The sequence below is a fragment of the Emys orbicularis genome, chromosome 7 (assembly GCF_028017835.1).
Source record: "Emys orbicularis isolate rEmyOrb1 chromosome 7, rEmyOrb1.hap1, whole genome shotgun sequence".
NCBI classification, from domain to species: domain Eukaryota; kingdom Metazoa; phylum Chordata; order Testudines; family Emydidae; genus Emys; species Emys orbicularis.
In genome coordinates, this window is record NC_088689.1 from 81,908,615 (window position 1) to 83,062,047 (window position 1,153,433).

Genomic DNA, 1,153,433 nt, shown 5'->3' on the forward strand with positions numbered 1-1,153,433 from the left:
TCAGCATGGATTCACCAAGGGCAAGTCATGCCTGACTAACCTAATTGCCTTCTATGAGGAGATAACTGGGTCTGTGGATGAGGGGAAAGCAGTGGATGTGTTATTCCTTGACTTTAGCAAAGCTTTTGTTACAGTCTCCCACAGTATTCTTGCTGGCAAGTTAAAGAAGTATGGGCTGGATCAGGGCCGGCTCCAGGCACCAGCGTAGCAAGCAGGTGCTTGGGGCGGCCAATGAAGAGGAGGGCGGCACGTCCGGCCGTTCGGCGGCGGGGCCGTCACTCCCTCTGGAAGCGAAGGACCTGCCGCCGAATTGCCGCCGATCACAATTGCGGCATTTTTGTGTGTGTGTGTGTGTGTGTGTGTGCTTGGGGCGGCAAAAACGCTAGGGCCGGCCCTGGGCTGGATGAATGGACTATAAGATGGATAGAAAGCTGGCTAGATCGTCAGGCTCAACGGGTAGTGATCAATGGCTCCATGTCTAGTTGGCAGCCGGTACCAAGCAGAGTGCCCCAAGGGTCGGTCCTGGGGCCGGTTTTGTTCAATATCTTCATTAATGATCTAGAGGATGGTGTGGACTGCACCCTCAGCAAGTTTGCAGATGACACTAAACTGGGAGGAGTGATAGATACGCTGGAGGGTAGGGATAGGACACAGGGGGACCTAGACAAATTAGAGGATTGGGCCAAAAGAAATCTGATCAGGTTCAGCAAGGACAAGTGCAGAGTCCTGCACTTAGGACGGAAGAATCCCATGCACTGCTACAGACTAGGGACCAAATGGCTAGGCAGCAGTTCTGCAGAAAAGGACCTAGGGGTTACCGTGGACGAGAAGCTGGATATGAGTCAACAATGTGCCCTTGTTGCCAAGAAGGCTAATGGCATTTTGGGCTGTATAAATAGGAGCATTGCCAGCAGATCGAGGGACGTGATCATTCCCCTCTATTCGGCATTGGTGAGGGCTCATCTGGAGTACTGTGTCATTTTGGCTGAGGCCTACAAGAAGGATGTGAAAAAATTGGAGAGAGTCCAGCGGAGGGCAACAAAAATGATTAGGGGGCTGGAGCACATAACTTATGAGGAGAGGCTGAGGGAACTGGAATTATTTTAGTCTGCAGGAGAGAAGAATGAGGGGGGATTTGATAGCTGCTTCCAACTACCTGAAAGGGGGTTCCAAAGAGGATGGATCTAGACTGTTCTCAGTGGTACCAGATGACAGACCAAGGAGTAACGGTCTCAAGTTGCAGTGGGGGAGGTTTAGGTTGGATATTAGGAAAAACTTTTTCACTAGAAGAGTGGTGAAGCACTGGAATGGGTTACCTAGGGAGGTGGTGGAATCTCCTTCCTTAGAGGTTTTTAAGGTCAGGCTTGACAAAGCCCTGGCTGGGATGATTTAGTTGGGGATTGGTCCTGCTTTGAGCAGGGCGTTGAACTAAATGACCTCCTGAGGTCCCTTCCAACCCTGATATTCTATGATTCTATGATTCCCCTTTAAACGGGCTATCCCAGCATAAATTCATTATTGTTTTATTTGGGGGAGGGAAGGATGGATTCTTATGGCTGGACTGGGCAGTCCCGGTTGATCCCCTAGGAACAGTTGATCATCCTCTGGCAGATCCAGCCGTCTAGCCAGGAATAAAGGGCGCATCAGTGCAGGAATTTCCACCACCACCACAGGCTCCCTTCTCCCCGAGTTCCATATCTATGAGCCTGCTGAGGTCACAGGAGCCACTCCTTGATCCAGGCGGTCACCTGAGCTCCGTCTTCCCCTCATAGGCAGACTTAGGGCAGATCTGGGAGCCCACAGTGTTTCTGTCCCGCACTGCGACGCAGATGTCAGGATGATGGGCCCGCGCAATGCAGTCCGGACCCCTGATGGGCTCAGTCCACCCCGGCTTCTCACAGTTGACTCCCGTCCACCCGTGGTAGCAGCGGCAGCAGAACTGCCCCCATGCCCTCTGGCCCGGCTCGTCCAGGCCCACATAGTTGTTCAGCATGGGGTCCGCTCCCCACTGCTGCGGGCTGAGGTGCAGGAAGGCTCCCAGCTCGTCGGGGCGCTGCCTCACACACCGTCCATGCCCATGACACAGCTGGCGGCTGCACAGCTGGGCCGCTGACGTCACGTTCACCACGTAGGGCCCCAAGGTGTTGGTGATGTAACGGCGGAGGCTCCTGCAGCTCTCCTGGGGGGCGGAAAGCCACATTTACACCCAGTTCCGCTGCAGAGGCTGGCATGACCGGGGAGCAAATGCTGCCTCCCATCTGCCCCACCAACGACCCCAGCCCTGCCCTGGAGGGACCCCACCTCCAAATTGAGCTAGGTCTCAGGGGCCCATTGGCTCGTGGGCCTCCCTGCCGAGAAAGAGGAGCAGCCAGTGCCAGCCATGCAGGGCCCCAGGGAAGGGATCTGAGAACCCACACACTCATCTCACACCCCTAAGAGTGAGTCCCTCTTCCCAGACATCTCCTGCACAGCTGCTTGCATTACGACTAACACATAGGTGAGTAAATGCAGGCATCGGGCCACGTGGCTGGGCACCGTTCATGCCACGTGGACAAAGGGCAGGGCCGCCAGAAATGAACGTACAGACTATTGCAGCTCTTAGTATCTAGGTGACGACCCCCTGGGTCTGCTGAGGGCCTGACTGGGGCAAACTGGGGTACTTACAGCTGAACGGGAGTAGGAGTTGTCCCCCCACAGTGCCAGGCCGGTGGCACCGAGCGCCGCGCTCTCCCCGATCGTATGGACCAGGTCAGCCTGACCGAGGAAAGAAGGGAACGAGAAAGGGACATTTAGACAAGTAAAATTTGGGCACCAACTCTGGCACCAGTCGGTGGGGGCATGTTACCGTACAGGGCTGTTTTCTTTGCTGGTCTCATGGCACTGGCACCGCATCATCTGTGCATGTGTGAGAGGCAGTGCCCGTGGGATCGGTACCCGCCTGGTTCCGGACAGGTGCAGCGTGGTCCTGAGGGCGCCCACGAGGCGTGAACATAATGTTTATGTTGGCCTGCAGGTGATATTGGCATCCCCCATGACACTGCATGTGCCCCCAGTACAGCACAGCCCCATGGTACTGTCGGGGCAGCATATGAGCCCCTGGCCCCACCTGCACTGAGAAATGCCCCTCATTCAGCGGTCGGTGTCACTGATGTGCAATGAGCCCTAAGCAGAGATCAAAACAAGCCGGGGTTTGCACTGACTGAGGCCGTGTCTACACTACAAAGATAAATCGACCTATGTAAGGTCGACTTACAGCCACCACATCTATTACTGCGGTGGCTGATGTTCACACTGCCCTCCTTCTGTTGGTGGTGCGCATCCTCACCAGCAGCGCTTCCACTGACTGAAGAGGGGCAGTGTGGGGGACTGAGATCCAGGGAGTGGAAACTGTGTGGCTGAGGAGCCAAGAGCCGACTTTCTTGTCAATTTCACAGCTGCAGTAGAGGCCTGAAATTGACAGGATGGCCAACAGCAGATGTTACTACAGGAAATTCTGTGCCAAAAAAATTAAAAATTATGCACATAAAATTTTAAAATTTTGCTAATTGTATTTGTCAATAAATAAATGTGGCTCCAGCATGGGGGTGGGGAGCACAGGCAACTGGCTGCACTGAGGTGGGCGATCACCCTGAAGCCCCCACCTCCCCCTGTACAATGCCTGGCAGTGAGGCTGCACCTGACCCTGACACAATGCAAGGGCTGGGCCTGCCCCAGAAATGCTCCGTGGGCCCTGCCCCTCTGCGCCAGGTACACCAGGTGTGGGCAGGCTCAGTGCATCAGGATCCAAGTGTGGAGGGGCTTAGTGTGGGGGGATCCAGGTGTGGGGTGAGAGGGTTCTGTGTGGGGCAATCTGTGTGCAGGTGGCTCAGTGGGAGATCTGGATGCACAGTGGCTCATTGGAGGGTTCCGGGTGCAGGGGCAATGGGACTCTGCAGGGGATCCAGGTGAAGGTGGTTGCGGCTCAGTGGGGGGGTCTGGGTGAGGGGAGATGTGGCTCAGCGGGGGGGTCTGGGTGTGGATGGCTTAGTGGAGGGGGTCCGGGTGCTGGGGGAGTGGGGCTTGATGAGGTGGGGGTTCAGGTGCAGCTGGTTGGAGCTCAGTGGGGTGGGAGCCTGGGGGAGGGGCTTGTCGGAGGGGTCCAGGTGGAGGGGGGGGGGCTTGTCAGGATGAGGGTTCGATGGGCCTGCTTAACAGGGGAGCCCCAGCTGCTGCCGAGGGGATGCTGCATGCCGGGTTCCCGCTCGCTCCCCCCCCCCCAGCAATTCCTCTATCCCCTTTTCTTCTCCATTCCCGTCCCCTCACTCCCACATTCCCCTCCCCATGCCCTATTCCACACCCCTTTTCCTTCCCCACTGTCTCTTCTCCCCACCCCATCACTTTCCTCACTCCCCCTTACCCAGCCCCACTGCGGGCACTCACTGTTGCACAGAAAACAGGAAGGCTCCCAGCACACAGAAGGAGAGCCCGACTGGCAGTAGGACCCAGGAGGCGGCATACAGCTGCAGTCAGCAGAGCCCAGATGCAGCCTCCTTCAGCTGGGCAGCTCTGTACTTGCAGAAATGGGGGGGGGGGCAATGGCATGTAACCCCATGTACCCCCCATGCCTCGCCTTTTTGGGGGGGGGGGCAATAATATCCCAAAAACTACACCCATGATCACCCCCCCACACACACACACAATGTGTAGCTTCCCTTTGCTTCCCTGACATTTTCTGCAGGGAAGCACAGGAATTCTGGGGGGGGGCATTTTCTGTGGGAGCACAGTCACGCAGAATCCCCCCAGGAGTAATCAGATATAAGGAAGGCAGTGTCTACACAGACACTACCTTGTCCTAACTACACCGACATAAGCCTCTCATTGAAATAGTTTTATTATGTCAGCATAGCAGGGGAGTTACATCGGCAGGAGGAGTATTTCAGTGTGTACACCTACACTGTTTTGTCTGCAAAAGCTGACTTTCCTTGACAAAACTGTGTAGTGTAGACAAGGCCTGAGTCAACTGGGTGTATCCTGATTAAAACAGCCCTCATCCTTGCTAGCCCCGGCTGTCCTAGAGGTGCAGCTTCACCACCTAGTGGCCATCAGCGGCTGATCCAGGGCTATTCCCAACCACCAAGAAGGCTGGAGTCTACTGATGAGCAGGATACCAGGCACATGGATCTCCAGCTCTGGTTCTCTCCTTTGTGTCCCAATCCCTGGCTCTTACCTCGGACAGGTACCTGGCGGAGTGCCGATAGGAGACTCGGGAGTATGCTATCACCGGCAGGGGGTGCTCCAGGCCAAACCGTGCCACGCGGAAGGCCTCTTGCAGGCGGTGGTGAACGTAGCTCTGGCGCTTGGCCGGCGGAAGCTTGGGTGGGAGGTAGATGCTCGGGTAGAGGGCGGTGGAGGCCTCCCAGAGCCACATGAGCCGATTGTTCCGCAGCACCTCCATGGCATGGCACTCCCCCGTGTAATTCCCCCCCTTCGTCCAGTTATCGTTGAAACAGTCAGGGAACCTGTAGAAGCCCCACAAACCCCAGGGCCTCAGCTCTTTCCCCAGCGCCAGCGTCCTCTCCATGAGCTCCTGGGCTGCTCCCTCGAACTCTAACTCGGCCAAATAGACTCGCTTCTTGGCACGCATCTCTGGGAACCTCTCCCGGACCCACTGCTCAGAGGCCTCCTTGTACACTGCCTTGGGGCCCCAGTTCCGTCTCCACAGCGGCCTCCACTCCTCCCAGTCGACCACGGCCAGCCCGTGGAAGTCTGGCTGCAGGAGCTGGGTGATCGCCGCCGCAGCCCTCTCTAGGTGCTGCTTGAGGCGGACTTTCTGGGGGATCCCCCCATTGTGGTGCTTGCCCTCCAGGGAGATGTAGGGGTAGAGTCCAAACTTGTTCTTGTAGAAGATGGTCATGTTCTGGCCCTGGAATGCATTGCCTTGGTTCTCCACGATGGCGTAGTCCTCGAGAGGCAGGGCAACCCCAAAGCGCTGGTGGCACCGGGCTGTGGGCATGTTCCACACCACCACAAACGGCTCGTGCTGGAGAAGGGGGCCGGCGGATGCACTCTCCCAACTGCGCCCTCTCAAGGGCAGGATGGCTCCGAGGCAGAACAGGACCCAGGGCCAGACAGTTAGGCCCAGAGTCATGGTAGACGTTCTGCAACTATGTCCGGTCCAGACCCCCTCCTGCTTCCTTCCTGAATGAACACCCTACAAGGGGAGAGCAAATCAGAGGCGGGGTGAGACCAGGGAGCCATGCCTGATCTAACACTAAGGGGAACAGCTTGTCCACGGCTTCCTCTCTCAGCCCCACATCCTCTCCCTTGAGCTCCAACCATGGCAATGGGAGCAACCAACACAACCTGTGCCCCAGGACAGACTGTGGCAGGTCACCCTGGAATCCTGGGGAAAGGCCCCAGCCCATATCACCCACGTCAGGCTAAGGAGGACCTGATGCCAGCTGAGAACTGGTCTTTTCTTGCTACATCCTGAGATTGCCCAAGGTCGGCTTGTGGTTGAGCCCATTGGGGCACCAAAGGGCTACTGGAGAGGATAGCTGTGCAAATTATGCCCCAGGATTGAGAAGCATAAAACCCCATGGCTTAGTTTGCTGTGGGTCCCTCCTCGTCCTTTGTTTTCCCTTCCAAATTACAGGTGTAATGGGTGTTGAAACCTATAGGTGGTGTTTCTCTGATTGCATTAGTGCATCCCAGCCAGCCCTCAGCCTGGGCTTTGTCTGCCCCCATGATGTTGTCTCCACTGTTTCCTGCCCCTTGGACTGGACCTCACCTCTGACCCGGCCTTCCCACCAGATCACACTTGGACCAGGGACTCGCTCTCCACAGGGAAAGAGCCAGAACTCCCAGTTGACACCAGCAAGCAGCATCACCCCCGGATCGGTGCCCCGGGAAAGGAGCCCCTGCTTGGCCCGTCTGGGTGCAGCTCCCAGGCTGGGATGCGTGAGAGGATCTAAGGCTCCTAATTCCCAATGGAAGCTGGGAACCTTTGTGGATCTGGGCCTTAGGTTCTTTGGGGCAGGGAGTGTCTCTTATTATGCATGACGGGCAGAGCTGTCCCTAGGGTACGGCGAATCGGGGTGACCGCTCCGGACCCTGTGCTTTGGGGGCCCCACGGGCTGACACAATTGGCCAGCATGGCTGGTCTCGGAAGTGACGGGTCAGTCCCGGAAGTGACAAATTCATCACTTCCGCCCCGGGCCCCGCAACCCCTAGGGACGGCCCTGATGACGGGGTCCTGATCTTGGAAAACCTCCTACAATGAAACAGCCACATTCTCGTCTCCCGCCGTCGCTCTGATCTGCGGTCAGGGCCTCAATAGCACGTGGCTAAGGGCAACGCTAGGTTCTCTCTGCTGGTGCCCCTCCACACCAGGGTACACAGATGGTCCTGAGTGGGCACCAAGAAGCTCGGGCTGGGGGAACCACCTAGGGGGAGATTTGCAGGCAGGGGTGCAAGTAGGGCAGTACCCTCCAGTACGCAGTATCAGCAAGAGATTTTTAGTGGGTACGGGGTATCAGAAAGACTTGGGGCTAGCTCCCGACTCCGGAGGGCGGGGTGGGGCTGCGCTCTGCTCCTTAAAGGAGCAGAACGGGGCTAGGGAGAACATTCATTCTTTAAATGGCTTTAATAGCACAATACATATGCTAACAAATGTAAACAAAGGCTTTGTTTAAGTTTTTTAGCATATATATTGTGCTGTTACATTGGTCAGGGGTCCTTAGGGGGGGTGGGGGGGATGGACAGAAGGTGTTTAAACAGTGTTTTTGATTCTGTTTCTCCCCATTGGTCTGAATTATCCATGACATTCATACTGCATCACATCAAGTCCAAATCATTAGAGGAATGCCTCTGCTTGCACCAACCAGAGGATGTTTGGATTCTGATGTCAGCCCAGTTCTGCAGCCTTATGGGAATCAGGTGTTGTCCCCAGTGTACACAGAATTCTTCTTTGCAGCCAAACTAGTCTAACATGCATTTTGTTAACTGGAACTGGAGCAGCAAAACAGAAAACAAATGCCTCATTTTCCAGCTTTGTAGGTGAGAGAACTATAAGTGAAGATTATAATGCCGAACACTGATGGCCATAAACCAGCTGCCTCAGGAATCTGCCAAGAACTTTGCTGAAAATATGTTCCTCATCTTAGCAACGGAGCTACAACTTATCAGACATCTGCCCACCTTTATTCGAATGAAGCTCCTTCTGATCTGACAGCTCAGGCATTGTCAGTTTCATCCAGAACAATTTACAAATTTGGAACCTAATCCTGTAAACTCTTAATCATTTGATCAGTCCCATTGAAGACAATGGGACTATTTGCATGACTATGGACCACTTTTGTGGACTAGTAAGAGTTTCAGAAGTCTGTTCCTATAAAAACAACGAGGAGTCCTTGTGGCACCTTAGAGACTAACGAATTTATTGTGGGTTCTAGCCCACGAAAGCTTATGCCCAAATAAATCTGTTAGTCTCTAAGGTGCCACAAGGACTCCTTGTTGTTTTACTGATACAGACTAACATGGCTACCACTCTGAAACCTGTTCCTATAAAGGAAGTTGAATGCCCCATTGAAATGCAATGTTTGGGAACAATACCATAAAGCAGTTAAGGATACAGTTCTACTTAAAATTTGTCTTTTAATAAGTCAGACCTATGCTGAAATGGCTCCTCACCAAACTCCCATATTCCATATAAACAGACTGAATACTATATATGTGGGGGGAAAGTGAGTAGTTAAGCATGTTGATGTTTGTATATACAAAGGGGAGTGTCAGAGGGGACAGGGAGAGCGTGGGGTCCCCGGGCTGGGGGCAGGGCAGGGAGGAGTCACATGGAGGGTCACGTGGGGAGGTCACATCCCCCCCCCTTGTGTCCCTCCCATGAGTGCTGTACCGGGAAGAAATGATTTCTACTTGCACCACTGTTTGCAGGGGGGCAGTTAGGCACCACTGGGAGTTGGGCGCATAATGCTCAGGCTGCCTGTAAGCCGCAGCACCAGTGGGGAGCATAAAATATCACGTTGCTGCTCATGCACAAGCCATGCCACTGCACCCCTCCCCACTGGCTCAGATGCACCCTCCCTGCGGTCACTCCAATGGCCAGCGAGGCGCATGCAAGGTGGGGGAAGGGGCCCAGAACAGTTCTGACTCTCCCCACTTAACACCTGATCCAACCGTTGGACCAGGCCCGGCTGCATGCGGCCAGGGCAGCCAATGCCAGCTCGCCACTCCCCAGCTGCGACAGAGATATCTTCGGAGAGAGAAGATTAGGAACCAGATCGGTCTCGGGTGCCGCGTGACAGCCCAGAGCCACGCTCTAATCCCCCCAGAATGCACTGCCTGGGCTCTCACTGCCTCCTGGCACCCCGGAGACAGGCTCTAATCCCCCCCCAATCTGCTGCTCAGAGCTCAGTTACAACTGACCTTGTTGCTTGAATGTCATCTACCTTTTCCCCCATCTATTTTCACAGCCCTGGTAATTCTAGGTCTGTGTTTTCCCAGCACAAACACTCCAACACTTATCTATACACTGCACTTGCACCAGCAGCCCAGCCCTCCTGGGAGACCCTGCAATAACAAACCCAAGTGCAACACTCAGCACTTGCAAGCAACCCTACGATAACAAACCTATGTGTGTATAGCCCAGCACTTGCAAGCAACGCTACAATAACAAACCCACATGTGTATAGCCCAGCACTTCCAAGCAACCCTACAATAACAAACTCACGTGCAACATCCAGCCCTTGAGAAACTCTATAACACCCTAGTGTGTGAATTCCAGTGCTAACAAATGACCCTGCAATAGCAAACCAATGTGTGCAGCCCCTGTGCCCCCAACAACCCTACAGTACCAGCGTGCATGTAACTAGCTCCGCTTGAGCCCTTAGCGGGGTTTGATCGATGGCACTAGAAGCACAAGCACTATTTGAGCTAAAGAAATACCTCTTAGCAGGCAGCTGTAGTAGACTTTTAGCCTCTTACATGAACCACTAGAGGGAGACAGAGACACACTCTCCCCAGTGTGGGTTACATGTGCTCTTGAGCAACTCTGCAATGACCAGTCCCTGAATATAAAGCACATCATCAGAAGCAAGCTCCCCACAGAGCAGGACACTCCACCTCACACCTGCCAGAACAACAGATGCAAAACCTGCAGCCATATCTCCACTGCTACAATGATCAACACCCCCCCTCCCCCAGCACACCTTTCAAGATCCACAGGTCCTACACATGCCAATCACAACATGTGCTGTACCCCATCCAGTGCACTAAATGCCCCAATAGCAACTATGTTGGTGAAACTAGGCAATCCCCATGCTCTGGAATGAACCCTCACAGGAAAATGATAAAAGACAAAAGCACCCTATCACCCATGGCCGAACACGTCTCACAAGGCGATCACTCTTTGTCCTTTGACCACTCAGTCCTCAGCCCCAAAGGAAACCTGCAGAACACTTACAAGAGATGAGCCTGGGAGCTTAAATTCATAACTTTGCTAGACACTGAAAATCCCGGACGGAACAGAGACAGACAATAGATTTATGGCTTATCACAACAATCTATAACCCACTAACAACCCCTCTCAGCTCCTTTCCTCCTCTAACTGCAAGGGTGCTAATGGGCCACCCCACCTTGAGTGGTCCCTTGAAACGTGTGTTAAATACTTATGCTAAACAATTGTTCAAATCTGGGATTTATTTGTGGCACTTTGAGGAAGAGCTCTGTATAGCTCCAAAGTTTCTCTCTTTCACCAACAGAAGTTGGGCCAATAAAAAATATTACCTCACCCGCCTCTAATATCTCCTGTCTAATGTCTCTCTAATATCCCCTAGAGTCAGAGAGCACATGGGCATGTGATGGGGAGGGGGCATTTTTGCTAAGGAAGCTTCCGAAAGGAGCTCAGCAACATTTTTAGATGGGGGGATAGAACGGGTGCCTGACAGCTTCAGCAGAGATGCTGTGCTAGCCGAAACATTGCCAGGTCAGTACAACTGGCCCCACGGAGCTCACAGTGTGCAGTGTTCCAGGGATGCACAGACAGCTGTTCCGTACTCGGAGCTCTTCAGGGGGCTGGGGTATTGACAGGCCAGCATTCAGGGTGGCTGACGTCCCACCTGGACTCATTCTCATTTCCCCCACCCCAGCTGAGGGTCCTTTCCCAGCAAGCTCCACAGCAAATGAAGATCCCGGCAGCAGGGAGTACGGTGTGAATGATCACATGACTAACAATGACTACATAGAACCAGCTGATGGCTCTTGAGGATGATGGGGTAGGGCGGGATGCAGCAGATTGATCTCAGCCACTCTCTTCCCCAGTTCTCCCGGTGTTGTCACTGGGGTTCAGAAGAGCTACAGCCACGGCAAACCCCATTGCCACCTTGCATGTCAACCGTGCTTCCCCACTAGAGCTGCTCCCCTCCCAGGTGCAGGGGGACAAGTGTGCAGGAGGCTCCTGGGGGTTCCCCTCATCACACATGGGTCTCTGCAGAGAGTGCTGCCTCCTACAAAGGAGCCTTGATCCTGGTGACTCCAATCTACTGGACAGGAGTGGATCCAGTGGGCCCACAACAGAGGTAGGGGTTACCACCACAGAAGTGGCTGCATTTCACCAGTGGGGGAAGTGACTCCTGTATAGTAACCATAGGCCAAGGAGGCCAGGTTTGATTTTTCTTGAGAAAAAATAGGGGTGGTTCCGATGCTGGTTCCATTTTATCCAAAGCCCCGATCTCCAGATAACAGCCAGCGTGGGCCCATCTCCCTTGTGAATACTTAGAGCCACATTCTACTTTCAGATCCATACAGCGCATCTCCACTTACAAGAACCCAGTTAAACTCATAAGAACGGCTATAGTGGGTCAGACCAATGGTCCATCTAGCCCAGTATCCTGTCTTTGGCAGTGTCCATGCCAGGTGCTTCAGAGGGCACAAACAGAACAGGGCAATTAACGAGTGAGCCATCCACTGTCGTCCAATCCCAGTATCTGCGGGTTTAGAGACAGCTGGAACATGGCATTGTGTCCCTGGCCATCTCAGTTAACAGCCACTTATGGACCTTGCCTCCATGAACAGATCTAATTTTTTTCTGTGTATAGAGCAGGGGTTGGCAACCTTTGGGAAGTGGTGTGCCAAGTCTTCATTAATTTAAGGTTTTGTGTGCCAGTAAAAGGTTCCGCGTGCCAGCCTGGCTGCACAAGCAGCAGACGGAACCTCAGACCGGCAGCGGGCTGAGCGGCTCAGCCCGCTGCCGGTCTGGGGTTCCGTCCGCCGGCTCCTGCCAGCCAGGGTCCCAGCCTCTGGTCCCGCTCAGCCCACTGCCGGCCCAGGTTCCGTCCATCCAGGCTGACAGCGGGCTGAGCGGGGCTGGCAGCCAGGACCCCGGCTGGCAAGGGGCTGGCGGCCGGGACCCCAGACTCGCAGCGGGCTGAGCGGCTCATCCCGCTGCCGGTCTGGGGTTCCATCCACTGGCCCCTGCCAGCCAGGGTCCCAGCCGCCGGCCCCGCTCAGCTCGCTGCCGGCCCAGGTTCCATCCATCCAGGCCGGCAGCAGGCTGAATGGGTCTGGTGGCTGGGACCCTGGCTGGCAAGGGGCCGGCGGCCGGGACCCCAGACCGGCAGCAGGCTAAGCGGCTCATCCCGCTGCTGGTCTGGGGTTCCGTAATCCAGGCCGGCAGAGGGCTGAACGGGGACGGCGGTCGGGACCCCAGCTGGCAGCAGCATGCCACTAAAAATCAGCCCGCGTGCCGCAGGTTGCCGACCCCTGGTATAGAGCAATCCCTCACTAAGCCCACCCCCCTACACACACACAAAACCAGCTGCTTCTCCCCACCTCTCAGCACAGTTAAGAGCAGACAGAGCTGTGGCAAGAATTCACATTACCAAGACTTCCCTCTAGTTACGAAACAAGTTGCCAAATGGTTCCCAGCATAACACAAAGCAGCCTTGTGGGTCAGAACCCACCACGATTGCCCCAACAGACAAACCAAAGGCCTTTTGGAGAGGCACTCGCCTGGTTTGCTGGAAGTTGCATTTATTCCCTTCCTTGCAAGATACGCTTTTGCAATGGGGTTTCCCAGCCATTAGCCTGGGGAAATTCACATCTTAGTGGAGCCTGCTATGAGTCAATTGTCCCATTGTGCTATCTAGCACATGCCCAGTACAGGATCGTTTGCAATTAACCCCTAGAACAACTGACCAAGGGTCCTGGGCCTTCTCCATCACGAACAATTCTTAAATCCAGATTGGTTCTAGGAATTATCATGGGGCAGTTCTCTGGCCTGTGTCATGCAGGAGGTCAGCAGATGATCACAAGGGACCACCCTGGCCTTGAAATCCATAAGTCACATCACACAGTTTGCGTGACATAGGGGAGTTGGCGAATGGGTCTGGAACTAACCCTTACTGCTCTCCCACCTGTATATATAGGACTTTAGCTCCACCCCTAATTCAATTAACCTGGTCCCTGGGAGGGCCTTATTTTAAAATGACCCATTCTCCAGTTTGGGTTCCCCCCTCCAAAGAGAGAGAGTCAGACTAGAAGCTGGCAACCAAAGAGACGAGGGAAGAAGTGACAGAAAAGCGATGGGTCAGAGGACACCCCCTCCAGCCAGCCTGTCCTCTCTTGAACAAGAAGGGTGGCACCTCCTTGATGCCAGCTGGATGCCCTTCTGACACCCACCCACCATCCCTCTACATAGAGTGCCCCAAGAACTTCTTCCGGTCCGTCCGGTGCCTAGTTATAAATGCCTCCCAAAGGATCTATTTGCAGCAAGACAGTGGCCACCGCTGTCTTCTCCCCGTGTACCTCACACATTGCAGATATTCTTGTCTGTCCTGTATGGGCGCCTGCATGTGACTGTCGCCCTGGGGGTCTGGCTGTGAGACTGATGGCCTGGCAGTGTGCCAGGCCCTCCCTGTGTCTCAGCTGGAATGTGCCTGTTATTAGCTGCAGTAGCTCAGGGTGATGGTTGATCCCAGCCCGGGGAGCAGGTTGTGGGGGGCCCTGGGAGAGAGGCACCTTCCCCTCTGCGCTTGCCATAAACTCCTGCAGCGTAGCCTAGTGGGTCAAGCACTGAAGTGGGTTCTATTCCTAGCTTGGCCGGCTGGGTGACCTTGGGCAAGTCATTGTGCTATCTGTGCCTCAGTTTCCTCATCTGTGAAAGGGGGCTAATGATCCTGACCTCCTCTATAAAGCACTTTGGGCTAGATTCACAATAGGACTTTAGACACAACTGCTACTTTAGACACCTGAATCAGGGATTCACAAAACCACTGCCCCTACCCCCAATCTCTGTAGGTGCCCAAACTTGTTCGGCACCTAAAACTTTCAGGGTAAAAGTTCCCTGGGCACATCTGTTTCTGCCTCTGAGCATGCACACTGCAGCCCCAGGCCACACATCTGGGCACCTACACCCCAAAGAGCGATCCACAAACCACAGGTCTCGCAGGCGGTGAGATCAGCGCCCTGCTGCTTAGCCAGCCATGCCAGTCTCCTGCCCTCGCTGAATCCTTGCCTGCTGGAACTGGGCACATGACCAGCCAGGCTTGGCACAGGTGTAACCCACCAGAGCTTCGTCATCAATGCACAAGGACCAGCCCCACGCAGATTTGTTAGCAGGGCTCTTAGCTGATCGGCCTTGGACACACAAGGAGCAGGCCTGGGGAGTCCTTTTGCTACCATGCTTTCAGCTCCAAGCCCCATGTCCCATATCTGGGCCTCAAAGGCCTTCCCCTCTGGCAATGGGAATAGAGTAGGAGGCCACTTGCTGATTTCCCCACCCCGGCAGCTTGGGGGGCCCCCCATCATAAGGCCGGCCCTGCTGCTGCTAGAGATTTCTCCAGCTGCTTCCCCAATGATCCAAGGAGGCAGCTCTCGTGAGTATCTCTACATCATAGATTTGCAGAGTCTCTCTGTAGAAATCCCCTTCTGGCTGGACCAGGAGAGATACAGGCTCTCTGATTTACCCAGGTGAACATGGCAGATGGCCCAAAAGAGAATGCCTGGGATTTGGACTCCCACCCCACCACCCACGGGAGTTTGTGGTAGCCCAATCAAAACTAAAACAACCAAGCAGTGGGTAAGGTGGAGGGGGAGAGTTCTCCCCACCCCCAACTTTTAATCAGCATCTCATTGGCACACTGTGCGAGAGTCAAATGTCCTTCTTCATCCAGAAGATGGGGAGCCCTCTGAGGTCACGGTACGGTGTCTCCAGGAGGGTGTGACCATAGGGATCCTTCCCTGGTGGACTGGAGGCGATGGGACCAGGAGAACCTGGTTGGCCTGGCAGAGGGAGGAGGCGTGGTGGAGGACCAGGGGGAGGGGGCAGAAAGTGTGCAGAGCTTACATGGGCAGCTGGTGCAGGTAAAGGGGGTGGTGGAGGCAGCTCAGCAGCAGCAGTCCTGGAATGGAAAGGGGAAGCATGGGGTGGTGAAGGTGGCAAGGGGAGTGGAGGGGGAATGGCAGATTGTGAGGAGTTTAAAGAGCGGGTCGGTGGAGACAGAGATGGTGGCAATGGTGGCGGAGGTGGTGGTGGGCACACAGTGGTGGAGCAGTGGGCAGGGAGCGTGGAGGACGGTAGTGGAGGCAGGTTGGCTCCTGAAGTTCTGCTGTTAAGATGGGAGGTGATGGGGCTGGGCTTTTCCACTCCCCAAGCAGGTGCTCTAGCATGAGGAGGGGGGCTGGAGAACATCTGCAGGAACTCCATGGGGACCAGGGAGCTCATGAACCCCATGCTCTGCACCGGCTCAGATGCGGTGTAGCCCAGGTGGGCATAGAAGTGCTGCTTGTCATGTGTAGTCAGATGCAGGTGCCTGAAGCCACGGGACTTGGCGTAGCACTCGGTGGCTTCCATCAGCTTCCGGCCATACCCCTGGCCCCGCAGCACCCTGGAAACCACTACTGTTTCCACAAACAAGCTCTGGGGCTGGCTGACTACGCGGGACAACCTGGCGTGCCCAAGGAGCTGGGTCTTCGCCATCTTCCCTTCCTCGGCAGCCTCTGTGGCCCTCTGGGTTTTAATCAGCACCAGGCACAGGGGGAAGTTGTCCGTGGACTTCTGGAGTGAGTACATGCGAGAGGTCTTGCTTTTCTTCCACTCTTCGTTGATGAGCTCGGAGCAGACCTCCACCAGATCCGGCCTCTGGTGAAGGGGAACTGCTGTGAGCAGCTCCGAAACTGAGCCCATTCTTCCCACAGACGGGAGACCAAGCGGGCAAAGCTTTGCAAGTCACAGAGAGCTAGCACCGCTCCCCAAAGCCACGATACACCTGGGCGGGTGCACACAGCCAGACGCAACCTTGCTGCTGGAATTCCAACGATCACTGCAACGGGCCATTCCCACTGGCCTTGGGCAGATTTGCGGCAGGGTAGGGAGACACCAGGCCCCCGGGGCGGGGGGGGAAGAAACTCCCCCAGGCGAATCCAACCAGGCGCACACCCAGTCTTGCAAGGGTTCAGTAAGTGCTATGGGTCGTCTTGCACCAACAGCTGATGGAAACAAAGCAATCGGCAGAGCTGTCACCATCTCACTCCATCTGGCACCTGGAGAGTTTATTCCTTTTAATTTTTTCCATTTCTGGATGAGCATTTGAAAATCCACCCACAAAACTAGCCCTATAAATACCACATCTATTAGAGGAAGGGATAATAAATGGGGCAGGAATGTCCCGGAGGAATACTGGCTGGGTCACAGAGCTGCCAGAGCCGAGCTGCGCTGGTCCCCTTCCCTGTCCCAGCAAAGGGGTATGGGCCAAAGAGTGCTGGGCTCCGACTGGTCACACCTGGCAGATGGCCCCTGGGGGCCAGGGACACAGAGTGTAAATCCGAGCATGCTCTAGCTTACATCCAGGGGTGGGTGACAGCTGGTCCAAGAGTACATGGAGGGCAAAGGTGGCCTAAAGCCATCTCAGGCCAGGCGCCCTGCTCCTGCATAGACAAAGAGGAGTGGGGACTCCGCAGTCTGCACAGTAGATCAGTCTCTGGGGCCGGTCGAGGTCCTCACTGCTGAGACCAATGGGGCTGATCAGTGCCAACTGCGATGCCAGGTTCTGTGATCAGGACACCCGTCCGAGAAGGACAAGGCTGAGAACCACCAACTCATTGCACGCATGCCCTTGCTGCCCACTTGAGAGAAGGCCTCGGCCCAACCATCAGGACAAAGAGGGAGAGGGCTGTGTTAGGCTGGGCTGGGCGAAGTGGGAAGGGGCCATGCCACAATCACAGTCCGTTCCAGATGGGCACCGTCTGTACCAGGCCGAGGAGGTCCCTGCCCCATCTCAGCTTTGGCTTGTGCCGAGCTTTAAACCCAGGAGACACATGCACGCGCTGAGGCTTGGTGACTACTTTAATGGAGGCTGCCTGTGCCCCCCAGGAGATGGCAGCAAGTCATGGCATATGGGGTACCCCTCCTGTGTGCCAGCTCATCTCAGAGGCTGCTGTCGGGCAGCTGGATCAGACCCTCACAAACCACCCGTGCACCCAAGCTAGGGGAGACAGAGCACAGTAAAGGCTGCACCTTGCCAGTGGACAGTTTAGGTAGAGCGTCCCTGCCTCCCACAGTCACCCCACCCACTGGCACTGAGCCAGCAGGTCACAGCCCAGCAGATAGGCCTGGGGATGCAGTGAAATCCTCACCCTGCCCCCGCTCCCCCGACTTCCGCTCTGGCTGGGTCATGAACCTTGTGAAATTGCAACATGCACAGTCACCACCACGACTTCCTCTGAGCCATCCACTCGCTGGATTTAGAGGCGCCTTGAAAAGACCCCAGCCTCTCCCAGCAGGGGGCGCTGTAGGGATGGGGCAGGAACGCTGGCTGGTGAGGGGGGGGTCCTAGCTACTCCAGCCCCAGCCTCTCTCAGCAGGGGGCGCTGTGGGGAGCAGGGCAGGGGGTGCTGGCTGATGAGGGAGGATCCCAGCTACTCCAGCCCAGCCTCTCCCATTATCAGAGCACGGGTCTGCAGGTTGCTCAGGCCAGCACCTTTCATCAGCACTAAAGTCACTTAAAAAGACCCTGAGAGACAGAGCAAACACTTGCTGTCCTCTGTCCAGGGCTTACAGGGACCAGCCCACCCTGGCACTGCGCCCTGGCACCACTCTGGAGACGCTGACCTCACGCCCATCAACGGGGCCTGAATTTCCTGGCACTGGCGGGTGCCTTTCCCCGAGGCTAGTTCCCCTTGCTAGGAGCCGGCGGGCTCTGGGAAGCCACAGGCAGTTTGCAAGAGGAACCACCAGCTAAGCAGTTTTCTCAATACAGTCCGATAGCAATGACTGTGCTTCCCCGCCAGGGTCTGGAGACAGAGAAGGGTCTGGCCTCGGCAGGCGGACGGGCTCCCAGCCCTGCTGCAGCTCGACCCTGAGACACGCTAACATCTCCTGACCTGGGACAGCCCAGATCTGACTGTCCTGTACCCCATAGTACCTGCACAATCCACCCTGGTGCAGCCAACCCCAGCTCAGATCCCCCCACCCTGAGCCACAGCCTCATCTCCGGGGCTTCGTCCAGTCTCGTATTAAAAGGCCCAAACGAGGGGGCGCCCTGTTCTGGGGAGGAACAATCACAGCCTCGGACATCTCTGCAAACGGGCCCCATTCTCCAGCCTGCCTTTGCCATTGCTCCATTTCAACCTCGTAGTGAGAATCAAAATACCCATTCAGGCCCAGGGGAATGGCATTAAAGCCAATGGCATCCCCCTTTATGCCAGGCCCCCTCTCGGGCCTGCCCGGAGCAAAGCCAGCCTCCCAATCCCCTCTGCAGGCTCGGTATCATCACCCCCACTGGGGAAACTGAGGCATGAGGCATGTCCAGAGCCAGTAGTGGAGTTGGGAAGAGATTCCAGGAATTCCTGGCTCCCAAGCACTATGGAGACCGAGTCAGCTCTGTTAGCCGGGGAGCATGTTTTTGCTGGGTGTCCACTCACCCTGCCCAGCATCAATGCCCGTCGAGCTCCTGTGCTCTGCGTCTCCTCCCTGCCTGGGGATCGGCTCAGAGCCTCTGCTCTGACTAAGGCCCCAGAGACGCTGTCCAGCCTCTTTCACAAGCACCTCACAGGAAGCTGCACGTTCCCCAGCCAACCACAGACACTGACACCCAGTTCTGCTTCCCACATGAATGACGTGTCTGTTTAAACACAGGATGAGCCCTTGACCCACGGACCTGAAATGGAAATTGGTGTGGGGCAGCCCCTCCCCAGCGCTGGCACACAGCCCCGAAAAGCTCTGCTCGCTGGGGGCTCCTAAAAACCAGGTAGGGCACGGCAGGATTTCAGTTCAAAGGTGGCCGAGTTGGTGGGTTCTCAGCCTGATCTCCCCATGGAGCCATCGTGTGGGCACAAACCAGCCCCTTACGGGCAACTTCAGCACAAAGGCCAAGGAGGAGGATGGCGATAGAGACGGAGTTCCCTCCACAGCTGTCAGTGAGGGGAACATCCAGGGGGGCACAGTGAGGAGACAGCTTGCCCTGGCGCTGGCTGAGCTAGACCTGGTCTCTGGGGTTTCAGCCTGGCACCTTCAAATAAAAACAAGACCCCAGCACAAAGGCCCGGGGCATACAAAGGGTTAATCCAGGGAGTATTCACTATGGTACCCGGCGCACTCCCATAACAGCTATGCCGATACACAAGCCCCTGGGGGATCAAGCTTCAGGGCAGCAGAGTAGGGAGGAAGGAGGACCAATCTCCAGATAGGCCTGCCTGTCTAGTGAACCTACCCAGCCAGGGTCCTAGCAGGCACCCACAGGGCACAGTCAGGGGGAAGCTCACCCTGCCAGGGTCCCAGCGGGCACCCACAGGGGGTGTGTTTACATGGCTCAGAGCACAGAAGTGGGCTGCATCTGTGCAGCCTGGGGAAGTGTGGACATATGCCTGGGCAAACGGATAAACCCCTGCAGTGTACCTGGTGAGAAGGGGGCCCAGCTGCACCCTGAAAACATTCCCTGGCACTGGAACAGAAATTAGAGGCAGACGAGGGGGTTGCCCCCAGGGTCAGACAGAGCCGTGGGGCTCCCACCCACATTCCTGGGGGGGAGTGGGTCAGCCACCAGGGCTCCACCTTGCTCCCCTAGGGGTGGGGAGACCCCTCTGCAGCAAGTACAGCTCCACTTCCAGGGCATCGTACCTGCCATTCAGCTCTCCTGCTCCGGAGGTTCGTCCTAATTCTCCCTCTTGGGACCAGATCCCTCCCTGCACCTGGCCCAAGAGGCGGCAGCCTCCCCTACTCAGGGTAAGAGGGAGGTAGGGGGACCCCAGAGCAGCCCCAAGAGTGGCCCAACATTGTGCCTCTACCTCAATGAGCCCTATGGGGTTTGCAGGGGTGCAGAATCACCAGGGTGCAGATCCGGCCCCACCTCCTCCCATCCCCATCTGCTCCCTTTCTCTACCCCTTCCCCCCAGGATGGCCCCTGGGCCCAGAGCTGCTGCAGAGGTGGTGTAAAGGCCAGGGCTATTCCCCAGGGGCTGACACCTGCCTGGCACAGCCCCTTGGCATCAGCCTTGCTGGCACAAAGGGCACCTGATTCCCCATTGCTCTGTGCAGCCATTTAAGCCAGGGCAAAGTGTGGGTGAAACTCCCTCATGGTGACTGAGTGGCACTCAGCACCCTCTGTGCACTGGCATAAATAACCACCCGGGGCATAACGGAGAACCAGGCTCCAGAGCACGACTGGCGCAGCCCAAGGCGTTCACACCCTTCGGGTGCTCCCACCACTGTGTCCCTCTTGTGGCTTCCACAGACATGGGCTGGCCAAGCTTCCTGCCTTTACCACCAGGGACGGCTCAGGTGCAGGGCAGGGCCCTACCCACTGGCGCTGTTGGCAAAGCACTAGCAAGAGCTGTGGGTAAATATGGGGTTTCCCTCCCCAGTGCGGACAGGGGTTCTTTTGTCTGAGATCCAATGTGTCACTAGACCCACCGTCTAGACGGTGCAGGGACACAGAAACGCCCCTGATCACGCCTGTGGGTTTAGTCCCCAGCTGCCAGGCCGGGTCACAGCCCGAGAGGGACGCTGTGGGGCAGGGGCAGTGCCAGGGGGCCCCCAAATTGCCAGGCCGGGTCACAGCCCGAGAGGGGCGCTGTGGGGCAGGGCCAAGGGGCCCCCCAAATTGCCAGGCCGGGTCACAGCCCAAGTAGGACGCTATGGGGCAAGGGTTCCTCCCCCGCTGCCAGGCAGGGTAAAACCCCGAGCGGGATGCTATGGGGCAGGGGCAGGAGCGCCCCCCCGCTCAGAGCCCGAGCGGGGCTCCCCCCCCCGCAGCCAGGTCGGGTCACAGCCCGAGCGGGGCTCCCCCCCGCAGCCAGGTCGGGTCACAGCTCGAGCAGGGCGCTATGGGGCAGGGTCCCGTTTCCCCGCCGTTCCACCCCCTCGCAGGGCCCCGGTACTGACATGGCGGCACCGTGAGCTGTGGCTCGCGCGTCCCGTCCCGTCCTGTCCCGCTGCTCTCCCCCGGCGGCAGACACAGCGCCGCCTGCTGGCCGGAGGCTGCCGATCGCTGAACCCGCTCCTCGGCTGTGTGAACCGGGCAGTTCCCCGCGTTCGGTCAGGCCCGGCCCATTGACACCCAGCCCGGCCCAGCCCCGCTCATAGACACCCGGCACGACCCATTGACGCCCGGCCCAGTCGATTGATACCCAGCCCGGCCCATTGACATCTGGCACATTGACACCCAGCCCATTGACACATGGCCTGGCCCAGCCCATTGACACGGGGCCCAGCCCATTGATACCCGGCCTGGCCCATTGACTCCCGGCAGATTGGATAAAAATCAATGATTTTTTTTAAATCAAAAACATCGGATTTTTTTTACTTACATCGGATTTTTTTTTATAAAATGCCTTTTAAGGAAAAAACCTATCTAAAATAGTTCTAATTAAGATACATTATAGCTCAAAAATATCTCATCATGGAATAGGGATTATAAATTCTAATTCTATAGTATGAGACAATATATTCATGTAATGTTTAAAACAAGTTTTGTAAATGAGTTCCAATAGTTCATGGATTAGGGACCCGATTTTATGGGATTCCAGGGGCTTCTGTATAGATTATTTAGGTTAATCTTTCTATCTACCAAATGGGACTCAGTGCTCAGTCTAGAACAGAGGTGGGCAAACTACAGCCTGCGGGACCCTCCTGCCCGGCCCCTGAGCTCCTGGCCGGGGAGGCTAGCCCCTGGCCCCTCCCCCACTATTCCCCCTCCCCCACAGCCTCAGCTCACTGCGCTGCTGGTGCAATGCTCTGGGCGGCGGGGCGGTGAGCTCCGGGGGCAGCGCAGCTGCAGAGCCCGGACTGACCCGGTGCTCTGTGCTGCGCAGTGCGTGGCTGGCTCCAGCTGGGCGGCGCGGCTGCAGCGCCACCAGCCACCGGTGCTCCAAGCAGCGCGGTAGGGGGGCAGGGAGTGGGTTAGATAGAGGGCAGGGGAGTTTGGGGTGGTGGTCAGGGGGCGGGGGTGTGGATGGGGGCGGGGCGGTCAGAGGGCGGGGAACGGGTTGAATGGGGGCAGGGGTCCCAGGTGGGGCAGTCAGGAAGGAGGAGGGGTTGGATGGGGCAGCGGGGGGCAGTCAGGGGCAGGGGTTCCAGGGGCGGTCAGGGAGCAGGGGTGGTTGGATGGGGCAGGGGTTCCAGGGGGGCAGTCAGGAATGAGAGGAGGTGTTGGATGGAGTGGCGGGGGGCAGTCAGGGGTGGGGGTTCCGGGGGGGGGTCAGGGGACAGGGACCAGGGGAGGTGGATGGGGCAGGGGTCTCAGGGGGGCAGTCAGGAATGAGAGGAGGGGTAGGATGAAGTGCCGGGGGGCAGTCAGGGGCGGGGGTTCCTGGGGTAGTCAGGAAGGAGAGAAGGGGTTGGATGGGGCGGCACAGGGCAGTCAGGGGTGGGGGTTCTGGGGGGTGTCAAGGGACAGGGAGCAGGGGGGGTGGATGGGGCAGGGGTCCCAGGGGCGCCGTCAGGGAACAGGGTGGTTTGGATGGGCCAGGAGTCTGGGGGGGCCGTCAGGGGGCCAGAAGCGGGGTGGGTGGGTGGATAGGGGGTGGGGGCTGGCCCACGCTGGCCCACGTCCCCCTCCCCTAATTGTCCCGCCATACAATTTCCAAAACCCTCAGGCCAAAAAGTTTGCCCGCCCCTGATCTAGAAGATACCATCAGAGATGCTTAGTTTTGCAGTTCTCAAACTGTGGATTTGTGTCTCCAGAGATAACATGCTTGTTAATAGCAAAAATGTTTTAAAATAAGTAAATAAATAATATTTAGAGGTGAGAAATAACAGACCTCAACCCTATTGTCCCTCTGCAAATTTGTGTACACAGAGTCAATCCCTTACCTCTCTCTAAAAGTGCAAAGTTTCAAAAAGTTCAATGAATAGAAGATTGTTGGGGTCAGAATAGAGCTTGACAGGGAGAAGAAGTCTGGAGATAAATGTGAGAAGGGAGGGACAGGCAGTAGAAACTAAAGTGAAACTAAGCAGCATATTCCAGAAGTCTTGAGGTCTTTCTGAGTGTAGCTTTCATTGATTTGAGATCTACCATACCATTCTCTCACTATGTAAGGGGGACTGTTGTCCCCTTACTAACATTCAGTGGGGGTGTTTTGGTTGCTAACTCCCAGTGCTAAAAGAAAGGGGAAGGGTCGCTGGGAAATCAGGGTCCTGAGACTGACAGTCCCCAGGGGCAATGGAGAGAGGCCAATGCTCTAGGTCAGCCTGATTGACAGGGCGGGCAGGCTAATCAGGGAGTCAGGACGCCAGGGTGGGGTCCGGTCCTCCATGTAAGCTGGAATTGCCTGGGTCAGACAGAGTGGGGCTGAGCTAAGGAGAAAGCAGAGGCCCAAGCTGAGCTGGGGAGCAGAGCCGCGCCAGCCAGAGGGGCCAGAAAAGCAGCCCAGGAAGCAGGTCAGAGCTGGGAGCAGAGTCACAGAAGCAGCCCACAGAGCCGACCTCCTCGGGGGAAGAGCTGCAGCCACAGAACCAGAGACACAGCCCAGAGAGAGCAGCTCCTGAGCTTTGAGCAGAGCTGCAGCCACAGAGCCAGGTGCGGTGAGCAACTGGGGCCAGCCAAGGGGGGAGTCTGGGCAAAGGGCACAGCGCAGAAAGACACCCCCAGCCTTGTAGGCCAGACTGGGAGGGGGATCTTAACCCGATGGGGGGCTGATGCTGGGAAGAAGGGTCCCACCACCCAAAGCCCAGAGCTGTGTGGCCACCATCAGAGCAAGTGTCCAACCCGCAGCATCCCTGCAGCACAGCCAGGGCCTGAGAAGGAGGCCTGGGACCTACAAGGAACAGACAGTGAACTGCCCAGATGTTCCAGAGACACTGTTTGTAATGTTCCCTGCTACAGAGCGGGGTGATGTGTTTTCCTTTAACCTTTCCCATTTTTTTTTTTAATTAATCATTGATTAAACAACTTGTATTTGCTTTAAATTGTATGCAATGATCAGTGGGTCAGGGAAGTGCCCAGTGCAGAGAGAGTTCCCTGGAGTGGGGACACCCTAGCCCCTTTCCTAGGTGACCAGCAGGGTTGGGGGTCAAGCCCCCCAGGAATCCTGGGCCCAGCCTTGTTGGGGTTACGAGGGCTCTGCCAGACAGGAGAGTGGAAGGGGAGTCCTCAAGGGCAGGGAAGCCTCTGGGTAAAGGAAGTGGGAGCGAGGACTCAGATCCTTTCGCTGGCCCACTTCACCGGGGAAGTGCAGAAGCCAGGAAAGTTCCCCACAATAGCGGGACCATTCCCCTGCTTACATAATTAGAAGGGAAAACCTATAATGGCAGCAGGTCGTAAAAGAGACCCAGTTTGGGAATATTTTAATGAAGTTCCTCTACCTGTGGGTAAGACAGGCATGCGTGCAAAATGCAAACAGTGCAACAAAGAAATGTAAGGCCTGGTTGCCCTCATGAAACAACATCATGAGAAGTGTTCCTTCTCAGAAGGAAGCTGTGTTGAAGATGATGGAACATCTCTTCAGGTTGGTAAACTTTTTTTATTTCATACTTCTTTCTTAAGGTCTGCCTGACTTCCTTCTGGACTATTCTTGAATTCTCATGTTTGAGCAAAAAATATAGTTGTTACTCTATGGTACTATCATTTTAGATGCAGTTGTGATGAAAAATAAATAGCTGAAATAGGCAGATCTTCCTTTTACAATTTCACCTTTAAAGTAGTACTGAATGTCAGTGAATGCAATGAGTAATACTAAACGAGCAGTGTGGTAATAATAATTAAATAACTGCATTGACTTATTTTGTTTAGGAGAATCCATCTTCAACATATAGGATTCTGAAGACTATCCACCTTCAAGATCACCATAATTTTCTACAGTTTCAGAGTTATCTGCCAATGATAGTGTTTCAGTCACATCATGTATGTCACATAGTATATCACCTGTAGCAAAAAGGGGGAAAAAATCTCCATCATCCAGAAACAACCATATATAAGTTTGTGATAAGAACCAGCAGATTACAAAAAGAGGTAATTGATTAAACAATTGCCCGGTTTGTTTATGCAACAAACTCTCCTTTCCGTATGATTGAGAACCCACACTTCATTAACATGGTTCAGTCATTAAGAGCAGGATACAGTCCACCCAACAGAGCAGATGTCACAGGCAAATTGCTGGATAAAATGTATGAAAGAGAAATTGAGCAGTGTGCAAAAGGTCTAGAGGGTGAAATTATTAACCTGAGTCTTGATGGGTGGAGCAGTGTCCACAATAATCCTGTTATGTGCTTGTGTGACAACAGAAGAAGGGAATGTCTTCCTTACAGAAACAACTGATACAGCTGGAAATGCACTCACAGCAGAATACTTACAGGAAGTAGCAATAAAAGCTATAACAAACTGGAAAAAAATCCAAATGTCTAGTATGCAGCTTGGTCACAGACAATGCTGCAAATATATCCAAGATGAGAAGAAATTTAGAATAGCTTCCCAAGCTAATAACATATGGTTGCAGTGCTTATTTGATGCACCGCCTAGCCAAAGACTTCATTGTTCCAGAAATAAAGGCTAATGTTGTTGAAATTGCAAAATACTTCCGTAACAACCACTTTGCAGCAGCTGCTCTGAAAAAAGTGGGAAAAGCCAAGCTAACTCTCCCACAAGACATGTGATGGAACTCAGTAGTGGACTGTTTTGAGCACTATATCAAGAACTGGCCTAATCTGATGACAGTTAGGGAACAAAATAGTGAAAAAATAAATGGCACTGTCACAGCCAAAGTTCTCAACATTGGGCTTAAGAGAAGTGTTGAACACATGCTGAGTACCCTGAAGCCTATTTCTGTAGCCTTGAACAAAATGCAGGGAAATAGCTGTTTTATTGCTGATGTTGTTGAAATTTGGAAGGAACTGAGTGAGATCGTAAAAAGAGAAATATGCAATGACAGAGTTAAATTACAAGCATTAAAAAACGAATGGGACAAGCACTATCTCCAGTTCATTTTTTTGCAAATATTCTCAATACTCGGTACCAGGGTCAAACCTTAACTGCTGAAGAAGAGGAGTTGGCTATGACATGGACATCCAGCAATCATCCCTTCATAACGCCAACTATAATAAACTTCAGAGCGAAGGGTGAACCATTCAAGAAATATATGTTTGCTGATGATGTTTTAAAGAAAGTCACACCAGTGAACTAGTGGAAGTCACTTAAGCTCTTGGATTCAGAGACTGTTGAAGTGATAATCTCACTTTTAACAGCAGTAGCTTCTTCTGACGGTGTAGAAAGAATATTTTCTTCCTTTGGACTAATTCTTTCCAAATTGAGAAATCGTTTGGGACCTGAAAAAGCAGGAAAGTTTGTTTTTCTTTTCTAGATTATGAACAAACAGGAAAATGAAGGTGAAGACGACTGAGTTAGCTGCAGAAGCCAATATTTTAAGTTTCTCATGTTGACCTGGCTGACACAGTCGATTTAATTTTTGTTGTTGTTTTTAAATATTTCATTTAACTATTTTAGTTAAAAACAATTTTAACAAAAACAAACCTGAGTCTGGAAGTCAGATATTACCCACAAATCACGCTGTTGCCAGTCCTTTAGAATCTAAAATCTAAAGGTTTATTCATAAAAAGAAAGAAATATAGATGAGAGCTAAAATTGGTCAAAGTAATCAATTACATACAGTAATGGCAAAGTTCTTGGTTCAGGCTTGTAGCAGTGATGGAATAAACGGCAGGCTCAAATCAAGTCTCTGAAGTACATCCACAGCTGGAATGGGTCATTGAGTCCCTTCTTCAGAGCTTCAGTTTGTAGCAAAGTTCCTCCAGAGGTAAGAAGCAGGACTGAAGACAAAATGGAGGGGTTTCCAGGGCCTTTTATATCCTCTGCCATGTGGAAGGAAACCCCTTTGTTCTTACTGTGGAAAATCACAGCAGCATGGTGGAGTTTGGAGTCACATGGGCAAGTCATATGTCCATGCATGACTCAGTTTTTTACAGGTAGAGCAGCCATTGCTCACATGTTTCTTGATTGGGCACTTAATCTGAAGAGTCTCTTCACAATAAGCTGGCCAAATGCTTCACTGGTGCTACTTAGAATCAAACACATTGAGATACAAGTACATAGCCAATATTCATAACTTCAAATACAAAAAAGTTACACACATACAGACAACATAATCATAACCAGCAAATTACCACCTTTTCATAGACACCTTCTTGACCTCCTTTGTACAAGATTTGGTGCAACTATAGGACCTTGGTTGCAACAATGATCTGTACGGTCACAGTTCATGTCAGTAACGTCACACCTACCCACAAGCGTATCTACCTCTCCTCCCAACTTAGTGTCCCCACCGTGTCCCCTTCCAACACTCTCATGTAGCTCCCTGCCCTCTCTCTGCTACACCTTCAGCTCGGAATTTCCTTCCAAAATCCATTCAGCCAGCCCCCCCTCGCCTCGGTCACTCCTAAATACCAGATGGTGCACCATCAACTGAAAAATGCCAGTGTGTTTGTGATCCACCAGTGGGTGGGGATGTTATAGGTCTGATCCACACAGGATGAGAGCCTTGTATAGGCCCTGCTAAGACGCCTTGACTCTTCAGCTCAAGCTTGCAGTCGTTCATGTGGTTAACTCTGGAGGTCTCCTGTTCAGTCCCCATGGTATCAGCCAAGATGGAGGCCATCACACGCTTACACTTGTGCAAACAAAAAGCCATTTGATTGGGTGGCAGTGCCGGGTGCTCTGCATGTGTGAATCGGCTCTTGAGGTTGGCATGTGAATTCTTTGCATGGCTCTAGCTTGTGATTTCTTTTTATTTTGGAATGATCACTTCAGCCAGGTGCTGTGCGTCATTGTGAATTGCACTTTGCTACCCTGCATGGTGCTGTGTATATGTATGGTGTGTTCCAGGGGTGGGGTGTATGGGCCACATAGGGTGCACGGGCCCATGGGGGGGGGGTTGTTTAACAGCCCCACACTGAATGGTTCAGTGTAGGAGGCTTACACCGCAGTAGCCCTTGCATGCTGCTATTTACAGCGCACATTTCGGGCTATGAGATATGAAGCTCTCTCTGTTGTGGACATGACAGAGATCTCTATACGTGGTACGCACCTCCCGGTGAGGTGGTTTTAGCATAGGATGGATCTGACACTTACATGTCAGTTTATGATGGGGTTACGCATATCATGCATGTTTCCTGTTACAAAGTACAGAGTTACACTATGTGAGGGGTACATGACAGAAAGGAATGAACTGCATCCCAGACTGTGTCCATATTGGTGTTCGGGTGTGTTTCAGGGTGAGGGGGCCATGTGGATGCAATGGGGCCACGTGGGGGGTGTTTCAAGGGTTGGATGTATGGGGCTACATAAGGTGTGTGGGCCCACGTGGGGGTGTATATGTGGGGTGTGGGTGTGTCAGGGGTGGGGTGTATGGAGCCATGTGCGATGCATGGGGCCATGTGGGGGATGTATATTAGGGGTGTATATGTGGGCTGTGGGTGTGTCAGGGGTGGGGTATATGGGGGAATGTAGGGTGCATGGGGCCATGTGGGGAGTATATGTGAGGTGTGAGTATGTCAGGGGTGGGGTGTATGGGGCCACGTGGGAGGCATGGGGCCATGTGGGGTGCATATAGGGATGTCACTCTGGGTTGCCCTCACGTTCACACCGGGTCCCTGCCCAGCCAGTGTAGCACTGGCAGCTGAATTCTTCCACCAGCTTGGCTTGCTCCTGCTTTGCCAGTTGTCCCTGCAGGTGGAGGCGGGGCCAGCTGCCGTGCCTCCGGACAGTGAAGCTGGAGGGGCTGAGGTGCAGGAACGCGACGGGGTGCCCGGCCCGCCGCACACAGCGCCCGTGGCTGGAGCACACCGTGCGACTGCACAGTGTGGCACTGCTGGTCACGTTCATGATGTAGTGGCCCAGGCTCCTGTCCACGTACTCCTTCAGTGCCAGGCAGGACTCCTGTAGGGGGGGCACAGTACAGGCCCAGGCAGGGCTCTCTCAGGGGAGAGGAGGGGCCCATTTTCCTGTTGTGCTTCCCTTCCACACAGTCCCCCCAGGACCCACCCTCCCAGCTCCTGAGTGCTGGGGGAGCCAGACCCCAGGGCTCCCACTCTCTCAGCATCACACACACCTGGGAACTGCCAGTTACATACCACATGAGACCCCCCCACACACCTTCCCATCCTCTGAGCGCAGGAGCATCCACACCCCAGCCAGGATTCTATTCCCAACCCGTAAGCGGCCGTAGCCCCCCATGTAACGCACCCGTGAGTGAGTGTAATCCTCGTTGCCCCACAGCACAACCCCCGAGGCACCTTGAGAAGCACTTTCCCCAATGGTGTGGACCAAGTCCTCCTGCAAGAAGCAGAGAATCACCATGAAGATAACAGCTTCGGCTACTAACACCTGGGAGGGGTGGAAGGCTGTTCCGGTAGGAGCTCCGCATGCATCCTTCCCGCACAGATCGCCCCCTTCTGGCACAACAGGAGACAACCACCAGTACCTGCTGCCTCAAGCCAGACTGAGGAACCTCTGTGGTTCTGTTCCAGGTGAGAAGGGTGGGTCCAAGACAGTGCCATGGACTCGCTGCCCACATGCAAAGCCATGTTATGCTGACAGGTGTTAATGACTGCCAGCAAGCGGGATCTACAAACAATCACACACCTGGTTAAAGCAACCTTCTTGCAGGCTAAAGGGAAGGAGCAATTAAGCCCCTTTATGTAGTGACAGCTGGAAACAACAGAAGTCACCATACAATGCAATGGCAAGCCCTGATCAGAAGGTAAGCTGTGCAGGCTGTGGGGTTCCCTAATGGCAAATGCAGGGGCTAGGAGCTGGTTTGGCAAGCTGTGAGGGGGTGCTAGAGCAGGCAGGGAGACGTCATGGCCCTGAGAGAGCAGAGGGACAGAGCTCGGTGGGCCCAGCACAGACTGAAGAGGCAGGCCTGGGGATTTCTCAGTAAGGAAACTGCCGGCTGTTTGTTTCTTTCTGTTCAGGGAAGCTGGACTTTGTGCCCATTCTTTGCAAATAAACAATCTGACTCAGAACCGACCCAGCAAGGCCCTAGCTGCTGGCTAACCACTCGGGGCCACTGGGACCACAGCAGTGTAAAACAAAGACAGGTCTCTGCTAAGCTGGGGTGGGAGGGGGGCGGAGAGTTGGCTGAGTTGGGAGTATTTTCTTTCCCGGAGGTACAAGGAAAAAGTAGGGGAATAGCCTGAAACAGGCCAAATGTAGAGAAACCCTCCAGGAGCCCAGACCTTTGTCTTGTGTAAAAGCATTGCTCTCTTCCGGACCCATGGCCCAGGATATGGCCCTTGTCCCTCACACGTCTCCCGCTGGGATCCCTATGGATCCCGCTTCTACCCTCCAGGGCTTCTCCACCCCACTGCCCCGAGCTGACTTCATCCTACCAGACTTCCTCCCTCTGCCCCTTCCCCGCCAACGGCTGCTCCTTGGCCCCAGGTGACAATGGTAAGCAATGGCCGAGAGGACCTGGGCTAGAAGATGGGAAACACCCCCGCCCCTAAAGCTGGCCTCTGCCTCATGCTGCCCCTCTATTCGGCTGGCTGGGGGCATCACCTGCGAGAGGAAGTCCTCCGTGAAGTCGTACTGGATACGGGCGTAAGGTAGGACTGAAAGGCTGCTGGTCCCCGTCTGCCCCTGCACCCGGAACGCCTCGGCCACACGGTGCCGGACGAACTTGCCAACCTGGTCTGTCAGCCGGAGCTCCTTGGGCAGGTAGATGCTGGGGTAGAGCGCCCGGCTTTGGTTCCAGAGCCACCAGAGCTGCTCGTTCCGCCGCTGCTCTATGGCGGGACACTCCCCTGTGTAGTTGGCCGCTTTGAAATCATAGTTATAGCAGCTGGGGAAGCCATAGAAACCCCAGAAGCCCTCAGGCCGCAGGCTCTTGCCAAGCACCAGGGTCTGCTCCATGAAGGCCCGAGCGCTTTGCTCAAATTCCTCCTGAGCTTCCTCGGCCACCCTGTCTGGGGGCCAGTCGGGGTGCCGCTCCTGGACCAGCTCTTGGGACTTCTCCTTATAGAGCTCCATGGCATCCCAGTTCCGAGCCCACACGGGGCGCCAGCTCTCCCAGTCGATCACTGCCAGGCCCCGGAAGCCTGGCTCCAAGATGGTGGCCTGGATGTCGTGCCGCACCTTGCTGAGGTGGGCCTGGAGGCTACCATTCTGGGGGACACCCCCGTGGGCCTCCGTCCCCTCCGGGGTGTAGTGTGGATAGAGGCCCAGTGTGTTGCTGTAGAAGAGGGCGATCTCCTGGCCCAGGAAGGACTCGTTGCGGTTCAGCACCACGTCAAAGACCCCCAGGTCAAGGGGCACATGATATTTCGTGCTGCACTCCTGGCTCGGGGCGTTCCACACTGTGACAAAGGGGCGGTCCCCGAGAACTGGGCCCCCGTCTGCCGTGCTTCGAGCCACCAGGGCCAGGCTCAGCAAGCATGCCCAGGGCAGTAAGAACACGGTGGCCATGTTGAGCCTGCGTGCCAATGGCTGGCGTCTAGTCCTTGAGGCCTCGGGAGAGCTCCTGGGGGCCCGGCTCCTCAAATCGGGAGAGCAAAATCTCAGTGGACGCTCCGGCTGCCCGGTTTCCCCACTCAGCCCCCCAGGGATGGGGAAGCTGGGAGAGACGGGGGGTGGGGTGGATTCCTGCTGCCCCCCAGGGGAGCCGAGTGCTGTCAACTTTCCAAAGCTAATTCCTACTGGTTTGTCCCAACCTCGTCCCTCCTAATAACTCCCAGACTCTCCCCTCAGAGGAGCGAGGGCTGGGATCAAACCGCTGGCTTTCGCAAGGATTTGCGGTGGGAGGCCTGGCACCTGCTCCAGAGCTTTGCCCTCCCCATGACCTTGGCTGACGTGTCAGTGGGTCCTATTCCCCGCCCCCATCTCTTCCCCTAGGAGATACTGAACCGGACCCGGCATGGCCCCTCCCTCTTTTCCTTGCGCTCCTGTCCTCAGAGGGGGTGGGGTGTGTTTTCCCCATGTGAAGGGACTGCTGGGCCATGATCCAGGGCCGCTGCTCCAAAGGGGAAGCAGTGTTTGCAGATGGGGTGGAAGAGCCCTGGGTTGGCTGCTCTGTGCCCAGGTTAAAGATTTACCTGCGGGGGGAAAGAAGGAGCAGGGAGAACGGGTCAAAGAGATGGCGTGGGGTCAACGGAACATGGGTTAGAGCTGCAGTGCTAAACTGCAAGGCCAGAATCCAAGCCATGGCAACAAAGCCACAGCTCCAAGGAAGCTCTCAGCGCTAGGGATTAGCTGGCATGGGCAGGGCACTGCTCCAAGGAAGCTTTCAGTGCTAGGGATTAGCTGGCATGGGCAGGGCACTGCTCCAAGGAAGTGCACAGCACTGGGGATTAGCTGGCATGGGCAGGGCACTGCTCTGAGGAAGCTGGCAGTGCTGGGGGCCAGCTGGCGTGGATAGGGCACTGCTCTGAGGAAGCTCACAGCACTGGGGGCCAGCTGGCATGGGCAGGGCACTGCTCTGAGGAAGCTCATAGCAATGGGAGCCAGCTGGCGTGGGTAGGGTGCTGCTCCGAGGAAGCTTGCAGCGCTGGGGGCTAGCTAGCATGGGCTGGGAAGGCAAATCATATCCTGGGGCTGGATGTGGATCATGCCCATATCCTTGTGGCTGTGCTTAGTAGCAGAAGCAGTGGCCCACGCTGACTAGCCTTGCCAGGATCCAGTGGAGCCAGCCAAAATTAGCCAGGCTACTTCTCAGGCCACAGGAGTCAGTCCTCCCAGCCCATATGGGGCGGGCCCCTTCCCTTCCTGCCCCGCTAGGAGCTAGGCCTGCAGCATCAGTGGGGAAGCTGAAGAAAGTGGAGACCTGTCTATAAATCTCTGGGCTGGTGTCGGGATGCAAACTGATGTGGGGGAAGGGGGATAAGCAGGGGGCAAGGGCAGAGAGGCTCATGGGAGATGCAGTCCTGGGGTGGTTCAGCTCCATCCCCAAGGAATCCTTGCGTCCCCATGCTCTGCATAGCCACGTGGTGCTGAGACGTCACCTGTACTGCCCCAGCTGGGCCGAGGGTGTCACACCTCACTACTGCGAAGCCCTCCTGCCGCCCAGGGCTTCTGAAGCAGCAGATTTGGGAAGCCAGAAATATGGCCCTGGCATTGGGCCGCCCCTGGGAGGGAGAGCATTTTAAAAGGGGGCAGCCAGGGTAAAACACCAGGCCCAGGGCTGGGCCCACTCCCTGAAGGACCTCTGATCACAGCCCTGCTCTGCCTGTGGCAGCATGTCCCTGTGGGCCCAACATGACCATGCAGGCCCGAGGGCGGCTTAGGACCCAGATGGAGCCCACTGCCAGACCCTACACCCTGGGATTGGTGGGGCTGGAGAGGAGGGGCTGGAGGAAGCTCAGCTAGAACAATGCCTCCCTCTGAGCCAGGAGCTTAATTTGCTATAAGAAAGTTCCAATCTCCCACCAGCTCTGGAATCCTTCCTCCCAGTTTGCCTCCCTCCCCAGCCAACGTCAGGCTGGGGGAGTGGGATGGAGCAGACCCTTCCAACCAGGGATTAAGGGGATGAGTGAAGCTTTCCAGCCTATGAGAGCCTTAAGGGGGTGGCATAATGGGGGAGGGGCTGTTTCCACCCCAGTAACCACAGCCAGTGTCCCGGGGGAATCTCGGGGGCTGGGGTCTACTCCGGAACATTTCCAGGTGGTCCGTCGAACAGGATGGGGGAGGTGCACATGTGCAAGCCAGATGGTCCACATCCCGCACAGCCCTGGCGCTAGCCAACCCCAAAACCAGAGCTCTGATCCAAACCAGGATCCGGATCCAAAGCAGGCCCTGATTTCTATAAAGGGCCAAACCAAAACCCAGAACCGGACCAGCCCCTCAGGCTGCCTCAGTGTTTGTGATGGGGGCAGCGTTGGGGGCTCCAGCCCTGGCCTCCAGAGTATCCTCTTGTGGCATGGGGTGGTCCTGCAACATCCATGCCTCAGTTTCCCTCTCTTCCGGGCTCCTCATTAATTTCACAGACTGGTTTGGCTGTTGCAGTGACTTGACCCTTGGCCTAAGTCCCTAACAAATGGTCCACCCCATCCCGGGTATACGAGGCCAAAACCAAACACAGTTTTCACACTGGGCCTGTCTAAGAGTCTGGTTGGTCTACACTAGCCCAGACACGCCTCTATCTGCCTGCCCTCGGGGCTCAGCTTTTCCCCCTTCCCAGGCTCCTCTCCATCCCCCTCCCCCCCCCAGCTCCTTTGTGCTGGCCCCTGCTCCTTCCTCAGCAGCCACCCCCAGGCCTTCCTGCCTGGAGTCCCTGCTCCCCTGGCACATCATGATACCCTGCCAGAGCCTTGCCAAACTCTGCAGCCCTCAGTAGCCTTCTCCAGGCCTCTACCTTCTCTAGCCCAATGGGGGTGACATGATTCACCAGTCACATGTCTGTCAGCATTCACCCCACCTAGGGAGGTGAGCTGGCTGGGTCACAAGTCTGCTGAGCCCCATCGCCTCTGAATAGGCCCAGCCAGCCTAGAAGAATGTGCGATAACGGTGCAGTGCTGTGAGGTGCAGTGCTGCGGGGTGCCCTGCAGGGGGCGGTGTGTAATAACAGTGCAGTGCTGGTTGGTGCCCTGCAGGGGGCGGAGTGTGATAACGGTGCAGTGCTGCAGGGTGCTGTGCTGCGGGGTGCCCTGAAGGGGGCAGTGTGTGATAATGGTGCAGTGCTGGGGGGTGCCCTGCAGGGGGCGGTGTGTGATAACGGTGCAGTGCTGGGAGGTGGGGGAGCTGTAGCCCAGTCCCCTGTTGTGATTAGGGGAGCAGTTCCAGGCATCGATCAGCAGGTGGCAGCACACGCACGCACACATTTCTCAGAAAAGCAGCCGGCCAAGCACTGGGGAGGAGGAGGAGGAGGGGAATGGGGCAGAGCTCAGCCCCCCTGAGTGCCGAGTCTGGTTCCTATTACACTGCGGTGGGGGGGCCGCCAGGGAGACTGGGAAAGGAAACAATCCAGCCTTCAGCTTCTGGAGACCTGGGGCCTTGACTCGTGCAGCTCAGGCTATTAACTCTTCGCTGGGCAGCGGGCAGCAGGCGTTTCAGGCCCTGCCCAGGGTGCCCTGGGTTGCGCCCGCACTACGCCAGGGGAGGCTGCCCCGTTGCAGTGCAGGTGGGGTCGTGGCTGGAGTAAACTGGCTGGCTGCAGCCTTTAGTCAACAAACGGCCCAAATAAAAGTCACCTATTTTGGACGGGCCGGGGAGGAGGGGGTAATGTTGGGGGGAGCAATTGGGCAGCCCTGTAATGGGAGTCGTAATCTCTTCTAACTGACCCCCTGCTTGGCACATTGGCAGAGGGGGGCCAAGGACGGACTGGGTCAGTGGAGACCAAATGCCCCTCTCCGGTTACAGCACAGAGGGAGAGGCCAGCGACGGTACTGCCTGTGCTGTGGCTGATTTCTGGGGCCGTCTGTGGCTGTCACTGCCCAGGAATACCAGCCTGGCCTGGGCACAGCACCATACCCGCTTTTGCAGTGGGGAGAGGAGATGCCCCTATGCCTGGGGAATGCCACGCTGCTCCCACCATACTGACAAAAAGGGTAGGACGTGCTAATGACCCTTCTGGATGCCATTTCTCCTGCCAGGGCAGAGGAGCTGAGATTTCAGCAGGTTTCTGAAAAGCCACAAAGAGTTAAAGCACCTCTGAAACATGGAAATGACAGGTCTCCTCCACCCACACACCTCTCACTGTCATAGGACAAAGGGCTTGAAGTGATCTGGGCCAGACTGCATGGGGGCGGGTAGGTGAGGAGAAAACACGCCCCCATCAGCCCGGATCGGAGTGGGGTGGTGGGGGGAAGAGGAGGAGAGTGATTCAGACTCTTGGCTCACAGGGGGAAGTGGAAAGCAAAGGCTCAGGTCTAACCCCTGCATTGCCCCTCGCCCAGGAGAGCAAATTCAGGGCCAAGAAAAGCACTAGCGAGCTGTGAAGCCTCCCAGAGCAGGTCATAACCCAGCATCTCCTCCAGAGCCTGCATTCTACTGGCCGTTGCAAATGAATGGGGTTTTACAGCTGGTCAAAGGGGACAGATGGGGCTGTGGAGTGCGGGGAGAACAAGACACAAAGGTGGCAGGCACCTGGCAAGGTTTTCCCCATACAGCTCTGCCAATGCACTGAAGTCCCGTCCCACAGCCCCCCACTAGCCCAGCCCAGGGCTCCCCGCACTCCACAGCTCCTCTGGTGCCCCTCAGCCTGGCCTCACGGTGCCCTGTCTATCCCAGCCACAGGCCTGTTCTGAACAGACAGCAAAATTGTTGCACACTGTACAGTAGTTTTGGGGAGCAGATGCATCTCTGCTTGGCTGCAACCAGTGGATCTGATTTCCCTGGGGTGGCCAGCGAAGAGGCTGCTCGGAGGCTCCAGCTGGCAGTACCCATTGTGTGATGAGTGGGGAGGGGGCTCCGGCTCCACATCACACAAACCACCTAATTGGTCACCTCAGCTGGGTGGCCACAGACTGGGTGGGTCATTGAAACGGCACCTGTGGGCCCTGCAGGGCAGTATGTGTGGTGCTTGCCCTGCTCCCATCTATGCTGCACCCACTCCGGGTATGTGCCAAGGTGCTTGTGCCCCTCTCTGGCTTTAACCCCTCACCCCATGCATTGTAGGGCAGGGGCCCCCCCACCTCAGGCCAGCACAGGCTCCCATCACGGCCAAAACTGGGGACTTGTGAAGGCCCTCCGGTGCAGGCACTGGAGAAGCCAGTGGAAGTCTGGCCCAGCCAGACAGCAGCTGCCTCCTCCTTGCAGCCAGGGCAGGGCGCTAGCCCTGCTCCAGGCCCTGCGGAGGTTTCTCCACGCTGGCCTGGGCTGTGTTTGCTTTGGCTGCCCAAGCTCAGCTCCTGCCAAAGCTGGCAACAGGAGCCTTAGGGCTGGGCAGCGGGGTGGCGGTGCCAGCAGGGAACACAGTGCAAGGGGCAAGGTTGGGGCAAAGGCACATGGCTGGGCAGCGGGGAGGCCAGCATTGCCAAGGGGAACTGGGCTGAGAAACCTCCAGGGAGGGAGAGCACATGGGCTGCTGGGCCTGCCCCATGGACACCCAGCAAAAGGAGCCCGTGGCCTTCCCCATCCCCTTCCCCACTCCTTCCAGCCCCCCCATTCCCTCCCTTCAGCCCCCACCCAACTGGCTGCACAAACCCCTCCTTCCCCAGTACTAGGTTTACAATGGCTCCAGTGGCTCCATGGAACCAGGCCTATGCTCAGAAGAGGCCCCGGCCTGCTCTGCATGCACTGCGCCCTGAGACCCCGCTGGCTTCCCCCACCCACCACTTGCTCCTCTCGTCCTACCTGCAGGCTGGCTGAGGGCTCCCCTCCACCCCTTGGCCCCACCCCCTGCTCCTCTCAGCCCCCTGGCCAGACCCCAGTGCACCTCCAGCCTTGGGCAGTCTCTGCTTCCTACCACCTTTGGGGCCCCACCTGTCTCCCCGAAGCTGAGCCGCTTGGGACTGGTGCAGAAGCCTGGCCAGTCTCAGTCAGGTGTGGGGAGGAGACAGTGCGGGGAGCTTGGCTGGGCCCCTCCAGGCAAGTGCGTCTTGAGGGCCCCCGGCCGAGGCAGGTCCTGGCCTGGCTGATTGCACCACTCCTGAGGGGATGGAGCGATTCCCAGCCCTGGGACCAACCCTGCCTGCGCTGCCGGCTCAGCCCAGCAGACACACTCGCCTCCAAGCAGGGCCCGTGAGTGTGGCTGGGAGGCAGGGCTTGGGGGAGTGGGTCTGTGGGGAGTAGGGGTGGGTGCTGGGCTGTGAAGGGGCAGGGAGGATCTGTGTGTGTTGGGGCACTAAGGAGTGGAGATTCTATGGGGGGTGCTGGGCAGTTGTGGTTGGGTCTGGGGGGGCGCTGGGCATAGTGGGTCCATGGGAGGCTCTGGCCATAGGGAGTTGGGGGGTCTTGGGTGGGGGCTGTGTGGCATCCTATGGCCCTGCCCCCAAGGGGACATGCTGGCAGCACAGGGCCAGGCGGGCCACTGTGCATCTGGCAACTGCCGGTTTGTAAATAGTGCCCTCGCACTGGGCGGAGCGGGGCTTCCCTTGCTATGCCATGCCCCGCCCCATTGCCTCCGGCTGGCCTTTCGCTCTGGGGACTGACCTCCCCGCGCCATGCTCCACTGCCTCCATGGGGTCCCACAACTATGTTTGGCGCCGGACCCACAAAAGGTTAATCCGGCCCTGTCCTTCCCCTTTCCCACTGAACACTTGCCTCAACCCCCATATAACCCCTTCCCCTCACTGTCCCATGGTACTTTGGGGCATGTTGCCTAGCGGGAGTGGGAGTCAGGCTGGAGCCCTCTGTCCCCTCATCTCTCCCATCCCCCTCTTCTTCCTTCCCCTTCCTCCCCTCCTCTGTCCTGGAACAAGGGGGTCCATTCTTGCAAACTGCACTGGAAGGCCAGCAGCCGCATGAAAGTCAAGCCTGGCCTCATCTTTGAAATTATTAGTAGGTAACGAGAGAAAGTGCCAGCCACTCAGCCGCCCTCCCCCTACTGACCCCAGCTCCATCCCGTCCAGCCACGTGCCCAAGCCTGGCAAGCTGCCGGGGCCCTTCCCCATGAGGCCACCATGCCTGCAGCTCCAGGACTTTTTCTAACGAGACTCCCAAAAAGCCCTGTTGGGCTGTTGCCCCCTGAAAATGTACCCTCAAAGCATCATGGGGGAGACATGCCCTGCAAAAACACACAAAAACCAAAGACACCAAGCTGACCCTGGCAGAGAGGAGCCAACTATGTGATACTGCAGCTACCTTGCCTGTGCACCTGGCTGGCTGGCACACACTAAGCAGGGTTGGGCTAGCCAAGCCTCGGGTGAGTGACCACCCCACAACCCCCAGCTGCTACAGAAAGTGGGGTGGGGTACTCTCAGCTGGTGCTGTGTTGCAGGGAGTATAAGTGGGTGCAGGGCTGGTTCTAGAGTCTCATTACTGGATCTACTTTGGGGGCCCTGGATGTCACTGAAAAATAAAACAACCCCCTGGCCAGGTGTGTGTGTTAGACCACAGGGAAATCTTGGATTTTAAGCATTTACCAAAGTAAAATTTAGCACCTGGCTCTTGCTCTGTGATTTCTATTATAGAAAGGATGAAGACTGGCATGTTTTGGCTTTTCTGACAATAATTTGGGGGCCCTAGAGAGTTGCTGGGGGTCAAACACCCCCATACCCTTCCAGTAGCACCAGGCCTGAGTAAGGGGCTCAGTTGGGGGCACGCTCCCCTCAGTCACTGCTGACCCCAATGGGACGCTCAGGATGCCGTGGTTCAGGGAGCAGAGGGGGTTACTCAGTAGGGGGCGCTCTCCCATCAATCATGGCCACTCCCCGGGTGCTGCTGTATTTCAGGCCAGCTGTAAAAGCAAGGCCCCTCCCCTAGTGCTGGTACCAACACAGGGTGATCATGCCCGGGGCATGGGGCAGTGCTGGTATGGGGGGGTAGCACCCAACGCATGTGCACTGTTTAAGGAGAACACAAAGACGAGTGGGCAAAGACAGCCCCCCTCCCTACTGGCTTCACACCATACTGAGGGGCATGAGACCAAGGGGAAGGGAAACATCCCAGAGCAGCAGGCACCCCACTGAGCCAAGTTTCCAGCACTCAGATCTGGCAGCAGGGGGTGAGCTATGTAGCTCAGTGCAGCACCCTGCAGTGCATGAGCAGGGCCAGCTGTCAGAGATGGGTCTCACCTCCTGTAATTAACCCTGAGCCCCCAGCCGCATGGCTTCCAGGGAAACCACCCCAGAGAGGGTCAGTCACCCACTGTGGTTTCAGCAGCCCCAGCTTTCCTCCTCGCTGCTGGCCTTGAACGAGCATGCAGCATTACTGTACGCAATAAAAACACCCCTGCGTATCTCCCCAGCACTGGCTGCATTTCAGCCCCCAGCAGCAGAGAATCCATGCAGAAACCACACTGCTGGCGCACAGGGCCACCAGTAGTTTTATGGACAGATGTTGGAGGGCAGGCCTCCCATGAGGTACCAGCCTCTGTACATGGAACAAGTCACAGGCTGAACGATAAATGACCTGGCTGGGCTGTGGAGACATGGGGCTGCCTGCTGCCCCCCCTTGCCCTGGAGCTGCAGGCATGACTCACACCAGCTCCCAGCCTTAGTGCCCCCTCCACAAGCTAGCCTTCCCCACAGCAGTCTTCTGCTGCCATCCCAGGGGGAAAGGGAATCCAGCCCAGCGGGAAGCCACTGCCCAGCCAGGGAGAGTGCACACCCTACAGGAGCAGGAGACCTCACAGGCAGATGTCTCCTTGCCGTGTGCCAGGAGCTAACAGAGGGCAGCTCAGTGAGCTGGGGAGGGAGGGGTGCTTGGTACCGTGCACGCTGGCTGTTGAGTCATACACCAGGGACCAGGAGAAACGGGGAATTGTCAGCATTGGGGGATGGGGGGGAAAATGGTCTGGACTTGACGCAGATATAGTTGCCTCCCTATCCCAGGCACTGTGCCAGCCAAGAGGGGCCCAACCAAAAGCCCCTGGAACGCCTGCCCCAGCCTCCCCTGCAGCAGGGGTGGGGAAATGGGGCTGCCCCCTGCTCCCAGGGCAAAGGGGAGCCGCGCCGTAAGCAAACAGCAGCCGCCTGCTCTCTCGTTCCGCCTTTAATGGTGAGGTAAAGCACTTTGGTTTCTCGGTGACAGAGGCAGGGCGCTGGTTCCTGGGAGGCACCTGGCCCAGCCCCTGCCTCACTCAGGCACTGAAGGGTATATCCTCCTACAGCCCATAAACTCTGCCCCCAGGGGGGTTTCCAGACACATACAGTAGTATTTGTCACATCAGGCCTTGCCTCCCCGACACTCCTCCGCTCACTGCCTATCCACCCCCCTCCTTACAACAGAAGAAGGGCCCTGCCATCCCCTTGCTCCTCCACACCCCACAAAGCCTAGGGTAGAGCTAGGGGGCACCCCACACCCCCTGTGCAGCTTGGCTCATGCTGAGAGGCCCCTGTCCCTCTGCTGAGCCGGGGAGGGGATAAGCATCCCCCCCCACCCACACACCATGGGGCCAGGATCCGCATTGGGGCACACCCAGCAGCAGGGAAGGAGGGGCTACCTGGCCCTGGGGGATGAAGCCAGTCCAGGGCACAGCCCTTGTATTTCCACACCAGGGCAGATCTTCCCCACCCCGCAGCTGCAGGCTGCCCCCTACCCCTACATCACTGCCCAAGAACATTCCCCACCCCCCAGCTACAGGCACTGTGCTGGCCAGCAGGGAGCGCTGGAGGGACCTCTCGCCCCCTCGGCTGTGGCACAGGTAGGGGGCCACCTCCAATAGATCCACTACATCGGCACTAAATGAAATACAAAAGGCTCCTGGGTTCTAAGTCTGTCTGCCCCACGGAAGGGCACACCAGGCTCTGGCTACAAGTGCCATCTATTGCACCCATGCCCCTGCCATGCTAAGCACCAGAAGACTGCCTACTGCCACGAGGACCCGAGTAAGGGGCCGAGCTAGTCCAAGCAGGCCAGGAGCCCCAGCACCAGGAGTCCCAGAGTGGCACAGGTCGGGCAGGCTCCACTGTTGTGGGTGCTCAGCTGCCGCTCGCACGCGTCCCCACGCCAGCCCTGGTAACACTGGCACCGGAAGTGGGTCCGTAGGTATGCGGTGTCGGCGGCAGATAGCTCCCCCTCCACCCGCAGCATTGGCTGCTGCCCGTCGGCCTCACCCCGGTGCCGGATCTGGAAGCTGAGCGGGTTGAGGTGGAGGAAGACGTTGGCGGTGCTGTCCCGGCGCAGACAGCGCCCCCAGCCCTGGCACAGTGCCTGGCTGCAGCGCTGAGCCGCTGTGGTGACGTTGACGATGTAGTGACCCAGCTCCTCCTCCAGGTAGGCCTTGATAGTCCGGCAGGTGCTCTGGGAAGGGAATGAGGGGTGAGCGAGAGCCAGAGGAGAGCTGTGGCCTGACTACCATGGCAAGCCCTGCTAGGAATCCAGGGGCAGTTCAAGCCCACCAATAGCACTGCCAGGCGCTAGCATTGTTCTTTCACCTACCTTCAGATCCCCAGGGGCTGGCAGCACTATTGCTGCATGCAGGGGGTGGCACTACCCTATGCCCAGGCCAAGCCAGGAGGCAGAAATGCTGAGCAGGCCAGGATCGGCAGGGCCCCAAGGAGACTGGCAGCTTCCTCTGACCCACTGATTGCAGTGGGTCAGACACCATGGGATGCTCAGACCTAGTGGGCACAGACCAGAGCGTCCAGCAAGGCCACAACACGCACTGTGCGCAGCCCCGGCTCACTCACAGCACAAGCTGCGGTAGGCAGATGCAAGCAGGGCACCGGGCCCAATTTCATTTTAGTCTTTGACTCCACAGGGGGCAGGAGCAGGCCTGTTGAGAGGCGCTCCCCATGCTCGATACCAGAGCTCAGATGGCAGGTGGATGCTTCCCTACTGCGGGCGGAGGGGGAGCTGTCCTCCCCCGGTACCTACTTGGCTCTTGGTGTAGTCTGCATCGCCCCAGAAGATGGCACCAGCTGCCCCCAGGGCTGCGCTCTCGCCGATGGTGGAGACCAGGTCCATCTGCCAGGGAGGAATCCAGACAAAGCCAATGGTTAGGGTGGAAACTTGCAGCAGGAGGTAGGCAGGTGCAGCTCCCTGAACCAACCTGCATACTCTAATCTATTGCTTCCACCTGAATACTCCAGAGGCAGGAGGCTCGGGCCATTGGCTCATGTGGGAGGGCAGTGCTGCAGCAGTCAACCCCTGGTTGGGGGGGTGGGGTGGGGTGCTCAGACTCCAGTTAGGCTGCGTCAGAGACTTGAGCTCTCTGCTAGTCTCTGAGTAGGGCTAGGCCTGGCCAGGACCGTGCCAGGAGGCCTCCTGGGTGGCACTAGTGCCCTGCTGTGGTGTTAGAGGCAGGTGCTTTTGGGCATGCTAACTTGCCATTAAAGATCTCAGTGTACTTTTCCTACTTACTCACCCCCCCCCCCCCAATTCTGCTGCCCAAATCCCAGCTCCCTACACTGCACCTCCCTGATTGCTCCCCCATCTCTTCCCCAGTCCAGCTGCCTGGGGGATTCTCCATAACGTGCCCCACACTGTTGCTGGGTGCTGTTAGAACAGCTGCTGAACTCTACCCCAGAGATGGCTGCCTTTCTGGCACCAGGGAGAGCAGTCCCACCCTCCCCCCTTACAGTCCATGAAGCAGCTGGGGGTGAAAGGTTGCCAGTTACCCAAGATATGAGATATCCCAGGGCTGCACCCAGCCTAGTTGCACGTGGGGGTGGAGCATCCCCACCCCATGCTCCTCACATTCCTGCCTCTCCCTTCCTTGCCCCAGGCCAGCATGCATGTTCCTGGGCTAGGCCTAGCCACCAGGGCTGCTGAGACAGCAGGTGGCCTAATGGAACAAGCCCTGAAAGTCAGGCAGGAGGGAGGCGTCTGGGCCTCACAGCACTGGGAGCCACCAGCAGCCAGGAAGCTGCCCTGAGAGCGCCAGAGGTGGGAGGCAGGGCATCCTTGCAGCTCAGCTCCTGCCTGGGATAGGGGTGGGCGGCTGCAGGATTAACTTGTCTAGCAAGTGGGACTGGTGGAGCAACTGAGAACCAGGCTCTGAGCAGCCTCCCCACACATACCTGGCTGCTGCAGCCCCCCGAGATCCCAGGCCTGGGCTCCCTGCATACAGCTCTGCCAGTGCCCCTCAATCCCAACCCACAGCCCCCTGCTATCCCTGCCCCAGGCTCTCCCCACACAGCCCTGCCAATGCCCCTCAATCCTGACCCACAGCAGCCCCCTGCTATCCTAGTCTCACAAAGGGGTTGTAGCCTATTAAAGTCCCTTCACGTCACATTAATCCAAACAGAGCCAGCTCTTCAGCACAGAAGTTAGTGCAGGGGTTCTCAACAAAAATGTTGGTGGCTTCGGAGTGTGACCAACTCTTGCTAGTGCCACACTGACACTTTTTCCTAAAATACTTAACTTTAGGAAAAACAAAAATATCCACATCTACACATCCAAATCATTGTCATTTATTTATGTAGGGTGGTTTTTTTTGGGGTACAGACTCAAAAATAGTGCTGTGAAAAGTGATATTTGTATGTTGGCTAATATCACTTTTCACAGCACACTTGGTAGCTAGCTGGGCGGCTGTGATAAGTCTGCTGGGGAAAGTGATACTTGCTGAGAATAGTGATATTAACAAACATGCAAGCCCCAGGACAAATTAAGGCGGGGGGGGGGGGGTCAGAGCAGGAGCGGCACCAGGGTTTTTGCCGCCCTAGGCGGCAGCGCTCCTCCTCTGAGCATTCGGCAGCGGGGGTCCTTCCGCTCCGCATCTTCGGGGCACTTCGGCGGCGGGTCCCGGAGCGAGTGAATTTCCGCCGAAGACCCAGAGCGGAATGACCCCCCGCTGCCAAATTTTCGCCGAGGGCGGCAAAATGCCACCCCCCAAATCCTGCCACCCTAGGCGACCGCCTAGGGTCGCCTAATGGAAGCGCCGGCCCTGGGTCAGAGGAGGAAGTAGTGGGGGCCTGGGGCCATGGATGCAGGGCCAGGGGAGACAGCAGGGGCCCAAAGCAAATGGGGGAAGGAGTTGGTGTGCCTGCATGGCTGGAGCCGGGGGTCAGTGCCCATGGTTGCGTGGTCAGAGCCAGGGGCCATGCAGCTGAAGCTGGGGGTCGGAGCCTGCTGCCTCACAGCAGGGGCTAGAGGTCAGCACCAAGGGTCGGCTCTGCAGCTGGAACCGGGGACCAGAGCCTGAAGCTGGGGCCACACGGCCAGAGCAGAGGGTTGGCACCTGCAGTCCCATGGCCAGGTTCCTGAAGGCCCACCACTGGATCCTGCTGCCCAACCACCCCAGGGCTGAGCCCTACCACCCCCTATCAAGGTGGGTTGAGAACTCGCCTTGCTCCTGCAGTGTTGTACCCCACCTGTCTCCAGAGGCAGTGCAGGGCACTGCATCCAGGAGCAACATGCAGGGAGGGGGGAAGAGGTTGATTTTCCCTCCCCCCCTCTTCACTGCACAGGAGGCTCTTGTGGCCATGCGAAAAACCCCTGGTGGCTGCATGTGGCCACAGTGCCACATTTGAGAAATGCTGGACTCGTGGATTTCAGAGCAACGCTGGGCAGGAAGGGACCTCGAGAAGCCGTCAAGTCCAGCCTCCTGTGCTGAGGCAGGACCAAGTAACCCTAGACCAGCCCTGACAGAGGTTTGTCTAATTTGTTCTTAAAAACCTCCAGTGACAGGGATTCCACAACCTCCCTTGGAGGCGATTAGTCTTTGTCCTACTGTCAGTGGCTATGGAGAACAATCAATCACCATCCTCTTCGTAACAGCCCTTAACATATTTGAAGACTGGGATCAGGTTTCTCTCCCCCCCCCGTCTTCTTTTCTCAAGACTAAACATGCCCCAATTTTTTAACCTGTCCTCACAGATCAGGTTTTCTAAGCCCTTGATCATTTTTGCTGCTCTTCTCTGGACTCTCTCCAGTTTGTCCACATCTTTCTAAAGTGTGATGCCCAGAACTGGACCCAACACTCCAGATGAGGCCTCATCCATGCTGAGCAGGACAATGTCCTCCCATACGACACTCCCGTAAAAAATATCCCAGAATGAAATTAGCCTCTTTGGGGGAGGTGGGCAACTCTACTACATCAGTTTGATCCACTCTAAACCCCAGGCCCTTTTCAGCTGCACCACCACCTAGCCAGTTAGTCCCCATTTTGTAGCTGTGCATTTGATTTTTCCTTCCTAAGTGTAGTACATTGCACTTGTCTTTACTGAAGTTCATTTTGTTGATTTCAGACCAATTCTCAATTTGTCAAGGTTGTTTTGAATTCTAATCCTGCCCTCCAAAGGGCTCACAACACCTCCCATCTTGGTGTCCCCTACATATTTTTATAGGCAAACTCCCCACTCCATCGTCCAAGTCATTAATGAAAATATTGACTAGCACTAGACCCAGGACTGATCCCTACAAGACCTCACTAGATGCACTCTCCCAGTCTGCCAGCTAACTATGAAGTACCATCTTTCAGCCAATTGCACATCCACTTTATCGTAATGCTATCTAAACCCCATTTCCCTCCTTTCGTTATGAGAATGACCAGCAGCCGGCTGCCCTGCTCCTTGCCAGTGCTATGCCTAAGCTATCACTAGGGCACTTGCCGAACACCAGCATCCAGTGTCTCATAATTAACCCTCTCATTGCCTCCATGAGGACTAGTGTGCCTATGTTACAGAAATGGAAACTGAGGGACAGGAGAGGATTTATTCAAGGTCAGAAAATTTAAGTGCCAGCATTGAGAATAGAACCCAGGAGTCCTGGCTCGCAGTCTCTTCTTCTAGCCACTAGACCCCACTCCGCAGCCAGAGCCAGGAATAGAACGCAGGAGTCCTGGCACCCAGTTCCCACTCTAACCATTAGAACACCTGGTCCTTCCTCCCCTGCACACAAGATCAGGCCTGTCCACTAAGAGGGGAGCTGCACTCTAGCAACAATATGTACTACAGAGAGAAGCAGCCTGCCACCCACAGAGACCCCACTCCCATCCCTCCCCCCCAGAACCCCTCTGCCCCCCAGAGCGCTTCCTGTGGGAAGCAGCCCCAGCCAGGAGCTGCACTCAGGTCACATGAGGAAGCATTTAGGCATATACTGCCCTGGCAGGCAGCAGAAAAGGAGGACACAAACACCAAGAGCGGGGGGGGGGGGGGGGGGGGCGAGGGAGGAATCTGCCCAGCTGGGGTCTCTCGTGTCCTCCCACTCATCTCCACCCCCTCAACATGCCCAGAAGGCCAGGGTGGAGAGGCCCCCTCCCATGCAGCTAGGAGCCACCCAACTGGGCAGGACAGCATGGGGACCCAGAGAACCTCTGACTCCCAGTCCGCCCCAGAGAGATGGCTTTGCAGCCCCAGCCATGCTAGCAGCTGGCTGTGTGCAGGGCCCCCTGGACTTCTACTCAGTCACTGACAGGGGGCGCTGTGCCCAGAGTTGGCATGCTGGGCACTATAGATGGGCTGATGGGTGCAGCTGCTAGGGCCTCAGTGGCACCTTCACCCCCATCTCAGCAGCCAAACATCCCGCAGAGCCTCTGTGCGGACAGGTGTCCCACGGGGCTTGGCTCAGCTTCCTCCCCCCATGCCTGCAGGGTGGGAGCGCAGAGTGGAGCAGGGCTCAGACCTGAGCCCATTCACATGGGCTCTGTTACAAGGGGGCCCTTTATACTAAACGGCTGGGAGACCCTACATCCCCTGTTTCAGTGAGGCACCCCATGTTACATCCTCAACAGTTAGAGAATGAGATTCTGTTGCCTCCTACCCCTGCCCCATTGCTGCCAGGGAGCTGGGTGCCTGCCTTGCCCACCCACCGCCTGCTAGCACCCAAGGCTCCTCCATGCTCTGCTGAAGAAGCCCACCCAGGGCACAGCCCTGCCCCATCAGCAGGGAGGTTGATGGAGCTGCTGTCCTGGCCCACGGAGCCCACACTCAATCTCCATATCGGGCTGGCAACATGAGTTACCCAAATCTACCACTCCCGCCCGTCACCCCAACAGCATGACTTGGAGCCCCACACAGGACAATGGGGAACCCCCCTGTGGCAGACACTGGCCTCTGCCTGCCTGCTCACAGCTGGGACGCGCTCCTGCCCCACAGGGAGAGACTGCAATGGCTTCTTACCCGAGAACGGCTTAATGTATCTGCAGGTCCTGCCACTAAGTGCCAGACATGGATTGAGTGCCAGGCATGGATGGGCCAGAACAATGGTACCAGTACCACCCTCCCACTCCTGCCTTTTCTCCCCCACCACAGCCACCTCCCCGCCCATCATGCTCCCCCCCCCCCAGGCCCTTGTGGGGACAGTTACACCATGGGGCACCAGGAAACTGACTTCCCAATGGAGATCCATGGCACTGCAGAGGGCGTCCTGTGGCAGCATAGACCTTCTACGCTGGGCAGGGGGGCTGGCTAACAGGGGCATAGTACAGGATGTGATCATTCCAGACTCTGCACCCCACCACAGCTCCATATGGCTCCCCCAACATGGGACCTTTCCCCCATGCCACACCTGGGTCCCAGAGAGCTCAGGCACCAGATTTTCAGCTGAGCTCTTAAGAAAATCTGGCTCTAGGTGATTTGCCTATGCTCAGGCAGGAGGGCCGGGAATGGAACCCAGGAGTCCTGCCTCTTGAGGCCATGCTCTTCTTCTGGCTGCCTCCTGAAGCTGGGCCCTGCAGGGTGGGATCCAGAAAGGGGAAGTCATGGCTGTCAATGTGCAGTTAGCCTGCACAGCGGCAGGGCCACAGCTCCCATTTCAACAGCTGCATTCCCCCCGCCAGGAGGGGCATGGTAAGGTCAGGCCTTCCTCAGCCATGGCAACACTGGGCAGGACCAGGGAGCTGGAGTGCAATCTCAGACCCACCTGGCTAACATGGGAAGATTCTCCCCCACCCCCCTCCACTACTCATCCTTCTCTCCTCCACCCCAGCCTGCCAGCTGCCCTGTCTCAGCTCCCTTGGCTACCACCATGCAAGAGCCCTATGCCCAGGCAGCACAAGCAACAGGGCCGCTGGCAAGTCAGCTCAGATGCAGAGGGGCAAGTGGGACTGGGACCCTGCTCTACCCCATAAAAGCGCCACCAGCCCACAACAACGCAGGAAGGGCACAGCTGGGGTTGAATTTGAGGAGCCTTTGTTTAAAGCCTTGGATGGTGGGAAAAATCAATTCCTCCCACCCTCCCTGGCATAGATCACATGGGGCCTGGAAAAGACTGTGTAAAGTCCAGGGCCAGCTCCAGGCACCAGCTTACTAAGCAGGTGCTTGGGGCGGCCACTTCGGAGAGGGGCGGCACGTCCAGCTGTTCGGCGGCAATTCGGCGGACGGTCCCTCACTCCTGCTCGGAGCGAAGGACCTCCCGCCGAATTGCCACCGCAGACCGCGATCGCGGCTTTTTTTTTTTTTTTTTTTTTTTATTATTTGTTTGGCTGCTTGGGGCGGCCAAAACCCTGGAGCCGGCCCTGGTAAAGTCCGTCCCCTTGGTATGTTCTGGTGCCTTTGCTGTAATATGCTGGGAGGGTGTGTGATCACACTGCCCCCTAGTGGTGAGCCCACCCACTACCCTCTCCCAGAACCAGAGAGCTAGAGGCCCAGGTTTGGGCCAGGAAGAAGCAGGGTTCTAGCTCCAACATTTCTGGCAGAAATGGGTCTGCCCCTGGGGCGTGGGCGCCGCCTTACCCTGCTCAGCACGTCCAGCTTACGGCTGTAGGTGGGCCTGGCGTAGACGAAGACAGGCAGCGAGTAGTTATCGTGGTGCTGGTGGGAGATCCGCAGAGCCTCCATGACCCGCGAGCGCACGAACTTGCGGCCGTTCTCAGAGGAGGCCAGGACCTGGTCTAGGTAGATGGAAGGGTAGAGGGCTGTGCTCTCCTTCCAGAGCCAGGACAGCCGGTCATTGCGTGTCTTCTCCACGTCAGGGCAGCGCCCCGTGTAGCTGTCTGGGTTCTTGCTGTAGTCGTGGTTGTAGCAGTCCGGGAAGAGGTAGTAACCCCACAGCTGCTTGGGCCGGTAGCTCTTGGCATACTGTAGGGTGCGGAGCATGAATTTCCGGGCCGAGCTCTCAAACTCGTACTGGGCCTCCTTGTTCACCACGTCCTCCTGCCAGTCGGGGTGCCGCGACAGCACCAGCTGCCGGGAGTTCTTGCGGTAGATGTCTTTGTTCTGCCAGTTGCGGATCCAGATGGGCCGCCATTCCTCCCAGTCAATGACAGCCAGCCCTTCCTTGGCCTCTGAGCGGATGTACTTGCGGATGCCCTCCTCGAGCCGGTCCAGGTGCTCCCGGAGGCTGCTGTTCTGGGGGACACCCCCATTCACAGCCACCTGCTGCTCATCATAGTAGGGGTAGAGGCCCAGGCGCTCCTTGTAGAAGATGGTGAGGTTCTGGTCTACAAAGCCCTCGTTGGGCGAGGCCTGCAGGTCAAAGAGGCTGAAGTCCAGCTGGACCTTGAAGCGGGGCCTGCAGTCCTGGGTGGGTGCGTTCCAGGCCACAATGAAGGGCTTCCGGGTGAAAAGGGGGGCAAAGGTTGGCTTCTCATCCTGCCCACGGCCGCCAGTGACAGCAAGGACCAGGAGCCATGGCACTGCCAGCGCAGAGCCTCCCCGCATTCTCTCTCACTGGGCTGCTCAGTCACAGGATGGCTTCAGGTCACAGCCTGCAGAGGGACAAGGCTGTAAGAGGGTAGGGCAAAAGGCACTCCCCCACCCCGCTAGCAATAGAGCTTTGCAAGCTTCCCCCAGTTCTGCCAATGCCCCGAAGCCCCCCTACTATCCCAACCCCACAAACCCAGCTTTGCCAATGCCCCTCCAATCCATTGAGATACTCAAATGGTCTGCCACTGGCCCCCATGTGAGCACCTCACAAATGTCACTGCATCTCTGCTCTGAACTGGGGAGAACACTTTTCCACTTTGCTGAAGGGAAACTGAGGCACAACGCTCAAGTGACTGGCCTGCGGCCATACAGGACGACTGCAGTGGAGCTGGGAACTGAACCTAGATCTCCTACATTGCAGACTAGCATCTCAGACCCGCCTTCCTGCCCTACTCTGCCAAGGCACTTTGGTCCTGACCTGCCGCAACCCACCTGAGCCCAGTACGACTTGATGGGCAGCAGAGACTCATCCTTAGGAGGGGAAGCTTCCAGCCACAAAATCTTCCAGCACCAACACAGGTACAGGGCTGGGAGCAGTCCCAGACCCAGGTCTGTCAGCACAGCAGGCTGAACAGCCTCCCTAACCCCAGCAAAGGGCCGGCTCCAGAGCTCAGGTGCAACAGTACAATTCCAGCATAGCTTTCTTGACAGCCCCACCAGCAAGAGCCAGGCCCCATCATACAGCAGGCACGTAACCTCCCTGGAAGGGAGCTTGCAATTTAGGGCCTGGTTCCATCTCTCCCACACGTGGCGCCGACTACTCCGGTCGAATCACTCCGGATTGAGGCTGGCGGTAAACCGGTAGGATCGGGCCCCACGCCGAAGGTTTGAAGTCCTAAAACATCCCAGGAATGTACGGGCCTTCGCTTATCAGCGCAGTCGGTGGGTCGGACACGCTTTGTTCCAGACCGATCCCTCCCTCTCCCCCAGCTGCGCCCTCGTGCGACCCCCAGACCCCCGCCGCAGCTCCGCCCGGGTGTGCCAGCGAGGCCACCTTTTGTTCGGCAGCTCCGCGCACGGAGCAACAGGCTTCGCACGAGCTGCGGGGCAGTGCGAACTTTTTTCCATTGCAATAGCCTGCGAGGCCAAGCGATCGGCGAGAAGCAAGAGCCGGAGATCAAATAGCAAAGGGGGAGCGGGGGGAAGGGAAAAATGTGGGTGTCAGCAAAGCAAGCGCTCGCACAAAGCCGCACAGAGCAGCCCCAAGGAGCGGTGTTGCAGCGAGAACAGATCTGCTCTCAGCCCGGCCGGCAGGCTAGCGGCACAAATCACAGCACAGAGCCGGGAGAGGGAATCCGTGCAGCGGCGCGTCCGGGAGAGAGCCGGGGCTCCCCAGTTACCAGCTCCCCAGGTTTAGGGGGGGCTGCCCGTTGGGCCCCCCTCGCCGGACCCCCAGCCAAGCCGCACGCCGGAATCCAGACCGCAAGCTGCTGGAGCGGGGCAGGGCAAGGCAAGGCAAGGCAGGGAAACAGAGAACCTTCCCCGGCCACCCAGGGCTCCGCTCCAGAGCGGGACGCTCGCCGGGCAGCGGGAGAGGTCGGCAGCCCCCGCGTTAGAACCGGAGCCGGTGGGAGCGCCCCACGCCCCCCAGCGCTGCTGCCTCACGCCCCGCTCCCGGCAGCTGGGAAAGTTCCCGGCCGGCCGGGCCCCAACAACTCCCCTGCGCTCCAGGCGCGCACTCACCTGAAACTCAGCTCCCCATTGCCCCCCCAGCGAGCCCCTTTTAAAGGGCCACGAGCCCAGCACCGCCCCGCTCGCCGCTGCCGGCCTCGGCAGCCCCTTTAAAAGCCCAGAGGCTGGAGCGGCCCAACGTGAGCTGAAGGGGAGGGGAGATCCCCAAGGAGTCCCCCCGCCTCCAGGGAGGCACTGGCTCAGCGCGCGGCCGACTGGCCGGAAGCGGGAGGGAAGTCTTGCGGCCCCTGGCTCGGTCTGCAACGTTTTTAACGCTCCGTGGCAACGGGGACTGTTCTTTTTGTGTGCCCTAGTCCTCACCCCCTTCCCCAGCCGACAGGAGCCACTTGGTACAGCCCGGCTGTCTTGGCATGCCAGGCGCCGCTTGCTACTGAACTACAGGGGGCGGCGCGCGCCGGGGCAGGGCGGGGCTGGGGGAGCGGCCGGGCCAACAGAGCCCGCCCAGGGCGGCAGTTAGGGGAGCGGCGAACTGCTGCAGCGCCGGCCTCTGCCCGCAGGGGGCGCTGTGGGGAGGGTCACTGGCTGTGTGGGAGCTCCCAGTTACTCCAGCCCCAGCCTCTCCCAGCAGGGGGCGCTGTGGGGAGTGGGGCAGGAGCACTGGCTGCGGGGGTCCCGGTTACTCCAGTTTCAGCGTCTCCCAGCATGGGGTGCTGTGGGTAGCGAGGCAGAGGGTGCTGGCTGTGTGTGTGTGGGTCCGGGCTGTCCCAGCCCCAGAGTCCCCTGCGATTCCAGTGTTCGGAGCCCGTTTTCTCCGGGCGCCGCAGACAATGGGGCAGGCATGTCTGCTGCCTTGCCCTCGCCCAGCAGGAGTTGGTATAAGGATTGACTTGGGAGCACTGGCTCTCTGATCAAGTCACAAAGCGGTTGTTATGTCAACGTCTGGGAATCCCTAGGAACGTTTGTTTCGTTATGGACTCTACATAAACATCTGCTGGGGGAACAATGTCATCTGCAGTGAATGGCCTTTGTCTCGGGAGGGCCATTTTCCTTCCCAGGAATGCGCCCGCCAGTCTGCTGGGTTCAATGGCTCCCCCAGAGCCCTGGCAACTGGCTGCCGGGGCAGGGCTTGGCATGCCAAATGGCTGGCACGTTCCAGCCAGACGGCGTTCTGGAACCCCTCCAAAGTGCCACTAGAGCTCAATCAAAACCAACTCTTCAGAGCCAGAAGGCCAAGCGGCTGGATCTTCTCCCATCACAAGGTTATTTGCATGTTCTTGTGATAGCAGAAGCCGACGGCGCTCAGGGGTTCAATGGGGCTTGTCTGAGTTTGGCGGCTGGCTGGTGTATGGTGCCAGCTTGGGAACCTGCAGACACAGGATGCTGAGCGATGAGCCCTGGTTGAGTTCAGCTGCAGTCGAGGGTTTTCCTCATCTCTGGAAATCAGGCTTCTGTCTAACTATATAACAGAGCCACTGCTTTCCCCATACCACCTGGCCAGCGGGCCTCAACCCTGTCGCAGAAGGGCCTTGAGACCCATGGTGTCCCAGGCCTCTCTGCTGAGAGTGCCACCACCAGGAGCAGAAATGGTGCTTGTCAGCTCAGGATGTCTCCAAGGCTTTACGCTTTGCTTGAACCCTCCTCTCTGGGAGCCCTGGGCCGTGACAAGGAACATGGGGGTTAAAGAGACAGTGCTGCACACTGGATTCCTTATTGATTAAAGCCTCCAAAAAGTGCCTTCAATCACCTACGGTACTGGGGATGGAGATGGAGTCTCTCACCTCTAGGTCCCTAGTTCCATAACCCAGCCAGGTCAAAGGAGACCAAAGAGCCTTGCCTTGGGGTGGCTGATCAGTGGCCTGTTGGCCATGAATTAGATGGGGAGGGATGTCCCAGTCCATTTCCAAATGGGCCAGAGTATCTACGTGACACCCACTGCCACCAAACCTGCCGGCACTCCCAGCAGCGAGACCAAGAGCTGAGTCGGCCACAGGGTCCCTCTGCAGTAGGGAAACGGCCCACAGGCTGACCTAGGTGGCCCACTGCAGATCTCTCTTGATCCACCCAGGATTGCTGCTGCAAATGGGGATAGTAGGACGAGATCATTGGGGACACCGTTACAGGGTGCAGGACCGGGCCCCAGTTCTCAAATGGTTTGGACCCATCTACAGTAGCGCTTCCCTCAATGGTGAGGGTGGGTCCAAGGGGAATGTATTGATTGCTTTTGCTGGTCTCCAGCGGACTCCCCTGTTTCACACACAGACGTTGGTCTCTGCGGGGTGGAGCTGAGGCATGCGGGTGATATGGAGGCCGTTTGCCCTGCCGCTGCCCATGCTGTATCTTGGCTGCAAACAACCAGAAGCCTTTGAGCTCCAGGGCTGTCACCACAGCCCCAATCTCATCCCCCCCCCCCCCCCCCCCCCCACACACACACACACAATCCAATGCAGTTTTATGTTTGCACTGCCAGCTGGCTTGGGCACCTTCCCTTCCTTCTTCCGCTGGGCTCGCAGGGCATCAGGGAAATAACCTTGGGGCTTGCTTCTAGCTGGGCCCTGCTTTTCCAGCCACATGTGAGCCACTTACAAGCCACTGTGGGTGTAAAGTAATTAAGGGCTTGTCTACATGGGGAGTTTGATCACATACACTTAGTCCAGAAGTGCCTGCTTCTGGTTTAGCTTAGCTCCCTTTGGCTGTCCACATGTAGGCTTACAGTGGTTTAAATTTACTCCCTTAGCTTCTACTGGTAGAACTTCCCGGGTGCATGAGTCTGAACAAGCAAACAGGATGAGGCCAACTAGTGACAGCTGGGGTAAAAACACTCCCTCCCCCCCGCCCCCCAAACACACACACCCAGGGTAAGGAGCCATCGGCACCGTGGCAAGCCCAGTACAGAAGATCCACTCCCACCCCAGGCATTACTCGCTGGTTACACAAATGGAGGGACAAACAACAGGGCATCACATTAGGGCTGTTCTTAACAAGCAGCCACCCCACAGACAAGCACTGCTACCGCCCCACTCTACTGCTTCTGCTGGGAGAGGCGGGCCTGGTAACTGGGGGCTCCCCCCACACCCAGCGCTCCTGCCTCCTCCCCACAGTGTCCCCTGCTGGGAGAGGCTGGGGCTGGAGTAGCTGGGCACTCCCCCCACAGCCAGTGCTCCTGCCCCCTCCTCACAGCGTCCCCTGCTGGGAGAGGCTGGTGCTGCAGTAGCATGGAGCTCCCCCCACAGCCAGCACTCCTTCCCCATGCCCCTGCTGGAAGAGGCCGGGGCTGGTGTAGCCGGGAGCTCCCCCCACAGCCAGCGCTCCTTCCCCCACTTCCCACAGAACCCCCTGCTGGGAGAGGCTGGACTGGAATAGCTGGGAGCTCCCCCCACAGCCAGTGCTCCTGCCCCACTCCCTACAGCAGGTGCCAGAATCATCAGGGCAGAGTGGTACCAGCAATGCCCCTGAGCAGCAGTGGGTGGGTTCTGGCAGTGCATGTCCACCGTGTGAGGCCTAAGGCCAGGGAATAACAACACGGAGGAGAGCTACTGGATTAGCTGGTGCCTTTGTCCCAGCTGAGATGGATCTCCAGCAGCAGAGGAAATGAAGGGCTGCTGATCTGTAATCCGATCACAGCCCCCCACACCCCTGCACTGGGGAGGGGCAAGGGGGTGAGGCTGGACTCTGCAGTTCGGGGTGGAGGGGGTGAGCTCCCAGCGGGAGGAGGGGGAAGGGAAAGGCACCGGGGCTAGGCTGAGGAAGGGGGCCAGGCCAGCCAAACAATGGGGGCTCCCAGAGGAACTGGCTGTGGAGCTCGGGGCTTTGTTCCACACAAAAGGCTCAGGAGGCAGCAGTGGGGCAGCTCCCAGCACCAAGGCTAGCCAGCCCACATTCTGGGAGCTGGGGGCTTTGTCAGCCCAACCCCAAGCCCCGCACATGAGCATAGGCAGCCAATTCAGGATGGATACGCACCTCCAGCCATGCCAACCGCGCCTGCACTTCCCCTCCCCCCTGCTCAGAGCTACACCCCCTCATTACAGGCCCCAATTCCCACACTCCCCCCAATAAAGACTCCAATTCCCCCACCCACCCCCATTACAGACTCCAATTCCCTCTGCCCACCCACCCCTATTACAGATCCCAATTCCCCCTTTCCACCCCCCCACCCACCCCCATTACAGACCCTAATTCCCCCTTCCCACCACTCCGCCCACCCCATTACAGATCCCAATGTCCCCTGCCCACCCCCCATTACAGACCCCAATTCCCTCCACCCCATGTTACGCCAGGTCTCTACAGGGGCCAAGGCTGACTGTCACTAGGGGATGCCGTTCTGCCTGGGGGGCTGCCCCGTGGGTGTAACACCGCGCAATGGCTGCAGCGTAGGATTATCGTTCCATGCCTCCTTGCTGGGAACAAAGCAAAGCAACCCAAGCTGGGGCTGACGGAGGAGATAATACACGCAGCCTGCCCATCCGGCTTCTTGACAGGCCAGGAAATCCATGTGCCTGGGATGAGGGAACAGCCAGGAAGAAACGCAGGAAGCCAGATGTGTTCCAGGCTGGAAGCATGAGACACTCACCGACAGCCCAGAGGGAGAGGCAGGGGCTGGCATAACTAGGAGCTCCCACCATCAGCCAACACTCCTGCCCCCTCCCCACAGTGCCCCCTGCTGGGAGAGGCTGGGACAGGAACTGCTCTGTGTCTAGCACTCTAACTTTTCTGGACAGTGCCTCCTCTGTTTTAATCCTGGAAACACTGTAAATAAGCCACTTGTCCCCAATACAGAGAACTGAGATAGCAAGTCCCTGCTGAGTACTCTGGTCTGGATACAGAACCAGAGCACCCCCCCCCCACACACACACTTACTTTCCACACACACACAAACCACAGCCTGAGACCCACAGCCCTGTATCCTTCCAGTTACCGAGTCTCATGTTGTCACACTAACAATATAGCTCACAAAGCCCTTTGCAAAGCTGGGGGTCATTATCACCATTGCACAGATGGGGAAACTGAGGCACTAAGAGTTACCCAAAGACACATTGCAAATGGGTGACAGAACCGGGTCCTGAGCAGGTGCCCATGCTCAGCTAGATGAGAGTAATGGACATTGCAAGTCACTGGATGTTCTACTCCCCTCTGGGACAGCTGGCCGGGGTGGTTCTAGCACAAGGCACTGGGCACTCACAAGGCACTCACGCTCCAGTTAGTGCATTAAGTCTTGTCTCCTACCCCTGGCCTGGGATTGGGTCAGGATCAGATTCTTTGCTAGCCTCCTGCAGCCCCTCTATAGGTTAACACTGGATGTGTCCTTAGCACCACCCATTGGAGGGTGTCATAGCACTTTGTGGACATTCATTTACCCACAGAACCCCTCTGGGAGCCCGGTCAGTATCATTAGCCCCATTTTATAGATGGGGAAACTGAGGCACGGAGTGAGGAAGCAACTTGACATGATCATGCAGCAGGCCAGCAGCAGAGCTGGGCCTAGAATCCAGCTCTTCCAAGGCCTAGCCCAGTGCATCAGCCACTAGGTAACACTATCAGAATGGACATGTGATGGAGCTGGGAATAGACCCCAGGAGTCCTGACACACATTGCCCCCCATTCTCACTGTTAGATTCCCCCGCCCCCCACTTCCCTTCCAGAACTGGGAATAGGACCCAGGAGTCCTGATTTCCACCCCCCACTCCCCTTCCAGAGCTGGGAAGAGAACCGAGGCATCCCAACTCCCTGCTCTTATCACTCCCTTCCTGACCTCGTTTCTATTGCTAGGTCCATCCCAGCCCATTATTCTCTCCAGGTAAAACAGGTCCCTTCGCCCTCCCCAAGTATAAAAAACGACTCACCCACCTGGCTTGGCTTTCTGTGGCTCTGGGTGGCAGCAGCAATGTTGGCGCAGGGAAGGGTGTGGTAGGGAGATCAGTCCACACGGGGGGAAACCCCTCACGGATGGCTGCACCAGTGAAGGAAGGGAGAAAGAAATGAACGAAGGAGCCGTCGAGGAGGAGAGTTTTGACCCCCGCAGGGGATCTCCGAACAGTCCAAAGGGTCCGGATTGGACAGAGACGCTTCCTGGGCTGTGCCGTCCCGGGGCTAGGATTCCAGGGCCAGCGGGGCTGGACAGTGGCTCTGTCTCCCAGTGTCTCTCTCTCCTTCTCAGCTCTCCTATGCTCGGTCCCCCTCTCCAGAGGTGCACACTCTCACTCTCTGCAGCCCAGGGAGCTGTGCGCTTCCCAGTTCTCACCCGCCCCCGTGGAGCTGCCCTATGTGCCTTAGCCAGTGCCCAACCCCTTGTCCCCCTAGACTCCCCCCTAGCTTGGAAGGCCTTTCTCCCGGAACCGAGCCTCATTTCCTGCTGGCAAATGGAAAGGGAAGCTGTGCAGTCCCTGCTCAGCAACCACAAGGCCTCCGCAAGCTGAGAGGTGGGAGGGAGGGTGGCTCAGAGGTCAGCGAGGGCTCAGGGGATCTCCCCTGCGTTCGCCTCCACTTGCAACCCATAGCGATTGCTGCTGTTCCATCATGCGCCAGCCCAGCTTCCCCCACCCCTGCCGACGGGGCAAGATTGGGGCTTAGCATGGGCTGGATTGAGTGCCACTTCCCATCCTGTTCCTGCTGTTCTGAGGTCGTCACCTGCCCCACCCCAAAAGAAAATACTGTAACAAGAGTCACCCGAAAGCTCTCCGGACTCTTGGCTCCAACGTGCATCTCTCCCAACCCGGTGGCACTGCAGAGCAGCCGGGCCTGGCATAGTGCCCCCAAACTGTGCTCTGAGTGTGTCCGGTACCACCACAATGTGTCAGAAGGTTCTGCTCCCCTTGAATGGTTCTTCCTCCACTTCTGGGTCTGCCTGACTCCAGCAGGACTGGAGAGCACTGTCTGCGGGCGAGGGGACCGGAGCCTGCACTGTTAGAGGATGCCAGAGAGGCTATAGCCCCCATTGCTCCCTAAGCTGAACTGCACATGGGTGCAGGGCCAATACAGGAGCCACATTCTGGGGCTGGCGCAGAGGTCCCTGGCCAGTTGTTCGTGGAACATTGGCAGGTGTGCCATGGAGATCTGGCAGGGCACAATGGCACAGGTGCCCCATCTTCTTTACAGGTGCTAAACCCCATAAAAGACATTAGAAATGCACAAAGACTTTCCCACAGAAGCACATGCCGGAGCTGCCCCAGAGATGTTCTGCAGTCACCAGGGAAGTGGGGGGTGGGGAGATGTTCCCATGACACTCTCCTGGGCCCAGACTGAGGCTGTAAAGGGAATTTGCAGGACCCTGGGATGTGTCCTGAGTTGGTGTCAGGGAGGTTGATCCTTGTCTGGGCTGGCCTAGAATTTGTGGGACTTGGTATGTGGCAGGCGGGGGGTGGGGGTGTCTTCTCAGGCCTTGTTGCCTTAGAAGGGAAAATTGCTGGAACTCTGCAATTGTAGCTTTAGTTCCAGCTTGTTCCCAAGCATGGTGCAGTTACAGTTCAGCGCTAAGGAGCAGTTTCCCGAGGGGCTGTTTGCTATTCCTAGCCCAGGGTACATGGGTGCTGCCAGAATCCCTCGGCTAGCAGGAGGGTGCAAGGGGCAGGTGAAGGAGCAGCAGGATAGAACCAGCATAGTTCTCTCAGGGAGCATCATGGCTGTGTGGTCCCAGGAAACGCCGGCATTTCGGGGGGGGGGGGGAGGGATTTCCTCTGCCCATCACTGCACCGCTGAGTGCGCGGGTTGTTCATGGAGCTGCTGGGTCAGCCCTCCAGTGCCTCCCCTTTCTGACCTCACCATGGTGACTCAGCAGCTTTCTAGAACCAGGAGCAATACAGGAAGTGTTTCCTGCCCCAAGCTCTGCTGGGCTGGGGCCAGGAAAAGAAACTGTAGAGATCTGTCCTGGCCTCAGGATGGAATGGACCTGGCAGGACCTAGCAGAGGTCAAGCTCCCATGACACTCAAGGGTTAGCCATGCTGTTCCATGAAGAAAGAACTCACCTTCCTCAGCAGCCTGGGGTGGGGTGGCTGTCGTCATGTTCCTTCAGACAGAGGGTCTTCCCCCCACCACCCAGCATGGGACCCCAGAATCTAATGGCTGACGCCTAAAGCCTCATTTAATCCAAGCGCCCCTCCGCCTGAGCCACATGAGTGATGGCTGCCAAGGCACCCGAAGAGACCCTGCCTCCTTTCTGAATGACCCCCAACCAAGTCTCTGTCGCTATCCCCATCCATCCATCTATGCAGGGTCTCCATCAGCATGATACCCATGCATCTTCTATGTATCTGTAAGTGTCCTGCTCCCTGCAGCTCTCCTACACCCTCGCCATCCCCTGGCCCCTCCTCTGGCGCATGTTGCTTCTCCAGTACCTCATCACTGAGCCCACCTGCTTCCTTGGGATGGGTGTTGGGATGGCAGCCAGCAAGCCGCATGGGGTGGGACTCAGGGGCAAGTTCTCTGATGCCAGCAGCCCCAGCTGTGATCCCAAGGCAGCCCCCTGTGTCACCACTACCCAAGTCCTGTTCACTATCGCTCTGTGTGCAAGGGCCTGGCTGGCTCACAGATTCGAGCTACACGGCCTTCCTAGCTCAGCAGTGACTGATGTCTGCCCAGAGGTCTCTGGGAAATGGGTTGCACGGTCCTACTCCAGTTCCTAGTGGACAGGAGCCCACGCCGGCACTAACTGGACCCCTTGCCAGCAGTCTCAGCTGATGGGTCAAGGACTGAATGGGCCACGGAGACCAATCTCCCTTCTCTGCCTACTGAGGTCCTTCCAAGCAGGACAGAGGCACAACAGTGTGTGATATGGGGAAGCCAGCCCTGCCACAGCCCATGCTGTACTTGCTCTGTGGATAGAGGAGTCCAGGTTCCAGGAACATTTCCCCAGCACAGGAGCCATTTAAATCAAAGCACCTTCTCCAGGATCCACCACTGGCCATGGGGCAGCACCATGGAGCAGCTGAAGGTGACACTTGTCTCCAGGCAGACAGAGATCAGGCAGGGAGGCTAGCCTGGCTGGCAGGGGCTAGGTGGGTGGGCAGGGCATCAGCCCTTTGGCTGGCTAGCTGGCAAGTGCTGCAATGACAGACCAGGCTTCAGCCAGCGGCGCTGGAGTCAGCCTGAGCAGAACTGCAGGCTAGCAGCCCAGCCTGGCACTCTGGAGCTGCCCTGGCCGTCCTTGTGCAGAAGAAAGGCCCGTCTGTCTATGGGGCTGATTTGGTGGGTTTTTTGGCCATGCTTTTTCCAGGAGGCAGAGTCAGTTTTTTTCCACTGAGAAGGTCCTGCTGAAGGCTCCTTTATGTGTGTGTTTGTGCAGGTCCCTCCGGGTGCCTGTCCAAGGGGAGTGTGTGTGTGTGTGTGTGTTAATATGTCCAGGGTGTGCATGTGTGATTCCTGGCACACGCCCACACATGGAGCTGGCCAGGAGGCTGCCAGGGGCTGCTAATCTGAGGAATCTCACAGCCCCCAGTTGGACAGACTGTCCCTGATCTACCCTGTCTCTGCCAGGGCCGCTGCTCTGACTCCCCCACAGTGCAATGGAGTTGATGTGCCCAGGACAGGACAGGACAAACTTCACCCACCCTGCCAATGAGCATGAGAGCTGAGGGGGGAGAGCCGTCCCCATGTGCCAGCCTCTGCTCAGAGTGAAAGTGCTGCCTGGCTTCAGAGTTCTGCACCCGGCGAATGTTGCTGCAGGGACTAAATCACCGTTTCTCAAATGCGGCCACCAGGGGGTTTCCCTGAGGCCACAGCAGTTTCCTGGGCGAGGGGAGGCAGGGCTGGCCTTACCATGAGGGGAACTGAGGCAGCCGTGGGGTGACCAGACAGCAAGTGTGAAAAATCGGGACAGGGTGGGGGGTAATAGGAGGCTATATAAGAAAAAGACCCAAAAATCGGGACTGTCCCTATAAAATCGGGACATCTGGTCACCCTAGGCGGCCCCCTCAGGTGCCAGACTGGGGGGGGGGGGCGCCTCTAGGACCCAGAGTGTAGAAAATTGTGTCTGCTGCTGGTGCATATGTAATCTCTCTGCTCTAGATGCACAGAGATGGTGGAGTGTTGTGCTGGAGGAAGGAGGGCACAAGAGACATAACAGGCAGGCAGGAGAAAAGGTGAGAGGGAATAACAGAAATCAGCAGGAGCTGTAGGGAGAGAGAGGAGGAGGAGCCTCTTATGTACCTCTCTAGCACCCACAGGAGCCTGGACTGATTAACACCTGCTTCTCATGGAGCTTCCTGTTTCCTGCTGCTTCCCTGAACCCACTTGAGGAGAACAGGCAGTCAACTGAAGTAGTAGGAGCCAGTTAGGCCCTTAAGACACTGATATCTTCCCTCCCTCAGGCCCTGCTACCAGCCTGCTTATTTGTCCCCTTCTATTGAGTATTGAGAGCCACTATAGCTGGCACAGAACAGCAGTCATGAGTGAAAGAAGAAAACGCCCCTCTGGGGCAGCATTCAGAAAAAGAAAGAAAGCAAAGGAAGCTTTTCTATCTAAGCAGGAAGGAGCTCTCCTGAGATACATAGAAACAAATGTTCACGGTGAGCCTTCCGGCCCCAGTGAGGATGTGAGTGGTGAGGAGATGCCTGATCTTCCAGTTAGTCAGAGTGCAGGTGACCTGGCAGCTACTGCAGCATCCATATCTCCATCTCAAATGGATGTAACCATGCACATTCCTGAAGAAAAGTGTAGATCAGAGAAGAGTGTGGTGGAGGCGCAAGAAATAGCTGCTGCTGAGTTTAGTTCCTTAAGTCTAGATGATCCAGGACTGTGGACCCACTTGAGCAGTAGCCTGAGGGACTTCCTTGTACTGCATGGGCCACAGCAAGTGAAAAACTTCATGTTCCCCAAAGACAATTAAAATAGAAGTTTCCATCCAATACATTACTGGCGTGAAATCCCCAATGGTGACAAAGTGGAGAGGCCATGACTTATGTACTCAAAAATCCAGAATGCTGCAAACTGTTTTGTTGTAAACTCTTCCAGTCTAATGTTCCAGCCACACTGGGATCTACAGGAACAAAGGACTGGAAAAATCTGGCTAGAAATCTGGGATGCCATGAAAAGGCAGCAAGTCACCAGAGAGCATTCCATAGGTGGAAAGAGCTTGAGATGAGACTAAGGTTAAAGGCCACCATAGATGATCAGCATCAAGAGAAGATTGCAAAATGTTCTGAAAAGGCTCATTGCCATTGTGAGAATGCTTGCTACCCAAAACCTAGCACTGCATGGCACTTCAGATCAGCTGTATGTGCCAAACAATGGAAACTTCCTTAAAATTGTGAAGTTGATGGCTGAGTTTGATGCTGTACTCCAGGAGCATCTAAGAAGAGTCACCACCCAAGAAATGTACACACACCACTACCTTGGAAAAACAATTCAAAATGAGATCATACAGTTACTGGCAACAAAATTCAAATAGAAGATTGTGGCAGATCTGAAGTCAGCAAGATATTACTCTGTTATTCTGGACTGCACACCTGACATCAGCCATATGAAACAAATGACTTTAATGGTGCGTTTTGTAACAACAACAGAACCTAGTGAAAATGTCCCTGCAATGGTGACTGTCAGAGAGCATTTTCTAGAATTTATTGACATTGATATACTACAGGAGCTGGTATGACAAATGTGCTTCTTAAAAAGCTGGAAGATACAGGAATTGCAATAGCTGACATGAGGTCAGGGCTACGATAATGGTGCCAACATGAGAGGAAAGAACAGAGGAGTGCAGACACGGATCTGAGAGTTAAACCCTCGAGCTTTTTTTGTCCCATGCAGTTCTCATTCATTGAACTTGGTGGTCAGTGATGCAGCATCAGCTTCTAGTGAGGCTGCTGAATTTTTTAATGTAATTCAAAGTATCTATGTATTTTTCTCTGCATCAACTCATCAATGGCAAATTTTGAAGCAACATCTGGGAACATCCTCTCTGACACTGAAACCACTGAGTGCCACACGATGGGAAAGTTGAGTGGAGGCGATAAAGCCTATCAAACCCCAAATTGGGAAGATAGATGATGCCATAGTTGCCATTATGGAGGAGAATGCTATGACAGGAACTGTTCGTGGGAGAACAGTGGCAGAGGGAAATGGAATCAGCAGAAACATACATAACTTCAAATTTCTGTGTGGCTTAGTGTTGTGGCATGACATACTGTTTGAAATAAAAGTTGTAAGCAAGAGACTCCAAGGTGTTGACCTTGATATATCTGGAGCAATGGAACAACTGGACAAAGCAAAATCATACCTACAGTCTTACTGGTCAGATGAGGGATTTCAAAACGTTCTGAAGAGTGCACAGAAGTTGGCAGAGGAACTTCACACTGAAGCTATTTTCCCACCCATTCAAGAATCACCGAAGAAGACATTTTGATTACGAGGCACAGGATAATCCCATAAGAGACCCCAAACAACAATTCAAAGCTGAATTCTTTAACCAGGTGCTAGATTGTGCAGTCAGTTGAAGAACGTTTCATGCAGCTCAAGGAACACAGCAGTATATTTGGGATGTTGTATGATATTCCAAAACTCCTCACTATATGTGAAGAAGACCTACACCAGTAATGCATGGCACTAGAGACAGTGTTGACACATGATGACATGCGCGATATTGATGCAAGTGATTTACGTGATGAACTGAAAGCCCTTTCAAGATACATTTCAGCAGGATCAACTCCAAAGGCTGTTCTGGAATATATGTGCACAAATAAGATGACCACCCTTTCCAAATGCTTTTGTTGCTCTGTGCATACTTCTAACACTTCCTGTAACAGTTGCCAGTGGAGAACGCAGCTTCTCCAAGCTGAAGTTAATAAAAACACATCTACGCTCCACAATGACACAGGAGAGGCTGGTCGGCCTTGCAACCATCTCAATAGAGCATGAGCTGGCCCAGACTGTGGACCTTCAACAGGAAGCAGTTCAAATCTTTGCAACCAAGAAGGCACGGAAAGCACCACTTTGATTATTCAAACAGATAAAAATGCCAGTGTTTACTATGCAGACAAGAAAAGTTACATTTGCTGTTCAGGTGTTTGAAAGTTAAGTGTTACTTAAAATTTTTGAACAAGGCATTTTAAGTTGTTAATTCTCCTTTATTGGGGTAGGTAGCAGAGCAGTACCATGAGAGGAGTAGAACAGGAAGAAGGCAGAATTGAGACCTTTCAGAGTTTTGGCCCCAGCGAGGCGGTATGGGGGCGTCATTTGAGCTCCCCACCTCAGGTGCCAAAATGTTGTGGGCCGGCCCTTGGGGAAGGGGAAGTATCATAGAATATCAGGGTTGGAAGGGACCTCAGGAGGTCATCTAGTCCAACTCCCTGCTCAAAGCAGGACCAATCCCCAACTAAATCATTCCAGCCAGGGCTTGCTCAAGCCTGACCAGCCCCTCCAATTTCCCTGTAAGCTGCGCAGTTGTGCAGCAACTTCTTTAGCACCATGCAGGCGCTCAGGGAACCCGCCTGAGGGAGGGGCGCCCCTATACCGGCCCCCAACCTGCCATGGCCGGGGCACCCTCCACCAGCCCCAACTCTGCTGCGGCCTGCCCCTGCCACGGCCGGGGCAGCACGGCCCCAGATGCGGCTGGAGCAACCCGGCCCCAGCCCAGTCCGGGCGGTGTGGGCCGGCTCCAGGTGCGACCAGAGTTGCCTGGCCCAAACCCAGCCCTGGCCTGGGTGCTCCTTCCCCAAACCCAGCCCCGGCGCCCCTCCCCTGGCCCAAACCCAGCCCCAGCCCAGACCTGCTGGGGCAAAGGGGCGCCTATCCTGCAGCCCCAGCCCCAGAGTTGCCGTGGCAGGGAAAGGCACCTTTCCCCCCCCAGCCCAGGTGCTGCTGCGGGGAGAGAGAGCTGGGGGAGTCCTCTCTCCCTGTCATAGCCCCAGAGCATTCTCCTGCACCCCGAGCCCCTCATCCCCAGCCCCACCCCAGAGCCTGCACCCCCAGCTGGAGCCCTCACACCCCTGCCCCCCAACCCTCTGCCCCAGCCCTGAGCCCCCTGCCACACTCCGAACCCCTCGGCCCCACCGCAACCACATGAATTTTGTTATGTGCGCCAATATGAAGGTGATGTGTCACAAATCACCTCCATATTGGTGCACATAACAAAATTCATTCCGCACATTCTGTGATTCTATGATTCATTCCGCACATGGGTGGGAAAAATTAGAGGGAACATTGCCCTTTCTCTCTGTTGCTGCATGCGCCGCCTCTAAGAGACACAGGTGGGACACACAATGCTTAAGGAGCAAGGTGGGGAGGGGAGGGGAGGGGGAGCCTGGCGGGGGAGTAAGGAGGCGGGCGGTGAGCCCGCAGCAGAGTGAGGAGGCAGGGCGGGTTCTGGCTGCAGTGGGGGAGTGAGGAGGGACGCAGGAGGTGGGCGGGGTGTGGGTCAAGAGGTGAGCGGCGGGCGCATGGGTAGCGGGTGGAGCCCCCCTTTGGGGAGGCTAGCCCCCGACTCAACCCCTACCGCCCCTGCCCCAGCAGCCAGAGCCCCGAGACCCCTCTGCCCCCCCTCGGCTGGAGCCACAAGCCCCCCGCCCGGAGAACCCCAAGCACCCCCCCCCATCTCGGCTGGAGGAGCCCCAGCTTGCTGAAGCCCCGAGTGGCCCCCACACACACCCTCAGCTAGAGGAGCTCAGGGCCAGCCGAAGCTCCAAGCCCCACCACCTGCCCAGAGAAGCCCCTGGGTCAGCTGCAGCCACAGCCATGCCTCCCCTCCTTTCCCCTCCCCAGACCCAAGCCGCCCAGATGTTTTTCATTATTATTTGGACTTCTATTATGTCAAAGCATTTTTAAATTTACTTCAGAGTTGTTGTACAACCACTTTTACCAAAAAAGCAAAAGAAACAATAATAACAAAAGATAAGAACATGCAAAGCACCTTATTTGTGTTTCTATTCTGTTAGGTCCGGTAAAGAATAGAGCTAACTGTCCATTATTTTTATTATTGAGTCTGCAAAAAAAAAAACCAAAAAACCCAAAACCTTACATAAATAAATTACAATGATTTGGATGTATATATGTGTATATTACATTATTAATTTAGGAAAAATAAATTATCTTAGGAAAAAGTGTCTGTGCAGCCACCAGCAAACATTGGTGGCCGCACTCTGAGGTCACCAAAAAATTTGTTGCAGGAACCCCTGGACAAAGCCGACTCGCTGTCTGGCCTCATGCAAGTCCCTGCCCCTCCTGTGCCTCAGTTTTCCCATTTACAGACTAGGGGACGATGACACCAGGCTGATGGGAGGGACTGGAGAAGGACAAAGTGTCAGGTGCGATCCTGGGAGGAGGGTATCGTTGTGAGGGCTCAGCCCATGGGAGCACCGTTCCACTGTTCCACGCAGCTTCTCCTCATTAGTCTGCTGCCCCGAAGCAGGCAGGAGAGGCTGCCCTCCTCTGCCTTGCAACCTAGCTGAGGCTGTCATTGCCAGCTTCCTGGGGCATGGGTGGAAGTTCTCCAGAACAAGTCCACAAAGCTGGGGGTTTAGCCCAGAGCCTGCCCCTTTGGAATTAACGCACCACCAGCAGTTTTGGCCACATGTTCCTGCTGCAGGGGAAGTGCAGGGTGGATGATCCATGCAGAGCATCGCTTGCATGGACGTAGATGAGATCTGACCTCATCGTGAGTGTGTGTTCCACAGGAAATGGAGTGTGACTTTCCTGCCGGTGAAAGGCCCAGAGAAATGAAGTGACTTGCCCCAGGTCACGCAGGAAGAGTGTAGCAGACACAGGAACTGAACCCAGAATAAATCACTCGGGCGATGTCTATGTAACCCACACACCTCCTGGGTGTGGTGTTCTGTCCCATCGAGTGGCATCAAGACCACTTAGAGAGAGATTAATGAGTTTGCTCTACAGCCATAGCTAATAGCTATATGGCTTTAGCTCATGCAGTAGAGACTCATGCATTTAGCTCCAGAGATCCCACATTCGATGCCACCTGCCGATGACCGGGGTCTGGTGGTGTTACAAGTGGGGGCTTGTCTGGGATTTCAACTGGGAAGTTTCTGAAGCTCAGGATATGCTTCCTCAGCTAGAGGAAGCCACACACCTCCTGGGCGTGGCACTCTGTCCCATAAAGTGGCACTGTAGCGGGGTGGTCACCCTGCTCCTGCCCAGAGGCGTTAAAAGCAGTCCTGGAGGGGGCTGCAACTGGGTAAAAGGGATTAAGAACAGCTGGGGAAGCTGAGTGAGTAGCTGACCACAGCTGTGGCCAGCTCAATTAAGGCCCAGCTGGCCCTTATAAGAGGGTTGTGGGCTAGAGGCTAAAAAAGAGACGCCCTCTCTGGGCTGCCTGGGAAGCTGAGAAGGGTCTCTAGGGTGGAGCAGTGCTGGGGAAGGGCAGAGAGAGCTGGGGAGCTCCAGCCTAGCAAAGCTGCAGGCCAAGTTAAGGGCCCACAAAAGGTACTGGGGCAGCCCAGAGATAGGCAGAGGCAGCTGGTCTAACCCCCCTTGCTGATGATGAATGGTTTATAGACTGCTATCTGCCCCAGGGAGTGGGGGCTAGATGATGACTGGCAGTAGCCACTGAGGCAAGGTGGTGATAGGGGGTTGGGGGTTCCCCTGGGAGATCCAGACAGAGGGGGTACTGCAGTGGGCAGAGCCCCTGGGCAAAGGGCACCAGGGTCCAGGAGGGACATGAGGGGCCAGCGTCAGGCGAGACACCGGCCTGCAGAGGGCACTCCGGAGCTGGAGAAGAGCTAATTCCCAGGACGACCAGCAGGAGGCGCCGTGCCGGTGAGTCACTGCCCCGCCACAGGCAGCAAGACCACTTAGAGAGAGATTAATGAATTTTCTAACAGCCATATGACATTTAGCTCCAGAAGTCCCAGGTTCGATCCCACCCGCTGACGACCAGGGGTCTGGGAGAGAAATGAGAAGAGGCAGCAGCCCAGACCTCCTGCTCCCTGCCCGTTCCCAGGCACTGAGTGCCGGAATGTGACCCATGCTCAGGAAGAGATGGCCTCCTGTTCCCCATCGGATGGCACAGGACGTAAAGGGGACAAGGAAACCCCCGGCCCACAAAGCTGTCAACAGGAAACTGCCACAGAGTCACTTACTGAAAGCTTTTTGACTTGGTGCACACTGAGCCTTGTCTGTGCAGTGATGACTTTGCAACAGCAGTCCCCAGGCCGGGCGGGCAGGCAGGCAGCTGGGTCACTGCTCCCTCCGGGCAGTATTTCTCCCCCGCCAGCAGCTCACTCACCTTCCAGCACCTGGGGCTCAGGGCCTTGAACAACCCTGCCTGTGTAGAAACCCACCCCACTGGGTTTTGGCGCCGCAGACCCTGGCTGCATTAAAGACTGCTGGCTTCCTGATCCCTTCTGTGTTTCAGGGATTGCCCTGGGGGTTCTCAGGGCAGCTGGTGAGCCGGTCATGGGGAGGCCCAACACATCATCTCAGTCTTTTCCTCCGCACAGTTCACCATCGTTAAATCGAGGAGCGCAGTCCATGGAGTTCTACTGTGCAGCCTCTGGCCATCCTCGCCTTCCTGCGGAGGTTCGGCCCACAAAGACTACATGTCCCAGCATGCAAAGCTCCAGCCAGATCCTCTGGCCTACCAAGGAGCCTAACCTGGTGCCAAAGGCCATATTCACTACAGAGACTGTGACACTCTATACCTCAGGGGAGCGCCCTGTAACCCCCATATTAATCATTTATATATAATTTGGATATTTCATATAAAGCATGCCATGTAAGGTATCATGGGAAAGGTTATGAATTGCTGAAAGCCATTGTTCTATCTAAGTATGTATATCATTGGTGTATATGAAGTTATGAGATTTTTATGGTTGTCACTAAAATATGCTGTGAGCTGGGGAATCGCCCAGATATTAGCTTCCCAGAGATGACAAGGGAGCTAAGCAACACCCGGGTGGGTGTTGAAAAAGCATCAACAGCCATTGTCCAGCAAGGGAGTTACAATTCAATGACTCACTTGCACAAGATCACACCAGGGGAATTAGGACGGAAGACTCCCATCCCCTGCTACAGACTAGGGACCGAATGGCTAGGCAGCAGTTCTGCAGAAAAGGACCTAGAGGTTACAGTGGACGAGAAGCTGGATATGAGTCAACATTGTGCCCTTCTTGCCAAGAAGGCTAACGGCATTCTGGGCTGTATAAGTAGGGGCATTGCCAGCAGATAGAGGGACGTGATCATTCCTCTCTATTAGGCATTGGTGAGGCCTCATCTGGAGTACTGTGTCCAGTTTTGGGCCCCACACTACAAGAAGGATGTGGAAAAATTGGAAAGAGTCCAGAGGAGGGCAACAAAAATGATTAGGGGGCTGGAGCACATGACTTATGAGAAGAGGCTGAGGGAACTGGGATTGTTTAGTCTGCAGAAGAGAAGAATGAGGGGGGATTTAATAGCTGCTTTCAACTACCCGAAAGGGGGTTCCAAAGAGGATGGATCTAGACTGTTCTCAGTGGTACCAGATGACAGAACAAGGAGCAAGGGTCTCAAGTTGCAGTGGGGGAGGTTTAGGTTGGATATTAGGAAACACTATTTCACTAGGAGGGTGGTGAAGCACTGGAATGGGTTACCTAGGGAGGTGGTGGAATCTCCTTCCTTAGAGGTTTTTAAGGTCAGGCTTGACAAAGCCCTGGCTGGGATGGTTTAGTTGGGGATTGGTCCTGCTTTGAGCTGGGGGTTGGACTAGATGACCTCCTGAGGTCCCTTCCAACCCTGATATTCTATGAATTGCTCAACCTTGCCTGGGGACTCAGAAATGCCCACCAGACATGCCAGGACTTGTGTTCTCCAAGCACATGGAGTGAGGATATAAAATAGGGGACAGAGGCTGCATGGTTGGTCCTTTCTCCTACCCCACCCATGCTGAAGGCAACAAGAATGCTGCAGCTGAGGAGACTGGTCCCCAGGCTAACAAGGAGAGCCTGTGTATGAAGGACTGCAACCACCCTGAAGTATCCAGTGGGCTGAAAAAATCTGCTTAGTCCAGATATTGCCTAGTCTAATATAGTTGAGAATTGAGACTGCACACTTAACTTTTTTCTTTTGATAACTACTCTGACTTTTTGCCTATCACTTATAATCACTTAAAATCCATCTCTTGTAATCAATACACTTATTCTAATGTTTATCTTTACCAGTGGGTTTGACTGAAGTGTTTGGTAAATCTGCTCACATTACAAAGGTTGGTGTATGTCCACTTTCCATTGATGAAGTGGTGAACCCATTAATAAACTTTCATTGTTCAAGAAAGGTTCTTGAGCAGTGCAATATGGCATATTCCTGAGGTACAAGGCTGGGAGTTGGGGGGGATTTGGCTGGTGCCTTTCTCTGTGTGATTCATGAGTGGCTCTGGGAGCATTCATGCAATCTGGCTGGGTGTGGAGCTCCACATGCAGTTGTGCTGAATGATAACAGTGCTTGGAGGGGTTTACTGCTTGTCACCAGGCATTGTGCGAGATGATCCAGATTAGTGATTTAAGGAGGCACAGGGGTCCCCCAGTCCCAGGTTACACCCCGGAGATCCCATCACAGAGGCACAACCACAGGTCCCAGCATGCAATGCTCCTCACTGCCAGAGATGGGGATCGGCACCTGCCATCTTTATGGGTACTATTTGGAGCACTGCATGCTAAGATCCGTAGTCCCTCACGGTCACATGGCCGCAATGTGCCCTGTGTTAGGTGAACGCAGCTGTTGGTCAGGGGAAGGTTGGGTGCCTTGAAATAAGTGAGTGAGCCATGCCTGGGGCTGGGGGAGAGTGCATGCAGCAGGTACTCAAAGGCTGAGGAATAGGGTTTGCCAGGCAATGCACAGCTTACACGGAGTCTCACTGCCTCCGGCAACACAGAGACTATTAAACAACTCAGGAAAGAGCAGGTCAGCACCGTGAGCTTGCTGGGGCCCATTGCCCAAGGCATGACATCACAGGCAGCCAATGGGAAAGGCCCCCCAGTGAGCAGAGCTCTGAAGCCCTTTGGCAGCACAAGCCCCAGGGAGCAGGCAGCAGGGGTGAGCCGGCTAAGGAAGGAAGTGACCTCAAGGCAGATGAGATATGGAGGGGGCCAGAGAATCAAAGGGAGCAGGAGCGCTGCCAGGGGACGTGGTCACCAGCAGCAGGGGAGCCCAGCACTGACTTTTATTGTTCAAAGTTCAGCACAAATGGAATAATCCCGAAGCAGGGGAAGAAAACACAGCTTGGGCCATTTCTCCAGCTGCTGTGGAAACAGCCCACAGCCCCCTCCCTGCCAGCATGGCTCCTGGCCCCCATGCCCTCCTGAGCACCCCCAATGTGGGAAGACCCCTGCAGTGGGCTGGAGAACCGGGGCTGGTGGAGGGAGCCTTCCTGAAGCTCCTCACACCCTGAACTTGGAGGGTGGATGGCTCCCACTCCCCGTGCAAGGGAAGGATCTTCCCATTAGCAAACAGGAGCATTCACTGAGGTGGAGTTTCCTTCTCCTACTGCAGAGCCTGCTTGGCTGGTGTGAGAGCATGTTGCAGCTGACTACTGTGTATTTAACCCTTCAGCGTACACAGTGCAGGATTTCACAGATAGGGTTGCTGTTCAATTTTACATCCACCAGCAGGCACAGATATTGGGGCTTAGTCTCTGCAGTTGTTTGGCTAGATGGGTTAGTTTCTAAGCAGTATTTCTATGCAGGAGGCACCAGATGGTGCTGTTAGGCACGCTGTTAGGCAGAGCCTTACAAGCCCTTTTCTTAGCATGCGAGCACAGGCCAGTCTTTAACAACACGCCATATTTGTGATGCACATTCTTTGCTTGGGAGCTGGTGCAAACAGCAAGTGTTTGCTCTCTACCTTGGGCTCTCGAGCCAGAGTTGGTGCAGAGTTGCTCCCTGGGAGCCAGGCATCTGGAATCCCTTTGAAACTGCAGGGGGAATTCAGGGAGGCAGAGTATAATTGGAATCAGGCCTGGATAGCAGGGCTAATGAACGTACTCTTGCAGGACCTACCCTGGGAATTTTAATAACCTTAAGTGATCAGCAACTTAGTTTTAAGTCTGCCAAAAGATGGCACCTGCAACGCCACAGCACTGCAGTCCTGGTTTAGAAAGCAGAGGGCCCCCTAGTGAGTCACTGGAACTGCTCCCTGCTCATCCCTTGCCCTGCCAGTCCTGACCTGGCCTGCCTGTGCCATCTGAGAGTGGCACAGTATGGTGTGGTGTGGCTTGGCCGGAGCCCCTGTCGTTTGGTACGGAGTCTCTGTGACGCTCAGGAACAAGCTGTTCTCTAGCCTGTGCCAGTTTAAATCTTGCAAATGAAGAGAAGAAAATTTTGTCCCTCCCATCAGGAAACAATTCTGGGCAGACAAGGCCATTGTACTTAAACAGAACCTCCTGTCCCAGTGTTTCCTACAGCACAGTTAGAAGGGAGCTGCCAACTGCCTTCCACTGCCTCTGCCCAGCCCTCACACTAGGACAGGGGTGAAAGGAGCAACGAGGAGGAGGTCCCTAGGGAGTGTTGGTTAAGCAGTTTGCTTGTGAAGGCGGTAGTTGGCAAGTGACTGACCCCTATTCCCGACCCTGCCAGCGACTCCTTGTGGGACTGGGCTGAGTCACTTCACCATTCTGGGCCTCAGTCTCCAAGGACAGTAATACTGGCCCAGTACTGGAAAGGGCTCTGAGCTCTATCACCATGAAGTGCTCAGCTCTGGGTGAGCCATGGGGGTAGTAGGCCCTTTCCAGTGGGGCTTCCTATGCTGAAGGCAACAGATTCCTCTGACCTTAGGCACCTTTATCAGCCACTCCTTGGGTATAGAGGCCAGGCACCAGTGCAGTAGGTGCTAGAGATTAGGGACCGTTTAAGGATGTGTGTTGTTTGGAGACAGGCTCCTCCCTCATGATCCCGGCAGCAGAACTGTTTCTGCTGTAGCAGTTTGGGGAACTTAGCACTGCATCTCTCCAAAGGCTCTCAAATCCCAACATGCAGCAATGCCTCCAGCTGGACTAGCCTATGCATTCCTGGACATTGATTATGCCATTCTCGGTACCTACGTAGTCCTGAAAGAACAAGAGCAGGCTCCGAGCTCAGCAGCACAGGCTGCCCAGATCACATCACGACAGCACACCGCAATCAGCATTGGCTCCTGGCTGTACACTAGCACCACTTCAGTCCTCGTCTTCACTGGACTCTAGGGGATGGGCCCATGACACCAGCATGACACCATCACCGTGCATGATCACACCTCTGCTCCAGCACAGTAATGGACCAGGCAGCCGCAAGAGCAAGACACGTGCAGGAGACAGAGCATTCTCGGGGACTGGCCACCAATCTAGAACTCATGGCCAGAAGAAACCAGGGGAAACAGAAACATCATATGAAGGAACCAGCCAGGCCCAGTTGGGTCCAAATAGCTTTGCTTATTGAACATCCCCAGCATCTAGGCCTGGTTACATAGAGCTTGCTGCTGTGGCTGAGTTCTGCTTCTGGCAGCTTCTTAAACAAAACACAGTGAGCGCCACTAGAAGGTGGCGGGATAGCTCAGTGGTTTGAGCATTGGCCTACTAAACCCAGGGTTGTGAGTTCAAGCCTTGAGGGGGCCACTTAGGGATCTGGGGCAAAAACCAGTACTTGGTCCTGCTAGTGAAGGCAGGGGGCTGGACTCGATGACCCTCAGGGTCCCTTCCAGCTCTATGAGATATAGGATATCTCCAAGGTTACAAATGATTTAAAGGGATATTGCCCTATTCCTATACACTACAGGCTCCTCCACCTTTAATGTAATTGTAAAGTGCCAAAAAGTTACAATGCATCACTCACTCAACACACTACAAATTCAGTCTGAGAACTGGTTTGTAACTTCTCCGTGGATCACATCTCACTGGCATCCCACCCATTTCGGAACAGCGTCTGCACTTTCTCAGGTCACTGGATCAGCAACAGCTTTCTACCCTATAGCATTCTGGTCTCTTGTAGTAGAAACAGGGCCCTGAGGCTCACTGGAGCTATCACAAGTCGCTCTGGCTGTATTGCAAGTTCAGTGTTTTCAACAGGCGTTGCTGTGGGACAGAACATTCCACAGGACTTGTGCTCCAAAGCAGGTCTCTCTGTCTTCTCCATGACATGTCTGGTGCCTCTTCTATCTGATAAGGCAGAAGACCAGTCTGTGACACGATTTCCATGACTTATCGCAGGGGTCTCTTATGAAGACTTTCTCCCATGTGAAAGCTATGCAGTTGGGTGGGATTATTTTGCGGCCAGTTGATCATACTGTTTCTTATGAATGTCTCTCTGTAGATCGGGCCTTAAGTCCAGGAGAGGCCTTAAATTACATCCCATAAACAACATTGCTGGCTCCTGATTTGTAGCAGCATGGACTACGTTCCTATAGGCCAACATAAAATTCGCAATCTTGTACTGTAAACTGCCTTTATCCAGGGCCGTAGTGCAAACTGTTTGTTTGAATGTCTGAATAAACTTTTCCGCTACTTCGTTTGTGGCAAGAAGGGAACGTGCTGATGTGATGTGGTTGATCCCATTTCTTTTGACACACAAATTAAACTCTTTGGATGGGAATTGAGTTCCATTGTCACTTACAATCTGGTCAGGAACTCCTGTCTGTGCAAACAAGTCTTAACACTTCCACCATCTGCGTGGAATTAGCTGAGTTCACACAGAATACTTCAGGCCATTTAGAATGGGCATCTTCTGCAATCAAAGACATATGTTCCATTAACAGCCCCTGGGGGCTACATGGATCTGCTGTCATGGGGCAGATGGCCACCCCCAAGAATGCAAAGGAGCATATCTAGGTCTGCGTTGTTTGTTAACAACCATGCCATTCCTCTGCTTGTTTGTCAATCCCTGTCCACCACGCACAACTCCCAGCCAGGGTTTTCATTCCCAAAGGGTCTCGTGTAATTCTTGGCAGAGGTGTGACCTGAGCTACATTGGAACAACGACCCTAAGGCCACACATTAGGCATAGGTGGTGGGTGGGCAGGGCTAGAGAGGGCTCATCCCCCTTCCCAAACCTCTCTCTGCTTTGCCACCCCGCTGCCCACGTGCACGCCCAGCTCGGTAAGTGAAGCCCTCTAGCCAGTGGCACTCTGCCTGCATATGGATGCACATATCACACGATGCTGGGGCAGTCTCGTCCGAATCAGTGAATGCCCGAGCGGGGAGCTGGGCCCAGCCCCACGGAACTGGAGCTGCTGATTTCCCCTCTCCCTCCGAGTAGGTCCCTTCCAAACACCCACAGGGGTGGGACTCAGGCCCCCTCCTCCCCAAGAATATTTTCACTAGCCACCTGTGACATTCGGCAGCCTGGATATCCACGTAACTGGTCATTTCAAGCAAAGAAAGCTGGCCACAGTTGTCCATGCACATTAGGCCATCCATTCATCAGCCAGCATGGACCGTTTTCAGTGGCACATCGTACCATGGCGTTTGTCACTGGCAAGGGTTCAAGATGGGCCATGGAGAACATACAGACTGTCTCTGACTCCACTTGAGGAGCCGTCCGTGCCGTGGCTAGCGTGACAAGCAGAAGCTTTGAAGTTAATCTTGTAACAGCAAGCAGCCAAAAATACAGCCCCTCTCTGCCACCATTGCAGGGGCTCCTTTTCTTTGGGTTTCAGATTGCAGGTGGAGGTTGATGATCTACACCCAGAATAAGCCAGTTCCCCTACAGAGATTGGTGAAACTTTGTAACTCCCCAGCCTAAGCTCAGAGCTGCTCTGTCAATGGCATGTAGCCCATCTACGACTGCTGCCAACAAATATCTCCAATAGCTGGAGATGGGACACTAGATGAGGAGGGCTCTTGGTTACTACAGAGAATTCTTTCCCAGGTGTCTGGCTGCTGGGTCTTGCCCACTGTCATGGAGTCACCGGGGCAATGCTCTGGAACTACTCCATACAAAGCCAGTCAGGACTCTGGGGGAGCATGCCTCCTCTCTCTGAGCATACTGTCTCCAGGGCAAGAAGCTTACACAGCTTCCACCTTCCTGGGTCTGACCTCAGAGCTTTCAGCATCCCCCTTCCACACCTGTTAGTTTTTATTATTTATTTCAGGACCCTACTTCCAGAAGACTGCGGGAATCCAACAGAAGTCTCCCAAGATTCCCTCAGTATAGCCCATCTATCAGAGCTTATCTAAAATAATCAGAGACCACAACTTAAACAACCGATTCTTTATTAACTAGGGAATTAGGAATAGGATAGGCAAGAAGGGAATGGGGAGGCAGGATTAATACTGAACAGATTTTATAACCAGGCACGCTTTCACACAGGAATTACAAAAGGGTAAATGATGGCTGCTCTCTATACCATGTCCAGATGCTGCTGTTGCTGCTGAGACCAGGATTCGATGAATGACTCACTGGACCACGATCACCACGAACAGTGACCGCACTGGAGAATGACTATGAGGAATCAGGTAAGAGGCCTAACTAACTTCCCACCCTGACCCCTTTGCGACATCCTGTCTGTGAGTAAGAGCCCTAACCACACGAGGTAGAAACCCTGTGGATGGAGGTATGCTGCTTCCCTTAAAACAATAAACCCCAACAATAAATCAGATCTTTTCCCATTCAATTAGAGTTAAGCTATTACCTAGACGAATAACTGGTGTCTGATCTCTTCCCTTCTCTCCGAGGTAAGAGCAGAGGAAGAAGAACCGCTTCCCGCTCTTTCCCAACCTATATAATCCCTCCCGTTGCCTAACAACAAGCCACTAGATTTCCCGCCTTTTCTCTCCTAAGGGAACAAGAAAGCTGTCTAACATGGCAGACTACTTGTCCTTTACAAACCAAAATGGCGGACAATAAACAAAACCATATTAAACACCATTACCAAGTATCAGGTCATAATTTGATTTGGGTGGAACTCCCACACCATGCACTTCCCGCAGCGAGTGCACCCGGGCGGGGCTCCTGGGGAAGCCAGAGGGCCCTGCACCCCAACTCCGCAGTCAGACGTGACTCTCAGCCAGCCAGTAAAACAGAAGGTTTATTAGTCGACAGGAACTCAGCATAGAACAGGGCTTGTTAGCACAGAAATCAGTGACTTTCAGCCAAGTCCATCTTGGGGGGAGGGGAGCCCAGAGCCAGGGCTCTAACCCTCCCCCAGGGCCCCAAGCCAGATGAGACTGACTCGCTTCCAGCTGCCTGGCCCCTGCCCTGCCCATTGCTCCCCCTCCGGCCTTTGTCTCGCTTCCCGGGCCAAGAGTCACCTGGTCACATCCCCCTCCTGGGTCTCAGGTTACAAAGGGGTGGTCACAGCATCTGTGCAGGCAGCTGGAGCAACCCCCACAAAAGTCAAACACCCTTATTCCCACCACCTAGACATTGGTGCAATACAAGGGGAAACCGAGGCATACACAGCATTAATGCAAAACAATAAGTCTCACATAGAACATAACAAGGGAAATCCCCACTTCATCACACCCACATGTTCAGGTCTAACTGATCGCCACATTGGGGGTCAGAAAGGAATTTTCCCTTGGGTCAGTTTGGCAGAGACCCTGGGGGAGTTTTGCCTTCCTCTGCAGCATGGGGCACGGGTCACTTACAGGTTTAAACTAGTGTAAATGGTGGATTCTCTGTAACTTGAAGTCTTTAAACCATGATTTGAGGACTTCTGTAACTCAGCAAGAGGATGGGGTCTATTACAGGAGTGGGCGGGTGAGGTTCTGTGGCCTGCAATGTGCAGGAGGTCAGACTAGATGATCATGATGAGCCCTTCTGACAAAGTCTATGAGCATAGTTCTGTTCTGCCAAATGAAGAGATCTAGATGCAACAGGCATGATCTTCCGCCACACACAACCTCACTGCTCCTATTGCATATGGGGAAGTAACACACGCTGACTTTACAGGGAAAAATACACCTTAGTGCGGAAGAGCCCTCTCAGACGATATGAGCTTCTTGGCCTCATCAGAAGGCCTTGGTGCAGCATATGGGCCAACACCAATTCTGGGTAACAGTTCGTTTAGGGATGTCACACTGTCCCTCTGTTTGGCAAGAACCTGTGGTCATAACTGACTGTCCCCAGAAAGGAACATAATTGTGACACTTTTGTGGTTGGGGAGCCGTAAGGCTTGTCTTGTGATTGAATCAAACAAGCTTTGTCAATGGTTTAGCCACAGAACGCAACAGGGTCCTGGAACAAGCTCCATTTCCCCTCTTTGCTCCCTGAGCGCATTCAGGCAGACTCACAAGTACCTCTAGGGTATTCTCCGGGTGCTCTTGATCATAGAATCATAGGACTGGAAGGGACCTCGAGAGGTCATCTAGTCCATTCCCCTCAGGGCCGGCTCCAGGGTTTTTGCCGCCTCAAGCAGCCAAAAAACAAAAAACAAAACGCCGCGATCGCGATCTGCGGCACTTCCGCTGCGACTCTACCGCCGCTGCTTCATTCTTCAGTGGCAATTCAGCAGCAGGTCCTTCCCACTGAGAGGGACTGAGGGACCCGCCGCCGAATTGCTGCCGAAGAGCCGGACGTGCCGCCCCCTTCCATGTGCCACCCCAACCACCAGCTTGCTACGCTGGTGCCTGGAGCCGGCCCTGATTCCCCTGCACTCATGGCAGGACTAAGTATTATCTAGACCATCCCTGACAGGTGTTTGTCTAACCTGCTCTTAAAAATCTCCAATGATGGAGATTCCACAACCTCCCTGGGCAATTTATTCCAGTGCTTAACCACCCTGACAGTTAGGAAGTTTTTCCTAATTTTCAACGTAAACCTCCCTTGCTTCAATTTAAGCCCATTGCTTCTTGTCCTATCCTCAGAGGTTAACGAGAACAATTCTCCTCCCTCCTTCTTGTAACAACCTTTTATGTACTTGATCCTGGCTCCCGTGACCAATATGTTGCACCTAGGAACACTGAGTACCACGAAGGCCCTGTAATACCTGGTTCATGACTTGCGGCCAAATAGCAGGTGCTATTCCAAACACAAGCTTCTTATATGGAACTAAGCCCTGGTGTGTGTTAATCACGAGCTACGACTTGTCAGTCTTTGTTTCCAAATAGGCTTGGGCAAGGCTGGTCTTGGAGAAATGCTTCCCATCAGCTGATGAGGCAAATACAGCCTCTGTTATAGGCAAAGGATACTAAGCCACATGCAATACTGGGTTAATGGTAATCTTAACATCACCATCGATGTGAACAGCCCCTTCCTTTTCATTGCTGTCACTGTAGGGGTGTGCCATTTAACCTTGGATATAATTCCGGAGTCCTGCCAATGCTGCAGGTCTGCCTCTACCTTTGGCTGTTTTGCAAAATAATCTGCTACAGTGGAAGCTTATAATGGCTGCCATCAATTGGGTCTTCGATCTACAGCCAATGATAGATCTGGTTAAAGCCAACAGGGGGGCCAAGCAGTCTTCTTTCAGGTTGAAGTGGAAGGAGCAATTAAGCCCTCTTGTATAGTGAGATAGCTTAAAAACAATATAAGCCACCATCCAAGGCAATGGTCTGCATGGCAAGAACTGATTAGAAGCTAAGCCATGTGGGCTGAAGGGTTCCCTAAGTGCAAATACAAAGGCTAGGGGGATTGGCAAGCTGTGGGTATGTGCTAGAGCTGAGAAAGCTAGCAGGCAGGGAGAGAAACAGTCACAAGTCTGGCCCTGAGAGGCAGCAGAGAGACAGAGCTCTTTGGGCACAGGAAACACTGGAGATACAGGCGTGGGGATTTCTGCATAAGGAAACTGCCTGATGCTGTTTGTTCTTACTGTGTTCAGGGAAACAGGACTAGCTGTCCGGTCTTTGTAAACAAACAGGATTGCACCAAAGAAATACCTGACTCGTATCACTGGTTCCTCCTCCTAAGGGAAAGAACCCTGCTTGACCCCAAATACTGGCTGACCGCGCAGGCTGAAGGGGAAGTAGTGATGGAGGAGCGATGTGACTTTTAGGAGTTGCTGTCTCCTCAAGAGCAACTGTGACTTCCCAAAGGTTGTGATTCCACCCTGAAGCCAGCAGCTGCCTCCTCCAAAAGTTCAGCTTCATTTTTGCTGGGGGATGGAATTTGGGTGTGTGTTTGTTTGTTTTGTTTTGTTTTTAAACCTGCAGACATTTTATGCTTTGCCAGGATGGCTGAATTTCTCTCGGCTATTCTCTAACCCCATTGTAATTTTGGGAGGCATTGAGGCAGCATGCTGATGCGGACCTGGATAGATACAGCACAAGACAAGCATATGTCCTTCTCTATGGGGCTCATCTGTGCACTGGGGTAGGCTCTCCCATTTAAGTAAGCAGGGGAGCAGCTGCTCATATTTCCCCAGGAACATGATGGTCTCCCATGGTTACAGCTGGGGAGATCTTGCTGGGTCATTGACCTGCTAGCAGCTTGGAGAATTTTGCCTGAAAACAGGCCAGCAGGTGATATAGGACTTGGTTGCCGGTGGAAGGGAAGGGGTAAGAGCTACATTGCTTGGGGCATTTAAAATTGGCCGGGACAAAGGCTTCACAGTGATATAAAATTATTCTGCTTAACTGCCAGGGGGCAAATTTGTCACGTACACATGGGAGAAAGAAGAAGGGAAAACATCAGCTATAGGTTGTCTTAACTCAGGAAGTTCCTTCGAGAGGAAATGTAGCCAAACTCCAAACCTGCAGACAATGGAACTTTCTGTGCCTGTGTCCTGCAGATAGCTAACTGCTTGGTTTGCAAAATAAGCAAGGAGGAGGGGGCAAGTAGATGGACAATAAGGGGCCATAAGAGGGGTAGATACATGTAGCTTGCTAATTATGTATGGTAATGATGGCAAATTTTGGCCAATCATAAAACAATAGATTATCATAAGCAACTGCATATAATGCTTTGGTGTAAGTGTTTTCTTTGTTCTTGCTGACTTATGAGCTCGAACCCAATTGCAATTGAAATAAACGGATCGCCCCTCCCGGGGCTCCTTGCTTGGCTAGCTGTGTCCGTCTCTCCTTATTCCTCAGCTGGAACGGACAAAAATTTCTGACAATAGAAACAAGCCTGCCTTGGCCAAGGAGAACGGCACCTCATGATGGGGAGAACTCCTCCAGAATCACACCTTTGGGTCAGGGGGTCTCAGGCCCAGGCAAATGTAGCCAGGCGGGCTGGCCAGAATGCAGAGAGGAAGGTTAGAGATGATCAGGGGTTGGAAGGGCTGATTTAAAAGGTAGGAGGAAAGGAAGGGAATTGGCAGGGGTTTGTCTGAAAAATGGCAGAAAAGGAAGGCGATGCCATCTGCAAATGTCCGAAGGGTGGACGCGGCCGGGAGCAGAGGAAGTGCTCTAGCAGGAGCACCAGGGCGTTAACTAGCAGGGAGTTAAGGAAAGGAAACCTTAGGCTGAATCTCAGGAAAAGCTCGCTGGCAGTGAGATTGCTGAGGCTGCAGAATCCTCTTCCCAGAGAACAGGGGGAGCCCTGGAGACTGGGACAGTTACTGTTTATACCACGGTAGCACTCAGAGACAGAGATCAGGGCCAATGCAGTGCTTGGTGCTGTATGTGTGCAGAGTGACCAACAGAGCCTGCTCCAAAGAACTTACATTCTAGATGGACAAGACAGAGGTGCAGGGAGGGGAAGTAATTGCCCAAGATCATCCAGGTGGTCAGGGGTGGAGCCAGCAACAGAACCCACATCTCCTGAGTCTCAGGACAGCGCTCTGCCTGCTGGACCCCCACCCCGTATCACTTGAGAGGACTGGACATACTTACCTCACATGCTGCCTTCCCAGCTTCGTCTTCCCTCTCCCTTTTAATTGCTATTGCCTGCTCCATTGACAGATCGGCACAGCTGTGTCATTCTCGGTGCTGACTGGTTTGATTTTCAGCATCTCTGCGATGGAGCAGCGATGAACCACCCTGCTTGAGGGCCATGCTGGAACCCTTTGAACCTTCTCTTGTGGTGCAGGAGGCTTTTTTTGAATTAAAGAAAATTGGGGAGGAGCCACAAAGCTCTGGACAATACCCAGTAAGGGCCGATCCTGTCCTGGCCCTTGGGGAGCTGTGGATGGACCGGATGGGATTTAACAGCTTTCCCATCATTAGCAACCAGGGTTATTCTGTAAAGACCAATTCTGCTATCTTGTCCATTTTCCCATCCCCATGTGATCTATTGTCCAATCCTTCACCCAGACTGCGTTTAACTGCCACCAGCCCTGAGCCTCACACCCTTTCCCCTGGGGAGATTAAGCTTATTAGATTTCTCTTAGATAACAGCTATGCAGCCTGGATGTTCCCTGGCTCAGTCTCCCTTCAAGCCAGTGGCCCAAATCAAAGCCTTCCTGTCCCCCAGTTTATCAGCTGTCCCTGAGCCTGTGATTCTCTACACACCGCATCCTCTCCCAAGCTGGGCAGCACTGATAAAGTGCAGGAGTCGCCTCCAAGCTCCGTCCTTCTGCATGGAGGCTGGTGGCAGACGGAGCAGTCGCATTGTCAGGGAAGGGCCTTGTGCCAAATTCATCCAGTTTCTCTCTGAATGACACCTGGGTCTCTGGCTGTTGCTAGCTTGAAAAGGTCTGAGGTAAATAGCAGCCAGGTGCTTCACTGATAAGGGAACTCAGGAGTAGAAAGGGAGTAGGGGCCATCCGGTAAGCACTTCTCAGAGTCAGGAGACTTCTGGTGCAGCCCGGGCTCTGTCCCTGCCTGGCTGGGTGACCTTGGGCAAGTCCCTTCCTGCTTTGTGCCTCAGTTTCCCCATCAGCATAATGAAGATAATGATTCCGCACACACCTCTGGAGGGGTGTCTCCATTCATGTGTGCCGAGATCCTCCCATAGGAGGAGCCACAGAAGGGCAAAGTATAACAGTGAGACAGGGCTCCTGCCCCTCTGCTCCACACGCCTTGCCTAACTCTTGACCGTGTGCATGGCGCTTGGTTTGTGATGGAGACAGAGCACCACGTTTACACGCTATTACAGCACGAGCATCCAACATTTCTACTGGGCCCATGCTCCTGAGAGATCCCAGAGTATATCGCAGGCTAGCTGCAGGGATTGTTCACTGACCTGGGACACCTCTGGGGAGGAACATGGCAGCCACCTTGCAGCAGGGAACGGAGCCAGGAAAGATGCTGGGGAGCATTCGTGATCACTAGGCTGACCATACATGGTCAGGGGCCCTTGCTTCTGCATGGCAGCTGAAGACAGCATCCCCAGCAGCACAGCGCCCCCTAGCGCTCCATGGTGTAGCACCCATTCAGAGTGGCACACCACATACTGAATCATCGACACCGCTATGGCAAGAGCCAGCTCCTCCAGTCTTGAGCTGGCATGGCCCTGTATAGTCTGATCGTCTCAGTACTGGAGGTGGCCTGACCGCAGATGGTCTTGTAGGCCAGTAAGGTGACTGATCTAATCACATGAGCATTCACACACTCTGGGAAATGTAAGACACTGAACTGGCTTAAAACCAGGGGTGTGTTACTGAGATTTTTCTTTTCCCAACATGCAGGCTGTTTGGGGGAAGTTCCCAAACAGGTCACAAAAGCACGGGGTGTCTGATGCGGAGCCCAAGGCTCAGCAATGGGGTTAACTAGGCTCTTCATTACTGTGTCAAGACTTGACCACTTCTTCCTGCAATCACCGCATCCTCCCACTTGGCTCAGTCGGCAGGGTGAGCATCTTCCTCTGAGCCCAGAGCTTGGGATGAGTAACCTCTCCTCATTGCTAAACTGGGAAAGTCAGCAGGTCTCCCGCAGAGTACACTGCCAAAGCTCCAGCCTTCCAGAGGCAGCTGCGACTGCCCGGAATGGAGGTGGTGGTGGTGGTGTGGGGGGTTAGAATAGCTGACTAATCATACTTCCTTTTCAGCCCTAGCGAGCACATACAGCCCCCTTGGACCTCCCCTGTGTACAGTGGTCTCATGGAGAACACGAGTTGCAGTTTTATATGGTGCTAAAGCCAACAGAAGCTGCAGAAGCCCAATGCACCCTGAGACAGGAATTGGTATTATAGAGGTTGCAGGAGTGTCTGAGAGCCCCAGGCATGGGCCAGGACCTCACTGTGCTAGGCGCTGCACAAACAGAATAAGAAGAGCTGATGAGCTCACGCCTGAAGTTCTGATCCAGCTGTCAGTCCAACACTGCTGAACATGCTAATTGCTGATCTAAATATCCCCAACCACCTCTGTGGCTGGGCCTTGACACTGGCTCAGAGGAATGGGATGCAACAATCCAGTCACTGACAATCAAAGCTCAGGAAACCAGCTTATCCCAGTACAGGTAGGGGACAGCTATTTCCTTAGGAATTTGGGAAAGCCACTAAGGGAAGCTCAGTCAAGGCTGTGGAAAGGCATCTGGCCAAACAAAGCCAAGGGACTCTAAGGGTACATCTACATTGAAAGACCCACAGCCCCACCCGGTCTGGCCTGGGTCAGCTGACTCTGGCTTGGGGGCTATAAAATTGCAATGTAGACAGTCGGACTCACGCTGGAGCCTGGGCTCCAAGGGGGGGCTGGGTCGCAGAGACATCACGAGGTCTGAACATCTACACTGCAATTTGCAGGCCCAAAGCCTGAGCCCTGCGAGCCTGGATCAGTGGATCCAAGCTCTAGGTCTCGGTGCCCTGGGGTTTTTATTGCAGTGTAGATCTACCCTCTGGTAGCTAAGGTCCTGCCCAGCCTCCTCCCTTGCAGGTCTCCTCCCATCTACCCAGCAGGGGCTGTTGGGACACTAGAGGGGCGCACATATCTTGGGTCACACACAGGTTTCTGGAAGCCTGACATTAATACAGCAAGATTCAGGGAAAGAGGAGCCTAGCTGCAGAGATGCTTCCGGTTTTGGGTGCTCGGCGTCCGAAGCCTGCAGACGGATTCATCTCCCGCCCCAGAGGCGCTCACAACTCCCAAGTGTCGTGAGTGAGAGGTCAGTACCTCTGGAGCAGGGGAGAAATCAGTCTACACCCAAAAATGGAAACATCCAAGATTCATGCCCACTTCCCTGCAAACTGTAGGGCAGCCGTAAGGGGCAGCTACTCTTTATGAGGGGCATTGCATGGGTTCACAGTGGCCGATGAGGTTTGTTCCATTCACACCTAAAGAGATAATTTTTCTCACCAGCACCACTGCTCACTCTCAGATCTTAGTTTGAATTGCACCTCTGTTCTTAGACTTCAGCCTCCTAGCTCATCTCCTGTTAAAGATTGTGCAATCGGGGCTCAGCTGACTTTTGGACAAGGCAGAAGGGAATCCGTCTCGCTCTGCAGCCTGAAGAAAAGCTAGCACTCGCGGCGTCACCAAAGAAGCGTCATTTGACCAGATACACTTTTCAGACCATAACCGCATTCTGCTCAACCGCTTGAAGAGAAGAGCTCTGCTGGCCCCAGCAGGCAAACACGGACGGGTCTTGTCAAATTTCACCAGTCAAAGCAAAGCTCTCACCAGCGGGTGAAATACCACTGAAGACAGTAAAAGTGGAACAAATGGCTCATTGTCTGGGATGGCCGCAAACCCCAGAGCATGCTCCTCCACATGGTCTAGAAACACGAATGAAAATGTGAATTGCAGCCTGGATGGCTTAAATCTCTGAGCTAGATCAGGACACAGCCATATAAGGACGCACAGCCGCATGCTCCTAAAGCAACTGGATGCTGCCCTCGTCTGGGCAGCAGCCGGAATGACAGTTATTCGTAGTGCCTGGGTGACCCTAACATCCAGCGCTCTTGGGACGCAGCATGTTGAGGGGTGGGGAATCAGTCATTTCGCTGGGTGATGTAGGTTTTGAAAGGAGAAGGTCGCTGAGCTCTGGAAGATTAGTTTCCAAGTGGGTAGGGCCCTTTCTAGGTCACTGGTCCAAATGCACGGAAGGTGAGCGTTAGCATCCGAAGGCCTTTCTGAATTTAGCTTGGGGGGTCCACATCTGAATGTTAGAGTCAGAATCACAAAGGACATGCCTGGCCCTGACCAACCTGGGCTCATCTGAAAAGCCAAAGCCCAAACAAAGCTGAACTCCGTGCTCTTCACCTTGTCTATTTACATTCCAGGCTCTTTGGGGCAGGGACTGTCTCTTGCAGCACCAGTACCTAGCACAGTGGGCCCCCATTTCTCAGCCAGGGCAAGACTGACAGGGGAGAGGGGGTTAACCACCCTGCTGCCAGAGAAACAAGAGGACTAGTCTCCTGGGCCATGAGTCCAGCTGCCTCCATGATCAGGGTGCCCCCCATAAGGCTTTATAGAAATATGCTTAGGAATGTATATATATGACATAACTGGAATATGTTTTATGCTACATATGCCATGTGAAATACCTATGTAAAGGTTATGATCTACTGAATCTATTCATCCTATTTGTATGCATGCATCATTTTTGCATTCAAAGTTATGAATATTGGCTGGGCACTGGCTTGATTTTTATGTAGCCTTTGTAAAGCATTTGCTCAGCTTTTTGAGAAAGGAATGTGCAAATTAAGTGCCCAGTCAAGAAGCACTTAAGGGACAATGGATCTTGGGAGGCTCCAATCCACATAAGACGTATACAGGAGGATGTTCAAGGTAGCAGGTAAGCAATGGCTGCTGCCTATAAAAACGGAGTCATGTACAGACATATGACTCCAAAACTCCATCTTGGAGCTGGACTTTGCATAGGAGGGGGTCTCCACCCACAAGAGAAACTCTACTTAAACCCCTGGGAGACCCCTCCATTTTGTCTTCAGCTGGCTAAAGAGATAGCCTCTCCACCCCAAAAGATACCTGAAAGAAACTGGAACAAAGAACAGTAACGACCGGGGGTGTGTGATTGCTAGACCCAGACTAGAAGGAGACTAGTCAGTAAAAGGAAGCTTACTGGGTGAAGTTTTTATCTGTATTCAGTTTTCTTAGACATAGACTTGCATGTTTATTTTATTTTGCTTGGTAATTCACTTTGTTCTGTCTGCTATTACTTGGAACCACTTCAATCCTACTTTCTGTATTTAATAAAATCACTTTTTACTTATTAATTAACCCAGAGTATGTATTAATACCAGGGGGGAGGGAGAAACAGCTGTGCATATCTATCAGTGTTATAGAGGGTGAAAATTTTATGAGTTTACCCTCTATAAGCTTTATACAGGGTAAAATGGATTTATTTGGGGTTTAGACCCCACTGGGAGTTGTGCATCTGAGTGTTAAAGACAGGAACACTTCTGTAAGTTTAAGCTTTCAGTTAAGTCTGCAGCTTTGGGGCACATGGTTCAGACCCTGGGTCTGTGTTAGAGCAGACTGGCATGTCTGGATCAACAAGACAGGGTGCTGGAGTCCCAAGGTGGCAGGGGCAGTAGTAGTCTTGGCACATTGGTTGGCAGTTCAAGGGGATTTCTGTGATCCAACCCGTCACAAGCACTGTTCGCTCTAACCCAGGAGAGACGGCCGAGGCCGAGCAGATCGTCCACTCACGTCTGTCTGCAGTTCACAGCCATAGGCATGGAGCCTAACCCAACTCTCACTGAAAGCCCATGGAGTCTTTCCAGTTGCTTCAGCAGCAGCCACATCAAAACCCTACTAAGCATTATTTATCTGGACAGTTGCTAGGAAGTTCAACGCTGATCTGATGTGTTTCTCTCCCCAACATTAAGTGCTCCTGTATGAGCTTTCCTTTGGAGAGCTGCACACCATTATCCTATTATGCCCTTGTGGCAGCTCCTCTCCTGTAAGTTACTCCTCCAGTTTTGCAGGTGACTTTTTCACATCCTTCCCCCAAGCTACACATGTATGCTAGATCACAGCTCTTGTCAATTCTCCTAAGGCTGTTGGCCAAGGACCAGTGGTCTGCCATTCTTGACAGACATCTCAGCCTGAAGACATGTCAGCATAGCCTTTTAGTCTGAATCTGTGGTTGTGGGTTCAGCCCTGGTGCTGATACTGTTAGCAGGTCCTGTGCTTCAGTTTGGCTGTTAAATGGGGTTGTCTCTGCAGCCAGGCTCTGCTGGGAGCCAGAACTCTCATGAGTCTGAAGAGCCAAAGAATTTCAGCATCCTGGCCAACATTTTCCTCCCCCACTTCAGAATGCCCAACATCCAGGACTTTAAATGGCTGCTTGGTTTGCCTACAGAAGATGTGTAATTTTTCCATGATCAAGAGCCACATACATTCAAATTGGAGCCTGTAGCTGCCTTCTCTTTAATGCAAGGGTGGGGATGACAGATCGCCACAGAGGTCACTTGGGTCAAGAAAGAGCGCTATGGGCTGGAAGTCACGGCATTAAACAGAGCAGTAAAGGCTACACGGTTCCATGCTAGACAGTAGAGCAACCTTGGGCTACACTATAGAACTTCCTGGAATGTAACTTGGCATGCCCCAGGCATACCAGGGCACTGCTCTGATAGGAAGCCAACTTTCTGAAAGTTACACAGAGCTTGGGACACCAAATTCACAAAGGGTCATGCCCAATCTAGTCTTCCCTGTTTTTGTTGGTTTCAGAGGCAGAGTTCTCAGTTTTCAATTGCAGGGTCACGTCTTTAACAAATAACTTCTCTCCCAACCTTACAAGGCATCTGAGTTAAACAGGTGTTAAGAAAAGGAAAACTTGGGTAGTCTAAACAGAACCACATCACCTTTTAATTACGTTTTACAATCATGGCACCCTAATCTTACCCAGTTCTCCAGTCATCTGGGAAAAACAGGATAGGAAGAACCTGAATTGCTAATGTAAGAAAAGTCACAGGAGTTCCCATTCCAATTAGCAGCTTCTAAGCCATTTCAATTTTCCCCTCCCAAGCCACATCCCAACAAGAAATGCTGGCAGGACAAGCTGCTTCCAGCAACTGCTGCTTCCCAGATGCTTGCACATCATCCAGCCAAGACTGCCGACAAGATTTTCGCTGCATCAGTCACTCTCATTAGAACTTTCGTCAATGGCTCATTTTCTCCCAGGGACCAGGCCTGTGCTAAGGAAATGATGAGTGCTGTGGTACAGCAGGAAACCATTTACAAGCCATTTGGCTGTTCAGGGGAGGGGAGAGAGAAAGCAGGATGCAGCGCAGAAAGCAAGACAATGTTTATTTCAACATACGCTGTAATTGGGATCAAAGGCCACCCACATGAGGCAAGCTCCTGGAACAGCTCCACACTCAGTGTTGAGACACTTCTTGGACCACTACCTCCATTGATCAACTGACCTGTCACTCTCTTGAGTGACTGCTGAAGATGTGGTTCTAGATTTATTTTCTAACCCGCAGTGGTGCTCTGTCAGACCAACGAGTATATTTAGTGTAAGTTAATTTTTTAGGGCTTGTCTAACACTAGAAAATTCTTCCATTTTAACTCTAATCAATATAGCTAAACCTGCCAACCCAGGCTACACCTACACTAGGAGCGCTTTCCTAGTATAGGAACACACCGCAGTGTACTACACCAGCAAAGCCCTCCTAGTGTGACTGCAGCTAATACCAGCAAAGCTGTACTTTGTACCAGTAAAGTAAAATCACCCCCAAGAATGAAATACATCAGTTAGAGGGCAGCTGTGTTGGTATAACCGCATCTACACTAGGGGCTTTTGCTGGCATAGCGATGTTGGTCAGGGAACACACCTCTTCACAGCCTTGACATGGGGGGCCAACAGAAATCTGTAGAACAAACCTGGTCCTAGTGTGGATGCATTCATAATGGTATAAGAGTACTTATACTGGCATAACTTATTCTAGGCCGAGAAGCAGAACTAACTATACTGGTATAAGGCACCTTTATACTGAGAGCCATGCACAGATACAAAATTTGTATCTGCATCCGATCCGCAAAAATGGTCCATGGACTTCAATCACCCTGACATCTGCTGGGAGAGCAATACACAGACAATCCAGGAAGTTTTTGGAGAGTGCTGGGAACAACTTCCTGGTGCAACTACTGGAGGAACCAACCCGGGGCCGTTCTCCTCTTGACCTGTTGCTTACAAACAGGGAAGAATTGGTAGAAGTAGAAGTGGGTGGCAACCTGGGCAGCAGTGACTATGAGGATGGTTGAGTTCAGGATCCTTACAAAAGGAAGAAAGGAGAGTAGCAAAATATGGACCCTGGACTTCAGAAAAGCAGACTTTGACTCCCTTAGGGAACTGATGGAGAGGATCCCCTGGGAAGCTAATATGAGGGGGCAAGGAGTCCAGGAGAGCTGGCTGTATTTTAAAGAAGCCTTATTGAGGGCGCAGGAACAAACCATCCCGATGTGCAGAAAGAATAGCAAATATGGCAGGTGACCAACTTGGCTTAACAGTGAAATCTTCGGTGAGCTTAAACTCAAAAAGGAAACTTACAAGAAGTGAAAACTTGGACAGATGACTAGGGAGGAGTATAAAAATATTGCTCGAGCATGCTGGGGTGTAATCAGGAAGGCCAAAACACAACTGGAGTTGCAGCTAGCAAGGGATGTGAAGAGTAACAAGAAGGGTTTCTACAGGTATGTTAGCAATAAGAAAAAGGTCAGGGAAAGTGTGTGACCCTTAATGAATGGGGGAGGCAACCTAGTGACAGATGATGTGGAAAAAGCTGAAGTACTCAATGCTTTTTTTCCCCCTCAGTCTTCACAGACAAGGTCAGCTCCCACACTGCTGTCCTGGGCAACACAGTATGGGAAGGTGAGCAGCCCTGAGTGGTGAAAGAACAGGTTAAAGACTATTTAGAAAAGCTGGACATGCACAAGTCCAGATCTAATGCATCTGAGGGTGCTGAGGGAATTGGCTGATGTGATTGCAGAGCCATTGGCCATTATCTTTGAAAACTCGTGGCGATCGGGGGAGGTCCCGGACGATTGGAAAAAGGCAAATATAGTGCCCATATTTAAAAAAGGGAAGAAAGAGAACCTGGGGAACTACAGACCGGTGAGCCTCACTTCAGTCCCTGGCAAAATCATGGAGCAGGTCCTCAAGGAATCCATTTTGAAGCACTTGGAAGAGAGGAAGGTGATCAGGAACAGTCAACATGGATTCACCAAGGGTAAGTCATGCCTAACCAATCTGATTGCCTTCTATGATGAGATAACTGGCTCTGTGGATATGAGGAAAGCGGTGGACGTGATATATCTTGACTTTACCAAAGCTTTTGATACGGTCTCCCACAGTATTATTGCCAGCAAGTTAAAAAAGTATGGATTGGATGAATGGACTATAAGGTGGATAGAAAGCTGGCTAGATTGTTGGACTCAGTGAGTAGTGATCAACAGCTCGATGTCTAGTTGGCAGCCGGTATCAAGCGGACAGCCCCAGGGGTCAGTATCTATTAATGATCTGGATGATGGGATAGATTGCACCCTCAGCAAGTTCGCAGATGACACTAAGGTGGGGGGAGAGGTAGATAAGCTGGAGGGTAGGGATAGGGTCCAGAGTGACCTAAACAAATTGGAGGATTGGGCCAAAAGAAATCTGATGAGGTTCAACAAGGACAAGTGCAGAGTCATGCACTTAGGACGGAAGAATCCCATGCACCGCTACAGGCTGGGGACCGACTGGCTCGGTAGCAATTCTGTAGAAAAGGACCTGGGGATTACAGTGGACGAGAAGCTGGATATGAGTCAGCAGTGTGCCCTTGTTGCCAAGAAGGCTAACGGCATATTGGGCTGCATTAGTAGGAGCATTGCCAGCAGATCGAGGGAAGTGATTATTGCCCTCAATTCGGCACTGGTGAGGCCACATCTGGAGTATCATGTCCAGTTTTGCTCCCCCCAAAAGGATGTGGACAAATTGGAGAGAGTCCAACAGAGGAGAACGAAAATGATCAGGGGGCTGGGGCACATGACTTCTGAGGAGAGGCTGAGGGAACTGGGCTTGTTTAGTCTGCAGAAGAGAAGAGTGAGGGGAGATTTGATAGCAGCCTTCAAATACCTGAAGAGGGGTTCCAAAGAGGACGGAGCTCGGCTGTTCTCAGTGGTGGCAGATGACAGTACAAGGAGCAATGGTCTCAAGTTGCAGTGGGGGAGATCTAGGTTGGATATTAGAAAACACTATTTCACAGGGAGGGTCATGCAGCACTGGAATAGGTTACATAGGGAGGTGGTGGAATCTCCATCCTTAGAGGTTTTTAAGGCCCAGCTTGACAAAGCCCTGGCTGGGGTGATTTAGTTGGGGTTGGTCCTGCTTTGAGCAGGGGGTTGGACTAGATGACCTCCTGAGGTCTCTTCCGACCCTAATCGTCTATGATTCTATCCACGGATATAAAGTGGATATCTGTGGATTTGCAGGACTCTATTTATACCAGCCTCTATACTAAGGCTTTTACTAGCACGATGATGTTGGGGGGGGGGGAAAAAAAAAACACACCACAAACAACACCACACACTGATAAGACATAAGTTTTACCAGTAAAACCCAGTGGAGACCAATCCTAAGGGAAAGTTAACTTTAGTTAAGGTTGCTGAGTGTATTTTGAAACAAGACATTCCATTATACACCAAAACCCAAACGTTACAAACCTGAAATCACAGAATCACAAATAATTCAGATGCTACTCTTAACCCCCCATTCATTCCCTCAAACAAAAATTCTGCACTTTAAACAACCTTAACTTTGCCCTTGTAACAGGCGAATTGACAGTCTAAGCCTTCCCTTTCCATCCATCACAATTTTCTCACAGCAGTGCATAAAAGCTTTAATACCTTCCTCAGATTCGTACAAGTCTGGTCTTTCATAGAGAAAGAATGCATAAAACAAAGACACTAACTTCTGAACGCACAAATCGCACTCAGAAATCTTCCCCCCAAAAAACAACTCCACCTACTCCTAATTAGACAAATATCAGGGAGTGTAGGAACATAACTTGACATTAAGTTTTACATTAGATCATAAAATTATGTCCCTTACATTATAACAGCCTTTACTGAAAAGCAAAAGTTAAGTACAGTATAACTTAAAGCTTAAATTTGAAGCACAAACTGTATGGAAATTTACACATAGCAGCTTAGCTGCTATAGTTTGGATCACTGTCAGCAACTACTTCAGATTATTACTTTGTTCCAACACCAATTTTGTCCTCAGCATGAGTGCATGCGGACAGACCTGCCCAAGACTTTGTGGTTTTGCAGTGCCTATGCGTGAGAGGTCACAGAAAAGTCATGAGACGCCATCCTTGAGTTTGACAATTTGAGTGGTTGGCATCTAAAAATCTCTTTAACCAGAGCTTTTGAAACTCTGGGGACAATTTTTTTTCCAATCCCAAATCTATAATTTAAAAGAAAGTTATACTTAGAGGTTGTTCCAATCATAAGTCAAAAGTGGGAATCAAACCAAGGCTCCTGTCTGAACCCACCCAAAAAAATCATGGACCACCACCACCTTTGCCAACACCACATTGTTTACTCGACTGGTGTGTTCTACCCTTTTCCCTCCACTCTGTGGGTCTGTCTCATCTAGATTACAAGCTCTTCGGGGAAGGAACTGCCTCCTGTTATGTGTTTTTACAGCTCCCGGCACAGTTCTTGATTGGTCCTTAGGCACTACTATAAATAAACATGATTGATGATCATCTGAATTCCAGTTGCAACTACAACTGTGGTGTCAGGGTCAACAAATTTGCAATTCTTGCTACATTAATCCTTGCAAACTAACTCTACCAAATCCATAAAGGACTTGCCCATTTGCTTCTCCAGTACCTGCAAGGGGATCACTCACATCTTAGGGTATGTCTTCACTACCGGCCAGCGAGTGATCCAGCGGGGATCGATCTATCTCGTCTGACGTGATAAATTGATCCCCGAGCGCTCTCCCGTCAACTCCTGTACTCCAGCTTGGCAAGAGGTGCAGGCAGAGTCGATGGGGAAGCGGCAGCAGTCGACTCACCGTGGTGAAGGCACCGCAGTAAGTAGCTCTAAGTACGTCGACTTCAGCTACGTTATTTATGTAGCTGAAGTTGCGTAACTTAGATCGATCTCTCCCCACCCCCCAGTGTAGACCAGGCCTTAGGACCTCAAGATCACAACCAAGACCATCATGATGTAAATAAACTTCAACACCACATAATCCAAGCTTCAGCACTCCCCAAGGCTAACCGTTCATGTGTTCAATACCACAAACTGCATCCACACACATGGCACTTGAACGGCCTATGTAGTAATAATGTGAGGTGTAAGCATGTCGAGGTACCACATGCCTGTGATCTCAAGTGGGGTGGGGTGATTAGAAGCATTCACTGGGCTGCAGGAGTCTAAAGAGCAACTGTGCTTAGCTTTGCCTCTTCCCCCCCCCCCCCCCCCCATCAGTTGAAAACAGTTGTGAGATTATAGGGGATAAGCTCGATCAGCTGGAGATAAGCTCTGTTAATTTTGTAAAGACTTCACAGATAGATTCCAAAGCCACTACAGCTGTTCTATTTATGAATCTGTTAATGAACAACCCAACTTGGTGGTTTTTACTTACTACCACAAAACAGATGGCACAAAACACCATGCTTTAGAGACATCGATTGAGATCCTGAGGTGGATGTAAGCAGACAGATGTGTGTCCCTCAGGCGAGCCCTATGTCTGAGCACAATTCAGAAGAGTCTTTCCTTGTGTCAGTACAACTGAAGGGGAGAGAGAATCAGGTAAGGCCCCTGAGTAGAACTTGGGGGGGGGGGGGGGGGGGGAAGGGGTTTGCTACAGGGGCTGTGACATCTGTATGGGTAAAGCCTGCATGGTAAGTTCACACCATGTTAGCTCTAATATGTCCTGTCTGTCCATTACATACAGAGGCAGTGAGACCAGTTACTAAATCACACTCCAAAAATAAGACAGCTCTTGAACTTTTGGGATCTACAAATAGTTTTATTGAAATTTAACAAAATTTGACAGATGCACTCAAAGGCAGAGGAAGGAGGTCCATAAATATTGTACATGTTTGAATTGGAAACTCCTATCCATTCGCTAGAGGAGCTGTAAGTGTAGTGTTGGTGGGTACAATTCTACACATCCACACTTGAAAGCACAAAGTCACACAGAAAGAAGTTGTAAAAAAATGGAAAAGAAACCAAGTGGGGTTTTTTTTTGCTTGCTTCAACAATATAGTGGACATAGATACTATTTACAATCACCTTCACATTTTAAATATCCCTTCAGCAGTTCCCAAGGGTGGTCCTCATCCCGTCTGCGTAGGCTCAAGGGGACCGGAGCTACTAGGAAATAGGGTTGGGGGAGAGAAAGGCTGGGATTCTAGAATCCATGCAGACTGACTGCACAGCTTCAACCCCAGTGTGCTAACCAGCCTAGAAAGAAGTGGGTCAGGAAGAGGGGTAGGAAGCCTGCTGACTTAGAAGTAGGGTGGAATGAGCCCTTCCTTGGGGGAAGGCTCTGATTGGATTGCTCGGGGTATGTGAAGAGAGGGAGTTTCCCCAACAGGTTGTCTCAGAGCATTTAAAGGACAGTGAAAGTGGCTATAGGTTACCCATGGTGCTTTGCTGAGCGAAGGGTGCTCTGACCACCTCTCCCTGTTCAGAAGCAAGGCGGCCAGTAAAAGAACATGAGAGGGCTAAGCTACTATGTTATGGCCAGACGTGAGAAACAGACACTGTACTCTGCACACAGTAGTATGTCTGCACTGTAATTCGATACCACAGCTGGCCTGTGCCAGCTGACTCAGGCTCAGGGGCTCTTTAATTGTGGTGTAGACTTTCAGGCTCGGACCCTCAGCCCTCACAGGGTCCTTGAGCCTGGACCTGAAAGTCAACACTGCACTTAAACAGCCCCATAGCCCTGTGAGCCCAAGTCACCTGGTGCAGGCCAGCCACAGGTTTTTAATTGCAGTGTAGACATACCTAGTGCCTTTTAGTCTTGGCTGGGCACCTCAAGAGTGTTACTCACTGTGCAGTGGGCAACCCCTTCCCGCTCCCAAGCCCAGCAAGGGTTTGCCAAGGTGAAGATGTGCTACACAAACCCCCATGCAAAGGGGAGGGCATGGCTTCCTCTGTGAAAGCCATTTGACAAGCTCTGCCCACCCTGCTTGCTGCTATGAAACACACCATCTCCTTCCAGAGTCAAGCCCTTCATCCCGCTGCTTGTGGTGTGCAGATGGTTTCTGTGAATCACAGAAGGGGGAGCTCAGCCTGCTCAGGACTCTAACCCCCCTCCCTGCTCTCTCTCTTTTATACTAGTGGGAAGCATCTTGCCTTTCCCTCCATACAATCTTCCCCAAAAGAGCTAGCTCACCATTCAGCTCACTCATTTCTGACCAACTCTTGGCACGGAGCTTGTTTAACAACGGCCGGCTCCACCTGGCATAGCCCATGACACTGCCCTAGGCCAGTTTGGCATTCAGAACACAGATCTAACCCTGCTGCTCCAAACCTGCCCAGCACAAGGACGAGGAGCCTATTCCTGCATTTGCAAACACAGGTACCACACCCCACACCAAAGCACATGGGAGGTGATGCCCTACCAACCTCTGCTCCAGGGGACATGCGGGGGGAATAAGATACTGGCCAACAGTTCTCATTTCTCTCTCCCCATGCACTCTCCTCCATACCAAACACCTCATTTCTCCAGTGCTAGATTCCACCCACCACTCAGTACCTAACCAATACTGCTCTTCACTCAGGAGGAGGCCAGTGGCCTCCTGCAGTCTCTCGCCTCCATCAAGAGAAGCCAGGAAGGCTCTCAGCCCAAGTTGTCTCCTGCACACACCGCACAAGCAGCAGCAAGAGGGTAGTTTTCACTGCTAAGTCTCCCCATATCAGAGCAGGGGTCCAGGGTTGAGTCAGCCTCACATAGCTTGATCCCTTCCTTTGTTGGAGATGGTGTCCTCCAGCCCGGCTCTGCCACCAGAGATGTGCCTCTTTCAAGGAGATCTGTGAGCCTTGGTCTGAGATGAACCCAAGTCACCTGCTAGAGAATGGCTGGTGCAAACAAGAGACACTTTAATAGGATATTTTTTTAAGAGCGACTTTTCCAAGTAGGTGGAAGAACACTGATCTAGAAGGAAATGCTCAGCGTCACAGTGTAAAAGTGCTCTCTTCTGGAGCTGTAACAAGCATTCTATCTGTGAAAACCAACTTCCATGCCAGCTGGGGAGGGGAAGTGGGGAGCAGAACCTTTGGTCCCTCAGTGCTGTGGTTTCACTCCAACCACTACAGAGAGCGATCAGGGAACAAGGCCGAGTCTGAGGTTATGGGGAGACAGTGACAGAGCCAGCATTGCTATTGCTAACTACAAGACCCCCTATTAGAATGGCATACAGACCCTAGAACTGTTCTCAGGGGTGTGGAGAGGGATACATCCAATACAGACACACCGATACTGCTAGCAACTTTGCACCAGCAGCTTAAATTAAAAATCGAGGTAGCAAATGTCTGAAGTGCTCAGAACGTAAATGACATGCTCTTGAAGGGGAAACGAGATGTCTCTAATAAGCTGACCGCTGCAGGAGCCACATCTTGATCCAGTTTTAAAGCTTCACAAGAGTTCTTGGAGGGGTAGATAGCGGTAAGGATCCCTGACATCCTGCTTGTGCACAGCGACTCTGCCCATTCTCATGTAAGCTGGAGCCGAGAGATCACGATTTCTAGTGTCTGGGATGGGGTACTCTCACCCTGGCTCAGCAGCAGCCAGCTAGCGCTCAATCCTTCAAACGAGGAAGCAGGCATGCAGTGGCAGACGCACCAATGCACAGTTTCAGTGCTGCCACCATGAGTCTAGCTGGCAGAGGGGGCCGCCCCAATAGCTACGTGTTTCTTTATCAAGTTGGGTGGGGAAGAGAGAACCTTCCATTAAAGTGCATTGCATTCCCTCTTGTCCCCACAGGGAGAAAGAGAGGAATGGGTGCAGTGGAAGAACCCAGGCTTCATACCTCAGGGAGGTTTCCAAGACAGGAAGGGGCTGACGCCAACTGCTTTAGAGGGTAAAAGCTAACTCTTCATTCCTGCCCTAGCTCTATCACAGTTACACACAGCCAGGGCATGCTGTCGGCACTGGGGCACAACTGATAAACATGTGACAGTTACCCAGAACCGCATTCTGAGAGGGACTGAGCCCCAAAATAAACGCTATGGCTAATACAAGAGGTCATACCTTGTACCCTGCACTTCAACACACCAGATTCAGGAGGGGGAAGAACGCCACTCAACAGGAGCGCAGCCTGCTCCCGCCAAGGCAGACGCATGCTAATGGGTGGCAAGCTAAGCCCTGCTGTGCGAATCCCAACTGCAAAGCTGTGTGGGTTAACATGGGCTGCCAGCCCAGTCACTCAGCTCTAAGCACTGCTGCTGCTTCCAGCAGTGTCCATTGATCTTGCTGCAAAGATCGGACTGTTTGCTCTGCTGGCTCTGCACAGCGCCACCAGTGGCCAATGGATTTTCGGAGAGGTCTGAACACCAACAACTGAGCCGGGGTATCTAGAGCCATTGGAAAGGCTTCTGGGGACCAGACGAGCCATATCGCTAGGAAGTACAAAATAACGCTGAGCACGGGAGGGGGCCATATAAAAGAGGAGACTGAGGTCTGATGCAATGAAATCTGGTCTCCTACCTTCCCGAGAAGCGCTACTCTGTTTCAGTGGGGTTCTCGAGATTAGCTTCACCTCAGACCGCCCCATTTACACTCCATTCCCAGACCAACTTGGGGGCAGTACTGCATAACCAACCCCCCACAAAGAATAAACTACACCACTACCCTTTTATTCATCGCCACTTCGTAGGGAAGGGGCATTAGGGGTCTGCCCCTAGCCCCACAGAGGTGAATTAATTGACCTCAACTCTACCTGGGGCAGGTACCTGCGAAGCAGGGATTTTGTTCGGCGAGAGATGCAGGATGGCTCTCCCTTTAAAACCTCAAACACGAGTGTCACAGGCAGTTCAGTGATCCATCCAAACATCTGACGGCAGCCACGAGAAGGATTTCAATCTTCTGACTCAGTCGAGGGTATTGTTAAGCATGTTGCTAAACAAGTTCACATGTCTTGTCTGACTTGTGAACAGATCCCTAGCCAATTCTATTCCAGGTAACTAGCCGATTCTGCACCACCCCATCTCATTCTCCTCCTCCAGGCAAGAGGAGCTCTAAAGTCAAGAGTATGTGCATCTGTGCTTGCAGTCCATTGTGGTTCAGGGACACAAGGCAGCCTTGTGTGGTTACATTAGGTGCAGTAAGGCTGGGCAGGTCGGGTGCACTGACAGCACACAGCAGCAACTCACGCTCCCCCCGCAGCTCAGACCTCACAGATGATAACGGGGAAGTCCACGTGAATGCGAGGGTGCTCCAGTTTCACTATACCCTGAAAAGAGAGCAAGGAAGGTAGTGAGGCGGGGAGACACTGCCCAGAGCAGAGTCCTAAGAAAAGGCCTGCAAACAAAGGACCCATGCTCTGCAAGTCACTGCAGATGGAGACAGACAATAGAGCTTATGTCCCAGTCCAGTTCTTAATGGACAAGAGTCCATTAAACCATCACAACTGAACGGTTGGTTCACACTCTGAGCACCAGGCAGGCAAAACAGACTGGATGCGCTGCTAGAACTAGCCCCTAAAAGTGAGACTAAGGTGCTCAGATCCTAGGATGCTGAGCACGACGGGTCTGAACGACAATGGCAGGAGAGTGGGGGGAAGCAGCTCGGCCTGTCACTGCCCATGTTCCACCTGATCCATGACTAGAAGGTCACCAGCTTCCAGGGCTGTTAGTCTGGCACCTTTCCTTTAAAAGACTGGAAAAGAAAGGCCTCTAAGTGACTGAAAAGAAGAAAAGATCTAAGACCCTTGTGCATAAGCAAGCTTTCTGGCCAAGGAGTGATACTGTGAACGTAACAAGCATCTGTATCAACTAAAGCAGAACTCTAAGCCTTAGGCATTTAATGTGCTCTGGTGTGAATATTCTTCCATTACAAACACATCAGAAAGCAAAGTAGCTTCAGGGTCTAGGCAAAGGATGTGTGCGCTTAGTGGGCTTTATGCTCTGGTTTCACAGGGGGATCAGAACTAGACTGAACCAGGGCAATCCTCACTAGACTTACGAGAGGCTGGGAATGTGGTCTAGGGTTTAGAATATGGGAAGAGAAGACATTTCTCCACCTGCAGTATGGTGACAATGCTTCTTGGAATTGAACTGGTTAGTTTGTGTTTGCAAGGCTTCTGGAGGGCCAGAACTATAAGGCGCTAGCGAAGGACAAAGGCCTAGTGCAAGGATGACAAAAAAAGAGGAAAACAGTTTTATTACATTTAATAAAAGATCTGTATTTTTTGGAGAACAGCCACAGTTTTTGCAGGAGTGTAACATGAAAAAAAGCAGCTAGGGAATGGCTTGACCTGTGGCCTCCCAATTAATGGGCCTTGCTTGGTTCATGACAATGCGGACTGGTTGTCACATGGCAGCTACTGCTAGAAAGTGGCACCAGCTCATATGGGTGCCTGGGTATAGCATGAATGCAACAAATGTATTTTGCAAAATAAACAAGACCTTCATAACTACATACAAAAGCCTTGGAACAGATGAGAATTCCCATGGCCCCTGCTAGCAGGGGCCATAGAAATCAGGGATTCATCCATACTCATTGTTATATCAGTCCCGTCAAAAAGCCACAGCTAGGCGGAGTTTATTTTTAGTGCTCATGAAAGGTGCCAGCCCAACAGTCCTGGAGAATGAGGTCCCCTATCCATAAAACAAATACAGCACAGGTAGTGGTGGTAGAAACTGCATCCTGTCTATGTGCCTCACTCCACCGTCCAAATGGATCCCCTCAAGGAGTGAAAGGGGAATTTGCGTCCCACAGTCCATTCAGCCTCTCTCCTGAGAATGCCAACAATGGCGCCAATTAGTGGCAACTGTGCAATATGGACAGCTGCCCACTAGAAGCTGGATTGAGACAAACTCATGTCATAGTAGCCACTGAACTGCTGTCAGATGGCGACAACACACCCATTTTCACTGACCTAGAGGCAGTACTGCTGTGTTGGCATGAAGTCTGCTCTACCCTAACATCTGCTTCAGCATTTCTGAATTTTAACCCCCTGAAAACTAGTCAAATCATAACCAATACCCCACATTTAGAATCTCTGGTCCCCCGGTCCCTTCCTATATCTGACTCTCCCGCCCCATTTATTCTTTTGCCTGATTTTAGGACAGTTTGTTATATTGTTCCTTTTACAGTTCATAATAAAAGATAAATCCAAGGACCTGAGCGAAAGGTTTAAAAATGAAGACGTTTTATATCAATGCTGAGTGTTAATACTGTAAATCACAGAACAGGGAGTCAATGTTCATTTTTAAGGTCAGATTGTTGGCTTCAGAAAGCAGGGACTTCCTGACACAAGTGTATCATGCTAATTGGTTTCCCTGACCTCACTGTGCCAGTTCACTAAGTCACAGTTTGGATTTTGTTCCAGACTGGCGCCATCAAGTGGCTCCATGGGGTATACCAATGCCAGAGCTTCCCTGGCGTTTGCTGTCTGGAAACTAGTGTTTAAAACTGTCAAGTTATTTAATAGTCGTTTCTCTCACCCCTGTCAGTGAGAGGTAGGGAGGTTGAGCCAAACACCCCCATACATAGGTGCTCTCTACTCAATCTTATCATTTCTGCTTCAGAACAAGGAGGCCTGGCCACGAGGGTGGAGGTGGAATACTCACCCTTCCCTTCAGGAGCTTTGAGCAGAAAGAGAAATCTGGGCAAAAGATTTCCATGTACTGTTGAAAGCCACTGTCCCATAGGCATATCTAGTCAGGATTGCAGTCAGCTACCACTAGACTTCTAGGGGATGAGACTTGGCACAAATCCTAGGTGCCCCATGGGTAAGAGATCACAAAGGAACCCAGGCGACCTGCATAGCACGCTAATATATTACCAGTTGAGTCCCCACAAGGGTCGCTTTTGTTTCTGAGCACATTACCTGAGGTATCAGGTTCTTGTGGATCCTTTTCAGTGTGGCACGCTGTGATGTTTCACTCCATATTCTTTATGAAAATATGCTTATATGAATATGACATAATTGAGATGGACTTTATGCAAGATGGGTCTTGTAAGATATCATTGGAAAGGTTATAATTTACTGAATGTGATTATCCAATTTGTATGCCTGCATCATTTCTATATCTGAAGTTAGGAATATTGACTATGTATCTGTATTTCAGCTATGCTACTTTGGGTGACACCCACTGCTAACACTTCCGGTACTACAATGGAAAAGCCAGACAGGCTGATGATCCATCAGCGAGGACAATGGACTGTGAAAAGGCTTGGCCTTCCTGAGGATGCTCCATACTGCCACTGACTCATGGACGCTGTGATACTACAGAGTCAGGTGGTCTTATCACCTGATACTAAACATTACCTGGGACTTCTTGTAACTTTCCACTGGAAGGGAAGGGGTCAAGTTTGGGAAACAAAGGATTCACGCCTTATGTAAATCCTATTTAAGGGTGGGAAGGAAGGAGAACGGGACGCCTGTCCGCCCAAGAAGAAAGACTACTAAAGCCACCTGAAGGGAAGACAGGGGAGGAGTCCAGACTGAGACAGGGGTCCAGTCTGAAAAAAAATATAACTGGAACTCTGAACCACATAAACTTTGCAACCTGCCTAAAATAACATTTAGGGTAAGAAACTACATTTTGTAACCTGTTTCTTAAGTATATTGAGCCCAGCTTGCATATTTTGTTTTATTTGGTCAGTAATCTGCTTTGTTCTGTCTGTTACCTCTTATGTTCACTTAAAATTCACCTTTTGTAGTTGTTAAACTTATTTCTTCTTTATAATATAACCCAGTTTATGTAATTTCTAATGGGGGTGGGGGAGGGCAAGAAGTTGTGCATATCTCCCTCCATTTTAAGGGAGGTGGCAAATTTCATAAAACCTTTGGGTTTGTAGCCTTTAAAGGGAGTGGGCACCAGAGTGTTGGGGTAAGCCTAAGGCTAAATCTTTCCAGAGTGGATCTCTGTCTCTCTGTGCAGCTGGGTGTGGCCCTGCCTGTGTGCTTGATTGGAAGAGGCTTGTGAGCCTAGCCCAGCAAGACCAGGTGAAGGAACCCAGGCTGGCAGAATAGGCTGACTCAGTGGCATCCCAGCACATCAGGTGACACTTCAAAGGGCCAAAATCTCTCACAGTGGGGTCACTTTTATTTCTGAGCACGTTACCTGAGGTATCAGGTTCTTGTGGATCCTTTTCAGTTTGGCGCGCTTTCTCCCATTCTTGGTGACAATTGTCTCCTCATAGAATTCATGGGCGAGATCCCCATCCTCATCATAATACATGGAGCTGCAAAGGAATGAGGAGAGTAGCACATAAGAGACTGGGAGGACTGGACATCAATGATCCCTACCCAAACTTTTTGGGAAGAGGGCATGAGTGGGCTAGCAGAGATCAGCGGTCTTGGACATTACACACTAGAGAGGGCTGGGCATCATGGGACTGGGAAATGGGATATGGAGCCTGTCAGCTTGGGTCAGCAGCCAAGAGTCATATCCATCTGACAGCTGTGAAACAAGAAGTTGGCCTCAGTGCAGTACCTAGCAGGACAGAAATCCGCATCATAAAGCCACTCAGACAACTGGCATTAAATACATACAGTGCTCAGATTTCAGTGGAAGTGCCAGCAGCTGCTGTGTAGGCAGATCAGCCCACCCCAAGGTTGCACAGTCAGGCTTGGTGGAGAGGTAAGGGACTAAATGGACCATGGAGATTGCAGTCCCTCCATCACAGGGGCCTGGCCAAACCAGGGGTGAGATGGGAGAAAGAAGAAGCTGGAGCTACTGCTCCCATTCTGCATACAGAGATAAGGTTTGCTATCAACTCACACAGCTGGAGGGTTGGTTTTGTACAAAAGCAATTATAAGCAGTTAAATACAGACCAATGGAGCCATGGTAAATCAGCACCAAGCATGCTTCCCAGCTCTGATTCCATGCACACACTGGCAGATCTGTAGCACTCAAGGGTACAACGGCCACCAGAAGAGTTTCACTCTTGGACAAGCAAGCTCAAGCTAGAAAGCTATTCAGCACAAAGAGTACAAGGCCATTTTTAACTACAAGATCAAGTCTTACGTTCACTGCTCAAACACACCTAGTTTTAAGTTAAGAGAGAGCACACTTGGATCAGGCATGAAATAAGAACCACAAACTAAGCTCACTAAATGGGGACCCTGCAGTTCAATAGCACTCTCTCCTACCCCAAGAGAGACTGCTGCAGTTAAAGGGGAAAATAAGTCACTAGATGACTTGGGGATTTCTTGTGGCAAGAGGGGAATTCAGTCTGATCTATTCAGTGCCTGGCTTATCTGCTAGCAATGGAGCTAATCAAGGCACACAGATGGTGGGTTTTGTGATGTAAACACCTCTTTACTAGGCTCCAAAGTGAGATGGCTAGTTTATTCACAGGAATCTAAATCATCAGGTGATAACCAACTTGGGTCACTACTAATGGATCTATATCAGAACCCGTGACCTGGTGGTAAAAGGCCCCAGAATCAACTCAGCTATCAACTTCCCACTTGTCCCAGTTTATGATATGTTTGAACATCCTTCCCTTTCTCTATGGGACTGAACCAATGTTACCATATAGCACTAAGATTGCATATATGAACTAACGTAAACACCACAGCTCCATGCACACACAGATACTGAATGTGCCAAGATTTGTACAGCTGACCCACATGTATCTGAAGTCCTCCAATGACACAAACGACAGCTACAGCACTGACATCTCCCACGCTACACCATCCAATGCTACCCTATCCACGAAATGAACATAAGATACAAAAGCAATATACTGGTACCTCTAAAGAAGCCACACATGGGATGAGAGAGTAGCACAGCCTCCTTTCTACACAGAAGCCACATATAAACAAAAAATAAAGGCCCAACTGCAGACTTTTGGATTGCTGTTGAATCGCCCTGTTTCCACACATTGCAAATCCTGAACTTCCCGACTGGCTTGTGGGCATAAAGACAGACAAGCTACTGATTTGGGCTAGACAAAAGAGGGGTATTGAGATGATGCCAATTCCCTGATAAACATCAGTTACTACACCTTCCTTTATATCCAAGGAAGAGTGGTAGAATTTCAGCTAACCACAGGCAACAAATTGCCAGCTATGCCATTTGATTCAGATGCACCTGGCCACTCTCCTGTCAAGAGAGGAGGGACACCAGTATGCCAACAGCTAATTAGGAGGAAATGAACCCAAAGCAAAAGTCAAGGATTTTGGCACAATATTAATCACAATTTAAGAACTGGCAAAAAAACAACTTTGTGGTGCAAACAGGTCTGACGGAGGCAATCCATTTCAACCTAGTCACTAAGATAAAGGCATTAGCTGCAGTTCTACATTTACTTCCCTCTCTGCTAACAGTCCGCTAGCTCCCCGATAGGACTATATGGCTGCCCCTGCCAGATTTGCTCCACAGAACAGCACAAAGATCAGACAGAATTTTGTTGGCAGGTACAGTCTGCTTCCAAGTTCTTGGCAAAAGGCTTGAGGCTTTTCCAGAGGTGAAAAGTCTCAAACAGCTACTGATGGGAAATAACTCCAGACACAGTGATCAGCAAAAAGCACAACAGGAGCCTCAATCTAAACTGGTGATAGGACTTGCCCTGCCCCAATGCATGAAGCTTGGATGGCAGGCAACCAGCAGGATCCCATGTCTTTGCCTCAGTAAGTACAGTCTGTGCTTCTCACTGAAGGAGTAGCTGCTACTGAACACCACTGACTTTGCACATCTAAGTGACTGGTACCTCTATAATTGAGGGGCTATTCCTCACCCCACTGTGACACCACATAAGGCAGGGAGCACAGCTCTTCTTGGGCCCCTCTTTGAGACCTTGACACAGCTGGGTCGCTGGACTCAGTCGTTCACTCTTCCTCCCCAAAGGTAAAGTCCCATCTCCTTGGCCCGACAGTCAGTTCTATCTCCTTAAAATCAGATCTGATTAAGAGCTGCAATTAGATGCACTATTTATTTTTAAATAAAAAGGAGACAAATCAAAAGAAATGATATACTCTTATCTGTGCACAGACGCCACCGAGGGGAGCTATATTCCAAAGGTTAGTGGTGACAAACTCCACTCAGAGCCTTTTGTTTTGCCCCTCCCCCATTCTTGCCAAGAGCACTGGGAAGTGTAACATTTCTGTCTTCCCAGACCTCAGCACCCTCTCCCTTTATAAAAAAAAAATGCGGAGTCCTTGTGGCACCTTAGAGACTAACAAATTTATTTGGGCATAAGCTTTTGTGGGCTAGAACCCACTTCATCAGATGTATCAAATAAATTTGTTAGTCTCCAAGGTGCCACAAGGAATCCTCGTTTTTTTTTGCTTAACACGGCTACCACTGAAACCTCTCCCCTTTATAGGGAATGCCCCTTATAGGCAAATCCATCCTCCTCCCAGCCTGCTACATAGGGCATCAGGGTGCAAATCCTGTATCCAAACTGTACCTTCTAATCACTAAAAAAGTGCATAACTTTAATGGAGACTCTGCAGTCCCCCCTAGAGGGGCACCACAGGGAATACTCCATGGACACAAACATATAGACCAGAGGTACTTGCACGTGCTGTGTATCACTGGGTGCTATAAGGCTCCAGATAAGGTTGCTTGGGGCATAATGGTGCCCACCTGAGCCTCAGATTTGCCAGGATGTGACAGTTTACTCAGATGTTACAGCTGTCTGGTGCAGACCCCTGGACCCCACATGCCCACCAGGACACCCCAAGGGCCACTTCACAGCAGAAGATGCTCATCTGAATGTGGCCTGTAAGGAAGAAAGGCATCACGCAGGGGGGTAGAGAATTGTATAGCGAATTATAGAACATCAGGGTTGGAAGGGACCTCAGGAGGTCATCTAGTCCAACCCCCTGCTCAAAGCAGGACCAATTCCCAGACAGATTTTTGCCCCAGATCCCTAAATGGCCCCCTCAAGGATTAAACTCACAACCCTGGGTTTAGCAGGCCAATGCTCAAACCACTGAGCTATCCCTCCCAACATGATGTGCAGCCCCCAGCCACCGCTTCCCTCCAGCTCTGACACCTTCCTGCCGCATGGAAAGCTGCAGACTGCCACCTGCCCCACAGGAGCCCAAACCCCAACACCCCCCATTCCCACAGCAACACAACCCATGGAAACCAGCCCCCCGATCCCATAGGACCCCACCCCATAGCAACCCACTCCCTGCCCCATGAAAACGAGGTCCCCTGCCCCATGGGAGCCCATTGCCAAGCAACCCACCCCCTGCAAACCAGCCCCCCATCCCATGGCAGCCCGCCGCATGGCAGCCCGCCGCATAGCAACCCACCCCCTGCCCTACGGAAACCAGCCGCCCGCCCTTACCCGCGGCGGGTGAAGACGAATGGGGTAGCGCTGCGGCAGCCGCGCGCCCGAGCCAGGGCCTGCTCCCCGCCGGGGCCCGCGGCACCGCCCGGCCCGGGGGAGGCGAAGGGCCAGAGGCCGCGGGCCTTGGAGCCGCTGGCGCCCATGCTCAGGGCGGGAGCATGGCCCGGGAAGGCGAGAGCCGCCCGGCGCCTCCGCGGAGCCCAGCAACGGAGACCGCCCTACGCCACTTCCCGTCCCGCCCTACGCCACTTCCGGCCGCGAGGGGCGCCCCCCTCACGTGCCGCAGAGGAGGGGTGGTGATTCCGCCTCACGTGATCAGGGACCGAGGGGGGGCGGGGGTGGGGCTACACTGTGAGACTACGCCCCCTCACGTGATGCCGTGAGTTTGCGGTCGGAGGTTAGGGGCTGTAGACCCAGTTCCCGGCTCCGCCTCCACCTGGCATACACGGTTCCCATTCCCTTTCCGCTGTCTTCGTCCTGATCCCGGTCACACAGCCCCTGCACACACATGCAGGGCCGGCTCTAGGCACCACCAAAACAAGCTGGTGCTTGGGGCGGCACATTTTTAGGGGCGGCATGGCCGGCGCCAGAATGCTGCCCCTAAAAATGTGCCCCGGCCGCCCTAGCTCACCTCCGCTGCTGCTGCCGCTCGCGCGCCGCTACTCGCCCTCCCTCCCAGGCTCTCAAACCTGGGAGGGAGGGGGAGATCCCGAGCGGCTGCGGCGCGGGCGCCGCTTCTCCCCTTCCCTCCTAGGCTTGAGAGCCTGGGGGGAGGAGGCAGGGCTGGGGATTTGGGGAAGGGGCGGAGTTGAGGCGGGGCCGGGGGTGGGGTAATTAAAAAACGGGGGGCGGGGGGGGCGGCCAAAATTGTTTTTGCTTTGGGCGGCAAAAATCCTAGAGCCGGCCCTGCACACATGCCCCATCCACCTCCCGCTGCCTCCGCTCCTCCATCACCACCACCCATCACACAAAGCCCCCATGCCCCTGCTGCCTCCACACACAGCCCACATCCCGCGCTCTCCGCCCTGACTCCAGTCACACATAGCCCCCAGTCCACCTGCTGCCTCCACCCCTCCAGCACACATAGCCCCCATCCCTCTCACACACACACGGCGCACACAGCCCCCATCCACCTCCTGCTGCTTCTGCTCCTCCACCCCCCCATCACACACAGCCTGCCTCCTGTTGCCTCTGCCCCTCCACCCGCCTCCCTGGCACACACAGCCCCCTTCCCCCTCCCGCTGCCTCTGCCTCTCCACACCCCCTGGTACACACAGCTCCCAGTCCCACTGCTGCTTCTGCCCTTCCACCCCACAGCACACACAGCCCCCATCCCCCTCCCGCTGCCTCCTCTGCCCCCTGGTCACGCACAGCCCCCAGTGCCCCTGCTGCCTCTGCCCCTCCAACCCCCCGGCACAAAGAGCCCCCCTCCCGCCCGCCCCCCATCACACACAGCCTCCAGTGTGACAATGGGGATTTCCCCTTGTTATGTTCTAAGTGAGTCTTACTGTTTTGCATGAATGCTGTGTGTGCCTCAGTTTCCCTAGGTATTGCACCAATGCCTAGGTGGTGGGAATAAGGGTGTGTGACTTTTGTGGGGGTTGCACCAGCTGCCAGCATGGATGCTATGACCACCCCTACATAACCTGAGATCCAGGAGGGGGATGCTACTAGGTGCCTCTTGGCCCGGGAAGGAGACAAAGGCCAGAGGAGGAGCAATGGGCAGGGCAGGGGCCAGGCAGCTGGAAGCAAGTCAGTCTCGGCTGGCTTGGGGCGCAGGGTGAGAACCAGAACCCTGGCTCTGGGCTCCCCTCCCCCTATGGACTTAGCTAAAAGTCACTGATTTCTGTGCTAACAAGTTCTGTCCTACGCTGTGTTCCTGTCGACTAATAAACCTTCTGTTTTATCAGCTGGCTGAGAGTCACATCTGACAATGGAGTTGGGGTGCAGGGCCCTCTGACTTCCCCAGGAGCCCCGCCTGGGCGGACTCGCTGCGGGAAACACACGGTGTGGCAAGGGATGCTGAATGCTCCAAGGTCAGACCCAGGAAGGTCAAAGCTATGTAAGCTTCTTGACCTGGAGACAGTATGCTCAGAGAGAGGAGGCTCCCCCAGAGTCCTGACTGTTTTCATAGGGAGTAGTTCCAGAGCATCGCTCCAGTGACTCTGTGATAACTGGTGGCAGAGGCGGGATAAACTGCACCCCATGGACAGAGCATCCTGCAGTAAGTGACTGGAGAGCAGTAAAACGAAGCGGGATTAGTGAGAGATGGGCGCTGAAGGCTCCGAGAGGTGCAGTTCCAGGAGGCGGAGGAGCCTACAGCTTAACCCTGAGAGAGATTGGATCCCCGAGAAGGGCTGTCGCACTGAAGGGGTTCCTCTCAGGGATCATGGGGAGCTGAGAGAGCACAGGCCTGTGAGTCAGTCACCACTTGGGAACAGTGTGGAGATGGCCAATAAGCATCTCCTTAAGAAGGACATTGTAGAGCTGTGCAGAGAGAGAGAGCTGCGCATTGAAAAGCTCACTAAGGCACAGCTGATTTCTCAGTTGGAAGAGGAGGATCGCTCTAAGGAGCCAGTTCCTGACCCAGCTGGGGCCGCAAGAGGGGTTGGGAGCAGCCGGATGTCCTGGAGACCTGTGTCCCTGACCAGCAGGTCTCCACCAGGTTCCCCTGTTGGTGGATCTGAGATGGATGGAATTGGAGCTGAGATCAAAGGAATCTGAGGACCATGAGAGACAGGGAAGGTATGAAGCAGAACAGCAGGAGAGACAGAGGCATCATGAACTGGCAATAGCCGAGCTGAGAGGCAGAAAGACCTGTCCAGGGGTGAGTGGGGATGGACCCCGGGATGCCAATTCCACAGAGAACCTCCACACAAAATTGCTGTCCCAGGTTAAGGATGGGGAAGATATAGATGCCAGTCTTGTGGCCTTTGGGTAGGCTGGCAATTGGAACCAGGCTGGCCCTGCGGAAAGGCTCTGGTGACTAGCCCCATTCCTGGGTCCCAAGGCCATAGAGCTGTTTAGCCAGATGGGCGGGGTGGCAGACTGGCCCTCACTCCTGGCCCCAGAATATATGTCTGCATGGACTCTCCTGGGCTCAGGTCCCTCGGACCCCCAGTGGGAGCAGAAGGTGGTGGTCAATGGGGAGACATTCCTGGGGTGGTGAGACCTTGGGACAGAGAGAACTGTTGTCAGGCAGCCTCACCAGATGCTAAGGGGCAGTGTGACCTGGGTGAAGGTTCCAGGGATGAAGCCCCTAGCCCTGCCTATGGGTCAGATCCCTGTGCAGACACAGGAGGGGTCCGGCTGGTAGTTGGGATTTTCCAAGATATCGGCTGTGACCTCCTGTTGGGGGATGACTGTGTCTCTTTAGGACAGGATCCATGCCCTGCTCCTAGAACAGCGGAGGATTTGAATTTGAATCCAGGGAATCAATCGGCTGAGACTAAAGCGGTCAGTGAAAATGCAAATGATCTGGCTGGCAGGGGGCAGGAGCTGCTAAGCTCGGGATACCTGCCTGTCTGTAACCAAAGCCCTGGAGCTGAGTGGGACAGAGAGATGCTCCCCGCCCAGGGCCGGTGTAACCACTAGGCGAACTAGGAGGCTGCCTAGGGCGCCAAGATTTGGGGGCGCCAAAAAGTGGTGCCCAAAATTTTTTCTTACACTATTGCTGGAAAATGAATGAATAAAGAAAAGAGAAACGTCGTTCAACTTGCATTTTAACTTGTCATTCTTCTCTCGTACATTACAGCTATAGCCTACGCCAGCTCTGCGTTGCGGGCACAAGCGTACTGCTTCACTACGGTACAAAGTGGCAATGACGTCATTTTTCTTGTTGTGCGCAGCCGTTACGTGTTCTGACAGGCTGTTTATAATGCTAAGTTTACTAGTTTTTGGAGGTTGTCGAGTGAGGCTAACTATTTTTGTTGAAAGCAACAGAGGGTCCTGTGGCACCTTTAAGACTAACAGAAGTATTGGAGCATAAGCTTTCGTGGGTGAATGCCCACTTCATCAGACGCAAGGCCTTTGTATATGTTTATCATGTGCGAATATGCGTGTATAGGTTGTTGAAATTTGTCATATTGATATTGTCAGTTGTTGTTGTATGACGGAGTAGTTATTTTAAGATCCATGCTATGTTGTGCAAAGTGAAAACAATAACAATGTCAACACTGTCATGTTATTCATTTATTTTCATTAAATATGTAGACTAAATAATGAAATTAATAAATTTTCAAGCTGAACGTGTATTAATTCTAATAAACAATGCCACATTATGCAGCATTCATTTTTGAAAGTTTATAATAAGCGATGCTCCAGGGGGAGGGTGTGTGTGCAAGGTGGAAGTTTCGCCTAGGGCGCAAAATATCCTTGCACCGGCCCTGTCCCCACCCCCACCCCCCTGCACACGGGGGAGGTGGCTCAGGCTGGCTCTGATGCTGTGAGCAAAGCAGCGGGCTCGCTGCCTGCCCTCACTGGGACAGCAGGGGCAAAGCTGAGCCCAGGGGGATCGGAAACCCCAGCTGAGTGTGGGGAACCACAGCCAGGGCGGGACAGCTGCCAACCAGGGCTGCCTTGTCCAGAGGTGCAAAAGGCCCAGGACAAGGGTAAAGCAGCCTTGGGACACCTGCCTGTCATAGAGGAGCCTTTTCAGAAGGTGGCCCTGGATTTGGTGAGGGACAAGTGGGAGGGGAAAGCCTCCCCCGATAGAGAATCAGTGGTGGAGTATGTACTAACTTTCCAGGAATAGCTTGCTGAGCTCATGGGTCCGGCCAGGGAGAACCTAGCTAGGGCCCAAGGGAGGCAGAAGGTCTGGTACGACCACTCAGCCTATGGCACCAGGGACCAGGTGAGGGTTCTCATCCCGGTGAGGAAGAATAAGCTTCAAGCTGCCTGGGACAGGCCCTTCAAGGTCATCAAGCAGCTGAATGGGGAGAATGTGTGGCCAGTGGGAAAAAGGGGAAGATTCCCTGGTGGATCTCTTCACTGAGACAGGAGCCAGCCCCTTGCAGGAATCAATTCCCCTCTCTGACCAGCTAACCCCTGCCCAGCAGGCAGATCAGAGAGATGCTGCATTCATACCAACAGCTGTTTTCCAACCCGCTTGGGCTCACTAATGGAGCTGTCCACTAGGTGGAGACAGGAGCCGGCCCTCTCATCAGGTGTTCCCCATTCAGAGTAACTGGGAACACAGCCCAGTCCCTGGAGGGAGAGGTCAGAGACATGCTGGCTTTAGGGGTGACCCAGCCATCCACCAGTCCCGGGGGCCCATCCCGTGGTGCTGGTCCCCAGGAAAGATGGGTCGATCCGATTCTGTGTGGCCTATCAGAAGCTCAATGCCATCACCATGTCTGGTGCCTGCCCATACATAGGCCTGATGAAATCCTAGACAAGTTGGGGGAGACTCGGTACTCCATGACCAGGGATCTCACCAAAGGCTACTGGCAGGTGACTTTGGATCCAGATGGCAGGTTGAAACCTGCTTTTGTCACCCCTTTGGGGCTGTACAAGTCCCTGGTCCTATCTTTTGGGCTCCAGGAGGTGCCGGTCACCTACAAGCGCCAGGTGGATCAGTTACTGAGGAGGATGGAGAATTTTACCCTAGCGTACATTGATGATATTTGTGCCATTAGCCAGACCTGGGAGGGCCATGTGTCCCAGGTGAAGAGAGGGCTGAGTCGCCTCCAGGCTGCAGGGCTGACTGTAAAAGCTGGGATGTTCAAGGTGGGGATGGCAGATAGGTCGTACCTGGGCCACAAGGTGGGGAGTGGCTGCCTAAAGCCAGATCCAGCCAAGGTGGGGGCAATCAGAGACTGGCCTGCTCCCCAGACTAAGAAACTGGCCCAGGTCTTTATTGGGATGGCGAGGCGCTACCGGAGGTTTGTGCCCCACTTTAGCTCTGTGTCAGCTCCCATCACTGAGCTATGCAAGAAGGGTGAGCCAGACAAGCTGGTCTGGACTGGGCAGTGCCAGAGGGCTCTCTGCACACTGAAGGAGGATCTGGTCAAGGGCCCGGTGCTGGGAAACCCAGACTTTGACAAGCCCTTTATGGTGTTCACCGATGACCCAGACACAGGGCTGGGCACAGTGCAGAGGCAGGTGTGACAAAGTGGGGTTTTATTCATCTTGTTATGTTGCATGTGAGTCTTACTGTCCTATACTAATACTGTGTGTACATTAGTTTCCCACTGTACTGCACCAATACTTCTGTGGTGGGAATTGGGTGTGTGATTTTTGCTGAGGCCCTCAGGGCAGGTGAGGCTGCCCAGCTATTTGCACCTATGTAACCTGTGACCCAGGAGGAGGATGCGACCAGGTGGCACCTTTTGCCCCGGAAGTGAGACAAAGAGAAGGAGGAGGAGCAACAGGGGGTGTCAAAGGTCAGGTCAGTGAAAGCTGGCAGTGTGCATGGGGTGACTGGAAAAAGGGGATGACTTCCGCCCTCCACCCCCCCAGCACACAAAGCCCCCATCCCTCTCCCGCTGACCCGCCCCTCCACACACAGAACCCATCCCCCTCCCACTGCCTCCACCCCCCCATCACACACAGCCCACAATCCAACTGCTCCCCCCTACATACACAGCCTCCATCCCCCTCCTTCTGCCGCTGCCACACCACCCCCCCATCACACACAGCTCCCCTCCCCCTCCCTGCTGCCTCTTCCCCTCCACCCCCCCCCCGACATGGCACACACAGCCTCCATCTACCTCCCACGTCACAGACAGACACCATCCCCCCTATAGCTCCCACCCTCCCAGCACAAACAGCCCCCATCCTCCTCTTGCTCCCCCCCGGCACACACCGCCCCAATCCCCCTCCCACTGCCTCTGCCCCTCCACACACAGCCCCCATCTTCTTCCCACCTACTCCCAGTCACACACAGCCCCCAGTCCCCCTGCTGCCTCTGCCACACCACCCCCGCCACCGGCGCACACAGCCCCCATCCCCCTCCTGCCCCCCAGCCGCACACATAGCCCCTATCCTCCTCCTGCCCCCCGTTACACACAACCCCTTGCCCCTTCCCTGCTGCCTCTGCCCCTCCACCCCCCCGGCACACACAGCCCCCATCCACCTTCCGCCCCCCATGTCACACACAGACACCATCCCCCTTACTGCCCCCACCCCCCCGGCACAAACAGCCCCCTTCCTTCTTCTGCCCCCCCGGCACACACCGCCCCCGTCCCACTACCTCTGCCCCTCCGCCCCCGGTCACACACAGCCCCCATCCCCTCTCGCTGCCTCCACCCCTCCACACACACCCCTATCACACACAGCCCCCCTCCCCCTCCCACCCCCCCATCACACAAAGCCCCCATCCCCCTCCTGCTGCCTCCGCCCCTCCACCCCCGTCACATACAGCCCCCCCCATCCCCCTACTGCCTCCCTCTCCCTCCCCTGGCACACACAGCCCCCATCCTCCTCCCACCCCCCATGCCACACACAGCCCCCATCCCCCTACCGCTACCCCCCATCACACACATCCCCCAATCCACCTGCTGCCTCTGCGCCTCCCCCCTCGACCCCAGTCATATACAGTCCCTGCCCCCCAACTGCCCCACACTACCCCAGGGCATAGCCTGGCTGGGGGTGGAGGTGGTAGAGAAGGGTTGGGCTCTGTGGAGGCAGAGTGTAGAGTAGTCATAGCATGATCCATTGGCACCTGCCACCAGGCTGGCACCTGGGCATCCCAGTCCAGTGGGGCATTGTCCCTGGCGGGTGAGCTTTCCCAGCTGTGATGAGTGCTGGGGGAGTGGGAGGGCATCTCCCCTGCTCTGGTACCTGTACCCCTTATGGTGCCGCCCACAGAGCCAGGGGGCCTGCTGGAAGCCCTCACCCCCAGACCTCATGTGTAGTCTCTCATTCTCCCAGGATCAGAAGCTTGGATGGGGCGGGCAGAGGAGGAGTCATGCCGGGGAAGCAGCTCTGTGGCAATGGCACATTGGTGCCAGGACTTCTCCTTCATTCTGCTCCAGCAGCAAATCTAGCTGGCTGGTAGCATGTGTCTGAAAGATTCCTCCACCCACTGGCACTACCTGTCGTGTGGCCAACAGTGCTGAGGCCTTCCATGCTGTGCTCAGGAATCCAGCCTGGGCTGGCAGTGGGATGGAACCCACCCAGCCCTCCAAAGCTACATGGGCTCTGCACAGGGCCGGGTTTAGGCCGATTCCCCCGATTTCCCGGAATCGGGCCCCGCGCCTTAGGCGCCTTTTTAATTTTTTTTACTCACCCGGCGGCAGTCTGGGTCTTCGGCGGCACTTCGGCGGCGGGGGGTCCTTCAGTGCCACAGAAGACCCGGAGCGAGTGAAGGACCCCCCACTGCCAAAGTGCCGCCGAAGACCCGGACCGCTGCCGGGTATTCGAATCAGGCTGTGCAGTCCTAAAGCCGGCCCTGGCTCTGCAGGCCCGACAGGGACAGGGCAGGGGGCTTGTTCCCAGGCTGAGCAGCCTGTGCAGGGAGTAGAAAGGGTTTAGGGTAAGGGTAGAAGTAGGGAACTCCCTCCCAGGAGGCAGCCCTGACTATGGCTAATGTCAATCCACAGCACACTGTCTATTGCTGTCATCAAACCGCTGGGGACAGTTCATCCCATTGACCCGCCTGCCCCAGTAGGGCTGAGGAATCACAGCTGCAGGCCTCAGCATGGGGATCCTGAACTCCAGCCCCCAATTTTGTTCCCATTCTGTCTCCCATCTCCCATGGCCTTGCTCGGCCAATTGCAATGAGTCCTCCTCAGACATCCTGTAGATCAGTGCCCCAAATACTGCTATACCGGTGTGGGATGTACAGTACAGGGTGGGAGGCTTGCGGGGGGGAGGAGGGTACTGAAGGTGGAGTCATGGGGGGAAAAGGCTGCATGGGGCAATGTTCTGGCAAATTCCCAGCAGCGAGAATTCAATTCCACCTCAATTCATCCTTGTGGATACTGGCATCAGCTTCACTTCCTGGTCTACACTGGTGCATATCACTGCCGTGGGTAGTTGGAAACAGCTGCCATGCTTCACCCCAGAGGTGGCTGCATTTTAGGGACACGGGAAATGAACCTTGTGTTTCTAAGGGGGTCTGGGCTTATGCAGGGTGAGTGGCACCATATCACTGTAACTTGTTATATGCTCGCCCGTTCTTCCTGAGGGTGGGTCCCTGGGAGATTGGTTCACCTCTGAGCAGGGGGGTGGGGGGGACTGCACAATTCATAGTGTGAGACAACAGCCTGAATCCTTGCAGGTTGCCCCATTGCTTACCAACACAATTTGGGCTATCGTAGTGGGCCAGCCAACTCATGACTCAGCAAATCTCAGTGACTGTGAATCCGGAGTTGCCAAACCAAACAGGCACCCCTCAGAGAAGGGCAGCCTTCTGCAATGGCCATTAGCTTGCAAGGGAGGGTGCAGTGCACTATACTATGGAGTCTACCCCTCTCCCCCCACCCCACCCCCCGACCACCATTCCCCTCCCGAGAGAGGAGAGCATTGCCTGGACTGGGACACAGAATAACAGACCAACAGGCAGCAGGTCCTCAGGTCACCTCAGGGCTGATCACAGGTCCATGTGGAAGATGTGGGCACAGCTATGCATGGCAGCAAGTGGAAGTTGCGTGGACATGGTGAGGGGCAGGGTCAGTTTGCCCCCATGGTTGAATGGTCCCTCCCCCTTTGCCTCCCTATTCAGTGTGGCCCAGGCATCCCAACTGTTGCACCTTTAGGCTTTCCCTGTTCCTCTGGCTGTGGCTGGCAAAGCATGGTGGGAGGCCACTGGGGTGGGGGTGGGGAATAGGCTCAGGAGCTGATGCTGGGCAGAGACAGGACACAAATGCAGCTGATTTTTTTTCCCGGTGGGTGGAGTGAGGGAAGCCATGCCCACACAACCCCTTGTGACATGCCCCCAGCCAGCCGGATTCCACTTTGAAACACAGAGGACAATCAGCACAGATGGGAGGAAGGGGACAGCCCCTCATCGCTCAGCTCAGTGCTAGGAACAAAGCCCAGGCAGGTGGTGACAAAGTTGCTACCACGAGCAGGCCCCATAGGTGAGTGAGCTAGACTGTGCCCGGGTCGGACGCACTGGCCCTCCCCCTGGTCGCGCCAAGGACTGGATGGGGCATGGGGACTAAACTCCCCTCATCCCGAGGGCTGGCTGCTTCTGGGCAGTGCTGGCTTATGCAGATAGGAGCTTGCCCTACTGCTAGTCATGCAGACACCATCTGCCTGGAGGGTTGTCGTTCTGGGGCCAAAACTGGCTCCAAAGAAACAAAACAGCAAAACAGCCTTGCCCCGAATCATTTATTGATCCACACAGAGCCAGCACCACGCACAGGCCGAGCCTCCAGGAAGCGCGGCCCCCCTGGGAAGCTCGGGACATTCAACAGAGTCAAGTTCAAAAACATTCACTGAAAAACTCAAATTCCCAAGCGAGGCCCCCCTGCAAAGCAGGCAGCCTCTTGGATGCATTCGCACGGCCTCAAGTCCCACATGCTCATGGGGAGTGGCTCAGTTGCTTCACTCCAGCCTGGCAGCCCTGCACCAGTGCCCCAGCTCCCTGGGCACCAAGGGTCTGCTGCTCCTCCAGGGAAGGGTTAGGGTTAGGGACTGTCCAAGGCTAGGGCTACCATCCCTCTCCCTCCAATGCTATCTACTTGCCATTGCTATTGGCCCATGCTCCCGCCAGGATGCACCGAGCTTGCTGGGGGCAGGTTGTAGGGTGTCATCCCTCCATTCATGTGATGGACCTAGTCATGCAACAGCGCCCAGGGCCTCTTCTCCAGGATACCCATGGGGGTAGACCCATCCCTGGCACCAGCTCCATTGAGGATACACTTGGGGATGGGGTTGCCCCACGTGGTCCCCTGAGCTCCTCCTGGCCTTCCTTTGGATGCTGCCCTCTACCGAGGCCACCTTTGGTAACGGGGATCCTGGAAAGACCGATGCAGGGTCTTGAGGGCTGCATTGGTCCCTGGAGCAATTCCCCTGGGCTTGCCCCACAGACAGCCCCAAGCGCAGCTGGATCAAGAGAGTCCTCAGGCCTGCCAGCACAGCGCCCTGTGGCTGCACCTGTCCAGGGAACTAGGGTCTGGCTATATCAGGCAGTCTTGGCTGTCCTGCTTAACAAGCCACAGGGCAGGGCTGAACGGATCCAGGGCCCTCCCACTCTCTGAGTCCATTGCTACCCCCCAGGAATGGGAAACAGGGTTCAGGGGCTACCATTAAAGTCCACATTGAGCCACCATCTATCCCTGGACACGGCTAGGCCCAACTGAGCCAGAGGCCCTGGCAGGAGGATGAACCCGGACCGGCTGTACCGCCCCACCTCTCCCCAAGGCGCAGCCAGAAGCGGCCATCCCAGCAGTGACCCAGCAGCCCCACATATATGCACACATGATGGGGGGGGGGGGGGGGGGGGGGAGTTCACCCCGCCCCCCCAGGGAAATGTCCCACACAGCCCCTCCATCGCTCACACTTGTGCCTCACACGGCACCGGGGCCCCCCACGGGGGAGCCACCCACCTCCCATTCCTCCGCCACCCCCTCCCACACTCCCCCCCACCTCCCTGCACCCACGCAGGGGAGCTCCCGACCCACAAGCATAGTCCCGGAGCGGATCCGTCCATGTCCGCCTGGCTTCGCCGCCTCTTCTCCTAGCCACCTGGTGTCAGTTGGAGTGTCAGGTCCGGGACGGGGTGGCTCAGCCCGGGGTGCGGGTAGTCAGTGCCTCCTGCATCTTCTGGCGGCAGCGGGCGTACTTGTGCAGGATCTGCCGGACGTGCTCCTCCTCCTCGCGCTGCAGGATGCGCAGGAAGTTGTGCAGCTCAGGCATGCTGAAGGCGTCCCACTGCAGGGCGAGAGGGAAGAGAACCTGTCACCCTGGGAGCCTGTGCCACGGTGTGCAGCGTCACCTAGGTAGTGGGTCTGGGCTGCGGGGCATTAGCAGAGCTCTCGGGAGATTACGGGGTTGGAACCCAAGGCTGGACTAGCGTGCGGGGGGGTGGGGGAAAGCTGTGTGTCAGGATGGAGGGGCATCAACAGAGCTGAGTGGGGTCCATAACAGAAATAGCAGGATGGCTGCAGGTTAGGACTGGTGGGCATTGGCAGGGGGAGAAAAAGAGGGAGCCCGGGGCTGCAAGTCAGTTGAGGGGCACTGGTAGTACTGCGTGGGGTTCACGATTGGAACAGCAGGGGGCTCCGGTCCAGTATCCTTCAACTACACTGCCCCATGCCGACCTAACCTTACAGGAATCAGTAGTGATCTCGGATTCCCTCCTAATGGCAAGGGGGGTTTGAGGTTCTCATGCTGGAGCAGTGCCCCGCACCTCACTGTCCCCATCTCATGCTCTCAGGCGTAGCCTTCTGTTTCTACCCCTGCCATGCCCACGTCCCAAATGGGACCTTGCTGAGCTCCCCTATTTGATCCCATTGTTCCCCTTATCCTCTGGAATGGATGATTTTATGAAATTGTAGCATGAACTGACTGTGTCAGGGAACACCTGTCTGTATGTGGATCCCTCAAGATTTAGCAGGGTCGTGTCTCTCTCTGCCAGGTCAGAGATAATGGGGACTAATCAGCATACAACACTCAATCCTCTACTCAAAGTAAAATGCTTTGGGACAAGGGGATTGCTTCAGCTGGGAAAAGACACTTCCTGCCCCTGTCTGAAGGGAGGGGGGTTTGGAAAGTTACCAGGAGGAGAATAAAGGAAGCAGGTGCGCCCCCAGAGTCTATAAAGGAGCTCACAGAGGGGAAAGGTCCAGGAGTGAGCCATTTTTTGCAGCAAATGAAGAAGAGGAAGGCTGCGGCAGGGACAGGCTAGGCAACGGGGTGCCCACCTGCCGGAACACAGATGTTCCCCAAGGGAAGGGTGAGCTAGTGAGGGACATCGCGTTTAGGGTGTTTGATTGTTTTGTACGGTCTATAATCTCCTGCCCATCACATCAACAAATATAAAAAGCATCAAATTGAAAGACTGTACAAAGCGAGTGTGCGCGTGTGCATGGCTTCCCAACTATTGTGCACCCCTGAAAGAGTTAAATTGAAACCGGCATCACCCCTTTCGGGAGGAGTTCTGGGAGCGGGGTGTGCTCACGCACTGGGGAGTGTGAAGGGTCAGCGCTGTGCCCCAAAGGGCAGGTGACTGTACAGCGGGTTCCAGCACTTGGAGCGGGGTGGCCAGATGCGAGGTCTGTGCCATGAGTGTGCCTAGGGATCCTGAGACTGGGGCAGTGGCTGGACTCCGTTCAGGCTCCAGGCAGGGCCGGCTCCAAGTTTTTTGCCGCCCCAAGCAAAAAAAATTTCCCGTGCCCCCCGCCCCAACTCCGCCCCATTCCAATCCCTTCCCCAAATCCCTGGCCCCGCCTCCTCCCCTGGGCGCGCCACACTTCCCCTCCTACCTCTCCCTCCCAGGCAAGCCCGGGGGGGAGAAGCGGAGCGGCGGCGCGCTCAGGGGAGCAGGCAGCAGTGGAGTGGAGGTGAGCTGGGGGGGAGCGGTTCCTCTGCCCCCCCGCCCCCCGGGTTACTTCCTGCGGCCCTCCCCACGCCCCCCACCGCCGCAACTCACCTCCACTCAGGGCCGGCTCCCGGCTTTTTGCGCCCCAAGCAAAAAAAAAAGAAAAAAAGGAGCCGGAGTGCTGCCCCTTGGAAAAAGTGCCGCCCCAAGCACATGCTTGGAGTGCTGGTGCCTAGAGCCGGCCCTGGCTCCAGGAGCTTGAAGCATCCTGGGGATACTGAGGACAGAGGGTCGGATTCCCCTTGCAGCAAGCCTGGTGGGTGGCCAGGAAGGGGCGCTTACAAGAATCTGTGACACCCCTCTGCACTCACTCAATTCCCCCTTTCCAGCCATCTGGCCCTGCCATCAGGGCCAGTCAGCGAGGCAGCCAGCAGGGGGCAGTGCTGTAACACCCTTCCCACAACCCATAGGCTTCCAGAGGGACTCAGGCTCCCACTCGAGACACATCAGGGCATTCCCAGACTCACATTGACCTCTCCGGTTTCGTTCTCTTTCAGAACGAAGCTGAGGACCTTCTCGTTGGGGCCAGCCAGCAGCCGGAGATGCAGGGGCTGCTCCTCGTCTGAGAGCTTCCGCAGGTACACTGCAATGACAGACGGGCCACGCAGCTCAGTACAGTGGAGCAGATGGCTCCAGCTACTCCAGCCCCAGCCTCTCCCAGCAGGGGGCGCTGTGGGGAGGGGGCAGGAGTACTGGCTGTGGGGGGTCCGGCTACTCCAGCCCCAACCTCTCCCAGCAGGGGACACAGGGGGAGTGGGGCAGCCACTGTGGCAGGGTAAGACTTAAGCCCTGGCTGGTCAGTGTAATCTAGGGTGACCAGACAGCAAGTGTGAAAAAATCGGGACGGGGATGGGGGGGTAATAGGAGCCTATATAAGAAAAAGACCCAAAAATCGGGACTGTCCCTATAAAATCGGGACAACTGGTCACCCTAGTATAATCTACACACCGGGAATAGCTCTGGCTGGTTTTAAAGCTGGTTGAGATAGGGACTGAGCCCAAGGGAGGAGAGGAGGCCAGGTACCTTGGTCGTCCTTCTCAGCTCGCTCGAAGAGAGCGAACTTGCGGGGGTTGTCAACCACCATAAACTTCTTGAGCAGGGCCTCGATGACCTCGCTGGCGCGGGTGCGGGAGATGATGTGCAGGTGCTTGACCGTGTCCTTGGGCAGGTAGAAGGACGTGCGGCGCGTCACCACCTGGGAGCGCGGTGCCTTATTCACGTCCTGAATGGAGGGCGCCTTCTTGCTGGCTGGCACCGAGACCGGCCGAATCAGCTTCAGCTGCACCTTGATGAAGCCAGTGTAGGAGCCATCTTTGTTCTGGGAGGAGGCAGAGCCAGAGAGAGAATGAGCTGGGCAGAGCTGGGGAGTGGGGCAGGAAAATGGGGCGGCGAACATGAAATGGGCTCTGGGTGCAGCCCCTGGGGGCAGGGAACACCCAGAGTTGGATCCCTGTGCCCCCTGGAATGGGCTCCGGATGCAGCCCCTGGAAGCAGGGAAGACCTGGACATGGAGCCATGATCCCCCTGGAATGGATTCAGGGCACAGCCCCTTTTTGAGAGTTTGAATCTGAAGCTCTAAGCTCCTTGCCATGCCCCATTGCCCGGGCGCAGACCCGCCGCGCTCCTGGCCTCACCAAGCTCATGAAGAGGTTGCTGTTGATCTGGCTGTTGTATTCCTTTATCTTCTGCTCGATCTCGGCTTGGGTCAGAACCGGCTTCTCCCAGTCAATCTGCTCATCCTGCAGGAGAGAGAAGCATAGGGTCAGCCCACCACCCTGGATAGCAGGGGCTCCCACGTGGCTCCAATCCCCACTGCTACCCCCTGCAACTCTGCCCGGCCACAGCCCAGGCCCACTCGGTGACGTGGCGATTGGCACAGCACCCACAATGCCCTTCTGCAGGAGTTAGGACTGCTATGCTCCCCCCCCCAGCTCCAAGAACTTCCTGCTGCCTGGTCTCCGATAGCCCTGGGCATGGGTGCTCTGGATCCTGTGCGCTGGGCGCGCTTCCCCCGCACGGCCCCCTCCACCCTGCCCTGGCGAGTTCACCTCTAGGAAGAAGACACTCCCTGACCTGGTCCGGCTCAGGAACCCAGCAGCACCAGCACCAAGAAGCACCATGACAGAGACCGTGCCCCACTTCCTGGTGAGGCCCTCAGGGCAGGTGAGGCTGCCCGGGAGTGACTCTGATGTAGCCAGTGGGTCACAGTGCAGCAAGAGAGGGGGCCAGGCGCTGTGTGTGACACGGACGGCTCGATTTCAGTCCGGTGGGATGTCCTGCTGCTTTGGCCTGGGTGAGCCAGATTGGGGGGGAGGGAGGCAGATGAGTTCCCTGCCCCCACGGGAGAGGTAGATACGAAGTCTGCTTTAATCACACCTGCTCTGCAGGGCAGACCAGAAACCCCCATGGGCAGATACCTCATGCGAGGGGTGCATCTGGAGAGAGATAAAACCCTGCTGAGCCTTTCTGTAGGGTTCCCCCAGCCCTGGCTGGGGGCAGCTCCCTGGACCCACAGGCAGGATCAAAGTGGGGAGTCAGGAATCATCCCCCCTGCTTGTTATCCCAGAGGCTTCTAAGAGGCTGCGAGCCAGAGAGAGGTTTATATCATGCAGCAGCCAACCCCACAGAAGCCACAGGCCGGGCCCAGCAGGTGGGCACTAGGGGAGGCTCAGGGCAGAGGAAGGCTGTGCCCATGTTGAGAACAGGGGGGACTATGCCAGCCAGCAAGGCAGACTGTCATTACCACTGGAGAAACCACTTCAAAGCCAAGAGCTACAGCAGCTGCTGGCCTGATCCAGGGGCGAGGAGGCACTCACTGCCAAGCAGCACCCATTGGCGGGTGTATAGCTCACACCCCCATGCTGACACAGGGAACTCACACAGACGGGGCTGGGGTGCAAGTCAGCGACCAGCCTCCAGAAGAAAAACACAGGAGGCTCCAGCAGGAGATCCCATCTCCAGGGTGCCTCAGGCAATTGCATCCCCGACCCTGCCAGCAGGCCAGGTGCCTCTGTGCCACCCTCGGCCAGAGGGTAATCAGTAGATGCCCAGCATTTGAGCTAGAACAGACTACTCGGATCACCTGCTCTGAGCCCCTGCAAACACAGGCCAGAGAATTCCCAGGATTACTTTCAAGGGGCTAAGTGGCCCAGGCCCTGTGGTACTAAATGGGGAGCGGGCACAGCATGGGGGTTCCAGGCTAAACACCTGTCCCCCCTGACCAATGCAAGGCAAAGAATAGCTGCTTGGTCTGGGGTATTTGCTTCAATGCACATGTCGCTCTTCAGGGGCTAACTCGGCACTGCCCGAGTGTGGTTTTGGTTTAACCCCATGGCCATGCGCCTGCAGTTTGAGCTACACCATAGCAAGGGTTGGGGTGGGGGTGGGGGCGTGGAGAGAGAGGAATTTATCAACCCCATGCTGCTCAGGGTTGGCACAGGAGATCTAGACACAACTCTCCACTAGAGCATGTGCCCAGCCAGGAACCTGGTTAGGAGCCCCGACACCACAATGATGGGCTATCTTATAGCACCTCAGTAGGACAATGCAGTCAGCTCATGTATTACCAGCTCTTACTTCCCACAGATCACACACAAACACGCCCAGGACACACATGCCGCCAGAGCAGGAAAGCCAACCCTCTCTCTTTCCGCTGCCACAGAACTTCATTGCACCCTCTTGCATCAGCCTGGCTTCCTGCTGACATCAACCCTCTGCACGCCCCCCCCCCCCGCAAGGGGAATTACAGATGAGCTCACCACAGACCAATCAGAGCTCTCCTGGGATTTCTGGGAACCACTTCCTTTCCTTTCCCACCGCAAGGCAGCTGCCTGCGCAGGATGGCAGTGGGGGAGAAGAGAGAAGCGAATGGCACGTGGCACACACACCCCTCCACTGCATGGCACACATCAGACATGCGTGGACACACCCCTGGATGCTCACACCCATGTACACACAAATAGATACTACATAGCGTATGGGTAGTAACCCACACCTGGCATTAGCACCTGCGGCAGCTGCCCAGCATGCTGTCCGGGGAGAGGGATGGCCAATGAGAGGGCAGATTGTGCTGGGGAGGGGGTTCCGAAGCCACCCAAAGGGGCAACTGGCAGAAGTGTTAGAGAAGGAGAATGGAGATGCTGAGCTAGTGGGCGAACCGGAGCTGGGCTGAGCAAATAAAAGAAGAACAGGAGAATACAAGCAGAGGACTGGGAAGCGAAAAAGAGGAAAGAAGGAAAAATAGGAAAAGGTTTCAGGTCAGGAGAAGCAGGAAAAAAAAAAAAAAAAACCAGACCTGGGTACGTGCACAGACACTGTTAGAGAAGGGAGGGAAATCAAATCTACAGATTTACCGGATAGAGAGAATCAAGGGGGAAAAAAATCTGAAATATAATTGGGGAAAAAGGGAATTGATCAAAGCTGCGTGAGATGCAGACAGATCCTGAAAATGGTAAACGAGAACACCCCCTCCCCAAAAAAACACCTACAGTACTTGAAAACAGAGAGAAACTCTTTGAACATCTTGACAGAACACAGCTCAAAAGATGCCCAATGGCCAGGTGAGGGCCCACTAGGTGTGGATAAACTCGGCGCAAACAGGTACAGCCACAGAATCTAAGGAGCACTTTGAGCCGAAGAGGAGCAAAAAAAAAAAGGGGGGGGGGGGCGGGGACGACAGCAAGAGTGGAACTGGACTTACAGCCAAAGAGAGGAAACATTGATTCTTCTCTGAAGTGACACAGGATATTGTTGAGTGAGCTCTTGGGTTCTTGTTAACAGCGATGCATTTGGTACCAACCGCACAGCATGGACAAGTACACAAAGGTTAATGAGTTCGTCACCTATATAGCTTATTATTATAAGTAGTAAGTCTTTGGTAATGTTCGATATTATTTGTGCTCCTGGTAGAATTTGGGGGTTTTCCCTATAAAATGTAAAGTTATCCCTTTTGCCTTGGTTTGCCTCTGGCTCTCCTCACAGCTAGCATAGCCTCACCTAGCCAGGTCACCACATGTGCAACACATACACACAGTTCAAAGACAGACTGTGCGCGCACACACACACACACACACACACACTGCTAGTGCTGCACGCCAGAGACCATCTCATCTCAAACAGAAGCTACAGCAGCTTCTAATTTACAATTGCTAGACCCGTTTTCTCCTCTTAACCCATGTCCACCTGCCTTCCTGTATCCAACCCTAGACAGAGCCATCAGCCCCTTACTACCACGCACACCACATTTACCCCATCAGGTCTAGCAAGCATTCACGGAGGGTGGCAGGACTGCTTCCCCATCCCCAGGCTGCCTGCTAGTTAATATCTATCAGGTGTTTGAAACTAGAGTGCTCTGTGGCTTAGCTGAGCCTGCTTTATCACCCACCAAGCTATGGTTGCTACTCTGGTCCTTCCCCCAGCTCCCATATCTCTGACCCCACAGATCAGTCAGCTGATGATCCTCTAGGGCAGTGATTTTCAAACTGCGGGTTGCGACCCAGTACTGGGTCGCGGAATGTAAAGCACTGGGTCGCGGCGGCTCTGGTCAGCGCCGCCGACTGGGCTGTTAAAAGTCCCGTTGGCGGTGCTGCCCGGCAAAGGCAGTCTAGTCCCTACCTGTTCTGACACCGCGCTGCGCCCCAGAAGCAGCCATCAGCAGGTCCAGCTTCTAGGCGTGGGGGAGCCACGGGGCTCTGCGCACTGCCCCCGCCTCGAATACTGGCCAGCCAATGGGAACTGGGGGCGGTGCCTGTGGGGGCCAATGGGCAACCAGCCAATGGGAGCTGGGGGGAGGGGGGTAGGCGGTGCCTGCAGGCGAGAGCCATGCAGAGCTGCTTGCATACCTCCACCTAGGAGCCGGACCTGCTGCTCACCGCTTCCAGGGCACAGCACGGTCTGCGGTGCCAGGACAGGCAGGAAGCCTGCCTCTGTACCACTGCTGCACCGCTGACCGGGAGCCACCTGAGGTAATCAATCCCCTGGCCCAGCCCTGACCCCCCACCAAACCCGGAGCCCCTTCCTGCACCCCAAGCCCCTCATCCCCTACCCCAGATCCTGCACCCCCAGCCCAGAGCCCTGAACCCCTCCCACACCCCAACCCCCTGTCCCAGCCCAGAGCCCCCTCCCACACCCTGAACCACTCATTCCTGGCCCCATCCCAACCCTCTGCCCCTCCCACACCCCACACCCCAAACCCCTCATCCCCAGCTCCGTTGGGTCATAGGCATCAACAATTTTCTTCAACTGGGCCACCAGAAAAAAAGTTTGAAAACCACTGTTCTAGGGAATGGTTCTCCAGTGTGATCATTCAGCCTGCACTGCCCTAGCTCTGGGCACGTGCTTGTCCCCTGGTTGTGGGGGAGGGAGCAGGTACCCAGGTTCTGCTCTACAAACAAGAGACCAGGGAATAACTCAGAGTGGCAGGCAGGGGGCCCTTCAGGCAGAGCCACAGACTCCGGGGCCTGAAGCACATTAATAGCAGGACACACCACTAATCACGAGGAATTATCCAACACATTTGGAGCTGTGGAATCCCACAAAGCCTCCATCTAAAGCCGGGGACGGGTCTGCAGTGTCCAGACGTCCATCTCATAAGAACATAAGAACATAATGCCATTAGATCAATGGCTTGTCCCACCAACACAGCATGGCTGGGCATTACAATTACCCTGATTTTCCCGGAAGACTTGACAGACAACTGGAAAACTGCTGGGTTACATCAGCACACACCCGAGGGATGAACGATGATTAATGAAAGGGAAGGAGAGAGCAAACGCTCAGAGCGATCTGTCTTTGTTAACACCCATTTAACTCAAACGCTCAACAAACAGGCAGGAGGAAAACTCTCCCTGTTAAAGTTTCAATACCCTTCAATTAAAGACTGAGAAAGCTCTTGCCCCATGTTACCAGATGCTCTGGAACTACTCCATACGAAGCCAGTCAGGACTCTGGGGGAGCCTTCTCTCTCTGAGCATGCTGTCTCCAGGGCAAGAAGCTTACACAGCTTCAACCTTCCTGGGTCTGACCTCGGAGCATTCAGCATCTCCTTCCACACCGTGGGCTCCCCACAGCGAGTCCGCCCAGGCGGGGCTCCTGGGGAAGCCAGAGGGCCCTGCACCCCAACTCTGGAGTCAGATGGGACTCTCAGCCAGCCGGTAAAACAGAAGGTTTATTAGTCGACAGGAACACAGCGGCGTAGAACAGAACTTGTTAGCACAGAAATCAGTGACTTTCAGCCAAGCCCATCTTGGGGGAAGGGGAGCCCAGAGTCAGGGCTCTTGTCCTCCCCCTGCGCCCCAAGCCAGCCGAGGCCAACTCACTTCCAGCTGCCTGGCCCCTGCCCTGCCCGTTGCTCCTCCTCCAGCCTTTGTCTCACTTCCTGGGCCAAGAGTCACCTGGTCGCATCCCCCTCCTGGGTCTCAGGTTAAGAAGGGGTGGCCATGGCATCCGTGCAGGCAGCTGGAGCAGCCTCCGCAAAAGTCACACACGCTTATTCCCACCACCTAGACATTGGTGCAATACACAGGGAAACTGAGGCACACACAGCATTCATGGAAAACAGTAAGACTCACATAGGCTCACATACAATATAACAAGGGAAAATCCCCACTTAGTCACACCCCAGTTCTCTAGTCCTCCAGGGACATCTCCAGCAAAAGCAGGGGAGACACAACTGCACATTCCTGCTCTTCCTACAGAAGTAGTCAAAAAAAAAAAAATTATGGAGCCAATGCCTAGTTTTCTGGTTGCCTTCCCAAGTCACATTTAAGACAGGAAGTGCAAAGCTGCTTTAAACTCCTGCATGCTATGGTTGTAATGTGCTCTGTTAAACAAGGACTGCTGCCCAAGGCCCAGCATCTGGCTGCCCCTGAGTCTGGGAAGGAGGTTGGGTCGTGTGGATTTTGCCTCGTCCATGTAGCCTTTGGGAATCAATACATTAAGTGCAAGTTACTAGCACTGTTCTCTGTCCACAACTGTAATTCCATGGGTGGGAAGCTCTGCTCTGCAAGCAGGCCTAGAGCAGCTTAGGCAGAGGCTTACAAAACCCAGCCCAGCTACCCATCGACAGGATGTGGGAACATGGGTGTGTGTCGGGGTGGAGCGTGTTTCCCATGTGCAGAGATCAGATCCAAGGAACTAAAGGGGGAAATCTCTGTATCCTGAGGACCAGGGCAGGCGGAAGCCTGCGAGGGTGGGGTGCACAGCTCGCGGCTGAAGGATGAAAAGTCACAGGGAGGGACACTGGCATCCTGTTTACAGAACAAAGGGAATTTTCTCCAAGGCCCATTTTCTGGGACATTACATAACGCATCACTCCCTGCTCCAATGCCGCAGCGCCTCCTACAGGCACCCCTGGCTCCAGACATTCCCTGCCAGCTAATGCTAGGGCAGCGATAGCGTTCCCCACACACAATGGGGCATGCCCTGCCAGGGTATCTCACACACCTCCCCCACGCCAGTACCCTCAGCTGCTCCAAGCCCAGCTAGGGGAGTAGCTGCCGCTTTGCTCAGATCAGCCTTGTTTTGCTTAGAACAGCTTTGAGGTTGGCTCTGCTGCTCCGCAACGGAAATATCACAGGGCTGGTTAGTTACCGGGTAATGGCAACACAGACGCACAGGGCGAGGGTGTGTTACAGGCCCCCTCACCCGTGCCAAGCCACACAGGAGGAGTCCACCACAGCCCAAGCTAGGCAGCCTCAGCTCTGTCGCTCAGCTGCTTGTGCATTTAGCCCTGGAGGTCCCCGGGGAGTCAGCCCCACATATGCAGGAAGAGGCCCCTAAGCGGCGCCTAAAGGGGTGGTGAGATGCCCAGCCCACCTGCACAAGCCGCATGTCACGATCAGCACAGGTCAAAGAGGGGCAGCCTGGAGCACTGGCACAGAACATTGCGCCAGGGCGTAGCGGATACCGGGCACCCATGGGTACTCAGTGTATGCTGGACACAGGGAAAAGGGGGTGTGCCCCCTTGGAAAGGGAGAGGGAGGCCCTGGCAGCAGCGCCCCCTCCCAATGGCATTAAGTCATCACGGCCGCACCCCACCCACAACATGGCACACGCATGGGAAACAGCTGCTATGCCAGGGTGAAGACAGCAAGGTGCCTAGCAGTATGGGGTGCCCTGCCAGCTGGGAGGGAGCACCCCCCAGTGCCGCATGCCCAGCTGCCTGCCACCAGCACCAGCAGGCATGAGACACGGCCATGAGCCAGGAGGGAAGTTCAGCAATCAGGGTGCAGGAGGCCGGGCATGCAGGTCAGCACGGTGCCACTGCAAAGCCCGTCAGCCGATCCATGCTGCCTACACACCCGGTGCAACACAGCCAGCTGATCTTCCCTGGATGTCTCCTCTCCTGGCCCCAGGCTGCCCTTATCACTCCCCTGGCCTGTGATAAGGCCCTGCTCACTCCCTATCCCAGAGCCAGCAGCACCTTGGGTTATCACACAGCAAGCAACCATATACAGGCATAACGCCCTCTCTCACCACTAGAACTATGTTCTTGGGGATGGGCCAGGCCCTGCTTTCTATGGCATTGGCATTACACACACACACACACACACACACACGCTGCAGCCTCCAGCATGCAGTCAGACAGTTTGTCCAGGGTCCATGTCCCCTCCCCAAGTCCCCACAGGAGCACCCCACGTTCCAAGAGCCCATCAAGCAGGAGCAGGGCCTGGGCTGCAGAATGGACGAGATCTGCGTTTGGTCCCTCTCCTGACCCCAGGCAGCCCGGGGACCATAGCAGATTTTTACCCTGGCTCCAGCAGGGCTGGAGAAGAGCTGTTTACATGTTTGAGAGGCCTAGGATTTTTGGATCCTAAAAAATATTTAACCCCCGGTGACACCCGCTGCCTCGGCTGAGATCCCACAACCTCCTGCCTCTGCTCAGTAGGGGGAAGACGGGGGTGGGGGAGGGAATTTCCTCCCAGCCCACTCCCCTCACGCTTTCTGGCTGCATTTCTCCCTCTTCTTTCTCCAGTGTGGGGGCATCCTGCCCCTCCAGTCACTGCAGCTGGGTTCTCAACTGCCCCTTTGTTGGGCAGGGCACCAAAGCTACAGCCAGTCCAGGCCCGGGGGGGGGGGGGGGGGGAGGGGGCATTGTTCCCAACTGCCTGCAACCTCCCCATCCCTCTGACTGCCCCTACTGGGGGGACGGCTGCTCAGGGACATGGTGAAATGGTTAACAGACGGTGTGGCTGCTTCCGCTCTCCGACTGAGTCAGATGGATTGTATTACAACCCTGCTCCATCACCCTTAGTCACGGGTGACTAGCACTCCCACTGGGCACAGCACCGTGTGTGTGTGTGGGATACTGCTCCTCCAGTGCGCAGACACCACACAGCTGGGGTGCAGGTGGCCCTTTGCACGGAGCCCAGAGCGGGAGGACAGCAGCCCCGATTCCCCTTAAACCTCCCGGGCCAGGGACAAAGAGCCAGAGTCACCTGGAAGGAAGCGGACAGGGTTTACCCTGGGAGCAAAGTGCAGCCTAGCCCCATCCTCAGGAGAAGGCCCTGTGCTCTCCTGGCCTGTGCCTGGGAGTCAGCCTCAGGCAGGCTCTGCCCCTCCGCATCCAACACTCCCATGAAGAACCATCCTGCTTTGTGCTTTGCCAGCCCTCAGGGAAGCAGCAGCTGGTGATGCCAGGCAAGGCCATGGTGACGCTAACCCAACAAGGGCAGCACTCGGAACGTCTCCTGGTATCCAGGACGTCCAGTCGGCCACAACCTTGGAGTCCATTCGGACTCATTGGTGTCAGGAGAGGCCCCCAGAGCCAGGAGGCCAGAGATGTTCCCTTCTTATTTGCCACTGGCCAGAAGGTTGCCCCCCCTACCCTCCCCATCACAGCCAGAGGCAGGTCCCAGTGTCTCACACAGTTGTCACCTCCAGACACGAAGCTCCCCACACTGAAAAGCCTGGCAACACAGATCACTGCCAGCTGCCCCCGGCCCCTCCACAGTGCCCTGCCCTCTGCACCAGCTCCCCATTGAACAGAGAGCCCAGGGAAAGGTCCCAAAGCCCGCCATGGCCCTGATTATCCAAGAGACACCTCTCCTGCTGCGCCACAATCTCCAGTGGACCAATGGGGAAGAAGAGGAAGAGGGGCCAGTGGCTACAGCGCGGGACTGGGGCTCAGCAGACCCGGGCTCAACTCCTGGCTCTAGCACTGGCCTGCCAGGTGAAGTGGGATGAGCCCCAGATTTTCTTAAGAGCTCAGCTCCCCCGTAGGCACCTAAATGAAGTGGGCTGATGAGAATAGCTCTGCTTTGCGGTGGTAGTCTCAGCACAGCCACTGACTCACACACAAACGCTACTTCTCCTGCAGGCCCGGCGGAGGGCGGTTTCCATCATTAAGTGCTTGGGAGTGCTCAGATGGGGGCCAAACCCAGACAGAGCCAAGGATCTGAATGTACATTACACCTGGGAGTGAACCAAGCTTCACAATCCATCACGCCCAGGATCATTGTACAGAATGGGGAAACTGAGGCACGGAGCTTTGACGTGACTCGCCCAAGGTCACCTGGTGAGTCAGTGGCAGGGCTGGCAACAGAACCCATAAGAACATAAGAAAGGCCGTACTGGGTCAGACCAAAGGTCCATCTAGCCCAGTATCTGTCTACCGACAGTGGCCAATGCCAGGAGTCCTGGCTCCCAGCACCTCTGCTCTAACCACTAGAAAACACTTAATCACACAAACAGAGGAGACTAACAGGGCTCTGTCACTCACATAAGGACACTTCGCAGGGGTGTCCCCAGGGGGTTTCCTGAGCCAGCTGCGGGATTTACCCTTCTGTTGGGGTCTTAATGTATCACAGCTGGGAGGCTACAGCCTTTGCCAGCAGCAGATTTGGCACTCGGGGAACAATTCCTTTCCACCAAGCTCTGCAGAGTGGCAGGCACTGGCACAGCTGCAGGGGGCAGCAGGGCCCCCTCTCCCGCCGCTGACAAACAGGCACCACACAAAGGCCAGACACTGCTCAGCAGCAGCCCAAGACTGGCACAGCAGAGGGTGTTGCAGAATAGGATCGAGGGGCATCAGTCAATCTGGGGGTCAGGATAGGACCAGCAAGAGAGGCTGTGGCCAGGAACATAGTGCACTAGCAGAGGGCAGGGGGTTGAAGTTTGCACAACACCCATTCCCACTTTGCTTAGTTTTTGCCAGCTAAATCAGCAATTCCCTTTGGGGAATTAAAAACTCCCCCAATTCATCCACGCCTCCCCGTATGTACGTATACACACAATCTGTTCCAGTCACCAGTTGAGTGGAACCAACTCATCCTCACCCCAGAGGCTGAGATCATCCCACGTCTCACACCCTTGTGTCTCCTGACCTCAGATCATCTGCCAAAGCCATGAGCTGAGCCAAAGGTCAGCCAGATTCCCGGTCCTTTGGTGAATAGCACCAAGGGGCAACATGTCCCACAATGCTGGCCCAGTTCAGCTCCTGTAGGGCCACAGGCTGAGTGGCCCCAGAGCACTCTGTAGGGCTCCAAGGGGACACCATGCGCAAGGACCTCCCTAGCCACTGTTACCCACTAACAATGCAACCTCCTTTGGCTGGTGGCAGCTGGAGGTTTGTCATCGCAACGCTGGGCACTGGTCCATGGAGCCCTTTGGCCAGTGGGTGGCACAGACGCTACCCACCCTGCAGCTTTTAAGACAAGTCCAGTCATCTCTTTGTTGGGTTCTGAGGGCCCAGCTCCAACCCCTCGGGTCCCACAGCTTCTTAGGACAGATGGAGACAGAGGCAGGGCACAAGAGTGGCTAAAACAGCAGTGGGCAAACTACGGCCTGCCAGCCATTTTAATCCAGCCCTCGAGTTCCCGCTAGGGAGCGGGGTCTGGGGCTTGCCCTGCTCCAGCCCGGGGGAGCAGGGTTGGGGGCTGCTCCACGTGGCTCCTGGAAGCAGGGCATGGCCCCCACTCTGGCTCCTATGCGTAGGGGCAGCCAGGGGCCTCTGCTCTGCACGGTGCCCGCGCCCCAAATGCCACCCCTGCAGCTCCTGCTCCCTGGGAACCGCAGCCAATGGGAGCTGTAGGGGCGGTGCCTGCAGACGGGACAGCGTGCAGAGCCGCCTGGCCGCGCCTCCGCATAGGAGGCGGAGAAGGGACATGCCACTGCTTCCGGGACCCGCTTGAGGTAAGCACTGCCCGGAGCCTGCACCCCTGAGCCTTTCCCTGGTCCCCAACCCCTTGCCCAGTCCTGATCCTCCTCCCGTCCTCTGGACCCCTCGATCTCAGCCCAGAGCATCCTCCTGCACCCCAAACCCATCATCCCCACCCCAGAGCCCTCCCGCCAAACCGAAGCCCTCACCCCCCCACCGCACCCCACTCCCCTGCCACAGCCTGGCACCCCGTCCCTCACCCTGAACTCCTCATTTCTGGCTCCACCCCAGAGCCCGCACCCCCAACCAGAGCCCTCACCCCCTCCCACACCCTAACCCCAATTTTGTGAGCATTCATGCCCGCCATACAATTTCTATTCCCAGATTTGGCCCTCAGGCCAAAAGGTTTGCCCACCCCTGGGCTAAGAGGTGGCCAGGATCCCAGTGCTGGAACAGCCCTGGGCCCTTCAGTACAGCAGCACCCTTCAGGCTGGGTCTCCATCTCCACACCAGCTTGCCAAGTTCAGACACTATGTCCTTCTCCCCACAAGCCTGCCCTCGGGTAGCACAGAGCCGGGTGGGTTGGGCCTCCTCAGGCAGAGAAGGAGCCTGGCAGATGCCCCATCACAGGGCAATGGTGCCATGTGGCAATTCGAGCCTGTCCCTCAATGACCATTCACCGTTCTGGGTGCCAGACATAGCTCAAGCTGGTGCCCTGCCACAGGGTCCTCCGGGGCAGATCTCCCTAACTCAGCCTCCATCTGCCACCTCCCCATTCCTCCCTCCCCCATCTGCCAGGATGACCTGGGAGTGTTAGATTGATGCATAAAACCAGAGAGCTCCTCCTGCCCTTACCACCACCTCAGTGCCCAGCACTCTGGGGACGGACACCACAGGAACTGGAAGCCCGAAGACAGATGGAAAAGGTGAAGAATTCGGAGAGCCGGATAACAGTGCAGCTGCACCCAGTCTCAACCCACAGCCCCCGACCGCTGTTCCAGTCCTGGGTCCCTCCCAGTTCAGCCAATGCCCCTCAATCCTGACCCGCACCCTCCCAAAAGCCAAGTCTTCCAGTGGTGCCAAACTAAGTGAGGGTTTTACACTAAATGCCCATTAAGGGGTTGGCAGGAGACCCACCAAACTCACGCCACGTGTGATGTTGCCACAGCTGAAGGGCAATACCCCACCTCTCTTTACCCCACAGACCTCAGCGAGCCATGCGCCAGCCAGGCCAGGGAGACAGGAAACCCCCCCTCCCGACTGGCCCCCCATGGCATTTGGCCAAAGTACTTCAGCCCCCGTGACAGCAGCGAAAAGGTTAGTTTCACATATACACACACACCTCAAAAAAAAAAAAAAAAAAAAAAGGTTCCCGGAAAACACGCCTACCCAACCAAGCGCATTTGATACACCCATGGGAAGGCTCAATGGAGGCGTATGGACTACCAGTCCCCCGCCCCGGTACCCTGGGATGAGCCCAATCAGCCTGCTTGCTAAGTGCCCAGAGCCTGGGCTAGTCAGCCCCCCTCCACCAAACTTCGCTCACCTCGGAGACACACAGGGCAGCCCCCCATCCGCGGCCCGTTCAGCCCGTGTGGCTCCCCAAGGCACATAGGGGACCAGCCAGTGGAGAAGCAGGACCCAGGAGTAACAGGATCGGGTCCGAAGAAATCGGATCAGGCGGCAATGAGGTCTTTTGGGCAGGGGTCTTGTTCATCCCACAGTGTGTCTGCGCAGCGCCAAGCAGACCGGGGCTCTGGGCACAAGGGCAATCGAAATAACAGTCATCTGGTTCAAAGGAAGGGGGGCAAACTCCAGCTCGAGGATCTGGATCTCCCCATCCACGTACGGGGAAATCCGGATTCTTCTCCCCTCCCCCGGCACGCTCCAAGTCGGGGCTCCCCTACCGGGCACTGGGGGGATCCGGATCCCCCCCACTCCGAATCGGGACTCCCCTTTCGGGCACTGAGGGGGATCCGGATCCCCCCCCCACTCCGAATCGGGGCTCCACCTCACCTTGTCCTTGTGGGGTTTGCGGATGAAGGAGGTGCGCGCCGTGAAGTACTGCTCCAGCTCCGAGTCCGAGTCCTCCTGGCTGCAGTAGCCGCTGCTAGTGGTGCTGCTCCAGGTCATTTCGAAGGACGGGGTCCCCGGCTCGCACTCGCTCATCCCCTCCCCGGTCGCTGCTCGCCCTCCGCCCCTGGAAACCAGCCTCGCCCTTCTCCGGCCCGGGCTGGGAGCTCTCAGATCACCGGGCCCGCTCGGAACAAGCCCGGATCTACCGGCAGCCCCCGAGGCTGGGTCCGAACCGGGCTCGGACGATGAAGCAGGTCGGGGCGCAGCGTGCGCCCTCTCCCCGAAGCACTGACCGCCCGTCTGCACGCCTGTGGTCCCGGCTCCTCCTCGCCGTCGCCTGGCTGCAGCCGAGCCGTTGAGATTGAAACGTACACACTGCACCAGGGGCCGGCCCGCATTGGGGGAGGCTGCGCAGCCAGCTGGGGCGGGGCGAACGCGCTCCGGACCCTCCCCTTTCCGGCCGTGATTTCATCCCCAAAGCAGCTCGCCCTGCCTGCGGCGGCCGCGCTTCGTCGGCGCTTCACAAACATTAGCCAGCCTGGGGCCAGCATCTCCCATTATGCAGGGACGCCACTACTACCTCCGCCTCGCTCAGCGTGTCTACATGAGCCTGGCAGGGCGCCCATCATGGCGGTATCTGGGCGCTTCACAGGCCTTATGTATTTATCCTCCCAGTATGGTGACCAGACAGCAAGTGTGAAAAATTGGGACGGGGTGGGGGGGGTAGAGCCTATATAAGAGAAAGACACAAAAATCGGGACTGTCCCAATAAAATCTGGACATCTGGTCACCCTACCTCCCAGCCCTCCCGCCAGGCAGGGAAGGGCCAGGACCCCCATATCACACATGGGGAACTAAAGCACAGAGACTGGGGCCAGCTTCTTCAAGGTCTTTACGGCCTAACGACCTTGCAGGAGCTGGGCCTAAAGTGACTCGCCCAATGTCACACAGGACACGTGGTGGAGCTGGGAATTGAGGTCAGGTCTCCCCGTCACACATTAGTGCCCTAAGCCAGCCTGGGAATAGCCCCGATTCTCAGGCCTGTGCTCTAACCACCCAGCAATGCTCTCAGGTAGGTAGGTAGGTAGGTGTGTGCGGAGTTAATCAGCCCTTTCACCCAGGAGTCAGAGGTGGGTGCAGCTTAGGCCAGAAGGACCAAAGGAGAGAGACAGACACACTAACTCAGCAGGACATGAGGATCATTTCCATTAAGACGAAATTGCCTTTCTTCTGCATGAGGGAGGTGGTGACAGCCCCAGCAGCAACAGTTCAGTGTGGGGCAGTGCAGAGTGGGGATGAAACCTGGCTGCCCTTTGTCCCCTCCCAGATCTGCCTCGGTGATTGTCCCCCAGCAGCACCTTGGAGACACAGGCAGGGTGCTGGGGCTGTTGACCCTGCTTTCAGGTTCTCATTTGCATGGAGAATTCCAGGCAGTCTCACTTCCTTGCATTTGTGATCAGGGAGGGGCAGCCCAATTTGGAAAGAGTGAGACCCAGTCCTCCCACCTGGTGGGAACTTCCCCCCCCAAATGCACTGACCCCCCCCCCAATCTTAGCCCCAAAATGCAAACCTCCCTCCCAAACTCAAGCTAGCCCCCCAAGCGTTTAGCCAAACCAAAGCACAATCTAGCCCCCCCCCCAAAGCTTTCCCCAAACACAAACTGAACTTCCTTTGCCTAAAGCACAGGGCCCCCGATCCCCCGCAGAGATGGCAAGGTTTGGTTCGCTCCACTCCCCTCTGTGTTCCCTGGAGAGATGCAGCTATCGATGAATTTCTGATTGCACCAGGAAGAACCAGTAATACCATGACAAACCCTGGCCTTTTATGAATTCCGGTCCGGATTCGCAGGCTGGGGCATTCAGACAGCTCTGAAAAGCACCCAGCTGTCTGGGAGTGGGTCAGACCCACCGTCGGAGGCAAAGTGTTACTACAACAGCCCAACAGGGCCACAAGGAGCCTGCTCTACCCACCATCAGTGAACCCCTCAGCCAAGGCAACAAGAGACACGTGATGACCCACAACCCAGCCAGGAGCCACTCTGCCTTTAGGGTTCTCCTGAGCAGGCTACACAGGGATGGAGACCTTCACCAGCTCCAATCCAGCCAACTGGCTGTGATGATTCATTGTTGCTATGGCCCCTGGAGGGCCCAGTCAGCATCACTGTATTAGGCCACATTGTGCTGGGGTGTACAGACAGAGGAAAACATGGGCCCTGCCCCACAGGGTTCCCATTGTCACCACCTAATGGCTGCATGGCACCCCGGGCATGTGCCCCAGAGCCAGAGGTACTTATATAGTGCTCATCAGGATTGTTGGAGCACCCCACAAGGGATTTTACACTCACACCCCAAGGAGGTAGGGAAAGATTCCCATTTTACAGATGGGAAAACTGAGGCACGGGGAGTCTGTGGTTGAGCCAGGAACTGAGCCCAGGCCTCCCAAGTCCCAGTCCAGTGCCCTAAGCACTAGATCACCCTCCCTGCTGCTCTACAGATGGATCAACAGCCCCTCAGACACTATTCACCAGCACAACACTCACTGCTGTTTAGAAGGTTGTCCCCTCAGGGTGGGGCTCAGACAGGATTTCCTTTGCATTGGATTTCATCCCGAGAACTTTTCCACATGCTCAGAGAGGGACAATGGTGGGTCTGTGGGGGAAGGGAATTGGGGTCTGTAATGGGGGTGGGTGGGCGTGATGGGCAAAGGGCAATGGTGGGTCTGTGGGGGGGGAGAATTGGGGTCTGTAATGGGGGTGGGTGGGTGAGATGGGCAAAGGGACAATGGTGGGTCTGAGGGGGAGGGGAATTGGGGTCTGTAATGGGGGTGGGTGGGTGAGATGGGCAAAGGGACAATGGTGGGTCTGAGGGGGAGGGGATTTGGGGTCTGTAATGGGGGTAGGTGGTCATGATGGGCAGAGGGACAATGGTGGGTCTGTGGGGGAGGGGAATTGGGATCTGTAATGGGGATAGGTGGGGAGTGATGAGCAAAGGGACAACAGTGGGTCTGTGGGGGAGGGGAATTGGGGTTGATAATGAGGGTGGGGTGACAGGGAAGATTCTGACTGACTCAGCACCTGGGGCAGGGTGTGTGGGCAGTAGGGGATCCAGACCCACTGGGCATCCAGACAGAGGGGCCAGGTGCTTGTCTACAGTGTTGGTAGGTGTCAGAACAGCCACCCCGGCACATGGCATGGAGTTAATTGGCAATGCGCCCACCCAGCTGTGCAAATGAGCCTCACCACCCTTCCCCCACTGTCCCTGCCCCTGGGAAGGCCTTAGTCGGGAGGCCCCAGCTGCTGGGAGCGGAGCCACAATCTCAGGATGAAATTGGAGCTGGCTCCTCCACCAGGGCCACAACAAGATTTATGAAGCTCTCCCTGGACGCCAGCTGAGCCCACGTGCACACTGATGTGCACGGGAGGGGAAGGAACGTCCCAGCAGCTGAGCAGCACCCATGCCCTGGGCTGGGGACAGATAGAAAGGGGAGGAGCTTGATGAACTCCAGCCCCAGCCTCTCCCAGCAGGGGGCACTGTGGGGAGGGGGGCAGGGGGCACTGACTGTGGGGGAGCTCCCAGCTGCTTCTGCCCTGTTCCCCCCAACATGGGTGCATTTTGCAGCCTGCAGACCTAGGTCAGAATCCCAACTGCTCTCCTACCACGTTGGTGTCTTTCTCCACTGTCTGTTCGTTGGCCTCGGCCGGGTCGCTGTCCTGGTACCGGGGGCCGCTGCAGTCCAGCCGGATCAGGGCACGGCACCGATAGTGGCAGGTGAACTTGCAGTCTGGGGGAGGGGAGAGGAAAGAGGAGACAGCGTTAGGTGGACGGGAGCCAGCGTGGGGGAGAATCCAGCAGCCTGCTGGAAGGAGCAGCAGCCCCCGGGGTCCAGCGCTTGCCAGAACCCCAGGGCTAGGACGGGGCAGTCTGACGCCATTGAATATCCCGATCAGCTGCGTGATGGGTCAGTATTTCCTATCCTAGCTCCCTGTCTCCCCGCTTACATCCCCAGGTCCCAGGGAGAGTCCTGCCGCATGGGAACTCGGAGCGGGGCTGTATGACAAACCTAACTTTGGATCACCCCCACCCCCTGTCAGACCAGGAGGGAGTCATTGGCTCCCCATCTCAGCCAGAGCTGGTGGCCAGTGTGGGGTCCTCAGAAGCAGAGAGGCCCCACTCTGGGCTGAATCCCGACTATCCGGGCCTGCGCTTTGGGATTTCAGGAGAGAATGGAATAAAGGAGCCGGGGTCCCATGAGAGCCCCACCAGAAATCGATCAGCAAGTGCACGGGCCTCCTTCAGCCACTTGGAGGGGACCCCACCTTTCCAGTCATCCCAGCTCTGCTGCCTGCCCCCAAGATCCACCAGGGAAGGGAGGGAGGGATGGTGGGACCGGGCTCTGGGGACACTCACTCATACGGGTTGTCTGGCCCGTACCACGCCACGCACACCTCTGCGGAGCTGGGGTCTGCCAAGGAAGTGGCATAGGGGGATGAGGAGACACGAGCCAGGTGCTCAGCCTGGGAAGCAGCTGTGCAGGTGGAGGGGAAAGGACCAGGCGTTACAGGTGGACGCCAATCCCAGGTGGAGCCAGGCACAGCCTCAGCAGCCAGGGAGAGGGACAGAGGGGGATGGCACCCTTGATGGGTTCCTGTTCTGCCCTCTTCACTGTGATGGTGGTGGAGCACCTTCAGTGGCACACCCAGCATCTGCCAGCGGCCAGGGAAACAGACCCCAGGGGATGCTCTGGCCCCGGCTTAAGGGAAGGCTGGGCTGGACAGGAGCTAATGGGGCTGCTGCCCCTCCAATTTCTCTGTCCCTGTGATTAATGCACTGTGCAGCTCTGTGGCACCCGGATGCTACCCTGCCAGCCCCAGGACCTCTGATGGACCCAGCAAAGCCCCCTGTACCCAGCCACGAGGCCTCCACTCAGACACCCTCCATGGGGCGAAGGAAAGAGCAATCCCCCCCAACATGCACACACTTCAAAGGGACCGAGACAAAGAGCCTCTGTCCCAGCAGCATCACCTTTCCCCAGAGCCACACTGCCACCCACCAGCACAAAGAGCCTATTAACGGGCACCCGGCTGCCTCCGGAACCATTCGCCTGGATGATCTGCAGCCGGACGTGGCTCCTGCAGTGCAGATGGGCTTGTGCAGGAGGAATGCTCCAACGGCAGTCACATGGTGCCACGACGCAGCCTAAGAGATTCCCCCCTCACTTGCCCTGTGTGCCCCCCCCCAATCTTTGTAGGGATGCCCTCTTCCCCACACCCTATCTCACAGGGGTCTCCTCTCCCCCATAGGAAAGACCTTTCCCTGTTAGAACAAATTCTCCATTTCTTTCCCCTTGTTCTGTGTTACTGGCCTCGGTCCCACCACCTTTGAAGTCTGCTTGTGACATTACAATCCTCTCTGTTGCAACCTGTGATATCACAAAACAGAGGATTCAGCTTGGTAGCAGGAATCGGTCAAATGCTCTGGAAAGAAAAATAGTTTGGGGTTTCCCTCCCCTCCCCCAGATCTCCTGAGCAACAAAGACTGAGGCAAAGATTATGGAATCTTGGTATAAACATAATTTAAAAAAAACGGAGAAACAACATGGTCCTCATTTCATTCCAGGCCATTTTGTGGCCCAAACACATCACTTTTCTGGCCTTTCCACATCAGAAGATGAATTTCAAAATGTTCCCTATCTTAAACCAAAAGAATAACTGGTTGAATGAGAATATGGTTTCACAGGCCAAATATATGGCTTGAAAAACAGAGCTGAATTCACTCCTAGGTAGTCCTGTGTTCTTGCCAGCACCCCAAGCCTCCATGCACCCAGGTGGGGAGTGGGGAAAATGGGAGCAGTTGGGCACTATAGAAAGAAAACGAGAGCACCTCCGATTTTGGAGATGTTAGCGTTCAGTTGTGGCTATTTTTCAGGGCCACCAACAGCGACAGAGGGAGAGAAAAGCATGGCACTTCTGTTCTCTTTGCAGTATCTGCAATGCCAGGAGTTCCCCCCCCCCCCCCAAATAAAAAAATAAAATCACATCAGGCCTCTGAAAAAGTCACAAGACTGGCTTTGTCATGAGATCATGACAAACTAACACATTTTGGGTGCTTATTTGCCTTCTGGCTTCTGAGCCTTTGCCATGCTTTCAAGCGGTTCTCTTTGCGAGCACATGGGCTAGACAGTGACTTCAGAAGAAAATGAACTTGGAGATTTTCATGTAACCCATAGAGACAAAAGCCACCACATATTACAAGAGTCAGGATATAATCATGATAGGTGTTGACAGTGGGTTCAGGCAACTCAAGGGCCTCTAGGGTGACCAAATGTCCTGATTTTATAGGGACAGTCACGATATTTGGGGCTGTGTCTTATATAGGTGCCTATTACCCCCCACCCCCGTCCTGATTTTTCACACTTCCTGTCTGGTCACCCAAAGGGCCTTCCCCCGCAATTGGGACATCAGAACAATCCCAGTGTCTATATCCAACACATGAGCTTCCTTCCACTGAGAGAGAAGCCAAACTTCCATTTTGCTGAGACACTTGAATGCCTAGTCAGCTTGTAACTAGCCCACTGAGTCCCAGGCTGCCCTGTTCCCTGCCTGCAGCCAGACGGCTCTTTAGGAAGCAAATCCATGGTGATTTCCAACCCAGACTTTCCAATCACTGGCCCTGCGAGCCGCAGGAGAAAGAGGCCCCATGCCCCAGCTTTGGGGAGCAGGATTTAGCTGCAGAAGCAGAACCATCACACTTAATTCTCCATGGAAAGTTCCTCCCAAGTTTTCCATGGATTCTCAGCTGTTCTTTTAGAGGGGAACTATGACTTTTAATAGGGCTCTGGCGCCCTCTAGTGGTTATCGCTGCAGCACAGCGATTCTTTGACACCAGTGTCACTCCACTGGAGTTACTCCAGTCACACCAGTAAGGAAGCAGAGGCTCAGATCCATAGATTTTACAGTGCCGCAGTCCACTTATCTTAGACACCCGCTGCTAATAAAGGCCATGTTCGGAGGCAGGGATGGCTGGGATGGTAGTCGCTTATAACTAGGCCTGGCAGAATTAAATTGTTACTTTTTTATCATTTTGATGGAGAATCTCGAGATTTATTTTTAACTATTTTTTAGATTTTTATCCATTTCAATTTTCACAGTTGCTGGAAATGAGGGGGGAGGGGGGAGACAATTGTGTACTGAGAACAGACGCTGAGATTCCAAAAGGTAATGCTTTATAACCGCTAAACACAACACTGACAACATCACCTGTCAAAATGCACAAAGTAACTGCCCTTCAATCAAACTAACGAGTTCTCAAGCAGCGTTTTCCTTACATCGTGGATTGGTACATTTGGATTATTACCGACTGAAATATTTGGGTTTGTAATGAAATTGACATTTATCAACATTGACAATAAAAATCAGATCCTGCCAAGCCTGCTCACAACTGGGCACCATGTCTAACCGGCTCTGCAGTTGCCCCTCATTTAACTGTGGTCTCATTAGATCTCACATATAAGCATGGTGAGTGCTTGCATGGAACTGACTCAGGGGATGCAGAAAGTGGGATTGGTAACTCAGTAGGGGGCGCTCTCCCCTGGCAGTCAATGCCCCAGGGTGCTAGGGGGTGCTGTGCTGCAGGAAGTATGGTGGGTGCTCAGTAGGGGACCCTCTCCCCCTGAATCATTGCCAACCCCAATGTCCCAGCGTGATGGTAGGGCACAGTGTGCTTCGGGAAGTGGTGTTGGTGGGTCAGTAGGGGGCGTCCACCTCTCTGATTTAGTATTGACCTCGGTGCAGTACTGACCCCTTGTGGCCAGTCACAGTCCCTTGGCATTTATAGAAGTGCTAAGTATTATTATTATTCTTTTCACACGAATCGTTGCATGTTAATACCAAGTTTGGGCCAAAGTGCAACATTGGTCATTAAATTCTGCTGACCTGGCCTCCCCCTGCAGTTTCAGTTGGACACAGTTTTGCTTCCTGTCCCAGGGTTGCTGTGTGCTGTTAAACAGCTGCTGTGTTCCACCCCAGAGGCAGCTGCATTCAGCGGGGTGGGAGTCAAAGAGTTTATCTGTAACTGATGCAACACTTTGGCATGACAGATGCTCTCAGTGATAGATTAATTACAATCAGAAGAGCTTTGCCACACTGGCCTTCGTGCTGTTCAGTTAGAGCCTTGTCTGCCTGTCCCTCTGGGGAAGCAGCTCTCCTGACACTAGAGCAGCCGCGGATGGGACAGGAAGAAGCAGACTGCCTCAGGGGAGATGCTGAAAGTGTTCCCATGTCCCATCCTCTGGGGGGGGTCAGAGGCGCAGAGCACAGGGCTCAGCGTGGGGTGACAGCTGCAAGCAAAGCGGATTGTGGGAGCGGGGTCGCTGGCCCAAAGCGACCCAGAAAAGCAAGAAGGGAAAGGAAGACTCAGCTCACCTGTCTCTGGCCCAGCATCAGGGCCAGGCAGATCTCCCCATCCCCTCAGGCAGGGTCACACAAGCAAAGGTTTCAGCTTCCTCCTTCTTCCCAGGAAAATTCCACCCCCTGCACTTTTTCCAGGGTTAAAAACAAACCAAAGGCTCTGGCTTCTCCTTTGGTCCAGAAAGGATCATGGCAAATCTCAGGGCTGATCTACACATGGAAAAATCGACCACAATAGCCACTGAAGAATAGCCTCTTCCACTGCGGAGTTGGGCACCACAGGGAGCCAGCTGGCCTGGGATCCTGCAAGCCCGGGATGCCCAGCCCTGGGGCAACCCACATGGCAGGGCTGCTGTAGAGCCACAGAGCCTGGAGGCCTGTCTCAGGACTTCCATGCTTTCTGTGGTAGAGCCAGGTGTCAAGTCCTGGCTAGAGCTGAGGCTCCCAGTGCTTTCAAGCTCCCAGCTCTAGGGTAGGGAGCCTGGAAACTTGTCACGTCAGGGCTGCCCCAGAGCCCCGGCCCTCAGAAACCTTGGGGGCTCCAGCTCGAGGGCTGCCAGGGACCCCAGCAGCCCACTGGCCACCTGCCTGGGATTTGCTGGCAGCAAAGGGAGACCCAGATGCCCCTGGGGAAGTGGAGGCAGAGGTGGAAGAGAAATCACACTAAATTGCAGGCAAAGCAGGTTGGCAGCTGGGGCATGTCAATCTGTCGGGGTGGGTGGGGCCTCCATGTCCTTCGGCATGGGACACTTCTGCCTCCATTTATTTCCATCTCTAAAATATTCTGTTCTGCCCTATGCATTTCTCCCTGCTCAACAGGGGCAGGATGGGCGTTCCTGAGCACGGGCCCAAATCAGTTGACTGGTACTGTCTCTAAGGGCGCCAGTTACCACCACTCCATTGCCCCACATTAGGGCCCTCACAGGGATCTGTGCACTGACCACTGGGCTGTCAGGTCCGTGCCCCATTCCCTGACCCCTCAGGAGCCCCGCCCACCTCCATGCCTATCATCTCCAGCAATAACATCACAGAGCCTGCCAGCATGGCTCCCCACTTGTCACTCTCAGTGCCCATTGCCAGGCCCAGCCTCAGTGCCCAGCCACTCCAGAGACACTCCTTGCCTCTGCCAACTCTCCCAACCCATACAAACACCCCGGTGCCATTCTGCACCCCTCCAGCCAGCCTGAGCCAGGCCTGTTGCCTCCCCTGCTTCCCAGGAATGGGCCCCACCAGCCCCTGCCTCTTCTAGCAGAAGGAGGAATTTGGGAGCTAGCAAATGGTTCCATTCCCTCCCTGTCCCAGGCTGGGCGAGTCGGCCCTGCCTCAGTGTTACCGTCCCCCCAGAGAGATCTCCCTACTCCACAGCCACACATCACTGAAATGCAGCTGCCTCTGAGGCAGAACGCAGCAGCTATTCGACACCACACAGCGATGCCACCCAAGCCTTTGGATGGAAACGGAGGAGACTGAAGAGGGATCCGGGGGAGGCAGATCGTAACATCGCCCAAGGAGGGACCTGGCCAAGCCCTTAAGGTTAATACCCCCAGTCTTGCAGACAGTGCCCCACCATCTTTAATGCCTGCAAACAGGCAGGGCATCAGGTTCTGGCAGCAGAGCTCTACCCCCTGGCCTAGAGGGAAGGGCGCCCCCTTCCTGCAGCACCTTGGGTTTCCCCAAGAGTACCTCTCATCCAGCCCAGCTCTGCCTGGCTTTCAGGATCAGAAGAGATCCCAGCTTGACATACTATGGCTGGAGGAGAGCCTTGATCTATCTGTGCCACTGGGGCCTTGCACCCACGCCTGCCTAGTGCCAGCACAGCATGGCAAACAGATCGAGGTAGAGAGTCCGTTAACCCCAGGGCTTCCTCCCGCATGCACGCTTCCTGTGATTGGCAGGCGAACGAGCCCTCTGATTCTTACTGACAGCTGCACCTGGCTGGCAAGGGATGCAGCCAGGGCCAGCTCCAGGCACCAGCTTAACAAGCAGGTGCTTGGGGCGGCCAAGGGAGAGGGGCAGCACCTGCGGCAATTCAGGGGTGGCAGGTCCCTCACTCCCTCTAGGAGCAAAGGACCTGCCGCTGAACTGCCGCCGCCGATCGCGGCTTTTTTTTTTTTTTTTTTTTTGCTTGGGGCAGCAGAAATGCTGGAGCCGGCCCTGGATGCAGCGTAGGGGTTCCTGACCTGCTGTGCATCTGCTGGGAGCTCCAGACCCCACAGTGCCAGGGGCTGGGGTTTAAACACCTTCAAAAGGAGCTTTCACTCTCTCTTCATCCACACCAGTGCTGCATCCTGGGGCCCTCTAGCTACAGGGGCTGGCTGTGGTTCTCTCCCCACTGTGCTGAGTGCTGGTCAGAAGAAGGCGACTGGAGATCAGCATAGGGAACCATCTCCTCTTCCCCACAGTGCCCCCACACACACACACATTCACAGGGCTCCCCAGGGGCCCAGGGGAAGACTGGGAGCTCCTGGGGGTTGGGTAAGGCACCACTGTGAGATGGTGTCCCAAGGCAGCTTTCGCACCATGTAGGCAGACCCCAATGCTATGTGTGTGGGGGCATTCCACATACCCACGGCATCACCATTCTCACAGGCCCTGGGCTGGCTCTGAGTCCTGGGGGCTCTGAAGTCTTCACATGGCTAATTTCCTCTGTGCACCATTGTGAAATCACCAGCAGGGGGAGCCCGTTGGGTTGATAGGGTGACTTGGCCAGGCCTGGGTGCGATAACACTACAGAATGACCCATAGCAGAAAGCATTGCTCGGCAGAACCGAGAGTTCGTTGTGCATGACAATCCCAAATTTCATCAGCCTGGAAATGATCCTACTATGGGGCCAGGACCTGCAGCAGGACCTGGCCCCAGCTCCAGGCATGAGCTAACACTGGTCCCACTGTGGAGTCTGCACATTGTGCTTAGCCCAGAGCAGGCCAGGAGCTGGTGAGCTGGATTGGGGGAGGCAGCAAAGTGCTGGCCTCTGGGGGGACTGGACTGAGTCAATAATCACCCTGTTCTGTTCATTCCCTCTGAAGCACTTGGAACTGGCCACTGCCAGAGGCAGGATACTGGGCTAGATGAACCATTGGGCTGACCCAGTATGGCCGTTCTTATAGGTTTGAAGAGCTGAGCCCTGAGTTCATCCCAGGCTGAGGGCACGTCTTCACTACCCGCCGGATCGGCGGGTAGCAATCGGTCTATTGGGGATCGACTTATCGCGTCTAGTGAAGACGCGATAAAATCGATCCCTGATCGCTCTGCCGTCGACTCCGGAAATCCACCGCGGCAAGAGGCGGCAGCGGAGTCGACGGCGGCGCGGCAGTGGTCGACTTGCCGCCGTCCTCACAGCCAGGTAAGTCGACCTAAAATACGCCACTTCAGCTACGCTAGTCACGTAGCTGAAGTTGCGTATCTTAGGTCGACCCCCCACTGTAGTGTAGAGGTCTGGAGAGGGGCGAGTACCCCAGAACTGGGCTGCTCACACCAGCTCACAGGCCCTCCACATGGCCCGCCCCATGCGGCATGTGGCCTGGCAGCAACACGGATACGAGATGATGCATGGCCTGGCACTGATTCTTTGTGTAGCGAAGCCATGCGCTGGGCACTATGCTGTCCCTGGCTGGAGAACGGGAGACGAAGGGTCCCACCATCCTGGCAACCAGAGAGGAGAGCCAGGGAGAGAACAGAGGAGGAAAGGGAGTCTCCTGCCCTCTCTCAGACCACAAAGGGACCCCTGGGTGGGTTGGGGCAGGAGGCCTGTGCCCTGAGCCACTGCCTGAACTCTGGGAAGGAGGAAGCTGTAGACCCCTAGTTCCTGCCCCTCACTTCCTCTCCTGGCTCCTGCTCTGCAGGCTTTGGCAGGGGAACTGGAGGGCAGCCTGAGTAGCTGAGGGACCATGGCTGCACGCAATCTCCATCAGAAGGGGCAGGGCTCTCCGCCCCCAGATGCCTCTGGCCTGTCTGCAGGGAAAGGTGCCAGGCTGAGAGTTTATAGCCTGGGCAGGGCAAATGCCCCCGCCGAAAGCCCACCCCGCATCAATGGGCCTCAGAGAGCAGTACGGGGCCAGGGTTCCCTCTGCTGGGTTACCAAGAAGGGGCCAACAACCCAGCCTCGGCCAGTCCCGCTGCCTGCGCCCCCCTGCAGGAGAGCCCCGCTGCCCCGAGCGAGCCCCCCACCCCGGTACTCACGGGCGCACTGCAGGCTCTTCCGGGGGCCTCCCCAGACGAAATCTCCACACAAGTCGCACCAGGTCTGCTGGCCGCGGGTGCAGGGCCGGAAGGCGTGGCCCTCGCCCAGCTGGCCCGTCAGCCGGGGGTCGCTCTGCCCGCCCAGCAGGCGGATCTGCCGCACGCGGCTCAGGAGCTCGGGCACCTTGCCGGGCGTGATGCGTAGGGCGTTGGTGCGCTCCAGGCGCACGGGGCGTTCCGGGGTGCCCCGGGGCTCGCGGGTCAGGTCGATCCGCTTCTCCAGCTCTAGGTTCTTCAGCTCGATCATCTCCTGGGCTGTGGCCATGGCCCTGGCGGGGGAGCCCAGGGCAGAGCCCCTCCGGCGATGGCACTGGGGTGGGGGAAGCCTCAGCGCGAAGCCCGGCCTCCGGCCCTCCCTTCCTCGCTCTGTCTGCCTCGCTCCCCTTTTCAGCCCGCCCGGCTCTTTCCTCCCCGCCCCCTGGGTTTGAACGAGGCGCAAACTCCGCGCAGACACTGGCTGGGATCAAAGCGAAGGTCCCGCCGGCTCCTGGCTCTCCTCGGCCGGGGCACGTTGCCCCAGCATTGCTCAGCGGGGCCGCTTTGTGCTGGGGGGGTGTCCCGGATTCTCCTCCTCGTTCATCTCGCTCCGTCATACAGGCGGAAACACCCGCGCCCCCACCCCACAGCGGCTGGGTCTGCGAGCGCAGCAGCCCCGGCTGTGCGCCTGGGCTCCTGGAATTGCTGCCAGCGCCTCGGAGCGCCCGAGGAAGGAAGGACCGGGCGGGAGCGCGGGGCAGATTCACGCTGAAACCTTGTGGGCCGTGGGGAAAACTCTCCAGGCAAAGTGTGTGTGGGCGGGGGGGAGAGACTTGCTGAGCGGAGAGCGCAGAAAATAACGCCGCGGGCAGCAGGAAAAGCGGTGTCCGGCTGCCCTGGTATCCCAGCGCGCCCCCGAGGCTGCAGTGGCAGGATCGGGCCCCCCGGCCCGGCTGGAGGTTCATTTCCTGCAGTTCCTAGAGCGATGCCCGCAGGCCTGCGCCCGGCGTCCGCACTGGGGAAGGGGTGAGAGCGGGCGGGGGCCCCTGAGAGAGAAACCCCGGGCTGCTTGGGGCCCTTCGGAAAGCTGGCTGAGGGGAGTGGGCTGGGCGCTGACTCTTAACCCTTTGTGGGGCAGGGTCCCTGCCGCCGGCCTGGGTCAGCCCCATAGAGGTGGTGTCCATGGGTACAGCAGAGGGGTCGGGGGCAGGACTGGTAGGTCTGGTGATTCCTGGTTGGGGGTGAGGGAGACTGTGGGTCCGTGGTTAGAGCAGGGCAGTAGGCGTCAGGGCTGGTGGGGTCTGTTACCATCTCTGGGCAGGAAAGGCTAGTGGTTAGCGCGGGGGTGGAGACTGGAAATCAGAACTCCTGTGCTGTTCCCAGGTGTGTGTGATCTAGAGGTTAGAGAAGGGGACTGGAAGTGTGGAGTCCTGGGTTCTGCTCCCAGCTCTGAGGGAGTGGGATCTAGTGGATCGAGCAGGGAGCTGGAGACTCCTGGGTTCTGCTCCCGGCTCTGACACTAACCTAATGGGCAATCTGGTGCAAGTCATTTAACCGCTCTGTGACTCATTTTCCTCCCCTGTACTAGCCTTTGCCTCCTATGGATGGGGTCTAATAACTAATGAATACAACCCTACAAAATGCCATGCTGAGCAGGGATGAAGGGGGGAGGTATTTCAGCGCCATTTGGGGCTAGGGGCTCTATTCCATGGTCCGTGAAACTGACCAGACTTCTCTGAAAAGCATCAAGCATGGACAAAGCCAAGTGACATGGCAGCACCAGAGCCTCGCTGAAGATTCGGCTCAAAGGCATAACCGGGTCCCAGAGGTGGCTCCAGGGGAAGTTATAATGTATAAACGACAAAGTAACAAGGTTGGGTTGATTGTCTATGGGGGCAGTCGGTTCTGAAGTGAATAGTGTCTACCCCTCAGTGCGGCCTAATGATGAGCACCCTGGACTGGGACACAGTATTCCCAACTCTGCCACTCTGTGCCTTAGTTTCCCCATCTGTAAAATGGGGATAAGGATATTGCCCTCCCTCGGACAGGGGAGAGCGATGGCTGACAAGTTCTGTGTATTGTTCTTCCCTTCCTCTAGTGGCTCTTCTCCTTGATCCCTGCTGCTGCTTGGTCTCAGCTGCTGGGGGGTTGGTACATCTTCTCACTTTGATGTGTCACACAACCACTCCAATAAAGATCAACCTTATTCAAGAAGGAGTCTCTTTGTTACAAGGGCTGGGTGAGGCTCTGGCAGGTGGTAAGGCAGGAGGGCCACAAATAAAGAAATCTACCCCAGTGCCCTCTTCATAGGGCAAGGGGTGGTGCAGAAATCCACAGAGGGCAGCCAGTGAAAGCAGGGCATCCCATGTGGAGATTCACCTGGTCTCTGTGCCCAGACAGGGACAGAGATGCCAGTTAGTGCAGACATCTCCCCCTCCCCACCCGGTGCTTGTGCCCAGTGAGGGACAGAGATGCCACTCAGTGGAGACTTCCCCTGGTAGGTGAAGGCACTGCTGCTTCCAGTTTCCAGCACTGCAGGGTGAAGGCAGAGGCAGCCCTGGCTAATGGTGCCAGCATTGCCCTGGCATGCCGCTGAGGGGCAGAGCAGCTCGGCAGCCCCCAGGGCAGGGAGCAGAGTTAGAACCAGACAAAAGTTATGTACAGATGCTTTAGCCTATTCCCAGTAAAGCCTCCAAGCAAGGCAGAGGGCAGCATCCCTCCTGGCTGGGGGAGAGGGGGCAGGGCAAGGGGAAAGAGCAGGATGCCCTCACCCTGCTCTGACCCACTGCCATCTTCCAGAGGAAAATGCCCCTGGCTGGCACAGGAAGCCCATAGCCTGAGCTAGGGAGCCCCTGGCTTTACCAAGTTCAATCCCAGCTTGTGGCAGCAGGACCCCCCTTCTTCTCCTCACCTGTACTGCAGAGCTAGGGAGTGGCCCTGGCCCTTTACTAGCTACCGTCTCCTGCCCCCTGCACTCCCCAATAGGATGCACTGCTGCAGCCTCCCTCCTCCGTACACTCGTGCTGGAAGTTCGAACTGTCCACTCCAAGCCAAGAAGCTCCTTGGGAATTCAGCAGCTGGGCTCTCTGTGCCATCCCTCCCAGGCCACCTGAGGAAGACAGCTGGCCCCAGCCCAAGCAGGGAGCGTGCCTCAAAGGGTGGATGATATCCCAGTTTGGACAGGGTACTTCATGCCTGAGAAAAGCTGGAATGAAGCAGGCCACAAAGAGGAATAGGACCACAGAGGTGACCTATCATCACTGAGGCCCAGCAAAGAGAGGAAACAGCCAAGCTGCATGTGGATAGAGGGAGCTGCCTTGGGAGGGGGCCCACCCTGTAAGGGGAGCTGGGCTTAGCCCCACTTTTAGCATGAAGATCAGCAGATTCTCCTGGGAGCCAGCAAGTAGCTCAGCTGTGAGTTAGAGCTGTAGGAGGTTCCAGTCCCCATGTGACCCCGCGCAGGCAGCCTGTGGTGTGTCATCCCACAGAAGGGAACAGAGATGCCCACCTCAACTCCCAAGAAGACAGCCTCTGGAGTGAGTCCTGCAGGGAGTAGACCGGCCCTTGCAGAAGATCCAAGCTCAGGGGGGAAGGGGCATGTTTGACATACTGAACTTGGGTCCTTTTGAGGAAATAAAACAGGACTGGGCTCTGTGGCTGGCACATTCTTTGGTGCACGGGCTGGTGCAAGAGCCCATCAGCTTACACACAGCCCCTGGCATGATGGGTGGGATGTGGAGGATGTTTCCAGCTGCCCCTTCCTCTTGCCACTGGCCCAGTTAAGACAAACAACTTCCAGTGTCAGTGAGCTAGCCTGGAGTCCAGCACGGGCAGCTGCATCTCCTTGCCCTGCAGGCACTCCCAGAACTGACTGGGTGGGGGGCGGGTGATTCATTCAGTCCAGGGCCCTGCTATAGACCAGTTTTTGGGGACAAGGACACTGATCCACTAGGACAGTGCTTCCCCACCTTCCTCACTCTGGCTGATGAGAGGGGGAAGAAGAGGACAGAGAGAAGCAGAGGAGGGAGAATTTGGCCCATAAAGTCACTCACTGAACATAAGTAGCTCCAGCTGATCTGGGTGCTGGAATCTTATCCCCATCCCCAAACCCTGGTGCTGCTCCAGCTGCTGAGAGGTCAGGCTAGCTGCATCTCAAGTCCAGAACTTCTTGTTGCCGGTGGTCACCATGACATCGCAGTACAAAAACAACAGTCAGCTGTAAAGACTGTCTGGTTTCAATGGAAAAAAATCAAGCCAGAGAGATGGGTGGACCCAGGCAAACCAGAGGAGAGTGTCCCAGGGGCACTGGTTGTGGGTTCTTGCTGGCACTAAAATAGAAATGAAGAGATCCAAAAATATCCCAGCGAGAGTCTAAAATCGCTCCCAGGAAGAGCCATTTCTGGGGCGAGAGTCCCAGGGAAAGGTTAACGTTTAGGAGGAGTTTAAAAGTCAGCACCAGTTCAGGAAGAACAAGAATAAAAGGCAATTTCCCTCTCTCTCCATGTATTCTTGGCCTGATACATCCAGGCCTCAGAAAGATTAGTTCCCTATGACCAGACTTCAAGCTTTACAGTATTAACCCGAGGTATTAAAAACCCCCATGCAGGGCTGACACAGAGGATAAAAGAGTGTTAGCTGCAACACTAAACATTTAAACACATTACTCCAGATTCTAGCTCTAGTGTAAATACAGTCAGTCCCTGGGAATCAGTGGTATTCTTTGTTCAGTGTAAATCTGGAGTCACTCCGCTATTACAGTAGGCTGACTCTAGATTTATACTTGTGTAAATGGGATCAGAATTGGCTTGAGTGTCTTCTAGACTTGCTCCCTACCTATGACATGGGTTTCAGGCTGTTCTGGCCAGCTTGCATCCCACAGGCAAATCACACCAGCAAAGCCCGTATTTTAGCCATGTTGGTCCCTGGTTCTCTCAATTGGTTCTCTCAATAGAGTTTTATGCTCTGTGTAAATAGGGCCTAATCCTGTAATTCATAGCACTGGAAAAGGGGGAAGCAGTTCCTGCCTTACCCCTCCGCTCAGATCAGCTTGTGTCCTGAAGCATGAGGACTGATAGCCCCAATCATTTATCCTTCTAGCCCAAGGCAGCCATTTAAATACATCACAGGAAACCAGCTCCCTCACCTACCAGTGCAATTCACCAGCTGCTTTCTCATCCTCCTATAGAGGATGCAGCAAGGCCAGCCAAGATGCTATCTGTTTTCTATGGGGCAAACCAGCCCCACTGAGTTCTGCTCACAGCTAGGAGGGTGATGCAAAGCATGAATGGCAGCTGGGGCCTGATCCTGAGAGGTATTGAACATCCACCATTCCCAGCCAAGCTGACTTCAAAACACCAGACTTATGGCAGAAAAGGCCAGTGCTCTAACTGGGCACAGTGGGTCCTGTGCTGTTCTTCCACAGCTGGGCTCAGGGGAGAAGTGGGCCTCAGTAGCATCCAGCTACTGTAGGAGAGGCAGGGATAGGTCCCAACTGTGGATCTCTAAGTCATCAGTGAGGAGACAGCTTTTTAGCAGAGGCCACAGCGATACTGACAGAAGCTACCATGCAATGTCCAGCAGAACCAGCTGTGTGCGTTAATCCAAAGCACTGGACTGTCACATGGCAGTGCACAGCTTTCCATTCCAGTGATGGTCAAGGCAGCCCAGTCCACCCCACTCAAAAGGATCGAGATGATACTGCAGGAACATCCTTCTCCTGTGGCCTGTAGCTCACAGCTGCCCCTTCTTTCCTTCCTTGGCGACTTGTTTACAAGAGGATAAACTCTGGTTTGCTGATGTCTGGCTTCCTTAGCAGGAAAGGGTGTGTGAATGCAAAGAAGAGGCTGATAAGGGGAAGGAATTTATTATACAGCAGCATGTACAAGCCAGGTCCTCAGTTCCCTGCCAGAGAACAACACTCAGCGCTTTGGTGGATGACAAAACACAGGGGGATATCACTATGCATATTTTACCGAAGGGGCAACTGAAGCACAGATAAGATGTGACTTGCCCAAGGCCACCCATTAAGTCAGTGGCAGATCTGGGATTAGAACCCAGGACTCTCAACTTCTAGTTTAATGCCTTATCACTTGAACCTCTCTCAGAAGAAATCAGGGGCACTTCCCCCTAAGTGTCAGCCAGAAAGCGACAGCAGCAGCTCTTCCAGAATCATTGACCACTTTGCCCTGTGAGCTGTAATACCCTCAGCCTCCCCCCCCCACCACGCACTGATTCTGTGCCCTCTGATCTACAAAGGCAGGGAGGGGACCTAAGCATCCTGACTGAAAATATGCCCTAGACCCACAAGTTCAAAGCCCAGCTTGATCAGTTCAGCCCTTCATCTTCCGGAGCCACATACACTTAATTTCATGTTTTGTCCATTCACCATGTGATCTTCTGGCCAAACCTTTCAAAACTAAAGCTCTCAGAGGGCCTCAAAGATCACACATGGCAAAAGTTCTGAGTGAAACAGGTAATGTTACAGCTGTGGTTTGCCTAAAGGTTTCCTGTTCCCTTACAGTGCAGAGCTCCACCCCAGCATGGAAAAGGTTCCTCTGTGTGCACTTTTGAAAAGTCAGAAGCATTTCAAACCAGCCTGTTACCTGATTATTTCCTGCTCCACTAACATTCAGTGCCCAGATTGTAAAATCACATCATGGATGAGTCAACAACTTCTGACAGAGAAAGTTTGGCAGCAGCAGTTTTAATCTGCAAGTGCCCTCTTTGTTCGGTGCCCGAACGTCGTCATATTTCTGTGCTCTTCCAGTTCAGTCTCTATCACATGTATGGCTAAAAGCAGGAATTTCTAAACCAGATCAATCTCAACTGGTACTTTCTAATTCCCAGTCACACCCTCCACACAGAAACGGGGAGATCTGTCTATAGCCCTCGTTAGTGTGGTCTCTGAGCACCTCACCATTTTCAGTGTAGTTCTGCTGATCCTTCCTCCAGGATAGCACTGGGGCAAACCCAGGGCCAGTTGAGATGCCAGAAGGGGCCTGAGAGAGGGTTGAAGGAAGAGGAAGATCTGAAGTTTGGGAAACTGGGAGAGCCTGTGATAAGAGAGCCCTGTCCCTCCAGGCTGGCCTGGCCCAGCCTGCTCGTGTTTACATTTATGCTTATCTACAAGGAAAGAGTAAAGAAAATGCTGAATCTAACGTTCACAAAGGAAAAATCGCTCTCTGAAGTCGCAGGCTGGATCCTTCTGTCCGGCTCTTCAGACCAACAAACATCTCTGTCTAAACTAGCGTCTGCCCAAGAGCCAGACACAGGTGACATGGGCCTCAAACGCCCCCACAGAACATTTCCAGGAGTTTGACTTTCTAGCCCCACTTCCATTACCTAGTTTTTGCACATACTTGTGGTATTTTCCATTCACTTCCCTTGTTCCATGATTGCTGACACTTGGGATTTTATCGTGAGTCTCAAGACACTCGGTGATTTTCTTAAAGCCCCAGCTCCCGGAGTCACACGATTAACGGAGCATCTCGGCTCACACTTAAACAAGAAGTACGTTTCTAGCCCTTGTGGTTGTGGAGAAAACCTTGATAATATGGCCACTAAAGGGTGAAAAACCAGAAGACCAGCACTGGTTATTTTTTAAAATCTTGTTTTTTAAGACAATCTCCTGATTTTGGGGGCCTAACTCACAGTTTTTGAACACTGGGGATTGGTTAGTCTCACTTTTTCTAATGCATCAGATACAGAGGAGACTGAGCTGAAAGTTCAGGTGAGAACGGCATAGCCTTCAGAAGAGTTCAGAGCCAGATCCAAACTTCACTGCTCTACTTATCATGGGTGGAAGCAAACCCCAGCATCTAACATTTTGAGTGTTCGGATAAGGCTGGCTCCTGATTCGACTAGCTCAGACCCATCTCTAACATCAAACTAATCTAGCAGAAGCAGCCCTCTCCTCTTTTCTGGAGGCATATTTATACAAGCCCGTGGCTTCTGGGCAGGATGACCTGGGGGTCAGCAAAAGTTAGAGAGACAGCCAGAGAGGCCACTTTTGTGGATACACGATACCATAGGACAGCTCTTGCAGGACCATTTGTTGTAACTGTCCATATGGTCATTAGAGAGACAAGGTGTATGAGCATAAGATTGTTTAGCGTAAGTAATTAGCACATATTGTAAGGGACCATTCAAGGTGAAGTGGTCTGTTAACACCTCGGCAGCCATAGGACTAAAAGAGGGGGTTAGTGGGTTACAGATTGTTGTAACAAACCATACATCCAGTCTCTGTTCAGTCCATGATTTTTAGTGTCTAGCAGAGTAATGAATTTAAGTTCTGCTAGACACTAAAAATCTGGTCCACTTTGCATTTTGCTGTGAGGCTGGGAGTACCTTTCCCAGACCTGAAGAAGAGCGCTGTGTAACTCAAAAGCTTGTCTCTCTCACCAACAGAAGTGGGTTCAATAAAAGATATTACCTCATCCACCTTGTCTCTCTCATACCCTGGGACTAACACAGCTACAACTACGCCTCACATACATGGTCATTAACAGGATTGAGCTGGCAGGATTCAGGCTCACTGGAGGCTAAGGCCTGGTCCACACTACCCCCCCACTTCGGACTAAGGTACGCAAATTCAGCTACGTTAATAACGTAGCTGAATTCGAAGTACCTTACCGCGGTTCCAGACGCGGCAGGCAGGCTCCCCCGTCGATGCCGCGTACTCCTCTCGCTGAGCTGGAGTACCGGCGTCGACGGCGAGCACTTCCGGGGTCGATCCGGGATCGATTTATCGCGTCTAGACAAGACGCGATAAATCGATCCCAGAACATCGATTGCCTGCCGTGGGACCCGGAGGTAAGTGTAGACGTACCCTAACACTGGGGGAGCCAGCACACCTCATAGCATGACCCAAACAACTGGAGAAGTTACTGATGAGCTTAGCTGCAGGGTGTTCAGCATGGTGCGGGGGGTGGGGGGAGATCAATATCAAACGTGACTGAAGATGGGCTGCATGGGGACTGATCCTTGGCATTCTGACCAGAACACGACTTTGGATGACCAGGGCTGAGACAAGGAGCATGACTTGTCCTGCTTTCTGGATGGAGCTGATTGTTAATTTCATTTCTCACTATAATGCAGAGAAAAGAGAAAACCCCAGAGTGGGAGGCAAGTCCCTCGGTAGCCACCAAGACACCACATTATGCTCTCAACCGTGAAACAATGAGCCTCCGAAAATTGAAGTATTTGTCCTAACCACATCCTTTTCCCTGCCCCTCCCCCAGCCTACACTGCAAGGCCCGTGCAAGGATGTTATAGAACTGAGCACCTAGATAAGGAAGGCACAGAAGATGTCACCTTCTGGGCAATTCCCTCCCTGCCTGTATGGCCCTGACTAGCATCTGAGCATCAACAGAGACCTTGTAAAGTCATTACCGGCAGCGATGGGGTGTATAAAATCCTCCCCAGTAGGACGATGCAGGAAATAAGTGAGGAAGTGGTTTTGTCATCTCTAGGGTGGCTGCTGCAGACTGTTGCAGAACAGAGATGAATGAGAACAAGATGGTTAGTGGTTCAACCCATTTACTTGAGAACAAATTATAGGGCGGGAAGGTGGGAGTCACAGCAGAAGAGGGTCTGAGCCCAGTGCGGCGATTGCTGGCCTCTGAGCCCTGGGAGCAGAAAATGTATTTTCCTTAAGGCCCATGGTGCATTCCCAGCAGCAGGTAGTGAGAGCAGCAGTCAGTGGTTGGTTCCAAACTTGCCAGCTGCCATTGTGCTGCTGCCGCAGAGTGGTGAGATCTGCGCTCATTGCCATGCTGCATGACGGCAGGTGGTGCCAGCTTTGGGCAGGATGCCCGGTGACACAAGCTGCTTCTGAGTCATGGGTGGCAGCACGGAGAAAGCTGCTTAGCATAAATGAGTCCCCGAGGTCAGGAGCAGCCTGTTCTCAAGCAAGGAAGGGTTCAGAAACTAGGAGACAGAATGGGGTATGAGAGAACCAAGGCTCCCAATCTCAGCAGTTGTGCTGGCCAGTGGCTGCTGCCTCCTGCTGAGCTGAGCATGATCCCATAGTAGCGGATCTGGGCCTACTGTCCTTGGCTGCAAGGCTGGGATCTGGAGCAGCCCATGCACTACCGCAGCATGCACAGTTACACAGGAGGCAGGCAGCAGTGGTGCACTGGGCCCAGGTTAGATGAACAAGGGGTTGTCTGTCTCCAGTTCTAACCGGCGACCCTTTGGATTCTGGATGGAGCTGATTGTTAATTTCATTTCTCACTATAATGCAGAGAAAAGAGAAAACCCCAGAGTGGGAGGCAAGTCCCTCGGTAGCCACCAAGACACCACATTATGTATTTGTGGTGTCTTGGTGGCTACCGATTGCTGGAATGCCTGGGAGGAGAAGTCCCTCTTTGGAAGGCTCTGGCTCTGCATTATGGCTGCACTTTCAGGTCCTCTTTTATTTTCTTCAGGGCATCAGCCATCAGGTTGCAAGCTTTCTTGTGCTTCTGCCAGTGCTGCACCTGGCACTCCCTGCAAAGGGAAAGGGGACAGAGAGGCAATGGTAGAAAGGAACACATTGGAAACTGGGTCAGGGGGTTGGGATGCGCTATGGAGCCCTTCAGCTCTACGTGTCTGCTTTAAATAAGGGCCAGCCAGTGACAAAACCTGTTACCATCTACCCGTGGCTCAGTGGTCAGTGTGAAACAGAGTAGGGGTATCTGTTGTAGTGGTCAATTGCCCATAGCCACTGTCACTGACTGGCCCCCTCTGCTAGTCTCAGCAATAAGGCTAAGGAGTCCCAAAGAGGCCAAGGCCACTGAATTCCCACCCAGGGTGGTTCCCTCTAGGTATAAGGTGAAGCACATTCACTGGGGAGAGGGTAAGGTGGGGAAGCTCACATTGCTGCTTTTGTTGTGGATAAACAGGGGACTCTGGGGTATCAGCCCAGCACCTTCCAGCATCAGCACAAAATTCACTGGGCTTTTCATAAAAGGGAACATGGAAAGGCTGCTTCTGCTCTGGCTTGTGACATAACTGACCCCAGTGGAGATTCACTGTGGTGCAAGGACAGTTGACCTCACAGTTCCAGTGACGCTGATCAGAGGGTTAACGGCTGTGAATTCATGCACTGATTGGAAACTCCATGACAGTTATGAAGCCCAGGTGCATGGGGTATAACACCCCTCATCATGACAGGTGCAGAGACCAGCCAGGGCTGCTAGACCCAGCATCATTCAGGTAACAGTGAGCACCACTTGCTCCAGACAAAGGACCAAGTCCGAGCATTGGCAGGGCCAGGTCTCACAGCAGGATTCTAGTACCAGCTGCGTGCCCAAGGGAGAGGTGAGATCCCAGCTGAGCCCTGAGGGCAGCTGGGAGCTTTGACAGATCAGACAATGCTAAGAATCATTACCGTTTGCAGTACCACTCGTTCTGGCAGCGAGAGCAGCGCTTTGTTGCCTCAGAGCCGCACAGCCCACACTTGGGTTTCTCTGGGACGAGAGCCTCCATCACATCCAGGTTGTATGTCCGCGCCCACCTGGTTGGGGATAGAAAGCAGGCATCAGCACCTGGAGCAGGAGACTCATGATGTGAAAGGTGGTGCCTGTCCTGATTCATCTTCCTTACCCTCCAGCACTGGATGGAGCCTTTAGGTCTGACCCTGCTATCCTTCTCATTCCACTCTCCAAAGGGACCTCCTGCCGCAGGCTAGGATTACTGCATCGCTCAATATCTCAGTCCTCCCCAGGGCAGTGAAACTTACGCTGGTTATTTTCCCTTGTCAAGAAGCCCCTGCTCATTGGGGTGATGGTTGTGCTGAGCCTCCTGTAGCTAGCAGCCTCATGGCACAAGAGGAAAATGGGGACTGGCTTTGTAAATGGGCTCTCCTGCAAGAGGGAGCTCAGGGTTGCTCATCATACAGGGGCTGGGGTCTTACCGGCACGCCAGGTGTTTCAACTCGTCCTCTGAGGGGCTGAACATGTGCTTCACCTGGTGCTTGGCGATCGCCTGCCACTTCCCAGAATTCTCTCTGACAATGCGGTCCCTGATGACAGGAACCTGTCGGGACAGCGAAAAGGGTGAGAGGAGAGTCGTGTCCCAGCATTATAAGCCTGCCAATATGGGGGTCAGGGCCGGCTTTAGCAAGAGCGGGGCCCGATTCCTGGGGGCGGGGCTTGCCAAGCCCCGCCCCCAGGAATCGGGCTGCGCTCCAGCCGGGGTCACGGGGCTTGGGTCTGGGCTGGAGCCGCTGGGGCCAGGGCCGGGGGTGCTCGGCCGGCGCGCTCGGCCAGGGCCAGGTCCGGCACCCCGGGGCCCGAGCCGAGCCGGGCCGGAGCTGCTTGGGCCGGGGGTGCTCGGCCGGTGCCGGGGCCAGAGCCGCGGGGCCAGGCTGGTGCGCTCGTCCGGAACCGGGGCCAGCGCCGAGCTGGGCCGGAGCCGCTCGGGCCGGGGCCGGGGGTGCTCGGCTGGCGCCGGGGCCAGGCCGGAGCCGCGGGGCTGGGGCGATGTGCTCGGCCGGAACTGGGGCCGGCGCCCCGTGGCCCGAGCCGACCCAGCCCGGAGCCGCTCGGGCCGGGGCCGGGCCGGCACGCTCGGCTGGAACTGGGGCTGGCGCCCCAGGGCCTGAGCCGAGCCGGAGCCAGAGCCGCCGGGGTCGGGGGTGCTCGGCCGGAGCCGGACTGGGCCGCGCCTCCCCGGATCCCTCCTCGCGCCCCCCCGCCCCAGTTTACCTGCTGCCGCCTGCCCCTGCTTGTTTTCAGACTTCCCGCGAACATCTGATTCACGGGAAGCAGGGGAGGGGGAGGAGCAGGGGGCGGAGTGTTCAGGGGAGGGGAGGAGGGGGAAGTGAGCTGGGGACGGGGTGGACAGCTGCAGGGCCCTCTTAGGCGCGGGGCCCGATTCAGCGGAATCGGCTGAATTGGCCTAAAGCTGGCCCTGATGGGGGTGATTGGGGCAGGACATGCAGGGGCAGCAACAATGCCTGGGGTCAGTGTAGCTCAGGCAGGTGATGAGCACGGACTTGTATGAGAGCCAGAAGCAGGGATGAAGGATGTGTGTGGGATGAAGGAAGATGTGACAAATCTATGTGTGTACATGTGCATGTAGGGAGCTAAAGGAAGATGTGACAGAGCTGTGTGTGTACACACATTTGTGTGCAGGGGCATGGGCAGCGGGTATCATAGGCTGGGGGAGGCTGTGCCTCCCCAAACAGCCTGGTGTGGCCCTGCCCGCACTCCACCCCCAGACCTCCTCCTGCCTGCTTCCAGTTCCCCTTCCCGCTCTTTTGTGGCCGAGAGTCTGGGGCAGGCAAACTGGGGCTGGTGCTCGCAAGGCCCGTGGCTGGGGTGCTGGGGCTGCGGCCATGCGGTGCCGCCCGGCCAGTGCTGGGGGTGGGGGCGCTGGGACCACGCCGCCTGCCTGCCCAGCGCTCCAGGGCTGGGGGCACTGAGGCCAAGCCGCTCACCTGGGGCTGGGGGGCACTCTGGCCGTGCCACCCACCCGGCATTCTGGGGTGGGGGGCGCTCCGGCTGTGCCTCCCGTCCAGCGTTCTGGGGCTGGGGATGCTGGGGCCAAGCCACTTGCTCGGGGCTGGGGTGCTCCAGCCTCGCCGAACTCCAGGGCTGGGGCTGGGGGTGCTGGGGCCAAGCTGCTTGCCCAGGGCTGGGGGCGCGCGTGGGGGCTGGCAGCTGCGGGGGCAGAGGGTGCTCTGGGCTCTGGCAGGGAAGAGGGGGCAGAAGGGGAGCGGGAGGTGCGGGGCCTCGGACAGAGGGGCTCAGGGCTAGCCTCCCCCAACAGCTCGTTCACCCGCCATCCATGCGCAGGGGTGAAGGAAGATGACAGATCTCTGTGTATACACACAAGTACGTGTAGGAGTTGAAGGAAGATGTGACCTATCTGTGTGTGTACAGGTTGAAGGGAGATGTACACATATAGACCTGCCAATTGTGCATGTAGGGGGTGAAGGAAGATATGGTAGATCTGCAGAAGCCACAGCAGTCTGCTATGAGAAGAACCCCTTCTCAGCGTTTATTGAGAAGAGGCCATAGCACGTGCCTCCTAGTTGCATGACACTGAAGGGAAAGCTCAGTTGTTAACAGCATTTATTCTGGGAGGTGCTTTGATCCCCCGGACCTGCTTCATCTTCCCAGTACATTTGCCTCCTTAAATTCTCCTAATTTCCTCCCTTACACCAACACACTCCTTGAATTCCCATGTCAGCCCCAGCCTCCCTTCTCTCCAGGAGGATGGAGGTGATGAGACTTCTTTCAGATTCCTTCACTGACAGAGGCGATAAGGGCTAAGTGAAATAAGGCTATGCCTCCCTCTAATCCTTGGGAGTGAGAGATCAGCAGCAAGGCTTGAATTCCAGTACCATGAAGCACTCTCACCAAGCTGGGGGGGATGACCCAGCTCCCAGAATCTCTTGCCTGATTTGATCTTTCTCCCAGAACTGAGAACTTTTTCCACTCATCATTTCTCTGAACAGAAACACCCTCATGAGAGCCTTTCAGTGCAAAAGAGCAAATGCCACCCAAGAACAGAGCACGGAGCTCAGGCTCCAGAAGAAAAGCTGCTGCTTCAAAGGAGCTGTCGTCCCTGCAGAGTAAAACAGCCAAACAGAGATGGCGAGAGAAGGACTGCTCTCTGAGAAGCAACCAGTGGAAAAAGCCTTTTTCATCATCGCTTGGCACAGTGACAGTGGGTGAGTTCATTGGGCAGGATGCGTGATCAGCATGTGTGACTGCAGCTGGCTTCCCCCAACCCACTCAAGATGCTGAATTCCAATTACATGCATGAGGCTAGCGATGCAAGCTGAAAAGGAGATTGACAAGGCTAGAATGGCAGCACATTGAAGGGCCACACAAAACCCTCCAGAGCGATAGCTGCCAGCCCCTGCATTGCTAACTCTTAACTTTAGCAAAGCTTTTGATACGGTCTCCCACAGCATTCTTGCCAGCAAGTTAAAGAAGTATGGATTGGATGAATGGACTATAAGGTGGATAGAAAGCTGGCTAGATTGTTGGGCTCAACGGGTAGTGATCAACGGCTCGATGTCTAGTTGGCAGCCGGTATCAAGTGGACTGCCCCAAGGGTCGGTCCTGGGGCCAGTTTTGTTCAACATCTTTATTAATGATCTGGATGATGGGATGAATTGCATGCTCAGTAAGTTTGCGGATGACACTAAGCTGGGAGGAGAGGTAGATATGCTGGAGGGTAGGGATAGGGTCCAGAGGATTAGGCCAAAAGAAATCTGATGAGGTTCAACAAGGACAAGTGCAGAGTCCTGCACTTAGGAAGGAAGAATCCCATGCACCGCTACAGACTGGGGACCAACTGGCTAAGCACCAGTTCTGCAGAAAAGGACCAGGGGATTACAGTGGACGAGAAGCTGGATATGAGTCAGCAGTGTGCCCTTGTTGCCAAGAAGGCCAACGGCATATTGGGCTGTATTAGTAAGAGCATTCCCAGCAGATCGAGGGAAGTGATTATTCCCCTCTATTTGGCACTGGTGAGGCCACACCTGGAGTATTGCATCCAGTTTTGGTCCCCCCACTACAGAAGGGATGTGGACAAATTGGAGAGTCCAGCGGAGGGCAACGAAAATGATTAGGGGGCTGGGGCACATGACTTACGAGGAAAGGCTGAAGTAACTGGGCTTATTTAGTCTGCAGAAGAGAAGAGTTGGGGGGATTTGATAGCAGCCTTCAACTACCTGAAGGGGGGTTCTAAAGAGGATGGAGCTCAGGTGTTCTCAGTGGTGGCAGATGACAGAACAAGAAGCAATGGTCTCAAGTTGCAGTGGGGGAGGTCTAGGTTGGATATTAGGAAACACTATTTTACTAGGAGGGTAGTGAAGAACTGGAATGGATTGGTTACCTAGGGAAGTGGTGGAATCTCCATCCTTGGAGGTTTTTAAGGCCCCACTTGACAAAGCCCTGGCTGGGATGATTTAGTTGGTGTTGGTCCTGCTTTGAGCAGGGGATTGGACTAGATGACCTCCTGAGGTCTCTTCCAATCCTAAACTTCTATGATTCTAACTTGCTCTGAGCTGGCCAGATGTGGGAGTGGAGAGTGACTCCTTAGCTACCTCCACTCCATCCTTACCAAAATCATCATCATCCCTTGGTCCTTGGCTTACTGCACACCTTCATCCTCTACAGCCTCCCAGCTCTCTGGACTCCAGCCTGTTCAGAATGATGGTGGCCCACATAAAGAGGTGTAGCTACAGCACCCGTCCTCAGTCTAATCAAGGTCCAGGTCAAAACTGCCCTCTGTTATTAAACCCCTTGAGCCAACTTTAAGTACAATGTCTCTCTCCCTCCTTCCTGTCTCATTCTTCTACTCAACACTAGCCTCCTCTGACCCTCCACAAAGTTGCCACTCTGGGTATAAGAGCCTTCTCCTCTGGAGCTCCTGCCATCTGGAAGAGTCTCCACTTTCCCATCTCTTTGCAAATCCCATCTGAAGGCATCTGTCTTCTCCCCAGCACATGCCTCTCGGTTTCCTTCTCTCCCTGCTAGTATTTAAGTGTTCCATAAAAGCATTTGAGGATATGCTTCTGTGAAGGATGCAATACAAATTACACATGCACATGCTACAAAATCAAGGACCCCATCCCTCACCCCTTACTCAACTCTCAACTCCTCAGAATTCAAGGGGATTTCAATGTTAACACCAAGGCACTTGCAATCAAGTTGCTTGAGTGGCACAACTTTTCTGGCCTTCTCTCTTGGAGTAGAGGGCCAACTGTTCCAGGGCAGAGTGCATAATAAGGAACTCTTCCACTGGTCCTACCATACATGGAGAGGAAATTAAGAGTTATGGTAAACAAAGAGTTAATTGTCACAGCGAGGCAGCTGGTGTCTCCCCCTCCACTCAGACACCTTGCTAAAGAGTCAGTGTGATCATGAGGTTTATAACCCAGTGTCATTAATTGTTGGCTGCTGCCTTGCTCCCCACTCAGCCCTGCTGCAGCATGAAGCAAAGGCTGTCCACAAAGACGCTACTGGAGCAGGGTGTGGAGAGAGCAGTGCTAGTGAGAGCTGGAGTCTGTGCAAGGCTCCCATCCAGGTACTGTGTAGAAGAAAAAGCAGGCACAACTTGACCCATGGTACCGATATGGCCTCCATTACCATGGTAGCTGCACACCTCACAATCTACAGTGCGTGTATCCGGACCTCATACACCCCAGTTGCGGACAGCGCTATTATCTCCATTGTTCAGATGGGGAACTGGGGCAGATAGAGAGACTGAGTGACTCACCCAAGGAGTCTGTGGCAAAGCAGGGATTGAACTCAGTTCTCCCAAGTCCTAGGGTAATGCCCTAACCACTGAGCCATCCTTCCTCTCCATAATATAGAATTCCATCTCAGGGCTCCAGTGACTCTGGCTTTGCTCTCATATCACCTCCCCACTTCTCAGCTGCCTGTCTGGCCTGTGTGGAAGCAAGCCCCTCAGGGGATGACAGCTGATAGAGCAGAGGCCCATTACTAACGTGAGGAAGACCTGGATGCCGTTGTAGGGCCAGTAAAAAAAAGAGTGCAAAGCACAGGTTCAGTGCCAGGGCACGTGCGCTCTCTCATCACAGCACCACATTCTCCAAGGAGTGGGAATATACTCAGCCTTTGGAAACGGGAGGTGGGATTACAGAATGCTATCCAATATGAAATGCAGCAGCCTTGTGCAGCTGAAATGGAGGAGACAGACTGGCCTTGGGAGAGGGATGGTGCTGGAGGTACCTGCTCCAGGATGAGGTCCTTTTTGGGTGGAACAGGCTCTGTCACTATAAGGTGGCTCAGAAATCTCTGCATCTCCACCAGATTTGGCAACTGGTCAATGAGGACATCAGTCAGGAATGCACGGAGCTAAACCCAGAGAGGGAGAGAGGAGGGTGAAAGGAGAGAGATCAGAACAAGGCAAAGAAATAATCCACTGGTTAAAAAACAAGCTGATGGAAAAGTGGCCAGGTGGCCACATGCCAGCTCAGCAATGCCCCACTGAGCAGAGCACTAACTGCAAGAGAAAGAGTGTACAGAAGGGTTAACATAATCAAGGGCTAAATTCATCGGGGCTCCATTGCTCAACATCTACAGCACAGCTAGGTATTAAGCAGTGTCAAAAGCCTGCAGTACCTGGAACTGCAGGAAGTGCTGTGGGTGAGGACTGAGGGGCATTTTCTGGATTGTGTCGGGAGCTCAGGGCTGGAATAGCAGGTGGGGGGGCTGTGGGTTGGGACTGAGCTGCATTGGCAGAGCTATTTATGGGAAGTTTGTATAGCACCTGCCAGCATGGTGTGTGGCTCTAGTGCTCTCAGACTCATCCTTCTACAGGCACTAAATCCATACATGGCATAACCCTTATTAAAGCAATAAAACAAACCTTTCCACCTCAGCAAGCCACTTGTGAAATTCTCACTAAGGTGGTGGATTGGCAGCCCTATATCTCCACAGAAACGGCAGCAGCAGTGTTAGTTTCCCAACACATCCTATCAATGGGTCTCAAACCTGGCCTGGAGAGACCATTCTAGGATGAGTCTAGTCCCATGGCCCTCTCTGTCCTTGGACTCTGCTGATCAACAAAGAGCTAATTCATGCCAGTTGGTGGGGTATTTGCCTCTAAACTTGACTGGCATGAACAAAGAAGCCATCTTGGAACTGACGACATGGTATTTCCCAGCTTGTGATACAGGTTTCAACCAGGAAATCTCACCTGGCACATTTTTAAAGTGAAGACAAGAGGGTATCTATACCTGTGGGAAGGTCCTAGTCCTCCCTGTGCCTAGGCACCATGCTGGGTATATGTACAGGCTATGCACCTTTGTACCTTTAGGAGCTGGCTCTTGTTGAAACCGTCCAAGTTGTATTTCCGCTGGCATTCTGGGCTCAGGAGGAGATTATAGAGGGCAATCCACACCTGCCCATCCAGCTTGGTCATCCTCACGTGGTCTTCAGGAGGCACCACATGCCACACTCCATTCTCAAACTTCTTTAGCTTGCCTGAGAGACACAGCCAGTAAGACAGAGGGTGAGACTGAGACACCAGAGAAAAGAGGACCCAATGGTTAGGGTGCCAGGCGGGACTCAGACCTAGGTTCAATTCTCTGCTCCAACACAGACTGCCTGTGTGACCCTGGGCGAGTCAATTAGTCTCTCTTCACCTCAGTTTCCCTCTGTAAAGTGGGGCCAATAGCACTTCCCTACCTCACAGGGGTGTGTGAGGATAAACATATTAAAAGATTGTAAGATGCTCAGAGAAAGGTGATGGGGGCTAGATAAGGATCTAAGAGAGATGAACAGAGCCCATGGTTTTATCATCTGTGCGTTCACTCAGGAATAGCAGACAATGCTTAGGGCCAGGGTCACTGTGGGAAGAGAAGAAATGGAAGAACTGATCGTGGGTCTGAGGCAAGAGCGAAGAAAGATGATGTGTAGCTTCTGGGAGCAGCTTGGATTCCTGGAGGAGATCATGGCTGTGTTTCCCACACTTACCTGCCTTTACTTGCCATTCCAGGGATGTGTTGTGTAGCCAGTGGTCCTGCCTACATAGGCCTTACTACTAAATTAACCACCATGCTTATACTTGGTTGTGGCTGAACCCCTGTAATGCTAGTGTGGACTAGCCAGCCTGGTTCTGAACCAGGTTAACTCTGCCAACACTGATCTGATTCACTGTATGAGAACCCAGTTTAAGGTGGCCTGGAAGCGTGCTTGTTAAACCAGTTTGGAACTCCAGTTTGGATAGGGCCTCAGTGCAGACAGCAGGGGTGGGAAGAGGGCATAGTTGCCAGGGAGAAGTAGGCTGATAATCAGGTCTTTTTAAGCAGATCCTGTTGCTGCTTGCAGAGCATGAGGATTCCCTGCAGGGCAGGATGGGATAGGGGAAGGGGGCTGGCAGATACATTAGGGATGTATTGTGCTCTTTTACTGTATTGGGGACATCAGCTTGGGAGCTGCCAGATTTGGATGAGAGACAGCCACAAGCAGGGTCCATTTTTGGAAGCGCAGCTCCTCAATCCCAGCTGAGCGGTGTCTGCTCAAGAGCTGAGCCAATGGGCGCATACAGTCCCATGCAGGAAGTGATCCCATGTACCTGGATGGGAGGGGAGGGAGATGGGAAGGCCAGATGGAAATCCATGTGAAAGATGGAGAGTGAGAACTGAATCTAGGGAGGAGCTTTCAGCTATTTCTCCCTATATGGGAACCACCTACCAGATGGAGCTCCAGGTAAAAAATGCTATAGCCCCATGGATGCACTAAGGTATGAGCGCATGATTCATACCTGCTTCGCGGCGGCTCCATGGACAATGCTCCAGGAGCTCTACCAGGAGGCAGGGCACGTTATGAGTGTTCAGCATCCGTGTCAGGGCACTCAGTGGCAAACTGGAGAAAAACAGGAGAGGAACTAGTGAAAACACCTATTGTGAGCAGTACAAAATCAGCTACAAATGGTCCCCAAGGCTCTGGGGAAGAAGCAAAAGTGACCAAATAAAATAAATTACAGTCAGACCGGGGCAAAATCCACACAAGCAGCCATTGAGAACAGCCTGATCCCACACCAGGATCCACACAACCAGTCACCAAGCATGGCAGGATCTACACACCAGGACACTAGTACCAGGATCCACACAGCCAGCCATCGGTCAAAGCCAGATCCAGACCCTGGTGCTAGGTTTGATACTTTCAGCTGCTACGATGGATCTGCAAACCAAATGCCCAGCAAGATTCACTCTGAGAGCCAATCAGCATACTGAGTTCTCAGTGCCAGCTACTGAGAACAGGAGGAAGCACACACCGAAACTGTAGTGCCATGATCTGCACATCCAGCTACTACACACAGCGGGATCCAGACACCAGGGTACTAGCGCCAGAACTGATGCTCCCAGGCTCTGAGCACAGGAGGACTGACACCCGCAGACCAGTGCAATGACTTAAACAACCCCACCCCAGTTCCTAGGCTCATCTCTAGATTCTCCTGTGAGCCAGCTGCTTACCTGTCTACCTGATCAGTGATGAAACGGAGCACAGAAAGAGCCCTCAGGGAGATCTTAAACTCCATCATCTCTGCCTGCTTCTGTAGTTCCTATGGGGGTGAAAGCACAGACTCTCACAAGCACACCAGATATAGGGCTAGATTTTTTTCTGCAGAGTAACAAAGGAGGCAGCATATGAGCTGGCTCTCAGTAGCCAAGGACTCGTTAAGAAGCCCAAGCCACATAATGCTGATTCCTGCCCCAAGATCAATGTAAACTACAGTCACACAAACGCCTTTCTTACAAGACAGTGACGGAGAGCTGAATGGTGTAAGCACCGCTGAAGATAGCAGCTAGTCCATGACATGAATGCACCAGGCTCCCCATATGAAGTATGCAATAGGCTACTGCTGGCAGTGTCACATACAGCCAGGTCGCAGCAGGGCAGACCATTTACCCAGTCCTGATGCTGAGGGCTCAAGTCCAGCCCAAGGAAGGAGTAACTGCCCTGATCCACCATTTGAGAGATCCGAACATTAGCATGACCCCACCTCCAGATATCCCCCCCGAATCCCTTCTGTAAACTCGAATGTCATGATCCCGCGTCTGGAGCCTCCCCAGGTTGAGTGGATGGATATAAACTGGCCATCAAGAAGTTTAGGCTTGAAATTAGGCGAAGGCTTCTAACCATCAGAGGAGTAAAGTTCTGAAACAGCCTCCCAAGGGGAGCAGTGGGGCAAAAACCCTAACTGGCTTCAAGACTGAGCTTGATAAATTTATGGAGGGGATGGTATGATGAGGCTTCCTAAAATGGCATGTAGACGATCTGTGACTGCTAGCAGCAAATGTCTCCAATGGCCAGTGATGGGACACTAAATGGGGAGGGCTCTGAGTTACTACAGAGAATTCTTTCCTGATGTCTGGCTGCTGGATCTTGCCCACATAACTGATCGTCATATCTGGGGTTGGGAAGGAATTTCCCCCCAGGTCAAATTGGCAGCGACCCTAGGGGGGGTTTGCCTTCCTCTGTAGCATGAGGCACAGGTCACTTGCAAGTTTAAACTAGTGTAAATGGTGGATTCTCTGCAACTTAAAGTCTTTAAATCATGATTTGAGGACTTCAGTAACTCAGGCAGAGGTTAGAGGTCTATTAGAGGAGTGGGGAGGGGGCGAGGTTCTGTGGCCTGCAATGTGCAGGAGGTCAGACTAGATTATCATGATGGTTCCTTCGGGCATTCAAGTCTATGAGTGTCTGATTCCATTGCATTAGGGGAATAGGGAGCTGAGCGATCAGGGCAGACAGCTAGGTAGGATGACAGAGAATGCTGTGCTCTAAAGCAACTGCAGTCCTAGGCAATGGATATGACTTCACCTACCATCTCTATGCCAATGACTCACAGATCTACCTCGCCATTCAGAACTTGTCTCCTTATGTCCAAACTAAACTCTCCACTAGTCTCTCTGACATCTCCATGTTGGTGTCCAACCATCAGCTTAAGCTCAACATGACCAAAACAGAGCTCCTAATCTTCCCCCCCCAAAAGCCTCCCTCCCTCCGTTCTTTCTCTGTGGACACTGCCACCATCCTCCCTCAGGCTTAAATGCTGGTTGTCATCTTTGACTCACCCCTCTCTCGGTCCTCACATCCAGGCTATGTCTAAATCTTGCTGATTCTTCCTTCCTAATACCTCTAAGATACGACCTTCCCTATCCACCCACACAGCTAAAACTTTTGCCCAGACTCTCATCACCTTGCGTCTCAACTACAGCAACATCCTCTTCTGGCCTTGACAAATGCAATCTTGCCCTGCTATGCAGAAGCATTCTGACTGAAAAGATCATTTTCCTAGACCTCACTTTGACCACATCTCCTCTCTTTGAGTTCCTCCACTGGCTCCTCTTTCTCCATTGCAAATAGGAGCTATTTGTCTTCACCTTCAAGGCCCTTCACGGCCTATCCCCACCTTACCTACCATCTCCTATGTCAGTGGTTCCCAAACTTATTCCGCCACTTGTGCAGGGAAAGCCCCTGGCAGGCCAGGCTGGTTTGTGTACCTGCCGCATCCACAGATTCGGCCGATCACGGCTCCCAGTGGCCGCAGTTCACTGCTCCGGCCAATGTGAGCTGCTGGAAGCGGCAGCCAGTACGTCCCTCGGCCCGCTCCACTTCCAGCAGCTCCCATTGGCCTGGAGCAGCAAACCGCGGCCACTGGGAGCCACGATCGGCCGAACCTGCGGACGCGTCAGGTACACAAACCAGCCCGGCCCGTCAGGGGCTTTCCCTGCACAAGCGGCGGAACAAGTTTGGGAACCATTGTCCTATATGCTATTGACATATATCAACTCTTGCCTCTGATCAGCCGGTGGAGCCAGGCTTCATTGCCCACTTGTTAAATTTCCAAACAAGCATTTTTGTGCTTTCTCCCTTGCTGGCCTTCACATATGGGAGGAGTTCCCCGTAAGCATCTGCAAAGCCACCTGATTATCCACCTTCAAAAACCTCCTTAAAACTCTCCTTTGATGTGACACCTACAAAAAACTTGACAATGGTTCAAGGGTTCCTAGGCCAGAAGGGACCATTGTGATCATCTAGTCTGACCTTCTGTAATAATACAGCTATAGAACACCCAAAAACAATTCCTAGAGCAGACCTTTTACAAAACCAATCTTGATTTAAAAATTGTCAGTGACAGAGAATCAGTCACAAGCCTGGGTAAACTGTTCCAATGGTTAATTACCCTCACTGGTTAGACAGCTGGTGTGCTGAGACTATGGCCATCATGCAGACCAAAACAGTCTCATTGATCCCTTGTACTCCCCGCTGTGTCTGTATCCATCAGTTGTTTGCAGGTCCTGAAGAAGAGCTGTGTAGCTCGAAAGCATGTCTCTTTCACCAACAGAAGCTGGTCCAATAAAAGATACTACCTCACTCACCTTGTATCCATCTGTTGTTTCTTGAATTATATTGAGATTGTAAGCTCTTTGGGGAAAGAACTGTCTTTTTGTTCTGTGTACAGTACCTAACACAATAGGGTTCTGGTCCATGACTAGGGTGCCTAGGTCCTATGTTAATACAAATAATAAATACTGTAATAATCGGCTCCATCATGGAAAAGAAAGCAAGTTTGTTGTTGGTTTAACTGTCACACGGAAGGATGACTGTGGATAAAGTTAGCAGAGACTGGACTGGGCCTGAGCAAACTGGACAGATGTTTTTCTAAAAGATATGCTAATTCAAACAGGAATTATTTTGGGGAAGTTCTCTGGCCTGTGTTATACAGGAGATCAGACTAGATGATCACAATAGTCCATTCTGGTCTTAGAATCCTCACAGAATAAGTAGTTTTCAATACTGCAATAGCTAAGACTGTCATTCTCCCTTGGGCCAACTCCAAGGGTTAACAAAAATGCCCAGTGGGGAAACACTTCCCTACTGTTCTCAGGAGTCCCGTGACTTCCTCTCCAGCTTTAAAAGATGAGCATAAGTTTGGGCAGGAGGCCAAAGGGTGAATGCAATTCTGGAGACTACTGCTGAGGTTGCTGTGTCTCACTTTAAATCCATTTTAAAAGAAGATTCTGATGTCCTGTTTACAGAGAAGAATTTTAAGAGCTGAGAAAAAATAATCCCAGATGCACAATACTGTCTCACACCAAAATGCAACTGAAAAAGCAACAAGCGATGGAGCAACAACAATGACACACCCAGAACTGGGAATGGTTCAGGAGGTTGGGTATGACCTTTTTCTTCTTAGGTCATTGGTTCAAAACTGGCCTAGGACTGCAGAGACTGAGTTGTTACCATCTCGTAGGCGTTGGGTGGCCAGTGTGAAATGAGTCTTAGGCCAATTCCAAGTGGAAACCTATAGAGATCTCAAAAAAATACCATTGCAATTAACCCTGACTGGTTCCCTCACTCCTAGTCTTAGCAGACAGGTCAAAAACACAATGGTTCATAGAAACTGAACTGCCCTCTTGCCCCTAGAGAGAATCTCATAAAGTCATGGTTGAAGCACACTTGTAGGACAGAGTGGGAAAACTCACACTGTCTCAGCTCATGATGAGCCACCAGTGAGAACAAATCACCAATCAAGAGACCTCCACCAACACCAAATTCATGTAGAGGAATGCTGAAGTAGAGTGGATTTATTCATCAGGTTCTGGATACGAGGGCCTTCATGGCTATAACTATGGTCTTTCCCAGTCATGGAAATTTAACTTCCCTCCAAGATACAAGGTCAGATAGACCTGCTGGAAGTTGGAAACTTGCACTTTTAACCCACCTGCATTGATGATGCATTGGTCAGATCCTCAGGCAGAAGCTTTTCATGGGTTGGAAATTCCCCGTTGGTGCTCCAAGCTGCTAGCAGGGTCAGTTTCCGGTAGCTATAATCAATCAAGTCCAGAATGGTGTCCTCAGCTGATTCGCAGATCTCCTACACAACAAGAGGGCGGCAGAGTGCTGTTTGAGAGGAGAAGGTATTCCCTTTTTCAGATGGCCTTCTGATTAGAAAACACCAGTCCAACTGCATCAATACCTGCAGACCTCAGTGTCACAGGGGGTTGATTGAGATCTACCTTATGGCTTCAGGCTGAACATAGAGATATGGGTTGTTTGAGTTGCCTTCTGAATTTCCATACTCTCAATTGTCTGGGGTTTTATGCTTTATCTTTAAACTGGCAGAAGTGGGACTAGAACTCAGGGGGGCCTTGTCACAGGGTCTGGTCTATGCCCCAGTTTGTCACTAGTCTCCTGGGAGTGACAGCTTTAGCATGCCAGGCTCCAAGGGCCCATACAATCCCACAGGGGAAGGTCTGTGACCTCCAAGCCTGGGCCTTTGGCACCAGCGTCCCCTGTCTCTCTCTGTGGCTCCCTGCAGTGAATCTAGCCAAGCCAGAGACCTGCGGGAGGCTGTACTTAAGCCCTTCAGGGTGCAATGCTCTCAGTATTTACAGTGACACAGGCAGCCTTTTAAAAACACGGTAACCATTTATTGGTCACCAGGCACATAGAATCTGGAAGTCCTTAGGTTAGCACAGAGAAATGAAGGTTAAAGTATAGTCCATTCTGGTCAGTCCGGAGCCCCAGTCAAATTGTAGTGAATCCCATGCTCAGGTTCTGTCTCTCCCCCACAGTCTGACCTCCTTGGTCAGTTTCCAGATGAGAGTCCTGACTCCTTCCAGAAGTCAACACTTTATCCCCCCACCTCACACCTTCCAGTCCTTTGTTCCAGAGTTGGGGTCTGTGCCCAACTTCCCTGCTGTGAGGTGGGGGAATCCATCTCCCTGTAGGTTGCTGGTTGCTAGCTGTCAATGTCCTGGTGCCTGGGCTTTCCACTGTCATCTCAGATTTTCTGTAGATATGAGGTCGGCCTCAGTCAGTCCTTTTTTTAATGACCCATTCAGGCTCAGACAGCTAGGTTACACACATCCACCTAGCTCTCTTAACTGGCCCTGACAGCAGACTTAGTTCTTCCCCCCTCCCCAGGTAGCCAGGCAAAATATAGGGGAAACTGAGGCACAGATAAGATTCACAAAAATACTACAGAAAATTACCACTTCATCACAGGTCTGGAATCTACTCCCATGATCGGCCACTACACCACACTGCCTCTCTAATTTCAACTTTTGGGAAAGGTTTGCCATGTTTCATACGCATGACCTGAAATCACATCTGGGATTTCCCCATTCTGGGGCCCTTGATTTAACACAGCTGAACTCATCTCTTACCTTGTGAAAAAACACTGTCTCCAGGAGGTTGACAATAGAAGCTTCATGGTGCAGCTGAGGGAATGTGGGGAGAGAAAGCAAAGGTCAGAGGAACATCATCTACAGTGCCCATGGTAATATGCATCCAGCCTGTAACTGAGGTAGCCCCCAATACAGGTGCAGCCAAAAGCCCAGCCAATGAGGCAAATGCAACCCATGGAGTCCTTAGCCAGCCTCATTTTTAATACAGATATGTGGCCTGTGGAAACTACAGGTCCTGACTCCCAGCAAGCAATGCTCCATCATCATCTGAGAGCAGGCTGGAGCACTGCAAACTGGGAGCCAGAGTCTGAACCCCTGTATCACTGCAGTCTGCAAGTTTATCATGCAAATGATACCCTCTGGTTCCTGGCAGGTGGCCAGTATGGCCCCTCTACTGGAGTAGTTTTCCTGGCTTCACTAGAAGAATACTAGTGCACTGAGAAACAGGTGTGACTTTTGCTACAGAGATCAGTCCCACTACCAAAAGGGCCAATGAAGACCTCTCAATGAAATTCTTAAAGCAGCAAAGGGCCACCACTTTCCAGTCACCTTGGGGGTCTTACAAGAAATTTTTTGGTGACCACAGAGTGCGGACACCAACTCTTGCTGATGGCCACTCTGACAATTTTTCCTAAAATACTTAATTAACTTTAGGAAAAACAAATAAATATGCACATATACATGTCCAAATCATTGTAATTTATTTATGTAAATTTTTATTGCAGACTCAATAATAAAAATAATGTAGTTGTCTCTATTCTTTACTAGACCTAAACAGAATAGAAACAAATAATGTGCTTTGCACGTTCCTGTTTTTGTTGTTGTTGTTTCTTTTGCATTTTTGGTTGCTTTTTTTAAAACTTGCTAACTAGTAAGTCTGTGTCTGTGAAAAGTGATATTTGTATGTTTAGGGGGGCAAAGCAGTGTTAACAATCACTTCCCAGGAGGCTGTGGCTGCACGAAAAGCCCCTGGTGGCCGCATGCGGCCACGATGGCCGCATTTGAGAAACGCTAACCCAAGAGATCCCACCAGATGGCAGGAGATGTTGCTGTGAAGATGCCTGGAATCCCAAGAGCACATTGGTGGCATTACAGGTAGTGTGGGAGGAAGTTCTACACCTTCCTCTAAAACAGTGGTGGCCATAGGGTGACCAGACACCAAGTGTGAAAAATCGGGATGGGGGTGGGGGGTAATAGGAGCCTATATAAGAAAAAGACCCAAAAATCGGGACTGTCCCTATAAAATCGGGACATCTGGTCAACCTAGGTGGCCAACCTGAGGCCCGTCAGGGGAATCCACTGGCGGGACCCCAGACAGTTTGTTTACATTTGCATGGCCGCCCGCAGCTCCCAGCAGCTGCAGTTCGCCGTTCCCGGCCAATGAGAGCTGTGGGAAGCAGTGGCCAGCAGGTCCCTGCAGCTCGCACAGCTTCCCGTAGCTCCCATTGGCCGGGAATGGTGAACCACAGCCACTGGGAGCTGCGGGCGGCCGTGCAAATGTAAACAAACTGTCTGGGGGCCCACCAGCGAATTACCCTGTGTGACCCGCAGGCCACAGGTTGCCCACCACTGCTCTAAAATATCCATCTTTGGCTGCTATCAGAGCCAGAGTACTGGACTAGATAGACTCTTAGTGTCTATTGCTATCACAATTCCTACGAGAGTGCCCCCGATCCAGCATTAGCTAGTGGCCCTATTTGAAGTGTCCAGGGCAGACAGGACTGTGGAAGGATTTCTTAGAATCCCAAAGAATTTACTGGACTGTCCTTCCTCCACATATGTGCTGGGTGCAAACAGTGTGGAGTCCTGTCAATCAACAGCATGAACACCTGTGAGCTGTGCTAACTAAAAGGCAATGAAACTAAGCAGAAAAGACGGTCTCTCTGTTTTTAGAAGCAAGAGATTTTTAGTGCCATGTTAAATGGCCAGAATACCATACATGTTCAGTGCTTAAATTAAATGTAAATGATCAGCCCTGAGAACTTTCGGTCATTCAAGATTCTATGGCTGTTTTTAAAGGAGCAGCAGCTACCCCAGTGTCCTGGCCAAAGTCTAGGATAGGTGATTACATTCTGCTGTCTGTCAAAATTTCCACTGTAGTTTCAACTGGATAGGAGATCCTTCCTCATTTCCTGTCCTAAACTTAGGTAGTGCTGCTGTGTGTGCTGTTAAACAGCTGCAATGCTCCACCACAGGGGTGGCAGCATTTCAAAGGTGGGGGAAGTGATCCTTGTGAAAAGAAGTTCTTTGGGATCCTTGAGAAGAAAGGCCCTATGTAAATAAGGATAAGTTATTTTATAATTAAGCCATTCCCTAAAACCTCTTCTCTCCCCTCCAGCCCTTGTGAACAGTGACCGTCCGACAGAATTTGTGTTTCGTAAGAGTTTTGCCTGTGAAAATGACTCACATGCAGCTACCATATGAAAAGCCTTATTGGAATATGGACAAGGTGTCTTGTGAAGCATGCCTGTTGAAGCAGAAGTACCATGCAGTGCTACCACCCTGCAGGACATTCCAGATCATGGCAATGCACTTGAATACTGTGTGTTTGTTCTCCAAGACCTCTCTGTACTTACCACCAAGTAGATGGGAAAGGTGCTTTTTGGCTTGAAATCCTTCAGCTGGCACAGCACAGGGAACACCTTGTGCTTCCAGATCTCCACAGAGATCAATTCCTCGATGAGAGTAGGGATCTGGACAGAAGAATAGACCGTGGAAAATGAAACCTTTCAGGCAAGAGAAAATGTACAGAGAAGCCAAGTGCCATACAAGTATTTTAGTCCTAGAGGAGAAGATGCTGGGACAAGATGCAGCTCTCCTAGTTGGCAGTTTTGTTACACTGTTCATCTAGGTACTTTCATGTGCCTCATCATCGTATTATCTGCTTCATCCCATTGACAGTCATTTCTGAAATCAGTATCTGTCCCCACCTTTCCATTGGGTAAGATGGGACAGTGCATCTGGTGCAGGTAAAGGAGAGAGGCAGAGTTCTGCTAGTCTATTTCCTAATACAGCAGCAACATTTCCAGCTGATCAAATTTATCTCTGAGATAAGCTCCAATGACTTCAGTGTTACATCAGCGATAAGCGTAGCCCATGATCTCATGGACAGAGAGACTCACTTTGTTTAGCAACAGTCCCTCTCTGGTACAACCAAACTTGCATTCAGTGTTCAGTTCTGGGGTCCTTTGTACTCAGAATGTAGACAAACTAGAAGGAGTACAGAGGACAGCAACAACTATGATTTGAGGACTGAGAAGGGTTACTGGGAGGAGAGAACAAGAGCCAAAGATGTAACAAATTTAGGCTAGAAAATAAGGCACACATTTTTAACAATGGGCAGAACAATTTATCTAGGAATGTGGTAGATTCTCTGTCACTTGAAGTCTTTAACTCAAGCTTGGCTGTCTCATTCTAAAAAAGTATGCGCTAGCTCAACCATGAGATATGGGTTTGATGCAGGAATCACTGTGTGAAACTCTATGGCCTACATTATTCAGAAGGTCAGACTAGATGATGAGAATGGTCCCTTCTGGCCTTAAAATCTATGAATCTATAATGTGGCTAAATGACTGAGGTCCAGAGTGCAGTGTCACGGACAGGGCTGACTACATAGTATTGGAGGGGTGCAGATGCCAAGCAGGGAGAGAATTTGATTACCACAGAGTGTATTTGAACAAAAGAAAATTTGGGCTCCATATCAGGACACATTCCCTGACAGTAAGGTGAATTAGTGCATGCATCTCCCCAAAGAAAGAGGCAGGAGCCCACTTGGACTAGGCACTGTAGGGGGCAAGGTTGCCTAGGCTTGGTTGGCAGAGAAGGGTGAATGGGGCCCTGCAGAGCTTTCCCTCTCTGTCTCGTCCACTGGATGCTGTCCCCATGGGGGAGGGTGCTCTTATCCCCCAGCTCCCTGTGGCTTGCACAGTGCTCACCTTGGCATAGTTCACCAGCAGCTCGATGAGGAGCTGTTCCTGGCCGGCAGAGGCGCTCAGAATGGCCTGCATGTTCAGCTTCTCGATGGCCTCGTGCTGCCGGAGCCATCTAGGGAGCAGGGGCAGGGGAGTCAGTGTCCACATCCCATGGCACACCTGATACCCCAGCCCCCCTCCATGCCACCTTCCCCACTCAGAGACAACCTCCCAACCCAGGGGGATGCTTGCCCCCCTCTGAGGGACTCATCACATCCCCAAAGAGGCGCCTCCCCTGGAACGGGAAGGCTTCTTCCCCCAATCAAAGGCCCACCCCCCAGATATGGTGGGGCTCACCTTTGCCTGAGGAGCAACCCCTCAAACCTACTGGGGACTCACATCTGCCCCAGCCCCCACAACCCCCCACTCAACTCAACCCCCGCTGACACCCCATGCCCCTCCCTTCGAGGGACTCACCCCATGCCCCCCGTTATCCCCCCAGGGACTCCACACACATTGCCCCCTCCCCTCAAGTCCCCATGGACGCCCCCGCCCCCCCAACTCAACTGGGGACCCCGCTCCACATCAGACCCCCCTCCTTACATCCCACCCCCCACCCCGAGCACGCCACCCCGCCCAAGTCTCCTGGGCACCCCCCTCCACATCTCGCCCCCTTAACTTCCGGGGGACTCTCCCACACCCCGCCCCCAACTCTGCCAGGAACGCGCCCCACGGCCCTTCTCCTTAACCCCCCTCCCTCCAGCCCGACTTCGTGGGGGACCCCCCGTCTCGGACCCGTGGTCTCCGGTGTTCAGCAGCGGGCCGCTCCGCAGCGCCTGCACCAGGGCCTCGGCCTCCCCCGGCAGCAGCAGCGCGGCCGCCTCTGCCATGGCCCCACGCCGTCACCATGGAGACCGACGAGGGGCCGGCGGTTGGAAAGCGGCCGCGAGAGCTGGGGCCTGCGCGCGCCCGGCAACCCCCCCATCCGTCCCATTAGGAGCGCCGGGCTCGGCCCTGCCCCTCCCTCGGACCCGGCTGCGAGCCCATGGATATTGCCCCCTGCCCTAGTCCCAAGGGCGTCCCACACACCGGTCCGCCCCCGATGCTCCCTGCAACGTCTGTCTCCCCCGCCCGCAGGCACGGGGCAGTGCGAGGGGAGCAGAGAGCCAAGTGCCCTCTGCACCTGGGGGCACAGGTGTGCTCGGAGGGAGAGGCCCTGCCCCCATACTCCGGCCCCGCTCCTACATCAATGGGCACCTGTCCCCCTGGTGCACCAGAGACCCCTGCCCAGTACCACATCCCTGCTCCCCCACCAATGGGCACCAGTCCCCTCACTGCACCGGAGAGCCCCTGCCCTGTACCCTGGCCCTGCACCGATACCAATGGTCACCAGTCCCCCTGCTGCACTGGAGAGGCCCTGTATCCCTGCACTGCTCCCCCCTCATCCACTACCTGTCCCATTGCTCCTGAGAGGTCCTGTCATGTATCCCTGCACTGCTCCTCCACCAACAGGCACCAGAGAGGCCCTGTCCCCATCCCCTGGCACTGCTCCCTCACCAACGGATCCCAGTCCTCTCACTGCACTGGAGAGGCCCTGCCCCTGTACTGCTCCCACGCCAATGGGCGCCTGACAATACCAGGGGGGCACAGGGTGCCCTTGAGGGAGAGATGAACAGCAGGCACCACCTCTTGGTACAGACCCAAGCAGTATTTTTAAAGTTCTGTCCCTGTTAATTTGCAATTTACTGTACTCCCAGTCCTTCCCCTCCCCCCCAACACACACACGCGCACACACACTTCATGCTGGGTTGTTACATTCCATTGTGCCTGTCCAGTGAGGGACTAGCCTGGTCCATTTCCCTCTCTGGTTCCCCTGTCCCAGCCCAGGGCTCCTGCATTCGAGGCCCCCACACTGCACACGAAGGTTAGGAACCATTAAAGTCCTTGTGTGTTAATTATGGTCAAATTCTTTAATCAACAACTGAATCGTGAGTCACCCCCCCTCCCCAATTTTTTGGCTCCCTCCCCAACACACACAGGCTGGGTGGCTCACTGAGATGAGTTAAGGGGGTGGAGGTGGCGCTCCCTCCCCGAGTCCCCTGGTGTCACCAGCCTGAGCCACCCCTGCAGCTTTTTGGCCCGGGCAGCTGCCCCCACTCACCCCACCCCAGTTACAGCCCTGCCCTATAGTGGTTTCAGTCAGCTTCTGCCCCCTTGGGGGATTGGGTCCTGCTCAGCACTCCCCACAGTGGCAGCTCCTTAGCTGTGGTGCTGTCTGGGCCTGGCTCTCCGCTCCGGGTGCTGCAACCACCGGTTTTGCCGTGCCCCCTGACTGGACCAAATTTGTGTGAGTGGAGTTGTGGAGTGGGGGTATGGTGCCAATCACTCAAATTTGGCCTACCTGGGCTCCTGTCATCATGACGGCTGGGCCAAACCTATCCTATCCTATCTCCTAGAACTGGAAGGGACCTTGAAGGTCATCAAGTCCAGCCCCCTGCCTTCACTAGCAGGACCAAGTACTGATTTTGCCCCAGATCCCTAACTGGCCCCCTCAAGGATTGAACTCACAACCCTGGGTTTAGTAGGCCAATGCTCAAACCACTGAACTATCCCTCCCCCCCCCGTGGCTCTAGATGCTGCAGTGCCTGGAGCAGGGAGGTGAGCCCAGCCCGCCCCATGGGACAGGAGTTGCCATGCTACCCTTTGAAGCATTCTGGCAACCCAGTTTTGGGGCCCGACCCACAGGTTGGGAAACTCTGCATTGGACAATGGAGGGTTAACCATTTTCCCTCCCACATACCGCCCCCATAACCAAAGCCAGACTAGTTCTAAGCAATGACCTTTTAGTCCCATTAGAACACCAGCTCACACCCCCCGTTTCCATCCTCCACGAAACTGGAAATTCACCAAAACTTCAAAATGCAATTTGAACAGTTTTATTACGATTCACTCACTCAGCCCCCACCTCCCGTTACCTAACCTGGCTACTCCACTCCTACAGCACCCTCTGCTGCTAGATCCACAGAACAGCAAGCATAGGTGTTTCGTTCCCAGCTGCAATGGGAGATGCTGGGAGGCTGGAGAAGAAATAGTTGGGGCAAAACTATCAGTGCTTCTGAGAGTGGAAAGGAAACCAGCCCCCTTCCCTTTTAACACAAGGACTCAGGTGTTCCACATGTAGATTGTATGTGCAGCAAGGGGACACCCTTCAACAATCCCCAATACAGCAATGACAATGTTTCTATGTGACCTAGCTGGGCAGCAAGAAGGCCGGCACAGACACCATGGAACCGATGATTTCAGTGGCACATGGCAAAAAGCAGCTGGCCAGCACACACTGTTCGCTTTGCACTGAGATGTGGGACCTGTGCTTTGCCATTGTGGAGGAACGCAAAGACATCTGACGTGAGTTCTCTCTCTTTCTCCAAGCAGCATTAGCCTGAAATACACAACATACTCTCCACTAGAGGAACCAAGTCACTTGAAAGAGCCGCAGTCGGGGGTCTCAGTTCCTCTCTGAGATGTGGACAGCTCAGCCATCCTTTTCCAGCGTTCTTTTCTCTGTGGGGCAGGGTGCTGCTGGTACTTCCCCAAGAGAGATTCACTTCCAGCAAACAATGATGTTGGGATCATTCTCCAGTCTCTCATCCAGCTCTCGGTAGCTCATGCCTCAGGAAGAAGCAGAGAACAACAGTGTTAGAACCAGCACATCTATGGAACTAATGTGAGTCCACCCTGCCAACCAAAGTCCCTGTTATCGCTGATGGGGGGAAAGGCAGGCAGAGGGGTGACAACTCAAGACTAGAACGCCTGATTATGTGGAGTTGAGTCCTCAACTCTCATGCTCCAGCCATTGGGTCTTGGTTTGAGCTGAAGAATGGCACAAAATCCAGAATCTGTGGATTCACTGTTGGGTCTCCCAGCTTGGTCACTGGAAAAGTGGGGCTAAAACACAGACCTAGACCAGCCAGATATCACAGTTTGATCCTGGCTATCTCGGCAATTACCATTTCAGTGCTGATGGCCATGTCTGATAAAAGGAAGACTCAATATAGACTGGCACTGTGCCAGCTTTCCCCGTTCTGCTTTGCCAACCTATCTCAACCCTCACCTCTGACACCCGCACTGATTGCAATCTTGCCCACAAAACTCCTCACCTCTGATGCCCATTTCAGTTTTAGCCCTTTCCAGAGAACATCCTCCCTCCCTGGTACGGCCAGTGATCTCAGTGGCTCATGCATCGCTCCCCCTCACCTGTAACTTCCCTATGCCAACCCTTCTCTTAGGCTGTTCCTGAGCAGACACTCCAGCGCCCCAAGCAGTCGAGATGTGGACAGCTATTAATATATGGAGATATACCTATCTCATAGAACTGGAAGGGACCCTGAAAGGTCATCGAGTCCAGCCCCCTGCCTTCACTAGCAGGACCAAGTACTGATTTTGCCCCAGATCCCTAAGTGGCCCCCTCAGGGATTGAATTCACAATCCTGGGTTTAGCAGGCCAATGCTCAAACCACTGAGCTATCCCTCCCATTCGTGCCGGGTGTGGGGCGTATCCACTTTTAAATCCAAATCTCCAGAGGAAAAAAGGTTCATCTAATACCCTTCTGAGGCGCTCAGCTCTCAAATCCCCTCCTACAGCCAGCTCCCTCTCCAAAACACACCTTTCCATTGAGCCTTTCAGCGATCCCCACGAGATTCCTTCTGCATCTCTCTCTAGCATACGGCTGAACTGTTTGTTCTGCATCTGTTCTAGACTTTAAGCTTCTATGAGCTGCATGCAGCACTGCCTTATACAAGCAGCGACCCTACTGTGAACACTCCAATATTTTGCTGTCTAAACAGGATTCAAGAAAGGGCCAGGAAAAAAAAAAAATCAAATGGGTTCTGCTGAAAGGGTCTCCTGAGCCGGAATCTCTTCTGGGGCCCTGAGTTCCCACTGTTAGGTCCCAGCACGGATGGAAAACGGCTCTCAGCTAGGTTTGTTACAAGGTGAAGTTGGGCAACGTCTGCAAGTTATTTCATTTGATCAAGTGGGTTTGTCTGGTGCCTTGCAACTCCTGCAATATTGCTGCAACTCATCCAAATTGCAAGAACAAAATCCCTCCCACAGCAGTACAGAGCCTAATGCAATGACTGCAGCTCATAGATGCTACTGCAATGCAAATTCTAGAGTACCAAATGTTACGGACCTTGAATTAACACCCGCTCCTACTGCTGAGCCATGCTTGGTCTCTCCTCTCTCTCTCACACACACAACGCTAGGTTCCTGTACCTGTTTTACAGCAGATCTCATCGTAGCTGTGGCAGCCTGTGTACAGCCGGGCTGGGTGACTTTTCTCATCCCGCACTATCTTCACGGGATACTTCTGGAGCCGTCGGATGAGGCCCTTCATCAAACCAAACTGGACGAGCTTCCTGCAAGAAGAAGGAATTGCTCTCAGAAGGGCTGCCATCCCAGGAAATCTAGAGTTGGAAGGGTCCGTTCACCAGCCACATGGTCTCAAATGCCTGGGGGGCTCAGCTCCAACCCAGCCTCTCCTCCCACTCGAGCCAAGTCAGAATGCTGAGCAGGTGACCTGCCAGCAGGTTTGGAGGTTACACACCAATCAGGAGGACTTCACCACACGACCCAACAGTTAGGGTTGCTGGGCTGGCAGAAAGTGAACCATAATCTCAGTATGACTCTGAAAAAAGAAGGTGCTAGAGCAAGAAACAGAGTCAGGAGACCTGGGCTCTGCTCCTGCCTCTGCTGCAGCTTCACTGTGTGACCCTGGGTAAGTCACTTTGCTGCTGTGCCTCAGTTTCCCCATCTGTAAAGTTGGGTGAATGATACTGAGGGGGACACCCTAAGCTAGCTCTGCTAATTAGCCATGGGCTTCCCGCATCACTGAGCCATTGGCATACATCTGCGCTTCCACTGGCATGCAGCAATGTCATGGCCTCATCCTCAGAGCTTCCTTCGGAAAGGGGATGCAGCCTCAGACCTTTCATCCACTCTCTGAAGCTGCAGGGTGTAGCGGCAGATGAGGTCTCGCACCGTCGTGCCAGGGCTCAGCCCGCAGTAGAGCTGGAAGACGTCTCTCAGACTGGCTCGCTTGTGACCTGTGGGGAAGAGAGACACCACTGAACAGGGGATAGAGCTAAGGAAGAGATTGTCCTGGAGATTAACAGGGCCTGGCCAATCCCAGTGTGTGTGTGTCTCACTACCATCCCCAAGTTAAATGGTGGTGGAACGGTATTGTGGAAGCAGAGAAAGAACTGACAGGAAGGGGATTGCAATGCATGACAGTTTGTTAGCAAGAGTCGGGCTAACTGTAACCCTAATAAAGCGAGATTTGTAGAAGCGAGGATTGTGTGAGGCGAGTGGGAAAGAACTGTGTGAGAAGTTGTTGCGACCTTGTGTAGATAATATTGTATGTAGACTAGAGTCTAAACAAGCGAGGAAAACAAGATATCAGAATGACCTATGTATAAACAAAATGCAACTGTTGCTCATTATTGTCTGTAACAAAAGGTATAAATGCTTGCTGGAGTTGTTTACCTGTTGAGAGACCTGTTTAGCTCTCTCCCTCTATGCAATTGATAGAGAGAAAATAAAGTATCTGACTTGCTGTACCCAAACAAAAAGTGAGAACTCTGTTATCCTCCGACAATTTGGGGGCTCGTCCGGGATGGCAACGCCTGCAGAGGCACTGGCAGCTGCTACGGATCGTTCCCCTTCGAACCCCATGGCGCCACAATAGAGGTAGGAGACCTTTTGAAATCTCTATTGGGGTGTTGGAGGACTGTCCGTGGGGCCATCAGTCCCTGTTGAGCTCACGCCATCCGAACTTATTGACTGTACAGCAAGATCAGATGCAGAGCGGTTCTGGGGAATTGTTTTGCCGCCCCCAATAAGGTAGTTGTATGTGGCTCTGGGGAACTGTTAGTTTGGCCACCCCCATATGCATAAGAGAGATGCATAGGTATGCACCGGTGCTGAGGGGTTTTTACCGCCTCAAGAGGGGTTGTTACCGCCTCATAGTGTATTGAGTCCGGACATAAGGTATAGATGCATCGTGGTATTTAGAAATAGAGGCCTTGGGGGGGGGGGGGGGGTGCGTATGCACGCGCACACCAGTGTGAACTGAGAGTTACCGGAAGACGCCCAGAGTACTCTGCGAAGTCTTTTGGCTCGTGACCAGAACTACTCTAATGCAAGCCCGGTAACTAGAGGATCTTTTAGGAGATCTGACCCACGGTGGGCTAACTCGGCCTGGCATCGTCCGGCAAGGAAGCTACCTGGGTCTAGGAGTGTGTGAACCCATCTTCCCTCCCCTTTCCTCTCTGTGTGAGCCACTGACAGTCTGATCATCTCGCTGGATGCAAAGAGAGTGAGCGGTGCCGTCTCTCAGAGACTAGCCGACGCTCTTTGCTGAAGGGAGGTGTAGGAGGGTCGTGGCCATCCTCGTTAGTCTCTCCTGTGTGAGTACCCTGTAGGGAGAGATCCTTAGTTTATGTGCCGCTAGCGCGGACAGGGCATCCTCCCTCCCTGTGTGTGTGATTGGAAAATGGGTGGGGGACAGTCTAAGCATTCCCTCTCACCCCCTAAGGGTACGCCATCTTATTTCATGTACATACATTGTGGTCCGACAACCTGCAGGTTTTTAGAGAATTGGAATCATTACACGCATGCAAATCCATCTAAACAATGCCCACTAGAAGGTACCTTCAATCTAGATAAGATCATACATCTCAGAGGAGCTTTTAATCACCAAAAAGCCTCTGACACACAATGGGAGCAATTTGTCTATTGAGGAAAGGAACAGGTTAATTTGAAATTCAGCTAAAGAGAAAGTTGATCTGCGTTCAAGGTCAAGAATCAACGCAGACCAGGCTAAGTACAAAGAAAAACTGCTTTCGGCCCCAGCTGGCTGTGAAAAAAAATATATATATATATATATAGACATAGTCAAACCAAAGGCAATACAAGTTACAGTGCTGAGATTACATTTGCAAAGCTTAACTGTCCAGTGAGATCCAACAGTCTGCCTTTGCGACCCTGGAGCCGGCGTGGTTTGGGGACGCTGAAGAAGCCACAGGCAGCCGGCCTGGACTGGAATCTCTGAAAAGACGCCCCAGGAGACCCCAGGGCGTAAAAGAACTGCCCTCCGAAGAGAGGAAGCAAGTTGGAGATTGCACAGCGCCTTCTCTGAACGTTATTCACAGACGTGGCCAGTCTGGACGTACGTGTGAGAGTATGAAAGTGCGCCTACTCTCAGCCGCAGCAAGTCTGAGAACCGGAGAGGGGTTTAGCATTCCTCTCTCCACCCCGGTTGACCGGGAAGGGTGTCAAGTGGATCTACCCCCAGTCATAGCAGGACTAGGCAATAGAGAAGTTGGAGAAAAGGGAAGAGTTGTGTACTTGATAACTAGAATTGAGCAATTAAGAGCACAGATCATGAACCAGGCAGCAACTCAAACCTACGCCCAGGGCAAGTTGCAAGCCTTGAGACAGGACTTCCAGGCAGAAAAGGAAGCACTGGCTAAGCAAGTACCGGTCCTTCAGGGATTTGTCAGAATTTAACCATTTGTGTTTGCATATGCTGTAACAGCAGTGTGTTTGCCACAAGAGAAAATTGAATAGTTAAACGCCAATGGGCCATGTGTTTTGCCCAGGTGGCAAGCCTCACGAGGGAGGATTCGGGTAGCCTTGTGAGTAAGAATGTTTAAGGGAAGAGACCAGGAAGGGTGGGGGCTAGTTGAGAAGTCCACCCTCCTACCTAAATTGGTAGTGGAACAAGCCGGTGCCCATGGAAGGGACGGTTCAGCGAGAAAAGCACGATCGGGTCCAAGCGGGCAGGCAACAGATAGAGAGATTGGAAAACAGGTTGGAAACTTTGAGGGCATAGTGGAAGGAAAGGAGTAAGTAATTATAAGCATGGGGATTTCAAATCCCCAGGACAATAATTGGAATGGTAAAATCTGAGTTGATTGGGTGTCGTTTTGGAGACAAGCAAGTGATTTAAGGAAAGAGAGTGAGAAGTTAACTCTGTAGTTGCTAGAGAGAATCAAGCAGTGAAATTTGGTAGGAATGTCTGTAAGTAATCCAGGCAAGAGGTTATTTAAGTGGAATTATTCGACTATGAATACGTTAGTCTAATTTGCTGAAGAACACTCCTGCTGTGTACAATCTGTTTTATATAAGTTTGAGATGAATTGGTATTGTTTTAAAATTGCAAAACTGAGAATACTTTTGCCAGACACAGGAAACTAGTGTTGTTTAAGGCATTTAGCATTTAATCCTTAAGGTGACTTAATGCTTTACAAGATTTAAAATGTTTTAATTAAAGACCAAAGGTTGTGGCTGCAGCAGGGTAGTCAAAGCCAGAAGAATAAAAGATTTAAATTTGTTTTTGGGTAACAAAATAGCAGATGAAAGATCTGGTAGAGAGAAAGAAGGACAGTGCCCCTGACTCTGTGTGGTCGAACTGTCTTACTAGGGGTGCATGGAGATTTTGTAAGCACAAAAGAAACAGTTACACTTTGTGTAGAAATTGCTGCTGCTAGTGTTGGGGAAATTGAATTGTGGAGAGGATGTGCATTTTCCCCAGAACATGTGCAGTGTATATTGTAGCAGAGGTAAAAGAAATGCAAACCTACCAAAATAGGTTGTGTTGTCTTTTTCAGTTCACTGTGTGTTTGAAAACAGGAGTTAAAAGTTAATTGTGTCCTTTTTTTTTTTTTAAGTAAGAGTCTTTAAGCTGTGGATAGCTTTGGATCCAGAAGCAAGCCAGAAAGCATCTGTACTAATGCAAATTATCTAACTGATAAGATAGAAGCCACTGAAACCTGGGCTGCCTATGAAACAAATACAAGGAAATATGGGGTAATTCCTCTGTTTTGCCTGAAAAGAAAAAGAATATTTGTATATAAAGGAAATATTTTAAGCAATGACTGACTGCCCAGAAGGGGTAGACCTCTGTTCTTTTGTCTTTCAGATCATCAGAGAAAATGGATGCCAGCTGAACAGCATTCAACGTACCATGCATTTACTGGTACAATAGGAATTATTTTTGTGTTCTTTGTCCTGTCTTGTGGTGTTTGTCTTGTGGCCAGAATTGTTGTGTTTAATATTTTCATAAGACAGTCTAGTTCAAAATTAAATAGAAGGGTTAAATCAAAAAGCAGATACTTGTTTTACTCAACTTGGAATACAAAGTGTTTGGATAAATCAGGAAAATGTGATATACTAAAGTCTAATACATTTGCTTAAGTAAGAAAAAGAAACTTCATTGGCCAGATTTTTTAATTGAAAAATTGTTGTTAAAATTTGCATACCAACAGTCTTTGGAAGCGAGGACATGGAAGGTTAACCCACTCCCCATACTGCACATGGGATCCTTCTGGCTACCTCAGATTTCTAGCCAGAGGGCTGGGGAGGGAGGAAAGCTATTGGACACCAGAGGTTGTACCGAGTGAACTCCTCAAAAGCGGGTGTGCTTGTCCTGGTTTGTTGCTTCAAAGCTCTGTATATAAGTTATTTTACTGGAAGGGTGTATATGGCATACATTGAATAATAAGACTAATGTACTGTATAATGGCAATGTGTGTGTGTTCATTGTTGGGAAAAGGTGTATGAGTGAAGAGTGGAAGTTTCCTTTGTAGGTTAAAAGAAGCCAAGGGGAGAAGGAGAAGGAAAAAGAACAGAACGAGTTAACTGAGAGAAAAAAATACCTAGCAAGCTCAGTCCAAAGATAAGATGCTGACCCCATCCAAGGACACTGCCCACAGCTAAGACTTGGCTGACAGCCAAGAAAAGGGGGGCCTGAATGTGCCCAAGCAACTATGAGATCTGCAAAACACTGCCAGGCATTAATGAAATGTGTTAGGTTTCTTTTCTCACAGATAAAAGAAGTGCTACCCAAAGACCCTAGCAGCCCTGCCATTCATTGAAACAAGGAGACTGAGTCTACGTAAAGTCCATCAATGAAAGACTGCTTTGGCTCCATGCTGGAAAGGCCCTTTCCAAGTCCTGTTAACCACCAACACCGCTGTGAAGTGCCAAGGACTGCCTACCTGGACCCATGCTTCGCACTGGAAAAAGACCCCTCCACCTCGGGAGGACTCTCCGACTGATGATCAGCCTATTTCTCCTTCTAGCTCTGCTGTGCCTTCTGGACAGCAGGGAAAAAAAGACAAGGTGAAGCGCTAGTAACCTCTCCCTTGTCCACTGACAGACCTAATGTGCCTTTGGATTTTTCTGGAAGAAGCAAAACCATTACAGGGTGATGTGCTAGTAACCTCTCACCTGTATGGTGCTGAACCACACTGTTTCAGGAAAAGAGAAGAAGGAACACTTGCTTAATTGAAACCACAAAAAAGTCCAGGGATTCCTGACTACAAAAGACATTAAGAACTGACCCTGGTGAAGAAATAAAGAATTATACACTGGCAGGAAGAAACTTGTGGGACCCATGCTTGGGAATGTGGTATTGACTGGATTTGGGGGTTTATTCTACAGGCTGCGCCCTGTGTTTTGGATAAGTCCTTCAGCATGTATTGCCCTCCCTAACTGGATTTTAAATAAGTACCAAAGGCACCTTGTTGCCATTGCCCCTGCCATCTCCTCCATTACACTATTACCCCTGTAACACATCCAAATACAGACAATGCCATATATTTGATAAAACCAATGGCCAAGGCCTTCACACTTTAGTGATTTATTTAAATATTGTTTGAAAAAAAATATTTTTAAGGTTCAGGATATCCCATATAAGCAAACAATTGAATGGAAAACAAATGGATCAGTGGAGATAGAAATACATGATATCACTACCAGTGAACCCCAAGAATCTGTAATTGCAATTGATGGGTTCTATAGCGAAATAGATATGATGGCTGTTCCTGGAATTTGCACTGTGTTAAATGAGAGGCCCTTATTGTTATTTGGTCACCCAATTAGTGAACAATTAAACGAATACCCAAAGAGTTTGTTTTGCCACTGGAAATTTTACATGCATAGAAATTATTCCAATGACTAATAATGTTACCTGTACCTTATTGCAATACACCCCCTCTTATGCCATTAATATCATGCCTCACGGAAATACATAAAGGTGTTCAACCAACAGATGTGGTATAGTACTACACCAAAGAGAGATGTATTAGGATATCAATGGACTGTGATTAACACTATACTAGGGACTGTTAAATTTTCATTACCCTTATCCAGTTTCCAGATCTCCTCTACATACCCAAATTGTTCAAAGGGGGCTGCCATTAGATTAACACAACAGAGGGCTTGGGTTATTTCCTCTAGAAAGAAGGGAGACTTGACCGGATCCCTTTGGGATGGGGCCAATAGTGCAGCAGCAGTTTGGAATGTTTTTACGAACCAAGAACATGATGAGAAATTGGGGCAACTAGAGAAGGCCACTAGCCTTATTTCTGGAGCACAGCTAACCCAGGTACAGGCTGTAGTTGGTGAGTTACATGTTATTTACACCCTTAGTTCAATGACCCAGAAGTTGCTGACGGAGATGGTATTGAATATCACTGAGGCTGGGAAGGCATTGCAGTGGGATCTAGCATGTTCAGAAATTCAGGATTTCCTGAATCACCAGCTAATGGTCATTCGGAATGATCTAGAGCATCAGGCTTGGCCCACTGCCCTTACAGACACATCAGGAGTACCATCTGATCTGTGGCCATGGAGACATACTTGGAGACTTTCTGGGTGGAAGTGCGGACATTCACAGTGCTCCTTCCAAGCATATGGACCGGTTGGGGGGGCGGGGGCTCCCACATACCGAATCCTGCCGGGTCCATGGGGAGGATGCATGTGGGATTGGGTAATTCACCGAGACATCTGGGAAATTAGACTACCTGGTATGCCCAATCGATTTTTAGTCAGTGCTCCTGGGATTACACCTGACATTTGAATGGGGATAGGGAGTCAATGGACATTTTGGCCGTTAGAACCCCCACAGCTTCAGTGTATCCGTAAACTGAAGCCAGGAGAAGTTGTTACTCTTCATGTCTACGTTTGCTGGGAGGGTAGGGGACAAGGAACTACCCTGACAGGACACTTACTTTTTTAAGCTAATAATAGCTGTGTGTATGTTAAAACCACCACATTGCAAGACATACATTTTAATCTCATTACCACTGCAGGCAATCATATTATTTACTGGCCTGCAGATAGAATTTTGCAAGTAGCCCTTAGGTTCCAGATACCCTTTAATTGAACTAGTTTAGTGCCTGATCAATTTCAGAATTTGCTTTCACTGTTACCAGAGGTTCAGAGAATCTCTGAAATACAAGGGCAAATTTACATGCTTCAAAATATATATTATGTTGAAAAGTATGCCTTTCATACAGCTTATAAAGTGTCTACTTTATGTACTAAGTATGATGTATTGTGCTTTATGACTAAAATTGTACAATAACCCCATCATATTATTGCTATGGGAATGTTATTGCTTGTGTTGCTATTAGTTAGCTTAGGATTATGTTATTGTTGTTGTAAAGGATGTAATAATAGTAATACCTTTCATGTCCATGCTGATCATGCATTGTCATTACATCCAATCAAAACCCCTAAGGTTGAAGCATCCGATACAGAATCGGAATTCCAAGACTTAATGCAAATAGAGTTTTGAAAATGTTTGTTGTACTAGTAGTACAAAAGGGGGGGTTGTGGAAGCAGAGAAAGAACTGACAGGAAGGGGATTGCAATGCATGACAGTTTGTTAGCAAGAGTCAGGCTAACTGTAACCCTAATAACGCGAGATTTGTAGAAGCGAGGATTGTGTGAGGTGAGTGGGAAAGAATTGTGTGAGAAGTTGTTGCGACCTTGTGTAGATAATATTGTATGTAGACTAGAGTCTAAACAAGCGAGGAAAACAAGATATCAGAATGACCTATGTATAAACAAAATGCAACTGTTGCTCATTATTGTCTGTAACAAAAGGTATAAATGCTTGCTGTAATTGTTTACCTGTTGAGAGACCTGTTTAGCTCTCTCCCTCTATGCAACTGATAGAGAGAAAATAAAGTATCTGACTTGCTGTACCCAAACAAAAAGTGAGAACTCTGTTATTCTCCGACAGTATCAACACAGAAATATGGAGCTGCAGCTGGGATATTGCACCAATCAGAAGGAGGGAACGTTGGTCAGGACACACGGCTTATCCCAGACTCTGAGATCGTGACATTCTACCGGAACACGTGGGACTTTACAAGACCCGGTTTAGCATCTCAGCTGAAAGATGGTGTCACCTCGGGTCTGAGTATCAGGACCAAGTCCTGCAATGGGACACATCATTCTCGCCTGGAGAAGTGCTCCCAATGCGGCTTCGCTGTTACCAAGCTCATAGGAAATGGCCACACTGGATCAGAGCCAAGGTCCATCCAGCCCAGCCACCTGTCTCTGACAGCAGCCAGCACCAGCTGAGTCAGAGAGAGATGTAAGAACTCTGCAGTAGTTGATTTGGGATAACGTGGGGGACAGATTAAATATCATCCTGGTCTCTAATAGTTAGAAATTGTCTTAATACCTGAAGCACAGGTTTAATATCCCTTCTAATTGTGTTATCATTAATTATGGTAACTGGCTATTCTTGCCATCCATATCATTTATTCAATCCCTTTTTAAATTCTGTTAAATTCTTGGCCTCTGCAACATCCCGTGGCAATGAATTCCACCATCTAATTACACACGGTGGGAAAATGTATTTTCTTTTTTGAATTTGCTACCTTTTAATTTTATTTGATGTCCCCTTGTTCTTGCGTTACGTCACAAGGAGAATAAAAACTCCTCACCTCCCTTCTCTAGACCATTCATTATTTTATAGACTTCTATCGCGTCCCCTCTTCGTTGTCTCCTTTCTAAGATGATGACCCCAGTTTTTCTATTCTCACTCTTCTCTGAACCCCTCTGATTCTGCAATATCCTTTTGGAGCTGGGTGGCCAGAACTACATACAGCATTTCAGATGAGGCTGCACCACTGCTTTATATAAAAACATTAGAAGAGTCTATTATTCTCCACCCCATTCCTTATGCCTCCAACAATCTGGTTTGCTTTTTTAACTGCAGCTGCCCACTGAGTAGAAGTCTCCATTGATCTGTGTACAATGATGCCCAGGTCCCTTCCTTGAACTGATACAGTTGACTTAGAACCCTGGCAGGCGTGGAAGTAGTTAAAGTTTTCCTTTCCACTGTGCATTACTTTGCATTTATCAACACTCAGTTTCATTTACCATTGTGGTGCCCACTCACCTCGCTTGGTTAGGTCTCTCTGAAGTTCCTCCCAGCCATCCCTGATCTGGACTAACCTAAATAACTTTGTGGCATCTACAACTTTTGCTGCCTCAATACTCAACCCCTTTGTCAGATCATTAACATATTAACACAGGACCTAGTACACAAACTTGAAGGCCCCACTACCAGCCTTTTGTCATGAGCAAACTCGAGGGAGAAAGAGCCAATGCTGAACTTTTGGTTTCCAAGTCCCTAGCAGCTCTCTGGAGGAATCAGATTCTATGACAGCATATCCTGGGCCAGCACAATCTTATCATATCTAGCTCAGTTCAGGCCTTCTATACCTTGCTTGGTGACATAAGAGAGACATTCTTCTTGGAGGCATTTATCATCCACCAGATCCTGGACTTTAGGTGTAGTACAGTATACATTTGAGTACTGGGAAAGAGAGAGAGAGAGAGAGAGAGAGATGAAATTACTATTAACCAGAGGCTGAAGAGTTTTAGCTCTGGGCCTAGGATTTAAGCCAAACAACCCTAGAGACTCCAAGACAAACAATTTGGTGGAGCCAGCCAAGGAGAACCACCTGCAGCACATAACCACTACAGAGCAGAGTAACTGGCATGTGAAAGCACTGTGCTGTCCTAGAAGAATTACCCTCTATAGAGCATAGGGTGCAACTGCACATCAGACGCACAAGATTCTTCCCCTTTCTAAATCTGGCATCGTTAGCCAGTGATTCTGCTCGACCAAATTCTACAGCCACTGCTTCCCCAGGCCTACAGTTCTGCTTATACCCACGTGACTGTTAGTGCAGATGTGTCCTGTATCCAGTCCTCTCCCCAACAGTACCAGAAACCAGGCACTATTAAAAGAATATGGGGAAAAACATAGCAGGTCCCATGTATTCAGATGTCCCAGCTCCAGTCTTACTTCCAAGGACAACAGCAGAGCTGCAGGTCAGTACTAAAGCTTTACAACCCTATTGTGGTTCTTAGTACCAGCCTAGCACTCCCATACTGGTTTTATCCTAGGTCTTCTCCCAAGCAGGGGCTGTCTGTCCACTAGCGAAGTAGTTTTGTGCTGTGCCTAACATGAGGCCAGCAGACTCCTTCCAAGAGAGACCAGATCTCCAGAGGCGAAAGGTCACACGTGTCAGGCTAATAATGGGCTGGAATCTTTTGCTCCTAGCCATACCCACCTGAAGTATAGAGACCAGAGTCACCACCCCATAGTATCTGCAAGACAGACAATGAAACATTAGAAATCACTGATTATAGATTCAAACGCCAGCCTCTTCCCTAGTGAATGCATAGGTTTTATTACTCTCCACTAGCTGCAGGCCGGGTTTTCTGTAGTGGTTCCTCTACAGGGAACTCTGCAGGGAATTTCTTCTAAATTCGGAGTTCCATGTGTCAAGGGGATCGGGACGCAGGGCTAAAGTGAGAACTGGGGACGAGAAGGGTGGGTATATGTATCTGTGTGAGTATTCTGATCAGGGACCCTTCTCCTTCCCGATGCCCTAGTTCTTAGCACTTACAGCAGGTTCTGGATGGCAATTCGCACCAAATTGAGCTCCACATCGGCTTCAGCAGAGATTTTCTGGATGTGTCGAAATCCATCAATGTACGGCAGGATCTAGGGAGACAGCATGAGAGAGCAATCAGACCAAAGAGAGGAAAATCTGCATGCGAGACTCCCTATAGTGACATCAAGGGGAGCGTGCATGTGAGGGAAATCTAGTGTGTCTTCAGATTGATAATGTAATCTATGACCACAAACAATTAAATGCCTCAATCATCATTTGCATGGTTATTGCACGGTGTCACTATGGGGCAGAGTTATCGTGTTTAGGTACCTTAACTGTGCATTGATATGTTTGGATTTCTCTTCAATTAACTTTAGCTCTACGTTTCCTGTGTTTATAATGTTTTGTTTGGGGAAAGTCACAACATCCCTGGAATGTTTTTTACCCTTAAGTGACCGATACATACTCTCAATGATATCTCTGTCTTAAGGTAGCTTTTTTTCCATGAGACAGTGATATGGTTCTATGCACCAGACACATGCACTTCTAACATCCAAGAACTCTTGTATCCAACTGCAAAATCATTTGCACTGGGAGAAGAAAATTATATCATTATAGAACTGAACAAAAAAGGCACAGGCCATCTTGGACCAGATTTTCCAGTAAACATGGTCCATGCACAAAGGGTCAATGAGACCATCAGAAGAGATTTAACATGGACACTAGATACTGTGCTGAATGAGAATACAGTGCAACCTCACTATAAACACATGCACCTCTGTATTCCATCCCTGTTTGGAAGTGTCTGCAACTGGAGCGCAGAGTTCCACACTATTTAACACTTTGTTAACCATCCCTAGTCACTGGATGGACACTTCCCCCTAAAGGACATCTTTGCTTGATTTGGATAGTGTTGGCAACAGCTGCTGCCGTTTATCACATGTTCACTGGGAATGGTTCAGCAGAGGCATACCACTGCAATCAGCAAAGTCTTCTCCACAAAAGGGATCAAGCTCCCCAGTCCTAAGACCCTGGGAAGGCTGGGCTGCTACCCAATAGCATTCTCCTTCCTCTTGTCTCCCAAGTAGAGGATTTATAGGCCCCAGGCAAGGGCTACGGGTTGCTGAGCTGTGGTTAACCCCTTGTTCACTGGACACCAGGTAGCGCAACCGACCCGTCACATCTCCATTCAGCTAACTGAGTTGCTGGGATGGAAGATGACCCCATTAGAATGTCCCCCCTGCTTAGCCCCACCCGGATGAAGCAGACAGACCTGCTGAGTGGTGAGATCCCACTGGGCATTGAAGAAGTCGTCCTTGTCCAGAGTGAAGACGGGCACATCGTACTCCTGCACAATGGGAGGGTCTGGCCGCTGCTCGATCACTTTCAGGTGAATGGTGTTCGACTCATCTAGGAGGAGGAGACGAAAGCACTCAGTTCTGCTAGCAAACACCTTCTGTCTCTCTCAACTTTCCCAACCAAAATCTGCCCTGATATAACAGTGTGAGTACCACCCACCCCATGAACAATGGGAATTGCACCCGCTGCTGAAACCAGGGCAGGATTTGACCCTCAGACGCCAACCTCCCCTTCCATCCTCTGTTACAGCAATCTGGTCAGTATAGAGCAGCTTCCCTTTTGTTCCCAGCAGTAGCCAACTCCGCTGTAATCACAGCCCATTGGCACTCCAGGGATGGCAGAGGCAATAAGGGAGCAGTGCACTCCCCAGCACATCTAACTCCCTTCTCTCCCATGTGCTGCTCCCCCACGAATGTCCCCCGAGCAACACTTCAAATACCACAAAACAAAGCAGCACAAGGGTGAGGTACAGGTGGAGCTGCAAGTCCGACCCCTCACCCCCAAGCTACAAACTTTATATCAGGAGGCTCCTCTGCCTCAGACAGGATCCACTAGTGGGGTGATGCTAAGGGACTCATTGTGAGACTGGGAAGGGACAAAGAAAAAGATTACATTACAGCTGGATGTCCAGCGACCCTACCTATTGGCAAAGTACATTTCCCAGTGGCGTTGAGCTCCTCCAGGAGGATGGTCATTATTGGCACCAGCTTTTGTTTACTCTCTTCATTGGAGATGAAGCCACTTTCCAGCTAGGAGAGAACAGGGTCAGTGTCATTGCCTCTCAGTAGCAGCAAGCCACCTCGCATCTCTCTATAAAGCTGCTGTGGAGCTGTTATGCAGGCGATACAGTAAGGAAACCCCACTGGTATTTTTTCCTTTGTTCTTTTCTTACTTTTAGTCTGATCCTGAAAACCTGTCACTCACCTAATTAATGACAAATCTCTCCTTTACACCATGCTGTGTTATGCAGGATCAAGGGGTGAAATCCTGGCTCCAGTGAAGTCTCAAACTCCCATCGACCTCAATGGATTTCACCTAAGGAATTATTGTTTAGGGCCGTTGTAGAACTGATGAATAAAATTGTTTTTAATTGTTCACTTTATTATTGTAACTTCATAAGTAAAGTTTTATGAATGAAACAACATTCATTCATAAAACTGGTTATCCCAATAACTGGCTAATTGACAAATAAGATGCTTGTTAAGAGCCATAGGGTTCAGCCAGCTGCCCTTGTAAGTTTCACTTTCAATCCAGTTGCTGCTTAAATCACTGAAACTTGCACTGTTTCAACATTGTAACTTCTGCTCACAGTTCGCCATTCATTATACTTGTCTACATTGTAGCTTCTGTTCACTCTTTGCCACTCCTTACACTTGTCCATATTGTAACTCAAACTCCATTTTAAAACGCTCACTCCATTTTGTAAAAGCCTGCTGCAACCTTCATTTTGCAAAACCCTAACGTAATCTTATTAGTTTAGTTTAAATGTGTGAATGAGGTATGGATGGATGATGGAATCAACCTCCAGCGCCAGCCTATCCTAATGAAATAAAGTTCAAACCCCAACGGCTGAAGATGCAAACAACAGCCCTAACAAAGAAAGAAAAGTCCACCCTAAAAAGAAAAGAACAAAGGTACAATAGAAGGAAAATCAAAGCCAGGTCCAAGGCTAAAAGTCACGTCTGCAACTGACAGGTGATCAATCACACCGAACCCAGAGGCAGCGTGACACAGCAAGACCTATAGACTCTGGATTCAAACTAAAAGCCTATAAGAAAGATGAGTGAGATGGAAGACTTTGAGGGGGGTAACGTTCTGCTGCCAACATGGGAGGGCAGACCCAGCCCTTCCTTGTGCCCCGCTTTCCTGGCCAGTTAGCCGCCACAAGGTACGAACCGAAGCTGCAAAAATCAAGCCACGGACTCAAGCTACATTCAGGACTGGTAACTATACAGCAGCTGCAGAACATCTGATGTGTGTGTGTGTGTGTGTATATATAGGTATTAGTTATTGGTCATAAATCAAATTGTGTTATCATAATAAACGTGGCATCTTTGTCTTGTCCCCTGAAACGATCCTGTGTAGTTTTGTCTGCATAACACTGTAAGCAAGCACAGAGGCCTGAAAGGATGTTTTAAAAAAAATTTCTTGCTGTTTTTAACTTGAGAAATATTAAGAGTGTCAAGTCTGGTTTTCCATGGCTTTGTTGGCAGATCTGCGGGAATGATCAGGGATGTTTACCATGGGCTGTTAATACCTTACTTGAAAGTTTAAGCTTCTATTCAAAGTGTTGCTCAGGAAGAAACACAACTGGGTCTCTTGATCCTAAACAACACACATCATCACCCGAACTACAAGCTTCCCTATACAGTCATTATGGTCACCTGCATGATTCTGAAAGTACATAGTTTATACCATTTACTGTTAAAAAGGAAATTTGAAGTCAATGAACTCACACTTAATAGTAACAAACCATCCCCATATTATTTATTACCAATCATTAAAACTGGCTGACTTAAAATAGCCTTATTTTTAACAAAAAGTGGCTGGAATTTCTCCATTATGAGAACTCACTTTCCCAGGAAATGGACCACAGAAAATAGTGAGAAAGAGACACTATCTGACATTTCATTTTGTTTAAATAAACAAACAAAAAGTGAATGGGTATGGCATTATGTGCTTTTTAATTAACCATTGGAACAATTTACCAAGGGTGGTGGTGGATTCTCCCCAACAATTTGTAAATCAATGTTGTCTGTTTTTCTAAAAGCTCTGATTTAGGAATGATTGTGGGAAGTTGTCCGGCCTGTGTTATACAGGAGGTCAGACTAGATGATCATAGCAATCCATTCTGGCCTTGGAATCTATGAATGACAATAAGGCCTTGTCTACACTGCCACTTTACAGCGCTGCAACTTTCTCGCTCAGGGGTGTGAAAAAAACACACCCCTGAGCGCTGCAAGTTACAATGCTGTAAAGTGGCAGTGTAGACAGTGCACCAGCGCTAGGAGTCGCACTCCCAGTGCTGGTAGCTATTCCCCTCATGGGGGTGGGTTTTTTTACAGCGCTGGGAGAGCTGTTTGCTTTCAGGGCAGGCTCGGAGACATAGGTATGAATGTGGCCCTGTCTGAGCATGAATGGGTCATTGGAAAAGGACTGGCTGAGGCCAGCCCCATATCAATGGGAAATCTGAGATGATAATGGAAAACCTAGTCACCAGGATACCGACACCTAGCAACCAACTACCCTGAGGGAGATGGATTTCCCCACCTCACAGAAGGGAAGCTGAGCAGAGACCCCAGCTTGATAGCAAAGGAGTGGAAAGGTTCAATCTAAAAAGATGATCAGACCACATGGCCTACCCTGTGTAGGAAGGGCGAGACCTCTCGGAGGTCTGGCACATCAAAGGCGTTTCTCCTAGAGACTGTTCTAAAGCTGCGGGGTGTAGCACCAATCCTGTGGATCCGTGACAAACAGCATTAGATATTGAATGGGTGCATCAGTGCCAAATCTGACCTCTAAGGTGGTGAGATAGCCAGCCAATTTCTTCACGATGGGTTCCAATGCACAAGTCTTGGCTCTAGCATCACAAACAAAGCCCAGATTGAAGAGCAGAGCGTTCCGGCTGTATTTTTTGTGCTCAATACAAACTGGGCAGCCAATCAGCTTCTTCTCCATAGCGGTCCTATCAAAGAGAAACAGGCACAAGCCGTCAACTGCGATTGTTCTGGAAGCACTGGTCGGAACTCCATAGTGAAAGATTTTGCTTTTAAAATAGACACTCCTTTGTTTTGTATGAAAAATACAATGGATCCTCCCCAAACTTACTGCCCTTACTCCAAGCCCAGAATGAATTTTCTGAGAATTTACAAGTAAACGCATTCATCAGTTTATGAGAGTGAGTCATTTACAAAATTTAGCATCTGTGCCAGGCTTTGTCCTGAATTCTCTTAACAGAAAAACGCAGACTCTTCAAAGTTTCCATGTAGTTAAAAATCATTGACACCTTGTGCACAGACTGTAATTAAATTATTAAAAATGGTGGCTGCTCATTGCTATGATTATACAGTGCAGTTCTAGGTGGTACTCACACTGTGATGAGTTTGTTCTGCAGCTCGGGTTTGGTGATGATGTACACCTGGACTGTGTCAAAGAGCTCTCGGGATATGAAATCCTCCGGGACCTGCATGGCCAAGGAAACAATAATGTATCACTGAAGAGCCAACAGACATAACCCTACAGTCTCATAAGAAACCCGAGCAACAGGCTACAGGCATGACAAGGAGAGTGAGCACCTGTGAAAAGTCACTTTTGTAGAGAGACATAAGATGTCTTGCATCTGAAGAAGTGAGGTTCTTACCCACGAAAGCTTATGCTCCCAATACTTCTGTTAGTCTTAAAGGTGCCACAGGACCCTCTGTTGCTTTTTTACAGATTCAGACTAACACGGCTACCCCTCTGATACAGTATAAAATGTCACAGTTCAGCTGAAGAGACACACAGGGCCTAGCTGCAGGCCCTTGACTGATGGGGCCAGCATTGGCTGGGTGCTGGAGACAGCAGACTGAATTCCCTCAGTTCACTGCCTGTTTGAATACCCAATAGACCCCTGCCCCAAATACTCTGGCATCACTGACCTGGTAGGTTATTTTAGGCCCCAGCGTTGGGTGGAATTCACTGAAGAAGATGCACTCAATTCTGCTGCTGCTGTCCATGGTTACTGCTGCAAGAGATACAACACAGAACTGATGCTTACCAAAAGAGCAATCAAGTGGATTCTCTTTGGATTTCTCTTCCCTTGGTCTTTTCCTCCCTCTCTCACGGAGAACACTAGTGCAATAAAAATAATACAAACCTTACATTAATGCAAATTTTCAAAGCACAAGAGTCATGTGTTCCAAAGTTAAGTTTCAGCAGCTGTAAATCTGGCCTGCGTGACATATACAGACTCTGAAGTTAATGCCGTGTGTGATAATACATATGCATTGGAGGGACAGGTAGTGTACAAAATATCTCAGTCTTTGACACAGCACCAGTGTGGCTTTATGCACTGAATTCCAGTGCAATCACCATACTAGTGGCTGGGCCCTGCCTCATTAACAAAGTCACTGCACATCAAAACAGGCCTTTGCCTCTCCTTCCAATCCAGCAGTTACTTATGTGAAGCAACACTTTAACACACCATACTGCTCACTGGAAGTTAACTGTACATGCAAAATATAAGTTATTCCCTGACTTCTATATGATTAAAACATTAACTTGAAAGGTGACCTGCAAAGGTACACAAAAATGGAACAGAATTACGATATCATAAAAGGCAAGAGTTAAAGATCAGTAACTGCAAGAGAAAGGAGTCTTAGTCAGAATATTTAATTTTTTTTATTCCTCAGGAGCAGGGGCATGGGGTGAATGTTAGGCATGAATATTAAAAAAATCAAAGTTTGCTTCTGTTGGGTATTAAAGTTTAATATGAGCTTTTTGCAAAGATTCACGTTGCAAAGCTCAAACTCGCAAGTTTTATGGACCATGAACACAAAGGTCGAACTGAACTTCATGTTCAAATGCAAATTAATATTCGCAGGACATTTCCCTCCCCCATAGCCACACTTCCTTTGCTCAGTGCTACAGCTGCTAATACCTAAAGCTTCTATAGCACTGATCATCCCAGGATGTCAGTGCATCATCACCCCACTGTACAGAGACAGAAAGCCTGTACAAGAGCATACAGCAAGCTGGTGAAGGTGACTCTGGAGTCCCAGCCCTGTGAACTAGCCACTGAACTCCCTTCCCCACGATGGGGATAGAACCCAGGCGTTCTGGTTCCCAACCCCCTCAGCCCACTAGACCCCTCTCTCATCCCAGAGCTGGGACAGAACCCAGGAGTCCCAGTTTCCAACCCCCTCAACCTCTCTCCCCTCCCAGAGTTGGGACAGAACCCAGGAGTCCTGGCTTCCAGCTCCCCTCCCGCCCAGGCTGAGTGCACACCTGGGGTTCTCAGCTCTGGGTGGCGCAGGGGTGCCCGTGCTCTAGGCATAGGTGAAGGGAGCTGTCCACGTGACGTGCGCTAGACGGGGGCGTAGCAAACAGCCGCTCCCAGGCGACCCTACAATAACACCGGGCACCGGCACCCTTGCTACTCAGCCGCAGACACGAAACCAAGCAAGAACTTACCCCACTTCGCACATGCGCTTACAGCCGCCGCCTGAGCCGGCGCAGGAGCACACTTACCTGAGTTTTTCGAAAGGCGCGTGCGCACGGTAGCAAGGGGTCGCTACCAGCCGGCCGATCCACGCATGCGCACTGAAGGCTCGCCCGGATAGGACTAGAACGCCCCACCTTTTGTCACGTGTTCCTGGAGCATGAAGGCCAAGCCGCCGTGACAGGAGGAGGGGTGGGGGGGTCTTACTGATGATAGACAGCAAATTTCAGCCACTCAGAGGCCCTAGGAGGAGGGTTAATATAATGAAGGACGGCAGACCCCACCCAATCAGGAGGCGGGGTTGTTTTTCCTGCCTGTCTCCGAGTTCTAGGAGATGCTGGTGATCCAGGATCAGGTGAGGCTACCCCCGCGGCAGCCCGCACCCAGAGCCGAGGGAGCCGCGGGACTCCCCCGCTGCGCTGAGCCCCTCCACCCGCGGTACCCTCCCCCGCTGCGCTGAGCCCCTCCACCCCGTGGGGGAACCGGGGACCCCCCCCGCTGCGCTGAGCCCCTCCACTCCCCTGAGAGAGCTGGGCTCCACGGGCCCCATGGTGGGTGGGGTTAGGGGGCATGCAGACCTCCCAGTAGTAGTGGCTGCCAGCAATGCCCTGAGGCCCGTGGGGGGCTGGTGAGGAGCAGGGTGACCTGGTGAGTGTTGAAATGCCCGGACTCTTTGCTGCTTCCCGCCACGCAGGTGCTGGGTGTCCTGCGATCATGCCCCGTAAAGTGACATTGACATGGCCGCTCTCCCGGTACAGAGCAGGTCCCTGAACCGGCTCTCTGGTCCCATTGCCAGGTCCCCTCCGGGGCAGGTGGCTTGAGGAAAGGTTTGGTCAGTGAGAGGCCTCTGCTTTCCTTCCACTCAGCTCTACAGCGTTCTCCCTGTTCCACTCAACGTGTGGCTAAGCCCTAGGGATGGGTTTACAGAGGAGGCGGAGGCTGTGTGCCTGTGTCATCTTAACCCTAGCGCTCCTTGGCACATATCGCGTGGGCCTGAACATGCCTCATGCCCTCGCAGTTATTTGAGATCTGTTCATCTAGTGTCACAAAAATAATGGCCCCTTCTTGTCCCAGCTGGGTCTGATCCTACTCTCACTTCAGGATCTGCTCCATGTGCATTTTGGAGTCACACTGCTGACTTGACAGCCCCGTCTTCAGGACTTCAGGAAAAGGAGCCTTCTGCAGCATTAGCTGAAATTGGCTGCAGAATCTGTTTCACTGGAAGGATGTAAGAGGCAGGAAGGAGAAACCCAGCCGGTTTTCAGATTCCAGATAGAAATTGTAGCACTGACAGTTAGAAAAGTCATCTTTTGGCTTGTAAACACAGCTCCCTCCATCTGGTGTCTTGGGTGAGAACTGAATATGGAACGTCATGATGATACTCATTTTTCAGAGTCTAAATGATCTTTGAAGCCAAGCTTTCTTTCTTTGATGATCTGGTGGGAGGAGCACCAAGCCCGCATGGCAGTGGGTGAGATGACCTGTGTATTATAAACTCCTCTCTGGAATGATTTACACTTTGCATATTCTAAATACACACTGCCACTGTTCTATCTGTGTTCAATAGACAGAAATATGATAGTACCATAATTGGCTTGCAGTGGTATAATATATCGGCTTGTAACTTCGTCTCCATTATTCTTCCTCTGTTGGATGAAATAGATCCGATCTGCTCCAGCTAGGTGTATCAATATCTTCTACTTGTCGAGCTCCTCTTGATCTCATCTGAATTTTTGGAACAAAGGGCCATGTGTTCCGAGTGATGCTCCATGTTCAATTAGCTGATTCCCACAGAATTGTTATAACATCCCCCTAAATCAAGCCGTTCTCTCTTGTCTATCAACAGTGACAAAGTTTGACTCTTTTAAAGTTGGTCCCGTGAGCTCCTTCCAGGCTGAGCTGTTCAGCACGTGTCCTCCTGAATGGCATTCAGATTGTCTTGTTGTTGATGCATATTTCTTTCAGCAGCACACCTGACATTTTTCCAATAATGTGGAAAGACCTGCCCCACCCTGCTAGGGGGGCTGAACACTTGCCATTGCCTATGAGTGAGTGAACAAGCAACCAGTATCTGCAGTTTATAAACTGCCTTGGCAAACTTCAGGAGTCTCATCCTTCAGATTCACTGGTGGGATCTTGTATGAGCCTTCTGATGTATAATGATAATTTTCACCCCTTGTTGTTCTTTGGGACTTAACTTTATTTTTCTCATTTTCCTGCTTTCTAGATAATCCATGGATGTCTAGGAAGGACAGCAGAGAATTTCTTGCTTTAAGCCAGGAACGGTCTATGGTGCTTCCTTGTTGAATCTCTCCCTTGCCTGGATGTCTTGGGGAAGCTGATACCTGCTAGACAGCCCGTGTAGCCAGTGGGAGTTGAATGGTGTAAGCGCTGCTGCCGTGGGGCAGAAGACCGGCTCATATCGCAATGGCTCTGACCATCGAGACAGAGTCACGGATCTACCGCTCCTTGCGAGCCGTTTCCGGCATCACTGCCCACCTTGTCTCACTTGGTTTCACCATCTTTGTGGCCATACTGGCCAGACCTGGGTCAAGTAAGTAGAAGCCAGTGGGGGGCAGAGCTACTGGACAGCATCCATGATTAAACAAATGTGTGGGATCGATTTTAGTGCTTCTGAAAGTGATGGGTTGGCTAGTGCCAGAGGATGCATGCAGGCCTTATGTAAACTCCCCAGGGACCTCTGCCACCCCTATGGCTATTTGAGTCCTGCCCCTCTCTGCCAATGCACATTAATCCTGACCTGCAACGTCCTACCTAATGCTCCTGCTATTCTAGTCCTGGGGCTCCCGCTCTGCCAATGCACCTCACTTGTGGTCTGCTGCATTCCCAGCTACCCATTGCTAGGCCTTTTGCAATCACAGACTCCTATTCCTTCTCTTGGTGTTTTTTATAATGTGGAGGATGAGATCCCCAGCCCCACTTTCAGTGATGACTGAAGAGGTACATTGCACACAAGTGGATCACCCCGCTGGCTTCCCTCAACTGTAACGGTTTTGCTGACAACCATTGCGCTGTCAACTTGAAATAAAGAGTTTAAAATAATCCCCATCTGCCCCTGGGTCCCCCACTGCCTGTTTTTGCAGGTCTGGTCACATTTCACAGTATGGTTCCCTGGGTGGAAAAAAATACCCAAATGGGTGAAAGTGACGAGACACAAAGTGCTGTCAAAGGAAGTAAACAAACTGAAAACACAGTGTGTTTCTTTCCAATCACTTTCAGTTATAATCTATCTAGCTAAGGAACTTGTATGGGCTCCACTGCTGTAGTACCTGAGTGCCTCGCAATCTTTAATGTGTTTATTCCCACAACACCCCACCAGCCAGATGAGGCACAGAGCGAAAGTGACTTGCCCTGGGTCATGCAGGAAATCTGTGGCAGAGCAGGGGATTTTAAAGCCAGGTTTCCCAAATGCCAAGCTAGCGCCCTGACCCCTGGACTATCCGATCTTAGGTGGTTGCATGTGATAATGGTAGGTTAAAACACGGAGTGATTTTTGAGGTGATACCTCTAGCGGTTTTTCAGCTATACATTAGTTTTTGGCACACCGGATGGCTAGTCTGAAAGGGCTCATTCCTCTTTCTTGTTTCATTCCAGGCTTGTTCTCCTGGCATCCTTTCTTAATGTCACTTGCGGTAAGTCGGACAAAAGAGCTCCATGTTACCTGCCTCCTTCCCTGTAATCTATGCTTCAGTAGCCAGTGGTAACCCCACCCTCTCAGGGCTGGGGGTTGCTCACAATGGGCTCAGTGCAGCGTTGCCCTGCATCTCGTCACGTCATCGTAGTGCGTAGCAGGTGTAAAATGTTGCTGAGTCAGAATGACAGAGTTGTCTACCTGCTTTGCACTGGCTTGAATGATGACACAAGGCACCGGTGGTGCTTGGAATCCCACTTAGCTGATTCCCCACCCCTTGTCCTTGCTCTCCCAGCTGGGTATCCTCTCTCCTGGGTTATAACCAAATCTGTTTAGCTCTTCAAGTATCTCTCTTCCTCTTTCAGCACCACTGCCAGGCTCCTGAGGAGTTCAGGGCTACTGGGCTAAGTCTGGTCCAGGCATCTGGCCAGGTGCAGTAGACTGATGGCCGCAAGCAAGTTCTAAACCACAAGTTCTTTGCCAGCATGGAGAGAAAAATTGTAACCAATGGGAGCAGTGTTCCCTCTAATTTTTCCCACCCATGTGCGGAATGAATTTTGTTATGTGCACCAATACACATCACCTTCATATTGGTACACATAACAAAATTCATGTGGCGGGGGTGGAGCCAAGGGGTTCGGAGTGTGGGAGGGGGCTCAGGGCTGGGGCAGAGGGTTGGGGCTCTGGGGTGGGGCCAGGGATGAAGGGTTTGGGGTGCAGGCTGCCCCAGGGCTACGGTGGGGTGAGAGGACTCCCCCCAGCTCTCTCTCCCCACAGAAGCACCTGGGCTGCTGGGGAGAGGTGCTTCTCCCTTCCATGGCAGGTCCAGAGCTGGGTTGGAGCCGGGGGAGGGGTGCCTTTTCCCTGTCCACAGCAGGTCCTGGGCTGGGGCCAGCAGGGAGAGACGCCTCTCCCTGCTGTAGCCCTGAGCGCCTGCGTGGCGCTTAATAGGCTGCTGTGCGGCTGCACAGCTTAGCGGGAACTTAGATTGGAGGCTTAGGACTCTGAACACCCATGAAACTTCTGCCCTAAATATTCTAGCGTTACAACCTCTAGTTACCGTTTCTGCAGCCAGGATCTGTGGGGGGCCTCGTAAAACCAACAGAACTAACCTGCATGTCTCAGACAGCTCTTCTTTCTTATGCAGCCCTTTCCTGGGCACGCTTTGCATCACTCAACAGCCACCTGCTGCAGGGGGGAGTTGGAAAGGCTGGTGGTAATAGCATATGTGAGTTGTAGGGGTGGCAGGAGCAGTGGGTTACATCCCATGTTAGTGGGAGATGCCTAGTTCAGAGCCATGACACTGAGGAATGTAACAGAGCCTATGGAGACCAGCTGTACTGAATCTATGTATCTTAGGCACTTATCACCTTATTGTCTGGACCCCAGATGGCCATGAATGTATTTCCCCTCCCAGCTCCCCTGTGAGATAGGGAGGTGGTGGTATTCCCCCTTGACAGATGGGGAACTGAGTCCTAGAGAGACTAAGGACCATGTTCTTAAAGTTATTTAGGCACCTGACTCCCATTTAAATCAATAGGAGTTAGGTTACTTTAAAAATATGGCCCTAAATGACTTGCCCAAGGTCACACAGGAAGTGCCTGGTGGAGCAGGGAATTGAACCGGGGTCTCCAAGCCCCAGTCTAGCCCCCTAACCACTGGACCATCTTTCTCTGGTTGCTCACACAGCACTGGCTACTCTCCCAAAGCCCTGTCTCTTGGTGCTGTAGGGCTCAGTGTAAAACCTGAACTGGCCTCTCAGGAGGGAGGCAACCATTCCTTTGGTTGTTCCAAAGTCTTGGTTGGCTATTTGGAGGGGCCGTCTCCAGGATGTGATGCTAAGGGTGGGGACAGTTCTCTGGCTTCTGTGGGGCTGGGGAGAGAAAGTGGCTGCTGCCAGCACTAGCCTGCCTGCTGCCGTGTAGTGTCCATGACGAACCTTCTTCCTTTGTACCCCTCAGTTCTCCTTCTTGATGACTGAAGCCCTGCTGGTTTTCTCCCCGGAGAGCTCGCTGCTCCGCTCCTTCTCTCGCAAAGCCAAGGTCCGCTTCCACTGGGCCCTGCAGCTGCTGGCCCTCCTCTGTGCCCTGCTGGGCCTGGCTATCATCAGCTACAACAAGTACCTTAACAGCAAGGCCCACTTTGTCACCTGGCATGGCCTGACAGGCCTGCTGACCGTGCTCTATGCCAGCATGCAGTGCGTAGGCGGCGTTGCTCTCCTCTACCCCAAGCTGATGAAGAACTGGACGCTGGCCAAGCTGAAGGTCTACCATGCCACATCGGGGCTGGTGGGTTACCTCTTGGGCTGTGCCAGTTTGATGCTGGCCATGTGCTCCTTGTGGTTTACCACCACAGTGACAGGTCTTTCCTGGTACCTGTCAGTGCTGTGCCCCATTCTCACCAGCCTAGTTATCATGAACCAGGTGAGCAATGCTTATCTCTACCGCAAAAGGATCCAGCCCTGAGGTACCACGCTGAAACCAAGTTTCCCTGGGAATGTTCAAGGTGCCACGCACAGTTCCTGGGGCATTGGACCAGGGAAGTCACCTGCTTAGGGTGTCTCTGGAGCTAGCTTTCTAACTAACTCTCTATTTTTAATACTGGAAATGTCTATAGCATTGTGCCCACTCCATGAAATTGCTCTTCCCAGAATGCCTAGCAGCCCTGGGCATGGTGGTATAGTTGCCATCAGACACTGTGTGTGACAGACAGAAGCCATTTAGCCCATATGTGCTTTGGTGCTGAATGGTTTCCCAGCCATACGCAGGTCTAGTAGCTGGAACAGCTGGGTGCTTATCATCGGAGCCCCGTATGAACTACTCCACACTCAGACTTCATACAACCAGAGGCGAAAGGATTAAAGCTGGAATTCAGAACTGCTTCCCCTGGTTGGGCTCAACACTAGTGCAGAATGTTCTCATTGATAAAGCACCAGGGCTGTATTGCAGTGGGGGGGACTTGTTATATCCCTTTGTAATTAGGCATGTCTGGAATTTTCCCTTCCCCGTCCTTTTATAGGAGTAAAGATCAGTATTTCCTAGCAACAAGCAAACCTGCAGGGAGGGCTACCCCGGGCCCCCACAGCCCTAATCCAGAAGGAGGCGCTGCAGTGCAGAGAAGAGGGGATCATGGTAGTAGAGATGGAACAGGCACCATCTGCCCTTGAGTAATGTTGCCCCTCTGCCATGGGCTGGGAAGTCTGCCTTGGAGAAGGTGTAGGGGTGCAGGCTGGGGAACAGGAGGTGGGAGAGAAGGGCCACGGCTACCTTCTCCCATGGGCAGAGGAGCCTTTCAGGCACCCCGTGGAGATTCTCTAAATTAAAGCTAATTGATGGTTGTTTCAGCCCACCTGGGTGAAGGGTTTGAGGCTGAGGGAATGAAGGCTGGGTGGTGACTAAGGAGCAGCCCTGGAGCAGAGGGGCCTGGGATCTCCATGAGCAAGACTAGAGACAGGTGAAGCTAAGGAGAACATCATGCCTGAGCTAGGGCTCGGCTGGGTGGGCGAGGCTCACCCTGGGCAACCTTAGTGTGGCTCTCCTGGAAATCCAAGCTCCAGGAGTGGCAGAGCCATTCAGCACCTCCCTGTGCACTTCAACTGGGGTTGCTCCTTAAAGCCACTCTGAGTGGAGCCAGCCAAGGGCCTTAGTCTGCATATTCTCTGTAGAGCAGGGCTCCAGCCTTGTAGCAGCTGGGACCAGCTGCTGAGAGGGCTCTCCCCAGGGTGCCATTTGAGCAGCTCAGATCTGCAGGGCTGGAACTATTGCCCAGATGGCTTGGAGGGGATGGGAAGCTGGGACCTTCTCCATGGAAGGTCAGAGAGCTGAGGGCATGCTCTCTTGCTTCCTGGAGCACCTTCCATCCAGGGATCTCACAGCACTTTCGCAGCTGCTAATCAGTCCTTCCCACACCCCTCATGGAGTAGCCAGTATTGTTCACCCCATTGTACAGCTGGGGAAACTGAGGAACAGAGAGGGAAGTGACTTGTCCAAGGTCTCACAAGGAGCTGGTGGGCAGATCTGGGAATCAAACCCAGTTCCTGAGGTTTATGCACCATCCTCTCCCCACTGTTCCTCTGACAGCCTTCTGGGCAAAGCTCAGGCCCACTGTCCCCTTCCTTGTGGTATGTGGGTGTGAGAGCAGCAGGCTTATCCCCATTGTGTGTGTTGCTGGGACACAGTCCTGTTGTATGTAGTGTAGTGTCTTTCGCTATATCATGTGGGAAAGTGCCCACAGCCTCCTGGGCACTGAGAGATTGGGAGGGGGGGACATATTGCACACATGGTGCTATGTCCCACAGGCAGAGCCTGTCTTCTGGGGAAGGGGAGGAACGAGTTGGACTGAACCTTCTGCACCTGGTGGGAAGGAAAGGACTTTGGCTCCAAGAACGAGGAGATTGGAAGCAAGTCCTGGTTTTATACCTCTTGGGTAAAAGAGCAAATGGTGGGTTAGGCTCTCCGGGTCCAGCCCTTCTCTGGGAGAAGTCTGGGGCACATGGGCCAGACTAGGGTTTGATTCCATCACAGCACACAGGGGCCCTTCCTCACACCTGGAATAGCCCTGGTGAGGATTCCCAAAGGTGCACAATGGTGCTCTGCTGTGTTAGCTGCTGTGCAGTATTCCCCTTGGCTGTTGTGTGAGCATGGAATGATCCTGGCAGCCCATTCACCTTAATGTTGCACTGACACCTCCCTTCTGTTACAGGGAGAGGAAGGAAGTGCCCCTCCTCTCTGTTAGCGAGGTACGAGCAGCCTTGGTTCAGATGGCAGCCCCAGGGACTCACTCTGCTGCGTGTGCAGCTCTCCTCCCTGGTTAAACGAACGCCCCTGCTAGCAGGGAGGTCCCACCGCTCCTGCTCCGCAGGCCTCGGGGCTGTAAAAGGTGCAGAAAGGGTTTGACTCCCGCTGGATCCCAAGGAAGCTGCAGCCAGCAACAGCTGCCATTTCAATCCTCTAACTGAGGTGCAGCACGTTCCCTCTGGGGGGCAGGGGGAGTGGGAGCAGAGCCTGCTCAAAGAACATTAAGCTGGAGTCAGAGGATTTTTAATTAAAGATTTCAAGCAGCTGCAGCCTTGTTAGCTTTGTGCCACTTTGTTTTGGTTTTAATTGCCTCGTTATCCACTAAGTTCCTGCTGAGAGAACAGAGGAATCCTCTTTGATGGGTGCTTTCATCCCTCCATTAACATGCAGGAGGGAGCATTTATCACCACCGAGTATGAACAGCTCCCTTTGCCTAGGGATCCTACCCCTAAGCAGCTGATGGGAAGGAAGCAGGCAGAGGAGAGACATGGACTAACCTCCTGGATACCCTACCAGTGAAGATGCTAGCACAGGCGGGACAATGATGCAGCAGGCTGTATCTCACTCAGCGTCTTAGCATAGTTTCTTCCTGCCATTCTCAGGCTACAAGTCAATTTCACTAGCTTTTTTTGGCAGCTGCGGAAAAGGAAAAAAACAGCTCAGGCCACCTGCCAACCGTAAGTCCGGGTGCTGCTGGGAGAAGTCATTGTGTCATGCTTAGTCACATTGGCTGAGCCTGCATCTGCTGTACGGAGCACCTTCCACAGGAACTCAGTGGAATTCACCCTTCCCACAGTAACTAAAACTGCTGGGCTAGGTGCCCCCCTTCTCAGACACTGCTCTCTCAGATTAAATGAATCCAGCTCGGAAACAGGGCAGCTGCTGCTTTAAGGATAAAAAAGGAGAAGCAGATTTTGCATCTAAATTAGCTTCATTTAATCAAGTAGATTAAGTGACTAGGGGGTTTATGGGAGGGTGGTAGGAGCTATGGCAGCTAATTCTATGCAGCTGGGATCAAGTGCAGCATTTTAACCCTCTGGGCACCAGGATTTTCCAACACACGTTCATGTCAAGTACATTAATTCACACAAGCCAGTAGCCTCGAAATCTGTGAAGTTAGGCGCCTAAATCAGCACCTAAATAAGTGGCCGGATTTTCTAGAGTGCCCATCCAGCCCGCAGCTCCCATTGACTTTGATGGATAAGGGTCTCTGCCATAGCATGCGTCCCTTGGAGCAGAATCACGTTACAGCCAGAGTTCATTCTGGAGAGCATCTAACCCTCAGAGCTGCAAAAACAAACAAAAACAAAACCCCACTTCCTTGTGCCTGTAGCTGCAGGGAGACAGCCTGAAACCACAGCTCTGAGTGACCAACTCCCCCATTCAAAGCAGACACCCAAACCTGAAAGGGGGGAGGGATAGCTCAGTGGTTTGAGCATTGGCCTGCTAAACCCAGGGTTATGAGTTTAATCCTTGAGGGGGCCACTTAGGGATCTAGGGCAAAAATCAGTACTTGGTCCTGCTAGTGAAGGCAGGGGGCTGGACTCGATGACCTTTCAAGGTCCCTTCCAGTTCTAGGAGATAGGATATCTCCACTAATTTAAAAAAAAATTTAATTTTAAAAATTTAAGGGCCAACGTTAACTATTTCACTGTTCATTTCAGCAGGAACATCCAGTCCCAAACTGGTTCTCAGATACCAAAGACTCCAACTGTCTGTCATGCCCCGTCCCGCCTTCCCCCGTACTATGACCACAATGAAATCATTCATCCCAACTCTGGTGTACAGGAAGCTTTAGGGCAGAGTAAAATAATTGGAATTTAACAAAGTGAGGCAGGGCTTCTGGATTCACATCTGATTGAGTAAAAACCTCATGTTTTAACTCACCCAAAGCCAACACACAATCCCCCGTTAGCTGCACCTCAGTGCTGCACATGCTGGAGACTCCTGCTGTTGGGTTTAGATCCCGCCAGCCACAGGTCACACAGAGCCTTGCTCACAAGCAGACAATGAGTATTAAGTGGTGCTGGAAGCAGGGTACAAATATTCTGCAGAGCCTAATGCTGACCCATAGCAATCCCTGCTGGTCCAGGCCTGCTCCTTCCTTCCCCTCCACTAAATCTCATTCCTACGTTGTCACGGACTCACAGGACGTACTAACTCTTGGCCTGTACAGTCCCTGGGGGAACCCCCTTCAGTGTGACAGTCCTTCTCAGGGGTCCACCACCTCCTGGAACCACATCTCTCTGAGCCTTTAGCACACCTCTCTCTTGCCATGGGCCCCCTCAGGGAGTCCACTCACTCTGGACCCCTGGGACCTCCACAACCAGAGGGAATAATGCAACCCTGTTCTTTAGCCCGGAGCGACTCAGCCAGCGTAAAACAGGAGGGTTTTTTGAGCATCTGAACACAGGAAACCCTCAGGGTCCTCAGGCCTGGCCTCCCTCAGCACAGTACATCTAAGTCTCCACTGCATCCAGGTGGGCTCTGCCTGCTCTCTCCAATCTAGAGACCCCGTGCTTTCCAGCTGGGCATCCGATATCACCTGCCCCCAAGCCCCACCCCTGTCCTTTGTCTTCTATCCAGGTAAACAGGGTCGCCTGGGCCTCCTCTCCTCTCATCTGTCCCTTGTTCTCCACTGGCTGGTCATCGGGGTCCTCTCTCCACAGCCCATTGTCCTCCCATTGGCCAGCACTGGCTGTGGCGTCCGAGCTGGGCCTCCTGGTCAGCAGTCGCTGGGGTATCCATTCTCCAGACCATTGGCTGGGGTCCTAAGTTCTGTCGCTGGCCCTATGGAACAATAAATTCCCTCTCCCATCACCTCGTTAAACCAGTAACACCCAGGGAAACTGCATCCCACCTCCTTGGCATGCAAACCATTGGGGAAAAAACAAGAAAATCCCCCACTTTGTCACCTCTCTCCCCCCTTTGAGTCTGAACTGAGCGGGGTCACTTAGCCAGTGACCTGGGGAAGTTCAGGGAACCCACCCCGTGATAAAGCATCGGCTATAACACTGGCACTCCCCCTCACATGAATCACCTCCATGTCATAACCCTGGAGGAGCAGGCTTCATCTCAGGAGCTTGGCATTAGCCCCTTTCATTTGGTGTAGCCACATTAGGGCGAATGGTCAGTGTACACAGTGAAGCGCTGACCAACTAGATATGGCTGCAGCTTTTTAAGGGCCCACACCAGGGCCAGGCATTCCTTCTCTATGGCCGCATAGTGCTGCTCCCTGGGCAGCAGCTTCTTGCTCAGGTACACAATGGCGTGTCTCTCCTCCTTAGTCTCAGTTTGCATCAGCACCGTCGGTGAACACCAGGAAGGGTTTGTTAAAATCCGGGTTTACCAGCACCAGGCTTTGGCTGAGTGCCTCCTTCAGTGCAGAAAGAGCCCTCTGGCCCTGCTCAGTCCACACCACCCTGTCTGGCTTGCCCTTCCCACAAAGCTCCATCAGGGGAGCTGCTAGGGAGCTAAAGTGTGGCACAAACCCCCGGTAGTACCCCACCATCCCAATGAAAGCTTGGACCTGCTTCTTAGTCTGGGGAGCGGGCCAATCCTTGATTGCCTCCACTTTGGCCGGCTCTGGCTTCAGGTGGTCGCTCCCCACCTTGTGGCCCAGGTATGACACCTCTGCCATCCGCACCTTGCACTTTCCAGCTTTTATAGTCAGTCCTGCATCTTGGAGACCACCCAGCACCCTCTTCACCTGGGACACATGGTCCTCCCAGGTTTGGCTAAATACACAGATATCGTCCATATACGCTAGAACAAAGTCCTCCTGATTCACCAAGTGCTGGACAGTTGCAGGTACCCCCTTGAGGCCAAAAGGCAGGACCAGGAACTCGAAGAGCCCTATTGAGGTGGTGAAGGCAGACTTTGCCCTGGCCTCTGGAGCCAAAGGCACTTGCCCATAGTCTTTGGTGAGATCCATGGTAGTGAGGTACCAGGCAGCCCCCAACTTATCTAGGATCTCATCGGTCCTAGGCATGGGGTAAGCATCAGACACGGGTGATGGCATTGAGCTTCTGATAGTCCACACACAACTGGATCGACCTATCCTTCTTGGGGACCAACACCATGGGGAGAGGCCCAGGGGCTGGAGGATGGCTGGATCACCCCTGAAGCCAGCATGTCTCTGATCTCTCTCTCCAGATCCTGGGCTGCTTTCCCAGTGACCCTGAATTGGGAACATCAGATGGGCGGGCTGGCTCCCCTCTCCACCCAGTGACCAGCCAGGTTCATGAGCCCTGGTCAGTTGGAAAACAGCTACCAGTACAAATGCAGCACCCCTCTGATCTCAGCCTGCTGGGCAGGGGTTAGCTGGTCTGAGGGGAACTGATTCCAGTGAGGGGTCAGCCCCAGCCTCAGGGAGGAGACCCACCAGGGGATCCTCTCCCACTGCCCACACACAGCCAGCACCAACTTCTCCCTGTCCCAGTATGGCTTCTTCATGTTGACATGGTACACCTGGTGGCTGGGTGCCGGTTGGATAGTTCCACTACATAGTTCACCTCATTTACCTGTTTGATGACCTTGAAGGGGCCATCCCAGGCAGCTTGCAGCTTGTTCTTCCTCACGGGGATGAGAAGCATCATCTGATCCCCAGTAGCATAGGAGTGGGCACGTGCTGAGCGGTCGTACCAGACCTTCTGCTTCCCTTGGGCCCTGACTAGGTGTCCCCTGGCCAAGCCAATGAGCTCAGCGAGCTTTTCCCAGAAGGTCAGTACATACTCCACCACTGATTCTCCATCGGGAGAGATCTTCCCCTCCCACTCATCAAGTCTAGGGGTCCTCTCACTCTCCTCCCATACAGCAACTCAAATGGGGAAAATCCTGTGGATTCCTGGGGCACTTCCCTGTATACAAACAGCAGGTGGGGTAAATACTTGTCCCAGTCCTGCAGGTGCTGGTCCATAAAAGTTTTTCAGCATCATCTTTAAAGTCCCATTGAATCTCTCCACCAACCCATTGGACTGAGGGTGATACGCCGAGGCCCAGGTGTGTTGGACCCCACACTTCTCCCACAAGCACTGGAGCAGGGTTGACATGAAGTTGGACCCCTGGTCTGTAAGGACCTCCTTGAGGAATCCCACTCTGTTGAAAATGGTCAGCAGTGCGTCTGCCACGGTGCCTGCCTCGATCGACGACAAGGCCGCTGCCTCGGGATAGCGCATAGTGAAATCCACCACCAGCAGAATGTATTTCTTCCCTGATCAGGTCGCCCTGCTGAGGGGCCCCACCATGTCCATAGCCACCTCCTGGAAAGGCTCCTCTATGATGGGCAAAGGTCTCAGAGCTGCTTTACACTTATCCTGGGCCGTCCCCACCCTCTGGCAAGAGTCACAGGACCTGCAATACTGTTGGACAGTGTCAAAGACCCCAGGCCAGTAAAAGTTCTGCAGCAGCCTCTGCCTGGTGCACTGGATGCCCCAAAAGGGGAATATCGTAAGCCAAGTACAACAGTCTGCGGTGGTACCTCTGGGGGACCACCAACTGCCTCCTGGCTTTCAAAGGTTCAGTTTGCCCCGAACCAGCCCATTCTCGGTACAGAAATCCCTTCTCCCATAGGAATCTCTCCCGGTGATCCTCCCCCTGGGATCCTGCACCACTGTGGCCAGCAAGGGCCCTCAGCTTCTCTAAGGATCCTCCTGCAGCTCTGTCTGGAATTCAGCTGCTGGGTTTGAGGGTACAGCCTGGTTGGGGGTGCCTCAGTTTCCCCATCTTGGGACAGAAGCTCTGGCCCAGCCCTGTCAAGCCCTACCCTTGGTGCTTCAGTCCCCTCCTTCGGGAGGTCCCACATCCCTCGCTGGCTCTGGCTCCAGGTAAGGACCAGGGTGCTCCGAGTGCCATCCGGCCAGTCCTCCAAATAATTACCCATTAGCACCTCGGTAGGCAGGTGATCGAGCACCCCAACCTCTTTGGGTCCCTCCTTAGCCCCCTCATTTCAGGTGTATCCTTGCTACAGGCACCTTGACAGGGGGCCCAAACACTCCCCTCAGGGTCACGTATGCATTGGGCACTAGCTGGTCTGGGTCCACCACCTCAGACCACGCCAGTGTCACCTCTGCGCCCGTGTCCCAGAACCACTGGATGCTCCTTGTACCGATTGTCTCCTGGGGCCTGTCCCACACTCACCCAGCGGATTGAGTACAGGCGCTCTGGAACTGGAGCCCTGCCTTTGAGTGGTCTCTGGGTGACTCCCCTTCTGAGTCCCCGATGTGGGTCTCCCTCCTCCCCCTGATCTGCTGTCCACAAACTCATCCGCCAGTGCCCCCGCACTGCGCAGATCTTTAGGCTTCCGGTCCACTAACCATAGGGTTACCATATTTCCACAATCAAAAAAGAGGACACGGGGGGGGGGAAGCCCCACCCTAGCCACGCCCCTGCCCCGCCCCCATCCACTTCCCACCCCCTGACTGCCCCCCTCAGAACCCCCAACCCCCCCTGCTTCTTGTCCCCTGACTGCCCCCGCTGAGAACCCCCCACCCTAACTGCCCCCCTAGGACCCTACCTGTCCCCTGACTGCCCCGACCCTTATCCACTCACATGGGTGGCAGGGTTGTAGAAATTTTGGTGGAGCCCAGAACCCCCCCCCCACCTGCCTAAGGCTCTGGGAGGGGGGTTGGGTGGGGGGGAGGAGGTCTGGGGTGCAGGTCCTGAGCTGGGGATTAGGGTGCAGGCTCTGGGATAGAGTTTGGGTGCTGGGTGCAGGCTCCGGGCTGGGGCAGGGGGTGGGTGTGCAGGAGGGGGTGAGGGGTGCAGACTCTGGGATGGAGTTTGGGGGTGGGAGGCGGTGCAAAGGGAGGGGATGTAGGCTTTGGGAGGGAGTTTGAGGGCAGGAGGGGGTGTGTGGGAAGGGGAGGGGGTTTGGGAGGGAGTTTGGGGATAGGAGAGGGTGCAAGGGTGAGGGCTGTGGGGCTGAGGATGAGGGGTTCATGATGCAGGAGGGGGCTCAGGGCTGGGGCAGAGGATTAGGGTGCAGGGGGATGAGGGTTGGGGCTGAGGGGTTCATGATACAGGAGGGGGCTCAGGGCTGGGGCAGAGGATTAGGGTGCGTGGGGATGAGGGCTCAGGGCTGGGGCAGAGGATTAGGGTGTGGGGGGATGAGGGCTAGGGATGAGGGGTTCATGATGCAGGAGGGGGCTCAGGGCTGGGGCAGAGGATTAGGGTGCGGGGGGATGAGGGCTGGGGCTGACGGGTTTGGGGCATTGGAGAGGCTCGGGGCTAGGGTGGGAGGGCAGGGTAAGGGCAGCCTGTCTTGCCATTAGTGGATGGGGGGCACTAGGACCCGGGGGCAGCAGACAGCAGTTGCTGCTGGCTCTGGCAGTACAAGCGGGCAAGGGAGAGGCAGGCAGGGAGGAGGGGGACCCACGGGGGGTGGTGGTTCTAGGTGGAGGCCGGGGACCCATCCAACCCTCCCCCTGCTCCCTGACTGCCCCCCAGGACTCCCCTTGCCATGCCCATGTCCACGTCTAGGCAAAACACGCTGCAGGCAGCAGGGGGAGAGCAGGGGAGGGGCTCTGGCTGCTGGAGGCCAATGGGAGCGGCTCAATCAGGCCCAGCCGCCCAATTAGCAGCCGCACTCTGCTTGGGAGGGAGGGGAGGGGAGGGGAAAAATCCCGGACCTTTTAACCTTGTTACCAATTCCTCCCAGACAGCTATTTAGAGACGCAAAAGCCGGACATGTCCGGGGAAATACGGACAGATGGTAACCCTAACTAACCATATCTTAAGGTCTGGAGGGCAGATGTCATACAGCTGCTCCAACCCCACCAGGTTATACACAGCCTCCGCGGTAGTGGTCCCCGTGCCCTTCCCCCACTTGCAGAGATATTCCCACAGCAGGCTGGCAACCTCCTTGTAGGTGACGCCCGAGGTCTTGCATACACTCTGGAATAGTTTCCTGTACGCCTCAAGGGTCAGTTGAAGCTGCAGCAGCAAAGCCTGTTTGAATAGGTCATAGTGCCCCGTCTCAATACCATCCATTTGGCTGAATGCCTCTACGGCCTTCGGACCCAGCCAGGGGGGTTAGACAGCAGAGCCTGTCTGCGGGGTCAATCTGGTGCAGATCACAGGCCTTCTCAAAGGCTGTGAGGTAGGCTTCAATATCCCCCCCCCCCCTTTAAACTGGGGCAGTAGTTTGGTGTCCAGATTCCCCACAGAACTGGCATCTTGGGGCCCTTCCCCATTTACCAGCCCTCTTGGCCTGTCTCTCCTCTAACTCCAACTCGTGCTTTTGCTGTTCTGCACGGTCCGCCAGCCTCCGCTCCTTCAGCTCCAGCTCCTTCGCTTTCAGCTCCAGCCTCCGCAGCTCCTCCAGGGAGAAACCTGACTGGGGAGTTGGACTCCCAGCCGCTACAGTGACTGCCCCCACGGCTACTCCCCAGCTCTCCGAGCATCCCAGGAGCCCCCCTGGGATCTGGAGCCTGTTCCTCAGACTGGTCATTCTCTACAAGCTAAGCCATCAGCTGCTCCTTAGTGAGCCTCCCCACGCTCAGCCCTCTCTCCCTGCACAGATGTGCCAGGTCCCTCTTATGGAGCTTGTTATAGGCCATTTCCACACTGGTTCCTTCAATTCCTTTGTTTTATCGCTGGCAGCCACTCACTGCAAAGGGCTGCACTCGCAGCCAACTGTCTACAGGGTGCATCCACAAACCGTCCTCTGCTGCCATGTTGTCATGGACTCTCAGGACGTGCCCACTCTTGGCTCATACAGTCCCTGGGGGGAACCCCCTTCAGTGTGACAGCCCTTCTCAGGGGTTCACTCTCAGGGGTCAAGCCCCTCTGCCTCCTGGAACCGCACCTCTCTGAGCCTTAGCATGCCTGTCTCTCGCCGTTAGCCCTCTCAGGGAGTCCACTCGCTCTGGACCCCCGGGGCCTCCACAACCAGAGGGAATAATGCAACCCTGTTCTCTAGACCAGAGTGACTCTCAGCCAGCGTAAAACAGGAGGGTTTTTTGAGCGTCTGAACACAGCATAGGAAACTCTCAGGCCTGGCCTCCCTCAGCACAGTACATCTAAGTCTCCCCTGCATCCAGGTGGGCTCTGCCTGCTCTCCCCAGTCCCAAGCCCCCCCTGCTTTCCACTTGGGCATCCGATATCACCTGCCCTTAAGCCCTGCCTCTGTCCTTTGTCTTCTATCCAGGTAAACAGGGTTACCTGGGCCTCCTCTTCTCTCATGCATCCTTTGTTCCCCACTGGCTGGAACCGGCTGGTCAGGTCACCAGGGTCCACTCTCTCCGTGGCCCATTGTCCTCCCACCGGCCAGAACCGGCTGAGACTCCTGAGCTGGGCCTCCCGGTCACCATTGGTGGGGTATCCATTCTCCCGGGCTTTGGCTGGGGTCCCAAGTTCCGTTGCTGGCCCTCTGTAACAACAAACTCCCTCTGCCATCACCTCGTTAAACCAGTAACACCCAGAGAAACTGCATCCCACCCCCTCAGCATGCAAACCATTGAAAAAAAATATATATCAAGAAAATCCCCCACTTCGTCACACCTAATCCACAGGATTTCCAGTTATTCCAACCTGAACCCCCACCTGTCATCGCACTCTCACCTGGTGCACCCCCATCACTCTAGCCCTGGTGCTCTCAGAGACTGAAAACCATGTGACTAAATGGGGGACTAAGATGAGACCCACTGAATTAGTTTCTCAAGGGACTGAGCGAGGATCTGAGCATGGCTTGCTAGAGATAAGAGCCCAGCCCCCAAATTCTTCTGCTACCAATGCCAACCAAGCCCCAGGAGCCCTCGCCCCCAGCTCTGGTCTTGGCAGAGCCAGTCTCGAGCCCTGTGCTCTAGCACCCATCTAGACTAAAGAGACAGCTGCTCTTAAACAGAAGGATCATCAATGGCTCAGAAAAACATACAGCTTGAAAGCTTCTGCCACACATTAGGATGGGACTCGGACTTACTGGTGATGTAGGGATCAGAGCAGATAAGGGAAATAAAATGAAATGGAAGGGTGACCCTCCAAACAGGACCTGGGCTTTGGGTGATCTACAAACTAAAGTGAGAGGCACTCTTTGAAATAATTGTTTATTGATACTGAAATTCCCGTATGTTTATTTCTCGGTTGACAAAACCTTCTTGTGTGGTCCTTTAAAAAAAAAAATCACACATGCACACTCCTCAATTTGGTAGCTGCCTCCCAGGGAAGTATACAAGCTGGAGTGGTATGGTCTTGGGGGGGGCTGGTTCTCAAAGAAAGCTTTTCCAGATAAGCCCCCCCAACCCCTCTCCAAAAAATCCCATCAGCACAGAGGAGGGGAAAAGGAGAGGGGAAACCAATATTTTAATCAAAGGGAGGGGAAAAAGCAGGTGTTGGAAGAATTGTCAAGAGCCCCACTATAAAACAGATTTGCCATCTGACAAAGAATCAATGCACAGATGATTCATCCAAGCAGCAGTGAACGCACAGGTCCCACCCAGTTCAGAGGCTGTGTTACAATTTAAATCACCGCGAAAGAAATTGGAGAAAAACCAAAGTAGCAATAACACAAATAAAATTAAACCCCTCTAGGACACCCACAGAAAGACTAGGGTTGATGTATGTCCATGGACTAGTCTCAAAGCTCTGTGGTCCCAGGCTTTCCAGTCAATAATTCAAGGTAGGCAGCTGCAGCAAGGGGGTGGTATTAAGCAATTACTTTGTAGCTAAACAGGCTTATCTAATGATCATGGCAAATTCTCAACTCAGGAATTTATTGTAGTCAGTTCTTGCCAGATAATGGGGCCAGAGGGGAAAGGGTTAATACAGCAAAGGGATTAAGAAAAACTTCCCACTCCTCAGATCAGTAACAAAACTAACTTTGAAAGGGAAAAAGGAAGCTGCAGGGTACTTTTTAACAACCACCACCACAAAAGTAAGAGAGAGAAAGTGCTGTATCACTTGCTGAGTTTGCCCTCTGGGATGCTGTGAGGGTCATCTAGTGGTCTAGCACACAGGCTTCAAAATTGGGACCTGACCAACCATGCACAGGGCAAATCCTGAGGCCGGATGAGTCCAGTGCCTCCGCCCAGACAGTGCCATGGCCACCACTGAGGCGTATACAGTCAGTTAGCCCCAGTGGTGGCTACTGGCAGAGGCGGCCAGCGTAAGGCCTCTCTGGACAGACCAGTCCATGTCCTGTGCTGAAGAGACACACGTGAGTCCACCCCCCTTGGTGGTTGGTGCCCAGCCCTGCTTAGTGTCTTTGAGGAACCTCACATCACCACTGAAGAAAGCGAATGAGAACCAGAGCCCCAGCAGGAGAGAGAGCCCTTCCAAGGAGCCAGCACTGGCTAACGGTTACCACCCAGAGACAGTCTAGAAACACGGCATCAGCCAACTGTGGCTATTAAATGCTGGAATGAGGTAGCCCTCTCCCCTTGAGGTTGCTGGAGGTGTCCCCTTGCTCCCTGCAGACAGCATTACTGGGGAGCAGACAGGACTGTGAGAAGATAGGAGGGATCACTCTGACAGGGGAGGCAGTATGTTCACAGGTCACAGCTGAGGGGGAGCATCCTCAAAGGTGATGAGGCTGGACTCCTGGCTGGCTCCTTTCCCTGCAGCATTGGCATCCCGGCTGCTTTGGCTCTTCTCAGGGAGCAGCGGGCTGTCCGCCTTGGGACCTCCCTCATCCTCATCGTCCTCCATGCTGGGCCATGCTGACTGGTCCTCCACGCGTTTCAACCGCTCATTCAGCGCCTTCAGGGCGAGTTGTCTATAGGACAAGGACGGACATGCAGGGTTAGTGCAGGATCAGCTTCAGGCACTCCCAGGGAGAAGGGAAAAGGCACATGTTACAGCGTGCTGGGCACTTCATGGGTATTTGGGGGGGGGAGGGGGGACGGACGGACGGACATCTCCCAATGCTTCTATCGACCATCTGTCCAGCCCAAATAACCACTAGGGTGGGAGCAAAAGAACTCTAAGGGTAGGTCTACACTTACCCAGTAGTTCGGCGGCTGGCGATCGAACTTCTGGGTTCGACTTGTCTGGACGCGATAAGTCGAACCCGGAAGTGCTCGCCGTCGACTGCGGTACTCCTGCTTGGCGAGAGGAGTACCGCGGAGTCGACGGGGGAGCCTGCCTGCCGCGTGTGGACTGAGGTAAGTTCGAACTAAGGTACTTCGAACTTCAGCTACGTTATTCACGTAGCTGAAGTTGCGTACCTTAGTTTGAATTGGGGGGTTAGTGTAGACCTGGCCTAATACAATAGCCCTGCTCAGATTCCCACCCACTTTCCTTTTGCTGCACTTCTGCCCCACTTCCTCTTGTTCAGTCTCTTTTGAGTGGCTACTGTTCCCCATACATCAGTTACCATCCTTGGTGCTCCTAACTCCTGCTGGCTCGTAACTCTCTCCACCAAACCTGCATGCAGCTCTCCATCCCTCTCGACTCAGGTGTATCTCCCATTTATTCTGGCTGCTGCTTCTCCCAGTCTGCGATGGCTTTATGGTTTAGTCTAGTCCCCTCTGCTCATCTCCCCATGGTAGAGCACCCTCAGCAGCAGCAAAGAGTTAAAGACGTGTCTCTGCACTTCCTGCACACTCCCTATCTCCAGCAGAGGCAGTAGGGTTTTTGTGTCAGTTTCACTTGGCTGCTCTTGCCTGGGAGATGTTATGGGCAGTAGCGAATGCACCAACACTGTCCTCCTTAGTGGGCATTCCTTGCAGGGGAATTTCACAGTGCAGAGGCCTAAGTGCCAGGGAAATGCAGAGCTCCTGCAGTTACTCCCCAGATCTAGCCACCAATAAGCACAGACCCTCCTGTGGCAATGGCTTGGATAACCTTGCTAAGATCTGAACAGATCAGGGTCTCCTGAAAAGCAGCAACCCACCAGGTTAGGCCATCAACACCAAGAACCACATTTGGTGAAAACACCGATGAATGGGACTTGGGAGGGTCTCCCAAGGGAAAGAATCTTTCAGGATCTTGGCTTCAGTCGGGACAGCATATGAACCAAGACCCTCTTCCTGCTGCCCTCCCCAAGTACAGTCATTTGCACTTAAGGGCATATCCCTTCCAAATGCAGCACTGATAGGAGACCCATGAGATTGTAAGATCTCTGGGGCAGAGACCTTCTTTTACTATGTGTCTGAATAGCACCTACAGGGCCCTGATCCTGACTGAGACTTGTGGGCACTACTGCAGTAGTAATAAATACTAATAGGGACTGGGCAGCGATTCTGTGATCCAGTTTAGGCAATGAAGGATTTCAGCCAGTCTGGACACAGAAGAGGGAACATTTTCCTCCCACACACTACACTGAAATCTTCAGAGACAAAGGACACAGATTTCAAACACTGGCCTCTGAATTAGGGCCTCTAGGTCCTCACTGGGAGCTCAAAGTGGCTCCTAAGATGTGTATTTGGACAATCTGACTTATTGGAGAGTCAATCGCTTCCTCCCTGGTCCTTCCACCTAACTCCTGCCCCCAAACAGACACTGCTGGAGTCCTAGAAGGCAGCAGGACCAAACTGCAGTTTCCTTTCCTTGTGGGTATCATGTCATTTGAAATATGGTGCTGGCAGAGAAGCAGACAAGGTGCTAACCACAGAAGCAGCTTATTGAATGCCTCAGCCTGGCTGTAGTGTTAGATCACCCAGGAGCACTGTTCAGTGCCTCTGTTACTCTTCTGCTGATAACATTATCCCTTGAATAAATCCCCCCCTTTTCTGGGATTAATGTCTGCTCATCAGTTGAGGTCAAGCCCCCACTCTTCTGAAGGGAAATTCTGAAGAGTGTGGGAGTGTTTGTGGAATATATGCATGCCAGAATGCCAGATTACATTTGGTGCAGGCCTGGAGGCATCCTGTGCCCCAATCTGCCCTGTGTTAACCAATGTCCATCCTCTCCTGGGAGAATCTCCCCTGGGCTGTTCCTACACAAACTGCTTCCCCCTAAGCATGCTGGCAGGAAATGCAACTGTGGAGTGAAACTGGCACCATCCTTGATAGTTTTACTCCTGCTGCCACTGGGGAACCACTAGAGTAAGAGGGACAAAGGCTTCATTGTTGGGCAGATGGGGGTAGGAGACTGAAGTGGAAGGGAGAAAGAAAGGAGGTGGAGGAGACTGACAGGTCAGAGGGTACAGCACACATTGGCCAGTGGATTTCTTGTTCTTTGGGCCAGAAGAGGCTGGGAGAGCTACTGACACAGGGCAATCATTGCCTAGGGGTGGGGAAGTGCCATGTCAGGCAACGCTCCCATCTAGCTGCCCCCAGTTGGGAGAAAGGGTCTTTGAAGGGGAAGGAGTAAAGGTAGCCTAGGAGATACCACTGCTGGATAAATATAAAAATGCAAATTAGAGTTAGTTTAAATTTGATTAACGAAATATATTTGTGTTGTAAAGAGACCCTGACTTGCAAGTAGAAGGAATACCTTGAAATAATGAGTCATAAGGCCAGAGGGAATGAAGTCGGGAGGACATCTGGTTCAAAGACTAACTGATGAGATAAGGAGAAGTTTCTAAAAAGGCAGCCTCTGACTCATACGGGTGACTGCGGATGATTTTAAATAAAACAAAGAGAATCTGTCTTAAAAGGAGCCAACATGGCCCTTCCCACCCTCCACACCAGTGTTAAAGCTTATGTGAGCCCCGGTGCATTGAAAAACTGTTAGTCAGCAAGAGGGAGGGGAGGAAAGGCCTTGAGGATTATAAATATTATCTGAATTAAGATTGGAAATAAGGGTGAACTGTCTCCAACTGGTTTTTAGCTGAGGTCAGTAACTGGCAGTGACATCACTTGTTTATTGAAGGGCAGAAAAAGTAAACACTTAAAGGGTTCATTGCTAACATCTGCATGACTATGTTGCAGCAGACCAATATGGGTCTAAGCACTCCTGGGTTTAGCCCGTTGAGTGTAAGTATCTTGATCGAATGCTTATGTGTTGTTACTATATTGGGTGTAATAAATTGCTTATTATTTAGGCTTTTTAGGCATGTTCAAAGCAATTGTATAAACACTATTTGGCCTTTGGATTTAATAAAGGAATGTATGGTTAAATTAGTGTCGTAGTAATACCGTGTGCAAAAATTAATAATTCCAACACCACCCACAAAAACAAGAAGGGAGTGGTGAGACAGTAGCAGAGAAGCAAGAAGAGAGGGAAAGGCAGGAACAAGGACACAAGACAAAGGCCTGTTAAACAGAGAAACCCATCTTTAGAACTGTCCTGTCCCACCCCATGTCTCAGAAGTAATTTAACCCTCACTGCAACAGGAAGCCAGACTAGAGAGGTTAAGATATATGGAGCAAAAGAAGGTGCTTTATCTATTCTACATAAAAACAAGGACATTTGTTTTCCAAGTCAGTAATGGATTACAATGCAACCCTCACTGCAAGCCCCTTGCAGAGTCTCTACTCTGAATCTGCACTGGCCATTGACTCACATTTGCCATGCCACATTATATAGGAGCGCTCATAGTCTACTGGGAAATTATGCTGTGTGGTGCAAGATGCAGCCGGAGGAATGAGACATTCCAGCTCTGAGTCATTTCTGTTCACTGCCCAGCCATAGTCCAAGAGCCTGCCAAATTTATTCACTGGATAGACAGGGGGGAGGAAACAATTGTCTCATCTCTAGAGGTGCGTTCCCTCTGAGACAGGGCTGAGGCATACTGACAAGGTAATTGGGGCTGGGGAGTTTGCACTGCTGCTCATCAGATCCCCATTTCTGTGGGTCAAGTCTCCTAGGCTCTCAAGCTGGCTGGTTTCACTATCACTAAAGTTGCTTTAAAACATACCCTGGTGTGTGTATCCAAAGGGAACAACTCCACTTGAGTTCCTGGGACTAGACGGAACTTAGCAGGTCTGTGATAACTGCATGAGACTCAGTGCAACACCAACATGAGCCAAGGGCCTACGCCTGTTCTAGATCCCACTTCACCTCACCATCTCAACAGGACTCACCTGAAATTTCCTCCTCAGCTCATACGCAAAGACGCCAGCGAATGAGAGAGAGCACTTGGAACTTGGGTTGGCTGGAGGAAGAGGAAGCGCTTGAACCAGCAACATGCGCCATTGTTATTGCTCTCCCAGAGCTGGTTTAGTGGAAAGCAAACTGTCCCACCTTCTCTGAGACAGAGCAGGGGCCAGGTGGATCTAGGCCCACCCATAACTAAAGGCCTGCCCCCTCAATTACAGGAGAGGAAGCACTAGGTCCAGGCTATAATCAATTGCTGGGGACAACCAAAGAGAAAACAGGAATGGGCTTGAGATTAAAGGCTGGAAATCAGGGAACCAGAAGAGACACGGAGTAGAGCACCCCAGATAGCACCCACCACCCCTCAAAGGCATCCCAGGAATCAGTGGACTCTGCCCAGAGATATGAGCGGACAAGAAATAGGCCCCTTGGGTGCAGAGGACCCCTCCTCTCCGCCCCCCGCACCAGCCAGCTTTCTTCTCCTGGTATGATGGATGGTCATCTTAGCTAGCACCAGGAAGAAGCTGATGAGCAGGTCCCATGACTTTGTGGGGGCATGGATGGGGTGTGCAAGAATCAGGAGGTGAAGGGAAAAGTGCAACCAGAACCTCAGTAAGAGGTTTTGGAGGAGCCAGAAGAGGGGCTGCAACCTGACACATTCTACATACATGTGCGCCAGGGTCTCCCTCTCCCCACAAATGGGACAGGTGTGTGTGTGTGTGTGGGGGGGGGAGTTTGTGAATCATGCCAGGTACACGCCAGTGCTCATGGCACTGTGAAGGGGTCACATCCCCAGTGGGCTGTGGGACCAAAGTGGAGCACAGACTGGCCCACCGGGGTTCCTCACCCTCAGCAGGTGGCAGTAGGCCCCACCACTTGGTGTCAGGGTGGAACCCAAGGGTGAGTAAGTGGATGGTATGAAGCACGAGCATGTACAGATGTTCCCTGGGCCTGGTTCAGAGGTGGACCGACTGGCTGGATGTCGTTCAGCCCACTCAGCGTGTCGGGGACGGCTGAGGAGGCTCATGGGGCAGGGTTCTGATGAGTTCTGGAGGGCTGGAGTGAGTGGGGAGGACCCTCCCACAGGACCCGCTCGAAGAAAGTAAGAGAAGCAGGAGGCTAGGCTGCCCTCACCTCATGGAGCACGACAGGGGACAGGGTTGGCAGCCCCATGCGCTGGCCACGGGGTCCACCCAGTCCCTCTGATCGTAGTCCAGGAGGTCTCTGATTCTGGTGGTGCCAGCCAGGACCATCCTCCGGCACACGAGAGAGGACTCCACCACCTGCACACAGCAATGGCAGGTTGCATAGCAGTGGTTCTGTGAGGAGGTCCTCCCGCTCAGTGGCAGCTACAGACCTGGTCCCCAAGACTGACTTGCAGGTCCTGAGGAGGTCCTGGGAAAAGACTGGCAGCTCAGAGAAGCCTCAGGGGAGACCTCTTGGGTAGAGGCGGAGCACAGGGGCTGCAGCTGGCACCTCTCTGAACAAATCAATTCACTCCTAGGAAGCTTTAGTGAATCATGCTGAGACCCAGATGCTCTCTGATGTGACTAGAATATTGGTGTCAAGACACCAGCAGGGCAGGAATGCCTATTTCCACCCTCACTACAGGCACTCAGCTTCCACTGATGTCAATGGCAGCTTTGTACCTGGCACAGCTGCAAATCCGTGGCCTGGCCTGGCCGAGAATTCTGCCCAGTTTTTAAAGCCATCCCCATGCCCTTTTCCCCTGTCTGCTTAAACCCATCACAGGCTTAGGACAGAGAGCTGCCTCTGCAGAGGGACTCTTCACATCAGTCTCTTCACTGCTTTGCATAGTGCCCATGCCTCCAGCCATCTGCAGTCCTCACTGCCATTGTCTGTACACCCCATGTCAGTCAGAAAGACCAAAGCAAGTTCTTCACATTGAAACTAGGCTCTGTGGGAGTCAACCTGGGTGGGTCCAGGAAGGGACTGAAGGATTTCAGATACAACTACTGCGCAGGCACTTAGGGCTCCCAATGGCTCACCCTAACAGAAGGGCTGGTCACATGCACTCTCCCCTCCCACAAGGCATATGCGCCTCTTCTTGTTTAAGCAAATGATGTGTCACCAGGGAGGTAGACTCCTGAGAAAAAACACCCACATCAAGGAAACTGCCCCTCTGGGTAAAACACTCAGTGTGGAGCTCAGAACAAGCCACAGGGGGAGGAGGCTGCAGCATCCACATGGTCCGCACCTGCTCCAGAGTAAGCCATTCTAAAAGGCCAGAGAGCAGGTGTACCCTTATCTGTACCTCATCACATGAGCACGATCAACCCTCTACTCTGAAATGCGAAGCTTTCATTTAAAACTCAGCCAGCAGTTATTGTGAGGCAATAGCATCAGCACTTCTGGATGGGCTACAAGAAGCCGGCTTGACAGCCAGCTCTGAGGAGGAGGAAAAGAAGATCTGGCTAGCAGGACATTTCAGAAGCCCAATCCAGGCCAACATTGCAGGCAGCTAGGAAGGTGATATGAAGCTGGGAAGAGCTTTCTTCCACAGCAGAAGGGCTGGATTTCCAACCCTGAAGAAAGCTCAGATCTAGGGCATCAGCAAATACATACAGATGGTTTTTATTATAAGTTCGGCAACTGCACTGGAGCCAAACCCTCCTTTTCCCCTCCAAGCTTCTTAGCAGGGGCTCCTCCCTCAGTCCTCCAAATCTAGGCGAAACAAAGCATCAACCTACCCAGAATACACCTGGACTACAGTGCATCCTATAGTGCTCTGGATACCTGGCATTGGCAGCTGTTGTGGAAACAGGGAGTGCAATGTGGGGATTCATAGAAGAGGGCACATAGCAACCCCCTGAACTGTCAGTGCATGTTGTACTCTAGTTATTTGCTTTCCCACACTAACCACATTCTCCCCCAGACATGCAATCTCATTTCAGCGCCTTCCCTCCCCTCTAGCAGAATTCTCCACATCTCCAGTACTCCTAGCAGGATTCCTCCACTTTAATCCCTCCCGGCCCGTGATGCCACCTTCTGACAGGGGCTACCTATGAACATTCCTACTTAACCTGCCAGTGGAGGGACAGAGGGGTTCTCTCTCCACTGCACTTTTGTCCTCAATCCCAACAGCCCATTTGCAACCAAGAAACCATGCATTTGGGCAGGGATTTAACCCTTCGCCAGCTCCCTTTTCTCCTCAACTGATATAACAAAAGTCTGTTCCACTGCACGAAGCAATACATGATGACTTCTGCTTTAAGGAATGGCCATCCAGTTGAATGCCAGGTGGAATGCACCTGAAGCTGGGCAGCTACCTAGAGGGCCTGATCTGGCAGAGAGCCAAATGTTCTCAACTAAGTTCGGCAGAAGGCACCTAGCAGAAGCCAGGCCCAGAAACGCCCATTACATTGAGCCATCATTAACAAGAACATGATTAGCTGGCAACTTTTTTCAGCAGGTTCTTAGCTCCATTTCACTCTGAATGCTCCAAGCTTGAGACTTATTTAAGCCAATCTTTCCTGAACGGCCTATGGGAAATTACTAACTGGGCAGCCGTGCAGATGTGGCAGCTGCTCAGGTTACTGCCACCTGGCTAGCTCTAGCAGAAGCTTGAATCAGTTACCATTATTCCAAGCCCTATCTCCCCCAAACAGGACTAACCTGAATACAGGGAAATGTTTACACTGAAGACAATAAAATGCGAAGGTTTCTTGCCTCACTTGCTTTCGAAACTCATGAAACACATGATCAGATTGCACAGGAGGTACAGTCAACTGAGAAGTTAAAGGGAATGTGTGCAAAATCTGACTATGAATAAAATGGTTCATGAAATCAAATTTACAACAGTGTTTGCAATTTTTCTTTTTAAATATTTTGCCATTGAGTTCAAACCCAACCAGCTGCCTGGATTCAACAGATCAAGGAAGTGAAAGTGACTAGAAACGGTGAAACTGACTCAGCTCATTTTCTTCCCCATACTGGAAAAGGGAGGAAGAGTAAGCTAGCATGACTGGCAAAGAGCAAATTAAGGCCCCAGTCACATGGAGACTCATGAACCTTCGGCCCACTGATTTCAACAGGAATACTCTTGCACTTAAAGTTAAGCATGTGCACAGGGACTAGATTATTAAAATGGCAAGGATCTAAGCCACGTATTAGGAACAAAGATAATATTTTTTAAAAAGGAAGGTTCAACAGCTTCCCTTGAATTCTTAAATGGGAATGATGAGATGGCTCCCACTTCTGAAGTGGGCTCCACTACGGATGGAATGTTCTGGTTTGATGCACGGAAAGTCCCTTTCCTTGGTAGTTTTATTTTTCTCTGCACTGGAATTTTTTTTTTGGGGGTGGGGGGGGGGAGAATAGGTAGTAAGAGGTGAACTAAACGGACTGCCACCTGCTGACCTCAGGGTTTCATTCCCCTTAAGAGACCTTGTCTGTACAAGGATCCCCCTCAGAACTTCTTGTGATTATCATCGCTGAAGTTTCACTAGCAATAGCAATGATTGGAGTGCTACTGTGCACAAGGCATGAGTGTTTTTAACAGTGTGTGGGGTAGATCGGCTCTCAGTAGAACCAGATGACATAGGCCCTAACATGCAGCTGTCCCACCACCAGGGCCTCCACTGCTGCTGTCACCAGGGAAAAAATTCTAGTGCAGATAATAGTTGATGGCTCCCCTATGTCAGATGCAGGGGGTAAACACAGAGCCCTGAATTCAGCTGGTGAGAGGCAAGTAAAGCAGGGGCAGATTTTCAAATATTCCCTTTTTAAAAATAATCCTTATAACATTTAAACCCAGACACAATAATTTGAAACCAAGCAGTTTTGTGGTCTTATTAAAACTCATCTCAATTCACCTTTAGTAGGTATCTAGCACTGGGTATACTGCATGAACTCATGATCTCTAACCACACAATATATTTCAAGGGAACATACAATACCTTCTCCTCTCAGCATCCTGCGGGTCTGTTCCAGGCAGGCTGATGGTGATGGACGAAGGAGCACCCACATCGTAACGCTTCACTGTTTTCCGGCAAACTTTTACCTTCACCAAGATGCCATGCACCAAGTTGGCCACCAAACCAATCACGGGCTGCAGGATCTCGGGGAAGAACGTGGCAAAGGCAAAGTGGTCTGACATGTCTCCACGTCCCCTACTGTGCCGCTGGTAGAAACGAAGATAGATCCAGCTGGAGAGGACCCCAAAGCCATAAGAGGCCAATAGGTTGCTTTCAATTAGGGTGGTCAGCCTCAGAACAGCCAGGATAAGGAGTAAGAGCATAGGGACCACTTTCATCCGCACCTGGGGCACCTTCAGGACAGTGCTGTCGCCCATGGTCTGCTTGAGGGCCACCAAGACCCCACCGAGGAAGCCCAGCATGCCGTGAATGCGAACGGTAAACAGGTACAAGAGATTGAATGACCCCACATAGGTGAGAAAGTAGGCAAAGGCTCCCAGAAGCCCAACTGAGATATTCACCACTGCAAAGAAGATCAGGAGCTCCAGTGCTCCCCACAGGGGCTCCAGCAGCCTGCCAGCCAGCACTACTGTGGCCAGGCTCACGCCAACGTCCCAGACATGCTTCTCCACCACACTGTGTGTGGCCAACGTCCAGATCCAAAAGTTGGGTGGAAAGAGGTAACCAGGAGTCACGCCAAGCCCGAACACCGTGTCCACAGCAAAGGATAGAAGGTAGAGCAGGATGACAGTGGCACAGATGGACTTCACCACCACACTGGTGCTGGCCAGCACAGCCAGAAAATGCTGCCGGGCTACTGGGAGGTACCGGTTCATGTTGAATCTCTGCCCACACACACCTTCACTAAACCAGTCAGGGGCCTTGATTTGATACTTTTGGGGGAGTCATGCATCCAGCAGCCCCCTCTCCACCTCTTCCTCAGTATGATAGAGCGGACTTCAGTCCTGACACCAGCCACCACAGGCACTGAGAGGGGGGACGACAGAGCCTCTCCGCCCTGCTGATCAGACTCCCCCCAGACAGCACAGCAGGGGACTGTTACCCTGCCTGCCGCAGAATCCAAAAGGGACGAGCCCAGATCCCCTTGGCCCTGTTACCCAAAATGCTCAGATACTCCAGAGCCCCAGGCCCCACTGGAGTGCCTCTGCCACACCCTGTGCCCCCTGCACCCCGTTACCCCACCCCCGCTCGTCCGTCCCAGCCCGGGACCCCTGCACCCGTTACCCCACCGCCCGCTCCGTTACCCCAGCGGGCGGGGCAGAGCCCGGCTCCCCTTGGCCGTGTGCGCACGCGGGGGCCCCAGGTCCCGAGCCTAGGGGCGTGTCCCTGAGCCTGCCACTCACGCCCCCCTTCACCTCAGGGGCCTGCCCCAGGCCAGGCCCCGCGGGCCTCACTCAACCTCGGCCCTTCCCGACCACTCAGCCCGACCCCACCTCCCGCGTCCGGCTGCGGCCCCGCTCGGCACCCCACGCCGCTGACTGCTCCCCCTGGGCCGCGCCGCGGCCACTCGGTGCCTCACTCACTCACTACCCCGCCGAGAGGCGACGCGGACAACACGGCACTACGCCTGCGCAACGCCCTCGGGGCCCGCCTGGTGCACCCCGGGAATTTGAGTCTCGAGGCCGGGCACTGCCACGGGACGCAAGGGGGAGAAGAACGACAAGTCCCAGCATGCACCGGGCTGGTCGGAACCAGGGGCGCCGTTGGCGAAAGGGATGCTGGGGGATGTAGTTTTGGGTGGGGATGAAGTTCTCCAGGGCAGGGGGAAGCTGGCCCGTGCGCTCGCTCAGACCGTGTGTCCACGAGCCGCCGTGGGGGGAAGCGCAGCGCGGGATGTGGCTGTCCCAGGGCACCCCGATCCACACTGGCCAGGGACTCCCTGTGTGCCCAGGCTCGGGGCAAGGCCTCAAAGCAGAATCCCAGCCCTGACCTAGGGAGCTGGGGGCCGGGAGGGGCCCGGGGTGGGGAAATGAGACCTGCCTCACCCCTTCCTGCAGCCGCACCGCTGGGCAGCCTCTGCAGCAGGGAACGGGTATAGTGATGGAGGTAAACTAGGGACACCAGATCGCAAGTGTGAAAAATTAGGACACCTTTTTGGGGAGGGGTCTGTAGTAGTTGTGTATATAAGACAAAGCCCCCAATATCAGGATGTCTGGTCACCCTAAGCTAAACCCAGGCAGTGAAGTGTGATGGAACTGCAAACCTGGACACCCCATGGTCCCCAGACATTGGGGCACCTGCCTCCTGGGCGAGGGGACAGACTGGGAATAGGGGGAAGCCCTGGTGGGGGTTAATCATGAGGGGTCCTACCCTCAGCTTGCCCATCCTCACTCTGCCGGGGGCTCCTTCATGCAGCTAGGCCACAGGGGTTACAAAAGCCAGGGCTACCCCCTGATGTTTTTGGCAAGACCAACAGGGGACACTAGGGGGAATTTCCAGCTTTCCAGGGGTGGGAGCAACCACTTGCTGGTCAGGGTACACCAGGCTCTGAGGATTTCAGCAGCATGACAAGAAAGTCACCTAGGAACCCCTCATGGCAGGGTGACTCGATGGTTACTCTGTATTCGTTTATGGACAGGGGCTTCTCAGCATGGGAGCAATGTAACAGACTCTCAGGCTTGTTACAAAGCATTTGGAGTCCATCTCGATGCCACCCATAACAAAGGGCACCCTAACATTTCACCAAACACAATAAAGGGGTCCCAAACTTCTCACCAGTCACTGCCAAGGTCACCCTAGTGTCCCACTAATCACAGCATAGGGAACCCAAGCATCCCACCAATTAGTCGAGGACAGCTCAATGCTCTAAGCACTTCCTCCACCTTGAGACTGCGGTATCCTCAGATGCATGTGATGTTCTCCTACTCGCATGTTCTCAAGCCCTTCAAACGAAGACACCAACATTTCCCAGTATTGATACTGTTCTTATGCTTTATTTCCATAGCATCATGGGCTCCATGGCCCCATATAGCCAAACACAAAAGGTCCCTGCCTCTGTGGGCTTACAGTCTGAATTAGACACCACAGTGCAAACAAAGATGGGTTAAGGGATGTGTGATGGAGAAGATAGGGGCTAGGACAGTAACTAGACTGACACAGCCTCCGATCCCTTTGCTATCCATGTTGTTTAAATGTCTGTCAAACCGACACAAACAAGCCTGCAGTAAACATAGCCCCAAACATTCCAAAACCAGTAGTCAGCCCCCCGCCCCCCAGTCATGAAATTGACTTAGCAGTCATGAGATTTTCACACTAATCAGTGCTGGGTTCTTTTTATTTGCCTCCTGGATTTTGGAGCTTTATGTGCCACATTTTCCAGCTTTTCTCTGCCATCACAAGGGCTAGCAATTTACTATTTTTTAAAATGAAAGCTGAGTCTCAGGTAACCACTTGACTCCTGGCACTGGAAATAAAAGAAAAAAACCTTGCTACTGTGAGACCCATGTCAAATCACAAGAGTTGGCAATAGCAAGTCTGATAAGGACAGGGAGGAATGAGAGCTCACTAGAAAATGATGGTGTTGGAATCAAGGATTAGAAAACATGCCTTATAGTGATAGATTCAAGGAGCTCAATCTACTTGGCTTTAACTCCCTTGGGACTGTCACCTGGTGTGCTGAGACTACCTCCGAGCCCGTTTTCTCTGCCAGTTTGGGCCTCCAGAACCCTGCCTTGTCGAGCCAGACACACCAGTCTGCTCCAACACAGACCCAGGATCTGCACCACGTGCCCCAAAGCTGCAGACTTAACTGAAAACAGCTTAAGAAGTGCTCATGTCTGTAGCACCCAGACACCCAACTCCCAATGGGATCCAAACCCCAAATAAATCTGTTTTACTCTGTATAAAGCTTATACAGGGTAAACTCATAAATTGTCCGCCCTCTATAACACTGATAGAGAGATATGCACAGCTGTTTGCTCCCCCAGGTACTAATTACTTACTCTGGGTTCAATAATAAACAAAAGTGATTTTATTAAGTATAAAAAGTAGGATTTAAGTGGTTCCAAGTAATAACTGACAGAACAAACTAATTTACCAAGCAAAATAAAACAAAACTTGCAAGTCTAAGTCTAATACATTAAGAAACTGATTACAGATGAAATCTCACCCTCAGAGATGTTCCAATAAGCTTCTTTCACAGACTGGACTCCTTCCTAGTCTGGGTCCAGCAATCACTCACACCCCTGTAGTTACTGTCCTTTGTTCCAGTTTCTTTCAGGCATCTCTTTGGGGTGGAGAGGCCATCTCAAGCCAGCTAAAGACCAAATGAAGGGGTTTCCAGAGCCTTTTATATTCTTTCTCTTGTGGGCGGAAACCCCTTCATTCTTCTGTGCAAAATCACAGCCACAAGATGGAGTTTGTAGCCACCTGGGCAAGTCACATGTCATTGAATGATTCAGCTTTTTGCAGGCCGACGCCATTGTTTACATGTTAGTTTGAACGTTCCCAGGAAAGCTCAGATGTGGATTGGCGACTCCCAAAGTCCATTGTCAGTTAAATGTTTCTTGACTGGGCACTTACTGAGAATAGTTCTTTCTCAAGAAGCTGACCAAATGCTTCACTGAGGCTACTTAGAATCAGACACATTGAGATACAAGTACATAGCCAATATTCATAACTTCAAATACAAAAATGATACAAACAGACCACATAATCATAACCAGCAAACTACAACCTTTCCACAGACACCCCACTTGACCTCCTCTGTACAAGACCTGGTGCAACCATAGGACCCTGATTGCAACAATGATCTATACAGTCACAGTTCATGTCAATAACGTCACAAAGGGGTGATTTGATCACAGTCTATAAATACCTACATGGGGAACAGATATTTAATAATGGGCTCTTCTGTCTAGCAGAGAAATGTCTAACACAATCCAATGGTGGGAAGTTGAGGGTAGATATATTCACACTGGAAATAAGGCGTAATTTTTTAATTAACCATCAGAACAGCTTGTCAAAAGTTGGGGTGGATTCTCTGTCACTCACAATTTTTATATCAAGATTGGATGTTGCTTTAGGAATTATTGTGGGACAGTTCTCTGGCCTGTGTTACACGGGAGGTTAGACTAGATGATCACAATGGTCCCTGGTGGTCTTGGAATCTAGGAATCTATGACTCAAAGGGTTACAAACAATGCACCAAAGCAAAGGGAATACAGAAGCAATTTCCCTTCAGTCTCATGGGCATTTTACTTCCAAGAGCTGTCACTCCCCCAGTGTCTCATTCATCAGGACATCATGATGACTGTCCTTTATGGGCTTCTAATGGGTTTCCATGCTGGGGTGCCTTTGGAAATGCTTGGTTAGGAAAGCGATTGAGCTGCGTGTGAAGCCTCCAATGCTCCCACAGCTCCAAGAGAATTACTCTCGCTTTGCTCATGTTCCCTTAGCTTGATTTCCTGTTCCAGACATAAAGGAGAAGACCGTGCTCATCCGGCTGAGTCATTCCACCAGCTGACATCACGGGGTCACAGCGAGAAATGGGGCTGTTAAAATGGCCCCTTCCTTACTGCCCAGACCTGCTCTAATAAAATCCTCACATCTCACAGCCCGTTACTGCTGCTGGATGTGCCCCAGATTTTACAAATGTTTTCCTTTTCATTGGGACTATTTTTTGTAGACCTCTGCCTGTGACACCAGGCTTCCTTGGTTGCCACCTGCCCAATTCTCCTCTCTCAGCACGTCACTCAGGAGTAACTCCAACGGAGCTACGCTGGCATAAAACCCTGGTGAGAAGAGAATCCGGCCTCAGGAGTCCCACTATAAATGGCTTAGCGTGCGTCCACACGAGGAAAAAGGGTGTTAGTGAACACATGATGATAAAATCCTAGATACCATTAGAGGGAGCCTCAGGCTGCTAACTCCGGGGAAAGCAACAAACCGCCGTGTCTTTCAGGATTTTACCTGGTGGGAAGAACACACTTTTCTTCCTAGTGACGACAAGGCCCTAAGAGGGGAGAGAAATTCTAACAGCTACATCTCAGACCCCTCTAGGGAGGCTTTTAAATAGCTCATCACTGGATCACGAGAAAAGCTGAAAGCACAGCTGCTCCTTCTAGTCTATTTCAGTAGTGCCTAGAGGCCCTGGTTGAGATCAGGATGCCAGGGTGCTAGGCGCTGTACATACACACAGTAATAGGTGGTCTCGGCTGGGAAGAGTTTACAGACAAGACATTAACAGATGGGGAAACAGAAGAAGAGAGAAGACAAATTGGTTGTCCAAAGTGGCAGTGGCAGACCCAGAAAGAGAACCGAGATGTCCTGAGTAAGCCCAACTTTCCAGTCTTCCTTTTCTAGCCGCTTTGTGGGTGCTCTGCTCCCCACAGCTGCAGGGGACATGAATAGTTAGCGCGGGAGGGGTAAAGTATTGGAGGAACAGCTACATCTTCTACCCTGAGCAGTAATAGCTCCCCATCTGTGACTCTGTCAAGCGACAGTGGAAGTCTGGACATCCACCTGCGGGAAAGTCGGCCAGGGAGAACATGGCGGCTTTGTGAGCCATCCATGCTGCCGCTGCTGAGGTGGAGGAGATTCCTGGAGGTCTCATGAGTGCATTCTAGGGGGTTGTGGGAGGGCACCTCACACTCACCTTGCTGCTCAGAACAGCAGTACTGCCGGACACTGGCAGCTTTCCCCTCAGCTGTAGGAGGGGAGGAAATGGGCCTTTGTCTTTTGTTCATGGGGTTGGGGACACGGTAATTTTTAATTGCAAAACAGATACACAGCTTGGAAAGGTCCAGGCGCAAGTTGGGCTGGGAGCAGATTCTGCAGGAGAATTTTAAAAGCACAGCATCAACACAAGAGGACAATATGTTTGGGTAGAGGACCTCCAGCACAAAGCACCACAGGATCCTAGGGCAACGCTCACCACTAAGTTCCCTGTTGTTGACCATCCAGAGTCCACAGCTACAGCTCTGCATTTCAAAGCCAACATGTTGATGCATCCCTAAAGGAATGCCGAGTTCTCAAGGGCACAGTGTCATTCCCCAAGCCTGATCTCTCTGGGGGCGAGATTGCACCTAAACTAGTTATATAGGTAGTATGATGAGTGGAACTGAAGAGAGAGGATAAGGTTTCAGGCGGGACTCAGATTGGTGAAGGACCTGAGGTGCAGCTATAAAAGCAAAGTACCTGGCTGCTACTGGCGTTAATAGCAGAACCTCAGCAGATACTGCTGGCCTCACAGCATATTAAACACTATAACTCTGCCTGCTTAATGCATCACTTATTGCTAGTGAAACCACACAGCCAATTGGATTAGATTTTTATCCATAAACATTGGTAAACATTGATTTCACCAGACACACACAAAATGACAAAAAAATATTTTCACCTATAATAATCAAATTTAGAGAGCAGCAAAGTTAGAAAAATGCTGCTTGAGAAATGATTAGAGTTTGATTTAAAATTTACATTGTATATTTTGACAGCTGATGTTGACAATTTGTGATTTAATAATTATAAATCTTTAACTTTTTGAATCTCAGCATCTATTGTTACTAATTATTGTCTGACACTCCCCGATAATTTCCAACAACTGTGAAAGTTGAAATAGCTGACAAAAAAATTAAAAATGCTTAAAATCCATAAGCTTGCGCAGCTGTGAAAAATTAAATTGATAAAAATAAAAAAATGTTTAAAAATAAACATTGATATTATCCATTGAAATGAAAAAAAAAAAATCGAATTCTGCCAAGCCTGGTTATCTGCTCAAGGATAAAGAAGCAGTTTATGCCCACATTTGAGAGGCTCTTCCTGCCAAATTTCAGTAACGGGGGGACTTTTCCTTGCTTCAGGAAGACTCCTTGCCATTGGACACTCCCTCCTGGCCACAGGCCCCTGCCCCAGCAATACACTGTAGTACCATTAGATTCACTCACCTCTTCCTCTGCGTGTTGGCCATCATGGAAGGACTGATAGTTATGGCTGCTGGTGTCTCAGCCAGGCTGTCTGGATATTGGTGCTTGATTGTTTTTCCCTTCTCTGTTCTCTGTATAGGCTGCTTCCCAACAGGTCCCGTGCACGTCGAAAGCGCAGTCCTTTCTCTAACAGCAGATGACACAAACATGGATGGGGGTCTGTGTGTATATAAGTATGTGCATGTGTGGGCACACACGCGGGCACGCGTATGTTCATGCATGCACAGGGTTTTCTGCTGTTCTTAAGCTCTCTGATGGAATAACCTGTGACAGTGAACCCCATAAGGCTTTATGGAAATATGCTTATGAATGTATATATGACATAACTGGAATATGTTTTATGCTACATATGCCATGTAACATATCTCTGTAAAGGTTATGATCTACTGAATCTATTCATCCTATTTGTATGCATGTATCATTTTTGTATTTGAAGTTATGAATATTGGCTGTATACTTGTTTGATTTTAAATAGCCTTAGTAAGGTATTTGGTCAGCTTCTTTAAAAAGGAATTTGTAAGTTAAGTGCCCAGTCAAGAAGCACTTAATGGACAGGGACGGTTCCAGGTTTTCTGCTGCCCCAAGCGGCGGGGGAAAAAAAAAGGGCGATCGGCGCACTTCGGCAGCAGCTCAATCGCGCTGCTTCATTCTTCGGCGGCAGTTCAGTGGCGGGACTGAGGGACCTGCCGCCGAATTGTCGCCGAAGACCCGGACGTGCCGCCCCTTTGTATTGGCCGCCCCAAGCACCTGCTTCCTTAGCTGGTACCTGGAGCAGGCCCTGTTAATGGACAATGGCTTTTGGAAGGCTCCAATCCACATAAGAAGTCTACATGAGGACGTTCAAGGTAGCATGTGAACCATGGCTGCTACCTTTAAGTTCTGAGTCATGCATGGACATGTGACTTGCGCATGTGACGCCAAAACTCCATCTTGTAGCTGGAATTCTACACGGGAGAGGGAGGGGTATCCACCCACAAGAGAAAGTCTATTTAAACCCCTGGAAGACCCCTCCATTTTGCCTTCAGCTGGCTCAAGATATTGCTGAATATTTCATTACCTTTGAGAGACTGTGCACCCGCCATGCAATCCCTGAAGATCAAAAGATGACCACATTGATAGCAAAATTGACTGGCAGAGCTCTGGACATATGCAATAAGATGCCTATTGATGATGCTTCAAACTATGGTAAATTTAAGGAGCTGGTTTTGAAACAGTTTCAGGTTACACCTGAAACCTACAGGGTTAAATTCAGGAGTCTTAAGAGGGAACCTGGATTGAGTAATGTGGCTTATGTAAATGATATGAGAAATTTGGTAGATGAGTGGGTGAGGGGGAAAGGCATTACAAGCTAGGGTGACGAGATGTCCCGATTTTATAGGGACAGTCCCGATTTTTGGGTCTTTTTCTTATATAGGCTCCTATTACCCCCCACCCCCGTCCCGATTTTTCACACTTGCTGTCTGGTCACCCTATTACAAGCTTTGAAGGAATGTGTGATTTGGTTACTCAGGAACAATTCCTGAATATGTGCAGTGATGATGTAAAACAGTATTTGTGGGACAAAAAAAAGGTAAACGCAGTGGGTGAATTAGCTGGGTATGCAGACTCTTATGAGCAAGCACAAGCTGCAATTAAACATAAACCACTGGCAAAGGGGTACAGGGCTGGGGGAAAGCAGAATCACCATTTTACCCCTGGGAAAAGGAGGCTGGGCATTCACCTCCCCACACCCCAAATCTCCTGTACAAGTAGAGGAGCCCAAGAGGTGCTATAATGTAAGTCCACTGGGAACCTGAGGAATAAGTGTCCCTTGCTGAGTGGAAACAGGCAGCAAGTAACACATGAAGCTGCTTCTTCTCAGAGCCCCGCTGCTGCCTCTTTCCACACAGGATTTGTAAAGCTTGCTTCTACACAACCAAGCAGGGAGCATATGCATGCTGTTAAACTTAATGGTAGATTACTTGTTGGATTGAGAGATACGGGGGCTGAGATTTCTGTGGTCAGGAGGGACCTGATCCAGGAGAAGGATTTGTTGCCAGAGAAAATGGCAGAATTAGAACTGGTGGGAGGTTACAAATTCCTTGCACCTTTAGCTAAACTACACATGCAAACTAGGGGTTTGCAGGCTGAACTGACTGTTGCAACAGTGGCACACAATTTTGCACCATTTCTACTAGGGAATGATTTCTTTAATGTGGCAGAATATGTCCCAGGGTTGGTTAGCAGTGAGAAGGAATCTTGTGCTGAAAGCCCCGGGGAGAGGGGAGGGGAGGGGGGGTAAAGTCACATGGACTGCTGGGGGAATAGGAGGGTGTCTCTTTGGGCTTGTCTATACTTACGCGCTGGTTCGGCGGCAGGCAATCGAACTTCTGGGTTCGATTTATCGCGTCTTGTCTGGACGCGATAAATCGAACCCAGAAGTGCTCGCCGTCGACTCCGGTAATCCTGCTCGGCGAGAGGAGTACGCGGAGTCGACGGGGGAGCCTGCCTGCCGCGTCTGGACCGCGGTAAGTTCGAACTAAGGTACGTTGACTTCAGCTACGTTATTCACGTAGCTGAAGTTGCGTACCTTAGTTCGAATTGGGGGGTTAGTGTAGACCAGGCCTTTGATTCCTCTGTAGTAGTAAAGAATGCAGCTCTGGGGGCAGGGATGGTTGTAGCCAGTTCCTGTAGCTCCGGGGCTCAAGGCAAGTTCCAGAGGGAGGGGCTGGACGAAGCCAGCTCCTGTCCCGTAATCATCTCCCCGGGGGAGGGGAATGTTCCACCTTGTAGCAGGGGGGCCACCCCAGCTGCTGATTGCCAGGAAGTTGCAGGTCAGCAGGGAACAAGGCTTGCCCTGGGGTGCACAGAGACATGTATCCTGAAGGTGGAAGTTGGGGTCCTGGTGACCGCTGCGGTGGGAACAGACCCCAAGGACTCTGTAACTGGAAGCAAGCTCAACCTGAGGGAATTTTGCTGGCCAGTGAAGGGTCTGTCATAGCTGGTAGCTGTGAGCCCACAGCTGGACCAGGGTCACTTTCCCTTTTGGGGGACACAGGGGTGTCTGACCCAGAGGAGAGCCCAGAGAGGGAAGTCCAGACAGAAGATGAGGGGGGACCAGAGAGTCCGCCCACCTTTTGTAGGGAGGATCTTTCCCAGGAGGAGGGTGAAAAATCTGCATTTAAAATGCCAGACCCCTCTTCTGTAGATCAGGGCTTAAGGGAAAGCTGGGGTCAGATCTCCTGGAGGGGAACACCCCCCCAGCTAACCTTTTGGGAACAGAGAGTGGGGTATCCAAGGGGATCTTACCAATACAAAGCACCCCATTGACAAGGGACTAGAAATCAAAAACAGAGGCACTTCTTCCCTACTGATCTTCAACCATGGTCCCACCACGGCCTTACTAAACATAAGGAGATGTAAATCTGGCCCCGCCCTTGAGCTCTCCTTCTGCAAACTCTCACCCCCTCCACTTGGTCTCTGCAGGCGTCTCCCCTGCTCTATGGCTGAGTGCCACCAGCCAGGGATTTCTCACTGGAGGCCCCTTTTCCCCCAGCAGGTTCTCACTTCTTCCCCTCCCACGTGGCTCCCTGCTACTCCTGCTTCTCCTTCTTAATGACAGCCTTGCTCCTTACTGGGAATACCCATCCCCTCCTCAGCTGCAGCCCCCAACCCTCCTACAGGCTTATGTACCATTCTGGGTGGGTGCTATGAAAGTCATCCTCATTGCCCAGCTGGAGCGGTGGGGTAAGCAAGCGGCTTAGCAGAGCCCTGAGCTGATGGGATTTCCCTTCCTGTTGGGGTTTCGGGCCCTGAGCAGAAGATGACAGCACCCAAGTGACTCAGGAGCGTTGTATATGCTGGGCACTGGAAGGAAGGGAGAGCCTGATGCCTTACACAAATTTTGACAGATTCTTGTATGTTTACAGGGCACAGCAGAAACCATAGGGGCTTGATTCGCTTCTCATTTAGGGCCGATTCTTCTGCTATAAAGCAGTGATACGCAAACCTCCGTGGTTCAGGAGCCAAATTAGCACTCAGCATTACCCAAAAGACCTTCATTGTTTCATTTACTATAGTACTACATAGTCCTATTTAAACAGTATGACAGGGGAATGATAGGTCCATCAATGGCTATTAGCCAGGATGGGCAGGGACAGTGTTCCTAGCCGCTGTTTGCCAGAAGCTGGGAATGAGCGACATGGAAAGAATCACTTGATGATTACCTGTTCAGTTCATTCCCTGTGGGGCACCTGGCATTGGCCCCTGTTGGAAGACAGGATACTGGGCTAGATGGACCTTTGGTCTGACCCAGTATGGCTGTTCTTATGTTGACTGATCAAGTATTATTATCAACTACAGTTGGTTAATAATACAGTGAAAGCATCCTAATTAGTTAATAACTTAAGATTGGTTAATAATGAAGTCACACAGTGTTTTAACATCATGTGCCGCAAAAGCCACATTGTGGCGCGCGAACCACAGTCTAAGTATCGCTGCTATAAAGGATCCTACCATTGAGTTTGGTGGCCTTAAGTTGGCACCTTACCCTGGTGTAGATCAGTGTCTGTGGCGCTACGTCTGAGTTTCATTGCCAGTGCCATCTCTTTGCTAGTTGCAGCCAGAGAAGTGTTACTTGGCTAGTCAGCTCTTTGGGGCAGGGATACGTGGTTTTGGTTTGTGTTTGTACAGCGCCTAGCGCAATGCAGGCTTCTAGGCGCAATCACAATGCACATACCTAACAAATAATAATAAGAGAGGGAGGGCTGAGAATGCAGCATAGTTCCCTCTAAAGACAATGTTAAGAGAACATTCTGATTGTCAACAAACCCTAATTGCTAGCAACTCAGGCAAGTCAATGGTCCAACAGCAACCTTAACTCTGCCCTCCTGTGTCCTCTGCCCACCTTCTCCCTAGCTTCATAGGTGGGCAGATGGCATTTTAAACTGCCCATGTGGGGTTATGAATCGCGGTAATGCAGCCAGTAGTTGTTGGCTGATTTCAGCCACACTCCCATTTCTGGCTTCTGCCAGGTGGTGGCAGGGTAGAACTTTGAGGCCCAGCCTGGTTCTGGAAGGGCCCCAATTTGGTCAATGTCTAGCTGACATTTACTGAACTCATCTTCCCGTAACCCCTGGGGGGTAATGCAGGGCGGCCCCATTGCCCAGGTGGGGAAACTGACACACACACAGTGGGGAGATAACTTTACAACACGGCCAGGATTAGAACTCATGCCCTTACCAGCCTAATGTTGACCTGTTCCGTCCCCCTACCCCTACCCCTTGGTGCAGCTGTCCACCAGCCTGTCTCCCACCATTGCCAACAGGCCAGCCAGCAAGTAGCCGGCGGCCGTGTCTTTGTGGGGCTGCATTTTGTGGCATAGGAAGGTGTATGTGTTTGTGACTAAACAGCAGCTGAGAGACAGATCCAGGGACTGGGATGCTTGGGTTGCATTTGTGAGACCTCTATCATGTCTCCCCTCAGCCAGCCCTCTGGCTCTCCTAAGGAGCTTGCTGATGCCATAATGAGCATCAACCAACCAGGTGTGCTGGAGAACACTGATGGGTGCTCCCTTCACCAGCGCCTTCCTGGGGGAGCAACCTGCTTCCTCCAGCCTTGGGGCGCTTGGTCCTGAGTCCTGATATGGCACCAGCCCCACTCAGCTGCCCCGACAAGTCTCATGGCCAGGATATGTTGGGACGACCCGTCCTCCTGTAGGAAACCGCCCATACCTGAATGAAGGGCTTGTCCACTTGCATCCTCCGTGTTGGGCCCACGTGGTTAGTAAGGGGGCAGTTGGCTTTGGCCATTGCAACCCCCTGCCAGCTGAGTACAGGAGCACAGCCTGCCTTGTATATCTATAAGAACATAACAATATTCTGCACTGACATGTCAACCTCCCAGAGTCAAGCAGGAGCAACCAATCCATTAAAAAATATATTCTGCTTGCTAGATATATTCTGCTTACTGTATTTTTCACTTCATGCATCTGATAAAGTGGGTTTTAGCCCACAAAAGCTTATGCCCAAATAAATGTGTTAGTCTCTAAGGTGCCACAAGGACTCCTCGTTGTTTTTGCTGATACAGACTAACACGGCTACCGCTCTGAAACCAATCCATTAAAGCAGCTACAAATTCCCCAGCATATATGGCATCCCAGCCATCCTCCCCAATCCCATTCAAAACCAGTTAAAAAAAGCCACCACGTGTGAAGTGAAAATATGAACATTATTTAATAACTGATCCTCTGTAATAAACAATTTGAAAATATTTTACAAGGAATCACACACACAATATTTTACAAAGTTTTTTGTCTTTTTTTTTTAAGTTTTCTGACTCTTCTGTACAAAAAAAGATAACAAAATAAAATCAAATTAAAAAAAACCAACCCTTTCGAATGAGCAGAAGAAAGCGTTCAGATGAGGAATGATCAGGATTTGATCCCAGCAGAACAACTATCTAGTGGTTCGCTTTGTTCTTTTAGTTTTTTAGTTTTTTAAACGTAAAATAGAATATATATATATTTATATTTATGTATAGGCTTTTTTTGTTATTCTCAAATGAGCACCTAACTAGACTATAGAATTACACAGACTCCCAGTAACACAGAGCCAGCCATCTGTTCAAAACACATTTCCCAGAGACATTTAACCAAACACACACTGAAAAAGCTACAAGCAAAATGACCATTAATTAACCCAGTCATTAATTAATGAATCACTTCCCTTACCCCCCCGCCCCCTCCGGCTCAAGGGTCAAACCGGCAAGGTCCGTGGCTTCCCCCTGTCCACCCCCCTCCCATCCCACCCCCCCCCCCAAGTTGGTTTAGTTGAATTAATTTTATAAAAGCATTATGAAGGTCCGGAGACATCAGTTCCAGCCAGCCCTGGGCGCCCCCTGCTGGCAGCTGTGTGTGGGGTACAGGGGTACGTGGACACGCTAAAATGATAATGGTCAATAGACCAATGCAGCCCCCAGTGCTGCACTGGAAACGGAGCAGCGCAGGGTGAGATGAGACATGCTCCAGCCCCCGTTACCTTCCAAAATGGGGATGGGGTAGGTCTCTGGTTCCCCATTTCCTGCCCTGCGCCCACCCCCAAACCCTGGCTCCTCTCCTCCACCCAGTCCCCAGCACCCTGCACATGCATCAAATTCCTTCACGGGCTCCCTCGCTAGCCTCAGTGTACTCTGCACAGCTCTGCCTCGGCCATCCCCTCTACCTCCACCCCCATCTCATCCCCTGAACTCTGCCCCGGCCATTCCTCACCCCCACCTCATCCCCTGCACTCTGCCCCCACCATCCTCTACCCCACCCCCACTTTATCCTCTGCATTCTACCCCTGCCATACCCCAGCTCATCCCCTACACTCTGCCCCAGCCACACCCTGCTTCACCCCCACCTCATCCCCTGCATTCTGCTCCAGCCATCCCTTCCCCCCACCCCACCTCGTGCACTGCACTCTGTCCCTGCCATCCCCTGTCCCCTCCCCATCCCCTGCACTCTGCCCGGCTCTTCCCTGCCCCACCCCCACTTTGTAAGCACGCTCTGCCCCAGCCATCTCCTCCCCCACCCCCACCCCCACCTCAACCCCTGCACTCTGCACTGCTGGCGCTTCACTGGGAGACCTCTGAAATTCCTTCAGGCTGGGAGTGCCAGCCTCCTGCAGGGCACACAGCTGGGGGGTAAAGGGGCTGGGGTGCTTATGGTAATGGTGGGATCTGGTAAGATTTTCTCCAGGGAAAACTAATACAGTGCCAGGGGAATTCAAGGGGAAAAGCCATCTCTAGCGCTGGGTGTTCTGACAGGTCTCCTGTCTGGCCCTGTGGCTGCTGGGTGAAGTTTGTGTCAGGATCAGAGGAGGGATACAGGGGGAATGGCGCTACCAGGCTCCTGGTGAGGGGTGATGGCAGTAGCCTAGCACAAAATGGCCCCCTGAACCAAAGATTGTGTTAGGGTGTGTGCAGGAGTGTGTGTATGTACGTGTGGGTGGGTGTTCACAGGAGGGGTAGCCACGTGGGCCAGGTGTGTGCACGGTTTGGTGTATGCGTCTGTGAACGCACAAGTGTGTGTTCCCTTGTGCGTACGAGGGGATGTGTCTGCACGTGGCTGTGTGCACACATGGGGCGAGTGTATATGTGTGGTGGGGGGTGTATCTGGCAAGGGCTGTGTGCTGTTGCTGGACCGCAGGAAGCGCTCTGCTCAGCAGGCACAGAGTTGTAGTGCCAGGGTGGAAGCAGACACAGCAAGGGCGCTAGCCTAGTAATGCCCCAGGGGGCTAATGTCTTGTTTCAGGGCCTGGCAGGTGTGTGGGAAGGAGCCTGGCTTTGCTCTGGGAGCCCAGGCTGGGGCTGCAGGATGCCCTGATCGGGAGACGCTGTTCTCACAGAGCAGAGACGATGCAGCCTGGCTGGCCAGTGCTGATGGGGCTGTGCTGTCCGTGTTCCAGGTGCAACTGGCTCTGCCACATGCTAGCAGCCAGGGGGAGGGAAATACAACCTCTGCATGAGCCCCTGCTCTGTGAGCTAACAGAGAGCAGCTCTCCTAGCTGAAAGGAGCAGCCTGCTACAGTCACAGGGGCCATCTGTTGGAGGGAGACGAGATCAAACAAAGGGCTCATCCGAGCTCAGTGGACACTCTGCTGGGCCTTAAGCCAGTTGGTTATACAAGCAGCTCACAAAGTGGCTCCTGTATATTGGCTCCGCACTGTGGTGTCACACAGCAGAGCAATGCCCCCGTTCCTAGCTCTTCCTGCCCAGGTGGCAACACACCAAAAATCAAGGAGATTCTATAGGAGCGTATGTCTGGTTTTCTCTCACTTGGCCTTCGGTTTCTATTTGCTGCTGACTGGGGACATACATTCCCTGGCTCTGTGGCTTCAGGCAAACCCAGAGATGGGGGCAAGGTGGCAACAGGCTGGTTTGTACCCTAGGGGTTCAGTCTGGCTTTGATGAGAAGTGAAAGGAAATGGGGGTGGGGCGGGATCTCAGTTAGTACCTCACAGACGTTTGCCCATGTCACAAAGCAGTCGCACGGTCTGGCACGGCTAGGCCATCTTGGCTCAGGAGAGACCGAGAGCTAGGGGTACAGGATGAGGTGGGGGGCACAGGTCAGCAGCTGTGGGTCAGCCATGGCTGGGCTCATCTTTGCTACAGGAGCACTAAACTGAATGAGCCGTGGACAGAAAGGGAAGCATTGAGGTCTGGAAGGAGAGACCTTTTCAGACATTCCGCTGCTGGTTCTGAAGACGGTGATGGCAGCTGTGACAGCACACGAACCCCTTGCTAATGACGTAGCAGTTGAGGCAGGATTGGGTGTGGAGATAGCAAGAAAGACTAAATAGCCCACCCTGCTCCCAGTACAAAGAGTGATTAAAAGGGAAGCTAAGAAGACCCAGCAGATGTGCCAGAGGCCTATTGGCAGATGGATCATGGTGCACGGTGTGGTATCGCTTGCATGGGACTGCACTCTATTCTGCTGAGCTGCACTAACGTGGCCTGGCATGGCACTGAGCTGTGCCACTCCGCTCCAGTGCATCGCGTTGCACTGAGCTATGCCACTCCGCTCCCGTGCATCGCGTTGCACTGAGCTGTGCCACTCCGCTCCCGTGCATCGCGTTGCACTGAGCTGTGCCACTCCGCTCCAGTGCATCGCGTTGCACTGAGCTGTGCCACTCCGCTCCCGTGCATCGCGTTGCACTGAGCTGTGCCATTCCGCTCCCGTGCATCGCGTTGCACTGAGCTGTGCCACTCCGCTCCCGTGCATCGCGTTGCACTGAGCTGTGCCACTCCGCTCCAGTGCATCGCGTTGCACTGAGCTGTGCCACTCAGTTCTGGTGCATTGCATGGCCCTGAGCTGCATCCCACTGCTCAGAGCTGCATCACGCTATATGAAGTCGCGTCACATTTCCCACCACTGTGTTCCAATGCTTGGAGGTGTGTCGCATTGCATGGAGCTGCTTTCACACCGCGCGGAGACACAATCGCATTGCCCTGCTGCCTGCACTGCACTGAGCTGCCCCTCATGATGTTGCTCTATGCGCCCACCCATGAAGCAGCAATGAGCGAGGGTCCTTTCACCTTTCCTGGCCATCCAATGCAAAGAGGCAGAGGGGATATTTGGCTGAAGAGAAGTGGGCTTTGGGGTACTCAAGTGCAGCTGAACCTGTGTAGAATGGCAACCCTGCCTGTGCACCAGGAACAGGCCCAGTGGCTGGGGACAGGCACAGAGCTAGCCCTGCCACTTTGACATCCCATCTAGACACCACTCGCTATGGGGGGAGGGATTCTGACTTTGATTTCAAAAGCCCGCCCCACACATAAAACATGCCGCTATGAAAACAACTGGAGGGGCTCTTGGTGCGGGATGGGGGCTTGAGTTGAGTGGCAGGTGTTCATAGAACCCTCTCCCCTAAAACCAAATCTGAAAGGTCCAAGTGGGGGGCATATGATGCCATCTGGATACATACATGATATCAGGGACAGAAAGCGCTGGCTGCTGCTTGAAAGATGGGTCAGTCTCAAGTCTCCCAGTTAGCGAGACCCTAGGATCCAGATGTTCTGCCCTCTCCCAGACATCTGGGTGCTTCACAGGCCCAGGGTAACATGCGTCATGCAACGAGGCATTCCGAGTGTGAAAACCAGGGCCGTGGGCACCCAGGGAATAATGTGTCAAATGCACCACGGCATCCCCCTGCTGGTGGTGCACCTGGCACGTTACTGCTGCCTGTGTAGCATCTTCCTCCTTCTCTTGCCCTGCATGCTGTTTCGGGAGACTGAACCTACACCTCTGGGGGCCAGACCTCCTGCACTGTGGCCAAACCCCCTCACTAGCGCATGTCCCTTCCCAAGCGTCCACCAGGCTCACATGGGGCAACCGATGGCCAAAGGTGCGTAAGGTTAAACTCTCCCTTCAGAGGCGGAGTCAATGGGAGTGACATGCAGGCACCACCTAGTCATTTTGGAGGGTTCAGTTCAGGGACCCTCCTCCTCTAGCAGAGCTGCCCTGGATGCCAGTCCCTCTGGGGTGGTATTTGGGGTGTGAGGGCCAAATGCACCCTGGTGTATCTCTGCTGACTTAACAGTTACACCCAGGGGCGAGCTTGGGCTGGGTTTTTTGGAGGTGTTGAACCCCACTGAGGTCAATGGGAGCTGTGGGGGCTCAGCACCCTCCTTATACCCTGGGTGTTTTAAAAGGCCCTGTTGGATCCTCTCCAGTTCTGCGTGCCTGGTGGAGAATGAATCAGCACACAGGATCAGGGCATGCTACTCAAAGGAGTGGGTAGTGCCTGCCCCAATGATGGTAGTCTGGTCCAGAGAGAGACCCATGAACCCTTAGCTAAGCGTCCTGCCAATGTATCCTTGGGTCAACTGTCCAGGGGCATCTGTTATCCGGCCTGGGTTGTAGTGGGAGGATATCTCTGGGGAACGAGGAGACAACATGGACCAGAAAGTTCTTCTTAGCCACGGTTAGTCCCACCCCCTGTATGCCAGGGCTAGAATGATGCATATGAATGGCTGCTGAAGGTCTTGGATCCCCTCTCCCACTTCCCCACTACAGAGTTATCGATTTAAATAAATAATACTGATCATGACATTCAATTCAAGTTTCTTTTTTTGTGTGTGTGTCCTTGTTGCTGACAATAAATATTTGTACTTCTTCAGGCTAAAACGTTGGAAAGTAGATGTAGAAAGATATGGTTTAAAATCCTCAGGCTACAAAATAATAATTGAAGATTGGAATAAAATGGATGTAAATAAGGTGAGACTTGGACGGGATGGCGTTGGAAAGCACCTAGGGATTGGGCAGCATGGATAAGCAAATGAGGACATTATAAAACTATAACATCGGTTGTTTTTTGAGTTCAAGAAGCCACAGTGATTGGCTGAGAAGTTAACAAGACTCGTCTCGATTTGGCAAGAAAACACCATTTTTTTTCTCTTCTATTTTGTTTTGCGTTTTTGTCTGGATGGGCAGGGCGGGAGGGCGGATTATCTCAAACAGAAGAGTAATCCAGCATCGGTGTTGGTTAAATACTTTAAGACAGCAAAATGGTAAGACATCTCTCAATGGAAACTACAAAATCTCCCAGAATTCCACAGGTTCCATGAGGGAAAAGAGAAAAAAAAAAAAGAAAACCGAACCAAAAAAACAGGTCACTGTTCTTCGTATTTGGCCAACAGCTCAATGGAAGGGAGAGGACGGGGTCAAGGAGTCAAGAGCTCAAGGACGCTCGCTGTCTGAAGAACAGAAGCCTCAAATGGGTTGTGATTCCCCAAGTCTTGCTCAAGCTCAGTTCTTGCCAACCTGCTGCACAGAGACACTAGAAAGGCAAGGCCAGATTGGAGAGATTGGGAAACAAAGCAAAAGGAAAAAGAAAAAGAAATTCCAGGCTCCTCAGTGGAGCGAGAGGAGGTCCTCATGAGCCACAGCCAAGGTGTAACCAGAGCGGATGGGACGAGAAGAAGTTGCCCTTTTCCAGTACGCCTGGAGAGGATGGAGATGGAGTTTTAAACAAAAGAAATATGGATGGGTTGGACCAGATGGATGTTTTAAAGGCAAGATGCCGAGGACAGAGGCTGGCGGCTGGCAGTCAAGTAGAGGAGCAGCAGCTGCAGGGCTAACAAGACGCTGAGGGAGGGTTTGAAGGAGGCCCCTCTGCCACAGTCTGAGGTATCTTCCTGCGGAGACAAAAGGCGAGATGGGTTTCTGCAGGGATCGGGTGGGCGGGTGAGATCATCACACACGTGCCAGTGGGACCGGGACAAAGGCAGTCCCCATGCAGTGACCGGCTTCCGCTGACTGACACCCAGAACAGACGCACTCACTCTAGGAGAGCTTCGGAACCAGAGGGAGGTTATTGCCTGTGACCCGGCGCATCCTTAGAAAAGCAGGAGCTGCTGGCAACCTTGCTTTCCATCCCCAGCAGATTCCATGCACAGCTTGCCCTGCCTCCCTTCTCCCAGGACCCCTGCTTCCCCTGCCCCTGGAGCCAGTTCCCCCGCTTACCGCTGCATCGTAGTCAAAGCAGATGTGGGGACCTTTCCGGTACCGGGGCTTGTCTACCAGCTCACACTGATTTGGATCTCTCGGCGGAGCTTCACGTGTCAAGGAAACAACGTTGTGCAGGCATGATTCTGGGGGTGAGGGCAGAGGGATGAAGTGGGGCTGGGGTGGCTTAGAGAAGTTAAGCAATGGGACAGGAGGCCCCCCAGAATGCAGGGGACTTCATGAGGTCTGCGATTAGGGAAGGACCGAGTCCTCCCAAGATATTCTCCCCGGTTCTCTTCTTTCCTCACTTGGAGGCTAGTGCACAGCATTGCCCCTTGGCTTTTAACCCTTTCTACCGGGAGCCGTGTATCTCAACCCATCGTCATCGATCCCCTTCCTGTCTTTGAAGCCCTCTGGCAGGTTGCTTTGGTCTCCTCTCTTCCCATTGAGAACAATCCCAGCTCCCTTAACCTTCCCTCACTGGTCACCGGGCCTGGAGAACGTAAGTGATCACCTGGGCATCTGAACACTCTTGGGTGGTGCGGGCCCAGAAGAGAAACAGCTCAGTGCTGAACTCACGTGAGGCAGAGAAACAACCAGCTCCAAGGGGAGTTGATCTGTGGACTATGTTTTTTATTTCTAAGGCGTTGGGCTGCTGGAAGGGTCCTGCACTAGCATGGGCTGCACTTAGGGCTCTCCTGAAACCTATGGGCTTGAAGAGGCGCTTATACTGTACTGGCCCTCAGTGCGGGGTGAATTCCACCCTCTGTGATCATCCAGGAGAAAAGCTCCTCTTCTCTCCAATGTCTGTTGGCCGTGTCCTGGGGCTGAGGTGGGAGCTGTGAAGCCGAATGCAGCAACAATCAAAGGATACCTCGTATCTCCGCCTGAGGGAGCTTGGTGGACTCACACTGGCTGCACATCGGCTTATCCGCTACAACGAACAGCAGGTTGGTGTTCGCGAGCCTCTGTGCGTGGAACAGTCTGTGGGAGGGGAGCAATGTGGTTATCCAAGGCCACATCTCCTGCGCTGCATCCTCCATCTCTGCTGTGCCGCTCCCGAGGAGCAGAGAGCAAACCCAGCTAGTGCTACCTGGGAAACCCTAGCCACCATGAGTGCAGTTCTTCCTTGGCGTGGCTGACCTGTGACCCTGAGCCCCACACGCCAGTACAGGCCGCCACATCCCCTGCCATCGGTGACCTCCCAAGTACCATCAGGGAGGGATGTGATGGAAGATTAAGGTACCAAAGAGGCGTCCAAAGCTTTCACCCCATCTGGTGGCCCTGTTCAGCCAGGTGAAATTCCTTCCTTCCCAGGCTGCGAGGGCTCGGGTGTCAGAGCCACTGTGTTGACGTTAGAGGGGAAAGGTTCCACTTGATGAAACCCCAGTAGTCTGCACAATTAGGAGCTCACCTCGAGTCCAGCTCACTCAGCCCATGGGGCTGTCGGTACCAGCAATTGCTGGTGTCATGGGACAATGCTATTGCGAGTGTTTATTTATATAAAGGGCCACGGCCGTGAGTGGTGCTTTACAGAGAGAGACACATAATTCACACCCCCAATCTAAAATTAGATCAGGGCCACAACAGCCATCACATCATGGAGGGAACAGTAGCTCCGGCACCACCAACCCCAGCACCGCTGCATCCTCCTTCCCCTTCTCAGCAGGTGTGGGAACGATCCGGGGACTTGAGGGGGGGGGGGGAGAAATCGCTGCTGCCACCTGGGCATCTCAGCAATCAGTAACTGACCATCGGCTGAATTAAGGTCATTATTAATTCATGCACCCACAAGACTCTTCTGGTCTTGCAGTTCTTATTGAGTCAGCAAGGTGCCCAAGCTTTGCCCAACAGAGGGTGAGGTGTCAGTTGGGCAGGAGATGAAGGGCCCCATCCAAATTGTGTAACATGGAGCAGGATGCAGCTGCCCACTGAGAGACTACAGATCCCAGCATGCAAGGCACTGCTCGGAATTGAGTAGCCTGGCCTCGGTGCATGCTGGTGGGCCTCTGGCTAATGTGGCTTAATTAGGATCGGCTAAAATGATCATGTAACAAATTCTGTGGTCCCTTACACAGATTTGTATTTGGCCCAGTATAAAATACACCACCATTTTAAACTCCAAGGCCTCCTGAGTTAAAAAAGAACCTGAAGTGGAAGAGAAAGTTCCTCTCCCAGGCATCAATGTTCTCTAGCTCTTCATCAGGAAGGCTTTCTGGGCAGAGGAGTCTGATCAGCTAACAATGGCTCAGAGAGTGCAGATCTCTCGTACAACCCTGCGGATCAGGGACTCCGCAGCCAAATGCAACAAAAACAAATCACACAAGCGCAAGCAGTGACGTTCTAGCAGCTGCCTGTGATTCTGCATGGAGCTGATGGCACAAAGAGTTTGGCTTCAAACCTGCAAATGCACTCAAGATGCAGTACCACTGCATGCTTGTTGGCTGCTACTGCTGATGGCACTGCCAGCGCTGCTGTGTTTGTTCCAGTCCTTGGCGCTACTGCAAAGCAACTGTGCCACTCTCAAGGAGAAGCAGTTGAAGTGAAAAGAAGAGATGGAGCTTCCTTTGCATGGACCTGATTCAGTTCCCACTGAATGGAGTATTTGCTTTGATTTTAACAGGAGTTGGATGGGGCCCAAGGAGCCATCTTCATTGTTCTGCTCTTCTTCAGCAGCCTGGCTCCTTCCTCTCCAAGCGGTTGGATTGACGAGCCTGCTGCACAGAACTGACACTAGAGCACTCCAGCGTCCTCAGCCTCAGGACCCCTTGGCAGGAGAAAGACCCTCTGATGCCCCCAGCCCTCCTTGCAACAGAGTGCATGTTGTCTAGCTGTGAAATGCACTCTGGACACATTGTTCTGGTTACCAGTTGCTCTGAACCCCGCCGCTGTGGGCATCCGATCGCACTGACCTGGAGCAGTTTCCACAGTCAATTATAGAGTTATAGGTGGCGTTGACGGTGCTGAAGTAGTACTGCGTCTGCTTCATGATGCAGCTGGTCTCTCTGGACTCCATGCTGTCCGCTGTGACATCCTCTGTCACCAGGGACAAGAGACACAGTGGGACATAGCAGGAGGAAAACCCTTGGCTGCTCATTCCCACCCCACTGGAATGTGCCCTGCTTCTCTAAGCCCCTCTGAAGCAGCAGCCAGAACTAAGGTGGACTTTGCTGGCCAAAAATACACTCCACGATATTCTGGAAAGCAATACAATGTACCCCAGAAATCTGCGTGCTGGGGCTGGGTGGTTACTGCAGTGACTCCAATGCTGGTCAGTGGAAGATCAGCTGGTGACACCATCTATCTATCTCAGTAGCTTAGTACGCTCCATCCCCCGGTCAGACATTTACTTCCCCTCTCTCCAGTGCTTCCTCCTCCCCACTCATCCCTCCTGCTGCTGCACGGCATTAACCCGGGCAGGACTTACCTGTTTGAAACCAGCTGCTGTAGGTGAGGCTGTACAAGAGCTGCTGGAACAAAGACCTTTGGGAAGGAAAACACAGAGCCGTTAGCTGACATGAGAGGCCAATCAGAACACACTGCTAGGGCCAGGCTACGCACTGAATATAAGGCTGTGGGCTGCTCCCTGGGAGCACTAGTATAGACAGTTTTACACTGTGTCAGCTAAGCCCCCTTCACTCCAGCCTGACATGCAGCTCACAAGATCAGAAGCCAGAAGCAGATGTTTCTTCTCCCATTTCTCTCTCTGTGCAGGAGGTTGCTTTGCCTGGCTTTGAGCTACTCTGACATCACGAAGGCAAGTACAGCCATCGCATGGAAAGGAACCCACCCCATCCCACCGTGAATCTGATCAAAGCCAAAGAGACCCAGCCACTCTAAGCCTTCCGTTCCTTGAAGAGCACTCACTTTCCTCAGGCTAGTTCTCCTTCGCGTGCGGAACTCAAATTCTGTCACTTGGCAGCAGGGCCGCCCCGCCGTAACACCCCCCCCCCCAGCGCCGCGCCGGCCAACCCCCCCCCCCCCGAGCACCTCGCCGGGCCGGCCAAACCCCCCCCCCCCCCCCCGGGCGTCTCGCCGGGCCGGCCAAACCCCCGGAGTGCCACGCCGGCCAAACCCACCCCCCCCCCCCCGAGCGCCTCGCCGGGCCGCCCAAACCCCCGGAGCACCGTGCCAGCCAAACCCCCGTCCCCCGAGTGCCTTGCTGGGCCACCCAAACCCTCGGAGCGCCACGCTGGCCAAACCCCCGCCCCCCCGGAGCGCGACGCCGGGCCGCCCAAACCCCCGAGCGCCGGCTGCCCAACCCCCCGCCCCTTCCGGAGCGCTGCGCCGGGCCGCCCAAACCCCCAAGCGCCAGCCGGGCAAACCTCTGCCCCCCCCTCAAGCGCCGCACCGCCCAAACCCCCGGAGCGCCCCGCCGCGCCACCGAAACACCCCCCGCGCTGCCCGGCCGAAACAAACAAACAAAAAAAACCCCTCGAGTGCCGCCCCGCCGAACAAAAAAAAACAAAAACAAAAACACCGCGAGCGCCCCTGCCACCCCAACATTGGCCGCCCCTTTTAAGGTGCCGCCCCAAGCATGTGCTTGGTTGGCTGGTGCCTGGAGCCGGCCCTGCTTGGCAGGTGACATCACTGACGCAGATACGAGCAATTAACACAAACGCGGCAAAAACTGGGTGAGAGACGACGTTCCATTTGCTAATAAAGTACGATTTTCAAACCAAACCCACACAGCATTCAGGAGCTCTTCTATTGGCCCCAAGGCTATCCCCTTCCATCTCTCTCAATCCAGATAGATAGATCCATCCATCCAGATAGAACTATCTTCTAATAGCGTGTCAACCACCGCTGCATCTCAGCACCAACCTAATGATCCATATAACACACCCGTAAAAAGCACAAAAGCCAAAAATGTTCAAATTTGGGTGGCAAAAGTTAAATATCTATATCCACATTTAGACCCCTAAATAAAAATGGCCTGATTTTCAGACATGAGTTGCTGAGCACCAGCAGCTCCTGATAAAGTCAGGGAAGCCACTTATTTAGGTACCTAATTTTAGACATCCATGTTTGAAACTTTCTGCTTAACTGTACAGAGAAATGTCTAACTGATGCCTAGGGGTGTGTGGGTGTCTGTGTGTGTGTGAGACAGAGAGAGAGATGCTGACTAAAGGGAGTATCTCACATTGTATCTGAAAGGTGTAAACACCAAGGGAGCAGAGCAGGGAAATAATCAGGAGATCTGGATTGAAATGGATTAGTGCAGACATAGGCTGAATTGCAGGGAACATTTTCTGATGCTGAGACGTGTTAGGCGGAAATGGAGGCTCCCTAAGGAAGTGAGGTGGAAACCCCACAGATTTAGAAGAAGCGTGGACAAGCCCCAGGATCATGGAGTGTAGGGAATTCTCCGGCCCGGGGGATGGGATGGACCAGATGGGAGCTTTTAAGGCATTTCCACCTGACTTCTATCACTAGCACTCTCTCACTCTGCCTCGCTGTGGCACATCCTTACTCTCCAGTCTCACTCTAAAATCTGGGCCGCATACAGCTTCCTTGGCTGCTCGGGGCTCAGCAGCAGCGCCGAGAGAGATGGAGACTTACCATGCGGCGGCTGATGTCCACCAAGCCAGGTTCAAGAAATCTGCCATGGTGGGCTGGAAAGAAAGAGGAGAAGGAAACAACGTGTCAACGGAGCAGGGCTGCAGAGAGACCCTACAATAATAAACCAGTGGGCAGCATCCAGGGATTGATGCTGCAGAAGAACAGGTGTGAAGCGCTCCCCGTAGATGCGTGTGCTAGAGCCACACGGATAGAGGGCTCCATTTGCTCTTGTCTCCCCCACTTTATAACCTATTAGTGGCTCTAAACATGGCTGGTGTCCATACCTCCCCAGGTTAACGCTTGGTTAGTGACTGTGGCCACTAGTGGTCTTTCTCCCAGCCAGAGGTCTGTGCCGGCACACTGCTGTTACCGGCTAACCTGTCTGGCTCACTGCTCTTTTGCAGAGTAGTGTTAACTCTTAACCAGGCCTGCGTAACTGGTGTGGCTGGTCTCCCTTCCTCCCCGCTCTCTGTGCGGTAGGACACCCCAGAGTGCATTGCAGTACGTGATGCTGGGGCTGCTCCATGTCGCGTCCACTGGGCGCTCGAGCCCCCGCTGCAGCACTCTGGGAGAGCTGCCCGTGTTTTCCCAGAACGCACTCAGACCGATGCAGTAGGCAGCTCGGTAAAGGTGGATGCACGGCCACAGCTGGCACACGACTGTGCTGCGAGGAAAGCTGCTGCATGGACACAACTCAGTCATGCTGCTGGGTACCATATCGGAGGAGACCGCAGCCTGGCCACAAAGCCTAAGCGCGTGTGTAAGACAAGAGGCTATTTCAGACTCTGCGCCCTACAGGGAAGCTGAACCTTGATGAGCTACTCTCCACAGTCCCCCACTCCACAAGGCATAAGGAAGAGGAGGGATAAAGCAACCCTCTCCCACTCCAGTGCAATGTTGAATCCCCTGGGGACACAGCACTTGGGGCTCTGTGAGAGCACACTGTCAGAGTATCACTCAAGGCTTGGTACCAACAGGCAGATTAAGAGGACTGGCCAGCTTTCTCCTGTTGCATTCTGGGAGGACATTTGTTGCTCTGATTGGCTGCATTACCCAGCTGCTACGCCCTATGGGAAAGCCAAAGGAATTCCCCCCACTGATTTCCTTGGGCCAATCAATGGCTCTTTAATTGCCTGGCTGTTAGGGATACAGCCCCTGGACCAGCAAGTGAACTTAGCCCTCGCCTGGTCTGTGCGAGCACTGCCCATAGCCCTGCACTCACCACAAACACCCCTCTGGGGGCAGCTCCTGTGTTGCTCTGAGCTTCCGGGGTGCACACCGACTGGAAGTTGTAGGACTCCTTCCGCGCAAAGAAGGAGTTGTTGTAGAGGGCAGACATCAAATTAGCATCCACCTCGCTGAAAAACTTCCCCACCTGGAACGGACGACACCAGAGCAGAGGGGGCGAGTCTGTGCTGAGCATGGGAAATGAGACATGCTCTCTGCACAGCAGGGCTCTGCGTTGAGTCATCCAGCCAGAGCTCACGGGTGGAGTACAGGAGCCAGGCTTATGGTCACAAATGAAATGAGTTTGGAGGTCTCTGCTGAGTCCCCTGTGGGTGCTTCTTAACCCAATACACAGTTCAGTACCAGCAGGAATGACCCAGGAATGGAATAACGGTGGTGGGGCCGCAGCGCAGGACTGAAGGTCACTGGGAGAGCTGGGGGGGGGGGAGAGCAAGAAGTGGAATAGCAGGGGGTGCTGTGGGGCAGGACGCAGGGGCATTGGCAGATCCGTAGAGGGGCTCAGGCCTGGAGGAGCAAGGAGGCTGCAGGTGAGGACTGAGGTGCATCGGCAGAGCTGTGTATGTGGGGAGGCTAGGGCTGGAATAGCAGGGGGGCTGCAGGCCATCAGCCATGCACTGTGCTTAGGGGCAGCGCTATCAGTCCTTCACTTTCAGACACAACTGAAATTTACCCAAATTTGCCATGAGGGGGCAAATCACCAGGTTTCTCTGCACTCTGACTGGGATTTCCCTTCCTTCGGCTCCCAGCATCTCAGAGCCAAGACCCTCCTCCCCAGCCTTTGGCAGAAGAACTGCTGCTCACCTGGTACCAATGATCTTCCTGGTTGGAGAGCACCAGAAAGCCTCCATCGTCAATGAGAACGCAAATGAGGTCCTGCAAAAGGAGGAGAGCGTTGGTCTGATGTAGGCAGCTCAGAGCTACGGGCAGCCCTGCTGGGCTCAGCTGTGTCCAGGCAGCCGTGCCCATGGGGGCAGAGCCCAGGCACTGCCTATTGGCCAAAGTCAAGCGAGTTTCAAGAGAAATGCAAGCAGCACATGAAGTCCCTGGACAGGTGACAAGGTCAGTCAGCCCTACCCTGAGCACATGGTTCCCTGGGGCCCTCCTTCAGGATATGTCCTGAAAGCACATGGGTCTTCATGTGTTAAAGGGCTGCTGTACTGTGTGAAAGGCAGCACTGAGATACAGCTGCCAAATTAGGAGGTACGGGCCATACAGGGGATGGAACAAACCTTTGTAAAGAAAGTCTGTATCAAAATCTACCTCCCAGGGCAACGTCTGATGACAAGGGACAGGGACAGAGTTAAAGGTGTCTGCATGACTCTACGTGTGTTTTAGTCCTTTTTCAATTTGATGTGTTCAGGGGCAACCTTAACTAAGAATTTCCTGCTTTTCTGATGAGTTTTAAATCACATCAGGGTTTTTCTACTGCGATTTCCTCTGGAGTTACAGATGGGTATTTTCAACCTTAACCAAAGTCTTTTGTCTTGGAATTTCCTTTGGGTTTTGAAAAAATTTGTCACAAAGTACTCTGAGTTGGGAGGCTTTGCAGGCTCTCCCATCCCTGTGGTGTGTAATAATTATCCCTAGCTCTTAGCATTTCTCAGCAGTAGAGCTCAAAGTGCTTTACAAAGGATCATGATCTCCATTTTACAGGTGAAAGAGGGGAAGTGACTTTCCCCAGATCACCCAGCAGGTGGAGACGGGAATAGAACTCATGTTCCCTGAGAGTCACAGAGGGGGCTAGTTGTGTGACTGCAGGAGTCCTGCAAGGTGATGATGTAGATCAGAGGTTCTCAAACTGGTGGTTTGCGAGCTCCATTCAGGTGATCTGCGGATAGTTCCCTCTAAGGTGTGCACCTGGGCGGCCGCACACAAGAGAATGAAGGGCCACTCACCTAATTAGTGGAGCCGCTTAGGCATGGCTCCGCTAATTAGGTGCCTGGACCCTGGAGAAGACGCACATGTAAGGTGAGGTGGTGGCTTTGGGGGGAATAGAAGGTAGGTGGGAGGGGTCAGTGGGGTGAGAAGAGGGTGGGGGGAACTTGGGACGTGCAGGGCTGCGGCGACCAGAGAAAGAGGCGACTTTCCCCAGCTCCAAGGCTGTGGCTGCCGGGGAGAGAGGGCACATCCATTACAATAGAAAGGTAAGACTAGTGATATTAAAATATGAGTTGTGTGCTTTTATGTGTAGAACAAAAACCCGTTAATTATTATAAAGTTTTTTTTATATAGCGCTTCTTTCCAAAGCGCTTTATAATAGTTAGCTAATGGTACAAACAACATTTGGAAAGATCGTTAAGTGGTCCACCGAGACCCTCAGCAATTTTCAAGTGGTCCGCAAAAAAAAAAGTTTGAGAACCACTGATGTAGATTGTAAATGTCAAGGGGCAGGGATCACGCAGGCATCATGAACGCCTGGGGCGCTATACACATGCTTAATAATAATGGTAAGTGCATGCGGGGGGGGGGGGGGGTGGCGGCACTGAATTTGGCTGCCATGCTCTGGACTCATGGCCCAGGGTAAGGGGACAGCTGTCCTCTTGAGCCTCCCCCGTCCCACTGCTCACCTTGTTGTTGGCCTCACAGTCCATCTCGCAGCTCGTGGCGGGGTCGCACTGTCAATTCGAGCAAACACAAAGAAGCGGGGACAATTGTAAGCAGGGCAGCAAGCGGGGTGTCCGCAAGTGATCTGGCTCATTTGGAATCGCATCCATTTCTCCACTGACCACGTCCCAGCTCCTCCTGGCTGTACCTCCCCGGGGAGATCAGAAACCAACCGGGAGAGGAGGAACATGGACGTGGGAGGAAAGGGGAGGGGGGTGTAATGGGATGATGGGTGGAAGGGACGGGCAAAGGGGGAACCAGGTCTGTGTGGGATGGAGGGGATTGGGATAGCTAGGGGGCTGGCTGGTAGGAGATACTGTCAGGGCTGTGCAGATCTGGGCTGAGCTGGGATCGCTCCTGGAGCAGAGTGGGACAGGTCTGAGCAATCCCACTGGAGTGCCCCTCTCTGTGCTAACTAAGTTCCCGCCCGTAGAGGCAAAGCCCAGCAGCCCTGCCCAGGAGGGCGACAGCTCAGATCTTTCCCCTTCCCTCTCCCCACTCACCCTGCGCGTTCCCAGCTGATCCCGGTCTGTCCGATTACTTGCCAGGACTTTAAACTTTTCAGCCCAAGCCTCCAGGTCGAGCTTCACTCCAACCACTGGGGAGAGGAAAGGAGGGTGTGGGAAGGTCACAGAGCGGCTCCCCTTCATTCCCACAGCCATGCCCCGTGCAATGGAGAGGTGCGTTGACTGTGGCCAGCGAGTGTTGCCCCGTATGTTAAATCACAAGGAGCCAGACTCAGTACAGAGTAGCAGCCGTGTTAGTCTGTATCCGCAAAAATAACAGGAGTACTTGTGGCACCTTAGAGACTAACAAATTTATTAGAGCATAAGCTTTCGTGGGCTACAACCCACTTCTTCGGATGCTCTAATAAATTTGTTAGTCTCTAAGGTGCCACAAGTACTCCTGTTATTTTTGCAGACTCAGTACAGTAACTCCTCACTTAAAGTCGTCCCGGTTAACATTGTTTCGTTATTAGGTTGCTGATCTATTAGAGAACATGCTCGTTTAAAGTCGTGCAACGTTCCATTATAAAGTTGTTTGGTTCGCCCCGCTCCACCCGCCCGCCCGGCGCTCCTGCCAGGGAGCGGGGTCAGGGAGCGGGAGCTTGCCCTGTTCTGCCTACCTGGCGTTCCAGCTGGGGAGCAGGGTCGGGGCGCGGGGGCTTATCCCACTCCACCCGCCCAGCATTCCAGCCGGGGAGCGTTCAAGACCCGACCCTGCTCCCCGGCAGGAGCGCCGGACAGGCAGAGTGGTCTAGCCCCCGCGCCCTGACCCCACTATGCCCCACCTCAACCAAGCTTCACAATCATCATTGGTGAGTACAGTATTAAATAATGACAGGTTTCAGAGTAGCAGCTGTGTTAGTCTGTATTCACAAAAAGAACAGGAGTACTTGTGGCACCTTAAATTTGTTAGTCTCTAAGGTGCCACAAGTACTCCTGTTCTTTTTGCAGTATTAAATAGTTTGTTTAAAATTATTTAAAACTTATACTGTATATGTATATAATGTCTTTTGTCTGGCGAAATTTTTTTCCCTGGAACCTAACCCCCCCATTTACATTAATTCTTATGGGGAAATTGGATTCGCTTAACATGGTTTCGCTTGAAGTCGCATTTTTCAGGAACAGAACTACAATGTTAAGTGAGGAGTTACTGTATAGTCGAGGGCTCAGGATCATCCTCCTAGTTCCCACATGGGCCAGAGGGAGGTGGCTGCTCCCCATCAGTGGAACCACACAGGGGAAGCCCAGGATTGACTGGACACAGAGAGCTCAGCCTAGAACCAGGGGCACAGGTTCCAACTTTTCCTTTTCACTGGGGGTGCTCAACCCCCGCTTCACCCCAAGGCCCTGCCCCCACTCCGCCCCTTCCAGTAAGGCCCCGCCTTCACTCTGCCTCTTTCTGCCCCCTCCCCCAAGGCCCTGCCCTCGCTCTGCCTCTTCCTGCCCCCACTCCACCCCCTCCCCGAGGCTCCTGCCCACCCGCTGCTCTTCACCCTCCCCCAAACCTCTCTCCGAGCCACCAAACAGCTGTTTGGCAGTGCCCCCCCCATCAGCTGTTTGGCGGCAGCAGGGAACAGCTGTGGCCGGTGGGTGCTGCCACTGTTTTTTTTCCAAGTGGAACAAAAGGGGGAGACCCCCTGAGCCAGGTTAGCATCCTGAGTGGCAGAGCCCACAGCTAGACAGAGCGTATCACCCTGCAGGCTGGGCCCAGACAATCCAGGAGATGCCCATAGAGGGGCTTTCGCCTAGGTCTGCCATGCAGACATCTCCCTGGGCACCCTGACCTGCTGGCTTCAGGGTCCTCCCGCCAATGCTGAGCTCCACGGCTGTGCTGACCAGGATCCCAATGGTGTTGTTTTCGAGCTCCAGCCCTCTGTAGCTGGCTGTGGGGAGAAGAGAGAGACTGGAGACCACATAAGATGCGGGCAGGGCCACCAAGCAGGTCCCTCTGGAAGGGGAGGCCCTGGATCCATCCCTGCTGCCATGGCACTTTCTTAGATTCACAGAATCCAAGGCCGGGGGGACCATTGTGACCATCTAGTCTGACCTCCTGGATAACACAGGCCAGAGACCTGCCCCACAATCCCCCTAGAGCAGATCCTTTAGGGAAACCTCCAATCTGGAGTTAAAAGTTGTCAGTGATGGAGAATCCACCACGCCGCTTGGTAAATGATTCCACCACGCCTTATTTCCAGCCTGAATTTGTTCAAAGGACCTCCCTGCCAGGTGGGGCTTAGGGTATTGCATCTGCTGGGTCGAGAGCTGGGCAAACCACACAGCAATAACTGTTCACACCTCCAGCTGAACCCTCCCGCTCCCACTCAATGGAAAGGCTCTTGGGCTTCTTCTCCCTTCTAGCCTGATTCCACCTATGGCTGCTGGCCCACCGATGCTCCCGCCCAGGGGCAGGGCTCTCTGAGAGAGCCTCTGACCGCTCCAGGCCATGGATCAGCTGGGGCACTGCAGAAGCATGGACAAACCATGTGCACCTTGCTCTTTACACGACTGTCTTCCTGGCAGCCTAGACGGCAGGAATGCCTTCTGGTTCACCAGCACCAGCGCATATGGCCTGGCAGAGTAACGCTGCAGGCTCAGCTAGTGCCGGGCACCTTGCTCGCCATTACAACGCAATTCCCACCTCCAGGAAAGGATTCTCCTACCCACCAGTGGGCAATGGACCAGGATATCTGAACCAGCAGAGCCCAAGAGATGAAGCTGCCCAGGGCCAGATCTCAGGCATGTTTCCCCAGGAGCCCTCGGCAGGGCCTGCTCTGTACCTCCGGAGGCATAGGCGCCAACTTCTGCTCCCGCCGGTGGGTGCTCGATCCCCCTCTGCTCCATCCCCACTCCACCCCCTTCCCCAAGTCTCCGCCCCTGCCCCGCCTCCTCCCTTGAGCGTGCGGTGTCCCTGCTCCTCCAGCTCCCTCCTGGAGCAGAAGTGCTGGGAGGGAGGGGGAGGAGCATGAATGCGGTATGCTCAAAGGAGGAGGTGGGGAAGAGGCGGGGGGAGCTTGGCTGCTGGTGGGTGTGGAGCACCCGCTAATTCTTCCCCGTGGGTGCTCCAGCTCCAGCCACCTACTGTTCTAGGAGTGCAAGCTTTCGTGTAGCAATGCGGCCAATGCCAGCAACGTGGGCTCCTTCCGAGGGCTGAGTCTCTGGGGCTGTGAGCTTCCCCAGCACAGTGCCCTAGATGCACTCGGGGAGTCACACATTAACACCACAGCTTTTACTTTGAAACCTATCTGGGCTCAGAGCGCCTGCCAGGGGTGGCTGTAGTCTCCACTTAGTGCCAGCCCTGGAGCACCCACGCAGTCAGCACCTATTGTGACAAAGTTCCTCCTCTATCTTGGTGGGTCCTGCGCTTATTGGCGGATTTTCTTGCCTCAGAGATTCACCATGTGGTTGGGGAACAGCCCAGAGACCTTCCCCTCTGGAAGAACCCACAGTCCAGGTCAATTGGGAGGTTTGGGGGGAACCTGGGCTCGCCCTCTACTCCGGGTTCCAGCCCAGGGCCCTGTGGACTGCAGCTGTCTATAGTGCCTCCTGTAACAGCTGCATGACAGCTACAACTCCCTGGGCTACTTCCCCATGGCCTCCTCCAAACACCTTCCTTATTCTCACCACAGGACCTTCCTCCTGGTGTCTGATAATGCTTGTGTTCCTCAGTCCTCCAGCAGCACACCCTCTCACTCTCAGCTCCTTGCACCTCTTGCTCCCAGCTCCTCACACTCTTGCCACAAACTGAAGTGAGCTCCTTTTTAAAACCCAGGTGCCCTGATTAGCCTGCCTTAATTGATTCTAGCAGCTTCTTCTTAATTGGCTCCAGGTTTCCTAATTAGCCTGCCTGCCTTAACTGGTTCTAGCAGGTTCCTGATTACTCTAGTGCAGCCCCTGCTCTGGTCACTCAGGGAACAGAAAACTACTCATCCAGTGACCAGTATATTTGCCCTCCACCAGACTCCTGTACCCCACTGGTCTGGGTCTGTCACATATCCCTCCCCCCTGCTCAACGCCAAGGGGTTGGGCAGCTTGGGACGCCAGACAGTGCACACGTGACAAGCCATTGGCATTGCCATGACGACTCCCTGCTCTGTGTTGCACACGGAACTGGAAAGGTTGGAGGGATAAGAACCATCTGGTCACCCTTGTGTTCTTCTCCTTGTTCCGCTGAATCCATTGAAGAGGGGCATGGTCGGTCACGAGGACAAATCTGCGCCCGAGCAGGTAGTAGCGCAATGTTTCCATGGCCCATTTTACAGCGAGGCATTCTCTCTCCACCACTGCATATTTTTGTTCCCTTGGAAGGAGTTTTCGACTGAGGTATAGAATTGGGTGGTCCTCCTCCCCGACCATCTGTAATAGAACGGCCCCCAACCCTACTTCCGATGCATCCGTCTGCAGGATAAACTCCTTGGTGAAATCAGGGGCTATCAGTACGGGGTTATTGCAGAGGGCAGTCCGTAGGTCTGTGAATGCTTCCTCTGCTACGTCAGACCATCTCACCAGATCAGGTCCACGGGCTTTCACTAGGTCTGTCAGGGGGCTTGCCCTTGTGGCAAAGTGGGGGATAAATCGTCGGTAATACCCCACCACACCTAGGAACGCCCGGACTTGTTTCTTGCGACTTGTCCGGGGCCAATTTTGGATGGCCTCTAACTTGTTCACTTGGGGTTTTACCAGACCTTTTCCCACAATGTAGCCAAGATATTTGGCCTCTGTAAACCCTACAGCGCACTTGGCAGGGTTTGCTGTCAGGCCAGCTCACCTGAAGGTATCAAGGACTGCTTCCACCTTCTCCAGGTGGGTTTCCCAGGCTGGGGTATGAAAGACCACATCGTCCAAGTAGGCCGCAGCATAACTGTTATGCGGGCGTAATAGCTTGTCCATGAGGCGCTGGAAGGTAGCTGGGGCCCCATGTAGTCCAAAAGGGAGGACAGTATATTGAAAAAGACCCTCTGGTGTAGAGAACGCAGTCTTTTCCTTTGCGTCTTCTGCAAGGGGAATCTGCCAGTACCCCTTTGTCAAGTCTAGGGTAGTCAAGTACCGGGCATTACCCAGACGGTCCACTAGCTCATCTATGCGAGGTATGGGGTACGCATCGAACTGGGATACTTCGTTTAGTCGCCGGAAGTCGTTGCAAAACCATCAGGTTTGGGCACCAGCACGATTGGGCTGGACCACTGACTGTGGGATTCTTCGATGATCCCCAACTCCAGCATTTTTTTTACTTCTGCTTTTATTTCCTCCCTTTTCGCCGCTGGCACCCGATAGGGCCTCATTGTTACTCTGGCCCCAGGGTTCGCGACGATGTGGTGATATGTCTCGGTTGTTCGACCCGGTTTTGTCGAGAACACATCTTGGTTCCGGAAGATCATCTCAGACACCTCATTCTTCTGGTCTGGTGTTAAATCGGGAGACACTCTCACCTGTTTGGAAGGCTTGTTTTCCTGGGTTAGGTCTTTTTGGACCGTTGTGCAAGCCTCTTGTGCATGCCAGGGTTTCAGAAGGTTAACGTGATAAATCTGTTCTTGTTTTCTGCGTCCTGGCTGCTGCACCTTGTAGGTTACTTCCCCCACGGGTTCAACCACCTCATAGGGCCCCTGCCATTGGTCCAGAAGCTTGCTTTCTGCCGTGGGTACTAACACCATAACCCGATCCCCTGGTTGGAACTGTCGCACTTTTGCCTGGTGATTGTAATGGGTTCGCTGGGCCTTCTCCAAATGTTCCCGTACAATAGGGGTAACCCGGGCTATCCGGTCTCGCATCTGCATTACATGCTCTATTATATTTCTCCCCTCATTGGGTTCCTCTTCCCAGATCTATTTGGCGATATCTAGTATGCCACGGGAGTGACGCCCGTATAATAACTCGAAGGGGGAAAACCAGTTGAGGCCTGAGGTACCTCCCGGATAGCGAACATAAGGTAGGGTAGTAGGGTGTCCCAATCCTTCCCGTCCCGACTTACCACCTTCCTTATCATAGCCTTGAGGGTTCGGTTAAACCTTTCTACCAACCCATCAGTCTACGGATGGTAGACCGAAGTTCTCAGGGTATGTATATGGAGCAGCGTGCAGAGGTCCTTCATTAGCTTCGACATAAATGGGGTTCCTTGGTTGGTTAATATCTCCTTCGGTAGCCCCATTCGGGCAAAGATCCCTACCAACTCTTTGGCTATAGTTTTAGAGGCCGTGTTCCGCAGGGGGACAGCTTCTGGGTAGCGAGTAGCATAGGCCAAAACAACAAGTATATATTGGTGGCCCCGAGCCGTCTTCTCCAGGGGTCCCACTAGGTCCATGGCTATTCGCTCGAAGGGGACCTCTATGATGGGAAGGGGTACTAAAGGTGCCCTCAAGTGGGGACGGGGACTGTGCAGCCGACACTCCGGGCAGGAGGCACAGTACCTCCGCACTTCTTCATGTACTCCGGGCCAGAAGAACCGTCGTAGGACTCGTGCCAGGGTCTTCTCTACCCCCAAATGCCCCCCAAAAAGATGACTATGAGCAACACTTAATACAGCGTTCTGGTGTTTTTGAGGTACTAGGATCTGCTGTACCTTCTGCCCCTGTACTGGTGCAACCCGGTATAAGAGATCCTTCTTCATTATGAAATAGGGTCCTGGTCCCTGGGTTTTCCCTTCCACGGGGACCCCATCTATTTCAGTCACCTCCTTCCTAATGTTGTCGTACCTTGGGTCTTCTGCCTGGTCCCGTCCAAAATTTCCACTCCCGGGGCTAATCTGCCCAAGATCTAGGGGCCCAGTCTCTGTTGCCTCTACTGGTTCAGAAGCATTAGGTTGGGGGGCAGTCTCAGGTGCTTCTCCCTCCTGCGTGGCCTCCTTTTCAGCTGCGCGGGTCCGCCTACCTACAAGAGCGACCCTCTGGCTTTGGGTCAGTATTCGGGTTCCCAAGGCCTTAGCTGCTCTTCTTTCCCTTTTTGTCTTTCTACCCTGTCTGGGAGTGGAGAACAAATCTGGGGATATTTCAGAGAAGATTGGGGGTTGACAGTCTGCTGTGGATGCCTCAACAATTTTAGGGTCCCCATCTTTCTCCAATCCCCCTACTGGGAGTAAGTTTCCAAACCCTGGGAAGTCCCTCCCTATGAGCACCGGGTATGGGAGTTTAGGGACTACACCTGCTGCTACCTCAGTAGTGTTCCCTTGGATCTCGATTTTTACTGGGATGATGGGGTAGTAACTAACTGTCCCATGGACACGTTATCCCCGTACGTTTAGCCTGCAGCAGTTGACTACGCTTCACGAGCTTCCCTGAGATAAGCGTGATAGCACTCCCCGAATCAACCAGTGCCGTGGTCCCTACCCCATTTAGTTTCACTGGTCTGGTATACATATGTGGGGTTAGTGAGACCCCCACAAGGTGGATTAGGGAGCATGGATCTGTCCAGTTCCCCAGGTTACACTGCATAGGCTCCTCAGCATTGGGACACTGTGCAGCTATGTGTCCCCACTCCCCGCAGGCATAACATCTGTATGGTGCCCTAGGCGTTCCCCGGTCTCTTGGTTTGGGCAGTCTAACATCACGATCCTCTTCTCCCTCAGTGCTCCGACTCTTTGTGGCCTCTGATGGGCCTTCAGCCTCTCTCTTTTTCCACCTGGGCCCTCCTGGTGGCCCAGTCACCCGAACTTTAGGGCTTGGTGCTGCTAGTTTAACCCGGGGTGCCTCTTCCTTAACTGGTCGGGTCAGCTCCCTCGCTGTCCTTCGCCTCTCTACCAGGGCGACAACCTCGTCATAGGTGGAGGGTTTGTTCTGGCTTACCCAGGCACGAAGGTCTGGTGGTAGTCCCCTCATGTATCGGTTGATGACCAGAACCGCTAGTATCTCTTCCGGACTCCGGGACTCTGTTTGCAACCACTTTCGTGCGAGATGGATGAGGTCATACAATTGGGACCGCGGGGTTTTGTCTTCCTGGTACCTCCAACCGTGATACTGCTGGGCCCGCACTGCTGTCGTTACCCCAGATCTGGCCAGGATCTCTGCTTTCAGCTGGGGGTAGTCTGTCGCAGCCTCTTCAGGCAGATCATGGTAGGCCTTCTGGGCCTCCCCACATAGGAATGGGGCAAGGATGCCAGACCACTGATCTCGAGGCCAGGCCTCCCGTAGGGCTGTCCTCTCAAAGGCCAGAAGGTATGCCTCTACATCATCCTCCCATGTCATTTTCTGCAGCCAATGGCTGGCCCGTATGAGCCGCGTCCCATCATGGCCGCGATTCAGCTCTGTAAGGGATTTTACCTGGTTTACCAGTTCCCGCAACATAGCTCGGTCTTGAGCAGCCTGGTCCATCAGCAGGCGATTAGTCTCTTGCTGCAGCCGTACTGCCTCCTGTTGGGCGGCTGCCTGGACACGGGTAGCCTCCTGCTGGGCCGCCGTAGCTTGTATCAGTGCCCGCACTACGTCATCCATTGTGGTGAAAAAAATAAACCCTCTCCCTTTTTGTTTTGTTTTTTGTTTTTTTAAATCACCCTCCTTCTTCCGCCGCGCTGTGCGCCCCAAGATCCCACTGCTGACACCAGTGTGACAAAGTTCCTCCTCTATCTTGGTGGGTCCTGCGCTTATTGGCGGATTTTCTTGCCTCAGAGATTCACCATGTGGGTTGGGGAACAGCCCAGAGACCTTCCCCTCTGGAAGAACCCACAGTCCAGGTCAATTGGGAGGTTTGGGGGGAACCCAGGCCCGCCCTCTACTCCGGGTTCCAGCCCAGGGCCCTGTGGACTGCAGCTGTCTATAGTGCCTCCTGTAACAGCTGCATGACAGCTACAACTCCCTGGGCTACTTCCCCATGGCCTCCTCCAAACACCTTCCTTATTCTCACCACAGGACCTTCCTCCTGGTGTCTGATAACGCTTGTGCTCCTCAGTCCTCCAGCAGCACACCCTCTCACTCTCAGCTCCTTGCGCCTCTTGCTCCCAGCTCCTCACACTCTTGCCACAAACTGAAGTGAGCTCCTTTTTAAAACCCAGGTGCCCTGATTAGCCTGCCTTAATTGATTCTAGCAGTTTCTTCTTAATTGGCTCCAGGTGTCCTAATTAGCCTGCCTGCCTTAACTGCTTCTAGCAGGTTCCTGATTACTCTAGTGCAGCCCCTGCTCTGGTCACTCAGGGAACAGAAAACTACTCATCCAGTGACCAGTATATTTGCCCTCCACCAGACTCCTGTACCCCACTGGTCTGGGTCTGTCACACTATGTCCGGAGGTAGCAGAGATGCTTCCAGCCCCCAGACACAGCTCCAGGCCCTGAGAGCCATTGCTGTCTCCTCTCTCGGTACTGCTGCAAAGCAGCTGAGCCCGGGGAATCCTGTCTCATTCCAGAGGGCCATGAAGCACTGGGCTAGTCCCTGCCATGCACACCAAGCTGCTGTCTGGTTGGGGTGCCGGTGCAGGGCGGTACTTACGGTCCCGGTAGGGTGGTTTGAAGATATACCCCTTGTTGTCTAGGCTGCGCCGATAGAAGCTGGCGTTGAAGGGCTCCGGGTCCTCTTCCCAGTCGTCGGCAGCTCTGGAGGGAGGGAGGAGAAGAGGCCCCAAATCAGTGAGGCCATCAGTGGTGATAGCTCGTGTATGCCAGCCGGCCCGCATGTTGAGGCTGCACCCTCACACAGACAGGGCTGAGACGCGAAGGGTAATCAAGGCCACTTACTTGTTAGGGAAAACTCGGGTGATGCCACCATCCGTGGCCGCAAACACGGCCAGGAGACTGTACCTGCAATGAGACAGGACAGGAGCACAGAGCGTTACAGCTGGCCACAGGGCACTCCAGCTCCTTTTCCCACCTCAGCGCTGCCCTCACTTCCATCTAGCTATGGGTTTTTTTTCCTACTGCCCATCACTGTAGTATCCGGGCCCCTTCCTTGCCAAATCAATAGCAACAATGAAATCCCCCATGGACTTTGTGGAGTCCATGGCACTTCTGCCTTGTCAGGGTTGAAACCCTGCTTGGGCTGGGGATGTTTTGGGGGCAGAGTTGGGTATTAAATGGGTGTTTGAATGAGTGCGATCAGTTGCAGCTGGGCCCCCAGGGGGTTCAATGCTTCCTACAGCAGTGCGTCACTGATGGCGGAAAAGCTCTCCCTAAAAGGAAGGCCTTGTGCAACGGTTCCTAAAGATGGTCTGACTCTGGATTCGCCTGATCTGGATCAACTATTGAATGCACTGGAACTGTCACCTTGAGCGCCATCCGTGCCAGCAGGGAGAGCTTCCCACAGCCGTGCCCTGCCCCTGCCACCTACTGTTCTAGGAGTGCAAGCTTTCGTGTAGCAATGCGGCCAATGCCAGCAACGTGGGCTCCTTCCGAGGGCTGAGTCTCTGGGGCTGTGAGCTTCCCTAGCACAGTGCCCTAGATGCACTCGGGGAGTCACACATTAACACCACAGCTTTTACTTTGAAACCTATCTGGGTTCAGAGCGCCTGCCAGGGGTGGCTGTAGTCTCCACTCAGTGCAGAAGCTGGCTACTGCATGAGCCTTGCTCAGCGAATGAACATCAAGGTCCAGGCAGAAAGTCTGGCCTCAGGTAGGGGTTTCACGGCTGCTAATGCTGGTATTATCTAGCCTACACGGGCCCCTCCAGAGCCCATTCCAGGAGGGCCCTGCCTTCCAGCTGGGGTTTTCCAGGTGTGTCATTGACTAAGGGACTCAGTCTCTCTGCTCCCAGCTAGAATTGCCCCCGGCCGGGCTGCTGCTGGTGGGACTGGGTCTGGAATGGGGCTGTGCCTACGTGTTGAGGTCCTGGTCCTTCCACACCCTCTCCACCAGCTGCTGGGTGATTCCTGTGTCCAGGATCAGGTTGTGAAGGAGGAAGTTGTCACCTTGAAAGCAAGAGGGAGACAAGAGAACAATGAGGTTTGTTCCCCACCCGGAGCCTCCCCTGCGACCTGCCAAGCAGCAGTCTCCCCCCACCCAGGATTCCTGCCCCAGGGACTCTTGCCCCCTGAGTGATGGGTGAAGGAAGGTGGGTTCCCCTCGCCCTTTGGTCTTGGCTGCCTTTCCTCTCCGTCCACCAGAGACCCTTCTCCATGCTGCCTGAGCCGCTGTGCCATGGCACAAGTCCTAGACACAGGAAGTGGGCTCTTCCGTGGCTACCGTGCTGTTCGGCACCAGCCACGAGGAAGCTGGGGCTGGAGAACTGCAGAGACAATCCCAGGGTAGGGCAGGTGGGAGGTGGATTTGAGGCTCCCACATTGCAGCCAGCTGTGCAGGTCTCTGAGCTACCGAGCCAAGTGCCTCCTTTGACCTTCTCTGGGACATACTTACCATTAAGCAATACAGATATAACCACTGGGGAGAACACAGGGCTTGCAGGCAGGCATCTCTGCCAAGGTACTCTAGTCCTAATCTACACCATCCTCTGCTAGCCCAGCCCAGCTCTCCATACACAGCTCTGCTGATGTCGCTCACTGCCAACCTGCAACCCCCCTGCTATCCCAGCACTGCTCTGTAAATGCCCCTCCATCCTGCTTCGAAGCCCCCCTGCTATTACAGTCCTTCATCCCCCCAGCTCTGCTGACGCTCCTCAATCCCAACCTGCAGCCCCCTCTGCTATTCCAATCCTGGACCCCCACCCCAGCTCGGCCGACGCCCCACATTCCTGCCCTTCCGCACCTCTTCCTGCTGCCCCAGCCCGGCTGGCCCTCTCTTAGGAACAGACTATCACACAGTGTGCTGCTTTTGGGGCTAGGACCAACGCCCGCTTGGCATCAGAGCCCACCAGCCTCCTTTGGCTCACGAGCCGATCCCAACCTGGAGCTCAGCCCTGCCAGGCGTGTGCCCCAGCCTGCTGAGTCAGCTGCTGATCTGGACAGGTGTCGTTAACCGTTTATCCCCCTATTCATCCCCTCAGCCTGCTGTGACCCTTCCCGACCCAAAACCCTCCCTTTCTTCCCCAAGAGAAGCCCGGGACCACTCTGCCCACGCTGGCCCCGGTGGTACTTACACTGTTTGGAGTCTGGGGTCACCTTTTCCATGAGGGCGATAAAGTTTTCCAGGAATTCTGTGTTGTTATCCGACAGGTCAAGGTCTTTGCAATATTCTCTGGGATTAGGGTGAAAAGATTTGGCATTTGGAAGGAGGAAAAAGTTACTGTCACTTTTCTCCCGCTCAGGACTGGTGCAATCCTGTCTGTGTGCGGGTGTGCGTGCGCATAGGGCTGGCTGTATACGGGTGAGCGTGCATGGGCTACATGTGGGCTGATGCCTTTGTGCTTCTATGTTCGTGAGGCTGCATGTGCAGAGCGAGTGTGCGTGTATTTGAGGAGGTGTCTGGGAGGGGTATATGTATGCAGCACCCTATATGTGTGTGCACACATGGATTTGTGCGTGTGTGTAGGCCTCTGTGCTCAGACGTGTCTATGAGGAAGAACCTACACAAGTGTGTGAGGCGGTGCTGGTGAATATGTGCAAGGGGCAGATGCTGGGTGACATTTGGGTGTGTGAGTGGGCCTGCACTATTGGGTGTGTGAGTGGGCCTCCGAGTGGGCCTGCACTATTTGCAAGGGCTGCGTGGAAGCATGTACATTCACCAGAAAACTGCACATTCAGGCTTCCCACAGTGGCACTGCATCATCACCCAAGAACCACTGGAAGTTTATGAAAGAGTAAGTGGCTAATTTCAGTGGAGACTGCTGTCACACTGGAATTTATCAGCCATATCAACCCTGGATCAGGCACCGCTGCTGGCTATCTTGATACCTAGTCAGCCATGCCATCAAACACCATGGGGGAAGGCTGCTAACGCTGCGACGGCACAGCACCACCGCCAACTGGGCTTGCTAATGTCACTGAGTGGAAGTACCCTATGAGCAGTCACTGCACCCTCAGATTGCTCCGCGTCTGCTCAGATAAGCTAGGGATCGCTGGTTGCTTTTAGACTTCCCTTTCGGTTCTTGGATTCAATGAGTAGAAATAAGATGGTAGCACATTCTTCAGCCCCAGTGGGTCTTTGGTCAATTGCCCACGGCTCCTTCCCTTACAATGACTCTTGTCATGACAAATCCCGGGGCTTTGTTGTCAATGTACCAGGGCTCAGTTGGCCACACATGTGAGTACTAGATAGTGTGATGGTACTAGATGCCATTGCAACTTCTCTTAGCATGCAGACCAGACTTGCCAGGAATATCCACAGCGCTCTGCAGCCTGAAAAGGACCCACAAGTGTCCTCTGGGTGAAACTTCACAAAAGGAAACACCTGCCTCTGGGGTCTGAGACGCGGGGGAAGCAATCAGATGACATGCAACTACTTACTTTCACTAGCAGGAGGGGTGACTATCACTGCTGCACGGACAGTAGGAAGTAGCCAGAAGCAGCGTCCTGTCACTGGAATGCCAACTAGAACCAATGGATGGGCAGCATCACCTGGAGTGACAAAGCTGGTGCCAGCTGCTATGACTCCCCAGGAAGATGGTGCCACCTGGCAAAACAGTATGATCCTTCTGACATTACTGCCCAGAATGGTGGCAAGAGCTCCTCAAAAGACAGTGCCCTCTGGCACAGAAGGATGAGGCTTTTCAAGGATGACAGTTTGAAGGGCCATAAAAGACCTTTGAAGGGAACACCAAGTAAGGTGAGATCTTCAAACCTACCTCTCTTTCTATGGGTGATGACTGGCACCTATCACGGTGGTATCAGAACACCTGAAGGCACTTACGCAGCATCTATCAGAAGTACTATTTGCTGGGCTGCCTAAAACGGGATCTTATAAAGGGTGAAGGCGAGGCAGTTACAGAATTTATAATCCGGCTGCTGATCCCAGGTCTAACTTTGAGGTGACTTAATGGGATGGAGACCTTGGAAAAGTCACCAAACACTCATCATTGGCTGACACAACACCCAGTGGTAGTTTTTCTCTCAGCCCTTCCATGGAGGTGAAGGCCCCATTGCACTCACCCTGTGCATGCAGCTTCAAAATCCAGCTAATGTGTAATTGCTGCAAGTGTCGTCGCAGGTGAATTAGCCAAGACTTGGGGCTGTCTTCCTGTCACAAGCGAACCCTAACACTGGGGAGGAAAACTGTGGAATGTGGCAGGCCCTCAGGTGAGATGGGAACAAGGCTGGAGGAGATGGACATGGTTTGGTGTTTGAAGGCCTCTCGCGCTGGAGTGCCTTCTCCAAAAAACATCTGATCTATATAATGTCAGATGCTGCTGCAATAGAAAACAAGATGCTTCCAGATGCCATGGCACGGCCTAAAAGAGGCCCAGGGTTTAATAAGCAAAGACTCTACTGACCACATTAAGTCTGGGAGGAATTTCCCTTGACTTCCATACCACAGGTACCTATTTCCAGGTCTGGGTTGCACCTGATTAGACCAGGACCGAATGTGACTCTAGTTTCTTTCTCATGTCATTTTAGTAAGGGTGGGCCTCACAGTTCAAGACAGGAATTCAGTGGACCTGGAGAAGCCTAGGAGTCAATGACCATGTGCATGAATTCCTCTGTCACCTTAAGAAGCAGTTGGTCTCTCTTTGGTAGGCCCACTCCATTGAGAATGCCATTCTAAAACATGGAAGGATGCCTATACTGAGCTTGCAATACTGGTTAATGATGTTTGATGGCATTCAGACTGCAATGTCTTACGTTACAGACTGTTACATACGGGTGCCTTTATGTGCCATGATGTAGGTATTTTTTATGCTATGGCATTGTGGCCATTGAGGACTGATTGTGATGGCCTCAGAAGTATCCCCGCCTACCAAATTGCCAGCAGCTATTTAGGTGTTTGCAAAAGAACCGCCACATCCCCAAACACATGAATTCTTACTGCATACGGAGGATAAGCCATGGCTGTCTATGGGCCCAGGATGAACAATTCAGTAGATTGAGAGACTCCTGAATATGAACAGCATTAGTATCGCGAATGCTGCAGATGGCATCCTGTGATTTGACCATGTGGCCAGGAGTGCTGGTGACGTGAGCAGGTAGAGTGGTGGAGCACAAAGTAGGTTAAGCACTTGATGACTGGAGACTGAGGGAGTATAGTTTAGTGGTTAGAGCAACAGATATAGGAGACGAGACTCCAGCATTCCTTCCCTGGCTCTGTCACTGACTCACTGTGTGACCTTGGGCAAGCCACCTCGCTGCTCCATGCCTCAGTTTCCCCATCGGTACAATGGGGATAACTATACCTACCTGCCTCACGCAGACGGTTGTGAGGATTTGTTTATAAAGAGTGTGGGGACTGCTAGATACAGGGAGCAGTGGAAGCGTATCAAATCGATTCTGGTTCGTGCTCCATTCACCAAGTGCTCAGCTTACCGCGTGCTCTGACAAATACGCTCCCATTGCTGGGGCTGCTGCTTGTATGCTCCAGTCACAGCAAGCCACATGCCCATCAAGTTAGCCTCACCAGCAAGAAAGCAACCTCTGGAAGCAAAATCTCTGGCGAGTCAGTTGTTTGTATTTTTCATTCAGTTAGTGCTTTTGTAGACTCCGCTCTTGGAAGGAACGGAGGGAAGGGGCAGAGAGGGAGGAAGCAGAGAGACAGCTCTGGGGTCTATCTCATTGGTGGCACAGTTTCTACTGCACACAGCTGCTCTCATCTTAGCAACATGAAAATAAGATGGCCAGCCATGCTTTACCCAGGTTACTGTATTGGAAATACCGGTACACACACACACACACACACACAGAGACACACTCTCGTTATACATATCTGTACCTTTTATATAGATAGATAGGTGCTGGATTAGCTGTGTAGAAGAACATGTACATCTGGCATAGATGTGTTTGTGTTCTGCAAAGAACCCCCCAGTAGCCGCTGGGGGTCCACTGTTGTCCCAGCCCCCACAATGTGTTGATATCGGACCGCAGGCACGCACTTGGCCTGGAGTCCTGTCCTAGGGTGCATTAGAAAATGAAGGTAATTGATAGTTTAAAAGAATAAACTGGATGGTGTGTGTGTGTGAGAGGTGTGACTGCATGTGTGTGTCTGGGTGTGAGGTGTATGAAATTATATAGGGCCAGATTCTCAGCGGGGGTAAATGAGTGTTGTGCCATATGCTGATTGACACCCGCTGAGGATGTAGCTTGGAGCTTACGATATTCAGGCCTGGAGTAACTTCGCTGAAGTCAAGGGGATGAGTTTGGCTCAGTCTAGGTTTGCCCTGAGCGAGCTCCTTTTGGGTTCCATGTCAGCCCCAGCTGGGAGTCCCTGTCTCCCAAATACCCACGGCTGCAACATGTCGCTCAGGAAAGAGAAACCAACTGCTTTTAAACCTGCTTCCAGCCATGCTGGTGCTACTTCCCCGACGGCTGCTGCCTCCAGCTGCTGGGCTCCCATTGCTTCCAGCCGCCAAGTCCCCAGGCATCAGGCTGCCTCAATCACGCCAGGTTCCTCGTGCCCGTGAGTTCTGGTGTGAGGGCTGCCATCTTGGCCACTGCACCAGGGACTGAACTGGGGACCTCCAGAGCTAACAGCACAGGTTGTCCAGACTCCCACGCTGGCATCTGTAACAGCCTCATCTCTGCAGATTGGGCACCGTGGGGAGGCCTGTACAGGGCCGTAGCAACAAAGAACGTGGCCCCCTCCGAACGGTGGCCCCCTCCGAACATATGTCCGGGCGGGGCCCCTTACAATGCAGAAACTGGAATGCGGTATTTATTTTGCCACTTTTAGGGGCCCCCTTCCTTGCGGGGCCCCCTCCGGTCGGAGGGTACGGAGGGCGCTCGCTACGCCTCTGGGCCTGTATCACACTAAGCATGAGGGTTACACTGGCATGATATTGCCCCTCGCTGCCAGACTGCCATCACTTCCAGGGATAGGGTGCAAGTCCCAGCTGCTGTTGCCTGCCAGGTGCAAAGTGCACGGGAAGGGGTCAATTTAAGGACTGTCGTTACAAACTCTTGGCTCTGTGGCATTGGTCTCCCTGGCTGGGACAGCGGCTGAGTCCCCCTTGCATGGGGCAGAGCGGGTCCTGCAGCCTGCAGGGCTTTCTAGCCTTGTTTCATCAGTTCAGTTATTACTGCTTTATTTTAATTATGCTGAAGTATCAAACATACTAGGAAGGAAGGCAGATCCATGTCCACAGGATAGCAGATGGCAGGGTATATGGGTGCCCATGGGGAACGCTTGGGGGTCTGAGACCCCTGTGGAGTGGGAGCATCTCACAACACCTGGCTAATGAGGGCAACTGTTGCTCACCACTGCGTGACCCTGATATCAGCCTAGAGCATTGCCTGACACACAGCAGGCCCAGCTCTGGGGCTCAGATCAGCTGGCCTGCCCTTCGTGGGCTTGGCTCCGGTGTATACTGAAGTGACTCCTGGGGAGAAACAAAGTGGTGGGGAGGGAACCCCTGGGCATCCCATCCTTAAACAGCTCTGCAACTTGTGACCACATGCAGCAGGTGTGACTCCTCTTCTCACCAGGTCAAACGACCCCAGGAGAGGTGATCGGCGTGCATTGTCTCTCTAAAGAGCTGAGGAGTGGACTCATGACTGGCCCTGAAATAACTCAAGTACTATGGGACCTTCACTGTAAAATATGGTAGCATTTTAAAAGCATATTACTGAAAGGGTTGCCAGTTCTCATGATTTCATTGCAAGGCTCTACATTTGGTGTTTTTTCTTAAATCTCCAGCTCCTGGAGGCCTGGGATTTGGGAGAATCTTGGCTCTCAAATTTAAGAAAAGTAAGTTTCTGGCCTTTGTGGTTGTGGAGAAAAGCTTGAAAACCAACCAGGAGGCAAATAAAAAGAACCCCCAGGTGGATTATTTTGGAAAGTCTCCTGATTTCTGAGGGGCCTGATGCACAATTTGTGAATGCCTGGCATCTGAAATAAGGGGAGGGAGAGAAAAGTTACTGGATCCCAATGTTCTGACTGAGGCAATTCTGTGACAGTCCAGGTAAAGTCTCTGTATTTCTTGCAAAGCCACAAACTCGATGCTCTCCCACTTTCCTGCTGGTTTTTACATGTTTGAGGCAGGGAGTCAATTTCACGTGTACCCACCATTTTGGCGTTGCTAGGTCACTGCGCACACAGCGATCTGACCAGGACTCTTTTGTGCAAAACTATCCAGATGATGCAGTGCCGCTTGGACGGATTGGACTTGAAAAGAGCAGCAGTGGAGATGCATCTGTATGTGGCAGGCATGCTTAAAGTGTAACAGCACTAACAACAGGGGTGTGTATATGTGAAGGTGGGGTTCATCTGGAGGGGCATAAAGTCCCGTCTTTGTGTGAGCAGCTGAGCGGGGAAGCCATATGGTTTTAATTTCCTGCTGCACTGTGCAAGGTCCGAGTCTCCTCTTTCCACTCCACCAACATGATGGAAGTTGTCATTCCCCTCCCATCTTCTAAGCTTTTCACATGATGGCTAGAACGCATTGTAGATTCCCACACCCCTCTGTGGCTCAAAGATCTATAGGCGTCCCAAGGTCATCTTTAACTATAGCCACCTATATATCTACACAAATGCGTACAGATATATGTGCTTACACACGCACAGAGATATTAATATGTGATATATGGTTTCTGAAAATTGCCAGGGGACATATTAGAATTGATGGGATATCATACAGTCTTATTGACACTCATGTAATCTCATATGGTCCTCCTGGGACAACTTACAGTCCTTTTGGTCCCCAGGGCTATCATAGGCCTTGTAGGTTAGGGAAGCAATAACACAAGATCCTTTTTTTTTTCTGATGTGTCACAGTATTGATACCAATTTGGAGCAAGAAACATTCACAGAACAGATTTCAAACTGGAAGATTCTTACCTATTATTAGAAAAATGGTTAATATGCAATAAATCACTACAAGGCAATTCCAAGTTTCTCTTCTCCTTTATGAACTACATCATTTGGATCTGAATTTCAAACAGTCTGAATTTCAAACTGTTGGATCGGGCCCTTCTCTAACATACATGAACAATACATTGATAACACAATGGATTTCTAATAAAAAGCTAGAAATTCATAAAGAGCTTCTGGTAATGTTCTATGCTGGGAGCTGAAGTTGGAGTCACCTGACCGCTATAATGTACAGTAGATTCTCATAAGATGTGGGTTGGTTTTTTTTAATAACATATGCTTTGAAATTTTATGTCTCTAGTTGTCACCATCTCTGTTTAAATTCCACACTCCTTAAGTGTCTCATTAATATTGACTCTATGCCTCATAACGAACATTACCCTTCTGGAAAAGACCTATAGCATTTAAAAGAAAATAATCCCATTTGAGTTCCATGTTATATTAAGGGTACATTTATAAATGGCTTATTAAGGGTCAATGAATGATTAATGGATGTTATAAGCATGTTACAGACATGAGTAGTATGTGTTATAGATAGTTATAAGCACATCAATAGGTGTTATGGATGATTCTAAGATGTGGTTATAAGCAATCTATTGAGCTGTTGGACTCTATAACAACTGTATTAACCATTTATTAACCCTTTATAAATATACCCTTAGTAAAAAGTGTGACCAATATTTCTATAGATTTTTTCCTATAGATTTTAATAGAAATTTCTGTCCCTGCTAGAGAATTCTACAAAATAAAAACATCTTGTATAAAGGAGTTCCTTATCTACTAAGCCCTATCAGTTTTTAAGAGTTATTTCTATAGGACCCTCTGAGTCCAATCCCTATTACCTCCTATTAGACTTTTCAATATGAGTGGAGCTGGGTGAACAAATTGATTGGTAAAATTTTCACTAATTAAAGTGCATCATTCAATTGGCTCTGATTCAAGAGTGTTCATACTACCACCCGGCATTTGTGAAAGCATTCGCAACTCTTCAGACATCCACAAATTTTAGTCAAACTATTATTTCTTCAAAAATTCACGCCAAAAGTGTGTTAAGTGCTACCTGTTATTCTGCTGTTTAAAATCAAACGTGTTTGGTCAACCAATCAGTGACCAGAAACACCATGTGTCTGACGCAGCCAATCACGTGAGCTGAATAATGAATAATTGACGCAAGCGACCCCAGCTCTGAAAATGATTGTTTGAAACTATCTGATGGACACTTAGGAATAAAGGACCTGTTTGCAGAAACTCAGGCCTGGCTCCTGAACAAATCTGCCATTCTCTCTTCTCGAAAAAGGACCTTAACTTGAACCAAATATTATCCATAATTGAACCGTCTGACCCGCACAGCCAACATGACTGTATGATGCCACAGCAATCCCACTATGACTTCTGGGGTTGTCTGCTGCTCTACGAGACTTTTCAGAAACTATACCTATATATGTACATGTATATACGCCTCATATACCGCTATACATATATACTGTGCTCGTGTATATAACTGAACAGAAGATAGACATGGGCTGCCAACTGTGGTGGAGTCTCAACAGAGTGCAGGTAGCAGCTACCGTCTCAGAGAGGCACACAACACACACAAGAGACAAAAAGTAAGACAGGCACAATGAAGTGGCATCAGTTCTGGAGAAGAAGGGTGATGAGAGGGGATATTTGTAGGGGTGGAGGTGGAAATGGGAAGAGGGGAGTTGAACTAGACCCGGGGTTAGCGTGGGGAGCGTGTTTAAATGGACACCTCAGCAAGCGCACACGCAAAGCTACCTGGGAGCAATGAATACATGTCCCTCGGACTCAAAGCTGTTTGGCAGCAGGAATTCAAAATCTGCAACAGAAAGGCAACGTTATCCGGCGGGGGTTTCAAACAAAAGAAGGGGCTTTGGTCTCAGAATATGAGAGAGAGAGAGAGAGAGAGAGAGGAATAAACGAAAGAGATCAAACAATTGACTGATTTTTAACGAGAGAAAGAAGGGGAATTCTGTTGGTAACTGTAGCATCGCACAAGAAGGAGAGTTATAGCCAATATGTTGCCAACATTAGAAAGATTTGGTGATTGGATTGGATTTCTTTTTTTTTGGTTTGTGCTCTGAAATGCAATATATTTCCTCTGTTGTATATGTAAGAATACAGGCCGTATAGTTACATATACACACATACATATATATATGTGCACACATTTATATATATATATATATATATACACGCATGTTCAGTAGGTCATATGGGCATCTCTCTCTTATGAGGATTGTTAACAACGAAAAGAAACCACATGCTATGCTTGTATATGAAGAGAATTACTACAACAATTTTTTTTTGTAATAAAAATCATTGTTCAGGCATCAACATGGCCAAACCAGGGTCCTTTATGAAGACAGTCCAACCAAAGACTTACCCACCAAATTAAAGTCAAATGCAATGCATTGTGGGGGTGTTGCTGCCTTCTGGCTGCCAATGGTCTACAGCTCAGCAATAACCATCCCCCTTGGTCAGGTTGCAATGGATCCTCCTAAATCTGGATTAAGATGGGGCGGGGGGGGGGGGGGGGGGAGGATCTGAAGGGGCTGTCGGAGCAACTTAGGCTAATCTTCCTGCTCTTCCAATGGAGGTTTTCCGCTCTGGCTCTTGCAGATTCAAGGACCAAAGCTGAGGACCACAATGTTATCTCTCTGCATTTCCCTCATTCTGTGCTAGTGGTTTTCACTGCCATTGCCATTATCTCCTGGTTATGTGGCCACTGCATATTCTCGGTACAAAACCTGGGGCTGGCTGCTTAGAAGAATGGGCGATATTTGCCCCAGGGGGCAATGTGTTGCTGAGGCCTGGCACAGTGGGCCCAGGAGAGGACCTGATGGGGTGGAAAACGAAGGAGTCAGCCAGGATCCGTGCAGCTGTTTGGAAAGGCAGAGGCTACACCCATGACTAGAAAATCCTTGGGTTGCTGAAAGCGACTCTCCAAAGCAGAAAGTTTCATTTTCAGTTCCAACAAAGGCTAAGGTGTCCCCAGACCATTGGGCAGGGAGTGGGTGAGGAATGAAGGCGAGGAGTTATCAGTCGTATTAAACATGGTTTCTCTTTCCTTAGTGGTGGGTATGGCACCAGGCGTTTGGAGACACCCTGGCTTTCCGGCCCAATCATGGATGTTACTTGCAGCCTTGGAGGATGGATTCTGGCTTAGACAAAGGCTAGAGCAGCATATATGGGGATGGAGGAACCTCTCCCAGATGACCCAAGTGGTTTGGAAGGCAAGCAGGGAAAATGGGTGGGGGAAACCCCTGCCGTGCATTTGGCACATGCCCAATCCTATTGGGATTTGATGGCCTAGGTGGCTAGTCCAGCAGGGCAGGGTCCTTTGCCTTGCTCCCCCAAGGGGATGGCTGTTGCCAGCTCTCCATTGCAGGCCATTTTCTGACAACACAGGCTTGACTAGTACAGCCTGTCTGCATTTTTCACAAGGACCTACATACTCATAAATATTCAGAGGTTAGCCCTACGAGCAGCCAAGCCCCTCGCCCTTCCCGCCATGTCTTCCCACAGTGCATTGCAAGACACACAAGGCCCTTTGCCAGGCAGCACAGCCATAGGTTGGACTGTTGTTTTCTGTAAGGCGGGGTCTGGATACAAGCCAATGAGAGGAGGAAGAGGAAAGGAATACAAAAACACTAGTAATTATTCCATCAGCATTGCCATTACAGGGTCACTGGGAGGAGGCAACTCAAGGCTGATAGAACAGGGCTGAGGGCAACGCTCCCCTTACCTTTCTCTTTCCTTCCCCTTCCTCTTTGTCTGTCTCTCTATGGCATCTGTGCCCCTCTCTGTGTCTGTCCATCCCTCCCAAGCCTCTGAGCCTCTCCTCTCCGCCTGGCTGGGGGAACTGATAGAGGAGTGGGTAGCTTCCAGTGGTTCTGCTCAACGCAGTGTGGAGTGGGGTTGTAGGTCTCCTTGGTGGATGTGGGGTGGGAGTGGGGGAAGGAGGGCAATGAGAGGCACATTCTCCCCATTCCCCCAGCCATCTGCATGCCTCAGAAGGTGCAGAGAATGCGACTGGGAAGCTAAGTCAATTTTCCACACATTCTCTCATTACTTTAAACCCATTGGCTGTGCTTTTCACTTGATCATGGCCCTGATTCAAAGCCTATCCATCGACTCTGACAGATTTTGGGTCAGGCCCTCTATGAGGCACAGAGTCAAGCCAACATTTTCACCAGTTGGACTTTAATGAATCCCACAGGATCTGGAAAAGCAGACTGAGGAGGAACCTGGTATTTTTCAAACGAAATAAGGGCTGTTGTAACAAGGATGGGGATCAATTGTTCTCCATGTCCGGTGAAGGTAGGACAAGGAGTAATGGGCTGAATCTGCAGCAAGGGAGAGTTAGGTTTGATATTAGGAAAAACTGTCTAACTATCACAGTAGTTCAGCTCTGGAACAGGCATCCAAGGGAGGTTGTGGAATCCCTGTTGCTGGAGGGTTTAGGAACAAGTTGGACAACCCCCTGTCAGGGCTGGTCTAGGGTTACTTGGTCCTGTCTCAGCGCAGGGAACTGGACTTGACGGCTTCTTGAGGTCCCTTCCAGCCCAATGTTTCTATGGTTTTATGATCTCTCAAAGTATTTCAATGCCTCTTTCCCAGGGAGGCATTGGGCAGACTTATTTATGGAGTCACTGAACCAAATTCTGCCCTCAGTCCCATCCATGCCCTCCCACTGTATTACACCGATGTTCCTGAGAGTAAATGTGCCCCTGAACCAGACCCTGACATGTCTCCTTTTGGTTTGGAGAGCAGGAGAGGCAGAGTTGGTCCTTGGCTGCCTGACATCTCTGGATTTACGTGACAGGGTTTTCAGACTCAGTTCTCCCCAAAAGGCAAGACCATGTCTTGCTAGTGCCTGGGCAGGACCAGCCATTTCCTCTCTGTGTTTATATCACAGATAGAGAAGCAGTGAAGGCAGATGCTGAAGGGTAAACATTGTCCCACTGCACAGGGTTCAGGGATGGAGCACCATTAATGCCACTGGAAGACTAGCGGGGCAGATTGCTGGGTCAAATTCAGAAGTTCTTATTCAGCCCCTACTCCTGCTGAAATCCGTGGGAGTTCTGCCTGAGTAAAGACTGTAGGAGTTGGTCCAATCTCTGGAAAGCTGTGCTTATGCGAGGCCACATCCTGAGAGGTGACCAGCACCACCCATTCCCACGGAATGGGAGTTGCTAGTTGCTCTGCATTTCTCGGTGTCTGGCCCTTTATCTTGAGCTACACAAAGGATGGAGAAAAAGGAAACCATGGAAGGACAGCTCCATCCAAACTCATCCCCCTTTATTTTTCCACTGAGGACACTCCTAGATCCCGATCCAATGGCCACTGAAGTCAATGGAAAGACTCCCATTGACTTCAAGGGTCATCGACTCAAGGCTCCACTGCATTGTGAGAAATTCATGTCCAAGCAGCATCACACCAGATTGTACTGTATACACCTAGACCCATTTACTTGAATACACTGTGCCAGCCAACTCCACCTTTGGTGCCACCAGACCCAGGATATCTCAGGCGGCTGCAGCTAGCTCGGAACCCCGAGGCTTTCTCTACACACACACATTTGCAGCACATGGACACACGTATTTAGGTTTAAGAGCTGTTCATTTGGGGATAAACCCTTCCCCAATCGACTTAAACTAAACCATAATAACTTGGATTTAAACAACAATAAGAAAGTCCTCACTCCTCCATTAAACTAAATAGGCCTAACATCACACCTGGAGTTAAACCAGTGCAACTCAGCATGTGGACCAGCATGACATAGCCACGGCTGGGACTGAAATGATGCACCGACACACAGTCTGGGGCCTTCCTAATATGATAACTGAGACTTGATCCTGGAAGAAAAGCTTCGATTCACATGTGCCATGGACCTTTCTGAGATTTCAGCCCCTTTCTCCTGCTCAGCCAACATCTTCCCACTCAGGAGGTCTAACGCTTATTATGATTAGTTTTTAAGCGATCACTGGATCTAGTTCCAAGTACCGCTGAGTCTGGAGGTCTCTGCACAGCCCTATCCCATTCAGTTTGAGTTGTCTTGAAGAGGAGGGACGCACAGGAGCAAGGATGGGAGGAGGAGAGATTTGTAGGGAAGGAGTGAGAGAGGGAAAGAAGAACAAGAAAGGGGGCTGGGGGAGGCGGAAGAGCAGGATATTAAACTAGCTACGAAAACCTTGCTGAATCAAAACATAACAATTCCATAGGAGATGGACTCTTTAACGATATCAAATCGAATTTCTGAGCAATGCACAGGGAAGGAGTGCAGAGATAAATAGGGACAAAGCTCTCATGAACATAACAAGACATGTTGCTTTCAAATAAAGGGGAAAGAACTGGAGGGAGGGAGTGGAGGAAGGAACAGTTTGGCGGAGGTTTGCAAGGTTAGGCGTGGCAAACGGGCACAGGAAATGGGCAAGCAGGCTGGGTGGGGGAGGTGGGGGAGAGTCGGTGAAGGGTGGGAGTGAGGGGTGGGGGGTACTGGACACGGGGGGTGGTGGTGGTGAAGGGTTAGTGGTCTAAGACTGAAAATACTTGCCCTTCATTTTGATGTTTGGTACTGTGTGAATCCACCAGAGAGAGAAAGCAAGAAAAAAACAAACGAAAAAAACAACAAACAAAAAAAAAGGGGGGGAGGGTTGGGTGGAAAGGAGGAAGGAGGGAGGGCACAAACAATATTTTATTCAATTTTTGTTTGAATAAAAATATTGTGTATCATAATCAGACCGAAAGGAAACCTCTTGCAAAAAAACGACATAAAAAAAAAGAAAAGAAAAAAGGCCACAGTAAAATAATAATAAAAAGTATAGATATAACTAGAGAACTATAATCGATCTATATTTATATAATCAAAATAAAAATGAAAGTCAGTAGCAAACAGTTGCAACAGTCTTGATATAGAAATGTTCTTACTGAGTTAGCAGACCATGCAAAAAGACAAGGTTACAAGAGACCAGAGGGGAGACACGAGAGTGCCCAGAGGCACAGAGACAGAGAAGGAAGGAAGGCGAGAGAAGGAAAAAGGTATACAGAGATAGGCAGGGGGATAGAGAGCTCAAGCCAGGGAAAGGGAGGATGTTGAAGGCTGTTATCCCACTCTGACATAAGTGGCTGCTGAGAGAGCAAGGACCTAGGGCAGATGTGGGCAAACTACGGCTCATGGGCCACATCCGGACCACGGGACCGTCCTGCCTGGCCCCTGAGCTCCCGGCCGGGGAGCCTAGTCCCCGGCCCCTCCCCCGCTGTCCCTCCTCCCCTGCAGCCATGGTGCCGCGTGGGCCGCGCTCTGGCCTGCCCCTCCCGCTTGGCAGCACGGGGAGAGCAACTGGCTCTGCCCTGATGTTGGGGCTGCGAGCTCCTGCTGCTGGTAAGGGGGTGGAGAGCGGGGGGGTTGGATAATGGAGAGGGGGGTCCTGGGAGGCAGTCAGGGAGGAGGGGGTGGTTGGATGGGGTGGAGGTTCTGGGGGGGCGGTCAGGGGGCAGGGATGCGGATGGGGTTGGGAGGGCAGTCAGGGGACAGGGAGCAGGGGGTGTTGGATAAGGGGGTGGGATCCCGGGGGGCAGTTAGGGGTGGAGGGTCCCGGGAGCGGGTGGTCAGGGGATGAGGAGCAGAGGGCGGTTGGATAGGGGGTGGGAGTCCTGGGGGGTCTGTCAGGGGGCGGGGGTGTGGATAGGGGGCGGGGCAGTCAGGGGACAGGGAACAGGGGGGTTGGATAGGGGGCAGGGGTCCCGGGAGGGGGCGGTCAGGGGACAAGGAGCAGGGGTGAGTTGGACGGGTTGCGAGTTCTGAGGGGGGCAGTCAGGGGGCAGGAAGTGGGAGGGGGCGGATAGGGGTCAGGGGCCAGGCTGTTTGGGGAGGCACAGCCTTCCCTACCCGGCCCTCCATACAGTTGTGCAACCCCGATGTGGCCCTCGGCCAAAAAGTTTGCCCACCCCTGACCTAGGGTGTGGGCTGAGCAGTCCTTCAGGAGGAATCCCAGGAGCCGCCATGTCTGGGGAGAAGTCTTGGCCTGGACATGGTGTGGGTCAATGCAAGCTCCCTTTGTGTGTAAACCCAACCCCTAGGAAGGGCGTATGGTTTGACCCACAGCACCTTGTGCGAGGTGTTTATGGAGCAAGGTGGGGAAGTCACATGTGCTGTGGGGGGAGGTCATAAAATTCTTTTGAGCCCCCTTCTGCAGGTGATCCTGAGTGGAGAGTAGGCTCAAGCTGCAGCCCAGAGACAGCAGCAGCATGTCTCGCTTCCATCTCTAGAACAGCAGCTGCTCTTCCTGGAGCAGATGTTGCAGCTGCTCCGGGGGGCACTGGGGCCAGTGAGTGCCAGCCCTTCGCTGCCCAACACGGGGCTGGATGAGGCCCCTGAAGCCTACCTGCTCATCTTCGAGTGGTGGCTGCCGAGGAATTCTGGGCCCTTCATTTATCCCATTTTTTAACAAGTCAGGCTTAAGCTGCAAATCAGGCCCTGGGTGAGTACAGCTACAAGGCCCTCCTAGGTGCCACCCTGGGCTGGCTCCGTTTGGAGGAGCTGTGCTCCAGGGCTGAGCCCAGCCGTGAGCCTGTGAACCACAACTGATCCACTGGGCAGCTCGAGCCTGCATCATGAACCATAAAACTGACGGCCATAGTCACTCCAGAGCAGTTTTTAGGACGCAAGCTTGGCTTGATGGCCCCAGCCATCTATGCTGGCATAGCCTGGGCAACACACAACGACTTCTACATGGAGGCTGAGCTGCCAGAGCAACCACCTAGCGGACTCAGGGTGCACCCAGACATTGGTGCAGAGGGCTTGGAACAGCTCCAACTCTTTCAAGTGACAGATCCCATGGGCATCTCCTTGAGGGGCATTGCCCTGGTTCCCATCACCTATTGGGACGAGACCAGACACACCACTGGTCTCTCCTGGATTCCATGAGATGTCCATGGAGTCATGGGATTGACTCCCAGCCACAGGGCCAAGACGCAGGCTACCACAGGGCTTTGCAGGAGTTGGATCCCAATGGGGATTTCAATGGAGAGGATACCAAACTGGACATGTTGGCATGATTGTAGTAGGGAGGTAGGTAACAGGATGGCAGTATTTGCAGGCTAGCAAGTGCTGTTCCTGCTGGGAAAGGGTTACATGGGTTCTGCTGACTGATGCAGATGGCTCATTGCCCCATCTAGATATATCTAATGAGTGAGGACCTAAGGTGTGGGCTGAGCAACTCCTTGAAGAGGAACCCTGGGAGCAACCAAACCTGGGGAGACAACTCCAGCTGGATTTTGTGTTGGTTCATTCCAAATTCCTATTGTGAATAAAATCAAACCTAGACCTATGTTCTGACCTGCTATATTAGGGAATATGAATGCAGCAGGGTGCTCAGAAAGAGAAAGGGACAGTGGGCAGCAGAGAGAGACAGACAAAGACAGAAGGAGAGAGAAAGGAGGGAGAGAAAGATGGAGGAGGAAGCCTGATTCACCCCCTTCAGGAGTGACTCGTATCCCGAGGTGGGAGAATAGGTTCTGGCGTAGAACGAGAGAGAGAGAGAGAGGTGCGCAGGTTAACACATAAGTACATAGATTAATTATAAATTAATTAAAAAGAAAATCAACCAACCAAAACTTAAATCATATAAACAAAAATGGTTTAAAACAAAACCCAAAAGAATCTTAACAAAAATAAAACATGCAAATTTTCACAGGCTTTCAAAGTAACTGGCTGCTACAGAATTATCACCTAGTACATCGAAAGCATAAACAGCAGCACGTCAACCTCATCTCCTCTAGAGGGGTCTTTATTTTTTTTTTTAGGAAACATTTTGTTTTAGGGGTTTTTTTTAATGCAAAATCTAAGTCCGAAACCCTCGCATTCCCAGGCAGACAATTAACCTTCCATTTTAAATGTCATTGTTCGTCTCTATTTTGAAATGATTATTTTTCATTTTAGTAGCACACATTTTGTTTATTTCCCCCCCCATTGGTCATTCTCTGTACCAGCTGGTAGGTTCAGGGTCAAAGGGCATGTGAAAGGGCAAAAGGAAAAGGAAAGTGTCTACTTACACTTCACTTGGAGAATCTGGTCGCTGAGGTTTGCCCGGATGTAGTACGTGCTATAAGGTGGCAAGGCTAGCCCCAGGCTGTGGAAGAGAAGGAAGGAATCAGCATGTTTCTAGCCTGCTGTCAAACTATTTCCCAGGGGTAGGGTGCTGGGGATCCAGGGGTAGGATCCTGGGGTAGGATCCTGGCCCTGGGACTCCAGTGGGGCCAGGATTTCACCCAACATGTTGTTCTAAACTGGCGTTTGACAATGTAATGGGGACATCTGGGGCCTGATCCCTCAGGAGTCACTGGGCAGTCTGTTTTTGGAGCAGGAAGCTCTGTCCTTTCGGAGCTCTGTCCTTGCATTTGTGAGCTACCCCAGCACCCACATGGAACCCCACTGAGAACAGGGGCAGTTCTCAGGATTGAAGCCAGAACATGCTAACCCCACCGACGATTGTTAGACTGAAGGAATGTTTGGAACATACTCTCTCCCACCCCACTCCCCCATTAGATATAGGGACGGACGGCTTCAAAGTGTCTTTAACTAGTACGTTCCCTTTAGCTGACGGGATACAGAGATCCAAATCCAGTTCTTCCCTCCCAGGGGCTGCACCCAAAGTCCGGCCCAGGGGGTTCAGGAATTCAGGCAGGTGGATGTCTTAGAGCCCCCCAGAACACGCTCTTCCATTCCTGGTAACCACAGGGAGATCCAGGAGGGTATTTCTGCTATCGGGGACCCAGAACCCCACCTGCCTGGGGCTGTGCTCTCTAGGATCCATGAGAGCTGGGTCTGTCCTAGCCACCAGGTTCTGTCCAGCTCCATGCGGGACGTTATTTGAAGGTGAGACCCCACCACTGATTTCCCATGCAGGGTCCCCCCAAGCTGCTAGAGCCTGTTCCCTGAAAAGCCCAGAAATGCGATGGGCTGATGGGGAAGTCAGTGGTGACCAGGGGGCTGGAGGCTGCTGGGAGAGGGGGGCTGGCATGGGAGTGAGGACAAGGGGTGCGAAGTGGTGCGGGGGGGTGGGAAGAGCCAGGATGGCCATTCAGAGTTAGAGCCCGAAACAGGTCGGGAGCCTGAGAAGGGGGCAGTTCTGGCCTTGAGGAGGGGGGTTGTGGTTTTGGGGCAGCCTCCCTAATCTACCCCCCATTTTGTCCATTGCCAGCACTGTCATCTTCACTCTGCTCCTGTCCCTCTCCCACAAGGTGGTGCTTCCTTCACTTCCCTATCAGCTGTCTGCCTCCTCTCCCTTCCTCAGGGGCTCTGCATGGGCAGGTGAAACAGAGAGTGCCCAGTCTGTCCCCTCCCCACATAGGGACAGCCCTCTCTGTCTGAACTGGTTTGGTGGTGTCTGGGAAGCCCACAGCTCCCAACAGGCCAGCAAGCAGCTGGAGTCCTCTGATCCCTTTCCATTGCCCTGTAGGGATTTGAACGCCATATTTTTTTTATCAGGCCATAAGCACAGGGACTGTCCCCCTGCCCCTGCCTGGGTGTCCAGCCTCTGAGACAAGGCTGCATTGTCCTCTTATGACTGCCCCCCTTTTGTGCTTCCTTCTCCTCCCCTCCCCCTCTGTTTTGTGGCTGTATCATGCATGGGATCAGATGGCCAGCTCTCCAGAGCAGGGACCCTGTGCAGTTTCTCTAGTCTTCTTCATAGCAATCCCTAGGGCAGTGTTTCCCAAACTTGGGACGCCGCTTGTGTAGGGAAAGCCCCTGGCGGGCTGGGACGGTTTGTTTACCTGCCGCATCCGCAGGTCTGGCAGATCGCAGCTCCCACTGCCTGCGGTTCGCTGCTCCAGGCCAATGGGAGCTGCTGGAAGCAGCGTGGGCTGAGGGATGTACTGGCCGCTGCTTCCAGCAGCTCCCATTGGCCTGGAGCAGCGAACTGCAGGCAGTGGGAGCCACGATCGACCGGACCTGAGGACGTGGCAACAAACCGGCCCGGCCCGCCAGGGGCTTTCCCTACACAAGCGGCATCCCAAGTTTGGGAAACACTGCCCTAGGGAATAGATATACTCACAATGAACCTGTCTACCCACTAGATGGCAGCCTTCCCCAAGGCAGATTATGCTCTAGTCTAGAAGCCATAGCAAGCAAGCAAGCAAGATCTATTTTTCTATGGCTAGCACCTGCAGCTCCCACTGATTTGAGAGGTAACGGGGAAGCTTAGGACCTTTGAAAACTGGGCCATGGTTTTATTTCCAACCATGGCTTCTGCCCTCTCTCCCTGGTCATGGCAGCTAGCATGCGTAGCCTTCATGAGCAATGCACGGGCATGATTTCACACGAGTCCCAGCTCGCGGTTTGCTCCTCATTCTACTTTAACATTTATTATCAGGTGACTGGGAGACTCTGGTTGGCTGGTGACTATTTCGGGCCGTGGCCGATGACAGATGGGAACGTCATAGCAACTCGCCACCAAATTCTGAGATAGACGTCAGATAACTTGACTTATTTCTCCAGTAAAACTCAAGTGCCAAAGATGCCAGGTTTGCAATAATAAGCTACACTACAGTATAACGTAGTGGATGGAAAAGGCTGCGGGTGCAGCAGCACTCCCTGGCCAAAGTCAGAAAATGCCAGTTAAAGGAGGCCCACACAACTTTCACTCTGCTCCGATGTTAGTAAGTATTAATTCTCCTAAAATCCCTACTTACTAGAAGTGGGCGGGAAATGGTTTTCCCATCCCAAGAGAATGTTGGGGATTTCAAACTTTTTTCCTGTCCTGACTTGGGATCAAATGTCAAAATCTCAAAAATTTTCACAAGCTATCTGGTAAATAAATTTGTTATTGGGTTAATCAAAATGTTTCATTTTGAAAATTTCAAAATGTTTCATTTTTTACTTTTAATTCCCCCGCCCCCCGCTTTTTAACCATCCATTAACTAAATTTTTTAAACAAAAAGTTGTTTCCAGTAGAAAAAACTAAACTTTTTTGGTTTGAAAATGTTGAAACGGGGCATTTTGACAAATTCCGAACACATTCCCCCCCCCCCCCCCCCCAGTGTTTTTTGGAATTGGGAGATTTGTTGAAACTGACCCTTTCCCACCAACAGTTTTGGTCTTGATGAATTGCCATTTTCTAATGGAAAACGTTTTGTTGGAGAATTCCCAACTAGCTCTATTAATTACTTCATCACATACTAGTTCTCCAATAATATATCCAACCACTTTTCCCTGCGGTTTAAATACCCTTGTTGGGCCCTGCGGAGTCTCTTTTATTCCTTGCACATTTTACAAGGCTTTAGCAAAAATTCCATGATACCATCTTGTATCTGAAAAATAGACTGTGACCATGTCATTACTGTGTATTGTAATGTCTATGCATAAGAAGGTAGAATTAAGGTTGTACGTGCAATCTTAACTTGGGCATTTTCTGAATTTCGAATTCTTAACTGTGCAACCCTAATGGTTTATTAAAATAGGTTTTTTTAAATGGAATTTCCTAGGTTTTACAAATTTTTTTAAAGAAGAGAAAAATCCATTGTCTGGCTCAGTCTGCCCAGGCTCCATGTGTTCAAACCTTTAGGCAGTGTGAGTTACATGTTAATAAAGAGCGTCTACTGGACACCTCTTCTTGCAGTCAGGATTATGTAACACCCCTGAGAAGTTGCTGACATGGGGACGTGACATTAGGAATGTTTGTCATGAAATTCGGTGTCTTTCAGTGCAGTGTAAGATGCAAGATGAAATTCAATAGAAGACAAGTGCAACGTACTACACTTAGGAAGGAAAAATCAAATGCACAACTACAAAATGAGGACTAACTGGCTAGGTAGTCGTGCTGCTGAAAAGGATCTGGGGTTACAGTGGATTAAACTGAATATGAGTGAACAATGTGTTGCAGTTGCAAAGAAGGCTACTATTATTCTGGGGCGTATTAACAGGATTGTCATACGTAAGACACGGAAGGTCATTGTCCTGCTCTGCTCAGTACTGGTGAGGCCACAGCTGGAGTGCTGGGTTCAGTTCTGGGCACCGCACTTTAGGAAAAAATGTGGACAAATTGGAGAGGGTCCAGAGGAGAGCAACAAAAATGATCAAAGGTTTAGAAAACCTGACCTGTGAGGACAGGTTAAAAAACCTGGGCATGTTTAGTCTTGAGAAAAGAAGGCTGAGGAAGGACAGAGCTGGGGACCACACCCATGTCTCCTGATTCCCAGCCCGGTGCTTAAACCACCGTTCCATTTATCTCGGACCCCACCAAGAGTCTCTTGTCACCCATTTCTCCCTCTCCAGCTGGTGGCTGGCATCCATCTGATTCTGTGCCTTCAGAGGGGCTAACACAGGGGATGGAGCAGAGCCCTCCCACCTCCTGCCGGCCACACCCTGCTTACCTGTAATTGGTGCTTTTGATAGGGGCCCAGGTGTAGGTCCTGATGACTTCATCGATGTATCGCTGGAATTGCAAAGGGGACAAGCCACGGTCAGGGCTCAGAAGGAGACACTGAAATGGCAGCCCGGGTGCTACAGCCCACGGACAGGACAGTGCAAGGAGTCACACTTCAGGCTCTGAGTGCAACAGGCCTCATGAGCACCAGGACTGTTACATTGTCTCACTTTCCCATTGCGTTCCATCTTTATCCCCAAGAATATAAGAATTTCCCTCCCCATCTTCGCATGGGCCCTGCCAAGTCCTTACCTCATCCAGGGATTTGATCAGGGTCTTGATGACTCTCTGCCCTTCGCTGCCATCGATCATACTTCTCCGGATCTAGGGAACAGGCAGGAAGGGAACTGAGCCCTGACACACACCGTGGCTCTGCGCCCCGAGAGGCTGAGCCCTGGGCAGTCTGCTGGCCATGTGGGCTCTCTGCGATCCTGTCCGTGCCCAGCGCTCCAGACACACGGGGGGAGGGGGGAAACGGGGAGGGGGAGAATGTGGCCAGCCAAGAGCCCAACGGATCACCAGAAGGGAGAACAGGGCACCGTGCCGGCCCCAGGGATGTTGAGATCAAAGGAGAGGGATGACAACCTCTCTGATGGCCCTGTGAGCGGGTGGGATGGGAGCAGAGGATGTTTATGGAGCGAGGGCTGGGTACAAGCATGTTCACGCGCGCCAGCCCCCAGAACTCCTGTGCAGGACTGCTTTCCCTGCGGGAGTCAGGATCGATGCAAGTGGGCTGGCGCTCAAATCCCCAAACCCCACCACCCCTGCCTACACTAAGGACCAAATGGGGCAAGATGTCTGCCCTCCCTTCCCATCCTTAGGCTGTTCCCTGCAGGGCAGGGCAGGGTAGGGCAGAAGCAGCATGGAGAAAGCCTGCTGCCCGGGCTGTGCTTGTCCTGTGCACAGAATGCAGCAGGTTCCAGGGCCCCTTTGCCAGCAGGGCCCCCTAGCTGCTGTTTTTAACTCAGCCTTTGCCTAAGTCTCTAGTCTTGGTCGAGGGGTGGAGGGAGAGCCCAGCTCACCTCCTCCTTGTTCTCATCCTCCAGCTCAGCATCCAGAAAGTCCAGGGTCACGGGCTCTCGGAAATTGATGATCTGAAAGGAGGAAGAGGCTGGTGAGAATCAAGGGTTCATGGTCAGCAGAGCCGGGCCCAAGCAGCTTGGAGCCAAGTCAACTTCCCCTCATCCAAACCGCCCGACAGCCTGGGCTCAGCCGCTCAGCGCACTAGTAAAGCACTTGATTGGTCAGCCAACGCCCTGAGGCATTGTGGGTGCTGGAAGACATGGCAACAGCTTGGAAGAGTGAGACCCAACAGGCTGTACTAACAGAGCTGTCTAGCTGTTTGCCTTCCCTGGCACCCCTCACCCCATCTGCTCACTGGGGATCCCAAAGTGCTCTGCAGACACTGATGAATTAACACTCTCCAGTGTCTTGGAGCGGGGGAGGGTTATGATCCAACTTTTACATAAGGGGAAACTGAGGAACAGAGTTGTTGGGCTTTTTTCTACAGCCTTGTACTCCTGTCAGCCCCACAGAGCCAGCACAACTCCAGGAGATGGTGCTCTAGGCTATGGTGTGCCGACGAACTCAGGCTGCACAGGTAGAGGCTGGAGGCAGTGAGGGGTGAGTCCAGAGGCAGTGGGGGTCGCACAGCGGTTACGGAGGATAGATTTGCCTGCAGAACCCTTATTCCTGGCGATGCATAAGTCCAGACTGACTCTCAGCTCCCTGGGGGCGCGTGCTGGGCCGGCAGATGATATAAAGCATCCCTTTGTCTGCCAACAGGGCACATTAGATACAAGGATCCCGGGGAGACCAGAAGCCACCAGTGCTGTTTGTCCAGTCGCTTTTCCAAGAGAACCACTCGCCCTTTAACCCTCAGTGGGCTGATCCTGAGGCAGTATGGGCAGGTCCCCACTGCCCAGCCCTGCACCCTGGCACGTTGTGTTTAGCCCCGGTTCTGGTGGCTGCCCAGTCACTTTCCAACCAGCACTGAGCTCTTCTCAGGTTTCCCTGGTTTTCTTTGCCGATCAGCCCTGGGGCTCTCTGGGCAGAGCTTGCACCCCAGGCACAGAGCCACCTGTAGGTGATTGAATGAAACTGATGAACAGTGACCTGGAGGGGTCAGGGCACTGAGACCCTGCCTGCCCCAGCATCCAACCTAGTGAGCGTTCTGGAGCTGGGGGATGTCCAAGGAGGCATGACGTGGCTGCTCCTGGAATAGGAGACTGTTTTCAATCAGATCGGCAGGTCTGCAAGGCTTCCTACCCTGGTGATCCCAAGTCAGTTCTCACAGCACGCTCTGGGCACAGAAAGGAGCTTACTATAGGAGCCCCTCACCCACAGGGATGCTGGACTATTTCTGCTGCCACGAAAATAGTTTAGTTGTTAGGGGCTGAGCGGGGACTGGGGTGTGTGTGTTTATAACTCAGGTATGTCTACATGGGCCACAATCACATACCATCAGCGGGGGAGAGTCCAGGGCCAAGGTGTGGCCCATGAGGGGACAGCCATTGTAGGGACTGAATGCTGGGTGGGACAGATTTTCCCACTCATCAGGAGCTTATCCAGGGATCTATGTGGCTGCTGCAGTGCACAGGACTCCCTCCCCCCAGCAAGGGGGCTGGCTCCTGGCCCAGATCTCTGCGGGGTGGAGTGATAAAGCTGGGCTGGAGCCTGCGGGTCTGACTGGGCACTCGGGGGGCAGTCTGGGAGCTCTAGAAGAGCCGCATGCTGGCATGCGGAGGGGTGAGGAATCCGTGAATGGGGGGTGCTCCCTGCCCAGTTACTAGAGGGCTGGGCTTGAGCCTGGGTGGGGGCTTTTCCCATACCGCCTCCCAGGGAAGCCTCTTGTCAAAAGGCTGTTTTGAGCCGTGGGGTCTGCGTCCCCACTTGCCAACCTTCCAGAGTGGCAGGCTGAGGTACTGCTGCAGTGCTAGAGTCACCCCAGCCTACAGGCAGGATGGGCACACACGCGAACACACCCACCTACCCCCCACCTCCCAATCGCAGTACGGGGAGTGCTGGGCCATTCTCTGCCCCCGGTGCAGCTATCCACCCAGCAGGTGTGCTGGGCCGACGGGGCCGGGAGCGAGCGCAGGCACCATAGTTCTCTGCGTGCATGCGGGCAAAGGGGGCTACACAGCAGAAAGGAAACATCTGGGACAGAGCCCCACACTCCTGTGTTCTCAGCAGCCCTGACACCCAGATCCCATTCAGAACAAAGGGGTGTTCACACCTGGGGGGATTGGGCCGTCCTGTCTAGAGACAGAGGCTGCAGAGTCCAGATCTGATCCTCCCCAGAGTTTGGTGCCGTTTCGATCTGGTGTTCAGGCCTGTCTCTAAGAATGGGGGAATGTCACAGCTTGCCAGGCCCGAGTTGAAGGTCCTGCTCAGACTGATGCGCCCTCCCTGGCCTCTCTCACTGCTGGGCCACGGCAGGTAAACACAACACACACCTGGGAAGCCATGGGGAGAGGAATGGGCCAAGTGCGCTTTCAGCCCCATCGAGTGGAAGGGGATGGAGGCGAGCGAATAAATCCCACCGTGTCCCTGTCCGTCTCTGCCACTTATCCGCCGCCCATTAATAACGCTGATGAGCCCCGTGGGACATCTGTGCCAATGAAACATATTTCACCCTGATTGCTGCCATTTCTCAGTGACTAATTCCCAGCTCGCCTCTGAATGATGAATCTCTCCGATTAGCTCTGAAGCAGGGAGCCGATTTCCCCCGCCCTGCACTGACGGACGTGGCAGCCCCACAAGATAAATGATCCCACTTGCTGCTTCATGTCCCCAGGAAGGCATATTTCATAAAGGGCTGGGCTAATCCCGCCGCGTCCTGTCTGGAGGGGAGCAGGGGCCCATACATCATGGCCCAGAGAGGGAGCGATTAATGCCCATGGAGCAACAAGGCTTCCTACTCAGCTGTGAGCACTAGAGAGGGTTTTGGGGGCATAGGAGTGAGGGGTAATTAGCTGGGGATTGAATCCACCCAGACCCACCTGGAGCCCATGTGCCTGGGATTGGGTGCCCTGCTTGGCGTGGCACAAGCACACGGGTACACCCGCTTGCAGACGCTCAAACACATACAAGCATGTCCATGCACAGCACAAGATTGCAATGCAGCAGCCTTCGCCCTGAGGCGGGGGATCAGAAGGGCGCCCTCTGCAAGTCACAGGAAGCTGATGCCACCTCTCCTGCCAGTCAGTGCAATATAATGGCCACAGTGGGCAGGATCAAACTCCTGGGTCCTACTCCTGGCTCCCTCCAACACTGACCTGCCATCACCACGAGCAAGTCGCTTCCCTGCTCTGTGACTAAGTTTCCCCTCTCTGTGCTGGGGGATAAGGATCCTGATCTGCCTGCCAAGGGGTGGGGTGGGGTGGGGTGGGGGGCTCATAAAGTTGTTCTGTGGCACACGGTGCAGACAGAGCTGGCATCTCAGCAGTGAAGGGGGGCAGGGAGGTCTGTCTGAGTCTGTCTCTTCCTGGCAGAGGGGGCTGTGGCCTAGTAAAATCCAAGAGATCCCGGAGAGGCTCCTTCCGTGAGAAGCCAGTGTTTGCTGTCTGGCTGAGCCTGAATTTCACGTGGTCCCGCAGACGTGCTTTTCTGGGGGAGTCAATCGTGTGTGTGAATCCCTCTGATCACACCGGGATTCAGCTGGGTGGGCACTGAGGCTGGCGGAGTGCGATTAGTGGGACTGGGATGTTTGTCCCAGCTGTGACTGGCTCCAGGGGCTTTCCATGGGGGTATCCCTGGCTATGCTCCAGCTGTGCGTGTGGAGGGGGGGGCGGAGATGTTCCATGCATTCTTTCCCAGCCTCCTCGCCCACATACCCTGGGCTGTGCCTACCTCTCTAACTGAAAGCAGTGACCAGAACCTCAGCTGGCATAAATCTGTGTCGATCCAGTGACTTCACTACAGCTATGCCAAATCCAGGGTGTTCAAGTCTCTGTCATTCCCCCCTGCCATGGCACGGAGGCGCTCTCTCTCTCTCAGGGCTGGCCTAGACCAAACTACATCAGCACTGGCCTGCTTCTTCAAAGCCCTAACTGGGGGGAGAGCCCAGCTCACCCGGCACCCTTCTCCAGCAGCTGTATCACCAGGAATGGAACAGGTGACGTCAGCTTTTCACAGAGAGGTCAGGCTCACAACCCTCCATTTTAACAAATTAGAAAACTGAGGCACAGAGCCCTGACGCCAGCTGCCCAAGGCTGTGCAGCACCAGGAAAAGCCCGGAGCTTTGCTCTTCTTCCTCGAGGGAGCAGTATCCTTCGATATGTATGGAATGGCCACGACTACTGCCGTCCTACCCCCCACTGTCTGCTGACACTTGGCTCCGGAGCTGTGAGTCAGACCCTCTGCGAGTCGCAGACTGCACAGGGTCAGGGCAGACTGTAGTGGGTGCGGCAGGACAAAGGACCTGGGACTGTGAGGGCTCCAGGCTCCCCTGCATTGGGACCCCGGAGAGTAGATGTGTTCCAGGCCCGGCTAGTGATGGTGGGGGTCAAAGCTAGGGAGCAAGGCCCCTGCCCTTACCTGGGGTTGCAGGTTTGGATGCAGCAGGACGTATCCATTGAGATCGATGGCGAAGATGTAGCCGTTAGCCCCTAGCTGTGGGAGGCGAAGAGAAGAGACTGTGGGTTAGGGCTCTGATAGAGAAGCAGCTTGGAGCTTGCCAAAGGGAGGCCTGGAGCTCGGTGTCTGCCCAGAACAATCGAAGCCTCGGTGTGCGGGGCCCACCTCAGCTGATCCCAATTCAGAGGCCCCTGCATCTTTCAGGGCCCACCCCACACTCCCCTGCCTCCTCCAGGGTCCAGAGAAGCCTGGTTCTGAGTCTCATCCTCCCAGGGATGGAACCCATCACCTCTCCTTGATGGACAAGGAAATGCAGCCCAGATTCTCACTCTGCAGAGGGCTGGAGTCTATTCTGGGGGGCCCAGAACCCCAAACGAGACCCTCCCGCCCTGGGCTGAGGGAACCTTCTCTTTCCCTGGCACTAGGCTTTGTCCGCTGAGACGTCTCTGCCTGCAGAGTCGCAGTGAAATGCCAGGTTGAATCGAAGTGCCTCAGCAACCACGCACGGTGCGGTCCGATACCCCCTTCCTCTGCCATCTCCAACATCTCGCCGAGCCGACGATCCCATTTGTCTGAGCCCTCCCCGCCTGAACGTTTGATACGCTCCTTGCCCAGGGGCTCCTTGCTGCCCGGCTCGCTAGAAAAACCCTGCCCCGGCAGTGGTGACGGGATCCCTGGATCCCAGCGGACGATGGTTATTCAGAGGTTGAATCGTACCGTCCCACACACACACACATAGGAGCGACAGGGTGAAGTGTTCTCAATCCAGCCAGGCAGGAGATCTGACAGAGCAGGGACATGCCTCTAGTTCTGACCCTCAAAAGCCAGGCTGCTGCTTCCTGGCCAGGCAGTAGGGTCTGTGTAACCCAGCTGTGCTCTTTCCCAGCAGGGTGTGGCATGTGGGGTCAGATCCTCTGCTGGATGAAGTCACATCCCTGCAGCTCCTCTAGCATACACCAGCTGGAGAGGTGGCCGGCACCCTTTAGTGGGGTACCTACTTCCTAGCAACAGAGGCTGTCCGAGACTGTATCCTGTAGTGTCCCTCCTGCAGGGGTCGCTACAGGGGATGGTGCAGTGAGATTTGGTGCAGGGAAGCGATGCAGAAAGGACTGAGGGAGACTGGTGCTGCTCGGCACCCAGCTCATTCTATGCCTCGCGTTCCCCTCCCCTCATGGCCAAGGGCAGAGCAAAGAAGCCCCTGTTTCCCTCCCACCCGCCATGGCCCCGGGGATAGCCTGCAAGGTGGTGTGCGAGGGACCCCTCTGAGTGGGGCCGGCTTCCCCACGCACGTTGTAGCGCGGCGTCAGCTTCTTGATGTCATTGAGAGCCACATCGATTCCCATCACGCCCAGGATGAGCTGGTTCTGCAAGAAGCAGACAAAGCGGCATCAGCCCCAGGATCGAGGGCAGAGCTGTGGGCATCCCGTGGGGGCAGGAGCACGGGTGCCATTCTACTCCCTTAGTGGGTGCAAAACACACACACACAAACACACACGCTTGGATTTGGAGGGCCTGCTGCAGGTCAATGCAGAAACTTCACACCGGCAGCCCACTCAGCTTCCACAGAAGCGCTCTGAGCAGCTGCCCTTCCTTCCCTGAGCCCAGACGCAAAGACTCATCACCCAGCAGTCCCGTCTGCACTGGGACTGGAGACGGTGCTAGCTCCTTAGGAAAACCACACAGCACAGCTTCAAATCTCAGTGCCAAGGAGAGAGCCGTGGGAGAGGCTGGTTCTCATGGGCCCGTTCCCCCTACAGCTTTCTGCTTAACTCCTCCATGTACATCTGGGGCATCTCTGATACCAGGGCTCTGTCAAGGGAGCAGTGAATGACTAATACAAAAGTTATTATCCACTCACCCTGGAGATGTGGCTTGTTTCTCTCTTTCTCACAGCTTTCCGTCTCTAGGCATCTTCATCCCAAAGTACTTTACAGACTCAATATATTATGCACTCCCCCCTCCACCCCAATACTGAAATGCAGCCAGCTCTGGGGTGGAATTTAGTAACTATTATATAGTGTAATGGATCTGCAAAGCAGGGGACTACAGTTCTCACCAGCCCTCTTCCCCTGGCCGGGTAAGGGAAAGATCCTGAATGAGGAAGTGCCCAGGGCTTTGTTTGGGAGTGGGGGCCGTATGGCAGCAGGGAGCTGCAGAGACGCCCCAGAACTATGGCCAAAGCTGCAGGTGGAACAGGCTGTGACTGCCGGACGTCACAGCTGGGTACAGCTCTGGGTGGGATTTATGGGGGGAGCAGCAGCGGCTGGGCTGGGAGTCAGTGCAAAGGGGCCCCAGTGAGAGAGACTAACTGAGTCTGGCTTGGAAACCCACAAATGCTTATTTGCTTGAACAGAAACTGGACTGGAGAGAACACCCCAGGCATCAGGACTGCCCCAGGGACCCAAACAGGAAGGCTATGGCTCATCAGGGCTAGCACCTACAAGGCCTAGCTGCTGTGCTTGCCTCCAAGATGCGGTACACTGGGCACGCTACTGGCACCCTTGGGCTTGGGGTACGGAGTAACCCCAATAAGTACAAAGGCAATGCAGCAACACTACAAGCAGGAAGAGAAGATGACCACAGTTCAACATTAGGGGGCTTGTGAAGCAGGCCTAATGTACTCACTAAAATGAAGACAGAACAGCTCAACTCCTCAAAGACACTTAGGCGTCAAATTCCCCTCAGGAGTTAGGCACCTAAATGTACCTTGGAGGATTCAGGACAATAACCCCAGCCTTATGGAAAATGCCACAGCGTCTTAACCGAGAGACCAGCAAACAGTGACGCTCTCTGGGACTTGGAGCCACCAAACTAACCATAAAGCCAGGACAGGACGCACAGGGAAAAATCACAGCAATGGGACTATCCTATGAATGTGAGTTCAGTGCCAGGGGACAGCTGCCGAGAGGGAGGGGCTTAGTAAGGAGACCATTAGAAGAAGCCAGAATTGGGTTGTAAGCCTGCCTACTAACCGCAGAGCTGCCCTGGGTAAAGTTAAGACAGGTCACTTAATTAAGAGCAAAGTGCTCAGGTTTTCAAGGGTTGTCTTAGCATTTAGCATCTAGCTCTTTAGCATTGGTTCTGTGCATTCCCCCTGCCCAAGCTCTCACCAGAACAGTAACGGAGTTTTGCAAGCCCTGACTGCTGCTCTCTGCACTGTTCTCTCCTTATTACCTGTGAGACCTGAACGGCAAACTATAACCTCCTCAGGCAACGATCACAGCTATAAAAAGCAACTTGACCTGAGGGTGGATTTTCTCCCCCGGGTCCTAATTGTTCCCCAAATGACCATGGGTGTGGGGGGTTGGTGGGTGATGGTCTCAGCCATTTTGCTACACAAGGACCTGCTTGACAAAGGCGAAGACTCGATTCGATCTATCGAAGGCATTTACTGATGTAGTGTCTCAGCATCTCACCATCTTCAATGCAGTTCTCCTCACAAGATCCTGTGCGGCAGGGCTGTTATCCCCACTGTACAGCTGGGAAACCGAGGCACAGAAAGGCTAAGGGACGTGCCCAAGGTCACACAGGCAGTCTGTGGCAGAACATGGACTTAACCCAGGTTTTCCAAGTCCTAGGCTAGTGCCCTGACCGCCGGACCATGCTTCCTCCATTGCGTATCAGGATTAGAGATGACTCTGGGTCCCACAATCCAGCCCCAGGCCTCTGTTTCAGCTCAGTATGGAGATGGGTCTGAGCCAAAAAGTCTGGCTCCAGATCCAAACTTCCCCCAGCTCTGGGGATGTGAGCAGAACCACGGTTTTAATCTGCCCCATTCTTGGAAAAGGAGCCAGCTGTCAAGGTCTGGATCCAGATCTGAAGTTTCTAATAGTTTAGCTCCAGATTTTGGTGCAGGGCCCACCTCTGCGCAGGACACGCCCACTCCCTTCTCCACCCTCATACATCCTGCCCTGCTGCTGCTCCCCTTGAAGAGACACCAATGCCCACAGCTGCCATCCTGCTTGATGTGGGACAGGACAGGCTGCTTCAGCAGGCAATAGACCAGCTCCCCATCCTTGTTGCTTACCCAGTTGGGAAACAGATCGCTGGCTGCTTCGAAACACAAAATGCAGCGGCAGTGATCAATCCAGAGCAGTACAAAGAGGGGAGCGCGACACTGTGGGAGAGGAGGCTGAGCCAGTGCGGAGCAGTGAGTTGAGGGGGGTGGTGGAATTAGGGCATCGTTGCTGGGGGTCTGGTTAGCAAGGGCTACGTGTCGCATTTGCTCGTTGCTTTGTGTTTCACCTGCCTGCCCCTGGGAGCTGCCCAGAATTCACCCCCACCACCTCCCTTGTCAGGCAGCACCCGACTCCCCTTCAGCTGGCGGCCTGCTCTTTGTTATACTGGAGCAAATCTGTGGGCACCTGGGGCTTTCCTTGCATCCCTGTGGTCTAGGCCACGACCGCTTGAGAGCGCACAGCAGCAGAGGCAGGCCCAGGCTCTGGCTCTGCTAGTCCACGGGGTGGGTGCAGGTGGGAGGGGATGATGCTAGAGCAGCCGGCCTAGAGATGCCAGCCACCTGAGTACAAGAGTTGTGCCGCCAGCCCCAGTGGGAGTGGTGGATCCCTGTTAGGGGAGAGGCGGGGGGTGTGCTCCAGCTCTGCTCTCCCTTCCCACCCTTCCTTCACCACTGCTGTGGCTGAGCCCCTCCTAGCGGTGCTCCTGCCCTCGCCAGCGCCTACCGTTGGCTACATCCAGTGACACAGCGTCCCTGGAAAGGGTCGTGAGCATCTCCCAAATGAGCGCGGGCTGCTGGCCCAGCAACGGATCCCTATGCAGCACCCCAGGATCTCGTCACATGCTGCAGCTGGAACTCCAGCCTTTGCTTTGGTTCCCGGCACAAACAGCCACCACGGCACACGTGGCTCCCTCAACCCCCTGCGGGTTGGCACAAGCTGGGTCTAGCTGCACAACTTTTGTACTTTAATATCGTATCAGGAAACTACAATAGATGGCAAGAAAGCCCAGTGGGAAGGGGGCTGGGGGAAGAGCTCCATTCGGCATATGGAGCCATAAATTGGTTCACTAACCCCCATCACTGCTTTCCTCACCTGCCCTGTCTCCCTGATCTGCAAACAGGCTCCACCGAGTAACAGGAGCCACTGCTCCATCTCTCTACACCCCACCCTCCCCCTGCTGGGGTGAATGCAGCATCTCAGCTGACCCAGCCCTGCCCTTTTGGGTGGGTTGATCCAGCTCATGTTATCAGCATCCTCATGGCTCTGGTTCCATTCCCAGGGAATTACAATGAAAATTAAACCAGCCCCAACCTCCCTGGTCACATGGTGCTGGCTCCGCCTCCTTGGCACCAGCTGCCACCTTGCATGCAAAGAAGCTACAAACACATGAAGTTCTTTTCTGCTCCATGCCTCTCCCCCGGGATGTGATTGCAAGGGGAGGGCAGGGGTCCCGAGGCACCTCCCTGCAAGGCAGCAGCCTGTGCAGCCCTCTGATACAGTCTGGGCATGTAGTGGCACGTTGAGTATGGATGCAGGCAGCCGGATGGAAAGCTCCCTGGAGCTCTGGTCAAACTCTAGCGTTAGCAACCAGCAGGGCCTAGTGACTGCAGAGGACCGGCTAACCCAGCACCACTCTACAGCCACAAGCAAAAATCATCCTTTATTTAACCCAGCAGGCAGGGAAAGGCCAAATAACCAGAATTTAGACCCAGATCCACAAAGGTATTTAGGCTCCTAACTTCCACTGATTTCCTGACATCCAGGCTGCACCGATACCCTCCAGCTTTGGGGGGGGGGGTGACCCCATGGCTCAGCTGTGCTTCTTCTAGAGCTTCGCCATCACCAGAAACATCTGAGCGATACCCCCTCGCCCCTCCCTGCCTCTCGTATACACACGTCCTTGCGCCGACACACACTGAGCAGTGGGGAGATCGTGGAATTGGAGGCATCCCATCTCCCATGATGATGCTATCCACTGACACAGACGCTTTGGTCCCAGGATCACAAAGTGTTTTACCAACGGTAATTAGTGGAGCCTTTTGCACTTGCCCCTTTCACGGAAGGGATAAAAAGGGACCCAGCTCTAGACACAGCCCCTGCTGGGGTGGAAAGCAAAAGCTGTTCAGCAGCACACAGCAGTGCTATACAACAGTTCATGGTGGGAAGGGAAGAATATCGTATCCAGTGGGAGCTGGTAAAACAGGGAGGCAGGCTAGGAATTTGGCCAAAGACCAGGGCAAACAGCCCTTCCATTTCACAAAGCAGCAAGGCATTTTTAAATCTCAAGACCTTGATTTTCCATCTCATGCAAAAGGGGGAGGGGGATCTTTGCAAGCAGGTTCAAGGCTGGGACAAGGAGACCACCACCATCACTAAGGCTAAGATTATGCCACGAATGTCGCAGAAGTCACGGAATCCATGACTTCCAGCGACCTTTGTGACATTGGGGGCCCCGCAGCTGACCAGCTGCTGTCGGCAGCAGGGGATCCCGCAACAGCCCAGCCTCCGCGGGTGACAGGGGACCCTCTGGCGGGACCCCCCGCAACTTACTGGCCACTGCCGTTGGTGGCAACCCCTGAGCTGTCCAGCCGCTGCCACTGGCAGGGGTCCCCCCACAGCTCCCAGCCACCGGTGGCAGAGGGACCCTAGAGCTGATTAGTGGCTGCTGGCAGGGGTCCCCACGCAGCTCCCAGCCACCGTGGGTGGTGGGGGACCCCTCCCAGCCACTGGGCAATGGGGTCCCTGCAGCTCCCAGCTGCTGCGGGGGGTGGGGGTCAGGATGTTGGACCCTTCTCTCTCCCCATTTTGTCAGGGATATTTTTAGTAAAAGTCAGTGATAGGTCACAGCTGCCATGATTTTTTGTTTATTGCCCATGACCTGTCACTGACTTTTACTAAAAATATCCATGACAAAATCGTAGCCTTACTCTTCACCACCCTCCTGCAGCACCGAGTGTTGTTATGCGATGTCTCCCATCCCAATACTGACCCACCCCAAGTCTGCTTAGCTTGGGAGAAAGGCTGAGCTTGCAGCAAAAGGTAGCATGCCTGAGAGAATCCATGCATAGATCGTCCCTCCCTGCCCAGCCAATGACTCCAGCGATTGTCTGCAGCACGAGAAGATGGGCAGGGAACAGAAAACAGCCAGAGCAAACGAGATACCAAGTCCAACATGTGTCCATCTCTCCCGCTAGTTTTCTGGCCAGATTCATTTGTGATCGAGTTCTGAGCTGTCCTCTTCCTCTTTAAAACCCAGGAGGGACTCGCCCCAGCTGGCCCCAAACACCCCAATCTCCCGCTCCTCTTGTCCCTATGCTCTCCGCCTCTCTCCATGCCATCTCTCACCCACGGGCACAAGGGCCACGGCCTCTGCAGCTGCTGCTGGCTGAGCCAGCCTCCCTATATCCCTCCACTTTCTAGTCTCATTGGAAGATGAACCCTTCCTCCTCTCCCACTGACTCCTGGTCCCCCCGTCCCTGTTTGGGATGCAGTTTGAATTGACACACACTGTGCACAGTAACGCTGGGTTGTGTTTTGTCTCTCTCCCCACCACACATACACACACGCACGACTCAATTCTCCACTCCCACTGGATTGGCCCCAGTGTGACCCCACTGACACCCCTGCAGTTTCTCTTAGTTTACAGAGGTGCACGAGCCCCCGGAGCGGGAGAGAGGACGGTAACATTTCATACCTTCCTGTTGCTGCTGCCATCCTCCGTGAGGTTAAACACTGGCAGGGTGCCGGTCACCATCAAGCCCAGGCCCTGGACAGAGAAAGGAAAGGCAACCAGTCAAGCAAGATCTCGGACACGTGTGCTCTGGTCTGACAGTTCCTTCGCAGGCTCCGCGCCACTGCTGGCCTGGGCCCATTGCATGGCTGGGGAAATCTGGGCGTTTATCCCAGGCTGGGACAGACGCCACAGAACAGAGCTGGTGAGCTGCAGTACTGAGCCCTGGGGGTCCGCTGTGCTGATGTGGATCTGCTACCTGAGTCTGGCTTGACACACCTCCCACCGTGAAGTTCTGAAGGGGGGTTGCCATGTGGTTTCCTTTTGGCACCAGCAGAGCGACTGTAAATCTACCCTGACAGTTCTGCGTCCTGTGGGGGTTAATTCCCAGGACTGTTCACATGTCACAGGGCTACCAGGTCCCTGCCAGGGGCTAGCAGCTCCCAGCTCTCTGACTGAGGAGCCTAAAGCATTATCATAACCCCTGCTTATTGGAAACCAAAGCTAAACGTCCATGGAGCAGCACCGAGCAAGCAGCGGTTCCAGCAGCTGGGGGAGGGAAAGGACAGGTGGGTGCGATGGGGAAAGGGCTCGCTTCTGTCTTGCTTACCAGAGCATCCTGATAGACATTGGTCCATTGAACCTGTTTTGCTTTGTTCCCTGCCAGGACCATGGGTCTCCCCAGCACGTCCAGGTACTCCTGCAGACACAAGGAGAGAGGCCAGCTGTGAGACAGAGACAGGCACCCCCTCCCCACCCCCCGTCAGAGATGGGCACACACAGTCCCAGCCCTGCTGGGAGCAGTGAGAGGAGAAACGCTGGCTCATATGCAGGGTATGTGACAGAGCCCAGTCCAGGGGGATCCCTCCACCTTTGCTCCCCCACATCCCTGGCTACTCCTAGCACTAGCAGAGACGTGGGCCTTCCTGCTTTCAGTTTCTTAGCCCTGGTCCCATCCTCAGTGGGCTGTGGGCTCCGCTCCATTGCTGCCAGCCCGGCCTCTCAGCTGCCCCTCAATCCCACAGTGCCTGCTTCCATTCTGGCTCTCCTGTTGGAAATGGCTGACATCAGCCAGAGGGACTCTTAGCCGGGGGCTCCACGCAATCCCATAGCATGCAACGGTGCCTGCCTGGCTGATCTGGGTGAGGCTAGGTCTTTGTCTCGCCTGGGGCTGGGCAGGATGAGAACAGCCACACCAGTACTTCCCCTTTAAAGGCAGGTATAGCAACCCTGCAACATGGTTGGCTGCCTCCCAAGCTCTCTCTTGCTGCCAGGGGTGGCTCCTGCAGTACCCTGCCTCAGTTTCCCCATCACTCAGTAACTCCATAGAGATTTGTGTCCAGTAACAATGCCCCTCCTTGGGGGCTGGTTTACTGCCATAAAATAAACTCAAACATAAAGTCTCCTCTGCCCCACTCTCCCACAGGGCCTAGCCCCCCTCCTTCCAAGACCTGTTTGCCTTTTTAGAGTCCCAAGCTGGGCACAGCCCCTGTCCTGGGAGCCTCCTTCCTCCCTGCCGCATCTGCAGGCATCTGCCAACCTCCTGCAGCGCCTTCTCGCTCCAGGCCTCCCCAAGGCCGGATCAGGTCACCGGACCCACTAGCCACATGTCAAGGCTAATTCCCCACTCTGGCACTTCAAGTGCAGAAGGTGGAGGCCCGTAAGGATTCTAAAAATTAATACTTGCCACTTCAGGCTTGTATTAAACTCCCAAGGTTACAGCTTTTCTCTGACCTTGGCTTGGTAAATGCTGCCGCCACCCTAGTGAAAACTGCCTCTTGCAAATCCTGGAAAAACTCACTTGGGAAGTTTTCCCTGAGGCCCCTCGGTTTTTCCACCCCTCCCTTGGGGAAGCCGAGAAAGAAAACAAACAAAAGGGAAACCCAGCTGTTGCCACCAGCTAATTGAAAAACATATGCACAGACTTTTTAAGACACAAAACCAATCAGGTTTTTAAAAAAGGTAAATTTTATTAAAAAAAGAAAGGAAACACATCTAGAAAATCAGCTATTGCTAAATGTTATAGAGCAACTGAAAAGGGGTTAAAAACTAGGAATGGCTCCCTGGGGTCCAGCTTAACATTACAAAAGAAAACAAAAATACCTGAGCTTAGCATAGAGGAAATCCACATGCCAAAATAAAGAAATAAACCTGATCGCGTCTATCTAAACATTCCCTGTCCCAGTGAATCCTTAAAAGTATGGAAGATAATTTTTCACACCTAGTTCAAACTTTACACAGCATTCCTGCTGCCCCTGTCTCTTCAGACAAAAGAGAACAACCAGAGACAAAGGGAAAGTTTTTTCCCATTTTTAAAAAATTCTAGCCTTCCCATTGGCTCTTTTGGTCAGGTGCCCACTCCCTTTCCTTTACCGGGGGACTTTGTTAACCCTTTATAGGTAAAGCAAGCAGAGAACAGCCACTAAGAGGGACTTTATAGCTAACTGGCTGGCTGGGTGTCCATAAAAGAGAGCTCCCCCCCACTTCATTTACACACCACATGACTGTTATTCTCTCCACCTGGGAAGGAGAGTTAATCTTGGGGCCCATCTCCCCTCAGACGCCCTGTGACAGACCCGAACACTAGGTGCTCCATAAGGGCTTTCCCACCCAAGGTTACGCTCATCAGTGAAGCCTTGCGACTGCTCCCACCATACAGATGGGGAAAGAGAGAGAGGCGACGACATGCCCAAGGCACACAGAGTCAAGGGCAGAGCCAGGAATGGGACCTCGGAGTCCTGCTGTTTTGCTCTAACCACTAGATGACACTGCCTTCAAGTGATGCCGCTGAGCTGAAGGCCAAGAAATCCCCTTGGAGCTGGACTGCACACGTGGGGGCGGACGGGGGAGAGACTGGCACTGGACAATTCTTTCTCTGTCTCCTCTACTGCCACCATGACACCCGCCTTTCTCTGGGCATGTACAGGCTCTGTGTCATTGCAGGGTCCTTCCTTCTGCCCCCTGCCGGCAGAGAACCTCCCCCACCAATGCATCCCCCCACCAGTGCAACGCCGGACACTGACAGCAGCATTGACAAGCATTCAGCATTGACTCAGGCACACAGGTTAAGGCCAGTTTTGGGGCCCAACTTGAGACTCCTTAAAGGGGCAGGATTTCCAGTCGACGGGTGCTCCCCACTCTCTGACACCCATGCCCCTTTGAGGAGTCTCAAGTTGAGCCCCCCAAATCACTAGCCCCAGTGTGGCCTAGTGGATAGAGCACTGGGTTGGCATTTAGGAGACCTGCATGCTGTTCCTAGCTCTGCCGTGCTGGGTGACCTTGGGCAACTCACAGCCTCACTCTGTGCCTCAGTTTCCCCATCTGTAAAATGAGGATCATGGCACTGCCCTCCCTTTGTAAAGCACTTTGAAATGTGCTAATGGAAAGAGTGATGTAGCAGTGCCCATCTCCCCTCTCACTCACTCACCCTTTACTACCCCCGTGGCAGCACTCCTGCTCTATACTGCTGGGACACAGAGCACAACCAGGCCCGAGGTGGCTCCCATGGGGAAGTAGCTTTTCATCCTACAGGCTCGGGAAGGATTTAAGCAGCTGAGCCCCACCAGCACTGCAGACCACAGCGGAAGGAGGGTGGTGAGGGGAGCACCAGGAGTGATGCGAACCACACCCAATCCTTTCTAAATCCTTTCTAAACCAGCATCTCCCTGGGTGCCAGAGTAGGGGGAAGGACTGGGGACAGACTGGAGGCTCAGTGCTTTCGGCCACCTGCCCAAGTGCATTAGGGGGCAGCGCTTGCCAATCAGCCCTCCCTTCTCCCCAAATCGATTAACCCCCTCCCACCCCCCCGCATGGAGGTTGCCATGGAGAGAGCAGCAGGCTGCAGCCTGGGCCCTGAGGGGGCTGTATTCTTTCTGGATGACAAGAGAGAGAAGCAAGGAGAAGGCATGGAGCAGGAGGGAGCCATGCAGCCAGAAAGAGAAAGCATAGCTCCTAGGAGTACACCAGGGATGGTATTAAAGCTTTATCCACACTCACCGTTTACCCCCGTGGGAGAACTATCTATCTAAGCTGCTTACATGGCCCCCGTCGTATCTGGGCGCCTGACACTCTTTCATGTATTTTTATCCCACTCCTATTCAGCAGGGCAGGGCTGGTATCTCCAACCTGGGGCTCAGTGTTGCATGGGACAGAGCAAGGAACCGAACCCTGGTCTCCTGCCAGCGCTCTGACCACTGGGCCATCCTTTCTCTCCACTCAGCTGCAGCACCGGGTCATTGAGCCCTGCTCTGAGCAGGCCTGAGCCCCCACAGGACAGCAATGGCACAGTTGTCCGGCTGCAACCTTGCGGAGTTGTTTAAAATTAAAGCATTGGAGGTGAATGCTGAAAGAAACCGACCTCCGGGCCCTTACCGCTGTGGGTACACCCCACTCTCCATGAGCATGCGGATCCGCACCCGTGACAACCAGCTGGAAACAAGAGCACTAAGGGCACATCTTCCCTGCAGCCGCGGGGCCTGGCTGCAGCTCATGTAGATGTACCAAGCGAGCTGGGGTGCAGAAGCCTGAGTGATTCCACAAGGTTCCAGGCGGGCTCGTGCAGCCTGCGATGGCGCCTGCGTTGCCATGGTTTCAGTGCTCCGGAACCCAAGCAAAGCAAGATTCAGACTAGCTCAGGTCCGTCAATATGAGCGGCAATCCCAGCCTGTGCTTGCAGTGTAGATACACAGCGAGAAAGGTTCTCAGCTCTGCCGCAGATACCCTGTGAGACACTTCGCCCTGTGCCTTTCCCCACTGGCACAGCCATGGGGGACTGAGAGGAGAGATCTGTCTGGACAGGCAGCCGTGAGTACCCTGCGGAAATGGGATTGAAGGGTGGAGACGATCGCTGGCTGGCGAAGGAGGTGGCGGGAGGAAGTGGAGGCAAAGAATGGAGAAGAGGGAAGCAAGGGCTGTCAGCCACACGGAAAGAATTCAAAGCAAATGGCAAATTCCAGCGCAAAGCGCGGCCACGCAAGAGATGCCCCCTCCGCTGTGGTGCCCAGGCCGTACTGGGCCTTGGATCAGGCCCACAAACCGCTGGCTGGCAGCGAGTTTCCGCTGGCCAGCTGCTCTGGGTGCACCATGCACTGGGTCACACTCCTGGAGGGCTGGCGGGGCTGGGAGGGATATTCCCATGTTCCAGTCTGAGTCGGAAACGTTCACTGTAGGCCAAACGCTCTGAGGAGTGCTGGGGGGCTGTGCCAGAGAAAGGGAGGGTCCCAGGCAGCACTGAGGGCTCAGGGGTCTCTCTCTGCCCCCTCAGGCTGCCTCCCTTTTGTGTTTGTTGGCACACCTTCGCACCGCGACTCTGCATCACGGGATGCGTCCTCGCCCTGGGAGGCAGCATTAAGAAGTGGCATTACATCACCACGGGCCCCTGATGCGATGCGGCACCGTGGAAGCGTACGGTTCAATAGCCAGCTCTACTGCAGGACTTGGGCCCATCACACCCTCTCCTTACTACGCGCCCAGCCACATCTGGGACTCCCTCATTTTCCTCAAGGCCAGGCTGGGGGATATGGGACAAACCACCAAACCCTTCTGTGAGCGGCACTACAGGTAAGAGGTAGGGACAAGGAGCCACTTCTTCCAGAACATCCACTCCTTGCCTCCCACCCTGCTCACACTGCCCTATGGGCCCCCTAAGAAAACCTACAGCTGCACCACGTATGGGGGGCCCTCTGGCAAACTGCAGGGCTGCAAGATGCAGCCCCATCCCCAATCCTGAGTGACCACTGGGTCAAGAACATGGCAGTGACCCCATCAGAGCCCAGTGGGAACGTCAGCAGGGGAAATAAATGTGATGGGTAAGCCCAGCCGTTCACCATATGCAGGGACCCAGCATGGCGAGGTGCTGGCCAAGCCCTTCCAAGTGATTGTGGAGGAGTCTCTGCCGTGTGGTAGGCTGAATGCCTCTGGATGGCCAGGAGCACCATGGGTCGGCCGGGATGGGGCTGAGAATGGCTCAGGCACCAGCTCAGCAATTCTCCAAACGGTGCTGTCAGAGCCCTGAGAAATGTCTTTGCCGCATGAACGCCAGTTGCATATGATGTTCATGTTACTCTGCAGCCCTGGGTGGAGAGCAGGAACTGAACCAACGACCTCTGGATCTTAAAAGCAGGAGCCTCAATGGCTGGAGCTCAAAGATCCGACCCAGACCGTGTTGGGCTCAGCAGCCTCTCTCTGGCTCAGCCACCACTGTAGTGGGTGCAGTTCCACTGCATGATGGGCCACGGAGGTGTAGTGAGGGAGACGATAATCGCAGACGATGCTGGAGGACAGGACTGGTTGCCCAGCAAAATGGTGCCTGGCTCATCACATCCTCAGCAAAACTCTCAGTTCCAATGGGAAGGTTTGCCCGAGGGAGGACTGCAGGATCAGGCCCATAGTTGGATCAGACAAACAGTAGTCTGGAGCACGTCCAGACGAACACGCTGGCGATTTAGCTTTTTGAATATGGGGAGCAGCAGACGCCAATGAGCTCAGTAACGTGACATCTGTCACTAGCACAGCAGCTTCACTTTACTACCCTCTGTTCCAACCAATCTACTCTGCCTCACCCCAAGCACTAAGAACGGGGGACACAAATGGCTACATTATCCTGCCCGAGCAACCCCTCTCAGAGCCATTACGTGGATGGAGTTTGACTTTTCAGGAGAAATGCGACAGACTCCGGGGCCATCTGAGCTCAGATTCAAGACAGCAGTGTGCTTTGTGTTAGTGTGGTTCTGATCTTGTTTTACACTTAATTTCAAAGGGATACAATTACTGCTCTGCAGCCGAGACGTTAAATGCCGAGAACGGATGCCTCTGAGAAACGAGTGCATTGTAGCTCTGCATTGCTGGTTGGGGTCTTTTTAGTTGTTTTCTTGTTTCTGAGCTATTAGGGGCCGTGTTTTCAAGCTGAGATTCTCATAAAATCACCTGACTCCAAGAGCTAGGAGGTGAAGGAAATCATCAAATCTGCAAGACTTGTAATCCACAGATTCCAAGGCCAGAAGGGAGCACTGTGATCATCTAGACTGGCCTCCTGTATAGCACAGGCCAGAGACCTGCCCCACAATAATTCCTTTCAAACTAGTGCAGACCTTTAAAAAAAAAATCCGAATCTTGATTTAAAAGTTGCTGGTGATGGAGAATCCACCATGATGTGTGGAAAATCATTCCAATGGTCAATTACTCTCACTTAACAATTTACGCCTTATTGCCAGTCTGAATTTGGCTAGCTTCATCTTCCAGCCATTGGACTGCATAAGACCTTTGTGTGCTAGCCTGAAGAGCCCATTAGCAAATATTTGTTCCTCAGGAAGGTACTTACAGACTGTGATCAAGTTGCTCCTTAATCTTCAATTTGTTAAGCTAAATAGGTTGAGCTCTTTGGGTATGTAGACACTGCAGCCTTCCTCCATGTAGACAGACCCGCTTTAGTGGGGCTCATGGTAGTGTGCTAAAGATAGCAGTGTGGGTGTGTTGGCTTGGGCTGCACCTGGGGCTCTCAAGGCTAGAATCATAGACTCTCAGGGTTGGAAGGGACCTCAGGAGGTCATCTAGTCCAACCCCCTGCTCAAAGCAGGACCAATCCCCAGACATATTTTTGCCCCAGATCCCTAAATGGCCCCCTTAAGGATTGAACTCACAATGCTGGGTTTAGCAGGCCAATGCTCAAACCACCCAGCTATCCTCCCCCTAGAGGGTCAGGTGGGCTGGAGCCCCAAGCTGTAACATCCACACTGCTATTTTTAGTAATGCATGCTAGCAGGGCTGGAGTCTGTCTACCCGGGCTGGGAAGCTCATGCCAGTGGCAGGGCAGACGTACCCTATGAGTCTATCGCTATAAGGCAGATTCTCTAGCCCTTTACTCATTCCTATGGCTCTTCTCTGACCCCACTCCACTGTATCAACATCCTTCTTGGATGGTGGGCCCCAGAACGGGACACCGGATTCCAGAAGCAGCCGCACCAGTGCCAAACACAGAAACAGAGAGTTGGCAACGCTGCCAGAGAGAAAGATTTTGTCGCTTGCACCTTTACTCTCAGGCCAGGTCCTCAGCAGCACCAGCTCAGGATATGGCCCATGATTTTCAAACTGACCACGTGTCACTTGGGACCACGCCTATGCCATGCAACATTCCCTGATCGTAACCCTCTGCTCTGAGCTCTGCTCTGCATACAGCACCCGTCCCCCATTGGACTGCTCCGTACCCATACAGGGCTCCCCATCTGTCCCATTCTCCATCTCTATAGGATGGGCCATACCTACACCCTACTCCAGAGTCATGAAACCAGGGTGTGGGGAGCACATGGCACCTGAACCCTACCCCAGGATGGGACTGGGGGGCACATGACACCCGGACCCTACCCCAGGATGGGATGGCGGGGGGGACAACACGACACTCGGACCCTACCCCAGGATGGGATGGCAGGGGGGGACAACACGACACTCGGACCCTACCCCAGGATGGGATGGCAGGGGGGGACAACACGACACTCGGACCCTACCCCAGGATGGGATGGCGGGGGGGACAACACGACACTTGGACCCTACCCCAGGATGGGATGGCAGGGGGGACAACACGACACCCGGACCCTACCCCAGGATTGGGGCAAGGGGTGGGGACACCAGGACTTTATTTGCTCCCCATCCTTGCTGGTTTCCCTTTGAGTATCCAACACTTCAGCTGCAGAGAAACCAAGGAAAGGCAAAGGGAGCAGAGAACTGCCCCCACAGATGAGGAGGAGAACCAGGGGAAGAGCAGAACATCCCCAGCCATTCAGCGAGGCAAGGGGACAGGCCAGCCCCCAGTGTCCCATGGATAACCTTGTGCAACCAGCTAAAACTCACTCACTCTCCCATTCCTTTCCCCCCTCCCTCTTTTGCCATGTTGTTTTGCAATTGTCTGGCTGGAATGCCTGGCTGGGCTGTGAACAGAAGGCCACTAGCCCAGCCTGGCAGCCCCATTTGCCTGGTGCTAGTAACTTGTCCCCAGCTCTCACTTGACGCCTGTCACCTTGAACAGCCTGACAGATCAGCTGGCGCCGCTCGCTCTGCTCCATGTGGATTAAAGTACGAAGTTTAATAACTAGCCACTTAAGGAGGGAAGGGAAAAAAAGGTCCAAGAAGTGGGCCATTCGTTTCAATAATGCGGCTCATCAGGCTCTGTGACGGGTACCTAGTCTCTGCTCTCCTTTCCCAACGTGGACTCAGGTCACGCTGAAATGGGTCTGGGGGCCCCAGCTGGGCACCCCATAGATATCTGCCTGCATTGTGTACTCAGCAATTCAGGGTGCTTGGGGGTTTGGCCTTGGGAAAGATTCAAGGCTGGGACAGAAGGGCGAGTGGGCTGCAGGTGGGGACTGAGAAGCATCTGCAGAGCAGGGTGGAATGGCCAGGCAGGGTTTGCAGCTTGCAGATTTCATAGATCCCAAGGCCAGAAGGGGGCACTGTGGTCACACAGGAGATCAGACTAGATAACCCCGGCCAGCAAACTTCCCCAGAATAATTCCTGTTGTACCAGTGCAGAGTCCAAGGGGTAGGCGAGAGGTTCTACAAAACACAGCCAGTCTGGATTTAAAAATCGCCAGTGATGGATGCGCTGTTCTTGGGGTTGGGGGTGAGAGAGGAGACATTTCTCCCAGTGAAGTCTGCTTGGATCAGAGCCAGCTCTGGCCCTTTGATCTGACTCAATTTGGCCCCAGTCCTAGGCAGAGGGAAGTTCCTGGGCCCCTGCCAGCACCGGCACATCTGTCCCCACACTTCTGAGGTGGTGCTGCCTGTGTGCCAGAGATGTGTTCGAGCCCCGCTTCAGGAACAGGGGTAAAACCTTCAGCGGTGAAGGCTGCGTCCGCTCTAGCATTCCTCACTTGATCTACCACCACTGCAGCTCCCGTGGCATGCTGGCAGCTCTGGGGTAGAGGAGGCACCAGCAGCATTCTACCCCTGTGCTCGGTGTCATGCTAGCCAGCAGGGCGGCAACAATGCTGGCAGCCAGCGTGAGCCAGGGCCCTTACTCTGGGGCAGCACTGGTTCTGGGGCAGCAGTGGGGGATTCAAGGGGAGAAAATCTAGCACAGGCCCAGCCAGCCCTGTCCAGGGGCGACATTACCGGGCTCGCTGGCAGACAATCCAGCGGCTGGGAGATGAAGCCAGCTAAGGACAACCTGGAAAGAGGTGCCTGTGTGTAAGAGTGAGGGCGATTAACTCCCCTTTGGATTGGCTTCTCCTCCATTAGCTGGAGTCCTACCCCAGCACTGGGTGTCTCTCTCAGAGCCCAAGCCACTGGGTCCGATGCAAGAACCTCAGGAACCGGTTCTCTAGCTTGTGTCATGCGGGAGGTCAGACTAGAGGGATCATTTGAGTTTCCCTCTGGTGGATCTCTGGGTGTATGTGTGCTGGGGGCCGGCGCGGCTCCTTACCTGTGTGTTGATTCGGATGGCCCCAATGGAGGGAATTTCGAAGTAGTAACCTATGCAGAGAAACAAAGCAGGGAGCTGTAGAAACACGCCCATTGCGCACAGCCTGGTACCTCCCCATTCGCCCTTGGCCAATGCCCTCCCTCCTCACAGCCTCAGAGCCACTGAGGATGTGATCCCAAAGTCCTATGGGTACCACCTGCAGGGATCCCTGAGCTAGAGCCCCGGGCCCTGGAGACAATGGGTCCTGGGTGGGGGGAAGGAGCCAGCAATGGAGCGGGGAGCAGGATCCCCAGTCGCTCTCTTTGGATTGAAACCAGGGCGGGATACTGCAGGCAAACAAACAGATGGGGCTGTGGAGAAACGAGACTGAAAGGAGTTGTAAGGACCAGAACAAGGATTGAATCCTACAGGGCAGGAGCAAAGGGCATGCACAAAGCTGGGGTGGGTGGAGCCCAGGGCTGGCAGAGCAGGGGGCTGTCGGTAGGGTGACCAGATGTCCCGATTTTATAGGGACAGTCCCAATTTTTGGGTCTTTTTCTTATATAGGTTCCTATTACCCTCCCCCCCCTCCCAATTTTTCACATTTGCTGTCTGGTCACCCTAGCTGTAGGTCAGGTGTGATGGGCATGGGCAGAACTTATGGGTGGGAGCCCAGGTCTGGGACAGTGGGGGCGGAGGAGCTGTGGATTGGGATTGAGAGGCACCGGCAGGGCTGTGGGCATGGGGGAGCCCAGGGCAGGGATAGCAGAGGGCTGTGGGTTGGGATTGAAGGGCATGGGCAGAGCTGGAGGGGAGGGAGAGGGCAGGGCTGGAATAGCATGGGGGATGCAGGTCCACAATGAGCTGTAGGATCAGGCCCATGCGGAGGAACCTGAGCCGTGCTGCTCTCCCAGGCTCTGCTGTAGCTAGTGCCAATGCTGTCAATCTACAGAGCATTCACACTATGCCACCCAAAGCCCTGGGAATTCAGGAGGCAGTTTGTAAATTGCCCCTCCCCCACATTAGATGATAATGAGGCATCAATCAGCTTCAAAACAGACCAGTGATTTGGGGAGCCTGTCAGTGGTCACTTTTGATCTTTGAAAACCAAGTGACACAGCAATTCTGCCTCAGTTTCCCCTCCATTGCTGGAGCGATCATTATCTAGCCTTCCTGTTGATTTTTTGCTACAGCCTCGGCCCTCTCGCCAGGTCTCTAGTGGTCCTATTCCCTTGCAGAGCGTTCAAGTCCCATGGATCAGGAGGCCAGTCACCCTAGGTAAGGGGTGTACAGTGCGGGTTTCTTCAAAGCATGGCTTGCCGCTTCAAGGCCTTAGTAAAACCCTTTGCTGGGTTTCACACGGGAACCCAGAGACTCTGTCTGAACCCATCAGAGTCACCCTGGGGTCTGCTCTTTGAGAGGATCCGGTTTCTTGGGTAGCATCTCACCAGTCTCTGGCTGAAGGCTCCTGCTCCTCAGCCTCCCTGGCAGCCACCCCTCCCATCCACTCCACAGCTCTTTTATCTCCACTGCCCAGCTGTCAGGCCAACCATCAGCCCAGCTAAGCAGGCAGACAGCTTTCCCTAGTAACCCTCCAGCAGCCGAGACAGCGTGTGCACCCCATGGCGCCGGGGCCCAGCGTGAATCCCCTGAAAGAGGCCAATTTGCAGAGAGCGGGTTCTCTGCCTCCACTGAAAATCAGGGGGTCTCAGGCTCCCAAAATCACGGGTCACTTTCCAAAACCTTAGCACCCGCATGCTGAGTGAGATGCAGAACCCCAAGAGTCCATTGCTGTAACTGCTGGGCGCCCCATGTTCCCACGAGCGAGGCGCGGATGGGAGCTGATAAGCCATAATGAGCATTACCTGTTGCGGGGCTGCAGCGTGGTAATTGAGACTCAAGTGGGGCTAAGAGGGGTGAGGAACAGATGCTGTTGGCGCGTGGTGCATGAATTCCCAGACGTGCTGGGAGGGGAGAGGGCACCGAGAGGATAGCTGAATTAACGCTAGCCCGGGGGTTGATGGGTGTCCGGGACTGATACAGCCAGGTAAGGGGGAGATCCCTGGTCAGGACAAAGGAGAGACAAAAGCAGTGTGGGCTAGTGAAGAGGCACAGACGGGAGGCAGCAGGTAGAGAGGAGAGAGAGAGACTTGCAGGAATGGAGAGGTGGGGAGGGAGAGTCCTTGGCAGAGGCCGGAGCCAGGAGGCTGCTGAAGAAGCCTGGGGAAGGGACATGCAGCAGGCTCAGGGAGCAGAGGTGTGAGTGCAGGGGGCAGAGCGAAGGCTCCTCACGGCTCCCCCACAGAGCAGGCCCTAGGAGAGGGCTTGGCACTGGCAGACACGTTCGTCAGGCAGGGAAAGAGGTATTGGGCTGATGGCAGGAGGGGAGAGCAGCGGGCCAGGCTGAGTGGGCGGAGCCCTGTGCCAGGCCTCTCCAGGCAGTGTGGGGGGAGTGGGGGGACTAACTGCCCAGCCTATCCCTGGTCCTGAGTCAGCTCCCGGGGAGAGGCTCACTGCTCCTTGGGGCCCAGTTGGCTCCTTTGCTCATGGAACCCCGCCCCCCCAACCCCGCTCCTGGGTAGCTCTGCTACAGGGTGAGGCCCTCCCCATAATCTGCTCCATGCCCCCATTCTGCACTCATGGCAGTGACCCCCACAAGCGGCTCCCCCTCCCCTATGTGTGGAGGTCCTGCACATGCCACCCGGCTCCCCTGGCAGACGATGTCCCCAGTGGGCACAGAACCGACACAGGGATGGCTACCTCTCCCTTTACAAGCAACTACGTGCCAGCGAACGGTGCCAGCGTGGAGCCCTCTATCCAGACAGCAAAGGCAGAGCAAACTTCCCATGCACCTCCTCTGCCACTCAGTGCGACAGAACTGTCGGAGGGCGAGGGCACCTCAGCCCGGTCCTTGGCCCCTCTGCTTTACGGGCCAGCAGGGTGGGTGAGCCTGGCTCGGTGCTGGGGTTCATGTGAATGGAGCTAAGGTAGGGGGACCCTGTTTTCTGTGCAGTCCAGCTTTGAAGAAGAGGCATCTCCCAGCTGGGGCAGTGAGCAGCACACAGTACTGGCTCCCAGGGAGATTTTGTATCCTCTCTCCACCTCGGCCACCGGGGAAGGTCAGACCAGGAGGAGGTGCTTTGCTTGTGCGGACGGAAAGCATAGATGCCTTCCGTCTGTGAAGGGCGACTCTCCTGCACTTTCCCTGCAGGCTCCCAATCAGCCAGCAGATGGAACTCTTGGGTTAGGTTTGTTATGTTGCCTCTGAGAAGCTCCGGAAAGCAGGGAGAGACTATTTGGAGCGTCTTGTGAATTGCACTGAGTGAGTCACAGAGTGCCGGGCCTGGCACCCCGGCTCCTCGCTGGGCCCCGTACCCCAAAATGCCAGAGCACAAGGGGCAAGACATCAGCTGGACCCTCCAGTTAAACAATGTAGTAGCAAAACCACAGCCCTGTTGTACCACAGAGGTTAGATCTGTTTGCGGTGGGCAATGCCACACAACCATTGAGCGGGGTGAGCTTCCCCACAGCAGTGCCCTGCCCACAGCACTCAGAGCCCAGCCGGGGTGAGCTTCCCCAGAGCAGTGCCCTACCCACAGCATTCAGATCCTGGCCGGGGTCAGCTATTCCCCCCCCAGCGCCATCCTACTTACCTTTGTTGGCACAAGCCATCCACTGCAGGGGGGTCACGTCGTAGTTGTGCTGTCCCACCGAGAAGGTGAACACTCGCACCTGGCGGAACGGGGGGCAGGTTAGTAATGGGGGACAGAGACAGGGATCTGCTAACTGCACCACGCCCCGGAATGTCTCAGCACCAGAGCGCAACACCACGAGAGCTGGACCATGTACCAGCTCAGGCTGAAGGCCCTCACTGAGCTAGCTGGCCTGGCTGGGCTTGGGGCACTGCAGTGCAGGAGCCCAGGGCTGCAAGCTGAAGCCAGACAATCTGAAACTAGAAACAAGGCACAAATGTTTCACAGCAAGGGCGACTAAGCACTGGAACAAGGTCCAAGGGAAGCGGTGGAGCCTTCATCCATTGGTGTCTTCAAATCCAGGCTTGGCTGCCTTGACATTAGCCAAACCCAGGTTAGCGGGCTTGGCACAGGGGCAACTGGGTGCGGTTCTCTGGCCTGCAGGAGGCCAGACTGGACGATCCGATGGCCCCTTCTGCCCTCAAACTCTAGGAATCGATGAGCACAGCAGTGTGGTCTAGCGGACAGAGCATGGGACTGGGAGACAGAAGCTCCCAAATTCTTCTTCTTCTCCTAAGGCCCCCACTTGAGATCAGGGCCTCCCTGTACAAACACAGCAAGAGACAGTCGCATACAACTGAAAAAGGCGAGACAGGGACAATGAGCCAGAGAGGTGAAGTGACTTGCCCAATAGCACAGCCAGGCAGTGATTGAGCTGGGAAGAGCGCCCAGATCTCCCGTGTCTCAGTCTTGTGCCCCTCTCCACTAGACCATGCTGCCTCTGATGCCCGCCCACCATTCTACTGATGGGTCTCCCGCTGATCCTGTCTGTGGCCTGGTTCACTCCCTGTGTGCAGCTTGGACTTAGGGCCAGCCTGGGAAAGGCATTTAGGCACTGTTCTGCTCTGCGTTGCTATGCCTAACTGATTTAGGAGCCTGAGTCCCATTGACTTTCAATCAGTCAGTTAAGCGTTGCTTTGCTCAGCCAGGTTGTGAGGCTTTGAAAATGTTATTACAATCTAAAGTGAAGAAAATCTCACTCCCCATAGACTCTTAGTCTTTAAGGTCCAGTATTTTCTGTCAATCCCTCAAAGCACCCCGTTCGAATCAGCTTAGCATTGTTAGTATCGAGACACTTATTACTCTTGCTTTTGCAGTAAACGCACGGGTGGGGGGAGGAAAATGTTTGACTTCCACCTGATCTAGACAGCTCTTTGAGCCAAGCAGCAGCTGTAGACTACAGCACCCATCATGCAACACTCTCTCTTGGTCTAGATTAAATTACTATGAAGTGAGTGCAAAACTGGCTGAAAGACCGTACTCAAAGTGTAGTTATCAATGATTTGCTGTCAGACTGTGAGGATGAATTTAGTGGGGTCCTGCAGGGGCTGGTCTCGGATCCATTACAATTCAATATTTTCATTAATGACTTGGATGATGGAGTGGAAGAGTGTGCTTTCAAAATATGCAGGGGACACCAAACTGGGATTGGTTGGCAGCATTTTGGAGGACAGGATTAGAATTCAAAACAACCTTGACAAATTGAAGAATTGGTCTAAAATCAACAAGACGAAATTCAGTAAAGACAAGCGCAACATACGGCACTTAGGAAGAAAAAAATCAAAAATCAAAACTACAAAATGGGGACTAACTGGCTAGGTGGCCGTGCTGCTGAAAAGGATCTGGGGGTTAGAGTGGATCAAATGGAATATGAGTCAACAATGTGACGCAGTTGCAAAAAAGGTAATATCATTCTGGGGTGTATTAACAGGAGTGTCGCATGTAAGACACAGGAGGTCATTGTTCTGCTCTGCTTGGCACTGTTGAGACCCCAGCTGAAGTGCTGGGTCCAGTTCTGGGTGCCACACTTTGGGAAAGATGAGGACAAACTGGAGAGACTCTAGCGAAGATCAGCAAAAATGATCAAAGGTTTAGAAAACCTGACCTGTGAGGAAAGACTAAAAAAATGGGGTGTTTAATCTTGAGATAAGAAGACTTGGGGGGGAGGCGGACCTGATAACAGTCTTCAAATATGTTAAGTGTTGTTACAAAGAAGATGGTGATTAATTGTTGCCCACACACCCACTGACAGTAGGACAAGAAGCAATGGGCTTAATCTGCAGCAAGGGCGATTTAGGTTCGATATTAGGAAAAACTGTCTAACTCTCAGGATAGTTCAGCTCTGGAACAGGCCTCCAAGGGGGTTGTGGAAAAATCCCCGTTACTGGAGAGTTTTAAGACTAGGTTGGACAAACACTGTCAGAGCTAGTCTAGGCTGACCTGGTCCTGCCACAGCCCAGGGGGCTGGATTCGAGACTTCCTCCAGCCCTACATTTCTGTGCTTCTCTCCCATTCACCCCGTGTGGCCCAGCTCTGAGAGGACAGGGCCGACAAGGGGCTGGGTCGGGCTGGAGGGCTTGCTGCTTGGATGACCCTCCAGTCCTCCCCAGCAATTGAAGGGATGCTTGGCCCGTGGAGGCTGGACTAATGAATGTGGAGCAGTTCCACTCCTGCTGCACGGTCTGGGCTGGAAAGGACTCTCCGCTCCCCTTTGCCGAGTTACTGGGGGGATGGATGGGGGTCACAGTGCAGTGACCTGCTGCCAATAGACTGGCAGGAAAAGGAGCCATCTAGGCACAACCCTCCTGCCTCCTGGGGACTCCTCTCCCACAGTCCTGCAGCCCCTTGAGAGCACTCCCCGCTGATGGGACTGGGAGACACCAAGGTGTTCCCATTCCCCTCCCTCCCAGCCCGGCTCTCCTGTGACACCTCCCTCTGTGTGCCAACAGCCCGGGCAAGGGAGCTCTGCCCATTTCCTTCCCTGGCATTTCAGCACAGGTAATAAAACAGCCCTGGCACGTGAGCCGCCCCATTACAAGGGCAGTGGCTCAGTGTGGGAGCAGGCGGGCAGGAAGGGCAGACGTTGTAATAGCTCCCATCAAATGAGGTGGAATCAGGTGATAAAGCTGGTGATTGTTTCCCCTTTCCTTGTGATGAGCTGGTGCAGGGCCAGGCAGCTCCAGAGACTCACTCCCAGCCCCCTTGCAGAGCTTCTCACCCACCTTTCCCGACTCATGCTCAATCCCCTACTCGTGATACCACCTCTGCCCAACTCGCTGGCTCATTCACAGCATGTCGTTTCCAGGGAGAAACCCCATTGCATTTCCCGGGTATTTCTTTGCCTGCTCTTCTGTCCCTAGCATGCGGCTCTGTGCACTAGATCTCTGTTTCGTGCTACACAGGCACGACCCATTCACTGGCAGGCCCATCCCTTGCATCCCCAACCCTTTGTCCATCCCCTTTCCTCTGAAGAGGATGGAAAGGCCAGATCTCTCCGTAACTCACAAGACTCCCCTGAGGTCAGAGCTGGGCTGCAGCAGCTCCACATTTGGCTCAGAGCCCTCGGGGACTCAGCCCTTGTGTCTATGCACAAGGGACAGCACAAGGCAGTGCCTGTGCAAGCTTCCCCTCCGTTGTGCCTCTGGAGGGCTCCAGCTCGAAGGAGAGTTCAGGCCTTGGCTACCCTGCAGGCTTGCCCTGGTCCCACCACCTGTGCAGCTGCAGCGAGATGGGGTTCACTGCAATTTGCATCAGTGGATCACACCTTGTTTTCAGAACCCAGTGCAAATCACGGCTTCCCCTGCACATACTAGGGGTCTGCTCTGGTGGCTGGAATCCGGGCAAATTTCGAGTCCAGACCGGCCCTCCGTCGCCATGGCCCTTAGCCTCTCACTTGAGACTGGTTTCAGAGTAGCAGCCGTGTTAGTCTGTATCCGCAAAAAGAACAGGAGTACTTGTGGCACCTTAGGGCTGGTCTACACTAACCCCCCCACTTCGGACTAAGGTACGCAAATTCAGCTACGTTAATAACGTAGCTGAATTCGAAGTACCTTAGTCCGACGTTACCGCGGTCCAGACGCGGCAGGAAGGCTCCCCCGTCGATGCTGCGTACTCCGCTCGCCGAGCTGGAGTACCAGCGTCGAAGGCGAGCACTCCCGGGATCGATCCGGGGCACTTCCGGGATCGATCCGGGATCGATTTATCGCGTCTTAACCAGACGCGATAAATCGAACTCAGAAAATCGATTGCTTACATCCGGACCCGGATGTAAGTGAAGACGTACCCTTAGAGACTAACAAATTTATTAGAGCATAAGCTTTCGTGGGCTACAGCCCACTTCTTCGGATGCATATAGAGTGAAACATATATTGAGGAGATATATATACACACATACAGAGAGCATGAACAGGTGGGAGTTGTCTTACCAACTCTGAGAGGCCAATTAAGTAAGAGAAAAAAAACTTTTGAAGTGATAATCAAGATAGCTCAGTACAGACAGTTTGATAAGAAGTGTGAGAATACTTACAAGGGGAGATAGATTCAATGTTTGTAATGGCTCAGCCATTCCCAGTCCTTATTCAATCCTGAGTTGATTGTGTCTAGTTTGCATATCAATTCCAGCTCAGCAGTCTCTCATTGGAGTCTGTTTTTGAAGTTTTTCTGTTGTAAGATAGCCACCCGCAGGTCTGTCATTGAATGGCCAGACAGGTTAAAGTGTTCTCCCACTAGTTTTTGAGTATTATGATTCCTGATGTCAGATTTGTGTCCATTAATTCTTTTGCGTAGAGACTGTCCGGTTTGGCCAATGTACATGGCAGAGGGGCATTGCTGGCACATGATGGCATATATCACATTGGTAGATGTGCAGGTGAACGAGCCCCTGATGGTATGGCTGATGTGATTAGGCCCTATGATGATGTCACTTGAATAGATATGTGGACAGAGTTGGCATCGGGCTTTGTTACAAGGATAGGTTCCTGGGTCAGTGTTTTTGTTCAGTGATGTGTGGTTGCTGGTGAGTATTTGCTTTAGGTTGGGGGGCTGTCTGTAAGCGAGGACAGGTCTGTCTCCCAAGATCTGTGAGAGTAAAGGATCATCTTTCAGGATCTTGGGAGACAGACCTGTCCTCGCTTACAGACAACCCCCCAACCTAAAGCAAATACTCACCAGCAACCACACATCACTGAACAAAAACACTGACCCAGGAACCTATCCTTGTAACAAAGCCCGATGCCAACTCTGTCCACATATCTATTCAAGTGACATCATCATAGGGCCTAATCACATCAGCCATACCATCAGGGGCTCGTTCACCTGCACATCTACCAATGTGATATATGCCATCATGTGCCAGCAATGCCCCTCTGCCATGTACATTGGCCAAACCGGACAGTCTCTACGCAAAAGAATTAATGGACACAAATCTGACATCAGGAATCATAATACTCAAAAACTAGTGGGAGAACACTTTAACCTGTCTGGCCATTCAATGACAGACCTGCGGGTGGCTATCTTACAACAGAAAAACTTCAAAAACAGACTCCAACGAGAGACTGCTGAGCTGGAATTGATATGCAAACTAGACACAATCAACTCAGGATTGAATAAGGACTGGGAATGGCTGAGCCATTACAAACATTGAATCTATCTCCCCTTGTAAGTATTCTCACACTTCTTATCAAACTGTCTGTACTGAGCTATCTTGATTATCACTTCAAAAGTTTTTTTTCTCTTACTTAATTGGCCTCTCAGAGTTGGTAAGACAACTCCCACCTGTTCATGCTCTCTGTATGTCTGTATATATATCTCCTCAATATATGTTTCACTCTATATGCATCCGAAGAAGTGGGCTGTAGCCCACGAAAGCTTATGCTCTAATAAATTTGTTAGTCTCTAAGGTGCCACAAGTACTCCTGTTCTTTTCACTTGAGACTGTAACCTGACTAATGCTGGGGTGGCAGTGGCTTTTGTGCTATGGATACTCGCAGCAGGCTGAGAATAGAGCACTCATTTCACACAGGCCACCAAACTTCCCTTGCACGGGGCTGACTTTTGGTCTCCAGCGAGCTTGAATCCAAAGGCTGCTTTTCCCACTCCCACCTCAGTGGGATTACTGCTCAGCAGGGACCTGCTGGGACCATGACAGTCCCCACCTGCCAGACCAGCACCCTTTAACCCGGGCTTTCCTTACACACGCGTAACGTAGCAATAGGTGCACACAGCATCAAATCCTGCCTTCACCTATCCCCTGTGCAACCCACTGCAATCAGCCGAGCTGCATGGGATGGCCACCTGGGCAGGGCTCTGGGCTACACTGTTTGGAGTGCCCTCTAGTGGTAGCTCTAAATACAACACTTCTTAGTACAAGAAAGGCCTGATAGACTACCAAGTATCAGAGGGGTAGCTGTGTTAGTCTGTATCCACAAAAACAATGAGGAGTCTGGTGGCACCTTAAAGACTAACAGATTTATTTGGGCATAAGCTTTCGTAGCTGGTTTTTCACCCACGAAAGCTTATGCCTAAATAAATCTGTTAGTCTTTAAGGTGCCACCAGACTCCTTGTTGTTTCTAATAGATTACATTACCCAGAATGCTTAACAGGAAGCAGCGTGTACCTGTCGCAGTAGAGTGGCTCAGTACAGCTCGGTGGATCCTTAGCTGCAAACCTTAGGTTATTCCTTACAAAAATGGATCCAAGGCCACATGTGTCCAGTACCCCATGATGGGACCCTTTTCTCCAGGCAGTGGAACAGCAGCTTGTTAGCCACTGTGCTCCTCAGTGAGCGTTGGAGAGAGAGAGAGAGTGTGTGTAAGTCTGAATTGCGGGATCTGCTCTTAAAAGCCAGGAGGAGGTTTCCCTGCCCCCAGCCCTGCTAATGCAATTCACACACATCTTGCCTCCACCCAAGGGGAAGCTTTTGCCTTATCAGCCTGCCTGTTATCTCACCGGACCCTTCATTGCAGACCCGAAGAGAGTGAAAGTCTGTAGCTATGTAAATGTTAACTAGGGCAGGATATAGGCCCTCAGTCAGCCGCTCTGATCAACCCTCTCGGGGTCCAGAGGGAGACAGAAATGACTCGCACTCACCTGGAAACTGCAGAATACACTGAAAATGGACATTTAATATCAGCTTTTAAATCAGACATGGGCAAACTACAGCCGGCGGGCCACATCCGGCCCGCGGGACCGTCCTGCCCAGCCCCTGAGCTCCCGGCCGGGGAGCCTAGTCCCTGGTCCCTCCCCTGCTGTCGTCCCTCCCCCCCCAGCCATGCCGCGCGCTGGCCGTGCTCTGGCCTGCCCCTCCCGCTGAGCAGCATGGGGAGTGCAGCTGGCTCTGGCTGGGTGTCACGGCTGCGAGCTCCTGCTGCTGGTAAGGGGGTGGGGAGTCGGGGGGTTGGATAAGGGAGAGGGAGGCCCTGGGGGGCAGTCAGGGAGGAGGGGGCGGTTGGATGGAGTGGAGGTTCTGGGGGGGTCGGTCAGGGGATGGGGAACAGGGAGGGTTGGGAGTGGGAGTCCCAGGGGACCTGTCAGGGGGCGGGGATGTGGATAGGGGTCGGGAGGGCAGTCAGGGGACAGGGAGCAGGGGGGGTTGGATAAGGGGGTGGGATCCTGGGGGGCAGTTAGGGGCGGGGGGTCCCGGGAGGGCGTGGTCAGGGGATGAGGAGCAGAGGGCGGTTGGATAGGGGGTAGGAGTCCTGGGGGGGCTGTCGCAGGGTTGTGGATAGGGGTAGGGGCAGTCAGGGGACAGGGAGCAGGGGGGTTGGATAGGGGGTGGGGGTCCCGGGAGGGGGCGGTCAGGGGACAAGGAGCAGGGGGGGTTGGATGGGTTGGGAGTTTTGAGGTGTGCAGTCAGGGAGTGGGAAGTGGGAGGGGGTGGATGGGGGGGCGGGGGCCAGGCTGTTTGGAGGCACAGCCTTCCCTACCCGGCCCTCCATACAGTTACGCAACCCTGATGTGGACCTTGGGCCAAAAAGTTTGCCCACCCTTGTTTTAAATGCAGCACCATAAAGGGCTGTGATGTAAACCTCGGACCTGCATCCCTGCCTAGCTACAGTGGCTGCTGCTCTTGTAGCATTCCCTACAGCACCCCCTGTTGGGAGAGGCTGGGCTGGCGTAGCTGGGAGCTCCCCTACAGCCAGCTTTCCTGCCCTCTCCCCACAGCACCCCCTGCTGGGAGAGGCTGGGGCTGGAGTAGCTGGGAGCTCCTCCCACAGCTCCCCCACAGCCAGTGCTCCTGCCCCGCTCCCCACAGCACCTCCAGCTGGGAAAGGCTGAAAAGTGGAATAGCTGGGCATCTTCCAAGAGCCAACACTCCTACCCAATTCCTCACAGTGCCTCCGGCAGGGAGAGGCTAGGAGTAGAGCCCAAGAAACAAATGCACCGCACACAGCAGTCTGGTCATTCTGGGGTAAGAAGCGAACGCATATACCGCCTGTTGGAGCATGGGCAGTGCTCATGGGCTGCACTAGAACCAGGACCACGTCAGCAGGGGATTGGTGTGTCTAATACCAGAGCACTCACCGTTTTATTGGGCCAGTTGTACTTCTCAAACACATCCTGGACCCGGTCTTCCCCGCCATCTGTGAACATCATGATCATCTTATTGCAGTTGGCTCGCGTGATGTTGGACTGCAACCAAGAGGGAAAAACAGAGTGAGGGCAGGCCCTGGAAGGGACAGAGCACATAGATTGCCTCTGTCATGCTCCTGGGTTAAACCAATGCACGGGCTTTTGCTAAGAAAGGTTGTATACAGTGTGTGTGTGTCTATTATACACAGCAAGAAACTGGCTGGGGTATTGTGCCCCACTGTCTGCTGCTGGATGGGATCAGAACTACTCCATCATGTGTCATGTGCCCTATACTGCTGACATCTATGGGGGATTCTCCTTTGGCTCAGATAGTGTGTTTGGAGCACAGAGGGTGAGAGTTTTATCCCAACGATCACTCTGACGTTCTGGGAGGCCACTATGCCTGGAATAGTAACCACTGTGTCCTCCGAGGTGCCTACAAAATTGTTTTTGTATTGTATGTGTGGGTGCCTATACATGTCTAAGAGTGAGAACAACACATCCATATAACATGCCCCCATTCTCAGGGCAGGAGGGATGAAGAGCTCAGAAGCTCCTGTCAAGAAGCAGCCCTGGTGATGAGTAGCATCAGTCGCAGTATCATCCCACTCAGGCCATTACACCTGCTGCAACTTCCTTCCTATTCACTGAAGCCAAGAAGGACTTGGCTTCAGTGTTATCTGGTTATCTGGCTGATTCCCCTTGGCCAGCAAAGTCGGGCTCCCCGTTCTCCAGCCTGGTCTGAAATGAGCCAAGCCATGGGGCGCCCACTGCTCTCCTGGGGAGAGAAGGCCCCCAGAAGTCTCCTCTGAGGCTATGGCTACACTGGCACTTTACAGCGCTGCAACTTTCTCGCTCAGGGGTGTGAAAAAACACCGCCCTGAGCGCAGCAAGTTACAGAGCTGTAAAGCGTCAGTGTAAACAGTGCCCCAGCGCTGGAAGCCCCGCTCCCAGCACTGGGAGCTAATCCCCTCGTGGAGGTGGAGTACCTGCAGCGCTGGGAGAGCTCTCTCCCAGCGCTGGCACCGCGACCACACTCGCACTTCAAAGTGCTGCTGCAGGAGCGCTCCCGCAGCAGCGCTTTGAAGTTTTGAGTGTAGCCACGGCCTGAGATTCAGACCGAATTTCCCCTCCCAGACCTAGCCCGGGCACTTTGGGCTCTGGAAGGGAAGGGAATGGGAAGCAGAAGGGGCCACAGCCAGCTCTGCTCTGAGGATGCCATGACCCGGCAACGAGAACCATTGAGGACCCCCCAGTGCTTGCTGCTGGGCAGCCCAGGGTAATTCTGCCTCTGCCTGGAATGAGCGAAAGGAAGCTGTCAGGAAACTAGAGAGGCCAGCAGGAGACAGAGAGCCATGCCTGCACCACAGGACCTGCCCAGACAGGGAGAAAAGAGCAACATGCAACTGGAAGAACTCTCAGCTGGGCACACAATGGACAGTGGGAGAGGTTGGGGCTGGAGTAGCTGGTCCTGTCCCCTCCCCACAGCACCACCTGCTGGGAGAGGCTTGGGCTGGAGTAGCTGGGAGCTCCCGCAATGGCCCGGGCTCCTGCCCCCACTCCCCACAGTGCCCTCTGCTGGGAGAGGCTGGGGCAGCAGGGAGCACTAGGGCAGCCATTGGTAATTCCTCTCCTATACACCTGTCTCTCCTGCTGCTCAGATGGTGACAAACCCCAAATCTACCTAACTCCCTTGTCAGGTTTGGCTGCATCTCACTGTCTCTCCAGGGTGGGTTTGGAATCCATGTGGGTGCCCAGAGCTGCAAGCCAGCCTGTGCGTTTCCACTTGCAAACAGAGATATGTGTGCGTGTGTGTTTGCGTCCACAACAGTGTGCATGCGTGTGTGTACTGCAGTGTGTGTGTGCATGTGTACCACAGTGTGTGCGTGCATGTGTACCACAGTGTGTGCACGTGAGCACAGCAGGGTGTGCGTGTGTGTGTGTACAGCAGTGTGTGTGCGTGCGTGCATGTGCACAGCAATGTCTGCATGTGTGTGTGAGTACAGCAGGTTGTGTGTGTGTACAGCAGTGAGTGTGTACATGTGTGTGTGAGTACAGCAGGGTGTGCGTGTGTGTGTACAGCAGTGAGTGTGTACATACGTGTGTGAGTACAGCAGGGTGTGTGTGTGTGTGTACAGCAGTGTGTACATGCATGTGTGAGTGCAGCAGGGTGTGCGTGTGTGTGTGTACAGCAGTGAGTGTGTACATGCGTGTGTGAGTGCAGCAGGGTGTGTGTGTACAGCAGTGAGTGTGTACATGTGTGTGAGTGCAGCAGGGTGTGCGTATGTGTGTGTACAGCAGTGAGGGTGTACATGCGTGTGTGAGTACAGCAGGGTGTGTGTATACAGATTTCTCTGTCTCTATGCAGGACTCAGCCCTGGCTCACCATGTTGGCCATGACAAATCTGTTTTCCCTGCCTGATTCTCCAGGGGTGAAGGTGGTGGAGGTGAACTGGGGGTGGGGGCTGTCTGGACAGAAATTATGTTGTGACTATTACTGCTCAGTGATTAATAGGGCCATTCATCTTTATCTGGCCCACCGCCTTGGTGGCCTGTCTGAGCCGAGCTCTCTCACGCTGGCCCTGCGAACTTTTTAATGAAATGTAAGAGGCAGCAGTTCCTATGAAAACTGAAATTCCAGTCCCTGAGACTCTCCATTGATCTGGCCAGGGCTGCAGCAATAACACAGGCAGGTCCTGCCAGCAGAGCCCTGCCCCGGGACAGGCTGAGCTGTGCTTTTCCAGCCTGGGCGCTGCTGATGGCCTCACACAGCGCTTAGCAGCTGCATGTGATGCTGGGTGAGAGCCCTGAGGTGGGCATCTGTGAAGGGAACACCATGCAATTCAAGGCACACCCTGTGGGGGACACTGAAGGGAATGGTGAAAAGGACTGCCTGTTAGTGACTGAAAAGCTGATCGCTGGCGGCCGGGGTGTGAGGGGCCTGAGGGACTGAAGAGCTCTGTACCGAGGAAGGATCAGCCATGTTACAGAGCAAAGGTCCATGCTGGGACCCACACGGATGTCCCCATGGCTTGGCAGCTGCTTGGACCTATGGGCTCCAGCCCATTGCTAATGGATTTTGGAAGAGGATCCGATCGAAGACACGGAGGCTTGGAAAGGAAGGGCTGACCTGAGACTCCGAGAGGGAAATTGGAGGCTTCCCTACAAGGCTAGAGCGTATCCAGCTGCCAGGCAGAGGCCATGGGAGAATCTCCTGTTTCCAAAAGGTCTGTTTTGACAGCATTGTCTCCTGATTTCCTTGTGCTTCCTCATGTGTCGTATCCAGCTGGTGTCTCTTGTCTTATACTTAGAGTATGCCGACATAGCACTTCTTTCGGTGGCGTGTAGTGTATATACCTAGCACGAGTATGAATAGCAGTGTAGATGGTGAAGCACCTCGTAGGTGAGTAAAGACACGCCTGCAGGGTGTGAGGATACTCGCCCAAGCAGTGCCTCCCATCTACACTGCTGTTTTTAGCAGCGTTGTGTCCTGCTGTCTCCCCACCACTTGACCCTTACCCCACTGCCTGGGAAAGACTCCAGCAATGGGGAAAGGCATTGGCAGAGGGGAGGCAGCGACCAAAAGCTCAGGCTTTCCCCACTGTCTCCCCCCGCCAAAGCCTTTCACTGACGTGTGTAGCTACACACCACAGTGTAGACACAGCCTGTTTTTTTCACTGTGGTGCGTAGCTATGCATATCCTACACGCTGGTGTGCAGTGTAGCCATAGCATTAGAATGGAAGCTCTTTGGGGCAGGGACTGGGTCTTTCTGTTCTGTGTTTGTATAGTGCCTAGCACAACGGAGTCCTGGTGATGATGGGGGCTCCCACGGGTTATGATAATAAAAATAATACATGATAACAGCAAGGACCTTCCCCACTAGGCTGAGATCCCCAGGTGAAGAGGAGAGACGTTCACAGAGTCACAGGATGGGGGTAGCCTCTTGCAAACGGCTGATTGAACACAGTCCCCAGGCTCATGAGCTGGAGAGTCATCGGGCAGTGAATAGTCCTGGTCTCCTGCTCAGAGGCCCAGCATTTCACCTGGAAGCCTGCAGTCAGGATCCTGGAGCCCCCACCCCAAAAACCCGAGAGTCTGAGTCCTGGAACTACCTGGGATTTTGTCCTTTGGAAGCCCCTGTGTTTGAGTACTAAAGCCCCCCTCCCACAAGGCCCCGGGTCTGAGTCCCAAGCTTACGTTTTGCAGCTGGTCAAAGGCGTACTCAAAGCCGGCTTTGTAGTCAGTCGTCCCCTTGGCCACCATCTCCTGCACGTCTTCCTTGAAGACTTTCTTGTTGCGGATGTTGGCCTGGACCAGGTGCTTGAAGCAGGACACAGGTTTTGCCTTCTCGTTAAACTAGGAAGAAAGAGAGAAAGGGACCGAGTGTCACAGCATGTTGGAGGAGTGGAGGGGGAACTGCAGCAGCGACGCTGTAATCCCCAACTGAAAGGCAACCGGCTTGGGAGAGGAGGCAGGAGGAGAACCAAAGACTCGCCTTCCCCATGGCAAATGCTTAGTGGGTTACAAATCACAGCTCCCGGCACTGCTCAGCACTCATAACTTATGGGGCTTCTCCATGGGACACCTAGCAGCTCACAGTCCCTGTTGTGCTAAAAATAATTTCGCCTGCCGTTGTACCTGGCGTGGCTGGGATGGATCTGTATCAGCGTAAGTGCCAATACGCTGCCTGTAATCACAAAAATCTAGCCCAATAGAAGGAACACGTGCCAGAGAGTCAAAAATCCATCCCGGATAGAAACAGGGGGCATCTCGTACTGCAGGACCCAGGAGAATGTTTCCACAACAACTTCAAGAGCTGGGCTTAAAATCTGCATCTTCCCCTGCAGGCCTGGGCAGAGCTGGGAGCTAGGGAGTAACAGCTTGTGGCTGGCAGGGATGGGGAGATGAGAGGAGCCTTGCCTAGTCAAGCAGCAGGTGGCAGAGAAGCCGGGTCAAGCAATGCTGTGGTGCCCTGCAGATCTGGCCCATGGCTATAGAATACAGTCGTGTAATAAAGGAACACTGGGACCTTCCCAAGGAAGCTGGTCTGTGAACTTCTGCTGGAGAATGTCTGCCGGGCAGTAATCCCCTCTAGACAGCTCAGTCTTTGGGCAAATTTGCATCTTATCCCCTTTGTGAGATTGTCAACCAGGGATGTGGGGCAATTAGTGCTAGTTACGATAGGGGGGTTGTGTGTTTTGTGGATACCTAGTCACTGGGGGGCGGATGAGTGTCTAATCCAAAGCCCAATGGGAGTCCTTCCACTGACTTCCGTGGGCCTTGGATCCAGCCCTGAGAGCTGCACTGAGATCACAAACTCATTTCACACAGGCCACCAAGCGGCCGTCAGCTGGCAGTGACTTGAGGCACCTGGATTTAGGACAAAGTAAAACCTGTGACCTAGAGGTGAAAACACTGGGCAACACTTTCAAACCCAGGTGCCTGAAGTTAGACTCTTAAATCAATATTTAGGCTCCTAAATAGTCTGATTTCCGAGGTGCTGGACACAGCAGTTCTGAATGATTTCAACAACAGCTGCAGTTACTTGGTACTTCTGAAAACAAGGTCACTTTTATGTAGGAGCCTAGATATGGAAAATTCTGGCCAGTATCATAACAAACCAACCCAGCAATCCACCCCACTGCATCTCCACTGCAAAATTCCCATTGTCAATCTGACAGACGTGCTCATTCTGCTTCTGTTTTGATAAATGTGATAGAAAATGAGCAGGAGAATAAAAGGGCAATAAATAAAACACTATAATCACCTGCCTAGAAACCAGTAATTTCCAAAGAGCCTGGAATCACATCTTGCTTATCATACTGCTTTCAGCCCATAACACTCTTATTTAATGGGCCACTGGCAGGAACATTTTAGACCCTAAAATTTAGGTTTAGTAAAAACAAGACTTATCAGCTAAGACGACTAGAAATGTTCCCATTTTAAACAAACAGTCCAGTAAAAAACAGCTTCCTTAAAACTGAACATGGCCCTTGTGACTGAGGCTAGGTCTACACTACCCGCCTGAATCGGCGGGTAGAAATCGATCTCTTGGGGATCGACTTATCGCGTCTCGTCAGGACGCGACAATCGATCCCCGAATCGACGCGCTTACTCCACCAGCGGAGGTGGGAGTAAGCGCCGTCGATTGGGAGCCGCGGCAGTCGATTTTGCCGCCGTCCTCACAACAGGGTAAGTCGGATCTGATACGTCGAATTCAGCTACGCTATTCGCGTAGCTGAATTTGCGTATCTTAAATCGACCCCCCCCGTAGTGTAGATGTAGCCCCAGACAGGGCAGTACTGGGCTAATGCAGGAGAACCAGGAAGTGAACCTGACTAGCCTATTTTCATTGCTCCAAGCTGAGTGAAAAGCACACAGAAAACATGATGCAAACGCAGCAGCACTCGTGTGGGGAGCTGAAGACAGCCCAGATGTGACTCAGAGTCTGAAAAAGCTTTCAGATTTAGTCTGATGGGTTATTAGCAACCTGGGTTACACAGGCAGGATGGCCCAGTGGCTAGGCCTGTGTTCAGTTCCCTGCTCAGCCACAGACACACTGTATGATGTTGGGAAAGTCTCTCTGTGCCTCAGTTTCCCATCTGTACAATGGGGACAATTACCCTATCCTGCCTCCCGGGGATGTGAGAGGATACACTGGAGATTGTGATGTGCTCAGACGGGGTGTGAGGTGCTGGTGACAGGGGCTGTATAACTACCTGAGACAGATAGAAAATGGGTCTCTTAACAATCTATTGGGCCAGACCCTCAGATGTGCTGGAGGAGGGAGGAGTCGGCGTACTGTCCTCTGCTGGCACAGGGTTTTCAGAGTGCAGTGTGCTCTTGCCCCTGGAGTACGCTTTATGCTGTAGGGCGGCCAGATGTGCGCCCACCCCTGGAGAATCCCCAGCTGCGCTGTCAGGGCAGCTCCCCATCCCCCCTGTGCTGCCGGAAGGGTCATAAAAGGGACAGCGAGTGGGCCAGGATCAGCCTGGTGATTCCTAACCTGATGCTGTCTAGTTACCCTACCAGCCATTCATACACGCCAAACAGAGCTGTGAGCTCATGCTCAAGGCCTCAAAAAAGCATTTCCTGCCCATTTCCTCCACACCCCCTGACTTCTTCTGGGACCGGAAAATCATCTCAGCTCCTGACCGGGACAGGGGGAGGAGGAAGAAAAGGAGTGAGAACCGGTAGGAACTATCCCCCCGAGTGAGAAATGGATGTCTAGAAAGAAGTGGGATTCATTCCCCATTTGCTGAAAGTCAGGGCCCAATTAATCACACAGCCAAATTTGGCTCTCAGTTATGATGGTGTAAATTCTGGAAGAACTGCATGGATTTGGGTGGAGTTAGATGACATTTACTCCAGTGTAACCAAGAGCAGAATGTATCTGTCCATGGAGAAAGCTGTGATTTCCCTGAGCATCTCTGGGTAGGATTTCTGCAGGACATTCAAGTGCCTTATCACAAGGTGGCAGACCCACTTAAGCAAATGTCCTGCATTGTGCTCCAGCATGGAGAGGCCTGACCTCCCATCAGGGAGCAGGGGTGAGCGGATGGACAGAGCAGGGGCTCACAGATTGCTGGAAATACAGAACGTTCAATAGGGAGGCAGGGATCCAGCAAAAATAGCCAGGTTACACTCATTACTTTCCTGCCAGAGAGAGGGCATGTGGGACAAAGAGCAATAACAGCTCCTGACTCCTGCTAGGCTAGGCCAATGGGCCGAGAAAGCAGCCGGCTGTCTCGCTGGGTGTGATCAGGGCAGGGTACAGACCTATGCAACGTCAGTTGTGATGACTTCACAATGTTGCTACAAGACATCGTTCATTGGAGGTGGCTGCACAGGTCAGCTTGTAGAATCCTGGAAACATCGGGCCGGAAGGGACCTTGAGAAGTCATCGGGTCCAGCCCCTGCGCTGAGGCAGGACCACGTAAACTGGCATGCTCTCGGTGCTATATAAATCAATCAGTAATAATGGATGCTGTCCAAGGAGAGATCATCGCTTGTCCTGGGAGCAGATCATGCTGAGAACGGAAGTAGCTGGGGTCAGCAGCTGCAGCTAATCCTCCATAAAGATATTAAGGCCGGGACAGGAGGCACATTTCACAGTCTAGACACCTGAGGATCTGAGCTGTGCTTGGGGCCTGGGGATAGACCATCTCTGACAGGTGCCTGTCTCACCTGTTTTTACAAGCTTGCTAAGACAGGGATTCCACAACCTCCCTAGGAAGCCTGTTGTAGAGCTTAGCTATCCTTAGAGTTAGATAGTTTTTCCTAATATTGAACCTAACTCTCCCTTGCTGTAGACTGAGCAGATTTTGTTGCTCTCCTTTGGAAAAACAAGTCCAACAACTGCCAGTTTGTTTCCCCTACCCTAAGAGAAAAGCTTGTGCAGAGCACATCCTCTTCAAGCTGGCCTGGCTTGTCTCTGCTCTGCCCCAGCCCTTTGGTCCCATGCTTCGCAAGCTGCTCCAGCCCTGCCTTCCGCCAACGCCAAAGGCTTTCAGTGGCTTGCGGCAGCCTCAGGAAGAGGCCGAGTGGGATGGCACGTGAGACGATAAGGGATGCATTTGCAAAGGTGGCTTCTAATTTTGGGAGCCACGTGTTTTTGGGCAACCTACTGGCGTCTCCCTGGACTTAATTCTCAGAGGTGCTGAGCACCCCTCGACTCCAACGGACGTCAATGAAAAGCAGGTCCCTAAGGTCACGCAGGCTGACTTCCCAACATCAGAGACTGTTTCTGACCTCTCCCTGGGAGTCTGATGGGCCATTCCTCCCCTCGTTCAGGTCCCTCCTAACCAGCCTCTTTCCCAAGGCTTGTACATACACCCTTGTCCTCCCTGCAGGCACATACTGACTCATTTAGAAGGGAAAACATGGTGGCTCTTATGGGAAACCTGCCCGCCTCACCACTCAGTCATTTTGTTTCCGCTGCTGTACCCTCTCCCTCATTTACATGCGGCATAGCAGGCTTCACGCTTGCCTGTTAAGCGTCTGGCAGGCTCCTGGTGCTATATGAATCAATCAGTAACAATAATGCATGCTGTCCAGGGAGAGATCATCGCTTTTCCTGGGAGCAGATCGTGCCGAGGAGGGAAGTAGCTGGGGTCAGCAACTGCTGCCAATCCTCCATAAAGATATTAAGGCTGGGACAGGAGGCACATTTCTCAGGCTACATCTACACTACGGGGGGGGGGGGTCGATTTAAGATACGCAAATTCAGCTACGCGAATAGCATAGCTGAATTCGACGTATCAGATCCGACTTACCCTGTTGTGAGGACAGCGGCAAAATCGACTGCCGCGGCTCCCAGTCGACGGCGCTTACTCCCACCTCCGCTGGTGGAGTAAGCGCGTCGATTCGGGGATCGATTGTCGCGTCCTGACGAGACGCGATAAGTCGATCCCCAAGAGATCGATTTCTACCCGCCGATTCAGGCGGGTAGTGTAGACCTAGCCTCAGTCTAGACACCTGAGGATCTGAGCTGTGCTGGGGGCCTGTGGGGAGCACTGAGGACCGATCAGTTTGCAAAACCTTCCAGGGCATGCTGGCACCATTCGTCTTGTATTCCAAACAGCCCCCTGGGGATGCTCCTGGAGCTGAGTCTTCATGACTGCTTTGCAGCATACAGCAGGGTCTAGAATCGGGGACAATGTCTGCAAAACTGTTTGAGAAGCGCTAATTATGTTTTTTTATTATTATAAACCCCTGGAGAGGAAAGGACTGGGAACAAATCCAGTAGCCAACCCCAAGAGGTTAAAAATCAGGGGTCAAGCCTCCAACCCCCCCCCCCAAAATTGGCTTAAAAATCATGAGATTGTAAGGAATAATAATACTGAACACTGATTTCGTTCTTTGCCTTCTGGTGGGTGAGTCTTTAGAGGGCATCCCGGTACTTTTCAGTGCAATGGGGCTAACAGCCTTGCCCTGCCTCACAGAGCTGTTGTGAGGACTAATATGTTAAAGAGTGTGAGGTGCTTAGATATGAATGTGATGGCGGGCACCTAGGATGGCTGCTTTGCTGGAGCAGCGCCAGAGTGCTCAGCACCTTGCAGGATCACACTCTATGGACGCCATCCGATGCCTACTGAGGGCTCACTGTGGGGAGCCTTTCCCTGGGCTACAGTGGATCATGCCTTATTCATGTACTGCCCCTCCTGGACCTAAGGGGGGTGATGGGAAGCGGAAGCCGTCGATCTGCCAAGCTGGACTAGTTTTAATGATCCCCAGGCCTGCAGCCACGTTGGCTGGTGATACTGACAACCGGATGATAGACCTTCGGCTCTGGGGGCAATCGAGTCTCGGCTCCAGACATGCTGCTTCTTCAGTCATCCCAGAGAATGGGCTTCCCCAGAATGGGAGAGAGGCCTTGATCACCTGGGAGCACAGCTGGTCTAGAGAACCACCCAGCCTGCCCTGCCTGCCATCAGACATCTGGCTGCCTGGTTAGCTCAGAGCTCCAGTGGTGATGGCTGGAGAGGTGTCCTCAGGAAGGTCACTATTACATCCTGGTCACCTTTTGGCTGACAGGAACATCATATATCTTGGCTGCTGGGGCAAACTGGCCCCTAGTAGCTTCACAGCCACAGAGTTTGCTGCAATTGCCAACATGCAAGAAGTCGCAGTTTCCTCTGTGACTTTTGTCAAGGCCTCTGCTCTGCTCTCCGGCCTGAGCTGAGCTTCCCAGGTGAATCTGAACATCTAGGACCCTTGTGTTATCCCCCATAGCCTCTAAGAGATGTGATGCCACCGAACACATCCCAGTGCGACAGCCTGGGATGGGACAGGGCCCCAGGGGCAGCGAGTTGTATGGCCCATAGTGCCTGGGCTTCAGCAAATTCAGGGCCCGGGGGCCTGGCTCACTAATGTTCAGGGCCGGGTCTCTTCTTCGGCCCCACTTGCTGCCCCCGCGTGCCCCTCCCCTGAGCATCCCTGCCTGCCCTGGGCAGTGGGTGGCTGCCCCCTGCAGTTCTGCGCTGCGCTCCCTTGCCAGCCACGGCGCTGCCAGCTACAAGGGAGTGACGCTGGGGGAAGGCTGAGGAGGCTGCTGCACCTGTGGAAGGAGGAGGTGCATGGCAGTCCCTACCCCCTGCAGGCAACTCCAGGTGGGGGCGTATCCTGGCTGGACCTCCTGAGCAGCAGCCTGGGGGGCTTGCGTGAGTGTTGTGCCAGGGGGGCCGTGCCGGGGCCCTCCCCTCACCCCGAGTTCGCTGTTGCCGACGGGGAGAGGGCTGAGGGGAGTCCTCCTCTCTGGCCCCCCGTCCCAGGGCAGCTTGACTGCTGCACCCCAAACTCCTCATCCCCATCCTAGCCCCACACCCCCTCCCGCACCCAGCACCTCAAACCCCCTCCCGCACCCGCCTCTCTCCTGCAAGTCGTCCTTCACCAGCCTCTGTCCCTTCCCAAGGGGAGACTTGCGTTTCCATGGGGCGCTCTCCCTGCCTGCAGCCATCCGAGGTCCGAAGCACTAGCCCGCGGTGCCTGCCCTAATGCCAGGTCTGTGGAGGAGTCTCCAAAGTCTGCTCTTTCCCCGCAATGGGGAGAACCTGAACGAGATGTTTTTTTGAGGCATCTACATGCCTGAAAAACGAGGGGACTCTGGACCGACCCCTAATGCCCCCTGGGAGGGCGTGGAGACTAGGAGACAATTTCCTCTGACTCATGGCAGATAAAATGTCCCCGTTGCTCCAAACTGTTCTGTGTCCCATCTGGTGGGAGGGATAAGCCAGACTGTGAGCCCCTTACGCCCTATGGCTAGTACCTTACTCCAGTCGGCAGAACGACTACCTGAAGCCACATGTATCCTATTAACTAGATCCTGCTCTGCCCTCGGGAAGCCAGAGCTCTTCCTGCCTGGAAGCCAGTCTGATCCCAGAGCACCCGCTGCAGAGCCACAAAACCTCCTGAGCTAGTTAGGATGATGCAGCTGTACGTCTCCCTCAGCCAGCCCCAAGTCCCAGCCTCCCCTTTGCCTCTCACGCCAACACCCCGTTGTCACCACAATGAACATCTCCCACAAAGAAAACCGTCCGTCAAAGCCGGCGTGGGGGAAATGGCAAGGGAAGCATGTAATTTATTTCTCACAGGTGTGTTTTGTCGGTTGCAATTCATCAAAGGCAGGGAGACATCGGGAGAGGGGAGGGAAGGGAAAGGTGACAGAAACGGTAAATGGGGCTGCGGGAGCTATGCAAGGCAGAGGGCAGCACCTCTGAGGGACTAGCTATTCTCCCCCACCCCCTTTCCCATTATAGAAAGAAAGAAAATGCTTGTCTCCTCCAGACGCCGTGGCATTTTGTGAGCGGCTAAGCTGCTTCCCAGATCTCAGTCACTACAGAACCAATTGTTGCTTTAACTCCTGGGTGCTGGAGGCTGGTGACACCATGAGCCACTATCGCCTCACTGGAAACCATCAGCTGGCTTTACTGATTGTGTGGCAACACCAGGGAGGTCTTGCCATGCTGGATCTCAGGACCCTCCTGCTGCACCAATATGTCTCCGGCCCCACATGCCTCGGGGCCTGCTTTGCCAAGGTGGTGAGAAATTCCATTGATCTCCATAGGAATGGCGGGGGCTCAGTGTTTCTGAAGGTTTTCCAGGGTACTTGTTCTTCCACCAGCCCTGCTAAGGTGTCAGCAAAGCTGCCAGGTTCCAAGATGTCATCCAGGCTCCCTGGGAGTTGACGCTGGACTTGGGTTTGACACCCTCTTTGATGGGTGTTGGGGGATTCGCGGTTTTAGGGCGGTTGAAAAGGCCTGTCAGGTGCTGGGTGAATTGGCTCAGGGATGGGATGGAGAGGGAGGAAGGAAAAGAGCCTGTGGCAACCCTCATTAAAAACAACCCTATCCCAAGAACCACGGTCATTTCCTTGGCGCTGTAGCTCTGATGGCACCCAGGAGGTCGATGAGCACTCGAGCTGACGCTGGAACCCTCCCCACAAGGCCTCAGACACACGGACCGGTGACAAGACCCTCCAAGCAGGAGGGGAGGAGGAGGACAGAGATGAAATGATGCCCAGGCTAGTCATAAATGTCCCGACTCTTTGATGCAAGCGTGCATGGTGACACAGTAATTGGAGTGTACGTCGTGACGGCGCGGTGTCAGGGTCAGGGTCCATATCCAAGTGACCACATTCAGTGACACAGTCTCTCTATCGCTCTACCTCTGCAAGACTGAGCACCATAGATGCTGCACCTTTTTGCAGCCAAGAAGCAGAGTGCAATTAGCTGGTATTTAACTACTCTACAGAGAAATTACTGGATAACAATTCCTTAGCTCCTCGCTGTACACAGCTCCAGTCACAACGACATAGTTATTTAGCGGCTAAGTGATCCACTGTCATAGCCCAGAGTAGCACTGAGGTTACTTGTCTATAGAGAGTATCTACATAACAATTACAGTTTGTTGGTTAGCAATAAAAAAGGTTACAGTATAATTAGTGCCACTCAATTTACCCTGTTGCCAAACAATCATGGATACTGTATAGTACGAGGAGTGGGGTGGGGGTGTGTGCCATGTGTGACAGTTTTATTAATATGTAGGATTGGTGCCCTGGGGGCAAACTTCTGCCCTTACCGGGATGAACCAAACTGGGAAGGTGGCAGGGAGTGGTGCCGGCTTTGCCTTGGTGATGAGAGTCAGCCTGCAGGCACAGGGTGGACGCACGATGCAGTGGGTGCGATATGCATCCCAGGTGAGTGCATGGTGTGGAAGGTAACATATGCGCTAGCTGACTGAGGGCTTGACCACACCCCGTGAGAGTCTGACCACACCCTACTGGGGCCAGGTGTGCCACGTGTATGGTTCGTGGCTAATCTCCTTCCCTAGCGACTCTTGGACAGCTTGCAATCCTGGACTGCTGTTACAGGCAGGGAAGAGACTTCTACACCCTCTCCCTGCACTAGCGCAGCCAGGATGTCGCCTTGTCAATAGTTTGCTAGTGACGGGAGAAGCCCAGAGGGCTAGGGCATTCAGAGGGGCACCCATAGGGTAAGAAGGACCTTTCAGGTCCAGCTGAACTGTCCAAATCTCATGCTGAAGTGACCTGAACAAGGGCCTGGGGCTAGGGAGGTCCTGAGTTCTAATTCCAGTCTGGCCACTAGCTCCCAGCGGGGCTTTAGCTCTCTGTGCCTCAGTTTTCTCATCGGTACAAAGGGGGTGACAACAGGCATCTCACTCTGGATGCGTGTTCAGCGCTTTGGACAAGTGAAATTGCTCTGCGCTGGCATCAGGGCCCTGCCATGCCAGGACAGACCCTCTGATGGTGCGTCAGAGCCCCTGCTCCTGGGAAAGGAAATGAGCAGGAGAAAGTGAGCTGAACTCCAGCATGGCTCAGGATCAGCTGAGGCTTTTGCTGCACCCCTCCTGGTTTGCCCATCCCCTGTGCAGGCAGTGGGGCCGGGGCCATTTTCCAGAGAGCTGCATCAGACTCTGGCTGCAGAGGGTCCCCCTTTGCCTTTCCCTGAAGATGCTCAGCCGGGGTGGAGAGGTGTCCTCAGCCGGGGTTGTACATGGTGAGAGCAGCTTGAAGGGGTCTGGGGTACTGTAGTGGGGTGGTCACCCACTCCGGCTCAGAAAGGGTTAAAGCCAGCCCTGGGAGAGGGCTGGGGCTGCGAGCTAAAGGATTGCTGATTGGGGAAGCAGCCGCAGCTGGGCCATGCCCCAATCAGGCCACAGCTGGCCCTATAAAAGGCCAGTGAGCCAGGAGCTGACAGACTCTCTCTAGCTATATGGAGAGAGAAGGACCTGACTGCCTGGGAAGCTGAGGAAGGTACTAGTAGGAGGCGCCACAAGGGTGAGTCCCGCGCGGTTACAAGTGGTGGAGAATGCGGGCATGAGTGGTCCACCCCTGATACAAGGGGCCAGGGCAAGGCCAGTGGGACTATTGCCCAGAGACAGTGGAGTGACCCAGGGGATGATGGATCCCGGGTACACCGGGGTTTTCTATGGGGAGACCCCAGGTGTTGTCCCTGGGTGGACCCCGGTGTCAGCCCCCCGGTGGAAGGGGGCTGATGACCTGCAGGGGGGCCGGGAGACCCAGAGTGGACCGTGGAAGGTGCAATGGGCCCTCCATGGACAGATGGCCCAGCTGGCGAGGGAGCAGCGGGCCTTGGTGAAACTCCTCCAGAGAGAGTGTTGGAGGAGCCACCGACAGCAGGACGGGAAGCGGAGCGCCAAGGCCAGGAGGCCAGTGGAAGGGCGCAGGGCTTGCCACACCTGCGGACAGACGGGGCATTTAAGGTGGGATTGTCCCTACTGGGGTGGGGGCGGGGTGCCACTGCCCAAGACGGTCCGCCAGGTGAGGAAACCTCGGCGGTTGCTGACCTATTGGGCCTGTGGGTGATGGGGCCACGTGCAGTGGACATGCCCAGGCCCAACGCGGACAGTACACGTCAGTCCCGGCAAGGGGACGGGACCCGGACTGTACCACGAGAATCATAGAATCATAGAATATCAGGTTGGAAGGGACCTCAGGAGGTCATCTAGTCCAACCCCCTGCTCAAAGCAGGACCAATTCCCAACTAAATCATCCCAGCCAGGGATTTGTCAAGCCTGACCTTAAAAACCTCTAAGGAAGGAGATTCCACCACCTCCCTAGGTAACCCATTCCAGTGCTTCACCACCCTCCTAGTGAAAAAGTTTTTCCTAATATCCAACCTAAACCTCCCCCACTGCAATTTGAGACCATTACTCTTGTTCTGTCATCTGGTACCACTGACAACAGTCTAGATCCATCCTCTAGACCCCCCCTTTCAGGTAGTTGAAAGCAGCTATCAAATCCCCCCTCATTCTTCTCTTCTACAGACTAAACAATTCCAGTTCCTTCAGCCTCTCCTCATAAGTCATGTGCTCCAGCCCCCTAATCATTTTTGTTGCCCTCCGCTGGACTCTTTCCAATTTTTCCATATCCTTCTTGTAGTGTGGGGCCCAAAACTCCAGATGAGGCCTCACCAATGTCGAATAGAGGGGAATGATCACGTCCCTCGATCTGCTGGCAATGCCCCTTATAAAGCCCAAAATGCCGTTAGCCTTCTTGGCAACAAGGGCACACTGTTGACTCATATCCAGCTTCTTGTCCACTGTAACCCCTAGGTCCTTTTCTGCAGAACTGCTTCCTAACCATTTGGTCCCTAATCTGTAACAGTGAATGGGATTCTTCCGTCCTAAGTGCAGGACTCTGCACTTGTCCTTGTTGAACCTCATCACGTTTCTTTTGGCCCAATCCTCTAATTTGTCTAGGTCCCTCTGTATCCTATCCCTACCCTCCAGCATATCTACCACTCCTCCCAGTTTAGTGTCATCTGCAAACTTGCTGAGAGTGCAGTCCATGCCATCCTCCAGATCATTAATGAAGTCCCGGGCAGCACAGAGGCAGGGAGCCTGCTGAAACTGCCGGATACCCGGACACATTAGGAGGCACTGCCCCCTCAGGGAAACTGAGGGGCGACAGGACGAGGTGCTTGTGGGCCCGGAGGGGCCGGAACTGGAGGTGGAGTCGGTTGCCGGGATGGAGGGGATCCCGAAGGAGGTCGGGACCCAGACCGTCACTGGGCCAATCTCCAATAAGGAAACCCAGACTGAGTGGGCCCAGCAAGAGGCTGGGGCCCAGGTGGGCTACGTCCAAGAGACTAAATGGACCCAGACCCTGAAGGAAGAGGGCCTGGATGACCCTGACCTCCAGGCACGGCTAGAGGCCGCGGAGCTGGCCCGTCGGAAGGCGGAGGTACAGGTCCGGGAGATGGCCCGAGGCTGGGAGGCCTCCGAAAGGAAGCGGATGGCCCTGGAGGGCCAACTTTGGGGAGCCCAGGCCATGAGCCCCCCCTAACCCCAGGAGTGGGGATTTTGAAGGGGGGATGTAGCGCGGTGGTCACCCGCTCCGGCTCGGAAAGGGTTAAAGTCAGCCCTGGGAGAGGGCTGGGGCTGCGAGCTAAAGGCTCACTGATTGGGGAAGCAGCCACAGCTGGGCCATGCCCCAATCAGGCCACAGCTGGCCCTATAAAAGGCCAGTGAAGCAAGAGCTGACAGACTCTCTCTCTCTAGCCTTTGGAGAGGGAGGGACCAGGCTGCCTGGGGAGCTGAGGAAGGTACCGAGGGTGGAGCAGTGCTGGGGAGCTCCAGCCTAGCAGAGCCCCAGGCTGCAGGCCGAAGGAAGGGCCCACTAGAGAGTACTAGGGCTGCAGAAGGGCAGCTTCGCTATAGGTAGAGGCAGCAGGTCCAAACCCCCTTGCCTGGGATGAGTGGCTTATACTGCAGTCTACCCCAGTGAATGGGGCTAGATGGAGACTGGGCAGTAGCCAAAGACTGAGGCGAGGTGGGGATAGTGGGTGGGGGTTCCCCTGGAAGGGGGTAGACCCTGAGACTGAGGGGTGCACTGCCAGGGAGCAGCACTCCAGTGTGCAAGGGCCACTGGGTCCGGGAGGGACACGGGGCCAGGAAAAGTGGGACACCGGCCTGCAGGAGGCACTCTGACGGCTGGAGAGCTAATTCCCAGGGAAGACCAGCAGGAGGTGCTGCAGGGGTGAGTCTCGCACAGTTACAGGTACTTTCCTGAATTTCTTGCACAAGGCCACAAAAGAAAGAGCATCTCCACGTCCAGCTCATCTGGGAACAATCCCAGCACCCACCATGGTCCAGGAAACGCTCTCTCCGTAAGAACTATCCACTGCCTCCCCGATCACTAGCTATGCAGCTCCCTAGATGTTAAGGCAGAAGGGACTGTTCGGATTGTCTCATGCACGGCACAGGCCAGAGAACTCCACCGAGCGATTCCAGCCCAGAACTTCTCTCTTTTAGAAAGAACAATGCAGTCTGAATTGACCGGGAGTTACATGGGTTTGCTATTTAGCCAAAGGAAATGTAGTCTGGAAATTTTCTCCCAGTGAGCCGTGTCAGTGTGGGAGGGCTGCAAGTCCCGGTATTTGGGTGCACTACGCCCAATTGAGACCAAACGGTGGTGCACAGGCTGGTGGGCCATGGACATAAAGGGTGTTCTCCATCTCTTGTTCCTAGGGTTCCCCACCCCTCTGCCCTCCTCAGAGCGGTACTCACCGAAGCCACATTGACGTAGTCGTCATCCGAAAGGGTGTCCAGCATCTCGCAGACTGACGTCTTCATCAGCTTCAGGGTGAGGCCACTGACGCTGCCGCTCCTGAGGAGGCAGAGAGGACATGGCTTGTGATGTGGCTCAAGGCGATACATAGCTCTGGGGTGTGGAATACAGGACGCTGCTGCTTGCAGGAACAGGGCAGGGGAGGGGAGAATGGCATGACCAGTGACCCCACTGCTCCTCAGCAGCCCCCCAGAGCCTTCCCTTGGGGGATGTGGGGGGGCAGAGTTACATGCTCACTCTGGCTCCACCCATTTGCAGCCTGTTGATTGGCTAGGTGAGAATTTCACAAGAAGGCCCTGGCCATAAAAGGAATCCAGGGTTCCTACAGATTCCTCCCGGGCAACACTCACACGTCCACGATGATCACCATGTCCTTTGGAGAGGAGGCCCCTTGGATATACCTGCAATGAGCAAAGACAGAGCGTGAAGCATGCCCCGGCCTCCCAACCCACCTGGGGAAGGGACTGGCATCGCATCACAGCCTGGGGCCACCTGGGGAGGACGAGGTTGGGATGGGAGAACTACAGCAGTGGCTGGCAAGAGAGCATGTATGTGTATGTCTATTGTGCTAGGCTGGATAAAACTGCTCAAGAGCCAATGATTAAATTATTCTCTGATAACTGGAGGACAGTCCACTCCACAGAAAGCTCAGGGCTCTATGTAGCAATTATGAATACACACATGGTTTTTTAAATGCCTTCTACTGGCCGTTCTAATAACTATAGCCTGCTGGACTACACTACCCAGAATCCTCAGCAGGAAGTTTGGCGGGTCTGGATTCAGAGAGTGCAAAATGAAGCATGATGGACTGGCAGCATCAAACTTCAAATTCTCTGTGCACAATGCACAGCTCATCAGCTGGAGCCTGTGTTTTGAGCACCACATGCTGTGAGAGCTGTTCCCTGTGGCGTGCAGAGCGGCTGTCATTATCATTGAAAGCTAGGGATGGTCGGCTGCGGAGATCTAAGGTCCATAGGTGTAGTTTGACTTCTACATTTGGTGTGTGTGTGTGTGTGTGTCAGCTCCAGTCAGGCCAACAGAGCCGCATGTGCGGGAGGGAGGGGGGCGGCGGCGGACACAAATTCCGTGCCTGCCCACAGGGGCACCATTTGAGATGGGGGGAGCGCAAATTTCACCATGATTCCAGGGGCTGCTTAGGCAACTGAAAACTCCAGTGTTTTTGCAGATAACAACTTAGAAATATCTGACAGGAGCATTGTATCTAATTCCTATATCAAGAAAGAAAATTAAATAAATATTAGACCCACTCAGCTCTAATACGAACATGTTCTGACATCTTGTGCCAAGTTACTTATGGGACACTGTTTAGATTTAAAATTGTAATGTACACTCTTATTCAGATATGCTTACTGAAGTCAGAAGGGACCATTGTAATCAACTAGTCTGACCTAGGCCCAGTAGCGTAGCTAGGGGGGTTCAGGGGAAGCAGCCGCTTCCCCTCAGTTCATTTTTCAAAAGCGGCGCCTGCCGGGCCGCCGCTGGGGTCCTGCAGGCAAGTGGGGGGGGGGGGGGCAGCACGGCCGGACTCCGGAGGAGCCATTGGGGGGGGCGGCGGGCGCGGCCAGAGGAGCGAAGGGGCCAGGCTCCTCGGCCATCGCGCCCCACGCGGCCCCAACATCGCCGCCGCGGCCGCCTCCTGCGGCGGCTTAGGGCTCGGCGGCTGAGTGCTCCGCAGCTGGCGGGCAGATCCCCTCTCCCCGGCAGCTTCCTGCTTCCGCAGCGCTGAGTGTGGGGCGCGATGGCCGAGGAGCCCGGCCGCTTCGCTCCTCCGGCCGCGCCCGCTGCCCCCCCAAATGGCTCCTCCGGAGTCCGGCCGTGCTGCCCCTCCCCCCCCCTTGCCTACAGGAGCCCAGCAGCGGCCCGGCAGGCGCCGTTTTTGAAAGAAATACTGGGCTGCCCAGGGAAGCAGGAAGCTGCCGGGGAGAGGGGATCTCGCCAGCTGCTGCCCGCCCCACTGCTCCGCTCCCCCTAGCCCCTGGGAGAAGCAAGCAGCGCCCGCCCGCCCCTCCGAGGGGGGGCGCAGTGTGGCCGGAGGAGGAGCCAAGGGGGGGCGTGGCCAGAGGAGGAGCCGGGGGGGCGCCTTTTTTATGGTTGCTCCCCCTGCACTCAGAAGCTGGCTACGCCACTGCCTAGGCCACAGAACCTCACCTACTCACTCGTGTAATAGACCCCTAACCTCTGGCTGAGTTACTGAAGTCCTCAAATCATGGTTTAAAGACTTCAAGTTACAGAGGATTCACCATTTACACTAGTTTAAACCTGCAAGTGACCCCATGTGAAGGTGACCCCCCCCCCCCACGGTCTCTGCCAATCTGACCGGGGGGGAAATTCCTTCCTGACCCCAAATATGATGATCACTTAGACCCTGAGCATGTGGGCAAGACCCACCAGGCAGATACCTTGGAAAGAATTCTCTGTAGTAACTCAGAACCCTCCCCATCTAGTGTCCCGTCTCCAGCCGTTGGGGATTTTTGCTACAGGCAGTCACCAATGGGCCACACGCCATTGTAGGCAGTCCTGTCATACCATCCCCTCCATACACTTACCAAGCTCAGTCTTGAAGCCAGTTAGGCAGGGCCATCCTTACCCATACGCAAAGTACGCAGCTGTGTGCTGCTCCAGCTCTTCCCCAGGGCCCCCGCCCCTGCTCCGCCCCAGCCCTGCCCCCACTCCTCTGAGGAGTGCAGCATGGCCGGGCCTGCACTTGCTGGCGGTGGGAAGTGCAGACCCGGCCCCAGCTGCGCTGCCGGTGAGTGCTGCGGGGTGGTTCCCCCCTGCTCCTCAAGCCAGCCCCGCCCCCTCCACGGAGGCCTGGGGACAGCCGCCCCCCCTGCTCTCCTCCCTGCAGAGGCCTGCCCCCCCCCCGCAGGGGGGGCTGCGTAGGGCCCCAGAATAGCTAGGGACGGCTCTGCAGTTAGGTTTTTCTCCCCCACTTCTCCCCCTGGGAGGCTGCTCCAGAACTTCACTCCTCTGATGGTTAGAAACTTTTGTCTAATTTCAAGCCTAAACTCGTTAATGGCCAGTTTACATCCATTCGTTCTGGGGTACACATTGGTGCTTAACTTGAATAATTCCTCTTCCTCCCTGGTATTTATCCCTCTGATGTATTTACAGAGAGCAATCATATCTCCCCTTAGCCTTCTTTTGGTTAGACTAAACAAGCCAAGCTCTTTGAGTCTCCTCTCATAAGAGAGGTTTTCCATTCCTAGGATCATCCTAGTAGTCCTTCTCTGCTTCTGTTCCAGTTTGAATTCATCTTTCTTAAACATGGGAAAGCACAAAGCAGAATTGCACACAATACTCCAGATGAAGTCTCACCAGTGTAATGGTACTAACACTTCACTGTCTCTACTGGAAATACCTCGCCTGATACATCCTAGGATTGCATTAGACTTTTCACATGACTATGAGCCATCACATCAGTGGCTCATAGTCATCCTGTGACCAACTAATACACCCAACTCTTTCTCCTCCACTGTCACATCCAACTGATATGTCCCCAGCTTATAGCAAAAATTCTTGTTGCTAGTCCCTAAATGCGTGACCTTGCACTTTACACTATTAAATATCATTCCATTTTTGACAGGTTTCAGAGTAGCAGCTGTGTTAGTCTGTATCCGCAAAAAGAACAGGAGTACTTGTGGCACCTTAGAGACTAACACATTTTTATTACTCCAGTTTACAAGGTCATCTAAGATCTTCTTGTATGATATTCGGGTCCTCCTCGGTACTGGCAAAACCTCCCAACTTTGTGTCATCTGCAAATTTTATTAGCCTACTCCCACTTTTTGTGCCAAGGTCAGCAATAAAAATGTTACATAAGATCGGTCCCAAGACTGATGCCTGAGGAACTCTACTAGTAACCTCCCTCCATTCAGCCTGACAGTTCACCTTTCAGTATGACCTGTTGTAGTCACCCCTTTAACCAGTTCCTTATCCACCTTTCAGTTCTCATATTAATCCCCATTTTCTCCAATTTAACTAATAATTTCCCATGTGGAACTGTATCAAATGCCTTACTGACATCCAGGTAGATTAGATCTACTGCATTTCCTGTCTAAAAATCAGTTATCTTCCTAAAGAAAGAAATTAGTAACTTTGTTACCACCTCTTGAATACAACAATTGGAACAATTGTAGAAAAATCATTTGTCTACCTACTTTTTGCAGTTCACAAAGCTTGGAACAGATCCTTTAACTTTAGGAAACACCCTAACAGCCCTTTTTTATCTTAATCACCTGCTAATCACTTTGTTTATAAACAATATTCTGACTCCCTGCCTCAGGGGTGCAAGCTGGGAGCAGTCTCCTCCGCAGAACTTGTTACAACGCCTTCCCATGCCCCCCAAACTCTGCCTATGTTAAGGTCATCTTCCTCTTTGGAAGACGGGGTGCTGGGTGGGAGGGGCAGACGGCACTGGCTCCAGCAGATGGCAGGTCCCATTGCTGTGTTACGTAAGGTTTAAATGGAAATAATACATGATATGACAACAGCTTAGCTGATGAGCATGGCGACTACTGATCTGGTTATCCCCCAAAAATTCATGATGGCAGAACTCTCCTCCTGGCTTTGTACAGGCACTGGGGACACTGCAACGCAAATCAGTCAAAAATGGGGCGTGGGGAAAAACCTGCCCTATCCAAAGTATAGGGAGAGTGAATGGTCAGACTGCTCAGTTGGGCCTGTAGGCGTTCCAGAAGCTTGGGAATAGCCTCTCTTCCTCTACCAAATACCCAGCTCTGCAGGTAATGGTGTCTTTTGAAATCAGTGTTACCAGGATGCACAGTTTGCGGCTGTCCCTAAAAGTGGGGTGTACGCACTGCCTGGGAAGGCAGGGGCTGTGTGCCTGTGTGCTTATTCACTCATCCAGATGGACAGGGCTTTGTCGCTCTCCCTGGGGCTCTGACTCAGTGACTGGGAGTGGACAGGAGCAGGCTCATGGGAGATTCTGCCAGGCGCTCTCCTCTCTGCACAAGTCCTTGTAGCAGAGCAAGGCTTGCACTCGGTACCACTCAGTAACTGATAGGCTGCACTCGTGCACTGCAAGCTCCCCTGTCCTTCAGTGCCACGTTTCCCCAAGTGCTGCTCCTCAGCCCCCCTCTGACCCCTGCAGCCAGATCCACAGCTAGTGCGCCCAGCACACTGCGGCCTGCTGAGCCACTGTGCTGGCTGCTATGGATTGTGATGGAAGTTGGGACACCAAGGCAAATGGCATTACTTGTATGCCATGGAGACTGGAGCGCGTCAGGTGTTACAGCAGAGCTCTGCAGCACCGTAGCACAAATTGGCATAAAAAATCCTCAGCTATGGGGGGCATGGATCAGCGTTCACATACCACTCCCTGTCAGTACCTGGCCCAGGCCGGGGAAGCTAATGATCCAACCAGTGGACCAAATTGGGTGAGGAATCCGGGTCACGGCCCCCCTGCCATACGTTGTACATACGCTAAGAAGACCCTCAACTGTAGCAGCCCCACTTGCCCAGGAAAGCGTGCCAAGGAGAAGGGGAGAGAAGATGATGCTAGCTCTCCTGGAAAGCCAAGGGAAGGCTGCAGAAAGGCCTTGCAAATGGAGAGCGACCCGCCATTCAGTATCATATCAGCTTAATGAGCTCGAAATGCTAAACTCTTCCATCAGCACAGTCTCCTTTTTTTTTTCTTAGCAGTGATTATGTTGCTGACACACACATTCATATTAAGATGCTGTTTGCCCCCCCTGGTGGTTTCAAAGGCCAGACCTGATTAGGTTACTTTTAGCTGCTTGGAGGAAAAAACCTCACCCCAAACCCACCGGCTAAGAACAATTAGGAACGCCTTTATCGCCTGTTTAAAGAGCACACACAAAACCGGGCTGTCTGCTTCCCACCAAGTGCTCCTCACAGCAACAGGGTGAAAGCTCTGCACCATGGGGTGAGGTTCATACCTGGAGGCAGGGGGACACAAAACAGGACACAATACTGGCGGCAAAGACCTCATGCAAAATCCTAACTCCAAAACAACTGCAAAAGGACCTCCCTGTCCTCCTCCAGAATGCTGCCCTCTGCTCGGATGCCTGCAAACCAGTGGACACTGGTGTGTTGTGCCCACTGCCCAGCCTACTGATCAGTATGGCCTCATTGTTTCCTTGCGCTCCCCCGTCTGTCTGTTATAGCCACCTGTCTTCTACAGCCTTAAAACACTGAGCCTGTAAACTCTTCAGGGCAGGGGCTGTCTCTCACCATGAATGAGACCTGCTGCCAGCTTCTGAGGGTCAGTGACTGCTGTGGAAATGCCACCCACCCTCTGTCATATCCTCTTTCTGTACCCCGCTGCGGCATGCAGGAGCAGCTCCTCCAACAGGGCTGGATCCATGACTTAGCCCTGGCAGGAATAGACTCATGCATGGAGCATGTGGAGCCTTAGCTAAAATGTGTTGGCACTGGCCAACATCGCTTCCGCAGAGGGAAGCGTAGACACGTTCTACCACAATATGCTGCGAACCAATTCCTACAATGGCTCCAGTTAGTGAGGCGCTGGGAACCCTGGGCTATGCCCCCAGAAACCCTAGTGCCAAACCCAGGTCACTGCAGCCCTGTGTGGACGTGGCCCGTGTATGGCTCTGCAGCGTGGATGCTTAGAGGAGGGGTTGACAAGCATGGGTCTGCATGCAGGGGAGACGGTAGCGCAGGCATGCCCTATGTGTCTGTACAGCACCCAGCACAGTGGGGCCCAGACTGGTGCTTTCACACTGCAAATTATTAATATTTACTGCCAGATCTTTGCACTTTGATTGGAATGTTAAATGACCCATTTCTGTGTGTGCATAAAAAACAGTGGAAATCTGCAGTTTTCCAATGCAAGCTGGATCTATTTTTACCCTCCCCAGTTCTACCTTCAAAGGGGTGGGGTGTGTGTGTGGAGAATTAAAGGCTATGCTGGGAGATTTGAAAACCCTCCTCGTTCCTGACAAACAGCCGGCTTGCAGCCCCACAGCGCGAAATGCCACGCTGCACGTGATGGGGTGTGGGGCAGGAACAAGTCAGCTGGCAACAGTTTTGTGAAAAGCATGTCCAGGGCACGAAGCAGTTTGGAACAAAGCCACAGAAACGTTTGTGTGACACTGGGCACCATGTTTCGTTCCTTGCGTACAGCTCTGTTTATAAGGATCTTTGGCCCAAACTTGAGGTTATTTGTTTTCTGGAGGCCTCTGCTGAGATCATGACCCCATCGCACTGGGTGCGGGACAGACGCACGGTGAGAAACAGCCCCCCAACGGGCCTGTGATGGAAACAGACAAGACAGACAAAGGGTGGGAGGGGAAGTGACTTACCTGAGCTCACAAGCAGAGCCGGGACTAGAATTCAGCTCTCCAGAGTCCCAGTTCAGGGCCCTGTCCACTAGCCCCCTCTACCTCCCAAACACAATCCCTCCCCCATGGTTTCCTATGTCCCTGAGGCTGAAGGGGGGGAGCCTGGTTACATCTCCACATATCTCACCTGCACTGAATGTGCACCCTTCCTCCTTGCGCTTGCTGCCCTGTACCCCTGCCTCCTGAGCTGACACCTCCTGGCCTGCACAGCCAGGGCCTCTGGTGGCGGCTTCCTTCTGTAACCCCAGCAGCCCAGGAGGGGTAGGGCTCCTAGCTGGCCAGCTGCAATCTGTTGAGCCCCCACTGCTGGGGAATGCGGAGTGGGAATGCCCTAGAGGTGAGGGGAATGGGGCTAACGAAGGTGGTGCTTGGAGCTCATGCCAGGCCTGAAGGGCCTACCAAGGGGTTGGGAGGACTGATGGAAGCCAGGCAGGAGCGGGGAGAGGCACAGTCTGCTGCAGCGGCTGTTACCAAGTGGGTACTCCACCCGCCCTGCCAGCGGCGTGCTCAGACTCGCTCTGCATGGGGTCGTGGCTCTCCAGAGCCTTCTCAGAGATGCCCCGGTTTCCACGCACCTCTCGTTTCTCTGCTGCACTCGCCTTCGCTGAGTTGCATGGCAGTCTCCCCCTGGCTTCCCCACCTGGCCCCCTGGGACAGAGTGAGAGTACATGGGGTGGGAGGCAAGCAGGTGCTGTGGCCTTAGGGAACATGTTTTCCCTTGTGGTTCTGTACAGTGAGCAAATGCCTGACAGGCAGAGAACAAGTGTACATGGATTTGACGCTCCCTGCGTCACCCCAAACCTCAGCCTACGGCGTCCCCACATTGCTGTGCTAGCACATGCCCTCTGGAAAACAGCTGGTGGGCTTGGACGCACGCGGCGGCAGCTCTCCGGGCTGTTCAGCTAAGGGACCCACAATCCAGGCCTTTCAGTTACAGGCCAAACGGCACCGCGAGGCAGCGAGAGAGATTCACGGAGCACTACTCAATCACTACCGCAGACACACCATCCATAATGCCACCCCCCCCCACACACTGCCACACCCACCCTACACTGCCACACACACGCCCCTGCTGCAGACACACACTCCACCGCCACACCCGCACGCACCACCCTGCCACAGACACACGCACTGCACTTCTGTAGACACAAACACCACAGTGCCGTAGAAACACCCACAACACTACCAGAAACACACACCCCTCTGTAACAGCCACACACCACACTGCCATACATACACCATACCGCCATGCACAAACACAAGACGCTGCCACAGATACACACACATCACACTACTAAAGCCACATCATATTGCTGCAGCCGTAGACACACATCACACTGCCATACATACACATCCCACTGCTGCAGACACACAACACACACATTGAGACTCGACATCCCCCCAACAATGGAGAAACACAATACACCCCCCAACATTCCCAGCCACACATTCCACCCCACACATCACACACATCCAGGCAGAGATGTGCAAACACACACTGTGCATTGCAGAGGCAGGCACACCAGTCCAGCTGCGGACACAGACACACACAGTTTCAGGCAGACTGATACACTCAGGGCTTGTCTACAACACCCGCTGGATCGGCGGGCAGCAATCAATCCAGTGGGGGTCGATTTATCGCGTCTATGATCAATCGACTGCTGAGCGCTCTCCTGTCGACTCTGGTACTTCACCAGAACAAGAAGCATAAGCAGAGTCGACGGGAAAACATCAACTGTTGACTTACCGCAGCAAAGACACCGCGGTAAGTAGATCTAAGTACATCAACTTCAGCTACGCTATTCACGTAGCTGAAGTTGCGTATCTTAGATCGACCCCACGCGGTAGTGTAGACAAGCCCTCAGGGCCGAAATTCTACAGGTGCCGAGCCCCCTGCAGTACCCAATTACCGATACACCAGTCGGAGCTGGGAGCTCAGCCCATCACTTGCACACCCCTAAATGTTCACTCACAGACACACTTCAGCTGTTGCTCAGCTGGAATTTGGCTTCTCCTTGGGACCTGCCTTCAGGCCTAAGCCTCCTTTCTCACAGCCCCTCAATGACAGAGGATCCATCCGCCAGCTAATCAGCCAGCAGTGTGGCGTCCCTCTCTCATACAGCTGGCTGTCGAGCCAGCTCCCATCAACATCGCTTACTGGGTGTCCCATCTCCTGGGTGGGTGGGAACACCCCACAGACCTGGCAGCAAAGGGGAAGGTGCCCTCAATCCACCGAAGAGGCGCACAGAGCGCTCCCTGTCCATGGTGGAGTGTGTGTATGTGTGTGTGGGGGGTAGGGCTTAAATCACCCCCGGTTTTACAATGCTGGTGCCAAGTGCCAGCTGAATGAAGCCATCTCACCACAGATCCACTCAGCGTAAGAGGGTCCATCTCTCTGGGGTAGAGGGGGCTGTGCAATCCCTCTGCTGAGATGCCAGCAAGGGCGTGAACACCTGCCCAACTCATTTTATGGAGGCCACCAAACAGCTGTCCGAAGGTTACAGCTTTTGGCCAGTGGGATGGATTCGAACCAGCAGCTCAGAGGTAAATAGCTCCACAGTCTGGTTCCAATCGGTCCCCACAGCTTTAAGTTCCATTCCAGTCCCTGTGTGGTGTCTGAGCATGTTCCATCGGTGAGTCAGCCCTGCCCTCCCAGTAGAGTCAGGGTGAGGCATATCCAGAAGTAGCTCTGGGCTTGGCCGGGGAGCTCCCGACTTTCAATCCCAGTTTGATACCTGCTCCCAGCCTGGCCCTGGGCCAAACTTCCCAAAAATGCCCCCGGTGCCTCCATTTTCAGAGAGCTAGTTGTGGCGGCAAAATCCACCGCCTGCACTGGTGTGTATGCATGCAGAGGGGTCTGGGCCAACAGGAGCCCCCCGTGAGGCTCATTGTTTGTGTTAGGATGTGGGGCCAGAGTCCCCAGTGGGAGATCCTGGGTCCCACTGGGCTAGGCGCTGCACACGGATGAGCCTTCGCAATGTGTGGACCTAGGAAACCCAGCCTCATCGGGCCTGTAAGAGGGGAAGGCTGTGTTGGCTCCTAAGGCGAGGGTGAGATCTCAGCAGGTGCCAGGGTACTGAGAGAAATAAACATGGGCATTATTCTTATTGACTCCTATGGAGACAAAACACTGCTGGGTATTTACTCCCAGGGATTTAGTCACAATCCAAAACCCTTGGCAAATGCTGATGCCTGAAGAAGAGCCCTGAGAATGGTATTCTTATTTATTACTTATTTGTATTGTGGTCATATGTAGGAGCAACAGCCAGCGCCTGGGACTCTGCTGTGCCAGGTGCTGCACAGACCAGACCATAGAGACAGCCCCTGTGTGGCATGACACAGCCTACTCCACCTCCCAGTCTTTAAACACCTAATTATGATGTCTTTGCCAGAGGATGTTGTGAAGGCCAAGACTATAACAGGGTTCAAAAAAGAACTAGATAAATTCACAGAGGATAGTTCCATCAATGGCTATTAGCCAGGATGGGCAGGGATGGTGTCCCTAGCCTCTGTTTGTGAGGCCCTGTGTACACTGGCAAGTTTCTGCGCAGTAAAGCAGCTTTCCACGCTGTAACTCCCGAGGTGTACACACTGCCAAGCCACTTAGTGCGCAGAAACTGCACAGTTGTAGCGCTATAAAAAAAAACACCCCAACAAGAGGGGTAGAGCTTTCTGTGCTGGGGCCACAGCGCTGCGGTGCCAGTGTAGACACCGTGGTCGATTACAGCGCTGCGATTGGCCTCCAGGAGGTGTCCCACAATGCCTGTTCTCACCTGTCTGGTCATCGGTTTGAACTCTACCGCCCTGCCCTCAGGTGACCAACAGTCATTCCCACCCCGTAAATGCCTTTGGAAATTTGAAAGTCCCCTTTGCTCGGTGATGCGTGCAGTGGTCTCAGCGCATCTTTCCAGGTGGCCATGCTTGCTCCACACACCAGGCGATCCCCCGCTTGGAGCAATGCCAAGCTGCTGGACCTCATCAGCTTTTGGGGAGAGGAGGCTGTCCAGTCCCCACTGCACTCCAGGCGTAGGAATTATGATACCTACGGACAGATTTCACGATGCATGACAGAAAGGGGCCATGACCGGGACACACTGCAGTGCAAGGTCAAAGTGAAGGAGCTGCAGAACGCCTACCACACGGCACGGGAGGCAAACCGCCGCTCCGGTGCTGTGCCCACGAGCTGCCAGTTCTACAAAGAGCTGGACGCGATATTCAGCGGCGACCCCACCTCCACTGAGAAGACCACTGTGGATACTTCGGTGGCTTGCATGCCAGTCGAAAGTGGACCAAGCCAGTAGGAGGAAATCTTGGATGTGGAGGATGTGGAGGGGGACCCAAAGGCAGAGGATGAATCGGAGGCCAGAGATGCATGCAGCCAGGAGCTCTTTTCTACCCCAGAGGAGGCTAGCCAGTCACAGCTGTTGGATGTTGGCAAAGTGCAAACAGGAGAGGAGGCCCCTGGTACGTGGATCTGATTTTGGGAATCGCTGAAGCAAGTTGTTGGGGGCAGGAAAGTTGCAGAAAGCAGGCTTGTCTCCCACCACATGCCTAGCCTGAGTGGCGGAACAGGCTGTTGACAGACTCCCTCACTTCACAGGAATCTCCCTCAGAGATCTCCAGGAAATTCTCATGGAGATACTGGGCAATCTGCTGCCACAGGTTCTTTGGCAGAGCTGCTTTGTTTCTTGCCCCATTAACGGTAACTTTCCTGCACCACTGTGCCATCACGGGGGGTGGGGTGGGGGACCATTGCTGTACACAGGTGAACCGCATAGGGGCCAGGGTGGAAGCCGCAGTCTTGGAGAAGACCCTCCCTTGATTCCCTGCTCACCCGCACCAGCGAGATATCTTCAATAATGATCACATCCTGTGGAAAGTGTGGGGACAGGAATGATTATCAGGCCCCCCCCTACAGTGCTGGCTCTCCCCAGGAGCCATGTGCCCAGTGTACAGCAGGGTCCGGGAAGAGTGATTTACCCTGCCCCTGCGGCTACTCACCATTTTGGAGATCTTGTGGCTCATGTGTGCTTGCCTGGGGTCAGCCAGTTAGTGACAGGTGTGAGAGTACTGGCTGTGTTTTAAATCACTGAATCAGTGTTCTGTGTGTTGCAAACAATACTGCTTCTGTAAAATGTTGTGTTTAAACTTCACAGAGATGACCTTGGAAACCCAGCCTCCCTCTTCGTTATCAGCGGTTGAACGGCAGCGCAGAATTAGAAAGCGGCCAAGAAGAACTAAGGAGGACTTTCTGCGTGATGTTATGATGCACTCCGCCGCCGAGAAATAGGAATTGAAGGAGTGGCGGGACAGTGAGAAGAGGGACCAAAAGGAGAATGCGGCACGCCAGAATGAAGCCACGGAGCGGCTCCTAAAGTTATGGCGTCCCAAGCAGACATGCTCCAGGCGATACTAGCTCTTCAAATTGAGCAGCTCCGCGCCTGCCCTCCCCTGCAGCTGCTGTCGCAAAACTCTTTCCCATGCTCCCCCAGACACTGCCAACACACTCTTATCAACCTCCTGGCTCCAGTCTATATCCGCAGTATTCCACTCCTCCCCCCTCACAGTCCAGCATTGTGGTCTCCCACTACCCACTGCATTCAACACCCATCCCTCTGCAGTTTGGCCCTGCTGAAGTACAGTACCCGCTGCATTGTACTCCAAAGGAAAAGGTTGGATATGATCCCTGGACATACATAAATCTTTAGCCGTCCCGGGACCCCTACTCCTCCTGGGACCTTCCCTTCCCCTGTCCCCCTCACTGTTGATGTTTTTTTTGGTTTGAGTCTCTCCTCCAGTTGTTGTTTTTTAATAAAAGAATTGTGTTGGTTTGAAACCAATCTTTATTCTATTAACTGAAAGCAAAAAGAGCCCTGCAAAGCAACATACAATTATGTTAAACCCACATATTGCATCGTCTCCTAGCATTAATCACCTCCTAGCATTACAGGCACTGCACTCCCGAGCATAGCAACACATATTAGTGGCTTTCAGCTTCAAATTTCTACCTCAAGGCAGCTCTGATCCTTATAGCCCCGCGCTGCGCCCCTCTAATAGCCCTGGTCCCTGGCTGTTCAAACTCAGCTTCCAGGCGCTGAGCCTCTGCGGTCCAGCCCTGAGTGAAGCTTTCACCCTTCCCTTCACAAATATTATGGAGCATACAGCACGCGGCTATAAGCATAGGAATATTGTCATCGGCCAGGTCCAGCTTCCCATAGCGGCAGCGCCAGCAGGCTTTTAAATGGCCAAAAGCACACTCAACAGTCATTCTGCACTTGCTCAGCCTCCTTGCTGCTGTCAAGTTGCCCCATGTATGGCTTCATAAGCCATGGCATTAAGAGGTAGGTGGGTCTTCTAGAATCACAATGGGCATTTCGACTTCCCTACAGTGATCTTGTGGTCTGGGAAGAAAGTCCCTGCTTGCAGCTTCCTGAACAGGCCAGTATTTCGAAAGATGCGTGCGTCATGCACCTTTCTGGAGCAGCCTGCGTTAATGTCTGTGAAACGCCCACGGTGATCAACAAGCGCCTGGAGAACCATTGAGAAATACCCCTTCCAATTAATGTACTCGGTGGCTAGGTGCTCTGGTGCCAGAATTGGAATATGCGTGCCATCTATCACCCCTCCGCAGTTAGGGAAGCCCATTTGTGCAAAGCCATCTACAATGGCATGCACGTTGCCCAGAGTCACGATCTTTCGGAGCAGGATGATATTAATGGCCATGCACACTTCCATCAACACGAGTCCAATGGTAGACTTTCCCACTCCGAACTGGTTAGCGACCGATTGGTAGCAGTCTGGAGTAGCCAGCTTCCACAGTGCAATGGTCATGCGCTTCTCCAATGACAGGGCAGCTCTCATTCTCGTGTCCTTGCATCGCAGGGCTGGGGCGCGCTCATCACACAGTCCCATGAATGTGGCTTTCCTCATGAGAAAGTTCTGCAGCCACTGCTCGTCATCCTAGACGTGCATGATGATGTGATCCCACCACTCAGTGCTTGTTTCCTGAGCCCAAAAGTGGCGTTCACCTGTGGTCAGCACCTCTGTGAATGCCACAAGCAATCTCGTGTCGTAGCTACTACACGTGGCGAGATCAATGTCGCACTCCTCTTGCCTTTGTAGTTTAAGGAATAACTCCACTGCCACCCATGACGTGTTGGTCAGAGTGAGCAGCATACTGATCAGCAGTTCGGGATCCATTCCTGCAGCCCGAAGAGGCAAGGTGTGCAGTACAGAAACCGTTGAAAGATGGCACCAAATGCGGATGGAAGCACAGGGATTGCTGAGACGCAAAGCAATGCATCACGGGGCATTGGGATAGGACCCAGGATGCTCCGTGACCTGCTCCGCCTTCCTACAACTCTTAGCAGCAGAAGAGAAAGAGGTGCTCTGTGGGATAGCTGCCCAGAGTGCACCACTCCGAATACCGCTGCAAGTGCCACAAGTGTGAACACGCTATTGTGCAGGCAGCTGACAGTGTGAACACACAACAGCGGTTTCCCTTCAGCGCTCTCTGAGTGGCGCTGTAACTCCCGGCGCTGTAACTCCGCCAGTGTAGACATGCCCCCAGAAGCTGGGAATGGACGACTGGGGATGGATCACTTGATGATTACCTGTTCTGTTCATTCCTGGCACTGGCCACTGTCAGAAGACAGGATACTGGGCTAGATGGACCATTGGTCTGACCCACTGTGGCCGTTCTTATGTTACCAGCGCATCTCCAGATGGCCTGATCCTTCCTGCCATGTCTACACGCTGCTTGGCAAGGACCTGATCCTGCCCTGGTCGACGTCAAAGGCAGCTTCGTCATTGATTCAAACAGGATCTGGCCTGATGTGAATTAGTGCTTAATTACTGTCAATTACTCACCATTACTGGGAATTACTTGTAAATGGACAGGCCTTGATTACTAAAGCGAGTGAGGGATGTTCACTAATTGGAAATTATTATATTTTCTTTGGGGGTGAGGCTGAGCTCTCCGCCTCACAAGCAGACATGGGACCAACCAGCCCCTTTGCTTTTGGCACTGTCCAGGGAACAGGAGATGTTTTCCAGCTAGTAAAAGAGCCCCATCCTCTCTCCTGCTTTGCCTCGGAGCCCCTGGCTCCACATCCCAGACTGCATGTGTGCTGGCCAGGGGAGCGCAAGGGTGAGCACTTTGTTCTGGGTCCTGAGTCCTGCATTTGGGGGCAAGGCATGGGAGGGGGAGTTTAGGGGTTTCTTTTCCTGAACCAAGCCAGGGGGGAGCTATGACGGGTCAGCCACAGCTGGGGGACAGCAGGTAACCCCTCCCCGTCCCCATAACCCCGAGGAGCAACAAAGAATGTTGTACTGAGTCCCGGAGGGAGGGAGGAAAAGGGACAGGACACTGATTTTTAGGGCTGTCCCCTCCATCCTCTGCTATGAATCCTGGTGCCACAAAGGCAGCACTAGCCCTAATTGGCACGGCAAGAACAAGTGCTGTTGCCCCCTGTGGTACAGCGAGTCTGTGTGGATTGTGTACGTGATTCCTGCCACTGACATCCAACCCAAGGGAAGACCGAAGCTCTCGGGATCCCTGCATGTCGATATTCCCCATCACTTGTAAACAGTGAAGATCAGACTTAGGAGAAAAGAGAAGGAAGCCCAGCACTGCAGCGACATCCCCATTCATTGCAGAGATTCGAGCTGGCAGCAAGTCTCATCTTGCCCTGTGCCACTGATGCTCACAAAGGACCCATCCTCGCACTTACTCATGCTGCTGGGGAACAGTCAATACAAGAAGATGCACACGCACCAGGGCCTTCACTTGGGCCGGCAGAGGACTTGACCGAGGCTGGGTTGAAATGCCCCCCCATGCTAGCTCTGAACAAATCAACGCTGCAGCAAATACTCAGTTCTTCGGATTCACTTGAAATCCAGAGCCGCATACAGAGGGCCAGGGGGAAATACCCTGACGCCATCCCCACTCATAAACTTCAGAGTAGAGCATGTGCCATGGACGGAGCCTTGGACAAAAGGGGGCCTGTTGGGGGCCTCTCCTGCTCCAGTGATTCTGAGCTGCTCCAGGCTGCGTAGCAACCCGTAGGCTGCCATAAATCAGAGCCCCGCTCAGGCTGCTCTAATTTATACCAAGGGCCTGTTTCAGCCCCTGAAGCAGCCCTGAATATGTATGGTATAAGGTGGCTTGGGTTCACCTTTGCTTCCTAGAACTCTGTGCTTCCTAGAGCTGAACCAACCCTCTGAGCCTTGGGGAAGCTGGGAGCTGGATCCCAGCTCTGCAACTCAGACCCATTTTAAACTGGGGCAGGGTTGCTCAAAACCCTAACTCCAAGGACCCTGGTTTATGACTGGGACAAACAACCCACCCTGCTGATTCTGACCTCCACCAACGACCAGGAGCAGAGGGTGACAAAGGATCTGTCTGCTGTACCAGGCCCTGGTGTGCCTCTGAAATGAGCTCTAAAACCGTGGGATTGATACAGAGTTTTATGGGCAGCCAGTGGAGAGACTGTAAAACAGGGAGCGAGGGGACTGGATAGCCCCGTGCCCCTGGTGACATTACAGATGCGCAAACAGGAACGTATGCAAGGGTGCAGGTGAAATAAACCACATTAGACTTCGGTGAGTTTCATGGCTCTTCGGGGGAGCGCAGGGCATATTCTGGGCACCCGTGTGAATGGGTCTACCTGCCTCAGCCTTTAAAGCTGGACCTATTTCTCCATCTAGAGCCCTATGCTCTGGTCTGTTAAGCCATGCTCCAGTCTCCCACACTGGACGGCATAAGGAGGCTGAACTAAGATGCTGCTCCTAATGGATGGTGGCAGCACATTTATCTCTGGGCACTGCGCTCGGCATAATACTCAGGGCACTGCAGGAAAAGGGTTTATTTAATAAGGCCATTTATCAAGGCAGGGAGCAAGGGAGAGCTGCCCACTGACTGTGCTGCTGGGCAATCCAAATGGCTCTTGGCAGGAGCTGTGTGCTGGGCCCCTGACCCTGAGAAAGAAAGGGGGAGCTAAGGAGCTTGGCAAGCTGGAATTTCAGACCCTGAGCTACCATCACATGACCCTGCTGGAAGCACATTGTTGTTATGTGTATTACAGTAGGACCTATGGATCAGGCCCCCTTGTGCCAGGTGCTGTACACTCTAAACAGACCGAAGGGCTTACACTGTAAATAGACCGGCAGAACTCAGCTCTCCTGACTCCTCACCGTTGCCCCGCTCACTGGCAATGAGGGATTAGCTCTTGGAATTAACTCCAGGGCCTGTCCCAGCACTCCCCATTCTCCCGTCCCAGGAGGGCTCTCCCTGTGTGTCTGCCCACCCTGAGCAGAGCTATCTCTCTGCAGGGGCAAGGGAGAACTTGGTCTTCGGCCCAGCTGCAACCTCCGTTTCTCTGCCTCCTTCACCCCACACTTCCCCCTACAATTTCCCACTGCTGCTCACATAGTCCCAGCAAGGGGGGCTAGCGATTGTGGGTGTGCTCTCATATGGAAGGCGCTGGCGGCCACTGGTCTTTTGGCCACCAGGCTGTGCACACCTGCTCTGAGCAAGGCCAGGCAGGGCTGTGGTTACGGGAACCCCAACCACTGGGCAATGCAAGGGGAAAAGGGCTAGTGTAGACATAGCCAAAGGTCAGGGTATGTCTACACAGCAAAGAAAACCCGCGGTACCGAGTCGCAGAGCCTGGGTCAGCTGACTTGGGCTTGCACCCCTTGGGCCGCGGGGCTAAAAACAGCAGCATAAATGCTCCTAAACCTGGCAGGGGGTGGATGGTGGGTCTTGGAGCCCAGGCTCCGGCCTGAGCCCCAGGGTCTACACTGCTATCAGCCCGAGCCCAAGTCAATTGACCCAGGCCCTGACGCTTGGTGCTGCAGGTCATTTATTGCAGTGTAGACATACTCTCGGGGTCTGTCTTCAGTGCTGATTGAGCCCTGGCTCTTATGGGTGTTGCTCTAATACTCTCTCCTCCTCCCCCCCTTCCGCACACAAACCCTCTCAGCCCAGTTTGGTGGTGTTTTGAACCCAGGCTAGCTGTCCTGCCTCAGGGTGGGGGGTGAGGAAAGGGAGGGGGGTTAGAGCCCAGCTGCTACTTCCACTCTGCAGTGAGGATGCAGGCTAAACCATGCACTGACAGTCCACTGGTGCCTTCCCACAATTCCCCACTGTGTGCCCAGGAGGACAGACCCGTGCTCCCACAGTTCACTGGGAAAGAAACACGGAGACCCATGAGATGTGCCCCCAGAAGTCCTAGTGACACACACGGGGCAGAGCAGCACCAGTGTGGGACACAGCAACTGGGGTCTGGTTTGCAGGGCAGCTGCTCACACCTGGGCAAGGCTAAGCCAGGGGCCGATCACCAGGGCTACCTCTGCAGTGAGGATGTCCCCCCAGGCTGCAGAACCTGCCCCTGCTGTAGGTGAAGTGGGGATTCTCTCTCCATGCGTAACAGCCTCCCTGTTCGTTCCTCTAGAACTGCCCATGTGGGGCGTACAGTTCTCCCAGGCCCCTCCCTGAAGGGCTCACTGCCGGCTCTTCCCACAACAGTTTGACTTTGGTTAGCGTTAGAAACAGAGAAATTCTGAGGAGCAGGCACTTTCCATTCTCAAGTGCACAGGCCTGGGAGGTCAGTCCCAGCTCTGCAAAACACTTCAGTCCTTGTTTAGCTCTGAGCATGCGCTTAAAATCCCACTGACTTAAGCCCACGCTTAAGTGCTTTGCTGCTGCTGAGGAGAGAGAGGATTCATGCTGGTGCTAATGAGGATTATTCTCCAACAAGCTCCAGGAGAAAGCGCATCAGTGAGGGCCTTAGCACAGTAACCGAACACAAGCCAGCCAGACTCGGCTCCTTCCCTAATAACCCTGCACAGCCGCCGCAACTGAGGAAAGTTAATAATTAATGTGCAGCAATCAAAGACAATTAACCATAATGGTGGGGCCATTAATTTCCTGTCAAAGAGAGAGCCTGATTGGCGCTGGGGTGCGCACTCCCACCGCTCCGTCCTATTTGTCAGTCTGGTGACAAGGCAAGGCTGGGCAGGGCAGAATGCCTCTTGAAATCCTACGCATGCCTGTGCAATGTAGTGCCCTCCCTTAGAGGAAAGCATGCAAAACCCCTGTCCCTGCAGTCAGGAGCTGCTGGGGCCTGATCCTGTATGCTTGCCACATGCAGAACTCCCATTGACTTCAATGGGAGCTAGGCACCTGCTTTGGGCCCAACCCTGCATGTCCTCAGTGTGCAGAGCTCCTGCTAACTCCAACCTCTCTCTGACTCTCATGAAGCGTTTGCCGGATGAGGCCCTGGTAAGACAAAGCTGCCCTGCAGCAATGCTGTTTCTGCTACAAGCCTGTTTTCAGCTGGGTTTGCGGCCAGTCTCCCCAGGCAGCGTCTTTTGCACACAGTCTTAAGGGGAAAATTATGATACAAACATGTTGTTTTTGTAAAAGCAAAGCGGGTTGTGTGGAAATCACAGAAATGATACACAAAGCCCATGGAAAACAACCTCCCCTCCTCTGTGATTTCAATAGACAAAAAACTAAGGCATTCAAGATCTGAGTGTCATTTCAGCTGTCCGGTGATTGGCACCTGAGTCAGCCTAGCCTGGGTGGCAGCCTCCCCACAGCAAAGCCCTGCCCCTGTGACTGTGTGTCCTCGCTGTTCCTGCACTCGTCTGCACCCGTCCCATAGTTCTTGGTGCTCAGATGCCCTAGGATTCTTCCCCAGTCAGAGGTGTCAATTGAGAGAGAACTTGTCTGTCCTTCAGGGGGAATTGTGGGAAGGCCCTGGAGGGCTGTCAGCACTCAAGTGATCTTGCCTGCGTCCTCACTGCAAAGTGGGCAGGTTCCAGCAGTGCAGGCAAACATGGCTTCAGAGTGCAAATAAGCGTGCGCTTGAGGGGTTTGCTGTGGATGGCAGGAAGATTTGGGCAACAACACATGTAGGTGTATGGGCCAAGGCTACAGTGTGGACATATCCATAGTGATAGTCCCAGCTCCTAAGAGCTTAGTATCCATAGACCAGCCAGTGAAAAGACGGATTTATTAAGCCCAGTTTTAAAGATGGGGAATGGAGGCCCAGAGAGAGTAATTGTCATACATCAGTCCATGGCAGAGGGAGGAGATGAACTCAGATTAATGTGGCACCTTTCTCAAGAATGAAATTTGTTCAGATTAAAGAAGCAAAGATGACTAAAGCAACAGGAAGAAGGTATTCCCCAGAGAAACCAACCGGCTCTTTCCTTCTGCGCAACAAATACAATCAGAAGGAAAGAAAGAAAAGTCTCAACAGTGTCTATTCGTGGCTTCTGGGCAGCAACTTCTCCAAGGGATTTCCAGTGTCTGCTACGCACTGGATGCATAATGTGTATTTACATGAGAGAAGAAAAGGATTCTGAAATGTGACAGCTTCCAGCACTCCTTGTTCATGTCTAAACACGGATTTAGAGCAAATGCTGCATTCATGTTGCCACCCACAGGTTTCCAGGAGAGGGTAGTTTTTAATGTGACGAACTAAACAAAGAGAACCCACCTGTTAAAAATATCCCCAGGAAAAACCTTGTTGTATGTAATTTCCCACCCCCAGGCTCCTTGTCCCCCACACACCCGCCGCAAGTCTGGCTTTTGTCTTCTCTGCATTAGTGTCAGGCAGCTTCCTCCTGTCAGGCTGCTTGGGCCCAGCAGGGGTGTCACTGAGAGGGGTCAATATCAGAGGGGAGCCGTGTTAGTCTGGATCTGTAAAAAGTGACAAAGAGTCCTGCTTATGCTCCAATACGTCTGTTAGTCTATAAGGTGCCACAAGACTCTTTGTCACTTTTTACTGAGGGGGTGTCACTCTCAGCTCTCAGTTCAGGTGCCCAAACTTGACATGGGCTTTAGCTGATCTGACCTCTCAGTCTTCGTCTTCAAAGGAAACCTGCACAACACCTTCAAAAGACAAGCTGGGAGCTTAAATTCATAACTTTGGTAGATGCTAAAAATCATGGATCCAAAGACATTGGATTTATGGCTTATTACAACAAACTGATGGATAGACAGACAGATGATGGAAACACTTTGCTCCCCTCATTCACCCCAATGAGGTATGAACTTGCAGAGCCAATGGAACCATTTAAATACTAAAGCCACTATTCAGGAAAGCATGTAAACACATATTTAACTTTAAGGGCTTTCTTGAATCAGGGCCTATCATCGTTAAGCACAGGGTTTTTTTCCCTCCTTTAAAATCCCCATGGAAATTCAATGGAAAAAGAAGAGTAAAACAATGTTTCGTTTAAAAACCTGGGTCTGACCCTGCAATCCCATCCCTTTGCCTGTGCAGAGTGCCACTGACTCCAGCACACAGCAGGTGGATGAAAGGACCTGCACGGATCGGGCCTTAGACCCAGACACGTCAGACAATGGAAGAGTTACAGTTCTCAGACCATTAACATGCCTACATTGCACCTAGTGTGGCAGATCCTCAGCCCTGGTGCAGCCCTGCTTTACACAAAGGGATTTAGGCACCTTACTCCTAACTTTAGGCTCCTAAATTCCCTCGAGGATCTGCACCTTAGTGCTTTCATTTCCTGACTTAGGTGCTTTTAACTCCACCACCTTTGCATTGCATCACCGCTCGTGCCTGTGTCTCTCCTTCTGGCGGCTGAGAGAACCTTATCTGTTCTGCAGCCAGCCCTGTTGGGATGGGGCTTTGTCTGGCTCCAGATAAGCAGGGACCCGGAGTTTAAAGGACAGACTTTAAACAAGCTGCTACTGTTTATGCAAATGCTGGCTATTAAACATGAAAACCTTCCCCACCTCTGATATTTTTTCTCTTTGTTGCCCTTCCAGGGCTTATGCTTAGGATGCCCTCCTGCTGTGTCCTTCCAGGAGGTAAATACCTGTTTGGACAAGCAAGGGGCTAAAGACGACATGGGTAAAAACCGATAACAGCAGTTGTCAGGCAAACAAAAGAAAAGAGCTGTCACCTAAGCAGAGGCAGGCTCAGTGCAGGAAGAAGGCTGTTTAGCTAGGGATCAAAGCAGAATGTAGGGATGCAAAAGCACCCTTATATTTTCTATTACCCCCTGCATCACAGGCAGCCAGTGCCATTTGGATAGTTAAAAGGAGCCCCGAATAAACAGGAAATCCCAAGCACCCTGCATTTGTGGTGGAATAATTAGCCCTATAGAGCTAGCTCCTCTACCAGGGCTAATCGTAACTGATTCAATCATGCTTAACTTGATGTGTGGCTAAATTGATGCTTGCAGCTATCACTTCAACACAGTCTGTCATTGTGCCTCGTATTTCTCTCACTGTCTTTTTGGCTCCAGCTTTTGAGAGTCGTTCGTTTTTCTTTTTAAACCGGATCCTATGTGAGTGCTGCCTATGAACGAGCCCCACACTTACCATCTCCACTGGGGGGAAAAGGAAGGAAGATGATCAACCCGCTTGGTCTGTATCTAAGAATCTATCTGCCTAACCCTCTGTCTTCCCCAGAGGCAGGAAGGAAGGGGAGGGGAGGAAAGAAGGAGCCAAAAGCTGCAGCTCCGATGCCCCTGCCTGTGTTATTGTATCCATTTTCCAACACCAATGATGTGTGAAATGAAAATTGGACAGAGCTGGCTGCTCCCAGACCTGGAGTTTCATACAGCCTAGCTGCCTCCCTACAAGAGTGAGCGAGGGATGGAGGGAGAGGGGGAAGAGAAGATGCAGGCAAGAGGGGAGAGAGAAAGGGGAAGGGAGGAGACTCCTGAACAGCTATACACCTGGCCTCGGTAAACCCATCTCCATTTTAATAGCTGCTTGTTGGGGCAGTCCTGGGAGTGGGAGGGGCCTGCTGTGTTCATTTACATGCAATTGCCCAGAATGCTCTGACAATGCATGGCAGTGCTGGCAATTTACAGTAGCTGAAAGACTGGGGACATTGACCATTGGTGTTCCTGGCTCTTTTCAATGTCCTTTGTGACCAGGTCAGCTTTGCTATCACAGCCCCATGTCTATGAGCTGTTGGGGGCCTTGATGCCGCACACAGCTCCATGAAAACAAATAGCTGGCTACCTCAATGGGAGCTTCTAAGTATGGGTGCAGCCTGCAGGGTGTGGGCCTAGCCCTCGGTGCCCAGGAATTCGCTGGGCTGTATGGAAGGCAGGTGCCCAGGTTGTAGAAGTGGTTCAGGGTGCACCACCTCCCATCCCAGTATGTCATCCACATGCAGCCCTCTAGCCCCCCTCCCCCCGGGGCACTGTCCCCCTCCCCTCTCACCAAGGCCTCCTGCGGACGTCGTACAGGTCGATCTTATTGGGCGCTCTCCAGGGGGTGGCTGCAATGAAAACACAGGAGATGTGAAACACCGCTGGGGAGGCAGATGTCAGCACACGGGGATAGAGGCTGGGGGAGGGGAGTTGATGAGCTAGCTCATTGGTTCTCAATCTATTGACCATCATGGGCTACAGATGCAGCTCTCTGTGTTATGTGGGCCGCATCCACACAGTATATATTCTACCTGTATGGCCCTGAGGATGTCACATGGGCCGCAGCTGTGTGCTGACTGGGCTGCCCGTGGGCTGAGAACCACCGAGCTACATGCTCCCTGCAGAGGCAAAGCTGCTGTGGATGTCAGCAGGAGCTTGGCCAGTACTAGGGGCATGTGATCAGCCCAGCACAGTGCCAGAGGAGGGGCTGAATGCTCCCAAGGAGTTAGGTATCAGATCGCAATGCCTTATAGGCACCTGTAAAAGGACTGTGAATCTCAAAGCCTGAGTTCAGCACCTAAGCTCCCAGCATGGCACTAGGAAGCGCTGTGCTGCTGCCCCCTAACCTGGGCATGCCCCACCTCCTAGCAGGGGTGTTTGAGGCTGCTGCAGTTACTCGGGGGCCTTGCTGCCATGTTTTCCTTCCCCCCAGAAAGTCACGATGCCGGTGCAACAGACCTGGGTAGTAGCGGGTCACGCCAGTAGCGCTGCCGAAGACCTGCCACAGCAGAGACGGGTCTTCCTTCCGGTTCTCGATAAACACGTCCTCCAGGGCTTCAGTCCAGTTCAGCTCATTGAGGATCACGGTGGCTGGAAGGGAGAGAGCCCAGACGGGCTGAGTGGGGGCATATGGGACCTAGGGAGAGGACCTCGTTCATTTCCCATCCTCGGCCTGAAAGGGGCTGGCCAGGGAACACATGGACACAGCGGGCCACATCCTCCGCTGGTGCTGATTGGTGTAGATCTAGACCGCGGTGTGGCTGGCCCAGGAGAGCAACAATACCTAGCAGGTACTGCTCTGCTGTGAATCTCAGCTGTGTGCCGCCACGTGGCTGGTGCTAACCCCTCAGCACATCCTAGCGCTCACTCAGCAGCCCCTGTGCCTCTCCTGATACGGGGAAGGAGGGGTGGGAGACCCCCACTCCTGCAGCAGGGCACAGGAGGCAAGGCTGGGGCCAAGGGGATGCTGGGGGTGGGAGGGCAGGGGGCTCAGAAATGACAGCTGTGATGCTGGGTCCCCAAGAGCAGAGCACCATGGAAGGGAGAGTCTGGGCTCCATGAGGCACTGGAAGCCGCCCCCCAGGCCCAGACGTGGGAACGTGGAAGCCAGCACCAGGCAGAGATGAGCCCTGGTTTGTCACGGATCAGCATGGAGCTACCCAGCTCTGTCTGGGCTGCGTCCCAGCAGATCAGCCATGGGAGAAGCCCAGCCAGACATCACCCGCAAGCCCTCCGTGATTCTTCAGTGCCACGGGCTTTGCAGCCATTGCCTGCAGCACACTCCTCCTTCCGCACCGGCTCCGTCTTTCCCCACATCGGAATCACACTCAGCACAGTGCTGTCCCTTGGCCCCGTGTGCCCTCCTTCCCTGCCCACCCAGTGCACTGTGCCAGTGTCTCACCCACTGCCAGCCCCTGGGCCTGGGCTCCATCTCCTTCCTCCTCCATGTCTCCGCTACTCACTCACCATCCACCAGCACATGCCTGCTCTTGCCCTGGTGCCCCTACACCCAGCATGGGCAGTGTAAGCAGGCTGTCAATGTTTGCAAAAACAGATCCTCAGGGCACGTCCTGGCAGCAGTTCTGGGGCGTGGCTTCAGCTGGCCATGCCGGGGCTAGTTTTAACCTAGGTATCCCTTGTCCCAGAGCAGTGGAGCTGCAGCAGCACACACTTCTGCAGGGTCTCTATGAGCCCTCCTGACCCCTGCATGATTATTGGACAGCTCACCTGCACTAGGACCCGAGTGAGCTACAGCCAAGCCCTGTCACTGCCATATAGACCTACCCTCTGTCTGTGAGCTAGGGGCCTTCTCCTGCGTCTGCGTAACCCAGGGTTGCTGTGTTCTCTGCCCGATCAGGGCTGGCTTTAGGACCTGCGGGGCCCGATTCCACGGTCCGGGTCTTCGGCGGCACTTTGGCAGCGGGGGCGGGGGGGCGCTCCGTGTCTTCCGTGGCACTGAAGGACCCCCCGCCGCCAAAGACCCTGGAGCCCCCGGCCGCCGAAGACCCCCGGAGCGGACACCCCCCCCCCCCCCCGCCGCCAAAGACCCCGGAGCGGACTCCCCCCCCACTGCCAAAATGCCGCCGGAGCGGACCACCGCCGGGTGAGCCTAAGGCGTGGGGCCCGATTCTGGGGAATTGGGTGAATCGGCCTAAAGCCGGCCCTGTGCCCGATCCTCAGGGGAGGGGAGTCTGTGACTGCAGCTGCCGAGGTCCCTAGTTCAATGGCCAGGGTGGGCCAAGATGGGGGTCCTCACAGATCTAATCTCCATGGCTTGGGGTACTGGGAACCAGTGTCTTTCAGCCTGGGGAGGGGGAGATGGACAAATCCGAGCTTCCCAGACTGAGGTTTCTTTCTCGATCAGCAGCTGGCAGGGACTCTGGGCCTCTTCTCCACACACTATTGCACAGATCCAGAAAGTCACCCCAGGCAGGTGCCAGGCTCCCAGTCTGAGTGGCTGGTGGGCAAAGGACCCCCCTCCCCAAAACGACGGAGCTGCAGGAGGCACATTCAAGCCTGTGGTACGTGCTTGCCACCAGATACCCGCAGCAGATGGGAAATAAATTGGGTCTGTCCCCCATGGGGGCCGCGTTCGAGTCCCTCCTCCATCAGCCAGTCCCCAAGAGACAACGGGTGAGAGGAGCGGCCCTCCGGGAGCTCGCCCCACTCTGCATTCACGACGGCCCTCGTGCTCGACGCTAAAGCAATTAAGACACCGACAAAGAGCGATTTGAAATGATTCCGCTATTGAGGCAACCGATGAGCTCAGAGCAGCCTGACTGTGATTATCAGATAGGGCCGGGACTGCCGAAGTGCGTGGGACAGGCATGCGGTTAGTTGCTCTTTACAAGGGGTTGCTTCTTTCAGAAGCCTCTAAGGATGGTACTTGAGTGGGGCAGCTCCTACAGGGCTGAGCCGGGGGCAAGGGGTAGCTGGGGACATAGGGGGGTTTCTGCAGTGGTTCAGGGCTGAGCTGCGGAGCTGAGCATGGGGGAAGATGGATGAGGAGGTCTGAACCCCGTAGAGTACTCAGGCTGGTGAGTCTCTCAAACTCCTCCTGCTGAAGATCTCGGCTCTCTGCAAGGAGGAAAGCATGGAGCCCTCTGCAGCACACAAGTGGGCTGAACTCTCCCCACTTTACCACACAGCAACTGCGCCTGGACTACAACCCAGGAGTCCTGACTCCTGTCATGTTATCGGCCCAGTCCATCTCTCTCTCCTCCCTTCCTCTTCTGCAGCCTCCTCATTCAGTGGGAATAAGAACTTCCCCCGCCCCATCTCCTCCCCAGACCCTTCCTGAAACCCTGGAACTCTGCACCTGAGTGGGGAGTGCCCACCTGAGCCCAGTGCAAGCTCCAGCCTGCTCTCCTGGCTCTGCCTCCCTGCGGCTCCGCTCTCAGCAACTGCACCACACATCGGGGAGACGCTGCTCCATATGCAAATGTAGACAATAGCACAGAGATGGGAAGGGGCCTGACCCTCTCCAGCTCAGAACAGATTTCGCATGGTTCACAACCCTGCCAGACCCAGCAATGGCGCAAAGCGTGTCTCGGGGGGCGGAGGGGTATTTGGAGCAGGGCAGGCTGGCGACATCTGAGACGGGGTAGACAAGTCTAATGCCCTGCAAGCCACCCAGCCCATTTGGGGTTTGAAGTGCACACTGGTGAAGGAGCGGGGAGCACTGAATGGTGGTATCCATCCACGGGCAGGACAAGGGAGGGAAGAGACAGGGAATAGATAGGAAAGGAATCCCTTCTCTTCCATCCAAAGAGTACGTGAGCATTCCCCCTCCAACAGGGCCCCAGCACCACAGCGATATGGCAGGTGCAGCACAAACAAACGCTTAGGCAAAACAGATCGATGGCCAGAACAATGTCTGCATAGAGCGAGGGATCTCAGATTTCAGGCGACAGCATTAACTGCTCCCATGGCACCTGTGCAACACCACTGCTGTGCCGGGCAGAATTTGGCACTGGGGGAGCTTGTTCCCAGAGCAGGGGCTTCTGAGGGGCCTGGCAGGCTCTGAAGATGCCCCAAACTTGCTGGGAGCTCAGCCCCATGAGCTGAGGGCTTTGCAGGGACACTTTAAAAGCCAACATTCAAGGAAAGCATTTGTGGCTCTGAACGCCACTCTTGAAAGCAGAGCCGTATCTTGCCTAAAATTAAACAGAGTAAAAAAACAACCACCACAAACTGGGCAGCCCCTTCAGCCCTGCTGCTTCCCACTGCTAAGAGGGGGTGCCAGCCTGCACTGTGGAATGGCACGATGCTGACTGCAGTGTCATGGCCTCAAACCTCAACTAGGCTGGCACACACCTCCAGAGCAGCTCCATGTCCTCGAAGGGCTGCAGCGAGAGCCCATCTCAGTCCGGGTGGGGTGAGGGGACTGGGCAATCCAGCCCCATCAGGGATCGGGGCAGTTGCAAACAGGGACAGTTTTGCATCCAATCTCTCTGTTGCTCCCCTTTGCTGACACCATCTGCTGCACTGTTTGCACATCCCAGTGGGGGCTACTGGGCCACTGTCCAGTGAGGCAAGGACACAACCTGTGCACTGAGCAAGCCAGCAAGGCTGCTGCCTTAGAGCTGCTCTTGGTCTCCAGCTTTCTGGCCATTGCACTGGTTTTGGTTTCTTGCATTCTCAGTGACCTTGTGAGAGGGAGATTAATCTTTCTTAAGCAGCAGTTTTTGTACCTGAAATATAAACATCATAGGCTGCTCTCAGGAGACAGCTACCCAGAGAAAATCATGCCGGCCGGATCCCCTCCACTTGGGTGCGGCACCCAGGGCCCCAGAGCTCAGGAATCCAGGTCCAGTTCTTCTCCCAGGGTCCGTGCCATGCAGGCCCAGAAATCCAGATCCAGGTTCTCTCATGACTCCAATATTCTGTAACAGCCAACTTTTTTCCATTGCCGACTCCCTAGCGCTGGTGATGGCTACAGACTGCCTCATTATCCTTCCTTCCTACCTACCTAGCTGTATCCAAGTTACTCTACCTTGCCTATTACTGAGCAGTCACCATCTGCTAGCTACACTCCTGTAGATCCCATAGCACAGGGGTTCTCAAACTTTAGCAACCCAAGGACCTCCATTTTGATTTAATTTTTTTCACAGACCCCCCAATCCCCAGATCAGCCCCAGGCCCTGCCCCCCCTACCTCTTCCCTCAAGGCCCCACCTCCGCTCCTCCTCTTCCCTGCCTCTTTCCGCCCCCTCTCCCAGCACCTCCTGCACACCCCTAAACAGCTGTTCCCTGGCGTGCAGGAGGCACTGGGAGGAGTTGAGGAAGGGAGGAGGAGGAGTTGATCAGCGGGGCTGGCGGACCCCCTGGAGTACCCTCGCAGACCCCAGTTTGAGAAATGCTGCCATAAGATACAGAATTTGCCTCCATTCTCTGCAGCCAGAACAGGCTCCTGGTAACATCCAGCCTGGTAACCTGCCTCTGCCAGTGGCCAAGGTCATGGTGGCCCGCCGGTGGCTGTTGCTGAGAGGCTGGACTTAGGTTCCAGGCTCAGTTTTATCCTGGGAGTTCCAACTATTCCTCCCCAAAGCCCCCTGGGCAATTCCTCCGCATCCTTAATGTGGCCGATGCCCTTACAACCCCCTATGGAGAGGCAGCTATCGGAGCTCTGCTCAGTCAGTCATCACCACGTGGTACTGCAGCATCCCTGACCACTGAAGCAGTGTGGTCCAGTGGGTAGAGCACTGGACTGGGATGCAGGAGACCACTTAGCTCTGCCCTGACCCTGCTGGGTGTCCTTGAGCAAGTCACTTCCCTCTCTGCACCTCTGTTTCCCTGCTTGCCCTTTGCCTGTCCTGTCTATTTAGGCTGTAAGAAGCTATCTTTGAAGAGCTGGGCCCAAGCTCTTTGGGGGTGTGGGGGGGAGGGGCTGTCTCTAAGTAAGTTCATGTGCAGTGCCCAGCACAAAGGGGGCACTGATCTCAGCTGGGGATGCCATGTGCTACTGTACACAAAAATGGGGAGGAGGGGGAAGGGCTCCGCGAGGTTCCGAAGGCACTAAGGAGTTATACGAGGGCCCAGCAGTCAGCTGCAGGGCTGCTAAGGCGCTCACAAGAGGGGCTTTCTCATATGCCCTGGAACAGCTCCACCAAGGTTATGCTGGGGATGGCTGACTGAGGGGGTGCGCACGCGTAAGGGGTGCCTGCACCAAACTCTCTCACATCCCAGTCTTGCCTCAACCCCTGGCAAAGATCCAGGGAAGCCTGGGTGTGCAGGGGAGAGCCCGAACCTGAAACACCTTTGGGTCTCCAGGCTGCAGCAGCACACATCGGAAGGTGTACGGGTGCTAGAATGTACCAACATTTGTCCTGCCAGCTGGGGAGTTTCACAGAACTGAAGACTGAAGCTTCGCTTCCTTTATTTTGTAAAATTGCTTCTCCTTATCCATTGTATTTTTTTGTAACCCCACCCCCAAAACCCCACAACAACCCTAGGAAACTCCAGTGGAAAAAACTGTGAACAGAACATTAAGGTGACACTGCTAAGCACTGAGAAACCAGGGAAGGCCAAAGGTTAGGTCACACATGTAACCTTAACTCTGCCCCATCATGGGCCTAAATTATGACACAGTCTCTTCCTACATGATCCCATATCATTTCTCTAATACTGCAAAACAACATGCAGGTTTTTAGATAGCCCTGTATAGCAGCTTCTTGTGCTATGCACCGCTCCAGGTATCTTAAGGTTGCAGGAAAAAAATGGCACGATCAGTTGTATTATATGAGAACTAGCATGTGACCCGAGGAATATATTTAGTTCTCTTAGAGGTTCCTCCTACATCAGTCCCTCCTCTAAACTCCTTAGTCATCCTTATTACCCTTCCCTCGAAGCCTCAAGGCACATTGGAGCCAGCTCGCCAGGCCAGGCAACAGATGAATCATGCTGCAAAGAGCTGGGGGTGTAATAAGCGGGAACACACAACAAAAGGACTATCCACTGCCCACACTATCCTCTCCCAACTTTGGGCCTACATCTATCCAATAAAGGGGCCATCTATTGACTCTTGAGAAGGAGCATCTGCTGGGGCCATAAAGAAAAACGCCTCCCCATCAATTTAATTATTTGTTACTATTATGCGAATTGCCCCAGCACTTTGGGGGGATCTTATCGGTCTGGGGTCAGGGTGCAGCTGAGAACAGAATGGGTTCATAGACTGTAATATACGACCCCTTTCTCTCAGATCTCTACAATGCTTTTTACGGAGGAAACCCTATGTCATAATGGGAGTCACTTGGTGCAAAGCTCTTAAAATTTGGCTCTGACCTGTCATGAAAACATGATCTTAAGGGCCCTTAACTCCAGCTGGAGTCAACAGAAGCTCAGCGCCGCTGCAAATCAAGGCTTAGTTTCTGTCAAATCAGCAATTAAACATTAGTGTTGTGCCTCAGTTTCCCCCATCTGTAAAATGGGGATAATAATAGAGTGCAGTGAGGATAACACCACGAATGCCTGTGAGGTGCTCAGACACTAAGGTGATGGACACCATAAATAATCAATCAACCAATCAATTAAATAAAATATAGAAAAGCTTTTCATTTTTAAGTAACTCCACTTTCATTTTTAATTTCCTCCATCTGAGAAAATAAACCTTTCCATAATAGTATTTAATTCCAGTTAATTCAGGCACATGGTAAAACCCACAGACACGTGGTCTCATTCACTCCTTCTCACACACGCCTTCTCAAAAACCAAACCTGTACACACAAAAACCATGCGCCTCCCAAACCGTGCCAGGGTTGTGCTGCAAAAGCACAGGTGCTGGCAGATGGCTCCAACTCACTCTGTGGCCCGGGTACCCTTCCCAAGGAACTGACAGCCAGATACGATGGGAACGTGGAGCCGGAAATAAGGACTGATTCATCCGAGCCCAAGAACTGACTAATGAGAGGAAAATCAGAGACTCCCAACTTCGTCCATTAGAGAGAGGAATAAGCAGGTGCCCACAGCACCATGGTGGCAGACAGTCCTCTATGTTCCCCTTTGTCTCTAAAGGCCTCCTTTTCTGTTTCTTTCCTCCTGGTAGCCAATCAATGGCACAGCACACGCTCCGCGATGCCGCATTAGCAGGGGTGAGGAATGTGCTTTACGTATTGATCTCCTTCAATGTATACAATAGAGAATGGAAAAGAGAAAACGAAAATTAATCTCTCTGGAGTCTCCTGCAGCCTCTATCCTGATGCCCTGCTGGGGCGGGCACCGTGCCCTGCAAATCTTTTCTGAACGGCACAGCAGCAACTTAAAAACCAACGTCTTCTTTCATTAATGAAAATAAACATGTCTCATCCAATTCTGTACTGGAGATTCTGGGGCTGGTGTAGATGGGAGCTCCCCCACAGCCAGTGTGCCTGCCCCACTCCCTACAGCACCCCCGGCTGGGAGAGGCTGGTGTAGCTGGGAGCATAGCCACAGTCAGTGCTCCTGCCCCGCTCCTTACAGTGCCCCCTGCTGGGAAAGGCTGGGACTGGAGTAGCTGGGAGCTCCCCCATAGCCAGCCTGCCCTGCTCCCTACAGTGTCACCTACTGGGAGAGGCTGGGACTGAAGCAGCTGGGAGCATCCTTTGCTAATATACCCTTATTCCATAGAAAAAAATCTCTGTAGTAGAATGTTAGAGTTATACGGTTATGCCTTCGATAGTCAGAAAATGCGTAGGTCACAGTTGCATGCCTAGCCTTTCCTCTGCCCCCTTGTGTGTATGGGAAGGGGGGAATGCCGGGGGGAGAACAAGGGCAGTGGAAGCATGTGACCGTGAGAAGCAGGCCAAGGAAAAGGAGGGCCAGTGAAGGAGAAATAGAGCTCAGGAACAGGTTTGGGTGTTTGGAAAACGAGGAAGGGGTGCAGCAGGTGGTAACTGAAGGTGGGAGGGTGAGGAAGAAGAGAAGAGCGGCTAGTCCCATAGAAAGAGGGGAGGAGTTGATGGAGACAGCACCAAATCTGGGCCCCGGGAGGATACAGGATGGCATAAGGGGAATTATAAGGGAAAATAGGAATGGACAGGGGTTGCAACTAGAGGGAACAGGGGATAGATTAGTAGATCGCACTGTCACCAGGCAAAGGCAGGTTTACGTGATTGGGGACTCCTTACTGAGGAGGTTAGACAGGCCTGTGACCAGGGCAGACCAAGAGAACAGAAGGGTGTGCTGTCTACCGGGCGCTAAGATACGGGATGTGGACCTGCGGTTGAAAAAGATCCTAAAAGGAGCAGGTAAGAACCCCTTGATCATCCTTCACGTAGGAACGAATGACACGGCTAGGTTCTCGCTGGAGAGAATCAAGGGAGATTATGCCAGGCTGGGGAAGACGCTTAAGGAAATCGAGGCTCAGATCATCTTCAGTGGGATTCTGCCTGTTCCTAGAGAAGGGCAGCAAAGGGGTGACAGGATTGTGATGATAAATAGTTGGCTAAGGGAGTGGTGCTATAAAGAGGGCTTTGGGATGTATGGCCACTGGGAGGCTTTTGGGGACAGAAAACTGTTCTCACGGGACGGACTTCACCTAAGTAGGGAAGGAAATAGACTTCTGGGAGGGAGGCTGGCTCATCTCATCAAAAGAGCTTTAAACTAGGAATTTGGGGGAGACGGTTGGGAGATGTCCAGTTAATCTCCACACCAGATTATAACATTGAGAGGGAGGTCGTTGAGATAAGAACGGATATAGCCAGGGGGAAGAGATTGGACATAAGGGGGGGGGGGATGGATACTAGACTAATAGGTCATACTGGCGGTACGGTGTCCGTACCAAATTGGATAACGAATGTGAGAGAGGCCAAACGGCATAAATTAAGATGTTTATACACCAATGCGAGAAGCCTAGGTAACAAAATGGAGGAATTGGAGCTCCTGGTCCGAGAAATGAAACCGGATATCGTAGGAATAACCCAAACGTGGTGGAACGGTAGTCATGACTGGAGTACAGGTATGGAAGGGTATGTGCTGTTTAGGAAAGACCGGAACAAAGGTAAAGGTGGGGGAGTAGCATTGTATGTCAATAATGAGGTAAACTGTAAAGAAATAATAAGTGATGGAATGGATAAGACGGAGTCTGTCTGGGCAATACTCACACTGGGTAAAAGAACTACTAGAGCCTCCCCTGGGATAGTGCTTGGGGTGTGCTATAGACCGCCAAGATCTACCCTGGATATGGACAGAGAACTCTTTAATGTTTTTAGGGAAGTAAATACTAATAGGAACTGTGTAATCATGGGAGACTTTAACTTCCCAGATATAGATTGGGGAACAAATGCTAGTAACAATAATAGGGCTCAGATTTTCCTAGACGTGATAGCTGATGAATTCCTTCATCAAGTAGTTGCTGAACCGACGAGGGGGGATGCCATTTTAGATTTGGTTTTGGTGAGTAGTGAGGACCTCGTTGAGGAAATGGTTGTAGGGGACAACCTTGGCTCGAGTGATCATGAGCTAATTCGGTTTAAACTAAATGGAAGGATTAACAAAATTAAATCTGAGACTAAGGTTTACGATTTCAAAAGGGCTAACTTTAATAAATTAAGGCGACTAGTTAGGGAAGTAGATTGGACTAACATATTTATGGATCTAAAGGCGGAAGGCGCCTGGGATTATTTCAAATTGAAGTTGCAGGAGCTGTCGGAGGCCTGTATCCCGAGAAAGGGAAAACGGTTCGTAGGCAGGAGTTTTAGACCGAGCTGGATGAGCGAGCGTCTCAGAGGGGTGATTAAGAAAAAACAGAAAGCGTACAAGGAGTGGAAGATGGGAGGGATCAGCAAAGAAACCTACCTTATTGAGGTCAGAGCATGTAGAGATGGAGTGAGAAAGGCCAAAAGCCGTGTAGAGTTGGACCTTGCGAGGGGAATTAAAACCAATAGTAAGAGGTTTTATAGCCATATAAATAGGAAGAAAACAAAGAAAGAAGAAGTGGGACCGCTGAAGACTGTAGATGGAGTGGAGATTAAGGATAATCTAGGCATGGCACAATATCTAAACGAATATTTTGCATCGGTCTTTAATGAGGCTAATGAAGGATTTAGGAATAGTGGCAGCGTGACGGATGGGAATAAAGGAGGGGGTGTTGACATTACCGTATCCGAGGTAGAAGCCAAACTCGAACAGCTTAACGGGACTAAATCGGGCGGTCCGGATGATCTTCGTCCGAGAATATTAAAGGAACTGGCGCGAGAAATTGCAAGCCCATTAGCGATATTTTTTAATGAATCTGTAAACTCGGGGGTGGTACCGTTTGACTGGAGAATAGCTAATGTGGTTCCTATTTTCAAGAAGGGGGAAAAAAGTGACCCGGGTAACTACAGGCCTGTTAGTTTAACATCTGTAATATGCAAGGTCTTGGAAAAAATTTTGAAGGAGAAAGTAGTTAAGGACCTTGAGGTCAATGGCAATTGGGACAAATTACAACACGGTTTTACGAAAGGTAGATCGTGCCAAACCAACCTGATCTCCTTCTTTGAGATAGTAACAGATTTTTTAGATAAAGGAAATGCGGTGGATCTAATATACCTTGATTTCAGTAAAGCGTTTGATACGGTACCGCATGAGGAATTATTGGTTAAATTGGAAAAGATGGGGATCGATATGAAAATCCAGAGGTGGATAAAGAACTGGTTAAAGGGGAGACTGCAGCGGGTCGTACTGAAAGGTGAACTGTCAGGTTGGAGGGAGGTTACCAGTGGAGTTCCTCAAGGTTCGGTTTTGGGTCCGATTTTATTTAATCTATTTATTACTGACCTCGGAACCGAATGTAGGAGTGGGCTGATAAAGTTTGCGGATGATACAAAGTTGGGACGTATTGCCAATTCGGAGAAGGATCGGGATATCCTGCAGAGAGATTTGGATGACCTTGTAAACTGGAGTAATAGTAATAGGATGAAATTTAATAGTGAGAAGTGTAAGGTTATGCATTTAGGGATGACTAACAAGAATTTTAGTTATAAGCTGGGGACGCATCGGTTGGAAGTAACAGAAGAGGAGAAGGACCTCGGAGTCCTGGTTGATCGCAGGATGACTATGAGTCGGCAATGTGACGTGGCCGTGAAAAAAGCTAATCCGGTCTTGGGATGCATTAGGCGAGGTATTTCTAGTAGGGATAAGGAGGTGCTGGTTCCATTATACAAGGCACTGGTGAGACCTCATTTGGAGTACTGTGTGCAGTTCTGGTCTCCCATGTTTAAAAAGGATGAATTCAAACTGGAACGGATACAGAGAAGGGCCACTAGGATGATCCGAGGAATGGAAAACCTGTCGTATGAAAGGAGACTCGAGGAGCTCGGTTTGTTTACCTTAACCAAAAGAAGGCTGAGGGGGGATATGATTGCTCTCTTTAAATATATCAGAGGGATAAATACCAGGGAGGGAGAGGAATTATTTCAGCTCAGTACTAACGTGGACACGAGAACAAATGGATATAAACTGGCCGTCGGGAAGTTTAGGCTTGAAATTAGACGAAGGTTTCTAACCATCAGAGGGGTGAAGTTCTGGAACAGCCTTCCGAGGGAAACAGTGGGTGCGAAAGACCTCTCTGGCTTTAAGATTAAGCTTGATAAGTTTATGGAAGGGATGGTTTGATGGGATAACGTGATTTTAGTCAATAGGTCAATAACGTGCCATCGCTGGTAATTAGTAACAATGGTCAATGATGGGATATTAAAAGTTACTAAAGAGAACTTTTTCCGGAGGGTCTGGCTGGAGAATCTTGCCCGCATGCTCGGGGTTCAGCTGATCGCCATATTTGGGGTCGGGAAGGAATTTTCCTCCAGGGTAGATTGGCAGAGGCCCTGGAGGTTTTTCGCCTTCCTCCGCAGCATGGGGCAGGGGTCGCTTGCTGGAGGATTCTCTGCGACTTGAAGTCTTTAAATCATGATTTGGGGACTTCAACAGCTGAGTCAAGGGAGAGAATTATTCCAGTAGTGGGTGGGTCAGCTTTTGTGGCCTGCATCATGCGGGAGGTCAGACTAGATGATCATAATGGTCCCTTCTGACCTTAAAGTCTATGAGTCTATGAGTATGCCAAACAGACTTTAATGACAGGAACACACACTATTTGTCAAACCATATCCTATATCAGACAGTTTTTTCTACATCTTAGATACACACATGCAGCATGGGGGAAGGTATTTTTATTAATGTCATTGACCTAATGGCCTGAGAATATTTATACTGATTTAGGGCTGAATCCCACACTGGCCCTTAGCCTGCTATATATGACGTGTTGTCTTCTCTCTAAAGGCTGGATCTGAATATATTTCTCTGTATCATGCCCTATACAGTGAAGAGGACTTTTTTTTCCTTCTGCAGACAGATATGTCTCCAGCCAGTAATTTATGATCTCAATATCTCAGATGCTGTTTCTCAGAAAGCTGCACATACTGAGTTGTGTTATCAGTGTATTTCGCATGATTTCTTGTTTCACTGTGCCAACAGCTGTATTTTTTCCATGAGGAAAAAAAAACTGGTGGTGGGGAAATGACAGATTTCATGGGAAACGGTTACATTTCATAACCACCTCATTTAATTGTGGGCATCAACCAACACAGCTTGATATGGTACCCAAGATAGATCAGTACACACAAGACCTCAAGAGAAAAACAAGGAATCGCCATTCACTTTTAGCTTCTTCTTGTTATAGTATTGTTAATAAACATCCGTAATGTGGTTGGTGCTGCATTGTGCTAAACACTGCACAAACACGTAGCAATAGTGCACTGAGCCGGACCAAAAGATGCAACACGTGGGTATCTACGCTTGTAGAAAAAACTGCATGATATATTGTCATGCTGAAGGGTATTTGCTAATGGCTGCCGTGAGGTGGGTCTAAGATAATCAACAGAAGGAGAAAGCAAGCCCCTTTCTGTAGTCAAAACAGCTGAAGATAATGGAGCTGACCAGACAAAGCACTATGATGGATGGCAGGTCAGAGCTATGCCAGGCAGGTACTCAGAAGACCCGGGTTGTAGTCCTGGCTGTGCCAGTGATCTGCTGGGTGACTTTGGGCAAATCAACTCACCTCCCTGTGCCTCACTTTCCCCATCTGTTATGATCCTGACCTCCCTCTGTAAAGCGCTTTGAGGTCTGCTGATGAAAAGTGCTAGATAAAAGCTAGAGACCATGATTATTATGGGTAGATTAACAGAACTCCCGAGATCTGCCTCTCCAGCGAGCGCTGAGTCTGCTTCCTCTCAGGGTCCCCCTCACAACAACTTCCCCTGGCTGCCTGCCTCCAACACCCACAGCTTGCAACCAGCATCACCCTGTTAATCTACCCATAATAATCATGGTCTCTAGCTGCTGCTGAGGTCAGGGAACAGGACTGTGACCATTCTTTGTAAACATATGAGATTGCTCCAGGAATGTCTCTGACTTGTACCACTGATTGTTCATCCTAATGGAACCAGCCCTGCAAGGTTCGGAACTTTGGGTAACTGCTGGGTTCAAGGGGCAATGGTATTATTTGGGAAACAGGCTGTGACTATGTAATTAAAGGCTGCATCCTAATTTGGTTAAACCAGTTTCCTGGGGCATGTCCTGGTAACGCAGATATCCCAACAGAGTTTGTTGGTACAAGCAGCATGTACCATGATATTTTACATTTGAATAATGATTTTTATTCCTGCAAAGTGATGTCTGCATTATATACGCAGGGCACTGTGGAAATGCAGCAGACTCTGGGGAGGAGAGCAGCAGTCAACCAACACACAGGATTGCTGAACAAAATGGCAGGGGGGAATTTTATACAACGTCTCCTGAGCAAATCTTTTCTCTCGTGCACTGCACTATGGGCTCGTCATCACCCACCCACACAACCAACAGGGATTCACTGTATAAAGCCCGCTCTGAACAACATACACAATGCACTGCACGGGGCCTTGAGGATAAACGTCTGAGACAGTCCTGCTGAGAAGGGAACCAACAGCTCCAGGGAGAGGAAATATTTCAAGCCTGATACTGAACCCACAATGCCAGCTCCTCTGCACGCTTTCTCTCTTGCTTTCTTCTTAAAGCAACTTGTCTCTTGACAGAAATGGCTGTTCTCAAGCCCTCTCCCACTCTGACCCCTTACTGATCTCTCCTGGACATCTGTCCTGCCCACCCATGGCTGGGGGAAGGCATCAGAGCCAGGACAGAGGTTCTGTCTACAAAGAAAAACCTGGGGGGCCGAGTCTGAGAGCCCAGGTCTTACAGGGCTCAGGCTGCGGGGCAACAAAGAGCAGCATAGACATTCCTGCTTGGGCTGGAGCCTGGGCTTTGTAACCCGGCGAGCAGGGAAGGTTGACACTGCTGTTTTCAACCCATCAGTCTGAGCCCCACAAGCCTGAGTCAATTGACCTGGGCTCTGAGGCTCGGTGCTGTGGATTTTTCTTTGCAGTGTAGACACACCCAGGCCCAGTCTCCACTACAGGGTTAGGTCGATGTAAGCTGCCTCGTGTCGACCTAGCTGTGAAAGTGTCTTCACTTAAATCTGGCTCCCACTACACCAATTTAGTAACACCACCTTCCCACGCGGCGCAGAGTGTGAGTGTAGATGCTGCATTGCTTATGTCAGCTGATACTGGCCTCCAGGAGCCATCCCATAATGCCCCACGTTGACAATGCAGTTGATACAAGCACTCCTGGTGAGGATGCACAGCACCGACACAAGGAGCCAAGTGCGCACACAAGCAATGTAATTACTGTGGTGGCTGCATGCTGATGTAATTTTATAGTGTAGACATGGCCCGAGAGGGAGGGAAGTTTGCTTTCTGTGCAGTGCTCAACCTCTCCGGGCCTTTCTGACCCCATCTCACAGACAGTGGCAATGGTACTGGCCTAATCTCTTGGAGGAGCGGCATGAGGCTTTGCTAAATAAGAGCTGTGAAGTGCAGAGTTATTTAGGCCACTCAGCAGAGGGAAAGGGGCACTGGCATTGCCAGACTGGCCCAGACCCATGGTCCATCCAGCCCACGTTCCGTCTCTGACAGTGGCCAGCGCCCGATGCTTCAGAGGGAAGCGACAGAGCCCCCCAGTGGCAGATGTGGGATAAACTGCCCCCCGGCCTCATCCTGGTCTCTAATAGTTAGAGATTGGCTTAAACCTTGAAGCCTGAGGTTTAATCTCCCTTCCATCATTTTTGTTCTCATTAACTATGATAGATGTGGATAGCCTTGATCTCCATATAAGTATCCAACCCCCTTTGGAATCTTGCTAAGTTCTTGGCCATGGTGACTTCTTGTGGCAATGAGTTCTGCAGTCTAACTGCATGTTGTGTGAAAGAGTACTTCCTTTCATCAGGAACACCGGCCCTCCTGAGTCCCAGCTCAGTGCATGGCTCCCTCAGCTGCTTGGAGGCATTTGTGGGCGGGGAAAGCAGCAGCTGTCCCTGTTTTTCACTGATGCATTTGGAAAGGGGGTCCAGTGTGCCTGCAGTAATTTAGGAGATTAAGCAGTAGCGTATGTAGCTGAGAGGGCCACACCAGATGTACAATGGAACCTTAGCTATACAGTTATGTGCTTATAAAGAAAACACCAAACAAAATGTTCCACGCATGCACGAGGCCTGATTTTCCGTGGGTGAACACAAAACTAAGTTTCTTCAGAACATTTTAAAGCACTTCCAAGAGAGGGCTACTTCTCTCCCAAATTTCAACTTTGCACCCCCCTGCTAATTCTGCTGCAGAGCAGTTCAAAAAGAGAATGCAAAGGGTTTTTCTTTTGGTTTTGAAATGGCGAATGTGCGTATTTTTCTTCTTTCTACCTTTTCAAAAATGGATGAATGGGTTTTGCTCAAACTTTAAACAAAGATCACTTTTGGGCAGGGACCACGGTTGGAAAATTCCAGATTTCAGAAAATTGTAAGTCACCAAAACCAGAGGCTTAGAATAAAAACTGTCCTGTAGCCTTAACACCCATGAGTCATTCCAAGGCTTTCCAGCAGATACAAATATTCCCCAGAGCGACTTCATGGCCAAAGCTCCATGCAGGTGGGGTGTTGGGGAGAGACACAGATGTGTCCCTTGGAAAATCTTCTCTTGTGCCAAGTGCCAAATACTTTTGCCAAAGCCTCAGGCAACTCCCCAAGCCAGGCTGATGGGCGCAGGAAACTTCCCTTGCTATGCTGAACCTGACCACCAGGGTGAGCGTGTCATCCGGGCGCTGGGCTTTGCATGTAAAGGCTGCTGGCCTCTCGATGGTGACGCGGTTTGGATCCTAGCTGGATCCTGCTCATTCCCCCACTCTGCTTTGCCTGAATGGCCCCTTCGCACTTCAGAGGGAGATTGGGGCAGGCCGCTTTGGGTTGTGTGTAAACGGACAGTATGCAGGTCTCCTTCACTACAGCCAAGCTGCTCCATTATTATCCCCTGTCGGAATTAGGGGAGTGGGCGAGCAGAGGGCCTGATCCTGCCAGCTGAGGGGACTTCCCCGTGTGAGGGGCTCAGAGACGCCCGTTTCTCTCTGCTGTCCCACTCCTGGGATTCTCTGCTGGAGCTTCTTGTCTCTTATTAGTGGAACTGAATCAGGGGACTAGGTCCATCCGGGACTCCTTCCCCGCTCAAACACGCTCCAAATCCCCATTTCTCTCTCTCCTTCCCCAGCACTACCCCTGGTGATTCCACCACCCCCTGATACGTGAGGCTGGATCGGACCTCCCCACCTCCAGACAGGCAGGACCAGGCCACGCCCTCTAGCAAGCGATTAGGGATTTAATTAAAAGTGACACAGTAAATAAAAAACATGTAAAATGTAATTTGTGTGTGTAGTGACGGGTGACTGTGGAGGGTGTTTCATTCCATGTATTAATTAACATGCCCGCCGGCGATAGTGCCCCTCCGGTGCTTCTGTGCCAGACTGGCACGGGGCAGGGCTGGGGTGCTGGCAAGCCAAGGGGCACTGCTTGTGCCTCTCAATCCCACTCGCTGCTCCCCGACAGCCAGCCACACCTCCAACATCCCCGGGGAGAGCTGCTGCCGCCACATCCGAACCCCCTAAATGCTGGGAATCAATGCTTCCCCGCCCACTGCCTCCTCCTAGTCCTTCCTTGAAACTGGCGGCTTCCACGTGGACTTCATGGGGCTGGCTAGAGACAGACGAGGTCCCCCTGCCACCCAGGATCACAGGCCTAATCTAATGCCTGAGATGCCCCTTTCATGGGATCAGACCCTAACAATACCCCCCTTTTACAAAGGGGAAGTGAGAGGCTGGGACTCTCCGTGGAGCATTGACCTGTTCGAGCCTCAGCCAAGGGCCCCTTTCCCCTCCGTTCCCAGCCTTCTCTCTGCAGGGCTCCCTGGCCAGGGCTGGGCCTCACCCCTGGAGGGTGCCGGTCCTTGGGAGATGCTGCCACTGGCTGCTCCCCGTAAATTGTGTTGTGCACATGGGGTGGGGGGCTCCACTGTATTGTGCTGAAAGCTACCCAGGGGAAACGATGCCAGCGATGGGGCCAGGCAGAGGGTTCCCTAAGCAGGCTGGACTGGGGGGACGTCCCACCCACTGGATGCCCCATGTCCAGTCTCTATCCAGGGCCTGGCGCCCTCCTTCCCCGGCGGGGGGCGGCCGGTGTTGCGCAGGGGTTCGGTTCCCCACACGGCAAACCCCATCAGCCAACAGCTACATGTGGGTACCCAAAGCACGACTGCCCGGGGCTGTGACTGCGTCTGGCTGCCCCCCGATTGCTGCTGGCTGGGCAGCCCGGCTGGGAGAGCCACGCTTCCCTGGTGAGTTACAGGTGAGCCGGTTGTCAAGCACATTCCCTGGACATACAACCCTGGCTCTCTTTTTTTAAAATTAACACTAAATAAAGAGCAGGAAGAAACTTCTCCTGGCTCTGACCCTTTTCCTGGGAACTCACTTTCCATCATGGAGAAACGCCAGGCATCAGGGCTCGTAAATGGGCTTTGGAAAAATGAAATTTACAACGAATGAGGCAGCGCTGATAATTTCTAATTACCGCAGTTCCCTGGCACAGCTGCTCCTCCCGTTTTAATATCCTTATGGAGGCACTGATCAGGGGTCTGCAGGGTCAGCCCCGAAGACTTCTTTTGACTCTGCCCCACCCTTTTAACTCTTTGGTTGCTGGAGCAACTGTTCTGAGTTTGTGAGCAGCAGGACTGGGCAGGTGGAGTGCTCAGGAAATCTTTCTCCAAATTGAAAGCAAACTTGTTTCTTGTGGTTCTTCGGCCTATTCTATCCAAAACCCCAATTTACTATCCCGGTGGGAATCTGTGCAGCTTGATACAGGGTAATGTATCTGTGCATCACGATTTCAGAGCTCATTCGTGCCTTCCAATATTCTCCCAAGGTCTATGGTGCTGTGGTGGGGCAGCTGCTCCACACAGGGAGGAAGGGTTAAAACAGGCCAGAGGGAGCATGCGCAGAACCCTCCAATTAGAGGGCTCACTAAGCAAGCCAATTGGGAAGTGGCTTGTTGCAGTGGCCAATCAGGGCCAGCAGGGGCCATATATAAAGGGCTGCTCAACAGAGCAGAGTGGGGTCTCTCCTTGGCCTGTTAAGGGGAAGGATGGCTGCCTGGAAGCACCATGGCTAGAACAGTGCTGGGCAGGGTAGCAGAGCAGAAGGAGCTTCTGGCTGACCGCTGCCAGACTGAGGCCCTGGAGGAAGGGCAGATAAGATGCTAGGGCTGCCCCCACTTGCCCTGAGGGAAGTGGCTAACACAGACTGCAGTTTGCCTCTGGAGCAAGGGACTAGACTGGTGACTGCAATGGGCCACTGAGGCGAGTGGCTGGACTACAGATTGCCAGTTCCCCCCAAAGTGGGGGAGACAACAGAGAGGGGCACAGCCAGAGGGCTGTGCCCAGAAGAGGACACCATGGTCCGGGGAGCGACATGGGTCACAGAGTGGTGGAGACAGCAAAGCGGGAGTAATGGCAAGTGAGACACCACCCGAGGAGGGCGCCCTGTAGAAGGACTTGCGCTAATTCCAGAACGGCCAGCAGGCAGCGCCATGGTGATGAGTCTTGCTACAGGTGTCCATCGCAAAACTGTCCTTTAATTTGATGGCTAGAGCTTCACAGCAGAGAAGTTGCAGTGACCCCCCGGCTGTGGATCTCCGCAGGAGAACGGTCTGCCCACTGCTTCCCTCTGCAGTCCTCCAAGGAGCTCCGGCGACAGCGTGCTCCTCCCACCATGGAAAGTTTTGGAGCTCCATTGTCATGAGGGCTGGGCCCTGGCTGCAAAACCCAGAGTGAGGTCCGGAGCTGAATTTCCCCCAGGCTGGGACCATTCGCACCAGGCTGGGAACTACCTCTGGACCCAGGCAGTTATTTCTCATTCAATACGTAATGGTACTTACACGCAACCTTGTTTCTAAGCAGATGGAAGCACCAGTTGCTCATGAAGAGTCCAAGGGCAGCTTTCTCAAGACAGGTCTGTCTAGGGTGTCCCATTGCACAAAGAACATGCCAGCGCACTTAAAACTCGCTATTGCCTTAACCAGACAGCTCATCTTTTTTCCTCAAGCCCCATCCGTCCAGGGCCGGTGCAAGGAAGTTTTGCACCCTAGGCGAAACTTCTACCTTGCGCCCCCCCAGCCCTGCGGCAGCTCCCCGCCCCCCCCCCGCCCTGAGGCGCCCCCCCCGCGGCAGTGCCCCCCCCCCCGGTCCGGGGAGCCGTGCAGCAGCTCCCCACCCCAGCTCACCTCTGCTCCGCCTCCTCCCCGCGCACGCCGCCCCTGCCGCCCTCGCTCTAATTCTCCCCGCTGCCCCTGCCGCCCCCGCTCTAATTTTCCTCCCCTCCCAGGCTTGCGGCGCCAAACAGCTTTTCTGCCCCTGCTGCTCTGGCCGGATCAACGCCCAATCCCGGTCTCTTTCTTCCACAACAACATCCCTCTTCCTGAAGGGGTCTGCATGGCCCTCTCGGCAGTCACTAGTGAGGATGCTGCACTGGACAGCCACCAGAGGGCTCTCTAAGACCCTCACTTTTCCTCTCTCCCCAGAACACACAGGTTGCTTCTCCAATGCACCTGAAAGCTGCTCTCACGGCGGAGCAGGGCGGGTGCGTGGATTGTTCCAGAAGCCAGGCTGCCAAGCTCATACAAATCATAGGTGCCCTGTCAGGTCCCGTCTTGTTCTTCCCCTGCAGCAGCAAGCACAGGAGTCGTCCCCCCAGTCTAGTGTGCGTTGTTCAGTCCATATTTAAAAGGCTGTTTCCACAGCCCAGTCCCTTGGGGAGATGATTCCACAGCCTTGTAGCTCTTGCCAGCAGAAAGATCTCCTGAGTCCAACTAAATTCTTCTCTCCTGCTTTGGTACCCAGGCCTCACCCTCGCTGGCGTTTACACCCATTCCACACATCTAGACTGCTCTGCTCACACATCATCCTTCAGCTGGGCTCTGCCCTCTCCTGAGAGTCCCAGCCGTTAACTGGCGTTACCTTTGGTTCTGCACTGCCCAGACCAAGTGGCCTTAATCTGCCCCCACAGCACCGTGCTTACTGCGCATGCTCAGCTTTGCTCCCTCAGCTCTGGCTAGTTCTGAGCACGTTCGAGGCTCTAGTAGCACCTGCTGCCCAGATGGTCTCCACCAAAGCCTGCAGGTGATGAGAGTCCATGCCACCCCTCCCCAGAGAGTGTCTGCAAGTGTCCCAGGTGGGTGTGGGGGTATCACTGCAGAAGTTCATATCTCAGGACCTTTGTGTTGCAACATGATGGCCTCATGCCAGATGTTTTGGGCCCTTTCCAGCTCCTGGCATGACAGGGGAACCTGCCACCAAAGGCAGCGTGGATGCTAACCACCCCCCTACACTGGGCAGAACTCTGTTAATCCTCCACAGCCACAGCATAGGAAAAAGAGCATCCAGCTCTTCCCCAAGCAAAGCCCATCTCTAGCTGAGGGCTGTGGGGGACGGACGGTTGTTTCACGCCATTCACTGACCTAGGAGCGGAGTCTATTCCAGATGGGTGTGTAGAGCCACTGCCAGTTCTGCCACCACATCCTGTACCTGAGTCTATTTCCAATGGGACATCAGGCCGGCCCAGGATCTTCTCGCTGCAAATCAATGCACTGTCCCGTGGCGCATGCAACCTGTTGACTTCAAACACTGGGCTCCATCAGGCCTTCTTGACCCTGGTGGGCACCTGGAGCAGTGCAGACACACTGCCCCAGGGGGCTCCAGGAGGAATCCTGCCTTGGGAAGGCACAGCCCCTCCCAGCACAGGGGGAAGGCACCTGCTGCTCCACCCTTCCAAGGGCCCAAACACAACCGCCTTGACTCTCTGGAGATGCGGCTGCTACTGACTCTGGCCAGACAGGAGAGGACAGATCCCCTAATCATTCTCTTCGCAGACACATACTGTCCGGGGAGCCAGGCAAGGAGTGGGAGCCGAACAGCCTCCTGCCCAGCAGCAGAGAAGCTGGGATGGAGCTGGTGCCAGTGTTTAATAAAAGGTATAAAAAATGATCTAGTGGGGAGATGTGGTGGAAAGTCCGCCCCTGCAGCAAGGATTCTCGCAGAGCGGCCTCAGGCTGCGTGCCCAGGGGGGCAGAGAATTGCCAGGGCAGCATGCTGCAGATGGACCGGGTCTGCCCTAGATGCTCAGTATGAGCAGACTCTCTGCCTCCCGGAGCATGTGCTGGGGATTCCTTGCAAGGCTGGGGAGAAGGAGAGCTGAGCATCTGCCTGCCCACCATCGCTTGGGCACACACGGACTCCTTCCAAAGCCGGGGATGCAGGCTCCGGGACTGACACTGTAATATATTCTGGCAGGCCCTCCAAACTGCCAGGTCTATCCATGGCTCTTCCCATTCTCAAGGATCCCCAGTGCTTTCCAAACCTCTGTGACTGGGCAGAGGCAGGCACGCTGCAGAGCGTGTGTGTGTATGCACCGCAGAGTACGTGTGCATGTGGGGAGTGCACAGCAGCTAAAGCCTGCAGCAGGGCCTGGCGTCTGTTCCCTCCAGCCCATTTCCTCGTACTGAAAGAGGTGCACCCATCACCTGCCCTGCTCCTTTGATGAGCCAAGCACCGCTGCTGCCCCAAACAATCCCTAGCCTTATAGCCAGGGAGCATCCTGGCATCCCATCCACACAGGGCGAACTAGAACATGGCTCTATCTGTGGCCCTTGGCACTGGTGCTTAGATACTAAGATGTCTGCTGCCTTGGAACTGTCACATAGTGCCTAGTGCTTTTGCTCCAAGCCCTCTTCCCTCCCGCCATGTTGCATGCCAGGACTCCACCCTGACTCCACCACACTTGGCAGCTATTTCCACGCACCAGAACGCTGCTTCAGCTCATTTTTGCAATGGCTGTTTCCAAAGAAGCAACATTCTTCCAGACAGAGCTACTCAATTCTGCCCCCACTCCCCTGCCCCCGCTGTCCCCTCCCGGCCATTATTTCTCCAAATAGGCCCCAACTCCCCGGAGTGAGTTAATCTCCAGCCTGATTTTCTTCCATAGCTGAGCGTGGTGATTTATGTGGCTTTGGCAGGACATTAGCAATTGTGCCAGCTGAAGAGCGGGGGGTTGGAAATCATGAATATTTCATCCTGCTCACCCGCCCCATGCTTCCCCCCCCTTCCCCGATCTCATGATTTGCTTCATTAGCTGCTTGGCCCATGCTAGCTGGGTAATAAAACTAATTGCAATTTCTAATCCACTGATGCCGATGCAGTGAAATTGTTCCACGGATGTGTGCCTGTGTATGTACATGCCGCTAACGAGTTTGTATATCAGCACATGATGGAAAGTGCAGTTAAATAAGGTGATGTGAGCTAGGCTCCAATCACAGGCGAGACGGCGATTTGGAAGCGGAGGGGAGCCTCGTGGGGGAGTTGGTGGGGGAGTGTGTGAGATCTAGGAAGCTGTGTCTGGGCTCCCTACTTCCGTACTCCTAGCTGGGAGGAGGAGCATGAGTTTTCCTAGCGAATGTGTAAACAGTGACCTTGCTTGGGCCAACAGTGGGGTTTGAACCCGGGACCTTCACATCTAAAAGCATCAGCCTCAACCCCTTGTGCTAAAGGATAAAGGCCCTCTGTGGCTGGCTGTCGCGGACTTATCAATGTCTACGGTGGACCGACCAGTGGTTCTCAAACTTTTGTACTGGTGACCCCTTTCACATAGCAAGCCTCTGAGTGCTACCCCCCGTATAAATTAAAAACACATTTTATATATTTAACACCATTATAAATGCTGGAGGCAAAGTGGTATTTGGGGTGGAGGCTAACAGCTCGCGACCCCCCATGTAATAACTTCGCGACCCCCTGAGGGGTCCCGACCCCCAGTTTGAGAACCCCTGCACTAGACAAAGGTTCCTGGTGTATCCAAAGTAGGGAGTTTGGCCAGCTCCCTCACACAGGCTCAGTGGATGTGCGAGCTCCCTGGGGCACATTGGAGGGGAACTCTTGGCAGCTCCCTGGTGGGTATGTACTGCACAAATGTATATATGTGCTTGGCTCCATCCAGCACCTTCAGGTGCCTTCATGTTCACAAGCACAAAGTTCCCCATAACAGTGCAGCACAAAGTGTATGTGCTGTGGTTAGCAATGAGGAGCCAGAGAACCCCTGAGCCTTCGATGCAGGACTCCAGCTGGGCGCAGGTGATTTGCACTGCCAGTGTGTAGGATGTAGTGAGCAAGAGTCACAGCTTGCGGGCCCTGCTCTGCTTTGCAGGTTCCTGGGGAGAGGGCAGGAGCATGGGGCATGGGCGCATTCTGGTGTAACGGACAGCTTTAGAACTCAGCACGCTCTGGCTTTGTCCTCGTTATGGTTCAAGGCCCAAAGACAAGTGATGGTTGATGAGTTTTGCTCATAGAATCATAGAAGATTAGGGTTGGAAGAGACCTCAGGAGGTCATCTAGTCCAACCCCCTGCTCAAAGCAGTACCAACCCCAACTAAATCATCCCAGACAGGGCTTTGTCAAGCTGGACCTTAAAAACCTCTAAGGATGGAGATTCCACCACCTCCCTAGGTAACCCATTCCAGTGCTTCACCACCCTCCTAGTGAAATAGTGTTTCCTAATATCCAACCTAGACCTCCCACACTGCAACTTGAAACCATTGCTCCTTGTTCTGTCATCTGCCACCACTGAGAACAGTCTAGATCCATCCTCTTTGGAACCCCCTTTCAGGTATTGAAAGCAGCTATCAAATCCCCCCTCATTCTTCTCTTCTGCAGACCAAATAATCCCAGTTTCCTCAGCCTCTCCTCATAAGTCATGTGCTCCAGCCCACTAATCATTTTTGTTGTCCTCCGCTGGACTCTTTCCAATTTTTCCACATCCTTCTTGTAGTGCAGGGCCCAAAACTGTACATAGTACTCCAGGTGAGGCCTCACCTATGCCGAATAGAGGGGAATGATCACGTCTCTCGATCTGCTGGCAATGCCCCCACTTATACAGCCCAAAATGCTGTTAGCCTTCTTGGCAACAAGGGCACACTGTTGACTCATATCCAGCTTCTCGTCCACTGTAACCCCTAGGTCTTTTTCTGCAGAACTGCTGCCTAGCCACTCAGTCCCTAGTCTGTAGCAGTGCATGGGATTCTTCTGTCCTAAGTGCAGGGCTCTGCACTTGTCCTTGTTAACCTCATCAGATTTCTTTTGGCCCAATCCTCTAATTTGTCTAGGTCCCTCTGTATCCTATCCCTACCCTCCAGCGTATCTACCACTCCTCCCAGTTTAGCGTCATCTGCAAACTTGCTGAGGGTGCAGTCCACGCCATCCTCCAGACCATTAATGAAGATATTGAACAAAACCGGCCCCAGGACTGACCCTTGGGGCGCTCCACTTGATACCGGCTGCCAACTAGACATGGAGCCATTGATCACTACCCGCTGAGCCCAACGATATAGCCAGCTTTCTATCCACCTTATAGTCCATTCATCCAGCCCATACTTCTTTAACTTGCCGGCAAGAATACTGTGGGAGAGTGTATCAAAAGCTTTGCTAAAGTCAAGGAATAACACATCCACTGCTTTCCCCTCATCCACAGACCCAGTTATCTCCTCATAGAAGGCAATTAGGTTAGTCAGGCATGACTTGCCCTTGGTGAATCCATGCTGACTGATCGTGATCACTTTCCTCTCCTCTAAGTGCTTCAGAATTGATTCCTTGAGGACCTGCTCCATGATTTTTCCAGGGACTGAGGTGAGGCTGACTGCCCTGTAGTTCCCCGGATCCTCCTCCTTCTCTTTTTTAATGATGGGCACTACATTAGCCTTTTTCCAGTCATCCGGGACCTCCCCCGATCGCCATGAGTTTTCAAAGATAATGGCCAATGGCTCTGCAATCACATCCGCCAACTCCTTTAGCACCCTCGGATGCAGTGCATCCGGCCCCATGGACTTGTGCTCATCGAGTTTTTCTAAATGGTCCTGAACCACTTCTTTCTCCACAAAGGGCTGGTCACCTCCTCCCCATACTGTACTGCCCAGTGCAGTAGTCTGGGAGCTGACCTTGTTTGTGAAGACAGAGGCAAAAAAAGCATTGAGTACATTAGCTTTTTCCACATCCTCTGTCACTAGGTTGCCTCCCTCATTCAGTAAGGGGCCCACACTTTCCTTGACTTTCTTCTTGTTGCTAACATACCTGAACTTGTTACTCTTAACATCTCTTGCTAGCTGCAACTTCAAGTGTCATTTCTGGGGAAAGCCCAGGGCTGCTCCCAACAACCAGCCAAAGGGGGGAGACAACACAGAAATGAAAGACCTCATCCTCTGGGTGGGAAGGGACCTCAGCGAGACAGTCCTCCCTGCACCAACTCAGCACGACTTTCATTTTCTGCAAGCCAGTGCAGGTAGCAAGTAGCCGACCCCAATCTCCTTCTCACTCACAATACAGAAGGCTCTCCTACCAGGCCCTCAAGCCCCAAGTCCTGCAGTGGGACAGTCTATGGGAATTCATACTCATCTCTTTGCTATTTGACAGCTCCCTGACTCTACCCCGGGGCTAGTTAACTTGGTGCCAACTCCTCCAGGGCCCCTGGTGAATCTAACCACCCCGGGTGCTGCTCGAATCTGCTGACTGAGGTTGGCTGTGCTGCAAGAAGCATCCTTCTAGCTGGTTCAGAGCAATGCCTCTCTGGATCATGTCAACATTAGGAGCCAGCACCAAACCACGCTGTTCCTCCAACGCAGCTTAGCCACTGTGCGGAATGCCAACCTGGCTCCTGGATGAAAACGCCACCCTCACCGCACGTCCCGGGCAGCGACATCAAATCCGGCCTCAAACATCTCAGGTGATGGGGACACCACAACCTCCTCTGCAACACATCCCATCACACGGGGGGCCTTTGAATTAATGCATTCCTCTCCATTAGCTCACACGGACGTGTCTCTGTCACAGGAGATCACCGTACTGGCTCAGACCAACGAGCCATCTAAGGCTGGTACCTTGACTTGACGCTTCGGAGGAAAGCGCAAGAGACCCACAATGGACAGCGTCAGAATGCTCTGCCCAGTGGGGAGGGTTCGTCCCAGCTGCTGTCAGGAGGAGGTGGTGTGACTGGACCATCCTCTGGGAGTTACAGAGGGGCAAGGGACTCTTCTGGTAAATGTCATGAGGGGCTCTGGCTTATCAACGGCCCAGTAGGCTAAGGACTGGGGAGGTGCTATCTGTAGCACCTACCTCCACTCCAATGGGACTAGTTACGGGACAGGGAGCTGGCCTTAAAAGCAGGGCTCTCCTCCCCTCCCACCCTCCCCTTCTGGGGACACAGAGACGATGCCTGGCGGGTGAAATACAGCTAAGCTCTCCCAAGGAAGCTGCAGGGCTGGCTGCTCCTATTAACAGTGTTGGCCTGGGAAGCTCATGAGAAAGAAGGAGGGTTGCTCTGCAGCCATGCAGGGACCAAGCACTAACTGGGCTCCAGATAGGCAGCTGTACTGAGAGGTTTGGAAAACTCCCGGTGCCTATTCCCACCCCCGGTATGGTGAGATCGCTGGCAGTGTTTTAGACAGCCCCAGCCGTAGGGGTTAGAGGGCGAGGACTTTGCCTCACTGACAGAGGCTGAAGGTAGGTGCACGTACCTCCCTCGTGAGAGCCAGCCAGTGATGGTGCTGGGTAACTAGCAGACCCCGTGGCCCCAGTGCAATACAACTGGGGCTTCTACGCACGCGTTCCCCAGGCTCCTTTCCCATCTGACAACAGGGTTCACCAGGAGACAGTGATGCCCAGGCAGACCATGTGTGAGAGCTCTCCAACTCTAATCACTCATGACAAGGCCGAGGCCAGTCTGCAACAATGGACGCACCGCTGGCCCAGCCACTCCATGGCCTTGCTTCTCACAGAGGCCAGTCCCTAATGCTGCAGAGGGAGATGGTCCCCTCTCACCCACCAAGCACCTGACTGCGCAGTAGCACTGGGTGAGGAGGACAGAGAGCTGGAGGACCAAGTGGCAGGAAAGGTGGGCTGGGTTCCAGGGCAGTGGGGTGACACATTCCCTTTCCCGGTATGTGAAGCCAGCCGGGTCAGTCCCATGGCAAAGAATGGACCATGGCTCCCTTCGTTGCCTCCTTCCCTCTCTTTGCAATTCAGCATCCAGCAATGCTGAGACTGGAAAGACGGGGTCTGCTTGGCCGTCCCATCCCACCCTTGGCCTTGGCTATAGTCCTGTCCTATTCCCCTGCCCCCTTAGGAACCGAGTCAGTGTGTCTCAGCTGCAGCAAGTTCTGCAAGATACAGACACGTCCATCGCATGTCTGGCAGAAGAAGCTCCTGGTGGTTTGCCCCGCTCTTACTTGATCAAGTTGTTCTTTGGCACCAAGCTCACAAACCCGACACAGGCCAGGGCTTTTGTTTGACAAAAGACCAGGGGAGAGCAGCCTCAGACCAGGGGAGAGCAGCCTCAGACCAGCAGCAGTGACACTACGGCCAGCACACACAATCCCACGGCTTCATCTGAGTCATTAGGCTGAGCTGCAGACATTCTCAGCATGGTCTGGGAGAAACTGGCTGTGCCATTGTGAGAGGAGATTGGGGATCTATTTACCAACTGTTCTGCAGGTAAGGGAACTGCCCACCCAGCATCAGCATGGGGTAAACTTTCCATGCAGGAGTGCGGCTTACAGAGGGAGGCAAAGAGATACCAAGGGGCCTCGCAAGGGCCAACTCTCCCATTACAGAGTGGTGGAGGTGACAGAACCACAGGGCAAAGCGACAGGGTGGTTTTGGTGCAGTGCTGCTAATCATCCAAGGCTTCGCCTGGGCGCTGCGATGGCCGGAGGCAGATGGGACCTCCCCTAGGTTGGGGAGTCTTTGGGGTCAGACCCATCTCTGCTATAATCCCTGCTCCCTTGAAGAGGGGAGGGAGGGATTCACTCACTGTAGCACGCACACCCCTCCTCCCAACAGCAGCTATGCCAGGGGAAGGTGCATGCTCCGTCTTCCACAGGCCATGCCATGGAACTGCATTGAGGGATGTTCGTGCAGTGGCTCAACAGCTCTACATTTACGGCAGCCTGTTGAGTCCCCAGACTCTGGTAGTTACAGGCTGTGCGTTATTTTTCATAAACCATGAGTTGCACAAAGACAGTAATAGAGAGAGGAGAGCTAACACATGAGCGCGGCCCTCCGCCCCTCCCTCAAGAGCTTTACATCCAGGTCAGGGGGCTCTCTCTAAAAGACACACTCTAGCTCAGTCAGAGTTATTGACTTGATAGAGAATTACAGGGTGGAGCTTTCTGACCTATGTTATACAGGGGGTCAGCCTAGGTGATCAGAATTGTCCCTAGAAATTTAGGAGAAAGCAGCACTCACAGCCCTTGTAGATGTCTGTAGGGATCTGCACGGCGGCATACGAATAGTTAACCTTGGTTTTGAAGTTCACATCTTCGGTAAACTCCAGCTTCAAGGAGTTGGACTTCTCCCTTTCAATCTCTTCTCCCTCTGGATCGTCCTGGGAAGAGAACAGAACACAGCTTGTCAACACACCGCCCAACCTGGGACAGGCAGAGCAAGCGGAGGGAGGGCCGAGCGTGGGTAGCGCTTAGCCCAGGGCAGCCCAAGCGCAGTGAGATCCCACGGCTGTCCAGCGGCAGACCCACGCCACGCATCAGCACAGTGCGGGGCAGATGAAGGCACCCGTGCATGTCAGAATGCTCGGGTTGGCATGGGACTGTGCAGCTGTAACCCATGGGCTGGCTGGCTCGCCAGCCCTACCACCACCAGGACCAGCGCACGGTGTGGATACCAGCCAGGCAAAGTGATCACATGCACAGGGGAGCTAGGCAATCCTAGCTCACTGCCCACCTCCTAATCACATCTGGAGGCACAGACCCAAAAAGCCTTGGCAAGAGCATTCGAGGCAGGGGGCTTAGAAAGAAACCCTGTGTTCTCCAGAGAAAAGGCTGGTCGAAGCCCCGGAGGCCCAGGTTCAGCTCTGAGCAGGGTGTTACCCTGCAGGGTTGGTTCCAGGCAGTTTGTGCCAAGAGCACGTCTCTCTTTTGGTGGGTCCTTAGAGACCACAGGGGCCGGTTTTCCAGGTGCAGAGCCCACACAGTGGCTAGTGCTGTAGCCACTCAGCTCTGCTGACACAATCAGACCCACCGCATCTTTCTGCTCTGCGTGGACGTTACGGCTCCCGTAGCACTTTTTGTAAGAGGAGGGGATTTGCCTTACTGTCTTGGAGGATAGTTCCCTTCCCCTCCTCCCAGCCATTGCGCTCTGCGATGTTCGTTTCCCTCTCACCCCGGAAGTGGCTGCATTTCAGTCAGGCTGCATGCACCGAGTTTGAAAAGAGCCTTGGGCTCCTCTGAGATGGAAGGCGCTATCAACATCACAACACTTCATGTTACCATGGTTGCTGGCATCTGAGGAACGCCAGGAACGAGTACCCCAGACACAGTCAACCAGCATAATTTTCTGCCGTGACTCAGCCCTCATCCCATTCCTTACAGTGCCCCCTGCTGGGAGAGGCTGGGAGAACATTATTCCCCACAATGCCTCCTATTGGGAATGGAATGGCTGGCAGTTCCTCTCCCATTCCTACAGCGCCTCCTACTGGGAGAAGTCAGGGCTGGCATAGCTGGGCGCTCCCCCCACAGCCTGCGCTCCTGTGCTATTCCCAAATACCCTGCTGGGAGAGGCTGGGACTGGAGTAACTATGAGCTCCCTAAAGCCAATTCCCCTCCATCCCTGCAGCAGCTGATGGAGCAGCTATCAGATCCCTCCAGCCTCTCCTGTTACCCAGAGACGAGCTTGGAGCTTTGTGTATCAACTCGTGTAGGTGGAGATGAAGAGGGAAGCTGGCTGTGTGCGAGGACAAGCCGGTTCTTGGCTCGCTCCTCGGCTCTGTGTCACCTTGCCTCTCTGTTTTCAGTGGCACCGCAGGTATTAAATCAGACAAAAAATAAAAAATAAAAACCACCCTGAAAATCAATTAGCAGAAAAAGGCGACTATCAAAGAACAAATTAAAACGGAGTGCGGCTTAGCGCTCGTCAATAAGCAATGCAAACAATATTTAATTATGGTGGAGAGACGGCAAATTCCCCACTGCTGGAGCTGGAACACGCTGGCTCTCTTTCACACTCCACTTCCCTCTCCCTCGCCGAAGCAGACTGCCGTATCCTTGGCAAGGAAACTGAACGAAGGGACCTGTTGCTGTTTAGAAGGAGATTTAACCTGGTGAAGAGGCAAAAAATCGCTCAAAGCAGCAGCATGGGGCTGCTGGGCTCTGATGACTTGCTGGCCCCATGCAGGCCAGTGCGGGGGTCTCCAGAGAGCTCCATGCATGAAGGGGCAATGGCAGATCACAGCTGAGATGCAGGCCTGAGAGCTGAGTAACACCCTGTGGCACTTAGGGATGCAGATTTCAGCACAATGGCCAGCAACGGGCAAGGAGGCTGCTCCAGGTGCAGCCGGTACAAGACGGGGAGTGAAGGGAACTCCAGGGAACATGCCACCCCAGAGCCAGGCTCATCTGCCACAGCCTAGCAGACCATACCAGCCCACCTAGCCTAGGGCCATCCACACAGGAGCTTGGAGAAGGACATTGGCAGTGGCAGGTGCTGCCACTGGGGACAGGAGGAACCTGCTCCTCTCTCCTCTGCAGGACACTTCTCTCTGTGGAGCCAGCACCGTCCCCCCAGAGGGAGACTGGCAACAAATCCCCTTCCAGCAGGCCTCCTAAAACTCCCCCCAGCTGAGGGATGGGGACACCAGTGAGTGGTCCTTTCTCCCCCCGGCTAGTCACTGCAGTGATGGGCACATGACAAATACAGCAGATTGGAGAAACAGAGACATACACATGCTCAGTGGAGCAGCCCGGGCTACTTGCCATCAGGGCCGCTCTCCTGGCTGTCCCAGCCACTGAGAGCCCAGGGGAAGGGTGTGTGTGGCCCGAAAGGCCCCCAGGACTCTCTAGGGCAGGGCCTCTCAGTTTTCCCCTAGCACGGACCACCTCCGCAAGGAAGAGATTATCTGGCTGGTCACCTCCCTCCCTTTGTGATCGCTGAGACCCCTCCTGCCTTCCGCCTGGCATCTACAGCCATGGGTTACATGGAAAAGCAGTGTTAGCAAACTACTGCATGGGGCTGGCATGCAAGGGAGCAGCTTGGGCTGGGGTATTTGGTGGGGGAGAGATTAGCCCGGAGTCGGTTTCCTGGGGGCTAGTGTCTCAGAGATCTTAGCAGGAGGGCCCAGCTCTCTCTGGGCCTGGTATATCACTACGGAGCACCTGGGGGATTCTGTGGGGCAGACAGGTCAGGAATGTTATGGCCCAGGGCTTTCCCTACCTCTGGTTCTCAAGGGCTGTACTTCCTCTCTGCATCCCCCTCCCCAAATCTTTAAGGCATGAGTGAGCAGGAATCATAGAATCATAGAAGATTAGGGTTGGAAGAGATCTCAGGAGGTCATCTAGTCCACCCCCTGCTCAAAGCAGGACCAACCCCAACTAAATCATCCCAGCCAGGGCTTTGTCAAGCTGGGCCTTAAAAACCTCTAAGAATGGAGATTCCACCACCTCCCTAGGTAATCCATTCCCATGCTTCACCATCCTCCTAGTGAAATAGTGTTTCCTAATATCCAACCTAGACCTCCCGCACTGCAACTTGAAACCATTGCTCCTTGTTCTGTCTTCTGCCACCACTGAGAACAGTCTAGATCCATCCTCTTTGGAACCCCCTTTCCGGTAGTTGAAAGCAGCTACCTCATTCTTCTCTTCTGCAGACTAAATAATCCCAGTTCCCTCAGCCTCTCCTCATAAGTCATGTGCTCCAGCCCACTAATCATTTTTGTTATCCTCCGCTGGACTCTTTCCAATTTTTCCACATCCTTCTTGTAGTGTAGGGCCCAAAACTGGACACAGTACTCCAGATGAGGCCTCACCAATGCCGAATAGAGGGGAATGATCACGTCCCTCGATCTGCTGGCAATGCCCCTACTTATACAGCCCAAAATGCTGTTAGCCTTCTTGGCAACAAGGGCACACTGTTGACTCATATCCAGCTTCTCGTCCACCGTAACCCCTAGGTCCTTTTCTGCAGAACTGCTGCCTAGCCACTCAGTCCCTAGTCTGTAGTGGTGCATGGGATTCTTCCGTCCTAAGTGCAGGGCTCTGCACTTGTCCTTGTTAACCTCATCAGATTTCTTTTGGCCCAATCCTCTAATTTGTCTAGGTCCCTCTGTATCCTATCCCTACCCTCCAGCGTATCTACCACTCCTCCCAGTTTAGCGTCATCTGCAAACTTGCTGAGGGTGCAGTCCACGCCATCCTCCAGACCATTAATGAAGATATTGAACAAAACCGGCCCCAGGACTGACCCTTGGGCCCCTCTGCTTGATACCGGCTGCCAACTAGACATGGAGCCATTGATCACTACCCATTGAGCCCAACGATCTAGCCTGCTTTCTATCCACCTTATAGTCCATTCATCCAATCCATACTTTTTTAACTTGCTGGCAAGATACTGTGGGAGACAGTATCAAAATCTTTGCTAAAGTCAAGATATATCATGTCCACCACTTTCCCCATATCCACAGAGCCAGTTATCTCATCATAGAAGGCAATCAGGTTGGTCAGGCATGACTTGCCCTTGGTGAATCCATGTTGACTGTTCCTGATCACCTTCCTCTCCTCCAACTGCTTCAAAATGGTTTCCTTGAGGACCTGCTCCATGATTTTTCCAGGGACTGAGGTGAGGAGCTGGTGCGTAGAAGGGGCTGGGCCCACCTCTTCATCAGATTCTGCCCACCGAAACCAACACACCCACATTTAAATACCAGCTAAAGGAAAGAGAGCCCAGATGGGCTCCTGAGCTGTCTGGAGAGGAGTGAATTCTCCTCGGAAAGCAGCTTGATGCCTGTCCCGTTGTGCCTGTTCCCAGACTGAAGTACGGATCTTTGAGCCCGTATGAGACGGGCTGATTGCAGTAGCAGAGATCATCTCAGGGAAAACGATAAGAGACGTGACTGGAAGAGAGAACAGCCCCAGATGCTACTAGCTGCTACAGCAGGGCTGCCAGTTTGATCCCTTGCATGGCTTGGAAAGGGCATGTTAGAATGTGGAAGGAAGATCTACCCCAGGGGACACGGGTGAAAGAGATGCAAGCTCCTGGCTGACACGCAGAACTAGTAAAAAAAACCTATCTATTTCCCACAACAAATCTGCAACTAAAGGAACATTCTTCACTTTGTTCGATATATATGGCTTTTTCAGCAAAATGAAAATTGAATATTTCCCAGTTTTCTTTTTTTCTCCTTTTTCTCTTTTTTCTATTAAGGTGGTGGGAGAGGAAGGAAGAGGGGGGAAATCCCCCCAAAAGGGAACATTTTTGTTGTTGAAAATACCTGAAAATTTCAATGGAAACTAAAAGCTAAAAACATTTAGATTTTGCTCAAAAAAATATATATTTTTTTCACTAACAAGGCCTTTTTGGCTAGATATTCAGAAGGGTCCCATAGCTCCCCCGGGGGTTCTCTACTGTGCCCATCAGCGGGGTATCCTATCCTTTGCTATGTTCCTGATGAACAGTGATGCTTGAGGTATTCCTGTGAGCTCTTGGGTGGCCTTGATTTCTTCCCTTCCTTGCTGAGATGAACGGTCTTGGTTCTGGTCCCTTTGCTAGCTGGGGCTTTTGCTTTCAGCAGAGAGATATTTCACGTCAGTATCAATTTTTCTCCTCCTTTCAAACACAACAGCTTTAACAAATGGAACAGCCCTGGCAGCCCTATGTGCCAGCCTCCCTGCCTCACTACAATTCGTTGTCTCAAGTGCACGCAGCCTAGTTTACCATTGTCAGAGCTTCCCTCTTGACACTGTTTTTCAGAGCGTTGATTGGATCCTTCATGGCAGAACCCAAACCACTGCTCAACTGGGGACACTGGCAACCTGACGTTCCCCATACTGTCTCCCGCCATTGTCAGCAGTGTGAGCTTCCTCCCAGCTAGTGTCAATGACAATCCCAGCCCAGCCAGCAGTGCCCTGTCGATACCAGGTAGCAGGAAAGCAGCATGTGTGTCATCACAGCAGTTCTCTCCCCAGCGCCAGACAGCAGCAGTCACTGCTTTGGGCTCTACATGTCGATTCTCCACATGCTAGTGGAATTCCCTCCTTGCCCGAATGCAGCAGCCCTCATCAGGAAGATGCTGCAATCTTGGGGCAGGTTTTCAAAGGCCCAACGAGCAGTTTGGCATCTGGGTACCATTGAGAATTGGGTGCCTAACTCCCCTTTGTGTCTCTGAAATTCTCCCCTTGACCATGGCTTTACCTGCAGACTGGACGACTAGGGCTAGGTCATGCATCATCATCAGAGACGAGGGCAGAACCAGGGGTAGGGCGTAAGCCAGTCTCTGCCTAGTGGGGGGCACGGAGACTCAGCGGGGTGAGGGGGAGATTCCGAGGCCCCACACAGGATCCTTGTCCCCATATGCATAGGGGGTGCACTCCCAAAACTCAGCCGTACATGCCCAAGAGGTCCCTGGATGGATCCCGCAGGCATAGGATGGAGAGGAGGAACCCAGGAGTAACAGCTTGGCACAGGAGGCTGCTCCAGCTCTATTCCAGGGCTTTCCTCTCTGCCCAGGCAGCCCCAGACCTTGGCGTTCAAGCGGGAAGATGCAGGCCGGGGAAGAGTCCAGGCTGCATAGGAAATGTCCATGGGCAGCGTACCAGGGTGGCGGCTTACTGAGCACCAACTTGTGGCCAGGGGTCACTCTGCAGCCACCCTACCCCCGTAAGTCCCCTCCTGCTGGCCCCGTAAATACTCCCCACACTCTTGGGACTAGTGGCACCCCCACCCGGGGCAAGTTTAACAACAGAAAAGGTTCAAACAATCCCCAGTGAGTCCCCGGAATAAAGTCCATAAGATAAAAGTTCATCCACAGCCCTGGTTCTTCTGCCCCACACCCAGCTCCTCCTCTGTCACAGTCTGCCGCACGCATAGCTGCCAGTCCCAGCCCTTTCTGGCTGCAGCTCAGCCCTGGTTTTCTTCTCCTTCAGCCCCGTGGAGACAGGCAGTCTATATAGCACCTTCCTCCAGAGAGCTCCTGCTGATTGGCTGTGAGAGAGGAGAGCCCCGCTCACTCTACACCGGGGTAGGCAACCTATGGCACGCGTGCCGAAGGCGGCACGTGAGCTGATTTTCAGTGGCGCTCACACTGCCTGGGTCCTGGCCACTGGTCTGGGGGGCTCTGCATTTTAATTTAATTTTTAATGAAGCTTCTTAAACATTTTTAAAACCTTATTTACTTTACATACAACAACAGTTTAGTTATATATTATAGACATATAGAAAGAGACCTTCTAAAAACGTTAAAATGTATTACTGGCACGCGAAACCTTACATTACAGTGAATAAATGAAGACTCGGCACACCACTTCTGAAAAGTTGCCAACCCCTGCTCTACACTGATCCCGGGCCCTTAAAGGAACAGTGTCCTGTGGTTCTCCCCATCCAACTCCTAATTCCCCAGGACCGCTTCCCCTCTTCTGCTACGAGGCCATTTCCTGGGCCTCTGTTCACTCCAATGCCCTGGAATAGGATCTTCTGGCCCCCTCTACTCTTAAAGGGCCAATATGCCCAGTTAGAGACAAGTACTTCCTCCAGCTTCCAATCCAGCCTAGCACACGGGCAGCCCCTTCCTTGCCTTCCAGAACTACTGCCCTTCCAGAGTCCAGTCTGACTCCAATTCCACCGGGCTCAGTCCTGCCAGCAGGCAGCCGGCTCCAAGTGCCACCATCTGGCACTGTGACAGTCATCAGACAAAGCTGGCAGCCGCACCAGGTAGAAGCAGCCCTCTGCCTTCCCTAACCTCTCTGGCTGGGATTCCTGGCAGGCCCCTTAGACCAGTACCTCCAGGACACGAGGCTCCTTCTCTAGGGAATGGAGAGAGACTGCTGTCTTCTGGCAGCGGGGCCCTACGCTCCCTGTGCTCATCAAGGTCCCAAAGCTGGCCAGTGCGCCTGGGGTCTTCCTCCTCATCAGACAGGGGCTGGCCATCTGCTCTGTCAGGCACAAGGTCAGCACACTGCTCTTGCTCCTAGGGCTGTCTGTGCCTTCTCCCCCAAACAAACAATCATCCCCCACTGGGGATCAGCTCAGGTCCGAACTGTGCCCTGCTCCCTGGCTGGGCAGGATCTAGCCCGGATGCTCTGCATTAAGAGCAGGGAAGGGACTTTCACTCTTGCATACGCCAGCAGGGTACGACGTTGATTTCCCCTTGCAGTGGGCACACATGCAGAACACAGTGATTCCTACACAGGACAGCTCGCTTTCTTACCAGATCAGCGGTTGTGGGTCACCAGTGTCGTTAGATGCTGATAGATGTTTGCTGCGTGTGTGTGTTCCCTCTGTGTGCCGCCCCAGCCCTGTGCAGACAGCTGGCATGGCAGACCTCGAGCGAATGACCCAATGACTACAAGATCCATTAAGGGACGAAGACACCCAGCCAGGTTTATTGTTGACAAAGCATGGTACTAGTATCCCACAGGCTCTACCGGACCACTAATCGTTGTATGCCCGTTACAATGGACCAGCTCAGTGAATGGCAGGACTTTCCTCCCTAAGGCCAGACAAAGATACTCCCTCTGAGATACATCTTTATACCCCAATACAAACAAGTTAGTACTGCTCCTTTGACATAACTAGCAACTTCAGGGGGTAGTAACTAACTATCACCCATCACCTTGTACATGTTGGTTCAATCAAAACAGCTCTATTACATACCGTCATCCTGACCGTATCTTTTAGGAGGGGTCAGTGTGTTCCTGTTATCTTTGGGGAATGTTTTTGTACCATCCTTGATATCAGGATGTGTTTGCATGAGTTCTCTGTGACTAGCACTTCTCAGGATTGTATATTTTTGCAATATCAGCCCTGTTCTTGCCAAATTCTGTGAGCAGGTCCTGCCTCATACCAGGCCTTTGATACAAGGGCTTATGTCTCAGGCTCTCTTCCTACTACAGCCCCACTCCTGATTCCCTCCCACATTACAACCAGCGCAGAAGGCTATTCCAGCTGAAAACCGCTTTGATCTCTCATTTTCTTTTCACCATGCCTGCCGATTGGTTGCTCTGGGCATTTCACGGAGCTTGGGACAAGGAATAGGCTGGTCAATTTCATGAGTGTCACTAGTCAGTTTCCACGCCTTGCTCCTATCTGGTGGTGCAATGGCTGGGGATGCTTACATCTCAAAAAAATAAAAAGCCATTTTAACTGAATCTTGTTTTTTGCAAGACCTCAGGTTTGGGCCTAGAGTACTTGAGTGTGTCCCTGTAAGCTTGAACTTTGCACCCATAGCAGCACCTGCAGCTCCCGGGGGAACCGCTCCTCTCTTCAGCACCCATGGCTCTAATTACCCCAGCCAGTGCCTGAGGTCATGTCTACACGAGGAGCGCTTTTGCCAGCATAATTCAGGCAAGCGCTGCCCCCAGCGAAATAAGCTAGTCTGGTAAAAGCACAGCATTGCCAATATAGCTGCATCTGCACTTAAGGTTCCTGCTGACAAGGCTCTGTCAGTCAGGGTGACACCTCATCATGCTCCTGACTGACATGTCTGCAGTGTAGCCCTGGCCTGAGTTATCCAGCTTGGAGCTTCTCTGTCTGAAAAAAACAACCAAAAGAGCCATGCAAGTGCCAGAAGAACTCAATCTTCTCCTTGCCGGCACGACCATGATGTCCTAGGATTTGTGAGACCAAAGCTCTCATTCCATCCAGAGAGAGAACCAGCCGCGCTGACCTTTGATGCTGAGTTCCTGGCATGGCCCATTGACATCGCTGGATGCATCAGACAAATAGATTGCTGACTGAGATGAAATCACACCAGAATGAATCCGGCCCACAGATGTATTAAAGAGAAGCTCCCAGTGGACCCCTAACCTTGCAGAGAGCATGCCCGAGCCACGTTCCTCGTGTGCACCTTGCTCAGTGGCAGAGGGAAGCAGAGAGAAGGACATGGCAGGGGAGTGAGGCAGGCTGCAGCTATGGTGGCACAGCACCGAGCAGTTCGGTAGCAGACCCTTGTGAAGCTTTCCAGCTGCCCCTTCATGGACTGGAACAGGGAGCACTGCTTTCCCCACCACTCTTGCTGTGCACACCATTTGCTGCTTGGCAATCTGCAGTGCGACACGGAGAATGGCTTCCAAGGCAATTTGGCTGGTGTTTGAAGCCTCTCTCCTCATCATTCCTCCCCTGCTCCAACATGCCTCTTGAAAAACTGGAGTGCCTGCTTTGCAAATGCCAAGTGGTTGAGAGTTAGCCTTCCGCCAGGCCTGGCTGGCACCGCAGACCCATCTGACAGCGCGGCAAAGCACAAGGACACCTCTGGCTGGGGCTCAGGCCTGATGATTATCACGAGCCCAGGGGATAAGATGCTCATCTGATTTCCAAAGGCTTTGTCCTTGCTCCTAACCATGACACTCTGGCATCCAGGAAAGCTGCCAGGAGGGGAGTTATAAACAGAACTCCAGATAACGCAGGCTCGGCTGCTGTTCCCCTCCATGCACAGATCTCACCTGAAGGCTCCCTTTGATTGCAGTTGCAATCACTCATGCACTTGAGACACTTGAAGCAGGCCTGATATCTGGTTCTCGGCTGCTCATCCCAGACAAGCCCTGAAAGGGGGACCAGAAAGCTAGAGCAGTGCTGTCTCCAGAAAGGAAGTAGCACCATTTGTCTCACTGGTGGCAGCACCCTGCATTACAAAGCCAGTGTCCTGGGCCAATGACTGCATGGCCATCTTTCTTGATCCCTTAATCCCACGGCCAATGAAGCACTGGGTTTGGTGTATGGCTACAAAGAATTCAGCAAGGAAGGGGATTAAAAAGCTCCTTTTCTGAGCATCTGAAACAAGGGAAGCCAGCCCAGAGGTGGGGCTAAGAACAAGGTCCAGGATATGCTGGGAGCACTCTGCCTTTTCAAAGGAATAGATGTGGGAACAGAAGCCAGAGACTGCTAGGAAAATACAAGTGGAAGCCACTCCCAGCCCAACTCAAGAAGGACATGTTAATTCCCCAGCCCTCTGTTACAACCAGCCAATCAAGGCTCTTTCCTGGCTGCCTTGAAATCATGCCACACGTCCAGTGAAGAGAAAATTAATAAGCTAATGAAACTGATGGCCCATTTCAGTTCATTTGAAGGGGAAGCACACCTATCAGGAGCTGAAGGAGGAGGCCAGGGCTGTGACTAACAAACAGCGATCGTGAGGCAGAGGATGGGATAGGAGCACAGCGGCAGAAACGCAGAAATCACCCCCAGCCCATGGCAATATCTGGACACGGCTTAGGGTGCGCTGAGAGCACAGCGCACACAGGATTAGCTGGGTGGACTGCAGGCCAAGCCTGAGGTACACTGGCAAAGCAGTGGGGGGCAGGGGCTGGCAGGACTGGAAGTCAGGATTGAGGGGCACGGGCAGAGCTGGGTGGCGAGGGAGAGCCAAAGGCTGGACTAGCAGGAGCTGCAGGTCAGGACATGGGCACTGGCAGAGATGAAGCTCGCCCAGTGCTGGCCTCTGCCATCTTGGCTCTAGCTAGTAACGTGAGTCTCTGACTTTCACGTACGCTGAACATCACCCCTGACCCCTCAAAGGAAACCTAAATCCAGCCCTAGGAACAGGTTGGCACTCACGAGCAGCTTGAAGATGGCACCTGCCTCGCTCCCAGGCTGGAGCATCCCCTGGTGATGAAGGCTCATTAAGCATGCAGCTTATTTATAGCTGCAGATGCTCCCTTGGGCAGGAGTATGCAGCCCGCACAGAAGGCAGCGAGCAGTTCAGCTCTAAAGATAACCCCTGCTCTTCCCATGGCATCGTGCCAATTATGGCCTCTCACCAGCACAGGCAAGAGATCAAACCACCCACCCTCCAGCCGGCCTCAGCTGACGGACCCTCGCGACATAACTGGGGTAGGGTGGAAAGAGAAAAGGCAGCGATTGACCCCTGCAAGTGTGTGAAAGGCACGTGGGGGAGTTGAGGGGGACGTAGGGTGACCAGGCAGCAAATGTGAAAAATTGGGACGGGGTTGAGGCTAATAGGAACCTATATAAGAAAAAGACCCAAAAATCAGGACTGTCCCTATAAAATCGGGACATCTGGTCACTGTAGGGGGACGACAGCTCTCCTGTGCATTGGTTCCCCTTCTTACACTACTCACTGAGGCACAAACGCCCAACACCTCCCCTCCCCACCCTCAGGCATCTCGGGGACAAATTGTGACATAGCAAGGACAAGCAGAGGGCAATCACCCTGCCCCACCTGCTGGAAAATATCATCTCCTTGCTAAGGCAGGCAGGTCGACAGCGGCAGAATAGTCCCGTCGCTCTCTGCACAGCACCGGCTCGTAAGCACCAACGGCCGTCCTCGCTCTGCTCCCCAGGGCAGTGACCCTGGACGAGCCCTCACGCTGACTCTCCTCCCGAGAAGGAGCAGGGCTCTGGAGGCTGCCGAGACACCTCCAGACCAGCAAGGAGACGCTGCCTGCCAGCTGGAGATGTCTCCTCCTCTCAGGTGCTGACTCCTTAGGAGCCCTATTGGGTCCCTCTGGCTCTCAGCCGGCTGAAGGGTCAGTGCTAGGGCAGTGTGATCAGCCATCACAAAGAGAACACGCCTCCCAGACTCGACTGCAGGTCAGTTAGCTTGGAGGGAGGGTCTGGTCCCTTCACATCGGAGGGGAGCAAAAGGCAGTGTCCTGGGAATCTGCAGGCCGGTCCCCCCCAAATGTTACTGGCGTTGCAGAAAGGGAATAGGCTCGAAGCGTGTTTGCCCCACGGAAGGTTACCTTACTGTGACTCTGATCCCACTTCCCGGGGTCCTCTCCTTGTTCTTTCGGAAGAAGGCCTGGGGCTACGTCCAAGAGTCTACAGGGCCGGGAGGGGGGGAGGTGGAAGAGGCTAATCTGCCCTCTCCGAGAGGTTAAACCCACTTCCTGCCATTTCCAGCTCTCACAATGAACCAGCAGATCTCCTGCTCTTGCTGGCTCTACAAATAGCAGGTGCCTGCTGGAAAGATGGGGCACAAATGAATGAAAGAGGCTGGGGAAAGCCAGGGGGCCTGGCCTATCGACAGAGAGGAGCAGCTGTGTTCCCAAGCTATGGTCCTTCGGTAGCACTGACCGGCAGGCTGTTCCTGGGTGTTCCTCCTCGCCTACGAGAATGGTGCCTTCTTTCATGATCCACCCGCTGCCCAAGGCAGATTGCCTGTGCTGGAGGTTGGCTCATCAGCGTAATCTACCCCACAAGTACTTGTCCGTGGTGTCATCCAGGCTGTGCATTCCACGGGCTCTCCCAGGAGCAATCAGATTTACTCTCAGTTTCCTTCTGAGATAAGCGACTTTTATAGCTTAGCTTAAGTCACCCTTAAGCCAGATCCTGCCACCCTCACTTGCATCCCGGGAAGAGTTCCATTGGTTTCATTTGGGGCCAGATTCTGGGGCGATATCACAGTGTGAGATTGGGAGGGCAGGATCTAGCCCAGAATGAATAAAGCTGTTTGCACGTGTAATGGCGCCTCCTAATTGGATCAGCTGCTGGGACTGAACGCACGAACCTAAATGCACGAGCCCGGCAGCTTGAGCTGAAGAAGCAGCTGCATTAGCACAGAGGAAGCAGCAGACTCACCAGCCTCTGTTAGCCATTAGAGGGGGACAAACAGCCGCACCATGCTAGCCGGGGTTGCACGCACGCACGCCCGCACGCACACACAGCAAAGTTCATTCCTCTGCAATCAGACTAAACAGCAGGCTCCCTTGCTGTCCCTTCAGCCATTCGCTCACAGGTCCTCCTCCTCGTCAGACTGCAGTGCTGCCCCAGGGAAAAAGGCTGCTGGTTGGGGATGGCAGCCCTACATGGTGCCAGGACAAATGATGCCAATGAAAAAGCATCTTGACGTCTTAGCATATGTGTAACCCACTGCCCAGGGAGTGTTCCTTCAGGGCCACCTCTGTGCCCAAGCCACAGCTGCAGCTGCTCCCGTGCTTAGCTCTGGAGGTTCCTGGCCCAGTCTCTGACACAGCAGCAGGTTATTTGTCAGCTGCAGAGAGTTGTGTCCTCTGTCTCATCCTACAAAAGCCATAGACAAAGCCCTGGAAACTCCCTCCATGCAGCCAGCTCGCCTCAAACCTGGCCTGGGGACACCCCCGTGAGGGGTGAACACTTCCAGCGTCCAGACAGCCTGTGACTCTTCTGCTAAGGGGGAAGATTGTGCTGGGGGGAGGTGGGAGGTAATATGGCCACTTGTCCATCAGGAGCCAGGCTGAGCCACACCGATCCATCTCACTTAAGCTCTGATGCAGCTGTGTGCTGCCAACAGCTTCCCTTTGTAGCCGATCCTGGCCGGACTGAAGCCCCTGGGACTTCAGCAGGTGCTTAAGGTTAAGCATGTGCTTAAGTGCTTTGCCGAGCTGGGCCCTAAGCCTGGAGTCAGGACCGGCTGTAGGCACCAGCAAACCAAGCACATGCTTGGGGTGGCACAATTCTAGGGGCGGCATTCCGGGAGGCTTTTTTTTTTTTTCTTCACTTCGGCAGTTGCGCTCTCGGAGGTTTTTTTTTTTGCTTGGGGCAGCAAAAAACCTAGAGCCGGCCCTGCCTGGAGTTGCTCCAGCTATTATGTCAGGAAGCCTGGGACCCACGGAGGATTTACACATACTGGATCAGCAACCTGGCTGTCCTAGGAGAGGCATGATCCAGCATGGCTCAGCTTCCTTCTATGGGCTCTCATGCCCGAGAACCCCTAGGAGGATGCTATGAAAGAGCAGGTTGGAGACACATGATTGCAGCTACATATGTACAAGGTGGTCAGGGAAAATCGTAGGTACTTCCATGGCACCCATTGCTGAGCACCTCATGGACTTTAATGCATTAATCCTCACACCCACCTGGGAGGCGGAGCAAGGCTGTTATCTCCATTGTACAGATGGGAACTGAGACCCAGAGAGACTGGCACAAGGTTACACCAGAAATCTGTGGCAGAGCAGGGACATGAACCTATGTCCTGGGACAGTGCACTAATCAGGGGACCAGGCTTTCTCTGAGCTGCCGCCTTCTTTCTTGTTATGTAGTTCTGAGACTGCAGAAACACCCACAGTCTGCCAAGTGCTTTCCAAACACGGCTGAAGACAGCTCCCTCCCCTCCCTTCTACTGGGAACAGCAGGCACAGCTTCCCTCACCAGCAGGGACTCTCTCTTGCTGGGGTTTAATCTCTAACGGGGACTAATCACTCTGGCTGCTTTGAAAAACGCTGGGCCCTTCAGAATCAGCGCTCTGCAGAGTAAAGAACTGCGGAGCAGATGCTGGGGCAGCAGATGAGCCCCCCCCGAACCCTCTCCAGAGCATAGATTCACAAGCTCAGCAAACCCACACTGCTAGGGACTCAGTTCCCTAGGTGCACTGACCCTTCTGCAATGCCACGGCTGCAAGTGCTGGTGCATGGAGTCACTTGTGGCGCCCAAGAGAGCTCAGAGGAGGCTGTCCCTGCCCACCGAACTAAGGAGGCAGTCTCCAAGGAGGGCTTGACACAACAGACTGCAAGGGATTTCAAGGAGCCCTTTCCCCTCCACTGGCTCAAGAAACATGGAGCTGTTTAGAAGTGTCCTCGTCGCACCGTTCTCTGTTCCGGCGCTGGGGTGTGTGCGCATTGGAAATAAGTTACAGTAACGCCTCGCTTAACGTTGTAGTTATGTTCCTGAAAAATGCTACTTTAAACGAAACCATGTTAAGTGAATCCAATTTCCCCATAAGAATTAATGTAAATAGGGGGGGTTAGGTTCCAGGGAAATTTTTTTCAACAGACAAAAGACATTATATATATATATATACACACACACACACACGGTATAAGTTTTAAACAAATAATTTAATTTACAAAGATGATTGTAAAGCTTGGTTGAGGTGGTGAAGTCAGAGGCTGGGATATTTCCCAGGGAATGCCTTACTGTTAAATGATGAACTAGCAATCGGCTGAGCCCTCAAGGGTTAACACATTGTTGCTAATGTAGCCTCACACTCTACAAGGCAGCACGAATGGTGGGAGGGGAGACAGCATGGCAGACAGAGACAGAGACTCACACCGTGTGTGAGAGAGAGAGAGATGCGCATTTCCCCTTTAAGTACGCTGACCCCACTCTAAGTACACTGCCTTTTTAAATAGATCAGCAAGTTGAGACAGCAGCTCCTGCCAGCAAGCTCCCTCCATCCTGAGCCCTGTCATGTCCCCCCACTGCTTTATGGATGGGGTAAGCAGGGTGCAGGAGCGGGGGGAGGGAGATACCCAGACATTATCCCCCCACCCCCTGCACAGCAAGCAGGAGTCTCTGGGAGCAGCTCCAAGCCAGAGGGCAGGAGCAGCACATGGCAGTGGGGAAAGGGACAGCTGAACTGCCGACAATTGATAGCCTGCTGGGCGGCTGCTACACAGAGAATTTAGGGGAGCGGGGAGCTGATAGGGGGGCTGCCAGTCCACCCTGGTTCCAAGCCCCCACCAGCTAGCTCCAATGGGCTGCTCTTCCTGCAAGCAGTGGACAAAGCAGGCGGCTGCCAAATGACGTTATAAGGGAGCATCGTGCAACTTTAAACGAGCATGTTCTCTAATTGATAAGCAACTTAACAACGAAACAACGTTAACCGGGACAACTTTAAGTGAGGAGTTACTGTATTTAATGAGAAATCAAAGACAAAAACCAATCCCCAATGAATGTGACCTCAGAAGCGGAGCGGAAAAGGTAAAATGGGAAGTCAACGCTGAAAGGCGAAGGCTGCCACAGCTGACTCTACTCACCACGGCCAGGATCAGCTGACATCTGCTGAGCTGCCTTCGCTCAGAATTCCCAGCCAGCTTGTAAGTCAGACTTGCAACGCGCCTGCAAGGTGATTTGATGAAAGGGGAACATTGGGCTGGTGCCCTTGAGATGCCCTGGAGGCATTTGTTATTTGTTTCTCCTTTTATTCCTGCTTGCTTGTCACCTTAGAAATACCAAGTCTGTCAAATGTGGGTCTCCCTTGGTTTTGCTGGAGGACTCAATGCATGTATCGGGGATGCGGGCTCTGAACTTTCTCAGCCTTGAATTAACTGGTCAGGGTGCTGAACGTATTAGAATGCACTCTCTGAGCATTAGAGAGGCATTAACCAAAAATACCCGGGAAGAAAATAAAGAGTTTTAAACAGTCCTGACTAAAAATATCTTCATCCTTCTGAGTGATCAGGTTTCGCTTATTACTATTGTTTATTATTTTCTGAACTGCGATTCCATTGTGCTAGGCACTGCTCAAACACACTTCCTTGGTATCTCTGACATCACAATCCCCCCAGTTCTCCCGTCACCCATAGAGTCTTCCAGGAAAAACAGGAGAGAGAAAAGCTGAATTTCTAATGATAATATTAAGATAAACAAACTGAAAGGAAAACAATTAGGCCTTTAAAAATAATAAAGAGGCAATAAAAATCCCCAAACACCCCAGACCTACTGACAAGTCCATTTTTCCTTTGCAAGTCACTTTGCTGTCACAAGCCGTCCCTCTCTGCCCATTCCACAGACAGTGGAGGAGGGGAACAAAGATGAAATCTTGCTTTGGTAGAATAATACTCCCCTGACACTGCAGCTGTGGCAATAATGTTCTCCACGGCTCGGAAGAGTAATAGGATTGCTATGCAAGGCTTGCTTTTTAATTCCAGCCAGTGTACTGTGTGTGTGTAAATACACTATCTATGGGATCCTAATACAGTAGACCTAGTAGCCTGGAAAGATGCTGAACTCAATTATGTGTGCAGTCTCCAAGCACAGGGCGTGTATAGACCGTAAGAAATGACTGGAGCTCCCATGGAGGTGCTCTAAATCCAGATTCAGCCCTCAGTTACACCAGTGTAAATCCAATGACATCAACAGCCTGACCCAGTGTAAACCAATGGAGTTTATGGTAGATTTTGCACTGATTTAACTGAGTTCAGAATCTGGTCAACTTCCCATAGCATGTACTAGATGCAAAATCGAGCAATGGCTTAGGCGTGTGCAAACGAAAAGCAGCCTGTTTTTCAGCAGAAGTCAGGGACCAGGCCCCACTGCAGGAAAACACCTCAGTACACCAGATCTTAACCCAATATGCCTCTTTGAGCTTGGGCCTTCCCCCTTAAAGACTGGCCCCTGCCTAAAATACACACAGAGAAAAGAAGGATTGATGCCCAAGCTGGAAATGTTAAACTCCAGTTCTATCCTTTGAAATCACTATTATGGAGAGAGTCACAAGACGGCATTGGCATGCACCTCTTTGCCGTTTGCAACCACCTCTGTTCAAGGACTGGTGTATGTAGTGTAAAAAACCAAGTTACACTAATGATGCATTCAGACTCCACGTCACTGGTTTCTCTTCCAATAGGAAGCTGCTCTGCAGGGCCCCCACTGGGTGGAAGGGCAACATCATTCAAAACCCGACCCTTCTAGGAAGGTATTATTTTCTGCTAGAGAAAAGTATTATTTTCACCCACTTATACTCACGGGAGGGTCTTAACGTGCTCTACAAACATTCCTTTATGAAGCTCCACAATTTCCCTATTAAGTAGGTGCCATATTATACCTAGTTTGCAGATGAGTAAGTTAAGGTACAGCGAGGTTAACCCTTAGCGTTTCTGCACCATCACTATAGAATATTGCAGTATTTCTTTATAATGAGGACAGTGCTTTGCCCAAGGTTACACAGTGAGTCAGTGGCAGAGCCTGTAGAACCCAGGAGTCCTGCTTGCTAATCCCCCACTAGACCACACTGATGCCTCAACTGAGCTTTCCAACTTCAGTCCCAGGACTCCTCCGTTTGTGTGTGTGTGTGTGTGTGTGTGTGTGTGTGTGTGTGTGTGTGTGTGTGAGGGGGGAGCTGTTCTCTCTCTGTTCAGCGTGAGGTTTCTCTCTCTCACTCACACCCATTCCGTGGCAAAACACACTGCCTTTTTGCCCTCCACCATGGCTGGAGCCCTGCTTTCAGACGTAAAAAATCAAGGCTCATTCCCACCACACACCATTGTCATGTTCATCCACTACTTCCAAGAAGTTTTAAACTACACCAGATAGTTACAGACGCTCTGTCTGTCATTATGTTGTTATATCATCCACTTTTCAGTGGCTAATTAGTATTCTCCAAGTTTCAGAGCTGTCTGGCTGCTTTCATTCATCTATTCATATAGCCACATACACACAGATCCTGCAGAACAATCCTGCATGCAGCTGTCTGTATGTAGGATACTTCATGTGTCACTGAGACCTACAAGGCAACGTAACCACAACAAGATCTGATGGTTGCCAAAGAGTGGATACATTGGGCCAAATATTTATCTGGGTGATCAATCTACTGACTTCAGTGTGAGCTGTGTCTGATTAAACCAGGCATGAATCTGGCCCATAGTATGGAGTCACTGCAGCGCACATAAAATGAATTATTATTATTTGGATTACAGTAGCACATAAGGGCTCTGTCAAGGATCAAAGCTCCAAGATGCTAGGTGCTGTGCAAATACATAGTGAAGACACAGTCCCTGCCCCAGAAAGCTTACAGTTCAACCCTGATGCAACTGCATTGGCTGCAGCCGCGTTACCTCAGGGCTCAAGTATGCCCACAGTGTAGACAAACAGCACAGCATTCTCAGACCACAATGCCTATGAGAGGAAGCAAGGCCCAGTGTTTGGACAACTAGTGTAGGACTTAGCAGACGTGGCTTCAATTCCTTGTACTACCACGGCCTTCCTGGGTGACCATGCATAAGTCACTCAGCCTCAGTTTCTGCATCTGTGCAATGGGGATAATGGCCCGGCCCTGCCTCCCAGGGGTGTTATAAAAATAAATACATTAAGTATTGGGAAGCGATTTGAGAGCTACTGATGAAAAGTGCAGTGTAAGAGGTAGGTATTATTATCTACCTCTTCTGCTAGATCAGTGGTTTTCAACCTGTGGGCTGCAGACCCACTATGTTTAATATTTCCAAAGGGGTCTGCACCTCCATTTGAAATTTGTTAGGGATCTGCTAATGAAGGTTGAAAACCATGTGCCAAATCCATGCCCACTTCAGATCTGGAGTAGTTAGGTGCTACTCTGCTGGAACTACCCCTTCACACACCAGGGACAAATCTAGCCCAATGGAGCAAAAATAGGGGGTGTCATGGCAACCCAAGAGCAGCTTCCTCTGCTTTGCTTTGGCAGATCTGTACCATTTATTAGCTGCATTGCAGTAGCACGGTCCCTGCACCAAAGAGCTCACAATCAACGTATGATCATCTCCTTCAAATGTGTGTGAAACTTTCCCATAGTTCGTTTGTTCTTTCGGGACCTGAGATGGACCCAAACCACAATTCAAAATACAAACTCCCTCTGCCTTGATATTTTGGGGAGGTTTGGAACCAAAAAGAGGCCTAGGTTTTCAGACTGAGTTCAGATGTAACCCGAAATGGCGGAAAACGTGCATGAATAGCCAAGCTCCATGGATTTCCATCATTTAAGTCAGAATAGCTGTACAAGTATCTTCTTTAAAAAGTGCCAGTGGACCAAATTCCAGTTCATGTTATGCTAGTGTAGCCCCAGAAGAACGTGATTCGAATGAAGAGAGTTACTCTAGACTTACATCAGTCTAACTCAGGGCCAAATAAGGCCTGGTCTCTAGCCACACTCAGAGCATTTTATTAAGCAATAATAAAATAAATAATAAATAATAATAATAATAATAATAATAATAATAGACGTTCTGATCTGCTGGCTCCTAAAGGCTCAAAATCCAAAGGCAAATACAAAGAACTCAGCACTTATTATTTTTAAAATTCCATGATCTTTGAAGCCTGACTCCTGATTTTTGATTGCTGGAGGTTGGGTTATACTGACTGCTTCAGTTATTATTACTTACTTGTATCATGCTAGTGCCTGGAGGTGCCAATAAGTGTCCCGCTGTGCGAGGTACTAAGTACATGTGTAATGAACACATGGTCTCTACTCCAAAGGGCTAGTCTGTGTATTGAGCGTGTGTGGGCAATGCCCCTGCAGTGCCGCCCCAAGCATCTTCTATTTCCCTGTGGAAGTGTCGATATTTTAGTGAAACTCGGGGCTTACAGGTATGCTGTCAGGTCAAATCAGTCCCAAAATGTAGGTGTTATAAAACAAGCTAATCCAAAACCTAAAGCCAGTGGAAATGATCCCGTGGAGTTTTTGCTTAAAGTCCAACCAGGACCTTCCCCTCCCAAAACCCAAGTCAATATCCCCCTGTGATGTTTGCAACTCATACATTGCAACATTTGGCCAGTGCATGAGAACCAGAAAGTAAAACTGACTAGAAACAAAAGTGAAACTAATTTATTTTAATCACCCCAATTCAGATCTGAACATAAGAATGGCCATACTGGGTCAGACCAAAGGTCTGACAGTTATTAGGGACATGGGATTTAGATGGATAGAGGAGACAGCCATCTGAAAGCTAGGAAATTTGCGGGAAGAAAAATGCTAGATACAGCAAAAAGTCAATGAGAGGTTTAAGATGATTTCACTTTGAATAATCAGGGGTGGTTGTCAGAGCTTGTCTACACAAAAAGGTGGTACCATTTTAACTTTCTCTGTGGAGTTAAAGCCCTACAGCCCCCCAAGGATGGATACAGTTATATCGTTATAAAGGTGCTTAGCCGACTTTGGTAGGGTGACCAGATGTCCCGATTTTATAGGGACAGTCCCGATATTTGGGGCTTTTTCTTATATAGGCTCCTATTACCCCCGTCCTGATTTTTCACACTTGCTGGTATGGGAAAGGGCACCAGCTATACCAGTATAAAGCACCTTTCAACCAAAATCCGCATTAGAGGTTCTGCTGAAACAGCTATTTTGATAAGAAACCACACCCCTCAGCGGTGTAGTTACACTGGTACAAAACCTGTGTGTAGAGCAGGACTTATATATGTAAGGACATTTGTTAAAAATATTTGGGGCCCAATCCTCTTCTGACATCAGTTTTACCCTGGTGTAACTCCACTGACTTCCATGGAGTTACTCCAGATTTACACCAGGGTGACAGGAGAATCAGACCCTTGATTTTTGTCCTGACACTTGTATGTCTACACTGGAATCAGCCAGGTGAGTACATCTCATGTTGCTAGCCCATGCCAGGGTCTGTGCCATCATGTGTATTTTAGCAGTGCTAGCTACAGCAGAGCTAGCAGGGGTATGCCTCTCTGCACTGCAGTCCCACCTCCGATTGCAGCACGGACATGTCACAGAACCAGAGGGCTAGAAGGGGCTGCCAGGGTGATCTAGTCTAAGCCCAAATATCCGCTGTCTCTTTACACAAATGGTGCCTCGTTACGCTGCTGGCACGAGGTGAGTGTCAGCAGTGTCACCTGAAAGTTTTCGTGGAGGCTCTGATGCTCTTTGAAACCACCTGTCTTTATCATGTGTAGATTTCTGTTGGCGGAGGAGCTAATAAATTAACACTGATCCTAAAATCAGCATAATTTGCCTTGACGCTGCTTTGATTTTGACAGCATAGCGGGGTTTTCCTGAGCCGTTTACTGAAATCACCTATCTCCTGCCCATCTTAATTGCATTGTCATGATGGTCTCCATGGACCAGCACTGACATCACCGCAAGAATTAATTGGAGTCAGCACCGAGGATCTGTATTTAGTAAGAAAAGCCATAGGTATAAATCTGCAGTCACTCTCTACTGGGCTGGGCTGTTTCTAGGCATAGGGGGCTTGATCCAGCTCTACTGAGATTAGCTGGAGTCTTTCCGCTGACTTCACTGGGGGCAGCATGGAGCCCAGGGTTCCAAAGGTGACTGTGTCAATGTGCCCAGATGTGATGCTGAGCTCCTGGGTTTGAAATGACAGCTCCGGGAGCAGCGAACTCCCTCCGTTCAGCTCCACGGGGTGCTAGTCAGGAGAGTTAATGAGGACTATTTAAATGTCAGCACCGAGAACAAATGCGCTGCTGATCATGCTAACAGAGACAGCCAGACCCCTTAGGCTCGTGGGGGGAGGTTAAGGATGGTGGGTTGAGCTTGGTACCACCAGTCTTTCCTCCAGCCTGACGAGCAAATGCCACTGTAACCCCTGTGTAACTCTTTGGCCCAGGAAATAGAGTTACCACACGTGCTCAGTAACCATCACCGAAAACCCGGGCCATAATCTTCATATGCCCACAGGCACTAATCCATGTGAACGGCTGGAAAAGCCTGCTCAATATTAATAATAATAAATACCTATTATTACTACTAATGAATAATAATACTTAGCAAATATATCTGTTCCCTCTGGAGATCCCAAAGCACTTTACCAAGGTGGGCAAGTATCATTATTTCCCCATTGCAGATGGGAAAACCAAGACACAGAGCGAGACGTCGGTTCCCCGAGGTCTCGCAGTGAGTCAGTGGAAGAGCCAGGAACAGAACCACGATGACAAGGTGGTAGTGTCTGACCTCGGGACCCTGCTGTGTCTCTACTGATAGCATAGGAACGAAATGATGGCTGCTTTGCTAGAGAAATACGCCCCAGGTGTCCAGAAGGCATTTCCGGCACATCAATCCACCGGTAGAGCACCTCTTCAGCATCTCACAGCAAGAGATGCAAAGCTCTGAGTGCACCAGGAATTCAGGACCAGGCCTGAAAGAAGCATTAGCACCAGGGCCTAGCTCCCGAAGATATCCAGTTACATCATTTCCATTGATTTAGGGGCCGAAACACCTGGAGGAGCTGGGCCTAGGACTAGAGCTGGGAATTTTCCAATTAAACTTTTTTTTTTGGGGGGGGGGGGGTAATGTGGAAAATGCTGATTTGCCAAAATCAAAAATATTCATGGGAAAAGGTCGGTTTTGATGAATCTCCCAATTTGAAAAAAGACTGAATTCTCCTCCTCCCCCCCGAAATTACAGAAATGGGACATTCTGGAATTTTCAAAAGGAAAAGTTTCTTTTTTGGGGGTTGGAAATAACTTTGTGGTTTGAGATTTTAGTGAATTTATACTGAAAAAAGGTATTTTTTAAAAAAAGTCAGAACTGAACTGAAATGTTCTGTTGACAAAATCAGGGATTTTGGGGGGATTATTGGGTTGTGAACATTTTCGAGATTTTGACTTTTCATCCCGATTTCAGATTGGAAGATTTTTTTAGCACTCAAAAAGTCGCATGGGATGGGAAAACTTTTCCCCACCCAGCTATAAGTAGGACAGGCATGGGACCCCCTCTGAGACCACACTCCTGCATAGCTGGTTGGCATTATGGAGGACAGAGAGCTGGGACAGAGGGCTGATCTATGCCCATCTGAATAAGTCTGAATCCCCTTTAAATCCCAAACTAAAAAATATGGGGGCCTAATTCTCATTTGCACTAAAGGCCCTTTTATGCCACTGAGGGCACATCTACACTGAAGCTCAAGGAGGCATATTAATCTGTGCTAGCTCTGATTGAGCTAACATGCTAAAAATAGTGTGTAGCCATGGTGATGTGACTGGAGGGATGCTAGGCATGTTGATGTGGCTAACCCCACCTGCCCCTTGTGCCATCGCTGCTACATTCTATTTTTAGTGCACTAGCTCGATTGGAGCTAGAACAGGTATGTCTCCCTAAACTGGAATTTGCCTCGCCAGCACAAAGTGTGGACGCGCCCTCTGACTGTGTAAAAGTGCTTCAAAGTGAGTTACAGGATACAAAGGTGGGGAGGAAAGAGAGGCATAGGAGAGGGGCAGCTGTGAGCTAGTATACTGAACACAGCTCTGGGGGATCAGGACACCTGGGTTCTATTCTGGACTCTGCCACTGACCCACAGCATAACTTTGGAGAAGTCAGTTCATTCTGCTACCCCTGCCCCTAAGCCCAGGATGATGGCACTTTCTTTGCAATGGGCTTTAAGAGGCATGAACAAAAGGCTCTATGCAAATGCAAAGGAATCTTATTAGATTTCTCAGCTCTTCACATAACACAGAAATCCACACGGGTGCTGACGCCAGGGGAGCAAGATCCTGAGTTCTCCACACCATGTCCCAGCTTTTCTAAGCTGCACAGGTTATACATAACAATCAGTCTCTTGCGCTCATGTGCGCCTCTTTTTTTTTTTAATCTTTGCCAAAGGTACTGTTTAGAGATCTTTCTAGACCATTTATTTTTAAATTACCAGCCAGAGGAGAGACGAAGGGACGAGGGGGAAAAAAAAAGAAAGAAAGTTAGTTCTCGGGCTGATAGCTTATCAGAATGAAATCCAAATGTCACATTAGTTGAGAAAGTTGGGAGATTAAAATTTCTAACGCCCTTCATCTGCAGCTGACATTTCAGGGGGCTTTTCTCCCTCCCCCCCTTCTCCTCCTCTCCACATTTAACTTCTTGAGCAAAAAGCTTGCGGAGCCTGCTCTGTGCACTGGGCCTGCAGATATCTTCTTAAGGTTAATTTTTTAGGCTTTAGTTTGACCCAAGGACTGTAGTTTGTGCTGTACACACAGCGTGTGTGAGAGAGTGTAGTGCTTGTAGGCATTACACAACATCATTTGAACTGAAATGCTTTCTTTTTACAAAGCCATGATAAGTCATTATTGTTATTTACTGGGTTTTACTAGCTTGTGCCGTGCAGACCTATTCTGTGAACAGATTTTATTCCTTGTCTTGTGTATTGGCAGCCTCACCAAGCTCATACATTCGAAAATCCCGAGTCAGACCACACAAAATCCTGAGACTGGTTTAAAAACCAGGAGGGTTTTTTTAAAATAATTCCTGCTGGGATCTGTTCATTCCACTGCTGGGTTTTGAGCCTGCAGGGGTCATGTTTTCAAGCTCTTCTCCACATATCAGGGCTAGAAACTTAGTTTTTTAAATAGGAGCTGAGAGTCTCAAGTAATCACATGACTCCCAGAGCTGGGGCTTTAAGAAAAACACCAAATGTTAGGAGCTGTCTGAGGAAATCCTTGGAGGTGGCAAACCAGTGCAGAAAGGGATCCTTCATATGATGGCCTGCGTTGCAACTTCTGTTGCGATATTCGGGGCATTTTCGGTCTATCCTCTGAGGTGGAGACAGGCCTGAAGTGAATTCCCAGATCTAAAGACCCCCACACTTTGGGCAGAGCTGAATTTTGCATTTTTCTAATTATCACCTGGGATCTGCATGCCTCTGCACTCTGGGATCTGGATTCAGTTCCAAACTTTGTAGCCAGCCAATCGTAGTGACACAAACCTAAACACAGGCACCAACAGAGCCGGCTCCAGCTTTTTTGCCACCCCAAGCGATCGGCGGCAGCTCAACCGCGCCGCTTCATCCTTTGGTGGGAATTCGGCGGTGGGTCCTTCGCTCCCAGAGGGACCCGCCGCCGAATTGCTGCTGAAGACCAGGACGTGCCGCCCCTTTCCATTGGCCACCCCAAGCACCTGCTTCGTTTGCTGGTGCCTGGAGTCGGCCCTAGGCACCAAGCCCCCAAACTCTAGCGGAATCTGGCTCAGGAGTGGAATCTTGCAGCTTTGGCCCCTCTCTGCTCTGAACAGGTTTGTACTTCTCACACAGTGGGCCAGATTCTCAGTTGGTGTAGGGACAATGAAGTTACGCTGATCTACACCATCTGATGGTCTGGCCCACATTTCTGCAGCCTCTTCTATACTGTAAATGGCCTGAATCTGTCTATAAGAAACCTCCGGCTGAAGTGTCATAGCCAATATGTGGCATTAAAGCGGGGGTAGCGTCTGCTCTCAGTTACACTGAGGTAAATCCAGAATAACTTCACTGACTGCAATAGTTACTCTGCATTGACCCCTGGTGTGAGCAGCCGTTAGACTCTACCATATCTATGCTGTGCATGCACACAAACAATCTTTTCTGTACATTTCACCCGGTGGAACCAGGCTGCAGCTACTGCAAGGAACTAAACCCTCATGCCCTTTCCTAAGTGTCTCCCACATTATTAGCCAATTACTCCAGAGTACATGGAGGATGCTTGGTTGGGGTCCCTGGCTGCACTGTCAAACCACCCTTCAACGGACAGCACTCGCTCCGTCTCCCTCCCCTTGCAGGACGACAAGGTAGATGCATGCAGCAGCCTTCTGACCCCGAACTGACAGCTATTAACGATTCCCAAAAAGCTATAATGAGACCCCAAATATAGCTGCCTGCCAATCATTTCGCTCCACTGTCCATGGCCAGGCCGGCTGGTTAGAACGCTGTACATGTGGAGGAAGCAGAATGGGGGGAGGGGAGGAAGCAGTCATTGTTCCTTCTGAGCAGGCGCCCACAGTGTGGGTATAGAGCGGTGATCTGTGGAGCATATCCTTATTTGCACAGGATAGGGATGAGTACAGGACACCCATTGTGGAAGAACTGCTGGATGGAAGAACTGGTTTGGAGGGTTCTGTGCTAACTGAGTCTGTAACAAGTAGGGTACGTCTACACTGCACATTAAGTCAGGCTCTGACTCCGTTTTGAGCCCAAACTATCCACATGCAAATCAGTCCGACTCAGGCCAGCAAGCTCTCAGGATCCTGGCCCTGCTAGGGCATGGGTCAGAGCCCGGGTCCTGCTGTGATGCGGATCCAAGCCCTGTCATTCTGCAGTCTGGATACAGCTCAAGCTGCAGACCAGAGTCAGAAGGTCTGCATAGTGCAGTATGGACCTGTTAACAGGGTTGGGAGACCCAGGTCCAGCAACTGTAAATCCAGGTTTATAATGCATTGTGGACACTCAAGTTTGGAAACACCGAGCCCACAAGCCCGGGTCCCACAGACCTGGGCCTGCAATGCAGTGTAGACATACCTTTAGTGGCCTGATTGGCACTAAACATGGATCCCACATAGCAAAAGCTCAGTTAGTAACTGTGCCAGCTAATAGCACTTTGCCCCTGCCACAAGTCAAAGCTGGCACATGGCATCCTGCTGAAACTGCTTTAGCTCACTGGTTTACTGCAGTATAGATGGGACACCTTTTGTAACTGGTTTGGCCAGTTCTCCTCCTTCCCAGGATATCCCTGAGGGCATCACCCATGTGCTGCTGGTGGCTGCTCTGCAGGCACATGCCCTGGGCAGTCTGTCTCCTGCTGAGGCACTGTGGGAGAGCTGCCCGGATTTTCCCAGGATGGACTCAGACAAAGCCAGACAGCGTGGTGGGCGCCTATGCACGAATGCAGCTGGGATGGCAGAAAAGCTGCACAGTGGACACAAACCTGTGGCAAGTAAACTGACTGTGTCTCACTCCAGTTACAGAGCCACAATTAGAAGCAACTGAGCGATTTGCGATGTGTGTGTGATGTACAGAATTACTTCTGTATGCCTAGGAACACAGCAGCTACCACAGCTACAGAGACAAACAGCTTGATTCTGACCTCACTCACAATGGTTTTACGACTTCATTGACTTCCAGGAAGTTATTCCCAATTGACACTGGTGTAAATGAGATCAGAATCAGTCCCTTTTGCCTCTGACAAGGCCAGAAGCTTCAGTCCGCTGCTGGCCCCTACAATAATGCACCAATTATGTGAATTACACAGACAGCACCAATTCATGATTCTAAAGACATCGTCAAGCTGCCACGGCATTGATCATGTTTATGAACGCTAGTCATGCACATGCAAGCCTTGACAGCTTCAGCACCTCTAACTTCCCAGAGTCCTCTGCATAGCACGTCATAAGCTGCTGCTGAACGCACAGAAAGCCGTTTAGCTGCATTGCTAAGGAGCCAAGCACCTGCTGCTGCGGTGGAGTGAGGATGAGCCAGCAATGGGCGTCCTCCTCACACAAGCCTCCCGTTCAACTCAGTGAGAATTTAGCATGACCTAGCACCTAGCACAAGGGGGCCCTGGTCTGTGACTAAGCATTACAAGAATAAGAGAGAAAAGATGGTAACAATTGTTCCTTCTGGCCTTAAAATCTAAGAATTTCTGGAAGGATGGGATCTGAGTTCCTGGATCCATCCCCACCCCTATCGTTTTTTGTAGATCCAACCCCCAGATGAGCATGTTTTCAGCTCATCTCTCAAGATTTCCACCACATGGGGCCAGAATCTCACCAGAACTGCTCATGAAATAACGACACCACACAATCTGAACATGAACCACAGCCCTCATTCAGGCTCAAACCCAGACCTCTGGGCCTAAACCTGAGCCAGAGTAAGATGTGAATACAAACAAACACCACCCCCTGAAAATGCACAATTTGTTCTACAGGAGAATTGCCCTCAAGTCCATCGTCCTTAGGCAGAACAACAGGTGCCCCTGTCCTGTCACCCGCACTGAGTGACCCAATGAGCTTCACTCAGTCTAAAGTCACGTCTACACTGCACTCCGAGATGTGACTGCAGGCTCTAGTTCAGGGCTAAGGTGTGAGGAGGTGTATCTTATACCTCGCTGTGTGAGCGCAGTCAAAAGGAATCAGTTAGGCATGCCAGACGCTGAGAGGGTCTAAGGGACTGGAAGTGAGACTACATGGGGGGAATTTACATGCTGAAGGGGCCAGACGAAGATGCAAGTTACAGCAGCCTGGACTCACCCCTAAGGAATGTCTGTACTGTAATTGGGAGATGTGATTGCAGCATGTGTAGATGTACCCAGATGTAGATCAAAGCTAGCTCAAGTAACAACAACAGTGAAGTACGTACCCAGGGTCCTGGGCAAGCAGGGCTAACCCTTGCAGCTGCCTGTGGGGACTGGGAAGGGCATGAGGCAGTTAAATGAGGGAGCAGATATCTCCTAGGACAGCTGAGCAGAAGTTCTGAGGCCCGGAGACCTCGGAGCCCAAGATATTTTCATCCCTCTGTTAGGAGGATGCTGCCTTGCCCCAGACAGGTGTGCATTGGAATCCCAATCCCACTGAAGCCAGTGGGGATCGTGCAATGTACATCCCAACGTGAGGGAGCGGGGTGGGTTATGCAGCAGGATTATACAATTTGCCTGTGATGTAGTTGGCTGAGTTCACATTCAGAGGCTCTGCCATTGCTATACTCACTCTTTTAAGGGCACAACTTTCTCCATTCCCATAAACAATGAGAAACATAGCAAAGGAAACCTAGCTGCATGACGCGCCATTTCTAGACTGTCAGCTGTATCTGCGGCTACAGCTTTCCCAGTCGACATCTTGTATCAAAAAGGTCAGAGCGGGACGGTGTCTGTGTGATATCTAATGTGAGCTAGTCCTTTGTACAAACGTAGGAGGCAGGCTCAAAAGATAGGGAAGCAAATCAAATACACAAGCTTACAAATGTCTCACAAAGCAGCAGAATTGGAAAGTGGAGCGAGGTACAGGGCTCAAGTGCTGGAAAGGATGATACAAAGATGTCCCCAGTCTATACTGCCGAGCACACCATGGGTAGGCTATCCCAACCACAAAAGAAGGGGAAGTCGCGAAAAAAGCCTGCCTTCCATTTTATAACTCTGGGAAATTAATGACTTGCCACTGATCAGTGGCAAAAAATTAACACCATTGTTGTTATGGCATAAAGGACCAGATCCTCCAGGGCCGACATGGGACACAGCTCTATTGATTTCAATGGAGCTTTGCTTATAAACAGTAGCTGGGGATCCACCCTGTAGGATTTGGGCCTGTTTTGATTTAAACACTGCCCCCTGCCATAAACATAATCATAATGCCTGGAAATTTATTTTAATTTTCAACCATTCTGCCAGTGGTATCCAGCTGAGAATGTTTGTTGATTTGAACACTTCTCTAGGACTAAACATCGAATCCCTCGCTTCAGGGAAGAGGCAAAAAGTTCTTGACTTCTGTAAACATTCTGAGTGTCTTGGAGTCCCTGAGTGAACCTTCGGACAGTCCCCATTCGTTTGGGGAAAAAAATAAATTAAAAACGCGTTCAGGAAGATAGTGGAGTGTCGGCAAAATGAATAAGAAACGCAACTCTATTTTCCCTCCACATTTCAATCTGGCGTGAGGCTCATGAATGAAGTCACAGTTTCACTGAATAGGCATTGTCTATTACAACTAACTTCATTTCAGGGAGTTCTCGTGCTCAATTTAAATCTAAAAAATGGAACTAAAAAGAGAAAAAGATGCGGGTTTGCTATTTACTTCAATTGCAAGCGTCCTGCTATCTTTTTTTTATTATTTCATCATCTTTTCTGTCTTTTATTTTGGTTGGAATTAAATTAGCCGGGATTTCATTAGGAAGAAGTAATAGTTCTCATAGGGTAGAGTCCCATCCATGGAAAATTACAAGTGTTTTCAATAGGGCCCATACAATTTTGCTATAATAAAAAAAGAGAGAGAGAGAGAAAGAGAGAGAAGCCCAAATGGGAAATGATTTGAGCGCTGCCATTGACATGGATACAAACTGCTAACTTCATTTGGTTCCAGCCCTGGAAACTAAGTTCCTTTTCTTTTCTGCTTTGTTATGAGAGCTGCAGGTTTTAAAAAGCCGCGATTGCTGATGGCTCGGGAGACCTCAATGGCTTTGCAACCATCTGGAGATGGAGGGCCTGATTCATTCTCACTAGCACAATTTGCATCCTCTGGTGTGCAGTAGTAGACGCCCTAGAACGGGCAATTCACCCTGGAAAAGGGAAACAGCTGTCTCCCAGGCATTCCATAGAATGCAAGACTGCATAGGTGCCCAGCCAATGGAGACTGCTTGAAAAACCTGCTGCAGCTCCCAAGCTTTCTGGACATACCCCCTTGCAGATGGCCCCGCCCACTTTGTAGGCTGCATCAGTGGACGTGCGCGAATCATTGATGTTTTGGGGCTGACCTGTAAAATCCCTCCCCAACCCCAACCCCAGAAGTTCATTTCAAAGCTCAACTGATTTTTTTAGGTTGTTCTCAACAAAACAAAAACAAAAAAATTCATTTGGGTCAAAGGAAAAGTTTCAAACAGCGATTCAAATGGACATTTTCTAAACAAAATGCCGATTTGAAATGGTTAGTTTAGAAAATGTCCAAAATATCCTATTATTTTTCCTAGTGTTTTTCCAGACAAAACTATTTGCTGAACTTGACCCAACTTTTCGATGCTTTTAAAAAAACGTTTTTTCGGGGAATTTACTATTCGCTGAAAAAATATTGCTGAGCTCTATGCATCACATCAGCTGGTGCAGCCTAGGCAGTCTGCACTGCTTTGATTCATGTTCCAATTGGACTTTCCACTACTGAGGCCCGACTTCTGTCTGCACAACCCAGGGGACAGATGAATCAAGCCTTTAATGACACACAATTTTAGACCCAAGACCAATTTCCTAAACCACCATGCTTTGTAAAGCAATTATCAGTTTTTCCTCAGGAGTTGTCACTGCCCATTCTGCTGTGGCTTCACTGCTATTGTTATGTGAGCTAGTTGTGACCTTGCTCAGGTACGTCTACAAGGGCTGCAATCACACCTCCTAAATGCAGGGTAGACATACCCTTGGTTGCCAGAGGGGGCTACAGCTCATTTCAGGGAAATCTCATGGAGGGAAATTTGGACAGTGCTTGCTTTGGCCACTCCTGGTTCCAGCCAGTATCAGGAGACCCTTGTCTTCATGAGCACTGCCGATCACTGAAAATATTTTATAGTCAAGACTGGCCTTTTCAAAAGCCAATACTGTGTCAAGCCCATTCCAGAAACATAGGAAGATTTTCCTAGCCCTCGTCAGCTAGAGGCTGGTTTATGCCCTGAAGCACGAGGGCTTATATCCCTCATATGTTCTAATCCCATCTAATGTCACCATGGATGTTCTCATTACACATATAAATGTCTAATCCTAAAGCTAACAGCCAGAAGTTGCTGGCGTTTTGCATAGAAGCAGCCTACCTTGCACTAAGATTGCTGCTGCATAACTACCAAGGGACTCCTGCCTGGTAATAGGAGGGAGGTCTAAGAGAACGTCTACACTGTAATTAAAAGCCTGCGGCTGGTCCATGCCGGCTAACTTGGGCTCACTGGGATTGGGCTAAGAAGCTCTGCAGGGTCCTAGAGCCAGGGCTCCAGCCCAGGTCCAAACATCTACACCACAAACAGCCCTGCAAGCCCAAGCCTTGCAAGCCCGAGCCAGCTGGATAGGCCAGCCACTAGTGCCTAACTACAGTGTAGACATACCCTTAGAGGCGAGTGGGTAGCTAAGCACTTCATTTCCAGGAAGAGAGAGAGACTGCAGGAAGAGAAAGGATCGTCTTCTGGTTAAAGCAGCTGAATGCTGCCCTGGAGAATTGGATTGTATCCCTGCCTCTGACACAGAGTTCCTGTGTGATGCTAGACAAATTTTTTACAAGTGATCATTAATTGTGAGTTCCTCATTTTCAGAGTGCCCGACTTGAGCCCCTGAGGTCTGACTTGTAGAAGTGCTGAGCGCTCATAGCTGTGACTGAAGCCAATGGGAGCTGGGCTCTGCCAAATACAGTGCTACGTAATGCTAAGGACTCTGAAAAATCAGTAATTCTGTCTCCGGAGCAGGATTTGAATAGCATGCAGGAAATTAGGCCCAGGGCCACACGTTGGAGAATGACGAAACAACAAAATATTGAACAGATGTTCACTCAGTGAGCACCATCTTCCCTGTGCACTGAATGAAGCAGGGCCCTGTGCAAAAAACAGGATGTGATCATGTAGTTAAAGACTGTATTGTAATGCATACACACATGGGGGCTGAGTTAAGGTTGCAGAGGCATCCTTAATTCTGGCATTTCCTAACTTTGGAGTGCTTGACTTTGCAACCTTAACAACATTTTTTCAACTTAGGGTTTTTTTTGTTTTTTTTTTTAAACAAAATTTCATACTTTTTTTTATAAAAGCAAACTGACAATCCCCCAGAAATTCCACCACATGGAACCATTTTGACTTCCTCGTGGATCATCAGTGGAGCTGGCACCATTAACTCCACTGCAGAGAACTCTGCCACTTGGGTCTTAAACTGGGAACTATCAGGCAACCTTAACTTTGGGCATCACTACCTGTGCTACCTATCATTTTTAGCTCTTTGCCCAATCTAATTTTAAATGCTTCAAGGGATGACAGAGCTTCCAATTCTCCCCCTCGAGAAGTATGTAGGTTGATAAGCACAGGGATGATGCACAGATGCACCATGCTTATGGAGCTTCCTCGCTCTCTGTGTTTAATTAGTGGTCTTACATTAATTAAGAGATCTGTAAATAAAATCAACCCATGCCCCATCTTCTGTTTTGTCAAAGCATCTTCCTGCCCCCTGCTTTCCTTGCTCAGATTAGTCCCATGGGCTGATAAAGTCTTATACTTCCCCTCCAAGGGAAGTCACACCTGTTTGCATCTGTCACTGCTGTTTATCATTCCTGTAGCTCTCGTTAAACTTTCTGTTCCTGGGACAGCAGGAGCAGGCCATGTGACCTGTTGCTGTGTCAGCGGGGGACGACAGTGTCGGGGAGGGTTTGTCAGCGATTGCACTTTGAAGAAATCGATCTGATCTGTTTTGAATTTGCCCTCAAGCACTGTTCTTCCTTGTTATTTCAGAGCCTCTGTGACAGGAAAGCTAGATCTGAATATCTGATGCATTGTTTGGCACTCAACTACTATGTATAAATTCTAGAGGTGGTTGAATCCTATTCATCAGACTGAGCTGAGGCTTATCAGCTCATAATCCATCCCTGCTTTCTGTGCATGTATTTGTAAGTGCTCAGCCAGTAGTTTGGACTAATCCTTTTCAGATGATGGGTGCTTTGCAAGTTATTCGTTCCAACTATTTGCTGGATTCCCGATGTGCCATTGCCCATGTGGATTTGTTTCTGCTCCTTGCGTGGATTATTTGAACCAGCAATATACGGAAGAACGAATCACGCACTACAGTGTGAATTCATTCAGCTTGCAGGAGTTGCAAATATTTTCACGGGTGCCAGAGAACGTTGGTGCCCAACAAGGAAGCTGACCTCACACAGAGAATGGTTTATTCACAAATCTGGTGTTTCCTTTAGATAACCAGCTTTAATAATTTCTCCAGGCCACATCCTAAATTCATTCCTCTCTCTTTACACAAGCCAAACTATCAATGATTTCAAATGGAGTCTGCCCACGTCGGCCTGAAGGAATAGCCAAGGAAGAACTGCAGGATTTGGCCCTGAGGTGCAGATCTTGGGACCAAACCGAGTGTCTAGGCAACACCCACTAAGACGCCGTGCAGTCAACATGGCCTGACTGTTATTTTGTATGTTGCCTAGAACGTCCCAGAGGTTCCCACATTTCTTCACAGAGTGGGTGCCATCTTAACAGAGAGATTGCCATGGGGCGTTTCCCCTCCCAGTCACCCACCTGGGGACCCCTCCCCGCCCACTGAGCTCACATCCCAACCCAGCGTGCGCCACAGCAATTACTCAGGTGGGAAGTGACCTTAGGAAAGTCATATATTTTTAGCTTTGTATGTTGTAATGCACAGCTGGAACCAGATGCCCAGCTAGTGTGAAATGACCCAGCCCCGCTGTCTGGAGTGGCGCTATACTGGGACCCCAGCCGAGAAGCGACCCCTCCCATTGTAACATGGCTTGGCTTGCCGTTGATGGTGCAATTGCAGTGCTGCATTAGTGCCGTTTATCTGTGCCCAGGTGCACGTCTTGCCCCATTCGCCATGGCGATAGAGGACCACAGGGTCAGTGGTAGTAGTGGACGTGGGGACGGGGGGTGGGGGGGAGGGAGAGCAGTGCAGAAGGGTGTGTCCTGCTGCGTTCCATGGACCCAGCACTGCACCACCCGGGTTAGGGAAAAGGGCGGGAAGAGCAGGGTTAATACGGCCCCAGCTGCACCTGGCAAGTGGCAGCAGCCGCTGCTCTGCTCAGACCGCGTGGCCAGCGCAGGTCACATGTAGAGGGGGCGATCCCGCAGTCCCCCCCCGGATTTATCTCACACACCACATGCTGGAGGCCCAGCTCCAGCAGCGCTGCTCTTGTAGGCAGGTGGGCACAGACAAAGATACATGGCCCTTCCAAGGTGAACTGACTTTGGGGCTGGTGACCTCCTGGTCTCAACTCTGTTTCTACTTCTTGGTGCCTGGGTAGGGTTGTTCTGTGCTAAATGGTCATGTCCACCCCATAGCCTTCCCAGTTCAGCACCTAGCTGCGGGCTGGGGGAAACTGATCCCGTGAATCGGACTCTGGGTCAAAGGTCTGGATGCTTTCCCAGTTCTTCGCTGCTTGTCTCTGTGTAAAGGAACACGTGGGACATCGGGGGACAGGCCTGGGCTCCCAAACCAGGGTCACTCGTATGTCATTTACAATTGCTGCCCGCTGCTATTGCCTTCCACTCCGGCTAGGGAGTGTAAGTGGCTGGTAGAGGCCTAGCGGTGCAGAGTGTGGTTAACTGGGGGGGCGACAGGGGGCTCTTCGCTCACGAGGTTCTGACTTGATCACATTTCATCGCTTTTCCCCTCCAGCTGTTTAACAGCCCTGTGGAGGGAAGGGGCGGCAGCAGCAGGAAAAACTCCTTCCATCGCTGTGCCTGAGCCGGGTCTTAGAAGTGGGAGGGGAGCTCAGTCAGATGAAGAAACAGCTACTTCCTGCCAGCCCAGGGCTCAGAGAACAATTAACAGCGGGGGCTTGTACTTAGGGCATCTTTCATCCTGAAGGACCCCAAAGTACTTTACCACCCCCATACCCAGGCAACCTATCACGTGCCACTAAAATGCAGCCACCTCTGGGGTGAGGTAGGGCAGCAGCGAATGCCTGTGAAGTGCTTTGATCAGACAAAGCACTAGCTAAGCGCTATCATCATGAAATGTAACTGGCACATGTCGACCCCCTTGGGAGCCCTGGGAAATTCAAGCTGTCTGGTTTATATTTAAAGCACTGATTGCCAGCATCACAGGACGGCTTTGCCGGGAGGGGGGTCGAGAATTAGATTCAGTCTCTAATTAAAGGTTTGCTCCTCATTTGAATTTCAGATACCAGCTTTAATTTTAGAAACTTTCCCAGGCAGCAGAGCGGCTTGCCTTAGTGAACATGCACCTGGATCCCCCTGAGACTGGCTCCGGCTGACGACCCATCACTGTCAGAGCACAGAGTCAGGGGGCAGCCGCTGAGTCTCTCTGCATGGGCCTACACTACAGCCAGGAGCCATCCCCTAGTGTCCAGCCCAAGCAGCTGGGCTAGGCCTGGGGGAGAAACCTGGGGGTCGTAGGGCGAGGAGGAGGAATCTGCCCCAGTCTGTGGGATGGAGGCGCCCTAATGGCTGGAGTAGCCTAGCAGTTCTCATCTGCAGGAGGAAGCGCAGGAAGGCCATGCCCTCCCAATCATGCTGTACAGGGAGTGCCCGCCACCCCAAGCGGGGCTCTGCAGTGTGCAGTGCATACCCTCTCTGCAATGCAGAGCCATCCTGTGCACTCTGGTTCTGCTTCCTGGGTGACGGCGGACATGGGGTTGCACTGGGCACTAAGTGGACCCTCTCAGAAATTGCCTGGTGTAACAGAACAGCATAGCACTGGCTCTTAGGGACCGTAACCAGTTACTGCTAGGGAGCCCAGCTGGCTCAGCCAGAGAGACAGCACTTGCTACAGTCATATGTCTGGAGTTATGCTCATTCTAAAGATCCCAAGGCATCTTGTAATCACGCTCCAACAGCCAGTGCTCCTGCCCCACAGCGCCCCCTGCTGGGAGAAGATGGACTGGAGAAACTGGGAGCTTCCCCCCGACAGCCAGTGCTCCTGCCCTGCCCTCTAAAGTGCCCCCTGCTGGGAGAGGCTGGGGCTGGAATAGCTGGGAGCTCCCCCACAGTCCTGTGTAAGGGGTATAGAGCATAGATATGTCTTGAATAATTACTAAATATTAATTCCTCCTGGCCATCAGAGAAGCTATCCACTTCTGTTTATCTCAAAATAGGATCCACCTAGGAAGTAAAGACAATAAGAAAATGATTTTGTCTAAGGACCCAAATAAAAGGAAGTTCTTCTTCACGCAGCGCACAGTCAACTTGTGGAACTCCTTACCTGAGGAGGTTGTGAAGGCTAGGACTATAACAGAGTTTAAAAGAGAACTGGATAAATTCATGGTGGTTAAGTCCATTAATGGTTATTAGCCAGGACGGGTAAGGAATGGTGTCCCTAGCCTCTGTCTGTCAGAGGGTGGAGATGGATGGCAGGAGAGAGATCACTTGATCATTGCCTGTTAGGTTCACTCCCTCTGGGGCACCTGGCATTGGCCACTGTCGGTAGACAGGATACTGGGCTAGATGGACCTTTGGTCTGACCCGGTACGGCCTTTCTTATGTTCTTAAGTTCTTATGAGTGGTGGGACAGCGAGAAGAGGGACTGAAAGAAGAACGCAGGACGCCAGAATGAAGCCACAGAGCGGCTTTCAAAATTATGGAGTGCCAAGCGGACACACTCCAGGCGATACTAGCTCTTCAAACCGAGCTGCTCTGCTCCCACCCTCCCCTGCAGCCACTGTTGCAAAACTCTTTCCCATGCTCCCCCCCAGACACCGCCAACACACTCTTATCAACCTCCTGGCTCCAGTCTATATCCGCAGCATTCCACTCCTCCCCCCCACAGTCCAGCACTGTGGACTCCCTCTACCCTCTACCCACTGCACTCAACACCCATCCCTCTGCAGTTTGGCCCTGCTGAAGTACAGTACACGCTGCATTGTACTCCAAAGGAGAAGGTTGGATATGATCCCTGGACATATACAAATCTTTAGCTGTCTCGGGACCCCTACTCCTCCTGGGACCTTCCCTTCGCCTGTCCCCCTCACTGTTGATGTTTTTTTTGGTTTGACTCTCTCCTCCAGTTGTTGTTTTTTAATAAAAGAATTGTGCTGGTTTGAAACCAATCCTTATTCTATTAACTGAAAGCAAAAAGAGCCCTGCAAAGCAACATACAATTATGTTAAACCCACATATTGCATCATCTGCACCAATCCCTCCTAGTATTACAAGCACTGCACTCCTGAGCATAGCAACAAATATTAGTGGCTTTCAGCTTTAAATTGCTGCCTCAAGGCATCCCTGATCCTTATGGCCCTGCGCTGCGCCCCTCTAATAGCCCTGGTCTCTGGCTGTTCAAACTCAGCTTCCAGGCGCTGAGTCTCTCCGGTCCAGCCCTGAGTGAAGCTTTCACCCTTCCCCTCACAAATATTATGGAGCATACAGCACGCAGCTATAAGCATAGGAATATTGTCATCGGCCAGGTCCAGCTTCCCACAGAGGCAGCGCCAGCGGGCTTTTAAACGGTCAAAAGCACACTCAACAGTCAATCTGCACTTGCTCAGCCTCCTTGCTGCTGTCAAGTTGCCCCATGTATGGCTTCATAAGCCACAGCATTGAGAGGTAGGCGGGGTCTCCCAGGATCATAATGGGCATTTTGACTTCCCCTACGGTGATCTTCTGGTCCAGGAAGAAAGTCCCTGCTTGCAGCTTCCTGAACAGGCCAGTGTTCCAAAAGATGTGTACGTCATGCACCTTTCCGGACCAGCCTGCGTTAATGTCTGTGAAATGCCCACGGTGATCGACTAGCGCCTGGAGAACCATTGAGAAATACCCCTTGCGATTAATGTACTGGGTAGGTAGGTGGTCTGGTGCCAGAATTGGAATATGCATGCCATCTATTGCCCCTCTGCAGCTAGGGAAGCCTATTTGTGCAAAGCCATCCACAATGTCATGCACGTTGCCCAGAGTCACGGTCTTTCGGAGCAGGATGATATTAATGGCCCTGCACACTTCCATCAACACGAGTCCAACGGTTGACTTTCCCTCTCCGAACTGGTTAACGACCAATTGGTGGCAGTCTGGAGTAGCCAGCTTCCAGAGTGCAATCGCCAGGCGCTTCTCCAATGACAGGACAGCTCTCATTCTCGTGTCCTTGCACTGCAGGGCCGGGGCGATCTCATCACACAGTCCCATGAATGTGGCTTTCCTCATCCAAAAGTTCTGCAGCCACTGCTCGTCATCCCAGACGTGTATGACGATGTGATCCCACCACTGGTGCTTGTTTCCCAAACCCAAAAGCAGCATTCCACTGTGGTCAGCACCTCCGTGAATGCCACAAATAATCTCGTGTCGTAGCTACTACGCGTGGCAAGATCAATGTTGCCTTTGTAGTTTAAGGAATAACTCCACTGCCACTCGTGACGTGTTAGTTAGAGTGAGCAGCATACTGGTGAGCAGTTTGGGATCCATTCCTGCAGCCCGAAGAGGCAGGGCGCGCAGTACACAAACCATTGAAAAATGTCGCCAAATGTGGACGGAAGCACAGGGATTTCTGGGATGCAAAGCAATGCATCACAGGTCATTGGGACAGGATCCAGAATGCCATGCAACCCCCTCCGCTTTCCCACAAATCTTAGCGGCAGAAGAGAAAAAGGTGCTCTGTGGGATAGCTGCCCAGAGTGCACTGCTCCGAATACCACTGCAAGTGCCGCAAGTGTGAACACATTATTGCACAGGCAGCTGACATTGTGAACGCACAACAGCGGTTTCCTTTCAGTGTTCTCTGAGCAGCGCTTTAACTGCCAGCGCTGTAACATTGCCACTGTAGAAGTGCCCTGATAGTTGATCCAAAGATGGGTGAGGAAGCTGCAAATTAAACAAACTATGCATAACTGGCTGTGAGACTGAAGGTCAAATAGGGCAAACTGGCTGTTACCCTAAGAAACTCAAACCACATGTTTTCACCCCAAATTATCAACTATACATTTGTTTTCCTAATAAATCAAATACACCACGGATAATCTGTTTTGTCCTATCAATATGTTTTTTACTCTGAATTAGAAGCTGCACGTTTATCTGCTCTGTGAATCTGGTAAACTCACTCTTTATAGATGGATAATATCTCTTGTTCTATTGCAAGCCCTAAATAATGTGAAATGCTCATATAAAATCAAAGCCTGTATCCACCAAATTTAAAGGCTTAGAATGGATTTTGTTTGTTTCCTTGGTAAATGATTGCTGCACTCTAGGAGTCATAGGCACAAACAAAAAGGTGGAAAGATATAATCACCTAACCACAGTATAACTTGGAATTATTAAAAAAAATTGCTTAAAAAGGGGGAAATTTCAATTAACAACATGGGCTAATACTGAACTTAAATCCCTGAACTGAATCGAACTAAAAAGCCTCCGATAAGGATTGAAGAAATTTATTATTCACCCGCGTCATCTACTTGATACCAACAGAAGCGGCAGAGAAACTGAAAGGGGTGAAAGCTGAGCACTCATGTGGCAACGGGCCAACGGAAATCCAAGGATGCCCCCCTCCAATGAGCCCAGGATTTAGGGTATATAAATCTGAGGTCACCATGGGGGACCCCAGACTTGACTGAATCCCTGCATTGCAACAGACTCCTGGACCAGCGACGTGGAACGGACTCTCCCGACAACCCAGGGTTAACCAGATAAGAAGTGGTGAGATTTCATGTCAAAGATTGTATTCCTCCTTTATGTATACATAAATAACTGAAGGGTACCTTGTTCAGTCTAGACTCTCCAGTGAGACATCAAGTAACCATATTTTAGATTTTAACTCATGCTCTATGTATGAGCTCCTTTATAAACCCAAGCAAACTGGCCTAAGAGAGATTTGAACCATAACTTCAAGTAATTGCTTTTGATATTCTAAACTTGTCCCTCATCCCCAATCTATTCATATAGCAGGGAGCACACTCTTAAAAGTGCCAAGTATCAGAGGGGTAGCCGTGTTAGTCTGAATCTGTAAAAAGCAACAGAGGGTCCTGTGGCACCTTTAAGACTAACAGAAGTATTGGGAGCATAAGCTTTCGTGGGTAAGAACCTCACTTCTTCAGATGCAAGTAATGGAAATCTCCAGAGGCAGGTATAAATCAGTATGGAGATAACGAGGTTAGTTCAATCAGGGAGGGTGAGGTGCTCTGCTAGCAGTTGAGATGTGAACACCAAGGGAGGAGAAACTGCTTCTGTAGTTGGATAGCCATTCACAGTCTTTGTTTAATCCTGATCTGATGGTGTCAAATTTGCAAATGAACTGGAGCTCAGCAGTTTCTCTTTGGAGTCTGGTCCTGAAGTTTTTTTGCTGTAATATGGCTACCTTTACATCTGCTATTGTGTGGCCAGGGAGGTTGAAGTGTTCTCCTACAGGTTTTTGTATATTGCCATTCCTGATATCTGACTTGTGTCCATTTATCCTCTTGCGTAGTGACTGTCCAGTTTGGCCAATGTACATAGCAGAGGGGCATTGCTGGCATATGATGGCCTATATAACATTGGTGGACATGCAGGTGAATGAGCCGGAGATGTTGTAGCTGATCTGGTTAGGTCCTGTGATGGTGTTGCTGGTGTAGATATGTGGGCAGAGTTGGCATCGAGGTTTGTTGCATGGGTTGGTTCCTGAGTTAGAGTTGTTATGGTGCGGTGCGTGGTTGCTGGTGAGAATATGCTTAAGGTTGGCGTGTTGTCTGTGGGCGAGGACTGGCCTGCCTCCCAAGGTCTGTGAAAGTGAGGGATCATTGTCCAGGATGGGTTGTAGATCACTGATGATGCGTTGGAGAGGTTTAAGCTGAGGACTGTAGGTGATGGCCAGTGGAGTTCTGTTGGTTTCTTTTTGGGGCCTGTCTTGTAGCAGGAGGCTTCTGGGTACACGTCTGGCTCTGTTGATTTGTTTCTTTATTTCCTTGTGTGGGTATCGTAGTTTTGAGAATGCTTGGTGAAGATCTTGTAGGTGTTGGTCTCTGTCTGAGGGGTTGGAGCAGATGCGATTGTACCTCAGTGCTTGGCTGTAGACGATGGATCGTGTGGTGTGTCTGGGGTGGAAGCTGGAGGCATGAAGGTAGGCGTAGCGGTCGGTGGGTTTTCGGTATAGGGTGGTGTTAACGTGGCCATCGCTTATTTGTACGGTGGTGTCTAGGAAGTGGACCTCCCGTGTAGATTGGTCCAGGCTGAGGTTGATGGTGGGGTGGAAGCTGTTGAAATCATGGTGGAATTCTTCCAGGGTCTCCTTCCCATGGGTCCAGATGATGAAGATGTCATCAATGTAGCGTAGGTAGAGAAGGGGCGTGAGTGGACGAGAGCTGAGGAAGCGTTGTTCCAGGTCAGCCATAAAAATGTTGGCATATTGTGGGGCCATGCGGGTGCCCATAGCGGTGCCACTGGTCTGGAGGTATATATTGTCACCAAATTTGAAATAATTGTGCGTGAGGATAAAGTCACAGAGCTCAGCAATAAGTTGTGCTGTGTCATCATCAGGGATACTGTTCCTGACAGCTTGTATTCCATCTGTGTGTGGGATGTTTGTGTAGAGAGCCTCTACATCCATGGTGGCTAGGATGGTGTTTTCTGGGTGGTCACCAATGCATTGTAGTTTTCTCAGGAAATCTGTGGTGTCACGGAGATAGCTGGGAGTGCTGGTGGCGTAGGGTCTGAGTAGGGAGTCCACATATCCAGACAGTCCTTCAGTGAGAGTGCCAATGCCCGAGATGATGGGGCGTCCAGGATTTCCAGGTTTGTGGATTTTGGGTAGTAGATAGAATAACCCCGGTCGGGGCTCTAAGGGTGTGTTGATTTGTTCCTGTGTTAGTGTAGGGAGTGTCCTGAGTAGATGGTGCAGTTTCTTAGTGTATTCCTCAGTGGGATCTGAGGAAAGTGGCCTGTAGAATTTGGTATTGGAGAGTTGTCTGGCAGCCTCCTTCTGGTAGTCAGACCTGTTCATGATGACAACAGCACCTCCTTTATCAGCCTCTTTGATGATAATGTCAGGGTGGTTTCTGAGGCTGTGGATGGCATTGCGTTCTGCACGACTTAGGTTATGAGGCAAGCGATGTTGTTTTTCCACAATTTCTGCCTCTGCACGTCGGCGGAAGCATTCTATGTATAGGTCCAGACTGTCATTTCGACCCTCAGGAGGAGTCCATGTGGAGTTCTTCTTCCTGTGTTGTTGGTGGGAGGGTATCTGTGTATCAGTGCGCTGTTCAGTGTTATCTTGAAAGTATTCTTTGAGTCGGAGGCGGCGAAAGTAGGCTTCCAGATCACCGCAGAACTGTATCATGTTCGTGGGGGTGCTGGGGCAAAAAGAGAGTCCCCGAGATAGGACAGACTCTTCTGCTGGGTTGAGTGTGTAGCTGGATAAATTGACGATATTGCTGGGTGGGTTAGGGGTACCCCAGTTGTGGCCCCATGTGGCAGGTAGGATTTTAGACAGCTTACGGTCCTTTTTCCTTTGTAGAGAGGTGAAGTGTGTAATGTAGATCTCCTGTCTTATTATAGTAAAGTCCTTAAAAGTGCCTTACAAACATGTACATTCTGACTCCTTGGAGAAATGTTAGAAGGGTGATAAATTTGTTAGGTACTAAAGAACTGATGATCCTAAGCAAATGTGATAAAAAATCTTAGTAATTTGCATTGTTCCTTGGTAAAACTGCTGAGCCTCAACCCTACTCTGTGACAACTGCTTGCAAGGCTGTATTGGGGTGTGTAGAACATAACTGGAACATTGGTTCTGTCTACACTTGATTGGTGAACTGTTGGTTGTATACTAATGTGGTTCTCGGTGAAGTAATAAATTGCTGTTTGGTTAAGAATAACCCAGTGTCCTGATTTGAGAAATACTGTTCAAGTTAAAAGTTGACCTAAGAAGAACCTAGTGTTAAGTTGGTAAGCTATTGCCCCCTGGACTCGATAAAAAGAGGTTCTCCTATTAGATTCCATTCTAATATCACACACATCAAATTAGCAATTTGTTAGATTTCAGCATTAAAATCTAAAAAGTACCTCAGCAAAGTCATAATATTGACCCCTATCCACGTTGATACCTGTCCCATTCCCTACAGCACCCCCTGCTGGGAGAGGTTGGGACTGAAGTAGCTGGCAGTTCTCCCACAGCCAGTGCTCCTGCCCCTGCCCCTGCCACGCAATGAGTCCAGCTATTAAAACTAGGAACTTGCCATGAGTTCCCAGACCTAGTAGTCAAACACCCTGTATTGATATGAACCCGAGTGAACTAGGTCCTGTTCCCCTGTCTGTGATAAGTTTGCCATGTAAAAGGTCGTGCTCCTGCCAACAGCTGCCACAGGAGCAGGTTCCATGCATTGTATCAGAGTGGGTCAGGCAGAGTAGAGCGTCAGCCCAGGCCCACCCCCTACCTGTGACTATTGGAGGATGCAGGGATTATACTCACATATTCCGTGTCTGCCTTGGAGTCGTAGTATTCAATATCCTCCTCCTGCAAAGAAAAGGTAAAAGCTCCGGTTAGTGCTGTGCACAGCCCTGGCTGGCAGGCCCACGCCACCCCAAACGCTCGCAGAGGCTGTTCAGTCCCCTGCCTCCCCACTGGCCAGGTTCCTGGAAACAAGGTTCAGAAGGAGGTTCCCAAGAGAAAAATGGGAGCTTTAAAACAAACCCCATGCCTGAACCGTCGCAGTGACCATCAGATGGGTCCAGCTTCCCCTTCCTCCATCCCTTTGCACTTTATTTCTTTCTGTTTCTAAGGCTTGGTCTACACTTACCCCCCAATTCGAACTAAGGTACGCAACTTCAGCTACGTGAATAACGTAGCTGAAGTTCGAAGTACCTTAGTTCGAACTTACCTCGGTCCACACGCGGCAGGAAGGCTCCCCCGTCGATGCCGCGGTACTCCTCTCGTCTAGCTGGAGTACCGCAGTCGACGGCGATCACTTCCTGGTTTGACTTATCGCGTCCAGACAAGACACGATAAGTCGAACCCAGAACTTCGATTCCCAGCCGCCGAACTAGCGGCTGGGTGTAGACATACCCTAAGAGTCGGTGTTAATTGTAGCACTTGCTTCACCATCTCCGCCTTGATAATGTCAGAGTGGGGGATATGACATCACGGCCTACCACCTCTCCTCCTGCCTGACCTTCACAACCTTAGTGGCATCTAAGTGCATCATCACAGTGAGGTTGTGATGTCACTGATCATCACCTCTCCTGCTTGGTGACATCATGATGCATCATCATGGGGGGGGGCTTGGTGACATCACAGTGCCTTGTCCAAGAAGAGGCTGTGATGTCACAGCCCCAAAGAACGTTACTTTACATCAACCACAAGTTAGTGAGCCATCTGCAGGAATCATTGGGAGGAATCTATAGAGAGTATAGAGACACAAGGAAGAAAGGAGAGCAGCAGTGTACGGATGCTGGACTTCAGAAAAGCAGACTTTGACTCCCTCAGGGAACTGATGGGCGGGATCCCCTGGGAGAATAACATGAGGGACAAAGGAGTCCAGGAGAGCTGGCTGTATTTTAAAGAATCCTTATTGAGGTTGCAGGAACAAACCATCCCAATGTGTAGAAAGAATAGTAAATATGGCAGGCGACCAGCTTGGCTTAACAGTGAAATCCTTGCTGATCTTAAACACAAAAAAGAAGCTTACAAGAAGTGGAAAATTGGACAAATGACCAGTGTTGTGGAAAAAGTCACCCACGCATCATTTTGATCAGAGACTCAAGCTTGAGGCCCGTTTATTTAATACATACCAACGCGTTGGGGATAGCAGCCAGATACTGCTCCCCCGATACAAGCATGCAAAGCCTTTTTAAAGTTACAAACCACAAACAGATTACACGCTGTTCCAGTAATGATAACCATATCAGGAATAGGAGAGTTAGGGTCTTTCCGTACTTTCCGGCACTCTTTTGCAATCTTTCCAGAACTGGGTGCAAATTGAGTTAAGGACTTCTTGGTGGTTTCCGACAATGTCATTTCTTTGCCTTATATGGGGTGCCCGTTACACGGATGTTCCAGGCAGGGTACAGTTACATAATGGGGTGCTTATGCAGTTGGAGTAGGGGAAGGCATGGTTACACAAAAGAGGTAAGGGGAGGCATGATTAGTCATTTTGGCTGATTGCTTTATGCTTATTGCGTCACACAAGCGGTTATTATATTTTAACAGTCATAGGCACACATATTCCTGTTGCTGGGGCTTCTTATCCCTCTTCTCCCCGGTCCCCCTCCCTCCTCCGGTCATACCTTTGACTATTACTGTTAGGAAGCACAACACTTAGCTTGGTTCAGGCTTGGGCCTGTTAGCCGCTGGGCGGGCCCAGGCCAAGCAGGAAAGCCTATAGTAATAGGGCTAGCTTAATTTTGCCCCACACCAGGGAGGAGTATAAATATATTGCTCAGGCATGCAGGAGTGAAATCAGGAAGGCCAAATCACACTTAGAGTTGCAGCTAGCAAGAGATGTTAAGAGTAACAAGAAGGGTTTCTTCAGGTATGTTAGCAACAAGAAGAAAGTCAAGGAAAGTGTGGGCCCCTTACTGAATGAGGGAGGCAACCTAGTGATAGAGGATGTGGAAAAAGCTAATGTACTCAATGCTTTTTTTGCCTCTGTCTTCACGAACAAGGTCAGCTCCCAGACTGCTTCACTGGGAGGCACAGCATGGGGAGGAGGTGACCAGCCCTCTGTGGAGAAAGAAGTGGTTCAGGACTATTTAGAAAAGCTGGATGAGCACAAATCCATGGGGCCGGATGCGCTGCATCCGAGAGTGCTAAAGGACTTGGCGGATGTGATTGCAGAGCCATTGGCCATTATCTTTGAAAACTCATGGCAATCAGGGGAGGTCCCGGATGACTGGAAAATGGCTAATGTAGTGCCCATCTTTAAAAAAGGGAAGAAGGAGGATAACTACAGGTCAGTCAGCCTCACCTCAGTCCCTGGAAAAATCATGGAGCAGGTCCTCAAGGAATCAATTCTGAAGCACTTAGAGGAGAGGAAAGTGATCAGGAACAGTCAGCATGGATTCACCAAGGGCAAGTCATGTCTGACTAACCTAATTGCCTTCTATGAGGAGATAACTGGGTATGTGGATGGGGGGCAAGCAATGGATGTGTTATTCCTTGACTTTAGCAAAGCTTTTGATACGGTCTCCCACAGTATTCTTGCCAGCAAGTTAAAGAAGTATGGGCTGGATGAATGGACTGTAAGGTGGATAGAAAGCTGGCTAGATGGTCGAGCTCAATGGGTAGTGATCAATGGCTCCATGTCTAGTTGGCAGCCGGTATCAAGCGGAGTGCCCCAAGGGTCGGTCCTGGGGCCGGTTTTGTTCAACATCTTCATTAATGATCTGGAGGATGGCATGGACTGCACTCTCAGCAAATTTGCAGATGATACTAAACTGGGAGGAGTGGTAGATATGCTGGAGGGTAGGGATAGGATAGAGAGGGACCTAGACAAATGAGAGGATTGGACCAAAAGAAACCTGATGAGGTTCAACAAGGACAAGTGCAGAGTCCTATACTTAGGATGGAAGAATCCCATGCACTGCTACAGACTAGGGACCGAATGGCTAGGCAGCAGTTCTGCAGAAAAGGAACTACGGGTTACAGTGGACGAGAAGCTGGATATGAGTCAACAGTGTGCCCTTGTTGCCAAGAAGGCTAACAGCATTTTGTGCTGTATAAGTAGGGGCACTGCCAGCAGATCGAGGGACGTGATCATTCCCCTCTATTCGGCATAGGTGAGGCCTCATCTGGAGTACTGTGTCCAGTTTTGGGCCCTACACTACAAGAAGGATGTGGAAAAATTGGAAAGAGTCCAGCGAAGGGCAACAAAAATGATTAGGGGGCTGGAACACAGGACTTATGAGGAGAGGCTGAGGAAACTGGGATTGTTTAATCTGCAGAAGAGAAGAATGAGGGGGGATTTGATAGCTGCTTTCAACTACCTGAAAGGGGGTTCCAAAGAGGATGGATCTAGACTGTTCTCAGTGGTAGCAGATGACAGAACAAGGAGTAATGGTCTCAAGTTGCAGTGGGGGAGGTTTAGGTTGGATATTAGGAAAAACTTTTTCACTAAGAGGATGGTGAAGCACTGGAATGGGTTACCTAGGGAGGTGGTGGAATCTTCTTCCTTAGAGGTTTTTAAGGTCAGGCTTGACGAAGCCCTGGCTGCGATGATTTAGTTGTGGATTGGTCCTGCTTTGAGCAGGGGGTTGGACTAGATGATCTCCTGAGGTCCCTTCCAACCCTGATATTCTATGATTCTATCTTGTAGGAGATCAGACTAGATCAGTGGTTCTCAAACTTTTTTTCCGCGGACCACTTGAAAATTGCTGAGGGTCTCGGTGGACCACTTAATAATCTTTCCAAACATTGTTTGTACCGTTAGCTAACTACTGTAAAGCACTTTGGATAAAAGTGCTATATAAAAAAAACCCTTAACAATAATTAATGTTTTTTGTTCTACATATAAAAGCACACAACTCATATTTTAATCACTAGTCTTAACTTTCTAATGTAATGGATGTGCCCTCTCTCCCCCACGGCGGCAGCCCCGAGCTGGGGCTGGGAAGGAGGGGGTCTCTCCCCAGCCCAGAGCTGAGGCTGGGAAGGAGGGGGTCTCTCCCCAGCCCAGAGCTGGGGCTGGGAAGGAGGGGGTCTCTCCCCAGCCCAGAGCTGGGGCTGGGAAGGAGGGGGTCTCTCCCCAGCCCAGAGCTGAGGCTGGGAAGGAGGGGGTCTCTCCCCAGCCCAGAGATGAGGCTGGGAAGGAGGGCCATCTCTCCTCGGCAGCTGCAGCCCTGGAGCTGGGGAAAGTCTCCTCTTTCTCTAGCCGCCGCATCCCTGCAAGTCCCAAATTCCCCCCATTCCCTCCACTAATTAGGTGGGTGGCCCTTCATTCTCTTGTGTGCGGCTACCCAGGCACTCACCTTAGAGGGAACTATATGTGGATCACCTGAATGGAGCTCACGGACCACCGGTGGACTGCGGATCACAGTTTGAGAACCCCTGTACTAGATGATCACAATGCTTCTCTGTTATCAGAGGTGGTCGTGGTGGAGTTGGGGGAAGGCTGGAAATGCCATGAGCCCCGCCCTCCCCTTCACCCCCCGTAGCAGCAGAAGCAAACAGCCTGAAAAATAAAAAGCAGCTTCACCATTCCCTTGGAGAAATCCATGTAATTAATTTGGGGTATTTAGAAACCATTTATGCAGAAAGGTCTGCTCTGATTCCTCGTCCCGCGTGCTAGGACATGCGGCAGCTGATAAAATTCATAAAGAGAAAGGCAATTCAGAGAGCAGTAATACTGTCAAAATAGAATTTTATATTCCATCCAAAGGGGTAATTAAAGGGCAGAGGGAGACTATTCTGGATGCAGGAATGCAGCAGCAGTGGCAGCGCGCTCAGTGCTAACATGGCTGCCATTCAATCAGCCGCTACACAAAGACAGCTTTCTCTCCTGGAGCTGTGTCAGTGCTGATGGGATTTTATTATTATTCCTATTATTATTTAAAGGGAAAAATGATCCGTGCTGAGAACAGCAGCTCAGGCAAGGAACCTGCAAGGATCTCAGTTCACTGCACTGCCACGGGCCCGGCTCAGCAAACGGGTTCAGGCCAAGCTCAGGGACATGGCTATACAGGTGTGCAGACATGGCTGAAGGGGTCAACTACCAAATGTGTGTACACTGGCCTGTTGTTCTGTTCCACAGGGAAGTTGTAGGCAAGAGCCGGTGTGGGGAACAACTTGTCTGCAGCCAGTTAGGGATTTCAGGATGGAGAGGTGTGAAACCCCACAAACCAGCCACAGTGCTGTGAGCCTGTGCCCTCACCCCCACCCCCTGAGTCTCTGATTGGCAGCAGGGGTTGAGCAAGCAGGAGAAACCAGTTAGAGAGAGGGATGGCAAGAAATTCTGTCCTGATGGCTTGTTGCAAGCCTCCTGTGAAGAAGAGGTGGCGACTGGCACTGGGGGCTGGATGCACAGTGCCCCTTGGGTCTCTGGCAGTGTGGAGCAGCGAGAGTGCCAGCAGCTGCTGCAGGGACCCAGGAGTCTGATAATTGGCGCGCTGGGCTAGGGGAACAAGCCCTGGGAGCAGCCTGGTCTCATAAGCCTGCATTGCCGGTAAGGATCAGCCAGAGCTCAAAGGGAAGGGAGCTGCTGCTGATGGGGAGTGTTTGTTACTGATAATGGCATTGGAGTGATTCCTGCCTCCCCAAAGGCCATAGGGGGGCTCTCCACCACAGGGCAAGAGAGGGATGCTGAGCAAGGGGAGCCTCTGACGGAGAATAGCAACAGTGATGGGCGTGTGAAAGACACCTCGTGGCCATCGCTAAGGGGCTCATAGACAGGCATGGTTCCATAAAGCTGTGGGCCAAATCCTGCCCCCTCAGGTGTGATGGGAGCCCAGAGGGTATATGGAGCCTCTGAATCACCCAGGGTAGCCATGCAGCAGCAGGACACGATTCCTACCGAACATGCACTAAACCCCGTGGAGAGACGCATGCTGCCCCAAGCAGGCCGGCTGGCATGTGTACTCAGTTCCCAGTGAGCTATGCCATGGTGCGCAGTGTACATTAGCCCAGGGCACACCAGCTGGCTCTGTGCTAGCAAGATGGCCCTGGAAGCATGCACAGTCAGCACTGCTCCACTTCCCCTTGTGTCTCCCAGCAGCAAGGGCCGGGCTCGGGCAGTATAATACTGCAGATAGAATATGACAACCAAGACCAAAGCTATAGACCTTACTTCATTGCACAGGAAGGGGTGTAATGAATCAGGTGACCAGACCAGCACCCCAAGATTAATGTATGGTGCGGTCAGTCCTAGGGGCTGTCTGGATATGGACAAAGCTAAGAGTCACCCACTGACTATAAACAAAAACATGGTTTTCTGTAAAGATGTTGTTTTCATCATAGCAATTTTGGTATACACAGTGGCCAAGATGTTCAAAGTGACCAGTGATTTGGGGGGGTCCAATTTGAGACATCTTAAAGAGGCCTGGTTTGCAGAGGGTGGATGCTTGGTGCTTTCTGAAAAACAGCTCTCTGTAAGGTGTCTCCAGTGGGTCGCCCCAAATCACAGGTCACTTTGGAAAATCTTGGCCAATGTCGGGCATTTACAAGCTTTGCATATACTAAACAGGATCTACTTCCTCCATTGCACCCGCCTCTAGGGTGGAACCTGGAAGCTTTCAGACAAGGCCAACAATGCACAGCAGTTTAGGACAGGAAGTGAAAAAGAAGGTCTAACATTCAACAGAAAGTGAAGGGGGAAATTCAGGAAGGCAGAATGTAATGATGTGGTTTGAGATCTTCAGCGACTAAAGGGGCCAAGGCTATAGGTAGGAGGAGGCAATCTGTGTAACACCCTGCCCTGTAGCATCACGCCAGGGCACTGGTTCAGTGCTCATGCAATGGGAAGAGTGAAATGCCGGCTGTGCAAACTTGTGGTCATTGAGAGAGAAATCCACAGCAAGCCTACAAGCCAGGTTCCCCTTGGCCACACTCTTAGTTCACATACCTCACTCTTTTCAGGGTGCATTGCTGTTTTGTCTTTAACTCATCCATGCATAAAAAACACTGAAAAATTGTCTGTCTGCCTCTTAGGGTATGTCTGTACTGCAATCACAGGGTGTCACTGCAGCTCGTAGCTTTAATCTAGCTAGCTCAGGTCCCACAACAGCGAAGCTGTGGCAGCATGGGCTCCAGAGGGGCTGTATAAACCCACCTGGAACCCTAGGTAATTACTTGCAGAGCTAGCCCAGGCTGTAGCAGCTTCACTGCTCCGGGACCCAACCTAGCTCGATTAAAGCTAATTTGGGTACGTCAGCTCGAGCTGCATTCACACTCTGTGACTGCAGTATAGACATATCCTTAGGAATGAACTGCACCTACATGGCTACAAAATCTCTTCTCCCATCCCTCTCCCTCCACCCTTCCCTTCCAGTCTGATAGGTAATGTTTCTCAGCTGACAACACCTCTTCTTGGCTACATCACCACCACTGTAACCAACTCATGTCTTCCTAAGACTTCACAGCTGTCCCTATGCTACAGCCATAGCCACTTGGCTGCACACCTGAGACACGGGTCCCTTAGGACACAAACTATCCCAGCCAGATCAGTTGCTTAGCACCTGCTACATATCTCCTGGAGCTGTTTCCTTCGCACAGATGGATTTTGTTATTGGCCAAGAGTTTGCATCTGGTGAGTTAATTCAACTCCCCGTGATGCCGTCAGTATTACCACCTCTGTCATGCTGATCTCATTAGGAACGTAAGCAAGGAACAGAGAGATACTAACCCTTCTTTGGAGTTATCCTTAGACAAAAATCTGCTCAGCTAAAGTGCTTTCCTGTTTCTTCTCTGGATCGTTAAGACCCAAGCTGACAGCATGCTCAAGCTTAAAGAGATCTGGGCAAATTACATAGGCATACAGTGGAAGAACAATCAATGGGGAGACGCCTGGCAGCTGGTTAGAAAGGAACACAACACGTAAGGCATAAACTAATCTGTGACGTTCACCATCACATGTACCTTCCTCTGCACAGATCAGAGAGTGTTCAGTCAGGAGAAGCCTGACTCCCAGGGATGCGTATCCCACAATGGTTCCCCAGTGCATTTGCAACAATCTAGTCCAACACTAGAGATCTGGAAAGAGATGGTTGGGTTTGGACCACACTCATATGGGCAGAGGCAGCAGAAAACTCATGGAGCTGGGATCCCAACCATGGGACTCAGGATCCATACTCAGGAAACAGGGCCGGCTCCAGGATTTTTGCCGCCCCAAGCAGCAAAAAGAAAAAAGTGAAGAAAAAAAAAAAGCCGCGATCGCTATCTGCTCTACCGCCGCCGCTTCAGTCTTCGGCGGCAATTCGGCGGCGGGTCCTTCGCTCCCAGAGGGAGTGAGGGACCCGCCGCCGAATTGCCGCAGAAGAGCTGGACATGCCGCCCTTCTCTGTTGGCCGCCCCAAGCACCTGCTTGCTGGGCTGGTGCCTGGAGCCGGCCCTGTCAGGAAAGAGGCAAGGCAAGAGGTGCAGGGGGTACCACAAAGGGCTTCTCCAGCTCACGCAACACACAATGACTAATAGCTTACTCGCTCTCTGGGCCTGCCCCATCTTGAGAGTGATGGAGCGGACAAACCCACACTGGGTCAGGGAAGGAAGGGGTTAATGATCTGTCTGGGAGATGGGGTCTGAAACTGTCTCTGTGTTTATACAGCTCCTTGCACACTGAGGTCCTGGTCCATGACTAGGGCTCCTAGGCGTTACCGCCTCTTAGGGTTTTATCCTGCCACCTGTCACCGTACTCTCTGGGCTCCTTCCACATACAACGGAAAGCAGTAGTAAAAGCCCTCGTGGACTTCATGAGGTCTCTGTCTCTCTCCTTTTTCAGGGTCAAAACTCTTCTTGGGGTATTTTTGTTTTATTAGTTATTTCAGATTTTTAAAAATTTGTGTTTATTTTTAATTTTGGGGAGTGGGAGGTGAGGGTTGCGTAGGTGGGGTGGTCAGTATGGTGAGTGTAAACCTTGCTATAGTGGAAAGACTTTTGCAAAGAGGAAGGTTTCACAGCATCTCCAGACGACCATCAGACTCTGGATTCACCTAACCCAGAAGTTCTCGAACTGTGGTGGTCCGCGAGCTCCATTCAAGTGGTCCGCGGATAGTTCCCTCTAAGGCAGTGGGTCTCAAAATTTTTTACCGGTGACCCCTTTCACATCGCAAGCCTCTGAGTGCGACCCCCCTAATAAATGAAACACCCTTTTTAATATATGTAACACCATTATAAATGCTGGAGGCAAGCGGGGTTTGGGGTGGAGGTTGACAACTCATGACCCCCCATGTAATGACCTCACGACCCCCTGAGGGGTCCCAACCCCCAGTTTGAGAACCCCTTGGCAGCTGCACACGAGAGAATGAAGGGCCACCCATGCAGGCGTGGCTCCACTAATTAGGTGCCTGGACCCTGGAGAAGATGCACATGTAAGGTGAGGTGGTGGCCTTGGTGGGAATAGGGAGTAGGTGGGAGGGGGCAGTGGGGTGAGAAGAGGGGGTCGGGGGAATTTGGGACATGCAGGGCTGCGGCGGCCAGAGAAAGAAGCGACTTTCCCCAGCTCCAGGGCTGCGGCTGCTGGGGAGAGACCCCCTCTCCTTCCCAGCCCCAGCTCGGGGGCTGCTGTGGTGGGGGAGAGAGTGCCATCCATTGCATTAGAAAGGTAAGACTACTGATATTAAAATATGAGTTGTGTGCTTTTATTTGTAGAACAAAAAAATGTTAATTATTACGTTTTTTTTTATATAGCGCTTTTATCCCAAGCGCTTTACAACAGTTAGCTAACGGTACAAACAACATTTGGAAAGATCATTAAGTGGTCCGTCGAGACCATCAGCAATTTTCAAGTGGTCTGCAAAAAAAAAAGTTTGAGAACCACTGACCTAACCTCCCCGGGGAGTTTGTTCCATTGCCAGATCCCATAGACCAAGAATGGCTGAATGTGGAGTTAAGAACATACCCTGAGTCACCTCATTTTGAAAAAAGCTTGGCTGCTGATTTTAGTGGGTTCCCCAAAAAGAGGCATGGAAGGGAAGTCTTGTCCAGTTAATGTATGTATTTTGCAGGAGCTGAGAATAAGTTATTTTCTCCCCACAGAATATTTTCTAGTGCTTTGCCCAATCTAGCTCTAAAGTCTCTCCAGAGATGGGAGCGAGTGCTGGTGATCGAGAGAAATCATTACGCCTAACCCAGGCAGAGACAAATGCTGAACCCCACCACTGCCTTTCTAATTGCTGAAAAATTGCTTCTGATAGGGTAGAATGAGACTATTTGATGCTAACAGAGCAAAACTCTGCTTTGGATTCAAAGCCCTTGGATCCCAACTTAACAGACTCATTCGGAATGATGCTTTCTCATGGGTCACTGGCTTAGTAACACAGCCATGGGTAGGACTCCTATGGGGGACAATGAAGGGTTGGAATGCCCTCTCCCAATTCATGCCCCCTACAAAAATAAGCTCCAGCTTTCTCTCCCTTCCCTTGTTATTAAACACCTACTCCCTGCTTCCAACCTGCAATGGTAACAACATTCCCTTCCCATTCTCTAAGAACCACTGGGTGGTACTGAACGCTCCAGAGTCAGAGCAGTGCCTTGCTTAATGGATTATTTTCCTGGTGCTTCTAAAATGAAGGATTATAATACATTTAATTCAGTCTGAATTTTGGGGCCCGGCTCCTGGGTGTGAGGGTTCATTTCTTCTTATTTATGACACACTATTTTCTAATTTATTCCCTTTCCAAATGTCTCAGAACCTCTCCCGGGGAACCGCTCATGTGTCTTATGGAGGCGGCCTGCCGAAGTCCCTGCTTTGTACGATGCAAACATTTCCCCTGTCATAATCCTGAGCTACACTTTAATATTTCCTTGATTGTCTGGGGTGTTATAATCTCCTATTGACCGCCTCTGTGCCTTTTGTGATGTGTTAATCCCTCAGCAATTGGAAGCCGTGAAATGCAGCCTCACCACAAGACTTGATCTAAAGAGGCTGTAAGAATCTTTGCATCAGGTAGCAAACAACACTGGGAAATGTGCAAAAGACCAGGTGCCCCCATCTATCCTGGCATGATACAACAGGACGCACCCATTCACATGAGTGAAATTGATTGGTGGGCGTGCACACACACCCCCTTCCAGAAAATACATAGCTATTAGAAAAAAAGGTAAATTATTTATAGCAACAGGACTATAAGCTTTCACTAACATCCCTGGGTACCTTGGCATTTCACCAGTCAAATCAACTCTCCAGGATCCATATCTGAACACCAGCGGTGTTGCAAATGCTGTAACGAAAGCTGTAAAGAGTTTTGGTCACAATGTTCCTAATTGTACTGCTCCTAGCTTTCCTCTTGGGCTGGATGAGGCCCCTAAATCATTACCAGTCTCCGGGCCCAACGGGGAGGTTTGTGCAACAAGGGAAGACAAGGCATGGCACATGTATATTTAAAGTTGGGGAGAACACAGTATGTTACACTATGAGTGTGCCATTACAGGCTGTAACCTAATGAGGCATACACACAAGGGGGCAGAGCGAAGGTTGAAGAGTGAGCCGTTTCCTGACATTCAAGGGCTTAGCCAGCTGGGAGAAAGAGCCCATTACCTCCCTCCCGCGCCCCAGGCACTGTGACACAATTGAGGCCATCCAGTGACGACATGGGGTAAAGGGCTGAGCCGTACCCTGGGAGTCACTCCTGGGGGTTTGTAACTGAGATGACAATGCACCGCGCTGATGCCACATTGTGAAGATGCCACCGCACAGGAGACTCGCGAGGGCCATCCCGATTTCACAGCTGGCCCTGTCAGCCTGCAACTAATTCCCCCTCAAAGCCCCCTGTCTACAGTGATTCTGAGCGGCCGTCACATGGCAATTCCATTTAATGCACTCTCTTCCCTCTACCCCTTGCTGTGCTGTCTCCTCCTGCCCAGATGTCCCACTGTGCTGGCCCCAAAGCCCCAAGTCGTCCCCCTCAGGCTTCCCAGCAGTCCAGTCAGGAAGTGGAGATGAAAGGCACATTTTCCCACCTGTTTAAGCTGAAGGCAGCGGACTCCTTGGGAGCCTCAGTGCTACTTTTAGCTTCTCTGCAGCACATGATCAATTTAGCCCTGCATGGGACTCGCCTGTCACTGCGATAGAAGAGAATGACAAACAGCAGCCTGGCTGGCATCTGGGGCATCTGCTGCTAATTACACAGGTGTACGTCAGAGCTGCACTGCACGGAGCCAGCACAAGGGGGGCGGAGGGGGAAGCTGGCAAGAATACCTCTTCAAAATAACCCTCCCCGCACCCAACCTTAGCTGGCACCGCAGGTGTACACAGACCAACACACCCAGGTGCATGTTCCTGGCGGGCAGGAGTCCATCTTACCAAAACCACCCTTTGTTGTCAGTCTGAGCACAGAGGCCAAGCACCAAACAGGCTATTGAGAGTGAAATACGCTCGTTAATGCAACTGCATTTCTGAATTGAGGCAAAGCCTTGGGCATGTGCACAGAGCCAGCAGGAGTTGGGACAAGGTTCCAGTGTGGGCAGGTCCCAGTCTATGCTACATAGCGGAGCTGTGTTGTGACTGGGATGAAGGGTGGCCTGGCTGCACAGCAATGTGTAGATATAGTGTAGATGGGTGCTGAGTTGAGCGGGGGAGGCTGTGGTGCCATGAAAGGGCCACGCCTGCTGTAGCAGTAGAAATGCTCTCTCTGTTTGAAGATGCTGCACTACAACCAAGCTGTCAGTCACAGGCCCTGCCTGTCTGCAGATCTGCCACGGCCCCGTGCTTGTAACAAGGTGGCTTGACAGTCAGTCGAACAACGGTATGAACTCCCCCGCCATCCCCATGGTGTAGCATGTAGCTATCTGTACTCATGATGACAGAGTATTGTGAACCCAACCTGAGAGAGGCGCTCCTTTAGCGCCTCTATTCCACCTACACGTACCTGCTCCCCAAACCTCCCTGGGCAATACATGCTCCTGCCCAGCCCAGTGCCAGGCACCCAGACTGGAGTGCTCCTAATTGTTCCCACTTCTGTTTCATTCCCTCCATCTCCTGCCCCCTCCCACTCCATGTGGTCCCCATTTCCTGGCCCAGACCTGCCCTCCTGGCTGTCCTGCGGCTCTTCTGCCCACAGTGTGCCAGCAGCAGCAAAGGGCATCTTCCAGGTTCTCTTGGGCTAAGCTGGGCTGCAGAGAAGGTCCCTGTGCCCTGCAGGTGCTGGGACACTGCTCTGATGTGTTCTGGTGCAACAGAGGCACTGAGCTCTGCTAGGGGGCACTGCTGCTGTCCCCACCACAGGCAACGGCAGCCAACAGTACTGCCCAGCACTAGTGCAGCATGTTATGGTGGAGCCTGCGTGCTCAGGGAAGGTGTTAACTATCTAGTAGGAGAAGGTGCTACAGCTGCGGTTTGCTCCCAGGGTGCACTGACACTGCTGTTCAGGGTATGTCTGCACTGTAACCACAGGGTGGGATGTACCCGAGCTAGCTTTAATCTAGCTAGCTCAGGTCCCAGAGCAGCCAAGCTGCAGCAGCGTGTGTTTCAGCATGGCTTAGCTTGCCCAGAGTCCTGGGGAACTATTCGCTGGGCTAGCTCACTGCCCTGGGACTCAAGCTAGCTAGATAAAAGCTAGCTTGGGTATCGCTACTCAAGCTGTAATCACACCCCGTGACTTTTCTCTAGCCATGTTTCTGTCCCCTCATCTCCCCCATCGCGCACCATGGGGCTCTGCCCTCTCTCTCTCCCCTGCCTGTCCGGGGACTTGAGGGATCTCTATCTTAACAGCTCACAGTGTGAATTGTTTTGACAATAGCTTTAACCCCCAGGAGACAGCAATGGTACCTTGTGCTTCTGGAATGCAGGCTCCCACTGCTGCCAACCCAGAGCACCATGCTTCCAGCCTCCCATTAAACAGCGTGTGCCCTGGTGCATGGGTGGTTTGCAATGGTGGGTCTCAGCTATGGGGCAATGCACAACTGAACGGGAGCCAGTCAGCTGGCACTGGGTGAGGGCCCTCTATGGCAGACTGGCACAGCCAACAATTCAGGCTGGGATAGCAGGGCAGCCAAGGAGTCAGCCTGGCATATTGGCAGGGGCTGGGATTAGGAAGTGGGTTTCAGCATCACCCATTGCACAGCAGTCTCAGCAACTCTCATTAGAGCGATAAGGAAAAAAAAAACGGAAAGGGGGGGAAAGAAAGAAAGAATTGACACAGCATCTTCCAATTTCTGCTATTAAAAAGCCTAGTCATTAAGGGAATGTACTTATTAATTATCTGTAATTTGTTGTGAAATGCTGAGGGGTTTACAACAACAAGGACGGGGGAAAAAACTAATTTCTATTCCGTTGCCTTCCCAGCTCCTTCTCTGCATCCCTCCCAGCTCCCACACAGCTCTGCCCCCTTTCCAGAGCTGCCCCAGTTCGCGGCCATCTGCACTTCATAATTAACTGAACCCCTGGGAGACCCGTAACACAAATGGGCTAATTTCATGTTTAATGATCTTTAATCAGAAGTGAGTGTGACTAACAACAGTCATCCAGAAGGTGCTTTGTTATTCATTTTATCTTCCAGTGGCTCCTCTGAAAAGCTAAATTCGCCTTTGACATGTGATGGCCCAGCTCCGGAGGAAGAGGAGGAGGAGGAGGTGATATAAGCAGGCAGTGCAGGGCAGCAGAGCTCAGAGAGATGAGCAAGCTCTCCAAAACCCAACACAAAGTGCTCTCCGTCTCTCAGGCCAGTACACAGACATGCAGCACTGGGAAAGCTAGTAGAGAGGTGACTTGTCCCTCCCTCTGTGCTGCGGGATAGCTTTCCGGCAGGATTCTGTTTCTGGAGACCATTAGTAGCTCTGATTGGAGCCAGTGTCACCTCCAGACAAGAACCTGAAGCCTCAACCCCACAATGCAACACAAGATGGAAGGGGAAGGGGGACTTCTCTGACACTGCAGAAGAAACGGCACAATATTCTGTTGGGTTATTTGAGAACTAGCGTGTGATCATGTAATTAAAGACCATACTGTAGGAGGCCCACGTGACAGGGCAGAGTTAAGGTCACACATAGAGTACGTGATAAAAAGTGACAGGAAATCTTTATTCTCCAGTTATCTATCATATGCCCGTCACCACGAGACTTGAGGGCACGTTTCTCAGGCACTCTATAGTCATCTTTAGGATGGTAGCCAGCCAACATGGGAGTGAGCCCCAGGAGGAGCTAGAATTGAATGTGGAAACATGATCCACTTCTGTATATCATTACTCTCCGCACTCGACAATTCTAACCCCACGACCAGCAGAGCAAACATAATCCCACTCAAAACCAAAACACACCCTGGACACCAGATCAGCATCTAAAACAAGAACAGCTAGACCCAGAACCAAGCCAAGCTGCTAGAGACCCCCGCCCAGTACTGATATATTAGCAACACATTAAAACTCTCTTCTGGTATGAAGCCTACAAAAAACTTGACACCAGTGAGGCTGCTCGTGTGCTGAGACCACTGCCTCTCATACAGATGAATAGTTTCTTATTGCGTCCCTCTGTCTGTATACATCTGTTGTCTTTCACCTTACACTTAGATGGTGCAGTTTGCGGCCGGGACTTTGTGTTCTGTGTTTGTACAGCACCTGGCCCACTGGGATTCTGGAGCATGCCTAGGGCGCCTAAGCACTACAGTAATACAAATAAATAATGACAAAAATAATTGCAGACATGCCACTTACAAAAGTAAGGAAGATTCTCCCCAAATGCTCAGGGTGGAAATGGGAGGCGACAAAGCCAGAGAGAGATCGGGAGATCGATGGGAGAGAGGACACAGCATGGCTTTCTACTCCAACACCCAGAATATGAGTCAGAGATTTCCTCAAATGATCAGGAATCCCTGAAGACATTTCATCCAACTGTGATGAGGAAACAAAGCCCTAGCCCTGGGAAGAAAGAAGAGGCGGGGCATGGGGCTATGGAACAACCTGGCCCTGGATTGGGAAGGGACAGACAGTGATGCCAGTCAGTCACTGGGAATCACGCTACACACACAGCGTGCGCTGTGCGGCTCATCCCCATCTCTGACAGTGACCTGAGGACTCTGTCTCTTTTCTCTCCATGCTGGCAGCACCCGTCCAGCTTGTCAAGCTAATGCAAGTCTGGTTGAGTGGCGCTGAACAGCAAGGCGAAGGCATGCGAGATTCTGCCATCCCACGACAATGGCACTCGGGCTGCCGCTGCTGGGGGTGGGGGTGTCTACGGCCCAGGCGTGTGCAGTCGCCTCTGTGCCAGGGACAGCAGGTGAGTGTGCTCTGCTGCCTCCAGCAGGGTAATGAGGTAGGAGAAGTGCAAGGCTGAGCTCCCCTCTGTTAAATATCAACACAAGGGAGAGTGCCCCATGTGCCCAAGTGGGGTGGAGGGAGGCCGTGGCAGTGGAGGGAGTGTCTCTTCCTTCCCTTCTCCTGCAGCCCATTCAGGGCATGCAGGCTAACCAGGAAAAATCACTGTTCCCTTGTTATGCTTATAAGCACACGGGATTTTTTTTAGGGGAAAAGGCAATACGCCACGTTTATTGAAGATACAACAATTAGCACCGTTGTCCCTGGCTAAATCATCGGCACCCAGTGAGATCACCAGCCCTGCTCTGAGCCCTGAAGGATACGACATGGAGAAGGATCAGACCAAGTCACACAGTTGCCAAGTTTAGTACAGCTTCATGGGTGACATTTTATGCAAAGTATTAAATGAACTTGTCTGCATGTCTGAAAATAATTCACGTCGACCCATACACTTCAGTTTATGGTCAAAACACTCCTTCCCGAGCAGTGGTGGGGACGGGAGATGGTGCTGCACAGAGCACAGCAGCACTGAGCCTGGCAGGACAGGGAGGTGGGTGGGCAGCTAAGGGTACCTGTGTGTGTCTGAGATTGTCCAATGGGTTAGGTAGGTGGGAGTAACTGGTGCTGTGGGAGATGGGGTGCCAAGGTGTCTGGGAGTGGTAGGATGGGGATTGGTAGCTGGTGGAGGGGTCTCTGGAGGGCTGTGGTGTGGGGTCCAGCTGGTGATCTCTTTTGGGAGCCGGGGTATCTCTGGGGGTATTGTGGGAGGAGTCAGTGGGTCTCTCAAGGACTAGTGCCTGGCTGGGCAGAAGGGGTTTGACTGGGGTCTCTCTCGGGGACAAGATCTGTGGTGGGGTCTCTGAGGGGCAGGCAGTCTCTGAGGGGGACTAGTGACTGGCTGGGGAGAAGAACTCTGGTGGGGATCTCTCTGGGAGGTAGTGGGTCTGGGATCTAGCTGGAGGTTAGGGGATCTCTAGGGTGTGCAGGAGGTTTCTCTAGAGGGCATCAGGGAATTGGTCTGGGGGTGTGAGGAAGGGGGTCTGCAGACTGGTTGGGAGGCAGGGCCATGGGGATCTCTGTAGCGGGCAGAGGGTTATTAGAGATTCCCAGATTCTGAGGTCATAAGGGAGCACTGTGATCATCTAGTCTGCCCTCCTGCATAGCACAGGCCAGAGACCTGCCCCACAATAATTCCTAGAGCAAAGTTTTTAGGAAAACAATGATAAATTGTTCCAACGGTTAATTACCCTCACTGTCAAAAATTTACACCTTATTTTCAGTCTGAATTGGTCTCGTTTCAACTTCCAGTCGTTGAATCAGGTTAGACTTTTCTCAGCCAGACGGAAGAGCCTATTAGCAAATATCTGTTCCCCATGTAGGTACTCTTAGGCTAAGTCTACACTACAGCGGGGGGTCGACCTAAGATACGCAACTTCAGCTACGTGAATAGCGTAGCTGAAGTGGCGTATTTTAGGTCGACTTACTTGGCTGTGAGGATGGCAGCAAGTCGACTGCTGCCGTGCCGCCGTCGACTCCGCTACCGCCTCTTGCCGCGGTGGATTTCCGGAGTCGACGGTAGAGCCATCAGGGACCGATTTTATCGCGTCTTCACTAGACTCGGTAAGTCGATCCCCGATAGACCGATTGCTACCCGACGATCCGGCGGGTAGTGAAGACGTGCCCTTAGACTGTGACAAAGTCACTCCTTCACCTTCTCTTTGTAAAGCTAAACATAGTACCGAGCCCCCACTCACCTTCCATCCCTGCCGGCTGGGCCACTGAGGCAGCTGCTGCCCCTGCCCCTGCCGCAGCTGCTGTGCCATCCACAGCTGGTTCCAGCAGGGGCAGCAAGCAGAAAGGCAGCCATACAGACAGACTGCCGGAAGCTAAGCTCCACAGTAACCACTAGTGTCCAAAAGTTGCAACTGCTGCTCCGGCCCCAAGCTGAGCTGTGGGCAGGTGCAACTGGCCTACTGGAAGCATGAATGTCCTGCGAGATTCATGCCACTGGGCAGCCTTGGCTTCAGAACCCGCTCTGCCCCTTCATCCACCATAGCATGGCCTGACTCCAGACCCTGCTGCCAGTCCACAGTGCCCGCGCTATAATGCAGCCTGCATGCTGCTTTTCCAAACCACGTTGTCTGTATCTCAGATCAGATGACTACTGCTGCGAGCTAGCTGGCGAGCCACTGATTGCAGGTGTCTGCCCCATCCCTAATGAAGCACTAACCCTATGCAGGTTTCCCCCAGACTGATTCAAGAATCATTGACCTAGGGAATGGTAATGAACCATGGCTTCCCTGCAGCTCTTCCCTTCCGTCGATCTCAAGGTGGCTGAGCATTACTACATCCGTTACTCAGAGGGAGAGAACGAGGGCTGGTCACAGCAAGGTCTTTCTCAGATTCTCTCCCAGCCACTGGAGGATCTGCCCTGCTGCAGGGGTGCTAGAAACAGTGGGAGTGATAATGACAGGCCACGGGGGGGGGGGGGGGGGGGATTAGCACCGTATTGCATAGCAGCAGGGCTAGATGACATGGTAGGTAACGCCGTGGTAGTTGATGATCACCAGCGCTCGTGCTGGTGCTACTGGTAATAATGCCCCAGAACTAGAGCAAGAGGGGAAGAATTTGCCCAACAGCATTAGGGTAGACCCCACCGGAGAGGGGAAGGGACTTGCTAAGGTCATCCAGCAGGACAACGGGAGAGCTGGGAACAGCAGCCAACTCCCCGGATTCCCAGCCCGGTGATCTACCTACTGGACTTGACTGTCTCCCGCCCCTCAGGAGAGCCAGCAGCACGACACTCTGCTGTCACTGGCTCAGAGGGAAAAGTGATGTGTGCTCAATAACCTGCATCAGCTGCGAGGTTCCCCATTCCTGCACTGACCAGCCCTGGTCCAGCTCAGCTTGAGCTACCAAGATACCTGCTGTCATAAATATAAAGGGAAGGGTAACCACCTTTCTGTATACAGTACTATAAAATCCCTCCTGGCCAGGGGCACAAAATCCTTTTACCTGCAAAGAGTTAAGAAGCTCAGGTAACCTAGCTGGCACCTGACCAAAAGGACCAATAAGGGGACAAGATACTTTCAAATCTGGGGAGGGGGAAAAGGCTTTGTTTTGTCTGTTCTTTGTCTGTCTGTACTGTGTGCTTGTCGGAGACAGATCAAGAAAGAAAGCTATCCAACTCCATTAGTAAGTACTAGTGAAGAAATGCGCTAGATTACTTTTATTTTGGCTTGTGATTTTCCTTGTCTAGAGGGAGGTTTATCCCTGAATTTGTAACTTTAAGGTTTTGCCTAGAGGGGAGATCCTCTATGTTCTTGAGTCTTTTGTTATTCTGTAAAGTATTTACCATCCCAATTTTACAGAGGTAATTCTTTTACCTTTTCTTTAATTAAAATTCTTCTTTTAAAAACCTGATTGATTTTTCATCATTTTAAGATCCAAGGGTTTGGGTCTGTGTTCACCTGTACCAAGCTGTAAGGATATTATTCTCAAGCCTCCCCAGGAAAGGGGGTGTAGGGGCTTAGGGGGATATTTGGGGAAGGTAGAGCTCCAAGTGGCCCTCCCTAAATGTTTGTTTAAATCACTTGGTGGTGGCAGTGTGACTTAATCCAAGGAATAGGGGAGTTTTTAACCTAAGCTGGTAGAAATAAGCTTAGGGGGTCTTTCATGCAGGTCCCCACATCTGTACCCCAGCGTTCAGAGTGGGGAGGGAACCCTGACACCTGCTCTGAGGCATGTGGTATCTAAGCACCATTTACGGCCTTCTGCTTTGGTTGACTGTCTCAGCTCCACCTGGTTCCCATGTGTAATTCCGAACCCCCTTCTCCTCCCTGTCACACACGCTCTCTCCTCTTTCCCATTTGCATTACGACCCTTTCCCAGTGCATCGCCTCATTTACATGCACTGCCCTGGGAGACAAGCAGCAAGGGCACTGATGCAGAGAGATTCCTGCCACGGCCACTCTCTCCGCCCAGGCTGGCTGAGGCTCTGCAGTCAAACACCCCTGCCAGAAGGCATTAGCTCAGTAGCCTCTGAACTGATGTAACTACTTAGGCCATAATGGCTCAGGTTTAGCAATCCTAATTAGATGGCTGAGGACAACACCGCCTTGCTCTCTGCTGTCTCTCCAGTGCCTGTAGCTGCTCCTTCCTTTGCCCCTCCCCACAATCCTGTGTTTGCTACGCTTTCAGATTCTCTTCCCCACTCAGTTTTTCATTCCTGCTCTCACACTCTCTCTCACCTGCTCCTAAGCAAACCTGGCCTGCTTTCCAATTAGCATCCATCTGTTCAGGTGGGTATACCGCTCCCCGCTGGGGAGGCTTGAGGTTAAATACACATTAAACAAACCATCTGATTGCTGGAGTCACTCATGCGCTGCCTGAGATGTTTAAGCTGTGAAAGCTGAAGCCAGGCCGCGGGGCCCAGCAGCGGCCATCAGCCAACCAGACGCTGTGCCAGCATGTCTCAGAAGCGGCAGCTGCCACCCACAGGATCGATGGAGGGTTTAGGCCTTGTGGTCCTCGAGGGGGTGGGTGGGACAAGGCTGTGTGTGTCCTTCTCTTTAGGAACTCCGGGGGTGACCAGTTTGCTGAGAAATACAGTGTCTGGAGGAGAGCGGGAGGCATGGTCTGCCTAGCTCAGCCTGATGGGATTGACTGGCTTCCATAACACAAAGCATTTACATGGGGAGATAGGCCTGTGGGCTCAGCTATTTATGGAATCATCCTCATTAGAGTTTAGATTTGCAGAGCATGTCCAAGAGAGCCCTACACAGGCACAGGACCCACCACTGAAATGAAGGTGAAACTCAGCAGCTGTTCAACAGCAAACAGCAATGCTGCATGCACGCATCTGGGAGCCCACCACCATGGCATCCGGGTGCCCAGTGGGATTAATTAATTCAGCCTGGAAGGGCCAGCAGTAGATCTTTGCAGTGGGCAGGAAGTGAAGAATACAAGGTCTGATAGAAATGACAGAGAGGGGAATTTACACTGGCAGAACACCTAGGACGTCTAGCCAGCACAATGCTGCTAATACTCCAATTAAAAGATGCCATAGATCTTGCAATGGGATAATATCACTTCTAAAGTGACATCAAGCCACTATATCATCATCAATTCCTCATGCTGTGACCCTGTCAGGAACAAGACATCTCAGCAACATAGGAGCAGAAGGGTTCTAAAGATGAGAAACATCCTTAGATTTCCCCCTTAACGGGATGTCAGCAGCAAAATTCCATTCGGGCTAAATCCCTGTCTAACTGGAGTCAACAGTAAAGATCCCATTGACATCAACAGACTCAGAACTTGGTCCTTAGTCTCTACCAGGATAGACTTTACTGTGGTCTTCACACTCGGATTGTCTATGGGCTACCACTCATCCGATGTGCTTGCATCAGGATCCTCGCTACCCTCTGGCTCTTCTGACCAGTAGGCTATGTTCTTCCAACCCTGATCTGCTTGCCAGTCACAGACCTCATTCTAGAAGTGGGCCCCACATCTTACGAGGGGCTCAGGTAACAATTGTTCCCGTTTTTATATCAGCCACTTTTCACTTGCGTGGATTGGACCAGACAGTAAAGCATAGCAAAGCCACTTTACTGGAGATGCTTCTTACAGGTGCAGTGTACTTTGGATGTATAGCTCTCTCCTCCCAGTGGGACATGTCTCTGGAGAGATCTCACTCTTTCCATCCAAGCTGAAACCTAATCTCTCTAGCCTGGCTTCCATTCCAACCCCCCACTGCTGGTTTTAGTTTTATTATTCTGCACAGCGCTTTGGCATTTCAGGGTTCACACAGACTGACTGACTGACAAACCATCAGAGCTCACCTAACATGCAGGTATGGCTAATTTGACGTCTCTCATCTTGCAATGTGCATGCACACGGAGCTGGCTTGGGTCCTTCTTTTTAAAAGATTGATTCCAGTGATGGCTTCCTTCACTTTCTCATTCTCTAGACATGACCCCTACAGCAGATATGCATGCTCCTGAAGTGGTGTGTCCTTGGATAAGGACATGTCACCAGCAATCCTGAATCAGACATTCACTCACTGGGAATGGATACTTGAGGCCTAATTGGAAGTGGATATCCTGATGTCCCAGAGCACATACCCGCGAATACCCCTGGACACCCCCCACATCTGAATGTCGACATCCTGGATCAGAAACATGTTTTCTAGGAGTGGCCACCCTCAAATCTGACACACACACACTCTGGAAGTGAAGAAACCCCCTATCCCACACCCAAGCTCTTAATAGATGTGGATACTTCCGAGGCCCGACATGCAGCTTCTGGAAGTACACATCTCAGCTCAGGAGCCCCCACCGAAACCAGAGCCTTAGCACCATTACCTACCCAAGCTCTCCGATATGGCAAGTGGTCACTGCCAATCAGACCCAACACTGCCTGGCACTGACGGAAGGACACTGTACTTTGTAAGAAAGGAGGGACAGTGTCCCTAAGGCAAAACATTTAAAGAATGGTGTTGAGAGAGAAAAGTCAGGAGGCCTGTAGCCCTTGTTCAACCCAGCTTCCACTCTAATCCTCTTCTTCCTCCTCCCCCTCCCCATGTTAATTTAAGTGCACCTTCTGAGTGAACCGCTCTGGTGTCTGCAGGCTCTTTCTGAATAGGACTCCAGGAAAGCTAAGGGGTGGGTGGAAGATATGGAGGACTTGGAAGCCTAGTTTCCAGCACACGTTATTCCCTTCACCGAGAAGGAAAATGTTGTGGCAAGAAAAGTGAGTCACAGAGTTGAAGGCCTGAAGAAACCACCAGGTCACCTAGTCAGACCTCCTGTCTAGCACCGGCCACTAACACCCCCAGCACCCACACACTAAATCCAACAATTGAAATGAGACCAAAATATTACAGCCCACAGACTCAACTACTGTCTGCTACAAGCAGAGAATACGAGGTCTCGAAGTGCACGAATGCCTGAGGCCCTGGCAATGGCAGGGAATCGATTAAATGAGACACTGTTGATTGGCAGGGAATTGATTAAGTAGATCATTGTTTTAAACTGCGGGGGACTGACACCAGGTAACTGTTCCTCAATACTATGTTAACTGCTGACCATTTAATTATACTCTAATTGCCAAATGGCATCTGGGTAATGGCATTGTAAGCACCATATCATTACAGGATACACACAGGGTTACCTCAGTCATCTAAACCCTCTGTGCAGGTTACACGGAAATTGCTTTGAGATCTAAGTGCAATTACTTCTACAATTACGGAATCTGCAGAAACCGGTAAATACCATGTCATTCCCTGGTATTTGCTTGTAAAACCCAACGGAGTGACCACGGTCTCAGTCCCAAATTCCTTATGTAAGGTCGACAGACCCTGGTCGTTGAGGGGCAGGATGGAATCTGGGACCTCTGAAGCTTAGGGCATGAGCCTCTACTGCATGAACTGGGGACTGAATCAGGTACCTACACACCTAAATGCTGCTGGAAAGGCTGCTTCAATGTGTGTCAGGTGCTTTGAGATCCTGAGATGAAAAGCAAATAATTTTTTAGTGCACCCAAGAACGCAAAGGGTTCATAGATCACTGATAGAAAGTTATAGCCAAGTGCCAACTCTTTCGGGCCAGTTTTTAATCATTTAAATATCTGTTGCTTGGTTAGGAAATCTCCCAATGCATTCCCTGTAGCAGGAGTCAATCCGTTGGGTAGACAAGACCCTGTGCCCTAAGCATTTCAAAGATAAGGGATCCAGGGTGTTGCATAAGGGGATTTCGGCTGATTCAGTAAATGGAGCTCAGCTTGGCTGGAAATGCCAGTGGGACACCAGCTTACAGCACATTACTGCCCCAACAAGCCCACCTGCCACACACCCTTTCCAGACAACGTGTCACAGGTGCTGGAGAGGCCTGAGTGTGAACAGAAATCTGGGCCAGATGCCAAGACACAGCCAATGAGGCTTTTCATAGAGTCAGGCAATACTCAGCATGAGGAAGGATGTCAGAATCTGGGCATCGAGTATTTATTTAACTCAACATGGCAGTTTATACAGCATCTGGAGAACTGTATGAAAAATCCTTGCTATGACCTGTTCCATTGCATTTCTACAGGTGCCACCTCACCCTCACCAGCTCATCTCCATGAATCCCTCCCCAAAAGTTAAGAAACTTAGAGCGGAAAAAGCCTTTAAATGCCCAGAAAAATGTCCATGGTCACAAATGAAAAATGGGCTGAAATTAATGTACTTGGGTCAATTTGCTATCTGAGTTCAGACATCAGTTGGCACTTGGCTATAACCTTCTGTCTGTGATCTGTGAATCTTTTTTGTCATTGAGTGCATTAAAATTAGTAATATTTCATTCTTCATCTGAGGATCTCAAAACGCATGACACACCTTGAAGCACCAGCTCAAGAGAATCTCAAAGCAGGAGTTTGGAATTACATTACTTCAACAAAAGACAGCATGATGCAATCGAGAGAGGAGGAGAGTTAATCTGACTGCATTTCTTGATCTCCAAGATCCATCATGACACATTGTCTAATTTTTAGAATCAGTAGACTAATGCACTGAAAGCTCGTAAGCTTGGGTCTTGCCTAGAACATGCCTATAGACAAATTCTGGTTGGTCACACCCTGTCTACAGGTAGATGGAGTCTTGCCAGAGACATCTACTATTACATAGAAGGAGTTCTGGTGGATCTCAGTTTGTTCCCCAGTGAGTGGTCTCATGCTCTGGATTTAGAAAGAGTAAATATGAGCCTGCGTGGATGGACATCAGCCTGAGATACTCATATGGAAGCTGTGTGGCAGATGGAACTCTGGTGTTTCCAGACTGTCTCCTGGTAGATGGGTTCCTGCCTGAGAAATATGCATTTTCTACCCATTCCACCTTCTAGAAACCCAAACCACCAGAAAACTAGATTCTATCAACTGTAAGTAATAGTAGGTCAAGCACACAGGTATCTAGAGCAAGCTCCACCCCTTGCTATCTCTGTGTCTTTTTACATGTAGCCTCCCAGGCACTAAAGCCAAGGCAATCCTGTTTCTACATTTCAATTTCGGTCCTATGCTGATCCGCACAGCAGAGACATTAAAACACTGAGTTAATAGCCAATTAATTACAAACAAATCTGTGACCTTCCCAGGAGCTGCATCTTGACCCACTTCCTGCTATTCAGGCGAGGACCACCCTCCAGTATGCACCAGGTGCAGGAGAGTCCCTGGCTGATGAACTGGAGGGGAAGTTTGAAGCCCAAGAAGCCAAAAGTAATTGGAATGATACCTGCTTAGTATCGGCTACCATCATATTAAGAATTCATCACCAAGAGGAGATCAGCCCCCTAGTTGTTGTGGGAAAACATCTGGGACAGGTTCTGTTCTTGTTACCACCCTCATGGTAACTCCCTTGCTTACAATACAGTTTAAAGTTCACTTTTCTTCTTACTCTTTCGGTACCTCAGAAATAGTTCATTTCCCCCCTACATCAGTTACAGCAACTAAAAATAACACTGAAAAGGTCAGTGCAGTGATATCATTGCTGTGGTCCTGCAGCATAGTGGGTGGAGGGAGCCTGGATGACGACTCTGAGCTAAACAGCCCAAAGAGATGGCAGGCAAGTGAGTCACATGCGCAGCTGCAGTGCGGTTCAGATGCGCAACTTTCCAACCCCAGGAAAATGCCTCCTTAGAAGGATGGAACAGCTGGTGTGTGAACACCAGAAGCCCAGCTGACCATCTCCGGGCACAGCTCACAAGGCAATGTGCAGGGATTTCCGGTGGGTAATGTCACTCACACCAGCCCCTTAGCCTCACGATTCACTGGTGAAAAGCATTAACACACGGTTACTAAAATCCCCTTTGGCCATGGTTTAGAGAGGCACATATGAAAGATCACACAGCGTGTACCGCAGATGTGGCTCATGTAAGACATAGGGTTAAGGCTTAGCCTCCAGTTTACCTGCCCTTCAAACAGCTCACAGAGACAGGACCATATGAATCCACGGCATACAGCTGGGCATTGTGGATGACTGATATTGGAATATGGCTTACGCACCCGGAGTGGCTTTTGAATCACATCTTCCTCTCCTTTCTACTAAGGGACAGCACAATGGCCATAGAATTGTAGGACTGTAAGGGACCTCGAGAGGTCATCTAGTCCAGTGCCCTGCTCTGATGGTAGGACTGAGATGGCCAGTATCACTGTGAGGCTGAGCCAGTCATCTCTATGGGCTCCCTCCGTAGAACCTAGCACAACTTTGGGCTCAATCCTGCTCCCATGTCAGTCAATGGCAAAACTTCCACTGACTTCATCAGAAGCAGGAGCAGGCTGATGGGGCTATATTCTATTCCGTCCTGCCTCGGGCAGACTCCTGCTGAGTAAAGAAATGAGTAAAAACTTCAGGATTTAGTGCTTGGAGAGCATGATCACATCTATGGACCGCACGGGGTAACGACAGCAATTGTGTAGCAGAAACACAGCACAGGGACTAGGAGTTATTGGGATGCTGTAGATGGGACTAGTTCTGATCTCACACTGCCACTGCTCCATTGACTCAGGGAATTAGTGCTGATCTACATCAGCGTATGCGAGATCAGAATTAGTCCCTGTATATTTAGTCTAGGAAGCCTGTAGTCAGTAATTTTAGCAATGTTGCTTTGTTTTGGGGCACATAGGTGAAATATAGCTCATGTAGCTTGGAGCCCTCACATTAGTTACTGACATCCAAAGTGGGGTTGGGAGGAACCAATCGCTGTTTTTGTTCCTCTGCAAGATCACTCCAATTAGCTAATCCTTTCCTGTGGGTCAACAGGCCTCCCTGGGATCTTGGCCCCTCTGCCTGTGAGGGCCCTTCTGCTAATCATACGCCCTAGAGACATTTTAGCAACTCATCTAGATGTTCCCGGTAATTCCTGCTGAGTTGCATTGATCTGGGGATATCTCATATTCCCCAGCTGTCGGTTTCATTCAGTCAGTCAGCATGGAGGGCCCGTGGGCACATGAAATCTCTTTGAAGATTTAATTGGCTCACAAAGGACCAAGTTCTGTTGTCGTTTACCTTGAAGACAACTGGGAGCCACTCTAATGACTCTGAGGGACTACAGCTGGTATAAATGAGTCCAGAGTTTGGTCCAAAGCTGGTAGCTCTGTCCACTCTCCATCCCCTAAGGCAGGGGTGGGCAAACTTTTTGGCCCGAGGGCCACATCGGGGTTGCGCAACTGTATGGAGGGCCGGGTAGGGAAGGCTGTGCCTCCCCAAACAGCCTGGCCCCCGGCCCCTCCCAATTCCCGCCCCCTGACTGCCCCCCTCAGAACCTCCAACCCATCCAATGCCCCCTGCTCCTTGTCCCCTGACCGCCCCCTATCCAACCCCCCTGCTCCCTGTCCCCTGACTACCCCGACCCCTATCCACACCCCCGCCCCCTGACAGCCCCCCCGGGACTCCCACCCCCATCCAACCGCCCTCTGCTCCTCGTCCCCTGACCACCCCCTCCCGGGACCCCCCGCCCCTAACTGCCCCCCGGGATCCCACCCCCTTATCCAACCCCCCCGCTCCCTGTCCCCTGACTGCCCTCCCGACCCCTATCCACATCCCCGCCCCCTGACAGGCCCCCCCGGGACTCCCACTCCCAACCCTCCCTGTTCTCCATCCCCTGACCGTCCTCCCAGAACCTCCACCCCATCCAACCACCCCCTCCTCCATGACTGCCCCCCAGAACCCTCCTCTCCCATATCCAACCCCCCCAATCCCCACCCCCTTACCAGCAGCAGGAGCTCGCAGCTGTGACACCCGGCCAGAGCCAGCTGCACTCCCCCTGCTGCCCAGTGGGAGCGGCGGGCCAGAGTGTGGCCTGCGCGGCAGCGTGGCTGTGGGAGAGGGGCCGGGGACTAGGCTCCCCGGCCAGGAGCTCAGGGTCCGGGCAGGACAGTCCCGCGGGCCAGATGTGGCCTGCGGGCCATAGTTTGCCCACGTCTGCCCTAAGGGATGCTGGATTCTGATTCGCAGAGGAGCAACAGACAGCTGTGCATTGCTCTGAAGCTGTGTTGCACTTGTAGGGCCAAATTCGCCACTTGCATAGGCACATGTAACTCCACTGAGGTGACTTTACACCTGCTTATGCCAACAGTAAATTTGACCTCTATGATCTTTGAACTGGAATATGAAATTGAGTTGCTTCTCTAGATGCCAGCTTTAAGATGTGAGACAGACAAGCAACACACTGAATAACTAACCCATCATATCAGTTAGCAGGCGGAAGAAGGCTGAAGGGAGCAGGCATGCCTGCAAGATATCATCTGGTCTGTTCATGATCAAATCTTTCCATTGGTATAAGCATCAATAGTAAATATTCAGGTGGTTCTTCATTTCCCAGAACCATTGGGTACATAGTAATAAATAGGAGAGGATTTTGCTTTTGTGCGCAAGGTGTCCTTTCACAGCTCTGAGTTGGGCACTGATACTGGAGTGGGCAAACACAGCAGCTGTTACCTGCTCAGCTATAATTCCTACATCGCTTAAAGCATTGGCAGCTTTTATCAGAATTAGGGGCTAGCTGACAGAGGAGCACTGGTGATGGGACATAAAGTATTTCAATTATACAGTCAACGATTTAAAATCTAACTGGTGTCAGGAGTGGCTGGAAGTGCTTATCTCACGGCCTATGGCAAATTAGCTGTTGGTTTCAGTCTGGTTCCTTCTGGACAGGTGTCCCTATTCAAAAAATCCCCTCTTAAGTGGTCTCTATGGTTGGCTGTCTCAGATAATAAGCCAAAGACTGGATGGATGCAGAGACTGAATTACCCTCTCAGCTCTAAAGGTAGTCCCTCCAGGTCGGAGTCTGCCATGCTGTGCTATTACAGTGAATAATTAACATTGGAACATATGTTCCTAGGGATGTTGCAGAATTTATTGCACCAACACCAAAAATGCCCTCTCCTTTTTTAAAAAAATAGCCTCTTAAATCGAGGGAAGGAAGGATAGTTTATTCCCTTCATGTAATCTTTAATTTCCACCGGGATACACACCAGAAGGGGCTTTAGTTTAACATTTCATCTGAAGAACGGATGACTCTTGGATGGGTTCTGGGTTTGAAAGCCACTGTTGTTTTACTTATTGCCTTTGGACCTTCTTCATGCTCACTGAGCAGTCAGTATGCCAGAGATAGCTGCATGCACTGGTTCTAAACCTTTCATTCAGTGAACAACAGAAGTAATCTTGCCTTCTCTTTGTGATGGCCACTGGAGCTTTGGTCACACTGCAACTCTTCTAAATATTTAAATAATGACTCTGGGTTTAGAGGAATTGGCAGAGATTCATTCTGAAAGACGTTGGGGTGCTTTCAACTGCTTTCCAGGACTGACCCCTGGATCCACATGTGGATAATGTCTGAGCTGAATTTTTCAATTTTTAAGGAGCTCTTGGAGCATCATTGGCCATTTTCCCATTGCTTATTGCCAAACCTGTGGCACGCTGGATTTTCAGTGGGCTAATTTGTACCCATTCATGTTCTCTTGTTGTAGCTGTTCCAGCTCCATCTAATCCTGTGACTCTTGCGTCCTGGCTAAAGTGGTTTTCCCCCCAGCTCCCCAAACGATGTAGGTTGCAAGCCAGCAAAGGCCCAAGAAACTAATGCTGTCTGACCCTGATATTAACATCAAACTGCTCTCTGAGGCTCCCAGCAATCCAGGGTGGCGTGCTGGGCTCCATTTATGGCAGAGATGACTATCTTTCTTGGAACGCTACTTTTTTCCCCATTAAAAGCCAACTGCTTCCATGCAGTAGTATCTGCGCAAGCACAGGTAGTTCTGATTTCAGGCACCATGAAAACCTGTGGAAAGCACAGGCAAAGGCTGATCTCTTTATCCGTCACTGGGCTAGCTATAGGTATCTATTTCCCACATAGTGCGGTGATGAATCCATCCCAAGTCCTCCATGAAGCTGATCACATTGACAGTTAGCCCGAACTGTCACCTGACCCACCCCAATGCTGTGGGTAGTAGATATTTGATTAATGCATAACTGGTGTGGCTGCAAACATGCCTGCCTTTCCTGTAGCCTTCTGCCTACGAGTTCCTTTGTGCTGCCTCCAGCAGCATGGGGCTAGATACAGTACCAGGGACAGGCAGGAACAGTTGTCATGATCTGCCTTGGCAGTTTTTTTTTAAAAGCAATTTCCTCTCTTTGCCACATTTAAGTGACCCCGTCAACAGGTTTTTTTCATCTCTGAAAGATGTTTTATCTGATCTTGCTTTGCCTACTATTTTTCTTCTCACGGCATCTTGCTCCACTTCTATCAAGTCAAGACTGACTCACATGAGACCTGGGTGATTCCACCTGAATTCTGATTTCAGCAACCCTTCCTGCCTTGCCAGCTGCCCATGGGGAAAGACAGTGGGCTCCTGCCGAGCAAACCATCCGAAGGGAAAGCCTATAGACTCTTGCCACACCAACCACCCACAGGGAAAGCCAGAGGGATCCTGCCATGCCAACCACCCCATATGTGGGGAAAACCAGTCCACTCCTGCCATGCCAGCCACCCAGAGGGAAAGCTACTGGTCACTCAGATCTCGCTGTGCCATGCCCATGACATTGCCAATTCTTTTCTTTTTTAGAAAGGAGGGGGCCTCCATTTTCTTTGAAGAGCAAATGACAAAGACATGTTTTTTCTGTGAATGATTTTCTTGTTCTACTTTCAGCCAGAATGGTTCGACAGCAAGGTTGGTGCTGTAACACAGAAGTTCTCAGTGCGCCCTCAGAGCGTAATGAAAGCTGACATTATATCAAACACAATAAAGACTCTCTGTTGATGAAGATCATTCCTGAACACACAAACCTATTAAACCAAAAAGAAAAAAAATATCAATTCTACACAGTCACCAGCCAAAAGCAAATGTGATTTGTTATCTAAAAAGGGGTTATAAACACAGCTTCAATGCACTTTCAGCACGGTAATGAAAACTAGGTTTGAAATGGCAAGATGACTGCAAATTAGAGCATTTGATTTTATTTTCTAACTTTTTAGGTAAACCTTTCACAAGGGCAAGGGCAAGGTTAAAGAGACAATCTTTCTGTTCTCAGTCGATAAGTGGGCTCCATAATTAAAGGGGAAGAGAAATGAAATGAGGGGTGATGAGCTTGCGTTTGCTCTTCTGAAGAGGCTTTGAACACAAAGTCCTGCTGATGCAGCTCTGCAAAATAACTGATAGATATGCACACATATACCTGCACACAGTCTTGCAGCCTGAACTGCAGAAACATTTCAGAAATGAGCAGAGACATCAGTACTCTGTGCAAATTACAAAGCTTTGTGGCTATTGCTGTACCCCCCATGTCCCCAAACACACACTTGGATCCCTCTGGAGGGGCACTGGTGGGTGCACACCGACAACAACTTGTCGTGCCAGCAGAACTACGCAGCATGTCCAAATACACAGCAGAGTGCTGCACCATCCACGAGAGCCTGCAGCACAGACCTCTGTCAATCACATGCCAAGACTGCAGCATTTCTTTGCTAGGAGCGAGCATCATTCCACGCGCAGCGTATGGAGCTCTTTTCTTGATGGTGCACTGTTTGCCCCTCACAGTTGGGAGCTCGGAACAGGAGAGTCCGGCAGCTTTTGTGGTTAGGCAAATCATAGAAATGTAGGGCCAAAAGGGACCACGAGACATCGTCTAGTTCAGCCCCCTGAGCTAAGGCAAGACCAAGTCAACCTGGACCATTCCTGACAGGTGTTTGTCCAACCTGTTCTTAAAATCCATCAGTGATGGGGATTCCACAACCCTCCCAGGTAATCTGTTCCAGTGCTTGATTGTAGGGCTTGTCTACATGTACAGAGCTATGGCACTGGTGCAGTTGCGCCACTGTAACTTTAGTGAAGATGCTACCACGCTACCAGGAGAGCTTCTTCCGTCAGCGTGGTTAATCCATCTCCCCAAGAGGTGGTAGCTATGGCAATGGGAGAAGCTCTCCCATTGACATGGCACACCCTCCATACGGGTGAGGTTGGTAATGTAGACCCAGCCATAGTTAGAAAGTTTTCCCTAATATCTTATTTCAATCTCCCTTGTTGCAAACTAATCTGATTTTTTCTTGTCCTACCCTCAGTGGACATGAAGACCAATTGCTCACTGTTCAATGCACATTGTTACCGTCATTTCACTGGGCTTCTACCAAACTTTGCCTCAAACCCCCAAGCTCTGTGCAGGGTCTGTGCTGCATCAATTGACAGGCGAGAGGAGTGACAGCGCTGGAGGAAGCTGCACGATTCATCATACATTCATACACAAGGTACATTCGCTGCATTCCATCCCATGGGAAAATGGGAGGGGTCTGTACTAGCTCGGGCGCTCTCAGATCCTCCATCGCTATGGACAGCCAAGCTGTCTGCACTGTGTTAGAGCCCTGGGCAGAGGTGCCTGTGAGATTGGAATAATACTCCTCGCCTGTACAAATACATTAGCTCCTCATCCACATACATTAATTAACTCCTATAAAAGGTTTTCAAGCTCCCAGTTGTGGTGGAAGAGAGATTGCGGCATCAAAGGCAAACTTGCACATGTGAGCATTAAAAACGCAGAGGGGGTGAGTCTGAGCATGTTCAAACAGGCCAACAAAAGGAGGATGGGCAAGGGAAGCACAGGGTGCCAGCCAGTGGCCTCTGACTCATGGGGGCACATAAGTGATGGCTCAAGGTACAAGCAAGCTCTGCCCAAACTGTAGACTAGACCATATCTCTCTCTAGCTGTGCCCTGCTTCCCTGGATAATAGCTGCACTGCCCATTGGAAATCTGCTGGATAGTTACTGCTTCAAGCACCAGCAATACTCCACTCCATGCCTTCTCTCCCTTGGGGGTGGGGCTGGCATGGGGAGGGAAGATGTCCAGTGGCAGCCGGGCTCCATTTCCTTTTATCGATTTTAAATCGGATGCCTTTCCATTTCTTTAACTATCCCCTTGTTCTCGTGCCAGGAGACAGGGTCACTGGGAGTACCTGATTCCCCTTCACTGGACCATTCATTATTTTGAATGATCAGTGCTCACTTATAATTATTCAATTATCAACTGAATGTACAACCTGACATTTGCTTTCAGCAAACATTTCAGCATTGCTGCTTAAAAATTGATTGTGGCGAGCATTCATGCCAGTAAATCTCGAGGCTCCAACCTTTGTAGAAACTGACAATCGAAAGGGTCGCAGACATGGGAGACATTTCTTTTTTATTTTCAATGAACATTAACAGAGTATAAATGGCTAAGCACTGGACTGCGACTCAGGTGATCAGGTTTCAATTCCCAGCTATGCCACAGATTCCCTGGATGACCTCAGGCATGTGATTTCATCACTTTGTGTCTCAGGCCTTGATCTTGCAAAAACCAAAGCACATGCTTAACTTTATGCACCGTGAGCAGCCTCTTGGGAGTAAATGGGAATTACTCACAGTGCATAAAGTAAAGCATGTGCACCAAGCTTTGCAAGATTGGGGTCTTCAATTCTCATCTGCAAAATGGAGATAATCTTCCTTCCGTTTTTCCCACCTCCGTCTGTCTGGTCTGTTAAGCCCATCGGCTCTTTGGGGCACGGACCGTCTCTCAATAAGTGTTGGGATACTGTCCAGCCAGAAGTCCTCAAGCAATTAATACTAATAATGCAATGTTGCCTCCTTGTTGTTCAGCCCGGCCATCACACAGCACGGCTGCACAGTACAGCTCCAAGGCCGCTCTATTGATGCGCAAGTGCAGAGAACAGGTTTCACTGACTTTGAAGCCACTTATGTTGGGTTCTTTTCTTTTCCCTCCATTCACCTCTCTTTTGTTTGCAAGGCCGGTTAGAAGCTAGAAAACGAAATCTCTCTTATTTATTCTGTCCTTCCCCATTTGGCAAACGGTGATCCTATTCCACCTGAGAGTCTTTTCTAATGGAGCTTGAAATTATCTGGGCTTTTTTGTTTGCTTCCTTGTTTTGCACAGCAGTGTTAGCGCCGCAGGGTTTGGTAGTTCGCTGGTGCACCCCCTGCTGGCCCTGCAATAACACAGCACCCAATATCAGGCAGGGTTCTCCAGCCCACTAAGTTCATGCAACGCCAACTGATCTGAAAAATCATCCTGCGAGAATCCCCCCTGCAGCTTCTGGTTAAATCATGTGATATTGTTTTGTTCCCTGATTGGCTGATGACTGGAGTTAATTGACGCAGCATGGATTGCCAGAGTTTTTTGGGGGACCCACGACATAATCTGAAACTGAGGCCTCCCAACCTTCCAAAACAAGTTGCCACTGAGGGGAGATGGGGAGGGAGGATTTAGAGAGTGAGTCCACCCCACACTCACCCTGCAGCGGCGGCTCCTCTCCCAAGGGGAAGGGCCTGGCGTGCGCCTAGGGACGTAACACTGCTCAGGTTTGACCCAGCTACCCTGAGGGGTGGCCGGGCCAAACCTGAGTAGTGCAACTCCCCTATGCAGCAGGGTAGGGCTGTTATCTCCATTGTACAGTTGGGAAACTGAGGAACACACAGGCCCAGTGACTTGGCCAAGGTCACACCGGAAATCTGTGGAAGAGACGGCAACTGAAATGGGGGGACAGACCGGTTCCACCCTCTTTGAAAATCCATCCTCCACGTTCACTCAGCCCTAGCTGGCTCACTCTGTGCCCTCCACCCCTTACCCTAACTGGGGTCTGTGGGAGCAGGGTGAGACGGGGATGTGGCCCCACGCAGGGCTTAAATTCAGCTGGAACCGTCTGTAGCAGAGGGCTGGTAAATATTTTCAACCCCCTGGAGTTTTCATAGCAAGCTGGGGGGGGGGGGGGGGAGAGGGGAAGCGTGGGGGGCTCCCGGAAATACTCTGAGAATTTAAGCCCTGGCCCAGGGATTCGTCTCAGCTGGGTGGGCACCGTGCAACATGGAGATCATGGGATGCTGCCCTCTGATGCTTGGTTGGCTGGATAGCTGGGACAAAGCCCACCCCAACGCACACAAGGAAGACAAAGCTGGGAGGCTGGCAGTAATTACCTGCTGTAAAAATAAAGCCCCTCCTTAGCCAGCTTGGACTCTAGCTTGGCTGTCAGGAGGCATCAGGGCAGGGCTGTTTGCTAATCAGCATGCCAGATGAGGGGCAAGCTACAAACAGCTGCTGGATAATACAGAGCTGTGCTCCTTTATGATATTTCTGAGCAGACCCCACCTCACCTCTTTTCTTTCTTCTCCCCTATCTCCCTAGCCCAGCCAGCCCCCAATGCACCCAATAAGGCTGGGAGTGGGGTGAAATCACTGGACAAAAGAACTGTGCTCAGGCAGAGCCTTGTGTGGGGAGAATGCAGAGGGTAGAGGTGGGGGTGGGTGGGGAGAGGAACGGGAGAGGGAATAATGAGGAACTAACCCAATTAGAATCTGCATTGCCCTTTGTGTTATAAAGAAGGGGAAGAGAAAGAGAGAGACAGAGGGAGAGGGAGCGTGGTGCTGAAAAGGGGAGCAGCTCAGCTGAGGTAGGCAAAGAGGAAGCAGAGGGCTGGGCTCTTGAATGACTGAGCATGGAAAAGCACGGGAGCGGGGGTCTCTCAGAATCAGCCCCCAGAGAGGAAGCATTTTAGAACTGATCACATTGTCAGACACTAACACGTGGCAATGCCAAGGGGTCCCTTGTCCTAATGGCTGCCCCAAGGATGCCCACAGTATGGCCCACCCCATGCCATGCTTGCTGAAGGAAATGTGACCCACTCTGGTGGCCCTCCACACCCTCCCGCTGCTGCTGTCCAATTCCATTGGACGCGGGAGTAGCAAACAGCACTCTGTGGCAAATGGCAGCACTGGGAGAGGTGGGCATCCGAGCCAGCCACTGCACCAAGGAGACAGGATTTGGTCCATGTTTCTAGCCACCTCAAGATCCCCATAGCATCTGAGAGTACATGTACACTGCAGCCGGGGGCGAGCTTCTCAGCCTGGGTCGACAGACCTGTGCCAGCGAGGTTCGCTAGCACCCTAAAAATAGCGGTATAGTTGGAGGGGGTGGGCCTTGACGGCTCAAGCCCCAGCCCAACCCGCAACGTGAAAGCAATGTCTAAACAGTGATTTTAGCACGTTAGTGCTAGTGTGTCCGTGAACCCTTACCCACCAGGGGGTAAGCGCAGAGTGGAGATCCCAGGGGAGAGGAAAGCAGCATTTCTCTTGGCCTGTCACAACTCTAACATTTCCACCATGGTATCGCAGGACAGCACAGTCCCCACTGATCCAGCTATTGTATTAGGCACTAAACAGAGGTCCTGGCTAGAAGTATCATGAGATCCCAGGCACCTTGTTGTCCTGACCAGTTTGGTTCATTATATTCTGCTAGCCTAAACTCTCCCTGCAGTTACAACTTGATAAGATATTTGCTTTTACTTTCTGCAGTGACTCTTGTGCAGTGTTGCTGCATGCTCTTAAACATAGGTGCTGGAAGTAGGGGTGCTGCTGCCCCTCCCCCCCCCAGCTTGAAGTGGTTTTCATCATATATAGGGTTTACAGTTTGGTTCAATGGCTCTCTGCACCCCCACTATTCAATTTGTTCCTGCACCTCTGCTCTTAAATAGCTGCCGCATTCCACCCCAGATGTGGTTGCAATTCAGTTGTGGGAGGAACGATTGCTGCTTACATGGAGTCTATAGTTTGTAAATGTTGAAAAGCCTGTGAGTCACCCATCAGGGCATGAAGCTTATATAGAAATGTAAGATATTATAAGCAGAATTGCCCAATAGTCCACACATGGTCCAATTCTGTTCTCAGTTATACTTGGTGGAAATCTGGAATAACTCCCATGGTTTGGGCAGAGCTATTCTGGATTTTTGATGGCTGTCACTGAGAAGAGAAGTTGGCTAGCTTTCTGCGGCATGGGTGTTGGTTTAATTGTATTCATGTAAACCTGGTTGAAAAATGGGGTGGGAACATGACATTTTTTGAAATTGTTTCCATTTTGCAGGGTATTGAAATAAAACAATTTTTCATTTTTGGGAATTTTTTCAGCAAATTGGTTTCTCAAAGAATTTAAAATATTTGGTCCGCCAATCTTTCTGCTTTTGAGCACTGAGTGCAATGAAATGAATAATGCCTGTTTTTTTCCCCTCCATTTCTCCAGCTTTGGAAGTGTTCCATGTGTCTTTTTGCCACTTTGGAATTTTTCCAAGGTTGAGGAAGTTTTGAAAAGTTATAGAGTAGGAAAAGGAAAAGGGAAAGGAAGGAAAAGTAAAGAAGGGGAGGGAGAAGAAGAAAAAAGCTGGGAAAAAGAACCCTAGTCTAATTCAATCTAATGCATTAATTGGCAAAAATGAAACACTCCTTCCCCCCAAAGTCAACAGTTTGAAAAGGTTTTGTTTTTCCAAAACCAGAAATGAAATTTGTTTCATTTCAAAATTTCCTGTAGAAAAACATCATTGAAAACGGACATAAAAAAGTCATTACCAAGAAACCAAACCAAAAGCAGGTTTGAAACAAACAAGAGGGAGTACTTCTTCAAACAACGCACAGTTGAGGGAATATCCCTTCTGATGCTCCACAGCTCCCTAGATAGGGAGTTTGGGCCACGTGCGTCTATGTAGCTGGAGATGTTTTGGCCTCTCCCTGGACTGATCCCTCAAACTTGCCTAGATGATGGCCAACATCAGGACCAACATGGATGAGTGCACAAGGAGGTGTGGGGAGAACCCCCATCCCCATGCAGCCACTTCATCTAGGTCCTCCCCAAGGAGGGGCTTTAAGCGATACAGAGCATGTGAATTTCACCTACAGTGTATGTAAATCACCAGGTGTACATTACGGTATAAAAACAGCCCAGTACAATTCAGCCAATACACCATGTCAGATACGCCAGGGAAATACACTGGTCATAAAATACTGGCCTGTGTGCCTGTTACACTGAAAGTACTTACTATAATTGCCTTGCTAGAGTAGCAGGTACAAAACAGCAACACAAACACATGGTTGAACACTGTCAGAGCAAAGGGGTGTGTGACTTATGTCAGAAAGGACGATTCTATCTACTCTGGAACTGTTTTGGGCATAGGGCACCCAGGAGAGAGACCTGGGGAGACATTTCTCTGCAGAAATGTGCTAGGAGAGGAGCGACTGGGTAGGATGCAGAGGAAGAAAGGAGATTTTTTCACTGTACCAATGAAAACTGTAGTGGGAAAGAAGCACTGGGAGAAAAACAACAGTAATAAACATTTTATGAAGCAGAAAATGGCTTATAAAGAAGTCAACTTTTAAAGGAAATTTATATAATCCTGCCAAATACACATAAATGTGGGAATGGCCCTCTCGGCAGCCACTAAATGTCCCTTTAAGGGACACATACCCAGGGCAGCCAGCTCAGGACACCAGAGGAAACCTACACAACATTATAACAATGCTAATGACCTGAGTGCCGTTCCTGAGCCGGAAGGAGAGGGAGAATGTGATTGCTGAGCACAGATGAGAACAGCTGGTTTTCACCAAGGTGGTGGTGGTGCTGCTGCATTGATATCAGTGGAAAGGCTGCCTTGGACTGCAACAGTCATTGGATCTGGCCCCTATGCTCCCACTCATTGCCCTGATAACTTAGGGTAACCTTTGATACTGGAAACCTAGTATAACTTGGTGAAGCTGGGACTCATGGCCCACAAACCATTGGCAAAATGCTAGGGAGTTGCAGGGAATTAGGAGAGCACAGTTTGCCTCTTCAGGTAGGTCTACGCTGCAAGTGAACGTGTGATTGCAGAGGCAGGCATATCCATGGCTAGTGACACTAGCATGGGTAACAATAGCAGGGAAGATGCGGCAGCATGGACTGGCAACCTGCGTACAAGCCCGCCGGAGACCCTGGGCACCCACTTGGGTTGCTAGCCCCTGCTGCCATGTTCCCAGTGCTAGCTGATAGATTAAAGCTAGCATAGGTATGCCTACCCATGCTACAACCCCACTTTCTACACTGTAAGTGACATACCCATAAGCAGCTGCAGCCAACTAGCTCTTCTCAAATGCTACTGATAAATACATGGGTGCTGCAAACTCAATAGCCTAGGATTTGCCCCATGATCAAACCATTCATTAATAAAGCCCAGTCTCTGGCCTCCAGTCTCTGATGTTTAGGAGAGGGGTGAAATGATTAGAGCTGGTTGGAAATTTTTTGACAAAAGAGTTTCTTGGAGCCAGGATGGAGTGTCTGGTGAAAGCATAGGAGCATTGCAGGAGGGATTTGAACCGGGGTCTCCTGCTTCTCAGGTGAGTGCCCTGAGGCTCTAGAGTCAGTCTCTTGCGCTCTCTCGCTGGCCCAATGAATATTTAATTATTTATATAAAGCAGAACAGCTCCAACAGGAGAGATTAAAACAGCCCCAACCCCAGAATAGCCCGTAGCCTGGCGTCGGTCTAGGGCACTCACCTGGGATAAGAGACCCAGGATGAACATAAGAATGCCCCTACTGGGTCAGACCAAAGGTCCATCTAGCCCAGTATCCTGTCTTCCGACAGTGGCCAATGCCAGGTACCCCAGAGGGAATGAACAGAACAGGTAATCATCAAGTGATCCATCCCATCGCTCATTCCCAGCTTCTGGCAAACAGAGGCTAGGGACACCATTCCTGCCCATCCTGGCTAATAGCCATTGATGGATCTATCCTCCATGAAGTCCCTGCTCCAGACGTGGCAGAACAGGGACATGAACTGCACTGCAAGGAAATGGCCTAACCACCTGGCTATCCAGGGCTGGGTGGACATGCGCGCACTTGCTCTCGCTCTTGTTTTTTGTGGAGAATTTGGAAAGGTCTCGGTTTTGTCCCACTGCGGAATGGGAACAGTTCTGAAAACTCAGATTTTTGTGAGCTGGGAAAACGGTTTCCCATCCAGCTCTGGAAATGACCCACAATGCACCTGGATAATTGGGGCTAGTTGCACATCGCAAAAGCAAATCCCCTTCTGGTCCTGCAATGATTGGTTCATTGCCTGTAGCAAGAAAACTGGTTGGCTGCAGGACCTTCGCTTGCCCAACTGCAAATATTACGGGCCACCAAATTATACTGTCCTCTGGTTAAATCTAGCTAGAGTGTTGGAGGAGAAGGTAAAATAAGAGTTAGAGAAAGCCTGAGAAGGGGGGAAACTAATTGCAAACTTCCCGGTGAGCTGTTTAATCATTATGAGATGGCATTTCCTATTACATCTCCTGTTACGTCACAGGAAAACGGGAGGGGCTGCGTGGACTAGGACCGGGATATGGATCTTCCCACCCAAGTCAAATGTAGCCCAGGTTGAAGGGACTGAGAGCCATTGCCACTGAAGGCTCTTCAAGGGCCACTGTTCCATTACTTGGTGGCCTCAGTTCTTACTGTACTGGGGCCTGAAAATGTATTCAATCCCCCTAAAACATCACTGCCCACAAGAGAAAATGTAGGACAGGCACTAAGGGGGGGATATCTCAGTCGTTTGAGCATTAGCCTGCTAAACCCAGGGTTGTGAGTTCAATCCTTGAGGGGGCCACTTAGGGATCTGGGGCAAAAATCTGTCTGGGGATTGGTCCTGCTTTGAGCAGGGGGTTGGACTAGATGACCTCCTGAGGTCCCTTCCAACCCTTATATTCTATGATGATTTCTAAGCAATGGAACAGGGGACTTCCAGGGAAAAGAAATGTCAAGCTGGCGGGAAGTGCTACAGGCTAATACAGAAGGCAGCTCAGGTTCCAGGCTACTGCAGCAGGAACCCACCAACAGAGACTCCAGGGCTGCCTCTGGGTAGAGGTACTAGGCACTCGAGAGAAGCAGCTTCCAAGGTAGCACTGCTGGGGATTTCAGGGGTTTATTCAATATTCCTCAGACCGACGGATGGTTAGCAGCAAACAGATTCTTAGAGCTGGGTTGGGGAAAAGAAAGACCCCTTGTCCTTTTGCAGTTGAACTGCAATAGGAGATGAATGCTGGGCAAAAGTGTAAGTGTTACTAGACATACTACTTAAACCAGGAGCTCTTTGGGGGTGGGGACTGTCTTTGTACAGCACCTAGCACAATGGGGCCCTGGTTCATGACTGGAGCTCTTAGGTATTACCACATGCACGCATGCATGCACACAAATAAATAAAGCAGCAGCAGCAGCTGTTTGGGGCAGGGATCGAGGCTTAGCACAACAACCAGAACCAAGCCTCTGGGTACGACTGCACTATAAATGGTAAATAAAATAATACGTGTGCTTGGGCTCTCATCTATGGTGCCCAACGATGGCTTCTATGTTCTCTCATCCTCACTCTCCCAAGGAGGCTTTAAAGCCTGCTTTGGCCAACTTCCTGGGATGATCCCAAGGCTTCAGCTGTTATGAGCATGCATGTCTTCCCTTCTTTAATACACACACCCTGTCTGTACATGATGTGTAATGCCATCGGTCATAATCATAGCAGAACATTAGTGCAAAGGAAAAGGCTACAGTACAAAACAGACATGCTGTGTCAAGGTCTTTTTACTGCTGTGCACATCATGAAACTTCAATGACTCTTAGGTGAATTACATACAAGCACAGAAATGTAGGGACCTTGAGAGGTCATCAAGTCCAGCCCCTATGCTGAGGCAGAACCTAAACCAATGGTTCTCAACCTATTGACCATTGTGGGCCACAGATGTGGTTCTCTGTTATGTGGGCTGCATCCACACAATATATATACTGCCTGTATGGCCCTGAGGATGTCTCGTGGGCCACAGCTGTGTGCTGATTGGGCCACAAATGGCCCCTGGGTTGAGAGCCACTGACCTAGACCATCCTTAACAGGTGTTTGTCCAACCAGTTCTTAAAAACCTCCTATGATGGGGATTCCACAACCTCTTTGGGAAGCCTGTTCCAGAGCTTAAACTACCATTATAAAGTTTTTCCTAATATCTAACCTAAATCTCCCTTGCTTGCAGATTAAGCCCATTACCTCTTGTGCTACCTTCAGCAGACATCGAGAACAACTGATCACTGTCCTCTTTATAACAGCCCCGAACATATTTGAAGACTTAGCAGCCCCGCCTCTCACCCTGAGTCTTCTTTTCTCAAAACCAAACATGCCCATTTTTTTTAAACCTTTCCTCATAGGTCAGGCTTTCTAAACCTTTTATCATTTTTGTTACTCTCCTCTGGACTCTCTCTACTTTGTCCACATCCCCTACATAGATGGGGATTGCAGGGCTGGACCCTGAACCACTGAAGCCAGAACATGTTCAGCTCCTGTCAGGATCAGGTCCTTAGCATCCGATGCTGTGTGCTGCACCTGATCCATTCATGCACACCAATACAAAGCAATTACTGTCTTAGGGCGACTGTCACTGGAGAGAAGGTTTCACAGAAACATTTCCACTCCTCACACACTCAGGCCTAGGGACTCGTCTTCCTTAGTGCTAGAAGGCACCGTAACCCTAGCCTAATGCAGGGGGCATTCATTTCCATCCTCCCTCTCTCAGCCCGGGGGACTTCTTCCCTGGGTGCTGTCACTGAACCTCAGCCTGATGGGAGCACCCCCTGCCATCACTGGTGAGATGTGTCCTTTCTCCCCCCTGTGCTCCCAGGGCACCGCGGCCCCAGCTTCTTCGTTTTCTCTTCCAATAATGCACTCACTTCTCTCTCCTGCCTGCATCTCTCGGCCCTAATTAGAAATGACTTCCTGACGACGCATGCACGCTGAACTCCAGCTGCCTCCACCGACGTGCCCTCAGCTTCTGCAGGGAAGCATGGCTCGGCTGAAATCCAAACCCCACAAGCTACACGAGCTCCATAGTTTTGTATGCTGCTAAGGCGGACTGAGGCTCCTTGCCCTGCTGCTGATGACAGCATGTGGGGCTATTCTAGAAAAGCTCCACGGAGCTGCTGAAAGGGGGGACCAGCAGCTGTGAGATAAACAGGAAGCAAGGGCTTCCTCAATGCTTCTGATCCTTGCCTCTGCTTTGGTGGGTGCTTTCTCCGTCCCAACCTGGAGGGAGGCCATAGTGATTTAGACACTGTGTTGCCCATCCTGAAGGAAGGACTCATTGGAATGTGATTTCTCCTCTCCGGGAGGGTTGCATGGGCTCTCTCCGTGAGCAGCTAAGGAGCTCATACACCAGTCGCCAGGGATGTGCCTGTGGGCCCTTCTAGGGTGAGCTAGATGCAGCTGACTCTGTTGGCTCCTCCCCTTTTCCACCATGCTTCTGCAAGGATCAGAGCCAGCTGAGAAGTCTGTGTTCCAAATGAGGATCGCCGAACTGCAGGATAGTCCCAAGCCCACAGCAGGGCAGCTAGGGCTGGCTTGCAATTGAATGTCCTGGTGGGTCTTCTGCCCTCGTTGCCCAGCCTTCCACAGCATTCTTTAGTCAATCACACAGGCAGAATTTTGAATCTGCCCCTCTCTCATACGAGATCCTACTGCAGCTCCACAGCTGTTCCATGAACTAGCTGTTGAAAGTCTATGACTTTATTATGGCGGAGGTCAGACCAAATGATCACAAATGGCTCCTTCTGGCCTTAGAATGTACAATTTTGGGTATGTCTACACCAGGGGTTCTCAAACTGGGGGTCAGGACCCCTCAGGGGGTCGCGAGGTTATTACATGGGGGGTCACGAGCTGTCAACCTCCACCCCAAACCCTGCTTGCCTCCAGCATTTATAATGGTGTTAAATATATTAAAAGTGTTTAATTTATTAGGGGGATCGCACTCAGAGGCTTGCTGTGTGAAAGGGCTTGCCAGTAAAAAAGTTTGAGACCCACTGGTCTACACTACCTGCCGGATCGGCGGGCAACCATTGATCCAGCGGGGGTCGATTTATCGCGTCTAGTCTAGAGGTGATAAATCGATCCCCGAGCGCTCTCCCATCGACTCCTGTACTCCACCGCCGCGAGAGGTGCAGGCGGAGTCAACGGGGGAGTGGCAGCAGTCGACTCACCGCGGTGAAGACACCACAATAAGTCGATCTAAGTACGTCGACTTCAACTATGTTATTCACGTCGCTGAAGTTGCGTAACTTAGATTGATCCCCCGCACAGTGTAGACCAGTCCTTTATGAGCAGTGCTGGCAAAACTGGCAGTAGGGTATGGGGATATACAGATGAATGCAGAAGGATTAATCAGTTAACTTTGCAAAGAGCTATGAAATATCAAAGATGCTCTGCCCAGGTCCTAATTTGATGGTTCAAGCAAAAGAGGGGTTAAGGGAGTTTAAAAGGCATCCAACTCTGCCATGGGTTTATTCACCGCAGCACAGTTTGCCAGCAACTCCAGATAAGGAGCATCACTGAGACACTGAGCATGTGGGAAGCCCGGGAAAAAAGGAAGGAAAACTGCAGTGCTAATATCTCCTGCCCTGCAAATGGCCCCACTGAGTTTAACTGTGATCAGCAGCAAAGAAGAAGCAAAAAAGGCATAGCCTGCGATTGCTGGCTGCAAAACACAGAGAGGTTGGATGGCCCATCCGCTCCGCTGCGCCGACTCATTTTCAAGGAGCACATAAAGGAAGATTGCAAAAAAATAAAGCTACCTTCTGTAATTGTTATAGGTACATTTTGCACCTGTCACTAGTCTGAGCAAAGTGGCAAACAGAGGACTGAAACCTGGTAAACAGCAATGCAGCACGCACTCCGGAATGACAGCAGCCGACGCTCCAGCTGTCCAGGAATATCTGTGCAGAGGAGGGGGAGTGAGTGCTGGGCTGACCCACCCTTCACAGAGGTCTGCTGCTGTGGTTAAGCCAGAGTCTCGGTGCTGGGAAGGCGTTTATATGTTGCATGCACAGATAATATTGCGTTTTGGATTTGCATGTTGAAACAGAAACAATCCTGCTAAGAGCATAGGCACTCCCAGCCTCAGGGCACTGTCCAGGAAATATGCTCCCCCAGGGAGCTCCTAGGACGCGCCCGAAAGACAGACACACCTGTAATGGGAGATGAGAACAAATCAATGAAGGAAGCACAGGAAAAACTCAGGGCAAAAGTGAGCAATTGCAAAGTGGACTAATAAACTTGATATTGGCCTGCTGGCCCACTTCCAAACTGGGAGTTTACTGGGTGTGTCTTTCTATACGTACCAGGTAGGGAGACGCGCATGCATGCGCACGCGCACACACACGAGAGCTCTTCCAGAGAGTTTCCACGCTACATCTCATCCCCAGAGACATTTTTTTTCTGGGAAGTTTGGTAAAGAAAGTCAGACCTGAAGGTTTAAAGTGATGTTGTTTGGAAAATGTCACTGAATGCGCTTTTAAAAAATTATTCTAACTTTTTTTTTTTTTGCTCTTCTCTCTAAACTAGCTTGGCCTAGAAACTTTGCCGAGCTTCGTATCATCTGCAAGGGCTGAGCTTCTGCAGACCTCACACCCAACGCCATGCAAACTTTCGGAGCACAGAAAGAAAAAGGGAAGTTTGCTAACAAAAAAAGCTTTCGAGCTCACATTGGAAGCCTGCAGCCTAGGAGTCTAGCTATCACCCTATTGACAAAACCACCCTTTCTTCACAAAAATTTGACACCCTTTAAAATCTAATTTACACTGCCCTTCCAAACTTAACTGCCTGCCAGTAAAGCTTGCAAACATACCAAGGTCAACATAAAACATTGCTAGTAGTGTACAAAGTGACCTCTCTTACTCTCTAAGGGGTTCCGTTTGCAGTAATCTCCTAATAATGGGTTATCTTTGATCTGGGCCTATATTTTTGCAAATGAAGGTCCTGATGCAATGCCCATTCAAGGTGACTGCAGTAGGCCCTGGATTGGGAATCATGGTTAAATGGGGGATGAGCCCAGGGACTAGGGAGGGGACTATGATTTTTATATTATTCTGAGATGAACACACTTGGAGATGCCTGCCAGTAGGCTTTAGGGCTTGGTGCTGCTAGTTTAACCCGGGGTGCCTCTTCCTTAACTGGTCGGGTCAGCTCCCTCGCTGTCCTTCGCCTCTCTACCAGGGCGACAACCTCGTCATAGGTGGAGGGTTCGTTCTGGCTTACCCAGGCACGAGGGTCTGGTGGTAGTCCCCTCATGTATCGGTCGATGACCAGAACCGCTAGTATCTCTTCCGGACTCCGGGACTCTGTTTGCAACCACTTTCGTGCGAGATGGATGAGGTCATATAATTGGGACCGCGGGGTTTTGTCTTCCTGGTACCTCCAACCGTGATACTGCTGGGCCCGCACTGCTGTCGTTACCCCAGATCTGGCCAGGATCTCTGCTTTCAGCTGGGGGTAGTCTGCCGCAGCCTCTTCAGGCAGATCATGGTAGGCCTTCTGGGCCTCCCCACACAGGAATGGGGCAAGGATGCCAGACCACTGATCTCGAGGCCAGGCCTCCCGTAGGGCTGTCCTCTCAAAGGCCAGAAGGTATGCCTCTACATCATCCTCCCGTGTCATTTTCTGCAGCCAATGGCTGGCCCGTATGAGCTGCGTCCCATCATGGCCGCGTTTCAGCTCTGTAAGGGACTTTACCTGGTTTACCAGTTCCCGCAACATAGCTCGGTCTTGAGCAGCCTGGTCCATCAGCAGGCGATTAGTCTCTTGCTGCAGCCGCACTGCCTCCTGTTGGGCGGCTGCCTGGACATGGGTAGCCTCCTGCTGGGCCGCCGTAGCTTGTATCAGTGCCCGCACTATGTCATCCATTGTGGTGAAAAAAAATAAACCCTCTCCCTTTTTTTTGTCTTTTTTTGTTGCTGTTTTTTTTTAATCACCCTCCTTCTTCTGCCGCGCTGTGCACCCCAAGATCCCACTCTTGACACCAGTGTGACAAAGTTCCTCCTCTATCTTGGTGGGTCCTGCGCTTATTGGCGGATTTTCTTGCCTCAGAGATTCACCATGTGGGTTGGAGAACAGCCCAGAGACCTTCCCCTCTGGAAGAACCCACAGTCCAGGTCAATTGGGAGGTTTGGGGGGAACCCGGGCCCGCCCTCTACTCCGGGTTCCAGCCCAGGGCCCTGTAGACTGCAGCTGTCTATAGTGCCTCCTGTAACAGCTGCATGACAGCTACAACTCCCTGGGCTACTTTCCCCTGGCCTCCTCCAAACACCTTCCTTATTCTCACCACAGGACCTTCCTCCTGGTGTCTGATAACGCTTGTGCTCCTCAGTCCTCCAGCAGCACACCCTCTCACTCTCAGCTCCTTGCCAGTTAAGGCAGGCAGGCTAATTAGGACACCTGGAGCCAATTAAGAAGAAACTGCTAGAATCAATTAAGGCAGGCTAATCAGGGCACCTGGGTTTTAAAAAGGAGCTCACTTCAGTTTGTGGCGAGAGTGTGAGGAGCTGGGAGCAAGAGGCGCAAGGAGCTGAGAGTGAGAGGGTGTGCTGCTGGAGGACTGAGGAGCACAAGCGTTATCAGACACCAGGAGGAAGGTCCTGTGGTGAGAATAAGGAAGGTGTTTGGAGGAGGCCATGGGGAAGTAGCCCAGGGAGTTGTAGCTGTCACGCAGCTGTTACAGGAGGCACTATAGACAGCTGCAGTCCACAGGGCCCTGGGCTGGAACCCGGAGTAGAGGGCGGGCCCGGGTTCCCCCCAAACCTCCCAATTGACCTGGACTGTGGGTTCTTCCAGTGGGGAAGGTCTCTGGGCTGTTCCCCAACCCACATGGTGAATCTCTGAGGCAAGAAAATCTGCCAATAAGCGCAGGACCCACCAAGATAGAGGAGGAACTTTGTCACAGTGTCTAGGTGCTGTGTGTTAGGTGGTGTTGTGTTCTGAGGTGTCACTGATAAGCTAGGGCGTACTGTTCCTTTGGGAACAGCATATCTGTCAATCCTGTGAGTAGCAGCAGGGGCTGGGCACCTTAGGGGGAGCTCAGAGGGCTCAGGGATGGAGTGCACATTGCGAACCTGCAGAGGGAGAGTGTAGCTGGTAGACGCTGGGAGAAAAGTGCTTCTGTTTTCTGTGGAGTCAGGGAGCTGAACCTTGGCACGCAAGGCAGTGCAGTGTCCTGAGGAAGCATCACACATGGGAGACCTGGATTCACAGTTGGGCAAGTAACTTAGTTTCAGTTACCCGTCAGTACAATGGGGATAACAGCACTGCCCTGCCTCTCAAGGGTGTGTGAGGATAAATAAAGTCAAGCCCATGAAGCGCTTTGAGATCTACTGATGCAAAGCGCTACACAAGAGCTAGGTGTTATTACTGCAGTGCAGACAAACATTAGACACAAGGGCAAACCAAGGCAGCAGCTAGAGTGACTCAGCCGCAGGACCCAGCCTCCATTTCTAACGTGGCTCCCCATGGCATGACAATCCAGCCACGCACATGGACTTTGGACCACTTCTCCTTGAGCGAGGGGTTAATCTCCTAGGCAGGGGGTTAGGGGAATGGGTGATGGGACACGTGGGCAGGCGGGAATAGGCAGCTAGCGTGACTATTTTGTTGTGGGTAAGATCAACCTGCATCAGCAAAGAGACTCAAGGAACCCCATACATAGTTGGGCCAGAGCCTCAGTTTGCGTAAGCCATCGTAGTTCTACTGACATCCCTTTACGTCAGAATACAAATGTTTCAGTGGCTCCTAGTGCTCAGCCCTCATGTGATCTCCTCTGAAGTCCCCAGAGCAGTTCCCCCTCCTGGCCATTCTGGCTGCGGAGACCCGTGGTTGAGGAACAGCACAGGAGCACATTATGAAAGCAGCAGAACCAAGCAGTGCGAGGACAGGGGCAGGGAGAGGATCCCCTGGGGTTGTCGTCCTGTTGGGTGGATCCAAAGCCAGGATGGAGGGCGTGACGATGCCTGAAGGTCACTCCAAAAGACATTGCTGCAATCAAGCCCTTTGGAAAAAAGAGTGCTGGCATGTGGTTTAATATAAAAAAAACCCTAGAAAAAAGAAACTTTCCATGCAGGGATCACGGTTCTGACTGATTGCCCAGCTGATGATTGCTGGAAACAGCCTACCAACCGCTTTCACTCCTGCTCTTGTTTCATTTTCCCCTGAACCTCCATAGCAACCCATCTGCAGTGAGTGACTCTAATGTTTAATGGTCCTGCCATTAGCACTAATGCATTCCAAACACTCAGCATCTGCCGTCGTGCATTCAGATGGAAACACAAAAATAACCACACTTGGCGCAATCTGTCATAAACTCCAGCTTGAGGTTACAAAATGACACACTGGGAGAGGGGAGAGCGGTGTGGCCAAAATTAACAAGTCACTTGGTAAAACAAGTAAAGGAGGAAAAGCCGCAGTGTAACTATCAAGCAAGGGAAAGGAGAAGGGTGGATAAGCCAAGCCTCACGCAGAGCTGCCCAGAGACACGGCAGCAAGAGGTCGCTCTCCAAGGGGCTGATTTAATTGTTCCCGGTGCACACCAGCTAAACGTAAACAAACCTAGGATACAAATTGGGGCAATAAAACCCTTCCTTCTCTCCAGTGGCATTATTTGAAGATAAGCACTTGTGGCACATGCAGGTACTGATGGAGAAGAAGAGAAATTTTATAGCCGGAGACAGGGTGGCATTCATTGTGAATTACCTTTCAGTGCCTCTCCAGATGCTCTAAATTGCCTCCTCCAAGTCTGCGGACTGATTCCATGCTGCAGTTAAATCAGTGGGATTTTCCCCCCAGAGGAGGATTCGGTCGCTGTATTATATATTTTTTAAAGCAGGAGTGATGGTGTGATAAATGAAAGGGGGGCGGGGATGTAGCTCCCTTTTATGGACACCCAGCCAGCCAGTTAGCTAGAAAATCCCTCTTAGTAGCTGTTCTCTACTTGCTTTACCTGTAAAGGGTTAAAAAAGCCCATAGGTAAAAGGAAGTGAGTGGGCACCTGGCCAAAAGAGCCAATGGGAAGGCTAGAACTTTTTGAAATTGAAACAAGACTCCCCTTTTGTCTGTCTGTCTGTTGCTCTCGGGGAGAGGCAGACAGGGCTGGAACTATGCTGTAAGAAGCTTGGGGCCAGGTATGAAAAATAATCGGTATCATACCTACAAACTACTCATTTGAAACCCCAGATATGTAAGTAGATCAGGAAATGTCTAGGAAGACGCAATCAGGTTTATCTACTTTTATTTCTTTATGGCTTGTGGACTCCTCTGTGCTAACCCCAAATGCTTTTGTTTTGCTTGTAACCTTTAAGCTGGATCTCAAGAAAGTTATTCTTGATGCTTAATCCTTGTAAGTGGTTTTTTTAAAAATCTAGCAATAGCCTGAGTTTCCAGATGTATTTTCTTTCTTTTTGTTTTTAATAAAATTTACTTTTTTTAAGAACAGGATTGGATTTTTGTGTCCTAAGAGGTTTGTGCACATGTTGTTTAATGAGCTGGTGGCAACAGCTGATTTCCTTTGTTTTTCTTTCTCAGCTCTTCCCCGGGGGGTGGAGGGGGGGTGAAAGGGCTTGAGGTTACCCCACAGGAAGGAATTCCCAAGTGCACCTTCCTGGGTTCTCAAAGGGGTTTTGCACTTGGGTGGTGGCAGCATCTACCCATCCAAGGTCAGAGAAAAGCTGTAACCTTGGAAGTTTAATACAAGCCTGAAGTGGCCAGTATTAACTTTTAGAATCCTTGCGGGCCCTCACCACCTGCACTCGAAGTGCCAGAGTGGGGAATCAGCCTTGACAGATGGACTGTATACAACACAGAACGCAAACATGCAGAAGCAGTTAGGAGCTTAGAACGTGTGTCTCCACAATCTTCTGAGTGGGCAGTGCCAGTGTCCGAAGAAAGTTAACCAATCCTTGACCCCTCGGTTGCATCAGTCCACCACCCTAATGAAACATTGTGAAGTCCAACGAACTGAGGAATCTCCTCAGTAATCGCCGGAGAACAAAATACCACCCAAAGGTGCAGAGAGCACATATGTGTAACCTGGGCGGGAGGATATTTCTACCTGGAAAACCTCTGATTTAATTATTTTTAAACTTTTCAAAGGAAAAAAAGAAAAGTAGAGGAGAGTTCATTTTGAACCCAAACTAGCACAAGCTGTTGGTGTGCAAACTTTCTCTCCGGAGCCCTCCTCATCCACTAGCCCAACTATTCCGTTTCTGAATGCCACATACACAGCTCTGCCCATGCACCTCAATCCTCACTGACTGCCTTCCCTGTACCCCAGTCATCTCCCCATCAGCCAAGATCTGCCTATACACCATTGTCCTGACCTGCACCCCCCTGCTATTCCCGACCGAGACTCTGTCCATGCACAGCTCTGTCAATTTCCCTCCATCCTGAGTGGCAGTGCTCGGTGCCCTTCTGCTCCATTGTGAGCACAGACTGCTGAATATGGTAGTTGGTCCTGCTGTAATGCCGCAGACATCAGCGCAGTTGTACCCTTATACCACAGCTGAGCTTGCCCCAGTCTTAAAGAACCACACCAGCCTTGGAAAAGTCAATAACTTGTGTATTTCCCACTTGTGCTCCTCTGTGCAGCAACACAAAAGACTTCCCACTAACTCCCAGGCAGCAAGGTGACAATGGGGCTCCGCTGGTGCAGTCTAACCCAACCTCTATGGAAAGTCTCCATTTCCATCAAAGGGTGTCTGGTATATGGAGAGCATTAAGGTTATACAGTTAAGCAACACAAACTCAGCAAGTACCAGAGTTAAAATAGGGCACACATCCCCTTAACTCTGCCCCCTTGTGCATGTATTTTGTAATGCTCTGATCGCATGACCATGCTCTCTGTCATATAATACAAAATATCTTACTATTTTCACACACACACACACACACACACACACACACACACACACACACACACACACACACACACACACACACAGACAGACACGGAAGGAGCCTTTATGCTGGAGCTAGAACACAAGCAATGAACTGGGACAGAGCAGATCTTGGCTCCTAGAGCCATCTCTGTGGAACACAAATTAACCGATCATCCCCACTAACAGATGTTTACTCCTTCACATTATACATATGCAGAAAATGAGATTAAAACCTGGCCAGAAATGCTAGGACAAGCCATTTATTTAATCGTTCCTTTCTTTCCTAGGCTTTTAATAAACACACAGTCGTCACTGATGCAGTAGATACATTGCACGCTCTCACTTTGGTGGGTTGCACGAGGAGTGATTCTGCCTGCAGTGCATGGGGTGTGCTGTGAAGAGCAGGGACAGCTACTCGACCATCCCACCTATCCAAGAGAACAGCGCTGGGCTGGCCTGATAAAGCAGCTGTGTGTTCTGGAGCAGTTCGCCAGTGCACATCGGTTCTGGGTGGCTCATTCCTAATTACCTGCATTTTGATTAAGTTGCAAACGGTACTGTTAAAAAAGGTTTTCCTAAGGAAGTGGATTTCAGAAGCACTTGTCGCACACATGGCAAAATAAACCAATGGCCCACTCGCACCCCAGCCAGTTTTGTTTTGTGTATATTGAGGTCATTGTTCACCTCTGGGTCACTGGTTCGAATCTGGCTCAAGATGGTACGGACATTAGTCACTCCCATCTGCAGGCTGTGTGACATTATGGAGGATGGCATTTGCAAGACCAGCATCCACAAACGTTACCCATCACATTTGTTGCTGACCGGCCCCCTTGTTGGGAGCAGAAGCACCAAGAGTTGAATGGAGCCGCGGGGACTCAACTTCCTTCTTGCGTGAGATGGCCCCTGAAGCTCTGAATCAAGGCACCGCGGTGGGACAGGGTACAGGAAAGCTTGCTGTGCTGGACACTCCTACGGGACCTGTTCTGGGGATGGGGCTTAAGCCTCCAGGGCTGCTCATCTGGCACTGAATCCAGTCAAGTGACAGAGCAACATGTTACTCCTAGAATGGGACTCTGAGCCCACATGGCGATCGACATTTGAGAGCCACGCTGTCTGGGGGCACTGCGGATGTGCCATGGAGGGAGGGGCTCTCTCAATGGACTCCAGGGTGGATGAGAGCAGCTAGAGGGCATAGTCTTTGTAATGCAGGATCTATGTGCGGGGGATCCCAGCGATCCCCACCAAAGGAAGTTAATGAATGCCATTACTGCAGGTACCAGTGTGCAGCACATTTATGGACTGCTCCTGCCCCTACCACTGGGCTCTATAGGAACCAGCAAGCTCAGTCTGTGTCCCAGAGGAGCCTGGAGTCTGCCACTCCACGATCTACATGCTGCCATTACTCAGTACAAACCGGCTCGTGAAGCTGCACTGCAAGACAAGAGGTCAGAGACCAGGCTGCCACCAGAGTTCCTGATGACAGGAGCAAAGCACTGATAAAAGCATTTGCAGCTCAGAAGAAGAATGACCCGACAGGAGAAACAAGAGGAAACATGTCTTTTCCCATCCGACACTACAAACAATATTGATTCTGAGTTGAGGCCATCTCTGTTCTTCCTCCTGGGGAAGGAGCTTTAAGAATGGTGGCCTAAAATTAAACCCCTTCCTGCACCAAGGAGAGCACGGCTGCTATCCGCCAAAGGGAGCTGTCATAACTATAAAGGGAAGGGTAACAGCTCTCCTGTGTACAGTACTAAAATCCCTCCTGGCCAGAGACTCCAAAATCCTTTTACCTGTAAAGGGTTAAGAAGCTCGGGTAACCTGGCTGACACCTGACCCAAAGGGCCAATAAGGGGACAAGATACTTTCAAATCTTGGGGGGGGGGAAGGCTTTTGTGTGTGCTCTTTGTTTTAAGGGGTGGTTCGCTCTTGGGACTGAGAGGGACCAGACATCAATCCAGGTTCTCCCCATCTTTCTAAACAAGTCTCTCTTATTTCAAAATTGTAAGTAAAATCCAGGCAAGGCGTCTTAGATTTACTTTGTTTTCTCAACTTGTAAATGTACCTTTTACTAGAGTGTTTATCTTTGTTTGCTATACTTTGAACCTAAGACAGAGGGGGGTCCTTTGAGCTCTTTAAGTTTGATTACCCTGTAAAGTTATTTTCCATACTGATTTTACAGAGATGATTTTTACCTTTTTCTTTAATTAAAAGCCTTCTTTTTAAGAACCTGATTGATTTCTCCTTGTTTTAAGATCCAAGGGGGTTTGGATCTGTATTCACCAGGAGTTGGTGAAAGGAAGGAGGGGGGAAGGGTCAATTTCTCCTTGTTTAAGATCCAAGGGGGTTTGGATCTGTATTCACCAGGAGTTGGTGAAAGGAAGGAGGGGGAAGGGTCAATTTCTCCTTGTTTAAGATCCAAGGAGTTTGGATCTGTATTCACCAGGGAATTGGTGAGAGAGTTTCTAAAAGCTTCCCAGGGTAGGGAATGGTGGCAGCGGACCAGAACTAAGCTGGTAGTTAAGCTTAGAAGTCCTCATGCAGGCCCCTACATTTGTACCCTAAAGTTCAAAATGGGGATACAGCCTTGACAGGAGCGAACGTTCATCCAACTCAGCATGCAACCTCCATGGCAGCTGCCATTGAGCAAGTGTCTTGGTAGTGGGTGAAATGGGTCCTGATTCGCATTAGATACGGTCTCGCATGATATTCTTATCGATAAACTAGGCAAATACAATTTAGATGGGGCTACTATAAGGTGGGTGCATAACTGGCTGGATAACCGTACTCAGAGAGTTGTTATTAATGGTTCCCAATCCTGCTGGAAAGGCATAACGAGTGGGGTTCCGCAGGGGTCTGTTTTGGAACCGGCTCTGTTCAATATCTTCATTAAGGACTTAGATATTGGCATAGAAAGTACGCTTATTAAGTTTGCGGATGATACCAAACTGGGAGGGATTGCAACTGCTTTGGAGGACAGGGTCATAATTCAAAATGATCTGGACAAATTGGAGAAATGGTCTGAGTTAAACAGGATGAAGTTTAACAAAGACAAATGCAAAGTGCTCCACTTAGGAAGAAAAAATCAGTTTCACACATACAGAATGGGAAGAGACTGTCTAGGAAGGAGTACGGCAGAAAGGGATCTAGGGGTTATAGTGGACCACAAGCTAAATATGAGTCAACAGTGTGATGCTGTTGCAAAAAAAGCAAACATGATTCTGGGATGTATTAACAGGTGTGTTGTGAGCAAGACACGAGAAGTCATTCTTCCGCTCTACTCGGCTTTGGTTAGGCCTCAGCTGGAGTATTGTGTCCAGTTTTGGGCACCGCATTTCAAGAAAGATGTGGAGAAATTGGAAAGGGTCCAGAGAAGAGCAACAAGAATGATTAAAGGTCTTGAGAACATGACCTATGAAGGAAGACTGAAAGAATTGGGTTTGTTTAGTTTGGAAAAGAGAAGACTGAGAGGGGACATGATAGCAGTTTTCAGGTATCTAAAAGGGTGTCATAAGGAGGAGGGAGAAAACTTGTTCACCTTAGCCTCTAAGGATAGAACAAGAAGCAATGGGCTTAAACTGCAGCAAGGGAGGTCTAGGTTGGACATTAGGAAAAAGTTCCTAACTGTCAGGGTGGTTAAACACTGGAATAAATTGCCTAGGGAGGTTGTGGAATCTCCATCTCTGGAGATATTTAAGAGTAGGTTAGATAAATGTCTATCAGGGATGGTCTAGACAGTATTTGGTCCTGCCATGCGGGCAGGGGACTGGACTCGATGACCTCTCGAGGTCCCTTCCAGTCCTAGAATCTAAGAATCTATGAAAATAGAGCTACCCATAGCAAGCCACATCCCCTCCACTCCAGCTAGTTATACCTATCTATCAATATCTATACACACAAAGAGCATTGTAACTGGCTATAGTCATGTATACAATCACACACGTAAGCAGAGTCAGGATGAGCTCTACCCTGACATCTGGTGGTGAATTATGGCGCGTGTGGAAAAGAACTCCAGGGGCTGATCTTGTTTGCATAGGCACACCCACCCGCCTGGCATTTCTACCTGATGGTATGGGCCCCTTTTGAGGGCCTGAAACACCAATTGCACCACCTCCTCTCTCCACTGTTGAATGTCAGAGCTAACTTTGATTCCATTAGGAGTCTAGTTACAGGTTGCTGAGCTGAATTCACTTTGGGCCAATGGTGCACCAGCACTGGGGCTCCCCTACTATGAGCTGAAATCACTAAGAGCTGAAATCACAAAAGAGCTAAAGTTACTAAGAGCTGAGATCACTGAGTGCTGTGTTAACTAGGGGGGGAGCCTGAAGCTATATTGCTAAGCGGCTGGCGGAGCAGTTTGCGGAGACGGCTGGAGGAGCAGCGAGCGGCGTGGAGCCTTGCGGGGATGGCTGGAGCGGCTCACAGGTCGGTGAGCGGAGCGGAGCCATTTGCAGGGACGGCTGGAGCGGCTCACAGGTCGCAGAGCGGAGCAGCTCGTAGAGCAGAGCAGTTTGTGGGACGGCAGGAAGTGGACTGGCTCATGGTGAAGGCTGCGGCGGAACCCCACGGAGAGACGGCCGGTTGGCCTCGGATCACGTAAGGTGCCCCTTAACACCCTGCGTGCTCCCCTTTTACTCTGGGGGTGCACTGACCAGGGACAGAGACTTTGGGGGTTGTTGGACTTTTGGGACTTTGGGTGGTTGCTGGACCCAAGAGACTTTGGGGGTGTTGGACTTTGGGGACTCTGGGTGATCTTTGGGTTGCTGGATTCAAGAACCAAAGGGAAAGGACACGGCTCAATTTGCTGGGGTGGGTCTTTTGCTCATGGTTTGTGTTAGGAATCCTGTTTGTGGTGTTTTTTCCAATTTAATGCTGATGTCGTTTACCTCATGTTATTAAACATTTTCTGCTACACTCAGACTCCGTGCTTGCGAGAGGGGAAGTATTGCCTCTTAGAGACGCCCAGGGGGTGGTATGTAATTGTCCCAGGTCACTGGGTGGGGGCTCGAGCCGGTTTTGCATTGAGTTATTGAAACGGAACCCCTAGATACAGAACCCGGCCCTTGTTGCTGCCAACTTAGATGGGCAGAAGGGTTACACACACATTCGGCAGAGTCCGGAGCACTGAGAGGTGCCATCTTTTCTCCCCATGGATTGGAGGGGGCCTGTAGAGGGGAGGGAAGGACACTGGAACCATACTAAATCTACTGCAAAAGCACTGGCCCCCCTGGGTGCTGACAGCAAGTCTGCTTATTGGTCCTATAGATTCATAGACGCCAAGGCCAGAAGGGTCCATTGCGATCGCCTTGTCTGACCTCCTGGATGAGACAGGCCAGAGACCTGCCCTGAACTCACTTCTGTCTGAAGTAGAGCAGATCATCTAGAACAGGGATGGGCAAACTTTTTGGCCCGAGGGCCACATATCAGTATGGAAATTGTATGGTGGGCCATGAATGCTCACAAAATTGGGGGTTGGGTTGCGGGAGGGCTCCAGCTGGGGGTGCGGGCTCTGGGGTGGGACTGGGGATGAGGGGTTGGGGGGTCAGGAGGGTGCTCCGGGCTGGGACTGAGGGGTTCAGAGGGCGGGAGGGGAATCAGGGCTGGGGCAGGGGGTGGGGTCGTGGGAAGAGGTCAGGGGGGCAGGCTCTGGGCGGCACTTACTTCAAGCAGCTCCCAGAAACAGCGGCATGTCCCACCTTCTGGCTCCTACCCGGAGGTGCGGCCAGGCGGCTCTGTCCGCAGGCGCCACCCCTGCAGCTCCCATTGGTTGTGGTTCCCGGCCAGTGGGAGCTGCAGGGGTGGCACTTGGGGAGGGGGCAGCATTCGGAGCCCCCTGGCTGCCCCATGCGTAGGAGCAGTAGGGGGGACATGCCGCTGCTTCTGGGAGCCATGCAGAGTGGGGCAAGACCCCGACCCTGCTCCCCAGCTGGAGTGCCAGAGCAGGACAAGCCCCAGACCCCATTTCCCGATAGGAGCTCGAGGGCCGGATTAAAACGTCTGGAGGGCCGGATGTGGCCCCCAGGCTGTAGTTTGCCCACCCCTGGTCTAGAAACACATCCAATCTCCCAGGATGGAGAATCTGCCATTCAACCCCTTTCCAATGCCAGTCTGAGGTGCTCCAGAATGACTGGGAGAGGGGGGCAGGTCTCAGCCCTGGGATCCAGATTTCCCGTTCCGGTTCTCAGGGAAGGGCCCTCTCTCAGACTGTGACTGCAGCCCCTGTGGAGGCAGCCCCACCTCCTTCAGGGAGAGGTAGCGCTGGCCCACAGCGGATGCAGCACTAGCAGTAAGAAAATGTCACAGTCACTGAAGCTAGTTAAAGATGGAGGCAGGAGGTGGTGGGAAGGGGGGGGGGTAATGGAGGAAGCAAGAGGGAGACAGGACACTGAAGAAGAGAAAGGAGCAGAGGGAACTGGGGAGAGCATTAGCCCTGACAGATGGGAGCTGAGCCTCAGCGGCCCAATCCCCCTTCCCTCCAGCCCCAAGGAAGCCTCTCATTTTGGGGTTCCACAGATTTAAGGGAGTCCTGGCTGGGAGCAGCTGCCGTGTGCTGCCTTGTGCTCTAGAAACACGGGCTGACCCTGTGCCTGTTAATCTCCCCAGATCCCCCATCCCTGAAAAGGGGGGAGGCAGAGGCCATGTATGGGCTGGCAGGTAGGGGAGGGAGGGCATAGGAAGCAGTGCAGAGGGGCCTGCGCTCCCTGAGAATTCCCAGCCCACTGGAGATGTCCTTGGACTTCCCCCATAGATCCTGTGCTGTCTGCCACACCCCCTGCTCACGCCCAGGGCCAGCGAACCCCACCCCTCATCCTCCAGCAGACGACTCACAAACTCTCCGGGGACAAACTCACACGTCTTAGCCTTCCCCAAGCTCCTCTTTCTGTGTCAAGTTAGACACAGTGCTCTCCCCTCCATAGCTACTCCCGGAGCCCCGACACCATCCCACTGCGTCTCTCGGCCAGGAGCTCCCATCCCCACGCACCAGAGGCTTTCTTATAGATCCTGCCAAGGGAGAGGAGTGTGTGTGTGGGGGGGGAAGGCCCCTTCCCTCCCCAGCGGCTGAGAAGGACTGAGTGCAGAGAAGTATGAGCTGAGTACATGGGGCTGAGAGCCTGGAGGTTACTTTGCTCACCTCCCTTTCAGCTCCTCAGGAGGAGCAGCAGCCTGGTCGCCTGGACACCTTAAAGTGCCTCCGTCATGTGCTGGGAGCCAGAGAAGACAGGTTGGCCTCAGAGCCATGAGTCTCTCAGGTACCTGAGCTGGCCTAGATGGCTATTGGGGACCAGGGTGTGCTGGGCCAGGAGCACGCTCAGCCACAGGGACAGGGAGATACCCCCTCCAGCCTGCAGTCAGACAGGCATCAGTGGGCTGTCTGGAGCATGGCAGAAAGAGGCACTAGAGACCCCACAGAGTTGGGGAGGAGTGGACAATGAAGACCCCTTCCATATGAAGATATTCAAAGAAAACACAATGCACATAGGATCGCCTGTTGAAAGGCATCTCCTGCGGTGCAGGACAGACACGGCAGAAACAATGCACGGTAGTGGGGATTTCAATCCATTGCTCAGCAGGACACCTCTTAAACTAAGTCCGAGTGACAGCTTTTGTATTCCCCCTTCCCCTCCCCACCAATTGCTGCTGATTATGTCTGCCCCTGCCTGAGAGATTGGACTGAGTCTCAGAGATCTGGCCTGACTCCAGAGCAAAATTGCTCTGTGTCTCAGGGGTGTTCAGGTGCAGGTTTCCGGTTCTGTCTCCTCATCTCCAATCTCCACGGAGACATGGTCCTGACAGGTAAGCGCATGGCTCCTCTGCTGGATTCAGGGGTGGCCTCACAATCCTGCATCTATAGCATCACCCGCCAGCACGACTGAAATGACTGTGATGCAATGCACATTAAGTGATGGCATCAGAGAATGAAGCAGGCAGCAGGAGGTGAAGGGCTGTGCTTGGATGCAGGTATCTCAGCCATCTGTAGTGAGAATAGGAGTGGGACTGATAGAAAGACACAGGGCAATTTAATGGGGAACCAGAGAATTACATATGCCTTTGTGAAGTTGGGGTGTCAGGGCTCTTTAAAAGCCTCAGCAAGCTGGTTTTACTGGGCCAGTGACTATGCCAAGCACCTGCCTGTGAAGCTGACAGCTGTGTGCCCTTCCCATGACAGTACGTGCTGACTCAGTGCCATGGCATCTGAAGCTTTGTTACATCATTGCTGCCAAGCAGAGCCAGCCTCAGAGGTACCCCAATCCGGGGACAGATCAAGGTGGAAGGGGCAACCCCCAGTGAATCAGGGCTCATTTGCTTCCCATGACACAAGTTTGCTGCTCACTGCCATGCCTGCTGATTTGAGTCAGCCACTGCCTGCTGGCGCTGCCTAAAAAGTGGTTCTGTTTCGCAGCACAAAACACCACCGCGGCTGGCCTCAGGGCTTCCAGCTCTCGCGCTCCAGTGACGTTAATGAAGGGAGCAGAGCTGCTCCTGTGGGAGCTGGAGCTCAGAGCAAGGCAATTCGGAGTCCTTGCTGGAGCGACCTTGGATCTCTGTGATGGTGCCTGCCTTCCAAAGAGACAAGGCAAGAACACGTGTCTATTGGCATATTCCCTGTGGATTGAAAAGGTGACATCCTGACACTTTTGGTTGTTTATGGCAGAGACTAGAGAGTAGCTAAAAGCAGCCTCACTTGCATCTCCAGCTCAAGTGGAGGGCACTGTCTAAGCTTGCTCAGAGCACATGAAGCTCTAGGCACTCTTTGTACCCAGTACATCCTAATTAGTCAATGGCAGCTGCCCCTGTATGTTTGTTGCAGCTCAATGAGATGCCAAAGCCACTACAGAAGGAGAATGCTGTGGCCTCTGCATCACAGGGGCTACTAGTCCAGCTGCAAACCTGAAAATAAGAGTTCCAGCAGGAGTGCAAATATCACCTGGTTTGCTGCTGGATCCTGGGAACGTTAACCCCTGGGAGGCTGCAGGCATGCCACAGACACTCTGCTACAAGCCTGGGGGGGAAAGTCCAGGGTGTCCAGATGGGGATAGATGTGCACAATACCTTACAGCATTTCCCCCTGGGCTTTAAGGAAAACAGAAGGGAATAGTATTTCAAGCAGGTTTGCTGAGCGTCTCACAGAACAGGATAAGTATGAAACTGGAAAGGACAAAGCCAGCTAGCAAAGGGAAGGGGGGTATTACCCATTTGGGGCAAACCTTGCTTTATGAAGAGTGCCAACTTGGGTATCTCTGTAAGACAACATCTGATGTAATGATTCAGAAACGAGAAATACACATGCTGCTTCCTAAATGGAAATGGGACAGGAATAAACTCTACCTGTCCCTACAGTACCTGCTATACAGCTGCCTACAACTTTCTGTTATAACAGCCCTGAAACCCAGCAGTTGGAGTTCCCCATTAGCAGGTCAGTGTGTGTTTGTGGGAGCACCAGTGGCTGACAAGTTCTGCTCATGGAAGCCAAGGGAGGGCTCACACCTCCCTTCTGTGCGCTGCTCCTCTGAGCTGTTCTGCTGATCGTTGGCCTGAGGTTGTGTTTTGTGACGCTGGTGTCCCGAGTTTTGTTGGATGTGATGCAGCCAAACATGAGAGCATCCTCCCAGCTGCCTGCTCTAGAAGCAGCCTTCTCCTTGAATAACCTCAGCCCTGAGAGTCGGCTACTGTAGGTAGCAAGATCTCACCCATGAGGCAGTTGTGTGTTCTCTGGAATGGCTTCAGAGGGGCCAGGTGCATGTCTCTGCCTGCTGCAGAGCTTCACTCCAATGTATTGTCCATCTTGGCTACGGAGACAGGGCTGAAGGAAAAATTAGAGCCGTATAGCCCATGAAGTTTGAGAGTGGAAACTGAGCACAAGAGAACCTTCAAACCACAAGTAATGCATATGAGGAATTAAAGACTGTGCCCCCCCCCCAGTTTATTTAATCTAGAATGGCCTGCTCTCTAGGAGACAGAGGCCTCCAAACAACCACATAAACTCAGAAACAGCTGCACATTAGGCACTGACCAGGGAACTATCTGGGGATGAGATGACAGGATTACTGTTAAGATTGGCTTCTTGGGATAGAAGGGGTATCAGATTCCTGGAGCGATGGGCCCAGCCTGCAGAGTTCAGATCCAGATCTTCCACCCAAAGGGTGTTCAGAGCTGGGATTTTGGTTCAGACCATACTCCAGATCCCAGACCCTTCCCCTACTGTCAGGAAGTCACTGGGATCTAACACTGTGGAGAATAAACATCTTGTACATGATGTGCATCTCCAGATCTTCCTCTGCCAGGCAGCTGCAGCTGACAACGCCCCCGATACTCTAGCTCAGCATTTCCTGAATGTCTGATGAGAGACAACTCCTGGTGCTATGAGAACCTGAGCAGTACAGTGTAGGAGGATCTTGGGAAGCAAGCAAATGAGGACAGACTGAGAGAGGCAGTAGCTATAGCCGCACAGATAGCAGTTTCCATCATGAGTTGGTCAAGTGGCAAACTGAACGCAGTTGGCTCCTCCCTCCTGCTTCATTCTTCTATTGCCTGGGCCAAATTCTGCTCCTCAGAGGTCAACGTATGGACCAGGAAGGGGGTATCTTAGAGCTAGATTTGGCCTCAGGTCTTACTCTCATCTACCCCACATCTTTTCAGTTCCTTCCTTATTTCTGTCTCCAGGCCCAGTCTTCACAATGGAGGTTTTGTCATGCCACAAAACACCTCCTCTGCACACACACCCATTCCACATCCCTCTTTGCAAACAGTACTCTGGCCACTTCCTCTTGCAAACAGCACACACTAGATCTCCGCAACACATACGTGCTGTGCTATGAGAGACTTTAGCAATGCTCAGAGAGCTCAACCTCTGTTCCTTAGAAATAGAGATGGCCAGTTCGTTCCATTGAGATAATACTAACACCTCCAAGGTCTTCTCTAGTGCTTTTCATGCACAGATCTCAAAGTGCTCCCAAAGGAGGAGATCTTTATCCCCATTTTACAGATGGCGAGAGTTTGGCCACATCTGGCTGCTGTGATAGGCATAAAAACATAGAAGGGACAGGAACCTGCTGGAGACACAGGCTGGGCCAATATCTTTTTGACAGTGCAAGAGGTGGTTTCTCTGGGCTGGTTTCTCATGTTAGCCTGGGGTTACTCATGGAGTAAGGTACTCCTCAAAGTGAGGAATGGTCACAAAATCTGGGGGTTGGTCTCTCAGAGGTTTTTTTTTCCAGAATCCATTTGCACTGAAAGGAAAACAACCATTTCTTCCTTTTGTATTATTGTTATAATTTGAGAGCATTTCCAGGCAGAATCCTTCAGATTCCTGCTGCGCTTTATCACTGCCATAATTACAAAGTCAAATGCAATCATTAAAACAACATTTTCCCTGCACCAGCCTCAATTACTCCTTCCCCCAGAACCAACCCCAAATCGGAAATACTGTCAGGCAATAGAAAAATAGGCACACAAGCGTGTGTGTGCGCGTCTGTTGTCATTTAACACAAGACCCCCTACTGCACCGAGCACGCCCCTCCAAATAGGGTCCCTGATGACCATGCAGATGACTTGTCTACTGAGATGGAGAAGATGTAAATTCTCTAGGGAGCTCTCCACAGGAACTCAATACCAAAGTGTTTAACCATTAGCTTGACCTTCACCTTCTGTCTTCTGACTGCTCTTATTACCTGCATGCACAGACAGAAGCAATGCTGGAAACAAGCTTAAAATTACTTCATTCACTTTCATTAGGGCTGGCAGGCAGCAGGGACAGAAGACGAGGAGCAGGGCAACTGTATCTGAACTTGCAGAGATGAACAGAGTGTCATAGACACAGCTTGCTTTAAAAATCACAGCGCGAGTGAGGGAATGGACAGAGAGAGAGAGAGAGAGAGAAAGTCGGGAATGAAAAGCTAGCAGATGGGGAGAAGGGGAGGGAGAAAAACCACAAAGACTGAGATAAAACCAAGAAAGAAAGAACTGGAAGGCCCAAATTCTGCCTCAATGATTCCCACAGAACTCCAGTGGTTTCAGGGCTTACATGCTATGGGTGGGCTAAATTCTACCCTGGGAAACATAGTGCAAGACAGAGACACAGTGAGACGAGCCCATTAAAAAGGTCACGACACCTGTGGGGAGAGTCAGAGCCTTACCCTGATGTTGTCCTGCCAGCGGTGGGCTTTTTGGAACTTCTCAGCCGCACCAGCGAGTCTCTGCAAATAAAACAAGAGAGAAGAAGTGACCACAGAGAAGAGAACATGCTTTGCAACAGCCAGGACACAGCTGATTTGAGCTCATCCCACCCCAGGAGGGCATCAGCTCCTATGGGGCCACTGACACCAGGAGTTGAGCCTGAGTCAAAGATCCAGCTCTCTAGATGGGGGCTAGAACAGGCTCACCTGCGGAGGATGCGTTGTGCGCGCGCACACACACACACACACTCTCTCTCTCTCTCTGTGGGAGAGCGTTTTCAGCAGCCTTTGTGACCGGACACTGCATCAGCATCAGGACAGCGCAGCTACATAAATCAAACTATTAAAGATCTGTGGAGATCTTACAGCACAGACTCCCCCCTCAGAGCTCCAGGCTGCAAGGGGCTTCCACTGCCCCCCTAGTGCCCATCACTAACTCACAACGGGACAAGAAGAAGCAACCAAGGGGCTGCGAAAGATCTTGCAATGGGATCCCTCCCCTCATTTCTTGAAGGGCGAGAGGGAAGGAGGAGGAACTAACCATAGCCCTTGTCTATACATACACACACACACACACACACACACACACACGTACGCTGTCTAACTAAAGCTTTGATATGAAACCGACTCCAGTAAACAGGTGCAAAGGGCTGTCATTTCAGTTTAAAGCAGGCTTCTTGCTGTTTTGCCCTCGTCAGTTCCTTACTGACTTAAGCTGAGCTGAAATAAGCCACTCACAGTGAGATAAGCGTCTATACAGGGATCTGAACCAGTTTAACTAAATCCATACAGACACTGCTCGCTTTGCATGTCGATAAGTCTAGCTTTTCAGTCGTGACTTAGGACAGGAATTGAACTCAGGTCTCCAGAGCAGACAGAGAGAAGGCAGTTAGCCACAGCCAACCCTAGCTGCTGCCACTCTGTGGACAGTCATAGCCCCTGAGATGGCGAGGGAGTTAGTGTCTCTGTCCAGAGCTGATTAATCCTCTCACGTCACACCAGATTATTTTTACACCTCGAGTGCAAAAGCCTAGGAGAGTCAGTTGGGCAGCACTGAGCTGGTCTGCAACGCACCAGCCTTTCCCATGGGCTGAGGAACGGGGAGAGGAATCAGGGAAGATATCTCAGCAGCTCTGCCTTTAATCACTGACTGCGGTAGGGAGGCTCCCATACCGAGATGGCATTTAACGGCAGCCTAACGAGGTTTACTGAAAGGACAGGTTAAGCACAGACACGGGAGCCAGCTCCTTCCTTCAGAATGTACGAGATTTTAAAATATCATCTACGTATCCAGAGCGAGAGGAGAGTCTTCAACACAAGTCAGTGCAGCATCAACATCATCCCTGGAAAGGGAAGCAAGAGGCAGGGCCTGGCACGACGGGAGGTGAGGGGGGGGATAAGGTGCACTGTCTTCCCACTCAGCTACGTTACCCCATGCAACGCGGCTGGCCCGGCCCAGAATGTGGAAAGTGAGAGGAACAAGAGTTGCGCAAAAAGGGGGTGAGCAATTTCTTTGCTTACTGCAAGAAGACAGCATGCAGCTACTCCATTCACACTTGGGTGGAACAGGCCCTACTTCACCAGGCACATGGCTGGGGGATATAGCGTGGGGCTGTCTAAACAAAGGTTAGGCCCAAATTTTCAAAGGGGTCTGGCAGCTCTAGGTTTCCATCCTGAGACACCACGGGCCTGATTTTCAGAAGCGCTGAGCAGCCATTGCTCCAGTGGCCACCCCTGGGAGCTATTGGTGTTCAACATCTCTGACAGCCAGACCTTGTGCCTCAAGTGGGGCTCCCAACCGAGGCACGTGAATTCGCTGGCCATCTGGGGCACGTGAGTAAAAACAGAATGTGCAGCACTGCTGATGGGGACTAGGCAGCAAACCCCAGCACCTGAGAGAGAGCAGGGGCATCAGGCGACTCTTCGCCCTTCTGCTGAGCAGCCAGCATTGGCCACTATCAGAGACAGCAAAGCAGGTTAGATGGACCACTGGTCTCCTCCACTATGGTGGGGAGGCAGAGTACAGGGGCTAAACGGTTAGTCTATAGTGGGGAGGGGGTGTACGGGGCCAGACTGCTAGTCTTTTCTGGTCTGGTAGTGCTCTGATTTCTATCTATTGTGGAGCTGAGGCGGGGCGGGGCTGGGGAAGCTGGTTGTGTGTGCACCTGGAGTTTCAGATACAATCAGGACCGGATGAGCAAACAGTGTAATACAGACCATGTACTATACTGGGCTAGAAATCATTAGTTTTTCTTTGTGGTTAGGATCAAAAGTCTCCCTCGAGAGCCAGAACAGGGCTCTGCCACCCCCGTCCCAACACAAGCGTCCACTGGGCAGTGCCCTCAGCCTCTCACCTAACCCCGCCCTGCTGGGTTCGTCTGTCTTCCCCACTGCCCTGACCCCTCTCTACAGCGCATGGTGACCATTACGGCTCCTTTCCCGAGAGCCTGGAGGCCACTTTTCTCCGATACCCTCCCCTGGATCAGAGAAGCAGCCCTTAGCACTGGGCTCTGATACTGATCTGTGAATTGCCAAGGGCAGGGAGCGGTAACACAATGGGCAGCCTTTACCGTCCCTCCCCTTAGCTATGTGCCCATTCTGGCCTGCTCCTCAGCAATGCTGACCCAGAGAGCTCCCATCCCACTCTGGGCCTCTGGGTCCAGGGCCCTGGGATGTTCCCTAGGGCTTTCCCTCTATTCATTTGTGTATCTCCTCTCATTCCTCTGCAGCTTTCCCATTCCCTGTCGCTTGCTCAGCTCCATACGGGGCTGTGGAAAGCGGGGTTTCTGAGGTAGCTGGCAGAGGACGGCAGCCTCAGATGTCATGGGCCCATCGTGCGATCTACAGCATGGCAGGGCAGGAGGAGAAAAAGAAATAAAGGAAAGAAAGCCAGGCGAGTCGATTTGTATAATAAAGCACCAAGAAGTAGCTGTGGTCAGCTCTTTTAATTGAGCTGAAAGGCGCAAATGTCAAGAGCCCGGAGATATCCAAGGGGGATCAATTCTGCATCACTAAGTAAATTAAAAACAGAAAGCAAAATAAATTGCACAACCTCCCCCCCACAGCCCAGTAGCCCAGAACCAAGAGCTGTGTGCCAGCAGGGCAGGTACGAGGAGTGGCCCCTTTCCAGATGTGCGTGGTGAGTCCAGCCCGGACCTTGCAGGGCCACAGGTCAGATGACAAGGGCAAACACAACTGGCTGTGTAAAGGGGGTGTGTGTGTGTAGCACAGAGCCCATGCGGTTTCCAGCATGGGCCATATCTTACTCTGGCAGAATGGGGTGTGGACTTCGGGATCTGCCCCTACTTGCCCTTAACAGCACCAAGGGAATGGATCTGACTTCTTACCACCCTCATCTGTCAGTGTTAGAGTCGCACAAGACTGGCTTCCCCAGATAGACACTTCCTCTGCTCACAGTGGTGATGTTTCCCAGGTGATGAGCACGCTAAGTCTGATCTCAGGTGCATCATGCGTATCGCTGCAGCCTTGTAAAATCAGACACACCCCACTAGCTCACACGCAGCTGTTGGCTTTATGGGATTCTCGGGGAATATGTGCCATGCACGTCTGAGCTCAGATCCAGGAACTAAGTGGCTAATCCGTAAGGAGGTTAATTAGCCATGAGGCTACCACAATAAACAATACAAGAGTTAGTGAGATACATCAAGGCAAAGACATTGCTCATTGCAGGCCCTACTACCTACATACAGTCCTTTTTGTGTTTACACTCAGGCAACTGTCTGATTGATTTGCCCTAATAACAGACAACATCCATAATGCCTAGAATCTCAAACTATGGTGTGTACAAGAACCGTACAGCCATCACTGGCATGGCTTAAAATGCACAGCCACCCTACGCAGGGTTTAGGGCAGGGAGTGAAGAACAATACTGTACCCACCCACAAGGTGAAAAGTGCTGGGTGATCTTTAATGACAAGTGTTAAAGGCCCCTGGCTGGTTTGCTGCTGTTATTCACGTATTTTACTGAAAAATTATAATCAGACTAACAATGCTCAAGGAATCCTATAATGAAGGAAAAGCAAACAAAGTGACTTGAAGCCAACAGAACCTCTCACTGAAAACCAGGAAGCTATTGAAATAACTAGTCTGAGGAGAGTGATAAAATCATTGCATTAATAATTCATTGTCGTAATAAGCAAAGGAAGCTGCATTCATGCTCAAAATGTCCAGCCCAATAGCACCACTTTCCCATATGTCTGTCAGTGCCTCTTTACATGCCCCATCAGCAACTATTTCACATTTGATCACTATACTCACATGGCCAACTGCACCCTTAGATACACCCTGGCACCCACACTGACTCATACGGGAGTTCTGAATCCAGATGAGAAATTTGGGCTTTGCTAACGGCTCTTTCCATTCTGCACATTCAGTTTAAAGCCAAGGGAAAGGCACTTGTCCTCAAAGCCTTTGTAAGATGTTCCCAAGCTGCTACTAAGGGCGCAAGAGTCAAGATACTAAGTGACTTGTCTGGTAATTTTTTGACTTCTTGTACAAAAGATCCAGAGAACTGTGACCCAAAATCATTTCCTAGGGGGCATTAACACAATAGGTGCACATGTGACTCTGTTTGCTATTACACGGCCAATTGTTTTCTTTTAATGTTGCCTTCCACAGCTGAATTGGGATCCAAATTGTTCCATGTAAAATCAAATAAGATGGCCAGGGGACTGCTGTAGAGTACCAAGAATGGGCCAACTGGCTAGGAGTCTCTCCCAAGGAGCTCCTATTTTAGCCTCCTCCAGAAGGCAGTGAGAAAGTTAGCTATTTTCAAGAAAGGAGAGAATTTCCCACAGTTAGATCTGAGACATGTTTGAAATAAAAACAGAGGGCCAAATCCCAGTCCCATTTAAGTCAATGGGAGTTTTCCAGTTGCCTGGAATAGGACCAGGGTTTCACCCATACGTCGTGCCACTGTTCACGTTGGGTTTGGTGCCTAGGTGCTCAGTGGTGGGTGCCAATATAGGAACCTGGGGCGATAGAAGAGCGACGGGTGCCTTAGAAATGCTCAGATCAATACAGGCAGAGACATGATATTGCACCTGGCTAGGGGGCATGTGATGGGAGAACTGGTGGTGCTGCAGGAATCAGAGATAAGCACCTTGCGATGCTGTGGAAAAGAACTGGTGCCACCAAAATGTCAAGCAAGGGGAGAGTGCTTTAGCATGCAAGTAGGTGCGTGTTAATTGGGCCCTACCAGCCCCATCACTGCCAACAACCTCTGTTCTCCCACCCACTGCACTGGTTTCTCTGTACCATCTCTACCTGTCGTGGCTTAGCAGCAATACAGATATATCCAGACAGCCGCACGAGAGAGAGAGAACAAACCTGAGAGGCAATGGGAGAAGCCAAGCAGATTAAGGAGATGTAACCCACCCACTTTAACAAAAAAAAAAGAAACTCAGCCAGTGAGTTTCTGCCATGCATCAGGTCCCAATTCACCAATATAACAGGCCGCAAATGTCACATTGCCAATGCAAACCCACACTGATCATGATAATGCACTGATGTGATAATTTTTATACCCTCCCATTAGGAATTCCTTTGACTCTCCTGTAAATTGATGTGTAACACAGAACAATTCAGCCACTGTTAATGGCTGTGGAGCACAAAGCGTGAGAAAGAATGGTTAGCGTTCATTATTCGGAGACACTGAATAGACTGGAAGATCAGGTAAAATGTGCCAACCTTATCCCTGCAAGCAAACAAAGAGGTGAGGAAGAGAAGGAGAATTCTCTTGCTCATCCCATGCTTCCTCCTCTGTCCATTTTTCCCGATGGGCGAGGTTACATCTTTCCAGCCACAGATGTAGTGTGGGAGGTACACAGCCCTGGTGGTAGTCGCAGGAGGCATTCTGCCAGCTGTGTACTGAAGCCTCGTGAGCACCGTGCTTGGAAAGGGTGCAGGTGCCCTTTCCCAAAGCTGGCCTCCAAGCACTAGTGGATATGAAACAGGCACGGTCCTAACCATGCCCTTGGATTTATGGAGACAGAGTCACAATGCATGTCAGCAACAGCTTGCCCGCCTGTGTGCAGTCAGGGACTACACGCACGGACGACCTGTACGAAGACAGGCGCTGGCTGCCTCCACATGAGCCAGTAAGGTAGGTAAGGGTCTCCTTGTGCCCTCCCCCACTTTGCATAACTATAGCCATGATCTGGCCCTATGTGTCTGTGTAAGCCTGCAGGATAACAGGGACACAGCTAGTCTGTTAGCCAATAGGATGGCTGACGTGACAGTGAGATACCAGACAAAAAGGACCCAAGGGCAGCAGGTGGAGCGGAACATCATGGCCTGGCAGCATCACACAGGCTAGGGCAGTCTTCTCCAGGCTTTAAAAAGCTGTCCTCCCCACCCCTTTCCCAGCATTAAGATGAAAGCAATCATGCCTCCCCTACACCCCGCCACATGTCAGGACTTGCCCATTCCATGCCCACCCCAGCTGGGCCTTTGTGTCCCCAGGGGGCATGTCCCACACTCGGGGGAATGCTGGGCTGGCTAGTGAAACTCAGCACTGATAGGCACAGGAAACACAGGAATTCTCTGGATCAGACTGAGACCCATCCAGCCTCACACAGTGGCTGATTTCTGCTTCAGAGGAAGAAACAAGACTCCTGCAGTAGGGAAGTGTGGGATAATCTGCCCCCACAGAGCTCCCGTCCTAACCCCTACCAGCGACTGTAGGGTGACCAGATAGCAAGTGTGAAAAATCGGGACGGGGGTGGGGGCTAGTTGGAGCCCATATAAAAAAAAAAAAAGGCCCCAAATATCGGGACTGTCCCTATAAAATCGGGACATCTGGTCTCCCTAAGTGACAGCCCCTTTTATACCCTTCCAAAACACTTCTCTTTTAGCATTAAACTACCCTAGCTCTGGCTGTTCTGGTTATCCCTCTCAAGCCAATATGCAGCAAAACACAGCAGTCTCTAGTTCAAGACACCCCCTTGCACTGCTGGCACAGAGTTCCTGTAATTAACTCCTGAAGCTGGGAGTTTTGCCCTTGACTTCAGTGGGGCGAGGATTTCACCCATTGTTTCAAACCCCAGTTAAGGTGACAGGAGCGGACTGACCACAGGGCACTGGTCTGGGTCTCTGGACACGTGGGTTCTATTCCCGGTTCTGCCACTGGCCTGCTGGGTGACCTTGGGCAAACCACTTCCTCTTCTCTGTGCCTCAGTTTCCCCATATGTAAAATGTGAATAATGATTCTGCCCTCCTTTGTAAAGTGCATTGAGATTTAGGGTAGAGAAGAGCAAGGAATTGTTAACAGCATTTCAATGCCTAGGCATTTAAAAGCAAAGCAACAAACAGCTAACATAATCATAAATCTTATACTATTCACATCAGAAACTTACTTTATTCTTGTCAAATATAAAGGAATGCATATTTCATCACAATACAACCCACTCAGCTATAGACTTGTAGCCTGTTTCTGTTGTATTGTTTCATTTTTATCTTGTTTTCGGGATCCAAACATTTTCTTTCAAGGGATACCATTAAAGGGGAAAGATCAGTTAATAGAGTTATCAACTGACAGTTGAATTTTGGGGAATAACGGGGGAACAGAATTCTATACAGTAGCTATTTTAATAGGAAAAGTGTGTAATATCTAATTCTGTATGAGGACTTGCATGTGGGGCTGATAAATGTGCATCATTAACGTGTGTGTATATCCAATCGCAGGACTGTGGCCATAGTTTCTGTGTTTCATTTTCCAGAAGGTTTTGTGCTGTGTTTATATGCTGAGATTGCTGATGTAAGAAGAGCTGCTGATGAAAGAAAAGTATTTATTCTGAATCACAGTTAAAACTGCAGTGCTGAAATATACCTCTCTCTAGACTTGATAAGAATACTGGGTTTGATTATAATTGTGGCCAGCGTAAGATTATGGATATCCCTAACTATTTAATGCCTTGTTTTAAGTATCTAGATTCTGCAAACAATGCAATAGACAAATACTACAGATGGTTGAATATCTTCCAACAGAAATTATCGATTTGACAACATTTCGTTCTAAAAAAAATCAATACAAAGCATTTCGATAAATGAACCCATTTAATTCTTTTGTTTCAAAATTACTTTTTGTTTCAAAATGTATTTTGTATTATATTACCATGAAGGTTTAATAACAATTTTCAAATAATAAATAAAAAATAGTTGACAAATCTGACCTTAATTTCATTGTCTCAGTTCCCCATATGTAAAATGGAGATATCATCACAGGAGTGTTGTGAAGATTGATTAATTAATGTTTGTGAGACCCTCAGATACAATGTTGATGTGTGCCACAGAAAAACCCTCAAGGAAATTAACAATTCTATCTCCAGAACAAGGTTTGAATAGCATGCAGTAAAATAGGGCCTAGGACCACACACTGAACGATGAGAAAACAAAATATTACACAGCTGGTCATTAACTGAGCACCATCCATCCTGTGCACCAAATGAAACAGGGGTCCTGTGAAAAAAACAGTATGTGATCATGTAATTACAGACTGTATCAATGTATATGCACAAGAGGGCTGGAATTCAGGTTGCACAGGCACCTTCATTCTGGAATTTCCTGACATCTGAGTACTTGACTTTGCAACTTTAATAATGTTCTTTTAACATAGCTTTTGTACGAAATACATACATATACAAATAAAGTCTGATTCTTGGAAAACGTGAGGCCTGATTTTCAGAGATACTGCACCCACAACCCCTCCTGGCAGCTGGGGGGCGCCCACAGGACCACTGAAACCCAGTCATTGACTCTGACATGTTGTCTGATAATCAGATCCATCTTGGCCACATAATACTGCCTCCAACATATATACCTGGTTGGGTAAAGGTGATGGGAAATTATTTAGACATTAAAAAGCAGAATTAGATCCTGATTAATGTTGTAGCATTAGAGACAATTCTAAAGAAAACAAAACAGTTACTCATTGGCACACTTGAGAAATAGTCCAATAGACTCTTGTTTATAGCCCCCAAAGTGTGCAGTGAATTGATTGGCATTCTCACTTGTGAGAGAGACAGACCCTGATCCATTACTTTACCTCCTCTCTATCCGCATGTCTGTTATGGCCAGAAACAAACAGACAGGACAGCTAGCAGGAGTGACACAGCTCTGGGCTCCTTGGGAATAAGTAGCCCTCTCTTTAGTAGTCAGATATAAATTGTAATGAAGGTGGATTAAGTGGACCAGTTGGTTCATCTGATCTGAAAGGAACCCAAGAAGTGAAGAGGAAAAAAGTCTCTTCTGTGATCACTACAAAGCAGGATGTTTATGCATCCTGTACTGGGACTTGCTACCTAAGCCCTTCTAAATTCTTATTAATTACCTGTATCACATCAGGGAGCCAGGGTCCTCAGTGCTGCACATAGAATAAGAAGGTTATCCTTCCTCCAGGGAGTTCACAATCTACACGGCAAGATGCAGCAAGGGCAAGAGACAGACACATGGGCAGAGGGGGTGGGAGGAGGATGTAGCCATCATAGGATGCATCGATCTCCGCTCACAATATCGCCAGTCTTAAGCGGAATCAAAACTCATGATTCCAGTCTCCAAAAATAAATCAGACTGGCTTAAAAAAATCACGAGATTTTTAAAGACCAATAAATGTAGGTTATTTTTCTTTGCTCTCTGGTTTTTGATCCTTTCTTTTCAAGCTTATCTCCATAATTAAGGAAGGGCTAGAAATTTATTAAAAACCACCACCATCTTAAAATCAGATTTAATCACAGGACTCCAGATGCTGGCACTTTAAGAACAACAATAAATATTGCGAGACGTACAAAATCACAAAAGTTGGCAACACTGACTTGGAGGCCGCTACAGCTTCCTGTGGTGGGAAGTTCCACAGGCTCATCAAGCACAGGTAAAAAAACCCCAGTATTTCCTTCAATCCATTTCAGATGTGTTTCCTTTTAATTGAATCAGCCATTGTCTTGTTCTTGTGCTAAGACACTAAATCAGAGCACCCTAGTGACCGTCTCTGGACCACTTGTTATTTTATATGCCTTTGTCCCACACCCTCCTTCCCTTTTTACCATTTCCTCTTTAAGGCTCCGATTCAGCAAATCACTTAAGCACATGCTTACGTTCCAGTGATGTCAGTGCTTTAAACTGAGCACATTCTTAAATGATTTGCTGAACAGGGGCCTAAACTATTTGTGTTTTCTCCTCATATTAAAGACTTTCTATGCCCCAGCCATTTAAATCAGTGTAATAGGGTTCTTTTGGGGTGTGTGTGTGTGATTTCATGTAATTAAAGACTGTGTCATAAGGCATATGCACAAAGGGACTGAATTAAGGTGGCACAGGGCCACCTTAATTCTGGCATTACCGAACTTTTGAGCACTTGACTTTGCAACCTTTATAATGTCCTTTCAGTGCAGTTTTGTGTACTATGTACAGTGGGTGCCACTGAAAATCATGGTTGCTAGTTTGCAGCTCCTACGGTGCAATGTTTTCTCCTGAGTAGGGGAAGATACCATGGACTCTGCAGGTAACAGGAACAGTGGGCATTTAGTTTTTAATGGTAACCAGTATATTATATACATATATAATTTAAGGATGGGAGGTGCAGGTGGTGAGCCTTGTACAATTCAGGACAGCATTAGAGATCTCTACGAATAGCTGCAGTCTCACTAGCTAGGATAATCATCATAAGGGGCACCAGCTTCAGGACATAAGACAACCAGGGTGAGTATGAAATTCCCCATCTTGGGCATGCTAGTGCATAACTGTGTAGTATGGGGCAGTTTATACTTTCCTCAGAGACAGCTGGTATTGGCTCCAGGCAGAGACAAGGTGCCGGACAAGAGGGAGTGCTGATGTGCTCCAAATGGCAACTCCTATGTTCCTAAACAGAGTGTGTTTAAACCCTGATGTCAAGGAATGGATCAAGTGCTCACGAAGTGCAAAGCTGGTAGAACTGGCTTGAGCCAGAACCAACTGAAGGAAACCTTGGTACAAGCTTTCCCCTGCAGCTCGGCCAATGCACCTCATTCCCAATCCGCAAACTTCCGCTACTCCGGCCCTGGGCATTCTCAGCAGCTCAACCCAACCTGCAACACCCAGCAACACCTTTGATACCACAGCTCTGCTAATCCATCCACTTCAATCCTGACCTGCAGTTCCCCCCGCTATCCCAGGCCCAGATTTCCTATACAGCTCTGCTGATGCCTCTTAGTCTTCACCTGCAGCCCTTCCCCTCCCCCGCTATACCTGCCTGTGATGGGGTGCACTCGCCCCGCACCGGACGGGGTTAATGCCACATTGTGGGCTGAGGAAGCCACGCCCCCTTCTCTCTACTGGGCATGCTCCACGTGTACCAGTATAAAAGAGAGCGGCCCAGCTCAGTCAGGGAGGGCGCCAGGAGCTCCTGCTGAGGACAGGCTCCAGCCTGTGCCAGAGGGGAGCGGAGACGTGGACCACAGCCTCAGACCCCATGGAGTCCCAGAGTGCTGGGGGAACTAAGAGATCCCAACACCTCCTGGACTACAATGCCTGAGACTGCGGTAGGAAGTGACCAGGGGTGGTGTCGGAGTGGTATCTCCCACCGAGGTAAGCTTGGCATGTTTCGTGGGACTCCCCGCTGAGCTGGTAGCTGGTCATTCCACCGCTGGGTCAGCGGCCCCTGTGAACTCTGGCCATTGGGTCACACTGCCCTGACAGTAGGGGCATGTTTCATGGACTCTGGCAGCTAGGTCGTACTGCCCCGAATGAATCATAGAATCATAGACTTTAAGGTCAGAAGGGACCATTATGATCATCTAGTCCGACCTCCTGCACAACGCAGGCCACACAATCTCACCCACTCATTCCTGTAACAAACCCCTAACCTATATCTGAGCCATTGAAGTCCTCAAATCATGGTTTAAAGACTTCAAGGTGCAGAGAATCCTCCAGCAAGTGACCCGTGCCCCATGCTTCAGCGGAAGGCAAAAAAAAACCCAGGGCCTCTGCCAATCTGCCCTGGGGGAAAATTCCTTCCCGACCCCAAATATGGCGATCAGCTAAACCCTGAACATGTGGGCAAGACTCACCAGCCAGACACCCAGGAAAGAATTATCTGTAGTAACTCAGATCCCACCCCATCTAACATCCTATCACAAGCCATTGGGCATATTTACTGCTAATAGTCAAAGATCAATTAATTGCCAAAATTAGGCTATCCCATCATACCATCCCCTCCATAAACTTATCAAGCTTAGTCTTGAAGCCAGATATGTCTTTTGCCTCCAGTGCTCCCCTTGGCAGACTGTTCCAGAACTTCACTCCTCTGATGGTTAGAAATCTTCGTCTAATTTCAAGTCTAAACTTCCTGATGGCCAGTTTATATCAATTTGTTCTTGTGTCCACATTGGAACTGAGCTTAAATAATTCCTCTCCCTCCCTGGTATTTATCCCTCTGATGTATTTATAGAGAGCAATCATATCTCTCATATAGCCCTACTGCCTGGGCTCCCCCTAAGGCTCACGAAGATAGGGCCTGGGGACAATCCTGAGGCCTTCCTCATCACATTTGAGTGGGTGGCCACCGTTGCACAATGGCCGGCAGGACACTGGGCTACCCTGCTAGCCCCTTATTTAATGGGGCCAGCCCAGGCAGCCTGCCGTAACTTGGACCCCCAAGACGCCCTGGACTACGAAACAGTGAAGGCGGCCATACTTGACCAGATCGGCAGCAGTACAGAGACGTATCGGCAACGTTTTTGTCAGGGACGGTATCCAATGGGGGCCAGGCCATGGGCGGTGGCTCAACATCTCCAGGACTACACTTGGCGATGGCTAGAGCCCAACAAGCAGTCTGGGGCACAGGTGGCAGAGATGGTCATCATGGAACAGTTCCCTCAAATCCTCCCAGCCGGAGGGAAGGAGTGGGTGCGTAGACACCACCCCGCGACGCTTATGGAGGTAGAAACCCTGATGGAGGATTACTTGTCAGCGGAGACTACAGAACCCCAACCCCGCAAGGCGGGCGAACCTGTGGGGAGAGGCCCAGTAACCACGGGAAGGTCCCAGCTGACACCCACAGGAGAGCAACGACGCCCGTGGGGAACCCCAGGCAAACTCCCCAAACCAAATCAGAAATCACCTTCCTCCCAAGGCCCTATACGGCGGGAAGAGGTGCCACTCGGAGGGGTCAAGCCAAATCGGATAGGCACCCCACCCAGAGGGCTGCAAGACCACTGTTATGAGTGTGGTAAAGCAGGGCATTTTCATGGGATTGCCCGTACATGGACTGTAATTACAGGCAAGTCTGGGTTGCCAGCCCCCGGGCTCGGAAGAGGGGCCCAGGGAAACTAGGGGTCCCGCTACTCATCGAAGGGGTTTCTACGACAGCATTGATTGACTCATGTTGTAGTCAAACCCTTGTTCGGGGTGACCTTGTGCCTAATTTGGAGCCAGATGGAACCCCTATTTATGTCCAATGTATCCATGGTGATCTACATTCGTATGCCATGGCCTGGGTAATGCTGGTAGTACGCAACCGAAGAGCCGACCACCTGGTGGGTATAACCCCGAGGCTCGCCTACCCAGTGATCCTAGGGCGAGACTGGCTGTGGTTCCGAGAACTGTTACAGGAGGCCGCCCTGGACCCCCCGACAGGAGAAGGCGGGGGCCAGGTACAGAGAGGGCTACTTGGGCGTGATCATGAGGATGAGGTCCCTGGGGAAGGGACCTCTAGACCCACCGAGACCCCAGTACCCCAACCGACGTCGATAGATTCCTCTTTCGAGGAGGCACAGGGAGAGCTGGAACAGGATGCTGATTTTATCCAGGAACAGTGCAAGGACCCCACACTTAAGCATGCCTGGGAACATGCCACCGAAGACCCCAAGGCCCACGCTTTGAGGTATGGTGGGATCGCCTCTATTGTCTGGTGGAGGAGCCCCAAACTCATGAAATACTCCGTCAATTGCTGGTTCCTTGAAGGCTGTGCCAGGGACTTTTGTACCTTGCCCATTCGGTGCCCTGGGCATGGCATCTGGGAAGAGAAAAGACCCTCCAGGGGTGGTGCGGCGATTCTTCTGGCCAGGGATTCACCAAGAGGTGAGAAATTACTGCGGGTCATGCCCAGAATGCCAATGGTCGGGCCTGAAAGGAGTACCCAAGGCACCCCTCATACCTCTTCCAGTAGTTGGAACTCCCTTTGAACAAATAGGACTCGACATGGTGGGCCCCAGAAAAGCGTGCTACAGGCCACCAATATATCCTTGTGATCATAGATTATGCTACCCGGTACCCAGAAGCGGTCCCATTACGGACGGCCACTGCCCCTAAGATAGCCGCTGAACTCATCGAAGTCTTTTCCTGGGTAGGAATACCCCGCGAGATCTTGACAGACGAGGGAACTAATGTGACTTCCCGTTTGATCGCCGACCTTTGCCATCTTTTAGGCATATGAGCCTTGAGGTCATCCCTATACCACCCCTAGATGGATGGGTTGGTGAAGCGTTTTAATAAGACTTTGAAGAGTATGCTACGCAAATTGGTGGACGAGGATCGGCGACAGTGGGATACATTACTCCCAGCCTTGCTGTTCGCTATACGGGAGGTACCCCAAGCCTCCACGGAGTTCTCTCCATTTGAACGCTTATATGGAAGACAACCCCAAGGTATCCTCGACCTTCTGAAGGAGGGCTGGGAAGAACAAGAGACCCAGGGAAAGGGGGCCATCCATCATGTTCTACGGTTATGGGAGAGGTTGCAGAGGTTGGGAACCTTTGCTAGAGAGAACCTGGAGTAGGCACAGCAGAGTCAGGCCCAACATTACAACAAGGGAGCCAGGTTGCGGAGCTTTGAACCCAGAAACCGGGTCCTGATCCTGTTGTCCTCACCTGAGTCCAAATTGTTGGCTAAGTGGCAAGGCCCTTTTGAAGTCACCCAGCGGATCGGCCTGGTTGACTATGAGGTTAAGCTGCCTGGCCGGCGACACGAAACACGCACATACCATGTAAATTTATTGAAGGCCTGGCGCAGTAGGGAGACGTTACTGATTACTCCCTACTGTCCCAAACCAGAGCTGGGACCCCTGGCAGATGAGTCCTTTGAAGATGGGCCAGTAACCATCGGAGCAGACCTTAATGTGAACCAGAAGGAACAACTCCAATGACTATTGCGGTTTTACCCAGAGGTCTTGTCAGCACGGCCCGGACAGACATCTGTCACGAGTCATCATATCGCCACCCTGCCGGGACAGAAGGTAAGCAACCCTCACCGGCCCCGCCTAAGAAGATGTGGGAGGCCGTTCGGAAGGAACTGGAGGTTATGCTAGACATGGGCATGACAGAAAAATCCCATAGCGAGTGGCGAAGCCCAACAGTCCTAGTCCCGAAACCAAATGGCTCCTTCTGATTCTGCATTGATTTTAGAAAGGTGAACAATATATCTCGGTTTGATGCCTACCCAATGCCCCGGATCGATGAACTCCTACAGAGGCGGGGGGGAGAAGGGGAAGGGAGCCAAATTCCTATCTAAGCTAGATCTTACTAAGGAATATTGGCAGATCCCCCTGACTCCCACCTCACAACCAAAGACGGCCTTCCCAACCCCTTTTGGCCTATACCAAATAGTGACCATGCCATTCGGGTTACATGGAGTGGTGGCCACCTTTCAGTGACTTATGGACTGGATATTGCAACCTCATGGACAGTACGCGGCAGCGTACATTGAGGACATTGTCGTAAACAGCACTAGCTGGGAAGACCACCTGGAACATCTTTCTAGGGTCCTACAGGCCTTAAAGGAGGCAGGACTAACAGCCAACCCAGCAAAATGTCATTTTGGGCAAGAGGAAGTAACCTATCTCGGTTATACTGTCGGGGGCGGCAAGCTATGGCCCTTGGTCGACAAGGTACAAGCACTACAGGACTGGCCTGCGCCAATGACCAAGAAGCAGGTACAGCAATTTCTTGCCCTCGCTGGATATTACTGGCAGTTAATGACACAGTTTTGCAACTTTGGCAGCCCCCTTGACTGACCTAACAAAGAAGGCACAACCTCAGAAAGTCCAGTGGTCAAAGGAATGTGAGGCGGCCTTCCAGGCCTTAAAAGAGTGGTTGACACAAGAACTGGTCTTGGCCCATCCCAAATTCCAGAAACCTTTCATCCTACAGATGGATGCCTCCGAAGTAGGGATCGGCGCGGTGCTGTCTCAAGGTGAGGCTGGAGAAGAGCACCCTATATTATATTTGAGTCGGAAATTATTCCCCAGAGAAACTCGTTACTCAATTATAGAGAAAGAGGCATTAGCTGTCGAGTGGGGCGTAGACTCTCTAAGATATTACCTGCTAGGAAACACTTTCTGGCTGGTTACTACTGACCATGAGCCTCTACATTGGTTGCATAATAGGAAAGAGACCAACCCGCGGATAATGCAATGGTACCTATCCCTACAGCCGTATGACTTCCAAGTGGTGCATCGCGCAGGTAAGGCACACGCTAATGCTGATTTCTTTTCTCGGCCAGAGGGGGAGGTAAGAGGCACCGAACTCCCCCCCGGTCCACTCTTAAAGGGAAGGGTGTGTGATGGGGCGCACTCGCCCCGCACCAGATGGAAAGGGGTTAATGCCACATTGTGGGCTGAGGAAGCCATGCCCCCTTCTCCCTACTGGGCATGCTCCAGGTGTACCAGTATAAAAAAGAGCTCAGTCAGGGAGGGATGCCGGCGGGGAAGGACGTGTGCCAGGAGCTTCTGCTGAGGACAGGCTCCAGCCTGTGCCAGAGGGGAGCGGAGACGTGGACCACAGCCTCAAACCCCAGTAGCCCATGGAGCCCCGGGGAGCGGCCGGTGCTGGGGAAAAAACGGTTACTTACCTCTCGTAACTGTTGTTCTTCGAGATGTGTTGCTCATGTCCATTCCAATAGGTGTGTGCGCACGCCGCATGCACAATCGCCGGAAAGCTTTTCCCCTAGCGGTACCCATCGGGTCGGCTGTGGAGACCCCTAGAATGGCGCCTTTATGGCGGTGTATATGTCCCTGCTGACTCACCGCCTGCTCAGTTCCTTCTTGCCAGAATACTCTGACAGTGGGGAGGCGGATGGGATTTGGAATGGACATGAGCAACACATCTCGAAGAACAACAGTTATGAGAGGTAAGTAATTGTTTTTTCTTCTTCGAGTGATTGCTCATGTGCATTCCAATAGGTGACTTCCCAGCAGTTACCCAGGGAGAGGGGTTGGAGTTCACCTGATCGCTGAGTGCAGGATTGCCCTACCAAAAACAGCATCATCCCTCGTCTGCTGGGTGATGATGTAGTGTGAAGCGAAGGTGTGGACTGAAGACCAGGTTGCCGCCTTGCAGATAGCCTGGATAGGGACCTGCACCAGGAATGCTGCGGACACCACCTGCGCTCTGGTAGAGTGCGCCGTAAGCGGAGGGGCTGGAACTTTAGCCAGGTCATAGCAAGTCCTGATACAGGACGTGATCCATGACGAGATGCACTGTGATGAGATCGGGAACCCCATCATTCTTTCTGCAATAGCAATAAAGAGCTGTGGTGATTTACGAAATGGCTTTGTGCGTTCAATGTAAAATGCCAAGGCATGTCTAACGTCCAAGGAATGGAACATGCGCTCCCTGTTAGTGGCATAGGGTTTAGGAAAGAACACAGGGAAAAATATATCTTGGTTCTCATGAAACTGGGATACAACCTTAGACAGGAACGTAGGGTGAGGGTGTAGCTGCACCGTGTCCTTATAAAATACCGTATAAGGAGGTTCGGAGGTCAGTGCTCTGAGCTCGGATACCCTTCTAGCGGAGGTTATAGCTACCATAAAGGCCACCTTCCAGGAGAAGTAGGACAGAGGGTGGGTAGCCATGGGCTCGAAGGGGGGCCCCCCCATGAGTGAGGACAGGACTAGGTTGAGGTCCCACTGGGGAACGGGCCAACGTACCGGGGGATAAAGTCTGTCCAGGCCCTTAAGAAACCTGCTCACCATGGGGATACCGAACACTGACCCCCCCCGGCTGTTCCCGTGTGAAAGGCTGAAATGGCCACGAGGTGTACCCTCAGGGATGATATCGCTAACCCTTGGTGCTTGAGATATAAAAGATAGTCCAAAATAAGGGGAATTGTGGCTCAGTTCCCCTTTGTCGAGACCAAATGGAGAAACACTTCCACTTAGCCAGGTACGTGGCTCGAGTGGATGGTTTCCTACTTCACTGAGTCCGAGCACTGAAGCTCAAGAGGGTTCAGCCATGGAGTTTCCACGCCATGAGGTGGAGGGTCTCCAGGTTGGGGTGTTGCAGACGGCCGTGGTCCTGTGTGATTAGAGTCGGACAGAGAGGGAGCGCTACTGGTCTGTCCGCTGAGAGGTCCAGTAACGGTAAACCAGTGCTGGCGAGGCCACGCTGGCACTGTGAGGATCAAAGAAGCCCTGTCCTGATGAGTCTTGAAGAGCACTCTGTGTATGAGGGGGAATGGCGGGAACGTGTACAGCAGGTGATCCGTCAATGACAAGTGAAAGGCATCCCCGGTGGAGCCTGAGCTGTGGTTCAGGAAGGAGCAGAACCTCTGGCACTTCCTGTTGCTCCGCGTCGTGAACAGGTCCATGTGGGGAGAGCCCCACCTCTGGAAAATCGAGTGAGCAATCTCCGGACTGAGGGACCACTCATGTCCATGGAATGAGCGACTGAGGCGGTCGGCCAGCTTGTCCTGAGCCCCTGGAAGGTACAATGCCTGTAGGTGTATAGTGTGGGTGATGCAAAAGTCCCACAGCGCGAGGGCTTCCCGACATAGGGGAGAGAAGCGAGCACCACCCTGTTTGTTTATATAGAACATCGCTGCAGTATTGTCCGTGAGCACTGATACGCACATGCCCTGAAGGCGGGCCTGGACTGCTTGGCATGCCAGACGAACCACCCTCAGCTCCCTTACGTTGATGTGCAGCGATAGCTCTGCATGGGACCAGAGGCCCTGGGTTCTGATATTGCCCAGATGTGCTCCCCAATCGAGCGCCGAGGCGTCTGTGACCAGGGAGAGTGTAGGTTGGGGTTTGGCAAAGGGTACTCCTGCACAAACCAGCTGTGGTTGCAGGCACCAGTGGAGAGAGTCGAGAATCCGAGGTGGAGTTCAATGGGTCCCTGCCTGGTCTGTGCACTTGTGCTAACCACATCTGGAGGGGCCGAAGGCACAGCCTGACGTGCTGTACCACATATGTACAGACTGCCAGGTGCCCAATAGTTTCATACAATTTCTGGCCGTGGTTGTGGGAAAGCGGAGTCGGGTCTCGATAATGTCTGTGAGCACTTTGAAATGCAGTTCCGGAAGGAATGCCCTCACGTGCGTGGAGTCCAAGAGAGCGCCGATGAACTCTATTCTTTGTGTGTGGGTCAACGTGGACTTGGGCTCGTTCAATATAAGACCCAGCCTGCAAAACGTAGCCCGGGTCAGGGACACGTGTTCTGCCGCCCCTGCTTGGGACTCAGCCTTGATGAGCCAGTCGTCCAGATACGGGAATACCTGCACCTGGCGCCTGCGGAGGAAGGCAGCCACGACTGCCATACACTTGGTGAACACCCGAGGGGCTGTTGAGAGGCCAAATGGGAGCACCCTGAACTGGTAGTGCTGGCCACTGACAACGAATCTGAGAAAGCGTCTGTGGGCTGGGATAATAGCAATGTGAAAGTATGCGTCCTTTAAGTCGAGGGCGGCGTACCAGTCTCCCAGATCCAGGGAGGGAATGATGGCGGCCAGAGAGACCATGCGAAACTTCACCTTCTTTATGAATGTGTTGAGGTCTCGTAGGTCCAGGATAGGCCGAAGCCCGCCCTTGGCCTTGGGGATGAGGAAATAGCAGGAGTAAAACCCCTTGCCCTTGAATTCCTGAGGAACCTCCTTTATTGCCCCTAGAGCTAGGAGCGATTGCACCTCCTGCAAAAGGAGTTGCTCGTGAGAGGGGTCCCTGAAGAGGGATGGGGAAGGGGGGTGGGAGGGCAGGAGGGAACAGAATTGGATAGAATATCCTGCCCCTACCGTGCTGAGGACCCAGCAGTCTGACGTGATCTGAGACCAAGCATGGTAGAAGCGGGAGAGTCGATTCACAAAGGGGAAGGAAGGATCCAAGATGGCGACTGGTGCACCGTCCTCGGGCGCATCTTCAAAAGTTAGGCTTGGGGACAGGGGGCTGTTTGGCTGAACCCTGGCCTTGGCCCGAGGAGGATTGCGGTGGACGCCTCCTATTATTCCTGCCCTTTCTCCTTGATGGATCTCGCCTAGGAGGCCCAGGGTAGATGCGGACACGGGCTGAGGCCTAAAGGGCTTTCCCTGAGGCGCTGAGGTGTGTAGCTCCAGAGACTTCAGAGTCGCGCGAGAGTCCTTTAGGCTATGCAGGCACATGTCCGTGTTTTGAGCGAACAGGCCCTCGCAGTCAAAGGGGAGGTCCTGTATGGTGTTCTGGACCTCCAGTGGGATACCCGAAACCTGGAGCCACACACTGCGCCTCATTGCAATGATGGTGGCCATGGTACGAGCCGCAGAGTCCGCCGCGTCCAGTGCTGCCTGGAGGGCGGTCCTAGATACCACTCTACCCTCCTCAAGGAGTGCACCAAATTCCTTGCAAGAGTCAGCCGGGATTAACTCTTGGAACTTAGCCAATGAGCTCCAGGAATTAAAGGCGTATCGGCTAAGCACTGCCTGCTGATTCGCTACTTGAAGCTGGATCCCACCAGTCGAATAGACTACTGCCAAAGAGATCCAGCTTCTTGGCGTCCCGTGACTTAGGTGCGGGGCCTGGCTGTCTTTGCCGCTCCTTGTGGTTTGCCACATCAACCACCAGAGTCCCCGGCTGGGGGTGGGTAAAAAGGTGCTCGGAGCCCTTTTGCGGCACAAAGTAGCGTCTCTCGATCCATTTAGCCGTTGGTGGTATAGAGGCCGGGGTTTGCCAGAGCACCTTCGTGGTGTTCTGAATTGTCCTTACAAGGGGCAATGCCACTCTAGAAGGACCCTCGGGAGTGAGGATATCCACCATTGGATCCAAATCCTCCATAACCTCCTCTGCCTGGAGGTTAAGGTTAACTGCCACCCTCCTAAGCAGGTCTTGGTGGCCTTTGGTGTCCATTGGTGGTAGAGGTGCCCACCACTGCCTCGTCTGGCGAGGAGGAGGAAGAGGTTCCCGGGACGGGGTCTTCCTGCCCCTCCAGTTCTCTGGAGATTGGGTCAGATACCTCAGAGCTCCCGACGTCGGTGGAAGAGGGGCTGCGCTTGCCTGTCTCATACGGGGTCCCCAGGGGCCCTAGGGGTGTAGCGTGCCAGCGACGTCGCTGATGGAGGGGGCACGTGGGGCCGACACTACCGATACCAGCCTGGATCCCTGACCCTGAGCCTAGTGGTAGGCCATTGTACTGGGCCATTGTACTGGGCCCTGCCACTGGGGTGGCCAAGTGATGGCTGGTGCCGGTTGTTCCGCTGGCCTACGGTGCCGGGATTGGTGCCGGGACCGGGAGCGGTGGTGGCTGCCTCGGGAGACGGAAGATTCGGCGTCCGACTCTGACGAGTATTCTGTACCCGACTACGGGGGAGCGGAGCCAGACGGTGCCAGCGAGCAGTACCGGGGAGAAGGAGATTGGCGCTGCAACATCATGGGCTTCCCCCGATGATGAATCAATGGCAGTGCCGCCAACGGTTACGCGACGGATGTCAGAGCCATCCGTGGTGCCGGGCTCGATGCTGCAGTCAGTGCCGTCGCCGGTGCTATTGGCAGTAGCAGAGTTTGCGAAGCTGGGCCCCGCACCTGTGGGGCCGGGTACTGCACCGTCATGGCAATGAGGTCTCGAGCCGCCTCATGTGTGTCCGGAGTAGAGTGGAGGTCAAGCTCTTCCTCCAAATCGTCCCAGGTAGGGGAGTCCATTCTCGCCGGACTCAACGGCTCTGCCACTGGGGCCGTAGTCAACGGCGCCGGTTCTTGAGGACCAGACTGAGGGTGTCCCGCCGGAGGACGCACCCCACTGGAATCCCTTCTTCTTGACAGGGGAACGTCCCTTGTCTGGTTTCTTTTTCTTATGGGGGACTGCGAACGGTGCTGCCTAATGGCACTGGCCTTGCAGGCCGGGGAGCGGTGCCGGTGCTCCCTGGCAGAGTCCTTCCTCGGTGCCGGGATCCCACACCGAGGAAGCTGGTGTCAGCTCTGGCTGTGGCTGAAGGGCCGACTCCATCAGGAGGAGCTTCAGATGATAGACTCGCTCCCTCTTAGTCCTGGGTCTGAAGCTCCTGCAAATTGGGCACTTATCTGATGGCCCTCCCAGAGGCACTTGAAACAGGCGGCGTGCAGATCACTTGTGGGCATAGGTTTCGCGCACCTCTCGCATGCCTTAAACACTGCGACCGAGGCATGCCCCGGCGCCAGGGAGAGTAGAACGGGGGGAAGCCCCCCAAAGTAAGCTAAACTAATCTACAACTATTAACAACTAACTAACGACTATTTACACAAAAACAAGGGAACCACTAGGTAAGGCACTTGCAGATGCAAGAGACTGGGCTGTTCCAAAGACCGTCACGGGCGATAAGAAGGAACTGAGCAGGCGGCGGGTCGGCAGGGACATATATACACCGCCATAAAGGCGCCACTCTATGAGTCTTCACAGCCGACCCGACGGGTACCGCTAGGGAAAAAGCTTTCCGGCGATTGTGCATGCGGCACGCACACACCTATTGGAATGCACATGAGCAATCACTCGAAGAAGAACTAAGAGATCCCAATGCCTCCTGGACAATAATGCCTGAGACTGTGTTAGGAAGTGACCTGGGGCAGTGTCGGAGTGGTATCTCCCACCAAGGTAAGATCGGCGTGTTTCGGTGGGACTCCCTGCTGAGCTGGTAGCTGGTCGTTTCACCGCTACTAGGGCTCTCCTGCCAGCAGCCACCGTGAACTCTGGCCATTGGGCCACACCGCCCTGGTAGTAGGTGCGTGTTTCATGGACTCTGGCCAGTAGGCTGTACTACCCCCAGAAGGGGGAAGATTGGAGTAGTGGGCACTGCCGGAGGGCAGTGTCCTGAAGAGGACACCGCGGTACAGAGAACGACGCGTGTCCTGGTGGTGGAGACAATACAGCCGAGCAGACAACAGGCAAGACACCACCTGCGGAGGACGCCCCACAGCTGAATGAGCTAATTCCTGGAGCAACCAGCAGGAGGTGCCACGGTGGTGAGCTCAACCCGTTACACTGCCCTTATACTGTCGTGAGCAGTGTCTGCCAATAATGGTGTACTGGGTGGTGGGTTATTCTTTTCATCTGTCCCAATGGAGACAAGGATAAACCAATCACATTCATTTTTACTTGCAACTGAAATCCAGGATTTGAATTCAAGTCTCCAGAGGCTAGGAGAGTGGCCAGCTCATCTGTGGTGCCACCTCGCTTCCTCTTAACTCTCTTCTCTGAAGAGCAGATGAATGGTGCTGAGAACAGGATTCCCATGGTGCTATATGTGGCTATACAAAACATCCACACTAATGCCAAATGAGTTCATCATGAATAATATTATCGCAATCAATACAGCTACAGGATTATTGGTAATCCTTAATAAAGATTAGACCATTATTTTTAAAGTGTTACCGATCAATCAGTCCATCTCAAGGGGCGCCCCATGCACAGACTGCAAGACACCTGGGAGGCAAGCGGTGAGCTAGAGAGACCAGGGAATGAGGCTGGCGCTGCTGACAGCCATGCAGAGAGAGATCTAGCGCTGGGCAGATGACACACGTGAGGGGGACTGGGGCAGGAAGGGGAGAGGGGTTGCCAGTGCCACAGAGCTGAGAGAATTAAAAAGAAACCACAGAACTCAGGGACATAGGGCCCCAGAGACTGCACCCACCAGAGCCCAATCCAGGCGGCACAGAAATCCAGTTCAGGTCTCCTCCATACAATGGCTGCAGTTGGAGCCCATCGAGGGTACTATAAGAATCCAGTTCCAGTCTCCCCCACAGTGGCATTCTATCCAAAGCCCATATATAAGAGGAACAGGAATCCAGGTTAGGTTTTTCCATTGCCTTTGGCAGCACCCAGAGTCCATTCCAGGAGGCGCAGAAAACAAGGCCAGGTTCCTCTACTCATGGGGGGCTGCACACAGGTTGCACTCCAAATACATCATAAAAATACACCCTAACACCTCTTGCTTTCCAGTGTAAACAGAGCCAGCCTGTGCCAGAAGGAGGCAAACACACAGACAACAGGTTGAGGATAATACAAACATCTCTGGATTGCTCTGGGACATACCTAACAAACAGCACAGTCAAACAACACATGTATAAAGCACCTATCATTTGGCTGTATCCCCAAAGGCTTGACAAAGTACAAGCCGAAGAAGGAAGAGAATTCCCTTTCTTGTCCCGGGAGTGAGGACGCCCTGGGAAATGTTCAGCTTTGGAGGTATGAACATCTTGGCCACTGTTGTTCACCCAGGTAAATGGCTTGATTTTCTTGTATGTACAATATGGAGGCAAACACTAACCCAAGTCAGACGTGGCTATTCCCTTCGCAAAGTGCTTCCTCACTACAGTGAACACATGCAGCCAAAACCCATACACTTGGATTTTCAGAGGTGCCCAAATCCCACTGACACATCATAGGAGTTGGGCACTGTCAGGAGACCCATGGGAAGAGCTGCACTGGGGAAGACATCTGCAGCATACATAAGTTTCATTGCTCCTGCAAAACCCAGGGACTCTGCTACATATTCCTGTGCACCATCTCCTGGCACTTAACTACTTACATATGTACAGGCACCTAATTCCCTTAGGCCCCTTTGAAAAATCTCGCTGTTGTCTACAGAGAGGTTTATGCCCTTCACATACAGACCAGAGGAGATCACAGCTAATGGGGCAGGCAAATGGAACTGTCCTCTGAAAATGGATCAAAATTCCCTTAGAAATAGCTCTTGGTGCACAGGAAATGCCTGGTTCCTAGTAGAGCTAAGGGCGTAGAATTGCATGGGATGCTCACTTCCTTCCTCACACCAGTAAGAGCCTTTGAAGTGACAGCCAAGGCTGAGTTGCCCACTGTCTTCCCAGTGGCCAGCCCCAAGCACTGCCCCAAGTTGTGGTAGGTGCTTTCATTAGCACCACCATGATGCCCTGGCAGGTCCGGACACCTAGAGAGCAAAACTGTCAATTGCAATGCTCAAATAACAATGAAAAGAATATTAGAGGCTTTAAAAATGGGAACATGCTGGCATGAAATATCTCCCAATTCACCCAAATTAAAGGGCTCAATTTTCAGCATGCAAATATGCATTGCCTTCCCTGACCCCTGTGCTGGAAGGAGCAGAATTAATTTTTTTCCAAGAGAGTTGCTAAAGGACTAAGTATTGGATATTTAGAAACTAACAATCTTGAATTTAAATGAGTCCTGCAGGTCATAAAAGGTCAATAATAGACTTGGGATTTACTGGTCTTTCCAGTTTCCCATGGCTGCAGGTAGCTGGGCGCTAAAGAATCGATGTGTCAGATTTGGGAGGGTGGAGGGGCCGCATAGTTATTTACTGCATCCTGCCTTCTTTTTTATTCTGCACACTCCTCCTCTCATCACCTGGGTGAATCCAGCCTGAGCTTTCTATTCAGAGACAGAGCTCCAAGTCAGGCCAGGATTAGGACATATCAGGGAAAGCAGTGACTCAGAACTTTCAGACAATGACAAATGGAAGCCGCTAAGTTTCTAGAATTGCATAGAAACTCTACTGGAGCTGAGCAGGCTCTCTCGTTGGAAGGCCCAGAAAGGAAAGGAGGGTAATCCACACGTGCTCTGATGCAATTGACCCAAGATGAGAATCCAAGCCAGCTGCAGAGCCCCAGTTGCCCTCTTCCTCTTTTCACCCAGTGATGATGCATCTGTCTTGCTTAAGAATTACTCCTGACAGAATTCTGCACTCTTGTGGGGGCACAGAATTCATATGGTCCACATATTTCTGTGCCCCCCATGCAGAAAAATGCAAAAGAAATCTTTGGGGGGGACACGTGCCTCTTCCCTGGCAGCCCAGGCAGAGTGCATCTGTTCCAGTGTGCCTGGAACAGTCTCAGAGAGGCAAATCATTGTGGGGGGAGGGGTCTGGGCCTGCGGGAGAGATGTTGATCACCATCAGGGGGCAGGGCTGGGCGTGCGTGCCAACAAGCGAGAGAGACTCTGTCCCTCTCACTTGCTACTGTGGCTCACGGGAGTGTGGAGGGGTAGGTCTTTTTATTATGCATGAAGCAGGCTCTGTCCCTGAGGCAGAAATGTAGCAGCCTACCTGCATAGTAACATTGTTAATGTTCCTATTGTTAGTTAACTGTTCCCATTCTCCGTCAATTCCCCCAGCAACATAAAACATGTAAAAGTTTTAAGGCCCCTACATTGCCAGAGTGATGTAAAGCCTTATAAATGACAGTAAGGGAATCAGCTAGGAAGATCTATGTGCTCTCTCACTTTTTTTTCCTGTGCCAAAGTGGCACAATGGGGTTAGATTACAGCTCAGGATTTATTTTACTTACACATTAAAAAAAAAAAAAAAAAAAAAAAAAAGACTGAGGGCAAATAAAACATTTACCAAGCAGTCAATAAAATGTCAGGACAATCAGAAGCAAGCACTTCCCAAAGTACCCAGCCAGGTCCAGGACAATGATTAGCAAAACTGTCTGACTTTCATGTGTGAAAGTCTGAGCAATTTAAAATGACATTCTATTTTTTATTTATTTATTTATTTATTTTTTTGCTGTTTGGTGTTCTGTAATGTAATTTAAATGAAAATCCAGGATCATAATTAGAATGAAGCGTATTAGTTATCAAGTGTTTGTAACTTAACTTTCATGTGTTTAGGAAATGCTGAATTGTCATTGTAGTTTAAATAAATTACCAAAACAATTGAAACAGGTGTGATTATATTACATTATTTTGACAAATAAAATATGCAGAATTTTGAATTTTTTGGCACAGAATCCCCCCAGAAGTAAGGAATACAGCCCTTACCCCAGGCCAGGTGGTGAGAGCACCACAGGGATCACAACGTCGCCATGTAATGCACAAATTTTGTTGCACAAGGGCTGCAAGGAAGCCACCACCGCTTCTGTGCTGAGGCTTGTTGTCACACTGAGCTGATGGGTCTCTTGCCCCAACCCAGCTCCTGTTGCAGTCAAGGCTAAAACTGTGCCAGCCTCTCAACCAGTGGTTAGTTCCCATATGAAGGGAAGAGGGGAGGGTCTTTCCCGCTTGCTTTCTCTGCAGGGGGAGCTCACAAGTTCTAGGTGGAAATGTTTTAACGTGTTGCTTTCTTTCCAGCCTCACATCCACATGACAGCCGCATGACTTCTCTATGTCTCTGCCGCCCTCTCTCTCCCTGCCACGTGCTGGCAGTGCAAATTAAGAGGCTGGGCAAGACAACCATCTGGACCATCTGGTACAGCCAGCGTTTCCTTGTGGCCCCAGACGTTGAATGGTCTCAATCAGAAACACGGTTGTCAATTCACAGAGCAGACAGGTGCTGTCTCGGGCCCCAGTCCAGCCTAGTCGGCAAAACACTTAAACACACACTTAAGCATGTGCTGAAGTGCTTTGCTGATCGTAAGAACTAGCTGAACTGGAGCCCTGGTGAGAGTTACAAGCAAGAGGGCTTTAAAACGGGGAAAGGGCAGTGCAGAGAGACGGGCAAAAACTCTCCTGCTCTGCTTGGATTAACCCTGGTGACTTTCATATGCTTAGAGAGTAGGGCTGGCTCCTCTGCAACTTGTCCTGTGAGACAAACAACCACAACACGTATACAGTGCTTTGACTCTCATCCTCCCCCCGCCCCCGGTGTCCCGTGCTTTAGGAATGGGCTCCACACACACCTTCTTCCGCAGGCATGTCCCGCTCTAACTGGGGCACGGCCCCCCTATCACTTTGCCTCCCTCACAGTCGACTAGGAGGTCTCCCAGCCATGCAGTGACAAGACCCAGCCCAGCTTTGCCTGGCCGAGTTCCCAACCTGAGGACGGAGGATTGGGCTTTATAACCCATGATTCTCGGCCTGCGGGGAGTATCTGCAGCCTCGCTGAAAAGGGACGCCATAGGGCAGCCTCTGTAGTCCAGGAGCCATGGGGCAGGGGTAAGCTGGCCTCAGGACTCTGACAATGAAGGTTACTGCTGAATATTTAAATAGCGACTTCCTTCCAATGGTTCACCCGGGCACCAGGCATCAGGGGCAGCTCCAGTTCTCCCCACATGGAGCTACCATACTGATTTTAATCAACAGCCTTCCTGAGGGTGGCATTTCCAAAGCACTTCTTGGTAGGGCCTGATCCTGAGCAAATCCTTGAAGCCAACAGGAGCTGAGGCCCTTTAGTCCCAGTACTGAGCACTTGGCAGGATTGGGTCCTTGGGCAGCTTTCAGGATGGTGTGCAAAGCAGAAGAGGTAGTGGCCCTTTCCCTGCCTTCTCTCCCCCCATGACTCTGCATGGACAAGAACCTTCCTTCCAGCTCCAGAAGGCTGCGACTTCCCGCAGCGCTTACCAAAGTTACTGTGATGGAGAGACACTAAGGGTATGTCTACACCGCATTCGGGAGAGGTGACTGCAACATGGACCATGGCCGCTTGAATATGTATCCAGAGCCCAGGGCGTCTGGCCTGTGCAGTCACTGCTCTTGTTACTCAAGCGAGCTTTGATCTAGCTCTACGTACATGCGCTGCAATCACACCTCCCAACTGCAGCGTTGATAGATCCTAAGCTGCTCTCAGTTTCCTGCTGTCACAGGAGTATGGGGAAGCATAGCAGCGAGCAGCGGTCGGCAAACAAACAGGGCGGCTAACAGGGGAGTTTAAGTGGGAGTGAATCTCATTGGAGGAGAAGGTATCTGTACTTGCGTCTGTCTTTGTGGTGCTTGTATGTGTAGAGGCCTGTAGGGGCAGTGTGCTGAGCCCCGAGCCCTGATTAGGGGGCGGAGCCTGGCTGATTAGGGGACCTATAAAAGAGGCCTCCCAGCCAGGCAGCGAGCAGCTAGCAGCGAGCAGCGGTCGGCAAACAAACAGGGCGGCTAACAGGGGAGTTTACAGGGGGAGGTGGAAGGGGAGGCAGGAGGGCGCGGCGGTCGGTGTGCTTTGTTCCCTCAGAGGCTGCAGGCAGAGACCATGGCAGCCATGAGCCAGGCAGCAGGGGACGCAATGCAGATGAAAGCATGTAGCAGCTGTGGTATGTATATAGTCCTAGCAGGTGCAACGGATCAGAGGTATGTTTGTATGAAATGCCGCCTACTTGCTCTGTTAGAGGAAAAGGTTCGGGGGTTGGAGATGCAGGTAGAGACCCTGGTAGAGTTTAGAAGGGGGTTTGAACAGCTAATGGAGCAAAGGCAAGGGGTAATTGAAGGGGAATGCTCGGGGGTGCAGGTGGAAGCGGGGGCTATGGTCTGTGAGGGGGGAATGTCGGGGGGAGAACAAGAGCAGTGGAAGCATGTGACCGTGAGAAACAGGCCAAGGAAAAGGAGGGCTAGTGAGGGGGAAATAGAACTCAGGAACAGGTTTGGGTGTTTGGCTAACGAGGAGGGGACGCAGCAGGTGGTAACTGATGGTGGGAGGCAGAGGAAGAAAAGAAGGGCAGCTAGTCCAATAGACAGGGGGGAGGAGTTGATGGAGACAGCATCAATACTCAGCCCCGGGAGGATACAGGGTGGCAATAGGGGGACTATAAGGGTAAATGGAGACAGACAGGACTTACGGCCGCAGGGAACAGGGGATAGACTGGTAGATTGCGCTGCCCCTAGGCAAAGGCAGGTGTATGTGATTGGGGACTCCTTACTGAGGAGGTTAGACAGGCCTGTAACCAGGGCGGACCCAGAAAACAGAAGGGTGTGCTGTCTGCCGGGAGCTAAGATACGGGATGTGGACCTGCGGTTGAAAAGGATCCTAAAGGGAGCAGGTAAGAACCCCTTGATCGTCCTTCACGTAGGAACGAATGACACGGCTAGGTTCTCGCTAGAGAGAATCAAGGGAGATTATGCCAGGCTGGGGAAGACGCTTAAGGAAGTTGAGGCTCAGATTATCTTCAGTGGGATTCTGCCTGTTCCTAGAGAAGGACAGCAAAGGGCAGACAGAATAGTGAGGATAAATAGCTGGCTGAGGGAGTGGTGCTATAAGGAGGGCTTTGGGATGTATGGCCACTGGGAGGCGTTCGGGGACAGACAGCTGTTCTCGCGGGATGGACTTCACCTGAGTAGGGAAGGAAATAGACTTCTGGGAGGAAGGCTGGCTCATCTCATCAAAAGGGCTTTAAACTAGGAACTTGGGGGAGACGGTTGGGAGATGTCCAGTTAATCTCCACGCCAGATTCCAACACTGAAAATGAGGGCGAAGAGATAAGCACAGATATAGATAGGGGTAGGGAATTGGACATTAGAAGGAGGGGGCGGATGGACACTAGGGGGTCCGTACCAAAGTGCATAACTAATGGGAGAAAGGACAGACAGCATACGGTAAGATGTTTATACACCAATGCGAGAAGCCTAGGTAACAAAATGGAGGAACTGGAGCTCCTGGTCCAAGAAATGAAACCTGATATCGTAGGAATAACCGAAACATGGTGGAACTGTAGTCATGACTGGAGTACAGGTATCGAAGGGTATGTGCTGTTTAGGAATGACCGGAAAAAAGGTAAAGGTGGGGGTGTGGCACTGTATGTGAATAATGAACTAAAATGTAAAGAAATAATAAGTGATGGAATGGATAAGACAGAGTCTGTCTGGGCAATGATTACACTGGGTAAAAGAACTACTAGAGCCTCCCCTGAGATACTGCTTGGGGTGTGCTATAGACCGCCGGGATCTAGCCTGGATGCGGACAGAGAACTATTTAATGTTTTTAAGGAAGTAAAAACTAATAAGAGCTGTGTGATCATGGGGGACTTTAACTTCCCAGACATAGATTGGGGAACAAATGCTAGTAACAATAATAGGGCTCAGATGTTCCTAGACGTGCTAGCAGATGAATTCCTTCAGCAAGTAGTAGCTGAACTGACGAGGGGGGATGCCATTTTAGATTTGGTGCTGGTGAGTAGTGAGGACCTAGTTGAGGAAATGATAGTAGGGGACAACCTTGGCTCGAGTGACCATGAGCTAATTCGGTTTAAACTAAATGGAAGGATTAACAGAAATAAAACTGTGACTAAGGTTTACGATTTCAAAAAGGCCAACTTTTATAAATTAAGGCAACTACTTAGGGAAATGGATTGGGCTAACATACTTAGAGAGCTAAAGGCAGATGAGGCCTGGGATTATTTCAAGCTGAAGTTGCACGAGCTGTCCGAGGCCTGCATCCCGAGAAAGGGGAAACGGTTAGTAGACAGGAGAATTAGACCTAGCTGGATGAGCGGGCGTCTCAAAGGGGCGATTAAGAAAAAACAGAAAGCGTACAAAGAATGGAAGAGGGGGCAGATCGGTAAGGAAACCTACCTTATTGAGGTCAGAGCATGTAGGGATGCGGTGAGAAAGGCCAAAAGCCGTGTAGAGTTGGACCTCGCGAGGGGAATTAAATCCAATAGTAAGAGGTTTTATAGCCATATAAATAGGAAGAAAACAAAGAAAGAGGAAGTGGGACCGCTGAAGCATGTAAATGGAGTGGAGATTAAGGATAATCTAGGCATGGCACAATATCTAAATGAATATTTTGCGTCAGTATTTAATAAGGCTAATGAAGGGTTTAGGAATAGAGGGAGCGGGACAGAGGGGAATAAAGGAGGGGCGATTGACATTACAGTATCAGAGGTGGAAGCCAAACTTGACCAGCTAAATGGGACTAAATCGGGCGGACCGGATGATCTCCATCCTAGAATATTGAAGGAGCTGGCGCGAGAAATTGCAAGCCCCTTGGCGATAATTTTTAATAAATCTGTAAACTCGGGGGTGGTACCGATGGACTGGAAAATAGCTAATGTGGTTCCTATTTTTAAGAAGGGGAAAAAAAGTGACCCGGGTAACTACAGACCTGTTAGTTTAACTTCTGTAGTATGCAAGGTCTTGGAAAAAATTTTGAAGGAAAAAGTAGTTGAGGACCTTGAGGTGAATGGCAATTGGGACAAATTACAACATGGGTTTACGAAAGGCAGATCGTGCCAAACCAACTTGATCTCCTTTTTTGAGAAAGTAACAGACCTTCTAGATAAAGGAAATGCGGTGGATCTAATTTACCTCGATTTTAGTAAAGCGTTTGATACTGTCCCGCACGAGGAATTATTGGTTAAATTGGAAAAGATGGGGATCGATATTAAATTCCAGAGGTGGATAAAAAACTGGTTAAAGGGGAGACTGCAACGGGTAGTACTGAAAGGTGAACTGTCGGGTTGGACGGAGGTCACCAGTGGGGTTCCTCAAGGTTCGGTTTTGGGTCCGATTTTATTCAATCTATTCGTTACTGACCTCGGAACCGAATGTAGGAGTGGGCTGATAAAGTTTGCGGATGACACAAAGTTGGGAGGTATTGCCAATTCGGAGAAGGATAGGGATATTCTGCAGGGAGACTTGGATGACCTTGTAAATTGGAGTAAAAATAATAGGATGAGATTTAATAGTGAGAAGTGTAAGGTGATGCATTTAGGGATGACTAATAAGAATTTTAGTTATAAGTTAGGGACGCATAGGTTGGAAGTGACGGAGGAGGAGAAGGACCTCGGAGTCCTGGTTGATCGTAGGATGACTATGAGTCGGCAATGTGACGTGGCTGTGAAAAAAGCTAATGCGATTTTGGGATGCGTCAGGCGAGGTATTTCTAGTAGGGACAGGGAGGTGCTGCTTCCGTTATACAAGGCGCTGGTGAGACCTCATTTGGAGTACTGTGTGCAGTTCTGGTCTCCTATGTTTAAAAAGGATGAACTCAAACTGGAACGGGTACAGAGAAGGGCCACTAGGATGATCCGAGGAATGGAAAACCTTTCCTATGAAAGGAGACTCGAGGAGCTCGGTTTGTTTAGCCTAACCAAAAGAAGGCTGAGGGGGGATATGATTGCTATCTTTAAATATATCAAAGGGATTAATACCAAGGAGGGAGAGGAATTATTTCAGCTCAGTAGTAATGTGGACACGAGAACGAATGGATATAAACTGGCCGTGGGGAAGTTTAGGCTTGAAATTAGAAGAAGGTTTCTAACCGTCAGAGGGGTGAAATTTTGGAACAGCCTTCCGAGGGAAACGGTGGAGGCGAAAGACCTTTCTGACTTCAAGATTAGGCTTGATAAGTTTATGGAGGGAATGGTTTGAAGGGATAACGTGATTTTAGTCAATTAGGCATTAACGTGCCATCGCGGGTAAAATGAGGATCCGGCTGTAGAATCTTGCCTGTATGCTCGGGGTACTGCTGATCGCCATATTTGGGGTCGGGAAGGAATTTTCCTCCAGGGTAGATTGGCAGAGGCCCTGGAGGTTTTTCGCCTTCCTCCGCAGCATAGGGCAGGGCTCGCAGGCTGGAATATTCTGTTGTGGGTGGGTCAGCTTTTGTGGCCTGCATCATGCGGGAGGTCAGACTAGATGACCATATTGGTCCCTTCTGACCTTAAAGTCTATGAGTCTATGAGTCTATACTGTGCCTACATGTCAGGCTGTGCACCGCCAGGCCCAGCCCTGCCAGGTGACTTTACCACAAAAGAGACCAATGTGCAGACAACCAGCTATGGGATGGGACACATTCACCCCTGGTAGAACCCCCCTGGCCGGAGCTACACCCCACTGCCTCCAGGACCCCTGAGCAGCCAATGCCAACTCATTTAAACTCTGGCTCTCATATTAAAATCGAGACAGTTGATCGTTACAATCCCAATTCCCTCTCATTACCTCACTGGCAACTTAAGGCACCAGGAACTGCTGAGAAGTCGGAATTAAGGTTGACCCAGAAGACAGAGACATTTACATCATTGTCAGTGGAAGCCATTAGGGATGGCTGTACCCTGACAAGTTCAGCCTGGTTGACTTAGCTAACAGCAGCAATCTGCCTGGGAATTGATGAGGCTCGGGCTTAGTTCTGCTAGAGCGGCACCGTAGCTAACGTCACTGGGCTGGCCCGAGGGAGGCAGGAGTGAAGGGAGATCCAGGTGGGTTGGCATTATTTCTTGCCAACCTGCTGATGCACACCCTAGACCTGCCTTTACATACAAATTGCTGCTGCTCTCATTTTAGAGCCTCTCATTGTCTTTGGGGGGAGGGGGGGAAACATTCTTCTCTGTTCATTTCAATACAGATTCGAGGCCCCTATGCCTCTTTCGCACCCTCTTCCCCCATGCACCTATTGCCTGAGATCTCTCCTAGGTTCTTTCCCCTACCCGTGAATGTTACCTTCATTATTTCCTCCCCAGTCATCTCCCCCAACTCAATTTACTTCCCCTCTTTTCCTTTCCTCCTCCCTTCTTCATATGCTGCTTTCTCCCCAGTGCCCCTTCCCCATCCCATCCACTCTCTCTTCTCCAAAATCATTGTGTGGTGACCTTTGAAACTGTCTCAAAGCTTTCTCAAGTTCCCCTTTACTGCCCACAGGTGGCTGACGAGAATGAGGCAGACCCGATGTGCTCTCAGATGTTCATAAGTTTCACTGGGAAGGCTGCTGAGCAGACGGCACTAAGGTACTTGAGCTGGGTGCAGGCAGACAGAATGCAGGTTCAAGGCAAATAACCTGTCACAGGAAGCCAGGTCAATGAGAGTAACAGCAGAAATATTGTCTCCTCTGGCTCCAGCCCCTTTCATTAAGCTACAGGAAGCAAAGAGGCTGCACCCGTAACAACGGCAATCAGAAAATCCTGTGTATGCAGCCTGATGCAGGGAGGGAAAGAGGGAAGGATTTAGAAAGAGCAGAGGGCAGTGGTGGAAGGAATTGCTCTAGAAAGAACAGATGCACCTTGGGGCCAGAAGAGGCGCTGTTCCATATAGAAACACGTGCCAGGAGGGTCTCAGACCACAGTGCTGCACTCTCAGATCAGGCCTAGACTAGACAGGAGCAGGCATCTAGGTTAGGCCTTCTACTCAAAGCACAGCAGGAAAACTGATGGGAAAGCAGCGATTGAACTAAGGGCTGCTGGATCTAAAAGTAAGAGCCAGTCACAGCTGCTTGAGCTAACAGACCAGCTCCATTAATTGGAAGGCAGCCGTAGACTCATAACCCTTACACACGGCCAGACTGCTAAAGGGGAAAAGAGACCCACACCCCATTCCGGGCTCCATCCTTCTTTCTTGGACCCAACACATCATGACATTGACGCAGAAACAACATGGATCATCTCAGGCCGGGATCTGACTTGGGTCTGGCTCTTGGTCCCTTGGTCAAGCAGGGCCAGGCTGGGGGCAGGATGTTTTCATCTGAATCCAAACGTGTGGGACACCCTCCTGGAAGGGGATCTCTCACCGGCTGCTTCAGGGATTGAGGCCTGTCCTGTGCCCTTGGACAGGCTTCCCTTCCTCAGATTTGCACATCCACATGTGCTTCCACCAGCTCCAGTGGTTTCCCCATCCCCTTTCATCCCTACTCTGGAATTAAATTGAGACTGGGTCCCTTCCGTTTGCGTGTACTCGACTCGCAAGGCTGGGGTATGGCAACTGGCCTGAGGGCTACTGAGTTTGGTCTTGTGGGCTAGGTTCCCTGTGTAGGCTGGCTGCCTCCGTCTGAATTGCAGCGTTTTGTGTTGGCTTTACTGTGTGGCACTTTGATGCTCATTGGCCAGAGCCTTTTCAATGTGGTAAATAAATGTATTCATAACCCCCTGAAACCAAGATCCAAAACCCATGGGAAGAAAAGAGGAAATACGATCCAAGCCTGATTTAAAGGTGACCTGAAATGGGGAGTACATGGCTTTGTGCTCTTCCCTATTTCTTTAGGAGGCCCGAAGGAGGCCTGAAAGGGTTTGTTCTGCTTGCTGTTTTACATTAGAAATCAGGCCTAGTCAACCCTCTTCTTCCTGGAAGACTTTATAGACAGCTGGAGAGCAGGGATGGCACCATCACAGCTACCAAGGAAATGAAACCTCAGACTGTGCGTAGAGGGGATATTTGTTTCGACTGTATCGACTGTTGATACTTGTTTTTGCAAAGCTGTAATGTAACTCTGTTCTGATTCCTTTATCGCCCTTATGAGCGCCTTCCAGAAGTGCACTAAACTCAAGTGCCTGAGCGAACCGTTGGATGAAGAGGTTGTTGCTGAAGATTAAATACCCCTTCAAATAAAGGGCCAAGTCGGCTTCCAGCGCACATGTCCGAGTCCGCCACCAAAACCAGGCAGCAGACGTGAGATTCCTGATGTGGCCGAGGTAAAATAAAAAGAACAAGCAGAAAAAAGGAACTGGGACGTGGGGGAGGGGGGACCTAGAACTTTGCTGCACTTCCTTTTCCATCACAAAGAACCGAACAGGACACAAAACCTACTCCCTTCCCTGTACAGGTCACCTTTAAGTCAGGGCCTTTCCCAGCAGCTTGGGAAAGAAAAAGCACCTCCACAGCAAGCTTGGCTGGCCAGCCTGTGTGAGCCCTGCTTTGCAGTTAGGGCAGATAGATTCACCTGGATAAAGGACTTTTCCTCCTCCCAGTCCAGAATCTGCCTCTGCAGTGATGCCAGTGAGTCAGAGCCTCGGTTAATGGAAGTCGGTGCAATTCCCCTGAAGTCAGTACAGCAACGCTGATTTACAGCAGCTGAGAATCTGGCCATACTCCTCTGCCTGTGACATCACAGCCTGTTGCCATGTGAGCAATTGTGATGTCAAAACTCCAGTGTTATTGACCCCAGCAGCACCCTTTCTTCCTAGCAGGCTTGGGAGGAGAGTCCTCCCCTTTTTGTATAGCCACAAATGTTTTTGGACAATTAGAGAGCGTCGTAAGAGTATGCATCACAAAGCAAGTCTCTGGTTAATTGATTTCTGTTCAAGTCAGAGGAAGCTTGTCCTCAGCAAGCAGGAAAGTCCCTCTTCAAACGAGCCCAAACGGATCACTGATATATACACAACAGGAATCAGACTCTCTTAAGAGAACATTATGGGGGATTACAGACCAGTCTGGCACAACATCCCAGCTCCTCCAGAGAGGGTATTACCAGGTGTTACAGAGTTTAGCAAGTAATATGCCTTTGCCGTTACTTGCCAAGCCAGTCCACAATCCCCAATAATGCCCTCTCTGGAGGGGCTGGCACCGCTTGCCAAGCTGGTCTGTAATCCCCCATAATGACCTCACTAGAGACTCTGGCTTTACAGAATTCCTGATGATGTTCTTGCAGTCAGTAAGTCCCTGTGTGGCTCTGGACATTGTGGGAAACAGCTCATGGCCTCAGGACAGATACTGAGCATCCTATGGCTCCCGCTTGTGCCACTGAATACACTCTGGGACCAGGGCTGGGAGCCACAGTGCCCTAAGACCCTCGCTCTCCACCTCTTGGGAGACAACTCTGAACACCAGGTGCTTAGGGGGAGCCCCCAGGCTAGTCCCCATTCACAGGAAAATGCAATTGGTGCCTTTGAGACGTGTAACTTGGCAAGACTGGGAATCTCCACTGAGGCCAAGTCCCGTGGCTGGGAGTCCTGGAAGGAGATGGCTCTGTGGGCTGCGCTGCCATGGTGGGGAGGGAAGGGACTTGCTGCACTACAATGATAGTAATTGATACTTTCAGCCCCTGATCACAAGATGCTTTAGTAACAGTAATTCAGAAAGCCTGTGAGGTAGATAGTGGGTAAACTGAGGCAAAGGGTATGTGTCCACTGTAGTCGGGAGTTGCGACTGAAGCACATGTAGACACAACTGAGCTAGCTATGATCCACCTAGCTCGAGTAACAATAGCAGCGAAGCCCCGGGCAGCATGGGTGGCTTCATGGGCTAGCCGTGACTGCCCAGGACCCTGGATAGATACTCAAACGTCCATTGCCCACGCTGCTGTGGCATCACTGCTATTGTTACTCCAGCTAGCTTTGATCTAGCTAGTGCAGCAATCACACTTCCCAAGTGCAGTGCAGACTTACCCAAAGAGGGGGCTAATTGCCTAAACCAAGATCACATCACAAGTCATCAGCACAGACAAGGGCAGATGCCACAGGTCTTACTCCAGCCACTAGACACTGGCCTCGCCTTCACTCACAAGATCAAATTCAGCTTGGAGATCTAGAGAGAACCTTGTCCATCCCAAACCACTCACCCACTGCCCTGCCAGCTCTGTCTGAAGAGGCATCCCAGCATTGCACCATCACAGGCACAGCAAACTCAGAAAGAAAGAGAAGGAAAGAGCAGAACAGCGCTAGATGACACTCTGAAGCACACGGGTCAAGCATTGAAAGGGTTAACCAATCCTCCCACCCCCAATACCATGGTAGCTCCACAGCCTAATTAAACAAGGAGCTGCAGAGGAGAGGTAGGCTGGCCAGAGACACACAGGCCTGTGGTGCTTTCAAAGGGGAGAACAATTGGCACCTAACAACTCCCTGTGCTAATGACCCGTTTTCAAAAGGTCTGAACAGGCTCCAAAGCCCAAAGATGAGACTGATTCTATCAGCCGAGGGACTGGGAAAGGCAGCTCCTACATCCAGAAGAGCTCAGTGTCTGTTGGAGGCTACATATCCAAGCCAGCAGGGTTATTCTTTGCCGGCAGCGTGGGGCGAGTATGCTCCATTGCAGCTCCCTAGCCAAAAGGGAGGGGATGAAATTCTCAGGTAAAGCATAGAGCCCTCACCCTGTGGCTTCAGATGCAGCCTTGCGTTTCTAGCCAGGTCCTCTGAGAATCTCCCCACAGTCCTCCAGAAGAAGGAGAGAAGTGAGAACTGCCCAGTTCTGGTGAGCACAATTGAAGAAGGATGTTGATAAACTGGAGGGGGTTCAGAGAAGAGGCATGAAAATGATTAAAGAACTAGGAAACCTGCCTTATGACTCAAGGAGCTCAATCTAATTAGCTTAACCAAAGGTAGGTTAAGGGGTGACTTGATTTCAGTCTGTACATATCTGCCTGGGGAACAAATATTTAATAATGGGGTATTCAATCTAGCAGAGAAAGGTACAACATGATCCATTGGCTGGAAGATGAAGCTAGACAAATTCAAACTGGAAATAAGGTGTAAATTTTTGACAGTGAAAGTAATTAACCACTGGAACAACTTTCCAAGGGCTGTGATAGATTCTTCATCCCTGACAATTTTTAAATCCAGATTGGATATGTTTCTAAAAGCTCTGCTCCAGGAATGACCTGGGGGCAGTTCTCTGGCCTGTGCTATACAGGAGGTCAGACTAGCTGATCACAACGGTGCCTTCTGGCCTCGGAATCTATGAGGGCCTAAGATTTCAAATGGAAAAAGTCAGCAGAAAAAAACCTATTAAAATTCCTTTTGAGGAAGCTGTTGTAAAGTGCAACCACTTTTCTTTCTTTCTTTGCCTTACAGTACACCTTTAGTTATACCCCCTGGAAGGAGAGGAATTCTTTTGGGTGGTGCGAGGGTAGCGTCTAATTGAAATGAAATTTAGACTGATACATTTCCTAACCGAGTGAGATGCAGCCGCCTGTGGAATCATCTCTTGGGAGATAGTGGCCCATGCCCCATCATTCGTTCATTTGAAACTGGAGAATAGACTACAGGGTACAGTCCTGTACTGAGTACAGAGTGGAATAGTTAACCTTGCAGAGTTGCCTCTACTTTGTAAGGATATGTCTACACTGGAGCGGGGCTGTTATTCCCAGCACAAGGAGACATACCCCCCCATGGCTCTGATCAAACCGGTGCACTAAAAATAGAGTGTAGCCACAGTGGCACGAGTGGCTAGCTGCCCAAGTACGTATCTAGGGTTTCAGATGGGATCAGCCGGTACTGCTGCTTGAGCTGCTGTGACAACACTGCTATTTTTACCATGTTAGTTCGATCAGAGCTAGCATGGGCATTGTCCCCTCAGGCTGGAATTTACATCTCCAGCTCTGGTGTAGACGCACCCTGTGATCATATGCTAACCCCTTTTATAAAGTGCAGGAGCTGAGATATTTTCGGAAAGGGGCTTCTAAGTGACACACCCATCTGCCTCCCATCTCTCAAGGCCAATCTACACTTAACACGCTACAGTGGCACAGTTGCACTGCTGCAGTGCTTCAGTGTAGACGCTACCTATGCTGACAAGAGGGGTTCTCCCATCAGCGAGGTAATCCACCTCCCCGAGAGGTGGTAGCTTGTTGACAGAAGAATTCTTCTGTCAGCCTAGCACCGTCTGCATGGGGACTTAAGTTAGCTTCACAACATGGCTCAGAAGTGTGGATTTTTCACACACCTGACCAACGTAGTTAAACTGACCTAATTTTCTAGTGTAGACCAGGCCTTGCTGCTTCCAGCCTGTTTGTTTGCCTGTTCTCCTTTTTCATTCCAGTCGTTTCATCTTGGCGTTTGTCACACTGGCTGCAGGAGAACGGGGGGGGAGGGGGGGGGAGCACCCAACCCCAAACAAACAGTAATGATACTGTAAGTACAAGACCATCAAAAAATTATCAACCAGCGACAAGAGAAGACAACCCCTTATATACACACAGGGAATATAAATCTTTAGTAAACACTGTAAAGCAGCCAAGCAGCTCATCCTGTAATAATCTCTGAGACAGTTGATCCCAGGGCTCTTATTACCCCAGCAGCCCGCATCTGAAATCCACTAGACAGCAGGCTTAGCCACCACTGAGTATTGATCAATGAGGCGGCTTCACAAAATGCTGCCGCATTTTTCTTTCAAAGCACTAACTTGTTTGTCAATAACGCTCTCTTTGGCACAGCGAGGGTTGAGCAGGAAGGGTGGGGGGAAAGAGGGATCTTTTCTTCTCTTCACATGTAGTCAGTGTCTTATCTTTTTCTCTGTTTTCCCCAATGGGGAGGGGGAAGCAATGGGGGGCAGCAATGGTTTGCTAATGTTCTCCTGCCGATCAGAGAACAAACGAAACCATATTCCCGCCGGTAAAGAGCAACAGGTGGAATTCGTAGATTTCCAAGGACTCATCACACCACCTGGATGGACAGCAACAGTTATTAATGTCCACCTGCATCGATAGTGGCAGTGCACGGTGTCAACCGGATGTGGACCGCACTCCTGATACACTGGCAGCAGGAGGGGCAGGGATTAGTCAGAATGTAAATGCCCCCATACATACCTAGTGCCAGTGCAGAGCAGGGAATGGAACTGGGGTGAACTGAGGGCCCCCCCCGTGTCGATATTAAGGGAAAGCTCAGTATACTTAAGGCTTGAAAAGGCATCCATCGCCTAGAACCGACCACAGAGCAAACCCCTCCGCCCTCCCAGGGTGGTAGCCTGCTCAGGATTCGACCTGTGAGTTGCCAGCTCGCTGTGCAGAGGAAGCAGGGGTCAGCGCAAAAGAGGAGACAACAAGTAATTCTGCAACCTAGCTAGTTTGAAATGGCGCTAGTTTGAATGGGATTAGATGATGGAGTTGCCTGGGATAGCCAGAGCCTGGACTCCAGGAGGTCCCTTCCGTCCTATGTACTTATTACAGTCCAATACATCACTGAAGTTAGACAATCCTCTTTGATCCCAGAGGGAGATCCCAGAGGACTTGTACCGGGCTGCTGCATGGCCAGTATACCACATTAGCACCTCTCTGAAGATGCTATCTAATTCTCCAGAAGATTGACTTTCACTTAAAAACACCACCAAGTTTCCAGCTGTAACAGCTGCAAAGAAACCCCCACAAAAAGGACCCGAGTGTAATGGATGCAGAGAGATCAGAGTCTGCATGGAGCTCGCAGCAATGGTTCACAGATAAGTGCGCTGCCTTATACATCTCGGTGTGGCATTAACGCAGCTGCCCAGTGATGATCACTGGAATGTCAATGGAGAGGGAGGACCAGAGATCTGCACAAGCCACGTTTCCTTTGAGTGCCATGAGTGGGTGGTGTTTGGGAGATGCCCCCCCTTATTTTTCTCCCCCAGTCAAGGAGCAGAGCCTGGAGGGCACATTCCCATCCCAGTGAGGGGCCCAGTGGAGCTGCACAATCATATCTGGAATCTACCATGGGCAGCATCTCAGTCTGGTGGCCAACACGGATGGCATTTATTTTGTGAGAGGAGCACTCCCCGAGGTCCCCTGACCCCGACCCCTGGCTGTCCACCTGCGCTCCTTTGAACGGAATGATGCTTTTAGCAGGTGGGAGAACAGCAATGGGCAAGGGAGTGCCCCAGGCAGAGTGTAATGAAATCGCTCCAGCTCAGAGCGAACAAAAGGGACTGGCAGAGGTCTGAAGGGGTCTCACTTGGCCTGTCCCACCGCACCCCTTGGAGGATTTTGGATTTTGTCCCCACTTAGCATGTCAGATCTTCGCCCCATCCACCCGAATCCTTGGCCTCTACAGATCCTTGCTACCATCGGAAAGCTACAAACAGAGGCACTCAGGAGGAAAAACAGGGTCCCAGCTTCCAGATCCATGGCACTATGAGAGCTGTGTAGCAGCACAGAGCAAGTAATACTGACTGCTCTATTGAAATCAGAGTGCCTGTCTGAGCCAGGGGCATTCGACACATATGGGGCCACGTGGGACTCCGTGGCTGGCCTGGATATTGGCACGTTTGAACACAGATGAAAGGGACAGACTTTTCTTCTGCTCTAAAATCCCTTTCATGCCTCTAGAATGGACCTTACATCATACAAAATGGAAAGGTACCCAAGGTCAAAAGGACAGTGCTGGCTGCCTGCGTTTCCAGGGAGTCTGAGGCTTGTCTGGGTTCCTCTTTAACTCTGTCTCCCTCAGAAAAGTTTGGAAATCTGTATTTTCTCTCCTCTTGGTTTTGCCCTTCACCAAGGCAGAATTCTGCTCCCAAGTGACACCTAAGGGCTCAGCTCCAATCATCCAGCCTCTCTTGATAAGGGAAGTTCTGCGCTTGTGAGGAGCAGCATGAACAGTGTTGCTCTGAGATCACCACCTGCCCCGTATCATCCCATCCCCTTGGAATCTGTGATCTATGACACTCTGCTGTCCGGGCTGCCGACAGCACCCACGAGGGCAATGATCTCAGCGAATCACCACCTTTCAAAGCTGCCTGGAGGGATAAAAATGTTCCCATGCAGCATTGATGTGCACAGGATTCCACCCTCCTCCCAACTGGGCATCCAGGGAGAAGTGTAGTTGTCCCAAAAGCAGGACAGACTTTGTGGCAGGGCACTGCTGGGGAAGCCTCAATCAGGGGAAATGGATTAGGGCTGGGTGAGTAGCCTAGGTTTGCCTAATCACTGACAGCACCTGCCAGCCTCATTAGGCAGGAGCTATAAGGCTGGAGGAAGTGAGTGGGGAGAGGAAGACCAGGAGGGAAGGGAGAGGTAGGAGCCTGCTGCTCTGTTGTTGAGCAGGCCTGTGTTAGGCCAGGCCATTGTAAATAGCCTGTATATAGTAGGAAACTGGTGGTGGGAAACAGACACCAATAAAGAGCATGGGAGTTGCACCAGCTTGGAGTATCCCTGAGTCTGTGAGGAGCAGGGCCAAGGGGCTGGATACGTAGGGGCATGACGGGCACCCCATTACAGACTTGTAGGAAATGAGGCCTGCGAAAGCTTGGGGTGGATTTCATCCTACTTCACTTTTGTTACTTCACTGCTGAGTCAGCAAGGGGAGCTCACAACATTGCATTTTGCTGTTCCTACAAAAATAGCAGCCGCTGTTCCACGCTGCTTTCCCCATCACAAATTTGACACCATTTGCCCAGAAAAGGCCAGCAACATGCTCCCCTATAGAACACAGCTGTGATACGGAAAAAGGGACAAGACCAATATAAGGGGCTTTCAATTGAACTGGCTGAAAACCAGCACAAGAGGAGAATGAACCTGGCAAATCTCCCCAGCTTTTAGTTTCCACTGGGCAACCCTGCTCCCCCTCTTCTAGTAAAGTTCAAAATTCTTCCTTTCCGTTCTGAGCAGCACAATGCTGGGACCAATCTTTAATGCTACCCCGAAACTGGAGATACATGGGGGTAGGAAGGCCTGACCCCAACCCAACACACTGTGGTTCCTTGAGATGTAGAGAGCTGCTGGGCACAGTGGCTAACCCTCCCACCTGGCACTGGGAGCACTGACACCCTGCTTTGCATTGCTCCTGCATGGATTCTCTTGGGGAACCCTGCAGAAGATATGGCATAATCCTGCTTTTCATCTAGTGAAGAAAACAGTACGGAAAACAGAGACTGTGAAGGCTGAAACACAGATTCCCACCCCATGGCTGCCCCCTTCCCACAGTGCTAAATGGAGAAGGAGAAAGATCCCTAAGGGGTTCCAGCATGGAAAAGGTTAAAAATCACTAGTTTGCAAACAGAAGAATAGGAACTGTTGGCAGGAAGCATCTCCAGAAGCAGCAATGTCTGCATTCTTTCATTTGACCACTTGACTATTGGCTAGAAAGACTCATTTTGTGGAAGTTGGAGGAAGTAGCTCTGGCTCCATCCCCGATCTCCTGGAGTTCTGCAGGCTAGGATAACGGCATTTTGGCACATGGGCGAGATCAGATCTGCGGGTGAAACACGAGCACCTCCGCACCCCTTTAGTCCTTAACACGGGGCTTATGTGGTGCAGATGGCCTCGTGAGATGAGTGGTCAGGTAGATTTCTCTCCAGAATAGTCATATTCGCACAAATCCCCTGGTGTGGATGCAGTTCAGAGATTCCAAGGCCAGAAGGGATTAATTAGTCTGACCTCCTGTATAACACAAAAGGAGGGAAACACACAACCTTGCTTATTTCATTACAAAATAAAATGCTCCCCCGCCATGCCCATTGCATTGGTATCTGAGCACATTACCCATTACTGGAGTGAAGACAAAATGCTCTCGCCCCCACCCCACTTTGCTGGGCTCAAAGAGAACGAAAATAAGCCACCGTCCCAGTTGAAGAGGGACGGCTTTGAGATTTGTGCATGGCAGGCAGCAGAGAAGAGTGGGGGATGGGGTCCTGGTGGATGACTGGGCTCCCAGATGCTACAGTAATACAAATAATGAATAATCATCATCCCCCCAGATCTGCCCACTATCCCTACAGGTTTGCAAACATTTCCTCCATCCCTGTCCAGCACCCTGTGCCTGGAGGTAGGCTGGGGAGCTGGTACACAAAGGGCAAATCCAGGGCAGAAGGGAAAGCCAGTTTGGCTTATTCATCAGCTGTGTGGTAGATTTTCCCCACAGACATCTCAGAGCAGATTTTTCAAAGAGGTTTAGCCTAGGGGAGCTCCATTGCTTTCATGGGAGTCCCACGAGTAAAATCTGCCGTACGGCATTGGAAAACGGAGGGTTGAGATGCTAGAGGACATTCTCCAGCTGAATGGAACAGGATGATGTAGGCATCTGACCAACTCCTTACAAACAGCCTGTGGGTTTAGCGCTGGATGAAGCCAGCCAAAAGCCACCGCGCCTCTGAGAAGGAATAAGGCTCAGGGAAATACCCCTGGGCACCCCACTGGCCACTCGGTGTTTTAAAATTCAGAATTAGTTTAATACTTATAAAGAAAGGACCTAACAAACGCTGGTTTCACTTAGGCATAAGCACTCAGGCAGGCACAGTGAACATTACTGCCTAATCCTGACCCATAGCCCCCGCTATTCCAGCCTTGGGTTCACCCCCTAGCTCTGCCAACCCCTCTCACTCCTGACCTGCAGCCCACCTTGCTACGCCAGTCCTGCCCCAGCTCTGCTGTTGTCCTTCACTCCCCACCTACCACATCATCACAGGATTTTTTTTTTCATTGAAGAAACTGTCTCTGTTCCAGAAACGAAATTTGCTCTTGCTTTCCAGGACCAATATATCTTCTTTTTGCCAAGAAGCAGCTCATGGCTGTTTTTTCTAAGAGGCATTTAGACTCTTTGTAAGAACTGGTTACATTTCGGCAGGTTTGCACCAACCTCCCGATATCAGCCACAAAAAAAGGCCATCCCGGCAGGAATTCCAGGCATGAAAGTCAAGGTAATGCAGGCAAATGACGGAGCGGCCGTCACCCTGACAACCTGGGATCCCCTAAGCAGGTTTCTCATATGTAGATGGCTGGAAACTTCATTCCAGGATGTCTCATAAGAAGAGGACCCAGCTCCCAGAATAAGCAGTTCTTGAGCAGCATGCCAAAGGCAAGAGCCAGTCACCCATGAAGCCTTGCTTCTCCACCCCAGCTGCTTCTCTGGCCCCCATAGTGTCCCTGGAGCACTGCCTGAGGAAGCTGGGCATTTACTGCAGATGATGGAGTGAGCATTAACTCATGCCGGAAATCCCAGCAGGGCTTGTGGGGGAAGGAAGAGCCATTGGAGCCAACTATCACCTCCTGCCCTTGGCCTGGGTTTTTCCCCCTTACTCAGCCCCATTCCCACCACCTATGACTATTTGTATTTCCTGAGGTGAGGCAGAGACCTACTATCCCTTCAACTTATTATTTAAAGAATACATGAAGGGGAAAAGACAAGTTGCCTGCTAGGAAAACTGCCCCTGTGCATCGTAGATACCCATGGAAGATAAAGCTGTGGCTACTCTTCCTTTTTTCTTGCTTTCACTCTCCCTCCCTTCTTCTGATGCATGAAAAATGTAATTTCTGGGCGTGGCAGGCCCGTTAATGTCAGTGGTAGGATGTCAATGGATTTTCAAAGGCTGCCCTGGGTGATGAATTCCAGCACAGCGGTTTCAAATTGTTCTCATTTCATCCCACTAGCAATGTTCTGGCACGTTGATCGCACCAATGCATTCTCTACAACTGTCTTACCCCCACAGATCTGAGAAACATTTTTATCTGTAGATTTTATGGTATTTATAGCACATGGAATGCCGTCCACCTGTCTGCAGAGGAGGGTAGGTTGTGTGGGAACTGGCCACAAGGTAAACATTCAGATTTTATATATCTGGACGGACATATCGTGCTTGTGGATATTTAGGAACTAAAGCCTATATATATAGATATATATTCACAGAAAACACCTACTGCTAAAACATAAATAATGGCTCAGGGTGGAGGAGAGAAGTTGCAACTAACCCTAACCTAGCTCTTCACGGTTTTTCAAACTCTGGATGTGGGAGAAACCAAAGGCAGCCTAAGAGCTTGAAGTCCAGAAGGTAGCTACAAAATCCATCCGGCCTAAAGCCCAGGAACGATTTGATCCCTTGCGGCTCCTGGCCTGTAATGTCCATGCAAAGTGTCTAGTTAGACGTTGGATATACAGCAAGCGACCACCTCTTGGTGTGGTAGAATGGTTTAACAGCATGAGTCTGGAATGCTCATCAGCAGTGAAGCTACAAGTCAGTTATGCGAGCTTCGATGCCATCCCAAATTCATGGGCAATAAAACATCTACACCACCCTACAGGCAATCCTGTCTCAGAAATGATTTCTAAATGTTCTGGGTACTAGAGCTTGCGTCCTTCCACCCGGTAAGCTGCTTCGGTCCCAACTGCACAGAGACTGTAATTCATTCTTTATAGAAGTTTCTAAAAAATGATTTCAAACAGATTCATTGTGCATTATGTCACCATGCAAAGGTCTGATAATTTATGCTCTGGCAGACAGCTCCCATTGGAAAGGGAAGATTCCTCACTGGGACTTAAACCAGAATATTTCGGGATTTAGGCCAGGGTAACTTGGGGAAAGGGGAGGGAATATTTTGTGGCCGGTAATTACTTACTTAAAATAGCTGGCAGCTCCTGGCAGGTGCTCAGAGGTCTGGAAATATCGGCAGCAGTCCCAGAGGAGCAGAGTGCAGCCATGATAAATCACCTAGCCTCTGCAGTTTACTGCATGGGCATTAGCGCCACACAAGAGGTAGAACTATTTACCCATGGAATGAATGGTACAGATGCCATTCTCTAAGAAGCATATGTGCTCTGGATAGGAAACAATGCAAGTCTGTTACCATTGATCATGCCCATTTGTCCCCATGACTGCAGTGACAACGGCCCAAATAAATGGGTTAGTCTCTAAGGTGCCACAAATACTCCTCGTTCTTTTTGTTTATTACTGTTATTACTCGTACTCCTGGGGAGTTAGTGCCTATGTGCTGCCACTGACGTGCCAGCCACACCCTACCCGAACTCCCTCGCCAGCCCTGGGCTATTGTTCCTCAGCCCTACTCCTGTGGCATTGCAATTAGCAACTGTGAGCCGGTTAGTGCAGTCAGCCGTTTTAGTTACCGCCGCTGCCATCCAGCCCCGGGGAATTTTCACAAAACGGTGGCCCCTCTTTTCAGGGCTAATGACTGCAGCAAGTTCCATGCTGACACAAACATGCAGTGGCCTCTCTGCAAAGCTCACCTCTCCCGCAACTCAGGATGTTCTGGGTTTCAGTCACTGACGGAGCTGGGCAGGTGCGGTTTGCTCCCTCCAAGGCAAGCAGCTGGGAGCTCTGAAGTGGCACAATGCTTCCCTCAGCGTAAGCTCAGGCAGTGCTGGAGTTTCCGTCATCAACCCTAATTGCAAAGACGTGATGACCCTGCCACGAAGACTGGATCTTGGCTGAATTCTGGCTTAGAGCCGGGGCACGTTCACCACTCTCACCCTGCACAATACGTCTACGGAGAAGATCGGTTGAGCTATGGAGCAGGTCTCCTGGCTTCTAGTCTTACCTTGGGGAGGCAGCATGTCTAGTGGTTAAAACAGTGACCTGGGGGTCAGGACTCCTGAGTTCTATTCCTAGCTGTGCCATGGACTCACTGTGTTCTTTTGGACACATCCCTTAACCTCAGATTTCCCATCTGTAAACCAGTGTGAACTGTTCCTACCCTTGGAGGAGGCACGCTTAATTATGGCTTACAAAGCATTTGGAGTTCTGCAGGTGTGAAGATGCAAATATCAAAGGCAGAGTTAAAAAACCCCAAACCAAACCGGAACAAACTATTTACAAAAAGTGTCTCGCACTCGCTAGGCCAAATTAAGCCCTGGTGTGAACCCTATTCAGCTTTTTATATTGTGCCCATCACCATGGTGTCTGAGTAGTTGAAAACAGTGATTGCAGTGCAGTTGTATCTGCTTTAATTCAAGGCTTCATTTGGCCCCTACAGATGAAAATTAATCTATTTAGGAATTAAACAGGTGGTTCATCCCTAATGAGCATCAGTGTCTTGCTATTTTACCGGCATGCACAACAACAGTGTAAGAGAACAGCGGAGTCAGCGTTTGTTTAAAGCTGCTTCTGCTGGGTGCATTTTCACTGCGACCCCACTAAGCTTTTCAGCCATTGAATTTCCCCAAGCATGGATGACACCTACACTGGCCCCTAATGACCCCCATGTCAAAGCTGTTACCATTTGTCAGGGGTTACTGAGCCACAAACCAACATTTCTCAAAGGTGGCCTTGCTCTGAAACGTGCTTTGTGCCCGCTGATCCAGGGCTCTCTGTCAATACCCCTGGAATCCAGGTCTTAATAGCTTTTTGCTCACAGCAGCTGGTGGGGGGAAGCCAGGCCACCGTTTGCATGAGCAGGGAATAGATTAGAGAAGCTGCCGTGTCCTTCCCATCCCTATCTTCTATGATACTGCACATCTCCAAACTTCCTTAACTCTAGAACAGCTGCTGAGCAAATAAATAAATAATACTTAGGAGCTCCCTTCAGTTGACTAAGTCTTAACACTCCAGTGAAACAGGCAAGGGAACAGACAGGCCTTCCTGTAATATAAATGGAAACATCATGGCTCATTCTTTACTCATTAGCGGAGAGTTTTCTTTTTCTGTGAGTGGCAGGCTCACACTCTAAAGAGACAAGACAGACAAAGATGGAGAGGGGATCCAGGCGAAGAAAGACCTGAACTAGGCTCAGGGTTTACTCATATGCATACCAGAGTTTCTTTGCCAATCCTAGACCCTCCTCATCTTTCCTCAGCTGCTAGGCATCATATCTATGTCCAAAAGGCCTCAGCAGGGAAACGGGGTGGAGGACAGTGCCGTACAGCACAGGACCTGTTGGACAGGCTAATGGAGCACTTTTAGGGAAAGGGCAGGGCTTGGGGCACCAGATCTCTGAAGCATTCTCAGCTTCTGCAGCCTTGCGGTTGCGAGAACGGGCAGGAAATGTGTTAGTCAGCATTTTGAGCCACTGCTCCTGCCTTCATCTCTTCCTTATTCAGACAAAACGCTCAGCTAAGCTCAAATCATTCAATCCAACAAGGTTCCCTAAATCACATTCAAATAATCTGCGGCGCTCCAGTTATGATCATCAAGTAGGCCTCGTCACAGTTCAAAATCCATTACAATAACCACAAGGCATTTCAGCGGCAATTATAAGAGATAGTTTCACTTAAAAATCAATTTTACTTAGAGCTCGAGGGAACAGTTCTTTAAAAAAATAAAAAAATAAATAAACCAATAAAGTGATAGAGCCTGCCATTCGGGCAGGAGAACAAGGAATTTGCCCGGGTGGCTCTTATTAGAACACAATGCATTGTCTTAGCAGATAGGGCATCAAATGGAAAAAACGATTCCTTTCGTTTTGCAAAAAATAGATATATATTTTTAAATAACACAAAGTTCAAAAAGTGATTTTTTTCTTCTTCATATAACACTAGACCTTAATACAACCAGACTAACAGATAAGCTCCAAAAGATCTCTGGGAGCTCTGGGTACATCGCACACAAAGAAAGTGGAGCTGGGGTGACAAGCTGCCACTTTCCCTAGGAAATTCCAGCTTTGGAAACACTTGGAGGGGAGATTGTCAAAGGCAGACTCCAGTTGGGGGTCTAACCCCCATGGAAAGTCAATGGGAATTGGGTGACTAACTAGAGCTGGGTGAAAATTTTCAGCCAACTTTTTTTTGGGGAGGTGGGAGGGAGAGGGCAGTTGGAGAATGCAGATTTAGGACACCAAAACATTTCTCAAATTTCTGTTGGTTTCACTGAATTGTTCTGGTAAAAAAAAAAAAAAAAAAAAAAAAAACACAACAACAACAACAAATGTTTTTTGTTTTGTCATTTTAAAAACATTTTGACGTTTCATTTTGAAATGACGTTTTGTTTCAAAATGTCCTTTCATTTTTTTTTTAATTAAAAACATTTTTAAATGGCAAAAATCAAAAGGAAATGTTTTGATTTGAAACATTTAGTTTTACTTTTCAATTTGAAAAATTTAGTTTTTGGTTCATGCTGTAACAATTTTCCCCCAGCCCCCAATTTTTCAGAATTGCCAAAGAACCAAAAAACCCATTGTTCACCTAGCTCTATGCCTTGTGGCCATTTGTGCTTTTGAAAACCTCCTCTTTGATTCTCACTATTTTGTTCAATAGAAGACCATTATAACCTTTGCATTAGAAACTGCAGACAATCAATATATTTTCAAAAGGCATCACCTCTTGCTGTGTTGTGATGTGTGAGCTATAACATGACCTTTTACACTGTTTAGTGCTGCATGGGGATTTCTATACAGTAGACTATGGAGCAATAATAGTTACTCCAAGATTAAAGTTGCTGCTGAGTTTCAACTATAAGGCCGATTTTACACCCACACACACCCACCCCTCTAAAATCTACAAAAAAGTCATACTGACCTGAAAATTAATAGGGGTTTGTCTACACGGAGACAAATACATCTGTGCCCAAATAAATTTGTTAGTCTTTAAGGTGCCACCGGACTCCTCGTTGTTTTTCTATACAGAGAGTTATTCTGGAATAGCTGTTGCTGATTAACTCCATGTGCAGAAGGTTTCTAACCATCAAAGGAGTGAAGTTCTGGAACAGTCTGCCAAGGGGAGTAGTGGAGGCAAAAGACATATCTGCTTCAAGACTAAGCTTGATAAGTTTATGGAGGGGATGGTATGATGGGATAGCCTAATTTTGGCAATTAACTGATCTTTGACTATTAGTGGTAAATATGCCCAATGGCCTGTGATGGGATGTTAGATGGGGTGGGATCTGAGTTAAAGAGAATTCTTTCCTGGGTGTCTGGCTGGTGAGTCTTGCCCACATGTTCAGGGTTTAGCTGATCGCCATATTTGGGGTCAGGAAGGAATTTCCCCCCAGGGCAGATTGGCAGAGGCCCTGTGTTTTTTTTTAGTTCCTCTGTAGCGTGGGGCACGGGTCACTTGCTGGAAGATTTTCTGCACCTTGAAGTCTTTAAACCATGATTTGAGGACTTCAGTGGCTCAGATATAGGTTAGGGGTTTATTTCAGGAGTGAGTGGGTGAGATTCTGTGGCCTGCGTTGTGCAGGAGGTCGGACTAGATGATCATAATAGTCCCTTCTGACCTTAAAGTCTCTGATTCTATAACACTAGACGTTAATACAACCTGACTAACAGATAAGCTCCAACAGAACCCAGGGAGTTCTGGGTTCATCGCACACAAGGAAAGTGGAGCTGGGGTGACAAGCTGCCACTTTCCCAAACTGGAATTTCCTTGGATAACACCTGGAGAGGAGATGGTCAAAGTCACAGACTCCAGCTGATGGTCTAACCATGGAGTTAATCAGGAAAAATTACTCTGTTTAAATTCTCACCCCTACCTCATTCCAGGTTACTTTTGGTGTGTAGACAAGCTCTCGGTTAAGTGTGGAGTTGAGCTAGAACATTTTCTGCCACATTTGAGTTCTATGAATCCCTGTCTCTCCATCAACCCCCATGTCCAGGCCCTGGGCCCTACAGGCTTTAGGCTCCCCATTGGCCTTCCCCATCTAACATACATCCTGGTTCATCAGACTGGGACTGCCCACCAGCAAACCACAGGGAGATTGCCATACGAGGAAGCTGCCAGGTTTGTAACAGCTTCAGCGACCCGTCCGAAAAATGCTGCCCTAGTACTTGTGACCAGGAGGAGCCTGCCCCAGGGAGGCGCCGGCATCCCGTCGTGTTGGCTCCAGCCTGTGTGTTCTTGGGGAAGAGGCAAAGACCACCAGTATCGAGGCAATGATCATCCGTCAGCAATTCTGCTGGACTGGTCATGTTGTCTAGATGCCAGACCATCGCCTCCCAAAACAGGTCCTGTTCTCTCAGCTGAAAGAAGGGTACCATAATGTGGGTGGACAACGGAAGCGTTATAAGGACTTACTGAAAGAAAACCTAAAAAAGTGTAATATTGACATTGACACTTGGGAGACACTTGCCCAGGATCGCTTAAAATGGAGTGACGTCCTACGTGATGGTCCCCTGCATTTTGAATTTGCTCGCTGACAAGCTGAAGAGGACAAGAGGCGCAGAAGGAAGGAGAGATTGGCTTCCCGTCATGGTCAACAGCCTCCTGCTGAGCCTGAAAACATCTGCCCTCATTGCAATAGAATTTGTGGTTCAAGGATTGGCCTTATTAGCCACCTGAGGACCCATAACTCCCATGGAAGATGATCATACTCGGTAACGAGTGATCGCCCATCTTCTTCATCTTCACCTTCTCTTGGGTAACCCACATAGGGGTTGAGAGCACGTTTCAATGCTGCTGTGTTATTTCTTCTCATTCTCTCCGGAATCCTTGCTGACATCAGGGGTCAAAGAAAGATGTGCCCTCATTTTGATGCAGCACGTTTCTAACTCAAGTGCTGCTGAATGAAGAACGGCTGAGAACGGTCTCTGAAATTTAAGCACATCCACTGGGACCCACCAACATGTGAGTCTCACGTGAGACACACATAAGCTACCTCTGATTTCACTGGCAACTGCCATTACCTTGCGACAGCTTCAAATATGCCTCTGAGCTGGCAGTGTCCTATGGACAAGGAGCTCCAGAAGAGCAAACTAGCACGCATCTGTCGGGCTACGAGAGTAGTCTTAAAATTTACCCAGGTCACTGTAGATTCCTGCAGTGCCAGGGCAGGGAGGGTGATGCAGGAACCCGTGATGGCTGTGCCCAAGACAGAAGGGGATGGTGGGAAGAGCAGGCCAGCTGCAGCCAGGCAAGGTCAGCTGCAAGTTGTGCAAAATGCCTCGGCGTCCAAGCGACCAGGCCTGATTGGCTGTCTGGGGTAGCCTGGGGGATGTGGACAGTGATGTGTCTGAGGTTAGTAGCAAAGGGTTAGTTCCTTGCCAAAGCAGTAAAGAGCTTCGTGTTGACGTGGCTGGGCTGCTAATGGTCTCTCTTGTGATATATATCCCCAAGCATTGAGAAGTCCGGTGCTTCGCTGGGGCTAACTGAACCCATCAGAGCTGGACTCTCACCGTATTTCTTTCATTCCTTGTGGCCTCTCTTTCTTTGAACAAAATTAAGCTTCGTTTAAGGAAACCCAAAGAGGAGCAGGTGATTCTACCTCATTCATGGATATCTGCACCTCTTCAGAAGAAGCTGCTCCAAACCATAGGCCAGTTCTCAGTCCGGTTTCTGGTTTCGGTGGACAGACCCCACCAAGTTTGTGGGGAACAAGTTATATTGGAAAAAGCACAGTCAACAAACCATTTGTAGCTACCACCAGACTGTTGATATCTTACATCTGTTTAAACTGTGCTGGAGAATATTTTGAGACATTTTCAAAATAATTGCAAGAGTTTTCTGTTTGTACTTAGCAGCTAATTAAGCGGATCCTAAACAAAGTGAAATGGCAAAAATCTTTCATTTTTCTGCTACACTTCTCATGCCATTAAAACCAAGCTGGTGGCCGCCTCTTACTGGCCAACGCAAAATTACTCCCACGTGGAAATACAGCATATCACCTGCCAAGCCTGGAGAAAGGACAGATCCTCTGGAAAAATCCTATTAGAATAACAGAATCATAGAATATTAGGGTTGGAAGAGACCTCAGGAGGTCATCTAGTCCAATCCCCTACTCAAACAGGACCAACACCAACTAAATCATCCCAGCCAGGGCTTTGTCAAGCCGGCCTTAAAAACCTCTAAGGGTGGAAATTCCACCACCTCCCTAGGTAACCTATTCCAGTGCTTCACCACTCTCCTAGTGAAATAGTGTTTCCTAATATCTAACCTAGACCTCCCCCACTGCAACTTGAGACCATTGCTTCTTGTTCTGTCATTTGCCACCACTGAGAACAGCCTAGCTCCATCCTCTTTGGAACCCCGCTTCAGGTACTTGAAGGCTGCTATCAAATCCCCCCTCATTCTTCTCTTCTGTAGACTAAATAACCCGTTCCCTCAGCCTCTCCTATTGCTCTGCTAAAGAAGATGAAGCCCAGTTCAAGCAAGCATGGCACCCAGTTTACTGATTGTGGAATTCAACTAACATAAAATCACCATATGAAAAAAAATACACTGATAAGTTACTTGGGTATTCCTTCCATAATCACCATAGCAAATCTGACCTGCACAGGATATTTCAATTCTGCCCTGTATTAATAAAACACTGTAGACCCCATTTATATAGCTCTGTGGATTTGCCAGCAACTATCACGCTCTGTGCCTGTAATCAGTAACATCCCTACCCTTCTTGCTTTACAGTAGTGGATCCTTCTCTTTTCCCTGTTTGTTGGGTTATTGAAGATAAACACTAATGTGCATAAGAGTTCGCCCTCCTGCTGGCCAACAATGGCAAACGCTGCTCTGACAGAAGTGATCCATTCCTGTCGACATCCACTGGGTGGACAAGGAAGTAAACAAGAGGCCACACCGGAACGGTTTCTGCTTTACAAATCAGGATGGTGCATGGATGCCTAATGCCTGCCTGGCACCTGGAAGGTCAATGACAAATCACACAGAAGTACTCCATGAAGGGCTGCAGGCTGGCCAACCCCAACCATTCAAAAATCATGAGTCAGGCCCCCAAAGACCATGAGCTTGACTTACAAATCATGAGATATAAATAATTATAAATTCCTCGGGTTGAAACACTTAAGGGTGGGTCATGTTTTCAAGCTTTTCGCTGCAACCAGGTCTAGAAACTTACTTCTTTTTCTAAATGCAAACTGAGATTCTTAGGCAATGACCTCATTTTAGCTGCTGGAGCTTTAAGAAACACCAACGCCATGAGAGTTGATAATACTGGCCGACTGACCCATTCCTGGGCCGCCCAGGCCTATAACTCAGACAGGAACTCGCAGGCAGTTCAGGGCCACTTGCATGTTGCCAACAGCTGCTTTAGCATCAGGCTGTGCTTTTCCTACTGGGATCAGATTCTTTGCACCAGGCCCCAGCCCCTTTGTTTGGATGGCAGCTGTTCACTTAACACATTCTTTGCTTCCAATAAAATTCCCAAGGCCACACTGAGAGAACAGAATTTCCAGGTATACATAATCCTACCTCAGCACGAGGGGATAGGCTAGATGGCCTCTTGAGATTCCTTCCAGCCCTACATTTCTGAGATTGCCATAATATGGACCTCCCCATGAACCCCCTATTCTCATACTCCTTCTTGGAGCCCCCTCTCCTGTGCACCCTGGCAAAAAGGCAGCTATTACCTTTTCAGATGCAGCTGATACTCCAGTGGAGCCATGTCTCTAAACTAGTCCTGCACAGTGTGGCATTCCTGAGCTGGGCATCTTATGAGCTTAGCAAGGAAATCCTGCACTAAAGGTGGAATTCACCCATGCGCAGATGGCCAGCCCAAGGCATAGGCACCATTTACGTCTTCAGAATAGCACTGACGTGCTGCATTGGACTTGTGTTGCCCTCCTCTGCCCAGGGGTGAATTTCACTCTATTTGCACTGAGTCAGGGTAGCAGTGGGGGGATAATGCAGTCAAATCAAATCCAGTTTTCAGGGGATGTTTTAAACAAGGTACTTCTCCATAACAACTCGTTCCTGCTAAATTTTAGCTCGATACCTGCAGCCATTTGGGTGCAATAGCTGCTACCATATTATATATCTATATTGCAATTGCTTCTCTTCCAATGACTAACGTCATTTTTCATAACCACACTCAAAAATGGCAGAACCAATTTGGCTCAGACTTTCAGAAAAATAAAAATAAAATTATTCCCCTCTAGGCAGCAGCCAAGCCTAGGAAATAAGAGGGGAAAGTTTCATAGAGTTGTAAGTGGCTGGTTACAGGGGGCTAAAACAAAAGCCGTTATATAACTAACGCCAGCAGTCGCTGCCTCTCCAGCTACGATCAGGATTATTACTACTCCACGCTCATTTCTCTTTAGCCATGAAAACATTTCTTGTGCTCATTGCAGAGTCAGCTTCAATTACTGTCCAGGCTAGCTAAGCCTTGGCATGCTCGCACCCACCGGCAGTTGCGTAGAAGGAACGATCATGCTACTATACACATGGCGGGAGGGGGAAACCCAGACATCCCCCAATAAATGTCAACAGGGATGACACATAAGGGCATCCCATTATCTCCTAAGCCCTTCAACAGGCCTGTGTGCTGCAGTCGCTGCTCCACCCAGTTTGTGTTAAGTGCTGTTGGAGAGGTGAATGGTATCAGCTTACAGCTTCCAACAGGAGGGGAGTGACAACGACTGACCTGCCATAAGCAAGAGCTGCCTGGTGCCGGGGCTGAGAATTGTGTTTTGACTTTCACAAGAGCACAGTAATTGCTCTAATTGAGGAGAACAAATAAATCTGCTTCGTGCCTTTCCGAGTGTTATTTTAATACCACTGGCAATAATACATCAGCTGTTTGGAGTGTCTACGCTTTCATGTTCCCAACAGCTGGGGTTCCTCATTGCATCACCAGCCAGCATTACAGTTCAGAGCCAGATCCCACATGCCTTGCTCATGGGACCAACTGCACTGACTTCAATGGGATTACTCCAGGCAGGCCAGCAGAGTTTGACCGTGCAGATCTATCCGTGGCTCTCCTTATGAGCTTTTGTTTCCAGGGATCTGGAATTTGGCCCAAGCCATTTGTTCTGCGAATCAGAGTGCTGGTACTCAGTACTTGACGGGCAGCCGTACAGACTGAATTCCTCCACCTATACCTACAGCAGGTACTGCACGGCCAAGCTTCCCCTCCCTACACCGCCCCACTCTAGAGTGACCACTCGCCTCCAGGAGCCGGGGGGGGGGGGGCGGGGAGGGAAATCTAATCGTCATGGCTCACACAGAGTGGAATTCGCTCCTGTGAACAAGGCCTTGGCACCACATAAGCCATCATCCTAGGGCGTGAGTGCGGTGGAACTTGTGCATAGGTTGAGTGCTGGCCTTCAGAATGGGGGAAATTTTACCCTATATCCATAGCCCCTCTGCCGGCACCGCCAAGGGCCCCAGGTGTAAAGGTGTACATCCCCAGGCCCTGGATGTAAACACATTCCCTCCATCGCAGAACTAAGGCTGCTGAAGTTCGAATCCCACTGACCTAAGTTTCTAAAAATCAAAGAAACTACCAAGTAATTGACTAAGTTCCCCGACACACACACTCTCCCCCTCCTCATTTCTCCTCATCTGGCTCACCAAAACCCATGCTCTTCTCACAATGCACATGCACCTCCAGCACTCCCTGCAGTAAATGGTAGGTGTGGTGGGGAGCACACATCAGGCACTAATCACTCAACACAGAGGCCCTGGGGTGTGCCTGGCACATCGCATGGCTGCAGTCCCCACCACTCCGGGCCTACCTCTTATGCCCGCCTGCGCATCTCCACTAGTCTTCCTCTCCCCATCAGAACTCCGCTTGATCCTTCATGCTCCTGATGCCCTCTCATGCCCGCGCCCCTCCTCCAGAGTCACCTCACTCCCTATTCCTAGCTCCTGACGTCCAGCCAGCCTCTGTGACCTTCCCCCATAGCCGCTGAGGAGTGGAGCTGACGGCTCAGGGAGGCAGGCTGTCTGGGGCACTAAAGGCAGACAGCTGACCTAACATGCCAGTTCCTTTAGGTGCTCCTTGCGGAGATCAGCTAAGTCACAAGGAGTGAGGGCTTTACATGTGATATTTCAAAAATGGTCTGTGTCCAAGCTGGCATCCAGATCTAGGTGCGGCCGGACCCATATGTGAGAGAGGAATTTACAGCGATAGTGGCTGTTGAGCTAGAGAAGTCCAAAACCGCATAAGCTGGTCGGGGCAACATTAGCATTTTTTCAATGTTTGCTCTGCAAAGGGAGGCAGAGTGAAGGATCCTGGGAGGGCAGGGCTGGACCTGCAGGAAGGGTCACGAGGCTAGAGGACAACTAAGGAGGGATACGAGGCGACAACCAGTGACATGCAACCACCCGGCATCCACACCAGGAGCCAAAGGGGGCATTTCTCAGAGGCAGGTACAGTTTCTCCAGCAGCATAGGTGCAGCACTACCCCTATACAGAAGGCAGCCTGAGTTCTCCCCCCCCCCCCTACACACCCTGCCAGCTCTTCTGGCTGATGGTGGTGAGGCCATGGACCCATCCTGCTCTCTTTGGGGTATCCAGCACTACGGAGCATTAGCATAGGATGCAATTTCATAGTGCAAAGTGTATGGTCAGTCGCTTAGGGACTAACAAGAATTTTTGCTATAACCTGGGGACATATCAGTTAGAAGTGAGAGAGAAGGAGAAAGACCTGTGTGTATTGGTTGGTCACTGATGTGATGCGGCCGTGAAAAAGGCTAATGCAGTCCTAGAATGCATCAGGCGAGGTATTTCCAGTAGAGATAGGGAAGTGTTAGTACCATTATATAAGGCACGGGAGAGCTCATCTGGGATACTGAGTGCAATTCTGGCCTCCCATGTTTAAGAAAGATGAATTGAAACTGGAACAGGTGCAGAGAAGGGCCACTAGGATGATCCAAGGAATGGAAAACCTATTTTATGAGAGGAGGCTCAAAGAGCTTGGCTTGTTTAGCCTAACCAACGAAGGCTGAGGAGAGATATGATTGCTCTCTATAAATACATCAGAGGGATAAATATCAGGGAGGGAGAGGAGTTATTTATGTTAAGTGCCAATGTTGACACAAGAACAAATGGATATGAACCAGCCATCAATAAATTTAACCTTGATGTTAGACGAAGGTTTCTAACTATCAGAGGAGTGGAATTCTGGAGCAGTCTCCCAAGAGGAGCAGTGGGGACAAAAAACCTAACTGGCTTCAAGACTGAGCTTGATAAGTTAATGGAGGGGATGGTATGATGAGACTGCCTATAATGGCATGTAGCCAATCTGCGACTGCTAGCAGCAAATATCTCCAATGGCCAGTGATGGGACACTAGATGGAGAGGGCTCTGAGTTACTACGGAGAATTCTTTCCCAGGTGTCTGGCTGCTTGGTCTTGCCCACATCTCAGGGTCTAACTGATCGCCATATCTGGGGTTGGGAAGGAATTTTCCCCTGGGTCAGATTAGCAGAGACTCTGGGGGGTTTTCACCTTCCTCTGCAGCACGGGCACAGTCTCACTTGCAGGTTTAAACTAGTGTAAATGGTGGATTCACTGTAACTTGAAGTCTTTAAACCATGATTTGAGGACTTTAGTAACTCAGCCAGAGGTTAGGGGTCTGTTACAGGAGCGGGCGGGTGTGGTTCTGTGGCCTGCAACGTGCAGGAGGTCAGACTATATGATCACATTGGTCCCTGCTGGCCTTAGAGTCTATGAGTCCAACCCTCAGTCTTTGCATGCAGACAGTGCAAGTGGCAGCCCCTGCGTAAGGATGCCAGGGCAGATGCTTGCTTATGCCCCTGGTTATGACCAAGTGCACTCTGGTTCCAGGGAGCAGGAGGCACTGTGCAGAGGGATAGTAAGGAGCCATTAATGAGGAATAAAGGGATGAAACCGGGCAAAGAAAATTTACTATCTGGGCAAGGGGAGTGTACTTGAATAGTAGAGAAAAAACTGGTAATAGTGAGATCAGTGAAACAGTGTCCCCAGAAAGCGGTAGATGCTCTAACACTTGAGACACTGAAAACTGGACAAAGCACAGAGCATCATAACGAAGGGTAGAGTCTTGCACTGGCCAAGGGGTGGGCTGGCTGATCTCTACAGCTCTCCCATCACTACAATACTTTGATAATCGTACCTAGAGACCTTGACGATCTATTAGGTAAATTATAGGTTTCATTTTTGAAAGTCCATTATTATGAATATACACAGTAACAATGTAACAAAGGCTTCTGGTGTTTGTCTTAACCCCTGGGCTCTGAAGTCACTGCCAGCGGTGGATGTTATGCTAGGAAAATTCAATCCCTGGCCCAAAGTTTTAAAACAAGGAGATGGAAAGAGATTAATGAAGTGAAGTGAAATTTGTAACACGGATCTGTTCAAATCTTACAGGTGTCTAGACACTAACTGAGTGCCCCCACTTGACTGGGCAGAAGGCAGCAACGCCAGGCGGATGCAGGCATGTTTTGAAAACCTGGCATGGGTCGAAGAAATACTGCTTCTATTATGAATATCTGGCCTTGGAGGGTGATAACAGCTTAAGAAGAGTTTGCATGAGAAGAGGAAGCTACTCATCTTGTGCAGTAATGATGGTTCTTCAAGATGTGTGTCACTAGTTCCTGTAGTGGAGCACCCATAGGGACATGACGGGGGGAGGGATAGCTCAGTGGTTTGAGCATTGGCCTGCTTAAACCCAGGGTTGTCAGTTCAATCCTTGAGGAGGCCATTTAGGGCTCTGGGGCAAAAATCTGTCTGGGGATTGGTCCTGCTTTGAGCAGGGGGTTGGACTAGATGATCTCCTGAGGTCCCTTCCAACCCTGATATTCTATGATTCTATGACTCAAAGAGGAAAAACTCTTCCCTTAACAAAAACATATGGCAGTATTCTATGTCAAACATTGCAACAACGCAACTGAGAGCTGTGATCTTTGGCAGCCCAGTTACCCAAGAAGCACTACTGTGGGCAGCAGCATCAGGGTGTGTTATTGAACAACACATGCCTGCAGCAGCACAGCAGCGAGCTGTCGCGTTTGGCAGCACCATTGTACAATAACGCAGTAAGTTCATAATACATTTTAAAAAAGAACGGTTTAACACATCTGTTTTTTCCACCCTAGGATGTTTCCCTACAACGCCCTCGTTGCAGGGCTGTTGTGGTTCCTTGCGCTGCTCACAGGTTGAGGGTAAGAAAGCTACTTGTGTGGCCATTTGCACAGGTGGTGAATTTCCTTAATCCCTGCCCTCCTGTCCAGCTCTGAAAGCACAGCGCATTTGGGTCAAAGCCCTACCTGTCATCTGTCCTTGGCTATGGAGACATTGACTCCTGCCTCCGATCCGCCCATGACACCAGCCTCCATCACCTAGTTGTTATATTTTCCAACAAGCCCCATAAATGTCCACAGAGTTCCCTCATTATTCTTCTTCAACACCTCTTATCCTATGCCATGATGCCTACAAAATACTGGACGCTGGCTAGGGCTGCTGGGGTGCGGAGACCATCAACTAGCATGCTGATCAATATGGTCTCTTGTCAGACTATGAGTTGTTTGGGCCAGGGACTGTCTTTTTGTTCAGTTTGTACAGCACCAAACACCATGAGGTCCTGGTCCAGGACTGGGCTCCCAGGCGCTACCGTAATACACCTAATAGCAATACAAATGTACAGCGCCTAACACCAGAGTTCTGGTCCATGACTGGGGCACCTATGCACTACAGTAATACATCTAATAGCAATTAAAACATACAGGGCCGAATACCATGGGGTCCTGGTCCAGGACTGGGGCTCCTATGCACTACCATAATACCCCTACTAGTAATAAAAATGTGCCGCACCTAGCACAACGGGGTCCTGGTCCATGATGGGAGCTCTCAGAATCTACCACAATACAAATAATAACAGCCTCTCCTGACGGTCAGCCCTGAGCTCTAACTACACACGCAACCTTCCTTCCAGAGCTCGCAAAGCTAAGGAGAGAGGGAGATGTACTCACTTGGATTTTCCTCCCATACTTGGTGTTTTCCAGCTTTTACAGCCGTTTGACGTTCCTTTAACGTAATTTCCCCCATGAGGTTTAATATACAATTAATTTCTGACTGGATTTTTTTTTTTTTTTTTTTTAAAGATAATTCTCCTGCTTTCTGTTGAAAATTCAGCTCTGCCCCATTTAAGGCATAATTCCTGCCCCGCAGACATGGTGCTGAAAAAGCTTCGGTGCTAATAAAACCACCTATAATGAGAATTCAGATCCTCCTCCCTCTCCTTTGGCCAGTTTGATTGACTCCCATTCTTACTATTAATAAAGAGCAACTTAAGCCCAAGGAAATGGATTCGAAGCGCAGCGACTCGCCAGCGTATAGCTATTTCTTATTACTTGTCTTAGTTAATTTCCCCTCTAACGTGCTGCTACTGGATTCCATTGTGGAGCCACTCCCACCACCTCTGTCAGTGTCGGGGTGCTCTAGATCCATGCCATGCCACAGACCCAGCCTCCTGGCACCACCACAGGGGGGTAAATAGGCAGAGAGGGGCTCCAAAAGCCCAGAACGGCTTGAGATGGGCTGCTAGGCCCTGCCCTCCCAGTGCTGGAGGAGCGCATGGGACCTGCTCATGCTCCATGCCATTCCCCCAGCACTGTATGTATCACTGCTTTGGAAGTTTCCCCATGGCACCTATTCTATGTCATGGCAGCCCAGCTTTGGCAACATCAGCTGAACTAGCCCCCATGTGCTAAAGCATTCAGCTGTCAAATCCTCTGTGTGTGGGCCTCAGCAGCCTTGTTCATGCTGTGCACTCAGCACTCCATGATGACTGTGATGACTTGCCAAGAGTACCACAAGTGGGAGAGGAATCAGAATCCATCAGGTTGTTTCAATGTGTGTCTCAGCAGAGGAGAGACTCAGAGAACCTTGAATTTCTGTAAAAATGGGCCCGATCCTGCATCCCTTGCTGATGGGACTGCAGACTTGGACTCCAACTTCACAAAAGAAAACAAATCCCAGCTTCCTTCTCCTTTGCAAATGTTGGGCCCAATCCTGCATTCATATACGAGCTGCTGGGTCAAGCCCAATGACACAGAAATTGAAGAGCTTTTAGTGTTTGTTTCTCTGATTAAAGAGCATATCTCAGCCCTATCATTAAACCTGGAAAAATCAAAACAAATTAACACATTTTTGTTATGGGGAAAAAAATGAAGGGGAACAAAACTAAAGAGGAAAAAAAAATCCCCTAAGGGAAAATCCATCAACTGAAACAAGATTTCACCAACTACATATTTCCTGACCTTTTCCACAGTCATATATTTAGTGTTCCACTGACGGATTTGATAAAAAGAAAGAATTAATAAAATAAATTTCATTTTTTTAAAAAGGTCAGGACATGTGTTACAGGGAAAAACTCATTTAAGTTTGTATCTTCCATCTCTCGAAAGCTGGAACCTCGCTCCCCCTCCCTAACCAGAGGACCTTTTGACAAGCTGTGGATTGAAGTCATTGATTTTCATTTGTTTGCACCACTGCGTTCAGAGCTTGGTCTATTTTGTTTTTCCTTCCCCAGCCAAGCTCTGATTCAGTAACCAGGAATCACTCAGAGGAGGAGATAAACGCTTGGGAGAAGCCAGTAACTAGTGGGATGTAGCAGATATAGCACAGGAATGCAGCCAATCACAAATGAGATTCAGGAAAAAAACAAACTTGGAAGCCATCTATTACCCCAGAGGTATAGCCACTGAACATGGGTTTGCCACCAGCAACTGGGTAAACTGGTAAGAAGAGGCACACAGCAAAGAGGGGGGTTGCAAACAATAACTGAGGTGCAGCACAAACACTGAGGTGCACACAACAGTAACTGAAGAATAGCATGTAAACACGAGGGTTTCTACTTTGTTTCCGTTGACATCTACTGGAAGATGATGTAAGCTCTGTAAGCAACCAACCAATAGAGCTGCTGCTCCATTCCAAAACCTAGCAGGCTAACTAGAAACCAGATGAACCTTGGAATTTCCTTTAGGATAAGACCAGCAAGGATAACAGCAGAGCACCCTTGTAAAATTTATAGCTACTGATTACAGCAGCCAGGCAAAAGTGCATCTCTCTATTCATAGATTTTAAGACCAGAAGGGACTATTAGATCATCTAATCTGACCTCTTGTATAACCAGGCCAGAGAACCTCACCCAATTACCTCTGTATTGAGCCCAATAATTTGCATTTGACTAACACAACATCAGCATCTCCATTATCCACTCCATGTTGGTTTAGTATCTTGGCTGCTTTGAAACATGTTGGATTGATACCTGGCACACATAATTGTCCACCCAAAGGAGATTTCCCCCCATCTTACAGAAGCACTTAAATCAGTTCTGCCATGTTCGATTTAGAGATTGCCAACAGCACCGGAGCAAAACAGACTTCCCAGGGAAGCACTTTGGAGCTAACCTACCAACCAAAACTGTTTGTAAAAATTAAAATATTTCCCACTGGCTCTTTTTCATGGGGGCTCCTGGTTCCTGATATTTCAAAAAACCTTTGGGGGGGAAAAAAGCCCAAACAAAACCTTTCACAATATAGGCCATAGACATTCATGTTGGTAAATTGGCTGCTCAGTGAGTAGAGTAGACTTTTCCTAACTTTTCCCTCCTTTACCATTTTCTGATATTTTTTATTGAATAACAAAATATAATTAATCAAAGTTAGCAAAAAAAATTACCCTGATAACATCATACCAAGTTATTATGAGGTGACAATGAGGGACAATTACAGTATCTAGTCCTTTATACAGTACTGCAGCCAGGATGATTCAAAGCAAATACTCACAATGAATGGAGATGAGCTTATTAATCAGAACATTAGTATAAGTGAATATAATACCTGCCATTCAGATTGTATATTTATCTCTGTGGTCCATGCAGTCGGCTGGAGAGATTGGAAAGGAGAGTCAGAAAGGGGGCGGGATGGAGAGAACAGACCAGGTGCAGAGTGCAAGGAAAGAACCTGCTCCCTCTATACAGTATCTCCAGAACAGTGGTATATTTCAGACGATCCCATTGATTGAAGTCCACCCAGGCGGGATTACAATTTGGGAACGCGGAGAAGAATGCCATGCCAAGTTTCTGACCGAGTCGTCAGGGACAGAATTACATTTGTATTCTAATTAGGTAAAAATGGTAGAATGGCAAAGTGGCTTCAGCTAGATGTGTCAACACACACACACACACACACGATCACAGACCTGCATGAACCTGATTCATCAGTGTCCCCAGCATATGTAACACTAAGAACACACCGATAACACACCTTAAGAGTAGTCAGCAAAAACTCCAACCATCAGACACATTTTACTTGTTACCTTCACATAAGCGGTGTCCGGTTACTAGGTTGGAATCTAGCGCGTGCGCTCCAATCAGTTGCACATGTGGCATTTGGTCTTGCTACACTGTCAGGAGCAATGTAAAACCACATGTGATACATCTCATGGGGAGGGAGGGAAATGACACAGCAGCTCGAAGCTGCAGAAGATGACTTATAATTATTATTGGGACTATGTATGGTCCATAACATGCACAGGCATGGATGGGGTGCGCCACTCAAACCAGGCTCAAGAGGCGCACGGGCCTGGCGCTTGCCATCTGACTGGGGTGAATTTTCCCTGGTGGGGTTATAAGAACAGGTTTTAATGCGGGGGTTTCTCAGGTCGTAGCAGCTGGTGGGATGCAATAAAATACCAAGTTCTAGTGTGAGACGGTAACATTTCTGACCATGCGTAAGTGACTTAGGGATTATGGGGGAAATTTTCCAACGTCCCTCTCTGCCTGCATATTCATGCAGAGATGGGCCTCAATCAAAGCTAAGGCATCAAACACAAATGACAGGTCGTGGCTTGGAAAGCCCTTCCTGGCCTACCTATCATCTCTTCTCAACTGTCAAGCTGTCAGCCCCAGGTATTGCTCTGCTAGCAACACCAACCTTCACTGCCCATTTGTCGAGCTCACCCACAAGCACCTTCTCATTCTTTCCCATTCACGGAAGTAGCTGATCATAAAATCCATAAGGCCACTGTACAACCCTCCTTTACTTCTCTCCTCTATACTCATCTGCCCCACAAGCCCGCTAGACGCTCGGTAGCGGTTAGGCAGAAGGCATGCTGCAACCGCTGCTTACCAGAAGGGTTAGAATGGTCTCTCTGGTACCTTGCGCTCCCACGTCTCTCTGTTGTACTGGACTGTTGCGTGTAGGTGTCAGCTTGCTGTCCTGTGTTTGTTCAGTGCTCAGCACAGTGGGGGTCTGATTCCTAACTGGGGCCACTAGACACTACTGTAATACAAATAAAGGAAAGGACTCTGATCCCAGCCTCTCTGGCCAGGCCCCTCTCTGTCATGCAGCTCACAATCCATCACTCTTTCTCTGACCTGTTCAGCTAGGGGCCCAACCCTGCACCACAGTGCAGGGCTCCTCCTAAGAGCTGCTGAGTGTCTTCCGCTGGCATCAGCAAGGGCTCTGCACCCTTCTCATTTCCAGTTAGTTCTGCCCTTTCTACAGTGACATGGGGGAGTGGGGGGGAGAGGAGGGAGGGCAGAGTGAGTGAGTGTGTGTGTGTGCAAGCAGTTTTTAAAGACTCCAGTAGAGTTACAGTGCTGCCTTTCCCACCTCTTTCTGGCCACCCCTAATGTGTGATTTCCAATGTGGAGAAGGGAGGGCAGCTCCAGCACTGGAGAAGACACCTAATCTCTAGAGGTGCTCAACCATTGCCCAGTCTCCGCCTTGCTCTGCTCCCACTGGAGTCACCAGAAAAACTCCCATTGATTTCAATGGTAGCTGCATCAGGCTAACGCTGGCCCTTTCCATAATCTCACCCTAAGCCTCTCTGGCTCCCATGAGTTGGAAACATTGTAAAGCTGGGAGGGCTCTCTTGGGACAGGCCTCCCAGACAGGCTGCACTAAGCAACAGCACGGACCAAGCTGAAAGAACTTTAGATTCATCCTGATGGGAATCCTTTCCCCCCCAGGCTGGGCCATATGGAAACTGGTCTGAGGCCTTGTTTCCAATTGCTTCTGCAGTGCCCAGCACTGTGTTCCAGGAAGGCTCTGAGCGGCATAGTTCTTTTTAGCACTGTTGAGGACTTCCCACAGGTGGGATTAGTGACCACAGATAAAGGAGCACTCAGCAGCAGGATCTGATGCGGTTTAGTGGAGGGCAGAAAGCAGTACCCTTTTGCTCACAGGAGGAGGGGAGCTCAGTTTGATCCATCTGGAGCGCTCTAAGTGGGTGCATTATTATTTCTGAGCAGACTAAACAAGGATGGACCAAGAAATTGACTAGTATGAGAGACACATCTGTGAAGGTGCGCAACACACCAGGACCAGAGTTAACACCTGTATCCTCTCAACAAGAGAGACCACTGAGACAATTCAGGTCTGGAATCAAAAAAGCCTTTTCTCTATGCAAAAGATGAACTAATCTGGGTAATAAGTGACCTAAAACAACACAGCAGGATCCACTAGTATTTACGATGTGTGTGTCTAGGATGAATCTGCATCTCGTAATCCAGTGGTGTAGTGGTAAAAGAGGGTAAACTCCATTTACCCTCGACTACATTACAGTCACAATCATCATCATTCCTGAACATTTCCGTGCATGGGGCTACCCTGCCACACCTTTTGGAAGGTGAAGCTAAGCTAAGCAGAGGGTTCAGTCCAGCCACTGTAGCGTAGATGCTGCCTACAATCAACTGAAGGAGTTTTTCCATCACTGTAGGTAAGCCACCTCTCCAAGAGGCAGTAGCGTCTACAGCAGGGGTTAGGTCAACCTAAACTACTGCACTCAGGGCAAGATATTTTTAGAACCCTGAGTGATGTAGGTAGGTCAACCTAAATTTTTGGTGTAGACCAGGCCTAAGAGAATGATCTGGAGCAAAAGTTGCAGGACTTCTCTTGTCCACTTCCATTCCCCAGCCTAGTTCTGGGGGTGGAATTGCAGGAAGGCAAGTGCACAGAGACAAGATCTCACTATTGCTCTGAAGGGGGGAGATCTGGGCTCATCCTCGTTTCTGGTGGGATGGTGTTCCCCAGCCTGGGGCCTGCTACAATAGAGTCCCTGTTCCAAGTCCATGTAGCATTCCTAATGCCCACAGCTGTCAGGCGAGTCATGGAGAAAGAGGCGATTCTCTAAGGCACTCAGGGCCCAGATCATCGAGAGCTCTACCGAGTAGCACCAGCGCTGCTTGGGTGAATCCGGCGCTGCACAGAGAACGCATGGAGAGCACATGGGCACCGCAGCGATGTGATCTCGTCGGTCTAGCCTACGCATAACAGCTCCTGCACGTTGACCTAGGTGGGGGTTTCCATGTGGCCTATGCATCCTACCTCAGGATGTTACTACAGATCAGCCTGGACATGGTGAACTGGTAGATCTCTGTGGTGTATATCATCATCGAACAAGAAAGGGAACTTCTTGGACAGCCAAAGACACAAAGAGGCATTTCTGTCTACTGCCACACCTTGGGCACCCCAGAACAGCCAAGAATACAGTGATGACAGCTATCCTAGGTTCTGAGCACTCCCAGATGGCACAGCACCATTGTTACTGGAGCATGGTGACCTAGAGAGGAAAAGGCAACGGCTTTGGCCAGCTCTACAAAGCATTCACCTCTTCCCAGGAACATCATCTAAGTGCATCCTGCACATGGGCACTGAGACAACTGCATGGAGGTACTGTGAATATTGGCTGAGCAAGAGAGGTAGAGCTAGGGGTCATCAGCATGGGACTTCCTTAACGTTCGTTAAAGCAATCAGGTGCTGTGTGATGCTTTGCTACACAGCCCTGCTCATCTCAAGTTGCTGCTCCACACCATAGACTGGTTTTCTGTCCAATTTCTGGATTTGGTGGACCGACCCTGCCAACTTATGTGGGGAATGAATGCAAATATTTTTCCTGATGGGTGCGATATAATCAGTCAACAAACCGTCTTTAGCTACAACTAGACAGTTGACATCTTGCATCTATTTAAACTGTGCTGGGGAATATTTTAAAGACATTTTCAAAATAATTGCAAGAGTTTTCTCTTTGTACCGAGCAGCTAATTAAATGGATTATAAACAATGCAAAATGATAACATCTTTCACTTCCTGCAACACATCTTATGCTCTTAAAAGTAGTATGTGAGGGAGGTAGAGCTCCGCCTGCTGGCCCAGCCACAGAAGTTCATTAGCAAACACATCTCAAGACACCTTAAAGACTAACAGATTTATTTGGGCATAAGCTTTCGTGGGTAAAAAAAAACTCACTTCTTCAGATGCATGGAGTGAAAGCTATACAGGCTAACACGGCTACCCCTTGATACATCTCAAGAGCTGTTGTCCATTCTGTTGTCAAATCAGTGAGGTCAGTGTGTGAAATGGGAAGTAAACAAGAAGGCAAGCTTAACAGCTGCTCCTGTACAAAAAACACAAGGAGCAAAACAAAACGTCAAATGCAGAAGGAAATCATCAGCAGGTAAATACTGTTACGTCGATTGTAAGTTCTCCAGGCAGAGTGTCTTTTAGTTATGTTTGCACAGTGCCTAGCACATCAATAACAACTAAGGGCCTGATCCTCCACTGGTGTAAATGAGTGTTTTTCTGCTTCTGAAGAGCCTGCCGCCATATGCACTGCATGGTAGGATGCACTTTTAAACTCCAGTCAGCACTTCGGCAGCTCTTGCTAAAGAGTGACCTCATGCCAATCACCAGCAGCCAGGGAATCCCAGGCTGCGGACTGGTTCCCATCCTGCTCTCATGCCCATTGAATAGTGTGACAAAAACCTTCTCTACTGAATATTTAAACAGGACGTTTAAACATTTAAAGCCATGCAAGTCTCCTGGTTTTAGCTGGAGCAGCATTAAAGCAGGCTGGGGAGTTTCCAGCAGTCCCTCACCGCTCCCCACTAGCCTGGATTCTAGGCTGAGGTGCAGCAAGGGCAACTCCCTCCCTGCCGGGGTCACAGCTCGGCACTCGTCAGGAGGACAGCTGATGCCAGCAGAGGACTCGGGAAGGGGCAGCTGAAATAGTTTCAAAGAGGTTTCTTGATGGGAAGTGCAAAGAGAGGGCTGCAGTGGATGTGTTTTTTTAAAGTTCATTCTGGAGCAGTGCTGAGTATTTGCTTCTTTCCTGGGGAGCAACCCAAGACAGGAGGCACAAAACCTCACAAAGCAGAGAGGTAGAAAGGACATGGGCAATGGAGTGCAACTGACGCCGCAACCAATGATGCATGTCCTAGGAAGACTGAGGAGCCCCTCCCTTCCATCAGTGCTGAGGGACAGGTAACAGCTGGGAAAGCTGCGGATGATGCACCTTCGAGCAGGGATGCCCAGGCCTGCCCAGCGCCTGGAAGACACTAACAAGCCATAAAGAAGGGACCCAGTGAATAACAGCCAGTGGACCTCACTGGAAATTGACATGCTCGATTCTTGGTGGGTCGCAGGAGGAGGTGCATAGGAAAGAGTTAGCCAAATTGTTGTGTCCTGCCCCTCTGTGACCCAACGAGATTGCGGGTTTCGGATAGGCATTTTCCCACTTGGAGAATTGTCCACAGATTTTAATTCTCACTGGACTCGGCTGGCAGCTGAAGTAGAGCCCGTACCACCAGGCTCTCCTCCATGCAGTCTATTCTAGACAGGTTCTTATACAGCGTACCAATTGCCGTGGTCACGCAGCATTCATCCAAGCCCTTTGATCCAGTATTTAAAAGAAGCCAGTGCAGCCTGCCCATCCATGGACCTGGTGGGGTGCTCTCTCGCTTAGAATCTGCCAGCCATATCAGAGGCATCTCATTCTCACTCACTTTTTTGGGGCACATTCCAGGCTCCCATCTCACACTAGCTAGCCAAGGTCTCTTCCTGCATGGCCAGGGCTCACGGGTTTGAAAGATTAAAGCACCACGCTTCCTGGGCAAAGAGGGTGGGGAGAAAGAAAACCTCCTCCTGCTGCCAGAAGAGACCCAGCTGAGACATTTTTAGGTCTGATTCTCCATAAAGAATGAGCTCTAAGAGGAAGGGCTGTCCCTACGCTCTCTCTGTGCTCCACCACAGAGCAATCCTCTCCAGGCTAATGCATCTAATAATTGTTTGGACAGCTCCTGCCCCTTCCCCTCCTCAGATCTGAGATCTTTCGCCCTCCCCACTGGCCTGTTTCCTTCCCAGGGCTGGAAAGCCTATTTTCCTTTGCAGAAGCCAGATCTCCTGCTGCTACAGTAGCTTTGATTCTTTCTTTCGAAGACGTTATTTTTACACTTCTCTTAAAATACAACAAAGAGAGGCTTCTTGACTATATTAACATTAGGAATCTAATCAGCAATCAGACAGCTCATAATTTTCTGATTAGCTCTGATTATACTCAATCTTTGGGAAAGAAAAAAAGAATAAGCGAGAGAGAGAGAGAGAGAGAGAAGGAAAAAAAGGAGGAAAAATATTCTTTGCTCATTTCCTTGTTCTAATTCCCTCGACGAGGGTGTGAGCAACCACACTGGCATCTCAGCTATCTCTGGTTAAGCAGGGCGATGCCACAGTGACCTAGTAAACAAAAGCTGCTGAATAAACTACAGTGCTGTCATGCTTCCTTCTCTTCAGCAGCTTGGTGCATAGGATGAGCAGCTGCTGTCCAGAGGCTTGTCCCAGCAGATAACTCAAGGTATGGATACGAGTGGTGGAAGGGAACTTACCCATGAAATTGCCACACAGAGCCTTACCCAACATGCCTGGACCAGTACAACAGAAGCTAAGCTATTTCACCAGCACATTAGATGGAAAGCGAAGGTGGCCAAAAAGACTGGGGCCTAATCAATCCATGTGCAACATATGCAGACTTTCTCTGAAGAGCCACTTGATTCCCTGGTGTGTCTAGGAGCCTTCTGCCTATGGCTAGCTTGGCCTCCTGGAGCAATATTTCCAAGGGGAGGCAGGGGAAGATGGTAAAAGCCAGGAATGGGAGTTGGGTGCCTAACTACTTTGAAAGTCCCACCCGAACTCCTGCTCCTGACCAATTCCATGCTAACATCCAGGAGAGAGCATCGTTTACAGAGAAGAATGCACATAACAGGAGCAGACTGGGCTCATGGGACTCAATCGTGAACCAGCCCAGAAGGCACTTGCACCTCCTTCTCCATGATTCACCCGCGAATCAAACGCTCCAACTCTGGGACTGTACCTGGGGAGGAGAAACTTCCAAAGTGCCAACCACTGGTCCCTGATGCATAACTCGATGGGGGTGGCAGAGCGTGTTCTGGCTGATGGCTTAGCGCCCCAATATTGGAGTATCGGTAGCATGGTCTCGGACCCTGTTCTTCTCACTTACTCGGGAAGGGAGCTAGCAACATGGCCATCAGCTTACACTGGTCTGAATGGGAGGGAATGGCTACTTATCCCAAGGAAATCCCAGGGACCTTTGGCCGTTCTAAATCGGTACATTGCTGAAAAGCGTCACTGGGGTTAGTGGAGAAAAGGGGCACCCTGGATCGATGGCAGTCAGAGCAGAGGCTCCCTGTCCTGAGTCTTGGAGATGTGACAAAGAGGTTGAGCCATTTGAGGATTAACACAGGACACCACTGAGTGCCTGGTGGTGCAGTCCCATGAACATCTGCTCCAAATGACCAGGGCAATTGCTCTCCTGTCTAGGAGACACCAGACTAGCCCCAGAAATTCTCCTGCCTTCTGTGAGTATCTGAGAAATGAGAGCAGCACATTTCCAAGACACACGGATGAAGTAGAAGGGGAGGATGGATGTGAATGGTAGAACGTTGCTGCGAATGAGATGATCCAATAGGACTCCTCCACCTCATCAGCTACCCCACCGAAGAAGCCACACCCCACCAGGCCTATTCCTCACGCAGGGGGCAAACTGATGCTAAACAGTGCTCAGGCTACACCCTCTGCTGCCCACATATGGTGTGGTACAGTCACATCAACCATATCAGCCTTAACGAGAGGCCTTATTATCTATCCCCGCTTCATGGGAACATGAGAGCTACCCTACGAGATTAGGCCATAGTCCACCTAGCCAAGTATCCCACCTCCTGTCATATCCGATAAGCCCACTGGTCCATCTCCTCCTATATCCTGCCCCTGACATGGGCCATGAAAATAGCTGATTCTTCAGAGAAAGGAGATTCCCCCCCACCCCCGCCCTTCCCCCCAATATACCTAATCAATCATGCAAAGCTGCACACAGGAGATTCATTTCCAGCTGCAGGAAATGATCCACCAATGCTGTGAAGCATGAGATTTTATTATTCATATCATAGTCAGAGCCCACATTACTACAAACGTTATTAATGGTCATACAATTATCCAGTTGGCTTTTCAAACCTGCCAAAGTGTTTCACTCCATGCCCTCCTATAGCGGTGAATTCCACAGGTTACCTACAGGAGCGCTGCCTCTTACTGGTTCCCAGTTTAGTTTCACGTGTTCTCTGGTTCTCATGTTATGGGACAGGACAATAAAAGAGGGAGTGACTAGTTTCCACTATGCCCCACAGAATCTTAAACACATCAAACTCGGCATCTGTCCTGTGGCCAGACATAGTATCTGATACCATACGGACCATGATGGCTAGAAACTCCTGCTGTATACCAGCCGGAATGCAGCAATTTCCAGTGGTGTAGGGCTGGAGACAAATGCCTCATTAGGCCACGAGTCCTCAGACCTCACAATGACATCACTCTGCTACACTCCTGTCATTCAAAATGGTTCTTGCAGCCACTGTCCTGCACGGCCAGGGCTAGAAACCAACTCTCTATGCTATCTGAAAGCACAATGCAACCTCAGTTCTCAAACAGTATCAAGCATTAACCTCTAGAAATCTGCCTCGGATTGGCTGCTGGAATCATGGCAGCATAGAACTGGGGGGGATGGGGAGCAAAGTAGCAAGTAGAATAACTCAGCTGGCAGTTCCCAGATCTCAGGACGTGTCAAGGCTACAAACCATCTGGGAGGGCCATTAAGCTTTTGCCCTGAGCATTAGTTTGGGAGCAGTGAGCAGAAAGGAAGAGTCTCATTCTTTTGAGGCAGAGGGAAACTAGGAATGTGTCTATGCTATGGAGACTACACTATGGAGACATAACCCTGTAGTGTAGATACAGAAAGTTTTGCCATTGGTGTAGGAACACCACCTCCCTGAGAGACGGTAATTACATCGAGAGAAGCCTTCATCCATCTACCTCGCTGCATCTACATTGGGGGGTTAGGTCGGCATAACTACAGTGCTCAGAGGAGTGGATTGTTCACACCCTTGACCAACGTAGTTATGTTGACCTAACTTTTCAGAGTCGACCAGATCTAGGAAATGTCAGTCTCTCTAAGGACAGGTCTACACACACACATTTGCACTGATTTAGTAAAACTGGAGCAAACCCCTGCGAGAACACTTATGTAGGTTTAAGAGTCGCTTATTTCAGGTTAGCTTAAACCATTCCTAATCAATATAAGCTAAATCAAAGCAAGTCTGGTTTAAACTGAAGTAAGGTAGTCCACACAGACTTTTGCACTGGTTTAACCAAATCATTTTAGAATCCCACTGAAAATAAACTGGTGCAAAGCTGCATGTGGATGAGAAAACAAACCAAACACCTGATTTGTTAAGATCCTCCTTCCCCTCCTCATTTCACAGTCTGAGGGGGAGAGAGGAATCTTCCTCTATCACCCAGATTCCAGGGTACAATCAATCACAGCTGTAATCAAACAGGCAGCTGTGGTGAGAGGCGAGAGGCACAGTTGGAGAACAGCTCTCTTTTGTATAACTCTACCGAGAGCTTGAACTTTGTGCGTTGTTGTCGCACTCAACACAAATGCTGGTTTCTGCAGCCGATACAAATAAAACCTCCAATAAAAGGGTTCTATAATTAAACCACCTGAATTTGTGCATTAAAAGCTGCTTGAGTTCACATGGCCAGGCCCTTTCCCTCCTCCCCAATGCCAGGAAAGTCTTCTCCTCACACTTCAGACCCTGTAATCACATCCGCAGAGCCCTCTTTTGTAAAGCAGCGCTGGGGATGTAATTAGTTTGAGGTGACCTCTGCAGGAAAAAAAAGTTCAAGTTTAAAAAGAAAATCTCTCTGGTTAATGCTATGCAAATTGCCAGAGAGGCAATCAAGCTGACTTTTAAAAAGCTGGCCCCCGTCGGAACCACTCACAAGACAGGCTTATTGTCTCTCTATCAATTTGCATCTCATTACCCACAATGCTCTGCTCCTTGGAGGTAACCTTTTTGGGGGCACACTGCATAAGAGTGGAGGCTAGGGATAATACGGTTACTCATGTTTACAAGGATGTAATGTGGCTGGGCACCTCCAACTGCTGTCCTCCCCTTGTCCCCTTCCTTCCCTGAGAGGTGGCAGCACTCCTGCAGCAGCTTTCAGCTCTCTGCTAAGCCCCTGCAGATGTCCTGGAGGGCAGGTGTGAGCTCAGCAGCCAGTTCTGCTACCTCAAAAGCCACGTCGGGGCTGCCTTCGGCATCAGAGCACTCAATCCATGCAGTGCAGCCCTGCGTTGCAATCCTTGCATCAGAGCTCCCAGGCCCTGCAGCGCAGCCTTGCATCACAATCTCTGCATCAAGCTCCCAGCACCCCTGCATTGCAGCTCCTGGCCCCTGCATCAGAGCTCCCAGGCCCTGCAGCGTAACTGTCAGTCACCACAGAGCTCCCAGCCCCTCAGCTCTGCATCACAAATTTTGTCATTAGTAAATAGCTAAGTAAAAAGAGCAAAGGTTGAAAGTGTGTTTCAGTGGGAGGAGTAGCAAAAGGGGTGGGGAGGCATTTCTCCACATGGGAAACTTAAAGCTTAAAATCTCCTAGATATAAAACATTAAAAGTTTCACTTGCATCAAGGTCCCTGCCCATTTCTACACACCCTCCCCAGCATCTCATTCTTCTTCCACATCCGCCCAGCCCTCTGTTCCTTCTTTAACCACCCCCTCCATAGATCCAGCCTCTTCCTGACTCATCCCAGCACCTGGTAGCACAACAACATGTAAGGGGGGCGGAGAAGACGATGTGACAGGAGGGAACCAAGGAAAACACAAAATACACCATCCAAGCAAAGAAACAAAATCCTGCACCCTGCCACTTTAAATCACCCAACCACACACTCAAAGAGCATACAGTATGTAGAAGCTCAGCCTTACGAACTGACCAGTCAACCACACACCTCATTTGGAACTGAAGTGCACAATCAGGCAGCAGCAGCAGACCAAAAAAAAAAGCAAATACTGTACAGTACTGTGTTAAATGTAAACTACTAAAAATATAAAAGGAAAGTTTAAAACAATATTTGACAAAGTAAGGAAACTGTTTCTGTGCTTGTTTAATTTAAATTTATATGGTTAAAAGCAGCATTTTTCTTCTGTATAGTAAAGTTTCAAAGCTGTATGAAGTCAATGTTCAGTTGTAAACTTTTGAAAGAACGACCATAATGGTTTGTTCAAAGTTACCAACATTTCAGAGTTCCGAACAGCCTCCATTCCCCAGGTGTTTGTAACTCTGAGGTTCTACTGTATCTCCAACCCAGATAAGCAGTATCTCTGCCTCCAGTCTCCCTTTTATTCCTAACCCTATGACATGGCTGGGCTGGGCACATGCGCCTCTTCCTCTTCCCTCAGCTCTCAGGGTGGCTCCCTCAGCATTTTCCAGATCCCTTTTCTATCCCTGTTTTAACAAGCCACTAGTTAACCCCTTGTCTGCTTACCTGAGCGCAGGGTGCCCCGAGCTATTTCTATGTTCTATTACACGGCTTTGTAATTTTCCCGCTAACCACCCACCCTCTCTAGAAGTCAGTACTAGAAATGCACTTCTCTGCAACAAAGCCCGTGAGGAAATTAACCTGGATTCTCTAGGGCAAGCCACACTAGCAATAGGATAAGCTTTCAGACTGCAAGTGCTTTGGGGCAGGGACTGTAATTTGTTACACGTTTGTACAGCACCTAGCACAATGCAGCCCAACCTGACTGTGGCCTGGTGGCCCTACTCTAATATAAATGTTATTCTTATTTAATAAGTAATAAGCCAAAACTGTTGGAAACATTTTCAAAAGGGACCCTCAGGTACATTTTCAAAACACTAACTCCTTTTCTGATTTTGACTACACTTTGAAGAAATACTGGGCCCTGGGATGAGGCGAGGGATGAAATGTTTCAGGGAGAGAGGTTGCTTTTAGGGGAGGGAAGGCAACGAAATGAAAAGTCAGGCTTGTAAGTGGAACCTTGCTTCAACCTTAACAATCAAGCTGTAGCAGCTCCCGTCACACAACAATCAGCCAGCATATCGGAGCCATCAGCGGCAGCACCGCTAGGAACTGCAGTCCTGCATCACAGCTGCCCTCCACCAGCTGCAAGCACTGGATCCGAGCAGTCCGTTTTAAGCTTCAGCACCAGGAATATCAGCAACAGGCTGCTGCATGAGACCCTAGCAGCTGCAATCAGAGCAGCCATCAGCCTCAACAGAGCTGACGGCTTCAGTGTGCAATGTGGAGCCCTGGATCACACTCCCGTATGTGTGACCCCTGGCTAGACTGGTCAGGGCAATTCAGGAGCGAACCTGTTTTGCACAGCCAAGGGCCCTTTGGCCTATCTCCCAACAGGGGTAGGCACCGGATCTTGGGTCACTTCCCTCAACAATTCTCAGACCTTCCTCCCATCCTAGACCTCTATGACCTCCCTCTTTGAGATTCTCTGGCCTTCTCCAGCCTTCCCTCTCTTCCAGCAGCTTTGAACCTCTCCAGCCTCTGCTCCTCTAGCCACGGCAGACCGCTTCCATCTCTCCTCCGCTTCCGGCAGCTCCAGGCCATCTTCCTGTCTCCGCTGACCAGCCGCCTCTCTCAGCCCAGGGGTTCGTTCTGATTGTGCCTACTAGCTGATGGAGATCTGAGAGTCCACTGGGGTCTTTGCAGCTGGAGCAAAGCCCACCAGGAGCATCCAGCTGCAAGGCATTGAGGCAGTCAGAACTGTAGCAGATATACATGCTGAAAGGAGCAAGCATAGCTGGCCTGCAGTCAGGGCCGGCACTACCATTTTTGCCGCCCCAAGCAAAAAAAAAAAAAAAGCCGCCCAGACTGTGTCGACGTAAGAATGGACGGAATGCCGCCCCTTAGCATGTGCCTCCCCAGGCACGTGCTTCCTCCGTTGGTGCCTGGAGCTGGCCCTGCCTGCAGCCCTCACCAGGTGAGCAATGGGAGCTGTGTCCACTCCACTCTGGGATGTGAAATGTCTCTAACTATGCTCACCCTATACACCTCTTCTACGACTACCGAAACACCAGCATTGGCTCTCTGCTCCTTCTGCCAGCTCCAGCATATCTGCACTACTGTGCCTGGAATTGGTTATTGGCGAATCCTATAAAGTCCCTGACATAGCGTTCCCCACCGACCTTCACTCACTCATCCTCTGCCAGCCAGTCTATTCTCCTCTACCATATCACTGGCATATGTTGCTCCTTTGTACTTTGAGGCCCTTAGAAGACAATTTAGCAGCAACCCTCCCATAGGGATCAGTGCTGAAAAGTCCTCTCTGCCCCACTACATCCCAGAGTGCAATGGCAGCCACACAATTTTCATGCTCTCTCTCTCTTTTAAAACAAACTTTTCCATATCAAAACTTCCCACCGAGGCTGGGCGGGATTTTGTGTTTTGCTTTTTAGAGATGCCTGTAAAGCATCTTTCTCCAGCCTCCTGCTCAAACAGCGTGGGACTTTCGCGTTGCTAAGCACTTCCACGGCCTTCGACCAATGAGGAGCCACCACCTCAGTATCCAGGCCAGAGGTGCCAAGACAACAAAGAGATTTTTTAATAGTCAAGAGAGCACTACTGTGATGAAGAAAACCCGATCGTTTAAAAACCCTTCTGAATAATGGGTCTGCCTCCCTGCTGCTGAAATCAGCCGCAGCATTTTGTTATTATGATAACTAAATATGGCAGATTTTAACAGCTGGAAATGCAGCAACAATATTTAAAAGAGCTTTTTAAATTGTCAGGATTTTATTCAATAATAGTAATGGGCTTTTTTTTTTTCCTGTTTAAGATACAAGGTTTCCTTTTTCTGCTGTTTCCGCACCATGCTGGTCAGGCTGCGAAGCCCATGGCTGCGTGGGGATGGCAGGCCTGCTGGAGACAGCATGTGCATGAGAAATTGGTAGCGGCATGTGAAAATTACAACTGGCTGTTCAGGCTTCCTGCTCAGTTTCAGATTCTCTCTTCTCAAACTGGCTGTGAGTTCAGAAGCTGCAAAAATTACAAATCACTGCAAAGAAGTGCTAGATACCATGGCCAGGAACTTGCAGCAACTCTAGCAGTCACTGCCAGCGGCCCAGATTCACAGCCCACCGAAGTAAGTGGAAAGACTCCCATTCATAAATTAATAGGCCAGAAGGGATCTGTGATAATTTAGTCTGGCCTCATGTAATATCCAGATTTCTAGACCTTCAGAGCCATCCCCCTCAGCCTCCTCCTGTGCCCCACGGTCCCCTACACCTTCTCCTGAAGTCATATAGCAGATGTAAAGAGCCATCCATCTATCAGGACAATGTAGTTCCAGGAAGCAGCTGCATTTCCAAAGTCCTAGTGAGAGCTGAACTCATGATCCCTAGGTTTACAAGACCTGTGCGCTAATCCCTCAGCTATGGAGCCAGGCCAATAGACTCTCAAACTTTGGCTCAGGCCCTGAGATACTCTTCTAAGTTATCTCCTCTTCTAAGTAAAGAAAAACACTTTATTCTCTCAGACACCGTGAGAACTGGTGGGAAGCATTTGCGTTTTAATGGCAGGCACAGGGCTAAAGATACTTGCTTGGAGATTTACCAGATTCCAAAGAGTATGAAAGCAGGACTTAAAGCCAAAAAGTGCACCAATATTAACATAGCTGGACTACTGGCCTTTTCAAGGGTATATTACTATTATTTGTAGTATTGTAGTGCTAGCCTTGCCTTGCCACTCTTGTTACTGGTACTTTTAGATCCCATATTAGAAATAAAATGCAAAAAAAATACAAAACATTATGACAAACCTGGATAGAGCAGAACCTCACTAATCCCTGTGGTTTGACAAGCCAGGCACACTGAAATGGCGCGGCTGTAAGACCACTCATGTAGCTGCCCTATGCCGATGGGAGAGAGCTCTCCTGCTGACATAATTAAACCACCCCCAATAAGCGGCAGTAGCTATTGACATAGCGCTGTGCACGCTATCACTTATGCTGGCATAATTTATGTCGCTCAGGGCAGTGGTTTGTTCACCCCCGAGTGTCATGTGTTTGCCGACATAAGTGCTAGTGTAGACATGGCCTTAGAGCGCAGTGTCTTGGAGTGCTCGACAATTCACACCCCAGAGCCTGGACAGCAGCATCCTGTAGACAAGCCCACAATTAGAGTTACAGTGCTCATGGTACAAAGAATTCTTTAGTCCTGCAAAACGAACCACAGTCCATTGCCAAGTAATTAAAAGGAGGCTATAAATGTCGATATAAATTAACAATAGGGCATTTTATGATGTGATATTTTTGATTTTTTTTTAATTGCATTAGTTTCCTAATTCGCAAGATTCTGTTGGCATCGGGTTTCCCAGTCATTAACAAGATAGTACCGTAATTCACTTCTGCCGGCTAAAATTCCCCCATGCAGCTTCAGAGGGATACACTATTCATCCTTCACTTCATTTTCTGGATGTTGCTATGCACGGCTACATACCCGGTTTGTCCCATCCCAGAAAAGGGTGGATTCCAGTGGCTGAGGGTGGGGGAAGTGCACTGGCAAGGGTGCTCCATTGACCAAAATGGGGCCAGAATTTCCCCCATTTCTTATTCATTTAACTTATACCGAATTCTTAAACCTTTAAAAATTTATGGCAGTGTAGCCCAGTGGTCAAAGCACTGGACTGGGACTCAGGAAAGGTGGGTTCTATTCCTGGCTATGCAACTGGGTGATCTTGGGCAAGTCATGTCCCCTTGTGCCTCAGTTTCCCCACCTGTAAAATGGGAACAATGATAGCAACTTCCCATGTCAAGCACTTTGAGATCAATGGATGAAAAGCACTATATAAAAGCTAGGGATTATCATCATCCTTCTCAGTCAAAACTCTCATTAAAATCAATGCAATTTTGGCCAGAGAGTTGATTAAAAGCAAAGTAGCGGCCTCAAGTCTCTGGCCATGGGTGACAGTCAAAAAGGCAACGACACCAAGTGCACTCACACATTGGAAACCCCTCGGCAGCCCCTTGGAACGCTGGGAAAGTATCCATTGCAGGGGCTGATGCAGACAAGGAACCTTTTCACTGAGGTGGCCTGTTGAGCTCTGCTCTGTCCCCACTTTCTAAAATACCAGCCAGTGAATCTCTGCCTCCGCTCCCTCTGAAAGGTGAATGGGATTGCAGCTAGCAGGGTGAAAATGTCCCATGAGCTCCCGAAATCAGTCACTGCAGATGTCACTGTCTGAGCCAGAGAGAGGACTGGGGGCTTCCTGGAGCAAAGCAGCGCCCAAATTAGAGCCCACAGGTAACAATCCACCACTGACTGCTATATAGCTCTGACGACAGCTATATCGCTACAGTTGCACACATGTACACTCGCGGGCACATCCCCCTACCCCCTTTGAGAGGTTCTTAACAGGTGTTACAGGAGCCAGTGCAATTAGTGGCCTGTTTGAACCACAGCTAGCAGGGATGAAAGCTGATGCATTCAACCAGGGTGGAAACTTGGCTACAACACACATCACCACTTCAAGACACTTTGCCTGTCAAAGCAATTCAAGCATTCTATTGGGATGTAAGATTAATTGGCAGGGTGTCATGCTCCTGTATTGGGCCTCCTTTTATTATCATAAATTAATTAGTTAAATAAAAACTTAGAGACTGGGTAAAATGCAACAGGAAAGGCTTCTTCAGTCCCCATAGACAAGTTGCAAGAAACTAAGTAAGGAAAAGCAGGCACCGGGCGGCAGATTGACTTGGCCATGCTGGCGATGTCATCAATGTCACTGATGCAAAGAGGAGAAGGATGTAGTAGGTGCCTTTTTTGACCAGCTCTAAAACAAAGTCCAACGTGCAGAATCAAGAACTCGACCTTGCCCCGGGGTTTGGCTTTATTAACAAAGAAATTAACAACAACACAATAAAGTTCCACACTCCAGACTTGGCTGCTTCTAGGCAAGCAGTCCCTCTGGACTGCTCAGCCCACTCTCTGGTTCCTCTCTCTAGAGAGCCACTTCCACCTCCCTTATAACATGGCTTGGCAACAAGCCATCTGTGACAGTGACTCAGCAGTACCCTCTTTACCCTTTCCCAGCAGGAGCAACAGCTATAACAGGGTGGGTGTGTTTTAGGCTAATCTGTTACATTGTCGAAAGACAGAATTCCGGGGGGGGGGGGAGGGAGGGGCATGAAGAGAGAGAAGAAACTGAAGGACTAAGAAAATGAAAGTCCAAACAGAGAGAGAGGGAGAGGGAGAGATAGGAATCAAGTACAGATCAGAACAAATGAAAAGGCCAAAGAAGGAAGGAGGAGCTGCTGCCAGCTGTAGTGACCCCGGAGAAAAGTGTTATTTTAATGCTTCATTCACAGGCATCGGCACCCTTCACCTTGATGCCCATTTAGCATTGTCCTATTCAGCAAGTGTCCTCATGATCTGGTCATTATCTTTTGCTTACAAAAGAGCATCTCCATGTCACAAATATTCCCCTCTCCAGCGCTGCTACAGATCAGTATCTCCTCAAGGCCTTTCACTATTGTTTGGAGGGATATAATTGATTTCTCTGAGGAATGGCTGCGTTTGGGGAAGAGGAATAAATAAAAGCACCGCCGATGCGCCACTGTCAGAGTTCTGTTGAAGCCTGTGCTATGAGTTGTGAAGCAAAAGGAGAACCTAAGCATCTCGACTGAATGTCACACATTGTGTTTTACCTGAACTAGCTGTTTCTGCTGAATTAGGGGCAGGTGATCCATTCCATACCATTTACGGACAAAACATTTAAAGAGCTGGCTCTGAAAGAGATTTCCAGGTCAGGACCCTTCCTGCCTTCTTAAGGTTTCAGTACAAGATGCACAGTACAAAGGCCCTGATTCAGCAAAGTACTTTAGGCATGTCCTTAACTGTAAGCAAGCTCCCATTGACTGCAGAGGGACTTAAGTGCCTGGCTAAACTGGGGCCAAAATTACTATTCTGCAGGGTGCTAGTGAAAAGCCTTAGACAGGGTGAGACCTTCTAATTTTAGAGTACATGCAGTCAGGGTTCCCTCCCCACTCTGAACTCTGGGGTACAGAGGTGGGGACCCGCATGAAAGACCTAAGCTTATAAGTACCAGCTTAGGTTAAAAACTTCACCAAGGCACAAATCCTTTCATTGTCCTTGGGTGGTATTGCTGCCACCACCAAGTGATTTAGACAAAGATTCAGGAAAAGGACCACTTGGAGTTCCTATTTCCTCAAAATATCCCCCCAAGCCCCTTCACCCCCTTTCCTGGGGAGGCTTGAGAATAATATACTAACCAATAGGTTAACAAAGTGAGCACAGACCAACCCCTTTGGTTTTTAGGACACTAAAAATCAATCAGGTTCTTAGAAGAAGACTTTATTATAAAGAAAAAAATAAAAGAATCACACCTGCAAAATCAGGATGGAAGGTAACTTTAAAGGGTAATAAAAGATTTAAAACACAGAGGATTCCCCTCTAGGCTCAACTTCAAAGTTACAAAAACAGGAATAAACCTCCCTCTCAGCATAGGGAAAATTCACAAGCTAAAACAAAAGATAATCTAACTCATTTCCTTGCTATTACTTACAATTTCTGTAATTTTAGATGTATCATTTCAGGGTCTTTTTAGGAGCTGGTTTACCTGCTTGGTCTCTGTCTTTGTCCCGAGAGGAAACAAAGAGAGCACAAACAAAACCTTCCCCCCCCAGATTTGAAAGTATCCTCTTTCCCCATTGGTCCTTTTGGTCAGGTGCCAACTAGGTTAATTGAACTGATTAACCCCTTACAGGTAAGTAATTCTGTACCTCTGGCCAGGAGGGATTTTATGTTACTGCATACTGTGACAAAGTTCCTCCTCTATCTTGGTGGGTCCTGCGCTTATTGGCGGATTTTCTTGCCTCAGAGATTCACCATGTGGGTTGGGGAACAGCCCAGAGACCTTCCCCTCTGGAAGAACCCACAGTCCAGGTCAATTGGGAGGTTTGGGGGGAACCCAGGCCCACCCTCTACTCCGGGTTCCAGCCCAGGGCCCTGTGGACTGCAGCTGTCTATAGTGCCTCCTGTAACAGCTGCATGACAGCTACAACTCCCTGGGCTACTTCCCCATGGCCTCCTCCAAACACCTTCCTTATTCTCACCACAGGACCTTCCTCCTGGTGTCTGATAACGCTTGTGCTCCTCGGTCCTCCAGCAGCATTCACTCTCAGCTCCTTGCGCCTCTTGCTCCCAGCTCCTCACACTCGCACCACAAACTGAAGTGAGCTCCTTTTTAAAACCCAGGTGCCCTGATTAGCCTGCCTTAATTGATTCTAGAAGCTTCTTCTTAATTGGCTCCAGGTGTCCTAATTAGGCTGCCTGCCTTAACTGGTTCTAGCAGGTTCCTGATTACTCTAGTACAGCCCCTGCTCTGGTCACTCAGGGAACAGAAAACTACTCATCCAGTGACCAGTATATTTGCCCTCTACCAGACTCCTGTACCCCACTGGTCTGGGTCTGTCACATAACATAAAGATTGTTATCCTTCCCTTTATATTTATGACACATGCGATCAGCACTTGAGTTGGCACTGACAGTTGAAGCCCAGACTATAGCAAATGTCATCTCATCATGGCAATGTAAAACTGCAACAGGCACCATAGATACATGGCAGCAGGAGGTACACCCAAATCCATCAAGCAAATCGCCAGCTCTAAGTGTTCACAAATATCAAGTTGCGCCCTGCCCCCCCAAAAAAATCAGGAGATTTATTAAAAAATCATTACATTAAAAAAAATAAAATTTGGTGTTTGGTTTGGTTTCTGGTTTCTGCTTTTCTCCACAACCATGAGAAACTTGCCAGAAACTTTACTTTTTTCCAGCGAAAGCTGAGATTCTCACAGAATCACATGATGCCAGGAGCTGGAGCTTTATGAAAGACACCAAATATCGCAAGAGCTGCAATTAAAACCATGAGAGTTGGCAACACTGGATTTGGAGAAGCAGATACTGCGCTAAGGGGGTTACAGTTGGATGGAAAGTGCCAGGAGTTCGTGCAAAGGGGCCGCAGGGACACAAACCAGGAAACATGACATGGGAGATACAATACAGCAAGCCCAACAAAGCAGGACCAATTGCAACCTTCAGTCTATTCTCTTTCTTTCCCTTTTCAAGCTTTTCAACCACTTCCTAATTTTTTCTTGTTCCAGTGAAATAAAGCGTGGGGCGGAGAAGGGGGATTAACACAAGAAAATCCGTTGGCTCTCAAATCCTAAAACCCTGTTCAAAGTGCAATAGCTCAGTTCCTGGGGGCCATACTCTGTGCTGCAGTTCAGCCCTAAAAACCCCTGCTGAAGTGCTGCAGCTAGGGTGACCAGATGTCCCAATTTTATAGGGACAGTCCCGATTTTGGGGACTTTTTCTTATATAGGCACCTACTACCCCCACCCCCATCCCAATTTTTTACACTTGCTGTCTGGTCACCCTAGTTGCAGCTCAGCAACTGGGCACTCCTCCAGTCCCGGAGCAGCGACTGATGCTGCAAGCACACTTTTTGTACCGATTCAGCTAGAGAAACTGAGTACAACAGAGCTAGCTACGAGAGCAGGTTGCAAACCAGTAGGAGAAAGGGACATTAAACTCATTTTGTCATATAAGGTCCATGTACCGGTACTGGTGCTGGCTCAGAGAGGAAAGGAAGGAGTAAAAGGAAAGGGTCCAGGAAGTTAGAAGGAGAATTAGTGCCATAGACTAGGGGTGAAAACCTGGCCCACTGAGGGAGTTTTGCCATTGACTTCAATGGGGGCAGGATTCCACCCAAGGGGTTTTGTGAATGAGGGCTCAGATAGGAAGCTTGGGCTGCAACCAAACAAGGAGGGGACATCAACACATCCACCTTATATAGTGTTTAGTGAAGGCTTATACGGACACTGAGGTTGCAGCCTTGCAGATCTCATTGTCTGGTGCTTTTGTTCCTCTCTGCCCAGGAAGCAGCAAGGGACCCAGTAGAATGAGGCTGGATCACTGGATGGAAAGGCATCTGAAAACTGAAACAGGTTTCTCTGCCCCTACTGGCCCTTCCAAAAAGATTGGAGAGGGGCTGACTCTCAGAAAGACGTTACCTGTCCAGAACATCTCCTGACAGTTCTTGTGACATCTCAGGAACATAGCAGAATCTCTTCCAGGAGGGAAGGTTTAGAGTAAAAAGAGGGGTGGGCAACTGAATGGAAAAAAGGAGTAGATATTTGGGAGCAAAGTCCAGAAGAGCCCTGTGCATCTCCTTACCTGGGTAGAAGAAAAGGAAGGCTCCAAACTTGCTGACTGGTGTAGGGAGGATGACGGATATGAGTAATGTGGCCTTCATCACAAGAAGTTAGAATGAAACCAATGTCCTTCTTTAGCTATGTGATACCTGAAGAGGGGGTCTGAGCCTTTTTTATGGCGCTTGGGAAACAGGAATTGAAGGCACCTATACAAGGAGTGTGACCATTTGGGGAATTTGTCTGCACAGCTTATGAATTCTGGTTGATATCATGAAGTGGTTACTATGAAAATTGCTGTACCACTGAATGCCTCTATGTAAATGTGAAATGTCTCTGCCAGACCAGGGACAATAGTGGGTGGTTAGAATTTAATTACTGGACAATAGGTATGTTAAAGAGGTTGCTGAACAGGGAAACCCGTTCTCTTCAATTCCTCTCAGCAGGGGACTAGGGGTTTGGAGAGTGGATAGTTACCAGCAGCAGAGCAAAGATGCCAAGGAGGCAATGCCAGTCTTTAAAAAGCCTCAAAGGGGGTAACTGAGACACACACACACAGAGGATGCATGGGGAGGAGAGAGAAGGGGACCGATTGGCTAAGGTCAAAGATGGTAAACTGGACAGAGAAGGTTCCACTTTTCAGAACCCAAGCCATGCACTGCAGCTAAACGACCCTGGAGGGGCCCAGATGACTGACTCCAGCCCACAGACTACTCTGGAGTGGTGAGGAAACGGAGGCAGGCAAACACATGTATCATTTTTGTATAGATTTGCATATTTCTTGTGCTATCAAAGAAAGAGCAATAGTGTGTTAGACTCCAGTGCAGTGTCTCTGCATTTCATGTGTTACACTGATCATATGCCCCACGAAGAAGTAAGCTGCAGTCCCAGAACACCCCATGGCTGGAGCTCTGGGAGAGGGTGTGGTTAAGCTATGGGGGCAGTCTGAGGGGTCAGCACTGATTCCAGGGGCTAGGCAGTGGGCCCTGTGGTTGAAGCTCTCAGGAGAGGGTGCCAGGTAGAAGGTCTGCACCCGAAGAGCATGCCCAGAGGCCCTAAGACACTGGGGGCTTAGAACAGCCGGAGGTTCAGTGGCTGGATCCCCAGTCTGGTAAGTGGCCAAGAGGGAACTCTAGACTGGACCAGTGACAAAGAGTCATTACAAACTGCCAGACTCAGAGCTCACAGCTAACAGGTTAGAAACTTGCATGCTGTAAGTTGTAGCATGCTGAGACCTTTTTTTAAATCCTGCAACAGATAATGCAGGAGGGCACTCACTAGAACGTGCAGGTGTGGAAATAGTCCATTCCAAATACACCAGCGGCCACCGACGAACATTTTCCTTAGCATTTTGAGACAAGGAACAGGAATCTTGAAGTTTCACCCTCCTCCAGCCTCCATGCTGCAAACTTCAGACAGGCAGGGCACTGGGACCCTGGAGGATGGGAGGGATCACAGATTGAAGCAGGCTGGTGCCCCATGATATCCCAGGGGCTAGGAGAAGGACCTTTGCATGGTCCCTGCTGATCTTCCAAACCAATGGAATAACGAGGAAAGCCAACAAGGAAAGAAGAAGGAATCTACTTTCCACACATTGTGTCCCAGTGTGTGGATCAGCAGATGGGAGAGGTGATAGCTCCCATGGGAAGCGAACAAGGCAAGCTGGGAAAGTCCTGTATAAAGATGTGAGCGATGCTGACTAGTACATGGACATCCCCTGGAGGAAGAGTCTGCCGACTATAGGTCGCTTAGCTTCCCAGAACTACAAGCATGCCTTCCCCACACTGCTGCCGAGAACTTCTGCTCTGGAGGAGTTCCTGGGTTCCATGCAGCAGGAGGGTAACAGTGATGTGTCTGAAGGACCCATGCCAGGACCAGCGTTCTACACGTTACTTGGAAGAGAAGAGGAACAATGAAGTGGCAACGTTTTGTGGATAGGGAAAAATTAGGTTAGTCAAGTCTGGATAAAGCTGCAAGGAGTTTCAAAAGGACCTACCTCAACTACAGGACTGGGAAACACATTGTTAGATGAAATTCAGTGCAAAAAAGTACAAGGTAATGCTCACTGGAAGGAATGCTTGGAGCTCTACATGCTGATGAGTTTTCAATTAATGGGAACCCCTCAAGATAAAGATCTAGGCATCAATGAACATAAATATCTGCTCAGTACACAGCGGTGGTCAAAAAAGCCCACAAGTTATTAGGTTGTATTAAGAAACATAATGAATAATCCTGACATACTATCAAGTCAGTATATAAATCAATAGTATGCCCTCACTTGGAATACTGCATTTAGTTCTGGTCACCATAACTCAAAAACGATAGAGTACAAACACGTGGTGGTTCAGCGAAGGGCAACAAAAGCTGTAATAGGCATGGAAAGATGCCCACAGAAGAACAGACTGAAAGGATTCAGAGTATTTAGTTTAGAGAGGAAGAGACGAATAAGAGGCTAGAAGTACACCTCTACCTCGATATAATACGACCCGATATAACACGAATTCGGATATAATGCAGTAAAGCAGTGCTCCGGGGGGGGGGGGGGGGGGGCTGCGCACTCCGGATCAAAGCAAGTTCAATATAACGCGGTAAGATTTTTTGGCTCCCGAGGACAGTGTTATATCGAGGTAGAGGTGTATATAAACTAATAGATGGAACAGAAAGGGTCGGTCAGAGCTTTCGATTTAGCTTCTCACACAAGTCAAGAAGAAAAGGGAACATCTAGCGAAATTAAAAAGCAATACATTTAAATGTGATAAAGCCCTAACACTTCAGGGTATAAGCTACCAGGCAACTGCTTCGAAAGAAACTTCTGCAGTCAGCCTGCTAGTGCATAAGTGTTGCCTATGAGGGTTTTAAATCTTCCTCTGCAGCATCTGGTATTAACTACTATTGGAGACACAACCATGGGCTGGATGGGACTGTAAGTCTGATCCCATCTGGCTGCTATGTCGTAAAATGGGTTACTGAACATTATTTTTCATTGTACGTATTATAGCAGTACCTAGGAGCTCCATCATAGACCACGACCCACTGTGCCAGGTGCTGTACACATACACACAAACAAAGACAATCCTTCCCCAAGGAGCTCACAATCTAAGCAAAGACAGACCTTTGTAAAGGAGGATGCTTGCAGGCAATATGTGCCATTGGATTTTTATTTTATTCATTATATTTTCAGTGGCTTTTAACAATCAGGCATTTCCCCACCATGAAGAGACATGCAGCTGGGCATACAAGAAGCTACGAATGTGCATTTCCCTTGGTGGATCTGTGGTTTTATATCACGCATCAGAGCGGTCTCTTGATGTAGCATCAAACCCAGGCAAGCAGAATTAACATATGCCTTGGATAAGCTTGCCATTTATTTTTTTAGCCTGTACTTTTCCTAAATGTTCCCCAAGCTTAATGCATTGCAGCCTGCGCAATTCTAGTGGAAATGCATTATCGAGGGAGGCCAAGGTGGGGGTGGAGTGCAGTCTAGGCAGAATGTTTCTTTTTTGCATAAATTCTAGTAGGCAGATGTTTCCAACAACTTCCTGCTTCGCCGAACGTTTAATCGATGTTGACTTGTTTGCCATTTTAAGATTGAACACGAGGATACAGGAACACAGCTCCCAACTTCCCCCGCTTCCTTCTCTAACATGCGACATTATCTTCTGCTGGGATGAGTGTCCTGCCAGGGGTGTGCCAGTGAATGGGTCGCCTCAGCCAGAATTGCTTGAAATGGAACCAGGGGAAGGAGTTGGAAGGGGAGGATGGAAAAAAGAGAGAAGAGGATAAATGGAGGGAGAAAGGAATACTACTAGAGCATTTATATAGCATCTTTCATCCAGAGAGCTTTAACAAAAAAGGTGAGGACCAATATTAGAGATGGTTGAAAGACACTAATTATCTTTCTGTGGAAATTTCAGAACTTTTTTTACCCCGCAAAAATTTCCCATGATTTTTTTTCAGTTTCTTAATGAAGCCCCTTTTCCTCTGCCACCGTAGAATTTTCAGTTGGGGAGGGGGTTGTCTTAGCTTATTTAAAAAAAAAAAAAAAAGGCAGAAAATTTTGATCCAAATGGTCTGTTGGTTTTTTTCATTTTGGTCCCAAGACTAGTTTTCATCCAAAAAACATGCTTCAGCAGAACAATTTCAACCAGCACTAGTCAATAACCCTGCTTTACATAGAGGGAAACTGAGGCATGATGAGATGAGGTAGCCTGCCCAGGGTCACCGAACAAATCAGTGGCTGAATTGGGGACAGAATCCAGATCTCCCAAGTCCCAATCTGCACATGTTATCTTGCTGTGGTACCACAAGGAACGGAACCAAAAATCTAATCACAATGTCATTTTTTCCCAAATCCACAAGAGCACTTCAGTTTAAAACCTATTAGCCTTTTTTTAATCAGTTCTTATCGGAGCTTTCTTATCAGCTACACAGCATGGTTGAGAAGTATCTCTCCACCATCCTTATCCCTGGCTCTGATGCTACCTGCATGCTTCTTCTAACTGGGACAATCTCAAATCAGACAAGTCCCACATCCACCTGGATGCCTATAGTCACGCTGTGTAAACAAGCATTTAATGGACCAGCAGGGGTCCCTAACTCAGCCCTTGCTGGGGCTAAACTCCTGATTGTGTGTTTGTGACTCTCTGCCTTTCACAGCTAACTGTCAGAGAGGAAACTAGGGTGCAGAAAGGCAGGTCCTGTTCCACTTCCCAGTTCCTTTTGAGTCTCACATGCATGTTTTCCATTACCATAATTTCTTCCCCCCGCAACACCGCAGGGGAAGATGCTTTAAAAGCCTTACTAATAGGCTCTCTCTAGCTAAGTGACTCTACTCCCTTGCAATTAAATCTCTCTGTAAATAACCAACTCTCCAACAACAAGTTTGGAGGAGCCACAGTGGGCCGGGCTAACGTACTTTCACAAGCAAAGTTAAACCTCCTGCTTGGGGATCACACTGCCATTCAGGTTTCCACTTCAGATAGGTGATAGTTTATCTGGTGCTGCATCACAGTTTGTTTTGTCATTTCATCACAGCCCTCTGGGGCCTGTTGCAGACCATTGTCCAGAGCAGCGATTGCCAATCCAGGTAGCCCCATGCCATTTTCCTCATGACATCCATTCCCCATCCACCAGGATCTGTGTTACTGCAGGTTCATTACATTACAAATGCCGAGAGATACCTCTGGGAGAAACACAGTGGTACTGCGCTATGCTGCAAAGCCTAAGGTAATGCTAATTGCTTGGCTGGTTCTTTCTGGGGGGGGTCGTTGGGCAAAGACAGTTGGAAGCTGATACAGATCTGCAGCAGGTCTACAGGGAGGCACGGACCTAAAGGGCAGCCTCCTCCCATTCCCATAAGAGTGGGAGGAATGGCTGGGAGAGGTGCAAAAGATGCCAACCAGGCCCACTGCTCTAGGAATCATAGGATATCAGGGTTGGAAGGGACCTCAGGAGGTCATCTAGTCCAACCCCCTCCCTGCTCAAAGCTGGACCAATCCCCAGACAGATTTTTGCCCCCGATCTCTAAATGGCCCCCTCAAGGATTGAACTCACAACCCTGGGTTTAGCAGGCCAATGCTCAAACCACTGAGCTATCCCTCCCCCATGGCAAGTGGGCTCTTCTGCTCCCCTCTATGTCACATAAGGAGATGGAGACCCATGGGCCAGAGCTTCTAACCCCAAGTCTGACATGTAGCAAATTACACATCACTGAGGTGTCACGTCACCCAGCAACACATCACACCACAGGATGTATCCAGCCAGACCCTGCTCCCAACCATCACCAAAGGAAAATCACGGATGTAAGCGTAGGATAATGTAATGTCCCAGAACCCAACAGCTTCAGCGGGTTTTACACAGTTGATTCTGGGTCCCTAAAACACAACACTGAATTGTGCTGCTCAGCTCTGATCCAGTTCAATACTTGGGCTCATTTTGCCTATTATTTTAACCCTCTGTATTCTAAACAGGAACTCTCTGTAGTGACAAGAAGGACACTGATGGGATGATTCTAATTGTTCCTATTGGGATCTTTATGGACTGAATATCCCAGAATTCTGCACTGGAACGATGGACAGGATCAAGCCTTGTTCTCTTCGTTGTGTTGGAGGGGTAGAGGTTGCAGAGAGGTATCCGATTAGCTGAGGTCTGATGTGTGTGTATTGGACACACAGCTAGATTAGTGCTTTCTCCTTCCAACACAGTCAAGGGACCAATTTCAAACACTTCTCTCTGGCCCCAGGGACAGGGGAGCAGCTGTCTTTTTCTACAGACACCACTGCTGCTGGGAGCCTTTGCACTGAGCACTGACTTCCAGACAGGCTCCACTGGTGCCCCATTGGGAGTGTTTTTGCAGTTTAAATTAAATCATGTATTAAAACACATGGCACCATATTGCTGTCTGACAGCATCAACAGGGGAGCTCTCTGTTCAACAGGAACAGCAGTGCTGAATCCAAGCTAGCCTCAGCACTGCGAGGTTAGAATTCCTGGGAAGTTTGCACAGTGGGAGCTGTGCTCCCCTGGAATGCAGGAAGGAAGCAGTTAAGATGGTGGGTTACTGAACCAGCCTTTAACCTCTGGAGAGCTGGATTGAAACCCTAACTGAAATCACTACTGACCTCAACTTGGGAGCTTTAACCCCATGCAGAGTATTTTCTCAGCATAAAAATCCATGCAAAGTTAATGGAAGAGTTGAAAATGATTTGTGGACGTTGCTCTGGAAGAAAGACCCAGTGCCGGGACACAGTTGGGCTAAGAGAGCAGGTTTTAAGTACACTGGAAAATTTTGTGAGTGCCACAGGACTGAAGTAGCAGGGAGTTCTGCAGATCAGGCATAAGATGTCGGGCAGAGCTGTGTGGAAAGCCCAGGTCTGGAATAGCATGGGCTGCTACAGACCAAGACGAAGGCACGCAGGACTGGAATAGCAGAGGGCACTGTAGCTCAGGACAGGGTTGGATGACAACTGCCTCTCTCCATTCTATAGGCACTTCAATTCAATTTTAACGAAAGCAAACTCCATCCTAAAACTCCATCCCAGGGGAACTGGGAAGCACGCATGGCACTGAGACTGGAAGGGGCAGAAACCCAAGTACAATTCACCTTCGAACACCCACCTTCCCTCTGAGCGTGTTTGGCTCCAAGAGTGTTTATCCTGCTACTGTCTCTTGGGGCTGGGCCACCTTCCTTTACCAAGAACTTGAACACAAGGGGCCAAAATAGTATCTGGGGTTTCCTGCATTGATTTCAATGGGCTTATGCCAGGGATGAATTTGGCCCCCACAGTTGTAAAAAAAAGAAACTCAGGGGACAGCTGCCTTCTCCCCAAGGATCACAGCCCATAAAACCTGCCAGAGGCAGACACATCCCAGAAGCCCTTTCCCACAGGCGACAGGCCAGCTCCCTGATTCAGTCCAGTGCAATGGGAACCGGAGCGTGCTAGGCAGAGTGTGGCTGTGCTCCAGCCCAGGCCGGCAGAGACAGCCTGTGCTGCCAATGGAGGAACTCGGCAGACAACACTTCTGGCTCTGTGCTGGTCCCGAAGGGATGCTGAGACGACGAGCTAGCTCTAGCCAACATGATGGCTTGGAGAGCGCTGGGCTGCAACGGTCACTTCTGATTGATGGCCAGTACAAGATGAACACAAACTACCCTAACCTGTAACCTTCCCTCACTCCACAACCCCTGCCTCTCCTAGCCCAGCCCCATCCCTTCACCATCAGCCCACCCCACCCCCTCATCCCCTTGCAGCATTCAATCCCCCTTAACACCAGTGAAGACCCCTGCCTTAAGCAGAGCTGAGTGCTGTGTGGCATTGGCTTGTGCACTCATCTCAGCTTGCTTGTCTCCTGAGGCCATGGGGAAAACAGATGCGGATGCCAAAGCCATGGCCAGGGAGGAGGAGCAGTTCCTTATAAATAACCACAGACCAGATCCTGGGTAAGGTGGGTCTCTCCCGGGAGGGACAACAAGTGTCATGGCTGTTTGGAACAGCCAGCCAGCCAGCCAGCCCGCCCTGCAGGGTATAGACCAAAAGCAATGTTAGGGGGGCGTATCCACAGCAGCTTGGAAAACTGCTGTCACCAAAACTGCCATGGAGGATTATCTCTCACAGGATGTAGGAAAGTCACCTGACATGCGCTCTCTCTCTCTGCCTGTCATATCCAGGCAGCGTCAAGGCCAATGTTTGACTCTTGTCATGTGTTTCCCCTGCATCAGCTGTCCAGAAGGAGCGAAGAGTAAACATTGCTATGGGAACCGTGTAACTAACTGAGCTGACAGGACTTTGCCCAGGGTCTTAAGAGGACAGTGAATTAAGACAGCCTTTCATTTCAGGAGACCTGTGTTCATATCAGACCTTTGCACGGAATCGAGGAAAATATATTTCAAAGGTCACCAAACTAGCAGCCCCAGCTGGTACAGTGATGGAATACTGGCGGGGGGAGGGAAGGGGGCTGCAAGTCCGGATTGAGGGGCATCAAGCAGAGATATGGGGATGGGGGCTAGGGCTTGGATAGCAGGGGGACACTTGCGCTATTCCATTCCTGGCCCCTCTGCCAGTATTTATTGCAAGACAGGACTGAAGGACACTGGCAGAAGCTGTGTGATGAAAGTTAGCCACATCCACTTCCATCCTCTACCACCACTAACCAGTGTTCTCAGCCCTTAACATTAAAAAGGTCGTAGAACAGTTTTTAAACTAAGGGCTGGGAGAAAGCAGACAGGTGCGGAGGAACACATGGTTCGGACATCCCTTAGGGGAGGATCTATTAATAGAGAATCTCTATGTCCTAGTGAGGAAGAGAGGATGGAAAATGATAAAATACAGGCAGGGTCTGATCAGAAACAGTCAAATAAAAAAAGTCCCATTCAATTACATCGTGTAATGGCAGACAGCTAAAAGGAGACAAGTTTTTAAAATGCTTATATACCAATGCTAGAAGGCTAAATAATAAAATGGGTGAACTAGAGTGCCTCGTATTAAATGAGGATATTGATATAATAAGCATCACAGAAACTTGGTGGAATGAGGATAATCCATGGAATACAGTAATACCAGGGTACAAAATGTATCAGAAGGACAGAACAGGTCGTGCTGGTGGGGGAGTGGCATTATATGTGAAAGAAAGTGGAGAATCAAATGAAGTAAAAATCATAAATGAATCAAACTGTACCATAAATTCTCTATGGATAGAAATTCCATGCTCTAATAATAAGAATATAGCAGTAGGGATATATTACCGACCACCTGACCAGGATGGTGATAGTGACTATGAAAAGCTCAGGGAGATTAGAGAGGCTATTAAAATAAAAAACTTAATAATAATAATGGGGGATTTCAATTATCCCCATATTGACTGGGTACATGTCACCTCAGGACGGGAGGCAGAGATAAAGTTTCTTGACACCTTAAATGACTGCTTCTTGGAGCAGCTAGTCCTGGAACCCACCAGAGGAGAGGCAATTCTTGATTTAGTCCTAAGTGGAGCACAGGATCTAGTCCAAGAGGTGAATATAGCTGGACCGCTTGGTAATAGTGACCATAATATAATTAAAATTAATATCCCTGTGGCAGGAAAAACACCACAGCGGTCCAACACTGTAGCATTTAATTTCAGAAAGGGGAACTACACAAAAATGAGGAGGTTAGTTAAACAGAAATTAAAGGGTACAGTGCCAACAGTGAAATCTCTGTAAGCTGCATGGAAACTTTTTAAAGACACCATAATAGAGGCTTAACTTAAATGTATACCCCAAATTAAAAAACATAGTAAGAGAACAACAACAAAAAAAACACCGTGGTGAAACAACAAAGTAAAAGAAGCGGTCAGAGGCAAAAAGGCATCCTTTAAAAAGTGGAAGTTAAATCCTAGTGAGAAAAATGGAAAGGAGCATAAACATGGGCAAATGAAGTGTAAAAATACATTTAGGAAGGCCAAAAAAGAATTTGAGGAACAGCTAGCCAAAGACTCAAAAAGTAATAGCAAATTTTTTAAAGTACATCAGAAGCAGGAAGCCTGCTAAACAATCAGTGGGGCCACTGGATGATCGAGGTGCTAAAGGAGCACTCAAGGACAATAAGGCCATTGCAGAGAAACTAAATGAATTCTTTGCATCTGTCAGGGCTGAGGACGTGAGGGAGCGTCAGGGCTGAGGACGTGAGGGAGCATAGGCACCGACTCTGTGGGTGCTCCGTGGCTGAGGCACCCACAGGGAAAAATTGGTGAGTGCTCTGCACCCACTGGCAGCTCCCCGCCTCACCTCCACCTCTGCTCCGCCTCCTCCCCTGAGCGCGCTGCATCCCCGATTCTCCCCCTAGCTCCCAGCGCTTGCCGCCATGAAACAGCTGTTTCGTGGCAACAAGTGCTGGGAGGGAGGGGAGTGGAGGGGGAACGTGGCACGCTCGGCGAAAAGGCAGGGCCGGGGCAAGGATTTGGGGAAGGAGTCAAATGGGGCAGGGACTTTGGGGAAGGGGTTGGAATGGGGGCGGGGCAGGGGTGGAGTCGGGGTGGGCACCCACTGGAGCCGGGAAAAACTGGCATCTATGTGAGTAGGATTCCCAAACCTGAGCCATTCTTTTTAGATGACAGACCTGAGGAACTGTCCCAGATTGAGGTATCATTAGAGGAGGTTTTGGAACAAATTGATAAATTAAACAGCAATAAGTCACCAGGACCAGATGGCATTCGCCCAAGAGTTCTGAAGGAACTCAAATGTGAAATTGCAGAACTACTAACTGTAGTCTGTAACCTATCATTTCAATCGGCTTCTGTACCAGATGACTGGAGGATAGCTAATGTGATGCCAATTTTTAAAAGGGCTCCAGAGATGATCCCGGCAATTACAGGCTGTAAGCCTGACTTCAATACTGGGCAAACTGGTTGAAACTATAATAAAGAACAATATTGTCAGACACATAGATGAACATAATTTGTTGAGGAAGAGTCAACATGGTTTTAGTAAAGGGAAATCATGCCTCACCAATCTACTAGGATTCTTTGAGGGGGTTAACAAGCATGTGGGCCAAGGGGATCCAGTAGATATAATATACTTAGATTTTCAGAAAGCCTTTGACAAGGTCCCTCACCAAAGGCTCTTACGCAAAGTAAGCTGCCACGGGATAAGAGGGAAGGTGCTCTCATGGATTGGTAACTGGTTAAAAGATAGGAAACAAAGGGATGGGTATAAATGGTCAGTTTTCAGAATGGAGAGAGGTAAATAATGGTGTCCCCCAGGGGTCTGTTCAGGGACCAGTCCTATTCATAAATGAGGAGGAAAAAGGGGTAAACAGTGAGGTGGCAAAGTTTGCAGATGATACTAAATTACTAAGGATAGTTAAGACCCAAGCAGACTGCGAAGAGCTACAAAAGGAGCTCTCAAAACTGGGTGACTGGGAAACAAAATGGCAGATGAAATTTAATGTTGATAAATGCAAAGTAATGCACATTGGAAAGCACAATCCCAACTATACATATAAAATGATGGGGTCTAAATTAGCTGTTACCACTCAAGAAAGAGATCTTGGAGTCATTGAGGATAGTTCTCTGAAACATCTACTCAATGTGCAGCAGCAGTCAAAAAAGCGAACAGAATGCTGGGAATAATTAAGAAAGGGATAGATAATAGAACAGAAAATATCATGTTGCCTCTATATAAATCCATGGTACGCCCACATCTTGAATACTACATGCAGATGTGGTCGCCCCATCTCAAAAAAGACATATTGGAATTGGAAAAGGTTCAGAAAAGGGCAACAAAAATGATTAAGGGTATGGAACGGCTTCCGTATGGGGACAGATTAATAAGACTGGGACTTTTCAGCTTGGGGAGATATGATTGAGGTCTATAAAATCATGACTGGTGTAGAGAAAGTAGATAAGGAAGTGTTGTTTACTACTTCTCATAACACAAGAACTAGGGGTCACCAAATGAAATTAATGGACAGCAAGTTTAAAACAAATAAAAGGAAGTATTTCTTCATACAACACACAGTCAACCTGTGGAACTCCTTGCCAGAGGATGTTGTGAAGGCCAAGACCATAACAGGGTTCAAAAAAGAACTAGATAAATTCATGGAGGATAGGTCCATCAATGGCTATTAGCCAGGATGGGCAGGAATGGTGTCCCTAGTCTCTGTTTGTCAGAAGCTGGGAATGAGCAACAAGGGATGGATCACTTGACGATTACCTGTTCTGTTCATCCCCTCTGGGGCACCTGGCACTGGCCACTGTCAGAAGACAGGATTCTGGGCTAGATGGAGCTTTGGTCTGACCCAGTAGTGCCATTCTTATGTACTAAAATTCAAAGCCAGCTAGATACGTCGCGGAACTTCAGCTGTCTCTCTCTGCAGTAGGTTTCAAATAAGGAAAACAGGTTTGTTCATCCTAATTTCAACCCTACTGGTACATCCTGATTTTGAAAGTGAGACTTAAACAGGACATAATTTGGATTGTGTTGTGTTAAGTGGAATGTGGGAAAAGAGCAGAGGAAGAGAGGCTAGTGAAAATATGAGGTGAGAAATGGAGCAGAGTGAAAACCAGACAGAGGAGCTGGGAAAGATGGCGCAGAGGAGAAAAAGAAAAGATACGCAGAGACTGTATAACATAGCACCCTACCTATACAGGGAGTGGAGGTCTCCCGCCTCCACCTTTCGGCTAGGAAAAAAAATATGAATTGAATGTTTGAATTGAACCACCCTTAAAAAAAAATTATGGGATTAAATTACATGTGGAGAGGGTCACAGTCTTGTTTTACAAACCTGGTGAGCCTGAAGTACAGTGTGTGAGCTTCACCAAACCTGTGCTGTTCCCCCAACCCCTACTTTCAAGGCTGAACTCACCATTGCAATAAGCTTTGACGTATCTGCAAAATCTCTAGTAACTGACAATACACTGCAAGACTGCTGGGCGCATGCTTTAGTTCAATTTGTGTGTGGAGTCCAGGACCGGCAACAGATTCTCTCTGAGAGAGGAAGGATGGTCCAATGGTTAAAGTGCACGCCTGGGATTTTGGAGACCTGAGATCATTTATTTGCCCTGTACAGACTTCCTGTGTGACCCTGAACAAGTCAGTTAGTCTCTGTGTGCGCCCGTTCCCCATCTGTCTAATGGGGATAATAGCCGTGCCTTGGCACATAGATGCGATGGGAGTATAAATACAATAAAGATGCTGAGGTGCTAAGATACTGGGAGCCATACAAAGACCTATGATAAAAAACAGGTCATGGGTAATGGGGGTCTATCATAAAGAAGCAAATAGTGGGCAGCCTGCAAGCTGCTTTGGTGGCCCCTACCTGGGAAATACACTTGCTGTTTAATCTGCAGACTCCTCATTTTTTTACAGTATTTACGACAAGCTACAGAATGGTGCCCTCTGTTGACCAGATAATTGCAGAAGACTTAGCGCCTGCCTAGGGTACTATAACCTTGCTGCTTAAATTCAGCACTGAAATGGTTTAGAGTCCAGCGCAGAGGTACCTGAGGGTAATGAACGAGGAGAGGGAAGGGGGAGCTGTACAAGTAAACTGTTCTGATTCTGCAAAGGTTTGTGTTTTCTTTCTTGTTATCCTAATAACCCTTTTATAGAGCATATTGTTGGCAAAGCTCTTCGCTGAGGCAGCCGGTTCTGTGTAGGCACAAGACAATTTGCAAAAGCAATAAGCTGACATTCAGCTGAAAAAGCCTGCGAGAAAGATGAGCCATCAGCAAATCCCCCTACACACACATGGCCTTAAAGACACATTGGCTCTATCTCACAGTTACAGGGAAAACAAACCAAAACAAACACACACTGCTCTGGAGAATTGCAGGTGGCATCTGGCAAGCTGCACTGATACATGCTTCCAGTGCAGCACAATCTCACAGCTCTGCTTTTTTGCGGCTCCTCCTATACTTGATGAATCCGAACACACTGATGTATGGATTCGACTGGACTCAGAGACCTGAGTGAGGGTTTCCTGGCACTGTGGCTATGATGCATGGCTCACTGGGCTCTCAGATACAGTGTGAATCCCAGCACTCGTGCCCTAGTGTGTTTCAAGTCTTTGAGCCTGGCTTTTTACCCCGTCTGTGTAGAAGCCCCCTCTCACCATAGTGCATAGAAGCATTTTGCATACGAAAACAGGAAAACTGTCCTGCCATTACCTAAAGGAAATCAACTTTTAATTGAGAAACTTTCAAGGCTAATAATGTGACATTTGGACTTTACTTTCTGCTCCAGTTAGTAAAGAGGAAAACATAAAGGAGCATACTGTGGAAAAGAGAAAGGAGCATAAATTCTGGCAAGTCAAGTGTCAAAGTATAATTAGGCAGGCCAAAAAAGAATTTGAAGAGCAACTAGCAAAAGACACAAAAACTAACAGCAAAAAAAAAAAAAAAAAAAGTGAAACAGGAAGCCTGCCAAACAATCAGTGGGGCCACTAGACGATCGAGGTGCTAAAGGAGCACTCCAGGTAGACTCCATTGCAGAGAAAGTAAAGGAATTCTTTGCATCGGTCTTCACTGCAGAGGATGTGAGGGAGATTCCCACACCTGAGCCATTCTTTTTAGGTAACAAATCTGAGGAACTGTCCCAGATTGAGGTGTTGATAGAACTAGATTTGGAACAAGCTGATAAATTAAACAGTTATAAGTCACCAGGACCAGATGGGATTCACTCAAGAGTTCTGAAGAAATTCAAATATGAAACTGCAGAACTACTAACTCTGGTATGTAACCTATGACTTAAATAAGCCCCTGTACCAGATGACTGGAGGATAGCTAATGTAACACCAATTTTTAAAAAAGGCTCCAGAAGTGATCCTGGCAATTACAGGATGGTACGCTTAACTTCAGTGTCCGGCAAATTGGTTGAAACTATAGTAATGAACAGAATTATCAGACGCATAGATGAACAAGATTTGTTGGGGAAGAGTCAACACGGCTTTTGTAAAGGGAAATCATGCCTCACCAATCTATTAGAATTCATTGAGGATGAACAAACATGTGGACAAGGGTGATGCAGTGTATATAGTGTACTTGGACTTTCAGAAAGCATTTGAATAGGTCCCTCACCAAAGGCTTTTAAGCAAAGTAAGCAGCCATGGGATAAGAAGTAACTGGTTAAAAGTTTCTCATGGATTTGTAACTGGTTAAAAGATAGAATGAAAGCGTAGGAATGAAAGGTCAGTTTCACAGTGGAGAAAGGTAATCCCAGGGATCTGTACTGGGACTTCTGCTGTTCAACATACTCATAAGTGATCTGGAAAAAAAGGCAAATAGTGACATGGCAAAGTTTGCAGATGATGCAAAATTACTCAAGATGGTTAAGTCTAAAGCTGACTGCAAAGCATTACAAAGGGATTTCACAAAACTGGGTGACTGGGCAAGAAAATGGCAGACGAAATACAATGTTGATAAATGCAAAGTAATGCACATTGGAAAACATAATCCCAATTATACATACAAAATGATGGGGTCTAAATTAGCTACCACCATTCAAGAAAGATCTTGGAGTCACTGTGGATAGTTCTCTAGAAACATCTGCTCAATGTGCAGTGGCAGCCAAAAAAGTTAACAATGTTGGGAACCGTTAGGAAAGGTACAGATAAGAAGACAGTAAATGTCATAATGCCACTATGTAAATTCATGGTGCCCCCACACTTTGAATACTGCGTGCAGTTCTGGTTGCCCCATCTCAAAAAAGATATATTAGAATTGGAAAAGGTACAGAAAAGGGCAACAAAAATGATTTGTTATATGGAAGCTGTTACACACCCCCAAAGATTAAAAAGACTGGGACATTTAAGCTTGGGAAAGAGACGACTAAGGGGGGATATGATAATGGTCTATAAAATCATGAATGGTGTGGAGAAACTGAATAAGGAAGTGTTATTTACCTCTTCACATTACACAAGAACCAGGGGTCACCTGATGAAATTAACAGGCAGCAGGTTTACAAACAAAAGGAAGTACACAACGCACAGTCAACCTGTGGAACTTGTTGCCAGCGGATGTAGTGAAGGCCAAAAGTATAACTGAATTCAAAAAAGAATTAGATAAATTCATGGAGGACAGGTCTAGCAAAGGCTATTAGCTAAGATGGTCAGGAATACAACTCTGTACTCTGGGTGTCCCTAAGACCCTGACTGGATGACAGGGGATGGATCATTTGATAATTACCCAGTTCTGTTCATTCCCTCTTAAGCACGTAGCATTAGCCACTGTCAGAAGACAGGACACTGGGCTAGATGGACCATTGGTCTGACCCAGTATGGCCGTTATGTTCTTAAGAGCATCAAAACTCTGCTCATGTGTGCCATGCACTGTATTAGACATACACCAAATGTGACTTTAAAAGGATTATGGATAGCCAAGGACTTCCAGGGCTCCAAGGAATGAGTCACAAATTGGGGGTGGCAGGAAAGAGCAATGTTCAACTGTAATGTAGGACCAGGCTTGCTGGAAAATCTGGACAGTAGGAGTGGGGAAGCGTCACAATGGCAAACCTAACCACTGCAACTTTAAGCCTTATTTCTGCACAGACCTAATCCTGCTAACGTCAAACAGAGCTGAGCATTTTAAGGGGGAGCCCTATTTAGGGAGAACTTTTCATCTTCTGGGTATGAAAGGCAAATAGATCTCACTAGGAGTGGGAAGATGCTTTGTACACCCCTAGCCCTCATGTCATTATTATTCCCTTTTCCCTGGTTCAGGAGTTAGGCGCTAAGCATTATTTATATATCATCTCTGGATACCCCGCTCAATTGTAACAGCCTCTTCTAAGTGGTTTCCACCTTGGTAATTTACAGCACATGCAGACGAGCAGACGGAATGATCTGGCCAGGCAGGATCATTGGCTGAGATCACTGCTCCATATCTGTGTATAACACCAACAAACTGTGCACACACCTAATCTGTGCAAAGACAGTCTGTTCTACAGTTACCCTCTTGTCCCTCCGCTGCCCCTCTCCCACACATTATGTCTTGCTTTAAGATTACAAAGTCTTCAGGGCTGGGCCTGTCTTTTGCTATATGTCTGCAGAGCGGAGCGAAGGACCTAGGATAATATGACCTGGCTGGGGAGAGTAGGCCCTACTGCTACACTGACATACCACCATTGAGCAACAAGTGGCTACATTCATAAAACCCTGCAACCTTCACCCACTGCAGAGCACCCTATGCTCTTCCCCTGACAAGAGTGTTAATTCTTGGCAAGCAGACTGGTTTGCCATTACTGAGACCCAGTCTACAAGCGGCCCCCCTGCACCGGCTCTCTGCTGGTACAGAAGGCTAGATCTTGCTTTAGGGCCAGTCAATGCTGATGGTCATTATCCAGGAAAAAGGAGGAGCTGGAGGGCATGCAGCTGAGGTAAAGGGGGGTAAAGAAGCAATTTGCTGCTTGCTAGGGTCCGTGCAGAACCTCTCCACTATTAGTCAGAGCACTTTTTATTTAATCTTTTAAAAGTGCATCTTATTTAAATAGGATGATTCTTATTAAGATAATTAACTCCTCCATTTAGATCTAAATTAACCTCCCTTTACCCTACCTTCTACAACACCTTTCAGCCAGATCCAAATTCCCCTTCATCCCACATGCCTGTACTGGTTGTTATCGCACGATCCATCATCCCTTTCATCCATCCCTCATTACATATTCTATGTTCCCCTGAGTGCCACACAGAACTGTCACAATACTACACAGTCATTCATCTCACCCACCCCCATCAGAGACCTGCCATTATCCACCCTGCCCATCACCTCATCCACCCCCATTACAGCCTCCAACTCCCCCTGCATAGACGCGCTGTCATTCTTGGCCCATCGCCCTTACCCAATAAAGGCCCCAATTCCATTCCCCTGCACAGACCCCTGCCCATCACCTCCATTACAGACCCTAATTCCCCTCCTCCACACAACCCCCCATCATCTCCCCATGTCCCATTACAGACCCTAATTCCCCTTCCCTGCACAGACCTGTCCTTACTTTCTATCACTTCCTTCACAACAGAGCCAAAAATTCTTTTGCATGACTCCCTAGACACAATTCGCCATTAAAGAAAGCCCATCACCTCCCAGCCCAGGTTAATAGGCAGTTTTCTGTGTAGCAGCGGCCAGCTTCAACTACCAGCAAAGTTTTTATTTCATTCCCGAATGCTGACCACCAAACCATCAAAAACCCCAAACCCATAAAGAAATCAAACTTTTATCATAGTGTTGCTGCTCTCTCTCCCTCTCCACCTCTTTTCAAAGGAAGAGCATCTTGCTAGAACAAAACTGTGGAGTTTTTAAAAATCCTTTAACATGTTTCATGTTTCTTTTATTTTTTTAAATGCTTTATGCAGCTGTCAGTGTGCAAAATGAGAATTTTCTTTTTTAGCACAGTCTTTGAAATAAGAATGCTATGTGGGATCAATTTTTTTATGGCAGTAAAGTAAAAGGGGAAAATAGTAGCAATTTTCTCTTTTGAACATGCCCTATTTAATGGAATGGATGTCACAGTGGAGTTTTATCCAACGGAGATGGAGAAAGAGCCACAAAATGATACTGTGGTCAATCAAAGACTTCTACACTACAGTCTTGTTTCTCTCTCTCTGTCTCAGCCACTTGAGATTTGTGTTGCTCTCTCCACATCCTCCCTGACTGTCTATTTCCGCTCCCCTCCCAGACCCGAGGGAAAGGAAAATAAAAAAGTAGATGCGGAGATCCAACAGCACTCCCTTGGCAAACACGGACGGAAACACCAGGCACAAATGGCTCAAAACTCCCCACCCACATGGGGGGAGGGGGGGGGAAGAGGAAGCTTCCCTGGTATTTACTTGGATTTCTAGGATAACATGCCAGTGAGAAATTATGTTTCATTAAAAACACCAACAAATGTGCATCTGAAACCCTAGGCCCCAATGCATAGATATTAAACAGCAATGCTGGATTTTTTTAATGGCAATTGTTTTCCTTTCTTCATAAACATAGTAGGAACATGAGACTCCTCTTGCATCTTCACTCACCAGGTCTCCCAAGCCCCTCTTGGTTCCTGTTTCCTTCCATCTCATTGCTGCTCTCCATCCCCCTGCTCACTCACCTCACCCATCCACATTACACTGCCTAGTCCCCCTGGCTGCCCCAGCCTTGCTCACCTTTCTAGTCTTCCTGGCCTGCGCCCACCCACTCTCCCCAAAAACTTTCCTCCTACCCACGTTCCTCTAACCTGCTTGCTCTCCGCCTCCATTTCTTCCCTGTTCTCCCTCAGCCTCAGCTCTTCATCTTCTGGTCCTCAGCCCACCCCGGGGCCCCTGTAGCTCTCCTTCGGCTTCCCAGCCATCTCTCTCCCACCCCATCAGTTAGTTTTCCCCCTAGGTCCCCAGCCCATCTTCTCCCCTGCCCCACTCTCAGCCTCCCCAGTCAATTCTCTGCCCTGCCCCGCACCCCCCACTCTGTCTCCCACCAGCAGCTCTCTAGTTTATCTGCCTGTTTCCCATCCATGGCCCTGCAGCAAGATAGAGATGGAGGGAACCCCTCCATAAGCTATCCCCCATAGGAGAGCAGTGGTTTCCAGGCTCTCCCTCTGCCCTGATGGTGGTGTGAGAGATGCCCCCTTTCCTGGGGGCAGACAGAGTGGAGTCATGCGCCTACTTCCCACTGCAGGCCTAAGGGACACCCCTTGTTTCGTCCCTGCTTTCCAGTGCCCTGTATCAGGTCAGTGCCGGATGCAGCTTGCCCCGTTCACAGGATATGGTGTCACAAAACAAAGCACAGAGCAGGGGGCTGTCCCTTGAACCAGGGGTCCGAAAATTTTTACTAAGGCAACCCACCCACTGCATTTGGTCTTTGGGGAGGGCCCTACCATTACCCCTCCTTCCCCTTCCCAGTCTCCTGCTCCCCTCCATTCTTAGCCCTACAACCCCCCATCCCCTCTCTCAAGATCTACAGCCCCCTGCTCTGCCCTCTCCTCCCCCCTCTCCAGCCTGACCCCTGCTGCCCTGGCCCAGTGGCAGTGGGGCATGCGTGGGGCGGGGAGTTAATGTGGGGAAGCAGCAACAGGCAACCTGCCTAGACCCTTGTGTGGACCTACTATTTGGGAAACACTGCATTAAACCTTGCCCTGTTTTCTCACTCCCCCACCCCAGTTATCCTTTGCAGCCTCCAAATGCAGTGGGTCACCCTGGCCAGCCCCCAGGGCACATCTCAGCCAGGCAGGGGAACTGGCCTGTCAGAGCTGTGGCTGCTCCCTGCAGAACGACAGATGGCCAGCAGGGGCACTGCTGAACAGCCACAGATTCCAGGCACCAGCCACCGCTGGCTGGCATGGGAGTTAAACACACCAGCGGCTGCAAGAGCCTGTCTGTGCTAGAGCTCTCCCTGACCCGTGCGGGTTGGAGCATCAATTCAGATGGCTGCAGAGTGGGAAAGTTGTGTCCCAAAAGGCCTAACCTAGACCAAGCCAGCCAAAGCAGCAGCCCTGGGGCTCAGCCCGCTGCCAGCAGAGGGAGCTCTGGGGCAGGCAGTGAATCTCACAGCATGGGGCCTGCCTCTTCCTCTCTGCCCGGAAGATGCTGTCACCGTCATTCCTACGCGAGAGCCCTGTGCAGCAGCTCCTGCCAGCACTTCCCCCTGCAAAGGCTCTCCAGAATGAAGGCTGCACTGTGTTACGAAGGGGATACAAAAAAGCTGCTCTAATTAAAATAAAATATAGGAAGAGTCTAAGGGGGAAAACCCCATGCAAGAGAGAATCTGGCTTGTCAAACTCCTCTATCCTTCTAACAATCACTCCTTGAAGCACTTGCCTACGGGCAGAGAGGTGTGGGCGGGAAGCAATGGTGAGTTGGTTTCTAAAATACCTTGCACACCAACTGGCTTCTAGTAGCTGCAGGAACTAGCTGTTGAAGGTTTCCTTATCAGACTGTTGGTGAACCAGGCTGTGCATGTGCAGGAGAAGAGGATAGGAAGGAGGGAGAGAGGAGGAAGGGGCTGAGAAAAGAAGCTGGGACAGGATGGAGAGCAAGGGGGGATGAGGACGGGAGAGCCTGTCTCAGAACAAGGAGCAATGCGAGTAGCCAGTCAGAGGGATTCAGCCTCTTTCCTGTCAATGGGAAACAAAGTTAATATTATACAGAACAAAAATAGACAAGAAGGAGAGTTTATTTCCAGACTCCTGGGACATGAAGGAGAGGGAACTGGCAAGGAGACAAATTTATTTAAAGCCTCTGTCAGCTTGTTTAGGTCCCAGCTTTAGGTTATTTTTTGCAGAGGGGCTTTCACAAAGCTGAAATGGCCAAATAAATTTGTTAGTCTCTAAGGTGCCACAAGGACTTCTTGTTGTTTTTGCTGATACAGACTAACACGGCTACCACTCTGAAATGGCAGGGTTGGTGGGGATTTTTTTTAATTTCAGTTAAAAACCTAAAAGTATTTTAAACTAAAAACATTCCCCTCTGAAGCAGAGACCAAAACAGGACAGTGCTGGGCTAGGACAGGAAGTGAAATGGACCCAGCCAGTGTCCCTAGCAGGGACAAACAGCATGAGTAAGGGAAAGGGAATGATTTTGGACTGGGGCAGTGGTGATTAGAGGTGTGCTGGAGGCCTGGAGCCAGGATTCAGATTCAAACTTCCCTCAGAGTGGGGAGTGTTAGGGTCTGGTTTCTGATCCAGCTCTAGCTATGTTCTGCATTGGAGGTGTTGGAAGCAGCATAGCTAAAGAATTTCCTCATGGCCCATTCGGATCCTTGCCGTAACTCCATTAGCTATGCGGGGGGGAGGGGGAGGGCGAGTTCAAACCACGGTTTTGATCACAAAGAGGTCTTTGACTAAATGTCTCAAATTAAGTTCTTTAATTTTTTTGGGGGGGGAGCTTTAGAGGCTGGAGCTAGAGGGGGAGGGAGGGGAGATGCCAAGTCCCTTTGCTGATGCTACCACATCTTTTTCTTCTTGTGAAGCCAGCAGGTGCCAGCTTTAAACAACACTGAGCCCGAAATGGCAACATTCAACACACATGGTGTCTTTCAGCCAGCCGATCCCAAGGCAAGTGGGCATCATGGCCTCACAGATGGGGAAACTGAGGCACGGAGCTGTTAAGTGACTTGCCCAGGCTCCCACCGTAAGCCAAAGGCAGACCCAGAAGTAGACCCCAGCTCCCTCTTCACTCGCCATCCCATTCCTGTCTGCTGAATCAGGCACTGACTGACACTGGGCTAAGGACAGTCATTTTGGGGAGGCCAAAGCAGGATCCTGATACAGCCCTTCCAAAAGGGTGCTAGAGGAGAACAGTTCACTTCCTGTCCCAACCAGAGGGTTGTGTCAGACAGATGCTGTGTCCCACTCCTGAGGGGGCGGCATCTCACTGACAGGTGAAGTGATCCCCAGGCTATGGTAAGCTGGCAGGGCGCTCTGGGGCCTGGCTGGAGGAGAGACTGCTTGTAAACGTGAGCTCATTATCCTGGGTGGCCCAGGCCGGAGCAGGGGTTCTAGCGCAGCTGGCAGATCTAACGACCTATGGGTGGGGGGGGGGGGGGGAGGCGGGGTCATGCCATTCCTGTACAGGAACACAGGAAAAGGGATGCTGGAGTCCCCTGTGAAGCATGGGAGTCTCCCCGGTTAGTGAGGCCTGGCTGGGACACACCCCTCCCCAGCTCCCAGGTGTTTAACACAGGGAGCAAGATGGACAAACCTTGCAGCTGAGACTGAAGAGGGAAAACAGCTCACAGAACTGCTCCTCCAGAAGGAGCATGGTCCAGGGGCTACACTAAGGGGGTGGAAAGCTCCTCCTTGCCTGGTGCAGCGAGAGTTCCCTCCCTCCTCCCCCCATTGCAGTCTCCTTTAAACTCTGGTGCAGTCTATATCTAACATACCATCTGTGCATCTTCACACCCCTTCCTGGGGCTGCCCAAAGAGAAGAAAATTTGCTCAGGGAAAAGGCACTGGGCTGGAACTCAGGAGATCTGGGTTCAACCCAGAGTTCTGCCACAACCAGTCCTGCGTGACCCTGGGCAAGTCACTGACCCTCAGCTTCCATCTGTGCCATGCTTCTGCACCTCCTAAGGTGGTGGAAGGGCAGGCACATTGATTAATGGCTGTGAGGTGGATGTGGGAGCACAGAGAAGTCCACAAAAGAAGAATAAGGCGCTACTACAGCCCCCGTTAGAGACCGGTGGGTCTGGAGTGGAGCAAGCAGGGTTCTGCTCTCCGCTGCACCAGTGTGGACACAATTTACCTGGTAGCTGCGTCTGGCACCTGCACATGGATTTATTTCTTATATTTGTTTCCCTTCTGCAAAATGGGGCACACCACCTCCCAGTGAGTGCTGTGCGGCTGCGGATCTGGACAGTGCTTTGAGATCCCCAAAGGGCAGACAAAGCATTCCTGCTCCGATTCCCTCCCATTCTCCGCTGGCAGAGGTAGTGGCGATGGGGCGGGGGGGGGAAGCTATGACATCGTGGCTGGGGGGAGGAGCACCAATAAATCTACTTAGGTGCCTCCACCACAGCTGCTCCTACTGTTCTCTAGTCAAAAAAATCCATTCTAAAGTAGCTGAAGCAGCTCCACTGAGTCATGGCACAGCCCAGCTAACAATGCAAACATCCTGCATGTTACAGTTCCCAATTAAAGGCCTCGGTCCCTGGAACAGAGACTCTCAGAGCCCATTCTTTTGATGTTTGCCAATCACCTGTTTAAAAAGGCAAGCCCTCGCCCATCCCCACAGACCCGGGCTGCCTTGGCGTTTACCTTGGAAGCGAATGCTTACAAATAATTTATGTTAAAGGGATTAGAGCGCACGGCTCACACCTGCAGCTTCTTCCAAGCATCTAAAACCTACTTCTAGGATCCAGCCTGATGCTGGAGTGGGTGGGAGAGAGGGGCGCAGTTGGGTAGGATGGGAAGGGGGGCACCTTGCTGAATGAACCCTTTCACATACTTACTGCTATGGTTTGAAGCACTGAGTGAGTCAGTCATGTGGGGCGGGGGAAGGAGAGGGGACAGTGCACAGAATGTAGGCCAGCTACAGGAACAGCACCTTCGGGGACAGGAGGAAGCAGCAGGGTGGCTGCAGGAACAGCACCAGGGGTGGGGGGAGGCTGGAGAGGGGTAGTTCAACTGCAGCAGGGCAGAATGCATCAAGACATCATTAAAGCAGCTGTGGGCTGGGGAAGGCAGATGCTGGAGAGCCTTGCTGTGCCCTGGAGCAGGCAGCCCCATGCTTCCCCAGGGCGAGGCCGGCCTCAGCAGAGCGACCATCCCACAGGCACCTCCCCTCCCAGTCTCACAGGGTCGCGCTGGCTGCTTCGGCATTTCCTTGCATTGAAGGGAGAGGGAGACGCACACAAAACCAACCTCCCCCCACCCTCAAATCCCTCCTGCCCCATTCCACTCTCCCCAGGCTCTGCTTTCCTCTTCCTCCACCCAGCCCCAAGGCTCTTTCCCTGGCTCCATGCACCTACTTCCCTGGCTCTGTGCTCGACCCCTCCACATGTGGCAACTGCTCCCCCTCAGTCCCATGTTCTTCCCTGTCTAATCCAACTGCTCCCCAGCCCCCTGTTCTCGTCTCCCTCTCTGCTCCCCACAGGTGATGTCCGTGGCCTGGGGACAAGGCCCAACTCCCAGCTCCTTTCCTTCTGGTACATAGCAGGGGGCAGTAATGGCTTTGCCTATCAGGTGCCCTGATTCCAGTCCTGGAGGAGGAATGACGGGGTGGCTACTTTAATGCAGTGTCTCTTTCCTTGCAGGCAGCCTGTCTGTGGCTGAGTCAAGGGGGGCTGAGAGTCCAGCTCTCCACACGCTATGGGGCCAGGGTCCACAGTTCACAAACCCTAGTGCTGCCAGCTTGTGCAGTTTTATCACAAGTCTTGCAATATTTGGGGCTTTTTCTAAAGCCCAAGCTCTTGGAGTCCTGTGATTTTGTGAGAATTGCAGCTACATTTAAAAAATAAGTTTCTAACCCTCATGGCTGCAGAGGAAAAACTTGAAAACATGAAACCTAAAGGCTGGAAACCTGGGAGGCAAAGAAAACCCAACACTGATTATTTAAAAAAAAGACCTCATGTTTGAAGGTAGCTTGATTCAAGGTTGGTGAAGACCTGGGGTTGACAATACTGCAGACACGCCCATGGGAGAGGAGGGGTTCACCTTGGATGGACATAAAGCATGGCCTCAGAACTCCAAGTTGCTTTGCCCTGTTGATTTTCAAAGGCCTGAGGCCTTTGGCCACTTGGGAGTGTCTTTTGGGGGGCAGGGGGATTTTTATTTATTCATCAAAGGTGATTTCAGAAAATCCATTGCAAACTCCACAGAGCTCATAAGCCGGCACAGGAACTCTGACCCCACCAGGCGTGAGCTTCCTGAACAGCGCATACGCAGCACATGTGCTTCGGAAACCCCACATCCTGCCACTTCTCTGACCTGGAGCTTCACAGCCCCCTGTCCAAGGAAATGCACGATGTAGAGCTCTGGAACAGCTTAAGAATCTTGCATCTGCCAGGGGTGGGCTCCCCAAGTGAGGAGGGAGCAGTGGGGGCCTTCCCCAGCCCAATCATTTTGCCCCTCTGCATAATGTGGCAGAGCTAGGATCACCCATAAACCCAGTTCCCATCTCATCCTGCTAACATCCCTCCCATCATCTTTACAGCCCCCTTTACTAGCCAGCTGGGGTGGGCTCCCTGTGGCTGTGGGCACTCTACCCCCGGCATGCCGCATCCTTGCAGCTAGGCCAGAGACACTTTGCTGGCCAGACCACAGAGGACATGGCGTGACCTGTCTTTCAGCCACAGGCGGAACGCCAAAGCAGACCAGGATTAAGACGTCCACAGCCACCCGGGAAGCCAGCCAAACCGGCAAGGCATCCAAGCTTTAATGTGTCAACTAACTGCAAGACGGCAATCCTGTTTTTGCCAGGGACACAGATAGACCTTACATAGAAGGTATGTGGGAGGATGCAAGCTGCCTTCAGCCCCTGGTTTTAGTATTGCCAATGCCACATTCCCCACTGGGTTTGGGGAGCGGTGGTGAGACCATATAACCGTAACCATCACTACCCAGTTCCTGGCTTTCAGACACTTGTGTTTTTTCCCCAAAGGACAATGATCAGTTCAAGGATTTCTGCTTTAGGTCACTGATATGTATAACAAGTTCAAAGCCTGGCACCTGGGAATAAAATGCCTGGGGAGCAGGAGCTGGTGGGGGCCGTGCTGAAAAGCTTAGTGGGAGATCTATGTGTTTGGAAGGGAAGAGAGGAGGTCGATCAGGAGACAATTCCAAACATCAGGAGTTACATGGAAGACAGAGAGCCGGAGAAGGCTGGAAGCAGGGGAAGGCAGCCAGAGGGAGGAGGTGAGAACTGTGCATAGCCTTGAAGGTGCTGAGAACTGGCACAGATCTTGAAATGGTGACAAGCAGGAAGTGTTGGCACAGGGATTTCCATATTTAGAGAGGAAAAGAACTGACACGTACTAAATATAGACTGGCACTCTAACCTACTTATGTAACCTAATGTGACAGCACAAAGGTCCAGTTCATCAATGATGCTGGCACCTCACCCAAGCGCCTGACTCACTGAGTATCTCTGCTGCTTCATCACACAGTGCATAAGTGGTTTAAGAATCATAATTACTGCTGCTTAATTGAAAGCATTAATGGTGCTATGATACATACAGGAGAGAATGCCAATCCTGTCTCCTCCCAAAGGAGCCTGACGACTGGGAGGGAGCTGGGCCAGTGAGGGGAGCGTACTGGCTGGACTGGCACCTTCCCACCAAGGACCAGGACAATCCTGTCCACAGGCCTGTGGGGAGTTGTGTTAGATGGCAGAGCTCCTGGGTCCTCCAGTTCCCAGAGCGGACCAGAGTGTGACACTCCCAGCTGATCTCAAATCAGCTGTCACAGCAGCCACTTTGTGGTCTACTCAATGGGTGACGCTTTATGCAAGTTGCTCAATGGGCTCATTTGCAGATAATCTGCGTGTAACCATAAATTTTAACTGTTGGTCAATGCCCTGCACTGAGCTGAACAAAACCCAGCAGCTCTGGGCGGGGGAGGTATGTTAGGATTGGGGGGAGGGGGGAAGAGAGAGACGGACCAGGTGGCTACCGGGACTGTTGGGACGTCCAGGAGATTGCAGGTGCTGGGGCTCCTGGGGGGCTGCGGGAAGCCCAGGGAGGGTAGGAGGTGCTAGATTCCTGGGGATAGGGGACTCCTGAGAAGGGGTGCGTGGGGACAGAGAAGCCCAGGCAGGATAGGAGGTGCTATATTCCTGGGAGTCAGGGGGCGTTTGGGTGGGATGGAGGAGACTGATGCAGAAGGTTGCCAAAGGGAAGTAGCCTGGGGCCCGTACTGGCCCCTCACCTTGTGCTGGAGCAGTCGTGCCTGTCCGCCTGCTCACAGGCTCCATGACTGCCTCTAGTGGCCAGAAGGCACAAACGCCTCCAGCTTTCCCGCAGCTCAGCCAGACGCGGCATTTCTGCAGGGCCACGGGTATGCGGATGGGATGGCCAAAGGCGTGACCCTTGGCAGCACTGTGCTTTAGACATACCTGCCTCTGTATGCTCCTTCCCTCTGCCTGCCTGGGCAGTAACACACTGGTGTCTTCACACTGAAGCACCAAAGGCAGCCTGTAGGCTGGATTTGGGGAGGGGGGTGCGCACATGAAGCCTGCAAGTCATTCATCATTTAATTCCATATCCTGGTGTGATAAATGAAGCAGGTAGTAGCTCCCTTTTATGGACACCCAGCCAGTTAGCTAGAAAGTCCCTCTTGGTGGCGATTATCTGCTTGCTTTACCTGTAAAGGGTTAACAAAGTCCCCAGGTAAAGGAAAGGGAGTGGGCACCTGACCAAGAGAGCCAATGGGAAGGCTAGAACCTTTTACAAAGGGGGGAAAAGCTTTCCCTTTGTCTCTCGGTTATTCTCTCTTGGCTGAAGAGACAGGGGCAGCAGGAATACTGTGTAAAGTTTGAATCAGATATGAAAAATTATCTTCCATACCTAGAAGGATTCATTGGGACAGGGAATGTTTATTTGGCTTGTGGATTTCCTCTGCGCTAAGCTCAGGTATTTTTTGTTTTCTTTTGTAACGTTAAGCTGGAACTCAGGGAGACATTCCTGGTGTTTAACACCTTTTCAGTTGCTCTATAACATCTAGCAATAGCCTGATTTTCCAGATGTGTTTCCTTTCTTCTTTTTTTAATAAAATTTACCTTTTTAAAAAACCTGATTGGTTTTGTGTCTTAAAAGGTCTGTCCATATGTTTTTCAATTAGCTGGTGGCAACAGCTGGGTTTCCCTTTGTTTGTTTTCTTTCTCGGCTTCCCTGAGCAAGGGGTGGAAAAGCCGAGGGGCCTCAGGGAAAACTTCCCAAGTGAGTTTTTTCAGGATTTGCAAGAGGCAGTTTTCATTGGGTGGTGGCAGCGTTTACCAAGCCAAGGTCAGAGAAAAGCTGTAACCTTGGGAGTTTAATACAAGCCTGGAGTGGCAAGTATTATTTTTTAGAATCCTTGTGGGCTCCCACCTTCTGCATTCAAAGTGCCAGAGTGGGAAATCAGCCTTGACACCTGGCATGCAGAGAAGAACCCTCTCACCTCCCTCTGCTCCATCGGCCACCTGACTCACGAACAGCGACAGACCTCTGGAACCAGTTAAAACCCCTCTAACTCAGATAGAAACACTGTGGGAATCTCCCAAAGCACAATTCATAGGGCTCGCCAGCCAGCCGGGAGGAGAGAGCACAGACCTTCAGAACCCACCAGCCAAAACACCACTGATGTAAATAAACACCCCAGATCTACAGGTGCTGGAGGCCCTCAGTCAACAGCGTGCATGAGCTGCCGTACCTGACAACAGATGCATGCTACTCCGCATTCAGCGTGGAGCCTTTGAAATAATTAGCCATTCTGAACTACAAAATATTGTCCCAGTGGGATAATAAAGTCCAACATCTGTCAGAAGAACTAGCGCCTATCAAATTGCCAAGAGAAACATTTTTTCTCCTCATTCAATTCACATCTAAATTGAAAACAACCCCAGAAAGTATCCAGTGGCACCAAATCACTATACATCTCTGAGCACGCAAGCTGTTCGCCATTGCCAGCAAAGCAGGCCAGCCATACAGCGTTCACTCACTCAAATTAATAAATCATTTTATTTAGATATGAAAAGGATTGGTAACTGACTGATGGCATGCCCCCATATGGCACCGTAAACTGGAAAAAAGAGAAAAAAAATATCAATCCAATCAGCCACACCTCTTTCTCCCCCCATTCAGCATCCACACTCGCTACAGCAGAAGCGGGGAAATGTGACAGCAGGCGTCACTGTAAGGAACAACAGAAAAGCTGTGGAGGGAGGAAACTATAGCTGACCCAGTCAATTCTTCTGTGCAGAAGTCATTGCAGAGCTTGGTATAGGAGCACTGGCTGTGGGGGAAGCTCCCAGCAGGAGGCGCAGTACAGAATGGCCCAGGAATGCTGATCGTAGACAGCTTCTTGCTACTCTAGACCAGGGATGGGCAAACTATGGCCCAGGAGCCATTTTAAGCTGGCCCGCGAGCCACACCACGAGGGTCAGCCCCGTTCCAGCTGGGGTACAGGGACAGGGCCACACCGTGTCATGGCCCCGCTCCAGCTCCTATGCACTCCAATGGGAGCTTCAGGGGCAATGCCTGCGGATGGGCAGCGTGAAGAGCCGCCTGGCCGCGCCTCCGCATAGGAGCTGGAGAGGAGACATGCCAGTGCTTCCGGGAGCCGCTTGAGGTAAGCACCGCTTGGAGCCGGCACCCCCGGGGCTTCTCTCTATGCCCCAACCCCTGCCCCAGCCCTGATCCCCCTCCCACTCTCCAAACCCCTCGATCCCAGCCTGGAGCACCTTCCTGAACCCCAAACCTCTCATCCCCAGCCCCACCCCAGAACCCACACCCCCAGCCGGATCCTGCACCCCTTCTCGCACACCTGCCCCAGCCCTGATCCCCCTCCTGCCCTCTGAACCCCTTGGTCCCAGCCCAGAGCACCCTCCTACACCCCAAACTCCTCATCCCCAGCCCCACCCCAGAGCCTGCACCCCCCTCCCGCACCCCAACTTTGTGAGCATTCATGGCCCGCCATACAATTTCTATTCCCCGATGTGGCCCTTGGGCCAAAAAGTTTGCCCACCCCTGCTCTAGACCATCCTCTCCCAACAGGAGGTGCTATAGAGAATGGTCCAGGACTATCTATCTAGCTAAGGGCCCCATAGATGGCCCCCTATTTTCAAAGTGATGCTCACAACCTTTTGCCACAACACCTCTATGCGGGAGGGAAGTTCTATTATCCTCATTTGACAGATGAGGAACTAAGGGACAAGTTTCCAAAGGTATTTTGGTGCCTGAAGATGCAGACAGGCACCTACCCTTGGGCACTTTTGAAAATGCCACTAGGTACCTAACTCCAATTGGTTTCATTAGGAATTAGGCACCTAATCTGCTTAGATGCTTTTGAAAACCCCACTAGGTGCCTGCCTACAGCATTAGGCACTTAAATACCTTTGGGACCATGGCTTTAAGTGCTTTGGCCCAGGGTCACACAGGAGGTCTGTGGCAGAGCCAGGAAGTGAACCCAGGACTCCCTCCCGAGTGCAGCCCCGTGCCGTAACCATAAGGCCATTTTTCCTCTCTGCTGATTAATCTAGAGAGTTTCCACCTACTCCAGACCCATCCTCTCCCAGCGGGAGGCACGCCAGAGATGGCGAGGAATAATGGGTGTCACAGAAGCTCCAAGCAGGGACAGCATAGCCAACACTGTAAAATTGCTGGCTGTGGGGAAGCTCACAGCTAGTCCAGTCCCAAGTCGCTGTGAGGAATGGTGCAAAAACACCAAGTGTGGGTATGACCCAGCAGTCCCTTGGTGCAAACTGGCAGAGGGCCCAGGGAGGTACATAGGGTTTTACAGGGATCCCCTGGGTCAGATATCTGCATAATAGCTCACTGAAAGGTGGCAGGTGAGGTCTCTACCGAGAGCCAGTAGCCCACTGATCGCACAGTCACTGAGAAATGGACATGCGGGTCATATTAAAGGAGCTCTGTATCTATACTGATAATTATGTTCTTAAGGCCTTGGAGTTAAGGTAGGTCACCAGGAGGTGATATACCTTTCAGCCAGGTTCTAACATCAGCGGGAGCGAACACATAAAAAAAAGGCGCCACCCGACATATCAAATGACTAATCACATACTTTTAAATTTGTTATACGTATTTATTTTGTACTTAAAATAAAAACACAAGAATGATCCAGCTACGGAAGGGTTTGCACAGCCGGCATTTCGCAGGAGAACATCCACAAACCCAGCAGTCAGATGCGGTGCCTTGCCTAGGAAGCCGGGGGGGGGGGGGGGAAATGCCGCCCCCCCCCCAATCTGAGCCACCCCTCCCTGTAGCCCAGAGCCATCACCTGCACAACTCCCAGCCAGCCGGGCACCCAGGCACTGCCCGAGGCAAAGCACAGCCTGCCTGCGCCCCGAGATGCGCACAGCGCTATTTCCAGGACAACACACGCTCGCGGCTCCTGGAGAAAACTATCCTGGGGAAACAACACCGTTCAGTGCCCCGGGGGGCGGCCCGGGACTCCTGCGCTCCGCAGGGGGACCGGGCTAAGGCAGGAGAAGGCGATGGAGATGGGCCATTAGGAGCAGTTACCTTCAGTCCTCGCCCAGTCCTGAGCGCTCAGTCCCCATCAGTTCCTCAACAACCTGCAGCGGCGGCTGCAAGCTGCCTCCACGAGCCTGCTGCTCCTCAACCCCCCCCCCCCCCCGCCGCGATAGGGGGCTGTGCCTGCCGCCCCTACTCCTGCACCGGCAGAGCTCACCCCTGCCCTAGGCGGCATGTGCCAAGCGGGGCTCGGCTTAGTGAGCTGGGCAGCTGCAGGTGGGCGGGAGCCTCATCATCATCATCATCATCGCCAGGGAGCCAAGCAACCAGCCGCCGAGTGAGCGAGCCAGGCTGGGGATGCGGGAGGGCGGTGCGGAGCCAAGAGCCAGCCGGCGGCCGCACGCAAAACCCGGCTCCGGAGTCCAGTGCTGGCTGCGTGGATGTTCTTTTGTCGGCGCTTTTTTGTTGTGTGTTATTTTGTCGCTCCACCCCTTAAAAAATTAAAAAGGTGCCACTTTTGGAGAATGTGCTCAGTGGGAGCAGCCACTCCCCCTGCTCCCCCCCTAGCTACGCTACTGCTTTCAGCCAGGAGGTAAATGACACCTATCTCCCTGTCTGGCCTTTTGTATACTGCAGGCCTAACAGTGTGGAGTGAGAGATTGTGAAACTGACAAGGGAGGAAATTAACAGGATGAAACAAACAGCTGAAGTGTGTCCCCTGTTTATGAACAAAGACCAAGGACTGTTCGAGTCCATCTTGGCCTGCAAAGAGATGCACTGAATCCTTCACCAAGGAGGCAAACTAACAGCATGCTTGGCTCATGAAAAAGGGGTCACAGCCACCCTTGATGTAAAGCGTGGCAAGGATTTTGGGTGAGCAATACTAGTAGACAGGAGAGTATCTTGTCAATTCAGTCTAGGCTCTATATTGGGAATTATGACTTTATTTTATATGTAACTATTTGTTTCCAATACTTCTACTTGCTCCTACTTGAATCCCTCTGCTTTGATAAATAAATTGACACTTGATTTCACTACAAACACATCCAAGTGCTGTGTGTTAAGCAGATGGGTGATCTGAGGTGGAACTGCTAAGCTGGAGTATATTGTTTCTTTGGAAGCAGCGAATGGATGATTACTGCGAGTGTCCAGTGGACCAGGTGGGCTGGACGCTCCAGGGAGACATGTGGAGGGCTCAAGCGTTGGAGTGCAGCTATAGCTAAACCGCAGAGTGACCGCAGGGCCTGAGAGGCCTACAGGGGAGGGCTTATATTGCCCATGGCATTGAAGCACTGACCCCTGGCAGGCACAGACATGCAGGGCCGGCTCTGGCTTTTTTGCCGCCCCAGGCAAAAAAGCCGCCGCCGCCGCCGCCCCCCCCCCCACGGGGGGGGGGGCGGAGCCCGGGGGGGGGGCGGCGAGCCCCGGCAGGGGCTCCGCTCTCCCGCCGGGGGGAGGGCGGCCGGAGCCCCGGGGCGAGGGTGGCGAGCCCCGGCGGGGGCTCCGCTCTCCCCCCGGCGGCCGGGGGGAGGGCGCCGGAGGGGAGGGCGGCCGGAGCCCTGGGAGGAGGGCGGCGAGCCCCGGCGGGGGCTCCGCTCTCCCGCCGGGGGGAGGGCGGCCGGAGCCCCGGGGCGAGGGTGGCGAGCCGCGGCCGGGGGGAGGGCGCCGGAGGGGAGGGCGGCCGGAGCCCTGGGAGGAGGGCGGCGAGCCCCGGCGGGGGCTCCGCTCTCCCGCCGGGGGGAGGGCGGCCGGAGCCCCGGGGCGAGGGTGGCGAGCCCCGGCGGGGGCTCCGCTCTCCCCCCGGCGGCCGGGGGGAGGGCGCCGGAGGGGAGGGCGGCCGGAGCCCTGGGAGGAGGGCGGCGAGCCCCGGCGGGGGCTCCGCTCTCCCGCCGGGGGGAGGGCGGCCGGAGCCCCGGGGCGAGGGTGGCGAGCCCCGGCGGGGGCTCCGCTCTCCCCCCGGCGGCCGGGGGGAGGGCGCCGGAGGGGAGGGCGGCCGGAGCCCTGGGAGGAGGGCGGCGAGCCCCAGCGGGGGCTCGGCTCTCTCCCCCCCCGCGGCCAGAGCGCCGGGGGCAGGGCGGCGAGCCCCGGCTGGGGCTCGGCTCTCCCCCCGGCGGCCAGAGCGCAGGGCGGCGAGCCCCGGCCGGGGCTCGCCGCTCTCTCCCCGGCAGCCGGGGGGAGGGCGCGGGGGGGAGGGCGGACAGAGCGCCGGGGGGAGGGCGGCGAGCCCGGCTGTGGCCCCGCTCTCCCCGGCGGCCCGAGCGCCGCGCCGCCCCCCTCCAGGTGCCGCCCCAAGCACCAGCTTGGTTGCCTGGTGCCGGCCCTGCAGACATGGCCTCCTCATGCTAAGGGCAGGTGGTGGCAAAGGGCCTCACAAACCTGGACACCCCCAGGAATGGCACAGTGGGGAAGCAACCTGTTACTCTAAAACCAGAAGTCTCTGTTGGGAGTGACCTAAGTGGTGACCATCTGCATGTGTGAACATTGTGGTTAAATTCAAGATATAAACCAAATACTGAATTTCTTAGGAATTCCTACAATAAACTAGATTCCACATACCCCTGGTCAAAAAGAAGAGTCAGAACATGCCCAATACAAGGCTTTTCCTCCTTAATTCCCCACCCCCAAAGACTCGCACAACCCCACTCACTGGTCAGTGAAATATCAGTTGATTGGGGAGGTTAACTTCTAAAGGCATTGGCATGTGTAAGAGGAAGAAGATAGGAGTTTTCACAACAAAATGCCTTCTGAGGCATTTTGTGCAAATTTTGCCCTAGTGTAAAAGGGTGCACGGTCACAGAATTCAATAGCCTTAGGCCCAGTTGTAAGTCTCAGTTTGGCCTTTTGAAAAGGGAGCCTGGTAAAGTTAAAGATGATGCACCAGATTTAACTACAGTCAGTGAACCTGGGCTTGTTAATTTCTCTTTTACATTTGAAAACTTGACAATGTAAAGAAACTGGCAATGAAGGGTCCAGCCACCATTACTAGGAGGATTTCATTCTGCAAGCAGCACCACTGACTTCAGTGCAACTACTCACAGAGTAAGGGGCTACTCAACTTGAGTCAAAGCAGCAGAATCTGGCCTCTGCTGACTACAGCAAGACACAATGCAGGAAAACACTTTGAAACACAGATCTGCCAGTGAACCTCAGTCCTGAGCTGCAGCCCCCTGCCCTGCAAGCCTGGCCCCTGCCCCCAGATCTGCCAGTGCACCTCAGTCCTGAGCTGCAGCACCCCCAGTATTCTAGCCCTAGACTCCCACACACATAGGTCTGCTTATGCTCCTCAATTCTGACCTGAAGCCCCCCTTGCTATTCCAGCCTGGGGCCCCCCAAAATCCCAGTTCTTCTAATGCAGCTTGACCTTGCCCAGCAGCATGCCACAAGTCCTGGCTTTTCCTGTACAGACCTAGGCTACTGTGGATAATGCTGCAGAGGTTTAGTGTTCTAGGCTGAAACATGGAGATTCACTTTCCCCTTCACAATGTAAATCCAGGGCCCGTCTTCTCTGCTGTGTGCACGAACCCTCAGCCTCGCTGGGCCACGCAGTGCCTTTGATTCACATGTGCAACTGCATCACCGTACAAGGCCAAGTCCTCAAGGGACGCACGGTTTCTGTGGCAGCTAGAAACTCAGAATGGCACAAAACCAACGAGAATTTACAAGTGGTGTCACTGGCAATATAACAGCCCGTGGCTTCTCAGCCCATATCGACTTTGGCAGCCGCCCCCCTTTACCATCTGCAACATGCTGTATGCCATGGAAATGGGACCTAAATGTCATCGTCCAAAAAAATAAAAATAAAAAATAAAATCAGAACTCAAATAAGCTGTGGTTTGCAAACGTGTCAGAATTAGAAATAAATAATAAAGAGGAGCGGTTTGCAAGCCATTCACCTTTATTTATTTAGTCAGCTACAGTTTTGCCAACCATGCACAGTGCCGGGCAACATTTCTCTCCTTCCCCAAAATGTCAAAATTGTTATGACTGCGTGGTTGGAAGCATTCCGACAACAAAGGAAAACTGCCTCCAGTGCCTGTCAGTCTAGCGAGCCCCAGGACTCCTGCAGATAGCACAGCTTGGCCTGACAGTACATCTATCACCACGCATGGAGATGAGCAGAACAGGAAGGAGGGGTTAGTTGGATTACGCCTCTTGACCCTCCCCCCTCCGCTCCCTCCCTTTGATCCAAAGGGAAAGTCAGTTTAACCAAATGAGAAAGAACAGATGAAGGGGAAACCCTTTAAACCAGTGTTTCTCAAACTGGGGCCGCGGCTTGCGTAGGGAAAGCCCCTGGCAGGCCGGGCCGGTTTGTTTACCTGCCGCGTCGGCAGGTCCGGCCGATCGCGGCTCTTACTGGCCGCGGTTCGCTGCTCTTAGGCCAATGGGAGCTGCTGGAAGCAGCGCGGGCCGAGGGACGTACTGGCCACCACTTCCAGCAGCTCCTATTGGCCTGCAGCTAGCAGACGCATATTGTGCAGGCAAGCCATGGAAATGGGGGGCCGTTGCAGATGATTTTGGGATCAGCAGGCTGAAGCATACCAGGTGGCTTAAGGCTAGCTAAAACGTGCAGAGCTCTGCACAGCCACTACCTCCTGCAGAGCCCTGTGCAGCTGGCAAACGGTGCTACTTTCGTATCATGTTCAATAAGCACTGTTACAAAACCTACAATTTACAAGGGTTTCTCCTCCCAAGCGGGTTCAGAGCACGGAATGGGAAAGCAGGGCGACGTTTGAATTCCTAGCAATAAATCCAGGAGACAACTCGCTGATTTCCTGGAAAGCGGAGCTGCTTTCTCACCTCGCCTCCACCCCACGCTGTCAGCATTAGTTCCATGCAGACAGACAGAGCTGCTGCTCCCTGCAGCTGTAAGATTCCAGCAACAGAAAAGCTGAGAGAACTCTGCCTACAGTAAACATCTGAGAAAATATTGCAAAAGCAGAGTGCAGCTGGGAAGCAGTCTGAGTGCAAAGCCAAAGCAAAGGCAGGCAGCTAGAACAGAGGCACAATGGACAAGTGCATTAGCACTTAGCCTCTAGAGACCTCAGGTTCAAATCCTACCTTAGATCACAAGTGAAATGAAAGTCTACAGCAGTCTGAGCCACATCCTCCTGGAGATTTAGCCTGACTGCAGTTGCATGTGGCAGTGTCTGCTTAGGAGAGGCCCAAGCCTTGAGGCGCAGTGAGGTGCTTAGTGTCACAATTCTGAGGGCAGCCGAGGCTGCGCTGCAGGACTAAGGTGCTCTGGGCAGAGTTGGGGGGATGCCTGCATAGCAAATACCAGGCTGGTGGGAAGCCGGGGGCTCTCTCGCTGGCCACTGCAACGAAGCACGTTCTCCAGCCACAGGGCTCTAGTGCTTTTTTCTTTAGAGCTTCAGCTCTCCACCCCTCAAGATATGCTTATTTACCATAACTTCAGCATCTCAGTCATGCCATTTTCCCTTGACCCAGGGTCTTCTGCAGGAGCCGATCTACTTCCTGCAGCTCTCACTAGCAACTGAGCTCTTGCTGGCTCTTGTTAGACGCCTCCATCCTTAGAGATTTTTAAGGCCTGGCTTGACAAAGCCCTGGATGGGATGATTTGGTTGGTCCTGCTTTGACCAGGGGGTTGGACTAGAGGACCTCCTGAGGTCTCTTCCAACCCTAATCTTCTATGATTCTTCTGAGGACCAAGTGATCTTCAAGCCATTGTCTGAGCTAGGTGCTCAGGTGCTGGAATTAGGGGTTCAGGAGGTGCTGCCGCACCCCCTGGCTTGAAGTGGTTTCCATCATACACAGAGTTTACAGTTTGGTTCAATGGCTCTCAGCACCACCACTGTACAAATTGTTCCAGCACCCCTGGTCTGAGCCCTAGTCTCACAGTACCAGCCGATAGGTAGCTACTGAGTCACAGGTGGGTCTGTACCCAACTCCCATCTAAGGCAAGCCACCTTGTGGCACTGGTCCCGTAAGTTTCTCCTCTTTTGTAAGTACCAAGTTTACAAAGCAGCAGCAATGAGCCACAGAGATGTAGCCAGACACTCCCTCCGAAAAGAGGCCTCTGCGGATATATTTACACTGTAAAAAGAAACCCCTGGCACAGTCTCAAAGCCCGGTTCGACTGACTCAGGCTCACTGGGCTTGCGCTACGGGGCTAAAAATAGCAGTGTAGATGTTCAGGCTCAGACTGGAGCCTGGGCTCTGAGACTCTCCTTCCCCACCGGGTTTCAGAGCCTCCAAAAAAAACCCTCCAAACCCCCAAGCTTGTAGGCCAGAATGGGCCTAAGACCAGACCCCCAATACCATCAATATCTCCTAAAAGAGATGCTGTAGAGAGCTCAAACACGTTCTGGGCTGGATGCAGGAATCACCGAGTGAAATTCTGTGGCCTGTGCTGTGCAGATCAACCTACACGATCAGAATAATCCCTTCCGGCCTTAAAAATTGACGCGGCTATGACGAGTAGGGGAGGAATGGAGAAGCAGCATGCACTGCACTGCCACGCAAGTTTACAACCAGGAAACAGGCTTAGCCAAGAGAATGCTGACCCAGAGGATAGAAGTGGCTTGGGAATGAAGGCAGGGTTGGGCAAGGACTTCCCTATTGGTTTGCATTTTTCCTAAGGGACATTTAGTCAGGATGCTGAAAGGAGAGACAACTGGACCAAGTAGAGTGAATGAGAACACACCGCCTGATCCAGCACAGTGACTTCAATGGGTTTAAGATCAGGCCTGCAGTAAAAGTCTAAGTGCGCCAAAGTCCACTGAGGTCAGTGATCTACACCAAAAGTCATGGCTTTGCTTGGCACCTCCCAGGCTGGCCAAGGTACACTGCATGCCGCTGATTGGTGTTTCAGCATGAAGGCTGCATCTTTTGAATGCCTGCTAGCTTCAAACCTGGAGATTAATGACCAGAGGAAGGAGCCTATCTGGGAGATGAAAGCATTTTGTTAAAAGCATGACAGTAATTATGTTCATATTAGTCACAAAATGCTGCACGCTCTGCGAGATTTTTGGTCGGTTCTTTTGCTTATTCCCTTTTCTGGCAGCACTGATTTCATATTTACATCTCTTCTGAAATGGGGATAATATTCTATAGGAGGTCTGAAATCCTGACTGCCCACAGACCTGGTTAAAATTAACCATAAAGATCCAACCTGAGACACTGGCCACCGAACTGAGCTGGTAAGGTCATTTATCATGGCTCAGGTTTCCTAGTTTTTTCTTGCGCCAACATTTCCTGCTGATGAACACAAGGAGCTGATAGCTCTGGATAAAGGCAGGTTATAGTGCAGGCAAGTGATGTGCAAGCTTGCACCACACAGCTCTGCCAACAGCCTCAGTCCTTGCCTGACATGCCACATGCCTTTGGTGCCTGCCCTGGGACAGCACAAAGCTCTGATCTTGACCAGTCACTCTTGACTTGTAGCACCTCCTGCTGTTCCTATCTGGAAATCCACATACAGCTCTGCATGCACATCTCCATCTGATCTGCAGCACCACCTGCAATTGCAGCCCTGGGTCCCCACTCAGCTCTGCCAATGCCCTTCACCCTGACTTACAGCACCGTCTCCTATCCTCGTCCTGGGTTCCCTACATACGCAGCTCTACCAATACCCTTCAATCCCAAATCACGGCCTCCCCTCCTATTCTAGTCCAGGGTTCCTCATACACAGCTCTGCCAATGCACCTCAATCCTGCCTTGCAGTACGTCTGTCCCAGCCTGTTACTCCACTCCTGAGCAGCAACTGCAAAAACTCACCAAGCAACTTAGTATCTGAGCAATACACATGAATGTTCTCCACTTGCTAGACTGAAGCCACCAAACTCACGTCACCTGCCAGTCAGACATCAAGAGTTAGAGATGGTGAAATGGCTTCCTTCCTCAGACCCCCTTCCTGGTCTGTTAATAGTGACACAGAAAGAGGCCAAAGGAAAGGGGAGAGAGAGAGAGAGATCAACAGGGTCTCCAGAAAGGAGAATTCGTAGCACTGCCAAAATTCATCATGCCTGAGCCCATATGCTCCTGAAAAAAGGATCCCAAGAAGCACTAAGACATCCCTCTAGGCAACACAGAAGGGCCCTGGTAACAGGAGACAAGGATGAGACAAACAGCTGTTCTCACCATGCTCAGGGATGCAGCATGAGACAGCAACACCGTGCACGCACCCAGAGCTGGGTCGCCAGCATCCTCCAGAATATCCACTTAGCTACAGTGAGACTGAGCATCAGATTACTGTTCAAGAGGCAGGTACAGGCTGTCAGCATTTATAAAAGGATTTGTGGTCCATTTCATTGTCGATACAAAAGAACTTGGCTCTTTGCTGCTGATTTCTAAGGCTACAATTACTGTAAATCAAAGCAGTCAGGAGACCCCACGGTTGACACAGGTGCCACAGCCATATCACAGGTTGACAAAGACCAGGCACCCAGTGGAAGTCATGCCCGCCACCTGGGAAGACGAAACATGGATGCTGATCATGCTGCTCAAGCGTTTTATACCAGCTGGCTGTCGTAGTGGCATCAAAGTAAGCAATGTGTATTCCAGCCCCCCAATCTGAGAGGGGAGCCTCAATTAATCTCTGCACCCCTCCATCTTTATCAACACTTATAGCTCACATATAATGTCAAAAGTGTACAAGGAACTGCACAACAAGAGAACTGTGCCAAATCAGCCGGTTCCGAGCCTCAAAGGCCTACAGGATAGGATGGGCCTGTGTAGAGAGATAATTCTCTTTTTCCAGGTGCTTTGCTGGCTGGTTCTTGCTCATACTCAGAGTCTAACTGATCCCCAGATTTGGGTCAGGAAGTAATTTCCCCCCCAGGTCAGACTGGTAGGGACTGTGGGGCTTTAATGCCTTCCTCTGCAGTATGGGGGTACAAATTGCCCACTGAGATCATCCAGGTATCTCTCACCTAATCAATTCTTTGCCACTGCAGGGATCTCTGACACTGGTGCCCTCTCTCCCTCCTCTTCTCTGAGTGTGACACACAATAGTTTATTATGTTATACTTCGGTCTAATTCCAGTTGTTGGGTTTAGCGTGTGGGCGCTGGATGAGGTTTAGTGGCCTGCGTTATACAGGAAGTCAGACCAGATGATTTGCTGGTCCCTTATGGTGAAGAGAAACTATGATAAGCTGGTACAAGCCAGGAAAAACAATACAGTATTGAAGGGAGGTTATGAGTGGCCACTGGAGGGGCAATGTACCCCCGAACGTGCGGGTCTGGAGGAGAGGATTAAGGGAGCTTTGCATGCATGACTTGGGAGGCTGTTCGAGGCATGCAACACGAAGCAGCAGAATGCACAGTGCCAAGGGTGAGCTATGGGGGAGGTCAGCATGAGGCTGAAGTGGAGCAGACGGACCAAGAGGTGATGCCACAGGAGATGAGAGGCGAGCAGATATGTAGAGGGGGAGAGGCCAGCAGTGGATAGCCATGGAGGTCAGAAGGAGGTTGAGCTTCAAGCAAAGGAAGTGGGGAAGCAAGGCAAAGATGCAGTAATGTGGAAGACGCACCTGGGGCAGCGGGAAAGGAAAATTATTTTGGAGATGGGAGAGAAAGCAGGCACAAGGCTGCAGTGCTTCAGGAGTGAGGTGAACACAGCATTGACAGCTGAGCATGGAGGAAGGGACACAGATGATCAAGACCCCAAGGGCAGGAGCCTGGGTGGTGTAAAGGATGGTGTTATTGGTAGCTGAGACCACAGAAGTAAATGAGATCTCCTAGGGAAAGAGTACAGAGTGAGATGTGTAGAGGGAACAAATACCTGATAATCGGCTCTTAAATCTAGCAGAGGAAGGCATAACACAATCCAATGGCTGAAAGTTGAGGCTAGACAAATTCAGACTGGAAATAAGATGTAATTTTGTGACACTGGGAGCAATTAACCATTGGAACCATTTACCAAGGGTTGTGGTGGAGTCTCCATCACTGGCAATGTTTAAATCAAGATCAGATGTTTTACTAAAAGCTCTGCTCCAGGAATTATCTGGGGACATTTCTCTGGCCTGTGCTGTACAGGAGGTCACACTAGATCAGTGTTTCTCAAATGCAGCCACCAGTGGATTTTTTTGCATCCACGACAGCCTCCAGAACAGGGGTGGAGATTGTGTGTGTGGGGGGGGGGGGGAGGGGGGGGGCGGCAAAGCAGCAGTTACCAAGGGCAGCGAAATGCGCTGCCTTGGTGTTTGCACTGGCACTGCCAGCAGGGATCAGCACCCTGCACCCCGCAGCTTCCTTGGGGATTCAGGGCAGAGCCTCTGGAGACACATGTGACCGATGGCGGATCTCGTCAGTGGAGAAGGCTGCAGTGTTCAGTTGCCAGGGAGCTCCTCTGGGCAGCATCCCTGCTCCAGCCCAGCCAGGGCATGCAGAGCCTGGGACTTCACAGGCAGCCAGTTAGTTCCTGACCCACCTTCCCCAGGGTGGGCTCTCGATGAAGAGTCCCAGGAGATAGGGACAGAGAGACAGGTTTATGAAAGCGGCCACCAGAAATAGTTGGTGGCTGCACTCAGAGGCCACCAAAACATTTGTTGTGAGAACCCCTGGACTAGATGATCACAATGCTCCCTTCTGGCCTTGGAATCTAGGAATAAAGGCTGAGAGGGAATGGGGAAGGAGGAGGCAGAGCCTCCAGAACTGAGGAAGAAAACATGTCCAGGGAGGTAAGTGAACCAGAAAAAGCGATCCACAGATATCCAGGGAGGGCATGACTGCCTGGGCCAAGGGCAGTGGATATACAGAAGCCTCTAGAGGAGAAGAAACCATTGGTTTTGGCTGACAGGGAATCACTGATGACCTACTGAGAGTAAGGAAGTGAAACAGATGAAAGGGGTGCAATGCAAGGAATGTGAGGGCTCGGCTCCACACTCGAAAGCGGTTAAAGGTAAAGTCGGAGCGGGACGGTGGCAAGGAAGTTACTATGAAAACATCATGGTGTCATAATGCCACTTAACATTTACATTGTGCATGTTCACTGACTCCCCCTTGTTGCCATCCCCTTCGGAGGTAGCTATTGTCCCATCATACAGAAGTGGATACTGAGTCACAAACAACTGCAGTGACTTGTCAAAGGCCATCAGTGAGTCTGGCAGAGTTAGAACCAAAAACTCAGCAGGCCCTGTGGCTCCTAGTCCCAATGTTTGCTTCTCTTCTCTGGAGCACAAACAAAGCATATGAACAAACTAAGCCATCAGCTGTAAAGCAGGGTTGATCAGAAGTCTGGTACATGAGAATTCCTTGCAAAGATGATTAATCCTTAGAGCTCAACAGACTTTCCAATGCATCAAGTGGCACCCATATGACCCTGAAATACGTTGGACATACACTGTACATCCGAAGAAGTGGGTTGTAGCCCACGAAAGCTTATGCTCTAATAAATTTGTTAGTCTCTAAGGTGCCACAAATACTCCTGTTATTTTTGCGGATACAGACTAACACGGCTGCTACTCTGAAACTGTACATCCTGTAGCGCCATGTTAAAGTGCTTTCAACGTACTCTCTCAGCACTGCAACATCATTACTTGGAGAGTCATTACATCAAAACTGGCTCCTAGCCACCAATATACAGCAGCAGATTGGGGTCAATGTACTAACTTTAGTAAAGTTCATAGCTCAATGTGCTAAATGGCCACATCCAATGTGTTTTCATCACTCCACCTGCACTGCAGTAGAATTCCACAGCACTCTGTGAAGTACTTCAGTACGTTTAAAGTGCACAGTCACTAATTTTAGCGTCATGATTTGCAGTATGCTAAGTGTATCACATCAGAACATAAAACCAGAGCATCTAGTTTTACATAATTCCCTCTCAAATTCAAACACATGGAAACTCTTTATATGAAATACATATGAAACAGGAGCTAAGTGTCATGAAAGAAACATTTTTAATTTATAAACTGTCACACAAAGATGCTTCAGAATTAAAAGATAAGGGGGAAAATCCCACATGGGTAATTGACACCCTCCATAGCCTAAAAGTGTTTTGTTTGATTTTTTTTTTTTTTTTGTCAGCAGTAAAGATTTTCATATTGTACCAGAACATAGAAGCAAGATGCGTTCAAAGACAGGAGACAGATGTGGCTCCAAGACAGAAGTGTAGCAAGAATTTAAAGTGCAGCAGCTTATTTAAAAGGCAGCAGCACATTATTCTTTTTTTAAAAAGCAGTTTAAATTGTTTGATGTTTTTAAAGGAAAAATGAATTTAAATTGTAATTTCCTAAAGGATCCACTGAGAGCTGACAAATGTCTCTGTGGACATCTGCAGAAGAGGATCCCCGGACACCTTTCTTCCCAATAGCCCATGCGGTTATAGATTTATACACTGACAGATGTTAATTTTTGTTATGTGAAGTTATTGATTAGTCTGTGTCTTGACTGTATAACTGAGGGTTCTACATTACACTGTGTCGAGAATCATCTAATTATATAACAGAATGGAAAAGTGTGTCCCCCTCTGGGATGGCGTTCCCAGACTCATTCTATCCACCTCCAATATTAGGCCATCATCCTTCATTTAACTGCAAGCCACAAAAAGTGTCCTGTCTCAAGTCCCCACATTCAGGAGCCCCTGCTGCAATAGGGAGAAGTTTGAAAGACATTCAGTAAAGGAACAGTTCTGCTCCTAAATTCTACAGGACAAATTCTGCACTGACTAGTGCCAACCCCTCTAAACCCTAATCCCTAAACTACCCCAGTGAAGCCAAAGATATCGCATGGGACATAGGTCAGCACAATCCGACTCCTCTTTGTTTGTTACAAGTGAAGGTTTCACTGTTTCCTTTACTCTAAAGTAAGAGTCACCCCAACCAATATATGGCTGCTCTTTGTGCCAGGAGTAACTTCAGAATTAGGACTCCCAAGCTATATGCCTCCTGCCTGACAGCTGGTGGCTTCTGCAAGCCAAGATGGGTAAGAATTGTCATGGATTGTAAGTCCTCTCCCATTAGATAACTAATGATCAGCAGGTAACAGGTGCCTGACCTTAGCATATGGAGGCTGAAGACATCTGAAAGTCCCCAGGAGAAATGGATGGGTATAAAAAAGGGGACACTCACCCAACTTACAAACACCCTATCAGGTCAGGGGCATTTGTCTTATCTGTCCAGCACCAGGCACAACTGTAATGCCATATAAGTAACGTATCCGATTCCAAACAAGGAAAGCACTGCCTGCCCTCAGGGGCCACCACTACGGTTTTTCCAAACGAGGAATTTCCCCTTCCCCCTGCTTCCATCACAAATCTTGCACAGAAATAATAAAGAGGAATCCTAATGCACCTTCCATTAGGGAGCCCCCTTTGTGCCATTCTCTGCTGCAGCCTTTGCACGGCAACAGAAGCTGGCATTCTGGAGGCATCCTACCTGGCCCATTTGGCGGCCCCGAAGCAGTTACAAATAGATAAGTAGTGTATAAACTGTTACTTACGTGTGATTATCACTGACTCCTCCAACAGCCTCTCTGCTGCCTTCTCTCTCCCCCACCTCCCTCACTTCGGGGGGGGGGAGGGGGGAAGGAGAATGACAGATGCAATATTTTGCAAAATGAGATAATTATACAGCAGCCACATGTGGAGATTAGATTAGTAAGAGATTTCAATGCAAGGATATTTAACAAGAATGAGACACAGGTACATGAAATCGCAGACACAAAAGGTCAACTTCATTGCGATGATGATACTGAGATTATGAAACAAAATGCTTATGACCTACATTGGCTCCCTGCAGTAATTCTGTTGTCATTGCAAATGCAAATAATAGGATTATTCTGAACAGGAGATGTATATCCAAATGGAGACAAAAAACTTATGCTGAAGTGACAAAGGCAAGGTAATTCAGAAGCAAGGTGGAAACTCCATGCTAGACTCATCCCAATCTGCAGCCTTTGTGTCCTGCACCTGTCCATCAGGTTGGGTTATGGATAGAGAGCCCATGTCTAAGGGCTTGTCTGTTTGTAGCTACCAAAGTAGTTACACCAGTGCAAGCCCCTAGTGTAGACATGCTGCAGCAGTATAAGTGGCTTACACCAGTGCAGCCAATCCTGAGCTAACCTACAGCAGTGCAAGCCACTTTATACACTGGTGCAGTGTGTTTACACTAGGAGTTTGCACTAGCGCAGCTATGTCAGCACAAGACTCCCCTATGTAGACAAACACTGGGTTGTCAATCTCCTGGCTTCTGTTAGCTTAATGTGAGTCCTAGTGATGGATTAGCATTTTGGGCAGGGTTTAAAATTTCCCCTAATGTTATCTTAAGCATGAGGCGGGAGGGGAGCGGAAGAGTCACTCCTGACAGGATACACTATCCTCTCGCAGTGATCTGGTACGCACACAGATATACTGCACTCAGATGAAACAATTTCCCAGTGAGGAAGCCACACTCCATAGGAGCTGTCATTACACTCCACGGGGACAACAGCAAGTCTACTTTGCTTAACAATGCATCTTATTTACCCAATAGGCCAGCCATGTGTTTAACACATTTGGTTTTAAAAAGGAAGTGCTCTCTTTGGGTCTCAGATGTTCTAACCTCTCCGAGCAAATACACCTCTGTGGGCAAACCTCTAGCCCCTCCCCTAGAGCCCCAGAGCACCCCGCCTGCAACAGGACCCCTAGAAGGAGAGAGATGGATGTGATCTGGGGTGCTCCCTTCCTTAGGAGTCAGAGCCCGGCCCTGCAGAGGCTCCAGCGGGAGCCCGGAGCAGTGGTGCTTTGGCCACAGGAGGTAAGCTTGGGCTGAGATGTTGAATCACAGATGAAGGTGCAGCAGCAGCAAGAGCTATACAGTGTTGCCCACTCCTGTGATTTTATCGCAAGCCTCGCGATACTGGGTGTTTTTTGGAAAGCTCCAAGTGATATTATTGGGTGAAACTCTCAGGTAAGTTTCTAGCCCTCACAGTTGCTGAGACAAGCTGGAAAACAGTGAACTCTAGAGATTTAAAAAACAGAAATCAAATGAAAGGATCCCAGAATGTATTCCTTCTAAAATCTCATGACTTTGAAAGTGATCTTGTGATGTTGGGGGGGGCTGACTTTTGAATACTTGGAGCTGGCAACATGGGTTACACAACCTCAGCCTTATCCCTTTCTTATTGTTGCTGAGTCTGCACGCACAAAACCTACTTACTGGGGTGTGGAGGTTGCCTGGGCAACTGTGGGGGTGGATGGAGAAAGGATCTGGCCCTCGGGGCTCACGCAGCACTATCCTGGGCATGCACTAGACCGCTTCTTAGAAACTGCTAAAAATGATCTCTCGTCTGAAGTTGCACCTGACAGGTTTGACCACTTGCCAAGTTTCACTGTACAATAAATGACACATTTGACACATACACATTGGAATGATGTGAGCCTGGGAATGCACCCAAATGCGCACAGGTAACAGTTTCAACAAAAATATTTGCGCTCACTTAAGTGGGAACAACTTCATGCAGGAAAACCTCCACAACAGACCCCCAACAGGCTGAGCAGCCAGCACACCAGAATCCGCAGCGCCACTGTGCAATGACCCCCACAACCTCGCACACGGAAACAAGGGGTCTGATGGAACTGACAGGTCCTTAACTATGCTGGTGCTACTGAGCACCTGCTATAAGTGGCCCCAAGGGGGCAGCACATGTTTCCCAACCTGCTAGCAAGTTCACTCATGGAGGAAGGAATTGGTTCAGACAGATTTGGAACAAAATGCTCCTCTCTGGTCCGCAGTGCAGATTCCATATACACACAGCGGGTCTCTGACGCCGCTCTCCCCCACCGTACAGCAACTTCTCTCTGAGCATTTCCAGGTGCTTTGCAAACATTAATAAATTAAGCCTCTGCACACTAGGAAGGAGAGGGAATAACGTGCCTGTTTTATTGGGAGAAAGTATACACGATTCACTCCAGGGCCATAAAAAAAGCCTGTGACAAGATCAGAAATGAAGGCCACATAGCTTGCATCCCAGCCCTGTGTTTCAACCACTAGCCCATGCTTCCTGGCATCCCCAGAAAGCAGATGACAAGAGACACTGGCATAATTCCTGCGTGAGGTACAGGTGCAGGATGTGTAAACCCACCTGACCTCCAGGCTTGGGAGCCCGAGCTGCAGTGGCTATTTTTAGCACACTAGTTTGAGCCCTGCCAAGGTGAGTCTGTCTCCCCAAGCTGAGAGGTTTGCTCCCTGCTGCAGTGTAGACAGACCCAAAGTTCGGGCAGCTAATGGAGCCTTGTTTGAGTAGCAGAGCCCCTGCAGGCCCCCACCTGTAAAGCAGCCAGCGATAAGCAAGGAAGTGCTGACTGTCGAGGGGTGCTACAGTGCACAGGCCCCAGACTCTTCTCCCAGCATGCTTTCCACAGAAAAGACAGTGCTTGGCTTCCCTTCCCCCCTCCTGTTATGAGGGTGACCATGGCTCCCCCTCAACTCCCCCCTCCCCATTTCTAGATGCTCGGGAGACCAACCTTTACACACACTATTAGAACGAGGTGGGCCCTGAGCCACTCTTCTGTCAGTGCCCCAACAGGGCCGGCACTGGACACTCTATGGATCTAGCCTGCTCCTACCCAAATGGGGGATGCGGGAGATGGAAGCTGTCTGTAAAGAGACAGACACTCCCACAGCCATGTCTAGCGCTGGGTTAATGCAGCCACTCCCAGCCCCGGCACGGCCATCCTGCCTGGGGGAGAGGGGATAATGACTCCCCGCTCAAAGACACAGACACACCCCATGATGCCCTGCTGTTGGGGAGAGAGTGGCCCGGTCGGGAGCTGTCCATGAAAATTAGGGACCCTAGGGAGCCATCTGTTTTCCCCAGCCCTACTTCCGGCCCTGGCAATTACCTACAGTTTGTTGCCCAATCCCAGGCAGACCCAACAAACCTAGTCTGCAAAGCTGGGACCCACAGCCCATCCAAACAATACCAGGGAGATGACAGTAGCTGAAAATCACATTTTAATCAGCCACACATGAGGATCACCTACCCTTTCCCTGTGGTTTAGCATTTAGGAGTGAATCAGAGAGGACAGATGATCTTATGGGTACGGCACTGGGCTGGGACTCAGGAGCTCTGGGTTCAGTTCTGGGCTCTGCCAGAGACACCCTGTGTGACTTTGGGCGAGTCACTTTATTATTAATAATTATTATTACTGTAGCACCTACGAGCCCCAGTCACAGGCCAGGACCCTGCCATGGCAGGTACCATACAAACACAGAACAAAAAGACAGCCGCTGCCCCAAAGAGCTTGCATTCCAAGTACAACACAAGAGCAACAGATGGCTACAGACAAATAGGCAAGGGAGCACAAGGAAACAATGAGACGATGGTCTTTCTGCACCTCATTCCCTGGCTACAATGTGGGAACAACCACCCTTTCTCCCTTCTCCCACCCTTTTTTCTGTCTTGTCTATTGCTGATTTGGCTCTGTATAGTTCAGTTCTAAACACACTTTGTACTGTGCGCTCCATGACAGTTTTATGACTGTATTTACTAAAATTTCATGTGTTTTTTTTAAATAAAGGCTCAGTAAAAAATGGATGGATTTGGAATGCTGACTATGACATCTGAATACCTCGCATATTGTGCCATGGAAGAACTGGGATCAAATGGATATTTTTCCCACTGAAGTTTGGCAACATCTTCATAGCATATTTAAAAGCGAGGTTACACAGATTTGACCTGGATAATTTTTTCAGTCCAAGAACAATGCGTCAGAATAATGAGTATGTGATGCCATTCTGACAACAGCTAGGGGATTCAATAACTCAGAGGATACGTTGCCTTTCTCCTGAGGGCTGCTGTTTCCAAGCCACCCAAGGCTACATATTCCCAGGCTTAGAAGTTACTATCTGCTGCTATGCAGCTGCCTATGGAAAACAATTTGGTGCCCTCACTCCCATTCCCAGCAGACAAGCCTCCTATAGCACAAAAAAAGCAGTTATCACAAATTGTCCCTTTGTGAAGAGTGCCAGCAAAGGAGCCAGGGCTGGATAAGCCATGGAAACAGGACTTTCCCTCTCATCCCTAGAGCTGGGTGGAGGCACATTGGTGGGAAGGAGCAGGAAAAGCTTCCACTTGTGGCTCCTGTTCCTGTGGTTAGAGGATGTCAACTCCAGCTGTGTGAATCTGTCACATTTCACCAGACCTGAAGTTCATGGCAAGAACCCAGCATTGAGGAATGCACAGGCAGAATTACAAGCTCTTTGGTCTGTATCCTGTTGAGTCTCAACACAACTATTTTTTTTTTAAATCAACTGGATCTAAATTCAGACTGAGCAGGTATTTATCGGCACACAGTGCTACAGGGAAGAATTCCTCTCAGCCTGGGATACAGATGCAATAGCAGCACATGCTCCTCACATTAGCAGGAAAGCGGACTTTTCTTTGTCTCTATAAAGGTCTCCAGCTAGTCTCAGTTCCCTTTGGACACCTTTACCTTTTCCTGTTTTATATATCTTTGTGAAAACGCAGTGCATCTGGGTCAAGAAATCCCAGTTCTTGGTCCCCAGGTTAAAATCAATCTAAAAAAAAATACCCCGAACAGCAAACAAAGACAGGGAACAGTATTAGTTCTGACCAATTCTTAGTGGGTTTATAACCAAACAAAAAAAACAATTATAGCCTGAAAGATTAGGTCTTTTTTGAAGAATTGACAAGCACAGTACAGTACTAATGGTCATAGCAAAATATCTGCCCATTTTCAGCAGCACTTTGATATACTATTACCAGACGCATGCCAGCCAGCGGAATGATTAAAAATGTTAAGGCTGGCAAAACATACAAAGCTTTGAAGAGCATGTATCAGAATGGATTTTACTGTGCTGAAACAGCCCCGGGCTCTGCAAATCCATTTCTTCCTACAATTGTGTTGAAGTACTAGTTTATCTCCCTTGTTAAGTAACCTGTATCAGAACGATCTGTGGAATATTTCTGAAGTTTCTGGTGACCCAGTTCACAGTAACAATGTGAAATGTATTAGTCTTAGCTGGGCAGAGGTGGGGAGTGGACATGTCACATCTGCACAGAGACCTATAAATAGCCTCATGCAAACTGTGGTCAGGGATTAGGAGGCTCCTTGTTAATGCCAACAGGACCTGAAAATAATGTCAAATGCCCAGGGGAAAAGGAAATTCAATTACTCACAGCTGATGCCGAGAAGACAACTGCCCTTTATAAGTTTAGGGGGTGTGAACCGCAAGCAGTGGAGAGGTAAGCAGGCTCGCAGAGGTCCATGTCGCACTGAATTAGCATTGGGCTACAAAGAACAGGTACACTGGAGGGAGCCTCGGGCTAGCTTTAATATGCAGAAAAATCTGAGACAGCACTCAGAATGAGTAGGAACTGAGTCCAGACGTGGGGTGGAGGGAGAGCATCCGGAACCTTTAGTAAGGTCTATATGTTAGTGCAAGACATGACATTCCTTCAGAAAGCGCCCCTGGGTTTTAGTTGTACCAAGAACTGACCGTCTCCTGCCACGTGTGACTCTCTGCACAGCGAAGAGCCCTACTGCCTTAGAGCAGTTAGAGCAAGGGAGAGCGAGTCAATATCTGCGGTCCATTCCTGGTGTCTATGCTCCCCCCAGCCCATATTCACCCTGGGGATCCGTAGCGATCTCTGTGAAGCACTCGGTGCACCTTGGGTGAAGTGCTCTGTAGGAGTGCAAAGCAGAAACACCAAGGAGGCAGATTCTGCCTAGGCCTTAACCATCCAGTACTGAGTCTACTGTTAGAGCTGGCTTGGAAACCCTGGTACCTAACAGCTCCTGCATATGCCAGAACAAGTGGGAGGCTGGGAGATGAGTCCTCCCCTTAGCCTGCAGCAAACCAATCAGCACCAGAGAGAGTTGGGGGTGCGTACGCATCATTCCTCGAGTACAGGGGACGCTTATGCCCCTGACCTGAACTTGCGTGGCCACGAATCATCGTGTGTTTGGCCAGGCTGAAGAGCAGGTGGTCATACCATAAATACCTTAATGCAGCCCCCATCCTGCAGTACCTGAGCAGTGCACAAGTGTATTTACCCTCACAACAACCCTGTGCTTTTATCCCCATTGCACAGATAGGGAAGTGGGCCACAGAGAGCCTGAGCGACTTGTCCAAGGTCACACAGGGAGTCTGTGGCAGAGCAGAGGAATTGAGTCAGAGGCTAACACTTAGACAACTGAGCCATCCCTTCTTCCAGGCTATCTATCTATGTTACCGCAATTTTATATTACCATGATGGAGTAGTCGCCACACTGACCATTCTCCCTGTATGTCATACCCTTTTCCCATACCGTCTATCTCTGTAAGCCCTACCAGGTAGGGATCATCCATTCAGTGCTGTCTGGAAAGTGCTTAGCACATCGTGAGCTCCATCAGATGTGAAAGGAGCAGATGCAATTGGCTCCAGGCAGGAGATCAAGCCCTATCTGTGTCCACAATGCTCTGAAGTAAAGGGGAAGAGGTAACCAGGTGTTGGAGATTAGGTTATATCATCTAGCTCTTACACAGAAGATTTCCTTCCGTCAATTTCAAAGTGCTTCTATAAAGGGGAATGGGCAATATCACCACACTCCATTTTACACATGGGGAAACTGAGGCATGGAGAGGCAAAATGCCTTGCCCAAAGCCACACAGTGTGTCAATGACAGTGCTGGGAACAGAACCCAGGAGTCCTAGCTCCCAGTCCAGCACAAAGAGAGTCACTGTTCTGAGAGTCTAAGCCTTTAAAGCTGAACTGTATTAACTCTATTTCATACTTACAAATGTACTGTAAGCAATTTGGGGCTGGGATAGTAATTTACTGTGTGTGTACACAGCACCTAGCACTTACGACCATGGCCTGATTGACCTCTAGGTGCTAGCACAGTATAAACGCTAAATAATAGTCTTACTAAATGAGCCAGCCTCAGGAGCCATCCACGTTAGGGAAGAATCGAGTGCTGTAGGGAAACTGTTTTCTGCTAGGATTTTAGCTGCCTGTAACATTAAGAACTCTTTCATTAGCCTGCAAATCCCTCTGAGGTTAATAGGAGTTCTGTGTGCCCCATGAGGGGCACACAGAACTCCTTCACCCCCTTTAAAGGTTCATAATGTGAAATTACAGCCATCGCTGTCAGTGATGCCAAACACCTCCCAGAGTAGAGAGAGGGCCGTGCACCCTGCAGTCTCCCGTTTGTGGAGTCGTACGGAGTCAGACTGCAGCCATGATGGTGTGTCTTGCACGCTGCCTATGGAACAGATCCAAAAACCTAACCCTAAACACACACTTGGGTTTGTTAACCTGGGTCTTCTGGCTGAGAAACACACAGGCACTCGCCTCTGGGACAAGGGGAGCATCCAGACCCCCAGCTTCCAGAGCTGAAGAGTTTTTTTTAATCTGTGGAAGAAGCACCTTCTGCAAATGATGACAACTCTTTACAGACCTATCTGAGGTCTATAAAAGGCCAGAGTTGATGTAACTACCATGACTTTTCTAGAGCTGGTATCTAAGCTTCCAGAATCCAGGAGAGACTAGGTCACCTATCCTCCAGCCCCCATGGTGCTTCCAAAGCACCCAGTAACACATTCAGCAGCCTGAACTAGGACCAAAACCTGGCCCCACTCAAGTCAAGAGGCATTTTATCACAGACATGTGCAATGTCAGGCTTTAGCCTTTAACGCTGCTAGTGCTCTTCAGAAAACTAGATTCCAGTGCCCACAGTGAGCTGGCCTCAAAGCCTGCAGTCCTAGAACAACATTAAAGCACATTCCCTTCCCAAGCCAGCCTGGGGCCCCAAGCAATATCAGATGTCAGTGGCTGACCTTAGTATTTCCAGCATCAATAGTCAAAGCCATGAATATGCTCTGCTGGATCCCATGCAAGGTAAGGGCACCCAGAGGGGCCTGAACTGTGTCTGAATTACACACACACACACACACACACACACACACACACACACACAAAGTGCCCATTAACATCCCTGGGTAGAACAGTCCCCAGATTCCAATATCCTTAAGCCATGTTGATTAATACATTACTCAGTGAGTGGTCCTACTGAAATCAACAGGATGACTAATGGAGTAAGATACTATTCAACACATGTAAGGATGTCAGAATCCGGCCCTTAGAGTTAATTCTACGTGGTACATTCAAGATAGCTTTGATTTGCTTTTGAGGACAGATACTACAGAGGGGCACAATGCAGCCAGGGAAAGAACTGGAGAAATGGCACCAGGATTATAACAAACAATGATAAGAGACAACTGTGCAGTGCAGCACAGATCACTTTAGCACCACGCCTTTCCAAATGACTCATTTCCAATCTTGCTGCACACTATGGAAAAATATGACGGGATACTCCTCATCTCTCTAATGTGCTTTAAATAGATGATGTTCCAGATGGTATTGACATTGCTAAACACATTGTGAAACTCACATGCCAAACATTGTGGGTAAACACACCAAAGCACCTCTTGCAACAAAAGAGGCTAAAAACTCCAATCATCATCAACCTTAAATGCTGCTCACAAAGGGTAGGTCTATACTGCCCGCCGGATTGGCCGGCAGTGATCAATCCAGCGGGGATCAATTTATCGCCTCCAGTCTAGACGCGATAAATCGACCCCCGAGCCCTCTCCAGTCGACTCCTGTACTCCAGCGCCGCGAGAAGCGCAGGCAGAGTCGACAGGGGAGCGGTAGCAGTCGACTCACCGCAGTGAAGACACCATGGTAAGTCGATCTAAGTACGTCGACTTCAGCTACGTTATTCACGTAGCTGAAGTTACGTAATTTAGATTGATCCCCCACCCCCAGTGTAGACCAAGGCAAAGTGGGAAAGGGTCTGGGCTGCAATAGCTATTTTTAACAAGAAATCAGATGGTATGATACAAACTGTAGCCCAGATTCACAATACATTCCTCCAAGGGACCTGAGAGAATGGCAATGGGATGTGGAACCTCTCACCTCTAGATCAATAGGATCAACAGCTGAGGTCAACAGAGACTGAAAGTCAATGAAATCTGACAGCTGTTTGGTGGCCTGGGTAAAATGGGTTGATAGGTCTCAGTCCAATTTCGAGCGTACATCACAAAAACCACCATCACGTCTGGCATTACTTACCTTCCCTGCCCTTGTTGGCAGTCTCAGCATGGAGACGGAAATAGGCTATGGAGAATTAAGACTGAATGCTCCCTTATGCTCCTAGGTGTTATTTACCCTGGAGAGCAGGCCCTGTTAGCTTTATCCTGTTACCTTCAGTATGGCGGTGGTCAGTTGTGTTTCAAAAACACATCATCTGGCTGTGGTTTGCCCCGGAAAGGACCATGACCCACTACGATGTTTGGAACATGACCACTTCCTGTCTATGCTCGGTGCTGAGGGGCAATTAACATCATGCCTAACTAGGTCTATTTTCCCAGCACAGGCATGACCCTAGAGAAGGTCGGGCCGGGGGAGGCAAAGCACACTATGGTGGAAGTTTGCACTTCTGCTGACCAGATTCTTCCTGTACTGAAGCGAAGCAGAGGTCTCCCATCTCTAAGGCTGTTCAATCTAGGATCTTTCTTCAGCACTGATCACGATTGGAGGCTTCACAAGGAAAGGTACCAGGAAGGGTTTCTTCTGATGAAGTTATCGGAAAGTGGGACAACATGCAATCCCAAATGGCAGCACAAAGCCATCCAAGGCAGAGATGACAACATGTTACAAATTAGACATGTTTGCTGAATATTGAAAGGACCCGTCACAAGGCACATTCCTACTTCTCTGTCTCATTAAAACAATTTGAGGTGGACTAGCAGCTCTCGGCCCTGTGTTGTATTTCATCTGTGCATGCTGATTTGTGGCCCGAGCACAATTCTAAACAAAGAAAGGACAATGTAACCATTCAGCAAATGGGTGGAGCCCAATCCCTGGTGTAACTTCAGGGAAGAGATGGAAGGCGTAATAGGCATCGGATGAACCTGGCCCACAGTGATTATACAGGGACGCTGAACCTAGATTGTGGACAGGTTCCTGGATAAGGGGGGAGTCCCAATCTTCTCTTTTAACCTGCAATTGGGCTGATCAAATGGGGCTATGTAGTCCCTAGAGAATATGCAAGGAACAAGTGGGACTATGCCAAGGAGAGTTATTATCAGAAAAAAATGGCCCAGGCATCAGATGCCAATGGCAAAGTGTGAGAGGAAACCCTGTGGCTTATCAGCGTGCAATGCTGCATGCTAGCAAACATGGCCGGTAGAGAGGGAAGAACCAAGAGGGAAGCACAGTACCTCTAATTTTCCCCCTTTTCTGTATATTTCGGTAACTATACCTACTGTTAGTTGCAGCAACTCATTTTTCTGCACTGCCTTAGGAGGCATCCCTTGCCTACGCTCTTCTGTACCTTCTCCATCCTGTGCTTTTAAATTAAGCCAGGAACATACGTAAACTCTTCAGGGAAGCGACGGCCAGCTAATATACCTTTGTACAGTGCCGATCACAATGGAGCCCTCATCTATGGTGGTGCCTCTAGGGAATACCGCAATACAAATAAATCAATTGCAGTATAGCCACTGGCCAACAAGTAGAAGTCACTGAACACCTTATTTAAAAAGGGACTGGATTTGATCTCCCTTGAAGAGGGGTTCCCATCTCACAGGCAGCAGTTACTAAGTAGATGAATATTTCAAATATAAGCTCAACTGCTGCTCCATTGAGAACCTATAGAAAACCCAAGAGAGAGAGAGAGACTGGGCACAGGCATGCAAGAGGCAGCCGTAATTTGGATGGCTGTATTCCAAGAGCACAAATGGGAAAGCCATCTAGCATTACCCTAGAGGGGGCCTGCCTGAGTGGGAGTACGAGGGGAAAGTTGGCCCTGATCACACCCCCACAGCTCCCCATAAAGTGACTGGCTCCTAAACTCATAACTGAGTTAGATCAGGATGGTGGCACAATTATAATAGAGCAGGTTGTGGTTCAATGCTTTTCTTCAAATATAAAATCCGAGAATGGAAAAAAATTCATTTTCAAGGTTCAAAGGTGGGCATTATGAGCAGTGGAGTTAAAGTATAAACCCAAAATTACTTGATCTTGTTCTTTAATTATTGGTAACAAACTTCTGCAGAATTCCCAGGGCAGTAACAACATACAAGATGAAATGCCTTCAAAAAGGTTTTACACACTTTGTTTCTGCCCACATTTTTAATACTTTTTCCTTAAAAAAAAAAAATGTAATGATGGAGGGGAAAAGAAAAGACTTTATAGGAAAACAAAACAAAAATGTTTAGGAGCAAAATTATTACAGCCTTAGGGGGAAATATGTTGATTTGTTTATAGCATATTTGTCCTGGTGGGGCTGTAAGACATATAGAGAAACAACTACCAAGTGTTAAAGTTTTGCATTTCTTTAAAAGGCTCTTCAGAATCCCAGCAATACTGTGTGTCCTGCACCTATGCAGGGGAATGGTGGGGAAGACACTCAGCAGGGATAAGAGGCTATGGCTCAATGGAACAGTGTAGCAAGGGGGCATGGTCTCCTGCCCTGAAAGACAAGGAGAGAGCCATGAGCCGCCCCTGGTGGGCAGAGCCGGGACACCCGCAGCCGCCCCACTGGAAGCAGAGGGGCACGACAGGAACCGTAACTATAAAAGACTGGCCCTCTAATTCAGTTGGGGGAGAGCTGCCAGAGGACCAGGACGTCTCTCCGCCACTGGTGGAGCTTGGAACTGACAGAGGCTACCACCATGCCTCAGACCTGGAAGGGCTGCCAGAGCTACCAGACACCAATGAGCTGGTGGGGCTGCCGCTTGCTGTTTACCCGAGCGAGACCGAGGACAACCCTGGAACTCAGGTACCCCAGGACATGGAGGGTAGAAAGGAGCCCAGGGAAGCTGAATAGGGCTCAGCTGTGGGACTGATTCTAAGCCAGCCACTGTGTTGCAGGCGGATCCCTGCTGACCCAGTGGCAGACCACTCTGCCACTGATAGGACCCTGGGCTGGGCCTGCATCCCCATACCCCGGCCACTGCATCCCTGGAGGGTGGCCATCTACCCCGTTAGGCCAGGAGGCCGGTATTGGTCTGGCACTGGCCAGAGTTAGGGTGCCAGACAGGTTTGGCTGTAGCTCCCGCTGAGAGCTGATTCACCCCGAATTACTATGTTGCTCTGCGTGAACCCAACCAGAGCTGTTAACTGTGGATAGTCTGCCGTGATTGAAGGCCCTGGCCAGATAGGCTAAGTGCTGCTCTGATTGATTACCAGCCAGGACTAGTAACTGCTGGCTGCCCCACCCTGCTTGAAGGCTCTGGGCAGATAGACTAATTGCAGCCCTGACTATCAGCCCGGACCATTGACTGTTGGGTAACCGGCCCTGCTTCAGGGCCCTGGGTTTATAGACTCCCTGCTGCTCAGCCAGCAGCAGGATAGAGCCAAGTGACTCCTAGCTAATTCTCCCCTGACTGAGTAGTAAGGAGCGTGGTCTCCTGCTCTGACAGATGGGGAGAGACCCACGGACTTCCTACAAACAGCCACCTCACTTCTGCATTGTGGGGTGGCTGTTTGCATTCTAAGGGGCCAATCATGACCTCTTGACTGTCTCAAAAAACATGCACCAGTAATTCCAGAGCCTCTGTGCATTGCCAGGGCAGCGGGATTTACTCTGTGTAGCGTGGCTTGGCTTGGCTCTCTTTTGCTGTGGAGGAGACTGTGGGTATGTCGACACTGCGAAGTTGTCGACAAAACTTTTGTCTTTCACGGGTACTTTAAAAAGCTCCCTCCCCCAACAAAAGTTTTGCCGGTGCAAATGGCAGTGTGAACGCAGCTTTGTCTACCGACAAAGCTAACGCCACTCGCGGGGCTGGAAGCAAAAGTGCCGACAAAGAGCGTTTACACACGCTGACTTTTAGCGACAAGGCTGTGTCGACACAGCCTTGTCGCTAAAAGCTGCGTGGTGTAGACAAGCCCTGTGAGGGAACTCCTACAGCAGTAGGATGGATAAGGCAGTATGAGGCCATAGGCACAGCTGCATGTGCTGGAAGCCGAGCTCCAAACAGCAACGGGGTGGACTTCCCCCCGAGCAACAAGGGTTTGGTCTCCTTTGGTGGCAGCCATGGGGGCAGGCAGCTTCTTCCCTAGTGCTAGTGGCTGCTGCGCCTTCCTCTTCAGGAAGCTGCCTGCAGACTCAGACATCACTGCATCAGTTATGCTCCAGTCATGTTTTCAAGCTTTCCTTCCCAACCGTGAAGGCTAGAAATATTAATATTAAAGCTCTTCCTTTCTTTCTTATTTTTTCCAAAGCTGCCAGCCATGTTCACATACTCTGAAGTTCTACATTCTCATGACAAGAAGCAGAGGCGAGTCCAATGACATCTGGTACAAAAAGACATTGGGCTCAATTCTGCAAGTTCTCTGTGCATGGAACTCAGCACGTGGAAGGCTTGTGGTAAAATGCTGTCAGTGACAGGGGAAGGAAAGGAGGTGCACTCCACACTATTCTTTGGGGTGGAGGTTTTCTCTTTCTAGGTTTACAGCACCTTGCACAACGGGGCTTTGATCCTGAGTGCAGCTCCTGGACACTCCTCTAATCTTAGTATCCCAAAACAAGCTCACGCTCCTTCCCAACCCACGGCAGAGACATTTTTGGTTAAATTTTTTTGTACCTTTTTTGTACATTTTGATTTCTTTCCCGTTAGGCTCTACTATGTTTTATTTACAGCTTCTGGTTTCCAGAAAACCCAGGATTTTTTTTTTTTTTTTAAGCCTCCTGCACTTTTCCCAAACACATGCGAAGTTGGAAGGAGAGAGGACCGCTTTTAATTGCCACCCCTGAATGTCAGCCCTGAAATCATGGCATCATATTGAAACTGCCTCTGGTAACCTGAGTGACAGCACACTCTTATATGGAAGTTACTAAATTAAACATAGCTTGGATTCCAGCCATTTACATCCTGCATAACACACTGAAATGCCAACAGGCATATTCCATTTAACTGAGGGCAGACCACAGGGTGTATAAACTCTAGAGGTTTCATTTCAAGGGGAAGAGAGATGGAGACAGACAGACATACTGAAAAGGAGTAAGCCATTGCTATGAAATAATTATTAGCATATGTATTTTGGACAGCATGGTATTTAACAAAGGGACGATTGCCCTAACCACGTTGCTAAGGCTAGATCAATTGAGTTCAGCGCCTCACAGTGCAGTGTCTGAATGCATTAAAAAAAAACAGAAAAACTTGGACGTGGTCTGCCACTGTAGCAAGAGGTAGGATGCTTTGTCACCATGACTGTGCAGGAGTTGGGCTGAGCTGAACACCATTGCAACAGAGTGAAAGGTGTTAGGGTAGGAGAAAATGTGATCAGTAAAAGGGCTGAGTAACAGCCTAGAGAGCTCAAGTCACACCCAGAATTAGGGCACAAAGATACAGCTCAAGGACTTTCTGGATCCCAGAGCAGGGAACTCCCAGGAACTTCTGATTACATCCCCGAATCCTGCAGTGAGCAGATATGGATTATCTGCCCCCAGAGGAATCTCTTTCCAAATGTCTGATCCCTTTCAAGACTTTCTTCTATTGTTTACTGAAACAACTCTGGATATTCTTGCTCTCCATGCTATCATCCAAACCCTCTTTAAATTTTTCTAGTTCTTGCACTCAGCAATATCCTGTGGCAGTGAGTTCCACAGTCTAATTAGGCATTTTTATCAGTTTTCAGTTTTCCACCTTCCCATTCCACTGACTGTCCCTCGGCTAGGAAAACAGCAGATGGGCTTCCAAAGAGGGACTCTCTGAGACTATAGGAAAGGAAAGTGTGTGTGTGTTGGGGGGGGGGGGGAAAGAGGTCTGAGCTCAGGAGGAGAGAGGAAGTGGACTCTGTGTTTGGGGTGGGAGGAGAGGGGCCCTGACTTACCAGTTGTGTGATACACACATTTGGAAGGCCTACAGTATCCTCAGAGAATGAGCAATATTGTGAACCTCATTACTATCGCCTCAACTGATGTCTAAGGCCAAGATTTTCAACAGTGACTAGTGATTCAGGAAGCTTCAATTATTTGGGTGCCCAACCTGAGAGACCTTATTTCCAAGTTCTCAGCACTGTCTGAAAACAAAGCCCATTTCACAGGTCTCAACTTAGGAATAATTGTGGGATCCAAAAAAAAATAAATAAATAAAAAAAATCACTAGTCGCTGTTGTAAATCTCTGACTTTTTCTTATTCCATGAGCTGCCCGTGCAAGGAACAGGACAGAGCCAGCAAAGGCCTGACTGTCCTCTGAGGTTTGGGGTAGGCGGCAACCCTGATGCACAGTGAGTATTTCAATTGTTTGAAAGCACAGACTGCCAGCTCATTGTGCTGTTGCTGCTTGTGCCTTGCAGGAGCCCCAGGCTACAGAGTTACCTCTGGAACTTGCTTTCCTCCTATCAGCTAGAAACAAAGGGCAAGAGGGGACCATATGCCATTAATGCCAGGGGAGGGCACGGTGGCACTAGCCAGGAGCTGGGAAATGGGAGTACTTGAAAAGCAACAGAATCATATTGCTCCCCACTTTCACAATATCTCCTGCAAGCGCTGGCCAGCGTACAGCAATCTGTCATGGCCAACAGCTGGCAGAAAACAAGTTTACTAACAGTGGTATGTTTATACACACACAGACGCTACCAGAGTGCCAGTCAGTCTCTGGGAGGGAGTTCCTTACATTAAAGCCACGAGACTCATAACCATACTGATCATGTCCCCACTGCGGGGGTATCCGTGTGACACTGACAGTGCTCCCAAAGTCCACTCCCAGCATGTGCTGGCTCAGTGTAAACCTGGAACAGACTCACAGTGGAGAGTGGCCGACCCTCTTCGGTAATCCTTCCAAAGGGCAGGCTGGAAGTCCAGAAGGCACACCCACATAGCAAGCTGACTACACCTGACTATGCAAATGGATGATTACAATAGAAATGGCCTCCCCACTATGCATCATTGCTGCAATGATGGCACCTTTTCAAAGTGTTTTGGACAAGGCCCTATGAACTCACCCTGTCCAACAATGCACTTGGGGATGCAGTATAGCCTAGTGGAGAGAGCATCAATTTGGACTCAGGAGACCTGGGTTTTATTCCCAGCTCTGCCACTGGCCTGCTGGGTGATCCTTGACAAGACACTTCACTGCCCCGTGCCTCAGTTTCCCTATCTGTAAAAGTGGGGATAAAGCTATTGGCTTCCTTTGTAAAGCGGATTGTGATAGGAAGATGAGAAGTGCTATACAAGAGCTCGCCAATATTATTATTGCTGTTGTTCTCTTATTCCTACTGCCTTCTTGCCAGCACCTTCTTTCCCTTGCAATAGAAACGTTAAAAGTCATAGGCACCACAGTGGTTCATGAAGATCAACACTTGGAAAGTTTACAAGGAAGAAGTATACAGCCCTAACCAAAGTAATTATCTGAGGTATTTTTGTATCAAAGAGACAAGGTGGGTGAGGTCTATCATCCTTCTCTCCCTCAAACCCATCCTTGCCATCTGTCAGCCACATCAGGTCTATGTTTACACTGTGAACCTCTGGGGTAGGGACTGTGGCATAACTGTTCTGCAAAGGAACACAGGCACACACAGGGTGCTGTCAGCTCCAGCAATTTTATCATAACATTTGTTGTTCTTGAAGACTCCACTCTTAGAGCCCTCAGATGAGAAGCTCAGCTTTCACTTTTAAAAAACAGTACGGTGTGAACCCTCAGGGTTCCAGTGTGAAACTCTAAGCTGTGATCTCTCAAACCAGAAAGGAAAAACAAAACAATTATTATTTTTAAAATCTCATGATTTTAATGCCAGCCTCATGATTTTGGGGGCCTGACTTATGGAGTTCAAACGTTTGGGGTTGGAAAGACTGCGCTGAACAAAAATAATAATAATCCCACATCTGGGCTGGTCAAAGACAGCTCTGGTCATACCCGGCGCCACAGACAACTGCCATCCAGAGCGACGTATGGGTCACAGCCACAGCTTCAGGCCTTTTCTCACATTCTGCAGCCAATCCGTCCCCTATTCATCACAGCTGCTGAAGATGAGGGTGGGGGCACATCTTCAGATCCCACTTCCCCTTCAGCAGTGCAAGGTGAAGGGGGCCAGATCCCAGCCCTACTGCCCTGCTCTATCTATTCTACCCTAAGAGGAGGTTACTCACCCTGTGCAGTAACTGACGTTCTTCGAGATGAGTGTCCCTGTGGGTGCTCCACTCCAGGTGTTGGTGCGTCCCTGCGCCTTCGCTCGGAGATTTTTCGTAGCAGTACTCGTACTGGCCACGCATGCGCAGAGGCTGCCCCTCGCTGTGAGTCTAGGATAATAGTACGCATGCGTGGCCAATCTCCTCAGTTCCTTCTCTACAACGGAGGCTACCCCAACTCCGAAGTAGAGGGGAGGAGGGTGGGTAGTGGAGCACCCACAGGGACACTCATCTCGAAGAACGTCAGTTACTGCACAGGGTGAGTAACCTCCTCTTCTTCTTCGAGAGATGTCCCTGTGGGTGCTCCACTCCAGGTGACTTAAAAGCCGTATATCTTAAGGAGGTAGGGACTTCGGATCTGATAGGAACGCCGTTGATAGTACAGCCCTGCCCAAACGTATATCAGATAGAGGGCCTTGAGTAAGGGCATAGTGTTTAACAAATGTGTGCTCAGAGGACCAGGTGGCTGCTTTACAGATATCAGCCAGGGGAACTTTGCGTAAGAATGCTACAGAGGCAGCCATAGATCTAGTGGAGTGTGCTCTGATGCCGTCTGGAGGTGTAGCTTTCTTTATCTGATAGCACAACCGGATGCACTGGGAAATCCAGTTCGAAAGTCTCTGGGTAGAAATAGGCGTACCTTTGGAACGCTCCGCGATGGAGACAAAAAGTCTGGAAGAATTTCTAAAAGGTTTGGTTCTATCCAAATAGAAGGACAAGGCCCTACGTACGTCTAGTGTATGCATTGAGGCTTCGAATGAGTTCGCATGTGGCTTCGGGAAAAAGGTTGGTAAGTGTATCGGCTCATTAATGTGGAATGACGAGTGTACCTTAGGAAGAAAATTGGGGTGTAACCTGAGGGTAACCTTGTCTTTGAAAAATAGCGTATATGGTGGGTCTGCCATAAGAGCTGCTATTTCTCCTGCCCGCCTGGCGGAGGTAATTGCCACTAGAAATGCTGTTTTCATCGAAAGGTGTAAAAGGGAGCACGTGGCTAGGGGTTCAAATGGTTGCTGAGTTAGGCAAGATAGAACTAGATGAAGGTCCCACGGAGTGGTGGGTGGTTTTATGTCTGGGTATAGGGTTTGTAGTCCCTTGAGGAAGCGCTTGGTGATCGGATGAGCAAATACAGAAGTATCATCGATTTTGTCATGAAAAGTTGTAATAGCAGCTAAATGGACCCTGATGGAACTGGAAGAAAGGCCGGATTGCTTAAGGCCCAATAGGTATTCAAGTATGAGCGGAAGAGCTGACGTGGGACTAAGTTGTTTAGTTGAACACCAGTGTGTGAATCGTTTCCACTTACATAGATAGGTGGTGCGAGTAGATTGTGTTCTGCTATGTAGGAGCACTCTTTGAACTTGTTCAGAGCAATCTAGTTCGTTTTGGGAGAACCATGGAGGAACCATGCTTTGAGGTGGAGCATGGGTAGGTTGGGGTGGAGAAAACGGCCGTGTTGTTGTGATAGGAGGTTCGGAATGAGAGGCAAGGGGATTGGTGGTCGAATCGACATTTTGGTGAGAAACGGAAACCAGGGCTGTCTGGGCCATGATGGGGCAATTAGGAGCACCTTGGCCCCATCTGTTCGTATTTTTATCAGGACCCTGTTCAGAACCGGTATCGGGGGAAACGCATAGAGTAAGTTTTGGTTCCATGGGATCATGAATGCGTCTCCCAAGGAATGTTTGCCTAGCCCTGCTCTGGAGCAAAAATTGGGACATTTCTTGTTTTTTGCAGTTGCAAAGAGGTCTATTTCTGGGTAGCCCCAAATGCGGAATATGTTGTGAATGGTGTGCTCGTTTAATTCCCATTCGTGATCCCACGGGAAACGTCTGCTTAGTTCGTCCGCTGTGGTATTCATCACTCCGGGAAGATAGGCCGCTGATACCCGGATGTTGTTCGCAATGCACCAGTTCCAGAGCTTCAGAGCCTCTGTGCACAGAGAGTGGGATCGAGCTCCCCCTTGCCTGTTCACGTAGAACATGCATGCAATATTGTCTGTCATTATGCGTACGTGTTGGTTCTTGATCAGTGGCAGGAATTGACGGCACGCATTGCGAATGGCTCGAAGTTCTAGGACGTTTATATGGAGAGAGGACTCGGTTGAAGACCAAAGCCCCTGGGCTGTGTGGTGAGACATGTGTGCACCCCATCCTGTCAGAGATGCATCGGTCGTCAGTATGAGGGATGGAGCCTGCTGAAGAAAGGGGACTCCAGAGCAGAGGTTGGAGTGAATTGTCCACCACTGTAGAGAATCTTTGACTCGGATAGGTATGGAGAGAGTCTTGTTTAAAAGGTGCACATTCGGTCTGTACACTGTGGCCAACCACGCTTGGAAGCACCTCATGTGTAGACGTGCATTTTGGACGACGGAGGTGCACGAGGCCATGTGACCTAGTATTTGTAGGCAGTCCCGGACAGTCACCTGGGGACTGTTGCGAATCGTTGTGGCCAGTTGACTTATAGAATTGAAGCGGGCTGGTGGGAGAGATGCCAACCCCGTCCGGGAGTCTAGGTATGCCCCTATGAACTCCAGATGTTGAGTGGGGTATAATGTGGATTTGTTTTTGTTTACTTGCAGGCCTAAAGATAGGAAACAATCGATGGTAAGTCGTATGGATCGGAGAGCTTCGTCGAACGTTGAAGCTTTGAGGAGGCAATCGTCTAGGTAAGGAAATATTACGACCCCTTGTTTTCTGAGGTAGGCTGTAACTACGGCTAGGATCTTGGAAAAAACACGGGGGGCCGTGGACAGTCCGAAGGGGAGAACCCGGTATTGGAAATGTGTGGAGCCGAGAGTAAAGCGTAGGAATCGTCTGTGGGACGGGTGTATAGTCACATGAAAATAGGCGTCCTGTAGGTCGAGGGCTGAAAACCAGTCGCCCTGCTCCAGCGCTGGGATTATAGTGGTGAGAGTGACCATCTTGAACTTTTGCTTTTTGACAAATTTGTTGAGCCGCCTGAGGTCGAGGATTGGTCGCCATCCCCCATTTTTCTTCTCTGTTAAGAAATAATGGGAATAAAACCCCTTCCCTCTGTGTCGTTCTGGCACAGTTTCTACTGCTCCCAGTTGAAGGAGATGCTGCACTTCTTGGAAGAGTAGTTGCTCGTGAGATGGGTCCCTGAAGAGGGACGGGGAGGGTGGGTGGGTGGGAGGGAGGGAGGGAGAGGAAGGGGATGGCGTATCCAATTGTAACTACCTCTATGACCCATTTGTCGGATGTAATTTGTTGCCATTGATGAGAGAATGGTCGTAGGCGGTGTCCAAAGATAGGTGTGCCGGCTGAAGTGGGAACGCTGTTTTCTAAACCCTCGACCAATGCTTCAAATCTGCCTATTAGTTGGAGGGGGTTGCAGCGCCCCTGTAGAGTTAGGACGACGACGTTGGAATCTTGGTCTTTGGCGTTGTTGCGGCTGCTGTTGTTCCTGCGGTCTATAGGAATGTTGTGTAAATGCGGGGTAGCGTGGACGTTGATAAGGTTGGTATCTAAATTGTCGTCTTCTGGTCGCAGGTGGCTGGAGGCCTAGGGACCGGAGGGTTGCTCTTGCGTCCTTCATCGAATGAAGCATGTCGTTTGTGGTGGAGGCAAAAAGTTTTTCCCCGTCGAAGGGAAGATCTTCAATGGTGCTCTGGACCTCTCGAGGGAAGAAGGAGGAAGAGAGCCATGAACCCCGTCGCATGACCACTGCTGTGGCGGTCGACCTTGCTGCAGTGTTAGCTACATCGAGGGCCGCTTGGAGAGCGGTGCGTGATATGGTTTGTCCCTCGGAAACCAGAGCTGTGAATTGTTGTTTCTTCTGCTCTGGGATGTGATCAATAAAATCCATGAACTTACTATAGTTTTTGTGGTCATATTTTGCAAGGACTGCGGTATAATTAGCTATGCGAAACTGTAGCGTCGAGGATGCATATACTTTACGGCCGAAGAGGTCCAGGCGTTTACTGTCTTTGTTGGCTGGGGTGGAGCGGGCGTACTGTTGTTTGGCCCTCTGGTTCGCTGCGTCCACTACCAATGAGTTTGGCGCCGGATGGGTAAAAAGGAATTCAGAGCCCTTTGAAGGGATGAAATACTTCCTGTCCGCTTGTTTACAGGTAGGTAGGCTTGTGGCTGGATTCTGCCAGATGGATTTAGCGGGTTCTAAAAGGGCTATGTTGATTGGCAATGCCACTCTAGAGGAAGAAGAGGGCTGCAGGATGTCTGTTAGCTCATGCTGTTGTTCAGTGACTTCCTCCAAGTTAATTTTTAAGTCATCGGCAGCTCTTTTAAAGAGGTCTTGGAATTTTGCATAGTCATCCGACGGTGTTGGAGGAAGGGGAAGTAAGGCTTCCTCAGGCGTTACGTCGGGCTCTGCTGGAATAGGAACAGGACTCAGTTGCTCCTGGGAGTGTGACGGTGCTGCCTGGTATCTTATGTCACCGGCAGATCCGTCACGTGGTGGTTCTAAACCGGCGTTGCGCCTGGTCGAAGTGCCGTAGCGCATGCGTTCTCGTGGGTACGATACCCATGGTGCCCAACATTGCCATGGTGGTGGGTAGGGCATAGGTGGTGCCATCCAAGGGTTCACTCCCCATGGGGCAGGATCCTGATAACAGGCTGAGGTGATTTGTTTGTAACCCCTGTTGATTGGGGTGTGGGAGCCTTGATCAGGAGAAAAAACTGCCTGTGGATCAGTTTCCTCCTCACTGGAGGAAGGTTGTTCTGATCCTGAGTCATGCACTGGAGAAAAACAGGCAGTCATCAGGGGAGACCGCAGAATAGGTGACACCGATAGATCTGCTGTCTGAGTAAATTGAAGAGGTGAGGCTCCTGAATGAGGTGAAAACTGTGGAGGAGGAAGTTGCCCTGAGGGAACATTCCTCTGAGCAGGGGTTTTGCCTTTGATCTCCCTGTCAGTCTGTGCCGCGGTTGCCGGTGCCGTGGTAGGTGCCGGGGGGCAACATCAGCCCGCTGAGGGTCAGCCAGGGCGGGAAATGTCGGCACCGCGTCCATCTCGGTGCCGAACGGTGCCATAAACGAGGCAGGCAACTGAAAGCCTGAAGCCTCGGCACCGGAGCCTCGCGCCGCCGCCGCAACCTGAGGCGGCTTTCGTGCGGTGCCCGAGGAGCCCGGCTCTTCAAAAGTGCTGAGGCGAGGAAACACAGGCAGGGAAACTGTTGACCTGCCTGAGGCACTTTTGTGCCTCACCAACTTCCTTGTTGGAGAGGGCTGCCCCTTCTTTGAAGTTTTCTTCAGGTTTTTTGAAGCAGGGGGGCTGTGTCGGGCAGTAGAGCCGGAGTCGGCGGCTGGGTCTGAAACTGACCCGAGAGACTTCTGCAGGAGGAGCAGTTTCAATTTGAGCTCCCTGTCCTTTCGTGCCCTGGAACTGAGTTTGGTACAGTGGGCACATTTTTGGGGAATGTGTGTTTCCCCCAGGCATTTTATACAAAGAGAATGGCCATCAGAGAGTGGGATAGCATCCTTGCACTTAGAGCAGCGCTTAAAGCCTGTGGAGCCAGGCATGGTAGAAGCGGCTGCGGCTGAGAGAAATTTTTTTTTTTTTTTTTTTTTTTTTTTTTTACAGATAAAGAACTAATAAACTAGACTAACAAGAACTGACAACAAACTAACTACTATAACAGATAATTGTAAGAAAGTGAGGGATTTCCTAACGAGTCTGCTGAGCTCCGTCTCAGGCCGGGGACGGTAGAGAAGGAACTGAGGAGATTGGCCACGCATGCGTACTATTATCCTAGACTCACAGCGAGGGGCAGCCTCTGCGCATGCGTGGCCAGTACGAGTACTGCTACGAAAAATCTCCGAGCGAAGGCGCAGGGACGCACCAACACCTGGAGTGGAGCACCCACAGGGACATCTCTCGAAGAAGAACTAGGTATATAAATACTATGGGATTACATGAGCAGCTCACACTTTTTAATGGGTTTCATCTGACCAGTGCCCTTTGAGGAAGGGAAGTGCTATTAGCCCCAATTTACAGATGGACAGCTAAAGCACAGGGCAGATGAAGTGATGCCTCCTGGATCCCACCCATTAGGCCACCCTTTCTCTCTAGTATCAGAGGGGTAGCCGTGTTAGTCTGAATCTGTAAAAAGCAACAGAGGGTCCTGTGGCACCTTTAAGACTAACAGAAGTATTGGGAGCATAAGCTTTCGTGGGTAAGAACCTCACTTCTTCAGATGCAAGTAATGGAAATCTCCAGAGGCAGGTATAAATCAGTATGGAGATAACGAGGTTAGTTCAATCAGGGAGGGTGAGGTGCTCTGCTAGGAGTTGAGGTGTGTTCACCTAGCAGAGCACCTCACCCTCCCTGATTGAACTAACCTCGTTATCTCCATACTGATTTATACCTGCCTCTGGAGATTTCCATTACTTGCATCTGAAGAAGTGAGGTTCTTACCCACGAAAGCTTATGCTCCCAATACTTCTGTTAGTCTTAAAGGTGCCACAGGACCCTCTGTTCCTTTCTCTCTAGCCTCCCATGCAGAGTTCATGAAGAAGCTGCACTCCACTACAATTCCACATATCTGGGGGTGGTACCTTTTGTGCTTGAGAGTTTTTTACAGACAATTCTGGCAGCCAATGTTAGCAGGTGAGGTGGGGCCACTTGGGACACAGAAGGTTAACAGAAAGAAATCCTTTCCCTAAAATAACTGGTCTGAGCAGCACATTTTTTTTTAAAGAAAGCAGCAACTGGTTTAATAAAATATATAGTGACTTATTTTCAAATCCGATCTCGATACCAAGCTAGGATATGGCTTCTGAGAACCATGCCCTGAAAATACTGCAGAAAAAGCCTTCTGCTGGGCATGAGCCGCAGCCCATCAGACAACAAGGCGAATCTGACGAGACAGCAGTTTGTTCATTGCTAAGAAATGCTGCTGCGGAGTTTTACCAACTCTAACCTCATTCACAATGCATCAAGGCTCCACACAATATTAAAGAGGTGCAGCACAGTGGCTGGCACGCCTTCCCTCCCACATGGCAGAGCTAGAGCACGTTGGAAGGGAAAAGGGGTCTGTCGGCCCCGTGTGAGAGATGGCAGGGTGGCTCTTCCAAGCACAGCATTTTCCAGTGGGAGAGAGCGTGTGTGCGTGCATTTTAGTCTGCTACCACCCAGCTGTGTGTGGAAAAACAAAAATATAACTCACTGTGCCAATGACTGCCAAAACATGAAATACTAAACTGTGTTTGTGTGCGGGTGAGAGACAGAATGTGATGTGTGTGTTGCAGTGAAAGTGGTCCCCGACATCCTTCTATATCACACACACACAGATCTACACATGCATGACTGCAGCTTGGCAATCTCCGCTCTGTAGAGTCCCGCTGTTGAACTAACACAAACTGAATTGCTCTTTTACCTCTGCTGCACCCAGCTCCTTCCCCTTCCCCCCATGTCCACCCCTGAGAGACGACATTTCCTCTGGGGCAGACAAGCCATGGAAGAATCACAGTGCACCTGAACAGTGGGTATGAAGGGGATGTTCCCAGTTTCTAGACTCGCCTCCCTCCCCCAGCAGCACAAGCTGCCGACCTAGATGTGAAAAGAAATCAACAGAATTAAAAGCTACGCCTGTGAAGCAGTGGAATAGTGGGGCTGGACTGGCGATCTAGGGAGAGGGGAAGAGGAGAATCCGGCGAGAGCTTCCAAGTTACTGGCATCAACCTGTCCCAAGAATTTCACACAAGCCTGTCACATCTGCCAGAAGCGATCTACTCAGAGAGGAGCAGTGAGAGAAATAAATAAATCAAGAAATAATGAATAAATAAAGGACATTAAAGAATCTTAAAAGACTGCCTTATGTGAAACAGACCCCTTGGGGAAGGTAAGGGGCAGCAGCCGGAAGGGTGGCTCAGTACCATTCCCAGTGCCCTGACAAGATTGCATCAGACAGAGATACCAAGCGGGTGGGAGTAGAACAGTGGAGTTCAGGGCATGTTTCATACCCTCTCTTCCCCATGCGTAGTGACCTTCCTGTCACTGCTAATTATCATTGCATTCATGGACTCGGGGAAGACACCACAGCAGATAAACTTTCCACTGTGCACACAACAGCACGCGAGATGGAGACGGGAGGGGTAGAGAAGGCAGCCTCATGCTATGGTTGGGTTTGCGATGAGCGTTCCTGAATTCAATGCATGCCGACGCAGACTGGGGAGGGGAAGGGACACATTCAGAGAAATGACACCCACTTCCCACCCAGGGGAAGGCAAATCGAAGACAATTATACATCTCCTTGATGTTTCTACAGGCAGGCTAGGACGGATGGTGAGCTAATCAAAAGGGATTTGATTCCTCAGGACAATGTGCACCAAATAACGGAAGACCACAAAGGAGCACTGAGGAGTGAGATGAAAGCATCAGAGCCAATACAAATAAGAGAGACTATAGAACTCAGCGAAACAAATAACTGACATTGTCTGTGTAGCAAGGTGGAACAACAACATTTGAGAGCCCACCCTCACTTGGTACACTTTACCCATTGTGCAGCCGTGAAATTAATACAATGCAGGGAGGCAGTTTGCTATTGTGACTGGAGCTGGTTGAATTCTATTCAACAGATACAAAATCCAGCCAATTGTGGCTATTTTGGGCTTTACTAATCATTTACAAACAACTCCATTCGGTATTTGAAAACATGCAATGAATCTCACAAGGCAACAAACCACAGCCTGCACGTTACTCTCTGAAAAGCATCCCGTGTGGCTAGCCAGGATTTGAGATTCAGAACGGGCCATCCAAGTCATTAGCAGTGGCCAAAGCACATAAGACACATCAAATCCATGGGAGCAAATCATTCAGGCCCATTTCAAAGCTTCATCAATTCAGAAATACCAAAGGGCTGCACTACAGTAGAAGAGAACCTCAACCTTCATGTATGGAAAACATTCCTCTTCTTGGTACTGTTTGGCCAGCTGCCATTCTGCCTACCCCACAAAACTGGACCACGGGGACCTGGGCTCAATCTCTGATTCTGCCACTGATGGCAGATGCGGCTTGGCCAAATCTCTCCCCGCTCTACCTTGTAAAAGAGGGACACCACCACTCACCGCGCCTACAGAGTCTAAATTAATTAGGGCCCAATTCAATCCTTAGAGAAGTCAAAGGGAATCTTTCCATTTCCTTTCATGGGAGTTAGATTAGGCCCTTACAGTGTTCATGAGGAGCCTGCAGATCTTCAGGATGGCAGGTGGTGCTGAAGTGCAAAGCAGTATATGGCTGGACACTAAATCCAGGGCTTTGGTACTTAAAGGATGTGACTAATGTTTAATATTCATTAGATCCTTTTTTAAAAGGCTAATTTTAATACTCATGAAAAAGGAAACCTGGAAGCAGACGGGAAAGTGCGCTAGGAGACAGACCATACTGCACTGGTACCCTGAGATGGAAAGCTTGGCAAATACCAGCTACATGACCTACTCCAGTGGGGCTCTGCCATCTCCAACTTCTGAGAGGCAGACAGCACTGGCAAGAGCCAGGCATAGTGAAAGAACGATTCAGGATTCCCTCACATAGCTCTGCCAATGTCTCTCAAGCCTGACCCACAACGTGATGTTCTATTCCAGGCCTGGGGCTTTCCTGAACAGAGACAGTAATTCAAATTCAAGCCAAATTATGCTATAAAGTGGGCGGTGCTTTGTCTGACACCCACTAGGAACAAGTTCAGACTTTCAAACTCTGTGTGCTGCGGAGAGAAGCCAAATTTGAATGGGGGCTTCCAGAAGTGAAAGGCAAGGCACCTGTGCTATTTAATCCTCCACAGTAAAGTACACAAGGACAGGGCTAAACTTATCAGTTCTCTGGTGATTTGATAAAGCAGCTGACCCTTCCCCGAAGCCACAGACACAGCAGAGGAGAAAGCTGATGTGACCACAATAATTTGCACTACCTGTAGCGGTAAGAAACTTCTCCAAGGAAGCCTGCACCCGGGAAAACCCCAGTTGACGTTCCAAGAACAGCCCTTGTCGGACGCTCGTGCTCAGAGGGTTCCAGCTGGCAGCTCTCCTGCACTGCCATCAAGAAGTTCACAATGCCAGAGAGGCAGCAGGCACTGACAAGATACTGTTGAAAAGGAGCTTGTGCCGTCTGTGAGGAGGATGGAGGGACCATAACTAGAGGCCACGAACCTGGATTCTGAGCATTCTGGGGCAGGAGCTGTCTGTTTTGTATGGTGTCTAGTACAGCCGGGCCTTGATCCTTGACTGGAGTCTGCAGGCACCACCACAGTAGACATAACACACCCCACAAAGAATCACAGAAGTGCCAGGGCACTGTTGCAAGGAAGCTCACAACGTAAGACATCTCAGCTAACACTTAAAGGGCACTGCTGCAGGAGGACAACACAGAGGGAATGGCATGCAGTGTGCACACATTCCTGCCCACACCACTGGCACTGAAAGGGCACTGCTCTAAGGAAGAAAACAATGACCCTTTTCTTCAAGGGGATGTACGTGTAAGAGAGAAAGACACACACATACACACACAGAGTATATAATCCGTGTCACTAACCATTCCATTCACTTGGCTGTTTCCCTCTTCAGAGATGCCTGCTGCAGAGTGACACAGAGCCTGCCTGACATGTAGACAACAAATTAATCACAAGGAACCCACCCCCCCACACACACACAATTGTTAAGCCACGTGGCAGTGCACATAGAAAAGAGAGGGGCTCAGACCCAGGTCTCTCCACCTGGCAAACTGGTCGGAAAAATGCATTAGCTTGAAGAGATGAAAGATTTAAAATGTCACCCCGAGTACAGCATCTACTCTAATACCTGTCCATGTTGCGATCCAAGAAGCTGCCTGACACATTGACTCAAACATGCAAAATGAAAGTGCCTCCAAAGGGTAAAGCTATCACTTTAGCAAGTGCTGATTTTATTCCTAAATTTGTTTATAGTTGCAACAAGGCTCTCTCCAGTATACGCAGAGGCAGAGCCGCCACCAGCAGCCATACAAGTCTATTACAAGCCTCCATTCTCAGCGGGGTTTGGCAGTCACTAGAGCTCGGCAACAGGAAACTTTTACATGCCTTTATTGCTACCACCGAACTTGATTGTCATGCAGGGCTACGAGAGTGCATGGCCGTTTACAGTAAAAGATGGAGCCCTTGCCCCAAGACAGTTACAATCAAAGGCCCCAGTCCCACATGCAAATTTGTGCAAGAGGCTCTCATGTCAATAGGGAGCCCCATCCAAATCAACAGCATTCTGTCTTGGTGCAAGAGGCTATGTGAGCCCACTAACCAGACAAAGAACTAGGTGTGATAGGACACAAGGCAGAGAAAGTTCTGAGATCACTCCTCTTTGCGCCATATACACTGTGTTATTTGAGGTGATGTATGCATGTAAGTAGCCCCTTCTGTGCACATGCTTGTTTATGTGAGCACCTACCACTTTCCCCATGCACTCCTGTCCCCACAATGCTGTATTGCTTATGGGACATTCATCAGAGGGAGTAAAACTTTCCTGTGTACAATCCATCAAGCTGGAAGCGTCCCCAGTCCCCAAATGACCATGCAATTAGCAGACGCAAGCTTGGAGTCACTGACTAATTCTAGGGCAGCCGGAAGTTTAAGATGCCGGGCTAGGACTCAGGACACAGTGGGTTCAATTCCTGGCTCCGCCACAGCTTTTGGACAAGTCACAATCTCTCTGTGCCCCGATTCCCCATCTGTAAAACTGGGAATAATTACACTCCCTCTCTCCCACCCTTTGTCTGCCTCGTCTAGCGTAGAATAGAAACTCTTCAGGGCAGCAGCTGTCCCTAGCTTGTCTTCACTGCAGAGTTAACTCAAACGACAACTCAATTGTTGCCCCTAATTTGAGTCCACACACAAAAACCCTTAATGCAAGAACGGTGGTGCTTTTAACTCTAATTGGCTGGCCCAAGAGGAGTATTGGCTAAAGCTCAAGTTAACACATCTCGACAGATGCTAACTTGACCACCGGGTCGTGTGGATGCAGACTAGCTTCCCTCGAACCCTGCTAGTGTTGCAGTCCCTAACCACAACTCTCCTCCTTCCCCCGGGTGCTCAGAAAGAACAGGAAAATTCCCCCACAATTCATTGGAAAAGAATTCCTAGAGTGGCCCAACTTACTGCAGTGCAAAGAACTATGGGATATGCCCCCTGAAGCCTTTAGTGGCACACAAATGAGCGCAGTACCATGTGGACATGGCAGCTCCCATGCCATTTCGCAGCATAGCTGCTCTCACACAAACTAAGCTACATATTTGCTGTATTGGTAAGGGGAGCATGAGGTGAATAATACAGGGCCAGGTTTCCAAAACCAGCTGTCTGCTGTACCCACAAAACTCACTTGCACAAACACTCACATGTATGCATGTAAGTAGCCCCTTCTGTGCACATGCTTGTTTATGTGAGCAGCTACCACTTTCCCCATGCACTCCTGTCCCCACAATGCTGTATTGCTTATGGGACATTCATCAGAGGGAGTAAAACTTTCCTGTGTACAATCCATCAAGCTGGAAGCGTCCCCAGTCCCCAAATGACCATGCAATTAGCAGACGCAAGCTTGGAGTCACTGACTGATTCTAGGGCAGCCGGAAGTTTGACAGGTGAAACAGAAAACGTTGCTTCAGAAAAAGGACAAACTAGTGCCAACAAAATAGATTATAGAATCATGGAATGGACCGCTACTCCTGTTGGGCTCCTTCAAAACTAAAAGGACAAGTGGTGGATCAACTCCAAAGCCACACACAGCACTGTGTCACAAAGTGATCACGTGGAAACCTGCTGGGTAAATCAATGCTGCAGCTCAGGCACCTATTGAGCTACCCAAGTACTTACATGGCCCTCATCACTATAGTATTGGAGCATCTCACAGTCATTAGTGTATTTATCCTCCAGTACCCTGTAAGGGGGGGGAAGTGCTAGTATCCACAGTTCACCATCTGTGAGATGAGGCACAGGATAGATTAAATCTGTGACAGAGCCAGGAACTGACCTCAGGTCTCCCGAGCCAATGCAGTAACTTAACCCACAAAACCAGCCTTCCTCCCCCTCCCCCCCATGATTAAAATTGTGGCAATTGCCACTGTTGATCAAAACTCCAGGACAGCAACAGCTAGAAGGGTACAACCCCATATCTCATGCCGTAGGCAAAGCAAAGGACTACCAGGGTCATCTACATGTGTCGGAGACAATTCCACCTGTAGGTGAAGAACACTGAAGAATTCTCTGTCCTGTTGGGAAGGGACCACAGAAGAAACCTGGAAAAGCCAGGCACTATTCCAGAATACAAGTACCTATGCTGGGGATACTTCCTGTAGTCCCCAAAGCACAAGAAACAGACGCGTGGTCGTGGCAAGGAAATGAAATGATATGTCACACCAACTCCGAATGACAGCTTCTAATGGGGCTGCCAATGCTCAAACAATACCCATCTGCTTGAAATGGCAGCTCTAAGTACATCATCTCACATTGGTCTGAAACAGATGATCGTCTGGAGCACCTTCAGAAGAGCTCCAAAACACCATCAAGCAAATGATCAACCCTATGAATAACCGACTCAGTCACACCCAGGGCATCATCTACAAAACAACACAACAAGAACATGGTAAATCACAGAGGAATGGCTGCAAAAAAAACCACCACCCATATCACTAACATTAGGCTTGCTGAAAAACCCTCAGAGCCTGACCAATACCTTGATTGCTGCAGCGTAGCTGAAGCGTGGGTGCTCTTATGTTCGGGATTGTTTTCCTTTCAAGTGTAGCTTAGTTGACTTCTGAACAGTTGATAAAACAGCAGGGCACGTTTAGCAGATCACTTATTAGAATGAGTTAGACATTTAGTCTATCCGAGGGGGTGGGACTGATTTAGTGTTGATAGAAGGGTTACTTAGTGATGTTCAGCCAGATGTAGCCCAGAGAAAGGAAGAGCAACTCCCCCGCAAGTGCCTGAGTCTAATTCAGCAGGGATGTAAATGGCGATGAGCGCTTGCTCCTCAAACAGGTGGCCATGGCAAGGTACAGGGGTATAACTGGCACTGTTTTGTTTGGCACAACTGCTGGCTGCTGAATGTAACTCAGTCACTGAGGGGGTGGAAAGGTGGGGGTAAATCGGAAAAAGCAATAGCAGGAAGGGGTAAGATAGTGTTAGGGGGCTTATTCCTTCACCCTCTCACTTCCCTGGTCCTTCTCGCATGAACAGAGAGCAACAATACCCGAAGTCCAAAGGCGCAAACAATTTGATGTTTATTGGGGTGAACTTTCAGCAAGCATGATTCCAGTTTCCTTCCTTAGTATCCCCCTTCCCAGCTCCGACACCACAGAGCCTTGCCTATGTCCCTGTTCCCATTCCCCCCCTTAACAAAACGTGATCCCAATTCCCCCACCCCCAGTCCCTGTTCCCATCCCCCCCCCCACTTCCTGATTGACTACAGACTATATAGTAAAACGAGTCTTTGCTTCAATTTTCCCTCCCCAAAACACTCCCTGGATCCTTCCATCCAAATGCTTGTTAACGCGTGTGACAGTCTCCCATGGCAAGCATGCAGCTGCAGAGAAGCTGAATAAAGACGTTTGGGTGCTGGGAAGGGGCAAGACACTGGTATTGCCAGAGGAAAGGGCATAGTTTGCAACCTGCAGCAACGTGACTTCTGGATGCAGCTCACAGAGCTCTATCACCTCCCCGCATCATAACAAGCACCACCTCCATCAGAAATGCTGTTGTGCGGGGCTTGGGCTGGAGTGCCGGGTAGGTGAGGGAAGCACAGCACCTCCCCGCTGGCTTAGGAGTTGAGGCAGCTGCCAGGTAAGGGGAGAAGATGGTGCAGTGGGGCCTGGGAAGACAATAAGGAGGAAAAAGCCCAGAGGAAAGAGACGGGTGAAAGGCTCCCTGGGATCCTGTTCAAGGCAAGTCACACTGCTCCGGATTGCCAGATGGTATGGCAGGCATGGGGGTGAAGGCCCGTTGCTGTGCCCCTTGCAGGCGCTGCATGCAGGCAGAGAAGAAGCCTAGTCCAGATGCCACAGAAACAAGGGAGGAAGTATTTGAGCCCAAATGATTTCTGCAACACTCAATTCCATCCTCGCTGGGCACTGTCGCCAGGGTGAGGGTTGGTTAAACAGCACTTCTGCAATGAACACAATGCAAAGATACTTGGCAACCCACTTTATTACCATACGGCTAATATCTTACAGCTGCACCCTCAATTGCAAGAGCCATTTGTTCGTGTCTCATTAAAGCACAGTGTGTGTGTTTTATTTGGGTTAGACCAGCTCGCCGAGAGCAATCATTCTGCATTTCCAATGTCAGCAACTACTCTGAGCAGCACCAGCTACTGCAAACCCTCCCGCATACCCCTGCTCAAGTGCTTCTGACTCACTACGAGCTTAGCTTCGAGGTTCAAAGCCAGAGGGAAAGGGGTGCAGACGATACCAGGATCAAGATTTATAAGGGTCTGTCAGGTCCATACAACAGGAAGCACTAGGTTGCAAGGTAGGAATGGATCAGTTGTGCCCTGACTTGGTTACAAGGCAGGTCCCTTGGTGTAGATGGGAACTAGCCAAGTCCAGAGACACTGTTAACATCCTGTTCACACTACAAAAGGGAGTGCCACAGATCTGTCCTGACTGAAATATCCAAACCAGCAGCATAAAGAACAGCCAGAGACTCCCTGTCATCCAACACAGACTTTGCTATTGCTAACCCCCTTTCCAGGGCAAGTGCTCCAACACTACAGCAGTGTAAATCCCTATGGTAGATAGCATTGTTTTCCACAGTAATGCCAGTGAGTGATGGTGGTGTTCACACCTTCCCAAAACCATTAGTGACTCCCATCATCTTGATTATGTTACTTCTATTAACAGAAGCATCCAAATGCCCTGTTGTGCCAGGCGCTGCACAGACACAGAAGCAGACGCAGCTCCTGCTCAGCAGAGCTGACAATCGAAAGACAAGTGATGTGTGAAGGAGAGGGTCACACTGAAATATATATATATATATTTGAACCTAAAGAGTATATTCCCCTTCTCCTTTCCTCATTTCTGTCAAAGCCCAGAGCCCTGCCACAGTGTCTCATCACAGGTGGGTCTCGAGGAGGGAAGAGAAGTGGGGAGAGAATAGCAGCTTTACAGATCCAGTACGGGAGAGGGTGCCATGCACAGGTGCAAGCAGAGCGGACAGCGGCATGATTGTGGAACAATCAGGCACACAGGCAGCAGAGGCTGCAATTGCTGGACGAGCAGGAGGTCACCAGAGCGTACGCGGGGAGGAGCTGAGATGGGAAAGGGAGGACAACTTCAGCACTACACCCCAAACTTTGAGCTGCACCGAGCCACTGTGTGTGACGGAGAGAAAGGAACCCATTGGCTGTGGCCATCCAGTGCTTGGCTTCTGCACGCTGCTGTCTGCTAACCTCTTCCCCTTCCATCCCATTGATGCCAGGTGCCTGCAGGTCACATGTGTATCTAATCATCACACAAGACCCATCTGAAGGATGAACCCACTTCCCCAAACCACTGTAGCTCAGGCAGATTTCAGCTGCTCTCTGTGGAAATTGCTACATTTGACATCCAGGGGTTTCTTCCACTTTCAGTCTCTCTTGTTAAGGAATGTCTAGAAAGGGTCGGGGACAACAGCACCCAGCTCCCTCCTTTCCCTCGCAGAAGCCTGGGGCTCAGTTCCCTCCCCTGCCTAATTCTCCCATCCCCACATAGAAGTGCAATGTGCTATCACTGCACCTCTCCCAGCAGCTCTCTCCCCTCCTCCTCCTCTCTGCTCCTAATGCAAAGCTTGCTGTAAAAAGAATAATACTTGAGAGTAATCGTCTGCCTCCAGACATAAGCGAGTGCTCTTCTGAGAGCCCCAGTTAGCAGGCAGTGCCCCTTGCAAGCACTCAGGCACTTCCATTTGTTTTTACAGTGCGGAACACATTTATTCAATGTAAATTTGACCTTTTATCCACACACACACAAAAAAAGAAGAAGAAATCCTGGATTCTCGCTCTCCTCTTCAGCTGAGTAAACATTTTCTTCTTTTCATCCCAGAGCATCTTTACAGACATGGGGAGCAGTACAGAGTCACCATTCGTTCCTGTCCATGGCTTCTTCCTCCATTAAGCCCAACCAGGTCATGTCCCTGCGTACAATGTCCTGCCATCTAGTTGGTGGCCAGCCTCTAGGCCAGACTGACCTTGGTTGCGTTTACATTATTTTCTTTGCATCCTATCATCTGTTTGTCTTCTGCAGTGTCCCCACCATCATAATCCTTTTGATTGTAGCCAATCTTGTCCCTGGTGTCACATTCTCCTCTCCTTCTAAATTCTCCATTTGTCGAAAAATCATTCCATTTTACACCTGCCATCTTTTGAAGAATTCTTAGCTCTACTGCCTCCAGCCTTCTGATGTCTGTCTGTTTCATTTAATGCAGCTGCTTCCAGCCCATACAGTAATATTGTTAGTACACTGGCTTGATACATTATCACTTCAGTACCAAATATAATGTTTTTATCAGTCCATAATTTCATCAGCTTCTGTGCAGCACTTGTAGCTAAAGCACATCTTCTTTTAACCTCATCCCCGATGGAACCATGGCACTGATCAAGCTTCCTAAGAACACAACATTTTACTTGTTCTACCACTTCACCGCTGCTGCATTTCAACATTTTATCTATTGTCCCTTGGAAAAGGGACATCCATTTCATCTTCTTGGCATTTATTTTAAGGTCAAGCTGACTACACCAATCTTCCAAGGTAGCAAAGAGTATCATCATTAATTCAAATAGGTCTGCCAGCTGTACAATGTCATCTACATAAACTAAAGAGATTAACTCCAGATCATTTAACGCCATGCCCTCCAACTCGTGTAACATTCTCAATGTCCAGTTTAAAACCATGATGAACAGTGACGGTGATTCCCTGCCCCCTTGTCTAATACCAGACTTTTACTTTAACCAGTTGCTTAATTTTCCACCAATTCTTACAAGTTGCAAATGGAGCCTCATTTGATCTAGGTAAATTAAAGGATAAAAGAAAGCTCTGTGAGGGAGGCATACAAGGTGGCCCCTGGAGTAACTGTTAAACCAACAAATATACCTCCCCACGCAGCTTTCCGCATGCTGGCCACACACACTCGGCTGGATTGTGGATTCCTCTGCCACTGCTGCCTTAGGGGGTGAGCACAGACTCCGTACAAGGAAAGCGACTTGAGACATGTGAAAGAGAAAGGCAGACTCAAAGCCTCCCACAGCGATGGGTGTCCACATCTCCCAACCCACCCAGGTGGGGCACAAGTCATTGACATGCAGGACAAAGGACCAAAATGTCATGCTGTTCTTCACTGCTACTGCAATGGGGTTTCAGGGAGACGACCTCTTGTTGTTGGAGGCTTCGGAAGAGCTAGGAACAAAAGGCAATCCTGGATCCTATGTCCAAACAGTTATCTCTTAGGAAAAATCTGAAGAGACTGAAGGGCCATAATCCATTTAATGTGGATGTAAGATCTTAACTGCAGTTTCTGCTAAGAACTTTTCATATAAGCCCGGAGTCTACAGCTTGGCCTGGGCTATGGGGGCTGGCTAACAGAACAATACATAGCTAAGAGAAACCCTTTTTCAGAGAAAACGCTGCATAAAATCCTGGATATATACTTGAAAGTGCCATTGAACAGATGGTTGCCAGAATCTCCAGGCTATAGCAACCACCATTCACATAGTTTCAATGCTCTGACTCCACACAGTAGCCCAGCAATAAAGAATTGGTCTATTACGGCAATGTACATAATGATAATCCGCTAGACCACTTTACACAGGTATCGAGCGAGGCAGAGGATAATGCCCTGTGTCAGCATTGGCCTCTCAGAACTGCACTTAAACTCCATCAAATCCTCAACAAATGAGGAGGTACGTGCATGTTTAACAAAGCTTTTAACCCTAGGCCACCCGCCTTTCAGGATCGATTGCTCGTGGTGGAAACACTGCTCCCATTGTCCGGGAGCACTGCCGTGGCAGAACGTGGGTTTTCCATAACAAATTTAACGAAACAATTCCACACAGTAGCTGAAACAATATTTTGGGGGGGGGGGGCAGGAAGGGAGGGGTTAAACTTGAATTTGAAATAAGCTACTCAATTCTCAGTTGTGACTCTGACTGGTGGAGTTGTGGTATTTTAGGGTATGTCTACAAGGGGGGGGGGAGAGAAAAACAGCAGCAGTAAGTTTCACAGTCTGAGTCTAGTCTTGGGCTCAGGTTCTGGTGCTAAAAGCAGCTGTGTAAATGTTCTGTCTCAGGCAGGAGCTCGGACATCCCCTAGTGAGAGACAGTCCTTGTTTCAAAGAGATTACACTCTGAATAAGTAAAGGTGAGAGGGTAAACAGAGGCACAGAGAAGTGAAGTGACTTGCCCAAGAGTACACAGCCCCCTGTTGGTGAGAGCACAGGCAAGGGATGGGAAAAAATACTGGGATGGAGGCTTGGGATCCATTTTATTAAAAGACAGGGGGGAAAAAATGTCACCACAACAAGTCAGAGCTGGGAACTGAACCCAAGACTTCCAATTCTTAGTACATGCGACCAGCAAATGGGTAATGGCCTTAATGTAAAAATAAACATAAGCAAGTTATGAAAATATCAATGCATTTAAGCGGGGTATTCAGACTGTGGAGTGGGGAAGGTAGCATTATGGTTTACCCATTAATTTCTAAACTACATATCCACCAGCAAATGACTTTAGGAGAAACTTAATGTTATGGCATACACGCACAGAAGTTAGATCACATAAAATACTCCTTCTGGAAGGATGCAGAGTAACACTATTTTATCTCTTAGAATTCAGAATGATAACACACAAAAACCCAAAAGCAGAGAGAGAAAACAGGCTGCTCTCTAAAACAACGAGACACAACTCACCCTACCTTGTTTTGAAGTACCTCTTTCCAGACTGACTGTGGTTGCACACTTTCCTACAGAGCCATCTAGAGTGCAAGCAGGACTGGGAACAACGCCAGCACACACACACTTTTAGGACAGGTCTACACTGCACCTCGGGTAGACAGACACATATCAGCTCTGCTCAAGCTAACACACTAAAAATAGCAGTGTAGCCAGGAGTAGCAGGGGTGGTGGCGGCTTGGGCTAGCTGCCTACGTACAAACCCGCCCAGACCACCTGGGTACACACTTAGCTCAAGCCATCACCCATGCTATTCCTGGTTACTCTGCTAGTGCATTTACTTAAGCAAAGCAAAGCCCACTCCCAGCAGCAGTGTAGATGAACCCTTAAAGTGGTAAAAAAATCACCCTAACCTCTGGGCCCTGTGCTCAACCCCTTCCTGGGATGCCACTGCCTTTCCCTGGCTCTGTCCTGCCCTACCAAAGTTTCCTGAGGCCTCTAGTCTCCTTCCACCTCTGGCGTTTCAGCCCTTTACAGGAGCCAGCCTTCTCGTCTCCTCCCTGTGGCGTCTCTCCCCTGACTGAATTCTCTTAGCCCAGGTGTCTGCTGATCCTTTTAGTCCTGTCCTCTCCGACTGATGAGGAACTGCCCAATTACCACCCAGGTGGGGTAAATATGACTAACTGTGCCTTTAAGCCTTTCGCACCTGTGATGGGGGTTTTACCCCATTGCGAGTCTCATGCTAAAGCTGCCAGAGTGCACAAGCTGTTGGCTAAGGAAGCCTGCTAGTAATAGCCTTGAGTCTGTATCTGTGCATGCTTGGATTTGCATCCTCACAAGACAACACTGAAGCATTAAAGACCCACCCCTGGCTATGCCCATCATTTGATTCTCCATTTAAACGGTCAAACTTCCCCAGCACCCTCTCCATCTTGGCTTTTGCAGATGCTGTAGCTAGCTCCTTCGAAGCCTGGCATGTGAAGTGCCAGCAGGTGCAGCGCTCCATCCTCCCAGCACTGTACGTTTGCCACGAAGTGTTATATAGCCTGCAGTCGTTAACGGAACAGGAAAGGACTGCGCCAGCAATGATGTGAAAGTGTTTATCCAGTGACGACCCGCTGTGACTTCAGGAGACATTTTGCTATGTGAACACATACAAGGTAATCTTGCTTAGTTGAAGGATGATGGTTCCATTTCTTTCATGGAGCTGAAAGACCTATAACTCACACTCACTAGAGGCATCAAAGGGCTATTAAGGCCCTTCTCAAGAGGAATATTCTGCTAGCTCAACATCATATTTCAGGGAGACGGTGCCCCCCTTCTTCTTAAGACCATATTTCTGAGTTAAATAAATGAATGCATTAAGGTGACAATTTAAATCACCAGCAGCTGCACAAAAGCGGAAGGAAAGGGGACGGGGGAGTGGATTCTGAGTTACGGCTGCCACTCCATCCTCTGCTTATCCCCCAGTACCTGAGTACTGCAGAGATCTCAGAGCAGTGTGTGATTTCACACGTTCAGGCTGCAATAATCCTGGCACCATAGGAGGGAGATGACAAACAGCCTTAAATCACTTCCTCGCTCTAGTGAATCTAAGTTAGCGGCTTAAGTCTGGGGTTTCTTTTTTAAAATTTGTTTGAATTGAGCTGTGGTGGAAAGGTGCCGGATAGGTGGTGGCCCTGGAAGGTAAACCTTCTGTCTAGCCACAGAACTGGGGCAGCACAGGCTGTAGAAGCTCCCGCACTGCAGTTCCTCTACATTGATAGGTAACACAGCTGGGTGGGAAGCTGCATCCCCATGCTGATGGAGATCACAGATTCATAGATTCCAAGGCCAGAAGGGACCATTGTGATCATCGAGTCTGGCCTCCTGTATAGCACAGGCCATAGAACTTCCTCAAAATAATTCCCTTGGAACTAGCACAGATCTTTAAGAAATGCCCAAAAAAAAAAAAAAAAAAAAAAAAAAAATCCAATCTTGATTAACAAACTGCCAGTGATGGAGAATCCACTACAACCCTGGGTGAATTGTTCCAATGGTTAATTACCATAGATACTTTCCTCCTGGCATGATGACCTGAAACTAAGGGAGGGGCAGAGAAAACAGCCGCATTGATATGGTTTACACTCTTGTATTTGGTATCTAGATGGGTCCTTAGGCTGTGAGCTCTGATATTGTGAGCAGCAACCATATAAGTGTTTGGAAAGTCCCTAGTGCATAGTGATAAATCGTAATGATGGGTCCTCTAGAGATACATGGAGAAATTCCTCTTCAGTCCTTGGCCTGTCTGCCTGGGCCTGCCCACAAGGTAGCCACTGGTAACAGTAGTTTCTGAAACTTGGATGTTTGCCTGAGAGGAAGTGGCCTAAGATAACTGATTAAGAAGCACAGTCCCTGCCCACAAATAAGGGCTTCTCAGCGTGAACAAGATCTCCAGCTCACATCACCGAATAGCTAGCAAAGTTATGTTATTTCGTTTCCTTTGCAGAAGGGTTACAGTGGTAGGGCAGAAGGAAGGAAAATACCTGCCTCCATGTACACTGCAGTCAACAGGAGAGTCCTTAAAACTCCACGATCATTGGAGGTAGGTGACATTGGAGACTCTGCCAGCAAATGATCCAGTGTTATTATTCAGTAGATTAAGACCACAATTGAGAATACTCCCCAAGATAAGTGTGTGTCACTGTATGCATTGGTCTAGCTAGCTGACAGAACCATAGCAAAAGGTTATGTGCTGCTCCAGGAGTCCTGGGGTTAATGTGCTACAGTCAGAAGACCTGGCTTTCAATTTCTCAGCTCAGTCTCTTGTTATCTGCGCCCTCTGGTCAATCAAAAGAGTCAGGTTGATGGGAAGAAATCATACTTTTTTTCATCAAACTAGGTTATGCCAATGCACAGGGCAGAGATGAAGGGAAATCTTCCACTGAGGACATAGGGAAACCTTTGTTGAGGATATGAGAAAACAAAATATTATAATTTCAAGTGCTCCAAAACTTCTGCAAGCTGAGAGGATGATGTACCCTACTAACACACCTCTGCATCTGTCCCGAAGGGCCCAACACTACATCTGGGGAATAGTTACACTGTAAATTAACATTCAGCACCAACAGCCTCACTGATAGCAGTAGTATTTCCCATCCTATTGTGCATTTCATGCATGTAATTCCCAAGGAGGTGAACGTTACTTACATTTACAAAAGTGCGAGCATACAGCCTTCTTTACAGAACACTAAGGCCTGGTCTACACTAACCCCCAAATTCGAACTAAGGTACGCAACTTCAGCTACGTGAATAACGTAGCTGAAGTCGACATACCTTTGTTCGAACTTACCGCGGTTCAGACGCGGTCCACACGCGGCAGGCAGGCTCCCCGTCGACTCCGCGGTACTCCTCTTGCCGAGCTGGAGTACCGCAGTCGACGGCGAGCGCTTCCGGGATCGATTTATCGCGTCCAGACCAGACGCGATAAATCGAACCCGGAAGTTCGATTGCCAGCTGTCGAACTACCGCGGTAGTGTAGACCTGGCCTTAGAATATTCCGCCCTAGTGTGCTACGCAAAGCTCCCATTATGATTCAGATCGAGCTGTATCTCACCCTTGAGCCTACTGGTTATGCGTCAAATCCTGTAGCTTGTCTTACCCCCATGGGATTCAATGGGCTGAATAAAGACTGCTGGATGGGTTCCTCAGTGCAATAATGGATGCAAAGTAAAGCAATATCCTAAGGAGTAGCCAGTAGCTGCCCAGGGTATGGCACAGCTAATTTAACGTAACATTTGCAGGGGATGGAGTTTGCAATAGATCCCCCAGTTGGCATAGAGACATACATCATCAGATGGAGAAAGTGCCTCCAAACTGGTCTCTATAGTGAAAAACACATACAGATCCTTAGTTCTGAGATGAGGACAGCAGGCAAGCTGTAATTATGTTAAATGCACAGACTTCTGCTTCATGCTTTTAAGACATGTAATCTTTCATCAGAGCCTAAGTATCTTAAACTGAATGGGCCACATTCATCCCTGATGTAACGCCACACATTTCAATGGATGTATTCAACCCAGGTTGTTCTATTTGGGTGCCCAGAAAATGTAAACCTCTCCGATCTAAAGATGTCCTAGCTGTGCTGCTGTAACAGTGCCAAGACATCTGTCTGTGTGGCTTCCTTGCAGACCAGTGTTTTGAAAAGGGGATGCACAAACACTGGCTCTTTGGTATTGGTAAAGTTAAAAGCTGCCTCTCTGCATGCCTGCTTCTGATGATAGATTATTACACTTTGCATAGTCGTCTCTGATGTTTGGGTGATTTGAGCATAATCAGACTTAAATGCAAGCAATCAGAGAAAATGCCTTCATAGACACCCTAATTTCCACACACTGGATCCTAATTGGCACAATGTATTACTTTTCTTCCAAGAGATGGAAATGGATGGTCAAGATCTTTTAATGCATATAATAGATATAATGCATAAAAATACATTTACTGTTTAAGACACTGCCTTTTAATTTCTAAGGGAGAAAAAAAATAAAAGCATAAGCAAAGCGGGGGGGGGGGGGACCCCAAACATCTTAAAACCCCATTAGAGTGATGCACATTTTGCAAGTTAATTCATCTCTCTCCTTTCCATTTTCTCAGCCATTGATCAAAAACAATTCTCCAAGAAGGAGAGGGGCAGATGCCTCCCTTCCTCCAGAAATCCTGATGACCAGTGCAGCATCCCATCAGATAGGCTGTGGGCAGGTGACATGCAGTTTGCTGAGGCTCTGGAAAGGAAGCACTGCATGTCCCCGACTAGCCAAGGCACGCAGTGTGTGTGCAGTAGCCAGCTGGGAGGCCAGATGGGCCTCCTGCAAGGGTGCCAGGGCAGCAGGAGTGAGACCAGCTAACTTTCACCCTCTGATACCTGGGCTCCCTATGCACCCTTCTCCTTCCCCATGCAGAACTTAGGTGGCAGGATCTCCTCCAAGGTGTGTGCCTGGTTACCCTGGCATAACTACTTGGAGCCCTCTGCCACGTTTCCCAGGTTCACTTGTTAAAATGCACCTGAAATAACTAGAAGAGGCCGTGCTGGCTGTTAGAGATGCAGAAGTGCGGCTGCCTGGGAAACAGACACGACGGGCCCAAAGCTGTCACCACAGCCCACTCCATCATGTTGTTCCTGGGACACCTGGCACCTTTTGCGGACTCACTCTTTGAAATGCCACAACTACAGGGTTGTCCACATAAACAAGAACCATCCCAGAACCACTGAAATGCCAGCTGGGCTTCAGGGGAGGTTTTCTCCCAATGGAAGTATCATTCCCAAAATTATCAGTGTGTCACGTGACTGGGCCATGGGTGGTGGTGCCTAGTGGGGGGAGCTGAACTCAGGCCTAATGGTCAGAGCAGGAGTCAGGCCCAATGGTTAGATCAGGAATCTGTAACCGGGAATGGGAGCCAAAGGTCAGAACATGCGTGAGAGGCCAAATCCCAAAGCCAAGGGTCAGGGCCGGAGTCAGAGGTGAGGAATCGGAGCCCAGGGTCAGAAACAGGTTATCTGGAGTGGCGCAAGGCAGGGAACAAGCAGGAGCAGGAGCTATCACAGCCATGGGCAAATGCTTTGAGCAAGAACTAGAGGTCACCAATTGAAATTAATAGGCAGCAGGTTTAAAACAAACAAAAGGAAGTACCATATTTCTTTACGCAATGCACAGTCAACCTCTTGAACTCCTTGCCAGGGGATGTTGTGAAGGCCAAGATTATAACAGGGTTCAAAAAATAACTAGGTAAGTTCATGGAGGACAGGTTCATCAATGGCTATTAGCCAGGATGGGCAGGGATAGTGTCTAGAGCCTCTATTTGCCAGATGCAGGGAATGGGCGACAGGGGATGGATCAATTGATGATTACCTGTTCTGTTCATTCCCTCTGGGGCACCAGGCATTGGCCACTGCCAGAAAACAGGATACTGGGCTAGATGGACCTTTGGTCTGACCCAGTATGGCTGTTCTTATGAGCAGCCCTGAACTGCAGCTGCTAGGCTTAAGAGCCAGTCTGCTGACTCTTCCAACCAGTCAGGCAGCCGACTACTGGTCTGTAGCACTCGTTAGCTCACTCGGAGACTGGCTGAGCCTGCAGGCCCTGATTCCTGACACTACCTGTGTTTTTACCTGCAAGGGTCTCCCCTCCATGCGCTCCTGGGAGCACAGAGGGGAACGGTCAAAGAAGTGCCCTTCTTTCTACACATCTTTCAGAACAGAGGAGTTGCTATGGTACAACTGGCCCAGTGTCCCACCAATCGTTACATCTTACTAATGCTTTGGGAGCAAGACACAACACACCCTGCCCTCAATGCTGCACTTACATATGCCGTACCACCCAATGGAGAGATCCTAGCCGGTGACTGGCTGAACTCCTCCTGAAGCAGGGGGCAGAATAGCCTCTCTTATTTACATCCATTTACATGCTGCATTTTACAGATGCTGGGATTGATCCTGAAAGCCTTCGTCACATGGAACAGACCCAATGATTTCCAGAGAGTCACCACTTCAGGGATTAAGGACTATTACTGCACATAAAAGGTGGCAGAATCAGGTCCGTTATTCTTGTTCATAAGAATATTTAATCTTTTTTTGTGCCTTACTAACTTTTTTGCCTCAAACAGCATCCTGGAGCAGCAAGTGCCACAAGTTAATAATACTTCCTATTAAGAAATGTTTGTTTGACCTGCGCTGAATTTTTCATTACCCCAGATGCCCTTACACTCCTTCATTAGGAGCAAGGGGGGAAAGAAACACACCAATGGTCTTCTGGAGAAAGGTATGTTCGTTGCCATAGTTCTGTTTTATTGACTCTCTGATTTTCAATACTCAATAACCTTGATCTGTTTAATCTAAATTTTAAAAAGGAAAAAAGAAGAGTACCTTGGGAATTAGACTCATTTCAACCCCTAGTAAAATAGTGGAACAAACATTAAGAAAAAGATCTAAGAGGCTAGAGGATAATGGAATTGAACAATCAGCAGCAATAAAAGTGCAGCAAAGTTGATTGCTTTTTTAAATATATAAAATTACAAAATCAGCAAGGAGAGGAAAGTGGTAGATGTGACATTCAGATTATAATAAAGCCTTTAATTCAGCACCTCAAAAATCTTATTCTCACGAATGAACTACTGTTGACTTGGATAAGAACAAAGTCACACTGACTGATGGGCTGGAAACAAAGAGCAACGGGTCACACACTATGACAATGTTCCACTAATTAACTTTATACAGTAGAACCTTAGAGTTACAAAGTGACTGGTCAACCACACACCTCATTTGGAACCAGAAGTATACAAACTCATGGCGATCGGGGGAGGTCCCGGATGACTGGAAAAAGGCTAATGTAGTGCCCATCTTTAAAAAAGGGAAGAAGGAGGATCCGGGGAACTACAGGCCAGTCAGCCTCACCTCAGTCCCTGGAAAAATCATGGAACAGGCCCTCAAGGAATCAATTATGAAGCACTTGGAGGAGAGGAAGGTGATCAGGAACAGTCAGCATGGATTCACCAAGGGGAAGTCGTGCCTGACTAACCTAATTGCCTTCTATGAGGAGATAACTGGCTCTGTGGATGAGGGGAAAGCAGTGGATGTGTTATTCCTTGACTTTAGCAAAGCTTTTGATACGGTCTCCCACAGTATTCTTGCCGCCAAGTTAAAGAAGTATGGGCTGGATGAATGGACTGTAAGGTGGATAGAAAGCTGGCTAGATCGTCGGGCTCAACGGGTAGTGATCAATGGCTCCATGTCTAGTTGGCAGCTGGTATCAAGCGGAGTGCCCCAAGGGTCGGTCCTGGGGCCGGTTTTGTTTAATATCTTTATTAATGATCTGGAGGATGGTGTGGACTGCACTCTCAGCAAGTTTGCAGATGACACTAAACTGGGAGGCGTGGTAGATACGCTGGAGGGTAGGGATCAGATACAGAGGGACCTAGACAAATTGGAGGATTGGGCCAAAAGAAACCTGATGAGGTTCAACAAGGACAAGTGCAGAGTCCTGCACTTAGGACGGAAGAATCCTATGCACTGCTACAGACTAGGGACCGAATGGCTAGGTAGCAGTTCTGCAGAAAAGGACCTAGGGGTCACAGTGGACGAGAAGCTGGATATGAGTCAACAGTGTGCTCTTGTTGCCAAGAAGGCTAATGGCATTTTGGGCTGTATAAGTAGGGGCGTTGCCAGCAGATCGAGGGACGTGATCGTTCCCCTTTATGCGACATTGGTGAGGCCTCATCTGGAGTACTGTGTCCAGTTTTGGGCCCCACACTACAAGAAGGATGTGGAAATATTGGAAAGAGTCCACCGGAGGGCAACAAAAATGATTAGGGGTCTGGAGCACATGACTTATGAGGAGAGGCTGAGGGAACTGGGATTGTTTAGTCTCCAGAAGAGAAGAATGAGGGGGGATTTGATAGCTGCTTTCAACTACCTGAGGGGGGGTTCCAAAGAGGCTGGAGCTCGGCTGTTCTCAGTGGTGGCAGATGAGACCATTGCTCCTTGTTCTGTCAAGTTACAGTGGGGGAGGTCTAGGTTGGATATTAGGAAACACTATTTCACTAGGAGGGTGGTGAAGTACTGGAATGCTTTACCTAGGGAGGTGGTGGAATCTCCTTCCTTGGAGGTTTTTAAGGCCCGGCTTGACAAAGCCCTGGCTGGGATGATTTAGTTGGGAATTGGTCCTGCTTTGAGCAGGGGGTTGGACTAGAGGACCTCCTGAGGTCCCTTCCAACCCTGATATTCTATTCTATGATTCTATGGTTATAGCGACATCTCTATGGTCTGTTTCTTTGACTTTGTCCATCTGTTGGCGCTGCAACGTGTTGTCTCTGTTCCGATTGTATGGTTGATATCAGCATCTCCAGTTGGGGAGGGGTGAATATCCTGAGGGTTCTTAGTGTCGCTCTAGAGTCCTTCATGGAGTGGGAGGCCACATCCGTCCTAGCAGAGAAGACCTTGTCTCTGTCAAAGGGAAGGTCTTCAACCTTGTGTTGTAGTTCTCTGGGGATGCCCGATGAATAAAGCCATGATGCTCTGCGCATGACAATGGCTGTCACCGTCATGTACGCTGCTGTGTCTGCCATGTCGAGGGATGCCTGGAGCGCTGTTCTAACAATAAGCTGTCCTTCGTTGACGATGGCCTGAAATTGTTCTCTTTTTTCCTCAGGGACATCCTGTACAAATTCTGTCAATTTGGTGTAGTTGTCATGGTCGGAGTTTGAGAGTAGTGCTGTACAGTTAGCTGTGCGGAATTGTAGGGTCGCTGAAGTGTAAACTTTGCATCCTATGAGGTCTAATCTCTTCCAATCCTTGTCCAGGGGGTTGGATTTGAATTGAGATTGTTTGCCCCGTTGGTTAACTGCCTCCACTACGAATGAGTTTGGTTCTGGGTGTGAGTTCAGGAAATCCATTCCTTTATTTGGTACATGGTATTTCCTGTCCATACGTTTATTGGTTGGAGGAGGGATAGTTCAGTGGTTTGAGCATTGGCCTGCTAAACCCAGGGTTGTGAGTTCAATCCTTGAGGGGCCCATTTAGGGATCTGGGGCAAAAATCTGTCTGGGGATTGGTCCTGCTTTGAGCAGGGGGTTGGACTAGATGACCTCCTGAGGTCCCTTCCAACCCTGATATTCTATGATTCTAAGAGAAGCCTGCAATATTCTCCTGCCACAACCCACACTGGAAGGGACTTTCACATCTGTCAGGTAATGCTCTTTGAAACCCCAAGGGCCACAGATCTGAAGCCTCTGACTTCTTGGCCAAGAAGGCAGCTATTGCAATGGTTGAATTAATCTTAAAAAGTAAGCCAGGTGTAGATCTTCCACTTCTCTAACAGGCTGCTCTGATAAGCCTGGCCAACCTTTCAAGAGAAGGTGGCTTTCATAGCACATGACTTTCCATATCTCCTCCCATGGAGCACACACCACCTGTGATCTCAACAGCTGGAGGCCTTTTGAGGTACAATTTTCACATCCAAGGTGTGGACCTTCCTTTCATTATTATTTGGAAGTACGGAAAGGAAAGCCTCTTCTGGGCTCCCATGGAAAGCTGAAATGGCTTCAGGAATAGGGCATGGTACTGCTTGTAGCATCAACTTGTCTTGCTGGCAGAGAGGGCTCCTTACAGGACAGAGTCTGGCATTCCCCTCTCTCTCAGTCCAACAGATAGCTCCTAGGTGGAGAACTAAGGGACATAGCTAGGGCCCTACTAAATTCACGGTTCATTTTGGTAAATTTCACAGTCATTGGATTTTTAAAATAGTTAATTTCATTATTTCAGCTATTTAAATCTGAAATTTCAAAGTGTTGTAATTGTAGGGGTCCTGACCCAAAAAGGAAGGGGGGGGGGCTGTGGTACTGCTACCCTTACTTCTGCTCTGCTGCTGGAGGCGGCGCTGCCTTCAGAGCTGGACAGCTGGAGAGCAGTGGCTGCTGGCTGGGAGTCCAGCTCTGAAGGCAGAGACGCTGCCAGCAGCAGCGCAGGAGTAAGGATGACATGGTCTGGTACTGCCACTCTTATTTCTGCGCTGCTGCCTGCAGAGCTCAGCCTTCAGTCAGCAGCTGCCACTCTCCAGCCGCCCAGCTGTGAAGGCAGTGCAGAAGTAATGGTGGCAATACTGCAACCCCCGTGAAATAGCCTTGCAATCCCCATGCAATTCCCCTTTGGGTCAGGACCCCCAATTTGAGAAACAATGGTCTCCCCTGGGAAATCTGTTTAGTATAAGGTAAAAGCACACAAAAGACGAGATTTCACAGTCCATGACGTATTTTTCAGGGCCGTGAATTTGGTAGGGCCCTAGACATAAATCAAACATCCACCACGGCCTCGATAAGTAGGTTGAAATGGATCAAGCACCACATTAAGGTCTTTGAAGGAGACATCGGAGACCAAACCTTAAGGCATTTCCTTGATGAATCTGGCCATGGATTGGGATGGAACTACCATGAAGTTTGTGCCCTGTGTCTGTATAAAGCAGCACCTTGCTGTCCTTTGCAGATAGCTAGAACTGCCCCCCTCTGGACCCGCCTGTTTTCAGAGTTAGTAACAGCGACATGTGCTGGGTCTGTCTTGGATTCTCTACAGCAGGATAAAAGGGCTCTCCAAATTCTGAGTTAAACTGAGGAAGGGGAGGTTTGGGGAATGGCTCTCCGGCTCTGAAGAGAGAGCATATAAAACCTTCCGTGGGACAAGACAATCCCCATCACTCCATTAAATACATTACCGCTAGAAGCAGGGACAGTGCATGCCTTGAAGAGACCTATTCTTTTAGCAGCTTGGCTATCTAATGGACCTGACCCCAGAGCACTCCTCTCTTAAGCACTGCACTCATTTACCCATTTTCTTAGCTTGACCCGGGCCAGCATGACCACTGCCTGCATTTGTGCTCTCTGTCGTTCAGCCAGCCAGCCATTAATCACCTAGGTTTTGGCAGAGCACGTCACCAGGGTCTTTTTGTCCAATCTATACAATGAAGGCCACTTTCCCCCACTCAGTATTCTTCCCAGGCTATGGTCAATTCCAACAGCACTCATTCTCTCTCTGATGGAGCTGTAGCCCCTTTCAGTCTCCCTGTGTTTGTAATTGTGCTCTGAATGCATTGCTGATGACTGTCTGGCATTACTCGTGCCCCCATTTAGTTTCACTGAATTCTTTATTTTGTCCATTCTTCTGCTGAAAGTGCAGTCTGGTACAGCATAATTTCACCATTCTGACTCTCTCCTTTCCATTGGGCTTCTCAGTAATAGTGTCTTGACAGAGGTCGCCTAGTATCTTTCAGGCAGAAAACATTGATCTGTGCTTCATCTTCTCTGCCAAAGCGGTTTGAATGGGACCGGCTGGGTTGTCTGCTATACCCTAATGGGAATAAGTTTAACAGATTTTTTTTTTTAGCTCCTGCATGAATTGCTCTATGGGATGTAGAGTCGTGCTCTAAAAATAAAGTCAGAGAGGTGGCATTCCTCGGGGACTGCAACCAAGTCATTGGCAGCTTCTTTTCTTCAGGTCAGCTCGACGGGGACTTGGGACCTGGCATCTTATACGCAGCCTTCTGTGTCCCTGGTTCTGCTACTGCTCTCTCAACAAACCTCCTCCCTCTGCTCAGAGCACAGCAGCTCACTTTGCTCCTTGCTGTCAAATAGAAGGGGTGGTTTCTATCACATCCAGATGGGTTAATTCCCAGCTACATTGAACCATCAGTCCCCAGCCATTGTGCACTGTACCCATCAGATACACAGCTCAGTGCTGGATTATGGAAGGGGCACAGTCCCACAACCCACAGTGGGAGGGAGCAAATGGTGCACAAATGGCACCAGGCTCTGGGAACATAGTAGAAAAGAAGAACTGAACAATGGGGAAGCCTGGGTGAGGTCTCAGGGGTAGCATGAGGGAGCTGGGCCAGACTTAGATGGCCACTGCTACAAAATGGTTGCAGTACCCAGTGAGGCACTGCACTGCGCTGGTATGACGGAGTTTGGGTGAAGTCTCGAAGCTGGGTGGCCATGACAGCCGCCCTTTGTTCAGGATAAATATAAGAAGCAATTAATCTTCTTTTTGGAATAAGATACTGAAACAGAAGCCCCAACCCAGAACACAGGCCGCAAGCCAGGCCGGTCAGGAGCCCAGCTATGTAGGTGGCGGGGTTTCGCAGGGCGTTGTTTGATGGAAGTGTGTCTCTGTGAGCAGAAGCACCCAGAAGCAGCCACAGAGAGAGAATCGGCCAAAAAGTCAAGTAGGCAGCAAGAGAGGGACTGGAAATGTGGCCCTGAGAAAAAGTCTAGAGAGAGCTTTGGGGGCAGAGTGCTGACTGGAAAGAGGCTTGAACCTATGAGCAGAGAAACTGCCTCCTGCTCAATTCCTATTATGGCCCGGGAAACTGGACTTTGTGAACATTCTTTGCCAAAAAGACCGGATTGCACCAAAGAAATACCGATCATCAATGTCTCCCCACAACAGAAACCACCCACAAGCCCCTGAACACTGGCAAGCAGCTCAGGTCAAAAAGGAGCAACAATACAAAAGCAGCCCCAGCCCAAATTGCTGGAAGGAATCATGTGTGATTCTGCTCTGAGTGAACAAGTCCCCCAATGCCAATCATTAAAGTTTCAGCACTGGGGCAAACCTGCTTTGTAACCAGCTGTTTCTCAGGCCTGGTCTACACTAACCCCCCAATTCGAACTAAGGTACGCAACTTCAGCTACGTGAATAACGTAGCTGAAGTCGACGTACCTTAGTTCGAACTTACCGCGGTCCAGACGCGGCAGGCAGGCTCCCCCGTCGACTCCGCGTACTCCTCGCGCCGAGCAGGATTACCGGAGTCGACGGCGAGCACTTCTGGGTTCGATTTATTGCGTCCAGACAAGACGCGATAAATCGAACCCAGAAGTTCGATTGCCTGCCGCCGAACCAGCGCGTAAGTATAGACAAGCCACATCCCTCTTCCTCAGAGGGTGCAGCTGAGGCTGTTTTAATCAATCTCTGTTCAGAAGGACAATCCCATTAAAGAGCATATGTTTCCCATGCACCAAATCTCTACAGGAAATACGAGGCCTTTTAAAGAGGGAGTCCTAACCTTGTTAGAAGAATCAGCTTCCAGAGCCCCAAAAGCAGCAAATGAACAACGGAGGAGGGAGGGATCATTACATTTATTTAAAACATATAGGCTCTAATGGAGAATCCCCCTCCAACCACTCGAGTCCTTGGAAGGAAATTTAACCTTCCCAGGAGTCTGCAAAATGGCTCCTCCTCTATCTGGGAAATAACTAGTGTCCCTGGAGGTTTGGTCTCTTACTGCAAAACACATCATTTCCCCTCACTCAGGGAAAAGAGTGAGATGGGATGGGAGCAAATAAAAGTGGAAGTTAGTTTATTTTCTAAACCCCAAAAACAAGAGATGGGGGGGGGGGGGAGAATCAAGCTGTGCATAAAACACACACACACACACACACACACACACCTCTCCCTTCCAATGTAAATTGCAGCTGCCGTGTGATGAGAGGAGGCACTTTAGAATTTTTCCTCAGTGCTAAGGATTAGGTAAATTAGCCAGCAGCCTTCCGCAATAATACATCCAATCAGTCCCCTTCCTTTTTGCCTCATCAGCCACTGGAAAGAGTCTCGTCTGGTAGAAAGCTTGCAGATATCCTGGGAAAAGGTTAGAAAGCAAGTGCTTTGTTGCAGTTACATCTCTCCAGGGAAGGGCGCATTACTAGCCCTGCCACAAAGGGTTATTCCCCCACTTTAAAAGCCAACCCTGAACATCACAGAGCTTCTCTACCCAATTAGCACGTGCCTCAGACCTGCCACTCACTCCAAACCCTAGTACGGCTAGGCCATGATCCAGCAGAGTGCTTCAGTAATTGATTTACTTTAAGGGTGGAATTTTCTCCAGAGACCTGCAGTGAGAGTTGTGAGGCTGTACTTTGGATGGAGGTACACTAGACTCCAGAGCCCAGGTCCTCAGCTGGTACAAGTGCAGGAAACTCCACTGAGGTCAATGCAGCTGTTCCCCATATACCAGCAGCGGATCTGGCCCCATGCACCTAAGCAGAGTGCTAGAGAATGACCTCCTGCCAGGAAAACCCTCACTTATGTTCCTCCTGCAAACTGGTCCGCTCTGGAAACTGGAGGACCAAAAGCTATGAGTTCAGCTTAGCTCCACATCTCCCTATCTTACTCATTTTATACTTCTTCCTCCCTATGAATATAAACCAGTAAATGAACAACTCAGAACAGAATTGAAATCCTTTGGTGCTTCCAAGGTTTGTGCAGTCCTGCCTCAGCACAGGGGGCTGGACTTGGTGACCCCTTGAGGCCCCTTCTGCCTCTACACTACACTCTGATCTTAAACCTCTAGAGCTCAACAACCTAGAGCTTGTGAGGGGTGCAATCCCTTAGGTACCTTTAAAAATCCCACCTTGAAGCACATGAACAATCCTATCGACATCAGCATGACTACTTGTGTGATTACAGTTCAGCACGTGCTTCGGTGCTTTGCCGGATCGGGGAGTTTGTCACCAATGAAAGCCTGAGTAGTCAGACGAACGTTTTATCACTATATCAATTTCTTTATTGTTGAAGGAGGGTGGTTAAGAAGTCTAATGAATCTCAGAGGCTAGATAGAGGTACAGAGCCTGCAAACCGCCCCGCGTGGGCCCCTCAATCGGGCAGGAGAGGAGTATGATTGTTTCCCTAGAAGTGCAGCTGTGTGGCCATAGTACCAAGTGCTGCGACCACAGAAGGCACTTCCCACACCCTGCAGCATCATGGGCCACGCTGGTCCTGTCAGTTCGACACAGGATCCTCTATCACTTTCCCACTAAAGGGATGGAGGGAGCCTTGATAAAGAACTTGGGGTGAAGGTGCCACATTCCTTCCTTCCAGCTCCTTTCCCACCCGACTCTTTCTAGCTGCTGGGACGGGCCTGGCACCAACTACCTTCTGGCTCTGGGGACAGGGAGTGGGGGGGCTGAGCAGGCAATCAAGTGGGGATCTTAAATCTGTGAATACAAAAGTTTTTGGCTTGATTACACCTTACCCTGAAGGGAGGTGACGGCGCCAGCAAACCTGCCCCCAAAGCAAAGAGGAGCAGGGTTTCTGCAGCAGATACCTGAAATGGCAAACCCTATGGCTGCAGACACTGAATTGGAGTTCACAGGGCCCTGGACAACAGTGACTTCTGTGCCATTCTGCCGTCCAGTCACATAGGTCCCAGTGGGCTCCTGGAACGCAACATCACAACACTGCAGCCACACACAGCGCCCTGTCTTGGAACAGCTCTACCACTACTGTGGCAAGTCTGTACACACAGACTGTAGTTAAATCCCCCTCTCCAGAGGAGTTATAGTGTAGTGCCACCAGAATACAGCTACAGAGCTTCATGCAGACACCAAACGTTCATCCTTTTCCAAGGCACAGTGAAGCAGCAGAACCATCATTTAATCTGGATGGCCTTTGTCTGGGATTTATTTTAGACAAAACCTAAATGACCATAAGAAGGGTGGGCAGGGAATCCTATGCTATGACTAAGGTGGCAATAAAGGGGTGTGGAACAGCAATATGGAATCCTAGAGTTTGTTTCATTTCTATTTGCTAAAACTTTAAAAAAGAAAACTGGGAGGATATCAAACCTTTTGGCCCCTTCCCGTATCTTTCTATTTCCATCTCTATTTTAAATGGTGTCAGGATGTACATTCCCCTGGGATGGCAGGTGCTTCAGAACGTGCTCTCCCCATAACGCAGAGGGTGAGTGTTTCCCTTTTAAATGATTTTCGTTTCTATTCCCTATTCGGAGAATTTCATATTCCTATTAACGGGCTGCCAGAGACAGTAAATAGCGACAGGACTGCATGATGGGAAATCAATAGCAATAGGTGGGTTTTATGTTTGTCTGCTCCCCTGGAATTGTTTTCAGCAGCCATGTATTACAAACCTTTATAAAAACAGACCATATGAAGAGAGGGTTCCGACTGGCTAAAAGTTCCAGCAGGCAGGTATCACTGCAATGGCACAGAGCAGGGCTCATTAGCAAGGGGTCACCTGAGCCGCAAAATAGTTTGTGAAAGTGGCACTGCACTTGAGAAATCAGCTCTGCTACTGCAAGGACTCAAGAGGCCTGGCAGAAAAACGCACTTGGCTGCACGTAGCTCATAAACCCCAGGCATAAGCTCTTGTGTGGCACACAGCAAGGAGCACAAAGCCAAGCATGAGTGGAGGCAACACACGGGCGCAGGTAGACGCCAGACATCATCCTCCACCCTTATCAGGAATCATTCCTCCAGCCCATTGGGCATCCGCTGCCTAACTCTCAAAAGCAGGGGCTGAGAGGAGAATGGGCATGTCTGAGGTGACACGGAGCTCATGGTCCCTTCTTAGACCTCCAGCTTGCTGCTAGGCACAGCCAACCAAGCAAACACGCTCTCAGTGCTCCTTGTCCTATGGGCCACTTTGTGCCTGGCATATGTAGGATCCTGACCCAAAAGGGGGTGGGGTCAGTAGTAGGACACAGGATGCCTTGACCTCATACCTGTCTACATGAGGAAATGGAAAAGACAAGTTTCCTCTCAGCCACTCCACAACTGGATTTCCTGGCTACCTGCGGGAAACCAGAATCATCACAGAGTTCACAGCCAAACAGGACCACCAGATCATCTAGTCTGACCTCCCAAACATGACATGAAGCAAAATTTTAAATCATATAAAGAATATTCCACCTACTTGAAGGGACTCTGAGGACTGTGAGGGATCAGGAACTCAGGATCTGTGTTTTTTGCAGGCTGTCTAGATAGGGTCCATCCATCAGTTCCTCCTCTGGGCCATCCAACATCACTGTCATGTCATAGCACCCACAGCCTTTGCCCTCATACCTCTGGCATGGCCAAGTACCCCACCATTTCTGATGTGGTACTAAAGGCCTGAGAAATCCCCTGCAAACCTGAGCCCCATGCGAAAAGCTTTGTGTTAGAAATAGACTGGAGCCATGCAGCCACAAGAAGAATTTACAACATAGACCTCTACCAGGCTCTCCTGCCAAGTCCCTTCCTAGAAGGAAGAGCTCCAGACACTGCAACACTGAATTTTAAAACAGGATGGAAATGATTTTTAAAAATGTGGCATCAGGAACACTTACAGCACATTGGCAGTGCCCTTTGGGGTTTTCCACCACTCCTCAGAGCACTGACCAGGAACCAGGGTTATTAGTGAATGTATTGCATACCAAGAGTGGAGTCCCTTCAGCAGGTGGCAGGCTGCCGTACAGCCAGACCACACAGAGTGCTGAACACCTTCAGCTCCCACTGAAGCCAAAGGGAGTTTTACTATTGACTTCAATGGGGGTAGAGTCCAGCCAGCACCAAGCCCTTTAGAAAATTCCACCTCGTTATTTTGCAGGCTCGGGTCTTACACCAGCCATGGGCAGCACAATTCTGAAAGTCTGACCCTGGAAGGCCGCCCGTCTCTTTGGAGAGGGGGTAAATGGCTGGAAGACACAGCAGAATTTCAAAGCACCACAGAAGACAGTTCTGGGGCAGATATTCTCTGAAAAGGATTCAGACACTATAACCATCTCCCCAGCATAGAGAGATTTTCAATATAAAGTAATTACATGTTTCCACTTCATTCCAGCAGCTCAACAATGTACACCCACTGCTCCAGCTCCACCCACATATTTGGAAGAAGCCACAGAGCCAAGCATTTTGGTCACAGAGATATATACATAGAGAAAACTTATTATACACTTTAATAAAATCTTGGCCGACTGTGCTTTTGTAGATTTGAGGGAGAGTATCCCAAAGAAAGAATATATTTGGAATATTAACAGGAGCATCAAAGGAACTGCACCACAACAGGGTGGCTCACCAGAGAGAACCCTGATAGAATTACATGGCCAAACATAATCAGAGATGTACTGAACAGATCTCAGCTAAGATTAGACTGTCCCCAGACCAGCTTGAGGAATGCTGATCTTGTAATATGCAAGAAACAAATGACAAAGAATAATGACCATGAGCTATCACTACATTGTACCATATGTAGAAAGGTGTCACCTCCTTTCTATACTGAATAATTAACACCTGCATAGTTACCCACATTTAGCAACATTACACCAAATACCCATGGACTGGTACTAAGCTATGAATAAAAACCTCTGCATCAGCAGCTTGTGGATCCATCAGCCCAGAATCTATTGCACTAAACACCTATATTCTTACCTGTGTTCAGCCAGAGCACACAAAACCTCCACACTGTATCTACCTACCTGTGCATTCACCTGTGTACTTGCTTACATCATTACAAAATGTGAACAAAGAAAGGCTCATCCATGAGGGTCAGATCTGTAAAAGCCACAGGATTGACTTCCTTTGGTTATAGAAGATGGACACTGGTAGGCTTCCATCTTTCTTGGGTGTTTGTGTTTCTCATACAAGTGACAATAAAGATGGCAAATATGGGGCACTACAAAGAACAAGTGGCAAGGACGAGAAGGGAGGTGAAACTAATTTCTTTATGGGCTCATCCAAAGCCCACTGAAGTCAGCAGAAAGACTCCCACTGACTTGAGAGCCTGATTCAGAGTCCGTTTAATTTGTATGAGCTTGTGCCCGTTTCAGTATTTCCAATAGTGGCAGCCTGTAGTAACACCCCCAAATAGCTGTTCTGGAGAGATTCTGAGCATCTGCAACACCACTGAAGTCAGTGAGAGTTTTCTGTGCTTAACACCACTGAGTCAGGTCCCGGATTTGCACACAACTCAGAGGCAAAACTGAATGAAAACAATGGTAATGTAAGTCATGACTGGGCATTGATGACAGGTCTCCCTGCTAGGAACTGGCTCCAACATTCCCTGTAGGATGATTTCAATGAACAGCCTGGTTCTAGCAGCCCGGTCCTTCTTTTGTTAAAAGATATAATAAAGTAAAATTGCTGTCCTAAATATTACTAAAGCACTGGCTGACATGTTTAATAAACCTTTCCATTTGGATAAATTAGCACTCATCTGGACAAGTGCTGAAGAGCTGTTACTTGAGGAAAAATATTCAAGGCTCGGAGTTCAATTTAAATAATTATCAGCCTATTTCTGCTCTTACTGTTTTGCTGAAATTACTAGGAGATTGATGCAGTCTGAACGTAAAGTGTCTTTTGTCTGCATGTAATTTATTGACCCCATCTCAGTCAAGATTTTTGGCCCATTCATTCTGCTACCTCAGCTTGTCTCCCAGTAACCAAAGAAGCCTTTACAGCCAGAGATTGTAAAGTCAATAGCAACTGGGCTATTTTTATAGATTTTGACAGGGACCCTTGATTAATCAGTCACCACCTAGTGCTCTCGACATTGGCTAAACCTTAGATCAGAAATAATCGTCCTGCTTCTGCACAGGCTGGTTCAAAAACAGACATTCTACCGATTTCCCACAGGGAAACAAACCACCGGTCTGGCTAGACAAGTACCTCACCTTTGGCATGACCAAAACAATGCATCAGTGTCAGATGACGATTCCTCCCCCCCCCCCCGCATGAATTTAGCCCAATATGCAGTATATAGGGTGATTAGCTGACCCCCAGAAGCATGAGCTTTGGTTACCCGGACCTGTCTGCTATCATAAAATCATCCAGCCCATTGTACAAACCATCCATGATATTTGACACACTGACCTCTGGTGGCAGTGAGTTCCACAGGACAACAGCATGTCAGGTTGTACCAAGGATACCGGGCAGCACAATGGGTGAGAGTTTTCTAGACCTACCTTGTGCATTTATCACAGTAAACCAGGTTGTCATTTAAGGTCACTGTCTCATCTGATGAAGAGTAGGTGGAGCTTGGAACTTGTGGGGGAGGGGAGGAGGGTTATAGATTCCTCACTGGGGCAGAAATTAATTACACAAACACTCCTCCTAGTCTATTCTATTTGCTGCATTTAATTAAGCATGGGAGGAGGGGGGAAATTGCCAAGATTTCTGTGTAGTTAAAAAGACATTTTTCATTAAAAAAAAAAAAAAAGTTTCAGCCCCACTCGAGTTCCACAGTCCATTCCACTAATCAGTAGGACAGTCATCCTCCCTCAATTCGAGCCCCGCATGTGTGGTACACTGCATAGCCCATGCTGCAGCTGAAAGGACTGTATTCAGGTAAAGAGAGAGGGCCAGGTCTGTCCAGAGGAGATAAAAGGTGCACACACTCTAAAATAACTCCCCGCCACCCAAAACAAATATGCATTCCGCTAGTGATTCAGCCATCTGCGCCTTATGGCTGCTATAGCTAGGCAAGAATCCCTTCAGGGCACATTCTGTGAACCTCACATTCACCAACCCATCCATCCTTGGCTCTCATCAAAAGACAAACTTAAAAACAGGTCCAGACGTTCTGCTCAGGTTTAATGGAGGCAGCTAAGGAGCTGTGATCATTTGATGTTTTCTGATGATAGTGGTGACGCCTGAGGCCAGCAATAATATTACCATGAAATAAATCTGCAGTGATATAATTAGCAGGGCTGCTATTACAGCCCGGGTTTTACTGCTGCTCAACGTACAGGGAATAAAAACTGCTTGGATGAGGTGGTATTGAGGATCTGGTTTGGGTGAGGAGGGGGCAAAGGGAGACACTGTGATGTCACAGGGAAAACTCAAGCATGAGCAGTGTGGGGATTATCTGGACTAATTTTATACACATCTCCGTAGGGTTAGAGGTTATTGTGGGGCTAGGTCTATGGAATCTTAAAGGGTTAAGTCCAGGTTGAGCTTTCCAGGAACTCAGCAGTGGCTTTAATTCAATTGCCTAGTATACAAAGGACTGATACCAGAGTCCCAGCCAGCCCCTCCTGAAGAAACACACAGACCAGGTACAAGGTCCCAAATCTGACCAAGGAACTTTAAAATCTTGAACAACGTATCTTGGAATGAATAAGAGAGCCTGTGAATTCAGGGGGAGACAGCAACTGAGGTGGGGGGGGGGGAGGATCAGAGGTAGAGGCTGCATGGGCAGGCTGCCTCACCCACCCCAAGGCTGGCAGCCTACCCAGAGCTAGCAAGGAAAGGCCAAGGCTGAAGTCAAACATTATGTGCTCAGAGACAAGGTCATCATCATCATCATCATCATCAACATGTTCCTATTACGCCTCTGGCTTTTAGGGCAGTGATGAAGTTCCTCCACTCCTGTCTGTTTCTGGCAAATCTTCCAATGGTTCCCCAGCTGTCAGGGCCGGCTCCAGGCACCAGGCAACCAAGCTGGTGCTTGGGGCGGCACCTGGAGGGGGGCGGCACCTGGAGGGGGGCGGCACCTGGAGGGGGGCGGCGCGGCGCTCGGGCCGCCGGGGAGAGCGGGGCCACAGCCGGGCTCGCCGCCCTCCCCCCGGCGCTCTGGCCGCCCTCCCCCCCGGCTGCCGGGGGGAGAGCGGCGAGCCCCTGCCGGGGCTCGCCGCCCTGCGCTCTGGCCGCCGGGGGGAGAGCCGAGCCCCAGCCGGAGCTCGCCGCCCTCCTCCCAGGGCTCCGGCCGCCCTCCCCTCCGGCCGCCCTCCCCCCGGCCGCCGGGGGGAGAGCGGAGCCCCCACCGGGGCTCGCCACCCTCGCCCCGGGGCTCCGGCCGCCCTCCCCCCGGCAGGAGAGCGGGCTCGCCGCCCCCCCCCCCGGACTCCGACCGCCCCCCCCCCCCGCGGGGGGGGGGGGGGGGGGCGGCGGCTTTTTTGCCTGGGGCGGCAAAAAAGCCAGAGCCGGCCCTGCCAGCTGTGCCCCGTTTTTCAGCTCGGCTTCCACAGCTCTTCATGTGGTTTTTGGGCAGCCTCATTTTTGCTTGCCTTCAGGTGTCCATCTTATTGCTACTCTGGTGATGGAATCAGTTTCCACCCGAAGCACATGACCGATCCATCTCCAACTCCTCCTGGCAATGATGGTGCTCAGATCCTCTTGGCTGCACTGTCTCACTAGATCTTTATTTGAGATTGATCTGGGCCAAAAGATATGGAGGATTTTTCTGAGGCAGGTTATATGGAATGAAGACAGTTTGGACATGTCATACTTTCTCATTCCCCAGCATTCTGCACTATAAAGTAGTGTTGAAAGTACACAGCTCTGATAAATCTTGAGTTTGATTTTGGTGTTGTATTTTGATGATTTCCAGACTATATTTAAGCTCCTGAAGGTGTTCCCGGCTTTTCTGATTTTGTTCCAGATGTCCTGGCTTGTTCCACCGTCCTGGCTGATGGTGCTGTCCAAGTATGTGAATGTTTCTACATTGGTGAGAACATAATCCTCTATCCATACTTGGTGATGGTGAGGCAATATTACAGGTCATGATATCTGTCTTATTGCGGTTGATTTTCAGTCCAATTTGCTGGCTGAATGCGTTGAGTTGAGTTGTTTTTTCTTGTATATGGTGTTGGGTACGTGATAGGAGAGAGACATTATCTGCGAAGTCCAGGTCTTCCAGGGATGAGAAAAGTGTCCATTTAATGCCTCACACACTTTGAGAGACAAGGAAAGTGAGGTAATATCTTTTACTGGCCCAACTTCTGTTGGTGAAAGAGACGAGCTTTCAAGCTCCACAGAGCTCTTCTTCAGGTCCTGAAGCTTGAATCTCTTTCACCAATAGAAGATGGGCCAATAAACAATATTACTTCATCCATCCTGTCTCTCTCACACTCTGGGACCAACATGACAACAACACTGCAAACAACATGTGGTTGGGTGGTTGTTATTTTAACTCTGGCCTCTCTACTTGTGATGTACCTATGGATCAGTCATACTTGTTTTGAAAAAGCTGTCCTAAGTCCCTTCATCTATCAGTTGGTGACAACACCTGAACAGCAGTATATGGCAGGCCCAATGGGGTTCAGGCCCTGCTGGAGTAATACAGTCAGTGAAACGGGGTACTGTAACATGGTGACTGATTTAAAAGTGAGGTGAACTGTGGGGTTTTCCCTAAGAAAAGCTCATGTGTGGGTCTGTGGCTTAAAATGGGAGACTATGGGAGAGTTGCGAGTGGGGTCAAGCTACAATATATCCCTGCAACCATAATATCATGTTATGGGCATCCCAGACTGAGACTGCCCATTCTCCCAGCCCTATCTCCATTTTTCAATTGTCGTTTAGTTGCACTCGAGCACATATCCTCCAGCAGGTTGCAAAAGAAGGCAGAGAAAGGAGCAGAGCAGTGGTTTGGTACAGAGGAGGCAAAGAACAGCTGGACACTATTATACAAATAGGCTATTTAAAACCCATGGCCCTCTAGCAGCCTCTGTTACAAAAAAAGTACTCAGACAAGAGGCTTTGGACCATCATTCTCCTCCAGCAGTTTTGCTATTTTATGTCTAGTGGTAACCCTTGAGGAATGGTCTTGTGGTTACAGACGTTGCACTGAGATTCAGGAGACGTGGGTTCTACTCCCAGCTCTGCCACACTCACTATGTGAAACTACTCTGTGCCTCAGTTTCCCCATGTGTAAAGTAGGGATCGTCAGCCACCACCACCACCACCCACATCAGAGTGTTGTGAAGTGCTTTGCGTTTCTTTGATGAAAATTGCTTGAAAAGGCAAAAATATTATCTTGAGGTGGGTTTTTTCAGGACACCTACTCTCCAAAGCTGGCCCTGTTTTGCTTGTGTAATATTTAGCGCTTATATTGCTCCCAACACTGTTACCTGGTTCTCCTCCCCCCATCATCATCGGTCCTGGGGATGGGTTTTGTTCGATATCTTCATTAATGATCTGGAGGATGGCGTGGACTGCACCCTCAGCAAGTTTGCAGATGACACTAAACTGGGAGGAGTGGTAGATACGCTGGAGGGTAGGGATAAGATACAGAGGGACCTAGACACATTAGAGGATTGGGCCAAAAGAAATCTGATGAGGTTCAACAAGGACAAGTGCAGAGTCCTGCACTTAGGACGGAAGAATCCTATGCACTGCTACAGACTAGGGACTGAGTGGCTAGGAAGCAGTTCTGCAGAAAAGGACCTAGGGGTTACAGTGGACAAGAAGCTGGATATGAGTCAACAGTGTGCCCTTGTTGCAAAGAATGCTAACGGCATTTTGGGCTGTATAAGTAGGGGCATTGCCAGCAGATTGAGGGATGTGATCATTCCCCTCTATTCAGCATTGGTGAGGCCTCATCTGGAGTACTGTGTCCAGTTTTGGGCCCCACACTACAAGAAGGATGTGGAAATATTGGAAAGAGTCCAGCGGAGGGCAACAAAAATGATTAGGGGGCTGGAGCACATGACTGATGAGGAGAGGCTGAGGGAACTGGGATTGTTTAGTCTGCAGAAGAGAAGAATGAGGGGAGATTTGATAGCTGCTTTCAACTACCTGAAAGGGGGTTCCAAAGAGGATGGATCTAGACTCTTCTCAGTGGTACCAGATGACAGAACAAGGAGGAACGGTCTCAAGTTGCAGTGGGGAAGGTTTAGGTTGGATATTAGGAAACACTATTTCACTAGGAGGGTGGTGAAGCACTGGAATGGGTTACCTAGGGAGGTGGTGGAATCGCCTTCCTTAGAGGTTTTTAAGGTCAGGCTTGACGTAGCCCTGGCTGGGATTATTTAGTTGGGGATTGGTCCTGCTTTGAGCAGGGGGTTGGACTAGAGCGTGGTTCCCAAACTGGGGTTCGTGAACCCCTGGGGGTTCACAAAATGTTACAGAGGGTTCTCAGGGGAAAATTTCCTAATGGCGGACAGAGCTGTCCCTAGGGATCCCAGGCAGCACAGGGCCAGCAGCCCGGAGCCCCAGGGACTTCCAAGAGCTATGCAGATCAAAGCAAGCACATCTATCACACTGAGGAGATTTAAACTTCAAGACTCCTTATAAGAAATGGAAAGGGAGGTGGATATTTTTTTGCTGTTTTTAAAATTAAATAGGCTGCTAGTATTGTTTTTTAAATTATTGTGAAGAACAAGTTTAAGCTTTGTTGTAACGTGCGTTGTTTGCCTGGACTGCTCAAGACCTGAATGTTGTGTAGGAGGAACTCTTTGAGTTGGCTTCTTAAATACCTTCATGCTGTTTCACATCTGATACTCCTTGATGAAACCTAGGAGCTTTGTCTTATAAGAGGCTTAATCAAAGTGATACAAGCTACAAAAGTGAGACCTTGGAAGAGTGTTGCCGTTTTCATAATGTAATAAAATACTGTAATGATAAATAATAGTGTGTAATAAGCATGTCATAAAAACAAATTTTATACTTCCAAGATCACTGCTTTTATACTTTATCCTCAGGTAAGGGAGAAAATCCCTGGAAATATTCATTTTTAGGAGGGGGTTCATGAGACTTGACATTTTAGTGAAAGAGGTTCGCGGGTTGTTAAAGTTTGGGAACCACTGGACTAGAGGACTTCCTGAGATCCCTTCCAACCCTGATATTCTATGATTCTATGATCAGTTCCCACACACAACCTCTGCAAAGCTGAATCTTTAGATCTAAATTCTCACCCAGCTACCTTAATGGCAACTATAAAAGTTATGGGAGTCTCCATTTATGTGTGTGGAAAGTGAGTAGTGAAGATTGCTCTGGAAATAGTATACACAAGAGATATATCTGTTTATATGTAGATAATTCATTCATACAAAGTGTGCCATCTATTGGCAAGTCAGAATGTGGAACTGCTCATAAGTTAGGTTCAATAAAGTTGTTGTTGCTATGCAATACAAATGGTTTCCAGAGTCCAGCTTAACAAGGCTAATTGTGTGCATGCCCATTCATCCATGCTGCAATGGATGCGAAGCAAGCTCACTGGTTCAGCACCGACAGGGCCAAGTGAAGTCACGCAGTCTTGCCAACTCTTATGATTTTATTGCAAGTCTCACAATGTTTGATATTTTCCTTAAAGCTGCATCTCCTGGAGTCAGGTGATTAAAAATTAAAGCTGAGGTATCATGCAAAAACGTTTCTTGCCCTCTTCATTGCAGGGGGGAAAAGCTTGAAAACATGATCCCTAAAGAACCAAAACCTAGAAGGCAAAGAAAAAACCCATACACATTTTTTTAAAGCCTCATGATTGTCCAATGATTGGCACTGGCATTATCATCAATGGGAGACAGGAAAGGAAGACGTTGCAGGCAGCAGCCAGAGATCATAGAATCATAGAAGATTAGGGTTGAAAGAGACCTCGGGAGGTCATCCAGTCCAACCCCAACTAAATCATCCCAGCCAGGGCTTTGTCAAGCTGGGCCTTAAAAACCTCTAAGGAAGGAAATTCCACCACCTCCCTAGGTAACCCATTCCAGTGCTTCACCACTCTCCTAGTAAAATAGTTTTTCCTAATATCCAACCTAGACTTCCCCCACTGCAACTTGAGAGCACTGCTTCTTGTTCTGTCATCTGCCACCACTGAAAACAGCCGAGCTCCATCCTCTTTGGAATCCCCTTTCAGGTAGTTGAAGGCTGCTATCAAATCCCCCCTCACTCTTCTCTTCTGCAGACTAAATAAGCCCAGTTCCCTCAGCCTCCCCTCCTAAGTCATGTGTCCCAGCCCCCTAATAATTTTCATTGCCCTCCGCCGGACCCTCTCCAATTTGTCCACATCCTTTCTGTAGTGGGGGACCCAAAACTGGACGCAATACTCCAGATGTGACCTCACCAGTGCTGAATAGAGGGGAATAATCACTTCCCTTGATCTCCTGGCAATGCAGCAGATCCTTCACTTGCAACTCATGTCCTGCACTAAGGGGACCAGAGACACACTATGCTTGAGACTGATTGCACAGCTCTGACAATAATATTTTAAGATGGTCTCATTTGGCTAAATTCATCTCAGTAGGTGCAATGGGTATGGAGAAATCAAAACACTATAGGATGGAAATCATGGGCTCTAAAGAAGAGATTTAACGGGGGGAAAAGTCAGTTGGCCCAGAAGACATGGGAGACTGTTGTAAGCATTAGCATAGATAGAAGTACCAATCTGCAAATTCTAGGCTGGGTTATGGGATTGTTCAAATCTATCCTCAAATGCTACTCTCACCCTGCAGCTGCTGCAGACAATGTCTTTGCCTACGTAGTGTCTGTAACCCCATTAGCTCCTTATTATTCGGCTAACCTAATTCAAGCTCTTTAATATTTGAGCATGAAGCCTAGGACCATTGTATCCAGTCACTCTGCAATAGAGACCAGTGTCCAGGTGAGGCATGCTCCTGGGGAAAGACTTCTGCTTCTATCAGTCCCACTTGCCTTGTGAGTAGTCACATGATTACATGCTGGTAGGTGCATTGCTCAAGATTTCTCCTACGGTTCTGGAATTTACTGAGCTGGGCTGCCTCTGTGGTAAGATACATTTTTAATTCTAGTTTGTTAGGCACCCAAAGGCCAGCAGGCTTGGGCAGCCTATTTTAAAACAAAGAGGATATAATCATTATTATGGCAACTGGGCAGCTTTTCATTCATCCCCAGGAAGCAGACAGTTTCTTGAAGCTCGAGGTTGTAGGTTTAGAGACGGCTTGTACAGAAGGCTCAGGCAATTTACATACTTTCTGCTGAAATTCCACTGCCTAACAAGGATTGCTCTTTAAAGAGCGGATCACAGAGCTTGGCACTAAACTTGCATTAAATTGATACAATCTCTTTAATGTTATCTGCAGCTCGTTATCACAATTGTATGTGCAATTTACATTCTTGTCGGCTTTTTTTTTTTATTAAGATTTGCTAGATACCTAATGTAGATATTTTGTACATTGTTCCAATGTCACTCAAATGTTTAATGGACATCAGTTGCCCTGAGAATATGTAATAGCTCTATGTTATGGGCTATGCCTGATGCTGCCATGTTTCACGCTCATTTCTTCAAGGGTGCAGACAGAGCTGTGGGCAGCCCAGGCCCCATCGTTTGCACTGAGAGAGAGAGAGAGAGAGAGGGGCAGGCGGGCTGCCAGTTATATAGAGTTTAGCGGCAGCGGCTTAGAGTCAAGCCACATAACAGGGCCTGTGCAAGCTGCCTTCATGTCGGTTTGAGGCTGTCTCTCATTCCTGATCTGCACCAGCCTCTGCTATGCCAATTCAGGGGTCACCCATACAGCTCTGCCAATGCTCCTCACCTGCCCCTACTCTTCCAGTCCTGCACCTCTCCTAAGCAGAGATCACGAAATTCACTTTCACTTGGACCACAAAGCAGGATTTGAACTGAGCTCTCAAGACCCTAAAGGCTAATGCCCCAAAACTGCACAAACGTCCACAGTAATTACAATCGCTAACTGAGCTGGCAGCTCATAAAGTTGACTATCTAGTGTAGAATTAAGCTGAAACTCCATTCTCTGATCTCAGTTCCTGACTAGATCCGGTCTCTCCATTTCTTACTGCGACACTAAGCATTTGAGTACCTACAGCCATAAGTTTTATTTATCCCCTCTATCCTTGTATGTTCCTCGATCTGCATGGAGAGCAGTGTCTGAGCCAGAGCCAGAGGTTTTTAAAGCTACATTTGGAAAAAGGAAGGGGCAGGAATGGAGGTCCTAGGCTCCAACACAGTTGTGCCTATGCACCTCAATCTTGAACTACAGCACCCCTGGCTCTTCCAGCCCTGGGACGCCATATGTCTCTACCAAAGCACCTAAATCCTGGCCTGCAGTTCTGCCCATGTACAGCAGCTCTGAATTTAAACACCCATTTATTCCCAGCTGGGATTCACCTGCGATTGCCAGTGATGCTAAGCTTTGGGTCAGAAAATGCATTATGTTTAGCACTGACTCTGCAGAGCACTTTATGTCTTCAAAGTGCTTTACAAACATTAACTAGTATGAACACATTAATTAACACTAATGCGTAAATGTGGGTAAGACAAACATCCACAAACTACACGACAACCTAAGCCAGGCAAACCCAGGTCTCCAGGGACTAAAGAGTGCATCAACTGACTATGTCCAATTTCCTCTCTAATAAACACTGCTCAGTGCCAGTCTGCATCTAGGGGAATATCCATAACTATGCAGGACTCTAGGGTATTTTCTACACAAAAGCTCCTTCACGTTCTTGGCTTTTTTTTTAAAAAAAACAGCAGCAGTAAAACTGAAGCTAGGGTTTGCCAGGTTTTAAATTTACGTGGGTTGTTCACTTCAGTATTCTATAGCTGTTATGTTGCTTAAAGAGATATTACTAACTTGAAATTCAGTCCATTAAAACCTATTTTTAAGAAAGTCTGGTACTACACGGGAGAAAGAGCCACAGAAACAACATGAGACACTGACTGTGTAGGGGAACCTGAAAAAGATGACAGCAAAGTGCTGTTAAATACAAAGCTAAACATTACCAACAAAGTTTTTTAAAACTGCCCCTCTTTCTATTCTATGAGTTTCAGGGGTCTCTGGGGCCCTTGCAACAGTAGAAATGAAAAAGGTTAACAGGGGACTGCAGCCCCCTACATTTTTTTTAACTCAAGATTTAAAAAAAAAAAAAAAAAATTGTAAATTTGGGCCAAATGTTCACATGGTGCAATCTCCTGTAAGATGCATCCACATCATTTGTGACACCCCATTATTACATCTGCATTGTAGCAGCAAGAGTCCCGAATCAGGAATCGGAGCCTGTTGTGCTAGGCAGAGTACAGATATATAGGGCCTGACTCTCATTTACCCTAAGGAAGCCTCTGTACACTACTGTGGCAGTGTGAAGAGCCTTAAAGAGGGTGTACTTATAATTCCCCCTCTCCCCTTTAAGCACCCCTGCGTGCTGCCAGAGTAGTGTAAAGGAGCCTTAGTGCAAACAAGAATCAGGCCCATAATGAAAAGGCACAGAGCCCCAAAGTGCTTAAAGTCGATCTTGTACCTCCAGGCTTGTGTGTGTAATCTAGCACCCACGGGGCTTGTGTTTTCAGGTATGAGTACGCCAGGCATAAAGGTGCCCAGGCAAATTTTACTCAGCCAATTTAGAAAACAGAACCCTTTAAGTCAAATGCAGTTGGGCCGCCCCCACAGAGCAATTTTAGGAGTTCGGAGCCCGCAACTGAGGACAGTGCAATGAACAGAAGCATACTGAAACTGCCTGCGTCATACCTATCTCAGGAGAGACTTCAGTGTGGAGCAAGCACCAGAGAGAAAATACTTTAGGAGCATGAGGAAATACAGAAGCCCAAAATAAACCCAAGCCAAGCCCATAGGTACAGACAGCTGAGCAGCAGCGACCCACAGTAAGTGACCGACTCCAAGGCAGCTCAGCTCTTTGATGAAAGCTGGACACTACTGGCGATAATAGAGAAAGGAGGAGAGATTATTTATTTGATCAGGAAAGCACAAGGAGACAAAGTAACTACTTGCCCAAGGCTAGCCAGTCACACTTGAGGAAGTGGAACCCAGGATTTCCCTGGCCTCTGGGCCTTTGCTCTAACCACTAGAAAACACAGGTTTCTTGCTCTTGAGCTGTGATGGAGCCCACAGCCCAAGCACACTCTACATATAAACCAAAACAATTAAATCTACAAAAGCCGAGCACCAGGTTTTAGATGCCCTGTAGCAAGACAGAAAAAAGGCCCTTGTATATTTATTCATTCTTTGGCAACATCCTCTCCCAGCCAAAAGTGCTGGAGGGCTCATACACATATGTACAAGGTTAGGACGTATCTTCAATGCAGAAACTTATCAGGTCTCTCCATACATGAGTTACTACCTCCTATTTCCCAGCAGCGCAGCTCAAATGCATCCTGAGTGACAGACATGGCACGCCGCTGTGGCTGCTTGGAAAACCCACATGGAGCGAGTTGGAGAGGCCTCTGCTCAGGAAGTACTCTGGTCTCTTCCACACACAGGGCACATGGTGCCACTGGCACCATCGCTCAGGGCCCTGCAGACGCCACAATGGAAGGATGTGCAGCCTCACATCTCTCTGAAACCTCAGAGCTCACCAAGCAGCTTACAAAGTTTTAAAGCAAACAGGGCTGGGCTTCTGCCAAGCATACATGCAAGAAGAAAGGAAAACGTACGACATAATCTGCATGAAAGTGCACGAAGCCCTAAATCGGGTTAGCATTATTAGAAGGCTGGTTACATTCCTCTGCAAATGGGCCCAATACAGTTCTGATAGACTTGTTACAAACCTCTGATTGTCCCTGATTAGATTAGACAATAAACTCCCGTCCTGGTGTGTGCGCATTGTTCAACTCCCTCTTTGCAATCTGTAAATTAGAATTCCAGATTTGAGAGATTGGATTCAAATTGGATTACTGGATCAGGTCCAGTTCAGGAACAGTGAAAGAAGGGTGGAGGGAGGAAGGAAGAAGAAGAGAAGGGGAGGTGGGGAAGAGACAGAGACATGCACACATACAGGCCAAATAAATAAATAAATAAATAAATAAATAAATGAAGCGAGTCAGCCAAGATTTGATTAGGAGTGAATTAAAAATATAATTAAAACAAAAACTACTAACCAGCAATTAGGAAATAAGTGGGAGAAGGGACAGATTATCACTATTAATTAACAACGCAAGGAGATTATACCTTTAAACGTTTGCAGTTTAGGCAGTGTGTTATTTTCCCCCCCTTCTCCCCCCCTTCTCTTTAAATGCAAGTGCTGAGCAGAGGAAGCTAATTTCCATCTTTATTGCTGGGTGGGTTTCTGCTCTGTGTGATTGGGCACAGTATGACGTGTGCATGCTGTATCAGTTGAGCCCCTAGCTCCCAGCTAAACACAGGCAGTGTCTGAAGGAAATACTTCCCCACATAGGTCACCTGCCATCTGAAATGGGGAAAAACAGGCAGATAGTGTGACCTAGTGGACAGGGCACTGGACTGGGACCCAGGAGATCTGGGTGTAGGCATCTGTCCTCTTCCTGCCCTGCCCAAAAGTCTCATGCTGTGTAGAACCCATGGGCCATGTCCGGGTAAAGAGGAGGAACCCTACAGGCCTGCATGCGTAGCACACTCTGCTGGAGTCCTGGGAGCCCAACAGTCTGGTGGACTGTGGTTCAGTATAGTCTTTATTTCAGCTCAATGACCCCTTCCTGCTGACTCTTCCTCTGCAGTTCATAGGCTCAGACTCATAGACTTAAGGTCAGAAGGGACCATTATGATCATCTAGTCTGACCTCCTGCACAACGCAGGCCACAGAATCTCACCCACCCACTCCTGTAACAAAACCCCTAATCTATGTCTGAGTTACTGAAGTCCTCAAATCATGGTTTAAAGACCTCAAGGTGCAGAGAATCCTCCAGCAAGTGACCCGTGCCCCATGCTGCAGAGGAAGGCGAAAAACCTCCAGGGCCTCTGCCAATCTTCCCTGGAGGAAAATTCCTTCCCGACCCCAAATATGGCGGTCAGTTAAACCCTGAGCATGTGGCACCTTCTCTCTGCCAGTGTTGGCTCCTAGGCTCATCACAAGGAGGCCAGCTGTGGCTACCAATGCAAGTTTGCTTTGCTGACCTGAGCGGGTAGCCTAACAACAGCAGGGCCACCACCCCGATGGGAAAGTTCAGACAGCCCCAGACATGCCACTTTGAAGAGGGGGGAGAATGCTTTTTATGAGCACTAATTCACTATGCTACCCAGTCCTCCATATCACATGCCTCCAGAAGCCAGAGAGGAACAATGCTACAGGCAATTAGCATGGAGAGCAACAGGACAAAGAGAGAAGCAGCTCCTGACACAACTCAGTGGCTTTCGCTGGAGGAGCAAGGGCAGTCCTGTTCCAAATTGGATTAGCCTTGCCCATTGTGCCCTAATACCACCCTCAGCACAAACATTGCTGTCACAAGTCAGATAGTTCTCCACAGGAGAGATTTAACTGCATGCAACGACAGCGACATAAGACTTACTTACGGGGGGTGGGGGCGGTGGGAGGGGAACCACTCTGAATGGAGCAGAGGAACATTTTGTTGCATGCCAATCTTTGCAAGTCTTCAGACAAGTGAAACCTTTCACTCTTCCTATCAGGGAACTGAAGAGCTGATAAATACTCCATTACTTAATACCTGTAAGGGAAATCTCATGGCTATCAGAGCTGTTAAAGGGATAAACCTGTCCAATTAAATCCCCTCTGCATGCATGATATATGCTAGACGCAGACTGAGCCTGAGACAACTCCCAGTGGAATAGAACCAGACAGCGTACACCAGGACTAAGAGCATCAGAGGATGAGCTGCCAACCCTACAAGCACCCTGACCAACCAGCTATCATCCCTGGAAAGCCCCGATACAAGGTTCTATAATAACGCACCACACTTCTGCAGTGCCTTCCCTCCCAGGATTCAAAATACTTTAGAAGCATTAATTGCACTACCATGCAAAGCAGATGAGTAGTGATATCCTGATGGGGAGACTGAGGCACAAAAAGTTAAGTAAGTTTCCCAATTTCTCCAAGTCTCCTGGGTGAAGCCAGGTCTCCCGCTGCCTGGTCACATGCTGACACCACTAAGATGCTGTCCCCTTTCTCATGCACTGCACAGCCAGTGCTGCCAAGCACCATCTTTGGAACTGGAGCCAGGGGAGAAGGGAAACACATTCCTCAGTAATAGCAACACCCCCAAGAAATCTCTTCAAGGAGACCTGCAAAAGTGTTTAAAATAAAAATACACCCCAAGAGCTTTTCGCCTGCTGCTTGTGTTTTGCCGTAGGGTAATGTGGAAGGCCATGCCTGATCTTCCCTGCCTTTGCTGGAGGACAATTTGGGGATCTTCTAGGATGTACACAATGAGCTCTTGCATCTTAACTGAAGGGACAGGAATGTTGAATCTTTACCAAAGAGGTCCTTTCACCAGAGCATTCATCAGGCATTGGAGATAAGTAGGTGTTAACAAAACCCATGGTTCATCCACACAGGTCAGCAGCGGGAGAGACGGAAGGTGAAAACAAGCATGGAATTGTGATGGGGGAGAAAGGAGAGAGAATAAGCTGGAAAGAATTGGAATTGGAAAGAACAGAGGACGCTCCTGGGCAGCGCCGGACTCCAACACCTCACTCACAGAGCTGCAGGCTACAGGAAACAACAAACAGGTCTCCACCATAAGGCAGCTTAAACTTTTCTACTAGAATTTTTGCCACTTTGCCACTAGAATTTGTGCAGACTGAGAAATACAGCCTCAGCTGCCCACCCTTCAGGCCTGTGCAAAGACCCTAGGCAGGCAGTCCAATGGGTGGAGAGGCCGGCTTTAGCACTGAGCACCGCCCTCAACGTCTTGCCCCCAGAGGTTCAGATCTAGGAACTATCAGGCAGAGTGACCCAGCTGAACCCAGCTGCCAGGCTGGATCGTGGAGAAATGGGCAACTGCTAAAGGAGCTGGGACCTGGACTGCTTAGGATCTGTTGGTTCTGGTCTCCATCTCCAATTCCCAGCGTTCCAGGTTAAACAACATCAGAGAGCGTGGCTATTTGTATCTTATTTTATTGCATCACATGGACTCCTTTCAGAGAAGGAGAAAACACCAACACAGCCAGCACTGTTTAGGCAAGTCACAGTGTATAAATAACTCAGCATAGCCCATGGTAAGCAATGGGATGTACAGCTATCATGAGGCAAAACAAATCATCTGTGGCTAAGCCTGTGAAACAGGAACCAATCAGCAGTCGAATTAGCCTTCAGAGGTCTGCATGGGAAAAGCCCAAAATGAAACCCAGGATCGAAGCTTTCCATCCTGCCCCTAACCCCTAAGAATGTGGGGAAAATTCAGATCCAGATACTAACAGCTCACACAGCTCGTATCCCTTGCTGATTACAAAAAAGCAGTCATGAGACATTCATGGCCCGGGGGGGAGACAATGCCCTGTTTTACCACTCTGAGTCGAGTGGAGCTAATCAGCAACAGTGACTTTTCCACTTGTGTTTGACTTTAGCTACAGAGAGATGCTCCGAGAAACTGCTCAGCAAACAGAGAAAAAGACACTGCTGCCACAGCCCTGGGACTAGATTCTTATCTCCCCTACACTGGGATCAGCTAGGATAACACCATGGGATTCAGGGGGAGAGAGTGACATGGTGGGAATCGGGCACATGGAGTTCTAGAAGCTCCCGCCCATGGAAAGCGCAGCCTCCCATGTTTCAGGGAGTTACTCTGGCAAAGGATCATGTCTATTGCTGCAATTAATAAATATTTCCCCTGTGCCACTTAACACCTCTGGAAAATGTCAGTGGCATATCAGCTGTTTGCACTGATGCTTTCTGAAATCCGACATCAGCTCAAACCACAACCCCTGCTGCCCTCCTCCCTTTGCTGTGCTGCAGCTTGGCATTTACAGAGCTGGTTAGGAAGAGAGTCTGGCCTGAGTGGAGCACATCAGTGGCACGCAGCCGCAGAGAGCAGGCGGAGGAAGCCATGGAAGTGGCATGCACAGCTTAACACGAAGCAATTACTACTCCGATCTGCACATCCAGGTAGCAAGCGAAAGCAGATGCAGGAAATAGCAAACCTCTGCCTTAACTGTCATGGTGGGTCCCTTCCTCCCTGGTCATCAGCTCCTCCTGACCCCAGGGCACATGCCACCCTGGAGAGTGGCTAATCATTGGCATGGGAAGTAACACACAACAGGCCCAGAAGGGAGGGAGAAGAAGCCAGCAGCAATACCACTGAAGGGGATTATACTTCCAAGAAGTAAATCACCCAAATCTATCCACAGCCAAAAATAATAAAAATCAGGTCCATTTAGTAGAGTTTATTTTTCTCCCAAACTCTTCTGCAGGCAGCAATTACACAGCAGCAGCACCATTATAATACAGCACATCTAGGCAGCATCTCCTGTACTTGTCCAATGCACAGAGCAGCACAGGGATTTCAGAAAGAGCAACAATGCAGACGTGAGGAAGAGGGACCCAGCTTCCCCCTCCCCCATCTCTCCTTCATCCTTCTCCCATAAAATCTGCTGTCTCCGGGGTCCTCATCAATCATGGATTCCCTTGCGGCTCCCCTGACTCACACAAGTCACCCCACTGATTTCGGCAGGGCTTTCTGCGTGAGTGGCGCCAGCAAGATCCAGCCTTTGGCCCTGTGCATCAGCGGCCACTGCAGCTGCAGCCTGGAACACCCGAGCCTGTTTGCTGACACCGGATTCTTCACTGCCACGTCACCTGTGTGGAACTAGAGCTTTCTCCCCCGCCCAGCCAGCGCCTGAACACAGAGGGTTGGTGCTCTCCAGAGATGGGCGGGGCGCAATAGAAACATGTTAACTTAGGTTAAAAAAAAACCAACACCAGTGAATAGAGCAGGGGAGGGAGGCAATGCCAGCCAGCCCCCTCTTTCCAGCCAGGCACTCACTGCCCTCCGCAGGCATTCGGAGTGCCAGTCTCATGAAGATGGAGTTAACTCACCATCAGTCATTTGGCAGTTGCCGACACCTTGACCCTTTTGCAAGGGTCAGGGGAGACATATTTCCCAGGCAGAACCAGGGCAACTGTTGGTCTGGGCCAAAAAGCACCACAGACGTTTGAATTTGATGCAGGAAAGCAATCAGAGGCATCCATATTGTTTCCCTATAATTCATCTGATGTGACACACTGGCTAAGTATGTTGTGTCCTCTAGTGTCAGCCAACTAGGATACAAGCCTACTACAGCTACTAGCAGAGTTACTCCATTAGCTCAAGGTAGAGGGCTGTGCTTTTGGGATTGAAAGCCTAGGGTTCCATCCCTGCTGGTGACACTAGGAAGCAAGCAGAATGGTGATTGTAGGGCCTAAAAAAGGATACAATAAGAGAGTTAACACAGGGCTGGGTTGGTGTGAAAGGGGCTTCCCCTGGACAACGGGCACTGGGGACAGAGGCAGCTCCATACTGATTTCATGCTTATGGCTGGGGAGAAGGGTGGGCCAGGAAGAAGTCTCCTGGTATCTGGCAGAGTGCACTAACCCCACAGGGCCAGTGGAAAATGTACCTGGAGGGAACAAGAAAGGAGTGTTGCAGAGAGATCCTGTTGGGAATTTTTCCTGTCTCATGAGGAAACAGACAAGAGATGGTCCAGTGTAAAGAGGAAGAGCAGTAGCTAAGTGCCCAGCCTTGCAGCTCAGTTTTACTGAGGGAAGCAATCACTCTCCTGCCCCCGCATTACTCTGAAATGCACGTGGGAAATAAGAATGCCTGTAATGGCCTGACCCCTGCTGCAGCCATAAGGCTGTGTCAAGCCACTGCCACCGAAAGTCAGCACCGAGGTGGTTTCTTGTGTTTAATTCTTGGTTTCTATAGGGGAAGCGGGGGGACTGTAAATATTATTAATAAACACTCTGGACACAGCTTAACTTTCTTTAATCAGGATGCATGAATGTTTTCCTTTGAAATTGGGAACAGCAGGCTCTTTGATGAATGGGCTGAATCATCGTCTAATTTGAATGACTCCTATACAGTGCCTGTGCAGCGTGTCAAAAGACTAGCTAGTACCTTCCTCCAGAAACCCTGCTCTGGAGGGGGACTACAGAGTGGGGAGGGGACTACTTTTCCAGCGGTGGAAGCATACAGGTACCACAAAAATTGTGCTACATAAGGCCTGATACCCCCTCCCACTCTCACTGATACACGTCAGTCACACTTGACTCAGCCGCTGGAAAAAATCATTTAAGGAAAATCATCATCGTTCCCATGAGTCATGGGGGGAGGGGGGCGGGGAACGTCTCAGAGAGATGATTCAACTGGAAGGAGAGCTGAGGCAAAGGAAAACATAGGTTGGAGATGAGGAAAAACTTCCTGGTAGAGAAGAGTTGTGTAAGGTTTTGTCTACACTAGCACTTTTGTCAGCAAAACTGTCGTCTATCAGGGGTGCAGACAGCGCTATGTCCACGGGAGACCTTACAGTGGCGCAGCTGCAGCGGTACAGCTGTGTCACTGTAAGGTCTGTAGCGTAGACATAGCCTTAGGAACATAGCGTTTAGAGACTCCCAAAGGAGGGAGTGCTGTGGCTTAGATCCTGGCCCCTTTGGCACTGTACAGTCCTGCACTGGCAGGGAGAGGGGCTGGAGGAGCCTATAGGTTTCCCCCATCCCTAGATTCTATTGCCTATCACCAATCTGGGACGAGAGACCAGGAGCACCTGCTAAAATATTTTAATTGAGGTGTATGGACATTCAAACTGACTTGATGAGAGATGAACCACCCAGGGTCTCAAGTGCATACTTCAGAAGACATATTCAAATCAGGATTTGAAATCCAATGAAGCCACAGACTCTCTCAGCCCTGGATAAATACAAGTCACCTCACCATGCCAGGCTACTGAATTGGGGACTCTTATCATAGACTGGCCAATGCCAGAGATAGAATCAAGCTGGAAGACAACTGAGGTTAAGCATGAAAGCAAATACATTTAAAAAAAATGATTTGGGATGGTCCTTAGTTGCTGTGGGAGTTCATGCCACAGTCTGGGACCGGCCCCTAAGAAAGCTCCTCTCTTGTTCTCTTATTGAGGCACAGAGTTTGTATTTAACATTACATAACACAACAATGAAAGTCTGCTCCAAACAGCTACGGTGTGGTCTTTCCCTGCAGTCCAGCCCCCCTCCTACCACGATGGAGGGTGAACCTTTGATCTCTCCAGCTGCACCCACACATCCTTACACGACACCTCATCCATCACCCCTGGTTAACTCAGCTGCATGCCCGGTTAGGCCGGCGTTGCCACTTGAACTGTGCTCCCAGGTGCAGAACTTCACCACACAAAGTTTCATAAAATCAAGCACTCCAGAGGAAGCTACAGTTCCAATAAATGAAACAGCTTCACTCTCACCTAGGCACAAGCTCTCTCTGTTACACGGAGATAAAATCCTTGTTGTTTCCTCAGCTAAACTTACAGAGAGCGGCAGAAAAACTCCAGATGCTGAACATGATCGCAGAGAGGGTCAAGTTCAGATGACATGGCAGTGTGATCAGGTTATCTTGCTCCAGCACTAATGAAATGAGCTCACTCAAAGAGAAAATGACACAAAATGGGAAGTGAGACTGGAAACTTACACAGATGCCCAAGGGGACAACTCATACACTTGTATCACAGGATATGCGCACAGTCCATCCGGACCATCGGACACAGGCATGCAAGCATTTCAGGTTGCAGCCTCTTAAAGAGCCAAAGCTATCTCTCGGTAACACTTTTCGTAAGTTGTGCTAAGGAACTGAGTTACTTTCCCCCATTCAGCAGCCGGGGAGAATACACTGGAAAGGTTCAGAAGCCAACGTCTCTAACCGTAGCAGCACACGTAGCAGTTATCCTGAGACCAAGGACGACACTTTACTTGAAAAGTCCTCTATGCTGGAGATTTGCTGAAATTTACCAACCCATGTGCCTTCCACACCCTTTCAGAAATATTCACGTTAAGCTATGCAACCCCTAAGAGATGCAGTGCCTAGGAGACAGCATGTCACCGTGTTCTGCTGGCAAGGTCACACCATTCCGCCGGGATCATCCCTTCGCGCAGACCCCAAACACACCGCAAGAGACCAATGCACCAGGCAGGCCCCTTACCTTTAAAGCCCGGACTTTCTTGGCCAACAGGCTCTCAATGTCTCCCGACACTTTCTCCACTAATTTCTTGGGGACATTCTCCTTGACCTCGAACAGGTTCCTGTTGTCATTGTAGATCTAGTAAGGGGAATAAAAGGAACAGAGACGGTCATCACTACATAAAGGCATGAGAAACACAGCTACCCCAGCCCTACAGTGCCAAGGGATTGTTCTGCATGGGTAAGATGGGGCTGTGGGATTTGGAAGTTGGGAGGCTTAGCACGCAAGGAAGGTGCGCACAAGGGTATGGTCTGAAGCTCATCCCTCTGGGCTTTCCAGCTTCCTCTCTTCTCCAGCAGACACATTAAGGGCCTCTCCTCCCACAATGCCTGAGACATCCCAGTGCAATGGCCGCACACCCCTCTGGTGACCCAAATGTGCAATGCAGTCAAGGCCTCCCCAATTTTTTCACCCATTTTTCAGTGTCTAAATGATGTCCCCAGACCCCCGTCACAATCCACACTCCAAATCTCACTCACCAGACCAGGCAACTGCCAGAAGAGCTCACTGCCACCCCCCAGGGCCCATAGTTCAATAGACACATGTGCTATCTGCTGTCAGCCTACGGCACTGCCGCCCAGTGCCGAGTCAGCAGGGGGCAGAGGGGAGGTTAACCAGCCAGATCGGACTGAAACTGGGATAAAACCTAGGACTTCCCCAGTAAACCTAGAATTTGGCCGACCTGTGCTAGAGAAGGGCGAGAGAAGTTGCCCTGGGGTGAAGGTAAAAAAAAGTCCTGATACAATTAGCTACTCATTTGGGTTTCTAAAGTTTGCAGCCTTACTCCTGCAGCATGCTCTTTCACATGGATGGAAACCACTCTAGCTAAGCACATTCAACCCCGAGGAAACCCCACTGCACTTCCAGTGGAGCCACTCTGGGGATTGATCTGTCCCACCAGCCAGAAGCTGGTGCTAGAACAATCAGTGAAATCATTAATAACCACACTGACATGGTCAGCATTAGGCTTCAGAGTTAACAACCCTCATTCATCTCCACAGGGAGGGGAGGAGGCTTAAATTATGCAGGAAACATGGGAGATCTCAGCAATCCTTAGGGTGACTAACTCCACTACAGCCGGTGGAAGTTCCATGCATGACAGTTTCCAGTGCCACTGATAACAAGGTACTGACTTTCATTTCTATCAAAGTACCTACCCCCTGGCCTCTGCCCAAGCCAGATAAATAACTGCCCCCACTTTGTGACCTCCCCACATGGCCTCATGCCCTTTGTCCCCCTACGGCATGCCATACCTCTTCCCTCTCCTAATTAAGAGGCATCCTCCCACAAGCCTGTAAGCCCTAGGTCTCCCATCAGAGGCGTGTTAAACCAGACAGCAGAAAATCACCCAAGTAAATCTGAATCCTTGGAGTTCACAGACCACAACGTCAGCATCATTGTTCAAGTGCACTGCTCAGCATCTCATCCCCCTCGTCCCGTGTACAAGACTGCAGGCTCTTTGGGGCAGGCAATTCTGTCTTCATACCTGCCTACAAACCATCTAGCACACTTCAGGTGTCTTCGCCTTTCAGACATCAATTCAAATCTAGATTTAATCAGTAGCAACAGTGAGTATTCAAGGCAGGGACTGTTTCTCACTATGTGTCTATACAGCGCCTAGCCCAACGGGGCCTGACCCGGGATGAGCCTCTAGGCACTACTGTAATCCATCTGAGACGTCTGTGGTGGCTTGTGTGCAACACGCAGGGAGTCTCAGCCCAGGTCCCTCGCCAGCAGACAAAACACATCATGAAAGTTACTAGACCTGGCCCAGCGCTGGCAGCCTCAGTGGAAGGATTAAGGATGGGCTGGGACAGAAACAATCTCTTCTCCGTTGAGGGGATAACTCTATGACCAGCAGGAGCATTTGTGGTAACGCAGGTCTAGATCAGAGCAATGAAAGCTGGTGCTTCAGGGCATGCCCTGGAGACAGGATGGTAGTGTTCTGTACGCACTGCACTACACCACTAGATAGGTGTATTTCAGGGTCGGGTGAGGTGGGGCTCCACTTCCCAGAGGCTAGTGATGGGATCAGGATCCCAGTGGACGGGCCAATGCCCTGATCCAGCATGACAAACACTATGTACACTTCTGTAAATTGGCAGGGGGTGAGAACTGGAGGGAGCTCGCGCTGCCACTGTTCAGGCAGCACTGTGTGTACAAACAGGGGGCTTCGGTCACCAGAGCGGCCAGGCTGACACCTTTCACTAGCACTATGTTCTCTGAAGAGGCTGGAATGAGAACTCCTGCTCTGTATTCCAGCTCCACCAGCAGAAAGCAAAGAACACGTTTAATTAATCGGACAAACACCAGCTCCTGCACCAGGCCTAATGCAGAGACAACTCCTATAATATGCCCAATGCTACTATTTAGGGACAGGGAAGGCCACCAAAGTATTACCCTTCTAAGGCGATCTTCAAAGTACCCCTGCAAAACAGCCCAGCAGAAGGATGCAGACACTAACCCCATGGAAAAATTCCTTCGATATTTCCATCCCCTCCACCCCTTCCCTGAAAATCTGAGCTGAAGCAGTTTCTCAGTGAACAACAAGCTCCTGATAATTTGAAGGCAGCTAGAGGTGAATTTAAAGTGTCTGAATACTGAATCCCTCCATGGTCCCCCTCCCACCTTCCCCCAGTGGCCCAAATGGTTACAGAAGCAGAGGCTGCATCTGGTGCTTTCTGAGGCTAAGGAAAAAGATGTTCTTCTCCTCTCGGATAGTCTCTCCAGAGTTCCTTCAGGATTAGCCCACAGGTTCCAGCCTTGTTTTCTCAGACCCTTGCTGTAATTGTCATTCCGCCCAAGCTATTTCTGATGTGCCCGATTTCTCCTTTCTTCTGCGCTGCTGGTGTATTCCTGACAACAGCCACCTTGTGCTGACCTTTCATCCAGAAATACCACTCCACACAAGGCTCTGCTCCCAGAACTTATGGGAGAGATATCGTCCTTCCCAAAGAGTCAGGGTTTCAAGCAAGTTACCCTGGGTGCCAGCTTTCCCTGCAAATGGAATAACAATCTTCCTCCACCGATGTGCCTGTCAGCTCCATTCTAACTAGTAGGAGCAGCATGTTGAAATTTGCAAGACTCCCCTATTCTGACGCCTATGGAAAGTTCTTGTCAATTTCTCTTTATTACTGGCTCACAAGAATGGGGCTGGTAGGCGCAGGGAGTGGAAGTGTGCTCCAGTACCCCACAGAGCAGAGGCCCAGGGAGGTGATTTGTTTGCCTCACCCATTGCAATCACATGCCCATAAGGAATAGCCGGGTAGATCAGAAGACACCAGCCTGAGAGAGGAGGAGACCCAGTGAGAAGAGCCACGTGGTTCACAGGAAAGACAGGAGGGATTGCCCTAGAAACTAACCCCTCAGAGCCAGCTGCTTCAATAAGTCTGTGCCTCTCAGGAACCCACTGACTTTGGCCCCAAAGTCATCCTATGTTCCATACCAATCTGGTGTCCCCACAGCTTTTATTGTTGGAAATTACTGACATCGGAAATAAAAATTCATGGATCTGGGGAACAGAGAATTATTTACAATAAAAGGAGGCATCCCACAGACATTTTAAGTATCCTGCATGAATAATCTGTGAGCACCCCTCATTTCAGGTCCTTGTCACACAGCTGGGTCCCAGCAGGCTGGAAGGTGTGTGCTGCTGATAGCAATGGATGCTATTCTGGGAAAGAATCTCACCCGAGCACAGAACGGGTTAAAGATAGAAAATTGAACATAAATTATATTCTCCCTCACTCTCTTTTTTCCTTTGGTAAGTAACAGCATAACAAAATAATGTGTTTTGAAGGCACGCTACCTCCAGCTGAGCAGCAGCAATTAGGGAAGCAAAAGAAGAGGAGCAATCTTCAAGGAGAAAGCTTTGGATAAAGAGGGCATCCTGAAATTCGTGTTTTCCTATTATGAAACGGAAAATCAGCTCCCATTGGTTACAGCCAGAAACTGTGCCTACACATTCTGGGCGGGGGAGGAGGGGAAATAATAAAAATCAAGCAATGCTCCCCGGCCCCCATCACAAACCCTCTGCAGCTATAGGCCTATGCAGGCTTTTTGTCCATCAGTTTATCTAGGTTAATGAGAACATTTCAATTCAAAGAGAGGGTGACCAAAAAAAAAAAAGTCAGGTGGGGTGGTAGCATTGCCTGTTAAGGTTGCCCAACACTTCCCATTATAAGACCTTTTTTTCAGATGTGTATAACTTTGCCAAACTAATCGTTTGAGCTGAAATTTTACATGTACATGCTGAGTGTCTGCCTCGGGCCGAACAGTTTTGGAAAATTTCAGTCAAAATAGTCCAGCCATTTTTGAGAATGAAGCTAGTGAAAAATACATTGTAATGGCCTAGCTCACAGGGGATCTGGGAGCATTATTTAGCATTTACAGAGCTCTCTGAAGATACAAAGCACCAGGGAAGTTAGGGCTGCCATACTGAAGCTGACAGCTGCTCCCTCCTCAGCTCTGTTACAAAGCTTCCCATGGCAATTTGGGCATCCATGACAGATCAAAATTCCCTTGGCAACCTTAGTCATGCTGCTGCCATCAATTCTTGGCCTCCTCTTCTCTGAGTGGGCAGCTTTGCTGTCAGACACTAAAGGGAAGCTACTTTGAAATACTCAAGTATTCTACAGTAATGGACTGGACTACTGGACTAACTACTGCAAGGTGCAGTACTGCGGCCCCTTCAACGTTCGCGCAGAACAGTGGTTCTCCACCTTTTCTATAACAGGACCCCCTGGAATCTTCTCCCATTCAGACATAACCAATACCCTGCTCCAGTTATCCGTCTGAGATAGACAGGATGGTCATGCTCCCCGATATCTGCTTGCGACCTCCTTGGAGAACCCATTGTGCAGAATAATGTAATTATATATTTAATAAGGCATGGACTTCAAGAAAGAGTCCATTAGAGAACCACGACGTTACAGGTGGAATAGACTCACTGGACCAACTTGACCATCTCCCAGCCAATGCAAAGAGGTTCCCTACAGCACACTCCAGAGGCAGACACACCTGGGAGGAGGAATCAAGAAGGGGGAAAAAAACTTCACTGCAATGGAAGCTTCTGAGTAGTGCTCTGCCTTCTTTATCACCTTTCACCCAAAGCTCTTCGCAAACAGGGATAAACCCTCACACCAGCCAGTGAGGGACATGGGGTATGGAAATCACATCACTCCAGTGCACAGCAGCCCATGGCACCACTACACAACACATTAGCACAGGGAATGAAGAATGAAGTATCCAGCTGAGTCTGCAAGATGAAGTTACCCGACATGCACTTTAAACCTGGACAGCAGGCTCAACACCCTCACTTTGGGGTGCTCATTCTATGTGGCAGAACTGCCCCATAAAGCCAGCCGGGGGGTTCAGTCAACAACTCAGGAAGAAGAACGCTGAGTTGTTTCCTCTGGCACTAGGTACTTCCTGGAGATTTCACCACCACCAAATGGCCCATCCAACCTTACTTAGTTGGTTAGAATGGACAGACTCATGGCCTACGGAGCGAAGGCTGGAGGCCATGCTTTGTTTCCTGCCCCGTTAGAAATCCATTGAACTGACAGCCCTGAATATCTATTGAAAAACTATAGTGATCTGCCGGCACAGGGCATTTCACCTTATCCTGAACAGGCACATGTGGGATTAGTGCAGTTTTGGTCGAGGTGGTGGGGGAGCTCCCAGACTTTTGCTGTCTTCATTAAAGATAAAGACAGGCTAGAAACAGACAAATTGAGATTTGAAACAGATTCCCCCCCCTCCCCCCCCCCCAAGTCCTAATGGGCTCTGAAATATCTACAGGGCAATCTCCTCTCACTCAGCCTTATCAATACAATTCTTTTCCCCACAACACCTGGCAAATTATTAATACAGCAAAAAACCTTGCAAAAGGGCCAGGGTCCCCCACCATAGGGGACAACGGTTACACTGGGAAAGGAAGACACACACACCCAATCAGGGCTACATTTGTTCACTGTTCAACAGAGCGTACAAGTCAGAACACTCACTCTCCTCATGAATAATGGTGAGAATCCAACCCAAGGCAGCCCTTCTCTCCCTCCCTGGGGAAGTCCTTCCTGCAGACTCTGACTTGGTTCTGAAAAACCTCTTGTGCACCAGGAGAGCAGGAGGTGAGAGCTGACTGGGTTCATCAGTGTAATGAGGGACACCTGTCAGCAAACCCAACTATTTCTTCACCCCTTTCTGAGCCCGAACACACATCATGCCAGCAGCGTGAGCACAACGGTCACTGGGTTTCTTTTGGTGTAAAGTTCAGAGCTGGAACTCAGAAGTTCCAGTAAAAGCAGTCACAGACTTCTACCTGCTAAAGCTCAGGGGTCCCCTCTCTGCCTCCCTATGAGGCTGCTCCATCTCAGCTCTCACACCTGCCAGTGTGTGACAAACAGCCAAAGAGCATAACACTTGGACTTTGTTGCATGCTGCACTATAAAATTACAGATATTTTTTTATATATATATATATTATATATAAACGCTAGTTTTTCAGGCTGTCTTCTCACTGCATGAATCAAACCAGGTTTGCACTCTAACAGCCCCCCACCTGTTCTGTTTATGGCATACACACAAAGAAGTTAGATAAAAACAAATACTCTCACTGGAAAGTAGCAACGTAATATTACTTTATTTCTTAGCGTTCAGAACCCTAACACCCAAGAGCCCAAAACAAAGAGAGAGAAAATAGGCTGCTCCCTAAAACAGAAAGACACAACTCACCCCTCATTCCTCTAAGCTGGCTCCTTGCAGACTGTGCTGAAAGACCCAAACCACGTTTCTCTACAGAGGGCCCTAGCCTGCAAGCAGCATCAGAAAACCCCTTACAAATTAAAGTGATAGCTTCTAATTTTAATGCAGTTTTCAATACAACACCACACGTCATCCCAAACACAGGTTTAACCTGTTCCAGGTTGCAAACCTGGTTTATTTGAGTCTCACAGTGAGAGAAGAGCCTGAAAGCCATGCTATGCCATGAAAAAAAAAAAATAAAGGCTATAATTTATGGCTTTTAGCCCAATGTGCACCAAAATACACATGGGCCATAGGCTGGTCATTGGAGGCCTGGAATGCAGCGAGGGGAGGTCCTTGCTCCAGCTTCTCTTGGGGCACCAGGAAGAGGGAGAGTGTAAGGCAGGTGGGAAGGGCAGACCCTGCTCAGGCTGTCCCCAAATTCAACTCATGCAGCCCCCAGCCCTAATTAACGCAGTCTCCTTGATATGAACATACACAGTTCATGCTGTCCTTCCTGCACTCAGCCAATACTGGCTGGCCCCTACTTTAAGAGCTGCTCTTTCAGCGCCTCCCCCCCCCCCCCCCGGTCACTGCACCTCCTCTGGACCCCCTCCCCTGATCTTCTCAAGGCCTTTAGGACAGCTCTGCTCCATCCCAGGATGAGCCAATAGATTTTAGATGGGGGAAGGGAGGGAATTCTCCTGGGCCAACAAATTATTCCGGGTGTGAGAGGGAGCACAAAGAGCCTAGCTTCTCACTCCTCCCATATCTGAAACCTCATGCTGCTGGCTCCTGGGCAGCTCTGTGCCTTCTCCCCTGGACTCTCTCTGCTCCTAGGAGGTCTAAGCAGCAGGATCATCTCCTTATCCCCACACCAGCCAGCCGTCCGCCTCCACCGTGCAAATGATTGGGCCAGGGAACTCAAGCCAGCTGCACTGTAACACAGGGTGGGGCTGAGGGCCCTACCCCTAGCACAGGGGTTCAGGGGAAAGGAAAGCAAAGCCCCTGCCCCTCATGCACTAGGGGATAGCTTGCAACCTGTCATGCTATGCAAGGCAATATGGTGTGAAAGCAATGGCTTCTCCCACTGCTGGTGCTGCTCCATGGAAATGCGGTGTTCAGCGGGATCCTGAAACACCCTCTGCTGGGCCTGTCCTGGGCAGAACCATCACTAACCTTGGCCTCTGCAGCAGGCAGGATGACAACTACTGCACCAACACCCCTTCAGCTCCCTTCTCCTCCACCTCACCCCATGGTGCTCAGTTAGCACCTCATCCAGAGAGCAGCCCAGCTCCCACTGGTGTCAAAGATTTGCCAGTGCTCAGCGCTCAAGCCATTCATGGGGCATATACAACTGCAGAGTTGCCAACTGCAGCCATTTTATCACGAGTCTTGTGATACATGGTTGTTTTCTGAAAGCCCCAGCTCCTGGAGTCATATGAATGTGTGAAAATCTCAGCTTTGGGTTTTGTTTGTTTTTAAAAAGGTAAGATTCTAGCCCACTTGCTTACAGAGAAAAAGCTTGAACATGTTCTAAATCCAGAAGGCAAATACAAAGAACCCAACATTTCTCGTTCTTACAAAACGTCACGATGTTTTCAAGCCTATCTCATGATTTTTGTGGGCCTGCCTCCTGGTCTGGCCAGGGCTCCCAGAAGAAGGGTGAGCATTCCAACAGGGGCAGAGAGTTGAGAACTCCAGAGTAAGGGAGCACGTCTGCCCAAACTCCAACACTCACAGGGACTCCCTTAAAAAAAATAAAAAGGCAGCTTAGTAAAAAAGTTATCAGGCAAATCAATAGTTAAAAAAAAAAGCCCAAATGGACTATTCCACACTGAGCAAAGAGCACAGCACCTGGACGAGGCCTGCAACCTTCAGATCCTCCCCAAGCTTAGCGACTGCTCAATGCTGCAAGCAGAGACATAAAGAACCAGATTCCCATCTCACTCTCACTCCCCTGCTGCACCTACTGTTCTTAAATTTCATCGCCTGGTGCTTATATTTCATGCTATGATTATAATCACTGTGGTGTCTATATTACATTAACAGGATGTCAGCTTCTGTGCAGCATCAGGGATAATCAAGCAGGCAGTGATAAGAATGACACCGGCCTTGCTGTCAGCATGTCGGGACAATTTGCGCTGTCTTCAGCATGTTACATGGAGGACAGCATACATCATTGCAGAGGAAGAGGCGATGCAACCCAATGAAGAGGCAGCTGGAGGGGAAGGGAGAGCGGTTAGAAGAGGCTGTAAAGGGAAGGCAATAGAGGCAGCAAGGAGAGAAGTGAGCCAAGAGGAGGAAAGGCAGGAGAGGGGAGGAAGCAGCAAGGGAGTTACGGTGCTGCAGCCTGGTTGGGACAGGGCACATCATGCCCCATGCACGCTGCTCCTCAGAGCCGGCTCAATCAGAACCATTATCACAGGAGTTGCAGTAGCACAGCGAGCCTGCCAGCCCTTGATGCTGCTGCCCTGGGATCTTGACTCTTCCCTGATCTCAGGGGGGAGCAATAAGCCGATTTTAGATGGAGGCACATACTGCTGACTCAGGAGCTGCATGCTGGGAGGAAGCCAGTCTGGAGGATGGACCTGCAGTCACCCTTTCCCTCCCCATGCCCCCAAACCTCCAGCATGCCCCCAGTAAGAACCCTTGTTCCTATAGCAGTGGGATGTGCATGAGGGATAATGCAGGAAGGGAAGAGAGAACCTGACATTTTTAAATCCCATCTCCCTCTCCCTCCAGGCAAGCAGCTTTCCTGCCACCTTTGCTCCCGCTACCTATTTAATAATAAAAAAGCAGCTGTCCTAGCAGTTCTTTGCAACATTGCTACAGGAGCAGTAGAGGGAAGCATGTAGTTAATCTGCTCCTCAGGGACAGCTAGCTATAACGAAGCAAACAAACAGAAGTGACGATGGTAAGGCTCCGATTCTGAGATGAGCTCTGTCCAGACAGAGCCTGATTCCCCCATGATGCACCATCAATGTCAACAAGGGCCCACCCACACAGAGCTCATGGTAGGATTGGGGCTTAAGTTCACTGAAGCATGCTCCAGTGAAGCACATACAAGAGAAGACCTACAGGAACAGAGATAATATTCAAACATGCTGACAGATCACATGAGCTCTAAGGGTACTGCTACACTAGAGAGTTTACAGCAGTGCAGCTGCACCACTGTAAGCTCTCTAATGCAGCCGTTCTAAGATGACGGGAGAGAGCTCTCCCGCTGACATAGCGCTGTCGGTGTAACTTATGTTGCCCAGGGGGGTGATTTATTCACCCCCCACAAGTGGCATAAGTTATGCCGACATAAGCTGTAGTGTAGACATAGCCTAAGTTTACCCATGTATGACACACTGCACATTCCAAACACACTCTGTCCACTAGCCATCTTAACGGGGACATAGCTCCTAGAGCCTTAGAAATCAATCCCACAGACTTCTTGGCTAAGGGTAAATGAAGAGCAGTCTACCCACAAAAGTGTAATCAATTTAACTAAGGCCTTGTCTACACACACACAAATTGTCTTGCTTTAACTCTACAGGTATAGTCAGAACTATACAGCCACCCCTAGGGCAGGTTCAACTATATCAGCATAAAGGTGCTTTATATAGGAACAGCTATTTCTGTAAGGGAAGAGGAATAAGCTGTACCAGTATAAAGCACCTTTATACCAGTATCACTGAGTCCACACCAATATAGTTATCCCAGTACAAAACCTGACCTAAAAGGTGTGCGGTGGGTTGTTTTTTTGTTTGTTTTTGTTGTTTTTAAAGCAATGCAAATCCTTAGGTGGACAAATCAAACTGATATTAACATGGTTTATACTGATTTAGCGGAGGTTGATTCCTTGTTGACTTTGCTTATATCAACATAAGCAAGGATTAAATCTATTTCAGTGATCGCACAGGAGCTGGCACCAGGTTAACTAACTTGAGTAAACGCCCACCCTTAGTTAAACCACCACAGCTCGTGGGCACAGATAAACTCTTAGAAAAGTACCAAACTAATCTAGTTTTTGGTATTTGTAATCAGGTTGGCTTTTCAAATAGGCCTTAGGATACTTTATACTTACACATTTATTTACAAGACTGCATGGGAGTGTTTGAATACTGATCTGCCTGCCCTTAGCGGTTTACTTCCATGTTTAGGTATTTTTAAATTAGAACATTCCTTGGAATTGCTGTTTTAACTACTTAACCCTAACAGAAAGTTAATATCCCCTCATCCTGTCATGTGGTTAAGTGTGTATCCCTGACCTAGGTAGCTAAGACCACTCTGGGGGAAGGGGTGGGGGGAGGGTGAAAACAGGAGGGAATTCACCAGAGTCCGTTTAGGAGGCATGTGGAATTAGGAGGTGCTTGGTTGGAGAGGCTGGAGAAGGGAGTGGGAAGCCCAATTAGGCAGCATAATTTTGTGCAGGGAATGACAGCTTCAGCGGGTGTGTGGATCAGGTAAGCAAGGAGTAGGAGATGGAGTCCAACTGAGGATAGACGGCAGTGGCTTAAAAGAAGTTAACAGTTTGAGGTGGGCAATTTCTCTGCTTCCCCAGCTCTCCCCATTGTGTGTTTATGTGGCTGCCCCCATCTGCCATTCATCTCACTGCCTTGAGTCTTAACCGTCTATTTTCCTTTCTCTAGCCTCCTCCAAGTCGCCTTCTTTCTGCTCTGGCCCTTTAACTGACACTGCACAGCCCGCCAGGGGAGCTCCGTCCCAAGGTGAGACACTCGGGAGACAGAACTTTTGCTACAGCTGGTACAGACCCTTCATGGCCCCAAAGGGGGCCCCTCCCTCATAAGCATGGCTCATCATTGCCTCAGTTACCCTAATAACAAACAGGGAAAGGCAACATGGCTAAAAGGATTGGGAAGCTAAGACTCAGAGGAGTTCCCTCAGGAGCTTAAGGAAAGGAGGCAGGACAGCTAAACCTAACTTTCCAAAGCATCTATAAAGGGGGCAGTCTCCACGCAAGGGGGCAGCTGCTTCCCCCTCCCCGAAGGAGCATCCTTTGCTTGTTTTGTATTGGATGATCCTATTTGTAAATAAGCAGCCCAGGGACCTGTGGGCCCTTATCATGAGACTGGCTCTAAAATAAATAACCGGGGCTCTTTCCCAAGAAAGATGCCAGAAAAGCATCTCCAGTTTGTGGGAAGGGCTCTGCTACATGGGCCTCATTAAAGTTTTCATGCCCTTATCATGAGAGAGAGAGAGAGAGAAAATGAATTCCATGCCCACCCCTGTTATTTTCCATTCTTTTTGCAGCCACGAAGGGCCCAATTCTGCTCTCCATTACAATGATGTAAATCCAGGGTATCACCACCAACTTAGTTACTCTGAATCTACACTGGAGCAAGGAAGAGCAAAATCTGGGCAAGTGGGGCCATGCTACCAGTGATATTAACAGAGTTGGGCCCAAAAACACATAATGAGATTGGTTTAAAAATCCTGAGCTTTTAAAAAAGTTAAGTGTGTGGTTCCTGTTATTTGCTTTCTGGTTTTAGACACATTAAGGGGTCATTTTCAATCTCTCTCATAACCACAAGAGATCGACTTTTTTTTTTTTTTTTTTTTAAATGCAAGCTGAGATTTTCCCATCATTTCCTGACTCCAGGAGCTGGGGCTTTCAGAAAAGCAACAAATATCATGAGACTCAATAAAATCAGGAAAGTTGGCTGCATTGTATCAGCCAAAGACATTCATTATCCAGTTCTTCATTTCCAAAGAAACCCCACTGAACCTGTGACTATTTCTGCCATCTATGTCCCATCTTCGACCGCCACCAAGGATTATCCAGTACCTCCTAGCTTATAGGCTGACAGCCCCAGTTCAGCTCCTGAACATGACGTTTCCTGTCCATTGTTTTCAGAACATCATCCGTAGTCATTTGATCCAGGAGAAGTGCAGTGGTGCTGGAGGGAAATTTGATAGGCAACAGTACTAATGAGACAGCCCCATCAAACATGCTGTCTGTAAGCAACCCATAAGATGACAAAATGTCACCAAAATACCTTGGGAACCCACAAGAGACAATGCTCCCATTAGCAACTAAGAACAAGGTCCTCGTCATTAAAGCTCTCTAATGAATTTTCACTAATCAGAGTAGGCTTTTCTCATGTTTTTCTAGTTTACAAAAAGGGTAAATAAAGGATTAATTTCTACAGAAGATCTGAGTGGTTTAGGTCACCTTGCCGTGGGGAGCTCAAACACACGGGCGAGGCAGTGCGGACTAGTGGCTTTGCATCTTTCAGGAGGGTGGGTTCAAGCTATGATGAAGGTCACAAATGGAAAATAAACTTGGTGGGTTCCATCCTAGACTCTGTTTGGAAGCATCACCCCAGTTACCATGGCATCTGACAAAGCTAGGCGGCTTTGGTCACAAGATGCCCAGAAACAATATGGGGCGGGGAGGCCCCCAAGTGAGCAGTGAGGTGCACTGAGAAAGCTGGGTGAGATCCCAGGACTGGTATAGCAGGGGATGCAGCAGACCAAGTCTGAAGGGCACTGGGAGAGCGGTAGGACTGGAACAGGAAGGGGGGCTGCGGGGCAGGATTGAGGCACGTTGGTAAAGCTGTGTGCGATCCCAGGACTGGATTAGCTCGGCATGCTGCAAGTCAGAACCAAGATGCACTGGATCTCATGACAGAGCAACAGGGCTGGTGGATGTGCACCACTAATGTGCACTGGCAGAGCTGTGAGTGAGGGGCTTAAACAGCACCCCTCTGTGATATGTCCGACCCCGTCTGGCTCCTCGACCCCCACGCTGTCAGAAACTATACAGATTAGTTACATCGGAGAAAAACCACAGCCCTCAGTCAGAACACCCTGCTGAAGATACCACTCAGTGCTATTTACGTGTACAAACTGTTAGCATGGAGCCTCCCAGGGAAATGCAGGTGCAGCTGTCGCATCGCAACCCTGACAGCATGCTGAGGAAACCCTTCAAATTAAAGAGAAAAATACAGTGGGGACCTCTTAGTTGAGCAGTAAATCACCTTCCCCCCTGCAGTGGCTTCAGCCCTCAATCAGCCCCTCATTTAGCTGTGTCTACCTGAACACGAATAGCCCCTGCATCAGACACCTCTGGGGCTTGGCATGAAGCGGAGGAGATATTCCTGGGCAGTGAGTGTGGGCGTGGGCCATGCATCCAGCACTTCTCCTTTGGGCACATAGAAAGGAAGAGGCTGAGCTCCATGATGCTTTCCCTACCTTCTATTCGGGGTCTCCACACAGATTGGGACTCCGCTGTGTAGGGATGGCTTAGGAGGGAGGCTGCTCTCTGCTGCCTCAGGCCCCCCAAACCATACAGAACAACCCCAAGGCCAGAGAACACTGGGCCTGTGTTCACTGACAAGAAGGGTGTGTTTTTACTGCAGGGTTACTAATATGCCTTATCCATCCTGCTGGGAGAGCTGAGTGGGGACAAGGCACTTCAATTTTACTGAGAGGTAAACTGGTGTGTGGGCAAAGGGGAGTGCTGACCGGGCCTAGCTTCCTCACAGTAAACACAGCCAGCTTCTTGTCTCCATTTAGGATTTCACAGTGAGACAACGATCGATTTTTTTTTTTAAGCCACGAGATAAACAAAGTGAAGACAAAGACACCGACTCAATCAGTGTTTTCTTGTGCGTTGTGAGCCGCCACACAGCGAACTCCTAATGGTGACGTCAACCCACGTCTTTGCCTCTAGGTGCCCCCTCCTGTCCGGACATGGCTTGGGGATTTTGACTCTCACACCCCTCTTGAGGCCATTTTCTCAGCTGCGATGACCAGTCCCAGCTGGTCTCTTCTCTAGACTCTCTCGCTGGGTCTTCTATGGCTCAGACCTCCAGCCAAGGCACGCAACAGCTCAGTCCCTTTCCGAGGTTCATCTCTAAACCAACAGTCCCTTGCCCCACCTGGACTCAACCCTAAGCAAAACATCCTTCACCCCTTCTAGGCTCAATTTCAATTCCTCGCCCTTGTCACAGTACTGACCCCCCCAGGATCTGCCCTGCTGGGAGTCCAAGTGCCACTTGAACTAGCCTTCCACTTCTCCTGGGCTTGTGTCTCATTCCCTGGTCTTTCCTAGGGAGAGGAAATGCCCTAGCGCCTCTCATGGGTCTCTACCCACTGCTGAGCTCCCTCAGCTCCTTATACAGCCTAGCAATGAGGCAATTAGTTAATCACCTGCCAGGGGATGGGCATAACTAATGAGGTTCTTTTCCTGGCCTTACAAGTGACAGGGTTAACCCCAGCACAGGTCAGTTCCGAGAGACTGACACACAGGGGTGACGTGTGGGCCTCCCTACCCTCACACTAGTCTGTGCTGTCTGGGGCCAATCTGGAAAGGGCAGGAGATGACCTGAAGCCCGGGAGAGACTCATCGGGTTTGCTGGGAATCTCTCAAGTCCATATGAGTGATGCAGCAGGTTTAGTCGCTTAGCAGCCATACGCCACGCACTGAGCAGCGAGTTAGCTATTGGTGGAGTTTCTCCCCTTACCAATACTGGGCTGGGGTAAGCCCACAGGCTTTGCAGAGGCACACCTCATGTGTGATCTGTAAGCGACTCTTCTCTGAGTTGCCTACCAGATGATAGTATGAGGACATGTTACTAGGCTAGCATAATTGCTACAGTCACCTGACACCATTTGCACAGATTACCAGGACCACGAACTGACTTTTCCAAAGATGTAAAAAAGAAGCCAGATCAAGAGTCCTTGCTGCATTTAATACCCTGGAATCCAATGAGGTCTGCAAACAGTTTGGGAGTTGGAGACAGTGCAACGGGGAGACAATGATCCTCTTTCCTGACTGCAGCACCTGCTTCTGTTTCAGGAGCAGGTCTCCACACAACTCTGTCCATGCATCCTTTGTTCCCTCAGCCTTTTGCCAATACATCCCAACCCAGCACTCTTCTATTCCAGCCCTGCCCTCCCCAAACAGACATACACACAATGCACCTCAGTCCTGAGCTGCAATCCCAGCTGCTATTCCAGTAATGGGCTCCCCACACAGCTCTGCTGATGCATTTTGACACCTGCATGTGACACCGAGTGCTGTTTCAGTTCTGCCCCTGCATGTCCCCAAGAACTACTACAACAGTATACCGAGACCGCTGAGCTACCTTCATTTATAGCTTAATCCAACTCCAAACACAAGCAGGGAGTAATAGTCTGGTAGTTAAGGCACATATATATAGGGGAGCCAGGAGATGTGATCCCCCAGTTCTGCCACTGACTTGCTGTGTGACCCTTGGGCAAGTCAACTTCTTTGTAGCAGAGTTTTCCCATTGATAGTGAAACTGACCTACCTCCCTGGGAGATTGTCTCTAATGTTTGCAGAGTGTTTTGGAAGCCTTGGATGGAAGGGGCTATGTGAGTGCAAAGTATTCATATTCTGTTCTGAGTCTCCAGATGTAAGAGACTGGGTGCATAAAAAGTAATACAAGAGGAACCAAAAACTCTTGTATGTTTCAAGTCAGACCATGCTTTCCATCAGCACAGGATGTGTCCTCGGGCCCTTGGTAAGCCTATAAGACCACACCCTCATCTCTTGGCTCTCTAGGATCAGGAGAGTGGGCGTGGGATGAGCTCTGTTTGAGGAAAATGCCTTGCAACACATCAGACCCAATACACAGTATGGGATAGTTTCCTACTGTCCCAGCACAACATTAACCAGGGACAGAAATTATTCCTTCCCGATAGCATGTTACCAGTTTCTAATTTCATTCCCACTCGCTTGTCATCAAGGGGATGGGAAACCTGTAGCGTGGACCAGCCCTGCCATGTGCTTCATTCTTATGTAACACACACATACCTTCCTACAGATACATACACACCCACATACACCCTACACGTACACCATATGTATGCACGCACACACACCCCTCAGATCCATGCACAACCACAAAGGCATGCGCAGGCAGATGGGCATGTGAACAAACATGCCAACTCATGTCAAGACACATTCTCAAATGCCAGTCTTATAAAGCTTTAAATCAAGATATACACACACACACACACACACACACACAGGTAAATAACCGGTAAAATCAACTCCCTAGACGAACAGTGCCCAAAGAGCAAAGTGGCTTTTAAAACTCAAACATTTCCCTTTCCCACTCTTTTTCCTTTGCCCAGAATGTTAATTAGCGTTACTCTAAACAGCAGTAGCAGCAGCCTAAGCCTGAGCAAGCTCCAACTGCTTTAAAGGAAACTTGGTTATGAGTTCTTTCATGCATCAGATGATTAAGCTAAAACCAAGATGTACATCAAAGGGTGATGTAGCAGGCTCTTTTCATTCTCCTTTTTAATACCATTTTAAAACTCTCCTTCTAAAAATAATACAATTTCCCAGGAAGGATGCCATTGTTTCTCAGTGCCGTCCGATTCTGCCTGATGTACTGGAGTATGTCGTCAGGAATGTAGGTTCTAGCTTCTGTACTGCACTCACATCACCATACCAGTGGTTCTTACTGCTACACTCTGAGGGCATGTCTACACTGGCCATGTTACAGCGCAGTGCACTGTGACGTGGGCATTGTAGACACGCTTTATCACCGGGGGAAGAGTTCTCCCGGCAATAAAAAAACAAACAAACAAAAAACACCCCCCGAACAAGTGGTGGTAGCTTTATAGCTGGGAGCACAGCTCCTGGCGATAAAGCGCTGTCTATACTGGCGCTTTTCAGTGCTAAAACTTTTGTCGCTCAGGGGGGTGTTTTTTCACAACCCTGAACGACTAAAGTTTTAGTGCTGAAACTGTTAGTGTAGACACAGCCTAATGTGGCATCAGTACCACAGTCATGGTTTCAGCACTGTAACTTCTGTAATATACCACAGCAAAGCTATTGCTGCTGTGCCTGAGCCCTGCAGACTGTGTGATACTGGGGCGGTATCAGAGCAGAGTTTAGTTGGTCAAACAACAGAAAAACAAATGTGAAGTTATAAGCATAAATAACAAGGCTGACTTTTCTCCGCGACTCTATATTAGCACGCAGGGATAACTAATATGCTCTACATACAGATGTATCTGAGTATTCAGCTGATCAATGAGTATCCCAAGACACTAGCACCAATTATTTGTCAAAAAAATTATGCCGGAAAGTGTATTCTTCATTAGTCCCTGTTCATTATATGCTATTTACCACTGTACTATTTAAAAAGTTTCTCATCCAAGCAGGGAGCAGAAACAATGCCATACGTCTTAGGTGACCACACCTCAGATAGCACATAGTTGAAGTGAACAATTCATAACCATCCCATAGGCTGAATACAGTTAGTCTAAACTATCAGGGGAATAGTTATAAATAACAAATCCATGTGCAGAAATCTGCACTGGTTCACAGATGATTCAGAAGGAGACAGAGAAAGAAGGTTACATTCTCTACACAGTGGAAAACAAACTACTGTACAGCAGAGTTAGATGCTCAGATACTATGATGATGGCCTTACTCTGAGGTCATGGAAAGATAGACTGTAAATGTGTTTCGGGGCTAAGTTCCCCAATACCATGCTGTAACACAGCAGAGATAATGCAGCCCTGTCCCAGTGCCTCCTTTTAAAAAGTACATTATGCATGGCTTAGCTGTGTTTTCAGCAAGAAGCACGTTCTGGGAGCTTTCAGCTCTGTTATCTTAGAAGCTGAAGAGTTTGTGAATGGGAATAAGTGCACGGAGGAGAATCACAAATACAAAACTTGTTAAGTGTGGAACCATTAGAAGAGCAGAAATCTGCTTCCATCCACTGGCCCAGTTCCCTGGTGCAAAGCGGTTCACTCCTACTTCACTTTGACATCATTTAGCACCTGCCTCAATGCAGCTCACTGGCCTTCGTGATGCCAGGCTACCAGACACTGGCAACATCATAGCTCCAAACCCTCCCACAACTCAGGTGATGAGCAAACTCCAGTGCTGCCTCCTCCATCTCCTGTCTCCTTCTCCAACGTAGCTCCGGCTGACAAAGGATACCACTACCTCTCTCTCTCGCTTTTTCTTTCCAGGGCCATTGCTGGGTTATTCCAGAATAATTTACACTCAAAAGGGGCTCACATGACATTACAAAAATCAACTCGTTTCCAGGAATTAAATGTTCTCAGTAGTGATATCCTTTTTTTATGCTCTTTATATTGCTACTAATGAACTAAGCCAACATAATGCCTGGTAATTCCCAGCTGGGACTGATCGTCAAGCTGATGAGAATTTTATAGTTGGATTCTTTCCTGCTCTTTTTTTGCTCCCCCCAATCTGAGTAGACAAATACACAAAAAACAAGAGAGAGAGTGGCATGCCTTTTTCCCTTGCAAGACACACAGAACAGTCTCTCCGGGAGATCCTTTCCTAGTCACGTTAGTTATTACTGCCTCTGCATGGTTTCTAGTTATGTGTGCATTTGAAGAAGGAGGGGGGGAAAATGCTCAAGTTCTTGAAATACCTTCATTTCTGCTTCAAGATGCCTCTGAGAATGTTTGGAAAGAAATGACCCGTAAACTTTTAAAGTGATTAACAGTTTATTAACTTGAAGGGCAAATCACATAACAACAAAAACAACAACAAAAATAGAAAAGCAAAGCATCAAGTCTCCCTAGAAATACTGGGAAGTTCTGAGGGAGTCTAATGATCTAACTGAATCACCTCTTTCTTTAAAATGAATTCTTCTATTTTGTGCCATTTTCCTCCACTACGCTCCTCACCCTGCCTGCTACGATCCACTCTTCCAACTCATACAGTAGCATCCATCCATGCTGTGGGCATTTCTTACGTAAACACCCATCAAATATTCCCAGGTATGACTTGTCACGGAGTAAGGGGGGACTCAGGGCCCTGCACCCCCGGCTTCCTGCGATTCACCATGACTCTCAGCCAGCCAGTAAAGCAGAAGGTTTATTTAGACGACGGGAATACAATCCTAGACAGGTCTTGCAGGCACAGACAACAGGATACCCCTCAGTTAGGTCCATCTTGGGGTCCTTGGGCACCCCAACCCCCCTCCAGAGGTCAGAGCCCTCCCTGCCTGCCAGCCACCACACCAGCCAGCTTCCCAGACTCTGCCTTCAGCGACCCCTCCCACAGCCTTTGTTCAGTTTCCCGGGCAAAGGTGTCACCTCGCCCCAGCCCCCTCCTGGGTTCTCATGTTACAGGCTCAGGTATTTCCCTTCAGTCATTCTCCCATCCCCCAATGCAGACCATCCTAGCCACACTCCCCTGTCAGCATTCACAGACCACTTTAAGAACAGTCCCAGTTCGTCACAATGACTCCAGGAAGTATGTGCTCCAGGTACCTTCTCTTAACAAAAAGAAGATTAAGGGGTGACTTGAATACAATCTAGTTATCTATGTGAGGAACAAATATTTGATAATGGGCTCTTCAGTCCAGCAGAGAAAGGTACAACATGATCCAATTGTTGGAAGTTGAAGCTAGACAAATTCAGACTGGAAATAAGGTGCAAATTTTTTAAACAGTGAGGGTAATTAACCATTGGAACGTTTTACCAAAGGTCGTGGTGGATTCTCTGTTACTGACCACTTTTAAATCAAGATTGGATGTTTTCTTAAATGCTCTGCTCTATGAATTATTATTGGGAGGTGCTAAGGCCTGGGTTATACAAAAGGTCAGACTAGGTGATCAAAATGGTCCCTTCTAGCCTGGGAATCTGTGAATCCATGGGTTTCGACTTTGCTCTGAAATCCACCTGGCCTGGTAATGCCAAGATCTGTGGCTCCCATCCACTGTTTATTCTACATCAGTTGCCTTGACTTCATTTTCAGTTCCCTCCATGCCTCTGCAATCCCAGCAGTCTCATCTTGCCATTGCAACTCACAATGCAAGGGTGGGGCTCTCCCTTTTCACAATGACCTTATAGGAATTCAGAGCTCTGCCCAGTCCCAGTCCTCTCTGGAGCTCCTGTAGAGAAGGGGACATTATGCCAGCAGGGGTGTATAGACAAGCTTGGAGTAGTGCTGGCTGCATGGAAGAAGGAGGGGTGGTGGCTCCTAGCTATTCCAGTTACTATAGGGAATGGTACAGAGCATTGGCTGTAGGGAATCTCCAAGCTATTCCAGCCCCAGCTTCTCCCAGCAGGGGGAGCTTTAGGGAATGGTGCAGAGGCACCACGTGGTGTGGGAGCTCCAATCTACGCCAACCCTTGCAGGAATCGTGTTGAGATATGAGGTACTTCAGGCCACAGCTTCCTTCAGCAGGAGTTACTGAAGGCCAGGAAGGGTGAAGAGCAGTAGTGGTGGAAGAGCGCCCAGCTACTCCAACAGGATCTGTGCTTGTGGAAGAGCAATACAAAAAACCCTCCAGAGAAAATAAAAATATGTTTCTAGAAACCATGAAGTGCCAATACACGCTTGCTATTCCCCCCTCCCCGAGACTCCAACAACAAAACTGTGAAGATATTTTTAATAACTGACACCAAATGATGTAATGCATATAGTGTAATTATGCTTAAGTGCTTTCCACGTTAAATGTCATTTCAGTTATCACTTTTTAAATGCAATTTTTATTGAGTGCACAATAATAATTTAGCTACCGTATGAGCAAGTTACAAAAAGAGAGCAGAACCAGGGAGGGAGGGTGGGAAACCTGAAACCTGACAATGAAATGCACAGAGATACACAGATGCTGTCTCTGAAAAGCTTGAAAATAATAATAAAAAAACCCAAAATTATAAGGCTGCGAATTGCAATAAAATTACAGCCTCTACCAAGGCAGATAATGGAAAGTGGAAAGGGGGGATAGGGAGACAAATCTGCATAATTTGTCACCGCCGACCCCAAACACCTGGGCAGAATGCAAAGAGTAATAGAAATGTTTGGCTATTTCAGAGGCCCAGTGAACAACAGTCCTCAATGACCATGGAGGAGGTCAGGACTCGGGCAGTTCCTTCAACCCACGTTCCAGTACGGGAGCCTCCTTGCCCCAGAGCCCAAAAGAAACACATGGCGCCCCCACATGCCCCTCTACAATATACACAGCTGGGATTCTGGGAGAGCCTAGTCAGTGGAACTGCTTTGTAACAGGCTGAGCCCACAGCCTGAAGCTCCCATCTGCAAACCAATGAGAAGGAAAGAAGCACCAAATAAAGCAGTTACACTTCCCCAAGGACAGGGAATGAATGCACTTAGATTGTCTGTTAAGTACTGACTCTTGGGGTATGTCTACACTTCATTTGGGAGGTGAGACTGCAGCATGTGTAGACACAGTCCCAAGCTAACTGGATCAAAACTAGCTCAAGTAACAATAGCAGTGAAGCTGCACCAGGACAGACAGCTGTTCCAGGCTAGCCCCACCTGCAGGTTCCTACTCACACAGGGGCTGCCTATACTGCCACAGCTCCAAAGCTAGCTCAGGTACATCTACACGTGCTGCAATCACATCTCCTAGTTGCAGCCTTAAAGATAGGACTCTCCCTCCAAACACCTTGCCACGCCCATAGGATCAAATTCACCCTTGGCATGTGTGGATGAAACTGTCACTGGAGTCAGTGGGAGATGTGTCCACCGTCCCAAAGCAGAATGCTACACAGAAGGCAGCTAAGAGAGAAGAGTGTGTTAGCAACACAGGGCTGGCAGTCTCCAACCAGACTGACTCATGGGGGAAAAACAGCTAGTTCCCAGGCCACAGTTACACAAGAGGCACTTCAGCTGGCAACTCTGAACCAGATGGAGGAGAAAAACGACTCTTTTCAGGATAGGGGCCAAACGTTGGGCGACTTTGTGCTGCCAATTCTGATGCACAACTCCCCGTTGATTTTATGGCCCGGGGGCTCCACTGAAGTCAGCGGGAGCTCGGGCTTTAAAACCAAATAAAAATAAATAAATAAATAAAATAAAGAGACAAAGGAAAATCCAACAGAGTAAAAGAACAAACAGAATCAGAGCAGCCAGGTTCCACGAGTGGAGATGAACTGGATCTTAATCTCTGGAAAATTAAATTGGAAAGAAAATGGAACAACAAAAATAATATTGGCTGATGCAGATCATTCTCTCTCCTGCCTCTCCACAGCAACTCTGCCAGCTCCATTTGACTAAAACTTGTCAGGATGGAGGAATGGGGGTTTTTTTGGCGGGGGGGGGGGGGGGGAGTTGTTTTAATTTTTCAAGTGGGGGAAGGAAAGAAGAAACAGCCTGATCTGAGCCCACTCCAAGCAGCTGATGCTGGAAAAAAAGTGTCCTAGCACACTGGCCTGGTGGGAATTTACATGTATTTCATTCCTTATGCAGGGATTACACTATTCACAGGCATTTGATTCCAGTTCTTTGGTGTCTATTTGGGTGACAGGAGGAGGAGCAAGCCCTTCAGAAGCCTGGTCGGGCTACTACTTTGCCGCGAGGCCTTGCGGTGACCTCAGAAGAAACCCCACATCTCAGTGTGGGATGGGTCAAAACCTGTGAGCGCGATATTACAGCTCTGGGGACTGGCCCTGTAGGATTTGAGATCCACATTACAATCACCACCACGTTTGGTGCGGATCGGCCTCCTTGGGGACAGTGTCATCAGAATGGCCAATAGCTGAATGGGCCAGGGCAGTAAATCACCTTCTCGCCCTTCAGAGTAGGAGTGAGGTCTGTTGGTGGGACAACAAGAAGCAAAGCATAACCTGCCACTGCTCCTGCTACATCTGTTCAAGGGCTAAAGGACACCAAGCTCCAAGGCTGTCAGACCAGCACTACGATACAAGACTGGTTCTGATTTTGCGAGGCAGGTAGAGGCCCTATGGCCCTGGGAGCACTGAGCATGCTCTAGATAAAATAATTAATCCAAAGTGTACGTGCAGAGGACTGAAGGAAATGCAAGTGGCCCTACTACCCCTTCCCAGTCCAGTCCTTGATGCAAATACCCCAGTGCAGCAATAATAATGGGCCTACAGAGCATAGTCCAGCTCAGTCCTGCTCGTTCTAGAATGGCTTGCTGGGCAGGGAGGGATTTTGACTGGATTCCCCATCCTGATCCCAGTTCTTCAGGGACACTTCACCGCGGAGATGGCCTCAGGCAAGCGAGAACAGACTTGGACTGGCTGAGGCTGCCCCTGTGAACGTTCTCTGAGGTCCCGTTGGCTCCCTCTCAAGAGGATGCGCAGGGTTAATGATGGTAGCCAGATAGCAATCCTGGTGCATCACCCCAGCAGATGGAGATCCGCTGACTGAGTGCCCAGCAGGACCTGGGCCCAGTAGCACTGAGAGCAAAGGGATGATGCACAGAGGCACTGCAGCCTGAGCGCTATGCTGGCATTTATAAACTAGACAGGAAGTCTCTTGAAGGTGAGGGCTCAGTGCTCCCCCCACTCCCTGAGGGGCCTTCCCTCATGGCTGATGTGCTCCAGCACAAGTTGCTAATCAGGGCACAGAGTGAGCAGGAACTGGCAGGCGCTGGGCTCCAGCACTTTCTTCTCAGTGGGAGCTGAGTGCCAGCACTTCCCCTGCACTAAAAAAGGGGACATGTCTCACGATTTCACAGGAGCCAGGGAAAAAGGCTTCAAAGGTTTAAAATAAATTAAACAGAAGGTTAACGGGAATGCAATTTCCAAGGGAAGAAGAGTTAATTCCAGGGTCTGAACGGAGCTGTTCTACAGGGCTTGGTCCTGCTTTTCCATCTCCCCCCCTCTGGGACTCAGAACCACAGTGCAGCATCAGCTCATCTGCTATCCACCTGCCCCATCAGAGGAGCTCCTCTTCTCCCCCACAGCAGTCCTAGCACTCGGCTCCCTGGGTCCAGCCTGCCTTGCAGCCTGCTCCCCTGTGCTCCGCTCCCAGCCGAGACCCACTAACAAGGGCAGCACTCTCAGTGCCCCGGGAGCTTATGAAGTTCATTAGCTACGTTATGCCAAGTGGAACACGGAGTCACTGAACTTTACCAGTGGAGCCTAGAGATGCTGCTGGCACGGTCCAATCACTGCAGCCTCTGCCACAGACAACCCTCTGCTAACACACCAGCAGCCAGCGGGTCAGCCTACTTCTCCATCTGCTCACAAGCACCACCTGAACCCGGGGGGGGGGGGGGGGGGGCAGTAACCGGATGGCTCTCACCACCAAGGCTCCTTTTACTACATCCCTGATTAACTGCTATCCAGTCCTTCCAAATCCCCTGGCCCCCTTCTCACCCCAAGGCCACTCTTGTCATCCCTGACTAGTCAACTCGCTCTTTCCCCAGCCTTTGGATTTTAGGCTACTTTGTTCTGCAATGTGTGCTGGGCAGGAGGAGATGCATCCCTCCCCCCTCTCTGTTTCCTTGTCTGTCCCACCACCCAATGCCCCCTTGGGGGAGAAGCCCTCAGATTAGGGTGACCAGATGTCCCGATTTTATAGGGACAGTCCCGATTTTTGGGTCTTTTTCTTACATAGGCTCCTATTATCCCCCACCCCCGTCCCGATTTTTCACATTTGCTGTCTGGTCACCTTAAGCCCTCTCCCACACGCTGCCAGAAGATCATGCACTGTCTGGAATTCAACCTGCTAGTTGAGCCCTAACCCTTCAACCTTTACATGCAGAAAATACAGAGACACTTTGCTGTGGGTGAAATGGGGAGATGAGGGTAGCAGGTGCCAACAATGCCCTTGCTGCCCCTCACCTTCCCATCACTCCTCCACCTCCCTGACATTGCTGTGCCTTCCATACTCCCATTAGCCAGCCTGCCCTGCCCCCTCCCCCACCAGGGATAGCTTTTCAAGGGGCAGGATTTTCAGCTGCTAACTCGGCCAGGTTCACAGCAGAGCTGAAAACCCAGCATGCACCCAACCTTCTGAGCTCTTCTGAACATCATGTCTCAGACCAGACACAGGCTGTTTCTCACACACAATCGCCTTTGCTACCAGGCTGCTGTATCAGGAGCAGAAAGGGTGGGCATGCAGCTTTCTCTTGGGTCTCCTATTAAAAAGCTCCCCCCTCCACATTTCCCCCTAGCTTCCCCACCCTCCAACTCTGACTGCTCCAATCCTTGCCCTCCTCTCTCCGAGCCTGTGCCCTCCATCCATCCCCCAGCCCTCCTGCAGAGCCAAAATCCACTCAGCAACTTTTGATTTTGAGAGACAGCGGATCTTCTCCCCAAGAGCCATTAGAAATCCCCGGGGCACAGAGGGCAAGCCGAGGACATGCGGCCCCACCAAAGGTCTAAGGAGCTCTGCCCCCCAGCACCAGCTGCCAGCCTGCCTCCTAGCATTTCAGAAAGGAGGGTATTGACCAGGGCTGCTAAACATCTTTGAGAAAATGAGCGGTAATCGATGATGTGCCATTGGAGCGCCCCTGAGATAATACTATCTAATCAAACAGGCCCAGGGAAAACAGCATCTTATGGGCCATAAAACAGTCAGAGGCTTATTCCCCCTCATAAATACTGAGCAGCTGCCGCCACGGCAACAGCCCCTTTGGCTCTTCCTTCCTCTTCTCCCCTCATATCCTTCCACTTGAACGCTCTGCTGCTGACAGACCCTAATGACTTGGAGTCAGATTCGTCTGACTGTCTAATCAGGGATGCGCTAATGGAGATGTTCTCTAGTCCGGTCTAACCCTGGATGCATGCTCAGAGGGGAAGCAAAGACTCTACATTACAGGAGAACAGGTGTCTCGAGCAGCCACACCCACCTACCCGAACAGGTGCTTGTAGAAGCCATATCCACACACCCCCAAACGGATGCCTGTAGCAGCTAGAGACCCACACGCGTGCACACGTGCCTGTAGTGCAAACATGCACATGTCCACACACACAGCTTGACTCTCCACTGAGTGGAAGTCCATGTAGACACTTAGGGTGAAATCCTGGCCTTGCTGTCATCAATGGCAAAACTTCCATTGACACCAAAGAGGCTATGACTGGACTTCTCATTTGCATAATGAAGATGGTGACTGAGACCATGTCGCCTCAACACGCCCCTTCTGTCCACACCCCACCCCTGCATTCTAGGGAAGAAGGGGCCTGATTTTCAAAGGGGCTGAGCATCCACAGCTCCCATTGCCCAGCCCCTCTGAAATCCATGCCCACAGCAGGCCTCCAATCGGGCACCCCCCACATCCTACAGGCACACAAACTCAGTGGCCACTTTTTAAAGATTTTGGCTCTGACTTTCACTCCCCTCTCCAACTTAAAATGTCACTCAAGAAACAGCAGCTGTCCCTAGAGTTGGGGCAATTTCTCCCTCCCATTCTGGTGTAGAGCGATTGAAGTCAAGTTATGCTGGTGTAACGGACAGAAGAATTTGGCCAACATATGCCAGAGGCTCCCCTCAATCAACCCCCCATCCCACCCCCCCAGCCATAGCGAGCTCTAGTATCGATCTTGGAGCATCGCGTCCCCTTGCCCATAGTCATTCCATACCCTTTTCCCTTATCATTTGATGTTTGTTTTATTTTTGCCTTTCATCTAGAGGGATAACTCAGTGGTTTGAGCATTGGCCTGCTAAACCCAGGCTTGTGAGTTCAATCCTTGAGGGGGCCATTTAGGGATCTGGGGCAAAAATCTGTCTGGGGATTGGTCCTACTTTGAGCAGGGGGTTGGACTAGATGACCTCCTGAAGTCATCTATGAACCAGGCAATTTATTTATTTGGAGATTTCAGCACTGCCCCATTGTGACCATATTTGGCTTTTTAAGCTTTAAAAAGTACATCCTCTTTCTCTCCCACAACATCCAGGGAAAACAAGGAATCAGGACTCCTGGGTTCCATTCCCAGATTGTACCAATGATTTGCTATTTGATCTCAGGTGAGTTATTTTACCTCTAGATGTCAGCTTCCCCGACTGTAAGATAGGTATAATACTGACCCACCCTTATAAAGTGCTTTGAGATCTTTGGGTGATGTGGGCTGTACAAAGGTAAAAATTACAACTCAGGCTAAACCTGAAAAATTAGATCTTGCAGCATACCCCTAGAGTAAACAGACTAAAGGCAATGAATTGCAGAGCCCAGGGAGCTGCCCTGAACAGTCAGACATTAAAACGTAGGGGGGAGGGGGGGAGGGAGGAGGTCTAGACTGTGAGTAAACCTCAGCTGTTGCCATAAAGAGTAGGACAAGAGACCACCTCAGAGACAGTCCTCAAGTATATAGAGCTTTGCCTTGTTAAAATACTTTTAACTAATGCCACTTGTCTGCAAAGCGATAGACACCATCCTTACAGCTTGTATGGCCCTCCAGAAGAAGCAAGCACAATACATGCACGATTGTCTCACTCGCACACACTTTCTACCGACCCTGTCGAGAGCCACGTAACCGCCTTCTACAAATAGCCCCTTACCTCCATGAGCAGCTCACGCTTCGCAATACATGTTCACATAGGAAGAGAAAACTAAGGGTAACCGAGTCTCTGCTGTGTCCAAGGCAGCCCATGTGGTGCAGTGGGCCCAGGGGCATTCTCAAAAGGTGTCCATGTCCCAGGAGCATGCTGGCACATCTGCTGCACAGCTGGCATGCAGACAGCACTTCACATGCATTTTGCCCTTTGTAACTCTCATGGCTGGGTAAACGAAAGGGAGTTAACTTGCTTTGCCCAAGTCCGGGGCTAAGAAATAATGGGCATGTCAAGGCTCAGGTGAAAAGTAATGATAAACCTCTGAAAGCGGGGGTTTATAAAGAAAATGCCAGGTTAACTTTAACTCTAGTTGCAGGGTCAGGGTCTTCACTCCGGATACTGGGAAATCAGAAAAGGCTCAAACCCAACCCCTCTCAGCCTAGAGGTTTGATTAATTAGATAAGTTTTTATTTATTATTTATTATTATTATTATTGGCACCGCTCTCTCTTTTCTCTGGTTTTGTCTGAAAGCGACGGGCCCAAAGGTTGGAAGGAATTCATTTCTGCCGGTGATGCTGACAGACGGCAATCAGGAAGGAGTGGAATTCTCTGCACAGAGCTGGTTACTGTAAGATTTCCAGCCTCACTTTAAGACGGTAGTGTTATGTTTTAGAGGTGGGTGAATCATTTCCCATGTTCTGAGAAGAGATGGTCGCTGTTTAAAGTGCAGAGAAGAGTGTGTCAGGAGAACTGGGTTGCACTCCTGGCTCTGCCACTGATTTCTTGTATGGCCTCTAGCAAGTCACTTCCCCACTCTGTGTTTCAGTTTCCCCAACTAAAAGGAGAACAGTGATATGAGGTGCTGGCCTGTCTCCCCAGCCCACGAAGGACTCATTGCCATGTCCAGAGAGTTTTTCAGGCTGTTAGTAAAACAGTGCCCTAGAAAAATTCAAACAAACTCACTTCTCAGCTAGTCACAGGAACCCGCCCTCCCTTCAACTGAGCGCTCTCAGGGAACACCTGACCCCTTCCCAACTGGGTCTGATAAAATGGCCATGGTGGGCAGAGTGGCTCAGGCTCTTAAAGGGGCAGGCCACACTGTTACAGGTGTGATGAAGCTAAATTCCGTAAAGCTCTTCAAGATCTGAGATAGAAGGCCGGGGAGAGGCAAAAGCATCAGTCTTATGAATTACAAGCCCATTACGATGAAGTCAGTTCTGATCACAGAACTAAAAATTAATGGTAGCTTAGGTATAAGCAATCATAACTTGATCACATTTATAATGTGCAAGCAGAATGAAGTTCAGACCAGTAATATATATACTTGGTACTTTAACAGGGCCAATTTCACAAAGCTGAAAACAACGATGAGCCAAATCAACTGGGAGGAAGAATTTAATCAGAAAAATGTGAATGATAATTGAGAATCATTTAAGAACACCTTACTAGATATGCAAAAAGCCACAATCCCACAATTGAGGAAGAAAGTCATATTGTTTTTTAAAAAAATGACCTGGTTTAGAGGGGAAATGAAGCCAGAATAAAAAAAAAAAAAAGTTATACTACTATACATGCGCACGCGCACACACACACACACACACGAAAAGGGAAATTGATAGTAATTAATATAAATCAGAACTTAGAAATTGTAGAAAATTGATCAGGGAAGCCAACGGACACAAGAAGAAATCTATGGCCAGCAAAGTCAAGGACAGTAAGGAGGAGTTTTTTTAAATACATTAGGAACAAAAAGAATCCTGGCAATGGCACTGGTCTGTTACTAGACAGAAATAGTAGAATTATTAATAGTAATGAAGAAAATGCAAAAGTGTTCAATAAATATTTCTGTTCTGTATTTAGGGAAAAAACAGATGATTTAGTCTCATTATATGCTAATGAAAACACTCTTTCCATTCCACTAGTATCTCTCGAGGATGTTAAACAGAAGCTATTAAAAGCTAGATCTTTTTAAATCAGCAGGTCCTGATAATTTGCACCAAAGAGTTTTAAAAGAGCTGGCTGAGGAGCTCGCTGGACTGTTAATGTTGATTTTAAGCAAGTATTGGAGCACTGGGGAAGTTCCAGAAGACTGGAAGAAAGCTAATGTTGTGCCAATTTTTAAGAAGGGTAAATGAGATGACTCAGGTAAGTATAGGCCTGTCAGCCTGACTTTGATACCAGACAAGATAATGGAGCAGCAAACATGGGACTCGGTTAATAAAGAATTAAAAGAGGGTAATATAATTAATGCAAATCAACATGTTTTATGGAAAATAGATACTATCAAACTAAATTGATATCCTTTTTGATAAGATTGCGAGTTTGGTTGATAAAGCTAGTAGAATTGACGTAATATACTTAGACTTCTGTAAGGTATTTGACTTGGTACCACATGACATTTTGATTCAAAAACTAGAATAATATCAAATTAACATGGCACACATTAAAACTGGCTAACTGATATGTTTCTAAATGTAATTGTAAATGGGGCATCATCATCAAGCAGCTGTGTTTCCAGTGGGGCTCTGCAGCAATCAATTCTTGGCCCTATGCTATTTAACATTTTTATCAATGACGTGGGAGAAAATAAAATCATCACTGATAAAGTTCACAAAGGATGACAAAAATTGGGAGAGTGGTAAATAACAAAGAGGACAGGTCATTGATTCAGAGCAATGTGGATCTTTTGATAAAATGGGACACAAGCAAACAATGTGTGTTTTAATATGGCTAAATGTAAATGCATACATCTAGGCACAAAGCATATAGGCCATACTAACAGGATGGGATACTGAATCCTGGGAAGCAGTGCCTCTGAAAAAGATTTGGGGGTCGTGGTGGATAATCAGCTGAACATGGACTCCCAAGGTGATGCTGTAGCCAAAGGGCTAATGCGATCCTGGGATGCATAAACAGGGGTATCTCGAGCAGGAGCAGAGAGGTTATTGTACCTCTGAATCTGGCACTAGTGCCACCGCTGCTGGAATACTGTGTCCAGTTCCGGTGCCCACAATTCAAGAAGGATGTTGATAAATTGGAGAAGGTTCAGATAAGAGCCATGAGCATGATTAAAGGATTGGAAAACCTGTCTTGTAGTGATAGACTCAAGGAGTTCAATCTTTTTAGCTTAACTTTTTCTGTAAGAGGTGACTTGGTTACAGTCTGTAAGTACAAACTTGGGGGACAAATATTTAATCATGGGCTCTTTAATCTAACCTGATCCAGTGGCTGGAAGATGAAACTAGACAAATTCAGACTGGAAAGGTGGTGTACATTTTTGACAGTGAAGGTAATTAACCATTGGAACAACTTACCAAGGGTCGTGGTGGATTCTCCATCCTGACAATTTTTATATCCAGACTGGATATTTTGATCTACCCCATGTTAAGTGGTATTGAAGCTTCATACGAGGAACAGGTTTTGAATACCAGGGATTTCACTTCTGCCATGTTGCTAGAACCCAGCCACGGTGGAAGGCCTAGAACCTAAATACCTTTTTGAAAACAGTCTTTATGCAAGTTAGCATGAGAACAAACATATAATCTGCATATTTCACCATTTGGTGGAAGGGCTTTTTAATCATTTAACAGTTTTAATCCTTTATCCGATGTTCATCTAAGAGGATTTTGCTGCACTTACAAGATTTAGTATGGGGTCATTTGCAATAAATATATTCATTTAACAGGTTTATTTCCCAGCCACTCATGAATTTGAGCAAGGGGCATGTTATCTGCCAATCGACAGAGGAAGGCTGCGAGACCCTCCCCTGCCCCCCCATCTCCTCTCAAGGCAGTGGCAGGCTAGGGTCTCTCAGCTACAGTGTCTTGAGAGGTGATGGTCACCCAACCAGACACACTGACTGGCCCCTGCTGCCATACCCCACCCCCCTGCAGGGGAAAAAATAAGACTAAGCATTAAAAGCAGCTGCAGCTTCCCTTAAAGTAACGTCTGTAATGGATGGTGAGAGGCAATCATAGTGATGATGAATCAGGCGAGAGCTGCGCTTGATGCCGCCTGTCTGAGGTATGGAAACGAGGCAGGATTTCAGCAGCTCGTTAAGTCACTCAGTAACACCCCACCTGCCTCGTCTCAGATTGGTCGCTTGCAGGAGATTGTAAATCTACTTTTCCAGAGACCAAGTAAAAATTGACTAAGACTAAAACACGCTCTCTAGTTGACTAAATTTGCCATGGAAGATGTTACCCAGTAATGACAGTGTAAATGACAGCCCAATATTAGAGGGAAAACGGCACAGCTGAAATCTCTGTAATTTTCAAGCTAGATTTTTGGTTTTTAGCTACAATAAAATCCGCAGCTGAGTTTATAGCGAGATTAAGCTTCTCAGACTTGCAAGGCTCTATCTATGGAAAGCTGGGACTGAAGCAAGTCCTTGTGTTAATTCCCTAAGTGTGCAAGGGGGGTGGGGGGGAGACGGACGGACACATCTTCAAACTTTTCTGCAAGAACAAGATGGTTGCTGATTCTTTAGTGAACTTAGTGCTAGCATGGGTTGCTTGTCAGAGGGTCAGCTGATCCTAAAGTGTCTGGATAGCTGTACCTCAGTTTCCCCTGGCAGGACTTGAGTCTTGGCAATCACATGTCCAAAAAAAAAAAAAAAAAAAAAAAAACCACCCCACCCTCCGAACAAGCAGTTCCTCAGCCCTTTCAGTAAGCTCAGTCTACTGGAGAGGTCTCTCTGTCTCAGACACATACATACCCCCTCCATCACCATAGCACGTGAGTGCCCCACGATCTTTAACATGTTTATCCTCATACTACCTCTGGGATGCAGGGCAGTGCATCGTGCAGGTGGGCGACTGCAGCACAGAGAGACTAAAGGATTTGCCCAAGGTCACACAGGAGGTCTGTAGCACTGCTGGGAATTGAACTCAAGTTTCCCAAATGCCAGGCTCGTGCCCTAACCCCTGAACCCTCCTACTACTTCCTCCTGCTGCCTTATAGCCACTGACCTTCTTTTCTTCTTTGGAGTGGACAGGAGCCTTCCTCTACCCCCTCCTGCATGTCTTTACAGTTAGTGCAAACAGCTAAGGCCCTTCAGAGGGCAAGAGCATTAATTCTTTCTCTGCCCGCCCAGGGAAGGGCTTGTGTCTTTCTCCACAGATCAGGTACAACACAGGCAGCAGCAGCACAAGCTTCCCCACACTGCTTTGTCTCTCTTAGGTCCCATCATCTGACTCTTCTTAGCATATGGGACCCTACCTCTTGTGGGGAGAAGATAATTCAGCCTCTACAGCCCATTGGGTCCTGGGAGTCTCCAATAATTCTGCCAACAAGCCAAACAATGCTAACTAAAGGTTTTTGGGATGCAAGCGGAACAGAGTACCGTGACTGACCTTCGCTGGATTTAAGTCAGTAACATACAACTAAGGTGTGCTATATATCCATCTCCCTGAGCTCCCACTGATACCACTGGCAGCTGCACCCCTGTAAGCTTGTGCAAGCTAAACCCCCAACTGACAATTACAAAAATACTTTCCCCTTGATTTGCCAGTTGCTCTGTGGCTAAATAGCTTCGGTTGCCCTTCTGGCGCCAAAGGGAGACTCCACAGATCTGACTGTGGCCCAGCAGAACTAGCCACTCCTGAAATAAGAGAGGAAAGTCAGTGCTGTGCTACTGAAGAGACAGCCCCACTGCTTTCAAACACATGGCCAAAGCTGCACATGAGCCAGGCATGTGGCCTGCCTCAGTGGTCCCACATGGCAGTGCTTTGGGTCAAGCATCTTTGCTCCCCTGGAATATGTCACTACTGGCAATTTGAAAGGATACTGGGTGGCAGCTCTCCAAAATAGCAGCAAATGTTTACCCAGGTTGTACTGTGGATGGGCCCCACATTTTTAAAGGGACAATACTGTATCCCTAACTAGAAGGGAATACCCTGTCCAGTGGGTCTGTTTAAAGGTGAATTCAGTCTCTTGGGTTCATCCAGAATAAGCTGATCAAGAAACGACAAGGATAAGCAATACTGACGCAACATTCAGCAGCTGCACTGTGAACCAGAGCCTCCCTCGCCATGCACATGTGGGCATCAGAGGGGACAGGGAGAAGTGTCAGCAACGGGTGAAACTCTTCTCGCCCTGTTCCCTCTCTGCCTTTAATTCATTGTGTTTTTTCAAATCCTCGATATTTAGCGAGACATGAAGATGCCCCTCCTGCAAAAATGCTGCAGTTTCACAGGGCACCCGTCAACTCCTTTGCAAGCAAATGCCAATGCAAATTTTCCCACAAAGATCTTGGATTGTAAGCACTCCAGGGCAGGGACTGTATGTTCCTGTGAGCACTGAGGGCACTACTAGGACTCAAATAATGAAGAATCCTGTGCCCGAATCAAGCCATCGCTCATTAGAACAACTGGCAGCTGAGACTTAATCCACTAGTGCATGAAACTAAGAGTTAATGTTCCTCTAGTCTGGAAAACGCAATGTGCACCAGAGTCTGTTGCCCTCTGTCTGCATAGGATTAGATCTTATGGTTTTTAAGGTTTATTTAGCAAAATTAATAGGGTGATGCTACTTTACTCCCTATTTAAAACATTCCAGGAATACAATGTTTACTTGCAGTCTCAGTACTCTGATACTTAAGTATCTGCGTGGTTCAATAGCTTGGTACAGCAGTGGTAGGCTTCTTGCTTTGCGAGAGAGAGTCCCCAGGAAATCTCTTGAGAGAATTTTCACTACTTCCACACCTTTACATTTTGCTTCAGGACTTAAAACCATCCCATGAGGGGCAGACTGTCCCACATCTGCCCAATGCAGAATCTCTTATGCCTTCGTCTATAGCATCTGTTGCTGGCCCCTCTCAAAGATCAGATACTGGACTAGATGGGTCTGACCCAGTATAGTAATTCCTATGTTCTAACATTAGCCCCATTACACGGATGGGGAAACTGAGCCCTGAAGAGCTACTGAGCCTCATGCATAGCTACTAGAAATAAAATGCACATCTCCTGACCCTGTAAAGCCATCCTTCCTCCTATTAGCATATGGACAGTGACACAAAATGTCCTGAGCCTCAAGGACAGCATCCTGACTATGGTCATCAACAAACTGGAGATACCCGAGTCTTCCCAGCTGCCCAGCCGGTGCTCTAGCAACACAAGTATTAACTAAATAAATAAGCCCTTGCAGCATCCACACACACTCACAGAGTTGTTGCACATCACAGATGCCCAGCTCCTTTGCTGCCGGGCTGATGGAAAGCAGAGTGCCAGGGTCCGCTACCTTTGATATGCGGCAAGGATAAGCTACAAACAAAACCTTTGTTTGTCTCTTTGGGAGTCTACAAGAGCAGCCCATTGTAGGGGAGCAGAGTCAAGACAGGTCTGTTCCATGGCTCAGAACCTTCAAAGGGTCCTTAATAAACGCTGCACTCGCACCACCCGGAGAATTAAATGTTGCTATTAGATCACAGTCACCCCTGGGATCCATTCAGACTCAAAGCCACATCAACACTCTTATCATTCATACAGCTGCCCAGCCTCAGTCCACTCGGAATGGCCCAAACTGTCCCAAACAGAGGGGAACTCTCAAATCCACAGCCAAATCGATCAGGATTTGGCAAACATCCTTTCCCCTGCCCTTCCCCGGCTTCTAATGGGCCAAACCCAAACCCTGGATCCAAATAGCCTCAAGTTCCTGCATCTGGATCCCGATTCTGCAGCTTGGGCCCCCCTCTTGCCTGAACAGACATGCCAAGCACATGCAGGTAACAAAACACACACAAGCACCCGTATCCAGGGAATTTATTCACCCCATTTGCCAAGATAAACAGCATGCTGAGTGTGGAAGGGGGGGAGGAGGCTGGGCTGATTTAAGTGATTTCATTTTGCAATTTGCTGTGCTCTTTTTAAGTCGCTTATCCATTTCAGTGCTCAATATTCGGCTCTTTCCCTAATTAGAAAATCGCTAATCTGCTCTGAAAAATGTAAAAGTGAGTCTTGCTTACGTGCACTGCTTGGAATATGCAAGTGTGATTTTTTTTTTTTTTTAAGTCCTCTTTAAAAGCCAAAACACTTTTTTTTTTTTTTTAAAAGTCCCTGGTGTCTGAGTGGCATCTGTTTCTCCCACCCCCAAAATCCAGGCCCCAACCTCCAAAGCGACTCAGGGTATGGCTACCCTTGGTGCGTGGGGTGTGACTGCCAGCTCGAGGAGACATGCTCGCATGCTTAAATCAGTAGTGTAGCTACAGTAGCACAGGCTGTCTTGAGTATGTGTCCACAGGGTCTGAGCAGATCTGTACTCAGGGTGGCTAGCCCATACTGCTGCTCGCCCCTACCCGTGCTCCCCTGGCTAAGCTATTATTTTGAGTGTGCTGGCTCGATGACTGCTAGCGTGAGTACATCAATGTGAGCTAGGAATTGCACCCTTAGTTCCAAGCGCAGATATAACCTCCGAGTAGTGGCACCTGTGCTGGTTGAAGCCCACACTCTCCTGACTGCTCCTGCTTCATCTCCCACTCTGCCTCCCTCTGAGGGATGTCCCCACCCAACTCTTTGCCATCACCCAGCGGGACTCACTCCCACTGGAAATGAGTGCCCTTCCCCCTTTCTACACTCCATTCCTCGTCAAACCACCCAGCAGATCTACAGTAGGTTTCAGGCTCAAAGCTGCTGGGAGCCCGTCATCTGGCAGAACTCGCTGTACATCATAGTGACATACAGGAGAGCCCAGTCCAGGAGATAGCTGGAGGTCAGGCACAAGGCCACCTGTTAATGTCATGTCAACCTTCATGTGCCTCAAGCCTCTGCTTTCCTGTGTCTTTCAGATATGTTGGCTAAGATACCCATTCAGGGAGAACCAGAATGACAATGTTGTGGAAGTAACAATGCACCCAAAACAGTAGCCCAGTGGCCCCAAAATTCTCAGGCACACCTGTGGTGTTCTAGTCTCCATTCCGGACATGTGGCTCTGAACCAGCTGTTCCAAACCAAAACTCCTTAAAGATATTTTGCATCATTCCTCCTCTCCCCCCAGTATAATTTGCATCTGTATGATAGAGGCCAAGATGAGGTAGTTTGCAATAGACAGTCAAATTTCACAAGCTAAGTTTGGTCAGGTGTGGTCAAAACTTGTATGGGAGCCCCCCATCCAGCATGACAACTTCAGTGCTGCTGGGAACCAATAGCCCAGCATTTTGGAGGTAGTGTGGCCTGCATGAGACATAAAACTGCAGTAATTAAAAATCAGAGTAATGATTCTTGTCCCATGGACCTTTTGAAAGAGCAGGGGTGCTAACTGCAGGAATGGGGTTAAGTTCCAATGCAGATCATTCAATTCTGCCTCCCTCAATCCGCTCACTACTCACTTTATTTCCTCATTTCTTTTAGTATTGCTGTGCACTGTTAAACAGCTCCTACATTTCTCCCAGAGGTGGCTGCATCTCAGTGGCAGGTAAGTGAGATTATAAATTCCTTGGAGCAGAGACGGTCTTTCTGTTCTGTTTGTACAGTGCCTAGCACAATGGGGTCCTGATCCATGAATGGGACTCCTGGGCACTACAGTAATACAAATAATATAAATAAAATCCCAGGGCAAGATTCATCCCTGCACCCACACTGTGGCCATCACAGGAACAAAAGCTGAAGCATCCGTAACCTACACAAGTAAAACTAAACATAAACCCAGCTCATTTATTCCTTGGACAAAAGGTGACCTCATCCTTCCTAAAAGCAGAAGGCACTGAATGGACAACTAATGGGGTCTCAGTCCAGCTCCCAGAGGAGCTGTGATCCTATCACAAAAACCACCACCCCACAATTGGCACTGATTGGCCCCCAGTCCATGTAAAACATACACCACCTTGGTGGGTCAGCAGCAGCAGGAACTGAATCTGTGACCTCTGGTTCTAAAAGCATAGCAGCCTCATCAACCTCTACGTAGTCCAGCCACCACTAGAGGGGGACAGCGTACTACACCGAGTGGGCGGAGTCTACATTAGCAAGTCTTGGGATAGTGGCCAAGGACTGAGGGCCTGATCCAGCCCTGCCCTTTGAAGCCAAAGGGAGTCTTTCCATTCCCTTCAATGGGTGTGGACTGGGCCTGGAAGGAGCTATAGAGAATAAACTTTCCACTTTCTCTTAGATGTTTCTCCAAGAGTTGAGGAACGCTGTCAGTGCTCTGCTGCTGCCTGTGCTAGACCTCTCCTATAGACAGCCACAGGACTTCACCCTCCAGGGCTGCCCCCAGCAATAAACTGAAACACTCCGCTTCTTCCCAAAAACTCATGCATTAAAAGCAGAAAGATCATTCCGATTTATAACTGATCATTTTTAAAAACGGAGTTAAAAATTCATCCTGCAGAAACAAAAATCTTCCACGAACACAAATATTGGAGACTGCATTTAATTGAAAATTTTCTGTCTGTAAATTAAGATTTACTTTTTAAAGGGAGACAGGATGAATCTGCTGGACTAATGAGACCTGCACAGATACAAAATTTGTATCTGCATCCAATCTGCAAACATGGGCCATGGATATGAAGCGGATATCCACAGATTTGCAGGGCTCTATCAATGAATTCTCTAAATCCTTGTAATATAAACTTACTCCTGCAGCTGCCCTCTGCTCCCCCTGCAATGGATGTTCACTTTCTAATAACCCCAGTAAATTAATGACACAAGCAACCAGTTCCTTTCTAATTGGTTTATAACTGACCAGGTCTCCTTTTTGAATAGCTGATTAATTACCAAGCTGTCCAACGTGAGGCTGTGAATCGCTTGTCTCTCTGCAGAGATTTAACATAGGGTGCTGAGGCTTCCATGCGTAAACAAGGTGACTGGCACAAAGGGTCTCTTGCACTCGCCCTGTGCTTGATGCTGTTGTCATGGATCTGTGTGCCAGCCAAAATTAAACCAGCCAGTGGCCTTTTCAGATAACACTCCAGCCGGTTCCACCCCTCAAAGGTTAATGGAAATAAAAATGAGAAAATCTTTATCGGAGGTAAAACACTACATTTGTCAGGGAGACAGGGCTCATTTGGTGTTAAATTTTTTAATTTGGCTACTAGTTCAATCCAGGCAAAGACCTTGATGTTAAAATGAATTGAAACAACTGCACTAACATGCCTAAGCTTCCGTTGCATACTCCCTTCCTTCTCCCCGCCTGCCCCCAAGAGGGAGAGAGAACTGCACAAAAAATGTGCAGATTAAGTAGAAACAAAATTATAAATCAGTGTGAGGCTGGGTTAATGCAGTCATGGCTTTCTGCTGTCGTCATTTCTCTGTTTGTTGTTTCCAATCCTTTTAAGGTGGCTGCATCTTGGAGCCAGTGTAATCCTGATTTTGTGTTTTTTCCGTCCCCCATTGCTGGCAATTGATTTCAATTAACATTTTCATTCCTCTGCCTGCTGCAAATAACCACTTGGTATTAGAGTCTCTCAAGTACAACCGGCAGTGGCTGCTCACTCTCTTACTGGCAGTTGCAGGAGGATGTGGGGGATAGGGAGGAGAGAGAAGAGAGAGAATCTGGCAAGCACTAAAGTAAGAAGTTTCAAGTACCTTCAAAATGTGAGGGAGATTCCATCACATGTAATCAGATGTAAGTCATGGCTGCAGGTGGCAGAGAACTCATTTTTAAAAAACTGCTGGTGAACTCAGTGCTCATGTGACTGAAGGACTAAGTACAGGTTAGAACCAAGCATCTTGGGTCCAATTCATCGTTGGCCTGTGCCTTGTGTAGTCACTAACCCCAGCAGAATGGTAACATTGCAGTCACTTTCTGGTCAGGTAGCCCATTGAGACCATTTTCCACAGGTGCAAATGCCTATGCAAGGTGCACAGCCATGATGAATGGGTCCCATTATGTGCACGTGCTTTGCAAGCTTTGCACACAGATAGCTGGCTTTACCATTGCACTTCAATCTTCTACAGCATCATCACCTGATACTCCAGTCCTGCACCCTCCCCCCAGCTCAGCCAACATATCTCAGTCCTGACTCATCATTTGCCCTTCCCCTACCTGTCCTGGGCTCTCACCTAACTCTGCCAATGAACCAGTCATGACCTGAAACACCCCCTGCTATTCCAGTCCTCCACTCTCTCACAAAGCCAGGACTGTGTAAATCACCTCTATCCTTCTGGGCAACAGCCCCTGCTAATTCCAGGCCTGGACCCTTCACCCAGTTTTACTAGTGCCCCTCAATCCTGACCTGCACCACCCTGCTTTTTCCATCCTGGATCTCTCTTGAACAGTGACTGAGAGTTCTGTTGTGTAACATGCACAGTCTATGAGATCCACTGATGCACCACCCAAATGGAGCATTTGAAGGTGGGTTTCCAGTGGGGCCGGGTGAGAGCATGGCAGCTCACCCCAGCATAACCAGGCATGGATTTTGTTTTATTACAGCAAATACAAAAATGGGATTTGTCAGAGTAAAAAACTTTGTGCTTTCAAATGGTCTTTAATCCAGGCAGCAAGCCCATTCAGGGAAGAAGGATATACAATCCAAGAAGCAGATACAGCCCTGATCTCAAGACCCTGTAAACTGGCTCCAAAACCTCCAGCTGCCACTGGTTTAATAAGGGCCAACTTCTGTGCAGGCTTATATCCTGCAAAATCCCACTGGCTTCAGCGCAGTCATAAGGTGCAAGTCATAGTAGACTATGGCCTTACACATGGATAATAAAGCAGTAACTGAACTAGTGACAACTAGGTAGGGAAAGAACATTGCATCCAAGTCTCCTCTCATTATCACCAGGGTTACAGCCATGTAACTCCATTGATTACAACTGAAACTACTCCTGGTTTGCGCCAGCGTGAGAGGAGAATCAGGCCACATAGGCACATCGTAGCAATAAAAAAATGCAGCCAAGTGCTTGTGGGGCTGCATTTTCTAAGTGCAGGAGTTACGAATACATAAAAGAGTAGCGCCACTGTGTCAAACTAGGCACCCAGAAAGACACAGCCTTGTCCTTAGCTTCCCTGTTCCCCCATCTCCGAAATGGGGGATAATGATACTCACTATTGGGAAGTGCTGTGAAAAGAACCATGCAAATGCAAAGTCCTAAAAAGGACTAATTTGCAACGGCTGCTTTTTTTGGCTTTTGTTTAGAAATCATAAGGCTGTTCTGAAGGGAGCTGTTGACAATACCAACAAGCAGGGCTCATACCACAGACTATGCAATATAAAATTCTCCCCTCTTTGTGATGCAGCAATAAAAAGCACTGGCAGTGCCAGGACACACGCAACCACAGACCCCCGACTTTGATCTAAATACTGAACGCTTCTCAGCCAATAGCTGTTTATCCTTCCCATGTTTCTCCTTGCCATCTTCCCCTCGCCTGCCCTTGCCCCTCCAGCCCCTTGCTGAACTTGAGCTTAGAGGCAGAGCAGAGAGAAGATGACAAAATAGGAGTTGGCAGCTCTGCAGTGGGAAGCCCAACAGAATAGTCACCTTCCGCCTCCCCTTTCCGCCCCATGCACAGCGCAGTCCAAACAAAGCTCAAGAGCGAAAGCAGCCCAGCAAATGCCAGCCAAGCTTGCGATCAGAATGGAGGGCATGAGGAGAAGGGGAGCAGAGGAGGAGATGGTTGCCTTTTACATTTTTAATGCGCTGATCCAAAGCATGCCCTTGCCCCATCTGGACTACTAGGGGAGCAGTGATGGTCAGAAGCATCTTGCTAGCCCAAGGCAGCTGCAAGCAGAAAGCCTGGGGGAAAGGGGTGGCACTGGGGGAGCATGCTCGGCCACATCCCTCACAACTGCTGCGAAAAGTACAGCACCAGCTCCCCTCTCAAGAGGGCCTCAGGGTACCATCATGTGCAGAGGGGACTCCAGACCATGACCACAACCCAAACCTGGCAGGCCCTTGGCTAGGGTGACCAGACAGCAAGTGTGAAAAATCAGGACAGGGGGTAGGGGGGTAATAGGAACCTATATAAGAAAAAGACCCAAAAATCGGGACTGTCCCTATAAAAATCGGGACATCTGGTCACCCTACCCTTGGTCCTCCTGGGCTTGTACAGCATCACTGGCTGCACCAGTCATTCCCCCCCCCCCCCCATGTGCTCATGGGGTGCTCACCAAAGCCTTGCTCGGATTTAGTCTTATATCCGTTTGCTGACTGTTGATTACAAGACTCCCCTGCCCTGAAAATAGTTCAAGCCTCCTGTATCAGTAGCTAGAATATATCCAGGGCCAGTGGGGCAGGAACCTGCGGGAACAACGTTCCTGCACTTTTTACCTCACACACACACACACACACACACACACACACAGTGTGCATCTGAGATCACGCCCCATGGAGGATGCCATTTTATACAGAAATGCACCGGGGGGGGGGGGGGGGGAAGAGGGAGTACATACACTTAAAAATCAGCACTACGCCCCAGCCCAGAGCTCTAATACCTGGCTCAGGGCTTGTGGCACTGTAAAAATCTGGTGGCTCTTCTTTTTTAAGGAATTTAATTTTAGCAACCTAACATTACCCTGGCTCCTCCCTTCCACAATGTAGAGCATGCATGGAAAATTCTCATTCCATTTTATTTTAGGTGTGCATGGACTTTGCAGTGAACAAATTAGGTTTTGAAATTAAGTGGGCTGCAAGCAGTCTGATACACTGTGTGCCGAGCACACGTCTCGCAGCCTCTGTCTTTAAACAAATGCAAAAGGCAAAGAGAAGAAAAGGAGAGCCTGGGAGCAATTGCCTCGCTGCCGACTGCAGAGCGTGATTTTCTGGGGCCTTTGTGTTAGGTTCTACATAAGTGGTCACAATCAGGGGATCTTGTGGAAATTTAGGCACTCAGAAACCAGCGAATGAGAGCTGAGCAGGGTAAATGTAAAACACTTGTACAGAGGAGGTAGGTAAAAGCACACCTGCCTTTCCTATAGCTTCCCCGGAAGACAGAGCGAGTAGAGGGGCGAAGATAGGATAAGGGAAGAGTACATGGGAAAGGAGCGTTTTAGAGGGAAGGAAATACTTGCCTTGGGATGGTCTGGAATAAGAGCATACAGGCTCCCTCACACAGTGCAGGGCAAATCTTCCCCTATACCTCTGCGCAGAGTCCCTGGCCAGCAGAGCTCTGCTAGGCAAGGGCAAGAGTAGGAGTTGCAGCTCCCGGTGGAACTGACTGAAAGAGCCAGCGCATGGATGGGAGGGGAGGGCTTGGGCAGCTGGGTGGATTCTCCCCTCTCCCCCCCGATAAGGATGCATTCAGCCCTAGAGGTTACTGCAGCAGAGACCAGACTCCCTGGCCGCACACGTTTCCCCAAGGTTGAAGCTAGTCACTACGCTGAGGCCTTGCCCAGCACGCAGTAATCCTCAATTCAGGGAGCTGCTGGAACCTGGCACTCCATTGGAGCGGTCTTCTGAATGTGGCTAGATCTGCGCTGAGTCTAGCCACGGGTTGAGGGCAGTTCTCTGCTCGGTCATTACCATCAAGTCACTGCTCATAGGGTGTGAATGGAGAGCGGAACGTTGGCTGCCCAAGCTATTTTAGCGAGCCGGCTCACTAGCACAGATGTCCATGGAAACAGTGATCTTTATGCAAACATGCATGGTGGAAGGAGATTCCAATGACTAAAATTAAACACCACCAATCTAGTTGCAGGAATGGCCCGTTGTTCACTAGCAACTTGCAAACACAACACAGAAGGCAATGTTCATCCTACAAATAAATGGCTGCTCTCAGACCTGCAGTCAGAGACCTGTTTGGGACTCCCAGCCCCAGGCAAAATTCAATCCAGAAAGACAGAGCAGACAGGAAACAGAAAGGCTCCACATGCAGAGCTGGATGAACACTGCAAGGACTTTCCTGAGCTTCTCCTCAGAGCAGGCGGGGAGTTTAAAATCTGTACCCACATCCGATCTGCAATCCGCAAAAATGATCCGCGGATGCAGGTACCCGCGGAGATAAAGCAGATATCTGTGGATTTGCAGGGCTCTATTGATCAGCCTAAACTGGCTGATTTCCTCAGCCAATCAGCCAGCGTTCACTTTTCTACAACCACTCCAGTGCTGGAGCTTTCCGCATGCAGACCCTTACAGAATGCGTCGTAGCAGGAGTGCTCGATCTGAGTTTAACACAAGGGGTCTGCTTCACCCCAACACGGCTCCCAAATGCTCCTGACCAGAACGCCAGCACAAAGGCAATTAAGTGAAGCAGATGAGGGTCTGACCGCATCCTTTGCCTGCTAGGAAATCCCCTCCCTTACCATAAGTGGGGCTGACCAGAAAACAAGAATTGTGGCTTGCAAAAACAATATTGGAAGGTCTTTTCTTTTTGTTCTGCATCGGAACAAAATAGACTTTTCCAATAAGATCTGTGAAAACAAACAGAGAAAGACCTGGGCCCAGAACATCCAATAGCTTAGCAGCCAGGACACTCCTTTGGGATTCAGAAGACCCGGGTTCAAGTCTTTGCTCCTCCTGAGAGTCCATCTCTCTCACACACACACACAATCACACCTGTGGAAGCTGTTCCACTTTGTATAAGTAATGAAATATTCACTGGTCAGAGAGAGGGACTGACTCTAGAGCCCTGTAGCTAGGGCACTTCCCTGGCATGTGAAGCTCTGGGCAAGTCATGTCCTCTCTGTGCCCTCCTGTTCCTTTTATCTTGTCCATTTAAACCAGTATTTCTCAATCTGTGGGTCGGGACCAAAATTGGGTTGCTAGAATGTTTCAAAGGGTGGCGTGTCAGCTCCTGTGACTCCTGTCCCATGGGGCGGACTGGGCTCACCTCCCTGCTCCAGGCACTGCAACCTCTGGAGCACAGGTGGGCAACCTGTGGCTCCGGAGCAACATGCGGCTCTTCAGAAGTTAATATGCAGCTCCTTGTATAGGCACCGACTCTGGGGCTAGAGCTACAGGCGCCAACTTTCTAATGTGCCAGGGGGTACTCACTGCTCAACCCCTGGCTCTGCCACAGGCCCTGCCCCCTCCCCACCCCTTCCAGCCCCCTCCCCTGAGCCTGCCATGCCCTTGCTCCTCCCCCACCCCCCAGAGCCTCCTGCACACCAGGAAACAGCTGATCAGGAGGTGCGGGGAGGGAGGGGGAGGTGCTGATCGGTGGGCGGGAGGCAGTGGGAGCAGAGGTGGAGCTGATGCGGGGCTGCTGACGTATTACTGTGGCTCTTTGGCAATGTACATTGGCAAATTCTGGCTTCTTCTCAGGCTCAGGTTGGCCACCCCTGCGTGGAGTCCCAGTGCCACTCAGGTTTGGCCCAACCGTCATGACAACGGGAGTCTGGGTAGGCCAAATTTGAGTGAATGGCACTGCAACCCCATGAGCCAGGTCACAAACTCCACTCACTCAAACTGGGTCTTGTCAGGGGGACGGGACCAAACCTGAGCGGCGTTGCAGCTCCGGCGGTTGCAATGCCCAGAGCAGAGAGCCAAGCCCAGCCAGCCCCACAGCACAGGAGCTGCAGGAGCCGCCACTATGGGGCGAGTGATGGGCAGGACCCAACCCCACTAGGGAGTAGAAGCCGATCCCCAGACTATTTTCTGGGTCACAGCAGGCCATAAAAACACTTACAAATGGGTCCTGAGCCCGAAAAGGTTGAGTCTCACTCGTTTATACTGTAACCGTCTCAGGGCAGGGCCTGGCATTTGTTACTAAGAGTTTGTACAGCACCTAGATCAGTGGGTTGTGACAGTGATACAAATAATTTTTTTTTTTTTAGGACCTGTGTGCCACTTTAACCCGCTGTTCTCATTTTTACTGGTGTTAATGGTCTACCCGACCTGCTGAATCCATGAACCTCCCCGCATCCAGATTACATGATTTATGTTTAAGGAAATAAAAGTCACATTTTATAAGATGCCTACAGTTCTTCCCTGTATCCCTCATTAAAACTTTTTGTCTCACACTGGGTCCATCCCTCCATAGGGTACGAGCAGTATGGAGGGAAGAGAAACAGCTTGAGATTCATGGTGTATTAGAATTAATAGCCATGGCAATCAAGTGTTGTATTTCTGTCCAATCTTTTTTTGAAAGGCTTGTAAAATAAAACAGGGTCATCTCCAGGTATTTAATTGAAAGTTCCACAAAGAGAAAGAGAAGGCAAACATTTATCACCCTCTGAGAATCTGCTTGAATGATGGGCAAGAGTGGGCGGAGCCTAAGGAAGCCATGTGACCAATGGGTCAGTACCCGAGACCAGGACGTGGGAGGTCATGCCTAGTCGTTGGAGCACGAGTCAATAGCCCAGAATACAAGCCCAGGGTCAGAGGCACAGTCATAAGTCAGGAATCGGAGACAACTGGAGTCAGAGGCCAGATGCCAGAGCCTAGGGTCAGAGCTGAAGTCAGAAATTGGAGCTGAGGGTCAGAGACAAGTTACCGGAGGGGCTGGAGGGAGGCAGGAACAGGGCTGGGTCTGAGTCTGAGATAGGAACAAGGCAGGAGCAGACCAGCACACAGGTGGGTGCAAGGCTGGGAACAAGCAAGGGCTATCAGAGTTGTGAGCAAGTGCTTTGATGAGCTAGAGAACTGCTGCTGTGCTGGGCTCAAGAGCCAGCCTGCTAGCTTCCTCAGCCAATCAGGCAGGGTGTCCTGCCAGGCAGCCTAGCTGACACAGCCCAGGTTTGCTCATTAGGCCATCAGGAGATGGAGCAGTGCCTGCTCTAGGGCCTTATTCCTGACTCGCAGCCAAAGCCCTGTTCCTTTTTCAAGGCTACTGTCTGCCCCCCTAGATCACACCAGGGCGGCATTTTTTCTTCCATGAGACCAAGGTAAGCAGGGCTGGGAGCTGAGTTTACTGCATCCTGGTCCAACAATGTCCCAGCAAAACAACAAACAAAAGAAGGCTCACTTCAGCCAAGGGCACACACCAAACAGTCCGTAGAGCCTCTCATGAGCAGTACAGTAAGATGGTCAATTTCCCAGTTCCTTCTGACTCCCAGGTTCAGACCCAGTTAATTTCCAACCCCGTTTGGTGGCTAGGCAGAGAGAACAGATCTTTGCCTCCGCTTTATAACCCTGCTTTAATTAACCTCTTCCCTGCAGAGGTTAGTGTGGGGTGTGTACACTCCAGCCCAAGCTTTTCATATTGCCTTGTGGCGCCACTAATCACCCTCTCCAAAAGACAAATACTTCTCATCAAGGTGAGCAAAAGCAAACAGCTTTGGAGTATGCAGGTCAAGCCATTATGCAGATCTGACAGGCCGAAACACATCCAGAACATTTCCCAAAAAGTCAAGAGTCGGGACTATTTATTTATTTATTGCTTCTTTTTCCTAACCACCTGGAAAAAATTCAAACCTGGCACTGAGATATGGCATCAGAAATTTCAGGGAGACACTTTTTTTTTTCTTTTTTCGCAGAAGTAGGGTGCGGGGGTTAACTTCCAGGCTTACTATGGGAAAATTCAACTGTAGCCAAATAGCTGTGGGAGTCCCTCTGTGTGTAGGTGTCTATTGACCTAGGTATTGAAATTACATCAGATGCACAAGTAAGTTCAGCCTGTTGTACCTATATGTGCCTCTTAAAATTCAAATAGTTATTTAAAAAAAAAAAAAAAGCCCTCCCCTCAATCAGGAAACAAGTTTCAAATGTCAGTACCAATAACTGACTAATTCCTTCATACCCTCCTCCTGCCCAGACCCCACATCCCCAGACAGGTGGGCTACTTTAAGAGGGGAAAGGCATCTTTCCCATCCAAATGCACTAGACCAGCCCATCAACTAAGTGATTGGGCAACAAAATGGCAAATGAAATTTAATGTGGATAAATGTAAAGTAATGCACACTGGAAAAAATAACCCCAACTATACATACAATACGATGGGGGCTAATTTAGCTACAACAAGTCAGGGAAAAGATCTTGGAGTCATCGTGGATAGTTCTCTGAAGATGTCCGCGCAGTGTGCAGAGGCGGTCAAAAAAGCAAACAGGATGTTAGGGATCATTAAAAAGGGGATAGAGAATAAGACTGAGAATATATTATTGCCCTTATATAAATCGATGGTACGCCCACATCTCGAATACTGCATACAGATGTGGTCTCCTCATCTAAAAAAAGATATACTGGCACTAGAAAAGGTTCAGAAAAGGGCAACTAAAATGATTAGGGGTTTGGAATGGGTCCCATATGAGGAGAGATTAAAGAGGCTAGGACTCTTCAGCTTGGAAAAGAGGAGACTAAGGGAGGATGATAGAGGTATATAAAATCATGAGTGATGTGGAGGAAGTGGATAAGGAAAAGTTATTTACTTATTCCCATAATACAAGAACTAGAGGTCACCAAATGAAATTAATAGGCAGCAGGTTTAAAACAAATACAAGGAAGTTCTTCTTCACGCAGCGCACAGTCAACTTGTGGAACTCCTTACCTGAGGAGGTTGTGAAGGCTAGGACTATAACAGCGTTTAAAAGAGAACTGGATAAATTCATGGTGGTTAAGTCCATTAATGGCTATTAGCCAGGATGGGTAAGGAATGGTGTCCCTAGCCTCTGTCTGTCAGAGGGTGGAGATGGATGGCAGGAGAGAGATCACTTGACCATTGCTTGTTGGTCCACTCCCTCTGGGGCACCTGGCATTGGCCACTGTCGGTAGACGGGATACTGGGCTAGATGGAACTTTGGTCTGACCCGGTGCGGCCGTTCTTATGTTCTTATCACATCCATCTAAGCCCAGCTCCCAGTTTAGAAATTCCTCAGCTTGGTGATTCTCTAAGAGGAAGTGGCACTGTCAAGAATTGCAACGGGGAAATTGCTCTATCAGATATGAAGCAAAACCTGGCAGGGGACACAGCCTGGAAGCCCTGGAACAAAGCTGCTAACAGGGAAAGCTGGCTGAAAGATGGGAAACTGTTTAGAGAAAGATTCCACCAGCATTTCTTCACTGGAAACCCGTTTTGACAGAAGACTGCTGACCGCTTCTGCTATCAAGGATGCGGCCCATCAGGCCCTGGTTCAGGAGAAGGATGCATGTCTCTGGAAGAACAGACCACCTCTACTGAGCAGGGAGTTCAGTTTACAGGGACTAGTCTATTCTTCGCCCCCCTGCTACCGCTGCCAGTTGTGATCTTGCTATAGAGACAGACGTGTCCACTCGGAACGGGATTGAGGGCACCTGCTCAGTTCAGAGATCACTAAACAGCCATTAGTCATCACTGACCTGAGTTGGTTTCAAACAGATGACCCAGCTCCACAATCACTACCGCCTTTAACCCTCAACTGCCATTTTGCTGCCCCTATAAAGGAAAGCTGCAGCCATTGTACTCACCCAGCAATCCGACAGCTCGGCTGGTGGAAAACACTGTGCACAAGAACCACCGATTGTACTGCCAATTAAGGCGTTTAATTGAAATGGGCACTTTTAGGCCTCCTACTGGTGGCAATAGGGCTGCCACTGCCAAGTGAGCCTCTATTGGTGAGAGCAGCAAGCAACATGGGGTCCAATGATTAACAGATACCACTCTTCTCTACACAGCACCTCCTATGGGTGTCTCTTAGGACAAGCTCTGGCCAGAGGCGGAATTGGTCAGGCACAGTCCAGCCGGCTCATCACAAAGGACCACGAAGAAAGTAACACAAGAGAAAAGATTCCAACAGATCCAGAGGGAGACACCATGTTGCCAGCTCTGTGTATCAACGTCAGCTATCAGACACTCATTGTCGTCCCAGATCCTAAGCTCCTGATGACTCTGCAGCCAGCGCAAAAACTAAATAGTTATGCAAAGCATTTGTTAGGCTGGCGTACATGCGATCATTTCGCAGTGTGGTCTAGAAGTTCAGGGACATGGCAACTGGGGCCCTCTCCCAGGAGAGGCTTGCAATTTCCAGAGAAGACTGATATCGATAATAGCGCCGAGTCAAAGAGGCAATCAGATGGGGTGGGCTTGGGAAAGGAGCGGGAAGTTCCTCTTCTGATGCAAGCAGTGAATTCTGAAATTAAGCCCAGAAGGCTAGAGAGCGTGCTGTGTGTATTATACCATAATGCAACTTTATTTTGTCTTTCACACAAACTCGAGCCCCCAGGTACCACACAGAGCAAGTTAATAAACAGCAGCCGAGGGAGAGAGGAATTAAAGAGGGAAAGACAATGAAGGGAGAGAGAGGATTTAACAAGAGCTTTGCCAAGGGAGGGAGAGCTGATAAAGGGGACTTGGTAGAACCTGCTGAAAAGATGCACTATTGGACCCGAAGTGACAAGGTCAGCTGCTGCTCAGTGAGTGGAGGGTGTGCTGCATGCCAGGACTGGATTTCTAAAGATCCTGCTGCTCGCTTGTGAGCTAAGGAGTAATCCAGGCCTCTCTTCTGGGGAGGGCAGCAGAACAGCAGTATCTGGAGGGCTGCCTGGGTGCGAGAGCCCCATTTATGGCAGAGAGCGTGGGGGCACACACATTCTGCTGTCTTCTCTTCTCCTCCCTGTGTGGGTTCACATAAAGATCCTGCATAGACTACTTCAGCCACTGAGTTGACGTCACTTCCACCAAGCAGCTCTGCAGCCTGCCTAGCTATCTATGGTATTTATCATCACAGTAGTATTCCAGCACCTCAGTCCTTAACTTATTCTCACAACACCCTGTGAGGTGGTGAAGGATTATCCCCATTTTGCAGATGGGACACTGAAGGCAAGAAAGATCAAGTGATTTGACATGGTCAGATAGGGAGTATGTGGAAGAGCAAGGAACTGAACAAGGGTCTCCTAGATGCCAGGTCCAGGGTCAACCACAAGACCATTCTTCCCTTCCTCTATATTACCTCTCCCCCCCCCCTTCCCCATCCCAGCTACATGGCCCAGTCTCTAGCTTTGATGCCTTTAAAAAAAAAAAAAAAAAAAGACCTTGATCCAGCAGCAGCAGCTGAGCCAGTGAAATGGCAGATTCTGACAGCAAGCCCAAATTAAATCCCTTTCTAAATGTATATGAACACTTTCCCTGCTTCTCACTCACACAATCGGATGGCTGCAGCGGAGAAGGAGGGGCAGTGCGCTTTGGGCTGAATTACAGCCTCTCTCCCTGCAAAGGGAAGTGTGCTGCCAATCAGGCAGGAGGAATGCAAGTCTTCAATCTATAACTGTGCAAACACTAATGCTGCAAAAGCTAATTTTACAGAGTTCCACTCTATGGACTCCTCTTTGTCCCAGAATTCCTCAGCTTGGGAGATTAACAGTATAGAGAGGAAGAAAGAGAAGTTATTTTAAAATTCAGCATAAAATTCTCAGACTCAATGAGCTAAAAAAAATGATTGGAAAGTATCAGTTGGGGGGGGGGGAAGGACTCAAATAAACAGAAAAATAATTGAAAGAATGAGAAGAAAGTGTAGATCTGCCACTCTAGAAACATCAATACGTGCTTTCATTTTCAATCTCGTCTTCATGCCCCTTTAGAGCTCACTTACTGTCTTCCCAAAGCCCATCCTGGTCTCAAAAAAACAAAAACACCATTCCCAACTCCAGCTACCTTCAACCCTCCTCGCTGCCAATCGTTTGTTTTACTCCTCCATACCACATCAGAATTTGCTACCTCACTTCCAAACGTAAGGATAATTCCCTAAACTAACATAACTGAGGACCGAAAAACTCAGTACAGTTTGCTTGAGTTAATCGTTGGACCTGCACCAACAGCCCCTAGCCCAGAACTCTTCAGGCTCTCAATCCTCCACACTATCTACATAGGTACTTATATGGCCCCGCCAGCCATCGTGGCTGGGCACCTCACGTAACGTATGTATCCCCACACACTATTAGCTCCATTGCACAGATGGGGAACTGAGGCACAGGAAGCCTAGGTGACTTGCTGAAGGTCTCACAGGAAGGCTGTGCAGAGCTGGAATTTGAACCCAGGTCTCGAGAGTCCCAGGCCAGCCCCACCACTAACCACTCTCCTCCCACCCAGAGCCTGGACTATAGGGAAGCCAGGAGGGTCCCAGGGTTAAGGCACAAGGCCTGTGGGTCAGACAATGTAGCATCCATTCCTGGCTCACTGCGTGGCCTTGAGCATGTCACTTCTCTTCGCTGTGTGAGTGGGGATAATGGTACCTCCTTGGTCCCAAGAGGGGCTTTCATGCACATAAAGCGGTTAGAGATCCTCAAATGCCAGGGCAACGGAGGAGGACAACAGCGGGTTTTGACTTTGAAACCCCCTTCCCAAATCAACACCCCAGGTGTTGATGACGGTTCAGACTAATCGAGCTTGAACAGGAGAAGGAGACACATACACTCCTGCAGCAAGGAGACGCAGCAATATCTTCAGCAGGAGTTCATTACGCTTGTTTATCTTCATTTCGTCGGTAACAGATGAACAGCATAATGGCTCTGGCTTTCCTGGATGCCATGAGCCCAGAAACACCCTAATGAAAAATAAATGTATTTACAGGGAAACGTCAAAACAGCCCAAGACAAGTCAAAGTAATGTGCCTGCGATAGGAGTGAGTGCTTTTATTTCATCGCCCCTCCATGGCCTTCAAGCAGATCACGCAGCGGAGAGAGATAAATATTTTAAATAGCGACACTTTGGCGATGCACGGTTGTGCTAGACAAGGAATAATTAGAAAATAAATTACTTTTTTTTATCCTGGCATTTCCAAACATTGAATGAATTCGATTATTTGACAAACTCCAGGGCCATGCCAGGTTTGTCAATGCTGAGGGGGGGGTCCTACGCAATCGGGGGTGCTCGAATAAATAAAAGGCTAGGGAAATACAAACAAATATAGTTCAGAGAAAGTGCTTAATATCTGCCTGGCAACTTTCATAAATCTAAAAGATTTCTGGCTTCACACCAACAGTCTGGTCTAAAAATAGCTTAATCTCCTTGAGAGCAAAGGAGCAATCATCAAAAGCAGACACACTCTCCCCCTCTGCGCGCACACATGCACACTCCAGCAGCCACCACGCTCAGACATACAACTTACCCTCTAGTTAATTTTCAGACACTTTCACTAATTCTGTTCTGCACAAATTTGCAAAGCCATGTGCCAAACTGCTGGACTGAGCAGAGGGCACTGGAATGACTTAGGGTATGTCTACACCCAGCCGCTAGTTCGGCAGCTGGCAATCGAAGTTCTGGGTTCGACTTATCGCGTCTTGTCTGGACGCGATAAGTCGAACCAGGAAGTGCTCGCCGTCGACTGCGGTACTCCAGCTAGACGAGAGGAGTACCGCGGAGTCGACCGGGGAGCCTGCCTGCCACGTGTGGACCGAGGTAAGTTCGAACTAAGGTACTTCGAACTTCAGCTACGTTATTCACGTAGCTGAAGTTGCGTACCTTAGTTCGATTTGGGGGTTCAGTGTAGACCAAGCCTTAGAACCAACCATCCTTCTACAGTTTTGGAAGCCAATTTGCATACATGCAAATATGGTTCCCTAAATCCTAATTAATTATACAAATTTATGTGTATACGGTATGATGAATACACACACTATTATTGTGCTGAGAAAACACTTCACCTCTTTGGAGGAGACTATTGATATTTTAATTTACCAGTGGTGGGGATGGTATCGCACACCAGCCAAGGTATAAATCACCCTACTAAGTCAAAACAGAACAACATGTGATGCCCTGTACTTCTAGCATATCTGCAGAGGTTTTCACAGACTCCTGGAATCATGACACGCTTACGGAGAAGGCTGTATAACACAGAAAGGCGCCATATAAATACATGTATTTGCATCCTATTGATGTCATCATGCTATTTATAGAATGCAGACACTATATATGCTATAGATATGCAAACAAGCAAGCTCTGGTTCAAACAAATTAGTTGAATAAGTACATGATACGAAGCTGGCTGGCTTGGGCTGAATCTGGATGGCTTATATTTCCGAATTAAAAAAAAAAGCATGTTAAAAAATGGAGCAAAGCAGCTGGAGTGAACTGGTGAGTTGCAATTGATTTATTGGCTTAGCAGGGGGTGTTAGTGAAACTGACAGTGTTAAAGGGGACAGGGAGTTCCTGAGTCCCAACATGTCTGTGCTTTAACAGCCCCCCTCTGCACACCGGCCTCAGCTCCCCTGGCAGCAGCACTGCCTCTGGGCATGCTGGAGCAAAGGCAGCAGTGCCATGGGGAACCTTTCAAGCACTGATCTCCAAGCTAGAAGCTGCCACAAAACCTTTAATGGAGCAGTAATAGGCTGGCCACACCATCTACCAATGAGAATGCTTGACATGTGTCCATACCATTGAGTCATTACAGTCAGCATATCTGTTGCATGCAAATAGCTGTAGAAGAACGGTTTAGTTATCTATGATGTATGATGGCCCTGCTTAAGAGTTATCTGACCCAGTCTGTAGCTTAGCAATTAGTTAGATATAACAATCTTTAAATAATTAAGCTAAATTATTACCTAATTTCTTCAAATATAGCCTCTGCACAAGATTTCACTTAATTTTAACTAGCTGAAAAGTTTGAAGTGTCTGTGTTACTCCATTGTTAAGATCATTCAAGACCTAGAAAAAAGAGTGAAAGATGCTACTTTTCTGAAAGGATCCAGTTATTAATTAATCCACAGACATATCCCCAAACCATCATACACACTTTCTCCCAGAAACAGGTAAGAACCCAGAAGTCCTTACTCCAACTCCTATGCTCTAAGTGCGTGACACACTCACCGTTCTGGTATTGTGCTGGGAGCAGATTGTGCCCTAACTCATTATTTCTTTGTTTTCCAACAATGCCTCTGGATGGGTCAGTGTCTGGGGACTGAACCTAGGACTTTTAGGATGCACATCTATTGCTTGAGCTATAGGTCCAGGAGCAGATGCCTACCCCATTTTATAGGATTTACCCACAAGAGAGGGAATGGCCATGCTGTGTCAGCATGAGTTATACATTGTGAAGAAATTCAGTTAAGCAATCTTAACTCTAAGTTATAAGAGCTTTTTGTATGTGGAGACAGATCTGTGAGCTCACAAAGATACCAAGAGGAGACTGATTATGCACACGGGTCCATACAGAGTGACCTCAAATTGCACCTGTGGCTGAATGAGCAGCCATTTCAGATATCAGGAGCTTGATCTTGTTCTCAGATACCAGAATTACAGGGTATTTATCCCAGTGTGAGTTCCTCCAGATTTACAGCAGCACCACAGAGATCAGAACTGGTCCCAAGTATCCTTCACATATCCTACCTTTTCCTTCCAGATTCCTCTGAGCCCCTGACTCCTGTAATAGATGTCTCCTTTGCGCATGCATGACTCTGCTAAGCAAACACTCTCCCCTTCATGCTATTCTCTGCCTACACCTCACTACTGCTCGATCCATCTCAATCTGTCAGCATTTCCAGCCTGAAACCTGCCACCCAATCTAGCCTGGCAGGATGCAGACAGCAAACGCTGGAGGCCCTTGACTTTATGAGATGCAAATACAGAAGGGGAAAAAAAAGACAGGATCTAATTTTCTGATAGGAGAACAAGAACAGCTACTGACCCCTCCATCTAACAGGCATGGGCACAGGCCTATCCAGAATGCTCCAACTGTGCACTTCTTAAAACAGATCCACTTCCTAATATTGCATAAGTGACAGTGGGGCTGGAGAGGAGCAGAAAATGAAAAACAAATGGGGAAAAAAAACCACAGTGCCCTATTCTGTGCAGTAGACCATAGCTGTAAAGCGAAGGGTGCCTGCACTGCAGCCACAGAAACAGCTCTCACCCTGCTGCTGACACAAGGGAAGGAAGAAGTAGTAGAACCAGGAAAGACTTTTGGGCTCCAGGGAGAGATCTGATGGAGGCGGTTGGTCTTGGAGACTCCCAGTGCCACGTCTTAGGGGAGAAAGCAGAGGTGTTTAGTGGAGCCTGCAAGCTCTTCTGGACAGGTACCATGTCTTTGTTTATCCTCGTAAGGTGCAGAGCAACTGGTGGGAGCCCAAAAATAAATAGTAATACGACTGATGCTGGAGGTCAGACTAGAAAGGACAGTCTGGTAGTTAAGGTGTTGGGATGGGGTTCAGGAGGCCAGGGTTCAATTCCCTGCTCTGCTACAGACTTCCTGTGTGACTCAGACTCTCTGTGCCTCAGTTCCCCATTTGTAGAATGGGGATAAATAGCAGTGACCCACCTCACAGGGGTGTTGTGAGGAGAAATACATTCAAGATTGTGAGGTGCTCAGATTCTGCAGCAATGGGGTACATCTAGGTACCTTAGATAGAGAACCAGACTACAGAGGCACCAGTGGTGTAGAGATGAGGGGATAGGATGAGCAGAGCACTGTGATGCAAGCCAGCTGTTTGGGTGAAATAGCAAGTGCAGCAACCTCCTAGACTTCACAAGCTCTGCCAATTTTGAGAAAACAGCCAGCGAGGTAGGAAAGAAGCATCAGATACCATGGTGACAGGCAGAATATAAGAACCTGAACAGAACAGGGCAGCTTTCACTTAATTCTTTGAAATAATCCAACATGTAACTTTAGCATGTAATGTTGTAGAGGGCCTGGGACCGAGGTGGATCAGAAGCGTTTTAAAGAGCGCAGTATTAATGTACTCAAAGACAGAAATTCTGCCTCGATTTCTGGCTCAACGTGGCATAAATTATAACAGAATTTGGCCCCAGAGGATTTGTGAATAGATCCCCAGGAGAAATAAAGCAGGATAAAACAATGAAGAGTGTGACTAGACAAGCAGACATAGTGAAACCTAATTAAATGGTCTCCTCAACTAGGCTGTCAATCCAGAAGAGTACCCTCTATGCAAAAGATCCAAATCATAGAAGAGGTGGAAGTCAGTGCCAAAAGACCTTCCAATACCAGCGAGACACCATTTGATGATAACAGAGTAGTAAGCCAACCCTGCAGCCAAGGACAGAAGACAAAAATAGGAAACAAGAACCTTCCCTGGACATCTGCGATGGACCCTCAGGGAGAATGAAACATTCCAGGACCAAATGCGAGGAGCTTTTAACTATATGACACTGCAGCAGGAGTTTAATTATCCAGACATTTGTTGGGTGACAATGTGGCTAACCAAGGATCATCAGTGAGAATCAGAAGCTACACAGAAAACAAGGTCATGCGGCTGCTCTCCCTTCTGCTGTACTAATCCTCCATTTGCTGCAGTTACACTGCATATAGCTTACCACCAGACATGGAAGATGGGGAGATAAGAGATGCTGCATACAGAGAAGGATCATGGTTTGAAATCTGCTCCACTCACCGGTGAGTAAGGCATGAGGTGAGGATGTACAGAGAGGAATTCTCGGTACCAGACAGACAAATAGGCACACAAGTTATGAGAAGACAGAGAAACAGGAAGGGACAGTACACGGACAGAAAGGGAGAGAGAGATCTATAATATCATGGCATCTATGACAGAAGCAGGAGGAGGGAAAAACCCAGAAGGTGCACTGTGGCTCAAAATTTATTCCCAATCTGGCCCAGGTTTATTCAAAACTTGGCAGACCATTCAACAGAACCTGCGATCAGTCTGCAGTTAGTCAAACACAGATGTGATACCTGACGGATTTCTTCATCAAACAGTCACCAAACCAATAAGAGGGGATACCATTTTAGATTTAGTATCGGTGAGGACCTTGGTTCAAGTGATCATGACCTAATTCAGTTTAAACTAAATGGAAGGATAAATAAAAATAGGTCTGAAACTAGGGTCCTTGATTACAAAAGGGCAAATTTAAAGGAATTAGTGAAGTGTGGGGACTGAAGAATTCAAGAAGCTGAATGTGGAGGAGGGTTGGAATTACTTTAACTGAAAATTGCATAAGGTATCTGAAGCCCGCATCCCAAGCAGAGTTGGACTTTGCAAAGGAATTAAAAATCAACAGTAAAAAAGATTCTTTAGACACAAAATAAAAAGAAAACAACGGAAGAAGTGGGACCACTAGGCACTGAGAATAGGGTGTAGATTAAAGATAATCTAGGCATGGCCCAACACCTAAACAAATACTTTGCCTCAGTTTTCAATAAGGCTAATGAAGAGCTTAGGGGTAATGGCAGGGTGGCTAATAGAAATGGAACCAAATTGGGGGGGAGGGGGCAGATAATCTCCACCCAAACATATTAAAGGGACTGGCACATGAAATTGCAAGCCCAATAGCGAGGATTTTTAATCAATCCGTAAACTTGGGGGTCATGCCCTATGATGGGAGAATTACTAATACAGTACCTATTTTTAAGAGAGAAAAAACTGATCCATGAAACTATAGGCCTGTTAGTTTGACCTAAGTTATATGCAAGGTCTTGAAACAAATTCTGAAAGATAAAGTAGTTACGGATATAGAGGTAAACAGTAACTGGAACAAAATACAACATGGTTTTACAAAAGGTAGATCATGCCAGTCCAACCCGATCTCTTTCTTTGAGACGATAACTGATTTTCTAGACAAAGGAAATGCAGTAGATCTAATCTACCTGGATTTAAGCAAGGCATTTGATACAGTTCCAGATGGGAAATTGTTAGTTAAATTGGAGAAGATGGGGATTAATACTAGAACTGAAAGTTGGCTAAGGAACCGGTTAAAGGGGAGACTACGACGGGTGTGACAGAATGCTAGGTATGAAAGCCTGAGTCAGCACTCTGTTCACAGCAGCTCCAATCAGGCAAAACAGATTGGACTGACTAAACAGAGCTGTGACTAATTTGTGGGTGGGGCAGGGCAGAAAGGCTAATTAAGCCATTAGCCAGAGCCCACAAATAGGCACAGGAAGGAAGTAAAAAGCGGGGGAAGCAGGCAGTAAGAGGGAGAGAGAGATAGCATTTTTAGCAAGCGGGGAGAGCAATGCATGCTGTGAAGGTGGCGGGACTCCTTTATAAATAAACTGCACAAGGTGTTGGACCAGCACAAGGGTCTCTGTGTGGTTTGTAGACCGAGGAGGCCTTGTTACATTAGTCATACTAAAAAAAGTGAACTGTCAGGCTGGCGGGAGTTCCCGAGGGACTGGCCTTGGGGCCAATCTTATTTAACATTTTCATTAATGACCTGGGCACAAAAAGTGGGAATGTGCTAATAAAATTTGTATATGACACAAAGTTGAGAGGTATTGCCAATATGGAGGAGGACTGGAATATCATACAAGATCTGGACGACCTTGAAAACTGAAGTAATTTAAATGGGATGAAATTTAATAGTGCAAAGTCATGCACTTAGGGACTAACAAGAATTTTTGCTAAAAGTCAGGGACTTATCAGTTAGAAATGTCAGAGGAGAAGAAAGACCTGGTGGATTGGTTGGTCATTGGATGACTATGAGCTGCCAGTGTGATGCAGCCATGAAAAAAAAGCTAATCCTAGGATGCATCAGGAAAGGTATTTCCAGTAGAGATAGGGAAATGTTATTGCCATTATACAAGGCATTGAAAAGATCTCATCTGGGACACTGTGTGCAATTCTGGTCTCCCATGTTTAAGAAAGATGAATTGAAACTGGAACAGGTGCAAAGAAGGGCTACTAGGATATCCAAGGAATGGAAAACCTACCTTATGAGAGGAAACCCAAAGAGCTTGGCTCATTTAGCCTAACCAAATGAAGGATTTGGGGAGATATGACTGCTCTCTATAAATAGATTAGAGGGATAAACATCAGGGAGGCAGAGGAGTTATTTAAATTAAGTGCCAATGATGGCACAAGAACAAATGGATATAAACTGTCCATCAACAAGTTTAGGCTTGAAAGTAGATAAAGGTTTCTACCCATCAGAGGAGTGAAGTTCTGGAACAGCCTTCCAAGGGGAGTGGAGGGAAGTTTATTTAGAGGATGGTATGATGAAATGGGTCACATGCTATTGTAGGCAATCTGCGACTGCTAGCAGCATATATTTCCAATTACCAGTGATGGGGATACTAGAGAGGGAGGGCTCGGAGTTACTACACAGAATTCTTTCCCAGGTTTATGGCTGCTGGGTCTTACACACATACTCAGCGTCTAACTGATTGCCATATCTGGGGTCAGGAAGAAATTTTTCCCTGGGTCAGATTGGCAGAGACCTTGATGTGGGGGGTTCGCCTTCCTCTGCAGCATGGGGCACTTGCAGGTTTAAACTAGAGTAAATGGTAGATTCGCTGTAACTTGAAGTCTTTAAATTAAGATTTGAGGACATCAGGAACTCAGCCAGAGGTTAAGGGTCTATTACAGGAATGGGTGGATGAGGTTCGGTGGCCTGCAACATGCAGGAGGTCAGACTAGATGACCACGATGGTCCCTTCTGGCCTTAAAGTCTATGTTGTGCAATTGAGAGGGCAGAGACATGTATGCATCCTGGTCAAGTGCTTTATGAAAAGATAACTAGCCTTACAACACCACCATTTTAAGTAACTTCCAAGCACATCTGATTTTCAGTTTCATAATGAAAGTGGCATAATGAGTTCAACTTCCAGCCTAAAGAGATTCAGCAAAGTGTAGATAAGCCCTAAGAGTCCAATCCAACTGCCATGACAGTCTATGGAATGACTCTCATTGACTTCAACAGGAGATAGATTGGCAACGGGGATGCATCTCTGTACGGAGCCAAGCCTTCTGACTTTCGCCCTACTACAGATTTCTGGCCACTCCAAGATTAGAAGAGGATTTCTCCCTGCCAAAGTTTACAGCATTACAAATTAGAAGCTGAGAAATATCTTCTTTGACACATTTCACTAGGCATGGACCTGAGCCATGAAGGCCTGGCTCCAAAGTGAGGTCTGTACATTCCTAAAGCACAGGAGTGTTCAGATTCATGGCTCTAGTCCAGCACATTGTAACGATATGGGACGGTCACAAAGGGATTTTCCATTCAGCCCATTATAAAAGTAAAGGCTAGCCACAAAATTCCGTTAGACATGCAAACTTCCAGGCTTGTTCACATCAGGAGCTTTCATGTGCAGGTCAGAGTTGGGCCTGAACAAATATTTCAGGCCCAACACAATAGTTTCTAATTAATAACATATTTGCTCCTGAAAAAAATACACGGACTCCTAAATTCAAGGATTGAACATATTTTCTTCCTCAAAGTGAACAGTGAGATCCCTGTCTCCCGAGAAATCTGGTCTTGCGCCTTATAGCTAGGGTGACCATATTTCCCAAAGGAAAAAGGGGACATTGAGCGGGACTGGCCCAACCCCTTCTTCTCCCCATCCCCCAGGGCTGGCCCGAGGAGTTTCCCCCTCCCCCCGAGGGTGGTCCAAGCCCCCCTCCCCATGCAGGGCTGGCCTGCAGGGCTGGGGTTGCTGCTTGTTGCTCGCTCCAGCCTGCCTTCCCCCCTGCACGGGCCTGGCATTGCCCCTTACCCCACCCTCGCATGTTCCTCCACACTGCACCCCACTTTTTTGACAAAAGTGGGCATTTGTCCCATTTGCTCTTGCCAACGGATCAAGCTGGTAAGAGCAAACAGGACAAATACCCACGTTCATCAAAAAGAGTCAGGACAGCCGGGACAGGGCTTAAAAAAGGGACTGTGCCAGCCAAGATGGGATGTATGGTCACCCTACTTATAGCCATCTTCAGTACCAATTAAAGAACACCTGCATAGAATATACAAGGCACCCCTCTGAGTGGGCCCTCATTCCTGTAAAGGAGATTTTTAAAACCTCCCAGCAGCACTCTCTGAAATGGAACAACCTCGTTAACAAGAGATTTTACGACATACTCAATTTTAATCTACACCTGTTTACCTGTGTGTTCTCTCCATCCCCTCTCTCCCGCAAAAAAAATGTCCTTTGCCCATCTGGCCCATTTTGAAAGTTATTTTTAAGCAGAAGTTTTTCCTGCTCCAGCCCTAGAAGTCCTAGGGTCATATTTCAAAACAGGATGGATTGTTTTACTACCAATAATGTGTGTAGCTATACATGCTACAGTTAGGGTAATCAAAACCTTCTGCCTCAGGACATAAACTGATTGGGATAGGAGTCAGGAAGCAATTGATCTCCTTCCAATGTACAGTATTGTATGACTCACCAGATGCACTATGGGGATATTTTCTTTCCTCTGAAGCATCATGGGCATAAGCAACTTTTGGAAACAGCTTATGGAATTTGATGGACCATTAAGCCAAACTGTGTAAATCCCATGTTCTTACTCTCACTCTTGTCCTCACTTACGGCCAGATCAATGTAAAGTACCCACAACTCCAACTGCAGTCAAAGGGGGTTGAGATTGAGGTGCCAAACAAAGATACCATAAAATGCAGGCTTACATCTACATTTCAGGAATCACAGCCTAATTCCATAGATACAGCTGGGCCAGCTATCTGCAGCAAGCAATTTAATGAATCTTGCAAATCTTGGAAGAAGGGCTAATTATACCCAGACTAATTTTTATGAAGTTGTTTGTTACGCCAGATCATTGACAAATGGTTTATGCCAACATATTTCGACCTCTGGACAATTCAGGAACTATCTGACATGACTATTACGGCACTCTGTGCAACTGGTCTCCTAAGTCACAAGAGATTGTTTCTGCCGTTTGACTGGATAACTCCCAAACCTGCAAAGAGCTTTCCAGATGCAAATTTGCAACACCACTTTCTCAGCTGAACATTGTTGCAAACAAAAGTTGATGTCTGTGAATGTTCACAGCATGTGAAAAAAAAAAAGGTACAATTAAATATTTTTATTTTATTCACATTAATCTATGCAAATATACATAGATGTGTGCGTGTATATACATATTTTTTATCCCCCAGCAGTCACCCAGCTGAGGCTGTTGACATCACAGATTCAGCCTTCTAACTTCCACTACTTCCAACACAACCGTGGCAGCTGGAAGAGAGCTCATATTCAAATAGCAGCTAGGAGAATACATAAAAAATTACTGGCTAAGTAATTGCTTTTTGTATAAATGTTCTTTTTTAAAGTTTTCCCCAGCGTGGAAGTCCTTTTTAAAAAGAATAAATTTACTGTATGCCAATTTATTCAGAGCCTGTAGATTCAGTATAATGAAATCCTCCTAAGTAAATATCTGATAAAGGAGCAAGTGGTTAGCACTTGACCCCAGGAGCTGGGATTTCTTGATACACTGCTCTAATGCAAAACAGCAGGAACCTCAGAACTGTTCACACAGAGGAGTCAAGTGAATAAAACCTGGAACAAAGGTCCTGGCTCCTCAGCGGCACAGGCTGCCAACAGAGTGGGTTGGGTCCAAAACATAAGACTTCACCTTTGACCCCCAAGACAGCCAGACCAGGGAGCACTAGCAAGAGGACGTGCTGTGCTCTCAAAGGGCAGGGCGTGCTACAGTGGGCTGCATAAAAAACCCCAGGATCAGCCTCTTTGCAATGACAGCTGTACCACTGTCACCTTTGCCAAGTGCAGGACGAGACTACAGCAACTGCCGCAACATGTATTGCGTTTTTAATGGTCATCACTACACTAAGCCATAGACGGATTCCTCTTCTCTCTCCTGGTATCCTAGGTTTTGGGTCCCAGCAAGCTCTGGGTGTCATAACCCAGCCAGGTGCTCCCTGAAGGAGGGTATACTAGAGCATTTGGGAGGGGAAGGGGGGGGGGGGAAATCTCATTCCCTCACATTAAGACCTGCACACTCTAACACCTCAGTCCTTCACAAAACCACTGCCTGTGAGCTCCAAGCCCAGCCCAGAGGAGGCACTGAGAGGTCTTAGCACCTTGCACAATCAGGCACTTCAGTCCATCTATCAGGGGGCTCCCCCAGTCCCCAGGAGAAGACTGTCTCTGACAAGTTCTTCTGTCAAGGCTTTTTCAGCATCTCCTGCTCCAAGGTGCATCAGTAGCAGCGTGTCACCAGCAGCTGGGAAGGCTGATCCAGTGTGAGGGTTCTACTGGTCCTGGAGAACTTACAGAGGGATCAATCCTGCTCCCACATAGGTGACGGGAAGTTTGGTTACTGGTTGCAACGGGACCTGGATTTGACTCTTGGGAGAACTACTAGGCACCTTCATCTCTCGGATGATGGATGCCCTAGAAAAAGCCTGTGTTTGGGCATGAATGCGAGACACCCACTTTCAATTCACCCTGTCCCTCAATCCAGCACCAGGCACTGAATAGTATATGGGGACTTGTTGGAGAAGATCATGAGAGTCTCTCCTTGAAAAGTGACATGCCCCACTAACATTCTACAGGCCAGGCACACAGAATAGTATCTTTTCCTGCTGAGACCTGAACTAAAGCTCCTAAAATAACTGCTCTACAACTGTAGCTATCGGAGAATTGCTGGCACTAGTTATCTACAGATATTAACATCCAAGGTAAGGTATGACTGCACCGGAAGACAGTACCATTAGCAAAAAAATTTATCAAGAAAACAGTCAGGTGGCCAGAGAGCAACCCCAGGGACTGCCCGTCACTGGCCAATTTCTTGTCTTTGCTCTCTCAGTGCTCTGGGCTGCTGTCTCTTTGCTTAGTCACTCTTAGTGCAGGCTTTTTGCCAATTCCCGAACTCTCTTTTGAGGACTATACACTCCAATATCCCTGCTTTAGCGCTGGTATCCTCTTCGGATCCTCTCTGTCCCTATTAACTGAAGTCAACAGGCACAGATGGAACCACACCAACCAGTCTACCAGCTACTGTTCTGCAGAACAGCTCCTCTCTGCCATGGGCCACATATGTGAGAAATTTCTTCTGCAGCATCTAGTGCAATGCCAGAGCCGCATTGAAAGTGCTTACTGCCCAAACTTTGGCCTTCCGTGTTATTGGGCCTTTAAAGCAACATGTCCTAAGGTGCTCTTCCAATCCATTCATAAACAAGCAAAGCCAGTTTCCAGCCAGAAAAAGCTTTAGCCTGATAAACAAAGGCAGTAACTGTCTTCCTGTTAAAAACAAGGGAGAGAACTCCAGATCCAAAAGGGGGAAAAAACAACAGATAAAGTCTCAAGGAGACAAAGATCTTGAGCTTGTGCCTGGGTGTGACCTGAAAGCACGTGCAGAAGGTGCTGATTATTATTTATTCGTATTACAGTAGTGTCCAGAGGCCTCTAGCAGGGATGGGGGGCAGGGGGAGGGAAGGGTGGAACTTGCTAAACAAATGTAGCAAAAAAACCACAGTCTCTGCCCAAAGTGCTCCCAGGGCAGGCTAGCAATACAATGCAACAGGAGAATGAGACAAACCAATGGGCAGGAACATGGGAGGTAACAATAGCCCAAGCCAGTTCTCGGTAGTTGTGCACGCACACATACACACACACCCCAATGGCACCCAGCTAGCCATTCTCCACAGGCAGGGCTCCGTAGGCATCATGGCAAGAGTGAGTTTCAAGGCATACAAGAGACCTCAACTTCCATCAACTTCAGGGCTAGTGGAAGGTGTACAGGATCAAGGTCCCAATAGGGAAACGAGCAGGATGGCCAGTCGGAATGACCCACCATGAGCTCCATAAGTCAGCATCCGCCTCCACGCCAGAGGAAGCCACGTGTGCCGGCTCTCAGCCCCACAGGCTGGGTGCCAAAGTAAAGGAGGAAAGATTCAGTGGGGAGGGAAGAAAATAAACCCAGCAACTCTCTTTGTATCTAATTCGAAAGCTCCTCCGACAGCACAAACTGCAGCCAGACAGTCTACAGGGTAATATTTATCCTGTGCGTGCGCATCTGTAAATGATCACCACCACCGAGCCAGAGACTTCTCAGCTCTACTAATTAATTGCTTAAGTAGTTCTCGCCCGGCTCTCTCTGACACAGAGCTATCAGCATCTCTCTCCCCTCCACTTAGTGCCTCAGTAGCATTGCTTGCTCTACCTGAAAATCCTACAAGAAAGCTGGCATCCCTCTCTCTCAGCTGAGTGTCTTTCTCACACACACACACACACACACACACTCACTCCACATTGGTTCTTAACAATTTGAACCACTAATGCACTCAGACTTGAGACAATAGTGCACACCCATTTCTTCTGTCCTCTTCCCATGCCCCACCACTCCTCAGCAACTAACAGCAGCATCAATGTATCCATAGGATTTCAAACCACACAAACACCAGTTTGGGCCTGGTGGGTTTGGTTTCCTGGATTCCCATTCCATCACTTCACTTCCTTTACAGGAACCCAGCTCCCCATAATACACCGTTCATCAAACTCAAAGGGTGTCCTGCTGCCACCCCCTTGGAGCGTGAAGTACAAAATGAAATGCAAGAAGAGAACAAGAGATGGAACTGAAATCTCAGGGTCTTGCATCAATCAACATACAGTCATTCTAGTACAATAAGAGTCCAAGGATAGCAAATGGGCAATGACCCCTTTCCAAATCAAAGCCCTAAGCAGCTACCCCATCATGATCCCAATGCATCAGGCTGCACCAGAACCAGATCCCTGTTACAATCCCAATCCCAGGGTATAACCCTAAGAACCACTCAGTGCCAACTGGCAAGGGGCATTACAAGAATACCATGATCCTGGTTCACCAAAGAATATCACATGAGGTCTTAAATCAAAGCCAAAGGCATGCTGGTCATTAACATAGTTGTGAAATGTATGTACAGATTCTATTTAAGTAGTCGTGTATATATATGGAAAATAAGTTCCTAAAGTCTGTGTCAAGGAGGTCCGGGCGTAGTGGCAGCCTGCAAGGAGGGGCCGCTAAGAGTTGCAGCAGGGACCCGTACCAATGCTGACGGGCCCAATCCGGGGCTATGAGGATCATCCTCGCCCCATCTGACTTCACCTTCTGTAGGACCTTGTCTATTAAGGGGAAGGGCGGGAAGGCGTACAAGAGGGGCCCCGACCATGGGAGCAGGAATGCATCCGATATGGCCCCTTCGCCCTCTCCCGCTCTGGAGCAGAATCGAGGACACTGTCGATTCTGGGCAGTGGCGAACAGGTCTACCTGGGGAGCACCCCACTATAGGAAGATCCACCTGGTCACCTCCTTGTGCAGGGACCACTCGTGTTGCTGGGAAAATACCCTGCTCAGGCGGTCTGCGAGCGTGTTGCTCTTGCCGGGCAGGTAAAAGGCCCGCAGCAGTATACTGTGGGCTATACAAAACTCCCACAGGAGCTGGGCTTCCTGGCATAAGGCCCGGGAACGCGTGCCCCCATTTGTTGATGTAGTACATGGCGGTCGTGTTGTCCGTGAGGACTCTGACCACCTTCCCTTGTATGTGCTGGCAAAATGCCACGCACGCCAGGCATACGGCTCTGAACTCCCTGACATTTATGTGCAGGGTTAGCTCCTCTGGTGACCACATACCCTGGGTCCTGAAATCCCCCACGTGGGCTCCCCAGCCCAGGTCCAAGGCGTCTGACACTAGATCTAGTGAGGGATGGGGCTCTCGGAAGGGGATACCCCGGAGCATGTTGCTTGTGAGGGACCACCATTGGAGGTCTGCCACCACCCTGGGCAGCACTGTGACAACCTTGTCCAGGCCGTCCCTGGCCTGGGAGTACCGGGAGGCCAGCCAAAGCTGGGGGGGCCTCATCCAAAGCCTGGCATGTCGCACCACATAGGTGCATGCTGCCATGTGGCCTAGTATTTGAAGGCACACGCGTGCCGTGGTTATCGGAAAGGCCGTGACGGAGGCGATGAGAGCCTTGAGCGTCTCGAACCTGTCCCGTGGGAGGGAGGCCGTGGCTACTCGGGAATCTAGCAGCGCCCCTATGAATTCTATGCGCTGAATTGGAAGTAACGTGGATTTCTCCTCGTTTACCAGTAGGCCTAGAGCCGCGCAGGTGTCTAGCAGGAACTTCATCTGCTGCTGCACCAGAGCGCGAGACCGGCCCTTGAGCAGCCAGTCGTCAAGGTAGGGGAAGATCTGAAGCCCTTTCCTCCTGAGGTGGGTCGCCACCACCGCCATACACTTTGTAAATACCCTGGGAGCAGTAGAAAGGCCAAAGGGGAGGACAGTAAATTGGAAGTGGTCCTGACCCAGCAGGAAACGGAGGTAGCGCCTGTGACCCTCGAAAATGTGGATGTGAAAGTACGCATCCTGGAGGTCCAGCACCGTAAACCAATCCCCCTGGTCTAAGGATGGAATAATAGAGGCCAGGGACACCATGCGGAATTTGCAACGCACCAGAAACTGGTTGAGGTTCCGCAGGTCGAGGATGGGTCAAAGCCCGCCCTTCGCCTTGGGGATGAGGAAATACCTGGAGTAAAAACCCCTGCCCTGGTATTCCCGAGGTACCCTTTCCACCGATCCCAGAGAGGAGGCGCTCTACTTCCTGGTAGAGGAGTAGGGCATGCTCCGGGGCCCCGTCCGGCTGCCCGGACGGGGGACAGGTGGGAGGGGCTGAAACAAACTGCAGCTTGTACCCTTGGGAGATGGTACTGAGGACCCATTGGTCTGACGTGATATGGGACCACCGCAGTCGGAAGTCCGATAAACAGTTTAGAAAAGGTAACTATTAACTGGGTGGGGGGTACACTGGCAACAGGCCCGGTGACCCCCCTCAACAAGTCAAAAACGCCGTTTTCCCTGCCGTTTGGCCTTCGAGGCTCCAGGCTGTGGGGCCAAGCGGGATTGGCGTTGGGACCGACGTCTTTGATCCCTCTGCCGCTTAGGCGGGGGTTCATATCTGCCCCTAGCTTGTTGAGCAGAGGGTTGAGGCCTGGGTTTGTCCTTAGCAGGCGGGACGTAGAGGCCTAGCGTCTGCAGGGTGGTACGGGAGTCCTTCATCCTGTGCAGACGGGTGTCTGTCTGGTCCACGAAAAGGACCTTGCCATCAAACGGCAGGTCCTGCATTATGGACTGGGATTCTGACAACAGCCCCGAAAGCGAGAGCCACGCTGCCCGTCGCATGGAGACAGCAGAAGCCATCGAACGAGCGGCTGTGTCTGCCACGTCCGAAGCCGCCTGGAGAGCCGCTTTGGCGGTGGTCGCACCCTCCTCAACCAACGCCCTGAACTCCATCATCTCCTTGTCAGGAACGAGGGGCTAAATTTGGGGAGGGATCCCCACAGGTTAAACTCGTAGCGGCTCAGAAGCGCCTGATGGTTGGCCACTCTGAGCTGGAAACTCGTTGACTAATAAACCTTTTTACCAAAGGCATCAAGTCTACGAGCATCCTTGTCCTTTGGCGTGGGCTGGCCATTCCGCTCGCGGTGGTGGACCGATTCAACCACTAGGGAGTTTGGAGCTGGGTGGGTATAAAGGTACTCGAGACCCCTCACGGGGACGAAGTACTTCCTCTCGGCCTTCTTGGAAATAGGCCCAAGAGAGGCCGGGGTCTGCCAGAGGCCAGTGGTGATGTTGGCAACTCCCTGATGGAAAGGGAGCGCCACACGCCCTGGTACCGAGGAGGCGAGGACATTGAAGAGGGTGTCAGAGGGCTCCTCCATCTTCTCGGCCCGGAGCTCGAGGTTGGCTGCCACCCTCCGAAGCAGCTCTTGGTGGGCTTTAAAGTCCTCCTGGGAAGAGGGAGGCGGTACCGCAACCGAATCGCCCTGCGCCGAAGAGGTGGACGGCACGGCGCCTTCAGTGGCCAATGGCATTGTGGGCTCCACCTCTGGGTTCGGTGTCGAGTCGGTGCCGGGGGTTCGGCACACGTGACTTGATCTCGGTGCCGGGAAGGTGACGCGGGTCAGCACTGAGAGGCTCCAGCCACGGAGCGAGAGCCTGGCTGCACAGGTGCCTGAGGCCACAGTGCCCACTAGCACCACTGTTCCTGCCAGGGCACGGCCTGGAGCAGAGGCGCATCGGGCGCCGGCAGGGCAGGCTGGTCCTGCGGTGTGGTGCGGCCGTGGGAGAAACGGCTGCATGCCGACACCGAGGTCCGGGAGGAGCGCACGGTGCCATAAGAATGGCTGCAGCGGTCCCGATCATGACGACTCCTGCCCTGAGACTTTGACTTAGAGGAGGTCGAGACATATATGTCCGAGGAGCTGTCCCTGCATTCATTGCGGCACCTGTGGTCACGGTGCCGGGGACTCCCAGGACGCGCCACGAGCATGGTGTCTGTGAAGGCAGGCGCCCGAGTAGGAGCATCAGTGCCGACGGCGTCACGACCTGTCCCTCTCGGACTTGCTGGAAGAGGAACGGTGCGGTCTCTTGCCGCCTCCTCGACGGCACTCAAGGCCGGAGGAGTGGGATCCGCTCCTGGAAGAGTCCAGACGCGGAGTTGACGCACGTCGCGGGGCTCTGATCGGCACCTCGACCCGGGAAGGTGCCTCGGCCTCCGACACCTCCGGGGAGTGCTGATGGGCGCCCAAAGGCGGCTTCCCACGGGACCAGGGGCCCGACTGCGGCGGTGCTCCCGGCACCGGAAGTGTCAGTATATCACGCGCGGCCTGAGCTGCCTCCGGTGTCGAAGGCATACATACCTCAGGTGAGGCTCGCGTGGACGGGACTGGACTACTCCGCTCAGCGCGAGTCGGAGGTCTCTGTCCCGGTGGGGATCGCGGGCTGCCCAACTTGGGTCTGGCCTCACCCCTGTTCTTCTCTCGGCGCCGCTGAGACTTCCCTGGCTTCTTAGCTGGGGAGCGGTGCCGGGACGTCGATGGCGCTTTGCTATGCACCGAGGACGTGGTGCCGGGTGCCAATTCAGAACGACGCAACGGAGGCACTTCGCCACGTGCCGACGACGCGGAGCCCAGCGCAGTGTCAGCTCGATGCGCCGGGGCCAATGCCAACTCCATTAAAAGAGCCCGGAGTCGGATCTCATGCTCCTTTTTTGTCCGCAGCTTGAAGGAGCGGCAGATCTTGCACTTCTCACTAACGTGAGACTCGCCCAGACAGCGAAGACACTGATTGTGAGGATCGCTTCTGGGCATGGAGTTGCGACAGGAGTCGCACGACTTGAAGCCTGGGCCACGGGGCATGCCCCGAGCCAGGCACTCGCGAAAGAAAGTTCAGTAATGGAAGAGATCAGTGAAACTGGATACCACTAAGCTAGATATGCTGCAGCTACGCTCAGCTGGAGCAAGTTCCGACTACCTTCACTGGCGGCAAGAAGGAACTGAAGGTGGGGGGAGCACGCAGCCCCCTTTATGGCGCGATATGTCGGTGCCACTCCAGTGGTCACAGCGGTGCTCCCCCACTACGGATACTGCTAAGGGAAAAACTTCCGGCACCAGTGCACGTGGCGAGCATGCACACCTATAGTGGAATACACATGAGCAATCACTCGAAGAAGAACCAGGAGCTGCCTAGGGATGGTGACCCCATTGTGAAAACATTCCTGAGACCACCCACAGACAGCACCCCATTAAAACAGTGATGCCATGACTGCACATACGTGATGATGTCATTAAGTAATGTTCCTACAACGGCTCATAGGTGGCGATCCCAAATGGCATTATTAACAATCACATTTTGTGATAGCATATAGCCAGGAGTGACCCCACTGATTTAAACAGACATGAAGAGCATCACTGGGTATTTTAAAGCAGGCAAACACCAATTCAAATCTCACACTGACCAAGAATCACCACCACCAGCCAACCAGTGTAGAATGACAGCCGGCCTCAGGTCAGTCCCTAGCAGACAGGCAGGTGCCCCCACCCCAACCAACGCCATACCTTGGCTGGCGCCCATGTTTGAAACCATTTTCCTAAAACACACCTATGGCTGTGTGCTTTGCACCCCTGCTTAATATGGTTACAAACTGTGGTACAGTTGTGCTAGAATCCAGCATGGACGGGGTTAGGTGATGGTTTCTGCTAGCAGTCTCACTTCTCTAAGTGGCTGATGCTAAGACCACACTAGCTGTAATCAGAAACAGTTCTCTAGCACGCTTGGCCTAGAGCCGTTTACTGGCTAGCATGTCTGTGCTGATACACAGCCAGGGCCCAGTCTGCGCCCTTATTCGGCAGTCTCAGACAGGCTAAGGACTAAATGTTCCTGGAGACTGCGATTCCCCTTTTGCTCCTGGAGCATACGGCTGCAGGTCAGGGTTGAGGCACAAAACAAGAGATGCTTGACCTGCTGGTGTATTTACAGTGTGGATAAATAGAGGCCATCAGTTCCCAGCTCTGTCATTCTGGCACCTTTCACAACCACTGAATTCCCTTTTTAAAAGAAAAAGGAGGCTATATTAAAAAGTGAGCGGACAATCCAAATGCCTGGTGAGAGTCTTGAGCGAGGTTACGAATATTTTTACAGTGGCACTAAAGGTGAATGAACACCAGAGCTTTTTGATTTCCTGCCTGGTTTCAATAAATGTTGCGCTCACAGGCACCCAAGGGACTGCTGTGGTTTGTCAAAACCAATTAATTTTCTTCCTCAGAATGCTGCAGGCTCCTCAAAATGTCATTTGAGAGCTAGCACACACCCGAGGAGGGAAGCCAGTGAAAAACTGCAGCTCTGGCTCCAGAGCTCAGTGATTGGGGCCACGGCTCCCCACATCCCAATTCACTGACAGACAGAGAGAGCCCACAATGGGAGCCCAGCAGCCAGGCCGGGGATAGAGACAAGAATAAGCTCAAAGCAAAGGCACCATAACAGAATAAAGCAACGTGGACCGAATTAAGGAGTCTCTGCATACAGTGCATCCTATGAGCAAGCTTCCAAGGAGAGAATTCAAAGCTCAGAGTTGTTTCTCTCATGTGCATTTCCAAGCACCAGACTTTGTTGCAGGCACTTGCAATGGTCAGCCAAGAGTTACAACTGAAGCCCCTGTTAATATTAAAGATACATGGGAGTTTTGTCTGGTATTTAGAACATCGGACTTGAGGTCAGGATCCCTGGGTTCTGTTCCCAGCTCTGCCACCGATTCACAGTATGACCTAGAGCAAGTCACTTCTCTCTGCGCCTCAGTTTACCCATCTCTAAAACTTGGGGAGAAACCCTTACCTACTTCAGAGTAGCAGGAAGCAAGAGCAAGTTAGCATTTGTAAATCACATTGGGATCAAAGACGAAATACACTAGAGGGGTGGATAGTATTATTAGGTCAGGATTTCTTTTTTCAATGGATACCAAAGCAGCAAAGATTCATCATATACTGGATGTTACGGCACAGACTAGATGGGATGAACGTTCTCTTTATATTTACCTCAAATATTAAACAGCCAGCATTTATACTAGAGTGAATACTAAGAGTAATTACTACCTGGGTGAAGTCATAGGTCATCCCTTTCCCTTTGTAAATTGGAGGGGGAAGGAAAGTATCCATTCCCATATGGCACTCATATCTTCTGCAAAGGAAGGCGATGAGAAATGCCACCTGCCACAGGACTCCTCCCTGAGGTTGAAGTAGCCCGCAAATGAATTCTGATATCTAGCACTTTACAGTAGTTTCTATCAACTTCATTATCCCCATTGTACAGATGGAGAAACTGAGGCAAAGAGAAGTTAGCCAAAATGTTCAAACTTGAGTGCCCAAATAAGAGTGATTGATTTTTCCAGAGATGCCCAGGACAAGCTGCTCTCATTGGCTTCTGTGGGAATTATGGGGCTCAGCCCCTCTGATGGTCAGGCCACTTTTATTCAGATTCCTAACTGTGGGAACTCAAGTTTGCACATTTCACTTTAAGCGATTTGCCCAAGGTCACAAAGTCAGTCAGTGGCAGAGATTGCAAAGGGGGCTGAGCAGCCAACTCCCTAAAGGTCAATGTGATCTGCGGACCAATCTTCTCTGAAGATCCCCGTCCAAGTCTCCCAACTCCCAGTCCCATACCCTGCCTACAGAGGGTTGCACTGAAACACAACCCCAAAGCTCTGCCAATTAAAGAGCAGCAGCAGACTGTGCAGCAAAGTGAGTTCTATTGTGTAACAAATCTTTCAAAAAACAGCCCAAGAATAAATCCCCCTTTTCTTTCTCTCTGCTCACCAACCGTAGTTTCTTCTATGGGCTTACTTACCTTTGAGAGTAATCCGGCATTTACCAATACAAGCCTCTTTATGACAAACACAGCTCCCCCAGCCACATAAACCCATTGGATATGCTGTCTCCTCCCCCTCTAGGTACCTGGCTTTATAGCTGCAATGGGAAACTGTGCAAATCTGCTCCCTCCTCCTCTTTTGCTGGAAGGCAAGTCTTTCCATGGACGCCCTGGAGATGAGAACTAGTGCAACTCCGAGAACAAGCTTCTAAATCTCTTTCACACCACTAGCACCACCTGTTTGAACAATAGCCTCCCAGCTAACCTGAACCTTTCTCCGAAGAAATTGCAGTCACTTCCCGTCGTTGTTCACTTGAACATTTATACCATGTTTGGATAAAGAGACTTTTTGGTACTCTTACCATGTAATATTTACATTACTGTAAGTGCCCACAGGCCATGAGCAGGCTGGTCCCCTTCGTGCTGGCTGTTGTACAAACATATAATAAGTGACCGTCCCTGCCCCAAAATTCTTACAATCTGAATCTTAAAAGGCAAAAATATCCCCACCCCAAAACAACAAACAACAACAAAAATCACAAGACAGAGGTCAGGGGTTAAAATGAAGACAGGTGATAAGAGAGACGGGACAAAGAGGAGCCCCTCCAGCCCAGATCCTAAATCCCTTGGAGGACTTAGGCCTCTTTTGACTTCAATGGACTTTGGGTCAGACCCAGAACTCAGAAAGAAATGGCGTAGAAGAGAGGAGACAGAAGAACAGATAACTGTCGTGTTGCCTTCCTGCTGCTTTGCTCTCCTTTAGTTCCCTCCTATATTTTCTCTCTCCTCCCTTCCCTTCTCTCTGAATACTGTCCCTGAAATTGGAGGTGGAAAAGGCCTGTTCGGGGTCAAGTCCCTCACACAGGACAGCTAGCACTGTTCCTTAACGTATATTCTACAGGGCTTTGCTCAGGCAAGTTGTAAATGACACAAGTGATGGAACTTCTACTGCTCCCCGTGGGAGATCACTCCACACTGTAATACAGCTCCCCAGAAGGCAGTTTCTCCCAGCAGTGGAATTTTCTAACACCACCACCACTAATTCCCTGCTCTTGTATTCCATAGATCTCAAGTGCTTTACACAGGGGTTTAGTATCATTATCCCTATTTTACAGATGGGGAAACTGAGGCACAGAGAAGGAACATGACTTACCCAAGGTCACCAGTAGACCCAGGAATAAAACGCAGGTCTCCCAAGTCCCAGTCCAGTGCTTTGCCCACTCAATCAGACTGCTTCCTTCAGGGGGCCCTGCCCATGCCAGTTGCCCATCTTGCCCAATGTAATGCTGACAGCTATTGTTCTGTAGGAAGCTTTGCCTCCACGCAAGAGGAGGATTTTTCCATTATAAGGAATTTTAGGGGAAAGGAACGATGGCTCACTGGTTTCCGTGCCTTCAAATCACAGGACAAGCAGGGCCGAGCACTGCATTTTCAGCAAGCGTACCGTTCCAAGTCACATTCCCATCTGAAGTTGGGCAGGAAATGGATATTCCACTACAGTAACTCCTCACTTAACGTTGTAGTTATGTTCCTGAAAAATGCAACTTTAAGTGAAACGATGTTAAACATCCAATTTTCCCATAAGATTTAATGTAAATGCGGGGGGTTAGGTTCCAAGGAATTTTTTTTTGGGGGGGGGGGCAGACAAAAGGCATTATATACTGTACTGTATTGTGGTGGGGAGGTGCCTCTGGCTTACCCCTGGGGCTCAGGTCTGGGAGGGAGTTAGGATGCGGGAGGGTGCTCAGGGTGGGGGTGCGGGAGGAAGGAGGCTCAGGGCTGGGGCAGGCAGGAAGTGCAGAGCACTTACCTGGGGCAGCTCCTGTTTGGTGCAGGGGGTGTGCAGGTGGCTCCGCACAGCGCGACACTGCCCCCATGGCCGCGATTCTAGGAACTGCCCCCCCCCCTCCCCAGCAGGCAGGGCCGGCTTTGAAGGGGAAAGCACCGCTTCTCTCCGGCCGCTGGCTGTGCAGCTGCCCCTGCTCCTCCTGAGTCCTCCGGCCCGTGCTCACAGGGCCGCATTCTGAAAGGGGCTTCAAAGCTGCAGGCCAGGGCCCCGGGGCCCCCTTAGCCCAGGGCCCTGCAGCCCCTAAGTTCCGGGTGGCCCTGCCTGCCGGGGGGAGGGGTGGGGGGGCAGCTTCCCCGCTTGCTCGCTCCCTCCCTCCCAGAAAGTCCTAAGCACCGCCAAACAGCTGTCTGGAGGCGGGGGAAGTGCTGGGAGGGAGGAAGGGAGGGGGAGGAGGCGGAGAAGAGGAACTTGTCATTTGGCTGACTTTACAAGGGAGCATTGCATGTTATAAGGGAGTATTGCACAACTTTAAATGAGTACCTTCCCTAATGGAGCAGCGACGTAATTTCAAAACAACGTTAAGCGGTAGGACGTTAAGTGAGGAGTTACTGTATTTTGAATTTTTTTCAATTCCAAAATGGACTGGGGAAAAAAAAATCTCAAAATTTCCCACAGAACAAGATGATATAATTTGGGGTCAATTGAAACATTTTGTTCTTATTTAGACCTTTTAAAACAAATTAATTTTTTTTGAAAGATCAGTTTGAAACAAGAAACCAAAATGTTCCACTCCAAGAATACCAAAAGGGGATGTGTCAACATAAACAAAGCATTTTGTTACTTCCCACCCCCCATGTAAACAAAATTAAGTCAAAATTGACATGTTTTTCTAAACATTTAGATTTTTTACAAAAAAAAAAGTATTTTTGTTGATCAACTGTTTTGATTAAAAGTTTTCCACCAGCTCTACTCACAACCTTTTCAGCCATCCCCTTAGTCTTTGAACAAGGTGCTCTGATATAACCAGATCACAGCCAAGTTCAAAAAGAGAAAAAACCTGAATCAATGTCAGATGCTGCTAGGGTGACCAGATGTCCCAATTTTATAGGGACAGTCCCGATTTTGGGGTCTTTTTCTTATATAGGCTTCTATTACCCCCCATCCCCGTCCCGATTTTTCACACTTGCTGTCTGGTCACCCTAGATGCTGCTGGCTCCGTAATTTTTAAACTTTGAATGATTAAAAAGAAATGAGGACTCTATAAAAGTGGCAAAATTATTGCAAGCCAAAAGCTGCTATGAAACAAGGGAACCCATGCAAATTATGCAGGTCATAAGTCAGAGGTGCGCCACCTTAATGAGAACCCATAAATATACTCACTTGACAGGCAAGTTTGCAGCTGCAATTTACAGGGCTGAAACCTCACTCAAATAAAAAAAGCAAATATGCCCTTGAGGAGCCACCTATCCCAGACCCCTCATTGCATTTTAACGCCGCCATCTTGTTATTTCATCCATGTGCCAAGATGGGCTATATAAAGAGGGACATCCTCTTTAGAGTACTTGGGAGCATATACTCATGTGTTGAAATGTGCAAACAGTCTCGGATCACAGGACAGCGATGCAGATTTCTCCCCATGGTGGCATCTGAGACCAAGTTTTGGTTTGACAACCCAGGTGGGGACAGGAAAGGCAACCACTCCACCACCCAGTTCCCCCCCCCCCCCAGCATTTCTTGGTGGGAAAGGCAATGCAGTTCCCCCAGCCTCAATTTATCCTGGAAGTCTGAAGCCACGCTGGACATTAAAAAAAATAATAAATAAATAAATAAATAAATAAATAAAAATAAATAAAAAAAAATTCTCCTTGTTTTGATTCCTGATCAGCAATAAAGCTGCATCTTCAGTTATCAGCTCCGCTCACAGGAGATTGTGTCCCAAACTATATCAATTCCCCTGCTGAGTGTAAAGGAAAAGAACCATCTGGAGAGAATATTAAGACAATTAACTTTCCATTAAAGAATAATGTATGTGTGTTTTTAAGGAGGCGAACTTTAACGATCTCAGCCTATTGATTCATTTTGCATTCAAGAGATTTGTTTTGGTTTGGTTTAACCGCTGCCTGAACCTAATGGTTTAACCTAGTATTAAAATGGAGGGTCATGTGGTTTCTTGGTGTCTCCACAGTACAAGCACAGAACCCAGGTAATTAATGGCACCAGAATGCTGTCCATTCTCTCATTGTTCCCACAGCTGTGCAATGCCAGCACCCTAGATCATAATGGTTTTGTTTAAACAGTCATGAGGATCTCACATGCATTGCCACTGGGTGTCTGGCTGCAAATTCAACATTTGTTGGAAACTTCAAAAAACAGGGCTGTGCATCCGAGAGATGTGTGCATGCGAACATCAGCATCTGCTGAACACTGGGCCTGTCCCCTCATCGACAATACTGGGGGTAAATCGGTTAAGTCAATGGAATCTGTGTCATCAGACCACGATATTGCCAGCTTGACGATTAGCTGAAAATGCATCAGTATTCAAGCCTAGTTCTGTCAACCAGAGGGGGTTACAAACAAGGTCTTTGGGAACTATTACTATACCAGGTCAGGGACAGGAAGAGACCCTGCCACTGCACTCCAGGTCTGAGATATGCAAAAACAGCCCCTAGGGGAGGTTTCCACACTGGATCATGGCCCAAAGAGCCATGCACAGTCAGCATCTCCTAACACCCCCACTTTCATGAAGGAGGGTTCAGCAGTCTCTTTGGCACTTTCCTAAACCCTACCAGTGTCTCTGGGGTCTGTTCTGGGCAAGCAAGGGGAGGGGGGCTGCTGGAGGAAGGAGTAATCCAGCCAGCATTTAGAAAGAAGTGGGTGCAAGTTGCCCTCCTTCTGGCCCTCCAAAAGTTACTCAAAGATGATGATACAGCCTGAGGGAGGCCACAACCAGGTGTAGGCCTTGGGGACTTGGCTCTAACGGCGCTGCGTTGCCAGGGAGCTAGAGAAGGGACAGTGGCACTGGGCTTGCACACAGCTGGATGCAGCCTCCCACAGGAAGGGTTCTGGGCTGAGCCTCAAGGCCTCTTCCCGGGGTGGCACACCTCTTCCTCCGTCATAACCCTACCACCTTCCCACAGGCATGGATGCCCTTAGGAGAGTGCTAGCTGTGTGCTGGAGCTCTGGGACGTACACTGCCTCCTAAAGCAAATCAGCTCCACACCTAACCACTCTGATAGGCACAACCTGGCCCAAGCCGTGGGAGGCAGGTCAGTCTGTAAGATACGTTCACTGACGAGTTGCGTTGGAGTTTCACTGGATGGTTTTAATTCTGAAGCCTGGAGTAAGTAGAAAGCAGACAGACATAAACTGACTCCTCTTTCTAGCACTTGGGCTTTGTGCAACGGCTCACATTTTGGTTCACGATTTCCCCACTTCCCCTCTGTGTTACAACAACAGCTGGTTGGAGGAATTTTGACAAGACCATATTCCGGCAGAATGTCCGGTTCCATCAAAAACAAAGTTCTTTATGAAACTGGGTCAAGAAACTGGGAAGAAAACCAGGAAGAAAAACTTCCGCCAGTGCCGAAACATTGACATTTCTGGAACAAAACATTTCGATCTTTCATTTTGAAATGACATTTATTTTGAAAAAGTTTCTATTTTGCATTATAATATATACAAAAGTACAATACAAAAACAAACACAACACATTTTGATCGACCCAAAACAGCTCTTTTCCCCCCGGAATTTTCCTTCAGATAATTTCAAAAAGTGTTTAGTTTTTGGTCTGACTTGCATCAAAGCCAAATTTCAAAGTCTTAATAAAACTCTTTGCAAAAAATGGAACTTCCATCCTCCGCACAGCTCTGGTTACAATGTGTCTTTTTGTGGACAGTGACTTCTTTCAAATGTGGGGTCTATACTCCTTAGACACTTTAACACAATGAGCAGGAGCACAGCCAAGTGACTAGAGCACATCACCAGCAGAGAAGATGTCAGGTTTTGTCACAACTCCACCACATGGCCTTTGCCAACTCAATCTGCCTCAGTTTCCCCATGTGTAATAGATCCACAGGGAGGATGTGTGGCTAAAATTCAGTCATATTTGCAAAGCGTATTGAGATCCTGGGCTGGAAAACCACAGAAGAAAGCCAAGAGTGGTTGTTTTTTTGTTTTGTTTTTTAACTGAGAAAAATCAGCTTGTGATCTCATTTGTTGTAAGTGAGATAAAGTGTCAGATAAATCACCATAGTTCAATCAATCAGATCCTCCTATTACTAAGCATTTCCAGGGACTCTCAGCTTTCCACTCACTCAGCTCATGGAATAAACAGACCAGAATGTTCTTTGCCCTGTTCAGAGCCTGCAAACTAGGGAATCTTTCCCAAACTATTATTGCTTTAAATGCAGGACAAATATTCATGTTTCCATAGATTCATAGACTCTAGAACTGGAAGGGACCTCGACAGGTCATCGAGTCCAGTCCCCTGCCCTCATGGCAGGACCAAATACTGTCTAGACCATCCCATGATCAGTCCCCTTGGCAAAGGGCAGGTGACTAGAGAAAACGTATCAGCCCAGGAACAAAATCAAGTTTTACCAAGGCCTCTACAAAAAATAATAATAATAATAATAATAATAAAAAACTGAAGAGCTAGAGGGCACACCTTCACTTCCCCACCTTCACTTCGAAATATTGCAGAGCATTTTAAATTCACAGCTTCCCACTAAAAGAAACAAGTTTCTAGCCTAACATCTGAGACTTCTAGGCTGCTTCTCCCCTTTGTTGTAATGTGCTGGGCTGCCCCTGCTAAAAAGGGGTGTTTCTCCCTCTCTCAGAGAAGAGCTCGTGTATCCACCAAGACAACTGGGCTGCAATCTGCAGTACAGACTCACCCCTTCCCACCTCCTCACTGGATTTGCACCACCCAGTGGAAGGGATTTAACGAGGGGTGGAAAAGCCATGCAGTGAACATCCACATGCAGCTATCCCCTATGAATTATTCATACATATTAGCCTCATTATGCAAATGAATTAAAAGCTGGAGCATATGTTTCCCTGACAGCTCTTAGGATGGATGCAATACACTCTAAGTGGAGAGGAAGGGTGAAGAGGAGGGGGCTGCCAGAAGGAACCACTTGCAAAGACCCTGCTAAAGGGTGACACAGGAAGCCCCACGCCCCCAGCCAAGCTGCTGCAAGGGGAACATTAAAACGCTCCCACTCAGTAATACATAGTCAGCTTTGCACTCAGTGTTGAGCAGAGTGCTAAAGCTGTTGAACGGCCTGGGCAGATTAAAATAAACCTGAGCAGTTTGGAACTGGAATGTGTTTATCTGGCATCACACACTTCACCTCCCCAAACAAGAGGAGCAGGAGAGGATAGAGCAATGGCATTTGGAGGCAGCGTGTGCATGCATGGGGGGAAAGGACGGTGAGTACAAGCTTAAATAGACAGCACATGAACCTTGCTTCCTATAGGTGGGGAACAGAAGTAGGGGGCTGGGTATCAGCATAGGCTGGCCATCAGCATAGGCTGGCCAGCATCGCACCAGGATGCATAGTCCCTATTCCCGGCTAGCACCTCCTGGGAAGCTAGCTGTCTGAAAGTGGGAAGGAAGGGGGTGGAAATTAGTCAGAACCCCACTTACTTTCTCAGCACAGAGCACAATGCACCCACAACATGGGCAGCAGAGCTACTGCTCAGGATTTTGACTCCAACAGAAATTCCTCCTATGGGCTCTAGCCGCAATCCAGTCCCTAGGAACCCTCCATACTTAAACACACCTCAGCGCACTCAGGATAGATTCTGGCTTTTAAGATGGGCAAGACCAACCTCTTCCCCGTCACCAGGGGATGGTTTTAAAGCATGGTCTAGTGGCTAGAGCACTCGACTGGGAGTCAGGACACGGGTGCTCTTCCCAGCGCTGCCACTCATCTGATATAAGACCTTGGCCAAGTCACGTCCCCCATGTGCATTTCTGTTTCCCCTTCCACCCATTGTCGTCTTGTCTATTTAGACTGGAAGCTCGCTGGGGCTGTGTCTCAGTAAGTGTCTGTACTGCTCCTAGCACAATGGAGCCCTGATCTCTGTTACTGTAATACCAGTTCATTTTTACAAACACTCTGGACACTGTCCAAATCCCTACCACTACCCCCTGAATTCCCAGTGAGAGTCCTCCTCACCCAAAGGAAATTAAGGCAAGCAAAGCAACGCTCCATCATCCCCAAGACAGAAGAGGGATCCGTTCCACAGCCCCCTGCCCCAGACAGATCAGCATTCAGGCTCACAAACAGGTAACAATACCCGGCTACAGAAAGCATCATCCAGTACATGCAATTCTCACAGTTACCTGTATCATTATCATTAGAAGACTGAACAGAAACACACTGGCAGCTACCCTCACAAAGATGCTTCTCACCAGCTGATGTCATTAAAAAAAATATCTCTTGCTCTTTATCGATGTTTGTATAGGGGCCACAATAACACAGAAGGGTGAGAAACCGCAGGTTGCAGAGAGACATGAGAAGGACAAGGGCAGGAGCTACAGTGGGTTCCATGCACTCACCCTTCAGCTCTGCAGACCCGAATCCAAATCTTTGCTCAGAACAAAGACTTTAAAATAAACTGAATCCTCACTGGCGCACATCCAACTCCGACAATTTGGTGGGAAGGTAGGTCTCAGCTCACGAAAAGGCAGGTCTCAGCTCACGAAAAGGCCAGGACCGATGTGCACAAGCAGAGGTGTATGGACACGTGGAATTCAAACAGCAGGTGGTGCTGGAGAAGCTTGCACAATATCTGGCCACACTATCCCCCTCCCCAGCCAGTGCTCAAGTCCCTCACTTCTACAACCCCCCAACATTAACAAATAAGACAACTTCCAGGCAAGCAGGGGTGCCAGACTGTCACGTAGAGGTAAAGAGTTGGGAAAGCAGAGCACAACAAGTACTGAAAGTCCTGATGCAGTCAAACAAAAAAAGCCACTGAAGAAAAATTAGATGTCAGTTTAGAAGGAGAAACTGGAGCCATCTCTCCTCCACGGTGCTCAGCAGAGCCTTCGAGGGAGGAATGCTACATCCAGAAGGGAACACCCACCATGGGATTGCCCGTTAACAGAGGAAGCCCTCCGTGGGATCGGCATGGGCGGCCCTGGCTTTAAACTCATGCCCTCCCCCATGCACCCTGTTCAATCTCTGTGCTTTCCCCAAAATTGCAGTGACACCTGTAGAGGAGGATCAAGCATCAATGGGCTGGAGGGCAGCCGGCTGCCGAGCTCTGCCAACAAGCTGCTCCTCACGCCCAGCTGATGGCTCAGCTTTTCGGGCCATCTGGACCTTTATGGACTGGGTGTTTCCTCATCACCATTAGGAGACAAAAAGGGCAGCATGATCTGCAGGCAGCAAGCTGGTGCTGGATGAAAAGGACGCAGGGCTGAGCCAGTCACCACGACCTACTTCTCTGGAGAGGGTGGCAGAGGCAGCCTGCTGGATTCGAGAGGGGATTGTCAGCTTGGTTCAGCCGACTGCAGAGGTGGGAGGCAGGGAGGGACCCTGCATCTGCTCTACTCTGCCTGTCCCACAGTGCCTCACTGCTAACCCCCACCTGCCAAAGTAACACCGACATGAAGATCTTCAGAGCACAACGTCCCTGGGGTCAGCCTTTGGGCCTGTCCCTGTGGCATGCCCCATGGCGGCAGACAAGCCAAGAGACCCCAACAGTCGCAACTCTACAGCTGGGTTTTTCTTCACCCGGCTGTGAGGACTGAAGCAAAGGATCAAGGCCGTCAGTCTGAGGGTGAAAGTGCTGGGAAGAGGTAAGAGGGGCAGATGACGCTGGTTTGAGGAACCAGCCTTTCATATTTGGAGACCTGGGTTCACATGCAGTTTAATTAACAATTGAGAAGAGTCTGGCAGTCTCATCAGTTTCACAAAAAATAAAAATATTGCACAATTTGCAGCTGCTCACAAGAGGCCAGGCAGCGCAAATGCAAGACTGTAATGCAGGCCAATATTGAGGTGCGTTGCCAGATTTGTGAGACGTCCCATGACAGGAATTGCAGGAGAGCACCGCAGGTCAGGACTGAGCTGCGTTGGCAAGAGGGAGTTTACACAGCACCTGCGGGCACTGGGCCTGCCTCAAGTCTGTGATATGAGTTCCTCTGCCTTTTATATTTAAAATTTATGAATTACTTATTGTGAACCCAGGGTACTAATAGCACTACGTGAGTCAAGCATGGTGCAAGCAAGCTCTATGCAATGTACCATAGTGACAAACAGAGACCCCCTGAGGTACCTCAATCAACCCTGACTACCAGCAGACAGCCCCTCAATCCTGAGCCACAGCCTCTCTGTGATTCTAGTCCTCCCCCACAGCTCTGCCAATGCAACTAACCTTCAGCCCCACCCCCTACACAGTTCCATCAATGCCCCTCAATCCCAACCCACAGCCCCGCTGCTACTCCAGTCCTGCGCTCCCTAAGACCCAAACACACATGCACACCTCTGCCAATGTACCTCAATCCTGCCTGCAGCACCCGCTGCTATTCCAGTCCTGGGTCTCTTGAGCATAGCACCAAACTCTGTGGTGCTTTTTGTGATGTGAAGACAGACTACAACAGGAAATCGCTAATTCACTGTCACTTTCTGACTAAAACTGGTAGTTTATGACCACACTAAAACATGGGAAGAGAGCTAGAATTTTAGGGACGTGGCAGCACACAATGTCAGTATTACATTACCTGTCCTGCAAAATGCTGAGAGGACTGCTGTGACCATGGGGAAATATTCTAAAGTATTCTAAATATTCTAAATTGCTTCTAACAGAGCAAACACAAAAGAAGACTGGGAGTTATGTTTGTGAATAAAATATACCTTATTTTAACAGAAAAAAGTGTATTTTAAACAGGTTAATTATATCGAATGACTACTTGAAAACCCCACACTCCACTACACTGGACAGAGTCAAATTTGTAAGGATTCACGGAGGAGCTGGCTCGGGTGACCAAGACCATGGGTTTGGATGGGAAGGAACAAACCACACCAAACCCCTGAGAATCACAGGTTTTGTCTCTGAAGTCACATCTGGGACAAAAAAAATACAGAGCCTGATCCTGCACCACTGAAGTCAATGAGGGTTTAATCATTAGCATCTCTGGCCACTGGATTAAGCAGATGAGGCCACGTCTGAAGCTCCAACCCTGAAAACACGTAAGCACATATAGTCCGATGCAGGATCAGGGCCTTAGGGGAATGCTGAACCTATATCTCTGAGCTGAAAAGCCAGCACTTTGGCATGCCACCTCACTGCAACCCCAGGTCCCTCTCGCCCTTTTATGACTGCAAAGAAAAAACAATTTACAAAAACAAAGATGCATCTGAAGTGGTGCAAGCTCAAAAAACGTCCATCAGAGAGGCACACAAGATGACTGTACCTTCAGGCTTCAGGAGGAGGAAGAAACAGGGCACCTGACATTTAGTATGCCAACTCCAGGAAATGACTTAAGAGTTAAAATAAAAAAAAGTCATTCTCAGGTGGGCAGAATAAAATATTCAGCACCATTATGTTCCCAGAGACCAGCTTTCTGACAATAAATTTCATGCCTCATAGGCCAAAACAGTTATGAGGTTTCAGTCCCACATCCTTTCACAGCAACCAAAAAATATAAATAAATAACCCTGACAAAGCTGAGGAGGGAATTTCTATTATTGTTATTTACTGGGTATAGTCAGGCCTGGATTAAGATCCATTTCTGGAGCAGCACCTTCCCCAGCACTTGCTCTCTACATAAACCTGTGAGAGATGACAGCGGGACCCAGAATGTACGCTGGCAGGGGTTTATGGATGTGGACTGCAGCTTCTGCCTGAACAGCGGTTTTCTCCAATACCCCATGAGGAGCAAAGGGCATGAATCACCAAATTTAGATCCACATAATATTTGAGGTCCCAATCAGGGCTCCTGTTGTGCTAGGTGCTGTACAGAAATTTACAAAGAAAGAGTCCTGGCTCCATGAATCTGCAATCTAACTTGGGAAACGCAGACAGAGCTAGAACATACATGCACAGAGCTAGAGCCCGCAAGCACATTCAGTGTTAGTTCCAGATCCCCTGCCATGAAAAGCAACACACAAAGTCTGGGGGGAAGAGGGGAACAATCAGCGTGCGCGCTAGTTGTATACAGGTATAAATTTGCTTAAAATGCATACACATCAGGTACATGCCACAGTCCCTAAACCTACCCATTCCAGGTTCTGCAAGTGCCATGGTAAGATGTGTATATTGAGGAAAGAGATACAGAAAGATAATGGAGCAAATCTGCAAACACCTAGCAGAGAAGGTGATAAGTAACAGTCAGCATGGATTTGTCAAGAATAAATTGTGTCAAACAAACCTAATAGCTTTCTGTGACAGGGTAACAAGCCTTGTAGATGGAGGAGAAGCAGTAGATGTGGTATATCTTGACTTTAGTAAGGCTTTTGATACGGTCTCGCATGACCGTCTCATAAACAAACTAGGGAAATACAACCGAGATGGAGCTACTATAAGGTGGGTGCATAACTGGTTGAGAAACCGTTCCCAGAGAGTAGTTACCTGTGGTTCAGTGTCAAGCTGGAAGGGCATATCAAGTGGGGTCCCACAGGGATCAGTTCTGGGCCCAGTTCTGTTCAATATCTTCATCAATTATTTAGATAATGGTATAGAGGAAATACACTTATAAAGTCTGCGGACGATACCAAGCTGGAAGGGGATGCAAGTGCTTTGGAAGGTAGAACTAAAATTCAAAATGAACTAGATAAACTGGAGAAATGGTCTGAAGAAAATAGGTTGAAATTCAACTAGGACAAAATGCAAAGGACTCCACTTAGGAAGGAACAATCAGCTGCACACATACAAAATGGGAAATGACTGCCTAGGAAGGAGTATTGCGGAATGGGATCTGGGGGTCATGCTAAATAGGAGTCAACAGAGTAACACTGTTGGGGAAAAAAAAAAAAGTGAACATCATTCTGGCATGTATTAGCAGGAGTGTTGTAAGCAAGACAAGTAATAATTCTTCCGCTCTACTCCACGCTGATACAGCCTCAACTGGAGTATTGTGTCCAGTTCTGGGCACAACATTTTAGGAAAGATGTTGACAAATTGGAGAAAGTCCAGAGGAGAACAGCAAAAATAATGAAAGGTCTAGAAAACAAGACTTATGAGGATAGATTGAAAAAATTGGGCTTGTTTATTCTGGAGAAGAGAAGACTGAGAGGGGACATAACAGTTTTCAATACATAAAAAGGGTGTTACAAGGAAGAGGGAGAAAAATTGTTCAGCATAGGATAAGAAGCAATGGGCTTAAATTGCAGCAAGGGAGGTTTAGGTTGGACATTAGGGAAAACTTCCTGTCAGGGTAGTTAAGCATTGGAATAAATTGCCTAGGGAGGTTGTGGAACCTCTGTCATTGGAGGTTTTTAAGAGCAGGTTAGACAAACACCTGTTTGGTTCAGCCCATTGTACAGCTACAACAATCAGATCCAAATCTGGGTCCTGACTTGGAAATAGCCCCAATACCTCCAACCTCACATTTTCTTTCTTTCTGCTTTTGGTTTCCAGATTTCCCGCACTCAGAAGACAGCATAACCAGTCTCTAATACTGAAAGCAGCACTCATTCCATCATTCTTTCCCCTACCGGTCTCACAAGGAATTACAATTTACTGACTGGCCAATGGGAAACAAGGGCTGATAAAGTAGAGCGCAACTTAATGTTAGTCTTCTGTCTAATACCATTTCATTTTGGATTCCAATGCACCTATTTAACGTGCATGGGAGCAAAAAGCAAAAGGAGAATAAATTATATGAATGCGCGGTCGCAGATGTGGAACTAAGTAGTGGTCCTTCCTAGGTGCTCTTCTGAAGAGCATGTTGTCCATTGTGTCTCCACACACACAACCAACCATATAGATGTCTAACCCTATACAGGATGTGCTGGTAGTTCAACACCAAGAGCCCAGTTCTGATCCGAGAGCTTGTCTATACGCAAAGTTGCCCCAATTTAACTAACAGCATGATTTTAAAACTTGTTTACTTAAACTGAGTCAAAAGGTGATGTGGTCGCTCTTAAATGAATATAAACCTGGCCTATATCCATTTAGCCTAAGTCAAATAGTAGTGATTTAAGCTAACCTGAAATAAACCAAATGAAGAACGTCTACATGGGGTTTTGCACCTGTTTAACTCAATCCTTTTAAAAAACAATTTAAACTTAAATCAGTGCAACTTCTGCATTTAGACAAGGCCACAAAGTCAATGGTAGGAAACTAGAGTAACTGCTGTCAAAACAAAGGAGTCGCACCTGTTTTAAACCAGTGTAAATGAAAGATTCAGACACAAATATACTACATATTGCTTTGTAGTGGTGGAGCAATATATCTAGCATGCTGCAAGAGCCTGATGTCTTTAGGATCCTCACACCTCCAGTATCAGAGGGGTAGTCGTGTTTGTTGCTTTTTACAGATCCAGACTAAGAATCCTGTGGCACCTTATAGACTAACAGACGTATTGGAGCATAAGCTTTCGTGGGTGAATACCCACTTCGTCAGACACAGTGGATATTCACCCACGAAAACTTATGCTCCAATACATCTGTTAGTCTATAAGGTGCCACAGACTTTGTTGCTTTTTACCCCTCCAGTGTTTCAATATTTATTTCAGATTATTCCATTTAAAATAACTAATAAGGTGAGGGTGGAAGTGTTGGGAAAAGGAGGGAAAGGAGGCCCTAGAGGCTGAAGTCCCCTCTCTCTCTCTCTCTCTCTCTCTCCATAGTGCCGGTACAGCATGGGCAGAAATAGGGCAGGCTTCCCTTTCACTACCCCAATTCGGACTTGGAGGAATCACTTCCAGGAACGAGGAGGGAGTTCTGCTGCCACAGACCATTCAGTCTCTGGCTTCTCAGCTTAGCTGGACAATGAGGAACAGAAGGGTGAGGAAACAGGGGCCTCTGCGATGGTGTTTTATTTGTGAACACCTGTACACGGGGAAGCAGATTGTTATTCGCCAACTAAAAATCACCACGTTTCATTATGGTATTTAGATGCAAACCAACCACTCAGATTATTCTAGATTATGCAGCCTGTTTTAAGAGTGAGAGTTTAAATTTACAAGGCGAATATGAGCACTGTCTCTCTTTGGCAGCACAAACAGCTGGATTTAGTGTGTGTACGCTGTGCAGTACAGGGAAAGAACACAATGAAGTGCTGAGATAACAGTCATGTGCAGCCATATAGAAACCCAGGTAGATGGATACAAAACACACATGCACACTTGATAAATGCATCAAACTGACTAGCAATCAGAGGCACAGGCAGCCACGACCCTGCACACAGAGAGACGGTGACTTATTACAAGCGGTCACGCAGGCAGCTTCTCTAGAATAGGAGAGCTGCTCAGTGCCACAAGGAAGGAAACAGAGGGCAAGAGAGACAGCTTACCCCTCTGAGCTGCTGGACACCACCGAATAGCCTCATCACTCCATCAATCTCCTGCTCCAGCCTTCTGGTCCAGTACTGCATCCTGCAGGAGGGGGAGAGAGACGCACAGAGTCAGAGCCCTGACAATTAGATCAGCAGGCTAGTCGAAGGGGGAGGAAGGAAATCGGTGCCCACAGCTAAGTTTACTGCGCTCTGTTTCTGCAGTACCAGATGTGGGCAGAATACCAAGAACGTCTGCCCTTAGAGTTATGGCTGGGGCTTCAGGATTTTTAAGTTTACACACAAAGGAAAGGGGAAGGGGTGGGTAGGCAAAACAGAAATTGCAAAGTGCCTCTTTTCGCCCTTTTACTAAGCAAGAGAGACAGCATCATGCAACTCCAAAGGGACTATTCAAGGCCTGGGTGGCTCAGTACTTGGCTTTTGCTATGGAGAACAGCTTATCGCTCCTGCAGGACTGTTTGGCCAAGAGCACCCGTAGAACCGGTTCAGGATCAGCCATGTCTTCCGGCAGGGGACTATGCCCTGCCCCAGCAAGGGAATGGACTCTAGGCTATAACAGGGCTTTTCCAATGTTAATTTATATGATTGCAAGGCCACAAGACAGCATTTGACACACTTGGGAGCCTAATATTGGATCAGGAGAATCCCAGGGCTCAGCTAATAAGCAGCCCCAATATTTCTCACTCCCATAAGAGGTGGTGCTGCCAGGTCTGAGGAGAAGTTATTGGCAAAGCTGCCTCTTGGGTTACTTGACCAGAATGGGAAGCTGCAGCATGGACTACACCGTGTCACTCCTCTGTACAGATCACTTTATGGCAAGAGTTCCCATTGCTGGCAAGCCTGCATTTGTCCACAGCACACTCCATACTCGCCCCTCCACCCCAAAAAAATATATATATAGATAGATATAGTTGTAACAACAACAACAAAACTCTTCAAATCCACAGCTTTTAATCCTCCTCTGCTTTTAATGAGCTTTCCTGACTTCTCTAATTCCTGGCCATGCAAATGTCAAATCTCCCACCTGGCCTGGAAAAGTGCTGCTGGCTTGTCTACATCCCAATTATTATTATTTTCAGTGCTATTCCCATGGCACCTTTTATCTCTAAGTGCTGCATCAGAAAAAGGAGCCAAAGAGGAGTAGACGAAACTGAGGCCAGTAATGGAAAGTAGGAAGCCAGCCTCACAGCAAGTAGGATCATGCAGTGGAGAGGGCAGAAAGAAATAGAGCTATCGGCCTTGGCCCATTTTAAATCCAGAAAAATTCCCCCAGATCAGGGCTTTACAGACGCACGCTACAGCCCTGCTGCCACTGAACCAAACTAGCTTCTCTTCAAGGACAAGAGATGGGGAAACCCAACTTATGAGTTTATAAGAGGATTGTAGTACTGTATTTTACAGTCTAATGATTGTCAGCCTTGGGCCAATATGTATTTCCATTAGGCACAAATTCTAGAGGAACCCCCCCACACACACAGAGCTTCTCTTTTAGAGCAGAAGCACCACTTGTAAACACCTGGAGTGGAGGCACCTAAGGAGAACAGGAATCTGGTCCGGCAGACACCCGTGTTATTCACGCAGGTGGAGCTCTTGCCAATTGTTAACATTACACAGGAGGCTGCCAACAGAAGGCTGGTATAGCTGCACAATCCAAGCTTACAGAATTAATCATGCTGAAAACCCCATCTCTATGATTAAACTGGTCTAATGTTCTAAAGCAGGTGACGCTATGATTTTTGCCCTCAGGAGTTTGGTAGAGGAGGAGAAGGCAGGCAGGGGAGCATATGGGCAAGAAAGCAGCAGACATTTTCTCTGAGAAGCAGAGAGCAAAGCCACACGGACAGCTGTTTTAAAGGTGGAGGGTTACAAGTTCTAGAAGCCCTCCAAGGAGCTTACACAGCTGGCATCTTTCACTGAATTCTAGCTACCTACAGCATCTGTCCATCCCATCTCTCTCTAGGAACACTGGACTTGCCATATCAGATGAAACCTATAGCCCATCTAATCCAGTATCCATTAATCCTTAACAAAAAAATAAATAAAAAAAGTCTTCAAGTGCCATCAAGGCACAAGATTTCAGAGAGTTCTAACTATATGGGAAGTTTGAGGCATCTACATTATTCTGTTATTAAGATCATTCAAGACATACACATAAAACTGACATGGGGTGCTCATTTTCTTAATTTTTAAATTAATTTTAACTCAAATTAATTAACTGAGTTACTTAAATCTACAAAAAATTCATTCTGTGTCCAAACAATAAGTGCTGTCATTTTGGGGAGGAGATAAGGTATGTTTCCATGCATAAGAAAAAAGGTTGGAATTTTGCTTCAAGTGCAAAACTCAACTGAGCCTTAACTCTGGAGCCATGACCAGCATCTCCATATCCAAGTATCTCTGGCCTAGCCTGCACCTGTGGTTATCAAGGGGTACATGTACCCCCAGGAGGTATGGCAACTCATCTAAATGTTTGCCTAGTTTTTCAACGGGCTACATGAAATGCACTATCAAAGTCAGTAAACTAAAATTTCATACAGACAATGACTTGTTTATACTGCTCTAAATACTATATCAGTGTTTCTTAACCTAGGAGGTCATGATTTATTTTTATAATTATATGGTAAAAAATGAGAAAGTAAGCAATTTTTCAGTAATACTGTGCTGTAACACTTATTTTTTTTTGTCTGATTTTGTAAGCAAGTAGTTTTCAAGTGAAGTGAAACATGGGGTATGCAAGACAAATCAGACTCCTGAAAGGGGTACATTAGTTTGGAAAGGTTGAGAACCACTGGCTTATAACTATACTGGCAAACCTTCTGTAGTGTACCAACAAACTCCCTTAGTGTGGATGCAGCTTACATGGGCAAAAGAGTGCTTACGCCAGTTCTCTGAACAAAACAAGCTATACCAGCAAAATGACTTTTTTGCCAGTATAACTGACTACACTAGGGCTTCTTTCAGTATTGAATGGTCAAAGAAAAATAATTGCCTGACATTACTACACCAGCAAAAGTTTGTAGTGTAGACCTGGTTTATATCTATGGATTTCTAAATGCAGCCATCACTATAATATTTGGGGCCAGTGATTTTGGTGACCAGGAATGTTCAAGGCCAGGCACATCCTAGAATTTGGCATCACCTCTTCACCCACCACTTGCCATGTTCTGGGTAGGAAGGTACCATTTAAAAATATATTACTATTCTTCTATCTCAGTTGACCTCCTGCTTCTGTGATTGTTCCACTTGAAATTTTACAGAAAGGGATTAGAGCAAGGATGAAAAGGGCAAAGAAACTGATATGCCATTATGCACATGGAGATTTTACTTTGAAGCAACTCTGGTATGGAAGCTGTAAGCAATAAGACATGACAGTCATTGCATCTCTAGGCCATTATTGCACGCCTCAGGTGGCGTTACGGGGCTCAAGGAGCAATAATTCCTCGAAATGCTTGGCCCAGAGTGTCTTACCGCTCTTGTGAAATGGCATGTATAAATAAAATATAAAGCAAACAGCAAGGCCGCTGCACTTACTGGGATACTATTGACACAGATGCATTACCAGTCACAAGGCCCCATTTGCGACCTGTGTGCTAAAGCCTTTTCCTGAATTTAATTCCAGTTGCAGCAGCCTGAAGTATCTTTCTCCAGTGAATTAATATGGGAGAGGAAGATATCCCAAAGACAAGAGTTTTGGGTCACCACTGAGCAAGTTGCTCGATAGGCACCAGCATACCATAGTGAGGCTGTCTCATGGTCCCACCCTCCACCCCCTTTAAAGACTATCCTGCACAGCTTACCTAAGTCCCTGCTAAAAGCAGACCCTTGACCATGTGTGGATGCAATGTGTAAATTCAAATTCCCGACACTCAAAAAAAAAAAAAAAAAAAAAAAAAAGGTGTGTGCTTGGTGGTTTTCTCCCCCATCTGCACAATTTATAACCTGCTGTACAATTTGTAACAAGGAATATAAATAAATCTTAAAAAAAAAAAAACACCCACATGCAACAACGTCCTTTGTCATTGTCTCCTCAAAAGGAAGCTTTACAAATGTTAATTGATTTCATAATCTGCATATTTGATTTTTTGTTTAGAGACTAGATACATTTTTTTTTTTACACTAGCACACGCATCCAGTGCTGCAGTCCAACCTGCGCTATATGGGAGCCAGAGAAGTTTGCACCTGCACATACATTCCTCCAGAAAAGGCGTGGATCTCCTTTCTGACTGCTCTCCTATTCTAGACATACCTGGTTTGGGCCCAGGGCAAGTTTCCCATTTTACATAAGCCAGTCCCCCTTCTCAAGGGCCCATACCTCCATGGAAGACTTTGGTTAATACGTCTGAGCTGCTGCCACCACCACCATTCCTGGGAGCGTTCGTTGGGAGAATTCCTGTGGAGTCAGGGAACACCCCTTCCTTGACCCAAGGCCCCCCCCCCCCCCCAATTACTGTACATAACAGACTGCATTCCTTAGCGCTGGTCTTCTGCACAGCAGCCCTCACTCACAAGCAAGCCACCAAGCCAGGTCAATTCCATTTGTTTGTGGTCTCAAGAATGTAAAAGGACAAGGGGAAAAACAACTTGTTAAGAGGATATGCTCCCCCAGGGCTCAATGGGTTATACAGAAAGTATTTTGTACAAGCATACATACTTAACGCTGTGTGTTCAGCCAAGAATGCTTCCTAGGTTTTGGTTCAATGCCCAAATATCGCTATTTAATAAGGTTATTAATTATAGTGTTGTCCAATATTTGCTGCGCAGGAACTTTCCCTTTTAATTGGCTTATTCTTCAAAATGCTTAATTCTCCAGCTACCTTCACACGTGTGTGCATTCTTCATTTCTTATATATCTGAAAGAGGAAGCCCTATATAAGCCAATATTTACCGACCAGAAAAAAAAAATATCACCTAACATTTATTGTTGTTGAACAGGACTTCTGGAGAGTACTGGTTTGTAACAGAACAGCCACAGAAATTGCTGGCCACTCTGCTAGTCATTTTCAAGCCTCCCATACTGTCATTTTCATGACTCCCTGTTAATTTCATGTATGTGCACAGGTGCTTACCAGGAATAAGGGCGAGAAAATACCAGGACAATTCATACACACACATGCATGTATGTGTATATATATTTATATACAAATATATATATGTATGGATAGATAGATACACACCCACACACCTCAAGGTGTTACTCACCCACTATAACCCCACAATAAAGCACCTTGGAGGGGGACGAAGGAGAGAGAAATTCCAGAAATCTAATGGAAGAAAGATCTATTAAGAAGATAGGATGGTCTGCTAGATAGAACCCTGGACTGGAATTCCCAGCTCTTCCACTGACCTGCTGCATCACCTCAGCCACGGCACATCCCCTCTCTGTGCCTTTGTTTTCCCCTCCCACTCAGTCTTGTCAGCTCATTGCAGCAGACAGTCTCTTAATGCGTGTGTACACAACACCTAGCACAGAGGGGCCTTGACCTCAGCTGGGTCCTCCAGACCTCGGTGTAAAAATTAATAAGTAAATAAAAATCAGAGGGATAATTTGGGGAGGTGGCTTTATGGGCCCGCAACCTAGACCTGGGCAAACGATGTGAACAAAATGCTGCAAATACTAGATTACATTTTGTAACAAAACGCACTTTAATTTGTGCTCCATTTGTTAACCACAAATAGTCTAGTGAACAAGTATAACTGGCAGGAATGTTCACAGAACTAGCCAATTTTATGGGGAATACGAGAGAATATTCCTGGAAAATGAGTTTTGAACCTGAAAACTCAAGTGTTTGCCATCTAAGAGTTACATTCCACCAATCAGGGAACAGACAATACCATGTGATCAATGTGTCCTGTCAAAATACCTTGAATTTCAAACTTTGCATATAAAATACTCACAACCAGCTTTTTTGCAGAGAAGCTGGAGGCCAAAGGATAATTCAGTGAATAAATTAAAAAACAGGCTTGAGAAAATCATGCTGTTTGTAGATGATTGGCCAATAGAAAAAGGAGAAGTTAAGCGGTGAAATGTAGCAAATACCATACTTAATGGTACTGAGAAGGGTCCCCGCAAGTTTGATGTATCCCTTTATCACAACTCACACACACACACACACACACACACACACACACACACACACCCTTGGTAATAAAAAACCAACCAGCAAAGCACACCACAGGAAATCTGTTTTGCAGACAGTGAGGCAGAGGGAAAGGCAATCGCAGCATGGGGCTCCCCAAACCAGTCACTATCCATCTCAGAGTGGGTTTCTTCATTACGTGACCATTTTGAAATGCAGCCATCACATGAAGGGCACTGGAATTTTAGCAACATTATTTTGCAGCTCTTCCACCTGAGGATCCCAAAGTTCTTTTCATCCATGAAAGAACTAAGCCTCACAGACTCTCAGAGCCTGAGTCTGATGTTGTAGCAACACTGGGTTACAGTTGTTTAAGTGAGAGCAGAATCATGCAGGTGAGGTGCAAGGCAGGTTATCCTCAGCCAAGGCACGGAGAAGTTAAGCCAATGCCAAAACAGCAAGTCTCTCTCTCTCCCCCCCCCTTTCCAAAAGCCTTGATCACACCTACACTAGTGTAAATCAGGAGTAACCGTACAGAAGTTGGTGGAGTTACACCAAGTTTCTACTGTTTTACAGTGAGATTGGAACCACACCCTTGAACTCTTAAAGCCTGTAACAGAACTGAAGAGCTGCAAGATACTGCTTTAATAAATAAGTGAACAGGTGTCAGTTTTATAAAGCCTATTTATTGCCTGAAGGAAGTTCACCCAACAAATCCTCTTGTAATTTTCACTCCCCATCAAGCCCTCATGACTGACAACGTCCATGCATCACCATTCAACCAGCTAGGTGCACAATGGTTTACATTAACACCTCCCTCTGTGCTGCCACTATCTCGGCTGTTTCACCACTCTCTCAGCCATGAGGAGGATGGAGGGGTTGAAGAGATCCCATCCCCTACTGCAAGGTGAGAACAGGTCTAGCAAAGCTTCTGCGAGCAGCATGAATTAACTGACTTTATGATGCAATGACAGACACACTGGTTTATTTGTTTATTGTGTACAATTCATGGCTCTCTTGGGAGGCAGACAGGGAGGGGTGGGGGAGATCATTGCAGTTCTCGTTTGTTCCAGGAAACGAACATCAGATGGAAAGCAAAGCTGCCCAAAGGAGAGCAGTCCCAGCTTCCACGAAGCAACTCATGGGATTCCAGCACCCAGCTGGGGACCAGAACACATGCTCCACAGCTTGGAGAACTAGCAAAGCAAATCAGACCGACTTAGCCAGAGTTGGCAAGAACTCAGACGCTCTTAGTCTGGCATCCTTTGTCACCAGAGCCCGCCCAGACAGACAGACAGACAGACAGACACAATCTCCTAACCACGTTCTGAGAGTCAACTTCTTCTGCAGCATCTCACCATCAGAATGTTTGCACCCCGGCACCTGGACACTGCTTGGTGATGTGATGATAAAAAACACAAAAGAGCTAAAATGCGGCTGCATCGCTATGTTCCCACCATTTCTATGCAGGGTCCCAACATGACGAAGGTCATTGGCCCTTAGGAGACTTGAGGAGTCTAAACATCCTCCACACCTCGTAGAAACAACTTCTTGAGAAGAAAATATTTTGGAGAATGCAAACAGTCTCCCCTAAGAGAAATGGTAAAAGTCCCCTGGCTTGGCTCATTTAAGAAACTGGACTGATCCAGACATTGGGGAATGGACTGTAAGGAACAACCCTCCGCTGCCTGTTGGAATAAGATTTTAAACAGACCTTACACTTGTCTCTCATTTCCACAATGTCTAGTTTACAGGGTGTGGGGCAGACCCTGTCGAGTAGATAATGGGGCTCATGGAAATCAGGATCTGTAAGCACGGCCACAACTCCGGGCTAGAAAGAGCCCACCAAGGGGATCACGGCTCTGTGCTGGAGTATCTTACCACAAGACGCTTATCATGGCAAGAAATACATTCCAAAGTGAAAAGCTATTAAGCAGCACAGACAGTAGGACTGGTAGAGGCCAGTTGGGTCCCCCTTCCTGACCCCAGCATGCTGCAGGGCCACGCCCTACGTCATTCCCCCTAATGTCTCAGCTAACCTACACTGGGCTCTCTGCAGTGATTAATTAGGCCTTTAAAACACAGGCCACCTTCAAAAGGTTCAATAATATTCAGTTACAGTAAGCCTGATGGCTAGCTGGTGCTGAGCTGGGCCTGAAGTAAGTTGGCATCTACAACTTCACCCCTGGCCAAGCAAAGGTATCATTCACCTCTTCTGTGAGGGCCTACAGATACGAGAAACATTCAGCCACACCATTTCCACTGCTCCTCGGCTTCTAACTGCATTAACACACCGTCTCCTAGGCTGGTTGAAGTAGACTGGCACAACATTATATACACGTCTCTAGGGCTTTCTGTGCACCATTTTCACTAGATATGTGTTTAGTTAAAACCCCTCTCGCCACCATTACTCCACTTGAGGAATTCCTGGACCACAATAGGAGTGGCATAAAGAGAGAGGGTGGTATAATCATTGTTATTATAAAGCACTTAGTGATGCTCACTCAATGGATCTCTTGATAGCCAAACATCCAGGACCCTGTCATTTTTACATGCAGGCTACCTTGTTCCCAGAAGCTGCATGTTGGATGTTCCTTTTCAGCAATGCACTCAAGGGAAAAGGAGGAGAAAAAGCACTTTTAACAATTAATTGATTGCACTTTATGCCATTATCTCAGTGCTTTATGATTCATGCCCAAGAGCTGCCTCCAGTACCTTTGGATCCAATCAGCACCAGAGTAAGGTGCACACATCTGGATTCTGGAAGCATAAAGCCTCATCCATCGGTGCTGCATAATATGAGGGGCCAAATTTCAGCATTAGCTGGTCACAGACCCCCAAACCTCAAGCACATGGCTCACATAACACCATAAATGAATACAATCTAGTTTCCCTTCAGTGACAACACAAAACCCAGCTTGCCCTACGAGGCCTGGGGAAGAACTAGATCAGTGCTACAGCTGGTCTTTTCTTTTAAAGAAGCCACTTTCCTGTACATTTTAGAGCTTAGGCAAAGTGAAGGAAGAAGGGGAGAAGGCAGGGAAAAAAGGTAAAGTTGTGTCTGCCTCCCCCAAACACCTCAGCAGCCTTAAACAGGTGATGCAACCACAGCCCTGCCTTGATTCTGATCTGCCAGACCCACTCTGGAGCTGCTTAAGGACTCTGGCTGAGTGACATTTACAAAGGAAAAGCCGTTGGACAACCTTGTCACAGAGCTGTTCAGCATTAACTAGGCCATCCCCATAACACACAGGTAATTATTCTCCCCGTTTTTACAGAGAGGGAACACTGAGGCACAGAGGTTAAGTAACTTGCCCGTGTCCACAGAGCCAGTCAAAGGCAGAGCCAGGACTAGAACCCAGGAATTCCAGACTCCCAATTCTGTGCTCAAGCCTCAAAAGTGTACATTTACACTGCAAGTGAAGGTGTGTCTGTAGCCTGGATAGGTATACCACTGCTAACTTTAATCTAGCAAGCACAGGTAACAACAATAGTGTAGATGTGGCAGCACGTGCTAGCAACCGGAGAACGTACCCAGTGTGCATGTACTTGGGCAGCTCTGAAGCCCATGCTACTACGTCTACACTACTGTTGTTACCCATGCTAGCTAGCTTAAAGCTAGCACGAGTAGGCATACCTTTACTTGCAGCATAGACATACCACTTAAGGAGGCAACAATCAATTCAGAAGGAAGGATGCTCCCACAGAGAGTGACACCCCAAGGCACTTGCAGTGCTTACCAACCCTAACACACACACACACACACACATATATGCATGCACAATAGAAACCGGGGAACCAAAGATAATTCACTTTTTTGTTTTCGATGCCAATACTCATTTATGAAATCAAAATTCTTGTTTGCAGACAACCAAAAAGCTTGTTCAGAGAATATTCAGAGATTTTTTTTTTGTATTTTTTTTTCTAGAAGACAAAACCAGTTTTTAATGTGGCACTCTTGATGGGTCTTATGACATCATCAACCCCTTTCTATTTAGAATAATGACTTCTTCCACACGCCACGAGATTTGAAATTACCTGTGAAATATATTTCCCCAGGCGCAGGCTCAAGAAGCATGTAAATTACCCAGGCTAATGGCCTCTAGAATTCTCTCTCTCCAACACACACACTTCCACCCCCAGTTGGAAACGTTCAAATGAGATCATGGGAGACATGCTAAGGGGTAAATATTTGTGGGATGAGAGAGGAGTTGTGCTGAGGCTTCCCCAAGAGCTAGCTCTGCCTTTAGGAGACAAGATACACAAGCCTTATACAGACAGACAGAAGCTGGTGCACTGTCAGCACAAAAATGTAATTTTAAAAGAGCGCTTTCTTGGGACAGTTGCCTGGCCATAATTTCCACAGCACAAGCAACCAAACATACTATGGATTATGCTGCAAAATGCACCCCTTTAATTTTCAAACACCTGATGTTATGACACGTTGAGCAATTGGCAGCAATTTCTCCAACTCTTCTCTCAACTCCTCAGAGAAACAGCCCTGTTCAAGCATACATTAAGCGCCTCGCTTTGGTGCCAAGGCACTTGCCAGAGTCTGGCCCCCAGAGTCTGGATTCCACAAGGACAATTCCCATCCACCCCAAGACAGGGAAAGAGGGATTCTTCCTTAGAGGTCAAACTCTCCTAGCCACGTCTCTACTCACAGAACATCAGTATATAGAACGAGATGCATCGACTCCAAGAGAAGGTGCTTTGTCCATTGGGAGGAGCAGGTATCTGGGAATTATATGGCCTGAGTTCTAGTCCTAGATCTGCTATTGACTTACTGCCTGACCTTGTCATGTCAACTCATACCTCTGTTTCACCTGAGCTAGTCATTCATTTTGAAGTGCAAACGTTATAGCAAACACACTAAAAGAAAGAGTTATGTAGGGGAGAACTAGGCATGGGGAGGGAACCAAGGATGCACACACGAGAGGAGAAAGACACCTAGGTGCTCATACTTCAGCGGGGGGGGGGGGGGGGGAATGAAATGGGACCTGAAAATATAACTATCCACACACCCAAAAGGGCAGGACTGAGTCAGATAAATCAACTCTTTAGTTGGTGTAAATAGCTGCAGCTCCACTGGGGATCTGGCCATGCCACTAACAGAGCCTACTGCAGGCAGGGCTGACAACCAGTCACCTTTCACCAAAGTCATACAAATCACAAGAGCCCCTGAAGATCTATACTGGGGAAAAAAAAAAAAACAGTAGGTAGGAAATAGGAACGGCCACAAGCTAGCACAGAACAAAATAGGCCAAGTTTATCCCCCCAGGGGGATTCCATTGAAGCAAGTAGAGGAAGGCCAAGGATGAATTTGGCACAATGGTCTTTGCATGGGTTTTTCAAAGTCAAGGTCAAGCTGCAACGCATTTCCCTGGCATATCCATCCTGCTAAGCCACGGATTGACAGAAGCCGTGGTATCACACGGCTCTCATTTTCCAGAAGCATAACTAGGACAAGCAACTTGAGCATTTTCAACAAAGAGTGTGTGCTAAGATCTGCACACACTCTTCAGGGTCACACTCAGAGTTCAAAATTAACTGCTGGCTCAGGCCTCTAATACAACCACCACAATATATACAAGTGATCAATCCTGAAATACCAAGTCCAAGTACAGTGACAGCAGAGAAAGTGGGAATAAAAGGAATGAGGCTGTGACAATGACATGTTTCATTGCTGTGACCCAAATGAGGACAGCGCTGGCTTCATTCACAAGATTTGCCAAAAATATTCAATACATGATTCAGAATATTCCATGTTTTGACTGCTGAATTTGGATTTATTTATTGAGTCATATTGCACCTCTCGCAACCTTCAAATGCTTTAGACAACTTCAAACTTTACACTTATAAATATCACCCCCAAAATGCAGCTGCCATTCTGTATACAACAGTTTTAGCACCAGGCAGTAAAGATACATTCTGCACCCACTTAAACAGGAGCAGGAATTTAAGCAGGCAGATGAAAATTATTCAAAATTATAACTTGGCCCAGTATAGTCAGGGCCTTAGTTTCCATAATAATATCTGAGACAGCACCCCTTCAGGCACACAGCAACTCCCCTTCCCCAACACCACACTGGGATATCGCACTTGTCCTCCTGAGTCAGGGATAAAGCAATTTGCTAAATCATCAACACCACTTCCTGCTTGGTTGTCTTTGGGAAGGGTCTCCCATCCACGTATTGCCTACGTCTAACTCTGCTTATCTTACGAGAGGTCACAAATGCTATGTGGTATGGCTACATGAATGGGTAAATTCAGTTAGGGAAGAAAGTCAATAGGTTGTACAACCTATCATACAAACAAATATTGACTCTGGCCATGGGCACATCCATCCATCCACCACTTAACTATGATCTCACACAATATAAAAGGCTCACTCCCTGACGAGAAGGCCACACACTCAGTTGCCTGAAAGCCACCAAACAAGTGACATTTATTAAGTGGCTCTTGCAAAAAACAAGCTGCTTTCAGTGCATGTAATCACATTCATAAACAGCTCGAACCGCCAGTGCAAGACTCTACTTTGAAAGATGTCAGGAAGGAGGGGGGAGGGAGGAAAAAAAAAAAAAGAAAAAGATTCTCACACACCAGCATGGGCAATTCTCCACACAGCATATTGGCCGGAGTATTCAGTCTGATCCCAGACAACATAAAATTGTACCTTCTGAGGCAAATGAGGTACAAACAGGGTTGTCAGAACGGTATGGTGTACAAGACAGCGCAGTGCAAGGGGAGAGGGAAAAGAAACCATTTATCTAAGCAGGCATGATGGTGAAATCAGACCCTATGTCAGACCTTGGCTCTCAGGCATCCTTTCACAACTGGCCACAGAGTGGCATTACAGTTCCATTTCACCCTGCAGGATGCCTGGTTAAGAGAGCAAGGAAAGGCAGGTAAAAGAAATGCTGCCTCAGCTTGGACCACCTTAACCATAAGCACTGCCTCACTGGGGTGAGAACGCTGCCCCAAATCCTCATCAGGCCCCTCAAGATAGTGAATAAGAAGCAGAGCTGATTATATTTCTCTCCAAAGAGAAACTGAGTCAAGACAGCTCATCTCAAAAAAGATATACTGGCACTAGAAAAGGTTCAGAAAAGGGCAACTAAAATGATTAAGGGTTTGGAACGGGTCCCATATGAGGAGAGATTAAAGAGGCTAGGACTCTTCAGCTTGGAAAAGAGGAGACTAAGGGGGGATATGATAGAGGTATATAAAATCATGAGTGATGTGGAGAAAGTGGATAAGGAAAAGTTATTTACTTATTCCCATAATACAAGAACTAGGGGTCATCAAATGAAATTAATAGGCAGCAGGTTTAAAACAAATAAAAGGAAGTTCTTCTTCACGCAGCGCACAGTCAACTTGTGGAACTCCTTACCTGAGGAGGTTGTGAAGGCTAGGACTATAACAGAGTTTAAAAGAGAACTGGATAAATTCATGGTGGTTAAGTCCATTAATGGCTATTAGCCAGGACGGGTAAGGAATGGTGTCCCTAGCCTCTGTCTGTCAGAGGGTGGAGATGGATGGCAGGAGAGAGATCACTTGATCATTGCCTGTTAGGTTCACTCCCTCTGGGGCACCTGGCATTGGCCACTGTCGGTAGACAGGATACTGGGCTAGATGGACCTTTGGTCTGACCCGGTACGGCCTTTCTTATGTTCTTATTTCCAAGGCCAACAGAGACAGTAAAAAAGAATGACATAGAGGTGCTCCATTCAGTCTTGGGGCAAGGGGAGGAAAGTTGGTGTTTGTGTCAAAAACATCTACAAGGCATCTCTGACATCAGGTCACATGTGTGGGGAGGGGATAGATAAGGCTTCCTAGGAATAAGTGGTGAGGTATTGAAGCTCCATGAATGTATGTAAATTAGATGAGTTTCTTTCCTTCACACCAAGATAAAAATCAAGACAGAAAAAACTACAACCTCCATCCTCTTTAAAAATGGAGCCAAAAGCCCAAGTTCATTCCAGATCTAACTCCACTGCCTTTAGCAGAGTTGCACTAAGGATAAATTTGGCCCCAAACCTTGAAAACACTTGGATGGCCCTCCGCCTGCAAATAACATGCTTCCGGGCTATTTTTTGCTGTAGGAGACTGAAGATGGTGAATTCTGCTACACAGACAGGATGGTTCAACTGCAACAATAAAATAGCCCACTAATGCATGATGTGTTTGGGGAGGGGGGCTAATGTTCATTCACTCCCTCCCTGTGCTCTTGAAATGGCTGTCATTCCATGGCAGGCAGAGCAATGTCATTGGCTCGGTCACTGATCTACAATTTTTAAGATTTCCCAAGCAAAACAAAGAGAATAAATAAAAACTGAGAGGTACATATGTGGAGGGAAGGCATTGATTTTTATACCCAGTTTTGCAGCAAGGGCTGGGTGGGAGGGGAAAGCACAGAACCCTCTCTGAAGCTGTGATACATCTCTAACTGGTTGGAGGCTCACAGACCTCTCTTTGGCTTGCAGGCCTTGAATAATTAAATGCAGTTTCCTCCAACCTTTTTTCCCCTGCTATGCATGACGGGCTGCAAAAACGTTTACCATTACCTTGGGCAAGGGCTTCTTGTCCCCCTGCAGAGCCCCTGCCAGCACACAGGCCTTATACTCCCCAGTGGAAGTGCAGGTGCATTGTTTTATTCCCCCCCGCACAAGAAATATGTTATCAGCTGTGAATGCTCAAGTATATGGCTCTAATTTATAAGGCTACACCAGACATGAGGAAATGGTACTTTGGCTCCTCTTGGCTCTGCTGAGTTCATTATAGAGCAGTAAAAGAGGCTCAGCCACACATAGCCCAGAATTTGGCTGAACATTCAACACCTGATAAAATTGTATATTAGGTATTCTGCTTAGCTTCTTCTTCACTTTTTTATTCCTCAGTCTGTTTTACAGCGGCAAAAAAACCTAACTAGGAACAGGGGACTTTATCTCTTCCTGTCACTGCACCAAGCCCCTAACTAGGTGACCATTTGACCATTCTGAAGAGATTTATGCAAAGCTTATGAACCTAAGGACCTAGCTACAAGAGTCTCATTGATTCAGAGGGAGCGTTATAAGTGAGACAGCTTTATAAATCACCTGGAGCATAGCAGCTGACACCAGCCACTCAGAGTAGAAACAGAGGCTCTAGACCCCTTGTACCAAGCTGGGGTGTATATAAAATGCCCCCTGGGATCGGTGTCTTGCTATTGAAGGAGTGTTCTGGGGGCCGGTTCTGGAATTTGTAACGAGTCTATATTATAGATAGATAATTTCCTCGTTTGTCACTTGAGTGGAGATGGATTCACACTCTCTCCCAATTCTTTCCACCAATTTAACAGTTTAAGGGGTAAATCTGTTTGTGTGCAGGAAGGCCAAGGAACTAAAGAAACTGGGACTGACGATGCTTCTATTCATCAACAAGTCAGGTACGCGGAGGCAGCTGCAAACCCATGCCAGGCCTGCCGCATCATGGAGTGTCGGCTCTGAACTGGGGGATGTTGGGAACCGCGAGGGCCAGTTAGTTCCTGCCAGAGCTCACATCTGGGGGGGCCTTCAAGATGATTGCTGGCTGATACATACTCAGCACTCTCCCCTTAGGGCTTGGATTCCCTGGGTAACCTTGAGCAGGAACCGTTGTACAGCTAAACGGTCTCCTCGCTTAGCACTACACACTGCCCTTCCTTCTACATACCAGCCCAGCGCAACCAAGCATGCTAGTGCCTAAAACCACATGCAGTTCATTGGAACAGGAGCTTCCAATGCAGCTGAAACATTATACGTTGCCTGATGCAACAGAATCCCCTTTCCCACTAACCTTACCCACTTGTTCTGCAATACGTTGACGTGGTCCCACCTGCCTGCCCTCCAACTGTCAATATGACACACAAAAAGCAGACACAGAGCTTTATCTAGCCAATTTATAGGCAACCCCAAGGCTTGATACTCCAGCCCTTAGTCATGGAAATAACCCTTACTGGAGTGAGTAATCCCACTGACTTTAAGACTACTCACATGAGTAACTATTATTCATGGATAAGAGACTCCAAGTCTTTAGGGCATTTGATTTGTGTTCTTTCCCCCCCAGCATAAATTGCAACTATATTTCTAACCTCACAGTGATTTTTGCTCTGATGCACGGTGTAATCTCACTAATTTGCGCTTCATTTCGCTGCACACCTCATCATTTGCACATGGAAACTGCGGTCTCCCATTCTCATCCCCCCACACACTCCTGCAACTTCTTAGAAATGTAAGCCTTCCCTGAACAGCTAAGACTTCATTACTTTTACAAAATTTACTGCGGAACATTCACTAGCATGCTGTGAAGGCTCATAAATAAATTAGAGAGAGACAATCCTCGGCAGGTAAATTAACATGCATTTTGAAATGCATTATCCTTGGTTCGCTATCATGCTTGTTCATTTACTCGCTAATTGGCAAAATCCAGTAGTTCACAATGGACAACCCTCTCCTCCTCCAAAAAAATCACCCATGCGGCAGGGGACAGTAAGACAGACCCTGATTTCAACAGCACCAATGTAAATCTGAAGTCACTGATTTCAGTGGTGTCACCCCAGATTGCACTGCTGCTAGTGAGAGGGGAATCTAGCCCACAGAAAGCTAGAGTTTGACTCCTTATTTGAATAGATATGGATACGGTGGAACTCCATTACAGCCAGTTAATAAAAAAGTCAATGGAAGCGGAGAGCTCCCCAAAATTCTCCCCCTTAACTCCTACATGAGAAATCTGACAGACCTTGAGAAACATCCACACTAGAAATGCATTGGGCCCCATCCATCCTCAGTTTAATTCCATTCACTTTGTGTATATGTAATGAGCCAAATGCATTCGTAACTCCAGCAAATTCCACTCTGTTTTGGCTGCAGTGCCCACGGCTTTATCATAGTCAGCTACATTTCACTGATGGTTTTATATCCCCATTAAGTGCCCAGGCCAACAATTTGATTGCTGACATGGGGCATTACCATGCAGAAGAGACAGGATCAGGCCTCATCCCTCACTCCCTTCAATCCCCAGCTCGGTTGATGCTGGGAACTTGAGTCTCCCACAGGAGACAGTTCAGCATGCATTGGTCTCCTGTGCCCCCATTAGCTCATTGAGAAGCAGCTTTAGAGGAAGCTGCTTACTTTCCTAATTGCAGGAAAGGATCCAGGGTTTGTATGGAGTGCATGACAGGATGTGGAAGCCACATACCACATGTTTGCCTGGCCTGATTTAGATTCATATGCCTGGGTCTCCTGTCCTGCAGCCCAATCCCCCCTTCACTCCAACCAATCTGGCTAAACATACTGATACACGCATGCAAAAGTGGGTGTAAACAGGCATCTGAATTAGAGACAAAAGAACCAATTCTTCACTCTGAGAAAATGCTCAGTATATTTATCATCTGACTAATATCTTCCAGTCTCGAATGATATCGACCAGCATTAAAAGATTGTTGAAATAAGGACTCACCAAAAGAATGATAGGGAGGTTGTTACAGTTGGTGAGTAATTCTGCCCATGTGCTTTCCTCAAACAGTTTAGTGCATTTCCAACTCCATGACCACATCCCAAAGAAATCTATGCCATTCAGGTTATCAGTCCTGTATAGCCCTACAACAACAAACCAAAGTGCATAGCCCAGAACTCAGGAGCAACTCTACAACAAACCACTGCAGATACCAAGAAAGGCAACAAATTTGCTAAAGAAATACATTTTGCTTTCCCAGGGTTCTTAGGAAAGCATATATTTAAACGTTCCGACAGTGTGCTTCCTAGCAGAGTATTTAATTCAAGGAGTACTTGCTTGAGAATGAGTTTTTAAAAAACTCCATCCTACTTGGCTATTTCTTCAACTTAAAAACAAAGCTGTTGTCCAAGTTGTGTTGTTTATTGTACATGTACAGTGTTGTACTGTAAATATACACTCCAGCACTAGACCCTCAAGGGCACTCTGCTGGCTTTTGAAGCCCAAAAGCCAATAGACTTGCTTGAGGATAAACTCCCAGGTTCCCATTTAGCCAGCAGCTGACCTTCTTCATTGGAATTTTAAGGAAGTTTTGCACAGAAATAACAGTTTCCTCAGAATGGAGCCTCTGGACTAGGCCCAATTGTGGATTCAGAGGGATTAATTCTACCCGCCAGCGCTCAGGAGGGTCCCTGTTGATTTAAGAGGGAACCTCACACACTCAAGACCAGAACTAAGTCCTTAACAATTAAAACAAATAACAACAAAACAAACCTTTCCAGGGCTGAAAGAAGCAAGCCGGTGCGCCATGATGAAGGGGGTTCATGTAAGCAGGGAGCATGGTGCATTTAATCCATTGGAGATAAACAAGAAACGCCCCTCATCATCATATTGCCCATGAGCAACCCATACTGAGGGATGCTTAGCAGTACAGAGGGAACTGCCTTCCTGGCCTCCTCTCTGCCAGAGGGAACGTGGCTGTGGCAAAGAACGTTTGAAAGTGGTTGAGGGGGGGGAACAGAACTGAGAAAATGAAGAACATAGAGGATCATTAAGAGAAAAAAAATGGGCCCTATTAGTGAGGGATCCTGCAGAATGAGCTTAAACACTGAGCCAGGTCAGAAACGACACGCATTCTGACATGGTTCCCATAGTGGCTTCACTGTCAGGAGCAAAGGCTCACATGCAGCTGTTTCAGACAAAAGCCCTGAGCAAGGGATGTCTGGGAAAAGGGGCAGGAGGGGAGAGAAAGAAAAGGAGATTTCAAACATCTGAGAGAAATATAGCAAATGAATGTTTTCCGAATGGGGAACTGAAGCACATCAGGAGGTTAAGGCCCAAACTTACCAAAATGGCCAGTTCTGAGGCAACCTAAAAACTTCTGGTTTTCAGAGGTGCTGAACACCTGCAGCTTCCGCCAACCTCAGATGGAGCTCTCAGTGCTCCGGATAACGAGGCCTGCAGTGTCTAAAATTAAAAATCTCACCAAAAATATACATCACTGCCCACTTTTGACAGCTGCCCAAGTTCATAGAGGAACGGCTGTGGCAGGGCCAGCAAATGAGGCCACCTCTCTGAATCCCAGTCCAGCCCCTCAACTGAAAGGCCATCCTTCCTCTCCTCTGACATCCAAACAACTAACAAGATGTGCTATCACAGCAAGAGACTTAAGCATCCAACTCTCACCATGGGGGATAAAATGTTTCCGAACACACATGCTACCCTACAAGAAAATGGGTCACCGCTCTCTAGCCAATGGCAACTTTTTTCAAGTCCAAGTGATAAATGGCAGGTTCACAGAGGGAGGCATGGGCTTGCTCTGTTTGCAGGGTTTATATAACAATTTATATACGGGCTATTCTCCAGCAGTTATGCACGTGTAATTCCCATTAACAGGAGTTTAGCGTAGGCACCAACAGGAGAACAGTCCCCTAAGTGGTCAGCATTTATAGAGAATATGCATTTTATATTCTAACAATGATCAGGACGAATCCATCAGGGAAGCATACAGCAGTTGTTGTGCCTTCGCAGGGATCTCACTGCAATCCAGCACCAACTAGCTGATGCCTTTAAGTATTTAAAAGGAAAAAAAAAATCAGCATCAACCAGCAGCCCTTTTTTCCCCCAGAGCCATTAATCTCATTCACGACATACACACACGTGCCCACCCATAACAAGAAAATCAGTCGGTCAAGTGGACACCACCCAGCACGCCTGCTTGAATGGGTCTGTTTCAATTCGGGATTTTGCTTTCTAAATCTCAATGAGAAATTTCCCTTTGGACAACTGCTGAGCTGAGCCTTCCTTAGCTCAGCATAAGATGATTAAAACCATGTTATCCAGGAGGAGAGAGAAAATATGGAACACTGACTATTTACCAGGGACAGAACCAGAAACCAATATCCAGAACCGCCACAGACAATGAAAGCGATTCCTACTTTCAAAAAAATCAACTGTTTTCCCCCCATCCCACCAAAAAAGGAAACTGTTCTAATCATTGCACATGCTGCCCTAGGTCATAATGAAACAGTTCTAGGGAGTCTGCAAAAACAGCCTCATTCTTGAGGACCCTATAAAGGGAGACAACTTAAGCAACTGACAAAGAAAACCTCTAAAGATGAGCAGGGTTTCTAATAAAAACTCAATATTGTTCTTTGTTGATATATGGAAGAGAAAAATTGGTTTTATAATTGGAAGAATTTAGCATCCAATTTAGTTTCGAACAAAGGAATCCTCCAAAATTATACCTGCGCTACAGGTTTAAATTAAGTCTTTTCAATCGCTGGACCGGCAAGAGGGGGAGGGAGGCTTATAATAAGGGGAACTGCCAGGAGAAGGGGCTTAGTCTGAGTATAACAGTAACTGTCACAAACAGTTTTCTTCTGTTAAATATTTCTTTCCTTGAGTGACAGATGTTACAATCCTGAGAGCTCCAGAGTACCGTACATAAGGCATTACAGTCCACATGTTACAGGGCATTAACCTACTGCCCAGCAATCATGCCTCATCATCATCCAATACTCACACATGACTTCTTTTTTTCCCCCCAGGTTCAGAAAACAGGTCATAATGAGAATAAAATAACACAGCAATAAGAGGCCAGGCTGAGGTCTCAGTTCCGATACTTTTCTTCTTCAGATGCAGCATAAACCAGAATTGCTTTCTGCCCTCTGTCAGCAAAGGCGCACACACTCACACAACCCCCTTTTAGGGCCAAACCTTCCGCTTTATAAAAGCTTATGAGCCATATATTGTCATTACTGGGCCCAGTTTTGCATTCCTGGCACACGTCAAACTCCCACTGATTCAATGCAGGATTGGGCCCATTCTGGTAACACTGTCATTCTATTGAAGCTGTTAACGAAACATACCTTATACTAAGCACTGTTTTGCCAGGAGTTTAACATGTCTAGAAAAAAAATTGCTGTGAGCTAAAACCTAGCATAGCAGACAGGAGCAATTTAATAATATTTACTTAATCAATTTGGGTGGAAGAGGGAAGCAATTTTTTTTTTAAATAAATTATATTACTCTAGAAACATGTCTCCTGATTTGAGATCCTTGTTTAAACTTTTAACACACACACACACACAAAACCCACCACACCCTAACTTTAAATTACTAGTGTGATGAAGGATTAATAACACAATTAGGCCCATTGATTTCAATGGGACTTCTCACATGAGTAAGAATTACTCACATGAGTTGTAGCTGCAAGATCTGGCCCTAAAAATGTGCTATTTGTGCAGTGCAGGCATATTCCACACACCCCGGCAATAGACACCTCTCAAGGTTTTATTCTGAGGAACGTGTGTGCATGTTTGACAGCCAGATTGACAGAAAAAGATCCCAACAGCTCAGTATCAGAGGTCAATAACATGTGGGCTCAGAAGTATGATTACAATGGGCTCCATAACAGCCCTGGAGTCATCTCTATGATGTGGTATGATGCCGAATAAATAACACAGCTAACTATGCCTTTTAGAATGGAGTGCTAGTATAGTAACACAATAGACCATAATGATTCCAAATAAATAATTCAAATAATTCTGTTAATAAGCTTCCTTTTTAGAAGAGCTAAACACGAGTCTAAACATGCATTCAAAAATATTTTGGCCCTTCAGTAAGTTACATTCATTTCAAAAAGTCTTTCATCAAATATTTCCTTAAAAGCAGGAGCTACAAATCTATCTATCTATCTATATATATATATATATATATAAATCTGATTCTTAAATACCACAAAAATTGTGACTCAAAGCAACAAATATCCAGGGAGGCAAAAACAAAGTTAAGGGTGACAGTGCCATTATTAACCCATGTCATTGAGACCTTTCTCCACCTTCAGAAAAGCACAACGTAAGGACACAGTGTCAGCCTTTACTCTGAACAGCCTGGCTTTCCCCGTTTTGTGGCACAAACGCTTAACGTCTCATAACGTAGACGGTGGCGTCTCAAAACACATTCCAGAAAGGTTTTGGGTGGATTTGAGGAAGGGAAAACAGTGGCAGCTATCACATTGTGGAATGAACAAGTGAGAGCGCAAAAATTCCCAACTCCAACAGTAAATATAATTCCACATCCTTCATTACCCTTCCCCACCCCCCGCACCTTTCCCTCCACCCAAAAAAATCATATGCTTTCTGATTTTGTCTCACCAGACTAAAATCAATTTGTGTCAGTTCAGAGAGGGGGAAAATATCCTCAGATTGATAGTTCCACAGCCACAGGCTATTATTAGTTTGTACTAAACTCCACCGGGCATTCCTGGATTGCAGATGCTGTACTGTGCACCTGTAAACCAGAAAAGCAACCTCTGTTTCTTCCTCTCAATCAAAATTAACATTTAGATAACTGTATTAAAGAAAAAAACAGAAACCTTCAAGCATTGGTGAAGTTTGAGTCTTCTAGCAACTTGCAGTCTATTTCTATTTTCCTTAGGGGGGGGGGGGGGGCGGGGAACAGGAAGGATTTCACACCAAAGATTTCAAAACTTCTTATTAGAAGAAAATAAAAATAAGGCTGCCTAAACGAACCGCCTAAAAGAAGTAACTTGCTGGAGTGTCACCGCCTGATAACCTATACAGAGGAATCTTTGCTCCTGCATACACACTCCAGGTAGTCACGCACTTGCAATACCGAGGGGCGTGCAATGCAATACTCAAAGCCCATCGCCACTGCTGCCCCCGATCCCTTCGCACGCTGCGTGTATTAGAGAGTTTGCCAGAGAGGAGCTGCGGGTCATTACGTTAATTAACTTTCACCTGTCCCTCCGAGCACACGTCTCTCTCTCCCCACACCTCACTTTCGGAGGCATCTTCCTTGAAACCCGGGGAACTGCTATGCCCACGCCACCCGGGCACCTACCCCCGCCGCTTCTCCACGGGGCGGCGCGGGGAGGGTGCCGGACCCGGGCGCTCGCCAGCCCCCCCTCCCGCGCCTTGCCCCGAGGGAGCGAGGGGCAGCCCGGGGGCAGGGTGCCGGGCCGGTACTCACGTGTAGTGCTGCGGGAAGCTGTAGCCGTGGGCGGCGGGGGCGGCCAGCAGCAGGAGCAGCAGGAGCGGGCCGAGGGGAGCCGCGCGGCGGGGCTGCGCCGGCATCGCCATGTTGCCATGAAAGATGCAGCGGGGAAGGGCGAGTGGCGGCGAGCAACCTCTGCCCCCCCTCCTCCTCCTCCCGCTCCCGGGGTGGCCGAGCGCCCCCTCCCCCCTCTCCTCCTCCGCCCCCTCCCCCGCCGCGGGTGCGCTGAGCAGGGCCGTTCTCAGCGGGGCGGCCGGCAGCACTGAGCCCAGCCAAACGGAGCCTTTCCCTCAAATAGGCTGCCGAGGCACCCAGCCTCCTCCCCCCTCGCCGCTTCTCCCCCCGGCCCCCCCATCGCCGGGCGGCACGCGCCCAGCCCAGCCCCGTCGTCGCGCATGCTCCCCCCGGCCCGCCGCCGCCGCGCGCCCCGGCCCGGCCCGAGCGCTCCGGACTCGAACGGGCGCAGCAGCGCAGCCCGTCCCCGCTCTCTACCTGTGTCCCCCACCCCACCAGGCTGTGTCCCCGCTGCAACCCCCGCCCCCCGATGCATCCACCCCTCCTGTGCCCCCTGCAAACCAGCCCCCCCATCTCCCTGCTCCAGCCCCTCCCTGCATACCAGCCCCCCACATTCTCCAGTGCATCCACCCTGCCAGTGCCCCCTGCAAACCAACGCCCCACCCCTCAGTGCATCCACCCCTCCTGTGCCCCCTGTAAACCAGCCCCCCATTCCCCTGCACCCCTATACCAGTTCCCCACATCCTCCAGTGCATCCACCCGTCCTGTGCCCCCCTGCAAACCAGCCCCCCATCCCTCAGTGCATCCATCTGCCTTGTGCCCCCTGTAAACCAGCCCCCCTGCAAAGCATCCCCCCCGGGGCATCCACCCTGCCTGTGCCCCCGCTGCAAACCAGCACCACCATCCCTCAGTGCATCGCTCCTCCCTGTGCCCCCCATCTCCCTACATCCCCTATAAACCAGCCCCTCCAACCTACCTGTAAACCTGCCACCCCATCCCTCAGTGCATCCATCCCGCAAACCTGCCCCCCCATCCTCCAGTGCATCCACCCTGCCTGTGCCAGCTTCTGTGCCTCCCCCTTGTACACCATCCCCTGGTGCATCCACACTCCCCGTGCCAGCCCCTGTACTCCTCCTGCAAACCAACACCCAGCCCCTCTGTGCCCCCTGCAAACCAGCCCTCCCACCCCTCCTAGGGCATCCACCCCGCCTGTGCCCCCCTGCAAACCAGACCCCCATCCTCCAATGCATCCACCCCACCTGTGCCAGCTGCTGTGCCTCCTGCAAACAAGCCCCCCATGCCCTCTGCAGACCAGACCCCCATCCTCTCTGCTGCATCCACCCAGCCTGTGCCATTGACAGAACAAGGAGTAATGGTCTCAAGTTGCAGTAGGGGAGGTTTAGGTTGGATATTAGGGGAAAGTTTTTCACTAGGAGGGTGGTGAAGCACTGGAATGGGTAACCTAAGGAGGTGGTGGAATCTCCTTCCTTAGAGGTTTTTAAGGTCAGGCTTGACAAAACCCTGGCTGGGATGATTTACTCCTGCTTTGAACAGGGTTGGACTAGATGACCTCCTGAGGTCCCTTCCAACCCTGATATTCTATGATCACTGATCCCTGCAAACAAGCCCCCCATCCACCCAGTGATCCACCCTGCCTGTACCAGCCCCTGCAAACTAGTCCCCCACCCTGTGCCCTCCTCAAACCAGTCCCCCATCCTCCCCAATACATCCACCCTGCCTGTGCCAGCCCCTGGGCTCCCTGCAAACTAGCCCCCACCAACCCAGTGCATCCACCCTACCTGTGCCAGTCCATGCCCCCTGCAAACCAGCCCCCAATGCATCCATCCTGTCTCTGCCAGCACCTGGGCCCCCTGCAAACCAGCCCCCTGTCATCCACCCTGCCTGTGCCAGCCCCTGTACCTCCTGCAAACCAGCCCCCTGCTCCATCCACCCTGCCTGTGCAAGCCACCAGGCCTCCTGCAAACCAGCCCCCACCCTCATCCCCCCCAATGCATCCACCCTGACTGTGCCAGCCCTAGGACCCCTGCAAACCAACCCCCGCCAGTGCATCCACCCTGCCTGTGCCAGCCCCAGGGCCTCCTGCAAACCACACTTCCTCCCCAGCTGGTGCATCCACCTTGCCTGTGCCATCGCTATGCCCCCTGGAAACCAGCCCCCCACTCCAGCTGGTGCATCCACTTCTGTGCCAGTCCCCATGCCAATGCAAATTAGACCCACCTCTCCGCTGCCAGTTACACCTGCTGGGGGGAAATCGGGGAGGAGGGTCTGTCCCTATTTGCATGAGAGAGGAAATTGAGATGATTTAATTCTACTCCACTAAAGAAACCATTCATTCCTACGGCCTCAGGACATGTGTGCACAATTCCCAGGGCCCTCACTAATAATCTGTCTCATTCTGGCCCCTTCCATTTGGGCTGCAAAATTTAAGATTAGCACCCACCCCACCCCCGGTAGGCAGGAAAGTGTGTAATTTAGTTTGTGCACTCCATTTTTTTTTAATAGATCTGTGCCATGCTTGGGGCACATCTGCACTTTAATTTTTTTAGAAGAACAATTTAGGGTCATTGTCCAACAGATTGGGAGGATTTGGGGAGGGCTCTCTAAAACCCCAACTCACCCTCCAACCCCCCCACCCAGCCCCCAATAAAAGCCAAGGCAAATAAATGGTCCTTGCACCATGCTCCAATGGGGCAACAAATTCTGCTTTTGGAGAAGCAAAGCAGGAAGCACATTGCAGAGCTGAGGACACCTGTCCCCCACCCTCCACAGGGCACCCTCACTCCATGCCCCCTCCCAGTTAAAATGGAGGTTGGGCAGCTAGCTTACATGCTAAGACAATCTCAACTGCCACATCATGTCACACAGGGCAGTGGTCTTGGAGGTAGCTGGCACCCAACTTCTTTGGGGTTTAAAACCTTGCACCTTCAATTTCATCCAGAAATAAATACAAAGTTAGTGCCGCTCTGATGTAACATGCATCCCAAAAGAGATTCCCCCAAAACAGCAGGCTGCTGCATTCTGCACTTGCTGCAGTTTGATGGGCATTAAGGTATAGCAATGTGTAGAGTACATTACAGAAATGGGAGGCATTTGGTGCACTAGAGCAGAGCCCCTGCGTGACCAGTTAAGGTTCACCACCATAGCACCCCTTATCAGAGCTTCCTGTGCAGGGGTTCTCACATCCTAGTGCACAGGATCCAGCCTTCTGGCTGAGAAGCATCTAGTTCAGCTGCCTTTCAGCACAACAGAGATTTAGCTAATGCCCAAAAGACCAACAAATCAACCCATCTTCAGTGCTCTGTTCTCTGTCCCCTTTCTTGGGGGACTCTGGAGTCTTTTCCTCAGCTCTAGTACTGAGCACAGACCCCCTCAAACGGGGGGGGGGGGGGGGGCATGTCTACCCCCCTGCTGCTCCGGGCTCTTTATACACATCTCTCTACAGCTTCCTCCCAACAACTGGCCCCTCTCTCTGCCTTTTATGAGGCCCAGGTGACCATTAAGTTATCACCTGACCCTTCTTAATCCCACCCCCTTTGGCTGAGAAGTAATTAATTAATTATGGCACAGGTGAAGCACATGTGACAAACTGGCCTTTAACCCTCTCTAGCCCATGTTGGGGTTTTACTCCATCACAGTCAGTCCCCATGTCTAAAAGAAATGGTTGCACCATTTTGGCTGGGTGTGAATGACCAAAGGAATTCTGATGTAACCTAAATAGATTCACCAGCACCCAAGGTTATGAACTTCTGTAACAAAAGGCAGTCCAGCTTCTATCACTGAGGGAGCTAGTATCTTCTCTTCCATGTCTTCTGCAGGTTCTGTCGTGAGTCTTGATTTTCTTAAAGTCCCAACTCCTGGAGTCAAGTGAATCTCCATTTTAATTTTTAAGAAAGTAACTGTCTAGCTCTCCAGGTTGTGGATAAAAGTTTGGAAGCATGATCTGACTGCAAGCTAAAGGTTCAAACATCAGAAGGTAAATAAAATGAACCCCAAAATTATTATTTTTTAAGTCTCATGATTTGGGGGTCTTCGTTTAAAAAAAAAAAATCTTAAGACTTGGGGTTGGCAATACCACTTCAGGCTGATTGCATCAGAGCCTCAGTCTTAGCTGGAGAGAGTCACAGCCAGCTTGCCTTCAACAAAACCCCATCACCAGCAAGAGACTGGGACTAGCAAATGCTCCCTTAAGAGGTCTAGGTTGGATATTAGGAAAAACTATTTCACTAGGAGGGTGGTGAAGCACTGTAATGGGTTACCTAGGGAGGTGGTGGAATCTCCTTCCTTAGAGGTTTTTAAGGCCCGGCTTGACAAAGCCCTGGCTGGTATAATTTAGTTGGGATTGGTCCTGCTTTGAGCAGGGGGTTGGACTAGGTGGCCTCCTGAGGTCTCTTCCAGCCCTGATCTTCTATGATTCTAAGAGACTTGGGTCCATCTTTTAGATGGTGGCCCAAAGCACCACCAGCATCTCAGCAAGTGAAATGGGGCTAAATTCCAGAACCCACTGGGAAACTGAAAGCTCCATCTGAATCCATGTCCTCATGTGGACCTGATCACATCTCAGAGTTGAGAAACACTGTCGTATAAATTGGAACTATGAAGATTTACTAGATTGACTATCGACCAGAAGAGGTCCATTGAGCAGGGCAGCCCAGCACACTGAGGTACAAAAATGTTGTTACATGCCCAAGGTCACATAGAAAGTCAGTCATAAAACCAGCACTAGAATCCAAGGTCTAGATGGAGAGGGTTTGCAGGAAAGGGAGCCCCGATTCCCACTCCTGTGCATCAATACAATAATAATGAATGTAATACTTTTATCACATGGTTTCCTTGTGCTCCTGTCCATTTCTTGTACTTATCTGTTGAATCTTGTCTTGGACTTAGACTGTAAGCTCCTCAGGCATGGACTGTCATTTTATTTTGTGTTTGTACAGCACCTAGCACAGCGAGGCCTTGGCCTATGATCGGTGTCCCTAAGTGCTACTGTAATACAAATACTAATAATAATTATGTAGATATTACACAGTACTTTTCATCAGAGAATCTCAAAGTGCTTTACTAAGTCAGGTAAGCATAATGTGACAGATATTGCAATCACAGGCAATATCTGTGGGGACCGCAGTGTATTAAATCTGAACGGTTTATGAATGATTGTGTTCTGCTCCATGCAGTAGGGCTACCACAGCTGCAACAGAAATTAAAAAAACAGAGAGGTGATTAAGTTGAATCAATGAGACTAAACAACTCTAGAAGGGTACCAACCCCTAGAGGGGACTGTATCTACTGATTCAAGTTGGGTTTCCAGAGACGAGGAGACAAAGAAAGGGCTTTTGGCATAAAAGGATGAGTTTGAACTGACTCAGGGCCTTCTTTCGGATCCAGCAAACAGACAGGACCTTCTGTCAATACCCCTTCCTGCCTCCCCCCCCCTCCCCAAGCCTTGTGCAAGGACTTGGAAAGACTTCAGCCTACTAAGGTCCCATTACACGAATGGATGACTCCAGGTATGTGTAGTGCGTGTTTAAATGTCTATTGTTTGCATGTGTTTTCCCTGTAATGTTTTCACCTTAAGAATAAAGGTGCTTGCTTCAAGAGAGCTGTGTGGTAACTTGTAACCACTGGTACTTAGCCCTCGGAGAGAAAGTAACACACAGGCACTAGTCATTAGGCAGATCGGCTTCCTGGGGATATCACAGTGTAAGGCTCTGCAGCCTTAAAATCCCCAGTCAGAAGGGAGTGGGGCAAGAGTCCCTACCCAGAGACAGGTAATGGCTGGAGACTTGACTGGGCACTCTTGGAGTGGACCATGGAGGAGTGACAATCCCCACTTGATAAATGGGGAAACTGAGGCAAAGAGGGATGCAGTGTCTTGCCCCAGTCAGGAGCAGGGAGTACATTCAAGTAATTTGCACATCAAATTTAGCCCGTCCTCAGAAGGAGTCATATTCTGTTCTCAGTTACAGCCGTGCATTATCTTAGCATTAATGCGTTTGCCATGGTCTAACTGAGAGATGACTTTTTCCCCAGCAGCCAGTACAACTGAGAAGAGAATTTGGCCTTGGAAGTTTGTGTGCACAAGGAATCCATCAATGGGCCCCAAATGTCTCTATTAACTGCTTTCCAATATTGCTGTCTAGGGATGCTAAGAGTTGCTATCAAATCCCTCCCAGAAAGAGTGATGTGGAGAGTTTCCCTCTTTTTAAAAAGTTTTGCTGCAAACCTCCCTTGTGCATATGGGTATTTTGTTTTGGTTTTGTTCAGGGCCGGCTCTAGGCACCAGCGTTCCAAGCATGTGCTTGGGGTGACCCCTTTCAAGGGGCAGCATTGTGGTTCCCCCCCACTTGGGGCAGCAAAAAAAACAAGCCACACACACCACACCAACCTGGAGCCAGCCCTGGTTTTGTTGCAGTGGTTCCCCCACTCCCATTATACGTGTAGCCCTCTGCATTTGCAACTGTGAATGCTTTTAACCACGTTTTACTTCGTATTGAGAGCACTGTAATCTGGGAATGGACAGTCTGCTAAAAGCAACCCATTTGAAAACAGTCTTAAGTGTGATGGGGCAAAAATGAAGGTAATAGCACACATGACAGGGAAAATGTTGGTTTACAGCCACTTGCTGCTAAATTAGCCCTGACATCTCCCAGACAAAGTCCATTGCCCCCGGTACGAACCTGTATCAAGGGGCTCTCCTATATCATCATCATCTTTACACAGATAGCTAGACACCAAACAAACTTTGGAAGTTTACATATATTTGCCAGTCAATGAACATAAGGGAGCAACATCCATGACCTGCATTAAAACTGTAGGCATGGCAGGGATCTAAAGCCAACAACTTACCCTCAAGATATATGCTTCACCATCAAAGTAAGCAACTCACTAGGTGCACCTCCACATCCAGTAGTCCTGCCCCATTCCCTGCCATGACTTGTGCTGGAAAGTCCCTCACAGACACTGTGGCTACAACATTCCTTACACTTCCTGCAGCTGGGACCGGAGTACAATGTGGCCACTTGGAAAGAACAGTAGCACTAGGCACCACGAAGTTCCACAAAACTAGGATGCAGCTGCTACGTTGAATTCATTCACTGTGAGCAAAAAAGTTTCTGCAGCTGTTTTCAAAATGTCAATTTTGATTCCCAAAGCACATCTCAGCACTTTCTCCCCACATGAATTGGAGGTAGCAGCACAGCACTGTAACATTTACTGGACCCCACATAGTTCACCACATGATTGTCTCACAGGGCTGTGGGTATGTCAGTAAAGTAGAGATCTTCCTCAGAGCCAGTTTTTCAGCACAGCTCCTTATGGTCCAATTGGGATGGGATGGAATTCCATTTTCTTCAGGGCTTCTGCAATATCTTGCTCACCCAGGATCTGTTAGGATGCATGCACGTGCCTTCCCAATACACCTGTATTGATCCAGCATGAGAAGCAGCCATGCCATGCAGGCAGCAACTAGTGAGAAACCACCACCACTTCGCCAGAATATGGACCAAAGAAGAAGGCCATTGTCACAGGAAGTGTCCCATCCCTGGCAGGGGGGGTGCGATCAAATTGTGAGGCTCTTCAAGAGATGTATTTGACAGCAGCAGAGCTATAAAATACAGTGGTGTAGTGGAAGGTAAAGGGGCTTTTTACTGCACTGTAGCACAGCGGGCACTCACCACCACAGCACCTCCTGCTGGTCATCTGGGAATTAGCTCAGTTCCAGCCTCAGAGCACCTCCTGCTGGCCAGTCTAGTGCCTGCTTCCTCCTGATCATCACTTATAGCACTTTAGACCCCACGTCCCTCCCAGATCCCAGTGCCCCTGACTTTGGGGTGCTGCCCCACAGCAGTGCCCCCCACACTCTGGGTCTCCCCTCCCCAGAGAACCTCAGCCCACCTCACCTCAGTGACCCACTGCCAGTCCTCATCTAGCCCCTTCCCTCAGGGGCAGTCTGAAGTGACCACTCATCATCGGCAAGGGGGTTTGGACCTGCTGCCTTTCCGGCCCCAGCTGCCTCCCTGCAGCCCTAGTACCCAGGGCCGGCTCTAGGACTTTTGCCGCCCAAAGCAAAAACAATTTTGGCCGCCCCGCCCCCCCCCCCCCATTTTTTAATTACCCCACCCCCGGCCCCGCCTCAACTCCACCCCTTCCCCAAATCCCCAGCCCTGCCTCCTCCCCCCAGGCTGTCAAGCCTAGGAGGGAGGGGGAGAAGCGGCGCTCGCGCCGCGGCCACTCGGAGTCTCCTCCTCCCTCCCAGGCTCTCAAGCCTGGGAGGGAGGGGGAGCAGCGGCGCGCGAAACGGCTGTTTCGCGCACCGCAGCCGCTCGGGATCTCCCCCTCCCTCCCAGGTTTGAGAGCCTGGGAGGGAGGGGGAGACTCCGAGTGGCCGCGGCGCGGGCGCTGCTTCTCCCCCTCCCTCCCTCCCTCCCTCCCTCCCAGGCTCTCAAGCCTGGGAGGGCGGGGGAGCAGCGGCGCACGAAACGGCCACTCGGGATCTCCCCCTCCCTCCCAGGTTTGAGAGCCTGGGAGGGAGGGGGAGATCCCGAGCGGCTGCGGCACCCGAAACAGCTGTTTCGTGCGCTGCTGCTCCTCCTCCCTCCCAGACTTGAGAGCTTGGGAGGGAGGGGGAGAAGCCGCGGCCACTCGCGGCTCTCAAGCCGGGGAGGGCGGGGGAGCAGCGGCACGCGAAACGGCCGCTCGGGATCTCCCCCTCCCTCCCAGGCAGCAGCAGCAGAGGTGAGTTAGGGCGGCCGCGGCACATTTTTAGGGGCGGCATTCTGGCGCCGGCCATGCCGCCCCAAGCACCAGCTTGTTTTGCTGGTGCCTAGAGCCGGCCCTGCTAGTACCTCCCCTGGCCTTTAGGAAGGCCTCAGCCTGGGGACTCACCAGGCCAGAGCTCCTCAGCTCTGCCTGCCTGCCTGCCTTTCCCTAGCCTAGCCTAGCCTAGCCTAGCCTAGCCTAGCCCTGCCCTGCCCTGCCCTGGCCCTGGCCCTGGCCCGCCCTGCCTCAGGTACCCTGCTTGCTCTCCCAAGCAGCCTGGTCCTCTTTGCTCCTCAGCTGGAGCAAGAGTGTCTCTCATGCTCTCAGCCTGCCCTTTTATCAGGGTCAGCTGGACCCTAATTGGGTGTGGCCACACCTGTAGCTGTTTACCCAATCAGCCTCCCTTGGCTGCTTTTAACCGCTTCCTAACTGGAGTGGGGTGACCGTCCCGCTACACGCACAAAAGGCTCTTCTAACCTTTCCGCTTCTGGAATGGAAGACACCAAAGGGAGTGAGTTTAGGGAGGCTAAGGAGAAGGATGGGGGAAGAAAGGGAAAGGTGACTAGGAGGAGAGGGGAGTGAGAGGATGAGGAAGTGAAAACGGGGCATTCCCAGCCTGCTCCTAACAAAGCAGACACGCTCAAGGTCTCTTGTACCATTGAATTCATTGGTGTAAATCTCAGCCTAAAATCATCGCCTGCCTTCCCTGTTCCTAGGGTTTTCTCCTTCTCAGCCCCTAATTCCATCTGCCTCTGTGAGAGATGCTCAAGCCTTTTTATAGCCTGGCTTGAGCAAACAGGCCCTGCCTGGTCTAGCCTCCATTACTCTTATTCTGTCTCCCTCTCTCTGTCCCCAACAACTAGTTAAGTATTTATTCACACTGGAAGAGTCGTTGGGCCAGAGAGAGAGTGAGGCTCTGGTTAGGGCCCCTTCCTGGAGGGTGGGAGACCCTGGGTCCAGTCTCCCAGCTCCAATCACGCTTTCATTAGTTATCCACTGTGTAAGAGCTTCAACAGGAGAGACTGAAGCAGACCCACGTCATAGAATCATAGAATATCAGGGTTGGAAGGGACCTCAGGAGGTAATCTAGTCCAACCCCCTGCTCAAAGCAGGCCAATCCCCAACTAAATCATCCCAGCCAGGGCTTTGTCAAGCCTGACCTTAAAAACCTCTAAGGAAGGAGATTCCACCACCTCCCTAGGTAACCCATTCCAGTGCTTCACAACCCTCCTAGTGAAAAAGTTTTTCCTAATATCCAACCTAAACCTCCCCTACTGCAACTTGAGACCATTACTAAATCCCATAGCTCTGTGGTTAGAGCACTCTCCGGAGAGCTAGGAGAACCCCATGTCAAATCCCCCCTCCTCTGGCAGAGAAGGGGAATTGAACCGGGGCTTCCCACATCCCAGGTGAGTGCTCTAACTGCTAGGCTAAAAGTTACAAGAGGGACCCTGCCTCTAGTCAGCAAATCATGCAAAAGGGGCTGGGAGGCGGTGGGACCATGGCCCTGTCCCCTCTCTGCATCAGCATGCAGAGTTGGAACCACTGCTCCGGAGGGATAGGGGAGAATGATCTACACCATCCCAGTGGATTGTGCATCTTCTGGGTACACTGACAACTCAGGGCAGAATTAGCCACAATGGACCTTTTCCCTTCTGAGTTATACTGGTTTGACACTGCTATGGAGTTACTCTTGCTTTACACAAGCAGAAGTAAGACCAGAATCTCCTTGGATGGCCCAGTGTAAGGATTTTGTTTTGGAGCAGGTTGGAAGAGGCACCTGGTTCACATACAGAAGGGCTAATAATTCTGCACTAAGCTAAACCAGTGTAAATCTGAAGTCATACCATGGAGTTCGCCTGGATTTATTCTTGTGTAAATCCAAGTAGAATCTGGCTCTGCACGGCTAAAACATGCCTGTAACCGACATAGGTGCCCACCTTCCTTTTAGATTCAGCCCCTGAGTGAGAGGATGGAAAATGCTGGCTGACACACCATTAAAGTGAGACAAATAAGGGTAGGAGGTAATTAAGAGTAAACAGATGATAATAGCTAATACGCATTCTGACTTTAGAGGCTTACTCTTCTTATCCAGTGTTCGTCAACCTGAGCTTCTTGGCCGATGATGTATGGGGCCGTTTCATGCCAGATATTAGTGTTTCAGAAAAGGGAGAAAAAGAGTGCACTCGATGCTAATAGAAACATAATAAGTAACTGCTGCGTTTACCAGAAGTCAGGGAGAACCACTGTGTGTCTGAACAGAGTTCAAGTGGGAAATAACATCCACAGCAGAGCGGTGTGCAGAGTTTCTGGAGTGCGCAGTGTAAGAACAGCGGTGAAGAAGGCAAAGAGGTACCTGTGGAACACCAGCATGAACAGCACAAGAGAAACAGAGCCCAGGTGCTCACACAAAGGATGCCCCAAGATGTAGTCCTGTGAAGTGAAGCAATGTGCGTGCTTCAGGGCCTCTGCTGAAATTCCACTGCAAATTCTGCAGAGAGCGTGTATCTTGACAGCCATGTGGCCTCTTTGTCCAAACTTATGGCAATCCAAATCAAAGGTTTGCTTTGACCCCAAAGTGGCCAGTATCCCTCCCCCCTCCCCAGACCTGCAGGATATGGGAGGTATGCTATCCATATCTGCTATACAATATAAAAGATATTCATGCTGCATTTCAAAGCGGCAGACTGCAGGATCACTCAGGGTGAAATTCGCCCTGGTGCAGAGGCCCAGAACATGACGAGGCATCCCTTGCATGCTATTTAGGGGGTTTAATTGGGATCTGAGTGACACTTAGGCCTTTGCTAGCCCTCTGCACGGGAGGAATTACTGAGTGAAAGTTATTCTAGCCCTAGGGAGATGCAGGGTAGTAGGCAAGGGAAAACTGACATTTGTCAACAACTTATTGTTACATCAATTATTTAGATGCAAAATCTAGCATTCTGAGGTGGGACATGGATTTGGGAGACTCACTGGATGACATTAAATTCATTACCTATAGGGCAATACAGGTCTGTAGCATCTTACGCGCATTTAACATGCACGATTTCAGCTTTACACGGTCGGCAAAAACAAAAAAACAAAACAAAAAAAAGAGAAAAATAACAATTTTAATACTGTACTTGTAGTGCGGGCGATTCCGCCCGCCATTCAACTCAATGTAATTTTGACTATACACGGTTTTCGCTTTACGCGCTAACCGCGGAACGGAACCCCCGCATAAGACGAGACTCGCCTGTATACTGTTAGTTAAGGAAACAGTATGTATAACTCCTTTAGAAACCAAGGGGACAGCTTCATTCATGGTGTAGCTTTACTGACTTCAAATGGAATGGCACCAGGGAAGAATTTGGCCCCAGGTGTGAAGAGAATATAACTTGCTCATTTTAAATTGTTTTCACCGACACGTGCTCCTGCGCTTGATGCAGAATGCTGCCACTTTCCTTGCTTTTATTCAGAACCTAAGCAACTTCTAGATAGTAACCAAGACTTGGCCTAGAGTCTGGCAGAGGAGATATATGTGCTTGCCCCATTTCTTCTTATGCGCCATATCATTTCAGGTATGGCGCTTGGGAAGAGCCAGGTTATCCAGTGGTTTCCTGGTCTTTCAGCAAAATTTATGCCATTCCTAATAACGTTCTTTCCAGTTAGGTAGATGATTGCTTAGAACTCAAGGTGCTCCAACTGATGGCCCATAGGCTGAATCTGGCCCACAGGATGATTCTGTCCAGCCCCCAGATGATTTTCAGCTTTATGCAGTCCTGTGGGCCCCTTGCGCCCCTGCTCCCAGTGGCAGCTGGCAGGGTTGCCATTCAGTTTTTATTGAGCTCAGTACAGAGATAAATCTTTGGCCTCTATTATACAGAGGTCAGACTAGATCATCTAATAGTCTCTTCTGGCCTTAAAATGTATGAAAAATAAGTGATTATTTTATGTTTCAGTTTGTGAAATGGCTAAGGGCAGTATTATACAGCAGGAAGATGTAACAAAGCATGCTGTAAAAACTGAGGGCTCAGGTCTGGAAACAAAGAGCAATTGTTTAAACACTCCCCATGTGTTGTAAACCCCTCCCCAAAAAGTGTTCTTTTCACAAGGATCCAAATTATAGGACAAAAAACACCTGAGTCAGCTAGATATTACATACCCACAGCAACACTGTCAGCATTACAGTGCTATGTTTAAATGCCAAATGGAATACAAGCAGCTACCTGGTTGGAAGAATTATATATAGACTTGGCAGAAGTCAATTTTTTAAACATAATTTTGACTAATATCAATGTTTATTTTTATGCATTTTTCAATGTTATCAATTTAAATTTTCATGGTTGTGCAAAATTATGGGTTTTAAGCATTTTTTGTATTTTGATCAATTTAAATTTTCCTAGCTGTGGGAAATTCTGGGGGGGAGGGGTCAGACAATAATTATTTAATGACAGTAGACCTTGAGCTTCAAAAAGTTAAAGCGTAGAAACATTCAGACACAAGCTGTCAATATCACATGTCAAAATATACCAAGCAACTCTCCTTAAATCAAACAGTAATAAGTTCTCAAGAAGCATTTTTCTTACTTTGCCTATCTATAAATTTCAGATATTATAAATGGAAATAGTTTTTCGTTGGTTGGTGTGTGTGTGGGGATAAACAACGTTTGCCAACTTTTACCCATAATAATCCTGCCGAGCCTAATTATACATTGGAAACATCTAATGAAGTTGTGTAAAGCACTTCATAGACATTAGTCTGGGGTGGCTGCATTACTTATGAGTAGTTATAAAATCTTTTCTGCCACATCACAACATCATGTAGTTTGTGAATGCCACTGATTTTACAGCACTCTGTCTTAAAAATATTTTAGGATGTTTTCCCAATCAAAATGGCAGTACTGTGTTTTGTATTCCTCTGCCTATAATGCAACTCTCACTTAGTACCATGATTATGGCCCCGGTTATGCAATGGGCTCCATATGGGTTCAGGAGTATGCTAGCATGGAGGATTGGGGCCTATATGTGCTCTCCTGAGAGGTATACATGGATGTCAGCACATGGTTCTTCCCATGAGAGGGAATCATTTGGTCCTTCTTCCTATCTACATTCTGATCATCAACACAATAGCTGAATGAACACCTCACAGTTATGAGTGTACTTAGCCTCACAAAAGCCCTGTGAGGTAGGGAAGTTCTGTTCTCCCCACTTTACAGGAGGGGGCCTAATGCACATGGTGGATGGAGTGACTTGCCCCAGGTCACCCACAGGGTTGCCAGGAGTCCAGTTTTTGACCGGAACACCCGGTCAAAAAGGGACCATGACGGCTCCAGTCGGCACCACCGACTGGGCCGTTAAAAGTCCGATTGGCGGCGCCCAGGGCTAAGGCAGACTCCCTGCCTGTCCTAGCTCCACGCGGCTCCCAGAAGTGGCCGCCAGGTCCTTGCAGCCCCTAGGTGCATGGGTGGCCAGGGAGGCTCTGTGTGCTGCCGTCGCCCCAAGTGCTGGCTCCGCAGCTCCCATTGGCCAGGAACTGCGACCAATGGGAGCTGCAGGGGCAGCGCCTGTGGGCACGAGGGCAGCACATGGAGCCTCCCTGGCTGCCTATTTGCCTAGGGGAGGCAGGGACCTGGCGACTGCTTCCTGGAAGCCACGGTAAATGCCACTGGGACCCCAAGTCCCCTCCCGCACCCCAACCCCCTGCCCCAGCCCGGAGTCCCCTCCTGCACCCAAACATCCTCCTGGAGCCTGCATGTCTCACCCCCCCTCACACTCCAACTCCCTACCCCAGCTCTGAGCCCCCTCCTGTACCCCAAACCCCTCATCCCTGGCCCCACCCCAGAGCCTGCACCCCCAGCAGGAGTCCTCACCCCCGCACACCCAATCCCCTGTCCCAGCCTGGAGCCCTCTCCTGCACCCTGAACCCTTCATTTCTGGCCCCATCAGGAGCCTGTACCCCCAGTCCAGAGCCCATACCCCCCGCACCCCAACCCAGTGCCCCAGCCCGGAGCCCTCTCATGCATCCCAAGCCCCTCATCCCTGGCCCCACCCCAGAGCCCACACCCCCAACCAGAGCCCTCACCCCCCTCCTGCACCCCAACCCTCTGCCCCAGCCCAGTGAAAGTGAGTGAGGGTGGGGGAAGGTAAGCGGCGGAGGTAGGGGAGATGGAGTGAGCGGGGGTGGGACCTCAGAGAAGGGGCAGGGCAAGAGAGGGGAAGGGATGTTCGGTTTTATGCCATTAGAAAGTTGGCAACCCTAGTCACCCAGGAAGTTTGTAGCAGAGCAGAAAACTGAACGTAGGTCTTGTGAGTGGCAGGCCTGTGCCCTAACCACTAGATCATCCTTCCACCACGCCCTTCCCAATCTGAGTAGAATGAAAACAAAATAAATTGATGTGTGAAAAATAAAATGACACAATTTCTCAACAGTTGAATCACAGAATTCATGTGTCTTTAATCTTGGAAGGACACACACACATACAATCTTGCAGCAAGAGCTAAACCTATGAGAGCATGACAAATCAGAAAGGCGGCCTGCAGCAACATGGACTGACAGTCTGTCATTAACTCATTCCAGCACTTGTTTTTCCCCCTCAAGGGGCAAGTGGTAGGTGTCAAGCCAAGCTGCAACAGCCCTAAATCAGAGTGCTCCTCTGGTCGTGGGTTTAAAGTCAGACTCTTCAATGTTCCCCAAGCAGAGGTTTGTGCGGTTCCTGTATCATATTAAAAAAGCCAATTTGGCTTCCCATATAAAAGCCAACTTCCTTCCCTCCCCACCATTAAGTAATTCAGTACATCTGGCACCCGGTCTAGCCTGCCAGCAGGCTTTTTCCTCATTACATTCAGGCAGCTGCTGCACCTTTAGTTTTTGTCCAATTTGGGGGCGTGCTGAGGGTACCTGGTCAAGAGGGAAAAGGGGACATCATCCCCTGGAATTTAAGATCTAGGTTGAATGTGGGGAATCCTTTGCTATTTTGAGCTACTTCAAATAAAACCAGGTTGCTTTTGCTGAAAATATGTTCTGTTCCTCCTCATTCTCTCTCCATCATTCCCTCACCCCCCCGTTTCACCCCATCTCAACTGCCCCAGTGAGACTTCTACTCCAAAGACGATGGGAAAATCTAATCTGTGCTTTTCTCCCCCAAATCCTCTCTCTGCCCACAAACCTCCTGACCCTACTGCCGCTCTCAAATCCTCTCTGTCCTGCCCCCCAATCCTTTCTGCCACCTCAAAAATCCTTCTTCTCCCAAATCCGAGGTCTCCGTTTCTCTTTCCCAAATCTCTCAGTGCTCCTTTCCTACAAACCCTTCTCTGTCCCGATCTCATTTTGATCTTCTCAGTACAAGAGCCCAGGTCTTTCCCAAATGACAGAAAAATACCTGTAATCTGGTCATCCCAGTTGGCATTAAAAAGCATGCAGCCAGTGCCAAGGCTTGCCAGGGCTGAGCCCCGACACCTCTGGGCTTGGCAATTCATAGCCCCAGCACTTCTGGGCTTGCCGCGTCAGTTATGAAAGTAAAAAAAAACTGCTTGAGCCCCGGCACCTTTTCATTACAAATTAAGCAAAGTATGCAGCTAAAGAAAGTGTTTACAAAGCTGCATGGCAAGCGTGTGTGCATGGAGCACCCACCACCCCCGCCGAAGGATAGTAAATCACAGCATGTACAGCTCTCTGTTTGCTGTCATGCTGCATTCTAGTACTGACTATGACGGTGTGTGACCTGGGACAAGTCCCTTAGGCCTGGTCTACACTAGGAGGTTATGTCGAATTTAGCAGCGTTAAATCGAATTAACCCTGCACCCGTCCACACCATGAAGCTATTTAGTTCGACATAGAGGTCTCTTTAAATCGATTTCTGTACTCCTCCCCGATGAGGGGAGTAGCGCTAAATTCGACATGGCCATGTCGAATTTGGGTAGGTGTGGATGGAATTCGACGCTAATAGCTCCGGGAGCTATCCCACAGTGCACCACTCTGTTGACACTCTGGACAGCAGTCCGAGCTCGGATGCTCTGACCAGCCACACAGGAAATGCCCCGGGAAAATTTGAATTCCTTTTCCTGTCTGGCCAGTTTGAATCTCACTTCCTGTTTGGACTTCGTGGCGAGCTCAGCAGCACTGGCAACAATGCAGAGCTCTCCAGCAGCGGTGACCATGCAATCGCAGAATAGAAAGAGGGCCCCAGCATGGACTGATCGGGAAGTCTTGGATCTGATCGCTGTGTGGGGCGATGAGTCCGTGCTTTTGGAGCTGCGATCGAAAAAACAGAATGCGAAGATCTACGAGAAGATCTCCAAAGCCATGACGGAGAGAGGATACAGCCGGGATGCAACGCAGTGCCGCGTGAAAATCAAGGACCTGAGACAAGGCTACCAGAAGACCAAAGCGGCAAACGGACGCTCCGGATCCCAGCCCCAGACATGCCGTTTCTACGAGGCACTGCATTGCATTCTAGGTGCGGCCGCCACCACTACCCCACCACTGACGTGGACTCTGACGATGGGGTATTGTCGACGGCCGCTTCCTCGGAGATGTTCGCGGACGGGGAAGATGAGGAAGGAGATGAGGAGGACGAGGCAGTCGACAGCGCTTACAACGCTGATTTCCCCGACAGCCAGGATCTCTTCATCACCCTCACGGAGATCCCCTCCCAACCCTCCCAAGGCGTTAACCGTGACCCTGAATCAGGGGAAGGATCAGTCGGTAAGTGTTTTAAACATGCAAACATTTATTTTGAACAGAACAGGAACTGAATATTAAAAATGGGTTTTTCATGATTACTTTGCCCTAGGCGCTTAACTTTTTAGTCCTTGCCAATGCAACTACTGCAAAAGTATCTCAAAATGTCCGGTTTTGCATGATTACTTTGCCCTAGGTGCTCTACTTTTTAGTCCTTGCCAGTGCAGCTACTGGAAAATTCTGTCAATATGTCCGGGGATAGAGCAGAAATCCTCCTGGGACATCTCCACGAAGCTCTCCTGGAGGTAATTTGAAAGCCTTTGCATTAGGTTCCTGGGGAGAGCGGCCTTATTGTGTCCTCCATGGTAGGAAACTTTTCCGCGCCAGGCTAGCAGCAAGTACTCCGGGATCAGTGCCTCGCACAGCATGGCCACATACGGCCCTGGTTTTTGCTGGCATTCACGCAGCATGCGGGCTTTCTCAGTGTCCGAAATCCTCATCAGAGTGATATCACTCATGGTGACCTGCTTTAAATTAGGGGAATGTTAGTATTGGGACTGATTGCCTGTTCCTTTACATAACTGTAACCGGCGGTTTACAGCCACGCGGTGGAGGCGGGACAGGGGCAGCATACAGGGATCTTTCCCGGGGACAGCCGCGAGGGGGGTGGGACAGGGGCAGAGTTCATGCTGGCCGGATTGCCGGCAGCAGGAACTGGCCAACGCTAGGGGCATTGCTTTGAACGTGAAAGGAGGGCACTGCTATAAATTAAGCTTTCAGCAGCCAAAAGTCTACGGCTTACCATGTCCGCCTGCTACCCGAATTCCGCTGTCCTGCCCCGCTTGTGTGATCTGTACTCCAAGACCCCAGGCACTGAATGGGAAGGCCGAAAATTCGACCTTGTCCTGAGTGCGCATGTGATAGGTGCTGTGCATGGTCTTGTTCACAGAGAAAGACTATGTTCATTGTTCACAAAAATATATCTTTGTGAGGAATTCACTCCCTTTTTCCCATCCCACAGCTGCGAGTGTCTCCCGACCTACCCCGGCATCCCCCTCCCAGAGGCTGGCGCAGATTAGGCGCCGCAAGAGAAGGACACGGGACGAGATGTTCTCCGAACTTATGGGCTGCTCCCGAGCCGAGGCGGCACAGCAGACCCAGTGGAGGGAGAACATGTCGCAATACCAGCAATCACACAGCGAACGGGAGGACAGGTGGCGGCAGGAAGACCAGCAGGCGACTCAAACGCTGCTTGGACTAATGAGGGAGCAAACGGACACGCTCCGGCGCCTTGTAGATGTTCTGCAGGACCGGAGGCAGGAGGACAGAGCCCCGCTGCAGTCTATCTCTAACCGCCCTCCCCCACCACAAAGTCCCATCCCCCCCTCACCCAAAGTCCCAAGAAGGAGGGGTGGCAGGGGCCGTGAAAACAGTCACTCCACCCCTGCAGACTGCTCAAGTACCAGACGCTCTCATTCCCAAAGCTTTGATAAGTCCTTTCCTTCACTCCAAAAGCACCTCACCCAAGCCCCCATCCCAGTGTCATCCCCTAACTGTCTAGTTGTTAATAAAAAACACGTTTCTGTTAATTACTGTTTCCGTCATGTTCTTTTAGAGGACAGTGTGTTTGAAGGGGGGAAAGGGGGTTGGTAATTGGAGAGGACAGTCACCTTTACCAGGGTACAGACACGGGGGCAGGTTCAGCAGCAGGTCACACACACATTGCAGTCACTAGGCACCCTGGTCAGTCTGGGAGGTGGTTTTCATGTTCTGTGTGGGGGGGCTATGTGAGTTTGTGGCGGGGGAGGGTGGTTACAGATCTTATGCAGCGGTCCTTAGCCTGGATGACAGAGCCACGCAGCAGGGGATCTGTAACCGTCCTACCCCGCCACAAAGTCACATAGCCCCCACACACAAAGTCCCGAAAAGGCGGGGTGGCAGGCTCCGTTGAAACAACCAGTCCACCACTGTGGACCGCTCTAGGAGCAGGAGCCTGTCATTCCTCGAGTTTAGAAGCGTCCTTTCCATCACTACACCCGCTCCCCACCACAGTCTGCGTCCCAGTTTCAACCCTTTTCCACGAAACCCTTAATAAAGAAAACGGTGTTAATGAACAAAGTTCCATTTATTTTATTTTTAAAGGTGTGTTGGAAGGGAGGAAACGGGGTGAAGGGGGTATGTAACTGGAGAGGATAGTCAACATTAACTGGGTAAAGAAACGGGGGCAGGTTCAGCTTCTCTTTAAACAAACTTAATAGTCACAGGTTACCCTGCTCACTGTGGAACCTAGCTTTCAAAGCCTCCCAGATGCACAGCGCGTCCCGCTGGGCTCTTCTAATCGCCCGGCTGTCTGGCTGGGCGTAATCAGCAGCCAGGCGATGTGCCTTAACCTCCCACCCCGCCATAAACGTCTCCCCCTTGCTCTCAGAGATTGTGGAGCACACAGCAAGCTGCAATTACAATGGGGATATTGGTTTCGCTGAGATCAGAGCGAGTCAGTAAGCTTCTCCATCTCCCCTTGAGACGTCCAAAAGCACACTCCACCACCATTCTGCACTTGCTCAGCCGGTAGTTGAAGAGTTCTTTTTCACTGTCCAGGGCGCCTGTATAGGGCTTCATGAGCCAGGGCATTAGCGGGTAGGCTGGGTCCCCGAGGATCACTATAGGCATCTCCACATCCCCAAGAGTTATTTTGTGGTCCGGGAAGTAAATACCTTCCTGCAGCCGTCTAAACAGACCAGAGTTCCTGAAAACACGAGCGTCATGAACCTTGCCCGGCCATCCAACGTTGATGTTGGTAAAACGTCCCCTATGGTCCCCCAGTGCTTGCAGCACCATTGAAAAGTAGCCCTTTCTGTTAATGTACTGGCTGGCCTGGTGCTCCGGTCCCAGGATAGGGATGTGAGTTCCATCTATAGCCCCACCGCAGTTTGGGAATCCCATCGCGGCGAAGCCATCAATGATCACCTGCACGTTTCCCAGGGTCACTACCTTTGAGAGCAGTAGCTCAACGATTGCGTTGGCTACTTGCATCACAGCAACCCCCACGGTAGATTTGCCCACGCCAAAGTGGTTCGCGACTGACCGGTAGCTGTCTGGCATTGCAAGCATCCAGAGGGCTATGGCCACTCGCTTCTGGACAGTCAGGGCTGCTCGCATCCGGGTGTCCTTGCGCTTCAGGGCAGGGGACAGCAGCTTACAAAGTTCAAGGAAAGTTCCCTTACGCATGCGAAAGTTTCGCAGCCACTGTGATTCATCCCAGACCTGCAGCACTATGCGGTCCCACCAGTCCGTGCTTGTTTCCCGGGCCCAGAATCGACGTTCCACAGCATCAACATGATATCCGCGGCGCGGGGTCCCGTGCTTTGCGAGAGGTCTGTGCCACTCTCAGACTTAATGTCCTCACCGCGCTGCCGTAGCCTCCTCGCCCGATTTCTCAGCATCTGCCTCTGAAAAAGGTGCATGATAAGGTGCGAGGTGTTGACAACGGCCATAACTGCAGCGATGGTCGCAGCGGGCTCCATGCTCGCAGTGCTGTGGCGTCCGCGCTGTCACTCACCAGAAAAGTGCGCGAACTGATTGCCCGCTGGCGCTTTCAGGGAGGGAGGGCGGGAGTGACGGTTGAATGACGACAGTTACCCAAAACCACCCTCAACACATTTTTTTCCCCAGAAGGCATTGGGGGCTCGACCCAGAATTCCAATGGGCAGCGGGGACTGCGGGAACTGTGGGATAGCTGCCCACAGTGCACCACTTCCAATGTTGATGCTTGCCCCATTAGTGTGGACTCACAAAGTCGAATTACTGTTCTTAGTGTGGATACACACGTTCGACTTTGTAATATCGGTTCCACTAATTCGATTTAAGTAAAATCGAACTACTCTCGTAGTGTAGACATACCCTTAGTCTCAGATCCACACCTAACTCCCACTGAAATCAAAACCTAAATACCTTGGAGGATCTGAGCCTCAGTTTTCCAGTCTTCTAAAATGCTTACCCACATTTGAGGAGCATTGAGATCTACAGGTGAAAGGCATTCCCGACTATCAGTGCAAAGGAATATAAATTGCAAAGGTTTATTAGATTCTGAGCTGTACCCTTTTGAGTTCACCCACAGGATCTGTGAACGATCTGTTTTATAAACCCCTTGATATTTGTGGTTTGTATTGGTTAATACTTTCTCAAGTCTTAGTTTGTAACTACATTTATTGCAAAATGAAAATCAATAAGTAAAAGAGGATTTTTAAAGAAAAGAGTACTACATATATATACACGAATGCATAGGGTTCCTTCTACCCCATCCATATCTCTCTATATATCTGCATCTATCTATCTATCTATATTTGGATGGGGTAGAAGGATCCCTATGCATTTGTAACTGCTTTTAAAAGCATCTGACAATCAAGTCTCATCTCTGTCTCTAAATGGAACTATTCTATAGAGATGCTTTAAATACACAAGCTGTATAGGCTACATACAGTGTGAATCTATCTCCCCCCATCACCCCTCACCCCAGGTCTTTCTTGCTTGCTTTGACTATTAACTCCACCATAGTGTTGCAAAGAAAAGAGGTCTCCAGATATCAAAATGATTCAAGGACCTAGGAGACCGCAAGAAAGAATAAGGGTATTTTCTAAACCAGTTCTCCATGAAATCGCTGAAACTAGCTTTGTCCTGGGGGATAATAGAATGGATCATTAGGTGCCTTAGAAAGTTCACATTGGATTTCAAAGCCACATTGCAAGATGAAAAAAAATCAGTATTTTAGGCAAATAAATAAAAGTCAGAGGGTCCCCTTTAAATCTGCAAAACACAGAGGTGTGGGGTTTGTAATCAGAAAGATTTCATTCTTCCCAAAACAGTGAGGATTTAAAGTCCCTCCTCCCCCACTCCTCCTCTTTTTCTCCTGGTGATTTAATCGCATATGATATTGTAAATCAAATCACTTCCTTTTCTCCTCAAGTGTGAATTAGCTCTTAATTAGGCTATTGGGTGAAATTTCCAGTTAAAATGAAATGCATGTGATTAATAGCCTTTCTGTTAATGTAAAGGTTAAAACATGGGTCTTTATCAGCATATTGGGGCCTGGTTTGGGCTTACTGTCAAAGATGTTACCCCCTCCATTGACTTCAGTAGAATTCCTCCTAATTTACACCAGTGTAAAATGAAAGGAGAATGAGGCCCGTAACATTTAAGTTTTCCATTTCCAGCATTCATTTATAATAGAACAGATCCGGGGTGGTTCGGGGGAAGAATGCCAAACCGAGAATCCAAATGATCTGGTCAGTTTTCTTTCTTTCGCAGCTCCCTTTATGAGCATCACTTGCTACCCATCCTCAGGACAGTCTCAGTCTCGGTGGAGGTGCAGGACAATTGAAGCATCCAAGAGACTTGTGGGGCCAACGTAATATTCTCCTGTGATGCTGCTGCATTGGCTAAGTTGCCTCTGCTCCATGATGTGATGAATTAGCCATGTGGTGACAATGTGATATGCTATAATCGCATTACATCCTGATGTGGTGACATTTCCTTGTGTAACACATCCCAGCGCAGTCTTTGTTCCCCCTCAAGTGCGTGGCAGATAAGAGCCCACTACAGCTACCAGCTAATAGAGTTACTCCTTTAACTCCAGTAGCAGAAGCTCTTTGTATTAATGATGCATGCCCCAGGTTCAAACCCCACTCTCAGCCCAAGCAGAGTTGGTTACACTTACAATAGTGCAAACCTTCACCATGCTGAGAGTGGTGTCTTTCCCCAGTGCAAACAAAGCTGCAATGGCGGCAGTTCTACTACCACTGGTCAGTAGCCTCATGCTGTTCTTTTTGGAACTGACTTGGAAAAGAGTCGATTTGATGAAACCAGCTGCTGCTTGGAATTTCCTTCCCTCTCATCAGCATGAGTTAATGAATTTAGCTTCCCACTCTAGGCCCTCACCCTGTGTCTCTGCTCCCCACCTGCAGAACAGGAAGTGATTTACCTAACATCACAAGGCAAGTCTTCGACAGAGCTGGGGACAGAATCCAGCTGTCCTGGCTCCTGGTGTCACAGCACTAACCTCGACCCATCACTGATATTTACTGCTAAGCTGATTCTTTTGGGGGAAATATTTGACAGTGACTCTTTTAAACCTCAGATGAGTCACTCTTCGGGGTCGGATGTGAAATGGGGTGACTAGCTGGACTGGCACTTGCTGTGCTGAGATGCCACCAGTCAATAGGATGTAGAGGTTAAATGTTAGACCAAGAATATGGAGCCACAAACCCACTTGCATCTATTAACCCACATCCTCAGCTGTGGCAAAGCTCTGCTTTGTGCATCTAGTATGGTGGTTTTAAAAGGCGAGCATGGGGCAACCAGAGGCGGATTTAACCCCAGCATAATTTATTTCAGTTTATAAAATGCCAGATTTTAACAGATCCCCAGGTGCTTTTATGCTGGCTGGGGATTGACAGAGTATTCTCACAAACTCCCACCCAACGCCTCCTGCACCAGGGGCACCCTTGGCTGTCTGCTTAAGACAGTTTTAAGGCTCCTTTGTGCTGCCAGGGTGTTGTCAAGGGATCAGAGCTCAGCACAGTATATGGCCCAGGGAGAGCTGTAAAATGTGCAGAACCCTTTTAGAACATAGGCCTGGATTGACTCATCCTTTGCACCCTGTTTTAATTAGTCATTGTAGGTCCTTGGAATCAAAAGTAGAGGCCTATTCAAGACACTGGGCCTTTACAAACTCCAGCAGAGCAGAACACATTTGGTGGCTTTATACATAAAAATAGGTCCTTTTCTAGTGTAAGCATTTCCATGTGAGTGGGATAAAGCAAAAATGATTCTAGCACTAGCTAGTGTGACTCGATTTATAATATCAAACAGGAACCCAGAACACAAAATGCTAGTTTAGTGCTAGCTACTGCAGACAACATAAGGCTGGCTGAGTGTCTGAGTCAGGTCTCAGTGAAAACAAGATCTTTGCTAAACAACGGCAACACAGTAACTAAAATGTGAATAACGAAATCATACACTGTGGAAATGAAATCGCGGAGTGAAAGTGAAACACTGAATTATTTGAACATGTTTCAAACCCAATTTAAATTTCACCCACTACTGAGACCTCTGTTTGCTGGCATCATAACTAATAACGGGAATGTTGCTGAAATGTCAGTTTAGCGAACAGCCCATTAGGAGAACGAGGAAAAAAGAGACATCATACAAGAAAACCAGCCGCTTACAACAAGGCAAATAAGCTTCTTGCATAGAAATTCAAAATAGGTGGAAATAAAAGCACTGCAGTAACTGTCCATTTTATAGCACACTCAGTAACCAAATCCATCCAGGGAGCCCTGACTGTAATCATTGTGCAGGAGATGCTGCAACAGAATTAAAGCTCACCACTGGGGGACTAGATGACTCAGAGGATGGCGGGGAAACAGTGGACCTTTTCACCTTTAGGTCTCTGGTTTGAAACCAGCTCAGGTTAATTGTGAGTGGAAAGTCATTTCCATTTGGTTGTCAGTTTGAAATGAGTGGGTGGTGTATTGTATCCAAATTGCAATTGGCAGCATCTGCAGAGAGGCGAAGATAGACATGGAGACTGAACTGCTCCCGAGCCCTAGAGGGTCTTGTGGCTTGTCTACACGTGGAGTTATTCAGGAACAAGTATAGACCAGCCCTTAGAATGCTACTGGCTTTCTTAGCTATAAGTGAACAATTATTATTTATATTACAGTCAGGGGTCAGCAACGTGCCCGGACACGGACACAAGTGTCCGTGCTAAAAATTTTGAGGTCTGTGGTAATTTTTAAAAAAATTGAATGACTGAATGACATAACCCTCCACCCCAATGTCCATCACCAAGTACAGTAATTTTGTCAAGTGTCCGTCATGCAACATGGTGGTGCTGACCTGATTACAGTAGCAACTGGAGAGCCAAATCAAGATCTGGGCCCCACTGTGCTAAGACCCATACAGAGACATGGTGAGAGACAATTGCTCTCCTGAACAGGTGGTGGTGGGGAAACTGAGGTACAAAGCAGGGACAAGACTTACCCAAGGTCATATAGCAGGTGAGTGGCAGAGCCAGGAACAGAACCCAGGTTTCCTGTAGCCCACACTAATGCTCTATCCACTGAACCTCACTGCTTCCTTGCAATGCACTCATATCTTCAGACTAGGGGTGCCAACTCTGTAATATTTAAAAACTGGACACTCCAGCAGGAGTGCTGTAACCTCCCCTTCCTTGTCCCTTCTCCCTGAAGACCAGCCCTGCCCTGCCCCTTCCCCCCAGGCCTCACCCCTACCTTGCCTCTTTCCCCAAGGCCTGGCTCCTGCCCTGCCCCATCTCCCTGAGGCCCACTCCTCTTTCCCTCCATTGCTCACTGCTTTTCCCCTCTCCCTTGCTCCCTAAATGGGTCAGGACCAGGAGAGACTTGCCTGCAGAGCCAGGTCTGGGAGCAGCAGCTGCCCGATGCATTTAAGAGGTGGCCCTGGCTGAGTAGAGGCTGGTGCGGGTGATTATTCCACGCCTCCCCCGCCCACAGTAACCAGACTTTGGGTTTCCAGTGAGTAGTCTGACTGGATGCTGTCAGGTCCCCCTTTTGACCAGACTTTCCAGTCGAAAACCGGGCACCTGGCCACCCTACTTCACACTCCTGTTAGAGCTGAGCAAATAATGCATAACAAATAATTCATCTGTCAAAAGTTGCCTCCCTTTTCTGTTCCTGAAATGTTTGCCAGGGGCTAGCTAAATTCTCAGAATTATTCATTATATTCCCCATTATTTGTGAATTTCTTTGCGTTTCCCTCCCCCCCCCCTAAAAAATAGCTTATGCCCAGTTTATCTGCGGTCTTTGAAATCTGAGTTCAGAATTACTTGGATCATAGACTCATAAGGGTAGAAGAGACTGTTACAGAAGTCATGTGTTATCGTTTCTGTTTCTGACTGGATGATTTATATAACCAACCAATACAGAGTGAATTGCAAATTTCAATGTCAACTGGTGAAATGGCTCTGCAGCAAACAAATGCAGTCAGCAAGATCTTTCCCTCGGGAGCTGGTGTCTGGAATAAGAATAGAAATGACCACAAACAAACAGAGAAATCCCCCAGCATGGGACTTGGGGCAGTCCTACAATGCTGGGTATGGAGAGCTCCCTTCCCAAAAGTATCTTCCTTCTTCTGGTCCCCAATTCACAGCCCTTTCCCTGAGCACCTGCGCAAAGAGAGGAGAAAGCTGAACTGAGGTTAACCCTTTGTTCATCCGTTAGAGCCCCTGCTGCCTCCTCCATCCTGTCCCATTCACAGATTACACCTAAATATACAGTTTGAGCCTCTCTTTCACATTGGAAGATTTAAGCATAAAACTCACTTCGTGGGTGATATTCATGCCCAGGCAGGACTGCAGCATAAGCTAGGTTTTCAAAAGAGCTCAGCGAGTTGGGTGCACATTGGGTGCCGAGCTCTTTGGAAAACTGTGCCTCAACTTGGTGCTGAGCATTAGAAAATCCAGCCCCTGGACTTAAGTGGTGTGTAAGGGCTTATAATGCAGCCCCTCTGCACAGGAGTAAAGTGCCTCAAATCATCCCAGGAAATGAATACGGTCAAGATTAGCATTTACATTTCATAAAATCATAGAGGATTAGGGTTGGAAGAGACCTCAGGAGGTTCTCTAGTCCAACCCCCTGCTTAAAGCAGGACCAACACCAACTAAATCATCCCAGCCAGCCAGAGCTTTATCAAGCTGGGCCTTAAATACCTCTAAGGATGGAGATTGCACCATCTCCCTAGGTAACCCATTCCAGTGCTTCACCACCCTCCCAGTGAAATAGTGTTTCCTAATATCCACCCTAGACCTCCCCCACTGCAACTTGAGACCATAGCTCCTTGTTCTGTCATCTGCCACCACTGAGAACAGCCGAGCTCCATCCTCTTTGGAACCCCCCTTCAGATAGTTGAAGGCTGCTATCAAATCCCCCCTCATTCTTCTCTTCTGCAGACTAAACAAGCCCAATTTATAATAAATTGAGATATACCTATCTCATAGAGCTGGAAGGGACCTTGAAAGGTCATTGAGTCCAGCCCCCTGCCTTCAATAGCAGGACCAAGTACTGATTTTTGCCCCAGATTCTTAAGTGGCCCCCTCAAGGATTGAACTCACAACCCTGGGTTTAGCAGGCCAATGCTCAAACCACTGAGCTATTCCTCCCTCCCTCTGTCCTATAGCCTCTCCTTGTAAATCATGTGCCCCAGCCCCCTGATCATTTTCATTGTCCTCCGCTGGACTCTCTCCAATTTGTCCACATCCTTTCTGTAGTTGGGGGCCCAAAACTGGACGCAGTACTCCAGCTGTGGCCTCACCAGTGCCGAATAGAGGGGAATAATCACTTCCCTCGATCTGCTGGCAATGCTCCCACTAATGCAGTCCAATATGCCGTTAGCCTTCTTGGTAAAAAGGGCACACTGCTCACTCATATCCAGCTTCTCATCCACTGTAATCCCCAGGTCCTTTTCCGCAGAACTGCTGCTTATCCAGTTGGTCCCCAGCCTGTAGCTGTACATGGGATTCTTCCGTCCTAAGTGCAGGACTCTGCACTTGTCCTTGTTGAACCTCATCAGATTTCTTTTGGCCCAATCCTCCAATTTTTCTAGGTCACTCTTGACCCTACCCTCCAGCATATCTACCTCTCCCCCCAGCTTAGTGTCATCTGCAAACTTGCTGAGGGTGCAATCTATCCTATCATCCAGATCATTAATAAAGATGTTGAACAAAACTGGCCCCAGGACCAACCCCTGGGGTACTCCGCTTAATACTGGCTGCCAACTAGACATTGAGCTGTTGATCACTACTCGTTGAGCCCGACGATCTAGCCAGCTTTCTAGCCACTTTATAGTCCATTTATCCAATCCATACTTTTTAACTTGCTGGCAAGAATACTGTGGGAGACCGTATCAAAAGCTTTGCTAAAGTCAAGATATATCACATCCACTGCTTTCCCCATATCCACAGAGCCAGTTATCTCATCATAGAAGGCAATCAGGTTGGTCAGGCATGACTTGCCCTTGGTGAATCCATGTTGACTGTTCCTGATCACCTTCCTCTCCAAGTGCTTTAAAATGGTTTCCTTGAGGACCTGCTCCATTATTTTTCTAGGGACTGAGGTGAGGCTGTAGTTCCCCGGGTTCTCTTTCTTCCCTTTTGGATGGACATTTGCAGAATTTCCACCCCTGCCCTCCAAACACACACACTCTTTGCTCTGCTGTAGTTACCACCTACATGACAGCAAAAGCCTCTTGCATTGCTAGGACACTCCATTTCCTCATCCTGCACTCACTGTGTAATTTGCTGCGTGATCTTTGGATTTCAAGTGCTTCCCTTCACGTATACCCCCTTTCTTTCCATCAGCCATTTTCCAGCCCAGTCCTCCAACCGTACTTAAAGCTCTCTGAAGGATATCTATCCGTTCCTTTGGAATTAACAGTACAGTATCAAGTATCATTCAATGGTTGCTGCTCTGCAGATGCTGCCTTGCAGTCACTTATAAGTGAGCTGAAAAGCAGTGACCCTAGTACTAATCCCTCTGGGACTTTACTATTGACCTTTCTCCACTGCAACCTAATGTCATTTAATTACTTCTGCTTGCTCCGATTTGCTTTCATATACTGGAGCTCTGTGTTCAGGGTGATCAGTCTAAGACTCCAGTCCTTTGGTGAATTATTTTATCAATGGCTTTACTGAAGTCGAAGTAGACAGAACCCTCATGTGCATTCCCCTTGTCAATAGCCTCCCCGACGCTCTCAGAGAGAGAGGTTAGGTTGGACTGGAGTGATCTATTTTATATACCATCCTGTTGGGGTTTTTTCATGTATAAATCTTGTCCCTTCAGCCTATTCCATCAAACTGCTTTTTGTAAGAGATTCCATGGGGCTCAATTCCACTCTCACTTTGGAGTAAACCAGGAGTGACTCCATCCAGTGTCAGTGTGATCAGAATCAGGCCCCATAATCTTACTGGGGACTGAAGCTAGACTAAAAGGCCAATGGTCACCTGCATCACACTTTTTAAAGACAGACTAACATGAACCACTCTCTAGCGCAGCAGGGATAGCTAGCAACATGCTGTTATGCTCATACTGCCTGGTCTGTTGCCTCCTGCCTGCAGTATCTCTACAATATCCCAAGGTAGATATGCCACATTGCACACAATATGTTCACTAGCAAAGTAGCGGCCGTTAGGGAGATCTAGAAGTGTTATTAAAAGGCCTGATGACAAGGAACAGAATATCTGTTGCTCCCCAAGAAATTCCAATGCTTTGCTGTGGATGATGTCAAGGGCACATGTCTGCCTGCAGTCATGTTCTGACCCCAGCACTGACATCAGGAAAAGGGTGAATATGGCTGCCAGCAGCCGGAACCTCTCAGCGCTCCCATAACTCACTGGAATGCAAACCATCCAGACCTGGTGATTTACTGAATCTACATTTTAAAAATGCTGTTAGCACCAAGCTGATTTCCCAACCTGTAAGCTCTTCAGGGCAGGGACCATCTTTGCATGTACCTGGACAGTGCTGAGCGCAGTGGGACCCTGGTCATGAGTGGTGCTACTGGAATATAAATAAATAGTAATAAGAAAGCCCACTGATGCCTTCATCCTCCATGCACACTTGCAATTTTTTTATTTGGGCACCATCATCATCCTCTTTGAAAAGCCTTTATTCTTGTCCTTCTCGCATCTTCCATATTGGTCTTCCCTGCTTCATTTTGCAGATGTCCTACAGTAACCTTCCCCCAAGGATTCCCTTAGATACACTTACACATTGATGTGTTGTTCTTCCTACTTATTTTAGCTACTGTGTCCTCCTCTCACATATGTGCTCTGGTGACTTTTCTTCCATGCGCGGGAGCAGGAGAATCTATATTTTGCCCCACCCAACAGCCATATTGAGATCTTGCCCAGAGATCAAGGCTGCAGCTGATTTGTACTAAATGGAGTGGCTTGGCCCACATGAGAAACAAATGTGACATGCCGAGACTACAAGCCCCAGCATGCAATTTTCTATCCTGAGGTGAGTTGCCCGGCTCAAATTAGGATGTGTATCCCCATATTTCATGAGGGCAGTCACAGACCGTATTGTAGAATGTTGTGAACCGCAATTGGCCGCTGGGCAAGTTAATTCACTGAACTAAGCCTCATTTCTTCTGTCCCACTGCTCTGCCAGATTTCACCCATACTGTAATGAACCGGCCTTCTCATTACTGGGCACCTTCCCTCCTGAGCTGGAGGGAAAGGATCTAACCACTGGAGGACATTGTTTTACCCAGTTCAATGTCTAGCCAGCAAAGTGCTCCATAATCCCTAGGGTGCAGGAAAGGCAGTAATATCCTGACATCAGAGGGGGCCAGGTTCAGGAGAGCATCAGAGGCTGCACGTGGCAGAAGCAGCAACATGGGAGCTGGCTAGTCAGCAGCTTAAAAGCTGGATCAAAAGCTGGGCAGGGAGCTGGCAGTGCCTGCAGGAGTAGATAGCACTGTGGTCTGCACTCAGGAAGACTGTAAGCACTTCAGGACAGGGACTGTTTCCTACTCTGTGTTTGTACAGTAGAGCCCCACCTTTGGCTGGCCCTTAGTCACTACTGTAACAAACACAATTTTTAATAATAGGTGGAGCAACTACACATGCACAGCAGCAGGATGGTGCAGAAGGGACCCCAATAAGACTGTTTCCCTTTATACCCCTGTGCTGGGCTGCCCCTCAGGACTGAGCTAGGGATTCTTGGGTTAATCATTTAACGTCCTTGTGCCAAGGGTATTTGCTCATTTTAGTTTTTGTCAGCCCTAGTAAAGGGGTTTTGCTCAAACTATGTGTGGGTTTATGGGCACTCACTCCCAGCCAGAGCCTCATGCTTGGAATGCCAACAGCATTTGCCTCTCAGCTCATGGTACACAGAGCACACTGCTAGACATCTCAGTTGGGTGGGTGCACCACAGTCCTTTCAGAAATACCCAGCTGTGGGATCAGTTACAACAACTGGGACCTCTCTTGCAAGGATCTCAGTGCACTTTACAAGGGTAAGTAAATATTAGTATCCCTATTTTACATATGTAGAAACTCAGACACAGAGAGGGAAGTGACTTGCTAAAGGCCACATGAGGAAGCCTGTGACATAGCTGGGAATAGAACCCACTCCAGGCTCCTCTCCCCAGTCTCCTGTTCTAAGCACCAGGCTGTATGTCTTCCCTATTCAGAAGGGCTCCTCTTTTCAGCTAACACACTGTCCTTTTATTCTTTTTGCTAATCGAGGCGGGCTGTTCTATTACCCATGTGTGCTTTTCTGAAAATTGGGCTAAATCTGCTCCTTGCTCTAATTAGAACTGAAAATGCCTCCGCGCTCTTGCCTGCAAACTAATTGTTCCAATTAATCCTCAAATAGGTCCTCAAAGAAAAAAAAAATGCTTGGAGGGGGTAGTGCTGGAGGTCATATTAGCTAGAAGCCAATGTAAACATTGCTAAGTACATAAAATAGCTACTTTGCAACAGGAGGAGAGATGGGTGGTTCAGGAATTCACATGGTCACCAAGTCTAGCTAGGACTAGATCTCAGTGGCACCTGGAAGTTATTACCAAGGGATGGCTATGCAGTTGTCTGTGCGCTATGAGGCTAGCCTGCAGCAGCCAGGAGTCCTCATCCCCAAAATCCCATTTTAACTGGTAACCTGGATGGGCATCTCAGCAGATATTGACTAGGGTGTGGAGACTGAACTAACCCCTTCTCTCTTTGAGGCAGTCTCTCCAGGTCAGCATTAAGGCCTGTGGGTGGGGTGAAGCTTGCACTGTGTTATACCTTTCCTGGGGGTTAATTGAGGATTTCAGTCTCCAGTACAATCACCTGGCACCTTGCACCAGCATGATATTCACATGGAAAATGTTTAAAAAATCAGGCTGCCATTGCCCCACTGACTTATGCTGTCACTCTGGAGACCCCAGGTTTGGTTTCCAGTCTTGGGCCTTATTCCCAGGGAGAGCAGACATCTGCAGCCTCTGCAATAACTTATCATTTACAGAGCACTGCTCAGACATTAACTAATTAAGGGCCAGATTCCAATGCCCTCCCTCTTTGCACATAGAAGCCACCAAATAGCATTCAGGTGGCAAAGACTTTTGCCAACTGCTAACAAAGGCAGGATTTCAAGCAGGAACCTAATGGAAACCAATTCAGGTTTTATAACATCACGTTAGTATGCTGGCCCAGAAGAGGTTTGCCATCCAGGACCTAAATCTCAAAGCATAGGAAGTTCACACTCAACAAATTTTGTATCTATAGCCTGAACTTGGGCATCGTGATCCAATGGAGAGAGCAGAGAACTGGAGTGAGAAGGCCTGGGTTGTATTCCCAGGTCGGCCACTGACTTGGTGCATGACCTTGGGCAAATCAATTAACACCTCTCTACAACTCAATTTTCCATCTATAAAAAAATGATGAGAATGACATTTTCCCAGCTTTGTAGCTCTCTGTGATCTAGGGGGGGTATATCCCAGCCTAGCATTAACTAGCTGGTTCTGCATCTCTTGGGGATAGAGACAACGATGTTTCCATTTTATGCACCTCCCAATGCTGCCAGAGGCATGCTCCAGTGGCCCATTAATACCCCCCATGTCGTCTCTCACTTTTGCAGTCTAGAACTAATCTGCCTCCAGTCTCGGCTAATTGGAAATGTTTTTTTCCTCTATGTTGCATGGATTTCCAAAGTTAAATCTTGAGTGATAGACAGTTCTGTCACAGCAGCATTAAGTGTTTAGAGAGCGATTGTTCTTGAAAGACTTTCATTTTTCAAACTTTGGCTTTTACAGAAAGCTGGAGAAATAAATGAGAACACTTAGGGCTAACCAACCCTTCAAGCTTTATACAGAGATCTACAAAAAGGAGAAACAACAGCCCAGAGCAATGCCTAATATATTTACAATTACAAGCATTTACAGTTTCCCCCACATCCCTGTAGGGCATTAGGGGCTTGCCTTATATAAAGTCCTATTCATAACAGTCAGAGTGCTCCTACGAGGAATCACTCCTAAAACGTCAATATACTTTTTTTTAACCTGTTTAATAAAAAAGGAGACAGCTGCAATTAGTGATGAATATTCCATATAAATGAGATTATTTTAAAAGCACCAGCAATATTATAAAATATTTTCAGTAAGTGAACAGCTGTCACATTGGCAACTTTTGTATGCTTTCATTCTCTTTTAAACATCACTTTTCATACTGGGTCACTTATTCTGTATGAGCCAAAACCTGCAGTCATGATTCAGTCACAATTCCCTACTGAAGCTAATGGAAACTCTGCCTGTTTAAAAGGTGAATAAAGATTGCCCTGTCTTTAGAATCTCATTGCAACCAGTGGCATGACACCCAGTTACACTAGGGCTGAATTTGACCCATGGACTCTTGGGCCCAATTCTGCCCTCACTATAAATCTAGAGCAACTTCATAAAGGGCAGACCACAGGCCCACTTTGGATATGCAATACACCTCACTGCCTTGCCTTGGGAAATTGGCATCCACACACCGCTGATGCCTGCCAACCCATGCTGCAGCATGAGGACCCAAATGGTAACCTCTGTTGCAGTGCCTATCTAAGATCATGAACTCTCTTGCTGTTAAGAGATTAAATCCAAAACCCTGCTATCAGGATGGCAGCAGGAATGCAGGGAAGCAGCCTCCACCTCTCTCCTCCCAGCTACTCAGCTTTGGCATATTTTCTTTCTCTTCCATTAGATGCCACCAGCACGGTGCTTCGCTATCACACCTCTGCATCTCCCTCCTCCCCAAAAGGAATACAGAGCAAATAGCATTTTAACAAGGCTTTATTAATTATTATTATTATTTCCCCCCAGATTTCTCAGTGAGGGCCTTCAGGAGGAAAGCTTTTGTCATCAACGAATACGCAGCACAAAGCAACCCGGCCTTATCTTATTAATTACTCCAATGACTCCCCACATCCAATCACGCTGCCTGTTATTTATCAGTTAGAATATTGTACTGCAGTCTATGGGGGACACGCAAGCTGGGATTGGCTCAGTTTACAGAATTCCAGCTTTGGCAATGAGGAGAAAGGTGCTGGTGGGACCAACAGTGGCCTCCAAGCTGGAGTAGTGGCCACTGCCCTTCCGTATCCCTATGTGCACTCTCTAGGTCCCTGGCTCCTCATGCTGCCCCCAACATTCTTGGAATAGGGTGGCTTGCCCAATGAGCGGGAGAGCCAGGGGCTAAACTAGCCCTGATCACAGGATAAGCCCCACCTGGGGAACCAGGAGTATAAAAGGAGCAGAATGTTACAATGAAGGGGAGAAAAAATGCTCAGGGGACTGGGGTAGAGTCTGCAGAGATTGAGGAAAGCTCTCCGGGCAGGAAGGCCTGGGAGAGATTGCAAAGACCTGTGAGGAGGAAGAGAAACCATGAGTTGTGTGGACTTATGAATGGATTTTGTCTGGGGTTTCTGAGTTTTATTTACAGTTTATTTTATATTAATAAACCCAGTCCCCAAGCTGGGGTATTTTTTGACCAAGAAAAAACCTGAAGTGAAGTTTATTTGAACAGTCCAGGAGGGGAAACCGAGGCAGGCTGCCTGCAGCATGACCCTAGACCATGAGGGGATGGAGGAGAGGCACCTGGCCCAGTTACAATTCCCTTATGTGCCAGCATATTCTGAGCTGTGGAGCCCAGCTCCCCACTGCAGAAAAGACACGAAGGCCTTCCCCCCCAGGCAGCAGCTCCACCCCTCATCCTGCAAACATCCCTCTGGGATATTGTACTAAAAAGCTCTTTTGATAGCTGTTTTGCATTCAGCTTCCTCTGACGGCTCTGTGTTTGAAGAAGATAGCATCCAGGACCTCGTAGCATGACACACACTGCATGCCATCGCCTCTCCTAGAGGGCTGTTCCCAAATCCTTACTTGACTCTTCCTCACTCAGTATTTCTACTTCAGTAATGGGGCCATGCAGTGCCATACAAAGCTGCCTCACTTTCCTCTGAAGTACCAATAACGGTCACGGTTGCAGGGGGTGAGGAAGAAAGTCAGGCAATAGGGCGTGGCTGGGATCAGTAAGCAGCTATGAGTTTTGCAAGAGGGAGAACACAAGCTGCTCACTCCCCACCGAGTTGTTCCATAGAGGAGATACACATGAGTTGTGTATGTGCAAATACTTTGCCGTCCCCTCATACCCTTCCTGTGAGAATCCCGAAGCATTTTACTCACATGGATGAATTAAATTTCACATCCATGGTGAGACACAGGCAAGTATTGCTACCCCAACGTTAGAGCATGAGGAAACTAAGGCATGGCGCGGTCAAGCGACTACCTGAGTCACAGAGCTGAGTCAGTGGCAGAGTTGAGACTAGGACATAGGAGACCTGATGCCCTGTCCTTGGCTCTACCCACTAACCCACTCTCCCTCCCTCAGCATATTTAAGCAGCACACTGCTATAGTTATACTACGTACAGTAAGCATTATTAGATTATTAACAAACGGCAACTTCACAATGGCATTTTTCCTTAGCTTTCTCATTTCCAAAATTCTGAGGTACAGCACAGCCTGTATCTTGATTTCCAGCCATAGTATCTTCCCCACTCCAGAGTCAGCACCCCAAAATCCTGAGTTACTCACGATGTTGCTGTTGTAGGTAAAAACAGCAGCAACTCTGCTGTCTTCCAACACAGCCTAGAGCATCACAGCCTTTTTCACTGAGAGCAGGACTGTTGGCTAGGACTTTGGGGGTTTTGCCTGCTTTATTCAAGAAGTGCCTAGGGATCCTAAATATCCATCTGGACAGGCTGAGGTGAGCCACAGATGGGACCTCAGTTTAATAGCCGCAGTCAGCGCAGAATGGCAGCATCTGCGCTGGGCAGGAGCCGGCCCCTAGCTTGGTACTTATGCTCATGTTGACCCTTCTGGCCAAGACGTGAGAGTGCTATCGAGTCGGCTCTAGCACGTTGCATGAGGGATGGGAATACCACATGATTCTGTTTTGTGTTTTAACATGTCATTAAACGATTCATAATTAGGACAAGACCAAACCTTTGGTGCCCATTTGTTCTGTCCTATATTGGCAGTGGGACTGATCCTCTTCTCACTCATACAGCTTTTAGGTGAGTAAATTTGATGGAGTTACTCCAATTCACCCTGCTGGGAGCGAGATCAGAATCAGGTTTCTAATATCTATTCTAATTTAATTTGTGTCGCTGTCTCCACCTGGGAATTGTGATCTAGACGTGGCCCCCTTTGGGCCTTGTGCTATTTCCAAATATAGGGCCTTCTTCCACTGTCCGATGGGAAGCCCGGCTGCTTCTAGTTTGCTCAGATGATGGCTCCATATTGTTAAGCTTAGATTCACGACACTTCTTTCCTCCTGCCTCCCATCACTTTCAATTGCACTGTATTTTATAGATGTATTTCAGGTTTTTTGCACATAAATCAATATATAATAAAGCTAAGCATTTTTACACTCATCAAAGCACTGTGCAAACATTAACTCTCCTCACGCCCTTGGGAGGTGAGTAAAGATACGTCTACACAGCCCACAGAGGGAGTCTCAGATCCCAGGTCAACAGACTGGAGCCCACTCCTGTCTCCCTAGGCTTCAGAGTCTCAGCCTGAGCCCAAACTTCTACACAGCTATTTTTAGCTCTGTAGCGTGAACCCCACGAGCCTGACTCTGTCAACCCACTTGCTGTGTAGATGAACCGTAAGGGAATAAGCGTTATTATCCTCCTTACCTAGGCCCTGCTAGTGTGCTTGACACTGGAGTAGCTACAAGCACATTTTACAAACAGGGAAAATGAGGAACATGACCCAGAGAAGCCAGCATGGTTTTGCTGCAGCTGGATGCAGAGAATCTATGTCCCTCATGTACTATGGGACTGTGTTCTGTTATTATCCTAGTGTGCAGGGGCTTTTGCATGCAGGTCAGGAGAAAGGACAGCATCAGTGGAACTGTGCAAACATGGTACATTCACCCCACTAAGGGATCTGCCCTGAGACTGCAGAAGCAGCTCCAAGGTTTGAGTCCCTCCTCTCTTGTCCCCTATGGAACTTCCCAGTGCATTGGGCTAAGGATTTAGCCCTGCACGATTTTACCAAGGTCACACAGCAAGTAGGGGCAAAGCCAGGATTAGAACTCAGGAGTTCCTGGTTCTCAGCCGAAGCACAATCTATCAGAGCACAGCTGCCTCTGTGCATTATAATAATCAGAGCTGTAATCTAGATGGGCAGCTTTGGACCTGATATATATACTTAAAAAACAGAAAGCGGCTAAAAGGACAGACCTGTGAAATGAGGCAAAATGAACCAAAGCATTCACATGCAACATCACAGCAAAGCCCCTTCCAACCAGAAAACACCTGGGAAAGTTTAAAGAACAAACCAGTAGGGGGAAAAGGAAGTAAAATATCATATGATGCAAACTTGTTAAAGTCAGCGATCTGTTAAATACACACGGTGTCTCTTCACCTATCCAAGGCACGTTTCAGACACTAATACAGTGTTTGCAAAAGGATTTCTGTTAGGGTGAAAATTATACCAGTGCAGAAATCCAACACAAGTTTCATACCCACTTCAGCCTTCAAAACAGGTGAGCTCCAGCAGCTATTTAAATGGCCACACATCCAGCAGGATGCTGTGTAGTGCCACACTTTCTGCTGACTTTCATGCATAGAGCCAACCACTAGTAGCAGATTGAGACAAAGAATTCAGCTAGGCTATATTACAGTAGCATCAGTATTGTGTTTACTATGCAAGTTATTTCTTGCTCTGTATTGCCAACCCCAGCAGGTCAAAAACCCGTGAGTCAGGCTCCCAAAAATCGTGAGATTGGCTTTCAAATCATGAGATTTAAAAAAAAATCTAGAGACACGATCTGGGGATCTTTTATTGTGCCTTCTGGGTTTTGAGCCTTTAGGCTGCACTTGGAATGCGTTTTCAAGCTTTTCTCTGCAACTGTGAGGGCTAGAAATTTACTTTTAAAAATATGAAAGCTGAGATTCTCATGTATTCACCTGACTCCAGGATGTGCGGCTTTAAAAAAAAACACCAAAATCACCAAAAATCATGAGTGTTGGTAACCCTGCTTGTTGTTCGTTAAATAAATTATTCTAACACCTGCCTCGGTTGCCAAGGAAATACCACAGTTGTAAGTCAGAAATTTCCACTCTCTGTAGTTACACCAGGCAGAGACACCGTCCCTCTCCCCTGATTAAATTTCATTATGAGGGGCTCTCAATCTAGAGACCAGATAGAAAATGTGAAAAATCAGGACAGGGGGTGGGGGGCAATAGGCACCTATATAAGAAAAAGCCCCAAATATCAGGACTGTCCCTATAAGATCGGGACAGCTGGTCACCCTATCTCAATCTGGGGGTCAAAGCTGTCAGGTGTGTGGGGAACAGGTATCAGAGGGTATGACCCTCACCTTTTCACACTTCTGAAAGGGAGAGTGGGGTCTCAGCATGATGGGAAAGGGGTGTTGGTATGGAAAAGGCTTGAGAATCTCTGATCTAGATATCTGGCTTCTTGTGACGGTATTTTCAAGGAGTGAACATTCACGATCTGTAATAACTGAAGACTTTTTTGTTGTTGTTTGGAGTATTAAACAAGATGTTGATTGTAAAGAAGACTATCCACACAGCAGAGAGAAATGCAGAAGAAATTCATAACAATAAAGAAGAAAATGAATTTAAGATTGAATCCCCAGGACAATAAGCCAAACACCGTCCTCAAAAAAACAGCAAAGAACTGCACATTCATTAAAAGTAACTATCTCACTCTTTGTACTGGAAAATGTTGTGCTGATTCACATATTTCAGAAATAGTGTCAGAAGAATGTTTTATTTTAGAAGTCATTTTGGAAATTTAAGAGATATTAAGAGATAGTGGGTCCAAGTTATCTATGGGGCTTTACCTATGAATTCCCAGATTTTCAAATATTTTTAACGTTTTATTTTAATGGAAATCACCTGATCACCGTTAATAATAATGATGATAATTAATTCTATAGTGCTTTTCAGCTGTAGATCTCAAAGCACTTTACAAAAGGACGTCAGTATCATTACCCCCATTTTACAGATGGAGAAACTGAGGCACGGGGAGAAGAAATGACTTGCCCGAGGTCACCCAAAAGGCCAGCAGCAGAGCTAGGAATAGAACTCAGGCTTTCTGAGTCCTAGTTCAGTATACTGTCTGCTAGGCAACATTGCCTTCCCTTTTATGGTGTTTATGAGGTGATGGTGCCCAGCTTTCCCCTGTCAATAGAGCCATATGTACGTGTACTCTTTCATATATTCAGTGACAAAAACAATTTTGCACACATCTCCATGATCAAAACACAAAACACTGAACACTTTGTGAAACTACACGGAAGCAAGTGACTGACTGTTCGTTTGCTTTATCTTCCTTTGGAGATTTGAACTGCTATTTGGGCGATTGCGCAGCCCAACAACACATCTGTTGGGCATACCGACTCCCCCATGCCACCAGAGGGGGCGTCCTCCTGACCCTGAGAGGTAGGAAGGCTACACCTGGAATAGCTCAGTGGAGGACTGGACGTGGAGTCAGTCATCTGCTGCCAGTGGGGTTGCCAACTTTGGCTGGACAAATTCCTGGAGATTTCATCGCATGATACAATCTTTAATTAAAGTTTAATCTTTAATTCCTGGAGACTCCAGGGCAATCCTGGAGGGTTGGCAACTACAGCTGCTAGGGCAGTAGCATCCAGACCAGGGACAGTGGTCGGCCCTTAAACCTTAATGGTCACTTGGAAACACCCTTGGCCCAACAGGTTGGCTGCAGCCTTGGAGCCTCTGCAGTAAGGTGGGGGATGGAGAGTGGAAAATCCCCAGCAGCAGAACAAAGGAACCCGGCATTGTTGGCAGGATGTATCTATTGGAAGGTCTCTCAGCAGAGACACACAGGACCCTGGGGCAGGAGAGAGGCGCATGCTTTCGCAGCAGGGGGGCCTGGTTAACTCAGACCAGCAGGAAAAAGGAAACAAGCTGTGTGTGTCTGCTCCACTCACTCTGTTTCTGAAGAGAAGCCATGAGCTGCTGGGAAAGGATCCTGAGCAGCACAGAAGACTGTGCTTAAGGCCAAAGAATGTCTAGAGTGGTGAGGTAACCAGGTAATTTGTGTTTTTCTCTAGATCTGTGTATCTGTTGCGCAGGGGTTCTCAGGACAAATTATTTGGTGGCCTCAGAGTGCAGCCACCAACTCTTGCTGGTGGCCACTCTCACACTTTTCCCTAAAATACTTTATTAGTGTAGCACCCCCTCTCTACGCGGTTACCTTCTTTAATGCCAATCTGCTTACAGGTGTTGATGGACATGTCTGGGTTCTTCTGGATCCCGCCACCCACTCAGCAGAGTGTATCTTCTTTATTTTTTCCTATGAATTTATTTGGCGGTGCCTCCACCCCCCTCGCTTCTTCCTGGCAGGGTCACCAAGGCAGCTTGGGAGGAAAATTCTAACCACAGGGTAATCCCCACTTACTTGCCAGATAGTTGGAGACTTCCAAGAAACAACACAAACACAAACACAATAATTATATTAAACAGGAGATAAATATAACATAACAGGGTAAAACACTATTTTTAGGTTCACCAGTGCCCACACTGATAATACCCATGACTTTCCCCAGTCACGTGACTTGATGTAGCAAATGTAAGATTAGTGTCCCGTTGGTACGCGTACTTTGTTGGGGCCCTTGATGACCACAAAATTCTTCTCTGCAGTGCTCTAGCAGTGTGGCGGACTGGGTTCAGTACAGCCCAAAGGACTCACAAGTAGGAGAAGTTGGTAAATCCCTCCACAGGTTTAATATGCAGCAGGTTATAACATCTCCAAACCCTCACTCCCTGGCTTGAGGACACAGTTCAGGGAGTAGGGGGTCCCCAAAACAAATTCCCTGACTAACTAAAAGATGGTGCACCCACAAACTCCATGAATGATCCTCAGGTTCAGAGATGACTGTGGACAACTCAGTCACTGCAGAGGGGCTGATCTCTGCTGGCAGGATCCTCTTCAGACAGGAGTCAGGCTGCTTTGGTCCCAGGATTTTCCCTCATCACAAAGGAGTGCAGGGCTCAAGGTGCAGATTACACAACTGTACTAAAATCCAAACTGTAGTCTCCTAGGCCAGCGTCCAGACACACACACAGCAGGCAACAGCCCTGGACTAGCAGCCAGAGCAGAGCTGACCATGTGGTGACTGGTCTCACCTAGGGAGCTGGAGGGCAAACTCAGCCTGGCTGGGGAAGTTTCCCAGCAAAACTCTACAAACTGGGAATCATCAGTGGAGAAGGAAAAACCCATCTTAGGGATCTTGCTTTCAGGTCCCTAGAGGCCAGTTCTCAGGGGGAACCCTGCATGCAGGCCTGGGACTCACCAGCTCCCCCCACAGCCAGTCCTGCCCTTGCCCTGGCTGGCTCCAGACTGACTCAAAAATGGCTTCTCCCCTTTCCTGAACTCCTTGGGAAGGGCATCTCACTCCCTATTGGTTGCCGGGCAGACTCTGAGTCTGCCTTGGCTCCCCTTCCCTACCGGGGACAGTGTGCCTCTCCCTGAGCTGCCAGCAGACAGAGCCCCAGGAATCTAGGTAATCTCCTTGGGGGTTACATTAGCTTTAGGAAAAACAAATAAATTTGCACATATACATGTCCAAATCATTCTAATTTATTTATTGCAAGCTAGTAAGTCTGTTGTGAAAAGTGATATTAACAAGCATACAAGCATCGCTTTTCACAGCAGATTTACTCAGCCCTATCAAGCCTGGGGACAAATTAAGCCCTGGATGGAGGGGGTCGTGGCAGGCAGTGGGGGCCAGGGGCAACGGGGATGAGTGGGGGGGAGGCAGTGGGGGGCTGGAGCCCAAAGCCATGTGGCCAGAGCCTGCTGCCCTGCCACCCCAGGTCTGAAACCCAAAACCACTGGGAAGGTGGGGAACTCACTGGCTGCCTGGTCCTCCAGCATTGTGCCCCAGGTGTCTCCACAGAGGGAGCAGGGCCCAACCACTGCTGGTAGTCCAGCAAGGTGGTGCATCCAGGAGCAACAGGGAGGGGCCGTTACTTTGCCCCCCGCCCCAATAACAGCCCAGGAGGCTGTGGCTGCAAGAAAAGCTTCTGATGGCTGCATGCAGCCACAGTGGCCACATCTGAGAAATGCTTCATGAGGTGAAGTGTAACTGTTCGCCAAGCCCCGCGCCTAGCCTGTCTCTGTGTGCTTTCCCTGCCATGTGCCCCCGAAGAGGTGACCCTCATGTGGTGGGTGTTCTCGGAGAAGGTGTGTGAGAGCCAGCACTAGTCCCAGGGGTAAGGAGGTTGGATTTGGGGGGTCCCAGCCCTCAAAAGGGAGTGCTAGACAGAGGATCTGATCCCCAGAGTGTGCCTAGACACCCCAGCGAAGGGCAGGGCCTGGGCTCTGTGCAGACTCAGGAGGCTTAGAGCACAGGGGGGCCCAAACACGACAAGTGGGTGAATGTCAGGCCATTGAGAGCTCTACCAGCATGGTGCATTTGACACCAGGGTAGAGAAACCTTGTCCAGCCAGCAGGACGGTAGCCTGCCTGAGCAATGTGTGCTATGAGGCTTGGCCCTGCCAGGCAGGGGAGAAGTACACCTTGCTGCCCCTGAAGGTCCCAGCATACTCGCTCTGTGGATGGGGTGGGGTGGGGGCATTTGGCCATGAAGCCTGTGGAGGGAGCATGTGGCACTCTGTGGAGGGAGGGGATCTAGGGTGTGGAGGTCAGCATGAGAGCGGCCCCCTGGGGTGAGGCAGCACTGTGGGTAGGGAGGGGCAGGTGCACAGGATAGAGGCTGAGCAGCAGCCCCCCATCGGGGCCTCATATTTCCTGACCTGGGCCTCACTGGCTGGGAGCAGAGCTCTGTGGAGGAAGGAGGGGCAGTGACTGCATCTTCACACCCCCGGGCTGGCTGGGGGGGAGGGAAAGGGGTGGGGAGCCAGCGATCCAGCTGGGACCTCTCACTGACTACAGTAACATCTGCGTGGGTGGTGGTGAGGTATTTAACACTGGGGCACTGAGGAAGCCCTGCCTCCAGGAGTTCAGTCCTGAAGAACCAAGAGCCAGAGCATCCCAGCTGATGGAAGGTGCCATGACAGACTCGGGGGGAGGGTGCAGGGTTGTTGTCACCTAGCCCCAGCTCTATTCAGGGCTTTAAAGATCAAAAGCCAGATTCTGATCTCATTTACACCTGTGTATATCTGGCGTTGGTGTACTGAAAGCAGTGGAGTAATGCTGGAGCCTGATCTCAGAAAGAGGCTGGTTTTGTGGTTACAACGTAGGAATAGGATGCAGGAGATCTAGGTTCAATTCCCAGTTCTGCCATTAATATCCTGTAAAAATGTGGGCTAGTTGCTTCATCTCCCTGTCCCTCACTTCCCCCGGTGTAAAATAAAATAATAATCCTTCTGGGTCTGTCTTGTCTATTTACATCAGCAACTTTTTGTTACATATATCTACAGCACCTAGCACAGTGGGATACTGATCTTGGCTGGGGCCTCTATGTGTTTCTAATAATACAAATAATAATAGTCTGTCCCCAACACCCTGAATTGCACTCGTGCCTTGACGGCAAGACTACAATGCTCTCCTGTAGACCTGCCATGCTTGAAGAAGGATGCTGCACTAATGCTTCCTAGTGGTCTCCAAGGGTGGCCTTTATGAGGAGAATAAGCAATGTGACTAGTGGGGTTTTAAAAATGATGATCCTGTTTCAGTGCAAATGCCCCTGGGAATGAGAGACAAGAGGGAGAAAACAAGAAAAGCTGTGACACAGGGAGAGGCAGAACTGTCTCACAACAGAAAGCTTTCCAAAGTCTTCCACTAGATACCCTGGATCTTTAAAGGGCACCGTCGAGTACTTTTAAAAATAGTTTAACTCCCCATTGTCTGTAAGTCTTTCACAAGCTTGAAAATGCTGTCTCTCCCTACTGATTTTGTTCTTTTTGCTTTCACTGAGCAATCATTCTTTCCCATGCTTTTAAATGATACTGAAATTAGCTTGGTTATTTTTGTTTAACAACAGCCTCAATGTATATGGTGCTCTTATCCTGCAAAAACAGCTTTGTTTGTTCTCCAGCATCAGTGGTGATGTCAGCAAAGCTCCCGGAAGAGTGGCTGCTGTTAGTTAATTGCTGGCTACTTCGCAGCCAGCAAAGAGGTGGTAATGAGGCCAGGTGCTTTTGTAGGTCCTATATAAATATCCTCTATTGCATTTCTTGATAGAACTTTCCTCATCATAAGTCAACAACATTACATAGCTAAAATATAAGCTTTAAATCCTTGGCTGTTAAAAGAATAGTCAGTATTTTCATTTTTTCTTTTTCTTAATAATTATTAATAGTAATACCTGGAAAACTTCCCCCTTCAAGTTTATAGTAGCAACTTCTGATTAAAATGTTTATGATCAGAGAGATTGTTCCTTGTGATAGGGCCTTCAGTGGCTGGGCAGCCTAGATTGCTGGTTAGGGGCTGTAGGGGGACCTGACCCCTCCTTCTCCATTAGGTCTTGGCCCAGAATCCAAGTTCACTCAAACCCCAAATCAGGGGAGATGGATCTGTCTCCCAGCCATGGGGGGAGGGGAGGTTGTGTGTTTCAGGACTTGTTGTCTTGAGCTGCTCCCTATACAAGTCCTTTAGTTTGCAGCATGGCCCTGCTAGTCCAGTTTGTCTGCAGGCTCCCCTTAGCAGGGGAAGACTGACTTGCCTCCAGTGGCTGCCTAGGCAGGCACACAGAGAGCTTCTGCCTCTTTCCCAGTCAACCTCTGACTGGAACAGGCTCCCTTCTTTTCTCTCCCCCCCCCCGGCATTGGCTGCAGGTATAAGTGTGTGTGTGTGTGTGGGGGGGGGGGGTGGTAGCTGAACCCACAGGTGTTCTTTAACCCCTGCTGTGCCCAGCTGCAGTTTCTCTGCTCCTTCACATTCCTCCATTACTCAGATAGTTTGCACATGGGTTTGTTTTAGTAGTTTCACTCAGGAGCTAGTTTGTTATTGCAGGGTCATTAAAGTGTATCGTCTACCTCCCCATTCTCACTGATGTCTATGAGAAGAGGCTATGGAAACTGAGGGCACAAGATGGCCTTGAATGAAATGAATACTCCAGGGAGCAGAAAGGTAGAAGTAAGCCTCTTCCTTCATTTCTGCTGGTAGCAGCTGGCCATGTCACTTGTAGCAGGAAGGTCAAAGGGAATGGAGATGCCCTGCCCTCATCCAGGAGTCTGTCTCCCAGCAGACTGCTGAGTAGGAGATTGGTAACTCCTCAGCCCTGCAGTTTCTGAACTCAGACTCAGAAGCCCAAGCGTTAATTCTGTCCCTGCTGAGGCCCCACAGCTACTTTCCTTTGATGGAATCTGCATGCAGATTCTCCAGCAGTGAGGAAGGGGGCAGGTTTTTCCCTTCCAGGCTTTCATTATGTTGCAGTTTTCATGATTTTCCAGAGCTGCTGGGTTCATGAAAATTAATGCAATTCTGCCAGACTGTTTCCTTCGCTTCTGATGTGCCCTGATGCATTATGAAACTGTTCAAGTGACTGAAATTTCCCTTCTGCTGAGTGCAGACCATCAGGGCTTGATTCACACTGTTTCAGGAGACTCCTTTTTGACACATGTGGTGATGTGCTAAGTGACCCAGCTGAATAAATCGGAGGAGCCTTCTTGCGCTCGGGCCTCTTTCTCAGCTGCCTCTTCCAGTTTGATGACATCAGCTCACTTGCTGGGAAATGTTGTCGGTTCAACAGGCAGATTTTGCAAAATATGTCAATTCTGTAAAATTTCCAAAACATTTATCATCTTTCTTGTTCCTTTAATTCCTGAACAGTAAGAGGGGAAACAGATTGTAGACAGGAAACATTTAGCAGGCTGGAGTTTTTACAGACATTAAGAATGGGTGGTGGTACTCTTGGTTAGCCAATTCACTGATGTGCATGTTGCAGTCCTGCAGAGTGTCCTACAGGAGGTTCTAGTGAGCTCAAGTTTGGCATGTGGAAATTCGCATATTTTGACTTCACCCTACTTCTGGTGTCCTATTGATTAGTGTAGAATTGTTCTGTATCTCAGTGCAAGCATTCTGTAGCCTGTTAGTTTGTATCTCTTGGTTACGTAATGTCCATATCTTCTGGCAGGACTGGCACCCACTGAAAGCATAGGATTGATTTCTGAATAATAATAAAAAAGAAGGAAGTTAATAAGTTCTGAACTGATTCTGATCATGTATATTGGAGAGACATAAAGATTTCACTAAGAGATGCCAAGTGGACATATCTGAGAGAGGGAGACCAACTCAGGGGAGTCCCAACCCCACCATTCACATAGCATTGTTGAATGGAGAATGGGTTCTTTCTCCTGAGGGTCCTCACCTTCCCATTTTTCTGGGGTCATCAGATGAGATAGGGTACTGTACTTGCTCCCAATGTGTTTCCAATTGGCTCCCACAATAGCTTTAGGATCTATGGGATTTTTCAATAATTTAAATCAACCAATACATTTTCTCATCAGGTATTTTGCTTCAGGTGGCTGTCAGATATCTCCTATTCCAGAGGTTCTCAACCTTTTCCATACAGGGATGCCCCCTTCCCATTTAGCCAGAATCTATTTGGGATGGAAATGGCAGGGTGATTGTGACTCGCTGATACCTGGTCATGTCTGCCAGGTTGAGGATCCCTGTCCTATTCTAAGTACAGAGAAAACTGACTAATTCCAGGTACCACTGTGCAGAAACGGTTGGTGCCAATGTAGCCTTTTTAATAGGAACCACTGCCTTTTTTCCTGAAGGGATGGATGAACAGGGGGAAAGCAAGAAGACAAAAACAGTATTGATAGGGTAGTTGGGTAAGTGCCCATTGGGTGCACTAGAATTCTTGCGCGGACTGTTTGAACTGATCCATGCATCTAGAGCAGTGGTTCCCAAACTTGTTCTGCCGCTTGTGCAGGGAAAGCCCCTGGCGGGCTGGGCCAGTTTGTTTACCTGCCGCGTCCGCATGTTCAGCTGATCGAGGCTCCCAGGCCGAGGGACATACGGGCCGCCGCTTCCAGCAGCTCCCATTGGCCTGGAGCCGCGATCGGCCGAACCTGTGGATGCGGCAGATAAACAAACCGGCCCAGCCCGCCAGGGGCTTTCCCTGCACAAGCGGCGGAACAAGTTTGGGAACCTCTGATCTAGGGCTTTGGACAGGTGTGTAAATCTAAACAAGTCTGTTTAGCAAGACACGAATGGACCATAAGATAAATTCTCAGGCCCTTATGAAGTCACAGCTGTAGGCTGTCGCACTGCAGCCTAAACATCAGCATGCTCCAACCACGTTTTATCGTGACAATGGAACATTTGTATCCCGATATTCCAGAGCACTACCATGATGGCAAATTTGTCCTTCCAGTGCAAGTCTCCTCCCACAACATTCCTTCCCCCCCACCTTTTATTTCTGCAGGGGCCGGGGGCTCGCCCCTAACCCCACCCGCAGACAGCACCGGGCTCTCCACTGCTTCACGTTTCCTTGTGATGAAGGGCACCTGGCTCTGTGGCCCAAAAGAATCAATGAGGAATCGTTAGGAAATAGTGCAAGGACTCATTCATTTCCAAAACTTTTTTTTTTTCTCCAGTCACTGTTGTTAATTGGATTGTTGGTAGCCAGCGGGCTTCTGATCTGCTCTGCTGCCCCCACGGCAGGGGAAGGGAGAGAAGAAGAGAAAGGGTTTTAAATGTCATAAATTACACAGAGATGTGTAAGGGTTTATAATGATCAATAAAACAAACAATTATCCTGTCATTACCCAATACACTGTCATGATGGCTTCAAGCGCCAGCAAGAAAGATATAAATAATAACACCATTTGAGGGAAAAACGAAGAAAGTAGAAGCCTCGTCAGGTGGCTGTAGAACACAGTGAAATGGGGTTCTGGGGTTGAGGTGTTTCTGCAATGCCTTTATTAGTTAACATTCCAGTAGCATCTACAGTTCCCAACTGAGATTAGAGCCCCCAGTGTGCTAGGCACTGTACAAATGGTGAGATAGTCCCCCGCCCTGAACAGCTTTCAATCTAAATACTCAAGAGACAAAGATTGGGAAGGAAAACAGAGGCACAGAGAGGGGAAGTAACTTGCCCAAGGTCACCCGGAAGAGCCTTGAATAGAATCCAGGTCTCCTGACTCCTGGTCCACTACCCTAGTGACTAGATCACACTGCCTACCTGCTGTAATGGTATCATAGGTGGCACAGGTAGTGACACATAATGAAGGTTGCCTGACACTTTCCATTGTACATGCATCCTGTGCGCTGAAGGAGGCAAGGGGTTTTGTGGAACAAATAGCACATGATCATGTAATAAAGACTGTATCATAATGCACATGCACCAGGGGGGCTAAAACTGAGGTTGCACGGGCAATTTTAATTCTGGCATTTCCTAACTTTTGAGTGCTTGACGTTGCAACAATAATGCTCCTTTAATGTAGATTTTTTTTGGCTGTATTAGGATGTTTCCAAGGGGCAGAGAGGGCTGCGAGAAATCCTTCAGGGCTGAATTTTCCCCTCCTCTCCAGAACTCTAAGGCCTGGTCTACACTACAATTTTAGGTCGAATTTAGCAGCGTTACTTCGATTTAAGCCTGGACCCGTCCACACGATGAAGCCCTTTTTTTTTTTTACTTAAAGGGCTCTTTAAATCGATTTCTTTACTCCACCTCCGACGAGGGGATTAGTGCTGAAATCAGCCTTGCTGGGTTGAATTTGGGGTAGTGTGGACGCAATTTGACGGTATTGGCCTCCAGGAGCTATCCCAGAGTGCTCCATTGTGACCACTCTCGACAGCACTCTCAACTCAGATGCACTGGCCAGGTAGACAGGAAAAGGCCTGCAAACTTTTGAATCTCATTTCCTGTTTGGCCAGCGTGGCAAGGTGCAGGTGAGTGCAGATCTCATCAGCAGAGGTGACCATGATGGAGTCCCAGGATCGCAAAAGAGCTCCAGCATGGACTGAACGGGAGGTACGGGATCTCATCGCTGTATGGGGAGACGAATCCGTGCTAGCTGAACTCTGTTCCAGTAAACGAAATGCCAAAACATTTGAAAGTCTCCAAGGGTATGAAGGACAGAGGCTATAACAGGGACGCAAAGCAGTGCCACATGAAAATTAAGGAGCTAAGGCAAGCCTACCAAAAAACTAGAGAGGCAAATGGCCGCTCCGGGTCAGAGCCCCGAACATGCCGCTTCTATGATGAGCTGCATGCCATGCTAGGGGGTGCAGCCACCACTCCCCCCAACCCTGTGCTTTGACTCCGTCAATGGAGAAGCACGCAACACGGAAGCGGGTTTTGGGGACGAGGAAGATAGCTCACAGCAAGGAAGCAGAGAAACCGGTTTCCCCAACAGCCAGGATATGTTTTTCACCCTGGACCTGGAGCCAGTAATCCCTGAACCCACCCAAGGCGTGCTCCCGGACTCTGAAGGTGGAGAAGGGACCTCTGGTGAGTGTACCTTTGTAAATATTACACATGGTTTAAAAGCAAGCATGTTTAATGATTAATTTGCCCTGGCATTCGCGGCCAGTACAGCTACTGGAAAAGTCTATTAACGTGTCTGGGGATGGAGCAGAAATCCTCCAGGGACATCTCCAGAAAGCTCTCCTGGATATACTCCCAAAGCCTTTGCAAAAGGTTTCTGGGGAGGGCGGCCTTATTCCGTCCGCCATGGTAGGACACTTTACCACGCCAGGCCAGTAGCACGTAGTCTGGAATCATTGCATAACAAAGCATGGCAGCGTATGGTCCCGGTGTTTGCTGGCATTCAAACAACATCCGTTCCTTATCTCTCTGTGTTATCCTCAGGAGAGTGATATCATTCATGGTCACCTGGTTGAAATAGGGTGATTTTATTAAGGGGACATTCAGAGGTGCCCGTTCCTGCTCGGCTGTTTGGCTGTGGCTGAACAGAAATGTTCCCCGCTGTTAGCCACGCGGTGGGGGGAGGGGTGAAGCGATCATCCCAGAGAATTGTGTGTGTGTGTGTGTGTGTGTGTGTGTGTGTGTGTGTGTGTGTGTGTGTGTGTGTGTGTTGGGGGGGGGGTTATTTGGGTTTGTGCTGCACACTAACCCGCAAACCGCAGCCCCTCCTTTTAAATTGCCAACCCATTTTAAATGGCCAACCCAATGGCTGCTTGGTATGGGAAATGAGAGCGCTGCTGTTTGAAACTATTCCCACATGTTATGAAGGTTAAAGAAGCCAAAAGACTGTGGCTTACCATGGCTGCCTGCAAGTCGAATTCTGTTGCCTGGCACTGTGTGAGTGAGCTTTCACACCAAGAGGCAAAATGCGACCTTGTAACGAAAGCACATGTGCTATGAAATGTGAACAGCAAGGTTTAACGTGAAAGAGTGTACCCATTGTTCTCTAAAATGTGTCTTTTTAACTACCATGCTCCGTTTTCCTCCACCAGCTGCAAATGTTTCTCCTTCTCAGAGGCTAGCGAAGATTAGAAGGCGAAAAAAATGCACTCGGGATGAAATGTTCCCTGAGCGCCTGCTGTCCTCCCACACTGACAGAGCACAGCAGAATGCGTGGAGGCAGACAATGTCAGAGTGCAGGAAAGCACAATATGAACACGAGGAGAGGTGGCGGGCTGAAGAGAGTAAGTGGCGGGCTGAAGAGAGTAAGTGGCGTCAGCTTGCTGACAGAAGGCAAGAGGCAATGCTCAGGCTGCTGGAGGATCAAACTCATATGCTCCAGCGTTTGGTTGAGCTGCAGGAAAGGCAGCAGGAGCACAGACCGCCGCTACAGCCCCTGTGTAACCAACAGCCCTCCTCCCCAAGTTCCATAGCCGCCTCACCCAGACGCCCAAGAACGTGGTGGGGGGGCCTCCAGACACTCCACCCGAGGATTTCCCAAGTAACAGAAGGCTGGCCTTCAATAAGTTTTAAAGTTTTTAAGTTTTAAAGTGCAGTGTGGCCTTGTCCTTCCCTCCTCCCCCATCCCACCTGGTGCTTCCCTCCTCCCCCACCCCTCCCGGGCTACCTTGGCAGTTATCCCCCTATTTGTGTGATGAATTAATAAAGAATGCATGAATGTGAAGCAACAATGACTTTATTGCCTCTGCAAGCGGTGATTGAAGGGGGGAGGGGAGGGTGGCTAGCTTACAGGGAAGTAGAGTGAACCAAGGGGTGGGGAGGTTCATCAAGGAGAAACAAACAGAACTTTCACACCGTAGCCTGGCCAGTCATGAAACTGGTTTTCAAAGCTTCTCTGATGCGCACCGCGCCCTTCTGTACTCTTCTAACCGCCCTGGTGTCTGGCTGCGCGTAATCAGGGGCCAGGCAATTTGCCTCAACCTCCTACCCCGCCATAAACATCTCCCCCTTACTCTCACAGATATTGTGGAGCGCACAGCAAGCAGTAATAACAATGGGAATATTGGTTTCGCTGAGGTCTATCTGAGTCAGTAAACTGTGCCAGCGCGCTTTTAAATGTCCAAATGCACATTCTACCACCATTCTGCACTTGCTCAGCCTATAGTTGAACAGCTCCTGACTACTATCCAGGGTGCCTGTGTATGGCTTCATGAGCCATGGCATTAAGGGGTAGGCTGGGTCCCCAAGGATCACGATAGGCATTTCAACATCCCCAATGGTTATTTTCTGGTCTGGGAAGAAAGTCCCTTCCTGCAGCTTTTGAAACAGACCAGAGTTCCTGAAGACGCGAGCGTCATGTACCTTTCCCGGCCATCCCACGTTGATGTTGGTGAAATGTCCCTTGTGATCCACCAGTGCTTGCAGCAGCATTGAAAAGTACCCCTTTCGGTTTATGTACTCGCTGGCTTGGTGCTCCGGTGCCAAGATAGGGATATGGGTTCCGTCTATCGCCCCACCACAGTTAGGGAATCCCATTTCAGCAAAGCCATCCACTATGACCTGCACGTTTCCCAGAGTCACTACCCTTGATATCAGCAGCTCTTTGATTGCATTGGCTACTTGGATCACAGCAGCCCCCACAGAAGATTTGCCCACTCCAAATTGATGCCTGACTGACCGGTTGCTGTCTGGCATTGCAAGCTTCCACAGGGCTATCGCCACTCGCCTCTCAACTGTGAGGGCTGCTCTCATCTTGGTATTCTGGCACTTCAGGGCAGGGGAAAGCAAGTCACAAAGTTCCATGAAAGTGCCCTTATGCATGCGAAAGTTTCGCAGCCACTGGGAATTGTCCCAGACCCGCAACACTATGCAGTCCCACCAGTCTGTGCTTGTTCCACGGCATTAACTTGCCCCATTAACACCATGATGTGCACATTGCCGGGGCCCGTACTTTGTGAGAAGTCTATGTCCATGTCTATGTCCTCATCACTCTCGTCACCGCGCTGCCGTCACCTCCTCGCCTGGTTTTGCTTTGGCAGGTTCTGGTTCTGCATATACTCCAGGATAATGCGCGTGGTGTTTAAAGTGCTCATAATTGCCGTGGTGATCTGAGCAGGCTCCATGATCCCAGTGCTATGGTGTCTGGGCTGAAAAAAGGCGCGAAACGATTGTCTGCTGTTGCTCTGACAGAGGGAGGGGTGACTGACGACATGGCTTACAGGGAAATTAAAATCAACAAAGGGGGTGGCTTTGCATCAAGGAGAAACATAAACAACTGTCACACAGAATGGCCCCCTCAAGGACTGAACTCAAAACCCTGGGGTTTAGCAGGCCGTTGATTTCACAGAGGGAGGGATGGAGGGAGGAAGCAAATGAATACAAAACAAATTGGGTCTATTTCTTGTTTTGATCCACTCTGTGACGGGTTGGATCACAGAAACCCCCTTGGGAGCTGCCACCCAATGTGCAAAGACTACCCCTGCTTCTGTTTTCCCTGCCAGCTCAGGACTCCAGCACCCCGTCTCGCTGAGTCAGACACTCCTGTCTGGCTCCAACACAGAACAAGGGTCCGAATCAGTTGTCCTAAAGCTGCAAGTTTACCCAAAACAGCTCACAGGAGTGTGCTTGTCTTTAGCACTCAGATGCCCAACTCCCAATGGGGCCTAAACCCAGATAAATCCGTTTTACCCTGCATAAAGCTTATGCAGGGCAAACTCATAAATTGTTCGCCCTCTATAACACTGATAGAGAGATATGCACAGTTGTTTGCTCCCCCAGGTATTAATACATACTCTGAGTAAATTACTAAATAAAAAGTGATTTTATTAAATACAGACAGTAGGATCTAAGTGGTTCAAAGTAGTAACAGACAGAACAAAGTAAGTCACAAGCAAAATAAAATAAAATGCGCAAATCTATGCCTAATCAAACTAAATACAGATAAGTTCCTCACCAGTTCCAGAATGCTCCCTTTTACAGGCTACTCTCCCTTTAGCCTGGGTCCAGCAATCTCTCACAAGCCCTGTAGTCTCTGTTCAAGTATCCTGGGGGGGTGGAGAGGCTCCTTCTTTAGCCAGCTGAAGACAAAATGGAGGGGTCTCCCCCAGGTATAAATAGGCTCTCTCTTGTGGGAGGAGACCCCCCTCCTCCCTCCTATGCAAAGTCCAGCTCCAAGATGGAGTTTTGGAGACACCTGGGCAAGTCACATGCCCCTGCATGCCTCAGTCTTTACAGGCCGACGCCATTGTCCACATGGTATCTTGCATGTCTCCAGGAAGACTTCTTATGTGGATTGGAGCATTCCAAGATGCATTGTTCCCCAAGTGTTTCCTGATCAGGTACTTAAGCTGGCGAATTCCTTCCTAAAGAAGCTGACCAAATGCCTCCCAAAGCTTACTTAGAAACCAAGCAGGCATACAGCCCATATTCTTAACCTCAAGTAGAAAATGATATATATATGTACAAATAGGATGAATAGATATAGTAGACCATAACCTTTACGGAGATATGTTACCTGGCACAGGCAGCACAAAACATATTCCAGTTATGTCATACATACATTTATAAGCACCCCCTCCCCATAAAGCCTTATGGGGTACACCGTCACACACTCCATCTATCTTTTACATCTTAGGCTGGCAGCAGATGATGCAGCACGACTGCTAGCCATCGTCATTTTCTGGGTGCTCGGCAGAAGATGCTGCATTACGACTGCTAGCCATCATCATCTCCTGGGTGCTGCGCAGAAGATGGGAATGACCTGGCTGAGTCACTCCCATGTCTGGCCAGGCGCCCCGACCAACCTCACTGAGGTTGGTTAAAAGAGCACCCAGGAATACGACGATGACGGCGACCAGTCGTAATGCACCGTTTGCTGCCAAAAGGCAATGAGCTGCTGCTGTGTAGCAATGCAGTCCCACGTCTGCCAGCACCCAGGAGACGTACAGTGACGGTGAGCTGAGCGGGCTCCATGCTTGCCGTGGTATGGCGTCTGCACAGGCAACCCAGGAAAAAAGGTGCGAAACGATTGTCTGCCATTGCTTTCACGGAGGGAGGGAGGGAGGGAGGGAGGGAGTGGGGGGCCTGACGACATGTACCCAGAACCACCCGCGACACTGTTTTTGCCCCATCAGGCATTGGGATCTCAACCCAGAATTCCAATGGGCGGTGGAGACTGCGGGAACTGTGGGATAGCTACCCACAGTGCAACGCTCCGGAAGTCGACGCTAGCCTCGGTACTGTGGACGCAGTCCGCCGACTTAATGTACTTAGAGCATTTTGTGTGGGGACACACACAATCAACTGTATAAAAATGATTTCTAAAAAACCGACTTCTATAAATTCGATCTAATTTCATAGTGTAGACATACCCTAAGAGAATAGGCCATTGGAGGAGACTCCAGTATTGTTAATCAAGGACTAAACTCAGCATCTGTTTGCACTGAACTTACAGCTCCAGCTCGGGATTTCCCTGGGATCAGCTTCAGAGGAAAGAATCCCTGTGTGTCTGTCGGGACACTGCCCCCTGATCCATCCTGCCCCCCTGTTTAAATCAATGGGAAAACTCCTGCCTGCTCTCTCTGGAACAGACTCGGGCCCATCAGCGACGCTGGCCCCAGCACAAGGATATGAATGGAAAGAGCTGCCTTCACATGGGCGCCCCTGACGCCGCAGCACTTGGGAAATGCCAACAGAATAGGCCAAGGGAGGACACTCCTGTGGGGGCAGGGAGCTCCCCCAAGCTCCACTGGAGATAGGAGGCCCGGCGGTTGGATACCCTGGGCCTCTTCCTCTGCCTCAGCTCCAAGGGACCCCACTTCACCTGCCTGTGGATGCCCCCCAAGTCCATTCAAGGGGGATTCCCCAGTGGGGCAGAGGCTTGCACAGAAATATTAATGGGGCAGGAGGCGGCTTCACGGCAATGCACCCCTGCTCCTACACCTGCTGGAGCTAAGGCAGCAGCTCTGCGGTGGCTTTATTACCATTCTTGCAGCATAGGGGAGGCTTCCCTCCCCATCGATCCTTTTAGCCTAAGCTTACCCCCCTCTGTGAGTGGGTATGCAAACCCCACACTGGACCACAAGGAGTTAAGGAGCTGCTCTGGGCTCAGGTAGCTCTGCCCCGCCACACCTGTGGGGCATGCCCAGGCTGGAGGAGGAGTTAAAAGGGGAGCAGAGGAGCTTACCTGCAGGCACACCAGAGGAAAGGGCTGACTGCAAGCAGGAGCCTCCATGACAACCCTGGCCTGAAGTCTCCTCCTTGAGGGAAGGGAGGGCCAGATCCTGATGCAGTCTGAGAGGGAGTCATTCCCCCCCTCTCTCTTCCTGACTCAGTTTATTTGCATTAATTCCCCTTGCTTTTTGTTCATAGACTACCCCAGAGGGGGAGAGACTTGGAACTGACCTACATGGAGGGCCAAGTCACAGGAAGAGGCAGGCTACTGCAGAGGCAGAGCAGCTGTCAGCAGGAGACAACTAGCGGGAAGAGACCTGCCACGCCATGCCCAACCACAAGGAGGTGCTAGTGGTGAGTCAACCCATTCACACCTCCAACGTCGCCTGGGGGTGTTGAGGTAAAATAAGTGACAAACAGCCTGCATGCATCCTCACCATTTCCCTGAGTTCCCTGGAAATGTGCCAGCTCAGTGGTGGGCCTGAGAGGCCAGCAGGGAAAAGGTTAATGCAGTTGAAGGCTGGGGAGAAAAAGCACTGAACTTTTCACGGGTATTTATCCGTTTTATTTTTCAAATGTGAGCACTTAAATGACATATTTATAACAGCTGGAGGAGCTTTATAGTGCTGTAAACTGCAGCCTTTTACAGCCTTATAACCTGTTTTAGGCGGGTGGGGAGAGGAATGGTGCTATGAAACAAAGATAATGATGTCACTTTATTAGTGCCTTTGCGATTCATGTGCCAGGCTGCAAGGAAGTGGCATGATGTTTTCGATGGACATTTTGGGTGCTTGCCTTTGAAATTTGCAGTGGGAGCCACATGGGCATCTAGCTGGGTGCCCGAGGTTCTTGTCTCCCTGTCTTGCTGCCTCGGACATGTTCTCAGAGACGTTCGTAAGCAGAGGCCCAGGATTGACGTGCTGTCCATATTTCCCCAGCATTGCCTTCTCCATTACCACCATATCCAGACTCTGACGCAAACAGTTTTGGTTTGGGGAGCGTGGCAAGTGGCACACTTTTGTGTCTTAGGGGCGGGGTAGCTGGCATGACAGTCCTGACTGTCCGCAAGTTGCATTTGCTGTAACTTGGCTGCTGTGGAGACGTCAGTGCTTATGAACTGTACGTGTCAGGTGGTAAACGAATATGATCCATTTGACACGTTACTGCATAATTCTGCCTTTGTGCAGTGTAGGTGTGACTTGTTGCATACATTAAGTGGTAATTTTCCCATGACACTGATTTTTGACAGCTTGACGTGTTCCAAAGAGCTGGTAACAACTTAAACAGTAAACAAGTCCAGTGCTGGGCCAGACACATACCCCATTGGGACAGCCAGGCCAAGTGGCTTGCAAACTGAAAAAACAGACATTGTGGAAATCTATTCCCACCAATACATTGTGCAAGGAGTTATGTCTAATACCACCTAATGTACTTGAACCAAATCTGCAGCCACAGCTACTAACATGTTGGACCTTGGAGTGACAGTGAGGATCAAACTCTGGTCTGCTGTTCAGGAAACACAGGCCCCTACTAACTGAACTGAAGTAGAATTCCAATTAGGCGTTAACAGTATAGAGCCTATGACACACAGTTGAGCAATTTTGATTTTGTCCAGTAGAGGACAGTGTTGTGCACCTGCCAATAGATTCTGATATCTCTTTCTCTGTAATATTACTGACTGCTCATCTGTTTCCCCTTTTTGGCTTTCTTTTGCATGCCTTGACTATTTAAAGCTTTGACTATTTATTTGTTCTTGCAGTGGTTGCGCCTCCTATCAATGCAATCCCCTCAGACCTTGCAAGCTGAAACAGGGTTGGACTGGGTCAAACCCAGGGCTGGAGACCTCTAAGAAAAACCCCGGGCACCAGACAATTGATGCTGATGACACAGTATTAGGTGCTCTTCCGAGTGAGTCTGTATGAAGCGGATGCCAAAGCTGCTTGCTGTGCATGCTGCATTGGAGTAGTGGCTGACTTTCAGATAAGAAGTAGAACAGCAGCTCTAATCACTATGCTCATTTGGCAAGGGTGTCCTAGCCACATCCCAGTGTGGGTATTGATATCCTGATATTGATAAGAGGTCTGCTTAACTTCCTGCTTCAGTTTCAGTCAGATGCATTATTCTTTTTTATTTCATGCCCTAATTTATGGTGTAGCATTGCTGTGTGCTGCTAAACAGCTGTCATGTTCCACCCCAGAGTAGACTGCATGTCAGTGTGGGGCAAAGTAATTCTTGTGTATATATTGACTTTAAAAAAGTGTAAAAGTCTTTGGGGTATGTCATGGGGTGCACCACTCACCATCTCCTGGTCACTCTGGGGATTAGCTCTCAAGGTCAATGCCCATTCCCAGGATCACAGACCATCTCTCTCTCAGGTCTGCAGCTCCTCTCTCATTCCAGGAACCACAGTGTCCTCTTTGTGACTCAACCCCCTGGCCAGGCCACTCAGCATTTTCCCCCTTCCGGAGTATATTGAGGTCTTTCCTGCTGCAGCCCTAGGCAGTCTTCCCATTCGCTGCTTTAGGTGACACTTCTTCAGTGGCTGGTAGGGGAATCCGGGCCCGCCCTCTACTTTGGGTTCCAATCCAGGGACTCTCAACTGAGCAGTTCTTGGCTTTCCTGTCCCAGCCCTCACTGCTTGTTCCCTAGACTGCTTCCTACTGCCCTGGTTCCCCTTCTCTCTCTGGGCATAACAGCTCCAAACCCTCCTCCTTTTCCCCACGGATTGATTGCCCCTTCCCAGCAGCAGTCCCCACCTGTTGCCAGCTTCTTGGCTTTATAGGCCCTGCCTTCTCCTGCACAGCTGAACCTGTTTACAATTAATTCCCTGCTCCCTGGCTCTTCCTCTAGGTGCAGCTTGTGGAGTTAATAGGCCTACCTGGCTACCTTAAACCTTCCAGTCCTGTGTAGGGTAGACATCCCATTACAGGGTGAAAGCACTAACTGAAAGCAAGGTGGTATTATTATAATGGGGCCTTTTCAGAGCCATCATAACGTGTTTCCTGGAGACTGTTACTGGCTCGGATCAGCAGCCTGACAACTGGTGAGAAGGGATGGATTTAAGCTGCCCTACCACACAGAGAACTGCAGACCATTTGCCATTGCCATGCACAAAATAAATGTACCTTGACTTGTGCTCCTGAGAAATCATCAAGAATTACATGGACCCTGGACTTTCCATATGAAGCGAGTCAAATCGACTAAGGGAAAAAATCCATTTGAGTCTAACAGTTCAGCTGTCTCCATGCAACCTTATATCAGGTCACTAGCTCAGTGTGAAATGCCTCCAAGAGTACCCAAATCAACTGTAGTTTTCCCGATCTCACCCCCAGCCTGCTCCACCATCATCTCCACGGCATGAAGACCAAAAGAGTGAGCAGAAGCTGTCCTCCCATTAAAGAACATGTTGAAACTTGGTACAAGTATTGGCCACATCTAAACACAAAGGGACTTATCCTGCCCTCAGTTTCACTGAAGCAAAGCAGCAATAACTCTACTGTGGTAAAAAGTGTAAAACTGAATGGTACGCTCAGCCCTGAGGTTGATATACAAGCAGAATGGTCACCATCAATAGAGGGTGGCAGGATCCTGCCCTGGACACCTGGAGGAGTTGAATGAAATTGACCTCATTGTTTGCAGTGAAAATCCTGTCAAAGAGGGAACCCTTCCCCCACCCCCCAAAGTCAGTAAAAGCATAACATAGAAAAACACACTTGCTTTTAAAGCCAAACTGCAGCAGTTCAAAAATCCCCGCTTCCTGCTGAGATTTGTGAGTCTGTCCCTGTAACGCTATCAAAGGAGCAGGGTGCTCCTTTGATCACCATGGTCTAATCACCAGGCTGGGAGTCAAGTGCTCTCAATTCTAGTCCCAGATCTGCCAGGCGCAAGGCCTTAGTCAAGTCACTTTGTCTCACTGTGCCTTAGTTTACCTACCTATACAAAGAGGATACTGCTGCCTACCTGAGAGGGGTACAAGCAGGCTCTGTTCATTAATATTTGTAAGGCACATTGAGCATATCAGATGCAAGACTTGAGAGAAGACAAAAGTATAACTATTAATATAAGTTGGGCTTTGTGCTGCACCCACTGAAGTTGCTATTGAAGACACAGGGCCAGAGCTTTAGGGGATGATGTGTTTGGCAGGTTGTAATCCTCATTGGCATAAAGAATACCTGGGACACATCCCTGTCAGTCGAGATGAAATGCCCCTTTAGAACATACTGCTGGGAAGATGTTATCCCCTTATAGATGTCTTTTATTCTCTGATACTTCCTACAGCACCATGCACTGTTCACTATAGTAAATCTCCTCCATCAGATGAACAGACACAAAACAGAAAGTGATTTATTATTCTGCCCCATTATGCCTGTTTTCAGAGAAACTAATTATTCCACATTGTTGCATTAGATACTTTAAGAAAGATTACATTTTCTTACTTTTGGCTGATAAAAAAAATTAAATCCATCAGTTTTCCTAAACACATTAGCGTAAAGACAGAATTTCTGGTTCTAATTATTAATCAGTCGGATTTGAGGATGCAGAGCATTTGACTTAAGCTCAATATATTCACGAACAATGTCCCAATATCACATTTTGTATGGAAACAATTTTTCACTTTATTCAAGTCTTTTGGAGAGGAAACTGAGCTGCAGCTCTCGCTCAAGGTCGTGGGAGCTTAGTGAAGCCTCCTTGGTGTAACAAAGCTTAAACGTTATCTTCAACTTTCCAGACACTACGGGCATTTCTCTCCCTCCTTCCAAGTTCCATGGTGTAGTGGGGACAGGATAAGAGAAAAGGAAATTAGCTAGCAGGGTGTGGCACCTGGGGGAGAATACTTCTTTGTGAAGGAGGGCGGGGTAGCAGCATGAGGGGCAGAGTTAAGGCTGGTCTTAATAGCTAATTGACAATTTCTTGACTCTTGTATGCACTGGGTTGTGGAGTTTAGCCCTGGTTCAGTAATTCATGTAAGCACATGAATTGTTCTATTGAGGTCCATGGGACTGCTGGAAGGTGCAAAGTTAGGCAGCATGTGCCTAAACACCTTGCTGAATCTGAGCCTCTGTTGGCAGGGAAGGTGAGTGGGGGCGTGACTCACTTCTCTAAACTGCCTGTCAATTTCCCATTGAGGCAAAGAGGAGCTGTCAGGGCATTAGCCAGTTCCCTGCCTCTCATGCTCAGCTGTTCCTTAGGTCACCCCCCTACCTGCCTCCTGTATCCTGGACTGGCCTGCTCTGCAGTGCACCTGAGCAAGAGGAGAGGAGGGCAGAACGCAGCCCTGAGCGCTTCAGTTCTCCCCTCCCATGTTGCAGTGCGCTTGGTGTGTTGTCAGGGGAATAAATTCTCCCCTGTTGCTGAGGGGGAGCAGTATTTGGGTGGGGAGGGTTAAGTTTTGCTTGTATTTCAGCTCAAGGTGCCTTGCAGTCTCCCTGGGGCTCAGCTTTGCAGGGAGTGAAAAATTCATTAGCTGGGAGAATCGGTGTTTTGATGAAAAGCAGAAGCTACTTGAACTTTCTCCCATCCCCAGACTGAATGAACCATGATTGTGTGGGAGGTCCGAGAATGTGCGGTCAGCTCTTGGCAGGCCTGGAGCATTGCCCCTTCAGAACTGAGCCATCCCGAGTCAGAGGGGTTAAATCCTCATTCCAATTTTGGGAAGGCATAGGATGTATCTTGTCCCTGGAATAGGATGTATCTGCTCCACTTCCAGCAAGGGAATTACAAAGTTTCTTTCTGAGGAACTGCTGTAGAGCTGCCTACTCAGCCTGGCTTCAGGCTAGCGGCTGCCTCACTTTCCCCTCATTCAGGTTGGATCGCCCCCCAAGCCTTCTGGCCTGTTTTGGTTACTGCAGTGACGTGGCCCTCCAGGAAAGTTATTAGAAAAAAGAGTCCATCCCTTCCAGAGTACCCAAGTCCAAAACGAACCCAAAGCCTTCCACCCAAGCTCAAGCTGGGCACAGCCCCTGCTTTCTAAGGGTGTCTTCTCTGCAAGTTTCAAATGCTCTTCAGCCCATCCCCTGGGTTCAGTTCTCAACCCCTTCCCAAGCTCTCCTGTCAGCCCCTCCTGGGCTCCTTTGGGTCACCCCCTGCTGTCTACTGAGCACCAATCCCAGGGCTTCCCAGCTGGAGTCTCTCTTGGTTCTCAACTGGCTTCTGTTTTATCACCAGCCCAAAGGCCTGAGTTAACCAAAAACCTGCCTGTCATGTGACTTGGCTCATTTTCTCCACCTAGGGAGGGGAGCAGAGTGCGTCACAAGGGACTGGTCTGGACTCATCTCCCCTTAAAAAGCCAGTCCCCTCTGTGACAAGGCCATTAAATACCTGCCCTGCCCCAAAGGAGCATTTGGGTTGTCAGCCCCCTTCCTGGACTAACGCCTAAGTCTTATTAGGGATGCAGGCCTTTAAAAGAGAGCAGCTGGGCTACAAGGGTCCTTGGTTCCAGGGAGCAGCATGATGTCTCTGGCGCCTGGCCCATTGTTCCAAGGTCTAAATATACAGGGACTGATTCCGAATGCCCTGAGAAATATTTGGGGGTCGTGGTGAATAATTGGCTGACCATGATCTCCCACGATGATAGCATGTAGCCAAAAGAGCTAATGCGATCCTGGGATGCATAAACAGGGGAATCTCGAGCAGGAGCAGAGAGGTTATTGTACCTCTGTGTTTTGCACTGGTGTGACTGATGCTGGAATGTGTCCTGTTCTGGTGCCCACAATTCAAGAAGGGTGTTGATAAATTGGAGAGGGTTCAGAGAAGAGCCACAAGAATGATTACAGGATTAAAAAACGTGGTTGTAGCGATAGACTCAAGGAGCTCAATCTATTTATCTTAACAAAGAGAAGATTAAGGGGTGATTTGATTATAGTCTGTAAGTATCTACATGGGGAACAAATATTTAATAATGGACACTTTGGTCTAGCAGAGAAATGTATAGCACAATCCAATGGTTGGAAGATGAAGCTAAAAAAATTGAGACTGGAAATAAGGTGTAAATTTTTGACAGTAAGGGTAGTTAGCCATTGGAACAATTTGCCAAGGGACATGGTGGATTCTCCATCACTGACAATTTTTAAAACCAGATTGGATGTTTCTTCTCTAGGAATTATTTTTGGGAAGTTCTCTCGCCTGTGCTGTCCAAGAGGGCAGACTAGTTGATCACAGTGGACCCTTCTAGCCTTGGAATCTATGCATTTCATCTGCTTGGTATTCACAAAGCTGTTGTAGCATTGCCTGGAGAATCAGGGGGTGTTTGCTGTGAGTTAATCTTTCAAAGGGGTCTGGAACAAAGACTAGTTTAAAACCCACAACCGTGTTGGGCCTGCTGTGTGAACTTGCAGTAGGCTAAGCACTAGCCACAGATCCCAACCTTTAGAGTGGGCTGAACTGAAATCCCAGATCCAAACACACCACGATTTTCCAAAGTAAGGAGTGATTTTGGGTGCCCCAGGGAGACACCATAAATCGCTAGTCATTTTGGACGATCTTGGCCCTGAACTCTTGGGCATTCAGACCCTAGATCCAGAGCTGAATTTTATACTGTGAGTCCTTTTCTATTGTTGTTCATTTCCATGCGTCTCTGCAGTTGCTGGGCCTAGCTGAAGTAACTTGGCAATGGCTGGTCTCAGGGGTTCTCTGATAATCTCACAAGGGTCAGTTCTAACTCAAGTTCTAGCTCTAACTTTGCAGATTTATTAAGTGGCTCAGGAAAGCATCCAACCTTCCATCTGCACAGAGCAGGACCTACCAATCTCCTGAGGTTTCCTCATTTCTAGCTGGACCTGGCATCCTCCACCCTCAGCTATCCTGTACAACCCCACTAAAGTCAGCTGAGTGTAACTGAGGGTAGAATTTGGTCTTATGGGTCCATTTTTACTAAGATATCCATATAATTGCATGAGCAATGGCCAGTTCTGCATCCAGCAGGTCCTCTGAGAGCATCCATACCCTCGATGTGGATGCAGCCAAGGTAACGGCTATCCAAAGTAGGCCTTTAAATGGGAAAGGATGTTTGCACACGCAGTCAAGGGAGCATTTTAGAACACCAGGCTCTTGGTGAGGTGGCAACACAAAGATCTGGTCTCCTTCATCAGACCCATAGTGGCCTGTACTGAAGTGCAGTGCATTTGTGTTGTGTCAGCACTCACAGCCATGCTTGTTTTTATTATAACAAGAATAAAAAACCAAGCCTCTTGTCTCTTCCTCACTCTCCTCCCGCAAAGCCCACTGTCAGCATGAGACTCAGGACATCAAGATTAATGGCAGTGTAATGCACATGTATGTCATTTCCATTTTAATTCTAGTCTGCGTTTAGCACAGTAAGTGTCGCTTAAATGTAACATATGGAAGCTGACACTTTGTCACCGCTGTCACGGGCAACGGATTGTGGGAAATATTCTGAGAGCTGGGGCCACGCTCCATCATTGTCTCCTGTAAAATATCATATTGCAGCAGATTGAGTTCCATTGCACTTCATACAGCCGCTTTCCATCACTGTTGCCTCTGTGATTTTTTTCAGCGTCTTTGATACCAGCCTGCCAGTGGCACTGATCCGTGTGTCACAGGACAGAAAGAATTGGCTACAGCCATGTGGCACTGGGGAACAGTTATTTTCTCCCAATTTTGTGCAAAGTGCTTTGCCATTTCTGTCTGCGGGATCTTGGCTCTGCAAAATTACGTTGTGAAATTTCTGGACCCCAGCCCCTTTTTCATATGGAAACCTCATTCAGTGCTGAACTAGAGAAGGCTCTTGGGAGACTTGTGTTAAAGTTCTGTTGCCAAAGGTTGAAATGACTTCCCTGCTTCTGGTGATATGCACCTGATTGGCTCCCGATGTGCTAACTTTATCTACCACTCCATTTCTAAGGCACCCATCACTGCACTACGCAGGCACTGGCTTCAAAATTGAGTGGGGCATAACTACTCTCTGGAGTGTATTTCACTGGTGGAAATCAGGAGCAACTCCAGTCGTGTAAATAGAGTTGTTCTGGTCCAAAACTAGAGGAAAATTGGGTCCATAGTCTAGGACTCCTAAGGGAGTTAGGCACCAAAAGCTCATTGAAGTAAGGATGTGGTGCCCAGCTCCCTTAGGTGCTAGTGAAAATCCCAGCCCTATTCTCTGTTCTCCTTGTCAGAGATGATTTGTACCTAGGGATTGCATCCATGGAGAATAAATGTGTTTGTCTCTGGAGTCCAGTGCCTGGCAAATATTTACAAAGAGACTGCAGGAGAGGGGACCCCTAGCTTTCACACATGGTATTTGTGATGGGTTCGGTCACAAAGATTCCCTTGGGACTGTCGCCTAATGTGCTGAAGTTACCTCTGAGCCCATTTTCCCTGCCAGCTTGGGACTTCCAGAACCCTGCCTTGTTGAGCCAGACCCGCTAGCCTGCTGTAACACGGACCCAGAGTCTGGGCCACACTCCCAAAGCTGCAGGCTTTAAGTGAAAACAGCTCTAGAGGTTACTTGACTCCAGCACCCAGACACCCAGCTCCTGATGGGATCCAAACCTCAAATAAATCTGTTTTACTCTGTATAACGCTTATACAGGGTAAACTCATACATTTCCTGCCCTCTATAACCCTGATAGAGAGAGATGCACAGCTGTTTTCTCCCCCAGGTATTAATCACTTAATCTGGGTTCATTAATAAACAAAAGTGATTTTATTAAGTATAAAAAGTAGGATTTAAATGGTTTCAAGTAATAACAGACAGAACAAAGTAAGTCACCAAGAAAAATAAAGCAAAAACACTCAAGTCTAAGCCTAATACATTAAGAAACTGAATACAGGTAATATCTCACCCTCAGAGATGTTCCAATAAGCTTCTTTCACGGACTAGACTCCTTCCTAGTCTGGGTCCAATCCTTTCCCCTGATACAGTTCTTGTTAGTTCCAGCAGACATCTTAGGTGGAAAACCGGGACTTTCTCATGACTGGCTGCCCCCTCTCTCCTGCTCCACCCCTTTTTATAGCTTTGGCACAAGGCAGGAATCTTTTGTCTCTCTGGGTCCCCACCCCTCCTTCTAAATGGAAAAGTACCAGATTTAAGATGGATTCCAGTATCAGGTGCCATGATCACATGTCCTGTGAGACCCCAGCCTCCATTCTTCCTGGGCTGGCCCACACATACACTGGAAGGTTTGCAAGTAAACAGAGCCATTTACAACAAATTGTCCTAGTCAATGGGAGCCATCACGATTCTAAACCACCATTAATGGCCCACACTTTGCATAATTACAATAGGACCTCAGAGTTATACTTCATATTTCTAGCTTCAGATACAAGAACGATACATGCATACAAATAGGATGAACACACTCAATAGATTATAAGCTTTGTAATGATACCTTACAAGAGACCTTTTGTATAAAGCATATTCCAGTTACATCTTATTCACATTCATAAGCATATTTTCATAAAGCATATGGAGTGCAACGTCACAGTCTTCACTCTCCCCAAACTCCAATGGCAGCAGCTGAACACAGCACTGTAGGTACTATTGGCTGAGGATATTTTTCAGGAACAAAGTGTAAGCCTTTTCATGCAAAGGCCATGACCTTGGTCCCCACCCCTCTTTGATGACTCCTCGCTGTAACTGGGGACCAGAAAGCCAGGGACTGTAGCTAGCCATCTGCAGGGTCGTTAGGTGAGAGGAAGGCTCCCTGAGCCCCCTTCCTTGCCTATTTGTACACGTCCCACCACTTTCAGACCCAGTGTTTCTAATGCCATGATGAATTAGCTCCAATGAAGTTGATGGCCCACCAGGGTCTGTTCCGTCAGGAGGCTGACATAGCCAGGCGGGTGTTACTGCTGCTACTGACTAAGGCAGTGGAGGTGATGAGTTCCAGCCCTAGCGCACAGTTCTGGCAGCGGTCCTGTGCCTAAAATGACACTGCGCTTGGCCTCCTATGTAAGCAGTGTGGTTCTGAGACCCAGCAGAAGGGCAGTCAGGGCAAACTGTCTGCTGCATGGACGGTGCTGGCACAACGGCAATTGGCTCTCATTTTCCATTTTCTCATTCCATGGGAGGCAGCCTGCTGTTTCTGATTTGTTTGTTTTAAACTGCAACAGAATCCTCTCCTGGCTGCAAAGCAGCATGTCCAGTAGATTGCAATATTGCCAACCCCACATGTTCAAACAGCATGAGTCAAGCTCACCAAAAATCATAAGATTGGCTTTAAAATCAAGAGATTATGAAAAAAAAAAAGATTTGGAATTCTTTTTATTTGCCTTCTGCTTTTTGAGCCTTTAGGTTGCACTGAGGTCACATTTTGAAGTTTTCTCCACAGCACAAGGGCTAGAAACTTACTTTTTCTTTAAGAATGAAGGCTAAAATTATGTCCACTTGACTCCAGGAGCTGGGGCTGTAAGGCAAACTATAATTATCATGAGACACACGACAAAATCATGAGAGTTGGCAACACTGAGATTGTGCTTTCCTTCTCCACGTCCCTGTGGTAAAAGGCTGTTAGTGGCGCTTTCATGCTGTGTGAATGAGAGGCAGCGTGTTCTAATCGACAGGCCCCCTGGACTGGAAGACAGAAGACCTGGGCTCTGCCCCTGAGCCACTGTGTGACTGTGAGAAAGTCATTTAACCTCAGTTTCCCTTCCCACTACTTGTCTATTTAGATCATAAGCTTTTTCAGGGCACGGTGTGCATGCAATGCCCAGCACAGTGGAGCACTGATCTCACTTGGGACACGTAGGTAGTACTGTATTACAAATGAAAATCTTCAAAAATCTCACCTGTGAATATTAGAGAGACAAAGCAGGTGAAGTAATATCTTTTATTGAACCAACTTCTGCTGGTGGAAGGGACAAGATTTTGAGCTTACACGGAGCTCTTCTACAGGTCTGGGGAAGGTAATCAGAGTGTCTGAGCCAAATGCAAGTTGGGACAGATTGTTAAGCATAAGGGATAACACAAGTTGTGGGAAACTACTTAAGGGTTAGCAGGCATGTATGTGTTACAGATTATTGTAATGTGCCATGAAACCAGTGCCCCTGTTGAGTCCACGGTTTTAGTGTCTAGCAACGTTATGAATTTAAGTTCCCACATTCACCTTTTGAAGGTGTTGTACAGGTTTCCTTTGAGGATGAGTATTGAAAGATCAGATATGAAGTGATCACTTTAGTGAACAGTGTTCACTCACGGGTGATAGGATGTTTTTGTCTTTTATCATTTTTCTGTGGCATTCATGAGAGCATAGTGATTGTCTGGTTTCACCCAGACCGTTGTTATTGGGGCATTTGATGCACTGGATGAGGAATACCACATGTTGTGATAGGCATGTGAAGGACTCATGGATCTTGAAAGGTGTGTTGTCGGGGGCATTGATCATTGTAGTGCTGGAGATATGTCTGCAGGTTTTGCATCTGTTGTTATGACAGAGTCTGTTGCCGCTTTGCATTGGTATGTTCTGGCTCATGGATACTTGGGAACTTGCTTCTGATGATGAACTTTGCAGTAATTTGAAAGCCAGAAGAGGATGTTTGGGAAAGATTACTTTCAGGATGTGGTCCCCATCAAATATGGGTTGTAGATGTTTGATAATACCCTTAGGGAGGTTTTTTCCCCTTGTATCAAAGCAGGTTCTCCCAAGGTACTTGGATGACCCTTTCTAAAAACACCACAATCACCTGTCAGCCAACACATTTCACAAAGCAATCACTCCATATCTGATCTTTCAATACTCGTCCTGAAAGGACACACGTACAACTTATGCAAAAGGTGAGCCTGGGAACTTCAATTCATAATGCTGCTAGACACTAAAAACCCCACACAAGGCCTGAAGGGGTTAAGATGACCATGTGGGCTAATTAGCTGCCCAGACTTCACCTGGAAGAGGGGCCAGGGAGCACAGATTAATTAGACAAGGCTCATCTGGAAAGCAACAGGTGGGTCCTGTATAAAGCCCAAGAGCTGAGAGCAGCAAGGGGCTGCAGGGGAGGCAGTCTGCAGTCACTTCCTGGGAGAAGGGATGTGTGTTACTATAGAGGGTCATTCACAGTTACTCCCTGGGAGGATGGAATTGGGAGGCTGGTGAACCCAGAGAGGGGGGAAGCCAGGAAGGTAGGAAAGGCTCAGGGGGAAAGCAGCAAGGTAGAACAGTGCAGGCCTTGGCTACTGACTGGAGGGCCCCTGAGTAGAGTGCAGGCTGGGCTCCCCTACCAGCCACTGGGGATGTGGCACAGACCAGGCAGAGGACAGTGGACTGCCTGGGACAATTTGTCCTGGAAAGACTTTATTATGCTCCCCCCAGAAGGCAATACGCTCCTAGTGACCTGGCCAGAGGGCCAAGTCACAAAAAAGCAGCAGCTGGAGCTGCAGAGGGTGCAAGAGGATGACGGGAGAGAGCCCACCAGAGGAGGGTGCAATGCCTGGCCAGAGAGAATCCCCAGAGTGACCAGGAGGAGGTGCCACTAGCAGTGACTGGATCCCATGACACGTGGATTCAACAGGGCTACTGGTGTCATGGCTCATTACAATTTATAACACACTAACCCTTAAGGGCCCACTTCCAACTCCTTTTGAATAACAATCTAATCCTTATTTCAAATGAGCTGTCCCAGCTTGTATTTAGCTCATATGCTCTGATTTCTTCCCCATACCTGAAGAAGAGCTCTGTGTAGCTTGAAAGCTTGTATCTTCCACCAACAAAAGCTGGTCCAATAAAAGATATTAACTCACCCACCAAGTCTCTGTCATATCCTAGGACCAACAACACTGCAAACACGTGTGACTATTGTCTGAATAATGAAGCAGCTGTAGGATCATGGGCTGAGTCTCTCCATAGCAGAGGGGCATTCATTCATTGCCTGTGTGCCTGACTGTAAAGAGAGGTGTGCCTCTGCTGCTGGACCATGATCTGAACTGTCCCAAAATGCAGGGGTGGGGATTGCTCCTGGGGTCTGGGCCCAGGGTTACTCACTCACTTGTAAACTTTCTCCTTTCATTTTAACGCACCCCACTGTCGACACTTGTCGACTCCTTCTCCATTGTGCTATTGCAACTTGCTCTTGGCCTGTGGGAGTCTGGAGCTGGCCGGCAGGTGCTCAGGAAGGAAGAAGCTGGCTGGAGGCAGGAATGGACCACTCCCTAAAGCAGGGGTGGGTAAACTACGGCTCGGCGGCCGCATCCGGCCCTTCAGACATTTTAATCCGGCCCTCAAGCACCAGCCAGGGAGCAGGGTCGGGGGCTTGCCCCACTCCGGTGCTCCAGTTGGGGAGCGGGGTCAGGGGCTTGCCCTGCTCTATGCGTACCGTGGCTCCGCGTGGCTCCTGGAAGCAGCGGCATGTCCTCCCTCTGGCTCCTATATGTAGGGGCAGCCAAGGGGCTCTGCTCGCTGCCCCCGCCCCAAGCGCCACCCCCGCAGCTCCCATTGGCTGGGAACCATGGCTAATGGGAGCTGCAGGGGCAGCGCCTGCGGATGGGGCAGCATGCAGAGTTGCCTGGCCATGCCTCTGCATAGGAGCTGGAGGGGGACATGCCGCTGCTTCTAGGAGCTGCTTGAGGTAAGCACCACCCAGAGCCTGCACCCCTGACCCCCTCCCATGTCCCAACCCCCTGCCCCAGCCCGGATCCACATCCTGCCCTCCGAACCCCTTGGTCCCAGCCCGGAGCACCCTCCTGCACCCCAAACCATGATCCCCAGAGCCTGCACCCCAGCCGGAGCCCTCACCCCCCCAGCCCAGAGCCCCTTCCCACACACTGAACTCCTAATTTATGGACCCACCACAGAGCCTGCAGCTGGAGCCCTCACCCCCTCCCTTACCCCAACCCCCAATTTCGTGAGCATTCATGGCCTGCCATACAATTTCCATACCGAGATGTGGCCCTCGGGCCAAAAAGTTTGCCCACCCCTGCCCTAAAGGATTGTGTATTGCGCTGTATTTAAAAAACAAATAACATTTTTGACAGTGCCATTTCCCTGAGTCCCTAGTGACGGGCTCCAGGTTGTTGTGACATCCCTGTATGATGCCTATTAGGATGGAATCAGGCATCAGCAAGTCTACACTTTGGGTGGCTCTCAAAATCATAGAATCATAGAATATCAGGGTTGGAAGGGACCTCAGGAGGTCATCTAGTCCAACCCCCTGATCAAAGCAGGACCAATCCCCAACTAAATCATCCCAGCCAGGGCTTTGTCAAGCCTGACCGTAAAAACCACTAAGGAAGGAGATTCCACCACCTCCCCAGGTAACCCATTCCAGTGCTTCATCACCTTCCTAGTGAATTTTTTTTCCCTAATATCCAACCTAAACCTCCCCCACTGCAACTTTAGACCATTACTCCTTGTTCTGTCATCTGATACCACTGAGAAGAGTCTAGATCCATCCTCTTTGGAACCCCCTTTCAGCTAGTTGAAAGCAGCTATCAAATCCCCCCTCATTCTTCTCTTCTGCAACTAAACAATCCCAGTTCCCTCAGCCTCTCCTCATCAGTCATGTGCTCCAGCCCCCTAATCATTTTTGTTGCCCTCCGCTGGACTCTTTCCAATTTTTCCACATCCTTCTTGTAATGTGGGGTCCAAAACTGGACACAGTACTCCAGATGAGGCCTCACCAATGTCGAATAAAGGGGAATGATCACGTCCCTCGATCTGCTGGCAATGCCTCTACTTATACAGCCCAAAATGCCGTTAGTCTTCTTGGCAACAAGGGCACACTATTGACTCATATCCAGCTTCTCGTCCACTGTAACCCCTAGGTCCTTTTCTGCAGAACTGCTGCCTAGCCATTCGGTCCCTAGTCTAGCAGTGCATGGGACTCTTGCGTCCTAAGTGCCGGACTCTGCACTTGTCCTTGTTGAACCTCATCAGATTTCTTTTGGCCCAATCCTCTAATGTGTCTAGGTCCCTCTGTATCTTATCCCTACCCTCCAGCGTATCTACCACTTCTCCCAGTTTAGTGTCATCTGCAGACTTGCTGAGGGTGCAGTCCACGTCATCCTCCAGATCATTAATGAAGATATTGAACAAAACCAGACCCAGGACCGACCCTTGGGGTACTCCGCTTGATACTGGCTGCCAACTAGACATTGAGCCATTGATCACTACCCGTTGAGCCCGAAGATCTAGCCAGCTTTCTATCCACCTTATAGTCCATTCATCCAGCCCATACTTCTTTAACTTGCTGGCAAGAATACTGTGGGAGGCTGTATCAAAAGCTTTGCTAAAGTCAAGGAATAACATGTCCACTGCTTTCCCCTCATCCACAGAGCCAGTTATCTCGTCATATAAGGCAATTAGGTTAGTCAGGCATGACTTGCCCTTGGTGACTCCATGCTCACTGTTCCTGATCACTTTCCTCTCCGCTAAGTGCTTCAGAATTGATGCCTTGAGGACCCGCTCCATGATTTTTCAAGGGACTGAGGTGAGGCTGACTGGCCTGTAGTTCCCCGGATCCTCCTTCTTCCCTTTTTTAAAGATGGGCACTACATTAGCCTTTTTCCAGTCATTTGGGACCTCCCCCAATCGCCATGAGTTTTCAAAGATAATGGCCAATGGCTCTGCAATCACATCCGCCAACTCCTTCAGCACCCTCGGATGCAGCGCATCTGGCCCCATGGACTTGTGCTCGTCCAGCTTTTCTAAATAGTCTGGAACCACTTCTTTCTCCCCAGAGGGCTGGTCACCTCCTCCCCATGCTGTGCTGCTCAGTGCAGTAGTCTGGGAGCTGACTTTGTTCGTGAAGACAGAGGCAAAAAAAGCATTGAGTACATTAGCTTTTTCCACATCCTCTGTCACTAGGTTGCCTCGCTCATGCAGTAAGGGGCCCACACTTTTCTTGACTTTCTTCTTGTTGCTAACATACCTGAAGAAACCCTTCTTGTTACTCTTAACATCTCTTGCTAGCTGCAACTCCAAGTGTGATTTGGCCTTCCTGATTTCACTCCTGCATGCCTGAGCAATATTTTTATACAACTTGCTGGTTATTTGTCCAATCTTCCACTTCTTGTAAGCTTCTTTTTTGTGTTTAAGATCAGCAAGGATTTCACTGTTAAGCCAAGCTGGTTGCCTGCCATATTTACTATTCTTTCTACTCATCGGGATGGTTTGTTCCTGCAACCTCAATAAGGATTCCTTAAAATATAGCCAGCTCTCCTGGACTCCTTTCCCCCTCATGTTATTCTCCTAGGGGATCCTGCCCATCAGTTCCCTGAGGGAGTCAAAGTCTGCTTTTCTGAAGTCCAGGGTCTGTATTCTGCTGCTCTCCTTTCTTCCTTGTGTCAGGATCCTGAACTCTACCATCTCATGGTCACTGCCTCCCAGGTTCCCATCCACTTTTGCTTCCCCTACTAATTCTTTCCTGTTTGTGAACAGCAGGTCAAGAAGAGCTCTGCCCCTAGTTGGTTCCTCTAGCACTTGCACCAGGAAATTGTCCCCTACATTTTCCAAAAACTTCCTGGATTGTCTGTGCACTGCTGTATTGCTCTCCCAGCAGATATCAGGATGATTGAAGACTCCCATGAGAACCAGGGCCTGTGATCTAGTAACTTCTGTTAGTTGCTGGAAGAAAGCCTCTTCCACCTCATGCCCCTGGTCTGGTGGTCTATAACAGACTCCCACCACGACATCATCCTTGATGCTCATACTTCTAAACTTAATCCAGAGACTCTCAGGTTTTTCTGCAGTTTCATACTGGAGCTCTGAGCAGTCATACTCCTCTCTTACATACAATGCAACTCCCCAACCTTTTCTGCCCTGCCTGTCCTTCCTGAACAGTTTATATCCAACCATGACAGTACTCCAGTCATGTGAGTTATCCCACCAAGTCTCTGTTATTCCAATCAAATCATAATTCCTTGACTATGCCAGGACTTCCAGTTCTCCCTGCTTGTTTCCCAGGCTTCTTGCATTTGTGTGTAGGCACTTAAGATAACTCGCTGATTGTCCTGCTTTCTCAGTATGAGGCAGGAATCCTCCCCTCTTGCGCTCTCCTGCTCATGCTTCCTCCCGGTATCCCATTTCCCCACTTACCTTAGGGCTTTGGTCTCCTTCCCCCGGTGAATCTAGTTTAAAGCCCTTCTCACTAGGTTAGCCAGCCTGCTTGCAAAGATGCTCTTCCCTCTCTTTGTTAGGTGGAGCCCATATTTGCCTAGCATTCCTCCTTCTTGGAACCCCATCCCATGGTCATCAATCCAAAGCCTTCTCTCCGACACCACCTGCGTAGCCATTCATTGACTTCCACAATTTGGCGGTCTCTACCCGGGCCTTTTCCTTCCACAAGGAGGATGGACGAGAATACCACTTGCACCTCAAACTCCTTTATCCTTCTTCCCAGAGCCATGTAGTCTACAGTGATCCGCTCAAGGTCATTCTTGGCAGTATCATTGGTGCCCACGCTGTGACAAAGCTCCTCCTCTATCTTGGTGGGTCCTGCGCTTATTGGTGGATTTTCTTGCCTCAGAGATTCACCATGTGGGTTGGGGAACAGCCCAGAGACCTTCCCCTCTGGAAGAACCCACAGTCCAGGTCAATTGGGAGGTTTGGGGGGAACCCGGGCCCACCCTCTACTCCGGGATCCAGCCCAGGGCCCTGTGGACTGCAGCTGTCTATAATGCCTCCTGTAACAGCTGCATGACAGCTACAACTCCCTGGGCTACTTCCCCATGGCCTCCTCCAAACACCTTCCTTGTTCTCACCACAGGACCTTCCTCCTGGTGTCTGATAACGCTTGTGCTCCTCAGTCCTCCAGCAGCACACCCTCTCACTCTCAGCTCCTTGCGCCTCTTGCTCCCAGCTCCTCACACTCGCACCACAAACTGAAGTGAGCTCCTTTTAAAATCCAGGTGCCCTGATTAGCCTGCCTTAATTGATTCTAGCAGCTTCTTCTTAATTGGCTCCAGGTGTCCTAATTAGCCTGCCTGCCTTAACTGGTTCTAGCAGGTTCCTGATTACTCTAGTGCAGCCCCTTCTCTGGTCACTCAGGGAACAGAAAACTACTCATCCAGTGACCAGTATATTTGCCCTCTACCAGACTCCTGTACCCCACTAGTCTGGGTCTGTCACAACACGGAGAAGCAGGAAGGGGTAGCGATCTGAGGGCTTGATGAGTCTCAGCAGTTTCTTCATCACATTGTGAATCCTAGCTCCTGGCAAGCAGCACACTTCTCGGTTTTCCCGGTCGGGATGTCAGATAGATGACTCAGTCCCTCTGAGGAGGGAGTCCCCGACCACCAGCAGCTGCCTCCTTCTCTTGGGAGCGGTGGTCATGGAACCTGTATCCCTAGAACAGTGCATCTCATGCCTTCCAATTGGTGGAGTCTCCTTCTGCTCCCTTCTCTCAGATGTATCATCTAGTCCACTCTCCGCATTAGTACCTGTGGAGAGAACATGAAAACGGTTGCTCACCTGTATCTGCATTGCTGGTACATGGACGCTCCTCTTTCTTCTTCTGGAGGTCACATGCTGCCAAACTTCTTCACCGTCCTTCTGTCCCTGCTGCGCAGCCTGCTCTGATTCTTCAGAATGTTGTGCCTGGTTCGCAGCTGACTGCCTTTTTATAACAGTCAGACCCACTCAAGGCCCACCTGGAACAAAGCAATACCAATTCACACTTTTCAAACAATCAAGCACACGATCAAACTGACAAACTGTCCCCGCAACAGACACTCAGATACTCACCAGCACAGCCCCCCAATGCAGCACTTAGCGTACCTCCTCTCGGACAGATCCCAGTCAAACTCCCTCTGTTAGCCACTCCGCTGTTCCTTGTCTGTTCTTTGAGTTGAATGACCCTCTGCCTCACTGCTTTTTGGCCCATAACCCCACAATTCCCTCATTATTCAAATTGGATCAGCAGGATCACCTTTAAACAAACCCCTCACTGTACCAGGCTCTCCCCCAATCCCCGTTCTCTGAGTTACTCTTTGCTTTGATTCCCAAAGCGTTGTGAAGAGGCGGATCGCTTCTGTGTATGTGCCAGATGGGTGTATGTGGTACAGAAATAGCCTGGATCATATAGTTTATGTTCAGAGCACTCGAGGGAGGATATGTAGATAAAATTTAGCTGGAGAGGGAGCCTTTTATGGCAGAGTGTTCAGACATGTTCCTGATTCCCCTGACAAAGACAGAGGAGCACTGTCAAAAGCTTCTGAGAAACATTTCCCCAGCTCTGCATCTATCTGCCTATCTCCTCCCCTTCTTTTCCTCCATCCCCATACATACCTGTCTGCTTTATACAGACTCATCACTCTCATGATTTATATTGTTGCTTGACACCTTCCATAGAAATGCAGATGCGTAACCTGCACGGCTCGGAGTAGTTTTTAGACTGCTCCGCTGCTGATAAAGAAAGAGACACCAGGACGTGGTCCTTAACACCCACTGCTCTCCCTGATGTGTCTTTTGTATAATGCAACTGCAGCGCTGGTGAAAGGGGCTGGTGTGACAGTGCTGAAGTCTTTGTCTAGCCACAGGTCAGGGCAGTGTGGGCAGCACTAGGGCAAGCCATACTTCAATGTCCCTCTGCCCTGCCTGGGAGGGACCAAGGGGAGTTGAGTCCCAGTCCCAGTTTGGCAAGGGCGATGCTGAATTTTTATACGTTTTGTGGTTGCTTTGGTTAGTGTCCCAGACCTGTGAATCCCCTGCTCCCTGCAGGCACCCTCCCTGCTGAGCTGGCACAGCTGTGTGGGTGGGTAGGAGGGGAGTGGTGACTGGAACTGGGAGCCTAAAGAGCAGCAGGTGGAAGGGAGAGAAGCAGCTACACATGGAGAGCAGAGAGTGGACAGAGAGAGAGGGACAAAGGCTCAGATCCCCCAGGGTTTTTAGGGACCTAACTTTTCTGTGGACATCACTGGAAGTTAGGAGCCTAAATACCTTTGAGGATCTGGACCAAAGCCTTGTGGGAGAAGAGACCAATGGGCAAGAGGAACCATGAGGAGAGGAGGAAGGCTGATGTCACTGAGGGCAGAAGCATGAAGGGAAGCATTGGGAAGGGTGAGAGATGCACTAAGGGCATAGCAGACCGCAATGGTCAAAGCAGATTGAAACAGGAGGGGGAGTTCTCACTGCACCGGCCAAGGAGGGGAGAGATGTGGGAGAATGCTACTTACCCAAGCCAGGGAGCTGAGGGGGATGGTGCAGGCCTTGCTACTCTGTCTTATGGACCCCAGAACTCTTGGAACTTGCAGTCATTTGTTGTCCAGTTACACCAGTCCAGGGAGGGAAACTGAGGCAGTCGCCACACCAAGACACTACATATCCCTACACTTGGGTCCAGAACAACCCCCCAGTTAGTGCCCTCTGCAAGGAGCCTTTTTTTAAAGGATGCGTCATTTTTTAAAAATGTTATCAAACTTGTTAAAGTCCCTTCAGCTCTGGCTGATCTCTTGGGGGAAAACCGCTCTCCACACAAAACCGAAAGCCCAACAGCTATCACAGAACTGGGATCACCAGATAACGGCAGAGAATCTCTCTCCAGTGCGCAGGTTAATTAAATGACACAGATAACCTTGTGCATGGCCAGAGCGTGCGTGTGTGTTTTCTCTCTGAAATCATATAAATCATTTAATTAGCCCTGTGCTCACGCTGACATTATCTGGAGTTAAAGGCTGTGCAATTATTACTTGGTTTTCTTTTTCTTCAAAGAAGCCACCGTTTTCTTTTAAAGGCTAAGTTATTGCCCTAGGTAAAGAGGTCCTGTTGGTTGTTTAGTTGCACTTTGAATCCAAATCCAAACCTCGCTGCCTTCTCGATATAGAGGCTTGTCATTGTAATAGAGATGAGGGCCTTCCAGTAGTGCATTAAGCAACTTGACTAGCATGGGTCGTGTGTGATGAGGTGAGGTGCCCAAGGATGCACACTCAGTGGCAGGGTAGGGATTACATTTGCTGCTCCCATGCCAGTGCCCTGTTTGCTGGCTCGCACTGCTAGCTCACTCAGCTGGCTTGGAAGATGGTCTTTGCCCCCTAATCAGGCCCCTAATGTCTTTGCATCAAACCCCAAATGAGCTTGAATCCTACCTCAATCTGAAGGGGGGACAGGGAAAAGCACTCAACCGAGCTACTGAGAGGTATTTAGGCACCTGACTCCCATTGATTTCAAGACTTTTCAGGATCTAGCCCACAGATGCTACAGTGATAAATGTTGTACGAATGCTTTGATATATGTTCCAAAGCCAGCAGTTTTGGCATGATTGACAGACATTGCTCAAATTAAGAGAGACCCTGGTCTGGAATAGCTGAGGTCCTGCAGGTGAAAATTCAGAAAGTGATGAAGGGCAGGACTGGAATAGCAGGGGGCTGCCCAAGATTGAGGTGTAGTGGCAGAGTGCTGGGGGTACCCATGGCTGGGATAGTAGGGGGGCTGTGGATCAGGATTGGGGTGCATTGGCAGAGCTGTGTTGTGGAAACTTGCTTAGCCCCTGCCCATGCCACAGGGGCATTAACAAGAGCCATGAGGATACTTCTCTCCTATTCAGGAACAATCACATCCCTGCATTTTATTCAGAGAAGATGCACAAGAAGGAACGACCACTAGCTCAGTCAGTTTGTGCTTAACCCACTCTGCTGTCAATAAGGATGCTTTGTCAGGATGCCCCAAAACTTTGCATGTGCTGCCAACCCCTGCAACCTTGCAGTGCCTACTGGGACTCCCCTTCTGTTCTGTACCCCACAGCGGTGTCCATGTTGCACATCTGTACTGCCCACCCTAGGTGAGGAGTGTCTGGCAGCAAAATACTTTGGACCCAGGGTGCCAAGGATGGGAGCTTTTATGCCAAGGAATGAAGAATGGGATGGTGTGGGGCAGAGTTGGATTTTGGATACAGAGTCATAGAGAAAACTTCCTGTGAATTAGGAAGAATTTCTTATCGACTTTGACTGTAATTTGTGCCTTGAGAGCGCAGGTCCCTCGCCAGCTGTTTTTCCTGCATTGAGTGCTCCACTCGCTCTTGTTCACATTGCAGTCTCCAGGACTGTATTATTTTTTTCTTAACCGGAGAGCTGCCAGCTGGTGGTGTTGATCACACCCCCAGCAGCAGGCACAAAGGCCAGGCACAGTTTACACAACACTCCTTCTCCTTCCCTTTCTATTTCAGCACTAATAAACACATTGTCATTTCACACATAAGCAGCTGGGAGCGTCGCTAATTTCAGCCTTTTGATTAAGGTGGTTTGGCAGAGCTCCTATATGGAGTTCTTCGCGTCGCAATGCTGGGTCAGGGCATGAGATAGCCAGGGTCCATCCCTGCCCTATCTTCCAGCTGCCATATCCTCACTTCTCTTGGTAACTTGCCACCCTGACCCATACAATGTCAGCCTCCCATCACTCACATGCCCCTCTTGTGGCAAATGTTCCCCCACTTGATTGGCAATTCTTCCCAGCTTCCAAACCCTTCCTCTGCAGACATGCAATCCCCACACATACCTTCCCGTAACCCTCCTCACTCCTCCATGGATGGGCATCCCATACCTGTCCGTGCCCTCCCATAATCCTCTCCCCCTCCTCTAGAGACCTGCATCCCTCACTCATCCCCTACCATACCTTGACCTCTCCTCTTGGGAAATGCAACTGTGACCCATCCCTGCCTCTAACCCTCTCCCCTCCCTTCCCTTCCAGGGATATGCAACCCAGACATGTCCCTTCCCATAACCCTCATCCCTCTCTCCTCCAGCGACATGGAACCACACTCTATCCCCTCTTATTACCCTCTTCCCCCTCCAGGGATACAGAATCCCAACACAACCCCTCCCATAACCCTTGAAACTACTGAGACATGGAGCCTCAACACATTTCCAGTGATAACTATCTTCAATGCAACTGCTATCCTCTCCTCTCCCCCACCCCAACCTTGAAATTTTGGGTTGTAAGTGAACAGACTGTCTAGCTGATGTGGTTGGGTTTGGAGACGTGCACCCCCTGGACTGGGCACCTTCCCACCACATGGATCTGTGCTCGGCCCCATCCTCCTCTCAGGAATTCCAGTGGTAGCTAGTGCGGTGATGAGCCACGGACTGAGTGGGGCTGTCCACAGCTCTCCCAACCTTCACCCAGCACCTGAAAGCTTTCCCCATGGTGTTTTCCATTTAGGTTGCTTTCCCACTCCTGATCTGTGTAGGGTAACCTCCCTCCTGGGTCCCCCTGGTCTGCAAGCGGGATAGAGCCCACTTATTCCTCTCTCCTCCACTGCTGTGGCCCTGTAGGCCCTGGGTTCTAATCCCAGCTGTTTTGCTAGACTGGGGTGTGACCTGGGCAGTCAGTTCACCTCTCTGCATCCCCTACTGTGCTCTGTCGCTCTTGTCTGCTCAGACTGCAAGTCCTTGGGGGCCGGGAGGGTGGGTGGCCTTTTCAAAGGTGCTCAGCATTGGCGTAACTGGGCTCCACTGAAGTTAATGCTAAGATTGCCACTGATGGAGTTAGGTCACTGCGGAGCACTTTTGTGCAGCAGCTAGCACAATGGGGGCCCTGATATTTGCTGAGGCTTCCAGGTGCTGCTGTAATAGAAATCAGTATCAATAACCATAATCTACTCTCATGTCACCTCTTCTTCCAATGGGCACCTGCTCTCTTGGCACTACAGGGCTCCTCATCGCTAGCCTCCTCCCTTAGCTTTTGTTCTCCTCCCATTCCCTCCTGTCTGCATTCTGTAATGATGCCACCAGACCAAAGCTCCCTTGCCCAGGCTTTCTTGCTGCACTCCGTTGTGACCCATGCAGCAGTCCCACTCATCCCCATCCCTGCTCTGGGCTTTCACTTCAGGCAGCGTATTTCCATGGGTGGCTCTCCCACTACACCATGGATCTGAGTTCACACTGAGCTCACATTCTCCATGTTCTGATACGCGGGTGATTTCTACAGGGTGATGTCCAGGAAACTCATTTGCTGGTGACTTCAGGGGCAAACACATGAATACTTAGCACCTGCCCAGCAGGGGACCCTTTGCTTTCCAGCTTCCTGCAGTTAATTGAATCCATGTGCTGTTAGAGGTGCACAGTCATGAGTCACTGCAGAGGGAAGGCCTTAATTTCCAAAGCAAACACCTCCCATAGCTGACTCCTTCTAGAGACAGGTGATTAACCTGTGTCACTACATTCCCTCTTTCTCCGACTATCATTTCCAGAATCCATACCCTTTTCATTTACATAGTAGCTATCAGTGTGCTTGAGAGAGAGTGAAAAAGCCAAGGCAGCTGACCGAGCACAGTTTTATTCCCACCAGTAAGGAATGACAGCATCACATATTTACTCTATGAGTTTTGTATATTCAGTTCTACCAAATGTAAATTAGGAGTGTATTACAGTGCTACCCATCATTCATTATATTTGGACCATTCCAAAGCAGCTATGGTTGTACCTAGATTTGCTTGTGTTATTAATAGGCTTGGAAGGGTACAATTTTTATCAGTAAATCTCAATTTCACCATACATACCCAAACTGGCAAAAAAATATTTCCATTGATGATTGATCATAGAAATATACAGATAGGCAAAGTAAGAAAAATGCTGCTTGAAAACTTAAGAACGTTAGATTTAAGGACATTTACTTAGTATATTTTGACATGTGATGTTGACAGTTGGTGTTTAAACAGTTATAAAATTTAACTTTTTGAATCTCAACATCTACTGTCATTAAATAATTAGTGCCTGACCTGCTGCCATTTTCTGACCCTCCCATAATTTCCCACAACTGTGAAAATGTAAATTGTTACAAAAATAAAAAAAAAATCCTTACACATAAACATTGGTATTGTCTGTTGAAAGTATAAAAAATAAAAAAAATAAAAAAATTGAATTCTGCCAAACCTAGTTATTAGTAGGATAGTAGCAATAATAAGATGCTTTGACGCTTATTTCCGAGTGGGGTACTATGCTACACACTGTGCAAATGTATGTGTCGCGTGTGTCTGTATTTTTCCAGCCTTGTCTTGTCTTATTCTTGCCCCTCTGGTGTGTGTTTGACAGCCTTCACTGTGCACATCTTAGCAGAGGAGACAATCACTTTTGCATCAGCTGCTTCTGGAGTTGCCCCATGTAGCCTTTCAGCCTCTTATAGCTGGTCCAGAGAGCAACCCCCTCACCTTTTGCCCCTGAATGGCATCTGGACAGCCTGCTAAGCTGCACACCTGGCTAACCTTCAGGAAAGCAGGAGGGGAAGCCAGCGTGGGGAGATCTGTTTTGTCAGGCAGCAGGAGGCGGGAGTGCTCAGGGGGCGAGAGAGCAGATGGGGAGTGATTTAGAGCGTTGGCTGTCTGCTATCAGAAGGTTGTCACTGCAGAGCAGGTAGGGGGAGATGCAAAGCAGCCTTTAAGGCCTATCTCTCTTTTTCCCTCTGTAACTCTCACCTTGAGGGCAGGTGCAGTTGAATGCATAGTCATGGATTCACAGAGGTGGCACCTGCCTTCTTCTAGGCACCAGCAAAGAAGAGGAAATGTCTCCATTTTCCTCATCTTTTAAAACAACAGCCACCAGCGACCCCCAAAAGAAACCCCAACCTAAACAATTACAAGGCTCTCCACCTATTCTCCCACTTCCTATTGTTCCTGAGGAGAAGTTGTCAGCCTTCCATCTGTAACAGAGACTAACTGCAGGCTGGGAGAAGGGGGAGGGGAAGGCTGGGGGCTGGAGCCATTTAAGCTGTCAGCAACTCAATCAGCACATTTAAATCACTGACACAATAACAATGCCAAATATTGCAGTTCAAAAACAACCAGCACCCCCCCACACACACACACCGCAGACAGGACAGATTAATGCATTTCCAGCCTTGTTGTTTATTGATCTACAAGAAATGGAAAGACAGACTCAGGGGTCTGGGCGGCATGGCAGGGCTGTATGTACTGGCCGGGTAAATTAAATACAAATAGCACAAGCCCTTTAAGTTCCCTTCTTTCTTTCTATTTAAATGGGCTACCGCTGGTAAGAGCCATAATAGGGTCTGTCAGCAATTCCAAAATAAAGATGAGCAATCAAACCCTTAAACAGAATCCCAGGGATAGGCTATAGACCATCAGGGTTAAACAGATACTTACTGTATACGATGACCATGCTAGCTTTAGGGCTGGAAAGTCTCTCTGCACTAATAGTGCAGGACTATTCCCAGCAGTGAAACCATGGTACTGCTAAGCGCTGTAGCTGGCACCTCTTGTGAACAGCCCCACCCCATGCCCTTCTTTGGCAGAGGCTCCCCCTTGTCTAATCCACATCCTTTTTAGAATGGTCCCCCTCAAGCTGGGTCCAGTCAGTAGAGTTACTGCCACTCCCATGGGGGCTAAGTGTGGACCCAGGTCTAGTGTCAGTGCCCTCTTCATGTGTGTCAGGACTGTGCACCCTTTAGTGCCCTCCGGATGCACTGGCTTTTTGTATGATCATGTCACCAGCCCACAGAAAGGACTTGTGACTGGCGCCAGCCAGTGGAGATCTCCTTCAGCTGGCCCCCCAAGGCTGTGTGTTGGTGGTGTTTACAGTAATCGTCTGTCTGCAGTGCATGCATAAGCCATTGGTACCCCTCCAGTTCCTCTCAAACATACTATATACGAATCGGTACCCTCTCCCCCGGGGTTTCTCAAAGGTACACCACTGTGATCCATTACACTCATCCCAGAGGCAATGGCCCTGAATCTTCCCAACCTCTTTGTTTCACCTTTATTTTATTTAATTGTGTCTTGTCCTCATAGGTGAATTCAGTGCCGGTGCTGGACTGTATGTCCCTGGAGAGCAAGCCTGGCATGAGCCTAGTACAGGCAACATCAGGTAAAGCTCCTCCCAGGCTGCTTTGTCAGTGTGTTTCCAGCCTGACCTGGAGGCCCCCTGCTCCCTCCCCCCGCCCCCGTGTCATTCTTCGTGGCCCATGGAGTGCCTGGCCTCTCTCAGGGTCCTTGCTGAGGCAGCCGTGAGGCCAGTGCTGGTGGTTTTGTGATGTAGATACCTGTCCGTTAGGAACTGGATTGAGACCCAGCAGTTCATGGCACACAGGCTGAGCTGGACTGGAAGGGCTGCATATCCCATTCCCAATCCACTTAGCTGCCTTACTTCCCCATGTGTCTGATTCTGTAGCAAGGGCAGCATATGGTACAAAAGCACATGGAGAAGAGCTAGCACCTCTGCATTACTTACCTACTGTTTTCCAGGCATGACAGAGCCGTGTTTCCTCAGATCATCTGGTGTGACATTGCCAGAGAGCTCTGTATTCTGATGTGACCATGTGACATTCTGCATGGCTGCACCATCTGCCTTTGGAACTACCTGTGAGAGAGAAGAAAACAGAAACCTCTCTGGGAACAGCTTGCTTTTCAGATTTATTACATTTGGCTGTGAGTAGAAGACCAAATAAGTACGGCATCCTCCTGAATAGGCAAAAGATGGGAGCCTGGCAAGAAAATCCAGAGTCTCCCTCCTGACTCTGGAGAGTTTGAAAAGCAGATTCGAAAGTATTGATTTAATCCAGAAAAAACCTACCACAATGGGAGCTGTCCCTGATCTGTGAACTGAAACTCCAAGTATACACCAGTGTGTTACTCTTACGTGGAGCAAAGGTCAACATGAGTGGGCCCCGACATGGTTCTATTTGATCTGATCCTTTGAGAGAATGAGGTAGTTGGTTCTTCCCACTCCAAAGCTAATTGAATAAATATTGGGGCTCAACAGATTACTGGGGGTCAAGCACATGCTTTGTCCATGTGGAATGTGGGGAAGTTGTTTGCTCTCAGCCCTTCCCTAGTCCCCTCCATTTCTGTCAGCCTTTGCTGATGCTTTTTATTTGACACAGGTAAGTTTCCTTAGCCAAAGCCATCACTAGCTGGCAGGGATGGGGAGAGAGCTCTGCACAACCAAATGCATTGAGTCCATGATGCACCTAGACACCGCTGGGCAGAGGACTGTAGGCTCACTGCAACAGCACTAAGGCACCAATTCAGCTAGACCAGTGGCTTTCAACCTTTTTTCATCTGCGGACCCCAATGAAGGTGCAGACCCCTTTGGAAACCTTAGACATAGTCTGCAGCATAACAACAACCTTTTGCAGACCCCTTAGATATAGTCTGCAGACCCCCAGGGGTCCATGGACCACAGGTTGAAAACCACTGAGCTAGACACTTAAGCACCCGCTTTAACTTTGCTGAACAGAGATGATTAAAACATGAGCTTGAAGTTAGGCATGAGTTTATGTGCTTTTCTGATCTGGGACTTAAAGCAGATCTGCTCTCTGGGTTCTCATTCCTTTTCCTGAAGGTTGCTGTGCTTAGCCATTTCTATGATTCTTCCAGAGTTATCACAGTGCAAAGTAGCTCCTCACAACCCCACATTTGGGTCCTTTAAATCCAAAGTCTCACTTGGCTCTCGTTCCCTGAGCCTGGGAGCAGTGGAGGGAAGTGTGGAAGGAATGTTTTGTGCCACCGCTAGACTGGCAGATAGCAACTGAAACTCCTGAGGCCCAGGTCCTCAAAGGCATTTAGCTGTATAACCCTCACTGATTTCCCACTGGTTTCAGTGGGAGTTAGGCACCTAAATTATTTTGAGGGTCTGGGCCTTCTTGCCTGTAGGCTGCTCAGTGGTGGATATGAGATGAGTTTGGTGGTCTCAGATCAGTTCCTAGTGGGACAGGTTCCCACATCACTAAACACAGAATGGCTCTAAAAATTACCTCTTCTCTCACTCCAGTATGGGGGAATTCTCTCAGAACAGAAGTGAGGCACATCAATGCCACATCTGTGTCCTGTTCTGTAGCTAATCGAGGATTTCATTCTCCAGAGTCAATATTGCCATATCTTTCGTGCATACTAGGCTCACTTCATTAACATGTCCTTCTGAGCGCCGAGAGGCTGAGAGATTTCCCTCGTTCAACACATCTTTAAAATAAAAAACCGTGTGCATTTGTGGGAGCAGGTCTTCACCATTCCACGTACGGGATTGTAATTTTTCTGCAATGCCTGCGAGCCACGATTAGGAGCCAGGATTGCTCTGCTCATAGCAATCCTGCCGTCATCTTTGATTGCATGGTATTAACTGTAAATTATACCCTTTTGGAGGCCGCATGTAAAAATAAAATAAAAAAAATGTCAAAAGACAGAGAAAAATATTGATTCTTGAGGAAGCGGAAACTATAGCTTGGTTAAATTAGAACCTTAAAACCAAACAAACCTTTGTTAGGGTGAAACAGGGATTAAAAGAAAAGGGGTCTGATTCTCCTCTCCTTTATGCTGGTGTAAAACCTCACTGAAGTCCCTGGAATGACACTGGTGTAAGCGAGAGGAGAATCAGGCCCAAGGAATAGAAATGAGCTCAGAGGAGGAGACGGAGGGCGTGGATAGCAGGAGTATGGCCAAGGTGCTGATGAATTGGAAGCCTAGTTAATTAGCAAACTAAAGCACAATATATATTTAAAAGAAGAAAGAAAGAAGCTGCAGCCTGAGAGTAATGCTGTGAGCTCTGATTGATCAGAATCCAGCTCCACTTACTAATGAAGTTTCCTGGTCTCAGGTTGACCTCAGGAGCTGTGTTTGTGCACTGCCTTGCACTGATGAAAGACTTGGAGTCGGGGGATAAGAGACCTCTCGAGGTGACCTGCATTTCAGTTGGTTATCTAGAACTGAAACTAGACTCTCTGTCTCACTCCAAACCTTGGAGCCATCCAGGTCTTCCAGGAAAAGCTTTGGAAGGAAACTTCCAAAAATGGCAGAGGCATCAGAATCAGTAGAGCTCGAGCCCCAGCTTGGTGAAAGAATACCATAGATGGCCTAGAGAGAGTGGAAATGCAGAAGAAGCAGAGGATAGTGCACATAACCTTTTTCATAGATTTTTTTAGAGACTGAAGGGACTATTAGATGGTTAAGTCTGACCTCCTGCATAACATAGGACAGTGATTGCAGCCATAACTTCTGGCTGAGCTAGTGTGTATAGCTTTAGAGTACACGCACTGTGGATGTCATCAGGGCTGGCGCTTCCACTAGGCGACCCTAGGCGGTCGCCTAGGGCGGCAGGATTTGGGGGGCAGCATTTTGCCGCCCGCAGCGGAAATTCGGAGGCGGGGGGTCCTTCCGCTCCGGGTCTTCGGCGGAAATTTAGCGGCAGGTCCTTCACTCGCTCCGGGACCCGCCGCCGAAGTGCCCTGAAGACGTGGAGCGGAAGGGCCCTGTGATGGGTTGGATCACAGAAACCCCCTTGGGAGCTGCCACCCAATGTACCAAGACTACCCCTGTTCCTATTTTCTCTGCCAGCTCAGGACTTCAGCACACTGTCTTGCTGAGCCAGACACTCCCGTCTGCTCCAACATAGACCCAGGGTCTGAATTACTTGCCCTAAAGCTGCAGGTTTATCTGAAAACAGCTCACAGAAGTGTGCTTGTCTTTAGCACTCAGATGCCCAACTCCCAATGGGGTCTAAACCCAAATAAATCTGTTTTAAGCTTTATACAGGGTAAACTCATAAATTGTTCGCCCTCTATAACACTGATAGAGAGATATGCACAGTTGTTTGTTCCCTCAGGTATATACTCTGAGTTAATTAATATGTAAAAAGTGATATTATTAAGTACAGAAAGTAGGATTTAAGTGGTTCCAAGTAGTAACAGACAGAACAAAGTAAGTCACCAAGCAAAATAAAATAAAATGCGCAAATCTATGTCTAATCAAACTGAATACAGATAATCTCACCCTCAGAGATGCTTCAGTAAGTTTTTTCTCAGACTGGACACCTTCCAGGCCTGGGCACAATTCTTTCCCCTGGTACAGCTCTTGTTCCAGCTCAGGTGATAGCTAGGGGATCCTTCATGATGGCTCCTCTCCTCCTCTCTGTTCTGTTCCACCCCTTTATATAGCTTTTGCATAAGGCGGGAACCCTTTGTCCCTCTGGATTTCCACTCCCCCTCACTGGAAAAGCACCAGGTTAAAGATGGATTCCAGTTCAGGTGAGATGATCACATGTCACTGCAAGACTTCATTACCCACTTGCCAGCACACACACATACAGGAAGACTCACAGGTAAAACACAGCCATCTGCAGACAATGGTCCTGGTTAATGGGAGTCATCAAGATTCCAAACCACCATTAATGGCCCACACTTTGCATAATTACAATAGGCCCTCAGAATTATATTTCATATTTCTAGTTTTAGATACAAGAGTGGTACATTTATACAAATAGGATGATCACACTCAGTAGATTATAAGCTTTGTAATGATACCTTACAAGAGACCTTTTGCATGAAGCATATTCAAGTTACATTATACTCGCTTATTATCATGTTTTTATAAAACCATATAGATGCACACTGCTTCCACTAGGCGACCGTAGGTGGTCGCCTAGGGCAGCAGGATTTGGGGGGCAGCATTTTGCCGCCCTCAGCGGAAATTCAGGGGCGGGGGGTCCTTCCGCTCCAGGTCTTCGGCGGAAATTCGGCGGCGGGTCCTTCACTCGCTCCGGGACCTGCCGCTGAAGTGCCCTGAAGATGCGGAGCGGAAGGACCCCCGCCGCCGAATGCTCAGAGGAGGAGCGCTGCCGCCTAGGGCGGCAAAAACCCTGGCACTGCTCCTGGATAACATGCAGGCCTACCAATTCTATCATTGTATTTACCTTGGCTAGCAGTGGGAGATGTGCCTAGAAATCCCACCCTTTCCTGTGAAGGGGCTAAGTAAAGGCTGCTGGGCACAGGCTGAAGGAAGAACAGAAGAGAAAGGGCTTAGCAAAGCTTTGAACAAAGCTCTAGGACAAATGGCTTTAGCTGTTTACTCCTGTGACTGGGCCGAGTCTCCGCACCCTCTGCCACAGAGTGCACAGAGCCTGAGTTAGTGTGCGGCTCTCCCTTCATGGGGTTTGGCTGTACTGGTCACTCAGTACAATAATGGAACAAAAAGGTCTTACGTGTCATCTCCCAGGCTTGGCTGTTCCTACAGGCTTCCCTCCAGGATGTCTACAGTCCTAGTTTTCTCTGGCCTAGAGTTTCATTGTTTCTACCCTTTAGAGCCTGGTTGGAGATAACCTGCCAGCTAGGCCAACTTGCCAGCATGACTCAGCATCTTAATGCAGGGTTTTAGCACCTGCGACTAGAGTGACTCAACAGAAGAGTCCTCATTCCTACCTAGGGTCTCCGAGTCCACCACCCGGAAATCCTGTTTCGGACTTTGCCTCCATTTTGGTATGGAGGGTTTGGAAGATCTTGCCTTGAGGAACCCTGAATATGTCTCCATATGTCCCACCGCCCTGTAGCCCTTCCCAGCCCCACCACCCCATTACACTGTCCTGATTCCTTAGCCCATTATCCAAACTGCAGCTGCTCCCCATTCTCTTGCCTGGGTGCTTGTTTAAGGTTTTTGAGCAAAGTGGCACCACAGCGATCTTCACCATAAAACACTCCTCTCGCCTCTTAATTTTTTGGAGGGAATCAGGGGCCTCTGAGGGGAGTCTCTGCATCATCCCCTGGTTAGCATCCCATCCTTCTTTCAGACCTCATGTCACTAGTGACCTTCATCCAGCCACTAAAGGTTAATTCATAGATTCTTAGATCCTACAGCCAGAAGGGACCACTGTGATCATCTAGTCAGACCTCCTCTGTAACCCAGGCCAGAGACCTGCCCCAAAATCACCCCTAGAGCAGACCTTTTAGAAAAACATCCAATCTGGATTTAAAAATTGCCAGTAATGGAGACTCCAACAGGGCCTTTGGTAAGTTGTTCCAGTGGTTAATTACCCACACCGTTAAAAATTAACACCTTATTTCTAGTCTGAATTTGTCCAGCTTCAGCTTCCAGCCATTGGATCATGTTCTGCCTTTCTCTGCTAGCCCATTATTAAATATTTGTTCCCCAGGTAGAGACTTACAGCCTGTGATCAAGTCACCCCTTAACTGTCTCTTTGTTAAGCTAAATACATTGAGCTCTTTAAGTCTATCACTGTAAGGTTTGATTTCTAATCCTTTAATTATTCTCATGGCTCTTCTCTGAACCCTCTCCAATTTATCAACATCCTTCTTGAATTGTGGGCACCAGAACTGGACACAGTATTTCAACAGTGGTCACACCAGTGCCAAACACAGAGGTAAAATAACCTCTCTGCTCCTACTCAAGATTCTCCTGTTGCTGCATCCCAGGATCGCATTAGCTCTTTGGGCCACAGAGTCACACTGGGAGCTCATGTTCAGCTGATTATCCACCATGACCTCCAAATCTCTTTCAGAGTTACTGCTTCTTGGATACAGTCCCCCATCCTGTAAGTATGACCTACATTCTTTGTTCGTTGATGTATAGATTTACATTTAGCCATATTAAATATATATTGTTTGCTTGCTTCCAGTTTACCAAGTGATCCAGAGTGCTCGGACTCAGACTCTTCATTATTTACCACTCCCCCGATTTTGGGTCATCTGGACCTCCTTTTACAGCCTACTCACTACCTTTAGATCCACCAGAGGCTCCCTTCAGAGCAGCAGGGGGGTGTCCTATCATGTCCACAAATGGTGTGGTTGGGGATGCTACCACTACCAGTTGATGGGGTACCTGGGCCATGTTATCTCTGTCATGTGACTGGAGAGCATGTCTCACATGCCAACTGGCCTAGCTCACCTCACCCCCCTGTCCCCCAGTGACTGTACATTCTCTGTCAATAAATACTCCAAATAAAAAGCTTCTGATAGGTGTACGGTTGGCAGGGCCGGCTCCAGGCACCAGCCTGGCAAGCAGGTGCTTGGGGCGGCCGCTCCGGAGAGGGGAGGCACGTCCAGGTATTCGGCAGCAATTCGGCGGATGGTCCCTCACTCCCGCTGGGAGCAAAGGACCTCCCGCCGAATTGCCGCCGCAGATTGCGATCGCGGCTTTTTTTTTTTTTTTTTTTTTTGGCTGCTTGGGGCAGCCAAAACCCTGGAGCCGGCCCTGACGGTTGGGGATGGAAGGAATTATGGTGGGGGGGATAGTGGGGGAGGAGGGAAGTGCCCATGGCCAGAGTATTATAACTAGGCACCTTTTTATGAAGTCTTTCTTTATGTCTTGTCTTTAGAGAAAACAGTTCTCAGTTTATGGCTTCTGTTCCATCAGTGAGAAAATGAGCTATAAAAGCAGTGCTAGGAAGGAGTTAACCCATTTCCAGTTCAGTGTGTTAAAATTTGCTTCAGTAATAATAATAATAAAAAGAACAATATTGGGAAACATAATTTTTAAAATGAAGCCTACCAAATCAATATGTGCTACATGACTAATCATTTTCTGTGTTCTTGGTGGAGAAATGGAGAGCTGTGATCGGAAATCAAAAGCAGGGGTGCCCGGCTTCTCTGCAGTCATTACAAATCTCTGCTTTCCTGTAATCTGTGGGAAGGGTTTTTTTCACTTGGGTACAAGCTAATGCTGGCAAATTGCACTGGAGTCACTCCTCAGTGATATCAGCGTATTTCTTGGAAAGAGAAGGAAACCCTGCTATATTGGAGGGACAGAGAGGATGAGTCAGTTTGCAAAACACTTTCACTAGTGACCTAAATCAGCATTTGGATCTGGTGTCCAGAGGTAAAAGGCTGATTCACTACCTACTGCATCCATCAGCTATGGTAGAATTTCATATGATAGGCTCCATTTCAGCAAGGTACTTAATTTTAAGCAGGAGGCCAGTTGACTACAGTGGGATTACAGGCATGCTTAAATTTAGGCATGCGCTTAAATACCTTCCTGAACTGCCACCACATAGAGCATAGATTATTATTTATAAATGTAGATCTTAGAGTGTTTAACCAAGATGGGTAAAATATTACCCCCAGACTTTAAATGAGTTGCCCAAGATCATAGAATCATAGAAGATTAGGATTGGAAGAGACCTCAGGAGGTCATCTAGTCCAACCCCCTGCTCAAAGCAGGACCAACCCCAAGATCACATGGACTCAGTGGATGAGCTGGGATTAGAAACCGTGGAGTGAGATTCCATTGTGTGTCAAAATCCCTTAGACGGCTTTGAACATCTCAGCTCAAATTGCTTGACGGTCAGCCAGAGCCAAGCTCAGTCCATTAGCTGCCTATCCTGCATGTGGGTATGATTGTAGTTGTCTTGATGTTTTTGATCTTGTGGAAAGGAATGAAGGGGCTGAGCTAGTGGTGGGCTGGGTAATGATGGTGCATTGTGGTTTGGGGTTTTTTTTTGTATGGTGCCTTACATCCTAAAGGATCACACACAGCTTTTCAAGCTCAATGACTAACGGGTGGAATGGAGCAGCTGTATAACAGAAAAGAGCCACACGACTCCACAATGATGGAGAAAGCTGGGTCCAGCAGTGTGTGTGAGGATTTTAGTAAGGCAGAGTGGAACAGGAATTTGGCTTGGACATTTGGTCTAATGTACACCTGTTGCAGAAAATGACCTGAGATCTTTCGTAACCACAAAGTGTCGACCACAACATGGCAATAATGCCAACTGGTCTTATATAATATGCACTTACTCTTGGAGGCTCTTCAGCACCAAGGCAAACCAAGCGGATCTGGTGTATCAGCAAGACATTGCATGAAGTGGTGACACTATGAAGGGGTGGCTCGCTGAGTCACTATTGCTGAGGCACCGTAGGAAGAGCAGATGGAGGTGCCAGGGACATGATCTTCTCAGTGGGAAGCCTCTTATGTGGAGGGTTTCCAACTCCACTTTTCCACTGCTTTTCAATGTCAGACACAGCTAGTGCCACCAGTCCAGCTTTTCTCAGATTTGCTCCTTGAGCCACCATATTTGCAGCCTGGTGCCCTATACTATGAGGATCACATTCACTTGAGGTCATATACACATGAGGATCAGCTTAGATCCTCATGTGCAGTGTCCAGGCTTGCCTCAAATTCAGGAGTATAATTCCCTGACCATAAGGTAGGGCAAATGCTTCCCCCATCTATTACATTTGGGAGAAATTCTGACCTCCCCTTAATATACAGCACCAATTGGTAACATGCCTCCAGCGGACAATCTGAAGAGCATAGGCCAAGGTCCAAATTTCTTGGTCAAGGTATAGTCAAGGTCCAGACTCCAGAGAAAATAATAAAAAAAATTACAATAATGATAATAACGAAATAAAAATATTTTGGGGTATGTTCAAAAGCATCTGGTAGTCCAGATTTGGCCCATGGTCCACCTATTGGTTACCCATGGCATAGGCCTTTATGTACCAGCAGTCAAATAGCGTTTAAATGAACATGCAGGTAACTCAGGTCAAAGCCACACAGAATGAAGGGAGCAGCCCCGGATCCACATCCCCAGTTAACTTCCCAGAGCAGAAAGTAATTAGTCTGCTTGAGTAACCCCAGCCTTCCCCAGGGAGGGGCTCACTCAACAATCTGATGTGCACACAAATGGCTGGCGTTACTTTCCTAGCAAATATCTTCTTCAAAGCCTGTTTTTTATGTGGACGTTTTGAAGGCCACAATAAAGAGGAAATTGCCCTTCCCAGTGAGGCTGAGTTTATGAGGGGCCTGAAGATGAGGAGCAGCCGTTTGAACTGGATAATAAATAACACTCAGTACTTTCCATCTATAGACTCGAGATGTCTTACACAGGAGGGCCAGCATTTTTTTATCCCCATTATACAGGTGGTGGAATGAGGTCTGGACAGTTAAGTGACTTGGCTAAGGGAATAGAACCCACGTCTTCCCCACCATGCATGGCACTGCCTTGCCTGTCTGTTTTGAGAGGGCTTTGATGCCTTCTGAAGCAGTATGCCTCACTGGATACCAGACTAGTTGGACCAATGACATAACCTGGGCAGTTCAAAACCCAATATTCCTGTTGAACATTTATGAAGCAATGGAAAACACAGGCAAGATTTATTTAACAGAAAGCCCTGGGATCTGTTTCCTAGCAAAGACCAACCTAAAGTTATTGGGGAATAAGGAGAAAATAGCAACACAAACTTCACTATAATAAACTCTTCTTAGGATGCAGCCAGTGTTTGGAGAGAGTCTGCTTTAGTCTATGAGTGTTTGTGGGAGATTAGTGCTTATTAGCTAATAACCTTTGATTATGTTTACTCCCACAGCTGATGTGCTCAGGTGTTTGTCACATAAAAGCAGAGATACGGCTCAGTGCCACAGCCTGTGCCTGGTCTAGGCTTCAGAGTTTTGTTTTCTTGGCAGCAGACTGATGAATGATTATTTTTAACCTAATAATTCTTTACTGTTCTGAAGGGCTTTCCATGCAAGGAACATGAGGTAATAAAAAAATTGTCTTGCAACATCCCTGTAATGTGTACAGTAAACTGGACTGTTGATAACTTGGAGAGGGTTCAGAGAAGAGCCATGAGAATGATTAAAGGATTAGAAAATATGCCTTATGATAGACTTAAGAAGCTCAATCTATTTAGCTTAACAAAGAGAAGTTTAAGGGATGAGTTGATCACAGTCTAACAGTAGTTCTCAACCTGCGGCCCGCGGGCCACTTGCGACCCAATCAGCACAGAGCTGCGGCACATGTGACATCCTAAGGGCCATAGGCTGACCAGATGGGATGAAGAAAATATTGGGACACATGGTGGGGGATCCCCGCTGGCGGAGTAAAGAAAAAAAAAAAAAGCGGAGTCCCGGAGTCCCGCCGGCAGAGAGAGAGGAAAAAAACTGGACTCCCGGAGTCCCGCCAGCAGAGGGGGAGGGGGAAAAAAAAAAAAAGTGGAGTCCCGCCGGCGGAACAAAACAAACCAACCAATCAACCAAACAAAAAACAGGAGTGTGAAATATCGGGACAAATTGCGTCCCGACCAAACATCGGTTCGGACGCGGGACAAACGCCTAAAAATCGGGACAGTCCCGATTTTATCAGGACATCTGGTCACCCTAGCCTTACAGGTGGTATTGGATGCATCCCACAATGGTAAATAGGTTGAGAACCACTGGAAGTAACTACATGGGGAGCAAATATTTGTTAATCGGCTCTTCAATCTAGCGGAGAAAGGTGTAACATGATCCAATGAGTGGCTTGGCAGCAGCACTGCTGAGAAGGATCCGGGAGTTGTGGTGGATCACAACCTCAACATGAATCACCAATGCGATGCTGCTGCAGAGAAAGCAAATGCAATTTTGGGTTGCATTAATAGAGGCATAGCATGCAAGTCACAGGAGGTGATAGTACTGCTCTACTCAGTGCTGGTGAGGGCCTCAGTTGGAGTACTGTGTCCAATTTTGGTCACCAATGTATAGAAAGGATGTGGAGAAACTGGAAAGGATCCAGAGGCGAGTGACAAAGATGATTAAATGAATGGAGTGCAAGCCATATGAGCAAAGGCTGAAGGAGCTGGGTATGTTTAGTTTGGAAAAGAGGAGATTGAAGGAGGACATGATAGCGATCTTCAAATACTTGAAAGGTTGCCATAAAAAAGGAGAAAAGTTGTTCTCTCTTGTCACAGAGGGCCGGACAAGAGGCAATGGGTTCAAACTACAGCATAGGAGATTTAGATTAAATCTTAGGAAAAACTTCCTAACTGTAAGAAGAGCAGGACAATGGAACAGACTGCCTCGGTAGGTTGTAGAAGCTCCTTCACTGGAGGTTTTCAAAAGGAGGCTGGATAGCCATCTATCTTGGATGGTTTAGCCACAACAAATCCTGCATCTTGGCAGGGGGTTAGACTAAATGACCCTTGTGGTCCCTTCTAATCCTATGGGTCAAGAATTGTAAATTGAAGCTAGACAAATTCAGACTGGAAATAAAGTGTACATTTTTAACAGTGAGAGTAATTAACCATTGGAACAATTTACCAAGGGGCATGGTGGATTCTCCATCACTGACAATTTTAAAATCAAGATTGGATGCCTTTCTAAAAATCTTGCTCTAGGAATTATCGTGGGGAAGTTCTGTGGCCTGTGTCATGCAGGAGGTCTGGCTAGCTGATCACAATGGTTCCTTCTGGCCTTGGAATCTGAAGCACTGGATGGGTAAGTGACTTGGTAAGGTCAGTGAGTAAGTGGCAGAGCCAGAAAGAGACGCCAGAAACCTGATTTTAATCTCTCCCCTAACAAGCGATCAACATTTCCTCCCACTTTAGATAATTACATGTTTAAAAAGCCATTGTTGGTCATTTTACACTGGACTGATTGAGTGCTTCAGCATATACTGTACAATTGTGAACATATACTGTTTTTGTCAGCATATACTGAACAATTGTGCATTGGCAGGGGGGCTGAATAAGATGCGTTAGTGAGATCATTGATATCTTGGTGTTTAATGTAGCCCTAATCTGTAGTATCTGAGCACCTCACCATCATTAATGAATTTTATAATCTCAACACCCCCCTGTGAGGTAGGGAGGTATTATCCCCATTTTACAGATGGGGGACTAGAAGCACAGAGTAGATTGAGTGGTGGCCTTGCAGGGAGTCTATGACAGAGCTGGGAATTGCACCTAGGTCCCCTGTGTCCCAGACTAGGATTATGTGCATTAAATCTCTGTTTCCAAAAATGTTGGACGTACCTGCTGGGGGAGGGAGGTGTGCAAAGAATGAGCCTGAGATTGAGGACACAACACTCAGTTGTTCTCCAGCGTCTCAGCTTTCAGTTTAACAGGATACGGTTCCAGCACTTTGGTTGCGAAGAAAACCTTAAAAGCATGAAGCACATGTAACCAGAGCCTGAGTCTGTGCAGAGCCTGAAACAACAGCTTTGAGATGTGACCTGACCCATTCATTTCTATGCAAGCTGTCTCAGATGCCACCAATTATACTTAAAATGTCATCATTGCCTTAACAATTTCACTGCTCACCAGAGCAGGTAAGCAAGGATAGGACTGTGCCTTAAAACTGTCACCACTTCCTCTTGGAGGAGGATTATTCAAGCCCATAGACATCACTTGAGAAGTCTTGGGAACAAGCCATACAAAGCTGGAGGCCAATTTAAAACGGCTGACACATGTGCAAGTCACATGCACACAGCAGACATGCACAGACACGAGTGCACACATCAGGACATGGCAAAGTTTTGTCCACAAAGGAGACCAGCTAACAAAGGCTGATGATAGAGAGAGAACAATATCCTGACTTCCTGCTGGGATTTGCTGCGGGTGGGAGGAGTAAATTTCTTTATTTTTCCCCTTTGGGAACAGTTGCCTGCTGGAGAGAATCAAGCAGCATATTAGCATTTCAGTGCACTTTATTAGCAGAGGGATTCTGGACAATGATGTTTCTTAATAAACTGATTTGAGTGATAATCTGCTGTCCCAGTGCTGTAAGCAGAGGGGCTGCCGAGCAGCTTCCGATTCATGAAGCCTTTCCAGAGGAGGAAGCGACTCAGAGAAACTCTTCAGCTGGGGGATGAGGAAGGAGAGGGAGTCGCATGTAAATTAACTGAGTTTGAACATTAATTGCTGGCTGGAGGAGAAGGGATATTTGCTTGAAGGGAGGATCATTATGGTTTTACTTGGATACATTATGACTTTGCGTGGGGAGGGGGGTGGGCGCTTGACCTCCCCACTGTTCATTTGCTGAGGTGGCTCAGAATCTGTGCTGCTCTTGACTTGCAAGTTTGTAGCAACCAATGGCAAACTCGGACAAAGACTGTCAGTCACATAGACTGCATGCCCAGCCTGACTTCCCAGAAGACCCCGTATCCCAGGTGGGCACTATGCCTAGTGGTTGGAGCACAGCAAATGGCAGTTCGACATTTGTATTATTGCATTGCCTCTGCCACACTGAGATCCTCCCCTTTCTCCCAGTCTCACCACACTGACCCGTCAGAAGCTTTTGGTACCATTGACCATGAGATCTTGTCAGCTGCAGAGTCTTGTGGGAGTCAACAGGGTGACCTGTGACACTTTCCCAGTGTCTTGAGTGAGAGAGATCTGGATAAAAGTGACTAGGCTGTAAGAGATGCTGGCTGACAAGGGGAAGTATTTTGCAGTGGCTTTCAACCTTTCCAGACTACTGTACCTGTAGTGAGTCAGTGTGGCTCCCCGGCGCCCCAGAGGGGGAAGAGCCCATCCGGAGGCCGCAGTGGGCGGACCCAGGGAGCGCGGAGCCCGCCCCTCCCGGGGTCAGGCGGCGACCCAGAAGTATAAAGGCTGGCCCTCAGAACTCAGTCAGGCCCCAGCCGCCAAAGAGACCAGACGTCTCCAGCCTAGCTCGGGGCTGGGAAACCTCTGAGGCCCGGGGCGGCCGCTGGGCCTGCCCAGCGCCCGCTGCCCAGAGGAGCCGCCGAGCCTGCCCTGCGCCTACTATCCAGAGGAGCCGCCGGGCCCGCCCTGCGCCCTCTACCCGGAGGAGTTGCCGGACCTACCGAACGACGCCTGGCCGGACGAACCCATGGTCCAGGATCCCCCTGAGGCCGACACCGGCCCCCAGGTAGGCCCAGAGGGGGAGTGTGAAAGTAGCCCGGGGGCAGCCGACCCCAGTCTGGCTGCAGCATTGCCAGAGCCTATGTCAGTGTGTTGCGGCCAGGATCCCCACTGAGTAAGCAGCGGGCCTTCTGCCGCTGCTAGGGCCCCGGGCTGGGACGCAGTGGAGTGGGAGGGCCTGCATCCCCCCTGCCACCCAACCCGTGGGTGGCAGTCTCCCCCTCTCCCAGGCCTGTTGAGGCTTAGTTTATATTGTTGCTCAGCCCTGACTGAGGGCCTGAGTGCCTGCCCCAGTGTTTATTGCCCAACCCTGACCTAGGGCCTAGGCCTAAAGACTTTATATTGTTGCTCAGCCCTGACTGAGGGCCTGAGCCCTGACATAACATTGGTGTCCGCTCGAAGCTCGGGTCGGGCTTATCATGTCTCTCCGGACAGCAAGGATCGACAAGGAACCCGGCTGCTGGACAGAGGGCCCAGCCACGGTGTGTAGTGAGTCGATGTGGCTCCCCGGCGCCCGGAAAGGGTCGAGCCCCGGCAAAACCCTTGTACAGTACCCCTTTCAGGAGCCAGACTTGCCTTGCGTGCCCCCCAAGTTTCACCTCACTTAAATTACTTATTTACAAAATCAGACATAAAAATACAAAAGTTTCACAGCCCACTAGTACTGAAACATTGCTGACTTTCTCATTTTTACCATATAATTATAAAATAAATCAATTGGAATATAAATATTGTACTTACATGTCAGTGTATAGAACACAGAGCAGTATACACAAGTCATTGTCTATATGAAATTTTAGTTTGTACTGATTTTGCTAGTGCTTTTTATGTAGCCTGGTGTAAAACTAGGCAAATATCTAGATGAGTTGATGTACCCCCTGGAAGACCTCTGCATACCCTTAGGGGTATGCGTATCCCTGGTTGAGAACCATTGATTTAGAAGAAAGGACAGAAGTTGTGTCAGCACCACCAACCAACTAGCTTTTTGTTTGCAGCTTCAGGGCCCTGTTGGAGCCATCAATGCTCCTGGCCTGCCATACAGCAGAGTCATAGTGACTTTAATCCTTTGCATTTATACTCAGGAACCACAGCCATTCCTCTAATATGGACCTCACCAAAGCCCTCCATGCATTTGTTACCTCCAGGCTTGACTGAAAGGGACTATATAGGTAGGGCCTTACCAAATTCATGCTTCGCTTTGATCAATTTCACGGCCACAGGGTCTTAAAATTGGTCAACTTCATGATATCAGATGTTTACATCTGAAATTTCAGGATGTTGTAACCCTGGGGGTCCTGATCCAAAGGGGATTGTCGGGTGGGGGGAGGGGAATCCCACAGCTGTTGTTATGAGGATTGCCAAGCTCACTTCTGGGCTGTGGAGTTTCTTGCAGCTGGAGGAGGCTCCCAGAGGTGGAGGTAGGTCCAATCTCCCCAGTGCTGCTGGGAGCGCCCCAACTGGGAGTTCCTAGCTGCTAGTCAGGGCCAGTGTTGGATTAATCAAGCGGAGTGCCCCAAAGGTCGGTCCTGGGGCCGGTTTTGTTCAATATCTTCATTAATGATCTGGAGGATGGCGTGGACTGCACCCTCAGCAAGTTTGCAGATGATACTAAACTGGGAGGAGTGGTAGAGTGGAGTGGAGGGTAGGGATAGGATACAGAGGACCTAGACAAATTAGAGGATTGGGCCAAAAGAAATCTGATGAGGTTCAACAAGGACAAGTGCAGAGTCCTGCACTTAGGACGGAAGAATCCCATGCACTGCTACAGACTAGGGACCGAATGGCTAGGCAGCAGTTCTGCAGAAAAGGACCTAGGGGTTACAGTGGACGAGAAGCTGGATATGAGTCAATAGTTGCCAAGAAGGCTAACGGCATTTTGGGCTGTATAAGTAGAGGCATTGCCAGCAGATCGAGGGACATGATCATTCCCCTCTATTCAACATTGGTGAGGCCTCATCTGGAGTACTGTGTCCAGTTTTGGGCCCCACACTACAAGAAGGATGTGGAAAAATTGGAAAAAGTCCAGCGGAGGGCAACAAAAGTGATTAGGGGGCTGCAGCACATGACTTATGAGGAGAGGCTGAGGGAACTGGGATTGTTTAGTTTGCAGAAGAGAAGAATGAGGGGGGATTTGATAGCTGCTTTCAACTAGCTGAAAGGGGGTTCCAAAGAGGATGGATCTAGACTGTTGTCAGTGGTGGCAGATGACAGAACAAGGAGTAATGGTCTCAAGTTGCAGTTGGGGAGGTTTAGGTTGGATATTAGGAAAAACTTTTTCACTAGGAGGGTGGTGAAGCACTGGAATGGGTTACCTGGGTAGGTGGTGGAATCTCCTTCCTTAGAGGTTTTTACGGTCAGGCGTGACAAAGCCCTGGCTTGGATGATTTAGTTGGGGATTGGTCCTGCTCTGAGCAGGGGGTTGGACTAGATGACCTCCTAAGATCCCTTCCAACCCTGATATTCTATGATTCTAATGCATGGGCCTATGGGGTCCGTGCCCAGGGGCCCTGGACAATTTGAAAAATGGGTGCCCCAGCTGTTGCAGGAGCCACGGGGTGGAAGCCCCGAGCCTCGGCAGGTGCTGCAGGGGCTGAAGCCCCAAGCTTGGGTGCCCTGAGCCCTGGCAGCCATGGGCGGCTTGAGCCCGGGCAGGAGCCACAGGGGAGAGAGGTCGGAAGCCTGGAGCTCAGGCAGGAGCTGTGGGAGCGGGCAGCCCTGAGCCTGGCAGGAGCTGAGGGGGCTGGAGCTGCGGGGGGTGGCAGGGCTGTGTTCAGGATGGTGTTGGCTTCTTGTTCCATTCCAGTCGCAGGACCAGGTGTTGATAATGATCTTCCGAGCCCTGACAAAGTGACACCAGGTTATCTGAGGAAGCACCTCCCTTCCTACATCCCATTATGGCAATTAGGATCTGCAAGGCAGGGAAAGGCTCTCCGTTCCTGGGGCTAGCAAAAGGGCTTTCTGAGTTACCCCTGCTTTGGTATTTACGTCTCTTAGTAGTTCCCCAACTCTTTCAGCCTTCGTGACACATGGTATTGTTTCTGAGTTCTCTAACTCTCCCTTCAGGGCAGAGACCTTCTGTTAGTCTGTATGTGTGCACAGCACCTAGCACAGTGGGGGCCCCAGGCACTGCTGCAATGCAAATAAAAATAATTGCTCCACAACTCAAAAAATAAATTCTCTGGCTGTTAAAAACTCAGCCATTTACATTACTCAGCAGGCAGACGTTAGTCCCTAGAGGTATCAGCAAACTCTAGTGGCATCTTGAAGGTTCAGACAGGTTGTGGTGAGCTAAGATGTCCACTGTAGGCTCTGCTCTCCAACCCTACAGTGCAGCCAAGCACAGGTTTTCCTTTGTAGAGCTACAACTAGCTAGATTTTGGGTGGCTTTTATAGCCACTCAGGCGCCTTTTACAGCAGCCTGATAAAAGATTAAAAACATCCAGCCCAGAGCATGGTTTTGGAAAGGGGCCACAGCTCCAGGGGCCAACAGGAAGATGCAGTTCCAAGGTCTGGCAGCCAGCGAGGAAGCCATTTGCTGTGAGTAGGATGGACTGACATTTTCCATATGCAAAGTTTTTCCTGTGAAAAATGGCTTTTGTTTAAAAAAAAAAATAGAGCTTTTTACAAAAAATGGTTGACATCTTTAAGTTACAAATTTTTGCAGAAGCTTTGGTGACAATTTAGTCAATTTTGTAATTAAAATATTTATCAAAATCTTACTTTAAATCATTATCAAACATATTCATTGGCTGACAACAGTTTTCCATCAACAATTGCAAGTACAATTTTAATGTATTGAAAACCGCACATTTGGTCAGCAAAAAATGTTTGATGGTTTCAGATGCAATTTGCGTTTATTGAACACATGGTTTTTGGTAAATGAAAATGTTCAAATACGATTTCAGTCAAAAGACCGATGAGAAAATATTGATTACAACCTCATGGAAACTTGCATGAAAGGCAAAACTTACATTTAAATCCCTGGGAAATGGAAACAAAATTGAACTTTCACACACAACCAGTTTTTCTGCTTTTTCTCCCACCTTTAGCTTGGAGCGCCTTCCCTGATTGACAGTTATTGATTCAGTAGCATGAGTCCTGGGTACCTGCTAGAACTGGAAACCCAGCTCTGTCCTGCCTTTGCAGCTGTACTCAGGGAACTGTCACAGAGCAGAACTCCATATGGTACCATGAGTGTACAACCCCTGTGCATGCCCTCACCCATTATGTATGGCAGAATTAACCACTTATGTTTCTGGGGCCCTTTGCGTCTGTGAAAGAGGAGCCAAAATTTGTCCCTTGAGAACATCTGGGGTGGACTTCCTCTCCTTCAATCTCCTATTTGCTACAGCACAGAATACTCCATGGGACAGGTATTTGGTACGGATAATGGTTAATCACTTTTTGGGGCTAAGATCAAGTAGGCTATCAGTGTGATAGCTAAGCAGTCTGCTATCAGATGGCTGGATCCTGCCCCTGCTAGGGGACAGAGCTGAAAATACAGTGGGGCTTTTCCAACATTAATGGCTCCCGTGACCCTGGAAAAGAAACTTGGGAGACGACCAGGTTTTACAGAAAGCGCTGCTAATTCCCATTTAATTTTCTCCCCTTTATTACTAATCATATCACTGCAAACGTCGTTTACAGCAATATAAATAGGAGCTGTAGCTAGAGGGAATTGTGCAGCTTCTGTCAATTTTTCAGCACCCAAATGTGAAACAGAAGCAATTAAACTCTGAGGGGGAAAAAGTAACAGTGTGGAACACATCAGAAATCGGGTCATGAATTCACACAGATGGGAAAGGCAGGAAGCAGTGGGAAAGCAGGGTTTTGATTGACTCACCGTCAACAGTAAATGAGCCATTGGCCGTTTACAGTCAATTTTTTGCCTTTTAATCCGCATATTCCAGAGGTGAAGACACACTCTGAGGAATGGAAGAAAGTAGGACAGGGAAAGGAAAGATAGGTATGTAAGAGAGGAAAGGGGATGATCCTCATTAGTGAGGGTGGGCAGAAGGGCAGTTTGGAGCATCCTCCACATGTGTGACTGGAGGAACACGGGTAGAAATTAAACAGTGCCCAGGCACTACAAAGATGGGCACTATAGAAATACATCATCTTTAGACGGACAAGTGGACTCTGAGAATTTAATCATAATACTGCAGTAGCACCTAGAGGCCTCAGGCAGGTCCAGGCCCCACTGTGGTAGGTGCTGTACAAATCCAGAGTAAATGACAGCCGCTCCCCCAAAGCCTTGATGAGGCAAAGCAAGGAGATGAAGTAGCAGCGCCCTCCTAGTGGGACAGGAGGGGCATAGGGAGCATATGCTGTGTGCTGGGTGTCTCTGCTATTTAGGAACATTCCAGATGCAACCAGCAATGGCTATTAATAGGTTTTGGGTGGGTAGATGCAGGGACGGGGATGAGGCTCAAACAGCCACTCTCCTATAAATGCTACAGTATACTACAGGGGGGTGTATGCTGTCCAGCTGGGAGACAGTGTTGCCTAGTGCTTAAAGCACCTCCCAGCTAGCCAGAAGGCCTGACTTCTATTCCCAGATTTGCTACTCACTTGCTGTGAGATGCTGAGTGGCCTGAACTCCCCATGATTTCCATGGGAGTGGAGGGTGCTCAGCACCTCACAGGAACATCTGGCATCTTGCAGAATCGAGCCCTTTCTTAGCAGCCATTTACTCACTGGATATTTTCTTTTCTTGGGTGCCGTTCTGGGCATGAGGCAGTTAACGGCAAAACTAACCTAGCAGCAAAGTGTCAAGGGGATTTTATATATGCTAGTCAATTTTCATTATTGCTCTTCCTACTTATACTTAGGTTCTGATTCTCCTCTCACACCAATTTTACACCACTGCTTCAGCAGAGTTACTCCTGATTTACACCAGTGGAAGTGAGAGGAAAATCAGGCCCCTAATATGTAGCTCTGAGTAATACCTTACCCATGCAATAATCCCATTGATTTCAGTGATACTGCATGCAGAATAAGGTTCTCGTTAGTGTGAGTAATGGTGGCAAAATCTGGCCATTACTGTGTACTTGTCAAATAAATGACTTTAATGGATTGGCCTGTGCAAAATAGCACACAGCACTGTGTGTTTGTAGGGGAAAATTACATGGCATTCTATTCTATTCGAAATAATATGTGATCATATAATTAAAGACTGTACTGTGATATATACACACAAGGGTTGGAGTTAACACAGAGCATAAAATCTCAAATGAGGACTTTTAAGTGCTCTGCCAAGTATCCTTAACTATATCTTAACAGAATTTTTTTAATGGAATTTCCTAGTTGTTGTTGGGTTTGTTTGTTTTCTTTTTGCAAGGAAAAAATTAAAAAAATGCAGCAATATGGAACTATTTGGTGAGATGCGACTGGAATACCTTCTCCTGTAAACTTCATCAGCCATTCAGGAGGGGAGGGAGCCCTCTGGCACTTCTCTGGAGCTTTGCAGATTTTATCACAGATGCACAGTGAATGTAACAAAGGCACCTTCCTCAGTCTGTGCCCAGGCTTACTACATTTTTCACTCAGCAGCCACGTTCACCACTGGAGGCCCTGATTCCACAAAGTACTTAAGCATGTGCTAACATGCTTTGGTGAATCAGGGTGCCAGAGGCTGGATCAGTGGCATCTACTCTGTCTCTGACCATTGATAAAAATTAGAACAAAGGGTGATTTTATTTTTAAAGAACTTTAATTTGGTCAAATCAAAGCCAATTGTCACCAGAACACTAAAAGGCAAACTCAGGGCTGCTTGTTGGTGGCTGTTTCTGTAAGACAAAAAGTTTGTCTTTCCATTTCAGCACAGCAGCTGTTAAATAAGAGCTTGGAAGTTTTCTTGAGGGGTGGAGGGGGGGATTGGTTTGCACCTGAAAACAGGGGCTTAGAAGGGAAACTCTTGTGTGGCCTTAACTATTGTATGAGCAAGGTAGAATCTGGGCCCCTGCAGTGAGGTTCAGGGCTCTTTTGCCAGTAGCTAGAACCCTGCTTAAAGATCTAGAGGATTTTTTTTTTTTTTTTTTTTTTTTTTGGCCAACTTGTGGGAACAGGTGAGAGAAGTAGGGGCTGGAACTGAGATGTCCTGCAGGGGGAAACCCTAGGAACAAACCATGTTCAGGAGGCTGAGGTTTGGTTTTGTGTTATTTAAGCTAACAATAATGGCAAAGGGCCCAGGAAGAGGTTGGGTGTAAGACAGTTACATTGTATGTGTGTGTGTGTGCACTTGCTGTTTAAAAGAACAGAGGCCCAGTCACCTGGGCTCTGCCTCTCCTGCTGGAATGGCTTGGACTTACTGAAATGCTTTCTAAAGAGGATGTATGGGAACTTCAGGGGTGTGTAAGAGAGAGAGAGAGGCAGATGAAGGCCATGAAGAATTCACTCCTGCCTCAATCCCTCTGGATGTGGGAGAGACACATCCAGTGGCAGCCTGAACTCTGCATATTAGGATTTCACAGCCTCAATCCATGTCTGAATGTTGTGTAACAAACGGAAATTGCTCATGTCTAGCTGACTGAATGAATTTCCACTTGAGGGATTTTACACTTCTATGTCTCCACTGGAGAAAAGCGCAGGCCCTGAAATACCCAGATTTCTGGCCCACCTAGAGTCACCTGACTCTTCATTTAGATACCACAGATGATCTGTCCCCAGTGTTTGGCTTACCTTCCCCCCTCATTTTATTGGGCTTAAATGTTTTTTTTCCCTAAGAGAAGGAAACCAGGAGGCTAAATGCTGGGAAGAGTCAGCTATGAGAAACAACCCAGCAAAGAGCAGGCTGTGGCCAGGGAAGAGCGCTGTGTGGACGGCCAAAGAGCCAGAGATACGTGTGAACCTTTGGATTGAAGGGATGGACTGTAATGGTGGGACTTTCTGGGCCTGTTTGTGTGCATTAAACAGCCCCAGCTGGAGGGTGATAGGATTTACAAGAGAGGGGAGTCTAATAAGGGGCCCTGAAGAGGGGAGGCTGCTGCAAAGGGACCACTGCCCACACGGGGCCACTCAGTAAGTGGCAGACCTGTCTCAGGAGGTCTAGTTGCTATACTGCTAAAAGTAGCAATGTAGAACTAAAGGGGAAGGGTCAGACTGCATGCAATTAGAATCACTGCAGTGCTCTGCAAGAACAGGTTGATTGTTTTGCCTTTTTCATTCCTTTTATACTATTGTGGCATGCCTTACAGCAGCACCAAGTAAACTGGCTGAAACGAGAATGAAAAACTGTTATAAGATACCTAGGTGAGCAAGATTGGACAGGCGCAAACCAGCATGGATCTGCAAAGGAAAATCATGCCTCTCTAGTCAAGTGGACTTCTGTTCTCCTGTCAGCAGAATAGGAGAGAGATGCGAAAAAGCTGACATAATTTACTTCAAAATGCATTTGACGAACTCTCTCACAAGTAGCTATTATGGAAACTAGCTCGCCGTGGAGTGAGAGGTAAAGTGCCTATCATGGGTCAGAGACTGGCTAGAGCCAGGAAACAAAGAGTAGGAATAAAGGATCAATTTTTAACATGCCAGCAGTGTCAAGCAGGATGGGGATGATGAGATTCTTCATGAGGACCAGCATTTTGTTCATTCATTAATGATCTGGGAAAGGGGCTGAGCAGTGAGGTGGCAAAATCTGCAAATGACACAATGATTTAGTCAAGAGCAGAGAAGACTGAGAGGGATGTCAGAGGGACCTAGCCAAGCTAGGTGAATGGGCAACCCAACAGGAGATTAAATTCACTAAGGCAGATCCAATCTAAGTTAGAGCGTGTTGGAGAGAGTGATTTGAACTGCTCTTACATATTGTTGGGTCCCAAATGAACTATTATCATGGATAATGAGAACATCCACTGTTATATTAGCTAGGATTTAAAAAAATAACAGACTAGGGATATAAACCCCCGTGCTTCACGGCATAAGGCAGACATTAACTGTATGAGACCAGGAAGATATTCCTCTTTTGTGCAGGTTATCCCATAATTGTCCACTGTGGAGTTCTTGCAACGTCTTCTGAAGTAGCCGGTACTGTCAGAGACAGAATACTGCAAGATGGGCAACTGGTCTGATTCATTAGGCAATTCCGATGTCCCTGCATTTATGTCCTCCTGGGCACCAAGGGCGTCAGTAAAGTTGCCCTACGCTCAGGGATCTTCTAAATTCAGCTCCATTCAGATTTTTGGATCTGGCCACTTCACAGAGCTTCAATATTCTGCTCCATTCAGAAAGTCATGGTTCAGATAATTTCTGGATTCTGCATCAATCAAAATTCCAGCTGAGCTCAGGGAGCTTCTAATCCCATCTCATTCAGAATACACAAATTTCTGTGTGTGTTTTAAATTTTGCATCTTCTGGTCTTCCTTGTCTTGGCAGAAAATAGATCAGTTTTGAACAGTTAGCATGTATCAATGTCTTCAGAGCTGGTCAAAATTTTGCATCAAATATTTTCCCATTAGAAAATGTGGTTTCATTTAAATCAAGAAGGCTAACGGCATTTGGGGCTGTATAAGTAGGAGCATTGCCAGCAGATCGAGGGACGTGATCATTCCCGTCTATTCGGCATTGGTGAGGCCTCATCTGGAGTACTGTGTCCAGTTTTGGGCCCCACACTACAAGATGGATGTGGAACAATTGGAAAGAGTCCAGCGGAGGGCAACAAAAATGATTGGGGGACTGGAGCACATGACTTATGAGGAGAGGCTGAGGGAACTGGGATTATTTAGTCTGCAGAAGAGAAGAATGAGGGGGAATTTGATAGCTGCTTTCAACTAGCTGAAAGGGGGTTCCAAAGAGGATGGATCTAGACGAGAGCCAGCCCACAACATTTTGGCACCTGAGGCGGGGAGCTCAAATGACGTCCCCATGCCCCCTCGCTTGGGCCAAAACTTTGAAAGGTCTCAATTCTGCCTTCTTCCTATTCTACTCCTCTCATGGTACTGCTCTGCTACCTACCCCTATAAAGAAGAATTAACAACTTAAAATGCCTTGTTCAAAAATTTTAAGTAACACTTAACTTTCAAATGCCTGAACAGCAAATGTAACTTTTCTTGTCTGCATAATAAACACTGGCATTTTTATCTGTTTGAATAATCAAAGTGGTGCTTTCCGTGCCTTCTTGGTTGCAAAGTTTTGAACTGCTTCCTGAAGGTCCACAGTCCGGGCCAGCTCATGCTCTATTGAGATGGTTGCAAGGCTGACCAGCCTCTCCTGTGTCATTGTGGAGCGTAGATGTGTTTTTATTAACTTCAGCTTGGAGAAGCTACGTTCTCCACTGGCAACTGTTACAGGAAGTGTTAGAAATATGCACAAAGCAACAAAAGCATTTGGAAAGAGGGTGGTCATCTTATTTGTGCACATATATTCCAGATAGCCTTTGGAGTTGATCCTGCTGAAAGGTATCTTGAAAGGGCTTTCAGTTCATCACCTAAATCACTCACATCAATATCGTGCATGTCATCATGTGCCAACACTGTCTCTAGAGCCCTGAATTGCTAGTGTAGGTCTTCTTCAGGTATAGTGAGGAGTTTTGGAATATCATACAACATCCCAAATATACTGCTGTGTTCCTTGAGCTGCATGAAACGTTCTTCAACTGACTGTATTGCACAATCTAGGTCCTGGCTAAAGAATTCAACTTTGGATTGTTGTTTGGGGTCTCTGATGGGATTATTCTGTGCCTCATAATCAAAATATCTTCTTCTTCGGTGACTCCTGTATTCTTGAATGGGTGGAAAAATAGCTTCAGTGTGAAGTTCCTCTGCCAATTTCTGTGCACTTTTCAGAATGTTTTGAAATCCCTCATCTGACCGGTAAGACTGTAGGTATGACTTTGCTTTGTCAGTTGTTCCATTGCTCCAGATATATCAAGGTCAACACCTTGGAGTCTCTTGCTTACAACATTTATTTCAAACAGTATGTCATGCCACAACACTAAGCCACACAGAAATTTGAAGTTATGTATGTTTGTGCTGATTCCATTTCCCTCTGCCACTGTTCTCCCACGAACAGTTCCTGTTATAGCATTATCCTCCATAATGTCAACTATGGCATCATCTATCTTCCCAATTTGGTATTTGATAGGCTTTATTGCCTCCACTCAACTTTCCCATCGTGTGGCACTCAGTGGTTTCAGTGTCAGAGAGGATGTTCCCAGATGTTGCTTCAAAATTTGCCATTGATGAGTTGATGCAGAGAAAAATACATAGATGCTTTGAATTACATTAAAAAATTCAGCAGCCTCACTGAAAGCTGATGCTGCATCACTGACCACCAAGTTCAATGAATGAGAACTGCACGGGACAAAAAAAGCTCGAGGGTTTAACTCTCGGATCCGTGTCTGCACTCCTCTGTTCTTTCCTCTCATGTTGGCACCATTATCGTAGCCCTGACCTCTCATGTCAGCTATTGCAATTCCCATACCTTCCAGCTTTTTAAGAAGCACATTTGTCATACCAGCTCCTGTAGTATCATCAATGTCAATAAAGTCTAGAAAATGCTCTCTGACAGTCACCATTGCAGGGACATTTTCACTAGGTTCTGTTGTTGTTACAAAATGCACCATTAAAGTCATTTGTTCCGTATGGCTGATGTCAGGTGTGCAGTCCAGAATAACAGAGTAATATCTTGCTGACTTCAGATCTGCCACAATCTTCTGTTTGACTTTTGTTGCCAGTAACTGTATGATCTCATTTTGAATTGTTTTTCCAAGGTAGTGGTGTGTGTACATTTCTTGGGTGGTGACTCTTCTTAGATGCTCGTGGAGTACAGCATCAAACTCAGCCATCAGCTCCACAATTTTAAGGAAGTTTCCATTGTTTGGCACAAACAGCTGATCTGAAGTGCCACGCAGGCTAGGTTTTGGATAGCAAGCATACTCACAATGGCAATGAGCCTTTTCAGAACATTTTTCCAGTAAAGAAACTCTGATGCAATCTTCTCTTGATGCTGATCATCTATGGTGGCCTTTAACCTTAGTCTCATCTCAAGCTCTTTCCACCTATGGAATGCTCTCTGGTGATTTGCTGCCTTCTCACGGCATGCCAGATTTCTAGCCAGATTTTTCCAGTCCTTTGTTCCTGTAGAACCCAATGTGGCTGGAACATTAGACTGGAAGAGTTTGCAACAAAAACAGTAGGCAGCATTCTGGGTTTTTGAGTACATAAGCCATGGCCTCTCCACTTTGTCACCATTAGGGATTTCACGCCAGTAATGTGTTGGATGGAAACTTCTATTTTCATTGTTTTGGGGTACAGGAAGTTTTTCACTTGCTGTGGCCCATGCAGTACAAGGAAGTCCCTCAGGCTACTGCTCAAGTGGGTCCACAGTCCTGGATCATCTAGACTTAAGGAACTAAACTCAGCAGCAGCTGTTTCTTGCGCCTCCACCACTCTCTTCTTTGATCTACACTTTTCTTCAGGAATGTGCATGGTTACATCCATTTGAGATGGAGATATGGATGCTGCAGTAGCTGCCAGGTCACCTGCACTCTGACTAACTGAAAGATCAGGCATCTCCTCACCACTCACATCCTCACTGGGGCCAGAAGGCTCACCATGAACATTTGTTTCTATGTATCTCAGGAGAGCTCCTTCCTGCTTAGATAGAAAAGCTTCCTATGCTTGCTTTCTTTTTCTGAATGCTGCCCCAGAGGGGCGTTTTCTTCTTTCACTCATGACTGCTGCTTTGTGCCAGCTATAGTGGCTCTCAACACTCAATTGAAGGGTCAAATAAGCAGGCTGGTAGCAGGGCCTGAGTGAAGGAAGATATCAGCGTCTTAAGCAGGGCCATCCCTAGCTATTCTGGGGCCCTACGCAGCGGCGGGTATGTGTGGGGCCCCAGGCCTCTGCGGGGAGGGAGCGGGGGGGAGGGGGAGCTGTCCCCAGGCCTCGTGGGGGAGGAGCGGGGTGGGGGCAGGCCCCAGGCCTCTGTGGGGGGGCTGGTTTGGGAGGCAGGGGGGAACCACCCCCCAGAACTCACCGGCGGTGCAGCTGGGGCCAGGTCTGCACTTCCCACCGCCGGTGAGTGGAGGCCTGGCCATGCTGCAGTTTGCCTCATGGTAAGGCCAGCCCTGATCTAGAGTGTTCTCAGTGGTACCAGATGACAGAACAAGGAGTAATGATCTCAAGTTGCAGTAGGGGAGGTTTAGGTTGGATATTAGGAAAAACTTTTTCACTAGGAGGGTGGTGAAGCACTGGAATGGGTTACCTAGGGAGGTGGTGGAATCTCCTTCCTTAGAGGTTTTTAAGGTCAGGCTTGACAAAGCCCTGGCTGGGATGATTTAGTTGGGGATTGGACCTGCTTTGAGCAAGGGGTTGGACTAGATGACCTGCTGAGGTCCTTTCCAAGCCTGATATTCTATGATTCTGCGATTCCCTGTAGTGCTTTGAAAATCCTAACTCCACCTCTATGAAACAGGAATGATAGTACTTGAGTCTCTCACATGGAATGGTTGTGAGGCTTAATTAATCGGTGCTTGTAAAATTCTTAGTTGCAAAGTGCTCTAGAAATCAAAAGTGTTATTGATAGAAATGAGTGATCCAAACAACCTGAGTGCAAATGCTGAGCATACCCTACTTCCGCTATTAATACATTTTCATAGAAACCATTAATTGTTTGGGCTGACCAGGACCTCTAGACCCTCCCCTTCCAGGGGAAGAACACCAGGTTTTTTTTCCATTTTGCATTATCACATAAATATCAGGCAGCTTTTTGCAATCAGCCACATGGCCTTTGGGTAGCATTCATGGGAACAACATTAAATGGAAGGATGGCTGCTTCTGCTTTTGGTGATGTGGTATTCCACTCGGGGCTCCCACACTGATATAGCTCCTCTTTCACAGCCACTGCACCATGCTTCTGGCCCCTCCCTGTATTTTCTCTGTGTGGCACTGCTGGCATCTCTTCCCATTCGTTCAAAAAGTAGTGGATCGAAAAAGAGTTTCACAATCAGGAGGGTAAGAGGTTGAAGGTTGAAATAGGCAGGATAGGTAGGGAGATCTTGGGAATTTAACCAGGAGCTCTGTCTTGGTTCATCCATCATCCATAGTGGGAATGGGGAGGAAATATATTAATGGGGACTTAGCATATAGGACAGATGAACAGTGAGGGACAATGGCAGAAACAGCCAAAGTGGAAGGAAGAGGAGATGGGCCAGGATTCTTTATTGCATTGTCCTGCGCTTTCTATAACCTATGCAAGATTCCTTATGCCAATAACTAGCACAGAGACCAAACCAGCCCTCCCAACTCCAACATGTCCAGAATGCCTGTGACCCACATTCTCCCTCAGATAAAAAATGAACGTCACCCCACTCTGCAGCCAGCAACTCTGACTCCCTCTTGATTTCAGGATACAGTTCAGAATTGCCCTGCAAAGCCCACTGAAGTTAGTAGAAAGACTCAGTGGGCTTCAGAGAAGGTCCTTTGTTTTCATGGCCTTGTTCTATTCTCCCTCTCGCTCCTCTTTCTACTCCCTCTGCTTGTCTAACACTGGCCCCCTCGGTCTCGTCACACAGGTCTTGTAACTTTTGGTGCAAGAGCCTCCTCCTTTGCCCCTGCTGCCATCCAGCCTCCCCAAATGGTATCTCTCTACCTCATCAACTCTCTGCCTCATTTCAAATCTAAGCTGAAGATCAATCTCTCTTCTTCCCCTCCTCCATCCCCACTGCTTTTTGTCTCCTCTGCAGCTGCTGCATGCCAATTAAGGCCCTTAAGCCTTTGGAGATGCATTTGTATGAAGGGTGTGATGTATGGAGTGGGATTGGGGGTGGGTGGGTTATTGGCTGTGTCAGTTGCTCTGCATATTACCCTGTCTGGTCCTCTCCAGCTGCCATACCCTGCACTCTGCCTCCAACCAAGAGGGCAAAGGCCCCTTTCCGAAGCTGTACCACTACATTTCCGTCAGCTGCAAAACATGAGCAGCAGGCCGGCTCTAGGCACCAGCAAACCAAGCACGTGCTTGGTGCGGCACAATTTCAGGGGCGACATTCTGGCCACCTTTTTTTTTTTTTTTTGCTTCGGCAGTTGTGCTCCCGGAGGTTTTTTTTTTGCTTGGGGCGGCAAGAGCCGGTCCTGATGAGCAGCATGTCCTTCTTCGAACCCCTTCACCGAGACTGCACCAGCTCAGGCTTAGTCTATACAAGAAAGGGATTACTGGTATAGTTATAAATCACCCCACCCCCTAACTGACGTTGCTAGACCAGCAAAAGTTTCTAGTGTAGACTGGCCTCAGCTCTCTCAGCCTCCAGTGGTTTGAAGAGAGCATCTGGCTATTATGTTTTCAGCAGAGTAGCACCTTACACAGAGTTGAAGAAGATTCTGTGTATGTCTATGATTTTCCTTCCTTTATTCCATCTGATAGGGTATTGACTTTGCAGATAGTGGTAGCTCCTCCCTGGTATGTTGATGGCTCAGCTGGCATGGCAGCTGGCTCAGTCAGAGCTGTGGACACCTCTGCTTTGCTTCCTTTCCTGTTAGCAATACTTTACAATCCATCCTTTATAATTCCACTGGCTGAGACCTCCCCAGACAACAAAGGTAAGGGCAAGGTGCAGCATTCCAGTAAATCTGATGTCTGGGCAGCTTCAGCCGTCTGATAAGGAATTCATTTTAACCACACAGAAAAAGGTGTAATTGTTTAGCTCTGCTGCCAATTGGTGAACCCTTGATTTAGCCATTTAACAGGTCCTGTAACCAATATCTATCTATCTGCATTTCTAAAGAACCAATCTATCCTGTATCTGGGCGCTATTATGTCATTAAAAGTCAGTAGAACCTGGTCAGCTGTTCAGTTTGTTAATTTCATTTCAATGGGCTAGTCCTTGGGCTGGTATTTACAGGCGAGAATGTCACTAACGCTGGATTTCAGAAACTGGGGAACAAAGGATATTCAAAGAAGCCTAGGTTCCCAATTTCCCTTGAATTTCAGTGGCTGAGGCTCTTTTGGAAATCCCAGCCTATGGCTATTAAACAGAGGGAGGACTCATGATTTCTGTGAGTTTATGGAATCATCACGGTTAATGTGATTCATTCTTGCTTTCTTTCCTCTTCCTCTACTTGTCCCATGCATGAGACTCTGCATCCAGTTTGTCAGCTCATCCTTCCAGCCACCTGTCTAGTCCGTCCTTGTGTCCCTGTCACATTTGTTGGTCTGTGCATGCTGTTGCCTCTCCAATGAATAGTTCTCTCATGCACGCACATGCTCTCTCCCCTTGCTCTGGAAGGACAGAGTGTTATTTTGCACCTTGCATCCACAGGGCCTGTATTAAGCGTTTCCTTTGCATTGTTAGAACTTTGCTTCCCCATCAGGAAGTATAATATCCTCCCGGTGCTCAGGAGAGGGAGGAAATGCGGGAGGTGAAAATGCAGCAAACAGGCACAGTAATTAGATCTGATGCCTGGTCTCCAGAGAGGAAATTGGGAGATAAATTAAAAGTTGATCCCACTGGAAGGTTCCCCAATGGGTTATTGATCAGGATCAGGTGAGCTAGAAATAACTAGAGGAGAATTTATTAATTAGAAGCTGACATCCAATTACCTGTCCCCCTCCCAGGTGCTAGATTGTACGTTTTTGTTTGCTTGCTGCTCTGATGAAGTCAGCAGGTATATTTCTTTAAACTCCCTCCTTTGTCTGTGTCCAAGAGGCAGTAGAGTGGAAGCACAGAATCTGGCAAATCCTGTTAAAGACAAGCATTCTGAAATGGAAGGCAGTTTCTGCTATTCCTTCCCCCAGGGATGCTCAGGTTTGTTTAGCATTCACCTGAGACCCCACCTCTTTTCCTTATGGTTGCTGTTGCATGTGCCTTTATGGCACGCTTAGCTAAAGAAGCTCTAGTACAGGCCTGTTGACTGGAAATATTCTCCATAGATATGAAAAACCAAAAAGCATCTGCTGGCTTCTGAAGCAAATGACCCATCAGTACTTTGTATCTGCCTTAGCAGCATGTGTTGCTGGGTGCAAGGAGGGAAGCAAGTGGTTTTCCCCTGACAGTAGCAGCTACTTGTGGTTTAAATGTGGAGCCACCCATTGTATGTGCATTCCCATTGTAATAATAGTTTATGGGCTGGGATAGTCAAAGGAATCTGAGGGAAATATGCTGGGGTGGTGTAGCCGTATCGGTCCCGCAGATACAAGGTGGGGGAGGTAAGATCTTGTATAGACCAACTTCTGTCTCTCTCCTGAACACGTTGGTCCAACGAAAGATATTACCTCACCCACCTTGTCTCTCTAAGGGAAGTAGGCACCCAACTCCCTTTCAGTTTCAACAGGATTTGGAGCCTACCTCCTCAGCAAATCCTAGACAGGAATTATACAGCATGTCTCCTTTGAAAGCAATGTACAGATGCTGTGTATTATATTACACATGCACAATGATGTTAAAAGAACATCATTGAGGTTGCAAAGTCAAACACTCAAAAATCAGGAAACGCCAGATACAAAGTTAGCAAATGCAACTTTAATTCGTCTCCCTTGTGTTTTATGCATTGTGCTGCCACCTTTATTTATGTGATCGCATACTATTTATGTGCCCATGTAAGTAAACACTGTATCTACTCCTTTCCCTCCCTCTGGTCTGGCTTTTGTCTCCTCTGCATTCAAATCAGGTAGCTTCCTCCTCCACACTACTTAGATGCCACAAGGCAGAGGGGTCAGGGATAGCACAGAAGGAACAGCTCCCTGCTCTCAGTTCCAGAACCCACCCCCAGCTGGCCTGAAGCGCCAGCTGGAAGCAGCCATTACAGGGAATGTCTGGCTTCTCCCCCATAACAGTGGGCTGGAACATGTGCCGTCACTCTGTGAGGATGGCATGTACACAGTCTGTCAGCACTAGGAGCTGTGAGGGGACCGAGCATGCTCCATGAGGATGGAATCTTCAGAGACTTTTGCTGCTAAAATCAAAGAAGTCTCTACTGAGCATGCGTGAACTGCGATTTTTCAAAGGCTTATCACTTGGCCAAATTTGAGCCAGTTTTCACCAGGACAGCAAAAGGCAGAGGGGCACTAGAACTGTTCAAAGAAACAGTTGCCAGAATTTTTTAACATGGGCAAAAACTTCCCCTGGCTTCATTCTTAAAATTGGCTGAACCATTTTTACTGGCTTAATAATCAGCCCGAGGCATACACCTAGCATGGAAAATTACAGCTCGAATCATTAAAGTTTGGAAAAGTTATAAGCAACTAAAAACAGAGTCTTATAATGGGAAGTATCAGAACTACCAGTATTAGGCGGTGTTACCAGGGATCAGCAACTTACTGCTGCAGTGTAACCTAAGCAGTTTTGGTTTGAAACCCGTAGGCTCTACCATGACCCAACTATAGCATGACCACTCTTATCTGAACCTCACTTATGCCGAAAATGAAAAGTGCCCTAGGATCTTTAATGACCACAAGTGGACAGAGCCTCAGTTTTCCATTGTGTTCATGAGACAACACCTCCTCTGCCACAACAATCCCCTTTTGTCCCCACATCATATTGGCCAAACTGGTTCATTGCCCCCTACTGAATCTCCAACACCGCTTCCTAGGATACACCATTATGCTGGGAGGTCACCCTTCCAAATACTGACCAACTTGTTCCTTTCTAACTTGTGAGATCTGCTAACATCACAGCCTGAGGCAATGTGGGTAAAAGAGTGAATGAGCCTAGGCTGCAGCTGAAATAGCCATAATAACAGTACAACTTGACATAGGAAGTCTGAGATTCTTATATGTGGTTTATAAGGTAATAATAATTGTACACCTTCTGGAGCATTGGCATGGGGGAGGCTCTGCTGTATAAATAATACCGTGAAGACCATGATATTTGCTGTTGAATCTGATCATGATGAGGCAAAGAGGCTTTCCCCCCTCCCCTTCCTCTTCTGTTAAAAATAAAACCTCCAAAATGCATGAAGGTTGCTCCTAGATTTATTTGCAATAAGTTATTAGTTGTTGGCCCTAGGTGTTTCCATATGTGATTTATCTTCGCCGGGCCTGGGACTTAATGTTTCCCCTGAGGTGTTGGCCACTTCAGCAGGACTTGAAAGGACAAGGCAGGGTTTTAAACGCTAGATTCCATCTCAAGTTGGGTTCTCTTCTTTAAAAGTGAATTTAGTGCTGGTGAAAAGTGCTGGCCAGAGGGCCCCAGGGAATTATTCTCTTTATTTAGTGACAAAACTGGTGCAGTTTGGACAAGCTTCCCCACCACACACTGCCCTGCCAATGTGAATCACTCCTGGTCTGGAGTTCCCTCCTGTAGGTGTGAGTGGAGAGTTCAATCTCTGGGTCCACACAGTCCTTGTCCTCGCTACTGAGACTGCCAGCTAGTGACAGCTGTGGTGGTGGCTTATCACCCTCTTGGCTTTCCTCCATTCAGAGCTGGATTGGGACCACCTGCTCATTTCATACAGGCCCCTCAGCAGCAAAGCTGGGCGAATAACTGATTTTTTTGGTTCACTGGCAGGTCTGAAAAATTAAACAATAAATTTTGGTTTGGGTCCAACTGAAATTTTACAGAATTTATGAAGAATCATAAAAGTCAGATTCTTTGTTGTTCCGGGCCAAATGAAATGTTTCATTTGACCCCAAATGAAACATTTCATTTTGATTTTGGGATATATTTAACTTAATTTTCTTTTTCACAAAAAAAAAATAAAAAAAATAAAAGGGAACTAAAGGGCTAGATTCATAAAACCACAGGAAGAGGAGGTGGTGCCACCCCTTATACCTAATAGCCCAGGGCTTTCACATGGGATTTTAGAGAACCATTTTGGAGCAGTGACTTGAACCTAGGGCTTCCCCTCAGAGGTGAATACCCTAACCACTAGGCTATAGTGTGTGTGTGTGTGGGGGGGGGGGGGGGTTTGTGGGGAGGAGGGACTGTTCTCAGGCTCTCTTGTTGAAACTACTCCACTTTGACATCAATCCCAGGCAAGATAATGGAGCGGCTGATACAGGACTTGATTAATAAAGAATTAAAGGAAGGTAATGTAATTAATACAAATCAACATGGGTTTATGGAAAATAGATCCTGTCAAAATAACTTGATACCTTTTTTTGATGAGATTGCAAGTTTGGTTGATAAAGGTGGTAGTGTTGATGTAATATACTTAGACTTCTTTAAGGCGTTTGACTTGATACCACACAACATTTAATTAAAAAGCTAGAATGCTATTAAATTAACATAGCACACATTAAGTAGGTTAAAAAGTGGTTAACGGATAGGCCTCAAAATTTAATTGTAAACCAGGAATAGCCCTTGAACGTATTTCCAGTGGGGTCCTGCAGGGATCGGTTCTTGGCACTATGCTATTTAACATTTTTATCAATGACATGGAAAAAAACATAAAATCATCACTGATAAAGTTTTCAGATGACCCAAAAATTGGGGGAGCAGTAAATAATGAAGAGGAGAGGTCACTGATTCAGAACAATCTGGATCACTTGGTAAACTGGGCACAAGCAAACAACATGCAGTCTAATATGGCTCAGTGTAAATGTATACATCTAGGAACAAAGAATATAGGCCCTACTTACAGGAGAGGGGACTCTATCTTGGGAAGCAGTCTCTGAAAAAGATTTGGGGGTCATGGTGGATGATGGACTGAACATGAGCTCCCAGTGGGATGCTGAGGCCATAAGAGCTAATGCGATCCTGGGATGTGTAAACAGGGGAATCTCAAGTAGGAGTAGAGAGGTTATTGTGCCTTTATATTTGACACTGGTGTGCCTGCTGCTGGAATACTGTGTCTAGTCCACAATGGTGCCTTCTGGCCTCGGACTCTATGAATAAAATACTTGAGTATTCATTGGGCAAGAGTGAGAATGACTCTGTAGCCTGGTGTATAACGCGCTCATCTGAGGTTCCAATCCCTGCTCTGCTGAGTAATTATTGATATAAAGTGGAACAGTTTCAACAGGAGCAACCCACCCCATAATGGCCTGGTGGTTAGGATTGTTCACATGGGAGAGGGAGACAGAGGGTCTCCCACAGACCAGGTGAGTGCCTGAACCACCAGGCTTCTGAGTATAAGGAGGATGGCACCTCCTCTTCCAGTGGCTTTGTGAATGGTGTCCCCTGGTGACTCTAGCTAGAAAAAAAAAAACGTTTGGGGCTACAACTATTTGGCAAATTTTGTGTCAATTTCATGAAGTTTCAATTGACTCAAAACTGCATTTTTTCTGTGAATAAACTATGTGCTCGAAATTTCCCCCTCAGCAATACTGAAAAGCCATCAGAGAGTAATTAGGTGTGGTCACTGCTGAACTGGAGACAGATTTGAGCCAGGGACTGAAAAGGGAATGGCCTCCTAACCTATGTCCAGTCCCTTGGGCAATCTCATCCTCCTAGACAGTGGCTTTGTGAAGTGACAAAATGTAAAATTTCATGACATTCAATTGAACAATCTATTTTTCCAGAGTCAATGAATTAACACTTAGTGGAATAAAAGAAATTAACAAAACCACCACAAGCATCAGAGACACTCCTACAAGTGATCATTTTGGGTTGTTCCCTTCCTTTTGATATGGGCATAGGGGTCTCACTGACATCACTGCAGGCGCTGTTGCCTGGTAGAAAGGTTTACATCTGGAAACAGCTTTAGAAAAAAAGCAAATAGAAGAACAAATTCCAGGAAGTTTTAATCCATTTGATCCTCTGCTTCTGGCAAACTCTGATCTGGGTTTCACGTCTGCTGAATTCAAGGCACTATAGAAGTGTGATGGGGTACGCAAACCCCATGCTGGAGAACAAGGGGTTAAGGGGCAACTCTGGGCCCAGGTGGCCTCACCTGGCTGCACCTGCAAAGCCTGTACAAGCAGGAGGTGGAGCTTAAAAGGGGAAGCAGGGTGGCTCAGAACAGTGTAAGCTGTGGAAGGGAGCAGACCTGTGCTCTGAGCTCTGGGAAAGGAACAGCTCAGGAGCTCTTGTTGCCCAAGACCTGACCAAGCCTGCAAAGGAGAGACTGGGGAGTGTTTGAGGGGGTCAGAAACTTTATTTTTGGGCCAGTTCTTTAATTTACCCTGTGGGGAAAAAAGGGATCTCGGGTAGGAAGTGATCCAGGGAGGCAGCTATTTAGCACCCCAAGGTGCAGAACGTAACAGCCCCGCATTGGGCCCTGGTTCAGAGCCAGATAGAGGGGGTGGGCCCAGGCTCCCCTGCTAACCCCTAAAGATGAGACAACAAAAGGAGTCTACCCTTCAGTGGGGAATCCAGCTGGGGAAGGCCTTGAATATGCAAGGGTCCAGACCCCAAGTCCCGGAGATAAGGAGAAAGCCCTGAAGCCCTTGTGGACACCAAAACATTTCTCTGTTTATACCCTTTTCTTTTTTGAATATACCCTGGAAGGGGTGGCCTGAAATGCATGACCTGGCCGGAGGGCTGACCCAGCAAAGAAGGGACAGATCCCATGGGCTAGAGTTGTAGAGGAAAGGGGAGATGTCAAGGAAGAGGACAACCTGCCACACCCTTGCCTGACCACTAGGTGGCACTGCTGGCATGGGGCATCTTGCACAAGAAGAATCAGCAGACTGGAAGGAATGAGGTTGCTTGGGTTCTGCATGTATCCCAGGTCCTCTTGCAGTCACAGGGAATTGCTCTCACAGTATCTACCCATCTCCCAATCCCATTCAGTGAGGGGCCCCACACCATACATGTATGGGCATACACACCCATCCCCACCTCCACTCCCTGACAGTGAGAAAAAGCAACAACCAGGAGGAGAAAATTTCTCCTGAAACCAGATTTGAGGTGAAATCCTGGCCCCACGGGCAAAATTCCCATTGACTTCCATGGAGCCAGAATTTCACTGGGGAGTTCAGGCTAAGCCCGTGCATGTCAGCAAGAATCATTGTAGTTAAGTATCTAATCCCACTCGCACCTTGAGACACTGTGGGTGTCCAAATTATGCCGTTTTTTCCCCCTTCTGGGGAATTCTAGGAAGGTGGATTCATGCAGTTTCTCTGTTTAGGCATAAATGCAGCTGAGTTCCTCCTTGTGCCAGCATTGGGGCTGGAGTAAGTAGTAAAGAGTAAGGGGAGGTGCCTTGCACCTTCCCCATTCAGAGGCTACTGGGGGCCAGTTCAACCCACCAGCACAGGCTAGAGAAGTCCACAGGGCTGCCTTGTATCATCCCAACTACCATAGCCAGCATGGGGCTTGTAGCAGAAGGCAGAGAATCACCACCCCAGCCACATCTTCTTCTCCTACCTTCAATCCTCCAGCCTGTCCTCAACCTCCACTGCAGGAGTGGTGTGGAGGCCTCCTGCCTCAGTGCTACAAAGGGAGCATAGAATAATGCCGAATCTGCCCCCTGGTCTTGGTCACCTCACACAGGCCAAGTAACCACCACCATGATCTGACCTTGCCTAGATTCAGACAGGTGATCTAGAGGTGCAAAGCACGTCTAGCCTATTCTGCATCTCCACTTCTCTCAAGGTACCAGTGACCGAGGTGTGTATGTTTGCCTTCACTGCTGGAGATTGTGGATGCTCCTACCATCCACTGCTCTCCACTCTGTGATGAATGCGATGATGGATTAAGAGCAGACTGGACGATGGGCTGATCCAAAGAACATGCTATGGGCACCCAGTTCTGGCCTCAGTCTCCCCAGGATGGTGGCCCTGTGTTTTCAGCCTGTTCAGTACAAGTTTGGCCTTATTCTGTCCTTGAGTTGCAGCTACTGAACTAATCAAACACACCAGGGCTGAATTTGCCTGACTATAACTCCCTGGACTTCAGTGGCCTTATACTAGGGGCGAATATGGCCCTGTGTATCTTCCATATTCTAAATGGGAAAGTAGGATTTTCTATGAATGTTGCCTAGTTCTGGTTTGATCTAGGAAAGGTTGATTGTAGCACTGTTTTTCCAAAGAAGCATTACAAAATATTTCATGCTGCACATCAGGGACATTGGCAGAGCTGTGTAGACTAGCATAGCAGAAGATGATGCTGCAGGTCAGGAGGGAGGAGCCCTGTCAGAGCTGTGAGGGGACCCCAGGGCTGGAATAGCAGGAGAGGCTGCAGGTGAGGAGTGAGGGGCATTGGGGGAGCTGTAGGGGAGCCAAGCATGGAATAGCATGGGGGCTGCAGGTCAGGAGTGAAGAGGACTGGCATGCTGCCTGCCTGCACTGCTCTATGCGGAGTTATCAGACCCTTGTTTTCTGAAGTACACACATTAACCGTAATTATCCCTGGAGAGGAAGCAATTTGAAGTTGAAAGCGGAGACTGGCCATGATTTTTCAGAGTAAACGGAGAAACTGAAAGGAAGTCTGCCACCCAGCATCTCCTGCCTTCCCTCTCACAGCTGAGGACGAGCTGCAATGCTGAAAAACCATGTGGCCGTCCTCTCCTCCGGGAGGGGGACAACAGAGATGGATTTAATTCTCTCTGTCTTGTTGGAGTTTACATGTTCCTGCCTCAGTGGAAGAATACTAGACAAACAGGGAACACAATCACTCATGCTGAGGCCACCGAGGAGTGACAGCATTATGACTCTTCTGGATTAGTACACGGCAAAGCTGGCCTAAGAAAAGAAAAGAAAAGCAGGCAACTAGACTAGTATATTGACTTCTTCATGGAGGCCAGAAAGTCTGGATGATAAAGCTCACTAACGCTGCACAGGTGAGGTGTTGCCTGCGCGTGGTCTGGTCTTGCAGACAGAGTTTGGAGCTGACCTTTAGGAAACCTGAGTTTTATTCCAGGCTCTGCCACTGACTTTCTGGGTGATCTCAGGCAAGTTGCTTTACCTCTCGGCGCATCGTTCTCCCCACCAGATGATGCTGATGCACCTTATTGAATGCTTTGAGATCCGCATGCTGTAGTTCGAGGAAGCTGGGAGTCTCAGGTTCCATCATTGTTGTGCTGTTAGATCCAGAATATAAGAGAGGAAACTGAATATATTTTCTCGCTGAGAGTCCCCAAACTCAATCTGTCCGTGTCTCTCTCTCTTACTCGCTTCCTCATCCCTCTGCACTTCTTGTTAAATATAGAAGGTGGCTCTGTGTGTCAGATGGTCCTTGAATGATGGACACGTATATTGATTGAGTACAAAGACTTATTACCGGAAAGACCTTCTATGGACAGGCCACAATCTCTAGATTCTCCCACAATCTTTTGAGGGTAATATAACTACTATTCTTGCCACAAATACCCTCCGGACACATTTATTGCTGCTGGTGGTATTCTATATGAATTAATAATGCAATGGAGTAATAATTCTAGTAGCTGATTTAATGCTAGTGAAATGTTCCAGACAGCTCTGGAAACTGAAGTCCTGATCCCCAGAACAGGCACAGCAGAGGAGCAGGTCTACACGCCAAGTTAAAGCAGTTTAACTAAAGGTGTGATTTCTTTTTTAAACCAGTTTAGTTAAATCAGTGCAACTTTGTATGGGAACACTCTTACAGCGCACGAAAGCTTATGCTCAAATAAATTTGTTAGTCTCTAAAGTGCACAAGTACTCCTGTTCTTTTTGCGGATACAGACTAACACGGCTGCTACTCTAAAAGCTGCTTAAGAGTATCTTAAATCCAAGGGATTTTTTATTGCAGTGTAGACATACCCTTAGGTGCAATTCCCATTGCTTTGCAGCATGACCTTAAGCGAGTCACTTACTCCCTTGATGCCTCAGTTTTCCCATTGGTGGAATGGGGAAAAATTGCTGCCTTTTTCACAGAGCAGTAGTGGGGTGTAATGCTAATCAATGATTATAAAGCCTTAAGGGATCTGTAGTGCATGTAACTATAGTACGTAATGTCACTGTTATTGCATCTTTACATTTCTAAGGAGTCTACTTGTCTGCAGGGGTAACTGTCATTTTGTGTGGCTGAGCTGATGCAGTATGTTACCAACAAGGTACACACACTGTGCTCTCACTCATGGAAACTTGACCTTTTATTCTTTCTTGTTTTGTCATTTCTCTTATTCTACAAATAAGTCATTCAGACTGAAAGACTAGAAAAAGACAACAAAAGTTCTATGGCTAAAAGGTGCTTTAGAAGTGCAAAGTATTATTATTATTTTACTTACTTTGCACTCCTATAGTACTTTCAAGCCACCGATCTCATGGTTTTTTTTTTCATACACAAAGAGCAACAGCTACAATAATAAGGTTTTTGTGCATAAGCTCTCTGACGCTTGCGTTGGCCCAGGTGAATCTCTGTGCAGTCCCTGAGGTGTACATCCGTGTGTGTATCTTGGCTCTCATCCACACAGCCCTGCTCTTCCCTACCCTGCATCTTGGCTCACTTGAGATCCTTCCCTATCCTCGGCTCACAGAATGGTTGATTTAACCTTGACGTTCTCTTATCGACTGCATCATTCTCCCATAGCTGAAAGAGCTAAATTGTTTTCCATTGTCCGTGAACTGAATGGGGCCAAGGCTTCAGTGAGCATGGGTTTGGAAGCACTTTAAATTGGATGGTCTGAAATTGAAGTGCTGCAGGTAGCAGAAAAGTCAACAGACACGCTCCTTCCCAGGGTACACCTGACGCCCGCCGCAGGATGGGTGTGTCAGCCCCAGCCTTCTCAGGAGGGCCGAGTACTGCACATGGCTCTTAATTACATATACAGCTGTGAGTGAAGGCCATGTGCAGGAAGGAGGAAGGCTGTTAGCCCTGGGGAGAGCCACGCACAGTGGGAGGAGCATTGTGCAATCAATGCAGCTCTGCTAGTGCTCCTTATTTCTGACCCATGTTATTTCAATCATCCACCCCCATAGCTCTGCCAATGCCCCTTAATCCTGCTCTAGAACATCCCTTGCTATTCCAGTCCTTCTCCCTCCCTACCTCTGCCATTTCACCTCATTCCTGACCTTCAGCTCTCCTCTTTGATCAGCCCTTGATCCAACGCACCTCAGAATTGAGGGACATTGGCAGAGCTGGGAAGAGGTCCCAGGTCTGGAACACCAAGAGACAGGCTGGGTTGGAAGTGCATTACCCCAGATGCACATGTCTGTGTGTGGGACATTCAAGCAGTGCTGCCTGCACTGGGAGCCTGATCTCCCCCTACGTGCATTGTTTGCTTCTAACAAGGGCATCACTCTGCACTGCAGAGAAACTAAGCTTGGCCCAGCATTGAAGAGAACATCAAATGGAATGGATGCAATTTTGTCCTGACTCTTTCCCTTGATGCCCTGTCCTCCCTCACCCTCAGAGATGTGCTCATGTTTGTTGCAGGAATCAGAGCACTGGCCTGTTGCCCTGAGCAAGCCCCTTTGTGGCTGCTCTTCCTAGGCCCTTGCTGCAATATTTTGTTGTGACTAATTGGTAAGGCTCCCTCCCGTTTTGCAAATTAAACGCAAAGATGGATTATATGTTTGATCATCTTCCTTGGATTTGGATTGCAAGTTTCAATCCATGTCATTAACGGTCACTGAGCGCTTGTGTTCTCTGTGTCAGTCTCTGCAAATGTGTTCAATACACTTAGCGATGACACATGCCTTTCCATTTTAAACCAATCCCTGGGAAATCAGTTCTCCCTTTATTTGCCTGACTTATGCCACGTTCAGGATTCTGTGTCTGATGTGAAGCAGCTGCCACTCTCAACAACCACCTCCAATAGCCCTTCGTTTTAGATGCTTGTTTAGTTCTCACCTTCTCAGGCCAGGTAGAGAATCCTAAACGCAGGGCTTTGCACATCTCCCACCAGGAGAAAGTGCTTTAAGCTCCTCAGATGAAGATCGCTTTGTGACCCCCTTCTACGGAGAAAGTGGCTGAACCACAAAATGAAGCGACTTTCTTAAGGTCACCCAGTGAGTCAGTGGGAGAGTTAGTCAGAGCTAGAACCCTAGACTTGTCCTCAATCCACTAGATCGCAGCTGCCGCTCATTGACAGCGTGATGAGTCACCAGGATCCTATGCGCACAGTTCTTAAAATAACTACTAATCAGCAAAACCGCACAGCCCTGCACTCAGTCTCTTCTCATGCAAAACTCCCTGTAGGCCACGTTCCCTTTTCTCCGTTACACCAGTGTGTCTCCATTGAAATAGAGGGTGTGTATAGGTGTAACAGAACTTTTGAGCTCACTAGGAGTTTTGGCTGTGGAAGGACTCCATTATTTCACCCCTCACCAGCACCCTGGGCGCTCAGCAAGCCAGCAAGGAAGACAACCGTCTCTGCCCTAGGCAGCTTGGAGCCAATCACAGTAGCAAACTACTTTAGGAGGAGGATATGCTGCTTTTCCAGGCAGAGAAGCCAACATGGGTCATTTTCTGTGACTCTCCTGGACAGTGTGACTGCTTCTGTGCAACGCTGGAGCCAGGCTAAGTCACTGAAAAGCATTGCTGTATTACTGCCACGGGATGTGCGGTGTACCTAATGTACTGACTTGAAGCTGAATCCTGCCCCCAAAGACAAGGTTTGGCCAAGCGTTGAGGAAGGCAGCTGGTGCTGAAACGTTGGCCAGACTATAACCACTCCGAGGAATATAAAGGACTGTGTGAGAAATACATCTGCTGAGTGACCAGAGATGTGGGGGTTGCTGGTGACCGGGTCTGTGCCCCTTTGAAGCTAGCGTGACAGAAAGACCGATTTCCTGAACTGACCCATCGGCAATCTGGTTGAGTAAAAGTGGCAGTGCTCAGTGTTGCTGTGTTGCGACTGAGCCCCACTAAAGGGGAACAAAAGCAGAGACAGAGACTGGAAAACTGGAGAGGGAGAGATTAAAGGGGGCAGGAGAAGGGGGAAGGGGAGAGAGGAGGAGGCTGAGAGGGCCAGTGGGAGAACTTCGGGGTGAGGGGAGAGAGATGGGGAAGGCCTGAGTAGGCCCATGTAGGTCCCGGCTGGGGAGGGGCCTGCAGGGGGGAGAGCAGGCCCCCTGGATTCTTCCCCCCCGGGAGCCAGCAGCAGACACTATGCTCTCCATGGGGTGACATCCTGCACCCACTGGACACTGCAGCTAGTGCAGAATCCTGCTGCCCACAGAGAATTCAACCTCTGCTCTGCCAGGGGTGATGCCACTCACCACTGCCCAGAACTGAGCCCCATGGACTCCCGTGCTTCCCCCAGCCCCACCCATGACATGGCATGGCCCCTGTGCTGAAGCTTTTAGGCATGGGGCAGCAAAAGGCAGCTTGGGGCAGCCCTAGGCAGTGTCTGCCCCAGGGGAATTTCCCCCAGCTGGGTAAAGGGGCTTTGATGGCCCCTGGACAATGCCAGAGGGACCAACATGGGCCGCAGCAGCAGAAAGGAGCATTCCTCCCTCCCTCCACCTCTTGATCTAGAGCTTGAGATCCTCCCTTTCCCCATGGGGGCTGCAGTCATTTGGGCACTGGAGCTACCTCCACCCTAGATTGGGATGGTGCTGTCAGCAGCAGGTTCTCACAGCGGGGTCCCTTGAACCCACTCCCCTCAGGCTCTCCAGAGCGCAGGGTTGGTGACCTTCCAGGCAGGCTCCAAGAATAATCTATTCTCCAGTCTCTCCTCGGGGGAGGTTCAGTGGGGATCACTCAGGGGATGCGGGGGGAGGGGGTAGATAATCTGTTGTATTTGATGGCTGGGAGGGCTTCTGGAGGGATGGGGCTGTTCAGTTCTAGGTATGTTTCTCCCTTGTGTGACGGGGGTTGTGTTTCAGGACTCAGGAGAACCTTTGAACTCACTTTGCAATGTACTAGAGAGGTTAAAAATTATGTGATGCTCCAACAAGCTTAACTCTCTGAAATTTGATATTGGATTACAAGAACAAGAATCCCGGCGTATGCAAACTGTTTTATATAGCAAGCATAACGACATATAGAACAATTGTTCACCATACCACATAACGTCATTTAATAATGGATCCTTCCGCCTCTTTTTGTTAACTCAGTATCATCATACTGTTTTTATCCCTACAGTATGCATCATTTTAATGGTGAGATTATTGATTTTCAATATTTTACTCTCTTTTCTAACATTGTTTTTTATTGGCTGGGCCAGGTGAGACCACCTGCGTCATTTGATGACTGAGATTGTTCTCTCGTCACTCTTGATTGTCTGTCTGTGAGGGAGGGAAGCGTTAGCATCTCCACGTTGCGGATTGGGCAGCTGAGGCTCATAGAGGTTACGTGACTTGGCCATGACCCACACAATGTGTCAGCGGCTGTGCCAGGATTAGATCTCATGGGTTCCTGGCATGCAGTCTTGTGCTAGGTCTACTGGAGTATGTTGATAAAAACAAATGAACAATTTCCAACCTCCATAAAGTCTGGTACAGTTTTATCCAAAATGCTTTGTCCATCCCTGCATTGTACTTAGTATTAGTCATAGGTTCATAGATTTTTAAGGCCAGAAGGGACAATTAAGATCATCCAGTCTGATCGGCTGCATAGCACAGGCGATAAATTTAATCCAGTGCATTATAAACTGGAAAACAGTTTCATTCAGCTGTTGTTTTATAATAGATATGCCTGAGCTGGAGGAACCAGGGTCCACCAGGGAGAAAGGGGCCAAAACCCACCTCTCTACCCTCTTTATAGGAGTCCTCATTAGTTCCTTGAGAATCTTAATGGCACATGCTCTGAGCCCTTGAAGAGAGCTCTCTTATGTCACCATAAACATACTCTGTGTGTCCTATTAAATTGCACAGGTCTTTGAAACAGGTATGTTTGGATCTGGCTGTCTGTCCTCAGTAACAAGAGCCGTGAGTTACCTCAAGCAATCGGAGGGTAAGCGCACAGTTTCGCTGGCCCAGGGAGCAGAACCATTGCTAGCAGGAAAGGGGTTAATCCAGTCACTTTTTGCAGCAGTCCTCGCTGGGTGGATGAAAATGAATCACATTTCATTCTCTTCTCCGTCAGCTGAGATTGCTCTATAATTTTGTTTTTAGTCATTCGTGACAGACCTTCTCTGGCAAATTTAGTCACCAAGTGTTTTTGCTGTTTAGCCCCACTCAGTTGAAGGTTCGGGAGAAGCACTTTTCATATTGCGACAGCTGAGAGATGAGCAAGGGGAGAGCTGATGGCTGTTAGGAACGATACTGCATGTCTGCTACCATCTCCCACCTGGCTGGGCAGAGATACCCAGTTCATTTATTCATGATCTTCTAGAAAGGATTTGTGTATTCAGTGTCATAATAGTTTGTGATCTTAAAGGGACAGGGTCAAGTATTTGTGGCCAAGAATGTGACCTACCATAGAAACTGTTATAGGTTAAAGGGGTTATATAATAATACTTTCACCTATCACCTTGCATCCCAGCTTCCCAACACATTTTACAAACATTAACTATGAGTTAAATCTCACAGTCACTTGGCACGAAGAGAAGTATTATTTTCCCTGTTTATAGAAGAGGGAAACTGAGGCACAGTGTGATTAAGCCACTTGCCCCAGGTCACACAGAGAGTCAGTAACAGAGTTGGGAGCAGGACTACTGTCTTCTGGCTCTCAGCGCTGTACCTTAATCACGGCCACAGCCTTCTTCCCTTGAATGGCTGCAGAATTCTAAACAGTGCATTTGTTATTTTAATTCAGCAGTTGGTTACCCAAGAGAAGCGCTGCCCTTTGGGGCTCACTTAAGTGAGGTGAAGGTGCCACCTGCTAGCTGTCCACTGGCCTGGCCTCTTTCCAGACCTATATCCCTTCCCCATGGCATTGGCAATGATGCCGGCACATGAGAAAGGAACCAAACAAAATGGAGACATAGTTGCATTTGCTCTGTTCAAAACACGGGGGATAAAATCACTGTTTAGCAATGGGGTGAGTGTGTGTGTTCGGGGGTGATAAGAAAAATCAGTTGGTGAGACAAATGTTATCTCTAGGTTCTGAGAGGTTTTGCACACAGTGGAGGGTAACACCAACGCTTGCAGCGGGGACCTGAGTTGTTTGCAGAGAGCAGGAGCTAGCTCTGTCGTAGTAATGTGAAGGGCTGTGGCATTGCTGAGGTTTCTGGGGGTGTTAATGTGGCACCACCCTATAGTTTCCTTGCCAGGCCACTTACTGTTGACAATAGAAGCTGATGGGGAAGGCAGTTCCACTCTGTTAATGACTGGCTGACGGCGGCGAGGGCCTGGTGCCGTTATAAACTCTGGACATATAAAGGAAAAAATAAAGGAAATTGCCTTTTTATGTGTTGGAGAGTTTAAAGTTGAACTGCCTGTTGCCATGGCTACAGTGTTCAGTTTGCAGTTTGGTTCTTTAAGACAGAGGCCCGATCCTGTGCTCCCACTGGCGGGAACACGTCCTTTGATGTCAATGAGAGCGGGATCAGATCCCAGTAGGGTGATCAATAGGAATGTGGGACTTGGTCCTCAGCATCCCATTCCATTCATTATGGGTCAAATGTCCTGGCCCTGGAGCGGTGCCTCTGCTCAAGGGCATGGGCGGGATACAGGTAGTCTTTGCAGGGTCTGCACTCCAACAGGCTTCCATGTCCAGATGAGCTTCATCTTCCACACTACAGAGTGGGGAGGGTCGGGCGCCTGGGGACTTTGGCCAGCCGCCCCCTGTCTGTAAAGGGCCTGGCACATCTCTACAGCTGTGTAAATAACTGATAAGGGTAAGACTCTTCTCAAACAGTCAGGCTCTGTTACTGCTGACTGCAGGTTTCTCAGCCATTTCCCTCCATCATGGACATTTTCAGGAATGCCCCTTTCTTGGCCTTTCCCAGCAGTGGAGAGACCCTTCCCAGCAATGCTTCAGCTCCCTTTGTGCTTGGTCAGGTCCCAGGACTGGAACGCCACAGGAATATGGTGTGTGCTGTGTGTTCGCACTTGCTGGAATTGATCCTGCAAAGCCAATGGATCACTTAGTGAGGCCAGGACAGTGCAACTGCTCCAAGTTTGTATCCATATATTGTGCCATTGGGTTAACACATCGCAATGTGCTACCATCAGGTGACAAAATGACACCATCTATTGGTGAGCAATGCCAGCCCAAATCCCAAGTGCCATTCTGATGTTTCCCTCTGCACAAAGGACAGCCAGAGGCTTTTAGGCTGAACCATTTATTCTTAGATTAAAGGAAACCACAAAACAAGAGAGAGCAAAAATCAAAGGCTCCAGGAGAGCAAGAGCACAGCATGCATGTCACCTCTGTAACCGGCTGCCCCTGCCCTGCCTCACAAAACAGCCGCCTGTCCCTGCAGACGGTAGAGAGATTAGGGATTTAAAGATGCAGTACAGGGAAAACAAAGGCATAACAGTCACAGAGTGGATTGTGCCACTCCAGCATCTAGGTCTGACTTTTGAGTTGGGCTGATCTCTAGACATTACTTTAAAGTACAGTATCCATCCACCGTTCGCCATAGCATCTAAGCAACAAACAAGGTAATTTAGATCCACAAAACATTGTGCATAGTATCATCATGTCCCAGAACTACATTGTATGCCTCCGATGAGTTCACTATCCTAAATGCGGGGCTTGCGGGGTGATCCCAACGGATGTTGGGACTGTCCCCTGCATTTCAAAGCGGGTAGTTTCCCTGCCTTGCTGGTATTTTATATGCATTCTCTGTTGCTTCCTGAAAAATGACTGCCATGTGTCCCCCTTTGAGGAATCTGCTTCTTCTCTGCTGTGGTCGCTGGCCTTTCTTCCTCACTGAGAGGTGGGAAGAGCGCTTGCCAGATCAGCCTAAGTGCGTCTGCTGCCCACAAGTGAGACTAGATAAGAGTGCCCCATACTGAGTCAGAGACAGAAGAGGTTTTATCAGGGACGAACATGAACCAAATGAAAGCTTTGGGATTTCACTTCAAAGGGAGGATGCCATTAGCAGCCCCTCTGCTCCTGGTCGCGCAGGTGGGCAGGCATTTTATTAATGTCCTGAGTGAGCAAGAAGGAGCAGCATGGGTTTAAAAGCTGCTGGCACCTCTGCACTGCTTGAGGCTGCATTAGAGCGAGGATAAGGGAATCAAGAGGGAGCAGGAACATTTCTGGGAGAGATGAACATCCCCACAGCACCTAGGAAGACTCTTTCCAATTCAGGGCTCCCTGTAGGTACCTCTATGCAGTGTCCCAAGGGGCCTGCACCACCTGTGTATGCGACGCCAATAGGACAGAGGTCTCCATACACAGTCCTCCCAGGTAACACTGCAGAGCTGGCAGTGAACCGCTGTACTTACACCCAACCACATTCCCTGTTCCCCACCTAGTGTACATGGAATTAGATTTCTCCAATGTAGGGTGATCGGAGCCTCCAAATTCTTTGGAAGTCCCCTCAGCCCCCAGAGCACTCATCTACCAAAATCACCCCATCCCTTCCCAGGACAACCTCCCTTACCCCACCCCAGAAGCTGCCAAACAAGGCTTCCCAACCAGACTCGCGCCCCGCTGTCAAAATCCTCCCATTCCTCCCCATAACAAGCATCCCCTCCTGCCCATCCCCTCAGCTAGCAAACACTCACACCCCTCCCCGCGACAAGACTCCCAAACCTAGCCCCCTCGCCAGCTGCTCAGACCCTCCCTTTTTGGGGACAATGTGGAAGGTACCCCCATTTTCTGTTTGAGAATTGGGGTCCCCCTACAGAAGCAGGAAGAGCAAAGCCTCCACTAGCTGAAAAGACAGGTTCTTGCCTCATAATATGAGTGGGGAACTACGTAGGATAGTTCCAGCCCCCCATTCAGAAGCAGGAAGACTAGAGAGGAATACACTAGCTAGTAACCCTCCCTCCCTCTCCCCAGTGCTACTGGTCTTCAGGGCGTGTTAGCTGGGGGTTTTCACCAGTTATATTAATGTTTCTTGCCTGCCTTTCAATGGCTCAGAATCCACTCCAACAAATAAGAGTGTGGAAGTGTGGAAAGGATGGTTTTCCCGTTCATCACACCAAAACAGCCTGCATTGGCAAAGACTGCATTTTTACTGAAGACGGATGATGCAATTGAATTTCCTTTTATAAAGGAAAAAATAACAGGATGCATCCGAAGAAGTGGGTTGTAGCCCACGAAAGCTTATGCTCTAATAAATTTGTTAGTCTCTAAGGTGCCACAAGTACTCCTGTTATTTTTGCGGATACAGACTAACACGGCTGCTACTCTGAAACCTTTTATAAAAGAGTTGTGTTTTGTTCGCCGTTTCGGCACTTGGGTGCGAATTTTCAGACTCGCAAATGGGAAGATGTTATCCCTGGCTAGGCTCACCTACAGGAAGGTGTGGGCTGTGCAGGATTTCCGCACACTGACTGTCTGGCAATTCTCCTTTCTGAGACGGACTTGGTCCATCAAGAAAAATTATGCTGTTGGCCAACTTGCCATGTGGATAGACGTTCACTCGCTAGAGATTGCTAGACACTTGTCCATTGGAACCTGAGATCGGGTGTCAGCGATAGTTATTTTTATTATGTAAAATGGACTCAGGGGCTGGTCCTGCAAGGTACAAAGCACTGTCAGCTCGCACTGGCACCCTGAGTGTTGGCAGCTTGACAGCCTCTGAGAGTTAAGTCCCACGTTGATCAGCAGCAGAGATGCACCCCCAGTGATGTGGTTCTTTAGGGGGAGGGATAGCTCAGTGGTTTGAGCATTGGCCTGCTAAACCCAGGGTTGTGAGTTCAATCCTTGAGGGGGCCACTTGGGGATCTGGGACAAAATCAGTACTTGGTCCTGCTAGTGAAGGCAGGGGGCTGGACTCGATGACCTTTCAAGGTCCCTTCCAGTTCTAGGAGATGGGATATCTCCATTAATTATTATTATTATTTGCTGAGCTATTGTAGTAAATGTGTCTCAGTCTGAAGGACATTTTAAACCTTAATTTGCCTCCTCCCCCTGCAGCTAGCAACCACCCCACTTCTTCACCTGCAAGTTCTGTGGCTCAGCGGCTAAATCCTGAGGTCACAGATGACGCTATTCATACTACACAATCTAATGGCGTCTCTTTTACAGCTCACTGTGCTGCAGAGGCCCCTGAGCACCTGGGCTGCCGCAGTCTGCAATACTGGCTGCCTAAGGGTGGTTTTCCAAGGACAGCACCCATATAAATATAAAGGAACAAAACCCAAAGGTGGTACATGAAGGTGTTTACAGAGGGTCAGAAGCTGCCCTAAGATCCACAGATACAAATCCCGCTGACATCCACAGATGGCTGCACACACATATCTGAGACCAAACTCTGCCCTCAAATAGCTGTATTAACAGCTGCACCTGAGAGCCTCTCTTATAGTTCAAATGTCTATCTTCACTGAGGCAGCATGGGTTACTGGGCAGGACACTGGTCTGTTGATCAGGAGACCTGGATTTCATTTCCCACTTTGCCACTGAACTGTCGTGTGACCTTTGGATAGTCACTTTCCCCCTCTGTGTCGTCAGATGTTCGGCTGTGTGTGTTTTCTCCCTGTATGCTGTCCCAGATAGCTAGGGTGACCAGACAGCAAATGTGAAAAATTGGGACAGGGGGTGGGGGGTAATAGGAGCCTATATAAGAAAAAGACCCAAAAATCAGGACTGTCCCTATAAAATCGGGATATCTGGTCACCCTACAGATAGCTGGCACAGCAGATCCCGAACGAACTGCCCAATGACAACAAAATCTGTTAAGGTGCGAAGGCACTTGGTCAGGTTTATTGTCAGCAAAGCTTGGTCCTAGCTCCCCAGATCATTGTCTACAGTTACACTAGCACATGTATGCCCGAGACAGTGGACACAGCTCTGTCAGTGGCGGGACTTTCCACTGCCCCTTTGGCTGGACAAAGACACTCTCTGAGATACATCTTTATACACCAATACAAACAAGTTACATATCACCCCTGACATATCAGGGTGCCACCGTCTGACGTATTAGGGCACCATCCATTGCCTTGTACCTGTAGGTTCATTCAAAACATCTCTATTCATCATGCTGTCATCCTGACCTTATCCTTAAGATGGTTCAGCATGTTCCTGTTATCTTTGGGGAATGTGTTTATCGGGGTGGTCTGGTACCACCCTTTGGAATGTGCTTAAATGAGTGTTTTGTGTCTAGCACCTCTTAGGAATATGTGTTTTTGCAATATCAGCCTGCGACAGGGCAGGACTCACCATCTCAGCGCCTCCTGCTGGCCATGCTAGGAATTAGCTCTTGGCTGCCGGTGCGCCTTCCTCTAGTGGTGTCTCACCGCCGTCACTTCTGCTCCACCTCTAAGACCCGCGTTGCTCCCCGGACTGTGGCATCCTCTTCTGGGCACAGCCCTCCGGCTGTGCCCGACTCCGCTTTCTCCCCGCTGTCTCTAGTCCATCCACTTGCCGCTGTGGCCTACTGTAGCCTTCAGTCTAGCCCCTCACCTCAAGGGGTAAACTGTAGTCCAAATACCGGCCACACCCCTCTGTGGCAAGTGGGGGGGAAAGAGGGGAACTGCCCCGACCCAGGGACCCTATAGCCACGTGCTGCCGCTCCTCCAACTCCCACTGCCTATTTCCCTGGGCCACTTCCCCATAGCCCTAGCACCTTCCTGGCCCTTTGTATCAGGGGCCTCAGTCTGGTAGTCCTCAGTCTGGAGCTCCCTATTGCTCCCCTGACCCTGCCCAGCACTGCTCTACCTAAGGTACTCCTCTAAGGCAGCCAGTCCTTCTCCCTTGCACTCCAGGGAGAGACTGCCTCTGCGCTGCTGTGCAGCCCTTCTTATATGGCCCTCCATGCCCCCGATTGGCTATTCTAACAAACCTTCTCCTGATTGGCTCTCTTCAAGCCCTCCTCCCATTGGTTGGGTTTTGCGCAGCCCAGCCTCCCTGAGGGCTGCTTTAACCCTCCATCTACCTGTGTGGGGCAGCTGCCCACCACACAGCCCTATGCTTGCCAAATTCTGTGAACAGGGCCTACCTCTTGCTCACAACTTAACTTTGCTTTATATCAGCAAAGTTTTGACTACTTTAGCCCAGGCCTCAAGCCTCAGACCAGGCATCTGATACATGGGCTTATGTTTCAGGCCCTCTTCCTACTACTGCCTCCCACCCTTCATTTAGGCTATACGCTCTTCAGGAGAAGCACTGCTTCTCTCTGTGTGTTTGTACAGCACTGTGTGTGATGGAGAGACCATCTCAGTTGGACCTCTGGGAGCGACTGTAACAGAATTAGTACTTAAATAATAATAATCATTAGGGCAGTTTGGAATGGCTCTTGTCCATACCAACCCCTGGATCATTGTGTTCTGGACTTCCCGGAGCTGGTGCAGGCAGCAGTATCTATCCTCATGCACACACAGAACCCTAGCCAGGCAGTGGGACACAATCCACTGCTTCGGTACATCTCTCCACTTCAGCACAGGCTGTGCCTTACTACTGCTAGGTAATTTTCCTTTCTCCTCATGTCCCACTCCCCAATTCCCTTTCCTCCCTCCCTCCCTCCCTCTCCTTCCCCGAGCTGTCAGTACTAATGAACACAGAACCATCTTTATCTAACCCCTCATGACAACTCCTGCATCTGAACTCCTGGCTAATGGCTTATGGGAACCTTCCATTGATTGGGTTAATAGAGAATAAAATTACCTCGTAGCTGGATTTCACTTTGGTTTTAAAATTATGCCCCCCTACCCCAGAGAATGACTTGTTAACTCTTTTGATGCTAAACTACACCAGCATTGGTGTGGATAGACCCTTGCCTGCCTGGTTGATAGGGGAGAAAGAAGGGGCAGGGTAATTAATCTTGGGAAGGATCTTTCAGGGCATTGGGTGGCCTTGATTCAGAGGCACTGAATATGGTCTGAACAGAAAGTGTCACATATGAAGCTGTGCACACATCCTAAATCTTGGAGTGCATATGTGTATTACTGGTTTCCATTCTGCAGCACGGTTCAACTCACATTTAAAAGCAACAGATCCCCTTGCAAGTCTATTTCCTCTCCCCCATGCTGACAAGAACTGAGATCCTGTTCTCCATGTATGTGTAACCTGATTATAACAGAGTGGCATCTCCTGTCTGGGTGGCCGCATATAGTCTGAGTGGTAAAGCACAAAGCTGGAAGTCTACTGTATGCTTCCACATAATTGAAGTATAACTCTCTTTGGATCCCCCAAGTTCCCAGCAGTGGAAATTCTCCACTTGCCCCATGTCTGCTCCCCCAGAGTGCCCCTGGTACTGCAGTGGGGAAGAAAATACAGATGTCCAGATAGCAGGACTCAAGTGCAATGACTAAACATGGGCTGGCTCAGAGATTAGAGCTTTGAGTGTTATGGGTGATTTCTTGGTTCTGGGGTTTGCTGGGGCTGGAAATGCAGCCAATGTTTAGCCCTGGGAAAGAATCAAGAAGGATTCTATCATGATGCTGCATCCCCCCCACTGGATATTGTGCTGATGGTTCTGAAGGAGAGAGGGCTGAACTGGGGAGGAAACCAGGGATCCTCCCTAGAGGAACATACAACCTGCCCACAAGCATGTCTATCTATATAATGAATACCTGTGTCCATGAAGTCTCTTTGGCTATGTCTACACTGCGCCCCAGTGTAGACTACAGGCTGTGAATTGCACAGTGCACCAACGTTTTGCAATCTGTTCCGTTCGGATGCTGCTGGTGTGAACTAAAAGGTGCCTAGTTCGTGTTAACATAGTCCTGTGGGGCCCCACACAGGAAACATAGTGCTGTGCTATTGGCTAGAAAGACCCACTTGCTTCTCCCCAAATGAGAAAATATTGCTCCTTCAATAGAGAGAGACTTCACCAGACACAGAAGCCAAGACAGAAGAAAAGAGCACGACCATTACTGGTTACACAGAACCAGTGCTGGTTCAGGGGGCTGGTGCATTAGCTTGACCTTACCACACAGAGCTAGTCAAAAAGGGAGGAAATTTCATTAATTTTTCTTTAACAAATTCCCCCATTTTTGTAAATTAGAAATGTTGATATCTAAAAAATTTCAGCCGGTTCCATGGTTGGTTAAAAAAATTGGGACGTTTTCCAAAACCAATTCACATTTTTCCCAATATTTTTTTTTCAATTTCTAAATGTAAACATTTTTGAAGACTTGAAAACTGTTGCCCATCTCCACAGCCAAACACTCGGACTGTGTAGTTTTTGCCCCATGCAGATTTTGATCTGAATTAGGGATCACTATTTATTTGAAATTGATAGACTTTAAGTTGAATCTTTTCTCCATTTTCCAGACTGTATGTTGCCCTTGTGGGTAGTGGACAAATATGGAAATCCCTTGGTAGCCAAAATAATCTACCAGAGGAGGGATTCAATTGACATATTGTCTCAAGTACATTACAGAGTTTTACATCTCTGTCCAGTCTATCTGCTGTATCTAGCTGGGTTTTTTTACTGCTCTTGTAACAGTAGCAGCTGAGTACCTTGCCTCGCAAACAGCATGTAATCCCCCGTCACAATAAAGATAGGTAGCAGTAGTGATGATTTCTTTTATTAGGCATAGAGCCTTTCATCCCAAAGCATCCACGGGTGCTTTGCAAACCATTTATGACCACAAAAAATGCATCAGTTTCTGGGGTAGAGGTGGATGCTGTTTAAAAACAGCCACCAAGACTGCACAACAGTTTGAGGCAGGAAAAGGACAATATTGTGTTCCATTGAAACGGCAGGGAAAGGGTATTTGTATTTCAGGGAAGGGGAATTTGATTATCAAATTGGAATTTAGCCAGGGTAAGGAACGTAAACCCCCCATGTCATGAGGAAAATATGGGGGGGTCTTAGTGGTGACTGTAATCAAAGATGTCAGCATGTTATCTCTTTTGAAAGACAGCACCGCCAGAACCACAACTGCCCCATTCCTATGTCGAGGCACTGATGCGGTGCTGACTCTGAGAGCAGAGTGCTCCTTCCTAAATACCAGACACCACTTCCTGCAGCATGTTGCCTTTTCCTCAGGTCTCTCCTCCATGAACTGGCCTGGCCTGATACTAATTAGCTTATGAGATCTGACAAGTTCACAACACAAAGTGATATGGCTGCAGGTTTCCGCTTTGGCTTTCAATTAGTATTTATCTGAGCCCAGCAGTTCCTCTGGTATATTGTAGTTGTTCATGGGATAATTTTTTCAAATGGATATTTAGCCTGCTGTCCCATAATGGCTCCAGATATGCATATTGGCTCTCTTAAAAAACATGGACGCTGGTGCTGATTGCCTGTAACAGCTCCAACTTCTGGACTCATTCCTCAGTCATGGCTCCTTCCAAACTGGCACAAGCCATTGAATCAATCCACAGGGCAAAGCCATCAGTACAGACGAGTGTCTCTCCATTTTCTATACCTTGACCCCCCTTCTTCTTCTCTTACAGACAACTCTCATGAATGCCCTTCCCCACACAAAACAATCTCATATCACACTGTGATGCCACCTCAGGGGCAGGGCTCCTAATCTAATCATGACATTCAACACCCAGGCAGCAAGGCATCCTTATTAGAGCAACCTGGACCAGCATCTTGCGTCACCATTGACTATCCCCCGGACTGGCCAACATGTGTGCTTTTAGAGCAAGGTGAGAGAGATGTACTTAGAATCATAGAATCATAGAACTGGAAGGGACCTCGAGAGATCATAGAATCATAGAATATCAGGGTTGGAAGGGACCTCAGGAGGTCATCTAGTCCAACCCCCTGCTCAAAGCAGGACCAATTCCCAACTAAATCATCCCAGCCAGGGCTTTGTCAAGCCTGACCTTAAAAACCTCTAAGGAAGGAGATTCCACCACCTCCCTAGGTAACCCATTCCAGTGCCTCACCACCCTCCTAGTGAAAAAGTTTTTCCTAATATCCAACCTAAACCTCCCCAACTGCAACTTGAGACCATTACTCCTTGTTCTGTCATCTGCTACCACTGAGAACAGTTTAGCTCCATCCTCTTTGGAACCCCCTTTCAGGTAGTTGAAAGCAGCTATCAAATCCCCCCTCATTGTTCTCTTCTGCAGACTAAACAATCCCAGTTCCTTCAGCCTCTCCTCATAAGTCATGTGCTCCAGCCCCCTAATCATTTTTGTTGCCCTCCGCTGGACTCTTTCCAATTTTTCCACATCCTTCTTGTAGTGTGGGGCCCAAAACTGGACACAGTACTCCAGATGAGGCCTCACCAATGTCGAATAGAGGGCAATGATCACGTCCCTCGATCTGCTGGCAATGCCCCTACTTATACAGCCCAAAATGCCATTAGCTTTCTTGGCAACAAGGGCACACTGTTGACTCATATCCAGCTTCTTGTCCACTGTAACCCCTAGGTCCTTTTCTGCAGAACTGCTGCCTAGCCATTCGGTCCCTAGTTGTAACAGTGAATGGGATTCTTCCATCCTAAGTGCAGGACTCTGTTGAACCTCATCAGGTTTCTTTTGGCCCAATCCTCTAATGTGTCTAGGTCCCTCTGTATCTTATCCCTACCCTCCAGCATATCTACCACTCCTCTCAGTTTAGTGTCATCTGCAAACTTGCTGAGAGTGCAGTCCATGCCATCCTCCAGATCATTAATGAAGATATTGAACAAAACCGGCCCCAGGACCGACCCTTGGGGCACTCCGCTTGAAACCGGCTGCCAACTAGACATGGATCATCTAGTCCAGTCCCCTGCACTCAAGGCAGGACTTCTCCATCCCCTTCCATGCAGGTGATCAGCTTGCTGCTCCTGGGTCATTCCGACCCATCGCTGGGTCAGGGAGGAAGAGGCTGAGTTTGGGATGTGACGTCTGCTTCTTCCAGAATACATGGCGTTAGCTCCACTCAAAAGTGCTTAAAAAGCACCCTTACTGCCTGGACTTGGGCTGTAGTGTGCATGGTTCTGTACTTCATGTTACTACACCTCCCATATTACTGTGTTTGGTAATTTTAGAAACACTGCCTGGGAATACTGCTAAATATAGAGAGGGGTGAGTAAAAGGCCTTCCTCTTATCAGGCATCAGTACAGATTCTTGGCGTCCCGTAGATACAGGTCGTATTGTTCCTGATTTAAGGCTCTGGAGAACCTTCGACGAAGCCAGGCCTGTCCTTCATAGAGCAGAAAGCTGCCTGGAGCCAGCAATAGATTAAACCGAATGAGAGGTCTCCCAGGGCCAGTCAGCAAGCTGGCAGTTTGTCAAGGTAGAACTCTGTGGATGAACATGCTGCAAGCCACTGAAGGTTTAATTTGGGAGCTGCTGTGTGTTATTTACAGGGTGATCTCAGGGCTAAGCAGGATGAGAAAATCACTTGGACGCAGTGCCCACAAGCAGGCAGAGAGAGAGAGAGAGAGAGAGAGAGAGAGAGAGAGAACGCAAGCGAGTGTGGGTGTGTCTGAGGGGGAAGAAGGAAGAGAGTCTGTGGAGGCTCCAGGATGGGAAACAAAAGTGGGAGGAAGAATTAAAAATGCCACTAGAGGCCATGCCATTAAAGCTGGCATGCATAGCAGGCCCAACAGCTTGCTTGGAAGCCCTGCGGGTTGTCATGTGAGACATGTTGATTCAAGGACTCCTTGGGCAGCCAGAAGTTGTGAATAATGATGAAAATGACACTCTCTGTCTCCAGTGGTGGAAAGAAAGGAGGGATTCTGTTTGCACGCCTCTCTAACAGCCCTTTCTGGTTCCACTGCAGCCAGTGAGGAGCTGAAGATTCATAGATTTTAAGGCTAGAAGGGACTTCTGATCTTCTAGTCTTACCTCCTGGATAACACAGATCCGAGCACTTCACTTAGCGATTCCCCAGTCAATCCCAGTACCTTTTAGCGTATCTCCTAGAAAGGCATCCATTATTGAGTTAAAGATTTCAAATGATGAAGAATTCACCCCTTGCCATCCTTTGGTAAGTTCTTCCAATGGTTAATTACACAGACAAATATTTGAGCCTTGAATCTGTCTAACTTCAGCTCCCAGCTGTTGGATCTTCTTATGCCTTTATCTGCCAAATCAAAAAGCCCTTCTTGAAGTCTGAGCACCTGAACTGGACACAGTATTCCAGTAGTGGTTTTACCAGTGCAAAATACAGAAGTACTTTAACCTTCCTGCTCCTGCAGAATATTCTTCTGCATATGCATCCAAAAATGTACAACAGTACAAGGGGGTGGGGGTGGAGGATTGGTCCCCGTGAAGATGGGAGTGGAAGCTCCATCATCAGAGGCTGACAGGAATGGAAGAAAGTGGTGGTCATTTTCAAGCAGCCACCACAAGCTCACACGTACAGTAAGTGGCCTAATAAGGCACTCCTGAGGCTGAGGCACCCATGGGTGCAAACTCTTTCCTCTTGGAAACCTACACAAGATCAAGATAAGATCATCTAGTCTCTCATGGGGTAGCAGAAGCTTGGAGACCAATCCTGATTGTTCTGTGTTTGCCAAGCCTGCTGTATGGCTTAAGGGTTGGTGGTGGCATGGTTGATGGGTTTAGACATCAAGACGTTAGCTTGAAAACATCTGAGGGAGGAGTTTCACGTGCTGGAGGGTAAATGCAGCATCACCATCAAAAAACGTACTACAGAAACTGGCCAGAGAATGTCCACAAGATATTCAGAGCATGAAAACCCAACACTGTGTAGTACAAATCCATGAACCCACACTCACAGCAATAAATACTTTTATTCCCCTCTGCCTCTATGATACTAACTCCGGCTGGCAATAGGATAAGAACATAAACATAAGAACAGCCATACTGGGTCAGACCAAAGGGCCATCTAGCCCAGTATCCTGTCTTCCAACAGGGGCCAATGCCAAATGCTTCAAAGGGAATGAACAGAACAGGCCAATCATCAAGTGATCCATCCTCTGTCCTCCATTCCCAGCATCTGGCGGTCAGAAGCTTAGGTAGCCCAGAGCATGGGGTTGTGTCCATGACCATCTTGGCTAATAGCCATTGATGGACCTATCCTCCAGGAACATCTCTAATTCTTTTTTGAGCCCACATATACATTTGGCCTTCACAACATCTCCTGGCAATGAGTTCCAAATAGGGTGCAGGCAAACACATGTTCATAAGTCTGGGCTTCCTGCTACAAACAAAATGCAACATGGGTGAGCGCCCAGGGTGTTTCCTCAATCAAAGAGGCTGAGAACAAGAACTAGTTAGGAAACTATCTTTTTATTCAAGAAAAGTTTTGATGAAAATATTTTTGACTAAATTTTTCTTCTACATTTTTCAGGTTTTCATCAAGAAATTTTGAAAACCAAAAATATGTTTTTTGGCTAAAAACAATTAAGGTTTTTCCCTGAAATTGACAAAAATTGCAATTTTACTCAAATTTCCATGTTGTAAAAAAAAAACCCCAAAACCAGTTTTCTGCCAAAAAACCCCCAAACCAAACAACTTTTCAATGGAAAAAAATCAACCAGTTCTATTGGTAAGTGCAGAGGGCATATAGCCAACAAGCCAATGCCTATCTTCATGCAAATGACAACTTGCAGATCTGTGATAAGTGCAAAGGGAATTTCTTGTACAGGGAAAGGTAAAAAAATGGTATGTCTGCATACATATTGGGTAACAGAAAAGAGCACTCAGCTAGAAGGGAGTCTTCATGCCAGTGTAGAAGACAGCTTTCATGTTCTTCCAAATAGAGAAGACAGTCTGTGTGCCAATAGTAGAAAAGAGCTCCAATTTCCATGCCAACACTAAAGAGAACCTGCAGTGCCCATACAGAAGGAAATCTGCATGCTCATATAAAAGGACTTTCGTGTGAATATTAATATAAAGAGGGATTCCACATTGTCACTGAAGAGAACCTCCACGCCCATGCTAGCACTGGAGAGAGCTTCCATGCCAGTGCTAGCACTGGAGAGCGCCACTGTTCCCATGCTAGCATTGTAGAGAGCCTCCTGCCTGCAAATGCCTGCATAGGCATTAGCAGAAAACAGAATGACAAAACCAGCCTTTTGAAACCAAGACCAATTAGCAAGGTAAAAAAAACCCCCATGATAATTAAAAATTAAAAACCAACAAGACAACAGTGTAAAAAAATGAAAGGAATGAATAAAAACAATTAGCACAGATGAAAAAGCAGGGATGGGAGCGATATAAATTGAACCTATTATAAAACACTAATGACATTCGAAAACCTAATTTTTACATTGTCAAACCATTTTGATTAAGCGGTAAATGCTGCTCTTATGAACTTGGCATATTTTGTGCTACAGCAGTAATTTCTGCCTTTATCTTTCTCTCTCTCTGAAAAGGTGCTTCTGTGCCGAGCGAGACAGCGAGCGTTCACAAGTTATCACTGTTTCCCTCTTTTGTACGTGCCGTGAACCCCAGCCCCCATGCAGTGATGGCCATTCGTGTGCTAGCAAGAAGTGGGATCAAGGCGATCTGGGGGGTTGGGGCAGGTGAATAATGATGAAGCCAGTTGCTACTGATGGGAAAAATATATGTCATCATAACAGGGAAACTTTTTTTAAAATGGAATAAGCAAAATAATTGAAAGAAAGAAAATTGACTTTTTATTGCTTTTTAAGTGTTTAACATGAAGTTTCATCTAGCAAAATTATTGTTATTTTTATCTTTAGCTGCACTGTGCATGCGTCTCCTTAAAGAAGATATTTCATGAGTTCAGGATGCCAGCTGCAAGGGGCTGTGTGGAGAATGACAATGGCCTATGCCAATACAATACATCAGCTATAAAGCACATTTTTGGAGCACAACCCTGCTGAAGCACAGCTGCCACTGGAGTCGAATGCAGCAGGCCTTACAGGTCTGGTCTTGAGATGTGCTGTGCAATTGCAATTCCGGTCAATGTGACCGGGAGTTGAGAGTACTCAATACCTTGCAGGAGTCAATTATTCCTCACAATACCACGTGGCAGTGCAGAGTCACAAAGGGATGAGGTTGTATCCACTTAAACAGCAGGAGGAGGCAGAAGGCAATCACCCATTAGGGAATTTAACCAAGCACCAGGGTAAACATCTCCTTCTTATGAAAAGATCTTTAAAGACTCCAAGTGGCCAGAACCTTGGCTTCATAGCTCATCAAAACAGCAGGCTAGTGCCCAGGGGTGAAAGTAACTTAAAGGACTTACCGGTCCTTAGGAGGGGGTGGGGCCTCAACCGGAAGAGGCGGGGCCTTTAAATCCCCGGGCACTTTAAATAAGGATTTAAAGGGCCCGGGGCTGGGACTGTGGTAGCAGCAGCTGGGAGCCCCGGGCCCTTTAAATCACACCAGGAGCTACCAGCTGCAGAGGGGGCTGGGAGCCCCAGGGGTGATTTAAAGGGCCCAGGGCTCCAGCTGCTGCTACCGCAGTGGAGCCCCGGGCCCTTTATATCATCATCAGAGGGGGCCCCGGCCTCCGGCAGAGCTTTAAAGGGACCGGGGCTCCACTGCAGTAGCGGCAGCCGGGAGCCCCTGGCCCTTTAAATCACCGCCAGAGCCCCGTAGCTGCTACCCCAGGGCTCCAGCAGTGGGGCTCGGGTGGTGATTTAAAGGGCCCCGGAGGGTAGCGGCAGTGGGAGCCCCGAGCCCTTTAAATCGCCACCTGAGCAGCGCTGCCGGAGCCCTGGGGTAGCAGCGGCAGCCAGGGGTTCGGGGGGCGATTTAAAGGTCCCAGGGTTCCGGCTGCCGCTACCATCCCGGGCCCTTTCTGTCGTCCCCGGAGCCCTGCTGCTGGAGCCCTGGGGAGGCAGCAGCGGGGCTCCGGTGGCTATTTTAAGGGCAGGGGCGGTAGCTGCGGCAGGCGCCCCGGGCCCTTTAAATCACCGCCCGAGCCCCCGGCTGCCGCTGCTACCCCGGGGCTCTGGCAGCAGGGCTCTAGCAGCAGTTTAAAGGGCCCGGGGCTCCAGCCGCTGCTGGGAGCCCCAGGCCCTTTAAATTGCCGCCAGGGGAAGCCGATCCGCCTCGGTACGGCGCACCGGCTCTTGCCGGTATGCTGTACCAGGGTGTACCAGCTTATTTTCACCTTTGCTAGTGCCCCAAATACCTCACTGGCCTATTGGGTCAGTGCTTGGAAGGATTAGTCACAGCTACAATCCCCTCAGCCTGGACTTGGGGGTGTTCCTTCTAGTTGGTCTCCCATCCATACACTGACCAGGCTTAACTAAAGAGACTGAACAAAGTCACAGTCCAAGGCAGGTTTCAGAAGGACCCTTTTGTGGGAGGGAGAGTTGCATGTAGAGCTGGTCAGAAAATGGCGGTGGGGGTAAGGTGATTCTGTGGAAAATTTTGACTTTTTCAGCAAAATAATAAACAACTGAAATATTTCACCTGACAGCCAAAGTATTTGGATTTGGAAATGTTGCCACTGTGCCTTGTGGGAGTTGTAGTTCAGTTGCCTCATGAACCCATTCTCCTCTATAGGTTGGATGCCCTGAACAGACTACATCTCCCATGATGCAACATGGTCTCCCCTCTTGGTGAGGGGTGGTGATGCAACATGGGAGTCCCCTGCATCATGGGAAATGTAATTCAGTTCAGGAGCCCGGCCTATAGAGGTGAATGGAGACATGAGGCAACAAAACTATATCACCCATGAGACATGGCAGTGGATATGTGAATCAAAATATTTCAGTTTTGGGGTGTTTGGGTTTTTTTGGGAAAAAATTGAATTTTCTGTGGAAAATAGCCACTTTTTGCAAAAAAAAAATATATATTTTTAGTCAAAAACCCAATTATATGTAAAAAAATATGTAAAATTTTTGACCAGCCCTAGCTGCAACAGTGCAGGGCACCAGGAGGCAGTTAAGTTAAAAAGAGGGATGGTGTGTGTCAGGTTGGCTGGCCCCTTTAAATAAAGGAAGTCCAGGACCCCTGTGCCTGTACAGGTGCTCCTAGTTTGTCCAATTAAGAGAACTGGGAAGCACCTGTGGCTATAAAGGAGCAAGGAGAACGAGGAGGTCGTTGTAGGAAGTTCCTGGCAAAGGCTGAAGAATAGCAAGAGAAGATGGCTGGCTGGCCTTCCCAAGACAGAGAGCCTGAGCTGGAGAGGGCTGAAGTCAGTGGAGCAGCTGAGGGTTTTTACCTGCTGGCATCTCCATGCTGGAGAGCAGGAAAAGCTTAACAGAATGGGGAGTGATGGATGGTCCAACGCAGAGGGTGAGCTCCCTGCAGAGGCACTGGGGGTTGTTCCTGCTGGGAACAGTGGGGATGCCCTCCAGCTGGGAGGCCGTCCTGGCAGAAAGACGGGAGAGGACTGACTAAGAGCTTGCGTGTGGTAGAGGACACCCATGTGTGGTATGTGCTATGTCAGTGCACTAGTGGTTGTTGGATTTTCAGGACTACGTACACTGGGTAAGATAAATGGACAATGTTTCAGACTTCAGCTATGTATTATGTGTGCTATGTTTTGTAACTAACTGGCACCAAGGAGGGGTATTCTTTACGCAAGAGAGCCTGTCATGGCGTCTGTAAGGGCCTGTCAAGGCTGAATCCCCACTCTGTCACTCCGAGTGCAGAAGGTGGGGGCCCCGCAAGGATTCTAAAAATTAATACTTGCCACTCCAGGCTTGTATTACACTCCCAAGGTTATAGCTTTTCTCTGACCTTGGCTTGGTAAATGCTGTCACCACCCAAATGCAAAAAACCCTCCTTTGAACCCAGGAAGGAGCAATTGGGAATTCCTTCCTGTGGGGTACCCTCAAGCCCTTTCACCCCCCCCCCCACTCCAGGGAAGAGCTGAGAAAGAAAACAAAGGAAATTAGCTAATCAAATAACATGCACAAATTTCTTAGGACACCAAAAATCCAATCCTGTTTTTAAAAAAGGTAAATTTTATTAAAAACAAAAAGGAAAAAAAATCCATCTGGAACTTAGGCTTTTTGCTAGATCTTAAAAGAAACAATTACAAAAATTAAGCAACCAAAATAGGTTTCTTGGGGGTTCAGCTTAAAGGTTACAAGCAAACAAAAGCATCAGGGGTTAGCACAGAGGAGATCCACAAGCCAAAATAAGAAATACACCCGATAGCATCCAACTAAACAATCCCTATCCAAATTATTTCTTCTAGGTATGGAAGATACTTTTTCATACCTGGTTCAAACCTTACACAGCATTTCTGCTTATAGCATTGCTGCTCCGTGTCCCTGCAGCTCAGGGAACATAGCACACACACAAAGGGAAAGTTTTTTCTCCATTTTAAAAAGTTCTAGCCCTCCCATTGGCTCTTTTGGTCAGGTGCCCACTCCTTTTCCTTTACTTGGGGAACTTTGTTAACCGTTTACACGTAAAGCTAGCAGAGAACAGCTACCAAGAGGGATTTTACAGCTAACTGGCTGGCTGGGTGTTCATAAAAGGGCGCTACCTCCCCTTTAATTTATTACAGGGCCCAAGAGGGAAAATAGGATGGTAACCAAGACATTAGGGCGCCTAGGGGGCATTTGGGGATGAAGGGCAATTGTTCGCAGAGCGGGGATTTCTCAAGCCAGCCAATACTAGCTTGGTAAACTATATGTACTCCATTAGTCAGGGCCTTGTCCCTCTCCTTCCTCAGACCTTGGCTGTGAGGTGTAACACAGGGAAGCAGCTAGTGCTAACTCAGGCGGAATCTCTAGCTGCGTGTGAGGTACAGGTCTGTCGCATCTTACGCGCATTTAACAAGCGCGATTTCAACTTTACGCGGTCGGCAAAAACAACAACAAAAGAGAAAAACAACAGTTTTAATACTATACCTGTAGTGCGGGCAATTTCGCCCGCCATAGAACTCAATGGGGTTTTGGCTATACGCGGTTTTCGCTTTACATGCTAACCGCGGAACGGAACCCCCGCGTAAGATGAGACAGACCTGTATTTTTGCCAAGACAGGAGCTAGGTTATACCCTGTGAGATGTCCCTGGCCTACCCCACTCTCTAGCTGTTAGGCAGTTGGCATCAGACCCCTCCACTTGCCCTATTTCCCCTCTTTTCTGAATAGCTCCTGGGTTGAGTTCAAGAGGAAGGCTGCCTGTGTCTGCCTCAGAGAGGTTGAGCCAGCCAAGCATCATTGCCCTACTGCTCCTCCTGTTTCCCCCGCCCCAGCTGCACAGCTCTCTTCTGTCTCCATGAGAACAGCCAGCCCTGCGGGAGAGGAGAATCCCTGCCTGGATGGAAAGAGGAGATGGATCTTGCAGCTGGGGATGCAGGGAGCAGAGGGGGCCCTAGGGTTTTAGGGAGCAGTGGGTCAGAGACGGGCCTGGCGAAAGATCATGAGGAAGGAGAAGAGGGACCTGGGCAGAAAGTGGAGAGAAGAGGAAAAGTGACTGGGAAAGGAAAAAGAGAATGCATAGGTGCAGAGAGAGAGAGAGAGGGGAGTGTGCGTGTGTGTAGGGAGGGGGGGAAGCACATGTGCTGAGGGAGGGGAGAGCGTGAGCTCACAACATCGACACAACTGTCTACCCACAAAAAAACTCATTACCCCTGAAACAAATCAACATAAATAAATCAACACAATTTAAAAACAAAACCCAAACCCTACCCCAAGCCGTCCCATGCCAGAGAATCCATACAATCTCTTAGGGACTTTGCTATTGCTTTCATGTGGAAGGTGCTCAGATATTACAGTGGTGGACAGCAAGCTAAAATCCCCAAATAGGTAGACCGTGCATGAGGACAGGGTGGGGATCATGTGCACATGGAGTGGGGAGAAGGAATGTAAGGTGAAGGCATGAAAAAAAAATGCAGGAATATATATATTTCAAAGTGCTAAGTGGAAACAACCAAAGGGAAAGAGCCAACAGGAGAGGAAGAGAAACAAAAATAAATAAGAAGCCCAGGAGAAAACAGAATCACAGGAGAGAGAAATGTACAAGAGAAAAGGCATGGGATGGAAGGAGTTAGAGCACAAATAAACTGGAACTTTTAGAAAGTTAAAGAATTTAGAAAGAAAGAAACAAAGAAGAAAAAAGCAGGGAAATAAAAGGCCAGAACATAAACCCAGGAGGTGAGATCAGTCTCCTTTAAATCGTATCTTTACTGCCCCTTCTTAATCGCCTTAGGTGTAGTTCATGAAACACAGCATCATTGTCGGAGTGGTGACACACACTGCAAATCTTTTTCACACACTTTGTCACACAGTAGTTGGCTCAGATGTCGAGAGGTCTGGGTTGGATCGGCCTCTTTGGGGGCTGACAGATTAATCAAAACGAAGAGGGTTAAGAAGGTCATTGGAGATGGCATATGTTTGGAGTGTGCATATAATTAGAACTGAGCAAAACCTTTTGGCCAGAACTTTTTTTTTTCTTTTTTCTTTTTTTTGGTGAAAAATGCAGATTCAGAGACACTTAAACCTTCGTGTTGGTTTTGCTACGTTGTTCACGTCGGCGGAGGGGAGACTTCTGAAGAATTTGCAGTGTTTCATTTTGACATGTTCAAAACAAAACGTTTCATTTTTTGACTCAAAACACCTATTTTTAAAAAGTGAATAATTTTAAAAGCCCCAAATCTAAACAAAACATTTAGTTTGAGCTGAATTTTTTTTTTTTGATTTGCTGAAAAAAAAAATCAGTTATTGACACAGCTCTAGTGATGTTCTGTTCTAGCTCACTGTGCAGGAAGGAACCAAGAACCCCCAGCATCACCAGCCTTCACAATTGTATCTCAAAAATGGGGTGTAAAACCCCAGCTCTTCCAGTCCTGTAATCATGGGATTCTCAGCTTTCATTAAAAAAGTATGTTTCTAGCCCTTGTGGTAATGGAGAAAAGCTTGAAAACATGAATTCTAAAGGCTCAAAAGCAAGAAGGAAAAATAAAAACTCACATTTACTATGTTAAATCTGAAGCCAGTCTCATTTTGGGGAGGGGGGTTATGACTCATTGCTTTGGATCACTTGTGGTTGCCAATGTTGGGAAAAATGCCCCTCTTGACACAGAGAGCCAGGAAAACATAGAGGTCCCTCAATTCATGGGTGGTAGTGCTGAGAAACAGCAGCTGAACCAGCCACTGTAAGTCCAATTGGTTTCCCCAGAGAAGGGTTGGATTGAGGGAAGCTGGGGCTAATTACTAGATCGGTCTGTGCTGAGGAGAGCTAAGGAGCTAGTTAGCTCACAAACTGGAAGAGTAGAAAGGCGCAGAGGAAAGATGTCGAAGGAGGGAGTGAGAGAGAGGAGTGAGTGGGATGGAGAGGCTAGCAAAGCCAGGGTAAAGGGAGAGCTCTGCATCAAGAGATCTCTTCCCTCTCTTCTCTCTGGCTAAGGGGAATGATGTTTGTATGTCAGCGTAAGCAAAGATGCTGCACAGGACTGTAAAAGGGGCAGTGGTGGTTGAGATAACACAAATAAACCACATGCTGGTGTTTACAAATTGGCGGTGTTAGAGCCCTTGGTGCATGAAGACAGGAGTAGAGGGCCACTCCTTGTCCCAACAGTCTACGTTAGAGATGGTCCCAATCCAAAACTCTCTATCCAGGTATACACAGTTCTGGAAAACAGTGGATCTGTTGGCCAATCTCTAATCTGCAGGAAGAGACAGATCTCAAATGGTGTCAGCTGACTCCTTTAAAGTCAGTGGCGTTATGCTGGTGTACACCATCTGAGAATCTGCCCCTATCTATTTAATTGGGGGAGAAGCGTCTGCCACATTCCCCTGGGATTGGCCAGAGAGCCACTGTACTGCTAAAGGGACTGTCTGCTGCTGAGAAAGAATATGGAGTTGAGGAGTTTAGACCAGAGACAGAAGTCAGACTTTGGGCTTGATTCTCTGCTCTGTTACACTGGTATTAGGCTTCAATTCACTTCAAAGGAGCTGCTCCTGATTTTCATTGGTGTCACTGAGGCAAGTCAGGCCCTGAAACTACAGGGTAAATAGGAGCAGGTCAGCAGGTGGCTGGATCAAGCACTGTGAGTACATGAGGTGAAGGGGAAGGGAGAACCTATGTTTGGTAAGGACAGTTCCTTTGAACAAGGGGTTCAGGGCTCTCTTGTTAACCCACCCTGCCAGCAAGTGCTAGAGCTCTCCCTAAAGTTGCTGAAGTTCTGCTGACTCCTTGGATGGGTGCAGCAGGCTGACTCCACCTCACACTTAAGTGCAGTGGGAAACGAGGGAGCTGGAAGAGGGATGGAAACCCTACGGCCAGCCAAGCTCAGGGTAGGAAATCAGGCTGACATTTATGTCGTGTGATTGTCTCTGAATTGCCCATAGAGCCAAACCCCAGGAAGAAGGGGAGTTTGAACATGCTTAGGGTCTCTGTGCTCTGCTGAGGATGGAGTAGAGACTTGGTCTGTTACAAGGCTTAGTAGCACAAGGGCTGCCCCAGACCAAGGGAGGATGAAGAGTTAGCCAGGCAAGCTGATAGATGCCTGGCGGGGTCATAATGAAGTGGATAGTGACTTTAGTGGAAGGGACTCAGTGAATACAGGCAAAGTTTGAGAGGGACTAGTGAGGGGTGTGTGTGTGTGTGTGTATGTGCGCACACACACAGCCCAAGCAGCAGTCCCAGCTGGCCTGGGTCAGACATTTTGTCTCCTGTCACTCCACTGTTGCTTTGCTAGCTCAGCTCGCTTTAACGTTCCCTTCGTTTCGTCCCTTGGCAAGTGATAGTGGCATGGCTGTTCCTCCCACTTCCAATGCATGACTGTGGGCTAGGGTTGCCACCTGGCCCATTTTTAACTGGACTGGCTGGTTTTTGTACAGCCTTGTCTGTTATAAGATTTAATGTGTGGGGTTGTAATTTTGTGTGTGCGATGGGGTGCTCACCCCACACTTGGCCCCAAAGGGTTAATGGAGCCAGATGGGTCAGTTAACCTATTAAGCAGCAAAGGAGGGAGATACAGGCTGGGTGGAAAGCCTTGATTAGAGGGAAGCTCACCTGAGCAGAGGTGGGCTGGGCTGTTAAAAACCCAGACAGCTGGCAGCAGAAAAGGCTGGCAGGAGGAAGTTTGTGGTGACCCTCTGTTTAGCAGAGAGGGAAGGAGGGAACCCTGGGGAAAGAGTAGGACCCAGGGGGCGAAGGGCGTACCCTAAAGAGAACATGGTGGAGAAGAGAGTCTGTGGGACGTAGGGCAGGAAGCAGCCCAGGGAGTAAGCAGCAAGATTGGAGACTGAACAGACCGTGGCTGTGTGTTGCTGGGTACCTGGGCTGGAACCCGGAGTAGAGGGCAGGCCCGGATTCCCCTCTCCATGACTGGGAACTGGAAGACTGCCTGGGTCACTGTGGGAGTGACAGAGGCTTGGAAGGGTTATACCCCAGAAGAGGAAACTGCTGAGTGACCGGGCCAGAGGGCCAAGTCATGAAGAGGCAGCAGCAGCAGCTCTTGGAGTGAAAGAGAGAGAGAGACAGAGTGCAACTGTGGGAATGAGCGTTTACCTGGCCAACTATTCCCAGAGTGACCAGGAGGAGGTGTCATCCTAGCAGTGAGTAGAGCACCCCGTGACGGGGATTATGTTTATAATTTTTATCTTTTCTGATACAACAAATTTACCAAAATACCAGATTCAACATAACACACAAAGGCAGTAAAGAGGCTTAGGATAAAGGAAGGGGAAGGGAAGGGATATATCTATCTTCAGGTACTACTTCAATCATAGACCTCTAAAAAGTCAGCCCAAGTTGCTTTGAATTCTTTGGGTGTTCTCTTTCTGCAGAATGCCAGTCGTTTAATAGCTGCAAGTTCAGCCATCTCACTGAGCCAGGCATCAGTGTTTGGTGGGGATTGACTTTTCCATTTTTGCAGGATTAATTTTTTTAGTGACCATAGCTTCATGTTGGAACCAGACCACCTTATTACCAGGTAGTTTACGGGTATCAGAAATATATCCAAGAATGAAACGTAAGGGGAAGGGCTTCCACTTAGCATCCAATATCAAATCGGTCCTTTGATCCACCTTATACCAGAAATTCTTGGTACAGGGGCACTCCCAAAACATATGAGCTAACATAGTACCAAGGGAGTTGTATTTCTAGCAGTGGCCGGCATTTATGAGGCCCATTCCCATTAGCTTATGTGGGGACCAGTATATTTGAAAAAGTGTCTTTGGTGAATAAGATGGGTCTATAGTTGCTTTTTTAACATTAGATCCAATTGTGGTCCACTGGGTCAAAGAGAGTTGTGCATCCAAACCTCTATTCCAAGCAACTCTCAAATTATCAGTCGGTGGCAGATTTTTTTGGGGCCGGAACATTGTAAAAGGATACCACTGGCTGAGTAAATCTAGGAAGTTTCCTCCAAAATAATAAAACTTCTGGAGTTCCCAGTGCATCCGATCCAAATACATTCCTAAGTAAATGCTTTCAAAGGAGAGATTTCCATGCTCCAGAGCAGGGCAACCCAAATTGTTTCTGGAGAGCTACAAATGGTTTGACTTTACTATTTACAATTAGCTGTGACACAGTTGTAATTTCTCTCTCCAGTCAATCCCTCCACACCAAGGTTTTGCCACCAGTTTTAAGGTGAGGATTTCTCCATAGGGCCACCTCTACACAGAAGCAGAACTTTCTAGGCAAGTTTGATCAAGCTTGCCTCACAGCTGTGGGAGCTCTGGAGGCATCAATTATATAATAATTCAATCCTACAGTGCCTGAAAGGGGGAGAGGTTCTACCAGTTCTTATTCAATTTGAACCCACGGTGGGGGTCTGTGCAGTCAGATCTAACAGCCACAAAGATTCCTGGCTTCACAGAAAGGAGATATGATAATTGTTCAGATTGGGAAAACGAAGTCCCCACAGAGATGGGGGAGCCGTACTTTGTCCAGAGCCAGTCTGGGTTTCTGACTTGCGCCCCAAAGGAACATTCTGAAAATATTATTGAATTTCTTAAGAGAAGTTTGAGGAATGGAAATAGGTTGACCTCTCAGGACATGTTTGTGCCGGTTTGCTTTTCGCTTGGGAGGCAGTGGAGCGCTGGACGGTTCACAGCACCGTGGTCTGGACTGCGGCGCCATGTTAGGATATAGTAAGAAAAAGGATAAAATAACATAAAATACTGTGTGTGTGTGTGTGTGTGTGTGGTGGAATGTAAAATGGTTCTCTAAAACATTTTACTAATTAATTAGCTGTAGTCAGAACTAGGAGTCTCTGTTGGGGGGCAGCCAGGGACTGTTTTTTTTTGCATCTTGGAGGTGCCAGCCCTACTGTGGGCTGCTCTTTAAGACATTCCCCATTGTGCACTGAGCCACATTTGTGTGGCTGTAGAGGAGCATGCTGGATTCAGCCATGGGGCATACTGGCCACATGAGATCAGTGGCTTGTGGGGGGAGGGGGAGTAAGGGATGCTGCTGAGCATACCCTCAGTCTCACTTCCATGGCACCTACCTGCAAGGGCTTCTGGTACAGTGTCACTGTTGCCATGGTGCCCAATTCCTTCATTGACATCTCATGGAAGTATGGAGCATGGCATGAAATGGTCCAGCTCCGTTTGGTTAGAACATGTGTGTAGACTGTGCCTATTTATCACAGCTGACAGGAAAGCAGGAGCTGGGGGGATGGGGTGACCAAGTTAAAGGAGAGAGGGAGAAATAGGAAAATTAAATGAATAGGCAGGTCAGGTTCCTCCAGTGGGTGGAATTGGCATGAGACACTGCCAGCCTCTCACTTCTCCTGGCAAGGCAGGCCTCAAAGTGGTAAAAAGTTTCCTAGCAAGTTGGCTTTGAGGTTTGCATCAGTGCAGGCCAGACTTTTCAGCTCCAGACTGGCCTCCTATGGGAAGGTCGGGCTGGGGGTGGCACTGCTGGCTCCGGGTTGGCCACCTCTGCCTCATCTGCATAAATGGAGGCTGAAGCATTGACTCAGGGTATGTCTACACTGCACACAAAGCCTGGGCTCTGACTCAGGATTGAACCCAAACCCCCCTTCCCTCCACACACACAAATCAGCCTGACTTGGGTCACCAAACATTCAGGACCCAGGTTATAGGACCGTGATGGAGTGTTGGTCAGAACTCAAGTCCCACTGTCACTTGGGTCCATGCCCTATCATTTTGCAGTGGGGATGCAGCTGAAGCCGCAGACCCAAGTCAGAAGGTCTGTGTAGTGCCGTATGGACATGTTAGCATGCCTGTGAGACCCCAGTCCAGGTTTACAGTGCAGTGCAGACATTCAACACAGGCTTGAAAACACCAAGTTCACACGTTCAACAGATCCAGGTTTACAATGCAGTTGCAGACATACCCTCAAACCATGCTCTTACAAATCTGTCAGACTGTGAATGCAGCTTGAAGGGACTTTGTTTCCCCATCTGTAAAATGAGAATAATGATGCTGACTTCCTTTGAAAAGTACTTTAAGGTGTGGTGAAAAATGCTAGATAAGAGCTAGGCATTATTATTATTATTATTATTTTTATTATGAAAGCAGAAGAGAGGCAGCACAGTTTATCTGTTAGTGAGGGACTGGGAGCCACTGGGACTGAGTGGGTTTTTTTTTTAGCAGTTCTGCCACTGACTCAGTGTGTAGCCTTGGGTTCACCACTTAACATCTTGGTTCTTTTACTCCTTGCTTCCCTCTCCTCTATAAAATATGTCTAATGAGCCTTGCCCTCATCACAGGGAGAGTCTGAGGCTGTATTCATTAATGTACATGGGGCACTTTGACATCCTTGGACAAAAGGTGTCCAAGAAAGGAAATTCTGAGAGTGTAACATGAAAAGGGAAAACCTTAGTCCAACAAGGGGCAAGACACAACTTCACTGTCCCGCTGTTGTTGGCTCCACCTGTGCTATCCATGGGATATGTGAAGAGCCCCTTTGGGATATGGGGAGATTCTCACAGAGCCACAGGAGAAAGCAGGCTTGGAACTAGAGTGAGAGTTGGTTGGACTGCCTTCCACCAGAGACATGAGGGGCAGGGAGAAACTTAGTGGTAGAAACCTGCTTTGCCGGCGGGGATGTTGCTGAGACAAAGCTCCCATCTTGAAAAGCTGTTCAGTGTGTTGCCAATGCTCTGGATTTTAGGACAAGTGACCGTGACATTTGATGTTTCTTCTTAACCCCCCGGCTCTTGGAGTTATGTGATTTCCTGAGAATTGCAGCTTTCATTTCAAGAAAAATGAGTTTCTAGGCTGCATGGTCATGGAGGAAAGCTTGAAACCATAAAGGTGCAGAAAAATCCCTCGATGTACTATCTCTTCACTTGGGCAGGTCTGACTCATGATCTGGGAATGCTTGGGCCTGGAATGCTGAATTTGGCTACTCCTACTAACACCTTAGATTATTAAACACTGAGACTGACAGCTGATCTGCTGTTCAACAGCATCATTATTATTTGTATTCCTATAATTTGGGCCCATTCGTTTGTCCTGCTTCTACCCCTGCTCTTTGCCATTTCTCTCTGCGTTGTGCCTACCTTCCCGTAGCCATGTTATCTGTCCCTGTAGCCTATCCCTTTTTCTTTGCCACATTATCTCTCTCATCCTCTCTGTTCTGCTTTCCTCACTGCCCCTCTTCCGCCTATATTTTCCCTCCCTCTGCGGTGCTGCCTTCCCTCTCCTCTATCTACGCCCCTTCCTCTGCTCTGGTGCCTCTCTTCTCCATACCTCTCTCACTCTCTGCCTTTGTCTCCCACTGCCTCATTCTTCCTTCTCCCAAGGGCTTCTTTCCCAGGAGAAGTTACGTTGAATTGATCTGCCTTTAATTACCTGATGTGTTCATTGCCTGTGTTTGCTTTGTAAATAGGCTTGCCTGTGAGTCTCTCTGGAGGGGGAGGATGTGGAAGGAGGAGAGGTGGCATATAGATGGGCTGGCAGCAGCAGCCAGAAATGCAGCTTCCTCTAAAACAAAAAACACCTGCTAGTAACACCTGTGCTTGTAAATGTTTGCTGCCTTCCTTGGTCAGACCCCAATGCCCGGGAATGAATGTGTCTATTCCATGGCACCAGGGCCGTCCTTAGGATTTATGGTGCCCTAGGCGGGATTATTAAACTGGTGCCCCTGTACCTGACTTGCTCTTAACAACACAAACATAAGCTTACAGTATTGGAAAACTTGCCACATGCACGTTATTAAACCCAGTTTAACTTAATTAAGCACACTGTAATGCTGATGGACTAGCACTAAAGAAGTAGCGCTATAGAAAAAATTCTGATTTGACAGAATGATGCAAATAATATAGTTTTTTTAATTTGTCAACATTTTATTGGAAATTTATATGAAGAAGTATTGAAACAAGGATTTGTTTTTAATTAAAAGCAATCTTTCTGGCTTTTTTGGCTGCAAAATCAGTAATAATGTCATTGTATGACAAAGACAAAGTGATGTCTTGTTCGATTGCAGGAATAGCAAGACCAGTCAAGCATTCCTGACTCATTGTAGAACGGAGATAGTTTTTAATGAGCTTTAGTTTTGAGAAACTCCGTTCTCCTGATGCTACTGTTACAGGAATTGTCAGTAGAATACGAGTGGCAATGTACACATTAGGATATATGTCAACAAGTTTGCTGGTATGAATAAACTGTACAATGTCCATCGCCGATTTTGCATGTGGCAACATTGGTGACAGTGTACTCAATTCTTCGTACAGTTCAAGTCCATTTAAATCAAAACTATCACCGTGCTTCAGGAGGCTCTCTAGGTTCTTGCGCTGTGACCTTGAGCTAGTGTGAAGACACCTCACAAGGCGCTCCGCCCTGACTGAGACACAATAGAGTTGGAAACCCATGTCATTTTTACAAAGCCACTTTTTAGTTTTAAATGTATAGTGGGCATCAGTCTTAATGTTAGTTACAACTCTATATCAACCTTCTACTGTAAATAGATCAATGGCATTATCCAGTTTAATAAGCTGGGTTTCCGAGCAGTGGGGAAATATAACCCCTAGTTTTACTCCTAGGTAAAGCACAAAGTGACCAAAATGAAGTCAGCACAGAATCATCTCATCTAGATTAAGGTAGCACAGAAATGTTACAGAAGTCCTATTGTGCCTCATTTTTGTTTGGAAAGACATTAGCAATAGCAGCACATTTTGGGCACTGCCAGAAATACATGATAAATCACTGCCTCTAAAGTTCCATCAAAAACTGACATTTTCACAGCTCTAGCATGATCTGCTACACAGATTCTTCACAAGGAAGTGTCCCTGGCCTTTTTAACTCATATTAACCATGTATTTACTTTATGAAAGTTGGACAAAACATTGTGAAAACGTAAGACATTGGCTGCCCAACCTCTGGGCTGGCAAAAGCTATACTGACTCACTGGGAAAAAAAGCAAGAGAATCTTAGTACAACATATGGTCACTCTATACCAGGGGTCGGCAACCTTTCAGAAGTGGTGTGCCAAGTTCACTGTAATTTAAGGTTTCCCATGCCAGTAATACATTTTAACATTTGTAGAAGGTCTCTCTCTATGTCTATATTATATAAATAAACTATTGTTGTATTTAAAGTAAATAAGGTTTTTAAAATATTTAAGAAGCTTCATTTAAAATCAAATTAAAATGCAGATCTTATCAATTTAGTAAAAAGAACAGGAGTACTTGTGGCACCTTAGAGACTAACAAATTTATTAGAGCATAAGCTTTCGTGGGCTACAGCCCACTTCTAGCCCACGAAAGCTTATGCTCTAATAAATTTGTTAGTCTCTAAGGTGCCACAAGTACTCCTGTTCTTTTTGCGGATACAGACTAACACAGCTGCTACTCTGAAACCTATCAATTTAGTGTGATCCTTGCCTGGGATCCTTGTCTGGGGTTCCAGCCACCAGCCCCGCTCAGCCCACTGCCGGTCTGGGGTCCAGCTACTGGCCCTACTTAGCCCACTGCCGGTCTGGGATTCCATTCACTCAGCCGGCAGCAGGCTGAGCGGGCCGGTGGCGGGCTGAGCGGGACCGGCGGGGGGGCTGAGTGGCTCAGTCCGTTGCCAGTCTGGGGTGCCAGCAGCACTCAGCCTGCTGCTGCTCTGGGGTTCCGGCTGCCGGCCCCTTGCCAGTCGGGGTCCCAGCCGCCGGCCCCGCTCAGCCCCCCACCGGCCCCGCTCAGTCCGCTGCCGGCTGAGTGAATGGAACCCCAGGCCGGCAGCGGGTTGAGTGGCTCAGACGGGGTCTCAGCCGCCAGCCTGCTCAGCCGGTTGCCAGCCTGGGGTTCCTTGGGGGTCCCCAGGCCAGCAGCAGGCGCTGAATGGGGCCGGCGGCTGGGACCCCGGCTGGCAATGGGGCAGCAGCCGGAACCCCAGAGCGGCGGTGGGCTGAGCCGCTCAGCCCGCCGCGGCGTGCCATCAAAAATCAGCTTGTGTGCCACCTTTGGCACGTGTGCTGTAGGTTGCCGACCCCTGCTCTATACACTAGTAAGGAGATGAGCATATTACAGTTGTTGGAGGGCTCTATTTAGCAGTAACAGGGCTATAGGAAAGTCAGTCAACATTTTTTGTTTCTCTGATGAAAACTGGCCCACGCCCTGCCCCAAACCAAACTTGTCACAAATAATTGTCAACAACTTAATTTTCTGTTTTTGGCTAAGATATTGATTTTTTTTTTTTTTTTAATATTGAAATTGAATTCAGGGATTGTTAGCAAGCATTTTTGGCAAACAAAACTGCTTTCATGCTTGGCTCACCCCCCAGCCTGCTGGTCCAACAGCTGCAGTAGAGGAGGAGATAGGTGGAAAACTGCAGGACCCCAAAATCCACCTCTTGGGGTGCAGAGTGGCAACAGCAGCAGCAAACCCTCAGGTCCGATCACACACCAATGGGCACCACCGCCAGCCCCACGGACCATGGTGAAGTTAGCACAGCATCTGATCTCAGGGACGGGGCACCCACGGAGCCACCGCAGCTCATCCTGCCCTGCGCAGCTCCCCCCGGATGAGATGGATCGCTGCCAGCCTGGGGGAGAGACGCGCTCCCCAGCTAGGGTGACCAGATCCAGATGTCCTGATTTTATAGGGCCAGTCCCGATATTTGGGGCTTTGTCTTATATAGGCACCAATTACCCACCTAGGGTGACCAGACAGCAAGTGTGAAAAATCAGGACAGGGGGTCGGGGGGGGGGGAATAATAGGAGCCTATATAAGAAAAAGACCCAAAAATTGGGACTGTCCCTATAAAAGTGGGACATCTGCTCACCCTATCCCAACCCCCTGTCCTGATTTTTCACACATGCTATCTGGTCACCCTATCCCCAGCCCAGCCATGTGTGACCATTCCAATCCTGGCTGGCTGCGGAGGAAGTGAGTTACTTTCACTTTCATTCCTCAGCAGGCAGCCAGCTAGCCTTCCCCCTCCCCCCCAACACCTCACCCAACCCAGCCCTGCCGGAGGGGAGGAGAGAGAGAGAAGGGTGCTCCTTGGGGGGGGGGGGGGGGGGGAGAAAGGGGGAGTGCTCTGTAGGGTGGAGGGGGGAGAAGAATGGACGTTATGGGGGACAACAAAGGATACTGGTGCCAGAGCTGCTAGTGAAGGCAGGGGGCTGGACTCGATGACCTTTCAAGGTCCCTTCCAGTTCTAGGAGATAGGATATCTCCATATTATTATTATAAACCTCACGCCGGGGAAAGAGTCACACTCACAGGTGAGTTCCTTCCCCCACCCCTCCCTTTCCCTTCCCAGAGACCCCAGCATCCAATCCCCTCCCTGAGACTGTGCCTCATTCGGCTCTCTCTAGGACCCAGCAGCCCTGCTGTTAAGTGCTCCACTGCTTCCCATCTGTCCGGGCTCCGGGCAGAGCGGTGCCCCCAGGTAGCGTGGTGCCCTAGGCGGCTGCCTGTTCTGCCTATGGCTAAGGACGGCCCTGCATGGCACCAACCCTGAGATGTTTGAAAGCCTCTAACTAGCACTGTTGTCTACCACACTGTACTCAGGCAGGTAAACACAAGCCAAGAGGCAGGCACCCCTTAAACAGGGATGCGGGCACAGCGTGAGTGTTCATCTCATCTCCACTGCTTCTGCCTCAATAGATGGTGTCCTGGCACCAGCCCTGTGGGTAGGCATGTAGGATGAAGATGTGGAAGAGGCCAGGCAACCAGACTTCACAACGTTCGAGAACCTTTCACCCAAGGGTTTCAAAGCACTCGGCCAGAATGAATGAAAGGCCTCATGACCTTTGCTGTGAGATGGGCAAGTATCATTCTTTTCATCTGGCAGCTGGAGGAGAAACCAAGGTACAGAGGGGGAGTGACTCGCCTGTGGTCACAGCAGCAGCATCAGGAATAGAGCCCAGGTCTGCATTCCCCCCCTCCCAAGAAAGAAAGGGATATGAAAAAGGAGTGCATTGTGAGGGGCAATGGACCAAAGTAAGTACAGTGCTGAAGAATCCCCCCACCCCCGAGCTGGTTTTGATTTAGCACCATCGACTAGACACAAGAATCTGAAAGGAGTAAACACCAAGAAGGCAGAGAAATTGCCCAAGGTCATCCCAGGAGGGGTAACCAGGAGAAATGACAATGACCTATGGGATGGCAGTGGTGGATGCTCCCATCCTTTTCTATACTTTAAAGGAATTAGTTTACTTTAAGAAGGAAACATGGAGTACCTGTCCTCCTCCCCTCCAACACATACACGGAGGTGGAGGGAAGGCTTGGGGGTAACAGCTGGATACAAGCTCCAGGCTCCAGAGACTCAGCCAATTAGTAGAAATCCACTGCTCTCTTTAGACGCCCAGTGTGGCTTCTTAAGCTTTAGGCAGCGGAGCATGTATGGAATGAGCTGGCCATTCACTAATACCAATCATGCTGATTTCTGTCGCTTTACTGTGCCACGGTCCATGCCAAGCTTTGCTGGGAAGAACACAACACAAATTGGTGCTTGTGGCAGAAGGGGCAGAGACAAGGGGGGCCAGGTGTACAGTGTGTGTGAAGGAGAGAGGTATTATCGCTGCTTTGACCTAATCAGACATAGAACGAGGAGGGAACCACAAGGTAAAAAAAAACCAAAAACAGATGCTAGAAAGTGCATGGGAGCATTTCCAATTTGCATTGGACACAGGAGGAGCTGGTCAGCTGTGTCCTGTGTGCAGTGATTTTATTATTTCCACCGCAGTGTCCAGCTAATGGGATTTGCAGCCATATTAAATGAATATGGATTTGGGCCCTGCTGAGTCTGGTGTGTGTGCACACAAACTCGCATCTCTGGATTTATTGTTTCCACTGTTCTTTTAAGGGTATGTTTCAGACTGAAGAAATGCTCTGTCTTTCACCATCTCTCTTACTCTGCCTGTCTATCTCCTCTGTCTGCCTCTCGAACATTTCTCTCCTTAAAGGCCTTGATCCTTACCTGTTGTATCCATCTGTTCTCTCCCTCATCATACACTTAGACTGCCAGCTTTTTGGAGAGAGGATCATCTTTCTGCTGTGTATGTGTACAGCACCAAGCACAGTAGGGCTGTGATGCCCAACTGGAGTCTCTAAGTGCTATTGCAGTATAAATAATAATTCTGCCGTTCTGCATGTGATGCACAGCAGGGAGCGCAACGTTGCTCAGCACCATCACAAGCATGAGCTGAATCTACTCCGAGATGGAAGAAAGGAGGAATGCTGGGGTCTGGTGATGGTAAGTCTGGAGCCCCTTTGCAGTCCCACGTCCTTACTCTGAGGAATGCATGACAAAGAAGAGGAGGCATATGGCCAAATAGTGGGTGTATCAGAGGAGATGTGGTGTTCATCATGGAAATGCAGTACTGAGCTGGCGCCAGACCCTTGGATCCCAATTCAGGAAAGCATCTTTATTCAGGAAAGCACTAAAGCATATGCTTAAGTCCCATTGAAGTCAGAAGAGCTTCTTCTAGGCACTCAGTGATGAGTAAGACCCAGAGAGGAGTTCAATCATTTTTGTAGTAACATGTGGCAATTGAAGCACAAAACATTTTAAAGGGGTACCCAACATCGGTCGCCCATCACATGCCTTTTCTACATGCCTGACCGATCACAGTGCAATGGTGTAATCACCGGCTAGAGCTCAATTCACCAGCTGTTTTTTGTGTTGGCTCCATTTTACATGAGCCATTCCCCAGCTTTGATGGCACTAGTGGTTAGTCTCTCATGGGCTGTATAAACCCCACCTGTAGCGAGGCGGTGGGATACCCCACAGCCCCGCTGAGGGCCGAACCTCGCCTAACACCAATGTGGGTGGAGCCACCGGGTCCGGCGCCCACCCCTCAGAGGTCACGGCGCCGACCCAGAAGTATAAAAGCCCGCCTGCAGAGCTCAGTGGAGGACAAGCCGGCGGAGAGAGCAGACGTCTGTGGCCAAGCTCCCGCTTAGGAGACAGCCGCAGGCAGCGACCGGCCTGCCGACTCACCAGCCCTGCCGAGCCTACCTCTGGCCCGGTACCCTGAGGAGGACTGGCCAAGCCTGCCCTTTTCCAGCTACCCCGAGGAGGAGCCGAGCCTGCCCTTTTCCAGCTACCCCGAGGAGGAGCCGAGCCTGCCCCTTTCCTGTTATCCCGAGGAGGAGCCGAGCATACCCTTCGCTACCTACCCAGAGGAACCGATGTTGGTGGAGAGCACCGAGGACACTAGTCCGGTCCAGGTACCCTATGAGGGGGAGTGTGCAAGTAGCCCGGGGGCAGCCGACCCCAGTCTGGCTGCAGCACTGCCAGAGCCTATGTCAGTGTGTTGCGGCCAGGATCCCCACTGACAGCAGCGAGTTTCCGCCGCTGCTAGGGCCCCGGGCTAGGATGCAGTGGAGTGGGAGGGCCTGCGTCCCCCCTGCCACCCACTCCTTGGGTGGCAGACTCCCCCTTTTCCCTGGCCTAAAGAGGCTGGGACCTGTTGCTCACTGACCCAGCCCCTGCTTAAGGGCCTGGGTTCCTGACTGACTATTTGATTGCTGCCCCGCCCTGACCTAGGGCCTGGGCTGCTACAAACACTGACCCAGCCCCTGCTTAAGGGCCTGGGTTCCCGAATTATTGGCTCAGCCCCTGCGTGAGGGCCTGAGCCTCCAGACTGCGTGATTGCTGCCCTCCCCTGATTGAGGGCCCGGGGCTTTTTCTGACCTATTGGCTCAGCCCCTGCTTAAGGGCCTGAGCCCCTAACCGTGTGTTTGCTGTCCCACACTACCGCTGGACCAGGACTGTCCCACACTACCGCTGGACCAGAGCGAGGCGGTGGGATACCCCACAGCCCCGCTGAGGGCCGAACCTCGGCCGAGACTACTACACGTGGTACCAGAAGTGGGGAGCCTTGCCCAGAATGTGGGCACGAGCCCTTGACCCCTGTGAGAAAGGGTCTGGGGGGGAGCGGTCCCGCACAGGAGACATGGATTTAACCAAGCTCTTCACGCTCCTGACGGAGAGCCAGGAGCGACAGCAGGCGGCCCAGCTTCAGCAGCAACAGCAGCAGCAGGCCGCCCAGCTCCAACAGCACCAGCAGCTCGTCCAGCAGCTGGGAGCCCAGCAGCAGCTAATACAGGACCTGACTGTGCAAAACCGGGAGTTCCAGCAACAATGCTTACAGCAGCTGGCGACAGCCCTGCCCTGGCCCACGGGGCCCCAGCCGGGAGACCCGGGCGGGGCTCCCCGATTCACCCCGCCTGTAAGACTGACCAAGATGGGACCACAGGATGACCCCGAAGCCTTTCTGGTGACCTTCGAAAGAGTCGCGCACGTTGCCGGGTGGGCGCCAGACCAGTGGGCCACCCTCCTGGCACCATACCTGACGGGGATGGCGCAAACGGTGTACCGGGGGTTATCCACGGAGGATGCAAGAGACTATACCCGGGTAAAGGCGGTGATTTTAGACGCCTTAGACATCAGCCCGGAAACCTTCCGGCAGCGGTTCCGGGCTCTGTCCTACATCCCGGGCGCCCGACCTCGGTTGGTGGCCCAGGAGCTGAGAGACCTGTGTCGGCGATGGCTACAACCCGACAGGCGGAACCCCGAGGAGCTCACTGAGCAAATCCTATTGGAACAGTTCATCCACATCCTCCCGTCACGGGGGAGGGCTTGGGTCCTCCGCCACCGGCCTCCAACGGTAGCGGCTGCCGTCGCCCTCATGGAGGACTTCCTTGCGGCGGAAGCCCCGGTCGGGCCAGTTATGCGGGGCCACCCTCCAGGGCTCGATCGCCCCAACCCCGAGAGACGGACGAGCACCCGAGTCGAACCACGGAATCCCCCGCGGAGTCAGGAGCCCCGGTATAGACGTCCAGAGGGTCCCCCTCGGCCTGCCCCCATGGGGCCCGAGAACGGGGCTGGCCGCGGCCCGCGGAGTCCCCCTAGGAACCAGGGGGAAGGCTCAGCCTGACCCGGGCGACCCGAAATCGGGCCCTGTTTCTCCTGTGGGAAGCGTGGGCATCTCCAACGGGACTGCACTGAGATGGACTGCAGCTTTGGGCATGTTTGCGCCGGAGAGGACCGTGCCCGACCGCCGCAGGCTGCCAAGGTCACCGTGCCCGTAGTTGTCGGAGACTGCCAAACGCGGGCCCTGGTTGACTGGCTGTGGACAGACCCTAGTCCGCCAAAGTCTGGGCTTCCCTGAAGACCCCCAGCTGGGGAACATTCTATTGCAGTGCATCCATGGTGACATTCGACCTTACGCCAGTGCCCGAGTCCCACTGACCGTCAACGGAGTCACGCGGACCATGGTGGTTGGCCTGGCCCCGCGACTCGCCTACCCCGTGATCTTGGGGCGGGACTGGCCAGAGTTCCCATGCGTCCTGGGTTCCCATCCGCAGGAGAACCCCGATATCACCCCAGCCTTGGAGGGGGACTGCCGCGAGGACCCCGCAAAGGAGGCTGAAGAAGCGGGACATCGGAGCCAGGAAGGCGTGCCTAAAGACCTCCCACTAACCTCGGCGGATGACCCTAAGATCGGCACGGACTTCTGCCGAGACCAAAGGGAGGATCCCACTCTGAGTCGGGCGTATGAACAGCTGGCGGTGGTAGACGACGCTCTGATTGATCCCGCCCGGGCCAAGGTATGGCCCCGTTTCGAGCTCCGACGCGACTGCCTCTATCGGGTGGACCGAGATTCCCGCAACGGGGAGGTCCAGAGACAACTGATGGTGCCTCAGTGCCACCGACGAGCAGTGATGAAGCTCGCCCACGACGTCCCCGCGGCCGGACACCTGGGTCAGAAAAAGACCCTCACCCGGATTCTGTCCCGGTTTTTCTGGCCTGGGGTGCACCAGGAGGTGCGAAATTACTGTGGCTCCTGTCCGGAGTGCCAGCTCGCCGCTCCCTCATGGACGGCCCCGGCCCCACTAATCCCCATGCCCATTATGGAGACCCCATTCGAGCGGGTGGCCATGGATTTGGTGGGACCCCTCCCGAGGAGCCGGGCCGGGTTTCTATACATCCTGGTCATCGTGGACTACGCTACCCACTTCCCCGAAGCCGTCCCGCTCCGGAGCATCACCGCCAGGACCATTGCCGACGAACTCGTCAAGGTCTTTGCCCGCATGGGCTTGCCCCGGGAGATCCTCACCGACCAGGGTACCAACTTTACCTCCCGGTTGCTGCGGCAGGTCTGCAGACTCCTTGGGATTAAGCAGCTACGCACCTCTGTGTACCACCCGCAGACCGACGGCCTGGTCGAGCGGTTCAACCGCACCCTGAAAGACATGCTGCGCAAGTTCTCCCCCGAGGACCTGCGCCGATGGGACCAGTTGATACCACCATTGCTCCTGGATGTCCGTGAAGTACCCCAGGCCTCCCAAAATTCTCTCCCTTCGAGCTGTTGTATGGCCGTCGTCCGAGGGGACTGCTGGATCTCATGAGAGAGACCTGGGAGCAAGCCCCGTCACCCACTCAGGGCCTTCTCCAGTATGTCCTCCAGCTTCAGGGACGTCTAGCACAAGCTGGAACTCTAGCTTGAGAAAATTTGAAGGCCGCACAGGAAGCTCAGGCCCAAACATATAACCGAGAGGCCCGAGTCCGCGAGTTCCAACCCGGCGACCGGGTTCTACTTCTCTTACCCTCCAGTGAGTCAAAACTACTGGCCCGGTGGCAGGGGCCATATGAGGTGATCTGGAAGATCGGGCCGGTCACCTATGAGATTAACCAGCCAGACCGCTGGAGAAAAGTCCAGCGGTACCACATCAACCTCCTGAAACCCTGGCGGGAACGGGAAGGCCTCTTAATTAATCCCTGTCCACCAGAGCCCGAGTTAGGGCCCCGGGTTACGCTGACCGAAGACGTCACAACACCTCAGCTCGGAGAGTCCTTAACTGTAGAACAACGAAAACAGACCGGGTGCCTCCTGCAGGCGTTCCGTGGAACGTTCACCCCCCAGCCGGGCTACACGACCCTCGTGTACCATACCATTCAGACGGAGCCGGGGGTGGTGATCCGAGAGTCAACTAGACCCCTACCCTATCGTATGCGGTAGGTAGTTGAGGAGGAAGTCCGAGCGATGCTAGAGCTGGGCGTCATTGAACCATCACAAAGCGAGTGGCGCAGCCCCGTAGTTCTGGTTCCCAAACCAGACGGCACACAGCGCTTTTGCATCGACTTCCGCCGGGTTAATTCTATCTCGAAGTTCGATGCCTACCCGATGCCTTGGGTAGATGAGCTGCTGGACCATTTAGGCAAGGCCCGCTTCCTCACGACCCTCGACCTAAGCAAAGGGTACTGGCAGATTTCCCTTGACCCCACGTCACAGGAAAAAACTGCTTTCGCCACCGCCATGGGCCTCTACCAATTCACCCGGATGCCCTTCGGTCTCCATGGTGCCCCCGCGACGTTCCAGCGGCTCATGGACCGCCTCCTTCTTCCTCATCGAGAGTACGCGGCCGCGTACCTGGACGATGTCGTCATTTATAGCAACTGGTGGGAGAACCACCTGGAGCGGGTAGCGGCTGTCCTGAGGTCCTTACGAGCCGCAGGGTTACCCGCCAACCCAAAGAAATGCCGTATCGGGTGGCAGGAGACCACCTACCTGGGCTACATGATTGGAGGGGGACAAGTGAAACAGCTTGTGGGAAAGGTTCAAGCCCTAGCGGCATGCCCACCACCCACTACGAAGCGCCACGTACGCCAATTTCTTGGACTTGCGGGCTATTACCGGAGGTTCATTCCCGATTTTGCCTCCATCGTAGCCCCTTTAATGGAGCTTCTCACCAAAACCAGTCCCAGACAGGTGGAATGGACCCCGGAGTGTGACAGCGCCTTCCGGGCCCTCAAAGACTGTCTCTGCCGCGAACCCGTCCTGTACAGCCCCAACTTTAACCGAGGGTTTGTCCTCCAGACCGACGCCTCGGAGGTAGGACTAGGGGCGGTCCTGTCTCAGGAGGTGGATGGGGAGGAGCACCTAGTTATATATCTCAGCTGGAAATTATTCCCGCGAGAAAGGCAGTACACTGTAATAGAGAAGGAGGCCCTGGCAGTAAAATGGGCCTGTGACGCCCTGTGTTATTACATCCTAGGGGCCCCCTTCATACTGGTCACTGACCACACCGCGCTTCGGTGGTTGGCCCGAATGAAGAACAATAATATGAGGCTAACGCGATGGTACCTGGCACTACAGCCCTATGCTTATACCATCCGCCATAGGGCCGGTAAGGACCACGCGAACGCGGACTTCTTGTCCCGCCTGGGAGAGTTGGACGGGTCTGGCCCTGAGGGACGGGAGCCAGCCTTGGGGGGGGGCGGGGAGGGTGTAGCGAGGCGGTGGGATGCCCCGCTGAGGGCCGAACCTCCCCTAACACCAACGTGGGCGGAGCCACCGGATCCGGCGCCCGCCCCTCAGAGGTTATGGCGCCGACCCGGAAGTATAAAAGCCCACCTGCAGAGCTCAGTGGAGGACAAGCCGGTGGAGAGAGCTGACGTCTGTGGCCGAGCTCCCGCTTGGGAGACAGCCGCAGGCCGCGACCGGCCTGCCGACTCACCAGGCCTGCCGAGCCTACCCCTCGCCCAGTACCCTGAGGAGGACTGGCCAAGCCTGCCCCGTTCCAGCTACCCTGAGGAGGAGCCGAGCATACCCTTCGCTACCTACCCAGAGGAACCGATGCTGGTGGAGAGCACCGAGGACACTAGTCCGGTCCAGGTACCCTACGAGGGGGAGTGTGGAAGTAGCCCGGGGGCAGCTGACCCCAGTCTGGGTGCAGCACTGCCAGAGCCTATGTCAGTGTGTTGCGGCCAGGATCCCCACCGCCGCTGCTAGGGCCCCGGGCTAGGATGCAGTGGAGTGGGAGGGCCTGCGTCCCCCCTGCCACCCACTCCTTGGGTGGCAGACTCCCCCTTTTCCCTGGCCTAGAGAGGCTGGGACCTGTTGCTCACTGACCCAGCCCCTGCTTAAGGGCCTGGGTTCCTGACTGACTATTTGATTGCTGCCCCGCCCTGACCTAGGGCCTGGGCTGCTACAAACACTGACCCAGCCCCTGCTTAAGGGCCTGGGTTCCCGAACTATTGGCTCAGCCCCTGCGTGAGGGCCTGAGCTCCAGACTGCGTGATTGCTGCCCTCCCCTGATTGAGGGCCCGGGGCTTTTTCTGACCTATTGGCTCAGCCCCTGCTTAAGGGCCTGAGCCCCTAACCGTGTGTTTGCTGTCCCACACTACCGCTGGACCAGGACTGACAGCGGACCAGAGCGAGGCGGTGGGATACCCCACAGCCCCGCTGAGGGCCGAACCTCGGCCGAGACTACTACACCACCCTAGAATGGAAGGGGTTAAGGAGCAGCTGTAGGCCCAGCCAACTCCCTCCCTCCACACCTGCAGAGCCTGCTCTGGCTGGAAGGGGAACTTGAAAGGCGGGAGCCAGACTGCTCAGAAGGGGACAAACAGGGGAGGAAGAGAGACCTACCCTCACAGCTCCTGAAGAAGAGCGCTGTAGAAGCCTTTCACTGGGAGGAAGACTGCCTGCAGAGCCTCGAGGAGCTGGCAGTTCAGTTATTTTTCCCCCCTTACTACTTTGTATCAGACTTTAAGACATATGCAGGGGGGAGGTGGATGGGACGTGGCCCAGGGAGGCAGCCTCTAGGTTGTTTGACACTGTTGCCTCTTACAGGGCCCTGGGCCGGAGCCTATTGGAGTGGGAGGGCCTGGGCTCCCCTACCATCTGCCCTTGTTACAGAGACGACAAAACCCCTTACTTCTACCCCTCAGGAGTAAGGAGAGGGTAGAGATTCTAAAACTATCGCGGCTGGGACGGGCCACCCAGAGGGGTCAGTAGATGGACTGAAGCTCCTTTCAATCATGAGGGCACGGGAGCCAGTGTATATTCCTTGGGACTCCGTTACCCTGAGGAGGGGCTGGTCTAAATTGGTCACCTGGCCAGAGGACCAAGTTGTCACCCACCAAAATGTGGACCATCACAGGGGTGGTAACTGGCAGTGAGACACTGGAGGCAGGGCAAGTGGAGACCCGTAACCTAACATCTAGGTGCTGCTGCCAGTGAGCCCAGTCCTTATCACAAAGCCTTGTTTCACCCACTCCCTTGTTCTCCATGTGGGGAAAACTACATCTAAACAAAGCATCAGCTGGACTTGTTCCTCGTACAGGTCCAAGGGCTGGGGGTGAAGTTCATTGCTCTGGCTGCAGACAGGTGCTACATTTCTGAAAGAATTCCACTGATGGTATTACTTATGCTATTGTGACCCGACACAATTGTATTACTTCTGTGATGGACTGTCCTAGAAGATCCCTTACGTATTGCTGGTGCATCAGGAGCAGGGTGTGGTTGCCTGCCTGCCAGCTGGTGTTAATGGGATGGAGCCTACAGCACAACTTCACCAAGGCCAGGACTATTCACTAGTTTCTGGATACAATTATAGGTGTTGACATTGCCTTACAAAGACCTATGTGGTGTGTGCCCTGGCTGCATCTGCCTGTGCACTCGGAGTAGCTGGAGCAAACATGATAGAAGTCTCTCCATAGGAATGTATGGATGCAAGTGGCATTGTCACATCAAAAGTGCCACATCCCAACCGATTTGTGGAGGAGCAGTACTGCTGTCGTTGGAGATGAAGGGTGGTCTTTTGGTTAAGACACTAGTTTGGCATGCAAGACTTCTAGCTTCTGGTCTCAGCTCTACCCCAAACTTACCCTGGGTGAATCATGAAGTCTCTCTGTGCCTCATTTCTCTGTCTCGAAAATAGATTAATCGATTCCAAGGCCAGAAGGGACCACTGTGATCATCTAATCTGTCCTCCTGTGTAACCCAGACCAGACACCTGCCAAAAAATAAGTCCTAGGACAGATCCATTTTGCTAGGTTTTTTTTGTTTGTTTTGTTTTGTTTTTTTAAACTCAATCTTGATTTAAAAATTGTCAGTGATGGAGAATCTTCCACAACCTGTGGTAGGTTGTTCTGATGGTTAATTACTCTCACGGTTAAACATGTATGCCTTATTTCCAGTCTGAATGTGTCTAGCTTCAGCTTCCAGCCACTGGATCATGCTTTATCTTTCTCTGCTAGACTGAAGAGCCCATTATTAAATATTGGTTCTCCATGTAAATACATATACACTGTGATCAGGTCACCCCTTAACCTTCTCTTTATTAAGCTAAATAGATTGAGCTCCTTGAGTCTATCAATATATGGTAGGTTTTCTCATCCTTTGATCATTCTTATGGCTCTTCTCTGAACCCTTACCAATTTATCAATGTCCTTCTTGAATTGTAGACACCAGAACTCAACACAGAATTCCAGCAGTGGTCACATCAGTGCCAAATAATCTTTCTGCTCCTACTCAAAATTCCCCTGTTTATGCATCCCAGGACTGCATTAGCCCTTTAGGCCACAGCGTGTCACTGGGAGCTCATGTTCAGCTGATTATCCACCATAACCTCAACCTTTTCCAGAGTCACCACTTCCCAGGCTGGAGGCCCCCATCATGTAAGTATGGTCTATGTTCATTGTTCCTAGATGTATACATTTAGCCATATTAAACCATTTGCTTGCATTTGGGGCTGACTATACTGGCCCACATCACAGAGGTGTTGTGCGAATGACCCCATTAGTCTTTGTGAAGTGTTCAGATATGGTGATGGTGAGAGGAATAAGTATAGCTTGGGGATGACCACTTGCCCTTCTTCCCATTGGTGGGGGGTAATGGGTTTCCTTTTAACTTCTGACAGATCAGTGAATGTTACTGGGCCTGCGGGACTTGTCTCTACATGTTTGTCACCATGCTTATCATAGTGTCACTCCCTTTCACCCCACTACCAACATACGAAGACTGTTTCCTCTGACAGCTGCTTTCCATGCTGGCTCCCTGGAGACCAGTGATACCTCTGTGCTGCTGTATGTAGCTCATCTCCCATTACCAGAGTATCCCTGCTCTCCAGAAATGCTTTACTCCTTTCTGGTCATTTTGCCTATTGTGCACTGAAAAAAGCAATGTGTGAGCCGAACGTGCAATGATGTTTGGTTATTAAAATGTGTGTCTGCATTATTCTTCACATTGGACATGGGAAAGCAAAGGCAAGGAGTCCTTGGCTTAAGTTACAATGGGGTACCTTTGGCTTAGATATTGGAGAGAATTTATTTTCGGTCACAGCTGTTCCAGGTGAGGTTGGAAAACCCCAGGTGCTTGGTGCAGGGCATTGGCACAAAGTGATTTGAACTCAGTCACCCAGAACACACTGAGAAACTTAGATCAGAGGTCATGGTAACAAGTGGTTGATTAGTGATGATTTCAGCAAGGGGCATTTGAACGGGGCCACACAGCTGTAGCACAAATGGAACATGTTTGCCACATTTCGTACCAAGTTGGAGCTGGTTCAGGGCAGGTGGTGTCCTTCTTGGTGATGAGCTGCTGCAGTCAAGCCTGGAAGGCACAAATGCACGGATCACTGGCCAGGTCAGTGGCTCACAGGATGTGGCAGAATCTTCTAGCTCTTCACAGGTGGAAGTAGCTATTTTTGGCCACTATGGCTCAGGGGAGAGGTTTGGAGTGGAGGGAACAGCTGCCCATAATGCCCCTGTGGGTGTGGTGTGAGAGAAGGACCTGAGCCATTTCTTGGCATTTCCTGAATGATCAAACCTGAAGCCTCTTGGGTGTGGGAGAGGCGTATCTCGTGATCAAGGGCATCTGATGCTGCTTGATTGATTCACTCACAAATGCGACAGAGCGGATGTTTGTGAGGTCTCTAGCACTCAGTGATGGTTTCTTTAGCACAGGTTGGGCTGGTGCATGTTATAGGGTTGGGGTTAATGTTCCCTTGTCAAAGGAGAAATTGATGGGATCACTAGTCCATAGGTGTTCTTTTTTTCTCAACACAGGAAGGGCAGGGGCCAGAATCACAGGTGGAGACCTTGACTGCCATCAGTGCTTCTTTGACTACTTCTGTAGTAGATCCTGGACAGAGAAGTCTGGCAGCACCATGGTAAGCTCTCCATGCTTCTGTGGACCTACTGATGCTTGTGAGGAAGACAGTCCCTTGTGCTTGTTGGATACTGGGGATAATTGAGCATGGAGTGTTGCTGTATTTCTGACTGTACAGGAGTTTGTGGGGAGCAGGTAGCATCAAACTTCTCTTCTTTTTCTTCTTCCACAGCATTTATTTGTGGTGATAGCCACAAAAATCTCCTGTGACACTGGATACACTAATAAAAAGAGAGAGTTTGTCTCCCACTTTGTTCTGCCTCTGACATATCCAGAATTCAGATGTTGTGGGCTCTGATTTGGATCTTTGGCAGCACAACACAGGAATTAGATAACTTGTTCTCCTTCCTAATACAATTAGATAATTCCGTGCTTTTTTCACCAACCTCTTCTCATAGCTCTGAGTCTGTGTGTCTGGGATGAGTTTAATTCCTGGCCGCCCACATATTCCTCTTAAGTTGTCATTCTACCCTGTCATTTTATCAGACTTGCCACCTGAGTCTCTGACTGCAGTGGCATGCACTTAGTCTGACTTTCAAACTGAGCCGCCTCCGGCATTGCTGCTTTCACAAAATTTTTCTGATGACTTACAGATGATCTCATGGACTTTAGGGGAGAGTAAAAGGGTGGCTAAGCCTCTAAAAGCACCTGGCCCTGGCTGATTATATTTAACGTTAAAGGAATCCTTCTGTGCTGGATTTGCCTTTATCACTGGGACCAGACATTTTACCAGAGACTAGAGCTACTCTGCTTCCAAACTACCCAAAATGTATGCTGATAAACTCCAAAGGGAAGGGGAACACACATCTAGTTTGTCCTGGTCAGTTCAGTGTAAATTTCATTCCAACACACCCAGTGGTGGTGTCCATGGCTGACCCGCTGTGTGTGCAGTGTCAGTAGAAGACAACTTGCCAAGTTCCAAGTGGTTACCAAAGATAGAAGCACTAGTGTGAGCTTTCCCCACAAGGGTGCTGTTCTAGCTGGGCATGAAAATGAATTGACTCTGGTGTTGCAAAAAGCACACACCCAGACTAAAACGGAATGATGGTAACTCTTTGGTCAGTTGCATACACTTGCATGTCCTCAAGGGGGTTTATTTCATAGGGAAACTAAAAATCTCGAAAGAGAGCTCTGAGAGGTCTCTGCAAGCTTTGATACTATTGACCACAAGGTGTTGTTGACTTACCTGCAGAACCTGTGGGGATGAAAGGAATCACATTGCAGTGGCTCTCCTCTTCCTTCCCGAAGGGCAGGATTTGGCAATGGCTCATCTGCCACCACAATTCTCTTGCAGGTTGCCCAGGGCTGGCTCACCTCTGCTGTTTAACCTGTACGCAGGGCTGTTGAAGGAGATGGTTACACAGCATGAACTGTGGAGCTGCTACTTAATTGATAGGGGTAAAATTTACAAACGTACCTAAAAGGTGCAGGTGCCTAAATCCCACTGACTCGGTCCTGGACAGTGCTGTCTGTTGCTTTCCCAACGTATGGCTATAATAGGAGCTTCTTCCAAGCCGACTGTAGCTCGTTTCAGACAAGACAGAGCCTAGGGCATGCTAATCCATGTGGAAAGCATTGGAGGGTGTGGTATTGTTCCTCCTATATAGCCTATAAGGGGCTTTATTAGCAAGGATATTAATTTATTAGTTCTTTTTGATCCTTGACTGCACCAGGTGGGCAGGAATGTCCTCTTCCACCTGTACCTGGCAAGGACACTGCCCCTTTCCTCTGCAATGCAGCTCTCACCACAATTACCCAGGCCTTTATGACCTGAAGTTGGGATTGTCGTCATGTGTGCTTTAGATGGGGCTATCTTTGAAGGCCTCTCAGGAGATTCTGGTAGTGCAGTGCTCTGTATATGGCATTAGCTTTTGACGGTAATTCAAGGCATTGGATTTAGTGTGTAAAGCCGTAAAGGACCATCTTTCACCCAGTTTGCCTCCCTGATAGTTGAGATTAGCCAGGGCACTTGTCCTAGTGGGTCTGCTGGCAAGGCGTTCTGGGGTGGAGCAGTATTTCCTCCCATCATTGGTCCATGAAACTCTGAGGTTACTGATATTCAGGGTGCAGTCAAAGGCTCATGCCTCTGTGCAGGCTTTTGCCTGAGAGGAGAGTTTGGGCAGACCAAGGCTTGCCATGATGTTTGGGATTTTTGGAGGTTTGGGGTGGGGAGGGCTGACTTTGATAAGACTGCTGGCTCATAAAGTGATGCTTTTTAAAATGCTTGTATGGAACCCCTGAAAACACTTTATTTCTCGCTTGGCCCAAACCAGGAAACATGGCGATCTCATGAGAGAGTCTGATATCGCAAGATTTCTCGCCCAGCTTCCAGATCAAACAGATTGAGAGAAGCAGCCAAACCTCTTTATCCAAGCCAAACTTCTAAACAGTCTGAGGCTCTCACGTGTCTAATTAGAACTGGTTGCTTTGTGCCAAGTTGGAATGGATCGGACCTCCTTGCTATATCTTGAAGTTTCCTGACTTGCTGATCCCCTTACGTGTTACCATCTCAGTTCTCCTTAAGGCAAATCCAGATGAAACTATTGTAGTAAGAGGGGGCCCTGAGATATAAACCTTGGTATCAGAGGCCCGGTATGAGGCCTGAGGCCTGAACTAAAGTAATGGTCAAGACTTTGCTAACATAAAGCAAAGTTAAGCTGTGAGCAAGAGGCAGGCCCTGCTCACAGAAGCTGGCAGGAAAAGGGCTGATGTTGCATAGAAATATATTCACCTAGCAAAGTTAAAGTATAAACATGGTACCGAGACATACCATACGGGAACATTCCACAGATAACATGGAACAGGCCGACCCATCCCAATGACAGGGGCAAAAGGGTAAAATGATGGATAGAGTTGTTTTGATCGAACCAACATGTACAAGGTGAAAGGCGGCACCTTACTACGTAGGGAGGTTGTACCTTGCTATGTGAAGGGGTTGCACCTCAATACGTCAGGAGTGATGTGTAACTTGTTTGTACCCGTGTATAAGAATGTATCCCTGGGGTGGTGTCTTTGTCCGGCCACGGGGGCAGTGGAAAGTCCCGCCACTGAGCCGGGTCCTTGCCAAGAGGCACTTTCTCGTAGTATGCCCTGAGTTAGGCTCAGAAACCTACAGGGAACTGCAATTGTGTCCGAGGTCGCAATAAACCTACTTGATGTGATTTTGCATCTTACTAGACTCTGTGGTTATTGGGGGTTCTCGTCGGGTCTGCTGTCCCAGCTATCTGCAGAGCTGGGACAGCACACAGAGGGAACACACGCACGCAGCCGAGTGATATTAACATAGGAGCAAGCAGAGCACCACACTGGTAGCATCTGACAACAACTATCGGGTGACCTTTGCCTATTTTATCACTACTTCCAAAGCAAAGTGCAGACCCACACAGCTGCTCAGGGAGCAGTCACAGTTGCACAATTTGGTTCCAAGTTAGAGCTAGTTATGTGCTAGCATGCCTAGCAAATCCACATGGCTTCCTGTTGTTGGATGAGCTATTCTAGACTACCACCTAGTATAACCTCCTTCCTGGTGACCTTTTGCAAAACAGTGTCACTAGCTATTTAAAGAATTTTTACAGAACTGATGTGGCTGGGAAAGATGCCAAACTGACAGTTGTAGAGATTTAAGCCCTCTCTGTATTCACTGAACAGGTACAGCACAAGCCAAAGCAGCATAAGCTCCTATTTCACCTACACACATACCACTGTGCCTCAATCCTGACCTGGACAGGCCACTTTTAAAGGGGAGAGGAGAGTACATTCACTGTCTATTGATGTTACTGGCCTCATTGCCAGCAAGTGTGGAAATTTGTGCTTACTGTCTGTTCTGTGATGTGGGGCTATCCCGGGGTGACACTGGCTCTTTAAGATGGAAGAGGCCAATGCACCTGTGACTGGTCAGCTGACTCCAACTGGGCTTAAAAGAGGGCACATGGACCATAGTGGGGAAGAGTCTGGGTGGGCTGGAGACCTGCCTGAGAGCACAGCCTGGAGAATTGAGAAAAGAGGCAGGGAGAGCTGCCTGGGAGAGACAGGGAAACTGCAGAGAGAGGGAAACTCTGCCGGTCCGATCTGGGGATAGGGAGGAATTGGCTAGGAGACCAGTGGAAGGGCTAGCCTGCTGACCTCCCTTCGCTGGAGAGCCAGTGGCAGGAGACTGAAAAGAACCGAATCACTGGATTGTGTTTGGGTAGAAGAGGCATGAGACTGGTTGCTCTCAGGTGGTTGGCCTGGAGAATGGGGCCCTGGAACATGGGCAGAAAGGAGCGGGGAACTCAGTGCTGTGAACTCATGGGGTGACCCAGAAGTGATGTCCCTGGAGAGGGAGATAGAAAATAGCAGGACTTGTATATGTTTTACAGTGGGAAGTGCAGGACATGGTATTACTGTGGGGACCCTACGGACTATTGTATCGATAAACAAATAAACCATGGCCAGAGGTGGGCTTTTGTATTGAACAGTGAGAGACTGTGCTCTTTTTATGGCTAGACTGAGACAAAACTGAGGCAGGCACACTTGTTGGGCCGCACCTGGTGTTGGAGGGTGCCTCAGGAGGGCCCACCTTGTCTTTGGGTACCTTTCCAGCAGGACCAGGACCGAGACCATCAACCAGTTTCACATAATGAGCATCTATCAGCAACTTTATCATAATGCTGATCTGAGCTGAATTAAATACCCCTATAGCTGAAAGATTTGGTATTCCAATCCTCTAAGCCATGCAGCCACTGCTGAGGCTTTTACAGCATTCTCTGGTTGTCTCTTACTGTCGTGGAAATCCTTACATCTATTAATTAGCCAATTCTTGCAAAACATGGCTGGATACTATAATCAGCAGGATTAGGCAGGCTTTAGCCAATAGATCAGCATGTCCTGCTCGGCTTTTAAGATGGTAATTTGTTGTTGCGTGCTTTTGGGCTTGCAAAATGCTGAAGAAGTCACAGCTGACCTCTTGCCTTTTTTCTGAGGGAGGATTGTTCAGGGGACGCAGCGCTCTCTCTCTTTCCCTCTGCTTTTCATATTTCATGTGGAATTAGTGTTCACAAATGGAAGGAATGAGCAGCAGTTGCTAAGGTCAAGTAGGCATTGTGCAAGCTTCCCTCACTCTTCTGTGCCAATACAATTCAGTCTCACCTGCAGCGCATTCTGCTTTGCCAAACCTGGACTTCCACACCATTGTGTTAAGGCCCCTCAAGCCCGATCAGCTATATCTCAGGCCTGGAATAGCAGGGGTCTTCAGCCAGCTCTGCCTTGGTTCTGACTTGGGATACCCCCTCCTATCCCAATCTTTGTGCTTCTGCAAGCTTCTGCCAGGACACTCCAGACTTGGGCTCCAGCACCCTGGTCCAGCATGGACCCCATAAAGCTCTGCCAATCCACCTTAGTTTTGACCTAGAGCAACCCTTGCTCTTCTAGTCTTGGATTTCTCTTAGGAGGAGACTGACAATTGTGTAATGGTTCTGTAGTATGAACCAACAGTCAGTCTGGACTACAGTAGATTGAGCAAATCAGAGTTGTTTTCACTTGTGACCAAAGACAGATTTGAACCCAGGGCTGCAGAATGGGAACTCAAAAGGGACACTCTTACTAATGCCATCTTCCGTTCATCTGTAATTCACTGTTAGCCAGGTGAAAACCAGTAGTGGAAACATATTTGAAGGTTTCACGATGGGGTGACCATTACTTGGCTGCAATTACATTAAAATGTGCCAGAAAAGACAGACCCTGGCTACGGATCATTTATTGTTGTTTCCTAGCTGCGCTTGTCTGGCTCAGTCTTGTCACCCTTCTCTGATGTCTGACTGTAACCAGATAAAATGCAGAAAGGGACTGTGAAAATGGGGGTTTGTTGCAGCCATGACGAAGGGGCAACTTAAGCAGTGTTGTACAGTATAAAATAGCTCATCCACTGTGATGGTACTGCAGGCTTTCTGACAACTGCACCTAATACTTTAATATTTATATTATGATTGGGCACAGTATCCCAGTCAGGATCCAGGACCTATCGTATGGCTGATATACAGACACATTCAAAGACAGGAATAACATCCAGATAGATACAAACCAAACAGTTGGGCACATTAGTTCTGGCTTAAAGTGCTAGGGAATAATATAATAATTTAACTTGTATTTACATATTTTACTTTATCCATCTAGAAATAGCCCAAAGTGCTTTACAAACTGTACAGAAGGATTACTTGCTCTCTTATCTGTCAGTCCATCTGTTTGTCTATTTAAGGTATTTGTTGATTTCTCGTCATTTTCTCAGGATATATGGAATCACAATCTGGTTTAAAGAGAAGGCATTTATTAAAGCAAGCTACAGCCACAAGCAAACAACCTTGCACATAGCTTTAGTTCCAGCTTAGTGTCTTTTGTTTACCAGGGATTACAGGCTACCTGGAACTCTATACAGCATATAGACAGCTAGTGGCTGAATAGCATACTGCAACAAAACATCTATCATTACAACACCTAAATACTAAGTGCTCCATGGGTTGCAAACTGAGAGATTAGGAGGAACCAGCAGGAAACAAGGAGGGAGGGAGGGAGAGATGAGAGGTTGGGGAAGGAAAGAGACTAGGAGAGGGAGAAATGAATAGAGGTATTGGGTAGGCACAGTAAGGAGGGGGTGAGGGAGATGGAAGGAGACATTGTGGTAAATAACAGACATGAAAACTCTTCAGAGATAAAAACGACCCTAAGAGAAACAGCAAAAAGAGATAAAAGCAAAGAAAGTAAGTGACTGTCCTTTAGTGCTTTGCAGGAAGCAGCTGGTTGGAAAGTTACAAAGACTTTGCCAACATGTGGCCCACCTCTGATAACTTTCAGTTTCCCATTACTACTGAGGTGCTGGAAAAAATCTGTACCGGCTGATTTCCCCTAGGGTTACCATACGTCCGGTTTTTCCCGGACATGTCCGGCTTTTTGGTAATCAAACCCCCGTCCGGGGGGAATTGCCAAAAAGCCGAACATGTCCGGGAAAAATACCGCTGGCCGGGCACTTCCCGTCCCGCGGCTGCTGTGCTCCCTACCTTGACTCTTCTGCTCTGTTTAAAGCCGAGCTGCCCGAGCGCTACCGGCTTCGGGCAGCCCCCATGCTTCCGGACCCTGAGCCGCCGGCCGGGCACTTCCCCTCCCGGGCTCCGGCTGCTGTGCTCCTCCCCTGACTCTTTGGCTCTGTTTAAGAGCCGAGCTGCCCGAGCGCTACCGGCTTCAGGCAGCCCCCATGCCTCCGGACCCTGAGCCGCCGGCCGGGCACTTCCCCTCCCGGGCTCCAGGGGCTTAGGGTCCAGAGGCATGGGGGCTGCCTGAAGCCGGTAGCGCTCGGGAAGCTCGGCGCTTACAGAGCCCAGGAGTTCAGGGAGCACAGCAGCCGCCGGAGCCCGGGAGGGGAAGTGCCCTGCCGGGGGCACAGGGTCCGGAGGCATGGGGGCTGCCCGAAGCCCGAGCACTACCGGCTTCACGGTTTGCCGGGCATCCTCCAGACCCTGCGCCCCGGGCTGGGCGCTTCCCCTCCTGGGCTCCAGCTGTGCTGGGGAAGCGCCGGCTGGGGGCGCAGGGTCTGGGGGCTGCCCGGCAAACCGTGAAGCCGGTAGCGCTCGGGCAGCCCTTTTCGCGTGGCTGGGAGGGAGGAGGGGGAATGCGGGGCGCTCAGGGGAGGGGGCGGAGTTAGGGCGGGGACTTTGGGGAAGGGGCGGAGTTGGGCCGGGGCTGGGGGTGGGAAAGGGGTGGGGCCAGGGCCCTGTGGAGTGTCCTCTTTTTTTATTTTTTAAATATGGTAACCCTAATTTCCCCCCCCCCATTTCCTTGATTTCTCCTTTGTTGGTGCACTCAGGGTTCTGGGGCAGTTTCACTCAAGGGGGGGGGGGGGGCTTGTAAGTTTACTAGCTGCTCTCATCAAAGCTGTGTCTTCTGCATTCAATGCAGGCTCCTGACTTGACTTGCAGGGCCGGCTCTGTCTTTTTGGCCGCCCCAAGCAAAAAAAAACAAAAAAAAACGGGGCAGCCAGCAAACGGCAAAGCAAAAAAAAACCTGTGGCGCGGGTGCAGGGGGACCGGCTTGGGGGGGAGGGAGGGGGAAAGAGCGGGCGGGAGAGAAAGAGAAGGGGGCGGCCAGGGCTACAGCAGGGGCGCTGCCACGCGGCCCCTCCCGCTGCGCCGCCGCCTGCCGCGAGGGCTCCACTCCGGTCGGCGGGGAGGGAAGGAAGAGGACTGCCCTGCAGGGCGCTCTAGTTCTCCGCGCCGCCGCCCCCTACAGGGCAGCTGGAGCGGAACAACAACAACAAAAAAAGCAGCCGTGCCGCCCTAGGATTGGGCGGAATGCCGCCTCGAACAATCTGCCGCCCCAAGCACCAGCTTGCTCAGCTGGTGCCTGGAGCTGGCCCTGCTGACTTGCATCAACTGTTTGTGTTTCTAGTAGTAGTAGTAGTAACAGTGGCTCCTGGAGGCCTCACTCAAGATCAGGGCCCTGGTGTGTGGGGCACTGTACATACAGAGAGGGAGAGAGTCCCTGCTTCAAAAATGTTATGGTCCTAATCAACCAGCATCTTCATCCCCTTTTACATCTGGGTAAATGAGACACAGAGAAAGAGATGGTGTGACTACAGTGCCCGCGTAGTTAGTCTTGCTAACACAATCACACTTCCACTGGCAGTGTAGGTGTATTCTAAATGACTTACTCACCCTCCTTAGTTTATTCAACTAAAGGCCCAGTCAAGGGTGGGGATGGCAGGGGGAGCTGCAAAAAAAAAAAAAGAAAGAAAGAAAGAAAAAAAGGCAGGTTGGATGGATTCTGGCAGCCATGCCTGTCTGCTACCTGCTGGGAGGCTCTGCCCTCTGTATCCCCTCTGTGGGTATGCTACCTCCGGAACCTCATGGTACATGGCTCGCTCTCCTACTTAGATGTCACTGAGCCTTTGCTGCTGAAGCAAAGGACGGGTGGATTTCCCTTGCAAAAAGAAATCAAAACAGAGTCTGTGACATGACCATTAACTGGCTCAATGGCTCAGTCCAGCTCTTCGTAGAGAGGCTGTTATTGCAGTTGTTAGCACCTATTAGCCCCCTTTCTAGGAGCCTGAACAGAGGGGCTGAGGACTGAATGGCATTGCTCTGTCAGTGCCCATGCTGTACCTGTCCTGGGGGCAAACAGAAGAGCTGTCACTCCAGCACCTTCCACCCTGCACTCAACTCACTGATGTGTTTAGCCTTTTGTGGGCCTCTCCTGGATTACGCTTCCAGGCACTGTGAGGGATTGAACTGCTGAACCTGCCCGAGGGACTTCTCTCGTGCTGTTACTCACTTGCCCCGGAGTGAGAAATAGGGGGAGAACGCCAGCCTTGGCATGCCAGAAACCCAGCACAACCAGTTCTCCTCAGGACACAAGGTGAAGCTTTGCTTCTCCAGTAGAAATCAATAGGGGATAGGAAGCAATTACCTTAACTGGGGGTTGATCTGGAAGACACCAAAACAAACACCCCTATCAAAAGAACCCTGCAATATTTACTGGCTACAAGTAGTAAGAGACTTGATTTATGTCCCTTCAGAAAGATATCCCCTCTGCCAGAACCAGGCCCCCTAACACAATGCTGGGGCATTGGCTCAACTGTGAGGGAAGAGCGCCACCTACAGAATTCCCATACCTGCAGCTCTTTCTCCCCACTTGGCTAGAGGTCTCCCATCCCAGTACTGACCAGGCCAAAGCCTGCTTCCTTAATGCTGTCTGGTAACATCACAGCCCAAGGTGGTGTGGCTGTAGCCTGTAAACAGAGCTAACAACTATTAAAGGGGCCAGTAGGCAGGCAGCCCAAACCTACAAAAATACACCCTCCACCCCCTAGTCCTCTCATGGAATGCACACACACTCTTTCTCCTTCTGTTACTGCTTTTTGCAGTTAAGTCTTTGTGGTCTTTGGATCTCTCTTCTGCTATTATTGTCATCCCTGCCCGCACCCCATGGGCAAGCAGGGACTGGGGTTTAGTACTTCCAAATCATCTTCCAGACACTGACTCTCCAGAAGGTACAAAGTCCCATAGATCTCTGTGACCAAACCCATTGATCTGACAGGGACTCGGATAAACCTGCCGCAGAAAGTTAAAGCAATGGAAAGCTGGATTCAGAAGGCAAGATCTCGGTGACAGGAACAGGGAGCTGACTGGGACTCAGACAAATCCAACCATGCTGAGTGACTGAGCATCCATTCCATGCCCAACTGCCTGCTTAAAGAGACAGAGACAAGAGATCCCCACACAGCATCTAGCATGACAGCAGCATCTGTTAGGAGATTAGTGCTGGAAGGAGAAATACCCAATCAAAGCAATATTATGCTGCCACTGGGGGAGTGGGAACGTATGCAGGGAGGATCGTGGCAGCTACAGTCACAGCAAACAGTTCTGGAGGAAGGAAATGAAAAGCACAAGGGGGGGGGGAGAAAAAGGGGGAAGGGGATAGGGTGACCAGATGTCCCGATTTTATAGGGATAGTCCCGATTTTGGGGTCTTTGTCTTATATAGGCTCCTATTACCCCCCACCCTCTGTCCTGATTTTTCACACTTGCTGTCTGGTCACCCTAGAAGGGGAAGAAAAGCAAGAACACATGCACAGGTGTGGGGCTATGGGGATGGTATCCAGTACCAGGGGAGGGAACCAGTCCCAGTCCCAGTGATGCTGAGTCTAATCATTTCAAAAAGGGGATGGAAGCAGGGCAAAGAGCAGGATCGGCTGAAAGCTCCCAGTACACATGGCAGCTGGATTGCTCTAGATCCTGCTGGAGGTGCAGATGAAGAAATAATGGCAGAAGCTGCCGGGATATCTATGACATGTTGATGGATTTATACCTGCACTTAATAGACAGTGCTTAGAGTGAAAAGAGGATTTGTGATTGGCCAATCTGTCACCACCATCCATCAGCCCAGCAAGGAAACTATCCATAGTGGGGCAGGGAAGGGGTTAAACCTCTTTACTCAGGTGAGGCAGGAGGTGATCCTGGCTGGCATAATAATGAGGACTGCATGAGCTATCAGGGTGGGAGAGAAGGGCTTTCAGCTGTGGCTAGTTAAGAGAAGTTCCTGCTCTAAAGGAAAATTAACTTACTTGTTTTACAGATAGATTCTTGTATTCTTTTTCCTTTATGGCTTTGCCCTGGGGACCCTCTGTCCTTGGGCATCTGTCAGTGACCCTCTTACAGAAATTTGTAAGGAAACTGATATTAAAGAAGATCTTGGTGTTCAAAGGGAATCCTCTGCATGACCCTTCCTGCTGAGTCCATGAGGATGCCGTATAGGACGCCAGCAACCACTTCCTCCCCGGGGGCAGCTTCACCAGGTTCGCCAACTGGCGGTTTGTCCACAGGGCCTAACTCAACTGTGTTCCCCTCAACAGAGCCATCTGCCACGGCAACCGAGACAAGCGCTGCAGGAAGTGCGGCTATGCAAACGAGACCCTGCCCCACGTCCTGTGTGGATGCAAACAGCACTCCGGAGCCTGGCGGCACCGCCACAATGCCATCCAGAACAGGCTGGTGAAAGCCATCCCGCCGTCCCTGGGGAAGATCACCCTCGACTCCGCCATCCCCGGGACAGACACCAGACTGCGACCCGACATCGTCGTGACAGACGCAGAAAAGAAGAAGGTCCTCATCGTAGACGTCACAGTGCCTTTTGAAAACCGGTCACCGGCCCTCAATGAGGCCCGAGGACAGAAGGCGTCGAAGTACACCCCGCTGGCCGAGACCTTGAGAGCCCAAGGCTACGAGGTCCAGATACACGCCCTGATCGTGGGAGCCCTGGGCTCGTGGGACCCCCACAACGAGCCGGTTCTGAGAGCGTGCGGAGTCGGTCGACGCTACGCCCGGCTCATGAGACAGCTCATGGTGTCCGACACCATCAGGTGGTCCAGAGACATTTATACGGAACACATCACAGGACACCGTCAATACCACATTGAGTAACCGAGACTGCCGACCAGGGAAATAACCCACTTCCTTCCCTGACGGACCAAGGGACGCGCCCCACCCATGTACTTATCCGCTACACTGATACTGACTTGGTCTCCTTATTCATTCCAAGGGTGGCGTACCTGAGCCCACCTATCCACTGACACTTTAAAAACCCTTACATCCCAATCTGGGTCTATGCAGGTTATGCGACATGTATGTATCTTCTCATCCTTGCAAATGATACCTGTAACCCCCCATAACCCAAGCCTGACCCCAGATGTACATTACCTTGCCTCTTAACTCGTGTATATTTCATTTTAAACATTAACTTTAATAAAATTTTTATATCTGTCAGTGCGGGAACTGGAGTTTCTGTGAGACTTTGCAGGGAGATAGCCGTTGGGAGACTGGATAGCTAAAGGGCTTGGTAATGAGGTAGAAAAGCCCTTCACCCTGAGTTCAGTGGGTAAAGTCTTAAGTTACCAAAATCTGTTACTGACTGCTGGCTGTTTGGAGCTCTCAGTCCAGACTACATGTCAGAAAATACACCACTGGCACAATTAGCTCCCTTGTTGGCATGCTCAATTCAAAGGTTGAGGCTTGTGAATGTGCCATGGAGCAAGGGTTGCCTGTGGCTTAAGGGACTGGGCTGAGACTAAGAAGAACTAGATGTAATGCCCAACTCTGCCACAGACTTGTTGTGTGACTCTGTCCAAGTCACTTAATCTCTCTGTGCCTCAGTACCCCATCTGTAAATTGGAAGAATAATCCCTCCACTGTGTTTAGATTGCAAGGTCTTTGGGGCAGGGATCGCATCTTGCCACGTGTGTACGATATCTAGTGTGATGGTGTCACAACCCTGGCTGGGACCTCTATTGCAGTATCTATTAGGCCCTTTGTTTTCAGTTTTCATTTTGTTTAAAATTTCCTGCGAATGTATCAGTGTTTATTACAAAAATGAGTGAAAATCAGTGCAAAAAATTAACTTCACAATTTTCTGGGTAAATATTGGGGTTAATACTAGGGGATGGGAGGACAGAAAAAAAGCAACACATAGAGAAAAGTCAGAGTAGGGAAAGTAAAGGCAGTTTAATGCTGCAGTTTATTTCATGAATTGTACATTAACAGTTCATACACATGCATGCCCGTATGAGTACGTGTATGTATCTTCCACTGTATTGCTGTGCTTTAACAGACCGTCTCGCCATTTACTCTTAGACTAATTTATTAGTAACATAAACACATCTGCCTAATGTAATGGATTGGATTTTCTTAACCTAATCAGTATTTGCACGTACTTGAGTGGTCCAAAATTCAGGTGAAAATCAGTAACCCCCCCCCAAAAGAATAGCTTTTGTAAAACCCAGGCATTTTTCAGTAAAAACTGGAAGCAAACATTGAGTATAAATGATAATACACCGTTGGGTCGATTCCTTCTATGAGAGCAGAGAGGCAGTGATGGAGCATGTTGTACTGTTGTGTGGATAAATGGAGGACTTCACAGTCCAGCTGGCACCTTTCACCCACACTAGACTCACACAAGGTGTGATTGCTTTTGGCAATGCTATTAACCACTTAGGCCCCATCGCATACTTATGGTTCCTCTGGCAGTTGTAGCCCACCTTTCATCTTTAACACTACGAAGTCACCTTTCCCCACCTCTCTGTTTAATCTCACCACCACTATCAGGGCCGGCTCCAGAGTTTTGGCCGCCCCAAGCAGCCAAACAAACAAACAAAAAAAGCTCCGAGCAGGAGTGAGGGACCGTCCGCCGAATTGCCACCGAACAGCTGGACGTGCCGCCCCTCTCTGAAGTGGCCGCCCCAAGCACCTGCTTGGTAAGCTGGTGCCTGGAGCCGGCCCTGACCACTATCACTGTCTGTTCCTACCAGTTGCTTGTTGTAATCATCTCTAGCAGTCATCAGGTGAGAAGCCAGCACCAGCCTTTGCCGGGAGACCTTCATCATATTTCTTCCTTGGAGCACTGGTTCTGTGGATAAACATAGGACATGGCCTAAGCTAAGTGATGCCTTTGAGAGGAACGTATAGAGAATAAAACTCAGTGTTGCTTGCGCTGCATGGTGACGGAATTCCTGCTCCGGTTCCCTCCAGCTGAAGAGGGGAAACTTACCCATTATGATGAGGTAGAGGAAAATGATGATGCTGGAAGCAGGAAGATGGGGCCTCATTCAGCTTTGGTGTGACTTCATGGCTCTCAGTGGAGTTAGATCAGGGATGATTTTGGGCTCATTAACGCTGATGCAGAGGTCATCAAGCAGGTGACTTCAACATTTCATAAAAGCCTGATCGCATTGAGGTCCTTTGGCTGTTGTAACAGGAGGACACGTACTGCAGAGCTAGCTGTCTCATAAGGACATAAGCGCTTTAGTTCTGGGCCTCAGCTTTCACGTTCAGGAAGAAAACTGATTCTGAGTACTTCAGCATGGCAGCCTCAGCACAGTGAGGCCAGAAATATGGGGTGACTTCTTTTAAAATGCAGTGTAAGTTAATATAGAGCAAAGAACCAGGTGGCTGAGATTTCATTGGCCATGAGCACAGCAGAGCACAGGTAAAGGGAACCTTGAGATACAGGTTTCAATGTATGATGTGTACCTTTTCCACATCAAATTCTCCTTCTAGCCTCTTGTCTGTCTCTGGCTGTTGCTTGAGGGAAACCCCAAAGTTTAAGGTGGCTTTGCTGCTAAAATATAGCTATATCAAGGAAGATGAGATTAGGACCGAAACTCTGGATCTGAGGAAGGTGATGGGTGGAGGGGAGGTTGTGTCCTAGATTACTAGAAACCTGGAATCAAGATGACTGGCTGATGGCTCTTCACTTGGTAGAACTGATTAAACATGTTGGTCCAGAATAAGCTGGGTCTTGCATAAAATTACAAGATTTCTTTGGGAGCTGTCTCTGTTATTCCAGAGTCCTGGTCCAGAATTTGGAAGAAATTTTTCCAGGGCATTATAAGGAGGTTTTCCAAACAATTCCTCCAAACCTGTGGGAGCTATCTAATCATTCACTAGGTTGTTAGCAGAGGTCTGTGGGCTCTGAGTTGGAACAGAAGGTTTAGTAAGTCACCCAGGCGGTGCACTGGCAGAATTGGGAGAACAAAGGTGGGTCCAGAACTGGAATAGGGACAGGAGTTTGTACTTCAGCAGCTGTGAGTGGGAAGTTCTCAGAGTGACATCCCGGAGTGTGCATGCCTCTGACTCATACTATTAATCCTTTATTTTCATGGGCACAGAAATCATCAGGGTTTTTTTAGGGAGAATTGTCTGCTTCTGGAATAACTACAGTTTCCACAGTACAGGAAGGGGAAGGTAATTTAGCTCCCTGAGTTATTTAAATCCAGTATTAATTGTTTCCTCAAAGCCATAGTACCTTCAGCTGGAAATATTTGGAATAGAAGCATTGATAGGTAGAGCTGGGCCAAACTTTTCAGCCAAAACATTTTTCCACTGAAAAATTTGGGTCAACCAAAACATATCATGAACTTGTGTCAAATTCATCAAACTATTTTTTTTGGGGGGGGGGGGGGAAATCAGACAAAAGTGTATTGTTTTGATATTTTTGAAACAAAATGTTTTGATATTTTGACTCAAAATGACACTGTTTTAAAATTTGGTTCAATTTCATTTTTAAAAGTTCACAAAAACTAAAACAGCTCAAAACCAAAAGGAACCATTTCACTGAGAGTCAAAGAAAATGTTTTGTTTATCCTGAAACAAATATTTTTGGTTCAGCAATTGCACCCCAAAAATCTGTTGTTTGCCCAGCTCTACAGCTGTGTCACAATGCCCCCGTGGTCCATCTGGGCTAGGATTTTGTTTCTGAAAGCAACCGCCTCTGGAAGCTATGGAGAAAGGCGCTAGCCCCTCTCCTCGCCCAAAGTCACCGTTACACATAAAACAGAATCAGAACCCTTTGGGGGAGAAACTGAACAAAAAAACTGGAAGTTTGTGAGTTTCATGCATGTCCCTACTGTAGTTAAGGTGAATGTTAACATACGAAAGGGAGGGCTAAGAGAAGCAGTGAGGAGGAGGGGAGCTACAGAGTGCTCTGTTTGTTTCAAAGGCTGTTTGGGTCCCTAACTTTGGGCAACTAGAAAAAGTTTCTATCCTTTCCCCTCCTGATGCTTGCCTGGAAAATGTCAACTGATCTTGAGGTCCCTTAAGGCCAGATTTTTAACGCTATTAACTGCCTACAGCAGCAGATAGGTGCCTAGGCACTTTTGAAACCCCCACTAGTCTCTTAGGCCAGGTCTACACTATCAATTTACATTGGAATAACAACATCGCTCAGGGGTGTGTAAAATCCATCCCCCTGAGCAACATAGCTATAATGATTTAATCCCCGGTGTAGACAGCTCCGTGTTGATGGGAGGGCTTCTCCCATTGACAAAGCTGCCGCTGCCCGTGGAGGTGGATTAACTACACCAAAGGGAGAAGCTCTCCCGTCAGCAAAGTAGTGTCTTCACTGAAGCGCTACAGCGGCGCAACTGGACCAGTGAGGCATTGTAAGTGTAGACCTGTCCCAGTCTCTCTGTGCCTCAATTCCCCATCTGTAAAATGGGAATTATAGCACTTTCTTTGCTCACAGGAGTGTTGTAAGGATAACTGCATTAAAGGGTGTGAGGTACTCAAATGCAATGATAATAGGGGCCTTATAATGTAACATAGGTAGATAGGATTAAAAGGGATAAGCAACTGGATCTGGTTTTCTAATGCAGTAAATTCAGCTGTGTTTCCTCTGAAGCCTTGATACCATCCCCAGCCGGGGGAGAGTTGCCGTGCTAGGCTGTCTCTTTAAAGATCTGGCCGACTGCTGATCAGTTTCCCTGCTAATGGTATCTGACTTGTGATTTCTGAAGCTGAGCAGAGGTCACTGGCTGCAGACGGCCATACCAGTCAGGATGCTGGCACCGAGTCCCCCCTACACACACCACTGGGAGATTTACCAAGATTGAGGATGCAATTCCATTTTCGAGTCTCAGCTGGTGCAAAACTAGTAACTCACTGCGTGGCATCTGGAAAATATACATTTGCAGGTGCTGCTTATAGGACGTAGCTGTAGTCTGCTCTCTGTGGGCTTCAAGGAGAATCCAGTGCTGGATTTCCTTGTGACTCTCCCTACCGGGGGAGATGGGTATTCATCTTGCTTTCTCCCTCTCTGTGATGCCTACCAACTGTTCCAACTGCCTGGCTGGCTTCAGGTTGCTCATCTGTTTTCATGTCTCTGAACAAGAAATAACAGAAGCAGTGCATTTGTTGAAGGCATCTTTCGGTGAGGGGTAGATCACTGCTGGAGTCCTATGCTGTATTCGACAACCGATAACACAATCTCAGCATCCCGTTGTTGTTGTAAGGACCAGTCCCTTTCACACATGGTCCACATGATGGCAAAATGAGAATTGCATTGCTCTGGCAATTGTCCTTTCAAGGAGAGTGCTGGGTTTGCTTGGGCTGCAAAACCCACAAGCCAAAACATGCTCATGTCGTGTGCATTACATCCGTGGGTTGCTGAATGCAAGCTGCCTGTCACTGTAAGATCCTGTAGTTTCATGCTCTTGCCCTCCTAGTGTATTAGTGGGTTTTGTTGCTGAAAGCTGTTAAACAGCCATATGACCTTGCTTCAGACAAAATCCCATGACCATAATAAATTGTGATTTCTACAGGAGAGCCAGGCAGCATACCATCCTCTACTGCAGGGGTCGGCAACATTTGGCACGCGGCTCACCAGGGTAAGCACCCTACCGGGCCGGGCCAGTTTATTTACCTGCTGACGCGGCAGGTTCGGCCGATCGCGGCCCCCACTGGCCGCGGTTCGCCGTCCCGGGCCAATGGGGGCGGCGGGAAGCCGCGGCCAGCACATCGCTCGCCCGCGCCGCTTTGTTTTAGCCTCATCTTTTAATGCTGCCTTTAACAAATTAAGCCCGCTAGGGTGCTTACCCTGGCGAGCCGCGTGCCGAACGTTGCCGACCCCTGCTCTACTGTCTGGAAAGGGGCCTTCTACTAACCCCAGCTGAAAGAGATCTCCTTTAACTCAAATGGCAAAGGCCTATGTTTTAGATGTGACAGAGCAGTGTCCTAGTCTTGCTTCCCTAGAGGTGTGTGTGACTTATCTAGTTACTCTATCCAGCCTCCAGACATGAAGTCTTTACAGTATCACCCAGTGATATAAAATGGAGCATCCTCATCCTGGGGTCACGCTGGTGCTGCAACACGTCAGGCTAAAACCCTCTGAATTCGAGCTGTTTGTCTAGATGGGATGCTTGATATTAGTGGGGCTTGTGTGTGGAGAATGGCTGTTGGACTGAGCCTTTAGTGCAGCTTCATGAGCAGTGCTTTGTTTGTAATTAAAGAGGTGCTCAAGCAATTTTTTTTACTTTAATATCTGACATGCCAGGCCCAGAGGTGCCAGGGCTCTGACCTGCCAGGCCTGGAGGTGCTGGGGCTTAGCCCTGGCACAAATGAAGCACTGATTGTGAGGCAATACCGGTATGCAACACACCAAAACAGCACCTCCTTTGTGACTGCTCCCCTCTGCCACGAGCACCATTGCAAGTTTGCTTTCTATAGGACCCTTTTCCCCTGCATGCCCTTCTGTGGCTGGCCCTTTAAATTTAGCAGAGCGAAGCTGCTTCAGCCCTAAAATGGCTGCTGCTTGCTTCATCTGCCTCCTGAAGCTGGTAAGTGCCCTTACTCCCTGTTATGCTTTCTCCTCCTTTATTCCTCCGGAGATAGCACTTCTCATCTCTTCTGGCGCTTTTTGGGCTTGTATCAAACGCAACATAGGCCACAAAGCAACTTTCCTAGGCCTGCCACAGCCCTCAGGCTCCTGTGTTAATGTGAATATGAGGGACATGAATTCTCTCAACTGAGGGAAAGGTTCATTCATCAAAGATGGTACGATCCGGAGCATGCGGCTGGATGTGTGTGGGGGGGGGGGGTTGGGAGGGCGTGAGCCAAACCTGTGTTAAAACTGATATAGCCACAGGGTAACTGCAGCTGCCTCAATTTAGGGCAGAAGTCCTTTTTTACACTGGCATCATGAAAGCTTGGTCTTTTCCATTTGCAGGGAAAAGTAATGTCCTTTGTATGTGGGGAAAAAATGACGTCCCATGTATGGGAATGAACCTCAGCCAGCCATACATATCAGTCCCTTTTTCCACTCACAGAGTAAATCTATTCAACTGCTATCCCCAACTCCCATCCCCAGCATGTTGAGAAAGGAAACCTGATGTAGAGTTTCAAGGCCATTTCAAAGTATTTAGGAATCAATGGGAGTTAGGGACCTAAATACATTTGAGGCTCAGGGCCTCAGTTACTGTAGTGGGAGCCAGAAGCTTGAAGTTCAATTCCCAGTTCTTCCACAGAATTTCTATGTGACTTTGGGCAGGCCACTTGATCTTACTGTGCCTCATTTTCCCCATCTGCAGCCTGGAGAAAACAACACTGTCTCTGACTCACAGAAGTGTTACAAGACTAACCTTACTTAATGTTTATATAAAGTGCTATTTGCTCCTTAAACACAAGGTTCTCAAGATGTGCAACGCATCATTATTTTTGTTGTTTCTTTAGCTATAAGAAAAATCTCATTACCAGCAAGCAACAGAAAGGTATTTCCCGGCTATGAATGTGATGTAGAGAGAGGACAACATTTTGCAGCTGTTATGGTACCTCATAACTGAGATCTATATGGTAGTCCCCCAGTTGCATTATAGCTGCAAAATATGACTCTTGAAGTATTAGAAGTGCCAAAGAGCTTGGATGTAAATAACAAGCCTGTATAATGTAGACTCTATAAAGGCACAGCTGAGACGTTCCTTTGAAAGCTCTTCCTGACCTGCTGCTCACAAACAGGGAAGAATTAGTAGGGGAAGCAAAAGTGGATGGGAACCTGGGAGGCAGTGACCATGAGATGGTCGAGTTCAGGATCCTGACACAAGGAAGAAAGGAGAGCAGCAGAATACGGACCCTGGACTTCAGAAAAGCAGACTTTGACTCCCTCAGGGAACTGATGGGCAGGATCCCCTGGGAGAATAACATGAGGGGGAAAGGAGTCCAGGAGAGCTGGCTATATTTTAAAGAATCCTTATTGAGGTTGCAGGAACAAACAATCCCGATGTGTAGAAAGAATAGTAAATATTGCAGGCAACCAGCTTGGCTTAACAGTGAAATCCTTGCTGACTTTAAACGCAAAAAAGAAGCTTACAAGAAGTGGAGGATTGGACAAATGACCAGGGAGGAGTATAAAAATATCGTTCAGGCATGCAGGAGTGAAATCAGGAAGGCCAAATCACACTTGGAGTTGCAGCTAGCAAGAGATGTTAAGAGTAACAAGAAGGGTTTCTTCAGGTATGTTAGCAACAAGAAGAAAGTCAAGGAAAGTGTGGGCCCCTTACTGAATGAGGGAGGCAACCTAGTGACAGAGGATGTGGAAAAAGCTAATGTACTCAATGCTTTTTTTGCCTCAGTCTTCACGAACAAGGTCAGCTCCCAGACTGCTGCACTGGGCAGCACAGCAGGGGGAGGAGGTGACCAGCCCTCTGTGGAGAAAGAAGTGGTTTGGGACTATTTAGAAAAACTGGATGAGCACAAGTCCATGGGGCTGGATGCACTGCATCCGACGGTGCTAAAGGAGTTGGCGGATGTGATTGCAGACCCATTGGCCATTATCTTTGAAAACTCATGGCAATCGGGGGAGGTCCCGGATGACTGGAAAAAGGCTAATGTAGTGCCCATCTTTAAAAAAGGGAAGAAGGAGGATCCTGGGAACTACAGGCCAGTCAGCCTCACCTCAGTCCCTGGAAAAATCATGGAGCAGGTCTTCAAGGAATCAATTCTGAAGCACTTAGAGGAGAGGAAAGTGATCACGATCAGTCAGCATGGATTCACCAAGGGCAAGTCATGCCTGACTAACCTAATTGCCTTCTATGAGGAGATAACTGGGTCTGTGGATGAGGGGAAAGCAGTGGATGTGTTATTCCTTGACTTTAGCAAAGCTTTTGATACGGTCTCCCACGGTATTCTTGCTGGCAAGTTAAAGAAGTATGGGCTGGATGAATGGACTATAAGGTGGATAGAAAGCTGGCTAGATCGTCGGGCTCAATGGGTAGTGATCAATGGCTCCATGTCTAGTTGGCAGCCGGTTTCAAGCGGAGTGCCGCAACGGTCGGTCCTGGGGCCGGTTTTGTTCAATATCTTCATTAATGATCTGGAGGATGGCGTGGACTGCACTCTCAGCAAGTTTACAGATGACACTAAACTGGGAGGAGTGGTAGATATGCTGGAGGGTAGGGATAGGATACAGAGGGACTGTAGTGAGGCGGTGGGATACCCCACAGCCTCGCGAAGGGATGAGCCTCCCCTAGCACCAACGTGGGCGGAGCCAGTGGGTCCTGTGCCCGCCCCCCAGAGGTCACGGCGCAGGACAGGAAGTAGAAAAGCCCCACTGCAAAGCTCACTTGAAAGCCAGCCGCCGGAGAGGCCAGATGCCTGTCACCTAGCTCTGGGTTGGGGAACGCCGGCAGGCTGCGGCCGATCCAAGGATTGGCCGAGCCAGCCGAGCCTACCCCTCGCCAGCTATCCTGAGGAGCAGCCGAGCCTACCCCTCGCCAGCTACCCTGAGGAGCAGCCAAGCCTACCCTTCGCGAGTCACCCGGAGGAACCGATGGTGCTGGAAACCGCCGAGGACACCAGCCAAACCCAGGTACCTTACGAGGGGGAGTCCGGAAGTAGCCCGGGGGCAGCCGACCCTGGCCTGGCTGCAGCAGGGCCAGAACCAATGTCAGTGTGTTGCGGTCAGGATCCCCACTGACACAGCAGCGAGTCTTCTGCCGCTGCCAGGGCCCCAGGCTGGGACGCAGTGGAGTGGGTGGGCCTGTGTCCCCCCTGCCACCCCACTCACGGGTGGCAGTCTCCCCCTCGCACCAGACGCTCAGAAGCCTGAGCTCCTGACTGTGTGTTTGCTGCCCTGCCCTGACCTAGGGCCAGGGCTCATATTGAACTATTGGCTCAGCCCCTGCTTAAGGGCCTGAGCTCCTGACTGTCTGTTTGCTGCCCCGCCCTGACCTAGGGCCTGGGCTCATATTGAACTATTGGCTCAGCCTCTGCCTAAGGGCCCGAGCTCCTGACTGTTTGTTTACTGGCCAGCCCTGACCCAGGGCTTGGGCCCAGAGCGAACTATTGCGAGGCGGTGGGATACCCCACAGCCCCGCGAAGGGACGAGCCTCGGTCGAGCCCTTCTACAGGGACCTAGACAAATTAGAGGATTGAGCCAAAAGAAACCTGATGAGGTTCAACAAGGACAAGTGCAGAGTCCTGCATTTAGGACGGAAGAATCCCATTCACTGTTACAGACTAGGGACCGAATGGCTAGGCAGCAGTTCTGCAGAAAAGGACCTAGGGGTTACACTGGACGAGAAGCTGGATATGAGTCAACAGTGTGCCCTTGTTGCCAAGAAGGCTAACGGCATTTTGGGCTGTATAAGTAGGGGCATTGCCAGCAGATCGAGGGACGTGATCATTCCCCTCTATTCGACATTGGTGAGGCCTCATCTGGAGTACTGTGTCCAGTTTTGGGCCCGACACTACAAGAAGAATGTGGAAAAATTGGAAAGAGTCCGGGGAGGGCAACAAAAATGATTAGGGGGCTGGAGCACATGACTTATGGGGAGAGGCTGAGGGAACTGGGATTGTTTAATCTGCAGAAGAGAAGAATGAGGGGGGATTTGATAGCTGCTTTCAACTACCTGAAAGGGGGTTCCAAAGAGGATGGATCGAGACTGTTCTCGGTGGTGGCAGATGACAGAACAAGGAGTAATGGTCTCAAGTTGCAGTGAGGGAGGTTTAGGTTGGATATTAGGAAAAACTTTTTCACTAGGAGAGTGGTGAAGCACTGGAATGGATTACCTAGGGAGGTGGTGGAATCTCCGTCCGTAGAGGTTTTTAAGGTCAGGCTTGACAAAGCCCTGGCTGGGATGTTTTAGTTGGTGTTGGTCCTGCTTTGAGCAGGGGGTTGGACTAGATGACCTCCTGAGGTCCCTTCCAACCCTGATATTCTATGATTCTATGAATGCCATCTTCAGTTTTCACCTCACTGGAGTAAATAGCTGGTTGTTGTGTGTGTGGGTGTTTCAGAAGCATTAAAAGGTTAATTTTTACTGTGCTCAGTTACGGGAGTATTTTCTCCACAGAGGCTGAGCGATGATTGAGGTAGAATTCCACACCAGTAACGGAAAGCTGCATCTCACCTGCTTCGTGAGGTTGGGTTTCTTTTAGCAATATTAGGCTGAGGTTTGTTGATGTGTAGGCAGTATTGCCAGCATCTAAACACAGTGAGTCAGGCCCCCTGAAATCATGACATTTGCTTAAAAATCATGACATTTTACAAAAATAATACATTTGGGGTCTTTTTATTCTCCTTCTGGCTTTTGAGCTGAAGGGTTACTCTTGAGTCACATTTCCAAGCTTTTCTTAGCAACCACAAGGGCTAGAAATGTACTCTTGATTTTTAATGAAAGCTGAGATCCTCACCCCCTTACAAAACTCTATGAGCTGGGGCTTTAATGAAAGCATCAGATATTCTGAGATTTGCACTAAAATTGCAAGAGTTGGCAATACTGTGTTAGGAGTCTTTTATTTGGATTTTTTCTCATTTTTCCCTAATAAACCTGCTCGTAATTAAGACACTGGGAACTGGACATTAGCAATTATTAAATTGGTGTCAGTCACTCAGGGGTAAAGCTGGGCGAGTCATTGGAGTTTTTTTTGTTTTTGATTATTGGGTGGTGGGGGGTTTGGTTCAATCAGCACTCTGAAAAATCAGAGGAAAATGTTTGGAATTTGTAGCAAAGAGCATGTGTCTACCTGTCTCCCTTTAGCCTAATGTTTAGGGCATTTGTCTAGGATGTTAGAAGCTCCAGTTTGAATCCCTACTTTGGGGCAGGGATGTGAACTCAGCTTTTCCCCCCGAGTATCCTATCCCCCAGGCTATAGTTACTCTGGGGTGGGTTACTCTCAATCTCTCCTGTTGAAGCTGTTCTACTTTGTATAAATACTAGTAGCTGAACGCCTGTGCTGTTGAATGGGTGTAATTCATAAAGTCAAAATGGCTGAGAACATAAAAACTGGAAAGTAACAGATTATGAATTCCAGTGATGATTGAACCTGGGGATGCTCTAAACTAAAAGAGCTCTCAGTCATGCACGTAGCTGCTTCTGTCACTTCACACTGACCCCCCAGACATCATAGGCTTCGAAGTGACAGTGACAATCCTGGAGTATTATTTTATAGATTCATTGAGCCAAAGTGATTGAGGCACTCAACTGGGAGATAGGAGATGTGGATTCAAAGTCCTCCTCTGACACAAACAAAGAAGCTTCGGGTTGGTCAAAACTGTGTTTTTGGTGAATAAACTATCTGTCTGAAAAGATTTGCTCAGCTCTACCCAGCCCCCCCACCTCCCCCGAAAGAGAACCCTGTCCCTGCCTTTCCTACCTCAAGAAGCAGAAACAAGAGACATATCGCAGGTCACAAGTTAGTTCCCTATCTCTGAGACCAATCATTCCCCTCCTAGTTAAAGGTGCCTTAAAGGTTAAAGGGGCGCTGGATGAGCTCACACAAAAGCTTTGTCTGTGACTGGCCTTGGGTGATCCCCTGTGGCCACCTTGCTTTGAAGCTTTAAGGGCTTCTTTGTGGTCAAAGTCTTGAGGCTATTACCGTAAGCAGTGCCCTCCCCTCCACCCCAAGGAATGGACAAAACTACACAGAAAGTGGTTCGCTGTTCAAAAAGCAATGGGAGAAAGTGTTGCTGCATCACAGGTTTATTTAAATCTAAAGAACATGTCACAAGGGAACCATGAGCTTTATGGTGCCCATGCAAGGAGAATGCTTCATGTTCTCATTCCATGCAGGTTTGACACCTTCAGCACTTGGTGACATGAGTTAATTGCACAGGGATCAGGAGATAAAGCAGTAATTGAAATGCTAGGTACCATGCAACATACAGCTTTCTCTCTACAGAGTCTGATCTTTGCTGCTAGCCCTGTCCAGCCCTCCAGATCACAGATGCTGGGTGCCTACGTTACAACACCCTGTTGCATGCAGTGAAGGGCATCAGTGGCTGTGCAAAGCACTCAGCAATTTCTCCATTGCAGGCTCTGTTAGACAGGATGGAGAGATGAAAGTTAAAACACGAGGCAGGACAAGCACAGAATCATTTTAGCATGATCAAACCAATATGGCAGTGGGTGCTTCTTGGAATGTGTGTGTGGGAGAGTTATACACCTTATTTTATTTCTATCAGTAATAATGACTAATAAACTAGCACTCCTGTAGACTGGTGATCCTAATCACCAGTTGGGGACAGTCAGCCACATCCAGCAGATTTTCTGTCCCTCTCTTCAGGGCTGTTTATTGTCTTCACAAAGAAAGAAAGAAAAAAGTGCAAAAGTAACACAAATAACTAGCTGGCAAAGGGTTAAGACTGGGACCCCCTGGCAGCTACCAAGCAGGGCCTGCCCCAACTTTGGGGAGGATCCACTTGCCTGCAGACTCCTGCTCTGCTTACAGCAGCATATACAGCATATTTCACTCTTGATTCTCCTTTCTACAGTCCATCTGTGGGCCAATCATGAGGTACTGTTCAGGTGCATCAGCTGATTCCCAGAATCTGCCCGCTGGGCTGGGCTCTACAGCAGAGTCAGCTGGTCCCTGCTCCCATTTCCTGTGCCCCAGATTGCCCTGTTACAGCTCCCCTCCTCAAATCCCAAATCTCTTTACAAATATTAATTAATTCTCACAACTTCCGTGTGTGCGACTGTGCCATTTTACAGATGGGGAAACTGAGGTACTGGGCAGTGCCACAGCCAAGAATGGAACACACATTTCCTGTCTCCCAATACACTGCATTAACCACTAAACCTCACTCCTCATGTTGTTTTACTACTAATATGAATTTGGATGGCAATAGTGCCTAGAGTCTGCTGATCAAGGATCAGGTCCCCCATTGTTCTAGGCGCTGTACACACACATAATGAAAAGACAGTCCCTGCTCCAAGAGCTCACAGCAGAATATTTGGGCTACAGGGTTGGATGGAGTTCTAGCTATTTCAGAGTCTAGAAGCGTATAAGTAAAGCTTGTGTTTATTTAAGAAGGGTGGCACTGGATTCCATTTGTCTTCCAAACTCCTTTGACATTGAGCAGTTTGGTATCTAAGCTCTTGGGTGTTCAGTCATTTATCAGGCTAGGGTGGTACAATAAATGCAGCCGACAGGCCCAAATGCATTCCTTGCAGTTCTACAGTGCACGTGTTCCGATCAGATAGAACGTTGGGCCATACCTCTGTATTAAAGTTGAGGGCGGCTGGAATTGAGCCCTGGCTTTGGGGTAACAGTGGCCTTCATCATTAGAGTGACCAAGTTTTCTCACCACGGAACTGAGTCAGAAAATTTCAGATACGTTGTTGGGCTAGTACAGCTAAGAACGTAATGTGTGATTTCTCATTCAGAGAATCTGCAGGAACTTTGCTAGCCAGGTGTCCCTTTTATTCTGTGAGCATAGGAAAGTCAGAAGCAAACGATCCTCAGAGCTGGTGCAAAGTCCCTGGCAAGTGAAGTTAAATTTATTTCTCATGTTCTATCTTGAAACATTCCAAGTATGGAGTACCTGGTGCCCAGTCACCAGTTGGAGCAATTAAGGGCTCCTCATCCGGCGGAGATAAATATCAGAACGACCGCAACTCACTTACTGGATGTTGAAATGAAGTCTGTTCTTCAAAGGCCTGACTTAGCCGAATACGAAAAGGCTAAACTTTACAGTGCCGTGCTTCAAAGGTACCTAACGTACGTGAAGCAGAGCGATGCAGATAAAAGGAAAATAAGTCTGTTTCTACCAGTACAGGAACAGAGTGTGACTGCCAAACCCCCAGAAACACCAAAGACCTCAGACTCTGTTGCTCAGGAGGCGTTGGATAACATGAATAAGTGTTATAAGAAAAATGCATTAGTATTGCTAAGTAAGCTGGGCCAGGATAAAAATCTCTCTTCATGGAACGATAAAGGGGCTTTTGTGTACAAAGGCTCGGTCTCGGTGGTTAATAGTTCTAACATACTCGACTTAGCCAGGGCCGTCACTCAGACGCGCTTTGTTCCTAGAGGGACACGTATCTAAAGGATGGGATGTGTTTATGAATACCATGTCGGAACTGAACGTACCATCTTCCATCATGGGCAAAGCGGCCAACAGAGATCTTTTGGAATGCCTGAAGGCCTCGACCGCCGACACCAGGGTTGATCAAGAAACACTGACCCCTTTTTTGCCGTCTAAAAAAATGGAAATTGGCTAAAAGACCCGAATGGCTCAGTGTGTAATGTTTTTAATGTTCTAAAAAAAAAAAAAAAAAATTTAAAACTGGTAATGTTTTGCTTTAAATAAAACATTTCTATACTTTAAAAAAAAACTGTATCTACATGTACTTTTTCTGAATTGGTCATTTTTTTTTTTTTTTTTTTTTTTTAAAGAACAAAAACACACCAAACATCAATTGGATGTGAAATTTAAACCCCTCACCCGGGGTGCTTTATTGGGTAACGTGGCTATGAAAATTGTTGCAAGATACACGTCTGGGTTTGTTGAAACATGTGTTGAGCAAGGCTAGGCATGTCCGAGAATTTACATTTAATATTTTTTTACAAAATTAATCACCATCCGGTCGTTTTGCACTAAGTCATTAGAATAAAATTTTAAAATCTGGTTAAAAGATAAACCCTTGCTACGGTGATGTAAGAAAAACACGCAGTGATAGCTGCAGGCGACAGAGCGGGGGTCTTGTAATTGTCTAGTGTGAAATGCAATGTCGGTGGCATTTTTGTTTAAAAATTTCATAATGCTTCTAGGAAACAACACACTGTTCAGGGGGATGCCTGTATGAGTCAAAAAACTCTCCACGGTTCCGATCCGCCAGATACAAGGCAAGCCAGCGTTCACCTGGCTGGTTGTGCGGATGTGTGTTGACCACCAAACCTAGGGGTCCCTGAGACAACTTGCTGCCAGGGAGCCAATCGCAGGGGAACACATCTAAGAAATTCTTTATTGTGTAAGGGTCTGCTGATAAGACATGTGAGAGCTGCATGGTGTCCATATTCACATGTAGTCAAACAGAACGTTTCTCCTCTGATTTATCTCTATGATGTTGTCAAAAACCCCATACATGATCATATGGACCAGGGCCGGCTCTAGGTTTTTTGCCGCCCCAAGCAAAAAAATTTTGGCTGCCCCCTGTCCCAGCCCTGGGCTCCTCGCCGCACCCCCCTGCCGCCCCAGCCCTGGGCTCTTCTCCACCACCCGCACCCCCCTGCCTCCCCAGCCCTGGGCTCTCACCCCCTGACCTGCACCCCCCTGCCGCCCCAGCCCTGGGCTCTCACCCCCCCAACCGCACCCCCCTGCCGCCCCGGTCCTGGGCTCTCACCCCCCCAACCGCACCCCCCTGCCGCCCCAGCCCTGGGCTCTCCCCCACAAACACACACACACCCTGCCGCCCCAGCTCTGGGTTCCCCCTACCCCTCCACCATTGCCCCCCCACACACCTCCTGCCGCCCCAGCCCTGGGCTCACCCCCCCACACACACCTGCACCCTCCTTCCGCCGCAGCCCTGGGTCACTGGTAACTCGCTCCCAGGGCAGGTCATTCAGCAGGAGTTTTAGATGTGCACAGAACACAGACAGGATTGGTTCCCATATGGTTACAGAACTGCAGTAAAGTGGAACAATTTTCAGCTTGTGTGATTGGAGGATATCTGGATGCATATTATAAGACTGTCCTACATAAATTAGGAAAAGTTGAGGTGCCTTTATTATTCTTTTGTTCCACTCTTTCTTTCTATGGGGAATTTGCCAATGCAATATCACTGTCTTCCTTTTAAACAAACAAACAAACAAAAAAGGCAATGGCTGTTGAAAATAGCAATTCCAGTCCTAATAACCACTGGGAAGCATTTCTTGCTCAATTTTATCCTACTTTTTCTACAGCAAGTTACAGTGGATCAGTATATTTGATTTGGGAGAAATGAAGTAACAGCTGCCCAAACTGAGCTTGAGCACTCCTGAATTTTGAGGTGTTCAAATCTGGAAGGCAGGTGCTGGGGGTGGGGCCTGTGGCTCCGCAGGGGAGCACAGCAGCATGTATGCAGTAGCGTGTCTGGTGCTGCGCGAAGCCAGACACGCTGGTCTGAGTGGCACGGTAAGGGGGCTGGGGGGCTGGAGAAGGGGTAGGGGGTTCCGGGGGGGGGCAGTCAAGGGACAGGGAGCAAGGGGGGTTGGATGGGGCAGAGGTTCAGGGGGGCAGTCAGGGGACAGGCAGCAGTTGGATAGGCATGGGAGTCCCAGGGGTTTGTCAGGGGACAGGTAGGGGGTGAGGTCCTAGGGGGGAAGTTGGGGGGGGGCAGTTGGGGACAAGGACCATTGGGGCTTAGATAGGGGGTGGGGTCCTGGGGGGCAGGGGTCCCAGGAGGGGGTGATCAGGGGACAGGGAGCAAGGGGGTTGGATGGTTTGGGGTTTCTGTGGGGGGCAGTCGGAGGGAGTGGATGGGGGCAGGGTGGGGCTACCCTCCCTCCCCATGGAGTGTCCTATTTTTTGAATGTTAAAATATGGAATCCCTACTCACAGTGCAGCTCTCCATTCACAGCAGGCTGCAGCATGAGGTCTCAGCTTCCTCACTCCTTCCCCCTTTCCTGTTGGTATTGGCCAAGGGAATGCTGGGAAATGTAGTTCTTTCCCTGCTCCAGGGCTGGCTCTATTCGCAGGGAGCTAACCAAGGAACCTCAGCTCCCAGGGCCCCCTGTTGGTTCTCAGCTCCCATGCTGGATCCCTGCCGCCCCTGCAAATGGGCTGCCCCAAGCACGTGCTTGCTTTGCTGGTGCCTAGAGCCGCCCCGATATTGACGGTGCCTGTCAAAGCCTTCCCAAAACGTATTTCTGCTCTCAGGTTCCCGGTTTAAATCAGGGAATAGTGATCAGCGCATTCCTGGTCGGGAGGCAGGTCAAAGGCAAACAAGGCCTCTATATAAATCCATGGTACGCCCACATCTTGAATACTGTGTGCAGATATGGCCGCCCCATCTCAAAAAAGATATTGGAGTTGGAAAAGGTTCAGAAAAGGGCAACAAAAATTATTAGGGGTATGGAACAGCTTCCGTATGAGGAGAGATTAATAAGACTGGGACTTTTCAGCTTGGAAAAGAGACGACTAAGGGGAGATATGATTGAGGTCTATAAAATCATGACTGGTGTAGAGAAAGTAGATAAGGAAGTGTTGTTTACTACTTCTCATAAAACAAGAACTAGGGGTCACCTAATGAAATTAATAGGAAGCAGGTTTAAAACAAATAAAAGGAAGTATTTCTTCACACAACGCACAGTCAACCTGTGGAACTCCTTGCCAGAGGATGTTGTGAAGGCCAAGACCATAACAGGGTTCAAAAAAGAACCAGATAAATTCATGGAGGATAGGTCCATCAATGGCTATTAGTCAGGATGGGCAGGAATGGTGTCCCTAGCCTCTGTTTGCCAGAAGCTGGGAATGAGCGACCGGGGATGGATCACTTGATGATTACCTGTTCTGTTCATTCCCTCTGGGGCACCTTGCACTGGCCACTGTTGGAAGACAGGATACTAGGCTAGATGGATCTTTGGTCTGACCCAGTAGGGCCGTTCTTATGTAAGGTGTAACCCTGTGCAAACTCCTTATGGTCGATTAACAGAGAACGATCTTTCATGTGTTTGACAGCCATCTGTACCAGATTCATGTATTCTCTCACGCAGCATCCGGCCTCAAAGGTTGCAGAGGCTTGGTTGGTATCTGTTCACCATCCATATACAAGGCCACAAAATTAATATAGTAATGTTTAAAATGAAAGGGGTTTTTAGCATAACTTCCACTAAAGGCATCATTATCCACAAACCCTAGGACAAGCACTTTGGGTAACTATCCCAAGAACAGGTTCTCCTGGTTACTGACCCTGCTGCCCGTGGGAATGCTAAACACTTTCATTTCCACACAGTCCACAGGGTATTTGGCATTAGCGGTAAGCAGGGCCTCCACATTCCCCAGACAGACACCTGGGGTCACTCGTACTTTCTTCACAAAAAGGGACGCTAATCCAATGTGCAGTTTAAAGCCTTCGACTGCACTGCCCATTAAACAGAAGGCGTCTTTACTGCATGTCAGTTTAATTTTCACATCCACACTGTTCTACAAAAGTTTTTCTTGAAAAAAAAAAAAAACAGGTTGCTGTGTAGATGACCCAACAACTCTATCATCCTGCTCAGGGCTGTCAGCTTTGCCCGCCTCACAAACCCTAGATTCCCGCCATCCAGCTCTGTTTATTTGTTTTGTCTGACAGTGTCTTTATAAATCAGGCTGGCGGAAAATTGCGTGGCGAGGGTGTCATTGCTGTAATTGAGCACCGATTCTATAAAGGCCCTGTAAGGGTAATAGTTGTTGCTTTGGCTTACAAGGCAGTCTCCCAGCCTGACATCCAACTGGCTAAAAATAGAGGCCACGGGGTAATTCACCAGGCCCACCTCGGCGTCCCCGCGAGTTCAGTTCCGTCTCCTTTTACAATCTTGCAACATAGGTACAGTAGCGTGTTGTTTAAATCCATATAATCTATGCCATTTCCTGCTATAAAACAGTCGATGGGGGCAGTCTCCGTAATGGACGAGAGAGGTGGCACCTTGATGTAGATGCTTTTCTCAATGTTGGTCTGCGTAGGGGCTATTTGGAACAAGTCGAGTTCGGATTTGGTGCAATCTTCAGACCCGCAGTGAACAAAAGCCATGTTGATTAAAATCTCTCTCTTTTACCACGTAGAGATTATCTCCTCTTTCGCCCAGGCTTCCTCTTGGACTTTCCCTTATGGCCGGCCCTGCGCATCAAAGCCCTTCTTTTAAAGGGTTTCGGGGGACCCGTGCGTCGTGGGTATGATGCATTTCTCTTTCTCTTCCTCCTTTTAATGTACATCATCCCCGATCCCTCCTGTGCAGCTGGATTCCGCACCTTCTCCGGAACTGCGTGGGGGACGTGGCCTGCCATTGTGCATCCACATCTGAAACAATGGTCTTGTTTCTTTTAAAACGTATTAGAGCTGGTTTGTGTAACCCAGAAGTGTCCTGGTCTGAAAGTCAAGTTTTTACCTGTCTTCTATTTAAAGTTTTACTATGCTTTTTGGTCGCTTGAAAAAGAGGGTTCACCCCGCCAAAGCTCCCAGGTTCCCCGGGGTTTAATATATTTTCTTTAACAGAGCTGTCTGCATAGACATGACTGTTACCTGTACCATCTCTTACTAACACGACTATAGAGGGGACACATTCATATTGACAAATTTAAATAAGTTTTATTAATCATCTGGTTTAACACGACCTTTTACAACTGCCTGTGAAAATGGACGCCATGACCCCTACCATTAGGGAGTCTGAGCTGGTTCATTCTTCCATTTTGTCCTTTTCCGGATTTTCCTCTTGAGATCTATGTGTCAGACACGAGCAAAAACCGCTGATGCATGATAGATTTACTCCCACAGGACTACTTATGTACAAGTTCTCAAAGGCCTCTAGAAAGGCATCTTCAAGCTGTCGAGAGATTTTCAGAAAAGAAACAGTGTAAGATCCCCACTGCGTGTTTTTAGATTTACGCAACCCTGGGTTGGTTCCTAACCCCATTACACCCCATCCTCGACTGTCACTTCTTAATCGTTCATTTACCTGAGTGACATCTTTTCCGTTCACCTTGTCCACGGTGACTCCCATGAGCCGTGGTCGCCTTCCTCCACAGGGGTGGATAACGAGAGGCCATCATGGTCGTCGATCTGCCTCATGATCGCTTGGATTTCAAGATCAGGTTCCAGCGTATCCATCAATGGCTGGGCCAAAGGGCTTCCCATGGCCTCTCCCTCCTCAGAACTGTCACTGATGTAGCACTTCCTCCAGGGGTCAAAGGCCCTCGGAGCTAAAACAAAGTCCGAAGTTCTCTTAGGGGTGGTGAAGGAGTCCATCTTTTCTCTCAGCGTTTCCACGATTTCTAAAACACACATTCTTGGAATGAAATGGCCTCTTCCACACGGTGCTGTGACTTTCAGTGGCAGTGCTGCACTCTGATTTGTAGAGGGTGGTAGGGGGAGCTCTTAGAGGGGTCACATAACCTGCTTCTGAGAGGGTCACCCCACCCTGCAACTCCCCCCAATTGGTCAAATCCGCTCTCCAGGCTGTCCTACAGGGGGTGAAACCCATCCTGATTGGTAGAAGGCAGTGGGAGGAGTTCTTAGAGGGGTCACATGACACCTTTTGCTTCCAGTCATGTGTCCGTCTTGACCCCAGAAGTAGTACCCTGAGGGGGCAGGTCTTGGGGTGAAAAGTGGGTGGTGCCTGAGGAGGTCGGGGGCGGGGCCTATATTTGATTGATGGTAGGGCCCTTATACTACCAGCGTGGGTGGGGGTCTTTGCTGTATAGCAGAGGTAGCTGGATCTCTTGGCACAACTACTTGGGATATCTGCAGAATTGCCCCTCGTTATTCCTGGGGCACAGTACCTACATTTTGCTCTTCAGCAGCTGTCTGCTTCCGTCTGTACAGTGCCTAGTGGGACCCCATCTCGCTTGGGGTCCCTAGATGTTACCATAGTTCACATAATAACAATGAACTATGCTTCTCAGGCTAAGCAGGGCCCGAGAGGGCGTGCAGTACTAGCAGGGCTTGGGGAAGGGGCTGCAGCAGTGGGTGTTGAGGGAGGTCTGGAGGCTGGCATGCATAGGATTGCTTACAAGGCACAGAGATAGAGCGCTCGTACACTTTGTTTGTTCTTGTTCCGCGAACCTGCTGTCTCAAAGGTCAGGTAAATGTCTTTGCTCTACAGTGGCTAGCTGAGTTTATTTAAGCTGTACGTTATAGTGAATTCTAGGCCTTGTCTGATATTGAAAAGCATTACTCCAGATTTAAAACCTGCCTCAGCTAAAGTCAGATTGGCATGTCCTTGTTGTGATTCTTCCCGGGAGGGCTGAGACTGGCATAGCTGGGTGCTCCTCCACAGCGGTCATGCCTGCCCCACTTCCTACAATGCCCCTGGTTGAGACTAGCTAAGTGTGCCCTCTTAGCTAGAGCGTCTGTCCCATTCACTGCAGCACCTCCTACTGGAAGAAGCTGGGAATGCAGTGGGGTGAACTTCCTCACTGTAAATACACCTTAATTCTCTGAAATGACTCCTTCGGGGTAGGCACCGGGCACAGAGCAGCTGGGAGCTCTCCTACAGCCCTCCTCACCATGCCTTCTGGAAGGAGAATCTGAGCAGGTGCAACTGGCATTTCCCCTTACATCTTGTGCTCTTAAATCATTCTCGACAGTGCCTCCTCCTGGAGAGTCTAAGAGTGGAACAGTAGGGTACTCCTGTGTCGCTATTCCCCCTAAACCATGCCTGAGAACACCATCGGCTGGGAGGGACTGGAGCTTGAGTAGCTGCAAGTACCTTACTTTAACATGTTTTCAATGCTGACCATCGCCTGCTGAACTCTCTTGGTTTCTGAAGTACCTGGGGTGACCCCTGTACTCTCATCCTCACTGGCACTCAGTCCCACACCTGCATCTTACTATGGAATGGGGAAATATTTTTTGTTAAGGTGGCGCAGTGGGATACGTCTAATACTGTCCCCTAGGCCATCCAAGTGCCTTAGTGGAGGACATGCCCATTCTCAGGAACCCAAAGGGTTAACTATGCATGGTTTCATCCCCTCCTGTGGGAAAAGAACAAGCCCCTCCTCTTTATCAATCCTTTTGGTGCTGTCTTCTTTTTTTAATCATCTCAGACTTTGAACGCCTGCTCCAAAGAGTGTGTGTGTGTCTCTCTCTTCCTCTTCATCATCAGCAGCTGCCAGGTCCGGAGGCCTAATCAATGCAAGTTATTGATAGCAAATCAATTAACTCAGACAAAGGATCAAAATGAAGGCGCTTTCACTAAATTAATAAGTGATCCTAAGTCTTTTAACAGAGTGTTTCAGATAAGGAGAGCTCAGTCTTCTGGGACAGCAGCCTCCAGTCCTCTGTTTCCAAAGGCAATAGCAGCAGAAAGCGCTCTGCCTTAATAGTATTTTTTTTCCCTTCTTAAATAGCACTTTCTCAATAGAAAGTGCTTAAAATGTGACAGCGGAGCGGATGCCAGGCAGCAGGGCCTAGCTGAAAAGAGCTGATTTATTTGTACAAGCTAGCCAAGGCCTTGATCAGCTGACTCAGGAAAGATCAGTTATTTCAAAGGCCAGATATGTACAAGATACACCCAACATCAAAACAAACTCAATATTGATTTTCATAGTGAGTGTATGCGAGACCTGGCTTATATTGGTGGTGATGTATATCCTGGCAATTTTCAGTTTCATCTACCCTGTGTCAGTTTATGTTGAGAGTAGCTGGGAGCTCCTCCACAGCCAGCACTGCTGCCCCACTCTCTACAGTGCCTCCTGCTAAGAAAGGGTAGGACTGGAGTAGCTGGACATGCCTAGCACAGCTAGTGCTCTTATCCCGTTCTTTATAGTGCCTCCTGCTGGGAGAGGTTGGGACTGGATTAACTGGGAAATTCCTACATCTAGTATTCCCGCATCACTCTCTACAGCAGTGGTCCCCAACCTTTTTTGTCTGGCGGGTACCAGACGACGAGCCACCGCGGACCGTGACCGGCGGACGACCATCCGCCGAAATGCCGCCGAGAAGCGGCAACATCAATAGGCGGCGCCACTGAAATGCCGCCGACAAGCAGCGTCATCCAGAGGTGTCTCCGCTGAAATGCCACGGCAATGCCTCTGGATGCTGCTGTTTGTTGGCAGCATTTCGGCGGATGCTCGTTCGCTGGCCAGTATGTGGGCGCACATAGATGCCCCGGCGGGTGCCATGGCGCCCGCGGCCACCGTGTTGGGGACCACTGCTCTACAGCATCTCCTGTTTCCATTTTTTAACCTGATGACTTGGCCAAAGGAATTCCAAGGATAGCTTCTATACGGGAGAGGGAGAGTTTTACGTCAGTCGTTGTATATGTAACTGATGCTGGCCCTTCCCTATTATTTTCCTACCTGATAAGTAAGGGCAGGTTTCTATTCTTTGAAATGCCAGAAACTTTCCTGTGGTGACAATAATCAACAGGGATGCATATGGAGCCAAGAAGTGAATCGCATACAAATACAGTACAGGGCTTATTCAAGATGAAACATGATTCAGGGTCAATCCATGATTCCCTCCTGTAATGCCCTGGATAGATCCCTTCCCTGCTCTTGACTAGGACTTTAGAACAATCAAAGTTCAGACCATTCCCAAAGAATCCATCTTAGGTTTTACCTGACACTCAGAGGATGCTGGGACATAACCTCAAGATCTTTATTTAGCACTTTGCAAGCCTCTGTCTACAGGCATGCCATAAACCTCATGCCACTCATGCCTCCCACTGAACTTTACCTGGCACGTCCCACCCTGACCTCATCTTCTGATCCCTGCCCTTCGATGCCATGTAGTTCCTTCCAGAGACCCCTCCTTCTTCATAAGAATGGCCATACTGGATCAGTCCAATGGTCCATCTAGCCCAGTATCCTGTCTTCCGACAGTGGCCACTACCAGATGTTTCAGAAGGAGTGAACAGGGCAATTTATTGAGTGATCCATCCCCTGTTGTCCTGTTCCAGCTTTTAGCAGTCAGAGATTTAGGGACACCCAGAGCATGGGGTTGTGTCCCTGACCATCTTGACTAATAGCCATTGATGGACCTGTCCTCTCTGAACTTATCTAATTCTTTTTTAAACCCACTTATACTTTTGGCCTTCACAACATCCCCTGGCAATGAATTCCATGTGCTGACTGTGTGCTGTGTTAAGAAATACTTCCTTTTGTTTCTTTTTAACCTGCTGCCTATTAATTTCTTTGGGTCACTCCTGGTTCTTGTGTTATGTGAAGGGGTAAATAACACTTCCTTATTTACTTTTTCCACACCAGTCATGATTTTGTAGTCCTCTATCATATCCCCCCTTAGTCGTCTCTTTTCCAAGCTGAACAATCCAAGCATTTATAATCTCTCCTCATACGGAGTATTCTGAGATCCTTTGTAACTCTTTGCAGTCTGCTTTGAGTACTATCTTGGGTAATTTTGTATCAATTGCAGACTTTGCCGCCTGACTGTTTCCCCCCTTTTTCCAGATCATTTATGAATATGTTGTACAGCAGTGGTCCCAGGATAGATCCTTGGGGGACCCTGCTATTTACCCCTCCACTGTGAAAACTGACCATTTATTCCTACCCTTTGTTTCCAATCTTTTAACCAGTTACTGATCCATGAGAGGACCTTCCCTCTTATCCAATCACGCCTTACTTTGCTTAAGAGCTTTTAGTGAGGGACCTTGTCAAAGGCTTTCTGAAAGTCCAACTACAATATATAAATTGGATTACCCTTGTCCACATGCTTATTGACCCCCTCAAGGAATTCTATTAGATTGGTGAGGCATGATTTCCCTTTACAAAAGCCATGTTGACTCTTCCCCAACAAATAGTGTTCATCTATGTGTCTGATAATTCTGTTCATTATAGTTTCAACCAGTTTGCCTGGTACTGAAATTAGGCTTACAGGCCTGTAATTGACAGGTTCACCTCTGGAGCCTTTTTAAAAAATTGGTGTCATTTTAGCTACCCTCAAGTCATCTGGTATCGGGGTTGATTTAAGTGATAGGTTACATACCAGAGTTAGTAGTTCTGCAATTTCATATTTGAGTTCCTTCAGAACTCTTGAATGAATCCCATCTGATCATGGTGCCTTATTACTCTATAATTGATCAATCTGTTCCAAAACCTCTTCTATTGATACCTCAATCTGAGACAGTTCCTCAGATTTGTCACCTAAAAACAGTGTCTCAGGTGTGTGAATCTCCCTCATATCCTCTGCATTGAAGACCAATGCAAAGAATTCATTTAGCTTCTCTGTAATGACCTTGTCTTCCTTGAGTGCTCCCTTAGTACCTTGATTATCCAGTGGCCCCACTGATTGTTTGGCAGGCTTCCTGCTTCTGGTGTACTTAGAAATTTTTTTTGCTGTTAAATTTTCTGTCTTTTGCTATTTGCTCTTCAGATTCTTTTTTGGCCTGCCTAATTATATTTTTACACTTGACTTGCCAGAGTTTATGCTCCTTTTTATTTTCCTCAGTAGGATTTGACTTCCAGTTTTTAAAGGATGCCTTTTTATCTCTAACCTCCTCTTTTATTCTGTTGTTTAGCCAGGGTGGCATTTGTTTGGTCCTCTTGCTGTTTTTTGGGGTATACATATAGTTTGAGCCTCTATTATGGTGTTTTAAAAAAAGTTTCCATGCAGCTTGCAGGCATTTCACTCTTGTGAATGTTCCTTTTAATTTCCATTTAAGTAGCTTCTTCATTTTTTTTTTTTTTAGTTCCCCTTTTTGAAGTTAAATAATACTGTGGTGGGTGTCTTTGGTATTTCCCCCCTTGTAACAATATTTAAATTTAATTACATTATGGTGGCTATTACTGAGTGGTTCAGCTATATTCACCTCTTGGGACCAGATCCTGTGCACTACTTAGGACTAAATCAAGAATTGCCTCTCCCCTTGGGGGTTCTAGGACTAGCTGCTTCAAGAGGCAGTCATTAACAGTGTCTAGAGATTGTAGCTCAGCATCCCTCCCGAGGTGACATGTTCCCAATCAATATGGGGATAGTTGAAATCTTCCATTATTACTGGGTTTTCTGTTTTTGTAGCCTCTCCAATCTCCCTGAGCATTTCACCATCACCATCACCATCACCATCCTGGTCAGATGGTCGGTAGTATAGTCCTACTGCTATGCTCTATTATTCAAGCATGGAATTTCTATCCATGGCGAATCTATGGTACTGTTTGATTCATTTAAGATTTTTATTATATTTGACTCTATCTTTTCTTTCACATATAGTGCCACTCCTCCATCCGCGCAAACTACTATCATTCCTATATATTGTGTACCCTGGTATTACTGTGTCCCATTGATTATCATTATTTCACCAAGTTTCTGTGATGCCTATTATATCAATATCCTCATTTAATACTAGGCACTCAAGTTTACCCATTTTAGTATTTAGACTTCTAGCATTTATGTACAAGCATTTATAAAATTTGTCAATATTTAGTTGTCTGCTTTCATGTGATGTAATTGAATGGGACTCTTTTTCGTTTGACAGTTTCTCTTCAGTTCCAACCTGTATTTTATCAATTTCTATCCTCTCCTCTTTACTAGGATATAGAGTATCCCCTTCAATAAATCCTCCCCTCAGGGACGTGTCTGTCTGCAGTCCGTGCTCCTCCGCACCTGTCAGCTTTCCCTCACCCCTTAGTTAAAAAACTCCTCTATGACCCATTCAATTTTACATGCCAGTCATCTGGTTCCATTCTGATTTAGTGGAGCCCATCCTTCCTGTACAGGCTCCTCCTTTCCCAAAGGTTCCCCAGTTCCTAATAAACCTAAACCCCTACTCCCTATACCATCATCTTATCCACGCATTGAGACCCTGCCTGTCTAATTGGCCCTGCAACTGGAACTGGAAGCATTTCACAGAATGTTACCATGGACGTCCTGGACTTAAATCTCTTACCAAGCAGCCTAAATTTGGCCTCCAGGACCTATCTCCCATTTTTCCCCTATGTCATTGGTACCTACATGTACCACAACAATCAGCTCCTCCCCAGCACTGCACATGAGTCTATCTAGATGTCTCGAGAGATCCGCAGCCTTTGCAACCAGCACGCAATTCACAGTGCGGTTCTCCCAGTCATTAGAAACCCAACTATCTATATTTCTAATAATTGAATCCCCCGTTACTATTACCTGTCTCTTCCTAATAACTGGGGTCTCCTTCCCAGGAGGGGTATCGTCAGTGTGAGAGGATACCATGACATCTGGAAGGAGGGTCCCAACTATGGGATCGTTTCTCTCTGCTCCACCTTGATGTTCTCCTTCCCTGAGACTTTCATCCTCCTGTAGAGCACAGAGGCTGGGGACTGATTTTTATTGCCCTGGAGCACTGTGCTTCTCAGCCAGGGTGTCTAGGGTGGGGGCTTGCTTGAGCCAAATTTGTATTTAGGGCTTGTCATAGGCTGGTTGGTGCTCTAAGGGAAGGTGGGCCCAGCCTCACCTGTGATGAACAGCTATCCTCCCAGCTGGTCCTGATGGGCTGGGGATCAGATGGCCCTGTTTGTTAGACCAAGCTGGGAAGGGTCATGGGATGCCTGCAAAGGGCTGTCTGAACTCACTTGGGAGAGTGGCAGAGGGATGATTGTTCCTTGTGACGGCCCCTGAAGCAAGAGGGTGGTAGGCCGGGGCAAAGGCCAGTTCTGAGGCAGGTGGTTCTGGGAATAAGGATCCAGCCTATGGAGAACCAGAGTGAGGGAAGGATTCTGGGCAAGAAGCCCTGAGTGTCAGCAGCCCAGGTAGGACCTGGGCCTCCAGGGAGAAAGTCCAAAGGGATATCGCTCTACATGTGAGTGGGATGGAAGGGTACCCTGGAGAACTTGAAGTTTGTTACCACAGATGGTCCTCCACTGGGACCAGAATTGACCCGGTCTCAAACCAAAGCAGCAGTGGTGAGGAGCTGCCAGGTGTAGAGAAGCTTTGGCACGAAGCCCTGATACAAGGGTGATTGAAGATCTCAGGGAGGGTTGCCAGCAGCAGAGAGTTTTGACTATTTGTTTTGGAACTGGGATATTGTGGGAAGACCTGGAGGGAAACTGAGGCAGGCAGAATAATGCCATGGTGGGCCACAAGCGGGTGCTGCAGAGGCTGACCCTGCCATGGTGCTCCTCTGTGTCTTCTGTGTCTTGACCTGAGGCTGGTGCTGCACTGGCCAAGGGGAATTCCGGAAATGTTCTGCCTCATGGAAACAGAATCCCACTTGTGGCTTTTTGCATCCCCACGGTTACACTGCCCCAAGATGCAGCACGCTATCCCTGTATAACCGGCGCATAGAGCCATCACCCTGCCCCCTTTGGGGTGTCTGACACTCCGGAGGGGAGCAATTCTTCAATATCTAGGGGAGTCAATGGATACTGACCCCTGCCTTGTGACGGGGGTGCCAACTTTCCTAACCCTGACCCTGCCACATGAGTCTAGCCAGGAAATAAAAGCCAGTCTCTAGACAGCACTGCTGTGTGCAAGGCCTTCCTTTTGGGGGGCTGCTGTGTGCCAGAGGCTATACAGAGGAGCAAAGGGTACAGGGAGCTTTCTTGATTTCTTCCCATGCATCTGCGGAGCGGCTGGACACAGCTACCATCTACCCAAAGAGAGAGTGTTGTGCCACCTGAACAGTCCTTTGTACTGTCCAAAGCACCTGACAGAAGAGCTGCATAACTCCACCATCCATTCCAGGTGGGCAGGTTCCTTCTATGGTTGGGTCTGGAGTCTGCTCATGAACAGAGTAACATTTGTAGAGCCAGTCCATAGGTGATCGCCTTCTGCGAAAATGCCAAAGTGTTATACAGCCAGGCAGCTGGTGGCCAGCTAATGTCCTACTCAGCAGACTGGTTTGAGGTGGGTGCTGAGTCTGAGAAGAGCTGGTTTAGCACGCATAGACCACTGTCTGTCTTTATTATAACTGCAGCATGACAAAGTGGAGGAGTGATCCTCTCGCTCTGAACTCTGGGGTCTGTGCCAGGTTGCGCGAGCAGTGGCGTGATGTTACCGATGTTTGAGAATTTGTTTCTGCGCCTACCCACTGTATCGGGAATTATAGTCACTGCTGTGCTGTCGCTTGCCTTCTCCAGGAAAAGTTTGCAGTGCAGGACTGTGATCTGCCTTCTCTTTCTACCACGACTGCTTTCAGTTTCACCCACAAAAGCCTCCACTAGTTGTAGTTCTCTGCAGCTGCATGTCCAGAATAACTGTTTAACCTCGAAAGCGTCACCAAAAGGACTGGATGTCATAAAACCCTGGAAAAGGCTCTTCTGTCCCCTTTCCCCTCTCCTGTACCTCTCTTTTCTTTTCCTGGGATATATGAAAAGTTGCAACTAGCAAATCAAAATCTATTTGATTTCTGTACTCCCTTGATAACCGGGCAGCTGATGACTATCAGCCACCTGAGGCTTATCTGCTGCCTCCAGTCTCACTGCTATAGCAATTGGTTCCTACGGGGACGGCGCTGGGTTATAGAGTGAGACTGCCCCGAAGAAGTGGGTTGTAGCCCACGAAAGCTTATGCTCTAATAAATTTGTTAGTCTCTAAGGTGCCACAAGTACTCCTGTTTTTTTTGAGGATACAGACTAACACGGCTGCTACTCTGAAAACTGATATCATGGGCAGGCTCTTGCTTTTGAACTGCATCCATTGTCTGGCTGAGCTAGAGACGTTCCTGAGCAAGCAGCTCAGTGTTCCTCCTCCCAGCGCTGGGCCCATGTGTCACTGCTCCGCTCTAATTACTGTGGGATTGGGATGAGGAAAGAAATCAGAGGGATGTATTTTTAATTTTGAGCTGATCTTGGAAATCAACACCACAGGCTGGAGCCAAGGATAATGTGTTGTTATTATTAGCATTTCTTTGCTGCCTAAAGGCCCAAGTGAGATCTTGGCCTTCGTGCTAGGCACTGTACCCACGCATAGTGAGGGAAGGTCTCTTTTCTGAAGAACTGAGGGTGTGTCCACACAGGGATAAAAGACCTGTGGCAGGCTGTGGTTGGTCTGAGTCAGCTGACTGGAGCTTGCGGGGCTTGGGCTGCAGAGCTAAAAATCACTGTGTGGATGTTCAGGGTCAGGCTCTGGAACCCTCCACTCTCACAGGGTCCAGCCCAAGCATCTACACAGTGATTTTTCAGCCCCAGAGCCCAAGCCTCGTGAGCCCGAGTCAGCTGATCCAGGCCAGCCATGGGTTTTTTTGTAGACACAGCCTTAGAGTCCAAATAGTCAAAGGGCAGCAGGAGAAGTGGAGACACAAGGAGATGAAATGCCTTGCTTTGGGTCACATAGAAGGTTGCTGGCAGAGTCAAGAATAGAGGGCAACGCTTGTTCTAGTCACTGAACTGCAATGCTCTCTCCATTCAGCGCTGCCAGTGCTGCTCCATCCTGACTCGCATAACCTGCTGCATAAGGCCTGTCCTGAGAGGTGCATGCCTGCCTGCTATGGTGAATTGTGCCTCTGTCTATGGTAGGCTTTGTGATGTGGGGTGCAGTGAACTGGCATAAGAACATAAGAATGGCCATACTGGGTCAGGCCACTGATCCATCTAGAACAGTATCCGGTCTTCCAACAGTGGCTGGTACCAGATGCTTCAGAGAAAGTGAACAGAACAGGACAATTATTGAGTGATCCATCTGTTGACGTCACCAGGCATCACCATCACCCCAGGTAACTCAGGAGGGTGGAAAATCACAAGTGTCAATGAAGCCTTCCTGCACTAGGCCTGAACCAAACTCCTTCCATGTTTAAACTCTAATCGACCTCAAAAGCCAGGTGCAAGTGGAATGTATAAGCAACCTGCTATCAGTGGTAACCCCCCTTACCGGTAGCAAGCGGTAATAATGAGGCCTGCATGTTTCTGGCTGAAGGGAAAAAGGACAAGATAACGGTTTGAAGAAGTTACTAACAAGCTAGGCTTATAGCTGCCAAGAATGACTTAACTGCTTAAATGTAATTGCTATTTGCTTAGTAATTGTTACCAGGGACGGGAGGGGTAGAGAGAGAGGAATGGGGGGGAGGAAGGGAGGGGTAGCGGGGGAAGGGGGGGGGATGAGGCTTGACTGCAAAAGGTATAAAGGAAGAAAGTTTTTTTTCTGTTAGTGTGCTAGATTTGAGACGTGCCTGTCTCCTAGCACCGCTTTGAGATCTCAAATAAACTTTGTTTGCTTCTCCACCTGGTGTGTTTATTGACGCGAAGCACACCGGGCCACGAACCTCGCTGTTGCTTTGCCTCGGGCATTCTGTGCCTGCAACACATCTGTTATTGTCCAGTCCCAGCTTCTGGCAGTTGGAGGTTTAGGGGCACCCAGAGCATGGGTTTGCATCCCTGACCATCTTGGCTAATAGCCATTGATGAACCTGTCCTCCATGAACTTATCTAATTCTTTTCTGAACTCAGTTATACTTTTGGTCTTCACAACCTCCCCTGGCAATGAGTTCCACAGGTTGACTGTGCGTTGTGTGAAGAAATACTTCCTTATGTCTATTTTAAAGCTGCTGCCTATTAATTTCATTGGGTGACCCCTAGTTCTTGTGTTATGTAAAGGCGTAAATAACATTTCCTTATTCACTTTCTCCACACCATTCATGATTGTGTAGACCAGTGGTTCCCAAACTTGTTCCGCTGCTTGTGCAGGGAAAGCCCCTGGCGGGCCGGGCCGGTTTGTTTACCTGCCGCTTCCGCAGGTTCGGCCGATCGCGGCTCCCAGTGGCCGTGGTTCGCTGCTCCAGGCCAATGGGAGCTGCTGGAAGCAGCGCGGGCCAAAGGACCTACTGGCTGCCGCTTCTGCAAAACATATTTCTCCCCCCCCCCCCCCCACTCCCACCCCGTCGTCTCTTTTCCAGGCTGAACATTCCCAGTCTTTTTAATCTTTCCTCATATGGAAGCTGTTCCATACCCATGATCATTTTTATTGCCCTTCTCTGTACTTTTTCCAGATCTAATATATCTCTTTTGAGGTGGGGCGACCAGAACTGCACACCATATTCAACGTGTGGGTGCATCATGTATTTTTATAGTGGCATTATTCTATTTTCCATCTTATTATCTATCCCTTTCCTAATGGTTCCTAACATTCTGTTAGCTTTTTTGACTGCTGCTGCACACTGAGTGGATGTTTTCTGAGAACTATCCACAGTGACTCCAAGATCTCTTTCTTGACTGGTAACAGCTAGTTTAGACCCCATCATTGAGTATGTATAGCTGTGATTATGTTTTCCAATGTACATTACTTTGCATTTATCAACATTGAATTTCATTTGCCATTTTGTTGCCCTGTCACCCAGTTTTGTGAGATCCTTAGTACTCAAAGCAGACTGCGAAGAGTTACAATCTTGAGTAATTTTGTATTGTTTGCAAACTTTGCCACCTGACTGTTTACCCCTTTTTCCAGACCATTTATGAATACGTGGAACAGCACTGGTCCCAGTACCGATCCTTGGGGGGACCCTGCTATTAACCTCTCCCCACTGTGAAAACTGACCATTTATTCCTACCCTTTATTTCCAAACTTTTAACCAATTACTGATCCATGAGAGGACCTTACCTCTTATCCAATCACTCCTTACTTTGCTTAAGAGCTATTGGTGAGGGACCTTGTCAAAGGCTTTCTGAAAGTCCAAGAATACTATATCCACTGGATCACTCTTGTCCACATGTTTGTTGACCCCCTCAAAGAATTCTAATAGGGGTATGATTTCCCTTTACAAAAGCCATGTTGAACACAATATGTTGCGGAAGAGTCATCTCTGTGTCTGATAATTCTGTTCTTTACTATAGTTTCAACCCATTTTCCTAGTACAGAAGTTACCCTTACTGGTCTGTTACTGTCAGGATCGCCTCTGGAGCCTTTTTTAAATACTGGTGTTACTTTAGCTATCCACAAGTCATCTTGTCCAGAAGCTGATTTTTAGCGATAGGTTACGTACCAGAGTTAGTAGTTCTGCAATTTCATATTTGAGTTCCTTCAGAACTCTTGGGTGAATCCCATCTGTTCCAATACCACCTCTATCGACACCTCAATCTGGGACAGTTCCTCAGATTTGTCACCTAAAAAGAATGGCTCGGGCATGGGTTAATGTCTTAGAACCTGGATATTTTGAAATGCATTTGCTTCCCCAGAAACACGGTTCTGAGGCCAAGAAAACACTATGTGGCAACTGCAGAGAGGTGTACAGTTTTAAACAGTGCATTAATGGTGTAAGGCTTGTATGCTTCTAGGTTTCTCTCTTATGCATGGTGGAGCATGGAGTAGAAGAACCCTCTCCAACCCTATCACAACCACCACCTTGTGTACCTGCCACTGTATCATTCACAAGGAGGTGTGTTTGAGTGATCTTTACGCTTATCCTCCCACGCACACTATGCCCTTGTGCAGTATTAACGGAGCAGTCTGTTTCAGAGATCACTCTGCATAGGATTTGTGTCATGGGATGCTAGCTTAGCGAGTGCGGGTCTATCTCCCCTGGGGGCTGGCCTCAGGTAGTGTAACAGCCTGCTGCTTTCTGCTACGTAATGGAGTTCTCCTTCATCTTGAGTGGCAGGGGCTTGTGCTTTTGGGGCTGAAAATCCCTCATTCGATCCTTACTGATATCCATGGTGTTTCTGTATGTGGCCACGGTGAAGGCTCCAGGCTCTTTTGCTTGAATATGCATAAGATTTTTAGCATTTTGTCAATGGATCAGAGTAAACAGTAAAAGAATGGTTAGACTCATGGGTTGGGATGGCAAATCTGCCCTGCACAACGCTGCTTCATCTAGTCTAGCATCCTGTCTCTGGCACTAGCTAAAGCTTGATGCTTCAGAGGAAGTAGTAAAAACCTGATTATGCATCTAGCCAGGGTCAGATTGTGGAGGAAAAAACCTGACTCTCATCTGGTGCTTTGCCAGCAGATGTCAAAGTGCTTTACCAAGGAGAGCAGTATCATTACTTCCATTTTACAGATGGGGAAACTGAGGCAAAAAGCAGGGAAGTGACTTCCCTGGGGCAGAGCTGGGAATAGTACCCAGTGCTCCTGCTTCCTACTCCAGTGCTCAATCCTCTAGAGCTACCCACAATTCCAAATGCCACCTAAAATCCCTGTGTATCTGGCAGTGAAATAGCTAGCAGTGTCGACACTTACACTTATGCTTCAGAATTCACACCTCTGTGAAATTAATTTCGTGGTTATTGCTGTTGCTTCAATAAGCACAGATGGGCTCCCCCAGCACTTCACTGGTTCCCATCCAGTAGGTTATCTTTCTAAGGCTATGTCTATGGTGTGGGCTAGGGGTGTGATTTCGTGTACACCTTCTCACAGTAGCTTGATGAGTACTAGCGTGAGTATGTTTGTGTGAGCTGGGAATCACACTCCTAACTCATAGTGTAGATGTAGTCTAAATGAAAACATAATATCTGCACAAACTGAGGGGGTGGCCAGAGAAGTGCTAAGACGCTATATCTCTGAGCACCAGCTTAGTCCAGTTCCTGAATGTAGCCAATCCTATTTTGCTGTACACAGAGAAATTCCTTCCTGACCCCTCAGCCTGTGTTGTGTAGAGACACTGCTCAGGAAAAGTGAACTGTGGTATACATAGCTCTATCTACACAGCCAGGAGATGGCCGGACAACTCCGTACATCTCCTATGAGATCCATATTCAGGGATTGCACTGCATTCCAATATTCTTTGTTACTTATATTGCTTCACAGTGTACAGAGTTTTTGTGCATTGGGTTCGTTTCTGCAAAGCCCTGTGTCTCAGGCCTGGTCACACAGCTTTTGTCCCAGTGTAAGTACTTTGGTTAGGGTTGTGCTTTTCTTAACCTCGTAGTTACATTCTCTGGGAATCGGCTATCCTGGTATAAGCACCTTTCAATCAGAAAACTGCATCAACCCTAGGGTGTTGTTACAGCTTTAACTATACCAGTGCCATTAAAGTGGTACAGCGTGTGTGTGTGTGTGTGTGTGTGTGTGTGTGTGTGTGTGTGTGTGTGTGTGTGTGTGTGTGTGGACAAGGCCTCAAAGTTGCTCCATGCTAGTTTTGCCCTTGCTTGGTGAAGGAGGAAGTGAGTGAGAGAGAGAGGAGGAGGAGGAGAAGCAAAACTGCCTTATTTTCCTTCCTCTGCACAGTCTGGGTAGTTGGACTTTCTAATCTGTGATGCCATAGTTGTAACTAGTGTAACCCACACACCTTCTGGGTGTGGTGTTCTGTCCCATCTAGTGGCACCGAGACTGAGAGATATAGATATTAATGAGCTTGCTCTACAGCCTTAGCTAACAGCGAGTTGGCTTTTAGCTCAAGCGGTACAGGCTTATGCACTAAGGTCCAGAGGTCCCACGTTCGCTCTTGCCCGCCGACGACCAGAGTATGTTGGTGTTACACTAGCACAGCCAAGGCTGACATAAGAACAGGCATTTTCTGCATTTGTTCTTCTTGGTGAGGCCAGTTCAGTTTCGTCCTCTACTGATCACAGACCCACCACCAATGGAGTACAGTAACGCCTCACTTAAAGTCGTCCTGGTTAACGTTGTTTCGTTATTACATTGCTGATCAGTTAGGGAACATGCTCGTTTAAAGTTGTGCAATGCTCCCTTCTAACGTCATTTGGCAGACACCTGCTTTGTCCACTGCTTGCAGGAACTGCAGCCCGTTGCAGCTACCTGGTGGGGGCTTGTAACCAGGGTGGACCGGCAGCCCCCCCATCAGCTCCCTGCTCCCCTAAGTTCCCTGTGCTGCAGCTGCCCAGCAGGCTATCAATTGCCGGGCAGTTCAGCTGTCCCTCCTCACACTGCCATGTGCTGCTCCTGCCCTCTGCCTTGGAGCTACTCCCAGAGACTCCTGCTTGCTGTGCAGGGAGGGAAGGGGGGGGCTAATGTCAGGGTGTCCCCCTCCCCCTTGCTCCTGCACCCCGCTTACCCCTTCTCCATATAAAGCAGGGAGGGGACACGGATGAAGAGAGCTTGGGGCAGCAGCTGCTGTCTCAACTTCCTGATCCACTTAAAAAGGAAATGCACTTAAGAGTGGGTCAGCTTACTTAAAGGGGCAGTGTGCATCTCTCTCTCTCTCCCACCCACAAGGTGTGTGTCTGTCTCTGTCTGCTATGCTGTCTCCCCCTGTCTCCCCTCCCTCGTGTTCGTGCTGCCTTGTGTGAGAGGCTACATTAACAACAATGACACCCTTGAGGGCTCAGCCGAGTGTTAGTTCATCATTTAGGAGTAAGGCATTCCCTGGGAAATATCCCACCCTCTAACTTCACCACCTCAACCAAGCTTCACAATCATCAGAGTTGTAAACAGTATTAAATTGTTTGTTTAAAACATATATTGTGTGTATATCTATATAATATATAGTTTTTTGTCTGGTGAAAAAAAAATCCCTGGAACCTAACCCCCCCTATTTACATTAATTCTTATGGGAAAATTGGATTCGCTTAACATCGTTTAGTTTAAAGTCGCATTTTTCAGGAACATAACTGCAACGTTAAGCGAGGAGTTACTGTACCTGTAGGCAAAGGGATAGAAGTGACAAGCTTTGGCTCTAACGGTATGGTTTCCGTTTCAATAAACTAATAATGTATGCTTGCTTCCTAGCTTGCAGAAGTAGCAGTAGCATTTCCTTAACCCACTAGAAGGTGAGCCTGCCAGAGATTCAGGACCAGATCTGGTTAGAACACAAGTTAAGTGATTAAAAAAGTAGCTCAAATATGGCTGATAATTGATTCAAATGAAATGTGGGTGTGGGTGGGAGGGGAAGTGCCTCCGGACTTGCAGAATCTGCTCAGATTCACCCTGTAGGGAATTCACAGGGCTGAGTTATAAACCCCTCAAGCAGGGTGATAACTACTTTGGCTTTGCTCCCAAGCACTCACATTGACTGCTGAGACACACTTAGGGCTTGTCTACACTGGCATTAACAGCGCTGCAACTTTCTCACTCAAGGGTGTGAAAAACCACACCGCTGAGCGGTGCAAGTTTCAGCACTGTAACGTGCCAGTATAGACAGTGCCCCAGTGCTGGGAGCTACGCCCCTCGTGGAGGTGGGTATTTTAGAGCGCTGGGATCGCTCTCTCCCAGCCTTGTGCTGTGACTACACAAGCCACATTAAAGTGCTGGCGTGGCAGCGCTGCCATGGCAGCGCTTTAACATTGCCAGTGAAGACATGCCTTACATATCTTCACTTCCAAATGCGCCTGGCTAGTCCCATAGGTGACCTTAGTGTTTTAACTGGCAGGAGCAAACCAGAGCCTGGATTTACTCTATCTCTAGCTCAGGGGTATTTTCAGACTCTGTGGCAGTGGCATTTGCGTTAGCACTTGAAAACACCGAATCACTTCATCAGACTGTGTCTGTAGCAGTTCCTGCCGCTAAGCAGGCCTCTGGTCAACATCTCTCTACTGTCCTCCTGATTAGATACCGACACGGAGTCATTGTGCTAATGACTTGATGAGGCCTGGCAGTTCCAAGTGGTGAAGCAAATTCAAGTTCAGGTGTTTGAGGGCTGAGCTGCAGGAAACCTGCATAGTTATATCTAGTGTTTAGGCAGCACTGTTCATTCGTTTAGAAACATTATCAAAGGCTCTCCCAGGGAGGGAGGTATGGTTCCCCTCTTTTACAGATGGGGGAAATTTAAAGCAACGAGGTTAAGTGACTTGCCTACAGTCACGCAAAAAATTGAAGAGGTTTTTTAAAAAAAAAGTGTATGCAAGCATGCATGCACATTTGTGTGCATCAGAATTACGCACACAAAGCAGCTGGTGTGTATGTGCATGTTTGGGCTTCACGCCCACAAAAGGATTTGTGTGTACAAATCCCAGGGTAATTATTGGGGTTACTCTGTACCCCAGACCCAAGGGTGGCAGTAGCATGCCCAGTGTACTACATCTTGGAGGCAAGCACAACAGGTGATTTAGCAGCTAGGCTTTGTAGGCGCTAGCCCTGGTGGGTCCCAGTAACCACTCAAACACATGGCTCAGGGCAAGGTTTTATTGAGGCTGGCAGGAAAGGGAAAGGTCACAAACATGCTAGGTACAGCGGCTTAAACCATTGCAGTTCAAGGTGAGCAATAGCCATTCCTGTGTGGGTTCTTGGGACAGACCCATGGAGAGTCAGGGTTCTGCAGGCCTGGTGCCTGGAGTGCTCTCTCCAGTCCAGTTTCTGTTCAAGCAAATAAGCATTTGTGGGTTTCCAAGCCAGACTCAGTTAGTGTCTCTCACTGGGGCCCCTTTGCACTGGCTCCCAGCCCAGCCGCTGCTGCTTCCCCATAAATCCCACCCAGAGCTGCACCCAGCTGTGACGTCCGGCAGTCACAGCCTGTTCCACCTGCAGCTTTGGCCATAGTTCTGGGGCGTCTCTGCAGCTCCCTGCTGCCATACGGCCCCCACTCCCAAACAGAGCCCTGGGCACTTCCTGTTTCAGGATCTTTCCCCATAGCTGACCACAAGCACTGGGAATTGGGACGGGGCTGAAGGGAAACAGTCCCTGCTTACTCAGTAGGAACCAGATGTAGAGTGGGGAAGGGGCTGATGGGAGTTGTAGTGCCCTGTTTTGCAGATCCAGCACACCAGTTTGCACATACACACATCAAGTGTCTTGTATATAGATAAGTCAGAAAATATCATAATGCCACTATATGAATCCATGGTATACCCACACCTGGAGTGCTGCATGCAGTTCTGGTCACCCCATCTCAGAAAGGATATATTAGAACTGTAAAAGGTACAGAGCAGGGCAACAAAAATGATTAAGGGTATGGAACAGCTTCTGTATGAGGAGAGATTAAAATGACTGGGACTGTTCAGCTTGGAAAAGAGATGACTAAGAGGGGATATGATAGAGGTCTATAAAATCATGACTGGCATGGAGAAAGTGTTATTTACCCCTTCACATAACACAAGAACCAGAGATCACCCAATGAAATTAATAGGCAGCAGGTTTAAAACAAACAAAAGGAAGTATTTCCTCACACAATGCACAGTCAACCTGTGGAACTCATTGCCAGGGATGTTATAAAGGCCAAAACTATAACTGGGTTTAGAAAGAATTAGATAAGTTAATGGAGGACAGGTCCATCAATGGCTGTTAGCCAAGATGGTCAGGGATGCAACCCCATGTTCTGGATGTCCCAAGTCTCTAATTGCCAGAAGCTGGAAGTGGACAACTAGAAATGGATCACTCAGTGATTGCCTGTGCTGTCATTCCCTCTGACACACATGGGATTGGCCAATGTCAGAAAACAGGATACTGGGGCTAGATGGACCTTTGGTCTGACCCAGCATGGCCATTCTTATGCATACACTCTTTACAATTTGGGCCTCCTTAGCAGAGTTGGAATTAGAGTTCGGGATCCCTGTCTCTCACTCTAGTTCTGGACTCTGCCAGCTGGGGACACAGGAACTTTGTGGAGATGATAGGTGGGGCAGTTCACATGACTGGACCACTGTCATGGATGGATATAAACTGTTCAAGAAGGACAGGTACGGGAGAAAGGTGGAGGAGTTGCATTGTATGTAAGAGAGCGATATGATTGCTCAGAGCTCCAGTATGAAACTGGAGAAAAGCCTGTTGAGAGTCTTTGGGTTAAGTTTAGAGGCGAGAGCAATAGGGGTGATGGGCGTGTGCTATAGACCACTGGATCAGAAGGATGAGGTAGACCAGGCTTTCTTTGGACAACTAACTGAAGTTTCCAGATCACAGGCCCTGGTTCTAGTGGGGGACTTCAATCACCCTGACATCTGCTGGGAGAGCAATACAGCAATGCACAGACAATCCAGGAAGTTTTTGGAGAGTGTTGGGGAAAACTTCCTAGTACAAGTGCTGGAGGAACCAACTAGGGGCCGTGTCCCTCTTGACCTGCTGCTTACAAAAAGGGAAGAACTGGTATGGGAAGTAGACGTGGGTGGCAACCTAGGCAGCAGTGACCATGAGATGGTTGAGTTCAGGATCCTCACAAAAGGAAGAAAGGAGAGTAGCAAAATACAGACCCTGGACTTCAGAAAAGCAGACTTTGACTCCCTTAGGGAACTGATGGGCAGGATCCCCTGGGAGGCTAATATGAGGGGGAAAGGACTCCAGGAGAGCTGACTGTATTTTAAAGAAGCCTTATTGAGGGCGCAGGAGCAAACCATACCGATGTGCAGAAAGAATAGCAAATATGGCAGGTGACCAGCTTGGCTTAACAGTGAAATCTTCAGTGATCTTAAACACAAAAAGGAAGCTTACAAGGAATGGAAATTTGGACAAATGACTAGGCAAGAGTATAAAAATATTGCTCGAGCATGCAGGGCTGCAATCAGGAAGGCCAAGGCACAATTGGAGTTGCAGCTAGCAAGGGATGTGAAGGGTAACAAGAAGGGTTTCTACAGGTATGTTAGCAACAAGAAGGTGGTCAGGGAAAGTGTGGGACCCTTACTGAATGGGGGAGGCAACCTAGTGACACATAATGTGGAAAAAGCTGAAGTACTCAATGCTTTTTTTGCCTCAGTCTTCACAGACAAGGTCAGCTCCCAGACTGCTTCACTGGGCAACACAGTATGGGGATAGGGTGACTAGACAGCAAGTGTAAAAAATCGGGACAGGGGTGGGGGGTAATAGGTGCCTATATAAGAAAAAGTCCCCCAAATCGGGACTGTCCCTATAAAATCGGGACATCTGGTCACCCTATATGGGGAGGAGGTGAGCAGCCCTCAGTGGTGAAAGAACAGATTAACAACTATTTAGAAAAGCTGGACATGCACAAGTCCATGGGTCCAGATCTAATGCATCCAAGGGTGCTGAGGGAGTTAGCTGATGTGATTGCAGAGCCATTGGCCATTATCTTTGAAAATTCGTGGCAATCGGGGGAGGTCCTGGACGATTGGAAAAAGGGAAATATAGTGCCCATATCTTAAAAAAGGAAGACAGAGAATCCGGGGAACTACAGACTGGTCAGCCTCACATCAGTCCCCGGCAAAATCATGGAGCAGGTCCTCAAGGAATCCATTTTGAAGCACTTGGAGGAGAGGAAGGTGATCAGGAACAGTCAACATGGATTCACCAAGGGCAAGTCATACCTGACCAACCTGATTGCCTTCTATGATGAGATAACTGGCTCTGTGGATATGGGGAAAGTGGTGGACGTGATATATCTTGACTTTAGCAAAGTTTTTGATACTGTCTCCCGCAGTATTCTTGCCAGCAAGTTAAAGAAGTATGGATTGGATGAATGGACTATATGGTGGATAGAAAGCTGGCTAGATTATCGGGCCCAACGGGTAGTGATCAATGGCTCGATGTCTAGCTGGCAGCCGGTATCAAGCGGAGTGCCCCAGGAGTCAGTCCTGGGGCCGGTTTTGTTCAACATCTTTATTAATGATCTGGATGATGGGATGAATTGCACCCTCAGCAAGTTCGCACATGACACTAAGCTGGGGGGAGAGGTAGAATACGCTGGAGGGTAGGGATAGGGTCCAGAGTGACCTAGACAAATTGGAGGATTGGGCCAAAAGAAATCTGACGAGGTTCAACAAGGACAAGTGCAGAGTCCTGCACTTAGGAAGAAAAAATCCCATGCACCGCTACAGGCTGGGGACCGACTGGCTAAGCAGCAGTTCTGCAGAAAAGGATCTGGGGATTAGAGTGGATGAGAAGCTGGATATGAGTCAGCAGTGTGCCCTTGTTGCCAAGAAGAAGGCTAACAGCATATTGGGCTGTATTAGTAGGAGCATTGCCAGCAGATCAAGGGAAGTGATTATTCCCCTCTATTCAGCACTGGTGAGGCCACACCTGGAGTATTGCATCCAGTTTTGGTCCCCCCACTACAGAAGGAATGTGGACAAATTGGAGAGAGTCCAGCAGAGGGCAACGAAAATCATTAGGAGGCTGGGGCACACGACTTACGAGGAGAGGCTGAGGGAACTGGGCTTATTTAGTCTGCAGAAGAGAAGAGTGAGGGGGGATTTGATAGCAGCCTTCAACTACCTGAAGGGGGGTTACAAAGAGGATGGAGCTCGGCTGTTCTCAGTAGTGGCAGATGACAGAACAAGGAGCAATGGCCTCAAGTTGCAGTGGGGGAGGTCTAGGTTGGATATTAGGAAACACTATTTCACTAGGAGGGTGGTGAAGCACTGGAATGGGTTACCTAGCGAGGTGCTGGAATCTCCATCCTTAGAGGTTTTTAAGGCTCGGCTTGACAAAGCCCTTACTGGGATGATTTAGTTGGGGTTGGTCCTGCTTTGAGCAGGGGATTGGACTAGATGACCTCCTGAGGTCTCTTCCAACCTGAATATTCTATGATTCTATGATAGAACAGGTATGATTCTTCTGCTATTTGATTTTTCACTCAGGCTTGATTTTTTTCGCCTCCTAATTTTCCTTCCACACCAGGCCCATACAGTCTGCTGTGGAGACCAGCTCTACGCATAGGCACTGCTGCACGGTTGCTCAGCTGGTTGACCTAACAGTGCAACCTTAAGTGGTGCAAAAGGCCTTGTACCAGCCCTCAGAACCAGGGTATGACTTCAGCTTTCACCTCACTGGAGGGTAAGGTGCACAAATACTATGGATCACCTTATGCTCAGGGATGGAAAGGCCCCCTGAGAATTTATGCAGCCACCCAGGGTCCTGAGTGGAATGAATCATGCAGAAGTTCTGTCCGTGTCTAGACTCTAACTCAGCCTGAACTGTAAACAAGGTTGGATCAATGCTTGTTATCACTTCTGATTTCCATTCCACACCAGAAGCAAGAATAGTAAAATAGTGCGGACCCTGTTCTCACAGTATCCCAACTGGGGCTGGTAGTGGGAGCGCTGGAAATCTCATGAGACATTCTGTTCTTGCCAAATGCCTATCTGCAGGGCAGTTGGCCATCCAGATCTTTGGAGGTTCCATATCACTGCAGGAAGGGAGGGGAGGCGAAGATTCTATTTCAGAGTAGCAGCCGTGTTAGTCTGTATCCGCAAAAAGAACAGGAGTACTTGTGGCACCTTAGAGACTAACAAATTTATTAGAGCATAAGCTTTCGTGGGCTACAGCCCACTTCTTCGGATGCATATAGAGCCTCTACCCAGCTACATTAGAACAAGATTTTGGTTTGTCAGTGCACCAAACGGTGCTCCATCAATGGGAAGGGAAGGTGCTGTGAGCCTAGACAAAGCTGTACAGTGGTGACTTTTCCCAGTTGCACCAGCATTTCTTTAACATAGCATCAAACCACTTTACAACAATCTACACAGGCAAAGCCCATTACAGTTAGTGACATGGTAGTGCACGGTGGCCTCAACCACAATGGAGGCTCCATTGTGCTAGGGGCTGTACAAACACGACACGGGAGGCGACAGCTCTTGCCCCAAAGAACTTACACTCTATGTAGACAAGATAAAGAGTTGGAGGGGAAACAAAAGGACAGAGGAGAAGCAACTTGCCTATTTCACAGGGGAGGTTATTGGCAGAGTTGGGAAGAGAACCCAGTTGTCCTGGATCTGGGTCTAGTGCGGTTCCCAGTAGAACCTGCTGCCTCCTGCTGAGCCCTGTTGTTACACTATTGGGGCACCATGCTATGCCCCAGCATGACTGGAATTGTAGACAGGACCTAAAGAGGAACCCCTAGTGCAGGGGGCAAACTTCATTGCACCGCAACCCCCTTCTGACAACAAAAATTACTACATGATCTGACGATGGGGGACTAAAGCCAGATCCTGCCTGAGTCCTGCCGCCCGGTGGGAGGCCTGTAACCTGAGCCCTGCCACCAGGGCTGAAGCCTTCAGGCTTTGGCTTCGGCCCTGGGTGGCGGGGCTCGGGCTTCGGCCCCGGGCTCCAGTAAGTCTAACGCCAGCCCTGGTGACCCCATTAAAACGGGTCTGAGAACCACTGCCCTAGTAGTTGAGGAAGGAGCTGTCAGCTGAGGCTAACCGCAAGTGGCCGCCCCACTTTGGACAGCTGTACCTCAATGCTGTAATAAAAAGTAAGAGTCTGGGTTCTTGTTGCTCCCCCTCCCTCTCCTTTTCCTTTGTATAAAAAGCCCTAAAAAGCCCTTTCCTAGTGAAGGAGTCCATGCGGGACTGTCAAATAAACACATATCCAGGAAACGTGCCAGGCTTACATTTGCTTTTTGTTTTTCCTCGGGCCACAAGGGGCTGCTTTAATTCTCCGAGTTGAAAGCTCTCTGACTTCTTCATTTGCCGGCAGAAGACATCTCCTCAGCCCGCTGTCAGCAGCGGGGGAAGGCAGACAGCTGTTTTCAGCCTATTGGGCAGGAGCACTGGCTTGGAATCCTGTGCAATAAAAAAAAAATATACAAAAGAAGTAAGGACAGGAAAAAGCCCCGCCACCATCATGAATATTTCAAGGTGCCTGAGATGCAGCAGGAGCATGGCTGCTCCCCTGGGCTGGATACGCATGGAGCTATCAATAATGAATCTCGCATCTCCGTATATAAATGCTTTTAAAAAATACCATTTATCTTCTCTTCCCTCTGCCTTGCAGCAACATGCTCGCCTCACCACCTATAATCACACAAAATATTCTCTTTGCAAAGGGCAGCAGCTCATCCAGTATTTCCCACCCCCCAACCAACCAAACCTCCACCCCCAAATTTCAAATTGATTTTCTAGCAAAGGGAATGGAAATGCTCAGTGCAATGTGGTTTGTTTGCTGAATGCATGTTCACCCACCTCCCTCTCCCCCTTGCTGTATTAAAGAAGTAATTAAAGGAACCAGCGTACCCTGACCATCACTAGCTAGCAAGAAAACTAAGCAGGTCTGTTTGTTTGGCAGCACTGGTATTTTGGGGGTCTGTCTTTTGCAAACTGCCTGTGCTGTTGCTTTTTGGTGCTGACCAGGTTGGGATCCAGGCTAAGCTTGGCTAAGAGCAAGGCAGAAAATAAAATGTTGGCAACTGAACATTTCTCTGAAGGGGATGCTGCTGGGTGGAAAATGCAGTGAGAGCGGAAGTTGCTGGTGCAGGAAGAGAATGAGGATGTAGAATTCTGGATGCTGACACACCAGCAGCGGCCCACGGCCATGCAGAGCTGAAGCTGTGTCTTTCTGCTCCCTGTATGAAAATGTATGTGGGACAAACCTGTATCTCTCCCCTCTCTGTACTTAGCTATAATCTTCTGTTCTTCCACCTCCTCCAATATCGTGACTGTTCAGCAATTTTCCCCTGGTGGAAGCTTGCCTTTTTTATGTGGAAGGCTTTCCTTTCTGTGTTTAAAAAAGCCCTTCTCTAGCACTGGAGGATCCCAAAGTGCTTGACACACATGAATGAATTAAGCCTCAATGGCCCTGAGAGGTAGGGAAGTAGTATCCGCCTTTTGCATATATGGGGAAACTGAGTCACAGAGGTGCCGTGGTTGGCAGAGGTCATACAGAGGGTGAGTAGCAGAGTCAGGAACAGATCACAGGAGTCCTGCCTCCTAGCCTGTCTTTGTCATAAGACCATCCATCTTCCATCACATGGCCTTTCCTTCTTGTGGAAAAAATGTGATGGGAGCAAGAGAAATGCCTCACTTTCTGTAGAGATGGGCTATTGATTGGGTTTGCCAGCGAGCTGAGAGTTTGGACACAACTCTGTGTCAGAGCAGGTACCTCACCTGAGGCCTGATCCAAAGCCCTTTTGTGTCAATGGAAAGACTCAACGTGCTTTGGATCAGGTCTTTGCTCCCCATTGGAGAGGCTACCTTGACCCACTAGCCCAAGGGCTGTACTCCATCTGCTGTTATGCTGGAGGCAGGCAGCTTTATGCCTGCCTCCATCTGTTAACCACCAGCAATCACCGATTCCATCCTCCCAGTGTCTCCTGTTGAGTTCAGCCCCTGAGCCCACTCACTCGACAGACACTAGAAATGTGGGCAGCTGCCCAGACATTCTTTGTGATGGGAGGGCTGGGAGGCTAAATCCAGAGGAGACTATCTGGAGTCAGCCAGTGTGTCCCCTAAATGTTGTTGTTGGCATTCAGCAGGCAGTGGAGGGTTGCTTCTCCATCCTCTATCCCCAGAGAACAGGCTTTACTGGCTGGCATTGCCACATCTTCTGACTCCTTATGATGCCGTGTGACGGCCATGTGACTTGAACACAGGGCTGAAAAGGACCTCCTGGGTTGCTGAGTCCAGACCCCTGCTAGCACAGGCAATCACATCAGATAATGTCCATAAACTGTGTCAAGATCCATCTTAAAAGTAATTAGGTGTCTTGCCCCCACACCTCCTATGGGAAGACTGTTCCAGAACTTCACTCCTCTGATGGTTAGAACCTTCCAATTTCCAGCATAAATTTATCCATAGCCAGTCTACATCTGTTTGTTCTAGTGTTATTGTTGTCCTTTAGCTGAAATAATTCTTCTCCTGGCAAAGAGTTCCACAGGTTGACTGTGCTGAATGTATTTGTGCCCTGCCTTCACAAACTTGCCAATGGCACTTAAGGATCATGTCCTCCGTCACTTCTAGCCCTGCAAAACTAGATCGAAGTTGTGGATGAGCTGATCCTGTTCCTGCTCCGTATTGTGGGACAAGTGTCTATGTAGGTACTTGGCAAGATGACAGCTGACCCTTTTGCAGCATTTTCAGAGAAGTCAAAGATAGCAAGCCTTGAGGGAGGATTACCATCCATTTTTGGCACTGTGGACAGATACGTTGAATGCGGCTATTGCCACTGGTGTATTGGTGGTTCTGGTACAGGAGAACTAGCATGGTATGGTGGGCAGGAGCGCTGCCAGCTTTTCTGCCGCCCTAGGCGGCGGAAGGTCCCGCCCCGAAATGCCACCCCCCACAGAGGCGGCGGAAGGTCCTGCCGCCGAAATACCGCCGCGGTCGCCGCCCCCCAAATTGTAGCGACCGCCTAGGTCGCCTAATGGGTTGCGCCAGCCCTGATGGTGGGATCCCACCGTCCTGCAGACTTGGAATGACCAGCAATGGCTCCAGATCTTCTGCATGAGGAACAGACCTACATGGAGCCATGTGAGAAGCTTGCACCAACCCTCCAGTGCCAGAACACTTGATGGAGGGAAGCCATACGGCTACAAAAGCGGGTCACTGTTTCCCTGTGGAAGCTGGCTACCCCTGACAATTACAGGTCCATGGCAAAACACTGTTGGAGGTGGAAAGGCCACTATTGAGATAGCGGTTGTGGAGGTTCTATGAGGCGATGAACAGTGTGGTTTACCCACAGATGGTTGGCATAAGAAACATTCCTGCAATAATAGCTGGTTTTCAGAGGATAGGGTTCCCAAACTGCCCTGGGGACATCATTGGCACTCATGTGATCTTAGTTTGCCTGCCACAAGGGTGGTCAGTGGGGAGTTGTTCTCAACAGGGGTTGCTGGGACCGGTACCTCCAGATTGGCCATCACACCTGCAGGCCCAGTGTTGTCCTGGCCAGTTGCGGGGAGGGGGTTGTGCATGGAGCTGCCGGTGTGGTAGTACACTGTGCTGCAGATGAGGAGGAGCTGACTGACGGGGTGGGGCCTCAGCAGCAGGTGGATACTCTTCTCTGTCCGATACTGGTCCTATTAATCACTCCATGAGCTCACGCTCCCTGTGCCGTCTCTCTTCATCTAGGAAGCAATCCATCAGCCTTTCCTCCCACTGCAGAGCAGCTGCTCATTGGCCCTCAGGAACTCAAGCTGTTCCTGATTCCTCCACTCCATCCCAGCAAGCAGGTCCTCCATGGACCTTGTCTGTCCTCTCCCTTCTCTGAGGTTCTCTGTCTGCCTCTTTGGTGGGAGGATTTCCATGTCTGCTGCAGAAGGTCCTGCCAATCCCACGAAGAAGAGAACATTATACTGTGTCTTGGCAAAACCTGAGCACTTCTTAAAACAGAAAAACTTCAAAAACAGACTCCAACGAGAGACTGCTGAGCTGGAATTGATATGCAAACTAGACACAATCAACTCAGGGCTAAATAGGGATTGGGAATGGCTGAGCCATTACAAACATTGAATCTATCTCCCCTTGTAAGTATTCTCACACTTGCTTCTTATCAAACTGTCTGTACTGGGCTATCTTGATTATCACTTCAAAAGTTTTTTTTCTCTTACTTAATTGGCCTCTCAGACTTGGTAAGACAACTCCCACCTGTTCATGCTCTCTGTATGTGTGTATATATATCTCCTCAATATATGTTTCACTCTATATGCATCCGAAGAAGTGGGTTGTAGCCCACGAAAGCTTATGCTCTAATAAATTTGTTAGTCTCTAAGGTGCCACAAGTACTCCTGTTATTTTTGCGGATACAGACTAACACGGCTGCTACTCTGAAACCCCTAATGCTGACACGGCTGAATTATGGAGAGCTGACATGCTGAACTCCCCCTTCCTTCTGTCTCTGCTGGCTGTGCAGTCTGTGCTATGTGAGTATATGTACATCTTCGCAAGCAGGCTGGCTAACCTAGTGAGGAGGGCTTTAAACTAGGTTCACTGGGGGAAGGAGACCAAAGCCCTGAGGTAAGTGGGGAAATGGGATACCGGGAGGAAGCATGAGCAGGAGAGTGCAAGAGGGGAGGACTCCTGTTTCAGACTGAGAAAGCGGGACAATCAGCGAGTTATCTAAAGTGCCTATTCACAAATGCAAGAAGCCTGGGAAACAAGCAGGGAGAACTGGAAGTCCTGGCACAGTCAAGGAACTATGATGTCATTGAAATAACAGAGACTTGGTGGGATAACTCACATGACTGGAGTACTGTCATGGATGGATATAAACTGTTCACGAAGGACAGGCAGGGCAGAAAAGGTGTGGGAGTTGCATTGTATGTAAGAGAGGAGTATGACTGCTCAGAGCTCCGGTATGAAACTGCAGAAAAACCTGAGAGTCTCTGGATTAAGTTTAGAAGTGTGAGCAAGAAGGGTGATGTCGTGGTGGGAGTCTGCTATAGACCACCAGACCAGGGGGATGAGGTGGACGAGGCTTTCTTCCGGCAACTAGCAGAAGTTACTAGATCGCAGGCCCTGGTTCTCATGGGAGACTTTAATCACCCTGATATCTGCTGGGAGAGCAATACAGCGGTGCACAGACAATCCAGGAAGTTTTTGGAAAGTGTAGGGGACAATTTCCTGGTGCAAGTACTGGAGGAACCAACTAGGGGCAGAGCTCTTCTAGACCTGCTGCTCACAAACAGGGAAGAATTAGTAGGGGAAGCAAAAGTGGATGGGAACCTGGGAGGCAGTGACCATGAGATGGTCGAGTTCAGGATCCTGACACAAGGAAGAAAGGAGAGCAGCAGAATACGGACCCTGGACTTCAGAAAAGCAGACTTTGACTCCCTCAGGGAACTGATGGGCAGGATCCCCTGGGAGAATAACATGAGGGGGAAAGGAGTCCAGGAGAGCTGGCTGTATTTTAAAGAATCCTTATTGAGGTTGCAGGAAAAAAACATCCCAATGTGTAGAAAGAACAGTAAATATGGCAGGCGACCAGCTTGGCTTAACAGTGAAATCCTTGCTGACATTAAATGTAAAAAAGCTTACAAGAAGTGGAAGATTGGACAAATGACCAGGGAGGAGTATAAAAATATTGCTCAGGCATGCAGGAGTGAAATCAGGAAGGCCAAATCACACTTGGAGTTGCAGCTAGCAAGAGATGTTAAGAGTAACAAGAAGGGTTTCTTCAGGTATGTTAGCAACAAGAAGAAAGTCAAGGAAAGTGTGGGCCCCTTACTGAATGAGGGAGGCAACCTAGTAACAGAGGATGTGGAAAAAGCTAATGTACTCAATGATTTTTTTGCCTCTGTCTTCACGAACCAGGTCAGCTCCCAGACTGCTGCACTGGGCAGCACAGTATGGGGAGAAGGTGACCAGCCCTCTGTGGAGAAAGAAGTGGTTTGGGACTATTTAGAAAAACTGGATGAGCACAAGTCCATGGGGCTGGATGCGCTGCATCCGAGGGTGCTAAAGGAGTTGGCGGATGTGATTGCAGAGCCATTGGCCATTATCTTTGAAAACTCATGGTGATCGGGGGAGGTCCCGGATGACTGGAAGAAGGCTAATGTAGTGCCCATCTTTAAAAAAGGGAAGAAGAAGGATCCGGGGAACTACAGGCCAGTCAGCCTCACCTCAGTCCCTGGAAAAATCATGGAGCAGGTCCTCAAGGAATCAATTCTGAAGCACTTAGAGGAGAGGAAAGTGATCCGGAACAGTCAGCATGGATTCACAAAGGGCAAGTCATGCCTGACTAACCTAATTGCCTTCTATGAGGAGATAACTGGGTCTGTGGATGAGGGGAAAGCAGTGGATGTGTTATTCCTTGACTTTAGCAAAGCTTTTGATACGGTCTCCCACGGTATTCTTGCTGGCAAGTTAAAGAAGTATGGGCTGGATGAATGGACTATAAGGTGGATAGAAAGCTGGCTAGATCGTCAGGCTCAACGGGTAGTGATCAATGGCGCCATGTCTAGTTGGCAGCCGGTTTCAAGTGGAGTGCCCTAGGGGTCAGTCCTGGGGCCAGTTTTGTTCAATATCTTCATTAATGATCTGGAGGACGGCGTGGACTGCACACTCAGCAAGTTTGCAGATGACACTAAACTGGGAGGAGTGGTAGATATGTTGGAGGGTAGGGACAGGATACAGAGGGACCTAGACAAATTAGAGGATTGGGCCAAAAGAAACCTGATGAGGTTCAACAAGGACAAGTGCAGAGTCCTGCACTTAGGACGGAAGAATCCCATGCACTGTTACAGACTCGGGACCGAATGGCTAGGCAGCAGTTCTGCAGAAAAGGACCTAGGGGTTACAGTGGACGAGAAGCTGGATATGAGTCAACAGTGTGCCCTTGTTGCCAAGAAGGCTAACGGCATTCTGGGCTGTATAAGTAGGGGCATTGCCAGCAGATCGAGGGACGTGATTGTTCCCCTCTATTCGACATTGGTGAGGCCTCACCTGGAGTACTGTGTCCAGTTTTGGGCCCCACACTACAAGAAGGATGTGGAAAAATTGGAAAGAGTCCAGCGGAGGGCAACAAAAATGATTAAGGGGCTGGAGCACATGACTTATGAGGAGAGGCTGAGGGAACTGGGATTGTTTAGTCTGCAGAAGAGAAGAATGAGGGGGGATTTGATAGCTGCTTTCAACTACCTGAAAGGGGGTTCCAAAGAGCATGGATCTAGACTGTTCTCAGTGGTACCTGATGACAGAACAAGGAGTAATGGTCTCAAGTTGCAGTTGGGGAGGTTTAGGTTGGATATTAGGAAAAACTTTTTCATTAGGAGGGTGGTGAAGCACTGGAATGGGTTACCTAGGGAGGTGGTGGAATCTCCTTCCTTAGAGGTTTTTAAGGTCAGGCTTGACAAAGCCCTGGCTGGGATGATTTAGTTGGGAATTGGTCCTGCTTTGAGCAGGGGGTTGGACTAGATGACCTCCTGAGGTCCCTTCCAACCCTGATATTCTATGATTCTATGATTCTACATCAAAGCTCTGTGGGAGGCCATGGGTATGGAATGGGCTACTAGGAACCAAATTCAATCTGTCCTTGTCTAGGAGACCATTCAGGGCTGGTCCTTGAGCTAGGGTTACTAATTCATATCTGGTCCATATAATGAAGTATACAGTGAACTATACACACATAATGAAGTACACAATACTTCTTTACAAACTGGTTGCCTTTTCTATCTTGTGCCTAGACTCTATAGTGATTGGGTACCATGTAAATGCCAAGGTTAGATTAGACAGACTGCTCAATCTGGAGCGACTTGGGAGGGTCGGGTTACCTGTGCTGTTGGGAGGAGGAAAATCCTTTACTAGCAGTTAGAGACTCTTAAGCGTGGGGGTGGGGGGCGGAGTCAGTCCTGCTCCAGCTGAAGTCAATGCGAGTCCTGCTATTGACATCAGTGGCTCATAGGGATTGTCAGCATTGTGTTGAGCTGAAAGGTAACCGGGCCTGGTAGGGAAGAGGAAAGGTAGCTCAGAGGGCGAAGTGGGGAGAAATGTTCTTGGAGTGCTGGGTTCATTGGCAGAGCTGGGCATGCTTTGCTTGGAGAGATGTAGGCATGACGTGAGAGAGAGGAAAAACGAAAGAGAGGGTACGTACTCCATGGGAGATGGAATTGAATCCAACTTCCCTTGGCAATTCTGCTGGGAAATTAGCATTTCTTTAAAGCCAGGGCAAGGGCAGAGCCTGGTTGCACAGAGATAAGTGTGCGCAGCAGCCTCCAAGTGGGATTCTGCAGGTAGACAATGGGTAATGTGGTGTTTAACAGTTTCAATGCCAGCTTTTCACAGGGAGGTGACGTATGGGGTGTCACAGGTGGACGGGGGCGGGGTGACGAGGGCCTGTGATCAATGGCATGGTACTGACACTGACAAATGTCCAGTGGTGATTACCCAGATGGGGAAGGATGTGAAATAACAAAAGATTGGACAGGACAAAGGAACATAGGCATAGAGGTTGTGAAAACAAGAATTCCTAAGCGTGGAGGGGTGGTGAGGGAGTCTGACAGGAAGCATTCTCCTAACCGCCCGCTGCATACTGTGCTCGCCTCTCAGTGGGGCCTCTCCATAGTTGTCTTGCCCTGCAGGCCACGCTGGCAGTCCCACAGATTCACAGGAGAGATGCTCTGATGTATAGGTAACAATCCCTCGAAAGACAGAAAATCCTTTTCAAGCTGCTATCCCATTACACACAGAGACAGTCCCTCCTCCAGGGCCTGCCATGATGACCCTCCTCTGAGACTGCTGGCTCTCCAGTCTGGGATAGTCTTGCAGCAGCAGTTTAAGCTGTTACCCTTTCCAGCTGGGTGACTCCATGAGGCCTCACTTACAGGCTCTCTCCCTCTTTCAAGACCCCAGCAGGTTCCTCCCCACCGCCCCATGCTACTGATTGCTGGGATTTGGCCGTCCCTATGATCTATGACTTGTAGTTTCCTTCAGCTCAGCTGGGCTGCTTCTGTAATGGTGACGTTGGCTGCCCACTGACTTCCAAACTAAGTCTCATTCACTGGCCTGGCTTCCTCCGGCCTTGCATTTCCTTGGACAGCCCCTGCACTGTCTGTTCAGATCTTCAAGCCAGGCAAGGTCCTCGGGGGTGGGAGGAGGTTTGCTTTCTGGCTGAGTAGACTCTACGCGGGAAGATGTCTGCTGTGATTGAATTTTAAGGAGCCCTGGGATCTTAGTGGTCAGGAGGCAGCTGATCCCCTTCTCTCCAGAGGTAACCTGGATAATTCAGTGGGTGGGGGAGCAGCAGGGCACCAGAAGACTCACTCTGCTGTCCCTCTGCTTCTGTCTCCTTTTTCAGAAGGACGAAAACTGCACCCGCTCTTTGTTTTTGTGTCAATCCTGGTGCCTAGATAGAATTTCAGATGCCAGCATCATGGTTACCTGAGGAACATCTCACATAAGGGCATGGATGTATCTGAGCTGTCCCCTGCCACTTCGGTCATAAATTAGTCCTGGGCTGTCAGGCAGGTATGCCACGCTGGTGGGACTGGCCCTCTCCTTCATCTCCAATTGTAAATGGCTGCAGCTAAGTCCTATTTGGTTCTACAATATGATGCTCCCAGACACCCATTATTTAAAAGATGTATCCCCCAAGTTCTAATTACTATGAGTATTTGGAGAATGTCTTGGTTTGCTGCAATTAACCAAAGATACCGGGTTAGAATTCTGTGAGTGCAGCCACTGACTGTATTAAATTACTATGGTTGCAGGAAACAAATACAATCCACAGAAACAGGGTTGGCCAGAATAAAATGAAAAGAAGTGGGGAGTGACTTATTGCCTCCTTTAGATTATCAGATGAGCTCTTTGAGGAAAGATCCCAGATGGGATGAACTGATAAAAGAGAGAAATCATTGATCTAACTTTAATAACAATGCTGTTCCTCCTAAAGTATTCCACCTCACCTCTGTTGTCTTCTCTTTTATGTCTGTGACCCTCTTTCAATACTTGCATAAGAAAATAACTTGTCAATGATTCTGTAGGTCTTTAATAACACGTGAATAATATTTAAAAGTTGTTTCTTGGAATGGTGCTTTTTCCGGCACGATTATTCTCTCCTTGACATTGAAATTCTGTGTCATGTTTACATAATACACATGAGTTCTGTAAATTTCACGCCCCAAACCCCCTGCCCCAGTGTCATTATTCATCTCCTCTCCACGCAGCTAAAAATGGATCTTAAAAAAATCAAACATTATTCTTCCATCGTCTGGCCTGCCTGCGTACATGATCACCAATAATCATCTGCACAGTAGCAGCTTGTTTTCTGCTATCTGGCTTGTTGGAGATGATATATGAAGTAAAAAGAATAGTGTGAGATGGTTTTCTTAAGCTACGTTAAGCCCACTATGCTGACAGCAGCAAAATAGAACGTGTTTTGACAGGGAGCTGAGCTAATGTGACACTGAAGCGCAACACAGGAAGGATGGGGCATCTATATCGGGCTGTGGTGGTTAATTTTTCATTGGTAGGTCACTTTAAAAGGTGCATGTTTGTTTGGGTTTTTCTCAGTGCCTATTCTCTGAGAGTTGTTACCTGCTCCCAAGTTTATAAGACACTCCTGATTTTTTTCCCCGTTGGTCTGTTTTGCTACCCAGGACAATTTAAAGAAGCCTGGATTTATTTTCCGCCTTATGACAGAGCATCACAATGTTGGTAACATTGCATCTTTCTGTGGGGGTGAGGTGTTGGCAGGAGATGTTGCTTCATAACAGATTGATGCAATTTGATGGCGTGAAGACGATGTCATGACATGGTTCTTTGGTGCCTCATAGCATATACAAAGAATTAGGAGCCCTACGTGATTCTCTTGAATCAATAATCACCCTTCATCTTCTCTCTGCAAGGGAGGAATTAGTCTTCCTCAGGAGCATGGATCAGTTATGGCTTTATTTTGCTAGAGTCTTCATGTGGCAATCACTGCCCCAGGAGGTCATCAAGCCAACTATCATCACCAGAGTATTAAAAGAGCTGGATTATTTTGGAGCTAACTAAATCTCATGCTTCAGTGTATAAGCTGACCACCTTGCTGGGGTCAGGAAGGATTCCCCCTCCATCCCCATAAACACATGCATTATGGGGTTTCCTTCCTCTGAAGCATTAGGTATTGACTGCTACAAGAGTCAGGATGCTTAATGGACCAAGGCCCTGATGAGCATGACAGACCCTAAATCCCTATATAGAGGGCTGGTCCCATGAATGGAATCGTGAACACATTGAAGTCAATGGGAGTTTTGCCATCGACATCAAGGGGCCAGGATTTCACCCCACATTTGAGTTCTGTCCTCATTTGTGTATGTGGGCATTGCCTGTTTTGGACAGTAGAGGATCACAGCTGCTGTAGTGCATGCAGCAGAAAATCCATAGCGGGTAAAAGTGCTAGTATTTAAGCAATAAGAAGCCACCTAAATGTTCTTCTGTCAGCCACATAAGGTCCACTTGGGGCGGTTGAAGGTGAGTTGAAAAGCTGTTTGTCTGCTAAGGCTTGAGTTCAAAAAGCTGTTTCTCCCCGGACACTAGATAAGATTCAGTTTAGCTCAGCCTCAGGGCTGTAGTAACTGAAAGTCACTCACTACCCCCTGCTGCTGCTTGATGAGGGGTGAAAGTCCAGTTCCCAGTGGCCAGATGTCCACATAATGAACAATCACTGCATGGGTAACTGGAGCCCCTGAGCCATCTCAGCAAAAAGGCTGAAAGGCTCTATGTGGTATGGAGGCCTCAGCCCTTTCTGAATGAGGTTGAGACATGACGGGTGGCTGGGAAAATATGAGGGAGCGTCCCCATGTGCTGCACCTATACTAAGGCTGCAGGCCCAGCATTGCATTCAGTGGGGATGTTTTGATTGGCTAGCTCCCAGCACTAAAAGGGGAAGGGTAGATGGGAAATCAGGAGCCTGAGACTGACAATCCCCAGGAACAATGGGGAGAGGCCAATGCTCCAGATCAGCCTGATTGACAGGATGGGCAGGCTAATCAGGGAGTCAGGAGGCCAGGGGGGTCCCGTCCTCCGTGTGAACTGGAATGGCCTGAGTCAGACAGAGTGGGGCCGAGCTAAGGAGAGAGCAGGGGCCCGAGTTAAGTTGCTGGAAGCAGAGCTGCAGCCCAAAAGCCAGAGCACAGCCCAGAGAGAGCAGACCTGCCCTGGGAGCAGAGCTGCAGCAACCAGAGCCAGAGGGGATAGACAAGCAGCCAGGAAGCAGGTCAGAGCCACAGAAGCAGCCTGCAGAGCAGACCTGTCCTGGGAGCAGAGCTGTAGCAACCAGAGCCAGAGAGGCCAGAGAAGCAGCCCAGGGAGCTGAAGGCAGAGCAGCAGCAGCCGCCGTGCTGAGGCAGAGTGGAGCTGGAGCAGTCTGGAGCTGGGTGCGGTGAGCAGCTGGGGAGAGTGAGGGGGACCCTGGGCAGCAGGCCCAGTGCAGGGAGACACCTCAGCCAAGAGGCTCTGCAGGCCAGACTTGGAGGGGGATCGTAACCCTGACAGGGCAGGGGCGACGCTGGGAAAAAGGGTCCTGCCACCTAGAGCCTGAGAGCGTGTGGCCACTGCCAGAGCAAGTGTCCAACCCGCAGCATCTCTGCAGCACAGCCAGGGCCTGAGAAGGAGGCCTGGGACCTACAAGGAACAGATTGAACTGCCCTGACATTCCAGAGACACTGTTTGTGATGTTCCCTGCCACAGAGCAGTGTGATGTGTTTTCCTTTAACTTTTCCCATTTTTCCTTACTCTTTTTTTAAATTAATTGTTAATTAAACAACTTGTATTTGCTTTAAATTGTATGAAATGATCAGTGGGTCAGGGAGGTGCCCAGTGCAAAGAGAGTACCCCGGAGTGGGAACACCCTAGCCCCTGTCCTGGGTGACCACAGCAGGGTTGGGGGTCGAGACCCCCAGGAATCCTGGGCCCAGCCTTGTCGGGGTTTACGAGGACTCTGCCAGACAGGAGAGTGGAAGGGGAGTCCTCAAGGGCAGGGAGGCCTCTGGGTAAAGGAAGTGGGAGCGAGGACTCAGATCCTTTCGCTAGCCCACTTCACCGGGGTAGTGCAGAAGCCAGGAAAGTTCCCCACAATAGCGGGACCATTCCCCCGCTTACAATAAGGACAGCTGATTCCTCCCCCTCCACCCTCCATCAGAATGGTCTCTTCCTGGTGAGTTTTCTATCAGGGTTTAAAACACAGAAAGGAACCTAGCTGTTGAAGGTAACCTGGGTCCTCTCCAGCTCAGAAGAGGTAACGTTGCTGGGATGCTATTGAGATCAGCCGATATGGCCTGGCCCCAATCAAAGTATCGGAGCTGGACGCTCTTTACCATTCCTGAATTTGTCCCAGAAATTGCCAAAGGGCATGCACACCAGATCTGAACTAGGCCTAGGGCATCCAATTCACCAATCCCCTGCACTAGTGTTTCACATTCACTGTGCGCTGGTCTAAATGGCTACACAAGGGAAGGCAGGGCAATAGTGACTTGGGGTCAGCATGTTTAATCTCTCCAGGGGTTTCCTTCCAGACTCTCCTGCATATCTACATAAAGATCACCAACCCAAGGCTGCAGACAGATGTTCCACCTTTGTGTTCCTATATAACAACCCTCCTATTAATCAGTCCAACGCGGGGTTTAAGAGTTGATGCTGACTCAGGTTCACATAGAGGCTCATTGATCCCTCCTACCCAAGAGCCAAGTGGTTAGAGGGGTCCTGCTTTCACACTGATTCCCACCCCTTTCACAGAAGCATTACAAACAGAGGCAGTGCCGAAGAGCATGTGCGTACAAGAACACAAGGCACTGAGTTGCATCTCCCGCCCCGCTCGGAGCTGCTAGTGCTGCACCAGAGTTTGACACTTTAATAATAGATTTCTTTTGTCAGCTGAAATTAATCTTGGATTATCTGCTTCACCAATCCAAACACGGGCTCCTGTATTAGCATCCTCTTTCCTTAGGCTTGAATCTTTCAGGGAATAGATGCAAATTGCAAAGGCTGCATCAGCTAACAAAACCTGTAACATTCCCAGCTACATCATGAGTGAGTCCGGGAGGTGAAGAACGTTTTTCAAACTACTTGCTACAAATTGAGAATAAATGTTGCATTCCAGTGAATTTTATTAAAGCTACAGCTTTGAAAGCAAGTTTATTATTACAGGGGTCCCCTGCTTGCAACCAGCTGCATTAGTTCTGGGAGCAAAAAGAAATGCTACCTACCTCCGCACAAGGCAAACCGAATCTGCTTGGCTTCTGCCCTTTGTAACTGATACAAAAAAAATCTTTGTTTTGAAGAACTTAGCATTGCTACACACACAACCCAAATGCAAGGAAATGTAAAGTTAAGGCAATTTTAGGTGTCTCTTCACTGTGCAGCTAGCCTGAGTGTTTGGCCCGGGTCTGAGCACCTAGCCCAGCAGCCACACCCACCCCACTCTTTTCAGTGCGCTAGCTTGAGCACCCCTAGCGCAAGTCTGTTTACGCAGGCTGGGTGGCTCACTCTCTGTTGCAGTGTAGACATAACCGAAGAGCATGTAGCCTCTGCTCCTCCACCCACTGGTGCAGATACAACCGGAGCAAGTCTACACCACAGGTCATGCACAGCAACCTTCACTTGATGATGTTTACACTTCATATTACAGATGGGAGTAGTCCTGTCAAGTGAGCGCATGCAGAAGTGTTTGCAAGACTGGACCCTAAATGCCATGTCATCTTTATTCCAGAAACCAACAGTGTCATTCTGGATTGAAGGTTCAGAGCACGTGCCAGGAATTTAAGGGTTAAAAAGTATCACAGGAACATTTAATTATCCAAAGAACAAAGCCTTAGAATCCCAGAAGATTTAGGATTCAAAGGAAGGATTAAAAGAAATCTGACTATGTTGGTGTATGGAAATGTGTCAAAGCATCCAGCCAACCCTCACTCTGCCCTGCAGTGATGCAATAATGAAAAAATTGTTTAAAAACTTAATCTATCTTTAGAAATCATCATAATCTAATCTGGTGCTTAAAACACTAGCATCATAGAATCACAGAAATGCAGGGTTCAAAGGGACCTTGAGAAGTCATCAAGTCCAGCCCCCTGGGCTGTGGCAGGACCGAGTTAACCTAGACCAGCCCTGACAGGTGTTTGTCTGAACTGTTCTTAAAACCCTCCAGTGATGGGGATTCCACAACATCCCCTGGAAACCTGTTCCAGAGCTGAACTATCTTTATAGTTAGACAGTTTTTCCTAATATCGAACCTAACTCTCCCTTGCTGCAGATTAAGCCCATTACTTCTTGTCCTACATTCAGTGGACACAGAGAACAATGGATCACAATCCTCTTTATAACAGCCCTTAATATATTTGAAGACTGTTATCAGGTCCCCCCTCAGTCTTCTTTTCTTAGGACTAAACATGCCCAGGTTTTTTTACATGTCCTCATAGATCAGGTTTTCTAAACCTTTGATCATTTTTGTTGCTCTTCTCTGGACTCTCTCCAATTTGTCCACATCTTTCTAAAGTGTGGTTCCCAGAACTGGACCCAGCACTCCAGCTGAGGCCTCACCAAGGCCGAGCAGAGCAGGACAATGACCTCCCGTGTCTTACATGTGACACTCCTGTTAATACGCCCCAGAATGATAGTAGCCTTTTTTGCAACTGCGTCACATTGTTGACCCATATTCAGTTTGATCCACTCTAACCCCCAGATCCTTTTCAAAGGCACAGCCATGTAGCCAGTTAGTCCCCATTTTGTAGTTGCGCATTTTATTTTTCCTTCCTAAGCGAAGTACTTTACACTTGTCTTTACTGAAGTTCATCTTGTTCAATTCAGACCAATTCTCAATTTGTCAAGGTTGTTTTGAATTCTAATCCTGCCCTCCAAAGGGCTTGCAACACCTCCCAGCTTGGTGTCATCTGTAAATTTTAAAAGCATACTTTCCACTCCATTATCCAAGTCATTTATGAAACTACTAAAGAGTACCGGACCCAGGATTGACCCCTGCAGGATTGACCACTAGATACGCCTTCCCAGTTTGACAGTGAACCATTGATAACTATTCTTTGAGTATGGTCATTCAATCAATTGTGCACCCACTTCATAGAAATTTCATCTAGACCACATTTCCCTACTTTGCTTCTGGGAATGTCTTAGTCCTAACTGTGTGGTTATTTCAGAAACTCCAACCTGCTTTGCAGGCCTAAACAACTCACTGAATAATGCACCCCTCTCACATTTCTGATTAGACAAATAGCTTAATAATGATGACAATCAGTGACCATTTTTCATTAAGATTCTGTGACCCACAATTATATAAGTATCAGTTAGCAAAATGCAGATATACTCTGTCTAAATATACAAACCACCTAGGCTTAGATGAAAATAATTCCAAACTCTTATAATGTATTATGACATTATGGCTTTTACACAAAGAGTAAAGACTGTGGTGATTAAGCATCACCGTTACATCTGATGTCATGTGTCTGTACAAGTGGCACAAATTGAGGCCCCAATATCCTACAAACTCTTAACTTGACTTCAGACCAATGGGAATTAGGCACCTACATCGCTTTAAGAATCTGAGCCTAACCCACTTGCTTAAAATTAAGCACCATTTATAAGTGTTTGCAGGACCAGGGTCTCCTCAAAATTTCCAATTCCTTCATCTGTAGGACGCAAACACTGTTATGGGGAAACAACTGACAAAGATAAATTAGGAACTTGGGAGTCGGTTGCACACTTTTAAAAAAAATTTAGAATGTGCCCAGCCAGATATGAACTTGGTCTGAAAGTGTGTGTGTGTGTGTGTGTGTGTGTGTGTATGAGTGAGAGAGAGAGAGGGGAGGTTTGTTATCACCCCCACATCTGCCCACCCCCCTGCCTAGCAATTAATTTTACCCCAACCCCCAATCAGTTCTGCCTCCCATCCTGCCATCAATTCTGACCCCACATCTGTTCTGCCCCACCCCCATATTTCTTAAACAACATGGTTTTTAATTAATTGTCTGAGCAAAGCAAGGTCCTATGCTCAACTCAAAAGTGTTTCTCTGTCTTCAACGCAGTAACTTTTGAACATCGCATCCGCCCAATTCCAAAGTTTTCAGGGAAGGCGTCAGTGGGCAGAACAGGCAGACGAGGGGGCAAAGGCTGTGGGAGAGTCAGGCAGGTCTCCTGGCTCCTAATCTAGTGCCCTGTCCACTAGGTCACCCTATTTTATAGGGGCCCCCTAACCATGCTCTGAGAGTTCTACCATGGACTTTCATGGGAGGAACGTTAGACCAGTGCTGAGTGCTTTGGAGGAAGGACGGAAATGCTGTGTTCTACTAGGTGGCTGTACAGCTACAAACATTCTTCCCAGGTCACTCATAAGGCTTGGCCCTTTGCAGATGAGACACATCCGTACACCTGCAGTGCACAGCTGTACTGCACACCTGTCTTCGACCACGCTACAGGAGCTTTGTTTCGTTAGTGTCTGTTTTGCTCTAATCCAGCGACACTCATTTGGAAAGCATTCACCTTTCCTCTTGACAGCGTTCTGGGAGCCATATTTTTTATAGCTGGTATAATCTGGAAATTGAGTCCTTTTGGCAATTTTCTATAGTTCCATATATCCTCGGTGTTCATTCATGCCACTGCAATTGGCCTTCAGTCTGCCCAGATCCAATTATTTCAAGTATCTCCAGGTGAAGCATCATGTACCATGTGTCCTTTTATTTTAAAACCAAAAAAATCACCACCCAACAGTTTTATCTCTCAGGAGCTGTGGGTGCAGCTCCTGGCTTTGCCCCTCACTTGTTCTGTTACTTTGTCAGGCACATCATTGCTCTTTGCGTTGGTTACCCCAGCTGTAAAATAGCACTAGTGCTCGCCTGCCTTTGTGAAGTTCTTTGAGATCTGTGCTGTGCCCTCAGTGAGGAGGAGGGGCAGGCACACCTGGCCCCAGCCCAGTCATTGGAATAAACTCTGTAACGCCCATCATTTTCCATAGCCTCTCCTGAATGCAAAAGGTTATCTGGAAAAGATAAATCACCACACCAAATCCTTCTGCAGCATGAGGAGTGAGCTCTGAGGCAAGTGATGCTGCATGAAATGGTGAAGAGTGGCCAGCGGGGCATGAAAAGTTCACTGTAAATTCACCATTTTCACTACTGCTGGGAATTCATAAAATCAGGGATTCCAAGGCCTGAATGTTCATCTAGGTTGACCTCCTATATGGCACAGGTCACAGAAAGGCCCCAGAAAATAATTCCTAGACCAGATCTGGTAGAAAAACATCCAGTTGTGAGATTGCCCAGTGAGGGTTCCAACAAACTTTGTGACAGACTCATGGGAGCCCCTGATATTAACATAATGGGCTCCTGCCTCACGTCTGAGCTGGAGACCAAACCCCAGAGGAGAATTTTTCAAGGAGTTATGGGCAACCGAGTACACGGTTATCCTGGAATTCGATAGATAACCTTAGCTGAAGGGTCTGCTACTTCCAAGGCTTCTGTGCCCTGCATGTTGCTGAAACTAGCTGAGTGGGCCTCCGCTGTGTCAGGCTGGTGACCTTTTATTCTAAGTCACAAAATGTTGCGGCTCCCTTACTTAGCCTATAAAAGTAAGCATAAAAAAGTCTGGATAACAATGATAAACCTATGTAATAGATCAGAGGGGGGAGGGTGTTCCGAGAACCTGACCTTGAAGGGCTTTAGATCAGTGGCTCTCAAACTTCTTTGATCGCACCCCCCCTTCTTTGTGTCTGTAGTAGTTTACGTGCCCCCCTCCCTCCAAAGTACATATATCAATATAATACACTTCACTTGAATCAGTTTCGGCTTCTTTGTTTTTCACTTGAGGTTTTTTTATTTTCTGTTGCATGAATGAGCCAGTGATCCATTGTAATAAGAGCAAAAGCAAAACTGCAATTGCAGTCCGTGCTTACAATTAAATGAGCACACCGCATCGTAGCAGATTCACGTACAGATGGCCATGACTTTGTAGAATGCTATGCAAGCTTAACAAATCTGTGAAAATGCACAGCGCCATCTAGAGTCGAATGCACAGTGCCACATGAGGACCTGATATATCTGGAGGAATCAGCTTTGGTAGTTATTCATCGCTGTGGGTAAAATGTGCACAGTACGTTTTTTTCCTAAAGCTTCTCAAACTCCCCCCCAATGCATTCTCCTCTCCACCCCCCAGTTTGAGAATCTCTGCTTTAGATTGTAATTACATTTTCAGTGCCTTACAACCCCTAAGCACCTTTTGTAACCCTCTGACCCACCAGCTGCGAAACACTGAACTACCTCATTACTGAGTCATGACTTCCTGTGAACATGGAGCTGAACAAGAACCCTGGATCTCAACATCTCTGACCCTTGGAAAAAGTCTCTCTCTCTCTATTGGATCAAATCAAGTGCACACCCTCCCCCAGCCACATGTGAACATCCCCCAACCTCGGGGCAGATTGGCCTGCAGTTGGCTGCTTGGAGGATTGGGCTGAGGAGGAGCTGTGCTATTTGAGTATCCCGCTCTGCGCATCCCACTCTCTTGGCATCATCAAGTAGGCCACAGACAGTTTGGAAACTGCTGCCCTAGGGCAGTCGGTAAGATGTCAATCCTAAAGTGTAGCTCAGCATCTCCAAGAGAAATCAGACCTTAACACGTGTGTGTAAGAAGGCTGAACATTTAGGGACCTGATTCTCCACTACAGTGCACCACATGTAGCCACTTAGCTCAAATCACCATGGTAGCATTTTACATCTAGTCAGCCCCGGTGTGAGTGACTATACAAGGTGCAGGGCAACAGAGGATCAGGCCCCTCATCTTCACCGTGTAGACAGAGCTCTGCAGTGAGAATTGCACTAGCAAAACCGCAACCCATCCCAGTGAAAAGACAGCATCTTAAAATGGGCCTGGAAGTCAGAGCCTTTTTGGGGAGAGCTGGCGTTTTGATGTGAATGTTCCCGCTGGCGCTTGGGGTCTTTGCTGGGATGGCAGAAGCAGGAGGGACTGAATGGCTTGACACTGGAAATGGAATACAAAGGATTTCACCGCTCCTGGTAGGTCCTGGTTTTGAACGTAGCTGAGGTTAAGGTGACCATCTGGTGGCTATTTGCTGATCCTTAGGAAAGAAGTGTGTGGTCTCAGTCCATCACCCTGCAGACAGCTGCCCCGTCACAACTGCAACTGCAATTGGCACTGATTGCTCCCCTACCCATTGCTGGAAGTCTCAGCAGACAAACGAAGCCTGGAACCGAGCCAGAGACACTCAGTTACTCTCTCACCCCTGGATCTAGTTCCTCCAAGTCTGGGGGGAAGCTCATTGGCAGACAGTGAAGGGAGCCCACACAGCCATTGCCGGTGTCAAGAGAGGAGAGCTGTCAGCCGGCACCTGCATTGGGAAAACAACATCTTTACAGAGTGAGGAGCATTGTGATGGGCTGGGACTGGGGAGCCGGGGGAGAGAAACTCAGCTACTTGAAACACTAGAACCTCCTGCTGGCTGATTTCACCAATGACTCTTGCCTGAGAGCAACCACAAGAACAGCCCAGAGCAGGGAGCTACCTGCAGGAGACACCTGCCAGCCCTGAAAAGCCAAGGCCCACGAAGAGTTAATGCCAGCTGTTACAAATGAGCCAAGTGTATTTGGCAGTTTCAGAGAGGCGAGGGTGGGCGTGAAGCACTGTAGCATTCCCATTAACTCGAGATGGCTTCTCTAAGCCCACAAAGAAGGGCCCAGATTTTTTAGTCAATATTAATTTTACACTTGGCACCACAGGCCCGTGTGAACCGCTGGGTTCACAAAGGGGTTGTCTAATAAACAGACTATAGAAAATCAGCAAAGTGAAGATTGAGTTCACTTTCCCTGGCACTGAGAGTATAATAGCAGCGGGGGCTGCGGAGGGCAATTGAAACTTCAGAGCTGTAATGAGGGATAAGAGGGCTATGTGCAGCAGAGGGGAATTTGGGTCTCAGGTGGATACTGGTAAGGGGGACAACAGAATATGGGATAGCTGCAGGTTTGTGTAGGGTGGAGGAGAATTTGGATCTGGAATGAAGGACAGATGAGAGGATTGATATAAAGCAGCAAGGGGGTGTGGAACTAAGAGACAAAAGCCGCTGTGCTCCCTGCAGATGCACCCTAACCCCGATTCCCTCTGAAGTAGGGTTCTGAATTTGAAATGGACCTGGCCTCCTGCTGCCTGTCTGTAGCACTGTCCTCTTTGTGTCACCTTCCTGGCTGTATTACACAAGAAGACCTTGTTTCCTGGTGACTGTGAGAGAGATTTCCCACAGAATCTCAGACTTCTGGCTTATCTCTTTCAAAACTACTGCTATTAGAAAAGCAAATACTGTACCAGGCAGGGCAGACTTTCTGCCAGAGAACCAGAGACGACTGGATCTCTAATAGATCTAGAGGAGGTTCTCCTGGCACTCAGGGTAACTGCAGTGGAGGATCACATTGGCTGACATACTTCTCCATTCACCCCACTATTAATCAAGGGAGTCTGCAGGAAAATATCTTGCTTTACTCGGACTTGTTGCCAGCACTAGGCATTCCAATCATATGATCGATTAATTTCAATCTGCTTTTATTGTAACAAATCTGCAGGCACTTAGGGCCTTCATGGTTGTCACTGTGCTACACACTTTGGAGACTCAGCTTCCGATGACAGCAGAGATGGAACTTGTCTCAGAAATTAATGGCTCCCCCACCACCGCCGGAGAGGAAGGAGTCTGTTAGCAGTAGAGCTGGCTTAAAAACTGAGTGCATTTTGTCCACAACTTTCCCAAATAGAGCCATTTTTAATTCTTTGGATTTTTCTGCAGAAACGATTATCACATTTATTTTCATTTTCTGTTTTCTAAAGAAATCTTTTTTAAAATTTCATTTATGAACATTTTTTATTTGACAAAATCCCCCCCCGGGATTGAATAACCATTACTGACAATGCAACCCCTGCAGAGACAGAGCTGTGCAATCCCAGGCCCTGCTCAGACACCTCTGTCATCATCCTTGTGCCTGCTTTTGGGGAAGATGTATTAAATTAATGTAGAATTGGAAAGAAACCTTTTAGAGGCCTGGCCCATATCAGCCCCTGTCAGGGATTGAACCCACAACCTCCTGATCAGAAAGTTAGCCATAGACAGTATATCAACTAGCCAGCTACTATGCTACTGAAACCTTTTGATTGAAAGAAATTTGTAAATTAGGTATCAAGCTTTTCTTAGTCTTTTGGAAAAAAGTTAACGGTACTATAATTTCCACAGCTCCTGTACTGCTTTGAAGCTGGGAGCTTTCATAGCTAAAGCAAGATGCCTTTTCTCTATGCCAATACCGTGAGCTCAGGCCCACTCATCCTGAGCATAACTACTACACTTGGCATATTTTGTGACTCCACAGCTTTTAAAGTTCACCGGCACCTGGGTTCTCCCTATATTTCAGGAACATGTCCCACAGAAAACCTGAAGTCCATGGTGAATGAACAAACCTCAGACCATCTAGATAATTTCTCTTCCCTTCTGTAGCACTACTTCTCTGCATCTCTGTACAATCATTAATGCAGCCTCTCATTTTATTTCGGTGTTGCCTTGAAATAGCTGTTTAAAGGTAATTTTATTTAATTGTAACTTTTTCCTGCGGTTCTATTTTTAACTGCGCTTGCTGCAGCATTGGCTTGGCGCCTAAGTGGTGAGATAATAACCAGAGGCGTGATCACTCTCGCAAAAGCCACACCAGCCATTCTCAGCTCCTGCGGGAAAGGCCTCACCAATCATCCAGCCATTCACTGAACAACAGTGCTATTGCTGTCCTTCCAGAGTGAAGGCCTCATAACATAAACCCCGCTCCTGCCCAGCCCTCCTTAGCCCAATGCAAAGAAAAGGCTTCTTCAATGCAAAGAAAAGGCCCATCCATCTGAGCCACTCACTCCATTGGCTAGGCAGAGACCTCTCCCGCATGCAGAAGATATTGGCAGAACCTTGCCAGGCTAGGTCAAGGGTGAATTTGAGATCCATCCACTCCAATGACAAACCAGTGGGGCATTCACCGTTCCAGTGGAATGAATAGCTCATCCCTTTAGCGCAGAACTGGATCCCAACAGCCATTCAGGGGCTTTGTCAGTGTCTATGGTGCCTGCACGGTTCAGTTCAGTACATGGGAAATGCCTCTTGCTTTTGCTGTCTGTCTGTCTGTCTAGCATCATTTGTCTTATGCCCTGGAGAGTTACTCCTCTGAGGGATGGATTCCCCTTCCGGGGTGTTCCTTGAAGAGTGGGCCCAAGACCTTCCCTAAAGTGGTTCTTTAGTAGCTGATGGAGTCACACTAAGGATAAACCTGTCCCAGTCTCTGAATTTCCACAGAGGTTTGACTGTGGAGGGAATGTAGCCACTCAGATGGGCTGCCCTCACTATTCTCTGTGGCCAACATCCTTCCTCACAGATATTTAGGCACCTCATTCCCATTTAAATCAATCAGCCTTTGAGGAGCTGAACATGTGTGCATCACCGTCCCTTTGAGGTCTATAGCCTTCTGGAGCCCTTTAGCACTCGCAGTTAGCAGCCAGTCCGACGCCCCAGAATGGGTAGACAAAACTGGGAGATTCCAACCAGCAAAAGCAGTAAGTCTGCTGATGGGCCATGTGTCCTCCTTGCCCCGCGGTGCTCCCATGCTTTATTTCCAGCTCCCTCATCCCCCTCTTTGCAGCCACCATCGTTCTAATAGAGACCTGTCCAGGAGACCTACCTGCACAGTTTCGGCTTTTGTAGCATAAGGCCTTTGTTGCGATGAGGGCAGGCTACAATGGGAAATGAAAGGAGTGATATGAGGAGCAGTTGTTCCCCAGGTTGGCATGGCAGTAGCATTCCATGTGGGACTCAACCATCAGGGCAGGCTGGTGGAAAGGGGTGTCAGGACTGGGGCCCTGTCTAGCCAATCCCTCCTTTACCATCAGCTTCCCTTGTCCTTCCCTCTCTTTAACGTCACCAAAGTCCCACTCGTACCCTCTTCTTTTGACCTTGGCTAATTCCAGTGGTGGGTGGGAGGAGCTCTCTTGGCCTTTGTCTATAGTTTTCTGATGTTCCTGGGGGGAAATTCTCTCTGGGGAAGCTCCAGAGGATAAACCCTTTGCCAGGATTCAGTGCAGAGTTGCAGGACCTGTTGCCAGAGATTAAACCTATTCCCATGGATTCCTATATCAGAGCAGGGCAGTCATGGGGACTGAGGAGATGGATGGAGCCAGAAGCGTGGGGCAGGAGAGAGGTGATGGAGCCAAATGTGTGAGTGAAGGGGTCAAGATGGCAGAGCGATGAAGGAAGAGGACATGGAGACAGACACCTGAGGGGACAGCTCTGAGAAATTAAGGAGAGGGCCTGGGTTTTCACCGCAAATATCCTGGCATTTAGCCTCTGAGAGCTCTGAATTAGCTAATACTTGTGCTATTAGTGCTTGTGTTGGGATTCAACTAGCTGCACACCTTTCGCAGTGTCACTGTTTGCAGCAGGGGAGGTTTCTGAAGAACTGTGGTCATGTTTACACTTGCAGGTGTTATCTTGACAGCATATAGATGTGAAATTCACCTTTGCAAAATGTGGTGGGAGGGCCCCACCATGTGGACAAAGGGAGAACTTCACTTAGTGTTTTCCACATTGAGAGCCCCATGGGCTTTGGGTCAGGCCCTGGGTGACTCTTCAAAGGGTAGATCGAGGGATCTGTTCAAGGATAAAGGAACAGGGAAGCTTCAAATTCTTCCCCTCTCCTGTCCTTCCCCCTTCCTTTGCTCTCTCAATACCCTTTAGCCAAATCCAAAGGCAGAGGAAAATGTACCCCAGGCCTTGCTCTGCAGAGTCCATGGAGGGATAAATCTGGTATTGTGATGCCCTTTTTCAAGGGAAAAGGAAGATCAGAGAGAGAAGAGTAAAACAGTTGTTAGGATCTGTCAGAGGGTACTCTGCCCCTGTAAGGGACAGCAGGTCGGGGGCCAGCCAGCCCTGTTCAGAGAAAGAGGCTCTTTTGGAACAGTTATTTGGGCCAGGTAGCGGGGATTAGCAGCTGCAGCTGGGAAGGGGTGAGGTGATTCCTATAAAGGCCTGAAAGAGGAGCTGTAGGAAGCAGGCTAAGTTCTGTGGCTGGTTCTCTGCGGGTCCCTACTTCCTGCTCTGGCCAGGGGAATTGCTTGGGTTGGGTGTTGCTTTGAGAGTTGTTTGAAGAATAAACTGTGCTTGAAGGAAGGGCCTGAGCTGACTGTGAGTGTGGTGGTAGCTCTTCATGGCCTGGGGAGACAGGCTAGCAACGTGTAGAATCATAGACTATCAGGGTTGGAAGGGACCTCAGGAGGTCATGTACTCCAACCCCCTGCTCAAAGCAGGACCAACTCCCAACTAAATCATCCCAGCCAGGGCTTTGTCAAGCCTGACCTTAAAAACCTCTAAGGAAGGAGATTCCCAGACTGATTTTTGCCCCAAATCCCTAAATGGCCCTCTCAGGGATTGAACTCACAACCCTGGGTTTAGCAGGCCAATGCTCAAACCACTGAGCTATCCCTCCCCCAAACCAGCCTGGGAAGTTATACTTCAGACTTGGACTATACTGGTGTCTGCCTTGGTCCATTTGGGGAACTAAAGTTGTGCTGTCTATGGAGCCAGCTCATGTAGTACTAGTAAGTAGCTCTTGGCTCCCAAAGCTTGCCTCTCCAAACCAGCTCTAGGTCCTTAAAAATTCAATGCGTGGTTGAGGAATATTTTATTTGGCTTTGCCTTGGGGAGGGGAGCATTTTTCCCCAAGGTTCATTGGTTTGTTATAAGCCAGGGGTCGGCAACCTACGGCACGCGAGCCGATTTTGAATGGCACGCGGCTGCCTGCCGCGGTTCCGACCCCCAGCCGCACTCAGCCCCCCCACCCACCGCTCTCCCCTGCTGGGGCAGGAGGCAGAAGCTCCGTCCTGCAGCAGCTAAGCTCCCCCTCTCCCCCGCTTCTTCCCCCAGCCGTGGTGCAGCCTGCTTTCCTGCCCCTCCTCCTCTCCTTCCCTGCGCTGGCCCTTGCAAAGGGAGGGGGGAGGAGTGGCAGCGTGCTCGCTGCTCCGCAAAAGCCCCGCGGCCCCGCTCTCCCGGCCGGAGCTCCAGCCGGCGCGCGGCAGCCCCTTGCTAAAGCCGGCCCTGGGTAAAGGAGGCAGAGAAGAGGTAGGGACGGGCTTTGGGGCAGAGGGTGGAACAGGACATATCCCTTCCAGCCCCCTGCCATGAGCCGCTGAGGGCAGGGGGCTGGGAGCACCCCCACGAGCCGAGCACCCCAGCCCTCTGCCCTGACCTCTGAAGCCCCCCACACCCACCCTTCTAGGGGCGTGGGGGGCTTCAGAGGTCAGGCCCCACTCAGCCCGCTGCCGGTCTAGGTGAACAGAACGCCAGGCTGTCAGCGAGCTGAGCAGGCTGGTGGCGTAAGATCAGCATTTTAATTTAATTTTAAATGAAGCTTTTTAAATATTTTGAAAACCTTGTTTACTTTACATACAACAATAGTTTAGTTATATAATATATAGACTTATAGAGAGAGACCTTCTAAAAAACGTTAAAATGTATTACCGACACGCAAAACCTTAAATTAAAGTAAATAAATGAAGACTCGGCACACCGCTTCTGAAAGGTTGCCTACCCCTGTTATAAGCTTATTCTGAGGAGAGAACCAAAGTTTGCATTAGCCACCTTCCCTGTCAGCATAGCCTGCAGTTGTAGCTCTGCTGTGAGCACCGTGCTGCTCGGGACTACGTACTTTGCACTGGGTTCCCTTCAGACTCTTCGTTTCTAAACAGCCTAGTTTCACGAGCTCTCCAGCCTGACCTCAAGAAACCAGGCGCAGTTTATTAGCTGCTCAAACTGACCTGGCTCTCTCCAGTTTCCTTGTCACTATTTTAATGCTTATAATAAAATATTTAGAAACTGAACGTGGTGCTGTTTGCCCACTCCATCGTGAGAGAAAGAAGCAGCAATGGCACTTCAACATGAGGGGAATACAGGGCTTTCTGGGAGCATGAATCCATCCAGCCTATATCTAAAGCAAACCTGCGCCATTTGCACCAGCCTTTGAGGTCTATTGTCCCTTTCCACAAAGACCAAGGAAGGAGACAACTTCTGCTGAAACCCCCAGGAGATTTGCCGTGTAGTCCTCTGAATAGTCTCCTCAGGAAAGGGGTGGGGGCAGGTTTGTCGTCCAGTGTGAGCCCCCGAAATCAGAAGTACCCTGATTTCCTCAGAGAAATCCTCACCATGTTGGGGCATCTCTGGATGAATGGATCAGTGTCCTCTTATGAGGTGCCGCTGTGCCTTCCTTCCACATATGCCACCTTAGATACACCCACTCTGTGCCTCTTCTGCTGGGTTAGCCAAAAAGAGAATCTGGTCCTACATCTGAGACCCCCAACCTCAATGAGTCTGGCCCCACACCAGGCACTCTATACCCACCTCCTTTATTCGCAGCAACTGGGGGACCCCATACAGACCCGCCTAGGGCTCTTAATGATTTTTGTGATTCATTTTAAAGGTGCAGCTTTAATTCTATTAAACTATAGACCCTGCCACGCTCAGATACTAAAGTGCCTGGAGGGTGCCTGTATAGACCCTAGTACTGGTCCCAATATAGACCCCAGTACTGGTCCCAGTAAGACTCTAGTATTGGTCATAGCACTGGTCCAAGTATAGACCCCAGAACTAGTCATAGTAATTGTCCCAGTATTGACCCCAGTACTGGTCTTAGTAAGACCTCAGTAATGGTCCCCATACTGGTCCCAGTAAGATCCAATATGGTTCCCAGTATAGGCCCTACAACTGGTCCCAGTTATGGTCCTAGTATAGAAATCAGTAATTGTCCCACTAAAACCCCAGTACTGGTCACTTTACTAGTCCCAGTTAGACCCCCAGAACTCATCCTGTGACCAGCACTGAGTTCTATACTGGGACCAGTACTGGGACAAATAGTGAGGTCTATACTGGCACCAGTACTAGGGTCTATACTAGGAACAGTACTGGGGTCTTACTGCAACCAGTACTACAATCAGTACTACCAACTATACTGGGATCGGCACTGGGTCTATACTGGGACCTGTACTGAGACCAGAACTGGAGTGTATACTGGGACTAGTATTGGGATCTTACTTGGACCAGTTCTGGGACTAGTACTGGTACCACTACTAGGGTGTATACTGGGACCTGTACTGGGGTCTTACTGGGACCAGTACTCGGAACAGTACAGGGCTTTACACTTGGACCAGTATTGGAGTCATAGTGGGACCAGTATTGTGACAAGTAATTGGGGGTATTGCTGGGACCAGTGCTATGACCTTTCTGGGACCAGTGCTATGACTAGTACTGGAGTCTATACTGGGACCAGTACTACAACCAGTACTGGTGTCTGCACTGGGACCAGTACTAGGCTCTATAATGGGACTAGTACTGGGAAATGTACTGGGTCTATAATGGGACCAGTACTATGGTCTTACTGGAACCAGTACTGGGATCTGTACTTGGGACCACTGCTGGGATCTATACGGGGATTAGTAATGGAGTCTTACTAGGACCAGTACTGGGGTATATTCTGGGACCAGTACTATGGTCTCACTGGGACAAGTATTAGGATGAGTTCTGGGGTGTCTACTTGGGACCAGTTCTGGGACCAGTACTGGGGTCTGTATTGGGATCAGTCCTAGGGCTAGTGTTCTGGTTTTACTGGGAGCAGTATTAGGGTCTATACTGGTTCCAGTAGTGGGGCAAGTACTGGGGTCTTACTAGGACTAGTACTGAGACCAGTACTGGGGTGTATACTGGAACCAGTAGAGGGGACTTACTGGGACTAGGAGTGGGGACTCTACTGGGACCAGTGCTGGAGTTTTCCTGGGATCACTACTGGAACCATTATTGGGGTTTGTACTTGGACCATTACTGGGGTGTAGTGGGACCAGTACTGGGTCTGTACTGCCACCAATGGTGGGATCTTACTGGGATCGGTCCTGGAACCGGCGACATAGGGGTGTGGTGAAGCAGAGCCGCTACCAGCCAGCACATGAGAGATTAAACATAGCCTCCTGGCCCAGATAGCTCCGCCCTCTTTTGCCCGCAGCCAATGGCAAGCCTGGAGGGATGGGACAAGGGGGGAGCCTGACTCTTTTCCGCTGGTTGGGGAGGGGGTGGAGCTGCCTGCTCGCTCCTGTCCCGGTGCGCGCGGCCGCTGCCAGCTTTCACCTCCCTGCGCGGGGGCTCCCGCCTGATTGGCCAAGCCCGGGACGCTGTGGCCTAGCTGGTAGGAAGTAGCCTGGGGCCCTGCAGTTGGACCTCCTACCACGCGGGTCTCCCCCGCCACCCCCGCGCCCCGGCCTTACAGACTGCGGCCCTGCCGCAGCCGAGCAGGGTGTTGGGAGCCACAGGCTCAGGCTGCCTGGCCCTCCAGGCCCCCGTAACAAGGGACCAGTGCAGGCTTACTGGGAAGTCACTTAGAACGAATCTTTATCACGCCTACACTACAAACTTAAATTGACCTATATTAGTAATTATGGCATAGCTCGTGTCTGCATTGTCCATCCTGTCAGCGCACCACATCCTCGCGAGGAGTGTTTCCTCTGACTTCAGAGGGGCAGTGAGGGGGCTGAGACAGGGCCCTCCCTAGGCATACGCAGAATGTGCAGCTGGGTAGGGCATCGTGAAATTTGGGGCACCAAATTGCCACAAATTTCATGGTGCCCTAGGCAGCTGCGTGCTGCATATGCGGCAGCACCAGCTCTGGCGGCCAGCCCTGTCCTCCGGCTGGCCGCCCTGCGGGCTGCGCCCACTGCAAGGGGCAGGGCCGTTCCTTGGGGGGTGTGGGGCCTGGGACAACTCCCCCCGCCCCGCTTTAATCTTCCCCCTTGCTCTGCCCCTGGCCTGCCCCCATTCCACCTCTCCCCCTCCCCCCCAAGCCTCTTGCCCCAGCGACCCCGCACTCACCGGCAGCGGTGGAAAGCGGAGCAACCCGGTCCCAGCCCACTCCACTCCGCCAGCTCCCAGCCGCGTTGTTCTGCTTCCCACTGCCGGTGAGTGCAGGGGGTGGTCCTTCCCCCTCCCCCAAGCAACACGGCAGGGGAAGCGGAGCGGGCTGAGGCTGGGTCACACTCCACTTCCCGCCGCCGGTGAGTGGGGGGGGCGGACCCCTTCCCACAAACCCCCTTCCCTGAGCAACACGTCTGGAGTGGGGGGAGCGGGCTGGGGCTGGGTCATTCTGCTTCCTGCTGCTGGCGCCAGGCCCCCCGCTAATCCCCCAGGCCACCCTGGGCCTGTGGGGCCCCTCAAAGTGGCCCCCCACAGCTCCTGCCTCCCTGACCCTGCAGGTCTTGAGCGCAGCCCAGACCCTCGGCGGGGGGGAAGCAGGTGCTCGGGCTGCATAGGGCACCATAATTGGTAGGGACGGTCCTGGGCTGAGAGCTTGGCCTCTCAGCTCCAGGCGCAGATCCCTAGCGGGCCCCATCCCAGCAAGAGTTCCCCCCACCGCCCAGTGGTGACAGCCTGAGCTGTGGGGCTTTCTTGTCAATTTTTTGGCTCAAGCACCCAGCTGTGAAATTGAAAAGAATGACAGCCAATGTAAGTAACCCGGGGTGTCTACACAGACACTGGGTCACCCTAACTATGCTCACATAAGCCCTATGTCTCTCATGGAGGTGAAGTATTATGTTAGTGTAGTAGGGCACTTACATCGGGGAGAGCAAGGCTGTAGTGCATGTGGTCAGATGTTGGTTGTGTGTGTGTTTATTTAGTGTGCTGTTTTAGCTCTGCAGAGATAGCAGACCTTAATTAAACTGCCCAATAAATTCATAGGCTCAGTTTTCAATGAAGGTACCCGGCCTGGTTTATTGTCGACAAAGCATGGTAATAGCACCTGGCAGACTCGACAAGGATACTAAGATATGTATGCTCGTGAGAATGGACGCAGCTCAGTTAGTGGCGGGACTTTCCACTGCTCCCTAGGCTGGCTAAAGATACTCCTTTTGAGATACATTTTTATACCTCAGTACAACCAAGTTAGTACTGCTCCTTTGATATAGTTAGTTACTGCCCCCTGATGTTGCTAGTTATTGCCCATTATTTTGTACATGTTGGTTTGATCAAAACATTTTTATTACGTACAGGCAGTCCTTGACTTTACGACATTCGAGTTACGATGAATGCGCCACTTCTACTTTGACACCCTGATTCAACTTATGACTATAGGTTTTGAGTTTACGATGCTTGGTCCCACAATGGAGTAGATTGCAGTTCCGAGTTCCGACTTTCTGACTTATGACACAATTGTAAGGAACCAATTGTGTCGTAAGTCCGAGGACTGCCTGTACTGTTATTCTGACCTTATTTTTTTAGAAGTGGTGCGTGTGTTCCTGTTATCCTTGGGAAATGTTTTTGTACCATCCTTGATATTTAGATGTTTTGGTACCACTTGATATCAGGATGTGTTTGCGTAAGCACTCTGTGACTAGCATTTCTTAGGGATATGTATTTCTGCAATAGTAGCCCTGTTCTTGCCAAATTCTGTGAGCAGGTCCTGCCTTATACCAGGCCTCTACTACAAGGGCTTATATCTTCCTGGTTACATTGCATACACTGACATAATTAGGTCAACGTAAGCTGCCTTATGTCAGACTAACTCTGTAGTGTAGACCACACTGAGACAGTTCCTTGTCCTATGGCAGAACACCCCTGGTAGTGCTGGAAAAGTTTATCCATGACTTCAGTGGGAGGAGGGTGTGTGATAGTGTATTTTATGCACCAAAGAAGAAAGGGGAGTAGCAAGAGTGTGTAGGAAGCTCTAAATTAAATAAGACCATCCTCTACTTTAATTTACGCATTCTTACACAGTTGTCCAGTCTCCTAGGATGTAAATTACACCAGTTCACACTCCCTTAGACTTAGCTAGGTAGACAGACGGTAATCTATCTAATACTTAGCCCTGGTCTACACTACCAAATTACTTCGGTATAACTACGTCAGTCAGGAGTGTGGATTATTCACACCTCTGAGCAATGTAGTTATACTGATCTAAGCGCCAGTGTAGACAGCACTATGTTGGCATCAGAGCTTCTCCTGCCAATGTAGATACTGCCTCTTGCGTAGGTGGATTAACTAAATTGACGGGAGTCAGTCAGTCTCTCTCTCTCTCCCTCTCTCTCTCATCAGCTTAGAGCACTGGCTCTCAACCTTTCCAGACTACTGTACCCCTTTCAGGAGTCTGATTTGTTTTATGTACCCCCAAGTTTTACCTCACTTAAAAACTACTTGCTTATGAAATCAGACATAAAAATACAAAAGTGTCACAGCATGCTGTTACTGAACAATTGCTGACTTTTTGCCATATAATCATAAAATAAATCAATTGGAATATAAATATTGTACTTACAATTCAGTGTATAGTATATAGAGCAGTATAAACAAGTCATTGTCTGTATGAAATTTTAGTTTGTACTGACTTCGCTAGTGCTTTTCATGTAGCCTGTTGTAAAACTAGGCAAATATCTAGATGAGTTGATGTACCCCCTGGAAGACCTCTGCATACCCACAGAGGTACGTGTACCCTGTGTTGAGAGCCCCTGGCTTACAGCGTCTTCATTAAAATGCTACCGCAATGTGGCTGCATCATGCATTTTAAGTGTAGACCTGCCCTTAGATTACGCTTCTCACCCTGATACCTGACTGCTGGACCCATCCACCTGAATCTGGCTCTTTGCTTGCAGAGTTTGATTTGATTCCAATTCCTAGTTGTTATCTAAGTTAATGAGAAACAGTCTTTTGCCTGTAGTTTATCCTCGCCAAGTCCCCTCCCTAGAAGATGGAAGTTGGGAGCTGAGGTTTTTGGTGTCTTGTGTTGAGAGAGTTAATCATGGAACTTGAAGCTGGTGGGCAGCTGCAGATTGAGGAGCTTTATGAAGAGCGAGCGCTAGATCTTATAATGTTAACTTATGCAAATTAATATGCAGATTGGGGACATCATTCATTAATGGAAGCTCAGGAAGTTTTCATTTAAAGGGGATTAATCTAAACCCCTTGCAATCCTCCTTTAATCCTCACTCAGAACAGGCAGTTCTCAGGATTGTTTTCCTCCAAAGTTTAATGTAGACTCTTGGACAACTTTCTGAAAGGATGCACCCCAAACCAAACATTCTGCTAGGCCAGGGGAGGGCAAACTATGGCCTGCGGGCTGGATCCGGCCCATCAGGGCTTTCAAGCCGGCCTGCGGGATTGCCAGCCCCATGGGGCTAAGGCAGGCTCCCTGTCTGCCCTGGCCCCACGCCACTCCCGGAAGCGGCCGGCACCACGTCCCTGCGGCCCCTGGGGGAGGGAGGGGGAAGAGGGCAGGGAGCTTGCCTTAGCCCCGCTGCATGCTCCTGCCACCCCGGAGCTGCTCGAGGTAAGCGGCGCCGGGCTGGAGCCTGCACCCCGAAACCCTCCTGCACCCTGCACCCCAACCCCCTGCCCTGAGCCCCCTAACCCCCTGCTGCCCCCTCCTGCACCCCAGCCCCCTACCCTCAGCCCCCTTCTGCACCCTGCACCCCAACCCCTTGCCCTGAGCCCCTTCCTGCATACCACACCTCCTCCCACACCACGCACTCCCTCCCGCACCCCAGCCCCCTGCCCTGCATGCAATTTCCCCACCCAGATGTGGCCCTCGGGCCAAAAAGTTTGCCCACCCCTGTGCTAGGCAGTGGGGACTGAGGAGTGTGCAAGGTCTGGGCCATGGCAGGGCCTCGGGAATGTGACTTGGTCATTTCCACTCAGGCTATCATGGCTCTAATGTAGAATAAAAAAACCAAAAAGGGCACAAGAAAAATTAATATTGGAGCGCTCTTAAAATGATGCGAGAATAACATCTTTAGTATAAATCACCATCTTCTCCAACATCCTCTCCATCAGCCCAGATGAGTGGGTTTATTTCCCCAACCAGCAGGTGGAGAGAAGAAAAACCAGATGTGCGATGGCATAACTTCCCTTATGCTAGGCATTGGCTAGCTCAAGCAGCTAAGTCATTTCCAGACCCATAGTTCCCGATGGTGCCCTAAATGGCAGCATTTAAACTCCCTTTTTTTGCTGGGCTAACTCTGAAATAGACATGCTGTTGAGTGGAGTTCTGCTGCCTTTGTTTCTAAAGCCCTGGTGAAATGAATAGGATTTCAAAAAATATCTGATGAATCTTGTAACTCTGACTTGTAACTGATGTCCAATGACATTTAATAGCTGGTGGCTGGTATCAATAAATAAAAAACAAGTGGATTAATCAGCTCATTAGTAGCAACCACTAACTTGGGCTGATGGGAAAGGGTGTTACGCAGCGAGACCCCGATGCTACTGTGCCCGTGCTGAATTCTGCTCTTGGTTACGGTAGTGTAAATTTGGAGTAACTCTTAACTTCAGTGGAGTTACCCTGGGTTTATACCAATGTAAAGGAGATCAGAATCTGGCCCATTATGGATTGTGCTTAAAAAAAACAAACCCTGTTGAAAGCACTGGAAAGACTCCCATTGACATGAATGGTCTCCTTGGGTCAGGTCCTTTCTTGCATAAACATAACCCGAGTTCAAAGTGCAGAAGACAGATTTACATCACTAGTAAAATAGTATACCAAGCAATGTTAGCAATGTAATTACAGGTGCTCATAGGCAGATTGCTCTGCGTCTGCATTGTCTGTCATTGTGATCAGAGGTAGAAAGCCTCAGTGCTGTTCAGAGGAAATACTTCTTTGGTCTCTGCTGCTGCCTGATTGCATACTTCCAGTTCCAAATGAGGTGTGTGGTTGACTGGTCAGTTCATAACTCTGAGGTTCTACTGTAGTTAATTATGGTCCTTCCTTTGAATCAACAGGATGCTAAATGATCTGCTGTCATGACTTGGGTGCCCTGTGCTGGATCTTTTGCCTTCAAAAAAGCTTTTACTGCTCAAACAGCAGAAATCATCACAATGATACTGGGTTGATCAGAGATTGAGTTAGCTCCTCAAATGACTCAGTCTTCGCTAGATTCCACTTGGTGAGAGTCAGTGCGGTGATGTTAACCTTGAAGGGAAAGACAATCAGAGGCTATTTGTTTTACAGCAGGTTTCCAAACATGTAAAATGGTGTTCCAAGTGGTTACAGCCTCTTGAATTATCTTAAGTGCCAAGCTTGATTCATTTTGCCTGGGGGCAAATTGTAGACTGTAGGAGAATGGTTGAAATATCCAACCTGAGTGAGGCTAAGGTTTTTTTATAGAGGACACAAGGCTGCCTAATTTTCTACTTCTTTGCACCAGTTTGACGCCAGTGTAACACAGTTAATTTCAAGTGTTAATTTTTATACTGGGGTACAACTGGTGTAACTGAGGGGAGAATCAGGCCTAGAAATCTGAACAACCTGATGAAATGAATAGTGTTCAGAGGTAATTCAGACATTGAGTGAAGAATCGTACATTTCTATGAAGAGTGTTAAGGTGTGATTCTGTGCATGTTATAATCTTGTAACTGAAAGTGGCTCATTGACAAGGAGGAAGGATGGTCCAGTGGGTGCAAGTGTTAGCCTGGATCTTAGGTTGGATTCCACAAGGAGGCATGGAGGACAAAGAATGACCTGTCACAGGACAATCGAAAAGGATGCTGCTTTCATGGCGACAATGTATGACGGACTCAGACGGTAGTGAGGAAAATGGGTTGCCACAGGTGCCACTAGGAACAGGAGAGTCTAAGGCTAAATGAGACTTGAGAGACCTGGGTTCCCAACTCTGCCACTAACTTGAACAGTCATTGGGCTGGAGAGAGTGAGTGTGAGAATGACCCTGTAGCCCAGTGGTCAGGGCAACCTTGGGTCGAGTCCCCCTTTTCCAACTACTCTTTCATTATTTACCCACAGCGGGACAGCGTCAACAGGGGAGTCTGAGGGTTCCACAGGTCAGTGATTAGTGTGCTCCCCTGAGATGTGGGAGACCCCTGTTCAAATCCTTGCTCCCCCTGTGGCAGAGAGGGGGGAATCGAACCTGGGTCTCCCCACCCCAGACGAGCGCTCTCACCATGGGCCAACAGTTATAAGGTGGGGAGCAGCAGCTCCTCCTCCACCACTAGCAGCTGCCGCCTCTAGGCACTTATCTGTAAGACCAAGACAGGGCAGGGCTTAGTGCACACCTTGCTGGTCAATATCTGGCTTAGGCAGCTCCCCAACTGGCATGCTGGCTTTTGTGGCTCATGTTCTGAGGTGCCTCTCTCTCCCCATTCATTGCTTAGGGAGCCTGGGCACCTGACTTGTTTTTTGTGGATCACGGTGGTGCTCCCGAGTTTTCTAAGCGCCTAAAAGTTGGGTGTTGCAACGCCGAGCATCACAGCGCCTAAGTACCCTCCTGCATCCCTCCTTCTGTGCCTCAATTCTCCATCTGTAAAATGGGGATAGTCGCACTTCCCAGGAGCATTGTGGGGAGAAATACACTACAGATTTGAGGTGCTCAGATGCTGTGGTGATTTGAGCAATATAAGTAGGTAGATTTTTAAGGCCAGCAGGGACTGTTATAATCTAGTTTGCCCTCCTGTGTAATACAGTCTAAATTCCCCACTAGGGCTATCACTGGTTCCGCTGCATTGCTATTAGCTCTGGTATAGACCAGACTCTGGTGGCTTCTGGAGATCTTACCATCTTGTTAGTTCAATAGGAGTCTAACCAGTGCTAATGCTGCTGTTTAACTGGTTATAGCACCTGGCATAGGTGAGATCTTAGAGATTAACAGGGTGGGAGGGAAGGAAAGGGGGAAGCAAGCTCCCACTGCATTCTCATCCTCCTGGGTGACCCACCAAGCGAGCTCCTTTAGGCCCTCTTCCCTCCACCCCTGTTATTTCACTTTGAAATGCTGTCGCCCTCAGCACTGAGCAAATCCTTGTTATTTCTCTCAAGCCCTTGTTCCACCATGGGGTTCGATCAGCACGCACAGGCTGCTTTGACTATCAAAGTCTGTGGGTTTGGAGTATCAGGGGGTAGCCGTGTTAGTCTGTATCTACAAAAACAACAAGGAGTCTGGTGGCAAAGGTGCCACCAGACTCCTTGTTGTTTTTGTGGGTTTGGAGGCTCTTAATGGGGGCTCTGGGTTTGAGCTCCTCAGTGGCGGAAAGAGGCGCTGCACTGATCTGAGCTCAGAGGTGCTTTAGGAGGGCCTCACTCTCTTAATTATTAAACCTTTGCTACCTTGTGGGAGTGTTTCAATAAAGAGACCTCTGGACTCTTGAGCTCTCCTGGAAGAGCATTCACTTGTGCATTCTCTGGAGGAAGACGCAACTGGAAGGTAATTCTAACCCCCATCCCCTGTGACAGGGTGTACAAGTCATTTAGTGCCTCCAGCAGAGTACCTCAGCCTTGCCACCTCTCGTCCTAGTGATGGCCCAGCTCTGAATCAGACAGTGGTGTGGTTTTCCTGGGTGAATTCCCAGCAGGGAGAGGCTCCGTGTGTCGAGGCAGCCAAGCGTCGCTAAGCCTGCCTGGGCTCAGATCCTCAAAAGGCTGAGCTACTCTCAGGAGAGGCAGAGACAAGAGTTTTGCCAGCTGGAACCCAGAACAGGGCCTGCTTGAGACAGAAGAGCTGCCATGCGTCCATTGTTTGGGGTTTACTGATTGCTAAACTGCATGAAGGGAATTTGGCCAGAGACGTGGCTGGGTTCTCTGGTTTTGTTTAGCTGGGCCGCCCGTGAATTCTCCCTCCAGCTGCTTACACCCCACTCTTTATTGTGTTGGGGGATAAAATGTCCTCTTTTTTTTTTTTTTTTCCTAAATGGAGACCATCTCACAAAATAGGGTGGCCATTTCCTCTGTGGGATCTGCCCTCGAGTGTATTCAGGCTGATGCTGTCTTGAACTCTGCCTGTTACGTTCCCTGTTTAGTGGATCATTGTTATTTCTGAGCGCTTGTTCACATACCACGTTACTTCCATGGCAAGCGACGGTGTGACTCTACAGCGCGCCAGCGTGCTGTGCAACAACTTGCCATGTGACCACTGCCACAGTGCAATGACAGTCCCAGAGTGCTGCATTCTAGGACTTTCACTGCGCTGTAGGGATGTCCACATGGTGAGGTGGTGGAAGTGTGGTGCTGTGGTGCCGGACTCACACCCAGCAGAGCTGGGCTTATTTCCCAGCTTTGCCACAGACTCCCTTTTTGACCCTGGGCAAGTCACTTAGCCATTCCATGCCTCGGTTTCCCATGTGTAAAATGGAGATAATAGCACTTCCCTGCCTCACGGGGATATTATGAGGTTACATTAATTAATGACTGTGAGGCGCATAGCTCCTATGAAGATGAGGGGGCATATACATATCTAGATAGGTTATGCATGAAACGGTACTCTCTAACTTCCTCAGTGTAGTGACGTTACAGTGTCCCTCTGGCGTTTGTCAGACACACATAGCTGCTCAGTGCTGTTCTTGGAGCTCCGATGTCAGCTGTGCTAGCAGACAGTGCAGCATGTTCATTCAGCAGACCTTGATGTTTGCAAAGAAAGACCTCAGGCTCAGTTCGGTGGCGAAGGCACTCGCCCAGGTTTATTGTCAGCAAAGCACGGTACTTGTGCCCTGTCTACCGGGTCACAGGGACACTAATTCATGTATGCCTGTGACAAAGTAAAGGCTCAGTCAGGACACCAGGATCCTGTCCCCTTGGCCAACATAAAGCTGCCCCTCCTATAACTTCTCCTTTTATACCTCGATACAAACAAACATCACTCCAGATGGTGTTAGTTACCACCCTTACACCTTGTACCTGCTAATTCGAACAAAACATCCTCCTCTGTTATCCCGTCATCCCTCCTTATCTTACGGGGGTTTCGGTGTGTGCCTGCAAAATCTCTTAGGAATTTGTTTATGTAGGTACTTGAGAATTCTCGGTGTTCTTGTACCATCCTCTGCGGTCAGGAATGTGCTTACTTGGTTAGCCGATACCTGGTGTGTTACTATTCTGGCAAGGCCAGGCCTGCTTTCGTTTACAGCCTTTGGTTCATACTGCTAGTTATGCCTCGGGCTCCAGTAAGGCCTACAAAAGCCAGTTTAAGTAGATCAGTCTGTTCAGTTTATCAGAGGTGTCGAAGTACCTTCCCAGGGAGAAAATACCAGGTATTAAAAAGCTCTTTAATCTAGCAGAGAAAGGCACAAGAAGAACCCATGGTAGGAAGCAGAAGCCAGAAAAATTCATATTAAAAATCAGGCACACATTTGTAACAGTGAGTTAACAAGCTACCAAGGGAAGTGGTGGGATTCTCCATCTCCTGATATCTTCAAATCAAGACTGGCTGTCTGGAAGATCTGCTCTAGTCAAGCATACAAGTTACTGGGCTTAATACCCCTGTGCTGATGAGATGGAGTCTCCCTCCCAACTTGACTGTTATTGAATGTGACCCAACTGTTTATAGTAGGCTACTGTCTTTACACTGAACTGGCCAGGAGTTTTGCCTGGAGGAGGAGTGCAGGATTGGGCTCTGTAAGCATACAAGCCTGTCTGGTGTCTGAACATGATTTTAAAGAATGATGAGCCAGTAATAAAGCCAAGAAATTGGAGCATTTTTCTGTCTTCAGTTGATTTGCTTTTTATTGTGAAAACCCCCGTGACTGGCATCTTCTGACATAACCATCATCAAGGAGTTCAACCAGCCACAAAGATGCTGAGCCTGTTATTTTACCATAGGCTCCATCAGACACTGTAGGAAGGAAATAAGTAACTAACAGTGAATGATCTAAGATGAGCTTTGGGATACCACAGTGATGAGGGGCTTTGCCTTAGGTAAAAGGTGGGCTGGGGGCTATGGTCTATCTGAATGTTCCCCCGGAAGGGTAGAGAACAGCCTGCAAATGTTGGGAACTCATTAAGAAATGAGTGAGTGAAAGTAACGGGCAGTGTTTGAAATCTACAATGAACCTGAAGTTAGCCAGCAGATGTTCAGCCCTCGCAGGGGTTTGAGGGGGTTGTAGGGAACATTAAGGGGATGAGGGGAGCTGGGAGCCATCAGGTTGTCTAACTGTTAACCCCCCAAATGGCAGAAGTCTGAAAATAAAGGAAATACAAATGCTATGGTGCTGTCTCAGACTGCTGGGGAAGGGTGTGCACTGCAGATGTGGGTAGCATAGTGGATTTACCTGTGCTGGGAAGCCAGATTTCCATACTATGGGCCAAATCCAGAGCTTCTTAGTTAGCTCCTACTCCAGGCACACACTCATTGGCTTCCATGAGAGTTTTGCGTGAGTAAGGCTGAGTCCTGTATTGGGTTCACAGCTTGCTAGCTCACCACTTTCCAATCGAAAGCCCCACCTCTTGCTGGCTGAGTAGTTAACTATTCCTTCCCCTCATTACAGGCTGGATATGGCTGGCTGACTGACTGCTAAGAGACAGCGTGGGCCAGACATGACCTCCGCTCTCAAGGCCCTGCCCAACATCCATAGAGCCTGCATGATCCCAGCCTGTCGGGTCCAAGCATCTTACCCGCGCAGTATGTCTCTCTGGGAGCACGGGCTGCACCTCTTCCGCAGTGCCGTGGGTGTCGTCCTGCCGGCCCCCATGCTGAGAAGGGCCCTGGTGCTCAAAACAGATGGCTGCCCCAGGCTGGTCGTGAGGGACCGGGCTTTCCCTGTGAGGAGGAACCTGTATCTGGTGGGCTTCGGGAAGGCTGTGCTGGGAATGGCGGCCGAGGCAGAGGAGATCCTCGGGGACCACCTAATTCAGGGGGTTGTCAGCGTCCCCCATGGCATCCGGGCATGCCTGCAGCAGGCGGGAATGGAGTAAGACTGATAGTGCCCGGATATTCCGGTGGGAGGGTGCAGAGAAGGGTGGGGGACAGGCAAATACAAAGACCCAGGCTCCTGCAGAAATGTCTGCCTGCCATAGATTTTCCCCTTCGGGTCACTGCTGAATCCCTCTTGGATCCTCTCCACCTTTCCCAACTTTAACCCTTGACTATGGGTGCAAGACTCATGGCTCAGCTTGACTGGTCTCCATCCCTCTTTGTGGGCCATCAGATCTGTCCTTGGGGCTGTGTATGCTGCCTCCATAGTGTACCCGACCCCGTGGGGGAGAGACCAGGATCAGCAAAGGAACCTGGATAAACCTCAGTCACAGGGCCCTCTCTTGTCCCCCAAATCCCTCTTGTGGGAGTGGGGCTGCCAAGCGGGCTCTGGATAGGTGTACATTTCGGTGGCCTGATCATCTTTCTAACCCCTGCAGGGAGATGTTGCTGAAGCCTCACAGCAGGATCCAGGTCATAGAAGGAGCTAAGCACAACCTCCCTGACAGAGAGGCTCTGAGGGCAGCCAGCATGATTCGGGAGCTAGCTGAAGGCCTGACGGCTGACGACCTCCTCCTTGTGCTGATCTCAGGTAATGTCTGGAACCCCAGGAGCAGGGAGTGAGTTCTTGTGGGACCCTGTTGCTGCCATCAGTTGTTGCCCTCCCTTCTTCTGCCCCATCTTTCTTCCCTTTATCTCTTCCCTAGCCTGGCTTCTTCCTTTCCTCGTGCATGCAGGAAACAGATCCAGAATCATGCCTGGCAAACTAGATCAAGTTGCCTGTTGCAAAAGAAGATGAGGAGAGGCGTAAAGTGGGTCAAAGCTGTTCCCATTGCGACTCCCACACCGGTGGCAGCTCACTGCATTCATTCACATTTCAGTACCTGGTCTTCTGGCAGCAGCCGTGAGTTGGCAGCAGCTTGGGCCCCGGGTAGACACACTTCTCTCCCAATCACACCTCTCAGAGGAACTTGTCACAAGGATTCCACTATTGATTCCTTAGTCTAGAATCTCCCTCCTCCACCAGCTTTTGCTTTGTGCCCTCCCAGGCAAGAGGTGGCTGCATTCCAGCAGGGCTGTGTGTGAAGAGTCGAATGCGTTCTGGGATGGGAGATGCTATATTATTCATTAGAGTGTTGACACACCAAGTATTTGGGCCAGCCAGTTGTGTTGCTGTTTCTCTCCCTCCGCCCACAGGCCTTGCCCTGTGGTTCGCTGCTGTGGTGCCTGCAATATCAATCCACAGTACATGCAGTTTGAAGCAGCAAAGCACCGTGTTGCCAGGTGGTGGTGCCAGGCAATCAGAAAGCACTGCTCTGCAAATATAAGCCCATCCCAAGGCAAAGCACTGAGGAGAGGCTGCCTGAGCTGTATGGAGGTCTGGATCCTGGGGCCCAAGTCTGCTCTGAGTTACATCGGGTTGACACCATGAAGTCAGTGTAACCAGTGTCTTGTATTTCCATGTTTGTATTTGTAAAGACAGACTCTCCTGGGTCATTTGATCACACAGCCATGTAGATGCTTTCTTCCCTCAGAATGGGAGGTGCCCCGTGCTTAAATTTGGGCACGTAGGCTAGGGCAGTGGTTCTCAACCAGGGGTACACAGAGGTCTTCCAAGGGGTACATAAATTCATCTAGATATTTGCCTAGTTTTACAACAGGCTATGTTAAAAGCATTAGCAAAGTCAGTACAAACTAAAATTTCATGCAGACAATGACTTGTTTATACTGCTCTATATACTATACACTGAAATGTAAGTACAGTATTTATATTCCAGTTGATTTATTTTATAGTTATACGGTAAAAATAAGAAATGAAAAAACAGCAATTTTTCAGTACTAGTGTGCTGTGACACTTTTGTATTTTTATGTCTGATTTTATAAGCAAGTAGCTTTTAAGTGAGGTAAAACTTTGGGGTACACAAGACAAATCAGACTCCTGAAAGGGGTACAGTAGTCTGGAAAGGTTGAGCCACTGGGCTAGGGCAGCAGAGCTCAGAACTGCAGGTGCAGGAGGTGCAGGTGCTTGGGCATCAATGCACGGGTTGTAATGGGGGACTAACTTAGGTACCCAAGTTGGAAAAATGAGGCCCCATCTGAGACTCGGAGTCACTGAGGGACTGATCCTGCAAGTGGCCAAATAGCATGGCTGAGGTGCTCTGCATTCTCACCCAGCCACCCCTCTCCCGAAATCAAAAGGAGTCACTCAGTGCCAAGTAAGAGGTGCTCTGCACCTTGTAGGATCAGCCCCAAAGCACATGCATTTGAAACCCGCAGGCTCCTCCAGGAGTGATTACCCCTTTAGTGCCTTATTCCTCCATTCCCAGATGGGGGGCACACATTGAGGGGATGTGCTCTGCTTTGGGCGCATAAGCAATGCGGCAGTGCACTTGTGGGGTTTATTTGATTGGGTGGATATCCAACTATAGACATGCCCCTGTGAGTAGGTGTCTCCAGTTGTGCAGCCCAGTGTTAAAGAAACAAATGCACTTGGAGCTGCTCTTTAGGGATTTTGGGGGGTTCTTGATTGTGCTCCTCATCTGAGCGAGATCTAGCTTGAGATCCTCAGCTGCCTAGCTCAGCTCAGCTGGCTGCAGTCTATTCTGCCATGGTTCAGAGAGAATTTTCCAGGATTATCCAGACACGGATATAATTGGATTTGAATCATGTCTGGTGGGGATTCCCTTGAGTTTCCTCTTGTCCTCTGGCTACTGATATCTTCAAGAGACTCCTAGGCCATCCCAGGATTTGCTATCAGCAGCAGCTCCCAAAGCATGCAATGCATACCTCCACACAGCCCACTCTGACTGCTCCTGCCTCGCAGCCAGATCCCTACTGATTGACTGAAACTCAGGCACTTTCATTTGTTTTTCTTGTTCATCATATTTTATTGATGGTGCTTTTTCTCAAACCTCAGAGCAGGCTTTACCCTTTTATGGTAGTTTTCTGATACACTTCTATACATACTCACCCTCTATTTTATCCATCTATTTCCCCCCTCCTTTTTCACTGCATTTCAAGGGCCCAATCATGCTGTCAGTTGTGCTCTGCCACTCCCATTGATCAGATCACTAATGCACCCATCACCATAGTATCCAGCCTCATTTTTGTTTCCTCTGTGATTCTCCCTCTCTCTCTCTCTCTCTCTCTCTCTCAATAAGCTTTTTGCTGTAGTGCTGTTCTGTATTTAGGTTTAGACATTGCTATATTTTTTTAAACACCGCTCATTATGAATGAGGTCAGTGAAATGCTGAAGCCAGAAGTGTCTCTCTTTCCCTGCAGCTAAACACTGAGTGAGCCATGGAGTCTGCAGTCCCCCCTCTCTGACTAGCAGTCACTGAAGTCAGATTTGAGGCACATTCGCAGGGAAGTGTAGTGAGAACAATAGCACCTGGGCCTGTTTCTGCCCCGCCTTGCACCTCACATTCTCATTTATGCCAGGCAAAGCAGGCACCGTTGTGAGTGAGCTCACTGAGCACAGTTGTAACTGACTGCCATGGAGATCCAGTCCTGCTCTGTGGAGAAACAGAAGACATCAGTCTCCAGGGCTATTAGTCTGGCATCTTTCACAAGCACTAAATTCCCTTACAACAAAATGGTGAGGGAAGAGAATTAGGAAAACTCCAGCTGTAGGATGCCCTCGCTTAGCCCCTTGTCTGTGAGAGGCCAGCGTTTCAGTGCTGGGGGGTTCCTCCCACCCTGCTACACACGTGCATTCACTCACTGCGGTTTCTCCTGCATTATAGGAGGCGGATCGGCCCTACTGCCTGCTCCTACTCCTCCGATCCTCTTGGAAGAGAAAGAGAAGGTCACCAAGCTTCTGGCTTCCAGAGGAGCTACCATACAGGAGCTCAACACCATCCGGAAGGCCCTTTCCTTGTTGAAAGGTGGAGGGTTGGCCCGGGCTGCATATCCTGCACAGGTGAGTGTGGAAGACTTCTTACTTGCCCATAGCTTCTGCTCTAAGGCAGTTTTAAAGAAACACCATGAGATTAAAAGTCATGGTCAAAACAGACCTCAGTAGAAATGACCTGATGTTTAGATCAGTGGTTCTCAACCAGGGGTATGCAGAGGTCTTCCAAGGGGTACATCAACTCATCTAGATATTTGCCTAGTTGTACAACAGGCTACATTAAAAGCACTAGTGAAATCAGTACAAATAAAAATTTCATACAGACAATGACTTGTTTGTACTGCTCCATGTACTATACACTGAAATCTAAGCACAATATTTATATTCCAATTATATGATTAAAAATGGGAGAGTCAGCAAGTTTTCAGTAGTAGTGTGCTGTGACACTTTTATATTTTTAAGTCTGATTGTGTAAGCAAGTAGCTTTTAAGTGAGGTGAAACTTGGGGGTACGCAACAAAAGTCAGACTCCTGAAAGGGGTACAGTAGTCTGGAAAGGTTGAGAACGACTGGATGACTTCAGCTCCCAGTGAAGTCAGTGGGAATCAGCATCTGTGGTAATCACACTGCTTCTATTTAGCTGCCTGAATATGCAGTTAGGAATCAGCTATAGGATTCAAAGATTTGGTCCATATTTACAAAAAAAAAATAAAAATCATTACTTACCTTTTTCAGTAGCACATGAGATTATTAACACAGTTGTGTTGTGTTTTGTTTTTTTCAATCTGGTCACTGCATTTCTTTTGGCTCAGGGAATGAAAATTGGCTGGTCAGTTTCCTTTTACTTTCTAGTCAGTTTCACTTTCTGGCTCTCTGGCACAATGCTGCAATGATTATTTGGGTTGAAAGCAGTCCAGGCCAGCTTTCTTTGTTTTAGGAAAAACAAAAACATTGTCAGTTTGTAGCAGAACAATAGTGGAAATGTTTCTATTTAATTTAGGTTTCATTCATCTTTTCAAAACCTACATTTTGGGCCAAATTTGTCCCCTTTAAACTGTCCAATGAATGTGTGCACAGGTTCAAATGAGAGCACTGGCCATGCTAATGACTGTAGCCCCCAGTTAATGTGCACATGCAGAATGCTGACTCCCCACCACAATCTGGACAGATCAGCGTTGTGGTCTGAAGGGAATTCAGACTCCTTATTTGTTCAACAGCAGCCTTTCCCTCACTACTCCACCACTATTATCTGATGGGGCCACTTTTTAAAAAATTTTTAAATTAAATTAATGGAGATATCCTATCCCCTAGAACTGGAAGGGCCCTTGAAAGGTCATCAAGTCCAGCCCCCTACCTTCACTAGCAGGACCGAGTACTGATTTTGCCTCAGATCCCTAAGTGGCCCCCTCAAGGATTGAACTCACAACGCTGGGTTTAGCAGGCCAATGCTCAAACCACTGAGCTATCCCCCCCCTTAGCTGGAGTAAGTGGGTTGGAGCCTCAGCTGAAGTAAATCAGCAAATGCAGTCATCCACAGAGCTGTGTGGATTTACACTAGCAGAGGATCTGGCCTCGTATTTAACTTCTGGGCTTTCTCAGGCCTGGTCTACACTACGAGTTTAGGTCGACTTTAGCTGCGTTAAGTCGACTTAAACCTGGACACGTTTACACGACGAAGCCCTTTCTTTCGACTTAAAGGGCCCTTTAAACCGGTTTCTTTACACCACCTCGACGAGGGGATTAGCGATAAAATCGGCCTTAGGGGGGTCGGAATTGGTTAGTGAGGACGGAATTCGACATTAGTGGCCTCCGGGAGCTATCCCACAGTGCTTCATTGTGACCGCTCTGGACAGCACTCTCATCTCAGATGCACTGGCCAGGTAGACAGGAAAAGCCCCGCGAACGTTTGAATTTCATTTCCTGTTTGCTCAGCATGGAGAGCACAGGTGACCATGCAGAGCTCATCAGCACAGGTAACCGTGATGGAGTCCCAGTCCCAGTCCCAGGATCGCAAAAGAGCTCCAGCCTGGACCGAACGGGAGGTACGGGATCTGCTCGCCATCTGGGGAGATGAAGCAGTGCTGGCCGAACTCCGAAACAGTAAAAGAAATGGCAAAACATTAGAAAAGATCTCCAAGGCCATGAAGGACAGAGGCCATAACAGGGACCCACAGCAGTGCCGCGTGAAAATTAAGGAGCTAAGGCAAGCCTACCACAAAGCCAGAGACGCAAACGGAAGGTCCGGGGCTGAGCCGCAAACATGCCGCTACTACGAGGAGCTGCATGCCATTCTAGGGGGTGCAGCCACCAGTAGCCCAAGTGTGTGCTATCAGTCCCTCGCTGGAGACAGGGAAGCGGGTTCGGCGGACGAGGAAGATGAGGATGGAGAGAACATCATAGATAGCTCACAGCAGCAAGGAAGCGGAGAAACCAGTTTCCCCAACAGCCAGGATATGTTTGTCACCCTGGACCTGGAACCAGTAACCCCCGAACTCACCCAAGACCCTGTGGGCACACAGGGGACCTCTGGTGAGTGTACCTTTGTAAATATTACACATGGTTTAAAAACAAGCGTGTTTAATGATTAATGATTAATTTGCCCTGGCAATCGCGGCCAGTACAGCTACTGGAAAAGTCTGTTAACGTGTATGGGGATGGAGCGGAAATCCTCCAGGGACATCTCCAGAAAGCTCTCCTTCATGTACTCCCAAAGCCTTTGCAAAAGGTTTCTGGGGAGGGCTGCCTTATCCCGTCCGCCATGGTAGGACACTTTACCACGCCAGGCCAGTAGCACGTAGTCTGGAATCATTGCATAACAAAGCATGGCAGCGTATGGTCCCGGTGTTTGCTGGCATGCAGACAACATCCATTCCTTATCTCTCTTTGTTATCCTCAGGAGAGTGATATCATTCACGGTCACCTGGTTGAAGTGGGGCGATTTTATTAAGGGGACATTCAGAGGTGCCCCTTCCTGCTCTGCTGAACAGAAATATTCCCCGCTGTTAACCACGCGGTGGGGGGGAGGGGTGAAGTGACCATCCCAGAGAATTGGGTGTGTGGGGGAGGGGAGTTAGTTGGGTTTGTGCTGCATGTTAAACCTGAAACCGCAGCCCCTCCTTTTACATTGCAAACCCATTTTAAATGGCCAACCCAACGGGTGCTTGGTATGGTTAATGAGAGCAGTACTGTTTTAAACCATCCCCACTTGTTAACAAGGTTAAAAAAGCCAAAAGACTGTGTCTTACCATGGCTGCCTGCAAGCTGAAATCTGTGGCCTGGCACTGCGTGAGTGATCTCTCACACCAAACCGGCAGGCCAAGAGGAAAAATGCGACCTTGTAACGAAAGCACATGTGCTGTGTGATGTGAACAGCAAAATCTAACGTGAAAGAGTGTACCCATTGTTCTCAAAAATTTATCTTTTTTAAACAACTCTCCCTTCTCCTCCACCAGCTGCAAATGTTTCACCTTCACAGAGGCTAGTGAATATTCGAAGAAGGAAGCGAAGGACGCGTGACGAAATGTTCACTGAACTACAGACTGCCTCCCACGCTGACAGAGCACAGCAGAATGCGTGGAGGCAGTCAATGACTGATTTTAAAAAAGCCCAATATGAGCGAGAGGAGAGGTGGCGGGCTGAAGAGGAGAAGTCGCGGGCTGAAGAGCAGAGGTTGCGTGCTGAAACGCGGGCTGAAGAGCAGAAGTGGCGTCAACTTGTACTCATAAAGCAAGAGTCGATGCTCCGGCTGCTGGAGCATCAAAGTGATATGCTCCTGCGTATGGTTGAGCTGCAGGAAAGGCAGCAGGAGCAGAGACCGCCGCTACAGCCCCTCTGTAACCAACAGCAGGAGCAGAGACCGCCGCTACAGCCCCTCAGTAACCACCAGCCCTCCTCCCCAAGTCCCATTGCCTCCTCACCCAGACGCCCAAGAACACGGTGGGGGGGCCTCCGGCCACCCAATCACTCCACCCTAGATGATTTCCACAGCAATAAGTTTTAAAGATTTAAAGTTTTAAAGTGCAGTGTGTCCTTTTCCTTCCTCCTCCTCCCCCACCCATCCCGGGCTACCTTTGCAATTATCTCCCTAGTTGTGTGCTGCTTCCCTCCTCCCCCACCCATCCCGGGCTACCTTTGCAATTATCCCCCTAGTTGTGTGCTGCTTCCCTCCTCCCCCACCCATCCCGGGCTACCTTTGCAATTATCCCCCTAGTTGTGTGCTCAATTAATAAAGAATGCATGAATGTGAAGTAACAATGACTTTATTGCCTCTGCAAGTGGTGCTTGAAGAGGGGAGGGGAGGGGAGGGTGGGGTGGTTGGTTTACAGGGTAGTAGAGTTAACCGGGTGCGTGGGGGGGCTGCGATTTCATCAAGGAGAAACAAACAGAAGTTTCACACCGTATCCTGGCCAGTCACAAAACTAGTTTTCAAAGCCTCTCTGATGCGCACCGCGCCCTGCTGTGCTGCTCTAACCGACCTGGTGTCTGGCTGCGCGTAATCAGCGGCCAGGCGATTTGCCTCTACCTCCCACCCCGCCATAAATGTCTCCCCCTTACTCTCACAGATATTGTGGAGCGCACAGCAAGCAGCAATAACAATGGGGATATTCTTTTCGCTGAGGTCACAGCGAGTCAGTAAGCTGCGCCAGCGCGCTTTTAAACGCCCAAATGCACATTCCACCACCATTCGGCACTTGCTCAGCCTGTAGTTGAACAGGTCCTGACTCCTGTCCAGGCTGCCTGTGTATGGCTTCATGAGCCATGGCATTAAGGGGTAGGCTGGGTCCCCAAGGATCACGATAGGCATTTCAACATCCCCAATGGTTATTTTCTGGTCCGGGAAGAAAGTCCCTTCCTCCAGCTTTCGAAACAGAAGAGAGTGCCTGAAGACGCGAGCATCATGTACCCTTCCCGGCCAGCCCACGTTGATGTCGGTGAAACGTCCCTTGTGATCCACCAGGGCTTGCAGCAGCATTGAAAAGTACCCCTTGCGGTTTATGTACTCGGTGGCTTGGTGCGCCGGTGCCAAGATAGGGATATGGGTTCCGTCTATCGCCCCACCACAGTTTGGGAATCCCATTGCAGCAAAGCCATCCACTATGTCCTGCACGTTTCCCAGAGTCACTACCCTTGATATCACCAGGTCTCTCATTGCCCTGGCAACTTGGATCACAGCAGCCCCCACAGTAGATTTGCCCACTCCAAATTGATTCCCGACTGACCGGTAGCTGTCTGGCGTTGCAAGCTTCCACAGGGCTATCGCCACTCGCTTCTCAACTGTGAGGGCTGCTCTCATCCTGGTATTCTGGCGCTTCAGGGCAGGGGAAAGCAAGTCACAAAGTTCCATGAAAGTGCCCTTACGCATGCGAAAGTTTCGCAGCCACTGGGAATCGTCCCAGACCTGCAACACGATGCGGTCCCACCAGTCTGTGCTTGTTTCCCGGGCCCAGAATCGGCGTTCCATGGCATGAACCTGCCCCAATAACACCATGATTTCCACATTGCTGGGGCCTGTGCCTTGTGAGAGGTCCATGTCAATTTCCTCATCACTATCGTCGCCGCGCTGCAATCGCCTCCTCCTCCTCAGCTGGTCCTCCTGGTTTTGCTTTGGCATGTCCAGGCTCTGCATATACTCCAGGACAATGCGCGTGGTGTTCATAGTGCTCATAATTGCCGCGGTGATCTGAGCGGGCTCCATGATCCCAGTGCTAGCTATGGCGTCTGGTCTGAAAAAAGGCGCGAAACTAGTATCTAAAGACCAGGGGAGGGAGGGAGGGAGGGAGGGAGGGAGGGAGGGAGGGAGGAGCGGGCGACTGACGACATGGCGTACAGGTACAGGGAATTAAAATCAAGAAAGGTGGCTGTGCATCAGGGAGAAATACAAACAACTGTCACACAGAATCCCCCCCCCCCCCGAGATTGAACTCCTAAGCCTGGGTTTAGCGGGCCGTTGATTTGACGGAGGGAGGGGGGAAGGAAATGAATACAGAACAAATCTATTTTTTACATCTTAAGACGACAGTGCAGCATGACTGATAGCCCTCGGCATTTTCTGGGTGCTTGGCAGCAAATACTTGGCAGCAAATAGTATACTACGACTGGTAACCATCATTGTCCAACGAGGACGGTTAAAGGCAAGGGGTTGCTGCTGTACAGTAGCCAGAAGGATCGGTAAAGGCGCTCAGGCTACAATAATCTATGAGCATTTCAGGCAACCTGTAAATTTACTTGCTTTCAGACCTGAGGAAAGCTCTTCTTGCAGATCTGCTGAGCACCCAGATCGCCCTCGGCCTCTTCTGGGTGCTCAGCAGACAATACTGACAGGACGGTTACCAGTCGTAATAAACTATCTACTGCCAAAAGGCAAGGGGCTGGTGCAATGCAGCCCTACGGCTGCCAGCCCCACAGCTACCAGCATCCCGAGCGCCAATGAAGGCTAGTACTCATGCTGCACCGTCTACCGCCAAAAGGCAGTAAGCTGCTGCTGCTGTTTAGCAATGCAGTCCCACGTTTGCCGGCACCCGGAAGACATATGGTGACGGTGAGCTGAGCTGAGCGGCCTCCATGCTTGGCGTGGTATGTTGTCTGCACAGGTAACCCAGGTAAAAAGGCGCGAATCTATTGTCTGCCGTTGCTGTGACGGCGGGGGAGGGGCGTGACGCAATGTACCCAGAACCCCCCGCGGCACTGCTTTGCATCATTCGGGCATTGCGATCTCAACCCATAATTCCAATGGGCGCCGGAGACTCCGGGAACTGTGGGATAGGTACCCATAGGCACCCATAGTGCAATGCGCCGGAAGTCGACGCTAGCCTCGGTACTGTGGACGCGGTCCGCCGACTTCATGCACTTAGAGCATTTTATGTGGGGACACACACAGTCGGCTGCATAAAACCGGTTTCTATAAAACCGGCTTCTATAAATCCGACCTAATTTTGTAGTGTAGACAAGCCCTCACTGTATTTATCAATGGAGCTCCAATTCAATCTATACCAGGTTAGGAGCTGGAGAAGAGTCACATAAAAACATGCTACTCTTTCCTATATTATAGTCCAACATTAAATGTCATTTTGATTCCATGGGTTAGAGCCCTGAGAGCTCTTATTGCGGGGGAGGGATAGCTCAGTGGTTTGAGCATTGGCCTGCTAAACCCAGGGTTGTGAGTTCAATCCTTGAGGGGGCCACTTAGGGATCTGGGGCAAAATCAGTACTTGGTCCTGCTAGTGAAGGGAGGGGGCTGGACTTGATGACCTTTCAGGATCCCTTCTAGTTCTATGAGATAGGTATATCTCCATATATTATATTATTATCTTAAAACAGAATGGGCCACATTTGCCATCATTTGCACCCATGCATCTCCATTGAGATCAGCTGGATTGCACAAGTGTAACTGAATGCAGAACTTGGTCTGATCACTCTTGCATAGGGTGACCAGATCACCCAGGTCAAATATTGGGGGGCAGGGCAGGGCATGGCGCGGGGGGGGCAGGGCAAAAAAAAAAAAAAAAACCCACCTCCCCCACCCCCACACACACGTGCTGGAGGGAGGCCCCGGAGATGCAGGGGGAGCGCGGGGCCGGGGTGAGTGAGAGTCCAGCCTGGCCCTGAGCACAGGCAGGACTCAGTCGGGCGGTACCTGGAGGGAGAGCAGGGGGGCGGCCCGCGGGGCCAGGCGGCGGCTGTTCTCCCCACCTGGGCAGCGGGACTCGGGAGCAGCCGCTGCTGCTGCTCCCATTGCCGCGGGGGGAGGAAGCAGCCGATGGCCAAGCTCGGCGGTTGCGGCTCTGGCGCCCGGGCCCGAACCCCCCGAGCCCGGGCCTGTTGCGGGGACCCAGCAGCGCGCACGCTGCGCCCAGCCCCTGGCCAGTCGCATCTGGGCTGCTGCCCAGCTGGTGCAATCCCGCGACAGCCCCGGGGCGGAGGCATCGGCAGCCCAGCCCCGTTCGTTCCCCTGCGGGACCCGAGCGGGACGGGGGGGGCTGGGGCCTGCTGCCCCCACTCTGGGGCTGCCCGTGGGATTACACCAGCTGGGCAGCCAGCCCAGACGCGACTGGCCAGGGGCTGGGCGCAGCGTGCGCGCTGCTGGGTCCCCGCAACAGGCCCGGGCTCGGGGGGTTCGGGCCCGGGCGCCAGAGCTGCAGCCGCCGAGCGCCATGGCCGCTTCCTCCCCCCGCGGCAGTGGGAGCTGCAAGCAGCGGCTGCTCCCGAGTCCCGCTGCCCAGGGGGGAGAGAACAGCCGCCGCCTGGCCCCGCAGGCCGCCCCCCTCCTCTTCCTCCAGTACCGCCTGACTGAGTCCTGCCTGCGCTCGGGGCCAGGCCGGACTCTCACTCACCCCGGCCCCGCGCTCCCCCTGCGTCTCCGGGGCCTCCCTCCAGCGCTTGTGGAGGGAGGAGGAATGGCGAGCCTGGGGAAGAGGTGGGGATTTGGGGAGGGAGCCAATGGGGGAAGGAGGGGGCGGGAGGGGGTGCGAGCACTTCTGGGCTCCGGAGCATTTGCTTGTTTGTCCAGTGTTCCGACCTAACATTGGTCGGGACACGGGACAAACAAGCAAATATCGGGACAGTCCCGATAAAATCGAGACGTCTGGTCACCCTACTCTTGCATGTCAGTGAGTCTCTGCAGCAGGCGCTGCATTTATCTGTCATCCTTTCTGCTTCTAGGTGCTAAGCCTCATCCTCTCTGATGTCATTGGCAACCCAGTGGACATTATTGCAAGTGGCCCCACTGTCTACAGTTCCCCCAGTGCTCAAGGCTGCCTTCAGATAATGACAAAATACAATCTGATGAGCACCTTGCCCAGATCTGTGAAAACAGTGCTGTCCAGCTCCGTCTCCGATCCCAGTGGTCCGAAAGACTATTCTCACGTCTACAATGTTGTCATTGGCTCAAACAGTTTAGCTTTAGAGGAGGCCAAACGCCAAGCAGAGGATTTGGGCTACTGGACCCTGATTTTGAGTGCAGGGGTGTGTGGGGAGGTCAGCAGAGTGGCCAAACTCTACAGCCAGCTGATTCAGTTTGTTTGCTTGAGCACAGCTGGACTTGGAGAAGGTCCTCTAAGAGACCAGGTGAGAGGAGATCTTCTAAAGCTGGCAGCAGAGCTAGAGATCCCAGGTTTGAACCTTGTGGATTCTTTGAAGGCTTTGCAAGGATTGGAGTCTGAAAGATCGGTTTGCCTGCTGGCTGGTGGAGAGACCACTGTCCAGCTTCAAGGAAATGGGAAGGGTGGGAGGAACCAGGAGTTGGCCTTACAGGTGGCATTGGAGTTACACCGAGCTAAGGTCACTGGGGCTGGCTACTTCCTTGGGAAATGTGAAGTCCTGTTCCTCAGTGGTGGGACTGATGGACAAGATGGGCCAACAGAGGCAGCTGGTGCCTTCTCTAGCCAGGAGCTGGTGGATAAGGCTGCTCAGGAAGGTCTTGATGTGGAGACGTTTCTGAGCAACAATGACTCCTACACATTCTTCAGTAAGTTCCAAAATGGACATCACCTTTTGCTGACTGGTTTAACAGGCACCAATGTCATGGACATCCAGGCTATTTTAATTCGGGCTAGAGACAGATAAGGAGAGCACCTCTACGAACTCCTCAGTTGTTTTTAATTAGAGGCATTGGTGAAAAATGAGGGTACCAATGTTCTGGAGAAATCCAGACTGCTTAAATTAGGGACAGCTGGCGAGGGCACTAATATCATGACTGTAAAAGCTACATTAGTAAGGCACATGGGTGGGTGACCATGACCATGTTCAATCTGTTAATTAGGATCAGAGTAAAGTAAGATAACACCAGCATTATGGGCATTGGGGTGGCATTAACACCTTCCTGCCGAAGAGCCAGTAACATACTGCATTTTGGCTGTGGTTACAAAGAATTCAGGAATGCAGGGCTGATGACTGGCAGGCAAATAAGTCTGGGATTTATAAAGGCGTCTTAGGGAGTTTGAGTGCAAGTGGGGTTGCTGGACATCTGACGCCCAGCCTGAAGCTCTAGGTTGCTGTTGTAACTCTCATTACATACAAAGCTAACAAGGTATATTAGACTAGTCCATAGGGCCCTAAATCCAGTGCACTCCAAGTTCAGCGGAGATGATCACATGGCGTCAGTTTAACCTTTGGTCTTGGATACATGGCGAAAACACACCCAGCTGTGGCATTAACACCATGTTAGGTGAAGAACGGTGTGAACCATGATTCAGATGCGCTGGTGCAGAAACCATCTGAACGTGAGACCTTCTCCCCCACTATGTAACCTTCTCTGCCCTGGTGTGGTGACATTTCCACTCCATGGTTGGTATTTCATGGGGTAGCATGCTGCATTGTGTGTGTGTATGCTACAAGCATTCAGAGTATTACCACCAAACCGGTCAGAAAGCAATACAGCCTCTAGCCTGAGTCATTGACCTTTTTACTGTATAAAGTCAGTAGTCGCTGTCGTTCTGATTAACTCCTCTAACTCCATAGAACAAAAGGCCACAAAATCTGTAAATTCAACTCTCCTGACCCCTATTGCTGCACTGATCAAAGGGCAAAGCAGCTGGGGCTGTTGCTCTGTCAAACAGCAGATCCCTCCAGCCTTTGGGACAATGCAGAGCACCAGCTACTTCAGCTTTGTCATAAATTAAAATCAGATCCTGCCTTGCCATACTCAGCTCAGTTCCCAACGTGACACCTGAGGCCAGGTTTTCTAAGGAGCACAGCAGTCAACGTCTTCATCTCTTATGAAGATCTGGCTGCTTACTGTGGTGCCTAAATGGGAGCTGAGCTCGCTTGAAATTCCAGCCCTGATTTAAAACATTTGATTCAAACGGTTTGCAGATGGATGTAGCTGTGCCGTGTGGCTGATCTAACTTTGCAACATAAGTATACCATCCTATTAATGCCATAAACAGTGAAATCATTGCACAGTCATGCTTAGCAAGATTCAAAGAGGGACTGGACATTTATAATGATAACAAGAATATCCAAGAATAGTTAATGCTAATAATATTTTTGGAGGGCATATAAAACTTCATGCTTTTTGGTTTTAAGTCAATCCCTATGCAATAGAGATTAGGATTGGATCTACATGTCTACTGAGGGATTTCTTGCGCCTTCCTCTGAGGCATCTGGGCACTGGTAACTATCGGAGACAAGATCCTGGACTATATGGATCTTGAATCTGATCCAGTCTGGCAGATCCTATGTCCTGATGTGTGATCTTGTGATTAAGGCATAGATTTGGGAACCAGACAAGCTAGATCCTATCCCAGCTCTTCTAACACTCCCATATATAACCTTGGGCAAGTCACTAACATTCTGAGGCTCAATTTCTTCTATAACATAGGGGTGACCATCTTTACCTACATCCCAGGGGTTTTGTGAGGCTAAATTTGCTAGTGGTTGCAAAGTGCTTTGAAACCCACTGCTGGAAGGTGCTAGAGACCTACGACATATGATAAACTGGAGGCATGAATACAATGTCAGGGTGCAGTCTGTGGAGGAAAGTTTGTTCTGGGGGTGTGTGTGTTTGAAGGTTTCTCAGTGGAGTGGAGAATGCCATTTGAATTTCCCTGTGTGTGTGTGGCGCCTACCATAGTGGGACCCTGATCTGATTGGGGTCCCTGTGCATTATTGCAGTGAAAATAGCATGAATAAATGCAAAGGGAAAATGAATGTGTTCAAAGAGCTTGTTTATGGGGTGAGGACAATTGGTTGGACAGCCATGTTAGTTACTTAGCACCTAATCCTGCTCTTTGTTAAACCAGTGTAAATCTGGAGTCACTCTGGAGTCGTGTTGGGTTAACTACGAGTGCAAAATTTAGCCCTTAACCATTTTGTTGCTGGTACTCTACTGCACCTGCTCTGCTGTTCTTGTCCATTATCATTTAATAGACATCAGTGGAAGGTAGGCTGTGCCTGGTAGGTCTAACATCCAGATGGAGCACACCTACTCCGCTGCATCTGAAATGTTCAGCACTGCAGCCAGTGTATATGAGTTACGGGCCCCATTTGGCAGCACAGCAGGTGCTTTCTGCCTGGAGGTACCTGGTACATTCTGCAGTTGACCAGGTGCCTTCTACCTGAAGGGGCTTGGAATGCTCAGCAGCCTACGTATGTTCTACGCGGATGTAGCTAGTACATTTAGCAGCATAACAGATGTATTATAGAGGAGATCTCTGAAACGTATGGCATCACGCGAGTGGTCAGAGACACAGAAAAATGTTTGAGGATTTGTGCAAAATAAAAAGCGGGGAGGCAAACCTCAGAGCAGGAAGGAAAAACATTCTAGGCTGGATCCTCATCTAGTGTAGATTGACACTGCTCCTCTGACATCAATGGAATGATTCTCATTTACACCAGCTGAGAATCTAACCCCATATTCCCACCCTTGCCCTCAGAGCCCTGGAAAAGAATGCCTTTTTTAACTGCCAAGCATTGCTTGAGCCCGTGGAGATGCTGATCTGAGATCAGTCGCAGTCGAGTTCTGAAAACTTTGGCTGACATTCACTCCTCAAGAGAAGCCCCTGAGCTGTTAATAACACACCATACCACTCACATCGGCCCTGCTTTTTTAAACAGGAGTGTTTCACTAATGATTAAAATGAGCTCATCTTGTGGAGGGGGAAGGCTGATAAAAGGTCTGATGAAAGCATGCAGCTGTTTGAAGCACATTTCACATCTTCATTCACTTGGCTTCCTTTCCCCTACAAGTTGTTTGACTCATCCCTTCTGTTTTAATGAGGAAAAAGCAGGACAGGGGGGCATTGGTCAAGGACAGTGAGGTTATATTAGCATTTTTACTCTTCAAGCTGTGTAGTCTAAGCTTCATTTCTGAGCTAACCTCAGTGAGTGGCTTGCACGTCCTCACCATGCTGCCCTGTAATGCACACACCTGGGTTCCAAACCTGGCCGCCATAGAACTGGAAAGAGATGTGATTTCTTCCTCCTAACTGTGTTTAGCATAGAACTGCAGCTATTTGTGTTTATATATATATATATAACTCAGATTATAAAAGCTGGAAAAAGCTCCCTCTGGCTCTAACGCCATTCACCAGCAGCAGAAGACTCCAGCGGTAGCTTGCTCTCCAGGCCAGAGCCTGCTCTTACTCACATCAGTATGAAGGTGGAGTCATTGGGCTAGATTCTCATTTTCATTAAATCTGGGGCCACACCCACTTTAAGGCCAGAACAGTGTAAAGTGGTTTTAGTGGATATGAGAATCTGGCTTGCTCTATTTAATTCAGTGGAATTACTCTGCATTTACACAAGTGTGACTAAGAGCAGAATCTCTTCCTAACTGCAACTTGTGTAGCTATCGGGCCATCCCTGCTGTCCTGGGAGATAAATATTCCCTTTGTTGAACAGCAGCATGGAAAAGGAGACTCAGGCTCCTGAGTTCTAATCCTGGCTCTACCAGTAACAAGATCAGAGGTAAGTTATTTAACCTCTTGCTGCCTCAGCTTCTGATTTGTAACGGGAATAGTACTGACCTACCTCACAGGTTTGTTTCTGAAGATTGATTAGTTAATGTTGGCATCATGCCTTGAGCCACAAAGTGGGATGTAACTGCTAAGTACTGTTATTACCTTCACCAAGTTCGAGAGGTTGGAGGTATCTCAGAGGTGTCATGGATTGACCTTCAGAGCCTTGAAGGCATCATTGTTGTCCTGGCAGTATAATGAATTTGTCTCCATGAACTCTGAGGGGAGGGGGTTTTTATAGCTGGGTTTTGCCTACGTAATCATGGAGTGATATTAGAGCCACTTCAATCTAGTCAGACAACTGCAAAGGCTGGAATCTGTGTTTATAATTATTTATGATTATTTTATTATTATAGTAACACCCAGCGGTTTCGATGATCTTCCCCCCCACGCATAAAAAGACATGGTCCCTGCCCCAAGGAGCTTACAGTGTAAAACAAGTGACAGAGAATGGGGGAGAAATTTACAATCAAATATATCTGTATCTATCGATATACACATACACACACATTATTATATATACATTCTATGCACCGAAAAGGTAATGGATACTAGCCACCTGCAATAGATCGAACAGCCCCTCACCCTGTCCCCCCTGGGATCTGGAAGAAGTGGGTCTTGAGGGGAGAGATGCAGGTGGAGGAGTGAGGATAGTGCCTTTATGGAACTCCAGGGAAATGTGTATACAGCATATGTATGCAGAGCAGGCTCTGTGCTGCCAGGAACACTCCTAACCATAAAGAAAGTCCAGAAGTGCAAGTGAGAAGGGAAACAAAGCAGGGGTAGGAATGGGTACAACTGCTGGGAAGATTTCAGTGGCTGTACAGCCCCCTCCTGCCTGTAAGGAGGCCGAGGGGGAGAGGATTGGCAGACACAGCAGCTGGCCACATGCTTTCCGAGGGCCCAGCTCACTTCTGTAAATGGAACACTTGTGGCCAAACAGTGATAATGTTCAGGATAAGTAACCACATTATTAACAGGGGAAGCTTTTGGCAGTAAATTAAAAATCTTGGCTCCTGGCCTTGGCATTGCTCATGCCTCTTAGGAGACATTAATATCCCAGCTCCCCAGCGTTCCCATTCTCACTTCATTAAGGAGCCGATAATGATACATGTTGATGGTTTTATTCTGCGTGAAAGCTGATTAATGGCTAATATTTCACAAGGTGTTAATGGGGTCCTTCCTTTATGAAGTGAGCGGAAGGGGTCCGCCTTTAATCTCTTCCACAAGCTGTGTAATTTTACCCATTTTCGCTACTGTGACAGATTTTACACAGACCTTTAAAGAGCCACGGAAGCCTTTTGAGAAACTTTGGAAAACACTGTTTAGAGGTAATCCTGCGCAGGCATCATAGTCTGGATCTCTTTCCCTTTGTTCTGGAGCCCTAGAAACACTTGATTAGCTGGAACTCTGTTTTTTAAAGCCCTGTCTACAATGCAGGTACAACTGTCTTTATGTAACAAGTAGAGTGTATCTTCATTACTGAGTTAACCCAGGTGTTACCCATCACCCCGCTCTTCTGTCCACACATAAAACCCTCTCCCCTGCAGGTAGTGGTGCTTTCAACCCAGGCTAATTGGCCTGGCTGGGGATGTGGGTTAGAGCCCAGGTTCTGCTTTTACTCCAGCTGGCAATCTGCCTCTTTGCAGTGAGAATGCAGGCTAGATCAGTCCTCCAGTGCCTTCCCACAATTCCCCCCATATGCCCAGAAGGACAGTGGAGTTCTTCCACCATTCACTGGGAAAGAATTCTACACCGACTTGGTTTATTGCAGCACAAAGGACCATGGGAGGTGCCCCCAGAAGACCTAGTGGTGCACATGGAGGAGCACAGCCCTAGGGTTGGGGTAATGGGTAGGGCTTTGCAGTGTGGTTGCTCGCACCCAGGTGTCAATCATCCAAACTAGCGCCCCAAACAGCCCCATCCCAGGCCCAGAGAGCTTCCAAGCTAAATAGATGAGGCGGAAGGGAAAAAATGGCATGCAGGATGAAGTGACTCGCCCAAACTCACAGAGTAGGTCCGTGGCAGAGCTGGGGGTGCCCAGTTCTGCTGGCGCATGCTGGGACTGTCTTGTCTGAGCTGGTCAGAGCCATTCCAGCTGTGTCCACACAGACGTGTTTCACAACCTTCCCACGTGTGCTGACACCTACCAGGCTGGCCAAGGCCTGATCTGCTGCCATTGAAATCAGTGGGAGCAGGATCCAGTGTTTGTCAGTGTACTGCAGTCACCCCCCCTTCTCCGACCCCCTGGTGGTGGTATCCTTTGGGTGTGGCCACTAGTCTGTTCATTTCTCAGGTGCATTCCCCAGTGGGTGGTTTGGCTCGCAACATTTACCCAAATCAGGGACTCTGCGGGGCTGGCAGAAGCCAGGTGTGGGGATACCATCAGAAGCAGGGCTGGGGTTGAACAGGCCTTGCTTTTTCCAGATGGGGACGACTGCACTGCAATCGGGTGTGACTGCAGCACACATAGATGTACCTGAGCTCCCTAGAGCAACGGCAGTTCAAGTAACAGGGAAGCTGCTGCAGCATGGGTTGTACAAGCCCACCGGAGCCCCTGGGGATGTTCTCAAGTGGCCAGCCTGTACTGACACCCCCGGCGCTGGGGCGTCGCTGCTAGTGTTACTCTCAGCTACGTTTGCACATGCTGCAGTCACCCGCCTCCCCCCCCCCGATCACAGTGTGGACATACCCTGGGATGCCCAACCTAGTATGGTGGCAGCAGCTCCTGGCTGAGCACAGGCAGTTACTGATACTCCAGGTCTCTCCTACAGGGGCTGCTCCAGGCTCCCGAGCGCTGGGGGCAGTGACCCAGTGCACCAGCAGCTCATTTTGGCGATGGTGGCCCTCTAGTGGCGAGGTCCGCAGGAGCAGGTGATGTTCTCTGGTGGCCAGCCCCAGCGTATTGCACGGCTTCAATCCCTATATGAAATTAGCAGTATAATCACATAGGAATAAAAAGCCATAGAAGACAGTGGGACACAGAATGCGTCTCCTCTGCTGACAGCAGACAGGCCTCTGAGTGGCATGCCATCAGGTGTGTCCTCCTACTCCACTCCTTCCCTCTCTCTTCCTTGGGGAGGTTGCTGCTTTGATACCTTCTCACAGCACATCTGGCAGCAGAAGTGACCATGGGGCAGCCTAAGATGGGAGCCACCCCCTTGAACACGATGTGCAAAGGAGTCTTGATGGTCTTCGTCGGGTCTGTGCGGGTGGAGGATGCTGGGGAAAGAGAAAAACATTTCAGGAAAGGAACAGAGAGAGAGAGAGAGACTCAAGCAGAAGGGACCTAAGGTGGACCGGTTCCGGGGGCAGGGGGTGGTCTCCGGGGCAGAGTGCTTGTCCATATGTCCCTGAGCTCAGATCTCCGCTCCAGATTGTTTGGTAGTGATGAGTGTCATGCCCTTGTGGCATCAGCTTCTGGCTCCTGCCCAGGATTTTGGAACAACTAGAGAACTGTCCATAGTGTGTCCATCCCAGCTTTTACATTCACTCCACTGCACACTGGACAGGTCTTAGCCTGGGGCACAGAGGATGGTGAGGCTGGAAGGGTCGGAGGTTGTTGGACACCAATCTAAACGTGCCCGGTTCTCTTTGGTGTAGGACTGGGATTGGCAATGCTGGCAGAGCTGTCTGCTCGGTCCAGTTTCTAGCACTGGTTGGTGGTGAGTCATTCACAGACACTGCTCCAGTAAGCCTGTCTGGTGGGATTGCAGCCTCTGTTCCAACCAGGGCTGGCTCTGGCTTTCTTGCCGCCCCAAGCAAAAAACAAAAACAAAAAACGCGGCGGCCAGAACAGCAAAGCAAAAAAAACCCAAAAACCTGCGGCGTGGCCGGAGCGCGGTTACAGAGGGAGTCCCTGCCCTGCAGATGTGCCCTGGCTAGCGGGGGGAGAGAGAGAAGGGGGGCGGCCAGGGCTTCAGCGGGGAGTTGCCACGCAGCCCCTCCCACCGTGCCCCCTGCTGGGAGGGCTCCGCGCCGCTCCGGTCAGCTGGGAGGGAAGGACGCGGGCTGCCCTGCCGGGCTTGCTGCAGGGCGCTGCCGTCCTCCACGCCGCTGCCCCCTACAGGGCGGCCGGAGCGGAACAACAACAACAAAAAGCGGCCCTAGGATTGGGTGGAATGCCACCTCCTACAAGCTGCCGCCCCAAGCACCAGCTTGCTCGGCTGGTGCCTGGAGCCGGCCCTGGTTCCAACCCTGGCTGAATCTAAGTGCACAGAAACGGGGTTTGTGTGTGGGGGGGAATTAGCTGAAATGTCTGGTCCCCAGGGGTTTGGTTCAGGGCAAAGGTGTGAGATTCAGGTCTCATTCCATCCTAGCCAGTTCACCCAGCCCTGCCTGATCTGCAGCATGCCCAGAGCAACCTTGCACTCTCTCCTCCCCGCCCCTCTCCTCTCCTCCATCCTGCTCTCCTCTGCCCCTCACTCCTGCTGCTTTCCTTCTCTCCTCTTTTAGCCTACCTTGAGTACACTGGCCTCAATCCTGCCATGTGCTGGGCATCCTCCCATCCCAGGGACTGTCAGCAGCATAAACCCCCTAGATCCTCAGAGGATCAGATCCTCTGCTTGGAATCCCAGGCGAAATCCTGGCCTCCCCAATGCAATAGGAGTTTTGCCATAGATGTCACTCGGCCCACGAATTCACCCTCATGCCTGAGAGCTGTGACGCTCTGGGCCACTGTGTCTGACGCAGGGTGACAATACACACACAGTCAGGGCCTGATTTCAGCTGAGCCTCTGCAGTTGTGCTCCTGATTGTGGGCTCAGTTACTACAGATTGGGTGTTTTCCTGAACTAGCCACTATAGACACATGCGTCTATTTGGGCGCACACCAGGCCCCACATTGGGGTGCAAGCACAGTACCTGTGCATTCAAAGCGGACTCATACGCATGCATGCAGTTTTCACCAGCAATTGCGTGCATGCATTTAAAAAAAACTAGGGTATTTTTTGTCCCAGTAAGGGGCAAATCCTGACCTGCATGGGGGAGAATAGTGCATAGGGAGCCTCTTCCACCCCACACATACCGCAGGGTAGGATCTCAGCCTAGTGCTTAGTAATGGGTTGCAATGGGACATGGGCCTAAGCTTCTAGGCTGGCTTGTTCCATGGCCATGAGGGGGGTGGGGCCATTCTGCTAGGGGGTGTGGCCAGATGCCCAGTCAACTAGGGTAGGTGTTGCAGCCCTGGCTAAACAGGGGTGTATCCTTCCCCTTTGCAAAGTCTGTTCCGCTCTGCACTGCTTCCTCCTGCTCTGCACAGGCTAATCTGTGTTGGCATGAGGGCTCAGGTACCAGTGCATGGCCAGCACACATCCTACCCACCCCCGAGGGGCAGGACTTTGCCTTACTCTAGAGAAGAATGCTCACGTATAATCAGGCTCATGTCATGAGGGCAGAAGGCAGCTGCTCACTCACAGCTAGGCTAAAGCTGCCTCCCTCCTCGCTAGCTTAGGCTGTGACTCATGGAGCAGGGGCCATGTTCCCTGCCCTGTGTGAAAAGGAAAAAGAAATGTTTGTAGCATGAATGCTGTGTTAACTTATAAAGATTCTCTCTCTCTGCCTCTGTGCTCACACTCACATTTCCACACAGCTGCCTCTGTGCTCACACTTAGCCCTCTGTACAGTGTTACACACCTGCATCTGTTCTCCTATGCCTGAGCAAAAGCATGCCACAAACCTGTTGCATGCTCCCATGTACCTGTGCAAACATTTCTTCACACCTACTGATTTGGCTTTTTCAGGCTCCTTCAGGCCCTGGCTGGTGGAAGAAGCTCAAGGAGACCAGAGCTCATGTTAGCTTGGCCCCATGATAAATGGCTCCCCAAAGGAAGGATCATGGAAAACACAGAAACAGATTTGCATCTTAAGACACTCAGCTTGATCCTGACGCTGTGCTGGTGGGTCCCTAGGGTGCTTGATTGCATAGTCCTAATACTGGCTGTGGCTACTGGAGATCCCTGATTTGAAGTTGAGGGGAGCAGAAGGTTAATTGCAGCTCATCTTTGAATGCTGCAGCCCACACTACACTGCAAGGCCTGGGGTACCATGCAAACTCAGCTCAGCAGACATGCCAGCCCTGACACAATCTCTTGGCCCCACATGGCAACAGAAAGCTACAGAAGAGCGCATCATGGTTCATCGTCCGCCACCTAGCCGCTCTGACAGGGTGAGAATGAGAGACCAATTTCCAATCCTGCGAGCACAGCGAGTCGTTCCAGCAAGCTGTCAGCACCTGGTACACACTCCTGTCAGAGAACAAATCCCCTGGCAGCCCATTAGAAGCAGCTCCAGGCTGGTTGCAGGATATCTTGACAGGAGGCCAGACAACAGAGTGAACAAACACAGATATTCTGTTAGGAAGGTGTACGTGGGTGGAATGAAATCTGGGATCTATTACTCTGTTAGAGGCCATTTGATGAATACTTACAGAGCTGCCTATCGGGAGGAGCGCAGCAGGTAAAAACGCTTCCTCTCAAGCATTTCTCCTGCCTCCATGGCATGAAAATCACATGCATCGGCCTCTTTCTCTCTGCACCAAGCTTGGGCTTCTCGTTAGCGTAAGCGGCAATAGTGGGTTACACATTTCTCTCCTGTTATTCCAGCCCTGTAGAGGGGTCTAGTCAGCCCTCAGTGGTGTGCCCTGCCTGTATAATAACGAGCCATCCCAGAACCCACCTTCCATGACTAGCAGAGATATGGGGCCTTGGCAGAATTGCTCGGGTTGTGTGCTAGGGCTGGTTCTATCTGACCAAATGGACCTGTAACTCACCCCTGCTGTGCCACCAATGGCAGATGTTGTGGTGCAGATGGGAATCAGATTGTGGGTGGGGTTAGAATCATAGAATATCAGGGTTGGAAGGGACCTCAGGAGGTCATCTAGTCCAACCCCCTGCTCAAAGCAGGACCAATCCCCAACTAGATCATCCCAGCCAGGGCTTTGTCAAGCCTGACCTTAAAAACCTCTAAGGAAGGAGATTCCACCACCTCCCTAGGTAACCCATTCCAGTGCCTCACCACCCTCCTAGTGAAAAAGTTTTTCCTAATATCCAACCTAACCCCCCCCCCCCCACACACACACACACACTACAACTTGAGACCATTACTCCTTGTTCTGTCATCTGGTAGCACTGAGAACAGTCTAGATCCATCCTCTTTGGAACCCCCTTTCAGGTAGTTGAAAGCAGCTAACAAATCCCTCCTCATTCTTCTCTTCTGAAGACTAAATAATCCCAGTTCCCTCAGCCTCTCCTCATAAGTCATATGCTCGAGCCCCCTAATCATTTTTGTTGCCCTCCGCTGGACTCTTTCCAATTTTTCCACATCCTTCTTGTAGTGTGGGGCCCAAAACTGGGCACAGTACTCCAGATGAGGCCTCACCAATGCCGAATAGACGGGAACGATCACGTCCCTCGATCTGCTGGCAATGCCCTTACTTATAGAGCCCAAAATGCCGTTAGCCTTCTTGGCAACAAGGGCACACTGTTGACTCATATCCAGCTTCTCGTCCACTGTAATCCCTAGGTCCTTTTCTGCAGAACTGCTACCTAGCCATTCAGTCCCTAGTCTGTAGCGGTGCATGGGATTCTTCCGTCCTAAGTGCAGGACTCTGCACTTGTCCTTGATGGGTTGGTGCTGCGGCCGAGCCCTGTCCACAATACAGCTCCCACAGGTGGTGAATTGGGGATCTCAGCTTTGCCAGTGTGGAGAGGGCTTTGGAGGTGAGAGTGTGTGTGTGTGTGGGGGAAGCACAGTGCTAGCCCCAGCCGGGTGAGCCTCCGCTACCAGCCTGAGCCATGCAGAAGCAGTAAGATTGGCATCCAAAGATGCCCTGGCCTTGGACATAAGAATACGGGGCCCTGATGGCACTTTGTCACTAAGGCAGGACAGAGAGAATAATTTGGGCCGAGAGGGACTTAGTGGGGTAAGCACATGGCTGGGAACCAGGAGCTTCTCTGCAACTGACTCCTTCTGTGGCCTTGGGCTAGTCACTTGACTGCTCTTTGCCTCGGGGATAACCCTACCTACCTGACAGGCAGGGATAGCCATTAGGTGCACAGCACTAAAGAGATGGGCCCAGGCTGCATTTCAAATCATCCCCTTGTTGCTTCCCCCAGGAGCATTTGGATCAGCCAGTTACCCAGACAAGCATCAGCTAGCTCCAGCATGCTGGATTGGTCCCAGCTTGTATTACACAGTGGGGCTCAAGGAGGCAGTGAAAATAAGGCTGGGTGACCATTTATTATGCAGCACCCTCATCCCAAACTCAAATGATTACAATTACCAACTCTGCCTGAGATCCTGTTGCAGAGGTGCTGCTGCTGGCTGTGGGGAACCAGGAATGACCTGGTTTGGTAATGCAGAAGAGGTGAAATGGCAGCTAAGGAAAAGCATTTACTTCCTCTTTAAGAAAATAAGTGGCTGGTGAGTACTAGAGTGGTTCCAAAAATGTTCCTCCAGCTCTCATTCACAATTGCATTGTAAGTTATTTAGTGACAGCACAGCCCAGTTTGGCTTTTCCCTGAGTGGCAAGATCACAGACTAAGGAACGGCCCTCACAGACATGGAAAGAGAGCGAATTGGTTGGCACACCCCAGCAGTGTATGCAAGGAAAGGACTGTCTGTGAGCTTTGCTTGTCCTCAGAGGGATGGGCACAAAGAAAGCTTTAAAAATTAACAGGACACTAAACCATATTCCAGTGTCATGGTCATTGTTCTCCTCTTGTCAGATTTTCCTTGTGAAAGAAGCTGTAGAAAACCAGGAGAAAAAATGCTTTGGTGTCTTTATACTTTAGGTTTAATTTCAAGAACATATGAAACTAGGTAGGTGGTGAGATTGGGCCATCAGAGTTAATTCAGTCAGTCCACAGATTTTATTAGGTCATCAGAGATAACTTAGTTGATCAGCGTATGTGGCTGCTAATTTGCTATCAAACTGTTTGACTTTAATTAAGGGCACATACAGGGATGAGCTGCAAGATTCAGACTGGGATTTCAAACCCCACAAAGTTCAGGGCTATTTGGATACTGGGTTTTGATTCATACTAGTCTCTTGATAAAATGCTTAAAATATGCCTTGGGCTTTTCCCTACAGTTTGACTAGGTTTGTATTATTTGGTTATGATAGCTCAGCAGCAAAGAGCAGTCCTTTGATCACATCATAGATCTGCAGCACATTCTCTTTTCTAACTGACTGTGGGATTTTCGCTACTGGTAGCTCCTCATATGGAAGTGACTACCATCAATGTGATCACCTGCATTTATCATTCCGCTTTGGCCATCTCACCTGCACTCTGCTGGAGCTATTTCTAGTATTCCAAACCTCTGAGCTGCTTCAAACAGCTTTCACAAAAATGTTTTTCTTTCTTCCAAAACACGATATTTTTGCCTTTTAAATTGTACTTGAGCTAAGGAACAGGATGGGTGATTTTCAGACACTCACCGACCAAGGAACGGTCAAATTTTGTGGACCACCAGGTTAGAAACATGTGCTAAAATATATATCAGTGGAGAGCTGGGGAATTCTGAGGTTTGTTACTAGTCAATGAAAGAATGATCTGGCCCTATATGAAACTTGGGGTAGCACCTCAGTTGCAAGGAATGATAGGTGGAATCACGGAAAGTCAATACTACGTCCTGGATCTGCTGACCATTTTATAAGACTGAATCCTCATTTATCCAATTTTTTTGTGGGGAGGAGGCATATCAAAAGCACAACCCAGTGGATAATTATCCAGAGTGATCTTACTGAAATTTGGATGAAAAGGGGAGTTTGATTTAAAGAGGCTGGATAAATGGGCTTGTATTGTCTACATAATTATAGGCCAATTAGAGAGCCAATACTAAGTAGTGATGTAGCTGCATGGCTTTCTACACCCAAAGGCCCCATGTCATGCAGTATGTCCTTTTTGCCACGCCTACCTGGAAGTTGGTTTTTCCCCTAACTGCTAGTGCCACACACGAGCTCACGCTGGATCTAAGCCAGGTCTTTCCTTCCTGTGCACCAGTCCCAGAGCTGGCTGAAAATTTTCTGTCAAAATGTTTTTTTCGGTGGAAACAGCTTTTTGACTAAACGTTGTGTTTTGTCTCCTGTTTTGCATCAAACAGGTTCAGGTCTTCATAAAAAACAAAGTGGAAAAACAAAAAACAAGGATTTTTTCCCAGCTATTAGAAACGGAAATTGTTTTTGGTTTTGGATTGCCAGAAATAGAATATTTTTCAGTGGCTGGAAACCGAACATTTTTGTTTTTCAGGTTTCTGATTAAAATACACACAATTTCAAAGAAAAATTTGATGACAATGAAAAACCATTTTTTGTTTTTTTCCTCCCTTCCCCAAGAAAAAAAATCACTTCCTGACCAGCTCTAGTAATCACCAATGATGCACCTTCTGCACTCAGTGACCTCACTGTAAACAAATTTCAGACCTTGGTGACACCTATGTACCCCTATTACCATTGATGGGTTTGCACAGGGGTCACTGTCCAGAACTTTGTAACTAATTCTATGGATGATGCACTAAATTCCAGCTCCCTCTTCCATTATAGCTGGGCTGGCTTTGCAGGGTAACGGGAGTAAAAAAAGCAGCAACACCTTATTATTATTGCTACAGGGCTCAAATATGACAGAATATGCATCTACTGAGCAAGGAATGGCTATTTTTACTCAGTCACTTTTCAGAACAGAACTGCACTTGGAAGTAACAAAGAGAGTTGGATGGTCAAGGAAGGAAACCCAAAGAAGTATTTTCATTTAGAACACAGCAGCAAATCAGGGAGCAAGCCTCATGGTTTTCTGTTCAATGCAAAAATTATATTAGTGCAACTTGAGGGTTGTGTGGCTCATAACACAAAAAGGCAGGAAAGCGGAAGGTTACCAAAAGCTGGATCCTTGGTGCTTTTACTACCTACACATTATGACATGAACAGTACTAAATTAAGTTACACAGGTAACAAAGAACTAGGACTAGGAAACAGGATGTTCTCTCTGCAATGTGCCTGAATTAATGCTGCCATTGAAACACTAACATATGCATCTCCTGATTGTGATTTTTTAACTGCAAGCCGCATGCTGTGGCAATGCAGATTTCTGTATGTAATTTCCTTGGGTTAGATTGCCACCTTTCTTGCTCTCACCCAACAGAATGAACAGAAGTTTGGCCTATGACCCAGGGATCTCATGGGATCTATCCGATGCCTTTTCCCATCTGTCCTGCGCCACTGTCCCCTTCAAAAGCTGTCTGTTGCCACCAAGATCTACAATTCATCAGTCTATTAAAGCTGAGAGAAAATCAAAATTGCTATCCCAGAGGCCAGTTCTGAGAGTTTGACATTGGTTTCCATCCTGAATATAGGGATGAAATGTCAAAATATCAATTTTTTTCAATCAAAACCATTTTGACATTCTTGAATCAAAATGTTCCATTTCAGATCTGTTCAACATTGAACTGTGTCTGAGCTACTGGGTTGCCTCATAGGAGTTATATGTCAAATGCCTCTGTTAGCCTCTATGTGCCGGGTTCCCCAGTTGGACTACATTTCCCATGATGCAGCAGTGTCTCTAATGATGCAGTGCTTCAGCTTGAGGAGAAACCATGATGCATCATGGGCACCCGAATTGCAACTCTCCGAGGCGTTGTGGCAGCTCAGGGGGACCCATCATAGTGTCAAATTGACCTGAAATGAAACCTTCTGATTTGGTTTGAAAAAGGGAAATGTTTCAGCTGGGGGTGACCTGTCACAAAACCGGTCATTTTGATTTTCCTGATTGCAGATTGAAAAATGTTGGTGAAAATCAAAGTTTTCCAAGGAAAGACTTTGCAGAAAATGGGGTTGGAGCTCCGGCCAGGGGAGCGGGGCCGCGGGCTTGCTGCGCTCTGGCTGGGCGCGGGGTCCGATTCCGGAGAATTCGGGGAATCGACCTAAAGCCAGCCCTGATTACAGCAGAACTTTAACTAGCCCAGCCAGGGATCAGGGCCCCATTGCACAAATAATGCAGAGCCAGTCCCTGCCCTTGGGCGTAGTAATCTAGGGCTTAGATAATATTCAGTGGGTAGATGCAGGTGGGCAAGAAGACCGGGTGACTGCAGGGACAGGTGCTCTGTGAATCCTGTTGCAATTGTAGTGGTCCTGGTAGCCACAGGTGGTCCCCAGCCTGAGCAACATAATCAGAGCACAGGCTGGTTTTCAGGAGGGATTTAAACGAGGCTGGGAGTGAATCTGGATGTGGAGTCCTCCCAAAGTGTAAGGTGCAGCAAGGCCAGGATTTAGCTGATAATTCATGAGGCAGAAGAGAACTCAGCTGGCTGGCCCCTTCTCCGCCACGCCACGCCACAAGACTACAGGAGTAGGCGTATCTAGAATGCAGCTGGCAGCAACCTTCCCAGCCTGTGCCCGCTGGGCTCCAGCTAGTGTGCTAAAAATCGCGGTGTGGACACTGCGACTTGGGCTGCAACTCGTGCTCTGATGCCTTGGTGGGCTTGGGAACTCCAGCTGACTCGTCCGTGCTATTTTTAGCACACTAGCTGGAGCCCTGCTAGTGCGAGTCTGTCTCCCTGGGCTGGGAGATGTACCCTCTGCAGCTAGCACTGAGCGGCTCTGACCCGAATGCATATGGGCCATGGATCTGCTGAGGAGGAAGGCGTCGTTTTTGACACAGGAGCCTTTTCTATCTTCAGCGGCGTGGTGACTTTGTTGTAATTAACGCAGCCTGTCTCTAAGCGCTGCCTGCTGCGGGAACCTGAAGACGCGGGCCAGCGGTCTCATTTCAAGCCAACCGGCTGCGCCTTTGATGTCTGTGGAGATGATGACCCAGCTCAGGCTGAGGCTGTTCTTGAAAGAGAGAAGCTGCTATTTAGCAAAGAAAATGTTTTTCTGCTTCTCTGTGGAGCCCGCTATGGAAATGGAGCAGGAAAAACAGATGTTTACTAAAAGAGCAGGAGGGGAAAAGCCCAGCCTCGCTAGCTTCTCTTTTGAGAGGCGCCTCTCACAGCCGCGTCCATTTCAAAGAGGCATCAAAGAGTTAGCAGCTCAGGTGCAGGCTTCGGATCCGAAGGGCCTGAAGCCCGGGCATTTTACACACACAGAATAGTGCCTGGCACTGTTTTGCCAGAACCTGCAGGCACTTAGCAAATCGCACTGGGACTGAAAAGCAGTTGGCCACCCAGCTCCAATGTCTGTGCGCTAGAGCCATGGCACGTGGTCCTCCCATGTGCAGATGAGAGAGAGAGAGGGAATCACCTGCTTGGGCTGGGGGCTGTGTGACTAGTTGGCCTTGGGGCCCTGCTGAGCTGCAATCCAGGGGGTGGTTTGGTCTCCCGCTCTGGCAGCAAGGCTGGACCTGGAGCCAAGTCACTGGCTGATCTGGCAGTGAGAGTGGAAGGGGGGACTCGCTCTCTGGGCGCCTGTTCTAGCAGCAGGACAGGAGGGAGAGGAGACTGGGGCCTGGATTCCCACCCCTCTGCCCTATGGCAGCTCAGGGCTCACAATGCCCTGCAGTGGGGGCGAGGCTAATCTGGGGATAGAATAGTTGTTCTCTGCTGTGAATCTGAAATCCCCTAACTCTTCTCAGGGGTTATGAATAAGGACAGCCCCGATGTGGGAGACGTGCCTGGCCCAGGAATGCTAAGTACTGAGCTGTGCCCTGGGGCTGGTCCCTGAGAGATGGAAACACTTTGAAACTGTCTGTCTGACCCTCTTCTCCCAGCCCCCACCTGCTGCCTCTACCTTTCCTAAGTGCTGTCTGGCTCACCCCGCCCTTCCTGGCATGGTCCCGAACACAGCACCTAGGGATGGGGGCTCTGCGGGAGCCCATTCTGCCCCCACTTCCCTCTGCCACTGCCTTTCCTCAGCCAGCCTCGCTGGTGGGAAACCCAGCCTGGTAAGGATTTGGGGCAGCCAACCGCCTCTCTTCCCCACCTGCTTCACTGCTGCCTTGGAAGGGGGGGATCTGGAGCAGCACCTTTGGGTGCTCCCCTGCCCTGGTGGGACCTGGGGCTGCCCTGTCCAGACTCCGCCCTTTCTGAAACTGGTGTGAGCGGTGGGAATCGAAGGCCAGGGCGGTGGCTGCACAAGTCACCTGCAGCCAGGGTGAGTCACTGTCATGCCACGTTCAGGCTCTACTTTTTACAGGGAGGCCACACAGTGCTGAACTGCCTGAAGTGGTGTGTGGGACGCAGGGGCGGGAGGAACCTGGGGCACATCCCAGGCCAGGAAACAGCCCCACTTTTATGTCAAAGCATCATCAGCCCAGGGCTGTGGGAGGAGAGCCCAAGGGAGCCCCGAACTCTCAGCCAGATCACATTATTTGACAGACCCCTCTAACGCCCTATGGCTGGGAGTTGACCCTGAAGGGACAGCTGTAGCTGGGTCATGATATGGGGGAGCTAGATTTATGCAGGCAGGACCTCAGGAATATCCCCTTTGATTTGATGCCAGCTGTGTGGCAGCTCCTCTCCTTCCCAACGCACCCATATCTTCATCTCCCTCTTTGTGACATGCCCTTTCCTGGAGTCAGGGTTCCAGGAATCCTGCCGTACCTCAGGGCCTTTGTGTGTGGCAAGGGCTGCAGGGCAGTTCTGGTCCCAGATTCAGCCTGGGCAAGCCCAGCAGGTGAGTGGCAGGATCCCAGGAATTTACAGAGCTCTGTAATCATGGCATCATCTACTGCCCATGGGCAGGACACTGGAAGGGCCCAACAAGGCACCACCGAGAACGTGGCAGTCAGCTGCAAGTTCCAGCCCCGAGCCATGCCAGCCTGCATCAGCTAGCCAGGCCTGTGCCCAAACAGAAGCAATCACCTGCATTATGACACTGATGGTGGCCAGCTATGATCCTGTTGTGTCCTTTGCTCTTTACACAATCACAGGCGTGCACATGGGGTGTGCCGGGTGTGCCCAGGCACACCCGAATGCAGGGGTGGGCAAATGGCTCCACTCCCTGATGCGGCAAGCCGCGGGGTCCGCGCTCCCGGGCCGGAGCGCCCAGCCGAGCGCAGCAAGCCGCCAGCCCCTCCCCCGCCTTCCCTCCTCCCCTGGAGCCATGCCACCGCGCGCGCAGTGTTCTGGGGGCTGGGGCTCCGCGGGGAGTCAGACATGCTCCCCCCTCCCCTGGAGCTATGTCACCGCGCATGCAGTGCTCTGTGGGCCGGGGCTGCGCGCTCCCACAGGGCAGTGTTTGGCTCCGCGGGGAGGCTAGGAGCCTCATCTCATGGTAAGGGGTCTGGGGCCAGGGGGGTTGGATAAGGGGTGGGGGCAGTCAGGGGACAGGGTGGGTTGGATGGGGGTGAGATCCAGGGGGTGGTAGTTAGGGGCGGGGGGTCTCTGGAGGGGGCAGTCAGGGAGCAGGGGGGGTTGGATGGGGCATGGGAGTCCCGGGGTCCCTCAGGGGGTGGGAGGTGGATAGGGGTCAGGGCAGTCAGGGGACAGGGAGCAAGGAGGGTCCTGGGGGGGGAGTTAGTGGGGGGGATCTCTGGAGGGGGTGGTCAGGGGACAAGGAGCTGGGGGGGTTGGATGAGTCAGGAGTTCTGGGGGGGGGCTGGCAGGAGGCAGGGGTGTGGAGAGGGGTTGGGGGAGGCAGGGAGCGGGGGGGTGTATGGATCGGGAGTTCTAGGGGTCCTGTCAGGGGGCGGGGAGTGGTTGGATAGGTGTGGGAGTCCTGGGGGGTCTGTCTGGGGGCAGGGGTGTGGATAAGGGTCGGGGCAGTCAGGGGACAGGTAGGGGATAGGGTCCTTGGGGGGCAGTCAGGGGACAAGGAGCAGGGTGGCTTAAATGGGGGGTGGGGTCCTGGGGGGCAGTTAGGGGCAGGGGTCCCAGGAGGGGGTAGTCAGGGGACAAGGAGCAGGGGGGGTTGGGGGTTCTGAGGGGGGAAGTCAGGGGGCGGGAAGTAGGAGGGAGTGGATGGGGGCAGGATGGGGGTGGGGCTAGGGCAGGGCTCCCTGGGTGCACACCCTAATGAAATGGGCTGCGCACGCCTATGTACACAATAAACATAATATGAAGCAACCACACAGGCATTGAGAGGGAGGTGTCCTGAAAACTGTGTTACTGAATAGGCGCAGCACGCCAGGCCTAGCCGCATGTACACTGCTGCCCTGGCTGGGCTGTGAGACGTAGAATGGGGTGATCACCACTAGAGAGCTCATGCTAGTTAAAGGGCTATGCCCCTATTCCTATATACTCTGGGCTTGGTTTCACTGGGGAGAGGGGGACCCTTCCTCAGGTATTGTCTGTAAGTGAAATTTACAAAACCCCTATAAATGACCCACAGATTTGGATTGCTGTGTGGCTCACTCTGGAAGGCAGCCTGGTGCAGAAAAAAGCATGACGCGATTAGCACTATTTTGTATTTTCCAGCTAGCGAGGCACCCGGCAGCCCAGAGCACTAACCCACGGGCCCCACCCCCCGGCTCTGCTTATTGCGTCTCAGTGACTCCCTAGCCAATTGGCTCCACTGATCAGTAATCGGACGCTTCCCTACGTGAGCCGTCTTCACAGGGGCCGGGTACAATCACAGCCTGGACAGAGAGAGTGCGTGGCTATGTGAGCCGAGGCTGGGTCACCGTCTACTCCCTTCTCGTGTTGCAGCAGAGTGAACCCAGCCAGGGAGGAGCACAGAGGCGTTACAGCTGCTGTGCCCTGGGAGACTTTGCATTTGCCTTCTGGAGCTCCTGCAGGACATGTCTGGAAGCAATGGGAAGTCTGATCCTCTGCTGCCCTGTATCTTTTGTGGTCATTTACACCAGAGCAAAGTGGGTATGAAACACTGGCTAGCTTGGAAGGGGAGGGTTATGCACCCTCTCTGCACCAGGGAAGGGCAATAAGGAATCCTGTAGCATTCAAACTCGGCCCTTGAGGCATCTGGCCTGTAACCTGAAACTCGATCTGGCTTGCTCCTAAGCTTGGACACTGCTGCAGTCACTGCTGCTCTTCTGGCTTGCTTCTAGCTCAGGCTAAATATTTTGCCAGTCAGATTTTGCCTTCAAAGCACCAGAATGGGTTTACATGGGTGGAGCTCGGCCTGTTCACACCTCATTAATGGTGACGATGTGTGAGCCAAAAGCAGCCTACCCTGGCGCTCTGCTCCCAGGAGAACCATCTTTGCAATCATGAAATGAATCTGCGAGAGGCAATAAACATGGACCCCTATGTTGCTGTTTGAACAGTCACTTTTCTAAATGGAAACTCATTTTAATGGACAGATCCTCAGCTGCTGTACTTTGGTGTAGCTCCATTGATGCCAGTGCCCAGTTACACTAGCTGAGGATCTAACATATGTTTCAAAAGGCAGGATTTGATGCTTACAAGGCAGAGACTAGCATCCACGTGATTCTAGTTAGAGCAAGGTATCAATCCCCGGGCTCCAGGACAAAAGTGGGTCAGCTAGGGTGACCAGACTGTTGCAGGCACAGAGGCCCGAGGACAGCAACAGCGCTGGTTCGTTGCCCGGCGTGCTTCGCGCCAATAAACATACCGGGGTGGAGAAACAATCAAAGTTTATTTGAGATCTCAAAGTGGTGCAAGGAGACAGGCAAGTCTCAAATCGAGCACACCAGAACAAAACAGTTTCTCTCTTCTTATACCTTACAACTAAGCCCCCCCTTCTCTCCCCCTCTACCACCCCACCTCTACTCCCCCTCCCTTCTCTACCGAAGGCATGTTCATACATTTAAGCCGTTAAATCATTCTAGGGCTATAAATCTAGCTTGTTAGTAACATTCCTCTAAACAATCATTTGGTTCTGTTTACCCTTAGTTTACTACCCCTCCTCCAGCTAGAAACATGCAAACCTCATCATTATTGCTTAGGACCTGGTTATGAGCAAGGTCGTAATTGGTAACTGGCTATTTACACATTCCAATTCCTGTCCTTGGCTTTTGAGGCCGATTAGAGTTAAACATGGAAGGACAGAGTTTAAACATGGAAGAACTTTGGTTCATATATATAGGCCTAATGACGTCAACAAGACAGCAAATGTGAAAAATCAGCACAGGAGGTAGGGGGTAATAGGAGCCTATATAAGAAAAAGACCCAAAAATCAGGACTGTCTCTATACAATCAGGACATCTGGTCACCCTAGGGTCAGCGAGTGACCCCTTCCACCCTGGTACAACATTGCAAGATAAATTACTTTAGTGGGGCATTTTACCTTACTCTGTACCATCTTGCATTGGCAGGACACCAGCCTAGATGGACCACTGGGCCATTCCAGCTAGCTACATTTCCTGTTCTTAAATAGACTGCAGTGTCATTCCAAATCCTTTTAAAGAACAATCACCCTGCACTCAGGGGCAAACCCTGCCTCTACAGCTGCAAAGGCCCCTTTGCAGTGGAAGCAGTTTGCATGGAGGAGGGGCAGAATTTTGGGGAGCAGTTCAGCATGGAGCCTGGTGCTGCAGTGGATCTTGCATGGCAGGGGATGGATGGTGGCTGGAGGACAGATGGGTCTGGGGGATCCTGCACTATGTGGAGTCTCTGGTCCTGTGCCAGCTGAGGGGCTTGCGTAAACTATTTCCCCTCTTAGGCTGCAGTAGCCTCCAAGGAACGGCTCTGAAGCCACTGCATGGATTGTGTTGTGGCATTGCTGCCTGCCCCAGTCTCCCATGCATCTGCCCCGTGCCTTGCTGAGTTTCTCAGGCTGGTTGCTGGTCATAGGAGTTGCCTCTCAGTGCTTTCCGTCCCATGCTCTCAGGAATGACTGGTTACTGAAGTGTAACAACTTACAGCTAATTGGTGCCTGACATCATTCACTCCTGACACTGAGGTTATATACTGTGCATGGAGATCTGCTGATGAAACTGAGAGGTTAAAGGGTCGATGAAACCAGCTGGCTTGTTGCCCAATGGCTAAGACACTTGATGGGGGGTCAGGAGACCTACCTTCTATACCTCATCTGTAAAATGAGAATACTAATACTTGCCCTCATTTGTAAAGCGATTAGAGACCTATGCACAAAAAGCACCATAGAAGAGAGAAGTATTTATTGTGCAGTTGCCGCTCCATAATGTTGCAATCAACTTTGAGTAGAAAGCCCTACTATAACTTTGGCTTGGAAAACTGGTTTGCTTTGAAAATTGCCAGGTTTACTCTGCAGGCAGAAGAGAATGTTTCTGTAGAGTTTGAGGGGAAAAATCCATCAAACAGTGTGAGTTACAGGTCACTTCAAAATTATTCTGATTTGAAATTTGGACTTCAACCTAAACTGTCTTCCATTTGCCCCCTCTCGCAAAAAAGTATGGCAGCTGGCCATTTCCAGGTAGCTAATTTTCCTGGAAATCTCACTTGCTGGCTACATTAGAAGAGAACAGGTTGTAATTAACAATTTCTGTTTTGGATGATTGGGGTCCTTGCCCGCTGATTTCAACTGGAGGTTTTGCATTCACTTTGCACAGGTGTAAATGGCTACCAAAGATGCAGAGCAGGAGTGGCTCAGACTCTCCATATGTATGACCACGTTGCCCTCTATTTGCTGTGTGCAGCTCAGAAAGAATTTCAAGTGCTGCCTATGGGTGGAAGTTAACAGATATTGGGACTGATCAAAAAATGTCCTGATTTTTCCCCTCCTGACTACATCTCCCATGGTGCACCATAGCCAGGGACTCCCATAATACGTTGCTACCCTCCCCAAGGAGGGAGACCATGGTGCATCATGGTAGATGTAGTCCAATCAGGGATCCCAGCCTATAGAGATAAAAGGGAGTGCTAGGCACCTGAACTACAACTCCCAGGAGCCCCCATAGCAGCATTTCCAAAATCACAATATTTTGGGTTTTCACCAAAAATGTTCAGGATTCAACTTGTCAATGAAAAATTAAAATTTTCCAAGGGCTGGACACCAATCAGCATCTACAGACTTTCTGTGGCTCAGATAGTACAATACATCACACCTCTTCTTCATGTAACCTATTGATTAGTCTAATGAAATGAAAAGAAACATGATGTCTGATTTTGTTGCTAGTTTCTTAAATTAAACATTTTTATGTTTTGATTCAATTGCTTATTGATATAATAATTATTAGGTAGCTAGTTCCTGATATCGGCTAGGCACTTCTCATGTGTAAGACAGGTCCCTATCCCAAAAGAGCTTTACAAGGGAGAAATCTTGATTCCACTGAAGTCAATGGCAATTTTGCCGCAAGTGACAACATATAGACAAAATAGGGGAGGGGAAAAGAATCAAATAGATAGGGAGGAAGGAATATACAGAGTAGCTTAAGAGGCTTCAAATGTGGTATATGATGCATTATGGTAATTCTTGGCTATTTTTAAAATTACTTAAAATATATGCATAGGCAATTAAGGGATTGTTGTTTGAGGCATTATGAGAAAAGGTGCATTTATGAATCACTTAAAAATACCATTTGGGCTATATTTTGAAACAATCCTTCTCAATAATTGTGTGAATCATGATTTGTAATTGTTCTAAAAAATACAAAGATGATAACTGGAGGCTAAACCAATGTCTAAAAACAGCTCAAGCTGTGGTACGAGGAGAAAAACGGTGGGGAGGGGGCTTTAAACCAGAAGGGAAAATAGAATAGAGAGAGGAGAAGAGGACGTCAAAACCTGACTGTATTATTAATTCCTATTGCTGTCATATTTATCCACAAGTGGTGGATGCATTTCAGAGGTGGGTGAAGTGTTTCCTGTATAGTTTGAACAGTCAACCAGTGGAATATTGAAAAACCTATTGTGGCACTACATAAATGTTTGATCATTATTACTACACTGGAGTACACTGCACAACTGGTAGTTATATGGGTATTGATCACAATGGTGTTACTGTAGGTACAGCACTCTGTCATTTGCTTGGTCCTTGGAGTTTTGCAGATTCCAAGTCTATGTCTAGGGCAGGAACTGCATTGGAAGAGTTGTGATGGGGGTTTTGTACCCAGTGCCAGAGTGCACAGTGAAAGGGTTAAACTCCTTAAGTAGGATAAGGGAAGAGAAACTGCCTAGTAGAGATTGGTTTGGGTCAAGAAGTGGCTTCTAAGGGATAACAGCTTGTTAAAGGCCTCCTGAAAAAGCAGGGTGAAATTATAGTTTAGAGCTGGTCAGAATTCTTCATGCAGAAAGTACAACACAACTTTGTTGAAACTAAACTGTTTTGCAGCAAAATGTCAGTTCCGACACAAACATTTTCCCATGGGAAATTCTGAAGCACAAAATTTCATTTTTAAATTGACATTTCAAAACAAAGCAGAAATGTTCATCTCCATTTCGAAATGTTGTTACATCACAGTTTTGCGACGTTAAAAAAAACTCCGTAAACAAAATGTCATTTTAAGGTGAAATGTTGATTTTAAGAAAACAGTGAAATGAAACACTTGAGGATGAAATGACAAATTTTTGTTTCTGTCTGAAATGTCAATTTGAAACGAAAATTTTGTTTCAAGTAGGTTCTAAACTTCCCGCGAGGAAACTGATATTTTTCAATTGAAAATTTTCAAATGAAGAGTTTTTTTGCCCCAAATTTCTCATGGGGGGGGGGGGGGAAGAATGTGGAATTGGAGGAGAAGTAGACAGGATTGCAATTTGGTCCAGCCCCAGGGAAAAGGAAACTGGTGGTTTATCCATCCCCAACTTACATCAAGTGAATTGTTTTCTTGAATGGACCATGTTAAACCTTTCTCAAGGCTCTAGCATTTAAAGTCACCCTGTTACGCATTCTAACAGAGTGTGGCTCTTTGTACCACTTGCAGTGACATCCCAGGTTAGGTCACCTGCAGGGACTGAACCCAGGACCTCTGGATCTAAAAGCACATGCCTCTGCAGCCTCAAATACAGGAGCAGCAGTAGTACATGAACATGTTATATGTGACCCAGCCACTAGAGGGGGACAATGAGCCTCACTGTATTAGCCTAGGTTCCCCAGTAATATCCAAGATCAATTGTTGCCGTGTTATTTTTAGGAACATGTGGGTGAGAAGTACTCAAGGTGGCCTGAGAACAGGCCTGAGTCTGATCTCACAGCACTTCTATGCAGGCATCTCTGCGCTTACATCAGTGGAGTTGTTCCTGCTGTTATACCTTGTCACCTAGCTCAGAATCAGGCCCAGCCTACCCACAGGGCTGTATAAATACTTGGGATCTAGTTCCTTCGCATAATAGCGTGAAAGTGCCAGTGCTGCTGTTGCATGTTAATTACACAGCCTTTCTTGCTGGGAAGAAGATCGAGATTTCTGCAGTCTTATAAGTGCTATCACCTCTGCCCTCATTAAAACCATGTATTTCTTATTTCTTTAGCTTCCACTGTCACCAAGGTTTCAAAATCAGACAGCGCGACAGAATAGCTGATAACTTTGGTACATTGCTATTCCACAGATGTTCCAAATGACTAACGAGAGAACTTCACTCAAGAGAAATGAGGGGTTTGTGTTTTTTAAAATCTGCTATGAACAAACCTCACTCAAGAGAAATGAGTTTAAAAATAATAATTGTGCTATGCACAAACCTAACTCCACATTCGCTGGATCTTTACAGCACCTGTTAAACTCGGGTTCAACCTACTCTTCCCTTCCCCAGGAGGGTACTAGAAAATTTCATAGACTGGAGGTTTTTTTTAAGGCCTTGCTTACTTTGATATGTAGGCACCAGTGGCATTGAGGTGTTATATAGATTTTCAAGGAATTATATGGGAATAAATGTTCAAATCTGGGTGTCTGAATAAGACCTGGTCTGCACTTAAAAATTAGATTGACCTACTTATGTCACTCAGGGCAGTGAAAATTTTTGTGCCCTCAGCACCATGGTTAGATTGACCTAACCCCTCAGCATGGATGGTGTGTGAACCCCCCTTCAGGAAAGCTGGCCCCCTGGCTCTTCTGCCTGAGGCCCCACCCTTCCCCCCACCATGGCCGGAGGAGCCCTGGCTGACCTGTCTGTCCCAGCCCAGGCTGCTGGCCTGAGCTGAGCCCCCACCAGTTTTGGGGAGAGAGGGGTGCGAGGGTGGGACCTCGGGGCAGAGTGTGGGCAGGGCCTCCCCTGGCCTGTTATACCCGCTGCCCATGCCCCTCAGGTAGACGCAGCTAGGTTAATGGAAGAACTCTTCTGTCGACTTACCTACTGCCTCTTGGGTGGTGGGGGGAGAAGGATTAATGATATCTATGGAAAAACCTGTTTCATTGATGCAGGAAGTGGCTGTGCTACAGCCGCATAGCTGTGGCACTGTAGCTGTGTGGCTGTAGAGCCCGTACTGTAGATATAGCCTGACTGTCAGAGTTGCTGAGCATCCGCAGCTGCTGTTGACACCGGTGCGAGCTGTGATGCCCAAGTTTGAAAATATTCCACATAGGGCCTAGCTCCCATGTTAGGCACCTAAACACCTTTAAAAATCTGGCCCAAGCTCCCTTAGCTAAATGTTTTTGCAGCATGAACTTATACCTTAAAAGCTGCCTCTTCCAAAACTCAGTGTTGACACACACCAGCCTTGCTTGAATATCTCTGTGGTGGTGACTAGGGTTGTTGTGTCTGTCTGTCCGTCTGTACCATCGCTATGCTCTGTGAACATTTCTGTGTTCTCACCTGAGTGATACTTCCCAGAGGGGTGCTCTTGGTGTCAGTGATGCAAAGTGGGACTGAAGGAATCAAGGCTCCTCCTCCCCCCAGAAAGCTCTGGGGATCCCACAATTCTAGTTATCCTCAATGTATTTGTCATTCGATGCTCGGCTTGATGACTCTGAAATTAACCCAAGCAATGTTGAAAGGGAAGGGCTAAATAATGTAAACAATGCTAGGACTCTGCCTTCCGACTCCAAAGCCAGTAGGGAGGAGAAAACACTAGGTTTTGTGCCATTTAAAATCTAAGGGACAGATTCTGGAGCTGTGCCAATAAGCGCCAGTTGAGGGCTGGTCTTTTAGTCTTGGAAAATGATAAGCAGTAGGATCCGTACCTTGTGGGTTTGTATCTCTCTGTGGGCTGAGCAGCCAGGTGAACAGAGATGAGTAGCTGCATTCTGAGGGGTCGCATGGAACAACTGCTGAGATGCAGGGTCTGCATGGAAGAAAATAATGTAGTTCGGAACTGCCAAGCTGTACAAGACCTCTCTTGGCTTCTGAATCCCTCCAATAAACGGACCCCTTTTGCTCCCTGCCTGTGAAATGCTAGCCTACCAAACACAAGAAGGTGTCTGTCAGCCCTGCAGGGCTAGAGAGATGGGGACAAATTGCAGGTGCAATGCCATTGAGGCCAATAGACTGACACTCATTTATGCCATCAGTGAGTTTGGCTCCGTGTATCCCATTATGCCAGCCAGTAAATGAAAATAAAGTCAGATACCTTGATTGGGGTAGGAGGTTGGGATGCAGGAGAAGGTGAGGGGTGCGGGCTCTGGGAGGAAGTTTGGGTGCGAGGTGCAGGCTCTAGGCTGGGGCAGAGGGTTGGGATGTGGGAGGGGGTCAGGAAGGCGGCGCTTACCTCGGGCGGCGTGGCTCCCAAAGCGACCGGCACCCCCCCCCCCCAGCAGTAGCTCCTAGGTAGGGGAGGGGCAGGGGGGTCTCCGTGCGCCGCTGCCAACAGGTGCCGCCCCCGCAGCTCCCATTGGCCGCAATTCCCGGCCAATGCGAGCTGCGGAGTCGGCGCTCGGGACGGGGGCAACACGTGGAGACACCCCCCAGGGGCCGCAGGGACATGCTGACCGCTTCCAGGAGTGGCGCGGCACAGGGGGAGGGAGACAAAGTGGGCAGGGAGCTGCCTTAGCCCCGCTGCGCTGCTGCTGGCATGTCTCTGCGTGCCCCTAGTCAGGAGGGGGACAGTGGGTCTCCGTGCGCTGCCTGGGGTGGGGGCAGTGACTGGAGCCGCCTCCCCCCTGCCAGGGGTGCGTGGAGATGTGCCAGCAGCCGACTGCTTCTGGGGGCGGCGTGGGGCCACTGGCCACGGCATGCAGGCAGCCTGCTTGCCTGAGCCCTGCTTCGCTGCCACATTTGGGGGCCCCCCTGTTTTGGGGGGCCATGTGCCACTGCATGGTTTGTTTAATGGTAAATCTGCTCCTGCAATTGAGTTTTACAAGTATAGAATAATCTCATGTTGTCCCAGCATGCAGTACGTAGAACAGCTTGAAGCTTCTCGTTTCCATGAGCCCATGTTCCTTCTGTGAGTGTCTGGATGCCCATGCAGGTGTAGTTATAAATGGCATGGTGTAGCCAACTCAGGACTCCAAAAAGTTCCCCTTAACACTTGATAGCACATGTTCATTCATTGGTTATAATGCAGTAGCATGTAGTTGCAAAAGACATCCCTGCACACTTAGGTGCCACATCCCTGCAATCTGGTCTGTGTGGGTGGATCCCTGCCCCTGCATGAAGCCCCATTGACGTCAATGGGACTCTACATGGAGGCAAGGGTCTGTCCATGGAGCCTGCAGGATCAAGGCCTTAAATAGAAGCATGGAAATAACTGGGCATTTCTCTAAGCATGAAAATAACTCTAGCTTAACATTTCTAGTTGCGTGCCCAGTTGGGTCAGTGCATTGGCTGGGTCATGGCTTGTTTCCTACAAATCAAATCACTGAATCTTGAAATTCTTTTGTATCAAAGTTTAGAAGACAGCTGCAAAGAGAGGACCCAGCAATGACAAAATGCATACAAAGGTGTAAATGTAGAGGGAGTGGGATGGGGTGGGGAGAAATAGTGTAAGATGATACAGATCAATGTTAATGAGAGCCAGCTAATACAGTCAGGGCCCAATCTGTGCAATTTACTGTAGAATCCCCCCCGCCTGCAGAATTATGCTCCAGAATTTCAGCTTTCATTTAAAATAAAATTATGCTTTTAGCAGCTATAGCTTTGGAGAAACAGTTGAAGACATGAATGGATGAAATGATGTCTTCTAAGCTTGCAGCCAGCTTTAACTAATGGCCTGAGAGATGTGAACTGCCCTATCCATATCAATGAATGTTAATTCTGAAACCTAAAGATGACATCTTCATTGTCAACTTTGTGACTTTGAAAATCTCCTCCAGAGGGAAGTTAGGCACCCAGCCTTCACTGACTTATAATGGGAGTTGAGTGCTTAACTGCCCTCTGTATGTTTGTGCTTAGCTGCCCATACTGTTGACTATTTCACTACTGAGCTCTCTGAAACAAATCACACTAGCTGGATGTTTGCGTTAAACTCTCTAGGTGTTAAAAGTCCCCAACTGTCCCTTATTCAAATGCCCAAATCCCCAAAGAGTCAGTTCTTTGTTGTGAGGATAAAAATAAACTGAATTAATGTCAAACTAAATAATACAAGGAGCAGCAATACTGATTCTATTATTCTATGTCATTAGCTGAAAACCAACACTTCTAAATTAGCTGCCACAAAATCTCATTCTTCAGCAAGATTGCTAGATTCCACAGGAGTTTTTAACCCCTGCGTGCCTTATTGTTTGTATTATGGTAGCACCTACAGACTGCAGCTGAGACTGAACTATGTGTACAAACACGCATAGTAAGGGACAGGTTTTGCCCCAAAAAACTTACAAATATTTAACTGAGCAATGGAGTGACTTTCCCAAGGTCACGCTGCATCAGAGCTAGGAATAGGACTCCCTGCTTTCCACGCTCCAGGCCAGGGTCTTATCCACTGGACCTCAGTGCCTACTAGAGCCCCTATAGGACCTAAACATAGTTATAAAAACATGCCACAGACCCGCTTCTGCTCTCGGCGACTTCAGCAGCAAGACCCTCTTGGACTTCAAACAGAGTGGTAGGCTTGAGCCCCTGTCTCTCTCTATATTACACTAATAATCCTGTGTGGGTGTATGTTTGGAGAGAGAGATTCAAATTATACCTCCCAGTCCAAGTAAATATGAAAGGCTGCCAAATCTGTCTCTCTAAATCCCAAGGATCTCCAATGTTTTCTCATTTGCACTGAAAATAAATCAAAGGTGCGATGGCTTTTTAAGAATTTTTATTTTGTTTTTGCCTGCAAATGGGGAATAAAGGGTAAGGGTTAGTCTTTCAGAAGTGTATTTATTTCAGAGTTATTGGCTTGGTAAACAAATGATTAATCTTTGTGGCATATGTAAAGGGAATCAGGAGAAAAAACGTTAATATTTTAAAGTAATTCATAGTGCTGCCTGAGCATCATGGAAAATTGCCTTCTGCCCTTTATTAATGTTCATTTAGTTTTAATAGGCCATTGAACGCTTGGCGTGGGGAACTTTCACGAGCCATTTGCAAAGTATAAGTGAGAGCACGAAGAGGGGAGACGTGTGAAGCAGCAAAGGGGATGGAGGTTGGTAGACACAATATATTTCCTTGCCTTAGTCTGCGTATTGTGACTGGAATGCCCCATTTGCTGCACACCTGCATGTACACTTTGCTTATTGCTCTTGCATAAATATTCAGGGTCAGATTTTGTAACTGCCCTGGGACAACTTGTGTGACGAATTGCTGGACGAATCTCTTTAACGGGGTGGGGGAACCCAGAGATTTGTTTGCATTCTACTTTTTTTGTGTGTGAAAAATTTTAATTTCCTTTTGGAGGGTGGGGGGAATGACTAACTTTGAAGCTGTTCTCATTGGAAAACAATTAGTCTCTTTCCATTTTTAACTCACTAAGTGAGAAAGTGATCTTTAAAAGAGTGATGTTTTTAAAACTCATCCCCCTCCCCCCAACTCTTCTTGGGGGTGGGAGAGAAGAGAAATGAGAAGGTGGATATTTCCCCACAACTTAGAAATGAAATTGAAAATTCCCCCTGAAATCTTTCATGCTGGAATTTCGCAATGAAAAAAATGTCCTTTTCCCATTAAAATGGGATTTTTCCAATGGAAAAACATTCTTCCAAAAACCCTTCAACCAGACTTGTTGCTCACCAGTGTGACTAAAGAGTTCACGGTCTAGCCTTAGGCAGATGCAGGGCCAAATTCAGAAGTGATTTTAACTAAGCCTAAATCAGCAAGGAGTCTAAGCTGGAGTCAACAGATAGATTTCACCAGCTTAAGCTCCCTCTGGATTCCCCTGAGTCTCTATTATTTAGGTCAAAATTCTCAAAAGTGGACCCTGGTTTTGGGTGTCCCAGTTCCTGAGGCACCTTGGAGCTGGTTTTTCAGAGGTGCTGAGCACCTGCAACTAGGGTGACCAGATGTCCCGATTTATAGGGACAGTCCCGATTTTTGGGTCTTTTTCTTATATAGGCTCCTATTACCCCCCACCCCCGTCCCGATTTTTCACATTTGCTGTCTGGTCACCCTACCTGTAACGCCAGTTGAAATCAGTGGCAGCTACAGCTGCTCAGCAACTCTGAAAGTCAGGCCCTGGGTGGATACCGTAAGCTGGGCACCCCAAATAGATCCAGACCACCCCCCCAATTAGTGGCCATTACTGAAAACGTGGCTTGGGGTACAGTTCTCAAGACTTACTCCCATGAGACTTGCATAAAGTACACTTCTATGTGAGTAGGAGATGCAGAACTGGGCCATCACTGAAGCTCTGATGCTGGGGTGTGATCAGAATCTGGCCCTGACCTTGGCCAATCTAGCCTAGTGTCGTGGCACCAAGGATCACATGCCAAGGGGCCAGAAGGAGGCATCTGTAGCCAGAAAAGCTCCAGGGGAGGAGAAAGCCACCACCTGCTTTAGCTAACATCATTTTACACTTTCTTCTGGCTCCTTTGCAAGTACATCCCAACAACCTAGGCTCTGTTGCACTCCTCCCACACATCAGGAAGTTGGCCTGTGGGAGGCTAAGGCTCTGATCCAAACCCACTGAAATTGACAGACCCAATTTTAGTGGGCTTTGGATCAGGCCCTTGGATCAGAATACCAGCATATACAGGAGTCTGATTCACAGTGTCTTACAGGTCACCTCTGAACTGGGCCCACAGATTACAGGGAGGGGAAAAAGCAAGACTGATGTAAATCTCTAGTTTGAGGCACAACTGAACTGGTGCCTGCTGATAGCTGGAGCTGGTGTTTTCATCAAAGCTTCTAGCGCAATTTGTCCTTGTAAACTTGTATACTAAAAGGGAAGGGAAGTTAGAGGGGCAGAAAAGGCTATTTATTCAGCACTGGCCATCTAACTGACTTGGCAGAAGACTCAATGTTTTCCCTGAACTCAGTTGCAGCCTGCAGAGTTACATTTTTAGCATGTGTGATCTCCTTAGCTAACATTACTTCAGACCTCAGCATCACTGACCTATCAGGCTGCAAACAAATGCATCACATAACCTAATAGGCCTCTTCCACTTCTATGGTGTCATGACCATTTTTGGCTAATTATGAACTGGGATTTTCCTTTATGTGTTTGTGTTATGGTGGTACCCAGAGGCCATACCGAAGATCAGGGTTTCATTGTGCTAGGTGCTGGACAAATTCATAATGGACCGATCCTGCCTCAAAGAGCTTAGTCAAATAGACACAGTATTATCCCCACTTTTCAAAGTCTTGGACCAGAGTCTTAACCACAAGACCATCCTTTCTCTCTAACTATCCGTGTGTGTGAGAACCTGAAGCTACAATTATACCATCTTGCACATCTTAAAATTGTGGTCGGCCAGGCCTGTGAATTAGCTCACGGTCTGTGTGAGCAACAGTACAGCTGTACAGCTTAGGAATTAACCTGCAGTCTCTCTGACAAAGATGCATACTCCTGGGAATAAGTCCACGCTCTTCCCAGAAAGCAATAAGCTATACACTGCATTCCCTGGGAATGCAGTCACACTAAATACAGGGAACAATAGGATATACTGTCTCCAGGGAGTCGCTTCGCAATCTCTTTAGAGAGATAATAGGATTTATTCTGTAACCGTCAGGAATCTCTGCAACAATCTCTTCAGGGAGTAATAGGATTTAGTCTGTTCCCTCGCCTCTGGGAATGGTTTCATAGACTCCAAGGATAGAAGCAGGATTGGTATTGTATTCGCTGGAGAATTAGTCCACAACCTCTCTATGAAGCAAAAGGATGGAAATGTCATCTCTTGGGAACTGGACAGCCTTCTTTAGGTAGCTATAGGGAATTCTTTGTGGTTATATAAAATAACAA

General features: G+C 50.1%; 11 protein-coding genes across 13 annotated transcripts; 2 read left to right on the plus strand and 9 right to left on the minus strand.

The window, feature by feature from the left end:
• Nucleotides 1-1,588: 1,588 nt before the first annotated feature.
• Nucleotides 1,589-21,684, minus strand: LOC135881559 (hyaluronidase-3-like). Its single transcript, XM_065408222.1, is given in 5 exon segments — nt 1,589-2,179; nt 2,665-2,754; nt 5,207-6,190; nt 21,371-21,420; nt 21,423-21,684. Coding segments are annotated over 5 exon segments (1,821 nt in total). The 3' UTR covers nt 1,589-1,744.
• A 7,367-nt stretch (nt 21,685-29,051) lies between these two features.
• On the minus strand, nt 29,052-31,901 carry HYAL1 (hyaluronidase 1). Its single transcript, XM_065408085.1, has 3 exons — nt 30,996-31,901; nt 29,679-29,768; nt 29,052-29,372 (listed from the first exon to the last, which is right to left on the minus strand). The coding sequence occupies exons 1-3, from the start codon at nt 31,899-31,901 to the stop codon at nt 29,052-29,054; spliced, it is 1,317 nt and encodes a 438-aa protein (XP_065264157.1).
• Nucleotides 31,902-41,870: 9,969 nt separating this feature from the next.
• HYAL2 (hyaluronidase 2) lies at nt 41,871-50,515 on the minus strand. The gene is made up of 3 exons (XM_065407976.1): nt 49,589-50,515; nt 42,849-42,938; nt 41,871-42,272 (listed from the first exon to the last, which is right to left on the minus strand). The coding sequence occupies exons 1-3, from the start codon at nt 50,513-50,515 to the stop codon at nt 41,871-41,873; spliced, it is 1,419 nt and encodes a 472-aa protein (XP_065264048.1).
• A 45,218-nt stretch (nt 50,516-95,733) lies between these two features.
• On the minus strand, nt 95,734-108,363 carry TUSC2 (tumor suppressor 2, mitochondrial calcium regulator). Its single transcript, XM_065407868.1, has 3 exons — nt 108,218-108,363; nt 104,031-104,151; nt 95,734-100,189 (listed from the first exon to the last, which is right to left on the minus strand). The coding sequence occupies exons 1-3, from the start codon at nt 108,361-108,363 to the stop codon at nt 100,124-100,126; spliced, it is 333 nt and encodes a 110-aa protein (XP_065263940.1). The 3' UTR covers nt 95,734-100,123.
• Nucleotides 108,364-119,896: 11,533 nt separating this feature from the next.
• On the minus strand, nt 119,897-149,808 carry RASSF1 (Ras association domain family member 1). The gene is made up of 6 exons (XM_065408044.1): nt 149,469-149,808; nt 140,540-140,664; nt 123,347-123,451; nt 122,736-123,030; nt 122,180-122,295; nt 119,897-120,043 (listed from the first exon to the last, which is right to left on the minus strand). Exons 1-6 carry the CDS (start codon nt 149,791-149,793, stop codon nt 119,897-119,899), a joined length of 1,113 nt encoding a protein of 370 aa, XP_065264116.1. The 5' UTR covers nt 149,794-149,808.
• A 10,084-nt stretch (nt 149,809-159,892) lies between these two features.
• ZMYND10 (zinc finger MYND-type containing 10) lies at nt 159,893-180,982 on the minus strand. Its single transcript, XM_065408417.1, has 12 exons — nt 180,888-180,982; nt 180,117-180,225; nt 178,758-178,874; nt 176,161-176,214; nt 174,714-174,866; nt 170,455-170,543; nt 169,743-169,843; nt 168,288-168,460; nt 167,204-167,329; nt 161,401-161,522; nt 160,876-161,001; nt 159,893-159,992 (listed from the first exon to the last, which is right to left on the minus strand). The coding sequence occupies exons 1-12, from the start codon at nt 180,980-180,982 to the stop codon at nt 159,893-159,895; spliced, it is 1,365 nt and encodes a 454-aa protein (XP_065264489.1).
• A 2,041-nt stretch (nt 180,983-183,023) lies between these two features.
• On the minus strand, nt 183,024-204,523 carry NPRL2 (NPR2 like, GATOR1 complex subunit). Its single transcript, XM_065407929.1, has 12 exons — nt 204,456-204,523; nt 202,865-203,057; nt 202,319-202,410; nt 201,744-201,912; nt 198,868-198,976; nt 198,142-198,278; nt 196,881-196,978; nt 196,542-196,578; nt 195,685-195,778; nt 186,080-186,197; nt 185,368-185,510; nt 183,024-183,761 (listed from the first exon to the last, which is right to left on the minus strand). Exons 2-12 carry the CDS (start codon nt 202,940-202,942, stop codon nt 183,694-183,696), a joined length of 1,143 nt encoding a protein of 380 aa, XP_065264001.1. The 5' UTR covers nt 202,943-203,057; nt 204,456-204,523; the 3' UTR covers nt 183,024-183,693.
• Nucleotides 204,524-204,718: 195 nt separating this feature from the next.
• On the plus strand, nt 204,719-213,181 carry LOC135881135 (transmembrane reductase CYB561D2). Of its 2 annotated transcripts, XM_065407674.1 has the most exons (5): nt 204,719-204,781; nt 206,654-206,980; nt 208,042-208,079; nt 210,040-210,501; nt 212,780-213,181. In XM_065407674.1, the coding sequence occupies exons 2-5, from the start codon at nt 206,854-206,856 to the stop codon at nt 212,810-212,812; spliced, it is 660 nt and encodes a 219-aa protein (XP_065263746.1). In that variant the 5' UTR covers nt 204,719-204,781; nt 206,654-206,853; the 3' UTR covers nt 212,813-213,181. The 2 variants fall into 2 exon arrangements, with proteins under 2 accessions (XP_065263746.1, XP_065263745.1); XM_065407673.1 differs by lacking the exon at nt 212,780-213,181 and having other exon boundaries at nt 210,040-211,079.
• A 9,722-nt stretch (nt 213,182-222,903) lies between these two features.
• Nucleotides 222,904-234,565, minus strand: TMEM115 (transmembrane protein 115). The gene is made up of 2 exons (XM_065407877.1): nt 233,712-234,565; nt 222,904-224,584 (listed from the first exon to the last, which is right to left on the minus strand). The coding sequence occupies exons 1-2, from the start codon at nt 234,563-234,565 to the stop codon at nt 224,365-224,367; spliced, it is 1,074 nt and encodes a 357-aa protein (XP_065263949.1). The 3' UTR covers nt 222,904-224,364.
• Nucleotides 234,566-254,203: 19,638 nt separating this feature from the next.
• Nucleotides 254,204-835,369, minus strand: CACNA2D2 (calcium voltage-gated channel auxiliary subunit alpha2delta 2). The gene is made up of 39 exons (XM_065407282.1): nt 835,001-835,369; nt 811,956-812,037; nt 723,163-723,279; nt 513,867-513,926; nt 449,761-449,805; nt 405,121-405,259; nt 375,897-376,028; nt 375,229-375,286; nt 351,990-352,040; nt 351,579-351,678; nt 337,725-337,883; nt 333,479-333,586; nt 325,078-325,156; nt 321,446-321,495; nt 311,645-311,734; nt 310,999-311,070; nt 304,635-304,709; nt 303,307-303,381; nt 298,788-298,859; nt 298,018-298,089; nt 297,713-297,774; nt 293,393-293,469; nt 289,893-289,913; nt 285,092-285,152; nt 276,504-276,601; nt 275,289-275,379; nt 274,214-274,276; nt 273,969-274,072; nt 266,347-266,445; nt 264,560-264,654; nt 264,020-264,067; nt 262,254-262,325; nt 261,427-261,579; nt 260,205-260,257; nt 258,070-258,125; nt 257,555-257,678; nt 255,517-255,626; nt 254,661-254,749; nt 254,204-254,332 (listed from the first exon to the last, which is right to left on the minus strand). Exons 1-39 carry the CDS (start codon nt 835,108-835,110, stop codon nt 254,204-254,206), a joined length of 3,351 nt encoding a protein of 1,116 aa, XP_065263354.1. The 5' UTR covers nt 835,111-835,369.
• Nucleotides 835,370-1,094,637: 259,268 nt separating this feature from the next.
• Nucleotides 1,094,638-1,119,584, plus strand: GLYCTK (glycerate kinase). 2 transcript variants are annotated; one of them, XM_065408325.1, is made up of 5 exons: nt 1,094,638-1,094,695; nt 1,105,747-1,106,169; nt 1,106,612-1,106,763; nt 1,109,918-1,110,093; nt 1,118,682-1,119,584. In XM_065408325.1, the coding sequence occupies exons 2-5, from the start codon at nt 1,105,796-1,105,798 to the stop codon at nt 1,119,582-1,119,584; spliced, it is 1,605 nt and encodes a 534-aa protein (XP_065264397.1). In that variant the 5' UTR covers nt 1,094,638-1,094,695; nt 1,105,747-1,105,795. The 2 variants fall into 2 exon arrangements, with proteins under 2 accessions (XP_065264397.1, XP_065264398.1); XM_065408326.1 differs by lacking the exon at nt 1,094,638-1,094,695 and adding an exon at nt 1,095,491-1,095,557.
• Nucleotides 1,119,585-1,153,433: the final 33,849 nt, after the last annotated feature.

What these genes read in the sequence shown, in the direction of transcription:
- GLYCTK (XM_065408325.1), top strand. Translation starts at nt 1,105,796, where the DNA reads ATGACCTCCGCTCTCAAGGCCCTGCCCAACATCCATAGAGCCTGCATG. An exon ending in CTGCAGCAGGCGGGAATGGA is followed by an intron (nt 1,106,170 to 1,106,611) that starts GTAAGACTGATA and finishes TAACCCCTGCAG; the next exon opens with GGAGATGTTGCTGAAGCCTC. An exon ending in GGGCTGCATATCCTGCACAG is followed by an intron (nt 1,110,094 to 1,118,681) that starts GTGAGTGTGGAA and finishes TTCTGCTTCTAG; the next exon opens with GTGCTAAGCCTCATCCTCTC.
- HYAL1 (XM_065408085.1), bottom strand. Translation starts at nt 31,901, where the DNA reads ATGGCCACCGTGTTCTTACTGCCCTGGGCATGCTTGCTGAGCCTGGCC. An exon ending in CGGAGGACTTCCTCTCGCAG is followed by an intron (nt 29,769 to 30,995) that starts GTGATGCCCCCA and finishes TGCTTCTTGCAG; the next exon opens with GAGGACTTGGTCCACACCAT. An exon ending in AGGATTACACTCACTCACGG is followed by an intron (nt 29,373 to 29,678) that starts GTGCGTTACATG and finishes CCCCCCCTACAG; the next exon opens with GAGTCCTGCCTGGCACTGAA.
- ZMYND10 (XM_065408417.1), bottom strand. Translation starts at nt 180,982, where the DNA reads ATGGCAGAGGCGGCCGCGCTGCTGCTGCCGGGGGAGGCCGAGGCCCTG. An exon ending in ACAAGAGCCAGCTCCTAAAG is followed by an intron (nt 167,330 to 168,287) that starts GTACAAAGGTGC and finishes CTCTGGGTTTAG; the next exon opens with CTCCGTGCATTCCTGACTGA. An exon ending in TTGAAACACCTGGCGTGCCG is followed by an intron (nt 161,002 to 161,400) that starts GTAAGACCCCAG and finishes ATCCCCAACCAG; the next exon opens with GTGGGCGCGGACATACAACC.
- HYAL2 (XM_065407976.1), bottom strand. Translation starts at nt 50,515, where the DNA reads ATGCGGGGAGGCTCTGCGCTGGCAGTGCCATGGCTCCTGGTCCTTGCT. An exon ending in AGCTGGACGTGCTGAGCAGG is followed by an intron (nt 42,939 to 49,588) that starts GTAAGGCGGCGC and finishes CCTCCCTGGCAG; the next exon opens with ATGGACCTGGTCTCCACCAT. An exon ending in CAGACTACACCAAGAGCCAA is followed by an intron (nt 42,273 to 42,848) that starts GTAGGTACCGGG and finishes TTCCCTTCCCAG; the next exon opens with AGCACCTGCCGGACTATCAA.
- NPRL2 (XM_065407929.1), bottom strand. Translation starts at nt 202,942, where the DNA reads ATGGACAGCAGCAGCAGAATTGAGTGCATCTTCTTCAGTGAATTCCAC. An exon ending in GAAATGTACTTTGCCAATAG is followed by an intron (nt 198,279 to 198,867) that starts GTAGGGTCGCTG and finishes TCCTCCTCCTAG; the next exon opens with ATGAGTCGAACACCATTCAC. An exon ending in CTCTTATGTCACCAAGCAAG is followed by an intron (nt 186,198 to 195,684) that starts GTATAGAAGGCC and finishes TCTTCCCCACAG; the next exon opens with GTCACAAGCGAGCCAGTCTG.
- LOC135881135 (XM_065407673.1), top strand. Translation starts at nt 206,854, where the DNA reads ATGGCTCTGACCATCGAGACAGAGTCACGGATCTACCGCTCCTTGCGA. An exon ending in ACTGGCCAGACCTGGGTCAA is followed by an intron (nt 206,981 to 208,041) that starts GTAAGTAGAAGC and finishes GTTTCATTCCAG; the next exon opens with GCTTGTTCTCCTGGCATCCT. An exon ending in CTTTCTTAATGTCACTTGCG is followed by an intron (nt 208,080 to 210,039) that starts GTAAGTCGGACA and finishes TGTACCCCTCAG; the next exon opens with TTCTCCTTCTTGATGACTGA.
- TMEM115 (XM_065407877.1), bottom strand. Translation starts at nt 234,565, where the DNA reads ATGAACCGGTACCTCCCAGTAGCCCGGCAGCATTTTCTGGCTGTGCTG. An exon ending in CAGGATGCTGAGAGGAGAAG is followed by an intron (nt 224,585 to 233,711) that starts GTATTGTATGTT and finishes CTTGTCCTATAG; the next exon opens with ACAACTCGCCCTGAAGGCGC.
- TUSC2 (XM_065407868.1), bottom strand. Translation starts at nt 108,363, where the DNA reads ATGGGCGCCAGCGGCTCCAAGGCCCGCGGCCTCTGGCCCTTCGCCTCC. An exon ending in TTCGTCTTCACCCGCCGCGG is followed by an intron (nt 104,152 to 108,217) that starts GTAAGGGCGGGC and finishes ATTCCTTTGCAG; the next exon opens with CTCCATGTATTATGATGAGG. An exon ending in ACAAGAACCTGATACCTCAG is followed by an intron (nt 100,190 to 104,030) that starts GTAACGTGCTCA and finishes CTCTCTTTTCAG; the next exon opens with GGTATAGTGAAACTGGAGCA.
- RASSF1 (XM_065408044.1), bottom strand. Translation starts at nt 149,793, where the DNA reads ATGGCCACAGCCCAGGAGATGATCGAGCTGAAGAACCTAGAGCTGGAG. An exon ending in TGGAGAAAGACACCAACGTG is followed by an intron (nt 123,452 to 140,539) that starts GTAGGAGAGCAG and finishes TCTCTCCTGCAG; the next exon opens with GATGAGCAGATTGACTGGGA. An exon ending in AGCTGAGAAGGACGACCAAG is followed by an intron (nt 122,296 to 122,735) that starts GTACCTGGCCTC and finishes CTGTCATTGCAG; the next exon opens with TGTACCTGCGGAAGCTCTCA.
- CACNA2D2 (XM_065407282.1), bottom strand. Translation starts at nt 835,110, where the DNA reads ATGGCGATGCCGGCGCAGCCCCGCCGCGCGGCTCCCCTCGGCCCGCTC. An exon ending in GTGTCCAGCAGCTCAGAGGG is followed by an intron (nt 723,280 to 811,955) that starts GTAAGCTGTCTC and finishes TCCCCTTACTAG; the next exon opens with ATCTACAATGACAACAGGAA. An exon ending in CCCCCAGAGGGGTGTTTGTG is followed by an intron (nt 260,258 to 261,426) that starts GTGAGTGCAGGG and finishes CTTTCTTTCCAG; the next exon opens with CCCACCATGGCAGATTTCTT.